This window comes from Schistocerca americana, chromosome 1 (genome assembly GCF_021461395.2).
Source record: "Schistocerca americana isolate TAMUIC-IGC-003095 chromosome 1, iqSchAmer2.1, whole genome shotgun sequence".
Taxonomy (NCBI): domain Eukaryota; kingdom Metazoa; phylum Arthropoda; class Insecta; order Orthoptera; family Acrididae; genus Schistocerca; species Schistocerca americana.
The window spans coordinates 895,376,234-896,510,104 of NC_060119.1; the positions used below are offsets into that span (position 1 = coordinate 895,376,234).

The 1,133,871-nt window shown below is 42.6% G+C and overlaps 1 protein-coding gene, 2 non-coding genes and 1 pseudogene across 3 annotated transcripts; 2 read left to right on the forward strand and 2 right to left on the reverse strand.

Annotated features, from left to right (window-relative positions):
* The first annotated feature begins 287,341 nt into the window (after positions 1-287,341).
* Positions 287,342-287,416, forward strand: Trnas-cga. The gene has a single exon. It is a non-coding gene; the product is annotated as a tRNA-Ser (tRNA).
* A 123,919-nt stretch (positions 287,417-411,335) lies between these two features.
* On the forward strand, positions 411,336-898,382 carry LOC124594968 (sodium-dependent serotonin transporter). Its single transcript, XM_047133493.1, has 14 exons — positions 411,336-411,368; positions 411,420-411,588; positions 474,073-474,207; positions 615,898-616,108; positions 654,550-654,688; positions 743,418-743,552; positions 753,682-753,785; positions 761,474-761,598; positions 765,235-765,333; positions 799,248-799,393; positions 853,378-853,578; positions 875,291-875,458; positions 897,470-897,557; positions 898,351-898,382. Exons 1-14 carry the CDS (start codon positions 411,336-411,338, stop codon positions 898,380-898,382), a joined length of 1,785 nt encoding a protein of 594 aa, XP_046989449.1.
* A 36,451-nt stretch (positions 898,383-934,833) lies between these two features.
* LOC124556471 lies at positions 934,834-934,951 on the reverse strand (annotated as a pseudogene).
* Positions 934,952-962,463: 27,512 nt separating this feature from the next.
* Trnaa-cgc lies at positions 962,464-962,536 on the reverse strand. The gene has a single exon. It is a non-coding gene; the product is annotated as a tRNA-Ala (tRNA).
* Between the last annotated feature and the right edge of the window lie 171,335 nt (positions 962,537-1,133,871).

Consider the following 1,133,871-nt stretch of genomic DNA (forward strand, 5'->3'; position numbering starts at 1 on the left):
GGACAGTTCTAGCAAATGATTTGGTCACCCTCATCTCCCGACATGATTCCCATTGAACATTTATGGGACATAATCGAGAGGTCAGTTTGTGCACAAAATGATGCACCGGAAACACTTTCGCAATTGTTGGCGGCTATAGAGGCTGCACGTTTCAATATTTCTGCAGGGGACTTCCAATGGCTTGTTGGGTCTATCCCACGTCGAGTTAGTGCACTACGCAGAGAAAAATGTCTTACACGATATGAGGAGATATCCCATTAGTTCTGTCCCCTAAGCGTAATTGTGACTATGTGCTTACGAGTTGCCACCGACTTCTGTACGAGATATTGTCTAAGTTAGTAAAAATGTAAACTTCACCATAAAGTCCTATGCAGTTGGACTCAAAAGCAATCGCTCGTGGTTGGGTAAAGTGGTACATGTGTGACGGGGCACAGGCTGATCTTGCTGTCGATATAAGACGATGTCTAAGGTGCCAACAAGTTCCAAGATGAATAGGTCGAGTACTTCCCGTCCGTGGTCTTAGAGATCACTTGGCTTCAATCCTTTGGATTCTTATGTAAGGGGACACGTCAAAAGTGTACAGCGTTCGCGCTGATGAGGTTGAAAAATTGGAGCAGCGAGCGAAGTCTTACCAAAATTTACCAGATGATTCTGAGGTACTGAAAAAATTTGTAACTCACTGCAGAAACGCATGTAATACTGCCTCCAAATACGAGGACGGCACGTGGAGCGCCTTCTTTGACAGGGAAAGATTTACAGTAAGTTATAAGAAGTAACATAATAAAGAATCATTTTCTGTCGCTAAGGTGAAATGGGTGAAATCATAGACCAGTTACATCGGGAATAATCAGAAAGTGTACATTTCAAATACTTTTTACTGACTGGGACAATATATCATATTGAAGACAGTAGCGACTACGAGCCACACATCCACGATTATCTCGCAAACGTCTTGTTAACGGACTCGTGTGTATTGTGACGTTTTTGCTTCTATTTTCGTTTGCTGGTGGCAAACTTTTACTTGGCCCCTCTGTGGCTGACAGAAGTCGGCTAACTTTGCGCCACTCCGGAATGTTTTCGCACAGTGCCAATCTCAGCTAAGTAACAAATGTGCCCCTTAACAATATGTAGCTGTTGTGAATATATTGTTAATCTTTGTGCGTTCTTGTGTGTAACGACTGTTAAATGAGCGAAGAGGATGTACTTAATCCTCCTAGCGATTTGCCATAATTTTCGTGTCACTTCTTCCACACATTATTCCATTACATGTTGATTTCTTTTATATGCTTTAAGCTGGATGCTCTGAGAAAAGGAGGCGGGGCTTAGTAACAACTATTACGAGCAGATCGCAAGCTGCCGCTCCCAGAATCCTCCGCTTAGTGGCTATGTAGAAGTATTCGATTAGTACTTTCAACCGTGTCAGTTTTCGCTATTAATTGTGATATGGCCTGTGTTTAGTTTTTAACCATCAGCGAAGTGACACCTGATCGACATTTGTACTTCTTTTTTCATCATTATAATTCTGGAATACGATCAGTGAATACCACTAGCCTCTGAAGTTCGAAAACGCTGTGCTGATTCTGGGAGTGGAGTTAGCCGGCCCGTCACGATCATGATTATTGGAGATCACGTCAGCCCTCACCGTTAAAATCACTTTTATTTGCAGATACACTTACATCTATGTGTCCACATTATCGTTTATAACAGTATCAACTGATCATCTTCAGATGAATTGCTATGCTCAGGGACCAAGCTTTGCCACCTTGTCGTCGTAATGGGAGTACCAAGTTGCTGCGGCATTGTACGTTCTGCATCGGAATCTTTTGGACAGATGTTTGTGATGGAAAACATATAATACGTAAATTAAAACTACCGAAATTTTGAAACCAGTTCTTCTTGAAATGGATCCAGTGTGCAAACGACTGCACCACATCGTTCGATACGTGTATTTCTGAAACATGGATTCTGTACAACCTAACTCAGTCTTTCTCTTCAGGAGATCCAGAGACCTGTGGCGTAATGGCGATGTCGAAGGATATGGTGTTCGACACTTGGAAATTCTTAACATAGATAACCACGAAAAATAATCCAAGATGACTGAAGGAGGTTTCAGTTTGCTACCCAACACGGATGTGCACGCACACACACACACACACACACACACACACACACACACACACACACACACTTAATAGAATACGAGATGAAGTGTAGGAGTAAGATTTCCTTCAGCACAGAATGACAGCTATTACTACTATTACTATATCCTCTGTCATAGCCGACTGGCTATCGAGGGCTAATACTGATTACTGATCCAGTCATATTCAATGAACTGCTGACTCAGAGTTGATTTGATGAATTAGAATATATTACAACAATGCACCGGGGAATGAGTAACTGCTATCGCGCGAACACTGTTTCGCGTGGAATGGACTGAAAATATCGTAGTTTTCAAACAGTGTTCACACTTATATGGGTGTCTTATTTGATGTTCCTTATAAGTCCTTTACAAATTTTATTGGGCGCAGATGACCTCGACGATGAGCGCCCGAAGTCACATTATACTTGTTACATTCCGCAGAATATCGTTCGTATTCTGACAGCTTAAGCGTGGTTCTGTCTTCATGCTGATTACATGTGTAACTGGAGTCCAAATCACTCGCGTTCAGTTCCTGAAGTAACAAACGCTAAGATTTCATCGAAACACCTGTTTACAAACTCGTACATCAGACTCTTCTGAAGGAACATCCAACATTAGGTGGCAACGATGACGTACTTCAGATGAAATTAGTGTACCACGTAGCCACTTGATTGTCAACAGAATGACCCCAAATCCATTACGACCTAGATTAAAATAAAACCTATGGATGCACGTCTTTGCTTTATAATTGTCTGCAAAAGTGGTACGCCGTTCATCTAAACGTTCTTCCACCAGAAAGGAAAGCACATATGAAATAACCTGTCCCTGCTGTTAACGAACTGGTATCAACGTTTTTCCTGTGGTAGTACCAGATGCCACTTTTCCATCAAATGAACCTGCTATAAAAACTGTTCTACAAACTGAAGCGGGATTCATCTGAGGATGGCAAATTCCTCTCTTTACTTGTGGTCAAATCTCGATGTTGCTGACTGCACAACAAACGGCCTCGCCATTGCACTGCGGCGAGCTGGAGACACACTGCTGGACATGCGGATGGTCTGAGCTCATAGCGAATGGCAAACTGACTGACTGCTGGCGAGTTCTTGAGACACCTACAAGCTCGGCTAGTCCTTGTATTACATACATAATTGGGAGGAAAATTACGACAAAGCCTTTAAATAACACCTAGTGCCACAGTCGGGGCTACTGTTAGTTGATCGGAGTGTGACCTGGTTAAAGGTGGCTTTGATCTCACGATATTCTAGGAAGAACATACGCTGATGGGAAAAAAATCGGAACACGAAAAAATAATTAATGAAGAGTAATGAAATTTTGAGAATGAATTTGTCTAGGTAGCATAATTCAGTAATTAATGTTACAAGATCACAGGTTAATGTAAGCGCGAGATAAGCCACTGAAAATGTGAAATGTTGGTACAGTAATAACCGGCATAACAGCCAGACGTTGAATGCAGTCATGCAAACGTGCATGAACTATGTTGTACAGGTCCCGGATGTCGGTTTGTGGGATGGAATTCCATGCCTGTTACACTTGGTCGGTTAATGCTGGTTGTGGATGACGCTGGAGTTGTTGTCCGATGATGCTCGACTGAAGACACATCTGGCGATCGAGCAGGCCAAGGCAATATGTCGACACTCTGTAGAGCGTATTGGGCTGAAGTTACAACAAAGGTATGTGGGCGGCCGTTATGCTGTTAGAAAACACCCTGTGGAATGTTGATCATGAATGGAAGCACAACAGGTGAAATGACCAGAATAGCGTACAGTTTCGCAGCCAGGGTGTGTGGGATAACCACGAGACAGCTCCTGCTGTCATACGAAATCGCTCCCAAGATCCTAACTCTAGTTAGGTCCAGTGCGTCTAGCAAGCAGACAGGTTGGTTGCAGGCCCTCGATGCCCTCCTTCTAACCAACACACGAACATCACTGGCACCGAGAAGAAACAGCTTCCATCAGAAAACATAACATACCTCCTCCTTGCCCTCCAGTGAACTCTTGCTTGACACCACTGAAGTCGCAAATGGTGGTGGTTTGGGGTCAGTGGAACCCATACTAAAGGCTTCTGGCTCGGAGGTGTGCTTGAAATAACAGATTTGTAACAGTTAGTTGCGTCACTGTGGTGCCAGATGCTGCTCAAATTGTTTCTGCAGATGCAGTACGATGTGCCACAGCCACACGTCGTACACGATGGTCTTTCCTGTCGGTAGCGTCACGTGACCGTCCGGAGACCGGTCTTCTTGCCACCGTACGTTCTCGTAACCACCGCTGCGTGTAGTCATATACAAGGCGTTACAAAATGGTACGGCCAAACTTTCAGGAAACATTCCCCACACACAAATAAAGAAAAGATGTTATGTGGACATGTGTCCGGAAACGCTTGATTTCCATGTTAGAGCTCATTTTAGTTTCGTCATTCCAACGTGATCAAATTGTAAATTTTCACAATCAACATGTGTGGGCTGACGAGAATCCGCACGCAATTGTGCAATCACGTCATCAACACAGATTTTCTGTGAACGTTTGGACAACATTGTTGGTGATGTCTTGATTGGGCCTCATGTTCTTCCACCTACGCTCAATGGAGCACGTTATCATGATTTCATACGGGGTACTCTACCTGTGCTGCTAGAACATGTGCCTTTACAAGTACGACACAACATGTGGTCCATGCACGATGGAGCTCCTGCACATTTCAGTCAAAGTGTTCGTACGCTTCTCAACAACTGATTCGGTGACCGACGGATTGGTAGAGGCGGACCAATTTCATGGCCTCCACCCTCTCCTGACCTTAACCCTCTTGACTTTCATTTATAGGGGCATTTGAAAGCTCTTGTCTACGCAACCCCGGTACCAAATGTGGAGACTCTTCTTGCTCGTATTGTGGACGGCTGTGATGCAATAGGCCATTCTCCAGGGCTGCATCAGCGCATCAGGGATTCCATGCAACGGAAGATGGATGCATGTATCCTCGCTAACGGAGGACATTTTGAACATTTCCTGTAACAAAGTTTTTGAAATCACGCTGGTACGTTGTGTTGCTGTGTGTTTCCATTCCATGATTAATGTGATTTGCAGAGAAGTAATAAAATGAGCTCTAACATGGAAAGTAAGCGTTTCCGGACACATGTCCACGTAACATATGTTCTTTCTTTGTGTGTGAGGAATGTTTCCTGAAAGTTTGGCAGTACCTTTTTGTAACACCCTGTAGAGTGGCCACGTTCTTGCAAAGTGTTTCTGCAAAATGGAGAAGGAACATTCAGCTTGTTGTAGTCTTATTACACGAACTCGTTGAAACTCTCTGAAGTGTTGATAATGGCGTCTTTGTCGCCTTAAAGGCATTCTCGACTAAAATACACTTACCACATCCAATCTGAAAGGTAACTAACGCTCACGACCGTTATAGTGTGTACTTAAATCAAACCTGATTTGCATCCTCATAGTGCCGAAAATAGCGCCATTCTTACGGGCCTGGCGCGAAATTTGAATCGACCTTATCTTTCAGATCTAGAGACGTGCCTACCAAATTTCCATCATATCACACAGTTCTTTCTTGATGTTGCTATTTTTTCCTGTCACGTTATGTTCTTTTGTCAACATATTGTGTTTTTTCCATATCTTATAACGCTCTTGGACACACAATGTGAAGTATACTACTGCAAAACAAGTTTGGCGCAAGCTCCTAACTGCGGTGACTATCTTCTTCAATAATTCGTAGAATCAGAATGTAGGAAAAGTTGATAAATAATGAAGTGGGTTTCAACTTCAGTAAGGGGAGAGCGAAACTTTTTACACGCAACAAGTCGTCGAGAAGTGCAGGAGTCACAGAATGCTACTCAGTTGAATTACTGCTAGTGGAGTCATCTATCAGAAAGCAGGATCATTGCAAAGTAGAGCCCGTAATGTAATGTGCAGTGGAGAGAGGGATGAAGAGTATGCAACTCTTCGCAAATGTCGTGCAACATTCTTGATATTTCAAGCCTAAAAATGAGGAGGAGGAAGGCAGCCGGAAAAATTTCCTGTGTGAAATACTTGGTGTTGAGGAAGAAAATTGCAAACTGTATATATGGAAACTATACTGCAGCTATTGGGTCGAAATAATTCCTAAAATGATTTGAATTTCGTCGTGGTCTAAACCTCTGGGAAGCACGTTGTCTCCTCTCCAACGTTCATACTTTCTGTCTTATTTTCCCTCCCTTGTCGAAGATTTGCGTCCGTGTAAGACCGTGAATATGCCAAACCCAGCGAAACCCACTTAGGACCTACACAGTAGTGCAAGTGTACATGCCTACTACGTCTGTAGACGAGAAGAAAACTCAAAAAATGTTATGAGATAACAGAAGTTGACTCGATAGTTATGGAAGATGAAAATGTAATTGAAATGGGGAATTGGAATTCCCAAGTACGAAAAGGAAGTGAAAGGAAAATAGTGGGAGCACATGGACTGGGGGAAAGGAATGAAAGGAGAAGGTGCCTGATAGAATTTTGCGAAGAGTAAATGCTAAGTTGATATTTGTTAACGCTTAGAGTAAGTTTAAAAAAAATCCTGTTGCAAAACGCTTTATTAGAACACAGGCTGTTTTTTTGGACTAATTAATTACTGTTGGTACACCAGTGTCACGGAGTGGGGTGATGTGTACTTAGTGTAAGAATCATGGAAAATGCTGTATACATGGAAGGGATCTGGATAAATCGAAAGGTATTAGGTAATATAATTGTAAGACAGAAGTTTACCAACAGGATTTTACGCTCCAAAACCTTTACAGGAGAAGATGTGGACTCCAACTACCTTTTCTTAGTAAATGCAAATTAAAGCTAAAGAAACTACAGAAAGGTTAGAAAGTAAGGCGATTGCACCTGAATGCTGTCGGTTTCAACGGGATCATTAGGCAACGACTGACTAAAACAGGAAAGAGAAATATGAACAGAGATGAATTGTTAGCTCTGAGAAGAGATGTAGTGAAGAAAGCGAAGCGGAACTAGGTAAAAAGACAAGGCGTAGCAGAAATCGTTGGAGTAACACAGGGGATATTAAATTTGAATCATGAAAGAAGAAAAATATAAAAATGCAGCAAATGAAACAGGGAATACAGTCATCAAAAACATTAGACTGACAGAATGTGCAATATGACAAACCAGGTTTGACTACTGGAGAAATGCAAAAACTATAAAAGCATGCATGAAGATAGGAATCAGGAACTATGTGTAGGAAGATTAAACAAGAGTTCTGATGTCAAGCCGTACTTTAGTACCCGTAGAATGGAGGGCTGAAAGATGGAATGGATGTGTAGAAAGATTATATAGCACAGAAACTTGAAGCCAATATTATGAAAAGGGAAAACGAAGTGGATGAAGATGAGCGGATGAAATTCCCTTAGAACTGGTATCCTTGCGAGAACCAACCATGAAAGACTATTCTGTTTGTTATGCGGACATGTAAGACAGATAAAATAACCTCAGACTTCAAGAACAATGCAACAATCCCAGTACCAAACTAGGCTGATGCTGACAGGTGGGAGAATTATCCAATCATCAGTATAGTAAGCCTTGGTTGGAAAATACTAATGTGAATTAATGATGGAAGAACGTGATATGGTAGAGAGCACGGTATGGAATTTAGGAAGTGCGGGAATCATTCTAAACACTCTAACTATTTATTAAAATAAAAGAGAAGTAATTCAAAATTTTACACCTGACTTAAAGAGCCAGGTAATATTCGAACAGGCAAGGTTAACAACTGCATAAACGAAGTTCACAAAATGACAATTCAATTAATCATCAAAACTCGGGTAATATGCTACCAACACAAAATTGATTCAACACATAATCTCATATGATATAGTTTTCAGTTACGTACTCAATGTTTGTCAGAATGTATAGGCATTTTTAGACTTAAGTTATTCTGACATAAAGGAAATTTGATTTTCTTAAAACAACGTGAATAAAAAGATAAATTTGGAATTTGAAATAATAACACGGCACTGACGGCATTGTATAGCTTCTACACTATAGTTAATAGCTATGTGGGTTCTTCCCATAAATTCTGTAATAAATGAAACAATTCGATAAAGTACCTTCAGTAATCAGTTAGTTAGTTGGTATGTTTATGTACCATGGATCGTATTGCATGATAAATCTTAATGATGTGGAGCGGAACATTTTGCATTCACATCGCAAATTAATAATTAATTTGTAAATATGGCTACTTTCTGAACATTTTGAGGCTTTTTAATTTTTTTAAATATTCAGATGTGAGTTGGTAATTCCTACCCACCACCCTTTACCTATTACAATAACAGAAATTCTTCTACGGAATAAAAGGAGTTGTCAGGGAATAACTTGAACAGGTGTCATGGGACGTCCGCCCACAACAAATGCAACGAACAGTAACGAACGAAATGCGGTAAAAAAAGTCCCATCTGGGGCACAACTTTTAATTCAGTTTTCAGCTTCTATGATTATTGTAGATAAAGATGAGACTCAAATGTCTCAACGAAAATTTAATTAGATCTATTTTTAAGATCGTTTTCAAATTTTACCTTGCTGCCTGACAGACATTTTATATCACTGGCTAAGGATCCAGAATTTTTGTTGAAGCATTGTGCACCACTTTTTGTGCTACACGCAACCTTACTGTAGCGTAATGAAAGCCATTTTTGTTTCTGTACTGCAATTATGTGCATCATTGTTCCTTATGAACTGTAGTGGATTTTTTAGAATAGACTACACGAGGGAATAAAAATACTGTGAAGTGGTAATCAGAATGCCCAGCTCCTTAAACAGATGTCTACAAGATCATCATAGGTGAGCACCATGTATTATCCTCACAGCACGTTTTTCAGCAATGAAAACTTTTTGTAATAATTAGTTACCCCAGAACATTGTTCTACATGACATTATTGAATGAAAATAAGCAAACTGTGTCTCAACTTACTGTTTGCAATGCAACCATTTTATGTGCAAATGTGGCTGAAATAAATTGTTTTAGGAGTTCCACAATGTGCTTTTCCCACTTTGAAGTTTCATCAGTATGAGCAACTAAGAATTTATAAGTTTCTACCCTGTTTATTATTCCTCCATCTCGTGTTACACTTATCACTGATGTAGTACTTGTAGATATACGGAACTTGGTGTGTGCGTACTGTAAGACCTTCGGTACACACACCATCAGATTTTTTGACTTGTCGCTCTAACGAAGTAGGCGAGAGTCAGCAATATGTCTCGTGGTCTCTTGTGGAATGTTTATCTTCTGCCGTTTGGTCAGACGATAGAAATGCCACTTGCACTCTTAGAGTAGCAGATTGACAGTGACCAACTTTAAACAGAACTTGATTAATTTTCACACACATTTATTAAAATAATAACAAGCATAAAAATAACTTAACTTGGTTCTGGATGCTATTTACGATTGACAATCTGAAGTTCCTTTGGTCTTGGTACGTTAATCTTATTCTCACATATCTCTCATACTTGACAAAGTGTCTATACATTTCTCTTCATGGCTATGTACAGGAATATGATAATCTTATTAGGCGCAGACTGAAACTTGACTATAGACAAATGCAGACTAATGCAGACTGACTAACCGGAGGTCTGTACACTCGTTGTAATACCTCGAGCGTTCAGGTATCACTGCGCGAGTGTGATCCGCGAGGAGAAAAGGTTCTACGTTAGCAGCAATCTCATTGGTTGCGTGACATATTAATACGCGGATCGGCGGAAGCAGAATTTGGTCCGTCTCTAAGACAGCGCTATCTCGTTGTGCGCAGACGGACGAGCGCTGCGCCTGCGCTGTTGTGCTTAGCGGGGCGCGCTCTATTGGGAAAGTTGTGTACGCGCTGACTACGCGGAACTATGTACACAACAGAACTGAATATGTTGTCTCTTTCTAAAATTGCGGGTGAGACTAGTCGCAGAAAAGCAGTAAATGGCACTTTTAAGAACATTGTTTATCTTTTATTCTGATTTTGTATGCATTTTTGGATAGATTACAATACTAGTGTCACCTGCAAAAATAACTAATTCTGCTCATTATATATTAGACAGAAGATCGTTTATTTACACTCATGTTCAGAGAGACAGAACACCTCAGATGTTAAGTTCCATAGTGCTCAGAGCCATTTGAAGAACAGAACACCTTGAACGACTAGAGACAGGGCGTTCACATTCACAGTACATGTATATTAGTATATTCTACATAAGTGATTAGTATTTGAACTATGTCGACCCATGGGTTCAAGGTCATCATAGCTGTCGCGGCGCGGCGCTACCACGTACCAGTCAAATATGACCGTGACTCTCGTTGTCGCTTTAAGCGAAGGTAATGGATCAGAGTGTTTTGAGCAGACGTGCAGGATGCCTCGCAGAGTCACGCGCGAACCGTGCAGTCAGATCAGTGAGTTTGAATGAGGGCGCATTGTTGACATGAGGGAATGTGATGCATCCACACGGAAAATTGCTGCTTTCTGGGAACAAAGTATTTCGGCAGTGCAACAGGTGTGTGCAGAATGGTTCACGGAAGGCCGTAGAACACGACGAGATGGGTCACGTCGCACCATCCACATCACCAACTGAGAAGATGACGCCTCATCCTAATGGCATTGCCGGACAGATCTGTATCTGTAACACATCTTACACGTCGACTTTTCACAAGTCGGTCTTGATCATTCAGATTTCTTTGCGTATTTCGGCTTACCGCCATCTTCAGGTCGTTAAAATATTCTGATAAAAAATCATCGTCAAGTTAAACATGTGAGTACACGGTACGTTTATCAGAATATTTTATCAGAATATTTTAACGATCTGAAGACGGCGGTAAGCCTAAATCGGTAATAAAGTGTAAAGAAATCTGTGTGATAAAGACGGAGTTGTGAAAATAAAAGTGCCAAAAATAAAATGATTGCGGACTCATTTACAGACTTCATGTCTTCAATTGAAATCTTGAAAGCATACTACTTCCTTTTCTTCTTCTTCTTCTTCTTTCTTTTCACCCTATTTGGGGTACGCTGGATCAATCATTTCTTTGTGCGTTGTTCTTTTCTTAGGGCCCAGTATTTCTTCATTCCTTCTGATCTTCTTCTCCTCTCTTCTTCCGAGATGAAGGATTTGGACTTTTGTGTGTATTTGTATTGGATCCTTATGTTTTCATCTTTAGTAATTAATTTAGCAGTTCGATCAATAAGTGAATTTTCTGAAATATTTAATTCCACTAGGTCTTTCTCAGTTTCTTTAAACCAGTTGGGCTTCGTTTTTCGGTTACGGAAGAAGTCAAATATTTGTTTAGTTAATCTGTTGGAATTCATTCTGAGAAGATGACCATAAAAATTTATTCTCCTTTGTCGCATGGAATCTGAAAGTTTTTCAATTTTCTTGTAGAGAGTTTCATTTTTGATGTATATAATCTTATTGTCTTGAAATTTTGGGCCAATGATTTTTCTTAAAATTTTTCTTTCCTTTACCTCAAGTTTCTCCATTTGGCCTTTGAAATTCATGTTAAATGTTTCTGTTGCATACAATGCTTCTGGCGTAATCACTGTCTTGTAATGTGTAGTTTTGGACCCCCATGAAACGGATTTTTTTTGTTGATGTATTTTTTGTTAGTTGGAAGGCCAGATCAAGTTTATTTTTCTGGATTCCATTGCTTTGCTTTCCTCAGCATTCCAACTAATCCATTTTCCGAGATATTTGAATTCTTTTACTATTTCAATCTTCTGTTCTTGAACTTTGAGGTATTTACATGAGTGCTTGATGTTTGTCAATATCTTAGTTTTTTCAGAGGAGATGTGAAGACCAATTTTAGCTGCTTGTTTCTTTAGTTCAAGGATTTGCTCCCGTGCTTCTTCCATTGTTTCAGCAAACAGGGCCATATCATCTACAAAAGCAATGCAATTTACTATAAGGTTCTTCTTTTTGCAACCCAGTCTTATACCACTCTTAATATTTGTGTTCCATTCTCTGACTACTTTCTCTAGCGCACAATTGAACAGCAGCAGTGAGAGCCCATCGCCCTGTCGCACTCCCGTTTTTATTTCAAAGGGTTCCGATAGTTCGCCCATAAATTTAACTTTCGAAAATGTATTTGTAAAGGTCGCTTTTATAATATTAGTTGTTTTCTTATCAAAACCCATTTCTTCCAGTACTGATAACAGAGATTCTCTATCAATCGAATCATATGCTTTTTTGAAATCAATGAAGGAGATTACGTATGTCTTTGCCCTTGATTTTTGGTATGCCATAATTTTTTGAGGTTTAGTATTTGTTCCGAACATGATCTGCCCTTTCCAAAACCTCCCTGGTATTCACCGATTTGCGGATCCAATTGCGGCTCTGCCCTGTCCAAAAGGACTTTAGAAAGAATCTTGTACGTTATATCCAGCAGTGATATTCCTCTGTAATTGTTGGGGTCTGTCTTCAAACCTTTCTTGTGGATATGGTGGATGAGAGCTGTTCTCCATTCTGCGGGGAACTCTTTTTCTTTCCAGATTTGATCGAAAACACACTTTAGGGATGTAACTGCATTTTTGTCAGCCTTTTTCCATAGTTCGGCCACTATTTGATTTTCTCCGGACGCCTTGCTGTTTTTAGGTTCTGAAATGACCTTCTGTAGTTCTTCAGTCGTCGGTGGTTCTGAATCCGGCTTCTCACGGTTGTTTGGGATGTATTCAAATTTTTCAAGGATGGGTTCACAATTCAGGAGTTTCTCAAAGTAGCCTGCTAGTATTTTGCAGTTCTCCTTGTTGTTGTGAGCGATGGTCCCATTTACATCTCGAAATTGGAGGGTGGGTGCTTTGTATCTTGATAACCTTTGTTTGAAAGTTCTGTAAAAGCTCCTTGTGTTGTTTTTAGCAAATTCTTCATCAATTTGGAGGAGAGTTTTGTTTTCATGTGTCTTCTTAATCCTTTTTATATTTTTATCTACCAGTTTTCTAACTGTAATGAAATTCAGTCTACTTTCTTCTGTTTTCTGTGTTTGCCAATTTTGCCATGCCTGTTTTCTTGTTTCAATGAGGGCATCACATTCCAACGACCACCAAGCATGTTTTTTACTTTTTTGTTAGGTGCTATCCGTTCAGCTGTAGTAATGAGGTTTTCCTTGATATCCCCCCCCAGCTTTGTGTCTGAATGGTTTCTGTTGCTTTTGTTAATTCTTCAGATTTTAATATCTTTTCTGTGCTATACTTCCGACCCTTAATTTGTTTCATGCTGCGTTTCCTGTTTGGGATGACTTTGAACTTAATTTTAGAAAGGTAATGGTCTGAATCCAAGTTTGCACCCCTGAGTACCCTAATGTTCATGATTTCTTTGCTAGAAATCTTCTTGATTGCCACATGATCAAGTTGAAATTCCCCAAGGCTAGGATTTGGGGATACCCATGTCTTTTGTCTTCGTGGTAGTTTCTTGAAAGCTGTGGATTTAAGAATTAAATTGTATGCTTGGCAAAGTTCTATTAGTCTCACACCATTTCTGTTTGTTCTCTTGTGTGCAGGATAGTTTCCAACTATTTTCTTATATCTTTTTTCTTTACCAATCTGTGCATTAAAATCTTCAAGAAGAATGATGATGTTTTTATCTGGAATTTTCTGAATAATGTCATCTAGATGATTCCAAAAGGCCTCCACTTTTTCTTTGTTTTTCCTGTTATCCTCGTTTGTAGGGGCATGTGCATTGATAATTGTGTAGATTTTGTTTGTGCTTGTGAATGTAAGACTTGAGATTCTTTCTGATTGGGAATCAAAGCCAACTATTGAGTTCAAGATTTGTTTGTTGATTATAAAGGCTGTCCCAAGATGTGGTACATTTTTAATTACTCTCGGTCCCACTTTCCCTTTGTATATCCTAAAACCTTCGGAATCGAGGGTATCTGTATCCATGTATCGTGTTTCTTGAATGGCTGTTATGAGTACGTTGTGGTTCTTTAGCGTATCTGTTAGATATTTTAGTTTTCCGGTTTTCAACAATGAGTTTGCATTGAAAGTTGCTAGGTACGTTGATTGCCTATATTGAAATTTGGATGAGATTCCAAGACACTCCGACTTGTCTTTGTGCAATGTTGCCAACTCCCCAGAATCCGAATGTCTGCTGACGTACTGGCGTACGGTGGATCGTCCACCTGGGGTAAAATACAGTAGTTTACATCACACACTTCCATGATTGATGAAAGTTATTTTGGGTGTGGCCCAAAGGCCACAAAATGTACAACCAAGAATGTGAGTCCTGGAGGTAGTTCTTCCGCTCTCTCCGCAGTTGGGAATCTGAACTTCCTCTTCCGCCTTTGAGACCGTTGACCAGGTTTCACCTAGTAACCCTAGGCAGGGGCCCTTACAGGGTGCTACCATCCGGAGCCAGATGGACCCAGGTTTTTTAACGAGGTGTTACTCCTCCCCCTCCTCCTTCCTCATCCCTTGCGAAATGAGGCCCCGGACTTGGGACTGGCAGTGGTGGAGTTACTACTTCCTTTTATAATCTGGAATTTAATAAAAATGGCTAGGTACTGTTAATCAGAACACTGGGATACGTTTTGGTCTAAATGACTGTTGATGTATTCATTCTTAACGTCACAAGACAAAAAAAATGACTAAAGAAAAGTCACACAAGTATTTTTATTTGACGAACGCTTTCACTAACGTGGGGGCTATGGTGGACAAAGTGATCAGCTGGGGATCGACACACGACACTAACCAGAACACTAATCGCTTTATCTTTCATACACGTGAATCCGGGTTATGGCACAAAAACTACGCCAACATCAAGCATCTTTAATATTCAAAGAAAGAAAAATATGGTTCGAAAGAACAGGGTGCTGAGAATCAAACATTGGAGCCCTACGCCATAGCAGCTAATACTTTACTCTCCCGCTGGTCAAGGCGGCATACCACGATGCGTTCGGCGACTAAAGTCATGGACGGCCGCAATCTGTTATTATTGGCGTGCGCCCAAAAAATGCAAGTACGCGGTCTCACGTTTGGTTCATTCGGATCGCAGGTACTTCCCTCTGAGCCTCTGAAACCCCAGTGGATTCCAGTGTGCAAGTGGACCCGTTTGCTGGTCTGACAAACCAATTCGACTGCGTGTCACTACTATGCGTGATGGAATATGTCAAATGTTTGGACGGCCGACTCAAGACGAATGCGTACACTCGCGCATCACTCGTTGTGTGTATGATGCTAGAAGCAGTACCTCTGACAGTTCAGAAGGTGACTGGCACAGTCTCCAAGTGGCACACTAGCAAAGGACACAAGTCTCACTGTTTAGGTACAGACGTGCAATTCTTTACTAGCGAAGCGCCAGTACAAGAGTTCAAATGGTTCAAATGGATCTGAGCACTATGGGACTTAACATCTGAGGTCATCAGTCCCATATAACTTAGAACTACTTAAACCTAACTAACCTAAGGACATCACACACATTCATGCCCGAGGCAGGATTCGAACCTGCGACCGTGGCGAGTACAGGAGTGATTTTCTCTTTCTATCCGCTTTCCTCCTCAGATCGGCAGCAAAAGTCCACTTACATCTTAGACTTCCCCCCACTTTATCACAAGCCAATCACGAGCTAGAGCGTGGCATTCGAAGCTGGGAAAGCGCCCCTTGCTCTGCATAAACTGATTTGACCAATCAGAGACTTTAAAGTTAATTGGGAGAAAAGGAAACAAAATTCAGCTTCGCGGCCTCTTTCCCATGCGTTTACGCCATGTCTTTTGCTAACAACATGACCAGGATGGAACCACATCCCTCCATAAAAGCTTGTTATCTCCCCTGTTGCGTCCATTTCGAAGTTTCCAAAGAACGGCGATAAACTCGCTAAAAGGTTCATGATTTCAAAAATATTTTGTAACAGAGTCTGGACGTCTGGGCGCCAGTGACGTGTCCCACGGAAATTCGCAGAACGCTCTCAGCTCTCTTGCCTAATAAGGTCCGATCCTCTGCTTTATTGCCTGTCTACAATGCGCTGGCCACAGCAGCGGCGACTTCTCGCCCTGGTCAGTCTATCTGGATGCAGATGCCGACTGACCGGCGCCAACCAACGTGTCTGCACAATGAGACTGCGGAACTCGGGCGCCTGGAAATGTTTCCACCCAGGTTCCGCAGAAAAAACGCGCTTCCCTCAGCTCACCGTCGCTGTGCTGTTACTGCAGTCATTTAAATCAGCACCATATTCCTTTGAACGCAGGTAAACCTTATCATTATTGCTTCCCTAGAGCACGCAAACAAGAACATTAACTACTGCCCACCATTCTATCATCATGTATGAAGTCAAATCGTAATAAGGATCATGTTTCCTAAGACCATGAAGTGGCAAAACACCGAATCCGAAGTGAGAGTGCCCTGCAAATCTCTCAATCTCAAAAATGGTTCAAATGGCTCTGAGCACTATGGGACTTAACATCTTAGGTCATCAGTCCCCTAGAACTTAGAACTACTTAAACCTAACTAACCTAAGGACATCACACACATCCATGCCCGAGGCAGGATTCGAACCTGCGACCGTAGCAGTCCCGCGGTTCCGGACTGAAGCGCCTAGAGCCGCACGGCCACCGCGGCCGGCTCTCAATCTCACACTATGAGGGGTGACAGTCTGTCGCCGTTTATTGTGGCATAGGTTATGTGCGCGTCGTCCACTTCACCACCTATCTTTGACGAGTGCACAGCCGCGCGGGATTAGCCGAGCGGTCTAGCGCGCTGCAGTCATGGACTGTGCAGCTGGTCCCGGCGGAGGTTCGAGTCCTCCCTCGGGCATGGGTGTGTGTGTTTGTCCTTAGGATAATTTAGGTTAAGTAGTGTGTAAGCTTAGGGACTGATGACCTTAGCAGTTAAGTCCCATAAGATTTCATACGCATTTGAACATTTTTTTGAACGAATGCACAAACATGCAAGATGACAATGGTATATGGAACGACATCACTGGGAACAGGAATGGTATCAGATAGTGTTTTCGGACGAATCCAGGCTCTGTTTGTTCGAAAATGATGGCCGCATTTTGGTTTGTTACAGACAAGGGGAGCGACATCACAGTGACTAGTTTCGCACAAGACATACAGAGTCAACTCAAGGCCTTGTGATGTGAGGTGCTCTTGAGTACAACCACAAATCACGTGCAGGGCACTGTGACCAGAGTGGTCTACGTGAATGACATCCTGCGACCTGTAGTCATACCCTTTCCGCGCAACACCCCAGCCGCCATTTTTCAGCAAGACAGTGCACAACCACATGTTAATCCATGAACGCTTGCCTTCTTAGGGTCACTGGGTGTCAGACATTTGCCCTCGCCTGCCATATCACCAGACTTGTCGCCAATCGAAAACGTGTGGGATGTGGTGAAACGACGGGTGCAGTGCTGTGATCCAATGCCAAGCAGCACAGGTGAACTTTGGAACCAGGTGAATGCAACATGGATGGCTACACCACAGGACGCCATTCGCACCTGATACGCGTCGTTGCCATCGCGCATGGAACACATTACTGGGGCCTATGGTGGATTCTATGTCTACTAGGCAACAGAACATATGCTGAACCGAGGTGACTGAAATGCTAATCATTTCTGCAGAATATGCTAATGTATATGTCCTTGAAATTCCGATTTACCCTCTTGTCAAAGTACGGCTGGGAGTAGAATGGTGTAGTAGTGATGTGCGGAACAGCACTTTCAAAAAAAATGTTTTGGATTTTCCTTGGCCTGAAGGCGGCAGCATTATTGCTAACAATGACCTTTGGAAGACCAAAACTGGAGAAGATGCTCTTCAAACATTTATCAGCTGAAGCAGCCATCATTTATGTGGTCAGAATTAACTAGACAAAGCTTCTAAGACAACCAGCACGTATTTATTTCTTCCCCTGAATCTCAGCAATGGACCAAATAGTCAACAATGTTCGTTTCGTAGGTTTAGTTTCTTTACTAGACTGCAGTAAGCTTTGGTGCATGTTTGCATTAGATTTTTTGCCAATTTCACAATTGGTGACTAACCTTTTAATGTCCCGGCCCATACCTTTCCGAAAAACTATACTTTAATCTTCATCCCGGTTTTACAACTTCTTAAATAGTCCTCTGCGATGGATTCATGATGATATTAACAAACAATGGAAACCATTCGGCTCGAGAAGCACCTTTTCTCCTTTCCTTCTTCTTCTTGGTGGAATACGGCTTCAGCTACTGCCTGTCCTCTAATTTCTGCTTAATGTGATAGATATAAGGTTCCTGAATTTGAGAGGTACTTAAATCAACAAAAAGCACTGGTAACTCTGCCAGTATAGTATTAACACCCAGTTCACTATTTTGTTACTCACTGAATTCATTAGAGTTGCAAACACTGACCTCAAATTTTCCATCTTTCACATCCTCCTGTTCGGAGAACATACAGATTTTCTTTACCCCTTATACATCTGATGTCGAAATGAAATCCTTAAATCCTTATGGCCCACACAGCTATCCAGCCTGTCCTGCGAGACCAACCAAGCACCAAGATAAGACTTTAATTATCAGTCTACAGACGAAGTCGTTTGTGCTGTAAGTAAAACTTAAATTTTCTTGGGCAAATAGGACAGCTACCGCTTCTAAATCATACGCTAAATATTTTCTTTCAAGAGGTGATAGTGCAGAGAAAGCGTGCGCTATCCGCCTTCATTCCTGTGCACGCATTTGAAATAACACAGCGGAACCCCCATCTTGGACGCATCGCTCTGACACGTAAAAGGCTTAAAAAAGTCAGGGACCACCAATACACGAGTATTCGCTAACGCTTGCTGTAAACTATCAAACGCTGGCTACTATGATTCAGACCATTCAAATTTGCAGCTTTTCTTTCGTAACTGATTTAGCAGCGTTACCATCTCCGCTAAACTGCGTACGAATTTACGAAACAAAAATTACCATACAGTGAAATTTGCCGGCCTCTTACTAATCTTGGGCGGCCGAAACTTCGCGATAGCTGTCATATGGGACTGATCTACTTGCACCTCTTGCCCAGAGACAATACGCCCGAGAAATGATAGTTCTCGATGAGTTAAATTAACTTATAAGATCGCACAGTCAACCCCATTTCTTTCAAACACTGCAAGACCTTCTCAACATGCTGCGCACGCTCCTCAAAGATTTTACTAAAAATGATATAATCTAAATAGTGCCAGAGAAACTTAAATCTTTTAGATCAAAAAATCTTGTGTAAAAACCGCGATAATGGAGCGGATCCTGTTCACAACCCACTCAATAGAGAAAGCAGTCACTGCCTTGGATTCTTCGGCCTGCGGAATTTGTTAATACACTTGGTTATGATCGAAGACGGTAAAATACTGAGCGCCCTCAAACCATGAAAAACGTGTGCGCAAATATGGCAAGGATACTGAATGCAGAAAAACGTTTTATTTAAAGCCAACTGAAAAGTACCACCCTTAGGCTTAGGCACTAAAAATTTGGCTGAACAAAAAGGAGAGGTAGATGGTCTGATTATCCCTTGTTCCAGTAATTTCTTAATTATTTGGCGCAACTCATTCGTTTTGCGCGGTGATAGCCTTTAAGGGGCCTGCCTGTTTGGTTCGTCATCAGTCAGTTGTATCTGATATTCACTTTCCTTGGTTACGCCTAATTTAGTCGTCATTGCATCTGGAAACTTTCGGATGGCGTGTTGTGAGGCTATCGATTGATATTCCAATAGGTGTTTCAACGAGATTTGCTCGGGTTTCCTACCGACCCCACCCACAATATTACTAATCCTCTGTTGCGCTGCGCGTTGACAAAAAGCAAAATTATGACCACAGCAGACCATAAAGGCAAACTTACGACCCCCTCCCAGTCTAACACCAATCCACCTTCTCTATAAAATCACACCGTAGAATCAGTGGGATAGTTAAAACATCATCCAAAAAAATCCGAACCCACCGTGAAATCCTTGAATACGAATCTTAATATGAAAATTCCCCACGACGAATTACCCGTTTGACAAATCTGATTGTAGGGACCAAACAGAGTAACTTGCATAGGGTCCTGTACAGTTTGTACCACCTTCCATCCATAACTGACACGGCCTTCTGGGTTCTATTAGCGTGCACACTGGTTCTTCGTTGGGGTGCATACAAACAGACGGCCACGAGTCGCCCCTGTCACGCGGCTGTGCCGCAGAACAGTAATTATTTTCAGGCTTCCCACGCCCTCCCCCTACCCCTCCCCCCAGCCTTCTATGTGACAGCCCCCTTTCTTTCCTCACACTGACTAGCGAAATGGCCAGTCTTCCCACAACGGTAACGTGTTACGGACTCCGCCCCCCCCCCCCCCCCGTTTCCCGGTGTGAACACATCCATTTTCTATCGTAGAATCCGAACCTTAGCGGCTTAGTCTCATATCATCCAACCGAATACTTTCCCTTTGCAAAAATCAGCTTCTCTAATACTTCATGGTAAAAATATGACCCTGGACCAGTCTGCCAGTTCCATCCCTCTAAAATGTTCCTGATAATCTAGTCCTCTGTAATATTTATCCAAAGAGTGAAAAACAATGATCGAAGGAAGAGCAGCGCGTTTCGTCTCAGGTTCGTTTAGTAAGTGCCAAAGCGTCATGGAGATGCTCAACCAATTCCAGTAGCTCATGCTACAAGACGGGCATTATGCCTCACGGTGTAGTTTACTGCTGATATTCCGAGAGCATTCGTTCCTAGAAGAAGTGAACCAATATATTGCTTCCTCCTATGCACATCTCTTGAAAAGAATGTGAACGTAAAATTAGAGAAATTCTAAACGGAAGATTTCCAACAATCATTCATTCCGCGCACCATTCGCGACTGGAACAGAAAACGGGAGTAGCGACAGTGGTAAACAAAGTAGCCTCCGCCACACACACTAACGTGACTTAAGGATTGTAGAAGTAGATGTAGGTACCGGATGATCAAAAAGTCAGTATAAATTTGAAAACTTAGTAAACCACGGAATAATGTAGATAGAGAGGTAAAAATTGACACGCATGCTTGGTATGACATTGGGTTTTATTAGAACAAAAAGAAAACAAAGTTCACAAAATGTCCGATAGATGGCGCTGGACTGCAAAACGTCAGTGACTGCGCATGACAATCGTGTATAAAAGGAGCTGTAATGTTACAGAATCGCATCATCCCCAGCCTGGCTGATAAACGCCTGCTGGAACGTACGATGTTTGTGCAGGATGGCGCTCCAAAAAAATGGTTCAAATGGCTCTGAGCACTATGGGACTCAACTGCTGTGGTCATAAGTCCCCTAGAACTTAGAACTACTTAAACCTAACTAACCTAAGGACATCACACACATCCATGCCCGAGGCAGGATTCGAACCTGCGACCGTAGCGGTCGTGCGGTTCCAGACTGTAGCGCCTTTAACCGCTCGGCCACTCCGGCCGGCGATGGCGCTCCACCCCATATTGCTAGACGCGTGAAAGATCTCTTGCGGGCGTCGTTTGGTGATGACCGTGTACTCAGCCGCCACTTTCGTCATGCTTGGCCTCCCAGGTCCCCAGACCTCAGTCCGTGCGATTATTGGCTTTGGGGTTATCTGCAGCCGCAAGTTTATCGTGATCGACCGACATCTCTAGGGATGCTGAAATACAACATCCGACGCCAATGCCTCACCATAACTCCGGACATGTTTTACAGTGCTGTTCACAACATTATCCCTCGACTACAGCTATTGTCGAGGAATGATGGTGGACATATTGAGCATTTCCTGTAAAGAACATCATCTTTGGTTTCTCTTACTTTGTTATGCTAATTATTGCTGTTCTGATCAGATGAGGGGCCATCTTTCGGACATTTTTTGAACGTTTGTATTTTTTTGGTTCTAATAAAACCCCATGTCATTCCAAGCATGTGTCTCAATTTGTACGTCTCTATCTACATTATTCCGTGATTTATTCAGTTTTAAAATGTATACTGACTTTTTGATTACCTGGTGTATATGTGGCAGAAATTACGATCAAATGGGATACAACAAGGTGTAAAAAGTGAAAATAACAGCTTCCAATACCCAAACATTGCTTACCAACGATAGTAAAGCTTAATAAAGTCTTGCCCCATTTATAAAAAGCAATTTAACCGAAATAAGTAATTAATTTCGTTCTTGCGATGCGTTGCATCATTTCCGTGTACACTATAATTTCAGTATGAGACGTGCTATCATTAACTTTTTGTCAACCAGATATTATAATGAATTAGTTACTGAACCGAAAAGCTAATTCTAAAATTAATTAATTTGATGGAAGGTATGGTAGTTTTGCGACCTGTGTTATCGAAAAGATTCGTTAATGTGTATGAAGAGACGGGTCCAAGACCTGATCCATAACTCGGTTGATTAAAGGCAACGTGATCCTTCTTCCGTGTTGAGGATACTCAGAATCCCCCAGTTGTTATCGTTTGTGTAATTAGTAAATATATTTTACTGTCATCAGTGTAGGGATACATCTTCTGCATGTACAAAACGATATCCAAAACTAGTTACTCTCTTATGTAATGAAAATGTAATACACGATGTCTCCCCATTACTTACGTAACAGATAATGAAAGAAGTGTGCTTGTTATAAACTTTCACTGATATCTTTGCTATAATACCAACAATTACATATTTAAAATGTTCAACTGCACAATATAGTTCAATGGTCTCCCGAAAGGGATCGCTGGTAGCTCCATCTTGACCTATGTTTCAACGTATTTGAATAGGAACACTATGTTTTCTCACTGTCACAGTTACGTGATGCTCTGATGGTAACTAGCAAACTGTTATAAGACCCGAGTAAAACCAGGCAATGCGAGTAATATTTCAAAACCTCTGTCCCATAAAAGATAAATTATTTCTTCAAAGTACTGCTGTTTTCTATCAAGGTCGAGAAGTGATTTATTTCCATTGATCTTTCTGTTAACTGTTCGTTGAATAAATAACTATAGCATTTAAAACTTTATATGAACAGTCATTTAAAAAAAAAGTCATGAAACTAGTCAAAGTTTTTTCTTACGTGGTTCCATAATCAGTTTCACCGGAAAATAATATTTCTGTAAGGCGCGGATATCGTCACATGCTTTTGTTCTATCTCAGAAATATGAAATAAGCACGAATTGATTAACTGGATATTACGAGACGTTATTGACGTAGTATTGTCTGACTGATATACTTCCTTTCACGAACGTTGTTTGAATGTCAACTTTTCTGTAACGACGTTCTTGTTTTCGGTATTGAACTTGTGCTATAGCACTTTTGTGGCCGTTCTACCTGCAACGGAGAACTGCACTTCTAATTATTTACGTACCCACCCATGGTGTGTACCAAGCTTCACTGACATTAGGCCATGTCTTCTGGGACAGGCAGTGTAGTTTTCCATTAATGAGAGATAGCTAAGGAAACTAAATCTGTTCCAGTATCCTGTTTTTCCTGGCCACGGTTATCGACTAGCTGACAGATCAGAAACTTAACAATTTGTCTCTTTGCAGGAAAACAAAACTAAGGGAGAACAGTTGGAGCGGTGGCTCGTCGACAGTAAAGTTATTCGAGTAAGATTACTAACTCAGGACTCAGGAAGGAATAAACTGTGTCCAACTGAAAAAACCATGACATGGTTTTGCCCCGAGTGATTTAATTGGTTGCCGGACTGCTGCACGAAAGCATGACCGCTCTCCTCCCTCCCTCTCGGCCAATATAATTTTCAGTGACTTAATCACTGCACCAAAACGTAGATGTTATTATTTATGTTTAACTATTAAAGAATGTTACGAAATGGAATATTTCCATTATTTATAGCTGTAAACTTCACGTGTCCAGAGTCTTTCGTATGTCTCGTTAGCACAAAACCTGCCATTTAACGTGCTGCGAACATTATTCATTGCAGGTGATGAAGGTCAAAATGCGACCGTAAACAGCCTGTGAATTCCGATGCTAAATTTCTCTTGACCGTATAGAATGCAGGCAGCTCTGCCAATTACAGCGTAACGCTGTGGAATCCGTGTTCAACAGTTATCATTGGTCTCTCAAATTCGATGCAACTACGTTTCCGTTCTAATGGCAATGAGTCCGAAATTTGTGAATTTATGTATCTGTTGGATCACTTCAGTTCTAGTATAGCTGTACTTCGAGTACAACAATTGGTTTTCCAGTTGAATGGGTAGGAATCACTGTGGGTTGGAAAGGACATAGATTCATAATAACTGAATACCATGTTGTTAAATACCTTATACACGAATTGTACTCATGGTTTTCATTTAAGTCAAGGGAACTCTAACCATAAGTCTTGTCTGCTGGTACAGTGTGACATCATAGAACAGATGACTGAACATATTGATCAGCGAAGAGACCAAGAAATTGTAAACCGAAATAAAGTATGATTTAATGAAATGAAGTTCGCAATATCTGAAATGTAGTGCTATGTTTTAACAGAATTAAGTAATTCGATCAGCTGGAACAAAAACAAGGGCAGCAATAATATTATTATTTTTGAAAAAGAGGAAGTATCTACTTACTATGCATCAAACCTCAGCAACAAAGACACACACAGTTCCAGATAAGAATTAGCAAACTACATACCATTGCACAATACCCACTGATACACGAAATTTTGTATAAATACAATTCTGTACTACACAACACATTTATTAAAAGTTCCTAAAAATTGCTCATATTTTGCACGTTTTATCATTTCTCCATTTGCAGACTGATTGTCCCTGGCGCAGTGAAACTGCCCAAGAGTGACAGGGTGTGTGTTCTCATATTTCACGTCCCTTTTACTTCGGTCTGTAGTCTTCATGCCTTGCGAACATAACTTGTGGTCAGTGGGAGCAAGACTGCTCAGCACTATTCTTTACCATTTGTCCTTGTTCATTCCTGCACTTTCTGCAGAAAGCAACGTGAAAATATTGTATCAAGCTTAATATTGCTTAAATAATATGTCTCTCTTCTATATAACTGCAACTGTTTCCATGTATTAATTTTATATTATTTCTTCAGTTTTTTGTAAAGACTTCGTAAAGTACTGATAAAGAGTAAAATACCACAATTCTCAACTTGATTGCTCGATTTGCAAACATTTGTGTTTCCATGCTCTTTGCTTTACGAGGAGAACGAAAAACATACACTTCAGAAAAGTTCTGAGAGGGTGATAAGAAAACACCCTTTTAGTTACACACTAACTAGCGTGCTTTGGTTAGAAGGAGGCCATTTGAGAGCCTGTAAGCAACCTATCTGCGTTCTAGACACGCTGCACCTACCCCCGGAGTTATGGCCTGGGATGCGATTTCGTACGACAGCTGGAGTACTCTCGGTTATCCCACACACCCTGAATGCAAAACTGTACGCCAGTCTGGTGATTTGACCTGTTGTGCTGACATACATGAACAACATCCAACAGGATGTTTTCCAACGTGACAATGGTCATCCACATTCCGCTATTGTAACCTTAACACAATATGCGCTACAGAGTGTCGACATATTGCCTTGGCCTGCTCGATCGCCAGATCTGTCTCCAGTCGAGCACATATGGGACATCATCGGACAACTCCAGCTTCATCCACAACAATAATCTCTCTATTGACAGACCAAGTGCAACAGACAATGAACTACACCCCACAAACTGACATCTTGCGCCATTACAACAGAATGGATGCACGTTTGCATGCTTGGATTCAACATTCTGGAGGTTATACCGATTATTAATGTACAGGAGCGACCTGAATTGCATTTCGCCTGATTCGCATGCAACCCACATAACACAGCTGTCTAACTGGTCCTCTAATCGCTCCTTGGTACAGTCGTTTGACTATTGAAAATGGTTCCAACAAGTCACCACTAGAGAACACTGCTCTGTATCGCAATAACTCAAGATGTAAAGTAATACTACGATACTACAAATACCAGGGAACACCTTATCACAGGTAAGACTGTCCTTAAGGCTTGTAAGCTCACATTTATTACAATAAATGACATACCTAAAATGTTACAACTCTCATTATCACGTCAGATAGGTAATGCACTTAGTAAGTTCATTGTATTCACGATTTCCTCTTCAAAGTAACATGCCGTACTTATTATTTAACACAAAATGACATTAAAAATTTAAGTTATTCACGAGCAGCTAGTTGAGAATATGTATGAACTTCAAATGACACGACGAACAGTCTTGTTCTGCATATGGATTCAAACTCAGGTCATGCAGACTAAGCAAAGATTTCGTGACTGACGGAAACTAACAGTCATTCCTGAATAGGCATACAGAGAGTGATATACCTCGATTTTAGACAGTATCAGTTAGCAAATACCAACTTTAAATTACGTAACACGAACATTTTTAACGGACGCGAATTCCTACCCAGCACCTATTGTCCCTGTTAACGAACTACGAGAGATGTTAAATATTGCTTCTTAACAAGTAACTTATTTGAAATGCCGTGAGGTAAGGCTTTGTGTTGGACAGGGATTCGAACCCAAAACCTAATAAGATAGATATCGAAGCACAATCAACTGTGACGTATCGGATTTCCTTGGCAGTAGCTAGATGTTTTAACTGAAATGACGAGACGAAACATTAATTTTATCCTACCCAGGACTCCAACCTGCACCTAACACTGTTATATTCTAGAGAAAACGAACGTTAAATATGGGTTTGTTGCACCAGCAGCGACATGTGAGCATGTTTGAATTAGAAATAATATGACGAAGAGTTCAATGCTGACTGGGAATAGAGCTCCACGCATATCGTTGTTGACTACACACAAAGAGACGTCAGCTGCCGAAGGTTTCTCCACCAGCAGCTCGGAATAACATCTTGAGCTTACAGTGATCTCGCAAATAGTTCTGTCTCTCACTAGGAGTCAAAAACGTCAAATATCGTTAGTGTTGACAACGAATGAAAATACATTAAAAATCGAAATTATTATCCACCAGCAGATAGGTGTTCTCATGCTAGAGCTTGATAATACATAATGAAATCTTTAGTGCCGGGCAAGGATTCGAACACATTCACGCGCAATATGTGGAGATGTTGAGGAATCTGGAGTTTTGAACAAACAACAAACTGTAGCCGAGCTGTATTGTCACGAAGGGATCAAATTCCGCGTTAAGGCCGGTCTGAGTTGCATTCCCAGTTCAGAACCAATTTTATCGACATACGGAAGATCAAATAAAAGATGGACTAAGTGTCCTGTGAGCCTACATAGCGTTTGTTTCGTCACTAGAAATAAATAACTAGTTTAAGAAAGGTTACTGTTAATAGAGTTTCTACATGTCGCCACTCCAGACTTTATTGTGGCTCAACCTAACGTCTACTAGATACATGAACCTATCATCAGCCCAACACACCACCAAATCTTCTTCTCAGGGGCTCATTTTTCTATCATTACGCCGTTGTACCACACTGGCTGAGAATTCTGACACACAGGCTCCCTGTATGAATTTGCAGCATTTCAGTAAATTCATTTATTTGGTTGACCGAATGACCATGAAGTAGCTGCCACGGCTACCCAGTGCATGCATTCATCTTTATTTTGTAATAACCAAAATAAAATCACGTAACTGTCACCAGCACAGAACTGCCAACAGCGTAGGATGCAGAAATTAAAATAGGAAGTGTTCCTTTCCACTTGAGCTACTCTATTGCGCTATCGGTTTGTTGAAAAACGTCGTGCAGTGCAAAAGAAAAGGTATAACTGTTTGTCTCTCATAAGTATTGACCTGGCGATATGCATTATTCCACAGCGCTGTGGAATGCAGTAGTTCTGGAGGCATTGTTCTTGACTTCTGGAGCTGTTATAGCTATGTGTAAGCTAGTGGCTTAATGGTACGTATCACGCACGGTAGATAAGATGTCGCGAGTTCGAGTACATCCGCAGCTATATTTTTTAAAACGCAATTCTGCCGTCTGCTAAAATTATCAATCTAATGGAACTTGTAACATAATTTCCTTCACTTCTCAACCCAAAATAGTCGTATGTAGAAAAAGGGTAACTTCTGCGATATTTTGTTCATTTCAGGTTTAATAGACAGCCAGACTGTATACGCATCTCGAAACTTTTGTATTATGTATGGGTAAAGCGCATCGTGCCAAAATACGTCGGAAAAGTATTTTCTACATTAGCTGTCGTCTGGTAGTGCCATTTTATTTTTCTTCAAACCTTGTTTGACAGCTTTAACTCAGAACAAGTTTTCTACATGCATGTAATCAATAAACTGCATGTGCATTTTCAGACTGTTGTAGATGACATCATAGAATTCGCGTATATTGTTGATGATTAATTTCTCTCTCATGTTTACTATTGTCTTAACAACATTAAAGAAAACCTTACGAAAATGGTGAACTTTAATATAGAATATGATATAAAATTACCCACGATAACCTTACGACGGAAGTCTGTTTTAATAAAACTGAGTATCTGTACACAAGCGTGCCTCTATCATCACGAATTGGTAAAATACTACTCACTTGGATTTTGATTGGATCTGTGTTTAATTGGTATGCTGTGTCATACTCAAGAGGTATGCAAATGTGGCATTTCATAAATAATGCTATGTATTCCTATAAACCCAAAATCTGCTTGTCAGCAGCGGAAAGAGGCGTTACCTGTTGTGCAGCATTGTAAGCTTTTTCACCATTGCACTAGGAGCCGAAAGCATTTTCTTGTGATTTCCTAACCGATATTTGATCTGACTGCTTGTAGCTCTTTCACAGAAGGGATAAAAGTGTTACACTCAGTGAGACTGGAACTGCGAATCATATCAGACGCATTTTCAGAGGTCAGCACGTTACCACAGCGCTGGCGAAGAAGTATGTGCGTTAGCTTCCTCTTACGAGACCAATAGTGCCTAGAACTCGTAAACCGCTGTTTGAAGGACGATATTAGTTGTGATTTCCACGTGCAACGACTTTCCTGGGCTGAAAACAGTAAACTTACAATCTTTTGTTACACCTCAAGCGATAATAACTCATATTATTCAATGGAAATGACAGATAAAATCAAGTGGACTTTGAGGCCTAATTCCATGCACACCAGGAAGTAACTCGTCGATCACAGAGTTGCCAAACATACATTGCCTTGTTGCCAAATCTCAGTTACAATACCAGCAGGAAGAAGACGAACCGATGTGATCTTACAGCAGGCTGGGAAGTGACCATAGCTGGTGTCTCCAAGTCGCGGCTGCTACGGCCTGGAATACGTAATGCGTCTGATTCGCATTTCTGTAACTAGGTTTAGGGACTGGAGCGTAGTTACTAATAATACTCAGAACTGACTGCAAACTAAGCATCATAAATCAGTAACTCTCATAGTTGTTTTTATATTTCTGTCGTAAGTGTACTCAAAACTAAGAAACTCATTCACGTACCTTTTCGTGCCTCGCCGATAGTCGAGCACAACAAACAAATAAAAAAAAAAAGAATGTGTGTGTGTGTGTGTGTTTTACCAAAAAGGCAAAGAGATCTTACTGCCTTCCGATATACGTCGCTGTCAGTTCTTCCATATGATTTGGTCGACATGACCTGTTTCAAGTTGTGTATGACAGGCAATGTTTTAGAAAATCTCTTGTTTTCCTTTGCAATAAACAGAAAGATTTTCATTCTAAGCTATCCAAGTACAAAATTTTCGCAATATTAGTTCAAGTTTAATATTCGCTTCTATAATGTAGGAAAGTTGCAAAACTCTCAGCCGACTCATTGAGCTTACACTTAGTAGCTGACCATAAATTCTAGCTCAGAGTGACACCAGTTCAAGTAGCGTAATTTAGCCAGTGATCTTTCTCACCGGGAAATGCGCAATTCACTCATTGGGCTCCATAAGCACACTGTAACAGTAATTTCTGTGTGTATGCAATGCATATGGATTAGAATTTAGTTCTGCTCTCTCTTCCACTTCTGTATACAATATGCCTGACCTAAACGGGCCCTTTGTCATTACAGGCCCTGGGCAGTGTAAAATCATACTGACAACAGTAATGTGCTTATACTGACAACTTGACTGTTCGTGTTACCTGAGTTGGTAATAATTTAAATAAAACAACGTGACCTTTCAGTGGGAGACATTTCGTCCCTCTTTTCCTTCTGTGAAATTTGTCAGTAGGCTTTTTGGCTTTCAGCGAGCGAAATGCTGCAGAGTACGGCTGGTAAACGATTCACAAACCACGATTTAGTGCCGTTAAGACGATTTCTTCAAAAATTGTCGTAGCTGAAGGAATTTAGTTTCGTCCTAAATCATCTCAAGTAGCAACGTTTACAGATACCTCAAATAGGAAAAATCTCATTATCCAGGTAAGAAGGTTGTAAGACAAACTTCCCACAGTTTGTGTCTGGTTGATCTTTTCGTCTGATAGCACTGCGTAAGTATTTTGTCTATGAGGTATCACAAGTAGTGTTTCTGTAGCTGTGGGAATCATTGGTTGAAAACGAGTTTAGCACCAATGGGTACAGTACTGCTAAATATTCAACATAATTATCAACCTAATTCTGAGTTCATCTGCAAACTGAGGCGAATTTATAGTATTGAAGCTAGACTGTGTATCCTTGTCTTCCTTGAGTGAGCATTGGAAGGCGTTTACACACACGTATACAATACTATGAATACTTCGAACGCTATAGTTAACGTTGCTCTCGTAAACTACTTTTGTTTTTTAATTCTTCTGGGTCTTCAGCGTGCAATATGTGTTGTAGATACAGTCTTAGAGCAATAAATTGACCGCCGAGTCGTTCACGTAGGGTGGGCAATACAATTGTGCTCCTCTCAGAGTCCTATGTCCGGCAATATGCTCGATCTGGCAACATTGTAGACTGCGGCACATCCCAGAGGAAGTCTTGACTTCAGTCTTAGTACTTTATTCTTGTCTACGACCGTAGTCTTGAGGTAAAACGCGAGACTAGCTAATACGACATCTGGTAAGTAAAAGCACACGTCGACAAAGTTTTTATCGCCCCTTTCCTCTCGGTGTTGAAGCTATGAGTGTAATTCAAGAGAATTTGCAATAAATTTCGCTTTCTGTCACACTGGTAATAATAGTTTGGTCCAACAATGTCTTAGCGAAAGATTTCTTTGCCGAACATCTGACTCTGAACACCGCATGCATCTGAGTTCTCTGGGACCCGTTTACTACCTACCGGCGGGGGCTGAGGCACTGCATTGTCTCGCCTTTCGCCGGCAACGTCTGCTCCACTCCGCACTCTCGACCATGTAAAATGCCTTAATGTTGAGTGGTGACCCATAAAATCTGTCTACGATTTGTGTTTCACTATTGATTACAAAAGAGGCACAAAACCGTTTTTATTTATTATACTAGAATGCAATACATCAATGTGGCACAGAATTAATTTCATTGTTTCTGATCCAGTGCACTACAATTAAAGCATCACATTCTGTTCTTTTTCCTTTCACGGGAGGTTTTTCAAATAATTTATTATTGTCATGGATTCATATGTGCCAGTCAAGGCACAGAGAGTAAATGCAATGTAATGTGTTTGATTTCTTTCTTTGATTCTCTATGGTAAATGGATGCAAAAGATTGTGTCAATACCTATCAGAACCTGCTCTATAGCTACTCAGGCAAATTGCTTGTTTTGAGGTCTATACCTTAATTAATGGAGAAGTGAACGCTGTTCACAAGTGACATTTAAAATATTCAATTGGATTTAAGGCGACAAAATTGCCCATATTTGAAGCGACCCAGAGAAAAAGTAAGTTGTTAGAGCCGCTGTTAGCAGGTGTCTGCAGGGAGTTCCTAATTGCTACTGTGGAAATTTAGCATAGAGGCCCTATAGTAATCAAGAGGTTCATTTCCTTCATACTTATCACCCTGGCATGTGAGTCTTAAGTGAAGAACGATATTGAAATTAGTATCGCTGATGGTCGATTCGAATTTCTTCAGAGACGCTCGTATTGCGAAGCAGCTTGGCAGTCACAAAGCCAAGATCTATGACCATTAACACAACTTAATAAGTCGAACTACCAAGAGGATTTGATGTGTAAAGGTTTTCTTCCGATTTCGGTGCAGAGTTTTTTCTGGAAATTCGCAGCTCCATAAAATATATCAGAAAAAAAGCTCGCACACGCTGGCCCCTACCACGGTTAGAACTGACGACTGATTGTGCCGTTCTGACCCGAGACAGGGGCGGTACCACCGGGTTACGGACACACTGCTGCCTCTATGCCGCTCTCATCATGGTATTGGTCGCTAAGCCTCATAACGCATCGTGAAAGATAATAAAAGTTGTCACTTACGTGAAGAATAGCATTTATTTAGGCAAAAAACTGAATTTTCTGTCTCATTGTCTAAGTTTACATGAGGATTATATAGCACGAGTCATTCAAATGGAAAGGGAATATCAAGTGAATTTAGCGAGTCAATTCAGTACCATACGCGGAAGTGATTGTCCTGTCACAGTGTTGCCTAATGTTTGTGACGATGTTGCCAATTCTCAGCTGTGCTAGGAACAGCTCTGTAGCTGTATGCGAGGAGAATCCCGTGCTCGTGTCATAGGAGGATACGGAGAGGAGACGCGGGGTTTGGTTAATATGCAGCGTTTTCTCCTACCAGTTGTGTCAAACATTCAGGTGTATAATCTTCCATCACGATTACAGTTTCCTACAACATAGATACGAATAAAACACTTACCTTGTTATTTTGTGACAAAAGATTATTTCAGTACAATAAAAAGTCTTTGGGAATTACTTATGCACACCTGTCACAAAAGTAAGATAACAAACACTTTGCACCTCGAAATCGATTGCACCTATGTGCAATCTTGTGACGTTTAAATAAATCGTCTTAACGGCACTAAATCGTGATTTGTGAATCATTTACCGGCCGTACTCTACTGCATTTCACTGGTTTGAAGGCAAAAAGCTTAATGACAAATTTCACAGAAGAAAAAGGGAGACGAAATGTCTCCCACTGGAAGGTCATGTTGCTTTATTTAAATTATTACAAAATCAGGTAAAACGAAGTCAGGTTGTCAGTATAAGCACATTACTGTTGTCAGTATGATGCACTGTCCAGGGCCTGTAATGAGAAAAGGCCCGTTTAGGTCAGGTATACAGGTAGAGTCACCTAGCGTTACCGCTTGATATATTTCGTAAAGCACATTAAATACTGACGAATCGATTCCACAGACCGAACGTGAGGAGAGGGACTAGTGTAATTGGTTAATACAAACCATAAAAAAATGCACGGGAGTATTTTTAACACAAACCTGCGTTTTTTTAAATGGAACCCCGTTAGTTTTGTTAGCACATCTGAACATATTAACAAATACGTAATCAGTGCCGTTTATTGCATTGTAAAATGTTAATTAGATCCGGAGATATTGTAACCTAAAGTTGACGCTTGAGTACCACTCCTCAGCTGTTCGATCGTGTGTATCGGAGAGCACCGAATTACGTAGGGATCCAAAGGGAACGGTGATGGACCTTAGGTACAGAAGAGACTGGAACGGCACATCACGTCCACATGCTAACACCTTTTTCTTGGTCTTTTTCACTGACGCACATGTACATTACCATGAGAGGTGAAGTAAACGTACACACGTGGTTTCCGTTTTTAGTTACGAAGTGGAATAGAGTGTGTCCCACTGGAAACGCGTCGACATATGTGGTGTCAGCATGATGGTGCACCTGCACATTCCGCAATTAACACTAGGCTGACCCTTGACAGGATGTTCGACGGGCGTTTCATAGGACGTGGAGGACGCATAAATTGGCCAGCCCGTTCTCCTGATCTTACACCTCTGGTCTTCTTTTTGTGGGGTACGTTAAAGGAGAATGTGTACCGTGATGTGTCTACAACCCCAGAGGATATGAAACAACGTATTGTGGCAGCCTGCGGCGACATTACACCAGGTGTAGTGCGGCGTGTACGACATTCATTACGCCAGAGATTGCAATTGTGTGCAGCAAATGATGGCCACCACGTTGAACATCTATTGGCCTGACATGTCGGGACACACTCTATTCCACTCCGTAACTGAAAACGGAAACCACGTGTGTACGTGTAACTCACCACTCATGGTAATATACATGTGCGTCAGTGAAAAAGACCAATAAAAAGGTGTTAGCATGTGGACGTAATGTGCTGTTCCAGTCTCTTCTGTACCTAAGGTCCATCACCGTTCCCTTTGGATCCCTACGTAATTTGGTGCTCTCCGATACACACGATCGAACAGCTGAGGAGTGGTACTCAAGCGTCAACTTTAGGTTACAATATCTCCGGATGTAATTAACATTTTACAATGCAACAAACGGCACTGATTACGTATTTGTTAATATGTTCAGATGTGCTAACAAAACTAACGGGGTTCCATTTAAAAAAACGTAGGTTTGTGTTAAAAAACATACTTCCGTGCATTTTTATATGGTTTGTATTAACCAATTACACTAGCCCCTCTCCTCACGTTCGGTCTATGGAATCAATTCGTCAGTATTTGATGTCGTTTACGAAATATGTCCAGCGGTAATGTTAGGTGACTCACCCTGTATTGTATACAGAAGTGGAAGAGAGAGCACCACTAAATTCGAAGCCATATGCATTGCATACACACAGAAATTACTGTTACAGTGTACTTATGGAGCCCAATGAGTGAACTGCGTATTTTCAGGTGAGAAAGAGCACTGGCAAACAGTCTTCGCTACATTAGGTTACTTAATCTGGTGTCACTCTGAGCTAGAATTTATGGTCAGCGACTAAGTGTAAGGTCAATGAGTCGGCTGCGAGTTTTGCAACTGTGAAATACTTTCCTTCATTATAGAAGCGAATATTAAATTTGAACTAATATTGCGAAAATTTTGTACTTGGATAGCTTAGAATGAAAATCTTTCTGTTTATTGCAAAGGAAAACAATTGATTTTCTAAAACATTGCCTGTCATGCACAACTTGAAACAGGTCATGTCGACCAAATCATATGGAAGAACTGACAGTGACGTATATCGGAAGCCAGTAAGATCTCTTGTTATTTGGTTTGGTAGTACTCGATACCCATTTCTAAGCGCAAGTAAATGAAGAAAGGCAGCGCGGTTTTGTTATCAAGTAACGTCTTCATCAATTACTTTAGTTTTAATGTAATCTACGAGTTATGACTGATGTTTGATATTAACATGAAAAGGATTCCGTAGACAGGGAAAGAACCTGTTCTTGGGAAACGACTTCTATAATGACCAAAAGACATCAAATGATCTTCAAGTACAGTGTTCCAGCAGCGGTATGAAGAAAATGATAGTAATAATGACGGTAATAATCGAATTATCCGGTAACTTCACACTTCCCAGTGGATTTTCTCGAACTAAGAAATTTGCTGAATTTGTGAAAATTTCAAAATGGCTTCACTTCGAGCCTATGTTGCCTAGAAGAGTCTACATCTACATCTACATCCATACTCCGCAAGCCACCTGACGGTGTGTGGCGGAGGGTACCTTGAGTACCTCTATCGGTTCTCCCTTCTATTCCAGTCTCGTATTGTTCGTGGAAAGAAGGATTGTCGGCATGCCTCTGTGTGGGCTCTAATCTCTCTGATTTTATCCTCATGGTTTTCCCGGAACATGTTTGTACTTCCTCCTTTCATCAATCAACTGAAGTATTTCTTCTGTTACCCATGGTTTCTTCGCAGCTACCTTCTTTGTACCAATGTTTTCCTTTCCAGCTTCTGTGATGGCCCTTTTTAGAGATGTCCATCTTGCTGACATGAGAACAGCATAATCTCCGCTTCAGAAGCTTGCTTCTACTTAACCATTTAATAGTCTCGCGCTTTTCACCGTGACTAAGTTTGTAAGACCCGTGGTCTAGGAGTAGCGTCTTTGATTCATAATTAAAACGTCTTCGGCCCCGAGTTCGATCCCCGCCACTGCTTTAATTTTGATAAATAATCAGCATTGGCGGCCGAAGACTTCCGGCATAAGAAGTCAGCCTCATCCTGCCAACGGCCTTGTCAAAGAGGGCGGAGGAGCGGATAGAGGTTCAGGGCACTCTCTTGTCCTAGGGGTGGGAAATTGCCCCCTAGAGGCGGAAGAATCAGCAATGATCAACGATATGAGGATGCAGAAGGCAATGGAAACCACTGCATTAAAGACACGTAACGTGTATCCACAGGACATTTGGCCTGTATTTGAAGAAGTGTCATGATGATCTCTCCATTGGCAAAAGATTCCGGAATAGTCCCCCATTCGTATCTCCGGGAGGAGACTGCCAAGGGGGAGGTTACCATGAGAAAAAGATTGAATAATCAACGAAAGGATAACGTTCTACGAGTCGGGGCGTGGAATGTCAGAAGCTTGAACGTGGTAGGGAAACTAGAAAATCTGAAAAGGGAAATGCAAAGGCTCAATCTAGATATAGTAAGGGGTCAGTGAAGTGAAGTGGAAGGAAGACAAGGATTTCTGGTCAGATGAGTATCGAGTAATATCAACAGCAGCAGAAAATGGTAGAACAGGTGTAGGATTCGTTATGAATAGGAAGGTAGGGCAGAGGGTGTGTTACTGTGAACAGTTCAGTGACCGGGTTGTTCTAATCAGAATCGACAGCAGACCAACACCGACAGCGATAGTTCAGATATACATGCCGACGTCGCAAGCTGAAGATGAACAGATAGAGAAAGTGTATGAGGATATTGAAAGGGTAATGCAGTATGTAAAGGGGGACGAAAATCTAATAGTCATGGGCGACTGGAATGCCGTTGTAGGGGTAGGAGTAGAAGAAAAGGTTACAGGAGAATATGGGCTTGGGACAAGGAATGAAAGACTAATTGAGTTCTGTAACAAGTTTCAGCTAGTAATAGCGAATACCCTGTTCAAGAATCACAAGAGGAGGAGGTATACTTGGAAAAGGCCGGGAGATACGGGAAGATTTCAATTAGATTACATCACGGTCAGACAGAGATTCCGAAATCAGAAACTGGATTGTAAGGCGTACCCAGGAGCAGATATAGACTCAGATCACAATATAGTAGTGATGAAGAGTAGGCTGAAATTCAAGACATTAGTCAGGAAGAATCAATACGCAACGAAGTGGGATATGGAAATACTAAGGAATGACGAGATACGTTTGAAGTTCTCTAACGTTATAGATACAGCAATAAGGAATAGAGCAGTAGGCAGTACAGTTGAAGAAGAATGGACATCTCTAAAAAGGGCCATCACAGAAGTTGGGAAGGAAAACATAGGTACAAAGAAGGTAGCTGCGAAGAAACCATGGGTAACAGAAGAAGTACTTCAGTTGATTGATGATAGGAGGAAGTACAAACATGTTCCGGGAAAATCAGGAATACAGAAATACAAGTCGCTGAGGAATGAAATAAATAGGAAGTGCAGGGAAGCTAAGACGAAATGGCTGCAGGAAAAATGTGAAGACATCGAAAAAGATATGATAGTCGGAAGGACAGACTCAGCATACAGGAAAGTCAAAACAACCTTTGGTGACATTAAAAGCAACGGTGGTAACATTAAGAGTGCAACGAGAATTCCACTGTTAAATGCAGAGGAGAGAGCAGATAGGTGGAAAGAATACATTGAAAGCCTCTATGAGGGTGAAGATTTGTCTGATGTGATAGAAGAAGAAACAGGAGTCGATTTAGAAGAGATAGGGGATCCAGTATTAGAATCGGAATTTAAAAGAGCTTTGGAGGACTTACGGTCAAATAAGGCAGAAGGGATAGATGACATTCCATCAGAATTTCTAAAATCATTGGGGGAAGTGGCAACAAATCGACTATTCACGTTGGTGTGTAGAATATATGAGTCTGGCGATACACCATCTGACTTTCGGAAAAGCATCATCCACACAATTCCGAAGACGGCAAGAGCTAACAAGTGCGAGAATTATCGCACAATCAGCTTAACAGCTCATTCATCGAAGCTGCTTACAAGAATAATATACAGAAGAATGGAAAAGAAAATTGAGAATGCGCTAGGTGACGATCAGTTCGGCTTCAGGAAAAGTAAAGGGACGAGAGAGGCAATTCAGACGGTACGGCTAATAATGGAAGCAAGGCTAAAGAAAAATCAAGACACTTTCATAGGATTTGTCGACCTCGAAAAAGCGTTCGACAATGTAAAATGGTGCAAGCTGTTCGAGATTCTGAAAAAAGTAGGGGTAAGCTATAGGGAGAGACGGGTCATATACAATATGTACAACAACCAAGACGGAATAGTAAGAGTGGACGATCAAGAACGAAGTGCTCGTATTAAGAAGGGTGTAAGACAAGGCTGTAGCCTTTCGCCCCTACTCTTCAATAAGTACATCGAGGAAGCAATGATGGAAATAAAAGAAAGGTCCGGGAGTGGAATGAAAATACAAGGTGAAAGAATATCAACGACACGATTCGCTGATGACATTGCTATCCTGAGTGAAAGTGAAGAAGAATTAAATGATCTGCTGAACGGAATGAACAGTATAATGAGTACACAGTATGGTTTGAGAGTAAATCGGAGAAAGACGAAGGTAGTGAGAAGTAGTAGAAATGAGAACAGCGAGAAACTTAACATCAGGGTTAATGGTCACGAAGTCAATGAAGTTAAGGAATTCTGCTACCTAGGCAGTAAAATAACCAATGACGGACGGAGCAAGGAGGACATCAAAAGCAGACTCGCTATGGCAAAAAAGGCATTTCTGGCCAAGAGAAGTCTACTAATATCAAATACCGGCCTTAATTTGAGGAAGAAATTTCTGAGGATGTACGTCTGGAGTACAGCATTGTATGGTAGTGAAACATGGACTGTGGGAAAACCGGAACAGAAGAGAATCGAAGCATTTGAGATGTGGTGCTATAGACGAATGTTGAAAATTAGGTGGATTGATAAGGTAAGGAATGAGGAGGTTCTACGCAGAATCGGAGAGGAAAGGAATATGTGGAAAACACTGATAAGGAGAAGGGACAGGATGATAGGACATCTGCTAAGACATGAGGGAATGACTTCCATGGTACTAGAGGGAGCTGTAGAGGGCAAAAACTGTAGAGGAAGACAGAGATTGGAATACGTCAAGCAAATAATTGGGGACGTAGGCTGCAAGTGCTACTCTGAGATGAAGAAGTTAGCACAGGAAAGGAATTTGTGGCGGGCCGCATCAAACCAGTCAGTAGACTGATGACAAAAAAAGTTTAAAGCTAAGCATATCACCTGTTACAGCACACTCCTGGGGCTGGAAAATGTGGCCACAATTGTCGGGCGGGACGAACTATCACAGGTGCACTGCATGGGTTCAGGCATTTACTTTTAAGAGGCACAAACAGATTTACTTTACCCCGGTAACATCAAGAGAAAGACGTTATAATCCAGAATCCGCATTAAAGATAACGTTCCTTCATTACCAACTGGGCAGTGCCGGTTTACGTTGGGAAATGACATAGCGGAAGTCATGGTAAACAGAAATACAGTCGCCAGTAAACTTACTTACATTAGAAAATTTTATTTTATTTGATGAACCGATAGCCATTTAAATGAACAGGGCTCTTACTTTACTTGCACTTGATTGAACTAGAGACATTGAAAATTTGGTGCTGGACTGTGATTCGAATTCGTATCTCCTCTTTCGAGGTTCTGAATCTCTCGGAACAGTATAGTTCAATCATTTTGTTCCTTTTCTCAAGACTGCAGTCTTCTCTAGGTCTCCTCCAAAGGTAAGTATATGGGTCCGAATCCTGATCCAGTACAAAATTATTCATAATTTGATTTCAAGCCCTATCACGTGCACACCCGCCTGTTAGTGAAAATTAACGTGCATTTTTAATGTCTGTTCATGCGTTGCCAACAATCGCAATAGGTGTCGTTATTTCTGGTCAAACACGCGCACATCTTACTATTGGTGAGTAAGCAACTGATACTTAAGCTATATTCGTGGATGCACGGTAGGTGAGCAGTTTGATTGTCACTTGGGCACAAAAGTTTGTATCCTTATTTTAGAGTCAAGCACCTAGCATCTGATAAGAAAAACCCATAAGTAACATTTGATGTCAGTTAGTTAACAATCCGATTACATGTTGGGTTCGTATCTCCGTCACAGAAATTCACATCATGCACTTCATCTTTGAATGCATGCACACTTTGTTACTTCAGAATAGAGGTATATCAGCCATCTTTCGTGGTTAGTTAACAGGGACGAAATGGTCTTGACAGAAGTCCCAGTTTATTACAAAAACTGTCTTCTTTTATTTTCGAGTTTAGATTTGGTTACTGGTATTGGCAAAAACTTCGGTAATTCAGACTCTTCATGGCTAGTCATCAATATGATATGATTAGATTAGATTACGTTAGATTAATTTTTGTTTCATAGATCATGAATACGATATTTCGTAATGATGTGGAACGTGTCATTTTAATGATAGATTTCTTTACATACCATGATTCAATTTCTTTACAATTTTTACTCTCTGTCTCTCTCATTCTTTTTGATTTTTATCTCTCTCTCTCTCTCTCTCTCTCTCTCTCTCTCTCTCTCTCTCTCTGTCACACACACACACACACACACACACACACACACACACACACACACACACACACACATTCTTTTTTATTTTTTTTTGTTTGTTGTGCTCGACTATCGGCGAGGCACGAAAACGTCTGTGAATAAGTCTCCTTAGTTTTGAATCACTTACGAAAGAAATATAAAAACAACTATGAGAGTTACTGATTTATGATGCTTAGTTTGCAGTCAGTTCTGAGTATTATTAGTAACTGGTTCGTCTTCTTGCTGGTATTGTAACTGAGATTTGGCAACAAGGCAATGTATGTTTGGCAACTCTGTGATCGACGAGTTACTTCCTGGTGTGCACGGAATTAAGCCTCAAAAGTTCACTTGATTTTACTTGTCATTTCCATTGAATAATCTAAGTTATTATCGCTTGAGGTGTAACAAAAGATTGTAAGTTTACTGTTTTCAGCCCAGGAAAGTCATTGCACGTGGAAATCGCAACTAATATCGTCCTTCAAATAGCGGTTTACGAGTTCTAGGCACTATTGGTCTCGTAAGAGGAAGCTAACGCACATACTTCTTCGCCAGCGCTGTGGTAACGTGCTGACCTGTGAAAATGCGTCTGATATGATTCGCAGTTCCAGTCTCACTGAGTGTAACACTTTTATCCCTTCTGTGAAAGAGCTACAAACAGTCAGATCCAACATCGGTAAGGAAATCGCAAGAGAATACTTTCGGCTCCTAGTGCAATGGTGAAAAACTTACAATGCTGCACAACAGGTAACGCCTCTTTCCGCTGCTGACAAGCAAATTTTGGGTTTCTAGGAATACATAACTTTATTTATGAAATGCCACATTTGCATACCTCTTGAGTATGACACAGCATACCAATTAAACACAGATCCAATCAAAGTCTAAGTGAGTAGTATTTTACCAATTCGTGATGATAGAGGCACGCTTGTGTACAGATACTCAGTTTTATTAAAACAAACTTTCGTCGTAAGGTTATCGTGGGTAATTTTCTATCATATTCTATATTACAGTTCACCATTTTCGTAAGGTTTTCTTTAATTTTGTTAAAACAATAGTAAACATGAGAGAGAAATTAATCATCAACAATATACGCGAATTCTCTAATGTCATCTATAACAGTCTGAAAATGCACGTGCAGTTTATTGATTACATGCATGTATTAAATTTGTTCTGAGTTAAAGCTGTCAAACAAGGTTTGAAGAAGAATAAAATGGCACTACCAGACGACAGCTAATGTAGAAAATACTTTTCCGACGTATTTTGGCACGATGCGCTTTACCCATACATAATACAAAAGTTTCGAGATGCGTGTACAGTCTGGCTGTCTATTAAACCTGAAATGAACAAAATATCGCAGAAGTTACCCTTTTTCTACATACGACTATTTTGGGTTGAGAAGTGAAGGAAATTATGTTACAAGTTCCATTAGATTGATAATTTTAGCAGACGGCAGAATTGCGTTTTAAAAAATATAGCTGCGGATGTACTCGAACTCGCGACATCTTATCTACCGTGCGTGATACCTACCATTAAGCCACTAGCTTACACATAGCTCCAGAAGTCAAGAACAATTCCTCCAGAACTACTGCATTCCACAGCGCTGTGGGATAATGCATATCGCCAGGTCAATACTTATGAGAGACAAACAGTTATACCTTTTCTTTTGCACTGCACGACGTTTTTCAACAAACCGATAGCGCAATAGAGTAGCTCAAGTGGAAAGGAACACTTCCTATTTTAATTTCTGCATCCTACACTGTTGGCAGTTCTGTGTTGGTGGCAGTTACGTGATTTTATTTTGGTTATTACAAAATAAAGATGAATGCATGCACTGGGTAGCCGAGGCAGCTAGTTCATGGTGATTCGGTCAACCAAGTAAATGAATTTACTGAAATGCTGCAAATTCATACAGGGAGCCTGTGTGTCAGAATTCTCAGCCAGTGTGGTACAACGGCGTAATGATAGAAAAATGAGCCCCCTGAGAAGAGGATTTGGTGGTCTGTTGGGCTGATGATAGGTTCATGTATCTAGTAGACGTTAGGTTGAGCCACAATAAAGTCTGGAGTGGCGACATGTAGAAACTCTATTAACAGTAACCTTTCTTAAGCTAGTTATTTATTTCTAGTGACGAAACAAACGCTATGTAGGCTCACAGGACACTTATTCTATCTTTTATCTGATCTTCCGTATGTCTATAAAATTGGTTCTGAACTGGGAATGCAACTCAGACCGCCCTTAACGCGGAATTTGATCCCTTCGTGACAATACAGCTCGGCTACAGTTTGTTGTTTGTTCAAAATTCCAGCTTCCTCAACATCTCCACATATTGCGCGCGAATGTGTTCGAATCCTTGCCCGGCACTAAAGATTTCATTATGTATTATCAAGCTCTAGCATGAGAACACCTATCTGCTGGTGGATAATAATTTCGATTTTTAATGTATTTTCATTCGTTGTCAACACTAACGATATTTGACGTTTTTGACTCCTAGTGAGAGACAGAACTATTTGCGAGATCACTGTAAGCTCAAGATGTTATTCCGAGCTGCTGGTGGAGAAACCTTCGGCAGCTGACGTCTCTTTGTGTGTAGTCAACAACGATATGCGTGGAGCTCTATTCCCAGTCAGCACTGAACTCTTCGTCATATTATTTTTAGTTCAAACATGCTCACATGTCGCTGCTGCTGCAACAAACCCATATTTAACGTTCGTTTTCTCTAGAATATAACAGTGATAGGTGCAGGTTGGAGTCCTGGGAAGGATAAAAATAATGTTTCGTCTCGTCATTTCAGTTAAAACATCTAGCTACTGCCAAGAATATCCGATATGTCACAGTTGATTGTGCTTCGATATCTAGCTTATTAGGTTTTGGGTTCGAATCCCTGTCCAACACAAAGCCTTACCTCACGGCATTTCAAATAAGTTACTTGTTAAGAAGCAATATTTAACATCTCTCGTAGTTCGTTAACAGGGACAATAGGTGCTGGGTAGGAATTCGCGTCCGTTAAAAATGTTTGCGTTATGCAATTTAAAGTTGGTATTTGCTAACTGATACTGTCTAAAATCGAGGTCTATCACTCTCTGTATGCCCAATCAGGAATGACTGTTAGTTTCCGTCAGTCACGAAATCTTTGCTTAGTCTGCATGACCTGAGTTTGAATCCATAAGCAGAACGAGACGGTTCGTCGTGTCATTTGATGTTCATACATATTCTCAACTAGCTGCTCGTGAATAACTTAAATTTTTAATGTCATTTTGTGTTAAATAATAAGTACGGCATGTTACTTTGAAGAGGAAATCGTGAATACAATGAACTTACTAAGTGCATTACCTATCTGACGTGATAATGAGAGTTGTAACATTTTAGGTATGTCATTTATTGTAATAAATGTGAGCTTACAAGCCTTAAGGACAGTCTTACCTGTGATAAGGTGTTCCCTGGTATTTTTAGTATCGTAGTATATCTTGAGTTATTGAGATACAGAGCAATGTTTTCTAGTGGTTACTTGTTGGAACCATTTTCAATAGTCAAACGACTGTATCAAGGAGCGATTAGAGGACCTGCTAGACAGCTGCGTTATGTGGGTTGCATGCGAATCAGGCGAAATGCAGTTCAGGTCGTTCAGATACTTTTGAGCACGACTGTACCAGCATTTCACATTTGCAATGGCTTATTTCGCGCTTCCATTAACCTGTGATCTCGCAATGTTAATCACTTAAATATGTTACCTAGACAAATGTATTTCCGAAATTTTATTACTCTGCATTAATTATTTTTTGGTGCTGCAATTTTTTTTCCCGTCAGTGGATCTATTCTCCGTATAGTTGGTTCAGTCTGTCTCGTTTTACACAGTAATTAAAAGCACCTTGTTCTCATCTGGAGACAGATGAATAAGTGTGCCAAAACTTTTCTCTTTGATTTTCGTAAGATGTGCTACAGAAGTAGGCATCATAACTTTGAATTGTTCATCGTGTGGTATAAATAATTGGAGCAGATTTACTTATTTACCGGACGTGTACGAACATTTTCGCGTGTTACAGTGTGACATTAGGTCACTGTCTTGGACCATACGTCGTTAATATTAAGCTCGAGCTGCAGAACAACTAATGGTTGTATTGTCCCAAAGGAATAATCCTGCACCAGTTAGAAGTTTTAATCTTATCTGCTACCTGCCAAGGTCGTTGACTCAGATCTGCTAGCTTTGCGTATCTCGTCGCAAATCCTTAGGGCTTAGGCGCTACTTCGTACTTTGGTACTTTGGTGCGTTGGGCGTTGCGACCACAACTTCGGTATCTAATTATTAAGCTTGTGAAATGCGTGGAGGTGCCTAAATCTACGTTTTAGCTGCTCAAAGAGTGTCCGGGAATTCAATGCAATGCTTTACTCCTACGGAATCGACTTCGATTTGATGGAACTCGGCATGAGATTCCTAAACCATCTGATACATACATCAAAAGTAACGTTTTGATATGAACAATAATGTTTCCGTTTCTCATTTTACTTTAGAACGTTCTTTCATGTTAAGAACGTAAAGACATCGTCCACCCAAAGATTGTTGTGAACACCGGAACAGCGTAGTATTTCAGTAGGTATGGTGTCGCATATTCATAGACACTCAAGACGAACAATGAAGGAGTTGTGTAATTTTGTGACAAATTGATATTCATACAGGTATCGACGGAAAATCAACTTTGGTGGCCGATGGATGAATGTGTGTCGCTGCAGCTCAATTTTTCCTCGCATCTGACAAGGATAATGAACAGCAAACATGAGGATACCAGTGCATCAAGTCTTCGTGAATTTCATTATCTGTAGTCAGCTGGACAGTTACTATGCTGGAGACCGGCGCATGAGCAACATACAGACTTCAGCATTTGAGAGAGGACATGTAGATGAGTTCAAAGAAGATGGTTGGAATAATCGGCGAATTGCTCGACATTTGAATAGAAGCGATGCCACTATTCGATCATGTTGGCAGGAATGGGTGAAGCAATGACTGCAAACTATGTCAGGGAAGAAACGGTGCACTTAGAGAGACGACAGAACATGACGACTGAGCAATCAAAAACAGCTACTCAGAGCCCCTGATTCATCATTATCAGCGATCCGTCGTGCAACTGGCAATTCAGTGACCACAAGGACACACAAAGGAGCTGAGCTCACGGGCCGCTTCGCCCGTTATCATTGATCTCCGTAGACCAACAAGTCCGTTTGCAGTGGTGTCGGGCACATTTGGCCTGGAGTCCCGTTGGTTGGGGAAGAATTGCCTTCGGTGATGGGCCCCGCCTGGAACTGAGCCCCGATGACTAGCGAAGACGAGTCTTGAGTAGCCCAGGGCGGCGGTGAGATATCGACCTGACTGCCGCCCCCCGTAATGTTCGACAATCAGGAGCGATCCTCGGGGGCACGATTTCAGTTCATAGCATAACCCGTTTGGTTGTCATCCGCGGCGCCCTTACAACATAGCGGCACCACGACGATATGCTTCGCCTCGTTTTGTTGCCGTTCGTGGCAAGCATTTTGGATTTACACTACTGCCCATTAAAGTTGCTACACCACGAAGATGACGTGCTACAGATGCGAAATTTAACCGATAGGAAGAAGATGCTGTGATATGCAAATGATTAGCTTTTCAGAGCATTCACACGAGGTTGGGGCCGGTGGCGACACCTACAACGTGCTGACATGAGGAATGTTTCCAACCGATTTCTCATACACAAACAGCAGTTGAACGGCGTTGCCTGGTGAAACGTTATTGTGATGCCTCGTGTAAGAAGGACAAATGCGTACCATCACGTTGCCGACTTTGATAAAGGTCGGATTGTAGCCTACCGCGATTGCGGTTTATCGTATGGCGACATTGCTGCTCGCGTTGTCGAGATCCCATGACTGTTAGGAGAATATGGAATGGGTGGGTTCAGGAGGGTAATACGGAACGCCGAGCTGGATCCCCACGGCCTCGTATCACTAGCAGTCGAGATGACAGGCATCTTATCCGCGTGGCTGTAACGGATCGTGCAGCCACGTCTTGATCCCTGAGTCAACAGATGGGGACGTTTGGAAGACAACAACCATCTGCACGAACAGTTCGACGACGTTTGCAGCAGCGTGGACTATCAGCTCGGAGAGCATGGCTGCGGTTACCCTTGACGCTGCATCACAGGCAGGAGCGACTGTGATGGTGTACTCAACGACGAACCTGGGTGCACGAATGGCAAAACGTCATTTTTTCGGACGAATACATACTGTGTTTACAGCATCATGATGGTCGCATCCGTGTTTGGCGACATCGCGGTGAACGCACATTGGAAGCGTGTATTCGTCATCGCCATACTGGCGTATCACCCGGCATGATGGTATGGGGTGGCATTGGTTACACGTCTCGGTCACCTCTTGTTCGCATTGGCGGCACTTTGAACAGTGGACGTTACATTTCAGATGTGTTACGACCCGTGGCTCTACGCTTCATTCGATCCCTGTGAAACCCTACATTTCAGCAGGATAATGCACGATCGCATGTTGCAGGTCCTGTACGAGCCTTTTTGGATACAGGAAATGTTCGACTGCCGCCCTGTCCAGCACATTTTCCAGGTCTCTCACCAATTGAAAACGTCTGGTCAATGGCGGCCGAGCAACTGGCTCGTCACAATACGCGAGTCACTACTCTTGATGAACTGTGGTATCGTGTTGAAGCTGTATGGGCAGCTGTACCTGTACACGCCATCCAAGCTCTGTTTGACTCAATGCCCAGGGGTATCAAGTCCGTTATTACGGTAGAGGTGGTTGTTCTGGGTACTGATTGCACCCAAATTGCGTAAAAATGTAATCACATGTCAGTTCTAGTATAATATATTTGTCCAATGAATACCCGTTAATCATCTGTATTTCTTCTTCGTGTATCAATTTTAATGGCCAGTTGTGTAAATTTCAGGAATTTAATGTCTGCCCGCACACGGCGAGACTTTCTACTGCTTGTCTTCTTGCCTGTGAAATTCGACCATGCACGATTTATTTAAATGTATAATTTTTTCATGAGAAAACAAGAAAAATTGGCATTGAGCGACCATAGACGGCGAGTTCATTAGAGACGCATATTAGACTTGATAATACTGAGAATTCCACTTCAGTTGTAAATTATTAGTCACTAGAAGGACGAAAGGCAGATCAGTGTTTAACGCCTCGTCGACAGCGAGGTCATTGGGGACGGAGCACAAGCTCGGATTAAGAAAGGATGGGGAAGGAAATCGGTGCTGCCCTTTCAAAGTAACCATCCCGGCATTTTCCTACAGCGATGTAGGGGAATCGCAGAAAACCTAAATCCGGATGGCCGGACGGGGATCTGAGCAGTCGTCTTCCCGAATGCTAGTCCAGTGTGCTAATCACTCCACCACCTTGCTCGGTGAGAGGGACAAATGGTTGTTATAGGAGATAACCATCGTGTATTTTATATATTTCGAGATGATGGGGTTGGGTTGGGTTGGGTTGGGTTGTTTGTGGGAAGAGACCAAACAGCGAGGTCATCGGTCTCATCGGATTAGAGAAGGACGGGGATGGAAGTCGTCCGTGCCCTTTCAATGGAACCATCGCAGTATTTTCCGGCAGCGATTTAGGGAAATCACGGAAAGCCTAAATCAGGATGGCTGGACGCAGGATTGAACCGTCGTCCTCCCGAATGCGAGTCCAGTGTGCTACCACTGCGCCACCTCGCTCGGTCATTGAGAGATGTAATCTCAGTAATTTCGCCTTTATGGTTGTTTTCATCTGGATACATATTACGAAAATTTTTCATTTTGCGTCCTTTTCACGTTGAGAGAATAGTAGAAAAATGTCAGGATATATGTAGATGGTTCTATTAATCGCTATGACATATACAGACTTATTTTAACTTCCGCCATACAGTTGAGCTTGTTAAATATTTCGATTTCCAGCCTTGTTCTGTTCCTCTTCGCTGGGTAGCAACGGCAGGGGGCAAACAAAGACTAGCTGGTCTAGACTCGCCACCTTTATTACGTATACGAATCCCAGCGAATGGGACGACCGGAATTCTAACGTGCGTTCATGTGCAGTGGTGAGCCGCGTGCCGGCGTCAATTTGCAATCAGTCATTAATCTGCCTTCAATAAGCGAACCACTCACCGCCCTCCACAACGGCAAATCAGGGGGCAGCACAGCGAGAGCTAGCGCCTATCTCGAACTCTCATCTCCGCCAAATATTTTGTTTTAGTCGAATTCTTCTCACTGCATCGTGACCCAGATTACACCATAATCCATAAATTAACACCATCAGTAAAAGAGGAAACACTCTCACACTGAATTTCAAAACAGTTAACCACAACTCGTTTGTCATATAGGAGTGTCGAAAATATGAAATTAGGAAAGCTCTATAACAGAAACGATGCATTTCAAAAATAGTAGAGTAACCCGAAACGTACTTCGACAGCAACAAAGTTAAGAAGGAAGTCAGTTACACGTAGCAGACAGAACTCTTGGCAGCGGTGTGGCACGCTTTCTGTGAGGCGCTGAAAGAACTCAGTTCCTGAGAAAGGGTTGCGTGCGAGACAGCGAGAGCCCCCGGTCACGTAACGCGGAGGGCAACTCACCTCCCCAATACATGTCAGACATGTATGTAATAGCTTGTTCCCAAGAAATAAGTGGGATTCTTAGCCACATATGTAATAGCTCTCTGAAGCAGCGTATTTTCCCAGGTAGACTGAAGTGTGCCGTTGTTAAACCACTGCATAAAAAAGGGGATACGTCTGATGTCAACAGCTACCGCCCAATCTCTCTTCTGACTGCCTTATCCAAAATAATTGAAAAAGTAATGTATTGTAGAGTAGCTTCACACCTTTGGAAAAATAAAGTTTTAACAAAATGTCAGTTTGGTTTCCAGAAGAGTTTTTCAACGGAAATTGCTATATATACTTACACTAATGAAATATTAAATGCTCTGAGTAACCGGAAGTCACCCGTTGGGATTTTTTGTGATCTATCAAAGGCTTTTGATTGTGTAAATCATGGAATACTTCTAGATAAGCTCAAGTACTGTGGTACGAATGGGACAGTGCTCAAATGGTTTAGATCATACCTAACTGGAAGAGTTGTAAGTAGGCTGTTAAGTTTTTTTATTGGTAACGCCACCTCTGTATGAAAATCACTGGCTGTGCTGTGGGCAGTCTGTGTCTGCTTTGCATTGTTGTAATACTCGCCATTGTAGTGTTAGGCAGCTGGCTGTGAACAGCGCGTAGCGTTGCGCAGTTGGAGGTGAGCCGCCAGCAGTGGTGGATGTGGAGAGAGAGATGGCGGAGTTTTGAAATTTGTCATGAACTGCTATATTTATATATGATGATATCAAGGTAAATACATTGTTTGTTCTCTATTAATATCTTTCATTTGCTAACTATCCCTATCAGTAGTTAGTGCCTTCCATAGTTTGAATCTTTTATTTAGCTGGCAGTAGTGGCGCTCGCTGTATTGCAGTAGCTTGAGCAGCGAAGATTTTTGTGAGGTAAGTGATTTGTGAAAGGTATAGTTTAATGTTAGTCAGGGCCATTCTTTTGTAGGGAATTTTGAAAGTAAGATTGCGTTGCGCTAACAAAATATTTTGTGTCAGTTTAAGCACAGTCATGTATAAATGTTCAAAGGGGACGTTTCAGAGTGCAGAAAGTTGAAATAAACAATTCACATTATATCCAAAAAAACTGGTGATTTCTCAAACTGGGGAACCATCAAGAATGGGGTGCCGCAGGTTCGGTCTTGGGTCCTCTGCTGTTCTTAATATATATTAATGACTTGCCATTCTATATTCACGAAGATGCAAAGCTGGTACTTTTTGCCGATGATACAAGTATAGCTATCACACCCGACAGACAAGAATTAACTGGTGAAATTGTAAATAATGTTTTTCAGAAAATCATTAAGTGGTTCTTTGCAAATGGGCTCTCATTAAACTTGGACAAAACACAGTATATACAGTTCCACACAGTCAATGAAATGACCGCATTAATAAATATAGACTTCGATCAGAAATCGGTAGCTACGGTAGAATATTCAAAATTTCTAGGTGTATGCATTGATGAGGGGTTTAACTGGATAAAACACACTGAGGATCTGCTGAAACATTTGAGTTCAGCTACTTATGCTATTAGGGTCATTGCAAATTTTGGCGATATACATCACAGTAAATTAGCTTTCTACACCTGTTATCATTCTCTGCTTTCGTATGGCATCATATTCTGGGGTAACTCATCATTGAGTAAAAGAGTGTTCATTGCACAAAACCGTGTAATCAGAATAATTGCTGGAGCTCATCCAAGATCATCCTGCAGTCACTTATTTAAAGAGCTAGAGATCTTCACTGTAGCCTCACAATATATATATTCACTTATTAAATTTGTTATTAACAATTCGATCGAATTCAAAAGTAATAGCAGTGTACATGGCTACAACACTAGGAGAAAGGATGATCTTCACTACTCAAGGTTAAATCTAACTTTGGCTCAGAAGGGGGTAAATTAAGCTGCCACAAAAGTCTTTGGTCACTTACCTAATAGCATCAAAAGTCTGACAGATAGCCACATAGCATTTAAAAGGAAATTAGAAGAATTTCTTAATGGCAACTCCTTCTACTCATTAGATGAATTTTTGGATATAGAAGTGGGTAATTTCCCCAACCCCCACCCAAAAAAAAAAAAAAAAATATGTGTAATGTAATATCTTGTATAGAAACCTTTTATTAACCTGACACGTTCCACATCATTACGAAGTGTCGTATTCATGGTCTATGGAACAAGTACTAATCTAATCTAATCTAGGGTTCATATCCGAAGGGGTCGATAGGCATCGTCTGCGAAAATTCTATCTGCCACAGCAGTTTGATGACGATGGGAAATTGGGTGAATGAAAACCACGTCTGTACCAACAGCATTTTCCAAAAATTCGGAGATGTCGCTATGTGTTCGGACGTTAAGATCATTCCTCACACAACCAACGAAGATGAGCAAAAAGAGAGAATGATAGAAGCGTTCAATGACTTTGAAAGTTAAATTTTTGTCAACCGATCTGTTTAAAAATCCTAGGAGGTTTGCTCCTTCATAAAATTAGTAAGTGGTCCGAAAGCCTCTTTTCATTCACTCAGTGACCATACACGCACCGGAACGGAAGGGAACAGAGAGAAAGATGAGATACCGAATTCCGTCTTCTGAAATTGTTTCACCGCAAAAGATCGTAGCTCGGTCCCACCTTTGTCGCTACACGAACGACGAAATGACAGATATAGGGATACCCCATCGCGGAATAGAAAAATAATAGCAATCGACTAATAGTGGAAAGTCATCAGGACTAGATGGATCTCTGGAGCAACAAAGAGTACCTAAAGACTGAGAAAAAGTGCAGGTCATTCCCATTTCCAACAAGCGTCGAAGGAGAGATGCTTGTAATTATAGACCTATACCGTTAACGATAATCTGTTGTAGAATTGTGGAAAACGTTTTATGAAATTCCAATGAAACGAATACCCTTGGCTGTATACAGGCGTTGATATGTCAACGGGGACAGTTGAAAATGTGTTGAAAATGTGCTTACATGGAAGACACTCTGTCCTTCTTTTTTTGTTTTGTTGTGTTGATCTCATTTTGTTCTATATTGTTCGTTGAATTTGTTCGGGGCGGACGTCCGATGACACCCGTTCAGAAGGTGGCTAACCCTCTGATCGAAAAAGCTGAGCTACCGTGCCTGCGTCTGCGACACCGAGGACACGAAGGATAGTGCGACTGCAGGAACTGATCTCTGGCACGCCTCCCGTGAGACCCACATTCCCAACTTATTGTCCCGCACTATATTCATAGTGCCTCTGCCCGTTGTACTCATTACTCGCGGCTTGCCGCCGATTCCCGTATGGTCAAATGCCGGTGAGCCTTAACTTTATATGGTATCTTCAGAACAGATAACATCTTCATATATATACATGTTTTATGCTCAAAAGTTATGACGTTCTTAGAGGACAAAATCTCATCTAAAAAAATCAACATGGATTCCGCAAACAGAGATCTAGCGTAACTCAGTGCGCTCTGTTCCTCCGTGAGATCCACAGCGATATAAACAACGGCGCTCAGGTTGATGCCGTGTTCCTTGACTTCAGGGAAGCACTTGATAGCGTCCCACACGAGCGTTTAGTGAAAAAATACGTGATTGTCGATTATTGGACCAATTTGTGACTGAGGTCAAGACTTTCTTGCAGACAGAATTCAACACTTCGCCCTTAACGGAACAAAATCGACGGATGTAAAGGTACACCACCAAGGAAGTGTGGTAGCACCGTTGCTGTTTAGAGTGTTTATAAATGATCTAGTAGAACGCGGCGAAAGCTCTTTATGGCTTATCAGATGACACTGTCATGTATATCATAGTATGCAAAATGACTTGCAGAGAATTGATGAATAGTGCAGGCTCTGGTAGTTGACCCTGAACGTGAGTAACTTAACATATGGCGCATTCATAAGAAATGAAATTCAATACTGTAAAATTACGCTATTGATTACAGAATGCTGGAAACATTATACAGTAAGATATCTAGGAGTAACTATCTAGAGCGACCTTAAACAAAGAACAGGACACGCCGTTGCCAGAATGAGATACATAGGAAGAATCTTATGCAAATGTAACTCATCCACGACGGAAGTGGCTTACAATGCGCTTGTTCGATCGATTCTTGAGTACTGCTCATTAGTATGAGGTTTTTACCAGCTAGAACACAGAAAAGATAGAGAATATCCAACGGAAAGCGGCGCGTTTCGTCACGGGATCGCTTGGTCAGCGCGAGAGCGTTACAGAGATGCTCAGCAGACCTCAGTTGCAGGCGTTACAAGAGAGGCGTTTTAGTATTGACATTTCGAGGGAACACTTTGCGGGAAGAGTCGGACAATATATTATTTCTTTCCAAACAAATGTCGCGAAATGACCACGACGAGAAAATTCAAGGAATTATAGCTAATACAGGCACTTACCGATAGTCATTCTTCCCACGTGTCATTCGCGAGTGGAGCTGGGATCAGTTAATGGTACCAGAAGTACCCACACGCCGTTAGGTGACGAGCGGAGTATGAAATAAGCTGTAGATACTCGAAGCGCCATCAAACATCACCACCACCGCCAAACTCGTCTCTTTTTACGATGTTACTGTGACTTCGACAGTCATCTTTTTCTGATTAATTTACGCCTTTCAGCTTCTGCCGCACACAACAACTTGTCTCGGCTTCTGATACACATTTATTCAGGAAACTTCAACTCCCGAGGCACTTATAAGACTTGTAGGCAATTTCCTATTAGTGACGCTGAATGGCATTGTGGCAGAGCCTCCGTGGCTGGTAAAATGCTTTATTGTCACAAACGGCATCGATCTCGCCGTCGTTATCAAGTGAGAAATTCGTAGAAGATTGAGCCTTGACTTACGTGTCTTGCAGATATTTTTGGAATTTGTGACGCAGCTAACGCTGAATGTCGATTTATTTGTCGTGTAATTACTCTTAGTTGACAAGCACTGGCATCCGATGGACATATGCTGTGCCCCGAGCCATTGCAAAAACGTTGAAAAGACCTGTTGTGATGAGACTACAGTCTGTGTTAGCCCTAGTTCAGAAGATGCTACTTTGTAGGGCACTAACCTAATTGCGCCTCTGCGGCATTGGCCTCCAAAATATTTCATTCGTCTAACAAATAAATTGCATAAACAACGGAGATATTATTGAACCATTTTCAGTGATTATTGACGTTTCTACTGTCCAATTTTTTGTCGATTACGGTTAACTTTGGAATGATAGTATGAAATAATCTCCGATATTCTGGTTAGTTTTGCAGTGACCTCTGATTATTGTGTTTGATGTCTGGGTGACAGGATCGGGAAGTATTACATGCAAGGCTACGTTCACGCTCTGAAAGTAGTCACCCAGACAATAGCTGGCCTACAAACATACCAGGAACGTAGGCTCTTATATTATTTCCTACCCTGAGACGACCACACTCCTATAGGAATTTTCTGAATCTTACTTCTACCGGGAAACCTTACTATTTGCGTACAGTCACAAAATATTAAAGGTGTGTACCGAACTGAGACAGTTTTAATCTGCAGTTTCAAAACAGCACACACTCGACTGCAGAGTGAAAGATTCGATCTAGAAACAACAAAAACAGAGTTATATACAACTATCTGCAATAACAAGAATAAAGATATTGACACATCTGTCATAGAACCTAAGTTGTAGCCCCTTCCACTAAAGTCATGGGGCTAGTGATAGTGGTACAATGCAGTCCTTGGTAAATGTGCGTTTGAAAAACTGCCAACTTGTTGCGTTTTTGCTACGCTTCTGGTAAAGATTTAGTGTTAGTATATAATTGCATTCATTGCTGTAGCTGTCGCGTATCGCAAGAGAGGCAACTTACCCAGTCCACAATCACAGATGCTAAAGACACCTGGAACCAGAGTGTGGGGAAGTGTGAGTCAGCAGAAGACTTTGTCTTGAGCTACTACACACTGTAGGAACCCCCACACGAAACTGGCGTCAAGATGGATGATTTCATGCAGTAATACGTAATGCATATTGGTATCTTTGTTCATGCTGACGTTTTATAATAGAATTACTATTTACCAGAAATTACATTCCAAAAGATAACTACTGTATTAGACTAACAAAGAAATATCGGCGCAGTTGGCTGAGTTCACACGGAAATGCGCCCTGCGCAGGCCATCAGAAAGCCATTAAAAGTAGTTATCACTCAGCCTAGTTAAAAAAATGGTTCAAATGGCTCTGAGCACTATGGGACTCAACTGCTGAGGTCATCAGTCCCCTAGAACTTAGAACTACTTAAACCTAACTAACCTAAGGACATCACACACATCCATGCCCGAGGCAGGATTCACTCAGCCTAGTTCCCCACGATCAAATGCAAGAAATTAATATGAAGCAACAGCAAACTGTATTGCTGAAACTTCTTCGAACTTCGGCTGAAAGCTGTGTTATTTGTATCTCTTTTGCCTGTACTCACTTGGAAATACTCTGTCCCTTCGACAATAGCTCATTTTTGACTTGAACCGTGTGCTTCTCCACTAGCTCCCGTGCATCATCCATTATGGGCAAAACAGTAACAGATTGGTTTCGACGTGAAAAATAAATATGGTTAGGGAAAGTGTAACTGTTCTATGACAATTCTACAGCAGATATGTAAGAGTGGATGGGTAGAGACTTTGAGAAGAAATAAGTTCCAAAAGGTGTCATCTCAACACGAGATAATAAGTTATCTACATGCAATTATGTTTTACGTTTATCTGTGTCTGTCTTTGTGACGAGTGATCATGTTGATCAATTGGCACATATATTGTGTTCTTACAATGCTTCCAGTTTTTCGTAAGGCTGAATTGATTTTGTTCTCTACCTATCTTATTCCAGGTGAATGTTACATTTATTGTTCAACATAGCACTCAATATTACACTTACTCGTTTGTATGTGTGCATAAATACGACAATATCAAATATGCATAGAGAAACACTCGTTACCCGTGCAAGAAGGTGACACGTCATATGACCCTCTACCGGTAAGGATATGAGAGATAATCTTGACAATTCCGCAAACTACATACACTGTTGCATACTACTATAAAACGACGGTAGGCTTTAACAGCAATAAGAATAGGAAACAAGCTCACCGGAGAAAATACTAGTAATACTGTAGAAAGAGCGCACTGGTCTTTTGTAGCGCTGTTATGGCAGAACTGCCGTTTATATCTACTGCATGACTACTCCGCAGTTCACAATTAAGTTCAAAATGTTCAGATGTTTGTGAAATCTTATGGGACTTAACTGCTAAGGTCATCAGTCCCTAAGCTTACACACTACTTAACCTAAATTATCCTAAGGATAAAAACACATACCCTTGCCCGAGGGAGGACTCGAACCCCCCCCCCCCCCCCCCCCGGGACCAGCGACACAGACCATGACTGCAGCGCCTTAGACCGCTCGGCCATTCCCGCGTGGCCACAATTAAGTGCCTGGAAAAGGGTTCATACAAACACCTTCAAGATGTTTCTCTATCGTTCAACTCTCAAACAGTGGGAGGAAAACGAAGACATAAACCTTTCCGGGCGAGCTCAGATTTATCTTATACACTCCTGGAAATGGAAAAAAGAACACATTGACACCGGTGTGTCAGACCCACCATACTTGCTCCGGACACTGCGAGAGGGCTGTACAAGCAATGATCACACGCACGGCACAGCGGACACACCAGGAACCGCGGTGTTGGCCGTCGAATGGCGCTAGCTGCGCAGCATTTGTGCACCGCCGCCGTCAGTGTCAGCCAGTTTGCCGTGGCATACGGAGCTCCATCGCAGTCTTTAATACTGGTAGCATGCCGCGACAGCGTGGACGTGAACCGTATGTGCAGTTGACGGACTTTGAGCGAGGGCGTATAGTGGGCGTGCGGGAGGCTGGGTGGACGTACCGCCGAATTGCTCAACACGTGGGGCGTGAGGTCTCCACAGTACATCGATGTTGCCGCCAGTGGTCGGCGGAAGGTGCACGTGCCCGTCGACCTGGGACCGGACCGCAGCGACGCACGGATGCACGCCAAGACCGTAGGATCCTACGCAGTGCCGTAGGGGACCGCACCGCCACTTCCCAGCAAATTAGGGACACTGTTGCTCCTGGGGTATCGGCGAGGACCATTCGCAACCGTCTCCATGAAGCTGGGCTACGGTCCCGCACACCGTTAGGCCGTCTTCCGCTCACGCCCCAACATCGTGCAGCCCGCCTCCAGTGGTGTCGCGACAGGCGTGAATGGAGGGGCGAATGGAGACGTGTCGTCTTCAGCGATGAGAGTCGCTTCTGCCTTGGTCCCAATGATGGTCGTATGCGTGTTTGGCGCCGTGCAGGTGAGCGCCACAATCAGGACTGCATACGACCGAGGCACACAGGGCCAACACCCGGCATCATGGTGTGGGGAGCGATCTCCTACACTGGCCGTACACCACTGGTGATCGTCGAGGGGACACTGAATAGTGCACGGTACATCCAAACCGTCATCGAACCCATCGTTCTACCATTCCTAGACCGGCAAGGGAACTTGCTGTTCCAACAGGACAATGCACGTCCGCATGTATCCCGTGCCACCCAACGTGCTCTAGAAGGTGTAAGTCAACTACCCAGGCCAGCAAGATCTCCGGATCTGTCCCCCATTGAGCATGTTTGGGACTGGATGAAGCGTCGTCTCACGCGGTCTGCACGTCCAGCACGAACGCTGGTCCAACTGAGGCGCCAGGTGGAAATGGCATGGCAAGCCGTTCCACAGGACTACATCCAGCATCTCTACGATCGTCTCCATAGGAGAATAGCAGCCTGCATTGCTGCGAAAGGTGGATATACACTGTACTAGTGCCGACATTGTGCATGCTCTGTTGCCTGTGTCTATGTGCCTGTGGTTCTGTCAGTGTGATCATGTGATGTATCTGACCCCAGGAATGTGTCAATAAAGTTTCCCCTTCCTGGGACAATGAATTCACGGTGTTCTTATTTTAATTTCCAGGAGTGTATTATTATGATGATCGTTTCTACTTATGATGGTGGGTGCTGACAAAATATTTTGACACTCTAACGAAAGAAATGGTGATTCAGATTTCATAAGAAGATTCTGACGCAGCGAAAAATATCTTTGTTTTAGAGACTGCCACCCCAATTCGCGTATCATATCTGTGGTACTCTCTCTCTTACTTTGGGATAGTACAAAACAACTTCTTTGGACTTTTTCGATGTCCTCCATCAATCCTACCTGATGCGGATCCCACACTGCACTGTAGTACACCAGAACAGGGCGGACAACCACAGTGTAAATAGTCTCTTTAGTAAACCTGTTGCGTTTTCTAATTGTTCTGAGAATAAATCGCAGTGTCTGGTTTTCTTTCGTCCATAACGTTATCTATGTGATCGTTTCAGTTTAAGTTACTCCTAATTGTAATCCACAGGTATTTAGTTTAATTGACAGCCTTTAGATTTGATTTATAGTGCAACTGAAATTTAGCGGATTCCTTTCATAACTCAGGTGGATGACTTCATATTTTTCATTATTTAGAGTCAACTGACAGTTTTCGCATCACATAGATATCTTGTCTAAATCGTTTTGCAGTTTGTTTCGATCACCTGATGACTTTATAACACGATAAATGACATCATCAGGAAACTATGTAAGAGAGCTGCTCATGTTTTTTCGCAAATGTTTAAAGTAGATTAGGAACAGCAGAGGGCCTATAATACTTCCTTGTGGAACGCCAGAGATCACTTCTGTTTTACTCGACTACTTTCCGTCAACTACCACTAACTGTGGCCCTTCTGACAAGGAATGAGTAATCCAGTCGTACAACTGCGACGATGCTCCATAGGCACGCAATTTGATTAGAAATCTCTTGTCAGGAACGGTTTCAAAATCCTTCTGGGAACTTAAAAATTTGAATTCAATTTGACATCACCTGTCGATAGCACTCATTATTTCGTGAGAATAAAGTGCCTGTTGTGTTTGACAAGAACGATATTCTCTAAATCCGGCATCACGAGCTCACGTCAGCCGCTGCCGCTGACCTACGTGGCGGCAAGGAAGTGGTATGTGTGTGCCAATCGATTTTATGGAAACAGTGCAGTAAGATGGGTGGACACGAGGACGTGACAGTGGCCATGACCACACCGTTAATGAAATTGCCCGATTTGCTGGTGCGTGTATGGCGAGACTCCAATGTGACTGCAGGGAATGGTTCATCACACTCAGCGATGTAACATAGCGTGATAACAGAAGCTGTAGAAAGGTCCTTGTCAATGACAGCTAGTTTTAAACACTGCAGTAATTGCTGCTGTCAGTCATCGGATATTCATCTGAACCAGGTACCGAGCGAACTCTGTTAAAGGAACAAACCTGCACGTCTTCAATGGGTCAAACTACGCAGAAATTGGATCCATCTGAGTGGAGGTCTGTAGTGTGGTCCGACGACTCGCGATGTCGCCTGTTGTCAGATGATGGAAGGTGACGAGCGTACCAACGCCTCAATGAAGCGTTTAGTCCGCAGTGTGTAGAGAGTGCATTTCAGCCCAGAGATTGTTCTGTGATGTTTCGGGGTTGTTGTGTGTTCCTTGACTTGTACCCACTCATTCAAGTGACCGTGAAAATCCTCAGCGAACAAATGTTGCCCTTTCCTGTATACCGTCATGATGAGTACGCCATGGACACTTGCATCTTCCAAGATGACAACAGACGTGTCTACAGGTCTGCACGCGTACATTGCTGGTGACGAATACTGAGGCACCCAAACACCCTATCGTATCGTACAGCATCCTAGTGCTCGTATGCAGCTCGTGTTCTAGTGGCTAGCGTTGCTGCCTCTGGATCATGGGGTCCCGGGTTCGATTCCCGGCGGGGTTGGGGATTTTATCTGCCCGGGGACTGAGTGTTTGTGTTGCCCTTATCATTTCATCATCATCATCTTCTTCATTACTTGTGACAGCGTCTAGATTGGATTGTGAAAAAAAAAAAAAATAGACTGTGTAAGAAATTGGATTTTGTACGGGCGCTGATGACCGCGCAGTTGAGTGCCCCAAAAACCAAACATCATCATCCTAGTTCCCGCTAAATGACCCAGACTTAATCGCATGCAAAACATCTGGAACTATGGAGAATTGCAAATGTAACAAAACAAACACCATCCCTGTAATTTGCTAGCTCTACGGGACATAATTACCAATTAGTGTCTTCAGATGGCTATGGCATACCTTATTAAATATGAGATCTTTGTTCCTCATCGAATGGACGACTTCCTCAAGGCTGGCGGTGGTGTTACAAGGCAGCAGCCTGATGTTTCTTGGGGGGGGGGGGGGCGGCACAGTTTCCTTTTATTCAATGTACTTGCAGGTCCCTTCTCTAATAGAAGATGAAGATGTTACATGGCTTATGGACGATGATTTTATTTATTCGTATGACGTAATAGCGCCACAAAAAAGTCGTTAAATTTCCGTATGCAGTGAATGTATAGCAACTGATGTAGTATACGTTAAAGGTTAGGGACCTTTTGGCGTACTTAACCTCTGGGATTGTTATACTGGCAGGACATTACGGGGTTTCTCGGGTGGGCTGGTGTTTCAAACAATCGAAGTGGTGATTGTTAGTTACTAATTTGCCTTTGGGCTAAATATTTTAGAATATTAGTATCTTTTAATAGAGCGACAGAACCAAACCATCGATACTTGGAGTACGATTACCAACACATGAAACGACCCACACACATTTTTTTTGTTCCCAAAATTCAGCCGTCAGTGTAGGCCTCAGTAACGAGAGTACTCCGTGAGGAAGGGACCGTAAACGCTACCCTCCGACCCCTCCCCTTTGCGCTCGCCGGCCCTCCGTCCCGGCCACGCTGTTCATCCGGCTGCCCCGCCGCTCTGCTCTCTTTCAACCGCCAGCTTGCGAATTGACGACTACCAGGACGAAGGATGTCAGCAGCGTATTTTACGGTCCGACGAAGCGAACTTGCGTAACGGATCGCAGATCACGAGTATCTTAGGAATCGATGCCGGAAATTATTTCCACGTCTGTGGAGACGAAGATGAGTAAGCGAAAGACGTGGCAAAGGAAGAATATTTCCCTACAAGACATCTGCACTGCTACAGCACATTTCAGTTGACCACAAGATGTAATTCTTGGTATTCTGTCATTGCATTGTGTATAATAACATGATATTGCAATGAAGGGGATAGAACAGTATCCTGAAAGAAAATTTCCATATATTTCTGTCCATGTCACTGCTTCTAGAGAGACAAACAAACGATCGAGGAACAGCTTGATTAGTTCCCTCGTTACTTTCTGTATGAGTAAATCACCTGCGCTCTTTTGGCAATAATGTCTGTCAGACATTCAAGTTTAGCGCTTCTCTGATTTATGCACGTATTTTCTACAAATACGTATGTGCTTCTGGTAAGGGGAGCAAATTTTTTGAACTAGGATTACGAGTGGTCTACAATGTAAAGGTCACAGTTAGTATGTATTAGAACATTAGACTTATTGCAATGAGACACAGACTTTTAATACGATAACCATTCAATAAGCGAAGGTGGTCACTCAGCTATGATTCGAGAGATGCATCTTGAAAATTACTCAAACAGAAAGGAAAACCAACAAATGGATCACTGAGCAGACTAAACTGAAAGTCCTAACAGAAGAAGAGCAGTGGACGTCGAATGGCTGGTGATAAGGATGATGATGATGATGTGACAAAAGTCATGGGCTTCCTCCTAATATCTTGTCGGAGCTCCTTTTATTCCGACGTACTGCAGCAGCTCGTTGTGGCATCAATTCAGAAAGTTGTTGTAAATCTCCCGCAAAAATATCGAGTCATGCTACCCCTATAGTCGCCCATAATTTCAGAAGTGTAGCCGGTGCAGGGTTTTGTGCAAGAACTGACGCCTCGATTACGTGCCATAAATGATATGTGGGCTTCATGTCGGGCGATCTTCGTGGCCAGATCATTCGCTTGAACTGTCGACAATGTTCTTCGAAGCAGTCGCGAACAACTTGGCCTGGTGACATGGCGCAATGTAATCCACAAAAATGCCACCGTCGTTTGGGAACAAGAATGCCTCCATTGGGTGCAGGTGGTCTCCAGGCAACCGAACGTCACCATTTCCAGTCAGTGATCGGTTCAGTTGGACCAGAGGGCCTAGGTCGTTCCATGTAAACACAACCCACACCCTTACGGAGCCACTACTAGCTCGCACACTACGTTGTTGACAACTTGGGTCCATGGAGTCGTGGGGTCTGCGGCACACTCGAACCCTACCATCATCTCTTACCAACTGCAATGGGGACTAATCTGACCAGGCTGTGTTTTTTCCAGTCGTCTAGCGTCCAATCGATATGGCCTCGATCCCAGGAGATGTGCTGTTAGCAAAGGCACTTACGTCGGTCAACTTCTGCCATAACCCATTAACGCGAACTTCTGCCACACTGTCCGGTTACTTCACGGAGTGTTGCTTGTCTGTTAGCACTGACAACTCTACGCAAACGTCACTGTTCTCGGTCGTTATGTGAAGGCCGTCGGCCACTTCGTTGTCGTTGGCAAGTGGTAATTCCAGAAATCTAGTATTCTCGGTACAATCTTGACAGTGTGGATCTTAGAATATTGAATTCCATAACGATTTCTGAAATGGAATGCCCCATACGTCTAGCTTCAGCTACAATTCCGCATTCAAAGACTGTGGATTCCCGTCGTGCGGCCGTAATCACATCGGACACTTTTTCATATGAATCAGTTGAGTTCAACTCACAGCTCTACCAATGCACTGCCCTTTTATACCTTGTGTAAGCGATACTAACACCATCTGTTTATGTGCATATTGATACCCCAAGACTTTGGTCACCTCAGTGTATACACCGCACACCACTGTATGTGCATGATGGAAAAGACTTCATACTTTCATTAAGCACTTAATTTCCTTTCAGTGATTACCTGTATGACTACATAGACGTAGTAATGTTATGAATCTTGTACGGATGACCATAGAAAAGTTAGAAAAGACGTCATAGTTGAATATTTTGTGTAGGCTTTCAGGTACAGCTTTTACGTATTTAAGAATCTTCCAGTAAGTTTGTTTATTGTGATGCCTCATGTGATACTGACCATCACGCCGGGCGCCAAAATGTGGTGAATAGGAAGTTTTTGCGGGGAGGTGGCGAAAAATTATTTCTTTCTTATTTGATGGTGCCAGGCTTGATCAACGTTAATCATACCAAAAGCGACCTGATCCACTAAATTTAAAGCGTGCAGCAGCATAAATTCTATTCCTTCTCGTAATATTTCAGTCGGATACTTTTCTCCCATCTTCAGGGCATTCGACAAAGTGATACTATACTTTTTCTTTTTTTTTATTTCATTCTCCACGAAGGGGCGGATTGGTTGCGGATAAAACCGCTCTTCAGCTAAAGAGTGCACAAATGGAAGAGAGAGTTTAAAATGCATATGAAATGATGACAATAGAGGATGCTATTTAAAAATTCATGGTGGACAATATTTACATGAAAAAGAATTTAAAAAAAGGAAGATTTTATAAACGTATTAACGTACAATACTGATATTTTTACGAACTTTATAGACGAATTTATACTACAATAATATAATCACCGAATCATGCTATGACGTAATGTTGATGCATGAAAATGATAGTGGTTATTACGGAGGCGGAATCGTGGATGGGACTATGGGGACCTGTGGAACCACAAGTAATGATTAAATGTCAGCAAGCTGGAAGAAGGGAGAGAGAGAAAATGAAAGGATGGTGTGAGATGGATCGTTGTGTCTAGGATTGGAAAATGGGGTGTAGCTCCGCACGGGTTTCATCGTTGGAGAGTGGGGGTTACTCGCTAGGAAACTGGGTCTCAACCCGAGGAAACGGCTGGTTTGTCGAAATGCTACATCGGCTAACTGCATCTAATGCCCTGGAGACGGCTCTGGGTTCCAGTTTTGTCCGTGTCGTTACACTTACCAGTTCCTACTAGACGAAACAAGCCACATGAAGAAAACAGCAAAACATAATTACAAACCAAGTGAGGTGGCGCAGAGGGCAGCAACTGGATTCGGGAGCATTCGGGAGGACGACGATTCAAACCCGCTTCCGGCCACCCTGATTTCATTTCTTTAAAGTCAGTACCGCCATTAGACTTGTTTATTTACAGTGTTACATTTACACCTACACAATCATGATTTCGGCTTAAAAGTGCCATTATCAAGTGTTTTAAGTGTTATAAATTGCCTAAGATGGCATTCTGCCGTATTAAAATACAGCATTTGACACATTGTCTAACAGTCGATATTTCTGGCAGAGACTATTGCTTTGTTTCACTACTGAGTATACCATCTTGCAGTCGAGATGGTGTACTCACTAAAGAAACAAAGCAGTAGACTCTGCCAGAAATATAGACTCTTAGACGATGTGTCTAATAGTGTATTTTAATACCGCAGTATGCCATCTTAGACAATTTATAACACTTAAAACACTTGATAATGACACTTTGAAGACGAAATCATGATTGTGTAGGTGTAAATGTAACACTGTAAATAAGCAACAGTCTAATGGCGATACTGACTTTAAAGAAATATATTATGACTGTGGCCCCGCATTATGAAAAAATTACCCTGATTTAGGTTTTCAGTGATTTTCCTAAATCGCTTCAGGTAAATGCCGGAACGGTTCCCTTGAAAGGACACGGCCGATTTCCTTCCCTTCCTTCTCTAATCCGATGGGGCCGGTGACCTAGCTGTTTGCTCCCCTGCCCCAAAACAACCGATCAACCATAATTACAAAGTATATACGCATTTTATGCTATTTTAAACATTATTTCTTCATTACTAAGATTTTTATTGTACTATAGAATCAGTATTTCCATACTCTCATTGTAAAATATGCTGCCTGCAATGATGAGCAGTTTGTAACATTTACTTCAACGTTTTCGTCGTGGAAGCGTTGTTTAACAAGGAGTGATGTGGAATGGAGTGAGAGTTGCAACCACTGGCATCTAGATGTCGTTACGTGCAGAAGATGTGCAAATGAATTCCACAGTCAGACTAAAGCCCTCTGTAGGCGCGTCACGTAGTTTATTGCTGATTGCTCAATGCTGCTGTGGCACCACGTTACAAAACACATTTGCAGTGATGGTAGCGCATAGGAGTCTGCTTCGTTCTTCATCAAGAAAACTTTCACGTCCTGAATTAAACACTTGCACGCATTTACGAGTCAGAGATTTACATTTCACCTAGACTCAATAAACCACAAATACTTGGTGTTCAACATCTTTTGCTGTCATGTTTCGCACGACCAAGGAAAATCATCTTTATGAACATCAGTCTGCAATGGAAAACAGCTCACAACTCAACGCTAATGGCTAATATTTCTAGGTAACACAACATGCACGTAGCATTTGTGCAAAGTAAAACCAGAGTAAAGTGTTTCCAGCTAACATAAACGGGCATTAGTTTTATGAAATTCGTAACAGATATCTTCAGTATCTTATGAGTGAAGTTGGCAATCAGTTCTAAGACTGAATTGATACAGTCCACGCTAGTCTACACTGTGATAAGTCCATCATCTGTATAAAACTATTGCAAGGTACATCCACTTCTCCTAGCTTACTATAGGCCTAGTAGTTTCTCTACAGTTTTTAGCCCCTACACTTCGAGCCATTAGCAAATTATTACTTTATGTTTTAGAATGAGCCCTGTCAACTGATCTCTCGTTCTAGTCAATTTATGCCAGAAATTGTTTAGCTCTCCGGTTGTACCTGTACCTCCTCATTCATTATCCGGTAAACCCACCTAATCTTCAGCTTCCTTCTGCAGCATAGATTTCGAAAGCTTCTATTCAAATGTTCTCTGAATTGATTATTACGCACAATTCGCTCCTGCACTGGGCTACACAGTAAAAAATACTTTCAAAAATACATTTTTTTTAGAAAAACGTCTCTTGTTATTACCATTCGCATCTTATATCCTCTCTGTAGCTGTCGTCAGTCATTTTTTTCCCTTAACAGCAAGAATTTTAGTGTTTCATTTCGTATTATAATTCCACCAGCTTCACCTAGTTTGATTCGACTACATTCCATTACCTTTGTTTCAATTCTGCTGATATTCACCATAAAATCAAAAATGGTTCAAATGGCTCTGAGCACTATGGGACTTAACTTCTGAGGTCATCAGTCCCCTAGAACTTAGAACTACTTAAACTTAACTAACCTAAGGACATCACACACATCCATGCCCGAGGCAGGATTCGAACCTGCGACCGTAGCGGTCGCGCGGTTCCAGACTGAAGCGCCTAGAACCGCTCGGCCACACCGGCCGGCGCCATACAACCCCTTTTCAAGAGATTACCCATTCCGTTGAACTGATCTTCAGAGGCATTTGTCGTCTATGACAGAATTACAGCCGGCCGGTGTGGCCGTGCTGTTCTGGGCGCCTCAGTCGAGAACCGCGTGACCGCTACGGTCGCAGGTTCGAATCCTGCCTCGGGCATGGATGTGTGTGATGTCCTTAGGTTAATTAGGTTTAAGTAGTTCTACGTTCTAGGGGACTGATGATCACAGATATTAAGTCCCATTGTGCTCAGAGCCATTTGAACCATTTGAACAGAATTACAGTATCATCGGAGAATACCAAAGTTCTCCTTAGGTTTTTATTCCCTGTGCAACTTTTTTCCATTACAGCTTGGTCATGAACAGATTGAATACATAGGGGACAGGCGAGATCCCGTCTTACTCCTTCTAAACTAGTGTCTCCCTTTTACGTCCAATTCTTGTGACTGTTGTCTGGATTCTGTACAAGTTGTAGATGACATTTCGCATTCTGTACTTTATCTCTATTACCTTACGAATTGCAGAGGGTGTATTTCAGTCGCCACTACAGTGAACAGTAATATCGCTCCACAAAGGACCTGGAGCAGAGGTATATTTGCAATAGAAGTTGATGGATTTAATCATGTTAAAGAAAACGAAGTATACAGGTGAAGAACGCCTACTCTACGTTAACGAAATCTTATAAAATTGAGTAATTCGTTGTGATTGATTACAAGCTTAACGTATCCCGTATGGTAATATTTTCCCGCTTAAATATTTGGATTCTAATGTTACGAATGTGGATACAATCCATCTCTAGGCCAGTGCCAGTATTTTGTTAGATTTTAATAAATGTTTCCTTGGCAAAAGGGATTGTCAAATGGCTCTGAGCACTATGGGACTTAACATCTATGGTCATCAGTCCCCTAGAACTTAGAACTACTTAAACCTAACCAACCTAAGGACATCACACAACACCCAGTCATCACGAGGCAGAGAGAATCCCTGACCCCGCCGGGAATCGAACCCGGGAACCCGGGCGTGGGAAGCGAGAAAAAGGGATTGTCAATGGGATTCAATGTTGACAGTGCACTGGGAGTTGTTAGTAGTGTAATGCGCGAACTAGTTTAAATGTTTTTCTTCTTCCTTATTGCCATTCACTATCAGTTGTTCTCTAAAACTAAATCTCTGACCAGTACCACAATAAATGAAAATGCCATAAATGAGAGATTTAAGACACCTGTTTCATCGTTCTCGTCACGGGTGATTGAGATAAAGGTAAAGAACTAAATTCTGTAAGCTTTTATAAGTGTGCAGCTTGTCACTGAACTACTACTTTTTAACCATAAGTCGGTTCTAAAGCAATAAAGAATAAAAGGATATTGATCACTCATTAGCCGTGACTACCGAAATGCTGACAACAACTGTAGCTTGTAAAATGAGACGAATTAAATGCCAGTGGCGGGAGAGAAACACTTTTAATTCCAAACCTGTGCTTTTCTCTACCGAGAAAGGCGAGATGAAATAAAAAATCCTGGGAGTGCGTTAACACTTGCTTTCCTTACGGTGGCGTTCGTCTGCAGCCAAAGTGTCGGCAGTTACTTTATTTAATTGGTGGCGGGCGAGTAGATCCCCGGAGAGCTCTAAAAGGGAGGGTGGGAGAGGTGGATTGAGGGGGGGAGGGGCGGGGGAGGCGGTCGCTAAGCGATGCTGCGCTGTGCGACGAGACAAATAGATGGCGGCTGGGGCAGGAGAGGGTAGCGGCCACCTGAGTGGATTGCCATCTGTCCTCCCGACGTCCTAGTGGGAGCCTTACTTGATTTTACTCACCTCCAACTGTGCCGACTGCGGACAATGCAGAGCGAGTTAAAGAATCTTCCCGGAAATTTAACCGTCAGATAAAGTTGTACTGAAAACAGTGCTCCAAAATGGAGTGGCGTCTGCGATGAAGGAAGTGGGTTTCCATAACATGAAATGAGTGTAATTCTAGGAGACAGTTCACGTAATTTATTGAGCAATACATCGGCAACTCACTTCTATCAGCTTTTCATATATCTAGCTGGTCCGGTCTCACATGTGTTAGATACGAGTCTGAGGACACCGTATGATCACAGGCAGGCTGGATCGTCTCGTAATGGGAAAGGCATGTTTAGAAGAGGGCGTCACATTTCCACGGATTCCTCAACATAGGATCATCTGGCAGAACTCCTTTCCCCCCTCCCCCCCCCCCCTCCCCTAGAATCTCGTTTCCACCTACGCTTAATTAACAGGCCAAGACTTACTAGTTACTTCAACCAGCTTTGCTTAGATGGCTCTGTCAAATAAATCATTAAAAGACGGTCACCAGATTAACATTAGTCCGTGAAAAGTGCACCCACAGAAATGCTGTTCGAGCCTACGCGCAGTGTTAAAAGTAATATTGTGACTGTGGATCAATTCAAGAACTGCTAGACAGGGCCGCCCGGTGTGGCCGTGCGGTTCTAGGCGCTTCAGTCTGGAACCACGTGACCGCTACGGTCGCAGGTTCGAATCCTGCCTCGGGAATGGATGTGTGTGATGTCCTTAGGTTAGTTAGGTTTAAGTAGTTCTAAGTTCTAGGGGACTGATGACCACAGATGTTAAGTCCCATTGTGCTCAGAGCCATTTGAACCATTTTTTTTTTGCTAGACAGGTAAGAATAGCAACATAGGTCTATTACTTGGAATGGTCTTGAAAAAGAATTTATGGACACGGGTTGCGTGACAAAATTGCGTTTATTCGTAATGAATTTCGGTGCGGAGGGATCAGAGAAACAATTGCGCCAAGTTTATGACACGCATGAACGGTTTGCCTGCGTACTGCACCATGGGTTATGTGGCAACAGCGTCCTCAGTGGTGGGTGGACTTCAGTATTGGTCGTGGATAGGATGCTGTTGGGACGCCAGCATACGCATATGGAATCTTTGCGAATCATCATGGAAACGTCGATAATTATTTCAACTTGAAGTTGCGATTAACCTTAATAAATTTTAGCCAGAGCACTTTCGCAGACGGCCGTAGGACACGTGTGCTCCCAATACTACACATCTAGAAGTGTCCTCTTATTCGACCAAGAAACCGATGGTCTTCAGAGAAACTCGTAAAACCTCTCCTTCCACGTTACCAACCCCATTAGCTTTGTAGGCTTGTTCATCCCTCAAGAACGAAAGAAGAATTTGTCTGTGTTTAGTTTCCTGCTAAGGTCGATTTCTGCACAAGGTCATCTTTCTTCAGGTTAATGGAGACCTGTTCTAAGAAGGACCCATTGTGTAAAATCGCTCCAACTCTCAACCAATGACCATGTGTCGCCAAATGTACTCCATGCCGTTCCTCTGTTATCCCTCTCACTCACCATCGAATGTTTTGAAACTATATATGCAGCGTCCACAATGGATTTTTGACTCTGCAGCGTAGTGTGCGCCAACATGAAACTTTCTTGGCAGATAAAAACTGTTTGCTGGACTGAGACACGAACTCGGGACAGTTTCCTTTCGCGCGCAATTGCTCTACTGGTTGAGCTACCAAGCACGACTCATGATCTGACCTCACAGCTTTACTTCCGTCAGTACCTAATCTATCTTCCTTCCTTCCAAGAGTGCTAGTGTTGCAAGTTTCGTAGGAGAACTTCTGTGAAATTAGAAAGGCAGGGGATGAGGCACTGGCGAAAGAAGAGTTGTGTGGAGGGATCCAGAGTCGTGCCTGGGTAGCTCAATCGATAGAGCACATGCCCTCGGTATAAAGGTCCCGAGTTTGAGTCTCGATACAGTGCACACCTTTTATCTTCCAGAGAAGTCGTATATCTACAGGTTGTTTGACAGTTCTTATTACAGCCTTCTAGGGACTGCAGAGGAGATTTAGTAGAGAACATTTTGATAAAGAACCCGTGTACCGTGTGGATATAAAAAATTTAAAAATTGGGTCGTTTTCAAATCTCCCGCTTCACGGTGCGTACATATACTGACGGAGAAGAGGGTGCTGTCGTCAGTCCCTGTTATGAGATCACATGCCAACTAATACAATGGTAGTGGCAAACTGGTACGTTCGCAAGTACAAGGGTTGGTAGCAGTGCTCCATGGACAGGCCGCACTCTCGATTTTGAAAACATTCTTCGTCACGAAGAAGAAAATCCAACAAAGAGTACTTGAAAAACTGCCCATGTCTTGGGCTCCTGTGGAGCGCATTGGTCAGTGCTCATTGTCTCTGCTGTGTGCATACCGTCAAGCGAACAGCAAATTATACGTCATTGTGGCAGACGACGTAGCTTTTATTCCAAAGTGACGCAGATATGTGACATTATTTTTCAACATAGTCACCAAGTCTGTGTAAACATCATCGTGAAATTCTAGTCGTCGTTCCATTACTCAATGACAGAAACATGTTACTTGGTTACAGAGCCATCTGGGACCCGCTGTGTGAACGTCCCCAGCGTTGGAAAATTTGCATTGCTGCGGATCAGTTCCTCGATTGTCTGGAGCCTGTAGTCTATGGTCGATGTCGATGGCCTTCCTTTCCTATCAGAATCACAAATGCCTGTGCGGCCTTCATTAAATTATACGTGACATTGCATTTGGTCCATACACCGCCAGAGTTTCACGGTGAATCTGTGTGCAATTTAGGCATTTTGCGTACAAGAATCGCACTGTCCAGTGTGCTTCAACTTTGGCGTGCGTTTCCAGACCCGTCCTGCTAGCAGCGCGTTTTAGCACGCCGCTTTCGGGATTCAGCAGGCCCTTCGGCCCTGGGGCGAATCCGCCCGGAAGATTAACGTTAACGACGAAGGCTGGCGTACCCTTCGGCCTCGATGTGGTTTTCAGGTTGTTTACCACATCTGATTAAGTGAATGCTGGGTTGGTACTCGCGACCCGCCTCTGTTATGTGATTCACAAACATTTAGGAAAAGTTCGCACGCTTTCACACGGATAAGGACACAAAGGGATGACAGGCATTGGCTGCGAGCTGGCATTGATTGAAATCAATGGGTAAAGTTGAAAATTTGTGCCACACTGAGACTCTAACCCTGATCTCCTACTTACTAGGCAGATGCTTGACCACTGAGCCATTCTGCCACAGTAGTCAGTGCAACTGCTTGGACTAACCTAGCACGCCTTCCCTCAAACCCAAACTCTCATCCTCTCGCTACTGATGTAGTGCCCCTTGCCCATTATCCATATTAGTCGCGGCATTTCGCCGATGCCTGTAAGAGTTCGAGCCTGGACATGTCCGAAAGAACAGACACAACAATATAGTCACATGGACGATCTGACAAATACATGCAGGCGATTGAGGTACCTAAGTGACGTCCTGGTAGTAAAGCGATGGCGACATAAGGGCATCCAGTCTCCCTCTAACATTAACATTGCCAAATCCGAAAATAAACGTGCTGATCCTATGCAGGAACGGGATAAAGGCAAAAAAAAAAAAAAAAATACTGTGAAGCACCTGCATACTGTACCGCGGCAGAACTGTGTATACAGGGAACAGAGAACGTATATTTTCTTCTGACAATGCGCCACTCTTGCTGCGCAATGGTCTTAGCTTGGGACTGAACGTGTAACTTACTTTTTGAAACTCTTTGCATTTTTAATCCAAACGGACGTGGATTCCTTATTGAAATTGCGTCTTCTAAGTTCCATCTACAATCCCTTAAGTCTGTAATAGGGACTGTGAAAGACTGAATATGTACGTGCGAGTACCATTACTTCATCAGCACATGTATGGCTGTGTGAGAACGATTCATTCACGAAACTACAATGCTTAAGGCGCTTAGAATACATACCAGTGGTGACTCGGTCTTCTGTTTCCGCACGACAGGTGATTAGGAACAGTGACACACTCGTTACAAGGTAGCCTCATACTGGGTGTCCCAGGAGGTATGGTCAGTGTTCAGGAATATGACAGATACGTTCATGCGAAGCAAAAAAGTCTGGTAAACATGGGCTCAAACGCATGCCTTAAGATCTATGAGCACTTCTTCAGTAGAAGAGCTGTGTTTCACAGTAGCGAGGAGGAACAAGTGCTCAAACCATTTAAGGAGTGCACTTCAGAGCATATGTTTACTAGACATTTTTTCTTGTTTTGGTCCGTACTGTACCCTCAAAATATGGAATGCCAAGAGCTTGCTGTAGAAGAGAGTTCTTTCACAGTACTGAAGATAGAATAGTGCTCATAGCTCTTAAGGCATGCATTTTAAAGCTCGTGTTCCAGGCTTTTTTGCTCGAGGTAATCGTATCTGTATATTTCTGAACATTCACCATTCGTCCTGGGACACCCCAAATAAGCATAACTGTTTGGCGACCTTGTTACAAATTGCCTTTAGCTAAAGTATGTCGATATTTTGGGAAAACTGAAACAAGGTAGGGGGGAGTAACATATACTCTCAACATGAGGGTCCAGCGCAAGTGTACAGTGCGAGAAATGAAACAGCAAAGTCTGAGACCTCACACTACCAACTTGTTCTTTTGTTTTCATCTATAAATTCTTCGCCTCACTCGTGGGAAAACATGACCCTTGTTGCTTGCAGACATCAACAAGAAATTTTCTGTATCTACATTTTCAGCAAGTAGCCCTACTATAACCAGCTCTTTAATTTTTGTTTTTACAGTGATGAGAATAAATAAGAGAGCAGGTGAAATATTATCGAAGAACCTATACAGAATATTGTGCTTAGAGGTACTTTGAGTCAGGGTGGATTCCGGTCGTCGAATACAGGTGCAGCCTGTCTATTCAGCCCCACTTTCTATGTCCGTTTCACGTCAGAATGCTCCTGATGTACATTTGCTAACGTCAAATTCCATGCAGAGCTCATTTGGAACCGCTGACACGATTGATAAGATCGTGATGTACTCCTGTTTCTACCGCCACTTTGATCACCAAATCCCAGAACCCGCTGGCTCGGCGCAGCACCTTTGTCTGTTCAGAACCAAACATATTTCCTTCCTAGATTCTGCGGACTTTTCGCTTCGGCCGAGGCAAACGCTCGGCATATGTCACGCTGCAACGTGATTTGGAGTCTACGTTGAAGGCAGCTTTCGCTACAACTGGCTCTGTGCGTCAGTCAGCTGGCGCAGGATGCAGAGATAATACAACCTCGAGTAGAAGCAGTATGGTCCTTAACAAAAAGTCAGGGAAGAGGAGGAACTACTCTCTTAAATACACACATCAAGGAAATGTTTAGCATCACCTCGCTTCCGAGAGTTTCAGAACTGTACAGAAAATTGGAATAGCCGTGCGGAATGGCCGCGCGGTTAGAGGCGCCATGTCACAAACTGCGCGGCCCCTTCCACCGGAGGTTCTAGTCCTCAGTCGGGCATGGGTGTGTGTGTGTTGTCCTTAGCGTAAGGTAGTTTAAGATAGTTTGTGTGTGAGTCTAGGGACTGATGACCTCAGCAGTTTAGTCCCTTACGAATTCACACACATTTGCACATTTGAAAATCAGAATATAGATCAACACAAACATCATTTCCGCCCTTTTTATTGCTCATAAAAAACCACACATTGCAAGTTGTACCCCCATACTGCGACACCTTTAGAGGTGGTGGCCCAGTTTGCTGTACACTCCGGTACCTCTAATACCCAGTAGCACGTCCTCTTGCATTGATGCATGCCTGCATTCGCCATGGCATACTATCCACAAGCTCATCAAGGCACTATTGGTCCAGATTGTCCCTCTCCTCGACGGCGATTCGGCGTAGATCCCTCAGAGTGGTTGGTGGGTCCGTCGTCCATAAACAACGCTTTTCAATTTATCCCAGGCATGTTCGATAGGGTTCATGTCTGGAGAACAAGGTGGCCACTCTAGTCAAGCGATGTCGTTATCCTGAAGGAAGTCATTCACAAGATGTGCACGATGGGGGCGCGAATTGTCGCCCTTGAAGACGAATGCCTCGCCAATATGCTGCCGATGTGGTTGTACTATCGGTCGGAGGATGGTACTCACGTATCGTACAGCCGTTACGGCGCCTTTAGTGAACACCAGCGGCGTACGTCGGTCCCACATAATTCCACCCCACAGCAGGAAACCTTCACCTTGGTGCACTCGCTGGGCAGTGTGTCTAAGGCGTTCAGCCTGACCAGGTTGCCTCCAAACACGTCTCCGACGATTGTCTGGTTGAAGGTATATGCGACACTCATCGGTGAAGAGAACGTGATGCCAGTCCTGAGCGGTCCATTCGGCATGTTGTTGGGCCCATATCTACAACGCTGCATGGTGTCGTGGTTGCAAACGTGGACCTCGCCATGGACGTCGGTAGTAAAGTTCCGCATCATGCAGCCTATTGCGCACAGTTTGTCATAACATGACGTCCTGTGGCTGCACGAAAAGCATTATTCAACATGGTGGCGTTGGTGTCAGAGTTCCTCCGAGCCATAATCTGTAGTTAGCGGTGAACCACTACAGTAGTATCCTTTGGGCAGCCTGAGCGAGGCATGTCATCGACAGTTCCTGTCTCTTTGTACCTCCATGTCCGAACGACATCGCTTTGGTTCTCTCGGAGACACCTGGACACTTTTCTTGTTGAGAGCCCCTGCTGGCACAAAGTAACAATGCGGACGTGATTGAATCGCGGTACTCACCGTCTAGGCATGATTGAACTACAGACAACACGAGCCGCGTATCTCCTTCCTGGTGGAATGACTGGAACTGATCGGCTGTCGGATCCCTTCCGTGTTCATGCATGGTTGTTTACATCTTTGGGTGGGTTTAGTGACATCTCTGAACAGTCAAAGGGACTATGTCTGTGATAGAATATGGACAGACATCGTCCATCTTCAGGAGTTCTGGGAACCGGGGTGATGCAAAACTCTTTTTGATGTGTGTGTATTCACGTGTTAGGTGTTCCACGTACAATCTTAGGTAGCTGCTCTGACAATTGGAGCGATATAGTTAATATAGTTACAAACTGTACGGAGTATACATTTATGCATATTTTGTGTCTGATTACCTCCGTTTAAGATTGTCATTTTCACGGTCCAGTCAAGGACACTCTATTGCTTGACATGACAGTATACAATTATTTTACATTTTAAAAGTTAGCAAATGATTTTAACAGATGATATAAAATCGCTAAATACATCTGTTAACAATTATAATTATGTTTCTGAGATTAAGAATTGAGACGTGACATTAAAAAGGATGTTTCAAGAAGACTCATTCTGACAAACTGCCTATTGGCCTCTGTCTCGGGTTCTTCGGCCGACGTTCATCTAATGACCAACGACGGAAGAAGAAAGCGCGACTGATGTCCTCTCTCGCGTTTCTGTCACGGTGCCGAGATGAATGTGCTACACCGAAGTTCTTGAGATGCAAGCGCCTATTCACCACCGCCCAAGCACATCGTATCTACGACAGAATGGAACGAACTTTTCTTCGTGAGCGAATACATACAACACGGAGAGACTTGGCAAGAACGGATCAGGAACTTCTGGACATTTTCTATCAACTAAGTAGCAGAATGCATCGAGACGACTGGGACAAAATCGACAGCATCACTCACAGGAGCATGCAGAACGAACTCGAGCGCTGCACCGAGTGGCAGAAGAAAAAGTTTGAAAGGTGCCGGAAGCGGACCGACAAGGCGATTCCCGACATGTCACACACAGTGGTCAACCTCACTGAACGACAATTGACTGAAGAGGAAGTGTCTGTTCTTCAAAAAGGAGGGAATTTCGCTATCATTCCGAGAACTATACCTATGGAGGACATCATTGCCAACCTCGAAGCAGCCATTCGGACCCTTCCTTGTGAAAGGGCAGAGGAAATACGCACTGAAACAGCCAGGATACTGCGCCGAGCAAAACCACCAGCTTGCAACCTGAAGAAAGAAGAGGTACAAGCCATTAAGAATCTCAACGCCGACAAGAGTATATTGGTACTGCCTGCCGATAAGGGGAATGCGACCGTCGTAATGAAGACCGAAGATTATGAGCGAAAGATCCGAGACCTATTAGATCCGACGACGTACCGAAAACTAAGCGCAGATCCGACGCAGCGTATCACTCGGAATACGAATCGATTAATCAAGGCGTCTTCTCTGCCGGCGGACATACAGAGAAACCTGCGCAACACAGAAGCCCTACCGCCTCGGCTGTATGGATTACCCAAGATCCATAAGAACAACGTTCCACTGAGACCGATCGTTAGCGCTCCTGGCTCACCAACGTATAAACTGGAGAAACACTTGGCCTCTCTGCTCCAGCCACACGTGGGGAAGACCGACACATGCATTAAGGACTCAGGACGTTTCATTGAGAAGCTGAAGAAACTGAAACTTGCGCCAAACGACATCCTGGTCAGTTTTGATGTTGTTTCGTTATTTACGAAAGTGCCACTCAGTGACGCTCTGGAGCACATCGGTTCCATGTTCCTGCAAGACATCAAATAGCTCTTCCATGCATGTCTCACCACGAGCTATTTCACGTGGAATGGTGATTTCTAAGAACAGCTGGAAGGCGTCGCCATGGGTAGTCCTCTCAGTCCAGTGGTGGCCAACTTCTTCATGGAACAATTCGAAGCACAGGCACTGGACTCGGCGACTTGCAAACCTAAGGTGTGGTACAGGTACATCGATGATACTTTCGTGGTGTGGAGCCATGGTGAAGAACAGCTCGGTGAATCCCTGAGACACTTGAACAGCCTCCGTGCCAACATAACATTTACCATGGAAGTAGAAAGTGACAAGAAACTGCCATTTCTAGATGTGCTGGTCACAAGGGACGGCGAAAACCTGGGACACAGCGTGTATCGGAAACTGACACACACGGACCGATACCTGCACAATCTGCCAAACCACCACCCGAGCCAGAAAAGAGGCATGATTAGTACGCTCGCAACGAGAGCAGGACGAATATGTGAGCCTCAACACCTCAAACGAGAAATGCAACACCTGGAAACTGTTCTGCGGAGCAATGGGTACTCCACACATTACATTATAAGTGTAACAGAGCCAAACACTCGGCGAAGTAAGGAGCCAGAAAAAGAAATGTCGGGTACGGCCTTTCTGCCATACATTCCCAGAGTGACGGACAGAATCGGCCGTATATTGCGCAAACACGGCGTAAAGACGATTTTCAAACCGACAAGGAAGATCAAAGAGTGTCTTAGATCGGCGAAGGAGGAAAGAGACCCACTTGCAATGTCGGGAATATACCGTATACCATGCACATGCGGAAAAGTTTATGTCGGAATGACTGGACGATCAATTAACACCAGGATCAAAGAGCATAAGCGACATTGCAGGTTGGGGCAGGTGGAGAAATCGGCCGTGGCAGAGCACGCACTGAATGAGACCGACCACGTAATAAAATTCGCCGACACGGAAATTCTGACTGTAGAGAAGCACTATCACACGCGCTTGTTCAGAGAAGCTGTAGAAATCCAAAAACACGCGAACAGTTTCAACAAGAAAGAGGAAAGCCTTAAGGTAAACGGATCCTGGCTGCCCGTACTGCAGCGAACGACCGTCGCAGGTAGCAAGAGGAGAACCGCACCGGAAATGACCGCGGAGAAGCCCTCGGACGTTGGCGCGCCAGCTACATATAGTCTGCGGCCGCGAGCTCGCCTCCAGTTCACCACCGGCAATGGAGGGTGAAGCTTTGACAATGCCAGCCACTCGTGCTGGCGAAACGTCAGAAAAATCATTAGATGAACGTCGGCCGAAGCCAATAGGCAGTTTGTCAACAAGTGGCCACGAAAGCCTTAACAATTTTGTAAGATTCATTCTCTTGCACAGACTATATCTTCTGCAAGAATGAAGAAAGTAACTTGGGGTGGATATCAATTCTCAAATCGAACCTAAACGTTTACTTAAGCACCAGCTGTACGTAGCCAGTTTACGTGGTCTCTGGTAAGGATCTCATTATTGTCGCTGGCTCCCTTGTCATCTAGCTGCACCCCTATTTTGTCAACGTGACCTAAATTTCGTTTTTCCAGAGAACGGAGAACCGCCGCACTGACATCGAACATTTATTTGTAACAGGTAACCCCACACCTATTCTTTAAAGAAACGAGGCCCACTTTACAAAACAGGTTCAAACGCCTGCTTTAGTTTGCAAATGAGTTAATGTGTTAAATATCTGACGTTAAGCATATAAAACCGATATGGCCGAAGATATATTTAACGTCGTATCTTGAGAGCTATGCGCCATATATTAGTATAATTTTGCAGATACATTTAGTAATGTGGTATGCGTGGATGTTACATGGTACGGTTACATTAACGTTAGTATGTGCCATGTTCGACGTCAACTTGCAGTAAAGACACACAGACGGCACGTGGCAGCGCTATTAGTGGAGAGTATGTAAAGGGTGTCGGGGGCACGCGGAAAATAGTGCACTCGTTCTCGTAATGCGGAAAGCGATCGATTCATCTGACATCCAAAAGGGTATGAGCACTGGCTTACGGACCAAGGGTGGAACCATTCCTGAAACGGCTAAATTTGTAAATTTTCGCGAGCCCAAATAGTAAAAGTAAACCGTACATGGCAAAATGACGATATCCAAAACTGGCGCAGAGGCAGCTGTGGTGGATCATGGACCGTAGATGACAGAGTGAACGACGGCTGTCGAAATGTGTAAGGGTGAATAGACGTACAACTGTTCAATAACTGACCGCCCAGATGAACCAAGGGGCTACCAGAAGTGTCTCCTCAATGACCTATCTACATCTACATCTAAATCCATACTCCGCAAGCCACCTGACGGTGTGTGGCGGAGGGTACCTTGAGTACCTCTATCGGTTCTCCCTTCTATTCCAGTCTCGTATTGTTCGTGGAAAGAAGGATTGTCGGTATGCTTCTGTGTGGGCTCTAATCTCTCTGATTTTATCCTCATGGTCTCTTCGGGAGATATGTAGGAAGGAGCACTATACTTCTTGACTCCTCGTTGAAGGTATGTTCTGGAAACTTCAACAAAAGCCCGTACCGAGCTACTGAGCGTCTCTCCTGCAGAGTCTTCCACTGGAGTTTATCTATCATCTCCGTAACGCTTTCGTGATTACTAAATGATCCTGTAACGAAGCGCGCTGCTCTCCGTTGGATCTTCTCTATCTCTTCTATCAACCCTATCTGTTACGGATCCCACACTGCTGAGCAGTATTCAAGCAGTGGGCGAACAAGCGTACTGTAACCTACTTCCTTTGTTTTCGGACTGCATTTCCTTAGGATTCTTCCAATGAATCTCAGTCTGGCATCTGCTTTACCGACGATCAACTTTATATGATCATTCCATTTTAAATCACTGCTAATGCGTACTCCCTGATAATTTATGGAATTAACTGCTTCCAGTTGCTGACCTGCTATTTTGTAGCTAAATGATAAGGGATCTGTCTTTCTATGTATTCGCAGCTCATTACACTTGTCTACCTTTTACTGAACGTTGCTGCGTAGGGGTCTCTTCAGCAGGTGCCTGGGTCACGCACCCATGCTGATAGCTGTTCTTTGGTGACAATGGCTGAAATTTGCCCTCCAATATCGAAATTGGACGTCCACCGTGTGGTGACAGGTGGCCTTTCAGATGAATCACATTTTATGCTCCATCGGACATGTGGGCTGTGGCATGTACGGCCCAGCGACAATCGTCTTAAGGGCCAAAGGGGAAGTAGAGCGCATTGTGATCTGGAGAATGTTTTCATGGTATTTCTGGATGATCTAGTCATTCTGTATACCTCTACGTTAAGGTCTCGTGTACCAGTACATGCCATCTGTTTTTCTTCGTCACGATAGCGTCTACCAGCAGGACAATGCAACGTGTTGCACAGCTGGCAGTGTACGTGTTTGGTTCGAAGAGTACCCTGGCCACCAGACCATCCCCCCCCCCTCCTCCCCCCCCCTTCGGATTTAAACCCAAACGAGAATCTGTGGGCCACTTATATTGGGTTGTTCGCTCACTGGATCTTCAACCGAGAAACCAGCGCATCTGGGTACGGCACTGGAGTCGCCGGTGCTCCAGAACCGTACTGAGTCTCTTCCTGCACGTCCGCGCTGCGAAAGGTGGCTTTCAGACTTTTGGCAAGTGGCCACATTAATGTGCCATGTACATGTAAAACGAGTTGCAGATATAATTAATAGTTGTTGTTGTTGTTGTTGTTGTGGTCTTCAGTCCTGAAACTGGTTTGATGCGGCTCTCCATGCTACTCTATCCTGCTGTGCAAGCTTCTTCATCTCCCAGTACCTACTGCAGCCTACATCCTTCTGAATCTTCGTAGTGTATTCATCTCTTGGTCTCCCTCCACGATTTTTACCCTCCACTATGCCCTCCAGTACTAAATTGGTGATCCCTTGATGCCTCAGAACATGTCCTACCAATCGATCCCTTCTTCTAGTCAAGTTGTGCCACAAACTCCTCTTCTCCCCAATCCTATTCAATACCTCCTCATTAGTTATGTGATCTTCAGCATTCTTCTGTAGCACCACATTTCGGAAGCTTCTATTCTCTTCTTGTCCAAACTATTTATCGTCCATGTTTCACTTCCATACATGGCTACACTCCATACAAATACTTTCATGAATGACTTCCTGACACTTAAATCTATACTCGATGTTAACAAATTTCTCTTCTTCAGAAACGCTTCCTTGCCATTGCCAGTCTACACTTTATATCCTCTCTACTTCGACCATCATCAATTATTTTGCACCCCAAATAGCGAAACTCCTTTACTACTTTAAGTGTCTCATTTCCTAATCTAATACCCTCAGCATCTCCCGACTTAATTCGACTACATTCCATTATCCTCGTTTTGCTTTTGTTGATGTTCATCTTATATCCCCCTTTCAAGACACTGCCCATTCCGTTCAACTGCTCTTCCAAGTCCTTTGCTGTCTCTGACAGAATTACAAAGTCATCGGCGAACCTCAAGGTTTTTATTTCTTCTCCATGGATTTTAATACCTACTCCGAATTTTTCTTTTGTTTCCTTCACTGCTTGCTCAATATACAGATTGAATAACATCGGGGAGAGGCTACAACCTCAGTTTTCCCTTCCTTTCAACCGTTCGCAGTACCAGCACAGCAAGGCCGTTTTGGTTAGTGTTACAAGGCCAGATCAGTCAATCATCCAGATTGTTGCCCTTGCAACTACTGAAAAGGCTGCTGCCCCTCTTCAGGAACCACACGTTTGTCTGGCCTCTCAACAGATACCCCTCCGTTGTGGTTGCACCTACGGTACGGCTATCTGTAGAGGTCTGCGCGGATAAGAAAAGTGCAATCCGTATCCGCACCGCATCCGCAAGGTCCTAATCCGCAACCGCATCCGCATCCGCAGCAGTTAATCCGCATCCGCAAGTTCCTTATCCGCATCCGCATATATTTAAGTTTTGAATGAGTAATTGATAGTAATAGACAGTAGTACTTAGAATTATGGTATGTAATGCCATAGTTATTGGTAGGGTGACATTTCTGCGACTACTTAACTAATTTTGAGTTCTTAAATCATAGGAAATGCTCTATACCTACTCTAAAGCAGACCATTCCAAACAGGAAAGCATTGGCGTTCCGGAGCACACACAGTAGCGGCTCGGATCTCGTGAGATTGGAAACGCTATTTAAAGAAATAAAATTCAATGTAATAGCATTAAATGATGAAAATATGTGTATAGAAACATTTATATTTCGCTGCTCTTGTGCCAAGGCATCGGAAAATGACGATGGTTTTAAACTGTTACTAGCACATTGCATCATCTACCGACAGTGCTTTTGTACTCACTGCTTGGATGTGTCAAATTTTGAAGCCATTCATGTCAGTTGATGATTATATTATAGGAAGCGTTCAGTCCTCGTCATTTCCAGGTGAAAATATTTACAGTATTACGCCTACACTGCAAAACGCTGGCGCACCTGTCAAAAAGTTAAACTGCCAGCAATAATTGACGTTGTCTGGAAGAAATAACTCGTCTTCCGAAGAGTGACAACAAAATCAGTGGTTATAGAAATTAGGAGTCCATTTAGCATTAGCTAAAAATACGACTGAAATCTCGAACCTCACCGTTTGGCTGACTTATCGAATTAAGACCTAGCGATAAATGAAATGTCTGTTTCATTCTCAACTAAACAAAGTTTTTCACACTTTAAAACATCCTCAACATTGGTCTAAATTACTAAGACAAAATTTGTAGTAGATTCCGCAGTTAATACTTTCAATATTAAAAATAATTTGTTTTCAGAGTTTAATGGAACTGCAAATGATTTCAAGATGTCTATATAAAAACCAATGTCCCATAACTTCAAATGTTACGCACTGTTCCCTGTTAAGCAATACCGAGTTACAGTTAAAATGTTCAATTTTGGTACGAATTTCAGCCCTTATCTTTACTAATTGGCTGGTAAATTAAAAGACACATTATTATTTTGTATGATTTGAAAAAAAAAAAATTTGTAAGTTTTCAATGTGATCAGAATAATCTTTCACGGGCTATCGCAGTCACAGCTTGTTGGTGTTTGTGAGTCGCAGTTTGAAGTCCCACTTGTAATTAATTATAAGGCCCGCCGTGCCACCACTCTGGCCGGCTGTTTCACTGTTCACAGAGAGCGACAGTGCTCGGCGGCTGCAAATGTTACTGTAGTGCACGCTAAAATTTAGGTAGGCACTTATGAAATCATCATTACCTAGTTTAATATGAAAATTACAACAAAACAAATTTCTTGTTAAATACACTCCTGGAAATGGAAAAAAGAACACATTGACACCGGTGTGTCAGACCCACCATACTTGCTCCGGACACTGCGAGAGGGCTGTACAAGCAATGATCACACGCACGGCACAGCGGACACACCAGGAACCGCGGGGTTGGCCGTCGAATGGCGCTAGCTGCGTAGCATTTGTGCACCGCCGCCGTCAGTGTCAGCCAGTTTGCCGTGGCATACGGAGCTCCATCGCAGTCTTTAACACTGGTAGCATGCCGCGACAGCGTGGACGTGAACCGTATGTGCAGTTGACGGACTTTGAGCGAGAACGTATAGTGGGAATGCGGGAGGCCGGGTGGACGTACCGCCGAATTGCTCAACACGTGGGGCGTGAGGTCTCCACAGTACATCGATGTTGTCGCCAGTGGTCGGTGGAAGGTGCACGTGCCCGTCGACCTGGGACCGGACCGCAGCGACGCACGGATGTACGCCAAGACCGTAGGATCCTACGCAGTGCCGTAGGGGACCGCACCGCCACTTCCCAGCAAATTAGGGACACTGTGGCTCCTGAGGTATCGGCGAGGACCATTCGCAACCGTCTCCATGAAGCTGGGCTACGGTCCCGCACACCGTTAGGCCGTCTTCCGCTCACGCCCCAACATCGTGCAGCCCGCCTCCAGTGGTGTCGCGACAGGCGTGAATGGAGGGACGAATGGAGACGTGTCGTCTTCAGCGATGAGAGTCGCTTCTGCCTTGGTGCCAATGATGGTGGTATGCGCGTTTGGCGCCGTGCAGGTGAGCGCCACAATCAGGACTGCATACGACCGAGGCACACAGGGCCAACACCCGGCATCATGGTGTGGGGAGCGATCTCCTACACTGGCCGTACACCACTGGTGATCGTCGAGGGGACACTGAATAGTGCACGGTACATCCAAACCGTCATCGAACCCATCGTTCTACCATTCCTAGAGCGGCAAGGGAACTTGCTGTTCCAACAGGACAATGCACGTCCGCATGTATCCCGTGCCACCCAACGTGCTCTAGAAGGTGTAAGTCAACTACCCTGGCCAGCAAGATCTCCGGATCTGTCCCCCATTGAGCATGTTTGGGACTGGATGAAGCGTCGTCTCACGCGGTCTGCACGTCCAGCACGAACGCTGGTCCAACTGAGGCGCCAGGTGGAAATGGCATGGCAAGCCGTTCCACAGGACTACATCCAGCATCTCTACGATCGTCTCCATGGGAGAATAGCAGCCTGCATTGCTGCGAAAGGTGGATATACACTGTACTAGTGCCGACATTGTGCATGCTCTGTTGCCTGTGTCTATGTGCCTGTGGTTCTGTCAGTGTGATCATGTGATGTATCTGACCCCAGGAATGTGTCAATAAAGTTTCCCCTTTTTGGGACAATGAATTCACGGTGTTCTTATTTCAATTTCCAGGAGTGTATTTACTTCTTTTACCTAATGCTACTTAAATGTTCTTGTTGGGAATATTAAAAATACTAACAATATGTCGAGGAAATTCTTTACTATAAATATTACAATAAAAACTCACAGGCTTCAGATTAAATATTTTCATCTTCTGCTTGCTTCTGATTCAAATTCTGTAAAAGAAAGAATCAGATGACAAAAAATTGTAACTAATTCAGATAACCCCAAAAAATACAGTGAAGTAAGAGAAGCTGTACAAGTACCTTTTTACTTTGGAAAATTACTATGCAGGAACATGATGTTATCAATCGTCTGTGGCTTGAGACGTGCGTCGGTCCTGCATTATTTGTCCCGCAGTAGAGAAGCTTCTCTCAGATGGCGCGCTGGACGCTGGAATGCAGTGCACAAAGTATGCGAGTTTGGAAAGACGTTTTCACTTCCATGCCACCAAGCTAACAGGTCGATGCCTTCCGAAAATTGGACTTTATCATTCGTATATCTGAGAATTTCATCTGACTCAAAGTCAAGATCTCTCGTCGATTCATCTTCTGAGGAATCATCAAATTCATTAAAAAGTACGTCAGACTTCGGTTTTTTGCAAGAATTCCAGATGTTGTTTCCTCCTTATCTTTTAACTGTGGACAATTTCTCGCAACATAATTTTTCGCTTCCTTTACAACTACATCTTTTTCGGCACTGCTAAGAAATTTTAGGTTTTTATATTTTGGATTCAAAAACGTTGCAAGTTTATGGGTTGCTGTTATGTCCCATTTTCTGATTAAAATAGATTTGGCTGTACTCTTTAAATCTATCAGAATTGGGCTGTCGCCATCATTTATTTCAAGGAAGGAGAGAAGTTTTAACTTCCACAACACACATAAATAAAGTGTGGGGTTTTTGGAGGCTTAGAGATCACAAGAAGCTATTTTAAATGGTGTCAGAAAGGTTATTATACCTTCCAACATCCTCTCGTCTATAGGATCAATCAAATTATCTTGATTTTTCTCTGACAAAATTGGCAGAACTTCAAACAACCATTGTGAATTAATAGACCCAAACATATCCAATTCACTGTCCATCGTGTGTCTATATCTCCTTTCAGTGACTTCTGAATGCGATTCTGAAGACCAGATCTTTTAAAGAAAGTTGTGATAGCTCGACAGAAATTTATTGGTCGCTGCACGTCACTCTTCTCATCATTCGCGTCTCCTCGAGTCGTGTGCTCCAGCACAATATTAAGAATGTGTGCTGAGCACGAGAGCCTCTTGTATTGGCGAAGTCCAAATGGTCCAATTGGCTTTTAGCACTATGGGGCTTAACATCTGAGGTCATCAGTCCCCTGTAACTTAGAACTACTTAAACCTAACTAACCTAAGGACATCACACACATCCATGCCCGAGGCAGGATTCGAACCTGCGACCGTAGCAGTCGCGCGGTTCCGGACTGAAGCGCCTAGAACCGCTCAGCCACCGCGGCCGGCTATTGGCGAAGTGCTGCCACAATATTTGGACCTCTATCCGTAACGAACACGATGTTATTCACAGCACTGAGTAAATAGAACGACCGTAGCATTTTAATTAATTCAAGTTGAATGTTTTCTCTTTTTTTTTTTTAAATCTCACCCTCAAAATTTCTGGTGCACAACACTCGATCCTCAAGTTTCACCTCTTCATAATTAACATAATGTGCAGTCACTCCCATATAGTTTATTTTACGGTACGAATCAGTCCATAAATCGACAGTTAGTGCTCCACCTATATCTCTTAATATATTCTTCACTTCTGCGGAGACAGCTTCATGCAGACGATCGTCCATTTCCTTCAAATTTCTGGATGTGGTGGTTGGATGAGGTTGTAGTTCCTTAGCACTCACTGCACCGTACTTGGCCCCACGTCAATAAGAAACTGTGCCGTCTCGAGAAACCCAGATCCACACGCAACTTCGAATGGTAAAATGTCTTTGCTGACAAGATTGATAAGTTTTCTGTCGCGGCTGTCTTCAAATTTGGCGGAACTTCAGGAACTTTCACGTCTCTCTTGATATTTAAATAAGTAATTATGCTACTTTGTCCAGCCTCACACGAATGTTTTAGCAAATTTGAAGTTCCACTTTTGTGTCCAGTGTAGGAATATACTTTTTTACATGCAAAACAAGCCACTATATCTTTTATCTTTTCGTTGCCATCAAATACGTATCCGAATTTTTTTCCAAATTGGCGATTTCAATTTGTTTTCCTTCACTAATGTAAAATCATCTTTTTTCACCTTACACGAAATTGTATTCATCGATATGGTGTTCATTTGAATAAAGAACACTCACTGATATTTGCTACGATGCACGTTGTCACTCGGTCAGTACAAAGCGCTAACTGAAGGCAGCGGAAAATTGCAAAAAGCACCTGTCTGGTAGACAATGGACAGGTTTGCCACCCAGAGAGCTCTTCACAGGCCACACAAAAGACACGGTCGCGGAAACGGATTAGGCGCAGGTCTCCTGGGTACAGCTACGTCGGTCGTAGCCAGGGGCCGAGGACAACGTACTTCCGCTCTACCCGGGCCCTGCAAGATTCCAAGAATGTCAGCAGACTTGAACTTTTCAACTAACATTGCAACATACGTACTGGGCACATGCCTTGCTCATTATCCGCAGATGACCCGCGGATATCCGCGCCGGTCGCGATTTTATCCGCCAAGTAACAAATACCGCGGATATCCGCGGATATATCCGCGGATATCCGCATCCGCGCAGACCTCTAGCTATCTGTATCGCTGAGGCACGCAAGCCTCCCCACCAACGGCAAGGTCCATGGTTCACGGGGGGGGATAATTATAGTTTATATTATATAGTATATATAGTTTATAGTATAGTATATATTATAGTTCATAGTAAACAAGTAATAAATTGAAACGTTGTGTCTAATGCTGTAGTTTTACCGCACGGACAGCCAAAATGCAGCAGGCAATAAACTTCTTTTTCCTTTCATTATTTTGTGAGGGTGTCAGCGAAAAAGTTTACGAAATTGTTTGAAATCAAGTGTAAAGTTTGTTAGAAGTCGTTAAGTGCCCTCGTTCTGTAATAGTGGAGGGGTAAAGACAGTGTAATTAGTGCACCGTGAGTTACGCTGCTTCAAGTCATAAAAACACAGTTTTTAACTTTAATGCATTTATTGACCGGTTTCAACCGCCTTATGCTGCATCATCTGATCCAAGAGAGAAACAATGGAGGACGGGTGGAGGGAGACTACAATCCATATGACGGATATGTAAAATATACATTATTCCACGTATTCCACTTACCTTCTGGAACTTGTTTTAAGATTGTCATATTACATTACATTACATGCAACCAAAGCATAGAAATCACTCCCCACGTATACATGTCTTGATAAAAATCTAGTCGGTCAAATACATACAGTTGGTAAAATGCACAGAAATGATAGAAACCACACAGTTAAAATCCTTATACCATCCGTGCAAGTTGGTGGCGAACACGATTCCCACAAGCTTGACGCATAGCAGTACGCTGTCGTCGGAATGTTAACAAAGAAATTAGAACTATATTAATACCCTCAGCTGCGCACGGGCGTTGATATAGATCAACGGGGACAGATGAAAATGTGTCCCCCGACCGGGACTCGTACCCGGGATCTCCTGCTTACATGGCAGACGCTCTATCCATCTGAACCGCAGAGGGCACAGAGGATAGTGCGCCTGCAGGGACTATCTCGCGCACGCCTCCCGCGAGACTCACTTTCTCACCTTGTATGTCCACACACTACATTCGTAGTGTCCCACCCCAACACACTCATTTCTCGTGGAAGACATTCTTCCAAGTTCTGTAAGACTTCGGGGAATATGTGTGCATCTGCACAGAAGAAGAAGGTCATGGCCGGTATCGCCAGAACTATAACTTATATGGGTACGGTGTCTGTTCTTTTGGACATGTCCAACAGAACACACACCATACCCATATAAGTTATGTTAACAAAGAGGCGGCAGTTATCTCGTCTCTGCAAGCCGGACACAGTGGTTACAAGCAATGAATGACGGTGCACACAAAGAAAGATGGATTTTTCCAAGTGACGAATATAACAGTTAGGGATGTCACTTGGCCATACATAGAAAATTACTATGAGCCTATGATCCATGTAAAATATTTACTAGTTACATGCTATATGCTTATTGACGGTGGGGGAAAACAACAGTAATAAGCAAAAACTTAAAAGAACCACTATATCTAATTTACGAAGCATTATGACGTAAAAAGAATTAATTAATTAAACCTGCAACGCGAGATATGATGATAGTAAAGTTTTAAATACGGTCAATGATCACATGAAATACTGAACAATAAATTTTTGTTGCCTCTGGAAGCCATTGATAGGCAGCCTGCAATTGTGGCTGTACACCGTTCTAGCCGTTTACTAGCGTAGATGAACTGGGACGCCCGTAAGGTGCTACAGACCTCCAAGGTTGCCTGACCTCACGGTACGTCAGGCTTTTGTGGGTGATGATGCAACACTCAGGCTACGTGCCTCCCCTTCCAGCAACTATTTGTATCTGCGACACAGCACAGGAATACCAGTGAATGCTGAAACGCAAAAGTATGGGACAAGTTTGATTATTATCCAGGGGACTGCTATTGAACTTTGACCCTAAACGGAATTGTAACAAGTATCCCAAAGTTTTTTGTACATGCGTGTAATAATATAGTGTTAGAAAGTAAGATGCTTCTTTTGAAAATATAAACTCTGTAGTCCTACGTGTAAGTTAAAATTTACCTCGAGTTTCTCTCTTCAGTCATATAGAGGTTCTCAAAGGACAAATGGTCTATATATTCAGGGATATGACATGGACGATTTTTTGAAGCAATAAACTTCGTTGCCGGCCGCGGTGGCCTAGCGGTTCAGGCGCTCAGTCCGGAACCGCGCGACTGCTACGGTCGCAGGTTCGAATCCTGCCTTGGGCATGGATGTGTGTGATGTCTTTAGGTTAGTTAGGTTTAAGTAGTTCTAAGTTCTAGGGGACTGATGAGCACAGATGTTAAGTCCCAAAGTGCTCAGAGCCATTTGAGCCAATAAACTTCGTTGCGAGATAGGCTTTATTCCGAATGGTTTCCAAGATAGAACACATTTAGTGGACATTGTTATTTGTTTATTTTTTGTGTTACTCAATACATTGTCAGATTCAGATATGTACAAATATACGTTAGTGATACAACGTGCGTTTTACAAAGTATTAATTGAAAAATAGTTATTTTTAGCACGTTCACCACAAAGCATTATCGTTCACGTCAAGTTCCATCTGTTATGCAGCTCACAATAAATTTTCGAATATCCCACCGTCACCTTAAATGCATTTTGTACCCTTGCTAGAACACGTGTTGCTTGTCTGCGCGCCTCTTCAAATTCCCTAATGAGGGCAGCAGCATCAATGACGCGATCAAGCAGTTCATCTCGCGTATTTTTGCTCACTTCAAACTTCGTTCATCCCCAGAAAAAAAAAAAAAATCTAATGGGGTAACTTCTGGTGATCTCGGTGGCCAGATAATTGCACTACCGCAACCAATCCAGCTATTGGGGTAAGCGCGGTTGAGATGTTGCTTCAGTCGCCTGGTAAAATCTGGAGCGGTTTCACCATGCTGGAAGTACATTGCTAGAGGAACATGCAGAACGTGTTCAACAAACAAATTTTCCAAAAAATTCAAGTAATTCTGTCCCGTCATTCGTTCTTTTAAAATCGCTCGACCTATCAATCACTGTTAGTAATCATGCCTCACAAACACTAAAAAACAATTTGGAAATCGGTTTTCACTGTGACATATGGATTTTCCCGCGAGCATCTGTGACTGTTACGTGTATTGTTGATTCCATTCCGTGTAAACGTGTCTTCATCAGTGTTAATGGAATCAAATGAGGATTGTCATTTAACCAGTGACAAAATTCAAGTTGTGTGGCATTGCCGTTAAGCTGCAGATTCTGGACACGCTGTATGTGGAATGGGTACAAGTTCTCCGCATGTATTTGTTATTCGCCATAAACGTTTTCGTGACGTCCAGAAAGTAATTGCGCGCTGGTAGTAGCACTAAGCTGCACCATTTCAACGCCTGTTGCTGCTCTTCCATAGATTGTTGAAGTACAGGTTAAGAAAAAAAGAATGGGAAGTCGGGAGAACACCTGTTCACGCAAAGTGCGGAAAACTCTGCTAATCACTCTACGATCAGGAATTCGACGTGTCGGAAAGCGCCGACGACATTCTTCGACAGCAAAAAGAGGACTACCATCTCAGAAGCCGTAAACATACATCATATCTGCTTATTATTCATTAATGTACATGCTTGGAATTTTAGCCAGCGAGTGTACAAACACAGTTAACCGATGTTTCTCTCTGACACGGTCTAAATCCCTCACAGAACCTCCCTCATAACACACCATGGACAACTGCGCGTTCAACGAGCTAGTTTAACCCTAAGTTACTAAACCGTCGTAAAATTTACGATTGGAGTTGGTACCAATTCGTAGTTACCGCCAATCTAGTATTGTCAGTTTAGGGCACAAACCCTAACATTTGTATTTATTTTGTGTGTGATGTACCATGGAGACCTTATACTTGTAATTAACTAGTGCATAAAATATAAATTATGACCACCTTTACATAAAATATAGGGTAATAAAATTTACGATTGTTTAGTGACAATGTAACATTTCCTCCCATTTAGTGTTAGGTATAATGATAGAAAGACATCCCGAACAAAGAGGCTGAAAGCGATGAGGTAAGTAGGTTGAGGTTGGGTGGGTAAGACATATGGGTGCTCGTCACTGGCCCGAAACCAGATGTACGAATACATTAAATGTGTTCTGTCTCGGAAACCATACGGGATTGGGCACATATCCATATGAAGTTCTTTGTTTCAAACGATCATTCCTGTCGTGTCCCTAAATACACACACATCAAAAAAAGTTTTGCATCACTTCGGTTCCGAGAGTTCCGGAACCTGTACAGAAAATTGGAATAGACATCAACATACACATCATTTCAGCCCTTTATATTGCTCATGAAAAACCACACAATGCATGTTGTACCACCATACAGCGAGACCTTCAGAGTTGGTGGTCCGGATTGCTGTACACACCGTTACCTCTAATACCCAGTAGCACATCTTGCATTGATGCATGCCTGTATTGATCGTAGCATACTATCCACAAGTTCATCTAGGCACTGTTGGTCCAGATTGTCCCACTCCTCAACGTCGATTCAGCGTAGATCCCTCAGAGTCGTTGGTGGGTCACGTCGTCCATAAACAGCCTTTTTCAATCTATCCCAGGCGTGTTCGATAGGGTTCATGTCTGGAGAACTTGCCGGCCACTCTAGTCAAGCGACGTCCTTATCGTGAAGGAAGTCATTCACAAGATGTGCGCGATGGGGTTGTGAATTGTCGTCCATGAAGATGAATGTCTCACCAATATGCTGCCGATATGGTTGCACTATTGGTCGGAGGATGGCATTCACGTATCGTACAGCCGTTACGCAAGTCGGCCCCACATAATGTCACCCCAAAACAGCAGGGAATCTCCACCTTGCTGGGCTCGCTGGACAGTGTGTCTAAGGCGTTCAGCCTGACCGCGTTGCCTCCAAACACGTCTGCGACAATTGTATAGTTGAAGGCATATGCGAGACTCATCGCTGAAGAGAACGTGATGCCAAGTCTGAGCGGTCCTTTCGTCATGTTGTTGGGCCCATATCTACCGCGCTGCATGGTGTCGTGGTTGCGAAGATGGACTTCGCCATGAACGTCAGGAGTGAAGTTACGCATCGGGCAGCCTATTGCGCACAGTTGGAATCGTAACCCGACCTCCTGTGGCTACACGAAAAGCATTATTCAACTCGTAGGTGCTGCTGTCAGGGTTCCTCCGAGCCATAATCCGTAGGTAGCGGTCATCCACTGCAGTAGTAGCCCTTGGACGGCCTGATCGAGGCATGCCATCGACAGTTCCTGTCTCTCTGTATTTACTCCATGTCCGAACGACATCGGTTTGGTTCACTCAGAAATGTCTGGACACTTTCCTTGTTGAGAAATCTTCCTGACACAAATTATCAATGCAGGAGCTATCTAATACAGCAGCGCTGTGTATTTTAAACATGTACTGTGCTTAATATCGCCCATTAGATAAACTGTAATTTACAGTGCAAAATATGTTTGTTGCGCAACATAAGAGACCGATACTCAGTCGGACAGTTCTCAACCGATGTAACGACCTCGCAGACGATGGAATCCTTGCACATTACCTGTAATAGTGAGTATTCTAATTATTTTGTTTAATATTGCCCATTGCGTAAAGTGTAATTTAGAATGTTAAAAAACAAGTTTGGCGCACACCATTCTGTGCGAATGGATCGTATCTTTGAATAAAGAGTTTTATTACGTAATAACTAGTGTCCCTTGCAGACCCTAGTCAGTTTCTTTCCTGAAGATAGCATAATAAGCCGAAAACTCGTTAGAAAAAAAAAAAGAACCCACAGTAGCACAAACAGTAACAGTACACTTGTGATTGAACCTTAAATAAAAATGAATGTTTCTTAAAAATATCATGTGTTACAATGGAATCTCTTTTATTAATATTAGTGAAACGGAGTCTCGGGAACTTGGATGTATTACAAGGGCGTCGCCTCGAGGAAAAGTTTGGAAAGCTGTAATCTATACTGTCGACAAACAACAGAAGAGCAACACAGCAATATACAGAGGAATGCAAAGGCCAACGGAGATGCGTGTGTTGTCGGGACTGTCGCGGAGGATGTCGGTGTAATGCGAGAGGAGAGGAGAGGAGAGCAGCCATCAATCAGCTGGGACGACGTGCCGGCTGAGCCTGCTGACGCGAGGAATGCCGCCTCGAAACAAAAGCCGGCCGGTGGCAACGAAATCGAACGTCGATTTATCAGCTGTGTGTGTGTGTGTGTGTGTGTGTGTGTTATTCCGGGAAGCAGCGGCGGCGGCGGGATCTGTGAGGTGACACAGCCGCAGGCGGGCGCGAATATTACGCTCGTGCGCATGCGCGAGCCAAGGCGCGTGGCAGCTAACGCAATAGGGCGACCCGCCGCCGTCTTCCCGCAGACACCTGGCGGTCCTAAATTAATACCGAGCCGTCGCAACCGCTGACAGCCCGAGTCCTGTGTTTGTGCCCGCCCTGCTGACACTGACACTCTCTCCCGCAGGCCGAAAGGGAAAGTGGGCTCTGTTACTGCCTACCCAACTGCATAAAGTGACAAAAGTCATGGGATAAGCGATACGCACATATACAGATGGCGGTCTTATCGCGTACACAAGATATAAAAGGACAGTGAATTGCTGGAGCTGTTATTTTTACTCTGGTGATTCACGTGGAAAGGTTTGCGACGTGATTATGGCCAAAGGGCGGGAGTTACGGACTTTGAACGCGGACTGGTAGTTGATGCTAGACGCAAGGGACATTCCCCTTCGGAATTCGTTAAGGAATTCAGAATTCCGAAATCCACAATGTCTAGCGTGTGCAAAGAATACCACATTTCAGACATGGTCTCTCACCACAGACAAAGCAAAGGCCAACGGCCTCCTCTTAACGACCGAAAGCAGATGCGTCTGTGTGGAGTGTCAGTGCTTATAGACAAAAAACACTGCGTAAAATAACCAGAGAAATCTAAGTGGGACGAAAGACGAAGTATCCGTTAGGACAGTGCAGCGAAATTTGTAATTAACAGCCAATGACAGCAGACGACCAACGCGAGTGTCTTTGCTAACAGCACGAAATCGCTTGCAGCACCTCTCCTGGGCTCTTGATGATACCGGCTGGACCCCAGACGACTGCGAAACCGTGGCCTGGTCGGATGAGTCCCGATTTCTGTTGGTAAGAGCTGATGACAGGCTTCGCTGTTGGCACAGATCACACGAAACCATGGACCCAGGTTATTAACAAGGCACAGCGCAAGCTGGTAGTGGCTCTACAATGGTGTAAGCTGTGTCTACATGGAATGGACTGGGTTCTCTTGTCCAACTGAACCGATATTTGATTGGGAATGGTTATGTTTGGCTACATTGAGACCATCTGCAGCCATTCATGGATGGATGATAATGCGTCATGTCACTGGACCACAACTGTTCACGACTAGTTTGAAGAACAATGTGGACAGTTCGAGCCAATGATTTGGCCACCCAGATCGCCTGACATGAATCCCAGCGAACATTTATGGAACATAATCGATAGGTCAGTTCACGCGCGACGTCCTGCAACAGTTATGCAGTTGTGGACGGCTATATAAGCGGAATGACGCAATATTTCTGCAGGGGACTTCCAACGACTTGTTGTGTCCATGACACGTCGAGTAGTTGCATTACGCAGTGCAAAATGAGGTCAGACACGATATTAGGAGGGATCCCATGACTTTTGTCACCTCAATGTAGCCCAGGAGCGAACAAACTCAACATGCCATTCATTTTGTGTGCTGTGGTGTACGTGATGTGGTCGCAAATGCGCTTATCAAGTGCCTGCATAAGGTGTGCAGTTCTTGGTCGATATCGTGGTCATCAGGGTGAAGGTCGGTTTGGTGCTGTTGTCCATGTCTGGGTTGTGCAACTCATTTCATATACGAATAACTACTGCACCACACATCTATTTGAATCTGCTTCCGGCATTCGAGTGTTGGTCTCTCCTCTCTCAAAAAGCCCCCCCCCCCCCTCACTTTCTTCTGTTACTAAGCCGGCCGCGGTGGCCGAGCGGTCCTAGGCGCTTCAGTCCGGAACCGCGCGACTGCTACGGGCATGGATGTGTGTGATGTCCTTAGGTTTGTTAGGTTTAAGTAGTTCTAAGTTCTAGGGGACTGATGATCTCAGATATTAAGTCCTATAGTGCTCAGAGCCATTTGAACCATTTCTTCTGTTACTAAATGTACTATTTTTTGCCGCCTCGTGATGTGACGTGTCCCTTTTAATCAACTTGTGTCAAAATCTGTTTTCAACCTACTTCGCTTCAGTATCTCACTCGTTATTCTGTATACCTATTTAAATAATCTTCAGCATTTTCTGTTGCGCTACATTTCATTCTTGTCTTATCTGTACCGTTTCTATCCAACGTTCCACGTCCATACGAGGGCACACTCCAAACAAATGCTTTTATAAAAGACTTCCGAATATTTAAATCTGTGTTAGGTACTATATTTATCTTTTTCAGGAAAGATACTCCGGCTATATCCAATCAACATTTCATACTCTCTTCATTTCACTGGTAGTCAGTAACTTTGTTACCAAAGTAACAAAACTCAACTCCAGCCGAAAAGTACGAAGGCTTGCCGCTACTCCATCTACCATTGGCGCCACCATCAGCTGTTTATAACATAAAATTCCATACCTGCCATGTAGTTCGTTTCTTTCTTATGTAGCTAGCTAACGGCGGTTCATTGAACCCTCTGCCACACACTTAATTGAGAATAGCAGAGTAATCACGTAGATGTAGATGTAGAGTACCCAGCATTGCCCGGGTACGTATTCATTCCAATCTTCTGTTAGTACATCTTCTCCTTCCCCCTCAGTGGGTCATCACCTCATTTTTGCTTTCACTGTCTGCCTCTCCCATCACTCTGTCCATCACCTAGTCCTCTCAGAATCCGCCTACTTCTTCCTCCCCCTCTCTCTGTTCATCTCCTCTCCCTCTCCCTACCTATCTCTTCCTCTCGCTGTTTCTGTTCATCTCCTTCTCTTTCCTTTCTCTGTCCATCTCGTCCTCACCACTCTCTCTGTTCACTTCCCCCTCCCTTCCATCTGTGTCCATCTTCTCCTTCCCCCTCACTGTCTGTCCATATCCTCCCATTCGCTTCTCTCGCTCTGAGCACTATGGGTTCAAATGTCTCTGAGCACTATGCGACTTAACTTCTGAGGTCATCAGTCGCCTAGAACTTAGAACTAATTAAACCTAACTAACCTAAGGATATCACACACATCCATGCCGGAGGCAGGATTCGAACCTGCGACCGTAGCGGTCGCGCGGTTCTGGACTGAAGCGCCTAGAACCGCTCGGCCACTCCGGCCGGCTTCGCTTCTCACTTCGTCGTTATCAATCTCTCACCAATACTTCTTCAAAATAAAAAATGATAAAAACAGTCATCATCTGCGCAAAAACTAATATGTGTACCAAATTTGGTTGAAATCGTTCGAAGCTACACTCCTGGAAACGGAAAAAAGAACACATTGACACCGGTGTGTCAGACCCACCATACTTGCTCCGGACACTGCGAGAGGGCTGCACAAGCAATGATCACACGCACGGCACAGCGGACACACCAGGAACCGCGGTGTTGGCCGTCGAATGGCGCTAGCTGCGCAGCATTTGTGCACCGCCGCCGTTAGTGTCAGCCAGTTTGCCGTGGCATATACGGAGCTCCATCGCAGTCTTTAACACTGGTAGCATGCCGCGACAGCGTGGACGTGAACCGTATGTGCAGTTGACGGACTTTGAGCGAGGGCGTATAGTGGGCATGCGGGAGGCCGGGTGGACGTACCGCCGAATTGCTCAACACGTGGGGCGTGAGGTCTCCACAGTACATCGATGTTGTCGCCAGTGGTCGGCGGAAGGTGCACGTGCCCGTCGACCTGGGACCGGACCGCAGCGACGCACGGATGCACGCCAAGACCTTAGGATCCTACGCAGTGCCGTAGGGGAGCGCACCGCCACTTCCCAGCAAATTAGGGACACTGTTGCTCCTGGGGTATCGGCGAGGACCATTCGCAACCGTCTCCATGAAGCTGGGCTATGGTCCCGCACACCGTTAGGCCGTCTTCCGCTCACGCCCCAACATCGTGCAGCCCGCCTCCAGTGATGTCGCGACAGGCGTGAATGGAGGGACGAATGGAGACGTGTCGTCTTCAGCGATGAGAGTCGCTTCTGCCTTGGTGCCAGTGATGGTCGTATGCGTGTTTGGCGCCGTGCAGGTGAGCGCCACAATCAGGACTGCATACGACCGAGGCACACAGGTCCAACACCCGGCATCATGGTGTGGGAGCAATCTCCTACACTGGCCGTACACCACTGGTGATCGTCGAGGGGACACTGAATAGTGCACGGTACATCCAAACCGTCATCGAACTCATCGTTCTACCATTCCTAGACCGGCAAGGGAACTTGCTGTTCCAACAGGACAATGCACGTCCGCATGTATCCCGTGCCACCCAACGTGCTCTAGAAGGTGTAAGTCAACTACCCTGGCCAGCAAGATCTCCGGATCTGTCCCCCATTGAGCATGTTTGGGACTGGATGAAGCGTCGTCTCACGCGGTCTGCACGTCCAGCACGAACGCTGGTCCAACTGAGGCGCCAGGTGGAAATGGCATATCAAGCCGTTCCACAGGACTACACCCAGCATCTCTACGATCGTCTCCATGGGAGAATAGCAGCCTGCATTGCTGCGAAAGATGGATATACACTGTACTAGTGCCGACATTGTGCATGCTCTGTTGCCTGTGTCTATGTGCCTGTGGTTCTGTCAGTGTGATCATGTGATGTATCTGACCCCAGGAATGTGTCAATAAAGTTTCCCCTTCCTGGGACAATGAATTCACGGTGTTCTTATTTCAATTTCCAGGAGTGTATTTACCCGTGACTTCCCCTGCATACACACATGTCAAATATGTTTCACATATATTTCACATGTTCCGCGCGTATTTGTACTTTTTAACAAACTTTTCTGTACTTTTGTGTTTCTCAATTGTTGTACATTTTATTTCAACAAACTTTATTGTTTACATGTTCTTTTTAGTATCCCTTTATAGTCTAGTTCTTATTTCACATTGACTTACCCATGCTTCGAGCTGGAATCAAATTTCTGAGGATAACAGATTGATGTATTGAAACTGACACAGCGAACTTAAAAATTTTTGTGCAGATGATGACTGTTTTTATCATTTTTTATTTTGAAAAAGAATGCACACTAAAACTGCTGAACAACTGCTATAAATAAAATCAAAACTTCCTTACCTTAGATTTCCTTTTATTAATTTTCAGCTTAGAACTTCCTTTCAAGAGGTTATGCATTCTGTTTAGCTGATCTTATAATCAGATGACTTCTCTGAAAAAGTGCAGTATTAATAGAGATCCTTAAAGTTTTAATTTCTTCTTGATTTGTGTGCCCATAGTGTCTATACAGTTATTAAACGTAGGGATAGCCGGGCAAAGTGGCCAGGCTAAGGTATTCCTATATTTTAAGCTGAGCAACAATTGTCAGAAATATATGGAAGTGAGTGATTATAATCTACTACTATTGAAGAATACTACGAAATAATATAATCACCTTAGAATTGAACTAAGTATTTAAAACAGTTGAATTTTCGCGAAGTGCCGAATTGACCACTTGGTCCGACTTGAGTGGGCAAAGTGGCCACGTAGCTTTAAGGTAAAAATAAAGGATAAAAAACTGTTTTAACAGAAAACTAAATATTACTTATTATGAAACATGATTCGAATTACACTTTTCGCAAATAAAAGGCAAACTGTGTTCCTCAATTAGTATACAGAGTTCGTGAGCCCAGATGGAGCACAATTGGTTTCTAATCCACAGTCTTCTAACCCTGAACCTGAAAATTTTTCTTCACAGTACTTGAACGCAATGTCTTCATCGCTGTCGTGAAAAAGACTTCTTTTAGGGTTGGGTTTCCTACTCCTTACATTTTCTTTTAACTGCCTTTCATCTCTTCGGCCGCTTTTCGTTTTTCCTCCTTTTTCCTCTATTCCCACTCCCCCCCCCCCCCTTTTTTTTTTTTTTTTTTTCTTCTTCTAGATCTCTCTTATAAGGATTTTCTGTGAGTATCGCCACGTAGCAGTTCTTCCGGACACTGCTTTTACGTTTTCCCCCTTCACGAAGTGGTCAGAAGCCACAACAGACATGGCCGGTGGCCGCGTTACCCGCATTGACGCGATTACGCAAAAGCTGTATGTCCTCTGATAGGTTGACCGAACTTTCGGTAAATAAAATAGGATTATCAAGTCATGGTTTGACACTTCCAACACAATTTAATTAAAAAGTGACATATTCTCTGAATAATGGATAGACAGAGAGACTTCTTACCTTTCATCAGGATTACTGAAGCACGCAAAAGTCATTACAAGTGAGAGGAACGGCAATGCAGACAGGTTAGGCTTCTCGGGGTGACTATGCACTTCATGGAGAATAAGTTGAGGCATTTCAGACGCGATGGCAGCATCTCATAGCTTCCGGGATCACAATAGCCGATTTGTGATGATGTTTGGTTTGTGGGACACTCAACTGTGCGGTCATCAGTGCATGTAAAAAGTCCCAATTTTTACACAGTCCACTTCTTTCACAATCCAATACAGCCTCTGTCATGAATGATGATGATGATGATGATGCAATGACGAGGACATCATAAACACCCAGTCCCCGGGCAGACAATATCCCCAATGCGGCCGGGAATCGAACCCAGGACCCCATGATCCAGAGGCAGGAACGATAGCCACTAGACCACGAGCTTCGAACAGCAACAGTACTCAATTTTCAGGCCATGGTCACTTTCCTCGACTCTCCCCTATTCGAAATGCGTTCTTACGACTATACTAAACAAATCGTATTTATTTTACCATATGCGTTTTCTTTCATTTATTTAATCGAATAAAATGAAACGCCTATGAGAAGTAAATATCTTTAGTCGCAAAGATGCATTCAAAATAACTTAAATAATTTTTATTTTCTTCTCCCTCTACCGTAAACTACTTTCCAAATTTCTGCTTGGTATTGTTTTGCGTTTGGTCAGTGTTATAAATTCAGAGTCATTTATTCCTGGATTGAACAATTGTAAATGTGCTAGTGCATGCGAATATACTTACGTGGATTTAACAAATAGTTGCACAGGATATCTATAGTTCGACTCACGCCCGGGTTCCCGGGTTCGATTCCCGGCGGGGTCAGGGATTTTCTCTGCCTCGTGATGGCTGGGTGTTGTGTGGTGTCCTTAGGTTAGTTAGGTTTAAGTAGTTCTCAGTTCTAGGGGACTTATGACCACAGCAGTTGAGTCCCAGAGTGCTCAGAGCCATTTGAACCATATAGTTCGACTGAAACAGCTTTGTACTAGAACGTTCGTTAGCGGCGGTGCAAGGTTGCCAGATGCCGTTGTGCGCTGACTTCTGCTAGCGCGGTACAGCTCAATTGCTGATATTAATTATATGGGGCGGGTGAAAGCAGCACTTATACCGCCGTCTATGGAAGGTTTCTGTCACAGTTTCGTCTTGTGCCATGAATTTTGCAACAAAATCTTAAAATTCAAATATCAACACAAGGAAACCACTACAACCAAATTTTGTTGCAACTTACCGTCACTCGATAGCTAGGAAATGCCACTTATATCTGTGGCACTGGAACTCTCAGATGACTGCCCGACGGCAGTAATTAATTCGGAATCACATACTTTTGATCCTGTTTCCTGTATTCATTCTTTAGTCTCCCTCTACGCTTCTCTCCAAAACAAAATAAAAAGTCTCTTGATGTCTCAGAACTTATCCTGTAAACCGATCCCTGTCAAGTTCTGCCACAAATTTCTTTTCTCTCCATTTCTAATCAGACCTCCTCATTTATTACATGATCTACACATCTGATCTCCAGTATTTTTCTGTAACATCATATTTCAAAACCTTCTAGTATCTTTCTGTTTGACGTGATTATTATCCATATTTCACTTCCATACATGGCTACACTTCAGGTAAATACTTTCAGAAAAGACCTAATACTTAAATCAATTCTCCTCTTCTTCAGAAGCGCATTTCTTGCCATTGTCAGTCTACATGTTGTATCCTTTCTATTTCGCCCATCACCAGTTATTTTGCTTACTTTTAGTGTCTCGTTTCCTAATCTAGTTCCCTCAACATAGCCTGATTTAATTCGAGTACATTCCATTACCTTTGTTTTGCTTTTGTCGATGTTCCTCTTGCATTCTCCTTTCAAGACAGTACCCAATTCATTCGACTGACCTTCCAAGTCCTTTCCTTTCTCACATAGAAATGCAATGTCATCACTAAACTTCAACGTTTTTGTTTCTTCTCCCTGGACTTTAACTCCTTCTCCAACTTTTTCTTTCGTTTTCTTTCCTGCTTCTTCACTCAGTGCAGGAAAATTACTAGAACTACGTTGCACCGTGAGGTATTGTTCGAAGGCAATGGAGGGCGGGTTGACCACGTGCCCCTTCAGCAATGCCGGTGACTACGTGCGGAATGAAGCAGCAAATGGTTGATTACGAGTAACCTCTCCACTTCATCTGTACTTAGCATTAATTTTTTTTATTAACATATTAATAGCCCTTTGAAGATGGGACAAAAGAGAACCATTACTACTTACATTTACGGTTGTTTGCAAAATACGTATTTTTTCTTACTCGTGAGCTTTTTGCTGCCTGACCAGCACAAGACATTTTACGGGTTATCCTCTGGGTTGACCTTCCTGGACACCCAGAAACGTATCCACTACATATATAATAACATATATCACACTTTTCTGTGTTCCACAGCTATAGTGCTGTATAATTCTGCATGTATTCTTCCTTGTTGTGTATTAACGTTCGCAATCAGTTATCGTTTTAAGTTTCAGTAACCGAGCGAGGGATTTTCATCGTGTTCAGAACGTGCTATTATTGTTTCCAGCAACGCCAACTCTCGTCTATCACCATTTCGTCTTCTGCCATTTCTGTTACTATTACCACTTATACGTTGTTGTGCTACTCGCCTTAAAACTGTGTCATAGCTGTACCCAACATAAATATAAGTTACATTACCGACTATAAGAACACTATTATCAGTGCATATTCTAAGCGACGAAAGCACAATCCGTTTTCTCTTGAATGCAACCTTTTCAAGAGCACGAATTGTACGTGAAACGATTCTGCATTGTTCTGTTGTACTGAGTCGAACCTGGTGGTCCGGTGGTAAGGCCCGTACCTGGAAACCGACAGATTGCGGTATCGATTCCCGGTCCAACCACAGAAATGATGAGTCTGCTTTTCATGTAACTTTCACCTCTTAACGACATGCGGCGTCGTGAGGATCACACGTGTTTCGGATTCCACGTTAAAAAGTAAGTCCTGTTTCCCCACATGGGAAACTGGGGCAAGTTAGGTGAAGGCACGATGCTCAAGTGGCGGTCCAATTAAAAGACTTCCACTCGCCCATTCAGCCGCATACATAAATTATGCTGTATACAGATCGTATGACGGCGTTAATTTACTCATTTTAACGGTGGCTGAGCTCCGTGGCTGTAGACTGAATTACTTGAAGAAATACAAAAATCTTTATTTATGCGAAGATGCTTTTCGAGCTTCCACTAATTTTCAAGTCAGCGTAATATAATTACACATTCGTCAATACAGTATTTTTATTGACTGCATCTGTCTTATGCAAAGTAAAAATTCATTTAGCTACCACAACTCCAGAAACCTTGTGTTCAGCGTTAAATGCTCCACCGACTGAGGTATCCAAGCATGACTCACAATTCGCCATTACAACTCTGCGTCCGCCAGTGCCTATTTGCTCCATTCTAAAATTCACAGAAATTCTACCTCATACTCTGCGGGACTAGAGCTTCCGGAAGAAAGGGTGTTACAGAGAAGTAGTTTAGTCTCATGAGGTATGCTGGAAAACTTTGAAATTTGGAAAGCAGAAGACAGGTATTGGCGGAAGTAGAAACACCAGAGAGTAACGGAACGGTGATTGGATAGCTTAGTCAGTGTACGCCGTAACTGATAACAATGCAGAACTCAAATTAATAGCTGTGCAAGAACAGTATAGCACAACGGTGGAGGAAATGCTCAAAATAATTACTCAGAAGAACTTTAATTTATTCACCTAGAACTATGCACGAAAGGGAAAACAGTACAAGTGAATTTCTGTTCCACACACTAAGAGACTTATAAAAGTCAAACGATGTAACTAAATAGTTGAAAGACATTACAAAAATAAAGTCGAAAATAGTGAGACTTGTAGGGAAGCAGATATTTCGATAACAAGTGAGAACCCCTGAACAATGTATGACACAAGCCGAAACTATTGCTAACCACCTAGCCAAAGAAAGGCGTACTCTAAAGATAATCTTAAAAATCCGAAATGAAAAGAACGGATGAAGAATTATCGGGGCTCAGTGAGAAATACTGGCGAGAATGGATGGACTACTGTCCACATCATTCGCTGAAGAACCAACAGACGAAAATGAAGCCGAAAAATTAATAAAATTTCCTTCGTGTAGGCGTCTGCGAAGAAGAAAATAAAGCCTTCATGGTGGAAGTTACAGAACAACGTCATTAAAAAAAGTTTCAGGAACAAGACAGCAGACCCGGATGACCTGCCCATTGATTTTTTTTATGGAATGTTTGGAACTACTGAAAAATCCCTTTATATAAGTGTGTAAGGAGATGCTACAGACGAGTCATGAAATTCGAGAAGAGTTGATAGCCATGTTCCATAAAGAAGCCGGGAAGTAAAACGTTGAAAAATATAGACCACAAACTCTGCTTAATTCTGATCTCAAGATATTTACCCGAATAACAGCGGGAAGATTGAACCCGTTAGCGAACAGACTTGTCGGCAAATGTAGGAACTGTGTAGGGAGCGGAAGATCCATCATTCACAGAATAGTTAAATGACTCTAAGCACTATGGGACTTAACATCTGAGGTCATCAGTCCGCTAGACTTAAGACTACTTAAACCTAACGACATCACACACATCCATGCCAGAGGCTGAATTCGAACCTGCGACCGTAGCAGCAGCGCGGTTACGGACTGAAGCGCCTAGAACCGCTCGGCCACCGCGGCCGGCCCATCATTCACACCGTTACCAATATCACTGATGCGGTAGTAGTTTTATGTGCTGCTTAAGTTTAACAAGCTGTACTTGATTTTCACTTAGCAGTTGTTTGTGGACATCATTATATAAATAAGAGTATGAAAAAATGGATTCCCTGGGTAAAAGAGGATGTTCTTTCCTCGAAGCATTATTGATAAAATTTTGAGAGTTATTATTTGAGGCTGAAACCAAACCAATTCTGCCGCCGCCAACGTATATTTCGCATAAGGACCGCGAAGAGGAGAGAAATTAGTACTCGTACGGAGGTATATAGAGTGTTGTTTTCCTCTAGGTCCATTTGCGAGTGGAACAAAAATAAAGGGAATAAACAGTAGTGGCATGCTATGGTGGTTTGCTGAGTGTGTGTAGATTATGTGACTATATTATATATTGACATACACTGTCAGAAAAACAGCCAGTTTGGTGTTAAAGGAGGAGTCAGGTTTGTTTAAGAAGCGAGGTCCTTGTTTGTTTTAGAAGAAGAAAAAAAACGTCGCTTTAGGAGAGGAGTTCGTTAGTTTGTTTGTTCTCGAAGACGAGATTTGTTTGTTTTAAAAGATGAGCATCAAAGTCTTAAGAGCGATGTGTTGACTCATATGCAAGAGGTATCAGAAGAGGTGTTTTGAATGTGTCATAACTGAATCTCTGATCTAAAAGAGGAGATTCGTTTGTTTTAGACACGAAAGGGAAGTCTGGTTTGTTTTAGAGGAGAAGGAATACTTGTTTCAAAAGTGAAGTAAAGCAAAGCCCTGTCATTATGGCCTCAGACAAGCCTGTCGGGACCGACCAACTGCCGTGTCATCCTCAGAAACTGGCCCCAGTTGGATGGAGTACAGAAGTGCGTGGGGTCAGGACACATCCTCCTGGCTATTATCGACTTTGCAATCCTTGGAGCCGCTAGTTCTCGTTCACGTAAATCCCCAGTTGACATGGCGAGGCTGGGTGGACACCGTTCCAGTCCTCCCACCAAGGCAAAACCCCAGGCGGTGCTGGGAATTGGACCCGGATCATCCGAATGGCAATCAGCCACGCTGACCACTCGGTAAGCATCGCTCGTGCGAAACTCAGCTTGCCCTTTTCTCACCCGACATACTACGAACTATGGATGAAGGGCAATATGCAGATTCCATGAGCCTAGATTTGCGAAAAGCATTTGACACGGTATCCCACTGCAGACTATCAACGAAGGTGCGAGCATACAGAATAGGTTCTCAGAGATGTGAGTTGCTCGAAGACTTCTTAAATAACAGAATCCAGTATGATGTCTTCGAAGGCGACTGTTCATCAGAGACAAATGTATTGTCAGGAGTGCCTCAGGGAAGTGTGATAAGATCGCTGTTATTTTCTGTATACATAAATGATCTGACAGACATGGTGGGCTGAAATCTGTGGCTGCTGAAGCTGCTGGTGTCGAAGTTGAATGACTATAGGATGCTACAAGATGACTTAGAAAACATTTCTAGTTGCTCTGATCAATGGCAGCCGGCTCTAACAGGAGAAAAATGTACGTTAATGTGAATGATTAGCAAGAACAAACACGTAATGTTCGGATACAGCTTTAGTAGTGTATTGCTTGTTACAGTCACTTCACTTAAATATCTGGGCTTAACGTTGCAAAGCGACATGAAATGGAATGAGTATGTGAGGAGTATAGTAGAGAAGTCGGATGCTCGATATCGATTTATTAGGAGAATTCTAGGAAACTGTGGTTCATCTGTAAAGAAGACCGCATATAACACGCTAGTGCCATCTATTCTTGAGTACTGCTCGAGTGTTTGGGATCCTTACCAGGTTGGATTAAAGGAAGACATAAAAGCAATTCAGGGGCGTGCTACTAGATTTCTTATCAGCATGATGAAAAACACGCAAGTGTTAGGGAAATGCTTCGGGAACGCAAATTGGAATCCTTGGAGAGAAGCTGTGTTTTTTTCGAGGAATACTATTGAGAAAATTTGGAGAACCGGTATTTGACGCTGACTACAAAACAATCCTAGTGCCACGAACATAGATTTTGCGTAAGGACCGAGAGGATGAGATACGAGAAATTACGGCCCATACGGAGGTATCTGCGAGAGAAACAGGAAAGGAAATAACTACTACTACTACTATAGTAGTAGTAATAGTAGTAGCAGCACAAGGTACCCTCCGCCACGCACCGAACGATGGCTAGCCGAGTATGTACTTAGACGGCGGACTTTTAAAAGAGATGGAATTGTCATTTCAGAAGAGGAGTCTTGTTTGCCTTTAGGCCAGGAGCTTTGTTTGTTATAAAAGAGAAATGCTGCTTCCTTTAGAAGACGATTGTTATTTGTTTTGGAAGATGGTTCAAATGGCTCTGAGCACTATGGGACTTAACATCTATGGTCATCAGTCCCCTAGAACTTAGAATTACTTAAACCTAACTAACCTAAGGACAGCACACAACACCCAGTCATCAAGAGGCAGAGAAAATCCCTAACCCCGCCGGGAATCGAATCCGGGAACCCGGGCGCGGGAAGCGAGAACGCTACCACACGACCACGAGCTGCGGACTGTTTTGGAAGAGGAGCCCTGTTTTATTTGGAAAATGAATCATGTTTGTGTCTTGAAAGTGAGGTATTTTTTGTTGTTTCGAAGAGGAATTGTGATTGGTTTGTTACGTTGGCATATAGTATTACATGTTACGTCTGAAAAGCCGACCGGGCTTGGCCGAGCGGTTCTAGGCGCTACAGTCTGGAACCGCGAGACCGCTACGGTCGCAGGTTCGAATCCTGCCTCGGGCATGGATGTGTGTGATGTCCTTAGGTTAGTTAGGTTTAAGTAGTTCTAGGTTCTAGAAGTTAAGTCCCATAGTGCTCAGAGACATTTGAACCATTTGAAGGCATTTTGGAAGGGAGACAGGAGGCCAAAAAAAAAAAAAGTGTCGCTGGAGCTTTCGACATAAAATTCAAAGTTCGTGTCCCGGCGTGGCACAGAGTGTTCATATGTCCGGTTGTATCAAAACAGAGTACACTTCGCTGCGGAATGAAAGATCAATTTGAATGTTGTGACTGTGCAGCAAAGAAGATACATTTTTCGTCGGATACTTATAAGTTAAAATAAAATTGATTAGGAGCTGAATGTGAATTTCTTGTGCTTGTATTGCATCGAGAAAAAGAAGATTTTTAATCTATGATATTCATTGTATAATTTACAAATTCGTCATTGTCCCTGTGCCACAATAGAACAAGAAATATAGATTCATGTCCTAACCCACCTTCTCTTTACTACGAATCTGTTGTGTGATCTCATTGGCTTTCAAATCTTGGCGAAAAATGTAATTTCTTTTACACATAATAACAACATTTCTAAAAGGTCTTTTTTTTGCCAGGGAATGTACTATTTATTATAATTTCCAGAACTGTCGATCGCCTCGAATGAGAGTGTCCATTCATTCAGTTGTGTGCCGCCAGCCGGCACGCGGGAGATGGGGCAGACTTGAGCAACCTCTTTGGGATGATGATAGACGAGGCGTCTATCTATTCACCGTGCTTTTGGTCGCTGGCACGTCTCAATGGACATTCTGCAAGCGCCTATCAATATCTGAGATGCTTTGGTTTTACGCTAAAAGAAACTCAAGACATCTCTCTGCTTGGAACGTAGCACTTTAACACAGGCCATTTTGAAGGACAGATATAGTGTGCCACCAATGGGAACTTCATGAAAGTATAGGCGCTGACGCGGGAGTATTCCACGATATCCCACAACAAATTCCCATTTTTTTCGGCCGAAACTGGCAAAGAAAAAACGGGTTACATTACTTGGAAATCACATTTTCTGACTGATGTACAGTGGAAAACTGTTCTTCTTGTGCTACAAGTACCTATCATATTCTCAAACTGTTTGCTACATACCACTTACACGTGCTAGAGCTAATTAATTTAATAGTGAATAATGCAATTCGGAAACTTTTCTCTCTGCCTCCTCGTATGATACTGCAAGAAAACGTCACTGCTTGCCATTAAGAATAGTTATCTAGACGACGCCTTCCTCCTGATGATGTGTCAGTCGAAATGTGTATTACATGAAGTAAAAACCTTGTGACTAAAACAGAATTAAATTTAACTTCGGGCTGAAGTGAATACCTTTAGAAAAGAATTTCTGAAGCATAAATTTATATTAGATGTTAGTAAATTTCTATTTTTTAGAAACGTATTTTTTCTACTGACAGTCTGCATTCCATACTCTCTTTGCTTCGGCCATCGTCAGCTAGTGTGTTGGCAAAATAACAAATCTCGTCTTATTTTTAATGCCTCATTTCCTAATCTAATTCCTTCAGCATCGTTTAGTTTTATTTGACTGCATTCTATTACACTTCTTTGAGTTTCGCTGATGTTCAACTTATAATCTTTATATAATCACTACCTATATCTTTCAACTGTTTTTCAGTTGCTTTGCTGTCTCTGATGGAATTAACAGCGTCATCGGCAGACCTCACAGTCTTAATTTCTCTCTCCATTGACGTATGTTTTCTTTCATTGAGCAAATGCTACAACCCTTTTTCACTCCCTGCTCAACTACCGGTTTTCTTTCATGTCCGGCAACTTTTATAACTACAGACTGGTTCCTGTGCTACACAGTCCACTTCTGTGAAGTTTGGAAGGTAGGAGACGAGGTACTGGCGGAAGTAAAGCTGTGGGGACGGGGCGTGAGTCGTGCTTGGGTAGCTCAGTCGGTAGAGCACTTGCCCGCGAAAGGCAAAGGTCCCGAGTTCGAGTCTCGGTCCGGCACACAGTTTTAATCCGCCAGGAAGTTTCATATCAGCGCACACTCAGCTGCAGAGTGAAAATCTCATTCTACACAGTCCAGTTACATTAATGTGGCCACCGCCAATGCTCGACATGAACGTGCAATAAGCACTCACAGACGGCAAGTAGCAATACCAAAAAGAGTGTCAGAGGAAGGGTCAGGGCGAGGGGGTGGGGGGGTGGGGGGGGGGGGGAGGAGGGGAGGGAAACGAGAGACAGCGCAGTCGTTGTCGTAATACGGAAACGGCGCGATTTATCTGACGTTCAAAAGGGCATGATCATTGGCTTTCACGCAAACGGTGAATGTCTTTCCGAAACGGCTAAGTTTTTAAGCTGTTCGCCTGCCGCAGTGGGTGGGATTGGGTTGTTTGGAGGAGGAGACCAAACAGCGAGGTCATCGGTCTCATCGGATTAGCGCAGGATGGGAAGGGAAGTCGGCCGTGCCCTTTCAGAGCAACCATCCTGGCATTTTCCTGAAGCGATTTAGGGAAATCACGGAAAAGCTAAATCAGGGGGCTGAACGCGGGATTGAACCGTCGTCCTTCCGAATGCGAGTCCAGTATGCTAATCAATGCGCCATCTCTATCGGTTAAAAATGGCACTGACCACTGTGGGACTAAGGTCGTCAGTCCCCTAGAACTTAGAACTACTTAAACATAACTAACCTAAGGACATCACACACATCCATGCCTGAGGCAGGATTCGAACCTGCGACCGTAGCGGTCGCGCGGTTCCAGACTGAAGCGCCTAGAACCGCTCGGCCACCCAGGCCGGCCATCTCGCTCGGTCCTGCAGCAGTGGTTATATCTTTCACGGCAAAATGGCGCTATCCAAAACCGGAGCCAAGGCGACTGTGGCGCACCAGGGGCCCTAGATGACAAGCGTGAACGACGCCTGCGGAGCTGTGTAAGGGTGAATAGACGAGCAACTGTTGATCTACTGGCCTTGCATATGAACCAAGGGGCTACCAACAGCGTCTCCTCAACGACCGTTCAGCAAACGTTGCTGCGCGTGTGCCTGGCTCATCCTCCCATGCTGACTGCTGTTCACTGGCGACCATGGCTGGAATTTGCACTCCAGTACCGCAAGTGGACCTCTAGTGAGTGACGACAGGTAGCCTTTTCAGATGAATCACTTTTAGTCTCCATCGGACAGATGGCTCTGGCGTGTACGACGTGAAACATATGAAAGCACGCACGCATTCTCTGGGTGATTCCATCATTCTGGAAGGCACAACGGATCAATACTAGTATGAATTTGTCCTTGAGCACCATCTACATGATTACTCTGCAATTCATTGACAGAGCGTTCATCGAACCACAATCATACTATCTCCCTACCATTCCACTCCCGAACAGGGTTCGGGAAAAACGAACACCTAAACCTTTCTGTTCGAGCTCTGATTTCTCTTCTTTTATTTTGATGATCATTCCTACCTATGTAGGTTGCGCTCAACAAAATATTTTCGCATTCGGAAGACAAAGTTGGTGATTGAAATTTCGTAAATATATCTCGCCGCGACGAAGAACGTCTTTGCTTTAATGACTTACATCCCAACTCGCGTATCATATCTGCCACACTCTCTCCCCTATTACGTGATAATACAAAACGAGCTGCCCTTTTTTGCTCCCTTTCGATGTCCTCCGTCAATCCCTCCTGGTAAGGATCGCACACCGAGCAGCATTATTCTAACAGAGGACGAACGAGTGTAGTGTAAGCTGTCTCTTTAGTGGACTTGTTGCATCTTCTAAGTGTCCTGCCAATGAAACGCAACCTTTGGCTCGCCTTCCCCACAATATTATGTATGTGGTCTTTCCAACTGAAGTTGTTCTAATTTTTAAACCCAGGTACTTAGTTGAATTGACAGGAACAGCAGAGGTCCCAGGACGCTTCCCTGGGGAACACCTGATATCACTTCAGTTTTACTCGATGATTTGCCGTCTATTACTACGAACTGCGACCTTCCTGACAGGAAATCACGAATCCAGTCGCACAACTGAGACGATAATACCCCGTAGGCCCGCAGCTTGATTAGAAGTCGCTTTTGAGGAACGGTGCCAAAAGCTTTCCGGAAATCTAGAAATACGGTATCAACTTGAGATCCCCTGTCGATAGCGGCCATTACTTCGTGCGAGTAAAGAGCTCTAGCTGCGTTGCACAAGAACGGTGTTTTCTGAAACCATGCTGATTACGTATCAATAGATCGTTCTCTTCGAGGTGATTCATAATGTTTGAATACAGTATATGCTCCAAAACCCTACTGCAAACCGACGTCAATGATATAGGTCTGTAGTTCGATGGATTACTCGTACTACCCTTCTTAAACACTGGTGTGACCTGCGCAATTTTCCAATCTGTAGGTACAGATCTATCGGTGAGCGAGCGGTTGTATATGATTGCTAAGTAGGGAGCTATTGTAGCAGTGTAGTCTGAGAGGAACCTAATCGGTATACATTATGGACCTGAAGACTTACCCGTATCAAGCGATTTGAGTTGCTTCGCAACCCCTAAGCTATCTAAGAAACTCATGCTAACAGCTGTTCGTGTTTCAAATTCTGTTATATTCCATTCGTCTTCGCTGCTGAAGGAATTTCGGAAAACTGCGTTCAATAACTCCTCTTTAGCCCCTAAAAGCAGTTTGCTTTTCCTCGGCAGGAACGCATCTAGCAGTAGGTCAACGCAACGCGTCGCCCAGCTTCGAAGAGCACCGAGGTGAATTTACCGAAACTTCTCTGGCCACCAGACTACCCAGATTTAAATCCAGTCGGGAATATTTGGAACCGCCTCGATCGGGCTTTTCGCGCCACGGATCCTCAACGGCGACCTAGCACTGCTTGCCATGCCACTGGATTTGGCACTGCTCCATATGACTATCGGTATCTTCAGAACCTCATCGACTCCCTTCCTGCACGTGTCGAAGAGATCCGCGTATTTTGACAGGCGCTCACATTAATGTGACTGGACAGTGTAGTTGTGAATAACCTTCCGGTGCCTATATTCTGTCTCTGCAGCCACGAGATTTTCAACGAGCGTATTTCTACCAACATTGTAAAAACTGAAACTTCCTGGTAGAGTAAAACTGTGTGCCGGACCGAGACTCGAACTCTGGATCTTTGCCTTTCGCGGGCAAGCGCTCTACCAACTTTTTTTTGTTTCTACCAACTTTTTTTAATTTTTTTTATAGAAAGCTATTTTAAGAGTGTTCAGTTATGAGTAGGTGGAGACAAGGCGGGCAGGGGTCGGGACCCGAGGCCTGGCCGCGATGTCTCCACCCTCCCGTCCCTGAATCACTCCCCCAATGTAGCTTTTTGATTTACTTTTATTTTATTTTATTATTTTTATCATGTTTTTTTTTTTTACCACGAACAGGGTAAATGAACAAAAGATCTTTATTGGTACAAACTTAAATACAACAGAAATACCAACCTTCCGGCGAAAATAACACAAGACATTATACTTGTACAAGGCGAGCAATTTCTTTTTTGTGAACAAGGTGTAGGAAAAAAAGAATAATAATACTGATGTAAGCTAAGAGGTGTGAAGCAATATACAGTGGAGTGTGGGAAAAACCAGCGTTTTCTGGTACAGTGCATAAAAGAAAGGAGGCGCGTGTCCATGCGCCTACTCCACTGTGGGTTACAATGTCGAAAGTAGCGCGGGGGGGAGGGGGGTCTCAGATGTCAGCTTGAGGGGGCGGGAGTGCTGTCGGCGTGTGGCACCATCCAACTGAGCGGGGGTGACGTAAAGATCGCATGTAGGTAATTGGCGAAGAAGGCGCGGTAGCGCGGTCGATGTTCGACTTCACTGTGGGCGGTTTGTAAGTACTGCCAGAAATCAAGGCGTGATTTGTCGCCCTCATTATACATGTAGGTGATCGTCCATCCCTTGACCCATACAATCGCATGATTTTTGGTGGCGGGGAAATAAGTATTCTCAGGATGGATAAAAGTCCATGGGTCAATCGAGTCCGGCGGAACGCGGAGGTAACAGGCAACGAACTGTCGGGCAAGTTTCCAGACATCACTGGTGGCAGCACAAGTCAGTTGATGGACATCGTCATCCACGAGGTGGCAAATGGAACAAAGTGGAGAGTCCAGTAGTCCGATGGCGTGAAGACGATGATTTGTGGCGAATTTTTCATTTGCGACTTGGTACCATGTTGCCCGGACGTTGGAGGGAAGAAAAGGCTGGTGGGTGTGACGCCAAACCGTGGGCCACCGCGTGGACGGATGTCTCAGTTCGATATTGTTGCTGGATATGGAACGAAGGAGTGGGGTGTAAAAATCCTTAGGTCGAGGAGAACGCGTGGTCGGTAAGTGTGTGTGAGCATAACTGAAGTCGACGATGAAATCAGAAATGTGCGTCAGATGGTGCTTGATGTGTCCGACTGGTACTAGTAGTGTTATGGTCGCGGGCACAAGATTTTCCAGCAAGCTGCGCGTAAGGGAGATGCCCCCGTGCCACTGCTTGTGCATGGTGGACATGCACAAGGACGCCACGCGGAGTCGCAAATTGACAAGGCCGAAGCCCTCCGCTCGCGGGGGAAGGGTGAGCGTGTCGTAGCGGACCTTAAAGAGGGTACCGGACGTAAGGAAGTATCAGAAGGCAGGCTGGAGGCTGCGTCCAATAGTTGATGGCAGCGGGAGGACCTGTGCAATGTGGACCATTCTGGACGCCACATGTTGATTCAGGTATTGGACCCGTTGTAAAGAATCGAGTCGTTGGAGAAGATTTTGTGGCACCGTCGTGCGGATAGTTTGGAGTGCACGCCGAAAATTGATGGCAGCGGAGCGTCGAACGGTGGAGGTGAAAATAATAACAAGGTATCGTAGTTTTTGTACACACGGGAGAGGTGCTAAGTCGTCGTGTGAGAGGCCACGTCCAATGGGCATCGCCGCAGATTTAGCCACATTTATGTTACTGCCCGCTGCAGTGCCGTACGTTGATATCAAATCAAGTACCGTGTGTGTTTCACTCCGTGAGCGGATCAAGAGGAGGAGGTCGTCCGCATACACACGACATCGAAAACTGTGCTGACGCAGAGACCAGAAAGGTGGCTCGTGAGACTCCCGATGAGTGGCTCCAGGCTTATGGCACAGAATAGGGTCGAAAGTGGGCAGCCTTGCCGTACGGAACGCCGGATCGCCACTGGTCCCGCCACACGGCCATTAACCTGAATCAGCGATTCGGCGGTGCCGTACAGGCGCCGGATCACGTCGATAAAAGCTGGTGGAAAACCCATGCGGTTCATCACTGAGAACAGAAAAAGATGCCGCACTTTGTCGAATGAGCTGTCAAAATCAATGGCAACCACTGCGGCGCGGAGTCTGCACGCCGCTGCGAGAGCAATTAAATCGCGACATTCTCCTGTGGCCGTTTGTATATTAACTGAGCCGCCCGGAGTTGTCTGTCCCGGGGATAGAATGCTGGGCAGGAGCTTGCGGCATCGCGTTGCCAGTAGGCGTGTAAAAATTTTACAGTCTGCGTTAAGCAGAGTCAGGGGGCGGCAATGTGCTGTCGTCACACCTGGTGTCGGTTTATGGATGGGTATAATAATTCCCGTGACAAAGGACGGCGGTACGGCGTTCCCCATCGTCAGCAGTTCATGAAACATCGTTGTCCACCGTGACGCCATTAGTGTGAAGAAAGCGCGATAAAATTCTATCTGCAATCCGTCGACACCGGGTGACTTATTCAGAGCACCTTTTTTTTTTTTATTCCATCGTGGATTTCGTCACGCGTAATGGGCTCCATCAGCACGTCCGCTTCGTCGCTGGTGAGGGTGCGAGTTACGTGTGGTAACACAGACTCCTCAGCGTGGTTGTTGGTAGTCTCCTCCTGGTACATTGTGCGGTAGTGGTCGAGAAGGGCACTGACGATTTAGGCCTGGCAAGTGACGTGCTGGCTGCGACAGGTGGTGATCTCGGTGATGAGTTGTTGTCGTCGATGTTTCCTATCGGAGGCGATATGATGCATGGTCGGATGTTCTTGTTCCGCCGAATCTTGACATCGGGTTCGCACCATAGCCCCCTGCAGTCTACGGCGTGTCAAAGTTACAATTTGCGCCTTAATTCTGCTGCGTTCCCTCTGGGTGTCGGGGGTGGGCGGTTGGGCGTCCAGGTCGCGGAGAACGGCGTAGAAATAGTCGGTAGTGTGCCGGCGCCACATTGCAACTTCCTTTCCATACTGAATCAAAGTACGTCGAATGGCAGGTTTGGCACATTCCAGCCACCAGGTCATGGTCGTGCAGTATTTAGGTAAGCGACGTTCACAGGTGGCCCATGTCTCGGTAACACGTTGAAGACATTCGGGATCATGAAGATGGGAGGTGTTTAGCTTCCACGGTGCACGACTACGCCAGACCACTTGCTTGGGGAAGAGAATGTTGCAGATGTAGGCACAGTGGTCCGAAAAGGCCAGGGGCCAAAGTTCTGCACCTTGGACTGCAGGTGTGAGTTCCCGAGAGACGTAAATTCTATCAAGGCGGCTCGCGGAGTGACTCGTCTGGTAAGTATGCCCAGGCGCGTCGCCGTGCTGAACTTCCCAAGTGTCGCGGAGCAACGACCAGACGCAGTTCTTGACAGGTGTTGTAGAGGGGCACTTGATCTTTAGTGTGCAAGACACAATTAAAATCACCCCCAAGCAAGTAATGGTCGCAGCGTCCAAGAAACAAAGGAGCGATTTCTTCTGAATAGAAGAGTGCCCTGTCGCGTCTGCGGGTGGAGCCTGACGGAGCGTAAATGTTGACGATACGCGTCCCCATGACGGTGACGGCCATGCCTCTGGCAGATGGAAGGTATGTGATATCGGCCACTGGAATGCCTTCTCTGGCGTAGATGGCTACGCTGCGTCCCAGGTGGTCACCAGGAGAAGGATAAGTGTTATATTCCGCGACGTCTGGAAGTGTGGCCAAGTGTACTTCCTGTAGTAGTGCGATATCGACGTCCGACGTCCATATCATCTCTCGCAGCAGTTGAAGTTTCACTGGTGAGCTAATGGTGTTAGTGTTGATAGTCGCTATTCGGGAGGTTTGGAGCCGTATCCCGCCGTGGAGGGGTACTCCACCGGCGGAGGATGAAGAGTGGCAAGGCAACGGCGAGTCGTGCCGTACGCCACCTGACGGCGTTATCAGCGGCGTAACTATGCTTCCGTCTGGGGTAACTCTGTCCCCAGCGTGTGGTCCGGGTCATCGACGTCCTCACTCCACACCATTGAAGGCGCTGTCGCTGTGATGATCGTACGTTCCACTTCGCTCGTAGGGGCGGAGGACGCCTCGGCGGCAGTCGCAACGGTGGAGTCCATTGGTTCAGGAGCACCTGGGCGAGCCAGTAGAGTAGGCATCGACACAGCCACAGTCGGCGTCATGTTGTCGTCATTCGTGTCGTCGTGCAGGTTCTTCGAGGCCTCGTCGGGTCGGGCGGCCTCTGGAGCAGAGACCGTACGGCGCCTCCTCTTGCGCCTCTTAGGTGAACGTTTTTTGCGGGTTCGTCCCTCCGGGTCGGAAGACAGAAGGGAGTCGCGTCGCTCTGAGAGGAAGGCCGTCGCGGGAACGTCAAATGAAGGGGTGTCCATATGTTCAGGCGTGTGGGTGTCGGAAATCGTCGCTGTTGGTAATGGCGACGGAGTAGCGTCAGGCTTTGAGCGCGACGTGTCGGCCCCGGCGGTATCCGTAGCAGCTGGGAGAGTCACCGGTACGTGGTCCGATGGGCGTCGGCCGGTGGGAGGTGAAGAGAGCGCCGATGCGTAGGTGATCGGTAAAACCGTCGTCGGAGCCGGAGGTGCTACGGTAGCGGCTGGCAATTGGGTGATTCGTCGCTGAAGACACTCAGATTTGAGGTGGCATTCTTTGCCGCACCCGGAACAAGTCTTGGGTTGGCCCTTGTATATGACAACCGCGCGGCACCCGCTAATTTGCAGGTAAGATGGCACGTGGCGATGGAGGTCGATGGTGATCTGCCGTAAACCGTTAAGAACGGGGTGCGTTTGGAATTGCGCCCAGCGTTCGGCAGTGTGGCAATATACAGTGCCATAGGGGCGGAAAGCCGCGATAACGTCTTCCGCCGGAAGCTCGAACGGGAGTTCGAAAACTCGTATGGTGCGCATTCCTAAGCCGGCATGGTCGACAGTGACCGCTCCGACATTGCCGTCGGCGTGGCAAAAGCGTAATCCATGATTGGTGTCACGAAGTATTCTTTCACATACCGCGTCATTGACGACAGTACACAGTACTGCTTAATACGGACAAATGGATGCCTAAGATATCGGAAGCAGGGATCTGAGCAACGTCACGTAGGAAGCGTTCCACTTCCAAGGCCTTTGGTCGTGCGTATCCGTTGCAGAAGGTGAATCGTAATGTTGATTTTCGAAAACGGTTGGCCATGGTTCTAGTGCACGTAAGCGACACGTAAGTGACGGCCGCTGAAATGTAAACAACAGCGAGCGCGCGCGCTCCGCAGGCGGAAACAACAACACGTCCGCACTGCACGGCGGCGAAAGCCGGACTGCGCCAACTGAGCTACCCAAGCACGACTCACGACCCGTCCTCACAGCTTCACTTCTGCCAGTACTCCACTCCTACCTTCCAAACTTTACAGAAGCTCTCCTGCCAGGAAGTTTCACATCAGCGCACACTCCACTGCAGAGTGAAAATCTCGTTCTGGAAACATCCCCCAGGCTGTGGCTAAGCCATGTCTCCGCAATATCCTTTCTTTCAGGAGTGCTGGTGCTGCATGGTTTGCAGAAGAGCTTCTGTAAAGTTTGGAAGGTAGGAGACGAGGTACTGGCAGAAGTGAAACTGTGAGGACGTGGCGTGAGTCGTGCTTGGGTAGCTCAGTTGGTAGAGCGCTTGCCCACGAAAGGCAAAGGTCCCGAGTTCGAGTCGCGGTCCGGCACACAGTTTTAATCTGCCAGGAAGCTTCACATCAGCGCACACTCCACTGCAGAGTGAAAATCTCATTCTGGAAATTGTGAAAACTGTTTTTTAAATCTACAAATGCTATAAACGTATCTTCTAAGATTAATTGTAGGCCCAGTATAGCCTCGCATGTTCCTACATTTCTCCGGGAAGCGTACTGATCTTCCACGAGATCGACTCCTACCAATTCTTTCATTCTTCTGCAAATAATTGATGTAAGAATTTTCGAGCCATGTCGTATCAAACTGATGGATCGTTAGCATTCAAACACACATGTCAACACCGGCAACCTTCTTTGCGACACGAAGACTGCAGTATTTCGCCTAGCTCTTATACAGGGTGGTCGGAAATTCCCGTTACAGATTTCTAGGACTTGTAGAGGGGAGTGAGTACACCATATTTTGAATAGGAACCCATGTCCGGAAACGTCATCCAACGAGACTACAGAGCGTCAAAGTTATAGGCTCGGGCGTCTGTAAATGTACGTATACACGGGGTGATTCCTTGATGTTACAGACTTTCTAGGATGATGGAGAACGATAAATGTATTTATTTAAAGTAAGGATCCCTCTACCGGAAACGAACGAGTCGAAAGTTATAAACGAAAACTGTTCTGATACCTCTGACAGTTGAATACATGTACCAGTTCTTGTGTTGCGGAGATTGTAGGGTTGGTAACTTTCAGTGGTGGTAGTGTGGAAAAAAACGAGAAAAAATGTCCAATAAACGTGGGCTCTAAAGTGTGTACCTTAACAGCTATGAACACTGGCTAAGTAGAGGAGATGGTTTCACATTAGCGAAGATGAACGAATGGTCATAGCTCCTCAGGTATGCAATTTAGAGCCCACATTTACTGGACATTTTTTCTCGTTTTTGTCCACACTGAAAGTTACCAACCCTACATTCTTCGTAACACAAGAACCGGTACATGTATTCAACTGTGAGAGGTATCAGTACGGATTTCGTTTATAACTTTCGACTCGTTCGTTTCCGGTACAACGATACTAATTTCAAATTAATACATTTATCTTTCTCCATCATCCTAGAAAGTCTGTAACATCATCACGGAATCACCCCGTGTGTACGTACATTTACAGTCGCCCGCACCTATAACTTTGACGCTCTGTAGTCTCGTTGGATGACGTTTCCGGACATGGGTTCCTACTCAAAATATGGTGTACTCACTCCCCTCTACAAGTCCTAGAAGTCTGTAGCGGGAATTTCCGACCACCCTGTATTTTGCATACTACATGGAGTAGTCTTGTAATGTCTGGCCGTCCCAAGGATCTCAGAACTCTGAAGGACTGTCGTTCACTTCATCGGCCTTGTTTCCACTTTGATCATTTAGTATCCTGTCAAATTCTTCTCACAGTTCCATATCGCATCTCACGTTCATTTTCTTTCTCTTTACTTTCTATAATACTGCCTTCGAGTTCATTTCGATATGCCGGCCGGTGTGGCCGAGCGGTTCTAGGCGCTCCAATCTGGAACCGCGCGACTGCTACGGTCGCAGGTTCGAATCCTGCCTCGGGCATGGATGTGTGTGATGTCCTTAGGTTACTTAGGTTTAAGTAGTTCTAAGTTCTAGGGGACTGATGACCAAAGAAGTTAAGTCCCATAGTGCTCAGAGCCATTTTTTCATTTCGCTATGGTACGACGTAAATTTCAGTTATCGGTCGGCAGTGGATTGTAGAATACCAGTAACCCCACGATTCCTTAAAGAATGGAACTCACACGCATAGAGTATATTAAAAATAAATTAATGAGTTAAATATTTGGCGTTAAGCATGAAAGCGAGAAAAACGTTTACAAAAAATTATGCTTAAAGTTTGCTGGAAATCGGTAAGTGCTTTCATTATGAAGCATTGGGTGAATATAGTCTGGGTAATTTGCGCTCTATTTTAGGCGAAAGGGAGCTTTTCATGCATCTCAGTGTTTATGAAACAGTATCTCCTGAATTATGTGTTGTGCAATCAGTGATATATGTGAATACCATTTGCAAAATTTGTTGCGGATAGAGTCCGTACTAAAGAAGTAATCCATTAGAACGTCATGCCCGATGTTAAAATTCCAATGCGTGCCATTTTAAGCAGAATCTAGTTTTCACGGATCTGAATGGGTCATATCTCCTCAATTATTTGTCGTACAATCATATAATTTTGGATGTACATTCAGTGGTATATGTCTTAGAAATATGTTGCGAATAGAGTTGGTAGTAAAGAACTAATAAAACATCACGTCTGATGCTGAAATTTTTCCGCACAAACGGTGAAAATGTAGTAAGCGATAAACTTCTTTCCTTTCATAATTTTTGTGCATGTTTTGTGGCGGGAGTGTCAGTGAGAAAAAGTGAGTTTTGAAATTGTGTGTAAAGTCTGCTGGAACCATCCAGTCTGCCGAGCGCTGTTGGCACACGGGGTGCACTCAGCCCTTGTGAGGCAAACTGAGGAGCTGCTTGACTGAGAAGTAGCGGCTCCGGTCTCGTAAACTAGCATACGGCACGGAGAGTGGTGTGCTGACCGCATACCCCTCCAAAAAAATGGTTCAAATGGCTCTGAGCACTATGCGACTAAACTTCTCAGGGCATCAGTCACCTAGAACTTAGAACTAATTAAACCTAACTAACCTAAGGACATCACACACATCCATGCCCGAGGCAGGATTCAAAACTGCGACCGTAGTGGTCGTTCGGCTCCAGACTGTAGCGCCTAGAACCACACGGCCACTCCGGCCGGCCATACCCCTCCTTATCCGCATCCAGTGCCGCCTGTGGGCTGAGGATGACACGGCGGTCGGTCGGTACCGTTGGGCCTTCATGGCCTGTTAAGACGGAGTTTAGTTTTAGTTTGCTGGAAGTCACTAAGTGCTCTGAATCTTAAAAGTCCGTGTAGGAGCGCTATCAGTTAAACTGTCTCAAGGCAAACATACGGTTTCTAACTGTGTCTTGGTGTGTGAAGTTTTTAATATAGGAATATACCTATTAAAAAGCAGATTATGACAGCATTTTAGTTTTTTAAATTCGGTCATTAGATACGCGGAGTATTGAAAATCAAATTCTTTTGCTCCTTGAAGCCGTTAGATAGGCAACCCGCAACTCGTACCAGGTCCCGTTATAGTAATACAGATGATGTATTGGGGCAAATGGTTAGACTTAGTTTTCTGTATTAATATTTGTTGTCCACCACGCACAACGGATGGTGAACTACTGAGGCAGATAACCTGAAAATAGTCGCACACACGTTATCCTCTGCATTCCACTTGCCCAAGTTTCCACATCTACACCGAAATCACTGAATCGCTGTTTCAAGAAGGAACTCATGTATTAACATCTCCTTTGTATCACACGCACAGAATTATATTTGAACTGAACTGTCTGTTCCTCAGCACCTAACGTACTTCAGAATTAAATCATGTTCATAGTCCTACAAATTATGTCTGTGTTAAACACAAGGCTGAAGTATCAAAGATCGTTTGGATATCCTTGAAAGTGGAAAGTTTAATTTTCCAATCATCAGGGGCCTTTTGGCACGAGCGGCACAGATATACTCAATAAACCGGAACAGATGAGGCAAATAATTGTCTGATATTCAAACCAAAATTCAGTTGTATACAATGCGAATCACAATCTCTTTCACTATGATTTTAAGTTTTTCCGTATGTCACAGGACTCTGACGGAGTGACTCTGACGACATTTTGTCCCTCAATCCTCTGCCGGGACCGGCACGTCTATACCCCGGTGTGACCGGCAAACGTAACGGTCGCTTTTCGCCCGCCAACGCACCCAACATTTAAAAGAAATCTTATTACTGCGTTAAATCTCTAATAACTCTCTGAATTGGAATTGCTATCCACTTCCTGATTTTTTTGGTGACTAGATAGATGTTTAAAGAAAGTGTTATTTAAGTTTTGATTCTTTACTTCAGTCAATATAGCTTGTACGATTTTTCAAAACAGGCCTTTGAGTAATCATCGTCCTCTGAATTGCGTTTTCTGACGTCGCTGTACCCTTTAATAGTACATTAATTCCTTCTGAATTTGACACATCTCTCTCCTTTCATAGCCAGGATATAGCACAGTAATATCTAAATAATAATTTAATTTTACAGTCAACGATAAAACCGGCTGCAGTTGCAAAACCTATTTATTTCTAAACAGGAAAGGAATTACCAGGGTACACTATTTTAACATATTTTAACCTATTTTAAACATGGTTATGCATCCTTTGAGAACTCACAATATAGTGTGCATCTGAAGGTGGGACATATGTCCTGAAACCGGGTACTGTTTACATTTTTGGAAATAAATAGTTTTTGCAACTGTAGCGGATTCTATTGTTAGCAATGAATAACAGTAGTGTCCCGTCAAGAGAAACTTGTCTTACTTTTAAAGAGTGGGTAAGCTGTTACAACATACTACATTATCGACCAAAATCCACAGTTTTGGAACTCATTGTGAAAATACTGAACATAACTCTTTAGAAATACTCATACGATGTTTCTGTAACGATTCATATTTACTACTACAATTTCAGCTCTGTAGGTTCAAGTTTCTGTGGATGCGAAATATGGAAAAAATGGGTACTTTGTGGCGGCTGGGGTGGCCGAGCGGTTCTAGGCTCTACAGTCTGGAACCGCGCGACCGCTACGGTTGCAGGTTCGAATCCTGCCTCGGGCATGGATGCGTGTGATGTACTTACGTTAGTTAGGTTTAAGTAGTTATAAGTTCTAAGGGACTGATGACCTCAGAAGTTAAGTCCCATAGTGTTCAGAGCCATTTGATTTGGATACTTTGCAAAAAAAATTTATGTGATTTCTGCAAAAACATGTACATAATTCTTATACTAAAAATATGTGTTATTTGAATGTCAAATTCTTATCTTCAGATTTCAGCGGAAGCAAAACTTTTTTAAACATAGAGTTTTTGTGGAAGCTATTCAACTGTGGATGCTTAGTCTCAAGATTTACATGTTTTCGAAACATGTTAATAACAAAATATATGATTTTAAATTATCGGAATTTTAGTAGGCTGTTGGAGAAAGACAGTAGCTCGCACCCTGAGCTGAGCAGCGAAGAACGAGGGAGGAATGTGGATAGTTCCGTTCTTTCCCGGTGTTAACTACCAACAGACGTTTGCTGTCCAACGTACTTGCTTCTTCAGAAAAGGAAATTTGTGGTAAGTCCTATGGGACCGAACTGCTGAGGTCATAGGTTCCTAAGCTTATAAAGTACTTAATCTAATTTAAACTAACTTACGCTAAAGACAACACACACACACACACTCATGCCCGAGGAGGACTCGAACCTCCGATGGGGGCAGCCGCGCGAACCGTGACAAGGCGCCTAAGACCGTACGGCTACCCCGCGCGGCTGCTTCCTCATACGTGTGCCAAAGGTGTGAAGCGTGAGGTCGTCCCACATGTTCTGACAGACGCTTTTTCAGCTTTAAGGAGTAATTTCCCAGAACAGAGAACGGAGTACCAGACGACTGGGTGGACAGAAGGCAAACTCTGTGTGGCTGGTTGGTGCCGTGGACAGCGCGTCGCAAAGGCATTCCGACGGCGGGGGTGGCGCCAGCGGCAGCACCTGCGCCCCCGGCGCAACTTGGTGGGCCGCGCCGGCGGAGTCCAGGCAGAGGCCTGCCCGGCCGCCCCCACAACTTGGCGCGTGCACACGCTCTTTAGCCTCGCTCTGCCCCTGCGGGCAGCCCACGACCCCTGGTGGCCAGAGGCCACAAGTCACTCTGTGAATGTGTCCCAAATTAATGCCGAACGGCTACTGGAGAATTTAATGTAACAGTTACAATCTCACATTGACCCTTCTAACACCTCACGATAATGGATTGACTAATTCTTTTGAATCAGATCGTTCTATAACATTGACCGCCTCGTGAAGGAAAATTCTCAAACATTCGGCCAGCACTGCAGGTCATTTACATGACCGTGACAATTTATACTACCAGGGCTGTATTTAGGGTCTATGCATGTTGCCCCATCAACCACACACAATGAGGATTTTGGGTGGTTTGCGAGCCTCAAAATACAGCTAGTAGTACCATGATGCAACCACAGTGGAGAAGTCTAGATAAAGATATGGTCCCTGAGGAAAAGCAGCAACCTTTTTAGTTGCTGGGGCAGCAACCTGGATGACTGACTGATCTGACCTTATAAAATCGGCCAACATAGTATTTCTGTGTGGTACTGCAAATGATTGAAAGTGGAAAGCTACAGCCGATACTTTTCCCGAAGATGTGCACCTTTACTGCAAATTTAATGATGATGGCATTCTCTTGGGTAAAATATTCCAGAGGTAAAATAGCCCCCATTAGTATTGCTAGGCGGGGACTTACCAGAAGGATGTCGCCAACAGGAAACACAAAACTGGCAACTACGGATTGTAAGGTGGAATGTTAGGTTCCTTAACTGCGCGAAAAAGGGAAAGATGGGTTGAAGTTAGACACAGTGGGGATCAAATTCTGTGGCAGTATGAACAGCACTTTTTGTCAGGTAAGAACAGAATTATAAATATAAAATCAAATACCGTAGGTCTCACAATGAATAACGAAACAGGAATGCTGGTAAGGTACTATGGATGGCGTAGTGAACGAATCATCCTAACCAAGATAGACGCAAAGCCAACACCCATTACAATAGTGCAGTTCCGCATGACAACTGTCTCCGCAGGTGATGAAGAAATTGAAAGACTATAAGATGAAATAAAATAAATTATTCAGATAGATAACGGAGATGAAAATATCATTGTGGTGGGGGGACTGGAATTCGGTAGTAGTAAGAGAAGGAAAATAGTTGGAGAATATCTATTGAGGGAAAAGAATGAAACACAAAACCGCCTGCTCAGTTTTGCACAGAGCATAATTTAATCATTGCTAACACTTGGTTTAAGAATCATAAAGCAGGTTGTGTATCTGAAAGGGACGTGGAAACACAGGAATGTTTCAGACTGATTGTATAGTGGTAAGACAGAGGTCTTGGAAGCAGATTTTGAATTTTAAGACATCCTCAGGAGCAGATGTGGACTCTGATCACAGTTTAGTGATTATGAACCGCAGATTAAAACTGAAGAATTTCCAAGACGGTGAGAAATTAAGGAGATGGGACCTGTGTAAATTGAAAGAACCGGAAGTTGCTGAGAGTTTCAAAGGGAGCAACAGTGAACGATTGACTGGAATAAGGAAATGGAGTGCACTAGAAGACGAGAAGCAGTTGTATGAATATCAAGAGCTCAGATGGAAGACAAGTACAAAGCAAAGAAGAGAAAACTGAAAGGTGGAAGGGATATGTAGAAGGACTGTACAAAGGAAATGAACATGGCAAATGTGATACTGCGAGCAGAATTTAATAGAAAAATGTAAGATCTAAGCCGAAACGAAGCCCCTGGAGTAGACGATATTCCCTCAGAAATGCTGATTTCCTTGGCAGAGCCAGCAATGACTACATTTTCCACCTGGTGTGCGAGATATGAGAAACAAGCTAAACACCCCCAGAGTTGAAGACGAATGTAATACTTCCAATTCCAAAGAAAACAGTTGCTGAGAGATGTGACTGTTACCGAACTATGAGTTACGGTTGGAGTCTGAGCAGCTCATTCATAATGTTTGCAGTTGACGCTGTAATTTTCAGTGTAGTAAGGTCATCAGAAGATCAAAACCGACTGCGAAATGATTTAGACAAGATATATGTGTGATGCAAAAAGTGGCAATTGATACAGATCTAAAGGCTGTCAATTCAACTAAATTCTTAGTGATTAAAGTTATGAATATCTTAAACTGCAACGATCTCATAGGTAATGTTGTGGGGAAAGTGAACCAAAGACGGCGTTTCATTGGCAGAACATTTAGAACATGCAACAGGTTTACTAAAGAGACTGCCTGCACTAATCTTGTCAGCCCTCTTTTGGAGAAATGAGGCGCGCTATGGGATCTGAATCAGATAGGATTGATGGAGGACTCGAAAAAGTTGAAAGAATGGTAGCTAGTTTTGTAATCTTGCGAAATAGGACCTAAGGACATCACACACATCCGTGCCCGAGGCAGGATTCGAACCTGCGACCGTAGAGGTCGCGCGGTTCCAGACTGTAGCGCCTAGAACCGCATGGCCATCCCGGCCGGCTATAAACAGTTTCAACTGGATGTGAGTTACATTGGTTATTCGGAGATGATGAAGCTTGCGCAGGACAGAATGGCGTGGAGAGTTGCATGAAATCAGTCTCCGGACTGAAGAACACAACAACAACAGCAACAGCAAGTGACACCTATGTAGAATCGTTGGTGTGGACATCACCAGGAGAAAATTCGTAATACATAAACCACAAAAATAACATTTTAAAGCAATTTTCAAAAGCCTCTGAAAGGTAATCTGTGACCATCCCGAAAGTTGCTAGGATCACCACAGTGTTTTGTTAGGCATGATACTATTGGAGGTGGTATGCTGTTACCTTTCTCCGATTTTTGAACTGACGGACCTAATCAGTTACAGTGTTACCTACGGTTTAACATGAATTCCGAACCACGGTAAACCTCGCAGTTTTAAACGTTAACAAACACCTCCGGAGATGAAAGAAGCCGGCCGAAGTGGCCGTGCGGTTAAAGGCCCTGCAGTCTGGAACCGCAAGACCGCTACGGTCGCAGGTTCGAATCCTGTCTCGGGCATGGATGTTTGTGATGTCCTTAGGTTAGTTAGGTTTAACTAGCTCTAAGTTCTAGGGGACTAATGACCTCAGCAGTTGAGTCCCATAGTGCTCAGAGCCATTTGAACCATTTTTAAATGAAAGAAATGTTAAACGACAGTAAACAATTCTAGAATTAACAAGGAATCCAATCCAAGACCTATGAGTTCACAGTCTTCCACTTTACTACAGAGCAAACTATAAAGGGTGATCAAAAATCTTCCGTTAGAAGGGCGGACAGTCCAGAAGCGGTACACCAACTGGGCAAAATCGCCGTGACCATTGAGGCAATCATCAGGCTGCAGATACGTGTTGTGTGCAACACGTGTCCTGCTGTGTGAGGAATTACGTAACTGGCTGCACATCCCCGTCCGACAGGAATGGTTCAAATGGCTCTGAGCACTATGAGACTTAACATCTGAGGTCATCACTCCCCTAGAACGTAGAACTACTTAAACATAACTAACCTAAAGACAACACACACATACATGCCCGAGGCAAGATTCGAACCTGCGACCGTAGCGGTCGCGCGGTTCCAGACTGAAGCGCCTAGAACCGCTCGGCCACACCGGCCGCCCCGACAGGAATCGTCGACCTTTCAAGACCTCTTTTAAGGGACCAAGGGAGAGAGAACGGCACGATAGGGCGAGTGCTCGGGTGTCTCCCACGTGAGTTGGCGTAACTTCTGTGTCACGACTTTTGCGATACGAGGACATGCGTTACTATGGAGCACCATCAGTTATTGCACGTAACTTGGCGCACTTGCTGCGTCATACACATTTTTCATTCTTCGATGGATGTCTATGGGAGTTTGCCCTTCGGCAACCAAGAAAAGAATAAAAGCACGTTGGTCCTGTTTGGACGCACCTGGTAATAACGTCGCCATAGTTCACATTTCCACATTTACCAATCGTCTGCCGGAAAGCCACGAATGCCACACTAATGCCTTACCGATATGTCCGTGCTTATACACCCGCAGCAGAGGTGTGCTACGTTGCGTATATGCTATAACAACACCCTCAAATGAAAACTCTTTGATTGTCCCTTATTCTGTGTAAAATGTATCCTATGCAATTTACGATTCAGTAATTTGTCAAGATTAAAAAAAGAGAAAAGTTGAAATCATTAAGGCATTTATTAACGTAGCTATGAACAGCTTCATTAAAAAATCCGCAAAGCTTAGATTCATGTCCATGCAAATTTTAGTTTATAAAATAGTGTTATAAGGGGGATGAAGGCTAAGTTTTTGGAGTTATTTCCAATTGGTATTGCTATAATAATAAAACCCAAAAAAAATTTTTACAAAACTATATTCGTAATTTATTTTAAAACACATTTCTTTGTAAGTCTTTTATTTTCTCAACAAAAAGGCTCACGATTGTCATGTAACCTTCATATGGCGTCAAAATCAGTATTCTGTCCGTCAGACGCTATTGATTTTAAGACACATTGTGCGATTTTCGTAATATCTTGTTAACGTATTAAGTTATCCGAAAATATTTTCTCCACATTCAACAAATCAGGGATCCGCGACTGGGGACAGGAAGCAAAACATTTATGAGCCCTGTTTCGGATGAAACGAGGCATGGAAGAATCGAACTCACTTCATACTGCCAACATCTTAGGAACCATTCTTTGAAAATTCTCAGCAGTTTTGTCAGTTAAGTGCCACGCGTCTGACTTTACTTCACTACAAGTTTCTCGCGTGGGAGCGCTGGTTTTCAGAGATTAATGCTAACATAATACTTATCAGCTGTACGCTGAAAACGTCGGCCGTATAAGCTCATACAGAACAACTACGATTGCGTCTTTGAAGACTATAAGAGAATCCGCATCATGGTATTGTAATGAAGACTTTTTTATATTTTGCTATTTGTGGTATGTATCCTTTGTGATGCGAGCTTTCGCGCTTCACGTAAATACGTATACGCGACTGACAGAGCCGTATATGCGACTGACGCAGCCCCATAACGCGGCTCTGTAGCTCTGCTCAAAGTAATGTGCATATGTATAGGAGTCGACATGAGATGCTATGTAAAGCCACAGTTGTTTTGAACTCTTAATAATACTCTGAACTTCGTTATGAAACAAGTATTAGAAAAAATTTCCCGCTGCCCATTATGTGTGTACCACATTCCCCAACCGTGGGCCACGGGTGAAATTTGTACGGACTACGGCAATACAGTGGCGCCATGTAACCACAAAGTCAGAACTTCCTCACAAAACACTCGTTTGTGACCCATGTCATTGGCTCGTTTTTGTCTGTTATCAGCCGACCTTTGTGGCCAAGCGGTTCTAGGCGCTTCAGTCCGGAACCACCCTGTTGCTATGGTCGCTAGTTCGGATCCTGCCCCCGTCATGGATGTGTGTGATGTCCTTAGGTTAGTTAGGTTTATGTAGTTCTAAGTCTAGGGGACACTGATCTCAGATGTTAAGTCCCATAGCGCTCAGAGCCAATTGAACCATTTTTGCCTGTTATCGTGAACTTTCACCGGTGTCAGTTTCTGTACGAGAAGGAATTTAATACATGAGCTAAACTAAAGTGTGTTCGCGTATTATTTAACTGATAATTATTGAGAGTGTGTGCTTACTACACTGTGTTGCACGGGATCAGTGGGGAACGTCTGATTTACACTGGACGAACCTGTCGTTTTGTACGCTCAAGATATCCAGTTTATTACTTACAATAAATGGGCTAACAGGGTCTTACCAACAGATCTCCGGTCTTCCCCATGTGATCACCGAAAGTTAATAATTATTACAAATGTTTTCAGGAGATCGACTGACAATTTTTGTCGCCCCGAGACTTCGAAATTGCTTCACTGACTTATGGAATTTAAGTTAAGCTCAATTTAATCAGGATAGAACAGTATTGAACTGTATGAATGTGATACGCCTGCTTTGTGAATGAAAATTCCCTTAATATACTCATGTTTTTTACTATCCTGATCAGTGAAGCTAAATCAAGCCGGTGTGAGAGAGGTTTTTAAATTTTAGATCCCACAAAAAATATTAAAAATTTCCGCTGTTAATTACGTTTTACTCTGTATATTTCTTTCACAGTTTAAGTTTTATGATTGCAAAATATTTCATTAATTTTTTTTCATTAAGAAGTAAAAGACGCATAAAATACTGTATTGTTAGCTGGAGATCCCGAAGTGTTGTTCACCTGTCAAATCGGAAACGGTTTTCTTCCCCTGCTCTTAATTGCCCTTTTACATGTAATGTATGCAAATTTTCTTTGCTTTATTTGTTGAGTGTAACTGCTTATACTTCGCTGTCGTGTTTGTTTCGTATGATAATGCAAAAAAGGAGAAGATGGATCGCAGATCTCGTCCGGCTTGACATCCCCATCTGACAGACGGATCATAGTCAACAGTATCACAAGCAGCCATTACACGAGACACTGCGTAGAGGTTTGAAATTTAATCCAGGACGTTGCGGCAAAGTCTGTTGACCAGTTGACCAGGAACCAGGAACGTTATGCCAACATCTGCCTTTCGCACTCCTCTCCCTCCCCCCCCCCCTCCCCCTCCCAGCTCACACTCCACAAAACAATATTGTTTGAAATTTTATCGTATGAACAGGATTCGAACCGATTATCTCGAAGTTGAGAGCGACGGTGCAGGTATGCGTTAGTGTCCTCGGTTAGTGAGGTAGTTTTTCGCAAGAAAAAGGGCAATAGACGTGCTACATATGAAAACCAAGAATGCTGCATAGAGTATTTTTCGATATCATTCGATGTTCAGGACGTCTGACCTTACATATTTACCCCATTCCACTGTTGTTGCTGTCAAATATTTTGCTGTCATGTTTCACAAGGGTCACCTCACATTATTCCTCTTTGAATTCGGAGGTTCTTTTTTTAAAAACAGTATTTGTTGCAACATTTAGCTGGATAAAAATTTGCCGGCCGAAGTGGACGAGCGGATCTAGGCGCTACAGTCTGGAACCTCGGGCATGGATGTCTGTGATGTCCTTAGGTTAGTTAGTTTTAAGTAGTTCTCAGTTCTAGGGGACTGATGACCTCAGATGTTAAGTCCCATAGTGCTCAGAGCCATTTTATTTGATAAAAATTTCACCTGTGTTAACCGAACAGCAAAATACTTACTCCTTTGTGCGCTATCACTGAGATCTTTGTTTAGCTACGTCTAACTCTTCGTGAAACACTAGGAGCATGCAACTCAGGCTCAGCACGTGCTTTAGAATGGCACGTTTGGGAACAAACGGAAGAGTGCGCCAGAGAAACGAAAATACTTTGACTTTATTAATTTTTTCCTGAGCGTTTGGCTGGCACATGATAGGGTCCACCCAAGATGAATAATTATCCGTCCTCAATCTGGGAAATATTTTTATTTCTTTTCAGCGCCTGAATGCTCATATTGTTGCCACAAATATTGACTCATCCTCAGGCGCAAAAAGCGCCCGCCACCTCCCTGCGAAATGTGTTTGTTGTTTGTGTATTCATATACGCGTTTTTTGTTGTATTTATGGATCAGAGGCCATAAATCAATCCAAACTTTGTCTAGTCAAGTGTGGAAAACCATCTCGAAACCTGAGTCAAGCGGTCTGGTTTAGAAAGAAAGTATCGATTGCACGTAGCTCTTCAAGGAGCTGGGCATTTTGACTGCACCGTCCCAAAACATATATCCGCTAATAAAATTTATCATAAATAATCTGTCACAATTTAAGAAGAACAGTGAGGTTCATACCTACAACCGTAGAAGAAAGAAGACCTCTAAAACTGGTGGGCTGATTTTCTAAAAGTTTTGAAGTGTAGTAGCGTGAGTAGTACTAAAGAGATGGCTTCATTAATATTAACATTAATCATGTATACGTGTCCTGTAAACTGACTCTTTCCACATGATTTTCATAAAAGAATCATTGAAATGACCTATGGTACACGTAACTAACTAAACTGATCAATGATTTTTAATCCGGTGCTCGTATTTGACGCAGGCCTGGCCACCTGCCTATCACTAAAACCAGAGCACTATGAATTAAGATATTTGTACGAGTCGGTCTGCGGAGGTTATTGATACCTGTACACGAAAGAAAAACATACGGTAGGTGGCTGCAGTGTTTAGTTGGAAAGCTACAGAAGAGGTGGAGCTAGCAGCAGCTAACCACTGTACGCCGAAGGTTGCTTCAAAAATTGTTTCTGTGTACGATAGATGGAAGGTCCGAATTTGAAACTGGATTTCATTGATATCCAGAATTTAGTATGATTGTTCTGAAAAAAAAAATTAACGTAATGGGGTTCTCAGTGATGGGCAGTGCAGATACAAGTTACAGAGCGATCCTCTTCCTCTGAAGAAACAATAGATGGACCCTCGAACCACTGGCTTCCCCTTCATTGTCTTCTGTACTACACTTGTCTCAACATTGTGTTCGACGTTACAGTGGGTTGAGTGGCAGGGACGAGGCGTCAGTTAACGGAAGTTGTTCCTCGAGTTCCACCCGCTCTCTGTGTTGCAGAGACTATCCATGAGGACGGTTACACGCCGTGGAAAGGAGGATAGGATTTGGCAACGTCAACAAATCAAAGAGTTATTTTATTCGAGGTGAGCGGTCGACACGACAGAGCCTCACGTGGGGCATCCGGGTTCGATTTCCGGTAATTCCATGGTTTTTTCCTTAGTGGAAGGAGAGGTCCAGGGTGCACTCAGATTCGTGATGCCAATTGGGGAGCTACCGTTTGAGAAGTAGCCGCTCGAAGGTCGAAACGTCGACAAGGCCAGGAATACGTTGCGCTGGCACCATGCACCTCCATACAATATCCGACGACGAATGGTTGAGGACGACATGGCGGTCGGTCGACTATGGCTTGGTTGACAGGGCCTGATCGCGGGTTTTCCGTTTTTTCTTTTGCACAGATCAGTTTCAGGATACACATCTCTTGTCTTTTCTAGATACAGTATTTTTTTCTTGCGCGAGGTGATGAAGAAAGTTAGATACACCTTCTACAGTGGGCATTGGTAAACTATTGTTGCATTTGTTTTATATAGTAGAAAATTATAGCAAGCCTGAGCTTTTTAATAAATGCCGACTTTCACCGGAGAATGAACAACTAAGATACTTTCTGTGGGCGAACGAGATAAACCTCTTTAGAAGCGGGCACGCCCAGCGCACTTCTCGCTGGAGGAGGTAAACCCAAACATCGCTGTGACTGCCGTGGGTTGCTGCTCGCTGGAAGTTGCAAATATTTATCCGGGCCGCAGCATGGAGCCCAGCGGTACTCATCCGCGAAACGTAGGCTTAAGCTGGCATTGAAGTTGTTGTTTGAAGTCTGCGATAAACATGTCGGCAGGGCTTAGAGCACGTCACAGTAGAATGTTTGTAACTGGCGGATATTGGAATTTAGTTTCTATCTAAAAAATGGAAACGCAGAAATGTTTTCATTTGATACTCAAATGCTATGGTTTTAATGCTGATTTTATAACACTTACTTTTGGTCCTATTGTCCAGTATCCGTAGTTTGTAGTGACATTAAAGAGGAATCTTTGGGCGCACCTGTGCGTATAGAATGTTAGCGGTTTATGTTACAGGTTTCTACCTGTTGTAGAGGGAAATTCATAGAAAAAGTGTTGATAAGTGATCGGTTTCCAGAAATGTACCGATTGGACACAAAACAAGTTTGAAGATCGCCTCACTTTCAAATTTCCCGCTTCACGCTACGAGAAGGCACTGACGTCAATTCCTGTTGTAATTACGGCATCACATAACATTGCCGTCCCCCTACAGCAAGGGCTGCGAGAAAATAATACGATCGTAAGTTGGAAGATTGAATGCGGTGGTCCGCGGACGTGCCGCACTCTTTGCTTTGACGAAGTTCCTCACAATGAAGTGAACTCGCGACGATTGCTCGAAACTTTTCCCATGATATGAGCCCGTTTGAGAGCACTCAGGTCAGAGCTGATGATTAGTGGTGTGTGCGTGTGGTGCTGCGGGATTTATTTCTTAATGTAGTGGCTGTCGGGACGTTCCCATACAGCTGTTCCAAGAATGAAAAGTCAATTATGACGATACTAATATAAGGACAACACAACATCCAGTCCCCAATTGGAGAAAATCCCCGACCCAGCCGGAATCGATCCGGGTACCCTTCTTCTCCGCCGCACTGACTACGCAGCTACCGTGTCGGACAAGCGGGAAATTTGCAAGTGATCCGATCTTCAAATTTATTTTACACCCAAACTTCAAATTTCTGTGCATGGGTCTCCTCTCCAACCTGAAGAAACATGTGATAGGAATTGTGAAATATTCTGTACAATATGAATTAGCTGAGGCAGCATTCAGCAGTGGGTCGGGCGAGAAGTGTTTAAGTTAATCTTTGCTTACACTTGTTCACAATTCTTGCAGTGAATATGAGCCTGGATTTTATTTTGTGTACCCCCGTTTCATCACTAGTTACTTCGGATTGTCAAACGTGAAAACATAAAATATGTATTGAGTCAAGTGTATCGCTGGCAATTAATCAGTAAATACCAATTTTTTTAGATTGTTTGGAGGAGTTACATACACTTAGGTGATGAACGTCATGGGATACAACCTAATATCGTGCCGGACCTCCTTTTGCCCGACGCAGTGCAGCGTCTCGACATAGCAGGGACTCAAGTTGCTGGAAGTCCACTGCAGAAATAATGAGCCATTCTGCCTCTATATCCGTCAATTGTTCGAAAGTATTGCTGGTGCAAGATTTTTTACACGAACTGATCTCTCCATTACGCCCCATAACTGTTCGATGAGATTCATGTCTGGTGATTTGGGTGTGTAAATCTTTCGCTCGAACTGTCCAGAAAGTTCTTCAAACCAATCGCTAACAATTAGGACTCGCGGACATGGCGCACTGTAATTGTCATTGTCAATGATTGGGAACATGAAGTTCATAAATCGCTGAAAATAGTCACCAAGTAGCCGAACATTCGATTTGCAGTCAATGATTGGCTCTGCTGGACCACACAATCCGCTCCATGTAAACGCAGCCCACACTATCACCAGCTTACACAATACCTTGTTGAGAACTTAGGTTCATGCCTTCGTGGGGTGTGCGCCACACTCGAAGCCTGCCATCAGCTCTTATCAACTGAAATTGGGAATCATCTGATCAGACAACTGTTTTCCAATCGTCTAGAATCCAACCGATATGATCACGAGCCCAGGAGAGGCGTTGAAGACGATGTCGTGTGTTACTCGCGTTGGTCATCTCCTGTCATAGCTCATCAACGCCTAATTTCATTGTACTGCTCTAAAGTGTAAATTCGACGTACGTGCCACACCGATTTCTGCAGTTATTTCACGCAGTGTTGCTTGTCTGTTAGCACTGACAAATCTACGCAAACGCCGCTGCTGTCGGTCGTTAAGTGAAGGCTGCCGGCCGCTGCATTGCCAGTGGTGAGAGGTAATGGCTGAAATTTGACATTCTCGGCCCACTCATGACACTGTGGATCTCTGAATACTGAATTCCCTGGCGATTTCCCAAATGAAATGTCCCATGCGTCTAGCTTCAACTAGCTTCCCGTTTCAAAGTCTGTTAATTCCCCTTGTACGGCCATAATCACGTCGGAAATCTTTTCATCTGAATCATCTGAGTACAAGTGACAACTCAGATAATGCACTGCCCTTTTGTACCTCGTGTACGCGATACTACTGCCATGTGTATACTTCGCTATTCCACCTCGGTGTAACTCAGAGTTTGTTATCAGTGTCTGATTGTTAATCTTGTGGTATACGCCAATATACTGAACAGTCTTACTCGCTATATAAAGTCACCATTCACTGCACTTACTCGAACTATGTTCGAACAATTCCCACACCTTAAACCAGGAAGAGTACCTCCCGGATAGCGTGATAAAAGAACACACATCTTTACCTCAGTATGATATTATTTAATCATTTCCTAACATCATTTCAGTTAATTGAAAACATGATTACGTCAAAACATTGTTGTCATATTCAATCGGGATCAGAGGGTAATTCGTGTGTTACAACAGTTGTTTCTTACAACAGATAAAGAGATCATCTGTGGAGCACTACGTGATGTGATACGAATTTTTCCATGTAACTAGTCATATGTAATCGAGACTATACCATACTGTAAACCAAATTTCAAATACTTTGTTTCTGTTTCTCCGGTTGTCTTATGCATTATTTCAGGAGTATAATCTCAGAATCATCTGACAGAATGGCATAACACTACTTGATGCCAGTAAAGTTGTTCAAAGATTCAAATCTGCTTCGTTTGCCTCTTTCCCTGTCATCTTTCATAGTCGTCACGGGGAACGTGAGTTTTTTGGTGCTCGTCACTGGTTCCGCTAAACAAGCATATCGCTTAGAAACGAGATGCTGAGGTAAAAGTCTGTATTGTTCGTCACGAAACACTCAACATTCCATTCTTCTAGACTCAATGGCAATGTGCATCTATTCCAACTACTGAGAAGAATGCTCTTGTGAGTGAACGAATAAAAATAATAATAGTAACAATGAAAACCAACAATAAATGAATTTTATTGCATCATAGAAGAAGTTAACTATTAAAAATTAAAAAAAGTAAGATAGGCTGTTCGTTCTGTTGGCTCAGTGCAAATGTTTTCATAGCATTTTGTAATTTCTGGCTATTTGCAGAGAAAAAAAAAAAAAAAACTAAAGCGATACACATCGGTAGTCCAACGAGTTCTGTACCAGCAACTACTCTTACCTTACATCACGAAAGGAGAGAAAATATGACACACCATCGTTTAGCTCACTGCAGAGCAGGTGGTAGTTAATGCAGACATTTCACAACATGAAATACAAAACCAGTTGAAATTTAAGAGGGAATTACCTTCCTAGGGTCGAGACATTAAATTTAGGATGTTCAATGTCATCTATACGGGATGACTATTCAGATTACTTCATCCGTATGAAAAGTGTGAATTATGAAAATTTAGCATGATCACTCAGCACTAATCCCGAAAGTGTGTGAACGATCATGAGGTGCCAGGCATCGTCAGCAATACTGGCAAGTCTCAGCTGCGCCAGTAACATGAAGAACTTCATGGACGCTCACAATGTCCTCACTGCTGCCCACAGCCTGATGCAACCAGCTCTCGGTGGAAATGCGCTACCAGACTGCCGATCTAAGGGACAGCATCAAACTGACATCAGATTACACCAATTAAAAATAAAAAATGAGTTGCGGCGAAAGCCTATTTTAACAAATCTAAAAATATTTGCTAAACGACCTTGAGCAAAATGTCAAGAAACAATAAGATACTGCGCACTGGTGATCTCAGACTATATCTACGTCTGATCCTGTGTCACGCACAACTAAACATTAGAAATGCCAACAAAATATGGGGATATTATAGATAACAGACTAATACATGAAAATATTTTACGTATCTGTTTTCTCTCAAGAAGTAGGTTTATAACCGTGACGCTGATCCATAGGAGACACGGCGAACGCATGCAATAAATGCCAAGAGTCCAATTTCTACTCAGTGGTGTACTGGACCATCCGCATCAAACAGGCACGGTCAAAACACAGCAAAACATGTGTATTTCTATCTAAAAGAAGCTTCAACATTGAATAAGGAAGAGGCATGAGAACTGAGAAAGTGTGTGTGTGTGTGTGTGTGTGTGTGTGTGTGTGTTTGTGTGTGACAAAGTGAAACAGAGATAGAGAGGGCACATGAGTTCGTGTAGCAAACGTAAACCTGTTGCCCCGGTAGCAGGCATTCTTGCGGAGGTGCGTTATCCGGCTCTCGAAATCAATAGACAATTAATCGTGAGTTGCCCAACATTACCTACTGTGAAATTTAAGCTCAGAGGCTATTAACTTTCTCGTAGATGCTCTAATAAGTACCTAGGCCTTCAGATTAACATTAGTCACCATGACACCATACTGGAGCTTCGTTGAGAATTTCGTCATACTAGACTGACATAACTAGATGGGAAGACACATTTCGTTGGCTCTACCCGAAGAACAGGATGAAAAAGAGCGCTCTTAGTGGGCTCGATGATAATCTTCAGGTACAACTTGTGAGCAAGTTATAAACGGCGTGCCTCTATTTCGTATAGACAATTAGGAAGGTAGATGCAGAGAATACTGTTTGTAGCCCAACGTACGTTTAAAAGGAAATGAAAGGCTCGAGTTTGTCAGGTTACCACCAACGCTTTACTTTTCATCAAAACGCTTGGATGTTGGGGCTATCTAAAAGAGGTATGTCTTCTACGGTTACATGCTGTGGTGAACGAAATTAACATTTCCTAAACCCATAGCGATACCGAATAAGTAAAATTATCCGATATTACTTCGGTGTTTATGGAACACGTTGAAATGACTACCGCCTCTCACTTGACTCCGGAAAACACAAAAATATAGTACTCAAATCTGAACGATTTATAACTAATCACTTGTGGTTAAATTACCATAGTTTCTTCTGATCCACTTTCTTCATCTCTGCTGCGTCTCGATCTTAAACAGACAGGACAAAAGTCTCAGGAAACACCTGATGAAGACGCCGAGTTACGACGTCGAAATATCGTGTTGGGAAGACGTAGAACGACACTACATCCGGTTCTGCAAGATGACAAAAACTTTTTGTCGCTGGGAGACATCACGGTGAAACACCGCCTCTAGCTCTGATTAAGGTTTGAATTCACCAAGAAAATTTCTTCAGGTATGCCGTATAAGTTGGTTGGTTGGTTAGTTATTAGTTACTTATTCCACAGATCAGAAGAGCGATTCTTTCATCGAAATGGTGCGCAACGAGTCAGTTTACAGGGTATGTATACATAGTTACCGTTGACGTTAATGAATACGCTGTTTTCTTAGTCCCGCTAGAGCAACAAAACATAAAAACAATTATTAGAGGTATAAGTGCAAATATTGTGATCATTAGCACCTCAGTACGTATCCATTTCAGCGTGTTGGTTGCTTTTCCTCTGCATCTAACAGTCTTCCCACAAACACGTCAGATGTCGTAATTTACTACCTGATGTTTTCTGCACGGTCACAACTGCACCACCAAGTGAATTAACAGTTTTGCGCCCATGGGACCACACTTCAACAGCAGATCTGCGCCCAGGGGAAAATAAACATTAATGGCTGGCTCTTGCCTCACGTACTAACCAACGTAAATACATACTAGTGCAAATAGCTATTATTATTAGTCTGGAAATGAAGTAAATACTGTGTAATATCGTTCAGTGCACTGTCCTCAGTCTCCAACCGAAATATCTGCACTTTTACCAGTAGCACCCCGCATATAGAGGGTGCCCCACCTAACTCTGCACTTCATACATTTCCGAAACAAAACTAAATATGAAAACGGCGATCTGCCAGTGATGCATCTATATCAGGGGCTCACACAATGGGCAGGAATACACAGTCCATAAATGTAAATAAACAACGCTTTCAACACACAGTTACGTTTTTAAAGGCACATTTATGTTATTTTTTTCTGTGGAAACGAAATCTAGAGGTACGATTAGTGACGTCACACTTGTTTTCACTGTTGTAAAGCTCATACCTTCTGAAATATGTAGACTTTAAAGGATGGTAACGACGTCACAGTTTCTGGCGTAATACGCATAACAAGTGTCGCCTACAGCAGGCTTCAGGGCAGTGCAGGCGACCCACATCACGGCATTACAGAACTGTGGCAGAAACTGTGACACCGTTTCCATTATTTAAAGTCTTAAATATTCCAGAAAGTGTGAAGTTTAGAGTGGTATATCCACTTGTGTTGTTCCTTAGTGTGTGCTTCCACATGTACCGCACAAGTATCGGTGTGGGAACTTTTCAAAATACGACGTTTCGTAAAAGATTCGCACTAGAATCCTTCAACAAATGCCACTGGCGTTTTAATTTACCCTACCTTTAGTCTGTTGACGTCAATAGGTATTGTTACATTTGAAAAGTGTATGTTTTCCAATTAAATACACTTTCTAATTATTATTACAGTCTGTTTATTGGCTAACAATACTAGGCTCTCACTACCAATCCATTCTGTGACAACCGCACATCAACAGCACTATCCATTTACGCAATATCAGCTGTGAAAGTTTTAGATGATTCACGCTGTATATAACAGCTACCAGCTTTTAAACAGAAATTCGTTTCCCCATATCCATTTGAAATCACTCATTGATTATTATTTTCTGCATAGTTACCAAGCTACAGGGATGTTGATTGCTAAGTTACAGTCAGTGCAACAAATAGGCCTAAACATTTTCTACGGGATTAATACCGGATGATTCTGAGCGGGAGTTAAAGTGCAAGAGGATGTTTGGGTGAACGCAAACCAGGAAGTATGCGTGCAACCCAATGAACATGGCTGTTGTAATCTTGGAAGAGGGACTGTCCACATCGTGAATGCGTAGAAGGAAAGGGAACACTTTGACGCCAAGGATGATAAAATAAACATCCTGATTCATTTCAAGGCCCAACTGATGGTACAAAAAACACCCGCTAATCTTCACGTAACCAGCGCTGGCCTTAACTGCACACTCCACATACTTAGAGTTAAACACCTCATTTGGCCGTCGCTGCGCTCGACACCTGCCAAGAGAGACAAAAACGCGACTCGACGGACCGCACTGCCTACCTCCAGTCTACTATTGTCTGATTTCCGTGTTGTTTGCCCCTCTGAAGACATGTAGTGTAATGTGGCGCATTTGAGGGGTACCTAACTCTGAATGTCCACTGCAGGCAGCTTACTTCTCAGTGTTCACTCGGAGACTGCTTGAAGTGAACCAGCATTAACCGAATGTAGCGATGCCTGCTGGGTTTGAAACCGACTGTCACTGAAAAGGTGTGAGACCTGTCTCCGGTCCGTATCGGTTAAGGTTTCTATTACGACCACTGATCTTACGTGGAGTTCCATGTTTGCGTGTGGTACACCATTCCTTGGAGACACTTTGGGCAGTCAGAATTCATACGCCAACAGAACGGGTAACGTCATTGACAGTGCGGACAATAGTGTGTCCAAGCTCGATAGCTTCTTGTGGCCATTCTGACACGTCTCCACATCGACTTACCTTACTGCGTTGATTCCATACACCCGACAGCGCACCAGGAAGAACAGACGCTGAATATACTGAAGCGACAAAGAAACCGGTATAGGCAAGCGTATTAAAATACGCGGAATACAGCGCTGCGATCGGCTACGCTTACATAAGGCAACAAGTGTTTGGCGCAGTTGTTAGATCGGTTACTGCTGTACAATGGCAGGTTAGCAAGATGTGAGTGAGTTTGAACGTAGTGTTATAGTCGGCGCACGAGCGATGCGACACAGCATCTCCGAGGTAAGGAGGAAGTGGAAATTTTTCCGTACGACCATTTCACTAGTGTACCATGAATATCAGGAATCTTACAAAACATCGCTGTAGACGGAAAAAGATCCTGCAAGAACGGGACCAACGACGACTGAAGAGAATCGTTCAACATGACAGAAGTGAAAATTTCTGCATATTTCAATGCTGGGCCATTAACAAGTGTCAGTGTGAGAAGCATTCAACGAAATCTCATCGATATGGGCTTTCGGAGGCGAAGGCTCACTCGGGTACCCTTGATTACTGCACGACACAAAGCTTTACGTCTCGCCTGGGCCCGACAATACCGACATTGGACTGCTGATGACAGGAAACGTGTTGCCTAGTCGGACGAGTCTCGTTTCGAATTGTATCGAGCGAATGGTCATGTACGGGTACGGTGACAACCTCATGAATCCTTCGACCCAGCATGTCAGCAGGAGAGTGTTCAAGCTGGTGGAGGCTCTGTAATGATGTGGGGCGTGTGCACTTTGAGTGATATGGGACCCCTGATACGTTTAGATACCTCTCTGACAGGTGACACGTACTTAAGCATCCTGTTTGATCACCAGCTTTCATTCATGTCCATTGTGCATTCCGACGGACTTGGGCAATTTCAGCAGAAAAATGCGACACCCTACACGTTCAGAATTGCTACAGATTGGCTCAAGGATCACTCTTCTGAGTTTAAACACTTGTGATGCCCACCAGACTCCCCAGACATCAACGTTATTGTGCATATCTGTGATGCCTTGCAACGTGCTGTTCAGAAGAGCTCTCCATCGCGTCAAAAATACTCTTACGGATTTATGGACAGACCTGCAAGATTCATGGCCTCAGTTTCCTCCAGCACTACTTCAGACATTAGTCGCGTCCATGGCATGTAGTGTTGCTGCACTTTCGTGTGGTGGCGGGGGTCCTACTACAGGGTAGCCGAGCGGTCATGGGTGGCCTGCCACGGTTCGCGCGGCTCCCCCCGTCGGATGTTCGAGTCCTCCCTTGGGCATGGGTGTGTGTGTGTTTTCCTTAGCGTAAGTTAGTTTAAATAAATCCAACTTAAACTAACGCCAAGCTTAGGGACCGATGACCTCAGCAGTTTGTCCCATAAGACCCTACCACAAATTTTCAAAAATTTCCCTACACGATATTAGGCAGGTGTACCGGTTTATTTAGCTCTTCAGTGTATATATAGTTAAGGCGAGGACGTCCAATGATCCCTTCAGTGCAGCTCTAAGCTCGAACGCTTAGGGGCATCAGGGAAATGCCGTGAGTAATGACGATAGCGGCAAAGGGCACTACATCAGTAGTACGTGGTATAAGTTGAAAAAAAGGGTCTGACGGGAGACGTGCTAAAGTAGTCTATGCAGTTGTGTTGACCCCTGTGAACGGATGGCGTAGTGATTAGCCCATCCGCCTACTAAAAAGGAGACCGGGGATCGAGTCCCGGTCTGGCATAAACTATAACTTGCCCCATTGATGTAAATCAGTGCTCACTGGCAGCTACTGTCTTTAATTACTGATTCAAAGTGTTGTAGTATCAAAATGATGTCTATTCTTTCGGACATGTCCTAACGCACGTGCAATATATTGCTTGGTGAGCTTATTATTAATGCTGTAAGGTAGATATCATATTTTATTCCTAGTTGTACAACTTCTTCCCCAAGTTTTAAGTTTAGCAAGATCCCACATCCCTCTCCACAGTCCATTAATCGCTCTCGTTTTAAATTTATCTGTACATTATCGCCGTTCTGTGATAAGTAGGACGCTTATTACATACAAAGTTCTTCAAAGTTTTCCAGTTCTTCACCCGAAATGCTATGATGGAATATGTAACACTAAATACTGAGGATGACTTCTGCTGGAATTATGCAGAGTAAAACGATTGATACGAATTTGAAAGAAATCTGTATTCGGAACTAATTATTGAAGTGACGTGTTAAAAGTAATATCATAGAGAGACTCTTTCATAGATATAATTATGATCTAGCGTTTTAGCTAATTCATTAAAACAATTAACAGTTGCGTACGAGTATCTTAGTTCATGTCGTCATCCAGAAATTTTGAATCAAGTCATTTCTGACGAACAGCTTTACTGTTCTTGCAAGAAGTTCACTTACTTCACCTTTTGGCACTCATGATCGACTAAAATGATATTTATTTCTTCATTCCCGGTATTTTAAGGCCTTTGAGTTGCTGCGTAGACTTATAAAGATTTCGTATGTCTTACTTATTTTATGGGCTACTTTCCAGAAGTGAATGCACCTTGCAAATAAGGTAATTTCACATTTAATATTCAACGGTGTTAGGTCATATGCCACTCCCTGTCCGTTATTATTGATTTGAGATCAGCATCTATTTTATTCAGTGTATTTTATTATTATTCAAATAATCACTTATTCCACAATGTTGTCGTAATCTGTCAAAAATAAGGAAATTAAAGAAAATAAGATGCTGCACCTGAGCCGAATGTCATTTTGTTTCTGTCCAGTTCCGTTGGATGACATTCATCGTCCAGCTATTTCATTATATTGCTCATGTTGCACACAGCTCCTTTTATTCATACATGACAACTTGCACATAATGAATGCAGGTTCATAGGTATTATCTGTCTTCATATATTTCCGAAAGACGATTACTAACAAAGACACCAACTACAGAGCATCTTCGTAGATACGTACTGGCTCGAGGAGTATTTGACTAATAGAACCTACGAGGGTTAGTTAAATGAAAATCGAACACCCGCCACAACGAGACCATGGAATGACTCTATTAAAAAATAATGACCACACGCATCAAGACATTTATCGTATTGGGAGACGACAGGATGTATTCCTGTTTCATAGGACGCGTTCTGCCGCTGACAGATCCAAATCGCACCCACCATTGCGCATTTGTCTTCCGACAGAAACCATCGTCCAAGCACGTCTTTCTTTCGGTTGTCACGGATTTGAAAACCACACTGAGATAGACCCGTTGATCGGACCTGTACAGAGTATGGTCCAGTGTTTCCCAACCAAATCGCTGAAGCGTAGCCTTCATTCGACTGGCTGCATGGGGCCAGGCGTTATCGTAAAACACTATGATTCCGCCGACAGCAAGCCGACAGCCCGACGGCAAACGGTAAAGCTAGCAGCGGAAACATCACACATCTCCCCCGCCATAGATACTCAGGGTTGTTCACACGTGTAAAGTCATGATGACCTTCTTTTTCGACTGCAAGGGTCCTGTGCTCGTCGGGTTCCCCGAGCGTGGAGCCACAATCAATGCACAGCGCTATGACGACACTACAGAAACTGCAACGCGCCGTAAAATCAAAACGCCCCGGAATGCTGTCGGACTGAAGCATCCTGTTGCACGGTAACGCCTGCCCCCACACTGACAGTCGGACGAAGGCTACGCTTCAGCGATTTGGTTGGGAAATACCGCAATATCCTCCATAAAGTCCAGATTTTTCACAGTCTGATTTTCACATTTTCGACGACACGTGTGGACGCAGGTTTGTAGGGCGAGGAAGTGCAAGAGCGGGTGTGGTTGTGAATCCGTCAGCGGGCGACCGCGTTTACGAAGCTAGAATTGATCGTCTCGTCTCAGAGTGGGGTAAATGTTTTAATGCATCTGGTGATTACTTTTGAATGGAACTTTTCCGTGATCCCCTTGTGGCGGATGTTCGGTTTCCTCTGGACTGCCTCTGTTATACTAGTAAACGAGTGTTCTACATAAACGAAAGTAACATCAACCGTCTTCCAAGGAACCGTAAAAAGACACTTGCACGGATAAAAGGGAAGTCATCCCCCAGAATTTTTTTTTATAAAAGCGTTTATATTTTTACAAGACCAATTTCCAAATTTCTCACCTAATGTTCGAAGAATTAAGTAACGCAAAGAGGGCTCGAAAATGTGAACAATTCTAGAAACTTTGTAACACAGGAACCTTCTCAGGTGCGTGGCTGATGGCTTGACAAGTGAATCGGCTTGCGACCCGACCGCCTGCACAAAAGATTGAACTCAGTTTAAGACGCTCATTCATAGACAGACTATACCAGCTTCAGATATGATTCGTGAGTCCACAGATCGAATAACCCCTCTACAGAAATATCAGTTGCAAGTGAGAAAGCGAAGAGCCCCTACAAATAATAATAAAAAAATAACACAAATATTGACGCAACTCGCAGATAGATTTCGGATGGACTGAAGCTCACACACAGGTTTGATGCAATGAACTAGCTGATTATTTACCTAAGAGAGCTACCGAATAGCGGGAAATAGTAAGCTACAGCGAAGCACCTATTAGGGCAATAAATAAAAACCCAAGAGAACAGTTTAGAACAAATAGGATGTTGAGTGGCAGGAAATACAAAACCGTATTATATTACGATCCGCCAAGTTTAACGATTAAGCCACCACTACATCGAATTCCAGAGCCGTCTTAACAGGCCGTGGAAAACTGAAATCCTATTATAAAGAATTCAAAATATTGACGCACTGCTCGCACGTGCTGGAGGAGAACAACCAGCTGACCACCTGCTTTAAGACTTCAGTAATTTAACGCCAGAGATCGACACTCTCAGGAAGCGAATAACAGAAAAAGGAGGACGATGACCAATCAATAAGTAAGACTTACGTCATAAATTGACGATATTTTTTTTACAAAATTTGCAGTTCAATAATATTCTTAGTTATATGACAATTCTTTGCTGTCAACTGTAAGTTCATACATAGCCTGAAAAACTGGATGTATGTTAGAAAGCTAACACATTTGTATTTTTAGCTCGTACACTCATTGACATCGTTGTAGATTGTCCCACGACGCCAAGTACACATCTCGATACTTCAATGTTCATTTAAATTGTAAATATGCTGAAGTCTCAGACCTATACACGTGGATATAAATGTGATATTTAAGTTAATTGTTAAGTTTGGAGACATTCTAATTTTGCGTTTAGAAGGTAACAAATGAGTTGTATAATTTTTGCAGTCCTGAAGTTCGACGTCTAGCCTGCAATATTACACTGCAAGGGGCTTTTACATTAAATAAATAACAAAGAAGTTTGAAAATTATTAAAGTGTCGAAGTTGTGAGAATTCATAGCTGCTTCCGTTCTTAAATCAATCGTATGACAAACATACTTCTCGTCTTTTCGGACGCATGCTTTCCAAATGACGTATTCCTCTATAGTTATTAGAAGTTACGTTAGAGTGATGTTACTTTACTAATTACTGATTTGTATTTTGTTGTTATTATTATTAAAATCCTGGGCGCCTGCGGGATGTTAAAAGTAGGGGTGGGGTCGGGGTGATGGCAAATTACGTTTGTGTTTGTTTGTGTGTGTGTGTGTGTGTGTGTGTGTGTGCCTGAGTGTGAGCGCATGCGTATGCGATGGGGGAGGGGTGGGGCTTGGGTTGAGTGGCCTGATAGTACCACTAATGATCTCAATGTACATAGACCATTTACCAGGCTCATGTTTGCTGAGATTGTTTGCTGACAGTGCAATTTGGAGAAAAGCGTATGAAATGAAGAAATACAATATTTCACTTGGTATAATGAATGGCAGCTTCCTATAAACGTGAATAAATTGGAGATAATTACCTATAACAGAGTGAAAGAATTCGGTATTATCTAATTACAAGATTAGTGGTGAACATCTCGACGCGTCACATAGTAAGAGGGGATATGGACGGGGGACCACGTGAAATCACTGTCTGGGAAGATGAATGGAAAACTTAAATTTGTTGAAAGGTTTTTCGGAAAATTAACGCACATAAAGGAAATGGTATGCAAGACGCTTGTGCTTACGAATCTATTGTTCCAGCATTTTGCATGACAACAGACATAGGACGAATTCAGAGACGCTATTTTAGCTTTGTAATAGGTCGGTATGAACCACTTAAAAGTGTGACAGGATTGATCGATAAACTTAAAAGCGAATCGTTGGAAGAAAAACGACACAGTTCTTGCTATATCCTGTTGAGTAAATGTTAAGAAGTTCTGTTTGAAGAAGGCGGTACGATCAGTATGCAGCCGACCAGGGTGGCCGAGCGGTTCTAGGCGCTACAGTCTGGAACCGCACGACCGCTACGGTCACAGGTTCGAATCCTGCCTCGGGCAACGATGTGTGTGATGTCCGTAGGTTAGTTAGGTTTAAGTAGTTCTAAGTTCTAGGGGGCTGATGACCTTAGAAGTTAAGTCCCATAGTGTTCAGAGCCATTTGATCAGTATGCCTCCTCCGTCGTATATCATGGACACGGATAATGAGACTACGATAAAAGAAACTAGCGCGCCTAAGAGGCACAAGTCGTTTTTTTTTTCTCGCTAGATAGGTGACCGACTTGCGGAGTATGTACTTAGATGGAGAAACCATAGGCGTTTTTTTCAAGAACAGGAACGAACTCAGGTAATGTTGGAAGAGCACGGAGACGCCGTGGCTACGTATAGTTCAGAGGCGCCTGTGTAAGACACGCTTCCGCAGCCCACCTCGCTACTTTGTGGGGGGGCCTTCGCCTACAGGAGACTCAGCCTCAGAGAAGGCGTATCACCCGCTGCACCTCCTCACAGAATCCGCGCTCACAGGCCGGCCGGGCGGCTGTCCGTTCCGAATGTCGTCTTTCCCGCGCGCGTGCTCCGATACGCGCGATTCCGGCGCGACCGGGCCGGACCGGGTAATGGCGCTATCCGCTGGCCCGAAAAATATGGCGGCGGCCGCTGTCAGTTTTAGGGTCTTTGTGCGGCGCGGGTCACCCGATACAGCTGGCTTATCAAAGCCGGCCTGCCGCGGATTGTCTTGCAGAGGCGGCCGGCAGGCAGGCTTGCGTTGGCCAATCGAGGACCCCTCCCGGTGGCCGCCACTGCCTGTTTTCTGCCCCGCGGAACCGGCCTCTCTGGGAGAATCTCAGCGGCGGACAGCACGACGAAGCTTCTGACGGTATCTTATTTCCAGTTACGTCGTGTAGAATGAGGTACTTATTGTATTAAATGTACTAACTGTCCCATTATTATCCTAAATGCAATGTCGGAAAAAAATTAGTACACCCTTTAGAGGTTTCCAATTCACTCAAGATTTATTATTGGGACAGTGCATATGGAGTACATAAAATGATTACGTTTACAGATCAATAGCACGAGCGGTTCTGAGGTACCATGTATCGAGCCATGCGACATGTTAGTACGCTGTGTAGCCGGCTGGGGTAGCCGAGCGGTTCTAGGCGCTACAGTCTGGAACCGCGCGACCGCTACGGTTTCGAATCCTGCCTCGGGCATGGATGTGTGTGAAATCCTTAGGTTAGTTAGATTTTAGTTCCAAGTTCTAGGGGTCTGATGACCTCAGAAGTAAAGTCCCACAGTGCTCAGAGCCATTTGAATCATTTTTGAGCAGAAACTTGAAGCCAGCATTATGAAAAGGGAAAACGAAGTGCATGAAGATATGCGGACGAGATTCCCTTAGAACTGTTAAGATCCTTGCGAGAACTAAGCATGAAAGACCATTCTGCTTGTTATGTGAGATATGGAAGACAGATGAAATAACCTCAGACTTCAAGAACTATGCAACAATCCCAGTACCAAGCTAGGCTGATGTTGACATCTACATCTACATCTCCATCCACACGCTGCAAGCCACATGACGGTGTGTGGCGGAGGGTACCTTGAGTACCTCTATCGGTTCTCCCTTCTATTCCAATCTCGTATTGTTTGTGGAAAGAAGGATTGTCGGTATGCCTCTGTGTGGGCTCTAATCTCTCTGATTTTATCCTCATGGTCTCTTCGCGAGATATACGTAGGAGGCAGCAATATACTGCTTGACTCCTCGGTGAAGGTATATTCTCGAAACTTCAACAAAAGCCCGTACCGAGCTACTGAGCGTCTCTCCTGCAGTATTCCACTGGAGTTTATCTATCATCTCCGTAACGCTTTCGCGATTACTAAATGATCGTGTAACGAAGCGCGCTGCTCTCCGTTGGATCTTCTCTATCTCTTCTATCAACCCTATCTGGTACGGATCCCACACTGCTGAGCAGTATTCAAGCAGTGGGCGAACAAGCGTACTGTAACCTACATCCTTTGTTTTCGGATTGCATTTCCTTAGGATTCTTCCAATGAATCTGTCTGGCATCTGCTTTACCGATGATCAACTTTGTGTGATCATTCCATTTTAAATCACTCCTAATGCGTACTCCCAGATAATTAATGGAATTAACTGCTTCCAGTTGTTGACCTGCTATATTGTAGCTAAACGAAAACGGATCTTTCTTTCTATGTATTCGCGGCACATTACACTTGTCTACATTCAGATTCAATTGCCATTCCCTGCACCATGCGTCAATTCGCTGCAGATCCTCCTTCATTTCAGTACAATTTTCCATTGTTACAACCTCTCGATATACCACAGCATCATCCGCAAAAAGCCTCAGTGAAATTCCGTTGTTATCCATAAGGTCATATACGTATATTGTGAATAGCAACTATCCCACGACACTCCTCTGCGGCACACCTGAAATCACTCTTACTTCGGAAGACTGCTTTCTATTGAGAATGACATGCTGCGTTATGTTATCTAGGAACTCTTCAATCCAATCACACAATTGGTCTGATAGTCCATATGCTCTTACTTTGTTCATTAAACGACTGTGGGGAACTGTATCGAACGCCTTGCGGAAGTCAAGAAACACGGCATCTACCTGTGAACCCGTGTCTATGGCCCTCTGAGTCTCGTGGACGAATAGCGCGAGTTGGGTTTCACACGATTGTCTTTTCTGAAACCCATGCTGATTCCTACAGAGTAGATTTCTAGTCTCCAGAAAAGTCATTATACTCGAACATAATACGTGTTCCAAAATTCTACAACTGATAGACGTTAGAGATATAGGTCTATAGTTCTGCACATACGTTCGACGTCCCTTCTTGAAAACGGGGATGACATGTGAGAGAATTATCGAATCATCATTTTAATAAGCCCTGGTTGGAAAATTTAATGTGAGTTAATGATGGAAGAATGTGACATGGTAGAGAGTACAGTATGGGATGTGGGATGGGTGGGAATCATTCCGTGCTCAGAGCTATTTGAACAATTTTTTACGTTGTGTAGCCTCTACGGGAGGCAATGCAGGAGATGACACTGGCATCCAGTCGACCGTACAAATGGCGAGTACTTGTCCTGGGGTACGTTATGCCACGCCTGTTCACCTAGCTCTGAAAGAGTTGTTGGTGGACGAGATGCACGAGTCACTTCTCATCCGATCACATCCAACACGTGCTCGACTGGAGAAAAGTCCGGAGACCGTGCTGGCCAGGGAAGACGATTCAAGTCTTGCTGAGCACGTCTAGTTTCACGGGCAGTGTTTGGGTGAGCATTATCCTATTGAAACAACACATCATCTGACTGTTGTAAGGACGACAAAAGAACGGATTTAAAAATGTTCTGCACGTACCGAGCACTGGTTAGCGTCGCCTCTAGAAATTCCAAAGGTCAACGAGAGTTATAGCTTATGGCACCCCAGGCCATAAAGCCTAGGATGGAGTCAGTGTTGGATGAATGCACTCTCGACACAGCGCTTGCCATGTCTACGTTGTACACGCGAACAACCAACACTTGCGTGCAGTTAGACTCTGCTTTTATCGCTGAAGACCACTGCGCGCCATTCCATCTTTTAACCGATCCTCTGACGGCACCGGTCGAGCTGTGCACTTCGATGCTGTGGCGTGAGTGGAAGATGGGGCAGAGGTGTGCGTGGCCGTAGTCTCACTGCTAATAACCGGTGTGCAACAGTTCGTTTTGTCATGTCTGGACTCACAAGCGCTCTTATCTGTGCTGTGGTAGCTGTACTATCTGCCCCTCCTGTCCTTTACAATACGACGATACTGGTGGGTGCTTCTGCTCCGTGTATGGCCAGAGCCTCGTCTGCGGGTGTGAGGAGGTTTACGTGACCACTGATACCAGCGTTGTTGCACACCTGACACAGTACGTCAAACTTACGTGGCAGTTCTCCGAAAGGAGCGTCCCACTACTCGGAAGGTCGCAATTTGATCTCTTTCAAACTCGCTCAGTTGGCCATAGGCAGCACGAGTGCTTCTTTGTGGCATGATCGCCTGCTTGCTTCACAATTCTGCACCAGACTGAGCCTTCTGGCTGTGAACATTCCCTATTAAAGGGTAGACGCACATAAGGCACTAGTTGATATGCAACTACGCTATCTTTTGGCGCATGACTTCGAAACCATTATCAGTACATGTATTGTCCCCCAGGTGGCATACGCTGTCATCGGATCAAAGTCGACGCCATCTTTCCAGGTCTACTAATTTTTTTCCGGCAGTGTCCTACGTCTACAGAGAATAGTTTCTGACATGAAAGATTGCTAGTGTTATTGTGTGCGCAGGGCACTCAACACTGTTGTCATCTATCCACATATAATTAAGACGAACGTCGTTATAATGTTTAAAACTGCATTTAAAGGTAAAATTGTTGACGTAAATCGAGAATTTTGGAAGCCTATATCTATCGAACTTTGTAGAAATGTTCATTGCATAACAAACATGATGTGAACAAAACAAAGAAACATATTCCCATGCCTAATGAAAATCATTGGCATTCAAAAAATTCCCGGTCGTCTCTAGATGGGTAAATGCAGGTTCTGCATGGGTTTCAACGGAATCTCATACCATTCTTCTCGCAAAATGGTGACGATTCAGGTAACAAATATAAAGGAGGATCGCGATCACACACCCTTATCTCGAAAGTAGACCACAAAGGCTCCATAATACTAAGATGTGTTGACTGTGATTTTCGGAGGAGATGCAACAATTTGTACTCCGACTCACAAAACCAGTCCTGGACGATTCGAGCTGAATGACGCGGCCCTGTTTTCCTAGAACACAGAATCGTCATCGGCGAACAAACGTTGTACCATGAGATGGACCTCATCAGTCGAAATTAACACACAATTTTTGACAGTAATCCGACGTTGCAAAGAAGCCATGTCGCTCGTAGAATACCACGATGTCGTTGCCGTAATCATAATCGATTTCCACCATATGTCACTCTTGCGATGTAACTTCGCCCACAGATTCGAGATAGTGTGAAAGCAGCGAGGCTAATTCCAAAAGGAAGGTCTCCTATTTTTTATAAGTACATAGTCCTGTTTATTTCTACAATGGTTTACATCAGTTTTTAGCTTGAACATTTATCTATTTTTCGACATAATCACCATTTCTGTCGATGCAGTTTTGTAGATGCTGTGGCAGTTTTTCTATGCCCATGTCATACTACCTCACCGCCATGGTGTTCAAAAGTTATGAACCTCTTCTTTCACCTCGTCGTCGGAGCTGAATCGCTGGGACCACAGTTAATGCTGACAGGTACTGTGAGACTCTGAAAAAACTAAAACGGGCGATTAAGAACAGTAGAAGAGGAATGTTGAGCAAGGGCGTACACATTCCCCATGACAACGCTCGCCCACACATCTCTCGGCAAACCGTTGCTCTCCTGTAACAGTTTCTGTGGAACATTATCACCCACCCACCCTATAGTCCTGTCTTGGCGCCCAAGGTTAAAAGAACATCTGGCCGGAAAGCGATTCATCTCCGACGACGAGGTGAAAGAAGAGGTACATAACTTTCTGAACAGCATGGCGGTGAGGTAGTATGGCATGGGCATACAAAAGCTGCCACAGCATCTACAAAAATGCATCGACAGAAATGGTGATTATGTCGAAAAATAGCTAAATGTTCAAGCTAAAAACTGATGTAAACCATTGTAGAAATAAACAGGTCTATGCACTTATAAAAAATAGGAGACCTTACTTTTGGGATTACCCTCGTAACTCTACCAAATGTTTTTTTTCCATTGCTCTATTGTTCAAGTTTTATGGATTTGGCACCATCTTTTCTGTTACGGGAATTTGCATCACTGACAAGTGATTTTGGAATATCAGTTCGTCCTGAAATTCCCTGCTACTGGAGCTTCCTTTCTTGTTGTCCACATGCTGACACTTTTCACGAGTGCAACATTCTGTTCTGCTGTAACTTTGGCAGCTGGCGTCCTGTCGTTTGTCGTCATAATCGTCTTCAACGACCATCCGTCAGCCACTCAACACACACTTTGTCAGTTAGCGGATGAAGTTCCACCGATTTCCTTGCGTACACTATGCACATTATGTGCAGTTCCTCTTGAAACACCAATCACTTCCGCTACATTTGTTAGTGAAGCACATACAATACGAACATAACAATTTTCTCGCGTTGGAATGCAGTTACATCCCACATAATGTACTGACAACTAGACAGAACACTGTTATGACTACGACTGACACTTATACGTATTGGGAACTTCGCGCAGGCGCCGCTCGTGGTCAGATACAACAGCGCAAGCTGCAGGCTTGTCTAGCAACTGCATTTAACTTCAGGCCCTCATTTCTCTCCGTGTTTCCATATTTTCGTCCAACCATACCGCTGTGAAGGGCTATCCACCACAGAAATCTGTAGCATATGTAGCCCCCATGAGCAGGAATACGAATGCCTTGCCAGTTCATAAAGATTGTCGGCTGAAGGTTTGTAGCTAAGCACACGTCTTGCGATCACATCCTACAATGGACGTTTGGGCGACAGATGGGAGACTTAGCAGGCTATATTCCTCACGGGAATTTCAGTGTGAAATGCAGTGTAGGGTCATGAATTATCCTACAGGAATACGCCATTTCGTATCATGAAAGGTATGCCAGCAATGACGAACCTTCTGCCTCCCTTCAACAATTAGCAGATCAGTCCAGTTTTCATGCTAATATCTAATACTTACCTACAATGAGACAACAGGAACTGTAGAGGTATGGGTCTCGCGAATGGCTACTTCCTGTAATCTCTCACCAGTTCGTTTACGGACACGTTGGCGGCGATCTGGCCGCCACATAATGAAAAGACAGTCATCGCCGTAATCGCAGAGTGCCATTCAATGTCCCAGTTGCCTCTGGCTCTACGTCATGGCAGTCTCTGCTGTCCCCGTGGTGTGGTGTCAATGGTGTGTGGCGTGGAAACTCCAGATCTGAACTTAGCTCTCAGTACTCTGTTCCCGACGGTTCGTGGTGACACTTTCTCTGTGATCTCTGTCCCTATTTCAGCTGTTTTCATCCGTTTGTTTCGTCAGAGGCAGTGGAACAACGCTACCATCTTCTCGTGATGTACTCCTTCCGGAAGAAACGGTGCCTAGCCTTCTTGCCATGCTATGGTCCTGAATCCGTCTCATCACCATTTCTTTTGAAGTCGTTACCCTGCAGCGAAATGACTATCTGATCTTTCGGTGTAATGTTCCCTTGTTCTCCATGTCAGTGATTGGACCTTCCTCAGAGTTCGAAACATGACTAAAAACTGCCCGTTCATGTCCTCTAGGCAAGCTGCGTTGCGTTATGCGGTGAAAAGTTCCATTGAGGTTGGACACATTCAGTATCTGCCATGTACTCACACCACTCTTCATCTTTAGCAGTGGTTCCAAACCTTTCTTGACCAGTAATACTCAGAACTATCAGATATTAGCCATTACAACAACCCCTCCCCCGTCCCCATGTTCAACATTAGCGACTGAGTAAACTTTCTATGAAAATATTTATTTTTAATATGAGTAAATATAATTGATATTTAGTTATTTAGATGTTTTATTAAACCAGGAACTAATGAGTTAGAGAGGCAATAATTGGTACTGCTTATTTCTAACAGCCAACAGCCTTGACTTGTCGCAGTGGTAACACCGGTTCCCGTCAGATCACCGACGTTAAAAGCTGTCGGGATTGGCTATCAATTGAATGAGTGACTGTCCGGGTCTGCAGCTCGCTGTTGGCAAACGGATTTTACTCAGCCAGTTGGGGACCTATTTGACTGAGAAGTAGCGGCTTTGGTCACGAAAGCTGAGAACGGCCGGGAGAGCGGTGTGCTGATCACATGCCCCTCCATTTCCGCTTCCAGTGACGTCTAACGTCTGAGGATGACGATGCGGTTGGTCGGAACTGTTGGGCCTCACAAGGCCCGTTCGGACGAAATTTAATTTAGTTTTATTTCCAGCAACCTTTTCTATAGAATAGATGTTCAAATGTGGGTGAAATCTTATGGGACTTTTCTGCTAAGGTAATCAGTCCCTAAACTTACTCACTACTTACCCTAAATTATCTTAAGGACAAACACACACACCCACGCTCGAGGGAGAACTCGAACATCCGCGGGGTCCAGCCGCACAGTCCATGACTATCTATAGAATAATTAACTAATTCCGAGTGCATTGCTAGTGCTACAAACAACTTCTTTTCAGAAAACAAAGATAACTATCCATATAGAGGTAAACACTTGTCTCCTCTGCGGCACTTGCTTCACCCATTTAAATCAAGTTAAATGCATGCATTATGCTTACAGTTGCTAAATAATTTTATTGATGGACTCCTTTTTTCTGAACTGGCACAGATTGGAGCACTTCAGACTGATAATGCTTCGTATCTAACCGTTATTACTAATAATAATGACAGTATTATTATTATTAATAATAATAATAACAATTACAGATAATAGTAATGTGTAGGCGCTGCAGCAGCAAAATAGCAATTCCCTAGTTAATGTTGTGTTGTGCTGTCAGTTCATTTGTTGAATAATCATTAATATATGTAGTCGATGTAGTACTGGGTAGAACTGGTTGTACAGAGAACGTATTCTACTTCCTCCCATGTCTACACTACCGATGGTATCGATAGATGTTGTTTGTTGTGGTCTTGAGTCCTAAGACTGGTTTGATGCAGCTCTCCATGCTACTCTATCCTGTGCAAGGTTCTTCATCTCCCAGTACCTACTGCAACCTACATCCTTCTGAATCTGTTGTGTATTCATCTCTTGGTCTCCCTCTACGGTTTTTATCTTTCACACTGCCCTCCAATTCTAAATTGGTGATCCCTTGATGGCTCAGAATATGCCCCACCAACCGATCCTTTCTCCTAGTCAAGTACTGCCACAAATTTCTCTTCTCTCCAATTCTATTCAATACCCCCTCATTAGTTACCTGATCTTCCCATCTAATCTTCAGCATCCTTCTGTAGCACCACATTTCGAATGCTTCCATTCTCTTCCTATCTAAACTTCCATACATGGCTACACTACATACAAATACTTTCAGAAACGACTTCCTGACATTTAAATCTATACTCGATGTTAACAAATTTCTCTTGCAATTGACAGTCTTCATTTTATATCATCTCTACTTCGACCACCATCAGTTATTTTGCTCCCCAAATAGAAAAACTCATTTACTACTTTAAGCCTCTCATTTCCTAATCTAATTCCCGCAGCATCACCCGATTTAATTCGACTATATACCATTATCCTCGTTTTGCTTTTGTTGATGTTCATCTTATATCCTCCTTTCAAGACACTGTCCATTCCGTTCAGCTGCTCTTCCAGGTCCTTTGCTGCCTCTGACAGAATTACAATGTCATCGGCGAACCTCAAAGTTTTTATTTCTTCTCCGTGGATTTTAATTCTTACTCCGAGTTTTTTTTTGTTTCCTTTACAGCTTGCTCAATATGCAGATTGAATAACATCGGGGATAGGCTACAACCCTGTCTCACTGCCTTCCCAACCACTGCTTCCCTTTCATGTCCATCACTCTTATAACTGCCATCTGGTGTCTGTAAAAATTGTAAATAGCCTTTCGCTCCCTGTATTTTACCCTGCCACCTTAAGAATTTTTAAGAGAGTATTCCAGTAAACATTGTCATAAGCTTTCGCTAAGTCTTCAAATGCTAGAAACGCAGGTTTGCCTTTCCTTAATCTATTGTTTAAGATAAGTTGTAGGGTCAAATGGTTCAAATGATTCTGAGCACTATGGGACTTAACATCTGAGATCACCAGTCCCCTAGAACTTAGAACTACTTAAATCCAACTAACCTAAGGACATCACACACATCCATGCCCGAGGCAGGATTCGAACCTGCGACCGTAGCGGTCGCACGGTTCCCGACTGTAGCGCCTAGAACCGCTCGGCCACACCGGCCGTCCGTAGGGTCAGAATTGCCTCACGTGTTCCAACATTTCTACGGAATCCAAATTGGTCTTCTCCGAGACTGGCTTCTACCAGTTTTTCCATTCGTCTGTAAAGAATTCGTGTTAGTAGTTTGCAGCCGTGGCTTATTGAACTGACAGTTCATCGATAGATAATTAATAACAATGCGCACCACGGATTCAGGGAAGCACTGTGTGACAACACACACAGCTGAAGACGCTTCCACGGTTTGTGCCTTCTAGGGATAGACGGGACGGACAGATTCTTAGCAAACAGAGCCCGGCGTGCCTTAACTCTACTGCTCGTCCACTACACTCTTCGCATCTGCCACCGAGTACACAGCGGCTGCCCAGGAGTTCTGTCACATCCAACCCTTCAACTTCCTGGCTTCCTCTGACGTTCAGTCTTCCGCGGTGCTCATCGTTTTGCGGTGCCTTCCCAGACCAGGCAGGATAGACACCTCTACAGCAAACTGCACAGACAGTGCCGCACTGCGACGTATCGGCCAGCATATACTCCAGGGCTGCCAACCCAATCACGGCAGCCCAGGAACGCGTTCAAGTCCATCCGCCCCGCACGTTCGGGATGCCTCCAGGTTCCTTGTGATATGCGCTCTTCCTCTACACACGACTTTCTGGCTTGCAGCACACCGCGGACTTTCCCCGTCGCCCCGTCGCGCCCGTCTCCCCGTCGCCCCCGCAGTTAGGGACCGGCGCGTTACAGCGCTGCCGCCGCCATCAGTCTAGCCTTAGAACTTACCGCGGAAAGTGAGGTCTACTGACGGCACGAGGTGAAAGGGGTGTAGAATGACATACCGACCGTGAGGAATGCCTCGAACTACCTGTCTCCATTGCGGCTTTATGTTGCCCGACTTTACATCTACGTCTACAGGGTGTTACAAAAAGGTACGGCCAAACTTTCAGGACACATTCCTCACACACAAATAAAGAAAATATGTTATGTGGACATGTGTCCGGAAACGCTTAATTTCCATGTTTGACCTCATTTTAGTTTCGTCAGTATGTACTGTACTTCCTCGATTCACCGCCAGTTGGCCCAATTGAAGGAAGGTAATGTTGACTTCAGTGCTTGTGTTGACATGCGACTCATGGCTCTACAGTACTAGCATCAAGCACATCAGTACGTAGCATCAACAGGTTACTGTTCATCACGACCGTGGTTTTGCAGTCAGTGCAATGTTTACAAATGCGGAGATGGCAGATGCCCATTTGATGTACGGATTAGCACGGGGTAATAACCGTGGCGCGGTACGTTTGTATCGAGACAGATTTCCAGAACGAAGGTGTCCCGACAGGAAGACGTTCAAAGCAATTGATCGGCGTCTTAGGGAGCACGGAACATACCAGCCTATGACTCGCGACTGGGGAAGACCTAGAACGACGAGTACACCTGCAGTGGACGAGGCAATTCTTCGTGCAGTTGACGATAACCCTAATGACAGCGTCAGAGAAGTTGCTGCTGTACAAGGTAACGTTGACCACGTCACTGTATGAAGAGTGCTACGGGAGAACCAGTTGTATCCGTACCATGTACAGCGTGTGCAGGCACTATCAGCAGCTGATTGGCCTCCACGGGTACACTGCTGCGAATGGTTCATCCAACAATGTGTCAACCCTCATTTCAGTGCAAATGTTCTCTTTACGGATGAGGCTTCATTCCATCGTGATCAAATTGTAAATTTTCACAATCAACATGTGTGGGCAGACGAGAATCCGCACGCAATTGTGCAATCACGTCATCAACACAGATTTTCTGTGAACGTTTGGGCAGGCATTGTTGGTGATGTCTTGATTTGGCCCCATGTTCTTCCACCTACGCTCAATGGAGCACGTTATCATGATTTCATACGGGATACTCTACCTGTGCTGCTAGAACATGTGCCTTTACAAGTACGACACAACATGTGGTTCATGCACGATGGAGCTCCTGCACATTTCAGTCGAAGTGTTCGTACGCTTCTCAACAACAGATTCGGTGACCGATGGATTGGTAGAGGCGGACCAATTCCATGGCCTCCACGCTCTCCTGACCTCAACCCTCTTGACTTTCATTTACGGGGGCATTTGAAAGCTCTTGTCTACGCAACCCCGGTACCAAATGTAGAAACTCTTCGCGCTCGTATTGTGGACGGCTGTGATACAATACGCCATTCTCCAGGGCTGCATCAGCGCATCAGGAATTCCATGCGACGGAGGGTGGATGCATGTATCCTCGCTAACGGGGGACATTTTGAACATTTCCTGTAACAAAGTGTTTGGAGTCACGCTGGTACGTTCTGTTGCTGTGTGTTTCCATTCCATGATTAATGCGATTTGAAGAGAAGTAATAAAATGAGCTCTAACATGGAAAGTAAGCTTTTCCGGACACATGTCCACATAACTTTTTCTTTCTTTGTGTGTGAGGGATGTTTCCTGAAAGTTTGGCCATATCTTTTTGTAACACCCTGTATATGATGTAGTAAGCGTCTGGCAGATGGTGCTTCGAACTATCTCGAAGCTATTTTTCTACCGTTCCATTCTCGAAAAGTGCGCAGGAAAAAACAAACACTTACATGTTTCCGTGTCAGCTCGGATTTCCCGATTTTCATTATCATGACCATTTCTCCCTAAGTGGGTGTGCGCCAATATAATATTTTCAGCTTCTGAGGACGAAATTAGTGTTTGAAATTTCATGAGAAGGTACTGCTGCAACGAAAAGCGCTTTAATGGGTGCCGACTTAATTCGCGTATCATATCTGGGGCAATCTCTCTCCTATTTCGCGATAATATAAAACAAGCTGTGCTTCTTTGAACTTTTTCGATGTCCTCCGTCAACCCTATCTGATGCGGAAGCCACCCTACAGAGCAGTACTCTAGAATAGGGCGGACAAGCATAGTGCAGGCAGTCTCTTTAAAACATATGTTGCATTTTCTAACTGTTCTTCCGAAACCAGCAGTCTTTCGTTTGCTTTCCCCAAAACATTACCTATGTGATCGTTCCAATTTAAGTTGCGTGCTCATAACTGTAATCTCTAAGCATTTAGCTGAATTTTCAGCCTTTAGATTTGTGTGATTTACCGTGTAAAAGAAATTTAGCAAGTTTCTTTTAGTACTCATCTGACTGATTTCACACTTTTCATTATTTGCAGTCATCTGCCTCTTTTTGCACCACACAGATATCTCGTCTACATTATTTTGCAATTTTTTTAATCAACTGACGACTTTACACGATGGTGAATGTTAACAGTCTTAGAGGGCTGCTCAGATTGTCTCACATGTAGTTTATGTAAATCAGGAACAGCAGAGGATCTATAACACATCTTTGGGGAACGCCAGATATTACTTCTCTTTTGCTCGATGACTGTCCGTAAATTATTACGAACCGTGATCTTTCTGATAAGAAATTAGGATTCCAGTCATACAGCTAAGGAGATACTCCATCGGCAAGCAGTTTGATTAGATGGTTGTGAGGAACTGTGTCGAGTATCTTCTAGAGAACTAAAAATATGAACTTAATTTAACATCTCCTGTCAGCAGCACTCATTACTTCGTGAGAATAAAGAGCTGGTTGTGTTTCACAAGAACGATATTTTCTAAATTGTCAATAAATCGTTTTCTTCGTGGTAATTCATAATGTTCGAACACGTTATACGTTCCGAAAAGCCTACTTCATCTCGACGTTAGCGAAATGGGTCTGTGATGCAGCAGGTTACACCTTTTTCCTTTGTTGGGTATTGATGTAACTTTTGCTTTAGGTCCAGATCCTTCAACGAGCGAACAGTTGTATCAGCGTATTCTGAAAGGAGCCTGACAATACAATCTGGACCGGAGGCCTTGTTATTATTAACTAACTTCAGCTGCTTCGCTACACGGAGTATATCTACTTCTAAGTTACTTATGGTGGCAGTTGTTCTATATTAGAGTTCTGGAATATTTATTTCATCTTCTTTGGCGAAAGAATTTCGGAAAACTGTATTTCGTAACCCTGCTTAAGTGACACTGTCATCCGTTACACGACCATTGCTATCACGCAGTGAAGATGTTGATTGCGTCTTTCCGCTGGTGTAATTTACGTATGACGAGAATCTCTTTGGATTTCCAGCCAGAGTTCGAGACAGTGTTTCGTTGGGGAAACTGCCGAAAGCATCTCACATTGAAGTTCGAGATAAATTTCGAGCTTCTGTAAAACGTAGTCAAAATTGGTTTTTTTGCGTTCTTTGAAATTTGACATGCTTTTTCGCTGCTTCTGCAACAGTGTTCTGACCGTTCTGTGTACCATGGAAGATCAGTACCGTCCCTTAATAGTTTATTTGGTATATATCTCTCAATTAATGCCGACATTATTTCTTTGAATTTAAACCATATCTAGTGTACGCTTACACTTGACCCATTGTTGGGGGAATGTCACGTACGAGACAAACCATTGCACTACAAATCGAGAGAAATTTAGATTGCTACTGTTTATCAAGTAAACTTTTGAAGTCCATCCATCGTGTGTTACATTTATTTAAGTGGTTATTGAACTGCGATATATTGCAGAAACCTGACTGTTATCCGTATAGTAAATTGATTTGAACAGTGCCGAAAGAATGCAAGTAGTTCGGTAATCGGACGGTGCGATGGCAACGTCCTTATTGGTAGTGGCGCAGCAAGTCTCTATTCTCAAGTTTCAGGAAAAATGTTTGAGGTGAAAAATTAGTTGAAGATATCTGTAATCATGGGCAAAAGTAGGTCAACAATAATCATCACCATCTGAGCTGTAATGCTGTCATGTCCACTAGATTCATATTTGATACACATGATGGGATTTTTTATGGTATTGCTAGTAAGGTTGTCAACATAGAATTTTTCATGGCTACCGTCATTTATCCCCTTGAAGTAATCAGTACTTTTACACAGATCTGCATTTTCCTTAGTACGCCATTCTCCAGCATTATATGTGCTTTTTGATGGTGACACTGACTCGTTGTTAAGTTAGTAGATTTTCAAGCTATTGTCAATTAAATCGAGTTGTACGCTTTGTCTGATCGGTGTTGAAGTGCTTCGTTGTTTATCTGCTGTTGACGTGTAACAACGCCTGTTTGGAAGAATTAGCTGATATTGCACCGTTTCCCGCTGGATGCCCGATCATAGTTTCCACAATCTTCTAGGAGGCGTTTTCCATGGCCTCAAAACATAGATGGGGAAATAAGTCTATGGAAGAACCTTAGCAGGAGAAGAGACAGGTTAGTGTGACTTATGCTACAGAATGCAACAACAATTAATTTTGTGCTACAAGGAGCAATATTTCGAAAAATAGTGACGGTTGACAAAGATTAAAGTACGTAGAACAGTTTTAGAACATATTGGGTGCTCTAGTTAGATAGGGATGAGAAGATAAAAAAAATATAAAAAATAAAAGGAACGGTTTAATATCTCGTTTCAACAATGTGCCGCCTCCTGCGTTGTTGTACATGCGTGCGAATTAATCGCGACGGACATTTCTTAGCCAAGCTTATCTCTGGTATCTGATAAGGAGAGCAGCCCAAGAATGGTAATATCTTCTATTATCTAGCCCTTTAAATGCATCTGTCAGTGCAAGGCAAATGTAGTCGAATTAAATCAGGTGATGCTGAGGGAATTAGATTAGAAGAAATGGGACACTTAAAGTAGTAGATGAGTTTTGCTATTTGGGAAGAAAAATATCTGATGATGCTCGGAGTAGGGAGATATAAAATATAGAGTGGCAATGGTAAGAAAATTGTTTCTGAAGAAGAAATACTTGTGAACATCAATTATAATGGATTCAACTATCAGGAAGTCGTTTCTGAAAGTATTTGTATGGAGTGTAGGACCATGTATGGAAGTGAAATATGGACGATAAACAGCTTAGAAAAGAAGAGAACAGAAGCTTTTGAAATGTGGTGCTACAGAAGAATGCTGAGGATTAGATGCGTCGATCAAGCAAGTAAGGAGGTGGTACGGAATAGAATTGAGAAGAAGAGAAATTTGTGGTACAACATGACTGGAAGAAGGGATCAGTTGGTAGAACTCATTCTGAGAGATCAAGGGATCACCATTTCAGTAAGGGAGGGAAGCTTGGGGGTAAAAATCTTAGGAGACTAAGATATGAACGCAGTAAGCAGATTAAGAAGAATGTAGGTCGCAGTAGTTACTCTGAGATGTAGTGGTTTGCACAGGATAGAATAGCATGGAGAGCTGCATCAAACCAGTCTTTGGGCCGAAGACAAGAATAACAACAAGATAAAGTTTCGTAGCCTATGGGTACTCAATATGAAACACGTAAACAGTTCTACGGAAGAAGTGTACGGAAATAAGAATTAGTTCCCAAATTATTTTATTAATATTTTTGAGTCTTTGAAATTAAAATGCACTCTCGTAATTGTGAAGACATTAGTTTTCCACAGATTAAACGAAAATTCCGTAAAATCCAGTATTTATAATGAAAATTACTGACTAGCTCGTAAACGCAACCAGAGATATTAATTGTTGCTCGCAGAAGCAGTTAACTTTGTTCATATACCAAACTCCTCTTTTTGTAACTATTTTCCCAGTACTTTGGTAGAAATTAACTTTTTCTTTGAAACAGGTATGTTCTCAGTCAGAAGTCTACGCGTTGTAACCACTCTTTTATATATATAGAAAAACAATACACAACATATAGCTTCATGTTCCGTATACTACATTATTCTTAGTTCTTTTGACCCATCCGATCTCAGGATTATTAAAATATGTTGTTGTTGTTGTCTTCAGTCCAGAGGCTGGTTTGATGAAGCTCTCCATGCTAGTCTATCCTGTTCAAGCTTCTTCATATCCCAGTACCTACTGCAACCTACATCCTTCTGTATCTGCTTAGTGTATTGATCTCTAGGTCTCCCTCTATGATTTTTACACTCCACGCTGCCCTCCAATACTAAATTGGTGATCTCTTGATACCTCAGAATACGTCCTACCTCACGTGTTCCAACATTTCTACGGAATCCAAACTGATCTTCCCCGAGGTCGGCTTCTACCAGTTTTTCCATTCGTCTGTAAAGAATTCGTGTTAGTATTTTGCAGCCGTGGCTTATTAAACTGATAGTTCGGTAATTTTCAGATGTGTCAACACCTGCTTTTTTATTTTTTAAATAGTTTTATTCTTTAAATATTATTTTCTTATGTTTGCTAGTTGCTAAGAATGTTAGCACCGCAGTTTCCATCGAAATAAAAGAGTGGTTACAACATGTAGACTTTGGTCTGCAAAATGAGAGAGTTATATGCACAGAGAAATGCTGAGAATCGTGATAATTGTATTTACTATTGTATTCACTTCCCAAGTTTCTACTATGGAATATGATTAATTCTTGTCAACTTTATATTTTATTTCAGATTGGTAGAAGAAATGGAAGTTTAACGTTCCTTCATTGCTTTTATTTTGTGGAATAAAATCCCTTTTTCAAAAATGGTTCAAATGGCTCTGAGCACTATGCGATTCAACTTCTGAGGTCATCAGTCGCCTAGAACTTAGAACTAATTAAACCCAACTAACCTAAGGACATCACACACATCCATTCCCGAGGCAGGATTCGGACCTGCGACCGGAGCGGTCGTTCGGTTCCTGACTGTAGCGCATAGAACCGCTCGGCCACTCCGGCCGGCTCCCTTTTTCCATAAAACTTGTTATCACTGACACATCAAACTAAAAGTTTAGTTAATTCGCCTCGTATTTTCGTACAATATGAGAACATATCTTTATTTTCTTATCGTTAATTTGAGTGTAAAGTTTCTGATGAAGCAGGACCAATAACCACCATCACGCATATCTTACAAAATTCTGTTTTAGCCGTACAACTTACAACTGAAAGGGAACAACAGTTACAATGAATTGTGGTTAAATGCGTGAAAGGGACGGCGGTGCTAATCAGTTGCGGTTTATCTTGAAGTGCGTGAAAGAGTTTAGCAGATCCAGCTGACAGAAGAAATTTAGTGTCCATTAGAGAAAGCGGTCGGCTACGGCGTTTGCAATGCAAAGCAGCGGCCGTCACAGACGGACAGGAGGAGGGAGTCAGTTCCCAGCCCGTTAAAGGGGGGGGGGGAGGAGGCGCGCTCTCGTTAATTCACTTCAACTCAGCCGGCGGCTCCACCCCCAGGCCCAGAGTTACGGCCGGAAGAATAAAACACGGGGATCCTGCGGCAGACATTGCCGACCACGACACGGCCTGTCGGTAAACCGCGTGACGTGCAGTCACCACGTGCAAGTCCACCGTCGTGCTACGGCTTGCAATGAATGCGTGGGAGAACAGGTCGCTATTGACTCCGGGAGCGAGAGCTTTTTTTTTGGCCAGCTCCCAGTCAGAGGACAAGGCATGAACGAACACGTACTTGATTTTGAGGAACCAGTAGTACAGCACACAGTATTCACGAATCCGTTCACTACAGTCGCACACGAGGAGGAAATGGGCTTCTTACTTTCTCCCGGAAAGTAAGAAGACTGAATAAAACTGTTAGAAGCCGACCTCGGGGAAGATCAGTTTGGATTCCGCAGAAATGTTGGAACACGTGAGGCAATACTGACTCTACGAGCTATCTTAGACGAAAGCTTAAGGAAAGGCAAACCTACGTTTCTAGCATTTGTAGACTTAGAGAAAGCTTTTGACAATGTTGACTGGAATACTCTCTTTCAAATTCAGAAGGTGGCAGGGTTAAAATACAGGGAGCGATAGGCTATTTACAATTTGTACAGAAACCAGATGGCAGTTATAAGAGTCACATGAAAGGGAAGCAGTGGTTTGGAAGGGAATGAGACAGGGTTGTAGCCTATCCCCGATGTTATTCAATCTGTATATTGAGCAAGCTGTAAAGGAAACAAAAGAAAAGTTCGGAGTAGGTATTAAAATACATGGAGACGAAATAAAAACTTTCAGGTTCACCGATGACATTGTAATTCTGTCAGAGGCAGCAAAGGACTTGGAAGAGAGGTTGAACGGAATGGACTGAGTCTTGAAAGGGGGGTATAAGATGAACATCAACAAAAGCAAAACGAGGATAATGGAATGTAGTCTAATTAAATCTGGTGTGCTGAGGGAATTAGATTAGGAAATGAGACATTTAAAGTAGTAGATGAGTTTTGCTGTTTGGAGAGCAAAATAACTGATGATGGTCGAAGTAGAGAGGATATAAAATGTAGACTGGCAATGGCAAGGAAAGCGTTTCTGAAAAAGAAAAAAATAACATCGAGTATAGATTTAAATGTCAGGAATTATGGAGTATAGCCATGTATTGAAGGGAAACGTGGACGATAAATAGTTTAGACAAGAAGAGAATAGAAGCTTTCGAAATGTGGTGCTACAGAAGAATGCTCAAGATTAGATGGGTAGATCACATAACTAATGAGGAGGTATTGATTAGAATTGGGGAGAAGAGGAGCTTATGGCACAACTTAACTAGAAGATGGGATCGGTTGGTAGGACATGTTCTGAGACACGAGGGATCACCAATTTAGTATTGGAGGGCAGCGTGGAGGGTAAAATTTGTAGAGGGAGACCAAGAGATGAATATACTAAGCAGATTCAGAGGGATGTAGGCTGCAGTAGGTACTGGGATATGAAGATGAAGATGCTTGCACAGGACAGAGTAGCATGCAGAGCTGCATCAAACCGGTCTCAGGACTGAAGACCAGAACAACAACAACTTTCTCCCGGTATAGGCCACAATGAGTATATGATTCTGGGCCTGCAGTTTTAGAGGTCACGCAAGGTGTTTTATTTAATCGTCACACTCGTCAATCTGGTACTGTAAATTTCCTGTGTGAATGAGAACATTATCATCCTGGAAAATTCAACCCCTTGATCAGAACAAAACGTGAATGAAGTTAATTCCCCAAGGTGGCATAGCAGACCTGAGCGGTTATCTTAAAGTGCGAAAATACGACCCTCTGAGAAAAAACGGTGTAATCACCTAAATCATTATACAATTCCCATCGTGGTTCAAAGCTGGAAAAAAGCGATCCGTATTTTAGATATCGCCCGTTCTTCTTCAAATGTAGCTCGTTCCACGGCAGGGAAAAGTGCAAAAATAAACAAATAGGAGGACATTACGTGTTCATAAATTTATTCGGTATTTAGCGTAACTATGATATTTAACAAATCGTCCACTTTCACAGTGAGGTGACAGAAGTTATGGGATATCCATATGCGCATACACAGATAGCTCTAGTATCGCGTACACAAGGTATAAAGGGTCGCTGCATTAGAAAAGCTTGCATTTGTTCAGTTGATTCATGTGAAGAGGTATCCGACGTGATTGTGATCGCACGGCGGGAATCAACAGAAACTGAACGCGGAAAGGCAGTTGGAGCTAGACGCATTCCATTTCGGAAATCGTTAGTAAATTTGATAATCCGAGATCCACAACGTCAAGAGTGTGACGGGAACACGAAATTTCAAACTTTACTTCTAACTAAGGAGAACACAGTGACTGACGGCAGCGGAGTTTGTGTAGAGTTGTCAGCCATAACAGCCAAGCAACACTGCGTGAAATAACGGCAGAAATCCATGTGGGACACACGACGATCGTATCCATTAGGACCGGGCGTCGAAATTTGGCGTTAATGTGCCATGGCAGCAGACGACCGACACCAGTGCCTTAGCTAACAGCACGACATCGCCTGCAGTGCCTCTCTTGGGCCCGTGAGCATATCGGTTGGACCTTAGACGACTTGTCCAGATTTCAGTTGGTAATAACTGGCGGTAGCGTTCGAGTGTGAAGCCATGTACCCACGAAATTACAATGAAATCAAAACGCTTACCTGCTTACAGCCGTTGACATACGTCAACGGGACAGGTGAAAATGTGTGCCTCGACCAGGATTCGAACCCGGCATCTCACGTTTACATGGCAGACGCTCTATCCATCTGAGCCACCGAGGATACTGAGGATAGTGCGACTGCAGGGATTTATCTCTGGCACGCCTCCCGCTAAACCCACATTCTCAACGTATTGTCCCGCACTACATTCATAGTGCCCCCGCCCATTATACTCATTACTCGCGGCGCGTCGCCGATTCCCGAAAGAGTTCGGGCACTGTTTGCGCATTCGCACAGAAGAAGAAGATGGTCAAGTGGCCGGTGAGCCTTGACTATATACATACTAAGATGGTATCTGTTCTTTCATATATAGTAAAGACTCACCGGTCACTTGACCATCTTCTTCTTCTGTGCGAATGCACAAACAGTGCCCGAACTCTTATGGGAATCGGCAACGCGCCGCGGGTAATGAGTGTAATGGCCGGGGCACTACGAATGTAGTGCGGGACAATACGTTGAGAATGTGGGTTTCGCGGGAGGCGTGCCAGAGATAAATCCCTGCAGTCCCGCTATCCTCTGTGTCCTCTGTGGCTCAGACGGATAGAGCGTCTGCCATGTAAGCAGGAGATCCCGGGTTCGAGTACCGGTCAGGGGACACATTTTCATCTGTCCCCGTTGACGTATGTCAACGGCTGTGAGCAGGTAAGGGTTTTCATTTCATTGTAATTTCATTCTAACGAGATGCATGGTCACCGATGGTATCTCTTCTTTCGGACATGTCCGAAGGAACAGATAGTACCTTAGTATAAACAATTCATTGTGCAAGATGGAGGTGGCTCCATAGTGATGCTTGGCTGTGTTTACATGGAATGGACTGGGTCCTCTAGTTCAACTGAACGTATCATTGACAAGAAATCGCTACGTGGACACCACTTACAGCCCTACATTGATTTCATCTTTCCAATGTCACAGGGCTACAATTGTTAGCAATTTGTTTGAAGAACATCCCGAACAGTTGGAGCACATGATTTGGCTACCCAGATCGCTCGACATGAATCCCACCGAACATTAATGGAACGTAAACGAGGGGTCAATTCGCGCACAGCATACTACACTGGCAACACTTACGCAGTTATCGGTGGCTATAGCGGCAGAATGGATCAATATTTTTAACGACTTGTTGAGTCCATGCCACGTCGAGTTGCTGCACTGCGCCGGGTAAGAGAGGTCAGACTCGATACCAGGAGGCGTCCCATGACTCCCGTAGCCTCAGTGTATGTGATTTGTTCCTATTGGTAGGAGCCCCAGTTTCCTGCGCCTTGTACATTTAACACTTTGACTGTCGCGAGGGCACCGGCGGACGCAGCATAGGTTCACACCTGACGTCGTGTGCCCGCCGGTGGCCACACTGTCACACTCTTGTATAGCAGAATGTACTGAGTGATTCCGTGATACTGTTACAGACTTTCAGGGATGATGTAGAAGGTAAATGTATGAATATGAGCTAAGGGACTCCGGTCCGGAAACGATCGAATCGGAAGTTATAAGCGAAAATCGTTTTGATATCTCTGTTAGTGAGCTTCTTCTGTCCGCAAAGCAAGAAAATAATGAGCAGTAAGCATAGGCTCTAAAGTGCATACCTTAAGACCTATGAGCACTACTACAAAATTAATCCTAGGATTGGCAATAATCTGTTTATCTGCATTTACATTACATTACTCGAAGATGCGCCGGTTTTATATTTTTCCGATGCTTCAAGTTGTAATGGTACTTGAATTACGTAACCATTCCGGCAGCTCACCTGAACTCTCGATACCAGCAATATTCTACTGTGTTTCTGTAAGGTAGTACTAAGGAATGACGAGATACGTTTGATGTTCTCTAACGCAATAAGGAATAGCGCAGTAGGCAGTTCAGTTGAAGAGGAATGGACATCTCTAAAAAGGGCCATCACAGAAGTTGGGAAGGAAAACATACGTACAAAGAAGGTAGCTGCGAAGAAACCATGGGTAACAGAAGAAATACTTCAATTTATTGATGAAAGGAGGAAGTACAAACATGTTCCGGGAAAATCAGGAATACAGAAATACAAGTCGCTGAGGAATGAAATAAATAGAAAGTGCAGGGAAGCTAAGACGAAATGGCTGCAGGAAAAATGTGAAGACATCGAAAAAGATATGATTGTCGGAAGGACAGACTCAGCATACAGGAAAGTCAAAACAACCTTTGGTGACATTAAAGTCAACGGTGGTAACATTAAGAGTGCAACGGGAATTCCACTGTTAAATACAGAGGAGAGAGCAGATAGGTGGAAAGAATACACTGAAAGCCTCTATGAGGGTGAAGATTTGTCTGATGTGATAGAAGAAGAAACAGGAGTCGATTTAGAAGAGATAGGGGATCCAGTATTAGACTCGGAATTTAAAAGAGCTTTGGAGGACTTACGGTCAAATAAGGCAGAAGGGATAGATAACATTCCATCAGAATTTCTAAAATCATTGGGGGAAGTGGCAACTAAACGGCTATTCACGTTGGTGTGTAGAATATATGAGTCTGGCGATATACCATCTGACTTTCGGAAAAGCATCATCCACACAATTCCGAAGACGGCAAGAGCTGACAAGTGCGAAAATTATCGCACAATCAGCTTAACAGCTCATGCATCGAAGCTGCTTACAAGAATAATATACAGAAGAATGGAAAAGAAAATTGAGAATGCGCTAGGTGACGATCAGTTTGGCTTTAGGAAAAGTAAAGGGACGAAAGAGGCAATTCTGACGTTACGGCTAATAATGGAAGCAAGGCTAAAGAAAAATCAAGACACTTTCATAGGATTTGTCGACCTGGAAAAAGCGTTCGACAATATAAAATAGTGCAAGCTGTTCGAGATTCTGAAAAAAGTAGGAGTAAGCTATAGGGAGAGACGGGTCATATGCAATATGTACAACAACCAAGAGGGAATAATAAGAGTGGGCGATCAAGAACGAAGTGCTCGTATTAAGAAGGGTGTAAGACGAGGCTGTAGCCTTTCGCCTCTACTCTTCAATCTGTACATCGAGGAAGCAATGATGGAAATAAAAGAAAGGTTCAGGAGTGGAATTAAAATACAAGGTGAAAGGATATCAATGATACGATTCGCTGATGACATTGCTATCCTGAGTGAAAGTGAAGAAGAATTAAATGATCTGCTGAATGGAATGAACAGTCTAATGAGTACACAGTATCGTTTGAGAGTAAATCGGAGAAAGACGAAGGTAATGAGAAGTAGTAGAAATGAGAACAGCGAGAAACTTAACATCAGGATTGATGGTCACGAAGTCAATGAAGTTAAGGAATTCTGCTACCTAGGCAGCAAAATAACCAATGACGGACGGAGCAAGGAGGACATCAAAAGCAGACTCGCTATGGCAAAAAAGGCATTTCTGGCCAAGAGAAGTCTACTAATATCAAATACCGGCCTCAATTTGAGGAAAAATTTCTGAGAATGTACGTCTGGAGTACAGCATTGTATGGTAGTGAAACATGGACTGTGGGAAAACCGGAACAGAAGAGAATCGAAGCATTTGAGATGTGGTGCTATAGACGAAAGTTGAAAATTAGGTGGACTGATAAGGTAAGGAATGAGGAGGTTCTACGCAGAATCGGAGAGGAAAGGAATATGTGGAAAACACTGATAAGGAGAAGGAACAGGATGATAGAACATCTGCTACGACATGAGGGAATGACTTCCATGGTACTAGAGGTAGCTGTAGAGGGCAAAAACTGTAGAGGAAGACAGAGATTGGAATACGTCAAGCAAATAATTGAGGACGTAGGTTGCAAGTGCTACTCTGAGATGAAGAGGTTAGCACAGGAAAGGAATTCGTGGCGGGCCGCATCAAACCAGTCAGTAGACTGATGACCAAAAAAAAAAAAAGTTAACATATTTCTGAGACAACATTCAGATTTGATTTCATTAATGTAGAGGTACTTTGATAAATCGATATGTTTATGTTGCAATGATATTATTCTGATGTGTATTCTTTCTTTTGTCACTATGATCTTTGACGTACTTGTAACTCTGAATTTTGCGCGCGTATGTGATTATTAGTTGCTAGAGAGTCGGACCTTGAAAAAGTCAAGTCTTGGACGTCATGTTGGAAAGACGCATATTGTAGTCAGCTTATAAAATGCGAACTTTAACAGTGACTGTGAGGAAGATGTTTTCAAGTATGTTTTGTATTGTGAAGTGATGTTTTTTGTATTACGTGATATTGCAACAAAATCAATAAAAAGGAAGTGTAACTTAAATTGGGAATGCTGATTATTTTTTTTTTTACATCACTATTGTGCTAACTTTGAAAGGTTTAATCTTCAAGAATGGTTTGTGAAGCGCATCTCCAAATTTTTGAATATAGCAGAATAAAACCTAGACCTCTTTGCATCCGAGCTTGGAATCATCACCACCTAGATTTTCGATTGAGCCATGATTTTACAACGAGACCAGCGTGGGATACACGAAAAGATGAGTGCCTAGTTTATTCATTATTACATGAAATGAGTTTATCAACTGTGCTCTAATGACACCTGCCACATAATAACTTTGTTGTTGCCCGAAAATGCAGTATTTAGCAGCGTGAGCAACACCACAATCATTATTAAATTTTGACCTTTGTTGTGGTAGGGTTGTTAGAACGTACACCAGTACAATTCTCCCATTCTTGTCTTATTTTGTAACCCTTTTTCAGCAATACATTCAGAGAATTAACACTTACATCAGAAACTTCATATTGCCCCGGTCTCTACAAACAGAAATGAACAAATTATTTCTTTGAAACTGCAACTATATCCATTCTGTGCAAATCAACATCGAAGAGCAAGACAGCGGGTGGGTCTCATTATAAGTTGCATTAGCGTTCTTTCCGGTCCATCTGCTTGTGGACGGCGAGAAAAGGAATCGAGAGCTTCTGTGCACCCTATCTTCGCGGTTCCTGCTGCAGCGGTATGTAGACAGCTGTCATACATTCCCAGATTCCTCATTCAGTGTTGTTACTTGAAGCTATGTAAGTAGTATTTCCGAGATAGTTGACTTGTACCTTCAAGTGTCTACCTGTTCAGCTCTTTGAGCAGCTCCTTGATGCTCTTCCGTGGGTCAAACAATTGTGTAACAGGTCGCGCTGCCTTACTCTGTAAACGTACAGTATCCACTATTAGTGCCATACTGCACTGGTCCCACACACTTGAGCCTTATTCTGGGATGAATCAGGCGTTGTGGCAACTGCTTCATATAATTTGTGCCTCATTCACCTTCACATTTCCACGTCACAATCGGCTAAAAAAGACAAAAAATGAGGCTTAACATATTGTCAACCAAGTTGTCTTTAAGTCAGAGTGAAGATTCGGAATCGGGAAAACTGGGGAACATCTAAAGTACTGTGTTAGAGGAATCATCTAAGCATTCACCGTAAGTGCTGTCCGCCTCCGGTTGCTGAGTGGTCAGCGCGACGGACTGTCAATCCTAAGGGGCCGGGTCGGATTCCCGGCTGGGTCGGAGATTTTCTCGGCTCAGGGACTGGGTGTCGTGTAGTCCTAATCAGCACCATTTCATCTACATCGACGCGCAAGTCGCCGAAGTGCCATCAAATCGAAAGACTTGCATCCGGCGAACGGTCTACCCGACGGGAGGCCCTCGGCACACGACATTTAAATTTACATTTTACCGTAAGTGATTTACTCAAATGACTGAAAATCTAAATCTGAACGGCAGGACGGGGACTTGAACCGGCGTCCCTCACAACACTAGCCCAGTGTCATACCGCTGCTCCGCCTCTATCTGACTAAAACAGCTGAGTGAACGCTGAAATAGGTTCTGGGAGATAGCAGAATTTACTATCGTAATAGTTTTTCAGTTGGAAAGAATGTTACCACTGAGTGTGTTGCATATCTGATATACACTACTGGCCATTAAAATTGCTACACCACGAAAATGACGCGCTACAGACGCCAAATTTAACCGACAGGAAGAAGATTCTGTGATACGCAAACGATTAGCTTTTCAGAGCATTCACACAAGGTTGGCGCCGGTGGCGACACCTACAACGTGCTGACATGAGGAAAGTTTCCAACCGATTTCTCATACACAGTTGACCGGCGTTGCCTGGTGAAACGTTGTTGTGATGCCTCGTGTAAGGAGGAGAAATGCGTACCATCACGTTTCCGACTTTGATAAAGGTTGGATTGTAGCCTATCGCGATTGCGGTTTATCGTATCGCGACATTTCTGCTCGCGTTGGTCGAGATCCAATGACTGTTAGCAGAATATGGAATAGGTGTGTTCAGGAGGGTAATACGGAACGCCATGCTGGATCCCAACGGCCTCGTATGACTAGCAGTTAAGATGACAGGCATATTATCCGCATGGCTGTAACGGATCGTGCAGCCACGTCTCGATCCCTGAGTCAACAGATGGGGACGTTTGCAAGACAACAACCATCTACACGAACAGTTCGACGACGTTTGCAGCATCATGGACTATCATCTATGAGACCGTGGCTGCGGTTACCCTTGACGCTGCATCACAGGCAGGAGCGCCTGCGATGGTGTACTCAACGACGAACCTGGGTGCACGAATGGCAAAACGTCATTTTTTCGGACGAATCCAGGTTCTTTTTACAGCATCATGATGGTCGGATCCGTGTTTGGCGACATCCCGGTGAACGCATGTTGGAAGCGTGTATTCGTCATCGCCATACTGGCGTATCACCCAGCATGAAGGTATGGGGTGCCATTGGTTACACGTCTCGGTCACCTCTTGTTCGCATTGACGACACTTTGAACAGTGGACATTACATTTCAGATGTGTTACGACCCGTGGCTCTACCCTTCACTCGATATCTGCGAAACTCTACATTTCAGCAGGATAATGCACGGCCGCATGTTGCAGGTCCTGTACGGGCCTTTCTGGACACAGAAAATGTTCGAGTGCTGTCCTGGCCAGCACATTCTCCAGATCTCTCCCCAATTGAAAACGTCAGGTCAATGGTGGCCGAGCAACTGGCTCGTCACAGTACGACAGTCACTACTCTTGATGAACTGTGGTATCGTGTTGAAGCTGCATGGGCAGCTGTTCCTGTACACGCCATCCAAGCTCTGTGTGACTCAATGCCCAGGCGTATCAAGGCCGTTATTACGGTTGTTCTGGGTACTGATTTCTCAGGACCTATGCACCCAAATTGTGTCAAAATGTAATCACATGTCAGTTCTAGTATAATATATTTGTCCATTGAATACCCGTTTATCATCTGCATTTCTTATAGGTGTAGCAATTTCAATGACCAGTAGTGTACTAACATGTTTCAAAAAGAACAGTATTACTTAAAAATGAAAGATTGTTCCGCAATACATGCGTTGAATACAACGCTTCGAAAAAACTTTGCATAAGCTGAACTTAACAAAACTCCATATCTCTACCGTCGTGAAGGACTTTTGTCTGCTCCCTGACCCCTGCTTCATCATCTATAAATACTTGAGTACCTGTGGGATGGCACTGTTCTACGTTCTGATGTTCACACGCAGCAGCCTCACAACTGTTAATGGTGGATCCGGTACTTCTCCTTAAAAAGTGGCTCCACTGCTGCTCTCGCAGAGACTTCGTTGACCACACTGAAGTACCTGCACTAAGGAAATACTCTTGACCGTAGTGTGGCCAAACTGGATCCTCATTTACAGTCGGACGAACTTGGAGCGAACAATCGGTGAATTTACTCCTTCAAATTTCTAGTGTAATATTCCTGAATATGCATGGGAATATGTTACCCAACACAGATTTGTGTAATGCGTATGCAGTAGGTATGAAGTTGTAAGTTACAGCTAAATTTCTTCTAAAATAAGAATTACTATCTGTTCACACTCTATCCAGTGTTCGCACTCTGGTTACAAGACCCATATCAGAGGGGAGAGTTAGTCAAAATTCTGTTCCATCACTACTGAAGTAAGGTCCCAGTGGTTTCAATAGATCGTTCAGAATGAGCTTCCAACAATGCCGCCGCTGCTTACAAACCCCCTTCCCGCCTCTCCACCGCCGTACGAGCATATTTCCCAAACTGCTCTTTCTCCAACTAACATAAGATATCGACAATTAGTCACTAACTTCGTTTCCCTCACGAAATTCAACTATTAGAGCGTGTTCCAACACTTCTTCGATGTCAGTCAGTCACGGGCGCTAGTAAGCCACATCTACAGATCGGAGTCGCAGTGGCGGTTGATCAGTTTTCCATGGGTCCCATCCCACACTGCTTCCCTCCCCTCGGTAAACATCCTGTTTATTTTGATTGTGTCAGGCGTGTGTTAAACGTTCAGTTACATATGTATCCAATAATCAATTTACGACTGTAAATTACTGCAACCAGCTCCCTTCAACACAGATTGACAAGCCGCAAAATTATATTTGCATTGCAATTGATCTATGCACATGACTATGAGGGTACGTCACACACAGGTGACATCTGTTCATCTTATCAAGTCAAATCAATCTTATAATGGCTTCCTACAACATAACGGGATTACAGAAGAAATTTCAGTATATCTTCTCAGTTGCTGTAAAACATAGCGGTTCTCTTCGCGTTTGTCTTTGAAAAATTGCTCTTGCTGTACCGCGTTAGCAGCGTCGCAAAACCTAACGATTTTTTCCGTTATCTCTAGGCTGATATTTAACTGACCACTATTCTTAAAATGATGTAGTTACACTATGAGATCAAAAGTATCCGGACACTCAGAAAAACATACGTTTTTCATATTAGGTGCATTGTGCTGCCACCTACTGCCAGATACTCCATATCAGCGACCTCCGTAGTCACTAGGCATCGTGAGAGAGCAGTATGGGGCGCTTGGCGGAACTCACAGACTTCGAACGTGGTCAGGTTCAAAAGAACGTTCAAATGTGTGTGAAATCTTATGGGACTTAACTGATAGGGTCATCAGTCCCTAAGCTTACACTCTACTTAACCTAAATTATCCTAAGGACAAACACACACACCCATGCCCGAGGGAGGACTCAAAGCTCCGCCGGGACGTGGTCAGGTGATTGGGTGTCACTTGTGTCATACATCTGTACGCTAGATTTCCACACTCCTAAACATCCCTATGTCCACTCTTTCCGATGTGATAGTAAGGTGGTAATGTGAAAGAACGCGTACAGCACAAAAGCGTACAGGCCGATCTCTTCTGTTGACTGACAGAGACCGCCGACGGTTGGAGAGGGTAGTAATGTGTAATAGGCAGACATCGATCCAGACCATCACACAGGAATTCCAAACCGCATCAGGATCCACTGCAAGTACTATGACAGTTAGACGAGAGGTGAGAAAACGTGGCTTTCATTTTCGAGCTCATAAGCCACAAATCACGCCGGTAAATGCCAAACGACGCATCGCTTGGTGTAAGAAGCGTAAACATTGGACTATTGAACAGTGGAAAAACGTTGTGTAGAGTGACGAACCACGGTACACAATGTGGTGACCGGTGGCAGAGTGTGGATATGGTGAATGCCCGGCAAACGTCATCTGGCAGCGTGTGTAGTGCCAACAGTAAAATTCGGAGGTGGTGGTGTTATGGTGTGGTCTTGTTTTTCGTGGAGGGGGATTGCACCCCTTGTTGTTTTGCGTGGCACTGTCACAGCACAGGCCTACATTGATGTTTTAAGCTTCTTCTTGCTTCCCACGGTTGAAGAGCAATTCGGGGAGCGTTTGCATCTTTCACCACAATCGTGCACCTGTTCATAACGCACGGCCTGTGGCGGAGTGGCTACACGACAGCAACATGCCTGTAATGGACTGGCCTGCACCGAGTCCTGACCTGAATCCCATAGAACACGTTTGAGATGTTTTGGAACGCCGACTTCGCCCCAGGCCTCACCGATCGTCGTCGATATCTCTCCTCAGTGCAGCACTCCGTGGAGAATGGGCTGCCATCCCCAAGAAACCTTCCTGCACCTGATTGAACGTTTGCCTGTGAGAGTGGAAGCTATCAATTAATGCAAAGGGTGGGCCAACACCATACTGAATTCGAGCATTACCGATGGATGGCGCCATGAAGCTGTAAGTCATTTTCTGCCACGTTTACGGATACTTTTGATCACATAGTGTATTTCTTCTGTTTTCAACCCAATTTTTGTCCAAATCCTCCGTACGCATTTTTTCCTTTCGATCATCATTTGGGTAATAAGTTTTAAAATAGCCAACATATTCATCCCTAGAGAATCAACAACTGTATTAATATTTAAGGTAATTCTCATTTATTCTTTAGGCGAAGATGACAGTTTTATGTACACGACATATTTCGATCTCTATGGATGATCTTTAGATCTACGTCATTACATCACCAACCCGTCATGTCTCCGTCCGTGGTATGAGGTTCTGACTCGTACAAGACGGATTGCTGAAATAATTAGTTATATCTGAAGATGATTTAGAGAGATCGAAGCAGGTCATGGATTTAAAAATGTGCAACTGAGACTGAAGAATATTGAGAGTTGTTGTAACTATTTTCAACTTTGATTGGCAATAGCGAGTCTTAACATTAATATACTTTTCGCTTGAAATATTGTTAATGTTAGGATCATCACAGATATTTTCGCTAGTAAAACGATGCGAATTTACGACCGTTTTTACGCACTGTTAATGGTTTGAGATTTTTGGTTTGTTTCCGATATTAAATAATGCCGTACGGCACATTGTATTCAGTTTAGAGTATAACTACAAATTAGAAACATTCTTAAATATATCCTGTTTTCCCTTCTTATCTGTTATACTTAAGATATGATCTTACAATCTGACAACTTGAAATGTTTGCAAATTAAAACTAGTTATCGTTAACGTTTTTCAAAACTGCGACAACAGTCATCTTCGCCGTTGTATGCCCTTGTCATTCGTGGATCGTCACCTTGTCTCAACATATTCAACAGGTTTTAGTAACTACGCAGCTCTCTGCTAAGTCTTACTGCATTCTTTTTGATGTGACACATAACATACTTAGCGTCTAACACCAAACGGTGAGTTTTCTAGAAACTCATGTAACTTTTCTCTGTAATTGCGACACTGGAATTTCGTGATTTTTCCATGTTGTATCATTCATCTGGCATTCAGTTTAATTTATGTTCGACCACACATACTATAAACCTTTTGAACATGTATTTTATCAGACATTTCTCAAAAATCCTATTTAGTCTCTTTGTCTTTAGATTCAATTCTGGATATATCTTCTTATTCCATATTGACGCTAGTTTCTATATAATCTTTTATCGTTTCCACCTATTTCCAGGCAACATGCAGTTTATTCGTCATATTAGGTTTTTATATTTTCTGCTTTTGTTTTTCCTACTTCTCTCACAAGTCACTGTTTATTTTGCTAATTGTCTCTATCGATATCAAAATCTTTAACTGGTTTGAAAGCATTTATTGTTATACTGTCTTGTGTTCCCATTTTACACACCCTTCGTAGCTGCCCGAGTTTGATCTTAGTTTTTAAAGCACAAAACTTGTAATATTTGAAATTTGTTCTCATAAAAATTCAGTATGATCCTGGATTTATTCCGTAACCTTAATATATAACTTTGGTTTACGTTTTATTCACGTCTTTTCAGTGAAACCACTCACCATTTTCACTGTACCTCTTGTGACGCCGCCAAGCCATATTCTCACGTCGTCATTTTTAATTTGATGTACAACGCTTTTATAATACTCCTACTCTTTTACTCTGCTCGCTAATAAGAAATAATGTTTCCACCCTATTTTGACTATATACACTTACCGAACGTAAGATTTGCTCATGTTAATCCCTAGAAATAATTAGATTCAGGTATACAAACATAATACCTCATTCACAGATTTTTGGCACAAAATTCATATTAATATTTTCTTTAGAGCTCTTAATCATTTAGGGACGGAATACATATTCCTATGTTCACGTACATCTTAGTCATTCACTTTATTTCTCTTTCACTCTTCTTAGTTATAGACAGTTCAGAATGTCGTATATCTTACACAGACATATACCAATATACTGTACAACACTGAATGTGCCAATGTACTTCAAGTACTATTTGAAGAAGTGCTTCGAATATCACTGTACCGAATGTGGAGTTACAGCCTGTTCTAATATTATATCCTCGCTTTTTATTCCACTCGTGAATTACTGGCGCGAAGAGCGAGTGTCGGTGACTGGCCTTAAAATGTCCAGTCCAGAAATTTTAACATAACCTTTTCTTGAACAATTCTGCTATTATTTTGGGCTAAATAAGCAAACTCATGGCAAATCGAGAAATTATTCACCCTCTTTTCCACTAACACAATTTCGTAACTGTCCCATATTAACCATCAATATCATGTAATCCGTCATCTTAAAACCTGACTTCCTTTGGATCATTCTATTCAAATTCAGTCTAGCATCTCTTTCTGCACCTCGAAATTTGCGTGATATTTCCATCATGAATCATTCTGGGATGGAATCTCTGGTTATTTAACGACAATGACACATTTGTGCCAGTGATTTTGGGAATTTTTTTTAAAGAAATCCGCATCCTCCTAATTATTCACGTAAATTACATTTCTTCTGGTTGAGGTAGTGCCCGCAATTGTTCCAAGCACTGATCGTCTTTATACTTCTCTGCGCTTCAGAACAATTTCCTAACTGCTTCACTTATCTGCATAACAATACTATGTCCTCTGTCAATAATGCAAATTATTAGGTGGTTTATAGTGAACAGTTACGGTATTATAAAACTTTCTTAAGGTATTCAAAACACAATATTCACGTTTGGAAATATTTTTCTGCTGTAAACGACTTACAGATCCGTTTCTTACGAAGTCTTTAGTCGACCTTTGCGGTCTCTCGATAGCAGCGTTGCCTTCAAAAATGAAAAAAAAGTGAAGTTTGGAGATATTTGTCTCGGTTCGGTCATGGCTGTGTGTTTAAAATTTACCATTACTGTACGTATTCTATAAGTTCAATATAATCTAAGAGTGTACGTTGCTACTGATTTAATGTACAATATCTTCTAAATATATCAGAATGAAACTTGCCAGTACACTGAACTAGATCCTCAGTGCTGATTCCTCACTGGGCCAGTGATGTCTCAGGATAACCTCGTTTTAAAGGGAAGTCTCTTTCTAAAAGACACATTGTGTGACATACCGAAGCCATGTACGTTATTTACTGCTGGAATGGTCCATACAACTAGTGAAAAACTGGTTCATATAGTTCACCACAGCTGCAGTACCTTGCAACAGACTTATAACATGCCTTTTGCTGGTGGAGGGTAGCTGGCGGTATCGATCACCCACGACGAGTATGTGGCTAAGGTGGGGGGGGTTGCTTTCACACATGCCAGCCAGTGAACGCTTCTCACTTGGGCACAAGCGTGACGTCCGCATTCCAGGAGCCGCGCTACCCTCTGCAGAACGCGTGTCGCCGGCCACTTGCCGGGGCCTTTGTCCACTCTGTACCCTGAACAACGGGAGGAGCGATATAATAGCAAACAACTGTCAAGGTATAGAGGGGTCTGAAAAGATTCATCCGCTTTTACAAGACTATATTTTCTACAAGAAAGAAGATAGAAACTTTGGGGCTGGTTTTAACTTAGCATGTCACTACAAAGCCTTTATTTTCGAGAGAATCACCCTATTTTACATGGGCTATATCTTTCACGTGTATGTAAGTTCAGCCTTAAGGTACTTACTATAATTAGCCTTAGGTTTAAAAAATGGTTCAAATGGCTCTGAGCACTATGCGACTTAACTTCTGAGGTCATCAGTCGCCTAGAACTTAGAACTAATTAAACCTAACTAACCTAAGGACATCACACACATCCATGCCCGAGGCAGGATTCGAACCTGCGATCGTAGCGGTCGCTCAGTCCAGACTGTAGCGCCTAGAACCGCACGGTCACTCCGGCCGGCCCTTAGGTTAAAATTTTCATTTCGCTTCCACAAGCGTATAGTGTGTCATACTTTTTCTTCATTTTGGGTACTATAGCCACAAATTTACTAAGTATATAGAGTACTTTTTCATTTAAGCTGCTATTTATTTAAACTACTACTTTGCAGGTACTAGTATACGGGAACAATGGCAGGAGGGTGTCCACAATGAGGAAATCAAAGAAAAACTGGGAATGAACTCTATAAATGTAACAGTCAGGGCGAACAGGCTTAGATGGTGGGGCCATGTTACACGCATGGGAGAAGCAAGGTTACCCAAGAGACTCATGGGTTCAGCAGTAGAGGGTAGGAGGAGTCGGGGCAGACCAAGGAGAAGGTACCTGGATTCGGTTAAGAATGATTTTGAAGTAATAGGTTTAACATCAGAAGAGGCACCAATGTTAGCACTGAGTGGGGGATCATGGAGGAATTTTATAAGATTTACAGATCTGCTTCGTTACATTCGATCGGTAACGTTGTTTTAAAGCTACACTCACACCTAGGTCGATAGGCTGTATGAGTGTCATAATGTAAGTTAGAAGGTATGTCAGAAAAATCAGTCGGTCAATCGAAACAAGCAATTCTTCTGCAGGACAAAGTGCGTGTTCCATTAAAGTAACAGAAACCACCCGAAGCTTCAGCAACAACAAGAATTGTGATATAAAGTAATGGTCCATTTTAGGAGCTCTTATTGACATATTTCAATTTCTAGAGAAACAAAATTAACCTTGCATCTCCTGGACTTTTAGCCTCTAGGGAAAGTGACAGACCAGTATCGACTGCAGACAGAGTCCCTACACTTACCTGAAGATGAAATGGGAACCTACGGACAAATATTTCAGGGGGTTCGTTCATGAGATTGGGGCTTGGATCAAATTCTAGCGGTAAAACATGAGTCACGTATTACTCGTTTATCCTCAACAAAAATATTCGTTCTCACGACTACATAATACTCCGTTCTTCTTTACTTTTTTACAAATCTTCAAAGTTTGTATTGATAATCGGCAAACTGGAGCAGCCGCACCTTGAAAATCGAGAGCCTGTGTGTGCTGCGTGCTGGGAATAGAACAACGTAGCTGTTTAACGACTTCACTGTTTCAGGAGTTGGTACGTCATTGAATGTCAAATTGACAATAAAAATCAAAGTTTTAGAAAATCAAACATAAAAAACCAAAGCTTCAAAGACAGATTCAAACATTTTTTCGTTTTACGCTTTTTTGTCTATGTTGTTTTGTTTTTGACATATTCTGATAAAAGACAAAAGACGACCGTTCTGAATGCTTCAGCGGACCCCATTTGGATGTCCATAAGAAAATGCGAACCATTTATGTAGTTGTTACTTTAAAAGAAAAAAAAAACCTGTCGCAGAAATATCAATTTCATCAATTAGGTAACGAGGATGAACACAGATGGTCGCTTTTAAACCGTTAAACAGTGTACTCAAAAGCTTAGCACATTGTTTCGGCGAGTTTAAACGCCACTCCTGCGCAAACGAAAATGAAATTCCTCTCTTTTGGAAGCAGAAGTTGTTAATTTTATTCGGAGCGACTAGAACGACATTTATGAGAGAACTGTAGCGGCTTGTTCCCCACGCCGTTAACCATTTCGGCAGGGCTGCTACGTGAAATTCTGGTATTTAGCTTTATGTACGGTACACATTCCTCGAATGTTTTGTATTTACCCTACAGCGAAGAAGTTATGCAAACATGGGGAAGCTTTTAACCGTATGTTACTGCGGAGATGAACGTACCATATTACTGCATAGGTGCAAAGTCACTTTGGTCCTGCAACATAACGTAGAGAAAAACCAATAGGGGAAACAAATAACACGTAAATTTCTTTACAAGAAGCATGAATGATTACCGCTAAGTTTTGTCGCTGTGACCGATTAAGGCCTCCCGCTTTATAGTTTCGGTATCCCAATGTCATCTTAAGGTATTCGTAGAATTGCTACATAAATCTAACTTTGAATCTTCTTTGCAATATTTTGCCTCTGTATGTGTTCGGCATCTAGGTAGATCACATGCTGTGGCGTGTATCAAATGCGATTCAGTTGTTTTGCGCTCACGAACGTCGGGGCTTTTAGTGAGGCGCACGTTAGCTACGTTTCAGTCAATATCTATTATCTGGCGTACACTGCATGAAGACAGAGGTTTCTTTGTGTACCACAAAAAGTATGTTGTTTCGCTGGGCAAGGTTTACTAATAGAACAAGGAATAAGTACTAAACTGTGAACATGCTTGTAGTATAAATTTACGAATTTATGTAATATAAAGTTAGAGATCTTATTTCAATTCATTTGGAAATGCGTGATATGATTATTTCCATATTCACTAATTATACAGGGTGATTCAAAAAGAATACCACAACTTTAAAAATGTGTATTTAATGAAAGAAACATAATATAACCTTCTGTTATACATCATTACAAAGAGCATTTAAAAAGGTTTTTTTTCACTCAAAAACAAGTTCAGAGATGTTCAATATGGCCTCCTCCAGACACTCGAGCAATATCAACCCGATACTCCAACTCGTTCCACACTCTCTGTAGCATATCAGGCGTAACAGTTTGGATAGCTGCTGTTATTTCTCGTCTCAAATCATCAATGGTGGCTGGGAGAGGTGGCCGAAACACCATATCCTTAACATACCCCCATAAGAAAAAATCGCAGGGGGTAAGATCAGGGCTTCTTGGAGGCCAGTGATGAAGTGCTCTGTCACGGGCTGCCTGGCGGCCGATCCATCGCCTCGGGTAGTTGACGTTCAGGTAGTTACGGACAGATAAGTGCCAATGTGGTTGATTGTGGAATTTGCAGCTCTCTGCTAGCTCTGCGAGTCGATTTTCCTGGGCTGCGAACAAATGCTTGCTGGATGCGTGCTACATTTTCATCACACGTTCTCGGCCGTCCAGAACTTTTCCCTTTGCACAAACACCCATTCTCTGTAAACTGTTTATACCAACGTTTAATACACCACCTATCAGGAGGTTTAACACCATACTTCGTTCGAAATGCACGCTGAACAACTGTCGTTGATTCACTTCTGCCGTACTCAATAACACAAAAAGCTTTCTGTTGAGCGGTCGCCATCTTAGCATCAACTGACGCTGACGCCTAGTCAACAGCGCCTCAAGCGAACAAATGTACAACTAAATGAAACTTTATAGCCCCCTTAATTCGCCGACAGATAGTGCTTAGCTCTGTCTTTTGTCGTTGCAGAGTTTTAAATTCCTAAAGTTGTGGTATTCTTTTTGAATCACCCTGTATATCTACTAAAATGAAACGTGTCCTTTCAGAAAATTAACTGACAGTCGTGCCCTATATGTTTATCTAAATAATTTCTTTTATGCGGGTACAGATATTAAAGAAGCCCTTGGTGAATGTAAACAGCAAGTTTTACACTTATTTAACTTTTACGTTTTTTGCTGTAAGCAACTACGTTTTCCCAATACTCTTTGTATAAAATTTGCTACACCAAAAACACGCTTTGCTCAGAACTATTTAGATGATAATTACTCAAGTGTATGGAATACTGATATCTTCTTTACCTGAAGTTTCGCAATTCTTCGAAGATCCGAAGACAGGAAACTATTTGTATTATTTTGTTTGCTTTACTTACTTATTTTTCTTCAATACAGGCTGTCCTATTTATTTTGTGCACCCCAAATAACTTTTTATCCAGAAAAACAAAAAAAATGTGCAATGTAAATGTTGTTTAACTGTCAGGGGAACATTATCTAGCACGACTAGCGTGATTGCTTTTCTTACGTTTTTGTTAGTTACGAATATGTAAATAGCAGTACGTCTTTTTTAAATAGCTCTTCTTATACTTTAAGCGGTAATCCAGTTCCTCTCCTTAAGACCTGCTTAAAATTGTATCCATATTCACGTAAACACAATATTCGACATAATTAGTAGAAACGAAGGTTTTTTAATGTCATTTCGTAGTACTGTAATATATTATGGGTACAAAAAGCTGGAATATTCAAGAGTGCTTAAATTGGTGACCATGGACCGCGAGAAAGAATTCATAGCTACTGGCAGTGTGCCCATTGAAGCGAAAATTCAACCAGACATACTACGTTCTGCATATTTCCTAGAGTTGTTGGAATATCGCGACAGGTGGCGTCTCTTACACATCCTCCTCCCCCACCCCCTAAAAAAAGAAAAAAATTAAGCTACGGTAGCAGGCTTATCCACTGCCCTCCACGACCAATCCATTTGTCGAGATATCTTCGGTTCAGAAGACGACATGATCTCAAAGCGTTATGTGCTGGACACCCGTCGTGTTAGTAGCAGAGAGGCATTCTGGTTCTCAGCGGCACTTCGCGCAGGAGACGAGGGAGAATTCGTGTGAAAAAGTGGGCATATACACTTGCGTTTAGGCTACCATTGATGCAAGAAGGACGAAAAACTGTGTCATCAAGCAACAAAAAAATGGTTCAAATGGCTCTGAGCACTATGGGAGCGGTGGTCATCAGTCCCCTAGAACTTAGAACTACTTAAACCTAACTAACCTAAGGACATCACACACATCCATGCCCGAGGCAGGATTCGAACCCGCGACCGTAGCGGTCACGCGGTTCCAGACTGAAGCGCCTAAAACCGCACGGCCACATCGGCCGGCCATCAAGCAACCCACAGCTGGCTTTAACTGACCATTGTCGCTAAAGCTCTACTTGTCGAAAGCTATCCTGTGTTTTTGTGGATCAATAATGCACATTCTTTGTATTTATGTCTTCTTTTTTTGAGAAGGAACTTTCATCGCCAAAAAGAACGTCAGGGAACAAATTCTGATTGACGAGGATTTCCTTCTGCTCCCATCGTCAGAAATGTACACGATTCTGAGAATAATTCCCATGCAATTCTCGGCGTAAGTGCACATTATAATGATGGAACTGGTGACGTGTTTGAGTGCGATGTGGGCAGGGTGGCATCGAAGCTGTTGACGAAGTGGGAGGGGGAGAGGGGTCGGGGATATTAGAGGGATTCTTTGCCATTTTATACACGCACGTGTCAGAGTCTCACCGCTTCACGATAATGTGTCAGAAAGGTACGAAACAGGAGGGCTGAAAAAGCATAAGCGCATTTTTCTGTTTCGCATGACGTTCAAATTTCGTCGAATGATTTTGAACGGTCCCTAGTGTTTCCACGCTGTACAGCAGAGCAATTATTGCGGTCGCACTGCACTCCAAAGGGGTGCGATCACGTCCAATGGGGTTTCCGGCACACAACATCCTTAGAAAGGGTTGAATCGTCCGGGGGCTGTGAGCAGTGTCAAAGGTTGTCAAGAACGTCGCTCTGTTGCTCACTGCACTGCGAAATCATTTTCGACCGCGAAATCTGTGTGAAACAACGTCCCAAAGAAAGGTGTCGCTTCACTGACAACCCCCAGCGGAATTGTCATATCTATTCTGAGTGTCGGTTTGTCTGAAATGTTTTCCTCTGCCACCCACAAGAAAACCGGATGATTTCAACGATGAGTGCCACGATTCTGACCTCTGACCTCGCAGAGGCTTCAAAAGAAGGGGTTAAATTTGAGTTAGAGAGGTTGCGACGACACTACCATTGTGTGACACGTCTACTGTGGCTTTCGGCGGATTTGTGGTGAAATTTAGTGCCAATTTGGCATCATTAATCCTCCTCAGACGAATATATGAGCTGTGGGCTTTTTCTCCTTAAGTGTCGGCACCTCGCAGACTGCAGCGTTGCCGAGCCCGAGTGTGACGTCACAGGGCGCCACGTCTTGCACTACTACAGAAGGAGGATCTGGGCACCTGTGACCGGAATTTCAAACTTCTACGTCGCAATGATACACAATTAGGGCATTTCGAAAAAGTGATCCTTTAATTGCGTTTGTTTACTCTGACCATATCTTGCATGACTGCCGAACATATAGCGATCCCCTGTAAGAGAAAAAATGGCTCTGAGCACTAATGGACTCAACTTCTGAGGTCATTAGTCCCCTAGAACTTAGAACTAGTTAAACCTAACTAACCTAAGGACATCACACACATCCATGCCTGAGGCAGGATTCGAACCTGCGACCGTAGCGGTCTCGCGGTGCCAGACTGCAGCGCCTAGAACCGCACGGCCACTTCGGCCGGCTAAGAGACAAGTAAAAAGATTAACATCTGTAATTTTTGCAAAAGCTCGCAACGGAGCGAGATGGTCTCTATTCTGATACACTGGACTCGTACTGTGGAGGTCGGCGCTGAATCCCCGTCCAGCCATTCGGATTTATGTTTTCCATGATGTCCTTAAACCCCCAGATGGTTCCTTTAAAAAGGATACGACTGATTTCCTTCTTCATGCTTCCGGAATCCTAGTCCGTGCTCTGTGTCTAACGACATCGTAGCCGACGGTAACTCACCGCCGATGGGAGGTTACTCTCACTTTTCCTCCCCTTTAAATGGACTGAACTATCGGCCTGTAGGACATTTCCATGTCAGCCGACTGCTGGTTCACCCACTGGCCTAAAAAGTCTCTGGACGGCAGTTTTGCAGTTATCACACGCTTCCGCATCCGTTAATATCGATTGTCGTAACCAGAGACTGTATCTAATTCAGATAACTGCTAATGCCTCTTTACGAGACTCAGTGTATATGACTGCAGACCTCTCACTGAAAGATTTCGTTCGCCCGAGCCTCTAAGCTGTCGTGGCATCCTGCGGATGCGGCCATAAACCACACACTCTCTTACCAATGTTCGGCGCACGGAACAGATAACGCAACGTGTTGCTCTGTATATTTACTTGGAAACTTTTATAGGTGAACCGTGATTAATCCTTTCCTCTGCTACACTATCAAGTGCCTGAAAAAGAGTCGCTAGTCTCATTTTGACTAGAGAGATATCGTTCAAATTGTGACTGCTGTGAAGTCCATCACTAAAGTCCTGTAGCGAACTACTTTTCAAATACTCAGAAATGGAATATTCCCCCACTAACAATTTAGGAGTGCAACGGGAATTCTTCTGTTTAATATAGAAAGGAGAGCGGATGCAAACTTACTACTTTCTTTTGTAATCAGGACTTTAATAAAAATGGCAACGGTAATCTTAATCAGCCAACAGGAAGGAGTTGTGAACTAAATAACAATAGATTTATTCATTCTTAACATCACAAGACAAAATATGGCTAAAGAAACGCCACACAAGTATTTTTATTTGACAAACACTTTCACTAATATGGGGGCTACGGTGGACAAAGTGATCACTTGGGGATCGACGCACGGCACTAACCAGAACACTAATCGCTTTATCTGACTTCATAAAAGTGAATCCGGGTTATGGCACAAAAACTACGCCACAATCAAGCATCTGTACTCTACTATTCCATAAAGAAAAATATGGTTCCAAAGAACAGGGTGCTGAGAAGCATATATTGGAGCCCTAAGCTGTAGCAGCGAATACTTTACCATCCTGCTGGTCAGGTCGCCACACCAGGATGTGTTCGGCGACTGAAGTCAAGGACGGCAGCAATCTGTTACTAATGGCGCGCGCCCGAAAAATTCAAGTATGCGGTCTCGTGTTCGGCTAATTCGGAATGCAGGTACTTCCCTATTAGCCTCAGAAAACCCGGTGGATTCCAGTGTGCAGGTGCACCAGTTTTCTAGTCAGCCAAACCAATTTGACTCCATCCCACGACTATGCGTGACGGAATATGTCAGATGTTTAGACGGCCATCTCAAGACAAATAAGTACAGTCACACATTACTCATTGTGTGCCTGGTTCTAGAGGCAGTACCTCTAATGGTTCAGGAGGTGACTGGCACAGGCTCTAAGTGGCGCATCAGCAAAGGACACAAGTCTCACCGTTTAGGTAAAGACCTGCCGTTCCTCACTAGCGCAGCGCCAGTACAAGGGTGTCCCTTCTCCTCCTCTCCGCTTTCCTCGCCAGCTCAGCAGCAAAGCCCATTAACATCTTAGACTACTCCCACTTTAGCGAAAGCCAATCACAAGCTGGTGCGCCGCATTCGAAGATGGGAGACTGCCACTTGCTCTGCATACACAGATTTGACCAGTCAGAGACTTTAAAGTTAATTGGGAGAAAAAAAAGTATTCAACTTTGCGGCCTCTTTCCCACACATTTATGCCATGTCTTTTTGCTAACAACATGTCCTGGATGGAATCACAGTCCTCCATAAAAAGATCGTTATCTCCCCTGTGCCATCCATTTAGAACTTTACAAAGAGCGGCCATAAACTCGCTAAAAGCCTCATGTCTTCACAAATATGTTTTGTGACAGAGTCTGGACGTCTGGGTGCCATTTACCTGTCAGACGGAAATTAGCAGAAAGCTCACAGTCGTCTCGTCGGCTTCCTGCCTAACAAGGGCCCATCCTCTGCTTTACTGCCGGTCTTTAATGTGCTACCCGTTGCAGCGGCGACTTCTCAGCGCTAGTCAGTCTACATGGACGCGGACGCCGACCGACCGGCGCCATCCAACATGTGTGCACAATGAGACTGCAAAACTCGGCAGTCCGCAGAAAAAACGCTCCCCTTGGCTCTCAGCCACTGTACGTTTTTACTGCAGTCGTTTAAATCGGCACCTTATTCCTTTGAATGCAGGTAAAGCTTACTGCTATTCCTTCACTAGAGCACACAAGCAAGAGCATTAACTACTGCCCACCATTTCATCATGATGTATGAAGTCAGATCGTATTCAGGTATAGCAACGAAGTAATAAAGGTCAACTTCTGTAAGAACATTATGCAGCACGACACCGAATCAGAAATGAGAGTGCCCTGCAATCTTTCACGGATAGGTGGAAAGAGTGCACTGAAGGCATCTGTGTGGGGGTTGACTTGTCTGATGGCATAACAGAAGAGGCAATGGGAGTCGACAGCGAAGAGATGGGGGATTCAGTTTTAGAGTCAGTATTTAAAAGAGGTTTGGAAGTCTTAAGATGAAATAAGGAAGAAGATATAGATAACATTTCATCGGACTTTCTAAAATCGTTGGGGAAAGTGGATGAAAACGACTATTGACTTTCAGAAGAACCTCATCTACACAATTCCGAATATTGCAAGAGCCGACAAGTGCGAGAATTATCGCACAATCAGGTTAACAGCTCATGGATCCAATTTGTTGACAAGTATAATATATAGGAGAATGGAAATGAAAACTGAGTACTGTTAGAGACGATTTGTTTGGCTTCAGGAAAGGTAAAGGTACCAGAGCGGTAGTTCTGACGTTGCCATTGATAGTGAAACAAGAATGAAGAAAAATCATGTTCACAGGATTTGTCGACCAGGATAAAGCGTTCGACAAGTAAAATGGTTCGAGCTGCTATAAATTCTGAGAAAAATAGGAGCAAGCTAGAAGGAAAGACGGGTAATACATTGTAAACATATTCGGAAGTTCCCATTACAAACTTCTAGGACTTGTATAGCGGAGCGAGTACATAACATTTTGAATAGGAACTCATGGGCGGAAACATACCGTTTCCGTTTTACGACGGTTTCAGTTTAGACGTTTAACTCATCCACTTTAGTTTTAGGAACTGAATTAGGAGTGACGCAATACAATTATTGGGTAACAATTCGGAAGGAAACATAACGAAACTTCCATTTATCTCTTAAGAACATTTGTTTGTATTAAAACTGAAATGCAAACATTCCAAAACGAAAAGGAATCCGGCATACTATACGTACAGAACAATACCAATGCATTGCAACAGCGGCTCGATGTGCCGACTAGCAACGTTGTTACGGACATTCTACCTGGAACACACTCTCTACCCCACCTCCTCTCTTTTCAATTTCTGCTGCAGTGGCCAGAACTCGCACCATTAGGTCTTCCACTGTCGCTAGAGGTAAATTAAATTTTACATAGGACTCCACAAGAAGTGTTTGATGGTGGTTGGTAGATTCGAGGGTGGGGACCAAACAGCGAGGTCATCGGTCGCATCGGATTAGGGAAGGATGGGGGAAGAAGTCGGCCGTCCCCTTTCAAAGGAACCATTCCAGCATTTGCCTGAAGCCATTTAGGGAAATCACGGAAAACCTAAATCTGGATGGCCGGACGCGGGTTTGAACCGTTGTCATCCCGAATGCGAGTCCAATGTGCTAACCACTGCGCCACCTCGCTCTGCCACAAGAAGTAGTACGCGTCATCCTGTCCTATTGCATACCAGCGGAACCTACTGTGAGACTTTTCTCTTTCTCTCAACAGACGTGGTTGCGTTACACATCCGATCTGAAACCGTCGTAGAACGAAAACGGCACGCTTCAAATTGGGTTCCTATTCAACATACACTCCTGGAAATGGAAAAAAGAACACATTGACACCGGTGTGTCAGACCCACCATACTTGCTCCGGACACTGCGAGAGGGCTGTACAAGCAATGATCACACGCACAGCACAGCGGACACACCAGGAACCGCGGTGTTGGCCGTCGAATGGCGCTAGCTGCGCAGCATTTGTGCACCGCCGCCGTCAGTGTCAGCCAGTTTGCCGTGGCATACGGAGCTCCATCGCAGTCTTTAACACTGGTAGCATGCCGCGACAGCGTGGACGTGAACCGTATGTACAGTTGACGGACTTTGAGCGAGGGCGTATAGTGGGCATGCGGGAGGCCGGGTGGACGTACCGCCGAATTGCTCAACACGTGGGGCGTGAGGTCTCCACAATACATCGATGTTGTCGCCAGTGGTCGGCGGAAGGTGCACGTGCCCGTCGACCTGGGACCGGACCGCAGCGACGCACGGATGCACGCCAAGACTGTAGGATCCTACGCAGTGCCGGAGGGGACCGCACCGCCACTTCCCAGCAAATTAGGGACACTGTTGCTCCTGGGGTATCGGCGAGGACCATTCGCAACCGTCTCCATGAAGCTGGGCTACGGTCCCGCACACCGTTAGGCCGTCTTCCGCTCACGCCCCAACATCGTGCAGCCCGCCTCCAGTGGTGTCGCGACAGGCGTGAATGGAGGGACGAATGGAGACGTGTCGTCTTCAGCGATGAGAGTCGCTTCTGCCTTGGTGCCAATGACGGTCGTATGCGTGTTTGGCGCCGTGCAGGTGAGCGCCACAATCAGGACTGCATACGACCGAGGCACACAGGGCCAACACCCGGCATCATGGTGTGGGGAGCGATCTCCTACACTGGCCGTACACCACTGGTGATCGTCGAGGGGACACTGAATAGTGCACGGTACATCCAAACCGTCATCGAACCCATCGTTCTACCATTCCTAGACCGGCAAGGGAACTTGCTGTTCCAACAGGACAATGCACGTCCGCATGTATCCCGTGCCACCCAACGTGCTCTAGAAGGTGTAAGTCAACTACCCTGGCCAGCAAGATCTCCGGATCTGTCCCCCATTGAGCATGTTTGTGACTGGATGAAGCGTCGTCTCACGCGGTCTGCACGTCCAGCACGAACGCTGGTCCAACTGAGGCGCCAGGTGGAAATGGCATGGCAAGCCGTTCCACAGGACTACATCCAGCATCTCTACGATCGTCTCCATGGGAGAATAGCAGCCTGCATTGCTGCGAAAGGTGGATATACACTGTACTAATGCCGACATTGTGCATGCTCGGATGCCTGTGTCTATGTGCCTGTGGTTCTGTCAGTGTGATCATATGATGTATCTGACCCCAGGAATGTGTCAATAAAGTTTCCCCTTCCTGGGACAATGAATTCACGGTGTTCTTATTTCAATTTCCAGGTGTGTATTATGTACTTACTGCCTTCTAGAGCTCTTAGAAATTTGTAACGGGAATTTCCGAACACACTGTATGTACAAGAGCCAAGACGGAACAATAAGAGTGGGAGATCTAAAAAAGGGAGTGAGACAGTGATGTAGTCTTTCGCCCTTTCCGTTCAATCTGTACATCGAAGAAGGAATGACGAAAATAAAAGAAGGATTAAAGAGTGGAATTAAAATTCAAGGTGAAGGGATATTAATGATAAAGAGTCGCTGAGGACATTGCGGTCCTCAATGAAAGTGAAGAAGAATTGCAGTATCAGTTGAAGGGTATGTAAAGTCTAATGGGTACAGAATACTGATTGAAAATAAGTCGAAGAAAGACGAAAGTAAAGAGAACCAGCAAAAAATCAAAATAATGAGAAACATCAGAATTGTGGATCACGAAGCAGATGACGTTAAGGAGCAAAATAATCCATGATGGAAGGACCAAGGAGGATATAAAAAGCAGACCAGAACTAGCAAAAAGGGGATTCCTGGCCAAGAGAGGTCTAATAGTATGAAACATAGGCCTCAATTTGAGGATAAAATTCCTGAGATTGTGCGTTGCGGCGACAGCATTGTATGGTAATGAGATTTGAGATGTGGTGCTACAGAAGAATGTTGAAAATTAGGTGGACTGGTAAGATGAGGAATGAAGTGGTTCTCCGCAGTGTCTGCGAGGAAAGGAATACATGGAAACACTGACAAGAAGAAGGGACAGGATGATAGGGCATCTATTAGATGGAGCTGTAGGAGATAAAAACTGTTGTGGAGAGCAGAGATTGGAATACATACAACAAATAATTAAGGAAGCAGGGTGCAAGTGTTACTGTGAGATGAAAAGGTTGGCACAGGAGAGGAAAACATGGAGGCCTCATCAAACCAGTCAGAAGACTGATTACTTAACTTTATACACGTTACAGTATCTACAGTTCGTTCCTAGTTATTTGTGCATGTAATCTTCACATCTACAAATCAGGAAATAGATATGTAAATAGGTAAAAGCCACACAATAGAATATTTTAACTTTCCACGAAAAAAGTTTCATGCATCGACCTTAGTTAAATTTGACCAATACGTCTCTTCTTCAAACGCCATCTCCCATTTAGCTACTGTCTCACCAATCTGATGTAATGGTCCTGTAAAACAACCAGTTGCATGCTCGAAAACAACACTCGCCTAGAAAACCAGAAAATGCGTTAGCAGAAAAGCACGCTCTCATCCGAGAACGCACTTTGTTTTAAGTGTGGACTCCCAGTACTGTAACAGTAACTTCACTCATCACAAACGATCACAAATTCCAGGCTCCTGAAATGATAACAACCTTAGAAAACAAACTTAGCTCCAGAGTGCACACAACTTGTACCTCCGCTAGCGCTGCCGGCTTGCTTCTGGTTTTGCAAGCTCCAAACCGCTCCACGAAGTTATTGCAACATTCTGGTCTTTCAGCCTGTCATTAGATTCACTAGCAGAATGTAGGCATTTTATTTTGTCGTTTTCTGCTCCTACTAACAGCGCTCTTCAACAACGAACTGCTCCCAGGCAGGGTTTTACAGAAGTTTCTCTCCAACAGATGCAGGAAAATATCTACCGTCATGGAAAAGTCACAAGAGCTTCAGGCATCCTCTTAGATTTTGACCACAACCCATTTACAAGGTTAATGAAGAGACCTGTCTACCATCTTAGAGCTGAACAAAAGCCCCCATCTCCTGGATACCGGAAAAGGGCTATAGAGTCCACAATAGCAACAGGACGAAAATACAAGTGCCGTCAGGAAACGATGTGTTAGACCACAAAAGAAAAATCAATGTGCTGCTGGGGTTTGAGCCTGGGCCTTCCGTGTAGCAGAGTGCCCAATTTCAGTTTTTCTGCGGAGCAGGGAAACTGCGGGTTGGAGGCACAAATACGGAAGTTATCTTCCTCCAACTTTCCTGCACGTTTCTCTCACTCGTGTTCTTGCCTTTTCTACACCTCTGTCGTCAGATGACGAAGACGGAAGCCTACGGGCCAAAGCACCATGCGTGTCAAGGTGAACCGTATGAACTATGCTGTCTGCCAGCCTCATGTATGCACAAGACGCTCTCATAAAAAAACATGAAAACCGATATCGAGAGACAGCGCATTGCAATATCGATTTTACATCTGGAATCAGGAGTGACTTCTATTCAATAATTTATCGTGGCTGCGAATCCATACACCAAGAAAATGTTTGAAAATATTTAGCCATTGTTTCATTCTAGCACCTGTTATATTAATGTACCAGCGGAACCGGCAATGCTTCGCAATTCTTAAATGTTCATGTAAACTACATACATATTCTAATCTCCTCCCCTTCCCCCTCTCTGCACATTTCCCCGTCCACGTACCTTTGTCCGCCTTCACATCCTCTCCCCTCTCTCTGTCCTTCCTGTCTTACCGTCTCCTCTATCCCCTCTCTCTGTCAGTCTCCTCCTTCCATCTCTCTATGTCCATTTCCCTTCTTTCACCATCTATTCCTGCCCCTTTCCCTGATATTGAGCCTTGTTCACTGTTACAGCAAATTCAGATTACGTAGCAGTGCTCTAATCATAAGCTGATAAGCTATATACATCAGAAAGAATTTGCATGGAAGAAACAATTTCTCTAATGGTCTAATTATCGTGTTTAAAACTGATAGCGAGAAAAAACGAAACCACACAGATTCACAGCAGAGCAAGCGACGAAATTTATTTCTGGCTTTCTGGCAGTCGGTTTTGACAGAAAACATGTACATTGCTGTTTTTTTTATTTTTTTTTAAAGGTCAATATGAATCTTTAATAGGGTGTCCTGTAAAAATTCAAAGTGATTTTGTCAGGAACTTTTCGTAATTTTTACTAACAACTTTTCCGTATTACACAGGGAGTTACAAAAATGTACGGCCAAACTTTCAGGAAACATTCCTCACACACAAATAAAGAAAATATGTTATGTGGACATGTGTTCAGAAACGCTTAATTTCCATGTTAGACTTCATTTTAGTTTCGTCAGTATGTACTGTACTTCCTCGATTCACCGCCAGTTGGCCAAATTGAAGGAAGGTAATGTTGACTTCGGTGCTTGTGGTGACATGCGACTCATTGCTCTACAGTACTAAGCATCAAGCACATCAGTACGTAGCATCAACAGGTTAGTGTTCATTACGAACGTGGTTTTACAGTCAGCGCAATGTTTACAAATGTGGAGTTGGCAGATGCCGATTTGATGTATGGATTAGCACGGGGCATTAGCCGTGGCGCGGTATGTTTGTATCGAGACAGATTTCCAGAACGAAGGTGTCCCGACAGGAAGACGTTCGAAGCAATTGATCGGCGTCTTAGGGAGCACGGAACATTCCAGCCTATGACTCGCGGCTGGCAAAGACTTAGAACGACGAGGACACCTGCAGTGGACGAGGCAATTCTTCGTGCAGTTGACGATAACCCTAATGTCAGCGTCGGAGAAGTTGCTGCTGTACAAGGTAACGTTGACCACGTCACTGTATGGAGAGTGCTACGGGAGAACCAGTTGTTTCCGTACCATGTACAGCGTGTGCAGGCACTATCAGCAGCTGACTGGCCTCCACGGGTACACTTCTGCGAATGGTTCATCCAACAATGTGTCAATCCTCATTTCAGTGCAAATGTTCTCTTTACGGATGAGGCTTCATTCCAACGTGATAAAATTGTAAATATTCACAATCAACATGTGTGGGCTGACGAGAATCCGCACGCAATATTGCAATCGCGTCATCAACACAGATTTTCTCTGAACGTTTGGGCAGGCATTGTTGGTGATGTCTCGATTGGCCCCTATGTTCTTCCATCTACGCTCAATGGAGCACGTTATCATGATTTCATACGGGATACTCTACCTGTGCTGCTAGAACATTTGCCTTTACAAGTACGACACAACATGTGGTTCATGCACGATGGAGCTCCTGCACATTTCAGTCGAAGTGTTCGTACACTTCTCAACAACAGATTCGGTGACCGATGGATTGGTAGAGGCGGACCAATTCCATGGCCTCCACGCTCTCCTGATCTCAACCCTCTTGACTTTCATTTACGGGGGCATTTGAAAGCTCTTGTCTACGCAACCCCGGTACCAAATGTGTAGACTCTTCGTGCTCGTATTGTGGACGGCTGTGATACAATACGCCATTCTCCAGGGCTGCATCAGCGCGTCAGGGACTCCATGCGACGGAGGGTGGATGCATGTATCCTCGCTAACGGAGGACATTTTGAACATTTCCTGTAACTAAGTGTTTGACGTCACGCTGGTACGTTCTGTTGCAGTGTGTTTCCATTCCATGATTAATGTGATTTGAAGAGAAGTAATAAAATGAGCTCTAACATGGAAAGTAAGCGTTTCCGGACACATGTCCACATAACGTATTTTCTTTCTTTGTGTGTGAGGAATTTTTCCTGAAAGTTTGGCCGTACCTTTTTGTAAAACCCTGGATATTGTACATACATTTATAATAGCCTATGTACAACAGAACGTTTGTTAGAGAAACGTGGAAAAATATGAAATCGATCCGTCAAACTACATTTCAAGATTTTTGCTAACAATGTTTTCCTTTTCTATACTATCTATGTATTTAGATATTATAAGATGGCGCTGCAGTAGGTGTATAAACCAAGCGCGTATTCGAAAGCACCATTTTGTCAAAATTTCCAAACAATCGGCGAAGAACTTTCGAAGATTTAAGATTTTGAACAAATGAACATTTACGTTTTTGTTTGTACAGTTATTTGTACGTTTATCCATTACTCATCTGTGTACCTTAGTTTTAAGTTTGGTACAATGCACAAAATACTGCTGTCCAGACCCAGCGGGGCTAATGTGCGAAGTCGTATTGCTATTATGCATTGTATTAATAATTTTTAGCGTTAGAGAGGAAAGGGAAAGACGACAGGAACGGAGAGGCGGAACAGTGTTAATAACTTTTAGCAATAGAAATAACAAGTAAAGTATTGGTTAATGTAATTTGTTCTTGTTAAGTTATCCTGCTCTGAAGAAATAAGTACAACCCAAAGAAAAAAAAGAGATAAGAAGTAGTATCGGAGCTGTCATATGAAGCAATGACAATTTTTGAACAAAATTTTGTATCAAATTTTCAGTGTGGCGTACGCACATAATTCTGTCTTTTATAGTAATAACATCAATGAATTTATCAAGTAATTTCTGTTCTTCGATTCTGAATGTGCAGTCTTCTTATTCACTTGTCATTAGCGTCCATATTTTTTGTTTGGACTGTATTGACAGTAGTAAGAATAAAATTTCTGCTGCTAAACAGTCAATTACAAACTGATTGTCAAGGTGCTTGTGGCGCCTGAATTCCTCCACCACCTGAGCTTTGGCATATTCCTCTTTTAATGACCGTAGTGGCAGCCTTTATGAAGTACGTTAATGCTACGTAAATCTCGTAAACAATGGGCGACCTTCTGATCTCCTCGCAGTCAGCAGTTTCACTGATCTCTGTTTAATAGAGAGCTATTCATTAAGAACTCCAGGGTTCCACAAAGAGAAAATGGTTCAAATGGCTGTGAGCACTATGGGACTTAACTTCGGAGGTCATCAGTGCCCTAGAACTTAGAACTACTTAAACCTAACTAACCTAAGGACATTACACACATCCATGCCCGAGGCAGGATTCGAACCTGCGACCGTAGCGGTCACGCGGTTCCAAACTGTAGCGCCTGGAACCGCTCGGCCACTTCGGCCGACCCACAAAGAGAATGCGTGAAAAGTCCGAGATATAAAGCAAAACGACACTGGTCGATGGGCTGAACATCTTTCGAAGTCTCGATTCGTAATACGCTCCGTGGCGTTGTCGCACTAGACTGCAGGCGTATCAGAAAGTTTACAGAAATCATCCACACCTTATAGTCGCATCGAACTAGTTCACGTCAGCAAACAGGCGACCTAACAAACAAATTTCCAAAGCAACCCTTTTCCGCCAATCTGTGTCAGCGACCTCAATGAACTGCACCCACGTATTGGCGTTTGTGTCGTCACAAACGTATTGAGCACCTGTGACGTGAGTCACAAAGCTGGGTAAATGCTCTGTCCACAGATTCGTGTCTATTTTCTGCATCTACATCTACATACATACTCCCCAAGCTACCGTAAGGTGCGTAGCGAAGGTCAGCTTGCACCACTGTTATACTTTGTTCATCATAAGACTAAACGTGATGTAAACAAAAACAAACGCGAAGACCGGTTATAGGCCATAGCACATGTACACTGGCGATGTTACGTGCTTGGAAGTAGGTCCTACTTTTAGATATTCAAATATATTAACAGCCATCAGTGTTTCTCTTAATCATACTTTAGCTATGAAGTTTTTATTTGAAAAATCGTGTACAGTCGCAGTCACTGTGGTGTTGAGCTCTGATTGTCGCACTGATAATATGAAAACAGCTGACGGTGCTACCTGCTCCGAAGTGGAAAACGGTTAAAACGTGACGAGAAACAAGTTGCTCTTAATGTTTTTCGTACGTTTGCAGAAAAAGGAAATCAGATTTGAAGATTTCTAAGGACGTTTATTCACTAAAGTGATGGACTTAGGAAGTACGATACATAGATGAACTAAAAAAAGAAAAAGGAGTTAAGGACTCAACGACAAACTTGAACGTCATGTGACGTCTGCCCAGATTAAATTCGTTCAATTTGGAATATCTACATCAGTTAAATATAAAATTCATCAAATATATGTTAGTTAACACACATCTCATCTCCATTTTTGATGAAAAATGCACGACTTTCTGTTTCTAATTACAAATTGCACGCAAAATTCAAATTGTCACCGCAAAAATAGATTCCTTATTATCAATATTTTATAAAAGATTGTTGATGGCTCTGAGCACTATGCGACTTAACTTCTGAGGTCATCAGTCGCCTAGAACTTAGAACTAATTAAACCTACCTAACCTAAGGACATCACACACATCCATGCCCGAGGCAGGATTCGAATCTGCGACCGTAGCGGTCACGCGGTTCCAGACTGACGCGCCTTTAACCGCACGGCCACACCGGCCGGCAAAGATTGTTGATGAAGGCTGGGTAAATTAAGGAAACTTAGCAAATAAAATTTATAGGACAAAAATGGAAAACCAAGTACTCTTTACGTGGAGTATGTCCATTGTTTTATACCACAGATGTTGTCTCACGCTAGCCAAACTGAGACGCCTCGCATGCAAACATGGAAAACAATAATTTTCAGAACATTGAGCACATCGTACAAACTCTGCAGTTTTACAGTTGCTACCCTACCACTGAATTATGAACCAAGCAGAACTGATCTGGAGCCAATTTAAGAGATTTGTCGCGAGGAATAACTAGATATTAAAGCTGCCAGACGTACTGGAACTAATGGACGAAGCTTTGTCACGTGTCACTGCCGAACGCTGGCAGGGTACACAACGGCACGCCGTACAAGAAGGGAAGAAAATGTGGGGCATGGATGACTTCGTGGTTTCTTTTGTTAATCGACTCGTTATCAACAGTTCCAGTCCTGAAATGTATTTATTGGATTCGGAGTTAAGATATTACCAGCTAACTGCTGTAAGTAATACCTTCAGTGGCTTCACTATTTAACTCTACGGTCAAATCCCTGCAATACGTTTTTTCGTCGCGCAGAAAAATTATCCTGTGTTTAAGAATTTTCAGCACTCTCGTTATTAATTACAATATTATTTTAGCTAAGAACGAGAGCACGCTATGCTTTCCGTCCGGTCCCCAGGAAGCGTGCCGAATTGCTGGAGTTTTGCCGAATATTATTTCATTCTCTTTAAAAATTAAATCACATTTGAAGCTGTATTGTTTCTCAGCTCATCTCTTTTTATGTTGTAACTGCATTGCTCACATCACTGCAAACTAGTTGCACCAGCTGAATGGCCAGTACTGTCCAATGTAAAGTGCCGGTCAAGCAGTGGTCCTGTATTACCGCTCAGTCGATGTGCGCGTAACGCGCAGCATGTAACGAATCCTTATTATCGTACCTGACTGTACTCTAGATTGCTTGGTTTTCTCTCCACGTGAAACCAAATTCAATGAGATTCCAGCAAACACCGAAGAATACATGGGGCGATGTTTACATAAGTTTATTCTTATGATGAGCACAGTATAGTCATTTACTTCTCTGATCAACTCACAAATAGAGCGAGGAGAAAAACGACTGTCCACAAGCTTCCGTACGAGAGCTAATTTCTCTCATCTTATCTTCGTGTTCCTTATGCGAAACGTACGTTGGTGGCAATAGAATTGTTCTACAATGGGCTTGGCTGGTCCCGGCGGAGGTTCGAGTCGTCCCTCGGGAATGGGTGTGTGTGTTTGTCCTTAGGATAATTTAGGTTAAGTAGTGTGTAAGCTTTGGGACTGATGACCTTAGCAGTTAAGTCCCATAAGATTTCACACACACATTTTTTACAATGGGCTTGAAATTCCGGTTCTCTGAATTTTCTCAATAATTTTGCGGGAAAAGAACGTTGTCTACCCTCTAGGAATTCCCACTTTACGAATATCCTCGCAGTGCTCACGTGTTGATTAAACCTACCGGTAGCAAATCTAGCAGCCTGCCGTTGAACTGATGACTTCCTGTAAACCAGCGTGTTGCGCATCCCAACATACGAGGAACACTCTATAATGCGTGGCACTAGTGTTCTGTACGTAGCCTATTTTACAGATGAACCGCACTTTCATTAAATTTTTCCAGTAAACCATTCCGACCATTACCCTTCCCTACTAACGTCCTTACCCACCCGCTCCATTTCAAACCGTTATTCAACGTTACACCTAAGTATTTAATCGATGTGACTGTGGCAAACAGTGCACTACTAATGCTGTATTCGTATATTGCGGAATTGTTTTCCCTACTCAGCTACAGGGACATACGTTATCCAAGAAAGCAGCCTCCAAAACAGCCGCCGTGCTTGTAACATAGCTCTTGACTCTCCCCCCACCCCCACCCCCACCCCCACGCCGTATCCCAATATCCCACATTGAATACCAACGTAGTTGCCGCTGCCAACCGACCGCATGGTGAAGAGACGCCTGGGCTGGTCTTCAGTTAAATAGTTTTAATTCGACATGGTACCACGGTACTATAGGTTTTAATTTTAGTGTTGACTGTGCCTTACTCTGGCATGTTATAGTAATTTTATGCTTCTGGAGAAGGCTAGATTAATTTAGCCGAAACCTGGTAAAGACCAGAACATTTGTGCAACTGAGGCTGATTCTTCAAAGTATTATAAATCCGACATTAGTCGTCGCCAAACCTGCACTCATCCACCATCCGTCTTGTAGTTTTCCGCGCAGTCCATTACTGAAACCCCGGAGGTACTTGCGGACAACCGTGTGCCTCACTGAAGTGACAGAAGTCATGGGATAGCGATATGCATATGTACAGATGGCGGCAGTATCTCGTACATGAGGTATAAAAGGCCAGTGCATTGGCGGAGCTTTAGCTGTCATTTGCACTCAGGTGATTCAAATAAAAAGGTTTGCGACGCGATTATGCTTACCACGGCAATTAGACTGTCAACGCGGAACGGCAGGCGGAGCTAGAAGCATGCGACATTCCATTTCCGAATTCTTTGGAGAATTTGATATTCCGAGATCCACAGTGTTAATAGCGTGCCGAGAATACCAAATTTGATGCATTACCTCTCACCACGCACTACACAGTTGTCGACGACCGAGAGCAGTGGCTTCTACTTAGAGTTGTCAGTGCTAACAGACAAGCAACACTGCGCGAAATACCCGCAGAAATCAATGTGCTACGTACAACGAACGTAGGCGTTAGAATAGTGCTGCGAAATTTGGTCGGAATGGGCTATAGCAGCAGACGACCGATGGAAGGTTCTTTGCCAACAGCACGTCATCACCAGCAGCGGCTCTCCTGACCTCGTAATCATGTCGGTTAGACCATGTGTAACGTCCCCCTTCCCTTCTATCGACAATGTTAGAAATATATGACCGTGTAAGCATGTGCCTAAACAATTGAAATAAAATTTTGAAAAGGCTATCGTTCGGAAGATTCAAAATAAAGTCGATAAATGAGGGCGAGTTTGACCATAGAGGCCTTCTAGGACAACTTATTCCGCCTACTTAATTACTGTAAAATTTAGTATGGTTGTTCGAAGGGTTTGTGCTATCATTCACGTACTGTCCCGACAAGAAGAGGTACCACGTGGATCGGAACAGAATAATAAGAGTTACTGAAATAATTATAGCTAAAAGAAATACGGTCGCCAGCCCAATTGGGCAAAATTTCTGTTCGGTAGGTGAATGAATGAGCCGAACAGTCAATGTGAAGAATTACTCGAACACGCGCGGCAACAGAGGGCTGAACGCAGGTTAGCAAAAACAATTGAATCATTTACGTAATAAAGCGAGAAAGAAAACAGTTTGCACTCGAAATATCATTAACTAATAGAGCTGAAATTTTGACAACATACAAGATAACAGTTTAATGGTTACTTACTGTTGTAAGTGACAGTGGCGCTACCTCACAATGTCTACTATTTTCATATGAATTTTGGAAAACGGCAAAAATAATTAAAAGAAACTCTATTGACTTCTGAACAGGGCAGTAGAAATTGATAATTACTGTATCAAAAGGTAATTATTATACTTTAGCACGGCTGCAAGTCAAAATGTGAACCAGAACTTTACTAACAACAGCCAGCCTCGGTGGCCGAGCGGTTCTAGGCGCTTCAGTCCGGAACCGCGCAAGTTCGAATCCTGCCTCGGGCATGGATGTGTATGATGTCCTTAGGTTAGTTAGGTTTAAGTAGTTCTAAGTTCTAGGGGACTGATGACCTCAGATGTTAAGTTCCATAGTGCTCAGAGCCAATTGAATTTTTTACTAACAACAAATTACAATAATCACTGATATTTGCACTCACTCATTAATTCTAGTTAGTGCTTTTGTTCATAGTGCCAGGAATCATTTCAATTTGATTAGTTGATTTACTATTTGCAACAATTAGATTGCCTCAGATTAAAGTTCAAATTTAAAGTTAGTGAGACTGAAATTCCTGAATGCTTTAAGTTCAAATCTTTAATCTAACTGAATCATTTAGTTCATAAGCAAAATTAACTGTCAATGCAATTTTCATTTTTCATAAACGGTACTCGGATTATTGTAACAACGGGACAGGAGAGGAACCTACTTGGTGAATGATTTTAGGAGAATCACGGGTAAACAGTTTTGATTAAACTGTGGTAGTTATTCACTCGCAAAACGCCACAAAGCTGAGTAACGCCGTTACAAAACTAGTTGACAATAAGCTGTGATGCAGCAATCTTACTTCAGTCCATTCTCGCCGAGACGAAGTTACTGACGACGATACTGCTGCTGGGTCCTTTCCATGGTAATTAGCGAGCTCGGGAGTAAATGGCAATGATATTGGCGTGGCGGGTTCTTGATGTTGCTGCAACCAATATTTCCACCGCCCACGCTCATCACTTGCCACGTGCCGCTAAACAATCACTCCTCCAGTACAGTGCACGCCATCCATGCGTCCGCACTTCACCAAGTCTCACACCAGAGTCCTCTCTCTGTGTAGCGCGCGCTCTGACGTAACATCCTCCCGTGTCCAGAGACGCCGCTACTCCAACGATACTTATTCGTTGACAAAAACCTAACGTTTCCTAACATTCCCTCAACGATATTTACATAATATACATAACTGATTATACAGCAAAATAAACAAATTAATTCATACATCGCGTACATATAAATTTACATAAAGATAAAAGTAAGTATATATACAATAATTTATTTTTATTACTTTGAGCTTTTCCTCATTACAGAGGCTTATCTCCAACATAATAATTTACTTGGAAATTACAATACAAACAGTAAACATTCTTAAACTATATTCTCAAAATATTCCTCCAGTTGTTTCGATCAAGTGTGTCCTCTTCCTCTGCGCCCATTCTCCTCATTGTGTGTTGTACATTTTGGAGCCAGGTGGTCATAGGTCGTCCTCTTCTTCTTCTCCCCTCCGGTTCCCACTGCAGTATCAGTTTTGGTATTCTGGCTTTCTCCATTCATCGTACATACCCGTACCACTGTAATTTCTTCCTATCCATTACGTCATATATTCTTTCTTTTATTTCCATTCTCCTTATTATTTCGGTGTTTCTTATCTTTTCTTTCCTGGAGATTCTTGCCGATCTTCTCCAAAAGTCCGTCTCTAGAGCTTGTAATTTTTAATGTGCTGCATGTTAAATGTCCAGGTCTCCGTTCCATACAGAACCACACTTTCTAATATGGATTTGTATATTAATTTTTTAGTTCTGCTCATTACATTCCTGCTCCATAAGATTGAGTTAAGCATCCCAATAACCCTCCGTCCGCTACTAATTCTTTTATTGATTTCTGACTCTGATTTTCCCTCGATTTCTAAAATGGATCCCAAACAACAGAAAGTGTTTATCTTTTTGATTTTCTTTCCTTCAATGTATAGCTCATCTGAATCATTAGTCAAGTATTCTGTTTTTTGGTAATAATACAATAATAAATGGACAAAGAGCACATCGGCATGAAAATGTTAGACATGGAAAACCGTGGCCTGGTCAGATGAGTCCTCATTCCAGTTGGTAAGAGCTGATGGCAGGGTTCGACTGTGCAAGCTGGTGGTGGCTTCATAATGTTATGAGCTCGGGCGAATGAATGGGACACCCATATCGCCCGACTTCCATCGAACATAATCGAGAGGTCAGTGCATAAAATCCTGAGGGCAACACTTTCTCAATTATGGACGGCTCATTATTTCTGCAGGGGACTTCCAACGACTTGTTGAGTCCGTGTTACATAGAGTTGCTGCACTACGCTGGCAAAAGAAGGTCCGACACGATATTAGGAGATAACCCATGACTTTCGTCTCCTCAGTGTATAGTTTAGATACTAGCCATGCTGTGGCGGAACGGCGATGCGTGCTTGACCCCGCGCAGCCTGGTAGTGTACACGCAGCATTGGGGGCGGGTCGCGTGAAGAGGGCTCGCGTGCCCTGTAAGCGATACGAGGCCTTAGGCAATCGTCAATGGTTGCCGCGCCGCTATCACGTTGCGCGGGCGGACGGCTCTTAGCGAAACCCGAGGCGGCGCGGCGCGCAGCGTCGTAGCAAAGAGTTTGCCAGGCAAACACGGAGCCAGGCCGGGCCTGTGATGCTGCGCGCTGCCTGCAGGTTGGCTGGCCGGCCCAGAAGTTAACTGGCGACTGGCGACTGATGGGTGACTGATGCCGCTGTGGGCCGCCGCGCCGCGCCGCGCCACGCCAGCTCAGCTCTCGAACGCACCTCGCATCTCGGTTGCTGCGAAAGCAGGGCTCGCACGGAAAACTTGTGGGCCAGTTTTTCGCACACCCTGTTAGAGAATGGAACGGTAGAAAAATAGTCTGACGGTGGTTCGATATACCCTCTGCTATGAACTTAAGAGTAAATTGCAGATGTATGTGTAGACGTAGATGCAAACTTAGATGCAGCCTAGAGGCCCTTACAACAGAAAGTAAAAATTTCTGTGTTAGATAGCCGTGCTGCGGGTCCTCTTAGAATAGTAAATGAAGTGAAAGTAACTATTCTCTATGGGATTATTCGTTTCAGTTTTCCAGAGGTCACCTGATATGAATCAAGTCTGCATTCTCTTCTCAAACCTCCGCCTTCTTGCGCCAAATACTAGTGGCGCCTAGTCGAACGCCTGACACTTCCGTTGCTAAATCTGTTGAGAGTTTTAAAACATGGATTTTCGGCACTTTGGACTCACGGAAACTTGATTTACTTTACACTTTATACTTTACTGATCTTATCCAAGCCAGGACGTTCTCTTATCGGTTTGAAAGGACATGATTTATGGTTTTTAACGACCTTAAATCTATTACATATTTTTAAAATACTTATTATGGCATATTTTCGAAATGTATAAAAGCTACTCATTTCTACGTCTTTTAAAATCGTAAAAATAAATTACGCACCCATATGCAGACTTTTTTATATTAATATTATTGTTTGTTCTCTGTGTCGAATAGTCTTCCAACAAACACGTCACAAATTTTGGCCTAACGTTTTTTGCATGGGAATAACTGCATCACTAAGTAGACTACGCCTATCAGTATAGACTAACAGTTTTGCGTCCACGTGTCCACACTTACAACACCTGACGTGCTGCTGAGGGGAAAATAAGCATTAATGACTTGCTCTTGTCATATATACCTGAAAGTATTAACCAATCTAAAAACGTACTACTCGTAATAGCTACAAATATTAGTATCCAAATGAAGTAAATACTGATGTAACGTTGTTCAGTACACCTTCCTCAGCCACCAGCAGAAATACCTGCAATTATATACCCGTTACACCCTAACGGGTATATATATATATATACATATATATATATATATATATATATATATATATATATATATATATATATATATATATATATTGATTCTCCTAAGAGTCGTTAGGAGCATTTTATCTTGTGTTTTGGCAGATAACTGCAATTTTGTGTTTGTAATGTATAGCTGGAGCCACCCCAAATAAACACCACTCATCATATCTTTCGTACAACGTGCAATGTTGGAGAAAAGGGTCGGTTTGTTTCCCGTTGACAAACAAAATGTTTTTTGAAGCGGAATTTTACGGGCTCATTCGATAGAGAGCTTACAAATTAATGTAGTGCAATGTTTATTTTATTGATATGTATTAACAGGACAGTAGAACACGATGAATAGCCAGTACCCCAGCAGCGACTGAGTAGCGCTACTGCATGGCTGTAGCAGTCATCACAAGAGAAAGCAGTGCTCTCGCAGCTTGAGTACTGGATATTCTTTGTATCTTACTGTCCCTGCTAGTATATATGAATACTAGACTAATTTAGAACCTCTCTATCGAATGGGCACCTAAAATTCCTCTTTAATAATACCTCTTTTTGTAATAGGAAACAAACGGATGGTTTCCGTCGAGTTTGGGCGTCACACGAAAGATGTGATCGGCAATATTTGTTTCACTGTCTCCAGCAACGCACTGCAAAACGCGAAGCTGCAGATACCTTCGGGTGCCTCTCTTAGGAGAGGCACCCAGTAATACACTGAAGCGTCAAAGAACTTGATAAGGGAATTCGTATTCAAATACAGAGATATGCCGGCCGGTGTGGACGTGCGGTTAAAGGCGCTTCAGTCTGGAACCGCGTGACCGCTACGGTCGCAGGTTCGAATCCTGCCTCGGGCATGGATGTGTGTGATGTCCTTAGGTTAGTTAAGTTTAATTAGTTCTAAGTTCTAGGCGACTGATGACCTCAGAAGTTAAGTAGCATAGTGCTCAGAGCCATACAGAGATATGTAAACAGGCAGAATACGACGCTGCAGTTTGCGACCCCTATGTAAGACAGCAAGTGTCTGGTGCAGTTGCTAGATCGGTTACTGCTGCTACAATGGCAGGTTATCAAGATTTAAGTGAGTTTGAACGTGGTGCTATGGTCGGCGCAGGAGTGATGGGACACAGCATCTCCGACGTAGCGATGAAGTGGTGGTTTTCCCGTAAGACCGTTTCAATAGTGTACCATGAATATCAGAAATCCGGTAAAACATCCAATCTCTGACATCGCTGCGGGCGGAAAAAGATCCCGCAAGAACGGGACCAACGACGACTGAAGAGAATTGTTCAGCGTAGCAGAAGAGCAGCCCTCCTCAAATTGCTGCAGATTTCAATGCTGGGTTATCAACAAGTGTCAGCGTGCGAGCCATTTAACGAAACACATCGATATGTTCTTTTGGAGTCGAAAGCTCACTCGTGTACCCTTGACGACTGCTCGACTCAAAGCTTTACGCCTCGCGTGGGTCCGTCAACACCGATTTTGGACTGTTAATGACTGGAAACATATTGCCTAGTCGGACGAGTCTCGTTTCCAACTGTATCGAGTGGATGGACGTGTACGAGTATGGAGGCAACCTCATGAATCCATGGACTCTGCATGTCAGCAGGATCTCTTCAAGCTGGTGGATGCTCTGTGATCATGTGGGTCGTGTGCAGTTGGAGTGATATAGGACTCCTGATTCGTCTAGATATGACTCTGACAGGTGACACGTACGTAAGCATCCTGTCTGATCACCTGCATCCATTCACGTCCATTGTGGATTCCGACGGACTTGGCCAATTCTAGCAGGACAATGCGGCCCCCTACACGTCCATATATGCTACAGAACGGCTCCAGGAACACTTTTCTGAGTTTAAACACTTCCGCTGGCCATCAAACTCCCCGGACGTGAACATTATTGAGCATATCTGCGATGCCTTGCAACGTGCTTTTAGAAGAGGTCTCCACCCCCTAGTACTCTTACGGATTTATGGACAGCCCTGCAGGATTTGTGGTGTCGATTCCCTCCAGCACTCCTTCAGACACTCGTCGAGTCCACGACACGTCGTCTTGCGGCGCTTCTGCGTGTTCGCAGGGGACCTATACGATATCAGGCAGGTGTACCAGTTTCTTTGACTCTTCATTGTATATAAGTGGCTATCAAAAAATGTCCATTTGAGGCCGTTGCTGTAGAGTATATGCAACCGAGCGCGACTCGATGCGGGTGTATAAGCACCAACATGTAAGCAAGGGATTAATGTGACCTTGCAACTGAAACTTCTTTATCGCCCCTTTACGTAAAGATTATTTTTGAATAGTCTTACGTGATTTTTACTAATGCAATTAGCCTTGATCAATATCCCCCCTCCCACTCTTGTTCATCTATGTATCATATACGTGCCCTCGTGTCACTTCTGTAGTCGTTAGTGAGCTTGTTCAGTTCATTCGCACATTTAATTCGTCCATTTTTTTTTGTTTTATAAATCTATTGATATGTTTTTGTTCGTATTTTCCAAATTTCATTTATCTTATGGCAAAAACCGGTAAGTAAGTTTGTAAAATAGAGTATGACCAAGACGTTGACTTTTATAATTCATTCCGATACAGAAAGTGCTCATCCACAGGGTCAAACGGCATCATTTCGCGAAATGCAGGAATTTAATTCCAAAAATTCCCCTAAAATGCGCCCACTATAGGTTCAACCTCCTGCCAGCGCCACCCCTTCACCACATCTTGAAATCAAAGCATAGCACACACTAGGGCACAGGCGACGCAGAGTAGCGAGGTGTCGCGAGGTGGCCGAGTGGAAGGAGTTCGATGTGGGCCTCAAACCCTGAAACCCCCGGAGACGTGGTGGAGAAAACATCAGGGAATTCCCGCAACAGTTGTTGGAGGTGGTCACCCGCCTAAAGACACTGGACCGCTGGCTCCGAATCATGGATCTCCAAGCCCAATAAAGGGAAAAGATCCATGCCCAATAGGTTCGTGGCCATCTAGTGGTACACTACCGACTACGAAGACATTCTGATAAAATTTACAAGAAAATTGTTGTGGCAAATGATGAGGAGAAAAAAAACCAGCAGAATTGATTCCTAAAAAACCGACAGTCCCGGGAGAGGCCTTGAAGTGTGGCAATCCAGTCCCTGTAAGATTGGGAGGGGAGCTTCTGACAGCAAAAAAACTTGTGACGGGCAGCCGTCACGTGGACCTGGGAATCAAAATACTCCAACGAACTCGAAGTCAACTGTTCGTACGAGAGATCGTGCGGCTCCGTGTCGGGGTGCAACTGCTGCAACAGATCATATACATCCGGACCGACATAGGCAAGAAAAAATGCGCGCCTCTGCATCTCGCCATCTCAGTAGTGGAATGTCAATTATGACGACACGTACGATGACACAACACCCAGTCTCCAAACGAAGAAGAATCTTCGACCCGAGCTGGACTCGAAGCCGGGCCCCTTCCTTTAGCAATGCGCCGTGTAGACCGCGCAGCTACCGAGACAGACGAGGAGAAGCTCCGCGGCTCAGCGTAAGCGCGCACTGGCAGGCTGTTTCGCAGGCGAGGTCGAGTGTTTCTTTGTGAAGCTGTGGATCTTAGTTCTGAGTCGGATCCTGACGACGAAATGGACATACTGATGCAGTTGTTATCTGATGCTTGAAATCGAAAGACATCAAAATGGAAAAACTGACAGACGAGCAAGAGAAAAAACCCAGGGGAATTCACTTCTTTGTCGTGGTTTTTCTAATAAACCATTTCTAGCCCCAACAGTTCTCAAGCAATGTACAAAATACTACAATAATCAACATGAAAATTTCCGTTAAAACGTATAGTCAATATAAAAAAAGAATGACTGTGTTACGGTAGCTCAAACCCACCTTCGAATTAAGCATCGTGACCTACTGCCCCCGCTTGTGTGTCGGAAACTTCGAGGTCACTGGCACACATATGATTCTGTTTCTCACCAAGAAGTTAGTAACCGAATTTTATCAAGCTATTACATGGGCTTGTCGTGGCTCTTTCACCATTAAGCAACCACACAAAAAGATACAAAAACTATATAAAATTATCCCCTCCAGAATACTGCACACACATACATATAGAAACAAAGCAGTTGAATTATGTAAAACAAGTTTCATAAAAAGGTGATTTATACGCAACGACCATCCACAACGCCGATTTACTCACAACACAGCAATACCACAGCAAATTAAAGGCAGCAGGAATTAAAGGAACAACATATATTATAGTGAAATTAATCTGTTACCCCTTAGGCCTTCTACTGTTATTTTCCTATTCCACAATAGCTTCGTTTACTTACTGAAATAAGCAGAGGACCAATTGCTATCCTGTCCGTCACCCACAATGATTTTACAGTGGTGATTGGCTTGTAACACGCATTTCCTCTATCTTTTTATTGGTACACATTATCTTTAGGGATAAATTCTGCCGTTTTTTCTCCTCATCATTTGCCACCTCAATTTTCTTGTAAATTTTATCAGAATGTCTTCGTAGTCGGTAATGTACAACTTGCCTCTAAAATCACATTCAACCCCTTTCGCGATTGTCTGCCTAATGAAAATATAGTTTGTGATAAATCGCCCCCTCACCTTCCAGAGCCTCATCCTATAAACACTTGCAGAGTGAATAAATATAAAAGATGAAATGGAAGAATTGAACACCGATGAAAAGAAAGTACGAAGGATTTATAGTATGTCATAAAATGAATAAACACCGAAAACCTACAGATTTCGATGAACGTGATAGCGAGCTAATCAAATATTTATTATTGGACCCTAAATAAGAACTACAACTTAGAATCAGTTCGAGGATTAACGTTACGCTGCTGCTAGTCAGAGAATGCTGCGAAGTTATATAGTGGATGGTTTAGTGGTAACGATAGTGTTAATATTAAAGAGGTATCCATATGAAACTTCTGTTTAATGGTGCGAGTGACTGTCCTAAACGACTTCGGTCAAAGGTTTGTAGTCAACGACCCTTGCAACCATACGAATGTGCCACAGTCGTTTTATGTTCGCGTATTGCCGACAACGGTGAAGTTCCCTCCGCCTGTCCAGTCGCTTCGTTAATCCTTGTCGCAGGCTGCGCGTAGCGCCTATTAAACGTTAAGCGAGCGGAACGAGCCACAAATGGAGGCATAAATGTCTATCGTGTTGCTCGTCGACTGTTCGCCTAGGGATTTATGGACGATTACAGCTCTGTGTCACTGAGAAAATGGTTGCGCGGAAGCTGTAAACACACTAGTATTTATATGTGTAGGTCGACATGGATCTAAGGAGAAACGACTTACTGTAAATTAGACCAAGAGAGTCCTTTTGCAGATTGTAGCAGAATCAGTTTCCAGACGATATGGTTACACAATGTGAATTAACAGAAACATAACTGTGACATCAAAATTTGGCTTTTATTTTCTTTCACTAAAGATACAATATACTTTCCAAAGTTACTGGACAATAATTGAGACACTAATATGAGTCGAAGAAAATGGGGTGGGGCTATTCAACTTTTCATTCAGCGATTTTGTGGTACGCTTCTCATGATTGAAAAGAACTAAAACCGTCAATGGGATTATCGATATGGTTGATTAGATTTCTATAGATTTTCTTTCCCATCCTCGTCAGTACGAGCTTGCGCTCTATCCATTATGAACTCAACGCCAATGGAATACTGAACCCTCCTTCCTTGGTCACCCACTGTTGTTGCTTGAAAGATATCTACCGATCTCTGATCCATAATTCAGTCGGTTCTTCAACGTAAATCTCCTACTAAATTCTCATAAATACATTTAGTCTTTTCGCAGTCGGGATTACAAGCGAGTTATGTTTTAAGGTAGACTATGTGTTTTTAGTGAACGATGCAATGAACTTTTATTTACTTAATATACTATACTAGTGTTGATATCCAATATTTTATCAACCAAACTCTTTTTATTGTGTATAAAGGTTATTTTATGTGGCGTCTTGCTATTTGAGGGATGATATCAGTATTATACTATTACGAGGGTTGTTCGGAAAGTCAGGTCCGATCAGTCGCGTTATGGAAACCACAATGAAAATCAAAAACGTTTGCTACATCTTCCAGCTATTTCTCTACGTAGTCGCCGCTCCGACTTAGACATTTGTCTTAGCTCTGTACTAACTTTCCAATACCCTCGTCATAGAAGCCAGCCACTTGTGCGTTCCACCACTTCTCTACACTGGCCTGCAGGTTGTTGTTTATGCCAAAATGTTATCTTCATAATCAGCGGTTCATGTGAGCAGAATGAACATCAGAGGGGCTAATTCCGGGCTCTATGGTGGGTGAGCAAACACTTCCCATCGAAAACGCTCCAAGTGCCCCCTGCGTTGTGCCGCCGAGAATTTTCATGAAGAAGAAAATGCGTGACAGGTACGTTATGTGGGACTGCATGAATTCAGGCGAAACCTCGCAACGAGTAGACATACTTGGCCGGAGACACTACTGTATAGGCTTGTTTTACATGCCTAATGTGTCCTCAGAACTGAAAAGAGCGACGTGATGCGATCGACAGGTGTACTAACGACACTGTCTAAGACATCAGGGCAGACACTGCCCAAGACATCAGTGCAGAGGTTCATCGGATTTTCACTGTCGGCCGCGCGACCACTACAGTCGCAGGTTCGAATTCTGCCTTGGGCAAGGATGTGTGTGATTTCAAAAATGGCTTCAAATGGCTCTGAGCACTATGGGACTCAACTGCTGTGGTCATAAGTCCCCTAGAACTTAGAACTACTTAAACCTAACTAACCTAAGGACATCACACACATCCATGCCCGAGGCAGGATTCGAACCTGCGACCGTAGCGGTCGTGCGGTTCCAGACTGTAGCGCCTTTAACCGCTCGGCCACTCCGGCTGGCTGTGTGATTTCCTTAGGTTAGTTAGGTTTCAGTAGTTCTAAGTTCTGGGGGACTGATGACCTCAGAAGTTAAGTCCCATAGTGCTCAGAGCCATTTGAACCATTCACTGCCGTTTTCATTTCGCGATCTATCGAACCTTACTTTCTGAATAGCCCTCGTATAAACAGCTTCAGTCCATATCAAGAACTGCATGGCCAGTGAATTGTGCTACCATAAATAGATATGTAATTAACAAATTATTGAGGGCATTTCAGGAGCACGCACATAAGATTATTTGCTTCATGAAAGTCAAACTCCAGAATGTGTCATTCACCAGGTACACATACTTGTATGAGTACTTGTATGAGTATGTGTGACCAACGAATCTATGAACGTCACATCAAATTTTGTTTGTAGAAATGCTCTTTATGCTAATGACAGCGCCAATTACAGGAGCAATTGTCATACTCTGTGGCTTCTGGTCATATATTGAGGCGAATGCCGACGGTTAGTTCGTTTTTGATGCCAGTGTTTGAGTCCATTATGTTCACTTTGATGACTTCTGAATGGAATCTGGGAAATCTCCAATTGTATCGTCAGATACAATCAGGCTAGCGAATTATACCTTAAAATATCTATGTGTACATGTAGTCAAGCACCTTACTTCATACACTGCGTGAATTTAAGGTTGTGAGATATACTGTTTGTAATGGGTATAAATGTAGATATTTTTACTGATAACTGAGGACGGTATGCTGAACGATATTACATCAGTATTTAATTCATTAGCAGACTAATAATTTTAGCTATTAGGAGTAGTATGTTTTTAGGTTGCTTATTACCTCCAAGTACATGTAACAAGAGCAAGCCCATAATGGTTATCTTCCACTGGGCAACACATCAGATGCTGAAGAGTGGACCCATGGATGCGAAATGGTTAGTTTGTTCTGTAGACGGCATCCACTTAGTAGTACAGTTATGACCTGAATAAACATCAGGTAGTAAATTATCTGACGTGTTTGCGGGAAGACTATTGGATGAGGAAAAAACAACCAAGACACTAATGTTATACATACACTACTGGCCATTTAAATTGCTACACCAAGAAGAAATGCAAATGATAAACGGGTATTCGTTGGACAAATATATTATACTAGAACTGACATATGATTACATTTTCACGCAATTTGGTGCATAGATCCTGAGAAATTAGTACCCAGAACAACCACCTCTGGCCGTAATAACGGCCTTGATACGCCTGGGCGTTGAGCCAAACAGACCTTGGATGGCGTGTACAGGTACAGATGCCCATGCAGCTTCAACTCGACACCACAGTTCATCAAGAGTAGTGACTGGCGTAGTGTGACGAGTCAGTTCATCGGCCACCATTGACCTGACGTTTTCAATTGGTGAAGGATCTGGAGAGTGTGCTGGCCAGGGCAGTAGTCGAACATTTTCTGTATCCAGAAAGGCCCGTACGGGACCTGCAACATGCGGTCGTGCATTATCCTGCTGAAATGTAGGGTTTCACAGGGATCTAATGAAAGGTAGAGCCACGGGTCGTAACACATCTGAAATGTAACGTCCACTGTTCAAAGTGCTGTCAATGCGAACAAGAGGTGACCGAGACGTGTAACCAATGGCACCGCATACCATCACTCCGTGTAATACGCCAGTATGGCGATGACGAATACACGCTTCCAATGTGCGTTCACCGCGATGTCGCCAAACACGGATGCAACCATCATGCTGCTGTAAACAGAACCTGGATTCATCCGAAAAAATGACGTATTGCCATTCGTGCACCCAGGTTCGTCGTTGAGTACACCATCGCAGGCGCTCCTGTCTGTGATGCAGCGTCAAGGGTAACCGCAGCCATGGTCTCCGAGATGCTGCTGCAAACGTCGTCGAACTGTTAATGCAGATGGTCTTGTCTTGCAAACGTCCCCATCTATTGACTCAGGAATCGAGACGTGGCTGCACAATCCGTTACATCCATCCGGATAAGATGCCTGTCATCTCGACTGCTAGTGATACAAAGCCGTTGGGATCCAGCACGGCGTTCCGTATTATCCTCCTGAACCCACTGATTCCATATTCTACTAATAGTCATTGGATTTCGACCAACGCGAGCAGCACGAGGCATCACAACAACGTTTCACCAGGCAACGCCGGTCAACTGCTGTTTGTGTATGAGAAATCGGTTGGAAACTTTCCTCATGTCAGCACGTAGGTGTCGCCACCGGCGCTAACCTTGTGTGAATGCTCTGAAAAGCTAATCATTTGCATAGCGCAGCATCTTCTTCCTGTCGGTTAAATTTCGCGTGTGTAGCACGTCATCTTCGTGGTGTAGCAATTAATGGCCAGTAGTGTATAAACGTACCGTATATAAGAAATATATGCACTTACACCAGTTACACCCTCTGTAAGGGAAGAGGAAGAAAGAGAGACAAAGGTAAACAGATAGTGTGGAATTTGCAGTGACTTTCTCACCGCACTTGTAGTGTTTCCGATTTTACGCGCCTCTTTGAATCACAAACGCAAATCAACGTCGTGGGTGGCGCAGAAACATCATATACTGCACGGAAAATAAACGTAGGCTTTGCACATTCATGAAGAGGCCGCAAGGCCCTAGTTTAGACTGGTCTCTGGAAATCAAATTTTGTATGTAGTCTGATGGTTGAGCGCCACTGACGTAATAAATCCGGTTACACTTCTTTCTCCAGATCACCCGCAACCGACAAACAGTGGAAAGCTAGGGTGGCATGAGTTAAAGACTGTTGATACCTTTATTATCAGAAGCAGCAGTCAGTCGCAACTACTGTATGTTGGCGGAGTTAGTCGATGGCAGCGGTGGTGGAACTGTAGCGGAAGTTACCCCAGACTGCATGCTCGTGGTCACTACAGGATCGGTGTTGGTAGGTCTACCTCACGATTCTTTCCTTTTGTCGTTATTTCATTCCTACTTACAATCGTCTGACAGCGGTACAGCTCTTCAACTGAGGCCACTTACAAAATAAGTAAACAAAATTTTCTAAAAGTATAAAATATTCATTTTACAACTTCACACGACCTTTTCTAGTTTCAATATAATATTCATTAACGTTCCAGATGCGTTGCACCTTTTATGCAGAAGGTGTCTGCAGTGGATTCATTCTGGAGAAATAAAATTTTAATTGTGGTGTGAACTATTTTCGAGTATTGATATACAGGGTGTCCCAGAAGTCTTTCCCTGATTACACACACGCATAAGGTAGAAAATACACTCATCAAAAAAGTTTTGTATCACTTCCGGAACCTGTACAGAAAATTTTAATTCATATCTCGAGTGTATTGAATACAGTCCCGTCTGAAGCTGCAAAATACGGATAAAATTTTTAAAAATCCAATAGTGTTATGTGTGGTGATCACAGAGGCCGGTTGATGTGATGGTCACGCGTTAACGACCTTCCTGGAAATGTCGTATCCGGAGTTGTATATGCAGGATGCGGTGTAATGATGGCTTCGGAATCTGCAACTCTTGTGATGCTGTGTGAACTGACTTCCTGGGGCTTCTCACGAAAGCATCAATCACTGTCTGAATTGTCTGCGCACTAGGTTCAGACCCGCCTGTTCTAGAGAGACCACAATGCTAGCAGTTTCCTTAAGCTTCGCATATCACATCTAGTTCCTATCTATGGTATGTCGCGTGGAATTTTCTCTGGACGGTTATTGGTGACTATCTCGTGATATCAGACTATGCATTCGACTTTCCCCTAGTTTGAGTACATGTTGTTTGCAAACGGTTTCCGATTCCGCTGTTCTTACGTAACTGGGCCATGTAACAAACAAAGTAACATTAACTATGTATGTACACAAAAATTTGAATATGTGACATGCAGTTAAAGATCAAAAGTATTTGTCTGTGTACCACGTTTTATACCTTATGAACATTTGTGAACAGGATAAGGCTTCTGGAACACCCGGCATTATTTCTCAGCGTAGTCTCAACGACGTGCAATGCAGGTATTCCACCGTTTTGGAAGTGCATAGATACCTCGTGAGAAAAATTCTTTTGGTTGTGAATGTAGGCAATTGTGACCTAGGATTTCATCGCTTCTGAAATGTCTGCCTCCCAACGCTTCGCAGAACCATCCGAACATATGGAGGCCACTTGTTTGTGTAAGATGGAAGTTCCAGACATTAAAACATCATAAACTGTAACGTTGCCGCAACTGACCCAACATTATGGGGTGCAGCATTGTCGTGTTGCAACAAACATTGCAGTCAGACGTCCTCGTGATGTACTTGTGATTGCAGGGAGAAGGTTATTTTGTAGCAGGGTTAAATATGACGTACTGGACACTGTTAATACCCTTTCCGCGTAATGCTCCGAAAATATCCCTTTTGCTTCCCAAAAGAGAGTGAATATGGTTTTCCTGCCGTTTTGACGAAGAAGTATGGCGCCATGCCTTGTTCGTCGTTACGTTCCTTGTTGGTGCACCCAGCGCTCATCTTATGTAATAATTGTGTCCAGAAATCCATATATTTCGCCATGGAAACGACGTAATAGTTTCTCACAGCATCGACACAGTGGCCTCTTAGCTGATATGCCAGTAATCTTGTGGACAGTTTAGTGAATCATGGACAACATTATGTGCTGAACTAATGCCAATGTCTAAAACAGTGGTTACTTCGTTTACAGTTTTGCGCCATTTCTCCTGCACAAGCTTTTCCACTTTGACAATGTTTTCGTTCACCACTACGCACTTTCCACAGAAGTTACGCCACTTTGAAATTCCCTGTACCACTCGTACGCTTGCTACAGGGACACTCATGATTCGCGGCACTTTACTTTCATTCTGAAATGAATTTTCACAGGTTTAACAGCTCCACTGCTCAAAAAATATGCCGCAGATCTCTGTTCCAACATGGTGCAACTCGATAATGGAACGGGCATCTTCGAACTCGGACAGATTCCTTTTCTGTGATACAACAACATGCTGCCATTTGTGGAAGCACGTGGCTAACTTCTTCCAACTGCGGAACTGATAGCAGACTGTTTAGGAATTTTGTTACACTTCTAAGGCTTTCATCTGAATCACCTTCGTATTTTTCAACTATCTTACACTTCTTGTACCTCATTGCGATAAAAAATTATTGTACTATTTGACTTTGACGAAAATTCTCCTTGCAGCTGTGCGAAGTAAATAAATAAGGAATTATAAAAAAAGTTGTCTGAGCCATAACGTTATAAATACTCAAGCACACACAGTTGCGGTAGCAGTGAAAAACGCTCAGAGAATACAGTATGAGAGACCGCTTATCCTTTGTCCCTCTGCCTCGCTCTGATGTCCTGGCGCAACAAGGGGCAGCAGCGCCAAACGGAGATGTCTGAACAGCCGGAGTTACGGCGGCCCGTCACGCATGCTCTCCGCCCGCGATGTTACGTGCACGTCGGCTCTCACGTGCCCTCCTGGAATAGTAATCGGCGATTAGCACTGCTCTGGAGGCAGCTGACTCTTCTTGCGTGCATCCAGTGGCAGCGGCGTAGGAGCAAATCGGGTGGAATGCTGAAAGAGCAGCAGCCGAGTCGTAGCGCAAAGTCTCACTGCTCACTTCAGTCACACTGACCTGAGAATAAAATATGAGCGATATCACCGTTTAGTGCCAGAATATCTTTGTGATGGGATTGAAATAATTGATGTGTGCTCACTTTCGGAAGGAGCAGGTTTCAAACACTCATACAATCATCGAAATTAAACTTTTATGCTGAGGTTTCTTCCTCTTTTTTTTTTTTTTAAAAAAAAAAGAGAAGTGTTTTCTTGTGCACCGTCTCTTATAGGTCTGTCCGCGATTGTGCGCTAAACTTTAATGTTCCTTCCTTCCCCCCAACCCTCTAAAAGCAATGAGGGAATTGGTATCTCACAAGAAGAAGACAGGCACTAGGCATGTTGTTTGGGTTCAAATGGCTCTGAGCACAATGGGACTCAACTTCTGAGGCCATAAGTCCCCTAGAACTTAGAACTACTTAAACCTACCCAACCTAAGGACATCACACACATCCATGCCCGAGGCAGGATTCGAACCTGCGACCGTAGCGGTCGCGCTGTTCCAGACTGTAGCGCCTAGAACCGCTCGGCCACTCCGGCCGGCGCATGTTGTTTACTGACATAACATCCATAGCAGGCGGCATTCCTGCAGCTACTTCCGGTAGTGAAATTAAAATTAAATCAATACCATTGACTGCTTACAGGCGTTGATGTACACAAACGGGGACAGTTGGAAATGTGTGCCCCGACCGGGACTCGAACCGGCGATCTCCTGCTGATATGGCAGACGCTCTATCCATCTGAGCCACCGAGGGCACAGAGGATAGTGCGACTGCAGGGATTTATCTGTGGCACGCTCCCCGTGAGAGCCACACTCTCAACTGATAGTCCACACAGTACATTCGTAGTGCCCCTGCTATTATACCCATTACTCGCGGCAGACAATCCACTGAGTCCCGTAAGCGTTCAGGCAGCTCCTGTGCATCCGCACTGAAGAAGGTGATCAGCCTTAACGATATGAAGATGGCATCTGTTCTTTCGGACATGTCCGAAAGAAGAGTTGCAATCTTCATATCACTTCCAATAGCGAACTCACCCTGATTGCCAGATGTGGAAAAATATTGTTAAACTAGCCAGTAAAGTGACGTTTGTTAAGTCCTGATCCCACTGTGTGGATATTAAACCATAACTCTGATTCCTAGTCCTCTTGCGACGAGTCAGTATAATGGATAAGCGGATGAAATCAGATAGTACCACCACTACACTCTGGGTTTAATTCTAGGCGTGATAAATTGGAAAGTATGTCTGACAGCAGCTGCAAAATTGTTAGGTCCAACTGCACAATCGTGGTATTTGTTAGTAGAAGGTGATTCCATTAAATGGGACTGAAAATAATAAAATTGTTTTCCAAAAATAACTTCCTCAGTTGAACTATATCTGCTGTTGATAGCCCCACCAGCCGACCGGAAAACGTTTCTCAGAAACGTTCGCTATAAAATTTGTGGGTGTACTCTGGTGGAGGATGATGGGTCTGGGTGAGTCAAAAAGTCTTGATGACTATAGACTCTCTCTATTAATTTTCAACATTTTGTATTAGTAGCTCAAACCCACATCTGGCGTGCAAGGTGAACAATGATCCACGAATCTCGATAGCACTGTCATGAAGACGTCTGTAGCTGCTACGCCCAATGCAGACCAGTTTCTGCGCGAACCTGCGTGGTAAACACTCCCGGCTGGTGGCTGTACTACCTCAGGACTTCATGCGGCATACTGGCAGAGTCAGACCGAATGTAGGAGGAGCTGGCAGCCTGTGCAGCCGTGGTGGGTGACGAGTATGTAAACGTCTGGGGACGAACCCCGGCCCGGAATTTGGCTGGTGGCATCAGGCGCTGGCGGACGCCCAGCTCGGTCGCTAGGAGTGCCTCAGTTCGACCCTCGGGCCATGAGTGCAGCGGGTGGACGCCCTGGTAAGTGGTCCTGTCAGTATGACGGTGGATCAGTTGCGAACTCATGGTGGAAGACGTCACTGACATTCGATGACTTGGAGACTGAATGATCTGCTTGGCTGGACAGCCATTGTTTATGCATGCCAAAGCAGGTTTTTTTTGTGTTGTTGCGGCCGCAAATATCACGTATGCCATATGCTGAAGTGCCCCTGGTTTCAGTACTAGCTGGACACAGACCGGCAGAAGGCAGCGGCGACCAGTGGATGGTGTCGCATTGCATTTTGCGGTAATTGTCCTTTTACGGCATCGAGCCCTCGTTCCTAGGATCGCACCATTACAGCTATGTCACAGGAAGAATAGAAGAGAATCCTATAAACAATTGCGACAAAAAGACTGTCTGGCGGTTCTAGGCGCTTCAGTCCGGAACCACGCGACTACTACGATCGCAGGTTCGTATCCTGCCTCGGGCATGGATGTGTGTGATGTCCTTTGGTTAGTTAGGTTTAAGTAGTTCTAAGTCTAGGAGACTGATGACCTCAGATGTAAAGTCCCATAGTGCTCAGAGCCATTAGAACCACCCCCATCCTTCGCATTATCACGAACTTCATCACCTAGCTACACAGTAGAATGACTTTTCTTGAAACACAATTACTTTTGAAACGATGAAAGAGGACTGATATTGTGTGTGTGTGTGTGTGTGTGTGTGTGTGTGTGTGTGTGTGTGTGTGTGTGTGTGTGTGCATGCCCGTGTTAGAATGAATGACGAAGGAATTCGTGGTGCTACCCACAACTCCTTCTCAGGTGAGAAAACGAACTATCCACACTGAGGGTAGACACTTGTTACAAAACCTACTTCCCCTGCATTACCCCTCTTCATTGTGACACTTGGTTGACTGGCTCACTGCATCCCCATTTAAAATGTGTGCTCTATACTTACTGTTCGAAAAACACTTGATTGGTGCACTCCTTACTTCTGAACTGGCAGACATTGGAAAACTAGTCTGTTAATGCTTTATATCTGACCACGGTCATTAATAATAGTATAATAATAATAATAATAATAATAATAATAATAATAATAATAATAATGTGTCCAGCAGTATAGTAGGCCTTATGTAATTACTGCTATGTCATGCTGTTAATTAATTCATATTCCTGTTACGAAGTGAGTAATGAAGAAATTTCTGTACTACTGCAGATACTATCTACAACATTTTCTTGAGATATTTAGCATTTGTTATGTATATATATCACTTTTATCACCAGCGATGTACGGGATAAAACACAAGATAAGTATGTGGTGGGTGACTATGTCATGAACCTGTAACCTCCATCGCCCGCCGAGCGGTCTGAGGCGCTGCACTCATGGACTGTATGGCTGGTCCCGGCGGAGGTTCGAGCACTCTGTCGGGCATGGATGTGTGTGTTGTCCTTAGGACAATTTAGGTTAAGTAATGTGTAAGCTTAGGGACTGATGACCTTAGAAGTTAAGTCCCATCGGATTTCACACACATTTGAACATTTCTTTTGTAACCTCCATCACATTAATGCTAGTAGTTGAGGAAAAATTACTATTGATAACTTCTGTAATCAACATCAGACTCTTATAAAATAGTGATAATAGTAATGATCTTTGGAAAATAATTTAGTTTCGTGACCTAAACAGAATCGAATCTTTTAGTTCTTACCTCACAGAAAACTGCATTTTACCCCCAAGTTGGGAACCACTGCTGTAGAAAGTTGAATGTGTTACATAACGGGTGGGCATCCGGCGAGATCAGGGTGGGATCCGACCTTCGATTGGTTTAAATCCGGCCCACTGAAGAAATTCGTACTCAGCCGAGCAGCATTTTCGGATGTTTCCACCAACGCTCGGCTGGTGTCGGGTTTGCAGCTCATGACGGAGACCAGTCTAGGTTTTATACTTATATGGATATGGTGTCTGCTCTTTCGGACATCTCCGAAAAAACTGACACCATTGATGACCTGCAGCCGTCTAGAACAAAATTAGAATTATGTATTAATACCTTCAGCTTCTGACGGGAATTGATATATATCAACGGGGACAGGTGAAAATGTGTCGCCCGACCGGGATTATAACCGGGGATCTCCTGCTTACATGGCAGACGCTCTATCCATCTGAACCACCGAGGGCACAGAGGATAGAGCGACTGCAGGGACTACCCCACGCATGCCTCCCGCGAGACCCACATTCTCACCTTATATGTCCACACACTACTTTCGTAGTGTCCCTACCCAAAACACTCATTGCTCGTGGAAGACATTATTACCAAGTCCCATAAGAGTTCGGGCAATGCGTGTGCACAGAAGAAGAAGGTCAATGGCCGGTTAGCCTTAACTATATGAAGAACAGATACCATATCCATATAAGTATATAGTTCTGGCAATACCGGCCTTCTTCTTCTGTGCGGATGCACACATATTACCCGAACGCTTATGGGACTTGGTAAAAATGTCTTCCACGAGTAAAGAGTGTGTTGGGTAGGGGCACTACGAAAGTAGTGTGTGGACATACAAGGTGAGAATGTGGGTCTCGCTGGAGGCGTGCGCGATATAGTCCCTGCAGACGCACTATCCTCAGTGCCCTCGGTGGCTCAGATGGATAGCAAGTCTGCGATGTAAGCAGGAGATCCCGGGTTCGAGTCCCGGTCGGGGCACAGATTTTCACCTGTCCCCGTAAATATATTTCAACGCCCGTCAGCAGCTGAAGGAATTAATGTATAATTCTAATAGTGTAGGTTTTGCTTACTCCTGTGTATATAGATCCATTTAGCCGTCACTCAATTTGAACAACAAAGAGAAACAGGTTTCCATGCTTAGCGCGAAATTACGGTCCACGTGCTCATGTGCTTGCGGAGAGTGGGGGGAAATGGCTCATTACCTTGAAGGGCTCCGGTGAGAGGTGTTTTCGCCTCTGGATCAGTGCTAATAACACGCACACGTATGTACTGCTTACAGAAATAACCCATGTGTATGCGGCCAGTTATGAAAAGCACTATTAGACAAATATTTAAAAATTGCTTGCTTAAAAGGTTTGTGAGCATCACACTAAATTTCAAACAGTCGGATGGCCTGCCTGTGCCCAAAAAGCGCAAATTTACTCCCTATTGCTTTTCGACTGGAATAGCATATTTCAGTGGCATATTTTGTTTTTACTGTTCTTTCGCGCAGAACGTTATAATTAATTCTTGCGAGCTGCGGGCGTACGAGGGGTGATCCGAAACTGAGTTTACAAAGCCTGCAGTGAAAGGAGTACTTTTTATTTCATACAACCAATACAGCCAACTGACAGTGCATACATTAGGTTATTTTTCTACTTCATATCGATTTAGGTACTTGCCCCTGTGTGGAATGCGTTTCAATAAATCCTCCCGGTAAAAATCGTGTCCTTGCTTGTTCAGTCACGTTGTCACGAAGTGTTTCACCTCTCCGTCAAAAGCGAATTGTTGGCCTCCTAGGTGCTCCTTTGAGTGACGAAGTAGGTGGAAGCGGCTTGGAGAGAGGTCCGGGCCGTAGGTACGAGCAGGTTGGTCGATGATGTCCCAGCGAAACTGCTTCAACAGCGTGGTGCTCGGCCACTGCGATCCTCGCCGATGACGTATTTTCTACCGGCCGCAACCATTCGTCACCACTCTGCTACCAGCTGCCGGTGAATTGCAGACGCGATTACATCTTGCGCCCACAGAAAACGAATAACTGAGCGGATTTCTTCGAGAGACATTTTCTCCTCACGGGTCGCCATTAGTTTCTACCTACAACTAGCGCTGAAACTCTGCACAGCTGCCAACTGCACGTATCATACTTACTGCACAGGTTACTTATTTCTCTAAACAGACGAAACCCTAGGAATATCGTTCTTGCAAACTTGGTTTCTTATCATTCATCGTGTTATGACATTGTCTTGTGTAAATTGAAGGTTATTTAATGAATTGGCTGCAACTAGTTGCTTTCGATAGCATTCATTTTTCCTTAATGACATTTGAAGAGGCCTCGCAATCCACTCCTCAGATATTTACTTTTAACTACGTGTCACGAACATTGTTTCTTTACTAAGGGCATTGTACAATTTCGTAACGGAAGTTTCTGAGACGACTGTTGCAAAACGTCATTAAGTGGAGAAACAATATTTACGAGGCGTAAATGAGACGGAGTGAACATAAAATGCCGGCCGAAGTGGCCGTGCGGTTAAAGGCGCTGCAGTCTGGAACCGCAAGACCGCTACGGTCGCAGGTTCGAATCCTGCCTCGGGCATGGATGTTTGTGATGTCCTTAGGTTAGTTAGGTTTAACTCGTTCTAAGTTCTAGGGGACTAATGACCTCGGCAGTTGAGTCCCATAGTGCTCAGAGCCATTTGAACCATTTTTTTGAACATAAAATGAATGTTTCTTTATATATAATTTGCTTGTGTGGCGTAGTGGGAAAAGGTGATATTCATATCGGTTACAGCATGGAAATGTTTTCTGTTGATATATAGCGTACCTGATACGTGAAACGTCTTAAAAGTCAATCTATAGAAAATAACAGAACATACGAATGATAGAGTTTCCACTTTTATTGTGAGAATGAAACTATTCATAGATGATCTGAGTCTTTACTTTCGTCATCGAGATCCGTTTGATAAGTAAAACAAATCTCCGATCCCTGGTATGTCACCTTATTATTTAAGGTTACTAGGACAAGAAAGTCTTTTCGATTTCACTTGTCTGGGTTTGCAGCCAGTGGTGGAACTATGAATGTACCTGACGAGCTATGGCACACAGAATTCCACGTTTTTTGGCTGCAACAGACAGTTTCTTTTCCAGAAACAGTTGTTGTGGTCTTCAGTCCAGAGACTGGTTTGATGCAGCTCTCCATGCTACTCTATCCTGTGCAAGTTTCTTCATCTGCCAGTACCTACTGCAACCTACATCCTTCTGAATCTGTTTAGTGTCTCCCTCTACGATTTTTACCCTCCACGCTGCCTTCCAGTACTAAATTAGTGATCCTTTGATGCCTCAGAATATGCCCTATCAACCGATCTCTTCTTCTTGTCAAGTTGTGCCACAAATTTCTCTTCTCTCCGATTCTATTCAGCACCTCCTCATTAGTTATGTGATCTACCCATATAATCTTCAGCATTCTTCTGTAGCACCACATTTCGATAGCTTTTATTCTCTTCTTGTCCAAACTATTTATCGTCCATGTTTCACTTCCATACATGGCTACACTCCACGCAAATACTTTCAGAAACGACTTCCTGACACTTAAATCTATACTCGATGGTAACAAATTTCTCTTCTTCAGAAACGCTTTCCTTGCCTTTGCCAGTCTGTATTTTATATCCTCTCTACTTCTACCATCATCAGTTATTTTGCTCCCTAAATAGCAAACCTCATTTACTACTTTAAGCACCTCATTTCCTAATCTAATTCCCTCAGCATCATCCGATTTAATTCGACTACATTCCATTATCCTCGTTTTGCTTTTGTTGGTGTTCATCTTATATCCTCCTTTCAAAACACTGTCCATTCCGTTCAGATGCTCTTCCAAGTCCTTTGCTGTCTCTGACAGAATTACAATGTCATCGGCGAATCACAAAGTTTTTATTTCTTCTCCATGGATTTTAATTCCAACTCCGAATTTTTCTTTTGTTTCCTTTACTGCTTGCTCAATATACAGATTGAATAACATCAGGGATAGGTTACAACCCTGTCTCACTCCCTTCCCAACCACTGATTCCCTGTGATGCCCCTCGACTCTTATAACTGCCATCTGGTTTCTGTACAAATTGTAAATAGCCTTTCGCTCCCTGTATTTTACCCCTGCCACCTTCAGAATTTGAAGGAGAGTATTCCAGTCAACATTGTCAAAAGATTTCTGTAAGTCTACAAATGCTAGAAACGTAGGTTTGTCTTTCCTTAATCTATTTTCTAAGATAATTCGTAGGGTTAGTATTGTCTCACGTGTTCCAACATTTCCCCGGATCGAATCTGATCTTCCCAGAGGTCGGCTTCTACCAGTTTTTCTATTCGTCTGTAAAGTATTCGCGTTAGTATTTTGCAGCAGTGGCTCATTAAACTGTGTCTGAGGGTATTTTGCCTGTCTCATACATCTTGTTCACCAGATGATAGAGGGAAACAGGGATCAGTAAATTATGCCTCTTAAATAATTACCAAAAAGAGGAAAATAAAGCGTTTGCTACGCTTTGCAATATTGCAACTGACGATATCACAAGGCAATAACTCTCGAGCCAATACTCCGGTTTCGAGTACGGTATCTGCGCAACTGTAGCACCGTACCACCTGATGAACATGAAGAGAGGGGGAGGGGGAAGAAAATTCACCTAAAGCTTGTTCAAGGCACTGCACGAAACTGCATGTGTAGCGATTTAGAGAAATTATGGAAATTCTAAATGAAATTCCTCTTTTGATGAATACTGTCGCGGTGCGTTGGCCATAACGGTTTGTGTCCCACGCCACGGCGGGAGCAGACATAGGCTCTCCTGTTCTCGACCGCTGCACTAACTCGGACGTTAAGGCGTTTTATGGAAATCCGGCGGCAGTACGTGAAATACTCGGCGAGGCACTTGGACGGGCCGTTTGTGGCTTTTGTGCTGAGCGGGGGGCACGAGCCTGTGGCGCTGAATTAGCATTTTAATTTGTCGGTTATGGAGGCGGCGTCGCTTCGGGCGCGGGGCGCTGCGGCCAGCCGTCTTCACGACAAGCACGGTCCCGGGTGTTCGCCGCCCTGGCAGCCAGCAGCTGCTGTCTCTCGCCTAAATATGTATACGCAAACAGATATTCGCTTCGGCATCCTTCAGTTCTCTCGTTGATTTAAATGTAAACGATTTCGAAAAGTACTAAAGCAAGAAGTTAGCTTTTATAAATAGCAGCTACATTGCTATATCACGAAGGCTTTCACGACCGTATGTTTCAGCTGCTGAGAATTTTTCCGGGTTGTATGGCCGTGGTCCAAGGAACTATTCAATTCCTGACGTTTCGTCCAAGGGTACGTTGGACATCTTCGGAGGTGCTCCTGGTTGTGCTGAATCTTGCAGACTGACGAGTTGGACGTCGAAGAGCGGCCTAAATAATGTGGAATGTGGGCGTGATCTGCATTTCACGTGATAACAGAGACAAACCTTGTCAAAGATAAAATTTTTTAACTATCGATTGTAGTACGTCAGAGATAAAAACTTCTCATTGATTCTGTAGCGCCACAGTCCAAATATCGCTGAGTTTCATGGCTTCTTCTTTTCTGTTAAAAACAGAAACGTCTATCTGTCGTGACATAGATGGGCGTCAATACGACTTTTCGTCATTTTGTATGTTCTTTCCTCGAAATAGATACATGATATAAGATCTTTTTAAATTGCGTTTCTTTTGAAATAATCCATAGAAATAAGAAATAAAATGCGTCAATAGAATATTGCGTATTTGCAAAGACTTTGCGTAAAAGAAAAAAGAAATACGCACAAGGGTTCTCTTCTCGGTTAATTAGTCCTACACGTTCAGTTAGAAAAGTCATCGCTTTTATGCAGCAGCGCTCTGTACCTGTGACGTGTCCGCAGTGTGCGTGACTTTTAATTAGTTTAGATTCCGCGGCAGCACCGTCTGTTTACGGGCAGGGATGTGGCCTGGCCTGCAGGCGAAAGATCTTTGTGTCTCGACGGGCCAACTTGCCTAGAGTCCCCCTTATCTTCTCATTAAATCTTCGGTAACTTCTCTCCTTCACGACGCATCGCTGCTTTATTAATTCAAACTTTTAGGCCGCGACGGACGGTAAGGAGTGTACCGGACCTAAAGTGCTTTATTAGGCTGGATAATATTGCCAGTCCCCAAAGGTATCGATACGGCATCACAATAGCAAGAGACCACCTTTTGTCCTGAAAAAAAAGGAAATAAGGCAATGTTTTAAGGGCAGGTATTGTGTTTTTAATGTCTGAATTATTCGCTTACAAAATTTGTCGTTCCTGTTAGTATATATGAACCAAAAGTAGTGAATTATTACCTTTCTCGGATGAAAAACTGTTATTTCTTCAAGTATGAGTGTTTAACTACGGTCAGTTCTGAGTATTACTAAAAAGCGTGTATCAGGTTTACATTTACCTGCCATAGTATTGTAACTGTGCTTATCAAATGGTTCAAATGGCTCTGAACACTATGGGACTTAACATCTGAGGTCATCAGTCCCCTAGAACTTAGAACTACTTAAACCTAACTAACCTAAGGACATCACACACATCCATGCCCGAGGCAGGATTCGAACATGCGAGCGTAGCAGTCGCACGGTTCCAGACTGAAGCGCCTAGAACCGCTCGGCCACACCGGCTGGCAACTGTGATTATCAACAGCTGTTGTATGAAACAAATATTCTCCTATATTCTAATACTAAAATACTGAGCCAAAGCTGTTGTGATATTAACGAACTGACTATGTCTTCAAGTCTAGCAGGCGATGCATATTGCGTCAGGAAGTTAAATCCGAGGAAGGTTTCGTATATTGATGTATGCTTTTTGTCTAAAAGTCGTAAGACAGCTGTACGGCTTTATAAGAAGATGGTAACGGTAAAAGTACTTCACATCCACGATTATTCAAAGCGCTGCATTACTCATCCCTGGGGCTTTCATGAACACAAGATGTTACTGATGCCGATCTGTTGTCTGCGTTACATCGCTCCCATAATCCACGCTAGCAATGCTGAACGTGCATTATTATTTGATGAATCATAGCGTACTTTTAGGACCAATTAAACAGATGACGTTACAGCTCCAGCCCTCATAAAAGCTCAGGGGCCTACTAAACTGTGTAGCTATTTTCTTTAGAGTTAATTGCGGCTATCAAGACAAGCCACAGTTTAGAGGCTTTGTATACGTCCTATTTTCAGTGAAGATGGTATAATGAATTGTGGTGTAGTGTAATCAATAAATTATAATTTGCGAGCCATATCCTTGTTTGTAGTGTATTACCTTACTTTTCCACTGGAGGACAGAGTAGCTGTACTTAAGTCGAATGTTTAGTAGTCGTTCTGAGAAAAGCATATTGACCTCTATAATTAGAAAAGTAGCATTTGGGAACTGAAAGTAACTAACTCAGACCCAAAATAACGGTGAGCACAATAAAGCGAATGTGTTTCGCATAATATACGCCACAATCAACAGGCCCTTATGACTTTAAACAAAAAGTTATATGATATTTGTTTTCCCTACACTGGTGTGTGAAAATAAGACATGGATTTTTAATAAGAAACAAGAAAAACATTTTCAAAGTACAGAAATGCAATTTTAATTGCCACCAAAGCAGGTAAAGGGAGGGGGAAGACGGTAAAAGAGAACGTTAGCAAAGAACTTCAGACAGAATGCGAACGAGAAAATTTTGGAAAACAGCAGATGAAATGAACACCTAAGAAGAATGTTTCCAGAAAGGCAGTTAACGAAGTGTACAAAATTCGAGATAAGCGAGTTAAGCAGTATTGACGGTTAAGGGAAAGATCGGGGTCATAACAGACGATTAACACACTTATTCGGTTGAGGAATAGGAAGAAGCAGAAGAAGAAGAAGAGTAAGATGGAGAAGAAGATGACATTCTTTTCGTTATTTAGTTCTGTGCGAAAATTTTTGAGACGTGTTATATACTTGTATCTATCCTTGATAACTTGTTATTTCAGTTTACTCCTCTGTATTGCTCTATAGTATGTGTTATCACCTCAAGAAAGTTTGTCTTTTACTAACAACGTAACAGAAAAACGCGTGAGAAACATTTATGACCTTTATTTGTAAGTGGATGACATTTATCATGTACTGTTTTCATACACTTACATATTAGCTTTAAGTTTCTGTACATTACAAGGGTCATAGTCTACTATATGCAGAAACCTTCTGTCGTATTGTTAGTGCAAAGTTAGTTGACTGTGTCGACGATGACAGCTACGTCGTTCTCTGCACAAATAATGTGCCCAACTGCTAATGCATAAGCATATCCTACATCTCTTTGCACATAGTTCGGACTCATTGGCTCGTTGCCAGCTTGGTATTAAACAGCGATTTACACATACATTGATACGAACCCGACCTTACCACGTGTTTGCTCTTGCTCGATGACACATCATCTATCAGAGCCCATTTTGTCAGGCAGGAATTCATCAAAGGCCTGCATCACCGGCAATTAATCAAGCGAGTGCTCGGTGTCCCGGTACACCTGCATTGTCTGTCGCCGTATCATATGAAGAGGAGGCGTGACTTGGACTATTTACGGCGGGAGTACTCACAGGACAGAACTACAGTGACTGCGGCGTGTTCTGTTCATTTAACGAACATTCAACCATTCCCTCGACAGCCGATCAATAACAGGCTTCTTTGTGACATCTCGGATGGCAGGAGCTCTTACAAGCGAAATCTACTGTAAGCTAATGAACACATATCTCCTCATACGATGGTTGACTTTTTATTATGCATGCTTCGATGTTTTGCATTTTTTCAGATACATATGTACGGCCGTTATTTTAGTGAGACAGGTAAGATACAGTTATAAACACATACACATATTTAATTTAGTTACACTCGGAGGCCACGGATTCGCTGGAGGCCACTGTTTTCAAGTTATTCAAGAAAATCTTGTAAAAGGGACTTTCAAACGCATCTCCATCCCCACACTCATCGCTCACCAGTCAGGATTTGTAGTATGCTGCTCGTGCCACTCCATCCTACCACTGCACAAAAATTTCTTACTAGACGAACTATTCCCGATATTCAACATGATCTATTAATTGGGCTGTTATGGTGTCACCATAGCCGGCTATTTCGTTAAAATTGTCAATTTAAACATTTCGGTGAGGGCAATGAAACAAAAACTTTTGCAAACGTTGTGCTAAAACTAATTACGTGGAAAGTTCGATCTAACCTTAACCCTTGCAAGTACAGTAGTTTCGTTATTAGAAGGCCTGACGAATACAGTGATGTAATTGTTTATTTTATTCCTGTTAAAATTCATGAAATTATTAGGTAAAATTTGCACAAACATCTGTTTCACAATTTTAAGCTAAGGCGGGGTCGTATTGTCAATCGGTGAAGACCTAAGAAGGTCGAATGTGGGAAATAATTGGTGCAGTCGCAAATGTTTGTACAGCGGTTGGTAGAAGTGGCACGAACAACATACTAGAAATCCTGGGCTCACTTTGAAAGTGGGGGTGCGTTTATAGGTTTCATTTCGTAACTTTAGGTGGGTGATCGATTCTTTTGAATGTAGGGATTGTAACGTCTCAGGCAGTTAATTAGAGGAACTGTGAGGAAAATATCACCTGAGCGTAGTTTTTGTGGTACTGACCGCATCTCAGTTGGTTGTTGTTGCTCAGAAATAAGGCTTAGAACTTCTTTGTGAGTTATGGTTCAAATGGCTCTGAGCACTATGGGACTTAACAGCTATGGTCATCAGTCCCCTAGAACTTAGAACTACTTAAACCTAACTAACCTAAGGACAGCACACAACACCCAGCCATCACGTTTGTGAGTTATGTATCGTGTGCTCCATACAAATGTGTACTGGCTAGTGGAGGGTACACTTATAAGACCATGTTTTCGCCCGTAATTAGACTGTAGTATGCTGTTTCTACAACGGAATATTACGGTTATATACCTTATGTCATACATTTTTCACAAGGGAATGTTTCATATTACGCCATATTAGGAAAGAGGTAAACAAAATATATGTAACTTCCTGTCAGATTAAAACTGTGTGCCCGACCGAGACTCGAACTCGGGACCTTTGCCTTTCGCGGGCAAGTGCTCTACCACCTGAGCTACCGAACCACGACTCACGCCCGGTACTCACAGCTTTACTTCTGCCAGTATCGCGTCTCCTACCTTCCATACTTTACAGAAGCTCTCCTGCGAACCTTGCAGAACTGGCACTCCTGAAAGAAAGGATATTGCGGAGACATGGCTTAGCCACAGCCTGGGAGATGTTTCCAGAATGAGATTTTCACTCTGCAGCGGAGTGTGCGCTGATATGAAACTTCCTGGCAGATTAAAACTGTGTGCCCGACCGAGACTCGAACTCGGGATCTTTGCCTTTCGCGGGCAAGTGCTCTACCATCTGAGCTACCGAACCACGACTCACGCCCGGTACTCACAGCTGTACTTCTGCCAGTATCGCGTCTCCTACCTTCCATACTTTACAGAAGCTCTCCTCCGAACCTTGCAGAACTAAAGCTGGCAGAACTAAACTGGCAGAAGTAAAGCTGTGAGTAGCGGCCGTGAGTCGTGCTTCGGTAGCTCAGATGGTATAGCACTTGCCCGCGAAAGGCAAAGATCCCAAGTTCGAGTCTCGGTCGGGCACACAGTTTTAATCTGCCAGGAAGTTTCATATCAGCGCACACTCCGCTGCAGAGTGAAAAATCTCATTCTGAAAATATATGTACTCTAAGCGAACTTTAAAGTTTTAAACAATTCAACTGCTTACCCGAAACGTTTTGAGGGGTCGGCATAGCTTTTCCAAAATGGTTAGAAAATGTTCTTTTCTTTACAATTCATATTATAAGATAATGTAAAATGCACCTTTTTAGCTTGTGGAGGATAAGAACATTTTCATTGCTTCCAAAATTGTTAGGTATGAGCAACTGCAACTACTTAACACAGCAGCACCCTTCACTACTGTAACTGTGTAACTCCGTCAGGAGATTCTCACATGCCCATCGATACCGACCGACCGCCGTGTCACCCTCTGCCAGTAGCGTCATTCCATGCGGTATGCGGGCGGTGGGGTCAGTTTACCACTCTCTCGATCATTGTCAGTTTTCGTGACCTAGAGCCGCTACTTCTCGGGCAAGTAGCCTCACGAGGCAGATTGCACCCCGTACCACTCCTCCCACAAAGTAAAAATCCCTGGCAGTACCGGGAATCGAACCCGTATCATATGTGTAGCAGCCACACACGCTTACCACTTAGCTAAGGAGGCGACCCCTTCATCAGTGTGGTGTATCAATATTAGGAACGATATAACTTTTTACAAGCTAAATACGATGGCGTTCTGAAAAGTAAAGCCACCAAATTTTTTATGTGAAAACTCTTAAACTATTTTAAATTAAACGAACTTGCTTAACACTCCAGAACTTTATTCATCATTTCTACGTATTTATTTCTCAACATAGTCACCCTGGCGCCGAAAAGATTTCTCCCAAGGAGAAACCAGTTTGTTGATATCGTCTCTGTACAATGTTTGACTTTGTTGACGGAACCACAGCCTCACCTCTGCTTACACCGCTTCGTCACTATCAAAGTGAAGTCCTTGAAGGTTTTCCTTGTGTTTTGGAAGCAGATGAAAATCAGATGAGACCAAGTCGGATATGTATGAAGGATGATCGATGACTGCGAACCCAAGGGGTCGGATTGTGGCAGACGTCGCGGAGTTCGTGTGTGGTCAGGTATTAGCACGCTAAAGAAGAGGGTGCTCCAAGTACTCTTCTGGTGTTAGAAACTCGATTACAGCACGCTGTTTCTCGCGCGGCAGCCTTTTTAGTTTACACACCGCCATGTTACACGCTACAATTCGGATTCCTCTAACGGCAGAGGCTTGAGACTTACGTCAGCGGCCGGTAGCGGTGGTCTAGCGGTTCTAGGCGCTTCAGTCCGGAACCGCGCGACTGCTACGGTCGCAGGTTCGAATCCTGCCTCGGGCATGGATGTGTGTGATGTCCTTAGGTTAGTTCGGTTTAAGTAGTTCTAAGTCTAGGGGACTGATGACCTCAGATGTTAAGTCCCATAGTGCTCAGAGCCATTTGAACCATTTTGAACCTGTTAGTTGAACTGTTTTATGTGAACGACACCAATTACAGTGTTGCATTGAGAGAGTATCGCTGACAGAAATGTCTGAGGAGAGGCCTGCCTGATGTCATCAAATGGAGTAAAGAAGATTATGATCAAATTCGAAAACACGGGTGAGCTTGGTGTGGCACCTAGAAGTGGATGGCATCCTATTCCAGTTGACGAGGTGGTAGGTACTGTAACTGGCCGTGCAGTCCGTGCCACATTAATGCCAGTGCTGATGCAGTGTCACGACAATTGTCCATCATATGGTCAACAGTATAGAAGATTTTGCTATTTTACACTGGCACCTGTACAGGATCCAGACAGTGCAGCGATTGAAACCCTTAAATTCGCTTTTCGATTTCTGGTCCGGATCAAAGTTGATAATATGTGGCCGACCGGTGTGGCCGAGCTGTTCTAGGCGCTTCAGTATGGAACCGCGCGACCGCTTCGGTCGCAGGTTCGAATCCTGCCTCGGGCGTGGGTGTGTGTGATGTCCTTAGGTTAGTTAGGTTTAAGTAGTTCTAAGTTCTAGGGGACTGATGACCTCAGATGTTAAGTCCCATAGTGCTTAGAGCCATTTGAACCATTGATAATACGTGGGTGGGCAACATTCTATGGAGTGGCAAGGCACTCATTACGCTACAGGGTGCAGTGAATACACAGAACTGCCAAATATGGGCTACTATTAGATCACGTGTTGTGCAAGAAGAGCAATGTGTGCGTGATTTGAATCGACAAGCACCCTTACATCTACATCTACGTCCATACTCCGCAAGCCACCTGACGGTGTGTGGCGGAGGGTACCTTGAGTACTTCTATCGGTTCTCCCTTCTATTCCAGTCTCGCATTGTTCGTGGAAAGAAGGATTATCGGTATGCCTCTGTGTGGGTTCCAATCTCTCTGATTTTATCCTCATGGTCTCTTTGCGAGATATACGCAGGAAGGAGCAATATGCTGCTTGACTCTTCGGTGAAGGTATGTTCTCGAAACTTCAACAAAAGCCCGTACGGAGCTACTAAGCGTCTTTCCTGCAGAGTCTTCCACTGGAGTTTATCTATCATCTCTTCTATGAAGAGAATACACCCAGAGGGCAGTCATGTGTACCGCAACGTCTGCACGGTATGGAGACCTCATAGTGCGGCATGTGATTCCTGCTTTGGAAGAGCAAAACTGTGTGAACTGTTTTCATGCCAGATGGGGGGACACCCCATGTCGCTCGCCCAGCGAAAGATCGGCTTAATGCGACCTTCCACGAACGTGTTATCCCCAGAGCTATACCAGATGCACAGCCTGCAAGATCATCTGATCAAAATACGTGACTTCTAGCTATGGTGACATCTAAAAGGACGCGTCTTCCAGGAACATACTGGGTCTCCACATGACTTTAAGGCCAGTATACAGGAATACCTTGCTCAGATTCCACCGGAACTGCCGCGGGAAATTCTTGATCACGTCGTTATGCGGATGCAGCATTTCGTCGACGTCTCCGGTGCTCATACTGAACAAATTATGTCAGAAGCGGTTTACAATACAGATATGTGTTTCTCACTTGTCTGGCCTATCCATTACATGTGGAACCATTTCTATACCTTTTTGTTACATTCACAGCGCCAGATATGCACCTGGTGGTCTGAACTGAAACTAATTTTTCCCAGCGTAAAGCGGTTCCACATTAAAGTATCAGCATATCTTTCAAATTTCGCTGCCATTCGATAATTACAGCCACGCGGGATTAGCCGAGCGGTCTTAGGCGCTGCAGTCATGGACTGTGCGGTTGGTCCCGCCGGAGGTTCGAGTCCTCCCTCGGGCATGGGTGTGTCTGTTTGTCCTTAGGATAATTTAGGTTAAGTAGTGTGTAAGCTTAGGGACTGATGACCTTAGCAGTTAAGTCCCATAAGATTTCCACACATTTGAACTTTTGATAATTACAGCTCACGCTGGACTTCTGTGAGTAGCTGCATTATAATTAGGGCCACTCGATACCTCAACCGATATTGTCAAGGGAACCTACCCATCGCATCCCCCTCAGATTTAGTTATAAGTTGGCACAGTGGATAGGCCTTGAAAAACTGAACACAGATCAATCGAGAAAACAGGAAGACGTTGTGTGGAACTATGAAAAAAATAAGCAAAATATACGAAGTGAGTAGTCCATGTGCACGATAAGCAACATCAAGGAGCGCGTGAGCTCGGGAGCGCCGTGATCTCGTGGTTAGCGTGAGCAGTTGCGGAATGAGAGGTCCTTGGTTCAAGTCTTCCCTCTTCCGTGGTTAGCGTGAGCAGTTGCGGAATGAGAGGTCCTTGGTTCAAGTCTTCCCTCGAGTGAAAAGTTTAATTTTTTATTTTCAGTTTATATGACAAACTCTTATGTTTTCATCACTTTTTTGGGAGTGATTGTCACATCCACAAGAAAACCTAAATCGGGCAAGGTAGAAGAATCTTTTTACCCATTCGCCAAGTGTACATGTTAGGTGGGTGGACAACATATTACCGTCATGTGACGCACATGCCGTCACCGTCTCGTACAGAATATATCAGACGTGTTTTCCTGTGGAGGAATCGGTTGACCTATGACCTTGCGATCAAATGTTTTCGGTTCCCATTGGAGAGGCACGTCCTTTCGTCTACTAATCGCACGGTTTTGCGGTGCGGTGGCAAAACACAGACACTAAACTTATTAAAGTGAACAGTGAGGTCAATAAACGAAGGACAGATCATAACTTTGCGAAAATAAAAAATGTAAACTTTTCACTGGAGGGAAAACTTGAACCAAGGACCTCTCGTTCCGCACCTGCTCACGCTAACCACGGCACCAAGGCGCTCCTGAGCTCACTTTATCCTTGATGTTGCCTATCTTGCGCATGGCTACTAAATTTGTATATTTTGCTTAGTATTTTCATAGTTCCACACAACTTCTTCCTGTTTTCTCGATTGATCTGTGTTCAGTTTTTCAAGGCCTATCCACTGTGCCAACTTATAACTAAATCTGAGGGGGTGCGATGGGGAGGTTCCCTTGTGAGAACTGAATAGAAAATTCGGAGGTGTTACTGTTTAGCACGCCTTCATAACACCGTGTTGTTGCGTCCTAACAAAACCACGAAGTAAATAATGTGTTGCGGGTATGGAGCTGTGTAACATTCTTATATGTTGGTAGCCGATTTAGGAGCCATAGATTGCAGCTATCATGAACGGTATTGTAGACGAAGACCAGAGGGTAAGGTGAGCGAGGGAGGGAATGTGAGCAGCGCGGCGAGACTCAAAGTGGCGGCCGGCGTGCTGGCTGCCGGCTGCCGGCTGTCGGCTGCCTCTGGTGTCGCATTCCTGGCGTTTCCGCAGGACACGGCGGGCATGCGCCGCCCCAGGCGCCAAAACACCGGAGGGAGGCGAGGCCGCCACCCCACCTCCAATACAGGCACGCCCTGCGCCCCGAAACCCCTTCTCCGGCAGCTTCGTCTCTAGCACTGACAAGCGCAGTTAGGTTTGCATTTCTGAGGACAATTAAGTGACTTCAACAACAGTGAGTCTCAAGTGGAATCAGTTAAGTCGAACATAAACCTTAACGAAAATACACAGCCTGACAAAGTGAAACACCCAGAAGACACTGTCGGATGTCATTGTAACTTAGTACACGCACACACCAATGCCGGGTATGTATATGATTAGCGTTGAAGTTCTCTCGGATAAGTAGACCGGCCACCAGACTGTACGAGTGTCGTTCGTGTTTAGTGTTGTTACTAGGCCCCGTAGGTAATACACTGAGATCACAAAAATTATGGGATACCTCCTAATACCGTGTCGGACTTCCTTTTGTCCGACGTAGTGCAGCAGCTCGATGCGGCGTAGCCTTGGGAAGCCATTGGAAGTTCCCTGCAGAAATACTGAGCCATGCTGCCTCCATAGCCGTCCATAAATGTGGAAGTGTTGCCGGTGCAGGATTTTGCGCACGAACTGACCTCTGGCTTATGTTCCGTAAATGCTCGATAGGATTCATGTCGGGCGATTTGGGTGGTCAAATCATTTGCCCGAGGTGTCCAGAATGTTCTTCAAACCAATCGCGAACATTTGTGGCACAGTGACATGACGAATTGTCATCCATTAAAATTACATCGTTGTTTGGGAACATTAAGTCCATGTTGGCTGGAATTGGCCTCCAAGTAACCGAAAGTAACATTTACAAGCAGTGATCGGTTTACTTGGGCCAGAGCATCCAGTCAATTCCATGTAAACACAACCCACGCCATTATGGTGCTACCACCAGCTTGCACAGTGCCATGTCGACAACTGGGTTCGATGACTTAGTAGGTTCTGTGTCACAGTCGAACCCTACCACCAGCTCTTACCAACTGAAATCGGGGCTCATCTGGACTGGCCACGGTTTTCCAGTCGTTTAGGGTCCAACCGATATGGTCATGAGCCCAGGAGAGTCACTGCAGTCGATGTCATGATATTAGCAAAGGCATTCGCGTCAGTCTTCAGCAGACTTCGCCGCACTGTCCTAAATGATACATTCGTCGTAGTTCCACATTGATATCTACGGTTTTTTCGCACAGTGTTGCTTGTCTGTTAGCACTGACAACTCTACGCCAACGCCGTTTACTCGGTCGTTAAGTGAAGGCCGTCGGCCACTGCGTTGTCCGTGGTGAGAGGTAATGCCTGAAATCTGGTATGCTCGGCATAGTCTTGACACACTGTATCTCTGAATACTGAACTCCCTATCGATTTCCGAAATAAAAAGTCCCATACGTTTAGCTCCCGCTACCATTCTGCGATCAAAGTCTGTTAATTCCTCTCGTGCCCCACAATCACGTCGGAAACATTTACACGTAAATCACATAAGTACAAATGACAGTTCCCCGAATGCACTGACGTTTTATACCTTGTGTACACGATACTACCGCCATCCGCATATAGGCATGTCGCTATCCCATTGAATTTTGTCACCTTGGTGTATAAGGGGCGTGAGCAGCGTCAGATGTTCGTCACTGTGAAAGACACGCAGACGCAGTGCACTCGTTTGAGACAGCGTTAACAGCACCTGAAAGAGTTTGGAAGGGCACTCATTGTGGGAACACCATTTGATCACTGAATCTGTCCTACACTACCTCGGAAGACCATCGTCGGCGAGGTCCCACTCTTCCTATGTTTTGGAGAGACACAATAGTATTACCCCTGACGTTATAGTGTGAGGAGTCATTCGGTATGACTTCAAGTCGCGTCCGACAGTGAGTGAGGGAAGTCTGGTGGCACAACGGTACGTTATGAATTTTCTGCGTGGCATCAGCCCTGCCGATAGGTCCATATCTGTCATAGAAGTAGCAGTGAGGACAAGCTGTAAGGTACGCTTCGGCATGTCGACTAGATGATGCGCAACTTTAACGTAGTATTATGCCCTAAAACTCTTAACATCAATGGAGTCTCCATATGCATCCCTACAGCAGCAATACGGGACGAAATTTGGAACTTTAGACCTAAATTCTTTTCACTCTGTCCAGGCGGCTAAAGGTCATGTCGCTTTACGCCCACTCTACACTCTCCCCCATACCTTCTTGCGCCGGCCGCAGTGGTCTAGTGGTTCTAGGCTTTCAGTCCGGAACCGCGGGACTGCTACGGTCGCAGGTTCGAATCCTGCCTCGGGCATGGATGTGTGTGATGTCCTTAGAGTTAGTTAGGCTTAAGTAGTTCTAAGTTTTAGGGGACTGATGACAACAGATGTTAAGTCCCATAGTGCTCAGAGCCATTTGAACCATACCTTCTTGCAAGCACACTGCACAGTCAACAGCTATTCCCGGTTAAACAAGGCACCAACAATAGTAAATATTTCGGATTTTTGAATTAATTTATTCCACTTTAATGAACTTTATTTCGCACAATTCAATATGTTTAAACACTACTGTCAGGATTATTACAGGAAATAAAAGGAAAAGTTTAAATTTAATCCACCAACCAGAAATTGTAGTGGGCAGACATCATCTTCACTACCTTCGTCGTCATCGTTGTCGCTGGAACTGTCGTCACTATCTTCACAGATTTCTTACAATGTTCTGAATGCGTTCATCTAGAAGTCCTTCCCACACAAAGTCTTCTTCCTGCAGGCGCTCAGCAAGGGCAACAAATTTCTGCCAATCTCCTATTTTCAAGCGTTTAATGGCGTCCTCACTTCTCTCACGTACCTAATTTTAAATGTAGAATTCTTGTCTGCTACCTCTTGCTTTATTTGAGCCCATCTCATTTCAATGGGGCTATACTGAAAGCGATATGGAGAAAGCCGTATTGCTTCATGTTCCGCTTTTGCAGCTAACTCATCAGGTTCATATCGCCTATAATTGTTGCTGTGTTGCCTAACAGTGAAAAGCATCTCGGATATTGTAAATGTAGGATCATGAGGTATGCTTCTGATTTGTAGCCATTCTAAAATGTCAGCTTTCATGGATTTTGTGTTGAGAATTTTTTCGTTAAGCTTGGAATGATAATTTGTATTATCAACGACCATCACACATCCTTCCAGGCTTCGAGGGAGATCGGTAAACCATTGACTAAACGCTATATTATTCTTCTATTGATGATGATGAACACCGCTTTTAGACTGAAACAGCAATTCTATCCCTCCGTGAAACAGGGTTTGGCCTATCCGGCACGGCAGATGTCATCCTTTACCTAACGCAGCCTTTGGACCACCGTTTCTTTTAAAATCCTATACAATAAAATATCTAGAGTGATTTTAAGTGACCCAACATTCGTCGATGTAAATAGCAGGACGACATCGATCCTCATTCCTTAACTCACGCAGTTTTCTTAAAAATGAGGCTCTTGCGGTTTCAGTATCTTTTCTCTCCATCAAGAATGTCAGACCGTCATTAGCTTTTCGATTCCTAAAGCCAAGCGTTCTTAAAATTTTATACAAAAAAGGAATAGCTCCTGTATAATCTATTTTAGCTTTTAAAACAGCATTACGTTTTTTAAGTACTGAATATTCGCCATTACCACAAAATTCTTGAATTGAACGACGGATTACGTCTTTCTGGAAATCATCTAATCCTTTGACAGGTTTTTGGCGTGCAATGTTTTCTCTTGGAAAGGAAAAGCTTGGCCCGAGAACATCCTCATTTTAGAATGCATTTTTAAGGGCTTCCTCACAGAAACGCTGCTCTGTTCTTACCGAGACCTGACAGGCTACTGCGGTTGTCTTTTGCGTATCTCTGAAAAAACCATAAACCTTTTCTTGGCAGTTTTCCAGCACTTCGAAAAAATTGTACACTTTATACACAAAGTGCTCAGACTGTCGCCTAATACCACTCAGATTCGACAATAAGAATAATTTAAACGTAAACGCATAGACTCACTCCCGCGCTTTTCTTGTATGACTGCATAACGGATGGATATTGCTTTGGGAGAGGAGCGAAAAGCCATTGTGGAGGGAGTGGTCATGTGAGGTGCGGGCGGTGTGCGGGACGAATGACTTCGAGCCGCCTGGCGGCTGTGAAAAGAGTATAGTCACTGAGTGATCTCAAAATCTTTTGTTCTCTTCTTATCTGAAGTGTCCGTTGTCCATGCTTCACTTCAGTACAAGGTTACATTCCAGCCATGCCCCCCCCCGCCCCCCCCCCCCCCCCCAGATACACTTCCTAACATTGAAATTCATGAATGATGTTAACAAATTTATCTTTTTCAGATATGCATTTTTAGCTATACTCACTCTGCATTTTATATCTTTTCCATTTCAGCCGTCGTCAGTTACTTCGCTGCGCAGCTAGGGAAAAACATCTACTACTTTTACTGCCTGGTTTCCTAATCTAATTACCTGAACGACGTCTGCTTCACTTTGACTCCAGTCCACTGTCCTTGTTTCAGCTTTGTTGATGTTCACCTTATAACCATTTTTCAAGACGCTATCCATTCCGTTCATCTTCTGTTCGAAGTCCTTTGGCGTCTCTGACAGAATTACAGTGACATCGGCAAACGTGAAAGTTCTTATTTCATTTCGCTGAACTTTAATTTAATTTTCATATTTCTCATGTTTTTCTTTACTGCTTGTTCACTGTACAGATTGATTAATATTGTGGACTGGCTACAACGCTGTTTCACTCTCTTCTCGAATACTGCTTCCCTTCCATGTCTATCGACTTTTACAACTGCAGTCATGTTTCTGACTAAAACACTAACATTCTATGCGAGTAAAGTCGATTTTTAAATCCTATACTGTTATGATGATTTTGGCTTTGTGATGTAATTCACCGATTACTTGTCAATGTAAGATCTATTGCTAAATTTCAATTTACGTATAGTAGATTTCTTCAGATGGAAGGACCTTTAATGATCATACACTACATTTCCACGTAACAAAAAGGGATTCTGATGTCAGATTACAAACTTTCAACTAAAACATAAATTTTCTCTGCTTTATTCGTTTGCCTTGTTGTTAGTAAGTTCTCCTCATCATGTGATTAACGTCTTCGCTTTTAGTTCTCTCTTCAGGTTTTAAGCTGAGAATTACTAGTACTTATTTGAACTCAGAGCCACTAGTGACGTAATAGGTTTTGTGGGGAACAGCTACCATGAAATTGTCCCACCATGCATGATACGAGAGCACTGCTTAAATTGTTTTTTTTCTGTCTTTATAAACAAAACTCAGATATCTCAGTCGACATACAAGGTCGCTATACTTCGATTCAGGTAACTCGATTCCTCTAATACACCATGATTTAATTAATATTAATTAATTGATACATCAATGAAAGTGCATCGATAACTTTCAAAATAATTTGCCTTGACGAAGTTCCGATATCAGATTTGAACTCTGTAAATCAAATAAAAACATCTAATTCAAGTGTGAATATCATTGTGTTCAGGTTTCATCTGCACATTTTAAAAGTAATTTTCGTTTCTGTATTGTTTTAGCTCTTTATCGCCATTTCAGCTCGGTTCAATCAACATATTATAAACACAGTTTGCATACGAACAGAACTGGCATTTTATAAGGAACTTCAAAGTTCATTTTAATCCAGAGAATCTAACAAAAAATTAATCTTCAGAGTGATTTAAAATGATGCAATCGATAATATGGATCGAAGGAGATTGTATTTGGCGACATAAGTTACCATTACAAAATAAGGTTCCCCGTCTGTATGGTGGGCGGTTACTGAGTGAGTGGCAGAGGTTGTCAGCAGAGTGAAGGCAGCGAGCGACACGTGGTGATTGGTACAACAGCTACAGCTGTGTGCGATTCAGATGGCACTGTACCTTCGTTTTTGTGTAATGGTATATTGGCAACGCTGATTGAAGTCACGTTGGGGGGCATCAAATAAATTTTTTGTTGACAGTAATAAAAAATTCACTACAGCTTCTCACTTTTCCTCAGTATCACTTCAGACGTGGAATGACATCGTGGACCTGTAACTCCGAAGGAAACAGAATTTGGTTACCTATTAATGGGGCCTCGACTGAATACCAGGAAAGAAAGATGGATCAGCCTGGGCATACCGTTGTGGCTTTCCTAGATGAGTTTTTCCTCAAGCACGTGCCTAGTTGTTTTCCACGGACCAATCGAATGGACTGGCGTGTTGGCTGTATTAATGCTGGTGTCAGGGGGACGTTAAACTACCGCTCTATTCCCTCATTTTCAGGCGATTGTTGTCACGACATAAATAAACACCACGAAGTCGCTAAGTAAGGCCAATGCGCCAAGCATCGACATTTAAAGGAAAGTCTCCTGAGTTATTCGTTCTTGCTCCTTTTCGGCAACAATGGCAGATACCGACAAGGACTAAGCGAGAAGGAATGCTGGAGAGAAATATTCTAATTTTTATGGCATTGCGGTGAGCGCTGGGGTGTGCAGAACGAGTACTCGGAGAGCTGCGACAGAGAACTCTTCCACGCCACAAACATCCTCAATTCTCAGAAATTGTCGTCTTCCTGTATATCTATATAAATTAATTTAATCTTGGCGGAAGTAACAATGAAATTGCGGCGTCTTGACGAAATCAAAGAAGTGCTGCGCTTTATTACGGGAGGGGAAGCAGTTTAGTCTAATTGGAAATGTAGCGGCGCGTTAAGACCGTTAGAGATGTGTTTGTGCGGCTTCCTTTAAGACGGCCGCCCGCCTGCTTTCTCACCGCCGGGGCGGCCTGCGTCTGCCGAGCGCTGCCGCTGTCTCCGCCGCATTCATTACTTGCACGTGTTTCGGTGTACATGCACCTCCTGAGCCGAACCTGCGCACCGCAGCTCCATGCTCGCAGTGTGCACACAGAGCTGCCATTATTCCTCGCATTTCGCTTCTCTCGTGGTTACCTTATAACTGCAATGTCTCGCGTTCTCCAGCACGCATTTTGGGATCTCCTTCTCCGTTAAATGGTTCAAATGGCTCTAAGCACTATGGGACTTAACTGCTGAGGTCATCAGTCCCCTAGAACTTAGAACTACTTAAACCTAACTAACCTAAGGACATCATACACATCCATGCCCGAGGCAGGATTCGAACCTGCGACCGTAGCGGTCGCGCGGTTCCAGACTGTTGCGCCTAGAACCGCTCGGCCACACAGGCCGGCCCTTCTCTGTTACTCGTGTTCATTTTCTCCTCGCATTTATTTTCAGTAACTTTCTTAGAAATACGGCATTCCACGGAATTTCGTCACGATATTTCCCACTGCCTAGTAGGTACAATATTTTCCCTCTCTGCTTTTACCGTAAAATATCTCTACAGATACCTCATTCACGTCTCAATGCTCTAAAAAGTGCGCTCTTACGGTCTATCCGATGACATATGCGGTTGGATAGAATGTTTTCTAACAGACAGGGAGCAGTATCTCGTCCTGAACGGGGTGGCTTCAACAGAAACAAGCGTAACTTCAGGTGTGCCCCAGGGCAGCGTAATAGATCCACTGCTTTTTACGATTTACATTAACGATATGGTTGATAGTACTGTCAGCGTCATTGGACTGTTTGCCGATGACGCTGTAGTCTACAGGAAAGTAGCATCACATCAAAGTTGTGAACAAATCAATGAGGATTTGCAGAAAATAAATGCGTAGTTTAACGACTGGCAGTTATCTCTCAATATTAGTAAGTGTAATCTACTGCGTATAACAAGGCGAGAATCCCCATTAATGTAAGAGTACAAAATAAATGCCCAGCCTTTGGAAGCGGATAGACGGCGCACTAAACGGAAGGGGCTGTTCACTAATTTCCGAAATCCGATCTTCACCGAGGATGTAGAGCATATATTAGTACCACCAACTTTCAAATCGCGCAGTGATCACCATTCAAAGATAAGGGAAATTGGAAGTCGTACTGAGGCGTTCAGACAGCCGTTTATCCCTCGCGCGATCCGCGAGTGGAACAGAGGGGAGAAAATATGACTTTGGTGCGAATTGTGCCCTCCCCCACACACCGCTTGGTGGCTAGCGGAGTATATATGTAGATGTAGATGAGTGATTGTGTCTTTCAGCGCATTTATTTTTCAAAACGATTTGGCTGTACTCTCCACAAACCTGGTTTTTCGTTTTCCCATGGCCTTCCACTTTCAGTATATTTATTTTTTCTTATACCAACGTTTAGATGAAATGTCTCAAACTGTACAGTTCTTTTCGATGTTGAATACTTAAAACTGCATTTTGCATCAGCTTACTGAACTGTACAAAGTTAATATCATTGGTTTAGACTTTACATTAAACTGTAGGTTCACCTGTAATTGGCTCATGAACTTAATTAAAAGCACTTATGAACGTAAGTGCATACGACTCCTACTACGACCTTGCCTAATGAAGCACTGCAGTTTTCAAACCCAACAGCCACTTGAGGGTAGCCTCTTCACTTGTTGATATTTATCTTATAATTGTGAACTCGAAGAGTGATTATGTACGATCTTCTCGATGTTTCGCCATTCTTCCCTTACAAGGAAAACAAAGTGGTCAACAAGGATATTTATGTAGTGCATTACATTTTGTATGACACATAATGAAATTGTGGCTTTCTCTCATAACATTTAATAAAATTTAAAGAAAATGCACAATACGAGACGTTCTTAGCTTTTATTCACTGTGTTTTTTAATGGTTTTTAATGTTCCATAAGTCGTCTGAAGCATTCTTTTATTGAAATGATGTGGAACGATTCAGTTTACAGGCTATGTATGTATGATTAGTGTTGACGTTAATGCACTCATTGTTATTTTTAGTCCTATTCATGGATCTATGCTTTTATTTTATTTTATTTCATTTTCTGGCTACCAGTTTTTAAGTAGAAACTCGTCAATGAAATAGAAGGAGTAGTCCGGGAGAATTTAAAATTTGCTTCGCTACCTGTCAGACATTTTATATTATTGGCCAAATGATCAAAAATATTCGTTGCTTCATATTGAACTTCTCTCTGAGCCACTGACAGCTTCAGCAGTGGATAATAAATGTCATTTTCCTCTCTAGTGTCATAGCTGTGGGCATCACTGTACTTCGAAATTTGTGATGGATTATTTATGACGAATTTCATTAGCGAATACTTGTATTTGATGGTGCGGTAAAATGTATAGCTCCTTGAAGAGGTACCTGCATGGGTGACCACCACATATTGTTCTTACTGTTCGCTTCTGTGCACTCAATACTTTCTTCCTAAGTGATGAGTTATCCCAGAAAATTATTGCGTAAGGCATTATTGAGTGGAAATACGCAGTGTGTCAGGAGATTGATACATTTGTTTACAATAGTAGCAATTATACGAACAGCAAAAGTAGCTGAACTTAAATTATTTGAGCAATTCAGTTATAATCTTCTTCTGATTCAAATTTTCATCAATATTTACACCCAAAAATTTGGAGCATTCTCCCCTATTTACTGACTTCTGCTCATGTGCTACTTTAGTTGTTGGTATGGCTCTGTTTGTTGTAGAGAACCGAATGTAGTGCACTTTTTCAAAATTTAGGCAGAGTCTATTTTCAGCGAACTAATTAATAATTCTTGGGAAAGTATCAGTTGCTAACTCCTCTGTTTCTTCCTCTATAATGGGACTTGTTTTAACACTATGTAATTAAGACGAATTATCAACAATGATTAGCAGTTGTTTTTCGAGTCTATAAAGTTTCATGTGCGAGAAGACATGGAACCCAGAAAAGGATATTATTACTTAAGATTAGTTTCAACCTCTAATGTCAGTAAACCAACGAGAACCGACAACTCATAACATCGATTGTTTTCATGTTATTGTTCCCACAGACTGGATAAACTCAAAATAATGAATGATAAAATTAACCAGCACGTAAAGCTATATCCTAATGATTACATTGTTTTCCAACAACTGACTGTGTAGATTGTTTTGATTCAGTTGTTCCCGGCACAATTGCTTAGAGTCCCAGATCTTTTTTCACTAAACCACATATAACGGTTCTCTGGATATTTTACAGAGTTTTTATAAACTGATTTCATGATGATTGTTCTAGACAGGGTACACCCGATCTCCAAGAAAAATTTCGGGTGTTATTCACGTATATTTTTTTACATGTATGGTATTACGGGATCTTGACCTCCCGTAGCACGTTACAGAGTTTGGTTTGGTTTCTTACCACCACGTATCATTGCATCTGTATTTCACTGAAAATATTTGCACAACAGTGCAAATGTCGGCGGTACACACTGTGCCCGTTGTTAAAGGAAACCTTGTGTCATTCACGTGCAGTACTTTCTTCTGATACCCACTCTTCGCCCTCAAGCTTGAACTCAGTACTGCTCGACTATACCTCGGGTTTGTTTCAATGGCAGTGTTAATTGTGCGTTAACAGGGATACACAGAAGTATGGATAACTTTACTGATGGAGAGATGGTCGATAGCACCTACTACATGTGTTCACTGAATTTAATGAAAGACCTGCTATGCTGAGCTGTTCCCGCAACGACGGCAACCACAGCGCAGTAGTCTGACACATGTACATAAGCGCCTACGACAAAAAGGATTCTTAAATCTTAGAGCGAAAGATACTGTCCGCATTTTACAGAATTTGTCTCTATTGTGAAGATATTTTGCGGTATGCGCTTTGTTTCAGTAAAAGTCTTCTGGGTCTGTAACAATATCATTATGTAAGGTATTCATACATTTTGTCCGTTGTAATGAGTCTTAACAAAGACCAAAATTGCTGTTTACCTGTATGTAGTAACTTAGTAACGGAAACTCATTCCGTTCATCGATCTGAAAAATGCAATATACAGTAGTTAACTGCACGGAGAATGAAATCCTTACAGGTTTCAAAAGTTTGTTTGCATGGCCACTCTCCGCTTCAACCACAAAAATATTTGTTTTGCAAGTAAAACCACCTTTTCTTGCTGCACTGTATTTTATTTTTCCCAGACGCGTTTCACTTTTTTGTAATTTTTATTTATTTATTTTTTACTTTGAGCCATATTCAATGGAATATAGAGTGATAGAGTTTTGTTTTGATAAGTGTTATTTGTAGATTACGGGAAAGTTGACATCTCGTTTCTATGTACATAAGTGATTACGTACAGTTCTTCGCGTTTTTGGTTGGCATCTGCGTTTCCTCTCGTCTGGTCAGTGCTGAAGGTCGCACTATAAGTGCATTTGCCAACCGTAAGATTGTTTTCATGTTACGAACCTTTGTCTTCACAATTTTCATATTGTTTGCTCTTTTTGGTGTGCGCACTATTAGTCGTCTGCCACAGGCTGTGGATATTTTGTCGAAAACCGTTATTTGAAGACGTAACTCTCGTAAGTTCACTGTATATCTCATCCCGTTCGTTTTGTTTACGTACCTGTTGTCAGCTTTACGGGTTTGGTTATGAACGAGATGACGCTTGGACATTCTACCCCACAAAGAATATATATGGCACGCCTAAAGTTCCTGTATGGCCTTCAGTCGAAAGAGCAGTCGCAAAAATTATCTCTTTAGATTAAACTTATCCGTTACAGATATTTTACAACCCGTGACTGTTAACTGAATGTAAATACTTAAAACTGCAATCATCACTTTTTTGAATAGTTATTTATTATTCCATGAATAGGTCTTCGAACCTTTTCAGGTTCATCTTCAGATGGTTTTCCGGAATTTACATGTCTATTTCTAGCATAAAGCTGGGTGTTGGCTCTGTGACAAGATGATGGAACATGCTTTAATTTAAAGCCACGTTTATTGTTTATCTGTCGACATGGATGCAAAATTTTAGTTTTTTACTTACTGCTGCGGTATGGCGGCTGTTTTCGGTTAGTGTCCATCTGTCTGCTTACATTTTGACGGCCAGTCTGTACTTTATTTTGCACACTTCTACATAACCTATATGCTTTCGCGAAAGCTCCACCATACAGCACGTTCTATACAACTGTTGCTTGTTACAAACATCTTGACAGAAAGATATGACGTAGGCCTACTTTGTTCAGAGATGTTATTTGTTGTTGTTTGCATGTATTAAAGTTGATACATGGGCGAATGATTTAATCAGACTGTCGTTAACATGAAAGCTCAAAATAAAATAAGGAAATAAATGAATTACTACAAGAACAAACATCAAGTGATCTGACGTCTTATTTCTATTCGTACATTAACTTATAATACTGACAATTTATGACCAAATACTTTAATCAAGACTGGCATTAACTTGATTGCCTAGCAATAAAATGATACAGAGTTATAGTATTTGCAATGCAATGCAGGTGTTTGTGTTTATATTTATATTTAAAACAGTAACAAAAGTTGAAATGAAGTGCTAACTTATTTCTGTTTCTGCATTAATATCTGGAGTACTAGTAAAGGCAGATTCTGTTTACTTCAGCTAGAGGTAACATGAATAAAGGTACTGATATATTTTAACAGTAGAGAGCTTCACCATTTAGAAATATAGTACAGGTTTTATTCTGTGGTAGGATATTTACATTGACACCAGTGTAGTTAGGATGTAAAGAGAGGGATAGGGGGTTTGGGGAGAGGGGGGCGGGCTTTAGCGGAGGGGGTGGCCTCAGAGACTAGTTTCATTCGGTTATTTCAGTCAACTAAAAAACCGACTGAACGAAAAATCAATCGACTGGCCGAATGGAACTAGTCTCTGCGAACACGAGAGCTGTGCGGATTTCTTCTCTAACGCTCTGGGTTTGAGTTGTTTCATTCAGTGTGAGACAGCCGACTCACACAAGTCCCTGACGATTACATCAGTCATGTGAATGTTTTCGCTCATTCCGCAGGTGTGAATGTTTTCACTTACGTACTCACTCAGTCTTTTCGTTTCTAAATGAACTCTTATTAGTCTCGCCAACTTTTTGGAGGTTGATAACGTATTTTATTTCAAGACGACAGAATTAAAAATTATATATCTAAAATTACTCGTTTTCAGAATTTATAATTTATTTACTTTCATCGCCACATTTTACGATACAACAGTAACGATACACGCTAAGTGCACTTTGTAATCCTCTGGCCCTGCTGCGTAATAAATGTCTTTCAGAGACATAACAAATTTGTATCTCGAGTTACGCTGCTACGAGTATTATTTTTATCTAAACTGTAGGCCTATTTACACATAAGAAATTATTCAGTTAATCGTCAACGGACAAAAAGAGTTTATCGAAAACTTTATTGACATTATCCAGCAAGAGCCTGGATACACCATAATACAATTAGAGACAAAATTTAACTTAATCACTACCACAAATAACCATTGAATATTACCCAATAATATCGCTGATAGAACTGTCAACAAGCAGCCATAACCATGCAATATCGCTAATTATCTGACATAATTGCTGTCACACAGTTTTAACTGGAAATTAAGTTTATTACTGACAGTTACCAGTGAAATATCAGAACATAACACACAACTGATTACTACTAGGGCTACAATAAAAGAATAATCAGTAAACAAATAGCAACAGAAATAACAAAAGCGCCGATCATAAGTCACAGCTGCTGTCACTAACTGTCAGCTACAGACTGAGATTTGTGTCTGACCACTACTAAACGAAAAGTCAGGAAATACTCCAAAACTGATTATTGTTGCTACATTAAAGTAAAATGTAATCAGTATTAAATTGACGGCAACAGAAACAACAATACTGCATGGAAGTGAGCACTCGTAAACGTATGTAAAGTCATATTATTCATAAGTAACTCACATGTAGTACAACAAATGCACCAAAATATATAAAATGTTCTACTACAGAAAACCTGATGATGGGTGTGTAGCTGAAATAGACTTACAGTTCGTATAAAACTTGTACTCATAGTAGAGAAACTCGCGACACAGATTTTTTATGTCCATGAAAGACACTAAGTGCAGTTATTACAATAGTTGACACCGAACGAATTTAAGATGCGTATATATTTCACCAACAAGGGGTACTGATAGGTTGCTGGATACGAAACGTCTTGTGTCTGACACCTAACCAACGCCAGAAGACTCGTCAACAAATTTTATTCTGTCTCCCTTTATTTATTCCGTGTTCCGATCTGTTCATCAATGAGTAGGCTATACTTCGGGTACTAAATTAAAGCCTTAGACTAAAGAAAGGCAGGGAAGTTACGCCGGCAGTGGCCACGGACAGCTCGGCGGCGGTGGGTGGCGCAGTGAGCACCCTATCCTCTCCTCATACCGAAGTCGGTTTCCATTTCTGCTGTAAGGCGCTTATGTGGCCGATCGGTAAACGCGTTTCAGCGTCGCTGCTATCTGCCCTCCAGACTGCGTCACACCACCAACCTTCACCAGCAGGCTCTTGGCGGGCGTGTGCCGCCGTCTACATCGCCCGATGAGGACCGTCTCCCTGTCTGATCTCCTACAGTGAGTGCTGCCCAGCTAGGAGGATCAGTTGGAGCTCTCCATTTCATTGCATTTCGGTAAATCATAGTTACGGTGGACAAAAAGAAATCAGTCATTTCCACAAGACATCACCACGTAACTCTGATTCCCGCAGTTGTAATGTTCTCATTTCAGCGAGCACGAGAGTACACGAGCTTTCCTGGTATGCTATACGCAGGTGAAGCCACTAGTTAATGTTTATATCCCTTAGAGCAAGCCTTTTCATTCGATCCGGTCGTGCGAGCTGGCTCGTGCTCACGCCACAACAGTGCGCCAACAGCCAGCTCACAGCGCGTGACGGCATGAAAAGAGTTGGAAAAGGGGAGTGGGGGAGGCTAGTTCCGTACGGGAAATTTTTGCCAAAGAATCGGTTCTCCGGCCACTAATGTTAATTGTACGGAGATGTATCGCTTCGCGGTTGTTAATTAATCCCTTTAGTGGCAAATTAATTTTCTAAGGTTGTTACACTGATGAGAAATGACAATGAAATGAATCTTATATTTCTTTCAGTAGATGAAGCGAAGAACCTGGGCAGCTACGTACGAAACGCGATAATTCTTACGACTGATGGAACCATATGATGAATATTGTTATCGGATGAAGTTTAAACTGGCGTTCACTTGTGAATATTTTATTCACAGTTTGAACATGTCAATGAATACTACTTATTTTGCTTTCCCCTAGAGAATCAACATCTTGCATCAGTTTGTGAGCACTGCTGATTCGAAGTCCGTCAGTGAGCTTCTGTGGGTCGATTACGTTCTCTTCACTGCGGAAGAAAGTTACTGGTATGAACATATAAACTGCAACATCGACATACCGTAGCATCAATCTTATGAAGTCGTGGAAATTTTTGTGGAGTTAAATTTTTGTGCAAATGTACGACTATGAGAATTATTTTATAATGAAATTCATCACACAACTACCTGTTACACTGTGGATCTATAAGCGCTAACTATAGCTAAGCATTCTGCACTGACGCCTTGTACATTTATGTCTGTGTGTCTGAAATTGGCCTTGAAGTTTCTAACCCGGCCATAGTACTGTTGCCGGTCGGGGTGGCCGAGCGGTTCTAGGCGCTACAGTCTGGAACCGCGCGACCGCTACGGTCGCAGGTTCGAATCCTGCCTCGGACATGGATGTGTGTGTTGTCCTTAGGTTAGTTAGGTTTAAATAGTTCTAAGTTCTAGGGGACTGATGACCTCAGAAGTTAAGTCCCATAGTACTCAGAGCCATTTGAACCATTTGAACCATAGTACTGCTTGTCGTCTATTTAAAATAAGTTACTCAGCACTTTAAGCACTGCGCCGTAAGTATAAACGGGGTGAGTCACTAACTGTTGCCACATAGATTAACTCCGGAAGTATGATAGTAGCTGAAAAATTTGTACAACAAATGTTGCATGAGACAACGGGGACCATAATATGACGTTGCTTTTTTGTTGCTAGGTGGGGTCGTGTCACAGATATGAAGGTCAACTTTGATTTTTTTAAATGAGATGTATAGTTTCGTACTTATTTTCTGATAGCGGATATCGAGACGAATCCAATGATGTGCAACAATTAGGTCTTTGAAGGTCAGCGAAGGTCAAATAGTTAGCATGAACGTCGATTTACAGAAGATGTTCGAAGCGATGACCATTGGTATGAATGCAGTGCTGCAATCTTCTTATCATGGATTGAGTGGTATCCCTTATCACTTCGGCACTTATCGCAGCACATGCTCTGACAATTCTCTCTCGTAAATCGTGCAAATAGTAAATATTCGCCGAATACGGCGTATCCATCTAACGTGCCATTGACATGTGAACACCATTCTACGGTTTCGCAATACAACCCTTATAGGAACAATAAGACTAGTATCGTGGAATCAAGCGAATATGAACGATGTATTCCTTCGAAGAACAAGTCAATATACGTCTCATTTACGGAGAATGCCAACGAAATTCAGTGAGAGCTAGAGACTTATACGCTGCAAGACATCGTTAACGTACTCCCCCTACACGTCGTACATTTAAATATGTGTATGATAAATTGAGAACATCGCATCGGAAACATATCCGGCAAAGGAAAGTTACTAACGAGGAATGGAAATTGGTACCCTTTACACTGTGTTTCGAGATCCTTGTGTTAGTTCGCGTCAAATCGCAAGGGATTCTGATACGCGCCAGAGTAGTGTTGTTCGTGTTCTGCATCGCCATAAATATCATACTTACCACATCAGTATGCACCAAGAATTAACTGGTGCGGATTGTATGCGTCGCATCGAATTCTGACGATGGGCTCAACTTCAGATTCACAGGGATGACACATTTATTGATTTGATTTTATTTACTGACGAGGCTACATTCACGAACCATGGAAATGTTAATTTGCATAACATGCATTATTGGGCAACTGATAATCCATGTTAGCTGCGGAAAGTTGCATACCAAAAACCGTGGTCGATGAATGTATGGTGTGGGATTCGGGGGTATAGAATTATAGGCCCCTATTTTATCGAAGGAAATCTTAATGATAGGAAGTACACCACGTTCCTGAGAGAAATATTAGGTCTGTTAATGGAAGAAGTACGTTTAGGAACAAGGAACAGAATGTAGTATCAACACGATGTGTATCCGGCACATTTTTCGCTGATGGCTAGAAATGAGTTGCAGAGACAATTCCCAGATCGTTGGATTGGACGCGGAGGAGATGTGTCGTGGCCGGCTCGTTCGCCAGACTTGACTCTTCTGGATTTTTACTTGTGGGGATTCGTAAAAGACATTGTTTATAAAGACGTTGCAGATACACCTGAAGATATGTGTGAGAGAGAATTATCAGAGCAGGTGTTTCGATAAATGCCGATGTGATAAGGAATATTACTCAATCCATGATAATAAGATTGCAGCACTGATTTGACACGAATGGTTATCACTTCGGTAACCATCTGTAAATGGACGTTCGTGCCACCTTTGTGACCTTCGTTTACCTTCAAAGACCTTACTGTTGCACATAACTGGACTCGTCTCGATAGCCGCTATCAGAAAATAAGTATCAAACTATAGCATCCCATTAAAAAAAAAAGACCTTCACATCTCTGAAGCGACCCCACCTAGCAACAAAAAAGCATCGTCTTAATATGGTCCCCGTTGTCCCTGCAAATTTGTCCCACAACCTCTCAGCTCCTATTATACTTATATCAGAGTTCTTCTTGGTGGCAATAGCTAGTGACTCACCCTGTATACGACGAACCTTGTATATCGACGTTCCTCTGGAGACAGCGCACAGTTTGCGCTCCCCCTGACTGCCTCATTTTACCACGAGCGGTCACTATCCAGAAGGTGATGGAGTGCGAGCGCTCGCGCTCGCCCAGCCGCCTCCTGAACAGGCCTGACTTTCAGCTTCAAAATGGAAGGGATGTTTACTGCCACGTTTCATTCGCTCTTTTAGATAGCCCCGATGTTTTCCTTGGGATTATAACTAGGTGATTTAGGAGGCCAGTTGAGGTGTGATAGCGTGCCTGAATGTTCGTCAAACCAGCAACGTACGCACACAGTCCTGGGAACACCGCTGTTGTCATATTGGAAAACGTGTATGACCACAGTACACTCATCATGGACATTTAGAAGAAAGGGCGACACTTCGTCACCATAAATGTTGAAAGAAACGTCTTTGTTCATGTTCATGGCTACCTGAATTAGCAGACCCTTGTCATAGAACGAAAAACGCCTCTATCCCGAACGTCATCCTCCACCCACTACCGATTAAGCCGTTCAAAAATGGTTCAAATGGCTCTGAGCACTATGGGACTTAACTTCTAAGGTCATCAGTCCCCTAGAACTTAGAGCTACTTAATCCTAACTAACCTAAAGACATCACACACATCCATGCCCGAGGCAGGATTCGAACCTGCGACCGTAGCGGTCGCGCCGTTCCAGACTGTAGCGCCTAGAACCGCTCGGCCACCCCGGCCGGCGATTAAAGCTTCATTTGATTGTTGGCGTGGTCGACGCCTTGCATCACTTGAAGAGTGACCACACTATACGCTTCTAATTGGCTCCCGTCCAGTTCCAGAGATATTTTGGACATTACAGTAATGAAACTTTATGTGCCGCTATGCTGACGGCCTTCTGCGAGGTACCCGACCTCAAATATCCATTGTATGCTCTTCCTTTCGCGGATTTCTGTCGAAAAATAGGTAGCTTACGAAACCCACGTTCGCAATATTTGAGTATTGCTAGTCAGTATAGTATCCGTACCAGATAGGGTTGATAGAGGAAATAGAGAATATCCAAAGAAAAAAAGCGCGTTTCGTTACAGGTTCACTTAGTAAGCAGGAAAGCGTTATGGAGATGATTAACTAGCTCCAGTGGCAGACGCTGAAAGAGAGGAGTTCTGCATAACGGTATGGTTTACTCCTAATGTTCTGAGAGTGTGCGTTTCTAAAAGAGTCAACAAATATATTGATTTATCTTATGTTTGTCTTACGAAAAGACCATGAAGATAAAATTAGAGAGATTAGAACCCAAATGGAAGCTCACGGCAAAATTTCTTCCCGCGAACTACTCGCAACGGAAACAAGAAAGTGGGCAAGTGCCAGTGGTACGCAAAGTACCCTCCGTCACACACCCCAACGTAGCTTTCGGAAGTCAGATGTAGATGTAGATCTAGAAATTAGTTCAAATGAACATTTATTCATTGTTAACAGCAATTCATGTCAAGTTTGCAGTTGACTATCGTTGATAAGACGTGACACTCGTTTCTCTGGTGACTGCCAGACTTTTTTTTTTTTTTTAACACACCGGCTACAGCGCTCCAAAGTGACCCGTCTACTCTTTTAAGGAGGACGTCTAATATTTTTCCATATGTGTTTTCGAATAGATACGTCCAGAAGGAACAGAAAGATAGCAACAATAGCTAGTGTGCAGGTAAAGAACAAGAAATTATTATTATTTCGCATCTCCGTTGTCAGACGGTATGTTTTAACGTGATATCGGGCAGTATAACTTACAAAAATAATTCTAAGGATAGGGAGGTACGAAGCACAAGGGTAGGTCAAAAATTATCCGCAATTTTTTTGTAGTCATACTGCTTTCCCCGGATGCGTGTTTACGGTTGGTACTACTGTGGTAACGCGAACCTCATTTGACCTTCATCGCAAGAGAAGTGATCCGACAATGGCAACGTAAAAATGTTCGCTCCGCTACCATTTTGCATGAAGGAAGAACAATGAATAGTAATACAATTTCTTTGGTCAGAACGAGTGAAAAGTGGTGAAATTCATACTGGACTATTAGCAAAGAACGGGGTCACTATACTGCAGCGGTCAAGTGTCTTAGATTGGCCGAACAAACGAAATGCACAACAGGAAACAGAGGGCTCATCAATGTTCACAACGGCCCGAAAAAAAAAGAGCAAGCTCAACTGATAATTTGACGAAAAGGCGACTTACTGTCAATGGCATAGCGTCTGCGTTAAGCACCAGTCATGATTGTGGCTATACCATCATCACCCATGATGAATTTCACTTCCGTAAAGTTTGTTCGCAATGGGTGCCACGAGAGCTCACTGGAGAACACAAACTCTGCCGATGTTTACTCGACCATTACAACACAGATGGCGAGTCAGTTTTGGAAAGAACAATGACCTGTGATGAGACGTGGCCTCATCATTATGAGCCAGAATCAAAACGCCAGAGTGTGGAATGGAAGCACCGGGAATCACCAGCGAGGAAAAAAGTCAATTTTACGGCATCGGTGGGGAAGGTTATACCAACCGTGTCTTGGGACACAAAAGGGCCAATAGTGGAAGATTACATGGAGAATGGAATAACCATTAACTGTGCATTGTCAACTAACAATCTTAAATCAGCAATTCCCAGCAAACGATGAGGTCTTTTGCCAAGGAAAGTGTTGCTGTTACATGATAACGCCCGTCCTCACGCGGCTCGCCTCACCCTTGAAACCATCCAGAAATTGGGTTTCAAGCTGGTTGAAAATATAGCTTGCAGCCCAGATCTTGCTCCGTTCGGGCATCTGAATGACGCTTTGCCAGGTCATCGATTTTTCTCAGAATCAGGGAGGTAAGAAGCAGTGTCTCACTTACTTTGCAACCAATCAAATAGCTTCTTTTCGGCGGGAATACACAAGCTTTTGTACCGCTGCATCACGTACATTTCTAAGAAGGGAGCCTATGCTGAAAAATAATTTTTAAATCAACCTGTATTTTGGAAGTAAATAAAGTGTTTTATGAATAGCCCAGATAATTTTTGACTTACCCTCGCACTATAAAGCTATATTGGTGTCATTCTTTGAGTCACCTAGGTAGCTTCAATTTCACAGGTCGCTTCTTGACATTTAAAAGCCATAACTGTTTCAGCAAGACACAGAGGTATAAAGTACATCAGACAAAGTACATCCACTGCTGTCAGACGTGCGTATGTTGTTAACTGGCTCCGTAAAAGAGTACAGCCTCTGATAGCAGTGGGTGTGTTCTATCTGATGTGCTCTTATGATGTATTTGATATCTCTGTGCCTTGCTGATAGAGTTATGACTTTTGTTTAGTGTACATGGTGTTGCATGGGAGTATGTTGTCTTGAGTTTACTTCTACGTTTGCAATGGCCAGATGGCAATGTACCACGAGTAATTACAGTTGTTACTACAAATAAGAGTGACAATGTATTCGAGTAGTATGTGGGGTTAGGCAGATTTAGATCATGTTCTGAAATGGCGAAGGTACGTAGTAACGACAGTTACTCAGAACTGCCGTGCACCAATGGGTAGTGACAGCAGTGCGGGTGGGGGTAGGGGAGGTTGAGGTAAGACGAATGGTTTTTGCATGAGCCTTTGAATTATCTATAGGGAGATACCTGTGTCGTAAGGCCAAATAATGTTTCATTATTGTAGCCGAAATAAGCGGTCGTTCATCATGATTGTCTCTTTTCCCTGGATAAAGACTGATTTTGTAGATGCCTTCCCAGCTCATTGTATATACATAAAAAGCTTATACCTTTCTAGACCGATCCCAGTATTTTGTGCTAACGCCCGTCTTTCTGCCCTCTTACTTTTACTGTACTATTAGTCCCTGTCACCTTCGCCAAACTCCAACACGGCTATACGATCGCCTATCTTTCAAGTCCTGGTCGTAAATAGGAAGGCGAAATGACTTTCCTGGAGGAAAACAAGTTTATCTCATACAATCGACACTGATTAAGCAAACGCCACTCCTGTGAAACACAGCCTGCTTTATTTATGCATGGTATCTTGCAAACATTAGATGTAGGTGATAACTAAATTCCGTTTTTCAAGACTTATGAAAGGCATTGAACACTGTAGCTTATCGTCGCGTACTAATCGATATACGATTTCACGTAGTATCTTCACAAGTACGTGACTGGCCCGAGGAATATTGGAATAATACAAGGCAGTAATATACACTCCTGGAAATGGAAAAAAGTACACACTGACACCGGTGTGTCAGACCCACCATACTTGCTCCAGACACTGCGAGAGGGCTGTACAAGCAATGATCACACGCACAGCACAGCGGACACACCAGGAACCACGGTGTTGGCCGTCGAATGGCGCTAGCTGCGCAGCATTTGTGCACCGCCGCCGTCAGTGTCAGCCAGTTTTCCGTGGCATACGGAGCTCCATCGCAGTCTTTAACACTGGTAGCATGCCGCGACAGCGTGGACGTGAACCGTATGTGCAGTTGACGGACTTTGAGCGAGGGCGTATAGTGGGCATGCGGGAGGCCGGGTGGACGTACCGCCGAATTGCTCAACACGTGGGGCGTGAGGTCTCCACAGTACATCGATGTTGTCGCCAGTGGTCGGCGGAAGGTGCACGTGCCCCTCGACCTGGGACCGGACCGCAGCGACGCACGGATGCACGCCAAGACCGTAGGATCCTACGCAGTGCCGTAGGGGACCGCACCGCCACTTCCCAGCAAATTAGGGACACTGTTGCTCCTGGGGTATCGGCGAGGACCATTCGCAACCGTCTCCATGAAGCTGGGCTACGGTCCCGCACACCGTTAGGCCGTCTTCCGCTCACGCCCCAACATCGTGCAGCCCGCCTCCAGTGGTGTCGCGACAGGCGTGAATGGAGGGACGAATGGAGACGTGTCGTCTTCAGCGATGAGAGTCGCTTCTGCCTTGGTGCCAATGATGGTCGTATGCGTGTTTGGCGCCGTGCAGGTGAGCGCCACAATCAGGACTGCATACGACCGAGGCACACAGGGCCAACACCCGGCATCGTGGTGTGGGGAGCGATCTCCTACACTGGCCGTACACCACTGGTGATCGTCGAGGGGACACTGAATAGTGCACGGTACATCCAAACCGTCATCGAACCCATCGTTCTACCATTCCTAGACCGGCAAGGGAACTTGCTGTTCCAACAGGACAATGCACGTCCGCATGTATCCCGTGCCACCCAACGTGCTCTAGAAGGTGTAAGTCAACTACCTTGGCCAGCAAGATCTCCGGATGTGCCCCCCATTGAGCATGTTTGGGACTGGATGAAGCGTCGTCTCACGCGGTCTGCACGTCCCGCACGAACGCTGGTCCAACTGAGGCGCCAGGTGGAAATGGCATGGCAAGCCGTTCCACAGGACTACATCCAGCATCTCTACGATCGTCTCCATGGGAGAATAGCAGCCTGCATTGCTGCGAAAGGTGGATATACACTGTACTAGTGCCGACATTGTGCATGCTCTGTTGCCTGTGTCTATGTGCCTGTGGTTCTGTCAGTGTGATCATGTGATGCATCTGACCCCAGGAATGTGTCAATAAAGTTTCCCCTTCCTGGGACAATGAATTCACGGTGTTCTTATTTCAATTTCCAGGAGTGTATATTGTAAGGCGAATGTTCCACAGACACGAAAATAATATCGGGTGTTCCCAAAGGAAGTAGAGTAGGGCGCCTAATTTTTTCGCTATACATAAACGATGTATGAAATGGGATCAGCAGCATTTTAAGACCGTTAGCGAACGATACTACTGTATACGAAAGTGTATCTTCGTTGGAGAATCGTAAGGAATTGGGTTGTTGGAAGAAAGTGTCGACCCACAAGAGCGTATTTTCAGTTACTGCGTGTTATGTTTGGTTAAATTAAAAAAGAATATAAGTATAATAAGACAAGACAATTTATATAGCAGACAGAATTTACGGAACCGCCACCATGTGGACCTACTTGCTAGAGCATGTGGTGCGTTCAGAAACACAGACTGATCCAATGTCTGACGTTCTTATCTAGTAGGCGCGACGGCACGCCTCGAAACAGTTCAAAGACGTGCTGCTAGGATGTAGGCTGTGCAAAAGTGTTGGACAAATGCTGTTGGAACCTAAATCGCAATCCTTGGAATAACTGGAATAATGACGACTTAGTTCTCACGAAAGCCTTTTGGGTAAATTTAGAAAACCTCCATTCGAAGAAGAATGTGTATCGACTATGTTGTCATTATCGCATAAATTCGCATAGGAATAATGAAAAACAGACAAATGGATTTAGGACACTTATAGCCTTGCTCAGTAGGGAAAGGAAGGAAGATTAGGGTTTCAAGTCCCGTCGAAATCGAGGTCGTTTGAGACAGCGCATATGTTCGGTTTTCTTCAAGTGTGGGGAACGAAACCTGCGGTCACTTCCAAAGAAACCATTCCGTCATTTGCCTGTATAGATTTAGGGAAATCACAGAAAACAAAAGCCTGGATGGATGGACGCGGATTTCATCCGTTGTACTCCCGAATTAGAGTCCAGTGCGCCAACCACTGCGGCACCTCGCGCTGTTCAATAAGTTAATGGAACAGGAAGGTAAAGCGGTAATGTTAGTTTCATGCAACCACCCGCCATGCACTATACAATAGCTTGCGGAGTTTACCGACAACGTTTCATATGTTGTGCGGGAAGGAAAACGATCGATTTTCAAGAAAATAACTGTATCCGAATATGCATGGCGTGGGCTCTGGAAAGCGTCGAAGTCTGAAGTGGGTGTGCATTCCACATTACGCTAGTAAACACAACATGGTTAATACATCGCGCTGTCTCCGTTACAAACGGGCTTAGAACTGCCTACCTCCTACTTCAATGCAGAGCCTACATCGGCGGTGCTGTGCCTCACGCATATGAGCCAATATGTGCGATTGTCTTTGAAGTATTTCAAGCACGTCGTGGACTCGAGCAATAAGGTCCTCCGCTGACGTTACAGGTGTCCCATACACCATACTCCTCTTACTATGCCACAGAAAATAGTCGATGGGTGTCAGATCTGACGACCGTGCTGACCATGCAACTGGTCCACCATTACCAATCCATCGATTGAGATATGCGACGTTGAGGTGATTCCTCAGATCGACATCAAAGTGTGCTGAAGCTCCGTCGTGTTGCAGCCACATGTCCATCCCAACATTTAGTGGCACTACGTCCGATATGGTAGGCAAAACACTTGTAATAGGTTTGAAATAGATCAGTCCTGTTAGTCTGTTTTGCAGTAGATATGACCTAATGATATGGTCACCAGTTATTCCGGACTAGATGTTAGTACCCATTCTGCGTTGATGATTTTGGATCACCTGCGCACGCGGATTTTCGTCCGCCCAAACATAGAAGTTGTGCAAGTTTAATATGCCATTTGTAGTAAACGTGCATTCATCCTTGAATAGCACCAAGCTCATAAATTTTGGCTGGAGTATTGATTGTTGTAAGTACTACTGCACAAACTGTGCCCATCGTGGGCAGTCCTCCTTTCGTAATGCTTGGACTTTCTACAGATAGCAAGGACAGAGCCGGTCTTCGTAGACAATAGGCCACACGGAACTTTCGCCCGTGTACAGCGCCTGTGCCACGTGCCGAGTGCTGATGGCCGGGTCGTCATCGAACATTGTCACCGCGTCCTCCTCCAACTATAGGGTTCGAGCCGAGTAGGACGACCTAGTCATGTTTGGGCACCTACCAGATCACAAACAATAGATTGGGGATAGTATTCTCAAATGTCAACCATAAAGTGCCACTACTTTACTGTACGATGGACACAACTCAGGCAGAAAATACCTACATGCAACTTAGCGGCTTCTCTCTGTGGACGAGAACGTGGAATAATATGGGTTACGTCTGTTCGGAAAACGCTCCGCATACAACCTCGCAGCAGCTCTCCCCACTGAAATGCTCTTTTCTGTACGTAAGCACCATATTGGTCATTTCCGCAGCTATGTACTGGTACACGTCGCACAGCTGTCAACAACGTTACCGCCCTGGAATACCACACAAGGTCCGCAGCAGGATGCGCACAAGGAGTGTGCAGAGGAGTAGCTCGTAGACAGTAATGTTATTGCGCTCAGGTCGTCCATCCCCACCTGTAACACTGATACAGCATGTGGTAATAGTACCTGCCAGAAGAGTAGATCCTGGATGGTAGTAAAACCTGCATGGGTGTGTTGTGGTAAAACCGGATAAAAATGAAAGATGTAACATTTTACAGTAGCCCTATGGTTGTAGAGACTTTAGTGAAATTTTATTGTACAAGAATGTCTTCAAACAGGGGTCTTGATCTGAACTGAATGAAGAATCACATGTCGGAGAGCTGCCTGATGATGCCGAAGAGCAGACCAGTATTAGATGTAAAAAAGTTAACGATCTCGTAACGATGTGCTATTTTAATATAAAGTTGACAGAAGTTGTTTAAAATAATTAATTAGTAGGTATATGCTATGTTATTCCTTCTAGTGTGCGATGTCCCACCCAGTTCTATCCTTATATGGATTAGTTTTCGCCTGTAAACGACCGTGGTTGGCGAACGGACTCGTAATTATAATGGGCAGACACTTGCGTGCTGTAAGACCTCAGGGCTGATTTCGCTAATCACTCTAAACGCGGCAGAGCTAATCTCTTACCAAACAATCTTTAATTTTGAATGATTGGAACCGATATAGTAACTTGACGAGCAAACAAGGAGGAGGAGAGCACACACTTTGAATTAGCGACATACAGTGCATGTGGAAAATATATATTACTTTCGTTACCACAGGCAAGACACTTTCATCAGTACATTGTAAGTCTATTTTGAACTTGACTCTTATGTAAAATAACACTCAAATATTGAGTGAAAAGATCCTGCTAAGCACTGAAGATGCATAGCTACTGTGGTGGTGTTATTTGTAATTTTTGTAACTTATAAACATCTTTCATTAACCTCCTCAGTACACATTTAGCTGACCCATGACCTCAGCAGTTTGGTCCCTTAGGAATTCACACGCTCACAGGTAAACTGTACGATGGCGACAGAAGTGCATGAGGCAAGTCTTGGCGGCTGAAAACTGAAAGCCTTGGGTGAGGGCCTTTGACTGCATCTTTTGCATGGCACTCTGCAGTCGATGTTCAGACACACTAATAGTTTTTCAGCGTGTAAGAAGGGTGACAGTTAGGACCCCACAGCCGCTGCGAAACTATTAATGGGCTCTAAAAAGGTAGGGACGCTCAGTACAGAGCTCCGTGGGACCCCATTCTCTTGGATATGTGGGGAACTATGTGAAGCACCCACTCTAACTCTGAAGGTACGGAACGAAAAAAAGTTCTGTATAAAAATCAGGAGTGGGCCCTGGAGACCCTACTCGTGAAATGTAGAGAGGATGTGGTGTCGCCAAGCTGTGTCATTAGCTTTCGTCAGGTCAAAAAAGGCGGCAATAAGCTAACGATGGCGAGAAAAGGCCGTTCGGATGGCAGACTCTAGGTATACCAAGTTGTCAGTGGTGAAACGACCTTGGTGAAAACTGCCATGGGATGGAGCCAGAAGGCCCTTAGAATCAAGAAGCCAACACAAATGGCGGCTCACCATGCTTTCAAGCAGCTTTCACAAAACGTTGGTGAGACTAATAGGATAATACCAAGTGTTAGCATTGGAATGATGATACTTTCGCCATCGCCATCTCTCCAGTTGCGGTAAAGGATGGCAAGGATGTGGCGTTGGTAGTCTGCTGATAGATGTTTAATCATTTAGGGTTGGATGCGATCTGGCCCAGTGGTGTCAGCACAATATGCAAAGACACTGAGAAATTCCCACTCACTGAACGGAGCATTGCATGGTTCAAGGTGGCGTGTAATAAAAGCCAAGTGCTTTCGTTCCACTTACTGTTCTAGGGTACGAGAGGCAGGCTGGTAATTCTCAGACGCAGAGTTGCGAGCAGAAGGCTCACCAAAACCTTCTGTGATGGCGTCAGAGCCAGTATAGATAGCTCCATTCATGGAAATTCCAGGTGTAGGGGTTTGATATCCGTAACGGCGTCTGATCTTAGTCCAAGCCTGGGAAGCAGAGGTTTGTGTTCTAGTTGTGGAGATGTACCATTCCCAGCACTCCTGCTTCCGTGTTTTTATTAGTTGACAGACTCGAGCACGCAGCCATTTAAAGGCAATGGTGTGATCCATTGACAGGTGCCACTTATGATGTTGTAGGGTCCACCTAAGATCTCTAATGGCCGCAGCGATTTACATCGACCACCAAGACTCTGTCTTCTGCTGGAGGCAACCTGAGGAACACGGGATTGCCAGTTTATCTGCAGAAACAATGGTTGTAGTAATAGTCTACATCACCACACCGATGTTGACGTGCGATGGAGATCCAAAGGTGGTAGCGGAGGTGAAAGCATCCCAGTCAGCCTTGGTAAGAGCCCATCTGGGCAAGCGTCCAGGTGAGTGACATTGGAGGAGGCACAGGAAGAGTGGAAAGTAGTCACTACCACGCAAGTCGTGAGTTCTCCAGTGTATAGATGGTAGAAAGACAGAGCTGCAAACTAAGAGAATTGCCGAATATGTACTATTTGCTACACTGAAATGAACAGTTTTTGATGTTTCTGAGCAACAGTCATACAATGATTTTTAAATGAACACACAGTCATTTGACTGTATTGTTGTTTATTTAATTACGATCCGGGTTTCAGCCTTTTATACCATTTTCAAGTGACTGAGTTTATATCATTAACATATAGTGAAGGACCTCAAGCTCAAAATCGACCATTAACTAAGAAACATATTTGCTCCCCACGAAATACCATATGTAAAATCATATTGTAAAAAGATTAGTAAATAAAACCAGTAATATGATGTGCTCCCACTATTATGCCAGATGTAAAATCATAATTTTGTAGAAAAGATCAGTAAATAACATCACCAATAGGACGTGCTCCCACTATTATATCAGATGTAAATCATCATCTTGTAACAGTATCAGCAAATAAGATCAGTAATGTGAATATTATTAACTGACCTTTTTATAAGATGATGATTTTACATCTGGCATTTCGTGGGGAGCGAATATTTTGCTAAATTTATGGCCAATTTTGAGCTTGATGTCCTATAATATACGTTAATGAGACATACTCAATCACTTGGAAATGGCCTGATCGTAATTAAATAAACAACAATACAGTCAAATGATGGTGTGTTTATTTAAAAGCATTGAAATGAGTGTGGGCACCCGTATTTAGGGGGAAAAGGTCGAGTTGACTTAGTAGATTCTCGACATCTCTACAACAGCCACTAATATTGGTGCTTCACCACAGAGGGCTATGGGCCTTAAAGTCTCCCAAAAGCAGGAAAGTTGGGGGAGTTGAAAATATAGTGCAGCCAATACGTTTTCTGATATCTCGTCATCTGGAGGAAGGCAGACGTTGCAAATGGTAATTTCCTGCATTGTCCTCACCCAACAGCTAAAGTTGTTTGAAGGGTCACAGGTTCGCTATATACAGAGGCAAGGGTGTATGTACATACTCTGCCCGATATCGTATTATACTCATTAAGATTTTTGTATACCCCTGACAGCCACGAAGGATGGGTGTCCGCATTGCTGGAAACCATATTTCCAGAAGGGTAAGGCTGAAAGCAGGTGTAATATTTAAGAATTAACATAGTTCAGCCAGCTGGTGGAAAAATCTGCGGCAATCCCACTGGAGGATGACCCCTTCTGTAGTCTGGGGAGGCATGAAGGGACCAAGGAGGCAGTTTACGACTGTGGCCTGCCTGCAACCATCGTTTGAGTGCTGGTACCCATTACCATAGATTCTGAGGCGTCTGCGATATCTAGGGGGGAAGATAGAATCTCCACCTCATCCTCAGACACAGAACTCGGAGTGGTGGTCTGGGGGCCACTTTAGTCTCTTGTTTCCTTGCAATTTTCTTCTTTGTCTGCTGTCTTTTAATCCTAGGAGCTTGCTGGGGGGGCGTCTCTGAAGTTGCTGCAGGTACAGATGAAGAGCGTGAAGCCCTTCGACCAGCGGCTTGTGACTCCTTCAGCCAGAGGCTGGTGTTCACTTTTGCACAGGTGTAGACCTTGAAAGGTAGAGTCCCAAGGACCTCTTCCATGTGAGAGGAGCTGGAGCTATAACGACGTCGCCGACGCTGGCGACGGCAGTTCCTTCTTTTGTGCCTACTATTTCTCCCACAAGTGCCCCCCCCCCCCCACTACTGAGGGTTGGAGGGGGGAGAAGGGGAGGCAGACAGGTGACCCCGAGGGCCCACTGTTGAAGGCATAAATGAGGAAACTACCATCGCTAGTGAGAGCGACGTCGTCGTAGTTGCAGCATAGGACGTTAGCAATCGAATGGGGTCCAACCAGTCATATTTCTTTTTAGCCTCTTGATAAGTAGGCCTGTCCAGGATCTTGTGTTTCATAATTTTCCTATCCTTTTGAAGAACCATGCTGTCTGCCGAGCAATGGGACTGCTGCCCTTCACAGTTGACACAGGTGGGAGGAGGGTACTTGGAGTATGAATGCAATGGACGCCTGCAATCTCTACACGTGGCACTGGAATTGTATTGGGAAGACATGTGCTCAAATTTCCTGTGCTTAAAGCACCACATAGGGGGAGGGATGTACATCATATTGGTACAGCATCACCTTGACTTTTCAGGTAACAAATCACCCTAAATGGCCAGATGAAGGCAGCAGTAGCAACTCCATTATCTTTTGGTCCCCTATAGATGCGCCAGACGAAGTGAACAACCCGTCGTCCTAAATTGGCGCTTAGTTCATCGTCGGTCGGATGAAAAATAATGAAAAATAATCCCCTGGACCACGTTTAGGCATTTATGAAGAGTGACTGAAACAGCAATATCACCCAGCTTGTCACAGGCGAGAAATGCCTGTGACTGGGGTAGGGACACTGTCTTAATCAGGACTGATCCATTTCTCATTTTGGGCAGCACCCCACTTCCCCAAGCTTATCATCTAGGTTTCAACAAAAAACAGAGGCTTTGTAACCAGAAAGGAGTCCCCATACATTCTGCTGAATACTACCAAGGTGAATATGTCTCTTGTTTCTTAAGCCCTACATTCCTCCCTTGGCGAAGTTGGGAAGGGGAACTATTTGGGGTCATAATTCTCGCCATTGAAATGTAGCCTTCCTTCCTTAGAGACTACTTGGGCATTTGGTCACCAACAAAAGACGACTTGGTCCACTTCATTGCGGAGCGTCCGCCCAGATGCCACCCACTCTGACCAGGGGCTCTCCCTATGGGCACCTCCCAGCCTCAGCAAAGTCTACCTGGCAGGATGGTCGTCGCCAGGAGTGCTGATGCCCCAGGTAGATGGGCATCTACTCCTTGGTATACGTGGTGAGCTTGCAGCTCAGGTATCAGCAGTGCCCCTGTGTTGTTAGGGGGCTACAACCAAGAGAGTACATGACAGCCACTCCAGGACAGATTGGTTACCACACTGGGTACTGGATGCAGAACATGACAGCGGACAGTGGATGTAGATTATGCACCCCGTAAGGTGTTCTCGGCTGCATAGCTGCAGAGCCAGGTCAGTAGTAAGTGCAGAAGGTCTCAGTGCATGATGGATATATGATGCACCACGTAAGGTGTCCTTCCCCAAGTGGTCTGCAGTTCTGAAACATCTGGTTGGTTGGTTGGTTGTTTGGGGAAGGAGACCAAACAGCGAGGTCATCGGTCTCATTGGATTAAGGAAGGACGGGGAAGGAAGTCGGCCGTGCCCTTTCAAAGGAACCATCCCGGTATTTGCCTGGAGCAATTTAGGGAAATGACGGAAAACCTAAATCAGGATGGCCGGACACGGGATTGAACCGTCGTCCTCCCGAAGAGTCCAGTGGAAACATCTGGAAAATATGGAGATCAAGCCCTAAAAGAGGACCATAATACTGAAGGCCGAAAAGTAGGAGACTTCTTTTAGTCGCCTCTTACGACAGGCAGGAGTACATCGGGTCTATTCCAGCCCCCAAACTCGCAGGGGGACCTATCAGGTTGCCTTCCCGCACAACATACTAAGCATTGTCGGTCGTTTTTGGGAGACCTTGCATATGGAGATGTAAAAGTTCTTCCAATAGACTGTAACCGACGAAGGTAAAACATCTGGACGTTGATAATGTGTGCTATGAGAACGGCAAGAGAGTCTCGTGTGACCGCATTTCCTGGAAATGAATCTCTTGCGTGTGAGTCTCGCACCGGCTGGTAGTCTTGACGGCGGAGACGTCATCAGGTCGCCGTAGCGTGTCGGCCTTTGTGGCGGGCACCTCGCTGTTTGTACGTATTCCGGAAAGCGTCGGTTACGTCAGCGGCTAGGCCACGTCGTAGGGGCCGTGGGTGGCCTGCGGACGGAAAGCGGGCGCCAGGGGAAGGCGAGGCGAGGCGAGGCGGCGCGCACCGCGCAGTGTGTCGCAGGCGGCCGGCCCGGGCGCGGCAGGCGGCAGCGGCATGCAAGCTGGCGTGCGTCCGCTACTACCGACGCTATGGCTCGCTCCAGGTACCAGCGAACGCACACCAAACACTGTTCAACACGTTCTCTGACCTTTCAAAGTGTAGCGATAGTGCGTCTTTGAAGAAACAATTCCACCTGACTTTTTCGATTTTACGGATTTCGGCAGTTGACACACTTGGCTCAGCGCACCTGCTGTTACCGTGGGAATAACGAGAGATCAGTCTCTGCAATGAAGATAAATCCGAAGAAATACTTCCTATGCCTTTTATACCTCTTAAGACCATTCCTTGCTCCCTTGTATCCAAGTATCCCACCCTTGTATAAATCTTCTTTCAAGTTCCTTCGTTGCGTATCCTCCAGCACTTAACTGTTCCATTCCGCAAAGAGTCTTCCCCTTTATCTTGTGTGGAGGTAGTCACGTAGCACTTATTTATGTCATCGTGCATCCCCTAATCACATCACAGGCCCGTAACATTCTAAAACGTCTTGTTTCCACCTCTTCGCCGATGTAGATGTGCGCCGGAGTTTTCATTTTCTTCTCGATTTTTTTATTTGGGACTTTTCTTGTCTTCAAACCGCACAATTTCTAAAAAAAATCAATCTGAGTGGCTACTAGTCTTCTATCTTGTTTTGTCGTTTCCACGGATTCACTTCTATTTAAGCAAATGCTTTGCATTATTGAGTCATGTAACCTTTCCATGTCTTTTTATTAATATTATCGGACCAAATGATAGTATTAGCTTATTGATTGCTCGTTTACCTTTCGTTGCCCTGTGCCTTATGTTTTGTTTTCTGGAACCCTGATGTGAGATTACAAGTGCCAGATATTTATACTTTTGAGGTGTCTCAACAGCTTTTCCATTAATGATAATGTCATTATATTTGTTTCGTATAGAGAGATTATTTACTATAGAAAAATTTATTGTTATTCTGGCCTTTTTGTGAGTTTCTTAGATTTTCTTCATAATATCCTGTAAATCATAGCCATCGGTAGCCCATATTATTTGATCATCGGCGAATAGTACAGTCGACAGTTTATCTCTATCAATGTCTAGGTCTGTTCCTCCGCACTTTCTCATCCTTTCTTTAAGAAGATCATTCAGATAATATTTAAACGAAGTAAGTGCTATATAGTACCCTTCTCAAAGGCCATTGGTTGGTCATATTGCTCGGGGGGAGTTCTTTTCCAATTTAATTCTTGTCTCTAACGCCTCATAGACTTTTTTAATTGCAGCAACGTATTATCTTGTTTATTGTGCTCTCACGAAGATATGGACGCAGATTCTTTATTAGTACGGCGTCATAAGCTTTTTGTAAATCTGTGGAAACTATGTGTGTGTGTGTTTCTTCTTTTCGCTCTTCTTTTTTCAGTTGTCTCTGTTATAGTAAACGTATTGTCTACACAGGATCGAGCCGCGGTAAAGCCACTATGCTCAACTCCTATTACAGTTTATTTCTACGGAAGTTCTTTTACAATTCTTCTATAAATAAATTTAAAATGTATGAATTTCTTATAACTGCAAAAGAACAAAATACTACGCAACTGGAACCTTTGAAGTCCAGTGAAATCTGTTCACTTACAACGAGGAGGTTGCAACGTCACAAAGACTGTCGCTAGATGGAGTAAGACCTGCAGACGCTCGACGTTTGGTTGCACTGTATATTTGGTGTCAGTCACTCTATAAAACTGGTCTCCATTCCCATATGCTACCGAGCGAGGTGTCGCAGTGGTTAGCACACTGGACTCGCCTTGGGAGGAGGACGGTTAAAACCCGCGTCCGGTCATCCTGATTTAGATTTTCCGTGATTTCCCTAAATCGCTTCAGGCGAATGCCGGGATGGTTCCTTTGCAAGAGAACGGCCGACCTCCTTCCCCACTCTCTCCTAATGCAATGGAATCGATGATCTCGCTGTTTGGACCCCTCCTCCAAATCATACAACCATCCAATCCCGTATGCTACCTGCAAGCGAGCAATTATTTCTTTCTTGTTGAAAAGAACGTCTTGTGAAACGCTGCACATTTGTATTAACTGAAGACTCTAGACCTCCTTTCTGGCAAAATGGCAACTTAGATTTTACATTTACATGTAAAAAAGGCACAGAATCAGTTGCGTGGTATAGTTTCTTCAACGACGTTTTGCCGATCTCGTAAATGTAGGAACAAAACAGCTTACGGTAGGATGGCTAAATCTCACGTTCCTGTCCAACTCTGTAAGCTCTAACCGTTGTGCAGACATTCTTGGCTTCCTTACTCTAGAGACCTCGATTACTTCTTGCTAATGATGGCCAATGAATGGGGCAGGATCGATATATTACTCGTATGTCATATGAACGTGACAGACGTTGTCACTGAGGTATACTTGCCCTAATTTCTTTTATGTTGCAGAACATTATTTCTTTATTATAATAGACTTTTCACAGAAACGAAATTTACTACTTGGCTTCCGGCTGGGTAAACTGTACAGCTAAGCGCTAATAGTGGAAATGTTGTGCAGATAATCAGTTAGAAAATTAAGGAATTGCTCTCCAAATGCCCTTGAAACTAACCCGCTGAAGTATTAAATGAACGAAATCACGGATGTTACACATTGACACCCTCTTCCTGCTTTCTTTTATTTCTTCGTTTTGTCCACTTATGGATCGTCTTCGAACTTGGTAGTTGGGCTTGGTGATTTGTGCCTTCTCATATTCTCAAAATCTCTCCATGAATGCACCATATTTTGTCTTCCATTTTTCTGATTATTTTTTGCCAGTCTTCTTTTGGAGTTTCACTGAGAATTTGTGCTTCGTTACTAGTTATCCACAATCTAGACGATGTGTTATGTTTTCTTCTGTGATTTTCATGTCTTGTAAATCTTATCTAGTTTTTTTATAACCACGTGTTTCTGACCTTTTTTGTGTTAACAGTTTCGAATACTCATTTGATGTGGCTGTGGTTATCCATTCTACAAATGTGGCCATAGAATTTCATGTGTCTCTTGCGTACGGTGTTACTGAAATTACCTATTTGTTTGTAGAAGCCAGATATTCTCCTCTTCCTCCGGTATTAATAAATCATTCTAAGAGTTTTCTGTGCCTCTTTCTGACTTTCTACAGCTTTAGAATGTTCTTCAAAAATTACTAGCTGTGATCTATCATGCATATAGTGATTATGGTAAAGAAACTGTCTTGTAATGTAGCAATTTCGTATTACGAATATGCGGTATTACTTGTGGTTATAGGGGTTCCATATGATTCTGAGTGCCTTTTAAAGTTCATGGCCTTTTTTAGGCTTGTGATAGTGTTCAAGTCCAATGGAATCATGATATTCCCAAAATATCTAAAGGAGGACACCTGCAAAACCGTCCCATATTCTATATTTAGACGAATATTCCTGCCTTTTTGATGCAGAGTTTCTTGTAATGGTTTTCTATTAAGATATCAGATGGCTTTCTCCCGCCACTACTTCGTTAGCTTTCGTATGGCATGTTTTACGCCTTCTCTAGTGTTGGCGATCACCGCTAAATCATCAGCAAAGGCTATTTTTTTTCGGAAAGACACTTGAGTACCTCTAGCAAAATCTGTAATGTAGGACCCTAAATTGACATGAAGAGATGGAAGAAACTGTTGTACCTTACCTTAAGAAATTACCTGCGTAACCTTTCCTTTCAGCTGTACCATTCTCTTATAGAGTCAATGCATTCTATCCAGTGTTTGTGTCACTTCAACAAAATTATGCTTGAAATGATTTTACAGTACCCATTACGATTTCAGTAGTTCTGAGTCGGAAAATAAGGCAATATTGCGTCAACAAATAGTAATTTTGTTTTTGGGTATTTATGCTCAGAAAGTGCCACTTTTGCGAGATCACTACTGTGCGTCTAACTTTGTTCGTTTACTTCCTTACAAGATTTCATATGGGAATGAAACTACTTATCTCTTGTGCTATAATTGCTGTGCTTATTTTCGGTTACATAGAAACGATATAAGTAAAAAACCCGACTAAATATATTTATAAAAACAGTCATTCTAGAACAGACGCTGATGAGTTCTTAATAAAGTATTCCATTATGGCAGTTTTCCGCAGTTCATCCATTTCCTCAGTGAGATGGAAATTATCCCCATTTTTCTTTTTGAATACGCCGTACACAGTCGTTGGACGAGATAAGAATACAGATGTTGATCACAATTAATTCTGGCTATGAAATTATATGGTGCATAAGAATAAATTCCACAAAATTGTGATGAGCAGGCTACTAACCTGTCACCATGCAACTTGCTGTAAAGATTCTTTTCAGTTTCCTTTTTAATTCATACATTAACATACTACAATATTTTGTCTTAAGCCTCTCAATAATTTTTAGTATATTTGAAAAATGCCGTTTAACCTCTTTGAGCAAATAATGAAATTCTTTACTTGCAAAACCACTTTCGGTCAACTGACTGTCATCAGCTTTTTACACGGTTAAAGCCTACTGCAGTTATAATATGAATTAGTGTACTACCTAGCACGCTCGCTTTCAATTAGTATTCGATTCCTATTGCTGTGAAAACGAAATTTCAAATGGCAGTAAGAAGATGAAGAATAACTGTAACACGTAGGTCAGCATCCACGAAATCTACCATTGAAGAAGCCTTGCAAATAATGAAGGCAAAAAAGCGTCTGGCACAAAAGTATGTTTTATTCAGTTGTGATTCGTCGGTCCCCAACTAATAATTATCTGCATACCGTAATACTTACGCCACTCAGAACGACGGAACTACAAAGCTGAAGATAATACTAAGTGACCAACTACCTGCTCACATCCATGCTTCCGACTGCTCTGACGCAAATTTACCTTCTGCTCTACCAGAGATAGCTTATAGCAGCGGCTGTGTTGCAAGTCTGTCAACCTTTAAATAAAGATCGTCTAATTAATAGCACTTTCGCCATCTACTTGCTGTTTTAATACCTTTTTGGACACTATTGCAGTTTAGGATCTACAGCTATTTCCATGTACTTCGGTATTACACTATGAAAATTATCAGTTAATTATAATAGTAACGTCCGTGCATGAAAACTGACAACGGCTAGGAAAGTGGTGTGCTTACCACATGGCCCTCCATATCCACACCCGGTGATGCCTATCGGCTGAGGATGAGAAGGCGGTCGGTCTGTACCGTTGGGTCTTCCGAAGCCTGTTCGGATGGAGAGAGGTAATAGTAATGAATAATGTGGGAATGATAGCAGAGCCGCAACTACTCTGGTGTCGAAAAGGAAATAAAAGAACAATGGATGAAAGCGTTTAAACACCTCTAGGTAACTATGACATCCAAAAGTAAGAAAATCATCTATTGTGTCATTGTAACTCTGAGAGGAAGTTCTGAGAACTAAAAGAAATACCGTCCAGAACACACAGAGACGTAAAACCTGGTCCGAGCGAGTGGCCAGCCCGCCCGTGTTTCTCTGCTGTCGTGAGTTGGAGACGGGCAACTTTTTACTGTCGCGAGCTCAAACTGAAGGAAGCACTATGCTGCTGTACCTCTTCTGAAATCTGACCTGTAAAAAACTTTATTGCTCGTAATTCTCAGAGTCAGTTTCTCAGGTTACGGTGATCAACAGAAATAAAATCAAAATCATAAGTGAAATAACTAGTACTGTCTCGCTCGATCGAGAAATAACGTAAAATATAGCATGGTGTTTGAAAATTGAACTTTTAGGGTTTCTTATTTCAGTAAACGATGATGCTAATTTTGTTTCGTAGGAGGAGTGAATTTCTAACCATTTTCTTTTTGATTAACATTTCGGCATTTCATTTCGACTTAGTATTCGACCGAAACAGTGTTACATGATTTCTTACATTTTACACATTGTTAATCTTCATACTATCAACTCTGATTAAATAATGCGTGCTGCATCGTTCCATTAGATTAAATGTAGCTTGCACTTTGTCACATTAAGGAACTGCAGTGCTATAGGCAGAACCCGCGGTACAGGCGCTAACAGAGGAATGTTGTGATAATTAAACCGCAAAAGTAACATTTTGGAACAACTTTCGATTAAAAAGCATTTAAAGTTTATTGTTAAATTATGTATAATTTTAGTTTACTATTTATGATTTAGTGAACTGACGAGGTTAAGAAATGAATAGAACTGAATCCATTAAAATAGCCACCGTGATTTACACTATTTACGCTCTTAACAAATTTTCAAAAAGAAAAGAAAAAAAGTGGAGATTCATTGTCATGCAAAGATCAACATTTCTGTTTTAAAAAGAATTCGTTGCAACTAGAAGAAAACATTTGGTTAGTCAAATGAAATTTGTTAAGGGAATGTCACAACGTAGCAAATATTATATAATTACGAAATATTACGTTACGGCAATGTTACGTTTAAGAATAAAGGTATTCGAAAGTTGTCTCTCCAGTATCAGTCGCTTATATTTAAAACTTCCTGGCAGATTGAAGCTGTGTGACTGACCGGGTCCCGAACCTCCGTCCTTTGCTTTGCCACCGTTTGAATCTGCTAGCAAATTTCGAAGCAGCGCACACCACGCTGCAGAGTGAAAATTCGTTCTCACAACAATCCGCAGGTAGTGGCTAAGCCATGTCTCCGCAATGTCCTTTCTTCCAGGAATGATAATCAAGCAAACGATGCAGGAGAACCGTTAAACTTGGAAGGCAGGAAGTAGGACTGTGAGGGCGGGTCGTAGGTCGTACTTAGCTCAGTGTGAAGAGTATTTGCCTGAGAAAGGCAAAGGTTCCTAGTTATAGTCCCAGTCCTGCAGACAGTTTTAATCTGTGAGGACGTTTCAGATCAGTGCAGACTCTGCTGCAGAGCAAAATTTCATTCTGGAGCTTACGTGTAGTTCAAACACAATATGTATTATACCGCAATATTTCGTTAATGAATAAAGTTATTCGGAAGTCATCTTTCCAGTGACGCGCGTCTGGTGACGTGAACATGAGATGTGGAGGAAATTAGCTTTACACCAAACATAATTCACTTTAAATTGCCAAAATTTCATTAGCCATTATTTCGAAAATTAGAGATTTTTTACCTTCTGAACCTACGGACGTTTGAGCGGAGTGCACCAAAAATCTGACTCTAGGGAGATAGGGACTTGAGAGATGAATGCAATGGCAAGAATTCAGACTTGTTCTATGCAACAGAACCGAGTAGAGAGTTGTTAGCTGTACCGAAGCTGAGCCAGTGAGCGTGCGACTCCGCTGACTGTCTAAAGAGCGCCTCTGGGCTCGTGAAATTGAGTTGTCGGTCGTGTACCCTCTTGGACGGAAGAAAACAGGTCCTACGGGAGCAGGATACAGAATTTTATTTCCGTATCCGAGATTCGTAACTTATTTATTTATTTACTTAATTTTCTTTTTTTTTCTTTTTTTTCTGCATTCGTGGTCGATTTCATATTGATAGTTTTGCTATAGGAATAGCTGGCCGTCAGTTGTGACTTGCAAACTCGAGTGTGCAATGATTTAGCCCCAGCTTGTATAATTATTCGGTAGTAGTTTCGTATTAGATGAGCAACCTAGACGTTAGAAGAGACGCTGGAAGGAGAAATTAGCTCTGTGAGGTTTATCAGAGCACGAAGAATCCGTATTTCCAAAATGAGTCACACGCTCTACGGCGAAGTGTGCGCTGTTTTTGTTATTTCCTGGTAGACTAAAATTTTGCACTGGAGCGCCACACGAACCCCGATCGAGCTGTCCAGTCAGGTCCTACAAGGCCCCCTCGCACGTTTATTTCTACAACTACTAAGTTTATGCTTTATAAACTCCACAGTACGTCTCCTGCAAACCGTGAAGGAAGAAAGGAATCAAGTGCATTGTTTCCGTGGAATGGAAGTATTTTGTATGACAGAGTGACCCACATATGTTTGAGCTGTTCTATAGAGACTTCTATCTTTAGTGAGATTGTCAAGGGCTTTACACCGAGCCAGTTGTAGGTGAATCCGGAGCAGTTTGCGGTGAGTGTTTCCAGCCCAGTGTTCAAATGGCTCAAATGGCTCTGAGCACTATGGGACTTAACTTCTTAGGTCATCAGTCCCCTAGATCTTAGAACTACTTAAACCTAACTAACCTAAGGACATCACACACATCCATGCAAAAGGCAGGATTCGCACCTGCGACCGTAGCGGTCGCGCGGTTCCAGACTGTAGCGCCTAGAACCGTTCGGCCACCCCGGCCGGCCGCCCAGTGTTCGGATTGGGTTTGCTCTGAATGAAATCACGTTACTGCTTGGCACATTTGTGGCTCTTCAGACTTGTCTCGGGGGTCAGGGCGAGGATAGCAACTTTTACCAAAAACTGTATAATACTACCGCCGAAGAACCAAATTTACTTATTTGCAAAGCGGTTTCAGAACATTATAGCTCAATTTCCAATGGAATTAATCGATTTTCGGTTGCATACGTTGTGTACTAACCCCATGTTATAGCACTATCCCATCGGAAATCAAGTAGTATGCCACTTCTACGATGAAAAATATAATAAATGAATCGTTTGCGTGTAAAAGTAGTCTCTAATGCTCTGAAATCGGCATGATAACAAGCAAATTCTGTATCTGTGTGTGAAGATATTTTTATTTCACATATGAAGGACGCTTTTTCCGGCCCATCCCGTTCCACCAAATTGTGGAAAAGTCTCTCATTAGAAAAAAAAAAAAATTGTTAAAGTGATATTGCAGTACACGGACTAGATTCCAATTCGTCGACTATCAGTTATTATAGTTACTTCGTCGATAACAGCGCGATTACGTCGCGCAGCAGTTTCCCATTATAACGAAATGTCAGTATTTTTTCTTATAAATCCATAGTTTTTGAAAATCTGGAGGAAGAGGTATAAATTACACCATATTCGTGATGTGAGCTCTGACTGTTGTCTGTCTTTGTTCTTCTGTCTCTTCTTTCTTTACCTTTCCTCCTCCTGACCTTGGTCTGTTAAGATGTACATATCATTGCGAACGCATGCAAGAGCGAACAATTATAACTCTTGTTACGTGGTTGTGTCTTATTACCTGAGCGCGGCTTGGTCGATATTTGTTTAGTCGCCATTGCGGCCATCTTAGCAAGATAACTGAGCAATGTAGTAACTGCTTAAAAATTGCTCTGAGCACTATCGGACTTAACTTCTGAGGTCATCAGTCCCCTAGAAGTTACAACTACTTAAACCTAACTAACCTAAGGAGATCACACACATCCATGCCCGAGGCAGGATTCGAACCTGCGACCGCAGCGGTCGCGCGGTTCCAGACTGTAGCGCCTAGAACCGCTCGGCCATCACAGTAACTGCTTAAACTCTGCATATCATCTGAATAAAAAAGTATGATTGCCAAATCAAATTAGTACGCTTGAGATATTCCAAATCCTTACGGCCAAGCTAGTTATACCGAGAGAATAATACTTTGTGAATTAATTTTAAATCCTGAAACCTTTCATCTTTCTAAATCACCTGGTTTTCATTACGGTGTATTAAACAAAGCACGGAAAATGCACAGAATGCGTAGGCAGAGAGTCAGTTGTGCTTTAGCGACACTATAATGAAGATTTCTGTTCACAGTAGTCGGCGAGATCACCTCCCCGGTGGGTGCAGGGCAGGTGGGTGCTGTCTAGTGGCAGATATTGCCTGCACCCACTCTGCCACTTGCCCCTCATTACAGCTGGCCCCAAACTTGAGGCGTCGATCGCCTTCGACCGAGCCGGTAACCCCTGCCGTTCTCCCTCACTGTGACAGCTGGCTTGTTCTGTCACGCGTTTGTTTACTGCGCGCAAGCAGATTGTTGTATAGCTGGTTGTGACTGGTTTCACGTAGTCTCTATATACAATGGTTCAAATGGCTCTAAGCACTATGGGACTTAACATCTGGCGTCATCAGTCCCCTAGACTTAGAAATACTTAAAGCTAAGTAACCTAAGGACATCAAACACATCCATGCCCTAGGCAGGATTCCAACCTGCGATCGTAACAGCAGCGCGGTCCCGGACTGAAGCGCCTACAACCGGTCGGTCACAGTGGCCGGTCTCTGTATACACTGAGGTGACAAAAGCCATGGGACAGCGATATGCACTTACACAGATAGTAATACTATGGCGTACACAAGGTGTAAAAGAGCAGTGGATTGGTGGAGTTGTCATTTGTACTCAGATGATTGATATGAAAATGTTTCCAACGTTATTATGGCGGTACGATGGGAATTAACAGACATTGATCGCCGACTGGTAGTTAGAAGCATGGGAAATTCCATTTCTGAAATCGTTAGGGATTTTAGTATTACGACGTACACAGTGTCAAGAGTGTGCCGAGAATACCAAATTTCAGGTATTACCTCTCACCACGGACACCGCAATACCTGACGGCCTTCACTTAACGACCGAGAGCAGCGGAGTTTGTGTAGAGTTATCAGTGCTAACAGACAGGCACCATTGCGTGAAGTAACAGCAGAGATCAATGTGGGACGTACGACGAACGTATCCTTTAGGATAGTGCGCGAAATTTGGCGTTAACGGGCTATGGAAGTAGGCCCCTCATTACCTTGGCTTGTTTCGTAACCTGCCAGTGAATCTCAACAGTTCTGTGAATCTTGAGGGCTACGACAGGGGTGACAGACCAAGGAGCAGGGTACGAGCACTTCTACGTACCCATCACTCTACACATCTCCTTCTTGTCGAACATAGAATATTCCTTTACTAGAAAGTGCCTAATTTGTTACCTTTTAAGACGCCCCGGTTCAAAACTACTATTTCGAATCTCAAATCGACAAATGAGCACTTTTGGCAGAGGGATACAAGTACAATTTCCACAATTTAACAAGAGACATTTATATCCTTCTGCCACAAGTTTATTTGAGTCGCGTTGGCCCCAAACGCAAAAAAAAAAAAATCTTCAAAGTGTTCAAAATAGGATTGTACGCTTCTGCTCAAATGACGTTATCACTATTGCTAGTGTTATATTTTCTCATCTTTTTCCACTTATATCTGAAGAAGAGCCAGTCATTGCCAGTTACTCAGATATAAATTTTCTATAAATAGCCCTTTGGCTATTTAACTGAAGCATGCTCTTTCGTCTTTAAGGTAACGCTTCCTTGGATTGCACCTTCCCATTAACAGGAATAAGACTGCTGGTGTTTCATTGCCTACAGCTAACCACAAAGATTTTAGTGAGCAGAGAATTTTCTGTGTAATGTGTACCCAGCATAATTGCAAGGCACACAGGAATGTAAATGATAATATCAGAATGGTTACGATGTAACCTTTTGGCTTAATCGCATTGTAACACGTTAGATTTCCTTTCTTTATAATATGAAGACTCTCCACAACGACCGAAATCGATTATTGCGTATACATAGTGTATCCCAGTTCCATTACTGCTGTGGCTGTGAAAAATATAAGCCATGAATTATCTTCACTAAACCACTGCATTTATTCAAAATAATTATTCCCTGGATCAATACACAGCTGAAATCGTTTTAAGAGTATTTAGAAACAGTCACTGTAGTCTGTGGCGTAACGGAGTTCCAATTTTGGAACTACCATTACTACTGAAGCACAATTTTGCCAGGCTGTTCTTATCTGTGTCGTAACGGTACCTTTCATTCAAAGCTTCAATTAAGGAACAAACAGAAGTCGGCTGGGTGCAAGTCTCGTTAACACGGTGAATGATCCAGAACTGTCATCCGTCTACTGACCAAACGCTCGCGCACGATTTTCGGTTTTTGGGCATGAGTGATGTCGTGGAGGAACAACCAGAAACCTTCCTATCGGTATTTGGATTAAATTCGCCAAATTCTCGTCCACAAAACTTGATGCTGCCTCGCTCCTCCACCGTCGTTTTCCGACGAGTGTCAGACGTGTACTGTTAAATTCGCGAACAGGAAGCATGCTGTAGAAGCTTTGAGCTTCTACACGGCTGTTATGGAATTGGCGCAGTATCAACCTGTAATGTTGTAGATGGTCGCGGGAAGGAAGGTGATGTGGCTGGGGTACATGCATTACGTTTACATGTGACGCGTCTTTCGAAAGACGAAAACTGAATTTCGGCAACCGGTTTTCGCTGACGTGTTTACGTATTAACAACTGAAACGGATTTGCTAGCCCATTCAAATATGGCGTCTGGGAAACAGCTGCTCCAGTTTCTGAATTATTCGGCACAGTCACTATTTTTCTTCGCCTTAATATTAGAGGTAGACAGGTTCATGCTCAGTCTAATATTTCTGCTTTTCCTTCACTGCACAATAAGTCATTCCGTACATTTCATTATAATTTCATGTCCGAAAGAACAGATACCATCTTAGTAAATGTATAGTTAAGGCTCACCGGCCACTTGACCATCTTCTTCTTCTGTGCGAATGCACAAACAGTGCCCGAACTCTTACGGGAATCGGCAACGCGCCGCGGGTAATGAGTATAATGGGCGGGGGCACCACGAATGTAGTGCGGGACAATAGGTTGAGAATGTGGGTTTCGCGGGAGGTGTGCCAGAGATAAATCCCTGCAGTCGCGCTATCCTCTGTGTCCTCGGTGGCTCAGATGGATAGAGCGTCTGCGATGTAAGCAGGAGATCCCGGGTTCGAGTCCTGGTCGGGGCACACATTTTCATCTGTCCCCGTTGGCGTATGTCAACGCCTGTAAGCAGCTAAGGGTACAAATTAGTCGAAAATTTTGATAACAAGACGTTACCTGACAATCCAAACACGTTTCAGAAACAGTTGTGCGTTTACGTGGGAGCGAAAATCAGTTGTGGAAGTGGAAAACCGGCAGCTAGAAAGGGATCTCCAGAATCAATTTTGGAGTGTTTACATGACGAACCAGGAACAGAATTGTGAAATACATTTACGAGACACAATGTTGGAAGCCTCATGTAAACATAGTGATGGTAACAATGGAACAGTTGGTCGCAGAGACCGAATCGTCAGCCTCCTGTGCGAAGACGAAAATGAGGTCATAGAAAATCAAGATGTATAACCATTAGAGGAATCTGAGATTGAGGAAGCGTAACGTGCATGAGATTCGTGGGGATTAGAAAACGAAAAAGTAAGCGCGAAGCCCCGGTAACAACACATATTTTCAAAGTTACATTAATAACATTTAAATGCTCCAGGGTTGTAGGCAGTTGTATGGAGACGCGCGTACAAGGACGTCTTGCTGGCGGCTCGTAAATGTCGGCCAGATGAGGCAGCAGACATTCGTTGAAAAGAGCCATTGGCGTTGTTTTACGTGCGACGTTGACCAGCAGGCTAAGTGATTGTTCGGACCCGCCAGCATGTGTGTGTATTCCGGGACGAGGCTGTTCAGCGAGCAGGCTGCAGCCCGCGCCGCACCTCGCAGCGTTACCTGGCTAGCTGGTTGTAAATTCCCAGTCGTCGCTTATTAAGGGCCGGCGGCAAGTGTGCTTATTGTTCACTGCCGTTTCTCTCAGGTGTCACACCCCGGCGAAATAACTATGCACGCGACGTGTACAGAGAGAAACGTCATCTTATAGAAAATGTACGACAGTCATACAAAGCAAATTTTAGCACAACGAACCAATCACTTTACGAGGAAAGGACTACGTGCCGGCCATATATCAGTCATTTCGAAAACTGCGAGGGGTGTTAATATGTAATGAATGACTTTTTCTTATCGGCCTGTTTAAATTGAAGAGCTGCTGAATTTGTTGTGGTACATTGCGGAATATTCCTGCTGAAGCCACTTTAACTTCATGGACATACGAAAGTTTGCGGTGCAATATGTAGCTTTCAAAATGGCGTCCATAACGGAGGTGCATTCCAAGCAGGGATCTGTCATTGAATTTCTTTTGGTGGTAAACCAGAGCATCGCAGTTATGCATAAGCGCTTGCGGAATGTCTCCGGAGACCTGGCAGCCGACAAAATGGCTCAAATGGCTCTGAGCACTATGGGACTTAAGTCCCATAGAACTTAGAACTACTTAAATCTAACAAACCTAAGGACATCACACACATCCATGCCCGAGGCAGGATTCGAACCTGCGACCGTAGCGGTCGCACGGTTCCAGACTGTAGCGCCTAGAACCGCTCGGCCACCCCGGCCGGACGGCAGCGGACAAAATCACGGTGGGTCGTTGAGAAAAGCATCCAACACCGTTACAACAAAATTTGCTACGTAGACTATTTTTTTAAATTAAATATCATGGCAACAAAGTCGCCCAAATCTGTCTGATCTTCCGCGTGCTGGGACCAGTAGACCAGTAGTGATATACCATGCGGGCATACAGACCCTCGCAGTAAGGTGGCATAAGCCATCGCATTGAACGGACATTATGTTGAAGAATAGGGTTTTGTCGCCAGAAGAACAGGAATAATATGGTGTATTGGAATCCTGAATAAAGCCAACCTGTTTTCAGAAAAAAAAAAAAATGTTGCACTACTTACAGAAGACCCTCGTATGTGCCACTTGCCTATATTTAAATGTCGGCAGCTCAGAACAAAGTTGGACTGGTACAGCACTGTCTACTGATTTTTTTACGAAACCAAAGAACTCGTCAGAGCTGTATTTATGCGTTAGCCAGGTAGAACCAGGTCTAAGGGCACGTTAGGAAAGCACGTAGTTCGAAAACTTGGAAGGAGTAATACTGTCGCTTAGAACAGCATTTGATTCATTGTTGTATTCAGCTGGAGTGCGATTGTGAATTTCGCTGGACGAATCTGCAGTATAGATGGTTTCACATCGATTCGAATCATGTTGGCACTGCTTTGTTTTTCCGTTATAGCCACCCTCAAAATGCTCCTGTCAGCGACTATATCGAATTTCTCAGCGAAAAGGTCCTTTTCTGTTTTAAAAAGAATTCAAACGATCTCCGGGTTACTCCTCTGCGAGGAAGTATTGTCGCTTTAACTGTGTAGGAAATTGAAATAGGATTATTTGTGAGGGTATAGTCGATAAATCTGCCGAAAGGAAATCTTGAAGAAAACATTTCTAGTTGAAATGCTAACTTTATGGATCGACGTTTGTATTCATGAATCAAATCAAAATATATTTACTTTTTTGTTTCTGTGAAAGACGGTATGAATCAGATTAATTTGATTGTTATCCTAACTTGAAAATGGCTGTGGCGTGTCCCTCGTACGTACCCTCTTCCTTTCTATAACGTCTCATTGCATAAGTCAAGCTGCTTCTTTCCCTCTCGTTTCACATCAGCAAGGTAGCTGTAAGCAGAAAGATAACTTTTAAATACACTAGTAGCAAAAATTTCGTTTACGTGGTCTCTTCCAGGTCAATAAAAAAGTAAGAAAACTAAAAACTGGTAAAATCGGAAACAAGTAACGGAGACGACACGTGTTTTGCCTGGGGCGCCTCCGTCTGTAAATCAAGCCCCAGGAAGAAATTGTTTTGATTTAGTAGTCGTTTTACTGTGGGTGAAGGCAAACAAGAGCGGGTTCGAAAATCGTTGCTCTCACCAGTTGCCAAGTGCTTACGGTGGCTAGACTGATTACCATAGCATCGAGACACACCAAAAATGAACGCAAAGTACATAGATGTGAAACAGCATATAACAATTTCCAGAATGAGATTTTCACTCTGCAGCGGAGTGTGCGCTGATATGAAACTTCTTGGCAGATTAAAACTGTGTGCCGGACCGAGACTCGAAGTGGGGACCTTTGCCTTTCGCGGGCAAGTGCTCTACCAACTGAGCTACCCAAGCACGACTCACGCCCCGTCCTCACAGCAGAGCACTTGCCCGCGAAAGGCAAAGGTCCCGAGTTCGAGTGTCGGTCCGGCACACAATTTTAATCTGCCAGGAAGTTTCTTATCAGCGCACACTCCGCTGCAGAGTGAAAATCTCATTCTGGAAACATCCCCCAGGCTGTGGCTAAGCCATGTCTCCGCAATATCCTTTCTTTCAGGAGTGCTAGATCTGGAAGATTCGCAGGAGAGCTTCTGTTAAGTTTGGAAGGTAGGAGACGAGGTACTGGCAGAAGTAAAGCTGTGAGGAAGGGGCGTGAGTCGTGCTTGGGTAGCTCAGTTGGTAGAGCACTTGCCCTCGAAAGGCAAAGGTCCCGAGTTCGAGTCTCGGTCCGGCACACAGTTTTAATCTGCCAGGAAGTTTCAGATAAAAATTTGCTTGACGCCTTGCTAAGAGACAGTCTCCACTCCTTCCACCCAATGCAAGCGTAGACCAGATGTGGTTTAAATTCAAAGAAATAGTGTCGATGGCAGTTGAGAGGTATATTCCAAATACATTAATAATAAATAGTACTGTGGTACTGATCCCCCATGGTACACAAAACAAGACAGAACACTATCGCAGAAGAATGGAAAAAATGCCAAATTTAAAAGAACGCAAAGTTTTTTGGCGAAGTTTTGAGGAAGTTCGAAATTTAGCGCGAACTTCAGAGCGAGATGCTTTTAATAGTTCCCAAAACGAAACTCTGTCTCGAAATTTGGGCGAAATCCCAAGGAGATTCTGGTCGTATGTAAAGTACGCCAGTGGCAAGACACAATCAAAACATTTACTGAACAGTAACAATGGTGATCTTATTGATGATAGCGCCACTAAAGTGACTTTTAAACACGGTTTTCCGGAATTCCTTCACAAAAGAAGACGAAGTAAATACTCAGAATTCCAGTCAAGAACAACTATCAACATAAGTAACTTAGATGTAAGTACCCTTTGTGTAGAAAAACAGCTTAACAAACGCAAGGCTTCCGGCCCAGATTATATACCATTCAGGCTCCCTTCAGGGTATGCTGATAGTGTAGCTCCATATTTAGCATTCATTAGCACTCATATACGACCGCTCGCTCGTAGGAAGATCCTCATGTCACACTAACACCCAAGAAAGAAAATATGAGTAATCCGCTTGAATTGCAAACCCATATCACTAACATCGATTTCCAGTAGGATTTTGGAACAACATATGCAGTGCTCGAACATTACGAATCACCTCGAAGAAAACAGTTTGTTAACAAATAACCAACACGAATTCAGAAAATATCGTTCTTGTGAAACACAACTACCTCTTTATTCTCACAAAGTAATGAATGCTTTCTACAGGAGTACGTAAATTGATTCAATGTTTTTAGATTTCCAGAAGGTTTTTGACACCGTTCCTCACAAGTGACTTCCAATTAAATTGCATGTTGAAGGAGTATGGTCTCACTTGTATGACTGGATTCATGATTTCCTGTCACAAGGGTCACAGCCCGTAGTAATTGACGGGAAGTAATATCTGGCATTCCCCAAGGAAGTGTTACAGGCGCTGTGTTGCTCCTGATCTACATAAACGATTGAGGAGACGATCTGAGATGTACTCTTAGACTGACTGCTGGTGATGCTGTCATTTACGCTCGTGTGTCGTCAGTATCGTCATCAGATGACTAAAAGGAATTGCAAAATGATTGAGACAAGATAACTGTATGGAACAAAGAAATAGCAATTGACTCTGAATCATGAAAAGTGCGAAGACGTCCACATGTCCACTAAAAAGAGTCCGCTAAATTTCAGTTGGGCGATAAATCACACAAATATAAAGGATGTAAACTCAACTAAATAATTACGGATTACATTTAGGAATAACTAGAATTGGAACAATCACTTAATGTTGTGGGAAAAGCAAACCAAAGACTGTGCTTTATTGCCAGAACATTTACAAAGACAGGTTTACTGCAGAAACTGCTTACACTACGTTGTCCGTCCTCTTCTGAGGTACTGCTGTGCGGTGTGGGTTCTGTATTGGTAGGATTGACGGAGGACATCGAAAAAGTTCAACGAAGAGCATCTCGTTTTGTATTACGGCGAAATAGTGGAGAGAGTACTACAGATATGATACACGAGCTGGGATGGCAATTATTAAAACAAAGGCGTTTTTCACAGCGGCAGGACCTTTTCATGAAATTTCAGTCACCAACTTTCTCCTCAGACTGTGACAATATTTTAGCGCCGCCCACCCACAAAGGGAGAAATGATCATCATAGTAGAATAAGAGAAACCATAGCTCATGAGGAAAGATTTAAGAGTTCGTTTTCCCGTGCGCTATTCAAGACTGGAACGGTACAGAACTAGCTTAAAAGTGAATCGATGAACCCTCTGCCAGACACTTAATTTTGAATTGCACGGTAATCATGTAGATTTAGATGTAGATGTAATTCGATTTTTAAACGCAAAATGATCTACAGTTGCTAGACTCATCGGTAGCTAAGTCTTGTTTGTGGGTCCCTTGTATTGAGTAAAGGAGAGATTAGAAAACAGTGTCGAGACTTCAAACGTGGCTGTGCAAATCATGATGCAGAGCGGAGTGCCAGAGCCAGTCGCACGACTAGTGTACCAAACACTGCGCCCAGTTGATGACTGAATATTGGTGTTCTGGCTAATGAATTTTCTCGTGCAAGAAAATCCAACATTTACGAATGTGATTCTCGTGCAAGAAAACCCAACATTTACGAGTGTGATTAGACGACTCCAGAAGATACTTCCTGACCAATACAATGGGAATCTCACGAAATTCCAATCACCAACTTTCTCCTCCGAATGCGAAAATATTTCGTTGACCCCGACCTGCATAGGGAGGAACGATAACCACAATAAAATAAGGGAAATCAGAGCTCGTACGGAAAGATATAGGTGTTCATTCTTTGCGCGGGCTATACGAGATTGGAGTAATAGAGAATTGTGAAGGTGGTTCGATGAACCCTCTGCTAGGCACTGAAATGTGATTTCCAGAGTATCCGTGTAGATGTACGAGGGCAGTTCAATAAGTAATGCAACACTTTTTTTTTCTCGGCCAATTTTGGTTGAAAAAACCGGAAATTTCTTGTGGAATATTTTCAAACATTCCCGCTTCGTCTCGTATAGTTTCATTGACTTCCGACAGGTGGCAGCGCTGTAGGGAGCTGTTAAAATGGCGTCTGTAACGGATGTGCGTTGCATACAACGGGCAGTGATCGAGTTTCTTTTGGCGGAAAACCAGGGCATCTCAGATATTCATAGGCGCTTGCAGAATGTCTACGGTGATCTGGCAGTGGACAAAAGCACGGTGAGTCGTTGGGCAAAGCGTGTGTCATCATCGCCGCAAGGTCAAGCAAGACTGTCTGATCTCCCGCGTGCGGGCCGGCCGTGCACAGCTGTGACTCCTGCAATGGCGGAGCGTGCGAACACACTCGTTCGAGATGATCGACGGATCACCATCAAACAACTCAGTGCTCAACTTGACATCTCTGTTGGTAGTGCTGTCACAATTGTTCACCAGTTGGGATATTCAAAGGTTTGTTCCAGCTGGGTCCCTCATTGTCTAACCGAACACCATAAAGAGCAAAGGAGAACCATCTGTGCGGAATTGCTTGCTCGTCATGTGGCTGAGGGTGACAATTTCTTGTCAAAGATTGTTACAGGCGATGAAACATGGGTTCATCACTTCGAACCTGAAACAAAACGGCAATCAATGGAGTGGCGCCACACCCACTCCCCTACCAAGAAAAAGTTTAAAGCCATACCCTCAGCCGGTAAAGTCATGGTTACAGTCTTCTGGGACGCTGAAGGGGTTATTCTGTTCGATGTCCTTCCCCATGGTCAAACGATCAACTCTGAAGTGTATTGTGCTTCTCTTCAGAAATTGAAGAAACGACTTCAGCGTGTTCGTAGGCACAAAAATCTGAACGAACTTCTCCTTCTTCATGACAACGCAAGACCTCACACAAGTCTTCGCACCCGAGAGGAGCTCACAAAACTTCAGTGGACTGTTCTTCCTCATGCACCCTACAGCCCCGATCTCGCACCGTCGGATTTGCATATGTTTGGCCCAATGAAGGACGCAATCCGTGGGAGGCACTACGCGGATGATGAAGAAGTTATTGATGCAGTACGACTTTGGCTCCGACATCGACCAGTGGAATGGTACCGTGCAGGCATACAGGCCCTCAATTCAAGGTGGCGTAAGGCCGTAGCATTGAATGGAGATTACGTTGAAAAATAGTGTTGTGTAGCTAAAAGATTGAGGAATAACCTGGTGTATTTCAATGCTGAATAAAACAACCCCTGTTTCAGAAAAAAAATGTGTTGCATTACTTATTGAACTGCCCTCGTAGATGTAGAGGATGATGAGTATTTTTCCACGCCTATGGAAAAGTCCCGATCTCACAAGTGGCGAGTATTATCTTCCCTTGCACTTCACGAAAGGTGGATATAGTTAATCGTCCCTTCGGTGACGAGATCTTTATGGATGGAACTTTAATTCCGATCGAGGAAGAAACAGAATAGAAATTGGCCACGCCCTCTCAATGTAATCACCAGCAGATAAATACTCGTATTAGACTACAAAAACTGCGAGTATGTTCCTGTTTATTTAAAAGACTTTAAGATTTTGACTGAAAACTGGTATACCAGCTTTCTTATTCTACCTTCAATGATGTTCACATGTGAACATATTCATGACTCTATAACATGCAAATCACGTGGCACCCACAAGCTTCCCTAACTGTAACTCGCTCACATCCACTTCTACATCGCTGTACGTCGCTCATATCCATCCACTCTCGCCCACAACCTTCCGCTCCCTGCCCTCCCTCACTCATTCATTCGTTCCAGCTCATCGTCATTATGTTTTTGTGTCTCTCTGTCATTGTCTCCTATGTCACAGCCGCAGTCCCCTTCGTTCTGTCCTACTACTACAGTCTCCTCTCACCGCCGCTGTCTCCCTCTTACTCTCTCTCTGACTGCTAATATCTCATTCTTTCCTTCTTACTGGTGCTGTGTCTACTCACTGTCACTATCTCTCCGTTGATCGTTGTCGTTGTCATAAACTTTGTCACTCATTATCACTGGCTCTCACTCACTTCCACTTTTTCTTCCTCTTTATTATTCCCGCCTGACGCTGTCTCCTTCACTCTTTTCCTAGCATTGTTCTGTCACTGTCAGCTATGCTGTACTGCCACTGTGTACCTATCTTTCTCTCATACTGTCATTGTCTCCTTCGCTGTTTCAGTAACACAGCTACTGTCTACTATCTTTCGGTATTGATTACTTTCCCGTCTAGAAAGTCTCTTCGGGTTTGCTGCCGGATCCTAAAATCAACTTGACTCGATATCTCGGCCATCCAACTGGTCGCCATCTTCAGGAGAATGCTGTTTCTGCTGATGAGTCCCGCTGAGAAACAGAAGCAGCAGGAGCAGCATTCTCCTGAAGATGGCGACCAGTTGGATCGCCGAAATATCGAGTCAAGTTGATTTTAGGATCCGGCAGCAAACCCGAAGAGTCTTTCAAGACTTATTACGCCGGGAAAGCCTACGTAGTTACTTTCCCGTCTGTCTGCCACTCTCTCAGAATAAAAAAGCACATATATGTCTGCATGCCAAATATTTGGAAAAATTTTAAAAGTGCTGAAGAAGGCAGATTGAGGCTGCCGACACCCCACTTATTGTTCAGTATTTTAAATAATCCGGAACATATTCGCATTTTTTTGCTACAACAGGAGCATTTTCCCGCTGGTTCTCTTCTTTCCCCCGTTGCAGCAAGGTGTGTATTTCTTATGAAAAGAAATGTATGAGCAATAAGATCTAGATAAGTTACTTACGTGAAACTGAAATAACACAAAACTAATTTCATACCTCAAAAAATGGTGTATGTGCTTCAATACCACAACATGGGATTCCCAGCACTCTTCTCATGATAACAGAGACGCTACACGGCATATTTCTCCGTGCTACGTCACTTTACAAACTACGTTTTCGCCACACACCGTACTTTACGTGTGAAAGAGTGTAACTTTGAACCCCTGTATCTCGGAAAAAGATAAAGATATCAAGAACATTTGAAAGGCTGTTCGAGAACATGTCATAAAAACGTCACCCCCTTGCTGTGCATTGCCGTCTCGGAATTCTCTAATGGGTTTTGGTCCGCTGGTGACGTCGAAAATATAGTAAAAAACTCTTTTTATGGGATTTTTCGAGGAACTTCACGTGAGTTGATGATGCCTCCGTAAGTCCTATCAAGCACACCGTAGACCACATCAAATGCAAAAAGACTCAACCAATTTTCTCGAATTGCCTATGCGGGAGGAAGTGTGTAATTTTCGTACTTTAAATCTGTACTGTGGGATAGTTACAGTAAGATGATCCTTCCGTTCCGTAACAAATATTCTCTAGGCCAAAGGCTATTCGGAATACTTGATGCTACCTTTTTATCACCAATGGAACCGGAGAATCAAGTTTTTGTGCGCCACGTTTTTGGAACGTATCAGAAATTTTAAAGACTGCCGCATCCTTGACGATTCTAGGATTTTCCTTCAGTTATTTGAGGAAATTACACACTCAGTTTAAAATAACATCCCCAGGAATTGTTTTTTTTATAAACGGTCTCATTTCTAAATTTATTTGTGATTGCGATGTAGGAAAAGATAGATTGCTACCTACCGTAAAGAAGACACGTTAAATTGCAGACAGGCACGATTAAAAGACACATGAAGATACTCACACGTAGCTTTCGGCCACAGCCTTCGTCAGTAAAAAGACATTCACACACACATACACACACACACACACACACACACACACACACACACACACACAAGTAAGTACACCTCACGCACACACGACCACCAACTCCAGCATCTCAGACCGGAATCTTCTCCTATGTTGTTCTGAGATTCCTACCTGGAATTTCGGTTGTTTTGATTTATGCGTAACTAATTCGACAACCTATTATGTAATTTTTAGTTACATTTTTCGTCTCCAATTAGTCCAACGTTTCCTTTATTCTACGTTTACTTACTTTTCATGATTACTTTCATATTTCGTATCTGCCAGATTATAAACTGTAAACTTCAGGCATAAAGAGAACTGAGCGTTGCTAACGTGACGCACTAGCTCACACAAGTTCTTTATTGGAATGAAACTATGATGAACTGAACCTTTTCTTACTTCGTTAGGTGAGAAGAAGTGCTGTTCGATTTTCGAAAGCCATTTAACCAGGGGATGCAAGCTTTATTGTTGTAAATATTGTTGGTACCATTTCAACAGGCAAAATCAATACACTTAAGGCACGGTGCACTGCAGTTTATATTGCCCCTAGTTTGACAGCAAACCAGCAATTAGCGTTATGCAGTAGTCACATCTCCTGTGATGAAGCGGCTGCTGGGCGCGTCCAACGAAATCGGTACGGACACGCCCTGCTTGTTAAACATGAACGCCATTCAGACTGCCTGTGCCTTCGGGGATGTTGGATTGCCCGTCAGCGACAACAAAGAACGTGCTCGCAGCCTTGACAGGCCGTCTGCTGCTGCGGGGTCAGATGTCATAGCGGCAGACACACACACGTTGATATTTTGAAAGAGTGCTTAGGCCGTGACAGTTGAAAACTTGGACCAAAGGGGGACTCGAACCCGTATTTACCGTTTACCAAAGCAGCCGCATTAGTATTTTTTCATTCACATTAGTTTGATTATAAAAGTACAGTTTCTTTTGTACGTAGCGCTTAGAGTTTCCTATAATATACGTCATGGGAGCGGTATGCAGTAAACAAAACAGAAAGAAACACTGCCTGGCTTACTCAGATTAACACTTCAATTTGTAAGAGAGACAGATTAATATGAGAATCAGTATTAAAGTTAGTTTATATCATTTTTAAAATTTTGGAAAGGAAAACAATATCATTTGTGTTTACAATCCACTTTTTAAACAAACGAAAGCTAATACTCAATTTGAAACTTCTGTTTGTGACTTTTTCAATATTAGTTTCACTTGCTTCATATCATACTTTTCCACAGTCTCGCAGCAAACGTCACAGGCTTTTCCTTGTACTGTATTACAAATGCTAAATTTACAAATATTTGTCGTTCCGTATCACGTTTAGGACAAAGTGGGCTTAAAGTAAAATACCAACATCGTGTCAATAATGTATGTATGTATTTATGTTACTTTTTTTAGACAAGCTATTTTTTGACATCTGCCGAGTTGCACGAGCAAACTGGCGAGTCCACTACGTACCAAATAGAACACGATATCTTGTTTTCTTTATCGATCATTTCTTTCTCCACCATCCTACATATGAGGGATTGTGGGAGTCGGTAGTGGGCTGTAGAACTGGCAGCAGTCATATGGCTGCTCTTCAGACTAATGTAATTTAACGTTTGAGTACATATTTACATTCTCTATCATGTGTGTCTCCTTCTATGCAGTTTGTCGTCAGGTGTACAGACGATGTTAATTCGGCTCAGAAAGAGCTGAAGGTCTTCTATGTTACTAGTGAGTATCGCAGTGTCACCTGCATAACAAAATAATTGCCCAAGTGTTTACTATTTTTGTTTTTTCCTCCAACGATAACATTCAACGCTTCTTGAAGAATATATCTTAGTCTGACATGTTTCATTTATCGGATACGTGGTCATATAACATGATTCGGGGCGTTTGAGTTCAACACAGTTCGTCAGTAACGTTGTCTCCTTGCTGTCGAGCCCTATGAGTTTAGGCTTCTCAGTAATGGCCTTAGTTCAGTGACTGCACCTAGAACCAGACTGTGTTTCGCTGACTTCTGCCTCTGTTTCTCCCGTAGCCGACTCTGCAGCATTTTCAGGAACACTTGCAGAGCGTCACACATTAAGCGCGGTAGTTTGTAGTCAGAACCGTGTTATACAGTTCTTACGCAGTAGGACTTCAGACACTGTAAAAATATGTTCTCGGTTTTGTAAATACATCTGTACAATTTCAGTAGTATGTTAATATTGTCTCAATTGATACGGTCCATCTGCGCTTCGATATTAAACCCTATTTAACGCTTTGCGTATAGCTTCCTTTAGAATTTATGAGCGCACTAGTTCCTTTGCAGCATTACTCACTGTCAGCTATTGTCAGTGAAGTGGTCTGTCGGTTATTTAGTCCAGACTAACTCTTCTTTTTCTGTATCTAAGATTATTGCCATTTCCAACTTTTTTTTTTTTTGGTTCTAGGCTGAATTAGTGAAAGGGAGAAACAACCCTGAAAAAAAACAACAAAGAAATTACTTTGGGAGGAAAGAGGCATTGCTGACCGAAGTTACATAAAGGTGGGATATTCATTTCTCTGATCTTAACAAGAAAACTTGTCGTCAACACGATGTTTGACATCGACACCTTATCATGCTCTATTGCAGGTGGTATGCCGCTGGCTTCCTCGAACCTTTGAACTCACCAAGCCAGATATAAGAGGAACTAGAGCTTTGATGTTGATAGCGAACCGCGGTGCAAACCGGCATTTTTCACGTAAACAAGCGTCGCCAGAGGTGGAAGAATAAGTGACACATCGGAATCTTAGAACTGGCCAGGGATCCAACTCGAGACCTTCAGATTTCTAGCTGCCACTTTACTTCTGAGCCAGTAAGCCACAATTATTTCATTTAACCACAAAAATAAGAAAAATACCCTTATTCACCGGAAATAGTAACTCTTACTCTTTGAGAAACATGAAGAATGAAGAAATGTAAGAAATGGAGAGATTCACAATATTAACAAAGACTGGAAAAGGATTGAAACATAGTTTTAGGAAATATAAGCGTTCATAAAATACTACTAAAATATAATAAAAACAGTCAGCACTGGGTAAAATACTCTAACGGGAAAAATCGCTGTACCAAGAACGAGTTATGCGACATAAACGAAAGTAGAGTGTTTCTACATCTAAAAGATGATGTCTGTATAATTTCGCGGAATTCGCATAAGAGTGGCGCTAGTAGCGCCAGAATGATAATGCGGTAACGGTCGTGAGCGTTAGCTACCTTATGGTGATGAGCGTTTGTTACCTTTGAAATGGGACATGATGAGATCACGTTAGCCAAGAACGCCTTTAAGGCGACAAAGACGCCGTTATTAACACCTCACTATGTTCGAACGAGGTCGTGTAATAGGGCCACGAGAAGCTGGATGCTCCTTATGCGATACTGCAGAAAGGCTTGGTAGGAATATAGCCACTGTGCGTTATTGCTGGCAGCAGTATGCATGAGAATGTGCGGCCGCGAGAAGACCGGGCTCTGGGCGGCCATAGTATTCGGCTATGGCTCCGGCGCATCGCACTGCATCTGCAGCAGCAGTTTGTGCAGCAGTTGGCACTACAGTGACGTAACGAACTGTTAAAAATCGGTTATGAAGACAGTTTCGAGCCAGACGCCCTGTAGCGTGCATTCAGCTGTTCCCAAATCACACCATTGGCGATTACAGTTGCGCCAGGAGAGAGCTCACTGTAGGGCGGGTTGGAGATGTGTTTTCTGATAAACACGTTCCGCCTCGGTGCAAGTGATGGCCGTATGTCGGTTAGGAAGTCGCCAGTTGAGCGTCTGCAACAATCCTGCCTAAGAGCTATTCACACTGGACCTTTGACACCAGGAGCACTCTCGTGGCTATCACACGCCCACTGGCTGCAGAATTACACGTCAGTCTGGTGATTCAACCTGTTGTGCTGCCATTCACGAGAAGCATTTCTGGTGGAGTTTTCTAACAGGATAACGCTCGACCACATATCGCTGTTATGACCCAACATGCCTTACAGAGTGTCGACATGTTGTCTTGACCTGCTCGATTATCAGATCTGTCTCCAATCGAGCACGTATGAGACGTCATCTGCACAACACAATACATGCACGTTTGCATGCTTGTATTCAACATTCCAGCGATTACACTGGTTATTAATGTAGCAACATTTCACATTTACAACGGTTTATCTTGCGCTTACATTTTCCTGTGATCTTGCAATGTTAATCACTTAAATACCAGGGGCGTTTGAAACGTCCGTGCGAAGACCGAGAGATGGCAGCACTGGCGCGTATCGAGGTCATGTTTAGTTAGTATCATCTTTGGAAAGAACGCACACCAAATATCAGCCATATTGGTCTATTTCTTTGTGTTTGGCATTCGTGTGAATCAAAGACGTCGAGTGACTGTCAAAAAATGGACGAAAAAGAATATCGTATGGTGATTAAACATTACTTTATGAAAGGCTAAACGCCTCAGGAGACTAAAGAGAAGCTTGATATACATTACGGTGATTCTGCGCCTTCGATTGTAAGTTTGTAAGTGGTTTCAAAATTATTTGAGTGGCCATATGGGCACAAGTGATGCTGAACGTTCTGGACGCCCTGTGGAGGTTAAAACTCCAGAAATCATGGATAAAGTCCATGATATGGTGGGATGACAGAAGACTTAAGGTGCGTGAGAATGCAAGTGCTGTGGGCATCTCGAATGAACGCGTACATAATATTTTGCATAAACGTTAGGACATGAGAAAGCTATCCGCAAGACGGGTTTCGCGATTGCTCACGCTTGACCAAAAACGGAATCGTGTGAAGTGTTGCAAGGATGGTTTGCAGCTGTTCAGGAAGCATCCGCAAGACTTTAAGCGTCGTTTCATCACTGTGGATGAGACATGGATACATTACTATACTCCTGAGACCAAAGAAGAATCTAAACAATGGCTTACCAAGGGAGAATCTGCACCTAAAAAGGCGAAGAACAGTCCTTCGGCCGGAAAGGTTATGGTGACTGTCTTTTGAGATTCGCAAGGGATAATCCTCATCGACAATCTGGAAAAGGATAAAACTATTACAGGTGCATATTATTCATCGTTATTGGACCGTTTGAAATCCGAACTGCGAGAAAAACGCCGGCGATTGGACCGCAAAAAAGTCATTTTCCATCACGACAATGCACCAGCACAAACTACAGCACTTGTGGTCGCAAAATTAATGGAAATAGGATTCCAACTCGTTTCACATACCCCCTATTCTCCAGACTTGGCTCCCTCGGACTACTATTTGTTCCTCAATTTGAAGAAATGGCTGGGCGGACAAAGATTTTATTCAAACGAGGTGGTGATTGCAGTAATTAATAGCCCATTATTCGGAAGGGATCAAAAGTTAGAACAGCGTTGGACGAAGTGTATAGGTCCAAAAGGAGACTATGTCTAAAAATGAAAAAGGTTTACCCAAACACGTAAGTAGTTTTTATTTTTGCACGGACTTTTCGAACGCCCCTCGAATGTTACCTAGACAAATGTATTCCCAAAATTTCATTACCTCGTCAGTATATTTTATTTTAAAAAACGGTGACCGGTTGCTCTTCACATCGGTCAACAGCAATCAGTACGCCATGCCACCTGCTCCAGCAGTCAGCAAGGCGTATGTAACGCTCTGATGATTATCAGATATTGGTCAAAACCGGTCACCATTTTTAAAAATAAAATATTTTACGCGGTCTAGACTCATTTTATTACATATTTAACTGGAATATGAGTTTATTACGCTCAATGCATGATGATAACTTGGGATTACAGAAGGCACTAAGCTCTCTCTCTTAAGGCGTGCGTACGCCACCGCATCCCGGATCCCTGTCTGTTTCAACTTTACGACCACGTTTATGTGAAGAGTTAGGAGAAAGTCAGCTTAGTGGAAAACGGGAAGGATTAGCTGTAATGAGTTTACGGCAACGTCGGGATGCCCGGTGTAAGCACCACTTTCGTAGAATCTCTTATTATAAACAAGTCTGTTTCAAGCTTCACAGTCACTCAGCCTATTGTAGTCTGTTATTAAAGAATGACAGAAGGAGACCTGAGAAACTGAAAGTGTTTGTAAACATTGGGTCACCTACCGGCAATAATACTACATAGCAAACCATACATTTTAATTATCTACTACGTATTCTTTCACTTCACTCCGATCTCCTCTGGGAGAGCTAGTTTCAAGTCTTGCTTCGGCTATCCAAAAAACGTTCACTTGGCTTCTTGCATGCCACCACCGTCCCTTCAAAAGGTGTGCGGTCGATTCCCTCTCCCTACCTTGCCCAATCCACGCTTGTGTTCCGATTGTATAAACCTTGGTGTTGATAGTGATCATCCTTCCTTCTCCCCTGATGTTTTACCTGTCACATATCTGCACAGAAAAGTGTTTATTTACTGCGTTTTACTAATTTCTTCTGCAGCTCCTTTCTTGACGGTCGGCTGTCAGTGTCTCTACAATTTTTTCGCCGTAAGTATCGGTACGGAAAGCTCTTAGGCTAGGGGCCATTTGTATACCAAAAAGAAGGATCGTCTTACTGTATCTGTCCTACAGTCCACGGTCAAAGTTTAACCGCCAGCTTAGGCAAATGGTCCTTTTGCATTAGATGTGGTTTACGGTGCGCCTCAAGCGACTTATGCAGGCGCGATGTGGTTCACGCGCGATTCTTGAGAAAACCAGAAAAAAAGGTTTTCATTATTTTTTCTCCGTCAGCAGTGGACATCCAAATAACTAACAGCAACAAAGTGCTCAAATTTTAACGTGCATTTTCTAGTCATTTTTCTAGATATACCACCCTCCCGTTTTCAAACATCTATATCCATTATCGATGAAAACCCCAGAAACATGGTTTTAGGGTTTCAAAACTGAGCCGCAGATTTCAAGATGGTGATGCACGGCAAATCGCTAAAATTTTCACGATATATTCCTAACGTCCCGGTTTCAAACTCCTTGAAAGATTTATTGATATATTTATTCGTTTCCGAGATGCAGAGGTTCAAAGTTACTGTACGTGTATATGTAAAACACGTACGTAAAAAGTATCGTAACACTGAGAATAGGTCCTAAAACGTCTCCTTTAGTATCAGAAGGTTTCTGGGAACCCCATGTTGTAGTACTAACTGGGGCCTGAAGTGTAAAATTAGTTTTCCGCTACTTCAGTTTCACATAAGTAAACTATCAAAATTTTTCTGAACGATAAAGTTCTTTTCATATGAGTGGTGCCCTACCGAAGCAGGGAAAAGAAAGGACCCATCGATAAAATGCTTCTATTGTAGCACAAAATCATGCTCCTATTCAATAAAAGACTTTGGCAGCAAACTGGGATTCCCACTACCTCTTTCTGCCTTCCTTAACGCCTTCAAAAATTTTCGCAAAAAATTTGGTATGCGAACATATTCGCGCTTTTTTATACTGAGAGAGATGAAGGCAGTGGCGGTGGGAGAGAGGACGGCAAAGTAATAAATACTGAAAGATAGTAGATAGTGGTTGTGGTACATAAAGAGCGAAGGATACAATGGCACTGTAAGAGAGACAGGTAGACAGTGGTAGTGGAACATAGCTGATAGTACAGGACAGTTCTAGAAAAAGAGTGAAGGAGACGGTGGCAGTGGAAGAGGAATAAAGAGACGGAAGAAATGGAAGTGGGTGATAGGCAGTGATAATGAGATACAGTATCTATGACAGTGACAACCACGAAGAGAGAAATAGTGACCGTAAGGAAAAGACAGCAGCAATGGGGAGGAAATAATGACTTTTTTTTTTTTGGTCATCAGTCTACTGACTGGTTTGATGCGGCCCGCCACAAATTCCTTTCCTGTGCTAACTTCTTCATCTCAGAGACGCACTTGCAACCTGCGTCCTCAATTATTTGCTTGACGTATTCCATTCTCTGTCTTCCTCTACAGTTTTTACCCTCTACAGCTCCCTCTAGTACCATGGAAGTCATTCTCTCATGTCTTAGCAGATGTCCTATCATCCTGTCCCTTCTCCTTATCAGTGTTTTCCACATATTCCTTTCCTCTCCGATTCTGCGTAGAACCTCCTCATTCCTTACCTTATCAGTCCACCTAATTTTCAACATTCGTCTATAGCACCATATCTCAAATGCTTCGATTCTCTTCTGTTCCGGTTTTCCCACAGTCCATGTTTCACTACCGTACAATGCTGTACTCCAGACGTACATCCTCAGAAATTTCTTCCTCAAATTAAGGCCGGTATTTGATATTAGTAGACTTCTCTTGGCCAGAAATTCCTTTTTTGCCATAGCGAGTCTGCTTTTGATGTCCTCCTTGCTCCGACCGTCATTGGTTATTTTACTGCCTAGGTAGCAGAATTCCTTAACTTCATTGACTTCATGACCATCAATCCTGATGTTAAGTTTCTCGCTGTTCTCATTTCTACTACTTCTCATTCCCTTCGTCCGATTTACTCTCAAACCATACTGTGTACTCATTAGATCATTTAATTCTTCTTCACACCGAGCGAGGTGGCGCAGTGGTTAGCACACTGGACTCGCATTCGGGAGGACGACGGTTCAATCCCGTCTCCGGCCATCCTGATTTAGGTTTTCCGTGATTTCCCTAAATCGCTTCAGGCAAATGCCGGGATGGTTCCTTTGAAAGGGCACGGCCGATTTCCTTCCCCATCCTTCCCTCACCCGAGCTTGTGCTCCGTCTCTAATGACCTCGTTGTCAACGGGACGTTAAACACTAATCTCCTCCTCCTCTTCTTCACTTTCACTCAGGATAGCAATGTCATCAGCGAATCGTATCATTGGTATCCTTTCACCTTGTATTTTAATTCCACTCCTGAACCTTTCTTTTATTTCCATCATTGCTTCCTCGATGTACAGATTGAAGAGTAGGGGCGAAAGGCTACAGCCTTGTCTTACACCCTTCTTAATACGAGCACTTCGTTCTTGATCGCCCACTCTTATTATTCCCTCTTGGTTGTTGTACATATTGTATATGACCCGTCTCTCCCTATAGCTGACCCCTACTTTTTTCAGAATCTCGAACAGCTTGCACCATTTTATATTGTCGAACGCTTTTTCCAGGTCGACAAATCCTATGAAAGTGTCTTGAATTTTCTTTAGCCTTGCCTCCATTATTAGCCGTAACGTCAGAATTGCCTCTCTCGTCCCTTTAGTTTTCGTAAAGCCAAACTGATCGTCACCTAGCGCATTCTCAATTTTCTTTTCCATTCTTCTGTATATTATTCTTGTAAGCAGCTTCGATGCATGAGCTGTTAAGCTGATTGTGCGATAATTCTCGCACTTGTCAGCTCTTGCCGTCTTCGGAATTGTGTGGGTGATGCTTTTCCGAAAGTCAGACGGTATATCACCAGACTCATATATTCTACTCACCAAGGTGAATAGTCGTTTTGTTGCCACTTCCCCCAATGATTTTAGAAATTCTAATGGAATGTTATCTATCCCTTCTGCCTTATTTGACCGTAAGTCCTCCAAAGCTCTTTTAAATTCCGATTCTAATACTGGATCCCCTATCTCTTCTAAATCGACTCCTGTTTCTTCTTCTATCACATCAGACAAATCTTCACCCTCATAGAGGCTTTCAATGTATTCTTTCCACCTATCTGCTCTCTGCATTTAACAGTGGAATTCCCGTTGCACTCTTAATGTTACCACCGTTGCTTTTAATGTCACCAAAGGTTGTTTTGTCTTTCCTGTATGCTGAGTCTGTCCTTCCGACAATCATATTTTTTGCGATGTATTCACATTTTTCCTGCAGCCATTTCGTCATAGCTTCCCTGCACTTCCTATTTATTTCATTCCTCAGCGACTTGTATTTCTGTATTCCTGATTTTCCCGGAACATGTTTGTACTTCCTCCTTTCATCAATCAACTGAAGTATTTCTTCTGTTACCCATGGTTTCTTCGCAGCTACCTTCTTTGTACGTATGTTTTCCTTCCCAACTTCTGTGATGGCCCTTTTTAGAGATGTCCATTCCTCTTCAACTGTACTGCCTACTGCGCTATTCCTTATTGCTGTATCTATAGCGTTAGAGAACTTCAAGCGTATCTCGTCATTCCTTAGTACTTCCATATCCCACTTCTTTGCGTATTGATTCTTCCTGACTAATGTCTTGAACTTCAGCCTACTCTTCATCACTACTATATTGTGATCTGAGTCTATATCTGCTCCTGGGTACGCCTTACAATCCAGTATCTGATTTCGGAATCTCTGTCTGACCATGATGTAATCTAATTGAAATCTTCCCGTATCTCTCGGCCTTTTCCAAGTATACCTCCTCCTCTTGTGATTCTTGAACAGGGTATTCGCTATTACTAGCTGAAACTTGTTATAGAACTCAATTAGTCTTTCTCCTCTTTCATTCTTTGTCCCAAGCTCATATTCTCCTGTAACCTTATCTTCTACTGCTTCCCCTACAACTGCATTCCAGTCGCCCATGACTATTAGATTTTCGTCCTCCTTTACATACTGCATTACCCTATCAATATCCTCATCTGTTCATCTTCAGCTTGCGACGTCGGCATGTACACCTGCCGGAATCTTTTGCCAATGGAGAGATCATCATGATACTTCTTCAATTACAGGTCACATGTCCTGTTGATACACGTTACGTGTCTTTAATGCAGTGGTTTCCATTGCCTTCTGCATCCTCATGTCGTTGACCATTGCTGATTCTTCCGCCTTTAGGGGCAATTTCCCACCCCTAGGACAAGAGAGTGCCCTGAACCTCTATCCGCTCCTCCGCCCTCTTTGACAAGGCCGTTGGCAGAATGAGGCTGCCAACGGCCTTGTCAGAGAGGGCGGAGGAGCGGATAGAGGTTCAGGGCACTCTCTTGTCCTAGGGGTGGGACTTCTTATGCCGGAAGTCTTCGGCCGCCAATGCTGATTATTTATCAAAATTTAGGCAGTGGCGGGGATCGAACCTGGGACCGAAGACGTTTTGATTATGAATCAAAGACGCTACCCCTAGACCACCGGTTAAATAATTAATGAGACAGCAGCAGTAAGAGACAGAAACAGGGAGATAGTGACAGTGAGAGGGGACAGTAGTAGTAGTAGTAGTAGCAGAGAACGAAAGGGACAGTGACTGTGAGAGTTGGAGAGACACAAAGAGATAATGAGTTGGGTTGAATGATTGAGTGAGAATGGGCACATGGGAATGGATGTGCATGAAGAACTTAACAGCGATGGGCTCGTGAGGATGAGCGAGTTACTGTTATGGTAGCTTATGGGAGTGAAAGGTGAGTTGTACGTTAAAAAGAGCGCGAATATATTCGCATGCCAAAATTTTTGGGGAAGATTTTTAAAGCTGTTGAGAAAGTTATGAGGTGTCTGGTCACCCCAGTTTCAGTCAGAATCTTTTATTAAACAGAAGGATATTAGATTTTTGTGTTCCCATAAGAGCAAGTTTCTTCTGGTATGATTTTTTCAGTACTTTCTGATTGTGGGATCCTGCCCACTCGCGTAATATAGGATGCCAAGGAGGCTGTTTTCTCGGATAGCTAGACAACATACAAGAAAATCATGTTATTACAGTAATTGAATTGTCAAGCAAATGGCGACATGCAAATAATCAAGGTCCTTCGATATATACGGTTTCCATGCAATTAATTGCACTAGATCACAAGTCTCAGCTAAACAGTTAGGATGACGGCTCTACTCCTAGTGCTCGTCTTCTAGTGCGTCCGAGGCTAGCAGGAGCTGCGCTTACATTCTCTTCAGATAGGGGCCACACCTGTCGTGGTGCGGTCCTTATCAGCCTACTATTGGCTGGCGTCATCTCACGGCCCTCTCTGCTCTTACGTTGTTGATTTTCGTGCCAACACTTGTCGTTACGCCAGAACACTGATATTCTAGACTACACTGAGTGCCAAGGATCAATTCTGTGAGATACGTCAGTGCCCATGATTACTGCCCAAGTGTGTGTGTGTGTGTGTGTGTGTGTGTGTGTGTGTGTGTGTGTCAGAAATTCTTCCACGACTCTTGTAATTCCTTCTGCGAGGAGATCACGAAAATGTAGAGCGTTTCTCTTTCAAACGCGACGCTTCTGGGTGAAGCCTGTACGGGATTCGCAAAGAAAAATCTCATTTGCTTAAGCGCCGACTTGTTTAATCCACTTTAGTGAAGTCGTTCTACTCCGAACCCACATTTCCGTACTAAGACGTCCTGTTATCTCTCTCAGGATTAAAAATTTTGTAGTTACTGCTGAAATACACTCATTCTATCGAAATTATATAGTAAATCTTTCTGATCTGTTCGCTTACTATTGACTTATAGTTAACGAAATTAACTGTTGATCAGTTGTGGAGTCTATATCATTATGAGCAACAGTAACTTCAACTGACGAATCAGAAACTGATGTGTTATTTCCGAACTCTTTCGTACAGATTTAGCACTGCTTTTACAAACGTAAGAAGTCTAGTAAGATTTTATATCGAAGTTCCATCTATTTCCGCATAATTATTTAGCAGCTCAGAAGCTGTTTGAGAATACTAGTTTTCGCAAAGTCGCTGACGCCCGTATTTGACAACAGAGCCGGCCGAGGTAGCCGAGCGGTTTTAGGCGCTACAGTCTGGAACCGCGTGACCGCTACGGTCACAGGTTCGAACCCTGCCTCGGGCATGGATGTTTGTGATGTCCTTAGGTTAGTTAGGTTTAAGCAGTTCTAAGTTCTAGGTGACTGATGACCTCAGAAGTTAAGTCCCATAGTGCTCAGAGCCATTTGAACCATTTATGACAACAGAATAAAATTTAGTCATTTTTGCTTTATTTGGGTTTTAAAATTCTCAGCATGATAAAAAGTGAAAATGAACCTTTGGTAACTAAGAGATTTAACTATTTTTCTGTTTTCCTATTTAGATACGAAAATTAGAGACATATGTAGCCGTGTTTAAGTTATTTCTCTGTGGTAAGTCTTATGTCATTTGTCTTTACGTTCGTCTATAAAATGAATTGCCGTATTCAATGAAACCAGTATGAAAGATCCTGCATCCAATTTTTTTGCGTTGATCTGTACTTCCCTCTTACAGATATTTAATAGAAAGCAACGATTGTAGTAAAGGGATTTCCATCTGTGGTTGCTCTCTATTCTATAGGACCTTCTCTACCTAATGGATTCAGAATAATCTAAAGGGTTTTCCTTTCGTAGCTACACTGGCATAGACTTCGTTTCCCACCAGCCTTTTGTTGCTGTCGTAAACCAAGCTCGAACATCGACTGTGGATCTACGCCTTGTGCGTCAGATTTGTAAGGTATATTTCTCTACCATAGTACTTTCGTGCACAGAAAAATCGTTATCAGTTTCCAACTTTATATTTGCGCATATACCACGGCGAAACAATTTACGCGTTGTATTTGACTTATGTCGATATTCGGTCTAAATGAAAACGATATCTTCCACTGATCTTTATTGCTTCGTAATTTTTTTAGATTGTTCTGTAAGGCCATTACGACTATCGGTACTCCAGTTACATTCAGTGTTTCAGGATATTATAAAAATTGCGATACATAGTTGGCAACAGAGCATTGCTTATACAATCTGCCGCTACCACGTCTGAGGGCACAGTATCCGTTTCTCTGTCCATACACAAAGTACTCACGTTCGAGTAATAAAGATTAATTTCGAACAGCATGGTACGTCACAAAAAATGATCTCATGAAGAAAGCACGCAAGTGTGAATGACGATTTTTCATTAAACATTTATTTGATATGAAATTTACTGGATCAATAGCTCAGTCGGCTGGGCATTTGCCATCTCAAAGGAAAGGTTTCCTGTTAGAGACCCAACCCAGCACACAGTTTTGATTTTTAAGAAGTTTCAGACCTGCGCGCAATCCGATACAGAGTGAAAATTAATTCCGCAAACTAATTGATACCTTAAATCAAAAGTGCTATTGGAGAAACACTGTTAATTTACCATAGAGAGAGTATAAATTGCAGGATAACATCGGAAGCCTGTAGGAAGGATGTTTTCTCCAGATGAGTAACACAGAAAAAGAAATGCGTTGAAGTAAGTAAGTGGGAAATTCAGAGATGCTACTTGAAGTATATAGTACAGTTAGATAACCGATTACAAAGACAGGAAGAAATATTAATGGAAGTCTCCAGAAAACAGGAGCCAGCCACGTATTTCATAACTTTCAGGACTCTCTTTCAGTGCTGCGGAAAGGCTTTCAGCTATAAGGTACAGTCAAATAAAAACGAGAGAGATGGAACAAAAGTAAGGAAACTGGTTATTTTTTCGAAAGTAACCGCCATAACTGTTGATACAGGTTAGTTATAATTAAACTTTATCTACCTGAGCCAATGTAGGCGGAAAACTGTTTACCGTATGAAAGCCCAATTTTATAGGAATGATTATCAGAATGCACACTGCAGGATTTGCTTTGTTAGTAGTCACAACTTTCCGTTAGGCGCCGGTACTGGCACTGCGAAGCAGGGTTGAAACATAAGCATCAGTGTGCAGTACAGGTGTAGACAGTCAACGTGGGTCTGGACAAGGTGAGCAGGACTTCAGTCGTAAAGTTTATTTATATACACTCGCGAAAAGCAGCAGCAGTACAATTGCTGATATATATACTGAGAGGTGGCATGAGCCCCCTCTCATATTCCTATCTTACTCTGAGTAATTCGATTTTCCTCTCTAATTGCATGCGGTGAAAAGTTGCTATTCTTTCACACGCGGACTTCCCACGCAGTGTCTCTCGTCACCCGGGTGGTCCGGTGGCAGGCGGGTTCTGCTGGTCTTGAAAGGGTTAAGCAGAAAGGTGTGAGTGAGTCGAGTGGATGCTTTCCAGACGCCGACATTGTCATAAGAGCGGGGGCGACACGCCCACAGGCGCCTGACGGAGCGGCTGGGCTAGAGATTCCGTTACTTCGCAGAAACTTAGTGAAAACACTTTCTGGCGGGCTACCAGCGAGGCGGGGAAATGAACTGTGTTGCCAGACAGTCTTTGCGGGCAAATTCCCACGTTTTCTGCAACATCGTAACTGTTATTGGCTTGCTCAAGGGATAGCTCCGTGACGTAGCAAAATCGGTGCAGAAATTGGCGCCAAGTATCTCCATTGGTGGGATAGTAGTGCATCGGCAATAGAGTGGAATTTTCCGCCGGTTTTCGAGTTGCGGATTGGAACGTTTAACCACGGCCACCGTCGTGGGGGCGGGAATGTTCTGGGTTCGGCTTGTACGGTGTTCTTGAGGGAGTCGGCTCTCGCCTTTCGGTCGGAGTAGGTTACAAGACTGAGCTCTCGTTGCTCTGGACAGCCTGCCTTCCGTTGGCTGTCTAATATACTTTATTATAATTGTAGCTCTTTGACGAAGTTGCTGACGTTTCGACTTCAACGTAACTTTCCGAGTACAGTGGGCAGTTGAGCGTTCTGCATACAAGGGCCTATGTTGTCTGTCTTTAGCAGTTTTGGCTAAAGTTGACTGTATCGGAGTTACTATGTGACTTCGTTTGTTAAAATCAATCACTATACCATCACTGATTGCGTGGCGAGCCTTCTTCGCCTCCCTCAGAGGTGCATTTCTATTGATAGGAAGTCTTTAGTCTGGAACAACCAGACCAGGATAATTTGTTTCGGGCTATACTCGTGACGTTATCATCACCACGATTGGACGTCGAAGCAACCAGCCATCGCTTCCGGTACACCAGATCGTGTCCTTGCAGTTAAGAAGACAGCTTGGTAATGTATGTCCACAGCACCGGCAGATTAGGGAATTTTGCTCTGTGATAATCAGAGCTCAGCAGAGCGCGCCTGTTCCCGTCTTTTCTTACGTGGTTCTGTCTTGCGTGTTCATTATCTGAGTTCTCACTACTGTAACAGCAATTAATGTTGGGTTGGCTGGGTGTTTCTCTTAAGATTTGAGTTGCAAGGAATTGGCTCCACATACCACTTCGTCATAAAGGGCACAAGTTAGTTTACGGACAACTTCACTTTCACAGTATTTATTTGAGTATTCATTTTGACGAATTGTAAATGTTTCATGTGTTGTGTTTATTATTTTGAGTTTAGTCATAATAAATCAAATTGTTATTTTAGACAGAACTTTCATTCTGTATATCGATAGAGCAACCTTTCTATTTCTCACCACGTTAATGAAACTTATTTATCAAATTAATTTCTGTCAAATTAAATTATTGCAGGTGCCAGACTCTTCTACTCCACTTGCAGGGTCGATTGAAGTCAGATCACGTTTCTTCTCAATCCATGTGCAACAGCAAAAGTCGGAGTAAGAAAAGGGGGGGGGGGGCTTAGAGCATCATTTCCATATGAAGATTCTAGAATACACTGCTAACCCCGGCACCTCGCAATACATAATGCTCTTCTCGAGTGTCGACGCATACTGGGAAGTCCTCTTTCTGCACCGAGATTGAAGGACGTCATTTAGAATTTCAAGTTAATTGGCGATTTAGGGAATAGCTCCTGGGACAGGCCGAGTGACAACTGTGCCACAAATTGTTGAAGAAGTTATTGTTGCCATCGCAGAGAATACTGGACGCAATGTGCGAACTTCAAACAGGGCCAGTAGCACGACTGCTGAACATTCCACAGCCCACCGTTCGAGAAGTGCTACGAAAAATCGTGACCTGATACCTCTGATACGATTCCAGGGTGTCGTGTATATAGATGGATGTCACATTGAGCAACGTTTGTAACCTGCAGCGTAAACTTGCAACGCAATTAAATAAAGTTACTTGATTTAGAAAATAAAATGTGCATCTATCAATTGTTCATGCGTTATTTCTCTTCCACGTGTCTTTAAAAAGGTTTACACAAAGTTTTGTTGTCCTACGATCACTCGTTTTTCATGGAAGCCTTCTCAAGTTCATTTAACCCACGGCGAGACAAGACAGTCAGTGCCGTCATGGAAGAATCTCTGTGGTTGCCTGCGGAACCATCACCTTTTCGTCCGAAACAAATCGTCGGCAATGACTGTCTTTCTTCAGGGCTCCAAAAATGTGGAATTCGCATGGAGACATATCGGGACTGTTTGGAGGATGTGTAAGAAGGGTTTCCAAGCGAAACTTCTGCAGCGTAGTCGAAACAATCTTGGCTCACGCGGCAGAATTTCGCTGTGAAGTCCTGACAAATCCTCCATACAGTCCCGATATATCCTCAGACGAATTCCATATTTTTGGAGCCCTGAAGAAAGGCAGTCGTTGCCGTCGATTTGTTTCGGGTGAACCGGCGCTCGCCTGGGTACAATCACGGTTCCGTAGACACCCGCAACATTTGTCCATGCAGGCACGGACCACTGACCGCTTTGTCTCGCAGTGGGATGAATGTATTAACAACTTTGGCGATTACATTTAAAATAGTAAACAAATTATTGACTTTTTTCCATCAATCTCGTTTTAATTTGACGGCCCCTTACACATTCTGATTCACTAAGATGGAGAACTTTCCCATTCGCCTTGTAGCAGAACGATTAGTCATCCGTTTTTGTCTGAACAGATATGGCATGCAACGAAGGCTCGTGTGTGTATGTTGATGTAAGTGACATGCCTCGTAATTCGAAATTTGGAAATTTTTTGGAAATTTGTGGTAAGGTCTCATGGGAAACCGCTGAGGTCATCGTACCCTAAGCTTACATACTACTTAATCTAACTTAAAGTAACTTATGCTAAGGACGACACACACATCCATGCCAGAGGGAGGACTCGAACCTCCGACGAGGGAAGCCGCGGGGACCGTGACAAGACGCCCTTAGACCACTCGGCTACCCCGCGCGGATTAATTCGGAATAACACAGCCACTGCAGTATCGTATTTATCCGCCGACACCGGGCAAGCGACTGTCAAGTAAAATATGTGTCCTATAAGGGAATTTACGTGATGGATTTAACAGTACAGGACGTAGCCACGCGGCTAACGATATATGAAAGTTTGTGTCTGGGCGTGAGTTGTGCACTGGTAGCCAAATAGTGAGGTGACCGCTCGCGATAAAGTGGGAAACTGTCGTCGTTCCCTTATATACCTGACGGTTATCCATATTCGCAACTGTGAATACATTTCTTGTCACTGAATTAGATGGGGTATATGTGGCATTAAGAAAAAGTGTTTACGTTAGGTCAGCAACCTTCAGAATGTTTCATATGAGAAGTGCCTGAAGACTTTCATTTTACAGGTAGTGTCCTGAAGCCCTCTGTTCACGGCAGAACCGTGAATAATTATGACCTAACATGGGAGCCATAGTCATTTACAGATCAACATCGTGTAAAGAACGTTTAGGAATTCGAAGTCTTTTAAACGTATTATTTGAATTGCTATGACTTCTGCGTAATCAGTTCTCTATAGCTTTCTTTAATTGGAGGTACATGAGAGTAAATTGTTGCATGTATCTCTACCGTCAGCACACATTTTATACCTTTCAGATCTACAATGTTATAAATTTTAGTATGTATTTGTGATATATGGCTGAGAAAGATGTTAAAGCAACTACATAGTAACTTATATGGAAAACGTTCGATTCTATCGTCAATATAATTTGAGAATATTCTATCGCACGGTGGGTCTGAATGTCAAACGTAACACTTTAAAAGTAATATCTAATGCAAGATTCCTGGCTTCGAACTAAATACTCAAGGAATTTTATTTTATATTTTTGGTCATTTGGCCTGCGAATAAGCACTATGTCTTATCTTTAGGATATATTAGAATGCGGCCTCTGTTCATCCATCTGACGCGATGTGCGTATCTGTGTCGTATGGATAATCGTAACAAATGCCTATTCCATGTAGTGCTGTGTTTCTGTTTCGCAGAAGCGTTCACAACTCTTTGCGCAATAAAAATTACTGAATCGCTTTTAGATCTTACCAGCTGAAATATCACACCAACAGTTTATGGATCGATCGAAAACATCTTTGGCAGAAAGTAATTCATACTGGTGTAACCTTACCACTAACTGCTAGATGAAAGTTCCAAGAAGAACCAACTTCAGACCCTCTAGCTCCAAGTCTCTGTCGATATCTACACTCATGCTAATAAATTAAGGATAATGCTGATAAATGGTGAAATAACGCTCTTGTGGGTGGTTTGCGGGTTTAAATCACCTCGGCGTATGGCTATGCGGCGCATTTGACCTGCGGTCGTCGCACGGTGGCGCTGGCAGCAGTCCAGAGCTGTGTTTGTGCGTGACCGAGTACGGTGCAGCAAGTGTGCAGATGTTTTCAGACGTGCTAATGGTGACTGTGCGTTGAAAATGGCTCAAAGAAGACATATTGATGACGTTATGAGGGGTAGAACACTAGCGAGACTGGAGGCTGGTCAAACACAGCAGATCGTAGCACGGACCCTCTGTGTGCCACAAAGTGTAATCCCAAGATTATGGAAACGATTCCAGCAGACAGGAAACGTGTCCAGGTGCTACAGTACGGGACATCCACAGTGTACAACACCACAAGAAGACCGATATCTCACCATCAGTGGCCGCAGACGGCCACTGAGTACTGCAGGTAACCTTGCTCGGGACCTTATCACAGCCAATGGAACAGTTGTCTCCAGACACACAGTCTACAGACGACTGAACAGACTCGGTTTATTCGCCCGGTGACCTGCAAGGTGCATTCCACTGACCCCTGGTTACAGGAGAGCCTGCAAAACCTGGTGTCAAGAACACAGTACATGGTCATTGGAACAGTGGTCCCAGGTTATGTTAACGGACGAGTCCAGGTGTAGTCTGAACAGTGATTCTCCCAGGGTTTTCATCTGGTGTGAACCAGGAAACAGATACCAACCTCTTAATGTCCTCGAAAGGGACCTGTCCGGAGGTCATGGTTTGATGGTGTGGAGGGATTATGATTGGTGCACGTACACCACTGCATGTCTTTGACAGAGGAACTGTAATAGGTCAGGTGTATCGGGACGTCATTTTGCACCATGTCCACCTTTTCAGGGGTGCAATGGGTTCAAACTTTCCTCCTTATGGATGATAACGCATGGCCTCACCGAGCTGTCATCGTGGAGGAGTACCTTGAAACAGAGGATATCAGGCGAATGATCTGCATGTTCTCCAGACCTAAACTCCATCGAGCACGTCTGGGATGCTTTCGATCGACGTATCGCTGCACGTCTTCACACCCCTAGGACACTTCAGGAGCTCCGACAGGCTCTGGTGCAAGAATGGGAGGCTGTACTCCAGCAGCTGCTCGACCACCTGATCGAGAGTACGCCAACCTGTTGTGCGGCCTTTGTACGTGTGCAAGGTGATCATATCCCAAGTTGATGTCGGGGTACATGCGCAGGAAACAGTGGCGTTTTGTAGCACATATGTTTCGGGACGGTATTTTCAACTTATCACATATACCGTGGACTTATAGATCCGTATCTTGTGTGTTCCCTATCTGCCTATGCTATCAGCACCAGTTTTGCGTAGAGCCACGTTGTGTGGCACCACATTCTGCAATTATCCTGAATTTATAAGCAGGAGTGTGATTTATTGCCGGCCGCGGTGGTCTAGCGGTTCTGGCGCTGCAGTCCGGAACCGCGGGACTGCTACGGTCGCAGGTTCGAATCCTGCCTTGGGCATGGGTGTGTGTGATGTCCTTAGGTTAGTTAGGTTTAAGTAGTTCTAAGTTCTATGGGACTTATGATCTAAGATGTTGAGTCCCATAGTGCTCAGAGCCATTTGAACCATTTTGTGATTTATTTTCACTAGGCTACACATATCTTTTGTTTTTAGACCCATTCAGCGGCATTTTAAACTAATTGTAATTATTTAGAATTTAGCGAATTCACATTTCGTTGAGTGACAAGTGAGGAAAGAGCGGTGGATCTTTACCGTCGTACGACGCAGACAACGGAGCGCTGTTTGCCGTCAGCTTACGCAAGCGGGCTGCAGGTGCCCGCTGGGAGTGGAATGTTTGTGGCCGCAGAAACCGATAGCACGCCGGCGACACCGCCATTAATCATGGGGTTTTGGTCTGTGGACGGCTATCATTAATGACGCAGGGGACGTACAAAAATGTGGCACTCCCTCACCTCTAGGGCTTAGCAAAATTTTACCTGCCGGAGCTTGATTACCGCGAATGTCCGTGTAGCGAGTCTCTTGCCAGAACAACATACATGCATACACATTCGCATTGCTAATGTGCAAGCTTAGTCCACAAAACTAATTTAGAATATGGATATTTAACCCGCTCCAGATGACCGGAGCGCGACAGGAATCAAATGTGGACATTTAATGTGGATTGTGTTCTGTCCTGTTTTTTATTTACATTGTCATATGGCTTAGAAATCAGTGTGAGACTTCTGAAAGCTGGTATTTCATATCGTATGTACGGTTTAAGCTGTGTGTAATTAAGGAACTCACTGAAAGGCATTCCTTATAACAACGATTACTTCTCATTGATGAAAACAAGTTACCAACAAGAGAACTATGATTAAATCAGGTGGTGATCTAGAAAAATACAATCAATAGTTATTCTAGTGCAACAGTTGTGTAAACTGTTATGAGTGTCTAGACCTTCGAAGATCAGAATGTAAATTTCATGACAAATCAGGGTCATAAGTTCTACAGTATTTATGGAACTGATTCCTTCTTACTTGAAAGTTCTTATTCTTATATCCTCATCTCTCTCCCTCTCTCTCTGTGTGTTTGTGTGTGTGTGTGTGTGTGTGTGTGTGTGTGTGTGTGTGTGTGTGTGTGTGTGTGTGTGTCTGTGTCTGTATATGTCGTCTTTCTGTTTCTGATGGTAGTAGCATTTACGGTAGTTTCTGTGCAGAGTGGATTTTTCTTACACTAGTGTACAGTGTTCACTGAGAATTTTCAATGAACCAATTGTAAGCCACCTCCATGACAAGACTTCACTGCCGTATCGCTACGCCTGACCACGAGTTCTTCAGACAAAATAATCACGGAACTTCATATCTTCACTGCAAGTGAAGTGTTGTTCTTTGAAGTCATCTATCTTCGAACTGGTTTTAATAAATCTTCCACCTTCCTCTGTCTTCTGTCAACCTCCCCTCCCACCTCCCCTTCACTCGACGTAACTACCACATACAAACTCCTCTGCGATCTATTTGATATACACTTCTGGCCATTAAAATTGCTACATCAAGAAGAAATGCAGATGATAAACGGGTATTCATTGGAAAAATATATTATACTAGAACTGACATGTGATTACATTTTCACGCAATTTGGGTGCATAGATCCTGAGAAATCAGTACCCAGAATAACCACGTCTGGTCGTAATAACTGCCTTGATAGGCCTGGGCATTGAGTCAAACTGAGCTTGGATGGCGTGTACAGGTACAGCTGCCCATGCAGCTTCAACACGATACCACAGTTCATCAAGAGTAGTGACTGGCGTATTGTGACGAGCCAGTTGCTCGGTCACCATTGACCAGACGTTTTCAGTTGGTGAGAGATTTGGAGAACGTGCTGGCCAGGGCAGTAGTCGAACATTTTCTGTATCCAGAAAGACCCGTACAGGACCTGCTACATGCGGTCGTGCATTATCCTGCTGAAATGTGGGGTTTCGCAAGGGATCGAATGAAGGGTAGAGCCACGGGTCGTAACACATCTGAAATGTGACGTCCACTGTTCAAAGTGCCGTCAATGCGAAAAAGAGGTGACCGAGACGTGTAACCAATGGCACTCCACACCATCGCGCCTTGTGATACGCCAGTATGGCGATGACGAATACACGCTTCCAATGTGCATTCACTGCGACGTCGCCAAATACGCATGCGACCATCATGATGCTGTAAACAGAACCTGGATCCATCCGAAAAAAATGACGTTTTGCCATTCGTGCACCCAGGTTCGTCGTTGAGTACACCATCGCAGGCGCTCCCGCCTGTGATGCAGCGTCAAGGGTAACCACAGCCACGTTCTCCGAGCTGATAGTCCATGCTGCTGCAAACGTCTTCGAACTGTTTGTGCAGATGGTTGTTGTCTTGGAAACGTCCCCATATGTTGACTCAGGGGTCGAGACGTGGCCGCACGATCCGTTACAGCCATGCGAATAAGATGCTTGTCATCTCGACTGCTAGTGATACGAGGCCGTTGGGAGCCAGCACGGCGTTCCGTATTACCCCCTGAACCCACCGATTCCATATTCTGCTAACAGTCATTGGATCTCGACGAACGCGAGCAGCAATGTCGCGATACGAGAAACCGCAATCGCGATAGGCTACAATCCGATCTTTATCAATTTCGAAAACGTGATGGTACGCATTTCTCCTCCTTACACGAGGCATCACAACAACGTTTGACCAGGCAACGCCGATCAACTGCTGTTTGTGTATGAGAAATCGGTTGGAAACTTTCCTCATGTCAGCAGGTTGTAGGTGTCGCCACCGGCGCCAACCTTGTGTGAATGCTCTGAAAAGCTAATCATTTGCATATGACAGCATCTTCTTCCTGTCGGTTAAATTTCGCGTCTGTAGCACGTCATCTTCGCGGTGTAGCAATTTTAATGGCCAGTAGTGTATTTTTGTATCGTTGGCTCCTACTAAATCTTCCCTCTATCGCTCCTTCGAGGGCAAAGTTTACTGTTCCTGGTTGCTGCAGCACAAGTCCCACAATGTTGTCGGTTATTTTGGCAACGCTTACCACAAACTCCTTCCCAGCTATACTTGTTAAAATTACTTCATTTTGTTATGTATCTGTTCACATTTTCGGTAACAATGGGCTTCAAATTCTTCCAATTTCTTCTCCGGCTTCTCCGGCTTCAGAATAGCACAGATGCTGCAATATCGTACAATAAAAGGAGGCCGGGAGATCTGTGTTGTCAGTAGAGAAGCTATAACAGACGAATGAGTCGGTCAGGAGAGCTTATTGATATTGAACGTGGACTAGTTACTGGATATCACCTCGGTAATAAATCAATCAAGGACGTTTCAATCCCTGTAAAGCTGCCCAAGTCGACTGCGAGAAGTGAAAGAGGGAAGGAACAAACTAGGCTAAACCATGACTTCTTGTACTGATGGACAGGGACAGTCTAACACTGCAGCATATGGTTGTAAAAAGTCGCCAGAAATCACTCCTCGGAAAACATCACTCCTGAATTCCAAAGCGCTACACTACTGGCCATTAAAATTGCCACACCACGAAGATGACGTGCTACAGACGCGAAATTTAACCGACAGGAAGAAGATGCTGTGATATGCAAATGAGTAGCTTTTCAGAGCATTCACACAAGGTTGGCGCCGACAGCACCGACAACGTGCTGACATGAGGAAAGTTTCCAACCGATTTCTCATACACAAACAGCAGTTGACCGGCGTTGCCTGGTGAAACCTTGTTGTGATGCCTCTTGTAAGGAGGATAAATGCGTAACATCACGTTTCCGACTTCGATAGAGGTCAAATTGTAGCCTATCGCGATTGCGGTTTACCGTATCGCGACATTGCTGCTCGCGTTGGTCGAGATCCGATGACTGCTAGCAGAATATGGAATCGGTGGGCTCAGGAGGGTAATACGGAACGCCGTGCTGGATCCCTAACGGCTTCGTATCACTGGCAGTCGAGATGACAGGCATCTCATCCACATGGCTGCAACGGATCGTGCAGCCGCGTCGCGATCCCTGAGTCAACAGATGGGGACGTTTCCAAGACAACAACCATCTGCACAAACAGTTCGACGACGTTTACGGCAGCATGGACTATCAGCTCGGAGACCGTGGCTGCGGTTACCCTTGACGCTGCATCACAGACAGGAGCGCCTGCGATGGTGTACTCAACGACGAACCTGGGTGCACGAATGGCAAAACGTCATTTTCTCGGATGAATCCAGGTTCTGTTTACAGTATCATGATGGTTGCATCCGTGTTTGGCGACATCGCGGTGAACGCACACTGGTAGCGTGTATTCGTCATCGCCATACTGGCGAATCACTCGGCGTGATGGTATGGGGTGCCATTGGTTACACGTCTCGGTCACCTCTTTCTCGCATTGACGGCACTTTGAACAGTGGACATTACATTTCAGATGTGTTACGACCCGTGGCTCTACCCTTCATTCGATCCCTGCGAAACCCTACATTTCAGGAGGATAATGCACGACCGCATGTTGCAGGTCCTGTACTGGCCTTTCTGGATACAGAAGATGTTCGACTGCTGCCCTGGCCAGCACATTCTCCAGATCTCTCACCAATTGAAAACGTCTGGTCAATGGTGGCCGAGCAACTGGCTCGTCACAGTACGCCAGTCACTACTCTTGATGAACTGTGGTATCGTGTTGAAGCTGCATGGGCAGCTGTACCTGTACACGCCATCCAAGCTCTGTTTGACTCAATGCACAGGCGTATCAAGGCCGTTATTGCGGCCAGGGGTGGTTGTTCTGGGTACTGATTTCTCAGGATCTATGCTCCCAAATTGCGTAAAAATGTAACCACATGTCAGTTGTAGTGTAATATATCTGCCCAATGAATACCCTTTTATCATCTGCATTTCTTCTTGGTGTAGCAATTTTAATGGCCAGAAGTGTAATGCAGTCGTCGGGCAGCTCTATATCAGCCACACATTATTATACTCACTGCCACGCGTCGCTTGCAGTGGTGAAAAGGGTGACGGCACTGATCGGCGGATGGCTCGAAAAGAGTGATTTGGAGTGATGAATCACGGTGCAGCCTATGGCAGTTTGATGTAAGAATGCTTGGAGAATGTGGTAACGGTGAAGTATGGAGGAGTGACTTTACGTTACAGGTGTTCCCTCGGTGGTTAGGGCGTAGTGCGCTCATTGCGCTTAAGCAAACGATAAAAGTGGAAGGATATGAACACAATTTACAGGATTTTTTTCAGCGTACAGTAGAGAAGCAGTTCGGAGACGGTGATTGACTGTATCAACTCGGCAGTGCGCTCTGTCATGAAGGAGCACCTATTTCGAAATATCCTGTGGACAGTAAGATTCCCAAAATGAACTGGTTACTCCATAGTCCCGACCTGATCGCAATGTAACATCTTCGGCAAAGTTAGAACGTCGACTTAGCACGAGAACCCCGGCGTCCAGGATGACTTCCTTCTCTGGTTTCGGCTTATCGATTCCTTTCAACGGGCCTTCTAGGTCTTCCTTATCCCTGGCCAGGAAACGTTATGTCGTCTGTGAACTTTAGGATTGGAATCTAAAAACATTGTTTCGCCTCATTCATTGCTTCTTCGACGTACAACAGTGGTGATAAGCTCCAATCCTGCCTTACATGTTTCCGAAGAATAGTGTTTCTTGACCTCACACTTTCATTGCTCCCACTTGGTGTTATTTACATGCTGCAGATTATTCGTCTGTCTCTGTACATAAGCCCCTTTCTACCAAGGAGCGTTTACTTCCTATTTCACCTTGCCTCAAACAGGCTTCTGTTACAAAGCGAAACGTCAGACATGCTTCTTTCCTCCATTATTCGTCTTGAAATCAATCTGATGTTCGTCCATTACGTCTTCAATTTTTTTGTTCTATTGTGCTATACATCATTCTGATCAGAAATGTTCAAGAATGACTTACCAGACAAATCGCTCAATAGTTCTTGCACCCGCATTCTTCTGCAACGTGATGGTAATACTTTTCTGGAAATATTATGGTAGGAAGTGTTGTTACGAACTAATTACTACCTATCGATGCCAGTTCTCTGTCGGGCATGGTATGTTGTCATTAGAAGTTTAACTCGTGAGTTTTGTAATAAGAAATGAACTACACCCATGAGCAGGGAATAGTAAAGCTCTGAAGTTCTACACTATTCGTTGCGAACCTTCAAGCGCCACAATGGAACTGGAAACAGTCTGACACACACACACACACACACACACACTCACACACACACACACACACACACACACACACACACAAAGGTTCAAATGGCTCTGAGCACTATGGGACTTAACAACGGCGGTCATCAGTCCCCTAGAACTACTTAAACCTAACTAACCTAAGGACATCACACACATCCATGCCCGAGGCAGGATTCGAGCCTGCGACCGTAGCGCGCGCGCGCACACACACACACACACACACACACACACACACACACACACACACACACACACACGCACACACAAACGGTTTATGGATACCATTTCCATCTAATATCTCAGCAAGGCGCCAGATCACACCGCATCACAGTTAATAAGCAGTGATCGCCGTAATCGCAGCCGTAGACCTTTCATTCCACATCTGAAATCTAATTTCGTCATAAGAGAGAATAGTTATTTACAATGTTTTGAAGTTGCAAAATTGGTTCAGTGAGTGGCATCTGATGCGTAAGAAATTCACGAGCCTTATTGCAATCAGCAAGTGTAAGCAATGTGGCGGCGTAGCATCATAGCGCTGTATCCCTTGCAAGTAACAGAGAAATGACTTGGTGTACATGGAAAAATTTAAGAACGACGTTCATTCATAAGCAAATATGTTGTTGCCGAAAGACTAGTTGATTTATAAGGCCACATGGCTCCACAAAACAATACAAAGATGGGTGAGTGTCACAATGAGCACTCTGTATATTAAATTCTGGCACACAGCATTTAATAACACAGCAATACTTCTACAAATCAGGAGAGGATGATAACATTGACTACACTATGTAGTGGCTTGAAATGGTAACAGTCGTCACTACAATCAGCTCCCATTTATTTTATTTTTTCTGTTTCCCATGCGGAAGGATACGACGACTAGCCCGAACGCGGAGTAATCGCAAGTAAAATGTGCAGAAATTTAGCAATCGTTCCGAACTAACTTAACCAGACCACCTAAGCGACTCACCCAACGTTTTCACCATTGTAGAATCTCCAAACCAGCAACGATCGACATCAAAGGCCAGCATTCCTCCCAAAGTGCAACTCCCACAGATACAAGAAGAGAACACAGAATAACACGGAGTGGCCGAAGCACGGTCAAACAAGGAGCCCTTCGTGGGTTCCAAACGGCGAATCTTTCTCCTCGGTTAACAGAGAAACCGACTTCTCAAATACAATAAAGTGTCTCAAAAGACATGCAAAGAAATTTCTCAAAGAACTTATTTTAATCTGTCGAAGCTGAGTATAGTACAGATGTCCAAGGTATCGCACAGATAACTGTCGCAAATACAGTGGGTAAAAGTGAATTTTCGGAATGAACAGACAACTTTCAATGGGTAGTTAGTAGTGGACGAGGAATAGGAACCACACCTATCCTGACAATTTAACTGACAAAAAACAGTAACCATTTCCTCCTGCAATCATTCTCCAAATGAACAGATGCTCAGTTTGCAACAGCATTCGCTACACTTGTTTCAGTTTTCCCATTGGATAAAGTATATGGTTGAGAACAGCGATTTCGTGCATGCTGTTTTGCACCTTCTCGTGAAGTACGTAACATCGTTTGCGAAATATAAGAACAGTCAAACCTTACTACAGATAGCACATGCAGTACGTAGGCATGAAAGAGGTCACAGGCAGACCTGAACTCGGTAGTTAAAGTGGAACTCTCATACCTACGCATTACATCGAAATTTCTACGATCATTGTGAATGGGAGAAAGGTCTGTTCGACTGCGAGAATCCTATAGCACAAGCTCTCCTTTCCTGTGACGCCCCCACGTCAGCTGCGCGACTCTGACTAAACTGACCCGTTACGAAATGTGCAAGTTAGCTGTGGTGTACCACTGAGTCTTTTTCACACGTTTCTTGGATGAACCAAACATGCTGGAAATAACTCTCTTCCAAAATTACTAACTAACAGATTGCTAATACAGGGTAGGAATTTGTAATCCAGTCACAGACCTTTACGTCGCTTACCATCCAGAGTGATAATTCAATGCCGGAAAATAAAAATGCAACACCCTCAAGGACAAGCACCTTTTATTGACGAGTTAGGCGACAGGTTGTTCCTCATTGCAGCAGTATACGATACATTCACATCAGACCCCATTCAGAGTCACATTCAGTGTCACAGTAAAGGGTGCCCAAAGAGTTGCACCGATACACAAGGTACCACGCCCCCCTCCCCCCCCTGGCGACCACGCAGCCATGTATTTTCACTTACAAACTATCATAATGGTACCAAATGGCATCCTGCGACAGGTTGTGCAAAACATCTTACTCGTTGTCGAGAGCCTGCAACAAAAGGTGCAAGTTCCCACTTCATTTTGTCCCATTCGTGTTCAGTTGCAGAGAGATATGCTGATCTTGCTGGTAAGGGCAGACACTACGAATACACGTCGAGTCGCAACGGCCTTATGCGGACGTGCTTTGTGCTGCTGAAAAAGCACGTCACCTTCGCTGGGGATGGGACCTGTGTATTGTGGGCGGATACACTCTAAAACAGGACGCTCGATAAGTCTACGAGTACACGTCTACGTTCATGACTCGCATACAGACAGATCCTACTCTCAGCACTGATGATTCCACGCTTCAGTAAACTCTTTCACGACACTGGGTTATCCGTGCTTGGCAATGTGGTGCCAGTGATTGATGTCAGTGATGGCCTAACGAGAGACATACGTGATCTTAATCCTGGTGCACGCTGACAGTTCCCAGTGGTCCTTTGTGCCACAGAAGGTGCAACGTGTGCCATGATTTCTTCCTTGGGTTGTGTTCCACCGATGCCCACACAGTGCGTCGATCTTGACGACGTCCAGACCCTTGCCTACGGGCGTGGGAATGATCCACAGACCACTACTGTAAACAGCGACACCCATGTGCCGCCGATACGTTCATCGAGCTTCCCGCAGGCCCACAGTGTGACCCCGTTCAAACTACTGATGTTCAACTAGAGTACATACTCGTCGGTGGGGCATGGTTGTATCCTAGAATGAATGTTGTAAACAGTGTTCACCTCTAAACTCAGTACAAACACTGCCGACAGAGTCAAAACAGAAGGCGCTCAGGAAGGTATTCTGTGTGATCGCCAATGACATGACAAACGAATAACTAACGATACACCGCGACAGTACTCACGTGTTGTATATTGGCGCCACTGAATTCAGTTTTTGAGGGGGTCGCATTTTTTCCGGCAGTGTGTGTTTTTGAGTTACTCTCCTTTGTTTGCATTGCATATTTGAGATCCAGATAGAAAACTTATCATCCTGACAAACATGTCTACCTGTATCGATTACTGCGCCATTGATCATCAATGCAATTGACAGATCCGAACCATGTATGTTCAGCTAACGGGTGTGAAAGCATCTACGAACTACTGTTCTGTTAACCGACCAATAGAACAGTTAATAAGCTGTTTACTCATTCCACGTAGACACGTCAGCTATACTTTTTCAGTTTCGTCCTGCTTTCCGTGCAAAAGCAGAATGTCAGACTCCCTCGGCAAAGGTTTCTGGCCGATAAGAGATGGCTGACGTATGAGATAAAGTTGCGGGAGACTCAATCTCAGTTGGGAATTTTTATCCTGAGGGGAGAGGAGGAATGCAGAAGGGAACAGGACTTGGCACGCTGCTTTGTCACAGTCACTAACTTTGCCTGGAAGCTCGGAGAATGCTGCGGCCACATAAGCTGTGTATGTTTGTGGGAAACACAAACAGATCTTCACAAAAGGTCGACGCTGTGTTTAACGACTGTTACACAAAAGTTGTCCACCAACATTCATCAACAAAAGCGTCGTGCATAAGTGAGTTACAGTCTCCTAACAACACACAACTGAACGTTACAATTAATGACACTTATTTTTACAGTTTTCTGTGGCACAAAGAATTACTGCCGCCTTTCGGACATAGTAGTCGTATGAAACCAAGTCATATCTCGATATATATCTCAGGCTATCTTTGAAAGAGTTCTAACGTGTTCTTTTTCCTCCTCCTTAATGGAACTCCATCGTTTGCATAACATATTTATCACTGTTAAGTTTTAATCCCTGTTTCCAGAACTTCAGATACTGAATATATATTTACTGACCAATTTAGAGACGTATGAAACTATAAAAAGCAATATGTACATAAAACATAACTTAAAGACAATGATTTACTAGCTCTATGATGAGGGAAAAAATTATTTATTATCACTATTACCTAATCGACAAAAGATCTAAAAAGAATAAAAAGTTGCCATTCAGTGTTCTTGGAAGTGCAAATGTAATCATGTGCGAGCCGCCGTAGGCTTTAAGCGTAACACATCTTTTGACGCTATCATACTAGTTTCTTTTACAGCTTTTATTCATCAGCCATACGACTGGTTTAGTTGCATGATAGGTATACGTAGATGAAATAAATCGGTGAATCACGCCCAAAACTGTTTAATTCGCGATTCTACTATTTTGTGCAATTTTGTTCCATTTGTTCAGTCAGCCTTAATTATCAGTTATAAATATTTTACTACTTCTTGAGCCATTCTATTTTTCCCATAACCACTTCTCTTGCCATGTTATCTTTTCCTGTGGACGATACCGTATATCTCACTACCCTCTCTTTCCGTCTTGTAAGGCTTTTCCAGAGACTTATTCGTCATCTACTCTTCAACAATACTTTTTCCGGTCGTGATACATCGGTACGCTTTGGCACGCAGCACTTTCTTCCTTCAGCCATTTCCACAAGGTCCATATAGCGCTCGAGCTTAATATTTCAAAAGGAAGTTCGTAATTTTATGTCAGCTTCTGATGCCACATTGAAAAATCCTTGTAGGGTGCCGCTTAAAATGTCTCCCTTGCTTCGCCTGCTATCATCGGAATTTAAAAAGTGATTGCCAAATGTTGTAAAGTTCTGGCAATTGTAATTTCACTTTACTGTCCCTCAGTACGTATCCAAACATCAAACTCAATTGATGATCGTTTCTTTATTGGAGACAGCAATCCCAAAAAAAAATAATAATAAATAAATAAAATAAAAAAGTTCAAATGTGTGTGAAATCTTATGGGATTAAACTGCTAAGGTCATCAGTCTCTAAGCTTACACACTACTTAACCTACATTACCCTAAGGACAAACACACTCATCGATGCCCGAGGGAGGACTCGAACCTCCGCCGGGATCAGCCGCACAGTCCATGACTGGATAATCCCGCGCGGCTGGAGACAGCAATCCAAAATTTTCAAAAGAGGACATTTCCACCATTTGACCATAATTTTGTTTATTATAGCCAGTACTCCAATTTATGCCAACGGACTCTCCGCAGTGGTAACTTCTGTTCCCGCCAGACGTTAAGAGCCGTTGGGCTTGACTAGCAGTTAGGTGGGTCATCGTCCAGGTCTGCCAAGCACTGTTCGCAAGTGAGGAGCGCTCAGCCCTTGTGAGGCCAATTGGGGAGCTGCTTGGTTGAGAAGTAGCGGCTCTGGTCACGAAAACTGACAACGGCCGGGAGAGCATGTGCTGACCACTTGCCCTCCATATGTGCATTCAGTGACGCCTATCGGCAGAGGATGACAAGGCGGTTGGTCGGTGGCATAAATCCGTTGGACCTGTTGGGTCGGCGAGAGAGAGTACTGCAATTTAGTGTGTGGAGTCATTACATGCTGCGTTCATCCCACTAAGACATCCTCAATCTAATCACTAATTTCACTTGACAGCCGTTTTGATCGGGTTTCAAGAATAAACGTAGATGTGGAAGTAAGTGAGATCCTTTGTGGAAGTCAACAAAAACTGCAGCCACTTGGTGACCACTTCCTTTCAGGGCGTTATGTCCGTGTATGGTTAGTTCTCGCACTTTGTGACAGGATGTCTGGTTGAATTAGGCACATAACAAATAAAAGTGTGATGAGTCCTTTTGTATGCAGATCTCGACATGTTTGACGTCTGCTGTGAGATGTACTGTACTTGAAAATAGTTCCCAATCCGATACCAAATACCTGGACTTCATAAAAAGAATTGCGATCAAATGGCAAAAATGACTACAAAATTATTTAATTAGTTGTGCTTTGTACTGACGAAGTACCCCAGTTAAGCATCTTACAACAGGTTAATATTACTGAACATGTTTCCGACCGTAAAAATTGTATTAGATACATTGGAATGATTCCGCTGACGCTAAACCGAAGAACAGATAATTTATAAAGCGAGGTCAAGTGAAAACGAGACAGTTGGTAAAAAGTAAGCAAACTGTTTATTATTTCAACAGTAATCGCTATAGCTGTTAATACATTTGTTGTGTGTGTGTGGCAACGTGGTGGCAAAATGATAAACAACATTTTTGAACATTTGTTGTGACGAGGCGAAACCACTTTCATCCGACCACCACTGTGGTTTCCTTGATTGCTCTGGGAGAAGGCTTATCGCACTAGAACAGAGGAAATACTAGTTCACTTTATCACGTAAATGAATAAACGATTTACTTAATTTTAACACAACACTGTCCTACAACGATGATTATCTGCAGCTGAAGTCCTCAGCACTATATTGACCTCAGCGTGAGGGCGCTGCTGTGATGAGAGGCGAAGAGTCATCTTGACGAGTGAGTCTCATACATCGTTGCGGATTGCAGGTAGCCTTCGCTAATGTCTGTGGTATCGATCCACGTTGCCAACTTTGGTGCGGCAACATTATCTCAGTACAATGCCACAACATTTATCCCTCTGTATTACAAGACGATCAATGCCTTCATGGAAAAATGTTTGTGGTTGCCTACAGAATCACTATTTTACCCAGGCATGCACCTCTTCGTCAAGAGCAAATAGATTGCAACGGATGTCTTTCTCCAGGGCTCCAAAAATATGAAAATCGCATGATGAGAGACAGGGGACTGTGTGGAGTATGTGTGAGGTCTTCCCAGTGAAACTTCAGGAGAGTAGTAGAAACAACTTGGCAACGTGTGGGTGGTTCCACACACCATACCGGTTTCTCCCCATACCATTTCGGTATGTTTGGACCGAGCGAGAAGGTACAGTGGTTAGCATACTGGACTCGTACTCGGGAGGGCGGCGGTTCAAACCCGCGTCCGGGCATCATTATTTAGTTTTCCGTGACTTCCCTAAATCGCTTCAGGCAAATGTCAGGATGGTTCCTTTGAAAGGGCACGGCCAGCTTCCCTAATCCGATGGGACCTATGACCTTGCTGTTTGGTCCCCTCCCCGAATCAACCAACCAACCAACCAATCAGATGTTTGCAGGCCTGAACAAAGACATTTGTGTCCGCCAATTTACTTTAGACAAAGAGGTACACATCTGGATATGATCAGTGAAGCCACTGACTGTCTTGTTTCACAATGAGGTAAGGGAATTACCGAATATGGCGATTAATTTTGAAATAATAAATTGTTTACTTACATTTTTTCGTCTCTCGTTTTCATTTGATTGCCCCTTTTATTAGGTTGGTGCAAAAGTTCGTAACTTTTTCGTTTTGCATTTTATTATTCATGTTGCTATTGGTTTATTTATCGATTGTCATTTTTTATTTGTAGTTCGCTGTTGCTATTTGAGTTTGCGTATTGTCATTTTGTCATTTTCAGATAGTAAGTGGAGCTGTGGACGCTAGAAAAAAGAGAAGAAATCAGAACATTGCGACATATTCTTTTATTTGAGTTCGATAGAGGGGTGACAGCAACAGAGGCAGCCAGAAACATTTGAGCCATGTGTGGGGATAAATGTAAATGTCGTGTAACTAGGGCCCCCCGTCGAGTAGAACGTTCGCCGAGTGTAAGTCTCGATTTGACGCCACTTCGGCGACTTGCGGGTCGATGAGGATGAAATGATGATGATTAGGACAACACAACACCCAGTCCGTGAGCGGAGAAATCTCCGACCCAGCCGGGAATCGAACCCGGGCTCTTAGCACTGACAGTCTGTCGCGCTGACCACTCAGCTACCGGGGACGGACTGTGTGTGTGATGAACTACCATTCCAACGTCGCGCGACTTTTACATTCAATGGGGAAGGTTCAAAGATCGGATGTACGGGTACCGCACACTCTAAGCCAAAATCACGAAAATCTGTGGGTTGCCATAATTGCATCTCCGCTTGATCCGCATCAATTGGCTCGTGAACCACACCGACCATTACTATCCTGTATCCCTACTGGCCACGATAAATGGTGTCTTTAAGCTAACACAAGGAAAATAAATCAGCAGTTGAGCCCAAACAAAGCAACAACTTCCCGTACAAAGAATTGCTCGCATCCACAAAAATAATGTTATGCATCTGGTGGATCAGCGACGGTGTGGTGAACTACGAATGACTTCCCAGAGGTGTAACCATCACTGGTGACATATGCTGTAAACAACTGAAGCGTCTAACACAGTCAACTAGACTGGCAAACACGCTGGGTTGGAAAGTCATTCCGCATCCCCCTTATTCACCGAATCTTGGGCCCTCAGATTTTCATCTTTTCCTCTCACTATCTTACAACGTTCAAAGAACTTCCTTTCTGGACGAAAATGCGCTCAGCACATGGTTCGAACAAAATTTTGCTTGAAAACCATTGATTTCTACAGCTACTGGGTCGAAAAGCTACTCCAGCCTTGGCAGACCGTTGCAAAAGGTGAAGGAGAAAATATTGTTGATGACTAAAGTCTCCGTTGGCAAAACGCACCTACCCTATATTATAGGTATAATGTTTTGCGATACAGAACAGTGTATTCGCTTTGGCCTGTTTCACGTTAGTATGCGTAATGCGTCGTGAGGTCATTACGGCAGTGCGTCTGACAATAGCTGCCCTGGGCCTAGTAATGGCTCGTCACTCAACAGAACGTTGCGTTTAGGCAGCGGTCTGGGGACCGGACCAAATGAAGACCGAGAGCGGCTCTAGCGGAAGTGCGACCACTCGCGGTGGCCGGTTTGCCCCCTCCTCCTCTCCCCTCTCCCCCCCCCCCCCCCTGCCGTGACGTAGCGCTCCGTGGCTCTGCCTCTGTGGCGGCGCCTGCCTTGATCCCCGCCAGATTTAGTGCTGCGCCGTGCCGCGCCACGCTGGCCAATCAATGAGCCGGCAGGCAGCGTGCGTGCGTGTGGGGTGTCTGCCTGCTCACGCCAAGGCCGCACGTTCGCGCTAGGCACCGTAACAACTAAACTTACCGATACCATCCCATTACGTAATGATGTTACGGCGTGTGACGTCATACACGCGCAAACAGGAAGAGAACAGAACACGGACAATATTTCTTTGCATCTGTACAACACTGACGGAGAGAATCACAGTACTAAAATGTACTTAATGTAGAGTAATGAATTTTCAGGAATACATTGACTAGGTAACATACTTAAGTAATATAAGGGCGATACAAGCCTTTGCAAATGTAAAATGCTGGTACATTAATAACCGGTGTAACAGCAAGCATGTTGCATGCAAACATGAAAACGAGCATGCATTATGTTGTACAGGTGTTGGGTGTCAGTTTCCGGGATGTATTTCTGTGGCTGTTGCACTTGGTCGCCCAATGCCGGGACCGTTGATACTGTTTGTTGATGACGCTGGATGTCGTCGGCTGATGTCCAACACGGAGTGTTATGGGACCATTGCTTTTCACAAAATATATAAATGACCTAGTAGAGATTGTTGGAAGTTCCGTGCGGCTTTTCGCGCATGATGCTGTAATATACAGAAAAGTTGCGGCATTACAAAATTGCAGCGAAATGCAGGAATGTCTGCAGCGGATAGGCACTTGGTGCAGGGAGTGGCAACTGACCCTTAACATAGACAAGTGTAATGTATCGCGAATACATAGAAAGAAGGATCCTTTATTGTATGATTATATGATAGCAGAACAAACACTGGTAGCAGTTACTTCTGTAAAATATCTGGGAGTGTGCGTGCGGAACGATTTCAAGTGGAATGATCATATAAAATTAATTGTTGGTAAGGCGGGTACCAGGTTGAGATTCATTGGGAGAGTCCTTAGAAATGTAGTCCATCAACAAAGGAGGTGGCTTACAAAACACTCGTTCGACCTATACTTGAATATTGCTCATCAGTGTGGGATCCGTACCAGATCGGGTTGACGGAGGAGATAGAGAAGATCCAAAGAAGAGCGGCGCGTTTCGTCACAGGGTTATTTGGTAAGCGTTACGGAGATGTTTAGCAAACTCAAGTGGCTCTGCATCGCGGTGTAGCTTGCTGCCCAGCTTTCGAGAGGGTGCGTTTCTGGATGAGGTATCGAGTATATTGCTTCCCCCTACTTATACCTCCCGAGGAGATCACGAATGTAAAATTAGAGAGATTCGAGCGCGCACCATACGCGACTGGAACAGGAAAGGAAGGTAATGACAGTGGAACGTAAAATGCCCTCGGCCACACACCATTGGTTGGCTTGCGGAGTATAAATGTAGATGTAGATGTAGATGTAGTCTTCAACTGGAGACGGATTTCGTGATGGAGCAGGCCAACGCCACATGTCGAAGTTCTGTAGAGCATGTTAGGTTACACAGCGGTATGAGGGCAAGCGTTATCCTGTTGGAAAACACCCCTTGGAATGCTGTTTATGAATTCCTGCACAACAGGTCGAACCTCCAGACTTACGTACAGATTTGCAACCAGGGTGCGTGGGATAACGAGAGTGCCGCTGCTGTCATACGAAAGCGCACCCCATGCCAGGTGTAGGTCCAGAGTGTCTAGCACGCAGGCTGGTTGGTTGGAAACCCTCAACTGGCCTCCTGAGCCACACACGGCATCGGGGCAGAACCAGCTTTCATCAGAAAAGCACAAAAGACCTACAGCCTACCCTCCAATGAGCTGTCGCTTGGCACAACTAAAGTCGGAAATGGCGGTGGTTTGAGGCCAGTGCAGTGCACGTTACAAGGGCGTCTGGCTCGAAGCGGTCCTTGAAGTAACCGATTTGTAACAGTTTGTTGTGTCACTATGGTGTCAACTGCTGCTCAGATTGCTGCTGCACATGTAGCACGGTGCGCGCCAGAGCCATACGCCGAACACTATGGTCTTCCCTCTCGGTAGTGCCACGTGGCTGTCCGGAGCCCGGTCCTCTTGCGACCGTGCACTCTGGTGACCAACGTTGCCAGCAATTATGTATGATACGTGATTCCTTAATCGTACCCACTTACACGCCATATCTTAAATAGTATAAAAGAGGAAGCGGGATGGAATCATGGGTGGCAGTCCCAATTTATAATTAAGACAGTTTATTGACATTACCCCTTTAAAAAATTGACAATTGCAAATTGTGGACAAGCCACTAGATAAAGCTTTTCAAATACAGTTAGAAACCCAACGGCTCAATACATTAACAAACAATTCCAAATTAAGAAAACAGGGTTACTAACAAACTTAAGAACTTCAAACTCCCATATAGGACTTCCCTCAAAATAGATATCATGGAACCAACTACAGGTAAAGGGTGACTGAAGAACGCTAGAACACTAGTGCCAAGCTAAGATGCCATTACATAACATGACAGAACCACTTAAATAAAAAAAGACAACAGAAACACTGATCTTTAAAAAATAAATGTTCACTTGCTCAGACGTGTTAATAAAAATTACTAGAAAAAGCTGCAGAAGGAACGCAGCAGCTGCTATGCAGTTTAAGGTTTAGCCAGTTGCCAGTCCCTGATATTCAAGAAAACAAGTTCATATACAAACAGGTTACATACAATATATATATCTACCAGCTTAACGAACTTTGACGGAAAGGAAGATAAATACTAAACTTTGGAAGGCAATATGTGAACAACTCCGGTAGTGGCCAGGTTCTTAAAACGCTGCTGGGCCTAGACCTCGGATGACATTTCACTCCCCGCCACGGCGCTTTCACAATCAAAAGTTTCTGCCCGAATCACAAAGACATTCCAAAACTCTTGAACATAAAAACACTCGGCAGAACCTTTGACTCACTTACACATGGAGAGCTGTATTAATAGAGTACTGGCTTTAAAGACGGCAACATAAAATCATTTGATTGCAAGAGACACAAAGCACTAGTAAGACTGAGAAAATTTTCAAATAACGGCCACCATTTAACTAGGCCAACTAAACTCTTCCACACCGTCTTAAGGTTCGGCTATGAAAGTCTCAACATAATAATAAAGTTTAAAATCTCTGAGTGCGTCGGTAAACAAACACATTCACGACGACTTACTCCATATCAGGTACACAATACGAGGGAGCGCGTTCCACAGCTTCACCGCTTTCCTTCAAATTTTGTTCCCCTCGAAGTCACAGAACTCGTATCTCCAAGTTGCCCAGTCGGAAAAACGCCCAACCAATTTCACACCACAACGTGTAACGGTCATCACGCTTGTTCGGCAGCCGTTGACACTCGTCTCCCCACGAATGTCACGAGATCTCCAGGGTTACCCATAGAAGGCTAACAACCAACTCGCTTCTCCTGCCAAGCCGCAAGATAAGACATGGGAAAAGCAAAGATAGCTTACCTCAACCACAATCAATCTCAACTATACATGAACAAAATAAGACTGGCGCCAGCTCGCCACGGCGCATTGTAGAATGACTACATTCCTGCGAAGTATTCTTGCAGTATCCCAAAATAACATCCAACTTTTCATAGCCCTATAACACGACCTCATTCAAACTCAGTAAAGTGTTGATAATGGTATCTTTGTCACCTTAAAGGCATGCTTGACCAACATCAACCCGCTACGTCCAGTCTCAAAGGAAAATATCTCTCACGATCGTCGCAGCGTCAACTTAAAGCAAACCTGATTTGCATCGTCATAGTGGCGATACTTGCTCCACTCTCATTCGACTGGCGCGAAATTTGAATAGACTTCATCTTTCAGATCTAGAAACAAGCCTACCACATTTGTTCATGTCGCACAACTCCTTCTTCGTGTTGCTATTTTTTTTTCTTTTTTGCGTCAGTGCATTATTTTTGGAACGTAGGTTGTGGTGATAGACTGATCTGTAGCGTAGCTCGAGGTCCAGATTTGGTTCGAACGGCGACATTCTGGTTGCGTGTTCGAGAAGCGAACGAAAATAAATACGAAATCTTAGTCGCGACGAGCACTGATTTGTAGCGTCGCTCTAGGCCTGTGTTGTATTGAAAGGTGACTGATTGTGGGTTGGCAAAGCGATATTGAAGGCGTCAGTTAATGCCTAGACACCTGCTGTCCGACGTTGTTCGTGTATCTTAGCAACGTTAAACGCACATTTAGTGAACTAGTACTAAAAGTAAAGTATAGAGTACACAGTACTTTTTTCTATGGCAATGGAACCTAATGGGTGCACTAAAACTTCCAGAATGTATATTTCACTCTGAACGCTGTTTCGAAACTTCGTGGCAGATTAAAACTGTATGCCGCGCAGCGACTCGAACCCGGAGGGTTGCTATTCGGGGCTAATGCTAATATTTACTAAGGCGTCCAAGCATGACTTAAAACCCAGGCTCACAGCTGCCAGTATCTCGGTTCTTCTGCGTATGCTTTTAATACAATGTTTTACGAAATATTGTGTCAGTACCACATAGCTTTTCCGTGACTTTCACTGATAACGTGTCAACGACATGCGGGTCTATGATGCAAAATTATGTGCGGCCTTGGTGACACAGGAGTAGAAGAGATGTCTTCAAACAGCTAAACTCGTGAGTTTTAACCTGCCAGGAAGTTTCAGCGGATAACGTAATCCAGAATGTTGACGACGCCCTTCTCCAGCTAGAAAAGCTGGGGAATGAGGTGTCCTTCTACTGTGCACCAGGGCAATTTAGAGAAACGAGTTATCAAATTCAGCAGTCAAGGAGCCGTATAGCTATAATCAGATTGTGTAGCGGACCTTCTAAGTGCTATCGCCTAACTGTTGAGGTGCAATTCACGCGTAGATGGGAAGAAGAATGGCTGGAAATGATGGACAATAAGCTGCGGCTAGTAAAACCAACAGCGCGGCCAAGGCGTACCTCCGTCCCGTAATACAGACGAGATGAATTGCTATTTCGTCTTTTCGTAGAACACAACGTTATGACGCGACTCTTCTTGCTCCAACGAGACGGAACTCCAATGTGTGGTACGGATTACAGTGTGCCATAGTTTAGTTGACTATTTTACGTTCACGTTTTAACGCTATTTTAGCTGACAATGAGCAGAATTTTGTACGACTTCTAAGATTCACTGAGCTGTTCGAATTTCTCCATAAAATATTAGGGAGCAGTTTTTAATGTGTTGTTACCAGGACTGGTAGCTCTTCCAAATTCCTTCGTAATAATCAGCCAGCTCCATACCTTTGTGTAACTATCTCAGCCTCTTTCTTCTATTACCTGTGTTTCAACAGAACATTTAACGAAACTTACATTACTGTAAAACATGCGCGATAGTGGGATTGTGTTATTCAAAGTGAGAGAGACTGTTGTTTATTTTTCTTTAATATTTTACACGCTTTACCCATAGTCATTTTTACTTGGCATTGCGAGTAAATGGAATAGCCCCGACTTAGGCGATTATTACTAGAATGAATCTCTCACCCAGCCTCAGCATTACTGATAACTCTCACTGGGCGTTAATGAGAATTATTGGAGGAGAGAGCTAAAGACAATTAGCTGTGCAGATGACCAACAGTCCTGGCTGACTCAGAGGAAGAACTACAGTTTACTATGGTCGCAAAGAAGGGAAGCGAGTACTGAATGTGGATAAACGCAGAAAAGACCAAGGTGATGAGAACCAGAAATCAACACGGTTCAGTCAAAATATCGATGTAGGGAAAGGCCTTAGAGCAAGTAGAATCTAGTAAGTACTTATGAACTTTGGTGACGAGAAGTGGAAACTGCATGAAGGAAATAAAAATTAGAGTGTCTGTCGGTAAAAGAGATTTCCGAAACGTGAAAGTTCTGATAGCATTAAACAAAGTTCCAATATAACTAAGGAACAGATCCAGTTTTGATTGGAATGTTGAGCTTTATGGCTGCGAATCAAGAACAGAATAGACAAAGCGACAAATTAGTTGGATACTTTTCAGATGTGCGTATGGTGTGACAGAACGAGGAATGAGAAGGAAATAATAGTATTATAAGTGATAAGAACGAAGAAAATATGTTGAACGGCATATACATTGCTAAAAATTTGACTTCAACGAAGTCTCCTTGAAGGAAATACTTATGTCAAAGCGGTAGGTGGATCAAAACAAAATGTTCAGACACTCTGTGACCAAAATGGTACTGAAATAGAGGACGACAGACTAAAGGCCGAAATACTAAATGTCTTTTTCCAAAGCTGTTTCACAGAGGAAGACTGCACTGTAGTTCCTTCTCTAGATTGTCGCACAGATGACAAAATGGTAGATATCAAAATAGACGACAGAGGGATAGAGAAACAATTAAAATCGCTCAAAAGAGGAAAGGCCGCTGGACCTGATGGGATACCAGTTCGATTTTACACAGAGTACGCGAAGGAACTTGCCCCCCTTCTTGAAGCGGTGTACCGTAGGTCTCTAGAAGAGCGTAGCGTTCCAAAGGATTGGAAAAGGGCACAGGTCATCCCCGTTTTCAACAAGGGACGTCGAACAGATGTGCAGAACTGTAGACCTATATCTCTAACGTCTATCAGTTGTAGAATTTTGGAACACGCATTATGTTCGAGTATAATGACTTTTCTGGAGACTAGAAATCTACTCTGTAGGAATCAGCATGGGTTTCGAAAAAGACGATCGTGTGAAAGCCAGTTCGCGCTATTCGTCCACGAGACTCAGAGGGCCATAGACACGGGTTCCCATGTAGATGCCGCGTTTCTTGACTTCCGCAAGGCGTTCAGTACAGTTCCCCACAGTCGTTTAATGAACAAAGTAAGAGCATATGGACTATCAGACCAATTGTGTGATTGGATTGAAGAGTTCTTAGATAACAGAACGCAGCATGTCAATCTCAATGGAGAGAAGTCTTCCGAAGTAAGAGTGATTTCAGGTGTGCCGCAGGGGAGTGTCGTAGGACCGTTGCTATTCGCAATATACGTAAATGACCTTGTGGATGACATCGGGAGTTCACTGAGGCTTTTTGCGGATGATGCTGTGGTATATCGAGAGGTTGTAACAACGGAGAATTGTACTGAAATTCAGGAGGATCTGCAGCGAATTGACGCATGGTGCAGGGAATGGCAATTGAATCTCAATGTAGACAAGTGTAATGTGCTGCGAATACATAGAAAGATAGATCCCTTATCATTTAGCTACAAAATAGCATGTCAGCAACTGGAAGCAGTTAATTCCATAAATTATCTGGGAGTAGGCATTAGGAGTGATTTAAAATGGAGTGATCATATAAAGTTGTTCGTCGGTAAAGCAGATGCCAGACTGAGATTCATTGGAAGAATCCTAAGGAAATGCAATCCGGAAACAAAGGAAGTAGGTTACAGTACGCTTGTTCGCCCACTGCTTGAATACTGCTCAGTAGTGTGGGATTCGTACCAGATAGGGTTGATAGAAGAGATAGAGAAGACCCAACGGAGAGCAGCGCGCTTCGTTACAGGATTATTTAGTAATCGCGAAAGTGTTACGGAGATGATAGATAAACTCCAGTAGAGCACTCTGCAGCAGAGACGCTCAGTAGCTCGGTACGGGCTTTTGTTGAAGTTTCGAGAACATACCCTTACCGAAGAGTCAAGATTGCTCCCTCCTACGTATATCTCGCGAAGAGACCATGAGGATAAAATCAGAGAGATTAGAGCCCACACAGAAGCGTACCGACAATCCTTCTTTCCACGAACAATACGAGACTGGAATAGACGGGAGACCCGATAGAGGTACTCTAAGTACCCTCCGCCACACACCGTCAGGTGGCTTGCGGACTGTGGATGTAGATGTAGAGGGAAGAGTGGAAGAGGTAGAAGAGTTTAAATGCAGGAAGACATTAAAAATGGTCGACGTTATCAGCACAGTAAGTAAGAGACACACGATATACCAAAGTGGATAGTGCCCAGCACGGCAGTCTGTCAGAGATGAAGAGGAAAGTGAATGGATATAGCGTGTGTCGTGGTTCCGGCTCCTTATTCCGCAAGGAAGATGGGATCTGTTGCACATACCAATATTTCACCACGTCTTATCTTTCTTGAATGGCAGTCCCTCTTCGTCACAACATACTGACGCCATTAGCCAACGACAGTAACTTCCTTAAGGAGGCATATACAGCAGAAAAAGCCGTAAATTTTTTTAATGGCGGAGAGGACACAGACGATCCTCGTAATTATGAGTAATTATCGATCTTATATGAGCTGCCGGGGTATTTTCCGGGTTGTACGGCCATGTGCATGAAACTTTTTGTTCCTTACGTCTCGTACAGGGCTTCATGGACACATTCAGAGGTACTGTCGGCGGAACGTCACCAACAAAGGTTGCATGAACCACTCCTACACAGCCTGGAAGATGCACCATCAACTAAGACAACTGGCCGTCAAAGCCTTTATTTTGTATAAGTGTGTCGCTATGCTACATTTCATACCATATAGCAGAATGTGCGATAATTATTATTTAGTGTACTCTACATGAAATTATTCGCAGTTGCGAATATGGAAAACCATCAGCTGTATAATGAAATGACGACAATGAAAGTTTGAGCCGTACCGGGGCTCGAACTCGGATTTCCCGTTTATCGCGAGTGATCGCCTTACCACTGGTCTATCCGAGCATGACTGACTGCTAGACTGAAACTTCCATATTTCGTCAACCATGTATCTTCAACCGGTACTCGTACATCCACTTTGTATTTTCCAGTACAGGTGAGATATTTTTACTTGAATGTCGCTTTCCCGTTGTCGGCGGTTAAATACGATATTTCAGTGCTTACATTATTCCAAATTACGATGCAATGGAACATTCCATCGCAATTATCGATCTTATATGAGCTGCCGGTGTATTTTTCGGGTTGTATGGCCATGTGCATAGTGTACACAATATCCAATTTAGTTTACTCTATTGCGTAGCGCTGTAGATTTCAGCAGTAATAAGCAAATATACTTTTTCATTACTAATATTTAGTATGAATTACAGGCTGTACTAACGCACTTGGAAGCAGTTCAGATGGTTACCTTAATACTGACTTCTTACGTGCCCCCCATGGTTTCGCAGTCCTTCATACTGCATTATGAAAATATTATTGCCTTGTTCCTAGTTTTCTTTGTGAGCTTTTATGTCATAAAACTCACTAACGATGCTATCAGGTGACGAATGTACCATCTTCCATAATGTTTTATCACATTCACGGATTGATCACAATAACACTAGTGAAACTCACCTCTTGAAGCATACGGGCGTTTGCAGTGATGGAGTGAAGATTACAGTAGAATCGATTTTATCCAAAGCTCCGTTATTCCCCTACCTTAAAATGTCCGTCATATTCATATTCGCCTTCGTTATGAATTCGCCTGTTCTCTATTATTGTGTTTTTTAACCATTGTTATCAAAGATGTATTCCACTTTCGACATTTCCCTGCTTGTTAATCTCAGAAAAGAAAGTCCGTATCCTATATCTTAGATTAACGTTTCGTGAGTAATAACGTTAAGGGCACGCACTAAAATAAGCGACATTGAAGATAAACGTGGACATGCTAGGTTAGGCCTAAAAGCAATATGCAGAGCAATTTTAATGCACCATTTCCTTTTTTGGAAATAAGTGCTATCATGAAATACAGGGGCTACGGACCTACTACGGTGTCGTAGCAGGCGGAGAGGTGATACTCCGACGTGGCGCGTCCCAGGTGGCGGATAGGGGGGTCCTCACCGGTTTACCGGCGGACTTGAGCGAAATAAAATAGCTCTCGCGGACCAAACACTAAGCAACCTCTACGGCTAACAACCGTAGTTGTAACTCGGAGCTTGCTCCATACAAGGTTGACTACCTTTGAAAGTCAAACATGGAAGGAAATCTTTCAAGGAATAATCCACCGCTTGGCAATAACCAAGGAAGACTGCACTCGGATACGGTGGGCAGTCACCTGAAAGATAACTTGGATGAGTCGGAGCATCTGAAAATACCCAAAACGGACAGACGACCAAAACTCAAGACAGGACAAATAAACTACATTGCGACACACAATATAAATTCCCTCATACAACCAGGCAAACTCACAATTCTGACGGATGAAATGGATCGCAAGGGGATTCTCATAACCGGACTTCAAGAAATGAGAAATACTGATCAGGAGCCGATAGAATCACAAGGATATAGGATTTATAAGGGAATACCAGGGAAAAGAGTCATGAAACAGTGTCCACAATTTGGAACAGGATTCGTGGTGAGTCTGAAAATAATAGAGTCCATAATAGAATTTAAAGCACAATCTCCCAGGCTCTCAACATTAACTCTAAAAGCTGCAAATAAAATGTACACAATAATAAATGCCCATGCCCCGACAAATAATAAAAATAATCAAAAAGAACACAGAGAACAGGTAGAAAATTTTTGGGAGCTCTTAGATCAAACGACGAATAACATTAATAAAAATCACATCAAAATTTTAATTGGAGACTTCAATGCCCAGTTAGGAAGGGAAAAGAGATATAGAGACATAATAGGGAAATGGACAGCACAAAGAAGAACAAACAAAAATGGCATAAGACTAGTGGAATTTTGCAGAAACCATGACATGATCTCAAAGTCGACGTATTTTAAGAGAAGACCAAGTAAACTAAAAACTTGGAAACATCCAGACTGGAAAAAAGGAGAATGGCAACTGGACCACGTCTGCATGGATAAGAATTACCACAAGGAAATTTACAATGTGAAAGTACTGAGAGGGACAGATACCGGATCAGATCATTACATGATAAAAATTAAAATTAAATTAACCCCATTAGCAAAGAAAAAAATCCCACCAGAAGAAGAAGAGAACCTATGACCCTCATAAACTGATACGAAATGAGGATTATGAAGCACAAACCAGGGATATAAAAATAACAGATGATCTGGAAGAAATAATTCCCAAATTGAAACAAATAGCTGAACAAGTTGCCCCTATAAATCCAAGGAAAAAACACCAGTGGTGGAGTGATGAATGTGATGAAGCAGTGTTGGATCGACACCAAGCTTGGTTAAGGCATCAAAATGAAAAAAACAGAAAAATCATATTTGGAACTCACAAAACAAAGGAAGACAACACAAAATATAATAAGGAGAGTTAAACGTCAGTACCAAAAAGATATACTTCTAATGATAGAAACAAATAGTGAAAAAAAAAACTCAAGAGACTATTACAAAATATTTGGCAGACAATTACAAAGATATGATCCTCCAACATTAATGTTATAAGATAAAGATAATAACCTAGCCCATAGCAATAGTAAAAATACAGAAATTCTAGCAGAAACATTCAACAAGTTACTAAATTGTGAAGATCCCCCAGAACTTCTTCAGATAAACACAGAAACCCCAATTAAAACACCAGCAGAAAATATAAATCCACCTACAATTAATGAGGTCTACAGAGCTTTGAAAGAACTCAAAAACTACAAAGCAAGTGGAGAAGATCAAACGTTTGCTGAACTTTGGAAATATGCAGCAGAACCAGTAAAGATAGCATTACACCAATGCATAGTAAAAATCTGGAATGAAGAGAAATTACCAGAAAATTGGACTACTGCTATAATACATCCATTACATAAGAAAGGAGAAAAATCAAATCCAGACAACTATAGAGGAATTTCCCTTTTGGACTGCACGTATAAGATCATGTCAAGAATACTATACAACCGCTGTAAAGATCAACTAGAACTGGAACTGGGAGAATATCAAGGAGGGTTTAGATCCTGGAGAAGCTGCCCAGAACAGATAATCACCTTGAAGTTAGTTATGGATGTCTACAAAAGAAGGCAAAAACAACTAGTCATAACCTTTGTAGATTTCAAAAAGGCGTATGATTGCATCCATAGATCTTCAATGATGAAAATATTAAGGAATTTTGGACTTCATCCTAAATTAATAAAAATGATACAGTTAACCTTAACAAACACCAAATCCAAAGTAAAATTTAGAGGAGAAATATCTGAGCCATTTACGATTAAAACAGGGTTGAGACAAGGAGATTGTTTATCACCATTGCTATTCAATTGTGCTCTTGAATATGTAATGAGAGAATGGTACAAGGAAAATCCTATGAATATTAAAATTGGAACTAAGAAAGATAAAATAAACCTAAATTGCTTGGGATTTGCTGATGACCTAGCATTACTAGCTAATAATATTCAGGAAGCCACGAAACAAATAACAAGCTTACAAAATATAGCACAAAAATTAGGACTCCAGATATCATTTGAAAAGACTGAAATAATGGTAACGGATCCACTTGTAATAGATCACATCACAGTGAACAATAGGGAAATTAAAATAGTGAAACAATTTAAATACCTGGGTGAAATTATAACACATAAATTGGACGAGAAACCTGCATGGCGAGCAAGAACTAATAAAATGATAAAAGCTCAAAAACTAACATGGTCTACGTACAATAAAAAATGTCTATCAATTAAAACAAAATTAAAACATTACAAGACGGTGGTTCAACCAGAGGTTACATACGGAAGTGAAACTCTTTTTAAAGTCACCCAGAAAAACAGAATTGACAAAATTTTAAAAGTAGAGAGAAGAATTGCTAGAACATGCATAAATAAGAAATATCAAAAAGCTGGGCAATGGCGGATAGTTCCAAATGAAGTGGTATACAGAGAACTGGAGCCCATCACCGATACTATACGAAAGAAAAGGATCTCTTTTTGTGGTCACATTCTGAGGACACCAGAAACCAGATTATCAAGGAAAATTATTGAGAAACTCTGGAATTTGAAACAACAAGGAGGATGGCTTAAGGAAATAAGAGAGGATATGGAAGAACTGGAAATAACTCTGGATGATTTGCAGAACAAAACGCCAAATTTAAAGAAGTTGAGGGACACAGAAATAAGATTTAAACCAAAAATTGACAAACGACATACAATGAAAAGGGTATTTACAGATGAGGAACGACGAAAAGCATCGGAAAGAATGAAGAGATACTGGGCCACTCGGAAGGGGAAAATACCAAAGAAGAGGACCAGAAATGATTGACTGAAGTGATCCAATGAGGCCGTAAAAGCAGAAGAAGAAGAAGAAATACAGGGAATGTGCGATGGTTTTTTAGAATGCTGCGTAGCAAAGTATTTTACAAATAAGGTAGAAATAGCTCTTATGCCATTCATTCTTGAGAACTGTCAAATCAGTATAGGATATTTTCAAAATATTAGTTCTTTTGATAGATACTGGTCTGTGAAAGGCCTATACGTTTTTTCTATAATCCTCTAAATTGATTTATATGATAAGTCTTCGCAATTCAACTATTCTTTGAATCTTTTCTAAGATGTACTGCACTCCATAAAAGAAAGGAAAAAAATTTTCGGATACCTGAAAGTATTTTTCTAGGAAGAAGCTACTCTTTAACATAAAACATCAATATGGTTCAATGATCTATGAGTAAGCAATCTTGAACGTGATACCTAAAACTCAAGATCAGATTTCAGCTGTCCATTGAAAGTTATTTGTTAGCTATGTTAAGTGCATTCGTGACGGGGAAAGAAACTTTTCTTCAGACAAGGGAACTGGCTTGCCATTGTAACGAAATTACCTGCGAAATTTTGAGTATTTTGCTGTATGACTAACAACACATTGAAGACTTTTATTCAGACTTTGGCTATAGTAAGGTATACTGACAAGATTCACTGTCTAGAAAAATCGAATATCATCTGCGAGAATAAGGAACGAAATATGGATCACCCGATACGAATGAAGAGGCCAAGCACAAGAATGAAGAATACCTTAATACTAATTCATTAAGGTATTTTAAAAAACAACCTTCCTTAATAATTTACTTAATGACTGCAGTTACTGTTACAGCCTTTTATCAAAGTAACATTATCAATGCTGAGATTTTATGATGACCATAAAATGTCAAAAGCTTGATTCAAACAATGAAATTTCTTACGATCAGAGATTGTACTTGCTATAAAATAATTTTTTGTGGATAAAGTTGTAGGAAGTAATGTTTACGACCCCATAAATTGTGGCAGAAGCATAAGCACAGAATAATGACAGGGGTACGTGATTTAAGAGAATCAATGTCTCTAAGCTTTCTGCCTCTGAACAATTCGGTCTGTAAAATAAGCTGTGTGGAATGCTCTACCACTAAGCTACACTCCCACAAATAAACTGTGCCTGGAGATTTATCCCTCTTAAAACGCGCAATAAAACATACAGAAGCGTTTTATTGGTTATTTTATCGGCCATAGAAAGGGGCAGATTAGTCGGTATGTGCGTTACTTCTTCCCGTGCAGCGAGATGGGTGCATTAGCGCTACAGTGTCTGTGTTCGGTTACTCACCCTCTGAATCGGAGGCAGCAACTAAAATGTTGTTTTGAATTCGTAAGGAAATTTAATCTAAACTAGGAAACATGACATAAATTTGCCTGGGGTTAAGTTAAAATACAGGGTGTTTATAAATGAATATCGGGATTTTAACGCTTTATAGTATTTATTACATTAAACGTAGAGTTATAGGTGATATGTCAAATGAAAGAGCAACTCAAACAGTTGTGTTTGGCATTAGTATGCATACGCAGCGCGCAATGTTTCCGCCACATTCTTCTAGATTGGTTGAACTTCACTGTACCCAAGCGCTGGGTAGGCCGCAAGGGGCCCAATGACAGAGTTTTCTTTGCATGGCCTCCAAGTTCACCCGACCTAACGCCATGCAGTTTTTTTTTACTTTGGGGCTTCATCAAGGATCGTGTGTACGTGCCTACGCTACCAGAATTAAGAAACCGGATTGAAGCAGCTGTTGCTACTATCACTGAAGACACACTTATCAACGTTTGGGTAGAACTCGGCTATTGACTTGATGTGTGCCGTGTGACAAATGGTCCTCACATTGAAAATTTATATGGTTCTTGGTAAAACTGTTTGAGTTGTTCTTCATTTGACATATCATTTATAACTATAAGTTTAATATAATAAATATTATAAAGCACTAAAACCTCGATATTCATTTATAAACACCATGTAGTATGTCGGATTGGGACTCGAAAAGAATCACTTATATTTCTTAGACAAAGGAGCGAGGGACTTTCAAATTGAATATTTGAGTTAGACGTACCTGGGAAGCTCAGTTAGTACCACTGTAGTTAACGAAAGGCAATTGTACGCTTCAAATACTTCATAATGTGGGTGTATCGTTAATCTTTTCTTGGGTAGGTGTTAGTCCACCAAGAAATGCAAGAGGAGAGGAACTAGAAAAGTAGGAGAAACCAATTGACGAATCAAGCCCTTAATCTAGCTTTGGGACGTACCTGGATAACGTAGCCAGCAAGAAAATTTTTTATGAAAGCAAAAGTCTGGATTTTGCCTACGACCTGTTACACGAGTGTACACCTCTTCTCAGAATGCTAAATTCATTGTTGTCTATGATATTCCTCAAAAGTGGCAGTAGGACAGTATGTGGTAAATACTCGTATGTCAAAGCGCTGTTTCCGTATTCCCTTCCCAACAGCTAAAGGGAGTTGCTAGTGACAAGAGACCTCAGGATCGAGAGAATAATATTATTTTATATCCTCCTGTCGACATCGTGATCGTCAGGGTGAAATTAGAGAGGCTCTAAATAGGCTACAGCATTTTGGAAGAAGTCATTCCACAATTCGCCTGAGGTATTGTGCTGGAAAAAAGCGGGAGCGTCACTAGGGAAGGCGGCCGCCCATACTACGTGCGAGTCCCGTTCCTTGCTCTCGTGTAGGCGGAACCGTAATTGTTCCTCCTATGAACACCGTAATAACATCGTTATCATCATCACAGTCATCATCAACCGTTCAACACGAAATTACGTATCGAATAAACAATTGGTTAAATTCACAATGTGAGTGAAATAACCAAAGTGAAGTGTAAAGATGAAACAGACAAATATTGTTCGAGCGACGTCCAATAAATAAGTTTCCCTACTTTTATAAAAAAAATGTTATACACAATTTATTGTGTTGAAATAATTTTATTCACATTGTGCAATGCTTCTTTTACTTTTCTACACAGTCGCCACGTTTTTCCACGCAATTTTGGCAACGTGACAAGTTTTTCCAAACCAGTGCTGTACCAGGCCGGTTCCTGTGTTCGTAACCAGCTATTCACTGTAGATGTGACTTCATTATCGCTGCTGAAGTGGTTATGTCGGCTATGACCTCTGAGTTGGGGGGAATATGTGAAAATCACTTGGGGCAAGATCTGATGAATATGGAGACAGCAGGAACACTTCGAGTTGAATCTTCATAGCTAACGTCAAGATATTTGGTGCTCATACGCCTTCTCCACGGACAGAGGTGGATACCGACAGCGGATGGTTATTCTTCGGCGAAAAATAGGATGACAGAGCGCAGTTCACAAGCGGACCCATTTTGTATTGGTAAGTCAACGCTAGCTGTTACCTTACTGGCAAGGTAATGCGGCATGCATCGTAGGCCGATGTGAGTGTTGTCAACATATGCCAGTCGACCTCGCCAGCCCTCATATGTCACGGACACAGTTTATTCTGCAGAGGAATAAAATAGCGAAACTTACTTATTAGACGACACTGGTGTACATTTATTCCAAGAGTAGATTCATATACGCTGAGGTGACAAAAATCATGAGATACCTCCCAACACAGTGTTGGACGTCCTTTTGTTCGGCGTAGTGCAGCGACTCGAAGTGGCAAGGAGTCAGCAAGTCTTTGGAAGTCCCCAGCAGAAATGTTGAGCCTTGCTGCCTCTACAGCCGTCTGTCAAAATGCCACTGGAGGATTTTGTGCACGATCTGACCCCTCGATTACGTCTCATAAATGTTCGATGGGATTTATGTAGTGCGATGTGGGTGGCTGAACCATTCGCCCGATTTGTCCAGAATATTCTTCAAACGAATCCCGAATTGTGGCCCGGTGATGTGGAGTATTCTCATTCAAAAACAATTTCGTAATTGCTTGGGAACATGAAGTCCATGAATGACTGAAAATGGTCTCCAAGTAGCCGAACATAGCCATTTACAGTCAATGATGGGTTCAGTTGGACCAGAGGACACAATCCATTCCACGTAAACACAGTCCACACCATTATGGAGACCCTACCAGCTTGCACAGTGCCTTGTGGACAACTTGGGTCCATCAGTTCGTGAGATCTGCGCCACACTGGAACCCTACCATCAGCTCTTACCAAGTGAAATCGGGACTCAGCTGACTAGGCCACGGTTTTATAGTCGTCTAGAGTCCATCCGATATGGTCACGAGTCTAGGAGAGGCGCTGCCGTGCTGTTAGCAAATGCACTCGCGTCGGTAGTCTGCTGCATAGCACGTTAGTGCCAAATTTCGTTTCAGTGTCATAACTGATACATTCGTCGTACTCCCACATTCATCTCTGCGGTTATTTCATGTATTGTTGCTTTTCTGTCAGCATTGACAACTCTCTGTAAACGCCGCTGCTCTCGGTCGTTAAGTGTAGGCCGTTGTCTACTGCGTTTTCCGTGATTAGAGGTAATGCCTGAAATTTCGTGCTCTCGGCGTTTTCTTGACACTGTGGATATCAGAAGCTCGTTTTCCCTAAATATTTCCGAAATGGAATATTCCACGGATCTAGCGCCACCTGCCACTCACGGTTCAAAGTCTCTTAATTCCCGTCGTGATGGAATAATCACGTCGGAATTGCTTTCGCATGAATCAACTGAGCAAAACTGACAGTTCTGCCAATGCACTGCTCATTTATACTTTGTTACGTGATACTACCGCCATCTATATACGTTCATATCACTTTCCCATGACTTTTGTCGCTTCAGTGTGAATATCTGATGGTTAAGATTCCTTTCTCTCAAATAACGTTCTAGAGGACAAAACGTACCTCACTGGACCGTATGCTTACTTCTATGCAGTACAAAAAAGAAAATGTTATAGTTAATGTAAGACAGTGCCGAGCGCGAGTTTGGTTTGGCCACTACAGTGCTTTACTATGCGTGGGCCCCTTGCGGGTTGTGTTCCTTTGCCTTCCATCGACTTACGGGCTGATATACATGGATAGTGGTAACGGGACTTATAGCTTATCTAAGGACGCTTAACCACGGAGCAGTTCGGAATTTATCACACTAATAAATCATTATCAGAGGTGAAGAAATGGATAAGGCCTCAACTCTATAGGTTTCCATTTGTTGTCTGACACTTACACAGTATGGCATTCAATGGTAATAAACACCCGAAAAAAACTTACACCCTAGGAGACATCATGTCAACACAGTGAATTACGGCTTTTAGCCCTGAAAATATCCTCTGTTCAGCGAGGAAGAGAGTACACAAATTTCTTCAGATATCCAAATAAAGCTGCTCATTGATGATTATATCTCACCTGGAAGCAGTCCCACACATCTCCTGTAGGATTCAGATCAGATGAGGTAGCGGAGCACTCGAGCTGCGGTGAAGTGCCTGAGTGTATATCGAGCTTGCAATGTATGCGGGCAGCCCCGTGAAAGCGGTTGTTGCCATCTTGGAAGGCGGGAGCGTCCTCAGTTTATCTGTCACGAAAATGTATAATAAAGGACTACACTTGGTCATTGCGAATGTTGAAATAAACATCCTCGTTCATTTCACTGTAACCTGAATGAGTATGGACAAGTCATGTTACAAAATACATACCCATGAAGGATGCAATATCGAACTTAGTTTCTGAATCTGGTAATAATCTATTTTTAAGTCACGTAACTCAGGTCGAAAACTTTATCTTTGGCGTCAACGTTATAAGAAAAACTTGGGCCAAAAAAGGAAAATATTTTCATTTTCATGTTTTGTAAATTATTGCATGAAAAAGTCAATAACAATTCTACTTATTAGAGTAGCTACCGCATACAGTTGGGTTGGAAGACGACTAATTTCAAAATTCCTAATCGACAGCGAAAAGAAATGTTTCCCCTTCGCAAACATTATCCGTAAATAATATCAGGCTCGTAAAATTAAAATTATTGCAGGTTCTAACGGATATGGTAAATGCATTAGTCACGCACAGAACAGTGATTAAAAAGATCGTAATCCAAACGAAAAGTCCCCGTACTTAAAAAATTAACCTTGACCAAAAATAACCACTTTCACTATGACTTTTAATGAGAAGAATTGTAAAAAATGTAGTCTACACCCAAGAAAGTATTTTTGAGAGTTTCCAATATGAGACAGTTAACACACAAACTCACATTCCAATCGACACAGCAGTTAGCAGACGAGACAGCAACAGTAACAGGAAAACTGGAAGTAACGGTTGTTTTCTTCGTATCGGTACTTCTATATATATGATATAGGGTTTTTATATTGTTATTCACTATTGATTACATACATCGCATACTAACACAAAATAAACTTAAAAAAATATTCTCTCATTTACGTGTATCATATGTGGTCATATAATAAATAAATGTAAATGTCGTGTGACTAGTCCCCCCCCCCGTCGGGTAGACCGTTCGCCGGGTGCAAGTCTTTCGATTTGACGCCACTTCGGCAACTTGCGCTTTGATGGGGATGAAATGATGATGATTAGGACAACACAACACCCAGTCCCTGAGCGGAGAAAATCTCCGACCCAGCCGGGAATCGAGCCCGGACTCTTGGGATTGACATTCTGTCGCGCTGACCACTCAGCTACCGGGGGCCGACGTGGTCATATAATATGTAATGTTTATTAAACAAGGGGAAATTTTTCCAAGTCCGGCTGTAACGTCACAACATCACAGCACCACTTCAGAATTAAACGGCACGCACCACAGACTGCGGGTTAAACACCCCATTTGAGCCGTTCGTGCATCATATGAAAATGATTGAAGTGGTGAAGGCAAATAGCTGACTTCGTTTAAATGGGGCAATTTTAGGAAAGTCTGGTTCATCTGCACAGGATACCCATTCTTGAGTACTGCTCAATGTTTGGGATCTGCACCACTCGTCTCTGGTCGCTGCCGATGAGGGTGTTTTTAGGTCGCTGTTGCTAGGCTGTGAAAGGCATACCATTCTCTGTAGACACGTTGGGCATTCTTTGTTGTCATACGAAGAAATCGGGCAACTCTAACCGGATGGTATGAACGTGTCCAAACACGATAGCTGCTTCCTGGCGTTCGGTCATGTCTCCACTTCGAACCGTCTTACTGCTGTGATCTGCAGCTGCTTCGTACCAGTTCACCATCAGCCACTGTGCTCTAAGGCGACGAGTGACTCTGTTAAAGGGCGGTAGCTTATATTACCATTTTTACTTAGTCCCTCGCCAACCACTTAATCAAGGAAGCAAAGAGCTTTACGTCCCGTTGACAATTAGTTAATAACAGACGCTGTAAAAGCTCGTTATGACGAAGGATAGATGATGTTTGGTTTGTGGGGCGCTGAACTGTGCGGTTATTGGCGCCCGTACAAAGTCCCAATACTTTCACAGTCCAATCTATCCCCTCTCAGGAATAATAATGATGATGATGATGATGATGATGATGATGACAACACAAACACCCAGTCCCCGGGCAGAGAAAATCCCTAGTCCAGACGGGAATCGAACCTGGGACCCCGTAATCCAGAGGTATCAATGCTAGACACTAGACCATTAGCTGCGGACATGATGGAGGATAGAGAGGGAACTAGGCCATGCATTTTCAAAGCATTCATCCCCAAAGTTACATAAGCGACGGGGAGAAATTACGGACAATCTATCTGATTGGCTGGACGGAAATTTATCCTCCATCCTTTCGAATACTAATTACTGTATCACCTCACTTTGTCTCGCTTAACGCTAGTATTCCTCACCACAGCAAATTACATGCACTCGAGATTGATTTACTAGTCCCACTTTAGAAAGTTATTTGGAAGACGCATGAAGCTTTTATAAGATCTGTGGCTGAGTGAACGAGAATTGAGATGTGACGTGTATTTAATACGCCACTTATTTATTCAACATCAAAATAAAATAGCGGGTAAAGGCCATAGACGTGGAATTTATCTTAAGTGAAATGCTACGCATAAAGATGTCTTTTTAATATTCTACAAGAATTGGAGCTATTTTGAATTTGGCCCACTTATTTGCACTTCTTGAGGCATAATACGAACGGCTATTGTTGGTTAGTAACTATTCCAGCTAAGATTTGAAAATTAATTGCCTAAAAACTTTGGATTGTCTTCAATAATAAATGACAACTCAAGAACAAGGCCTCAGATTACTTAGTGCTGCACAATTCTTCAGTATTTCAGCAGTTTCTATTTGAATCCTAAAAACACCTCATCTGACTATATCAAATTAATAATAGGTAGTGTCTTGATAAAATCTTCACAGCAATTACGCTGCGTTCTTTACTGCTGTACCGATCGTTACTTGCCAGTACACTATAATATCATTGTTTATAAAAATCTGAATTAAACTGGAAATTATGTTAACCAAGTAACGGGAAATATTCTGTAAATAAGGTCGCTGACATCTGAATAATTTGTTAGAGTGTAAATTAGATATACATATCTCATTAAGTTGGTAAGTCCTTCAAGTTGGTTTTTGTATTTCGAACATTTTCGTGTTCAACAACTGTTTAAACATTTCCTTTTAGAGCTAAATAATATCCGTATTGAGAAAAAAACGGAACTCTAAAATAGTATCGTGCGTCATTTCGTAAGTTAAGATTTTGAAATAATTGGAAATTCTCGAGTCGCTACAAGTACAGACAAGTTTTTAAAATTAGTTGTATAATAACTCAGTTTATTTTACGTAATGAGTGTGATAAATGTACTCACGTGTTATGGTTACTGGACTGTATATTTTATTTTAATACCGAAAACACTGAAAATGTCAGATATTGTAGGTGCAAAAATCAAATGTATGTTCTTCATGAGAAGCACCAGCTCACGGTTTGTCCCTATAGGTTTTTTCTGCAACGGTATGTTGCGTTAATAACTGGAATTTAAAGTAAATAGGTTGCAATCTCTGTTTGACATATCGTTTCAGTCTCGAAAGAAGGATTACTAGAAAAGAAAGTCTACTGACATGGACGTCATCAGAAGCAGTACACTAGTTCAGATGGCTTAGAACGGGCCTGGGCTTTGGTCTAGCTGAAGGAATCATTGCATCATTCGGATTTGATCTGAAAGTACCAGGAAACCTAAATGTGGGTGGTCGGCTGCACATACTGCGGTTTAGGATGCAGATATCACCCGGTTCACACATCTAGAGAAGAAAATCAATCTAAAAGGTCTGCCAACTATATCTGTGTGTTTTTGGATAGCCAATTATGCCCATTTCCCTTCAATGTCCGGCTGCTACTCGTTACATCGATCACCCTTCGCTAGGGTGTCGGCTTCGTTCTGTGAGAATAAACTGATGCCTGATTGCGTTTGGGATTGGAACGGCATTGGAACGCTTTAATACGGCAAAGCACTGAGGTTGATTAAAAGCTTCAAGAATGATTTGTGTCAATGGCCAAATAGCCCACCTTCGACTAAAGGGACATACACATCCACGATTTATAATTTTCTCATTCACTAATTACGGGCGCATAACTGTGCTGTTCTCTTATTTCGGTTCACAATAGAGATTCTGAATTCAATAACTTTGTATTGTTTCGCAGTGGACAGAAATGCGGAAAGGACAAAGAGCTTCTGTTCTTTTAGGATCGCTCAATACAGTTCACTTTATAATGTGTTTCTGGCCCATTTGCAGAAATAAAACTAAAACAATGTGTTTACTGCACAGAAATGAATTTTTTCCGTTCTGAAATGACGTGACAAGAAATATATGAGGATCGACTTCGGCTCTCCAGATAATATCTATTTTTCATTCGAACTTGTGATAAGACGATCGTTTTTAAATAGCATACTTGTCATAATCATCAACACAAGAAGAGATAACTTTTTCTTCTTTTTGGTATAAGTAGACATTGAGAAATTCTCTTACTGCTATTTTGCATTTGATTGGGGTTTTATTTCAGTGTTGTGTGTGTTTGCTTACTTAGCTGTAGGTTAACTACTCGGTGAGTAAGGAAATTTGGTGGCTTTGTTATTGAGAAAGATATTGCTAGTAAAAGTTAGATGGAAGCAAAGGAACTGTGGCTGCAGCTCCTATCTGTTCTTATAACACACACAAATATTTTAAATTTTACTAAAATGTAATAATATTGCTTGAATAAAATGAATGATAGCAGAGCAATAAAGGAAGTAGAACCACTGTCCGGAAACAGTCCCATGGTTTACACTCGACTTTAGCTTTCCGTCTCTTTATTTCACCCCGTTAAGAATGGTATCCCCTGTCTTCTAGGTATTTCTGAATATAATCAAAAAGCGGTCTCATATTCTAAAGCTTGTATTTTATTCATTAGGCGGCAGTGTCTTCGTTCGTACATTTTCAGTACATATTAAAAATGTTGTGAGTTCGTGAAAACTGGATGGTTTCCGTTTTCTCCCACCCAGAAATTGGGGATGAAAGTCACTTAAATTAGTGACTTCCTTTTCCATTTGCATATGCAACTAAGCAAATGATTTGTCTCTCCACGTTTCGTTCTGTATCAACTTTGATCGAGGTAGATGAGGGTGATAATTCTTGTCAAATGATGATAGGCAAATGTCCTGCCTCAATTACGTATATACATTATCTGACCAAAAATATGCAGACACTTATTGATGAACATTAATATGGGGTCCGTCTACTCTTCACTTTAATGACGGATTGACATCTGCTGGGAACACTTTCAATGAGGTGTGTGTGAACGTCTGTGGAGGAATGGTTTCCATTCTTTCTCAAGAGCGGAAACCAGAGGAGGTAGCGATGTAGAATGCTGAGATGTGAAGCGATGTCTACGTTCTGACTCATCCCGGAAGTGTTCCAAGATGTTGAGGTCGGGGCTCTGGGCAGACAAATCCGTATCAGTAATGTTACTGTCCACAAACCGATGGGTAACAGATTCCGCATTATGGCGGTTTGCATTGCCATACTATTACAGCCATCGTACCCGAACTGTTTCTCTACTGTCTGCAAAGGTGTACAACGTGTTCACATCTACCCACATTTAGCGTTTTCTTAAATGCAATAAGAGCTTGACAAACTAACCACGGAAAACAGCTCCATACCTCAATATCACCTCCCCCGTACATCGCTATTGACACTTCATATGACGGCAGGTAATGTTCTCCAGGCTTTCATCAAACCTAAAATGACTGCAGAAATCTGTAGCTTATGAAGAACTACTCGGTCACCGTACCCCATTCTTTTCAACTCCATATGCACAGTTGTTGAGCAGGCAGGACTGCTAGAAGCGCTTTGGGACTCACGAATGATTCATTTCACTGATTTTTTCCAACCACCTTCTGGACGTTCGAATAGCCCTGTCCATAGGTACATGAGATCTGCCTGGTCGTGGCTAAGCCTTGGTTTTCCTTCACCTTTCCATTTCAGTCACCTCACCGACATTCGAGTTGGCCGGATTCTAGAAATTTTGGAATGTCCGTCATCGGTTCGTCACTCAAGCGACAGCCAATGGCTAGTCCACGTTCGAAGTCAATGATCTCTTATGACTGGTGCGTTCTGCAGTTACCGTTTCTCTACTGGCAACACAATACTCCCCGCCTCCTTTTATACTAGCGGGCGAGCCTCTTGCTACAACTAGTGGCCAGTTCGACGTTACATAGGAATGTCAAGATACTTTTTTTCGGATGTGTAGAGGTGAAAATATCTCTGAAGAATAATCCTTCGCTGAACAATCAGAGTACCCACTATGAAGTAAAATATTGCGTTTTAAGATGCGAGGGTCGCATTGTAAGTTTTTATAAATGACGTTACTGAAAAACCACATTACTATTGTTTCCAAATTTTCCATTTGTTATTGCTAAAATTATGGGAACTCAGAAAACAGCCTAGTGCACAGTTTACAGTGCGCGTTTATAGAAACAGTGTCGTAAAAAGATGAAAATGTCATGTGAAGGCTATCAGTGGTTAATTTGTTTCAATATTTTCTTAACTGAAACGGTAGATTTGTTCGATTGGTGACTTCCAGTAATCGATCACTTTCAGAAAAATCTGTTTACGATTGACTGTCAAAAGTTTTTCGTATTCGGTTTACCATCAGTGACGAATTTAGTGACTGTGCAGCACAAATCTTCAACTTCCCCATCACTTTTAATACCTGGTTGCACCCGAGGTCTGTAATTTCTCTGTTTCTTAGCGAATATGGATCAAAATCTGTTACTGTTCCAGTAACATTGATTCTGTGCAAGAACTGATTGACGAGGATAAGCATGTGATTTACTGTGAGACAGCTACACTCTTAGGCATAACTTTGTTTTGTCACTCACTCCCTTCGGCATCAACAGTTTAGCCATGGAAAATAATCAGTTCCCAGTCAGTTCGTCCCAGTTTGACCTAAATTCAGTGAGAAATTTATCTCTATTACTGCAAAGAAAATGTGTAAACATTGTACCGAGGAAATCCGAAAATCCATAAGTTATGCAACAGCGTAAGAGGTGATGAACTTTGGGTATATTTCATAGATCGATAAACTGAGCAGCAATCAACTGTTTGGGTATTAGAGCGTGCACTACCTGGTCACGTATATTCTAGGATTAAACTTCAAGAGATATCATTTCTTGCTACCGGACCAGAGTTTTAACGTTGAGTGTACACAACCAACTTACTATATTTTGTGTTGAAAAGCAGCGCTCTCCACACTCAGATACATTTCAAGTGTGGCCCTTGGCTATTTAGAGTAAGTTGTCATGTCGTGAGTTGAGTCCGTGGTTTTATTACATTTTATGGTGGTGTGACACGTTGCATTTCCACAGTTCTGAAGATGTTCGCATATGCCGAGTGAAACATGTGAATAAAACAAATTTGCTTGCGATTTGTGGCTGCTCTACAATTTTAATTTTCAACGGTCGCTGTTTCCCTTGTAGGCAGTGACTGCACTCGTTACTTGACTGTGTGACAAAGACGTATATTCAATTTATGTCTCATTGCCTATATTCGCCTGACTGAAGAATTCTTTTTGTTTCCATATGTGAGACAAGAAATATGTGGACAGTAACCATGTTTTTGAGGTACTAACATCACAGTGGAAAAAATTTTTCCATGCTTGATTCGAACGCATGAAAAATTGTGTAAATTTTAAAGTGGAGATCTTTGAGAAAAACTTTATAAAAAGTTAATAGTAAGTCCTCGATATGTAAGGCTGTCATCAACTAGACGTTTAGTTTGAACATAGCAGTGCTGCTCTAGAGCTGATGTTATTGGAAGTGGTATGCGTTTGTCTTTCTTCCATCTTTGAAGTGAGTTATCTAGGGAGCTAAAAGCGTACTCTGAACATTTCTATTTCTGGTTTAAAGTAAGATGCAATACTATATGAAAGCACAAGACCAGCTAGAGTAGTCGCAAACTGGGGACAGAGGTATCAGAGCCGCTTGAAACAGCCTGAAAATTATTTTCCTTTTCAACATACTCCCCTTATAAACTCAGAATTATCCCATCAGAGATACAAGAAGACCGTTGTGTCCATGTTGGTAGCTAAATACGTCTAGACAGGGAGAATCAATGTGCCAAAAGCGGATGAACAGAGCGGCCGGTACGCTCCTTGTTCGTGATTTTTTTCGTCCTTTGCTGAAACCCTGTATCAGATTGAACAAATTTCCATTAAATACATCTCTAACTATTTACGGGACGAAATTCACTATGGACGAGCTCTGCGGACAGTCCCTCAGCTCACAGAAATTGTGCTGTATTCGGGTTCACACTCATGGCACACCTGCCATTTTGGTCTGATTGCAGATCATAAGTCATTGGCCGCGGAATGTCGTGTATCGGCTACCTTTCACGCGACGTGTGCTACCTTCTTCTAGGTACGAAATTTAAAATGATTAGCGATATTCCGGCGTTTGGGACTTATTTATTGACTCGCCCTCGTATACTTTTTGTCCTGGTATGTTGTAGAATAACCCACAGCCTTATTGCCAGTTCATAACGTAAATCGGGCACAATATATCGGCGATCAGACGTGTCACCAACTTCAGGTCCCTTTTCGGCCGCCGAAAGGCGCCCAGGGGCTCGGACCAAACACGGAGCGGCCCACTTGGGAAGAGGATGTAAGTGATCCGTGGGACACCCAGGAAATCATTTAGTTAGCGCACCTGGTGATTGCAACATGTCTGATAGCCGAAATATTGTGCTCGCTGGACAGTATGAACCAGAAAAACAGCCAGGGACTGTACGATTCATATTGCATATGGACGTTGTTGCTGGGCTGACACAAGCCTTGTGGTGGTAAGATGAATGAAATACACCTAAAGTAATATAAACTCCACGACAAACACGAAATGCATGAGATGCAGTCCGATCCACGAGCATTCAATCAATGTCTACAGTTCGTGGGGATTTATCAGAGCTTGATAGCATTCCTAATTAATGTGACTGAAATTAGGTTAGCTAACCTAAGTCTTGGGGAGGGGGAGCAGCACACAAGCACTTCCATACATAAATGAAGCGATGAGATGATTAAATAGATTAACTGTCATGGGTTATAGATGGACATAATGGCAGGTACATAGTTAGCTGTCAGAATTGAAACACTGTGGAGGGGGTATGCAACAAGCCTCAAACTAAAAGGAAGAATGCTACCTAGGCCGACAACCTTGCCACAACGGTACCGCCGGTTCCCGTTAGATCACCGAAGTTAAATGCTGTTGGGCTTGGCTAACACGTGGATGGATGACCGTCCGTGTCTGCCGAGTGTTGTTGGTGAGCGAGATGCACTCAGTCATTGCGAGATCAGTTGAGGAGCTACTTGACTGACGAGTAGGAGCACCGGTCACCAAAACCGACAACGGCTGGGAGAGCGGTGTGCTGACCACATGCTCCTGCATACCCGCATCCACCAATGCCTTTCGGCCGAGGATGACACGGTGGTCGGTCAGTGCATTGAGCCTTTCGAGGCCTATTCGAACGGAGTTATGCTACATAGTTGTATATGCCGTGATAAGCATTTCAGGGTGATCGCACAAAATAGCTAGTAGTAACGTCATAAAGTGTATATAAAGGAAGTTTACGCAGCGAGCTCTCATTCATAAATCTAGATTGATTGCAAATCATTTGTGAGAATATAGTGTTATGCTCCGTGTGAGGACAATTGTCAGCCACTATGTATCGGATAAGACATTGCCAGCGTCGTGGCCTATAGAGATTGCGCATTAATCCTTCCGCATTACTTATGCTACCTTTGGTCAAGATCTCCTGACATGGAATCTATGGTTTCAGGAGGGCCATAGCGCCTTGTAGAATCCCCGCGGTTCCATGTGACTAGCGCCCAAGAGGATAGACATACTGTCCACTCAGTTGTGCAAGAATTTACACCCACATCATGCACCTTCAGTCACAAAATTGGCTTCTTTGCAGTAAGACACATATCCACACTGACAGTGCGGCGATGGCTGTAGCAACACGACGATCATTGTTGCAACTTTCATCGACGCTGCGGCAAAGAAAGGCAAGGTGACACTGGATCCCCAGGGACAGCACTGGACACGAGAGCAACATCACGTCGTCTTTTTAGAAGACTCCTAATTCTGCGTACAGCATCACGATGGACGTATCCGCGTGTGGAGGCTCTGAGGAGAACTAACGTTGTCAGACTGCATTCATTTTTGTCGAACACAGTCCCAGAACTCTGCGTGAGCGTAAGGGGTGCTATTGGATGCATAAAACGATCACCTGTAGTTCATATGGTAGCTAATTTGGACAACAGTCTTTACATTTCCGAGGTTTCAAGGTCATTGACTGTGCCGTATCTTTGAGGTATCCGTCATCTTTATCCTTGAACAAGATAACGCGTGTTATCCATGCTATCCTGACCTACCATCGTACAGAGGGCGTTCGACTGTTGTTCTCGGCGGCACGTTCTCCAGATATCTCATTCTCTGCAAACATTTGGCTGTCGGTAGGCATGGCACCACTCTCCAATCACTGCTATTAATGAACTCTGGCACAGAGTTGAAGCGATATGGAATGAGGTACCCGTATCCGACATCCAGTCTGAGTTCGACTCGCTGCCCAGCCGTTGTTGCTACCAGACGTGGCAACTCTAAAATGGTTCAAGTGGCTCTGAGCACTATGGGACTTAACATCTGAGGTCATCAGTCCCCTAGAACTTAGAACTACTTAAACCTAACTAACCTAAGGACATCACACACATCCATGCCCGAGGCAGGATCCGGACCTGCGTCCGTAGCGGTCGTGCGGTTCCGGACTGAAGCGCCTAGAACCGATTGTCCGTGGCAACCCTCTATTTTAAATTTCGCATGCTGTGTTCCAGCAAATCATGTGTAAGTCTTTCCATATACTTCATTGTATATCCACAATAAGTAAAATTTCTTTAGTTGCTATCCTTACTACAATGTAATTCTGCGCCAGTGTGTATCAGGGTCCCTATGGAACACACTGCACATGAGTGTACCAGCCCGAATAGTGCTCAGTCGGCGATCGGGATGAATTGTCTTGTGTGGTTTTCTGCATGCTTGTACCTGTTATTTGGTTGTAAGAACGTGTGTCACGTCTGATCAGTCCAGACGATCTTCCAGTGTCTAATGTCGGTGTTCTTGCGCCGACTTTAATCTCGGGGCCATATGGCCTTCGATGACCGGAGGTACTCGCCCAGGCGGTGGTATCTGTTTCCCACAGTGTGTGCTAATTCGGTATTGCATGGCTGCTTGTCGTTTGTTGTCGCTCAGCGCTAGATTCATTGTGAAGACGGGAAAGCTCTTCCTCCAATACAACAGCCGTCTCCAATTCAGTTACTGATGAGTGTAAGCTTTTTATCAGAGCCGCAGTGATGACGTTTTTCAACAAATTCGTTTTGAAGTTTTATCGGTGTTTCTGATAAAAAGTAGGGAAGTACGCAGCCTAAATTCATATTACGAAAAATTTATTCACTTGTGGCAGGCGCAATAGTGAAAAATACACGAAGTTTACGAATATCTCACAGCAAGTAAGTCATTCTAGAGATTGTGTCTTCGCTACATGTACGTGTGTGGTGTGAGAAGAAGAATCTACTTGTACGTGATGTATGAGTAGTTCAGAGGGTTTGAATACACGGAAGTGCTTCTGGAGCCGGACTTGTTCCGTGAGTTGGTCGGCGGCACACGCTCTCGGTAGCCCCCGGCTCTTCAGTTTTCTGCTTTAAGCCGTGCTGGCAGTAACTCGAAGGGTCGCAACTTTCTCCTCAAACAGGACAGCCCTTTCTGGCAGGCTACACCAGCTCCATGCCTCTACCGAGTAGCCGCTCACCAAAACACATACCAAACGTCTAAACCTTCCATCGGTCTATACTTCCATCCTTCTTTGAAAAACATTATAGTACTAACCACAACACACACGAATAACAACTGACGGACCATGTACAGTACCGAGTATATCCAGAGTAAATATCTCGTTGTAGCCCAATGTGAGTAGTTTACGGTTGCGTCTAAACACGGGGGCCCAGTGCGCACCGTAACCACTTCTAAGTGTTCTACCAATAAATCGCAGTCTTTGGTTAGCTTTTCCCACAACATTATCTATGTGATCGCTCGTCTTTAAGTTATTCGTAATAGTAATCCATAAGCATTTAGTTGAATTGACAGCTTTTAAATTTGTATGACTTGATTTGTCGCATAACCAAAATTTAGTACTAACGTGGATGACTTCGCACTTTTAATTATTTATTGTCAATTAGCACTTTTCGTACCTTACAGATATTTTGTTAAAAATGGCTGTAAGCAATATGGGACTTAACATCTGAGGTCATCAGTCTCCTAGACTTAGAACTACTTAAACCTGACTAACCTAACGATATCACACACTTCCGCGTCCGAGGCACGATTCGAACCTGCGCCGTAGCAGCAGCGCCGTTCCGGACTGAAGCGCCTAGAACCGCGCTGCCACAGCGGCCTGCTCAGATATTTTGTCTAAATCTTTTGCAATTGCTTTTGATCATCCAATGACTTTAAAGGACAGCATAATCTGCAAACAATGTAAGAGCGCTGCTCAGCTGCTCTCTTAAATCGTTTATATTGATTAGGAATACCAGAGGGCCCATAATGCTTCCCTGCGGACTTCCAGATATTACTTTTGCTAAACTCAATGACTTATCGTCAGTTACTACGAAGCTTTCTGACAGGAAGTCACGAATCCAGACGCCCAACTGAGATGATACTCCGTAGGCTAGCTGTTTGATTGCAAGTCGCTTATGAGGACCTGTGATTGTTTCTTAACTGGTTCCTGTTTGGTGAGTAAATTATGTCCATACTAAAACACAGTTGTCAGCTCATGACTGGGATTAAAAACAACAAAAAACTTATATATTTTGTTCTATTGTATTAATTTGAGATTTACTTCCACAGAACTAGCAGCTCTTACTGATGTTACTCAGAAGTAACGAAGTATTGAATACACATGAACTCTATTATTATTTATTGTTACACGCTTTCATTAAGAGGAAACTCTTCACTTACCATTAAAAATTATCACAAAATAAATTAAAAGGTAGACTGAGCTTCGAAAGAGCCAGTTTCTGGTGAACAGTTGCTTCTGATCGATAGGACCATACTGCAAATACCCGGAGCTTTTAACGACCATGTTTCGGTTTTACCTTCAGTTGTATACTACTTCACTATTAATCGTCAGAAACACCCTGCAAAGTCTATACTGCAGAGCGTGGAAAAGGTGCAGGCTGGGTTGCGCCATCACCGCCCTTTAAACAATCATTCCACATTGCCTGCCCGTTCAGTCTGGTTTAGCCGATAGAAGCAGTGTTGACGAAAATTCGACTAAATACCTACCACGCAAAGCCCACGTAACTCCAGTCCAGGGACAGTAGCTGAAAGTTAGTTAAAGTGTCGAGCATTCGGAATTCAACCATAATTCCTTTCAAAAAATGTCTAAAATTTCCTTTCAGTTTTTTACTGTCTATAAAACACAGAAAATGGCTATCAAGACCGTATTTAATATCCCGACATCATAATGCACTACTACTGATGTCTCTGATACAAGTGCATACCCGAAAGCAAATATTTAGTCCGACCCGATATTTTAGACGTCCTAAAAAGTCACTGACCCACGACTGCTTGCGAGTTAACACATTCAGTCGTTCTACAGACTTCTTGTAAAGAAGTGCTCACCATAATGTCTCTTTAAATGCACTAAACACGCCACGCGGAGTTCCTGGTCGACGTGAAATGTTCACAAGCAAATATCTCTTAAAATAAACCACTCGCAAGACTCAAACTTTCATAAAAACTCAAAACTGTAGCAGTTTTCTGTCAGCGATGCGAAAACCGATCAAACGGGTGAATTTCTTTGTTTTGGCACAAAGCTGATAGGCGTTTACCAGAACACGGCCCCCGAGCGACTCTATTGGCTCACAAATCTAAAGCACAGCGCCCTACAAAAATGGCTCTGAGCACTATGGGACTCAACTGCTGAGGTCATTAGTCCCCTAGAACTTAGAACTAGTTAAACCTAACTAACCTAAGGACATCACAAACATCCATGCCCGAGGCAGGATTCGAACCTGCGACCGTAGCGGTCTTGCGGTTCCAGACTGCAGCGCCTTTAACCGCACGGCCACTTCGGCCGGCTCAGCGCCCTACACAAACGCGCGGGAAAACATTCCATTTCTGTTGGCTACTATGTTAAGCGGCCAATCACATGATCTCGAGCACGTCTATACTCGCGACATTTCTAATGTCATCCAATTTGATTACCACAAATAATTCAGACCAGAAATTTTGTTGTTCCGAAACGAAACAAAATTTAATGGAAACAAAATACGATTTCGTTCCACAGAATAAATTATTAATAAATTTAACACTCCACGCCCCTTCTGGCTGCCTTTTACAAAATCAGGCTCACTCGGACATACATCACAAATTCCCCTATTGCACAATTTTCTCACGCTCACATTCATTCAGTTTTAGTAAAATATCACATTCTCACTTGACGTATGTCCGCCATTCATTCTCAATCTCTCGAAAACACTCAAACAACCAAAACACGATGAAATAATAATTTTCCAAAGTACTTTTTATTGCGTCAGAAATCTGTGGTAATGAAACTGAAGAAAATTCCAGAAAATTATATTATATGAACCTGTTCTCTTAGTTGCAGTTTCAGTTCATACTATACATGAATACATTACAGTACCTAAACCGGTTTCACTTTGTTATTATGTGTTTTAGGTAAAAATTTATGTCCCCGGAAGTACTGAAGTTATTGATTTGAAATTTTAACATTGTGGTTGTGTTATCCACAGAATTTGGTACACAAAGTATGAAAAAGATGGATTAATATTTAACAGTACTTCTTCAGATTCGTAGAGAGCATGTGTAATGTATTACATGCAGCGTTAAGCAAGTACACGTCTCACCCTTCTCCGTATCCAGCGTCAGCTGTGCAAGCGTGAGAACTAAACGTCTGCTCTCCTTGCGGCTCCACGGCTAGCTGCACTTTCAGTGCAAGTTGACAACTCGTAATAATCTGCTACGTTACAACTTCGTCTACTACACGTGTTACACTTCCAGTAAAACTGAGGCACCAAGCACGACAGGGATGGTTCAAATGGTTCTAATGCCTCTGAGGACTATGTGACTTATCATCTGAGGTCATCAGTCCCCTAGAATTTAGAACTACGTAAACCTAACTAACCTAAGGACATCACACATATCCATGCCCGAGGCAGGATTCGAACCTATGACCGTAGCGGTCACGCGGTTCCAGAATGAAGCGCCTAGAACCGCTCGGCCACAAGGACAGGGATGAAACTGGGCTTTTGAAAGCTTTTTCTAAAGTAAGGAAGATAAAGAATGAACGATGAGGACTGCCTCCAGTATTTTCTAAGGGCAGTGACTACGGATTTCAGAGCGGCAATTGGAACTGAAGCCCCTGCACGGGCCATTCGTCGAGTGCTGGCAGACATTACGTCATCATGAGTGAGTGACAACGCACAAACAGAAAACTCCCGAACTGATTTCTCATCGACGTTTACAACGATGCAAAGAACGATGCTGATGGACTGTAATGTGTGATGAATTACGTTACACACCGAACTAGTATACTGCAAGCGTGTGAATCAGAGAAATACGAATACCGCTTTATTAGCTCTACTGTTCGCAAAGTTCGTAATTAATGGTTAAGAATTTACGTTGTTGAACTGATGCTGCTGGTCGACAAGTTACGAATGACAGCATATCGACCATTAACGGACATTTCTCTGCTACTCTCTATCAGAAAAAAGTTTTGAAAATGCTCCCTTTCGTTCAGTCATAGACATAAAAGATTAGCTCGGGAAAACACAAGGAAGTGAAATAGAACTGCAGGCTCTGCCCTACACAATACTGCCACTTTTGGTACGAGACACAGCTCTGGTTTACGGAAGATAACGGCTGCGGCAGTTTACTCCTGTTCGACAGTGCTAACCTCTCTTCCCAGTGAAACGTGAGGCAAACGCAATTACACAGCTGCCGGAATACTCAGGAGAATTGTTTGACGGATAAAACTGGCAGAACTGTTCGCTTCCTGGCGCTGAAAATTTAAGACACTACCTTCGACATCTGCCGAAATAATACGAAAACGATTTTAACATCCCACCGTAATCGAAGTCATGGAAAAAACTGAAACGGATGATAATGAGAAATAATTCGGAAGCAGGCTCAATGGTGGACTTCCACCAGCAGGTGCTATCTTTAATCGAAGCCGTAGCGTCCAAGCTTCTGCAAAACATAGTCTGGTACCGTAATGTGATGTGAATTCTTTGTACAAGAGGGCAAGATACGTCTAACACAGACACACTGACGGCGCCATGTAAGTACTCTCCTATGGTTGGCCTGTCACTAAATAGTCATGCCAGGATCTACGACCAAGCGAGGAAGTGCAGTGGTTAGCACACTGGACTCGCATTCGGGAGGACGACGATTCAATCCCGCATCCTGACATCCTGATGTAGGTTTTCCGTGATTTCTTTGAATGGCTTCAGGGATGGTTCCTTTGAAAGGGCACGGACGGCTTCCTTCGCCATCCTTCTCTAATCCGATGAGACCCATGACCTCGTTGTTTGCTCCCTTCCCCCGAATCAACCACCACCATCACCCCAGGATCAACGTGTAGTAGAGTCTTTTCAGAATCTACTTGTAATAAAGTCATTGCAGGATATACGTGTATGCAGTTTAGGTAAAGCAGAAAATCTCCCAAAGAGTTTTGATTATACTTCACTGCTGTTCAATAACTTTGCGTGTTGAGCTAGTCCTATTGAATGCAAGCAACAGAATAACGAAGAGGTCTGGTAAGTCGATTAATCTGAGTGAGGTTCTTACCCGGTTTTCAATATTCCTCTACGTGAATTCCTGTTTGGGTTCCCACTTTAGCTTCAGAGCCACAACAAGTGCAGCGTTACCTATACTGAATAGAATGTGGGCGCTGACAGGCGGTTAGTGTTCATATGGTTCAAATGGCTCTGAGCACTATGGGACAAAACATCTGAGGTCATCAGTCCCCTAGAACTTAGAACTACTTAAACCTAACTAACCTAAGGACATCACACCCATCCATGCCCGAGGCAGGATTCGAACCTACGACCATAGCGGTCGCGCTGTTCCGGACTGAAGCGCCTAGAACCGCTTGGCCACTCCGGCCGGCGGTTTAGTGTTCGTATGGCATTCCTGTCTCGAGATAAGATAAAGCTTGATGACAGAAACGAGGAACATGCAACACAAAAATGAACGGAGGTGCATGTTGTGGCATTAAAAGTGAGAACGAAACTTCAATCAAATAAATAAGAAAAGCACCCTGCCATATTAGATTGTAGAGAATATGCTTACGAACGAATCCAAAGTGAAAAGTCCCTCATGGTATCGTCTGTAATTTACAATCTTATGACTTATCATATGGTGATGCATCCTACATATGGATAAAAAGTAAAAAGGTAATAAATTCGGGGCTAGAGATAGAAATAAATAAATTATGAGTAATGGCAACAATTTATCGTCACTGACAGTGCTTCAGTTAACATTTTAGATTGTAGGTATATTGGTGAAACGCAGGTACGGTCGTGGGCATTTACATGTGTGTTAAGCGGAAAGTGCGCCTCATTTTTGCACAGTTACATCGAACAATTATTTTCCTTGCAATCGGCAAATCCGATCAAGTAAAGACGGGCGTTAGCTCTTGGTGATGCACGGCATTATTATGATGACAAGTTTTTACTATCTAAAGAAATGTTTTTTAATAATTTTTATGAAAATTCAAATACCTCTTCGTGTTACCTATTCTCCCGCCCTAGATATAGGCTGTAACTGCTATAAATGCAGGTATTTTTACATGTGGTACCTTAATGTGTACAAACGTCAGGGTGCTGGTAGTTTTCTCGCTGCGTCTAATGGTCTACCGACAAATTTTCTGCATGGTAGTAACCACACGGCTAAGTGGACTACACCTGCCGGTATAGACCAATCACGTTGCACCCATGTGTTCACACTTAAACGCCTCATCTGCTGACGAGCAGAAAATAAACATTTATCGCTTGTTCTTGCTATTCATACTTGGAAGGGTAGCTAACCTAAAAACATACAACTTTCACAAACGAAGACGACAGTCGCCAGAGAAGGCTCCGCATCTCACAGCAATTGGTCGTTCATCTTTGGCGAAGGCTTACTTTACCGTGACAACATGATTCCCGTTATTTTACAGCCATACCTCGAATAAATTTGGCTTGGTAACAATTTTATGTAATCAACATTTCAGCGTTACGGGTTAATGTAAGCGCGAGATAAGCCATTGGAAATGTGAAATGCTGATGCAGTAATAACCAGCGTTAACGCAAGAATGTTGAAGGCATCCGTGCAAACGTGCATGCATTCTGTTGTACAGGTGCCGGTTGTCAGTTTGTGAGATGGGATTCCATGCCTGTTGCACTTGGTCGGACAATACAGTGACGATTAATGCTGTTTGTTGTTTACGCTGCGTTGTCGTCCGATGATGTAGCATACGTCCTCGACTGGAGACAGATTTAGTGCCGGCTGAGGTGCTCGAGCGGTTCTAGGCGCTACAGTCTGGAACCGCGCGACCGCTACGGTCGCAGGTTCCAATCCTGCCTCGGGCATGGATGTGTGTGATGCACTTAGGTTAGTTAGGTTTAAGTAGTCCTGAGTTCTAGGGGACTGATGACCTCAGCAGTTAAGTCCCATAATGCTCAGAGACGTTTTGAACAGATTTGGTGATCGGGCAGGCCAAGACAACAAGTCGACACTCTGTAGAACATGTCGGCTTACAACAGCGGTACGTGGGCGAGCGATATCCTGTTGGAAAACACAGCCTGGAATGCTGTTCACGAATTCCAGCACAACAGGTCGAATCACCAGGATGACGTACAGATTTATAGTTTGGGTGTGTGGGATAACAACGAGAGTGTTTCTGTTGTCATACGAATTCTCACCATTGTAGGTCCAAGTTCAGGTGTGTCTAGCACGCAGGCAGATTTGTTGCAGGTGCCTCTTTCTATCTAACACACAGGCATCATTGGAATCGAGTCAGAACCAGCTTTCATCAGAAAACCTCTACCTTGCCCTCCATGGAACTGTTTGCTTGACACCACTGAAGTCGCAAACGGCGGTTGTTGGGGTCAGTGAGATGTTGGGTGCCTGGCCCTAAGCTGTTCTTCAAGTAACCAGTGTGTAAGAATTCGTTGTTACTGTGGTGCGAACTGCTGTTCATATTACTGGTGGAGATACGTACGATGCGCCTGAGCCATACGGCAAACACTACCATCTTCCCTCTCGACAGTGGCACGTGACCTCCAAAGACCGGTCTCCTTGTGATTATACCTTCCGGTGACAACCGTCATGTACAGTGGCTACATTAATGTAAAATCTTTCTGTAATACTGCAGAAAGAACATCCAGATTCTCGGTCAAACTCAGTGAAGTGTTGATGGCGTATTTGTCGCCTGAACGCCATTCTTGACTAATATCAACTCACTGTGTCCAACCTAAAAGGTAACTCACGCTCATGTCTGTCACAGTGTATGTTTAAGGCAAACCTGATTTGCATCCTCATAGTGGCACTACAAGCGCCACTCTTATGCGACTGGCGCGAAATTACATCTTTAAGATGTAGGAACATGTCTATCAACTTTCGTTTATGCCTCACAGCTCCTTCTTGGCGATGCAATTTTTTTTTCCAATCAGTGTATATGGAGAATAAGTAAAATTCCGTTATTTGCTATCCTTCTTGGTGTCGCGGCACAATAAATTTTAAGTCATCAATCAATGTTCATTAGAAAAACAGAAAGCGTTATCTTAAAGTAGGATGATTTTGATATGCGTGTAGAGAGGGCAGTGACGCGGGTAGTCGCGAAGCAGAGGCCGCCGCGAGAAAAGAGCTTGTGGAATGGGTGTGGGCGCGCTTATCTGGTGCCAGATCCCGCGGAGCTGTGACAGTTAGTTACGGGAAGACGTGCCTCCGCCTGATAACGGCTGCGTCACGGCTTTACACCTCTCCTCTCCTCTCCGCACTCCGGGAGAAAAATACCGTTAATTAACTCGACTTGGTTGATTAAAAACTGAGTTCTGCGGATTAGGGAGGCCACTGGGTCGGCGAGTGTCTCTCAGACAGCCACTGTGGCAGTAGATGGGTTCCCACCCCTCCCCTCACACCTACTCTGATTGTAGCTTCGCTCGCCAGAAGCGCCAACAAAAGGAAAATTCCGGTGTCTCTAGCAACACGAGAGCCGGAACTTTGAAAGAACTCCGGGAATGATGGTCTACAGTCTCTGTCTAAGGAGGCATGTGCAGCTTCTACTGATTGACTCTTAGTTCCAAAATAGTTATTTTTTCCTAGCTTAGGTTCACCGTCATCGTCACCTTTGATTATTAAACCTATTAAAATTGTCCCTCTTTTGCTTAAAACACTTGTATTACATATTTTTATTTATGTTTGTGCTTATATTCCTGATTCTTATTCATGTTCGTTTTCTTATTTTCTGAAAAACATTTTTTCCCGTGTGCCATGGACTTCTGGGTAACTACTATGACTTTTACTAAGCCTTTTACAAAGCCTCCCTGTATCCCAGTTCCACCATGAACTTTGCCATGTAAAGTCTCTATGAAACTACACTTTTATTCTCCACTGTGAACCATTAAAAAAAAAAAAAGGCATAACGGAAATGAATTTTGAGACTTCAGTAAGACAATCCAGAGAAAGGGTTTTATTAAATACTAGTGCACGAAGCAATGTTTCGCCTTTGCTGAACATGTATGGGAATTGGATATACGTCCTAACGTCCTTCTCTCCCTTCTCTCTATCCCTCTCCTCCTCTCCCTCCCTTTCACCATCTCTTCCTCCCTATCTCTGTCCATCCCTGTACATCTCTTATCCTGCAATCACTCTATCCATTTTCTCGTCTCTCATCTATCTGTCCGTATCCTCCTTCGCCTTATTTACATCCGTTGCCTTCCTCTTATCTGTCCATCTCCTCCTCACACCTATCTCTTATCTCATTTATTGTTGTTATACCGAAAACTGGATTGGGAATAGAACTCAAAACGAATGGGTAAATTGGTTTGAATTATTAGTGCACGCCGGATGAGAGAGATCTTTCCGGATGCTCGATCTATGAATACAATAGTTTTAAACGGCGTTATTTTGGATGGTTTTAATCTACGAACAGGAAGGATTAGAAAATTACCAATAAACACAACTTCGCTATTTTCTGTTAAAAATAACTGTGAAAGGGAAAACAAAACCGCTTATTTTCGCACCGCAGCTCAGTATGTTCTATCTCGCAGCCGGTTGAACAGAGAATGTTTGTTGTAGAGTTCTTATTTGATTTGTCTCCAAACGCTGTCTACCCTTTTCGTCATTGACCCGATAATCGTGTAGTTGATCTACGCTGCATGTACTGCGACCGATACTTCGACGCCTCACTGGTGTCATTTTTTCCAAAGAAATAAACCACGGACTGAAATGAATTGAACCTTTGCAAGACACCAAATTATCACGAACTGACATCAATTAAATATTTGCAACACATCAAAGATACCCTCATCACCGATAATACACTGAAATATCACTTTCGAGTGTATTCGTTTTCGCAAAATATCAACATTCATTTGCGGAATTTGTTTTTGTTATGAAAACATGCAGCAGCAGAATTGTCGAACTGAACGTCACATTTTTTCTCTTTTTATGGAAATATGTGATAGAACCGTCAAATCGACCGTCACATTTCTTTCATTGAGATTTTCACACAAAAATACCATGCAATTTTCCAACTTTTCCAGTAGATTTTCCAAAAATATTTCTTCACTGTCCCGACATTTACGGACACACACACACACACACACACACACACACACACACACACACACACACACACACAAAAAAAACAGCCAAATCGGTCGACTCGTTCCCACCTGATGTTTCATACATGCGGCGGTTGGTTTTTATTTATATAGATTAGTTATTTCCCCAGCAAGTCTCTTTCCATCAGTATTTCACAGGGGCTACAAGAGAAATGGTGGAAATCTTATGGGCGAAAGAATCAAGCATGAATTATAACTCATGAAAAAAACACTTAACAGCTAGACATTCTTCCCTCTCGATTCACACATCGTATACCAAGAAACAATCGTATTAATATGATTTCTTAAAAGGAAGCAGGATTTCCCTTAAACTTTATTTACTTTTAATATCAGCATCTGTGTTAAAAGTTGATAGGATATGGATACACTGGGGAACGCAGTAAGCTCCGACTATTGCAATACACAACACTTACCTGAGCCAAAAACAAACTTTGGGATGAGGTAGCACAGCATTCACATAGCAGAGTGCACTATCATTACAGATGACTCAAGGCAAACAAGAAGCTGAGCCTACCACGCTGACTAAAAGTCTAAGAATTCCAATAAATCCTCACTAAAAACATTATCTGGCTTGTGAGTATTCATTTTGATCAGGAGACTGGGAAGGGTACGATTTTTTATGATCCTGTTGTCGATGTACACTAACTTTAAAGTCAACCCCTCAAAATAGAAGGAGGCTGATGAAATTCGGCATACGAAAATTTATATATATGACGCAGAGACCGTGCACATGGGTCGTAAAAAGCACACAATAAATCTAAATAAATGCTCGTTTTACACAATGCCACTGAGTAATAATTCTCTTGGTTCTTGATGCAAGCAAACACTATCATCACCAACATTGAAAAGCAAAACGGTTAACCAATACCGACAAAACTGAAACTTACATCATGTGTTCCCCGAAGAGCGCCATCCACTCACCATGCCGTCACCAGGGTATTTAGGAATGAAATCCTCTTATTTTTGGACACGAATGAGATGAGATTTTGTTACAAAAATAGCATGCAAGGAGTGGAGGCATGAGATAATGTACGCAGCTGATATAGTTCAGAAACTGAATGAACCGAATACGACATTGCAGGGAATGAGGTTGTTTGCATATGGAATGTGATTATATGTAAAATCAGAGCAAAAGTAGGTCCCTTTATTAGGAAGACAGAAAGTGCCTGATAGTATTTCTGTTGAGATTAGGTATCACCCGCAGAGTGTGGAGGACGAGCTGACATGAAGATTTCAGGACTTTAAGAAAATTAAGCCTCGATTCAGTTTGCTACTTTATCCCGTCACTGATGATTCTGACACAGCACATGAGCAGCTGCAGCCTGAACTCGGTGACATGCAGTCATATCACACTGTGAAAGAAATGTTTAATGCTATGACAGTTGACATTTACAAATCCACGTTTGAAGGAATTTGCTGGGCGAGTGTTCTTCATACTTGAGTTTATTTGTGAGGAAAGCTTCTCAAAAAATGGCTCTGAGCACTATGGGACTTAACATCTATGGTCATCAGTCCCCTATAACTTAGAACTACTTAAACCTAACTAACCTAAGGACAGCACACAACACCCAGCCATCACGAGGCAGAGAAAATCCCTGACCCCGCCGGGAATCGAACCCGGGAACCCGGGCGTGGGAAAGCTTCTCCTTTTTGAAGATCAAGAAGAGTAAATGTCGATAATCTTTGAAGGACATTAACTTGCAGGGTGGGATGAGAATCTCAACAAGCAATCTCACTCCTGATCTCAAAAAAAAATCGTACAAAACTGTGATAGGATACAACTGTCTCATTAAACTGGTTCTGAAATTAAATGTGCTTGCAGATATAAATGATATGAAATTATCAAAATAAATAAATTGAATAAAACCACGACTATTTTATTTATGTTTATTGATTTTTGTGTAAAGTTTATACCTTTTCTGAAACGCAAAGTTAAATAATGGATGCATTTACTTTAAAAGGTGCGGCCCTCCATTAGCCTCCGCTTCCGCAAGCTATCCCTCGAGTCAAAACAATTGCCTACTCCTGTCCTAGACGGCATGATTCTCGCAGAATATACCGTGCGACGTGAGCTAATAGCGTTTTGCAAATGTAATTCGAAATATACTTTTTGTCATTAATTGTAACCCAAATAAAACCTTCGCATTCACAAACTAGAAATAGCATAGAACCTATCTTCACTCGACGAAGGAGGTTCTTAAATGTTGACAACGATTCAATTGAAATAGCTAATAAACATCTATTTTCCAAGTTGTATAAAAGTGGTAGATGCTCTGTTAAAAAACAGCTTCCTTTTCCACACAAAAATTATTAAGTTACGTCAATGATCTCGGACCAAAGGTTCTCAGAACACTCTGCTTCATAAACGGTCCATTCTTGTGTGGAGATCGTTCTAGAATCTCCAAGTGAGTCGGAGCGTCAGAAATTGTGCGCTACGATTCAATCTGAAAAAGTCCTATATTAAAAAAACGCCTTATTCACAAGCTACTGTTTTGAGTCAAGAGCCCTTTAAAGTTCCACAACAAATGAAAGAAAAGCGGAAGAAAAGAGAGAGAGAGAGAGAGAGAGAGAGAGAGAGAGAGAGAGAGAGAGAGAGAGAGAGAGACTACTATTCATTCCAAAGGCCAATGAAACAGAGCAGGTAACTATCTGTTACGGTACTACTATCTTACTCGTTCCAGTCTGTTTGATTTAGCTGTAGGATCGCAATAAATATCTTTATACGCTGCTTATTCTTCAGAGAGTTTCATATTGTCAATTACTGACAACATCCGCTGCTTCTTGAAATCGGTGTAATTTGCAACGTAACTATCACAAGAGTAAGGTAAATTAAATTAAAGATTTCGACCTCGAAACAAGTAAATAAGTATAATATTAGTCAATTTTAAATGCTAATAACAATGCAAGAAGTGTTAAGTATTCTGATATTTATTCACACATTTTGGATCCCACAGGTGCGACGTACAAGTAACTTTCAATATCAATTCTTAATGCCAAGCGGGATAGCGGGATGGTTTCGGTATGATACTGTCGTATTTGTAAATTCGCAGCCGAGTGAGACTTTTGTACATATACTCCCCACTCTCTGCCCCGTAAGTGTGGAACGGGCTGTTCGAGTTCTAATCAGTTGTCAGATAAGGATCTATCACTGGGAGAGATTTTGTCATCTGGCAAGAAAAACCATACTGAACTTATGTCTGGGAGATTTGTGCCCTTAGCACGCTGGCCGACCTCACCTCCACGTCGCCCGGCGTTCCAGTGTTCCAAAATGTACGAAACGCGATGTGCGCGTGACTTCGATTCCCCCGATGGACCGGTACAGCCGTCCGCATAAATTTCGCCAAACGCGTCCCGTAGTCGGGTGTAAATCAGCACGAACAAGGGAGCGCTTTATCAGGGTTAATTGAAATTTTCGTTTGCGCAGTGGGACGGACTGTGAGGCTGGGCCGGCCGAAGTGGCCGTGCGGTTAAGGGCGCTGCAGTCTGGAACCGCAAGACCGCTACGGTCGCAGGTTCGAATCCTGCCTCGGGCATGGATGTTTGTGATGTCCTTAGGTTAGTTAGGTTTAACTAGTTCTAAGTTCTAGGGGACTAATGACCTCAGCAGTTGAGTCCCATAGTGCTCAGAGCCATTTTTTTTGTGAGGCTGGCCAGTGCCCCAGTAAACGCCCGCAAGGCAGCCAACCGAGCAGTGGCGAAGCTGCTGTTCGCCACAGCACCAGGAGCCACTGTGTGTGTTCTCTCCTCGACAGGTGGAGATAACGCGTGAATTTTGCGTTATTACACGATTGTCGATACTATTATTGATTTCATTATAAAATAATCGTTTAAATAAAAATGAAAATTTAATGTATGACGTTTCTGAATCACACTAACAAGGTAAATTATTTCTCCTAGACCCATACCGATTACTAAACTCATACAGATTGTCGGAAATTTGTGATTAAAAATTTTTCATAACTATTAAAATTCTTGTAAGATTTAGAGCGAAAAGCGTGGAGCACATTCAGTAGCCAATACAACTACGGAAAAAAATCGTAACACCAAGAAGAAGTTGTGCGGCATAAAAGAAAGTTGGTAGACGTGTTTAGAAATCTGGAAAGTTATGTATATTCAACTTTCACGTCAGTCTCATAAGAGTGGTGCTAGCAGCGTCGGGACTGGTGACCTCAGAAGTTAAGTACCATAGTGCTCAGTGCCAAGCCTAGCAGCGTCACTATGTGGATGCAAATCTGGTTTGCTTTAAATACTCGCTGTAACGAATGTGAGCTTTAGTTGCCTCTGAGAGTGGACGCCTTTAGGGTGACAAAGATGCCACTATCAGCACTTCACTGAGTTTGAACGAATCTTGTAATAGAGCTACGAGAAGCTGGATGTTCCTTCTGCGATACTACAGAACGACTTCGCAGGAATGTAGGCACTGTTCGTGATTTCTGGCAGCAGTGACAACGAGAAGGTGCGGTCGCTAGAAGATCGGGCTCCGTACGGCCACGTGGTACTACAGCAAAGGAAGACCATCGTGTCCGGCGTATGGCTGTGACGCATCATATTCCATCTGCAGCAGCAATTTGAGCAGCACGTGACACCACATACTGTTACACGAACTGTTACAAATCGGTTACTTCAAGGACAACTTGGATCCAGAACCCAAACCACCACCATTTGCGACTTCAGCGGTGCTCACTGGAGGGCAGTGTTTTGTTGTACAGTGTTTTCTGCTGAAAGCTGGTGTTGTTTCGGTGCCAGTGAAGGCCGTGTGTTGGTTAGAAGGGGATCAGCAGAAAGCCTGCAACCAACCTGTCTGCGACCTAGACACACAGCAGCTACACCCGATCTTATGGTCTGGAGTGCGACATCAGGAACGCTCTCGTGTTATCTCACGCAGTCTGATACAAAGTTTGTACGTCCGTCTGGTGATTCGACCTGTTGTGCTGGAATTCATGAACAGCATTCCTGGGGGTGTTTTCCAACAAGATAACGCTCGCCCACATACCCCTGTTGTAACTGAACGTGCTCTACAGAGTCGCAACATGTTGCGTTGGCCTGCCCGATCACCACATTTGTCTCCAGTTGAGCATGTATGGGTCATCATTGAACGACAACTTCAGCGTCCTCCACGAACCGCATTGACAGCTCCTGTACTGACAAATCAAGTTCAAAAGCTATGGCACTCCGTCTCACAAACTGAAATCCGCCACCTGTGTGAGACAATTCATGTACGTTTACACTCTTGCATGCAACGTTCTGGTAGTTACACCATCGTTTCACTTTGCGATGGCCTATCTCGAGCTTACATCAACCTCCGACTTCGCGATGTTAATCACTTAAATATGTTACCTAGACAAATGGATTCCCGAAATTTCATTACTCAACATTCATTAGTTTTTGATTTCGCGATTTCTTTCATCAGTGAGATAAAAAGGTGAATTATTTCACGTATCAGTTAGTACACAATCTAAAAGTAATGATGTAAATTACTCATTCATCAATTACATACTGCATGCACCCCAGGTTTTTTGTTTCAAATATTAGAAATATTTTCGTAGCTAAAAAAACTCACAATCACGGATGTTAGGACTATCAGTATGGGGTGAGATTATTTTATACTTTTAGTCCGATTTAAAAATATGTACGTTAATCATTCTTTTTCATTTAAATAATTATGTTCTGCATTTTAATCTCGTGTATTTGAAATTTTTCAACCATTTAAAATATTTTTAGAAGATTACAACATGGACATTTGGTTAACTTTCAGGTTTATTTTAGTGCCTCGTCACCTGACACACAATATATTGCTTCCTTTTTCATATACCTCGCGAAGTCACTGTGAAAGTGAAAATGAGAGAGATACGAGATCACATGGAGGATTTCTAGCAGTTGTTCTTCCTTCATAACATTCGTGATTGGATCAGGAGAGAGAGGATGTGACACTAGTACACAAAGTATCCTCTGCCACACACCAGACAAGAAAGCGAATTAATACCGCATTGTCATGCAGTGCTGAGCTACGTTAAATTTCGTCTCTAGCTCATCCCGGAGTTACTTTAAAATCAACTGCAAAATTTGTGCCGAACAGATAGACAGACCAGAAAGAGACCTAATTTTGTCTGTTCTTTCGGACATATATAGTTAAGGCTAACCGGCCATTGACCTTCTTCTTCTGAGCGAATTCACACGCCTTGCCCGAACTCTTACGGGACTCGGTCATATTGTCTGCCGCGAGTAATGAGTGTAGTGGGCAGGGGCATTACGGATGTAGTGTGTGGACATTAAGTTGGGAATGTGGCTCTCACGGGGAGCGTGCAAGGGATAAATCCCTGCAGTCGCACTATCCTCTGTGCCCTCGGTGGCTCAGATGGATAGAGCGTTTGCCATGTAAGCAGGAGATCCTGGGTTCGAGTCGTGGTCGGAGCACACATTTTCAACTGTCCCCGTTGATTTATATGTAAGATTAGAAAATGTCGCCTACCTTCATGAATTTTATGGAAAAATCATTCTGTTCCATAGGATGGAATTATGGTGACGTCAGAGAGAAGAAGTAAAAAAGATTATTGTTTAACGCTCACTAAAAATCGTTGTAATTGTAGATGAAACAATGGGTCACTTATATAAGAGTGACGTCAGAGAGAAGAAGTAAAAAAGATTATTGTTTAACGCTCACTAAAAATCGTTGTAATTGTAGATGAAACAATGGGTCACTTATATAAGAGTGTAAGAGGAAATCAGCACGGACACAATGAAAGAACCGTAATGGCATTCATTGGCATTCATCCGAACCGAGCGAGGTGGCGCAGTGGTTAGTACATTGGACTCTCATACGGGAGGACGACGGTTCGAACCCGCAAACGGCCATCCTTATTTAGGTTTTCCATCATTTCCCTAAATCGCTTTAGGGAAATGTCGGGATGGTCGAAAGGGCACGGCCGACTTCCTCCCCCATCCTTCTCTAACCCTATGGGACCGATGACTTCGCTGTTTGGTTCCCTTACCCCAATTAATCAAGCAATTAAACAACCACTCTTCCGCAATGATACAGACGCATCACTGAACACTTAAATCAGAATGGCCAGAGGGTTATATGAGTGTAATCTGTCGAGAACTTAACCATCCCATTGCGTAATGAGATGGAGCACACAGAGAAACGAGGATGTCATTAAAAGTAGGAAAGTAAAATAGATATTTTTCAATGCGATTCGACGAGAATCTTCGTGACGGTGTACAGTTCACTAAACGGGTGTGTGAGGAAATATGCTCCTCTTCTTTGGATCGACTTTGTTTCCTGTATCATTCATAGATAAGGGTCCGCCATTGACGAGCAGTACTCAAGTATCGGTGGCATGAGGGCATTCCTTCGTAGGTGGGATTAACCTCCTTAACGTTCTTTCGCTGTTTCGCAGTCTGGTACCTACATTTCTCATTCTCAAGTGACAGATCACTACGAAGTGCCTCTATGCATAATCGTTTCTTTTAAGAGGAGACAGTTCTCGTTTCAACCCTGTTTACGTATCTGATACATATACTAACACAAGATTATTCGTGAGGTGTATAAATGGCCATCATGTAATAAATCCTATCGTATTCATCTCTTATAACGCTCTTAATATCTGAAAGAAGAATTAAGCCAGTTGGTTACATGTTTGTTGCAGATCTGAGCTGCATCGAAAAGACTGCGTACCAAGTACTGAGTATGCTGAATGATGCGTGCAATAGGGCTAACCTGTGAATCCTTGGATGATCAGGGGCCTGAGTAATATAAAAGAAGAAGATTTTCAGATTAAAGAGAAGTATTTTGTGTAACACAGAAGGATAGAGATCGAATCGTCAGATTAATAGTATACAGTACGTGTAGGCAAATTTGAAACATTTTGTCTGATTATGGGTAAAAGCTGCTTACACACAAATGACGAGATATTTCATAAAGTTCTGATAAATTAAATGCAGGGTCACAACACTGTTTAAATAATAAATGGGAATGCTGGTGAATTCCAAACAATGTGAAAGCACAGAAACATAACTATATTCGATCTATGTTCAGGTTCAGAAACTGAAACACACTGTTTGCCACCGTCTATAAATCATTAACGATATTATTAAATGGTACTACGGAACCTAATTGTCAGACATTTCACTGTACTGTGTTTACAAAAGGGCCTGTTGCAATTGCGGGTTTTCGGCTTGCCGTAATTATTCGGAGTTAGCGGAGTAAGTATGTCGGGAGGCGCGGTAGAAGGGATTACGGCCCTATTTCACACCTAACAAATTGGCCCTGGGTCAATGCGCGGCTCCCTCTGTTGGGATTACTCCCAGGGGCTGTAATTACACGCGTTTGCCCGCCAGAGTAGCCCTCCCACTGTTACGGGATTTGTCCAAAGTTTGCCGAGCACTACAAATGAATTCAATGACAGAGTTTACTCCATTGTTTTGTTACTTTTATGTTCTCTCGAACAGGTTTCAGGTGTCCGGGGCTAATGTGTTCGCACTCCAGTCGTGAATAATGCTCTTACTATCCTAGATGCTAATACGATAGCAAGTAAAATACGGAAATAGTTATTTTCATGAGATTAAAAAGGGACTGCAACTATAGAGAACGTCTATCAGAAGGTATAAACTATTGAGCGTATTTACTTTGTAGTTTCAAAATGCTGAACCAGTAACTATGGTGCTGTATCTATACTACGATATAAAGACAAAACTTTGTTTAACTTTGTTACCAAAAACCTCGAAATATTCTTGACCGATGTGCTTCAGATTTTTATGCAATGCTCCAATAGACACCTGGACGGACGTAGGCTATATAATAAAGGAGAACCCCATTTCCAAAAATCTAGAATATTTCGTGACTGAATTATTTTAAATATTTTGACCGGTTTATATAAAATTTTTGCAGAGTACTCTCATAAACAATAGGACGGACGTACACTATATATTCTCATATATAAAGACGATAGATTATATATTCTTATATATGTGGACGAAACGTTGCCTCACATTGTCTCCAAAAATCTCGAAAAGTTCTTGACTGATTTACTTCTAATTTTATCACGATCCTCGTCTAAACATACGGACGGACAAAGAATAATTTTGTTAGTATAAATGGGGACTACTATTAGCAACAGTCTCGAATAGTTCTTGACCGATACACTTCTGGTTTTTCCATGATTAATAACAAAATGGTTCACATGGCTCTGAGCACTATGGGACTTAACAGCTAAGGTCATCAGTCCCCTAGAACTTAAAACTAATTAAACCTAACTATCCTAAGGACAGTACACACATCCATGCCCGAGGCAGGATTCAAACCTGCGACCGTAGCGGTCGCGCGGTTCCAGACTGTAGCACCTAGAACCGCTCGGCCACTCCGGCCGGCGATTAAAAACATTTCGGAAAAACATAAGGTCTCTAGCAAAAACCTCTAAAAGTTCTTGAACAATTTAATCCTAATTTTTACATGATACACGTGGAGAGACATAGGATCTTTAGGAAATACCATTATTTTTAAAAAAAATGTACAGGTTTTCTGTTAAAACTGACTGCGTGAAACAAAATGCTGTGCTAGAAAAATTTATGATTTCTTTTTCTTTCTCGCAGTTACTTTTAATAATGACAGCAGGGCATTTAAGCTCATAGTCAAATTGCCTTCTCCCTATGCAGTCTGTACATAAAGTCCGGAAACACTTTCAGTTATTTATTGCACAAGAACTAAACATTGTACAGATGTCATGCATATTGCATTTTGAAGAGAAACTCTGAAAGTTTTTTTACATACATTCGATATGCGAACCATGAGTGACCTGCCAAATGTCAATATGGTAATCGAATTCTTGCCATACCCGTTCCAGCGTGGCGTCGTCGACTGTGACAGTCGCTTCCCGTATTCTCTCCCGGAGCTCGTGGTAGAGGCGGTACATACACCAGATCTTTAATGTGTCCCCTTAGAAAAAAAGTCACTCGGAGTGAGGTCTGGTGATCGGGGAGACCATTTCATGAAATAGCTGTCCCCATCTGTAGCAAAGCCGGCCGCGGTGGCCGTGCGGTTCTAGGCGCTCAGTCCGGAACCACGTGACTGCTACGGTCGCAGGTTCGCATCCTGCCTCGGGCATGGATGTGTGTGATGTCCTTAGGTTAGTTAGGTTTAAGTAGTTCTAAGTTCTAGGGGACTGATGACCACAGATGTTAAGTCCCATAGTGCTCAGAGCCATTTGAACCATCTGTAGCAAAGCCGATCCATCGATGCAGCAGCTCGGTGTTCAGGTACCCACGTACTTCACGATGAAAATTGGTTGGAGCCCCATCTTGCTGAAAGATGAACTGAGAGTCCGATTGCATTTGAGGCATCAGCCATTGCTGCATCATGTCCAAGTAGGAATATCCAGTGACAGTGCTCTCAGCGAAGAAGAATGGTCGGTACAGTTTTCGACTTGACAAGGCACAAAAAAACATTTGCTTTTGAGGAATCACGCTCAAATTCAATGCATTCGTGTGGATGCTTTTTACGCCAGAATCGACAATTATGCCTGTTCACTTTCCCATTAGTGTGAAAAGCGGCTTCGGCGTTAAAAATTAAGCGATCAACAATGCCATCCCCATCCTCATTCAATTGTTGCAACTGCGAACAAAACTCAAAGCGCTTGTCTTTGTCGTCATCACTGAGCTTCTGCACTAGCTCCAATTCGAATGGTTTCATAGACAGCTTCTGTCGCAGTCGCAGGACTTTCCACACTGTCATTGGAGCCATTTCGAGTTCACGGTATGCACGACGCACTGATTTCATTGGATTCCTTATGAATGTCTCTCGTACACGCTCCACATTCACTTCACTCACATTGGGATGTTCGCTTCTCTTTGCCGGGCACAAGCAACCCGCCGTAACGAATTTGTTGTGCCAGTGGTAAATGGCCTTCCTTGTTGGTGAATTACCGTACTTGGTTCTAAACATCCGTTGAATAGCTGAAGCACACTTGTTTTTGTCGAACTCCAACAAAGTAAAAGCTCGCTCCGCACCTGAACTCGCCATGTTTGCAACTAGCGCTGACTATCGGCAAATTACCAAGCTACGCTGTGGCGGTATACATGAAAAAAACCTTTCAGGGTTTCTCTTCAAAGTGACGTATGTATGATATCTGTACAATGTTTGTTTCTTGTGCAATAAATAATTGAATGTGTTCCCGGACTTTATGTGCACCCTGTATATTCTTGCTCCTTATATACAATTTTAAACGAAAAATTGTTCACGCAATATTGTGTTGATTTGTCTTCTTCCTTGCAGTCAATTTTCACAGACAGATTGCAATGTAATTCTTCAGGCTTTCTCGGCCAGGCGTTGTCATATTGAAGAATAGAGTTTCTGCCGGTTATTCGTGCCTTTCCTGCACAAATATTTGCATACAGAGTGTACTTATGGCTTATGATTAGAATACTACTACGGAATCTGTGTCGGCCTATACTCTGTAATCCCATCCGTTCGCAGACTAAAAGTATGTGAAATACTGTCACTGAAGCTGCTATTTTCACAGATCCAGCAGCTGAGGGGATCTCTCTCGTACCCTGTATATCAACGACCCCAACAGATTTACGTATTCATTTTAAGAGACTTCGAGAGATGGGGGAAGAAATGGAGGGGGGAGGTGATGGATAGAGGAATAGGGGAGGAACAAATGAATAAAGAGAGGGAGCGAGAAGGAGACTGATAGAGAGCGGTGGAGAAGAAAATTAGGACATCTATCCAATTCTCGTACTTGTTTAGCAATTGCGAAGCATGCCGGGTTTGCTAGTATAACATAAATCGAAAGATGCATTACGAAGGAAGCTTTAATACTGTGCAGGAATAAACCGAAACATTGCACTCAGGGCAAACTGCGGCAGAAAATGAAGAGAAAGACAATTGCTGATGCGGAATCTACTGAGCATTTTGATGAATTATTTATTTGCAGGAAATAGATTGTTGCTGGTAATACCGTCTTTTTCTATACACACGCATTGTGACTGTAGCTCCTTACGAATTACGATGACTCATTTGACGAGGCATATTTTAGAAACATTGACTGTGGAAGGCTGTCGTTTTAGTTATTTTTTAGTGGATAGCGTGCCCTATATATTGTTTTGTTCCCAAAATTATTTGATTGGCACGGCATGTTTCGTAGAGGACCTTCGTTTTAGTGTTTTTGGTTAACGTAGTGGGTGTTATAATGACAAAATTGAGAGGAATTTACAAGAACTGTGAACACAAGAGTAACAGGCTTTACAGCATATGTGTAACTGGCTTTTATTTCATGATGAACTCAAAAAACTGTGAAAGGGTGCTCCGACGAGAAATTGCAGTGAGAGTGTTCCACAGTCCTTCAAAAACAAAAGAGATCTTCGGCGTTTATGCGAACCTCACTCCATAAAATGAGAAGGATAGCGATATAGTTATTGATTTCCATATCTGGGCTCGAGACTTAAGTGAAACTGCGAGCGGTGGTGCAGAACATCAGTAAGGAGAGTGGTTTATTTTAACTACATTTTGTCTCTCTGACACAAAAATTAGAGATTTATGATGCTGTAATAACGTTTATTAGAGGGTGCAGTGTAGAAAGAGTAATTGGGAAGCTGGTAATGAGTATTAGAAAGTATACAGTGGAAGTAGTTCACGCCGTGGATACAGGCAGAGTATGACAAGCTGAGCTTTCAGCAAAATACGATGTGTGTTAGAAAAGTTTTTTTGTCAATCAATGTCTTTTTCTTTCAAAAAATAATATTTATCTCTTCTAAGCATTTCACCTGTGGAGTCGTTGTTCACAGTCTTGCTAGCACCGCTGAAAGGCTGCAACTGGTAGGGCCATTAACATGTCGGTCACATTCTTTCGAATGTTCTCCAAAGTCTCAAAATGACATTCTTTTAAAACATTTTTCAATTTCGGGGAAAGGAAAAAGTCACAATGATCCAGATCAGGTGAACAGGGGAACTGTGGAACAACAGGAATGCCTGTTAAGATAAAAAATTCCGTGATGTAAGTGGCCATGTGACATGGGGGGTTGTCATGGTGCAGCATCCAATTGTCTGCAATGTCCGATCTCACTCAGTTCACCCTGTACCTGAGCCGTTCAAGGACGTCTTTGTAAAAGGCTTGGTCGAAATTTTGTCCTGGACGACAAAATTCTTTATGCACAACACACCTCCAACCAAAAAAGCAAATCAGTATTGAAACTTCCTGGCAGATTAAAACTGTGTGCCGGACCGAGACAGATTAGGGACCTTTGCCTTTCGCGGGCAAGTGCTCTACTATCTGATCTACCCAAGCACGACTCACGCCCCGTCCTCACAGCTTTACTTCTGCCAGTACCTCGTCTCCTACCTTCCAAACTTCGCAGAAGATCTCCTGCGAACCTTAGAGAAGTAACACTCCTGGAAGAAAAGATATTGCGGAGACATGGGTTAGCCATAACCTGGGGGATGTTTCTAGAATGAGATTTACACTCTGCAGCAGAGTGTGTGCTGATTTGAAACTTCTTGGCAGATTAAAACTGTGTAGCGGACCTAGGCTCGAACTCGGGACCTTTGACTTTCTCAGGCAAATGCTCTACCATTTTTTTTATTTTAAATTTGTTCATTATTCATTGTTGTGTTTGGTCGTTGCGGACGTCACATGACATCCGCTGAAGTTCGTTTGTTGATCCGTCCACTCAGTTTTTTTATTACAGAAGCCAACCGGCTTTCTGACCGAACACGCTGAGCTACCGTGCCGTCGACCATCTGAGCTTCCCAAGCATGACTCACGCCCCATCATCACAGCTTTACTTCTGCCAGTATCTCTTCTCCTACCTCCCAAACTTCACAGAAAGTCTCCTGCGAACCTTGCAGAACTAGCACTCCTGGAAGAAAGGATATTGCGGAGACATGGCTGAGCCACAGCCTGGGGTGTATTTTCAGAATGAGTAAAGCTGTGAGGACGGGGCGTGAGTCGTGCTTGGGTAGCTCAGATGGTAGAGCACTTGCCCGCGTAAAGCAAATATCCAGAGTTCAAGTCTCGGTCCGGCACGCAGATTTAATCTGCCAGGAAGTTTCATATCAGCGCACACTCCGCTGCAGAGTGAAAATCTCATTCTAGCAAATCAGTATTGTTTTGATCTTTGACTTTCTCATTCGAAATTTTTTCGGTCGTGGAGATGTCTGAGGGTGACGTTCGCACTTTGTCACTTCGTCTCAGCATTGTATGCAAAAATCCGTTGTTCTTTACCTGTGCTCTCGCAGCTGAACCATTCGTGGTCTTTGGCAATCCTCTCAAGTAGATCAACGCACACGTTTCTTCGATTGTCCTTCTGCTCATTAGTGAAGTTTGAAGGCACCATTTTGGCAGAAACCTTTCGTATGTGCTAACCTTCATTCATAATTTGGTGTACGGTGAAAGTGTTTACCAGGTTACTCATCAACCTTATTGTTAAACGTCGGTCTGATCTCATAAGAGCCCGCACGCGTTCAATGTTTCCTTCCGTTTTTGAAGTTTAAGGTCTCGCTGAGCGAAGTTCATCATCAACCTCTTTTAGGTCTTCCAAAAACGATTTGTGGCAGCGAAAAAGTTGTGCTGTTGATAATGGATGTTCCCCGTAGGCCTGTTTCAACTTTTCAAATGTCACACTCACGGATTCCATAAGTTTAACAGAAATCTTGATGGCGTAACATTCCTCTAAATTGCACTGTTCCATTGTCGTAACACACAACAAAAACGCAGTTTCACTGATGGCGCTCTTGAAAATCACTTGTTGACTACACGGAGCTGAATCTCAGAGAGAACGTCTGGAGGGGACAAACACGACGGTCTACACAAGCAGAACAACAAAGCTTTGCTAGATAGATCTCAGTGTTGTCAGTCTCATTACTCTCCTCGCACATCTCGTATGTAACCAAAACAGCTGGAACAAAAGGCAACAGCTGTGGCAGAGTGTTGATGCACGATATAGAACAGAGTGTTTGTAATTAAAATCATGTAACAATAAAACTGAGAAATTTCATACTAAAATTTTAAATGCCGTTTTGCTCCAGACAGCCCTTTTTCTCGGAATCCATTTTGCCTATTATTTTGAAACTTGCACAGATTCCTCGACAATCATCTGGGAAGCTATTGACCTACGCTCATGAATATACTTACTATTAATTCATTTTATGTATATATTATAGAAATTTCCAATCATTCCAACAGTCTCCGAAATAACTGGTTATAAACATCGGATATGTGGCAAGATAGGACACCAGATCTGACCTTAATGGAAACTCTTAGGGAAAAAGTTTGTTCAGTAAATTATATGTAGCTATGCTGTATTGAAACTGTTTTTATTTTCATATAAAGAAGGCAAATTCTGGCGACCTAAATTTGACTCCTTATGCTTCACATGAAGGTTTCAGGTACATACAGAATCCTCATTAATTTAAAACGATACGTGAGACGTTGTTGGTTAGCACCGAAACAATATCAGAAGTATATAGGTGCAAGTATGGGAAAGAGCTGGTATCAAAATTGACAGTTTAGTTCCAAAGGGAGCGTGCCTCAAACAACGCATCTTATTGAAAAGAAAACTAATGAAGGAGTCGGGTTCAATTGAACTATGGTGCTAGAAATGCATTACAATAACAGATAAACGATAAGTTTGCTGTAGCAAACTATGGACGGCGTAATTGGGCATCTAATATGAATTCTATGGCTAGCAAAGACCATTCGTTATCATGCCAACTACAGAAAAGCTGAACTGTATGGCAATACGAATCAGGTCCTTGGTTGTAGCACGTATGTTGAGACATTACCTAGTTGAAGACAGGAAGGGAGGAAGTGGGATGAGGGATCACATCACACCAATCGGAAAACTAATGACATAAAAAAACTGCAATTATGCAAGACGATCCATGGAAAAATTTTGAAACAATAACAGCGAAAAAAATTAAAAACTTCTATAAGATAGCGTCAGAACTTTCAGAGAAAATATGACTGGATACCAACCACCCAACTTGTGCTTCAGAAGACCGAACGGAATCCTAGAAACCAATACCAAAAACAATTGTGACATTCTGGCAAAGTACTTTGAAAAACTCAACACGGACCCCCCCCTATGGAAGAACTGATGACAGAAGCGGGTACGTACAATCCATATAGTGAACCGCCAACTCTAAAAGAAGTTAAAGAAATAAAAAAGTCACTCAAGAATCGTAGAGCACCAGTTGTAGAATTTTGGAACACGCATTATGTTCGAGTATAATGACTTTTCTGGAGACTAGAAATCTACTCTGAAGGAATCAGCATAGGTTTCCAAAAAGACGGTCGTGTGATACCCAGCTCGCGCAATTCGTCCACGAGACTCAGAGGGCCATAGACACGGGTTCACAGGTAGATGCCGTGTTTCTTGGCTTCCGCAAGGCGTTCGATACAATTCCCCACAGTCGTTTAATGAACAAAGTAGGAGCATGTGGACTATCAGACCAATTGTGTGATTTGATTGAAGAGTTCTTAGATAACAGAACGCAGCATGTCATTCTCAATGGAGAGCAGTCTTCCGAAGTAAGAGTGATTTCAGGTGTGCCCCAGGGGAGTGTCATAGGACCGTTGGTATTCACAATATACATAAATGACCTTGTGGATGACATCGGGAGTTCACTGAGGCTTTTTGCAGATGATGCTGTGGTGTATCGAGAGGTTGTAACAATGGAAAATGGTACTGAAATGCAGAAGGATCTGCAGCGAATTGACGCATGGTGCAGGGAATGGCAATTGAATCTCAATGTAGACAAGTGTAATGTGCTGCGAATACATAGAAAGATAGATCCCTTATCATTTAGCTACAAAATAGCATGTCAGCAACTGAAAGCAGTTAAATCCATAAATTACTGGGAGTACGCATTGGGAGGAATTTAAAATGGAATGATCATATAAACTTGATCGTCGGTAAAGCAGATGCCAGACAGATTCATTGGAAGAACCCTAAGGAAATGCAATCCGAAAACAAAGGAAGTAGGTTACAGTACGCGGTGTTCGCCCACTGAATACTGCTCAGCAGTGTGGGATCCGTACCAGATAGTTGATAGAAGAGATAGAGAAGATCCAACGGAGAGCAGCGTACTTCGTTGCAGGATCATTTAGTAATCGCGAAAGAGTTACGGAGATGATAGATAAACTCCAGTGGAAGACTCTGCAGGAGAGACGCTAAGTAGCGCGATGCGGGCTTTTATTAAAGTTTCGAGAACATACCTTCACCGAAGAGTCAAGCAGTATATTGCTGCCTCCTACGTATATCTCGCGAAGAGACCATGCGGATAAAATCAGAGAGATTAGTCCACACAGAAGCATACCGACAATCCTTCTTTCCACGAACAATACGAGACTGGAATAGAAGGGAGAACCGATAGAGGTACTCAAGGTACCCTCCGCCACACACCGTCAGGTGGCTTGCGGAGTATGGATGTAGATGTAGATGTAGAAGACGGCTTCATTGTGGAAATCTTGAAGTTACAAGACCCAGAACTCACCAAAGACATCTACGGGACCTTGTAAGATATCTGGGAGACCATGGAAATTCCTGAAGACTGGAAAACTGCCCTGATACACCCCACTAAAGAAATTATTCAGGTAGTGAAGGGTGACGAAAATTTAATAGTCATGGGTGACTGGAATTCGGTAGTAGGAAAAGGGAGAGAAGGAAACGTAGTAGGTGAATATGGATTGGGGCTAAGAAATGAAAGAGCAAACCGCCTGGTAGAACTTTGCACAGAGTACAACTTAATCATAGCTAACACTTGGTTCAAGAATCATAAAAGATGGCTGTATACATGGAAGAAGCCTGGAGATACTGACAGGTTTCAGATAGATTATCTAATGGTAAGACAGAGATTTAGGAACCAGGTTTTAAATTGTAAGACATTTCCAGGGGCAGATGTGGACACTGACCACAATCTGCTGCTGATGACCTGTAGATTAAAACTGAAGAATTTGCAAAAAGGTGGGAATTTAAGGAGATGGGACCTGGATAAACTGAAAGAACCAGAGATTGTACAGAGTTTCAGGGAGAGCATAAGGGAACAATTGACAGGAATTGGGGAAAGAAATACAGTAGAAGAAGAATGGGTAGCTTTGAGGGATGAAGTAGTGAAGGCAGCAGCGGATCAAGTAGGTAAAAAGACGAGGGCTAGTAGAAATCCTTGGGTAACAGAAGATATATTGAATTTAATTGATGAAAGGAGAAAATATAAAAATGCAGTAAATGAAGCAGGCAAAAAGGAATACAAACGTCTCAAAAATGCGATCAACAGGAAGTGCTAAATGCCTAAGCAGGGATGGCTAGAGGAAAAATTTAAGGATATAGAGGCTTATCTCACTAGGGGTAAGATAGATACTGCCTACAGGTAAATTAAAGAGACCTATGGAGATAAGAGAACCAATTGCATGAACATCAAGAGCTGAGATGGAAACCCAGTTCTAAGCAAAGAAGGGAAAGCAGAAAGGTGGAAGGAGTATATAGAAGGTCTATACAAGGGCGATGTACTTGAGGACAATATTATGGAAATGGAAGAGGATGTAGATGAAGGTCAAATGGGAGATACGATACTGCGTGAAGAGTTTGACTGAGCGCTGAAAGACCTGAGTCGAAACAAGGCCCGCGGAGTAGACAACATTCGATTGGAACTACTGACGGCCTTGGGAGAGCCAGTCCTGACAAAACTCTACCATCTGGTGATCAAGATGTATGAGACAGGCGAAATACCCTCAGACTTCAAAAAGAATATAATAATTCCAATCCAAAAGAAAGCAGATGTTGACATATGTGAAAATTACCGAACTATCAGTTTAATAAGTCACAGCTGCAAAATACTAACGCGAATTCTTTACAGAAGAATGGAAAAACTAGTAGAAGCCGACCTCGGGGAAGATCAGTTTGGATTCCGTAGAAGTGTTGGAACACGTGAGGCAATACTGACCCTATGACTCATCTTAGAAGCTAGATTAAGGAAGGACAAACCTACGTTTCTAGCATTTGTAGACTTAGAGAAGGCTTTTGACAATGTTGACTGGAATACTCTCTTTCAAATTCTGAAGGTGGCAGGGGTAAAATACAGGGAGCGAAAGGTTATTTACAATTCGTACAGAAACCAGATGGCAGTAGTAAGAATCTAGGGGCATGAAAGGGAAGCAGTGGTTGGGAAGGGAGTGAGACAGGGCTGTAGCCTATCCCCGATGTTATTCAATCTGTATATTGAGCAAGCAGTGAAGGAAACAAAATAAATATTCGGAGTAGGTTTTAAAATCCATGGAGAAGAAATAAAAGCTTTGAGGTTCGCCGATGACATTGTAATTCTGTCAGAGACAGCAAAGGACTTGGAAGAGCTGTTGAACGGAATGGATAGTGTCTTGAAGGGGGGATATAGGATGAGCATCAACAAAGGCAAAACGAGGATAATGGAATGTAGTCTAATTAAGTCGGGTGATGCTGAGGGAATTAGATTAGGAATATCCCTACTATCTGTCACATACAAGATCCTCTCTAAAGCTTTACTAAACAGACTAGAATTGATTGGGGAATACCAAGCAGGCTTCCGTAAAGGGCGGTCTTGCGCGGAACAAATTTGGAACCTGAAAATGATTTTACTACACAAACAGAACATGATCATTACCTTTGTCGACTTCAAAAAAGACGCACGACTGTCGACCGGAAAATGCTAGCTGAATACAAAATGGACAACAAAACACTATCAAAGAGCAAACCTTGACCAATAAGACCTCCAAAGTAAAGTTCTGTGGGGAAGTATCAGAGCCCTTTGAAATTCGCACAGGTGTCCGATAAGGCGATGGGCTCTCACCTCTCCTTTTCAATCTAGTGTTAGATAAGGTAATAAAAGAATGCGGAAATATCACAACAGGGGATAACCTTAGCAGACCTACAGATTAAATGCCTGGCTTTTGCAGACTATTAGGCTATTGTGAAGAAAGGAATAAACGACACAAAAGAAGATATTGAAAAACTACACGAAATCTCTTTCAAAACTCTTACGAAAAGACACAGTTTATGAGCACAAAGAAACTCTCATCCCTGAACACAAAGTACGGCACGATTTACAAAACGGCAAACTCCAAATACCTCGGTGAAACACTACAAATGAGCGGACATAACAGACACTCAAACGAAGAAAGAAAAACTAAACTGGACAAAGCATACAAAGTAGTGTGGAATCATTACAGCAAGAAGTCTATCTCACATAACGCCAAATTACGGCATTACGACACAGTGGTGCTCCCCGAGGTATTGTATGTAGCAGAGACCACACTAATCCTAGGGCATACACGTATCAGACAACTAGAAAAAGTAGAACGGAAAATACTTAGGAAAATATTTGGCGCAACTAATATGGATCAAGAAACCTACAGAGGAACTATACAAACATACGGACACAATCACAGAAAAGATTAGAAAACGCAGACTACAATTCCTTGGACACCTATAGAGAATGCCATCACACAGACTGACCAAACAGATCTTTGACTGGGTAACCAATAGAAAGAACAAATGAGTAGCAGAGGTAGAAACGACCGGAACCAACTCAACATCACACCAGACACAATAAACGACAAAATAAAATTGAGAAACGTCATTATGAAATGTAAACTATATGAGATACACTGTGACAAACGGACAGACGTAAAATGGACCGAATAACGCAAACAAGATCACAGCCGGAAGATGAAAGAAATATGGGCAACCAAAAAGGCAACTAAGATGAAGCCGAAGACACGAAGCCGACAAGAGGCATGGACAGAAGACTGGAAACAGAAACACAGCGAACGAATGAGGGAAGTTTTAGCAGCAAGGAAGACAGCAAAAGGAATTGGCCATGTGGTTTAGTCCAACTGCGCTCTTTAAAGGCAAAACACCAATAATAATAATAATAATAATAATAATAAGATAGTGTATCGTTGTAGTATTTCCAAGCAAAATTATTCTAGTGATAAATTCTCCAGTAATGACTACATAAGTATCTTATAACACAAAAATATACTGATAATGATGACGATGATGATGAAGATAATGAGGATGAGGGTGACTTTGATGACGATAGGTTTGAAGACACTACACGTCTAAGGCCATGTCTCTTATTCACCCCGCAGGACGGAATGTGTGTCTTCATCTGTCTGCTACTAGAGTAAATTTTATGTGCAAGTGTGAGATATTTTCTAAATGTTTGCGTAGCGTGTATCTGACGTCGTACGTAGGTACCAGCCCGATATTCACCTAGTGGGATGTGGGAATCCACCTAATAACCACATCAGGCTATCCGGCGCAGCAGCCTTCGTAGTTAATCCACGAGGTCAGGTTCACCTCCCGGTGTCTCAGAAGCCGTAGGTTAACGCGCTCGGGTAGGATGGAAATAAAAGTATACTGATATGTGATACTTTTATAAGCTATTTAGTAAATCTCAAGTCGAAAATACTGATTACAGGCACAAAGTACTCCTTACAGATACATTATCTTGCCAAATATCTACATACTACTTTTATATGAAAAAGAAACTGGAATTGTGATCACTTAAGCTTCCCCTCTCACTGAAAACTGCTACATTGTACACGATGACTCGTGTAAAATATGTACCGCAAATACTGCGGAAATGGAAGGTGCTTCTGATGTGCGGTTTTCACAGAGTGGCTTCGTAGTAAGGGGATTGTATTTTTAGCCAATCAACAGATTGTAATAATACTTAGGACGTTTATTTTTTGTGCAAACATACACTTTTTAAATATAATAATGCTTATTGACATTAACAAACTAAAACTAGAGAGTAAATTAGAATGCCAGTGGTGTTTGCTGCTGGATTCTGGTACGAGTCGTTTAGGAGATAACGTATTTTGAAAAGTTCCCACACCGACACTTTTTTGCGTCATTCAACCTTTGTAGTTTGCTAGGTTGTTATGTTTACTTGCAGTGTGCCTGTGTCTTCTTTGAGCCCACTGCGACTGGCTAGTCAGCTAGTGAGTGACAGTTCTAGCAGGAAGTCGTGAGTGGACGATGGGATTTACCAAAGCAGAAAAAATCGACAGGCCCATGGTGTATGGAGAGTGTAGGAAGAATGCATTTCGTTCTTGTACTGTGTATGCGGCCACATGCCCCAATACAGTCAACCATCTAGGCAATTATTTACAAGCTCTTCAACCAGTTGCGTGGAAGTGGTACTGTATCATCCAGACAACTTACAGAACGACAGAAGAGGGGGAAATTATATGTGAATAGTGTTAACTTCTGTACATGGGCATTAAGACAGGATACACCAGATGTGTTACGTACCTTTATTAGTGATGAAGCCACATTTACCAGGTAAACAACCAAAACACGCACTGTTGGTCGGTTGACAAACCTCGCTGGCTTCGTCAGGTGGGACGTCAGTGCCCATGGAGTGTAAACTGTGGTGTGGGATAGTGTACCATCAGCTCATAGGCCCTTTCTCATAGACGGAACACTGAACGCGCACAAGTATCGCAGCCTCCTAATAGACCATTTTCCACGGATGTTAGAAGACGTTCCTTTGCAGACTAGGAGGAACCTGTGGTACCAACGTGATGGGTATCCAGCCCATAGTGCGTGAAGTGCTGGAGCTATGTCTTCACGAATTCTTTCGAAATCATTCGACTGGACGGAGAGTGCCAGTTCCTTCACACATCCTCGGATGTTACGCACCTAGAGTTTTTTTCTGTGGAGAAAGCTGAAAGACGCTGTCTACAAAAACATAGCAACTACTCCCGATGATATGTAACGACGTATGGCTACAGCCTGCTCAGACATCTCCGCTGGAATGCTAGCATATGCCGCTGTCGGTAGTCATTTTGAACACATCCGTAATGTTCAATTGCCTCGTTACTGCTCAAAATCAGCTGCCTCGCCTTTGCTCAAAATCCACGTAACTAGTGTATACCCTTGTTTGTTCTTTAATCTGTGCTGCCACATGTATTGTATAAGTAATTTTCAAAATACGATACCTCGTAAGCGGCTCGCACCAGAATCCTGCAACAAACACCACTGACATTCTAATGTACCCAACTTTTAATTTGTTAATGTTAACAGGAATTGTTCCATTTAAAACCTGTGTGTTTGCACAAAAAATAAACTTTCCAAGTATTATTACAATCTGTTTATTGGCTAACAATACGAGTTCCTTACTACCAACCCGTTTTGTGAAAACCGCACGTCAGTAGCACTTTCCATTTCCGCAATATTTGCCTTGAAAGTTTTAGGTGATTCACCATATGAGTTTCGGGATTTACATTTACGAGCTTTCTCTTCATAACCCACTTGTTTCTACAGCACTTGAAGCTACCTGTATCTCGAATCGTCCTTGTGCGCACGGTTTGCGTTTCAATTGTTTCATTTTATATACGCTTTGCCCCCTTGTGGCCAAACGAGGTAACACATAGATCGCTGTAGCCCTTGCGTTAGGATTCTGCGACCGAGCCTCTAACTTATTGCTACCGTTAAGACATTCGATACATAATAACCACTGTAGTGCTGTGACAAAGGTGATCATCTGTCACACTGCTTTAACTGGCGTAGGTTCCTAAACGGCTCTCCAGCAAATAATATTTATTCTTTATTCGACTACGTTAGTTGACTAACCCTGTATCTTAAATCGCTCAATGACGTTACTTTGCAGGACGTAACATACGAGTATAATGTTACTTTGTAGAGATATTAGTTTATCCTTGTTGTCGACATAACTTTATATTGTCGAAGAAGTGAGTAAAACAGTCTCCTGCGACTGATGTTCTATTATGTTTACACAAAATAAACGGAAGGTGTTTTACCTTCTTTTAAGCTAAGTAGCATCAATGATCGCTGAAGAAAATTCTGGATTCCAAATTTGTTGTTCTCACAATTGTTTGAAGCATTCGAATTGATTTATTAGTGGAAGGTTTACACCAATCTTCCTGTTAACCGGTTTTTAAATTTCCACCTGGTTATGGAAACTTTAGTTTTTTCGAAATTAGTACTTGTGTGTACCGAGGTAGTGTCATAAATACGGCCGCTGCCGTTGTAGCACCCTCTTCAAAAATGTTCAAACGTGTGTGAGTTCTTGAGGGACCAAACTGCAAAGATCATCGGTCCCAAGACTTACACTCTACTTAAACTAAATTAAACTAATCTATGCTAATAACAGCACACACACACACACACACACTACTACCCAAGGGAGGACTCGAACCTCCGGCGGGAGGGGCCGCGCAGTCAGTGACATGGCGCCTCTAGCCGCGCGGCGCTCCCTCTTCTTTACTCGTTGCAAACGGATATAAAATTTAATTTAGAGATCTTTTTTAGGATAGGCGACAGTGTTATACTTAGAGGATACAGTACTCAGGCACACATGGTGGCTTTTGGTCAGTGACTGAGTTTGGAATCACATGAAGGACTGAGCACTAGAGATCGCCATAAGAAGTTTCCGCCATTTTCTACAGTTTTCGTTGTTGCTGGACATATAGTATTTTATGCATCATCTACATCTACGTCCTGTTACTCTGAACACCACCGTGAAGTGCATGGCAGAGGATACGTCCCATTATACCAGTTATTAAGGTTCCTTCCTGTTCCATTCACGTACGGAGCGCGGGAAGAATGTTTGAATGCCTATGTGGATTATTCTAATCTTGTCCTCATTATCCCTACGTGAGCGATACGTATGGGGTTGTACAATAGCATATTCCTAGAGTTGTTATTTAGACAAGAATCTGCCAGCGAAATTTCTTCAGGATCTCGGTAACACACACACGGGTCAAACACGCATCAGTAAATTTTTCTAATACTGCACAATTAAATATTGTGTGGCGTATCCAAGCCATTTGGAACAGATTGTTAATTCATCAGCTGCAGAATTTTATGGAAAGTAAAATGGTATATGTTTATAAAACTAGTTATATAACGTGCGGACGATTTAGCCATATTTCTTCGGTCGCGCACCATTCTGTATTTGAAATAGAAGACGGCGTTTTACCAAGAAACGTATGATATTTTCCAATTAAATGGGTTTCGTTAATGTCTTAACAATTTCACCTGTCTTGAAAATGGAAATTCGTGTTAGTTTCCAATAGCTTCAGTATCAAAATGTATTTAACTTGTAACATGTTAGTTTCCAGTAGCTTCAGTTTCAAAATGTATTTAATTTCTGTTTTTTTTTTATAATACTTCTACTTAGTTTGATTTTAGTTACTGCTTATTGGTGTGTAACTGACACGCGATGAAATGCAGTACTGACAAGGCTTTCTCGATTGCAACGCTTTTAAAATTTAGTGGAATATTTGATCCTAGATACATAACCATGTTGTACATCAGAACATGTTTTTACGTTTTGGGAGAAACTAAATTTTTCTGGAGTAATTTTTGCAAATTCTGAAAAAGACAGCAATACATGAAACGTGAACGCCCTCAGTTAAAAATGGGATATGAAAATACATTAAATCTGTATTATAGGGCTGGCTAGAGGCGAAGGTATGAAGAGTGTTGCAAGATACAACCCACTACCCTATATTCCTGCAAGGGTGTCCGCAAATCACTTGGAAACCTCTTGCATGTATCCCAGAATAAATCGTTCGCTCTGTAGCAGAGTCTGCGCTGTTTACAAACTTCCTCTCAGGTTAAAACTGTGGGTCGTACTGAGACTTGCACCAGGAACATTGCCTATCGCGAACAATGCCCTCATCGACTCAGCTACTCAGACTCGTATCACGACCCGCCCTCACATTTTCACTTCTGTCATTACGTCTCTCCAAGCTTCAAAATGTCAAAGACAAGTACGTAGTGGGACTAGCACTCCCGCAAGCAATGGTAAGATAGTGAAAGGGCTTTGCAACGAAGTGGTGGATTGTTTCCAAAATCAAACTAGCGTCCCGGTTTCGAGCCCCGGTATGGCACACAGTTAATTTCTTGTCTGTGTATGTTACAATAAAGAGAGATAAACAACGTGATTTGCAGTCCTGATATATCTGTGGACATTTTAATGAATATGGAGAAAAGGTAACCCTAACGTCATGGACGTCGAATGTTACATGATGTACCAGAATCATTTTTTCTCCTTCGTGTTCCATCCCCGGGAAGGAAGGTTGTCTATACTTCTCTGTAAACTACAGTTTTTTTTCTGACACTGCAGTTGTCGTTATTAAGCACTGTGCATGTTGGAGGAAGCGATAATTATTTTGAGTCACAGGAACGTGCCGTTTTGTATTTAGAGAATAAATAATTCCACGAAGAACAGAGACTTTCTTGCAGAGGTTTCCTTTGAAGATGGTTGAACATTTCTGTGGCGCTCTGTCGCCGATTAGCGCGCAGATCTTCCTTGAATATTTTACGTTAATCTCACTTGTTAAGGGTATCAGAAAACTGAAGAATTGGTCAAAGGAGGGTTTTTAAAGCTACGTCTTTCTTGCGTGAAGTAGAATTCTCTTGGACTCATCAAACAAATTTCAGTCTGTCATTTGCGTCCCCGTGGCATGATGCAATTGGTCTTTCCACGTTGCATCTGTCCAAGTAATACTCCCAGATAAGTGACAGTTATGACTGAGTCTAATCGCTAATCGTCTAACATTGAATACCTTCTTGAATTTTGCAATAATATTCTTAAAACGCGACTTCTCTGTATACAATTGCATCGTTACCGAACAACAAGAAGAATTTAAAAAATGTTGCCTGCCAGTAACTGTTCAAACACACTTCTCTTTGCCACTAGATATTTGGAGAATAGCACACACGGACCAGTTTTTGAACGTGTCTAAGGTCCAGGAAAGGTCAAGAGAAGATGATAATGTCATTTTAAAATCTAAAATGAAAATAAAAGACAAAACTATCAGAAGTTGCAGAATTTGAATCACATACATTGCGATGTTTGAACACTGTTCCAACACAACTAAAACCATATGTACTAGTGTTTCTGTCTGTCGTTGGCGTGTTGGAGCACATGGCTGACGAGAAACACCAGAGGGTGAAATATAGCGAAATTGCGAAACACAGATTCATTCATCTATTAGCTCTTACCATTTACATAGAACGAAATTATTGACAATAGAAATGAGAGTAAATCGAGTTTATACAGGACCTTCCTAATATTCGTTACTCTCGCACAACATTTTTACAAGTAATGAGGAGGTGAGGTGGTTAAAGTGGTAGGCAATACACTCTCTGCCACACATCATAAGTTACCTTGACACCGTAAGTTATCATGCTAAATAGAAATTTGGATCATCTTTATACGGGGATGGACAAAAATATGGAAGCACTAAAAATACAACACATTATACATATATACATTGATCCTTGTTCCATAGATCATGAATGTGACATTTCGTAATGCTGTAGAATATAAGTTTTCTTTACGTAAAATAATTAATTAATTTTTTTACAGTTACTACTACGTATTTAAAAATTCATCTACTGAGTATAAAGAGTAGGAGTTCTTCAAGTGTTGTAGCTATGAACTTCGCTGGTATTTTTGAATTGGGGTAGGTTAACGACAAATTTCATAAGTGAATATATGTATTGCGAAGGTACTGTGAATATCCCGAGTTCCTTAAACAAATGTCTGCAAGGTGATATTGGGTGCACTCCAGCTATTATTCTGATTACATGCTTTTGTGCAATGAATACGTTCTCTCTTAATGACGAATTGCGCCAAAACATGATACCATATGAAAGCAATGAATGAAAACAGGCATAGTAGGAAAATGTTCTGTTATGCTTATCACCAACATTTGCAATAACCCTAATAGCACAAGTAGCTGGACCTAATCGATTCAGCTGATCATCAATGTGTTCTTCCAATTAAATTTCTCGTCAATGCATTTCGTTGTGGTCTTCAGTCCTGAGACTGGTTTAATGCATCTCTCCATGCTACTCTATCCTGTGCAAGCTTCTTCATCTCCCAGTACCTACTGCAACCTACATCCTTCTGAATCTGCTTAGTGTATTCATCTCTTGGTCTCCCTCTACGATTTTTACCCTCCACGCTGCCCTCCAATACTAAATTGGTGATCCCTTGATGCCTCAGAACATGTCCTACCAACCGATCCCTTCTTCTGGTCAAGTTGTGCCACAAACTTCTCTTCTCCCCAATCCTATTCAATACTTCCTCATTAGTTATGTGATCTACCCATCTAATCTTCAGCATTCTTCTGTAGCACCACATTTCGAAAGCTTCTATTCTCTTCTTGTCCAAACTATTTATCGTCCATGTTTCACTTCCATACATGGCTACACTCCATACAAATACTTTCAGAAATGACTTCCTGACACTTAAATCTATACTCGATGTTAACAAATTTCTCTTCTTCAGAAACACTTTCCTTGCCATTGCCAGTCTACATTTTATATCCTCTCTACTTCGACCATCATCAGTTATTTTGCTCCTCACATAGCAAAACTCCTTTACTACTTTAAGTGTCTAATTTCCTAATCTAATTCCCTCAGCATCACCCGACTTAATTCGACTACATTCCATTATCTTCGTTTTGCTTTTGTTGATGTTCATCTTATATTCTCCTTTCAAGACACTGTCCATTCCATTCAACTGCTCTTCCAAGTCCTTTGCTGTCTCTGACAGAATTACAATGTCATCGGCGAACCTCAAAGTTTTTATTTCTTCTCCATGAATTTTAATACCTACTCCAAATTTTTCTTTTGTTTCCTTTACTGCTTGCTCAATATACAGATTGAACAACATCGGGGAGAGGCTACAACCCTGTCTTACTCCCTTCCCAACCACTGCTTCCCTTTCATGTCCCTCGACTCTTATAACTGCCATCTGGTTTCTGTACAAATTGCAAATAGCCTTTCGCTCCCTGTATTTTACCCCTGTCACATTTAGAATTTGAGAGAGAGTATTCCAGTCAACATTGTCAAAAGCTTTCTCTAAGTCTACAAATGCTAGAAACGTAGGTTTGCCTTTCCTAAATCTTTCTTCTAAGATTAGTCGTAAGGTGAGTATTGCCTCACGTGTTCCAGTGTTTCTACGGAATCCAAACTGATCTTCCCCGAGGTCGGCTTCCACTAGTTTTTCCATTCGTCTGTAAAGAATTCGTGTTAGTATTTTGCAGCTGTGACTTATTAAACTGATAGTTCGGTAATTTTCACATCTGTCAACACCTGCTTTCTTTGGGATTGGAATTATTATATTCTTCTTGAAGTCTGAGGGTATTTCGCCTGTTTCATACAACTTGCTCACCAGATGGTAGAGTTTTGTCAGGACTGGCTCTCCCAAGACCGTCAGTAGTTCCAGTGGAATGTTGTCTACTCCAGGGGCCTTGTTTCGACTCAGGTCTTTCAGTGCTCTGTCAAACTCTTCACGTGGTATCATATCTCCCATTTCATCTTCATCTACATCCTCTTCCATTTCCATAATATTGTCCTCAAGTACATCGCCCTTGTATAGACCCTCTATATACTCCTTCCACCTTTCTGCTTTCCCTTCTTTGCTTAGAACTGGGTTTCCGTCTGAGCTCTTGATATTCATACAAGTCGTTCTCTTACCTCCAAAGGTCTCTCTAATTTTCCTGTAGGCAGTATCTATCTTACCCCTAGTGAGATAGGCCTCTAGATCCTTACATTTGTCCTCTAGCCATCCCTGCTTAGCCATTTTGCACTTCCTGTCGATCTCATTTTTGAGACGTTTGTATTCCTTTTTGCCTGAATACACATGGAAATTTAGAATACTCTGCCTTAGCAACAGACTTCTGTTCATAGTCTATATTTATCAATGGTGTTATGCCATTTATTATACAGAATTGTATAAACTGTGTTTTCTCAAAATTTAGTGACAGTGCATTTGCAGAGAACCACATAATAATTTTCTGAAAGACATTATTTACAATTTACTGAGCTCATTCTTGCTTGTTGGTTGTGATTACTATACTTGTATCATCAGCAAAAAGAACTATCTTTGCATCTTCTAGGATGTAGCGCAGCAAGTCGTTATTATATATTATAAACAATAAGGGACCCAAAACTGAACCCTGTGGACATCATTCTTGATACTCCCCAGTTAGAGGACTCTGCTGAGTTTTGCAGAATATCTGTACCGTTATCATATCTAATACAGCATACGAAAACCGTTGGCGTTCAGAACAGGTTCCAGTCGTTTCACGATGGATAAATACAGGTCCTGTAAGGTTCTCTAGGGAATGCGATACTGATTCTGCAAAACAGTAGCATGTTCAGGTAATGATGATGGATTTGGATCGCGATCACGCAACTTTATCTCCAAAGTAGAGCCCAAAGGTCCAATAACATTGATATCTGGTGACTGTGGAGATGCTACAATTCATTCTCGTGCTCACCAAACCAGATGTGTACGGTGCCAGTGTGTGAACAGGGATCCTGTCGACTTGCAACACTGCATCACTACTGAGAACAAACGTTACAGTTTTGGAAGGACCAGGTCACCCAAAATCATTACATAATACATATTGTGGCCAAGATAGACATGAAGCCCACACCTACTACAGTAGTACAAGTTTATATGTCAACTAGCTCTGAAGATGATGAAGAAATTGATGAAACGTATGATGAGATAAAAGAAATTATTCAGGTAGTGGAGGGAGACGAAAATTTAACACTCATGGGTGACTGGAATTCGGTAGTAGGAAAAGGAAGAGAAAGAAACGTAGTAGGTGGTTATGTATTGGGGCTAAGAAATGAAAGAGCAAACTGCCTGGTAGAATTTTGCACAGAGCACAACTTAATCATAGCTAACACTTGGTTCAAGAATCATAAAAGAAGGCTGTATGCATGGAAGAAGCCTGGAGATACTGACAGGTTTCAGATAGATTATCTAATGGTAAGACAGAGATTTAGGAACCAGGTTTTAAATTGTAAGACATTTCCAGGGGCAGATGTGGACTCTGACCACAATCTATTGGTTATGAACTGTAGATTAAAACTGAAGAAACTGCAAAAAGGTGGAAATTTAAGGAGATGGGACCTGGATAAACTGACTAAACCAGAGGTTGTACAGAGTTTCAGGGAGAGCGTAAGGGAACAATTGACAGGAAAGGGGGAAAGAAGTACAGTACAAGAAGAATGGGTAGCTCTGAGGGATGAAGTAGTGAAAGCAGCAGAGGATCAAGTAGGTAAAAAGACGATGGCAAGTGGAACCCCTTACGTAACAGAAGAAATAGTGAATTTAATTGATGAAAGAGAAAATACAAAAATGCAGTAAATGAAGCAGGCAAAAAGGAATACAAACGTCTCAAAAATGAGATCGACAGGAAGTGCAAAATGGCTAAGCAGGGATGGTTACAGGACAAATTTAAGGATGTAGATGCTTATCTCACTAGGGATAAGATAGATACTGCCTATAGGAAAATTAAAGAGACCTTTGGAGAGAAGAGAACCACTTGTATGAATATCAAGGGCTCAGATGGAAACCCAGTTCTAAGCAAAGAAGGGGAAGCAGAAAGGTGGAAGTAGTATATAGAGGGTCAGTACAAGGGCGATGTACTTGAGGACAATATTATAGAAATGGAAGAGGATGTAGATGAAGGTCAAAAGGGAGATACGATACTGCGTGAAGAAGCTGACAGAGCGCTGAAAGACCTGAGTCGAAACAAGGCACCGGAAGTACACAACATTCCATTAGAGCTACTGACGGCCTTGGGAGAGCCAGTCCTGACAAAACTCTACCATCTGGTGAGGAAAATATATGAGACAGGCAAAATACCCTCATACTTCAAGAAGAATATAATAATTCCAATCCCAAAGAAAGCAGGTGTTGACAGATGTGAAAATTACCGAACTATCAGTTTAATAAGTCACAGCTGCAAAACACTAACGCGAATTCTTTACAGACGAATGGAAAAACTGGTGAAGCCAACCTCGGGGAAGATCAGTTTGGATTCCGTAGAAATATTGGAACACGTGACGCAATACTGCTCTTACCACTAATCTTAGAAGAAAGATTAAGGAAAGACAAACCTACGTTTCTAGCATTTGTAGTCTTAGAGAAAGCTTTTGACAATGTTGACTGGAATACTCTTTTTCACATTCTAAAGGTGGCAGGGGTAAAATACAGGGAGCGAAAGGCTCTTTACAATTTGTACAGAAACCAGATGGCAGTAATAAGAATCGAGGGGCACGAAAAGGAAGCAGTGGTTGGGAAGAGAGTGAGACAGGGTTGTAGCCTCTCCCCGATGTTATTCAATCTGTATATTGAGCAAGAAGTAAAGGAAACAAGAGAAAAGTTCGGAGTAGGCATTAAAATCCATGGAGAAGAAATAAAAGCTTTGAGGTTCGCCGATGACATTGTAATTCTGTCAGAGACAGAAAAGGATTTGGAAAAGCTGTTGAACAGAATGGACAGTGTCTTGAAAAGAGGATATAAGATGAACATCAACAAAAGCAAAACGAGGATAATGGAACGTAGTCAAATTAAGTCGGGTGATGCTGTGGGAATTAGATTAGGAAATCAGACACTTAAAGTAGTAAAGGAGTTTTGCTATTTGGGGAGCAAAATAACTGATGATGGCCGAAGTAGAGAAGATATAAAATGTAGACTGGCAATGGCAAGGAAAGCGGTTCTGAAGAAGAGAAATTTGTTAACATCGAGGATAGATTTAAGTGTCAGGAAGTCGTTTCTGAAAGTATTTGTATGGAGTGTAGCCATGTATGGAAGTGAAACATGGACGATAACTAGTTTGGACAAGAAGAGAGTAGAAGCTTTCGAAATGTGGTGCTACAGAAGAATGCTGAAGATTAGATGGGTAGATCACATAACTAGTGAGGAGGGGTTGAATAGAATTGGGAAGAAGAGGAGTTTGTGGCACAACTTGACTAGAAGAAGGGACCGGTTGGTAGGACATGTTCTGAGGCATCAAGGGATCACATATTTAGCATTAGAGGCCACTGTGGAGGGTAAAAATCGTAGAGGGAGATCAAGAGATGAATACACTTAGGAGATTCATAAGGATGCAGTAAGTACTGGGGGATGAAGAAGCTTGCACAGGATAGGGTAGCATGGAGAGCTGCATCAAACCAGTCTCAGGACTGAAGACCACAACAACAACAACAACAATGGTTGGCAGTAATGCGACCTTGCAGAATACACATGGAGCTCATGGAAAACAGCGCTTGTCTGCCAAAATTATCAGCAAACGTTCTTCATGTTTCACTTTTGGGACGTACATTCGACCAGAAACAGTGTGAAACAAGAGCCATCCAACCAAATGACTTTCATCCATTGCTAGATAGTGCAGGTTTTACCGCTTCGATCCACGTCTTCATGTTGTGGGCGTTTGTGTCAATGATGAGTGTTTCTGAAATACTGCTTGCCCAGGAACCTCCATGTTGTACAGCTGTTCCCTTCGTGTTGTTTTGGTGCTGACAGGGTTCGAGAGTGCGACATTCAGTTCTGCAACGTCTTTTGCAGCTGTTGTCCTCATATTTTTCGCCACAGTCGTCTCCGTCTGTATCGATCACACATTTTCGTCCGAGTTGTGAATTAGCGGTTACTGTTCTTCCGGTACGGTATAAATCTTCGACCTCTTGACACACCAACCACTTCGGCTGCTTCGGTTACGGAAGCACCCACCATGTGAGCACCAACAATTTGCACACGTTCGGTTTCACGTAGCTCCGATATAATGCACTCACAACTAAACAGAAAACTGTTCTGACCTGATGTATTTAAGACATTGCACGTGGCCAGATACAACAGCATATTCTGCAGGCCTAGCTAACATCTGCATTTATGTTCAAGGGCGTGTTTCTTGCAACGTTTCGTAGTTTTGTCCAAACGCTGCTTGTAAGTAACCTAGGTCACTGACTCACAATGAAAACCCAAGTTGGGCTGTTCCCAGATTAACCAGTTAAATAAACGGTTAATAAACCTGTAAAGTCAAACGGCGAAACTGATTCAGTGCACTGGCAAAAGTGAGCACCCAGAGCCGGGAGTGAATGCCACGGAAGCGACCTGATATTAACTTCCTCCTCGCATTAAGCAAAATTACACCTTGTCGCCTATAAATGATAATTTACGAACTGTTGTCAGATATAGTTGATAGTAATACATACAGGGTGATCAAAAAGTCAGTATAAATTTGAAAACTGAATAAATCACTGAATAATGTAGATGGAGAGGTACAAATTGACACACATGCTTGGAATTACATCGGGTTTTATTAGCACCAAATAAATACAAACGTTCAAAAAATGCCCGACAGATGGCGCTTCATCTGATAAGAATAGCAATAATTAGCATAAGAAAGTAAGACAAAGAAAAAATGATGTTCTTTACAGGAAATGCTCAATATGTCCACAATCATTCCTCAACAATAGCTATAGTCGAGGAATAATGTTGTGAACAGCACTGTAATGAATGTCCGGAGTTTTGGTGAGGCATTGGCGTCGGATGCTGTCTTTCAGCATCCCTAGAGATGTCGATCGATCACAATACACTTGCGACGGACTGAGGTCTGGGAACCTTGGAGGCCAAGCATGACGAAAGTGGCGGCTGAGCACACGATCATCGCCAAACGACGCGCGCAAGTGATCTTTCACATCTCTAGCAACATGGGGTGCTTTTTTTGTTCTAATAAAACCCCAGGTCATTCCAAGCATGTGTGCCAATTTTTACCTCTCTATCTACATTACTCCGTGGTTTATTAACTTTTCAAAATTATACTGACTTTTTGATCACCCGGTACAACCCACGAAGAAAAATAGGAATAAGGTAAATGAAGAAACGGTTAATATATAATATGTAGTAAGACCGCACAAGGCGACTAAATAAATCATCTGGACTGGCCTGACAGATGCAGTATGTAGACCGCTTCCTCGGTTCGGTGTGTTTTTTGTAGGGGGGTGAGCGATAGTGAATCCCACCGGGCGGGGACCATTGTCGTGTTGAAAATATTGTGCAAGATTTTGAAAACTAATCCACGACTGCTAACCACTTTTTCCACCATCGCGTGGTGTGTCATAAGCCGGTCTTCAAGCACCAGGGCATCTACTTTTCTCGAGATTCCCTGTTATTTACAGAGAGGTGGTCTCCCACTTCATTCTCCGTCATTCAGACCACGATGGAAGCAGTTACGCCACGTAATCACTGGGTCATATCGACGGCTCCAAGTACTGCGTGTAATACCGTAATTCAAAAAAGGCCGAACTGAATTACGAATTCACCAGACTTTTAACTATTCTTCTCTTCATAAAATTCACATCTTCAGCGCCGCGACTTACGCAGCAATCTTCTGAATATTGTAAATGATCTAAGCATCTTATTCACCGATGAAAACAATCGCAAATTGTGTTACGATTTATCCTGGGAGAATGGTAGCACAGTTAAAACTATAACTGCAGCTACGATGTTCGTACAGGGAAAGTTTATTATCCACAAGAGTGCGATGTTTATCGTCCTCGCTATCGAGTGTGGAGCATAGGCAAACAGGGTTGCCTGGGGGCCAGTAATAGCTAGCTCATTGTAGACGTGATCATCAGTGTGGGTATAACCAGCGATTTCGCCTAGAATACTAATTTATGAATAGCTGTGTGAAAGGGCTTCGAGTTGTCTACTTTTATAATTGGTATCAGTAATTAAGTTGTTTACTAACTTTGCAGTCAAGCCGAATATTAAAAATAATGAACATGCTTCTCAACCCAATGAATACTGTTGAACATAAGTATTCATTTTCTGCCGTAATAACTATTAGAAAGAACATAATGCCGTTTGGAGAAACGAAAATCTGAAAATGACCCTGAAATTCTGTAGATAATAATATATGTGCAAATTAAGATGATTGTTCTGAATTTGTTGGCTGCATAGAGGTCTTTAGCGCCACAAATAGGGATGTGTGTTGTTGCAGTAATCATTATTATTTGAAACCACCTATTTATTTCCACAGAGGAGGGAAGAGAGAGATAGAGAGAGAGAGAGAGATAAAGAAAGAGAGAGATAAAGAAAGAGAGAGATAAAGAATCGTTTCCCACTGATGTTGGAGGATGTAGTTTGTAATTTGCAAATGATCACCCCAATAACGGCACAGATTTATTATCAAAAGACGATTACTGAAGTATTTATTCTGCATTATTGTGTAGAGGTAATATCAATTCTTTGTTTTGTTCGTCCCACCGGTTTTTTGAAAAGCTTTATTTTTGTGCAGCTGAAGTTGTGACAACGAGGAAAAGAGCAAAAAGTATTGATTCCTCGAGTTTTGGTAATGGTGAGGACTCTGATGTTGACCCTCATTTTGTTGTCACAACTGAAGTTTTACATACAAAGGCCAAAACAGAGCTGGACTCCAAGGTAGATTAATGAAACCTGGATGTAATCCTAACTTACGCCTACCAAAATGCCATAGTAAGTTAACCCAAGGAAAAAGGCAGCATCTTTTTTGGGAGACCGTAGCAGACTGCGAAAATTCATCAGTCGGCATTTGAAATATGTTAGCAGAAAACAAATCAGATGTGTGACTGTATGAAGAAGAAAAATTTCAAGACTGTCTCTAACAGTTGATGGGAATAACTTTAATGTGTGTTACAATTTGTTTCTGCATAACCTCACTATTACTGGTATGAGGGTGAGGACTGCCATGAAAAAAGTAGGAGAAACTAAGACTTTCTCGCCTGATATGGAAGGAAAAAGCTCCAAAAGGGTAACACAACAAAAACTGAAATAAATTGAGCCAGTGCGAGAACATACAAGAAGCTTTCACTGTGTGTAGTCACACTGCACGAAGAAAGAAACAAGCACATTACGAACTTTACGATAGTTCTTCTGGAGAAAAGAGAGCAAAGTTGTCAGACGAATATGCTTCTGACATTGCAAATGAAGCTATTGTCAGTGAATTGAACGAAAAAGACAAAATCAATACAACCTCAGTGAAGAACATTAGCAGTCCATGTTTCTATCTGCAGAAACGTTGGCTGTTCGTCAGTCTACGTGAACCATTATTACTACAAACAGAAGTATTTCACTTTAAATTTCACTGTATACGACATGGGAAACAACGAAGGGCACTGAAATGTTCGGCATGAGGCCACTGACCATCGTGGTCCAAATGAACCAGCCAGCTGTCTTTACAATTTCCTACAAAAACGAGGACGAAATTAGTGTTTAACGTACCGTCGACAACGAGGTCGTTAGAGACGAAAGACAAGCTAGGATTAAGGAAGGATGAACAAGGGAAGCGGCCGTGCACTTCGAAGGAACCATCCCGGAATTTTTTTAGCGATTTAAGGAAATCGAGGAGAACCTAAATCGGGATGGCCGGATGCGTGTTTGAACCTTTGTCCACCAGAATGCGAGTTCGGTATTCCGCTCGGTTTATTTCTTACTGGTGCAAACTGGTAAAAGACGTAAAACATTAAAACCTACTCGGATAGCTGCGGAGGGAAAAATAGCGGCACATTCCAATTTTCTGCGTTTGTCATAGCATCTCTTAAGTTTAGAATGTCAATCACACAGTGCTTTTGTAGAGCGGATGCAATCGCAGAATAAAAGTGAGTCAATGCACGCTCGGGTAGAAAGAAGAAAAAAAGGAGCGATTTGTGTTCATTCTGCATCAGTGGGTCACTTTAATTAGAACGAGTAAGGTCATAGGTAAGACATATATACAATTAACGGGATGAGTCTGGACTTAATATGCGACTTCAAGAAAGCAGTGCAGAAGCAAGACTGAATGTACGAGCCCAGTAAGAATAAAGTGATGTGGAGTAAAATGCGGGACACTGTTGCCTTGGAAGGACGACCGTACGTGAACTTCAAATATACTTACCGGGAAGAATCAAAGCGTTATTTATCCAGAAGCGTTCTAGAGGTAGCTAGCTAATATCCTCAATAGGCATCTTACGCGATCCTGCCGATCAGTGAAGAGAAGCTGAATGATTGTTCGACCATATCCGGTAGCAAGTACATCCCAACTGCGTATCAAAGCCTGTTCCAATACAAACCGCTACACCAGAACATACTGATGATGATGTATCAACTGCTGATTAACGAGGATCTCTTGTGAATAGAGCACAGGAATATAATAAAATAATTTTTGTTATTGTAAAGGTGTTTTAGCGCAACCTACGATAGAAACATGCTGTATATTTTTCAAAAGAAAGGTATCGTGAGTTCACAAAGTCCATTTTACAAAACAGGTGGCACACATTAGTACGAACGTTTACATCTGTTCATTTGTAACTCTTTATCTATGAAGTTTCAATAAAATTTAAATATTTTTGGATTTATACCTTTTATTTAAACTTATTTTGCTCTCCTGTAAATCTGACAGTTTGAAGATAACACCTCGAGCTTCACTATGATGATGAAATGATACCGTATACTTCCATAAACACAGCGTGGGCAGATGCAGCGCCGTACTTGTTCTAATGCAGCACGCGTATTACCCGAAGGTACACTACTTCATCTTTAGATGTACCATATTCTCAGGCCCTTCTAACGGTGTGATACGAAATTGCGGCGCGGAGATTTCAAGTTGCACCAGAACTGCAGACATACACCTGTAAACAAATAATTAACGAGCGGAAAAATGTTCCTATCGGAGCACAAAAAATGCGAATATGTTCCCACTTATTTAAAAGCCTCTGACTGACAAGTGGGGTACCAGCTGCCTCATTCTACCTCCCTGAGCACCTTCATAAATTTTCCCAAATATTTTGGTATGTGAACATATTCGTACCAAATGCTACAAATGGCTCTGAGCATTATGGGACTTAACATCTGAGGTCATCAGTCCCCTAGAATTTAGAACTACTTAAACCTGACTAACCTAAGCACATCACACACGTCAATGACCGAGGCAGGATTCGAACCTGCGACTATAGCGGTCGCGCTGTTCCAGACTGAAGCGCCTAGAACCGCTCGGCCACACAGGCCGGCTATTCGTACCTGAAACTCACGTTAAACACCCACAAGCTCCCCTAACGTAACTCGCTCACATGCACTAGTACATCGCCGTAAGTCACTCATATTGATCCTGTTGTGTTGGCAGAAGAGCCAACACCTTGTTACTAGTGGCGGCCGAAAAGGCACGCGTTTTAGCTCACGCAAGCTGGCGTGAAGAGGGAAGAACTATACTGACGTGAGGTCTGGCACATGACAAGGAATGATAATTCAGAAAGCGGACATAATTAGTTTGATACTTTAGTCCATTAATGATGAACGTCGCTCTTGATGGTACATGATTCACAATATTATCTGTTCAGAATAGTAACTGAATATGGCGCCTTGCTAGGTCGTAGCAAATGACATAGCGGAAGGCTATGCTAAACTGTCGTCTCTGCAAATGAGAGCGTAAGTAGTCAGTGAACCATCGCTAGCAAAGTCGGCCTTACAACTGGGGCGAGTGCTAGGGAGTCTCTCTAGACTAGACCTGCCCTGTGGCGGCGCTCGTTCTGCAATCACTGATAGTGGCGACACGCGGGTCCGACGTATACTAACTGACCGCGGCCGATTTAAAGGCTACCACATAACAAGTGTGGTGTCTGGCGGTGACACCACAGATACACTCCCAGTTGCCCTTTCTCACTCTCTCATTCATTCCAGCTCATCGTCGTCATCTCTTTGTGTCTCTTTGTCATTGTCTCCCGTGTAACAGCCGCAGTCCCCTTCGTTCTGGCCAACAACTACAGTCTCCTCTCGCTATCACTGTCTCCCTCTTGCTCTCTCTTTCTTCCTTCCTACTACTGCTGCTGCCTTTTCTCACTGTCACACTGTCCTTCTCGTTACCGTTGTCGTGTACTCTGTCTCTCATTGTCACTAGTTCTCACCCAATTCCACTTTTTCTTTATTCCTCTTCCACTGATGCTGTCTCCGTCACTCTTTTTTAGGACTGTTGTGTCACTGTCTGCTATGTTCCACTGAAACTGCGTCCCTCTCTTTCTCTCACACTGTCATTTTGTCCTTCGCTCTTTGCATAACACAACCACTGTCTACTCTCTTCCAGTATTTATCACTTTTCCTTATCCTTGCCAATTCCATTGTCTTCTTCTCTCTCAGCATAAAGAAGCACAATATGTTTGCACACTAAAATTTTTGGGAAAATTTTGAAGGTGCTGGGGAAAGTAGAACGAGGCAGCTTGTACCCTGCTTTTCAGTCAGAATATTTTAAATAAACAGCAAAATATTCACATTTTTTGTGCTTCGATAGGAGCATTTTTCCGCTGGTTCCCTTGTTTTCCCTGGTGCAGCAGGGCATGTAACTCAAATGTCTTGATCGGTAATGTTTAGACACTTTACTGTGTGAAATTGAAATAATGCAAAATTAATTTTACGCCTAAGATCGGATTTTTCGTGCAAAACGTATTGCATGTGCTGTAGTGCGACAACATGGGATTCCTGGCTGATAACACACTCGTGCTGCGTCATTTTATAAGCTGAGTTTTCGTCTCACACCGGATTTTATGTGCATATTTTACGTCTACAAGTTGGGTTAGTTTTAACCTCTCTATCTTTATGAAAGGAATTGTCGAAATTCAGAATGAGAATGGTTCAAAATGGTTCAAATAGCTCTGAGCACTATGGGACTTATCATCTTAGGTCATCAGTCCCCTAGAACTTAGAACTACTTAAACCTAACTAACCTAAGGACACCACACACATCCATGCCCGAGGCAGGATTCGAAACTGCGACCGTAGCAGTCCCGCGGTTCCGGACTGTAGCTCCTAGAACCGCACGGCCACCACGGCCGGCAACGAGAATGGTCCCAAGTTCGAGTCTCGGTCCGGCGTACAGTTTTAATCTGCCAGGAAGTTTGAATTTTCAAAATTATTGCCATCTGCATCTTAAGAATACATCGTAAAAACTTCAGCCATTTGCTATACATAGCCGACTTGGTACATTGAACTGGGTTTTGATCCACTAGTGACGGCGAAATTATAGTTTAAAAATTATTTTCTGAGGGTTTTCTTGGCAACCTCCCATGAACTAATGGTGCCTCCATAAGTGTCATCAAGCCCACCGTACACCACATCAAATGCAAAAAGAACCAACCGATTGGCTCCATTTGCCGAAATAGGAGGAATTGTAAGATATTCATACTTTGATCCTGTCTGTAGGATACTGACACTAAGAAGATACTTCTGTTGAGTGCACAAATGATTCCTAGTCGAAGGGCTACCCAAAAATCTTGATCCCATCCTTTTATCACCAAAAGAACATCACGTATGAGCACCGTAAAATCCCTTTATAATGCGCGGCATTCTGGAGAGTATTAAGTAAGCATGCTATCACAGACATACGGATTACATAACTTCTCCTTCTTGAGCTGATAATTAATCAAACTTTATGAGCCCCTTCCCCTCGTAGTTGTGAAAATTTCTGACAGCTTATCACCATTCAGTAGTCGGACTGTTCCCTCCACAGCCTGGAACGCCTGCGAGCGTCCTTGTCAGTAAGTGCAGAGAGGTTCTCGGCTGTTGCAGGAGCGAGGCGAGGCAGGCGCAGGCATGGCGGGCGAGCAGCCGCGCCAGGGGCAGCCGGCCGCCCCTCCGCCCCCGCAGCCGCCACCGCAGGCGCAGCCGCAGCCGCAGGCAGACGCGGCCGCCGGCAAGTACGCTGCCGTCGTGGTGGCGCTGACGCCGGCCAGGCCCCGCGAGACCTGGGCCAAGAAGGTCGAGTTCCTGCTCGCAGTAATCGGCTTCGCCGTCGACCTCGGCAACGTCTGGCGCTTCCCCTACATCTGCTACCAAAACGGCGGCGGTGAGTCTCCCTCTACTATGCACTCTTTTGCTGACAGCATCATGTTCTAGTGGCCAGGATGTATGCCTACGTATATGACAATATCGTGGCTTCGATTCACAGTGATAGCCTCACATTATACTTACATGAAACCTAAGACGAGGTCCAGAGCACATCCCATTATACCAAGTCTAGTCTGCTACGATCTGCTCAAGTCTCTCCTCCCCCATTACATTGACCTCCACCATCCAAAAATCCGAACGTCCCTTTCAACCGCACCTCAACCAGTGGTTCCTTGGCATCAACCTTTCCAAGACTAAAGCAATAATTTTAGGACGAAACATCCACAGCTTCTACGTCTTCTACCTCGCCATTGCCATTTCTGACTGACCTATTCAATTAAATAACAAACTGAAACACTTCACACCAACCGTCGATTGCAGTTATTAATTATATGGCAAAGAGTTCTCAACAGATTGAAATTACTAAAAACACTAACCAGCAGAACATAGGAGAAAGAACTCTTTCACTTCTCATCTATAGGACCTAAATTTGACGTAAGCTCTCTTATGTCAATGTCGCTTAGATTTCCTCTTCGACAATTTGTAAACCCTCAGAAGCCATGCATACCATGGCGCCTTACATATCTAACCTTCCCACTTCGAATAAATAAACATGTTCATAAGGATATGAACATGTTTATTTCACTTCACCTCTTCTGAAGTGGTCTCCTTTGCTTTTGGTGCGTTTTTCCTAAACTTGACGATTCATCCATATCAATCATCGTACTCTATCACACTTTAAGCTTTCACCTATACTTTCTGCACAGGTCATATCTTTAATGACCTCCTTAATCCGAGTACGAAATCCACCCATCCTTCTAGCTTTAACAGAATATCCCTGTTCCTTTCCATGTCCTCTTAGTCCTACTTTTCTCCCTCCCTTCCCAACAGCTAACTTAGGGTCAACTTTCTCATCTTTTCCATTCAGTTTCTCCGTTTTTTCCTCGTCAGTCTTCTGGCTGGTTTCATGCAGCCCATCACGACTTCATCTCATAGTAGCACTATCACCCATATTCTTAATTATTAATTGTATGGATTCCTGTACTTGTCTTGCTCTGCAGGTTTTACTCTCTACAGATCCCTTTTAGTACCATGGAATATATTGCGTGATCTCTTGACATGTGTCGTATTATCCTTCTGTCTCTTCTAGTTAGTTTTCCATATGCTCCTTCCCTCATCCATTCTGTGCAGAACCTCTTCATTTCTGAGAATGTCAGTACACTTAATCTTCGACATTCTTTTGTAACACCACATTTGCTACGCTTCAGTTTTCTTCTTCTCTTTTTCCCACGATTCATGTTCAGTGCTGTACTCCAGAGGAACATCTATACAAATTTCAGCCTCAAATTGAGACCTCCGTTTGATACTAGTAGATTTTTTGTTGCGATGGATTCCTTCTTTACCTATGATGTTCTGCTTCTTATATCCACCATGTTTCATCTGCCCTGCAGTACTCTGCTTCGAAGGCAACAAAAATCATCCATTATGTCGTCCTCGATATTGATCTTAAGTTTATTGATAATGTTGTTCCTACTATACATTAACACTTTCGTGTTTCTCAGTCCATATTCTTCGCACCTCAGACTGTTCATTCCTTACAATGGGTCCTGTATTCTTCTCCACATAGTAATGCCATCGGCGAACCTTATCGTTGATATTTTGTCTCTATATCCAAGCACATTATCTCTCTCTTCACCTTTCCTAAAGGCGAATTTTCTGTTTCTACTCTTCTGTAATATTACTCTTGACAGCAACATGGGACCATGAGCTGATTGTGCGATAGATTTACTTCTTATCTGACTGTGTTTATCTTAAGAATTATGTGTGTGGTGCTGTGCCGAAAGTTCGATAGCATTTATCCAGTCACATATATTCTACAAGTTAACTTGAATAATCACTTAGTTGCCACTTCCATCAATGACTTAAAAATTCTGCAGGAAGGATACGCATCTTTTCCATCTTATTTTATTCCAAATCTTCCTCATATCTGCGAAACGCTGACTCTGTTAGTGTATGCACCATGTCTTCCAAATTTACATCCATTCCTTCTTCTATAATGTCAGAAAACGGTTCGTCTGTTCTTAAAGTTCCTCAAGACACCATTTCAATTAATCCGCTCTCTCCTCTGCGTTTAACAGTTGGATTTCTTTACACTTTTATTGTTGACAGCTTTACTTTTAATTTAACCAAAAGTTATTGTGACTTTTGTATTTGCTGAATCTGTCCTTTTCGATTTCCCCACGTTTTTTCCTGTAACCGATTCCCTTAGATGAACATTCTATTGACTTCATTCCTAAGCGACTTACGTTACTGAATTAAATTTTATCCAGAAATATTTTTGTGTCATCTTCTTTCGTCGATCCATTGAAATACTCCTGTTACAAAAGATTCCTTCATAGCTACCTGCATTGTACCTGTGTGTGTAGTAGAAGCTACAGACTCAGAGAGCATCAAAAGCACATTATTCTCTTGTGATTTACAAACAGTGTATTTGTTATTACTAGTTGAAGGTTACTGCAGAACTCGAAGTTTTTCTCATTTCTCTTTCCTACTACAAGCCTGTATTCTCCAGTAACACTGTTACTGTTCCTTCTCCTACTACACCGTTCAAATCCACATGATTATGAGATTGTCGTGTACCTTTATACGATGAGTTTTACGTTCAATGCTCTCACATACTCTACCTCTTCATCTTCTGTTTGTGACGTCGGTGACCTTTGTTGTGGGTTTTGGTTTTCTGTCCAGTCTGATGAGAGTAATTCTACCACTGAATTGTTCACAGTATCTCACTCTTTATCCCTAGTTTACTATGAATAACGAATCATACTTCAGTTACATAGTTTTCTGTTACTATATCTATATATATACCTCATTCGTGCAATCACAGAGCCAGATTTGCACCTGGTGATCAAAATTGTTACTAATTTTTCCCACCTTAAATCAGTTTCACATTAACGCATTACCTACCATGTTTCGCTGACATACAATAATCACAGCCCACACTGGACCTCTCTAAAAAAAAAATGGTTCAAATGGCTCTGAGCACTATGGGACTCAACTGCTGTGGTCATAAGTCCCCTAGACCTTAGAACTACTTAAACCTAACTAACCTAAGGACAGCACACAACACCCAGCCATCACGAGGCAGAGAAAATCCCTGACCCCGCCGGGAATCGAACCCGGGAACCCGGGCGTGGGAAGCGAGAACGCTACCGCACGACCACGAGATGCGGGCTGGACCTCTCTGAGTAGCTGCATTTTAAGTATAAAAACCAGATAGTAATGTAAATTTCGTCAACAATTCCGGATTGTCAACATTGTTATTATGAACATTGTTGGGCGTAGTGTTAGTTGCGTAGTTACTGTCACAATTTATAATGACGCCCGCCTGACGAATGAGAGATACACGGCGCAGTCAGTGGCTGACTACGCAAATAGAGTGACTGCCACAAATAGCCATGGTCTGGCGTCCTGCAACCACAGAAACATTGCTGAGAAATCGTCTCGGAAAAAAATGGTCTGAAGGATTTTTTTCACCGTAGAAGTAATGTCTCTTGTTGTGGCGTTCAGTCCAAAGAATGGTTTTTTGTAGCACTCCACCCTACTCTAACCTCTGTAAGTCTCTTCATCTTCGAGTAACTTCTGCAAACAAATCCTTCTGAATCTGCTTGATGGATTCCTCCTTTGGTCTTCCTCTACTATTTTTAACCCTCCTGTACTAAACTGGTCATCTCTTGATGTCTCAGAATATGTCCTACCAACCGATCCCTTCTTCTAGTCAGATTGTGCTACAACTTTCTTCACTCCCCAATTCTACTCAGTACTTCCTCATTAGTTACGTGATGTACACATCTAATTTTCTGCATTATTTTGTAGCACCACGTTTAAAAACTTCTATTTCCTTCTTCTATAAACTGTTTAAAGTCCTTGTTACATTTCTATACATAGCTACACTCCATACAAATACTTTCAGAAAAGACTTGTTAACACTTAAATCTATCTTCGCTGTTAACAAATTTCCCTTCTTCAGAAATGCTTTCCTTGCAATTGCCAGTCTACATTTTATATCCTCTCTACTTCGTGCGACATAAGTTATTTTGCTGCCCAAATGCATAACTGATTTACTACTTTAAGTGCGTTGTTTCCTAAGATAATCGCCTCAGCATCACCTGATTTAATACGACTATGTTCTACTGTTTTACTTTTATTGATGTTCATCTCATATCCTCCTTTCAAGACACTGTCCATTTCGTTCAACTGCTCTTCCAAGTCCTTTGTTGTCACTGACAGAATTACAATGGCTTCGTCAAACCTCAGAATTTTCATTTCTTCTCCCTGAACTATAAATCCTACTCCAAGTTCTTTTTTTCTTGTTTCCATCACTGCTTGTTCAATGAACGGATTGACTGACACCTGGGACAGGCTACAACCCTATCTCACTCCGGTCCCAACCACTGCTTCCCTTTCATGCCCCTCGATTCTTATACATGCCGTCTGGTTTCTGCACAAGTTGTAAATAGCCTTTTGCTCCCAGTGTTTTACTACTGCTACCTTCAGGATGTCAAAGAGAGTATTCCAGTCAACATTGTCAAAAACTTTTCCTAAGTCCATAAATGCTTAACCTATCTTATAAGACAAGTCCTATGGTCAAATGGTTCAAATGGCTCTGAGCACTATGGGACTTAACATCGGAGGTCATCAGTCCCCTAGAACTTAGAACTACTTAAACCTAACTAACCTAAGGACATCACACACATCCATGCCCGAGGCAGGATTCCAACCTGCGACCGTAGCAGTCTCGCGGTTCCGGACTGAAGCGCCTAGAACCGCACGCCACCTCGGCCGGCTAGGGTCAACATCGACTCATGTTCCTACATTTCTCAGGAATCCAAAATGATCTTCTCCAAGGTCGGTTTACATCAGTTTTTCAATTTCTCTCTAACGATTTCATGTTATTTTTTTGCAACAATGACATTAAACTGACTGATCGCGAATTTTCACATCTGTCAGCAATTGCACTCTTTGGAATTGGAATTACTATATTCTTCTTGAAGTCTAAGGGTATCTCGCCTGTCTCATACGTCTCGCGTGCGAGATGGAATAGCTTTGATATGGCTTGCTGTCCCAAGGCGACCAGTAGTTCCGACGGAATGTCATCTACTCCCGAATTAAATCTTTCAGTGCTCTGCCAAATTCTTCACGTAGTATCATATCTCCTATCTCATCTTCATCTACGTCCTCTTCCGTTTTTATAATACTGCCGTCAACCACATCTCCCTTGTATAGATCCTCTATGTACCCCTTCTATCTTTCAGCTTTCTTTTCTTTGCTTAGGACTGTTTACCATCAGAGCTCTTGATATTCGCAGAGCTGCTTCTCTTTTCCCCAATTACCTCTTTAATTTTCCTGTATTTGGTGCCTATCTTTCCTCTAAAGAGATATGATTGTTCCTCTTTTCATCAAATAAATTCAGTATTCTTGTGTCACCCAAAGATTTCTACTAGACCTCGTCTTTTTACCTATTTGATCTTCTTCTGCCTACAGTATTTCATCTCCCAACGCTACACATTCTTCATCTACTGTATTCCTTGTCCCCGTTTATCCAGGTCCCATATCCTTAATTTCGTACCTTTTTCCAATTTCTTTACTTTTAATTTATAGTTCATAGCCAATAAATTGTGGTCAGAGTGCACATATGCACCTGGAAATGTTTACAATTTGTAATCTAGTTCCTAAATCTCTGTCTTATCATTATATAAATAATATGAAATCTCCCAGTGTCTCCAGGTCGCTCCCACGTATACAACCTTCTTTCATGATTCTTAAACCTAGTGTTACCTATGATTAAATTATTCTCTGTGCAAAATTCTACCAGGCGGATTCCTCTCTCATTCCTTTCTCCCAGTTCTTCTTCACCCGCTGTTTTTCCCTCTCTCTTTCTCTACTCGCGAATTCCAATCCCCCATCACCATTAAATTTTCGTGGCCCTTAACTATATGAATAATTTGTTTTATCTCATCATACATTTCTTCATCATCTGTGGGGCTAGCTGACATATGAACTTGTACTACTGTGGTGGGTGTGGGCTTTGCGTCTGTCTTGCCCACAACAATGCATTTACTATGCTGTTCGTAGTAGCTTATCCGCATTCATATTTTCTTATTTATTATTAAACCTTCACCTTAATAGCCTCAACTTGATTTTACATTTATAGCCCTGTATTCACTTGACGAGAAGTCCTGTTCCTCCAGCCACAGAACTTCACTAATTCCAAGTATGTGTAAATTTAAGCTACCCATTTCCCTTTTTAAATTTTCTAACCTGCTTACTCGATTAAGAGATCTTATATTCCACGCTCCCATACGTAGTTTTGTTTCTTCTGATAATGACGTCCTCGTGAGTAGCCCCCCCCCCCCCCTTCCCTTTAACCATACAGTGGAACTGCAAGTCAACGGAAAGGTTACGGTTGCAGTTTCCCCTTGCTTTCAGCTGTTCGCAGTACCAGAACAGCGAGGCCGTTTTGATTAATGGCCAGATCAGTCAATCATGGAGACGGTTGCTCCTGCAACTACCGAAAAAGCTGCTGCCCCTCTTCAGGTACCACGCTTTCGTCTGGCCTCTCAACAGGTACCCCTCCGTCGTGGTTGCACCTGCGTCTGTATGTATCAATGAGGCACGGAAGCCTCCCCACCAACGGCAAGGTCCATGTTTCCTGGGGAAAAGTTATGTCGGTAATTCTAATATGACGATTATGTTTTCAGCTAAAATTTACACCATGAACACTAGACTTTTTCACGAACTTTCAGATGTTAGTCAGAATGAACTGTAGGTTTACAAGGAAGACAATGGAACTCAAACAATTTTGCAATATTTTTAAGCCGAGTTAAAATGTGCTGGGCCGAATTGTTACTGAGGTTCTTTTCCGTCTTAGCTAATTGCCAGACACCCCCCGATTCTTTAAATAATCGAAATGCTATGTATAAAACAGTTTCAAATTTACGGATACCTTACAAATGAATTAACCTATTAAATATTTGACATTGAGGGAGTAAGTGAGGAAAAGCTTACAAAAAGTTTTAAATTATGAGTAAAGTTTGTTGGAAGTGGCTAAGTGCTTTCATTATCAAATACTAACCGAATATAATATGGTTAATTTCCGCGCCGCGAGTAACGCTGCCTCGAAACATATGTGCAGTTTCTAACTGTAATACTTGATTTATTACGTAAAACCTGTAAACTGAAATTATTTCTTTTAAATAGTCGAGTATGATAGTGTGGGAAATTTTTATATTCGGTCAATAATTATATGAAATACTGAAAATCAAATTCTTGCTGCTCTGTAAGTTATTAGATAGGCAACCTGCAACTCAAATCCGGTGACGGGATGATCGTTTCAGTCGTTTAGTGATACAGATACGCAACGATTAATAATTTTGGCACAAATTACCATTGGGTGCCGGGAAACTCAAACGCTGTGGTGAATTCAATCTCTCTACTGTATCGCTTCTTGTAGTGGTAGTAGCCATAGACCATAGGAAGAGAGACTCTGTGGAGTCTGGGATACAAACAACAAGTTGACAGCCACATTGCGAGCCACGTGACTGGTTGCACAGAGCACTGTGTACTACGCTGCATTAAATATGAGGGTCGTTCAATAAGTAATGAAACACTTTTTTTCCGAAAGCAGGTTGGTTTTATTCAGGATTCGAATACATCATATTAATCTCCACTCGTTTGGCTTCAAAACTCTGTTTTTCAACATAATCTTCGTTCAATGCGACGGTCTTACGCCACGTTACTGGCAGGGCCCGTATGTCTTCATGGCACCACTCTACTGGTCGACGTCGGAGCCAATGTCTTGCTGCATCAATAAACTCCCCACCATCCACATACTGTCTCCTTCGGAATGCATCCTTCATGAACAAACAGGTGGAAGGCGGATGGTGAGAGACCCGGGCTATAACATGGATGAGGAAGAACAGTCCAACTGAGTTTTCAGGCACACGCATCTGAGTACCCCATCCGGTAAACGAGTGTGTCAGCACTAGCTACAGAGACGTCCAGTTGAGCAGTGAGATGTTGGATTGTGATCCGAAAATCATCTCGGGTGAGACTGCCGGTGAGTTCCAGCATTTTAGGATTGTAGGAGTCACAGCGGTTGCGGCCAGCCGGTCGGCACGCGGGAGATCGGACATGTTTGAGCGACCTCGTCGTGACGATGGCAGACGCCTCGCCCAACGACTCACCGTGCTTTTGATTATGGCCAGGTCTCCATTTACATTCCACAAAAGGCTATGAAGATATACGATCCTCTGGTTTCCCACCTAGAGATGGTTCAAAAGACTCTAACAAGGGAACGTCCCCATCGCACCCCCCTCAGATTTGGTTATAAGTTGGCACAGTGGATAGGCCTTGAAAAACTGAACACAGATCAATCGAGAAAACAGGGAGAAGTTGTGTGGAACTATGAAAAAAATAATCAAAATATACAAACTGAGAAGTCCATGCATAAGACAAGAAACATCAAGGATAGTGATAGCTCATCAGCGCCGTGGTCCCGTAGTTAGCGTGAGCAGTTGCGGAACGAGAGGTCCTTGGTTCAAGTCTTCCCTCGAGTGAAAATTTAATTTTTTTATTTTCAGACAATTATTATCTGTCCGTCCGTCCGTCCGATGCGATCACTTTTTTGGGAGTTCCGTCCGTCCGTCCGATGCGATCACTTTTTTGGGAGTGATTATCACATCCACAAGAAAACCTAAATCGGGCAAGGTAGGAGAATCTTTTTACGCATTCGCCAGGTGTACAAGTTAGGTGGCTCGAAAACATATTCCTGTCATGAGACGCACATGCCGTCACCAGCGTCGTATAGAATATATCAGACGTGCTTTCCTGTGGAGGAATCGGTTGACCTATGACCTTGCGATCAAATGTTTTCGGTTCCCATTGGAGAGGCACGTCCTTTCGTCTACTAATCGCACGGTTTTGCGGTGCGGTCGCAAAACACAGACACTAAACTTATTACAGTGAACAGAGACGTCAACGAGCGAACGGACAGATCATAACTGTGCGAAAATAAAGAAAGTAAAATTTTCACTCGAGGTAAGACTTTGAACCAAGGGCCTCGCGTTCTGCAGCTGCCCACGCTAACCACGGGACCGCGGCGGTGCTGAGCACACATTAACCTTGATGTTGCCTATCTTGCACAGGACTACGCAGTTTGTAAATTTTGCTAATTTTTTTCATACTTCCATACAACTTCTTCCTGTTTTCTCGATTGATCTGTGTTCAGTTTTTCAAGGTCTATCCACTGTGCCAACTTATAACTAAATCTGAGGGGAGTGCGATGGGGAGGTTCCCTTGTAAGCACTATGGGACATAACATCTGAGGTCATCAGTCCCCTAGACTTAGAACTACTTAGACCTAAGTAACCTAAGGACATCACATTTGAACCTGCGACCGTAGCAGCAGTGCGGTTCCGGACTGAAGCACCTAGAACCGCTCGGCCACAGCGGCCGGCTCCACCAACTCAATGACAGCTCTCTACTTGGAATGTTGGAATGCACCTCCGTTAGATGCCATTTCGAAAGCTACGTATAGCGCCGCGCCCTCCCGGAACTTAATAAAGCTGCATTGGCTGAAGGCTGAATATTGCGCGATGCCGTACAACAAATTCTTCACTTTTTCAACCGAAAATGGCTGAGGAAAATAAGAAAGTGTGCATCACTTATTGAACGACCTATGTAAGATACAGCAATAAAAAAGGTTATTATAATTAACTGCAAGAACTGACACAGGTGCGACTATACAATAATAAAACCAAAATCGTTCCAGCAAACTTAGATCCTCAAACTAGTCATTTACGAGATTGCTGCGAATGTATGGTTACTGCTCACTACTGACAGTATTATGATACCCTCCTGGAAATTGAAATAAGAACACCGTGAATTCATTGTCCCAGGAAGGGGAAACTTTATTGACACATTCCTGGGGTCAGATACATCACATAATCACACTGACAGAACCACAGGCACATAGACACAGGCAACAGAGCATGCACAATGTCGGCACTAGTACAGTGTATATCCACCTTTCGCAGCAATGCAGGCTGCTATTCTCCCATGGAGACGATCGTAGAGATGCTGGATGTAGTCCTGTGGACGGCTTGCCATGCCATTTCCACCTGGCGCCACAGTTGGACCAGCGTTCGTACTGGACGTGCAGACCGCGTGAGACGACGCTTCATCCAGTCCCAAACATGCTCAATGGGGGACAGATCCGGAGATCTTGCTGGCCAGGGTAGTTGACTTACACCTTCTAGAGCACGTTGGGTGGCACGGGATACATGCGGACGTGCATTGTCCTGTTGGAACAGCAAGTTCGCTTGCCGGTCTAGGAATGGTAGAACGATGGGTTCGATGACGGTTTGGATGTACCGTGCACTATTCAGTGTCCCCTCGACGATCACCAGTGGTGTACGGCCAGTGTAGGAGATCGCTCCCCACACCGTGATGCCGGGTGTTGGCCCTGTGTGCCTCGGTCGTATGCAGTCCTGATTGTGGCGCTCACCTGCACGGCGCCAAACACGCATACGACCATCATTGGCACCAAGGCAGAAGCGACTCTCATCGCTGAAGACGACACGTCTCCATTCGTCCCTCCATTCACGCCTGTCGCGACACCACTGGAGGCGGGCTGCACGATGTTGGGGCGTGAGCGGAAGACGGCCTAACGGTGTGCGGGACCGTAGCCCAGCTTCATGGAGACGGTTGCGAATGGTCCTCGCCGATACCCCAGGAGCAACAGTGTCCCTAATTTGCTGGGAAGTGGCGGTGCGGTCCCCTACGGCACTGCGTAGGATCCTACGGTCTTGGCGTGCATCCGTGCGTCGCTGCGGTCCGGTCCCAGGTCGACGGGCACGTGCACCTTCCGCCGACCACTGGCGACAACATCGATGTACTGTGGAGACCTCACGCCCCACGTGTTGAGCAATTCGGCGGTACGTCCACCCGGCCTCCCGCATGCCCACTATACGCCCTCGCTCAAAGTCCGTCAACTGCACATACGGTTCACGTCCACGCTGTCGCGGCATGCTAGCAGTGTTAAAGACTGCGATGGAGCTCCGTATGCCACGGCAAACTGGCTGACACTGACGGCGGCGGTGCACAAATGCTGCGCAGCTAGCGCCATTCGACGGCCAACACCGCGGTTCCTGGTGTGTCCGCTGTGCCGTGCGTGTGATCATTGCTTGTACAGCCCTCTCGCAGTGTCCGGAGCAAGTATGGTGGGTCTGACACACCGGTGTCAATGTGTTCTTTTTTCCATTCCAGGAGTGTATTTTTTAGTAATCAGCACAAAACTTGAAACATAAATTTTTCGAGTAAATCAGCATGTAAGAGACCTCAAATTTCACTCGTCAACCCTGTTTAGGAAATGTACATGTATGACATGACACTGGCACATTTTTCAGTTGATATAAGATGGCGTCTAACGCGCCATTGTGGCCCAAGATGGCTAGGCCGAGCAGGGCCAACATCTTAGCCTTCAAGATGATTTCACCTCCGTCCTCTGCATTGTTCTGCAAGGGTGAATTCAAAAATTCTCCCGCAGATGAGGTTGAAGCACTGGAGCAGCAAACAGTACAGTCTTGTGAAGTCACGAGATAACCGTGAGGTGTTCGAAAGTTTTCTTAACTCACTGCGGAGATAAGAGGTGTTTCATCCAAGCGCAGAGACGCCACGTGGAACATTATCTTCAACGGTGCGAGTGTATAGTAAATTGCATAATGTAGCGCGTTGAAGCGGTAATGCATTTCAATTCATTATAGAACAAGGGTGAACTTTAAATGGAAATCGATGGGATCTTGAACGAACAGACTACGTTATAATTATATTAGTGTTGACTAAGACAATATTTCATACTGGAGTAAGTGGCTGCCCGTAACCAAACATCTCCAATTAATTCCTACTCCAAATTCATCTTTTAATGAATGACATCGGGGATAGGCTACAACCGTCTCTCAATCCCTTCGCAACCACTGTTTCCCGTTCGTGTCTCTGGACTCTTGTAACTGCCACCTGGTTTCTGCACAAGTTGTAAATAGCCTTCTACAACCTGTATTTTGCTGCTGCTACCTTCAGAATGTCAAGGAAACTATTCCAGTCGACATAGTCAAAAGCTTTCTTTAAGTATACAATGCTACAAACGTATATTTGCATTCCCTTGACATATGTTCTATGAGAAGTCCTAATGTCAGTATTATCTCGCGTATTCCTACATTTCTCTAAAATCCAAACTGATCTTCCCCGAGGTCGGCTTCTATCAGTTTTTCCATTCTTCAGTAAAGAATTCGTGTTAGTATTTTGCAACCATGACTTACTAAATTGATAGTTCGGTAATTTTCACACCTGTCAGCAATAGTTTTCTTTGGAATTAGAATTACTATAGTCTTCTTGAAGTGTTGTGATATTTCGCCCACCTCATACATCTTGCACACAAGATGGAATAGTTTTGTCATGGCTGACTCTCCAAAGGCTATCAGTAGTTCCGAGAGCGTATCGTTTACTTCCAGGGCCTTCTTTAGACTTGGGTCTTTCACTGCTCTGACAAATATTCTCGCAGTATCATTTCTCCTATCTCCTCTTCATCTACGGCCTCTCCCTTTTTTATAATACTGGCTTCAAGTACATCTCCCTTGTACAGACCCTCTATGTACTCCTTCCACCTGTCAGCATTCCCTTCTTTGCTTAGGACTGGTTTACCATCTGAGCTCTTGATAATCATAGAGCTGCTTCTCTTTTCCCCAAAGAGCTCTTTAATTTAGCTGTAGGCGGTATCTATCTTTCCTCTAATGAAATATGTTTCTAAACCCTTACATTTGTCCTCTAGCCGTTCCTGTTTAGCAATTTTGCACTTCCTGTGGATCTCATTTCTTTACCTTTCACTTGATTTATTTACTGCATTTTTAAATGTTCTCCCTTCATCAGTTAAATTTCCTATCTCTAATGTTAACCAAGGATTTCTTCTAGACCTCGTCTTTTTACCTATTTTATACTCTGCTGCCTTCACTATTTCATCTCTCAAAGCTACCCATTCTTCTTCTACTGTGTTCCTTTCCCATGTTCTAGTCAACCAATGTGTAATGCTCCCTCTGAAGCTCTCAGCAACCTCTGGTTCTTTCAATTTATGCTGGTGCCATCTCCTTAGTTTCCTGTCTTTTGCAGTTTCTTTAATTTTAATCTGCAGTTCATAACCAGTAAATTGAGGTCAGAGTGCATATCTGTACCTGGAATGTCTTAAAATTTAAAATATGGTTCCGAAATTTCTGTCTAACCGTTATATAATCAATCTGAAATCGTCCAGTGTCTCCAGCTCCACGTATACAGCCTTATTTTATGATTCTTAAACCAAGTGTTAGCGATGATGAAACAATGCTCTGTGCAAAATTCTACCAGGCGACTTCCTCTTTAATTCCTGTTCAAAAATGTTTAAATGGGTGTGAAATCTTATGGGAATTAACTGCTAAGGTCATCAGTCCCTAAGCTTACACACTAATTAACCTAAATTATCCTAAGGACGAACACACACACCCATGCCCGAGGGAGGACTCGAACCTCCGCCGGGACCAGCCGCACAGTCCATGACTGCAGCGCCTTAGACTGCTCGGCTCTTTCCTCGCGGCTTTAATTCCTGTCCATCAGTCCATGTTCACCTACACTTTTCCTTTTCTTCCTTTGCCTGCTATCGAATTCCAGTTCCGCATCACTATTAAATTTTCGAAACCCTTACCTATCTGAACAATTTGTTATATTTCATCATATATTTCTTCAATCTCTTCATCGATTGCGGGGGTAATTGGAGTGTAAACTTGCACTACTGTGGTAGGGGTGGACTTTGTGTCTACCTTGGCTACGATAATGCGTCCACTATACTGTTCTTAGTAGCCTGTTCGCATTCCTATGTACTTACTCATTATTAAACCTGCTCCTGCATTGTCCCTGTTTGACTTTGTATTTATAATCTTGTATTCACCTGATGAGAAGTCCTGTTCCTCCTGCCACCGAACTTCACTAATTTCTACACTCCTGGAAATGGAAAAAAGAACACATTGACACCGGTGTGTCAGACCCACCATACTTGCTCCGGACACTGCGAGAGGGCTGTACAAGCAATGATCACACGCACGGCACAGCGGACACACCAGGAACCGCGGTGTTGGCCGTCGAATGGCGCTAGCTGCGCAGCATTTGTGCACCGCCGCCGTCAGTGTCAGCCAGTTTGCCGTGGCATACGGAGCTCCATCGCAGTCTTTAACACTGCTAGCATGCCGCGACAGCGTGGACGTGAACCGTATGCGCAGTTGACGGACTTTGAGCGAGGGCGTATAGTGGGCATGCGGGAGGCCGGGTGGACGTACCGCCGAATTGCTCAACACGTGGGGCGTGAGGTCTCCACAGTACATCGATGTTGTCGCCAGTGGTCGGCGGAAGGTGCACGTGCCCGTCGACCTGGGACCGGACCGCAGCGACGCACGGATGCACGCCAAGACCGTAGGATCCTACGCAGTGCCGTAAGGGACCGCACCGCCACTTCCCAGCAAATTAGAGACACTGTTGCTCCTGGGGTATCGGCGAGGACCATTCGCAACCGTCTCCATGAAGCTGGGCTACGGTCCCGCACACCGTTAGGCCGTCTTCCACTCACGCCCCAACATCGTGCAACCCGCCTCCAGTGGTGTCGCGACAGGCGTGAATGGAGGGACGAATGGAGACGTGTCGTCTTCAGCGATGAGAGTCGCTTCTGCCTTGGTGCCAATGATGGTCGTATGCGTGTTTGGCGCCGTGCAGGTGAGCGCCACAATCAGGACTGCATACGACCGAGGCACCCAGGGCCAACACCCGGCATCATGGTGTGGGGAGCGATCTCCTACACTGGCCGTACACCACTGGTGATCGTCGAGGGGACACTGAATAGTGCACGGTACATCCAAACCGTCATCGAACCCATCGTTCTACCATTCCTAGACCGGCAAGGGAACTTGCTGTTCCAACAGGACAATGCACGTCCGCATGTATCCCGTGCCACCCAACGTGCTCTAGAAGGTGTAAGTCAACTACCCTGGCCAGCAAGATCTCCGGATCTGTCCCCCATTGAGCATGTTTGGGACTGGATGAAGCGTCGTCTCACGCGGTCTGCACGTCCAGCACGAACGCTGGTCCAACTGAGGCGCCAGGTGGAAATGGCATGGCAAGCCGTTCCACAGGACTACATCCAGCATCTCTACGATCGTGAAATGTGGATATACACTGTACTAGTGCAGACATTGTGCATGCTCTATTGCCTGTGTCTATGTGCCTGTGGTTCTGTCAGTGTGATCATGTGATGTATCTGACCCCAGGAATGTCTCAATAAAGTTTCCCCTTCCTGGGACAATGAATTCACGGTGTTCTTATTTCAATTTCCAGGAGTGTATTACTCTACTGGTTATTAAAATTGCTACACCAAGAAGAAATGCAGATGATAAACGGGTGTTCATTGGACAAATATATTATACTAGAACTGACATGTGATTACATTTTCACGCAATTTGAGTGCATAGATCCTGAGAAATCGGTGCCCAGAACAATCACCTCCTGTCGTAATAACGGCCTTGATACGCCTGGGAATCGAGTCAAACAAAGCTTGGATGGCGTGCACAGGTACAGCTGCCCATGCAGCTTCAACACGATACCACAGTTCATCAAGAGTAGTGACTGGCGTGACGTGCCAGTTGCTCGCTCACCATTGACCAGACGTTTTCAGTTGGTGAGAGATTTGGAGAACGTGCGGGCCAGGGCAGTAGTCGAACATTTTCTGTATCCAGAAAGACCCGTACAGGACCTGCTACATGCGGTCGTGAATTATCCTGCTGAAATGTAGGGTTTCGCAGGGACCGAATGAAGGGTACAGCCACGGATCGTAACACATCTGAAATGTAACGTCCACTGTTCAAAGTGCCGTCAATGCGAACAAGAGGTGACCGAGACGTGTAACCAATGGCACCCCATACCATCACGCCGCGTGATACGCCAGTATGGCGATAACGAATACACGCTTCCAATGTGAGTTCACCGCGATGTCGCCAAAGACGTATGCGACCATCATGATGCTGTAAACAGAACCTGGATTCATCCGAAAAAATGACGTTTTGCCATTCGTGCACCCAGGTTCGTCGTTGAGTACACCATCGCAGGCGCTCATGTCTGTGATGCAGCGTCAAGGGTAACCGCAACCATGGTCTCCGAGCTGATAGTCCATGCTGCTGCAAACGTCGTCGAACTGTTCGTGCAAATGGTTGTTGTCTTGCAAACTTCCCCATCTGTTGACTCAGGGCTCGAGACGTGGCTGCACGATCCGTTACAGCCATGTGGATAAGATGCCTGTCATCTCGACTGCTAGTGATACGTGGCCACTGGGATCCAGCATGGGGTTCCGTATTACCCTCCTGAAAACACCGATTCTTTATTCTGCTAACAGTCATTGGATCTCGACCAACGCGAGCAGCAATGTCGTGATACGATAAACCGAAATCGCGATAGGCTACAATCCGACCTTTATCAAAGTCGGAAACGTGATGGAACGCATTCCTCCTCCTTACATGAGGCATCACAACAACGTTTCACCAGGCAACGCCGGTCAACTGCTGCTTCTATATGAGAAATCGGTTGGGAACTTTCCTCATGTCAGCACGTTGTAGATGTCGCCACCGGCGCCAATATTGTGTGAATGCTCTGAAAAGCTAATCATTTGCATATCACAGCATCTTCTTCCTGTCGGTTAAATTTCGCATCTGTAGCACGTCATCTTCGTGGTGTAGCAATTTTAATGGCCAGTAGTGTATATGTAACTTAAACCTATGCATTTCCCTTTTTAAATTCTCTAATCTACCTGTCCGATTAAGGGAATTACCATTTCACTCTCCAATCTCTAGAATGGCGGCTTTGTTTCTCTTCATGACGATATCCTACTGAGTAGTTCCCACTCGCAGATCCGAATGGGGGACTGTTTTATCTCCGGAATATTTTACGAAAGGAGACGTCATCAATTAACCATACAGTAGAGCAGCATGCCCTCAGGAAAAATTGCGGCTGTAATTCCTTCTTGCTTTCAGCCGTTCGCAGTAACAGAACATCAAGGCCGCTTTGGTTGATGTTACAAGGCCAGATCAGTCAATCATCCAGACTGTTGACCCTGCAACTATTGAAACGGCTACTACCCTTCTTCAGGAACAACACGTTTGTCTGGATTCTCTAAAGTTATCCCTCCGTTGAATTTGTACCTCCAATAAGGTTCTCTGTATCGCTGAGTTTTGTTATGCGCTTTAGTATCGACCCAGTTTACGTTCTGACTCACAATAAGACGACCAGAGAATCCTCACTCAGAGGTGCAATGATATTGCGGTCTACTAATACATCCCAGACAGGCTAAGTGAGGAGATTTTGCGGGCAGTTGGATCGGGAAGGTCATTGAACTGTTTCCAAATATGATGCTTGTGTATAAAATCTTTGAGCGAGCATTTCGCTGTCGTAGTTGTTCTGTTGATGTCGTTATTTCGGTTGGTACTGAGCCTCAAAAATACGTAAGTGTATACGCTTTGTATCATGAAATTAAAACTGTTTTACTCGGTTTGCTAAATGAAACTGCAAGTACAGAAAATAATTCCACAGCCACAATTTCGATGTGAAAAATTCTCTCTATTTACACTGAGAATAAATTCTCCATAAATAATAATGTTTCATGTATCAATTGATAATTCGTCTTGTTTTTCGCTGGAGCTTAAATAATGGACAGCTGACGGAAAAAGTGTGTGCAGCATTAATTAACAATTTTCTCGTCTGGTCACCACGGTCACAGCTTTGACAAAGTCCTGATTGAGTTCTTTTGCAGTGCGGTTTTACGACTCACTCATTTCATTCCCTTCATCAGTTGTTTGTGACGAGAGAGCACTGTGTACGGACACTGAACGACCGCAGTTAATTTATCACTGGGATTTGTGCTGAAAAGAAACAAATTGTAAAAGAGCACACGAGCTCTCTCTCTCTCTCTCTTCTCTCTCTCTCTCTCTCTCTCTCTCTCTCTTCCTCCCTCTCTCTTTTTCTCCTTCTCTCTTTCTCTCTGTCTTCATATTTTTACCTGGCGCAATATAGTGCCAATACTCCAGTTTCATTTGAGGCATTTGGAGGAACCTTTAGGAAGGAAAACTTTTGTCACCAAAGAGACGCTTTTGTTGGAAAATATTGAAATGAACGATACTTTTAAAAATCTCACAATATAGATGTTGAGTACAGTTGAAGTTAAAAGAGGACCTCAGGGACATCATAGAAGAAGAAAATAGGTGTATTTGAAAGGTGATGCTAATAATGGAAATTAAAAACCGATGTAAAGTCTTCATCAGACTCGTCTGTTGCAATATTGCAACTGCTGCCATCTCTCTCATCCAGATTGCCAGTGGTGTCCATAGCCCCAATAGCCCTAGCTGTAGTGATCGATATACCATGGCTTGTTGAATTTCTATTGTCCGATTCCATCAAGGTTGCCCTCTTTTCTTTTCCTTCCTGGCAGTGTCTAGTCTATCATTCTATTCGGCGATTTGCCTAATGGGTTCCCTTAATGCGCCCAAACCACGTAGTCAACCTTTTCTAAAATACCAGTTTCGATTCCCTCCCTCCTCCTCAACGCCCCCCCCCCCCCCCTCTCTCTCTCTATCCCTTAGTTCTTCATTTCTTATCCGATCCCACGATGTTTTTTTTCTTTTTTTGTCATCCTTGTTTCTTCATTCTCTTTTTCTGCCCCACATGCATATATTTTTTCGACAATCCTTTTATACACATATCTCTTGCTACTCTTGTATTTTTGCTCCACGTTACTTAGTTTGTTTATCGTTGCCCTGTTATGATCAACTTCGTCCAAACTCTATGGTATGCTACTTTAGTTGTAACTGACACTACTTGATACTTTTAGCAGAATGTTTCAGTGGAGCCCAAACAAGATTTGTCAAATGTTTGCGAACAGCGAAAACAAGATCCTTACAAATTACACAATGGGTTATTGTCCGAATTTTCATAGCTTAACTAAGATTTGGAAATGGATAAATGTGGTATACCAGCGTGAAGCCTAGTTTTGCAAGAACATATTTAATCGCTTCAAAGTATTCAGAGTAATTAAAAAAGTTTAATGAGTATTTTGGAGGAATTTGCAGTATTTCAAGAACATTTGCGGCTAGCTATGCACATGAAGTATCGAAAAGTTCGTATCTTCCAGGCGTGGGTATTTTGGTCATAAAAAGTTACAGTGTTGTGACATTTAACTGTCAACATGATTTCTTTCATATCAAGTATCGAACTAAGGGGATTTTGAGAACACAAGACGTTAGGAAAGCGAATGAGGCGTCAATAAGACAAAGCTTACTCAAGAAAACTTTAAAAAATTAAAAAAAGAAGTAGCTCAAACATTTTGTGAAATGATCTGTCTAAAAGGGAAATGTGGTGTCACCGCCAGACACCACACTTGCTAGGTGGTAGCCTTTAAATCGGCCGCGGTCCGTTAGTTTACGTCGGACCCGCGTGTCGCCACTATCAGTGATTGCAGACCAAGCGCCGCCACACGGCAGTTCTAGTCTAGAGAGACTCCCTAGCACTCGCCCTAGTTGTACAGCCGACTTTGCTAGCGATGGTTCACTGCCTACATACGCTCTCATTTGCAGAGAAGACAGTTTAGCATAGCCTTCAGCTACAGCATTTGCTACGACCTAGCAAGGCGCCATATTCAGTTACTAACAGATAATATTGTGAATCATGTACCGTCAAGAGCGGCGTTCATCATTAATGGATTAAAGTTACGTATCAAACTAATTACGTCCGCTTTCTGAATTCTAATTCCTTGTCATGTTCCAGACCTTACGTCAGTATAGTTCTTCCCTCCTCACGCCAGCCTGCGTCAGTTAAAACCCGTGCATTTCGGCCCACAATCGTAACACGGTGTTGGCTCTTCGGCCAACACAACAGGAAAAATAAAGCAAAGGAGGGGAACATCTGACACGCCTTTCTCCGCTCGATATTATGTACAGCAAATGACGTGCATCAAATATTTCTCCTATGTATAAGGGGTAGTAAAATGAATACGAAAGAGAGGGACGAAAAGTAAGTAAACAGTTTATTATTTCAAAAGTACCCGCCATAATTTTTAATACATTCATACCACTGTGAGACAAGACGGACAGTGTATTCATTGGAAAATGTTTGCGGTTGCCTACGGAACCATGTTTGTACCTCTTTGACCGAAGCAAATCGACGACCATGAGTGTCTCTCTTCAGGGTTCCAAAAATATGGAAATGGCATGGGTTGAGATCGTGACTGTATGGAGGGAGGATGTGTAAGTGCTTCCCAGCGTAACTTGTGCAGCGTAGTGGAAACAATCTTGACAACATGTGGGCGTTGAGTGGGAATAACTGTCCTCATTTCGAGCAGCTGCTGTCTTATTAAGACGTAAGTTTTTATGTTAATTAAAATCTAAATATTTATTTGTGGTAATTATTTCTTCACTTAGGAACACCAACTTTAGCTTATTCTATAATTTTAACCCTAATGGCCTATGGATGTGAAAATAGTGTTGTGGATATTATAGAAAGCATTCGATAATGTTCACCGTCATTCACTCTTCGAAGTTCTGAAGTCAGCGAGGGTGAAATACAAAAAAAAAGAGTTGTTTACAACTTGAACAGAAACCAGATGGCAGTTACAAGAGTCGCGGGTGATGGAAGGAAGGTGATGGTTGAGACTGGAGTGAGACAGAGTTGTAGCCTTATCTTCTTCCCGATGTTATTCAGTTTTCATTTTGGATATTTAGCAGGCAGTAAAGGCAGCCAAAGAGAAATTTGGAAAGATAATTAAAATTCAGGGCGAGAAATAAAAACTTTGAATTTTGCTGATGACGCTGCAATTCCGTTCAAGACAGCGAAGCACCTGATAGAGAATGGATCGTGTCTCTTGATAAGAGAGTAAAAGATGAACATCGACAATTGCAAAACAATACAGACTGCAGAATGCAGTCACATTAAATCAGGTGGTTCTGAGAGAAATTAGGAAATAAGACGCTAAAAGTAGTCGATATGTTACACTATTTGGACAGAAATATAAATGACAATGGCTGAAGTAGGGAGGATTTAAAATATAGTTAGGCAACAAAAACAAATGCGTTACTGGAAGGGAATTTGTTACGTAAATTGTAAATTTAAATGCTAGGAATACTTTTCGGAAGGTATTTATTTGCAGTGCAGCCTTGTGGGGAATGAAACGTGAACGATGAACATTTTAGACAACAGTAACCTTTTGAAACGTGCTGCTAAAGAACAACGCCGAAAATTAGGCGGCTAGATCGAATAACTAATGTGGAGGTACCGAATCGAATTTGAGAGAAAAGAAAGTTATGCCGAAACTTGACACAGGTTGAGGCATCAAGGAATTGCCAGTTTGTGAATTGTGGAATAAACATCGAAGAGGAAGACAAAGTATTGCTTTATATAAAGGTCCACATTAGTGGAAACCTTTTTCTCACGCGGTTATGCGCTTTACTTTATTTGAATACATGAAAATTTCTCATAAAATCTCAATAATGAAAAGTAATCCCAAAGAAAATCAAGCACATAAAACAGACACTAAAGGGTATTTTTCATTTGTCTTATGGTAGGATAGTAGCTCTGTATATTTTTCTTCAGTGTCTTTTGTTAGCCTAACCTAGCGAGCAAACGTATATTGTATCGCGACTCGATGATTGTTGGAGTTATTCTTAGAATTAAATATGAACCATGTGGAACCTTTTGTTATTATTCTTGTAATAAGTTCTCCCACTGTGGATATTTACATGTTTGTATAACTCTATTTTGCCCGCATCTCGTGGTCGTGTGGTAGCGTTCTTGCTTCCCACGCCCGGGTTCCCGGGTTCGATTCCCGGCGGGGTCAGGGATTTTCTCTGCCTCGTGATGGCTGGGTGTTGTGTGCTGTCCTTAGGTTAGTTAGGTTTAAGTAGTTCTAAGTTCTAGGGGACTTATGACCACAGCAGATGAGTCCCATAGTGCTCAGAGCCATTTGAACCATTTATAACTCTATTTTAGGTTGTTTTTGGGTGAAATAGCGAAGTCGGCAGATCATTATGAAGAGAATTAACGGCAGAATGGGCATTGATTTCAATAATTTGTTCCTCCTCATAGCTAACTGCAAGTCTGAGATTATGTGCCGATCACTGATCATTTTTATATGTCTTTCGCTTATTATGTGCAAGAAACTATTCTGACTGATTCAGTCATTCATCTCTGGTCATCGATTCCGTCAGGCATCGATTCCATTAGGTACTAGGATAGATGATGGTTGACATAAATTAGCTAGGGTATTTGTTAATAACGTATTACAGCTTCTTCTGGGCATATTTAGTGGTCATAACACGCACGATAGCGGTGCGCTATTAAGTTAGTTGATTAGTTATATGTTCCAAAGATCATTTGAACCATCCTTTTATCGAAGTGATGTGGAGCGAGTCAGTTTACAGGATATGTGTACATGGTCAGTGTTCACATTAATGAACGCAGTATCATCATATTTATACTCGTGGAACTACACTTAACTCTTTGCTTTTTGCTGACTACCAGTTTTTAAGTAGAAATATGTTGATCGAATAGAAGGCATTGTGTAGGAGAAATGATCTTAAATTAGATTTAAGACTTGATCCGCTACTTGTCAGACGTTGAATGTTACTGGGCAAATGATCAAAAGTTTTTATTGCTGCTGAGCAGCTGACAGCTTCAACTACGGATAATAAAGGTTATTTTTCCCTCTAGTGTTTTGGATATGTGCATCACTGTTCTCAAATTGTGATGAATTATTTATTACAAATTTCCTTAGCAAATATGTGTATTACGATAGTGCAGTTAAAATGCCTAGCTGATTGAGGAGGTGAATACATGACCTGTGGGTGAACACCATATATTCTTAATGCTCGTTTTTGTGCAATCAGTATTTTCTTTCTAAGTGATAAATAACCCCATAATATTACTCCAAACGACCTTATTGAGTGGTAATATGCAAAATGTGTCAGGAGGCTGATACATTTGTTTCCAAGATGAGCATCTATACCAAGAGCAAAAGAAGCTGAACCCAACTGTTTGAGAAGCTCAGTAATGTATATCAATATGTACACCACAAATTTGGAACGTTCCACCCTACTTACTGACTGCTGCTCATATGCTACATCAACTGTTGATCAATAGTTGGTATGATTCTAGTTGTCATACAGAACTGAATGTAGTGTGTTTTTACAAAATATAGAGAGAGTCTATTTTCAGATAGACACTTAATAATTCTTTGGGAAAATGATTTACTAACTGTTCTGTTGCCTTCTCTCTAATGGGATTTATTATAACACTGTTATCATCTGCAAAAAGTACCAATTTCGATTGTTGAATGTTAAATGGGAGGTCATTCACTTATATACGGAACTTATATAAGGATCAAAAATCAACCCTATGGGACTTCCTTTGTGATTTGTACGCCAGTCATTAAAATCTTCTACCTTTTTGGCATTGTCTGAATTATTCAAAACAACAAAATTCAAGCCAGTTTTACGTAATGCTATTGATGTGATAAGTGAATGTATAGATACCATTCTCAGTAGAGCAATCTTGGAATCAAAACTGTGATATGTAAAGCAAATTGTTTCCACTCAAGTGTGCGACTACTCTTGACTACATTACTTTTTCGAATATTTTGGAAAAAGATGTTAGTAAAGAAAATTGGTGATAATTGTTTAAGTCTGACTTGTTACCTTTCTTATGAAGTGGTTTCATAACTCAGTATACTAACTTCTCAAATTCCCTGTGCATTCCATATCACTAAAGACATTACTTGTTAAGTTGGAGAAACCTTCCAGATTTGTGTTTGAAATACGATCAACCTCACAAGAGCTTTTGTTATTTAGAATTTTTATAAATGTATTAATTTCAGTGAAGTATATTGATGCTACTTCTAGCTGCTTAAAGTTTTGTGGAAAGGCATTTTAATATATTCTCTTGTTTCCCCAACTGAACCATTTGATCCTACATTTGCTGCTATGAGTGGAAACTGACTATTAAAAATACCTGCAACTTGTGAATTGTGTGTCCCAACATTGCCATTTAGTTTAATTTCTATGGAATTTGTACACTGACTGGCTGTCCTGCCTCCTATTTCACAATGCTTCATACAATTTTAATGTTATTATCTGGATTGTTTATTTCTGTCAGGGCATGTGTACTCTTCGAAATTTTAATGACTTTTCTTTAAGCAGAATAGTATTTTTTGTAGTATGCAAGTAATGTTGGATTTTGTCTTACTGCGGCATTTGCATACGTTTCCTTCTTGCTCTTACATGAGATTTTAATTTACTTCTTTATCCAAAGCTTACTTGCTTTTTTTGAAATGGATCTTTCAGGCAAGTTTTTAGAGAAGCCACTTTCAAGTATCAGCACAATTTATTACGGAATAAATTTAATTTGACATTAGCATCTCTTTCTACATATACCTCATCCCATAGCATCCCTTTTAGCTGACTCTTAAAACATTGTATGCTGTTCTCATTAATAAGCCTCACTGCTTTGTTTGAACCTGCCTCATGTCTGTAAGGTGCCATAGTGTTTATTTCCATTAACTGTGTGTCATGATCAGATGGTCCATTAGCAATTGGTTATACTTTAATTGTTTCAGCCTTTGCACTGTCTATAAAAATATTATCAATCATTGTCCTACAATTTTGTTGCCCATGAATTGGAAAATTGTCTACTGAAATTAGTTTGAAATAAAAATTCTAGGTAACTTTTCTGGCCATGTCTATTAAGAAATCTCCACTGAAATCCCCAAAAACTAGTAATTGTTCCTTCTTATTTGACAGATAGTTCAACAATGCATCTAGATTTCTCATAAATAACAGAAAGTTTCATAGAGGTGATTGTAAGCTGTTATAATTAACAAAGAAGTATTTTGTAGTAACAACTCACAAGCATATGCTTCTAGGTTCTGATCAATGCAAAAACCATTTGTTCCAATATTTTTTACTTTATGTCTAACTTGTACATATGAATTGGTTCGTAAAGAAAGGGCATTAGTCACATTTTCTTCGAATTTGAGTTAACATTGAATTTACGTCTTGAATGTTAATCACACCGTTTTATAAAGAAAGGAAATCAGTTCACCCACTCGTTCACTGTGGTATTGTGATTGGAACGTTAGCGTTTTCTGTAGGACTGAAGCCTTACTTTTATGAAGTATCCATAGAGATGCTACATGCTCTTATTTCTTGTTTATTGCCTTGAGGTGATTTGAGTGAGTAACTGAATCGTTATTGTATACTGAAGTATTTTATTAATTTTCGTTCTACAGAATCTCGAATACTCCGTTTTAGCATGTCTGACATTCACCATGTGACAGTAACGAATGACGATTGTGTTGAATACGATGAATCAAAAGGAAGACGGAAGTGTGAACCATCACTCTCGAAACAGAATGTCAGAAAACAACGTCGGACCAAAGGCTTGGAGTACATCAGTGCAAAAGGGGCAATTATGTCAACAAAAACAGTTGGGCCGGACTTCAGGTAGACTATACTAAAATGTTAATTTGCCCAGTCCAGTATACTGTATATCTATCCGAACTTACTTGTGAGGTTATGGAACGGCATTAGTTTACTAGCTATATGTGCCTATTTTGTTTCTGTTACATCCCACGTGCAAGAAGAAATATGTGCGGAAACTTCCTGCTGGTGAAATATTATTAATTTATAGGCGGGTTTCTAACATGGACAGCAAGGACCAACAAGACGCATTCTTAAATGGTCTCGTTGATAGTCATCCTGTTGCCTGGTGTAATAAACGAGTGAAAGATGGTACATCCACATTTATATACCATGTAATGGTGGGTGAAAAACGAATAGAGATATGCTTGAAAGCGTTCTGTCCATTGTTCAGTGTAGGTCTGAAACGAGTGAGAAGACTTCAGACACTTCTACTACTTGGTCGGATTCGAAAGGACTTATGAGGAAAGAACACGAAACGGTTTGCTTTACCACCAGGAACATTACTTCTTGTCATAGAGCATATTGAGAGTTTCTCATCATATGTAAGTCATTATTCTTGGTCTGAAATTAAATATTTTGATGAAAGGCTTAACGTTAAAGAATTATATAGTATGTTTAACTTGAAACACCCAGATGTTAAAATAGGCTTAACCTCATACTATCAGTACTTCAAAACACAATCCCACTTGAAATTTGGTCAGCCTCAAGTTAGTTACTGCAGTATATGTGAAGCTCTGACAATGTAAATAAAGAGCTCGCATTTGAGCGATGCAGTGAAAAGAACTGCTACTCATGAGATAGTACACCAGCGGAGAGGAAAGAAATTTTATAACAGGTTAAAGCAGGTGTCTCAAAAAAATGTGAAAATAAACAAGAGTCACGCCATTTGCCAAGATATATGCAAAATTTAATTGTGCCAGCAATTCCTGCCAGTAAACATATTACTTACATCAAATTAGTGTCAATGTTTTTGCCAATCATAACTTCAAAGAGAATACTGCCAAAATATATCGGTATCACGAAGGACATGAAAAAGTGTCCCGATGAGGTATGTTTATTTCTCATGGGTTATGTGAACAATGAAGCCCCCGCAACTGCTGAAGAATTGCATACTTATTCCGATTATTGTGGGGGCCAAAATAAGAATCATGCCTTCTACAAATATCTTTGTGCGTTGATGGATATAGAAAGCTTATAAAAAATTGAACACTTTTTCCCACTGAGAAGGCACAGCTTCATGCTATGCGATCGAGGTTTCCGTATCATTAAGAGATCACAGAAAAGAGAAGACCGTTTTTACACAACGAGAGATATAATGCTGAGGATTATTCATAGCTCAAATATTCTCAATAAGTTCATTGTGAAGTGCATTCACACTCATGACATAATATATTTTAAAAGCTGGCGGCTTCAGTTTTGTTCGAAGATTTCAGTTTCAGAGGAGACTAGAGCTAGAATGATCTGGAAGAAAGACAAAAATCACTTTAACATCCAATTGTTGTAGCATTTGAATTGATCGATAAAGAAAGGGCTTCAGTGCGTTTTAGCTACCTGTTGGGAAATAAAAACTATTTAGACATTTTGCTATCATAATAGAAATTTAAAAATGGTTACCATGAAATAGATAATGTACGTTAGGATTCCTCTGAACATGTTTCATGAATAGTTGAATTGTACAGGTTATTTAAATCTTGTCGACTGTTGATCTTTCTTTAGGAATGAGTGTTCAACTGCGTACCCGTAGTGATCTAACCACACAAAGATTCTAAACAGCCATTATTTGTTAGAGTATTATAACAAACTTCCTAGTTTCGGGATGAAGAACAGATAATGAAATGAGACGAAGTCTTCCATGTCCCACTCTAATAATCATCTTCATTCTCATCTCCTCCTGTCACAGTAGGCCAAGAAATCAGCTCCATGAAGCACTCCTTATACTCATCAAGTACATATTCGGCCAGTTTCTTCAGATCATCAGTTTTCCTCTTCTTTTCCTGCTGGGTACGCAAGTTCCTTGGCATTCAATTGGGACTATCTAGTCTGAAAGTGTTTATACATAGCAATGATAACACCCTTAAACTCTGAAATATAGGACAAAAATGTTGCAGCTCCTAATTTTTACATGTTAACACGAACATGATGCATGTCTCTAATACCTGATACTTAACTTCTCTACCCCTATGATCACATTATGTTCGGAGAGGCACGGAACATCTACCTCTTCACATGTTTTTTACGTATTATAGGCGTACTATTAACTCATCTGCCTTGTTGTTTAACCCTATAATCTTCAGATTAAATAAATTAGTTTTATTTTTCTGGAAACTGTTACAGGTACTATGGCCAAGTTACCACTATCTAAATTATGTGTTGCTCTACCTCCTTCTGATCAGAGTTTCACTATTTTTAAAGCTGACAACCATACTTAACAACTTTACGTTCAATGGAAGCTATAGCTAAATTTCCAGAGCAGAGCTACGCAGCAGAGGCCAAGGCTTGGCTACAGTAAACAGGTTCAGATGGATGTGGGTCACAATGGTTATGTGGACATACGCTTAGGCTAAGCTAGTGTGGAGAGTTGTATTAACCCAGTTTTCAGAGTGAAGACAACAACAGCAGCAGCAGTCCTACTTGAATCGATTATTTTGTATGGGTTCTCACAGTTTTACAGTTTCCCTGTACTTTATTACTAGCTGAGATGTTTTCTTACATGGTTCATCTAGTTATAAGCTAGCATTCCTCACCGTAGCCAAAAAGAGCCTTTACATGGTTTACAAAAGGAGGGTGGATGTCTCTACTTCCTTCGATATACTTTCTAATAATCTGCTCCAGGTAAAACGCGTTGCTTGTGCGTGATCTTCTAGTCCGAAACAACTCTGCGTCTGGTTCTTGACTTTGTCTACAGTACTGTTTATCTGCTGGATCCTGTATACTTTCGCAACTGTTGCCAAAGAACTTATATTGTGTAAGTGAATCAACCTTTTCTGTCCAATTTCCCGAAGATTTCAGTTCTTAAATTCCACTCACTCTTTTCTTCTCTGGTTTTCAGTAGGTTCGGCAGCAATTCAAAGGTTTTTGTGAACGTTTTTCCAATATTCGTTGTATGTATTTCCTTGTTCAGGGGTATTCATACTCTTTCAATTTTACCACTGTTTGACGTCATTTATTGTAATTTTTTTATGGAGCTATCTCTCTGTCTCCAGGGTGTTCACTTTGAAATTGTTGCCTGCTTCCCTTGAGTTACATCTTTTAAAAGTTTGAAAGCTAAAGTGAGAGACTAAAGATACCAAATAGAATACTGAGATAAAGAAGTTTAGGAAGAAATGTTACCAAACATAAGGACAGGTAGGTTGCTGAAGGATCAATAGACAGGTAACACGGTAGTGTACGACAGTAAAACATTCAACTGGAGTCAACAGAATAGCAAATAAGCAGTATGATAACGTTGGGGCTACATAAAGATATCATATGTTCACTCTTGTTTGCGCCACTGTGTTTGTAAAGTGGCAACAGACTAAAACAACAATAGATGTCAAAACACATGGCTCTGTACAGGAATGTAAGAGGTGCCATTTGATGTTGTGCTACACAGCCGAGTTTTGAGGATTGCAAGTATTTTACACATCACCGTTCCATTTTAGTCTAACACGTCAGTCCAAAAAGTTCCACTATTGGAAGAATGAAGTATAGAGAAACACTAAGATGGTGGTTTTAATGCTTCAAACGCTGTAAATAGTTTCCTCCCGCTTGAATACAACGCAATGAACGTTCATTCAACCATGTGAAACTCAGAAAATTCTTTGGGATGTTGTCCAACTCGTGCGTCACATTGGCGTGAATGTCATTAAGTCGTCAAACCGTTGAATCTTCATGTGAATTTCAGCAGTTTTGTCGTTCTGTCATAGGTTCGATTACAACACAAAGTCTTGTCACCCGTGATGATATCTTCCCAGAAAAGAAGCGTGCGCGTTTGGAATATCGATTAATCGCGGCAGAGGTCTTCTCGGCATTGTTTCTGTTCTGGAGTCATTGTGTTCGGGACTAACTTCGCAGCTTTTCTTCTCCTCTTTTTCAAAATATTCTGCAATAAATTTGTGTCGGAATCCACTGGAAACGGCTGCAGATAGAAACAGATAACCGAATTGTTTGACAATCGTATAACAGACAGTAGTCTGGAGAAATTATTGTTAGTTCGTAAGTGTAGGGAGAGAGAGCGGCTTGAAACGAGTAGGAAGAAAGGGAGAAATGGGGAATCTAGCAGATTTGATGTAGAAGATAGGTTAAGGAAAGGCAAACCTACGTTTATAGCGTTTGCATACTTACAGAAAGCTTTTGACTCTGTTGACTGGAATAATCTCTTTGAAACTCTGAGGGTGTCGGGGGTAAAATACAGGGAGCGAAGGGCTGTTTCCATCTTGCACAGAAACCAGACGGCTGTCATAAGAATCGAGGGGCCTGAGAGGGAAGCAATTGTTGAGAAGAGAGTGAGACAGGGTGTAGCGTATCGCCTGTATTATTCAGTCTGTGCATTGAGCAAGCAGATAAGGAAAAAAGAGAAAAATTTGTAGTAGTTAAAGTCCAGGTAGAAGAAATAAAATCTTTGAGGTTGGCCGATGACATTGTAATTCTATCAGTGACAGCAGAGGACCTGGAAGAGCAGTTGAACGGAATGGACAGAGGATACAATCTGTAGACTGGCAATGGCAAGAAAAGCATTTCTGAAGAAGAGAAATTTGTTAACATGAAGTATAGGTTTAAGTGTCAGGATGTCTTTTGTGAAAGTCTTTGGATGGAGTGTAGCCATATATGGAAGCGAAACATGGACGATGAACAGGTCAGACAAGAATAGAATAGAAGCTTTTGAAAGGTAGTGCGGCAGAAGAATACCAAAGATTAGGCGGGTAGATCACCTAACTAACGAGGAAGTGCTGACGAAAAAAAAAAAAAAAAAAAATGTGGCACAACCTGACTAGGAGAAGGGATCGGTTGGTAGGACATACACTGAGACATCAAGGGATCACTAGTTATTACTGGAGGTAAAAATCGTAGAGGGTGACCAAGAGATTTATACAGTAAGCAGATTCAAAAGGATGGAGATTGCAGTAGTCACATGGAGATGAAGCTTTCGCGGGATAGGGTAGCTTGGAGAGTTGCGTTTAACCAGTCTTCGGACTGAAAACCACAAGAACAACACATATTCGAGAATACACACTCCTTTCACAAATTTGTGCAACATAAGGTACAGTCGAAGCAAAAGGCACTTTCGAAAAGAGACGATGCTCGAAGCATTTGCTTCTGGTGGAATAATTACTTCATTCTTAAGCCTACTGGTTACGTGCACACATCTGTTTGTTAATATTTCCATTCCTTTCTTTAACTTTGCTGGCGTGGTACAGCACGTGATATTTCGCTCGAAGCGAAAATAAACTTCTATTTTTAATCGCCCAGTTCATGAACTTCTCTTATTGCATTATGACTGTGTGTGCGTGTGTGTGTGTGTGTGTGTGTGAGAGAGAGAGAGAGAGAGAGAGAGAGAGAGAGAGAGGAGCGGTGTGAATAGAGCACGTGACATTTGTGCGCGCCTGTTCCTGCACCAGCACGAGTGATTGAATGCACGGTCTGACGGGCGTGCTTAATAGCCTACCCCCGGCTGCTGACGTCGCCGCTGCCCCGCTCCCTACTCCCCCACCGCCCCCACCAAAGCAACTCCCCGCACACCGGGGCACTGACCACCTGTTGCTAGCGGTCACGTGCGCTCTGGCCTACATCACGTGTGGCACGCGCAACTCTGCATGAGGAAAACCGCTATTTTCACGTGCTGTGCTACGACGGATGCTAAACGATCGTCTACGCTAGGGCCGGCCAGAAATTCTGCACGCGTGCGGTGCTCCTGTACGTGTGCAACTTCCGGGGCACAGCATGCACGCCGCAGCCGTCAGCGTTCATGTAGTGCATGTTTCTACGCACAGATGTCGCTTTATCCACTTGCTGGGATACTCTGTACCGCAGCATTCTAGTGCTCTTTCCACAGCTTGTAAGCCAGCCATGGGAAGGTATTTCGCGTATTAAACATTTAAAATACTGTCACAGTCTGCTCACTGAGACGTCTACTTTTATGTTAACAGCTTAACCCAGTAAGACAAGCAATACAGTTAACAACCGTGGGTTTTTATTAAGGCAGCTTGACTGATGGCACGTAAATACGCGTAATGTTTTTGATCTAGTATTAAAGAAAGAGAGCACTTAGCGACTTCCAACGAACCTTAATCATGATTTCAAATAACATTAAACTAATACAAGGTTTCCTATAACTAATTCTCGGGGCCCTCAGTTACACCCACATAATTTGTCTCATTGACCTCTGAACAGAATGATAACCGGAGACGTCTCAATGATCACCTGTTATTTCAATACCATTATTGCTACATCTTTCATCAGTTCCGTCTGAAATCTACATAATAACCGACAATTAGATGAATGTTACGTTTTATCGACTTCAGCTGAGCGTAGGCCTTCACACATTAAAAAAAAAAACCCTAAATGTAAGTATACATTGGAACAATCGGTTTAATGACCAACTTTACTGATAATAATGTAACATGGAGCAGAATGAGGCAATAATGCACAGTTAGTAAACAATTATTTTTAATTACGAAAGGAATAAATCCAAACACGTTTATCACTGGTCATGAGAAATGATAATCGAGTTGATGTGTCTCATCCATTGTCTTAGGGACATTTAATTTTGCTTGTCGTTCTTCACTGTTGAGTACACTACATTCGTCTTTGTGATATGTATTGTAGTGTCTTTCAATTGAAAACTCACGCTGGCCGCCTATTATTCGGCTGCATAGCAAACACTGTGAGTTTTCACCAAAGGTTACAAAAAAGAATTGCAGTTCTCAGTCATTTTTAAACGACTGATAACATAGATCTCCCGTCCTTTGCTTTTTCACAGTACCTGCCATTTCTCAGTACTTCTCTGTTAAGGTTACGGTCACCAGGGGTAAACGTGACTGGGTATGTTGCGCTCTTGCTTGTACCACATAACCAGGGAAGTGGAGCCGCCGCCGTTCATTTAGGACACACGTCTAATAACAGATGTCGCTGTCGCTCGTTGTCGCACACGTGCGCACATGTGTAGCACTTCCGCACGTCTGCACACTGTGCAGCGTTTGGCCTGCCCTGGTCTACGCCTTTTCATTTGGAAAACATACATGCAGCGAAGAAAGCATACGACCATCAGGTCACCGGTCTTACCCACCTTTCGCACGATAATAGCACGTACTTAGATGTACAAAAACGAAGCTGTTATAGTATGATGAGCTTCTTAAGGGGTCCTATAAATCGAGATGAAAAGTTTTACGAACGTGGTGAGTACCATAGAGCAATGCCGTTAGCGCAGCCGGCTAAGAGCCAGTTTACCTGTTCTTTTAGCGCGGGAGGGAACAGTAATTGACTAATGAACACAATTTTTAACTGAGTCTTTGGCTGCTATAACCTCTCAACACACTACAAAATGCACACATTGATCATAACAAAACAACTGAACACCTACTGACATCACACACAACACAATGTATAACATGGTAATCAGAAGTTCCCTTTAATTTTCGCCCGCATCTCGTGGTCGTGCGGTAACGTCCACGCTTCCCACGCCCGGGTTCCCGGGTTCGATTCCCAGCGGGGTCAGGGATTTTCTCTGCCTCGTGATGGCTGGGTGTTGTGTGCTGTCCTTAGGTTAGTTAGGTTTAAGTAGTTCTAAGTTCTAGGGGACTGATGACCATAGATGTTAAGTCCCATAGTGCTCAGAGCCATTTGAACCATTTTGAACTTTAATTTTCAGGTAAACATATTAATTCTAAATACATTTCAACAAATAAACAATATATAGTAAAAATATTTGTATTTTACACTCAAGGGGCTATGAACACAATCATTGCAGTACTTCGCTGAAGAGAATTTCATGAGATCGTTAAATATTCTGACAAACGCACAAACTTGCAAATTTGGAACCTGCATGCATTTCAACATGCATAACTATGTACAAACACACACACACACACACACACACACACACACACACACACACACACACACATTCTGGAGAGAGCTGTACACACATTTCAATACATGAGGTGTCAAAATGAGATGCAGCTGCAAATATATCACACTCCATTAAAACTGTCAAATTCTGCATCAAATACAGTGAATAAGGCATCTCACTTTGCAGGTAAGTCAGTTCAAATATTGATAAAAATTAATATAATTTAACAGATTTTACAATCATTAACTGCAGCCAGCTTCTGTTTTCTGAACAACAGTATGTACATGCTACAGTGCAGTTTCTAATAACTGCTCACTAGTTGTCTTACAAGTATCCTCTCTGGACTGTACAAGTAATGTGTTGCCTACAACCTTTAAAAGAAGCCTTGTCAGTGATGACGCACGGGGATGGAAAAGATGGTGAGTCATTGTGATGCCCGTTCCCCTCAGAGCTTCAGCTACGGCCCACAATAACTTCTCAAAAATTAAAGAGACTGGTTCACACAAAAAGTTTCAAACATTTACTAAGTGCCTTACTGGTTAAATATCATATTAGAGCTGTTCCTGCTTGTGGGGAATTACCTTCTTGTACGTGCCACCTATTCTATTCTTTGTTGCTGCTTGACTTGAAGAAAGTGGCTGTGTAAGTACTTGGCTTCTATGGTTTCCATTAACGTAAGACGAATTTCACTTCTCTTCTGTCAGCTGTCTGCTGACTGATGAGTGTCGGTTGAATTGTACATTATGTGATAAGGAATGCCCCACTGGCTGAGAGGTATCAAAGACAAGTCTACGTGAAATCTTTCTTGGATGAGATTGTGAATCAGACATCACTCTTTTTCCATTTATATTGAAATTTTCATTAAGATTGCGACTTCTGTTTTCTGAAAGCTTTGTCGTTCCTCCCCAAGCATCTGTTTTCGTATTATTGGATTCTGTCCTGGATTTTAAATAAGAAGAAACTTTCTTCTCATCACTGGGCTCTGGAAGAGCGCTCTCCTTGAACTTCTTAGCATGCTATCGTCTTCCCCTATAAAGATTGTGTTTCTCTGGAGTCGGCGATTATTAATTTTATGTTTCTGTTGTTTCTCTTGTTTCCTATAATACAGAACAGTCAAATCAGGAACTAGTCACACACACACACACACACACACACACACACACACACACACACACACACACACAGAGTTACGCAGGTTGTGTAAACTCGATTCTCCCACCTTGTTGCTGCATGTTACACGGAATTATAAACAAGTCTATATCCGTGTGTGAAAGTTCAGAGGATGTTACACTAATGCTGCTGATTTCTAGCAAAAGTATTTACATTTGTGCTTCCAAGCGGTGAAGACAACTGCAGCTGTGCATTTCGTAGCTCTCGCTGCGTGCCGATTAAGTGCTACCGAGATGAAAGAAGGCAGAATAAGCAAACTTCCTGAAAGCAGCACATGAGTTAACCGAACAGTATGAAGGCGTTTGACATAAGATGTATGGATTATCACAACAGAAACTATCATTATACAGCATTAAAGGAAATATGGTGTATGTTAACGTTCTGCGCACACGGTATGGTGGAGAATCACCCGCCCGCCCTATTTGGCTTATTGCGTAGACGCGATGTAGCTCAGGTCTTGTCTCCAGCTTGTGTATCCTTCTCGCCCGTCACACTCACCGTACTGGAGCTGTCGCCTGCTCTGTGGTACGTACTACCACAGTGGCACTCCACCCGACTTTGTTGTCAACGTTCTTCCAGTTTGCATTATGGGCAAAGGGTTGGAAGAATGTAGGCTGCAGACGGCAGGCGAGTATATTAAAAAGAACGTAAAAGCTTTGTGTTCACGGTACTACTAAGAAAGGTGTGTCATTGAAACCTCTAAGAGAAGTACTGTCAGTGAGAATGTTAACTTTCGGAAAGTACAATTTTTTGAGAGATTTAGATGCACCAGTTGCTTGGAATCTTAGAGTAACCGATAACTTCTCAGAAGAAGTAATTACTTTTTTCATCACAGTGTCTTGCTTTGTCAATTTACATTGCAAAAAGTTCTTTAAGAATCGATGATTATCCTCACTAATCAAATAACTCTGGACGGGTATTCCTCCTCTAAAAGAAGTAATTTTTGGAGAATTTTGAAGAGTCCCCTCTTTACCCGTCTGCTCACACGTTGTTGCCACTATAACGACGGTTATCTTTTCGTGTTATTCACTACCACAGAATATAATGCAGAGAAAGCAATACGTACTGATTTCCTATTTGCATACGACGCATTGCTGCGTACTTCGAGGCAGGCGTAGATAGGCATTAGGTCGCCGGACTAGCAATTGTTTCAAAATTCGATCGAGTTTCGCCACTGATTTGTTTTTATAATCCATCCCCAAGCACTTTTATCGATACAGCGTATCGTGTTCCTTCGGGAAGAATCGGCAATAATAATAACGATAATCATAGCAATGTATGATCGAAGTTCAATAAGGAATTATAAATAAATGAACATTTATATACGAGAGGTATATGTAAATTTCGCAGTAACATCATACTTGCTTCGGATAATGTACACTGCATTTGTATCACATTTGGAGCATTAATAGAAAGCAGCTACGTCCCAGATTTGTGGAATGAGCAGAGGGCTGCTTTCTTTCCAACCTGGTGCGTTGCAGACCTCTTCTTTTCGATACCAGAACTGATCGAGTTGTTAGCCAACAGTTCATAATTGTTCAAGACGCACGTTCGTTACTATAGACAGCATAAATATGTTACTACAGATAGCGTAGATATGCTTACTGTGCTTTCGAAATGAAACCCCTACAAGGGCATTCAACGGCGGTTGAAGAACCGTCGTACGACTTTTTGATGGAAGAGTACTTTAGCAGTTGCACTAGCGCCGCTGTTCGATGGCTGATGGTCTTGTCTGCTATTGTTAAACAATGGACCTCTATTTCTTGGAAATGTTTGACAGTCGCGTCGCTCTGTAGCTCCGTTTGTTGCTTCTAAGCCCGTACTACAGTTGTGCGAAAGATGAGCAAATTTGCTGACCATTGGGTGTATAACGGACTAGTAACTTCCAAACAATGTACGCAGTGCCATTTGCGAAGCTCAGTTCCATTTATAAAAAGGTGTGCTAGAAGTATTTTTATTTATTTATGTATTTATTTTATTGAACACTGTTGTAGTTCCCACAGCCCTTTTCTCACCTCACATCACACATTTTAAAAGATTTTCTTTCCAGTAAATATTAGACTGCGCTTAGGAAATATGATGATATTATAAAAAACAATAAAATAATTATAGCGTGGCAACCATTAACTGGATAATTTCTGACATACTAACTTTGTGATGCGGGCATTGCTCCTGCCAAATAGGTGTAATGATATTCCTACAGCAACACTGGCAAAAGCTAGAAATATCGAAGGTTGCACAAGAGATAACGAAATTAAATTCAATGGAGGCGAAACAAAAAAAAAAAAAAAAAAAATCATTCCAACAAGGGAAGCTTGGAGTGTGCTGGCAAAGAACGGTGATTTGTGGACAACATGGTTGTGGAGATGAAGCAGCGATTAATATGGTTAATCAATTATTCAAAAACAGTCTTAATCGCAATTATTATTATTATACCGCCAACGGGTTTCATCCCGACGTAGGGCTCATCTTCTGGGCGTTTACACCATTGGTCGACTGCTGGTGGTGTCACTCCTGTCTACATAACGGCAGGAAACTATAGATGACCCCTACGTCGGGTTGATACCGGTTGGCGATGTAATAATAATAAATGCGATTAAGACTGTTTTTGAATAATTAATTAAAGAACGGTGATGTTCGTTCGCTCTTTGACAGATGGAGAACTTACTCAGTGAGAAGCTACTGAAAATGTAACACGAAAGCTTCCATCTCCTTTAAATTGCAGCGTCGTTTTTGGATAGACACAAATTGTTGGCTAATTTGTCCCACTTATGACTGGCTAAAACGGAGGACAAGCAGATAAATTGAGACATAATAGTTGCAGGCAGGATGCTGAAAATTACGGATTGTGCTTTTCAGTTGCTAACTGACGATGGGTACTAATAGGTACCAAGAGGTTGTAGTTATTCTAATTTGCTCTAGTAATTGGCACATGTTGATGAAACACTTCAACCTTATTACATTTATTGATAATAAGATACTTGCGTTTGAGTGCTTCGTTTCAGCATTGATAATAAACAGAGAGACCAGGCGCTCCAGCTCTGAGAATGTAAATAGAGCTCATTACAACGTTTTATTTGCGCCACCCGTTGTCTAAGGCGTCTTTGATAAGTAATCAAAACGTGCTCGTTCCCGGGTTCGAAACCCGACATCGCTTAAATTTTGACTAATGATCACCATTGGCGGCCGAGTAATTCCGGTATAAGAATCCATCCTCGTTCTGCCAATAACCTTGTCAATGAAGGCGGAAGAGCGGACAGATGATCAGGGGCCCGCATCTCGTGGTCGTGCGGTAGCGTTCTCGCTTCCCACGCCCGGGTTCCAGGGTTCGATTCCCGGCGGGGTCAGGGATTTTCTCTGCCTCGTGATGGCTGGGTGTTGTGTGCTGTCCTTAGGTTAGTTAGGTTTAAGTAGTTCTAAGTTCTAGGGGACTGATGACCATAGATGTTAAGTCCCATAGTGCTCAGAGCCATTTGAACCATTTTTAGATGATCAGGGCATTCTCTTGTCTTTGGGGTGGAAAACGGCCACTAAAGAACCAGCAACGACCAACGACATGAGGATGCAGAAGACAATCCAAGCCACTGCATTAAACAAACGTAACGAGTATCCACAGAGCATCCGGCCTTTAATTGAAAAGTGTCATGATAATCTCTCCATTGGTAAAAGATCCCGGATAGTCACCTATTCGGATCTCTGGAAGGGCACTGCCAAAAGGGACGTGGCCGTAAGGGAAATATTGAATAACCAAGGGAGGATAGCATTCTACGAGTCGGAGCGTGTAATGCCGGAAAACTAAATGTGGTAAGGCCGTTAGGAAATCTGAAAATAGAAATGCAGAGGCTCAATCTTGACATAGTTGGTGTCGGTGAAGTGAAATGGAAAGAAGACAAGGATTTCTGGTCAGGTGAGAATAGGGTAGTATCAATAGCAGCAGAAAATGTTATAACGGGAGTTGCATTGGTTATGAATAGGAAGCTAGGGCAGAGCGTATGTTACTGAGAACTGTTCAGTGATATGGTAGTTCTTATCAGAACCAACAGCAAACCGTCATCGACAGCGGTAGTTCAGGTATACATGCTGACGTCACAAGCTGAACACGAAGAGATATAGAAAGTATATGAGGATAATGAAAGGGTAATAGAGTACATAGAAGTAGACGAAAATCTAAGTCATGGAAGAATGGAATGCAATTGTAGGGGAAGGAGTAGAACAAGAAGTTACTGAAAAATATGCGCTTGAGACAAGCAATGAGAGAGGAGGAAGACTAATTGAGTTCTGTAACAAGTTTCAGCCTGTAATAGCAAATACTCTGTTCAAGAATCACAAGAGGAGAAGATATACTTGGAAAAGGCTGGGTGATACGGGAGGATTTCAGTTAGATTACATCATGGTCAGACAGAGATTCCGAAATCAGATACTGGATTGTAAAGTGTACCCAGGAGCAGATATACTCAGATCACAATATAGTAGTGATGAGGGGTAGGCTAAAGTCTAAGACATTAGTAGGGGAGAATCAACACGCAAAGAAGTGTGGGATAAGGAGGTACTAAGGAATGACGAGATACAGTTGAAGTTGTCTAAGCCTATAGATACAGCAATAACCAATAGCTGAGTAGGCAGTACAGTTGAAGAGGAATGGACATCTCTAAAAAGGACCATCCCAAAAGTTAGGAGGAAAACATACGTACAAAGAAGGTAACTGCGAAGAAACCATGCGTAACAAAAGAAGTACTACAATTGATCGATGAAAGGAGGAAGTACAAAAATGTTCCAGGAAACTCAGGAATACAGAAAGACAAGCCGCTGAGCAATGAAATAAATGCGAAGTGCAGGGAATCTAAGACGAAATAGCTGCAGCAAAAATGTGAAGCCATCGAAAAAAGAAATGATTTTTGAAAGGTTAGACTCAGCATAAAGAAAAGTCAAAACAACCTTCGATGACATTAAAAGCAAAGGTGATAACATTAAGAGTCCAACGGCAATACCACTGTTAAATGCAGAGGAGAGAGCGGATAGATGGAAAGAATACATTTAAAGCCTCTATGTGAGGGAAGATTTGGTTGATGTGATAGAAGAAAAAACAGGAGTCGATTTAGAAAAGATAGGAGCTCCAATATTAGAATCAAAATTTAAAAGAGCTTTGGAGGACTTAAGGTCAAATAAGGCAGAAGGACTAGATAACATATTATTGACAACAAAACAACTATTCACATTGGTCTGTCGACATAACCATCTGACATTCGAAAAATTATCATCCACACAATTCCGAAGACGGCAAGAGCTGACAAGTGCGAGAATTATCGCACAATCAGCTTAACAGCTCATGCATCCAAGCCACTTACAAGAATAATGTACAGAAGAATGGAAAAGAAAATTGAGGATACGCTAGATGACGATCAGTTCCGCTTTGGGAAAGGTAAAGGCACGAGAGAGGCAATTCTGACGTTGCGGTTAATAATGGAAGGAAGACTAAAGAAAAAAACAAGACAGGTTCATAGGATTTGTCGTCCTGAAAAAAGCGTTCGACAATGTAATATGGTGCAAGATGTTCGAAATTGTGAAAAAGTAGGGGTAAGCTATAGGGAGAGATGGGCCATATACAATATGGACAACAGCCAAGAGGCAATAATAAGAGTGGAAGACCAAGAACGAAGTGCTGCTATTAAAAAGGGTGTAAGACAAGGTTGAAGCCTTTCACTATTGCTGTTCAATCTTTATATCAAGGAAGCAATGATGAAAACAAAAGGAAGGTTCAGGAATGGAATTAAAATTCAAGGTGAAAGGATATCAATGATACGATTAGCTGATGACATTGTTATCTTGAGTGAAAGTGAAGAAGAATTACATGATGTGCTGAACGGAAGGAACAATCTAATGAGTACAGAGTATGGACTGAGAGTAAATCGAAGGAAGACGAAGGTAATGAAAAGTAGCAGGAATGAGAACATCGAGAAATTTAACATCAGAACTGAGGATCACGAAGTAGATGAAGTTAAGGAATTCTGCTACCTACACAGTAAAATAACCAATGATGGACGGAGCAAGGAGGACATCAGAAGCAGACTAGCAATGACAAAAAGGCCATTCCTGGCAAAGAGATGTCTGCTAATTTCCAATATCAACCTTAAATTGGGGAAGAAATTTCTGAGAATGTACGTCTGGAGTACAACATTGTATGGCAGGGAAACATCGACTATGGGAAAACCGAAGCAGAGGGTGAATCGAAGCATTTGAGATGTATTGCTACAGACGAATGTTGAAAATTAGGTGGACTGATAAGGTAAGGAATGAGGAGGTTCTACGCAGAATCGGAGAGGAAAGGAATATGTGGAAAACACTGACAAGGAGAAGTGACAGGATGACAGGACATCTGTTAAAACATCAGCAAATGACGTCCATGGTACTGGAGGGAGCTGTAGAGGGCAAAAGCTGTAGAGGAAGACAGAGATTGGAATATATTCAGCAAATAAACGAGGACGTAGGTTGCAAGTGCTACTCTGAGGTGAAGAGGTTAGCAACAGTCAGAGGATTGATGACAAAAAAAAAAAAAAAAAAAAAAAAGATAAGGTGTACAGTAACAACCCCAAACGATTACTGAGCTGAAAACGGCTGTTCAGGATGTCAGCGACAGCACTGACGTTGCGACACTGCAGCGCGTCATACAGAGTTTCGCTTTTAGTTTGCGTCACATCGCCGTCAATGTTGGCAGGCATGTCGAACTTGTTATAACCTAGATCCAGTTATCTGTAGTGATGTTTACATGTTGAATAAAGTGTGTTCACGCCTTGGTTTGTAACTGATTACGTTTTTTTCCTTATAGACCAATAATTGTCACCCTGTTTATAACATATTCTGCAATTTCTGGACACGTGGTTATTAGTGTTTTAAGCTTTAAAGCTTGCCACATGGTGGCGAAGTAGCCGAAACCAATTACAGCACAATGACGTTTTCCTCCTGTGATTTTAGAGGTTTTGTAGAAATATTATTCATCCTTTCTGTCTTGCTTGCTTTCAAGTCTTCCAAAGAAGTGAGAAACTCTAACTCCGTGTCTTCAAAACTTACATCTATTTATTCTTCTACCATGTTACCAGACGGCTGCTCTCGCTTGTAGAGCCTCACAAAGTGCTCTTTCCTCCTGCCTTGTCTCTCTTCTGTGCTTAATACTGTATTTCTTTTCGTCATCTTAATGCTGGGATATTCACATTTACGTTCTCCGAAAGTTAATTTTACTTTTTCAGTATGCTTCAGATGTCCTTCCGACGAACGTCTCATTCGTTATTTTCAAATTTTTCCTGCAGCAACTGCTTTTTAGCTTTTTTCATCTGTTAATAAATGTATCAACTAACCTACTTAATCCGTTACACAATTTGTTCGCAGTTAACCTACCTTATATCTGATTTGTACGTTGCACTATTTTGAACAAGTCGTTTGAAATGATCTTTTGCGGATGTGTGTGGCTTGTTTGAAACTATCAGTCAGTTGGATGAAATGAGGTGATGGTATGGGACAATTGGCTGGGACATTGCGAAGGAGGGCGGGCCTTTCTATTGGACGCCACTTCATCGGCGGCTTGCACGTCGATAAAAATGATATAAAATGACTAGCACAACACACACAAAAACATAAACACACACACACACACACACACACACACACTCACACACGCACACACACACACACAGTCCTCGAGCGATGGAGATTCCGACCCGATTGAGAACAGAACCCGTGATCCCGCGACATAGAGACACCGACGTTAACCACTGGGCCTCAAGTTGTCGAGAGTCAGTTTGTTTATTTCAGCAGTTGCACTGTGTTGTTTTCCGAATCTCAGTTAATCTTTGTCGCGAACGATGTCAGCGTATCTAGCACAATGCACTGCAAAGCCTTTCATGCAACGACGCCATTGACCTTACAATTTAGTGCCCTAAAACTGTAACATCATCATTATCGTAAATACTGTCTATAATAATCTAATCGTTCTGTATTACATGGAGGTCTTCGGTTATTATTGTTGTATCTTTGAGAGAGCACCGACAACTCTGCAGCTGCAGACCACCTGTGGCCTAGCATAACATTAGTCATTAGATTATCTTGAAGACATATTTTCATTGTCACTACTTGACAACGTTATATCACGGCAATGTATGCACATACTTGAATCGAAATACTGGAATTAACACCCTCGAAACAACAAACATTCACTTGGTCTCGGTGACTACCTGATTGACAGCTCGTGTATTTCCGAACAGAGGGGAAATATCCGGATTTATTTTGAAAAGAAAACTAGTCAGTGACTTACGTCTTTTTCCAAATATATATAATATTGCACTCAGTGATACAATGGGCCGAAAGTATGTAGTTTCTGTTCTTTTTATACAAATATATGTATTTCATTAACTAAAGTAACTTAATTTTTTGGTTAAGTGGCTTCAACTGCCCTTCAAATAATCGGTTCAATTCTTTGACTTATACAGATTTTTATTACAATGAATATTTCGTAAAGTCACAGCCCGTTGATTTCTGAAGTGTGGTACAGTTCTCGCGGTTTCCTTCCGATGTCGAAAGGTAAAATCATAAAAAGTTTGTCTTCATAGTACAGCAAGGATGAAATTGTTCTACTGTAAGCTCTGAGTCTACGTTCTGCGGTTTGAGAAATACGAGCGTCGGTTATTGTTGATATACTAGCGTTCCTCCGTATAGAACTGAGCAGTGTGGAAGACGTGTGGCTACCGGCTAAGTTCACGATGCAGGCTGTTCGCTGGTCTATTTGGTCCAGTTTCTGTCTCTAGGCTTTAAACATAGCTCTAGCGTAATAATTACTGTGGAGGAGCGTGGAAAGGAATGAAACGGAATACTATCAATGAGGCTAGAACACACAGTGAGTGCAGAAATGGTCACCTAACTTTTACGAGAAGTGGAATAAACTGTAAAAACAACAAGCAGTACACTAAATGGTCCTCTCACCGCTTCACAGCTTGCAAAATTACATCATATGGCTCGTGCGCTTCGTTCTGTTAGCTGATCCGTGAGTTGTAAGATTACTGATTTATATCATTGTATAGAAACTAAAGGAAAAACTTAATGATATATGTTGTTGTTGTTGTGGTATTCAGTCCTGAGACTGGTTTGATGCAGCTCTCCATGCTTCTCTATCCTGTGCAAGCTTCTTCATCTCCCAGTACCTACTGCAACCTACATCCTTCTGAATCTGCTTAGTGTATTCATCTCTTGGTCTCCCTCTATGATTTTTACCCTCCACGCTGCCCTCTAATACTAAATTGGTGATCCCTTGATGCCTCAGAACATGTCCTACCAACCGATCCCTTCTTCTGGTCAAGTTGTGCCACAAACTTCTCTTCTCCCCAATCCTATTCAATACTTCCTCATTAGTTATATGATCTACCCATCTAATCTTCAGCATTCTTCTGTAGCACCACATTTCGAAAGCTTCTATTCTCTTCTTGTCCAAACTATTTATCGTCCATGTTTCACTTCCATACATGGCTACACTCCATACAAATACTTTCAGAAATGACTTGCTGACACTTAAATCTATACTCGATGTTAACAAATTTCTCTTCTTCAGAAACGCTTTCCTTGCCATTGCCAGTCTACATTTTATATCCTCTCTACTTCGACCATCATCAGTTATTTTGCTCCCCAAATAGCAAAACTCCTTTACTACTTTAAGTGTCTCATTTCATAATCTAATTCCCTCAGCATCACCCGACTTAATTCGACTACATTCCATTATCCTCGTTTTGCTTTTGTTGATGTTCATCTTATATCCTCCTTTCAAGACACTGTCCATTCCATTCAACTGCTCTTCCAAGTCCTTTGCTGTCTCTGACAGAATTACAATGTCATCGGCGAACCTCAAAGTTTTTATTTCTTCTCTATGGATTTTAAAACCTACTCCGAATTTTTCTTTTGTTTCCTTTACTGCTTGCTCAGCATACAGATTGAATAACATCGAGGAGAGGCTACAGCCCTGTCTTACTCCCTTCTCAACCACTGCTTCCCTTTCATGTCCCTCGACTCTTATAACTGCCATCTGGTTTCTGTACAAATTGTAAACAGCCTTTCGCTCCCTGTATTTTACCCCTGCCACCTTTAGAATTTGAAAGAGAGTATTTCAGTCAACATTGTCAAAAGCCTTCTCTAAGTCTACAAATGCTAGAAACGTAGGTTTGCCTTTCCTTAATCTTTCTTCTAAGATAAGTCGTAAGGTCAGTATTGCCTCACGTGTTCCAGTGTTTCTACGGAATCCAAACCGATCTTCCCCAAGGTCGGCTTCTACTAGTTTTTTCCATTCGTCTGTAAAGAATTCGTGTTAGTATTTTGCAGCCATGGCTTATTAAACTGATAGTTCGGTAATTTTCACATCTGTCAACAACTGCATTCTTTGGTATTGGAATTATTATATTGTTCTTGAAGTCTGAGGGTATTTCACCTGTTTCATACATCTTGCTCACCAGATGGTAGAGTTTTGTCAGGACTGGCTCTCCCAAGGCCGTCAGTAGTTCCAGTGGAATGCTGTCTACTCCGGGGGCCTTGTTTCGACTCAGGTCTTTCAGTGCTCTGTCAAACTCTTCACGCAGTATCGTATCTCCCATTTCATCTTCATCTACATCCTTTTCCATTTCCATAATATTGTCCTGAAGTACATCGCCCTTTTATAGACCCTCTATATACTCCTTCCACCTTTCTGCTTTCCTTTCTTTGCTTAGAACTGGTTTTCCATCTGAGCTCTTGATGTTCATACAAGTGGTTCTCTTATCTCCAAAGGTCTCTTTAATTTTCCTGTAGGCAGTATCTATCTTACCCTAGTGAGATAAGCCTCTACATCCTTACATTTGTCCTCTAGCCATCCCTGCTTAGCCATTTTACACTTCCTGTCGATCTCATTTTTGAGACTTTTGTATTCCTTTTTGCCTGCTTCATTTACTGCATTTTTATATTTTCTCCATTCATCAATTAAATTCAATATTTCTTCTGTTACCCAAGGATTTCTACTAGCCCTCGTCTTTTTACCTACTTGATCCGCTGCTGCCTTCACTACTTTATCCCTCAAAGCTACCCAATCTTCTTCTACTGTATTTCTTTCCCCCATTCCTGTCAATTGTTCCCTAATGCTCTCCCTGAAACTCTGTACAACCTCTGGTTCTTTCAGTTTATCCAGGTCCCATCTCCTTAAATTTCCACCTTTTTGCTGTTTCTTCAGTTTTAATCTACAGGTCATAACCAATTGATTGTGGTCAGAGTCCACATCTGCCCCTGGAAATGTCTTACAATTTAAAACCTGGTTCCTAAATCTCTGTCTGACCATTATATAATCTATCTGATACCTTTTAGTATCTCCATGGTTCTTCCATGTATACAACCTTCTTTCATGATTCTTAAACCAAGTGTTAGCTATGATTATGTTGTGCTCTGTGCAAAATTCTACCAGGCGGCTTCCTCTTTCATTTCTTAGCCCCCATCCATATTCACCTACTACGTTTCCTTCTCTCCCTTTTCCTACACTCGAATTCCAGTCACCAATGACTATTAAATTTTCGTCTCCCTTCACTATCTGAATAATTTCTTTTATTTCATCATACATTTCTTCAATTTCTTCGTCATCTGCAGAGCTAGTTGGCATATAAACTTGTACTACTGCAGTAGGTGTGGGCTTCGTATCTATCTTGGCCACAAGATCTTGGCCGCAAGATCTTGGCCACATGATATATACGTTAGCGTTACCTTCACTGTTAAATTAAGAAATACTTACCACAGCTGAAACACACATTAGTTAGTAGTGACACAGCTGACTCAGCCCACAGTTGTAATTCAGACAGAGCTCTCGTTAATCAGACACGAAAGCACATCACGGATCCGAAAGTTAAATTTGTTACTGAGGTACTTCACTGTCGTAATGCAAGACGTAATGTTAGGAATAAGGTAGTTTTGTAAGACGTTCAGCTTAATATCATTAATTCCAGGAAAATTCTACTTTTTCAAATTCTTCTCTTAATATGGAAAACTGAACGCTCTTTTAGCAGAGTAATTCTCGTTAATGTGCTTGCCGTCCCAAAGATATGTATTTTTCACGTCGATCGGCTCCTACGTTTTTCTTATGGTATTTATCAATTCTTTCACCTTTGGCAATGTTTATTGAAAGATGTGTATTCTTTAGGGGGGGGGGGGGGGGGGTCTACGTAAGCTTTATTCTTTAGGGGGGGGGGGGGGGTCTACGTAAGCTTTTGGTTGAGTCTACTAGTGATTTTGGACAAGGGTCGCCAGATGCCCGGGCATCAGTGATTAATACAAAAATAAAGTTTTTAAATAAACACACCGTCATTTGGCTGTATTGTTGTTTATTTAATTACAACCCAGGTTTCGGCCTTTTACGCCATCTTTAAGTAACTGAATTTATGTCATTAATATATATATTGTATGATCAAGCTCAAAATTGTCCATCAATTAAGAAAAATATTGGCTCCCTACGAAATGCCAGATGTTAAATCATCATCTTGTAAAAAGATCTGTAAATAACAGTGAACACATATCCTTGAGTCATAAACTATGGCTCAAGGACTTGCGTTCATCTTTTATATACCAAAGTAAACCTGTTTTTATTAAATATGACGTGCTCCCACAATTATTTACTGATCATTTTACAAGATGATTATTTTACATCTGGCATTTCGTAGGGTGCCAATACTTTCTCTAATTTATTGCCAGTATTGTGCGTGATCCTGCACTATATGCTAAGGACATAAATTCAGTCAATTGGAAATGTCATAAATGGCCGAAACCTGGGTCTTAATTAAGTAAACAACAGTACAGCCAAATGACAGTATGTTCATTTAAAAAGTATTATATGACTGTTTCTCAGGAACATCAAAAATTGTTTACAAAAATGAAGAAATACATCCCATGGCCTGTAGGCTGATTGGAAGCTGTCTGTTAATTAAAAGAATGTTTTCACCATGGATTTGTCATAAGAAACAATATCCCTCCCACATTAGTACGGCTGATGTACTTGATTAATCTGTATGCAAGCGACATGTGGTTAACTAACTGCCAAAATGATGCCGAGAGGAATTCTATAAGTTCACATTTATTTCGCAAAGGTCTACACACCTGAGTAAAGCTAAACGTGACGAACGTCTTTGTTCAAAATAACAAGAAACACATGAAGTATCAAACTGTCTCAGTTACAAGTAAAACGAATGTGGTGGGTCCGCAAAGCACTGCGAAACACGGCACAAAAGACGTGTTACTTCCAGAGATCGCCACTGAATCGACTTTAATCGATACAGCGGAAATAACTTCTTTACCTATCGTATTCGGCAGAGTTTGGATATGCAGCGGAATTAATACTTCTACTGGGCAAGTTAACGAGCAAGTCATGGTAACATAAGATTCATTGTAATGAACGGTGAGTCCTGCATCGCGTAAGAATAGAATGATAAAATTAAGAATGATGACTGCGACTGTAAATCGACAGTAATATCATTCCGAGGTTCTTAAATTTCATTCTATGCTAATCTCAGTTAAATCGTAACGCCGTAGTGAGAACAATTACCATCCTGTGCAGTCTCGAACGAACGTCAACTGCTCTCCATCTATCTCAAAACCAAAAATCCGCTTACCTCCACCGCTTTTTGAAATAGCATTCCCTCTTCACACGTCTCCGAAACCGAATACCTTCCGTACTTCTAGATTTCCTAACTCTCGTGTTTCATCAAAAATAGTTGCTCTAGAATCCCACATCGGCCAATCAAAGTTCGTGATTATTAGCTGATCTATGAGGCTCAGGAAGATGTACGCCATTTATCAGCGGTCAATGACAGCTATTGTCTCAGCGTTAGCCTATGCATCGTGATCAAATGTTCGTCTCTTTCGGTACCACTCAGAGTATTTTGGAAAGCCTCTTAACCAAACGACGAAAGTTCCCACGATTCTTTTAATTAACATACTGTCTACTCTTGGCTGGGTCCAGCAAGTCTACCGAGAGCCTATCCCATCGTCAAATTGTAATCTGCCTTCTCGCGACAGGTGGCACTGTGTCTGCAGAAGGTGTCGCTCCCCCGTCAAGTGGAAGGCTGTCTACCAATGTGCATTCCGCACGCTCCAGCAACGACAGACTCGGAGCGTGTTTGAGAAGAACTAGTAAGCGACCGCCCAAGGAAGAGAGTCGTGTATACATTACGTGAGGGTCTCCATTGTCTCAGGGACCCAAAAGGCCGATCTGCCCTTAGAGACACGCGACTGAAGTAAGAATTCGTTCAGGCGAAACCACAACATGAGACGAAGACACACTGTAATTCAATAAACTGTGACTTGCTTACTCCTTACCCAGTTAAGTGGGGTGTCGAATTATCTGTTTGGATACTATTATCAAGATGATTGTAACTACTTTTGCTCCTCTTATGCTCACACTAAAAATACTTGTGGAAACTAATCAGGCCGATGTCTCGCTCAAGGCGCAGGTAGAGAGAGAGAGAGAGAGAGAGAGAGAGAGAGAGAGAGAGAAAGAGAGCGAGAGAGAGGTTTACATCTTCATGCATTCCCTTCATTAATCAATTTACTTCTTTATCATTCGTTGTCCGATCCGATTTTCATGTTAGGTGCATTATAAAAGGAGTTGGGAATGCGGACCAATTAATTAAACATGCAAACGTAAAGAATACAATGGCACACTTCTTTCTGAGAGATTGGTTACTTTCCCAAAATTTAGCAAGTGATAAATGCAACTGAACAGTTTAGAAAGGCAAAAAGATATGACAGGGATCTGACAGATATCTCTCATTGTTAATATGAAAAATCCCGAGCTTCACTGTCGTTTGAAGTCCACGTTAAATTGTAATTCCCCGTATAACACACAAAAGTCTGCTCCTAGGAAGGCAACTGCGTACCACCTCCAGTTAAGACTGTAAAAGTGAAAGAGATTCGGTGTTCCAGCCAACTTTTGGACTGATGACAGCTCGGCGTTTTGTCGTGACAGGGGTTCACCTAAATTATATGTTAGGTTAAGATTTCAATTGAATAACACGATTTTTATTGTAACTGAATAACAGCTTCAAAGAATAACAGGTTGACTGCTACTAGGGCACTTGATCTCATCAGCGTCCTCACAGAATCGAGGCTCGGATATTTAAGGACCACGTTATCTGTACTTTGTAAGGAAAAGATAGGAATGATAATGTTTTATACAATTACTTGCGTTCTCAGTCACGTAACTTGCGATCTGTCTGCGAGAATCTGTGTGTTTCTGTGCTAAGAGAAGTCTGACAGTAGCATCTTAATTAACTTGCGTCCCGTTATCGCAGTTTGCCACTAGAGCCTATTTAAAGTACACCTAGAAAGTTGTGAGCACTGGGAACGATATGAGACTTACTCGAAACTGTCGCATTTTCCTGGTCCCATAAGACCTTACCACAAATTTCCAATTTTTCCAAATAATTGTCACCATGTGCTGTAATCTCAAACCGGTCTCTTTGATGGCAACGAGCTTCACTATTGGAAACAGTATCAGACTTACTCGAAAATCGTTGCATCTCCTTGGCATCGAGAAGGCCATGTTAACATTGCAGTACTTAGTGACATTTACTCAAAAGGGTTGTTTGGGATCTCTTATATATGGGGTGGCTGTAATTTAGCTTTCGTTATTTGAGCCATTGTAGACGGAAAACTATTCATACATGAAATGTATTCGCAGTTGCGAACACGGACAACCATCAGCTGTATAATGGAACGATGACAATGAAAATTTGTGCCGAACCAGGACTTCAACCCAGATTTCCCGCTTTGCGCGACCTGTCGCCTTATGCCGGCTGGTGTGGCCGTGCGGTTAAAGGCGCTTCAGTCTGGAACCGCGTGACCGCTACGGTCGCAGGTTCGAATCCTGCCTCGGGCATGGATGTGTGTGATGTCCTTACGTTAGTTAGGTTTAATTAGTTCTGAGTTCTAGGCGACTGATGACCTCAGAAGTTAAGTCGCATAGTGCTCAGAGCCATTTGAACCTGTCGCCTTAACCGCTCTGATTGTCCATGCACGACTCACGGGCAGACCCAACCTTCCATGTGTCGTCGTCCATGCGTCACAGCCTACACTCGTACATATTATGTAATTCCCGTACAGGGGGAGGGGAGGGGGACATTTTAATTGAATGTTGCGGCTTGGTATCGGCGGATAAATACGATTTTGCAGTCCCTGTGTTGTTAAGAAGAACTATGCAGTGTTCTTTAGGACATGTAGGACATGCCTCCCAAACAACCCAGGCACTGCAGTATCATACCAGAAAACTGTTTACCATATGGGTACACAACTTCATAGAAATGATGTTCACACTGCGGTGCTGCAGTATCTGCGTGGCTGGTGGTGACAGTGTCATGACTTCCCGTTAGGCACCGGGACTGGAACGACGACATTGGAAGTAACTCTAACACCAACGGCCAAGGACATGCAGCGTGAACGGCACACGTTACTGTGGTCTGCTTCACCAACGTGTGAACACTGCTCTGTAGGCGAGAGGTGATTTGGACTCATCTATTTTGATGCACGTTTAAACTCCATCTCACGCTGTTCGTGTGGTCACTCAGTTGCTCCGTAACACATTGGGAGAAAGCCGAATCATTGGCCGATCTTTCCGAACTGCTTGGCCACGTAGATCACAAGATCTGAACGAGTGCTATTTTTGACCATGGGGTTTCTTGAAGGGACACTAACATACGTTGGAAGTTCAAGCTGAGAAAAGCCAACATCACGCCTGCGATGTTTCGTGCAGCAGTAGAGCAATCTCTGGTGCAGTTACAACGTGTCGGGGATGCAGATGGCCGCCACATTGAGCAACGTATGTATCCTGGAACGTAAATATGGCACGCAATTAACACATGTCACCCTCTCATCTGGAACCTAAATGTGTTTCTTTCAGTGGTTTACTCGTTATTTCTCTTCCAAGTGCCCTTACGAATGTTTTGATAAAGTTCTACGATAATTTGTTTGCCATGGGGCCTTCTCAAGTAGCGAAAGATTAATTGTAACTGTGGTTGTCCTCCATGTATCAAAATATTTTTGTTGACCCTATTTACGTGTTTTTATGCCACAACACTACCAGAGATTCGAAATTTAAGCCAGTTACTGGCCAATGACGTCAAAGCCACGTCTTTTCCAAGACACTCTATTTCTGTTGACAGTAAAATTTACTTGTCAACGGGGAAGACACGAAACGAGTTATAGCAGCAGAAAGTCATGGGAGAGGCTAACTGGGTTAAAAGTTACGAAGTAGGTCAAAGTAACGGGCACAATAAAATTCGGGAAGTAACTTCACGTCATAAAATTACGAAGTCAATATTGTTAGGTAGGTATGAGCGTGGTAGGAATTAGCGTCTTAGATGGGTAGAGTTGCTTTTGTACGACATAATTACAGTTGCAAGCATACTGAGACAGACAAAACGGCTCTTGGGCTGTAGACGTGTTAATTCTAAGCATATGATAGGAGCGATAACTATTCTGTTTAGTACTATGCTTTAAGGAACCCGTAATATACGTGTAAAGGCACATAACTTATGGATGTGCAGTTCATAAGATGCTCAGGCTCAGTGAAAGTACGTGTTGCGACAAGGCAGTGTGAGAAGAAATTTTTCTTTAATGACTATTTAAAATTTCTTGAAGCTCTTATTGTTACTACCGTACACTCTGACGTTTCAGGGCGATGGATCCATGAACAGGGTGTTTCAAAAATATATTTACAAACTTGAGGGACATGTTCATCACATGAAAACAATAAAAAATTTCAGATTCCTATACACCCGAAACTCCTTCGTTTTTGTGATATTAGTAAAAGCTGACGCTCAACTGTTTCCCAGGTACAACTCATCAACTGTACTTTTCTAAACATCCTTTCGACGCACTGTACCCCGATGGCACTGTGTTGCCAGTTAAACTTATTTACATTCGACATTCGTCTGTCTGCAACGTGTCAGCTGTGTAACTGTGTAAATGTACTACAGGTAGTGAGTTAACCACAAGGGCACCGTTCAAACATGGCAGGCAGGCAGGCACGACTTTTATGTACCTCCGTGCTAATTGTAATGGACACGAGGCTGCAAGGCTGGATCAGGCGCCGTTTCCAGACCGGAGTGAGCTGAGTCATCCAACCTTTGATGCTGTATATAGTCGTGTTGCCGAGAGAGGTTCCGCAGCTTCACAGACTATTGAGTGAGGAAGACCACGTGTTGATCGTGTGCTTGACCAGAAAGAGCACGTTTCCTAAGTACTGTCAAAGAAGCTGTACCAGCACGAGACGAGTGGCTGTGGTACATCTCCAAGTTCAATATGGAGGATACTTCATGAGCAACTCATGTATCCCTATCATCTTCAACGTTGAAGGGCCTTACGCATGCCAGTCATTCACTACGGGAGAGCTTCTGGCTATGTCTTTTTTTTTCCACAAACTTCCAGTTCTGTTCGTTATTTGTCTGTTCAGTTGTTCTTACAGGCGAGACAAGGTTTGGAAGAGATGGAATAACAAATTTCCACAACCAACACATATGGGACGATCACAATCCTTAGTACAGGCTAGACATCAGCATCATACGTGGGCTGTAATTGTAGGTGACTCATAAGCTCTCCCAACACGTCTTACAGGTGCCACCTCCAGGGTCTTTAGTCAGAATATCCTTCAGGACCTACTAGGAGAAGCATCCTTGCAAATAAGATGAAATATGTGGTTTATTGATTTAGGAATGATGGAGCTCCAGTACATTTAAATCTCAGTGTTCGAGATGCACTGACTATTATCTGCCATGACAAACGTATAGGTAGAGGAGGATCAGTTCCATGGCCTACACGTTTCCCCGACCTCAGTTCCTTGGATTATTGTCTCTGGGGGTATTGGCTTACGCAGTAGATCTCCTGAATGTAAAAATTAGCCATTAACGTGTCGCGGAGGCTTGCGATAGCATTCGAAACCGTCAGGGAGTATGTGAAAGGGTGCGATAACCCTTAGTTGGACGTGTGCATGTGTATTTAGACGCTTGAAGTATATTTCGGGCGATTATTATGTCTTTGTTGTTGAGATCCTGTCACCTAAATTGAAAACTTTCATTAATAACACGAAAACGTAAGATTTTTGCATGCAGTTTTGCCTCTGTTTTTCTGTAAGGAACCTGGTATCAAAGTTTGTAAAAGTACTTTTGAAACATCGTGAAGAAGAGCGGAACGAACAATTATCAGTTAAAAATCGCAATTTTGATGTGAACTGTGCTATTATCAAAAACCTTCGAAGTAAATCCACAATTAAAACCCATTCTAAACATGTTTTGATGCTACGTCATGATTACGTGTTGCGCAGAAGAAAGAAAGAGAGAGAGAGAGAGAGAGAGAGAGAGAGAGTGAGAAAGAGAGAGGCCGACCAGCGCTACATCCTGAAATACATCAACAGTGATTCGTGATGACAGTCGTAGCTATATTTAAGACGTGTTCTAAGCGTATCATAATAAACAGCGAAAACTGATACAGAATAAAGTATGTGGAAACAAAATTAAAAACGGTCGGGTAAACGTGACCGCAATCGAGTCGTTTGCTAGATATTGCGAATGTGTGATTTGGCGCCGTCACTCCCTTCGCAACTAAATATTGTCCTACTTAGTACAAATGTATCTGACATGCAAACTTTTCACTTTATTCCGTAACCAAGTGTTTTCAAATTTATGACCTACATAGACAAGAGACAGAGAAGCCACTACTCCAGAACACTACACGATACAGTTCATTGTATACTCAAATCTGTTAAAGAAGGAGTTCCACGTGTCATCCTCGCATTTACACTCTTCTCTGCAGTGAGGAATGAAACTTGCTAATCTTGACAAGATTATGCTTTGTTCACTAATTTAACCTTACCTACGGAAGTGCCGTACATCTCACTTTTTGGAAGGTCCAGGGCAGAAAAACTAGAAGACCGATGTCAGATGGTATGTTATGCCAACTAGAGGCCCTGCTCGGCCTATTCGACTTGAGCCAAACTAACATGTTAGATGTCGTCTTACACCATCACTAAAATATCCCGGTGCCACATTCTCCGGCCACGGGACTTGGGTGAAAATCGTGCCCAGTTAGATGGGGATGTTATCGAAAAGATTACATTTCAAATATTTTTGTACAAACAAGGACATTATTTCAAAGTGAAATTAGTTGTAGATCGTAACTACACACTCGCATCTATCTCGCTAACGGCTCGTTTGCGAAACCATGTTTACTGGAAGTCTTGTGCTTCTAATGTCCTGTACGTTACCCGTGCCAGTGTTTGCTATTAATTATGGTAGACCCTAAACACCGCAGGTGGACTTGAGAAGATGGAAGGAAGATGCAGACGTCTTGCGGAAAGTGTGAGTGAGTAGTGTCGTATGGGGGTCCGACAGCACACAGTGCGTGTCTCGCGTCGCCAGCTGCCACCGCCGCCACCGCCTCCGCCAAACACTTTGCGGCAGCGGTGATTGCTTTCTTGTTTGTCCTCCTGATAGCGCCACCCGGCTGTCCAAACGTCATCACCGAGTCCGGCCTCCCTTCAGCGAACACTGCTTTGTCACCAAGCGCCACTGTTTCTTTCGCTGTCTTCTTCAGGGGCAAGACCATAAATTCCTGTCTGCCGGACACTGTTCAAACACGCAGACGATCTTCACGAATAAAATTGACGACCGAAATAACTACACTATGGTGCTATAGAAAGAAAAGAACGCGTAGGTGAAGATGAGATACGAGATGTGATACTGAGAGAAGAACCAGGCAGAGCAGTCCTAAGTCGAAACAATGCTCCTGGGGTAGACGACACTCCCTCAGAACTACTGATGTCCTTGGGAGAGCCAGCCATTAAATTACTATCAGTTTAACAAGTCATGGTTGCAACATACTACGTGGCCGAGCGGTTCTAGGCACTTCAGTCCGGAACCGCGCTGCTGCCACGGTCGCAGGTTCGAATCCTGCCTCGGGCATGGATGTTCGTGATGTCCTTAGGTTAGTTAGGTTTAAGTAGTTCTAAGTCTAGGGGACTGATGACCTCAGATGCTAAGACCCATAGTGCTCAGAGCCATTTGAACAATTTGAACAATGGGAAAATTAGTAGAAGCCGACCTCAGTGGAGATTAGTTTGGGCCACGGAGATATTTAGAAACACGCGAGGCAGTACTGACCAAACGTTTTATTACAGAGAATAAGTTAAGAAAAGGCAAACGTACACTTATAGCATTTGCAGATTTAGAGAAAGCTTTTCTCAATGTCGACGGAATACACTCTTTGAAATTATGAACGTATAGGGGTAAAATACACCGAAAAATAGATTATTTTTGTAATTTGAACAAAAACAAAAGCCAGTTTAAGAGCCTTAGTGTATGAAAGGAAAGCAATGGCTGAGAAGAAAATGAGACATGGTAGTAGGTTATCCCCAGTTTTATTCAATACGTTAAGGAAGCTATGAACGAAAGGAAGGAGAAATTTGGAAATTGAATTAAATTCCAGGGAGAAGAAATAAAAACTTTACGGTTTGTCAGTGACATTATAATTCTGTCAGAGACAACAAAGGACTTGAAAGTGCAACTGAACGGAATGGACAGTGTCTTGAAAGCACGATATAAAATTAACGCCAATAAAAGAAAAACAAGAGTAATGGAATGTACTAGAATTAAATCAAGGATATTGATGGAATTAGAGTAAGAAATGAAACAGCGAAAGTAGTAGATGAGTTTTGCTACTTGGGCAGTAAAATAACTAATGATCACCAAAGTAGAAAGAGTAGTCTCGTATGGAAGTGAAAAGTGGTCGATAAACAGTTCAGACAAGAAGGTAATGGAAGACTTTAAAATGTGGTGTTGCAGGATAATCCTGGAGATTAGTTGGGTGGGTCATGTAAACAATGAGGTGGTACTGAAATGAATTCGGGAGAAAAAAAATTTTCTGCGTAACTTAACAAAAAATGGGATCAGTTGACAGGACTATTTCTGAGACATCAAGGGATCATCACGTAATACTGGTTCGAAGTGTGTGAGATAAAAATCATAGAGGGAGACAAAGAGATGAGTACAGTAAGCAGAATTAAAACTATGTAGTAGTTTGCAGTAGTTATTCGGAGATGAAGAGGCTTGCCCAGGACAGAGTAGTGTGGAGAGCAGGACAGCTGCATAAAACCAGTATTTGGATTGAAGACCACTGGAATAGGTTACAGTTTTTTTTCCGGATGTACCCATGCAACCATCTCAATAGTGTAATGTCTAATGTGACGATACGAACAAAGGACAATACAACACCCAGTTCCAAGCGGGAATCGAACCCAGGCCCTTTTTGTTACAAAATATAGGCGGAACATTTAGAAAATTAGAAAAATTAGAACAACAAAGATTATACGCCAATGTAGACGTAAGGGTATAGAGGGCATCCTTAAGGCTGAAATATTTAGCGGATTTCTCTGTATCCCCCAGAGTTAAAGGCAATTAAGGTCACTGCAGTTAACGTCATAAAATGCGCAGACGTCTAACGATAGTGGAAATCAATTATTAATAATAAAAATCATAGGAAAATTCCAGGCATTAATCAATATCATTATGACACTTACAACAGGGATTTCCTTACTCAATCAGATCGTAAAAGCAGTTTAGTTTCCAAAAATCGTCACCTCTGTGCTCACGAAATCGAGTAACTAAAATTGAAAGAATGTTTCCGATTTCATTGGGATTATGAAACCACAGACAGACAGACAGAAAGAGATCAACTTTGGAGTGTGCAGTTCGTCTAGGCTGTCTGATATTTATTTCTGGTTTTGCATGTTAATACTTTTTTGTAATTTCAAGCATAACTAATTCCGGCCTAATGCCCAGTAAATAGGACCGTCGCTTCAACTGCAATTACTTGCTCCCCTGGAATGCGATCTACTGACAACATGCTCTCTATGCACTTGCTTTGGGTAGCCCAAAAGCCTTTGTCTCGCCATCTCCGAGCCCACCAAGACTGGCAAACGGCCGCACTGTCCGACCTGGTCGCGCCCATTCTTCTATTGAATAGAACCTGATTCTGTTACTTCTTAACCACGTATTTCATTTATAAATCCCTTCAGATGTCCACACCCTCTGATTATATCTCCCCTGCACCTGTACAGAACAGACAAGATCCGAAATACAGGGTGTATCAAAAAGAATCATCCGATTTGGCACGTCAATATTTCTGAAACTAAAAAACATATATAACGAATTCTGCTTTTTGATGAACGGGAAACTCGAAAAGATTTTTTTCATACCTTTCCAAAGGTGTTCATTGTGCCCCACCCCCCTTGAGGTGCACGGCATATGTCCGTGTATTATTCAAATTATTTACACACTGTAGCGAGCATGTCTTGAGCTACAGCTTCGACAGCTGCTATTATGCGATGTCTCAGTTTATTCATTGTTGCTGGTAACGGAGGTACATAAACAGAGTCTTTTATAAACGCCCACAAGAAATAATCACATACAGTCAGGTCCGGTGACCTTGGAGGCCAGTAATGTAAGTCTGAAGCATTTGGTCCAGTGTGACCTATCCATCGTTCAGTAATCCTTTGATTTAAAAGCTCCCGCACTTCCAGATGTCAATGTGGCGGTGCCCCATCCTACTGGTAAATGAAGTCGCTCGAATCGGTCTCCAACTGTGGGAAAAGAAAGTTGTCAACCATATTGATATATGTGCTTCCTGTAACAGTGTTCTCGGCAAAGAAAAATGGTCCATACACCTTTTCCTCTGAAACTGTACAAAACACATTAAAGTTTGGAGAGTCCCTCTCATGCTGTACAACTTCATGTGATTGTTCCATTCTCCATAGTCTAACATTATGACGGTTCACCTTCCTCTTAAATTGAATGTAGCCTCGTCACTAAAGACTAAGCGTGGAAGAAAACTGTCATCCTCCATCTTACCAACAACGAAATTACAGGACTGCACACGTTGTTGTTTGCCACCTTCACGGAAAGCTGGCAGTAACTGAATTTCGTATGGTTTCATATGTAAACGTCGACGCAACACACGCCAGAAGGACATCGGGGGAATGATGAGCTGTCGAGCTGCACGGCGAACGGATTTCTGCGGACTCCTTGTGAGACTATGGCGGATGCGTTCGACTTCTGTGTCAGACACTCGTGGACGGCCCGGTGATTTGCCTTTACACAGACAACCTGTTTCTCGGAATTATCTTCACATCGTCTAATGCTCTGTGCTGTAGGAGCTTCCACACAATACATAGTACGGAAGTCACGCTGGAAAGTTATTACCGACCCGCACTGCGCAAAACGTAGAACACAAAATGATTTCTATTGTCCTGACACCATTTTCACTAGAACTGAAGTGGACGCATACTGCTGTTACCTAGGGGGAACCGTGTAAGACCCGAGAGTTTGCTCTTTTCAACAGTACGTTGTTCATGCACATATCTCATATGACATAATTATTATGATTTTTTTAAAACTGGATGATCCTTTTTGATACACCCTGTAGTTGTATTCACTTATCGGCCGTACCTCACAGAATACGTTCCACGAACAACGAAGGATGACTTCTTAGTTAATTATTTAGTTAGTTAGTTACCGAACTAGTTATTTAGTTAGTCAGATACATAATCCGTGGGTCACTTTGTACGATGTATCGTACTGGCATGGAACCAATAATTTTAAAGAGTATTAATTACTGTTTAACTATGACTTTATGCTCACAAAACAGAGGACAAGGTTCACTTTAATAACTCGAGTAAGTATGTAAGATTCTTGCCCTAAATAAGCTACAAGTTTCTGAATAATGTTTCTACTATGAAACAGAAGAAGTTACTAAGAAGGAACTTATTCATGTTACCTTCAAATTTAGTTTTGTCGCCTGTCAGAAATTTAACGTCATTGAATGGATGATAAAAGATTTTTGTACCTAAGTTACTCACCTTTTATGAGCTAAAGCCAATTTTAATCAATAGTAATGAAGAAAAATGTTCTTGTTTATAAGGAGTGTTCAAATGAAAAAGTAAGAAATGTCGTCACAACCAAATCGGTTGAAATTTGCACATGCCGCTTTGGGATGACGTAGTGAGTCATCTAGGGAAGCGACTGAAGCGTCGTCACGTTCTCATAAAAGATTCAAAGCTTTGCTCTCTGCAGACAAGGTGATGCTCACCCTCTTTTTCGACGTCCGAGGTTCCGAATTCGTCGAGCACGGGAATACCATTAACAGTGATTTGTATTGTGTGACACTACATAGCCTATGCAAGTCTATCAAGTGCAGAAGGTTTGGGCTGCTCACCGAGGGAGTGATTCCGTTCCACGATAACGCGCGTCCACACGTCTCCAAGGTCACAAAAAGTGTAATGGTCAAATGCAAGTGCGAGCAGGTTGAGCACCCGCCCTGTATTCCGGACATGTCGTCCTGTGTCTCCTATCTATTTGGTCTGCTGAAACAACACCTCAAAGAAAAGCGCTTTAACAAAGTAAAGCACATCAACTCGGACGACGAACTGAAGGACACGGTGGAGGCATGTATCCTGATACAGAAACGGGAATTCTGGGAACAGTTAACCCTTCGGCTCGTGAAATTCGGGTAGTTGTGCTCACGCCTCTGGTTATTACTTTTGAATAAATACTTCAATTATACCCACAGTGTTGTTTCGTACCATTTCTTTTGAACATCCCTCGTGACACTTATAGACGCCATTATTCCTTCTGATTGCCAACGTACCGTTTACAATAAATGTCATGAGAACGAATATGCATTGCGACGCTGTACTTACAGTACTTAATTTTTTAATCAGTTTCCTTCTTTATGATCAGCACCACATATTTTATGGCATGCTTTTGTGCAATTAAGATTTTTTTCCCCTTAAACATACATTAGCCCAGAACACAATCCCATATGACATTAGTGGAATCAAATTAAGCATAGTATGTTACCGATTCACATGTTTCCATGATTTCGGTAACATGCATTGCAAAAGTGTCTCAACAGCGGTGTATAAGATTCTCTGAAATGTATTGTGCCCCACTTAATATTTAGTCATATTCAAGAAGTTTCAAAAATCTGCCTTGGTTACCAAGCCATACTCATAATTTAAATTTATCTCTGCTTTTGTACCCTTTGATGTGCAGAACTGAGTACGTTAGTTTTTTACAAAATTAAGACAGAGACCATTCGCAGAAATCCAACGAATAATGCTTCTAAACATGTCAATTATAATTTCCTCTGCCTCTGTTGCTGCTTGCCTATTAAAATTTATTATAACATCTGCAAAAAATTCATGTTGATGATTATGTAAATACCTGATATTAGTAACAGTTCTAAAGACATAATTCGCATTTCAGTTGTGATTTGCAGCGACGCATTCCCACCACTATCTTGACCATGTATATTTCATGCTACTGCCTGTCACAGCTTTCACTATCAGGTACTAAATTGTATAGAAAAACATGTTAGTAGTAGCCTGAATGGAAATACGTGTGCCACAGAACAGTAATCACACGGAAATACTGCACTCTCGCTCTAGCTCTAGGAACAATGTTACTGAATTCAAACATGCACTCGAAAAAACAACTGAGTGATAATGCAATGAACAATAAGGAAGAAAATAAATAAACAGAGCAGTGAAAACGCATGAGGAAGATGACAGAAATTTTCTAAACTACGTCACACGTCTTATATCATAATCGTTCATTACGTACTCTAGACACACATTAGTTTCTGCATAGTTCTGAGCAATATCTAAAAAGGAGCAATGCAGCGTAAAATCTAATTAGTCCACCACCGTTTGTAATGAAAAGTTTTCTACCACTGTCATGTATTTCAATTATGTGGTTCGGTATTATTTTTACTATCTTTGTTATCTTTGCTCATATACACGAGCAAGGTATCAGAACCCAGTTTTAATCAAATTCAGATTTTAAAAAGTCTCATAATTTTTAAATTTTTAAATGAAGAATAAACTTTAGGTAATATTCGATTACAGGTTTTATGTTCTGAGGCCAAATAAGAAGCCTGATGGAAGCTGTGAAATAGCAGTTACTCTAAAGTGTATTGTTCACGATAAGAAATGATAAGATTATCAAATAAGAATTTTTGTAAATGAAATAGTTCTTATCTTGGTAAAAAGAAATGTTAAGCCAATTCTGTAACATGTGATACCCTACCACTAGATGACTCTATAATGTATGGAGTACATCCTACACAACGACAAAAATGCTGACGATGTTATCTACTGATTTGTTGTCGAAGATTTACGTCTGTAAGGTACTGAAATGAAAAAGAATACTGTAAGTGGGATGAGCATTTTTCTAAGCTCAGAGACGCAGTAGCCAAGTAGTTGGACAGTTACACTGACGTTGACTGTGTTTATATCGGGCGATTATCCACGCCACGGAGTTGTGCAGCGCTGTATGTGTTCCAGATGCCTAACGCTGATAGGATGTCGCACGCGGCAGCGTACATTTGGGGCACCGTAGGTTAGGTCGCCTTGTTGTTTCGCACGGTTGCATAAGTCGCAGGCGCCCACCTGTTACGGTGCCCCAACCGTCGCAGCTACAGCTGATTTGTGACGCCCTTGTGTTCTCTTGCGTTTCAGGCGCCTTCCTGATCCCTTACTGCATCATGCTGGTCTTCGGCGGCCTGCCCCTCTTCTACATGGAGCTGGCTCTGGGGCAGTTCCATCGATGCGGCTGTCTCACCATCTGGAAGCGCATCTGTCCCGCTCTCAAAGGTCGGTTGTGTTCCTTACAAATAATACATCAGAAAAGTACAGGAAGTGGAATGCTAAACTAAGGATATAAGATTTTTGGAACCATATATAAGTTTCCCATTGTTATTACTGATACATCGCTTGTGGCATGTTCATACACTAATTTTTTACTATACAGTTTTTCTCGTTCCAATAGTACTTCCTTACCTGAATTCGATACTTTCGATAAGTCTCAGCATCTCAGCGTGACACATTCATGTACATCTACGTGCGTACTCTGCAAGATGCGGTACAGTGCATGGCAGAGGGTACTCTGTACCTCTACCAGTCATTTCCATTCCAGATCCACTCGCAAATATAGCAAGGGAAAAAGACTATCAATATGCCTATGTGAGTCGTATCTTATGTTCGTGGTTCCTACCGGAAATGTATGTTAGCGGCAGTGTAATCATTCTGCATTTAGCTTCAAAAGCCGGTCCTCTAAATTTTCTCAATAGTGTTCCTCGAAAAGAACGTCGTCTTCCCTCCATGGATTCCCATTTGGGTTCTCGGAGCGCTCCAAATGATCGTGCATATTAATTTAAATAAGGATACTGTCACACACTTGAAACGTCTTATTTAAATAAATATTAATAGGAATGGCCCAATTAAGCATAAAACAAATGGGTACCACACCAATTCCGTAGCTATGTTAATGGGAGGAGGATCTTCTAGCTTTGAACGGGAACAAGTAATCACTATATCAATTATATTTATTGTCTTTAAACATTAAAATCTCCCAGTGATATATTGACAAACAGACAAGGGATTATAACTCTAAATTGTAGCCTTGGTACGGCTGGACGTGAAAGATGAAATGTAGTTACGTTAATAATTCGTGGACACACAGGGACTGCTTAAGTTGTTACTTAAATGAAGAAAGACCACGGAAAGATAGGAGAAAACACCAAAATATTGCCAAAACGCGCTGAAGGCAACGAGCTGGGTGCGTGACTTTAAAATCGTGTACTCGGCTCCTGAAGGAAGCGAGTTAACTTCGCTTCTAAATGGTGTCCGCACGTGCAACTTACCAGGCGCGCAGAGTACGAATAAATTGGACGGTGGTTGTAGCAATAGCAGTTTGAGATGCAATTGTCTCTTTGTACGTAACGCTCAAATATAGACATACCAGTGGCAGGAAGGCTTCTCTTACCAGTCATCTCTCCTGTGCTAACCTGAAGTCTTTACCCTGCAAAAACATGGACCGAAGTCTACCCCTTTTGGTTGCTCTGTAACCCTGGTGTTTTCCGCCAGAGTAAGAACTCACCGGCCAGTGGTTACAAAATGCAAGCGCCGAGCAGTAAAACTAAGTGAAGATTTCAACAATATCCTACGCTTATGGATTTTTGCTTTGTCGAACCAATAGTGTTCTTAGGTGCGGAGAAAGGCAGAAAATCTCTCACACTACATGACACAGTTTTTAAAGGGCCTATCCACTGCTCTGCACATATACACAGCGAGAAAGCGCACGCTCTCGGGCAAGTGACAATATGATCCAATCAGAAAGCTGGATTCCCAAAGTTTAAACTTAACTTTATTCTGAGGCGTCGTAACGAAAATTCACATGGTCTCTGGGAAGCCACACCTGACTATAAACATCGTATCTTGATAAATGCCTTCTGCTAAGAATTCGATGTTCGTTTCGACAGAAAAAGGGGTGTCTCGCGTCGCACCTTCGGGGATGGGCGCGGCAGGAGCGGTTGAGAATTGCTGCGAATTCCAGTCAGGGATCCGAGCTAGGGCTCAATATTTTTGTAACGGCCAACTCCTCTTAAAAGGATTTTTATTCCGAACAGCCAGCTTGTCAACTTTCAACTCTTGTAAACTTCCGCAATGCTACAGAGCAAAGGTAAAGAAACCAAAAGTGAAATGAAAACAGCCCCTGGCATGCTAATCCATATCCACAATTATAGAGCAGTGTAACTGAGCGACTACTAGATCAACGGAGCTTGCATATCATCCTCTGAAATATGTTAGTAGGCAATCATACAGAAAATTGACCATGTTACAATCTATCTGTCTTTTAAAAGTACGTGGATTTTGTGAAATATTAATTAACTGGTATTTTCTTCTTTCCAACCTTAATACGAAATTTTTACATTCACTTTACGTAATCAGTAATACTGGTAAAGCTTTTGCTCACTACTGAAGTACAAAGGAATGTTCGGACTCCCTCCTTGACTGGAAGAATTTTGTTTCGTTCATCATAAGCAACTACGCAGCCAATATTTATTACCTGAATAACAGTGAGGTCTTTGGTGTCAGAAGAAAAGTAAAGCCTGAGTAATGTGAAACTACACTCCTGGAAATGGAAAAAAGAACACATTGACACCGGTGTGTCAGACCCACCATACTTGCTCCGGACACTGCGAGAGGGCTGTACAAGCAATTTAGGGACACTGTTGCTCCTGGGGTATCGGCGAGGACCATTCGCAACCGTCTCCATGGAGCTGGGCTACGGTCCCGCATACCGTTAGGCCGTCTTCCGCTCACGCCCCAACATCGTGCAGCCCGCCTCCAGTGGTGTCGCGACAGGCGTGAATGGAGAGACGAATGGAGAGTCGCTTCTGCCTTGGTGCCAATGATGGTCGTATGCGTGTTTGGCGCCGTGCAGGTGAGCGGCACAATTAGGACTGCATACGACCGAGGCACCCAGGGCCAACACCCGGCATCATGGTGTGGGGAGCGATCTCCTACACTGGTCGTACACCACTGGTGATCGTCGAGGGGACACTGAATAGTGCACGGTACATCCAAACCGTCATCGAACCCATCGTTCTACCATTCCTAGACCGGCAAGGGAACTTGCTGTTCCAACAGGACAATGCACGTCCGCATGTATCCCGTGCCACCCAACGTGCTCTAGAAGGTGTAAGTCAACTACCCTGGCCAGCAAGATCTCCGGATCTGTCCCCCATTGAGCATGTTTGGGACTGGATGAAGCGTCGTCTCACGCGGTCTGCACGTCCAGCACGAACGCTGGTCCAACTGAGGCGCCAGGTGGAAATGGCATGGCAAGCCGTTCCACAGGACTACATCCAGCATCTCTACGATCGTCTCCATGGGAGAATAGCAGCCTGCATTGCTGCGAAAGGTGGATATACACTGTACTAGTGCCGACATTGTGCATGCTCTGTTGCCTGTGTCTATGTGCCTGTGGTTCTGTCAGTGTGATCATGTGATGTATCTGACCCCAGGAATGTGTCAATAAAGTTTCCCCTTCCTGGGACAATGAATTCACGGTGTTCTTATTTCAATTTCCAGGAGTGTAATTTTTAATTTTATTTTCGCATTTAGCACTTAAAGAAAATACCATTGTAGAGAAATATGCAAGCAACGTCTTATTTGCACATTTATCGATATGACTGGAAGAACATTATTATATACAAGTTTTAATCACTTAGACGTGTCGTTAATTACATTTGACACTGAATTTAGGTGAAGTTGTATTCAATCTGTATAAATTCTGACAAAACGCTCTATTACGAAAGGGATCCGGATGCAAAATCGTAGCACAAATATTTCCGTGCGTTATACGATCATTAATATTTACGATGGTCCTCAGAACCAAACTTTACGAATGAGTGGTATTTTGAAATGTTAATATTACCTGATTCACTTCATTGGCTTGAAGAATGATCTTAGGTGTCAACGTTTTCCAATATATTCTGCATCTTGTGTTATTGTTGTCTCAACATGCGTACTAGATTTAAGGAAATATAGTCACTTGTTTTGCGCAAAAATTGAGTGTGATGGGTAGCGTCGGATATCATTTCTGATACAGTATAAAAAGTATTTTACACATATTTTTGAGGAATCGTGTAAAAAGGCAATACTTCCTTACAAAAGTAACTATATTCCAGGCTTGTGGAAGCCAGATGATACACAGTGTAAGAATGAAGAAATGTTAATTACGGTCCTTGTAAAATTTTTATACAAAGATAATTGTAAATATGTTTCAAACTGGGTTACGCTTTTGTCTAAAAGACACATTTATGTTGGGAATTTTGCGGAAATTATGTTACCTGCACGGGCTCAGTTGTTAAACTTAATTTCCGATTTCTGCACTTCACATATGGCATGACGACAGGAAACCAACACGTGAATTTGATGTCAACGCTTAGAACAGCAGTCCTTGGGGCATCCATGCTTTCAACGTATCTATTATATAAGGTTGCAGCCATGTGAACAAAATGGATGTCATCTTGAGCTTTAGTCATGTAACGTGGGCACATACGCTCTGGAACGGAACGGGGTGGACTCCGAAGACATTTGGTTCATATTTACAGCCAGTCTCACAGATTTAGATATTCTGTGGTTCCCTAAAACGCTTAAGGCAAAATTGGAATGGTTCCTTTGGAAAAAACATTGCCGACATGCTTCCCGACCTCTATCCTAGCGGCTGAGCATTAATCTCGAATATTCAATCAGTTTTTACCTAACGATCGTGCTACGCATGAAGATACTCTACCTACTGATCTCACCAGCTCTTCGCTGTGCAAGTAGCATGTCAGCGTCACGCTGTGACAAACACATTTGACAAGGGCCAATCATTGCGCCACATTCGAGCTCCATCACATGCTAATATTTTGTCTTTTGAGATCGTGTATGCACTTTTCCACTTTTTCGCACGGCTCCTTAGTGACTAAAATTGTCCTAACATTTCTTTCCCGCTATATAAGGAAGGGTGTTTCTGTCCTACAAGCACGCCACCTTTGCTACCTTAACAAGTTATTTCCGGTAAACGTTTTAGTTTTGATTAATTCGTATCAATCTACGTGATTGAGGTGTTGCAGTGGTTAGGACAGTGGACTCGTATTCGGGAGGACGACCGTTCAAAACCCCATCCGCACATACAGATCTAGATTTTCAGAGATTTTCCTACATCGTCCCAGTGGGTCCTTTGAAAGGGCTTGGTTGATTTTTTTCCTCATCCTTCTCGAATTCTAGCTTCTGCTCCTCATCTAATGATCTCGTTGTCGATTGTACGTTAAAATCGTCTTCCTTTCTTCTGTGTATTAGTTCCGGTTTCAGAGCAGTTAGCGTGCAGTTACTGGTACCTTGAATGTTTTCAAAGGGGGTTTCATCACCCAGACCAATTGTCGTCAATCTGTGGCCCGCTGGGCCCATGCGGCCCGAACCAACTATTCATGTGGCCCGCGATCCTCAGCCGTATTTTATAACAATATGCATCTGGCAACTAAGAGCCGAATCCAGCACGTCAGCTAACGTTAAGAACTGTAGTTTTTCTGCTTAGTAACAAAAAAGTACTTACACAGCCAGTTACGATTTTAAGATGTGCTTGATTTTAATCGATGTTAATGAAATCGTCCATGAGCTATGTAAAGTTACCTCAGGGGTATATGGGTCAAGTAGCGCTTCCACTGCTGTGTTACAGCGGGAAATTTTTATTGTTTTGTCTTCGAGTACCGATAACTCACGCGTACGAGCGTCTCGTAGCGATCATCTGCTACGGTAAGAATTTTGAGACGGAAGTAACATGGATTTGTGAATGCGTGTTACAGAGACGGTCATCTTCAAATGTGGTACTTACTTGCAGCGAGGAACATTACATTAAAGAGAAGAAAATTGACATTCATATGTCATAGTGTCATAGTGTCTTATATTGAATAATGCTTTGAAACATTAGTACAGTTACTTTTATTAACCAGTTAACCATCCGTTCACAAAGAGAACACAACACTTAGTTAGGGAAAGCTGTCCTACGACTTTGGGCTCGCTGAGGGTGCAACAATCTGAAACAGAGAACAGCTGATAGGAAGTGGTCTGAATGGTACCGATTTTTACGATCACTACTTGGGGGACAGCTGCCAACTTATCGTCCCCTTACCACAACTAGTCTACCGGACGCATGCAACTTACCGATTTGTACAGCTTACCAATTAACAATACGATTGGTACGTATGCGGCCCTAGGTATCGTCCCTCAATGTTAATACTGGCTCTTTAGCAAAAAGCTTTGACGATCGCTGACCCAGACCTTCATCCGACCAGTCTTTTGCTTCCTGTCGAATGCAGGTTACAATGAGCCTCCGTTGTCATCCAGAGGAAGGAATGTGGTACACGCTGTTAAGATCACATTTCCGACTGAAAAGCATTTCGCCGCATAAGCCCTAAGTGATCTACGACAGAGAAGTGCTCCCGTAAAGCGACCTGCTACTTGTGCTGCCGCGGCAGGTGGCGTGAGCGGCCACAGTTAGCTCGTGGTGGACCGTCAGCGGGATCCTGGGGACCCCGTCAGCCACCGCTGCTGACGCGGCAGCCGCCGGACCGGCGCCGCTGACTCGGCGGACGACCAAAGATGGACGCAGCTGCTCGCCACCTCCTCTCGCTCGTTTGTTTTCGTCGCCGAAAACCTTACGTTTGCCAGCTAGTTCACTGCTACTGAATCCGAACGTGTGAATCTTTGGTTTGGGTCTCACCGCAGGTTTTCATTGCCGAGGCTTAACAAGAAAAAAATATTGTTGTGAGTGAGAAATCATAATAAAGTACCGAGCAAATGATAGATTACTTTCAGGCGATGTAATTTTTTAATTGCAGAATATGGTAAAGTTGACGTTCCGTTTATAAGGGATACTCTTTCGGCAGATAGGGTTCTGCGTGCTTGGAGCAGCACTAAAACTTTCTAGTAGAAGTTTCACCTTTGAGAGTGTCCATAACTTATCATACAGATTGCCCCCTACATTCTTTCGGTAATTAAACATAAAATAAAGGAAAATTACTACCAAGCTCCTGCTTAAATGTTTGATGAATTAATTTATCTGTTGAAACATAATAAAGATTGTGTCTGGTATCTAAGGTGCAATAACACACTGGGAAATATGGGTGAATGTTGTCTTAAAATATGAGTAGTGGAGACAGGGGCATGCTGACGATGTTAACGCTCAACTATTTTTCGTAAATTCCTTACCGTATGATAGCTAGTTGTATTAATTTTTACTTTAAGATAATTACAGTTATATTGCTAATTTTAAAAACTAATTCAACTGCGCAACGTTACGTTCTTTCGGCTTTTTTCTTGCTATAAACGTTCTTCTTCCCTGATTTAGGCTTCGTAGTCAAGCAACTTCTTTTTCATTGTATCTCCATGAAGAAGTGGAACAGGAAATATCGGAGAAGAAGAGTACCAGGAATCTGTCGAGGAACGTTCACTGGAAGAACTGAAAGCTAGTATCAAGACTCATAAAAACAATAAATAGCCGGGAGAAGACAATATAGCAGCAGAAATGACCAAATATAGTGGAGAATAACTAATAACGTTTTTTGCATGAGATCATAGAGGAAATTGGTGGAAAGAAAATATGCCGGAACAGTGAAATACAGCAATATTGTGCCCTACACATAAGAAACATGACAAAGCCGACTGTGCGAATTATAGAGGAATTGCACGGCACTGTATAGTACATAAAGTAATAGGATAAATCATGGAGGGGTGACTCAGAAAATATGCAGAAGAGTATCTAGGAGACTATCAATGTGGTTTCAGAACTCAGAGATCCACTACAGATCAGATTTTTACTATCAGACACACCGTTGAAAAATGTTACGAGTAAAACATCGATGTCCACAAACTATTCATTGATTTCAAACAAGCTTATGATAGTATCGAAACAGATCAACTCTGGAAGGCAGTTCAAGAGGCAGGATACCCAACGAACTAATGAGATTGGTTCAAATGACTTTGAGAAGAACAGTACCTAAAGGAAAGGTTGCGGGAACTTTGTCAAAGGCATTTGAAGTTAACCGAGGATTGCAACAGGGTGATATGCTCTCCACTATTCTTTTCAATGTCGTCTTGGAGAGGGTAATGCGAAAGACACAAAGTGGCAACCCTGCACGATCTTGCATATGTAGATGATATTGATATGTTATCCAGGAGGAAACAGGGCCTGGAAGAAAAGCTTGAAAGATTAGAAAGATCTGGAGCAGAGATTAGACTGACAATTAATCAAAGACCAAGTATATGTTAACATCTAGGTAAAGGTATAGTGAAGGAGAAATAAACGTGACTTTGAACGAGAAAGAATTTGAACGCTGTGAGGGCTTTAAATATCTTGGGTCACTGATAACTGAGAACAGTTATGTGAAAGAAGAAATACATGCAAGCATTAATGCTGGTAACAGGAGATACTTTGCTCTGATTAAAGTATTTAAAGCAAGAAACTATAGTAGGAATCTGAAGCCGGCAGCGTATCGTACAGTAGTGAGACCTGTGGTGATGTATGGTTCGGAGACTTGGACAATGTCGCATAACGCTGAGAAGTTGCTGCAGAGATGAAAAAGGAAGGTATTTAGGAAAATATTCGGGCCAGTGAATGATAGGGGGTTTTGGCGAAATTGAAATAATGAGATCAGAGAGTTGTACAACAAACCAGATATCGTGACAGAAATAAATACGTGACAGAAATAAAGAGTAATAGACTACGCTGGTTGGAACGTGTGGAAAGAATGGTGGAGAGGAGCACAATCAAGAATGTTTTCAAGGGAAAACCAGGTGGACGCCGTATAAGGGGCAGATTAAGGGCCAGATGGCTAGACAACGTGGAGAGGACTTGAGAAGAATGCGAGTTAGAAGATGAGCAGCCAGCAGAGAAAAGTGTGCAGGAATTGTCCAGGAGGCCAAGGTCATACACTGGCTGTAGCGCCAAAGAGTAAGTCAGTAAGTAATGTGTTTTTCATAGTTGAGATAGTTAAAACAATTGCACATTGATCATGGGGCAGCATGACAATAATGACATAGTTGAATGCATTTTTGTTCAAAAAATATAAGACAGCGTGTTAATTAAGTAAACATTGCCGTGTATTTCTTATTGAGTCGAATATAATGAAATGATTATTGTTTTGGAAATTAATATATATTAACGTAAGAGCTTCTCATTTAAAAAAATTACACATGAACATACCTCCCCGGATCACGTTCTGTGGCGTATGGAACACACTACCTAGTCTTCTAATGGAGGGCAACGTATGTTTCATCACATGCAGGACATTACACTTTCCTCGGAAGTGTTTCTATCTTTTTTTTTAAATGTTCTCGTTCTATGTTGTGTGCTTTACAATATCTAACAGCTTTTTCATTAGTGGGCTTGTTAAAACACTTGTAATTTCCGCCATGTGACTGTACTGCTCATTCTATCACTTGTTTTTTTTTTTTCTGTACGCAATGGTTAAAATAAAAAAATACTTCGGTGAAATTTTGGTTTAATGAGAGAATCATTTGTTGTAGGCATTCGTCCTTTGTTTAGCCTTACCTGACCCTTATCAGGAGATTCTGCGAACATACCTTTGGATGTTGCAACATGAACTGCAGCTTTTCCAGTTTCGGCACGGTCTGTAAGAAGAATACGATCTGTGGTTTTCGCCTCAGTAAAACTGTACAAGTGAAACTCGCGGGATCAAAAGGTTAGAATCCACAACCTTTGAACCCATTAACTGCATTACCGACATTAAATGCCTCGGAAGAAGCAGAGCTCAATAGATCCGCAGTAGATAAGGAGGTCGTGAGCTTGCCAATGTCGGATCTACCAAAAGTCTTTGATTTTTAGAATAAGACTAACAAGAATAACAGGAAGTACCCAGTCAGTGCAAAAAGTACCCGGACTGAATTAGTTAGAAATAGAGAAAAGTAAGGAAGGTTGTTTTAGCGCTTCAGGTGTTTGTGACGTATAGTTTTATATATATAAATTTTCGGTGCCTACAGTGTCACGTCTTTCAGTGTCACACAAATTATTATTTTTAAAGGGGATCACTTAAGACTATTTCCATGGGTTCGCCCCTCAAATTTCTCCCTCAAATCACAAAATTGTCGTCTGATGTAGTACAAACTGAAAAAATAAATTCCTTTTAAAGCACCGTTTCGTATATAATTTATATTCAAAACCTTCCACATGTGTCACAGAACAAATCCTACATCGAGAATACTTTACACAAGTTTAAGGGAAGAAATGGTTCCAATAATTATTACAGTATTTAAAGAACATGAAAATATGAACAGGCTGAAATGAACAAACAATACATGAGACTATGTTAATCAATTCAACTGTAAAAAGCTAAGGAGCATGTTATTAGCAAAATGAGAAATATACAGAAGTGAAATGCCAAAATGAGCACTTCTCAACTGGGAGTAAAAAAGAGCTAAGCAACTAAGCAAATAAGAGATTAGGCAAAAATGAGATGCCAACAAAATGAGAGCTGGCCGAACTCCGTCGGCACTTATATACGGTTGCGCTCGTGGCGGCAACTCGCGGCCAGTAAGCAACACTTGTGCCTGCGACCGCAATGCACTCTTAGCGCTCGTGGCGGCGTCTAGCGGCCCGTACACAAGTTGTGCGATTGCTGTCGCAGGTCGACCCTTAATCTATGATGTTACATGTTCTATATAGTCTTCTCCGTTAACCCACTTGAGTACAGCGGAAAGAACATTTATAAAACCGCTTGAACCAGCCGGAAAACTCCTTTGAGACGTTGTTCAGTTCAGAAGCACTTCTACATTTTGTCATGTTGTGGTAGGTTTCGTATTGATGGCACCAGTGCTTCCTCTCCCCTGATGATTTTTTCCAGAAAATACTTCTCCGCGTTTTCCATTTCATTAAATGAAACAACAAGTTTATGGTTACCAATCACTTTTTATTTACCTCCACGACGCGTTTCAATGGTTTATAGCTCCATCATCAGGTAGATTTACATTTCTTAGTGTGACATTTGTGTGTGTGTTGTGTTACGATTTTTTGGAGGAACTTGTGGCACTGTCTATTGCTGTGAACACACACACAAATTTCATACTAACAAATGTAAATCCACGTGATGATGGAGGTATAAACCTTTGAAACGCGTCGTGGAGATAAATAAACAGTGATTGGTAACAGTAAACTTGTTGTTTCATTTAATGTCAATAACAGTCACGTTAAAGCCTAACCTAAAATGTTCGCACTTAAAGTTTTCCGTTTCATTCAAGTCACGGCAGGGGTCAATGTATTGTTGCTTTTCTTCTGGAGTTAAGGTGAGCGGCATAAACTTTACTCTTCTTAAAAACACTCTGGATAATGTCTTTAACGCTTGATTTAAAGATGTTCGGTTCGTTGCTACACTGAGGCATGCGACACAACAAAGTTGATGCAGCACGGCCGCACGTCCTCCGCTTAACGTTGGCTGCTCGCAACTGAGTCGTCTGATCGACATGTGTTGTTTACAATTGTTAATTCTAGCTTCCACCGTAGTTACTGCTCTGTCGTCGCTTGTACGCCAGGGATGAAATCAGTCCCGGAGCTTTCTGGACGGACAGAATATATAGCGACTTTGAAACGTTTATATGTAAAACAGCCATGTGTAGCAAAGAGTAACTAAATACCGTATATTTTAACTCACAAGAGCTTTTAATGAATGTCTTAAAACTTGTGTAATGGGTCGTTATAATTAAAGCGCAGCTATTCACAGAGGTCCTCTGTGGACTGTAATTATCATGGCAGCGAAACTTGGTAGATATTCTGCTGCGTTTAGCATTTATGCTAAAAAGAATTGGTTATCAGGAGTAAATCTGGCGCTGTGAACGTAAGAAGTACAAAAATGTTTTCATATGCAATAAATTAGGAACGGGACTTGAGCTGAAAAGGCCAAGCAATTGAGAATGGCACATTGTTGATTTTCTTATTAACCGCCACCGCTTACGCAGTTTGTTATGTATGAGCACCGCAGATGTCGACGAGATGCTGCATACGTAAAACGACGTGATCAACAGTTGTTTGCAGCAGTGCCTGTCGAATCTGAGCCTTCTGATAGGTAGAGACGCAACGTGTCCCTGGTAAACGCGTTCCTTTAGTCACATAGTTTCAAACCAGGTGATATAACAAGCCATGCGTTTGTAAATCTCAGGAGACAACACGTTCTTGGAAGGTTGCATTAAGCAGGTCTTTCACTGGGTGAGCGACATGAGGTGTTGCCCCAAACATTCGTTCCCGCACATTTGTGCTCTTCCAAAACAGAAACCACGTGCCGTACAAGAAGGTCTCAATAACGTGCAGACGTCACAGAACAAACGACAGGCCCTCTGTGTGTATTCCCTTCAAAGAAAGACGGATGGGGAATGAAGGTGCTTGTAAATCCACACCACAGAGTCACAGAGTGCAGTTGCTCTTCGTGCTCGTCATGCGGTTTAACAGTACACGGCAGTTCTATTTATTCACTGCACCCTGTAGTGTAAAATGTACCTCATCATTAAGTAGAATGCTGCCCAACCACATGTCATCATCTTTGATCCGTGAGAGAAACCGAAGAGCAAATTCAGACTGTTGTTGCGGATAACGGGGTTTCAGCTGCTGCACCGTCTGGATCTTGAATGGTCACCAGTGTAAAATAGACAGCAAAACTTTCAGTACTGTTGCTCATGGAGTGGACATTTCTCGGGACACTGAACGGGAAGTATCACCGCCCAGTGCACTTGCTGTATGGTCAGCTGCAGCAACAGCAACCTCGCCAATAACTTCCACCGGAATAGGACGCCTTCCTCTTCCAGGTGCCATACTAAGCTCACCCGCGTTTCCGAATTTCATTGTCATCTTCTTTAAACCATTAAATGGCATCGGGCCTCTCATCAGACATTTCAGTCGGTGATACTCTCTCAATGCAGCACTATCACTTCACATAAAACAATTCCACTAATAGCGCAGGGTCTCTTTCCTCGGTACAGCGTGGATGACACACAAAACAGTGTACATCGCCAGATTTGCACCTGGTGATCACAACTGCGAACTAATTTGTTTTCAAGCGTAAATCTGTTCCGCATTAACGCATTAGCATATCTTTAACTACAATCACGCGGTACATGACATTTATGTAATGCACACAGAAGTGGCGACAGAGGGTTCACTGCGAGAGTTTTTCACCGTGCGAAACGTTCGTAGTACATGTATGGTGGTGCTGCCTGGAAGCATCAACTTTAAGTGAGTAATTCTTCATCAACGTGCTCACGTCTCCCGTATTTAATAACTTGCACCTCTCTGCCACGTATGATAATTGGCATGTCGTCCTCGATAGAAGACTGAAGGGAAGTTGAAGCATACGCCTGTATCTGTATTTGTTCAAGCGGTAAATGATAATCTTTCGAGAGAATGTAACTGGGTATATCATATGTGAGACTATTTCCTTACTGCATTGTTAATCCGTCACTCGCTAGCACGGAAACTTACTTGACATCCCACTGTTCCAGTCTGTGTGGCGCATCCATAATGTTCGTGGTGTCAATGTCATCAGGTACTGAGGTACTGTTTACGTGCGTATAGAATACCCACAACATTTCGTCTTATTTAAATTGACCTGCTACCATTGGTAAGATTCATTGCAGCTGATTAGTAATCACACGCCCATTCCTACGGTGCAAATGACAGGCTTTTATCCTCGCAGTGGCTTGCCGGCACATAGATTTTGCATCGAGACTGAACCATCACGACTCGTAAGCTAGAAGACACTACCAGTGAACTTTGCAGACTTCCGTTTTTCCAGTACTTAACCAAAGTTTCTATCATAAAACATGAAACTAATTCACATACCTCGCAGAGAGTTAGGGCAATCAAAATCCCTCTGTAGTACTCCTGAGTGTTTATAGTCTAAGCAATTTCATAACAACCTATTTTCGGGGCAAGAGAATGAAAAATGATCGTGTGACGTTACTGGCCGGGACATTCCATCTCGGTTTCTTTTCCCACGTGGTGCAGGTCTTTCTATTTGACTGCACTTCGGCGACTTGCGGGTCCTTACGATTAAGCTGACATGAAATGATTAGGACAACACAAACACCCAGCGAATGAAATCTCCGACCCGGGCGGAAACCGAAACCGGGACACCACAATCTACGGACGGAGAAGCTAAACGCTACACCACGAGCTGAGGACAGAGAACGATGCTGAAATGTTTGCAAAAAATTCATCCGATTTTACAAAACTGAGTTTTTACTTGAATTAATATGTATGCTTGAGATTAATTTTAACTTGTGCATAGAAACTGAAGGTTTACCCTCGCGCCAGTTTATTTTGGCTATTTATGTGGTTGCCTGTAAGTGTCCCCTGTGGCAGCTATCTTGCTCCTGGCTCTCTCGCTTGTGTTTTACCCAGTGTGCGTCGAGAGAGGTGGCGATACCACGGCAACAATAAGGCATCTTGGTACACCGTTCGAGCAGGAGCAATTCAGTTTCAACAGTGCGGACGCGAATTTCGAGATTACGGCCACGACGATGGAATCACCGTAAGGTGGGTAATGGATATAACACTGCACCATTATCCTCCAAGGTTTCCTCACGCTCTGCGACATTTTTTGGTGGGCTTGTGTCAAAGATTCCGTCTATGTAGCTCCCCTTCCAATAGCGATGAATGATACGTAATAAATTTAATGGTCTTGTTCGCCATTTTGCCTGAGAAAAAAAGTGTAGCACCCAGATGACATTGTGAGATGTCAATGTAACTATGTATACGCACACACCATCGGTGGTTATGGAAAGGATTAGAGTTCCAAATCTCTGTGACAGGTAGAACTGCCACCTGAGTGCATTAGTGTTTTTCGTATTTACTGTTGTTATGAAGCATGGTTGCGTATATCAGGGGTGTGATGAGCGCCAGATGTTGAGTAATCACTGTGAAGGAATTGGGGATGCCGCATACTCTTGAGAGACAGCGTTATAGACACCCAGTGGAGGGGCCTCATTGTGGGTCTCCGTTTAGTCGGCTGGTTGAATCACGCAATATTCAGATTTATGGGACATTCGGATCTGACAGGGGCTGATGTTGGACTATATGGGAACTTGATGGCTGGTGTCCTTGTCGTCAGTGTTTTGGTAGACCACTTCTGACCACTACAAGGGAGGATCGCCTTACTGTGCGCCAAGTACATCGTACCCCCTTCACATCTACCCTCAAACAACAAGTAATGGACTCTATGGAAGATCCCGTGGCATCCCTCACTAATGGCCGGAAACTACCAGAGCAGAGTATTACTGCTCCATTCGTAGGCTGCGGTTAACACAACAGAAACCGCTCCGTTCGGAGTGGTGCCATGACAAGGAACCATGGGCTGCTGATGAACGGCGTGACGTTTTGTTCAGCAATCAATCGTGCTTCTGCACTGCTCCTGATGACCACAGTCAGCCAGTATGATGTAATCCTGGGGAAAGGTCGCATTCCTCCAACATTCTGAAGAGGCACAACGCTGTTACTCCCGGCGTTTGGGTATGATTTCAGGTCATGGTTGATAGCGACTGAGGGAAATCTGAGTACACAACGGTATGGCACAGACAGCTTGAATCTTCATGTGTCATCTCTCATCCGTCAATCTCTTGGAGCCATTTTTCATCAGGAGAATGCACGTCCACAAATGGCTCATGTCTCTTTGAACTGCCTGCGTAATATTGGGATACTTCCATTGTCAGCAAGATCCCCTGATCTGTTCTTTATGGAACATGTTTTGGATCGGGTCAGACGTAGACTCTGTCGCAGTGTCATTGTCCGCAATATTAAGGACCAGTTACAACTGAAGGGCAGCTTGCCTCAGGAGAGGATACAACGGTTTTACGACACCGTTCCCAGTTCATGTCTTCAGGCCAGACGATGTGCAGCGTCATAGCCGTAAGTGGGCTCATCCTGCCTAGTTCTTCGTAAATTTGCCTCGATTTTGTAATCACTGAAATAACATCACACACCCTCTCAGCCTGTGAAGTTTCATTTCGACTCCTCTTCCCTTTGTGGGTGCTTCACTTTCCTTGTCAGGCATTATATCCACTCTTCTAAAATCGGATGGTTGTTATGAAAATGAAACCTCCCTTGTCCTATGAAAAAGTGAAAATTTAGCCCCAGGATAACTAAGTCAAGTGTCCAAACGACTACCAGACGAATACAAACAGTACGCCAAAGTTACGAATCACCTCGACGAAAACGATCTTGAACCATGATTTATTTTCAAAGAATATACTTAAGAATTTATTTTATTTACTAGCGATTCATCAAGAACATTAACACATTTAATCACACTATGTAAGCATGGAAGTAGTTGCCAGGGAGTAAATGGGATTATTATTCACTTTAATAGTGCCTAAAAGCATTTTTTTAAAGAAACAGATTTAAAATTATAATCAGAAAGCACCCTCTAAATATCAAAGTTACAATTTATTCAGAGGCAGGAAGAAACAAGTTTTGACTGTGTGTGCTTTCGAGGAGAGAACCTTGCCGCTCCCTTTTGACACGGCCGTTGTTACGACCGCTCACAACAGCCTCTGAAAGACTACACTGGTGCAAATCTGCAACACACCAGATAACTTTAAACTAAGAGTTTTAACAATTTACACAAGCACACAAACTATGCACCCCCCATAGCAGGGATGGAAGTGGTACAAAACACTAACAATTTAAATATTAACCTTGCCACCGAAGGTGTAACTTGATTTTAACTTCTAAGAAAAGTCTTACGATGAAAGGGTGGCAACTTTATACACTAAAATGATCCTTTAAGTAAAAGCCCATGAAATGAAATCTTATATAAAATTCTACAAGGTTGGCCAAACAATAGTTAAGATGCTCTGAAGTACACCGATACCGCCTCTCAAGATCATAGGCAATAATATCAAAGTTTCCAAAGATCAAAACATATTTCAGGTACTAGGCCGTTACACTCCAAGCAATAAATTCGTTAACACACCAAATCCCCAAACATGACAGAGGCAACTAGTAACATACAGTAGATTGATAGGGAACAACTCGAACCGCAGGTTGCTCTAACCCACCCCTACTCCACAAGGGAAAAACGGACCACCCAATTTATAAACAACCACTTTCCCGCAGGTGGGCAAACGGAGAAGAATGGTGGGACGACCCCAAAGCAAAACGGCTGGTGACCTCACCAAGAAAACAAGTAGAATTTAACAAGAGTAAATCAAACAACATATCACCAATCACTTAACTTCTAATAAACTGCGACTTCTCGAGAATACGTGGAGCCGCACCCACAAATCGCTCTCCCGAACCGTCCGCTGACAGCCGCTTCAACAGAAGCAGGAAGGCGCACCGATCTTCCGTCTCACGGCGTCGCAGCTCGCACCGGCCAGACTGATGTCGTGGGTTGACTCCTGTTGCTCTCGTGTCGACCGCGAAGTCACTATCCCTCGCTATACGCCGCGGCCCATTGGACTCACGTGGCGACCTCACATGCACCGACGCTCAAGACGGACAAGTCATCTTGTGTCTCAGTGCGCTACCGCCAACCGATCGATCCAACCGCCAATGACCATTGCCTGAGCAAACTGGAGCAGACTGGCGGCCTAAAGCGCAGACTCAGATGCAGGAACTAAGCCCGACCGGGCGACCACTCGCTGAGTTCTCTTACTGGCGGAGTGGAAAGACTCTCATTTTGCCGGCTTTAAAGGTTGATCCGGACGTTAGACATACTAGCACTCCGAACGACTGCCTAACAAATGCGGACGAGAGACAGACTAGCAAGCTGGGGACGAGAGACTGACCCAGACTGACCGACTGGCGAGCTCATAGCGCCCCTCAAATGCACGTGAACAGGCAACCTTTCCCCTTTCCCACCAGAGGGAGACAACAAAGCTGCGATTGCCACAGTGGCGCCACCGCCAGAAACGGTGGGCGACTGCTTCACACTACGCGCTGCGGCGCGCTCTTCAAAACAGCGATTTTTATCACGGCTCAGATCTGTTCACAAATAGTCATTACGTATTCAGAAAATATACATTTTGTGAAACGCAACTAGCTTTTCATTCACACAAAGTAATGTACGCCATCAGCAGAGGGCGTCAAAGTGATTCCACACATAAAGATTTCCAGGAGGCTTCCGACACCGTCCCTCACAAGGGACTTTTAAGCAAACTGCATACCTATCGACTGTCGTCTCATTTGTGCGGTTCGATTCTTTATTTTCTGTCTCAAAGTCGCAGTTTACAGTAACTGAAAGTCATTGAGTAACGCAGAAGTGATATCTGGTGTTTCCCAAGGAAGTGTTATAAGCTCCTTGTTGTTCCTAATCTATAGAAACAATTTAGGAGTCGATGTGAGCAGCCCTCTTAGGTTGTTAGCAAATGATACTGCAATTTATTCTCTTGTAAAAACCTCAGATAATCAAAACCAACTGCAAAATGATTTTGACGAGATAGCTGCATGGTGCGAAAAGTGGCATTCGAGCCTAAATAACGAAAGCTGTGAAGTCATCCACCTGAGTACTAAACAGAATTGCACGATAAATCACACAAATCTAAAGTTTGTGAATTCAACTAAGTACATAGTGATTACAGTTACGAATAACTTAAATTGCTACGATCACGTAGATAATCTTGTGGGGAAGGAAAACCAAAGTCTGTGTCTTATTGACAGAACACTTAGAAGATGCAATAGGTCTCCTGAAGACACTGCCTAAATCGCGCCTGTCCGTCCTGTGTTAGAGTATGGCAGCGCGGTATGGGGTCCTTATCATATAGGATTGACAAAGGACGCCGAAAAAGTCCAAAGAACGGCAGCTAGTTTTGTATTATTGTGAAATAGAGGAGAGAGTGTCACGAATATGATGAGCGAGTTCGGGTGCCAATCATTAAAAGAAAGGCGTGTTTCCTTGCGGAGATATCTTTTCCTGAAATTTCTATCACCAACTTTCTCTTCCGAATGCGAAAATATTTTGTTGGCTGTCATTTATACAGGGAGAAATTATCGTCCTAATAAAATAAGAGAAATCAGAGCTCACATGGGAAGATTTAAGTGTTCGCTTTTTACGCGGTCTGGTCAAGTGTGGGTCGATGAACCCTCTGCCAGGTACTTTATTGTGAACTGTGTTGTAGTCCGTTAGATGTAGATGTAAAAATGTATTACTTTCAACCAGCATATACTAATAGTGTCGTTAGTGCCGTTGGGGATGCTTGAAAAGGATGGAGCCCCCAGCTGATTATACCAAGTAGTATTTTCTTCCTTTGGCGGTCGTCCCAAAGCTGTATATGTGGTGCTAAGCACGCAGCAGCCGGAATGGTCAGTTGTTTTTTGCTTTCTGCAGCGGTGAAACTCTAACCACCACCCGCGACCATTTCGCGTGGCACCGCTGGCAGCCCGCTATCGCCCGTGCGCCCCCGTAGATAATGACGCGGCTCTCGGCACTGAAACAGCGGCTTAATTAACTCGACGAATCCACAGGCCGCTTCCGCCGCAAATAATGCCGCCCCCTGGACGCGGCTCGCCTCTAACGGCACCGCGAGCGGCGCATTGCTCGAGGCTTAGCTGATCGCCCAGTCCCGGCTAGCGGCGCCAATGAAGCTCACCGCATTATGCCCCACGATGAGGTTATCACGCCGGCCGTTTCTCCTACAGAAGCTGATTTTAAGCTAAAAAAACATCAAAATCTTTCATTACACTGTCACTACACGATCCGAAAATTCCAACGAATCATTCTAGATTCAATGTTATAATGGTGAAATCGAACCAAGCAAACACTGAGAAGGAAAATAATAGTAGCGAACAGTAAACAAGAAACTAAAAATTCTGGGTCGATCATTTAACATTAAAAACTGACTATTTCAATGGTCATAGTCCATTTCGTCTCCCCTAGGAGCGAATATTTTCGACAAACGTCTCAAATCGGCTTTGGTCAAAAAGAGAAACTTGGAAGAGAGACGTGAAATATCGCTTTCAATGGAGATAAATCTTCATTCCTTCACAGAGAATCTAGCGACTACAATCATACAGACAGTGATGCTGGGATAGGCCGTCGAGAAGAGGTGACTGACAAAGTTTTTTGGGGAACTTTCGGATTATTAAAAAGTTTTCGATGGTGTTGAGCCACAGTCATGGAAAACGTTTTGAAAGAATAAACCCTCATTTAACTGTGTGTTACTGTATTTATCTTCTGTACTATCTAGATTTCGGCTTTTATGCCGTTGTGATGAACAATCCAAAATGTTCTCAGACCATTAATCTGCCATACGCATTAAGGAGGTCCAGACAAGAGTAACATGATGTGATACATGTGCTAGATGTTAAAGATTATTATTAACCCCAGGTTACTAAACCCCACCAATCTGCTATTGCTAGTATAGTGTGTAAAACAGGACACTATACTTATTTTGTACGTGAAATACCACTGGAAAACTTATAACCACAATTAACTAATGCCTAAACTATAAATTATGATTTCCTTACAATAAAATACGGAATAGTGAAATTTACAATGGTTTAGTAACAATGTAACATTTTCTCTCCATTAGCGTTCTGTAGCTAAGGTCAAAGAAAATGTATGGACAATGAAAACTAAGTGTACTTTTAGCTAAACATCTATATGTTTCAAACGTGTAGATCAAATAATGGCTGCCGGCCGCGGTGGCCGAGCGGTTCTAGGCGCTTCAGTCTGGAACCGTGCGACCACTACGGTCGCAGGTTCGAATCCTGCCTCGGGCATCGATGTGTGTGGTCTCCTTAGGTTAGTTAGGTTTAAACACTTCTACGTTCTAGGGGACTGAGACCTCAGCTGTTAAGTCCCATAGTTCTCACAGCCATTTCAACCATTTTTTGAAATAATGGCTGGAAGAATCAATAACACATCAACCAATCAACAAGAGATGCGGACAGTATTCAGACAATCCCAACAGATTTCCGGTTCGAAATCGCTATCACACAAAACCAATTTGACTCTCTACAATAGGATTCTAAAACCATTATACCATGACACATCATAAATTTTTTTATGAAAAGGGCCCTCGATGCACAAAATAAGGAAAGAAAATTGCTAAGTGAATCAGAAGAACTAAAAGGAAAAGTAGAACGTCTGTATGCTACACTATGTGTTCTAAAGTAGCCGGACACATGGCTGAAAATGACTCACAAGTTCGTGGCGCCCTCCATCGGTAATGCTGGCATTCAATAGGGTGTTGTCCTTGAAGACAGCTTCCACTCTCACAGGTATACGTTCAATCACGTGCTGGAAGGTTTTTCCGGGAATGGCATCCCATTCTTCACGGAGTGCTGCACTGAGGAGAGGTATCGATGTCGGTGAGGCCTGGCACGAAGTCGGCGTTCCAAAGCATCGAAAAGGTGTTCTATAGGATTCAGGTCAGGACTCTGTGCAGGCCAGCGGATGTCATTGTCGTTTAACCACTCCGCCACAGGCCGTGCATTACGAACAGGTGTTCGTTCGTGTTGAAAGATGCAATCGCCATCCCCAAATTTCTCTTCAACAGTAGGAAGCAAGAAGGTGCTTAAATCATAAATGTAGGCCTGTGCTGCGATAGGGCCACGCAAAATATCAAGGGGTGCAAGCCCCCTCCATGAAAAACGCGACCACACCATAACACCACTGCCTCAGAATTTTACTGTTGGAACTACAGATGCTGGCAAATGACGTTCACTAGGCATTTGCCATACCCACACCCTGCCATCCAATCGCCACATTGTGTACCGTGATTCTTCGCTCCACACAACGTTTTTCCACTGTTCAATCGTTCAATGTTTACGCTACTTACACCGAGCGAGGCGTCGTTTGGCATTTACCAGCGTGACGTGTGGTTTATGAGCAGCCGCTAGGCCATTGTGGCTTATGGGCAGGCGCTAGGCCATGAAACCCAATTTATCTCACCTTCCGTCTGCCTATTACACATTACGACCCTCTTCAATTGTCGGCGGTCTCTGTCGGTCAACAGACGAGGTCGGACTATATGCTTTTGTGTGCCCTCACGTTTCCACTTCACTATCGCATCGCAAACAGTGGACCTAGGGATGTTTAGAAGTATGGAAATCTCGTATACAGACGTATGACACAAGTGACACCCAATCACCTCACCACGTTCAAAGACTGTGAGTTCCGCGGAGCGCCCCATCCTCCTCTCTGAAGATGTATAATGATTACTGAGGTCACTGATATGGAGTAACTGGTAGTAGCTGGCAGCACAATGCACCTAATATGAAAAAGTGTGTGTTTTGGGAGTGTCCGCATACTTTTGATCACATAGTGTACATAGCACAGGAGCTAATCCGTTAAAGGCCAGTGAAGCAATCCTTAAAATATTTACGGTGTTGGACATGGCCTGATGATTCGAAGAAGAATTAGAAATCACTTGCACTGAAGAAAGACAAAATTACTTAAGAAATATCATCGAAGGACAAAAAGGAAGAATTGTGTAACCTAGTAGAAAAATTAACAAAACGAGAAACAATGATGATTCTACTTTGTGTACTCGTATATTGCGATTAAAACGACTTTTTAAAAATATAATAGTTGAAATCGTCACCTGAATTTAGCCGGGTTGTGTTTATTTCATAAAAAATAAATTCCAAGGCCGTAAATACCAAGGTTATTAATATATTCCAGACTCTTGCGCCGTGGCAGATGGATTTCTTGTTGAAAGCCAACGTTACGTCTCCCTTTGCAGAGGACATCTTCAGAGGTAGTTATAGATTTTCCGAAGGTTCAGCGTAGTTAGCAGCGATCCAGTATGTGCATAGGGCTTTCAAGAAAGCTACTACACCCCTTGACAACTACCTCCGCAGAAAGAGACATAACGTAAGCCATCAACAATAAATTCAACTGACCACAGCAAAACAGCCCGTAAAAATTTAATAAGTATATATTCATTTCATGAATTGGAATAGTTGTTCAGTTATGTCGTCCTGTTGTCAAAGGAGTGGCAGGAAGTGGCGGAGGGCGGAGGAGTGTGTTAATAGTTCCGTTTCTTCAAGAACATTCTCTAGATAAGTTAATGTAGTTTGAATGAGTCGGTCATGGAATTCTGTTCCGAAAATAACATTTCTCTTTGATGAATTCAAATGAGACGAAGAGTAAAACTGGGGTGATTGTACCAAAGGAACTTATTACTGAATATGTAAAGTACATTTCCAGGCTTAGAATAGCACAACGTACAAATACACTAAGCAGATTCAGAAGGATGTAGGTTGCAGTAAGTACTAGGAGATGAAGAAGCTTGCACAGGATAGAGTAGCATGGAGAGCTGCATCAAACCAGTCTCAGGACTGAAGACAACAACAACAAACAACAACGTACAAATCTGCAGCGTTGAAGGACATGTTGCTGTTCTCCATCTCACGAGCAGGTCTTCACGAGCTTAAAGTCATCGTGGTGCCACTGTAATAGAAGCCTACGTTGCAACAACGCATATCACGTTCGAGCGTGATTTTGACCTCTCGTGCGTGTTCGTGCAGACCGTGTAGAAACCATTACTAGACGGAGGTATTCCTTGGCGGATTATTACGGAAGAGTCGTCACTGTTACATTCATCGTACGTGGCTAGAACTTTTGAAAACCCATAGATAATGGTGGTGATGATGATGTGTTCTTCCCCTTAGTCACATTCAGCATTCTCTATTTTTCCCAGTTTCCGTCATCCTTTTCGTAACTGCGTATGCTGTATTTGCCTTGATGTTATCAATTCGCTAATATCTTCTTCAAACTGTTTTCAGTCACCATTTACTCTAGTGCGCGTTTCATTATGAAGTCTTTTCTCGTGCAGTGTCATAGTCAATTTATTATCCACCTCTTAATTATTTCCAATATTTGCATTTTCTCGTTCATCCTCTTTAACATAACCTCAGTCGATAATAAAATTATAATAAACTGCCCGTTTCTTACTCTTTCTACCGAGCTTCACCTTCTGTGGCTTTCTCAGGAGGCCATTAAACTTGTCGTTTACACAATTTACAAATATACCTGTTCCAATGAGCAGAACTATCGTGACGCCGCAATATTACTCTATGAGTTATTTATTACAAGGCATGAGTTTTAGGAAGTTTCAGAAATAAATGTATCATGAAGTTGCTAAATCCCCTCATCTTTCGTTCTTTAATATCTGCTCTTAAGTTCTACATAGTGTTCTCCATTATTTGACGAATAATCAGTAATGTGGAAACATTAAAATATGCAGTGAGTTATTTAATCTAAAGCAGATAGTTTCTACTTCACAGGAAAGCTGCACAGTGTGGAGTCCAAATGAATTCTGCCCCATGTCAGCTTGGCAATATATACTTCCCATATAATAATGGGGGCGCTGCACATAAATCTGCCAGGTGAGTGACTGCTCCCGAAAACCAAAACTCGTACTGAAGTTTACGCAATCGCTTTAGTCAGGCAGTGGGAAATGCCAAACTCATGTACGTTCCTTGTAGCGTCCTTAGTCCGGTTGTTTTCTAGAGAAAACACGTAAACTGAATCACTATTCACGCACATCATAAGACGTGCAGAATGATAAGATATATAGTGTCACAACAAGTGAGAAATTCCAGGGAACAATGATATTACCATTTGCTCGATTAAAATCGATGCATTAGTGCCCATTACGACCGATAATTTCAATTTTTACTTTACATTGTGTGCTTTCATATGTAAATTTAGGCTTACTCTAATAAAACCTATTCCATTGAAAAGTACTACAAATTTCCGTTCTGATTATAAACATTAACTCTTTTTTCAGAGTTGCTAAATAAACAGTGCGCGATCAGTCACTCAGTGATCGGTGTTAGTATCATTGTTACCGCCCTCATAGATGAATATCGTATCTTCATCACCGCCCTTCATTTCTATGTAAGCAACACACCACAGAATTCTACACAAGTTATAAACTCTACTAGCGACTCCAGACTGTTATGACTGGTCCGACAAAACGGGACTCAAGCCGAACTGCAGGATGTCCCAGGAGTAAAGGCCAATATTCAGCAATGTGACGTAAATGATCATTCGAAGCAAAAAGATCTATTAAATATGGGTTCCAAAAAGGGTACCTTAAGATTTATGAGCACTTCATTATCTTCGCTACAGCAAAACATATTCTTTTCTATTGAAAAGGATTCATAGCTCTGAATGTAGAGTGCATGTGTACTAAAAACTTTTTTCTTGTTTTGGTCCATACTACTTCCTCTCGCAATACGGATAGCGAAAAGTTTGCAGTAGAAGAGATTTGTTTCAGAGTATCGACGACGGAGTTTTCCTAGCCTTTAAGGTATGCATTTTAGGGCCCACGTTTACTAAAATCTTTGCTTCGAATAATCGTTTCTGTTATATCCTAAAATACTGGCCATTTCTCCTCGTACACACTGTATACTATACCACACGGTATCTTCATAGCGCATAAACTATCTATCAGTTTAATTCTATGTGAATGTGTTCCACCCCTCATTCTTAATAATAGAGAAATATCTTTGAATACTACAGATGGAGGTGAACGAACTTTTGAACTGGGCTGAAGATACCGTGTCTTTGTTTCACAACTTCAAGTTTACAGCCTCTTTCCCAGCGGCCTCAAAGGGACCAGGGACGTGATTTGGGCATCTTGGTTACTTTGACGTCTTGCATCGGGGTGTAAATGGCGATAACAAAGGAGCCTTGAGATCGTCTAAAATACCTTTACCGAGTGAGGTGGCGCATTCGGGAGGACGACAGTTTAAACCCGCGTCCGGCCTTCCTGATTTAGGTTTTCCGTGATTTCCCAAAATCGCTTCAAGCAAATGCCGGGATGCTTCCTTTGAAAGGGCAAGGCGGCCGATTTCCTTCCCATCAATCCCTAATCCATTGGGACCGATGACCTCGCTCTTTGGTTCCCTCCCCCAAAACCACCCAACCAAAATACTTTTCTGGGATAAGCAGCACCGTATGATCGCACTAGCCCCTCCTACAGAGGATTATCGACAAGTGTAGCGTTTGTGGCAATACACCAGGAAATAAATTGCCCTGTAACGTCAGAGAAGTTACGAAACTGCCTAGTTTCCTAATCAAACTGGTAAATTGTTCTCAGCTCTTAAAGAGCTGTCACACCCTGCCTCCCCCCCGGTCGGTCTCACACAAGCGTGCTGTCATACGAACGAAATTTCCACACAGAACACATTAACACATTAAATAAGGTGGCCGAAAATATGAATATCTGATAAGACAGTGACACAATGCGTGTTAGAAGGCACGGTTTATTTACCTTGTAGAGGCATGAAAAATCGGAATCAACTACATGCAATTTACAAATACAGCTCCCCCCTGCCCCCTTCCCCCACTCACCAATTTAGGAGGCCTGTTCATAATAAGCAATCAACATACCCGCTCCAAACTTTCGAAAATTATTATTTTAAAATAATAAACGACAGTTAAAGCATAAAATATAGAATATAAGATAATGACAGCACTGTAATCTAACATTAGCAAAGCGAAAAAAAAAACAGTAGTTTCACTTTAGGAGTATCATTTTGGTCAATATACGTAACATAATACTGGAAAATCCTGACTCATTGTAAATGAAAAAAAAAAATTATGCAGAATGTAAGCTGTATTGCAAATGTCAGGGAGCCATATAAACATCAGTATGTGATATTAAGGTATGTATTTTTCTGTTATTAACGTTGTAAACGTAAATACTAAATCTCAAACCTGTTTATGTTATTGCGAAAAAAGATTCCTTATTGTGTTGTTCGACAGAAAATAAATAAAATCACCGACGATGGCGAAACTACAGCTATACACATTTGGGCGCTAAACAAGAGTAAAAGTAATAAATGGTTTTAGATCCGTCACAAGTTGCGTTACGAAGTATCTTTTTTATTTCTTGATGGTGATTAGTTTCGGACACCTATGTCGATTTTCAAACTATCCGTATCGTAAATCTGACAATGCAGCGAAAGCCTGTGTATAAAAGTTGCCCCTGTAGTGACTATCAAAGGGACACAATGGCCGACTCAGCAACAGTAAATAGGCCACATAGGACAGCCACTGGAGCACTCTCCAATGTCTTTGCTATGTAGTCTATTTAATGTTGCTGAATCTGTCACTGTGCCGCTTCGATAGTCACTGCAGGGGCAAGTTTTGTACACAGGCTTTCGCCCGTATTGTCACACGATACGGATGGCCTGGGAATGGACACAGGTGTCCGAAACCAATCACCATCAAGAAATAAAAAAGATCGTTCTTAATGCATCTTATGACGGAACTACTATCATTTACTTCAATTATAAATAATGTTGCAGACTTATTTGTCACCTGTGGCATGCTGCAAGTTCGAAAAGGAAAATTGTGTTTGCTCAAATCAAAACTGTATTTCTAAGATCGTATTTAGAGTGTAAACGTGGTGCTGCGTAATTCAGCTATAGATAGGGGACATTTTTATGACTGTAGAAAAATCACTAATGGTGTTCCTCAGTTAATATTAACTGCTGTATTTATATGTAGAAATGACTGTTTAGTAGTCTTCAAGCATAATTTATTGTGATCTTAGATGACAGGAATATTATTAAGAATTCCACAGAGTATCAAAAGAAACTGGGATTAATGTGTTTAAAAGAATTATTGATTTTTTTAATAAAAAGATCTTTCTTAATTAAAAAGACAGCAATTAAATTCTGTACCCATAAGGATACCACACAAATGACAAATTTAATGCTTTGGCAATCGGCTAATTTAAATAAAAAAATACGAATACTCGTTTATGAACTTTTTAAGCTCAGTCCAGTCTCCTTTCCACTTCGAGTTACTTCAGGTGTTGGACAGAACCGAAGCTGTGAGTAACATTATTGTGATTGTTTACATTCACAATCTTACAATGGAATTCTGCTCTACATAAACAAAAATATTCCTGTCACGTTAATGTTGATAAGAATGGCTTCTGAAACTCCATCATGATCAACTTGTAGTCAACTGTTTAAGAAGTTAAATATTTCAGCTAAATTTTCACAATTAATACATTCTGTCATTAAAATCGTTGTAAATAAATTGCGATATTACATTTCAGTTGGAATAATTATCTTCATAGTTAAGAGGTAAAAATAAATCCTACCTGCATTCAATTTCACTAAAATTAACTGTAGTTCAAAACAGGATTAATCTCTTACAACGATTTGTTATCATTCGTAGGATATAAAATCCTCGACCAACAGCAAAGCTCAAGTTGAACGTAAGGTACAATGTTTCTTTTGGACAACTGGTAGGATATCCATTACATTTAGATATGGTGTTCCCAAACGTTAGACATATGAAGCACCTCACTGAATTTGCTACGAATGGTCATACGTTAAGGCGTATATACCCAGCCGCCGTGTACTCTGCTACTGCATGTGTACTGAAAATTAAAATGAACGCTGCCGTTTTATCCAGCATACCATTTACTTCCTTCATTATATTTTCACTTCAGTTACTTTATTTGTGACCACCCTTGCTGCAATTCTTTCTTGTCGATGTCCATGATCTCCCAGTATGTCACAACAAAAGGAGTGTGTTTTGCTGTTTTTTGAGCAGGGGAAGTCTCTTTCAGAACGGTGTAATTATGCAGGCGTATCACGGCTTTGTGTTTTGAGTATATAGCACGGAGGTATTCTCAGAGCTTCATTATTCTCCCTTAACAGCAATAAACTGTGACAAAAGAGAGCGCATTGCTATTCCTTGATTTTATTTTGTTTGTGGAGTTAATTGACTGCGTGTTAATTTTCCCCAGTGGTCCACCCAAACCGTTGTGTTCCATGGAAATATCGCGACTTAGATCGAGCCCCGCTTTTCTGACCAAAATTTATGTAACTGATTCCTTAGGTTGTCCACTAACGATTCTTTCGCCTCGACCAACAACAAACCCATTAGCATACTGCACACATCTTTTGAAAGACGTTTTTACCATCATCGCGATACGGGCAGTTAACCCGAGTTTTCCGCTCACTGTGACGTACAACGCTCCACCACATGGTCACAACGTGGTCGTTTAAGCCATGCTTATGGTGATAGAGACCTTACAATACTCATCTCTCTCCAGTTGAGAAGTCCGAGGGTCGTCAAACTGGAACTCTGCGGCGAAGACTGCTTTGCTCTATTTCAGTTATTAAAGCAAATATTTTTCTATAACATATGAAGTAATCTGTATGGCGACAGGAAGGGCATTCGGTCACCCTTTAAAATTAACATGTCACATCTGATTAACCAGCAGACCCCTCAAGTCGGATAAATTCTTTAATCTGTAAATTGTCAGCATCTAGGTGTAGATAAATAACATTTCACTTAATATCATTTAGACTAACCTTCCACTCAGTCATTTGATATTCTGCAAATAATTGTGTGACTCAAGAGACACTTTGCACTGCTGACAAAGGGCTTGGTTGCCACCGTAATAATGACGTCACAATTCACCATAATAAAAGAAGATGCCTCAGCTGAACGGGGGGAGGTCGTCACTGAGTGACGGCAATTACTATTAGTGTGACGGGAGCAGCAGTTGCTGATTTGTTTTGAAAGTTTCAGGTGACACACCGTGTGGATTTGTTCCTGAGATCTAGTGTGGTCACTAATGACGGCCATATTGAAGTGGACCAGAGATCTTTTTATTTTTATGCTGAAAGATAATATTAAGAAACTGTACCCAGGCTTTTTGTGTGTTATTGATACCTATCAGGTGACCCCAGATATCATATGAAGCAGAGGACCTAAAACTCCAGACAAAACGGCTCAGAAAGATAAATACATCCCCAGGAGAAGTGGATTTTAAAAACTACTGAAGAGGATCTGGATTTATACACTCTGCCATCAAAATTACATGGACACCATTTAGTGGACACTAATATGAAAGCTTGAATTCTACTGGATGTGGAGAAATGGCAGTCCATTCGTGCTCAAATTCCGAAACTATAGTAGATCGTAATGTTGAACGCTTGTCTCATGGAGCGAAGTCGACATTCTAACTCATCCCAAAGGTGTTCCACCGGATTCAGCTCTGGGCTCTCGGTTCAGTTTCATTTCAGGTATCTTATGTCCACACATATGCTGCTTTATAACGGAATGCATTGTCATGCTGATATAAGCAACCATAGTCTCAGAATACTCACTCTAGTGTATGCAGTAAACAGTGCTGCAACACAATTAGTATTTTCTTAAGTACTGTGAGGGGACCGCACCGTAATCACGAAAATCACCTCTGTGCTGTAAATTACCTCCTCCGTACTTCAATGTTATTAATACACGTGATGTCAGTAACGTTTTCCAGATATCCACCAAACCCAAATTCTTCCACTGAGTTACCACAGGGCACGAAGTGATTCATCAGTGCAAGTCAGTTGGTTGCAGCCGTTCACTCTCCAGTGGCATCGCTCTTTAAGCTACCTGGCACTGACTACGGAAAAATATGGCTTATGAGAAGCTGCTCGAGCATTGTAACTCAATGTTTTTAGCTTCCTATACACAGTCCTTCTGATAGCCGGACTGCTGGTAGCATGTTCCAACTCACGAGTGATTCCTTCGGCCGATTTCGTGCGAAATTTCACACACTCCCAATGCTCGACAGTCTTTGGTCGTCAGTACATTAGATCTGGCTTCTCCCTGATTAGCTGTGGTTGTCCCTCCGTGTTAACACTCCTCAGTTGTATCACCAACAGACTTGATCAGTTTTAGAAGTGTTGAAATCTATCTGATGCAATTCTTACTCATATGACATCCAAAGACTAATCCACATCCAAAGTCACTGAGTTCACTGACCGAGCCATTGTGCTGTTACTGCTTCCATACTGATAATAAAGCACTCCCTGTGTGCTTTAAAGCTGGAGCGTTCGCCTCTAAAGACATACGCTTGACAGTGCTGCATTACATAGCAGTGTCCAGATACTTTCGATCACTTAGTGTCCGCCAAAAACAAAATGTAGGTAAACCTGTAGCTAAATATTCGCAACATCTGAAGCAAATCACCCATTGATTCTGCGACCCATGATGGCCGTCAATCCAGAACAAGATGTTTGTGTAATTATTGCGTGAAGGACATGTTAAGGTTGGTAACTGACACAAAGGAATTGATGGTAAGTTAGGTGGTCTCTAGGATTCAGCATAAAATTGCAACCTCTCCTCAAATGACATAGAAACAGGTGACTATGCAGATTTCCTCAAACGATCAGGCCGCTGAGCTATTGGCGTCTTCCAGGTTGGACGACGCGTTACTCTTCCTCTAGTTAGTGGTCGCGCCGCTGGAGCGCGCCGTCAGCGACCGTCCGGGGCAGCCAGCCGGAGCAGGGATTTCTTCTTCCGTGCCTTATTGGCACGCTCGGGGCGGCGACCTGCCGTGGCGATATTTGGCCAATAGGGGCGCACCTCCGACGCCTAACGACCGCGCTACTACCAGTGGTCGCCTACCCGGGACGGGCGGCCCTCACACCCCGCCAGCTTCCAGACCGCGAAGAATCAGCATTTCAATTAAGTTTAAAAGAGACTCCTCCGTTATGGAAATCTCGAGACTTTTAACAACTCCAGCGCTAAGAAAGTTGATGTTTCACCGCATTCAGGACTCGCAGTGCTTTACTTTTCAAGACTCCTCTCTTTCTTTGTTTTTTGTTTTCAGAGAATTCAAGACAGCGTTTTGATACCTCCCCTCGACAGACGGTAAACATCATGGACGCTCGCAACTCCAAAAGTTAGCTGAATATTGTACCGTTTTTGTTGAATGTTATAGCTTACTACAAGCAGAATAAATAAATGACCGCACACTTTAAACACTCCTTAATTCTACAAGTATTCACTGAAAGACAGAAAGAAAACTAGAGAAAATGTGAAATGTGACGCAACTAAATATCTATGCACATTCTGATTAAGGCCTGTAACGAGAGCCTTGCGAAGTGTTAAAGCACACTGAGAAATTCTGTATAGAAGACAAGAAATATCCCAATGTGCGACCATTTCTAAGAATTACTTCGATTAAGAGTAGATAGACGTAAACTTGAAGGATTCTTGATAGAACAACAACGAAAAGCACAATATTGTGTCTACTATACAACTCTAATTTATTTAGTTAAATGATTTTCTACTTACAAGTTATCATCAGACTTTAACTGACTCTCGCCGTCAAAGAAGCTAGAATATTTGTAAACGATATTGGGAAAGATGTTACTCATTCAGACTGGGGCACGAACACACAGTAAATGTCATCCCTGACAGTTGTGGTGTTAGCAACATGACCCACTTCCTTTCTGCTGGGCCGATGAAAAATGGTAGTGTAGAAATCTTAAGTTATGATAGTGGTAGAGGAAAGACAGAATACTGCGCACATTTTTACATCTATGCGCAGATATGAAACGTAATTGTAAGCACTATATACCCACAACGTGCGATTGAGATCGAGTGTTTACTGATGGGAAGGAGCCGTTTACATTTTGACGGCGTGACTTAGGGGTGCCTTGGACGCGAAAGAAGAAGAGGTCGAGACGACGATGGCTGATGTTCCGAAAAGAAAAACGAAAGAAGACTGTATGGAGTTACTTAATTAATTACGTACTTACTTCTAGACTTTGGGATACTAACGATCTTTTTTTTTTTTGACGAGTTTTGTTATCAAAAGCTTAAATGCGAATGTTTAATTCATATGTTGAAAGTGTTATGCAGACTGTTAACTAGATAAGGATTTCAGAAAAGAAGTGGAACGTGATTTCACAGCTACTCTTCAATATCACAGCGCTTTCCTGCAGACGGCGAAGAAGTTAGATACAGCTACGAGTGGTACTGGCCAGCAGGACCAGAGATTGAAGGAGCGATACGACTACTAAAAGAGAAGATTTAAAAGTGAAAGTAATTGCAAACATACGACTGGCAGATCACATCACAGAACTGGTACCCTGGTTAACTGTTCTCCAGCGGTAACATTGCACAGTGCAGTGGTATGCGATTGAAAAGCTAAAAGACTTAACGGTAAATAAATATAAAGGCAGCAAAGCAGGAAAAACGTTAACGCTAAATTCGAAAAGAACAGTGCCTATACAATAATCTAAAGTAAATTAACACTCCCCATAAAATAAAATTAGTACTTGACAACATAGTGTGCCAGTATTGGCCTAGTAATCATAAACTCCTTTTTTAAACATAAGAACATTCATCAGTATGCTTGGGAAGGCAGGGGGACCAGATCTGTCATTGACTATATAATAACAGATCAGGAATTCAGGAAGGCTGTGAGGGACACACGTGTATTCAGGGGATTCTTTGATGACACTGATCACTATTTAATCTGCAGTGAAATTGGTATTGTGAGGCCGAAAGTGCAGCAGGTCAGGTCCATATGTAGGAGGATAAGAGTGGAGAAACTTCAGGATAAGGAAATCAGGCACAAGTACATAACAGTGATCTCAGAAAGGTACCAGTTAGTTGAATGTAGTCAATTCCAGTCATTGGAAAAGGAATCGACAAGGTACAGGGACACAGTACTAGAAGTGGCTAAAGGATGTCTTGGAACAGTAGTGTGTAAAGGTAGGATGAAACAAACAGCTTGGTGGAATGACACGATCAAGGCAGCCTGTAAAAGAAAAAAAGAAGGCGTATCAAAAATGGCTACGTACTAGAACTTAGGTAGACAGAGAAAGCTATGTTGAAGAAAGAAACAAAGCCAAACAGATAATTGCAGCATCCATGAAGAAATCTTGGGAAGACTTTTGAAACAGGTCGGAGACTTTGGGTCAAGCTGCTGGAAAACCATTCTGGAGTGTAATTAGCAGTCTTCGAAAGGGAGGTAAGAAAGAAATGACTAGTATTTTGGACAGGTCAGGAAAATTGCTGGTGAATCCTGTTGATACTCTGTGAAGATGGAGGGAATATTTTGAAGAGTTGCTCAATGTAGGTGAAAATACGATCAGTAATGTTTCAGATTTCGATGTACAATGGGATAGTAATTATGATTGAAATAGGATCACATTTGAGGAAGTGGAGAAAAAATGGTTCAAATGGCTCTGAGCACTATGGGACTTAACACCTGAGGTCATCAGTCTCCTAGAACTTAGAACTACATAAACGTAACTAACCTAAGGACATCACACACATCCATGCCCCAGGCAGGATTCGAACCTGCGACCGTAGCGGTCACGCGGTTCCAGACTGAAGCGTCTAGAACCGCACGGCCACACCGGCCGGCGAAGTGGAGAAAATGGTCAATAGATTGCAGTGCAATAAAGCGGTTGGGGTGGATGAAATTAAGTCGGAACTCATCAAATACAGTGGAATGTCAGGTCTTAAATGGCTACACAGGATAACTGAAATGGCGCGGGAGTCGGGACAGGCTTGGCTCTGAGCACTATGGGATTTAGCTTCTGAGGTCACCAGTCCCCTTGAACTTAGAACTACTTACACCTAACTAACCTAAGGACATCACACACATCCATGCCCGAGGCAGGATTCGAACCTGCGGCCGTAGCGGTCGCGCAGCTCCAGACTGCAGCGCCTAGAACCGCTCGGCCACTCCGGCCGGCGTCGGGACAGGTTCCATCAGACTGGACGAAAGCAGTAATCACACCAATTTTTAAACATGGAAACGGAAAAGATTGTAACAACTACAGAGGTATCTCTTTAATCAGTGTTGTGGGTAAAATCTTCTCAGGTATTGTTGACAGGAAGGTACGAGTATTAGTTGAGGACAAATTCGATGATAATCAGTGTGGATTTGGGCCTCTTAGAGGTTATCAGGACCAGATCTTTAGCTTACGGCAAATAATGGAGAAGTGTTACTAGTGGAACAGGGAATTGTATCTATGCTTTATAGAGATAGAAAAGGCATATGACCTGGTTCCTAGGAGGAAGTTATTGTCTGTTCTATGAGATTATGGAATAGGAGGCAAACTTTTGCAATCAATTAAAGGTCTTTAGCAGTTAGAGTTGACGGTAAATTGAGTTCATGGTTCAGAGTAGTTTCAGGGGTAAGACAAGGCTGCAACCTGTCTCCACTGTTGTTCATATTATTTATGGATCATATGTTGAAAACAATAGACTGGCTGGGTGAGATTAAGATATGTGAACACAAAATAAGCAGTCTCGCATATGCGGATGACTTAGTTGTGATAGCAGATTCGATTGAAAGTTTGCAAAGTAAAATTTCAGAGCTATATCAGAAATGTAAGGACTATGGCATAAAGATTAGCATCTCCAAAACGAAAGTAATGTCAGTGCGAAAGAGATATAAACGGATTGAGTGCCAAATAGGAAGAACAAAGTTAGAACAGGTGGACGGTTTCAAGTACTTAGGATGCATATTCTCAGAGGATGGTAACATAATGAAAGAACTGGAAGCGGGGTGTAGCAAAGCTAATGCAGTGAGCGCTCAGCTACGATCTACTCTCTTCTGCAAGAAAGACGTCAGTACCGAGACTAAGCTATCTGTGCACCGTTCAATCTTTAGACCAACTTTCTTGTGTGAGAGCGAAAGCTGGGTGGATTCAGGTTACCTTATCAATAAGGTTGAAGTTACGGATATAAAAGTAGCTCGGATGAGTGCAGGTACTAGTAGATGGGAACAATGGCAGGAGGGTGTCCACAACGAGGAAATCAAAGAAAAACTGGGAATGAACTCTATAGATGTAGCAGTCAGGGCGAACAGGCTTAGATGGTGGGGTCGTGTTACACACATGGGAGATAGCATCAGAAGAGCCACCAATGTTAGCACTGAAGGAGGAATTTTCTAAGGGGTACTATGCTCCAGACTGAACGCTGAAAGGCATAATCAGTCTTAAATGATGATGATGACCTGACTTGAGTCAGTTCTATCTTTTACTCTGTTTCTCTATCACTTTTCATATGCAATATAACTTCAAACTATTCTTTAGTACTCTCGTCAACTACTAATTTTATTTAATTATTTCTCAGCCCCTAAAAGACATTGAAAGGAACATCATTGCTCGTCTCCATTTGGCCGCATGGACGAATCGTGGAATTATCAGGTTATCGGATGTGACAGCGCCCGATGCTGGAATGCTATGGAATGCGAGGGTAGGCATACTCGTTAAGATTCCAGTCGACCACCACAAGGGATTTTCGATGTACTGTGCACGGAGCACACCATAACCCCTCCTACGACAAGCGAAGGAATCCCTGCGGCATTCTGTGTCTTCACACAATACTGGTCGGAAACTGACAGCTGCCGCACCGGGAAATTAGCGTTCCGCGCGCGGTCTGCAGTTAACACTGCAACACAAACGGCTGCATTTCAGTGATGCCGTGATCTGGAAGCTAGGACCGGTGATGAATCGCGTTGTATTATGTTCAGCTCTAAATCGAGGACCGAGTGAGGTGGCGCAGAGGTTAGCACACTGGACTAGCATTCGGTAGGACGACGATTCAAACCCTCGTCCGACCATCCTGATTTAGGTTTTCCCTTATTTCCCTTAATATTTTCAGGCAAATGCCGAGATGGTTCCTTTGAAAGGGCACTGCCGACTTCTTTCCCTATGCTTCCCTAGTCCGATGGGACCGATGACCTCGCTGTTTGGTCCCCCCCCCTAAGCCAACCAACCAATCGACCAGCTAACCACCATCAATCGTTGAAGTGCTCACCACGAATGCCACCGTCGGCGAATAGGACACCGACCGGAAGAGGTCCCATTCTCCTAATGTTCTGTGAGGCACAGCGGCATTAGTCCTGACGTCATCGTGTGGAAGCCAAAGTGTTTGGCTTCAGGTCACCACTGGTAGTGGTTGTGGGCGCTCTGACGGCACAACGGTACGTCGCAGACATCTTGCATCGTCATATATTACCGCTCATCTCTCATGCGACAGTATCGTGGAGGCACAGGGAAATGCTCGTCCACACATGGTACGTACCTTTATGAACTACTGATGCGTGTCGAGGTACACGCGTGGCCGGAAGTGTCACTACATCTGCCGATGAATGAACACATGTCAGAGCTGTTCGGCAGCGAATCCAACCCTGTGGCAATATCCAGAAATCAAGGACTATTTACAACAGTTGTGGGTTGGCTTGCCTCAGGAGAGAATGCACAGTTCCCTATCGCATCAGTGCATGCATTCACACAAGAGAGGGCACAACGCCGTACTGATAAGTGAACTCATACTGCTAAGGGTTTTTTTTTTTTTAACTTGAATCGATATTAATTATAATCACTGAAATAACATGGCCGCTCGTTGTGGCCGAGCGGTTCTAGGCGTTTCAGTCCTGAACCGCGCGACTGCTACGATTCCAGGTTCGAATCCTGCCTCGGGCATGGATGTGTGTGATACCCTTAGGTTAGTTAGGTTTAAGTAGTTCTAAGTTCTAGGGAACTAATGACCTCAGATGTTAAGTCCCATAGTGCTCAGAGCCGTTTGAACCGTTTGAAATAACATCACATACTTTTCCTTAACCCGTGGGGTTTAATTTCGTTTTTCCTCGTCTTCTGGGAGTTTAACTTCTTTTGTTAGGCAGTGTAGAATATGATATGGAACAGTCATTGTTCTCTTTTTAAGTGTAGCAACCTTTCTTTCCGCTTCAGGACTAGAAGTGCCATAAAACGCAGACACTTCATTCATAGCTTTGACGAAAATGCTTTATTTTATGTTTTTCACGATGAACGAAACCACTTTGAAATCAATATCATTGTTTTCTGTAAACCCTGCCTCCTTCCATAGCAGAAGCGGTAAACGCATACCTGTCTCCAGGCGCTCGCGTTGGAGGAAGCCGGTTGGAAGATACCTTCACCAGCACTGTTTGCCCAGCAAGGAGATGCCAACTTTAAAAGAACGTAACATCCCCAAGATTGGCAAAGTTTTTGCAGAAGTTAGAAATATAGGGTGTACTTCAATACGAGATGCTTTTAACAATTTCCACAACGAAACTCTGTCTCAGAATCTGGCAGAAAACCCAAAGATATTCTGGTCATACATAAAGCCCACAAGTGGTAAGACGCAATCAATACCTTTACTGCGCGATAACAACTTGACAGTGCCACTAAAGCAGTGTTATTAAACACGGTCTTTCAAAACTCCTTCACCAAAGAAGACGAATTAAATATTACTGGATTCCAATCAAGAACGACTGCCAAGATGAGAAACATAGAAATCGATATCCTCGGTGTAGCAAAGTAGCTTAAATCACTTAAAAAAGGCAAGGCCTCCGGTTCAGATTTCATACCAGTCACGTTCCTTTCAGAGTATGCTGATACAATAGCTCCATATTAACAATTATATACAACCACTCGCTCACAGAAAGATCCGTACGTACAGACTGGAAAATTGGTCAAGTCACACCAATACACAAAAAGGGAAGAAAGAGTGATCCACTGAATTACAGGCATGTATCACTAACGTCGATTTGCAGTAGAGTTTTGGGACCTATAATGTCTTCGAACATTATGAAGTACCTCGAAGAAAACGATTTATTGACCCATAGTCAAGACGGATTCAGAAAATATCGTTCATGTTAAACTCAACTAGCTCTTTATACTCGTGAAGTAATGAGTGCTATCGACAGGGGATGTCAAATTGGTTCCATATTTTTAAATTTCCAGAAGGCTTTCGACACCGTTCCTCACAAGCGTCTCCTAACCAAACTGCGTGCCTACGGAGTATCGCCTCAGTTGTGCGACTGGATTCGTGATTTCCTCTCAGAAAGGTCACAGTTCGTAGTAATAGACGGAAACTCATTGAGTAAAACAGAAATAATATCCGGCGTTCCCCAAGGAAGTGTTATAGGCCCTCTATTTTTCCTGATCTATACAAACGACATAGGAGACAATCTGAGTAGACGTCTTAGATTGTTTGCAGATGCTGCTGTCATTTACCGTCTTGTAAAGTCCACAGGTGACCAAAACGAATTGCAAAATGATTTAGGTAAGATATCCGTGTGGTGTGAAAAGTTGCAATTGACCCTGAGCGAAGAAAAGTGTGAAGTTATTCACATGACTACTAAAAGAAATCCGCTAAATTTCGATTACGTGGTAAGTCATACAGATCTCAAGGCTGTAATTTCAACTAAGTACTTAGGGATTAGAATTACAAATAATCTAAATTGGAATGGTCACATAGATAATGTTGTGGGTAGAGCAAACCAAAGACTGCGATTCATTGGCAGAACACTTAGAAGGTGCAACTGGTCTACTAAAGAGACTGCTTACACCACGCTTGTCCGTCCTATTCTGGAGTATTGCTGTGCGGTGTGGGATCCGCATCAGGTGGGACTGACGGATGACATCGAAAAGGTTTGAAGGAGGGCAGCTCGTTTTGTATTATCGCGAAATAGGGGAGAGAGTGTCACAGACAAGATACGTGAACTGGAGTGGCTATCATTAAAACAAAAGCGTTTTTCGTTGCGGCGGGATCATCTCATGAAATTTCAATCACCAGTTTTCTCCTCCGATTAAGAAAAAATTCTTTTGGACCCACAGTCATAGGGAGAAATGATCATCACGATAAAATAAGAGACATCAGGGCTCGCATAGAAAAATGTAGGTGCTCGTTTTCCCGCGCGCCGTTCGATAGTGGAACGGTGGAGAGAGCTTGAAGGTGGTTCATTGAACACTCTGCCAGGCACTTTTCTGTGAATAGCAGAGTAATCTCGTAGATGTGGATGTAGATTAGGTGATAGCGTTAAGTTCTTGATGCGCTGCGTTTGTGCCCTGTGTTAAACTCCAAACCTCTCCGCAAAGTCTCACGGAGTAAGCGCGCCCGTGATGCGTCCTTCGGATGGGGACGTTTATAAACCATTGGTCTCATTGATGATATCGACAGGAGTAGACTATGCACTGACGCCAGGTTTCACCCCCTCCTTTTTATAGTTATCATATAACACGAACATCTGATGCTGTTCACGCCCCAGAGTCCTCGTAACGACTCTAAATACGACTGACGCACTCTGATGGCTGTTCCACCCGCCACAGAGAATTGCTCTGTCGCCGTTTACATACCCGCCGATGGTGTGTACGTAAAGGAAATCACACTGACATCCGATCACGCCTTCTGGATGCTTCACGGTTTATGTCAGGCAGTGTATATTTTTCATTTTTTGGTTAAGAAGAATGTGTTGAATTATGCAGTTCCATGAACAACGTGTACTGCTGGCACGCAAATTTGAAACCGTGTTTATTAAGTTGTCACACATCCTGAATAATAGAGGTAAATTCGGAATACTTAGCGAGACATAAGTTTTCTAAAAGTAAGTGAGATATTCTATCTAGTTTTTGTGAAAAGTGCTTGAAATGATTACTGAACTCGATTACATCCATAATTTTATAATTTAGTTGTAGCTTCTGAATCACTAAAAAAAAGCATTTCTAATGTGGTTGTTATGTCCCATCTAACAAAAATGGCTCTGAGCACTATGGGACTTAACATCTGAGGTCATCAGTCCCCTAGAACTTAGAACTACTTAAACCTAACTGACCTAAGGACATCACGCACATCCATGCACGAGGTAGGATTCGAACTTGCGACCGTATAGGTCGCGCAGTTCCAGACTGAAGCGCCTAGAACCGCTCGGCCACACCGGCCGGCATCTAAGAATTAATGCTAAATTTTAATGGTAGTTATTACTGGGGTAAGAGCTTTTTGTTCTTATTTGAATTTTATATGAATAATTGTGTCGAATATAAGAAAAATTTGAATGTTGTTTAAGTTGCACATTATAAAACACAGCAGCAGCTTAATCACTAATTACCCCTCCCTCCCAAAAGAAGAAGCATATGGCGGCCATACATGCTGTTATGCTACTATGGGTACTTGCTAACAAACTGTATGTATATCACGTTACGCCACTAACAAAATGAAAGATAGAAGTCAATATGTGGGTTTCTACAATAACCTTCGAAGCTAGCACTCACTGAACTCTTGAGCCTATTTCTTGGTGCTCTCTCTCTCTCTCTCTCTCTCTCTCTCTCTCTCTCTCTCTCTCTCCCTCTCTCTCGTCCTTCAACTGCCACCTCGCTCCACTACCTCTTTTATTCTCTTCTCTCTCTCTATCTCTCTCTCTCTCTCTCTCGCTCCCTCACTCTTTCTCTCTCCCTCTGTCTCTCGTAATTGCTCTGATTTTTTCATTTGATATCAGTGTTAGGATGATAGCGCATACTTGCTTCAAGGTGTCGTCACGAAAGTAAATTTCCATCTTCATCGATATTGAGTGTTATGGATATAACAGTTTGGTAAATGAAAATCAGTATGTAAACTTCCTATAACAAACAGAAGTGTACAAAAATTCAACAAATTGTACTAAATTCATAAATTTCCTTCTGTTTTTGTAATAAATGACACGTTTCGAGGTCAGAGTTTTGTTACCAGGCACCTTTGATATAAAAATCAAGCGATACTAATCTGTATCGTGGGTAATGATTTGATATTTAGTGAAATTACGACGGCCAAAGTTGAGGGATTTGTCTCAATGCGAATGTCGTTATTAAGTATAAAACGAAAAGACTGAAGCGTATTTCTTTAGACAACGTAGTGCTTGTAGTTTGTAAAAACGAAATTACACGAAGCACATTAATATGTGTGTACAGTACCCTGAGAATACAAAAGTAGAAGGATCGGTCACAAATACGGCAGCAGTCGCAACAAAACACGACAAGCTTTCAGTCAGGACACCATACAGATGGTCCTGTAAAACTATACAACGTAAAAGCACATTTTCAATAAACAAAACCCAAGGATGATGGCATAGAGGTACCGAAACGCGTTTGGATAACTAGAAAAATCAGTATTGTAGTATAATAGGCAAAACCTTTATCCGATAATTCTTTAGACTTCTTCAAACTACACTCCTGGAAATGGAAAAAAGAACACATTGACACCGGTGTGTCAGACCCACCATACTTGCTCCGGACACTGCGAGAGGGCTGTACAAGCAATGATCACACGCACGGCACAGCGGACACACCAGGAACCGCGGTGTTGGCCGTCGAATGGCGCTAGCTGCGCAGCATTTGTGCACCGCCGCCGTCAGTGTCAGCCAGTTTGCCGTGGCATACGGAGCTCCATCGCAGTCTTTAACACTGGTAGCATGCCGCGACAGCGTGGACGTGAACCGTTTGTGCAGTTGACGGACTTTGAGCGAGGGCGTATAGTGGGCATGCGGGAGGCCGGGTGGACGTACCGCCGAATTGCTCAACACGTGGGGCGTGAGGTCTCCACAGTACATCGATGTTGTCGCCAGTGGTCGGCGGAAGGTGCACGTGCCCGTCGACCTGGGACCGGACCGCAGCGACGCACGGATGCGCGCCAAGACCGTAGGATCCTACGCAGTGCCGTAGGGGACCGCACCGCCACTTCCCAGCAAATTAGGGACACTGTTGCTCCTGGGGTATCGGCGAGGACCATTCGCAACCGTCTCCATGAAGCTGGGCTACGGTACCGCACACCGTTAGGCCGTCTTCCGCTCACGCCCCAACATCGTGCAGCCCGCCTCCAGTGGTGTCGCGACAGGCGTGAATGGAGGGACGAATGGAGACGTGTCGTCTTCAGCGATGAGAGTCGCTTCTGCCTTGGTGCCAATGATGGTCGTATGCGTGTTTGGCGCCGTGCAGGTGAGCGCCACAATCAGGACTGCATACGACCGAGGCACACAGGGCCAACACCCGGCATCATGGTGTGGGGAGCGATCTCCTACACTGGCCGTACACCACTGGTGATCGTCGAGGGGACACTGAATAGTGCACGGTACATCCAAACCGTCATCGAACCCATCGTTCTACCATTCCTAGACCGGCAAGGGAACTTGCTGTTCCAACAGGACAATGCACGTCCGCATGTATCCCGTGCCACCCAACGTGCTCTAGAAGGTGTAAGTCAACTACCCTGGCCAGCAAGATCTCCGGATCTGTCCCCCATTGAGCATGTTTGGGACTGGATGAAGCGTCGTCTCACGCGGTCTGCACGTCCAGCACGAACGCTGGTCCAACTGAGGCGCCAGGTGGAAATGGCATGGCAAGCCGTTCCACAGGACTACATCCAGCATCTCTACGATCGTCTCCATGGGAGAATAGCAGCCTGCATTGCTGCGAAAGGTGGATATACACTGTACTAGTGCCGACATTGTGCATGCTCTGTTGCCTGTGTCTATTTGCCTGTGGTTCTGTCAGTGTGATCATGCGATGTATCTGACCCCAGGAGTGTGTCAATAGAGTTTCCCCTTCCTGGGACAATGAATTCACGGTGTTCTTATTTCAATTTCCAGGAGTGTATTTACCATCAAGTGGGAGTGTAAAATAATTTTAGCAGGAAAAGAAAAGACATGATTTCTCAATGTAAGGGAATAAAAAAGTCATATTGTGGGTGAGGTATTCGGCGCGTGGAAAACAGATCTGCCTCGGACGTGAAGATGCTCCGCTCTCAACAGCGTCGTAATGTCGCGTGGTGCTATCCACCATCCTGTTACGCATAATGTATCCCCTCGGCTAGATCAGGCTTAGTCGCCCTTAACTAAAGCCCTACGCGTGGTGGAACCATTGATTACCACCCGCGTAATACCCTCTACTTAATGACGCCCTCGGCAGCTATTCTGAGGTCGATTTTCTGATGTAGTAAAGTTCTGCCCTAAACTGTTTTACGGATAGACCATCTTTTGTTGACATTTTCCAAGAACTGAGAATGACAAAGACTGTGGTGTCGGAATTGCGAAATGCGTCGTATCATACAGTACACTGATGTGAAAAAAGTTACGGGATAGCGATATGCAAATATACAGATGGCGATAGTATCGCAAACGCAAGGTATAAAAGAGTAGCGCATTCACGTAACGACCTAGGGCAATGCCGTTTGCATTTAGTTGTTAGTGCTAACAGACAAGCAACATTGCGTGAAATAACCCCAGAAATTAGTATGTGATGTACGACGTACGTATCTGTTAGGACAGTGCGGCGAAATTGGGCGTTACTGGGCTATGGCATCATACGAACGAGTGCCTTTGCACGACATCGCCTGCAGCGCAAGGGGCAAGAGGAGGTCCGACACGATATTAGGAGCTATTCCGTGACATTTGTCACCTCGGTGTATTGTACCTCTAAGATAAGCACAAAAGCTCATCAAACTAAGTGTTGGTCACTTTAGACAGCACACAAGTCTCTTCGGAGCGTGTTGAGTACCGAATGAGTCGGAGAAGTTATTAGTTCTCTGGGCTCAGATTCGGGAGGACAGTAATTCAGGTCCACGTCTGGCAATCCAGATTTAGGTTTTTCGTTATTTCCCTAAGTCACCTAAGGCAGATACCAGAAGAATTCCTTTGAAAGAATACAAACAATTTGCTTTCCCATCCTTCCCTACTACTTCTCTAAATCACCTAGTTGTCAACGGCACGTTAGACCCTAATCTTCCGTCACCAGCTGAAGGCAGTGACTGGTGTAGAAATTGTCCCAGACGGTCTTATGATCCTCCACCACAAGTGTATGTCACGGAATGGAGGTGGTGTGTGTCTACCAGTCGGCTGCGTGGAATCGATACAGTAAGATGCATCGAAGCCAATTGTGACACAATGGCAAAGGAGCTGTGTGTTTTGACGATGCCCATGACCAGACAGAGAAATAAAATTGTCCAGTTTGTTGGTGTATCAAAAGGGACAAGGAATGGTGTATTACTCGCAGCCACAGCATAAGAACATTGGGCTTAAAAAGATCGAAATTAACAGGGACCTGAGACGAATGTCACGTCTTGCCAATGCCTATCGGGTTCAAACCAGACAGAATTGCTGCTGTCTAGGAAAATGAGTAAGACAAGGATGCTGTTTATCACCTACTCTTTTCAACCTCTACTTGGAAAATATGATTGACCAATGCTTATTAGATGACAAAGGAGTAGAAATTGGAGGAAGAAGAGTAGGGTGTTTGAAATTTGCTGATGACATGGTCCTTGTAGCCACAGGGGAAAAAGAATTACAGGATTTGGTGGACACCATTGCAACTAACGGAAAAAAAATATGGAATGAAAATTAACACAAATAAAACAAAAGTATTGGCACTAGGAGGAAATAAGTAAATAAAAATTATGCTGAATGGAGAAACACTAGAACAGGTGCAAAATTTTAAGTATCTTGGAAGCAGGATAGACACCGACTGGAAGTGCACCACAGAAATTAAAACAAGGATAGCAATGGCAAAAGAGGCGTTTTATAAGAAAAGGAGAATTTTCTGCAGCGGTCTGGACAGAGAACTCAGAGACTCATAAAATGTCTTGTATGGAGTGTTCTTCTATATGGCGCTGAAACATGGACTATGAGGAAAAAAGACAGAGAAAGGCTGGAGGCTTTTGAGATCTGGACATGGCGGAAGATGGAAATAATAAGTTGGATGGACAGAGTAAAAAATGAAGAGGTACTGAGAAGAGTGGGAGAGAAAAGACAGTTAGTAGATGTAATAAAGAGAAGAAAAAGAAATTGGATTGGGCATATATTAAGAAAGAATGACGGACTGATAAAAACAGTTTTAGAAGGTTATGTAGAAGCGAAAAAGAAGCGAGGAAGGAAGAAATTCCAGATACTGGATGGCATGATGGACAGTACAACATACAGCAGCCTTATGAAGGAAACAATGGAGCGCAGAAAATGGAGAGGCAAAGGACCTGCTAATATAGCAGATAACTGATGATGATGGTTTACGTAGGCCCATCTTAACTAGTTTTCTATCAATCAGGGAACTGCATAGAATGGATAGCTGGAGTCGCAAAAGGCCGTAGGCTTCAGCCCCAAAAAAGTTGCATCTGCGAATTGCTCCGTTTCAAATTAAACAAATCATCGAGTCGTCTTCTAACATATTGAGGCGTTTAGCCATAATGTGTTGAGGTTGTAGTTCGGATCGGAGGTGGTTATGTAAAGCTTCGGGGTTTTTTCGTGCCATGACTTGGGGCGACTCAAACATTTATCGTGAAGATAAAGTAGGATATTTACTTCAACATTATCGATGACCAATCTTTCAGCGTTTATCTACGTCTTCACGATGTGTATGTTGTGGTCACCCCGTGCTCCAAGATTACGACAGCCGTTTTCGCAGGGCTGTACGTCCACGTTCCTAACACCCTACCGCACCTCATCTGGCCATATAAATCACCCAATTATAACTCCATGGAAAATGTCAGGAGCTGTTTGTAATACTGGGCCAAACGCAGCAGCAAGCATCTTAGCAATATGGCAGCTCTACAGGATCTGATCTTCAATGACTGGCTGCAGCTCGATATAGCATACTTCCTCAACGGATTGAGGCCTTTATCGACGCTAGAGGTGGTGTTACACGCTATTAGCGTGATGACCAGATTTCTTGCCCGATGTACAACTGGGAGATGGGAGGATGTTGTGGAAAAATTGTCACAAGACATGTAGCATCATTAAGAAAGTACAGCGGGTGGATAAAAATATGGAAACACCAAAAACCCAACAAATTCCGTGTCTAATATGGTGTAGGAAAAACAGCTTCACACAGCTTCCACTTGTCTCGAATAGGGATAAATACAGGTCCGTATGCTCTTCAAGACAATAGTATACCGTTCTTCCTGCAAAATAGTGGCAAGATCAGGTAACGATGAAGGAGGTGGATAGCGATCAAGCAACCTTGTGCCCTAAGTAGATCACAAAAGTTCAGAGGAGATGCGATGCTTGATCCTCGTGCTCACAGAACCAGTGCTGGATGATGCGAGCTGTGTGAACAGGGGTGCTGTTGTATTGGAACACAGCAGTATCACTGGGGAACATACATCATACTACGAAATGGACCTGAACAGTCAAAATAGTCACGTAACCCTTGGCAGTAATACAGCCGTAAAGAGTGAACATAGGGCCCATGGAACACCACGATATGGCTGCCCAAATTATCACCGAACTCCAGTCATGTTTCACTCATGGGACGTAAACTCGTCCAGAAGTTGGAAACAGTACATAACAAGACTTATCCGATCAAATGACATTCTTTCATTGCTCCTTAGTCCAGGTTTTATGGTTTTGGTAACACGTTCTCCTGTTACGGGCTTTTGCATCACTGCTGAGTGGTTTTCGCATTCCAGCTCTTCCTGTAATTTCCTGCTTGTGAAGCTACCTTCGTATCGTTTTGTTGCTGTCAGGGTTCGCAAGTGAGACATTCTGTTCCGCAGTGACTTTTGCAGCTGTCGTCCTTTTATTTTTCGTCACAATTCTCTTCAGTGAACATCTGTCACAGTCACTCAACACACACTTTTCTCCTCGTTGTGACTTAGTGGACAATGTTTCTTCGCTTTTCCTGTATGCGGTATAAATCTTCGTTGTGGTGCCTATTGAAACACGGAGCACTTCGGTTACCCCGGTAACAGAAAGACTCCACCATACGAGCACCAACCATTTTCCCGAGTTCGAATGCACTGAGCTCCGACATAAAGCACTGTCATGTACGCAGAACACTTTTCTACCATGAATAACACTTGCAACGTATGTATGACATTGCAGAGGTGCAGTTCGTGGTCAAATACAACAGCGCAACCTGCAGGCTTGCCTAGTGGTGGTGGTGGTTAGTGTTTAACGTCCCGTCGACAACGAGGTCATTAGAGACGGAGCGCAAGCTCGGGTTAGGGAAGGTTTGGGAAGGAAATCGGCCGTGCCCTTTCAAAGGAACCATCCTGGCATTTGCCTGAAACGATTTAGGGAAATCACGGAAAACCTAAATCAGGATGGCTGGAGACGGGATTGAACCGTCGTCCTCCCGAATGCGAGTCCAGTGCAGGCTTGCCTAGTGTCTCCATTTATGTTCAAGCATGCGTTCCCGCGGTGTTTCCAAATTTTAGTCCACCCCCTGTAGTAAACAATGGTAAACTGTTTTGTGAGGACTACTGTTTGATGAGATGTCTACAGTTACAACTGATTGTGAGGTAAAAAAATAACGTTCTGGCCAAGAGATTAAGTGATTATGTTCTTCTTCTTTTTTTTGTACAATACAATCAAATGAACATTTCTCAATACTGTAACCCGTTTCGCCTACTGACCATCTCCAGACAAAAGGCACATGCTGTAATGGATATGTAATATTTTCCGAGCGTTGTCAAAGACACGTGCATTCAGAACGAAAGGCACCGAGCGAGGTGGTGTAGTGGTTAGCATTCTGGATCGAATTCGCGAAGATAGTGGTTCAAACCCGCGCCCGGCCTTCAAGAATTAGGTTCTCCGTGATTTTCCTAAGAAGCTCCAGGGAAATGCCTGGATGGTTCCTTTGAAAGGGCACGGTCGATTTCCTTCCCCATCCATGACATAATCCTAGCTTGTGCTCCGTCTCTAACGACCTCGGTGTCGATAAGACGTTAAACCCAATCTTCCTTCCTTCAGAACGTAAGCTTGACGTTGCGGCACCACATAGATATGCCTATAATCTGAAGACGATCGGCGGCTAGTCGAAACCGGTTCTGGTATTGTGAAATGCTTCTATGACTGTGTCGTAAATTATATACAAAAAATAAAATTGCAGTTTCTGTGTTAATTACAGCGACTCGGCGTGCCTTCCCGGTAATCAGGTTTGCAACTGGCGGGGCATAAACCCCGCCTCCGGTAATCTAATTCACGGGTACGCGTAAGGTGTTATTAGAATCTCGCTTCGGATTAGTCTTTTTGGTTAGGCGGATACAAAAGAATAAGTACTTTGTAGACACCTGTGAGTCAGTAACAACAATTCGTCAACTTTACGTGCAGAAGTTCTTCTTCAAATATCAACGTTTGTGAAGATTGTAGAGCCGATTGTGTCAGAAGTGAACTTCGTACCACCAATTAGGTGCGTGATAGTACATATAATTAGGTTTTCAAAACTGCTCATCATATGACGTCGAGAATTCATTTAATTGTAAAGCCACCAGGTGCTGCGTTGGAAGTCTTTTAACATCGATGGCTGGAATCAAAGAATGTTCCTGACGAATCTCCATCCGCACATTAGTATACAAACCCACAAAAATACTACAGTGGCTGCTGGAGGGCGTATCCTGGAGATTACGGATCGCTGATATCACTACGAATCTGCAGGCACTGTAGATCGTTCATTGAACAAGTAAGGGCTTGCACATTACTCGCGACACTTGATATCTTTTGTTTTACCAAAAAGATAAACATTACCTAGGCGTCCCGTCTTGTAGAGACTGCTATTCTGAGTGTCGTCAGTACGAAAGAATCCAGACTGCATTTTTCCCACCGGTGCCTGGAACCATAACATTTGGCGTTAATCCGCGATGCGGAAGGAAAATTCCGAGATTCTAATGACACGGTAGCGTTTCACAAGTACGCAGGTATGACTGTAAGAGCGGTTGAGGCCAAATTCGTCCTAAAACTCCGCATTTTTCTAAGAAACGCACCATTCTATGACCGTGAAATTCATATTATAAGACCACCAATTTCTGTTCCTACTGGTAAATCAGACTTCGTCGAAAAATAAATATGCGGGTGCTATGTGCAACAAATATAAATAATTATTATCTCTGTAAGATGACCACAATGGCGGTTAAACACACCGCGGCCAAGCCAGCTACTCTTTTCACCAAAAACTTGCCATTAAAAGAAATTGATTTAAGTCGTCCGTCTTCTGACTGGTTTGATGCGAGCGGCCACGAATTTTTCTCCATTGCCAACCTCATCATCTCAGAATATCGCTTGCAACCTACGTCCTCAGTTATTTGCGGATTGTATTCTAACCCCTGTTTCCCTCTGCAGATTTTACCCTCTACAGCTACCTCTAGTACCATGGAAGTTATTCCATGTCCATTCAGCAGATCCTGTAATTCTTCTTCACTTTCACTGAAGATAGCAACGTCATCAGCGAATTTTATCATTGATATCCTTTCACCCTGGATCTTAATTCCACTCTTGGACTTTTATTTCCGTAATTGCTTCTTCGATGTGTAGACTGAACAGTACGGGCGAAAGATTAAATCCCTGTCTTACCGAGCACTTCGTTCTTGGTCTTCCAGTCTTGGCGGCTCCCTCTTGGTTCTTTTACGTATTGAATATAACCGTCTTTCGCTATATCTTACACCTAATTTTCTCAGAATTTCGAAAATCTTGCACTATTTTACATTATCAAACGCTTTTTCCAGATCCAGAAATCCCATAAATCTGTCTTGGTTTTTGTTCAGTCTTGCTTCCATTACCAACCGCAACGTCACAATTGCCACTCTGGTGCCTCCACCTGTTCTAAAGCCAAACTGACCCTCATCTAACACATTCTCAATTTTCTTTTCCGTTATTACAATATTATTCTTGTCAGTAACTTGGATGCATGAGCGGTTATGGTGATTGTGTGGTAATTCTCGCACTTGTCGGCTCTTGCTACATTCGGAGTTGTGTGGATGATGTTTCTCCAAAAGTAGATGGTTTCTCGCCAGCCTCATACATTCTACACATCAACGTGAATAGTCGGTTTGTTACCATTTTCCCCAGTGATGTTAGAAAATCTGATAGAATTTTATTTGTCCCTTCTGCCTTATTCGATTTTAGGTCTTTCAAAGCTCTTTCAAATTCTAATACTGGATCCCCTATCTCTTCTATCACGTCTTCTCCCATCAAGTCATCAGTCAAGTCTTCTCCCTCACATGGACCTCCAAAGCACTCTTTACATCTATCCGCTATCCCCTCTGCATTTAACAGTGGAATTCCCGTTGCACTTTCGTGTTACCGCCCTTGCTTCTAATTTCGCCGAACGTTGTTTTGACTTCCCTATACGCTGAGTCAGTCCTTCCGACAATCATTTCTTTTTCGATGTCTTCACATTTTTATCTTCCCTGCAGTTCCTATTTATTTCATTCCTAAGTGACTTATAGTTTTGTATTCCTGAATATCCCTGACGTTTTTTTACTTCCTTCTTTCATCGATCAACCGAAGTATTTTCTTGTGTTGCCCGGTTTCTTCGCAGGTACCTCCTTTGTATCTATTTTTTTCCCTCCAACTTCTATGATTGTCCTTTTTAGAACTGTCCATTCCTCTTCACCTGAAATGCCCACTGAGCTATTCCTTATCACAATATCTACAGCCTTTGAGAGCTTCAAGAGTATCTTCTCATTCCTCAGTACTTCCGTATCCCACCTCTTTGCACGCCTATTTTTCCTGACAACACACATCAAAAAAAGTTTTGCATCACCCCATTTCCCAGAACTCCTAGAGGTAGACGTTGACTTTTGACATTGTATCACAGACACAGTCCCTTTGACTGTTCACAGATGACACTAAACACGCCCAAAGATGTAAACAACCATGCATAAGCAGCTCCTATTAGACGGAGGGGGGCCAACAGCAGATCAGTTCCAGTCATTCCATCAGGAAGGAGGTACACGGCTTGTGTTGTTTGTAGTTCAACCCCACTACCGTAGTTTGATCGCATCCGCATTTTTACTTTGTGGCAGGGAGGACTCTCAAAGGGGGAAGTGTCCAGGCGTCTCGGAGTGAACCAAAGCGATGTTGTTTGATCATGGAGGAGATACAGAAAGACAGGAATTGTCGATGACACGCCTCGCTCAGGCCGCCCGAGGGTTACTAATGCAGTGGATGACCGCTACCTACGGATTATGGCTCGGAGGAACCCTGACAGCAAAGCCACCATGTTGAATAATGCTTTTCGTGTAGCCACAGGACGTCGTGTTACGACTCAAAATGTGCGCAATAGGCTGCATGATGCGCAATTTCAATCCCAACGTCCATGGCGAGGTCCATCTTTGCAACCACGACACCATGCAGCGCGATACAGATGGGCCCAAATTCATGCCGAATGGACCGCTTAGGATTGGGATCACGTTCTCTTCACCGATTGGTATCGCATATGCCTTCAACCAGACAATCATCAGAGACATGTTTGGAGGCAACCCACTGTTCAGCGAGTGCATTGAGGTAGACGTTCCCTGCTGTTTTGGGGTGGCATTATGTGGGGCCGACGTACGCTGCTCGTGGCCACGAAAGGTGCCGTAACGGCTGTACGATACGTGAATGTCATCCTCCGACCGATAGTGCAACCATATCGGCAGCATATTGACGAGGCATTCGTCTTCTTGGACGACAATTCGCGCCCCCATCGTGCACATCTTGTGAATGACTTCCATCAGGATAACGACATCGCTCGACTAGAGTGGCCAGCATGTTCTCCAGACGTGAACCCTATCGACACGCCTGAGATGGATTGAAAATGGCTGTTTATGGACGACATGGCCCACTAACCAATCTGAGGGATCTACACCGAATTGCCATTGAGGAGTGGGACAATCTGGACCAACAGTGCCTTGATAAACTTGTGGATAGTATGCCACGACGAATACAGCCACGCATCAATTTTCTTAAACATCAGCCTAATCTTCATCACTACTAAATTGTGATCTGAGTCTATATCTGCATCTGGGTACGCCTTACAATCCGTTATTTCGGAATCTCTGCCTGATTACGACGTAATCTAACTGAAATCGTCCCGTATCTACCAGCCTTTCTCAAGTATACCTCCTCCTCCTCTTGTGTTTCTTGAACAGAGTATTCGCTATTAATAGCTGAAATTTATTGCAGAACTCAAGTAGTCTTTGTCCTCTCTCGTTCCAATTACCAAGCCCAAATTCTCCCGCAACTCTTTCTTCAACTCCTTCACCTGCAGCCACATTCTAATCCTCCATGACTATTAGATTATTATCTCCCTTTACGTACTGAATTACCCGTCTAATATCCTCAGAGATTTTCTCTTTCATTTTCGGCTTGCGACGTCGGCATGTATACCTGGACTATTGTTGTCGGTGTTGGTTTGCTGTTGCTTCTAGTGAGCTGTAAAAACGTAATAATAGGATTAAAATGATTTACATAACACAGTACGTTGTCTTCCTCACAACTTATTATTTGACATAACTTACATGGACTACATGTTCCTTCACTTACAAGCCATAGGTAAAAATAAGAAACGATCACAAGAGGGACGTAAAAACAAGTGATACAAAGACGACGGAGTTTCTTCCCCCTTACTCATGGAGATAATAAATCAGCGTTATTGTCATTTAAAGTCCAAATAGCATGCGAGTCTTTTGCTCGTAATAACATTATTTTCACTTCAATAAAATGTCACTGTCTCTTCGAATTAAATTGTACAGACTAAGAAAGAAGAGAAAACATGTCATTCATCCCTTACATACAGCACTGCCTCATGTGAAGTGACATTAATATCACGACCTCATAGTGAAACATATTCCTTAAACTCTGCACTAAAAAGTATGTAACTATGAGTACGGATGATAACGACTATTTGCCACTAAGATAAATTTTAAGTCATAACCTGGGCAGTCTTGAAAACAAAACACGGCTACACTGAAAGAAGGAATTTAACGCCAGTAGAGCTTTATTCATAAGTACACAGCACAGTAGAATTAAAGGATCACGTTTCGAAACCTCTTATCTGCTTTCTACTGAGACGCCGTCACACGATGCACCAATACAGAGGAAGGTTTTAGGCACCTTTGTGCCAAATTTAAAAATTCTGTGTCCCAATGGGAGACAATTAATGGGTTTCTGTAGAATGAAGCTTTTCGCTGCGCAGTGTACTTCCGGGTTTTTAGAAGACAACTGCCTAAAAATTCAAGACATACGGAAAAGTGAAACACTTCAAGTGATAGAGCGTCGGTACAAGTCTCGATTCGAAACAAGTGGCACGGTGTAGGTGCACCAGGGGGCAAACATGTCACAATATGCAGAAAAATTGGAAAAGTGTGTGTAGTAGCACTCACTCAAGCTTTCAGGGTCCCGTGCATACGTAATAATATATGCACGTATAGTTCATCCGTCCTAGGAATCGAGAATCCCAACGATTTTTGCCAGTTTTCGATATAGATACTTGTTGGATTACTGTCCTGGAAATTTCAAGACTGTATCAAAATCTCTCTGACTAGTCCGGACAATAAAAAGAAGCGAACATGGGACTTCGGTTTAAACCTCGAGGTATAAAAGATTTAATAGAATATTATTTATTTTCCTACTAAAACATGCCTACAACTTACATTTTGCGTTTGTATGCAGTAACGTTCACCTGTTGTGCTTTTGACGGGTGACGAATGCAATGTGTGTTCTAACGGCAAAAAGATATTTTTATGTGATATAATTGCAGTCTAATAAGTTTCAGACATTTTTACATTACTTTTACTGCGAAACCTTGCTTCTTACCAAATTTAATGATTTAGGTTGCAAGGCCATACCGGACTTGCCATATGATTTGAAAGGATACAGGCGACTATGAGTTTAGGCCGTGACGATATTCACTTTGACTAATAAGCCTTCCACTTGACTAACTGGCCCATGCATCTGCTAAATTGATTTTGAATTGTCGCTGTGATTGTTGTTGTTAACCTCTATTAGAGGTTATCACGTTTATCAGCATCTAAATGAACTTGAATGCTGATATAATGTTAATGAAATGGTGGCTCTGTCATTATTGTAGTCAGGCGTTGATGGGTGATTAAAATATCAACATGGGATTGATCTTATATAAAAGTTATGGCTCAACTTTATTGATTGAAAAATAGGACAAACAATAAGCGTGATGAGAAATAAATCCTGAACTTTTGCCTACACAGATAGACGCAAAAAACGGTAGACAGTCCTCTAGATGGTTACTGGTTGGCAAAGACTAAGATTGTCTGATCGGATTATTTACTCTGGCTCAAAACACGGATACCGCGATCTCAAATTATCTAACACAGGATAGATTTTGATGGATTTATTCTACCCAGAATTTATACTGTGTTGGTGCAGCTGTGAAAGAGCGGCAAGATTGTGATTCTGTTTTCCCCACCAGGCCAGAACAGCAATACTATAGACCTTACTCGATGTGCAGCGAAGTCTCAGGTGACGGTTGTGGTTCAAGCGTCTGCAGAGCACCGATGTGCGGCGCCTGTAATTCGTTATCGTGGGAATAAAATATGCAGAATCGCAGCTGGCCATCTGATAGATCGCAATTACTCTCTAATGGAGCCCTGAAATCTCGGCAGATTCCAGCGTGTGATACTTCAGTTCGCTGATCATATCATGGGACAATTTGACTCACTTATACAGGAGTGTGCGTAAGGAGATCAAATGTCAAGGCGGCAGACCTGTCACGAAAAAGATTTCACAGCGCGTTGTCCGGGATGACTGAGATCTAAACTGTCGCTATAGCTAAGTCCTTGCCACAGCCTCCCCAGTCAAGTCCAATGCTACCACAAATTCACACTCGGGGCAATGTCCCAAGTGCAGCCCACTCAAGAGGCAAGACCAAATATTCTCCAGACCGGAGTCTGAATCAGAAGAGCAAGCTTCTCCTCTCCTCCTTTTCAATCACACCTTGGCAAACTCCACAAAAGCACACACGCAACCAACCCACACGAGTTTCGCGCTTGTCACCAGATTCCAAGAGCTCCATGTCTCCCATCTAATTCATCAGCTCTACCCTCTAGCCATCATCCAATCCTAATCAGAGTTAACAAAGCATTCTGGAGAAGTAGCCAATCCCTGACTTTCACATTCCTTCACAGAGAGGAGAAGACATTGAGCTCCTGAGTTCTTCATCTTTTTTTTTTTTTTTTTTTTTTTTTTTTTTTTTTTTTTTTTTTTTTTTTTTTTTTAACACATTTACCACGGAGATCATTATCTCGATGCCCCCAACGTTACAGCGTGTCCGACCAGATGCCTCGGCTAAACTAAAAGAAGTGCTTTTGTGACCCAACATAGACCATTTTAGAGCCGCCATAAATGCTGTGTTCCATTCTAAAATTGTTTTAAAGGCCTGAGGTTTCCCAAAAAAAGCTCTTCACGCAGACGGATGACACCACCTGACGGCTCCCTCGAAAGTGTCTCGTCCACAATGAACATGGAAACTCGTAAATTCTTGTGGCGACCTTCCACGTTCACAATGGGCGTTTTGGACACTGTCGAAACACCCTGGCTGGGCGACGAAGAATTCTCTCGCACCTCCGCCCCTACCTTGGCTAGAGGCACCTAACAGGTAGGCGAAGGTACACAGTTTTTCTACCTCTTCAGCCAAATGCATTGTCTGCATACCGGCGCAAGAAATTCTTGGGACCAGCATTCTGTCCCCAGTAAGCACTTTGAGATGTTTCTTTCCCTAACAGCTCCATGTGGTTTCCAAGGCTCAAACATCCACTGCAAGATTAACTGCTAAATGATCAAACTGCCCGCTTGTTCCCAACTGCAGAAATATATTATTCGAAGAAGAGCTATCATAAAGATCACATACGCATTAACAACGTACGTGCTCCATCAGTGCCTGTTCATGCTGATAGATGTTGTGGATTGGCAAGACAGGCAACCCACTATGAGAGGAAGCCGAAAGGCACTTGTTTAAGCTCACGGAGGCTGGCTTGAGGTCTGGAACAGGTCAAGGAAATGAGACTATCAAAAAACGTACGTAGCTGCTGGAATACTTAACTTTAATCCATAATTGGTGAACATCGCTCTTGACGGTACGTGTTTTACAGCATCAATAGTAACTGGTAATGGCGCCTTGCTAGGTCGTAGCAAATGACGTAGCTGAAAACTATGCTAACTATCGTCTCGACAAATGAGAGCGTCAGTGAACCATCGCTACCAAAGTCGGCTGTACAACTAGGGCGAGTGCTAGGAAGTCTCTCTCGACCTGCCGTGTGGCGGCGCTCGGTCTGCAATCTCTGATAGTGGCGACACGCGGGTCCGGCGTATACTAACGGACCGCGGCCGATTTAAAGGCTACCACCTAGCAAGTGTGGTGTCTGGCGGTGACACCACAATAGATTCCTGTCGCCTCACAAAGTGATGTCTTGGGTGTAAAACCAACATTAAATAGTAGCTTTGAATATGGAAAATAGTAAGAGTGTGACTCTTCCTGTCTCAAGATGAACAGAAAGTACCATATAAGTTTTGATGAATGATTTTACGAGTTTAAAAATATGTGACATAAATAATCTAATCTTTTGACTGAATTGACTTATAAGCTTAAATGTTGTTCAGCAGCAAGGGATCATAGACCTTAGTATGTCACATAAATTTAAACTTGATACGCTAACTTTTTCAGAGACAAATAATAGGGCAGACAGACAGACAAAGACATGGACAACAAAGCGATCCCCTATAAAATCCGTTTTTACAGATTGAGGAACAGAACCCTAAAACTCATCCACCCCACAGTGTCACATCGAATTATCTCGCACCTGCAGGTAGGCAACACAATTAACATATTTCCAAAGAGGGCTGCCGTCGAGCCATGTTGTGCAATTCGTGTCCAGTGATTTCGACAAACTGTACGCACGCCGGTCCGCAAATGTTACCAATGTCGAGCACCTGTAATACGAGTTAAAATCTTGGACATGTACTCTATCCACTTACATGTGTGTTTTTATGTACACTACTGGCCATTAAAATTGGTACACCAAGAAGAAATGCAAATGATAAACGGGTATTCATTGGACAAATATATTATGCTAGAACTGACATGTGATTACATTTTCACGCAATTTGGGTGCATAGATCCTGAGAAATCAGTACCCAGAACAACCACCTCTGGCCGTAATAACGGCCTTGATACGCCTGGGCATTGAGACAAACAGAGCTTGGATGGCGCGTACAGGTACAGCTGCCCATGCAGCTTCAACACAATACCACAATTCATCAAGAGTAGTGGTGGCGTATTGTGAGGAGCCAGTTGCTCGGCCACCATTGACCAGATGTTTTCAATTGGTGAGAGATCTGGAGAATGTGCTGACCAGGGCAGCAGTCGAACATTTTCTGTATCCAGAAAGGCACGTACAGGACCTGCAACATAGTTCGTGCATTATCCTGCTGAAATGTAGGGTTTCGCAGGGATCGAATGAAGGGTAGAGCTACGGGTCGTTACACATCTGAAATGTAACGTCCACTGTTCAGAGTGGCGTCAATGCGAACAACAGTTGACCGTGACGTATAACCAATGGCACCCCATACCATCACGCCGGGTGATACGCCAGTATGGCGATGACGAATACACACTTCCAATGTGCGTTCACCGCGATGTCACCAAACACGGATGCGACGATGATGATGCTGTAATCAGAACCTGGAATCATCCGAAAAAATGACGTTTTGCCATTCGTGCACCTAGGTTCGTCGTTGAGTACAGCGGCGCTCCTGTCTGTGATGCAGCGTCAAGGGTAACCGCAGCCATGGCCTCCGAGCTGATAGTCCATGCTGCTGCAAACGTCGTCGAACTGTTGCTGCAGATGATTGTTGTCTTGCAAACGTCCCCATCTGTTGACTCAGGGATCGAGACATGGCTGCACGATCCGTTACAGCCATGCAGATATGATGCCTGTCATCTCGACTGCTAGTGATACGAGGCCATTGGGATCCATCACGGCGTTCCGTATTACCCCCCTGAACCCACCGATTCCGTATTCTGCTAACAGTCATTGGATATCTACCAACGCGAGCAGCAATGTCGCGATGCGATAAACCACAGTCGGAATAGGTTACAATCAGACGTTTATCAAAGTCGGAAACCTGATGGTACGCATTTCTCCTCCTTACACGAGGTATCACAACAAGGTTTCACCAAGCAACGCCGGTCAAATGCTGTTTGTGTATATGAAATCGGTTGGAAACTTTTCTCATGTCAGCACGTTGTAGGTGTCGCCACCGGCGCCAACCTTGTGTGAATGCTCTGAAAAGCTTATCATTTGCATATCACAGCATCTTCTTCCTGTCGGCTAAGTTTCACGTCTGTAGTTCGTCATCTTCGTGGTGTAGCAATTTTAATGGCCATTAGTGTAGCTTCTAGTTTTCGCGCAGTCGTCTTCCAAAACTCGAGAAGTACTGATGAACAATCCCGTGTGCGTGATGGGGCCGTGGCCGATGAGGTGTCATCGGAGTCAGGGAGGACATGACGCCGGCGCGGCGGCGGGAGTATCGCGTTAAGGAGCTGGCTGCTGGCTGCTGCTGCAGGGACAGGCGTAACTCTGCTGCGAACCGCGGCCACCAGGAGGCAGGCGGCCTGCGGCATCGAGTTATGGCGCACAATGGTGCCTCATTTGCACCTGCCGGAGTCTAATTACGGCGCGAGGCGCGGCCGTGGAGCAGGAAGGGCCAGACCGGAACGTCGCGTCTTGCCGGTAATCAGCTTTGCAGCCGGCGGCGCAAAAAGACTCCGTCTTCGTAATCGAGTCCGCGGAGAGCGCGACTTCCGACCTCTCGTTGCCAGTCTTGTCGCTGTTTCTGTCCCCTTCTCGAACTGCAATAAGTCGCAAACATTTTTTGGTGGCAGCAAATGGGGTTTTCCGCATCGGAATTATCGATTTTCGACTGTTATTTGCCATCCTAAGTACCTCCAATGTCCACCGTGCTGCTCCTCTTCGCACCTTTTCTAAAGCAGAACGACTGTTTACGGATCTAATAACCTAACGAAAATTATACACTTTGCCGACAAGCATCCTTTCTATGGTGTAAAAATTATTTAACCTCACAGAGTGTTTCCACAATTGTACTTAATAACTATTAAACATAGGTTTTACAAGTCCCTATTTCCCTTTCATCTATCCAAAAAGTTTAATCCGAAGCGTAAATGTGATAACATCGTACATGTTACAGCTATTTTTAATTTATAGACAACTACTTGCAAAGTATCACCGTGTTTTACATTATAAGTATAAAAATCCAAGCATGTGCTATAATGTCTTTGTAAGACATACAGAGTGCTCTAAAATTCCTCTTATAAAATTCTACGACTTGTAGAGAGGACTCAGTAGACAATATTTTGAACTGGAACCCTTGTCCAGAGCCGGCCGGTGTGGCCGTGCGGTTCTAGGCGCTTCAGTCTGGAACTGCATGACCGCTACGGTCGCAGGTTCGAATCCTGCCTCGGGCGTGGATGTGTGTGATGTCCTTAGTTTAGTTAGGTTTAAGTAGTTCTAAGTTCTAGGAGACTGATGACCACAGATGTTAAGTCCCATAGTGCTCAGAACCATTTGAATCTTGTCCAGAAAAGTGCCGCACCTGTGTTACAGCCGTTTGAAACATTTTTGCTAGGGAGATATGCAACAATGTGGGGATTCTTACGTCGGATCGGCTGCGGTTATTTGACGTCTATCCTATCTCTCTGACCTCGTTCGAGCCTCATTCAGGTGCTGTGAGAGTTAGAGTAGCGTGGTTGACTGCATGTTTGCGCAAGTACACCGACAAGATCCTTCTATAAGGTGAAGCTCAATGTTGTGGAAAAACTGCTCGTGCCTTCATCAAGATCATTATCCACAACATCCGAGACCATTGCATACGCTTTTCGCCACAATTACGCAATGATTTCCAGAAAGTCTTTACCTTCACCATATGCAGGCGTGACTTCCAAGGAGGCGTAGCACATCCGAACTAAAAAAGGCCGTACTGCATCACGTTAAGATAACCCGTCAATGAGTTTTTTTGTCGTTAACGATTGGAACTGCGAAAAAAGTGAAGTACTGGGCCACATCTAATAAAAAATGGTTCAAATAGCTCTTAACATCCGACGTCATCAGTCCCCTAGAACTTAGGACTACTTAAACTTTACTAACCTAAGGACATCACACACATCCATGCCCGAGACAGGATTTGAACCTGCGACCATAGCGGTCACGTGGTTCCAGACTGAAGCGCCTAGAACTGCTCGGCCATAGCTGCCGGCCGGTCGTTTCCGGACATGGTTCTAATTCAAAATGATATTGCGCAGTTCCCTCTACAAGTCCAAGAACACAGACAAAACTATCTTTTACGTTCTGCAATATTAGTTCCTTTATGTGTGGGGATACAACCTCGACGTTATTCCTGAATAATAAAACTTTTCAAATGCTTTACACAAAATGATCTGTAATTCATCACGTATTAGATTACAATCCTGGCCAGTTTCGGCCTGTGACCATTTTCAAATGCATGTAATACCATCAAAGTAAGAACATAAACCATTTGTTCAATACTATTACGCTTTACGTATTATAATTACCATTACATTACTGACAGTTGCATCTGTGATGCGTTTGTCACTAATTTCTGCTACGTGGGAACAGATACTTGTTCCCACACACACACATCGACAGTCTGCGTGCGTAGTCTTGCGTATCACACGCTGCATAACGACTGTGCTTACGTCTGTGGAAGCGAAAGTACAAGTCTTGCTCCTACATAAATTATGTAAGGACTTAGAAGCCGTTTGTTACACGACGTATTACAAAATGTGTTCTTGTGTGCAGATGGCTTGTGATACGCAGATTTTCGGCGTGTGCGTGTGCGTGCGTGAGCGTGAGCGGGTGTGTGTGTGTGTGTGTGTGTGTGTGTGTGTGTGTGTGTGTGTGTGTGAGAGAAAGAGAGAGAGAGAGAGAGAGAGAGAGAGAGAGAGAGAGATTGAGATAGAGATATTTATTCATTCGTCATGTATATAACCAAAACCTATATTTATTCATTCGTCATGTATATAACCAAAACCTTTAAGTAAAATTAAAATTGTGTGGGCTTATGCTAAAATATTTGATTTTGAAATGAAGAAGTCGTTTAAATAAGAGAATTTTTCACAAAATTCCAATACCAGTAAACACAGCCTAGTTAATAGTGCTCGGCAGATATTTTTCGTTTTACTCAGAAGGAAAAGAAATGGAATATTGTCAACGAAAAACATATTTTCCTAAGAGACCTGATTGCAGGTGTATGATGAAAAGTGCACAAGACATGGACAAAGAACATATTTATTCTTGATCATTGTTGTCACATAGCTCTATCTGATTTCAAAACAACGGAAGAGAGAACCGGTGGCAACTGACCCTCCATCTCCGTCAGTGTCGTTTTTACCGTGTTTTCATTTTAAAATAATTACTGTGGCCCGATAGGTGTTCTTTTGAGCTGTTAATTAATCATTAAATGATTTGTGGTATCCTTTACTAACTGTAAAGTCGCAGAATTTATTGCTTTTCTTGAATTCGGAAGTTTTATTGATTGTCATGAAGTTCTACAACCTCTTGTTGTTCGTGGTTGCAGAATGCTTGTCCCGTCTGCTTTTATAAGGTCTATTAATCAGAGGTACGCTTTGTTGAAGGATAAGCAGATTACGGCAGCCAGCACGAAACCTTGCAGCTGGAGAAGACAATGTATTAATTAGGGTGGGGCAAACATCAAACGGCGTCCTTATCCGCCGCAGAATGTTGGAAATCACAGCCGTATCTCTTACCACAACTTCGTCAGCAGCTCTTGGTACATGACGTGTGACGTAGATTTTACTCGATGGGAGAGTGGATGTAGGATACTCTGTACAATGAATAACGAACAATTTTTATTTATTATTTAAGTAAATTTATGTAAAAAGGTACATTTTGGCTACTTGTTAGTGACACATATTAAATCCCAAAGAGAGATACACTGCTTTTTATGGGTGGCAGTCCTCAAAACAGGGAGCATGCGTTTTTCATAGTGATCTATAAAGTGATGTAAGCCAAAAATAATTTATGGAGAACGTAATGACAAAAATTCCTGCCCTGCACAACGGAAACATGATGAAATGAACTGTCAGAGGAATGTCTCAAGGACTGAGGTAAAATAAGATCTCATATATATTGCTTCACATCTGTCAATTACACTGTGAGGTGATTGTGAAAATAAATTTTCTACATTCTGGTAAAGTGCCAATACACAAGGTTCTTAGCTGTGTAAGAAACTAAAGCTAGCTGACGTAGACATAAACATTAGAAGGAATTAATTGTAAATTTCACTTGAGATAGTCGTTAAAGAAAACGCCTCCAACAGGGATTTTAAGAGCACATAATCTTCAATGGACCAATAACCTTAGAACTACAGTCTTCATTTCCTGTTCATTGCCCGAAAGCTAAAAAGAAACAAAAAGAACATTCCATATCCATACATGAAACTATGAGTACAGTTTAGATATTAGGTGACAATATTTTGTAGCAGATATATGCATTGATCTTAAGCTAGTAAGAGTCTATGTACAACTAAAACGTAAATACTAGGTACTTCAGTAATGGGGGACGACATATCCCTAAAGATTTTACACATTACTGATGTTTCTTAAAAGGGCTATGGACGGAATTGTGTGACACAAGAAATAAATACACTCCTGGAAATGGAAAAAAGAACACATTGACACCGGTGTGTCAGACCCACCATACTTGCTCCGGACACTGCGAGAGGGCTGTACAAGCAATGATCACACGCACGGCACAGCGGACACACCAGGAACCGCGGTGTTGGCCGTCGAATGGCGCTAGCTGCGCAGCATTTGTGCACAGCCGCCGTCAGTGTCAGCCAGTTTGCCGTGGCATACGGAGCTCCATCGCAGTCTTTAACACTAGTAGCATGCCGCGACTGCGTGGACGTGAACCGTATGTGCAGTTGACGGACTTTGAGCGAGGGCGTATAGTGGGCATGCGGGAGGCCGGGTGGACGTACCGCCGAATTGCTCAACACGTGGGGCGTGAGGTCTCACAGTACATCGATGTTGTCGCCAGTGGTCGGCGGAAGGTGCACGTGCCCGTCGACCTGGGACCGGACCGCAGCGACGCACGGATGCACGCCAAGACCGTGGGATCCTACGCAGTGGCGTAGGGGACCACACCGCCACTTCCCAGCAAATTAGGGACACTGTTGCTCCTGGGGTATCGGCGAGGACCATTCGCAACCGTCTCCATGAAGCTGGGCTACGGTCCCGCACACCGTTAGGCCGTCTTCCGCTCACGCCCCAACATCGTGCAGCCCGCCTCCAGTGGTGTCGTGACAGGCGTGAATGGAGGAACGAATGGAGACGTGTCGTCTTCAGCGATGAGAGTCGCTTCTGCCTTGGTGCCAATGATGGTCGTATGCGTGTTTGGCGCCGTTCAGGTGAGCGCCACAATCAGGACTGCATACGACCGAGGCACACAGGGCCAACACCCGGCATCATGGTGTGGGGAGCGATCTCCTACACTGGCCGTACACCACTGGTGATCGTCGAGGGGACACTGAATAGTGCACGGTACATCCAAACCGTCATCAAACCCATCGTTCTACCATTCCTAGACCGGCAAGGGAACTTGCTGTTCCAACAGGACAATGCACGTCCGCATGTATCCCGTGCCACCCAACGTGCTCTAGAAGGTGTAAGTCAACTACCCTGGCCAGCAAGATCTCCGGATCTGTCCCCCATTGAGCATGTTTGGGACTGGATGAAGCGTCGTCTCACGCGGTCTGCACGTCCAGCACGATCGCTGGTCCAACTGAGGCGCCAGGTGGAAATGGCATGGCAAGCCGTTCCACAGTCACAATTATAGCTAGAAATATGTTTTTAAAGCTTTACCGTGGTAAATAAGACTGCAGTGTACTACAACATAACTTTTAAAATGCTACAGATTTTTCATGTCTAGAAGCGTGAACTCGATTTTTATTTATTGGGATGTATGCCACACAAGAGAGAAGGTACAGTGCAACTGGATTTATTTTCAACTATAATTTAAATGAATTATGCCTAGCAGAAAATAAAAGCTATGACAAGCTATATACGTAGATACCACCATCAGAAACTGCATAACGAGCGAATGAATATATATTTGAAATAGAACTATTGTTAAAAAGTTATATAACAGTGTATGCTGATCAAGACTATATAGAAGATTCCATTTACCATATTATCATACCATGGCATTTTAACGAAATTGAAATAAAGTATTTGTTCGTCATCGAATAACACTCTTGATACACAGATCATCTTTGACATGATTGTCTTACGAAACAGTATCTAGAAGACACTAGTCATTATAACCATATTATGAAGGCTTTTAATCAACATTTCATGGGTTGCTTCTCGTTAGGGACTCTACCTGACTTTACTTTCTACAGCAGAATGCGAGGAAAATATAAGTGAACAGACTCACCCAAAAAATGAAAGAAATGTTATATGTTTATACAAAATGTTCCCAAATGTTGCTGAAGGCCCTAGTTTGATGCTGCTTCCTTCGACAACCAAAAACAAATCCCTTGTAATATTTCCGCTTAAGCTGGAAGTGGTGAACTACAAAGGAAAATGAGAAACAAGCATGAAAGTACCTTTTCTCGACCTCTGTGCCTGCTGTGATTGTAGTCAGTGCTGTGTTACTCTGATATTAATGCAATAGTTATGCTTTAAGCACACAAACTGTGTGGCGCGACCCTGAGAGGGAGCGCGAATGGCGTGCAAGGGGGTCGCGTTATGTTCTGGAAAAAAATGCTCTTAACAACAAACAATTAGATTTATCTTTTGTCGAACAATCGACATGCCGCTGATCTGGTTTGAATTTCGCCCGACCTCGGTGTTAACGCCAAACGTTGTCGACGTCACTGAAACCGCTGTCATATTTTCAGCCTTGTTTGAAACGATCGGTCGAGCTGCGCGACTTCCTTTAAAGCCACCCAAGAACAAAGCCTACACACGCGAACTGAGTAGGCTTTGTTCGTAGGTGGCGTTACTTCCTTCGATGGTCGGCGGAATACCCTTTGTCGTCAGCGCCTTTACTGTTTCCGTAACTATCCCGCGCAGTGCAAGGTTTGGCTCGTGTATTTCAAAGCATCCTTACAGTGACGACTATAATTATAGTCTTAAGATTATATATTTTTCGAGGAAGACTCGACTGCAGTGTGGAGCTGTTCCTAATTAGTGACAAACATGTAGGCAGGAGTGGTTTGTTAACTGGTGGAGCGGAGAGAGATACTCCAAAGGCGTAAACGAGGAGGTACGACAACTCATCTGTTCTTTTTCAGTAATGCTCGGCGGCTTTCAAGGGGTAAACTATTGAAAAGAATGTTTGAACGGAGGAATGAGGTATTCTGTTTTTTAAAGGAGAGAAGTCACTCTTTGGCAAACTGTTTCAACGGAGACGTTTTACTTAAAAAGGCTTACTTCACTGATATTTCTGAGAAACTAAATATTCTTAACATTTCAAGGTAGTTAGGCAACTGAACTATCTTTGAATGAAAATCATCTGATGAAGATGAAGCGACTTCTTCAGTTTCTTCAAACACACCCTCTTTATCGATGTCTTGGTGGGCAATTAGTTCGTCTTGTTCCACAATGAGAGGAAGCCGAAAGGCACGCGTTAAGCACACGCATATTGGCGTGAGGTCTGGAACAGTTAAAGGAATTAATAGTACGTAGTTGATGTAATACTTAACTTTAATCCACAATTAGAGTACATCGCTCTTGATGATACAAAAGTATAATAAGCTCAATATAACGGGTAATGGCGCCTTGCTAGGTCGTAGCAAATGACGTAGCTGAAGGCTATGCTAACTATCGTCTCGGCAAATGAGAGCGCAGTTGTCAGTGATCCATCTCTGGCTAAGTCGGCTGTACAACTGGGGCGAGTGCTAGTGAGTCTCTCTAGACCTGCCGTGTGGTGGCGCTCGGTCTGCAATCACTGACAGTGGCGACACGCGGGTCCGACGTATACTAATGGACCGCGGCCGGTTTAAAGGCTACCACCTAGCAAGTGTGGTGTCTGGCGGTGACACCACAATTTGTTTCTCCGCTAACATTTCGAAAATTCTGCGATATATTTCTTCTCCAGTTTTCACGTATTCCTGTGATATTACCGCAGAAGGTTTCGAAGCGATGAGATTGCTTGGAGAACGGGCTGTTAAATGTGCACAAGAGTAATCGTACTTTTGAAACTTCATGGTAAAGCGATTGCTGTCGAAGTACCAAGCACATCAATACGATAACTCGTAACATCAGACATCTTGGAGCGTTGACATGTGATTACCTCTGGGGCTAACATGCGAATGAAGTGTTCTTTGTCTTTGTAAAAGCTGTTCCCTTTCTCCCTCCATCAACCGAAAGTTGTTTGTGCACACGCAGCTGTACGTCAAAAGTAACTGCAGGATTAACGGGAAAATGGGTTCATGCAGTGAATCGTACCATAGCTGTACCTATACCGGGAAAATGGAGTCATGAAGGTTTGAAAGGTAACTGCAGGAATACGGCTATAAGGGTAAACAACTTCGAAAACGTTAGACTGCGTGTGTGAAATCTTATGGGACTTAACTGCTAACGTCATTAGTCCCTAAGCTTACACACTACTTAACCTAAATTATCCTAAGGACAAACACACACCCATGCCCGAGGAAGGACTCGAACCTCCGCCGGGACCAGCCGCACAGTCCATGACTGCAGCGCTTTAGACCGCTCGGCTAATCCCACGAGGCGAAAACGTTAGAGAAACATCCGAAATTTCAAGGTGAAGATTATGTTAACAATTAATGATTCCTTAGATACTGATAATTCGCACACTCACAAGAACTACGCGGGCATCGAAATTCATTTCAGAGTCCTGTATCTTACGAAACCAAGCGCTTACTCTGTCGGCTGCAGACTCCTTGGCTACTAGCGGACACATGTAAGCTCATATGCATGCCTAAAACTATCAAACTCGATTTTGATGAAAACGGTTGAGAGTTGCGCCTTCCATTTTACATTTGCTGAAGTCCTAGCCATGATCTACACAACTTATCGATACGAATCGAATCGGGGAGGGTAAGTACGTAAGGTCTCCGTGTCAGTATTGCGTCGCTGCGTTCACCGGACGTCACCCTCTGCCTGCCGGTCTGTGCCCAGCCGCTTACCGTGGGCACGGGCACCTCGCCATGTGACGCACGTATACCCGCTCTGGCACGTATGGATACTGATCGTACATCCAGGCAGGTCACTGGTTCATCGGCCAGATAGGGAAGGCATTGAGTCGTTAGCCGTCGTCGTGTGAGCTTGCCCCTCGATGCCCCTCTGTCGCCTCACGCCGGGCCGCAGCCAGCTCGACATAGGTCCGGAGTGCATATCCGGATGCCTCAATCTCCTCACAACGCGCCGACTGCCTTCAAGCCTCGCCTGCGGCCGAGCGCGGCCTCCGAGCCTCTGGGCGTCCGCCAGCACCAGCCCTCGCCTGCCGGCACGCCCTTTACTCGGCCGCCACGCTAGCAGCGTTAACAACAGACGGCCACATCGGCATCTGACTCGGCGCCGCTGAGGAATGCTTCAAACACAGGGGCGTCTTCTGCTCAGGCCACGCTGTGCGTTGCAGCAATTGGCGACTTCATGCCGTCGGATGTCACGAAATCGACGCCTGAACGCGCTTTCGAAAGACGGACACTGTGGGCCGACGCCTGGCTCCGCCAGGCAACGACGGGGCGCTACTGCAGCTTGTTGGAATAATAAAGTGTTTACATGCACGGCATCTGTCTTACTGCAGCCACCGTATACCTGCGTAAGAGTTACTATCCCTCGCTGTCCCGTCAGGTGGAAGAGCCAAACGCTCTCTGCAACTATAAGAATGGCTCTTCCACCCGTACGTATTGGTTACTGCGTAATAGACTGCAACATAAAGTGGTTTGTAGGAAACCGATTTCTCATTTTTAAAATTAATTAGTTCAACATACAGGGTACTCGGAAATTCCTGTTGCAATCTTCTAGGACTTGTAGACGGAAGTGAGGATATAATATCTGAATTGGAACCGATGCCCGGATACGTACCGTTTCCGTGCTGCAACCATTCGGAAACATGTCGGTAATGCGATGATAGTTACAAGCGATTTAGTAGACACGACCCACTACATCACTTGTTTTACAATTTTACTCATTAATAGCCAAGGAAATTACTCGTGTACTCGTTGACGGGTTCTCTTCAGCGCGATGAAGTACGGCGTCTTTGAATTCTGGTGTGCGGCGTCGCCTCGGAGCACCACAGTCACGATTGCTGACGAAAGAAGTACCCATTCCTCCGTTATTACGGCGAGAAGGGTATGCGATGGAGTCGGAGTGTGCGGAGAACGATCTTGACAAAGAGGACGAGAAGCTCACCCATTACCGTGAGATTCGCCATTCAGAAGGGTCATGTCGGTGTATTGTGCAAGCATATAGTCAACCATGTTGTTCTAACACTCACGTGAATGAGGCTCTAACAGGTCAGAGAGGTAGACAGACATCAAATAACATCAGCCGATCCAAAGCAACCACCCCCCACCATGATTACACTGTTGAATACCTACCTAGAAAACGTGTTTTTAAACGACTGTGTTCCTATTCAAAATGTCATGTACTCACTCCTCTCTGTACGTCTTAAAGTTTGTAATGGGAATTTCCAAACACGCTGTAGATTTCAAGTGTTATTAACGTTTATGACGTTTAGCACCTTTTGCATCCTTTAATTGGAATGGAACGAGTACAGTTTTTTCCGTTTATTTCTGTTCTCTACTATTTGGAGACTAAGAGGCTTTTGGCACATCTCTGTACCTCAGACTGGCGGCGAAATGGAAGGGAAAAGGGAAGTAGGCACTGAGCAGCCTCTGTTATCGTAATAAGCCCGTTGTCAGTATTAAGGAGCATAAGATCGCAGTACATTAGAGAAACTGACTACCCACAGACACCACTCCTCTCTCTCTCTCACACACACACACACACACACACACACAGAGAGAGAGAGAGAGAGAGAGAGAGAGAGAGAGAGAGACAAAGGTGCGCACGCATGTACAATTGTCATCATTACCGCCACCACCACCATCAAATCCTGAAAATTGTACCAACTGAAAGTTGCTTGAATTCATTATGTAATTACATATTTGTTTCGAATTAATCCTGATGTTATGACTATTGACGAATCCTAATCATTTTAAAATGCTGTGTTTGCTTTTGTCATACAAGTTTTCTAAGGAGTTATATGGATTGATGTTTCTCCCGCAGAGATGTTTTACCCATTTCGAAGTACGTTTCTTGTATGTCAACCCTAGTAAAATTGCCAGCTCTGAATTTAGATGGATGTGAAGCAGTCTTTTTTCTCTTTTTTTTCTGCAATAGACGGAAGATAAACGGTTATCATCTTTTCCATCAGCAAATTTCACTTCAATTCAAAATGTAACTGTGTTTTGGTGAGCCAGGCTATCTTGTATCATATGGATCAATATGATTCTGCCTTGAGTTGCGAACCTATCGAATATCTTGCCCTTTAGGCTTCTGTTTAAAAACTCAACAGTAGAAGTTTTCGAAACTGAAAAGAGAAGAAGATAATAAATAATTTTGAGTTCTACCATTAACTCTTTGAAATTGTTGTACCAAAAACTCTATTCCTATGCAAGTTGAAATATTTTGGGATAATCTTTCTTTTCTAATTGTATCTCCAACTACAGTAACAGTTTTGGTCCCCAGAGCAGAAACCTACAAATATTTAAACTTGTAACACTATAAATACGTATAGAAACATGTAGTTGGAAATTAAGTTAGATTTGTTGCAGTCAGCACAAGAATGTAACTATTGTGACATCGCTGATGGTGCACATACGAGTGAGTACTGAGAACGCAGTGCAGCTGGAACCAGTGGTGAAGGAGGGGAATGTGTTACTTCCATCTTTTGTGTTCGTCAGAAATACGGATATTGAAAGCAACTACCAGAATTTCTTTGAAACGTGCAAGAAATGGCATTCAAAGAAAACTAATTTACGGTAGTCTATTAATCAAGATGCTGACATTTAGGATACGAGATAGAAGATCCTCATGAATAGTTTGATAGTCATGAATGACAAATGAGCCCACTGTAAAATAAAACTCTTTGATTTTACTGCGGAAGAAGGGGAGAAACTAAAGAACGTCTCTTCAGAAGAAAACTTTGAATATGATATCAAAAATGACAGAGATCGTATTTTAGTAGGATTTCATGGACTTGCCAAGGACATAGTGAAAGTACAAAAGAAACTGACTGCATTTCACAAAACAATAAGGAAACTGTGCAGCATAAGACGTTCTAAAATCACTTGATGATCTCTAGCTACCACAAAGTATGAACTGGGAGATTAAAAAGCTAGTTGATAGCCAGAAACAAACAAATTCATAGCGCAGAAAATTATAAATGGAAGTTATGAGAATAGCTAAAATTATGCAACAAGTTTAACATTTCAGAAAACGAAGAGGATTTTGACGTATACGAAAGAGGAGATTATTTCACATAGGTGTTTAGCAAACAGCAAAATACGTCACAGGTACGATTAAAATTAAGAAAAAAAAATCTGAAATGGGAAGATTCAACTACGTCTTTCAGGAACCTGAATAACTGTCTTTCGCAGTGCAGACCGCTGCGAGATATGCAGAAAGAGAGTCAATGAGGTTCTGGAAGGTACCAGCAGGGATGTGCAGCCATGCTAACACAGGGGCGTGGTCAGCTGCGTTAGGTTTCTCGGTTGAGGATCCACTGCGCGAACAACCTGATCGTGTTGTCCCACAGGTTCTCGATATGGTTTAAACACGGGGTGGCTGGTGTTCAGTGGAGTGTGGTAAAATCGTTCACAGCGAACTGTGTGACACGTTGCATTGTCCTGCTGGTAAATGTCATCGTGTTGAGGAAAAACAAACTCCAGGTAGGGATGGACATGTCCCCAACGATAGGTGTATACTTGTGTTGATTCACTGCGCCTTCCAGAATGACGAGATCACGCAGTGAATTCCATGAAAACATTCCGCATACCGCAGCGTCCCTCCTCAGGCCTGGAGCCTTCCGACGGTTGTTGCAGGAGGGTATTTGCCTTTCAGAGGCTCAACGTCGTACTTGTCATCTGAGAAAGTCGCCTGTCTCCACTCATTGGACGTCCAGTTCCGGTATTGGCGTGACCACTCCAGCCTTCGTCGCAGATGAACGGCAGTCAGCAAAGATGCGTGGACGAGGCGCCTGCTGCGGAGGATCATACGCAGCAATGTTCGACGAACGGTCGTAGTGGAGACGTTATTGGAAGTCCTTCGGTTCAACTGGGCGATCAGTTGCTCAACAGTTCCACGTCCGTTCCCCGTACATATCTCCGCAACCGTAGTTCTATGGCCCGTGGTGCAACTCAGTTGCCTTGATGCTGGATTTTGAGAGCGCCATTTTTCCATGGACGGTACGCTTTAACGGCGGCGACAGGGGAACAGTTTACAACCTTAGCCGCTTCGGAAATGCTTCTAAATTTTGCCCAAAATCCAATGATCACGCCTCTTTTGGACTTCAGATAAACCGCTCCGTTTCTGCATTACGACAACGAATGCACTGTTTTCAGCATCTTCCCGACACGCTTTATATACCCTCCAATGCTGTTGCTGCCACCTGCCGTTTGTAAGTGGTTATTTCACTTTGACGTCTAACGTAGGCGGTGGTTACAGCAATGTTACTGGATCGTGTGTTACAGAGGGGGCGAAACTCTGAAGTAAACGCTACTGGGTGCACGTTAGAATATGCTGAACTAAGAGAATTATTTAAAGTCTTCAAGAGGATGCGAGGATTTTGTAAGAGAAGTAATTGCAAACAATAAAATTGTGAAGAATAGTAACAGAAAAGTAAGCTAGGAAGACATCACATCTTATGAATTACGATGGCAGGTTATCTCGTAACTAACTACCGAGAGAAAATTTTACAGTTGTCAGTGGTAGGCACGTTTTACAGCAAGGTTCTGCATACGTAGTGCTCATTTCACTCCTGTTGGACGAGGGGACTCGTTGTTCTTTAATTTCCGTTTCTACTTCTCCCGTGAAGACGAAGTCACAGCTTGCAAGCAAGTTCATTTTCAGACGCTGATGCTAGTGGAGAGACTCTGGAAGTTACCCAACAGTGAATTTTCCTACAGTGGAATAAAAGAGCCGTGTTCTCTGTTCCTTTGTGCTGTTTACATTTGGAGAATTGGCCGTAATGAAATCAGCAACAGTCTACAGCCTAATGAAGTGCTGTGTTCATTACCCCCTTGCCTACTCGAAAATTGGAGACCCCACTGACAGACAAGAAGATGTAGAAATTTATGAAATGTGTTTGGTAATTTCCATGTTCTAGGCGCCTCAAATACTGATGTTAGTACAATTACACGGAGTAAGACAACGTACACTTGACACGAGTTATTCTTGGTTACGTTTGATTATTATTGTGACGGATAACCGGAATGCACTTATAATAACATTAATTCTTGCTTGTCATACAGTAAACGGAAGTGTATATACATCAGAATATTCGCAGATCACCAGAAACTCTGCCGCGTGTCAGAAAATCCAGAGCTTTGGCTGTTCAGTTCATTCATTAAAAGAGAAAATTGCAATGAAGCAGTAGGTATATCTGCCGCTGCGAGGTCCCCCGGCAGCACTAATAGGAAAATTTTGTTGCTCGGAGCGTATCACATCGAGCTGTATGAAAAATCGTAATGAAACGAGTTTTACGTTCTGATCATTGACCTGTCTGACTGTTCGTATCAGACGAGTATACTGCATTTCGTCTGATTTCTGGAAAATCTGGCGAACCGAATATCTCACGATTACAGATATTAAACAATATTTTTGTGTGAAATAATTATATTGAAAATACCAAATCAACTATGGGAATAGCATACAGTAGATCATGACAATACAAGTTAAGTTATGTAGCCTTGTTATTTTTCTCCCCATTCCTCCAGACACTTTTTACACCTTGGGAAACGTTGGCACGGAAACGTTTCTGAGGCAGGTTCTTCTTGAACAAATTCAGGTAATAACCCGGCTGCGGTTTTCACGAACCTTAGTTTTTTTATCTTACCTTACGCAGGAATATGCTATACAACATGTCCAAAATAAGTAGAGTGGAAAAGATAATTAAGATTAAACTGGGATCTTCTCTATCTCAGATGATGAATTTTGCCCTGATCGAGATACAGGAGAAACCTTCAAACCCTCAGAAGGCAGACGACCTCAGGAATGTCGTTACTATTGCTAGGCCATTTGACCCTAGAAGGTTTTGCAAATGGCAAGACACAGCTTCCTCAAATGTGACAGTGCTTCAGTAACATAGACAGACATTTCGAGGCTTCCTGCTAGTCAAGTTTCGTATGTACGGACCACAGAAGAAGATTTATGGGTCTTTTATTACAAGAAAAACTATAGTGAACTACTTAAGTGTGACAAGCTTTTACTTTAAAACGAGGAATTATTGCCCATCAAGCAAGATCAGCACAGTTCTCGTGTTTTCCTACTGTAGTACCATTGAGTAAATACAAGACATCTGTCCTAAGCTTGAATTTTTGAGAGAAGAAAGTTAGGAATTTTACAACAGTATTCTAAGAACTCAACATCTTATTTAATGGTTGGACAACTCGACATGGATACAGATTCTTTTCTGACTTCAAAAATTGAAAAGGTTCATTTGATCTGGCTTTCTCGAAAATTAAAAAAGAATAAAAACAGAAATTGGCTAATTTCTTACCGCCACAATGGTTTTTGGTTCTCCTGAAAAAGAAAAAGGTGATGGAACTTTGATTAATTAACTTTTCACTCGTATAAATTATTAATTATTACGCATAACGGAAAATCCAAGCGACATTTAGTCAAGACTTACGAGATGAATATTATGATGTCGTTATGTACAATTGTGATGATGACACTATACGCCATGGGGTACTTGAAAGATGAAAGTCCCTTTGTAGTATAGGTACTTCTTTTAGAAAATAGTGTAAAATCAGTTTTTGAAAGAAATGTAGCACTGTATGCAGATACTAATGACATGTTTATGACAATCCTGCACCCTATCATACCGAAACCATATGCGAACTCCTGCGTGGAAGGCTACCTAGCAAGTCGTTCACAATCTTGCATACATCAATCTATTATTAAGGACCTAAAATTGTTTTGTGAGATGGGGGTGTCTTTTATTGCCTATTAATTAAGATGAATTCCAAAGATTGTGTAGACACCGCACTATTCATGAAATGATGCCGCCCCGATGAGATGAATGTACAATAGATTCTGAACCTGCTGAAGGCTGGAGTTTACAAGATTGCTTTAGTTTCGCATGTGTTGTAATTAAGAAAATAGCTAACGTACTTGTCTAGTTTTCTTTTAAAGAATTGTAAACTGACAAATGAAGATAACCATAACTGCCATCAATCTAGCTATCTTCCAAAATAGATATATTTAGATGAAGAAAAAGCAGTAATCATATACTAAGGTTCCATTCCTGCAGATGGTTCATCTAATACCTTTATCATTAACTGCAAATGCAAAACTCAACTGTAATTACTTATAAGTAGTGGAACTTGTAACATAATAAGCGCATCCTTAGTTAATGAACTTCCACAGTAGCATTAACCAAATGGGTCACCCCCTTTCTAAGCTTAACAAAACGGGGTGCAAATAATAACAGAACTATGTACTACATCGATTGTCTTCCAGTATGGCTCTAACAGTCAACACACTACAGCTCTTTATGACTTCCTCTCAGTATCTTCCACCTACCTGTGGCTTACGTCAAACCAGTTCTATCGATGGCAGCGAGTCTCACTGTTGTTGGCTGCATTTACTGTCAGATTTTTCTTTTTATCTTACAGTATTTGCTTCTTATGCTGGTTTTGGGCACAATAAAAATATAAAAATTAAGACATGTAAACTCTTACGAACTAACAGTAATCTGTTACACAACAGTTTACACAGAGTTATTAATTTGTAAACATTTAAAGTTATTTAAAAAATTAAAAAACAGTCGTATGCTGCCTCCGTTATTTGTCTGATTAGCTCTCTGAAACCAATAGAAAGTAATTGATTATTGTACACTAAGCTCTTTTTATGATTGATGTAGGTCTGCAGAAGAACAATGCGGAATTTGTGGGTTTACGCTGAAGCAAATACTTCGTTTCTTTTCACTAAATTAATTTCAGGATTGTTTTCCTGCTATAGAATACTTTGAACGATGGACTGCTAAATAACATAAACTTTTTAAATGTTTATTTGATACGTTTCATCCCGATATCTAGCTCACCACCATTTACTGTTTAAATTATTCCTTACATGTCACCATTGAACGAAAAAAGCACAATAAGTTATCAAAGTAATGTCATCTAAGGCACAGAAAGAAAGAGAAAGGTGAACATATTAACTAGTTGGAAACAAATCCTCAAAAAATACAAGAGCAAAAAGAACCCAGGTAAGGAAGGAAAGAAGTTTATTACACTGAAATATCATGACTGTGTTACCAAAAAAACAGTACAAATTAGCATTTCGAACTGCAACTCAGTTAAGGCGAAAACTAAGACTTAAAATTGTAAAAAATGTAAAAAAAATTATGCATCTGGTGTGTATAGATTACAGTGTCGAACATGTGATCGCTTTTATATAGGCCAAACCTGTTATAATTTTTTAACTAGATACAACGAACATATCAGCCCAAACTACCAGACTGCTTTTGGCCATCATTTGCGAAGCACAGAACACACAGTGGGTGCTGTTAACAATACTATGAAAATTTTACACGTAGAATCTAAAGGAATGAAGTTAGACATATTTAAAGAGTGGCAAATATATAAACGGAGGATTGAGGAGATGGACCAATTGATGAAGGAACAATCCTAATTTATATACAATGATTTCTTTTGCTCTTCTTCAAAATGATTCATGATTTAGTAAAGCAGTTAGCTTATGATATGCCAGTAATTTATAAAACAGTGAGATAACGTCTGCGACCTTTACTAATATAGCATCTATGTATTTAGTTGTCCATGAGCTCTGTCTCTTAGAGATCCTAATGTTACAAACAATAGACAACTGAAAGCGTCTGTTCAATTGTTATCTCTAAACAACTAAAAGCACATCTCGAATTTGGAATGTATCAAGGCACTTGGTGTAGAGTAAAGTAACATGTTTTATATTGATCTTATGTAAAATTAAACGTTGTATCTGTAGTGAAACGTCACATATGCAGGTATGTTTTAAAAGATTTATTGCATTGCACTGCTGTAATCTGAGCAGACAAAATATTTGAAAATGGTGTATTTCATGTTTTATCAATAACACTGTACCTTTTAATATACACTCCTGGAAATTGAAATAAGAACACCGTGAATTCATTGTCCCAGGAAGGGGAAACTTTATTGACACATTCCTGGGGTCAGATACATCACATGATCACACTGACAGAACCACAGGCACATAGACACAGGCAACAGAGCATGCACAATGTCGCCACTAGTACAGTGTATATCCACCTTTCGCAGCAATGCAGGCTGCTATTCTCCCATGGAGACGATCGTAGAGATGCTGGATGTAGTCCTGTGGAACGGCTTGCCATGCCATTTCCACCTGGCGCCTCAGTTGGACCAGCGTTCGTGCTGGACGTGCAGACCGCGTGAGACGACGCTTCATCCAGTCCCAAACATGCTCAATGGGGGACAGATCCGGAGATCTTGCTGGCCAGGGTAGTTGACTTACACCTTCTAGAGCACGTTGGGTGGCACGGGATACATGCGGACGTGCATTGTCCTGTTGGAACAGCAAGTTCCCTTGCCGGCCTAGGAATGGTAGAACGATGGGTTCGATGACGGTTTGGATGTACCGTGCACTATTCAGTGTCCCGTCGACGATCACCAGTGGTGTACGGCCAGTGTAGGAGATCGCTCCCCACACCATGATGCCGGGTGTTGGCCCTGTGTGCCTCGGTCGTATACAGTCCTGATTGTGGCGCTCACCTGCACGGCGCCAAACACGCATACGACCATCATTGGCACCAAGGCAGAAGCGACTCTCATCGCTGAAGACGACACGTCTCCATTCGTCCCTCCATTCACGCCTGTCGCGACACCACTGGAGGCGGGCTGCACGATGTTGGGGCGTGAGCGGACGACGGCCTAACGGTGTGCGGGACCGTAGCCCAGCTTCATGGAGACGGTTGCGAATGGTCCTCGCCGATACCCCAGGAGCAACAGTGTCCCTAATTTGCTGGGAAGTGGCGGTGCGGTCCCCTACGGCACTGCGTGGTATCCTACGGTCTTGGCGCGCATCCGTGCGTCGCTGCGGTCCGGTCCCAGGTCGACGGGCACGTGCACCTTCCGCCGACCACTGGCGACAACATCGATGTACTGTGGAGACCTCACGCCCCACGTGTTGAGCAATTCGGCGGTACGTCCACCCGGCCTCCCGCATGCCCACTATACGCCCTCGCTCAAAGTCCGTCAACTGCACATACGGTTCACGTCCACGCTGTCGCGGCATGCTACCAGTGTTAAAGACTGCGATGGAGCTCCGTATGCCATGGCAAACTGGCTGACACTGACGGCGGCGGTGCACAAATGCTGCCCAGGTAGCGCCATTCGACGGCCAACACCGCGGTTCCTGGTGTGTCCGCTGTGCCGTGCGTGTGATCATTGCTTGTACAGCCCTCTCGCAGTGTCCGGAGCAAGTATGGTGGGTCTGACACACCGGTGTCAATGTGTTCTTTTTTCCATTTCCAGGAGTGTAGCTACTGGTTCAAAAATTATCGGAAATTTCGAAACTATTCACTAATAAAAATATTATTTTTAACTTCGACGGACACCTCAATTAATAAATTACAAATAAACAAAGCATCTGCACCAAGGCGTAGCAACAGATCCCATATCAAAAGTATTCATCTCTGGTGTTAAAAGTCCCACGGGCAACCGAGTGCCATTTTCCCTTGGTGGACGTACCACAATAAAGAACTTGAAGCGTGCTGTCAAATGGTTCAAATGGCTCTGAGCACTATGGGACTTAACATCTGTGGTCATCAGTCCCCTAGAACTTAGAACTACTTAAACCTAACTAACCTAAGGACATCACACACATCCATGCCCGAGGCAGGATTCGAACCTGCGACCGTAGCAGTCGCGGGGTACCGGACTGAGCGCCTAGAACCGCTAGACCACCGCGGCCGGCGAAGCATGCTGTCCCACTGGCTCAACCGTAGGTGATAGATTTAACTGTAATGGATATTTTGTTATATTTATTCATTATTAAAAATGATTTTATTAATTCCGTGAAAACCCGACGCTACTAGGTGCTAGGGGTGATAATTGTTTAATTACGCTGCTGGCCGTTAAAGGTCCAACCAGTAAGACGACAAACAACTCCATTGCATACAAAAATGATCACCATTTCAGTGAAAACGTGCGATGTAGATGAGAGAAACACCACCTAAATCCATACATATTGCAAGAATGTATGTGTGTACGTATGTTCTACGCCTCTTCCTACACTACTTGACCGACTTCAACCAAGCTTGGGAGACGTGTTCCTTACTATCAGGCAACAATCGCTGTGGCGGTAAGAAGCATCTACCCATTATAGTTCAGGAGACATAAGTCATAAACAATGAGATGCGTGAAAAGTTGCCGCAGTGTGCATGACGTTTATCTTTATTACTTCTTCGCTACTGCATGCATTCACAATAAATGCACCTACAAAATTATATCACTGTACGACACATAGTTCAGGACATATAACGTCACAAACACTGAGATGAATGAAAAAATGCCGCATCATGCGCGAAGTGTTAATACATTTTTTCTTTACTACTAAGTCACTGCTGAAGTCGAATCAACTTAAGGAAATCCATAACTCTTAGCAGCACTTTTGACAGGTGTCAACTGCCAAGGGCAAACGGCTGTAGGAGAAAACAGTAGTAGTGTGTAGAGCTACGAGGGGATGTTGCCATAGAGACCTTTACAAAATCACGTTGTAGACACGCGAAGCTGCTGCGCCTAGCGTACAGAAGCTATCCGGAATCATTTCACACCGACTCTGCTGCAGATGTACATACATTGAAGCGCCAAGGAAACTAATATAGGCGTGCGTATTCAAATACAGATACATGTAAACTAGAAGATGGTTCAAATGGCTCTGAGCACTATGGGACTTGACATCTGAGGTCATCAGTCCCCTAGAACTTAGAACTACTTAAACCTAACTAACCTAGGACATGACACACATCCATGCCCGAGGCAGGATGCGAACCTACGACCGTAGCGGTCGCTCGGTTCCAGACTGAAGCGCCTAGAACCGCTCTGCCACACCGGCCGGCTAAACTGGAAGAATACGGCGCTGTGGTCGGCAACGCCTATATAAGAAAACTCGGGTCTGGCGCAGTTGTTAGATCGGTTACTGCTGCTACAATGGCAGGTTATCAAGATTTAAGTGGGTTTGAACGTTGTGTTGTAGTCGGCGCACGAGAGATGGGACACAGCATCTCCGAGGTAGCGATGAAGTGGGGATTTTCCAGTACGACCATTTCACGAGTGCACCGTGAACATCAGGTATCCAAATCTCCGACATCGCTGCGGCCGGAAACAGATCCTGCAAGAACGAGACCAACGACGACTGAAGAGAATCGTAGAACGTGACAGAAGTGCAAAACTTCCGCAAATTGCTGCAGATTTCAATGCTGGGCAATCAATAAGCGTCAGTGTGCGCACCATTCAACGAAACATCATCAATATGGGCTTTCGGAACTGAAGGCCCACTCGCGTACTCTTGATGACTACACGCCTCGCCTGGGTCCATCAACACCGACATTGGACTGTTGATGACTGGAACCATGTTGCCTAGGTGGACGAGTGTCGTTTCAAATTGTATCGAGCGGATGGACGTGTATAGGAACAGAGGCATCCTCATGAATCCATGGAGCCTACTTATCAGCAGGGGACTGTTCAAGCTGGTCGAGGCTCTCTGAGGGTGTGAGACCTGTGCAGTTGGAGTGATATGGGACCCTTGATACGTCTAGATACGATTCTGACAGGTGGCGTACGTAAGCATCCTGTCTAATCACCTGCGTCCACTCATGCCCATCGTGTATTCCGAAGGACGTGGACAATTCCATCAGGACAATGCCATATCCCACACGTCCAGAATTGCTACAGAGTGGCTCCAGGAACACACTTCTGAGTGTTCCTGGACATGAACATTATTGAGCATATCTGGGATGCCTTGCGACGTGCTGTTCAGAAGAGATCTCCATCCCCACGTACTCTTACAGACTTAAAGACAGCCCTGGAGGATTTTTGGTGGCAATTCCGTCCAGCACTACTTCAGGCATTAGTCGAGTCTATGCCAAGTCATCTTGCGATACTTCTGTGAACTCGCTAGTGCCCTAAACGATATTAGGCAGGTGCTCCAGTTTCTTTAGCTCTTCAGTGTATAAGATACAGTTTCTGATCGAAAGGTGACAGAATGATTACCAGGGAAACGCTAGTTTTGTATACTATATAAGGAAAGACTACACAGTCGATTTCTCATTCGAAAGTCTCTTTTGTATGTTCAGCACAGCATCGTTTACTTTTTTAATTTATGCTTACGTCTAATCATTTAATGAGTTTATTAACAGGTTATCAACGTAAAAGCATGCAAGAAATAAAAAACAGAAAAAATACTCTATTTATTAAAAGTTTTACGACAGTTCTGATGTTACATCTACACTAGGAAGTGTTCTGGATTCACATAGTATTTGAGAAACCCTGGGAAATACCTTGAGGCAGAAGGTTCGTCAATCAGGGAAATGTCTCTGGTATTCTGCCGCAGCCACACAGGCACCACCACTACCTCACTACCTACCTGTACACAAACAACATGTCTGCGAATTCTGCGTGGGTGAACGTATGCGGCATGTTGGTATTCACGGACACAGTGGACCAGCACTTGGGAGTCCGTGGCGCCCCTCTCAGCTTGCCGTCCGAAGCGGCCGTTGTCAATTATTGTCATATGTCCCCGTATAGAAACCTAACATTTGTGGTGACTCTGACACCCCTGCCATGTTGGCACCCCAAGCGGGTGTTTGTGTCGATTGGGCCTCAAACCGGCTCTGCATCTGTGGGAGGAAGTAACATGAATTAAAACGTGCGGTCTCCGAACATTAAACTCCCCCGTGATGCACAGCAGCAACCTTTAGCGTTCGATACTGAAGTTAGTTGACCATCTACGTAACGTTCTCGCGGTTACTAAACAGTTCCATTATGAAACCTGCCGCTTTTCGTTGGATCTTCTGTATCTCACGTATTAAGTGAAGCTGCCCAGGGTATCAAAACGATGACTAATGTCAGTAAGAAATATTACAAGCGTTTTGTATGCAACTTCATTCGAAGGTGGAGTACATTTTTATAACGTTTTCCAATGAATCTCAGTGTAGCATTTGCTTTTGCTACAATTAATTTCATCTGTTAGATCGCTCTGGAGGATTACTTCTAGGTATTTTACAGTTGTTACCCTTTCCAGTTGAAAGCTGGCTACCACCTATTGGACTTCAACCTGAATGCATGGCATACATGACTCCACTATGAGTATTCTGAAAATATTGCCTCTCACGAATAAAACTGTGAGCCACGAACGAATAACAGCAAGATGTGATTTCTGTTAATAAAATATCTGGTAGTGAGCACACTGTCGTAGCGCAACGGAATACATGACAGGGTCTTTAAGATGTGCAAAGTAACTCACAGTTATAACCAAAATGCTCAACTATTGTAACTCAACGAATAAGGGGCAGCCGCGTCTTCTCTTATAGCGAAAACTTGTGCAAAGCAGATGTAAACTGCACCTTGCATTGCCTAACACCTAGTACCAAGAGACATGAATCACAAAAGCGCCAATTCCCGATGTATTCAGGACTGTAACACATGTCTCAAAGTTCTCTGCTGCTCAAATATACGTTATGTTGGCAGTAAATTCCATGCAAAGAAAAAATTCTCTACCTGCTGAAAGCACTTCGTAATGTTACTAATTCTGGTAAAGGCAGCATCTGGCAAGTGACCAGTGCTCACATTGGTTGCTGACGTGAATAAAGGACAAACGAACACGTGTAGAATGAACATAAAAGTCGTAAGAGTGGAAATGATTGCAAGAAGAAGATAATTAGGGAGAGACTTTCGATTAGTTCCACTGTCCAGAGGCGTCACTCGTGACACCACATCAAGCGTCTCTCAGAACACACTACAGAAATGCGTGTCTTATAAAGACAAAATGAACACTGTATAGTGTATACTATCTTGTAACTCCCTACGCACAGTCAGCGCACTAGCAGCACTGCTGGTAGTACTGTCAAACTCACGATTTGCATTCGACTCATTTCATGCGGTTTTTTAAAACCACCCTTCGCAACGCTGTACGGTCCCCGTCCGTCAGCACATCTACATCTACCTCTACGTCTACATGACTATTCTGCAAGTCCCACTTAAGTGCCTGCAAAGCGCTCTTCGAACTACAGACTATTTTTCTGCCACTCCACTAACAGCGCGTGGGAAAAGTGAACACTTAAATCTTTCTGTACCAGCTCTGATTCCTCTTATTTTACTATGATGACGATTTATCCTGTGTAGGTTGGCGCAAATAAAATATTTTCACGTTCAGAGGAAGGAGTTTGTGGTGGTGGTGATTACTGTTTAACGTCCCGTCGACAACGAGGTCATTAGAGACGGAGCACAAGCTCGGATTAGGGAAGGATGGGGAAGGAAATCGGCCGTGCCCTTTCTAAGGAACCATCCCGGCATTTGCCTGAAGCGATTTAGGGAAATCACGGAAAACCTAAATCAGGATGGCCGGACGCGGGATTGAACCGTCGTCCTCCCGAATGCGAGGGAAGGAGTTTGTGACTTAAAGTTCATGAAAAGATCTAGCCGCAATGAAAAACGCTTTTGTTTTAATGACTCCCATCCCAACTAGCTTACCACGTCTGTGACACTTTCTCCCCTATTTCGCGGTAATAAAGAACGAGATGCTCTTCTTTGAACTTTTCCTATGTCCTCCGTCAATCCTATCTGATAAGGATCCCACACAGCACAGCAGAGGACGAACAAGCGTTGTGTTTTAATAGACCCATTGCATCTCCTAAGCAATATGCCAATAAACCGTAGTTTTTGGTTTGCCTTCCACGCAACATTATTTGTCTGATCATTCCAATTTAAGTTGTTCGCAACTGACTGTAATTCCTTGGTACGTAGTCGAACTGACAGCCTTTATAATTGTGTGACTTATCGTATAAACGAAAGATTATGAGATCTTCCTGGTTTTGGTTTAGCTGCGATTGTTTCTTCGCTTTTTCACTTCCCAACCAAATCACTAACAGTTGATTTGGGCATCTTTAGAACGATTCAGTTGCACCTGATGGATTTCTTGTTTAGATGAAACCCAATGACTGGTCCACGTTCGAAGTCACTGAGCTTTCCTAGATGACCTATTTTGCTGTTACTGCTTCTCTGTCCACAAACCCAGTACCCCAGGCCCCTTATAGGGTACGTCCGTCTTTGATAACCCCTAGTGGCCAATGTCGCATTACATAGAGGTTTCCGGAGACTTTTTATCGGGTAGTGTATACGACACGTCCTAGTATTCACGCCAAAATACCTGCCGATTGAAATCAGTTTGCGAGATTATGACACCAGATATTAAATTTGGTTAAGAGGAGGAAGGTCGCCCAATTTGAGGAACATTTGCTGAACGGCCAATATGCTAATTGCAGAGCCGTGTAGAGAGGAGCTGGTGTCATTCTCTAAGCCGTAATACGGAATGAAAGTAGGATTGGTCTGGGCGGCGGATGTAATGGGCGGTTGAGTAGACGGTGAATGCTCTAAGCTCAGGGGGCCGCGGAGGGAAGGCACGGAGCGAGGCCGGGGCCCACACAAAAGGTAAGCAGCGTGTTCCCGCAGGCTGGCCGCATCTGCCTAATGGACGGCCCACCTCCCCAGCAGCTGGGCCCCTGGGACAGCAGACTACAATCTCTGCCAGCACTCCCTGAAAGAGGCGCCGCGATCCGAGAGTTGTGGCCACCGCGGCGCAGCATCCCGTGATAAGCTGCCAGTGCCAGGGCTAAACCGAGATACCAGCATTTCCACGGTACAGGCAATAAATTCCGACAGTCAGCCGCAAGGATAGCGAAAGACAAAAATGAGATGTCTGCAGCAGTAGCACATAGCGGTAGTTTGAGCTAGTTGCATCAGGGAATGCCATCTCACAGTCCCAATGGTATGAAGGTTAAAGAAATACATTCAGCATGTCACTGGATAGAGAAAGGTTCAAAGTTCTGTGACAGCTACCCTGTTATTTGTTTGTTAGCAACATAGCAACGACACCAAAAGAGAAATCATTTTGTGTGTTGTACTCTGTCTCTGTAAGTGCAGCATGTACTCCGCAGCCGTTTCAGCAAAAGCAGATCTATCATTACAGAAAAAGATCTTGAAAGTTGGCTGCATATGCAAAAGGAAGAGCACTGGTCGGCCACGCACGCCTGATGAAAATGTCGAGAGTATTCGAGATGCGTCCCTACAGAGCCCTCGAAAGTCCACAAGACTTCCTCAAAGAACGTTGTGGCGTGTTTTGAAACGACACCTGCGTATGGAGCCTTATAAGTTGCAGTTACTGCAGCAATTGCTTACCGGCGACCGCAACATAAGGTACGAATTTTGGATCTCAATTCTCCTGGATATGGCAGCGGATGCTTTTTCCGAACGACTCATCTTTTCAGATGAGTCGAAATTTCATACATCCAGTAAAGGAAACCTCCATAATTTAAGAATTTGGGGATCACAAGACTTGTAATTAACTTAATGTCTAAGGCACGAATCAACGCCACAGTAAACCAACCAATGCCCTGAGTTCTGGTATCGTTAGTCTCTAAAGTAAAATTTAAAACAGCAGCGACAAAGACACATGACCCAGACGGAACATTTTGTGCGACAATCGGCTTGGTGTTAATCTTAATGTTGTCCACAGATTTGTAGATGGTAGACGCAGCACATCTTCTTCTCATCCTGTAATGCGGCATCTCCTTGGCTGCATTCAATGCAGTTGCCTGTGCAGCAGCCCGACCAAGACTGGAGAGGCAGTCAGTGTCGGAGGGCCTTTTATACGGTTGCCTTCTGGAGCCCCTGGTTCGTCGAACATGAAGGAGACTCACCGAAACTGAATGTGTTTTGTGCCATTTCCGTTCACAAAGATTATGCACCTTTCTTTTTGAGGAGAAAACTGTGTCAGAAGTGTAACCCCGAACTCGCTGAAAAATTGGCTGTTCCCTCTACTGCATTCACCTTGAGGTGCTGCGTTATATCAACAACACCATCCCACAACGTTGGATTGGAAGAGGTGGACAACAAGATCTCATTCATTGTTTTTGACCACCCAGGTCACAAGACCTCACGCCTTGTGATTTTTTTTTTCTTTTTTTTTTTTTTTTTTTTTTTTTTTTTTTTTTTTTTTTTTTTTTTTGTGGCGATAAATAAAGGCAGAGTCCTTGTACCATCTATGGCAGTTGCTCTTCAAGGTGTGAGAAATCGAAATTTTGAAGCTGTTGATTCAGTAAACAGGGATCTAGAATGAGATTTTCACTCTGCAGCGGGGTGTGCGCTGATATGAAACTTCCTTGCAGATTAAAACTGTGTGCGGGACCGAGACTCGAACTCGGGACCTTTGCCTTTTGCGGGTAAGTGCTCTACCAACTGAGCTACCCAAGTACGACTCACGCCCCGTCCTCGCAGCTTTACTTCTGCCAGTACCTCGCCTCCTACCTTCGAAACTTTACAGAAGCTCTCCTGCGAACCTTGCAGAACTAGTACTTCTGAAAGAAAGGATATTGCGGACACATGCCTTAGCCATAGCCTGGGGGATGTTTCCAGAATGAGATTTTCACTCTGCAGTGGAGTGTGCGCTGATATGAAACTTCCTGGCAGATTAAAACTGTGTGCCGGACCGAGACTCGAACTCGAGACCTTTGCCTTTCGCGGGCAAGTGCTCTACCAACTGAGCTACCCAAGCACGACTGTCTGTTGATTGGGGTGTGGAATGAACTACCGTTTCGATGTTTCTCGAGCAATGCATGGTGCTCATGTTGACTGTATGCTATAGTGTCCGCGCAGACGTAAGACTTTGAACCTTCCTCCACACAGGTGGTCTGCTGTTCTTTCTTTTTCAATCCCCCTGTATTTCTCCATATTATCCATGCCAACACTTAGTGCTAACATTTCACTAGTCTAGTGCTTCTTCTGAAATTGGTTTTTCACAAACTGGTTGCGGTAGAGTGCACACAAAGTGACTTGGATTGTACCTGGGCAGACGGCACATTACTGGGAGAGACCAGGCTAGAGGTGGGGGCTTCGCTGCGGATGACCACTGCACGGTAACGGAGGTGTAGCTGGACAGCTGAAGTTTATGCACGAACTCATATCTCGTGCAACTTGTAAGCTACAGCTGATGAGTCTGCGAACGATTGTATCAACAGTTTATGTCAGTACAACCAATAATTTGACAGAGTTAGACGTTCAGAGTCCATAGTTTTGTATTGGAGCACCCAAAAAAGAAACAGCTGCGTAAACAAAGGGTCAAGATCGACCGCACATTGCTAGAAAGAATCTCATAAACACAAAAGGGGTAAAAAATTTAGAACAGTGAACAGTATCGCTTACTACAACATTGGCAACATAATATAAAAAAATATTTCAGATGGAAGTTTTATAGTAGTCCAGTTACAACCTGTTCGGGTGTATTAGGTAAAAATTGAATTTTCTTCTTCATCATCTTCTTCTTCTTCTTGCACATCTTTCCGAAGTAGTGAAGCATTCGGGAGTATACTCAAATAACCGACGACGCACCACGAAGGAATTATCCGAATGGTGCCGGAGTCGGTAGATGTGATGTACTCGTACATGTACAAACAAATGATTACAATTTCAAAAAAATTGGATGACTTACAAAAAAGAAACAGCTTCACAAATTGAGCAAGTCAATAACGCATTGGTACACGTTTGGCACTGATGCAAACAGAATTCGGCTCGGCATTGATGGATAGAGTTGTTGTATGTCCTTCTGAGGGATATTGTGCTACATTCCCGGCGGCCATGCTGTCCAAGGAAGGGTTTGGCAAGCACGAAGACAAGTAGTACCAACTCTATCCGTGTGCGGGCAGGCATTACCTTGCTTAAGCAAAGGCCTAGGACGGCTTGCCGTGAAGAGCAAGGAAACGGGCTTGGCTTCGGTTGATGGAGTTGTTGGGTGTCCTCCTGCGGGATACCGTGCCAAATTCTGTCTAACTGCTGCGTTATATCGACAAAATCCCGATATATTTGGAGGGCCCTGCCCATAACACTCCAAACGATCTCAATTGGGAAAAGATCCGGAGCCCATGCTTGCCGAGGCAGGGATTGGCAAGCACTCAGACATGTCTAGATTAATAGAATATCTTGAGAATGAAATGATGTCTTTATATCCTTTATTCTGATACTAAGAATAAAGACAGAGTAGCACCTAAATGGTCTTGGCGATGGGTTGCTTGGCCCAGTGGAAACACTACTGACAATAAAGAAGACTTTTATTTAATTTCGGTACATGGTTTGTCGTGGCTCGGTGAGGAAAACCACGCCTCACACGGTTGACACTGATGTACAGGCGGCGGCCTCCTTCCTGGTGAGAGGATGCTGCGTAGGCACCTCGCAGTGCTGTCGACACACCCATGGACACCCAGTCCCTCTGTAGGCCATTGTCATGACGTCAGCAGGACACTACTGCTTCGTCGGCGGCGACGACTGTGACAGCCCATCGTTTTTGCACACGGCCACCCCGATGTCGAGACTGCTGTCCACGGGATTCGACCCGCTCCTCCCTGGCGGGAGTTGGACGGTGGCTGACGCTATGCTACTAAGCCCTGGTGAAAGAAGGCAGTGATGGCGGAAGCAAGTGCCGATGTAGACATAGCGAGCTGTGGCACCAAGGCCCGTGAGGAACTTAATGTTGGTGGCGACATGGGCCCGTGGCTGGTGCTGGCGATGCCCAGTATTTTTCGTTGTGTGACGTGGCCCTGATGTCGTAGTGGTGCGGCCAGTCTGTAGTAATGAGAATACTTCTGGTTCAGAATAATATGTACATATCACTCCGAGACTAATTTGTTTCACTAATGAAGTGATCCGGCTTGGGGAACTTTCGCAATAGGTCATTTGATTACACTAAAAAAACCAGTTTTTTGAGACAATCAGTTTTGTTGATAAATATGAATTCTGCGTTCTTCAACATTTCAAAATCAATGAGAAAAGTCCTTGAAAATAAAAGAATGTTTTCTTTGACAACTTGAAGTTCTTGGTAAACAACACAAGTAAATCTCTGCAGAAGACTATCTTCTGAAAATTTCTCTCCCAACCGAAACAGACTATCTTCTTAGACAACAACAGTAGACAGAAAATTAAAATCCCATTTCACGAGCAGTACAAGGAATTCTGGCATCAGAATTCACTTCTAGAGCAGCGGTCGCGACGTGCGGTAGTTCGAGGTGGCAAGGGGCCGAGCAGACGCGACGAAGCTGACAATCTTCTAATTCGGCTGGCTGAGACGGAACTGCCTGCTGCTAGCTAGACGAGGGCATTTACAGCCGCGTGTCGGATGACTACCGGATAGCTATTGATCTGGCGAAGTGGGCTAGGATTGGCTGGAAAAAATGTCGAGGTGGATGCAGAAAAAGGTCCGTATATGTGGCGGCCTCTGCTGCTCGAAAGGTTCGTAGGTGTGGCTGCCTCTGCTGTTCTTGCGTGCACCCTCAGAACTAGTCTGCTTCCTACAGGTCAGGCGAAGTTCGGCTGACTTCAGCCGGTGCGCCTGCGGTGCGAGAGCGATGACCCGCATAGCGCTGCCACGTTGTGGGTTGGCGGCATTGCAGGAGGCCCTGGAAACACGGCAACTGAACTTCGCACCTAGTCACATAGCCCGTAACAAGAGACTTGTCCTGGTGTGGTGACGTCGACCCACCTGCTCCGGTCATTACAGCTGTGTGGTGCAGTTTCCTGCCGAACATGTCTAACTTCGGGTTGCAATCCCCTTGCGTGTATGTTTACTCCGATCCACATATCGCCACACTGAGACTACCTGCCTGCGGCTGTTATTGCAATAGTTTATCGTGGCTTTCTGACTCCTGCTTACTACTTTTGCTAAAACACTGGGTAGTGACACTAAACTTCGTAAGTCTCTACATTTCATATGAAGCACTGTGTTGTCCAAATTTCTTGATACGTGTCATCTTTCATATATTTTGGCCAGCAGAATATGTGTCTTGTACCTAGTAATCACCTGTAACTGCCCATATATATATATATGTTAGAAATAAGAGGGTTTCCAGTGAAACACAGAGCACAGTGACATCTGGACAGGTGATTACAAGGTAAAAGACACACATATATATGTCGGCAAGCAAAGACCTACTAAGGACACAGCCCACAGATACCAACTCTTCCTTATACATAGCGCCAATTCGGCCGCAAGAGGGATAATCGATACTACACCTGAACCAGTGGCGCCAGACGGTCTACTGACTCATGGCTCCACTGCTGAGCAAGGACGCCACTAATGTCTGAAGTAGTGCTGGAGGAAATTGACACCATGAATCCTGCAGAGCTGTACATAAATCCATAAGAATACCAGTGGGTGGAAATTTCTTCTGAGTAGCACGTTGCAAGGCATCCCAGATATGCTGAATAATGTTCACGTCAGGGGAGTTTGGTGTACGGCGGAAGTGTTTAAACTCAGAATAGTGTTCTTGGAGCCACTCTGTAGCAATTCTGGACGTGTGGGATGTCGCATTGTCCTGATGTAATTGCCCAATGCACAATGGACATGAATGGATGCAGGCGATCTGGCTCAATGCTTACGTACGTGTCATCTGATACACGAGTTTGTCACCATACCCTTACAGGTCCATCTGCTCGATACAATTTGAAACGACACTCGTCCGACCAGGCAACATGTTTCCATTCATCAACAGTCCAATGTCGGTGTTGACAGGCCCAGGCGAGGCATAAAGCTGTGTCGTGCAGTCATCACGGGTACACGAGTGGGCCTTCGGTTCCGAAAGCCCATATCGATAATGTTTCGTTGAATGGTTCACACACTGACACTTGTTGATAACCCAACATTGATATCTGCAGCAGTTTGCGGACGGGTTGGACTTCTGTCACTTTGAACGATTCTTTTCAGTCGTCGTTGGGCCCGTTCTTGCAGAATCTTTTTCAGGCCGCAGCGATGTCCGATATTTGATGTTTCACCGGATTCCTGATATTCATGGTGCACTCATGAAATGGTCGTACAAGAAAATCACCACTTCAACGCTACCACGGAGATGTGTCCCCTCGCTCGTTCGCCGACTATAACGCCACGTTCAAACTCACTTAAATCTTGATAACCTGCCACTGTAGCAGCAGTAACCGATCTAACAACTGCGCGACATATATGCTGTCTTGTATAGGCGTTTCCGACCGCAGCGCCGTATTCTGCTTGTTTACATGTCTCTGTATTTGTTAGAGATTGAAAATACCGCTTGAGTTGTAAATTTTTTTTATTGTCACGACCGGTTTCGGGCTCTCATAAGCCCATCCCCAGGTGTCACTACTGTGCTGCAACTGAGCGCTCATAGGTAGCAAACCGCGCCTGGTACACGTCCACCGCGATGCTCGGGGGCCACAGCACAGTTACGACACATGTGGATGGGCTTATGAGAGCCAGGAACAGGTCGTGATAATAAAAGAAATATGCAACTGAATCGGTATTTTGAACCTCTAGTATAATGCTCAGTTGCGGGTGTTCGTCCGACAGGATTCTTTGTATTTGATTACGCATGCCTGTACCAGTTTCTTTGGTGCTTGAGTGTATATCAAGATAGTATAAAAGGTGTTTCAGAAGTTATAGTCAATATTAATGGATATGACAGGAATGATCTTTCGAAACAGAAAAGTCAATTAAACGCGGCCTCTAAAACGCATACCTTTAAGAGCTATGAGCAACTAATTTTCGATACTGTCAAACAAATCTCTTCTACAGCAAGCTCTTTGATTTCATATTTTGGGAAGTGTTAGTATACACGAAAAGAAGAAAGAACTGTCCAACAAGCACGTGGTCTAAAATGCATACCTTAAGCGCTATGACCACTTGTTCATCTTCGATACTTTGGAACTCTATTCTTCTAATGTTCAAGTGCTCATAACTTCTAAGGTTCGCTTTGTAGATGACATGTTTACTGGCAATATTTTCTTTGTTTTGGTCCGTACTACTACTTCGAAAAATATGGAAAGCAAAGAGCTTGCAGTAAGAGAGAGTTGTTTGACAGTATCGAAGTTCAAGGTATGCGTTTAAGAGCCCATGATTACTTGATAGTTTGTTTAGAATGATCATTCCTATCATATCACTGACTATTGACTACCACTTCTGAAACACCCTGTATATTTTCAAAACAATGTTGGAACTTCTGTGAGGTTTTATTGCGCAAAGTCACATTTTTAGATTAATTTCCTGGCCGTTCACCTTTTGTCTGATTGTTTATGTATGATACCATCAAGTATTAATAAATTCTCATTTATCCTGGTCCGTATCTTCGCGAGATCGGCTTGTTAATCTGGATTTGCCAATGTTAGTGGTAGAGGGTGTCCTGTTGCGCATCCTGTCGCAAACTCTCCCGCCTCCCACCCCTCTCCAGTGCCCGCGTGGCCGAATTTGTGTACCCCATCCGTCTGCGTATAGTGTTGTCCCGTGCGAAATTGTGAGAATGTTTTCGAAATGTTTAACGTTAATCTGCCAGGTGCATCCAATCTGAGACTGGCGCACATCTGCGAATCCGACAAGCGATGTGTTAACGCGAGTGGATATCCGGGCAAATCTGGTACCTGAATAATTGATACATTTAACAATTTATTTCTGAAGTTACAATCAAAACTAAATTTTACTTATCAGTACTGTTACTTTCTGTCGTAGCACATCACCTCTTCCCGTAGAAAAGAACGGCGATTGAGTAATATTGGGGGAAATTCGAAGGGTGTTCTCTGTTTTCAGACACATGTATACGTCCATTAGTACAGCTATTAGGTTTTAGTGGCGTGAAAGCAACATGCTCACAAGTACGACATCGTCAGATGGGGAAAACGTGGAAGGTTTTTACCTTGTGACATCGAACGTTAATTTGAAAACAGCGAACGGATTCGGAATGGCGTTCTCTGAGAGTTTCCACGCAGCCAGGCGTGACAGAAAGTCAACCAACATCTTCCACCTAAAGGCGCACGTCTTTCCAGTGACAGTCTGATGGGGGAGCGACTTGCCGGAGGTTTCTGCTGGGTGGTGGCTAATGTGGCGTGTCTTTCTGTGAGGGGGAGGGAAAGGAGCCACAGTCAGCGGGATTTTGCTTCTCGCGCACTGGGGAATTGCCAACAAGAAGCCTTTTTTTCCCGTGTCGCTTCGCTGTGGAACGGGCTGCGACAGTTGTGGCTGGCTAAACACAGAGATAACTTATTATTGGTTCTTGTGTACTATTTCTAGCTGTGATTCCATTCGTACAATGTTCAGTGAAAAAAAATAAGATCAAGATTTTCAGGGGGCAGGCACTATCTTCAAACCCATGGAAATATGACTGGATAGCTATGTGTTTGGAGATCTTAGATGTAAACTTTGCTTTAGAAGTGACGGCTTAGTAAATACATTTAACGACAATGTCCTGTGATGCGTGTGTGAGTAGAGACTATACAGGGTGCTCTGAAATTTCCCTTATAAACGTCTAGGACTCGTAGTGGGAGAACATAATATTTTGAATAGTAACCCATGCCCGAAAACCTATAGTTTCCGTCCTATGACGTTTTAAGCTAAGATGTTTAACTCATCCGTTTTCTCTTGAGGAATTGAATTAGGCGTGACACAGTACATTTATAGGCAACAGTTCGAAAGGAAAGATAACAAAACATCCATTTACCACTTAAGCACATTTGATTGTATTAATACTCAAACAGTACGTTTTTGCATTTTTCGAGAACAAATGTAAACACGTGCTGTTTACGTATTAATGCAAAAAAATGTGTTTAAGTGGTAAATGGATGTTTAGTTATGTTTCCTTTCGAACTGTTACCTAATGGTTGTACTGTGTCGCGCCTAATTCAATTCTTTATACTGTAAGTACAGAACAATACTCATGCACTGCAACAGCGGCTCGATGTGGTGACAACCAACGTTGTTACATACATTGTAGCTATGAAGGTCCACCCTACTGAATACCAGGGCTAGTAACTCTGAGGCTTTTCTCTTTCCCTCAGCAGACGTGGGCGCTTTACACATCTGAACTGAAACCGCCGTAGAGCGGAACGGGGCGTTTTCGGACGTGAGTTCCCATTCAAAATATGTAATCACTCCACTCTATAAGTTCTAGAAGTTTGTAACGTGGATTTCCGAGCACCCTGTGTATATACAGAAAAATTATTTCGTGTAAAATAAATCTTAAACTATCTTTCTACGGAGCTCTCACCATATTGTAGGCACTTAGCACCGCGGAGGAGTTTTTGCATGCCTTTCTCATAGCACAGTGCCACCTCTTTTGTTAACCATGTTAATTTTTGAAACCCGAGGAACGTTTTCAGGTGCAGCTCCCAGATGCAACAAGAGATGGAAGTCACTAGGGGCGAGGTCAGGGATCTAAGAAGTCACTTTGGCTCCATCCGAGGACTTGTCGCGTCTTGTTCCCGGTGTGATGTCGGGCATTCTAATGAATCTAAACAATACGTTTGTGGACTTTACGTAGCTCTTATTCTATGTTTTGTGACGTATTTTCACTAGCATCTGGCATTAAAAGTTTGTATTGATTGTTTGACCTCGCAGAAACAAACCCACTAGAAGAACGCACATGACTTGCTGAGGTGTTAAGATTTCCTTGGCTGTAGTCTTTACCAGTGACGCAGTATGCCTCCATTAAATTGATTGTCGTTCCAATTAGGGGTTTCATAAGCAACTCAAATCCCATCCATGTTTATTATCTCTTGCTCTGAAAATCACCACTTTTGTTGTAACGTAAATAAAGGTAAGTACTCTGCCCAGACGCTGTTTCTTGTGTTGATATGTAAGAGTTTTGGCACCCAGGGAGCACACAATTATCTAAAATAGTTTTTCAGAAACAATTTCATCAAGCAGTCATGTTTAAATTTGTGGGAATTTCGTAGAAAGATCAGATGCCGTAAATGTACGGTTTCACTTTACGAGTGCTTCAACTGCACGAAGCAGTGCTTCATTAAACAAACGGCGACACTCACTCGGTTCGTTAACATGGACTTGATTACGTCCTTGATTGAACTATCGGATCCATTTCCTTACCACTGAATCACTCTGCGAATTTTGTCCGTAAAGCTCGCAAATCTATCAACGAATGTCGACTAGTTTAGAGTTCCTCGCATTTAGAACAGGTCTACTCTCACAGGAGGCGACACTGTCAATTGATTATGTCCTTTTAAACAAAAATTATACAACGTAAAGAACACACAGAAAACTGTAAATGGTATCACATGCTTCTCCTTGACTCAAAGCAACAACAAACTCTTTTCGCAGCAGCAGATCAAGTACAAAACAGGTTACAGTTTGCCTGTGTTTTACGATTAACACCAAGTAAGTATCCATGCAATTGTCCACCTGGGGATGATGGTGCGAGCCTTCGACACGCGTAATGCTCCCGTAAACAAGTGACTGACGCAGAAAACTGTTTCATTTATATTGCAACTAATATTGCTGCTCATTCGTAGCCACTATCCCACTCACAAAAAATATGTATGCAAGACATATTTTCTGGTTTCTAGTTACACATTTATCAGTTATTCTCAATAGAGAATCTCTGAGTGTCTCAAAAGTTCCTTCACTGGTCGAATGTATTCTGGCATCGGAAATAGGTAACACGTACAAGAGGACATTATTTTATATTGCTCACACGCTCAAAATGTGTTTTAGCCTGTTTCAAAATGTACTATTTTGGAAGCATGCCCAACCTATAATCTGTGTGGCAGTTTTATCCTTACTCGTCGCAACAACTATACATCAGCTACCCCGATGGGACCAGTCTTCACAGTAGTTTGGAAAATGTGACCTTTGATAAATCCCTTTAGAAAAGTAAGTAATGTTGGGTCACCTAGCGAGCTGGTACAGGAAACCGTCATGGGTAGCTTTCAGCGGCGCCATTTTGGGCCAGACACGCTGCTGTTCGCTGCAGTATATTTCGCCGTTTCCGGCAAAGCAGCGATCGTAACTACCGTGTGTATGGCTAAGGTAGAGCGCTAGTTTCAAACTGAACGTCTATAACTCTTAACATCAAAGAATGGAGGAAAAGCGTGCCGTAAAAATCTTTTGTGAGGAGGATAAGCACCGGTTCAATTATCGTGATGATGTAATTTATTCGCAGCAACAGCGACAGACGGCGTAGTTACTGTTACGGAAGCGAACTCAAATACATAGTGTAATCGTAAATATCTTTAAAATGATCATCTTGAACGCTAGGCAACAGCAGCAGAAAATGATAACGTTGGAAGAAATCGTTTTCACAAATAGAAATCAAAGCTGCGGGACGAAAACCGGAATTCTGGAGCAGTTTATTTAAGGAAACTTAAAAGAAACTACGATATTGCAGTGCCGGTGTTATTCTGATGACGACGCACTGCGGCGACCATAGCCGTTACTAAGCCCATAACATAAATTCGCAGTTGCGAATAATGACTACCATCTATCGTAGAATGAAAATTTCTGCCGGGCCGAGGCTCGAACCCGGATTTCACGCTTATCTCGAGCGGTCGCCTTACCATTTGGATATGCGTGCACGACTAAGCGCCACACCCAAACTTCCATATGTCGTCAACCATACGCCTACGATCTGTACTCGCACATGCACTATGTGTATTCCCATACAGTTCAGACGTTGTGCTTCAAAGTCACACGCCCGGTATCGGCAGATAAATACGATATTGAAGTGCCGGTGGCCACAGCCGTTACTCAACACATCAGATAAATTTGCAGTTGCGAATTGTCATCATTCCATTCTACAGCTGATGGTAGTCCTTATTCGCAATTGCGAATTTATCTGATGTAAAAGAAACTAGGTGAAAGAAACTACTTATTATCGCAGATGCATAGATCTTCGTCAGCAAGGTTATTGAAGGGTCGAGGTTAAATGTTTTCCTGTTTCAAGGTTGGTTATTACAATGCTTTCGTAAGCTCTCATTTATTACCAAGGCAGAATCATAATTTGTTATATACTTTGTGTAATAAGTTCGTATTTTTGACAAGGGATTTTTCTGAAGCCAAGCTACCACAGAAAAACTAAGTGCGTTTGGTATCATGGGTACGCAATGAACAGGATCCTCTGTAAAACTGTATCACCCAAGTATAAAATATTTACAGCATTCTTGCATTATAGAAAACAGACCATACACACATATATCGACTACGGTGTAATTGTTGCGTAACGTACGTATAGGACGCTGTAAGAAGTGTTTAAACTTTCTGCAAAACTATACAACAGACATTGTTTGACACACATACTGCACATAGTTTTGCTTTTAAAACTGCTTAGTCTAGTACAGAAATAGCTGTAAAATAACGAGGATTAAGAAAATCGACTGTACTGCTCCAATAACATTTGCAAGTTCATCATGGTTTGTTAGATTTCTTATTTATTTGTTGGTCGTAACGATGCACTAAATGAAAGTAACAAATATGCAGCAGTCTTCAAGAGTTCCACATTAACTATGAAATGAGGTGAAGCAATAATAACATTTGTAGCATCAGTTATGGGTCATCTTTGCTGGAGTATTTCAACCATCTCCATACATTAGTATAAAACCTCGATACGTCATGAATTAAACTCACATCAGTATGCAGAAAATTTTCGTCATGAATTTGTTCAAGCTGAAACACTGCGGCTCTTTTTCACATGATAAACTCCTTAGAGAATGTTAAACGTCAGCAGGATTCACCGTTATCTTCTCTATATATATATAAAAGATAATGCCCCGACTGACTGACTGACTGACTCACTCACTGACTTATCATCGCGTAGCTCAAAACACTAAGGGTAGAAACTTGAAATTTGCAGAGAATGTTGATCTTATACTGTCGGCGTCATTTAAGAAGGTATTTTTCGAAATACCACACCTAAGGAGGTGAAATAGGGTATGAAGGTTTTGCAGTATTCTTGCTTTACATCACTATTAATGCAATGCTGAGACTAGAGGTACAAAAATTGGTATTTGGTTTCTCAGTAAGACATAAAGAAATACTTGTTTCAGAATATTTGGAAATTTAACACCTGTGGGGGTTAAAGATGTACTAAAGCATTTTTAAGGCTACATCTATGAAAATTAGTTTCAGTTTTATTTGTTTGTTTATTTTTTTAAAATTCAATCCCTAAGGGGGTGAAGTGGGAGATGAAACTTTTTATGGAAATATTTCACTACGGAAGTCATTTCAGGAGCATTTTCGAAGCTAAACCTATGAAAACGTGTGTTTGGCTTCTCGGTTTGAAATGAAATACAACGTGTTTCAGAGTTTTTAGAAAATCATCCCGTAAGGGATTGAAACAGAGCCGTCCATTGACGCATCATCGCCCAGCCCATACCACTAACGACAAAAACTTGAAATCTGGAGTGGGTGTTGATCTTATACTGTAGATATCGCTTAGTAAGGGATCGTTCGAAATTGCACCCCTGGGAGACGAAGCATGTCATGAAAGGTTTTTTGAAAAAGAGTCGCTGTTAAGATAACTTTGAAAAAAGTGGCTGATAGCATTTTTGAAAATAAATAATTGCTAAAGTCCTAATAAAGTATTTTTAAAGCCACGTCTATGAACATTGGTGTTTGATATCTCGAATAGAAATAGAAAAACACATATTTCAGTGGTTTTGGAAATTCAACTCCGAGGGAATGGAAATTTTTATGATAGTATTTCATCATGAAATAATTTTTAAGCTAAATCTAAGAAAATTTGTACATGGCTATTTGATTAAGAAAAAAATTCGTGTTTCACGGGTTTTGGAAAGCCAACCCCTAAGGGGTAAAATAGAGAGCGAAAATTTTTATGAAAATATTTCGTTATATTCTTAAAGTTAAATCTGTGAACATTTCCATTTGACTTCTAAATAAATATGAGTTAGGTGATGAAAGTTTCTATGGAAATATCACCACGAGAACTCATTAACAAATGCCTCCAACTCTATCTGCCAGAATCGATTTTTGTCTGACGTAAATTCGAAAAGATCATACTTCGGTGGCCTTAATTAGCGTGCAACGTTTAGAAGATCTTTCAATTTGTGAACAACATAAATATTCGATTGAAGGAAAAAAAAAAAACAGCGAAAGCGAGGAAAAGAGCGGCTGTTAAACCAAACTATTTTTTCTTGCTGCACTTTTCTCTCAAATTTCCTACTCTTCTTGCTTCCAGCCAAATCCAGCCAAAATCACAAAACTGCAGTATCATTCATGTGGAGACTTCCGAAAATACATAACATGGCCTATGTCACAGAAGTAACTGGAGGGGTGAATACACCCGGAAGGGACATACATCGGGGCTTCATACAACCGCAAAGTATAGACGGCTGTGTAGAGTAGAATAGTGTCCACATTTTCCCTATACAGAGCTTTACATTATCTCTCTGGAAGATGTAAGATAGTTGTTGCGGCATTACTACATAACTGTGCTTCTAGTTGCCTACACACGACCGTTATGTTTGTTCTGCATACAGCAAATGTGAAAAAAGGGTAATTCGGAAAACTGTTTTCTTTAGGAAGTCTGGATATTCATTTAAATGAAAATTGATCACAAGAAACTGGGTTGCAACACTCCAAACCTCTTTAATCGATATGGTTGGTTGGTTTGGGGAAGGAGACCAGACAGCGTGGTCATCGGTCTCATCGGATTAGGGAAGGATTGGGAAGGAAGTCGGCCGTGCCCTTTCAGAGGAACCATCCCGGCATTTGCCTGGAGTGATTTTAGGGAAATCACGGAAAACCTAAATCAGGATGGCCGGACGCGGGATTGAACCGTCGTCCTCCCGAATGCGAGTCCAGTGTCTAACCACTGCGCCACCCCGCTCGGTTTTAATCGATATGGATACAGCGGTAAATGTTTTCGAAGCTCTCAGAACGTGCTTGTTCTATGAATTTGGAGCTCTTGCGAGCTACTCCGGAGAGCTTTGCGTGTCGAAGGCTGGAAAATTGTGTAATAGCTTTAGTTGTCCTTGGCCAAACAGAATGAAGCTCCACATTGTGGGCATGACATTTCCGTGCTAATGACGTATGGATGGTGAGTGTGATTGTCTTACCTACTGTGCTGGGAAATCCGTCTGAACATGAGAGGTCAGATGTGGGCAGGATAACCACTCAGTACTCTGTGCCTTTTCTTTGACAATAGTAACTGCGTTACTTTCTTGAAGTAGCCTGACACATGCACATGAAAACCTTTTAGAGTTTGTTTCGCTTATGTTACTTTTATCTGCTGGTAAAACAAATTAAAATGGTTCATAAATTATTTTCGTAGATATTGATTCCGACAGAATGTAGTTCGTGTAACTCATCTTTTTATCACCGGTAGCAGCCGTTAAATCTCACAAATACGAAGGCTGTACCTGTGTGTTAAACTGTTAAAGCAACAAAAATACCCCCCAAGCAGCCGCTATGCTCTTTTTCTTATTTATTTTGTCAACCATTTTATCGTGACGCTTTGCGTGAGCTTGCCATCTCTTATTACTAGTAAAGAATTAGCTCGCATTAACACTGGGCCATATTTTCTGTCTGGATGTATTTTTCGGGGCGTAAATTGCTTTCATACTTAGTTTGAACACTCCTGTATGGGTCTGAAAGTAGTGGCACACTTTTTTTGTCTTCGTTCAAGAGGTGTGAGATTCGTAGTAAAGGAAGGCTTGTCAGACGCGGATTGTACAATGAAACAAATAGAAGTTATGTCGATTTACAAAGATTCAATGCTTTCCATTCACTGTTTACTCCTTTGTGCCTGACATAGATTCAAGACAAACTTTACTGATAGAGACATCGCCGTCAGTCACCTTAAAACCATCAGTTTAGGCTTGAAGTTACCAATACGCACATCAATCTTTCAGCAAGTTCTAGCAACTCACTTTCGAAGATAAATTGGTTTATTAATATTCTGGTGTAATTGTTTTGTGTAATTTATTTACACAAGGAAAAAAATATTAAAAATCTGTCACTGTACGCCACTTTCCTGAAGGAATGCAAGACCTTTGCTTTCAGCTCCCATCTTTTTATAACTCTGTTCAAGCTACAGAAATATTTAAAAATATGTACTGTGCAATTCGTCGATGTAGTCGTACAAATATGGTCAGACTCTCTCTAAATTCTTTTGAAATAGATATACTAAAATCTCCTGATAATTTGAAAATGGAAATGTCTGGACAGCTTATTTCTTAAGATTTGTTTGATAATAGTAGTTTTACGTCATTTTTAAATGTTTCCCGATGCCTGGTGTTGAAGTAATGACGTCTGCAGCTAGTATGCTCTGTTTTCTACACCAGTGCTTACGAATGTGCGACAACACTTATTATCTGTTTTAGGACAGTACAACAGACAACAAACTGCGAACCATAAGGCACACACATCATATTGTTAAAAGTTTCCTGATACACATCCTCTCTTACATTACGTTCTCACTCAAGGCTACATACTTTCCGCTACAGGATTACAGTATGCACGTGACTATGAGAATGTGTCAGTGGACAGGAGTGAATCACCACGGGCCACGGTTTTAGCGATTTCACGGTAGTTACATGTACCCAGAGCCACCATTAGTGTTGTTATTGTGAATTCTAAACGTGGAATAGTTTCAGAACTCGCTCCCTCACGCTTTTGACATAAACACGATAGACGGATTGCTGGATTCTAGAGCTTATCCATATATCGGTTATGAAAAAATATTGTTAGCCGTTACAGACGATCAGCGACCAAGCTTAGGTACAGAGGCCAGGCGCAAAAAGAGATTTTAAACGCTGTTGGTTGCCTGACGTGTTTGGAATAAACAGAAATGTCTTTAAGGAGACGTTTGCCAATATAGTGAAGAACCATATGTTTTCACATTGTATTCACTACTGCTTAGTTTTGAAAGAAACACTGAAGTCATTAATACATAAATGTGAAAAAATATGTTTGACTGAAATCTAATGTCGCCTTAATGTGTTGTATTTCCTCGCCCGCTTAGGTTCTGAAATTTCAGTGCTTTTCATCATAGCATTTCAATATCGTTCATCATACGAAGGCTGGACATTCAGATAGCATATATTTGACAAAGAGGATTTTTATCCCAATAATACAATTCAAGTAGCTTCGAGTATTTTTTTTTACTTAAAAACATTTTTAGGACACTGTCATTATGAGAGTGAAAACTTGGAAGCCATAAACCAAACTCTTATACTTCAGCAAATTGTCAACTCATGTTATTCGTAAGTATTCATAATTGTCGATTTTTAAGTAATAATAATTGATACGTGGTATTTCCTGGAATTAAGGATAATGTGGAAGGGAGGACCCACCAATATAACTTTCTTTTCACACAAACTGTTTATTTAACAATATATGTAAACAAAAAATTTTTTGCACAAAGTGACAAATTTGCGAAATTATTTTGACCTTAAACCTAAAGATGAATAAACTTTTGCAAAAGAATTCATAACACCAAACTATATGGCAATGATTACAAGACGGCCGGACCTGCCGCCCGCCCCTTGTAGGGTGAAACAGCGGTGTTTACTACCACGCTGGACACATTCTCTCTTATTAAATGCCCTCCTGCAACACATGAAAACTATATAAGCACCATTGATGACAAGAGTGATTCAGTTACCCAAAACAGATGACGTAACTTTTAATTTGAAACCTGTATGTTGAAAAGTTCGGGGTTAAGATGAGCACCTGTGCTTAAAGATTAAACAGATTATGGAAACAATATGACAATGATAAGGGTTACCTCAAAGCAACTAACCTCTTAATTTCAATCGGCAACCAAGGTGCGTCTGGATCCCACTCTTCCCTTTTGACAATCTTATTTGGCCTAAAGCCCTGGTGACATTTGGCTGTTAATATTTTCAAAGCTTAGACATTGTCAGTCATTAAGACCGTTCTGAAGAAACGTCTTAAAACATTATTGTGATCACTTATTACAAGGGAACTCACTCGGTGGAACTACAAGATCCAGATAAAATACGCCAATAATGACCTGGATTTTCCAACGCAGAAACGAACAGCATGGTACAGCAGGTTGTTCAGATTATAACTAATGACTAAGAAATGCAAAGTCAAAGAATTGAACCGGTTAACAACTAAAACTAACCACAAGATCCCTCTTTTCTTTAACGACAACCTGTGCGTGACGACAATTGTTCCATTTGTATTTACGACCAGGAACTGTTTCATTAGAACATTAGTGATCGGGTAGAATCAGGAAGGAAAGGCAGTATAACAGAGGGACAAATTTTCTAACGACAACTAGTGTCTTAGTACAATGCTACTGCCTATTTTTAAGACCAAAGAGCCGACCAAGTAAAACTCTGCGTGTCGGGTACAAACCGGAAAATAATAAGGAGGGCGGGTAGACAATGACACAAATCGACACGAGGATTACAGAATGTTAATTAACAAGCAGTTCCATGGATCCACGGTCTTAGTACAATGCTACTGCCTATTTTTAAGACCAAAGAGCCGACCAAGTAAAACTCTGCGTGTCGGGTACAAACCGGAAAATAATAAGGAGGGCGGGTAGACAATGACACAAATCGACACGAGGATTACAGAATGTTAATTAACAAGCAGTTCCATGGATCCACGGTGCATCGCAGCGCTTACGGGGTGGTGCCAATGAAAGCCAGGTAGAAGGGGGCAGTTATTCCCCTAGCGGTCGTCCGACACGAATGTTGCCAACCAACGAGCGGGATGTCGGCTTTGTATTCGACGCTGACCCCGGTGAAATACTTTTTTTTTTTTTAATTTCTGGTAAAGTCTTATGGGACCAAATTGCTGATGTCATTGGTCCCTAACCTTACCCAACACTTACTCTAACTTAAACTAACTTACGATAAGGACGACACACACCCATTTCCGAGGGAGGATTCGACCTCCGACGGGAGAAGCCGCGCGGACCTGGCAAGACGCCTCAAACCGGTCGGCTACCCCGTGCGGCTGGTGAAGCACTACGTATCTTCGCTCTGCGCAGGCCCTCCTTGCGCAGCTCGTGGCTTCGGCCGCTCGGACCTCAGCACCACCTCTTGTCGCGACGCTACCGCCAATCCGCAAACATCTGAGGTCATCAGTCCCCTAGAACTTAGAACTACTTAAACCTAACTAACCTAAGGACATCACACACATCCATGCCCGAGGCAGGATTCGAACCTGCGACCGTAGCAGTCGCGCGGTTCCCGATTCGAATATGGAACAACTGTGTACAACGCTGTATAACATCCACTACAAGTTGAGTCAGCAAGATAAGTGAATCGCAAAATCACCACGAATGGGCATGGTGGGAGAGGGCGCTAGGGCGTGACGTATCATGGACGGTACCACCCTCTAGGAGGAAACCAGGCGTCCTGCAAGTGTGGCTGCATGGTTCAGCGCCTATTAGATCACAGTCTCTGTCAGAAAGTATAATTGAATTAATGGTCTCTAGCATGGAGACCATCCATTTCTGGACATAAGTTCATTAGACCATTTTTGTTCCGTATCATCTCATCGATCAATCCCTAGTTTGTACACGGTTGAAAAAATCACCCTCTATAAAGATTTAAATACGTATAGCACGATAACCAGAATGTTACATATACACTATGTGATCAAAAGTATCCGGACACATGGCTGAAAATGACTAACAAGTTCGTGGGGCCCTCCATCGGTAATGCTGGAATTCCATATGGTGTTGGCACACCCTTAGTCTTGATGACAGCTTCCACTCTCGCAGGCATACGTTCAAACAGGAGCTCGGAGGTTTCTTGCTGAATGACAGCCCATTCTTCACGGAATGCTGCACTGAGGAGAGGAATCGATGTCGGTCGGTGAGGCCTGGCAAGAAGTCGGCGTTCCAAAACATCCCAAAGGTGTTCAGTAGGATTCAGGTCAGGACTCTGTGCAGGCCAGTTCAATACAAGGATGTTATTGTCGTGAAACCACTCCGCCACAGGCCGTCTACATCTGCGTGATTACTCTGCTATTCACAATAAAGTGCTTGGCAAAGGATTCATTGAACACCTTCACGCTGTCTCTCTACCGTTCCACTCTCGAACCGCACGCGGGAAAAACGAGAACTTAAATTTTTCTGTGCGATCCCTGATTTCTCTTATTTTATCATAGCGATCATTCCTCCCTATGTACGTGGGTGTCAACAGAGAGTTTTCGCAATCGGAGGAGAAAACTGGTGATTGAAATTTCATGAGGAGATTCCGTCGCAACGAAAAACGCCTTTGTTTTAATGATTGCCACTCCAGTTCACGTATCATGTCTGTGACACTATCTCCCCTATTTCACGATAATACAAAACGAGCTACCCTTCTTTGTACTTTTTCGATGTCATCCGTCAGTCCCACCTGATGCGGAACCCACACCGCACAGCAATACTCAAGAATAGGGCGCACAAGCGTGATGTGAGCAGTCTCTTTAGTAGACCTGTTGCACCTTCTAAGTGTTCTGCCAATTAATCGTAGTCTTTGGTTTGCTCTCCGTGAATTATGGTGCTTCTAAGTGTTCTGCCAATGAATCGCAGTCTTTGGTTTGCTCTCCGTGAATTATGAACAGGTGCTCTATCGTGTTGAAACATGCAGTCGCCATCCCCGAATTGCTCTTCAATAGTGGAAAGCAAGAAGGTGCTTAAAATATTAATGTAGGCCTGTGATGTGATAGTGCCACCCAAGACAACAAGCGGTGCAAGCCCCCTCCATGATAAACACGACCACACCATAACACCACCGCCTCCGAATTTTACTGTTGGCACTACACACGCTGGCAGATGACGTTCACCGGGCCTTCGCCATACATCCATCCATCAGATCGCCACATTGTGTATCGTGATTCATCACTCCACACAACGTTTATCCACTGTTCAATCGACCAACGTTTACGCTCCTTACACCAAGCGAGGCGTCGTTTGGCATTTACCGCCGTTATGTGTAGCTTATGAGCAGCCCCTCGACCATGAAATCCAAGTTTTCTCACCTCCCGCCTAACTGTCATAGTACTTGCAGTGGATCCTGATGCACTTTGGAACTTCTGGGTGATGATCTGGATAGATTTCTGCCTATTACACAATACGACCCTCTTCAACTGTCGACGGTCTCTGTCAGTCAACAGACGAGGCTGGCCTGTACGCTTTTGTGCTGTACGCGTCCCTTCACGTTTCCACTTCACTATCATCACGGAAACAGTGGACCTAGGGATGATTAGGAGTGTGGAAATCTCGCGTACAGACGTATGACACAAGTGACACCCAATCACCTGACCACGTTCGAAGTCCATGAGTTCCGCGAAGCGCCCCATTCTGCTCTCTCACGATGTCTAATGACTACGGAGATCGCTGATATTGAGTACCTGACAGTAAGTGGCAGCACAATGCACTTAATATAAATAAATGTCGTGTGACTAGGGCCTCCCGTCGGGTAGACCGTTGGCCGGGTGCAAGTTTTTCGATTTGACGCCACTTTGGCGACTTGAGCGTCGATGGGGATGAAATGATGATGATTAGGACAACACAACACCCAGTCTCTGAGCGGAGAAAATCTGCGACCTAGCCGGGAATCGAACCCGGGCAGTTAGGATTGACATTCTGTCGCGTTGACCACTCAGCTACCGGGGGCGAACACCAAATATGAAAAACGCATGTTTTGGGGGGTGTCCGGATACTTTTGATCACGAAGTGTATCAGGCATCGTCAGCCACCTTTATAAAATAGCACACTGATTAATTCGTAGCGCTGTAGACGCTGCAGAACTGGTATCAGTGAGTCATGTGAGCTCTCGCCGTTAACGAGCCATGTCGCTGACGTTATTATACACCCCTTTGTTATATTACTGTTATAACAAGTTAGTGGTAAACTTTTGCACGATTTATGGCCGTGATCGTGTTATTAACGGACTTCAAGCAATTGCAACATCTGCGTATAAAATGACAAGAAGTTGTTTAACGTTGTTAACAAAAATCTTGACAAATTCTTGACCGATTTACTTCAGATTTTCACTCGATGCTGTAGCAAACATTCGGACAGACTTAGGACATATATATGGAGGGGAAACGGTTTTGCCAAACATATCGAATAGTTCTTGACCGATTTACTTTAAATTTTTACACGATACTCTTATAAGCATTCGGCAGATACAGAATATATAATCAAGTTCCTATTATTCTTTACACGTTGTAAATTTTGATGGTGATCTGATGAACATAAATGAAAATGTGAAATTGCTTTTATGGAAACCATTTATTTTAGAAAAAACGTACAAATGATTCTATGAAACTACAAATATTTTTAATGAAATTCTAAAGTGACATTGTATTTCGTTTTTTCGTCTGTGGGTTTGGTAAAAGTACTGGGGAACTAACACTGTCTAGTTCTCTGCAATGAGTTGCTTTCCTCCTTTTATGAGGAATGAGCGCCTCTTGTAGTTATTCCTGTTTGCCTAACCTGGCGTCAGACGCAGCCATATTATAAACGCATTCGGTACACTAATATCAATAATGTCATAAAATAATATCATTAGCCACCTGCTCATTCTTTTCGTAGTGTACGTTCTAACCATCTTGTCTACTGTATCTACTTCTGACTCTGTTTTACTATAATCCAGAATCATTATTTACTTGGATTCTTCACGATCCTCTATTCCTTCCTTGAATGCTTTATATTGAGCAAAGTTGTAACTTTGCCCTTTTTGGACAATACAAAACATTTCTTACATCTATTGGATCCCAAAAATGGATGGCTATTTGACTATACCTTTGGTTTGAGTGAAAGCTCTGCTCTATTTTTCTAATTGTTTGTAAACGTGTGTGATTGATTTTCAGAAGTGCTCTCGCCAGACTAAGGATTATGGAAAAACGTCAGCTGTCACATTTTTGCCGCTGTCTTCTAAGCCTTTCACCCTCAGGCAACTCTCTTGCCTTGACCAACTTCAAGTGATTCATTTTCTTGTCGGCCCGTGTAAGCCTGCAGATAGAGAACGTAGAATGTTGCACTATCACATACAGCTCGTAACTTCAACCCATATTTTCCTGGTTTTCGAGGAATATATTGTAGGAAACGACACCGAGCATGAAATGTCAGAAGCTGTTCGTCAGTTGTTATATTCCTGTGAGAAACATAAGCATCTTGACATGTCTTTACCCTCATTTCAAATATTTCTCTCATGGGAGCCAGCTTGTCACGGGCACGATTGCATCGTCTCGCATCCATGTCGTAAAATCAGTTGCATCATGAAATTTGGATGAAATGCCATTGCTTCACTAAAATGGATCTACCATATTTGTATCTTTGTTTCACAGATGTGTAATTACTTCATTATGGGACCTGTAAGCAGCTGCCAGCATCAAGACACCGATAAAGCACTTCAGTTCAGCTGCAGCTATTGGTGTCCATATACTACCGTTAACTTCCCTATTTGTTAGTCCACTTTAGTATTTCATCAACTATCTTCCTAAGAAATAACTAAAAAGCTGATTTTATGGTGTCCACATTTTCATTGTATATTTTGCTGGGCCTGGCTTTACTCACATCATGTTGCATCTTTCTTCACAAGTTCTTCTCAACTCGTGTTTGGGCCCCACTTCTTTGTTTTTTTGACCTAGAGTTGTAGATAGATCAAAGAAATAAAAAGTATGTATCGTGGCACTAGACGCTTCAGAACTTATGTAGTAATTTGAAATACAATAGGTACTTAACTATAAAAGTCAGAAGTATGTGTCAGTCTCTTTACGGGCTGGATGTTTGCACTGCACAAATCTTTTTCCGAACTTTCGTCTGATCCAGGAATGTTCTCTTGTAGGTCGTCTATTTTTCCATCACTACATGAGACACCAGACTCTATATCTCAAATATCACTATTTGATTCTACAGAGAGAGGATTATCTTGCAGTAATATTTCGAACCCTGCTGTCAGTTAACGCAGCTCCATCGCAAACCGGTTTTCTAGCTAACAATATTAAGGGTAGTGCGTACGGTGGACATTCGTAATCGGATATCTCGCTAAAGGCCATTATAAGTGGTATTTAAAGTTGCATACCTTTAATGGAGCAAGTAAAACAGCAACCGGACAGAATTTGTTAGGAGACGTGAGTGTGGTGCAACGATCTACGACTTTACCTCTCTCTAAAAGATGTAACATGCACCGACGTCGTAGTGAGGCATTTAACCCAAAGGATGTGGAGCTGTTACTTCAGGCTTCTGTGAGTTTTTGGTAGTGTTTTCGTACTTTGACTTGGACCCAGTCATTTAGGTTACGGTAAACATGAACCAGGATAATTGTTTCAACACTGTTGGTGAACAGGTGTTGCCCCTAGTTCCTCGTTTTCATGATCAGTGTGCTATTGACACATCTTCCAGGACAACAACAGTTCCATTCACAGGGATACTTACATACGTTCCTACATTTACGTTTTCTCACGTACCCTACTGCACTGCGAACGGTCCACCAAATCAACTGCTGCGAAATGTCGTTGAAAATTTCTGCGACTATTTGGAAATGCGGATGAAATGTAGCAATCAAGATCCGTACAGGTTAGTAGCCTTACTAGTTGCAGTCATCAATGAGTGGCTCCATCTGTATATGGCATACATAACACTGAGGATATTATCAAGGCTACAGACAATTTACACCATACTAACGTGAAGTCTGCTATTAGTGACAAATTTCTTTTCAGGTGTGCTTATCTCGAGTTGGAACACTAACGATACAATTAGATGTAGGAAAGCTTGAAGGGAGCCTAACACACAAATGTTAACAAATGCGTGCTTTACGAATAATTTCTAATTATTTTTTACACAATTTATATACGAAAAACTAGTTTTGAAAGGAAATTTGTTTAGGGCGGAATCCACCTTCAGAAAACACAATTTTTCTTCTTATTCGCAGGCATGTTCCTCTGAAGTTACAGCATCATAAGTCTGTTTTTATTCTCTTTTTATTACATAGTAGGAAAATTTCTATTTACTAGCTGTACATATATAATGTGAGTTCTTAAAAAATATTGACAAACAGGCAAGATTTTTTATTATGTCTTGTCACGTCGTGATTTATGTCCGCCCTGATAGCTGAGTGGTCAGCGTGACGGACTGCCGTCCACAGGGGCCCGGTTTCGATTCCCGCCTGGATCGGGGATTTTCTCCGATCAGGGACTGGGTGTTGTGTTGTCTTCATCATCATTTCATCCGCATCCGGCGCGCAGATCGCCCAATGTGGCGTCGAATGTAGTAAGGCCTGCACCCAGGCCAATGACGCCAAACGCTCATTCCCTTTACCACGTGTTTTATGCACTATTTTTTCTTTGAAAATTTTTCATTTGCATCTGGGAATGTAATAGTTGTTTGTTTTATTTTGTATGGAAGATTCTGTAGGTGTGTGTGTGTGTGTGTGTGTGTGTGTGTGTGTGTGTGTTTTCAGGTTAGTGTCTGTTGCAGAGAGCTCTCTATTCGTTTATTTTTTCTTTTGCTTCAACTATGGCTTCCTGAACTTAATTATTAACTTTTTTGGGTGGTTATTGATGAATTTGAGAATTGTTAACTCTTTGTTGATGACAGGTGATCTGTATTTCATATCCAAAAGGCGTCATTACGGATATAGAATGACAATTCTAACTTTTTAGTCCTCTTCTGTGTACTTAAGACTGAAATTTCTGCTTGCCTTTCTAGTATAAATAGAACTGGGATCTTGACATGTCATTTGGTAAATACCAGATGTGTTGTGTTTGTCTATGTTGGCATTGCGTCTGCTTAGTTTTCCTTGCATTAAATTATCTGTACTGTAGGATATTTCTAGTCCTTTTTTGAGTTTGTTGCCTATCCTGTAGACTGCTTTGTTGCTGTCAATAGAAGTGTACCGTTTGCCTGTTGCTTTATGTGTTTCAGGGTTTCTTATTCATGTGTTCTGTGCCTTCTATGTGTTTGCATTGTGTGCATCTGTGTTTGCATGTTGGTGATCATCTGTTTGTTTTTGTGTACCAGGTGTCTCTTTCCACTTTTATTTTTGTTTTAATGTTTGCGTCATACCCATTCTCCTCAGCTATTTGTGTGATTATCCTTAGCTCGTTTTTGTCTTCACTGAGTGGAGTTTTATTCAGTCAGTGCAGTATGTACTGGAAACTGGCTTGTTTGTGCATAACTGGATGGTGTGAGTTTTTGTGTACACCACACTTAGAATAAAACATTTGAGACAGTAGTAATCCACAATGACATTAACACAGAACATCCAAAAATAAAATGCGCCATACAAAATAATATGACAAAAAATTGAATATCCTTGACCTTACGGAACACAGACATCAAACAAACACCAGTTTTCCACCTTCAGGAAATTCACCACCACCAACACAATTGTACACAAAAATCCAAGTCATGCGATTAAGCACAAACACAGAGAGACACAGGGCATAAACACACACAACAAAAAACACACATAAGCAAAGAGGAACAAGAAACACCCACAACAACAAAGAAATGGTAAACTCTCACTTACAACAACTAAGTAGCCCACAGGCGTTATGCTAAAAAAAAAGACTAAAAATAGCCTACAAAACAGATAACTCAATACATGGAAGGATAATTATAACCAGTTCCAACACAGACAAACACAACACATCTGGTATTTAGCAACTCACATGTCAGAACTATAACTGAATTTATTCTGGACAGGCGAGCAGGAATTTCAGTGTTAAGTACACAGGATTACAGGAACACTAAAAAGTGGTAGCTGCCATTCTATATTCGCAGAAAGCCTTATGGTTATGAAAAACAGACCAACAGATATCTTCACCAATATAAAAATCCTAAAATGCAGCAACAGCTGCCCACAAAAATTGATAATTAAGTAAAACTACGAAATATGGGAAGCCATAGTTGAAGGAAAGGTAATAATGAAGGAATACACAGCCCTATGCAGCAGAACTGTTTCCTCAGCCCTCAAAGAACTGCTAAACCACACGAACCCATTAAAGCGTCAGCACACACACACACACACACACACACACACACACACACACACACACAGAGTGTCAGATAAACCTCTAGAAGATTCAAAACTCCCACCCAGAACACATTTAACTATTCAACTTTGCGCCTACTTGGTTTCGTCGTTTCATAAACAGTGACAGTGAAAGTTAAAAAAAAGTGCATATTTTCACAGTGAATGGGAAACTGTAAGTAAGTGAAATATACTACACACACACACACACACACACACACACACACACACACACACACACAGCACAGGTACAAAATGTTCCACCCGGAATAATTTAATGTTAATCATAATATTCTCAATTGCAGTTGACAAACTGTGAAAGTAAAATGCTGTAACGTAAAATATAAAAAGTCACAAGAGCCACAGCATGTGACGACAAGGTAAATATAAAAAAAATTTGGCTGTTTTCAAAATTGCGAGAACTTTCTCAAAAACCCTTATTCATATTTGTACAGGTAGAAAAGAGAAAGTTCCCGCTTATTTAATGGAAAGAAAATAGAAAAACTCATTGATACTGCACTTGCAGCGAAACATGTCTGTGTGAAAGAAGAAAACCTGTGTTTGCTCGAAATTGATTCCGTCCAAAAATAAATTTATTTGTTAAGAAACACGGACACAAAGATTTCAACCTCAAGAGGACGACTCTATATTATTATTGAGTCAGTGCCAATTTCGCAGCTGTAAGCTGTTAAAAATCCTGGCCGAGCTTTTCGATCCGTTGACAGCAGGCAGCCCACCTGTGTGTAAATTCTTCCCGTGCTGCTTTCGGAAGCTGGGACGGCTGGTCGCGTCGATATGGCGCGGGGATTTACGGCGCCCCGCCACGCAGATATCATGGGCCACAAGCGCTGGCGTCTTTTGTGGCCTGCCTTTGCCTCGGTGTGCGTCTCCCCGCTAGCGGCCGACGCACCTTGCCGATGCCGATACGGCCGAGCGTTGAGTAGGACACGTCGCCACAGCCTGCCGGCCTGGTTCGGCCCCCACCTTTGACGCGACCCGCAACAACACGACTGTCCCGGCACTTCTCTTATTTCCAGTATTATCTTCTCACTAAACTACAGCCGTAATTTTTCCCGAGGGCATGCAGCTTTAGGTTCGCCGATGACATTGTAGTTCTGTCAGAGACAGCAAAGGACTTACAAGAGCAGCTGAACGGAATGGACAGTGTCTTGAAAGGAGGATGTAAGATGAACATCAAGAAAAGCAAAAGGAGGATAATGGAATGTAGTCGAATTAAGTTGGGTGATGCTGAGGGAATTAGATTAGGAAATGAGACACTTAAAGTAGTAAAGGAGTTTTGCTATTTGGGGAGCAAAATAACTGATGATGGTCGAAGTAGAGAAGATATAAAATGTAGACTGGCAATGGCAAGTAAAGCATTTCTGAAGAAGAGAAATTTGTCAACATCGAGTATAGATTTAAGTGTCAGGAAGTCTTTTCTGAAAGTATTTGTATGGAGTGTTGCCATGTATGGAAGTGAAACATGGATGATAAATAGTTTGGACAAGAAGAGAATAGAAGCTTTCGAAATGTGGTGCTACAGAAGAATGCTGAAGATTAGATGGGTAGATGATATAACTAATGAGGAGGTATTGAATAGGATTGGGGAGAAGGGGAGTTTATGGCACAACTTGACAAGAAGAAAGGACCGGTTGGTGGGACATGTTCCGAGGCATCAAGGGATCACAAATTTAGCATTGGAGGGCAGCGTGGAGTGTAAAAATCGTAGAGGGAGACCAAGAGATGAATACACTAAGCAGATTCAGAAGGATGTAGGTTGCAGTAAGTACCGACCGGGAGATGAAGAAGCTTGCACAGGATAGGGTAGCATGAAGAGCTGCATCAAACCAGTCTCAGGACTGAAGACCACAACAACAACAACAACAACAACATTTTCTCACTGGCCGCTTCCTAGATTTGAGGAGAGTATTTGACATAGTGACACAATGCACTCGGTTTACGAAGGTCCGAGCATGCGGAATACGATTCATATTTGTACCCAGTACGTTATCCTGGAGAACGTGTTCACTAGAGACAAAGGTATCGACAGCAGAGAGCCAGGCAATTGCGATATGACCACTCTTGTTTTCTATACGGTGTGAACCAGAACTCGACTTACTGAACTTCAGAGGTGCTAGCATGGGTCAAAACAAGAAAAAAATATATAATAATCATAGGCTCTAAAATGGATACTTTAAGACCTATGAGCACTTGTTCATCTTCGCTAGTGTGAATGACATCTCTTGAAAACAAAAAGTGTTCATAGCTCTTAAGGTACCCACTCTAGAGCCCATGTTTACCACGCACGGTTCTCTCGTTTCTGTAGGTGAGTTCCGCCTCCCCCTGTGCACAGAAACCATCTTACTGATATGCTGAGCAGCAATTTGCGACTACTTGCTGATGACGCTGTACTGTACGCAAAAGTGCCGTCTTTGGGTGACTGTAGGAGGATACAAGACGACCTTGTCAGAATTTCTATACTGCATGGTGAATGGCGCCTTGATCTAAATGAGATAAAATATCAGTTAATGAGCCCGGCCGGCTAGCCGCGCGATCCAACTCGCTGCTTCCCTGGCGGGATTGCGTGTATGTCCGGCGGATTAGTGCCGAGGTCTGGTGTACTGGCAAGCCTGTGGGTGGTTTTAAGGCGGTTTTCCATCTGCCTCGGCGAATGCGGGCTGGTTCCCCTTATTCCACCTCAGTTACACTATGTCGGCGGTTGCTGTGCAAATACTGTCTCCACGTATGCGTACACCTCAATTAGTCACTACGCAAGCATTTGGGGTACACTCGTGTGGTATGAGTCGTTCCTGGGGTGGGGGTTGGAGGGGGGGGGGGGGGTGAACCGCACAATAACCCTGGGTTCGGTGTGGGGCGGCGGTGGGGTGGGTGGACTGATGTGGCGTGTTGTGGGGTTGTGAACCACTGAGGGCTACAGCGGGACGAAGCCTCCCCGGTGCAATACACAATCAGTTAATGAGGATGGGTAAGAGAAAAATTCTGTAATATTCAAATACAATATTAGTGATGTGACTGACACAGTTCCATTGATTAAGTATTTATGCATGACGTTGCAAAGCGACATGAAATGAATCGAGCAGTTAAGGTCGCATGCAGAGGAGGTAAATGGTCAACTTGAGTGTAATGGGAGAACTATAGGATACTGTGGCTCATATTGCTATAAAGGAGACTCTGCACAGAACATTTGTGCGATCCCGTTCTTGAGTACTGCTGCAGCGTTTGGGATCCCCACCAGGCCACAGAAAGGAAAGCTAAGAAGCAGTTCAGAGGCATGCTGGAAGATAGGTTACTGGCAGATTGCATAAACGCTCGTGTATTATGGAAACGCTCCGCGATCTTAAATTGGAGCTCCTGGAAGTTAATAAGGCGCTTTTTTCGTGAAACGCTACTGGGTTAACTTAGAGAACCGACTTTTACGAAAGACTGGAGAAAGATGCTACTGCCACTAATGTACTTCACGCGTAAGGACCGCGAGGACAAGTTAGCAGAAATCCGCGCTTGTATTGAAGCGTATTGACCCTTGTTCTATCCTCACTCCATTTTCGAGTTTAGCGAGAAGAGGGGATGACTTGGAAGTCGATGTCATAAAATTATAAGTTCGCTGATTTTGTAACATATTTTCTACTCTTTGCATCATGATCGTTCAAAGTTTTGGGGATTCGAATCGCACATTAAATTTTTATTGCTTAAAAAAATATTTTTGTTACAAAAATTATTAATCGGATCGTAAATAGATATACAATTGAGTTTGTCCAACAAGTCATATAGTTCCTTGAACCGATATTTTATTTACAGTTGCTCGCCATATTTGTGCACTAGGCTGAAAAGTTCATCTTTACTCAAAGTATAATAGGAAATTGTAACGCCTGTATTGTGAAGAAATAAGATACCATGTTCCTGCGGACATGCATGGATGTGCGAAGGAACATTGCACTGTACTTCTTGACAGCATAGGCACTACAATTTCATTTTTATTGGCCAATACCCAGCGTGCGACTTGCAAATAAAATTTCTCCCCTGTACGGGAATAGCATTAATGGGACGCACGAGTACAGGTGTGACACATGAGCGCGATCGTGCTCGGATGGCCGAAACGGTTAAGGCGACACCTTGCTTGAAGCGGGACATCCACCTTCGAGTCCCGGGCCGGCAGCAACTTTCATTGTCATCATTCAATTATACACCTGGGGGTGGCTCAAACTCGCAGCTGTGAATTCATGTCCTGTCAAAGATATACGCTGGCTATATAACTTTTTAGTATAATCGCACAATACTGTTTCCTGTTCATCACTGAATCCTCTTGGAAAGATCATATTAGTTATGAAAGCCGATTTCATGGCGACCTTTTTCGTTCTCCCCTAAAGTTTGACCTCTGTCCCTAATGTACATCTTGGATTGGAACTGAATACTGATCGTCATTTCAGGCACTCTATTTTTTTCATTCTATTAGTGTCTTGAGTTTTACGTCATTGTCTTTCAAAGAAAAAAAAACAAATTTTAGTTTTGTTGCTATATGTTTAGTCCGACGCAACCCGAAATTGCTTTCTCCGATGCAACCCGAACCTACAACTGTGGCAGTTTAATATTCCCATAGCTATTATTTGAGCTAGACACTGCGACAACCTATAATATAGTGCATAATGCCAGTTGGCTTTAAAGACACAATAAAAATGTAATATCACTAACTTGCAAACGGAAACATAACAGTGGCGCAAAAGGTGCTATCACTAGCGCTTGCGTTTAGAAATTGCTCTTTTCCGATACAATCCACTGATACTATCCGGCCTCCCCTAAACCCATGGTCATAAGAAACGTTCAACGACATAAAAATAATGAAACTAATCGAAGTCGAGATACTGACATTTACAGACCCTTGACGCTGCACGACTGCTACATGTACTATAAACCGTAAAAGAAAAAGTAACATGTTTTTAATGTGTGGTATACGACGGAACTCTCTCAACGTGTTTCCAAAACTTTATTTTTATTCTGATTAAGATATATTCATCCAAGTTGCAAGTAAGAAATTAGTTTATAACCATTTAGGCAGGATGCCCGACACTCAGGATTCAAATAAAATTGTAAACATGGCGTGGATATCTTTGATACTGTGATATTAGTGTAGATCGAAGTTGAGTGCAGTTTAACTTCTTTTAAATATCAGCATCTGAGGCTGATTGTAAATACTATCAGGATGACGGTCTGGTGTACTCTCAAAGAAGAGATAGCAGCAATATGCATTACAGATATTCACTTTCTTCATTTATTATGGGTTCTACATGATTCATAGGTCTCTCCATTCACACTTCGCTGAGGTGATTACTCGACTGACACAGACCGTGATAAAGATGATGATGATGATGATGATGGTGATGATGATGATGATGACGATGTGGTAAGAAGGCAGTTCTCTCCGTGAATTGTGAATAGCTGCTTCTTAAATCACTGCAACTGAGGGTCGCAAACATTTCACGTTGTCTGCATTTCTGTGAAACATTTAATGGAGTGATGTATCGCTTCACTCGGCTGTCACCGTGATACGTAATGGACAACCGCTGTAAGGAGGAGACAGCCTAAGGGGGTGCGCACGCCTGTGTGGTTGCAGCAGGAACTGGAAATTACTGGCGCTTCTCTCTCTCAGCAAAAGCTTCGCTCAAAGACCGAATGTTGACAAGTGGAGGAATCAATAAATGATAAATTATGATGTGTACTGACATGACCAGGTATTTGACAACCTACGTCTAGAATATCACTAGATATAATCACGCCGATGTGCCGTAATATTATGGACGCTTGCGTAATAACATTTCATCCACCTTTGTAACGCAATACAACAACGATTCTGCCTCGCACTGATTTCATATAATAAATTTCCTTGAGACGGGAAATCGTCTGTACACAAATAAGCTCCGTGCGAAATTCAGCTTACCCTTTTTCTCATGATATACTGCGAACCATGAATGAAGGGCAACAGAATCCATAAACCTAGATTTCAGAAAAGCGTTTGACATAGTGCCCCACTGGTGACTGTTAACGAAGGTACGACCATATTGGTTCCCAGATATGAAATAGAATTAGCATGTAAGGATTGTATTAGGGAAGGCGAATAGTCAAATTCAGTGTATTGGGAAAATTTTAGGAACGAGTCGTTCATCTTTAAAGAAGACCGCATATAGAACACTATTACGACCCATTCTTGCGTACTGCTGGAGTGTTGGGGATCTCCACCGGTTCGGACTAAAGGTAGATATCGAAGCAACTCAGAGGCGGGCTGATATAGTCGTTACCGGTAGAGTGTATCAACAAACAAGTATTATGGAAATGCATCATGAATTCAAATGGGAGTCCCTAGAGGGAAGACGACGCTATACTCGCGAGGGACTATTGAGAAAATTTAAAGGAATGGCACTTGAATCTGAATACAGACTGAGTCTACTGCCACAAACTTACATTTCACGCGAGGACCACTAAAATAAGAGAAACTAGGGCTCGTATATAGATAGACGTTTTTCACTCGCTCTACTTCAATATGGAACAGGAAAGGAAATGACTAGTGGTGGCACGGTGTACCCTTCGACATTCACGGTACAGTGGCTTGTGGAGTATATACGTAAATGTAGATGATGAGTTCTTTATATGTTACAGGTGGTGTGTGGCACGATATGTTTACGTGCTGTTCACGCGTTTCTGGACGGATATTTGTGGGCACGTGTAACGCTACTACCGAGCACCTTAAACGATAATCGGTGTTAACGTTATACCTCTGCGAGGAATTTTTAAGTAGTCGTGGCCGTGAGATACCCTAATGGTTGGTTGGTTGTTTGGGGAAGCAGACCAGACAGCGAGGTCATCGGTCTCATCGGATTAGGGAAGGATGGGGAAGGAAGTCGGCCGTGCCCTTTCAGAGGAACCATCCCGGCATTTGCCTGGAGTGAATACCCTAATGGAAATAGAACAATAAAACTGGGATTGGTTATGGTGACATTAAATAATATAACCTTCCTATTTCCTTTGCAGATCACCTGTGTCAGGTGGCTTGACCTCCACCTCGACTTGGGTTGGGGTTGGGTTGATTTGGTGGAAGAGACCAAACAGCGAGGTCATCCGTCTCATCGCATTAAGGAATGATGGGAAAGGAAGTCAGCCTGCCCTTTCAAAGGAGCCATCCCGGTATTTGCTTGAAGCGATTTAGGGAAATCAAGGAAAACCTAAATCAGGATGGCCGGACGCGGGATAGAACAGTCGTCCTCCCGAATGCGAGTCCAGTGTGCTAACCACTGCGCCACCTCGCTCGCTCAAGTGGCTCCTTCGCTTTCGGGAGTTCAAAGTTTTTAAATACTTGAACTCCTTTTTTATGTGGTATCGTATCATCAGGTGGTTCTTTCTTTCTTTACTCAGTAATGACGTTAGGATTTTGTTGGGAAACATCGTCATTGGTTGGTACAATATTGCAATTAGTTGCACTTTCATTGGTCTCAGGTACATCAAAATTTTCGTCATCCGAACAGTCGTCCGAATCCCACCATTCTATTTCGCTTTTGGGCTCTAACATGAAAGCTTTCTTAAGACAGGCGCTAAGTTCGTTTTCCGATTTCTCGTCAGATCTTAACTCAGGCTCTTACGTCCACAGTTACTTCATACTTCGTATCATCTTTATGGGCTCTAAGAACACGTAAACAATTGCCTATATTTTCATTATTTTCAAATTCTCGCCTTTCGGTAGCAGTTATTACTGTTCTCGAAACGTTAACAGAGGTTATTTCACCATTAATGATGAGTATTTCGTCCTCCGACACCCTTCTCTGCATAACAACCCTTTTATTGGCTGCTCGCGAACGTTGAGCAGCGCTTTTCATTTTCTCCTCCTTATTTTAAGACAACGTCATCTTATCGACGTCCCTATTATCTCTCCTGTCTTCAATTAACTTTTTGGTCGCATATGCTTTCTTAAAATTAATTCACATTGGGTGAGGCCCCTGTACAAATCGTCCATCTGCACACGTCATCCTGTCACCTCAGCCGGCCGGTGTGGCCTTGCGGTTAAAGGCGCTTCAGTCTGGAACCGCGTGACCGCTACGGTCGCAGGTTCGAATCCTGCCTCGGGCATGGATGTGTGTGATGTCCTTAGGTTAGTTAGGTTTAAGTAGTTCTAAGTTCTAGGGGACTTATGACCACAGATGTTGAGTCCCATAGTGCTCAGAGCCATTTGAACCATTTGAACCTGTCACCTCTGAAAACTCATTTTCGCCATTTACACTACTATTTGTACTGCCATTCGTGCCTTCTCTTGTGTCTACGAATTCGCCTGCTCTTTCCTCGACTACGGAACTATTGTTTGCCGTAGCGGTTTCGCTTCTATCTACTGTGACGTTTACATTCTGTTCCGCCGCCCCACATACGGCTTCTCTTGGAACAGCTTGAACATTCGCACCCGTCATTGCTCTCTGACAGCTTGTAAGTTTGCTAATACTGGGCCCGCTGCCTGCTATCGGTGAATCTCCGTAGAGCACACCTGTCGTTGAACATACTGCGTCACGCTTTGGCGCGCTACCGCTTTCCTGTTTCAATTCTCGGTGGCTATTACGGCATAAGTTACTTCGTCGGGGACGGTAAAGTCTGTCCGCGTCAGTTTGGCATTCAACATCGGCGGTATTGTTTTCCGTATTGCTCTGGAAACATTTCATGCGGAGAAACCTCTACCGCGTCCGGCAGAGTTTCCTTTTCCTCTGCCCCTGCCTCTACCTCTCTGAGTCACATTGAAGCGATAACCATCGCCGTCCTTTTGTTCGGCATGACTACAGCTGCTACTGTTAGTATTATTCTGTTGGTTATCCTTGTTTCCTCGCCAATGGTCTTCGTCTTCCAGCCTTTCTAAAAACACTGAGAAGCTTTGGTGGTTGCTTCTTACGCATCTTTTAGAATCTCCTGGAAGCTTTTTCTATAGTTACCAGATAATTTCGGATTCTGATCGTCTACTTCGTATGTGGACTTTCGGTACCAGTAGTCGCAGAAATCTTTTAAAGAATTCCTGCCCCTATTATCATGGAGTTTACCCATGATAAACTCCCGCCATAAGCAGTCCCGCTTTTGTTCAAACCAATATTCTTCTGTGAATTTTTGTTTAAATTCATTAGAAATCATATGCTCAGAGTTTAGATTAGGTCTCCAGCGCTTGACATCACCTGCGAAGATACTGATCATTACATTTGTCTTTTTCAAATGAGATAAATCATCAGGAAAAGTTCTTTTGCAATTCTTTACGAATTTTAAGGGATGCCATCCGTTATGCTTCTTGGCGGGATCGAACCTTTCCTCGCCTTGCTATAATTTGCTAAGTGGTGTTCCGTTACTAATGACGCCAGGTCTGTCTCGTATTTTACAGTCAAGGTCAGAAATTTTTCCTTGATTTTCCGAAGTGTTTTGATCACACTTCTGTTCACATTCAACAAATTGTTTACTTAAAACTTTTCGGTATCAGAAAAAAACTACAAAATGTTGTATTATTTCCTGGATGTTAATGATTTCAACATTGAACGTTGCATTAATATCATTAATTTGTTCCTGCGTATTAGCCATATTTTTATAAATGGAATAAATTTGATTTCACATTTCGGACACACTAGAACTTAAAGTACCTACTTTTTGATCTGTCTGTTCAATCTGTTGACTTAATTTTATGTTATGAAACTTCATTTGACTTTTGAGATCACCAACCGGTCTTTCAATCTGGCTTTCAAGATTGCTACCTTGGCCTTTAAGCTGGCTGTTAAGACCACTGATTTGTGTTTTCATCTAGTCAGACAACATCTAACATCTTTGAATAGTCAGTCACACTCAACTTTTGTCTACTTTCGTGTTCTGACTCAACCTTATACGTTTCTTTCGGTTCTTTCTTTATCTGAGACGAATCAAGCATGTCAACTCACTGGTTCACATATCTCTATTGTCTACAAAGTCCTCATCTTTTGTGTGCTTTAGTTTTTCTTGTTTGGTTTGAGATGCTCTCAACATCTCGATCTATTCATTTACGTGTTTGTGATAATACATTGTGTGTAGGCTAGCTGCCAATCACTAGCGCCATCTGTTATATATTCGCGTGAACTACTATCAATGTTGCCAGCAGCATTGCCCATGGCGCCCGACACTATTTCTTTGTGTTCATTCAGTGTAGTTACTGCATTCACACCTTCGTCCATTCTGAATGTGCACTACTGGCCATTAAAATTGCTACACCAAGAAGAAATGCAGATGATAAACGGGTATTCATTGGACAAATATATTATACTAGAACTGACATGGGATTACATTTTCACGCAATTTAGGTGCAAAGATCCTGAGAAATCAGTACTCAGAACAACACCTCTGGCAGTAATAACGGCCTTGATACGCATGGACATTGAGTCAAACAGAGCTTGGATGGCGTGTACAGGTACAGCTGCCCATGCAGCTTCAACACGATACCACAGTTCATCAAGAGTAGTGACTGGCGTACTGGCGTATTGCAACGAGCCAGTTGCTCGGCCACCATTGACCAGACGTTTTAAATTGGTGACAGATCTGGAGAATGTGCTGCCCAGGGCAGCAGTCGAACATTTTCTGTATCCAGAAAGGGCCGTACAGGACCTGCAACATGCGGTCGTGCATTATCCTGTTGAAATTTATGGTTTCACAGGGATCGAATAAAGAGTAGAGCCACGGGTCGTCATACATCTGAAATGTAACGTCCACTGTTCAAAGTGCCATCAGGGCGAACAAGGGGTGACCGAGACGTGTAACCAATGGCACCCCATACCATCACGCCGGACTATACGCCAGTATGGCAATGACGAATACACGCTTCCAATGTGCGTTCACCACGATGTCGCCAAACACGGATGCGACCATCATGATGCTGTAAACAGAACCTGGATTCACCGTGCACCCAGGTTCGTCGTGAGTACATCATCGTAGGCGCTCCTATCTGTGACGCAGCGTCAAGGGTAATCGCAGCCACGGTCTCCGAGTTGATAGTCCATGCTCTGCAAACGTCGTCGAAATGTTCGTGCAGATGGTTGTTGTCTTGCAAACGTCCACATCTGTTGGCTCAGGGATCGAGACGTGGCTGCACGATCCGTTACAGCCATGCGGATAAGATGCCTGTCATCTCGACTGCCAGTGATACGAGGCCCTTGGGATCCAGCACGGCGTTCCGTATTACCCTCCTGAACCCACCGATTCCATATTCTGCTAACAGTCATTGGATCTCGACCAACGCGAGCAGCAATGTCGCGATGCGACAAACCGCAATCGCAATAGGCTACAATCCGACCTTTATCAAAGTCGGAAACGTGGTGGTACGCATTTCTCCTCCTTACACGAGGCATCACAACAACGTTTCACCAGGCAACGCCAGTCAACTGCTGTTTGTGTATGAGAAATCGGTTGGAAACTTTCCTCATGTCAGCACGTTGTAGGTGTCGCCAACGGCGCCAACCTTGTGTGAATGCTCTGAAAAGCTAATCATTTTCATATCACAACATCTTCTTCCTGTCGGCTAAATTTCGCGTCTGTAGCATGTCATCTTCGTGGTGTAGCAATTTTAATGGCCAGTAAGGTATATTACAATTTACTTTTGTTCGCAGCGTCTACTGTTGTTCACTCTACCGGACTTGATTGCTCTCTCGCCCCACCGGACATTCACTGCTCGAAACACATTAGTTTTTCACCAAATATTTAATGTATATTATGATAGAGGGCAACGGTATTGTAGGGTTGGATTCCGTCAGTTCCAAGTAGAGGAATTACACTGTCTGGGCTACATCCAGGATGTATCATCGCTTTGGAAGAGGCTCCTGCCGTTGCTGTCTGTCTGTCTGTCGGCCGCTGTCGTCCTTCTGTCCGTCTGCACGCCGCCGCCGCCGGCCTCTGCTTTAGTTCCTTTGGCACTTCGGCGACTCCTGTCGCCTCGGAACGCCCCTTCAATGATGGATGCAACCACTACATCATCTATAACTCCACTTCACCTGCACCCACTGTAACCTTCTGCAGTGCTGCGTCTGGGCTTAAACCGTCTCATCCACCTCTCATACTCACAGTTTCCTCCCTTCTATCTCCTCCTCAAGCATGTATCCCCACCCATACGTTGCTCCTTCCCCAACTCCTGACCCTGCTCCTGCTTCTGTCGCCCACCGAGACGACTATTCCCACCTGCCCCACTACAACTACTCCAACTTCCCCCACCCAAGTAACCGCCCACCGCACCACAGAGCACCCCAACCAATTACTCAGTGCCGCTGCCTCACAAGAGGGGCCTGCCTCCCCCCTACTCTCCATCCATCCAGCCTCTCATATCTTCTCCCAGGCCACATCCACCGAAAAACCTCCCAAGCGCCCATGTGGCGACCTCACCTACACCCCTTCCTCCAAAACACCACAACCCACCTCACTCCAGTCTGATTCCGCCATGGATACCATTCCTCCTCTTGCCTCCCCAGCCCCCAGACTGCATACCTTGGTCCTTGCCAAACCTGATCTGAAATTCGGAGATGCCCATACCCTCACCCTTGATATATGGAAATACATCCCCAGTGCACCCATTACCCAATGTATCCCTTTCAGAGACTCTGTTCCCATCAAGTCCTCCTCTCCCTCATTCCATACTGATCTCCTCCGGCACCTTTCCCGTATCACCTTTGGCCCCCAGGCGTCCCTCACCCTTTTCCTTACATCCTCCTCATCAGCCTCAACCCCCTTGTCATCCACCAACCCTCCCCTCTGTGATCACAAAACTCAGCCCTGTGGTCACAGAGGCAGAGGTGTTGGCAGAGGTGTTGGCCGAACTGATCGCCCATCCTGCATTAGAAATTCACTCGGCCTGCTGTATTTACATCTCGTCTGGCCCTACGTTCCTCATGTGTATCTTTACTGAGTCCGCCTCCTCCATCGATCACCTCATCATACAGGGAACCCTGATTTTCAACCACAGCCACCCTGTTGACCTGTCCCATTCCCCCCTCAATCCTATTGCTGCCAGTGCTGTCTCCTGTACGATGACCATCTGACACAAACTGCAAACCCCCCCCCCCCCCCCCAACGGCCACCATTGTAAAGCCTTCCACTTCCTTAAACAGTGTCCTAACCTCGCCTCTCACCCTTCCGAAAACACCTGCAACAAACAACACCCCACCTACCCCTCCAAATGCAAAGAAAAAACTCCCTTACGCCAACCCTGAGCTCACTGTCCCCATTCGCCCCATCAATCCACCCATCTACCCAAACAATTCCCCCCGCCCTTCCCCACAGCAGAAGACCTCATCTGGTTCCTAACCATAGTCCTGCAGAACATCCACCCCTTCCAGCGCCCCCACACCCTCCAGCAGATTTCCTTCTCTACCTACTCTGTTTTCCATTTAAATACCTATGCCACCTACTCCCACAACCAGGCCCACTTTACCTTCATCCATCTAGACACTCTCGTTTAAGCCCCTCTCTCCTCATCCCAATTCATCCCCTCTTCCACCTCCTGCCACATCACCAGTATCTTCTCCTGTACCTCAACATTTGCTCCCTCCCTGCCAACAAATACCTCTTCATAATTACCCTATCCCAGCACCAGGTTGATGCCTTCATCCTTAATGAAACCTTCCTCCAACATCGCCATGCTGTCCACACCTCTCCCTATCTCCATCACCACACCGACAATCCCCTTCCCCTCGGCTGAGGTGCGGTCACTATTGTCCACCTCAATCATCTCCCTGTCGAGCCACAGCCCCTCCTCAGTGACCCAACTGAACAACTTCTCCTAAGTATCTTTTTTCCCTCCCTCACTATCAACTCTGCCACTATCTATATCTGTCCCACGCCTCCTCTTCCCTATGACTTCATTTGCCATGTTGACCATACCATCTCGACCTATGTGATTGCCTCCAACATCAACATCCTCAACTGTGACCCTGCCACCTTTTGGCAGTGGCATCAGTTCGTTGCCACCCTCCATGGTGACCTTGTTCCTCTCCCACAAGACACCTGTACTGAAAGTAACTCCACCCCCAATGTTATCCTCACTTCCCCCAACCTCCTTGGTCATATTACTGTTGGTAGTGACCAACTCCCCATCCTTCTCACCATCTCCTCTGTTCATGGTCCCCCTGCAGCCCCCCTCCCAGCTGCCCCTTGCCCCTCCCAAGACCATCCATGACTACTGCCATGCCAACTGGGATGCCTACTGGGAATCCATTGCCCCACAGTTCGATAGCCACCCCCTCACCTTTCACTGTCCTGCTGACATCACCCATGCCTCTTCATTCCAAGACCATCACTGACGATGTGGAGGCCCATGTCCCTACCAAACTCATCCACCCTCACCACCCTAAGTCTCCTCCATAGGCTGTCCTTCTTCTTCATGAACCCTGCAGGCTATACCACCCTTTCCTCTGCACCTGTGACTGGGATACATTTATCTGCCACCGTCAATTACAGCAACACATCTGGAACCTCCTTACATCAAAGAAACGCCGAGACTGGCGCCAGACATGGACAAGCCTCAACTCCACCCTCCCTGTCAACTCCTCCAAATACTGGTCACCTCCCACCACCTTACTGGTAGCCATCCCACCCCGCATTTCTCTATCTTCCATGACGATCACCCCCTCCTTGATAACCTCAGTAACGTTAACCATTTTGCATCCCACCTCTCTGAGGTCTTCTCCATTCCTGAAAATCCCCATTTTGATTACTCCCTCTTCCCCACCATCCTTGACTGCACTGATACCTCTGTCCCACCACTCACCCAAAGTTTCCAGTACTGGTGTCAGTTATCCCCCTCAGACATCAACACTCCCATCACTGCAAATAACATCACACTCGTCCTCTGCTCCAAACACAGCACCACACCCTGGTCATGATGGCTTCACCTACTGTCACCTCAAGGAATTCCCCCTATCCTTCCTGGCTGTCCTTGCTAACCTGTACAATTTCCTCCTCTTCACTAGTTTTTACCCCAACATGTGCAAGACTTCCCATGTCCTGCTGTTCCCTAAACCCAACAAACCCCGCTCCTATTGTCCCATCTGCCTCACCTCCATGTTCAGTAAGGTCTTCAAGACTATCCTCTCCCATCATATTCACTGCCACCTTAGCCAGTACCACCTCCTTCCCCTTACCCAGTGTGGCTTCCGGTCTTCCTTCTCATCCGACAACCAGCTCCTTAACCTTACCAATTTCCTTTCACTCCAACTTAACTTCTATTGCTCCACTATCTTTGTTTCCCTTGACCTTGACAATGCCTATGTGTCTGTCATCACGGGCTCCTCTTCAAACTCTGGACCTAAGCTGTCCCTATCAATTCCCTCCTATGTCACTAACCACAACTCCCATACCTTCTATCCCTCTGCCAGTGCGCCCCAAGACTCCATCCTTTCCCCTCTCCTCTATCTCCTGTACACTGCTTATTTGCCCAAACCTCCCCTGTGTGTTGATTGCCTCCAATTTGCTAATGACACCGCCTTCCTAGCCCTTTATCCAACCCTTAAGTGGTCCCAACATACCCTCCAAACCCACGTTGACCAGTTCACCACTTGGTGCAACAAGCGGTTTATCAACCCCTCCAATTCCAAGGCCATCATCATAGGCCACACCACCTGCTCCTTCTATGATTTCTACGTAACCATTTATGGCTGACCTATCCACCTCACTCCTACCCTCAAATACCTTGGCCTCACCCTCGACCACCACCTCACCTGGACTTCCCATCTCCTTACAATCCAACACAAAGCCCACAACAGACTCCACCTGACCAGCTGGACATGAGAACTGCATCCTTCCACCATCCCTCACACCTACAAATCCTTGATCCACCCCATCGTTTGTTATGCTTGGATTTCTGCCCCTCCCAGGTTCTATAACGCCATCCAAATCTTTGAACACCATGCACTCCACCTTGCCTTCCATGTCCATCTTCCATCCCCCATGTGCATCCTCTATGACCTCATCCCGTTCCCCCATCTTCTCCTTTTCCTTGAACTCATCCACACCCTGTATATTGTCCACTAACTCAATCCCCCCCAACCCCTGGTGTTCCCCTTCCTCTCCACTCCAAACCCATTGCCGCACCTTTACCATTGTGTCACACCCTCTCTTCATCTCCACACCCTCCTCCTCCTTTCCCATTGCAACTTCCAGCACCTACCCCTCCCAGCAGATGAACTTCACCCTGATGTCTACCCCTCCTACCAACTCTAACCCCACCTTCCTGCTGCCTCCTCCTCAGCGATCCCTCTCCTCCCCCTCCCTTCTCCTGAGTGGCTTTCCCCTTCCTACACCCCCTCCTTCTCTCGTTCTCCCCTTCAGTCTTCCTAACCCCCCCCCCCCCTGCCATGCCTTCCCTCTTCATCTCCTGCCCCACCTGTTTCCCATCTCTTGGTACACCACCTGACCCACCCTATTTCTTTCATCCTGCCCCTGCCTTGCTGCACCTTGCTCTCCCCTCTTTTTCCATCCTCTCAGGCCTCTCCCTCGGCAGGTCCCTCCTGGCAGTTTTTGTTCTTTGTCATGTTTGATTCTTCTCTTAAAGTGTTTTAATACTGTGGCCGACTTTTAAGAGGTGTGTGTGAGACTTCAGTGTCGTTTTTGTGCTCTACGAATCGCCAACTGTGTTTTTTAACTTTATATAAACTTTTTTAAGTGTCCCCCATGAATGTCTCCGTGTCAGTGTATATTTTCTCTCCATTGTCTCCCCTTACTCTCTTTTGATGTCCCCCTTTTTTTCGCCTTTATACGTATAATTTTCTCCTTTTACTAGCTGTCATGTCACTCGGCTGAAGAGTGGCTGATTGTGCAGCTGCCAGTCCTCCCCTGCCCATATGGGGTAGGGGAATGAAATCAAATACAGGAAAACAAATCGAGAACAATAAATGTCCTGTCCCAGTCGCCAAGTGTAACACTGCCACCGCCCACCTTAAACGATAATCGATGTTAACGTCACACATCTGCGAGGAATTTTTAAGTAGTTGTGACCATGTGATACCCTAATGGAAATAGAACAATCAAACTGGGATTCGTTTCCGAAATACTCCAGCAGAGTATAAACAACAGAAAACGGTGGGTGAGGAACAGATGTTCTCCCAGCACGAAAGCAAGTTGTAATATTAAATATTAAAACAGATCGCCAGCATAATTAGGCATTCTTGTGTCAAGCAAAATCATAAAGCAGAAGGCAGTGCTAAGGCTTACCTAACCTTCCTTGACACACACACTTAACTCTTTCCTTATATCTGTTCACACTATAACACAGTAGACTGCTGAGGTCATCGGTCACTGGACTGACACATTACTTAAACTAACTTATGTTAAGAACATCACACACACCCATGCCCGAGGGAGGACTCGAACCTCCGACAGGAGCTACCACGCAGTCCGTGACATGGAACAACACAATAACGTAACTTTTTAAATAAATGTGCTACTAACTAGTAAGCCAGATAAGCAAATGGCCAATGAGATGGAACAGCAACAAACGCTTCTCAAAAACACATATCTCAAATGAAGTAGGTGCAACAGTTTATAAAACCAAATACCGACACACACAAAACTAGTAGCAATACTGAACAGGGAAAAGCTTGAAATGATTCTTAATTTAAATCAGGGGGCCTACTAATGATCATAATCTATAACTTCATTCCCTAATACAGGGTCTCTATGCCTGTGCATAAACCAACTTACATTAGAATAGATAACACAGTAAACAGTTCTTTCTCATACTCGGTTTGAAGCAACTAAACAGAATGCAAATCTAACTACACTGGTTCTGAATGAGCCTTTTCATTGCTTCATTAAATAACTAGGCCAGTACATGGGGACCCTTAAGCTTTTATGGTTTGAAGAACCATGTTCATTAACAAAACTACACCAGTATGTATGTGAAAATGTAAATATTCATATCATTGTGGAAATGAGCGTTTGGCGTCATTGGCCGAGAGGCCCCTCGCGGGGCAGGTCCGGCCGCCATATCGCAGGTCTTATTACATTCGGCGCCACATTGGGCGACCTGCACGCCGGATGGGGATGAAATGATGATGAACACAACACAACACCCAGTCCCTAAGCGGAGAAAATCTCCGACCCAGCCGGGAATCGAACCCGGGCCCAGAGGACGGCAATCCGTCACGCTGACCACTCAGCTACTGGGGCGGACTTCATATCATTAATTATTAGTGAAGTAAAGCACAACAAGCGGCAACTCTTTAAATAACAAATGTGCTTTCATAAGCAGTCTTTTGACCTACTCAAAATTATAGTTGTCTGTGAAAATGACAACACAACGTTACATTCAATTTCAGCCACTTTCTCATAATAAATTAGAACATTCGGAATGAAATTCGCTAGGATAGGAATCCTGTCCAGGTTTGTGATTTGGGATAATCACGGGTGTAAGACAGTAACACTACGATTATTATTAAAATCAAGCAAAGTTCACAAATACCTGGTTCATTTTCAGAGTGCCAAATACACAACAATTTAAACGAAGGCTGGTGGCACTGGTGGCGAAATTAGCAATGGCTGTTTACCTGGCGGCGATGCAGTCATGGCAGTACTGTTGGCCTCACCCTATTACTGATCTTCTTGGCGTCGAAATACTATTTCTATAGGCCCAAAAACATACCATGATAATAGTATCACCAAATGCAGCATCCGAGGCCCATAGATACTGCCCTTAAGCTCTTCTAGCCTCAAAACTCCAGGACTAGGAGCCACTAATATCCGCTGCTGCTGGCGAGGTGTTAACCACAGCACTGCTCAGCCCAGACGCCTTACCCATCACAAAGGACTAGTTGCCACTTGCGCGCCAACCACACCTTTTTCACTCCACCAGGCGACTTTTGTAGCTACTGGACTTCCCCACAACTTTTACATTGAACCCTACGTTCCCTAATTGTGGACCAAGTCATATATAGTACAATACGTAACTACATTTCAGTAGTTATCTGAATTCACAAGCAAATTCAAAACAACAGCGTTCAAAAATTCACATAACTGAAACATGTATAAATAGTCAAAAATTTCCATGACGGATACATTATATATAAGCAGTACTAGAAAATGACATCGAAATATCGATATAGATACAAAATAAGCCGAAGAAAGGTCTTACATACGGATCTAGTATCAAGTAGCGTCCTAGCTGCGTTATATCGGGTTCAGATCACGCGAAACTGTTGCCTATGACATCAACTTGAGTTCACTGTCATGTCCCTCAAAGAACCACCGTTGGAGAAGGCATCAAGCATTAAGGGATGCAGGCGGAAATAATGTTCACTCTCTCCACTGGTCCCACGTACGCCCAGGTCAATATCCACCATAGCAAAACACTGCCTCCACCGGCCTGCGTAGGGGCTGCGGTGCATGTTTCATAGAGGCGTTCGCCTCGATAACGGCATACTCACGACCATCGACTTAGGTAACAAGAAACTTTTCCATTGACTCGCCATAAAATATAAATGATCTCGTGTGCACTGCAGAGCCCCTGTTTGACAATGTATCCGGCGCAGTGAGCTCCGAAACACCCATGCCTGCGCCGATATACGAGTAGTATTCGCCGTCAGGTGTCCCAAAGATCGATGCCAATCCTACTTTACAGAGTGGGCAGTCCTCCTTCCTCCACGTTCAGTGATGAGTTCCGGATATTCAACACCTTATCGCCTACTCGAGGTTTCACGGTCCTTCAACCCATTTCCATAGATACTCACGACAGTAGCACGTGAGTAGATGCACAGATTCACCGTATCAGAGTTGCTCGTTCCCGGACCTCGGGCCCGTAGTAGCCCTTTGCAAGAGTCGTTCACGTCATTGGTTTTCCCCATTTACGGCCCATATGGTCGCTGGGATTATTCACAGATCGTCTCTGCAACGCTTATAAACTTTTTTTACTGCTTCACGTGGACGCAATGCCATCAGATGACATTCAGTCTCGTGGTGAGTACTGATCGTAAGTGTATTTTTAGGTGTCGAACGTAATTTGAGTATAACTCACCTAATTTGTTAGGGGGAAAGCACAGCAAATTCTTCACTGACATCTACACAGATTCGATAGTACTCGCTGCACCCTCGCATTGTTTGCTGACGATGCTGCTGTCTGTAGGGAAGTGTCGTCGCTGCATGTTCGCTTGGAAATTCAGGAAACGTAGACAGTTGAAAGTCTTTATGTCCCCTGTACTGAATAATCACTCTCGTTAAACATAAACATATGCTCGGTAACACATGCAAGCAAAACGACCCAATAGTATTGGAGTTCAGCATTCCGAGTCTGTGACTATTTTCTTCTCGATGAACGCGCTCTTCGCTGTTTCCGCATGTTTTTCCGTTTTGTAACACAGACAGCGGTAATGCTTGCGTAGACACACCAACATGCTCTCGTTTGTCTTAATAACACATACAAAATCTATGTAGTCCCCGTTGAGAACAGTTTACTCCTCATTAAGGTTTGTACAGTCGGTGTCACGTTTGAGGAAATTTGGAAATTTGTGGTAAGGACTACGGGACCGAACTGCTGAGGTCATATGTCCCTAGGCTTACACACTACTTAACCTACTCTAAACTAACTTACACTAAGGACAACACACACACACCCATGCCCGAGGGAGGACTCATACTTCCGACTAGGGGAGCCACCCGAGCCGTTACAAGACGCCCTAGACCGCACGGCTATCCCGCTCGGCCACGTTTGTGGTATAGTTGCCGTATTCAAGATACGATTACGTCCTGTGCTTATGCATTTTCCTTCCTCAGAGAATTCTTTATGTTTTCCATATGAAATGAATATTCTAATCAAACCGAAACGTAGATTTAAAAAAAATGTTCCTTAATAGCTTTTATCTAAAAATTTGTTTTATTAGGTACCATAGAAACTTGTATATCGATAAAATATATGAAGACACAGTTCACATGAAATTGTACATTCTTCGAACATTAATAAATTATTAACACAGTTGTCAGAAAAGTACTAAAGTAGGAGCAGATACAGAAGACCAGAGAAGCTCTCTCTCTATGCCTCTTACGGACCCAAGCAGCTACCGCCACTTGGACTTTTCTACGGATATTCCGGAATTGAATCTTCAAATTCAACAATCCAGATAATGTTGATTAAAGACGACGTTTAGAAACGTCTTGCTCTTGGCCTGATAGAAGAATATTTGAAACAAAAAGTGTTACTTCAAACAAATCCCAAGTATATTCACGCCTTCTTGGCCAGGTACAGGGACGAACAAGAAAATGTTCAGGATCTAGATCGAACTGTAATTTTTTTCTTGTGTGGTAGGCATTAAAACAAGAGAACAAAAAACAATTGGTATTCAATGCAACGAAAACGTGTGCAAGAAACATAGTGAGCAGTAGACAGAACCTGAGTAATTTATTAGTCGCTCCACATGATTCGTAAACGTTATGTCCTTCTTTATCAAAATACTCTTAAACGTTTGTATGTAAGCCTATGTATTTTCCTGAGACGAAAATAGAACAATACTTAAAGTATTAATTGCTGTGTACATACTAGAAAGCGTGTACTCATGGAAACTTGAAAGGGGCGTCACCGAAGGATAAAATTCTACGAGGTAACAATACGAAGCAATATGGAACAGAAGAAAACATGTGAAATTAGTAGCAAGGAAGGGGAATGGAAAATATAAGAGTTATTGGGAGAATTCTGGGTAATTACATAGTATACGAAAACGGCATTTAGTGCTAAATTTCTATGACATTTATCCTAAATTTACCGCAACAATCTATGATGAATGTTTTGTTCGAGAACGATAGTGTAATAATAAAGTGATTTAAATATTTCGCAGATTGTTACCGGTTGCAGAACTTATCTCACTGTATAGTCATCCTAGTTCCATCTGTTACTAACATAGCTGTACTAATCCAGTTTTGGGGTTTTCACCAAATTTTCCTGATTAGAAACAATGAAGGATGTTCACAGGAACTTTGCTAGGATAGTTACAGATCGATATATCCCATACACACGTCTACCATACATAGATTATCAAACAACTGAAATTTTATCTGTGGTACAAAGGCGAAGTTGTTCTCGGGAAACACTATTGAGTTGATTTGAGAAGCTGTTCAGCACTTGTACATCCTCCGGATGTTGAAATAACGTGATGGAGGTTGGACAGGGTGTTGAGGTAAACAGAGAACCCTTTCTTCAGACGCTTCATAACCGAATGGAACAAGTTAGCGACTGCTGCTTTTGTTGAGAAGTATCCCACGTTGTCTTTTCAGTGGCTTATGGAACATACATGGAGATATGGTTATAAGTGCATACAGTGGAACATGGTGGTGGGAAGACTGCTGGTGTACAGTACATCCACTGATTTCAGAAAAAATTTTAAGTTACTAGTCATCTAAGTCAATATCATACTTAGGAAATGAATGTTGCGGGCAGATAACACAATCGATGTCATGATTTCTTAGCGGAGGCGTTTTGCCTTTACCTTTCTGTCATCTGTTACGAAGAGTCAAGTGGACGTGTATATTCGTGTCGTGTGGCTAACTGACTAGTGCAGGTAGAGTGCAGATTTGCCTTTGGATTGTTGAGGGTGAATGCAAGGGACAGGGTGAGACCCAGTCACATCACATATCGAACTGCAGCAAGAGGACCACCGACCTTAATGTCCCTATCCAACGGACGGAACACTATCAGTCGTGTCATATGTGGTCACACCATGAGACATTACGGAGAGGTTTGGTGTTTAAACCAGGACATTTGCACAAAGCCTGGTGACAGTACTCTGCCAACCATCCTCCCTTTGTTGGCCCAATACTAGCAGCGAAATCTGTGAATGCCCGGTCTTGCAGCAATATGATGGAATGAAATTTCTCGGGCTTCCAGGCACGCCAGGTAGCTTCACCTGGTGTATCACAATTAATAATGAAAACTGACGCTGTTGAAAATATACCACGACAGAAGTAAAAGCAATACAGTGAACACTGGTTAATAAACGAGCTGTTTGCTAGATAATTCCGGATGTATGGTTAGGAGGCGACACTGATATCGATATGAGATATTAGCAACCAACCGGCCATCTTTTGCTGTCGCTCAGTCTTCTTCAATGGAAAAGAGAAAGTACACGTTTATAACATGTATGACAATTGAGTATATGTTGTCATATCATTCTCTCCTCTGTCCGTATCCCCCGCCCCCTTTCTTTCTCCATCTGCTCCCCCCTGTAATTCTCCATCTCCATGACCCTCTCTCTAACCTCTCTCAGTCCATCACCTTCTCCTTCCTTCCTCTGTCCATCTTCTGCTCCCTCCTCTCTAGTAGTGCTCTAATCAGAAGCCAGTAAGCCATAAGCTTTTGTGTTTGCCAACAACGTTCACTATTGTATAGTCTACATGTGTATAAATGTTTATCACACTAACGTGTAAATATTTGAAGTAGATCGGAAAGGCTAATTTTGAGATTTTTGGTAAACATATTATCCCTTTATTTATGCATGCTGTTCACTTTAACTGAAGACATTGAAATATCTTGAAACCTACACACCGGAACAACAAACTTCATTAATCCAATTTCTTTGTTTCAGAGGGGGACATGCAGCGATACCACACTCGATCCATCACCCCACCATGTGCGTGGGTGACGGGAGGCAAAAATTGAAATAGTCAATGGGAACTCCCTTTTTTATTGCAGATTGCGATTCTACGGGAAAATGTACTTATGTTTTGTCTGAAGCATTTTCTTCGTTTCGCAACAGATGGTGCTGTAATCGTAGGAATAAAAGTGGGTACACAACAGTAATTTACGACGTGCTACTAAATGGCAATTGAATATCCAGTGGCACTTGGGACCCCAACTCCATGCTACAAGGGTAGGACAGGCCAGTATTTCTTAACATCTAACTGGAAACCCCGTTCGCAACGTTGTATTCTTTCTACCTGTTGAACAGTGTACTACTCGACGCGTCTCCGTGGCCGCGTAGAGAAATACGACGTATCATAAGAGGCAGTACACTGTGACCGGAGTCCGCGTACCGTGGAGACGTGGAACAGATAGTGGCTCTAAACTTTACAGTACTTGCGTAGTGTCTGTTGCCTCCACACCCACCTATATTTGGAGAAATGTTGCAGCCACAGAAGGAAAAAATTAAATGATCCTGATTTACGGAGAATGTAGAAGAAATGTTGATGCTGCTGTTGCCTTGTATGCACAGAGATTTCCAGAGAACGCTCGCTCTCGTTCGTCTTATACAAGGTTTCGAACACCTTTATGTCCGATGGCAGCGTACTGAGGGAAAAAGGAAACGAAGGAAACGTATTACAGTAGAAGCTAATGACAAAGCTGTACTAACGGCGGTGCACCACAACCCACGGAAAAACGGTCGGCAATCATACTGCGATTGCGGTGTGTCCGTACGTAGTGTTGTCACAATACTGCATCGTCATAAGTATCATTCATACCACGTGATAAGTATCATCCATACCACGTGTCACTGCATCAACAACTTCATGACACCGATTTCCATAACCGGGTATTGTTTAGTCAACGGGCACGTCAACAAACGCACACAACGGTGCGAATGGTGTTTCCAATTAGAAGTTAAGAAAAACTGGCCTGTACTACCGTCGCAACATGGTTGTAGGGTTCCATGTGCAATTAGATATTCAAGGGCCATTGAATGGCATGTCGTAAATTACTTTTGTGTACCAATTTCTATTCTTTCGTTTACACCCCCATTTGTGGCAAAACGAAGAAACTGCTTCAGACAAAATGTATGCAGATCTTGCCGTCAAATAGTATTATGCAGTGAAAAACTGGAGTTCCCACTGAAGATTTCAAAGTTGCCTCCCGCCACCCACGCACGGGGTCGGGTGGTGGGTCACCTGTGGTATCATTGAATGTCTCCCTCGGAGACAAACAAATTAGAATTATAACTCTTTTTGATCCGATGTGTGGTTTTTGAAATATTTCAATGTCTTCAGTCAAAATGATTAAACAATCTGCCAAGAACGTTTGGAGATTAACGATTTTGCACAAAACAATATTTACATTTTTATAACGTTTCTCCTCTTGTAGCATATATAGCAGATGGAGTTCCAGCAGATATAGAAACACTTTAGTATTCGAATGCAATGTTGTGTCAAAATTTCAAAGCCTCGCACGAAGGGCTTTCTGAGATATGAGATTTTGAAGAAACGAACATATACGTCTGCACTTATATAGAAAATAGATGTTCCTATTTGCAAATCTCCGAAAGTTGTTGACGGATGGCTTTCAAATTTTGGCACAATTTTCCAATGGTGTACGTGCATATTTTACTCACTTATTTTGAAATATATGTAATACAAAAGTTTATGTAAATTCAATAACAAGGAAATGTTGTTACAAAACATTCACAATCAGTTACATTTATATATATTAAATATCATATATTAAAGAATTAGGTACCTATAAATACGCCCATGTGTGAAAATTAAAAAGCGATTTGCAAGAAATTTCGGATATTTACGGTTTTTAACAAACCAAAACTTAGATTTTTATAAAGTTTCCCCTTTATTACATCTATCAGATTGTAACACCAATATTGATTTGAGCAGGTTTATACTATGTAAATGTGTATCTATGAGTAAGAAGTGTTTGTTCTTTGCTAGTTAAGGTCATTGATGTGTGACAAAAAGTTTGCAATATATATCTGGAAAAAGTAAATTATGTTTAAAAATAATGAAATTTTATGATATAAGCATGTGCATAAAGGAAAATTTGTGTATTGGAAGCTGCTTCGTGATTAGGGAACTTGTATTGTGAAATGTAAAAGCTGTAGAGAACCTCCTCCGCAACGAAGTGACTTGGCGCGGTGTAAAAGGTGGTTTTGGTGTTCTATCTGGGCGGCTACTTGGTGGGAACGGTATGCACTCAGTGGCTAGCCGTTGCACGGTATGCATCAAGGTTGCTAAGGGATGCATTTCGAAGCCGTTTTGTATGGAAATTTGCCTCGGATGTGGATTTGGCTGTTGCATGATACTCTTGGAATAAGGAATGGCTCTAATACGATAAAAATCCGTCGGCAAGAAGAAATTACAAAGAGCATTCAACATGAAGAGCCGTGAGTACAGCTAGCTGCAATGTCGCTTGCCACCACTACTCCGCCACTGCTCCACAAGCTTCAGACACACACATATGTATTAGAGCATGGACCAGTTAATTTGTGTGAATGTTTTCAGTAATAATCCAAGTGCTATTAACCTGTGTTTAGAACCAGAACTTTCATCCTAATTATGAATCTATGCGGCATCCACTCCTAAGGGTTCAAAAAACCGAGTTCCTGTTTCAAACGAACTAGTGATTTATTGCTTTGTATTAAATGTGCAAAAATTGAGTGCCAGACTGTGTAAGTGTTACTGTCTAAAATATCTGCTTTACAGGTCATGAAAGAGGCACTTAAATTAAACTTACTTTAAACGTAATTTAGCCTTGATTGCTGTCATGAATAATTCTGTTGAAGTTAATCGAGTTCTGTGTTGAGTAAATTGTCTTGAAGGATGAAAATATAAATTAATATAAATTATTCCAAGTGGTACTAAGAATTAATTTTGATGGAACTGCACTTTGCTTCTGAAATAATCATAGAGTTGCCTATTGAGACAGTATAAATTTATGGGTCTTCACTATATTGTCCTCATATTAGAAAGATAAATGGAATATTGTAGCTACTAGAGGAATGTGATGCATTTCTATAAATGAGGATATAAACAGTGCAATTGTAGTATTATTTAATTTTACTTGTGCTATTTGCATGTCAGTTAAGCTAGAAATCTTTTCAAGCCCAATTTTAGTTCAGTGTATCCTGAAGTAACATCTCAGTACTGAATCAAGTGATTGTAATAATCGTAACTGTTTTTAATATGAGTGAGGTACAATCTTGCTTTCTATGATTACTGGTTGGTGCATTAATGGTAACTACTGCAACCCACAACTTAGATTATCCTGTATTTCTGTGTATCCAGTCTGGTATCAACGGGAATCTTAATGAAAGTCACTACGAAAACTGATATACAATTTCCTTAAACTTAGTGTTTCAATTTAATATGCTTAATTACGCCGGCGACCGTTTATTGTTTCATTCGTATGAACTTTTCTACTTTCATTGTCCCCAAAGTAAAGCCTGTTTAGTTTTCTATTAATTACGTTATATTCGAAATTACTGTTCGATACTTTATCCGTTAGACACACGCACGGTCAAAACCTGAAATCCTTCCAGAGGGTAACACTAGTTTCTGTCACAGCAAACGAGAGCTAGTGTTATAAGATGTCGTTCCAGTAGGTATATAAAAACACATGAGTATTCGAATGCAATTTTGCGTCAGAATTTCAGAATAATCCGTGAAGAACTTTCGGAGATTTGAGATTTAGAAGAAACGAACATCTATGTTTGTACTTATACAGAAAATGTAAATGTTCATAATAGCAAATTTCCGAAAGTTTTTGACCGAATGCTTTGAAATTTTGACACAACGTTGTATTGGAATATATGAATGTTTCTATAAACCGCTTCTTTAAATTCATGTTATATATATTTTTTATAAATTAAATAATAGGGAAATGTTGATACAACAAATCTCAAATAATTATATATAAATTTATTGTATATCCTACATTAAATAAATATGTACCTAAAACCTTGCCTGCATTAGAAAGCAATGTTGTGTCAAAATGTCAAAGATTGCCCTAGTTAATACAATTGTATTTGAAACGTAGAAATTTCGATTATTACCCCATATAACTGGTCTCAGATATTACACATGGCCTACCTCATTGAGAAATTCAATACTACTTCAGTATGTTACACGTTACAGTTTACTGTCCAGTCCTTAAAGGACGTGCTCCACGTGTCAGTACTGCACGCGTCTCTGTGTTGAGAGAAGAATTCTGTCAAACACCTTTAGATCATTGAATGAACCTTGATAAGACAGTACAATTTTGTTCTCCAGATCTTTAATCGCATCAGCGCGAGAGCTGTATACTTCAAGACAGAAAAATCCAGAGGTTTAAGATCAGCTAGTGTTGGAGGCCAAGGAAGACGCTTTGCTCGACCAATACATCTTTGATCATATTGGAGCGATAGATTTCTTACATCAGCAACGACATGTGCTGGTGCCTCATTATGCATGTACCACATTCCTCAACCGCAGCCCATGGACGAAATTTGAGCCCAATTACTTACAGGGTGAATCTAAAAGTTTACATTTCAGATACATTTATACTAAGACAATGTTTCATACTGTAGTCATTTGCGGCCACATTTTATAGCGCTAATGGTTCGTTTTCAGACATATCGTTGATGGAACTTTTTGCTTCTAGCATCGTATAATTTCACCGGTGTCACTTTTCGCTATTAATTCTGAAACACTCGCTATCAGTTTCGATACACCCGGTATAATCACGAGTCTGCCTTTATAGCTCGTGTCTGGCTGCTATCTGGAAGACCCAGGCTCGATTCCCGGTTATGCATTGGACTTTTGCTTGGTGGAACGAGTGGTCGTGGTGCACTCAACCTCTTGAGATCGACTGAGAGATTATCTGAATGAAAAGTAACGATTCCAAGGTGATGGAAGCCGGCAACGGCCGCGAGAGTGGTGCACTGATGCCATGCTCCTCCATACCGCATGCAATGACGCCGTTGGCAAAGAACGACAGGGCAGTCAGTTCGTCCCGACTGGCCCATCATGGCCAAGGAGCTCTCCTCTTTGCTGGTTATCCGCGAGCTATCCACCGGATGCTCCTTGGCCATCGTCAAGCTGTAACCAACTCGACTACCTCTTGACAGTGGACGGAGAGCACTCGGCCTCGTGAATGTATAACCACCTGACGCGGCATGAAAGTTGTGAATATTTTATTTGATCGGCAACGAAAATTACTTGCCCCGCCATGTTTCGAAACGGCTACATCTTAGTCAAGAGTCTCTGCAGTGTCATGCGTTAGTATTCTTCAGTACAGAGGCGATTAAGTTACTAGTCGCTGTTTAAATAGGTGTTGGGGAATGTCAAAACCGGGACTTTGAACCCTGATTTCAGAATAATATGGATAAATGTAGACGTTTGTACACCGACAGAAAAAAATCGCAAGAAGGAGTTGTGCGACAGACACAGAAGTTTGTAGGCATGTCTGTTCACATTTCGCGCCAGTCGCTTAAGAGTCCAGAGGATCCAGATCAGCTTTGCATCAAATACACTCTGTAACGGTTGTGAGCGTTAGTTACCCTTTGTAACTGGACATGGTGAGTTTATGTTGGTCAAGAACGCCTTTAAGGTGGCAAAGACGCGATTATCAACGGTTCACTGAGTTTGTACGAGATAGTATAATAGGGCTACGACTAGCGCGATGGTTCTTTTGCGATACTGCAGAAAGACTTGTCGTGATTGCAGCCATTGTACATGATTGCTAGCAGTGGCGGTGGCGAGAATGTGCGATAGCAAAAAAACCGGGCTGCACACGCCCACGTGCCACTACCGAGAGAGAAGACCATAGTGTTGGGCATATGGCTGTGGCACCATACTACATCTACAGCAGCAATTTGAGCAGCAGTTGGCACCACAGTAACACAATGAATTGTTACAAATCGTTTACTTCATGGACAGCTCCGGGGCAGACGCCCAGTAGCATGCATTCCACTGACACCAAACCGCCACCATTTCCGACTTAGCGGTATCAAGCGAAATCTCACTGGGGGCAGTGTGATGGTCTGTTGTGTTTTCTGATGAAAGCTGGTTTTGTATCGGTGCCAGAGACAGCTGTGTGTTGGTTAGAAGGAAACCAGTTGAGAGTCTGGAACCAATCTGTCTGTGTGGCTGGACTGCCCAATCACCAGATCTGTCTCCAATCGAGCCCATGTGGGACATCGTCGGTCCCTGTATTCGCCGACCGAGTGCAAGAGACATGGAACTCCATCCCACAAACTGAGATCCGGCACCTGTACAAGGAACTGCATGGACGTCTGCATGCTTGCCTTCAACATTCTGGCGATTACACCGGTTACTATTGTACTTGCATTTCACATTTCCAACGGCTTATCTTGCGTTTACCGTAACCTGCGTTCTTGCAATTTATCACTTAAATATGTTGCATAGACAAATGTATTCCCGAAATTTCATTCCTCTATATTAATTATTTTTGGTGTAACTATTTTTTCTCGGCAGTATGTTATTAGGGAAAGCCTTCGGGCTTTTTTTTTAAGGAGGGGGAGCGAGGGACACACAATATACGGTACATTTGTTCCGGGCAGGGAAACAGCTTGGGGCGGACTGTAACGGAGCGCGGTGGCGGTGTTGCAGGTGTGGGCTACGCCATCTGCCTGATCGACGTGTACATGGGCATGTACTACAACACCATCATCGGCTGGGCGGTGTACTACCTGTTCGCGTCGTTCCGCTCGGAGCTGCCGTGGACGAGCTGCGACAACCCGTGGAACACGGCCGACTGCACGCCCGTCTTCTCGCTTGCGCGCACCAACCGCTCCGTCAGCCCCGCCCGCGAGTTCTTTGAGTGAGTACCACCACCACCACCATCACCACTCCTCTTCTATCAGCCATGCTTCTTTTCCCCACAGTAAACTGCACGCCACATTACTTTATTACTAAGTGCATTTCATGCCTCGAACACAAGAAGAGCAAGAGTCATTTTAATGAGACAATGGGCTAGAGTACATTCACCTTGAAAAGTTAATCGCAAGATTCTCACAAGTCGTCAGTAATACCTTACGACGTAACAATCACACTAAATATCATGTGGTCTCAGTAATCGGTACATAACGAGTAACTGCGTTACGACCTGTCACTTGGTCAATGAAACATACTAATTATATGACTGCTTGGTGTCTGCTCTTTCGGACATTTTCGAAGGAGCAGACATCACGCGGAATTCTCAGCTGTTAATATGTTATACATAAATTGAAGACAGAGAGGGTAAGAAAGGACGGGAAACGGAGAGGTTCACTGCTGTCAGCTGCAACGGGACATTGCGCGGAATCAGCGGCGATGAGTGAAAATGTGTACCGGACCGGAATTCGAACCCAGGATATCCTGCTTACCAGACAGGTGCATTAATCACTGCGCCATTTGGGACGCTGTGTTGACGCAACTGCGCAGACTGTGTCGGCAAGCCTCACGGCCGAGCCACATTACCATTGATCCCAGGTTCGAATCCCGGTCGCGTACACGTTTACACTCATCGCCGCTGATTCCGCGTAATGTCCCGTTGTAGCTGACAGCAGTAATCCCCTCCCCTCCCTTTCCTTTCGCTTCTGCCCCACTCCACCTTCAATTTATATATAAGGTATTAAACTGCTGCAGATTCCGTACGGTGACTGTTCTTGTGAATATGTCCGAAAGAACAGACACCACGCATTCATATAATCTGATAGGCCTAGTTGGGTGGGTGAGGATGCACAGATACGTTCAGCTTCCTGTGGGAACCTCCGAGAGCGAACATGGAGGAAATGGACAGGAAATGGGAATACGTATCGCTCTATTGGAATGTGGATCGGTCGTGAGGTGTGCCGAGGTAGTCCGCACAGTTGCGGTAACCCTGTGTCCCGGATAGCGCTGTGGTTAACGCACCTACCTCGTAATCAGGAGATCCCGGGTTCGAATCCCTGACCAGTACACATTTCGCTCGTCGCCGCTGATTCCGCGTAACGTCCCGATCAGCTGTCAGCAGTGACCCCCTCCGTTTCCTGTCCTTCCTTCCCCTCTCCGCCTTCAATTTACATAGGACCATAACAAAATCTTTAAATGATAAAATATCACCAGGTGGGTTCTTCTGTGGCTTAACGTAGGTATTAAACCTGCCAATCATAATATTCTGTTAGAAATGTAATATCTCTTTATATTCCATGAATTATTCTGATACAATTCTACCCTTGAATGACGTTTACAAATTTTCTATCTTCATACTCGCAGAATCCATGCGCAAAATAGTTTCATACAATAGCTATGCCATGAGCGCATAATTATTCTTTGTAGTACTCTCTCTGGTGGTTATTAGAAAAAAAAAGCTTCCGAGATTGTCTTCGCGCCGATTAGCCTGAGCTTGGTTTGAAGAATTGTAATCTGAATATTGAGATTTATGACAAAAGATAACTGAGACGAAATTGTACGATTAAAAGGGAAATATACATATATATTGCTCCTTCATACAAAAGGTGTGTATTTGACATTTGAGAATTAATGATATTCATCGATGTATTGCGTAGTTGTTAATCAGACGGGAACTTCCGAAAGACTGGAAACGAACCTGCATTTAATAATCCAAGAGCTCCATTACTTCTTCGGAAGGTTAAACTTCATCAAAGCCAAATATCCGCTTGATATGAGGTTTCCCGACTGATTGTACAACGCTCCCAAGGTTACGAGGCATTTTATTTGTACAGATTAGCAGACTGCCGCAAAGCACGAGCCTCCAGAGAAGAAGAATCATCGCCTGATTTCATTCTAACAAGTAAAATTTCTGAATCATTTTGAGTGACTGAGCTATGACTGTGTTTCCTATCATGAATGATTGATTGCTCGAACGAATTGAGAACTACATAGATAGGAGGAAAAATTACAGAAAGTTAAGTATTTATGGAAATATAGTTCAGAGCAAGCCTTTAAGAAACTGAATACACAAAGTTATCGCAGTCTACTTAGGTAGTACGAAGAAGGACATCACAGCATCTGTATGGAGAGATATTGCAGTGGTAGTCCGCAGGGTTCAATCATTGGTCCACCAACTCTTTTCGCTTTCTGTTATATAATCTGCCATTTTATTTCAATCAGCAGGAAAAATTAGTCATGTTTGTCAAGAATGCAAAGGATGCAAGGAAAGGGGCATCAACAGAGAAAATAGTTACAGATGTTTTTGTGAAAGTTACTAATAGATTTTCCACAACTGGGCTGGCTTTAAACTCCGAAAAAGCACAGCTTTTTACTGTCATTTTATATTAAGTAGTATACCAACCTTAAATAACAAAAGAAGGAGAAATTTCTATGTTTTTAGGCACGCTTACTGACGAAAACGTAAACTGGAAAAACCACATAGCACATTTACTGGCATGTTTAGGTTCGGAGTCGTTGCCATAACAATAACTGCCAATTTTGGGAACACAGAAGTAAGTGATTTAACGAATTTTACATACTTTAATTCATTGATGTCTTACCGTGTAATATAGAGGGGTACTTCTTATTTAGACAGAATGCATTCACTGCTCGAAAGAAAGGAACTAGATTATGAGTGGCGTTCACACACGTAGCATCTGGAAATATTAACCACAGCCACACAATACTTTTATTCACTTATGAAATTTGCTATCAACAATCCATCTAAATTTTGAGAGTAAGAGAGATATTCACACTCCACGCTAGAAGGAAAAATGGTTTGCATTGCCCCTTAATGAGTCTAACTACGACACAGAAAGGGGTTAAACATCCAGCTATTAGCCTGTTTGACGACCTAAATTAAAATAAAATATCAAATGGAGATTAAAGATTTTTTTTTATATCAACACCCTCTCTACCACATGAGTGGAAAAAGTCATTTTAAAGAAAAAAACCTGCGTATGGCAAGCATGTAGCCATATATATAAAGGCGCGTGGGCGTGCGTGTGCTTGTGCTTTGTTTGTTTGTTTTGTTTTAGTGCACAAAAACAAGTAAGGTCATATGTGTCCATATCAGAACCGTAGACAGCTAAAAACAGGGACTTTGAGAAAAGTCCATAAAACACGCCATAGATACAACGGAGTTCCTGAACTAAAGATTAAATGTCCTCCATCATATTGCTAAGATGGATAAAAAGTAAAACGCGGTGAACACCCAGCGCGTCGTTCTCTAAAGAGACCGATAACTCAGACGATAAATATAAATTAGGACGTAAGTGGGTAAAAGGGAGGCATTCCCGCAGTAAATGGCTAACCGTCAAAGACTGAGGACAATGAGCACAAAGGTGTGGTGGATTACCACTTAAAATGGCGATGACTAAAGAGATAGTACCCAATACGCAACCTAGCCCAAAAGATGTCCTCGCGAAGAGAGGGCTGTGTGTGTGTGTGTGTGTGTGTGTGTGTGTGTGTGTGTGTGTTTTGTGCATCTGTGCACGGATATGTATTTTTCCTGCATCTGTGCACGGATATGTATTTTTCCTGTTGATGCGTTCCACATCATAGCGTTTATCGAGAATATGATCTATGGAACAAGTAACTAGCCCACTACCTAACTAACCAGCCAACTAACTCCATTAGCTGAGCAGTACATCAGTGGTCCTACATTCGAAAGTCTGTTAATTCTTTTAAGTTCTGACTCTCCTATGTTACCGATTTTCCGCATATTAAACAACATAAATGAATTACAATCGAGCCGTATCGTCACTTGCATTCCAAGTTAAAGTGTTGCTCATTTCGTAAGTTGCTAGACTAGCTCGTGTACAATACGACACAACACGAGAAATATGCTTAATAAAGTAAAGATTTGTTTAAACCAGCCATTGGATTCAGCTTTGACTTTACTACATCACCATAAATTAGCAATACCAACAAGATGTCGATTTTAATTGATGAATATACCATCCGTCTTTCATGTTAGGCAAGTTAATGCATGGAATGACAACTCGAGTGGTTCCAAATCCAACGACACAACTTAAACCAGGCTATGCACATGGACATAAGTGGACGACGGTGTTTTTCGGAATTACACGGTCAATCCAGCAATAGCAAACGGTAGCTTATAATGACGCAATAACATTGACAACACTAGTTTCCGTCGTATCTCTTACATATTCATCATCGCCATTAGAATTTTCTTCTTCTTTTTCTTCTTCTTTTTATTGTAATTTTCGTCCGGTTCTTAATAAATTACTTTTCCAGATATCTCTCCAGATTACTGTCTTTACAGTAATTCTAAATTGCTAATTTCTAATTAAATAATAAAAATTACAACCAGAGAGCCGAAAGCGAAGAAAATACAGCTTAGTGTTAAATGAGATGTAATAAAGAATAAGATTGATTAATACCGATTATTTTTCATGTTGAAGCGGCAGCATCTATTAGCCGATGCTAAAGCAAGGTTGTTTACATATTTGGGCGGGTTTAGTGACATTTCTGAGCAGTCAAAGGGACTGAGTGAATCTCTGATACAATATGCACAGTCAACGTCTATCTTCAGGAGTTCTGGGAACAGGGGTGATTCAAAACTTTTTTTGATGTGTGTACATTCAGGAAAAACACGGGTTATTGAGTACCCAAGGTTCACATCAAAGAATACTTGATGCAGTCAGTCAAACGTCAGACTATTATTATACCTCATGTGGCCAGTAATTAGCATTTTATCTAGTTGTATTTCATCCTTTAGTTTATGAACTTCTTAATATGTTACCCATAATTTCATCATACTTCCAACAAATACCACTGTTCACTTCATTCTTTGCTTCTTTACGTCATATATTTCATACATTCTTATAAGTTCATATTATTTAGCTCAGTCGCCCTACTTAACCATTTGTCACCTTTTCCCTACCTTATCACTTCTCATATTAGCCCTACCTAACCATTTCTCATTTCAAATTCATCTTTGTAGCCATTTCCTTGCTCACGTATACGTTGTACAACTTCCTTTGTTACCTTTCTCCTATGTTTCCTCCTTACACATCTTCTATGACTTCTCACATCTTTCACGGCTTATGAGGCCTCACTACAATAATACTCTTAACATAATTACTATAATAATGGCGCCACATCCTATAGTAACAATTTATACACAGAATATGCATTATAAAAGATGTGAATAAATAATGTAAGTGTAAGAGTCAAATACAAACTGAAAATTCCTCAAGATAAAGCAATGCATGGTATTAGTTTACATCGTATGTAAGTACATGAAGAGAGTTAGTCTACAATGTCACACATGTGAGTAGACAAATGTTTATAAAAGACTCTTATCCTATGTCCTGGTAAAAGGAACAAAGCTAAATAGTAAAGAAAGAAGTTATCATTAATATCCCACATACTTCCTGTATATTCTTTCTCTTGTTGCTTCTTTTTTTCCTTTCTTTATTCTAAATATATTATCTGTCCAAGACAATAATTTTCGGATGAAGTATGTATTCCAAAAGACAGAGTAAAGCTTCACGTGATCTTCACACATAACATTGATCTGAACAATGCAATGCTTAACAAAGTGAACAATGATTTGAAAAGGGTACAATATTAACAGAGAATTTCTATAAAACCAAGCAGTTTCATGAGTTGATATCCTAATGTATGACAGCGAAAAGGGGTTGTGGGGCGGCCGACTAATTTTAAGAGTAAGAAATACTGTATTGCTGCTTCGCCGTCTTTTTACTAGAGCCTAAAAATTATTTCTTTGGGTCTGCCAAAAAGCGATGGAGAACATGCTGACCATAGTTTCCAGTGTGCCAATCCACATTCCTCTTATGCTTACTGACAGAAATGTTCATACTCTCTATTTATTCATCGGTGTCAGGGACTATGATTCTAAATTACAGTTTTGCGTTCTAACTGATTCAATTACATTTAGAAAAAGTTGACACGCAAAACATAGTAATGTTCCTGGTAATGACAATAATAATGTTCCTATCATATACAAGGTGGTCCCGAATTCATGGTACAAACTTTAATGGTAGGTGCAGGACATTGTAACAAGGATATATTGTATAGGAATGTATAGTCCCAGGTGACGCGATGAGGCGTAAACAGGGGAAATAACGGCCGAAAGGAAAACGAAAGATTTTATTGAAATCGTTGTTGACAAGTGTCATGTTTACAGTAAGTGTTCAAAATTGCGTCCACCATGAGCGATACATGCTTGACAGCGTCGGTGCAGCGATTGGCGTACACGTTCAAAGATGCCTGGTATTTCACGCACACCTGCAGCAGCTACAGATATGCGAGCAACGAGATCCTCATCTGAGTCAACTGGAGTCTCATAAACAAGACTCTTAAGATGTCCCCATAAAAAGTAATCGAGGCAAGAGAAATCAGGAGATCGGGGTGGCCAAGGGACTGGTCCACCACGCCCAATCCATCTAGCACCAAACGTGGCATTCAGGTAATTCCGTACAGCAGTGCTGAAGTGTGCTGGCGCTCCATCGTGCTGAAACCACATGCGGTTACGAATGGCGAGCGGAACATCTTGCAGCAGTTCTGGTAACACTTCTTGCAGAAAAATAAGATAGCTTTCGCCACAGAGTCGCGTGGGTAGTAAGTATGGCCCAATCAAAAAGTCGTTCACAATACCAGCCCACACATTAATACCGAAACGTTGTTGATACGCATGTGGACGCGTTGCATGTGGATTATCTGTTGCCCACACATGGGAATTGTGCGCATTAAAGACACCCTCGCGTGAAAATGTCGCTTCATCTGTAAATAGCACATGACCTACGAAATCCGGCTGCAACGCACAGTGTTGCAACAACCACTGGCAGAAGTTCACGCGAAGAGGATAATCTGCCGGATTCAATGCTTGTACTTTTTGAAAATGGAAGGGGTGTAAGCGATTTTCATTTAACACTCTGCATACAGTCTGATGACTCACATGTACGTCACGCGCAACAGTTCTTGTGCTTGACTCGGGTCTATCAGCCACTATGTTCAAGATGCGTTCTTCCAGTCTTGGAGTGCGTACAGCTCTTAATCGACCAGCGTCATGTCTGTTGACGTCGAACGTACCTGTTTCACAAAGTTGACGATGTAACCGTTGAAAAATTCTATGATCCGGCATTCGTCGATTAGGATACTCCGCGCGATACATTCGTAACGCAGCTCTGGCGTTACCATTTGCACGGCCGTACATGTAATGCATGTCTGCTTTTTCTGCATACGTAAAGTCACCCATCGTCTACGGCAGCACAATTGTGAATGGCGCTTGTCCCTACTGCGATACATCATGTTCATCTACTGCCCTCTACCGGCAGTGACACCAACCGATCACTCCATTTCTCTTTCCCCTGTTTACGCCTCACCGCGTCACCTGCGACTATACATTCCTATACAATAAATCCTTGTTACAATGTCCTGTACCTACCATTAAAGTTTGTACCATGAATTCGGGACCACCCTGTATAGCACCGGCCGGCCAGAGTGGCCGAGCGGTTCTAGGCGCTACAGTCTGGAACCACACGACCGATACGGTCGCAGGTTCTAATCCTGCCTCGGGCATGGATGTGTGTGATGTCCTTAAGTTGGTTAGGTTTAAGTAGTCCCATAGTTCTAGGGGACTGATGACCTCAGCAGTTGAGTCCCATAGTGCTCAGAGCCATTTGAACCATAAATAGCACTAGTTGCAGTTCAGAGGCGACCTCCACGTAAGTTCCAATTAAAATAGTCAATCGCCCTGACTTCTGATCATCAAAGTTAATTGCCCGCCCCAAAAGTGGAAAATAATATCACCACTTGCCTCTCGGTTTTGTTAACATTACGGACGGCGCACGAACAGCTATTTCCGCGAAACTAAGCTATTCAGGACGGTGTACAGTCCACGCAAGATTACTTCCTATTTGTACCGAAAACATGTGGTTACTTGCAGCCTGGCTGTGACGCCATCCGAGGCAACTCGTAAGTCAGCGTTTGACTGACGCGGACAGGGTGATAGCTCGATGTGAAGTGAAGTGTCTCTTCAGAAATCCAATCGATCCATGATGGTGTACAGTCCTCGCGAGTTCATTTTCTACTCTTACGGGGAATACGCGTTTAGTACCAGACTGGCTGTGACGTCACCCGAGGAAGCGTGTAAGCCGGCTTTTCACTGACGCGGACCATATGGTAGCTGGGTGCGAAGTGAAGTCACTGCCTCTCAGGCTGTATTTATATATGGGCGAGGCGGACAGCCGAAGGGAACATGTGCAGTCACTGCTGTATGCTCAGGTAGCAGTGTCTAAATGGTCGCTTTCTCCGACATAAGTTACTTAATAACTCTGTCACGAATCAATTTAGAGTCTTCGTAATTTCTAAGTGAATGGAGTTAAGTTGGATGTAATTACAGAAAGAGTTTCAGTTCTACTGCATTTAAACTTTACCGGCAAGAATTTGAAGAATGGAACCGACAGTAGAACATGACGTCTGAGCTACACCTTTAAGGGGCCTTGAATTGATTGTTATTTACATTAATGTCTTGAAACTTCTTACATCTTCACTATTTAATGGATGTAATCAAGTACTGTAATCAGATCTTTCTTCCATTAATATAAATGATACTTTACTACAAATAAGGACATTTTGTTCCAGGTTTTGTTTCTGGTAAATTACTTAAAAATATTAGAGATAGCTTAACAGGATCACATAGCTAAGGTTTTTATATCAAACTGACACTTCATACCAATTTTCATCTTTCCAAGTCTAATATTTAGAGCCTTCAATTTTTCGTGAAAACACCGATTTTGACCAAATTATTGCTCCGATCAAGTTGAGACTTTGACATACATTTGCACGTTCTGAACAATTTTTGGTTTTCTAGTTTTATTATTCAGCGCCACTTGTTTTTTATTTACAACGATGTACTTCCGGAAACATATTCATTTGATCACTCTGAGATCTAACAATTTAAACATTAATATACTGAAGCAAATTTTGAGAAAGTTTGGAAAAGCTACTTTAATTTTTAATTTCATCTTAGATTAGGGTTCAAACTTGTATGCCACGCACAGGCGCGTTATGATGACGTGGCGCTAGTAGCAGTGAACAGGGGTAAGTCCCGGCACACTCGCTCTCCTCTGTATCTCTCACACGATACAGCGCTTGTTTCGCCAGAGGGTCGTCTCTCTCTTAGCTCTGAGCAAGTTAACTAGCTGACAATAATTATTCTAAAAAAATAGTTGAGCAGTGTTGCAGTCTTACCTCAGACTTCTTCTCGTCAGAAATAGTAACATTATTCAAAATTTATATTCCCTTCGCTTTCCATATATACATCATATTCATCCTTGCTGTCCTTTACAATAAATCTTTCTTCATCTGATACAATCACATGTCAAAACAGCACTTCTGAATACGTCCTTCACCTACCACATTTCAACTAAGACTGTATCAGACTGCGTAAAGACAAAGACTATGCCATAACAAGACCAAAGACTGTTTAACAGTACCATAATTTGCTCTCTCTCTCTCTCTCTCTCTCTCTCTCTCTCTCTCTCTCTCTCTCTCTCTCTATCTCTCTCTGGCGTGCACTTCGGTAACTTGCAAAAATGAAAATGACATGCCCACCTTGCACTTGTAATGGCCTTTCTCCATAAAGAAAAGGTATTTGATAGTGTCTGTTGGAGACGGTCAGCAAAGCACTAGATAAGTACTGGAAAAACAGACAACAATCAGAGTGGAAGAAATGTACTCTGGAAGTGTGTGTTGTGTGAAAAAGGAAATGAAAGGACGGATTGGTAAGAGGAAACAAGTTGTGTGAAACGGGGCAGTGCAGTGTCCTCCTCCTCTTCATTGGAAATCTGGAAATTTATGGTACGTTCCTATAGGACCAATCTGCTGAGGTCATCGGTCCCTAGTCTTACACACTACTTAATCTAAGGACAACACACGCACCCATATCGGAAGAAGGGTTCGGATCTGGGACGGGGGAAGCCGTGCGGACCGTGGCAAGGCGCCCGATCGCGCGGTTACCGCGTGCGGCTCCTCTTCAATGTGGTCTTTGATGAGTTACTGACTATGGTGGCAGAAAAGAATGGTGAACACAAAATGAAAGCAATGAGGTTCGCGTATGCGTTAATGATCTGGAGAAAAAGGGGGAGGAGATCCACGAACAGCTGGATGCTTGGGAAGAAAGTATGAGACAGCATGAAATGAAAGTTAATGTAAACAAATGTGAGATCCTGGTTACAACTACAACGAAAAATAGACCAACTACTCGAATAACGATTGGGAGTGAACATTTGAAGAAGGTGGAAAGTGTTAAGTACTTAGGAAGTGTGACAGAGGAAAATGGGAGAAATGAGAAGGAGATCACTAAACGTTTCAGACTGCCAGAAGCATTTCTACGAAGTTTCAGGAGCTTAGTTTGAAACAAAGCAGCAAAGAAGTAATATATAAAAATTACTACAACCCAATACCTCACCTATGCACCTGAAACATCGGTAATGAAGCGTAAAAACGTAAGCAGTTTACGGGCATATGAAATGAAGTTCCTGAGCAGTGTGACAGGATGAGGAACGTAAGGGTAAGAGAAATAGTGCAAGAGTAACCCTTGCGGAGCAGGATAGAAACATCAAGGCTAAGATGCTATGGACATTTAAAGAGAATGGAAAGGAATCCCAAGAACATATATGAAATGGAGATGCGAAGGAAACGACCAAGGGGAATACCAAGGGATAAAAGGTTGAAAGACGTGCAGAAGTGTGTTGAAAAAAGGGGACGGTGACTAGATCAGAGTGAACACAGAAAGTTGTGGAAAAACAGGATTAGATGTTATGGCATAGTATTTGCCTTTGCGCTGTCTGATACATTCTTAGTTGAAATGTGGTAGGTGATGGACGTATTCAACAGTGCTTATGTTCAGACTCATCATGTTCGAGATGATGATGAAGACATATGGATGCGACAAATATTGCATACCTTGCAATGTGATGGCTCTGAGCACTATGGGACTCAACTGCTGAGGTCATTAGTCCCCTAGAACTTAGAACTAGTTAAACCTAACTAACCTAAGGACATCACAAACATCCATGCCCGAGGCAGGATTCGAACCTGCGACCGTAGCGGTCTTGCGGTTCCAGACTACAGCGCCTTTAACCGCACGGCCACTTCGGCCGGCTACCTTGCAATGTAAATTGAGTACTGATGTTATTCAATACTCTTCTACTTTCAATTCGTATACTGAATTTGACGTATGCTAAGATGTATCCTTACACATTAATTTATAATATACCGGGTGATCAAAAAGTCCGTATAAATTGGAAAACTTAATAAACCACGGAATAATGTAGATAGAGAGGTAAAAATTGACACACATGCTTGGTATGACATGGGGTTTTATTAGAAAAAAAAACTTCACAAAATTACCGACAAATGGCGCTGCACAGCAAAACGTCAGTGACTGCGCATGACAACCTTGTATAAAAGGAGCTGTAATGAGAGAGAGAATCAGATACGCGAGCAGTCGCAGCATGTTGACGTTACCTGAAAAGGCGCTTTTAGTGAAGCTGTATTATCAGAACGGGGAATGTACTAGTTCAGCGTTACGATCCTGTCGCCATAGGAAGGGGATTCGAACGGGTAATGGTCCGTTGACAAATGCAGCTGTGGCGAGATTGATTTCGATGTTCGAAGCCATGGGTTGTTTAGACAATAGACCCCGCAGTGGCCGACCGAGCACAAGGCGTAATGCTGCTGAGACAGTTCAGGAAGAAATGGAGACTGTAGCGGGTTCGTCTATGCATGGGGAAGTCAGCAGTCGCACGTCGCACCGGCATTCCATACACTGCTGTTTGGTTGGCACTTAGGCGTACCCTCCCGTGCTATCCGTACAAAACCCATCGGCATAATGAACTGTTACCCGGCGATTTAGTGAAGCGGAGGGCATTTGCGATGTGGGCGTTCCAAAAGATGGTGGAAGATGACGATTGATTGAGTAACGTGTTGTGGACCAACGAAGCTCATTTCACGCTCCGAGGGTGTGTCAACGCCCACAACTGCAGAATTTGGGCTACCGAAAATCCTAGAACTGTCGTGGAAACTCCATTGCACGACCAGAAAGTCGTTGGATTTACCACATCTACCGTTATCGGGCCTTTTTTCTTCGAGAAAATACGTGATTCTGGTTTTGTAACTGCTACCGTGGCGGGTGAGAGGTACGCCGATATGTTCCAGAATCGCATCATCCCCAGCCTGGCTGATAAACACCTGCTGGAACGTACGGTGTTTATGCAGGATGGCGCTCCACCCCATATTGCTGGACGCGTGAAAGATCTCTTGCGCGCGTCGTTTGCTGATGATCCTGTGCTCAGCCGCCACTTTCGTCATGCTTGGCCTCCCAGGTCCCCAGACCTCAGTCCGTGCGATTATTGGAAGTCGCAAGTGTATCGTAATCGACCGACATCTCTAGAGATACTGAAAGACAGCATCCGGCGCCAATGTCTCACCAAAACTCCGGACATGCTTTACAGTGCTGTTCACAACATTATTCCTCGACTACAGCTAATAAAACCCCATGTCATTCCAAGCACGTGTGTGAATTTGTACCTCTCTATCTACATTATTCCGTGATTTATTCAATTTTCAAATTTATACTGACTTTTTGATCACCCGATATTATTTTTAGTTGGTTCCAACGTGCGATCTTCATGCATTCCCACTAGCCTAGACGGTCTAGACGGTCCCTAATACACAAATAACATCATTCGTTTCTACGGAATTAATCTTGCTGCGTACACGCTTGCTCAAAACATACAGTGTAGTCTTCGCTGGCAGCAGGTAGCACGCAGCACCAGTCAGATCGTGTGTCCTCTGCCGCTGGTGATCCTCGCGTCTGCTATCCTTTTGCAGGAAAAGCCTTTGTGCTGGGGTAGCATTTTTTCAGGTACGGTGTCTACATAATGATCACGCTCTTTGTGTCTCTACGTGCCCTCTCGCTTCAAACGCACCGTGAGCCCGAAACTTCACCAGAGTCTTTGAAGGTAAACCAGTGCGTCCACGGATCGTTACCTTGCCGAGTTACAATGGGCCTCACAGTTTTCATGTGCACTGCCAGTTAATGCGCCGTAAGTGCCATACTTCGAATTTGACGGTTCCGTGTACTATTTCACTAGTTTATTATATCTCGCATCAGCAGTGTGCATCGCTTAATTCAAAGTTAACTTGTTTATATTTTACTTACATTCGTGACCTGTTTGTGGATCAAACATAGTAATTAACCGCTGTGATTGCTACGGTCGCAGGTTCGAATCCTGCCTCGGGCCTGGATGTGTGTGATTTCCTTAGGTTAGTTAGGGTTATGTAGTTCTAAGTTCTAGGGGACTGATGACCACAGACGTTAAGTCCCATAGTGCTCAGAGCCAATTAACCGCTGAGATGACGTTCAGTGAAATTATTGTTCGGGATTTACTAGTACTAATACGACGAATCTGGTGGTCTGTGAAGAGGGAAAGATACGATCTTTCATTACATAGTGTAACTTTTCTAAGTTGCTAATGTGGCTTCTGTGCAATCTGTGATTGCTTTGTTACGATGTACATCAGTAATATGTTCAAGAACCTTCTTTTAATGTGTCTCTCTCCGAGTTGCCCGTCAATATATGAGAGTCACCTCATGCCGTATTATCAACCACTCCATCTGTCACAGTGTTTAGTATTACAGCATGTTTTCATCGCAGTAATATGACGCTTATGAATAAAACGTTAAGAGAAAGATATTTTCGTTGCGTATTTTAGGTAAACAGTACAATAAAACTGAGGAAAATAGTATGTGACATCAGATTCATAAAGCAAAGACTAAAATATCGATTCATAAGTCATTCTTTGTTAACGTTTTATTTACATAAATAGCATGGAATAGCATTGCACTATGCTATAAAAATCTTTTCTTTTATTTGGAAACGAAAATTTATCCACATTTATTGAAAGACGGAGTATGAGATGCCTTTGTTCATAATACGTACTGCATTTGTTGAACAGGGTACCTATTATGAGGAAACAAATGCCATCAGAAATTCTGAGCAACGTTTCGACCGGCTTAACAGTAATTCCTTGATTACACAGGGTGTTACAAAAAGGTACGGTCAAACTTTCAAGAAACATTCCTCACACACAAATAAAGAAAAGATGTTATGTGGACATGTGTCCGGAAACGCTTAATTTATATGTTAGAGCTCATTTTAGTTTCGTTCTTCCACCTACGCTCAATGGAGCACGTTATCATGATTTCATACGGGATACTCTACCTGTGCTGCTAGAACATGTGCCTTTACAAGTACGACACAACATGTGGTTCATGCGCGATGGAGCTCCTGCACATTTGAGTCGAAGTGTTCGTACGCTTCTCAACAACAGATTCGGTGACCGATGGATTGGTAGAGGCGGACCAATTCCATGGCCTCCACGCTCTCCTGACCTCAACCCTCTTGACTTTCATTCATGGAGGCATTTTAAAGCTCTTGTCTACGCAAGCCCGGTACCAAATGTAGAGACTCTTCGTGCTCGTATTGTGGACGGCTGTGATACAATACGCCATTCTCCAGGGCTGCATCAGCGCATCAGGGATTACATGCGACGGAGGGTGGATGCATGTACCCTCGCTAACAGAGGACATTTTGAACATTTCCTGTAGCAAAGTGTTTGAAGTCACGCTGGTACGTTCTGTTGTTGTGTGTTTCCATTCCATGATTAATGTGATTTGAAGAGAAGTAATAAAATGAGCTCTAACATGGAAAGTAACCGTTTCCGGACACATGTTCACACAACATATTTTCTTTCTTCGTGTTTGAGGAATGTTTCCTGAAAGTTTGGCCGTACCGTTTTAAGCACCCTGTATGTTTCGAAATAAGATAAAATTTGATATCAATATTAAGTATTTTTTATTTAAGTGAAGAGGATCCAAGTAAGGAGGCTTTTCTTATTTTTGTCACGCACTGATGTCCTTGAAGTCTGCTGCCTCCATCTACAATTGAAATGTAAGAGAGGAAGTCCGATTAGCCAAAAATCGTACAAGCACATTTCTAATATTGCAATTGTAATATACTTTAAATTAATTTTCTTACATTCATATATACATTATTTTTTTGTTATAACACAACTGCCGTTCAGAGTGAACTCAATTCTAAGTTTGTTAAAAATACTGGAAGTAAACTGAAGTCAGCGCATGCCTGAATGTAGTCATACCTTGCATCAGTAAATTTAAAAGAGATCCCTATCTTAGTTTAGTGCTTACTTTTTGATAGTGGTCGGCAAACTGAGTGCTAAATCTTATTCTTTGCTTGTACCGACTGTAGTTAATCGTCAGATTCCCTCATTCGCCATACAACATGGCATTCCTGGAACTCGGATCCTTCGGTAGACGCAGAGTAGGTCACTCATCTCCTTTTGCCTTATGGTCGCTTACTGTGCTTTTAAAGTCACGGGAAGCCGTGGTAAGGTTACTTATTAATTACTGGAAAATTAATAGTATAGCATTTAAGGTGCGGAACGGAAAATGCTGTAATATCGATATGACCACGCAGTAACGAGGGATTCTTTGAGTGTCTATGGTACTTAACGGAGCTAACTAGATATTTCAAGACTATAAGACAAGCAGAATTTTTCGGTATTTGATGGCTCTCATCTCTGGATTTCCAGTGATTATAAGGGAAAACGGTGCAAGGGAGGGATAACATAACTCACATGGGACAACATTGTGAATTCCTTATCATAATCATCATCATTTGCACCTCACGACACAATTAAGTGAAAAGTTCTAGGAATTGTTGAGGAATGAGTAGGTCTGCACAACGCTTCAAATGATCATTCACATTACTACATGCTGTACCAACACAAGAAAGCTCGCTGACCACAAAGGATTAGAAAGGATAGAAATCGAGTCTATTACATCCGCCAAAAAGGAATTAACTCTGATAAATCTCAATATACGGAAATGCTTAATGCCAGATATATACAGTTTCGTTTTGTTCAGAGAGGTTAGTACTATGCGATCAGAGATAAGTGAGGTTAAAAATCGAGTTCAGAACCAACCCATAAAAACACCATTATTTCGGTAATAACCGATTCATGTAAGTGTTACCGTAAGCGTAGGAGTTCCGTTTCATTGAGTAAATTTAGCCCATTCTAATAAGAATGTTCCCTAAGAATAAATCACAAATTGATTTACACGTGGCAGTCAATATAGGAAAAACAAACAAGTTCAACCTAGAGGACACCAGAAATTTCAATGCCACAAACCGCATCTGTGCACTAGCATGCATTAATTATTACCCTCAGGGTGACACGCTGAACGTAACCAAATGGACATCCTGAGCACGTGGCCTCATCCAGACAACGAACAAAGCACAGTCACAAGTTTGTGCATTACGAGCAAACTTTATTGGAGTAGGAAAACGCGATATCAACCAAAAACATTAATGAGCGCTGAACTGATACAAGAGCGTTGGTTAGTCTGTACTTACAACGGGCAAATTCTGAAGAACGGAGATACTAGAGAGTCGACAGCTGCAACAAGAGTATCTTAAAAAATCAGCAACCAACGGCCGATGATAGGGAAGAACTCTGTTAAGTGGACCTGGCCAATAGAATGAGCCAAAAAAGCGGGAAAGCTACGAGGCTACCGCACGCCTCGTTACTTGGTTATCTATGGGAAGATCTCAGTGAGACAGATGCCACAATGCCCTGAGGAAATGAAATTTCTCTGACCTCTACCAGTACGTTTAAAATCACTCGGCCATGGAGCCACAAACCACAGCGAGTATTCAAGCCGTGGAGCCGGCCGCGGTGGTCTAGCGGTTCTAGGCGCGGAGTCCGGAACCGCGCGACTGCTACGGTCTCAGGTTCGAATCCTGCCTCGGGCAAGAATGTGTGTGATGTCCTTAGGTTAGTTAGGTTTAAGTAGTTCTAAGTTCTAGGGGACTGATAACCACAGTAGTTAAGTCTCATAGTGCTCAGAGCCATTTGAACCATTTATTCAAGCCGTGGCAGTAAACAGAAATAGGATGTTAATTTGAGACTAAATAGAAAAAGATTGCTGTAGCGTGTTCCTTTGCCAAGTACTCGTCGTAAGTACAAACAGACAGCAGAAACAATATGTACTATATTTCAAACAAGAGATAACGAGACATCGACTACAAATAGCATGAAGGTGGGCTAAAACAGGTCCCTTTCAAGTTCTAATAAACCTTTTAGCGGGTCCGACGTAAGCACGGCTACTACGTCTGCACAGATGGTCGGTATCTGTGATCCGTAGACTGTATGAAGTCGACTGAGTTGTGTATGCGGTGGTACATCTTACACATGGGTAGGGGCAGAATCGTCTTGCTCACCACGTGCGACAGCGAGACTGCTTCCTTAATCACCTCGGGCCACTACCTCCTGTCGCATTAGGACTGCTGATCGCCTCGAACGCTGACACTTGTTGATCTTTTCTCGTGCGCCTGTGGCTTTGACTAATGTTGCTTGTATCCTGTGTTGGTGAAGTAACTGTAATAAAGCTAATGGCTGTGAAACCTGATCGCAAACTGAATGTCGCGATATATGGATAGCATTAGTACCGCAGTGCTGTCCTTTCACCGCTGGGGATGTTGGATTGAGGAGAACTCGCAAAAATAAGATCAGGATTGTAATTCTGGTAGCGGGAACTAACTTCCGTGTAAGTACATTTGAGTACACGCTCTTACTATCTTCATTTCTCTTTCTCTCTCTTTCTTCGTGCCACCCTGACCAGATCTTCTGATCGCTTTTATCAGATAATACACTTCTGTTCAGTAGTTAAGGACGAAAGTATCTTTCGCACGGCCCCTCCCGCCGGACGTTCGAGTCCTCCCTCGGACATGGGTCTGTGTGTTGTTCTTAGCATAAGTTACTTTAAGTTAGTTTGTGTGTAAGTCTAGGACCGATGACCTAAGCAGTTTGGTCTTCTCGGAATTCACACACATTTTTTTATCTTTCCCATGGTGTGTCACTGCAAAGTAATATAGCTCGGTAAAACTTGGACCATACGTAGAAGGAACTTCTACAGCATGTTACAGACGGTAGCTGCTATAAATACGCAATGAGATGAACAGAAATTACACTTTCGTCCAGAAACAATTATTACACTGATGTCACCACGACCAAAAGACGGGTCATGTTTCTCAATAGGGTATGTGACCACCACGGACGGCACAGCATGTTCTGCAACGTGTTCTCATGCTGGCTACGAGGTTGGTAAGGAGTTCTTAGGGTAGGGCGTTCCAATCTTTCACCAGCGAGGTTGACAACTGCTGGATGTCGTGGCTGCACGTGGACTTGGTGCAATACATCTCCCCAACGCGCACACTATACGTGCTTGATGGGATGTCAGTCGAGGGAACAGGCTTGCTAATCGATTCGCCAAATATCCTCTCGTCCCACCTGTGCAGTTCGACGCTGTCTCGCGTTGTGATCAATAAAAAATATGTCAGAGCCGAATGCACCTCTGGAAAGACGCACGTGGGGGAGGAGTACAGCGTCGCAGGAACATCTGACCGGTGAGTGTACCGTGTTCAAAGATTCAGAGGTCAGTACTCCCATGCAGCATTGTGCTTCCCCACACCGTAACACCTGCACCAGCGAAACGATTATGTTCGACAACGTTCCACGTTGCAATATGTGTTCCCACCTCGCGCCTTAGGAGGGTGCGTCCAAATACCTATCCAGACTGAGTATGGTCTCCTCGTTGGACCTGTCGTTATGCTCTCGCCACCCTCGCAAATCTCTGAACAAGGAACACTCACCAGTCAACGTTATTGTGGCATTGTACTCCTTCCCCATGCATTGGGCCCTGAAGTAATGCTTATGGACGACAATGATCGACCGCATCCAACAGCGGAGGCAGAGGAGGTTTTGGAACGACAGGACATTCGACGAACTGAGTAGCCTGCACGTGCCCCCGACTTAAATCCCATGAAGCGCGTGGGAGATGCGTTGATGGGACTTATTGCAACACATCCACATATACGAACGTTTCGGCAGTTGTCAACCGCGCTAGTGTGGGGATGGATCGACCTACCACGGGAAGTGCTCACCAACCTTGCGGACACCATTGCACAGCATGCACTCCCGACCGTAGTGATCACACACCCTATTAAGAACCATTCCCTGCATATTGAGACGTCCAGTGAAGCTACATAAACTGCCGTGACTTCAGTGTAATGAATATCTTTGAATAAAAGTGTCATATCTGTTCGTCTCATTGCGTATTTATTTCAGCGTTCTGTACTATACTGTAGCAATTCTTTCCATGTATGGACTAAGTTTCATCGAGCTGTGCTATTTGACAGTGACACATCAAGCGAAAGTTACTTTTGTCCTTAAGTTTTGCACACAAGTGCACTTTTATTGGTAAACATCGAAAAGTGTGTTGATAGGCATTATGGAGCTCAATTATTCCGACTTCTATGTTGTTTGTATGTATAAAAAAGTGCCACACAAATTTAATAATGAAACATACATACCCTTTACGTACACTAATGCCTCAGTCTTATTTACAATGTTTATAAAAAAATGGCTCTGAGCACTATGAGACTTAACATTTGAGGTCGTCAGTCCCCTAGAACATAGAACTACTTAAACCTAACCAACCTAAGGACATCACACACATCCATGCCCGAGGCGGGATTCGAACCTGCGACCGTAGCGGTCGCGCGGTTCCAGACTGTAGCGACTAGAACCGCTCAGCCACACCGGCCGGCTTACAATGTTTATAAAATCGTGAAGAAGTTATACAGGTGGAGGGTACTCGATAGTAATTTTACGAATATTTTGTCCTACTCTGTTTGCGTTTGCAACTAGGAAAAAATGACTTTCTTTATGCAATGATACTTGCCTTCTCATAGTACTCTCATATAATAAGCAGTCAGCTGAATGTCGCAGACTCTTGTTTGAATACTGATACCACGCATTTGCTCAACAGGATTCCACGAGAATATATCACCTTTCTTCGAGAGATTTTTCATTCCTTCCTAAACATCCTTGTTTGTGTGCGGACGGCTCTAGCCTGTTGCGCTCCAAGCAGAGCGCGTCTGTATTCTTACAACTTTTATCACCGCTTCTATTTCGTAAGGACTCCAAACTCTGGAGAAAAGCTCTAGAAGAGCTTGCTCGTTCCTCTTCAATGCGATTTCCTTTACAGATGCTCTACAGTGTCCCAGAATTGTTTCAGCAAGTCCACGTACTCCATCCACCTTTCTTATAGTCCATCTGTCGTTTCATTTCATTTCGTATTAAACGACGTAACAAGTTCCAAAAGTTGGCCACTGATTTTCCGACCATCCAGGGACGGAACGTTCCTATAAACAACAGGCACCGCCAGCGGACACTCTGATAGAGCTGCTGAAACTATCTAACACACCGTTCAGTCATACTGTGGATATCAGCGGTCATACTGGTTTCCTTGATGCACGCCAGCCGTTAATTTCATATTTCTTGAACAGATAACTTTATCTGACAGAAACAACGCCCACGAATCGTTAATGTAACTGATTGTCTGCAAAATGAGAAAAAATAGGTTATCCAGCTGGTAGTACATGGACCCGTCACGCTCGCAGATACCTGGGCATTGTAGATACACACTGTCTACACAAACAAATTTGCGTAGGAAGCATTTTATAACGGGAAATTTTTAATCTTTCGAGTGTGTATTTCATAAACCTCTCCTCTCCGATGAGAACATTGTACTGTGTCTTCAGAACCTCGCACACTCAGCTTACAATGATACTGCAGCTCGTGACTCAATTAATCATTGGCCACTGTGAAAAATGACCTTTAGGGCTTCTCTCGTTTAACCTTTCGTGAGTCGGTGCTTCTCATTTCCATTCCATTTAATACTGAAAGAGAAGCCTAATCAATGGATCATTTTCAATTTTGCCAGAATCTTCGGATGACTAATGCGGCGTGGTTTTTAAATACCTGCCTGACATCTACATCTACATCTACATTTATACTCCGCAAGCCAACCAAAGGTGTGTGGCGGAGGGCACTTTACGTGCCACTGTCATTACGTCCCTTTCCTGTTCCAGTCGCATATGGTTCGCGGGAAGAACGACTGTCTGCAAGCCTCCGTGCGTGCTCTAATTTCTCTAATTTTACATTCGTGATCTCCTCGGGAGGTATAAGTAGGGGGAAGCAATATATTCGATACCTCATCCAGAAACGCACCCTCTCGAAACCTGGCGAGCAAGCTACACCGCGATGCAGAAAATGGTTCAAATGGCTCTGAGCACTATGGGACTTAACATCTGTGGTCATCAGTCTCCTAGAACTTAGAACTACTTAAACCTAACTAACCTAAGGACATCACACACATCCATGCCCGAGGCAGGATTCGAACCTGCGACCGTAGCAGTCGCGCGGCGCGATGCAGAGCGCCTCTCTCGCAGAGTCTGCCACTTGAGTTTGTTAAACATCTCCGTAACGCTATCACGGTTACCAAATAACCCTGTGACGAAACGCGCCGCTCTTCTTTGGATCTTCTCTATCTCCTCCGTCAACCCGATCTGGTACGGGTCCCACACTGATGAGCAATGCTCAAGTATAGGTCGAACGAGTGTTTTGTAAGCCACCTCCTTTGTTGATGGACTACATTTTCTAAGTACTCTCCCAATGAATCTCAACCTGGTACCCGCCTTACCAACAATTAATTTTATATGATCATTCCACTTCAAATCGTTCCGCACGCATACTCCCAGATATTTTACAGAAGTAACTGCTACCAGTGTTTGTTCCGCTATCATATAATCATACAATAAAGGATCCTTCTTTCTATGTATTCGCAATACATTATATTTGTCTATGTTAAGGGTCAGTTACCACTCTCTGCACCAAGTGCCTATCCGCTGCAGATCTTCCTGCATTTCGCTACAATTTTCTAATGCTGCAACTTCTCTGTATACTACAGCATCATCCGCGAATAGCCGGATGGAACTTCCGACACTATCTACTAGGTCATTTATATATATTGTGAAAAGCAATGGTCCCATAACACTCCCCTGTAGCACGCCAGAGGTTACTTTAACGTCTGTAGACGTCTCTCCATTGATAACAACATGCTGTGTTCTGTTTGCTAAAAACTCTTCAATCCAGCCACACAGCTGGTCTGATATTCCGTAGGCTCTTACTTTGTTTACCAGGCGACAGTGCGGAACTGTATCGAACGCCTTCCGGAAGTCAAGAAAAATAGCATCTACCTGGGAGCCTGTATCTAATATTTTCTGGGTCTCATGAACAAATAAAGCGAGTTGGGTCTCACACGATCGCTGTTTCCGGAATCCATGTTGATTCCTACATAGTAGATTCTGGGTTACCAAAAACGACATGATACTCGAGCAAAAAACATGGTTTAAAATTCTATAACAGATCGACGTCAGAGATATAGGTCTATAGTTTTGCGCATCTGCTTGACGACCCTTCTTGAAGACTGGGACTACCTGTGCTCTTTTCCAATCATTTGGAACCCTCCGTTCCTCTAGAGACTTGCGGTACACGGCTGTTGGAAGGGGGGCAAGTTCTTTCTCGTACTCTGTGTAGAATCGAATTGGTATCCCGTCAGGTTCAGTGGACTTTCCTCTGTTGAGTGATTCCAGTTGCTTTTCTATTCCTTGGACACTTATTTCGATGTCAGCCATTTTTTCGTTTGTGCGAGGATTTAGAGAAGGAACTGCAGTGCGGTCTTCCTCTGTGAAACAGCTTTGGAAAAAGGTGTTTAGTATTTCAGCTTTACGCGTGTCATCCTCTGTTTCAGTGCCATCATCATCCCGGAGTGTCTGGATATGCTGTTTCGAGCCACTTACTTATTTAACGTAAGACCAGAACTTCCTAGGATTTTCTGTCAAGTCGGTACATATAATTTTACTTTCGAACTCACTGAACGCTTCACGCATAGCCCTCCTTACGCTAACTTTGACATCGTTTAGCTTCTGTTTGTCTGAGAGGTTTTGGCAGCGTTTAAACTTTGAGTGAAGCTCTCTTTGCTTTCGCAGTAGTTTCCTAACTTTGTTGTTGTACCACGGTGGGTTTTTCCCGTCCCTCACAGTTTTACTCGGCACGTACCTGTCTAAAACACATTTTACGATTGCCTTGAACTTTTTCCATAAACACTCAACATTGTCAGTGTCGGAACAGAAATTTTCGTTTTGATCTGTTAGGTAGTCTGAAATCTGCCTTCTGTTACTCTTGCTAAACAGATAAACCTTCCTCCCTTTTTCTATATTCCTATTAACTTCCGTATTCAGGGATGCTGCAACGGCCTTATGATCACTGATTCCCTGTTCTGCACATACAGAGTCGAAAAGTTCGGGTCTGTTTGTTAACAGTAGGTCCAAGATGTTATCTCCACGAGTCGGTTCTCTGTGTAATTGTTCGAGGCAATTTTCGGATAGTGCACTCAGTATAATGTCACTCGATGCTCTGTCCCTACCACCCGTCCTAAACACCTGAGTGTCCCAGTCTATATCTGGTAAATTGAAGTCTCCACCTAAGACTATAACATGCTGAGAAAATTTATGTGAAATGTGTTCCAAATTTTCTCTCAGTTGTTCTGCCACTAATGCTGCTGAGTCGGGAGGTCGGTAAAAGGAGCCAATTATTAACCTAGCTCGGTTGTTGAGTGTAACTTCCACCCATAATAATTCACAGGAACTATCCACTTCTACTTCACTACAGGATAAACTACTACTAACAGCGACGAACACTCCACCACCGGTTGCATGCAGTCTATCCTTTCTAAACACCGTCTTTACCTTTGTAAAAATTTCGGCAGAATTTATCTCTGGCTTCAGCCAGCTTTCTGTACCTATAACTATTTCAGCTTCGGTGCTTTCTATCAGCGCTTGAAGTTCCGGTACTTTACCAACGCAGCTTCGACAGTTTACAATTACAATACCGATTGCTGCTTGGTCCCTGCATGTCCAGACTTTTCCCCGCACCCGTTGAGGCTGTTGCCCTTTCTATACTTGCCCAAGGCCATCTAACCTAAAAAACAGCCCAGCGCACGCCACACAACCCCTGCTACCCGTGTAGCCGCTTGTTGCGTGTGACAAGCTGGCACGCAAATTGGATAGAAATAGAAATAGTAAAACGTCTCAATCAAATAATGGTACAGCAGCGAAAAACGAGGTACACATGCAGTCACTATCAAATACCCAAGTGTTTTAAAAATAGCTCAGAACTCAAAATACCGTCCGTGATTAGCTAGAAATCTTCAACTGCCGGGAAAAGAAACGCCTACGTTTTCAGAATTCATGTAGCCATGTGATCTTACACCAGAAATACAGCAATCGCTAAATTCCGCTCAATGTACCTAAAATAATGTTTTATGTTCGAAGCATCCGAACTGTTAATTTAAATTATGACCGATTGTTCTATTTCATTGTAATAAGTTATAGCCGAAATTATGGAAACACTATAATAACACTTTTTACGTGTAGTAAAATTGTTCTAGGTACCTGAAAGTGTCGTGGTCCATAATGTAAACGAATTGTTAATGAGTCACGCTGATGGAAGTTGATTTTAAAAGTAACAGAAACATCACTTTTCGTTATCTATCATGACAAGGACACAAGTATAGAAAAACTTTTTCTAATTTTCCTTCGTCCGCAAAACAATTAGTTAACATCCGGTGTCCCCGTGGTGAGATCTCGTATACTGACCATAAATAAATCACAGAACTACAGTAAACATTATGGACAGAAGTCACCCAGTCCTTAAGCGTTGCTTACTATTAAATGAGTTCACTTGTATCTGTACCCTTAAGGATACTCGGAACGGAGTTTGACAAATTAGAGAAACGTGGTTCGTTTCGTGGTCAGCTGAGCGTGTTTGATTCTAGACTCTCATTGCTATATTTTGGCAATATACGCTAAAAAATACACGTCACGGGCAAGTGTGCTGAAATGACATAAAATTTGATCCAGAATGGGTAGCGTGCCGTAAAATACATTCCACTACAAACTCGTCCCTTCGTTATAATTTGTTATGTTGCGTGTGAGGGTGAAAACCGTAGAATCTCTGAGACTGAACTGTGTATTTGATATCTACAAACCAAGACTCTGCATATGCTATGATCAAAATACCTCCAGTGAAGAAAATTTTTGGCGCAATGAGCTCTACACGAGTAGACACAGGAACAAATGGTTCATATGACGGTTGTATTTCTGGATCATCTACTATAGTACGACGTGAATAATGCACGTTAATGAAGCAACCAATAGAGCGACCAATTGGGTTTGAAATATTAGAGATATAGTTAGGAGTCGCGGAATCTGACAGCTGTGGTCCACTACCGAGTCTGCACGGTCAGTCTCTCTGATAACGGTGAGGATAAGAGTTAGATTCTCTGTTCCACTAGGGAGGCTTCCTTAGTGACAGCACTCAAACGAGGCCTCATAAGTCACGTAACGGCAAAGTAGTTACATAAATAAAAAATACCTTGTCTGAGGCTGATGCAATGGTCGAGAGACAAGCTGTAGGCTTCAATCTTGCTTTGTTACCTCAGTAATAAAAATGTTATGATTGCGAGGAACTATTGTAACAGAAAATAAAGCATGAGTGCGTCGGTTTCTCACAAACCTATTATGAAAGGAATATTCTAACTAGTCGTCTGGGAACGTCACAGACGCAGTTGTTTTCCACGAATAGTAATTAATTTTCTCGAGCTTCCATTCTAATATTGTCACTAAATGTGCACTGCTTTCTCACAGATGGCAAAGAAAGATGCCTTCTTCAACCAACACACGGCAATCACTGACACCGAGGTAGAAGCAGCTTTCATCAGAAACCACAGCAGACTCTCCCCAATGAGCTCTCGCTTGACATCACTGAAGTCGCAAATGGCGGTGGTTTGGGGTCAGAGCCATACGACAACTCGATGGTCTTCCAACTCAGTAAAAAAAAAAAAAAATGTCGTGTGACTAGGGCCTCCCGTCGGGTAGACCGTTCGCCGGGTGCAAGTCTTTCGATTTGCCGCCACTTCGGTGACTTGCGCGTCGATGGGGATGAAATGATGATGATTAGGACAACGCAACACCCAGTCACTGAGCGGAGAAAATTTCCGACCAAGCCAGGAATCGAACCCGGGCCCTCAGGATCGATATTCTGTCACGCTGACCACTTTTTTTTTTTTTAAATCTCATTTTGTTCGTTTCCGTTGATACTCCCGTAGATTGTTTTCTGATTTTCAAGGACGTATTGATCACAAGGTGTAGATATTTTGTGGATTTTAGTTCTCCCCCCTCGGCTGAGGCTTGTTATTTACGCCTTCATTAACTTAAGGTTTACCGAATGTAATTCCTCTAGTTTCCTTTCAATACAGGCTGAATGGGTCAGATCAGGCGACAGGATTTTGTAAGCTGGGATGAAAAATGCTTATTATCCGCGAAGGATTAAATTATTCGAGGGCGTGTAAATAAATACCAGCGTGGCTAGCATTTCAAAAATGGTTCAAATGGCTCTGAGCACTATGCGACTTAAATTCTGAGGTCATCAGTCGCCTAGAACTTAGAACTAATTAAACCTAACTAACCTAAGGACATCACACACATCCGTGCCCGAGGCAGGATTCGAACCTGCGACCGTAGCGGTCGCTCGGCTCCAGACTGTAGCGCCTAGAACCGCACGGCCACTCCGGCCGGCGCTAGCATTTCTATACGCAGAGTATCGTAATGTAACATAAAATCATGGCGAAGTGCGAGTAAGACACGCGCACGGAGGGTTTTGTAAAAACTGAAATATGTGTATATATTGTTCATCCTTCCCGGAAATCGAATATTTCAACGATTTTTGCCTGTTATCTATATCGATACTGGCAGGATATTGATTAAAGAAATTCCAAGACCGCACCATATTCACTAGAGTAGCTCCTCAGACATACAAAAAGAAGCGGACAGGAGACTTCAGTTCATGTATGTAGAAAGAGAGAGAAGATTTCATAAAATATTTTTATTTACGTATTAAAACTTTAGCACAATATACAATTTATGTTTGCATGCAGTAATGATCGACTATAATGCTTTTGTTGGATGATGAATGCAATGTATGTTCAAATAGCAAAATATATTTTTATGTGATTAATTACAATCGAACAAGTTCCAGATATTTTACTTTACTTGTGCTCTAGGACCTTACTTGTTGCCGAATTTCATTGTTGTAGGTGAACGTGCGTTCCATGAGTGAGTTCGGGAGTATCAAAATATGTGAAATAAATGACCGAATCTTTTGACTGCGTTGATTTAGAAGCTTAAATCATTTACACTGCCAGTGTGTGACATAAATTTTAACTTGATACGCCAATCTGTTCTAGAGGGTCTTAAAAGACGGACAACAAACACGAGTAAAAAAAGGAAAAAAAAAATATTTTTTGTGTGATGTAATTACAGATTAACAATTTTCGAGTTTCTTCCTTTAATTGTTCTGTGAAACCTTGCTTGTTACAAAACTTCATGACTGGAAGTCGACGGACAGCACGGTATAGAAACTTCCTGGCGTATTAAAACTGTGTACCGGACTGGGAGGCAGCCTTTTCCTTCTTTTTTGCATTCTACGACTTGGTTGTTAAACAGGACATCGGATTTCGGTGCCAGAGGATCCCGTTAACTGTGACATAGTTTCTGTATTAAGCAAGGTGTGAAATCTGCTAATGTAAGCAATGTGTACACTACAGTTGCTGCTACGCTCTTGTACTCTAGAGATTCAATTACAGATAAAATATGCTGACATCAGATATTTCGAACTTGCAGATACACGTTAATATTTTCTAAACTGTTTACATCCAAAATATCTGCTGAAATGTTGCGCACATTTAGATGCATAACCGGCTGGAACACCGAGAAGGCAGCAGAGACTGCATTTTCAGACGAAGAAGATGTTCTGTTCATGATCAACCTCAAACGTTGTTCCACGGCGATTTGTGAGGACTGTGTCAACATTACTCCCCAACTTTGTGCTGCTGTCACGGCTAAATGGCGCGGAAAGCTCTCGTGAGAAGGAAGAGCTGCTTGATAAGAAATTTCTCCGTGATGAAGTTATCACGGAAGTCGAGAAGGAGTGCTCACTGACGGAAAACTATCCTCTTTTTGCTGTAGTAGTTGTCTTAGAGAAAGATTGTGCAACTCTACATTCCCCAGAAAGTACGACTTTAAAAAAATTTTGAAAAAAATTGTCAATAACTAAAGAAGAAAAAGAATTAACTAAACAGACTTAATAACTATCCAGTGTTAATACCCGACATCAGGATCCATATTCTGTGCTTTGCGTGGTACAAGGACGAAGCCTGTTAACATCTCAATAATAACGATGCTTTGAAGCTCATCTGAATTCATAAACTACAAATCTCAAGAAAAATCAATTATTTTGTTACTAGAACAACACGACCTTTTCCATAGCAAACTGCATGAATTCCATGAACAATAATGAAGCAAAAGCTCATTCCGCTTAATATCTACATCTACATCTATACTCTGCATATCACCGCGAGGAGCACGGCAGATGGTACGTCCCATTGCATCAGTTATCAGGAGTTCTTCCTGTTCAAATCATGTATGGTGGCCGGGAAGAATGATTGTCGAACGCCTCTATGGGTGCAGTAATTATTCTAATCTTATCTTCACGATCCCTGTGTGAGCGATACGTAGTGGGCTGTAATATATTCCCAGAATAATCATTTTAACACCGGTTCTTGGAACTTTGTTAACAGATTTTCTCGCGATAGTTTACGTCTATCTACAAGAGACTTCAAGCTCAGTTTCTTCAGTATCTTTGTGACACTCTACCATGAATTAAATAAACCTCTGACCGTTCGAGCTGCCCTTCTGTGAAAAAGTTATGTGCCCCCTGTTAGTCCTATTTGGTACGGGTCTCATATACTTTACCAATATTGTAGACCCTGTCGCAAGAGTGATTTGTAAGCAATCTCCTTTGTAGACAGCTCGCACTTCCCCAGTTGTTGTTGTTGTGATCTTCAGTCCTGAGACTGGTTTGATGCAGCTCTCCATGCTGCTCTGTCCTGTGCAAGCTTCTTCATCTCCCAGTACCTACTGCAACATACATCCTTCTGAATCTGCTTGGTGTTCTTAAATGGCTCTGAGCACTATGGGACTTAACATCTATGGTCATCAGTCCCCTAGAACTTAGAACTACTTAAACCTAACTAACCTAAGGACATCACACACATCCATGCCCGAGGCAGGATTCGAACCTGCGACCGTAGTAGTCGCGCGGCTCCGGACTGAGCGCCTAGAACCGCTAGACCACCGCGGCCGGCCTGCTTGGTGTACTCATCTCTTGGTCTCCCTCTGCGATTTTTACCCTCCACACTGCCTTCCAATACTAAATTGGTGATCCCTTGATGCCTCAGAACATGTCCTACCAACCGATCCCTTCTTCTATTGCCACAAACTCCTCTTCTCCCCAATCCTATTTGATATTTCCTCGTTAGTTATGTGATCTACCCATGTAATCTTCAGCATTCTTCTGTAGCACCACATTTCGAAAGCTTCTATTCTCTTCTTGTCTAAACTATTTATGGTCCATGTTTCACTTCCATACATGGCTACACTCCATACAAATGCTTTCAGAAACGACTTCCTAACACTTAAATCAATACTCGATGTTAACAAATTTATCTTCTTCAGAAACGTTTTCCTTCCCATTGCCAGTCTACATTTTATATCCTCTCTACTTCAACCATCATCAGTTATTTAGCTCCCCAAATAGCAAAACTCCTTTACTACTTTGTCTCATTTCCTAATCTAATACCCTCAACATCACCCGACTTAATTCGATTACATTCCATTATCCTCGATTTGCTTTTGTTGATGTTCATCTTATATCCTCCTTTCAAGACACTGTCCATTCCGTTCAACTGCTCTTCCAAGTCCTTGGCTGTCTCTGACAGAATTACAATGTCATCAGCGAACCTCAAAGTTTTTATTTCTTCTCCATGGATTTTAATTCCTACTCCGAATTTTTCTTTTGTTTCCTTCACTACTTGCTCAATACACAGATTGAATAACATCTGGGAGAGGCTACAACCCTGTCTCACTCCCTTCCCAGCCACTGCTTCCCTTTCATGCCCCTCAACTCTTATAACTGCCATTTGGTTTCTATACAAATTGTAAATAGCCTTTCGCTCCCTATATTTTACCCCTGCTACCTTTAGAATTTGAAAGAGAGTATTCCAGTCAACATTGTCAAAAGCTTTCTCTAAGTCTACAAATGCTAGAAACGTAGGTTTGCCTTTCCTTAATCTAGCTTCTAAGATAAGCCGTAGGGTCAGTATTGCCTCACGTGTTCCAATATTTCTACGGAATCCAAACTGATCTTCCCCAAGGTAGGCTTCTACTACTTTTTCCTTTCGTCTTTAAAGAATTCGCGTTAGTATTTTGCACCCATGACTTATTTAAACTGATTGTTCGGTAATTTTCCCATCTGTCAACACCTGCTTTCTTTGGGATTGGAATTATTATATTCTTCTTGAAGTCTGAGGGTATTTCGCCTGTCTCATACATCTACGCTCATACACACTTCCCCAGTATTCCACCAATAAACCGAAGCCCACCTCCAGCTTTATCCTGGACTGAAACTATGTGATCATTCCATTTCATAGCCCTACAAAGTGTTACACTAAGGCATTTGAATGAGTTGGCCGATTCCAGCAGTGACTCATTGATATTATAATCATAGGATACTACGTTTATTTCGTTTTTTGAAGCGCAAAACTGTACAATTCTGATTTAAAGCAAGTTCAATTTCTGCACCACTTTGAACTCCTGTCAAGATCTGACTGAATATTTATGTAGCTTCTTTCAGATAGTACTTCATTATAGATAACTGCATCGTGTGCTGTAAAAAGCCTGATTTTACTATTAATATTGCTTGCCAGCTCATTAATGTACACTCCTGGAAATGGAAAAAAGAACACATTGACACCGGTGTGTCAGACCCACCATACTTGCTCCGGACACTGCGAGAGGGCTGTACAAGCAATGATCACACGCACGGCACAGCGGACACGCCAGGAACCGCGGTGTTGGCCGTCGAATGGCGCTAGCTGCGCAGCATTTGTGCACCACCGCCGTCAGTGTCAGCCAGTTTGCCGTGGCATACGGAGCTCCATCGCAGTCTTTAACACTGGTAGCATGCCGCGACAGCGAGGACGTGAACCGTATGTGCAGTTGACGGACTTTGAGCGAGGGCGTATAGTGGGCATGCGGGAGGCCGGGTGGACGTACCGCCGAATTGCTCAACTTGTGGGGCGTGAGGTCTCCACAGTACATCGATGTTGTCGCCAGTGGTCGGCGGAAGGTGCACGTGCCCGTCGACCTGGGACCGGACCGCAGCGACGCACGGATGCACGCCAAGACCGTAGGATCCTACGCAGTGCCGTAGGGGACCGCACCGCCACTTCCCAGCAAATTAGGGACACTGTTGCTCCTGGGGTATCGGCGAGGACCATTCGAAACCGTCTCCATGAAGCTGGGCTACGGTTCCGCACACCGTTAGGCCGTCTTCCGCTCACGCCCCAACATCGTGCAGCCCGCCTCCAGTGGTGTCGCGACAGGCGTGAATGGAGGGACGAATGGAGACGTGTCGTCTTCAGCGATGAGAGTCGCTTCTGCCTTGGTGCCAATGATGGTCGTATGCGTGTTTGGCGCCGTGCAGGTGAGCGCCACAATCAGGACTGCATACGACCGAGGCACACAGGGCCAACACCCGGCATCATGGTGTGGGGAGCGATCTCCTACACTGGCCGTACACCACTGGTGATCGTCGAGGGGACACTGAATAGTGCACGGTACATCCAAACCGTCATCGAACCCATCGTTCTACCATTCCTAGACCGGCAAGGGAACTTGCTGTTCCAACAGGACAATGCACGTCCGCATGTATCTCGTGCCACCCAACGTGCTCTAGAAGGTGTAAGTCAACTACCCTGGCCAGCAAGATCTCCGGATCTGTCCCCCATTGAGCATGTTTGGGACTGGATGAAGCGTCGTCTCACGCGGTCTGCACGTCCAGCACGAACGCTGGTCCAACTGAGGCGGCAGGTGGAAATGGCATGGCAAGCCGTTCCACAGGACTACATCCAGCATCTCTACGATCGTCTCCATGGGAGAATAGCAGCCTGCATTGCTGCGAAAGGTGGATATACACTGTACTAGTGCCGACATTGTGCATGCTCTGTTGCCTGTGTCTATGTGCCTGTGGTTCTGTCAGTGTGATCATGTGATGTATCTGACCCCAGGAATGTGTCAATAAAGTTTCCCCTTCCTGGGACAATGAATTCACGGTGTTCTTATTTCAATTTCCAGGAGTGTATAACATGAACAGCAAGAGTCCCAATACACTTCCCTGGGGCACAGCCGAAGTTACCTCTACATCTGACGATGACTCTCCATCCAAGATACCATGTTGCGTCCTCCTTACCAAAAAGTCCTCAATCCACCCACAGATTTCATTTGATACTCCTTACGATCGTAATTTTCACACTAAGAGTAGGTGTGGTACCGAATCAAACGTTTCTCGGAAGTCAAAGAAACACAGCGTCTATCTTCCTGCCTTGATCCAAAACTTTCAGTATTTTTTTTGTGAACAGAGTGAGTTGGATTTCACATGATCGATGTTTCCGAAATCTATGCTGGTTGGAATTGAGGAGACCATTCTGTTCAAGATACTTCATTATGTTTGAGCTCAGAATATGTTTTATGATTCTTCAACAAACTGATGTCAAGGATATATGATGGTAGTTTTGTGGATCGCTTCTGTTACCCTTCTTGTATAGTGAGCAGTCTTTAATTACATCGTTTTCGAAGGAACGTTGAATCCTAATCTTCCTTCCTTATGAGAGGGGATTCATAAAAATATCAAGAAAGACTGAGAATCGACAAGAGGTAAATAAAATACACTAGGTCACCAAAGGCCTGCAAGCGCTCAGACGTGTCATTCAGAGGCTCGTCAGTTACGTACGCAGACTCAGCGTGTTGCTATTACAGTGTTCAGTTTTCGGGGAAGGCTTCCACTAAATCCAGAAACACAGAAGGTGGAGTTTGTTTCTACAGTTTCTAAGGCGTAATAGATAGGTATTGCTGCGATTTTTATCTATCTAACGGAGCTCGGAAATGAGGAAAATATTACATGGTCTACAGCCTGTAACTTTCGAGCAGGCCAATACTGAAAGTTCATTTGATTTTCTTTGAGATGCAACACAATGGTCGTTTCTTTGTCGACAGGAGCATTATAAAAGGATACAGAAAAGGGCCCATTTAGTACTCTCGATACTCTTTGAAAAGAACGGTATTACTCTCAAGTGTTTTGATTAACAACGGCGTTTATTGGTCATTAACCAGAATTAAGTGGCCAAGACAAAAAAAAAAAAAAAATTGTTTCCTTTATAGTGAGCAGAGAGACAAATATTGGTGATGTTATAGTCTGAGAGACGATTCTATGAAACTGACAACTCAGTAGCGACATTCTGTTGCTTAGCGACCGCAAGTAGCCAATCAGCGACAGATTGCACTCAAGCAGGTAGTAGGTGGCAGGTTACCGCTCTGTTAATCCGACGCGCGAGTGTCAAAAACGTAGTTTATTTCGTTTCTGTTGTTTTTTGTTTTTAATTGCTACTTTCTCCTTTTAAAGAATGTCCAGTGCAACGAGCAGTGACAACCCAACACGTGAAGGGAAACTGTGGATGAAAAGTGTGCTACATAGCCTAGCCCGCGAATTCGTGTGTTCGTTGAGGGACCACTGTGTAAAGGAAAAGGAAAAAGGTAAGCCCTTATTTCCTGTTGCTCAGGTTGTTAAGAGGACTGCAGCAGCATTGAAAATAAGTAAGAACACTATTATAACGGTAGGGAAATATCAGTACAGTATAGATTGTGGTGAGAGTGGCACAACAACGCCGAACACACCAAGGCCTAGAAAGAACCAAGTGACAGCTTTTGCCGATTTCGAGAAAGACGCTGTTTGTCGTCGTATATATAGATATTATAAGAGAAGGAAACATCCAACTCTATTACTAGTGTCACTTCAGCGTAATATAGTTTTCAAGGAAGTGAATTTTCATTAGGTGTATTGCTGAAAGACATAGGCTTCAGATCTTCAGTGCTTAACGGAGACAAAACATTGACGGAAAGGAAAGATGAAGTTGCATGGCAGTGAAGATTTCTGTGCGGGACCGTGGTACTGAGATTCGAAAATATCTACATCTACATCTACATTTATACTCCGCAAGCCAGCCAACGGTGTGTGGCGGAGGGCACTTTACGTGCCACTGTCATTACCTCCCTTTCCTGTTCCAGTCGCGTATGGTTCGCGGGAAGAACGACTGTCTGAAAGCCTCCGTGCGCGCTCTAATCTCTCTAATTTTACATTCGTGATCTCCTCGGGAGGTATAAGTAGGGGGAAGCAATATATTCGATACCTCATCCAGAAACGCACCCTCTCGAAACCTAGCGAGCAAGCTACACCGCGATGCAGAGCGCCTCTCTTGCAGAGTCTGCCACTTGAGTTTATTAAACATCTCCGTAACGCTATCACGGTTACCAAATAACCCTGTGACGAAACGCGCCGCTCTTCTTTGGATCTTCTCTATCTCCTCCGTCAGACCGATCTGCTACGGATCCCACACTGATGAGCAATACTCAAGTATAGGTCGAACGAGTGTTTTGTAAGCCACCTCCTTTGTTGACGGACTACATTTTCTAAGCACTCTCCCAATGAATCTCAACCTGGTACCCGCCTTACCAACAATTAATTTTATATGATCATTCCACTTCAAATCGTTCCGCACGCATACTCCCAGATATTTTGCAGAAGCAACTGCTACCAGTGTTTGTTCCGCTATCATATAATCATACAATAAAGGATCCTTCTTTCTATGTATTCGCAATACATTACATTTGTAATATATGGCGTGGATAGATGAAACTTGCATTAATGCCAGCCGTTCATTACGTAGATCCAGGAGTGGTAGAATGCCCGACTGGATCTTGGCAGAGTCTGTTAGAGAAGGAGGGCGAATTATCGTGTTACATACAGATAAATCGTACAGTTATGTGCCAACTACTCGTTAATGTTTCGTTCAAGAAATACAGGTGATTACCACGAAGAGATGTAGTTTTTCAAAACTGTTTCGAGACTGACGAACCCATCAGTGATCGTCGTGGGCAATACACCTTATCATTCCGTTGTTGATAATAGGACACCAACTTTGGCAACGAAAAAAGAGGATATTATTCATTGGCTGAAATGACGAAAAGTGGATTTCAGAGAAGATTTGAAGAAGGCGAAATTACTCGAAATTGTGGCACAAAGGAACCACAATTTCCGACATACATAATGGATGAGATTGCTAAAAGGCAACGGCATGAATTTGTTCGACTTCCTCCGTACCATTACAATTTCAGTGTCATTGAAGGGGTAAGGGCGCAAATACAAAAATTACGTTGCTGCAAGCAATAAAAAATGCACGATCTCTGAAGCTGAAAATCTTTGTGTAGGAGCTGTCAATCAACTGACAAGCGAGACGTGAACAGAAATTATAATCAGTAGTTCAAGTGTCATCAGAGGGCAGCGTAAAACGAAGGCGCCATGGAAGAATCCGTAGTAAATTTAATTATACATCTGAGAGGGAGCAGTGCTGAAGAAGACCTTTTTAAATCAGATTCTGACAGTAATGAGAGTGGTGTTTTTCCATTAGCATAACTTGTACATACTCAAGAATGCAAGAAGGGAGCATGCCACCGACCTGTCATCATATTGTGAGTACTATCTTCAAATTATAACTGTCAGTATACTGATAAATTATTGTCGCTAGTTGTAGAAGTAATTTATATTCCTAATATTTAACAACGAAAACAAAAACTGCGAATGTTTAACGATTTGGAAAAATATTTTTTATTTCTTTGTGAAGTTTGACAAATAACTTTACAATATTTCGTCATATTAGATACTCAATACCTTTCTTCAGTTTTTCGAAATTATATATTATGCTGTGGACTGGCAAGACAGCCAATCCACTGTGACGGGTAGCCGAAAGGCACGCGTTTAAGCTCACGCAGGATGGGTTGAGGTCTGGAACAGGTCAGGGATATGAGACTAGCAAAAATAGTACGTATCTGTTGGAATACTTAACCTTAATCCATAATTGGTGAACATCGGTCTGACGGTACATGCATCACAAGATAAATAGCAAATGATAATGGCGCCTTGCTAGGTCGTAGCAAATGACGTAGCTGAAGGCTATGCTAACTATCGTCTCGGCAAATGAGAGCGTAATTTGTCAGTGAACCATCGCTAGCAAAGTCGGCTGTACAACTGGGCGAGTGCTAGGAAGTCTCTAGACCTGCCGTGTGGCGGCGCTCGGTCTGCAATCACTGACAGTGGCGACACGCGGGTCCGACGTATACTAACGGACCGCGGCCGATTTAAAGGCTACCACCTAGCAAGTGTGGTGTCTGGCGGTGACACCACATATTACAAGTGGCGCTTGTAAATAAATTCACGTGTCCAAATACGATCTTCATGTTGTCGACGCTTGTGTTCTGCTGCTAGAGACCATGTGTAAGTGCAGACCGGGAGCGGAGTGGCATAAGTCACGTTCGGCAAGATTGCCGTCTTCCCCCCCCCCCCCCCCCCAATCACTCGTCTCACGGACTATAATAATGATTGATTGTACCACTTACTTCTGTTCTAGTTGTTATGTTTCTTCTTCACTGGGATCTAGAGCGATACAGTTTTGTTTTGGTATGTCTTATTTTTAGATTATAAAACAGTCCATGTCGCGGTTTTTTATGTAAATCTGGTCTAGAGGTCGTACTGCCACTTCATTTCAGACACATAAGAACATTTTTATATCCCGAACTTTTTCTTTCACACTGTTCACCATGTTTATCCTTACTTTTGTGGCGCACTGTTACTCTTTTGGCACTGTTTACAGAAAAAATTTTTAAACTGCGCTTTCAAAGACATAAGTAATGTGTGTTCATTATGTGTTCCTCCTGTTTGGTTTGTTTACCTACATGTTGCCAACCTAACGAAGTATATGTTGAAACCTAACGTCTATCCATGATGTTTATGTGTGTGTGTGTGTGTGTGTGTGTGTGTGTGTGTGTGTGGGCGTGTTTGGGGTGGGGGGAGGGGTGGTGGGTGGGTTGTTGGTTGGAAGTGTACAGTATTGAATATGAATGTAATAGCTGTTAAGAGAGTGGTTCATAATCAACACTCTACAACTCAGACCACCAGCTCCTCATCCCACTCCATATGCACCCTCACGCTCTCTCACACTCTCTCACACACACAAACTCACTCTCTCTCTCTCTCTCTCATTCTCTCTTTCTCACACACACACATACTAACACACACACAGACACACACACACACACACACACACACACACACACACACACACACACAGATATAAACATGATAGATAGATGTTAAGTTTCAACATATACTTCGTTAGGTTGGCAAGATGTAGATAAACAGAGCAAACAGGAGTGAACACATGAACTCACAATATTTACATCTTTGAAAGCACAGTTTAAAAAAATCTATAACTAGTGGCAAAAGAGTAATCGCGCACCACAAAAGTAAGGAAAAACATGGTGAATAGTGTGAAAGAAAAAATTTGGAATATAAAGGTGTGCTTATGTTCGGAAATGAACTGGTAGTACGACCTGCAGCCCAGATGAGAGGAAATGCAGATGCCTACAAACATGTAAGTAATTACTTATTTACATAAAAATTATTTTGTAAAATAAAATAACAGATATCAAAACAAAACTGTATTGTTCTAGAGCCAACTGAAGATACCTTAGAGTAAAAAAAAGCCAACTTCATATGGGAGAAATAAATTACAACTGCAGCAAGAAAAGTGGTTTTATTCATAAAACAAATATTTTTGTGCTTGCTGCGGAGAATGGCCACGCAAACAAACTTATTATGACCGATACAGTTGAAACAGCTACCTTGTGAGTGGAGGAGACTTTGACGCATGGCACTTGGCAATCCAGAGAGAAGAACTGCTTGGCACAAAGATCATGCACCATCTAGTAATGAATGTCTGAAATATTTTCTCCACGGTTTGACACTTGGAACAAGCCTAGAGACATGCGACAGAGTACCAAGAACAGAACTACACTGAAAACATCCTTTATGAAAAAAAGGTTAAGACGTTTGACATTCCACTCTTCAGATGTTCCCTTCGCCCTTTTTAGTTGTCTTGTAGTGTGCTGTTTGAAGCACGCTGTGCGCGGTGTGAACAGGCAGTGGAGTGTCAGTCTGGTGGCTGGTGTTGCAGGCGCAGCGTGCTGGAGCTGCACCGGTCGGACGGCCTGGACCGCATGGGGCCCATCAAGTGGTCGCTGGCGCTCTGCGTCCTCGCCGTCTTCCTGCTCGTCTACTTCTCCCTCTGGAAGGGCGTCCGCAGCGCCGGCAAGGTGCGTACTGCTAGCCCCGCCACCCTTCATGCACCGTGCCTCTGGCTGTCCTGAGGACCGCCACTACTTCTTTTTTTTTTTTTTAATCTCATGGGACTTAACTGCTAAGGTCATCAGTCCCTAAGCTTACACTCTAATTAACCTAAATTATCCCAAGGACAAATACACACACCAATTTTTTTCTAATAATTTCCGGGTATGCAGCCGGATCCCGTCGACATTCTGCCACGATATTTCGGCCCAGAGACGTCCGGCCATCAGGTGAGTACACAACTACTGAAGAGCCCAGGTGCAGTCGCGGTATTTATGCCGAATCTCGCGCATGCGAAGTGTACTGGCATCCTACAGCGCATGAGTCAGGTGTTGACATGCGCGACATAGCAGAGTTGTACGTGCTGCCCTCGGTGGTGAAAATAAAAGATCATCTAGTCATTGAGTATCGAATGACGCTGTCGATTCCGCTGTGATTGTATAATTTTAATAACAGGATTCCAATTTTTATTCAGCTGAAAGCCGTTGTCACGATTTATAAGATTATCGGCAAGACATATTTCCACTGATTCCTTGAATACGGAATCCCAAAATCCGGAAACCGAAGCTAAAATTTTTGTTCCATTGTATTCCACTGAATGTCCCAGTGAAATACAGTGCTCTGCTACTGCCGATTTTGACGGCTGCCGCAGACGGGTGTATCTTTCATGTTCTGTACATCGTTCATGGACAGTTCTCGTCGTCTGGCCAACATATGCAGAGCCACATTCACAGGGAATTTTGTAGACGCCTGCTTTCTTCAGTTGTAAATAGTCTTTAACGGATCCAACCAGGGCCCGATTCTTTGCTGGTGGACGGAAGATAATCTTGATTTTATTTTTCTTCAGTAATCGGCCTATTTTCGACGACACATTACCGGCGTATGGAAGGAACGCAGTTGATTTAAAGTCGTCATCAGCGTCCTCAGTGCGTTGCTCCTTGTTATGATAGTTGCGCATGGCCTTCCTTACTTGGCGTGAAGTGTAGCCATTCTCCTTAAAAACCTTCTCCAAGTGTTCTAATTCTGCGTGGAGGTTTTCATCATCCGATATTACATGTGCTCGATGTATTAAGGTACTGACAACACCGGCTGTTTGTGCTGGGTGATGGCAGCTTGACGCCTGGAGATACAGATTTGTGTGAGTCGGTTTCCTGTACACAGAATGACCTAATGATCCATCATGTTTACGGCGTACTAGCACGTCTAGAAATGATAATGTGCCATCCTTTTCAATCTCCATCGTGAATTTGATGTTCTCGTGTAATGAGATTAAGTGATGAAGGAATTTCTCGAGTTCCTGTCTGCCATGAGGCCGTATAACAAAAGTATCATTGTGCCACCAATGCAGTACCACCAAGACTCTGACGGCCGAAGTGGCCGTGCGGTTAAAGGCGCTGCAGTCTGGAACCGCAAGACCGCTACGGTCGCAGGTTCGAATCCTGCCTCGGGCATGGATGTTTGTGATGTCCTTAGGTTAGTTAGGTTTAACTAGTTCTAAGTTCTAGGGGACTAATGACCTCAGCAGTTGAGTCCCATAGTGCTCAGAGCCATTTGAACCATTTGAACCAAGACTCTACGGTCTTCCTAAGATACACAAGGATGGTGCCCCACTACGATTAATAGTGAGTAGTATTGATGCTGCGACCTATTCTACAGCAAAATATCTGGGCTCACTACTAAAGACGGATGTGGGTAAGTGTTGCCACCATATACGTAATTCCGAGGATTTTGTCAGTCGCTTGATGGAAGTTAAGCTTAGCAGCTCGGATTTATTAGTCAGCTTTGATGTGATCTCACTTTTTACCAAAGTGCCTTTAATGGAATCGTTACATCTTATCATACCCGGAAATTATTAGAAGAAGAAATACGCCGGGAAAATTTCAGAAGTCTCACACACACCCATGCCCGAGGGAAGACTGGAACCTCCGCCGGGACCAGCCGCACAGCCCATGACTGCAGCGCCGCTGCTACTAATCAGTCCACACAGCTATTCACGCTTGCATCGGTTTATGATGATGTCGCTGTACAGCATGCATTGTAGAATTCTTGCCGCCTTACATGTGGAGCTAATACGGAAGGAAACATACATAAAAGGCGGTAGACATCTGCTTCATAATTTTATTGCCTCATTTCACATTGATTCTTAAGGTTCAAATGCTTCAAATGGCTCTGAGCACTATGGGACTTAACTTCTGAGGTCATCAGTCCCCTAGAACTTAGAACTACTTAAACCTAACTAACCTAAGGACATCACACACATCCATGCCCGCGGCAGGAGTCCTGCGACCGTGGCGGTCGCGCGGTTCCAGACTGTAGCGCCTAGAACCGCTCGGCCACAACGGCCGGCTGATTCTTAAGGGACATCCATCAGTTACGTAACCTGTCACCAAATCTCATTTAACTGGGGGGAGAGGCAATGAAAATATCACGTTCTCTTTTTAATTCAGAGTATACATTATTGTAATGTCAACATTTTGTTTTATATAATTAATCCTGGCCGCGCGGGATTAGCCGAGCGGTCTGGGACGCTACAGTCATGGGATGTTCGGCTGGTACCGGGGGAGGTTCGAGTCCTCCCTCGGGCATGGGTGTGTTTCTTTGTCCTTAGGATAATTTAGGTTAATTAGTGTAAGCTTAGGGACTGATGACTTTAGCAGTTAAGTCCCATAAGATTTCACACATGTCTGAACATGTTTAATTAATCCTGAAAATAGACAATATTACATTTCCGAACAGTATTTATGATCTCTCTGAACTGAATGCTTTACACATGTGCATGGCCGGGCTTTTCCATGTTGAAACAAGTGCCCCGTAAGTGTCAGACCTCATTCCGGGAGTTCTCTGCCACGCCGGTCGAAATTACCGCGTGTCAGTCAGTGAGTCATTCGTGATATTCTGCAACGCATATAAAAACAGTGTCATTCTGTTTAAGATGAACTTGTACCTAAACTATACGATTGGTGTGGTAAGCGGCACGCCGACATGTCGAACACACATGTTTTGATCAAGAAGCTGATCGTTTATGGAAGGAAGCTAAGCTGAAATTCACCGACAATAATTTTCTTACTGATCACGTAAATCAAGATAATAGAAATGCTGCGTAATCATACAGTTCAAAGGAAAGTACATGCAATGTCTTTCATCTGCAAATTAAGTAAAGTTTCAGTGACATTTAATGTACGTTGTATACCAAAAAAGGTTAATTTTTTAGAGCTCAGTCAAAAGGGTTAATACTATTTTCGTGCAGCCTTTTCGTCCTTCTATCTTTCTGTCTGTCCGTCCCACCCCTTCGAATACTGCTCAGGGTTGGCATGTTTAAAATAAAGTATTTTAATCACGTGTTGAAAACACTGTTTAACACACTTTATAAATAAAATATGTTTAATCAACGTTTAAAACAAATAAAAATTAAATTTCACGTATATTTACCCTACTGCAGTGTAAACTTCACGTGAGCGGGGGGGGGGGGGGGGGGGGGGGGGTCCCAACAAATACCAGAAAATATCACGAGAGAGGGAAATGGGGTCCAAGTTTTAAAGAAAACCCCCTCACGCAATTAATGATACAGAGCGTGGGTGAACAGACTTGCTAGTACCACAGGCCGCAAACCCCGCACTGTGACAATGTAAGCACCACAATGAAAAAAAAAATTCATAGTTATGTTACATCATTTGTTTCACAGATATTTACTTTGTTTAGCAAATATAGTTAGACAAATGTATTCTCAAAAGAATTAAGTTTTATAAGGACAAACCATCTAATTTCTTGAAAAGAATAGAAGATGAGCAAAAAAAAAGTACGAGAACGAACAGTGAGGATCGGGCGACCATCAGGTCGTTGGGGATGGGAGGGGGTCAGTCTGTGCGTTCCTTATATAGATAATTGCAAAGGGGGTAAAGTGGGGTTGTTGCATATTCCCTTTGTTATTTAATGTGTTAATTCAGCAAGGAGATAAGAAAGACAAATAAGAAATTCTGAAAGAAAATTTAAGTCTAGAGAGAGGAAATAAAATATTTGAGGTTTGCCGATGACTCTATAACTCTCACTGGTAAGGCAGAGGATTTGAAAAAAAAAAATACAGTTAAACGGAGTGGATAATGGCTTGAAAAGAGGTTGTAACAAAATAGTAACAAAATAAAAACAAGGTTAGTGGAATGTGGTCTAATCGAAGCAAGTGGTGCTGGGGGGATTAGAATAGGAAATAGGACAGTAAAAGTAGTAGATGAGTTTTGTTATGTGGGCAGCAAAGTAACTGATGTTTTCAAAAGAAGAAAGGGTACAAAACGTGGACGGCAACAGAAAAAAATCCTGAAAAACATGTAAATTTGTTAACATGAAATGTAAATATAAGTGTTACGAACTCTTTATCTGAAGGTACACTACACAAGAGAATTAACGAATCACTTTTTTGAAACCGCATAATTGTCTCCCATTGCGACGCATTAGTTTGAAATTTTGCTCAAAGGTGCGTACAATGTTCCTCGGTAATAGTGCAAAATCTTAACGTAACCGTCGGGCCCTAGACGCTTCAAACAACAAGGTCTCGACACAAGCGTAGAAAAGGCCAGAGCTCAGAAGTTCATGTGTCGTGTCAAGTGGGTTAATGATGTCACATTGGCACTAAATTTCACCGAAATTCTACTCAACGCCATCTTAGACGTGTCAAGTGATAAAAACGTCGGACCACCCTTACACACAGATTTCACCCCCTTCTTTTGACTCCTCTGCGGTGGAGGTCACACCCGCGACACTCAGCGTCTAACTCACAAGCTTTTCTTACGGGTGACCGAGGAAAACATTTGAGGTACATCGCCGCTCAGAACTGACACGAAAAGGCGTCAGTCGTGGCATAAATGGTGTCAATTAATCCACCCCTTTCCCTGAGGCGTTGATTCCCAAACTTTTAGTGGTAGAAAACGAGAGTTCTCAGTGCGGTGAGCAACAGGAAGGCGCTCTTGACATGCTTTGACACTGCTGATACCCTCTGAAGTTTCAGATCTTCTCTGAAGATTTATGGCAGTGCATCCCCACTGAACGTGGCTGCAGACTTTGGAGAGCAGCGCGGCCGTAATTTTTGCTCTCGCGTACAGGTTGGAACCACTAGGGCCCGTTCAAAACCATTCCTCGAAATTTGAAGGGGATCCGAAGCAGTAAAGAGTACTTATACTTTTTCAACCCTGCTACTTTCCAGTGGCGTGATCACGCAAGAGAGCAACGTTAACATGTGCGTGAATAAAACGCAATGGGTCTATCTAAGACCCCCCCCCCCCCCCCCATTCCAAACCTCCCAGTTCGCCAACACCCTCGGTGCCACCAACGCACCTTTCTTGACCACGGTAGAAATGCACCTTCAAAAATTTCGACATCGAATAGTGGCTACTCTAGCACCTCAGAGTTAGGCAATTCCTTCGGCACTTCGCGGGACGTTTGTCTACCTTTAGGCGCTAGGGTAGCTGCCAGTCTGATTTGGTGTCGAAGTGTCTGACAAGGATATTTGTAACAGGCTCAGGGTGATGTCGATCTGAGCGGTTTCAGAGGGACCCTTTACCGTTTTATTCACGGATGTGATCACTGTTGTGACTTGGCAAGACAGCCACGCCACTACGAGGTGAAGCCGAAAGGCACGCGTTTAAGCTCACGCAGGCTGGCGTGAGGTCTGGAACAATTAAAGGAGTTGAGTCTAATAAAATAAGTACGTAGCTTCGGGAATACTTAACTTTAATCCATAATTGGTAAACATCGGTCTGACGGTACATGCATCACAAGATAAATAGCAAATGATAATGGCGCCTTGCTAGGTCGTAACAAATGACGTAGCTGAAGGCTATGCTAACTATCGTCTCGGCAAATGAAAGCGTAATTTGTCAGTGAACCATCGCTAGCAAAGTCGGCTGTACAACTGGGGCGAGTGCTAGGAAGTCTCTCTAGACCTGCCGTGTGGCGGTGCTCGGTCTGCAATCACTGACAGTGGCGACACGCGGGTCCGACGTATACTAACGAACCGCGGCCGATTTAAAGGCTACCACCTAGCAAGTGTGGTGTCTGGCGGTGACACCACAATCACGCCACAGGAAGACGGAAAAGAGGAGAAGTTAAAAAGCGTAAATACCCCTTACTGCTTCGGATCAAGTTCAAATTTCGTCTAATGGTTTTAAACTGTCCCTACTGGTTCCAACCTGCACACGAGAGCAAATATTTGTATCGTGCTGCACTCCAATGGAGTACGATGACGTTTAATGTGAATGCAACCTCATAATATCCTTAGGGAGGTGTTGAAAGTCCGAGGATGTCAGCAGTCGAAAAGGATGTAATGAACATCTTCCTGTTGCTCATCGCCCTGCGAATTATCGTTTTCGACCGCGAAATATGTGCCAATCAGCGTCCCAAGGCAAGGGGTGCTTTCATTGACGCCCTCCCTTAGGCCCTTTGCGCCTCGATACTGAGCGACGCTATATTTGAAATATTTTCCACGGCCATCCATAAAAAACCGTGATTTTAACACTGGGCGTCACGGTCCCGACCTGCATCGCAGAGGTGCCATAGTAGGTGTTAAGTGTGGGTAAGAGGACTGTGACGACCTTCCATCGTGTGACACTTCCACGATGGCACTGGGCAGAATTTTAGCAAAATTTGGTGGCAGTACGACATCAATAGCCCAATTTACACGTCGAAAGAACTTCTAAAATGTAGCTGTGGTTTTTTTTTTTTTTTTTTTTTTTTTTTTTTTTTTTTTTTTTTTTTTTTTTACGCTCTTTAATGCGTCTTTGAGCCCGATGGCGACGTAGCACGGTGCGACGTGAAGTATAGGCGAAGACGCCTGCACATGGTACACTGGCATGGACAGCTGCATCAATCTGTCTTCTGTCTGAATATCACAACAGCAACAAAAATAGGAACTTAATGTGTTATGCTTGCTATAACATTTTGAGATGGTAGCTAGCCGAGATCATCTTTTACGCGTTATTAAATTTTTGCAAAGAAAATCTATACCTGGTTTGAGGATTTCATACAAAACTCAATTAGAGTGAGGTACATACTGTTGCTCGGTAAACAGGCGATGTCAAACCTTGACAAGGTTATAAGGTCCAGAGACATAACACTAGCAACAAAGATCCATATTGTGAGGGCTATGGTCTTTCCAGTTGTGATGTATGGATGTGAGACCTGGACCATTAGAAAGGCTGAACGGCGAAGAATTGACTCCTTCGAATTGTGGTGTTGGAGGAAACTTCTTAGAGTTCCATGGACTGCAAAGAGAACCAACAGATCAATATTGGAGCAAATTAAGCCAGATTTCTCCCTGGAAGGTCTAATCTTAAAACAAAAGCTGACCTACTTTGGACACACAATGCGAAGGCATGCCTCGCTGGAAAAAACATTAATGCTGGGGAAGATTGAAGGAACTAGAAGAAGAGGACGTCAGAGGATGAGATGGATCGATGGCATCACAGAAGCAATGTGTTCCAACCTGGAAGGTCTACGGGAGAAAGTGCAAGACAGGAAAAAGTGGCGTGATTTGGTTCATGGGGTCACGAAGAGTCGGAACCGACTAAACGAATAGAGAGAGAGACATACTGCAGAAAATTCCACAGTCTCTAATCTGCACATCACTTACTAAGTGGCAGTACATCCCGTGTTACACATTTGCAAAATTCGGTGGCAAATCGAGGTGAAAAGTTGACTCCACGTTTACAAGCGCCCACGTTTAGTGTGAAGTTACAGTACTGAATTGTATTTCAGACTTAAATACGTGTTTAGTTAGTTACTTAGATCGACTGCGTATTTCTTACTACTGCCAAGGGTCTTATGGGGAGGTACCGAATCAATGAAATCCAGCATTTCTGCATATCCTAATCTTCTGCAATAGTACCGACGCATCAGCTAGCTGGCGGATCGTCGAAAATAATTTCGCATGAATTCCATCCCATTTGAACAGTGCATAAAACATCTGCTACTCAATTAGGAACAACTGAAACAACCAGAAGGCAGTATTCCTGATACTTGGACGAATGAAAGCACTCTTGTGTATGGTGGCAGTAGTGTCATCAGACCCAATACTTGCCACCGTAATGAAAATGTCGGCAGGGCAGACAAGCCATACAATGCAGTGTACGTGATTTTGATCGAATCGTCGAATATATGTGGCACATTAACTCCGTCATCCGACAGCATGACAGCTTTTAATGTTGCTGTTTAATTAATGATCATATGTACATGTAACAGGCTCCGAAGTATAACCAACACAAAGAGTGATCGCGATATTTATCTTAGTAATGGCTGTCTGTTTGACACAGACTGAAATTAATATGATATCCATAAACGAATATGGAGACTCTTCTCCTTTAATTTCCACCTTGATGGAAAGTGCTATCGAATTTAAACGTGGTCGTAATAGTGTTCGAAATAATCCACTTGAAGGATGGGTGGAAGGTAAATACACCATAAACCGAGAAGTGCACGATATGATTTTGGAAAACAGGCGTATCAAGGTGCCTAAAACTGTCAAGATTGGAGGGATTTAAATAGAACTTGTTGGCCACGTTTTACATGAAGATTTGCACAGAGAAAGCTTTGACAAAAATGGGTTCCTGCTCTTGCCCATGGCGGATCAGAAACGAATAAACACGCAATTTCCTAATAGTGTTTGGCGTGTTTTCCTATAGACAAAAGTGATTTCCTATGTGGGTGTGTAACAATAGATGAAACATCTATTCACCATACGTTCAAAAATCGAAATAACTACTGAAACAGTGAACAGGAAGAGTCTGTTGAGCTCTCTCTCTCTCTCTCTCTCTGTCTCTCTCTCTCTCTCTCTCTGTCTCCCTGAATCCAGGCTTCAGAATGGTTTGATGCGGTCCACCACGAATTCCTCTCCTGTGCTAAGCTCTCCATCTCAGAATAGCACTTGCAACTTACATCTTAAATTATTTGCTGGATGTATTCCAATCTCTGTCTTCCTCTACAGTTTTTGCCCTCTACAGTTCCCTCTAAAACCATGGAAGTCATTCAGTCACATCTTAACAGATGTCCCATCATCCAGTCCCTTCTTGTCAGTGTTTCCCACATATTCCTTTGCTCTCCGACTGCGCAGAATCTCCTTATTCCTTACCCTATCAGTCCGCCTAAATATCAACATTCGTCTGTAGCTCCACATCTGAAATGCTTCGATTCTCCTCTGTACGAGTTTTCCAACAGTCCATGTTTCACTACCACACAATGCTGTGCTCCAAACGTACATTCGCAGAAATATCTTGCTCAAATTAAGACCTGTGTTTGATAGTAGCAGAATTCTCTTGGCCAGGAATGCCTTTTTTGCTGGTGCTAGTTTGTTTTTGATGTCCTGCTTGCTCCCTTCCATCATTGGTTATTTTGCTGCGTAGGTAGCAGAATTCCTTAACTTCATCTATTTTGTGACCATCAATCCTGGTGTTAACTTCTGTTCTCATTTCTGCTACTTCTCATTACTTTCGTCTTTCTTCGATTTACTCTCAGTTCATACTCTGTACTCATTAGAGTGTTCATTCCATTCCGCAGATCATTTAATTCCCCTTCACTCTTACTCAGGATAGCAATGACATCAACGAATCTTTTCATTGATGTCCTTTCACCTTGAATTTTAATTCCACACCAGAACCGTCTTTTATTTCAGTCATTGCTTCTTCGATGTACTGATTGAACAGTAGGGGCGAAAGACTATGTGCCTGTCTTACAACCATTTTAATCCGAGCACTTTGTTCTTGGTCATTCACTGTTGTTATTCCCTCTTGGCTCTTGTACATATTATATATTACCCGTCCCTCCCTAGGGCTTACCCCTATTTTTCTCAGAATGTCGAACATCTTGCACCATTTTACATTCTCTAATATTTTTCCCAGGTCGACAGATCCTATAAACGTGTCTTAATTTTTCTTTAGGCTTACTTCCATTACCAACCGCAACGCCAGAATAGCCTCTCTCGTGCCTTTACCTTTCCTAAAGCCAAACTGCTCGTCATCTGACACATCCTCAATTTTTTTCCATGCCTCTGTATATTATTCTTGTCAGCAACTTGGATGCATTACCTGTTAATCTGATAGTGCGATAATTCTCGCACTTGTCAGCACTCGCAGTCTTCTTAATTGTGTGGATTATATTTTCTTGAAATTCAGATAGTATGTCGCCAAACTCATACATTCTACAGACCAACGTGTATAGTCGTTTTGTTGCTACTTCCCCCAATGGGTTTAGAAATTCTAATGGAATGTTTTCTGTCCCTTCTGTCTTATTTGATCTCAAGTCCCCCAAAGCTCTCTTAAATTTTGATCCTAATATTGTATCCCCTGTTGCTTCTAAGCCGACTCATGTTTCTTCTTCTCTCACAACAGACAAATCTTACCCTTTATAGAGGCCTTCGATGTACTCTTGCCACCTATACGCTCTCTCCTCTGCATATGACAGTGGGATTCCCGTTGTACTTGCTTTTAATTTCACCGAGGGCTGTTTTGACTTTCCTATGTGTTGATATAGTCCTTCCGACAATCATTGCATGAGCAGTTTCGTCTTAACTTCCCCGCACTTCTTATTTATTTCATTCCTCAGCGACCTGTATTTCTGAATTTTTCTGAACATTTTTGTACTTCCTTCTTTCATCGATCAACTGACGTATTTCTTCTGTTACCCATGGTTTATTCTCGGTTCGTTCTTTGTACCTATGTTTTTCTTCCAAACTTCTGTGATTGCACTTTTTAGAGATGTCCATTCCTCTTCAACTGTACTGCCTACTGAGCTATTCATTACTGTGTATCTATAGTCTTAGAGAACTTCAAGCGTATGTAGTCATTCCTTAGTACTTCCGTATCCCACTTTTTTGCGTTTTGATTATTCCTGACTAATTTCTTAAACTTCACCCAACTCGTCATCACTACTATATTGTGATCTGATTTTATATCTGCTCCTGGGTACGTCTTACAGTCTAGTATCTGATTTTGGAATCTTTGTCTGACCATGATGCAATGTAACTGAAAACTTCCCTGTATCACCCGGCCTTTTCCAAGTATACCTTCTCCTTTTCTGATTCTTGAACAGAGTGTTTGCTATTACTAGCTGACATTTATAACAGAACTCAATTAGTCTTTCTCCTGTCTCATTCCTTGTCCCAAGCTCATATTCTCCTGTAACCTTTTCTTCTGCTTCTCCCCCTACAACTGCATTCGAGTTCCATATGAGTATTTGATCTTCATCTCGATTTACGTACTGTATTACTCTTTCAATATCCTCATATACTTTCTCTATCTCTGCAGCTTGCGACGTCGGTATGTATACCTGAACTATCGTTGTCGGTGTTAGCTTGGTGTCGATTCTGATAAGAACAGCCGTACCAGTGAACTGTTCACAGTACACTCTCTGCCCTATCTTCCTGATCATAACGAACCCTACTCCCGTTACACCATTTTCTGCTGCTGTTGATATTGGCCTATACTTGTCTTCTTTTCACTTCACTTCACTGATATCTACTATCCCAAGATTGAGCCTCTGCATTTCCATTTTCAGATTCCCTAGCTTCCCTACCACGTTGAAGCTTGTGACATTCCACACTCCGACTCGTAGAACGTTATCCTTTCGTTAGTTATTCAGTCTTCTTCTCATGGTCATCTTCCCTTTGGCAGTCCCATCCCAGAGATCCGACTGGGGACTATTCCCAATCTTTTGCGAATGGCGAGATCTTCATAACAATTTTTCAATTACAGGACACTTGCCCAATGGATACACGTTAAGTGTATTTAATCAGTGGTTTCCATTCTGTATCCCCATGTCGTTGATCATTGCTGATTATTCCGCTTTTTGGGCAGTTTCTGTCCCCAGAGACAAGAACGTACCCCTGAACCTCTCCACTTTGACAAGGCTGTTGATAGAATGAGGGTGGCTCCTTATGCCGGCAATATTCGGCCACCAATGCTGGTTATTAATCAAAATTTAGGCGTTGGCGGGTTTCGAACCCGGCACAGAGAACGTTTTGATTAGTAATCGAAGACGCTACCACCTTTCTTTTTATCTCATTTTGTTCTATTTTGTTCGTTGAATTTGTTCGGGGCGGACGTCCGATGACACCCATTTAGGTTCTTCGTTGATCCGTTCACTCAGTTTTTTTGTTACAGAGGGAAGCTAGCCCTCTGACCGAACACGCTGAGCTACCGTGGCGGCACCCCTAGACCACGGGTGCAGCTTTAAAGAAGGTAAAGACGATGTCATCAGCGGGAAAGGGCATGGCATGGGTGTTTTGATCTGTGAAATGAGTGATCTGCGCTTTGAAGTGTTGGCACATCGGCCCTATTCCTCAGATTTGACTCCTTCAGACTTAATTTCTTACCAAAATTTAAAGTCTTCCTCGCTAGTCAGCGTTTTTCGATAATCCAAGAAACGATTTTAGCTGCAGAAGAGTATTTTGCAATGCTTCCACAGGAACACTAAAGAGAATGTTGCCACTGGAACACCGCTAGGTGAAGTGCATTAATGTTAAACGAATTGTGTCTTGAAAATTAAACTGTTTTCAAATCACACCTTTTCATTTTCACCATGAGGACGAGAACTTCTGAGACCAGTCTCGTACTTTTCTTACGCTCTCGCATTTCGCTACATTTCTCTGATTGATCCTTTATTCTTTAGCGTTCACTGAGGCCACGGACTTGGTTCGGAAGAAGGAGGACATTATTACCTGTGGTTATAATCAAGAAATAGTTTCACTGTTGCCTGGTGGTCTTCAGGAGAGGAAAGAACAAAAATCAGAAATAGCTAGCATTACATGTATAACAGATTTTTTGATGTTGTAGCCTTTTCCGATCTATGACCATGAATTCTCTTTCATATTCACTTTTTTTCATTTTCCCTAGCTTTCTGATCAACTTTTCTACTATGGTTGTGTTTCTCGCAGGTAAAGTGATCTATTTTTGGTTTGTGCCAAACATCGTACAGCTCGTAACAGGAATGTGTTGCTATATTATGATCCATTCTCTGTAATCTCGGAAGCAAACTTATATCTTGTTGTTGTCTGGAGGAGAACCATGTGTGAATATTTCACGTCCAAACAGTGCCACAGTAACCATATTACGTGCTTAATAGCACAAAATAGTATCTGGCTTTATTGGGCCTCAGGTATTTTACATTTCATCTTTAGACATGTTACTGGGTCTAATTGTTCTTGGGTGTAATCAACGTGTTACCTGGTTCGACCTGCCTTTTCTGTACCAATGTGTTTGATGATTCCGACAGGATTGTTTCGTTAATCATCCCCTTATCCAAAATCGTCTCGACCTGCAGTTCATTTTCTCTCGGTATTCTGTCATATCTGTATTGTGCATTTACTAGCTTTTCGTACCCGTTGACAAACTGTTAATTAGCTACATGGAAGATTTCTGTCATAGATAACTAAACCGAAGTCTGTACGAACCGAAAACACAAAATGTCAGAAGCGGAGCGATGATAATGCTTTATTGGATTTAGCAGCATTTAGGTATCGCTGCGGACGATTCTGTTGGTAACGAGTGGAAGTCGACGTTCTGTATGTGGCCAGGCAAACGATTTGCTGGCCGACACAGTTCATTAAGCTGCCGTGGCTACCGCTCGTGTGGATCAGCAATAAATTTCGCAACGCTCTGGCCTGTTGCAGTCAGCATGTGCGGCCACCGCAAGCGCTATTGATTTTCGCCGTAGAGTAAGCATTTTGCATTTAATTAGCGAAACCCAAACAAACGTAAACTGCGCAGCATTTGTTTGGTATTTAAATCTGCATACTAAACTTTCGACTGGAACTTGCATCTGCCCTCGTTGCATGGTAACTAAGTGGATACTCGCTGCAAGACTTTTAGCTTTTATGTTCACCCGATAGCTTCAGTTTGTTTTATTTTCATTGAAGTGGAACTTTTCCAAGTCGGATTCGTCACGATGACCATTACAAAAAAAAACTGTATTTCACTTTGCGAGAGTATCAGTTGTTGTCGACGAGCCAAAAGACGCCAGTCTGCGTGTTGTCACACAACTAGTTGCGTACACTTATTAGTACGGGCACACGTAGGAAGTAGTGGACAGAAAGTTGTAAGGGTAATGATTCAAGATAGAGAGAAAAATTGCCGCGGCCATACGTGGAGCTTTAAAAAAAAAAAAATCTCTCTACGACAGTCTGGAAATGTAATTAGGTTTGTGGGCGAATTACGCTGTCAGCAGCGACAGTTGATGTGATGCAGGAGTGCAAGCGTATGCTAGTCATGGGGAAGTTACCGTTGTTGCTGGGCACCGACATTGTCTCCTGTACCAACCACAGAAGCCTCTTACCCGTAGCATGTCAAAGTCGTCATCAGAGGAATTAATTTAATTACCAAAGTAGTCAATGGGTGTAGATTGCTGTGTGAGTCTTGTCTGTGATTTATATGCTTCCAACATCCCTGCTACAGCCGGAAGATAATCCGCATAAGCGTAGCTGACACAACCTGTCAGATGTTCTGTCGCAGAGCGGGTCACATACATCATGTTGCTTTATTAGGTTTCAGCGCACCATAGTAGTCCCGGTTTCCCTAAAACACGAGTTTTTGGCTAGTTGTGCTTCCACTTACAGCTGTGGTCCTCACTCACCAGATTCGGAATGAACGGATTATTCGAATCACTCCAACTGCTTTTCAGTAGTGTGACAAGTTCCATGAATACACAAGTGAATCACTCTATGCGGAATTCATTGCCCATGGCCAGGCTGAGTGTTGAAATGTTTTCTTTTCTCTTGTACTGAGATACTCCAATAAAAGTTCCTCACAAACTGACATTACAAAGCACGCTTTGTGTAATTTACAAGTCGCAACTGGAAAACACGTTCCAGTGACGGATGGCGTAAAATTTCTTTTAAAAGCACCAAGTTGTGCAAAACAGTGGATTAATCTGGAACTGAGATTTTTATTTACATTCTATCCGCCATCACCTAGAATAATTATACCTTGACCTTTATCAAGCCAGTGAGTACGTTGGTTGATGTCATTGTTTGATGATGCATGATCGATCAATCAACAACAAATTACGAAGGTACAAGAAATGATTGGCACGGAGATTCTGTCTTCTATTAAAGAAGAACTAACGACTGAACACGAATTGTGTTCGGTCTTTCTATCGTAAACAATCCATTTTCAACTCCTTTCATTCGGTATCGAAAAATTCTTAAAACACAATAAAAATCACTTTCGTGACCAATAGATAAGGTAGGTAGATAATTCGAAAATAACTAACACAACTATCTGCAATTAATAACACAATTATTAGCCAGCAATTGGGGTTACACAATTTACATCGACTCTCGGAGAGCATACACCAGCGGAAGATACGAATGGCCGGCCTCTGTGACCGAGCGGTTCTAGGCACTAGCCAGGAACCGCGCTGCTGCTACGGTCGCAGGTTCGAATCCTGCCTGGGGCATGGATGTGTGTGATATCCTTAGGTTAGTAGGTTTAAGTAGTTCTAAGTCTAGGTGTCTGATTACCTCAGATGTCAAGTTCCATAGTGCTCAGAGCCATTCTTTGAAGATACAAACGTGAAAGTAAGGTAGCTGAAGATCAGCGTCTTCATTTGTTCGTTCCGATATAAAATAAGCGTTTAACAGAATTCCAGAAGCTTTTTTTGTTAGTTAAATGCTTCCTGTGACTAAAAGAAAACACTTCGTTGAATTCCAACTAAAATAAAAGAAATAGTTTATAGAATGTACTCATTAATTCATTGTCTTAGCCTTACCCATAGGGTAGCTTTTTAAATACCACTCAGTAAAAATAGTGCTACAATTTGTATTGTAAAGCACTGCTTATAATACAAAGATTCTTGTTCTGTGTGACCTGCTGACAGTGCGGGTGCGGTGTAACTGAGTATCTCCAAATAGGAGTAGCTAATTTCATCGGGAGTTAAACAAGGGCCATATAAATGGTTCTCTGTAGCCTGCTGTTTCAAGTACTTTGTCCGTCAAATATCGATTAGATTTGCTTGAGCCCCGCGTATGATCTGTCGGCTACATAGCGTGTGTGGTCCCCACAAGACAATTTGCAGTCAAGCCAGACACAGAATGCCTGGCCTTCTCATGAAATCGTATTGGTCATGTCCGTAGTCCAATTCATCTACAGTGTTTAAGACCCTGCGGTTTCCTCAGTGTGCTTGTTACCAGTATTTTTTCGCACTTTTCGACGTTTACTGTAACACGTCATTACACCAGCCACGGCTCGGTAGTTCTTAGTGTGGTCTGTACTCATGAACAAATGATTTATGGCTCCAAGTCCTCTGATGGAATGGCTGTGTCGTCAGCATTTAAGGCAACCATACTGGTATGTGTTGGAAAATTATTAATGTAGAAGTTACAGTAGGGTCCACTTTCGGTACTCGGCCTGAACACTACCTTGTGTTTACTTTTAAGGGATCAGCCCAATTCCTACAATTGCAACATTTGCGCTGCTGTTCAAAATGGCTTACCGCATGAGCGCCCACCTTATAATGGTCTACACCGTTTTGTTTGACTCATCTAGAGACACACTACGGTAGTGTGGTGCGGAGATTTCAGTGTGTACCAGGAGTGCAGACATAAACCTGCAAAGAAATAGAAAATTATTATAAAATTTTATTTTGTCAATGCAATAATTAAAACTACAGAGTACCCCTTCTACTTCTCTTATTCAATCACCTCTCTCTCTCTCTTCTCTTAACCCCTCTTTCGTATGCTTTCAAACTAATTAAAAATACTCAGGAATTGATCAGACTATAGTTTCGTGACATCTCTTGAGAATGCATTCCTCTTCAGTATGATTTGCCTAACTTTTCAGCAACATTTTCTCTCAATTTTTGTGAACGTTGCATCTGTATTTATTCACATAAATTTAGTAGTGAATAGTTACAGTGATTGATTGCGGATGGTGTAATTACACTACTGACCATTAAAATTGTTACACCAAGAAGAAATGCAGATGATAAACGGGTATTTATTGGACAAATATATTATACTAGTACTGACATGTGATTACATTTTCACGCAATTTGGGTGCATAGATCCGGAGAAATCAGTACCCAGAACAACCACCTCTGGCCTTGATACGCCTGGGCATTGAGTCAAACAGAGCTTGGATGGCGTATAAAGGTACAGCAGCCCATGCAGCTCCAACACGATACCACAGTTCATCAAAAGTGGTGACTGGCGTATTTTGACGAGCCAGTTGCTCGGCCACCATTGACCAGACGTTTTCAATTGGTGAGAGATCTGGAGAATGTGCTGGACAGGGCAGCAGTCGAACATTTTCTGTTTCCAGAAAGGCCCGTACGGGACCTGCAACAGGCGGTCGTGCATTATCCTGCTGAAATGTAGAGTTTCGCAGGGATCGAATGAAGGGTAGAACCACGGGGCGTAACACATCTGAAATGTAACGTCCACTGTTCAGAGAGCCGTCAATGCAAACAAGAGGTGACCGAGACGTGTAACTAATGGCACCCCATACCATCACGCTGGGTGATACGCCAGTATGGCGATGACGTATACACGCTTCCAATGTGCGTTCACCGCGATGTAGCCAAACACGGATGCGACCATCATGATGCTGTAAACAGAACCTGGAGTCATCCGAAAAAATGACGTTTTGCCATTTGTGCACCCAGGTTCGTCGTTGAGTACACCATCGCAGGCGCTCCTGTTTGTGATGCAGCGTCAAGGGTAACCGCAGCCATGGTCTCCGAGCTGATAGTCCATGCTGCTGCAAACGTCGTCGAACTGTTAGTGCAATTGCTTGTCTTGCAAACGTCCCCATGTGTTGACTCAGGGATCGAGACGTGGCTGCACGATCCGTTACAGCCATGTGGATAAGATGCCTGTCATCTCGACTGCTAGTGATACGAGGCCGTTGGGATCCAGCACGGCATTCCGTATTGCTCTCCTGAATCCACCGATTCCATATTCTGCTAACAGTCATTAGATCTCGACCAACGCGAGCAGCAGTGTCGCGATACGATAAACTGCAATCGTGATAGGCTACAATCCGACCTTTATCAAAGTCGTAAACGTGATGGTACGCATTTCTCATCCTTACACGAGGCATCACAACAACGTTTCACCAGGCAACGCCGGTCAACTGCTGTTTGTGTATGAGAAATCGGTTGGAAACTTTCCTCATGTTAGCATGTTGTAGGTGTTGCCACCGGCGCCAACCTTGTGTCAATGCTCTGAAAAGCTAATCATTTGCATATCACAGCATCTTCTTCCTGTCGTTTAAATTTCGCGTCTGTAACACGTCATCTTCGTGGTGTAGTAATTTTAATGGCCAGTAGTGTGTGTGAAATCTTATGGGACTTAACTGCTAAGGTCATCAGTCCCTAATGGCCAGTAGTGTAAGCCCTTATTTATGCGCATTGCACTGAATGTTCTGAAGTTGAGATTCAACTGTCATTCTTTACGTCACACACTGGACGACTACATTCTTCCCAGTATTTTAGGATAACTTTGTATATGTACAGCAGCGGCCCCACAGTTTATTTAGGTTCAACCATCGCTTCTAACGACGGTCCACGCTCGGAACAATCTATCGGATTCTGTTTCTTAAGATGTCTGCGTCTGATATTTCGTGAGTAAATATCTTGGTTGCATGATAACAGTGCGAGATTAAGGAGAAGTTTACTTTCTGTGAGTAAAGAATCTATAGATATACCTTAGGATGTTAAATTGAAAGTTGTGCCGCAGTTGCTATATCACATGGCTCCGGAATAAATTCGCCATTGTCTGTCATCTATCACATTTTTATGTAGTCAAATTACGTTATTGTTCGATGACTGGTGGCGCGCAGTAGATTTCACCCACGTACGCAGAAATTGCTGGACGCACAAAGAGCCATTCGCTGTTACTCGGACCAGCATTTCACATCACACAAATTGCGAAATGGAAATGATCAAAGAGATTTTGCAATGACGTCACCAAATGCTATATCCAGTGGGTATAAATCATAAGTGATGTGGGCGGTAGGATTCACACTCACGACAACTTAAGTAGCGATACGATGGCACATTTCCTTGTTCTAAAGCCTACTTAACACTTTTATCAACAAAACGCTCGAACATGTTCAAGAATAAGCAACGTATCCCTACTATTTGCTCATGTGGTTTAATTAGTACACCCGAACATCTTCAGATGACCTGAAGATGAGTGGCAGGTGCCCAGTTGAAATATCGTGCGAAGTATTGAAAGACGACCGGCTGCAAGCCCGAAATTTGTTTGAACAATGGTGAGTTATGTTTCAAATACAACAGGCACATTAAGCGACAGTGATTGAGACAAAAGAGCGTCAAGGAGGAATGCTTTAACGGTCTGGTGTCATGAAAGTGACTACTGGGCTTCAAATGTACCGAGAGAGCACAAGTTCAAAGAGAACTGTGCGACGAGAATTGTGCGTCGAGAATTGCACAAAGAATAGATCCCTGGTACGGTTGAAAGTGCTCAGTCTATTGTAAACGAGGCAGGTACAAAGGGGTGGTTTCGCCAGTACAGGAGGGTCAAGATACGAACTGCTGAGGAACTGAGACATGTGATGCGCTTCAACGACTGATCTTTCAGACAGTTCTCTAAAGCAGGATGTATTTACGATGGGTAGTGATAAGACGACTTACAGGATGTGTTGAATGACGTACAGAATATCGATTGAGAGTAAATCGAAGACGAAAGTACTGAGAAGTAACAGTAATGATAATATCAAGAAATTTAATATCATAATTGGGGATCACGAAGCAGATAAAGTTAAGTACTTCTTCTACCTAGGCAGCAAAACAACCCCTGATGGACGGAGCAAGAAGGACATTAAAAGCAGACTAGGGGCGGCAAAGATGGAATTCCTGACCAAAATAAATCTACTGGTATGAAACGTAGGCCTTAACCTGAAGAAGAATTTTCTGAGGATGTCCATTTGGAGCACAGCATTGTATGGTAGTAAAACACGGACTGTGGGAAAACCGGAACAGAAGATAATCGATGCATTTGAGATGTGCTAAGGAAGAATGTTGAATATTATGTGGCCTGATTCAATAGGAAATAAGGAGGTTCATCGCAGAATCGGTGAGGAAATTAATATATGGAAAACACTGATAAGAAGAAAAGACAAGATGATAGGACATCTGTTAAGACACCAGGGAATAAACTGTACTCGTATGTAACTAGAAGGAGCTGTAGAGAGTAAAAACTGTGGAGGAAAACAGAAATTGGAATACATGGTGCGAAAAAACTGAGGACGTAGGCTGGAAGTGCTACTCTGAGATGAAGAGGTTGGCACGACAGACTAAAGAAAGACATAATTTCTGTGTTACGACCTCTAAAAATAAAGTAATTGATTTTTTATTTGTTTGCAGGTACAGTGCATGTTTGTAGTTGTGGTTAACATTGAAATCCCTGCTACAGAATTCTATAATACGCTGCTAAGGTAGACAAGAACACTGGAAATTTTGCAGCTACGTGAGACCAACCCAGACGGCCAAAGAAGTCATCTGGGTTGGCTTGATGAAGCTTCAGCAATTCCGCTGCTGCCGAAAACGAATTACCGAACGATTCTCCTCTTTATAAATGGACTCCGCAATTTCGTTTTGCCTTCTCTAGTGGCGCGTTACGCCACTGTGACGCGGGCATTTCAGTGGATTGCAGGAGTTCAGACATATGCCAGCAAACGAGAAAAAAGTTAATTCCTTGACCTTAGTTTTTTGAGATTATAATTGTAACACTCTAACTAAGCAGTGTGTAACGGCAGGGGAAGCATGGAATCAGGTAGTAATGTATTTGTCTGTACAACTCGACAACTGCTAAAAATGAAATAAAGTTGTAAGTTTAAGCGAAGATAATCTTTGGAGAAACTCTCACGAAGATGAAGGTCTGAAACTATAGTGAAATGAATAATCAAAGAATGATCGTTCAACGACTCACCAGACGCACAACTGCCACACTACAACAGTACCTGGAAACTCCATACGACCTTTCTGAAATATTCAATATGAAGCAGCTAAGAGAAGCCACCCCAGATACATCCAAAAATGATTAAATACGTCGATGTGCGGTTTTCGTCAAGTTATAGAGGACAATATGGCAAATTCCCTGACGTTCAAATGTAATTTTTATCCTTTACTTATACTCCTAGCTCACTCATTTGTTACATAGTTTAATTCTTAATGTCTTTGCGTGTTTTTGGTACTTGCATTGTTTAATTCATAAATTTCGGGCGTATTATAGTATTTGAGAGTTGTAGCATCACGTTTTAGTACCTGAATAGTGTAAATTCGCGTAGTCGTTTGTCTTCTGTTTTTGTTTTGAACGGCCAGTGTCGGTTGGTCACAGTCAGTGTGCTCCCTGCCGCCGTTGGATAAGCAGCTGAGCAGCAAGTCGTATACTCCTAGCTCACTCATTTGTTACATAGTTTAATTCTTAATTTCTTTGCGCGTTTTTGGTACTTGCATTGTTTAATTCATAAATTTCGGGCGTATTATAGTATTTGAGAGTGTAGCATCGCGTTTTAGTACCTGAATAGTGTAAATTCGCGTAGTCTCCTTCCGCCGCCGAGCAGTGTCAGCAGTGCGCAAGTAGCAGCATTACTGCATTTACTAGGCAATCTTGTATTTTAATAACCGTTTAAATTTTGTTGATTTGTTTGCGCTCTCTGTAGATTAGTTCAGACGTTCTTTGCAAAACAGTTTTTAGCATGGATAGGGACTGCAACTGCTGTGTTCGGATGCAGGCTGAGTTGGCATCCCTTCGCTCCCAGCTTCAGGCAGTGTTGGCTTCGGTCACACAGCTTGAGGCTGTTGCCAATGGGCATCACTGTGGGGGTCCAGATGGGGGTTTGTCGGGGACGGCCAGCTCGTCCCACGCATCCCCTGATCGGACTACGACTGTGGTTGCCCGGGATACTGCCCGCATTGAGGCTGATCCCTCACCTGTGGTAGAGTGGGAGGTCGTCTCAAGGTGTGGCAGGGGGCGAAAGACATTCCGGAGGGCTGACGAACCGGTTTCAGGCTCTGTCTCAGGCTGATACTGATCTTCGGCCTGACATGGCTGCTTGTCCTGTTCCAGAGGTTGCCCCTCAGTCTGCAAGATCCGGGCAGTCGCAGAGGGTGGGCTTACTGGTAGTTGGGAGCTCCAACGTCAGGCGCGTAATGGGGCCCCTTAGGGAAATGGCAGCAAGAGAGGGGAAGAAAACCAATGTGCACTCCGTGTGCATACCGGGGGGAGTCATTCCAGATGTGGAAAGGGTCCTTCCGGATGCAATGAAGGGTACAGGGTGCACCCATCTGCAGGTGGTCGCTCATGTCGGCACCAATGATGTGTGTCACTATGGATCGGAGGAAATCCTCTCTGGCTTCCGGCGGCTATCTGATTTGGTGAAGACTGCCAGTCTCGCTAGCGGGATGAAAGCGAGGGCTCACCATCTGCAGCATCGTCGACAGGACTGACTGCGGACCTTTGGTACAGAGCCGAGTGGAGGGACTGAATCAGAGGCTGAGACGGTTCTGCGACCGTGTGGGCTGCAGATTCCTCGACTTGCGCCATAGGGTGGTGGGGTTTCAGGTTCCGCTGGATAGGTCAGGAGTCCACTACACGCAACAAGCGGCTACACGGGTAGCAGGGGTTGTGTGGCGTGGGCTGGGCGGTTTTTTAGGTTAGATGGCCTTGGGCAAGTACAGAAAGGGCAACAGCCTCAACGGGTGCGGGGCAAAGTCAGGACATGCGGGGACCAAGCAGCAATCGGTATTGTAATTGTCAACTGTCGAAGCTGCGTTGGTAAAGTACCAGAACTTCAAGCGCTGATAGAAAGCACCGAAGCTGAAATCGTTATAGGCACAGAAAGCTGGCTGAAGCCAGAGATAAATTCTGCCGAAATTTTTACAAAGGTACAGACGGTGTTTAGAAAGGATAGATTGCATGCAACCGGTGGTGGAGTGTTCGTCGCTGTTAGTAGTAGTTTATCCTGTAGTGAAGTAGAAGTGGATAGTTCCTGTGAATTATTATGAGTGTAGGTTACACTCAACAACCGAGCTAGGTTAATAATTGGCTCCTTTTACCGACCTCCCGACTCAGCAGCATTAGTGGCAGAACAACTGAGAGAAAATTTGGAATACATTTCACATAAATTTTCTCAGCATGTTATAGTCTTAGGTGGAGATTTCAATTTATCAGATATAGACTGGGACACTCAGATGTTTAGGACGGGTGGTAGGGACAGAGCATCGAGTGACATTATACTGAGTGCACTGTCCGAAAATTACCTCGAACAATTAAACAGAGAACCGACTCGTGGAGATAACATCTTGGACCTACTGTTAACAAACAGACCCGAACTTTTCGACTCTGTATGTGCAGAACAGGGAATCAGTGATCATAAGGCCGTTGCAGCATCCCTGAATATGGAAGTTAATAGGAATATAAAAAAAGGGAGGAAGGTTTATGTGTTTAGCAAGAGTAACAGAAGGCAGATTTCAGACTACCTAACAGATCAAAACGAAAATTTCTGTTCCGACACTGACAATGTTGAGTGTTTATGGAAAAAGTTCAAGGCAATCGTAAAATGCGTTTTAGACAGGTACGTGCCGAGTAAAACTGTGAGGGACGGGAAAAACCCACAGTGGTACAACAACAAAGTTAAGGAAACTACTACGAAAGCAAAGAGAGCTTCACTCCAAGTTTAAACGCAACCAAAACCTCTCAGACAAACAGAAGCTAAACGATGTCAAAGTTAGCGTAAGGAGGGCTATGCGAGAAGCGGAGGGTTCCAAATGATTGGAAAAGAGCACAGGTAGTCCCAGTCTTCAAGAAGGGTCGTCGAGCAGATGCGCAAAACTATAGACCTATATCTCTGACGTCGATCTGTTGTAGAATTTTGGAGCACGTTTTTTGCTCGAGTATCATGTCGTTTTTGGAAACCCAGAATCTACTATAAAGGAATCAACATGGATTCCGGAAACAGCGATCTTGTGAGACCCAACTCGCTTTATTTGTTCATGAGACCTAGAAAATATTAGATACAGGCTCCCAGGTAGATGCTATTTTTCTTGACTTCCGGAAGGCGTTCGATACAGTTCCGCACTGTCGCCTGATAAACAAAGTAAGAGCCTACGGAATATCAGACCAGCTGTGTGGCTGGATTGAAGAGTTTTTAGCAAACAGAACACAGCATGTTGTTATCAATGGAGAGACGTCTACAGACGTTAAAGTAACCTCTGGCGTGCCACAGGGGAGTGTTATGGGACCATTGCTTTTCACAATATATATAAATGACCTAGTAGATAGTGTCGGAAGTTCCATGCGGCTTTTCGCGGATGATGCTGTAGTATACAGAGAAGTTGCAGCATTAGAAAATTGTAGCGAAATGCAGGAAGATCTGCAGCGGATAGGCACTTGGTGCAGGGAGTGGCAACTGACCCTTAACATAGACAAATGTAATGTATTGCGAATACATAGAAAGAAGGATCCTTTATTGTATGATTATATGATAACGGAACAAACACTGGTAGCAGTTACTTCTGTAAAATATCTGGGAGTATGCGTGCGGAACGATTTGAAGTGGAATGATCATATAAAATTAATTGTTGGTAAGGCGGGTACCTGGGAGAGTGCTTTGAAAATGTAGTCCATCAACAAAAGAGGTGGCTTACAAAACACTCGTTCGACCTATACTTGAGTATTGCTCATCAGTGTGGGATCCGTACCAGATCGGTCTGACGGAGGAGATAGAGAAGATCCAAAGAAGAGCGGCGCGTTTCGTCACAGGGTTATTTGGTAACCGTGATAGTGTTACGGAGATGTTTAATAAACTCAAGTGGCAGACTCTGCAAGAGAGGCGCTCTGCATCGCGGTGTAGGTTGCTCGCCAGGTTTCGAGAGGGTGCGTTTCTGGATGAGGTATCGAATATATTGCTTCCCCCTACTTATACCTCCCGAGGAGATCACGAATGTAAAATTAGAGAGATTAGAGCGCGCACGGAGGCTTTCAGACAGTCGTTCTTCCCGCGAACCATACGCGACTGGAACAGGAAAGGGAGGTAATGACAGTGGCACGTTAAGTGCCCTCCGCCACACACCGTTGGGTGGCTTGCGGAGTATAAATGTAGATGTAGATGTAGATGTAGATGTATTACGAGTACGACACAGACTTTTTTCTCTGGCATTTCAAAGAAGCTTCTATGAGAACTTCAAAGACATAACATGTGTGGGATCTGGTCAAATAGTATCACGGTAACAGCCCCGCTAACTACGGTCCCGCTACCATGAGAGGAGTTACCACAAACTTCCGCCCTGTTATATAAAAAGTAAGCAAACGCGTAACTCAGAGGTACGATTCGTATGTTTATTATCATGGCTGTCACAAGTGCTAAGAATGTTGACCTTGAGCATTACTACACCCTATACAGTGACTGTGAAGAAACAATACTGCGCGTTAAATTTCATGTGGAGTTAACGGCAGCACAGGCCCGTGTTATAAGGCGTTTCATGCCATCGGGAGTCGTTGGTGGTTCCCAATTTTGTTTTAATTTTCGCCAGAGATAAAAGGATAGAAGTGTTACGTGTGGTGAGTGTGCATGCTATTTTTCAATTCCTGGACGACCATTTCAATGCTCTCCAAATGTTCACTTAATGGGGTCTGTTGTTACGAGGGCAGAATGGGAGGGACATCTGTCGTGTTGGTACACTTGTAAGTAGGCTGTTTAGGTTTTTTTATTGGTAACGCCACCTCTGTATGAAAATCACTGGCTGTGCTGTGTGCAGTCTGTGGCTGCTTTGCATTGTTGTAATACTCGCCATTGTAGTGTTAGGCAGCTGGCTGTGAACAGCGCGTAGCGTTGCGCAGTTGGAGGTGAGCCGCCAGCAGTGGTGGATGTGGGGAGAGAGATGGTGGAGTTTTGAAATTTGTCATGAACTGCTATATTTATATATGATGATATCAAGCTGGCAGTAGTGGCGCTCGCTGTATTGCAGTAGCTTGAGCAGCGAAGATTTTTGTGAGGTAAGTGATTTGTGAAAGGTATAGTTAAATGTTAGTCAGGGCCATTCTTTTGTAGGGAATTTTGAAAGTCAGATTGCGTTGCGCTAACAAAATATTGTGTGTCAGTTTAAGCACAGTCATGTATAATTATTCAAAAGGGGACGTTTCACACTGACTGCCCTATGTCCGTGTGGCTGTCTCCCAATAACTGCGGCAGCAGCATACCTTTGCGTCTCGAGAAACGTGACTATATTTCGGTTTCCATCAACAAAACATGGGCCAATAACGCACGTCTTGAAAAACACGCGTCAAACATTGACATACCAAGAGTGTTGATTTACTCACTTCTTTTGAATCAGCTTTTATTTTTCAACTGATGATTAGTACGTATTTCGAAGGTCGTCTTGCTCATGGTTTGTAAACGATGCTTCTTCTTTAAACAAAATTTTGCAGAAATATGAAGCATCACTTTGAACTTTCGGTAGATAACGTTTGGGAAATGCAATCAGGTTTTGAAGCCAATGCCACGAAGCTGTAGATGCAGTGAATTTTGAGGAGAATGAAATGCGCGTGAATGTAGTGTTCGCAGAATACTCATTTGCTTGATCCCTCTCGTACTTCCGAGATGCCTCTTAGTGACATTTGATTTCTGTGTTACTACTGCTAAAATGGTAGTTTTATATCTTCTATGAGTTGCTCTTTCTTTTCCTTGGCGTATTTTATTCTCCTCATTTCCTAGTATTTTTTATCATGTTTGCACAGGCAAATAGTGAGTGCTTGACACGATCTGGATACTTTTCAGCATACAACCGCACTGCTCCTCTAATAGTTTGCCGGTGTTCATTATAACCGATATTCACTTTTTCGTCCTTCGTATGCATTGTGAATGTCTCAATAGCTTTTCGAGCAAGTTATTTGATTGCCGCAACAGCTGAACATAGACTGGTGGGGTTCAAGCGCATAGGTAAAGCACAAGACCATACCCAAGTTACGTGTCTGCTTACATATGGTAGAACAGAGCAGACGTTTCTTGTGACTTTAAGTTTCCTTAAGAGCTTCTTTCAAATGCCCCCGAAAATAGTATATAGCTCCATTTGGCAAAAAAAGGAAAGAAAAACAGTGAGTGTCGTAATACGGCGACTACAAAAGATAAAAATTACCTGTGAACGTGAGGAAATTCGCCATATTATCCGCTATATTTGGCAAAAACCCCACCTCCATATATTTATTCACTCTGGATGTATTTGGGGTAGCCTCTCTTAGCAACCTTATACTCATCACTTGGCTTAAGTCAATGAAATAATAAGAATTTTAACTAGATTTACATAGCCCACAGGGTATGACGAGTAATTTGTTGTTGAATGCAGCTTACAGTACGGCGCCAATATACGCCAATGATTCAGCTGCTACCTTTGGGTTTTATACAACCCTCAACGTCTTAAAAATCCACTCGCATTATTTTCATATTTTCTCGCTAGTGCGACAGAAAAGAAATAAACGGGACCTTTTACTGGGAAATTTAATGTAGTTAAATTTTGTACTGGAATCATGCTTGCTTGGTAGCCAGGCAGGCAAGCTACGCACGTTATCAGCAGAGAGGGCAGGCTGTTTTACTCTCATCCAAGTCAAACTGTGCCCAACCCAAGCAAACTAAAGGATTGTTACCTGCTCGCCCGTCTTCCCACTGTGCTACCCTACGTGGCAGTTTATTCTGTACACTTTCTTTGCACTGTTACGAGTAGCAGTCTGAAGTTGATGAAAAGTTTTCTTTTTACCGGAGTATCACAAGACGAGGCTGAATGAAATATACAGGGTGATTCACGAAGATATGCACATATTTTAATATGCTATTCCACAAGTAAAACTAAAGAAAAAAGATCGTATAAACATAGGTACGCAAATGTTTAGTTTCGGAGCTACGGCTAATAAAAGGTTTTGCCTGAAATTTAGCAACTTTGCTAATATGAAGTCATGGCAAAACTGTATGAGGTTAAAGTAAAGCATTATTTCCATTTATTATGTTGTTACTGATCTGGTGAATCTAAAAATATATGTCCCAGACGTTTATCTGCAGTAGTTTTCCAGAGATGCGAAGATTATTATACAAGTAAATTTGTTTACTTTCCATGAAGTATCTGGAAACGCGTATGTCGTTGTTGGCGACCGATAGTGAGTTGTTTCAGTCGTTTCCTAACCTTGAAACGAGTTAGTTTTCTGTATTGTTCAGTGAAAGAACATAACAACAAGAGTGTATGTAAGTGAAACCACATAGTAACTATTGTACTTTCAGTTAACGTTATTACCATCATTTCTCCAAAATTAAATTCTCTACAACTTCTATTGAAAGCTTTGTGCAATTGTCTGGAATTTAAAAAGCAAATTGGGCCAAGTACTTAATAAAGTAAAAATTTTATGATATTACTTATTTGCTTTTCTGGATGTTCTGGAAAACTACTGCAGATACACGTCTGGGGCATATTTTATTAGATTCACTAGATCAATAACAACAGAATAAATGGAAATCATGCTTTGCTTTAACCTCTTACAGTTTTGCGATGGCTTCATATTAGTGAAGTTGGTAAATTTCAGGCAAAATCTTTTATTAGCCATAACTCCGTAACTAAACATTTGCGTACCTATGTTTATATGAACTTTTTTCTTTACTTTTGCTTGTAAAATAACATATTAAAATAATTGCATATCTTCGTAAATCACCCTGTATATTCACACTGAGTCACTGTAGACCAGAAAAGGGCCTATTTTATTTCTATTTTTTTACCTTTTCGGTGTGCTTCATGCTTATTCATATATTTTGGTATGAATGATTTTCTCTTTAATTTCGACCTCTTTCGACTAGTATGGCTAGTCCCAATTTGAGAAGGGACTGATAACCTTGCAGTTTAGTTCCTTTAGTCTACAAACCAGTCAGCCAACCCAATTAGAGCCATCATCAGGACATCTCTAACACATGTTTTCTGTAGTAATCACAACTATCTCTAAATGTCGAGATTTGTTGCCCCTAAGAATCTGAAGTTGTCTAATGAACTGCGATGTCAGCTGGAGTAAGGTTTTGGAAGTCTAATTTCTGTAACTTTAGTGTGTTTCAGCCAAATATGAACCCAGTTATATCAATTTTAATTACTTTTTGCAGGATGTGTATTGCGAGTTCGCTGACTTCATTCTAAGTGGCAAAAACGGTTCATTCTAAATCCCTGAAGTGCATTTTAGCAAACACGATGTTCAATTTTTCCCAGTATGTTGACCTAAAAGGTGTATGCCTGAAAGAAAAAGCTTTTCTTTTCTACTTAGCCTTCTTTCCACTGTGATGCATACTACCGGCATGTGATTTTCAATATACATATTGCCTGTAATGATGTCCAAGCCAAATCCTGTATCATGTCAGTGACACTCTCTCTCATATTTCTCGATAATTCAAAACTAGCTGCCCTTCTTTGAACTTTCTACGAGGGTTGGAACTTCAATAGTGACAACTATATTATTTACAGCTCGTACAAAATAAATACTTCTTTCAAAGTTTTACTGACCTATTAAAGTTCCAACCCTCGTATATGAAATCCTTTAATCCGATTTTGTATGGATCCCACACCGAACAGCAGTACTCCAAAAGAGGACGTACAAGCGTAGTGTTGGCAGTCTCTTTAGTAGATCTGTTGCACCTTCTGATTGTTCAGCCAATAAAACACAGTCTTTGGTTCGCCTTCCCAACACCGTTCCTGTGTGTTCTCTCCAATTTAAGTTCTTCCTAATTGTAATTCCTAGGCATTTAGTTGGATTTGCGGCCTTTAGATCTGATTGACTTCATGTGTAACCAAAGTTTAACGGATTCCTTTTAGCGCTCATGTGCATGATACCACACCTTTTATTACTGAGGGTCAATTACCAATTTTCGCCCCATACAGATATCTTTTCTAAATCGTTTTGCAATTTGTTTAGACATTTTGATGACTTTACTAGACGATTAACGACAGCATTATCTGAAAAACTTAATACAGCTGCTCAGATTGTCTCCTAAATCGTTTATATAGATAAGGAACAGCAGAGGGAAAGTAGATTATTGCATAAAAGTCTAATGAGGTGGGTTTTGTTTGTACAAGAATTTCGAATAGACGTAAATTACTTAAAAGGTTCTCAGAACCAATTACCCAGTGCACTGTCAATATTACTTCTGCGTACGAATGAAATAAGACGTACCGAGCGACTTGGTGTCATTTTTACGATAAAATTTTGAAGCTTAAGTTATACCAATAACAAGGTAAGGACCCTGCCTTATGAATGAAACAGAGAATGAAGGCAGATGAATATTTTAGCAGTATTTCAGCAATGTGCACGGGTAAGATTGTTACAATCTGAGGAGGAATTATGGACGATTATTGATGGTATTTTGTTCTTGAAACTGAAAAACACTATTTCTAGTTGGAATTTATACATACCACAGAGCATGGAAGAAGATCTAATATGATTTATCTTTAAGGGATGCACACATTTTGATATTCCAAAGTGAATAAATTTTATTACTTTATGAACTTAAGTTTGAAAATAGATAAGATATTGTGATGCTATGACGTTTGCTAGAGTGTTAAAGGTGATAGTAGCCATCTACACTACAAGTCACGTTCAGTAAAGCCAAAAGGTTTAAATGATATAACTGCTGCTGATTTTTTTAGACAGTTACTTCAGGTCAAGGAGGGGTGAGTTATATCTTTACACTGATAGAATTTTGTTCGAAATACAACAAGCCGACGCAGATACAGTGATAAAATGTTGGCCTGTTTTAAAGGTGTAGGTAAGCCTCGCAGGAACCTCATAGCTAATGAATCACGCTTTACAAGTAATAATTTCAAAGAATTTTTAGCATGGGAAGGCATAAAGAATATATCTATTTCAAAACATCACCCGTAATCTGACCCTTGTCAACGGGTAATGATGGAGATAGGACATGTGTGTAGAACATGTTGCGCCAAAAAGCATACCACCGGGGCTCAATTCATCCCTGATTTCCAAACTATTTTGAATGAACTATCCCACATGTCTCCATATATCTATAGGTTTATCACCCACAGAAAGTTTGAACAGAAATTTTATTGGTGAACCACAGTTAAAGTTGTTTAAGTGGCCCCCATCAATACCAACCAAAGGCGGAGAACTACACTCCAGGAAATGGGAAAAAGAACACATTGACACCGGTGTGTCAGACCCACCATACTTGCTCCGGAGACTGCGAGAGGGCTGTACAAGCAATGATCACACCCACGGCACAGCGGACACACCAGGAACCGCGGTGTTGGCCGTCGAATGGCGCTAGCTGCGAAGCATTTGTGCACCGCCGCCGTCAGTGTCAGCCAGTTTGCCGTGGCATACGGAGCTCCATCGCAGTCTTTAACACTGGTAGCATGCCGCGACAGCGTGGACGTGAACCGTATGTGCAGTTGACGGACTTTGAGCGAGGGCGTATAGTGGGCATGCGGGAGGCCGGGTGGACGTACCGCCGAATTGCTCAACACGTGGGGCGTGAGGTCTCCACAGTACATCGATGTTGTCGCCAGTGGTCGGCGGAAGGTGCACGTGCCCGTCGACCTGGGACCGGACCGCAGCGACGCACGGATGCACGCCAAGACCGTAGGATCCTACGCAGTGCCGTAGGGGACCGCACCGCCACTTCCCAGCAAATTAGGGACACTGTTGCTCCTGGGGTATCGGCGAGGACCATTCGCAACCGTCTCCATGAAGCTGGGCTACGGTCCCGCACACCGTTGGGCCGTCTTCCGCTCACGCCCCAACATCGTGCAGCCCGCCTCCAGTGGTGTCGCGACAGGCGTGAATGGAGGGACGAATGGAGACGTGTCGTCTTCAGCGATGAGAGTCGCTTCTGCCTTGGTGCCAATGATGGTCGTATGCGTGTTTGGCGCCGTGCAGGTGAGCGCCACAATCAGGACTGCATACGACCGAGGCACACAGGGCCAACACCGGCATCATGGTGTGGGGAGCGATCTCCTACACTGGCCGTACACCACTGGTGATCGTCGAGGGGACACTGAATAGTGCACGGTACATCCAAACCGTCATCGAACCCATCGTTCTACCATTCCTAGACCGGCAAGGGAACTTGCTGTTCCAACAGGACAATGCACGTCCGCATGTATCCCGTGCCACCCAACGTGCTCTAGAAGATGTAAGTCAACTACCCTGGCCAGCAAGATCTCCGGATCTGTCCCCCATTGAGCATGTTTGGGACTGGATGAAGCGTCGTCTCACGCGGTCTGCACGTCCAGCACGAACGCTGGTCCAACTGAGGCGCCAGGTGGAAATGGCATGGCAAGCCGTTCCACAGGACTACATCCAGCATCTCTACGATCGTCTCCATGGGAGAATAGCAGCCTGCATTTCTGCGAAAGGTGGATATACACTGTACTAGTGCCGACATTGTGCATGCTCTGTTGCCTGTGTCTATGTGCCTGTGGTTCTGTCAGTGTGATCATGTGATGTATCTGACCCCAGGAATGTGTCAATAAAGTTTCCCCTTCCTGGGACAATGAATTCACGGTGTTCTTATTTCAATTTCCAGGAGTGTATATAAAATAGTGAAGGAAAATTTACAAAACCAAGTAGAACGTAGATTAAGAAAATATAATGAAAAATCAGTCACACTTGCATTTTAGGTTGATGACTTAGTATTAGTCAAGGTCTTTCATCTTAGTTCAAATTTAAAGAAAGAAACAAGCAATTTTTTGCAAGATATAGACGACCTATTACGGTACTGGGTGTTCCTCATCAGGAAGCAATATACCGTGTAGATCCTGAGACATGTGAAGAAAATGACATTAAAGAAATTCAAACACCCAGAGAATTTGCAATCTTTACAGATTCGGCGGCTTGACATCTGTTGGGTGTCCGAGTTAACTGTTTCAGTATTTCACATTACGTTTTCCCTGGAGCAGCTTCTTCTACTTACACTATCCTGTAGTCTCTAACCTAAATCTACTTTACTCTGTCCTGTCTTAGTTTTCAGTGGTGAATTGTCTTTGAGACTGCCATTGTCATATCACAAAGGGTCTACCGTAACTCTCTCGTAAATGAAAAAAGTTTCCAGATACTGATGATGTTTTAAGGCGGGCTCTTTATGATTTTCTATACGAAATGTTACCTATTGTAGACCAGTACTGACTTGTGGAGATGGTGACAATAGACTCAAATACTTATAATGATGGCTGATCGACGATCTTCGAAAGTGTTATTCCTCCATACCCACATGCATATCATAGGGGTCAATTTTCTGGGCCTGTTCGGGTGTAGCTGAGACAAGACCGCTCTGTAGGGTATGTCTACCACACTTTATCCTTTGGTGTCTTGGTGAAAGGGAGGGGGGAGGAGATCGTATGGGATTCTGTCTTTGGGGCTCTCTTTCTTTCTTTCTTCAGTTCTAGCAAACACATTCTCAGTTTTCATTTTTTTACTTCTCCATGAGAAGTTCCAGCTCTCTCTTCCTTCTTCTTTTACATACGTATGTTTCTATTGCTCAACCCTTATTTTCTGTAGATCACATTGTGGTAATTACAAGCTACTATCGGTGGACAGCATAGGGTAGTAACAAATGTTCGTCAACGAAATAATTACACAGTAAATTGATGCTGACAGTACGTTTGGTGGAAATACACGTCCGCCACGTCACAAAAACAGGGGGAAGTGAAACCATTCCCTAAGTGAAGGCAAATATGACGGCCAATATACAAGTGAAGAAACGTTGATAGTTAGGAGACTCAAGTTATCTCTGAAAAGAAAGCGCTAGCGAATAAAAGATGTGAAAATTCAATAAAAATAATACAGTTATTCATGTATTACGATTCTTAAAGTAAAATCGAAAGATTGATGAGATATTAAGTGGATGTGTCTTACCTTATAATTACGAAGAAGAGGAAATACAGTGTAATAACAAGTTTGGAGTTATTCTCAACAGAACAGGAGAAAGGGCTTTCAATATATTGTGCGATTATGCGTTTCAACAAGTGAAGAATAGAGTATGTTCTTATTAAACTGCATTTCTTCAAGATTTTTAGCGTGGGCGGAATGTGGCTGTTGTGATAATAAAAAAATACAGCCATATAAGCTAGTATATGTGAGTAAATCGTAGGCAAACAGTAAATAACATATCGTATTTGTGGGAAGATAATTTACAACATTGCAACAAACATGAGTAGAAGTTATAAAAGAATAGTCAGGAAACAACATTGGGGTATTCGGGTAGTGTCGATCTGTTACAGAGAGATTTTCTCATTGGAAGGTGTAAAAATAAGGGTTAGAGACTGTGCATGCTGTTGAAGTTTTTTTTTTTTAGGTAGAGGTGAGACTAGAGGGACACTTGCATTGGAGGGATAAAAAGATCATTACACAGTATCTGCCGGTACATCAAGAGAGAGAGGAAGCTGTGCAGTGACTGTTAATCACACTGTCGAGGCGTTCCTTAAAATAGTTAAAGGCTAATAAACTTAACTTTGCACTGATGATTTTCGGCTTTCACGTTTCTGCAGATGGTTGGATTACCAAAATTCCGAGATTTAAAACTGTAGAGACTGTGTAAATTACAATGCCAGCACGTAACTCCTTATTGTGAAGATGAACTTAATCGCTTAATCATACTGTTGTGATCAGTAATTTCAAAGGAATGAGAATGCAGTCACTTCTGAGGAACCATAACACACTCTGATTAAGCAATTTGACTATTTCTCCTACTCTACTCTATGATCAACTGAATATCCACAAGTATTTTGAATGAAGTGTGTTAAGCATAACCCTAGCTTTGTCCCATCACGCTGAATCACTTGATGAAGATTTATTTTCAAAAATAAGATTGGATTCTGTCCTAAGGGGAGTTAAGCACTGGAAATAGTGATAACGGAAATAAAGAGGAGTCTATTAAGGTTTAAAGAACAATTTTTGTTATGCGAAGTTGTAAGTAGTTACGTAAGCTGGGTTACACGAGATCTTTCGTGTAAGTGGTGGCTCTGTAGTGTAACATGGGATTCTACGGAATATCATACCCAATTTTATCATCGGAGACGACGAAAGACGCTCGTGGATAGTGAAAACAAAGTGTTTGTAATTTTCAAGTGTAGGACCCTCACTGTATACACTTTGGTTTAACATAGATTCAGATAGGCTGCCGGCCGGGGTGACCGAGAGGTTCTAGGCGCTACAGTCTGGAACCACGCGACCGCTACGGTCGCAGGTTCAAATCCTGCCTCGGACATGGATGTGTGTGATGTCCTTAGGTTAGTTAGGCTTAAGTAGTTCTATGTGCTAGGGGACTGATGACCTCAGAAGTTAAGTCCCATAGTTCTCAGAGCCATTTGAACTATCAGATAGGCTGCGAAATCCGCCAGGTCCGGACACAGACAAGGTGCAACGCAATTGCGCGTCTCCTGCTGGTGGGGATGCTCGCTTATGCTTTGGCGTCGCGGCTTGGCGGTGCCCTGGAGGTCAAGGAGCAAAGGAACGCTGACATGAATGTGAACGATGGAACAAACGAAGATTCATTAACATAACTGTCAGTCGGTTATGCGCTGTCCTGTAATGTAAAAGGGGTACATGAATATTCACTGATCAGTCAGAACAGTATGGCGACCAATCTACTATCGATGTAAACACGACCAGGCGAAATGATTGCCGGTAAGGCACAAGCACGATGCACGCAGAATTAGTGAGCGTGCTGTCCGTGTGTAGAATGGAGAATGCGCGTGGTCTACCTGATTTTGACCGAGGGCAGACTGTGATGGCCCGGTGGCTCGGCACGAGCATTTCGGAAACTGCATGACTTGTCTGACATTTGAGGAGTGTTGTGGTGCGTATCTTCAACACGTGGGGAAAACAAGGTGAAACCATGGGGGGGGGGGGGGGGGGGGGGGGGGGGGTTTGGCGGCCAGGCCTCATTACAGATGTCGGACGTCGTAGGCTGAGCGGGACAGGCGGCGAACAGTGGTAGAACTAACATCAGACTTTAATGCTGGACAGACTACAAATGTGCTTGAATACACAGTGTACCGAACACTAACGACGGGGCTCTGCAGGCGACGATCCATGCATGTGCCAATGTTAACATCACGACATCGGCAACTTCGACTGAAATGGGAAAGTGACAATCGGCACTAGACGTTGGGGCAGTGGCAGAGCGTTGCATGATCTGATGAATCCAGATACCTCCCCCATCATGCCGATGGGAGGGCACGAATCCGTCGTCGTCCAGGTGAACAGCTCCTTGACACCTATACCGTGCGACGGGGACAGGCTGGCGGCGGCTCCATTATTCTCTGGGGAATAATGACGAGGGCGTCTATAGGTCCAGTGGAGCTCGTGCAAGGCACCATGACGGTCGAGGAGTATTGTACACTAGTTGCAGACACGCGCACTCTTTTTTGACGGTCATGTTTTCGGACAGCAGCGGCATTTTTCAGCAAGATAATGCACCATGCCACGCGACGAAGAGTGTGATGGAGTGGTTCGAGGAACACACTGGCGAGTTCCAGTTGATACGCTGCCCCCCCTCCCCCCCCCCCCCCCCCCCCCCCAGATTGCCAGATCTGAATTCGATCGAATACATCTGGGGTGTTATTGAATGTAGCGTCAGAAATCGTCGCCCTCCTCCCTGGGATGTACGAGAATTAGGCGACTTGTGTGTACGGATGTGGTGTCAACTCCCTTCAACGACCTACCAATCTACCAAGTCCTCATTGCTTCCATGCCACGACGCGTCGCCACTGTTATCCGTTACAAAGTTGAACCTGCAGTCTATCAGGTAGGTGGTTATAATATACTGGCTGACCAGTGTATTTTGTACTTCGTTATCAGCTACAAAGTAAGAAAGATCTGTTCCCTATCTTTGTAATTGGAGATGTACATGTAAAATGTTGAGCATCAAATACAGAAGTGTTACCGCAAAGCTGTCTACGTCGTTTCGTAGTTGGAGCGAGTGAAGCACTCTACCAGCGCTGACCCCCATAGTAGAAGATGAGAAAGCCACACGCCAGAATCACGTAGCACGGCATAGTAGGCTACGAAAGTAATCAACTTCATGGGCGACGACCGGAGAATGTTTAAGAGGTGAATCTGACAAACATGCATCAGGAAGAAAGACAGCACATCGAGGAAGCAATGTCGCCTTGTAAGTCTCCACGGCACATGACACTATTAACAGTGTCTGCGTTGCGTTTTTAAGGAATAGTTACTTTTATAAGGTGTACTGCAATTACTAGCTTTTAATCTGTTCGTGGTGCGAAATAAAAGTGTCGGAAGGCTATCGGAAGTTGCAAGTGAGGAGAGTAGCATATATATCAATACGGTATGTATATGGGGTGTCAAAATATGAATTGTCAGCAATGATTAACCTGCCGGGAAAGCATGAGGCAATTAGACGAATTTCTCTTAGGTCGTTAGGGACGTGCTCATACTTGGGACTGGATTGCAACCCATGTCAGTCGAAAGCACTGAAATACATGAGTTTACCATTTGTGTACTGTAAAGCCTTCCAGTACGTACTCAAGTTTGTATGTAACGTCGTGTTATGCTTAATACCGGACCTGTAGTTTTTGAGGACGTATCACTGTAATTATCATTGGTGTGTTTCCTTTGCCTGAGGATGGGAGTATGTTGGATCCAGTGTGCATAATTCGTACGTACATTAAGAAACGCTGTAGACCAAGGACGGTAGAGCATAGTTTACATTAAATTTCGCCAACCTTACGTGGAAGATTACCTGAAATTGAGACAGTTTAGCCACATTGTAACAAAACTCTGTGTATTTTCATAACTTAAATGCAAACTTCTTGCCATTTTGCTTCGGAGGCTGGGCGGTCTGCGTAGCCGAGTGGTACCAAATGAGCCTGGGTTTCATTTCCGGTTGGGTGGAGATTTTCTCTCCTCAGCGGACTGAATGTTTTGTTGTCTTTGTTTTGGTATAGTCATAATTGACATTCCACTATTGATGTAGCTTTATGGGTACGCCCCGAAAGCCAATAAATTGAAAAGGGAAATAAATGCTTTTTCCTTTAAATAAGGCATCAAGTACGAAGAGAGAATGTTGCTTCAGGCTGGAGCTAAGTAAGTCGCATATCGACTATAATGACACGAGATTTTGAGACGTGAACGGTGAACAAACGTGCCGTCCTACCGAGTCGGAACCTGTGAACAACACCAGGCGCCAGGTGCGTGCTGGACGCTGGCGTTACACGCGCGGCCACGCCGTACTTAGCAGGGGAGAGACGTGCAGTATTACCGCGGAGGGCCGGCCAGATTGGAGCGCGCATTTCTGAACGCTGGCGCCGCACCGCGTGTGTTGTGGCGTCATTAGCTCGTCCAGCACAAAGCGGCTGCCGCCCCCTGCCGCCGCCCCTGCCACCCGCGCCGCCACAGCTGCAGCCGCCACTGACGATGTCCAAACTGGTGGCCTGCGCCGGGCCAGGCTCACAAACATGCGGTCGCGCCCCCTGACTGCGGCCGCCGCTGCTGCCGCTGCAGCCTCTAAGGAACTGCGGACGCCTCACACATTCTGCTCTGACGCCACGCCCCCCACTCTGTGCTCCACGCGGCAACGCATGACGGAACCGTCGAAAATGTGCGGATCCGGAGCTGCTAATTTCCAAGGTGTACGAGAAGCTCCCAGATCACTTTGACTTTGTACTCTTAGGGAATTAGATAGATTTATAAATAATTTTAGGTGTAACATAGATGGAATTACAGAGATTTCTACGTCTGTATTATAAATAATTACTTAAATAAAACTAAATTTATCTAACCCTTTTTATGTCGCATTAACAGGCATAAAACAGTTTCTTCAGCCTCATGCACATTCCTAGCCTTACACAGTTCTGGAGGTGCGTGATTGTGAATTTTTAAAAATGGTTCAAATGGCTCTGAGCACTATGGGACTTAACTTCTCAGGTCATCAGTCCCCTAGAACTTAGAACTACTTAAACCTAACTAACCTAAGGACATCACACGCATCCATGCCCGAGGCAGGATTCGAACCTGCGACCGTAGCGGTCGCGCGGTTCCAGTCTGTAGCTCCTAGAACCGCTCGGCCACTCCGGCCGGCGTGAATTTTGAATAGCTACGTAAATAGTTGTAACATTTATTACAAAAATCGTGGGGTGCAAGCGACAGATAACTGTTAGGAAGTGAACTATTCGTGCATCAATTACGTACTGCATGCACCCCAGGTTTTTCTTTATGAATCTTACAAGTATTTTCATAGGAACAAAAAGACACCATCAAAAATTTTCAGAATCATCTGTATGGGTTATGAATCTATATCGGGTTAGGAGAAATTATTTTATCCGTTTTATCCCAATAAAAATGTGTTTTTATTTAAATAACTATTTTCTTTTTAGTCTTGAGTGTGTCACATTTTTAAATTGATTTCAAACCTCTTGATGAGATAACAACAGAGACATGTATTGCTTCGTCCTATCTACATCTTGTGAAAGGACCTTGAAGGTAAAAATTAGAAAGATTCAAGCTGACAAGGACGCTTACCATCAACTGTTTTCCCAGGGACCATTTGCAGCTGGAGCAGGAAAATGGGAAATTGGTAGCTGTATACAAAGTACCCTCCACTACACACCAGACAAAAAAGCTAGTTATTATTCCATTGTCTTCCAGTTTTGAGCTATGTTGGAAGTTTCAAGTCACTAGCTAAGGAGCGGCCAAGAATTCCGTTCCTGAGCCATGCCATGGCACGACTGCCGTAGCGCTCAGCCTAGCTCCACATATCCCCCACCAATATGGCAGGTGGTCCGAGCATGAAGGGGATGAAACCCGTGAATGTGCCGCATTTCAATGGCAATGAAGTCAAAATGCGTTTCACATTTCTCAACAACATAGATCACAAGCAAAATAAATTTCCAGTATTATTTAATCATTTTTGGTGAGCTGAAAACATAATTTAATTTTTGTCTAATACGAGCTTTCGGTACGCGGCCAGATGTGGAAAGTTTCACAGATTTTGGCACTCAGGCTACACCGTGGTCGTGACTTTTTCGGTTTCATAGTTGAAGAAAGGTCTTTCACACACACGAATGTTGATAAAAAAACTGTAGCACCTTTACAACCTTTCAAAGAGACGTGGAAATTCTACCTGTATAAAACAATGCAGATGTCCTGGACAGGTTTAACGTAAAAGAAGATGTCTTTAAAATGGGAATTATATTCCAGATTAGTCAGTTACATTTGCACATGCAGATTTGCATTTTCAATGGAAAGTCAAATGGTCTCCGAAACAGAAATAAGATTGGCAGTGTTCTCAGAACCTTTAGAAACCTATTCTTGTAATTCTTTCAAGGCCTCAGTGAATTATTCACACTTTACGTTTTATTTGACGTTCAAAGTTTTTTACCTTCCACACTGCGATTTTTTTACAATTCATCCAAATCAACTCAGAAATAAGTTGTTGCACACCTTGCAATGTCCTATTGTGGGCAGAGTGCAGCCAAGTCCACTTAAATAGCGAAGTCTGCAATCCTTTCCAGATTTTCTAATTTTCATTCCTGCACTCCTTTCTCCCTCATAAATTAAACATTAGCGTTTGTAAATGAAAAAAGTAAGTTCCAGACATGGCCCTTGACTTAGCCTACGTTCTTAGCGATAATACATAAAATCTCCATACTTTTAGTTCAGTTCCATATCAAACTTTTGCAACTGATAATGGAATAATGCATTAAACCTTGTCAGAGATTTTACTTTTCGTATCACCAATTCCTTCACGTGCTTTGTGCCTTCAAATTTAGCTCAGACTACTTCTTGATGTACAGAGAAATGAATCCTGACTAGCAGTCGTTGTAATATTTTGCTTTTTCATTGACAACTAAATTTTTTAATTATTTCTGTGTGGTATTGTAATGCCGGTTGATAACAAATCTGCAGTACACATCGATTATGGACTACATAATAGACATTGAGAATTTTCGCCTCCCTCTTCTGTCCCTTCCATTCATTTTTAAATGGTTCAAATGGCTCTGAGCACCATGGGGCTTAACATCTGAGGTCATCAGTCCCCTAGAACTTAGAACTACTTAAACCTAACTAACCTAAGGACATCACGCACACCCATGCCCGAGGCAGGATTCGAACCTGCGACCTTTGCGGTCGCGCGGTTTCAGACTGATGCACCTAGAGCCTCTCGATTACAGCAGTCGGCTCATTTTTAAAGCTTGTGGCGGCTGATCAGTACACTACTCTGTTTGTGCAAACAGTTAGTCGACTTTTGAACGTCCTTCGTACCACAAACAAATGGCTAAGAGTAAACAGCACTAACACTACAGTTCTACCGAAATGAAGAGAGCTTTGCCGATCGAAAAATGTCAGATCACAATACTGAATGAAATGTTGTGCTGAACTGGATATTTCCAAGAAGGGCAGAACAAAGCCGATACAGGCAGAGCCTTAACCTGTACATTTCCTTCACTCCCGGCATTGGCGCTGTTTGTCAAGCCATGGCTGATCCTGCTCTAGTTCATTACGAAACGAAAGTGGTAAAATAAGTACCCTGGACGTTCATCTAGTTTTAACTGTGTTGAAAGTCTGAAGTCTCTAGCTCACCCGAAAGTTGGGTTAAAATCAATCGTCAAATTTGTACCAAGCAGACAAACAGAGACTGAAGAGAGCTAGTTCAGAAAAATGTTTTAAAATGAGTCATCTATGCATCACATTTGGTCGAAATTGTTCCAGGTGTCATTAAGGTGTACTTTTATGTCACCTTTTTCATGCCCACCATAAGCCATGAGGACGCCAGGGGGCATCTTACTGTCACAGTAATATTTTTCCAGACTGCAGCTGTACCAAGATTGGAAAAAATTGGTTCAGGTGTTACATAGGTGCACCTATAAATCTCATGAACTATTGCGAACTCTTTCTGCAGCAGGTAATTTATGCACAATGCGCATTGAGTGATTATGACGCTATCTGCTAATCACAGCTATCACGCAGGTAGTCCAATTGGACGGGCGGTGCTCTGCACTATGCTTCTATGTCATCACGTTTCCATCACTACTACGTCCTGTATTGCAAATGGATGGTTCTTAGTCTCACAAAAATGCATTCTCACACTATTATGGGTATGTTTAAAATTTCAAGTCTGTAGTTCATTGGCAGGTGAGTGTAAAATCAGTTTTAAAATACACTGCCGGAAAGAAGTAGTATTCCCTTTCAGAGATTTCCAATTCACTCAAGATTTATCGTTGCAACAGTGCATATGGAGTACATGAAATGATTACATTTACAGATCAATAATGCAAGTGGTTATGAGGTACAAGGTATCGGCCCATGCAGAAACACCCGTGTAAGTACGTGCTGTAGCCCCCACGGGTGGCAATGCAGAAGCTGACTCTGGCTTCCAGTAGATCGTACGATACGTTATTCCACGTCTGCTCAAACTGTTCATGTAGTTCTGTGAGAGTTGTTGGTTAATGATTCGCATGTATTCCGTTGGAGACGAGTCTGGAGATCGTGCTGGCCAGGAAAGTTGATAGTTGCTGCACGTTTCGCAGAGCACGTTGAGCTTCACGGACACGGTGTGGGCGAACATTATCCTGCTGGAACAACACAATACTTTATTGTTGCAATAATATCAAAATAACGGGGCTAGCAACGTTCTGCATTACCGAGTGCTGGATAGTGTCACTCCAGAAACACCAAAGATGAACGACAGTTGTCACTTATGGCACCCCAGACCATAAGGCCTGGGGTCCGGTCAGTGTTTCTTGGACGAAAGCACTCTGCGAGACATCACTCACCAGGTCTCATGGAAACGACCATTACTTAAGTACAGATAGATCTGATTTCATCCTTCAAGACCACATCGCGCCATTCCATCTTCAAAGTGATTCTCTGACTGCACCAGTCGAGCTGCCCACGTCGATGCTGTGATACGAGTAGGAGACGGGCTATAGGTGTGCGTCCCCATCGTCCTACTGTTAATAACCGGTTCGCAACAGTTCGTGTTGACACATATCGGTGAAAGAGCCCTGTTACCTGTGTTTGTGTGTAGTAGCTGTACTGCCACTGCTGCCGTTACAGTACGATGATCCTGGCGAACGTCTGTGCTGTGTGGGCGTCCACAATCTCGTCTACGAGTGTTACAACGTCCACGTGACCACTGGTAACAGCATCGTTGCACAACTGACGCAGCACCTCCAACTTGTGTGGTAATCCTCCGAAAGGACCATCCTGCCACTCGGAGGCCACTATTTGACCACTTTCAGACTCGCTCATTGGGTGTAGGAAGAACCATTTTGTCTCCGTGGCATGTCTGTCTTCTTGCTTCACATGTCTGCACCACATCGAACCTTCTGGCTTTCGGCATGTCATATTAAATGGTAGACACAGATGCTGCTCTGGTTGCTATGCCACTACGCTATCTGTTGGCAGACGACGGTGAAACCATTATCAGAACATTTAATATTCCCCAGATGTCACTTGCCGTCATAGGTTCAAAATCGACATCGTCTTACCAGGCGTAATAATGTTCTTCTCGGTGGTGCATGTACCGTTCAGAAAGGCAGCCAAGAAACCGACCTGATAAAAACATGTTAAAAACGGTGTCACCATAGTCGGTAAGATGTTTTGCCTGCGCCACTGTCGACTGGCATTGCTGCGACGACCACTAGACATCATTCAGTTGTACGGCATGAGGCAAGAGGACGTGCTCATTGTCACAACTCTGGCATAGCATTACGCTATGACACCCGTCTAGGAACCACTTGTTCGTTTAGGGACCGACGGAGTTGCCGACACCAGAGACGCTTCATCACAAAGCGTACGTGATTTCAGCGACTGGCACTCAACCAGGAACCCCCTCTGGCACATATGGTTGCTGGTTGGTCATCGAATCCGGCGAGTCACTTTTCAGCATCCGCTGTAGTGTAGGCGTCTGCCTTGAGGCCGCCAACCCTTAGCAGCCATCCTGACTGGTCCACCTGTTGGGAGCCAGCCACTGCCTGATGGGTCGTGGGTCAAACTGAGGCCTTCACAGCGACGGAATCACTGGCCACCCATAAGCGCCAGACACCACTTTCCAGATGCAAGACAGGTATTGGTACCCGAATGCATCCGCTACCACACGTTGGAGCTATCCTCCAGACAGCCTCACCTAAGGCCAAGCCCATCCGAGCGGCCTCGTTTCGCAGCTGAGCCAGCACCGTTGGTCGCTTGGTAACGAACACGTCGCATGGTTGCTCCGCCGCTTAGCCGGACTTAACGATAGTTGGCTATGTCTCCTCTACCCATCGTGCACCGTGGTCCACAGGTTCGACATCCACCACTCCATTCATGCCATACGTAGGACCGAGTTTAGTTTTAGAAACTCTTCAGGAACAACCAACGGTTTCTACTGTCATCGAGCTGCTTGTGACTTATCCTGCGCACCTGCCTCCACCAGAGAGAAGTCGGACGTCTATAACATATATCTGTGGCTCAGAAAAGGTTATGCACGCTACGTGAAGTATGTAGGTGGTGTCTTTTTCCCCGATGTTACAACAATAATACCTCGTTATCACTGTTTTCAAACTTGTTTTAACCTTTAAAATCATAAAAAATTTCTAGATGTTACTATACTCTTTATTCTGAGGGATACGTCTTATTAAATTAAATTACATTCCACGTGAGGAAAAGATGATGTACTGTCGTAATGGAATTGGAGTTCTGTTGCCGTGCTTACGAAACATTAGGATGAATTAAGAGAATCTGCCTTCTCGCAAGAACACAATTTAGTTTTATTTCAAATGTGTTTCACCGAAGTTATGGGCAGGACCCTTTAACCATCTCAGGATTCTGAGAATCTAATTCGCCAGTAGGACAGAATTTGGCACGATATCCCTCAGGACACCCAGTAACTCTATCAATCAATGCCAAGCCGAACAACTGCCTGCATAAATGAATCAACTGACTTGTTCAATTTGTAAACTTCTTTACCTTTAATAAAACGTCCAACATTTCTAAAACTGTAATCATTCGTTTTTCTGTACATCCCATGCAGATAATTCGTTCGTGGTGACTCGTTGTTTTCTTCTCTCATTAGAGTGTATTATCATCAGTCACATATTATTAAGACAAACATTTCTTAGGCAAAAATCGAACAGAGAATCGTAAAATATCTTATCAAATGTAGCAGATCAGATACAAACTAAAGAAAAAAAAAGAAACTTATCGTGACTAAATAAAGCTAGTATCGGAAAATACGCTTTAGACAAACAGCTCAAGTCGAGTGTGGGATACGGATTTATTAATATATGTATGTTTCAGGAAGCAGGCTGCGTTGAAATAGGGCAAATTATCATACGTGGTTCAATATTAAACTAAAAGAAATTCAAATGCACCCAAACAGGACAATTCAAAACCATTATATACAAACATGTCCACGCAAATAAGGAGCTTAGAAAAGACGGAGAGGCTCCATCCCCGCCGCAGCCGCAGTGGTCCACAACCCCACGACGACTACCGTAGTCCACATCGCCCCTCCGCCGCCCCACACTGAACCACTCTTTCAGGGTTATTGTGCGGTTCGGCCCCCGGTGGACCCGCCCAGGGAACGTCTCACACCAGACGAGTGTAACCCCTATGTTTGTGTGGTAGAGTAATGGTGGTGTACGCGTACGTGGAGAACTGGTTTGCGCAGCCATGGCTGACACAGTGTTGCTGAGGCGGAATGAGGAGAACCAGCCCGCATTCGCCGAGGCAGATGGAAAACCGCCTAAAAACCATCCACAGACTGACCGGCTCACCGGTCCTCGACATATGTCCGCCGGGCGGATTCGTGCCGTTGACCAGGCGCTCGTTCCCAACCCGGAAAGCCGTGCGTTAGACCGCACGGCTAACCGGGCCGACCTAGTTATAGGATACTCAGCAGTTTTATCAGCTGAGTATTTTCACATAGCGTCGTCTATGAGAAATCTAGACTAACCATGAAACTCTTTAAATGAAAAGACCTCAAACGAAACATAAAACAGTTAAGAAAAAGACCAAAACAGAAATAGCAATTGAAGCGGTCATTTAAAGGCAGAAATAAATTTGAAATATCAGTCCATTAACTTACAGCTGTACGAAGCAATCAGACAATTTCCGTTAGAAGGCGTACAGTCCAGAATCAGTGTGTCAACATTCAAAACCACCATCAGCATTGAGTACACCCACATCGGAGTCGTGCTACGCGGCATACTCGTACACACTGCGGCAACGCATTCAAACGGTAACTTTTTTATCGCCTCTTATAATATTTACCCTCGCAGAAAGCCCAACTCAAACAATTAAATTCCTAATTAGCCAAAGTACTCTCGTAATGATGACCCGAAAACCTTCATCAGTAACCTGAAAAATTAAGCTAAAATCCAAAATTTTACGAAGAGCTTGCAACCTTTGCTCAACGTAACTAAAAAACTAATTTTCTTTTTTTGGAATTTAAGTTTTCCCCATGCGTCTTAAAAGTAATTCAAAACATCCAGATTTCCTGGTAGGCATGCTTTTCTGCCACTCCTACTCATCTACTTGGGGCTTTAATTACTACATTCGTCCCTACCCCCGCCACATGATAGTTTGTCCCCCACCCCTTTCCCCAATACCAGTCTGTAGCATTAGTACAGGCCCCAGCGTCTTTTACTTATAAATTTACTGGAATGTTGCCCTACTGGAAATTTAAAAACAAACTCGTTAAACCCTTGCAACCTGCCTGCTCGTCTGCCATTATAACTGACCTACTGGCTGTATCCTTGTTATTAAGGAAAACTTGGTGGTAGCTGCTGTGTTTTCCATTAATTTGAAAACCATGTGAAGGTTAATACTACCCACAGAAACAAGCGCCCCACACCCAAGATCCCATAAAATCATGCACTCTCCCACACCCCTTCTTGCCTAACAGGGACTCATTGATTTCAACAGTTTTCCTGACAGTCTCAGTTTCGTGGCCAGCAAACCACACAACACTCTTCAGGCAAACAAACAGCTCAGCAATAAAATATTGTTTATAGTCAGACTTATTTGTCGAGCCATGTATCGTGACGAATTGATCACCACATACAATCTCTATTGCAGTGCGAAAACAATTGGTACTCAAATACGTTTCTCGGAAATCTATGCCAACCGCATGTCCCATCCACGTAAGCCGCATTTATATGGATTTGTAGTAACAGTAACCTTTTTCTCAAAATTAACAGTAATGACAGAACTTGTAAGCTCTCTGTCAATTTCAGCGCGGAAAAATGCACTTCAGAACATTCAACACTCCCCCTCTCCTCAGCAACATCTTCGAAATTTGGAACAGCAGTTGAAAGGGCTAATAAATGACTAACTGGCAGAATTCCCGCACATACAGAAGAGACAGTATTTTGTTCCCATACTCAACAGAGACTAAAAAGAAAATTTATCTGCTAAGTGACAAGAACATTACAGCATATAACGCTACAGAGTGATGTAATTCAAAATACGTGACGTCAAAGCTGGCATTAACACCACTTATTTGGTCAAAACCGACGGCTAATACTGCAGATTCCTTGCGACGTAACATGGCCAGCTGCTGAAGAGGCGGGAACACTAATGACGCTAGAACCTGCAAACGTGAAACTCGGTGCAGGAGGAGGAGATTAGTGTTTAACGTCCCGTCGACAACGAGGTCATTAGAGACGGAGCACAAGCTCGGGGAAGGGAAGGATGGGGAAGGAAATCGGCCGTGCCCTTTCAAAGGAACCACCCCGCATTTGCCTGAAGCGATTTAGGGAAATCACGGAAAACCTAAATCAGGATGGTCTGAGACGGGATTGAACCGTCGTCCGCCCGAATGCGAGTCCAGTGTGCTAACCACTGCGCCACCTCACTCGGCAACTCGGTGCAGCACGCCAATATATCCCTGAAACGAAAGAGGATGAACCGTGAAAGACGTCCAGCATCTGGCCGGGAGTCACTTCCGTCCCCGAGTCGATTGTTGAGGAACATCCATTCACTTTCGGAAGGGCAATCGACCGCTTCACGAATTAAACCAACTCAGGAGGATCCAGCAACGAGCTTGGTGAGCGACTTCTATATCGTGGCTGTGTCTAGGCAACTACCCTGGAACGAATGTCGATCGCTCTAGAAATACTAATGATTATTCCAGCTTTGTGCTTGTTTGCTGGTATATGCTATGGATTTACCCTAGAAAATTTGAGATGTCGTTTGACTGTGTCAGAGGTTTCCTTTTAATTTTATGCGTTGTATCATTTAAGAATTTTATTTGGATCGGATAGTTTCTCTCTCTGAAGTGCAGGAGGGGGTTGTGTTGATCAGCATAGACATACATGCCTGGGCAAACCTGGTAAGTCAACGGTCGCGGAGCACTGCCTGAACACGGAGGGTCACACATTTTACTTGAAGTATCGTCGTTCTGGGATTGCGATTTTAAGAAGGCCATATACAGAGTCTTTGGGGACGAAAGGTCAATATTTTAAACAGTGATAGTGTAAGTAATTCTGAGCAAAAAATGTTATATGAACACAGGTCCGCAAATGCTTCGGTAGGCAGGTATGGGTATTGAATGGAAGTTTAAGTCTACAAAACTGATGTGCACAACGTGAACGTATACGCAATAAAACTGGACCGTAACGCGATTTTCTTGCAAACAATGCACGGGTACATGCTACGTTTACGCCAAGCAGCCTACTACGTATTATGGTCATGTGGCGTACGTAGTACAATCACCCGTTGTTAGCGCAATTGTGCCGTGTAAGTCACATTTTGTAGTGTACCGGCGACAGATCGGTTAGCTGTGTAGTGTACGGTGTTAACTATGTTCGTGGAAGCGCTGCGAACAATGCCACACGTCTACAATAATGAGGAATACGCAGATATGGTGTATGTTTATGGCTTCTGCAATGGTAGTGCTACCGCCCTCGAGAGAAGAATACCACAGGCGTTTTCCTACTCTACGATTACCTGATCGCAGGGTGTTTACCGAAGAGTTTATCACTTTGCGCTCAGCAGGCTCTCTTCCAAGTAGACGTTTTCCGTCCGAGTGTGCTCGTCAACAAATTTTGCAAGAACAGGAAGAAATTATCGCAAGTGTTGAGCGAAGTCCCGGTACGAGCATACGAAGAATGTCCCTGCGTATGACTGTCCCACAGACACGTGTATGGGAAACATTACATACCGAAAACCCGTATCCATTTCACATATAGCGTGTCCAAAATATCCACATTGGCGACAATGCCCAACGACTTCATTTCTTTTACTGGGTAATTGAGAATATTCATTTGCTACCATACATACTATTCACTGACGAAGCCCAGTTTTCACAACATGGAATAAACAAAACACCCAATAATCATCGATGGTCACGGGAAAATACACATTCTTCAGTGGATAGCAATTTTCAAGTTCGTTTTGCCATAAATGTTTGGTGCGGCATGATCGGTAACTTTTTGATTTTTTTTTTGGTCATCAGTCTACTGACTGTTTTGATGCGGCCCGCCACGAATTCCTCTCCTGTGCCAACCTCTTCATCTCAGAGTAGCACTTGCAACCTACGTCCTCAATTATTTGCTTGACGTATTCCAATCTCTGTCTTCAACTACAGTTTTTGCCCTCTACAGCTCTCTCTAGTACCATGGAAGTCATTCCCGCATGTCTTAGCAGATGTCTTATCATCCTGTCCCTTCTCCTTATCAGTGTTTTCCATATATTCCTTTCCTCTCCGATTCTGCGTAGAACCTCCTCATTCCTTACCTTATCAGTTCACCTCATTTTCAACATTCGTCTATAGCACCACATCTCAAATGCATCGATTCTCTTGTGTTCCGGTTTTCCCACAGTTCATGTTTCACTACCATACAATGCTGTACTCCAGACGTACATCCTTCGTTCTTGATTGTCCACTCTTATTATTCCCTCTTGGTTGTTGTACATATTGTATGTGACCCGTCTCTCCCTATAGCTTACCCCTACTTTTATTCAAAATCTCGGACAGCTTGCACCATTTTACATTGTCGAACGATTATTCCACGTCGACAAAACCTATGAAAGTGTCCTGATTTTTCTTTAGTCTTGCTTCCATTATTAGTCGTAACGTCAGAATTGCCTCTCTCGTCCCTTTACTTTTCCTAAAGCCACTGATCGTCACCTAGCGCATTCTCAATTTTCTTTTCCATTCTTCTGTATATTATTCTTGTAAGTAGCTTCGATGCATGAGCTGTTAAGCTGATTGTGCGATAATTCTCGCACTTGTCAGCTCTTGCCGTCTTCAGAATTGTGTGGATGATGCTTTTCCGAAAGTCAGATGGTATGTCGCCAGACTCATATTTTCTACACACCAACGTGAATAGTCGTTTTGTTGCCACTTTCCCCAATGATTTTAGAAATTCTGATGGAATGTTATCTATCCCTTTTGCCTTATTTGACCGTAAGTCCTCCAAAGCTCTTTTAAATTCCGATTCTAATACTGGATCCCCTATCTCTCCTAAATCGACTCCTGTTTCTTCTTCTATCACATCAGACAAATCTTCACCCTCATAGAGGCTTTCAACATATTCTTTCCACCTATTTGCTCTCTCCTCTGCATTTAACAGTGGAATTCCCGTCGCACTCTTAATGTTACCACCGTTGCTTTTAATGTCACCAAAGGTTGTTTTGACTTTCCTGCATGCTGAGTCTGTCCTTCCGACAATCATATCTTTTTCGATGTCTTCACATTTTTCCTGCAGCCATTTCGCCTTAGCTTCCCTGCACTTGCTGCTAATTTCATTCCTCAGCGACTTGTATTTCTGTATTCCAGACTTTCCCGGAACATGTTTGTACTTCCTCCTTTCATGACTCAACTGAAGTATTTCTTCTGTTACCCATGGTTTCTTCGCAGCTACCTTCTTTGTACCTATGTTTTCCTTCCCAACTTCTGTGATGGCCCTTTTTAGAGATGTCCATTCCTCTTCAACTGTACTGTGCTATTCCTTATTGCTGTATCTATAGCGTTAGAGAACTTCAAACGTATCTCGTCATTCCTTAGCGCTTCCGTATCCCACTTCTTTGCGTATTGATTCTTCCTGACTAATGTCTTGAACTTCAGCCTACTCTTCTTCACTACTATATTGTGATATGAGTCTATATCTGCTCCTGGGTACGCCTTACAATCCAGTATCTGATTTCGGAAACTCTGTCTGACCATGATGTAATCTAATTGAAATCTTCCCGTATCTCCCGGACTTTTCCAAGTATACCTCCTCCTCTTGTGATTCTTGAACAGGGTATTCGCTATTACTAGCTGAAACTTGTTACAGAACTCAATTAGTCTTTCTCCTCTTTCATTCCTCGTCCCAAGTCCATATTCTCCTGTAACCTTTGTTCTACTCCTTCCCCTACAACTGCATTCCAGTCGCCCATGACTATTAGATTTTCGTCCCCCTTTACATACTGCATTACCCTTTCAATATCCTCATACACTTTCTCTATCTGTTCATCTTCAGCTTGCGACGTCGGCATGTATACCTGAACTATCGTTGTCGGTGTTGGTCTGCTGTCGATTCTGATTAGAACAACCCGGTCACTGAACTGTTCACAGTAGCACACCCTCTGCCCTACCTTCCTATTCATAACGAATCCTACACCTGTTATACCATTTTCTACTGCTGTTGATATTACCCGATACTCATCTGACCAGAAATCCTTGTCTTCCTTCCACTTCACTTCACTGACCCCTACTATATCTAGATTGAGCCTTTGCATTTCCCTTTTCAGATTTTCTAGTTTCCGTACCACGTTCAAGCATCTGACATTCCACGCCCCGACTCGTAGAACGTTATCCTTTCGTTGATAATTCAATCTTTTTCTCATGGTAATCTCCCCCTTGGGAGTCCCCTCCCAGAGATCCGAATGGGGGACTATTCCGGAATCTTTTGCCAATGGAGAGATCATCATGACACTTCTTCAAATACAGGCCACATGTCCTGTGGATACACGTTACGCGTCTTTAATGCAGTGGTTTCCATTGCCTTCTGCATCCTCATGTCGTTGATCATTGCTGATTCTTCCGCCTTTAGGGGCAATTTCCCATCCCTAGGACAAGAGAGTGCCCTGAACCTCTATCTGCTCCTCCGCCCTCTTTGACAAGGCCGTTGGCAGAATGAGGCTGACTTCTTATGCCGGAAGTCTTCGACCGGCAATGCTGATTATTTATCAAAATTTAGGCAGTGGCGGGGATCGAACCCGGGACCGAAGACGTTTTTGATTATGAATCAAAGACGATACCCCTTTTTTTTTAATCTCATTTTGTTCGGTTTCGTTCGTTGCATCTGCTCGGGGCGGACGTCGTAAGACATCCATTTAAGTTCGTTGTTGATCGATTAACTCAGTTTTTTTATTTCAGAGGGCAGCTAACCCTCTGACCGAACACGCTGAGCTACCGTGCCGGCAATTTTATTATTAATCAGCGATTGATGGGAGAGAGGAACCTACATTTTTTGGAAAATTCATTTGTGGAACTATTGGAAGACGTTCCTTTAGCCAAGCGAACAGGAATGCACTATCAACATGACGGTGCCCCTCCACATGTTGCCTTACGTGTGAGGGACCATCTCAACCGCACCTATCCTAATCGCTGGATTGGCCCTGGCGGTGCTATTAACTGGCCTCCAAGATCACCCGACCTCACACCTTTATATTTCTGTTTATGGGGATGGATGAAATCAGAGGTCCACAAAGTGAAGGTAAATACACGAGATGAACTGCTTCGTCGCATCATGGACGCTGCTGAATTGATTAGGAACCAACCACAGGCAACTGAACAAGCATCACAACATGTTATCGCTAGAGCGCAAAAGTGCATTGACGTTCATGGTGGGATATTCGAACCTGTTCCGTGAACTGTACAACATCTGTACGATAAGTGTTAAAGCCGTCTGTAAAAGACGTTGTACATCTTTTCAACTGAATACATGCTACATGCGTGTTGTAATGCATTATGTATTAAATACAAAGTGAATAAACTTTCTGTAAAAATGTGTAACATAACTGTACTTCTCTGTAACTTTGTTTTCAAGAAAATCACGTTACGATTCAGTTGTATTGCGTATACGTTCACATTGCGCACATTAGTTTTGCAGAATTAAAGTTCCTTTCAATACCCATACCTCCCTAACGAAGCATTTGCGGGCCTATGTTCATATAACATTTTTTGTTCAGAATTACTTATACTATCACTGTGTAAAATATTGAACTTTCCTTCCCAAACACCCTGTGTGTCCGTACGGCAGGCAATCTTATCAACAGGGATGCAGCATTTCAACGAAGCACTGTCTGTAATCCAGCGCTGGCTGCCATTAAGTTAAAGCTGGAGATAAAAGAACCTTCACCTTACGACACGACACAGCTATTTCAGAGAGTCAGTTCAACTTTTAATCACATTAGCCTCCAGTGATACGGTCATTAGCCACTGCACATGCATGGGAGGCCTATGTTCGGCTCCCAGTAGGGGGCAGTATGAGCACCACGTTCATCGAACTTGATCGCCTCCCCTCGCAAGTGTGATTCCTACTCCTGGTCCCATATTTACCACCAACCGCGTCTTGCAGCAATGACGGCAGCAACTACTACCTGCTGAAGATGTCAATAATTGTGCCGATGAAATAGTGTGCAACTTGCACGAAACTTGCGCCAGATCCGAGAAGCATGTTTGCAACAGAGCGCTCGGGAAATCTTGAAAACTCGTGGTACGTGTGTTCAAAAGGAATCGAAGCTTCCATTTTCATGATTAAACCAATGAAGCTTGGGAAATGTTCTTCGGCGGTGATGTGAGACACATTCATGCGCAATCATGAACTTCTTCCCGCTAGCAGAAAGAGTTGATTGGTTGATTCGAAGGAGGAGATCAAACGGCGAGGTCATCAGTTCCATCAGGTTATGAAAAGATGGGGAAGGAAATCGGCCGTGTCCATTCAAAGGAACCATCCCTGCATTGGCCTGAAGAGATTTAGGGAAATCACTGAAAACCTAAATCAGGACGACCGGACGTGGGTTATGAACCGTCGTCCTCCCGAGTGCGAGTTCAGTGTGATAACCACTGCAGCACTTCCTCGGTAGCAGAGTCAGGCGCTGGCAGTCGGCCTATGGAATGTACCACGATGTTGCATCACATTTTGCCAAAAACTTTGCGATACCCAAGTGGAAAACATTCGCAGGATCCTACAGACTTTCATGGACGATGTCATGAGAACTCAGGGATGTAGGAGTGGTACATCTATTTCGAATATTGTTTCACATCAGTAGTCAGTGAACTGCTTTCAGACAGACCCTCAACAAGCCGAAATAGCAACATCATTGTGCAAGTGCAGACTTTGGTCATACAAAAATGTTGTGTTACACCGTACGAGAACTTGTGAACGAAGTAGCGGCAGATATTGGATTGGAACAACCAACTTTGGCAGGGGATTTGTGAACGAGATTTTCGCGAAATTCGTACCGAGACTGCTGACAACAGAGGAGAAAAACTCCATCTGATAGTCGCACAGAAAATACTGGACAATTTAAATAGTAACCCCAACTTTCTACTCATCGAGATCACATATGGTGAGACAGGGATTTATGGATACTACACAGAAACGATGCCACAGTCGCCACAGTGGAAACATTCGACGTCGGTGAGACCACAATAGACACGGCATGTCTGCAGCAACGTTTTGGTCATGCTGAGAATTTTCTTCGACTTTCGGAGTGGTGCATCACGACTACGCATCACAAGGCCAAACTATGACAAAGGAATGCTACCAGGACGTCGTTCGTCGCCGTCGGGAAACTGTGCGGCGGAGACGTCCAGATCTGTGGGCAGCAAAAGCTTGGAAGCTCCATCATTATAGCGCACCCACCTTTTTTGCACATCTGATGTACACTTTCCTCTTCAAATACATCATTCCTGTGGTTATTCAGGCTCCCGACATGGAGCCATGTGACTTTGGCTAAATCCTAAGCTAAAAATTCCCTTGAAAGGAACATGATAAGAGTCAAGAAAAGACGACATGCGAAAGACGTGTTCCAGAAGTGTTTCTAACAATGGCGGGAGCGCTGAGAGAAGTGTGTGAATTACCAAGAAGACTACTTTGAAAGGGCTAGTGTTCTGCACCTCCAAATAAATAAATATGTTTCTATCAACCAAAGGGTCGACGCTGTCATACATGGACTAGTAAAGTCATCGGAAGGTGAAAAAAATTGCAAAACGATTCAGAAAAGATATCTGTAAAGTGCGAAAATTGGCAATTGACCCTAAATAACGAAAAGTGTGAGCTCATCAACATGAGTGCTAAAAGGAATCCGTTAAACTTTGGTTACACGATAAATCAGTCAAATCTAATGGCCGTAAATTCAACTAAATGCCTAGGAATTACAATTACGAACAGCTTAAATTAGAAGGAACATATAGAAAATGTTGTGGGAAAGGCTAACCAAAGATTGCGTTTTATTGGCAGGTCGCTTGGAAAATGTAACAGATCTACTAATTAGACGGCCTGCACTACACTTGACGCTCCTCTTCAAGAATACTGCTGCACGATGTGGGATCCTTACCAGATAGATTTAACGGAGTACATGGAGAGAGTTCAAATAAGACCAGCATGTTTTGTATTATCGTGAAGTAGGGGAGAGTGTCACTGAAATGATACATGATTCCGGGTGGACATAATTAAAACAAAGGCGTTTTCGGCCGAATGCGAAAATATTTTGCTGACGCCGACCTCCATATGGAGAAACGATCACCATAATAAAATAAGGGAAATCAGGCCTCGCAGGTTTTCTTTTTTTCCACGCGCTAAAAGACTTTGGAATAAAAGAGAATTGTGAAGGTAGTTCTATGAACCCTCTGCCAGGCATTTAAATATGGTTTGCAGAGAATCCATGTAGATGTAGATGTAGATTTGAAGGTTGTCGATTTAACAAAATACCTCGGGATTGCATTTATGATAAATATAGTGGAACCAACGCATATGAAATGTTGCGGAGAAGACGACCGAAGACTAAACTTTCTTGGCAGTACAGTTGGAAGATCCAGCAGCGCTGCTAAAGGGAGTGCCTACACTGCGGCTGCCTTCCTCGTCTGGTGTACTGCTGCACGGTATGGGATACTCACCCAATATCCTCTCTCAAATGCTGAAATCTGCATATATTGTTAACACGCCTGTCTACGAGGCATAGTAATAGTCCAGCTCAGAACACAGAATGAAATTCGCAAGGACTTTATGTCCTGGTATTGGTATGTCCCCCGTTCATTACCCTTGTCAGCTGAATTGGGCTGTTGCGTCACACATTCTTCCATCATTCGCCAGGGTTTACAATTTTGCATTTTCCGTCGATACCGTGACCAATCTGCGCAACTCCTTCGTGGCACGTTTTCTCTTTCTTGTATTTTGTTGACGTATAAGAAGTAATGACCATCGTAATAAAACACGAGAAATCAGCGCTCGCACGGAAATATTAAATTGTCCATTTTCCCCACGTGCTATTCGAGAGTAGAACGGTAGACAAATACTGTGAATGTGGTTCTATGAAATTTGCGAAACACTTCAGTGTGAATTGGAAAGTTATCGTACAAATGTAGAAGTATAACAAATGTCTTTTTGTTTTAAGGTATCGAATGATCTACCAAGAAGTGCGCAGAGCTCTCGGCGTAGTACCCTAGAAAGTGGCACGTGTGTCTGCTGAGTGGAAAATGAATCGTCCTCGCGGAACGGCCGGTAGGTTATTTTCTTGGCGAGGCCGCTGGCTGCTGGCCCCACGGCCGGTTGATGAATCGTGGCGTCCAGTGATGGATCAGCGATACCTGAGCCGCGGGCCGCGAGCCGGTCAGCGGCAGAGATAGCGCCCAGGGGCCGGGGCGGGGGCGTCGCTCAGACAGCGACGAGAGCTGTGCTGTGTGACCTTGCAGCGCCTTTGCTCGTCGTTTTAACAGGCAGGCGTATTGCAGGTAGACACGCACACGTCAGGTACACATCGCGAGGTTTATTTCCTCTGACCCTGCGTCTCCTTATGATACGTCCCTTACACAGGAGACACGGCACGGTCTAAGTCCGTTGACAGCCCCTACCTTTACTGCTACGAGGATAGGTACTAATTGTTAATAGGCTGCTTGGCTACTGACGACATAAAAGGGACACAAACACGTTTTTTATCTTCCACGACAATTATCTTTTTGGAATATGAATATGAATATGAATAATAATTACACATACTTAAAATAAGTAGAACTTAAAACACGCACCTGCACTACGCCTGCCGGCCGGGGTGGTCGAGCGGTTCTAGGCGCTACAGTCTGGATCCGTGCGATCGCTACGATCGCAGCTTCGAATCCCGCCTCGGGCATGGATGTGTGTGATGTCAGGTTAGTTCGGTTTAAGTAGTTCTAAGTTCTAGGGGACCGATGACCTCAGAAGTTAAGTAAGATGCATGCCTCAACCCGCTTCTCTGGCCGAGAACACCGCCACGGTAGCTTAGCCTGTTCGGCCAGAGAGCTAGAGGGCTGGCTGTAATAAAAAACTAAGTGAATTAGAGATTAGGTATGAATTTGAACCGCTGTCATATGACGTCCGCCCCAACCAAATGTACGAAAAATACCGAAAAAAAGCAAAAAAAGGAAGAAGGTCGCTAACGTACGTTTGTTCGGTGTTGGTCGAACAGGGGGTGAGCCAGTTCGAATCCTAGTGGTGGAAAAATTTCATCTGTTAAAACATTCATTGGAAGAGACTTATGTGAAGACTGTTAACATTTTGAAAAGGTTTATTTTTGACGATGACATGTATATATTTGGAGGATTTTAATGTCTGACATAGCCGAAGTAAAATATTTTGCAGTAACACTTCAAAATGACCCGAAGGTCGAAATTGCAAATGTGAAATAAATAACTTCTACAGTCAATGGCGAATATGATGTTCTTTAGATAAAATTCTCACATTCAGTATTTGGCCAGCAAGGGGAGGACAGGTGGAGGCGCAAAGTTTCTGATCGCCAATGCCCTGGATTCAATAACAAACATCTCCGCAGAGTCTCATGAAGTGTGGGCATGTGAATGAGTTGATGGTGATCCGCCTTTCGGCTGCTACAGATATTGCTATGGAGCATGTTCTAAATAAATAAATTAATAAATACATAATTGTTTTTATTAATTTAATTTTATTTTTTTCATTTATGTGCCCATGTCCATAGAAGGTTACCAGCCAAAAGTTTCTTATCAACTTAGTGGACAGAGGATAGTTACATTAATTATGAAATTACAACTGGGTTTCACAATAAGTGTTGTATATTTACTGTATAATATACATATGTGTACTATTGTCATGGGTCACAATCCTTTTAAATTATCCTATTCTTATATATAACTTTTATATCAGTTCTTCATTCTTGTGTTTTATTCTTATGTTTCTTCTTCAGGAAAATATGGTGCATTCCCTTGGATGGTACCGATCATAGACACATTCGAAACATAGAAACACTACAATCATCACGCAAATACAGGTTTGTAACATCGACGTTTCTTCGTGTGAATCTCAACTCGGGAAAGAAATGTCGTTAACGCTGCTGAAGATTTCACGCTTTCGCAATAATTTCGCGGTGAACACACTTAACGGATCACTTTTCCGAAGACTGGTGCTTGTAATTGATTATGCACCAACTCTACAGGAGTTTCACCGAAAACAATTTCAACTAATTTTTCTATTCATTCATTTACTTCTTTAAATTCATTCACCAGACATACAAGTAGTAGACGAATAAGAACAACGTTATTTCCATATACACTGGAAAACACTCATTTACTAATCTTCTAAGGACAATGGTAGATAAATGAAAAACAAAAATAAAAATAATAATTTGGTTTCGAACACGGGGCGTAGAAGTGAAAGCTGCGGCGCTTGAAGCTATTCCGCTGCTTCAGATGGACTATTTATTCCACGATAGACATATAAAGTACCCCGAAAACTTTCATTACAGTTTTCTCAAAAAAAGGTCGACTATCTACGGATAAACCGAGACACTTGTTCACTTGTTCAGTCATTTTGACTGCTCTTCCAGTGATCGAAGTTTCTGGTAGATTGCGTTATGGCATTTGCCGAGTCCTCCACGGTAGTTCAACAGGTGGCTGACTGCGAGGCCGACTGTTGTGTGGCGTGTGTACCACAGCCTGCGGCAGTGCCGTTAAAGCTGCGATGTCGATGGTAAAGCTACAAGACCAGGATATTCTACACACAGTTACCTCATAATGACGGAGTAATCTGTCCACGAGACTCAGAGGGCCATAGACACGGGTTCACAGGTAGATGCCGTGTTTCTTGTCTTCCGCAAGGCGTTCGATACAGTTCCCCACAGTCGTTTAATGAACAAAGTAAGAGCATATGGACTATCAGACCAATTGTGTGATTGGATTGAAGAGTTCCTAGATAACAGAACGCAGCATGCCATTCTCAATGGAGAGAAGTCTTCCGAAGTGAGAGTGATTTCAGGTGTACCGCAGGGGAGTGTCGTAGGACCGTTGTTATTCACAATATACATAAATGACTTGGTGGATGACATCGGAAGTTCACTGAGGCTTTTTGCAGATGATGCTGTGGTGTATCGAGAGGTTGTAACGATGGAAAATTGTACTGAAATGCAGAAGGATCTGCAGCGAATTGACGCATGGTGCAGGGAATGGCGCCGGCCGGAGTGGCCGTGCGGTTCTAGGCACTACAGTCTGGAACCGAGCGACCGCTACGGTCGCAGGTTCGAATCCTGCCTCGGGCATGGATGTGTGTGATGTCCTTAGGTTAGCTAGCTTTAATTAGTTCTAAGTTCTAGGCGACTGATGACCCGAGAAGTTAAGTCGCATAGTGCTCAGAGCCATTTTGACTATTTTTTTGCAGGGAATGGCAATTGAATCTCAATGTAGACAAGTGTAATGTGCTGCGAATACACAGAAAGATAGATCCCTTATCATTTAGCTACAAAATAGCAGGTCAGCAACTGGAAGCAGTTAATTCCACAAATTATCTGTGAGTAGGCATTAGGAGTGATTTAAAATGGAATGATCATATAAAGTTGATCGTCGGTAAAGCAGATGCCAGACTGAGATTCATTGGAAGAGTCCTAAGGAAATGCAATCCGAAAACAAAGGAATTAGGTTACAGTACGCTTGTTCGCCCACTGCTTGAATACTGCGCAGTAGTGTGGGATCCGTACCAGACAGGGTTGATAGAAGAGATAGAGAGGATCCAACGGAGAGGAGCGCGCTTGGTTACAGGATCATTTAGTAATCCCAAAAGCGTTACGAAGATGATAGATAAACTCCAGTGGAAGACTCTGCAGGAGAGACGCTCAGTAGCTCGGTACGGGCATTTGTTAAAGTTTCGAGAACATACCTTCACCGAAGAGTCAAGCAGTATATTGCTCCCTCCTACGTATATCTCGCGAAGAGACCATGAGGATAAAATCAGAGAGATTAGAGCCCACACAGAAGCATACCGACAATCCTTCTTTCCTCGAACAATACGAGACTGGAATAGAAGGGAGAACCGATAGAGGTACTCAGGGTACCCTCCGCCACACACCGTCAGGTGGCTTGCGGAGTATGGATGTAGATGTAGATGTAGACTGAGATGATACCTGAAGTTCTGTTCTTGCTTAAAACCATTTTGAGTGTAACCCTTTAGTACACAGTACAATAAAACGAAATAAAACCGAACTTCTTGACAAACTTTCAACGGACTCTTAGAAACCCCACAGCAGTGATCAGGGGACTTGAAGACAGTCGTACCTTGCCGGGAATGTTGTTCCGATACTGAGTGACAAAGAAGTTGCACCGAAAATTCTTTATTTGCCCACATCTTCATAAATACTTCGCAAGGCGCTGAACAATATTATCATACCAATAGTATATATTTCCTGCCCCATTCTGTCCGCAATTTAAGCGAGGGAAAATGACTAACTCCTTGCCTCTGCACAAGCCCTAATCTCTCTCATGTTATTCTTTCGATCCCTGCGTGAGGCAAATAATAGTGGTAGAATCGTGGTCTTTCACTCTTCTGTGAATTTCGGTTCTCTAGCCAAAGCGTTCACCACTAATTTTGCAATTATATATTACCAGATTATATCTCTTCGTTATAGGCATTATCTTACTTTTATTCACAGTTAAAGAAAACTGCAATTTATTACACGAAGTGGAAAGATGTCCTACTCTTTCTCCGTTTCCTTGTGATCGTCCGACAAGGATAATACGCTGAACACGATAACACCGTCGGCGAACAATCTTGCACTGCAGATCCTGTCTAATGAATTGTTTTGTATATTGAGAGCATTAGAGATCCTCTAAAGTCGTGTTTCCCTTCTTCTTTTGCGGGTGTGAAATACAATTTATTCAAGTGTCAACTGGTTCAAATGGCTCTGAGCATTATGGGACTTAACTTCTGAGGTCATCAGTCCCCTAGAACTTAGAACTACTTAAACCTAACTAACCTAAGGACATCACACACATCCATGCCCGAGGCAGAATTCGAACCTGCGACCGTACCAGTCGCGCGGTTCCGGACTGCGCGCCTAGAACCGCTAGAGTGTCAACCGGAAATTCAAGTACTGTTTGGGTGTTCTGTCAGAGGAGATGGAGAAAATCTAGAAAAAAAAATCGTGGGAGGAAATAAGTAGGGTACAATACCGAGAGTTGGATCTATCAAGTCTACAAGATATGGAGTCTAGCTCTTCAGCAGCCTCTAAGAGAAGGTGGTAACAGCTCGAGCTGGAGACGTTTTGTTCATTTGGTTACGACGCTCAGTAATGAGTACAACCACTTACGATTATGGGGGATCCTGTTACGCCAGCTGGTGTGGCCGAGCGGCTCTAGGCGCTACAGTCTGGAGCCGCGCGACCGCATCGGTCGCAGGTTCGAATCCTGCCTCGGGCTTGGATGTGTGTGATGTCCTTAGTTTAGTTAGGTTTAAGTAGTTCTACGTTCTAGGGGACTGATGACCTCAGAAGTTAAGTCCCATAGTGCTCAGAGCCATTTGAACCATTTTTTGATCCTGTTACGTTTCCGTGGGGCACACTTGTTGTTACTTTCATTACTGTGGAACATTCGCCGTCCAGTATGGTGTAGGGGTACGGTTACACAAATATTCATGGAGTCAATCATGTATTTGCGAAAGTACTCCATAGCACTGTCCGCCTCCCTGGCTGAGCGGTCGGGACCGCTAGCTGCCATGCAGATAACGTCGGTTCGATTACCGGTACTGCCAGGGGTTTTTCCTTGCTGGGAGGACTGGAAAGGGGTGCACTGAGCCTCGTGATGCCAATTGAGGAGCTACCTGACCGAGCAGTCGCGGCTCCAGGTCACGAAAACTGACAATTGACGGGTGAACGGTAAGCGAATATTACGCCTCTCTGTACCGAATCCAATGATTCCATTGGCAGAGGATGACACAGCGGTCGGTCGGCTGCGACGGGCCTGCTAGGATCTCTGGAACGGGTTCACATTACTCGTTATGATCGTATCGTTGTTAGCAATCGGCGACGTGGTACCTTGTCGTACGCCGTTCATAAATCTGAGAAGCTGTCTGTTCAACTGCATCTGCTGTTTGCACACTATCATGTATGAGTGAATCAGACTTACAGAGTTGGCCCACTCCCTTAGGGAAACAAGGCAACTGTATTCTAAAAATTTTTGCCATGTATTTCATCCACAGCCGACACAACTGGTCACATTACTGGTTTCTATCAGTTGCAAAGTCATATGTATAAAAGTAAAGAAAAGGTGGATAGTAAAAGACGGGGAAACTAAATTACAATTCAAGCTAACTTCAATATGTAGCCTTATTTGAATGCGTTGCTCACTAACTTGTCGACTGAAGAAGGTAAGATTAATCAGAGCACACACATGTTTGCATTAGCTTATCGCCAGCTGCCTCGCTCACATAGACTCTAGAGTCTGTAAATTTCTTTTTTTTTTTAATTTTATTTACTCAAATTTGTATGTTGTCACGCCCATACCTCAAGCAGAAATTTACACATTGTGCAATCAGTGTATCTAGTCTACCCAAACTAAATTGCAGTCAGGGTGTTAAAATTTAATAAAGCAATTCTTCCTATAAGATTTACACATTTTTAAAAGATAACTAAATTCATTTGTTCTTACACACATTTTCATGTACAAATCAACTATATACAATCAGTGAACCTGGTCATCTAAAACGAATATTTCTATACATTGATTCGCATTTAAACGTGGTATCTATTTTGTCATCAGCAGTGATTAGTTTCCGTAGTAAATAGCTTTCTGTGATTGAGTCCCCAAATTGTAACACCATCTAAATTTTCCATGCCAACTGAGACCAAGGAAGCATGGTCGTTTCCGAATGTACTGCTGACCAAAAGAGATACTGGAAGCTGCAGTCGGAGGTTGTTGTTAACCTTGCCTTTTGACTTCTTGTTTTGGTACTTCCATGGAAACTTTCATCGCCTTATACTTTTGTTTTCATTTCTAACCTAGAAGACAAATAGCAATTTTTGTAGTTCTAGCTTCAAAATAGCCTTAATAGCGACATATTTCCAAGAAACCTTTTACCCCCTGTTTCACCCTCTTGTGGGTGGAATTTAGAAAAATATCTTTTAACGATACCGTATAAGATCAATACCATCTCCAAATTTGAAGTTTCTATCAATAACGCTTTGGGGTTGCCAACAATGAGTCAGTGAATTAGTCAGGACCTTTCATTTTATACAGGGTAGCCCAAAAGCCCATTAACATTTGAAAAGTCAATATTTCAGGGAATAATGTAGGTAGAAATGCTTTAAATGACTTGGGGTTTACTGAAAACAAAAAATTACACAAAATGACCAACAGATGGCGTTTCATATTATGCTAAAGCGGTAATTAGCATAACAATGGATTTTTTAGCAAAGATAACGAATGCGTAACATGCTGGTCGTCATTCATTAAGAATGCCTGCAGCCGAGAGACAATACTGTGAACAACACTGTACAGCATATCAGTAGGCACGGTGAGAAATTGCCTGAGGATGTAGTCTTTTAGCATCCCTAATGAGGCCGGCAGATCCCGGTAGACTTGCGACTTCAGGTAGCCCCACAACCAATAATCACGGGACATAGACGCCAAGCATGACGGCTCAGCACGCGATCTTCACCAAAAATGAGCGCACCTTCCAGCAGATATTTATCAGACTCAGCAGGAAGGCCCGATATCAGTGTGTATACCCCCCCCCCCCCCCCCCCCCCCCCGTCGAGCTGACAGTCTCCATTTCTTCCTGAACTTTCCGTGCAGTAGTAGATCTCGTGTCTGGTCACCCACCATGGGGCCAATCGTTTAAACAATCAGTGTCTTCGAATTTCGTAATCATTTTTTTCACAACGAAAAATATCACTGAACGTTTACCTGATCGAATATTCTTCTTATGACGATAGGATAGTAAAGGTGCAGCAGCGGATTCTCCATTTCTATACTAAAGGTTCACTAACAGTACCTTTTCTGGTAAAGTCAATATGCCGCGACTACTGGCGCATCTGACTACCTCTCCCACTACAGCCCATTTTATACACTGTTCTCATGCGTCGTCACTGACGTGTTACTGTCCACCGCCTTCTATTGGCCGACTTTCGCACTCATTTTCACTTTCAATAAAACCCCATGTCATTCCAGGCAAGTGTGTCACTTTTACCTGTCAACCTACATTATAAGCGCATTTTCAAATGTTAACGGACTTTTGGATGACCCTGTATATAAAATGTGTTTGTGCTTCACCGGAAAATTACAGCTTTGTCCCTTGTGAACTATTACACTGTGACTTAGCATTCCTCTTTTACTAAAACACTGCTACCGCATGGTGTTAGGAATTCCATATTTCAAATAAAAGTTATGCTTTTCACCACTACTTTAAATTCATTGTGTATGTTCACGGTCTGAATTCAAGCTAGGACCTAATTTCAATTTTACCCAGGTTTCAGATTCTGGAACATTAGCGTTCTTTCCGCGAGATGCTTTGTCTTCTTTAACAGGGGCAACGTTTGGTCTTCGTTCGAGTCTACAATTTCGTTAGAACACATGGGAAGCAATATTAAAGTTTCATTCAGTCATCCGAGTTTTCGTGTTGTTTACCTCGTTGCTCTTCCACTCATCGCATAGTATTTTGGACGTGAGTACAAATATATGTCGATTTTATTGTCTTTTGTACATAGATGGCTATGCAAAGTCATATATACCATCGACAAATATTTGTATATGAACCTGTGACTTCCCTTCGAATTTCTAGACAATATATTCAGTGTTCCTATAATTTGGGATTTACTACTCTAATCGCTCTTTAAATCTATACACGCGCTCACTTAAGAACAACGTTCTCAAACGTACAACGATTACTTTAACTGCATTTAAAGGTGACGGAAATAAACTGGCTTCAGCAGTGACGAGAATTTTGTCTATAATGAAATTTTCAGCCATCCCGGAATGTTCATGTCAGCTGTTGGACTTAAAGGTACGTGCTTGCGCTGCCAGAGACGTCGAGATAAATTTCTGCTCTCATACTAGCTCAGATGTTTCCATTTAATGGATCTAGGATACGGAGTGTACGCACATTTTCATCCCACGAATTACGTGTATAAGACGTAATTCATATACATGTATAATGAGTACCTGGATGACATGCATAGTATACTGATGTTAAAAAAGCGCATAACAAAATAATTAATGTACTAAATAAAATTTCGACAATAATGCCTAGGTAACATATTTCAGTGATTAACATTGCAAAAACGCAGCTTAATGTAAGCGCGTGGTAAGCCACTGCAAATGTGAAGCACTGGTATTTTAATAACCGATGTAACCGCCGGACTGCCAGACTGATGAATGCCAGCACACAAACGTGCATACATTGTATTGTGAAGGTAGCGGATGTCAATTTATGGGATGGAGTTACATGCCTGTTGCATCTGGTCGCTCAATACATGGACGGTTATACTGCTTGTGGATGACAATGGAGTTATCATCCGATAATGTCCCATATAAACTCGATTGAAACCGTAACTAATGATCGAACAGGCCAAGGGAAACGTCAATACTCTGTAGACCATATTGTATTATAACAGTGTTATGTGGGTGAGCGTTATCATGTTGGAAAACACCTCCTATCATGACATTCATAAATGACAGCACAGCGTGTCTAATCACCACATTAACGTGCAAATATGCAGTCAGGGTGCATGGTGTGGCCAAGAGTGTGCTCCTTCTGTCATACGAAATCGCACCCCAGAACATAACTCCAGGTGTAGGTCCAGTGTGCCTAGCTTACAGACAGGTTAGGTGAATCAGATCAACTGGGCTCCTCCTAACCAACACGCAGCCATCACTGGCATCGAGACAGAAACCTCTTTCATCGGAAAACACAACATACCTTCACCCTCTCCTCGAATGAACTCTCACTTGACACCACTGAAGTCCCAAATGGTGGTGCTTTGGGGCCAGTGGAATGCACACTACAGGGCGTCTGGCTCCGAGGTGTCGTTGGAGTAACCAATTTTTAATAGTTCGTTGTGTCACTGCGGTGCCAACTGCAGATCCAGATGCAGCAGAATCCGACAGAATCATAATCCAAACACGATGGTATTCTCCCTCGGTAATGCCACATGGCTGTCCAGAGCCCGAGCTTCTTGCGACCGTACAGTCTCGTGACCACCGCTACCAGCACCCACGTACAGCGGCTACGTTCCTGCCAAGTCTTTCTGTAATATCTCAGAAGGAACATGCAGCTTCTTGTAGCCCTAAGGTCCCGAGTTCGAGTCTCGGCCCGGCACACAGTTTTAATCTGCCGGGAAGTTTCATATCAGCGCACATTCCGCTGCAGAGTGAGAATCTCATTCTGGAAACATCCCCCAGGCTGTGGCTAAGCCATGCCTCCGCATTATACTTTCTTCCAGGAGTGCTAGTTCTGCTAGGTTCGCAGGAGAGCTTCTGTGAAGTTTGGAAAGTAGGAGACGAGGTACTGGCGGAAGTAAAGCTGTGAGGACGGGGCGTGAGTCATGCATGGGTAGCTCAGATTGTAGAGCACTTTCCCGTGGAAGGCAAAGGTCCCGAGTTCGATTCTTGGTCCGGCACACAGTTTTAATCTGCCAGGAAGTTTCATATCAGCGCACACTCCGCTGCAAAGTGAAAATTTCTTTCTGGAAATGGCGTCTTTATAACCTAAAAGGCATTCTTGACTAACGTCAAGTCACTACGTCCAATGTCAAAGCTAACTAACGCTCACGATCGTTACAGCGTGTATTTAAAACAAATCTGATTAGAGTCCTCATAATGGTGTTACTAGCGCCACTATTACGCGACTGGCGCGCAATTTGAATAATCATTTTTCAGATACTGATACACGCCTATCAACTTTCGTTTATGTCGCACAACTCCTTTTAGGTGCTGCGATTTCTTCCGTCAGTGAACATGTTCACTGTTGCAGTTCGAGACGGTACCTAATTTCAGTTTTATCCAATTTTCTGTATAAATATGTTGGCGGAGCAGTCACATCTTAAAGATGGTCTTTATCTCTGGCAATCTCTTCCCTCCCAGCATTGAACCGATGTCATTTTTTGTGCATTTGGGAATGCTCCATAATAAAACGAAGCACGAAAAATGTTGGTAAACTGTTGTGTGTGAACTGTTATACGTTCTGACTGACGTTAGACCACTCTTATACTGCAGCCAGGGGACTTTTCGTAAAACACGAAAACTGAACAAATTTGTAGACTTCATACGCGACGCTGATGTTGCTTTAATGTACACCGTTCACTGCGACAGTTCTGTGTTGCACTCCGATCACAGTCCCCACTATCTGCTTACCTGAGTGAAACACTCTTCAATAGCTACGCCAGAGTGATAACAACCTCTGTTACTACATTTCCATGATAACTTATGTATCCTTTTTCTAAGAAAGTAACATTACCTAAGGTAAAACAGGAGACTGTGCTTTTTCAGTGACTTCATTGATTTGAACTCAACTACAAAAATACAATAATCTGAAAACAGGTGCATTGAATTTCGATACCATTCGGAATCACCCGTGGGTTTGTATTAAGTTCCTTGTTCTCCGTGCATACGTATAAAAAGAAATGTGCGGACTGATTCACTGACTCATCAGCGTCCAGCTCAAACCACTAAGGACAGAAACTTGAAATTAGGAGAAGGTCTAGATCTCATACTGTAGGCATCTTTTATGAAGAAAATTTTAGAATTTCCACCCATAATGAGGTGAAATAGGGGATGCAAAGTTTTTGTAATTATATCACCATTAAGGCCATTTTGAAGATAGAACTACGAAAATGGGTTTTTGGTATCTCGGTTAGAAACAAAGAAATATTTGGAAATTCAACCCCTAAGGGTTGATACAGAAGATGGACATCTTTATGAAAAAAATTCATTATATTAAAACGTTTTCAAAGCTAAATCTATGAAAATTGATATTTGACTTCTCGCTTACAAATAAAGAAATATGTTAGCAGATGTGAGTTCTATGGAACTCAAAAAGGAGGATTAACTAAAATCTCAGACTTCAGCCACAAGAATGAAATTTCGATCAGTAGCACATTCGGAGAAGGTCATTCATCTATACCCTTAATTAGCATGGAAAGCTTAGGAGATGTTGCAGTTTCTGAACTAATTCAAAGAAAGCTATTTAACAGTCATGATGACAAATCAGCTTTTTCAGAATTGCATAGAAAAAGAAACATCTTTCTAATGTGTGAACTTTACAGTAGGCGTAAGGTATGTTAATAAACTTATATTTGTTGTAATTACTGCGCAGGCTAATCATTACTGATGCAAAAGTAGATACCACATTTAAATGCAATTAAATTACAGGAATATCCATTGGAGACGACGAGGTTACTTTTACTAGATTTTCGATTTGCACATGAACAATGTACGGAAGAATACATAAATTCAATTAAATTCTCAAAAAAACGTGCAAATCTTTTACGATGTATTGCTTCATTAAATGTTAATACCCCGTCTGGAACTTTGTTCCTATAGACTAGGTGCTCTGTTCTTAGAGTGTTGATTTGTACGTCAACAATGTGCACAAGAATATATAGCACTCCGTCTTCAGGCCACGAGTGGCCTACCGGGACCATCCGACCGCTGTGTCATCCTCAGTGGAGGATGCGGATAGGAGGGGAGTGGGGTCAGCACACCGCTCTCCCGGTCGTTATGATGTTATTCTTGACCGAAGCCGCTACTATTCGGTCGAGTAGCTCCTCAATTGGCATCACGAGGCTGAGTGTACCCCGAAAAATGACAACAGCGCATGGCGGCCGGGATAGTCACCCACCCAAGCACCGACCACGCCCGACAGCGCTTAACTTCGGTGATCTCACGGGAACCGGTGTACCCACTGCACAAGAATATGTAAGTTCAACAATTTTTTTTAAAAAAAAGGGCACAGCTCTTGTAGAGTGATTTGCTTTATTAAATTTTAATGTCCTGTCTGCAGCTTAGTTTGCGTGGACTAGACACGTTTGCTCAGTGTATACATTTCATGAATTTCCACCCATTATGTGGTGAAATAGGGGATGCAAAAGTTTTTGTAATTGTATCACCACTACGGTGATTAAGATGGAACTACGAAAATGGGTTTTTGGTATCTCGGTCAGAAACAAAGAAATTCTTATTTAAAATTTTTGGAAATTCAACCCCTAAGGGTTGATACAAGAGATGAAGACAGCAGTGGGCTTTACAACATACAAATTATACTAAAGAAAAACAAAAACAAAAAAAGCAAAATATCTGTAGAGACCATAAGTCTACCCGAGCGAAGCAGCGGGCACTAATCTAGTAGTCAGATATCTCGCAATCAATTCTGCCATCACTAAACTATTGGACTGGCGTCCGCGACAATTTGTAATTCAAATCTACAGTTTTCCTGCTGAAGTGCTAATCATGCTGATATATTGTCACAGTAATCTCGACTGACAAGAAAATATTGCTTCGTATCCATTTGAAAATCCAGTCTACTGTTGAAAGAACAGTGTAGTTACAGATTCATATCGCAGGGGAAATCCGCACATCATTGCCTATCAGATATATCCACACATATGAATGACGAGAATTAACATATAGAATGGTCTCCTTTTTACATTCATAACCTGAACGCGGAAATATGATTACACATTCAAAGAAAATGTGCATATAAAAACATTTAAACAGGCCGTCACGAAAACGTACGGTTTTCTGTTGTACGTTGCCCATACCGTTGCGTGTTCTGCGAGAGTATAGATTATCGTACATCGGTTTCTGCAGTTACAGATTTGTTGTAAAAATGTTACTACAACTGCGTCCGTATTTTCCTTTTCTTTCCAAATATAATTAAAATTTCTCAAATTCTCTGGAGATCTGAGGCCTGCTCTGGTCAAGAAAGAGAAAAAATACCCATTACAATAGAGCTACTTGTAACGTTGAAAATTCGGATTCTCGTGAGGTGTCTAGGGTTCTTTATTTTGTAAGACATGCAAAATAACCTTTATTTATGAGCTTGAGGGCGGGTAGAAGTTGTGAAGTCAGTCTGGAACCTCCCTTGAGTTGCCCATGACATTCAGCGGTATCACATGTTTCATAGTGTGGCAGCAGCACACTGGGCAGCGCTTCACCTGATTCCTTCTGTGAAGCACTGCAATACCAGCGTAGTTTCGAGATTCAAGAAATTGTCGACAGCGAAATTTATTCTCTCATAATATTTGCACTATATACCAAGTGACTGATTACTTTTTTCTCAGCGCTTCCTACTTCTACAGTTCTTAGTATTTTTTAATGGTCCGTGTTTACTGAAGAAACCTGTTCTGCTACACTCTATGAAACATCCTGCTTACTTTCTTTGCCGTTTTACGCGAATCAGAAATTTGCGCCGTACCATACTTAATGCCACAGACTCCTCAATAGTTCTAACAAGGGAAAACTGGAAGATCATTCTCACAATCGAGAACTTTGTTTTGTTATAGTAAAAGTTTATGCTGAAATTTGACAGAACGACTATTGGCGTTTCTCCTTAGAGCAACAATTCAGTAGTTTTGGGCGTTAGTTGTCGGATCCTAAGCCACCTTCCAGTTTCATAGGCCAATGTAACGATGGAGGGGGTGACATCTACGTGCGAGGTAGTGCCCTGCCTCTTTTGCAAAGGATTGCGTAGGTCGTCCAGCATGTAGAACTGGAAATGGTTCAAATGGCTCTGAGCACTATGGGACTTGACTTCTGAGGTCATCAGTCCCCTAGAACTTAGAACTACTTAAACCTAACTGACCTAAGGACATCACTCACATCCATGCCCGAGGCAGGATTAGAACCTGCGACCGTAGCGGTCGCGCGGTTCCAGACTGTAGCGCCTAGAACCGCTCGGCTACTCCGGCCGGCAGAACTGGAAATCCATCATGACCTCCTAAATATCTGATACACTTAAATCCGTTGTTTCACTATGTCAAATAGATTACGTTGATATAGTGGCAATAATGCGAAAACTGCAATGTAATATGCGTATATGTTAAGGTTTTTATGTTGATTGTCCTTTTATTAAAAAATTGAGATTTTATGTTTACCAGGAGGTGTATGTGTGCACAATACAAAACACCATGTATCCTGTACACCACAAAGCTTCAGGATTTCGACAAGCGTCAGTTCTTCATTATGATATATAGTGGCCTCCATTGATGTTTCTGATTTGGTAACCATCTACACTGCCGGTATCATAAATTCAAAAAGCAAGTAAACGTAGATCACACTTCTGCAGATGTATCAGAAGTGGCAAGAAAAGCGAAGCCAATTGAATAACTATGGTACATGTTTTTGTGCTCGACTGGAAATTGTTTAAGAAGTCTGTAACAACAAAAACGTGACTGACGCCGTAAATTTTCTTACTTAACAAATACATCGCCCGAAAAAAATTAGAGCACCATACTAAAAGTTTCCAATTCTCTCAAGATTTATTGCTGCAACAAGAAATACGAGGTACATGAAATGAGTACATTTGCAGATGAACCGCTAAAGCGGTTCTGAGGTACCATGTATCGACCCATACGGAAATACCCATATTAGTATGTGCCGTAGCATCCACGGGCGGCAATACATGCACATGCAATACATGCATCCAGACAACCGTAGAGACGGCGAACACTGCCCTGGAATACGTTATGCCACGCCTGCTCGACCTGTTCACGTAGTTCTGAAAGGGTTGTTGGTTGACGAGCCGTACGAATCATTCCTCATCGCACCATATGCCACAAGTGCTCGATTGGAGACATGTCCAGTGATCCTGCTGTGCATGTCTTGCCGAGCACGTTGCGCTTCAAAGGCGATGTATGGCCAAGCGTTATCTTGTTGGAACAATACATCACCTTCCTGTTACAAGAGCGGCAAAATAGCGGATCTAACAACATTCTGCACGTCAAGCGCAGTGTAGTGTCCCCTCCAGAAACAACAAAGCTGAACGGGACTTGTAGCTTATCGCAACACTGACGATAAGGCCTGGGGTCGGGCCAGTGAGTTTGGACGAGTCTACTCCGTGAGCCAGCGCTCACCAGGTCTACGTCGCACGTGCTGACGACCATCACTTTCGTGCAGGGAATATCTGATTTCATCACTGAATACCACGGCGCGACATTTCATCTTCCAAGTGGTCCTCTGACGGCACCAGTTTAGCAGTGCACGTCGATCTTGTAGCGTTTGTGGAAGACGCTCCTGGGCTCACAAGGCCTCTCATCTGTGCTGTGGTAGCTGTACAATCAGCCGGCCGGGGTGGCCGAGCGGTTCTAGGTGCTACAGTCCGGAACCTCGCTGCTGCTACGGTCGTAGGTTCGAATCCTGCCTCGGGCATGGATGTGTGTGGTGTCCTTAGGTTAGTTAGGTTTAAGTAGTTCTAAGTTCTAGGGGACTGATGACCTCAGATGTTAAGTCCCATAGTGCTCAGAGCCATTAGAACCATTAGCTCTACAATCTGCTACTGCTGCCTTTACGTTACGACAACCCTGGCGGGCGTCTGTGCTTCTCTACGGGTTTGAGAATGTTCACGTGACCACTGATACCAGCACCTTTGCACGACTGAGGCAGCACGTCCAAATCGTATGGCAATTCCCCGAAAGGAACATCTCGCCACTCGAAAGGCCACAATCTGAGCCCTTTCAAACTCGCTCAGTTTGATGCAGGTAGCACAAACGGATCTCCGTGGCATGGCTGCCCATCTGCACCGCAACGAGCCTTTTGGCTGTAAGCATTCCTTATTAAAAGGTAGACACAGATGGCGCGCTGATAGCTATGCACACTAGGCTATCTGTTGGCGGACATCCGTAAAACCATTTTCAGTACATCTACTATCCCCCGGGTGGCATATGCAGTTATCGGATAAAAATCGACGTCGTCTTCCCAGGTGTACTAATTTTTTTTCCGGCAATGTAATTACGTGAAATCCGTGGCGGTTGCCTTGATCTTAGGAAAAAGAGCCGGTGCGCACTGGATGTATTTCTATATTTTTTGTTTCTCATCGTGTTTGTAATCGTCTGCTATTAGAGAGTGCACAGGTTACACTATACAGGGTGATCCATTGATCGTGACCGGGCCAAATATCTCACGAAATAAGCGTCAAACGGAAAAACTACAAAGAACGAAACTCATCTAGCTTGAAGGGGAAACCAGATGGTGCTACGATTGGCCCGCTAGATGGCGCTGCCACAGGTCAAACGGATATCAACTGCGTTTTTTAAGTAGGAACCCCCATTTTTACTACATATTCGTGTAGTACGTAAAGAAATATGAATGTTTTAGTTGGACCACTTTTTTCGCATTGCGATAGATGGTGCTGTAATAATCACAAACGTATAAGTACGTGGTGTCACGTAACATCCCGCCAGTGCGGACGGTATTTGCTTCGTGATACATTACCCGTATTAAAATGGACCCTTTTATCAATTGGGGAAAAGGTCGATATTGTGTTGATGTATGGCTATTGTGATCAAAATGCCCAACGGGCGTGTGCTGTGTATGCTTATCGGTATCCTGGACGACATCATCCAAGTGTCCGGACCGGTCCCCGGATAGTTACGTTATTTCAGGAAACAGGAAGTGTTGAGCCACGTGTGAAACGTCAACCACGACCTGCAACTAATGATGAAGCCCAAGTAGTTGTTTTAGCTGCTGTCGCGGCTAATCTGCACATCAGTAGCAGGCAAACTGCGCGAGAATCGGGAATCTCAAAAACGTCGCTGTTCAGAATGGTACATTAACATCGATTGAAACCGTACCATATTTCTATGCACCAGGAATTGCATGGCGACGACTCTGAACGTCGTGTACATTTCTGCCACTGGGCACAATAGAAATTACGGGACGACGACAGATTTTTTGCTCGCGTTCTATTTAGCGACGAAGCGTCATTCACCAACAGCGGTAACGTAAACCGGCATAATACGCACTGTTGGGCAACGGAAAATGCACTATGGCTGCGACAAGTGGAACATCAGCGACCTTGGCGGGTTAATGTATGGTGCGGGATTATAGGAGGATGGATAATTGGCCCCCATTTCATCGATGGCAATCTAAATGCTGCAATGTATGCTGATTTCCTACGTAATGTTCTACTGATGTTACTACAAGATGTTTCACTGCATGACAGAATGGCGATTTACTTCCAACATGATGGATGTCCGGCACATAGCACGCGTGCGGTTGAAGCGGTATTTAATAGCATATTTCGTGCCAGGTGGATTGGACGTCGAAGCACGAAAGCATGACCCGCACGTTCACTGGATCTGATGTCCCCGGATTTCTTTCTGTGGGGAAAGTTGAAGGATATTTGCTATCGTGATCCACCTACAGTGCCTGACAACGTGCGTCAGCTCATTGTCAATGCATGTGCGACGTTACGGAAGGCGAACTACTAGCTGTTGAGAGGAATGTCGTTACACGTATTGCCAAATGCATTGAGGTTGACGGACATCATTTTGAGCATTTATTGAATTAATGTGGTATTTAAATGATAAGTTCACGAAGGTACATGTATCACATTGGAACAACCGAAATGAAATGTTCAAACGTGCCTACGTTCTGTATTTTAATTTGAAAACCTACCGGTTACCAACTGTTCGTCTAAAATTGTGACTATTACAGCGCCATCTATCACGAAGCGAAAAAAGTGGTCCGACTAAAACGTTCATATTTCTTTACGTACTACACGAATATGTAATAAATATGGGGGTACCTATTTTAAAAAAACGCAGTTGATATCCGTTTGACCTATGGCAGCGCCATCTAGCGGGCCAACCATAGCGCCATCTGGTTTCCCCCTTCAAGCTAGAAGAGTTTCGTTGTTTGTAGTTGCTTCGTTTGATGCTTATTTCGTGAGATTTTTAGCCCGGTCACTATCAATGGACCATCATGTACACAAGACATACATGTCACATGTGTTAACGTAAATCCACTTGATGATAGTGGGAATAAAAATGAATCGTGAGCGGTTACAATAATTTGTAACCTAGTTTCACCTGGTACCAACAACAGTCGCGATGTAGTCCAACCTAGAATGGTCACATTTGTAGGTACGTTTTAGAGGGACTTTCCTAGAGATGAGTGAGTCGCAGGGAAGAAATGTTTGTCTCTGTGGGGGGTGCACGCCGCTGTGAGGACGGGTTTAAGACGCCGTGCGCCGGGTAGCCGCCGCAGGCGCAGCGCCGCCTTTGTTGCTGGAGTGGAGTGCTGCGCCGCACACGCCTTGACGCGCCGCGCGGGCCTGCGTGCTTCGTTAGGCCCGGCACGGCACGGCACGGCCCCAGCACCCCGTACTCCGTAGCCTGCGCTCCAGCTCAGCACTCGCGTCCCGCATCGTACACAGCCCTCGTCCTCAGCTGACACTGTGCTCTGCTGAGTACCTTACGGTGTGTGGCGGACGGCACTTCCGATAACACTATCTCTCTCCCCTCCACCGCTCCCGCCGCCCACAAGACTTTACTTATTTATCGCGAATGATGCCTGGGAAGAATAAACTAACACTAATTTCTCTCGTTTTGTCGCCCTGGTCGTTTCGCGAGACGTCTGTGGGAGGAACTAATACGTTCTCTGGCTCGTCTTGGAAAGTACGCCCTCGGAAACCTCTCCACAGTTCACAACGCCTCCCTTGTAGCGTCTCCCACTGGAATTTCTTAACTTTCTCCGTAATGCTGTCTCGCCGACTGACCGATTCCGTGACGAAATAAGTCACTTTTGGTTGGGTGTTCTCCACGTCTTCTATTAATACAATCTGATAAGGTTCCCAGATCGATGAACAATTCGCAAGACTCGCTCGAGAATGTGCGTTATACGCCATTTATTTCGCAGATAAATTACATTTCTTTACAATTCTCTCAGTGAATCACAGCGTGGCATCTGCTTTTGCTATGATTTGTTTCATGCGATTATTCCACTTTAAGTCTAAATGGTTCAAATGTCTCTCAGCAGTATGGGACTTAACAACTGAGGTCATCAGTCCCCTAAACTTAGAACTACTTAAACCTAACAAACCTAAGGACATCACAAACATCCATGCCTGAGGCACTTTTCGACCTTGCGACCGTAGTAGCAGCGCGGTTCCGGACTGAAGCGCTTAGAACCGCTCGGCCACAGCGGCCAGCCACTTTAACCTTCTCCGTACGATTAATCGTAGGTGTTTAATGGATGTCACTGTTTCTTCATCTGTTATGCTCAATATGTTACAACTACAAAGGCGTGCAAAAATTAATCACGAAAGATGTGCCACGAGTGTGATACGGTAATGGCGATGGCAGTCATTAAAACAAAGGCGTTCACCACTGCGATACGACCTTCTCATCAAATTTCAATCAACAAGGTCGTCCTCGGAGTGTGAAAATATCTTGTTGGCGCCCTCCTACATAGGGAGAAATGATCATAATAATAAAATAAGAGAAATAAGAGCTCGCACAGGAAGATTTAAGTTCCGTATTGCCCGCACACTGCTCGAGACTGTAACTGCAGAGAAGAAGCTTAAAGGTGGTTCGATGAACCCTCTGCAAGGCACGTAATTGTGAACTGGAGGGTAATTGTGTAGATGTAAATGTACATGTAGATGTTATGAAGTGCCACTGCCAAATAATGTAGCTCGACAAAAATTGAACCACATGCAGAAAGAACTGCTGCAACTTAGTGCAGAAAGTAACTGCGAGAAATGTATGAGAGGAATAGAAATGACTCTTTTATTCACAGACATTAGTTACACTCAAGTCATTGCGATTCATAATGGTGCCCTGAACGTTATAAAAGGCGAGAAATTGTTCTTAGGAAGACGTGTGCCACCACAGACGGCAAATCACGTCTGCAACGTGCTGTCATGCTGGCCACGAGATTAGAAAGGAGTTCTTGTGGTAGGAGGTTCCATTCCTCCACATGTGTGGGTGATAACAGCTGGGTGGTCGCGATGCATTTCGAAGTGCTGGAATACGTCTCCTAAATGCATTTCCCATGTGAAAATGAGCGTACGGCATTGTGGGCCTGGAGTTCCCCATTCAGGGAAGTTCGGCCGCCGAGGGCAAGTACTTATTGCATTTGACGCCACATTGGGAGACTTGCGCCTCGGAGATGGGAATGAAATGATGATGATGGCAACATAACACCCAGTCCCTGAGCGGAGAAAATCTCCTGCCCAACCGGGAATCGAACCCGGGCCCCTTGGCGTGGCATTCCGCTCCGCTGCCCACTCAGCTAATGGGGGGAGACATCCCCCATGTGATCGATGAGATTTAACTGTGGAAACTGACAAACTGTAAATTTCTGTGAATTATTTTTCATTCCGAGATCTCCTCCACCTGCGCAGTCCGATTAAGTTGCGGATTGCCATTAACAAAAATGAAGTCAGAGCCCAATGTACACCTGATAGAAAGGAGTACAGTGTCACAATAATGTTGACCTGTGAGTGCACCGCGTTCAAAGATTTTGATGGCAGTACGCCCATGTAATATGGCTTCCACACCATAACACCTGAACAAAAAGAGCCATCTCCGACAATGCTGGACGTATCCTCCATCCTATGGTCACAGTTGGGGACAGGTAATGCACTGAGGAACATTACTGCAGACTATAGATTTGGTCAGTCAGGTGTTACGGTGTGGTGCAGCATAAAGTTACATGATCGTAATGACCTTCAGATCGTTGAACAGGGTACACTCACCGATCAATGTTATTGTAACACTGTACTCGTATCCCATGTGCGTCTTTTCAGGGTACATTCGACACTGACTTCAGTTTTGGAGATGACAATGCGTGACTGCATCAAGCTGCGAAGATAGAGGAGCTCTCAGAACGAGAGAGTATTTGGCTAATGGAGTGACCTGACCATTTCCCCGACATAAATCCCGTCTAGCACGTGTCACATATGTTCGGGAGACTTATTGCAGCGCCTCCATACGCACCAACGACCATCCAGCATTTCTCAACCGCACTAATGGAAGAATGGAACGCCCCACCACAAGAACGCTTTACGTCCCTCGTGACCAGCATGGCAGCAGGTTGATGGGCATGTATGGCTGGAGCTCTGCATTTTTGCAACAAGTTTCGGTAAATAGCTCTTACAGACAAGGTAAAGCTTTGACTCGGTCGGCCAACTAGAACTCAGGCCGTGTGATTTTCGTTTGTGTGCCTCATGCAGTTTTAACTTTTAATTGTTAACATTGGGCCCGATAGATCCCCAGCACATTTAGTTCAGCTAAATTTGTAAGAACAAATTTGGCTACACTGCCTGCCGTCTAGCAGTCCTCTGTCACGTCTGTTTATTTCCGGCCACCATTTTTCCATTCTTGTGCTGCTCATTGTTATTAGCGTTGGAAAGATATTTACTGGTAGGGAAGTTCCTAGACCTCCACATTAGCACTTTCGTTACAAGATAGTGACGAACAAGTTGGTGTAAATTCTCAAACTCATGCTTAAAATGGCAAGTAAGGATTTTCTTTGAGAAATTGGCTTCGGCTTGGTCAAGAGCAGCGAAAGAAGAGGGCAATACTGGATTGCTTATGAAGAGAAATTCGGCAAAGGGCAGAAAAAATGAGTGGATCAACATCTGCTGTTAATGACAAACCAGCACAAGAAGAAGCGCCAGTTGCGGAAAGTAGGTGCATCACCTGACCTAGAAATAATGATTTAAAAATTCAATTTATTTGTCATCGATGGGTAAAACATAAGTGCGTCAAACATTTCCTTACAGTATGTGATCAGTGTCTAAATAGTAACTGTAATGAGTCATCAGAAGAATACTACTGAATCACTGAATATACAGCTTAAATTGCGTAAACATAACTGTAGATATTATCTTTTATGTAATGTAATAAAATGCATTATTTTTACAAATAAGCGTCAATTGATTCAATTTCGCAGTTTATATGGTTGTCTCTACATTAATTTGTATTAAATAACCTAGTTATTAATATAATAAGTACTTAGCAACATTAACATATCGTGAAAATCCACTGGACCCCACGTTGCCACTTGTGTAAAATAATGCCACGTTAACAAAGGAAGGTTAAGTACAAAGCACTCTCTTCAGCGGCAGCACATCGATCAAACGTGGAGACTCTGTCAACATCTATGTCTCGCCTTTTATAATGTTCAGGGGTCCATCACAAACCGCTGCGAGTTCAGTGTAATTGTTGTCTTTGAATAAATGTTCGTCTCAACGGATGTTTCTTTCAGTTACCTTCAATACTATACTGTTCCTTCCAGGCATGCTCCAAGAAATTGTATTTGGCAGTGACACATTAAGCGAAATTTACTTTCGTGAGCAATAGTTTTGGGTTTATTGCTGTACACCTTGTCTTTAATATAGCCCCACAAAATGGAGTCGCATGTGTTCAGATCCGGAGAATGTGGCCTCTGGGTACTCCAGAGCCAGAGTGTTCCCTCCAGGACATCACTCTCCTGTTTCGATGAGATCGAACTCCGTCTTCCATGAGCCACATCTTGTCGAAATCAGGATCGCTTTGGATAATGGGGATGAAATCATTTTCCAAATGCTCCACGTCCCGTTCGGTAATCACCGTGCCTTCAAGGAATATCGCACCGATTACTCCGTGACTGGACATTGCAAGCCGGCCGCGGTGGCCGAGTGGTTCTAGGCCCTTCAGTCCGGAACCGCGGGACTGCTACGGTCGCAGGTTCGAATCCTGCCTCGGGCATGGATGTGTGCGATGTCCTTAGGTTAGTTAGGTTTAAATGGTTCTAGGTTCTAGGGGACTGATGACCTCAGATGTTAAGTCCCATAGTGCTCAGAGCCATTTGAACCATTTGGACATTGCACGCCACACACTTACCCGTTTAGGGTGAAGAGACTTCTCGATCGCGAAATGCGGGTTGTCAGTCCCCGAAATGCGCCAATTTTGCTTGTTGACGAACGCATTCGAATAAAAGTGGGCTTCGTTGCTTGACAAAACCATGCAAGCGCTTACTAATTTCCATCATACCCCGCTGCCAATCGGGTAGTTTGAAAGTTGTAATACAAACCGTTCAGAAGTTAGGACGATTTTATTTCATACAGTTCAATAATTAGTCCATTAAATTTCGGGCATGCAGCGGCGCAAATAAAATTTCCTCCACTGATATTTCGGCCGCGTATCGCCCGACCATCCTCAGACTGAGACCTTAGTGCATCGGGCGCGCTGTATATCCGATAAAGACAATTTGCAAGAAGAGCTCACATACCTCAAGAGCATTTCTAAAACGTATGGATTTTCTCCGGAACAAATTCGTAGAGCATTCGATGCAAAACCTAAAATGCAGGTATGTAAGGGGCAAGAAGATAGTAATTCCTTTAGATCTAGTGCGGTTTTTCCCTATGTGGGTGCTCTTTCCTCGAAGATAGCCCTATTCTGAGAAACACTGTGTTAAGGTGGTCTTCCAGCCCCCCACGAAGATTGCAGCTTTACTCGGCTCTGTGAAGGACGATTTACAGCTTCGTAAAGCGGGTGTGTATCAGATTCCTTGCGGAAATTGTGAGAAGTCATACGTCGGGCAAACAACACGCGCCGTTCGTGAGAGGTGTGTGGAGCATCACAGATACACACGCTTATTACAGCCAGACAAGTCAGCTGTGGCCGAACATTGTATTGATACAGGGCAATCCACGAATTACAGTGGAATGAAGATTTTAACATCCACCTCTTCTTTTTGGGAATCTGTCTTCAAGGTAGCTATAGAGATTAAATTAGCTAATAATTTGGTCAAAGCATGGAATCCGGCTCTTGGAGTAATTAAAGTGGAGAGAAGTCGTGATGGTGTCACCACCACCGATCATACATCGATAAACGAATCGAATGTCTGTACGCCTTCGCCACAGGCGGCGCATGTGTTAAGCGTATTTCTCTGCCGCCGACCAGCATCAGTGACCCGCATGCGCAGTACCGCCGCGGTGGAGCATAAAAGGCCGCGCTTGGTATCTTGTCATCAGTCCTGTGACTCACTCTGAGGAGAGTCGGATGATAAGCGGCCGAAATATCAGTGGAGGAAATTTTATTTGCACGGCTGCATGCCCGAAATTTAATGGACTATTCATTACACCGCGAGAAGTTGAAAATGCACAGTTCAATAATTGTCACCCTGTATACGTCGTATGTGAACAAAGTTTCATTCGACTGAGTCGAGCCCTTCGTTCCGTTTGGGCGTATGTAACGTCCTCATGCTGCGGCTGGAGGAGTTCACTTGCTGGGCCTCCGTGGTTTGCAGCCCCCGTCGCCGGCGTCGTGTCGTATCGTGTCGTGTCGGCAGCAGGCGTCGCCTCGCTCGGCGTGGCCTGCAGCCTGGGTGGCGCACTGGCGACGGCTCATAACGCGCGGCGCGGTGCCGCCTTCAAAAGGTGGCCGCTCGATAGCCGCTCCCCGGCGTTTACTTAGAATATACGAGCCCGGCCCGTCCCCGGATTGCCGCTCTCGGCAGCCGGCATTTAATACCTGCTGCACCTCCCGCCGTCCCCTCTCCTGCCGTCCTGCCCTTCACACCCGACGTACTCGCCGTCGTCGACCTTCACTTGGCCACTTGCAAACTTGAAGCGCACCAGGACTCCTCACACGCAACAATCACGTATACTGCACACACCTTGCAGCGGATTGTGATTGCATGCAAAGCAGCTTGTCAAAGCCTTTTTATTTTGGGGACACCTATAAAATCTACACCGTATACATTGCAGCCTCCCGTCGGTTAATTAAGTACCTATATTTCGTTATATACTTTACTGACAGTGACTGTAATGCTTTTCGAAATAAATGGATGATTGGTGGTCGATAAATAATCGTTGCTCTGTGACTTCTCAGCACGGGTAAGAACTTACATGAAACGAAATAGCATTCTCATAAATGCTGTACAACAAATGGTATCAGTTTGATTGTAGCTGCGTGTTTGCAAGATATCCATGCGCTCCCAAACCTTTGCATCGTGATTCTCATTAACGTTTAAAAACTTCCTAAGTGATGTAGGTGACGCTGAGACAAGTAATTTAATGTAAGTCAAATGGAGCCAAAAATGTCGGGAAATATCCCGAAAGTGGATGACAAATGTTGAACATGTGATGTTACCTAGTGACGTACCTCGTAGTACGTGCAGCAGTTGGACTTGTCGATCCTACCTTCGAAAGCAAAGTAAAGTACTACTTATCGCTCCGCTACGCTACTCTGGTATCGTGCTTGCATTATCCCATGTGATACGGTAGTGCTCCCGATTGTGGTAATACGATGAATCGGTTTGCATTGAAATAGCTTGCAGGCATGCATCTATGTCATACTGCTGCTAATTCAAATGCGCTTGCGGGAAGACGTTTTTACGCAGAAAGTTTCCCACTGTGCGTTTTACCTTCTCACGCACGGTTTGTTACTGATGATTGTCGAATGCGTGAAACAGAGCCCCTGCACGTAAGTCAAAACTGAAGGCTAAAAATGTATTGAGGGAAGGTAACCCAATGGTCAGCCATGCTGCATTCTGAAATGAAGGTCAATTATCTGATAAGACCTAACGTATGAAATGACATCTGCTTTGTTGCTATTTGTGTGCACTACTGTGTCCCAATGGATGATACATGAACGAAAACAGAGAAGCAAGCGGAGCCATGTGCAGCACTGCCCCCTAATGGCGCGGGTAGGGTCGACGATTACAACCGCTGTACGTGAGGCGAGTTACGTCATCTGGTGCCGTCACATGTTCAACGCTTGTCATCCACTTTTGGGGTATTCCCCGATATTTTCGGCCACTTGTGTCTTATATCAAATTATTTACTTCAGCGTCATCTACATCGTGTGGAGGGTTTTTAAATGTTAATAGGAATCACCCAGTATAAACGTTTCTCAGTTTAGCCACTCGTTCATAGGAAACGGTAGACAAGGTGTACAGAACAACCTGTGATACCTCCCCGCTTGATAATGCATACGTTAACCCTTTCCTGGATTACCTGAATGAATCCGTGAGCATGAATACCTCCTACATGTTCTCCGTAGATGTCTCATTGATGTTATTCCTTAAAGCATTCTGGAAGAAGGATGGATTCTTTCAGAGATACAAGCAGGTGACCTGGAGATCGGGTAGCTAATCTATTTGAAATAAGTCCTGGAATGCCATTACGGTGTATTTATTAACAGCCGGCCGCTATGATCGAGCGGTTCTAGGCACTTCAGTCCGGAACCGCGCTGCTGCTACGGTTGCAAGTTCGAATCCTGCCTCGGGCATGGATGTGTGTGGTATCCTTAGGTTAGTTAGGTTTAAGTAGTTCTAAGTCTAGCGGACTTGATGACCTCTGGTGTTAAGTCCCATAGTGCTAGAGCCGTTTGAACCATTTATTTATTAACAAGCACCGTAAAACAGTTTTCAATGAACTAGTTGAAACAATTTATCACAAAAGTGACTAAATTCGAGAACATAGTTAGAATGACTAGTACAGAGACCAGATGTGGATGACATCCTGCCACCGACTGGCGAGATCGGTACACAGCAGAAATCTTACGAACACTTGTATAAGTTCGTACCTATTCATGGGCTATTGATAGCAGAATAATTTTCATTTGTTTACTAATTTGCATGATTTACAGCATAGTGTTACTGTAGTGTAAAAGATTTAATGACCTGCAGGTTTCCTCAAGAATTTACTAGGGCGAAGTGAGTCTTAACAATTAATGCCTGATAAAGAAAAATCTCAGTTTCTAACCTGAATTTATGTTGTTGCCCTACACACAGATCTCCAAACAGGTATCTTTCTATGGCACGCGAATATCTCCTCACTCCGAAGACTCACTAACGCACGTTATGGTCCAACCGTCAAAAACGCCTTCGTGGGAAATAGTTTTTGAACAGCTGCATAACACAGTGAATTAATTCTGCTAGCTGCAGCGTCCCAATAAAAATGCAAAATTACGAAAATAAAATGCTTTCCAAAATAATGGGGACTTGCAGGTTGAGCAGCAATACTGTGACCCGAATGAGATTTTCACTCTGCAGCGGAGTGTGCGCTGATATGAAACTTCCTGGCAGATTAAAACTGTGAGCCCGACCGAGACTCGAACTCGGGACCTTCGCCTTTCGCGGGCAAGTGCTCTACCAACTGAGCTACCGAAGCACGACTCACGCCCGGTACTCACAGCTTTACTTCTGCCAGTACCTCGTCTCCTACCTTCCAAACTTAACAGAAGCTCTCCTGCGAACCTTGCAGAACTATCACTCCTGAAAGAAAGGAGAGCTTCTGTTAAGTTTGGAAGGTAGGAGACGAGGTACTGGCAGAAGTAAAGCTGTGAGTACCGGGCGTGAGTCGTGCTTCGGTAGCTCAGTTGGTAGAGCACTTGCCCGCGAAAGGCAAAGGTCCCGAGTTCGAGTCTCGGTCGGGCACACAGTTTTAATCTGCCAGGAAGTTTCAATACTGTGACCATTTGTCGAATACAAATCTTGAAATTGTATAGAGAGCGAAATACCATTCACTAATTGTGGTGTAATTACTAACGTAGAAACTCTCCAAAAATCCCCAAATGTTGTCACCGAATTTTACTTGAACAGGCTGTAAACTTGAGGCTTTTCCGCGACGTGCCATCGATATGTGGAGAGACCTCACTGAACGTGTAGTTCGGTACCTCACAAAGGAAGAGTACTTCATTTGTTGACAAATAATATATCCGATTACGGATTCTTGCTAAACGCGAAATTACAAATAAAATAATAGTAACGTGTGGTGCACGACCATTGGATGGTTGGGACGAATTAATTTTCGTGTCAGCTGAACATCAAATTAAAGAAAAGCACAATATGGCATGAAATGGTAAAGAATCTAACCACTGCGTTTAAATTGGCGAAGGAGAGACGCCAGAGCTTAAGGAGGCTTGGCTTCCATTACTTTGCAATTAGTCTTGTGTAAAATGACATCGGTAGAATTTTGGTCTCGCCACGACAGTATGCACATACCCACCTCGTCTGCCGTAAATAGGCGAGCGCACACAGTGATGCTGATGGGGAAGGATAGCCGTGTTTATCGCCCATAGTGTGCTTCTAAAAGTTCAGTGCATAATTATTCCATTAATTTGCTGTTTGTTGTCGTTGTTTTGTGGCCTTGTCACTGTCCCTTTTACGTCACTCGCGCTGACAGTATAGCCCGCCGTGAGGTCGCCATCCTATGCTGGCACGGTCAGAGGACAGAGATCTTCACATAAGAATTTCTTTAACTGCCGACAGGGGAATGGTATCAAGTGGGACAGCTAATTCGACGTAATTAATCTCCCGTTCATCATAGATTTATTTCGCAGACACTTTAAGACCATGATTAGAAACACGCGCAAAATTCTGTCCATCATGGCACGCTGTTTGATAATATCATCGTTATTAGATCAGTTAGAGCTGCATCAAACCAGTCTCAGGACTGAAGACCACAACAACAACAACAACAACAACAACATTAAATCAGGTAGCTAATCAACCGTAGTAATAATTCATTGGCAGAATACAAAGTAGAGAGTTTATCCTTACAAAAAAAAATGGCTCTGAGGACTATGGGACTCAACTGCTGTGGTTATCAGTCCCCTAGAACTTAGAACTACTTAAACCTAACTAACCTAAGGACATCACACACATCCATGCCCGAGGCAGGATTCGAACCTGCAGCCGTAGCAGTCGCACGGTTCCGGACGGCGCGCCAAGAACCGCGAGACCACCGCGGCCGGCTATCCTTACATATGTGGCATCATTAAGAGATGACATTATGAGTTGTTTGGAGGAGTGTTGCTCCTCCTGTAACTAGGAAGCTCCCCTTGCCTATGCGTTAACTTCCTATAATGTCTATCATTCATCTAGTCAACGGTGCGAAATAAGAGGACACCAAACAATGTACCCTTGGATATTGCAACGATTTTCCTGTCAATAGCAGGGTTTATTATGCGAGACTTCTTGCTTACCTTGAGTTACAGGTATAGTTACACAATAAACTGCTGACTGCTTAGATATAGGAGCGTGACTCTAAGAGGATGTAGGTGTTGCTTCGTGGACTTTATCGTTTATCATCATCTAAATGTTCATGTGTGTGAATTCCTAAGGGACCAAACTGCTGAGGTCATCGGTCCCTAGACTTACACACTAGTTAAACTAACTTACAATAAGAACAACACACACCCATGCCCGCCGGCCGAAGTGGCCGCGCGGTTCTGGCGCTGCAGTCTGGAACCGCGAGACCGCTACGGTCGCAGGTTCGAATCCTGCCTCGGGCATGGATGTGTGTGATGTCCGTAGGTTAGTTAGGTTTAACTAGTTCTAAGTTCTAGGGGACTAATGACCTCAGCAGTTGAGTCCCATAGTGCTCAGAGCCATTTGAACCACACCCGTGCCCGAGGGAGGACTCGAACCACCGGCGGGAGGGGCCGCGCGATCCATGACATGGCACCTCAAACCTCGTGGCTACTACGTGCGGCTTATCATCATCTGTCTGGGTTTCTGAGAGCAATGAATGCTCCAGCAATGACTCAGAAAATGTTCAGTCATCCCAACAAACTCTGGGCTACTTTCTACATGTTACCTGGAACGTGAACACAGTTTTACTGAGCAGCAGCAATCAGCTTTTCCCTTATCCACTTGCACACTACTGATTCACAGCGAAAGTGTGGTACATAACTCTCAAGTCTTCAGATGTGATCCACTTATATAATAAATGGCTTACTATGACCCATGACGATTAGGTAAAATGACGTATTGTATCTGGAAATACTGTCGTTATTTTGATTTTTAAGCTTCATTGTTTGTCTGTTATACGGATTTTTTGGGGAATCTACATGTTTGAGGTACATTTTTCACTGGGCAAAGTATCTGTTGCGCACTCCCTCTATTCAGGGTGATTCAGCTGTTCTTACTCACGAGTTTTATGCAACCCGAAACACCCTCAAATACCACGTGCGAGATTTTCATATTCTTCCGCTCGCTATGTGTAAACTATTAGTCTCACCGAAAAAATGAACAGGATCTTTATATAGAAAAATGTACTGTAGTAATATTTTGTGCTGGCATATATTTTCGGGAGAGGGCCAGGTCAGCCAGGCAGGCACGCCGGCCCCAGATCGAATCCGCCCGGCGGATTAACGACGAGGGCCGGTGTGCCGGCCAGCCTCTATGTGGTTTTTAGGCGGTTTTCCACATCCCCCTAGGTGAATATCGGACTGATCCCCAGGTCCCGCCTCAGTTACACGGCTCGCAGACATCTGAACACCTTCGCACTATTCCATTTATTTCACTAGTCGCAGACAGTTGGGGTAACTAATTCCCTCCCAGGGGGGGGGGGGGGAGTATGGGGTGGCGGCAGGAAGGGCATCCAGCCACCCCTTCAACAAACACTGCCACATCCGATTAACCATGCCGCCCCTGCGTATCTGAGGGAAAAACGGCACAAGCAAAAGAAAGAAAAGATATATTTTCGGGAGATTTCCTAGTTCTCTAATTATTCAAGAAAAACGTTCAAAAGTGACCTTCAAACGCGTTATTCTTAAATAACTTGAAAACTGTTGCTTCCAGCGAATACGTATCACAGTGAAAAATTTAACTGCATTAAATTTCCCACAAAAAGATCAGTTGAAAAAAAAAAAATGAAATGATCGTATGGCATTTATTGCCTGGGGTATCCCCTTCGGAGTTGGGCCGCCGTATTGCAAGGCTTTTTTTGTTGACGCCACTTTGGCGGCTTGCGTGTCAATGATGGTGAAAGACACACAACACCCTGTCCCCTGCTGGGAATCGAACCCGGGCCCCCTTGCGTGATAGGCGGTAGCGCTACCACTGCGCTACAGAGATGGACGAAGATCAGTTCATTTTTAATGTAGAACTAGTAGTTTGCACATACTGAGGGAGCATGAAAATCTCGCGTGTGGTTTTTGAAAGTGTTTCAGGTTGCATAAAACCTATCGGTAGGGGCAGCTGAATCACCCTGCATACAAGGAAATATGTTAAGGTGGTTCCTCTACCGAATTGTAGCCTCTTTATACAACCAAAAGCTACGTAACCAGTACTGACGTTTATATTAACTAGTAAAAACGTGTTTCAAAACGTTATCTTCAGCTTCAAGTGTGAATTTTGCTTTTTAGGAAGTCACAATGAAAACTGCCCACTGAAGATGGTGATAGTCTCCGAAACGTGTCGCGATTAATGAATGTTAAGTTTATGTATTCTCGCTTTGTAGTGTGTGGTGTGATGTTTGTGAGCGCTGTGTGCTGGGAGGGCTGGCGTTTGTCGTGTTGTGCAGGCGGTGTGGGTGACGGCGCTGGCGCCGTACGGCGTGCTGGTGATCCTGCTGTGCCGCGGCGTCACGCTGCCGGGGGCCGCCGAGGGCATCCGCTACTACCTCACGCCGGAGTGGCACAAGCTCAGCAACGCCAAGGTCAGCGCCGCAGCTGCTGCTGCTGCTGCTGCTGCACTGCGCTCTGCCTGCCGCTGCGAATACCGTCCCGTTGACCAAGATATAGTAGTCCTTGCTTCGTAGCTCTTCACTGGAACATCTCTGAGGAATAGTTCTGTATCGACTGATGTGTGGCGCAAAACATTACATCACACCCTCTCTTGTAAATGTTTGGATTTTGCATAAACACAGGGAAATATCAACTAGCATTAACTGACTGTTCCTTCAGTTCTTGATACAATAAATTTTTTGTATGAACAAAAACATACAGAACAATATTCTACAATATTTATTACTTATTTCACAATCCGATTTTCGGTTATTGCGCCATCATCTGGAACAAAGATACCTGTTCCTGATGATGCCGTAACACCCTAACACCCGAAAACCGGTTTGTGAAATAAATAATAAATATTGTAGAATATAACACCAGTATTGCGTACGTTTTCATTTATAATGAATAAAAATTAAGTGAAATGCGTGACAAGTGGGATTAACTGAAACTATATTTACACTATTGGCCATTAAAATTGCTGCACCAAGAAGCAATGCACATGATAAACGGGTATTCTTAGGACAAATATATTATACAAGAATTGACATGTGATTACATTTTCACGCAGTTTGGGTGCATAGATCCTGAGAAATCAATACCCAGAACAACCACCTCTGGCAGTAATAACGGCGGTGGTACGCCTGGGCATTGAGTGAAACAGAGCTTGGATGGTGTCTACAAGTACAGCTGCCCATTCAGCTTCAACACGATATCACAGTTCATCAAGAGTAGTGACTGGCGTATTGTGACGAGCCAGTTGCTCGGAAACCAATGACCAGACGTTTTCAATTGGTGAGAGATCTGCAGAATGTGCTGGCCAGGGCAGCAGTCGAACATTTTCTGCATCCAGAAAGGTTAGTACAGGACCTGCAACATGCGGTCGTGCATTATCCTGCTGAAATGTAGGGTTTCGCAGGGATCGAATGAAGGGTGGAGCCACGTGTCGTAACACATCTGAAACGTAACGTCCACTGTTCAAAGTGGTGACCGAGACGTGCAACCAATGGCACCCCGTACCATCACGCCGGGTCATACGCCAGTATGGCGATGACGAATACACGCTTCCAATGTGCGTTCACCACTATTTCACCAAACACGGATGCGACCATCATGATGCTGTAAACAGAAACTGGATTCATCCGAAAAAATGACGTTTTGCCATTCGTGCACCCAGGTTCGTCGTTGAGTACACCATCGCAGGCGCTCCTGTCTGTGATGCAGCGTCAAGGGTCAACCGCAGCCATGGTCTCCGAGCTGATAGTCCATGCTGCTGCAAACGTCGTCGAACTGTTCGTGCAGATGGTTGTTGTCTTGCAAACGTCCCCATCTGTTGACTCAGGGATCGAGACGTGGCTGCACGATCCGTTAAAGTCATGCGGATAAGATGCCTGTCATCTCGACTGCTAGTGATACGAGGCCGTTGGGATCCAGCACGGCGTTCCGTATTACCCTCCTGAACCCACCGATTCCATATTCTGCTAACAGTCATTGGATCTCGACCAACGAGAGCAGCAATGTCGCGATACGATAAACCGCAACCTTGATAGGCTACAATCCGAGCTTTATCAAAGTCGAAAACGTGATGGTACGCATCTCTCCTACACGAGGCATCACAACAACGTTTCACCAGGCAACGCCGGTCAACTGCTGTTTGTGTATGAGAAATCGGTTGGAATCTTTCCTCATGTCAGCACGTTGTAGGTGTCGCCACCGGCGACAACCTCGTCTGAATTCAGTGAAAAGCTAATCATTTGCATATCACAGCATCTTCTTCCTGTCGGTTAAATGTCGCGTCTGTTGCACGTCATCTTCGTGGTGTAGCAATTTTAATGGCCAGTAGTTATGTTTGAAACAACAAAAACTGAAACACCAAGAAGGCACAGACGCCTGGCATCACATTCGTGCCAGACAGTTCAAAATGGTTCAAATGGCTCTGAGCACTATGGGACTTAACATCTGTGGTCATCAGTCCCCTAGAACCTAGAACTACTTAAACCTAACTAACCTAAGGACATCACACACATCCATGCCCGAGGCAGGATTCGAACCTGCGGCCGTAGCAGCCGCGCGGTTCCGGGCTGCGCGCCTAGAACCGCTACACCACCGCGGCCGGCACCAGACAGTAGAGTAATGCAAGTAAACAAGCCGGATGCGAAATTTCGTATTACGGTAATTATAAAACTGAAGAAGCTTACTGGTTCAACGAGGATGCATGAACATCAATTTCCTAAAACAGTATGAACCAATTCTAAAAAAAAAAACAAAAAAAAATCATTAAAAATAAGCGGCCGCCCGAAGTGGCCGTGCGGTTAAAGGCGCTGCAGTCTGAAACCGCGAGACCGCTACGGTCGCAGGTTCGAATCCTGCCTCGGGCATGGATGTTTGTGGTGTCCTTAGGTTAGTTAGGTTTAATTAGTTCTAAGTTCTAGGGGACTAATGACCTCAGCAGTTGAGTCCCATAGTGCTCAGAGCCATTTGAACATTAAATTAAAAATCAGCTTTAAAGATTATAAGATCTCCGAGCGCTTTTAACCCCAGAACATTCCTGGCTTATCAATATAATTCTGCGTTGCTGGGTGCATAGTGTGTCTTCGAATCGTAAAGTTGCTGATTGAAATCATGGTAACAGAGCGTATTTGTTACTGTTATTTAAATTCCATATCAACAACAGATAGAAATGTTAATTAACGAGTACCGAATCATAATTGTTTAATGAAAATAACATCTTTTTATTTTTAATTACTTATCACATGGAGGTACCCCTATTCATAATAAACCAAAGTTTGGTGCAAGAAAACACGAAACATCGTAGAGAAAATAAAAAATCTGAGAGAAAATAAAAAATAGACTGGATGTACTTAGTTCTTTTTCATTTCGCAGGTTAGTATAAAGTCTTAACGTATTTTCATTCGATCAGTGCTAAAAATGAAAAAAAATGTTGTTTTCGCTAAAAATCATGATATCATATTCCGCTAATTAATACGTACTAAATTTAAATGCTGCCGGCTGATCTTTGAATGTTTTGCGCTCATATTTACTTGTTTTGTGAATCTGATGTCCAAGCTTTCTCATTCATCAGCAAATATGAAGGAGTTACTCGGAAGTTCCACCCGCTCAAAAGTCGAGGGACAACAAAGCAGCGAATGAGACGGCAACAGACGAGATTAACATCAATTTCCGTCACTGATTTTGAATACAATACAGTCAGAAACTGTCATTGCTACTGATACGCCTCTTCGACCATGCAAGGTTTAAATACAACAGGGCAAATCTTTTTCATTTCTGATATTGACTCAAGAAATTATATAGACACTTCGAAGCTTACCATATCATCGGGAACTGTAGTTCATTCTGTATTGAAGAACCAGTGCCCACATGAGAGCAGAAGAATTTTCGTGCTTGCCTTTTGTTTTACCCTTGAAAGAAGCATTAGTGCTGTGGCTGAATTAAAAACAAAGCAAGGAATTCTGTAATATCGAGTGCATAGCAGATTATTTAAGGATTTCACGTGGTTCGCATTGGACAACTTACCATAGGTATAGATCTTTTATAACTTTGAAAATGATGAATAATTGGTTTTGTGACGTTACCTCAGAACTATTTCTGCATCTGAAAATGTCCATTATTCTCAACAATTAACAAAATAATAAATTTGCTTGAATTTCACCATCACACAGTTTTCGTAGCACTTCTGAAATAATGTTTTTGGTACTTGGATCAGTTGTCATTTTTGGACAATATTTATCCTTACGTGCAATCTGTTCCTACTTGTAATAATGCTCATGAATCCAACCGCTCTACAAGTAAGTGCGGAAGAAATATTTGAAGGCCGAGGCCGGACTGTACTTACCTGCAAGATGCATAAGTTCACTTGATTCCTGGATCTCTGGCTGCTACTCACTGATGCGACAGTCATAGTTTGGCCGCACTGATCACCCTTTAAACATCATTTACTTGTAGCTCAGGCAGAAAGTGCAGTGCATTATTCATCAGCCAGGTATGCCGATCAAGACTGGCCTTTGCGTGAGTACAAAGACAATTGCATTTGTTAGCCAATAATCACACTCAAACTAACAACCCACCAGAGGCCTTTCTTCAGTCCATTTCACACAGATCGTACGAAATTCAAGAATTATGACTCAAATAGAAATATTTATTTCGTAAATTTTACGATGTAGTGGCCTCAAATACAACATATAACATTCGAAAGTAAGTACTCTAGGTGACAAAAGTCATGGGATACCTTGAAATATCGTGTTTGACCTCGTTTTTCCCTGCGTAGTGCAGCTCTTGACGTGGCGTGGACTCAACAAGTCGTTCGAAGTCCTCTGCAGCAATATTGTGCCATACTGTCTCTATAGCCGTCCATAATTGCTAAAGTATTGTCGCTGCGAGATTTTGTGCACGAACTGGCCTCTCTATTAAGTCCCATTAATATTCGACGGGATTTAAGTAGGGCGACCTGGGTGCCCAAGCCATTCGCTCAAATTGTCCAGAAAGTTCTTCAAACCAATCGCATACAATTGTGGCCTGGTGACATGGTGCATTGTTTCCAAGTAGCCGAAAACAACCATTTCCGTCAATGATCGGTTCAGCTGGGCCAGAGGACCATTCCGTGTAAACACAACCCACACCATTATGGAGCCACCAGCAGCTGGCACAGTGTCTTGTTAACAATTTGGGTCCATGGCTTCATGGGTGTGCGCCACACGCGAACCCTACCATCAGCACTTATCAACCCAAAATTGGGACTCATCTGACCAAGCCACGATTTACCAGTTGTCTAGGGTCCAACCGATATGATCACGAGCACGGGAGAGGCGCTGCAGGCGGTGTCGTGCTGTTAGCAAAGCCACTTGCGTTGGTCGTCTGCTGTCACAGCCCATTAAGGACAAATTTCGCCGCCATGTCCTAACGGATACGTTCGTCATACGTCCCACATTGACTCCTGCGATTACCCCATGCATAGTTGCTTTTCAGTTAGCACTTACAAATATATGCAAACGCCGCTGCTCTTGGTCATTAAGCGAAGGCCTTCTGCCACCGAGTCGTCTGTGGTGAAACGTAATGCCTGAAATTTGGTATTCTCAGCACACTCCTGACGATCTGGATCTCTGATTATCGAATTCCCTAACGATTTCCGAAATGAAATGTCCCATGCGTCCAGTTCCAACCTACCATTCCGAGTTCAAAATCTGTTAATTCCCTTCTTGCGGCCACAATCCCATTAGTAACCTTTTCACATGAATCACCGGACTACAAATGACAGCTCCGTAATGCACAGTTCTTTTATATCTTGTGTACGCCATACTACCACTATCTAGATACGTGCATATTGCTATGCAATATGTTTGTCACCTGAGTGTGTTACTGAAAACCTACCACCCACGATTTTATGCGAAGCAGCAGCTAACACAACTGACAGCACCCACGATCGCTTTGAGTAAGAAAATGGTGCTGCTGATTATACACTATAACTATCGGGACTGAGCATATCTGTGTCCGTTCTCACTCTCTGTCCACGATGCATTGCTGTGTAACCGTTCCACGCCCTCTTAACTGAGTGAATGTCAGCCATTCTACTGTACGTTTACAAAATTATTAGGGCTGGGCAACTGTATACAGTCTCTGAATGCTAATTTGGTATGAAGTGATACCTCGACGTCGTGGAGTGGAATCAAAGAACACCTGGAAGTGTTCTTCGAGTATCCCCTACAGGCGAATTGTATGCGAGTCCACAAAGCATCGACAGCAGGTTTCCACGGCCGGTATTTGCGTTCTTGTTTTTCTTTATTTTTTATATTACAGGCTTTAAGCTGTGGTCAAAGGCATATTTATGTGTCTAACGTTTCTTATCCCAATGCTAAAGACATCATCAGAATTTATAAAGATTCACATAGTAGTTTCACTCTTACAGAATCTCAGCAAGGTGGACTTTGATGATATCTACAGCAATGAGAGACGAAAATTGAGGTAGGAAAATATGCCTTGTACCACAACCTAACGCTGATAAAACAAAAGCACCCAGAAAGCTTTAACTTTTGTTGCTGTTGTGGGACCGTTATGAACAACTTGTCAATCATCTGTAATCAGTAAGTGTGTAGTTAGGCTCGGTTGGTTTGCTTCTTGTTTATTCGAAGACTTCGTAAGACAAGTGCCAATAATCTCCAGTTTGGGAAATAGAATGGTGAGGATGCACGGGAATGAACGCACAAGAAAGGTACCATAGTGGATGAAATAGAAAGCAGATGACTTTTTTGGTTAGGAATTTAATGAAAATGGAACAAGAAAGAATACCTCAAAACGTATTGAATACTGACTGAGAAACAGAAGACGCAAGGGGAGACCGCGACTTAAATGAATTCTAGGGATAGAAAGGAGTATGATCAACAGAAATTTGACCGTTGAAGAAGACATATGAAACAGGTTATTATGGAGGCTGTAGGACTCCCTCCAATATGCACGATCTAGTCACGTTAATGTGACCACCTCCTATATTGGACGTCAACGTTCAGTAACCACTCACAGACAGCAGGTTGCAGCACTTACAGTGGAGGCTATATAAAGCGTGTGGTGGGAACGCGGGAAACAGCGCAGTCGTTGTTGTAACGCGGCAATGGAGCAATTTATCTGATGTCCGAAAGGACATGATCATTAGCTTTGGAGCCATGGGTGGAATCATCCGTGAAACGGCTAAGTTTGTAAACTGTTCGCGTGCCCTTTGGTTTGCCGTACATGGCAAAACGGCGCCATTCAAAACCGTCGACGCGGCATCCTTTTTCAATCACGGATCATAGATGGAGGGTTGAATGATGGATGCAAAGATGTGTACGGGCTAATAGATGAACAACTGTTGAGCAACTGAAAATCCAGATAAACCGATGGGCTACCAACAGTGTCTCCTGAACGACCATTCAGCGAACATTGCTGTGTATGGGCCTCTGCAGCAGGTTCCTAGTTCATGCACCCATGCTCACTGCTCGTCATCGGCTAAGAAGGCTGGAATTTTCATGCCGGTACCGCAACTGGACGTCTACGTCCACTGAGTGGCCTTTTCAGACGAATCTCATTTTATGCTCTATCGAAAAGATGGCCGTTGAAGCGTATGGCCCTGCAGCAGTCGTCGTAAGGGTTCAGGCCGGAGGACCAAGCATTATGATTTAGGAAGCATTTTCGTGGAATTCTGTGGGAGATCACCCATGGGGACTATGTCCAATCCTACATGCAGTTTGGTTCTTCCTTGGCATCTACCAGCTGGACTATGGCACGTGTCCCACAGATTCATTTGTACGTGCGTGGCTCGAAAAGCACCACTATGAGTTTACCGTACTCCTCTGGCCACCGAACTCACCAGATCTATACCACATCGAGAATCTGTGGGAGCACCTCGATCGAGCTGTTCGTGCCATGGATCCTCAACCGACAGACCTAGCGCAGCTTTCAACGGCACTGGAGTCGGTATGGCTCCACATCCCATTCGATACCTTCCAGAACCTTACTGACTCTCTTTCTGCACGTTCTCGCTGCCAAAGATGGTTATTCAGGCTTTTCACTGGACTGTACATATCCATATATGTCTTTTTCTTACATGACCATTAGGAAAAATGATCATTTTAGTCATAACACGGAGTTATGACAACAATTTTTTCTCTCCCAATTTTCATAACTGTCTTGTAATTAATAAACTGGAGAAATGAGCTTCAAACAGGTACTGTTGATTGTTAGAAGAATCTTGAATAACAAATTGTCCAACATTTGAAACTGATGCTGTCATTCTTGAAAGTCAAAATGATCTCTTTCATGTTGTATCAATTGTTCTGGTAACTCACTAATTGTCTTGAATCTCTTAATATCTTCAAATAATAGAATCATGTTGGCGTGGTATAGAATATGTAAACTTACTGAGACTATTACTTTTACATACAGTTCTCTAGAAACCGGATACGAATGCATTATAGGGATAGAATTTTTGAATTTATGGCGTCAAGCACAACACTATGTGATCAGACGTATCCGGACACCGCCAAAAACACACGTTTTTCATATTAGGTGCATTGTGCTGCCACGTACTCCACATCAGCGACCTCAGTAGTCATTAGACATCGTGAGAGAGCAGAATGGGGCGCTCTGCGGAACTCACGGCTTCGAACGTGGTCAGGTGATTGGGTGTCACTTGTGTCGTATGTCTGTACGCGAGATTGCCACACTCCTAAACATCCATAGGCCGACTGTTTCCGATATCATACTGAAGTGGAAACGTGAAGGGCCACGTACAGCGCAAAAGTGTCCAGGCCGACCTCGTCTGTTGACTGACAGAGACCGCCGAGGGTTGATGAGGATCGTAATGTGTAATAGGCAGACATCTATCCATAAAATCACACAGGAATTCCAGATTGCATCAGAATCCACTGCAAATACTAAGACTGTGAGACGGGAGGCGAGAAAACTTGGATTTCATGGTCGAGCGGCTGCTCAAAAGCCACACATCACGCCGGTAAATGACAAACGACGCCTCGCTTTGTGTAAGGAGCGTAAACATTGGACGATACAACAGTGGAAAAAACGTTGCATGGAGTGACGACACAATGTGGCGATCCGATGGCACGGTCTGGAAATGGCGGAATCCCGGTGAACGTCATCTGCCAGCGTTTGTAGTGCCAACAGTAAAATTCGAAGACGGTGGTGTTACGGTGTGGTCGTGTTTTTTATGGAGGGGGCTTGTAGCCCTTGTTGTTTTGCTTGGCATTATCACAGCACAGACCTACATTGATGTTTTAAGCACCTTCTTGCTTCCCTCTGTTGTAGAGGAATTCGGGGACGGCGATGGCATCTTTCAGTACGATCGAGCACCTGTTCATAATGCACAGCCTGTGGCGGAGTGGTTACACGGCAACAACATCCCTTTAATGGACTGGCCTGCACAGAGTCCTGACCTGAATGCTACAAACACCTTTCGGATGTTTTGGAACGCCGACTTCGTCCCAGGCCTCGCCGACCGACATCGATACCTCTTCTCAGTGCAGCACTCCATGAAGAATATGCTACCATGCCCCAAGAAACCTTCCCGTACCTGATTGAAGGTATGCCTGCGAGAGTGCAAACAGTCATCAAGGCTAAGGGTGGGCCAATACCGTATTGAATTCCAGCATTACCGAGGGAGGGTGCCACGAATTTGTAAGTAATTTTCAGCCAGGTGTTCGGATACTTTTGATCACATAGTGTACTGGAGCAGTAACCACATTGTTGAAAGGATTCCTTGAACAGGTACTAAACCACCGAAGCCAGTATATTCAGAGACTAATACTGGACTCTCTCAACGTAGTGGAATAAAAACTAATTCAGTTCCATACTTCAGAATTACTCCTACCTGTGACTGCGTGTTAGCAGTGTCATTATTGTAATTTTAGAATATCAAAAGCATTTATTGTAAACTTTATTGCCTCTTGCCTACATCATTTACATTCATGTGATCAATGTCACACGGCATACGCTTATCAAGTTGTGATAGAGGATACGGGTAATAATTCGAGTTCTGTATCGTGTGAATATATTTTGTGGATCATTGGATGAACAGAAGCGTTTGTAAGCGAAATTATGGCATTCGCTTTACTGTTACGTCAATTTCCGTGGTGCTACTTCTTTCATCATTCCTTATAGTTTTCATTTGTAAATTTAAAAACGGATAAGCTTCATCTACGAGGTGCCGAAAAATTCGTACAGAGAACGTACAGGACACAACAAGGTTCATGCCAAGGATCTAATTAACATACTAGAGATAGTCATAAGGCTTTAATTATCACCACGAAACAATAAAGTTATGCAATTTTTATGTGCCACAAGACTGCAGATATGTACCTCCAAAAAAAAAAAAAAAAAATTATTCGGGGTCATTATTAAAGCTTAACGACTACCCCTCATACTTGTTATATCTTCTCCAAAGATTTCTACTGCAAAGTTATTATTTGCGGGTTAACTGAAGGTGTGAAACTGGTAGTATGTACACCTATAGCCAGTAGCCGCTGTTATCAGCGAGCCGGCCTGGTGCTCCTGTTCCAGGTGTGGATAGACGCGGCGTCGCAGATCTTCTTCTCCCTGGGTCCCGGCTTCGGCACTCTGCTCGCCCTCTCCAGCTACAACAAGTTCAACAACAACTGCTACCGGTGAGTGCACATGCTAAAACACAGTCAGAGACCTTAGTGTAACACCAGTCATCTTCAACGAGCCTGTGAAGTGTCCCTCTTCGGCATCCACCAGCCCTGGGGTGAACTTAATTTAATCACATTGTATTTTTCTTTTATCGTCTGATGTGTGAGTTCCCTGAAGCGAATCATACAGGCCAAAGATTTTGCTACGTTATACTCTGCCTTCCTAATGCTTTTGCGTCGCGGGAATACTCACTCACGTCAGCAGCGGCTATCCACGAGTTCCTGGTGATGAGCGCAGTGTGGAGCAAACTATGCGACTGACTGCGTCACTGATCAGCAAAGAAACATTTGTAGGTGTATGTGGATTAATTCTCGGCACTGCTACACTTGCTAACCAGTCTTAATGACGGTCGCCAGCAATGCTTTTACCTCCGTAAAAGTTATAATTCGAATATCAGCGATAAATGTCCCGCAATAATGTAACTGCGCTGGAGAGTGTCAAAGGTGCTACTACAGGACTGAAAAATTCACTCCGTTCCAACCGTCTCCAACTGGTTCCTTGAAACGTTCACGGAAATCGTCGCTAAGGGAAAGCAGGGCCACACTTAAAGATCGTACATTGAACATAAAACCCAGATCAAAATATTCCTCGTTTTTATGAAAAATAGGCAAACTCCTAAAAAGTCCGTCCTTTACGTCAAACACCATCTCAGGCTAGATAATAGCTCCACAATCTGTTACGAGATCTAAGCCAACCAATCACGTGAGCACTTGCTAAGCCAGAAAATTCGCCTACAAGTAGTGGGCCAAAAAATCTGAATTCCATATCTGCATGCCAAACGCAGTCGACAGTTATTGTAAAGTTTTACAAGTTGATAGAATAACTTTTTTGATCACTGTGCCTGAACAGCCAGTAACTCTATCACACAGCATCTCAGCGCCTGACAGCCTGCAACTTGCCTTCGCACCCAACAGGACTAAACGCCACTTCCTAGAGTTCACAAATTCCAAGCAACTTCCAACTATATATTTAAACATTTATGCTTTTCAGGTACCGAGGACAGCAAAAGATTGGCTTTTGAGTCTAGTATGAGTACACGCATCGGTCACCCTCTTTCCCCAGTAGTACCTCTTATCAGAAAAGTACGGCTTCCCGGCAGGACTTCCGTAATTATATTTTCAATTCAATGATACTGAGACAACGACGTCTTTAGACAGTTTCTGTGCACTGAGCAAGCCGGCTGCCGCGTTTGTACGTAATAGCGAATCTCACAGCCTCATGTCATGAACGTCTATCGGGTCAGACTAAATTTAATTGTAAAATTCCTTTCTCAATTAAAATATCATTCGGATAGTTACTGTTCCTAACCCTTGCCTGACTGATATCGTGTTCAAAATCTTCATGAAACCATTATGTCCAGACCAGGAACACAAATCACTCCAGTCGTGAGCCACTCTTTCTCACTGCGAAGTCTGTAACAAGTTGACGCCATTTAGGTCCAAATGCAGATAAATTATTCAGACGTTGGGGCAACAGATATCAGCCGCAGTCATATCGAATGCCTTCACACTTTTGATGTTTCAAGGAGACAGAAACTTATGTAACATTGGTATTTGACCTATTTATTTTCTCTTCACAAATATTATTATAAAAACGAATTAGTGACGAACAACTGTTTTCTCCCAATCGAAGGTAAAAGTTTTACTTGTTTGAATATCGTGCACGAGCTGTTTGTGGCGTATATTCCATGGGATAGCTATCAATTGTGAAGCAGTCAAGGCACAGAATTCTTTGTACTGATGTAATATTTTACTGCGACAGTGCATAAGACGCAAATTGCCTCGACATACAAGAAGTATGTCATAAGGTTATATAAAAATTTCCTCCCATAAAATCGCAACGTTCACGTTTCCTCACTTCAAAGCATGGTTACTGGATTGTCTACTCTTGGCAATATAAAAAAAATTATGCAACAAGTGCATCGAAGTCCGAAATTACTGACAAGAAAACTGCAAACAAAAAGGAAAATAAACGCATTTTCCTCTCCAACATTTCAGTAAGTGATCACCACGAAACGTTTCACCCACGTTCTGTTATTTTCAGGTGCCTTTCTTTCCCATTAAATATTTACAAGAAAACAAGAAAATGGGTTTCAATTTGAGCTATTTAATTTTCCATGTTGCACAGATGCGTTTGTGACCACGTGAAATATATTTAAAACAAAGGAACCATCCCTGATTGTTGAAAAATGTGTTCCTGATCTGGACATAATGGTTTCATGAAGATTTTGAACACGATATCAGATCCAGTTCAGGCAAGGGTTAGGAACAGTAACTATCTGATTGATATTTTAACTGAGAAAGGAATTTTACATTTGAATTTAGTCTGACCCGATAGACGTTCATGACGTGATTAAGTTAAAATGTGAATAATAAAAAATATGGTGTACTATATTAACTTATCTTCACTTTCTAAAATAACTGAATGCATATCAACAGTATAATTTACACAAGGAAGAAAAGGAAATTAATAATAATGCTCGGTGCGATTCACTTGCGACTAAAACACACAGTCCTGCAGGAAATATGTGTCGCATCTATAAAAGTGTCGGTACTGCCAGTCGCAGTTTTCTAGAAGATTTTCCTGTCTCAACTCCAAATGTCGATGTAATGACTCAAATGGCAATGGTAGCGTGACAGTCTTCTATAACGAAAACGTGACTAAGAAATGGCAATTCAACTTACTTTATGAATCTGCACTGCCTAATGGCCAAGTTTTTAGTCGATCTAGTTTTAAATGGTGCAAAGGAAATTACACGGCTGCGTCGCCGCTAGGACTTGCAGGCCGTTGGCGCCGTGTGCAGCGCCTGTCAGGGAGTAATCAGAGTTCTCGGAGGAAAGCTTAAACGACGCATGGCGTGCTGCGCGCAGCAGGCAGATGGGATTAAGGTCGCCGCCTTTCACAGAGGAAGATTGACGACACTTCTTATCTCCGTTAGAGTCTTCTCTTTCATTGAAACAGCTCCTCCAATGCTAACTTAACTTTCACTATACATCCCAATACATATCGATTATTTTCAGGTGCACTATGCGTTACCATTAGTTAATCTTCTTCCTCTTCAGTTGGCAGCTTTCTAAATCCTCTCGAGTTTTCGTGTTGTTTCTTTTCATGTTTTAAGTGCCTGCAGTTCTTTTACCTCTAAGAAAGCTTTTTTCATGTCAGTTTATGACCAGCAATAGGCATTTCTTTAAGTGACATATTGAACGTAAACTGGTATACACTACACTTTCAGAAAACTTAAAATATTTAGAATTCAATTGTGGTAAAAGCATTTCTGTTTGGATACAGATGGCCGTACCGTAGGTGCAACCACAACGGAGGGGTATCTGTTAAGAGGCCAGACAAACGTGTGGTTCCTGAAGAGGGGCAGCAGCCTTTTCAGTAGTTGCAAGGGCAACAGTCTGGATGATTGACTAATCTGGCCTTGTAATACTAACCAAAAAGGCCTTGCTGTGCTGGTACTGCGAACGGCTGAAAGCAAGGGGAAACTACGGCCGTAATTTTTCCCGAGGGCATGCAGCTTTACTGTATGGTTCAATGATGATGGCGTCCTCTTGGGTAAAATATTCCGGAGGTAAAATAGTCCCCCATTCGGATCTCCGGGCGGGGACTACTCAAGAGGATGTCGTTATCAGGAGAAAGAAAACTGGCGTTCCACGGATCGGAGCGTGGAATAGTTTGGACAAGAAGAGAATAGCAGCTTTTGAAATGTGGTGCTACAGAAGAATGCTGAAGATTACATGGGTAGATCACATAACTAATGAGGAAGTATTGAATAGGATTGGGGAGAAGAGAAGTTTGTGGCACAACTTGATTAGAAGAAGGGATCGGTTGGTAGGACATGTTCTGAGGCATCAAGGGATCACAAATTTAGTCTTGGAGGGCAGCGTGGAGGGTAAAAATCGTAGAGGGAGACCAAGAGATGAATACACTAAGCAGATTCAGAAGGAAGTAGGTTGCAGTAGGTACTGGGAGATGAAAAGGCTTGCACAGGATAGAGTAGCATGGAGAGCTGCATCAAACCAGGCTCAGTACTGAAGACCACAACAACAACAACATGTTCAAATGGAGGGAGAGGTGATAAAAATAGTATATTACAATTGTGTACTTACTCTGGTCAACCTCAGCAAGGTTCTTTCATTAAAACTACGCCAGATTCCTTGCCTAATCTACCTTGCTGCACGTGGAAAACCAAATAGTAAAAATTTTGCGATAAAGCAAACATTTAGACAGGAAGAAGCTGTTATTTGCTAAACATCCGGTGAACGTTGTACGTGTCGGTCTCAGCATTACATGAAGCAGCAAAGAAGTGTTTTACATAATTTATGAATACTGCATCATCTAACAGATATACAAATAATCTGTTTCTGCCTGACTTCATCAGTTACGACCACTAATAGTCTTATAATGTCAACACTGAAATACAAACACTTGCGTAATAGTCTATAGATAGTCCTTTTGTTTCCCGCATACGACTAGCAACTATCTCGTCTAACAGTGATGACAGTAGCAGTCATGTAATACTGTCAACAATACTGCATTCATCAGTATCCAACTAGAAATTGGAAACATCTTGAATGTCAGGATCTGACTTTTTATTGAAAATCATAATTTCGGACATTCATGAGATAGATTTTTCTAAGTCAGCCCAGCACTATTGAAACACTCCTGTGCGCATTTAGCCCAATCATTATGAGGAAGTGATTGGAAAAATTTACTGCCTGAGAGCAGAACAAAATGTTAAAGAAGAAAGTTGTAGGCCTTAAAAATCTCAGTCGATTGCCTTCTTATAAGTATCGATTGCTTACTTGTGTCGATTGTTTTCTTGTAAGTATCGATTGCTTTCTTTCTTTCCGAGATATATTAAAATAAAAAAACGTTTAAAATCGCGTTCCTTGTAAATTGTTACATTCGCGTTCCCGAACTTGCTACTTAAGGGGAGTATACCCGTGGTAATTAAAAAATCATTGGTTTGAAAAATTAAAAATAAATATATTTTTTTCAGATATATCGATTTCTTGTGAAAAAAGAGAGATGGCGCTGTCGATAATTAAGTGCATCTTCTCAACGGATGCCCCTACAGTAACAGCTTTAGGCTTATTTTCTTATGCAAAGAAGTATACTATAAAGTCATTGAGTAGTTTTTAAGATTTTAGTAATTTTAGTACTGAAAAAAGACTTCGAAAAACTTGCAATTTCATGGGCGCGTTTTTAATTAACTACTTCAATTTTTATGTTGTGTAAATAGCTTTTAAAGAAAGCTCTTGCTGACATTTTTTCACGAATTTAAAAAAAAGAAGTATTTTTTCTGCAACCATTTGGAAACGAGACTTTTTTTTAGTGAAAAATCTAGTGGACGTAGTTGACGTTTTACCACGATGCGCTTGACGGAGGTTAATATCGAATATTAATATTTTCAAGAAAAGAAATACTAGAACTAGTATTATGTGTCACTGGTTTTTAGTGTTAGCAACTGAGTTGTAAAATGAAGCGTGGAAGTACAGAGTGTGTCAGCACAGTGGAGTGAACCAGTGCGCCCTCGTTCTGAAAACTGATTCTAAATGAATGTGCGAGTACGTGCTGTAAAAAGAAGCCCCTAAAATGTATGAGTATTTGAAAAATTGTGACTCAACACAATGTGAAAACTTTAATAATCTTCCTGACATCGACATACACGATGACTCTGTTGATGCTTTCGTCAACTTCTCAATGCAAATGTTCTTGAGATACAATGTCAGAATGTTGACGTTCTCTCGATTCTTTCGCCTTTCTTCTTCACTAAAATGTAGAAGAGGACGTACAAGAAAATGAAGCAGAAGACCATCCAACAGATAAAAGAAGGCATTCTTTTGATAAATAATTTTATCGATACAGGACAAGTGCGTAAAAGTTTTCATTATAATGGTTTTTATATACTTTACACAGAGTTGTCTTATCAAATATTTGCGTAAATAATTAAAATTCTTTGAAGTTACTTTGACATGTTGCATTTATTTAATTTTTACCTAAAGTAATTAAGGACTGGAGTAATGAAGTAAGTGTTCTAGAGAGCAACAACCAGTATAACAACGTAAGTATCATTAATTAAGCAAAAAATTTGAGGCGTTGCATCAAAAATTCTGTTGTAATAATACAAAATTATTGAACTGAAAATAAACATATACATAATACAAATTAAATAATGCTTAAGGATTTCTGGGACTATTTCTATTCTAAGGCAAAAATGATAGAACATTCGCGTTTATCTCGTCAAGTTACCCCAGAGTAAATTCAAAAGGACTTATGTAAGTGTTCCACAAGCCGAGATATCAAAGTTTGTGCAAGTGTGGCCGTTTAGAATCAGTTTTCAGATCGAGCGCACGCCCGTTCCAACGACTCCACTGCCCCATCCAGCTGACGCACTGCGCGCTTGCAAGTTCCGTTTTATTGCCCAGTTACTAAAACTGAAATCAATTAAACACATGCTAGTACTTGTCCTAAAAGTATGAGTATTCAATATCAACGTCCATAAAGCGAATTGGTGTAAAATGTTAGCTGCGCCCACTGATGAAAAATAAGAACTATAAAAAAACAGCAGTTTATTACCTAAAAAGTTATTTTCATGAAATAAAAATTGAGATACTTAGTTGAAAAAAAAACAACAAAATTCAAGGTGTTCGTATCTTTTTTATATTTAGATGTAAAAAAATTGTTAAAATTATGTAATATTATGGTACCACAACTCTTTGCGACGAATATAAGCCTAAAATCGCTACCGTAGGTCCGTCTGCTGAGAATATCTATCCAGTTATCGAGTACGTCATTTAAAAAAAAAAAAAATCTACACATCTGGAAAATGAATATTTTTTAATTTTTCAAACAAGTAGTATTTTGAAGCATCAAGAGCTGTGTTTACAGTAAATAGCAAGTATGGGAACGTAAACGTTAATGAGTTATAGTGAACCACGTTTTTTCGATATATCTCGAAACATAAAATAGCAGTCGACACTCATTCAAAAATAGCCGATAGATCCTTTTAAGACATACAACTTTCTCATTTAACATCTTTCGACCGGTTCTATAGTTTCTACTTATTTTAAAAAACCCGTTTATCGCAGCTTGGCGGGTTTTCTTCTATTTTCGTCTTGGATCGCCCTATCTTTAATAATAAAAAAAATTGTCTCTTTCCATTTTTCCTATGTCATTGGCAGTAGCAAATACACTGTGTAGGCCTCCTTGCAGCAATGTAGTTCAGAGCGTGACGGCCGAGATGTTACTGTTATCATGTAGAAAATGATATGGATCACATTGAATAAATTAAAAATAGAAATTGCATCGTAGTTTGTCCGAGAATTCGTATAAATGTAAAAGAGCAATTGCGTGAATTTTTTCGAAGATCTAAAGCGACCAGTACAAGGATGGGTCCGTACAAGTACAGATTTACATCTGCATAATCCTCTGTAAGACGACTGTTATTCTGTCCCCGTGAAAGTCTCTCACACATTAAAGATCTGTATGACAAAATGATGTACTGTGGAAGTCACAGACCTTCGTTGCAAACCCGTTTTCCACCCCTTCCGGAGCTGACAGTTTCTCAGTTACGCTATAAAGACAAGGACGTCCTCAGAGACAGGCGCTGACGACAGCTGCTATGATGTTGCAGGGATGCCATCCTGACGAGCAGCATCAACTGCCTGACGAGCTTCCTGGCCGGCTTCGTCATCTTCTCCGTGCTGGGCTACATGGCGCACGTTCAAAACAAGAGCGTCTCAGAAGTCGGCCTCGAAGGTAGGGCCACTACTGTCCCTGTGAGGGAAGTATACCCTGCCTCTGATACAGGGGTTCCCAAACTGTTACTCTGACGAAACACTTTGAGAATCCTCGTACTTTGACGGAACACCCTTCTTATATTGAAAATTAATAAAATTTCGAATATTGATAATAAACTTGTTTTATTCAGTGGTTACTTCTGATTTAAATCGTAACTAATTACTCAGAAAACGTAACAAAATTTTAAGAAATAGTTAGTATCGACAAATCATCGAAAAAATTTGCCATGTTATTAATACTTTTCTGCGGAGCACTTATTTTCTTCCCGTGGAATACGAGTGTTTCTTGGAACATTGGAACACAGTTTGGGAAACCCTGGCCTAATACAAGCTTCAGTAACACATCTGCAGATCACGTGACCTGACCAGGAAACGACACAACTCGCCCCACTTTGTGTCCTGCCTCTATTGCTCCATCAGCCTCTTGGTAATCTTTATAGTGTGTACCCCAAAATATTTTCGAGTTACAGGCCAAGAAAAATAGCATCTGCGTAATACTTTGGAGGGTGGCAATCAATTATAGGTTCCTGACATTCAATTTGTATATATGTTACAAACAAGAACTGAAAAACTGTGATAACTCAAGTGGCTGTGATTACAAAGTAGTTCCACTAATCTATTTTTATGTCCAATTGTCAGACACAAAAGCTACTTCTAACTATTTTTATGTGCTTGCTACTACATTTATGAGAATTTCATTATGGTACACATTATTTCTATTAGAGTCTCATTTAAAGTTTCAGTCTGTGGCAATTACATTCCAAGTTTGTTGTATTTATGAACAATATGGTTCAAACAGCTAGTATGATGTGGAACTCACTGATATGAGACTACAGTTGAGCATTTACCACACCCCAGTAATACGAACATGATCTGAAATCCGTGATTATTCCCATAAGATCACGCAAGATATTATGACAAGGTGCGCAAAGAAAACTGTTGAACATCTGAATCTGTGCTGGACTGGCTCTATTAAACAAGACATATGGGTACTACAGTTCACATAGATATAAGTTGAAAGGGTTTCGTCAAACTGTGGAATTAATCTAAATGTCACAATACATTTCTGTTTATTACTAAGGTGCATTAACTTGATTCCAATCATTGATCAGGCAAAACAGAGAGTTATGAAGTGCACAAAGGTTCAAATGAATCATTAAACATATACGTTGGCACAGGTGGATGGAATTGGAAATGAAATGATACGTATATAAAAACTGCCAATGATATGAATTAATCAGTAGATTAAAGAACAGAACCAGAAGAGTGCATATAGTCACCACTTCCCCTGCCTAAGAACGTGTTGACTTCAGCTACCTGACGGCGCGAATTAGTTCAGAGAAGCAAACCTTTAACTCGAATTAAACGACTTTGTGGTCCCCTCATCGCTACAAAAGCAAATACGGTCTATGCTTGTCATCGTTCTAAAGCTCTGCTGCAGAGGATGGCTGCAGTGGTGGATCAGTTCACCCCCGGTATCTACGATCAACTCTAGGACGACATCCCACCTCTCTCCAGTTATAAGCGGAAGACATCTCTGCCTCTGACGATCCAGGATGAAGTGTCTGTATGCTTCCTTATCAAAATCGTGCTGGTTGTTCCAGCACTGGGTTCTCGCTAGCCAACTGTTGTAGACTTTGCAAGTTCTGGCCAATGAAAAATTTATAAGGACTGCAACAATTTTCCGTCTCCTAAATAATCTGCTGTGATTAACCAGTAATACACATTTCTCTCTTAGAGCGGAGCAAAAAGCAGAAATTCTCTCCTACTATGAGGATGGTTTCACGTTTCAACCCATGACAGTGGCTGTACGTATGCACTCACGAGTCTTCATGCCCACTACAGAAATCATTTTGGTGAACGAGTGCGGGAATCCCTTACAGTGACTGCTTGGGACCTTTGGATACAACAGATTTTTGTCACTCTGAGTGCCTTATGTTTTCACATCCCCTTGTAGGTCTATATCTTTTTTTAGGAAGCATCCCTTATGCTGCTTCTCACAATGCAAGTTTACAGTTTGCCGAAAGCCACCTCCTACCTCAGCGAAGCTCTTATCGTAATATGGGACACCGCCTGTGACAGCGCCTGTCCATTCAGTGTGTACCTGGCCTGGACTATGCCTTCCAGTGAGGAACAATTATATCCTTTCGGTCCTCACTCTCCATCAGTCAGCCAGCGGAACCAGCTTACAGGAAAACATTACACTTATCCTCCACCATATAGAAATGAAATGAACAAGTATTTGTTAAATTCACAGTCATTGATGTTTGTTTCAGTTACATCTGTAGTTTCATGTATCGCTAGTAATATGAATTGGTTAGGTGGTCTAATTTGAACAGTGGGTTATGTATTAGGTTACAGATCAGCTTTGGAAAGAAACTATCCCATAGTTCTGAGTTACACTACAGTATACTTTATTTTATTTATTTACATTGCATTCGATCCCGGACTTTTGACTTCTTTGTGCTAAGCAACTGAGTTATAAAGTCATGACTTTCAGTCAATCAGTAACTCCCTGATACTCTCAAAACTGCACAAAAGCTTTCCTGTACACCTTCATGACGGAGCACTCCCAGGAGAGATAGTAGGGAGTAAGTAGTAAAATGAAACTGTAACACGTGCTGTAAATCTTTTTTGACTACCTTAGTTGATAAGACCTCTGACAAGTGGTTGTGTTTGATGCTTGGTGGGATACAAAATGTTACACTGTGACTTAGTTTTAGTGCCACTAAGGAAATGAGGAAAACAATGTACGATAAATTTAACCGTAAGGCAGGCGTAACAATAGCGAGCTAAAGAGGAAAAAAGGTAATGAGATGAATGAATATTACATCAGAAACTACAAAATTGTGAGTGATTGTTATAGATGGACCACAGTTAAAAAGAAAATACGTCCTTATCTTCACACACGTACTGCCCCGCAAATATGACGAGTCTGCGCAATTTTTTAGGATTTAAGCGCTAGTACACACTGAAATTCCAAAAATGTAAAATTGATATCAGCATAATAATATTTGTGGAGAACTAATTTAGTATCTTAGGTATGGTAGTGATGTAAAAATTACAAAAACAATTAATGTTACTTTTAAACAGTGGAAACACTAAGGAATGAAACTTTAATGTGAATAAATTGTAAGTTTGCCGTTTGGTAGTGTTTTAATGGGTTATCTTTCTACGTAGTCATTCGGATTTAAATGAGATATTTTAATGCATAATAAGAACAGTTTGACTATAGCAACATTGTAATAGTTTTCAATCGATAATCAGATTCTGAAAATCTCTTTATATTTTTGCAAATTCAGAGTTTATCGGAATACAGGAGTCTCCCAAAACAAACAAAAATTGAGAAATTAGAATATTGTAACAAATTTAAATGATCATCAAGGAAACGCAACTTCATCACTTCTGTCACGCTTAGATGAAAATTTAGCAGAGGAGGTACTTTGAAAGGTGATTGTTTCACATTTCGCGGGCCTGTAAGAAATTAAAAGTAGTTTTTAAACTGAGTGAGCTTCCAGCCCGCTGTTATCCGAGTATAAGTTCAACTGCCCCCTAAATTCCGTTTTTACCCACACCACCTTGTCTCCTGTTGCAGGTCCAGGCCTTGTGTTCATCGTGTACCCGGAGGCCATAGCGACTATGTCTGGTTCCGTCTTCTGGTCCATCATCTTCTTCCTCATGCTCATCACTCTCGGTACGTACAAGTCTACTTATGACTTACTTATTTATCCATGGTAATGCCTATACCTGCGATGTCTACCTAGAAATGCAGTAAGAAAGGTACAAACAATACACTCTCACAATGAACTTTAAAAGTCTATATATTTATTTTAGTAACTATACCACCGTACACATCATTGAAATATACAAACAGAAAGAGAGAGAGAAGCAAATGTATCGAGCTACTGTTCTGAACGTTTCTGTCGAAAATTCTGAAAATTTTGCATGTGTTGATCTTAGAGTTATAATCGCACCCACAAAAACTTAAGAATATTTATGACTTCGAGAATGATTCGAAAAGGAGTTGTTTGTAGCTCATTCATCGTGCTTATTCATATTATTGTTTCTACGTTTAGTACAATTTTGTCAGTAGTTTACATATAAAATACTATAAGGCTTGCTTGTGTGCGTTCCATTATTTTCCTAAGGTAAGGAATCAACGAATATCATAATGGCAAAGGAAGGGTTTGAGTACAGAATACTGTATTTCATTTTTTTTTAAATTTAAAACTTACCCTTGAGATGGATAGTTAATTTCTCTGTTTCTGTTAACGAAGTTACTGTCCAGAGAAAGACAATTATTTTTCGCACATCTCACGGAGAGATCACTGGCTAAAACATTGAAATTCGGCCCTTACAAGTTACTGCAAGATTATTTTTAAAAACTATTCAGTGTATTAGACTAATCCAGACACCGTTGAGACATCCATATTCAAAATTCCTATATTCAATTGTCAAAAAACGTCATCGTTACTGTAGTTATTACAGAGAATATCCAACACATGTAGTGGGGTGACGAACTGAAACTAATTTAAATGGAGCTGTAGTAGGGTGATACTCTCGTCAGTCTGTGTTTAGTTAAAATAGCAAGGAAGAAAAAAAGAAAGACGACAGTTCGACGTAGTGCCTACTTTGTCAACACAGAGTGTTGATAGCAACAAATAGATAAATAAAATGAAAGTGAATACATAAAAGTAGATAAATTAACATACCATCGCCGACGTCGTTGGACTTAGGGCCCAAATTCGGAATGGAAAATAATATAGTAGGAAATAGGCCGTGTAATTTTCAAACGAATCAACCCGGAGTTCACTTTAACCGATTTAGAGAAACCATAAAATATAAATACCGATTGGTTGGCCGAGGGTTTTAACCTTGCTCCTGTAGAATGTGAGCTTATCAACAGCTGCTGCACTCCACTCGATAAGAGCTGTGAAAGGAGAAATGGTGAACAATTCACACACTCAACGCGACAGCGAGTTTCCACTCAAGTTCAGTTGCAATAAGATCCTGAAAATATGATGAACATCGAAGCGGCCGGCCGGTGTGGCCGAGCGGTTCTAGGCGCTTCAGTCTGGAACCGCGCGACCGCTACGGTCGCAGGTTCGAATCCTGCCTCGGGCATGGATGTGTGTGATGTCCTTAGGTTAGTTAGGTTTAAGTAGTTCTAAGTTATAGGGGACTGATGACCTCAGATGTTAGGCCCCATAGTGCTCAGAGCCATTTTGAACATCGAAGCGCTTCGAGGTCAGGTCACACCGAAGCTATTCCAGCCATTATCGACGTTCAGAACTGCGGTAAGGTTGACAGTGTCGCTGACAGGTTGCTTCTCCAACTGCAAGGCCAAACACCACGTGCAGGTGAACGTTACCTCCGATTGTGGATACGTAGCTAGAGCGGTGCAGATGTACACTACTGGCCGTTAAAATTGCTACACCAAGAAGAAATGCAGATGATAAACGGGTATACATTAGACAAATATATTATACTAGAACTGACATGTGATTACATTATCACGCAATTTGGGTGCGTAGATCCTGAGAAATCAGTACCCAGAACAACCACCTCTGGCCGTAATAATGGCATTGATACGCCTGAATATTGAGTCAAACAGAACTTGGCTGGCGTGTACAGGTAGAGCTGCCCATGCAGCTTCAACACGATACCACAGTTCACCAAGAGTAGTGACTGGTGTATTGTGACGAGCCAGTTGCTCGGCCACCATTGACCAGACGTTTTCAATTGGTGAGAGATCTGGAGAATGTGCTGGCCAGGGCAGCAGTAGAACACTTTCTGTATCCAGAAAGGCCCGTACAGGACCTGCAACATGCGGTCGTGTATTATCCTGATGAAACGTAGGGTTTCGCAGGGATCGAATGAAGGGTAGAGCCATGGGTCGTAAGACATCTGAAATGTAACGTCCACTTTACAAAGTGCCGTCAATGCGAACAAGAGGTGACCGAGAGGTGTAACCAATGGCACCCCATACCATCACGCCGGGTGATACGCCAGTATGGCGATGACGAATACACGATTCCAATGTGCGTTCACCGCGATGTAGCCAAACACGGATGTGACCATCATGATGCTGTAAACAGAACCTGGGTTCATCCGAAAAAAATGACGTTTTGCCATTCGTGCACCTAGGTTCGTCGTTGAGTACACCATCGCATGCGCTCCTGTCTGTGATGCAGCGTCAAGGGTAACCGTAGCCATGGTCTCCGAGCTGATAGTCTATGCTGCTGCAAACGTCGTCGAACTGTTCGTGCAGATGGTTGTTGTCTTGCAAACGTCCCCATCTGTTGACTCAGGGATCGAGACGCGGCTGCACGATTCGTTACAGCCATGCGGATAAGATGTCTGTCATCTCGACTGCTCGTGATACGAGGCCGTTGGGATCCATATTCTGCTAACGCGAGCAGCAATGTCGCGATACGATAAACCGCAATCCCGATAGGCTACAATTCAACCTTTATCACAGTCGGAAACGTGATGGCACGCATTTCTCCTCCTTACACGAGGCATTCACAACAACGTTTCACCAGCAACGTCGGTCAACTGCTGTTTGTGTATGAGAAATAGGTTGGAAACTTTCCTCATGTCAGCACGTTGTAGGTGTCGCAACCGGCGCCGACCTTGTGTGAATGCTTTGAAAAGCTAATCATTTGCATATCACAATATCTTCTTCCTGTCGGTTAAATTTCGCATCTGTACCACGTCATCTTCGTGGTGTAGCAATTTTAATGGCCAGTAGTGAAATTATTACCTGCAGACATTAGCGTTAAGCAGATCTTTACGCTGATCTCCACGCGATGGGCACTATGAAAAAGAAAACACTTCTCGTCGGAGTTGGCTAGCCTTTGTCAGCCAGCATCCATACAGTTCGATTAAAGTCTTCAGGATGAAAGCAGGGTTGTTGAAGACTGGTGCTGCCGACTGCAGGACTATCATAATTAATTGCTAAAACTGTCACGAGTGAAAGTATATGAAACCCATGGCTGATGGCCGATGTTTGGAGAGTATGGCAGGTGATCATGCCTCTAAGACAAAAACAAAAGGAAAAGACGACGTACCACAAAGGAATTATTCGAACGGGAGGGAAATCGGTAGAAGTAAGTGTTCAGACAAACAAATGATTAAAGTTTCCGAGAAAACTGGAAGGTTTACTCAAGAGGAAGAGCTTCATAAACTGAGCAAGTCAGGAAAGCGTTGGTCCATCTCTGGTCCTTCTGCAAGCAACCGTTGGCGGCGCAAACGATACCAAAGATTCTTAAGAAAGTTTGTTAACAAAACAAAGGAACATTGTTCGTCTGCTCGTTGAGACTGTCTTGAAGCAAAGTTCAAACAAACCTTCACTTCTTCCTTCAGTGCACTGAGTTTATGTTCCATAAAGGTTTTAAGTTCTTCCTTCTAGAGATTGAGCTCAAGTTCCCTTGGAACAGTGTATGGTCAATGTACTACAAAAACAATTTGAGCCAAGTTTTCCGATATCCACATCCAGGAAGACACACTTCCCCAGCGGCGTCACTGGAATTCGATGGTTCTCCGTAGCGCCAGCGGAGACAGTGACGTCGGCGTGGCCTGGAATCCGAACCAGAGTCCTGGCTCGGAGTCAACTGCCGACGAATGACGGTGCAACGGTGCTGCTGTCCAGCGGCAGGATGTATTGGGATCTACACAACTGGAAAGACGACGTAGATTTTGATCCGATGACGGTGTATGCCACCTGGGGGATAGTAGATGTACTAATAATGGATCAACGTCAGCATAAGCCACCTGGCGGATAGTAGATGTACTGATAATGGATCAGCATTGTCCGCCAACAAATAGCATAGTGACATAGCTACCAGAGCGCCATCTGTGTCTATCCTTTAAGATGGAATGCTGACAGCCAGAAGGCTCAGTGTGGTGCAAACGTGTAAAACAAGCAGGTAACCATGCCACAGAAGCGCACTCTTGTTGATGAAGGTTTCTCGGGTCTCCAGTCGGGTGGTAGCGTTGATGTCTCACGACGTTTGGGGAAGTGTCATACAACCCATCTTCTGGCGAAGCGTCGAGATTAGCGGAGAGCGGGCTATTTATATGCGCGGTCAACTCCCTCCAGTAGACCTCGGGAGGCTGCGGTGGACCGATGGCGTGCGCGCGGTGGTGGGGGAGATGGCGGTCGTCCCCGGCGGCCGCGTTCGGTTCCCGGTGTGAGCATTCTGTCTGCGTCCGCGGCGGAGGACGTTGACAGGCGCGCTTCCGACGGATTGCCGCTATCGCAGGGTTCCGAGCTGCGCTGAGTTGTTATCCCTCATCTCTGTTGACTAGATTGTCGTGAATCCTTATTTCTATGAATTCTTTGATAACGCTTTCCCAGAAGCCAAATGCTCGGCACACTACCTTCGTTTTTTCAAAGTTGAAGGTGTGTTCTTCCTTTATGGTGTGTTCTGCTATGGCTGATTTTTCTGTGTGGCCTAGTCGCACACATCTGATATGTTCTTCGCAGCGTTTAGATATACAGCGCTGTGTTTGCCCAATTTATTGTTTACCGTATTCGCATGGTATGCTGTATACTCCTGGTGAGCTAAGGTTCAGCGCGTCTTTGGCAGAACCTAAGAGCTCCCTCGTCTTCGGTGGTGGTCGGAGAACGACTGTGATATTGTATTTGCCCAGAAGTCGTGCAGTTTTGTAGGGAATGCTACAGCGCTATTAAACACTGCCGAGTACCGGCAGAAAATAAGCCTGCTGCTACAAGACGAGGCCTACAAGAAGCTGAAGAAGGATCCAACCCCGACGATGAGTGGAAAGACGATAGCTCTGTGAAGGGATCTGCCTTACCTGAACCAAAGAAGAAGCACCTGTACCCCAGAGCGCCAGCGATATCACGCCTCTATGGACTCCCCAAGATACATAAGGTAGGGGTACCTTTGAGACCGATTGTGGACTCCATCAACTCTCACAGTTACGGATTTGCTAAATACCTAGCGGCGCTGCTCAACCCCCTTGTGGGACACTGCAGTCACCGTGTGAGAAACTCAGCAGAATTCGTAAAAATACTCAGGGAAATGCGACTACAAACGGACGACCTACTCGTGAGCTTCGACATGACGTCGCTTTTCACGAAAGTGCCGCTACAAGACTCCTTCGCACTTTTAGCTCAGCACTTTGAACCACAAACAGTCAGCCTCTTCGAATACGCACTAACAACCACCTACCTTCAGTCAAACGGGGAATTCTTGGAGCAGATCGACGGTGTGGCCATCGACTCCCCATTGGCTCCTGCGATTGCAATCCTCTATAAGGAACACTGCGAGGAGGTGGCCCTTCAAACTGCCAGACAGAAACCAAAGCACTTCTGCCGCTATGTCGACGACACTTTTGTCACGTAGGGACATGGCAAACAGGCGCTATATGAGTTTCTGGAACACGTCAACAGCATCCATCCGAGAATCAAATTTACAATGGAAATGGAGGAAAATGGATCCCTCACCTTCCTTGATATTTTAATTAAGGGGAATGTAGATGGTTCCTTAGGCCATGCAGTACATAGGAAGAAGACACACACAGACCTATACCTTCATGCAACAAGCTGCCACCATCCAGCACAAACAGTACTGACCACCCTGGTACGTAAGGCGAGCGCCATCTGCGATAAAGACAGCCTAACTTCCGAGCTGCAACACCTGAGGGAAGTCTTCCACCAGAATGGCTACAGTGAAACGCAGATCAACAGGCCGCTTAAAAGGAAGGAAGCAGTGAGAACCCCAGAAGGAGATGATGAAAAGAAGAAGACAAACGACTCGCGCTTCTTCCGTACGTTGGTCCGCTCTCTGCCAGAATTGCACGACTTCTGGGCAAATACAATATCAAAGCCGTTCCCCGACCACCACCGAAGACGAGGGAGCTCATAGGTTCTGCCAAAGACGCGCTGAACCTTAACACACCAGAAGTATACAGCATGTCATGCGAATGCGGTAAACAATAAATTGGGCAAACACAGCGCTGTATATCTAAACGCTGCGAAGAACATATCAGATGTGTGCGACTAGGCCACACAGAAAAATCAGCCATAGCAGAACACACCATAAAGGAAGAACACACCTTCAACTTCGAAAAAACGAAGGTAGTGTGCCAAGCATTTGGCTTCTGGGAAAGCGTTATCAAAGAATTCATAGAAATAAGGATTCACGACAATCTAGTCAACAGAGATGAGGGATACCAACTCAGCGCAGCTCGGAACCCTGCGATAGCGGCAATCTGTCGGGAGCGCGCCTGTCAACGGCCTCCGCCGCGGACGCAGACAGAATACTCACACCGAGAACCGAACGCAGGCCGCCGGGGACGACCACTATCCACACCACCACCGCGCGCACGCCACCGGTCCACCGCAGCCTCCCGAGGTCTACTGGAGGGAGTTGACCGCGCACATAAATAGCCCGCTCTCCACGAACCTCGACGCTTCGCCAGAAGGTGAGTAGTATGACACGTCCCGAAACGTCTCGAGTTATCAACGCTACCACCCGGCTGGAGACCCGAGAAACCTTCATCAATAGTTTACTCCGGGAAAGCCTACAGTCACATATACGCACTCTTGTTTCCTACAGTCAACTGAGCGAGTCTGAAAGGTGTCAAATTGCGGCCTTCCGAATGGCGGGATGGTCCTTTCGGAGAACACCCACACAATTTGGACGTCCTGCGTCATTTATGGAATGACGCTGGATCAGTGGTCGTTGAACATTCTGACACCCGTAGACGAGATTCTGACCGTCCATGCACTACAAATGCCCGCCAAGATCGTTTTACCGTAAATGTAGCAGTGGCAGATTTTACAGCTACCACGGCGTAGGGTTTCTGAGCCTAGAAGTGTCAACAAGAATTGTTCCTAACCAGTTATTAGCAGTCGGACTATGGGCACGCGCACCTTTTGTCCGTCTTCCACTCACGCCACATCATCAATATACAAAGCTTAACTAGTGCGGTCTGTAAGAGGTCAACCGCACCTTAGGTACTGAGAACAATATATCGTTGCCTCACGCAGGTCCCAGTAGGTACTATCGATAGTCGAGCGCCCAGTGCGGCAGAGAGTAGTCACTCTTGAGACTCCGAGCAATTATGTTGTTGGCTGCTAACCGAGCAGGGCGGATTTCGGCAGGACGGCCGACCGCATTTACAGCTGCTTAACGGCTGGGTGTGTCACCCAAAGCCGTGGGCTTGACATCGAACAAATACATAAATGGCGTTAATTGAATGATTTGTTTGATGTGTTTAAGTGCTTACTTGTGCACTATGATTACGCAACAACCGCGCCGACGTCAACGATTTGGATTGCAGTGAGGATTGTGTATTCAGCGCCACATGCAGAGTATTGGCGTGTGACGACATTGGTAGCCTACCTGTAATGAGTTAACTGTTATTACTTTATCAGACGAAGGGAGTAGCTGCCTCGTTCGTGCTGTTTAGACAAGAGATATAGAATGTTAACGACAAAGTATGTACCAGTTATTGCTACCTGACATCCTAGTTAGCTTTGTTGGATTTGACACGACACAACTCCCTTGCAAATACTAACCGATCAGCCTTTATCAGCTGCACACGGTCCAACTGTTTTAAACTGTTAGGCTGTAATCCACTGGTCGATAATGGTGGGTTAAATAGGGAGTGTTTCAGATCTGAGGATCACTTGGAAGATGGAATAGCGCGCCGTGGTCTTCAGCGATGAAAGCAGATTCTGCGTGCATGCAAGTGATGGTCGTTTGCGCTTACGGCGTAGAGCTGATGAGCGCTGTCTCGTAGAATGCATTCGTCCAAGATACACTGTATCCGTCCCAGACCTTATGGGATGAGGTGCAATGAGATACAACTCTTGTTCACCTCTGGTGAGGACGCTAACCAGCGCTCAGTACCTGCATAACGTTGCTAGACACATTCTTTTGCTGTTCTTGCGATAGGACGGTGGTGTGTTGGTTCAACAGGATAACGCTCGTCCACACATTGCCCGCGAAACTCAACGTGCTCTCCAAGACGTGCACCAACTTCCCTGGCCAGCATGATCTCCAGACTTGTCTCCAACCGAGTACGTGTGGTATATGATGGGATGAGAAGCGACTCTTGCGACTCGTCAACCAACGACTTTTACAGAACTGCCTGAACAGGTCTAGCAGGCGTGGAATAACGTATCCTAGGACAGTATTCGCGTTCTGAACGATCAACTAGATGCCAGAGTCAGCGCCCCCATTACCGCTCGTAGAGACTACTCAACGTACTGGTATGGGTGTTTCAACATGTGTCCATACCTGATATCTCAGAACGCTTGGGCTATTCATCCGTAAATGTAATCATTTAATGTGCTCCACATGCACTGTTGCAACAATAAATCTTGAGTGAGCTGGAAACCTCTAATAGAGCGTACTAATTTTTTTCAGGCAGTGTATTTTCGCTCACGTGTGTGTTAGAAACAAGTAGCTTTCCGCGACCTGCGACCAGCCAGGATACCTACTTTTCGACGAAAACTGGTTGCCTTGCAAGCAGGCAATCCCTACTGCTGGAACGTATGATGTTTTGTTGACCCTGCAGGCGTAACGTCGCTACATATCAGACCCTGAATAGTACTAACGATTTGTGTGATAATGGAAAGCTCTTATGTCCATTTTCATAAAAGAAGTAACAAAGTACAAGATATCAAGATAAAAACTGAAATAGATATCGATTTGTTTATCTATACAACTGTGTGTAATGCCATAGTGGCCGTATTGGGATTGCCTTAGTCGGTTCCTTCATTTTTAATGGAGTAGAATAGTGAATTATTCAAGCATGTATCGTCAAGTATTCTGCTGTTGAAAGTAAAGCAGGAAATTTTCACAGCGACTTAGATGTGCCACCTCAGCGAACGATTGCAAATGTAGGGTCTATGCAGTTGACGGCGATGGGCAGAGATTTGTTGCCGTAGCGGCAGTGTGTGAGCTGCGGTGACGTGGGGAGGGGACGGGTCGGGCGTGAGCTGAGGCAATCCTGTTAGCAGGCCGCAAGCGGCGCACAGCAAAGGCTTTGCCGGCACCGGCCGCTGCAGCCGCGGTCGCCGCCAAGGCCCAAGACTCGCGTGGGCCGACTTCCTCCAGCACGGACTAACGAACTCTTCACGCCGAACTGTTTACCGGTGTTCCGAACGTCCACCTGCGTGGCATTTCAGTATTCCAGACATCGCCTTTGGATGTCATTTAATTCAGACGAAGCTCATGCGCAATCTTCATACAAGTCGACTGCGTAGGGATCGCGATAGGTACGCCAATTTGTGAATAGTACGGCTGAGTTCTAGCAGCGAATACAGAAGTATCCACTTTGTAAGTGTCACGGTTTTCCGTAATGTTTTGAGTAACATCCGTATCTGCTGTTTCGGAATTGCCTTCACCGTTTAAATAATGTAAGGTGATCCAGATACGATACACAATCACAAAATTTGTCTGTATTTTTGTAATAAAAAGAGCAATGGTTAGGAAACAATTGTAAATGTTAGGGAGCATAAGCTGCTTTAAAGCAACACTGCATTTAATACCAAAATGTGCAGTTTCAAGGCCGGAACGTTTGGAAGAGCACAAGGGCAATTGTAGAAGAGGAGAAACGGAACGATCAGCTGTTGCGGAGCATGCTTTCCATCCGGGTAACCACCATATTCGTTTTGAGGAGACGCAAGTACTAGCGGCCACAATGTGATATTACGAAAGGCTCTACAGGGAGGCAATCGAAATCGCCAAACACCCTAACAATTTCAATCGAAAGGAGGAGGGCGTGAAATTAAACGGTATAGATGCCGGTGGTGAAGAAGTTGTGTACCACCCGTTCACAACTGGGTGATGGCAATGGCGATCGACGGCAGCGGACAGCGGCCAGTTGCACTGACGGTTTCAAAACACGTGACGTCACGCCTCGGCGCGGGAGCGCGCGGACACGGAATTTAGCGGCAGTCAGTAGCGAGCCAGTGGGTGTGTTGGACCTGCCATCGAGCTACAGACCCCCTTGAAGATGTCCTCCGCAGACGGGGACGAAACGTTGGGAATTGACACAGAATTCATCAACCGACCACGGCATAACAGCCCGGTTAATTATAATGGACACTGTATTTAATCCTTTAAATTTACAAATGTAGACTAGAAAAAATAAAATCAATGTTGCAATTTTTGGACTGAAATTCTTAAATGTGGCACTATTGGACCAAAATGTGGTACACACTTGATATCATTATGTGCACTGAAGATAGAAATTTGGAAATTTGTGGTAAAGTCTTATGGGACCAAACTGCTGAATACATCTGCGCTAAACTTACACACTACTTAATCTAACTTCAACTAACTTACGCTAAGGACCTCACACACACCCATACCCGAGGGAGGACTGGAACCTCCGATGGGGGCAGCCGCACGGACCGTGCAAGACGCCACAGACAACGCGGCTACCCCACGCGGCGGAAGATAAAAAGTTGTGTTAGAAATGTATAAATGGGATTTTTCTGTGTGGGATATTTCTAGGACATTTAAGACATGAAATATAATTCAGGGTAAACTATACAAATTTCATTATTTGTAATATTATACACTCAGCTAGCAATGATTAGGAATTGTTTACAAATACTAGGGATTTCAATAAGTAACGCAACACATATTTTTTAGAAAGTTGGTTGGTTTTATTCAGGATTCCAATATAGCATATTACTCACCATCTCTTTTTGCTACAGAACGCTACTTTTCAAAATAATCTCCGTTCAATGCGGTGGCCTTACCGCACCTTATTGCGAGGCGCTTTGTGTTCGCATGGTATCACTCCGGTGATCGACGTCGGAGCCAGCATCTTGCTGCTTTAGTAACCTGCGCATCATCAACGTGCTGATTCCCGCGGAGTGCATCCTTCATTGTGCCAAGCAAATGGAGGTCGGAAGGCGTGAGATCCGGGCTGTAGGATGGACGAGGAAGAACAGTTGCCGGACGAAGTGGCCGTGCGGTTAAAGGCGCTGCAGTCTGAAACCGCAAGACCGCTACGGTCGCAGGTTCGAATCCTGCCTCGGGCTTGGATGTTTGTGATGTCCTTAGGTTAGTTAGGTATAACTAGTTCTAAGTTCTAGGGGACTATTGACTTCAGCAGTTGAGTCCCATAGTGCTCAGAGCCATTTTTTGAAGAACAGTTCAATTAAGTTTTGTAAGCTCGTCTCTGGTGTGCAGATTTGTCTGAGACCTTGCTTTGTCATGGAGAAGGAGAAGTTCGTTAGCATTTTTGTGGTGACGAACACGCTGAAGTTGTTTCTTCAGTATCGTTAGGGTAGCACAGTACACTCCAGAGTTGATTACTGCATCATCAGGGAGGATATTAAACAGAATAACCCCGTCAGAGTCTCAGAAGACCGTACGGCTGTAGGTTCGGCTTTGAACTTTTTCTTCGAAGAAGAGGTGGTGTGACGTCACTCCTTCGAAGGAGAGATGGGGTGGCGCCGCTCCATTGATTGTCGTTTTATTTCTGGTTCGAAGTCATGAGCCCATGTTTCTTCCTCTGTGATGATGTTCGACAAAAAATTGTCACAGTCAGCCTCGTCACACGCAAGCAGCTCTGTACAGATGGTCCTTCGTTGCTCTTTATGGTTTTCTGATAGACGGCGAGGAACAAAGCTGGTACACACTTTTGAGTACCCCAAATGGTGGATGAATGTGTCAGCAGTACCAACAGAGACGTCCAGTTGCGCAGCGCGGTGTCTGGTTGTGATCCGACGATCACCTCGAATGAGAGTTTGCGCATGTTCCAACACTGCAGGAATCACAGCTGTGTACGGCCGGCTGGTACGCGAGAGATCAGACAGTTTGGGCGACCTTGTTACGATGATGACCAACGCTTCGCCGAACGACTCAGCGTGCTCCTTCTCGGTGACAGGTATCCGTAGACATCGTGCAAGCGCCTATGAATATCTGCGCCTATGAATGTCTGTGATGGTCAGCACTCTGTTTGGAACGCTCCTCCTTTACAGAAGCCATTTTGAAGGCTGTGTAAAGCGCCGCTACCTATCTGAACTTCATAAACCTATAGGGGCTGAAGCAGGAAACAAATTACGCATTGTTTCAACCAAAAACTGGTAGAAAAAAATGTATTGCAGTACTCATTGAACGTCCCTCGTATACATAATATAGTGTGGGACTACATTCTCTTTACAGATGTTGAAGGCTTTTAGTGGGGGCCAAGATGGGCAAACTTATAATAGGAACTAGTTTTCGGAAACGTGCTGTTCTATCGATACATGCAAACTAGCACAACACACATACAAATCTCCCGCATTTTCGATGCCACGTGGTATGTACGTCATTCACCGGTCACCTGCTGTCCCATGCCCACTACAGGTTAGTTTATACACAGAAGAGCCAAAGAAACTGGTACACCTGCCTAACATCGTGTAGGGCCCCCGCGAGTACACAGAAGTGCCACCAAACAACGTGGCATGGGCTCGACTAATGTCTGAAGTAGTGCTGCAGCGAATTGACACCATCAATCCTGCAGGACTGTCCATCAAAGCGTAAGAGTACGAGAGGGTGGAGACTTCTGAACAACACGTTTCAAGGCATCCCAGATATGCTGAATAACGTCCATGCCTGGTGAGTTTGGTGGCCATCGGAAGTTTTTAAATTCGGAAGAGTGTGCCTGGAGCCACTGTGTAGTAATTCCGGACATTTGGGGTGTCGCATTGTAGTGCTGGAATTGCCCATGTCCGTCGGAATACACAATGGATATGAGTATATGCAGGTGATCAGACAGGATGCTTACGTACGTATCACCCGTTAGAGTCGTATCTAGGCGTATCAGGGGTGCCTGTATCACCCCTACTGCACACGCCTCACACCATTACATGGCCTCCACCAGCTTGAACAGTCCCCTGCTGCCATGCAGGATCCATGGATTCATAGATTGTCTCCATACCCATGCACGTTCATCCGCTCGATACGATTTGAAACGAGACTCGTCCGACCAGGAAGCATGTTTCCAGTCATCAACAGTCCAATTTCGGTGTTGACAGGTCCAGGCGATGCATAAAGTTTTGTTTCGTGCTGCCATCAACGGTACACGAGTGGGCCTTCGCCTCCGAAATCCCGTGTCGGTGATGTTTTGTTGTATGGTTCGCACACTGACACTTGTTGATGGCCCAGCATTGCAATCTGCAGAAATTTGCGGAAGGATTGCTCTTCTGTCACGTTGAACGATTCGCTTCAGTCGTCGTTGGTCCCCTTCTTGCAGGATCTTTTTCCATCATCAGTGATGTTGAAGATTTGATGTTTTATCGGATTCCTGATATTCACGGTACATTCGTGAAATGGGCGTACGGAGAAATCCCCACTTCATCGCTACCTCGAAGATGCTGTGTCCCATTACTCGTACGCCGACTATAACACCACGTTCAAACCCACTTAAATCTACATAACCTGCCATTGTAGCAGCAGTAACTGATTTATCAACTGCGCCAGACACTTGTCTTATATAGGCGTTGCGGACCGCAGCGCTGTATTCTGCCTGTTTACATATCTCTGTATTTGAATAGGTATGCCTATACCAGTGTCTTTGGCGTTTCAGCGTATGCCATTCAGTTGAGTTAGTGATCTCTCCAGAGAGTTTTGTACCTGGTGTTACGCTTGTACCCATGCTACTACCTGTTGCCTCACATAATATCCTTGTTTAGAAGACCCCTGTGCTATCCGAGGGAGATCTACTGGCGTCGGTTATGGCTGTGGCGGATGCTGGAGGACAAGGAGTAGGGATCATGTTTTCCGGACAAGGTACGGATGTACTCTGTCTGTGTTGGCATCGATGATTGTTACATCGAGCCCTGCTTGAAATGGACCCAGGTGATAAACAACGGCAGTCAAAGAACAAGACGTGTTGTGGTATTTGGTGTGTAGCAAGGAAACGGTACGTTTCCCGACACTAGTTCCACTTAACCGTCTCGGTCCTCACTACAAGTCCTCGAATTCTGTAAAAAAATTTAGTTGCACCCTCTATATTGACACTAATATAAAAAATAATAGATACATAAATTAGAATCACTGGATTGTTTTTTACGAGTATCAGCAGGATCATTAAACATAGAGCAGACTCCTCGTTTGCTATTTCCCACCCCAATAACAACATGAGAAACTGGCAATGTCTCTATCACACCACTCTTATTAATTATAGAAATTTTCTTTTCTTTTAATATAAAAACTGTTTTGTCCTTACAAACTCTACAACCATAACTGGTGGGTCATCTGCCAGTACTTTTCGTATGGTGTAGACATATCTGTAACTATGTCATTATCTCTTTCCTCGACGGAATTTAGCCAATTATAATCGCCTCCACCTAGATGTGCTAGATCAGACAATGCAATAGCATGTGGTGTAAATTATCCAAAGGGGCAGACTTGATCCATGCTGTCGCCACTCTATAAACAGATGTCGGAATCAGAAGCAGTTTCCTCCTTTTTTTTTTTCAGCAATGAGTTTACTGCTGTAGACGTGGTCTCCAGCGATTTTCCGCGGACTTTTGGTAAGGCGGCAGCCCGTGGTACACCGCTGTGTGGCTGGTTGGCTGGTGTCTGGGAATTAGGCGACGGTGTATAACTTTTAGGAACGAACCTCCGTCATATTCTGGGACGGGCCGTGTGATATTTGAGGATTATAATGATTGTTTGGTAATAGATGGGATAATAATAAATATTTCACCACAAAGAGCATAATTTTTCGAGTGTGTCTAGTATGAATTTGGTAGATACATAACCAGTATTCGCATAAATGTAACGACTAACTGTTCCTAACAATAGAAATGTTTCACGAGATACGACATCGTCGCGAAAAAACACAGTGACCCGTATATGTAATTAGTTTCCTTTAATTTAGGTCTATGGTCACAATCTTTTCTGCTTAACAGATTACCGGTTTCGGTCTTTAATGACCATCATCAGATCTGTCTCATAAAAGCAAAGTCCTAATGCACTGCAGCCATAGTGGCATAGTCAACTGTTAAATGCTGGTGCTGATTCCGCATTTAACAGTTGACTGTGCCACTATGGCTGCAGTGCATTAGGACTTTGCTTTTATGAGACAGATCTGATGATGGTCATTAAAGACCGAAACCGGTAATCTGTTAAACAGAAAAGATTGTGACTATAGACGTAAATTAAAGAATAGAAATGTTTGTGATAGGTGTGATTTTCTTATGAACAGACGGATAGTCATTTTTTCGAAAGTTTTTGCCGTATCAATTTTAGGACACCGTATCCTACTTGAATGTGGTGAACTTGAAAAAGAAAATTAAAGTTCAGGCATCACAATTAGAACTTAGGCGTTTTCTGATGACACCATAGTTCTGTCTGAGACGGCAAATTTCTTGGAAGAGCAGTTAAATGGAATGGATAGCATCTGGAGACGTTATAAGATGAACGTCAACAAAAATAAAATAAGGATAATAGAACGCAGTCTAAGTCAAGTGATTCTCACGGAATAACATTAGGGAATGAGACGCTAAGAGTAATAGATGAGTTTTGTTATTTAGGTAGTGACTGTAGTAGTAACTGAATGTTACTATTAATTCTGTCCAAACGTCGGCGCTAGCAGAAAACTTGCACTACTACCTTTTCTCAGTGGTAGCTGATTTTGCACGTTTGCAAATACACACTTGTCTGAGAGGGCAGCGCTATAAGAAAGCTGTGGAAACACAATAAGAAATAACCAATAAGATTTTTAACAGAGTACGTTACAAATGGCACTGAACTTCGGTACAGTCTGATGCGTGGAACTTGATGTCCTAAACCCGTTCCAATGATATCTAAATATCTTTCCTGGCTATTCGCAGTCTTCATACTGGGTGATTCCGTGAAGGTGTTACAAACTTTGAGGGATGATGGAAACGATACATATATAATTTTGGGGTAAGGGATCCTGGTCCGGAAACGACCGAATCGAAAGTTATAACGAAAATCGTTCTGATACCTCTGTTAGTGGAATACATGTACCTTTACTGTTTCTGCTAAGATTGTAGGGTAGGCAACTTACAGAGTTGGTAGTATGGTCCAAAACAAGAACAAAATATTTAGTAAACATGGGCTCTAAAACACATATCTTAAGAGCTATGAGCACTGCTGATCTTCGATACTGGGAAAGACAATTCTTCCACTGCAGACTCTTTGGTTTCCATATTTCATTAAAAATATCCAGTAAATACTGGCGCTGAAGTGCATATCTTTAAGCTAAGAGCACTTGCCCATCTTCGCTACTATGAACCGATCTCTAGTGAATAAGTGCGCATATCTCTCTTAAGGTATGCATTTTAGAGCCCACGTTTACAGCACATTTTTTTTTCTTTTTCCGGTCCATACCACCACCTCTGAAACTTTCCTATCCTATAATATTCGCAACAACAGTACCGATACATATATTGCACTATCAGAAGTATTAGATCGATTTTTCGCTTGTAACTTCGGATTCGGGCGTTTCAGAACCATGGTTCCTTAGCTCCAACTGATATATGTACGCTTCCCATAATTCCTGAAATTTTGTAACACCATTACGGAATCGCTCTGGATTTTCACTGTATCAGCCTGTAATTCTTACTGACACACTGTTACTAGCCGAAAATAGGGTAGGGTAGTCTTCAGAGTCCTGTACTGCGCTATTTGCAAACACCGCAGTGCACTGTCTGACTGATGGTTCGTAACTGTCTAGTAGCTGATGCACAACTGTCTAACGGCTGAGTTGTGACCCTTGAGTCTACTCGGCGTGTCGGGGTTTGGTGCTTGTCTGGAGGAAAATATTCCACGTTAGCTATTACGAGGCGGAAGCAAAGTAGACACAAAAAAATTTGTGTCATAACTTGATTAAAAGAAGGAATCAGCTATCCTATCACCTTGAACCGTCAAGGAATGGTCAATTTGGTAATAGCGAGAAGTATGTGTACATTGGAAGGGCGGGGCGGGATCGTAAAAATTGCAGAAGGGACCAAGATTTGCAAGTGCAATTTGATGTACTTTGCAGTAGCTATGCAGAGTGTTACACAGGATATATTAGGGTGGAGAGATTTATGAAACCAGTCTTCATACCGTAGGCCAAGGTTTCTCAACCTTCGATGATAATTTTCATATCTCATTGCCCTTTTTCCCAAAATTACAAAGAATAAGTAAATTTATTGCTATTTTGCAGCACCGATCCGCCACACTGACAAAACGAAAAGCGGTGGCGCTCAGCTGCACTCTGTCCACAGGTAGCGTGCGAAAATAACTGCAGAAGATCTCTCAACTACCGAAGAAGAAGTCCTCATAGATTTGACGGCAAATGGCGAAATCAGAGAACAATTTAGAAATAAATCGCTCTTTGAATTAGGGGCGAGGATGGATCAATGAGTTTTCTCGACTGAAAACAAGAGTATTTCACGTACTCTTACTACTTTCCACATCCTGCTTTTGAGAAACTGGATTTTCTCTGTCGGCTGGCTTGAAGACAAAATACTGATTTCAGCTAAACGTAGAAAAAAGAACTGAGAGTGTCTATTTATAATATTAATCATTCCTTTGAAAAACTTTGCTCTGCAAACCAGGTCAAAGGGAGACATTGATAATTACAGATCTCGTTTCTAATTTATTATTGAAAAGTTGATTGTTAAATGAATTGTGCAGCACCGACACAGTTCTACTTACAAGTGCATTATATAACAGTAAATGTAAATTTTAATTTTTTATTCGGCAGAATGTGTTTTGATTTTCTTTTCTGTCAGTAAATTAACCGGTTTTTGAATTATCACTTTTCTTTTCTTTTCAGTAAGCTGTCGCCCCCCACTTAGTGGTATCTCGTTCCCCTATAGGGACGCACCCCATAGATTGAGAATCGCTGGTGTAGACTACGACAACAACGTGTTCAGATACCGTCACTGAGTCTCAAATCAGAAGCATCATTCTTGCGTAGGAAATCCGGAATAACACGCAATTACATATTACTAAACTGTGCAATGTGTATAGAACACATTTACTTATTAAATGCAGTCACATTTATAGGATATCATGTTAACAGTCAATTAGTGAAGAGCTACCTACCTCTACATAATAATACCTTTGTCTCAAACAGAGCTTCGACTTTTGAACATGACGAAAATTACGCCAGTTCTGCCGGAGAAGCGCAAACGAAACGTTTCAAACGTATGGAAAAACGAACAGGGTGCTTTCCAGAAGGAGCAACAGAATTGACCAGACAGACTGCATTGTCTGTCTCTCTCTCTCTCTCTCTCTCTCTCTCTCTCCCTCCTAACCCTCCCCCCCCCCACTCCATACGTAAAGGGTAGCATAGCTCCAAAACTAATCAAAATGGTGTACTACTTTTAAGGGGTCAGTATGACGAGTTACCAGCAGAAATAACACGAATGAAATAGTGCATCTTTTCAGTATAACGTAAATGTTACGCGAAACGATTCGACACTACACTTCAAAACAGACACAGCGCAGTCGACGGCACGAACGGCATTTAAAACCAGCATTCGCAAGGGGCGGACAGGAGTAGTCCAGCTGTTGATTCTCCATTTTTCGTAGTCACACACTGCTAGTGGATGAAACAGCATTCGCTGCAGTCTACAAAGCTGCCATAGCAGAGCTGTAGAAGTGTAATAAAATGCATTTTTTTTCGGTAAGCAAAGTGAAAACCGGAGTGAGACAACACAACAACAATATTCGACACGGACACGAATCATAGGGATACGATGTTTTACGTTCACAGTTGAGACATGGACATGAAATGGCCGGGTTATTTGTAAGTACCTGTGTGTTTTCGAAAGAGTTAACTGCATGAAAACTGCTCCATGTACGGATAATAAATCTTGAAAAGCAACATCCAACTGTACATGCTCTTACTATTTCGTCTGAACTGTAGCTGGCCCTTACAAATTTTTTGGCTTACCTTTGGCAACAGAAACTCAGTATTGCCTGAAGTGATGAGCATGTAATACGCAGCCCAGCGCAGCGTTCAGAACTGTTTGAGCGCGTTGCTGTGAATGCCGTAGCTAATGCGAGCATTAAACATGATCGTAGCGAGTTCTTTTGTGAATTTCTATTCTATTTGTTGCGAGTTGTCGTCGCTGATGGTGTGGTAAGTGATAAATCGTGCATAAGCAAGCGAGAGACATAAATTGCAGGATATATGATTTCTTCAAGCGGAAACCACGCGCATGCGCATTCGGCAGCTGTCGCTTGAAATTGCCAACAACGCAATCCCCGTCCGTGCCTCTTTCGAGGGTCGGACTATAGCAACCAAAGGTCAGTGGTTCTTCTCAGAAGCTCCACTGCGTAACGTATCGACTATCGAAAACTAGTGTTTGAAGAAGTTTTAGCTTACAAATATGAAACATGACAAATCCAATAAAAATATGAAGCTCGGGTCTCTTTCCCTGATTGTGTTGTGGTCTTCAGTCCTCAGACGGGTTTGATGCAGCTCTCCATGCTACTCTATCCTGTGCAAGCTTCTTCAACTCACAGTACCTACTGCAGCCAACATCCTTCTGAATCTGTTTAGTGTATTCATCTCTTGGTCTCCACCTACGCTTTTTACCCTCCACGCCGCCCTCCAATACTAAATTGGTGATCCCTCGATGTCTCAGAACATGTCCTACCAACCGGTCCCTTCTTCTCGTCAAGTTGTGCCACAAGCTCCGCTTCTCCCCAGTTCTATTCAATACCTCCTCATTAGTTATGTGATCTACCCATCTAATCTTCAGCATTCTTCTATAGCACCACATTTCGAAAGCTCCTATTCTCTTCTTGTCTAAACTATTTATCGTCCACGTTTCACTTCCATAATGGCTACACTCCATACAAATACTTTCAGAAACGACTTCCTGACACTTAAATCTATACTCGATGTTAACAAATTTTTCTTCTTCAGAAACGCTTTCCTTGCCATTGCCAGTCTACATTTTATATCCTCTCTACTTCGACCATCATCAGTTATTTTGCTCACCAAATAGCAGAACTCCTTTACCACTTTAAGTGTCTCATTTCCTAATCTAATTTCCTCAGCATCACACGGCTTAATTCGACTACATTCAATTATCCTCGTTTTGCTTTTGTTGATGTTCATCTTATACCCTCCTTTCAAGACACTGTCCATTCCGTTCAACTTCTCTTTCAAGTCCTTTGCTATCTCTGACAGAATTACAATGTCATCGGCGAACCTCAAAGTTTTTATTTCTTCTCCATGAATTTTAATACCTACTCCGAATTTTTCTTTTGTTTCCTTTATTGCTTGCTCAATATACAGATTGAATAACGTCGGGGAGAGGCTACAACCCTGTCTCACTCCCTTCCCAACCACTGCTTTCCTTTCATGCCCCTCGACTCTCATAACTGCCATTTGGTTTCTGTACAAATTGTAAATAGCCTTTCGCTCCCTGTATTTTACGCCTGCCACCTTCAGAATTGGAAAGAGAGTGTTCCAATCAACATTGTCAAAAGCTTTCCCTAAGTCTACAAATGCTAGAAATGTAGGTTTGCCATTCCTTAATCTTTCTTCTAAGATAAGTCGTAGGGTCAGTATTGCCTCACGTGTTCCAACATTTCTACGGAATCCAAACTGATATTCACCGAAGTCGGCTTCTATCAGTTTTTCCATTCGTCTGTAAAGAATTCGCGTTAGTATTTTGCAGCTGTGACTCATTAAACTGAAAGTTCGGTAATTTTCACATCTGTCAACACCTACTTTGTTTGGTATTGGAATTATTATATTCTTCTTGAAGTCTGATGGTATTTCGCCTCTCTCATACATCTTGCTCACCCGATGGTAAAGTGATTACTAAAAATGAACTAGAAACCTTACAAGGTAACATTTGATTCTCATATGTTACATCCTGGAAAACAGCAGTGTCCATCATATGTTGTCGATGGCTCCTGTACTTCATTACGCTCACCGAATATTATGCCTCCACAGTTGTCAAAAATTCTTGTCCAGTTTCGTACATCGCATCTTGTGACTTCCCTACCCCAAATCCTTACTGATGGGGGGATAAGGCCAGCCGGTGGACTACCGCCGCCCTAGCAACGGAGTACCCGCTCTCGGCTGTTGCCGAGATGACGTGGGGCGGACGCCGGTAGTTGTCAACGTGACAGGCAGCTGATTTTTCTACCTACTGTCGGCGAGAAAGGCAAGGGACAGGCCGACGCAGACGCCTGACGAAAATCCGCGCGTGACAAATTGTGCGCAACCCGGAGGTCGCGCCAGGCACGGCGAACCCGCAATCCTCCTTCGAACGCAGCTGTCCTCGCTGCCGCCAGAACAACACAACACAGCTCGGTCGTAGCACTGTCCAAATATTATTTGGTGACATGTTACGTTGACATCATACTCCCCAAGCCACTTAATGGTGTGTCACGGAGGATACTTCTCGTACCACTGATTGACCGCCCCGACCAAGTTCCACACGCGAATGGCACATGGGAAGAACGTCGATAAACCTCTGTATAGGTTCTAACTTCTCGAATTTTCACGTCGTGCTCATTACACGAAATGTATGTGGCAGGAAGTAATACGTTGTCCGACTCTTCAGGGGAAGTGCTTTCTCGAAATTTCAGTAGTAAACCTCCCTATAATGCATAATGCCTCTCTTTAACATCTGCCACAGGAGTCCTTTTAGCATCTCGGTAACGCTGTAGCGCCGATTTGACGGTCCAGTGACGAAACGCGCCACTCTTCTTTGGCTCTTCTCTTCTATCAGTTCTGCCTGGTAGGGACCCCAGATTGATGAACATTACTCAAGAATCAGTCGAATAAACAGCTTACAAGCCACTTCCTTCGTGGATGAATTACATTTCCTTAACTTTCTTCCTATGACTCTCAGTCTGGCAGCTGCTTTTCCTATTATTTGTTTTACTTGGTCATTCCATTATGGTGGCTCTGGATAGTTACTCCCAGATATTTTAATGTATATACTATTTCTAGAAATTTGTCGTCGATAGTGTAGCTGTTCAGTAGTGGATTTCTTTTCGTATGAATGCGCAATATGTTACATTTATTTACGTTCAGGGTCAGCTGACAGAGCATGCGCCATTCATCAGTCCTCTGCAAGCCATTCTGCAAATCGATATTGTCTTCTAGCAGTTTCTACATTTAATAGATATAGATCATCTGCGAACACGCTTAGAGAGCTTGCCACGCTTCCTACTACATCATTTATATACACTGCAAACAGTAACGGTCCTTTCACACTTCCATGGGTACTCCGGAATTTCCTTTATACCCGTCGACTTTGTTCCGTTAAGGGCGACGTGTTGGGTTCTATTTGCAAGGAATTCTTGAATCCAGTCACAACTCTGGCCCACTTCTCGCCAAGCACGTATTTTTTCTACTAAACGGCAGCGCGGGAAGGTGTCAACTACTTTCCTGAAGTCAAGGAATATGGAATTAACCTGAGAGCCGTTGTTTACATCGCTGTGGATCTCATGGAAGAACAGAACGAATTGAGTTTCGCAAGATCTCTGTTTTCAGGCTTCGCGTTGATTTTTATAGAGAAGATCGTTCGTTTTCCAAAACCGTAATGATTCTTGAGCATAAAACATTTACCATAATTCTACAGAAGAGTGACGGCAGTGATATAGATCTATAATTGTGTGCATCAGTTCTGCGGCCATTCTTGAAAATACTAGTACCCTTCGTTGCTCTAGTGATCTACAGTAAACTGCTGCTAGAAATGGAGCAAGTTCTTTCGCATAATCTTTCTAGAATCTTATGGGTATCTCATCTGGTCCTGATGCCTTTCCATTATTAAGTTATTGTAGTAGCTTTTCTATTCCGCGATCGGTTATCTCAGTGTCTGCCAATTCGCAAACTAATCTGTGCGCCTCTAATGTGTGGCATCTGGAGATATTTGCAGTAGTGTGTAGGTAAGGATGCGGCTGAACGAAGCGTTCTCCTAGCAGACAGGCTCTGTGGGGACGTCGTTACTTCACTGTCTGGGGGATAAGACCTACCAGTGCTATCCCTTCCTGACAACTGCCAAAAGTGAGATATGTTTCACGTGGAGAGCCAGTCTGCCATTAATAGTCACTTGAGAGAGGCCGCAGAATGTATTCGAGAGTTAAGTGCTTAAAATACTCCTCTGTCTATCCAGAGTTACATTACCCCTTTGTTATTCTAAATCGCTTGAGAAAAATTCATATCATGCCCCATCCGAAGTTGTTCCATGTCTGTTTAGATCTCGTCGTCAAACCGTATTACTCCATCCTCCATTGCTAAGGAAATAACCCAAATTATGGCATTTTCTGTATAATAAGGTATCTTTTCTTATTGATGCCCATAACTTACATATAGTAACAAAGTATAATATATTTGTATAACCAGTTCCTCTGCTGTAAATATTACGCTACTGGCCATTAAAATTGCTACACCACGAAGTGACGTGCTACAGACACGAAATTTAACCAACAGGGAGAAAATACTGTGATATGCAAATGATTAGCTTTTCAGAGCATTCACACAAGGTTGGCGCCGGTGGTGACACCTACAACGTGCTGACATGAGGAAAGTTTCCAATCGATTTCTCATACACAAACAGCAGTTGACCGGCGTTGCCTGGTAAAACGTTGTTGTGATGCCTCGTGTAAGGAGGTGAAATGCGTACCATCACGTTTCCGATTTTGATAAAGGTCGGATTGTAGCCTATCCCGATTGCGATTTATCGTATCGCGACATTGCTGCTCGCGTTCGTCGAGATCCAATGCCTGTTAGCAGACTATGGTATCGGTGGGTTCAGGAGGGTAATACGGAACGCCGTGCTGGATCCCAATGGCCTCATATTACTAGCAGTCGAGATGACAGGCTTCTTATTTGCATGGCTGTTACGGATCTTGCATCCACGTTTCGATCTCTGAGTCAACAGATGGGGACGTTTGCAAGACAACAACCATCTGCACGAACAGTTCGACGGCATTTGCAGCAGCATGGACTATCAGCTCGGAGACCATGGCTGCGCTAACCGTTGACGCTGAATCACAGACAGGAGCGCCTGCGATGGTATACTCAACGACGAACCTGGGTGCACGAATGGCAAAACGTCATTTTTTCGGATGAATCCAGGTTCTGTTTACAGCATCATGATGGTCACAGCCGTGTTTGGCGACATCGCGGTGAACGCACATTGGAAGCGAGTATTCGTCATCGCCATACTGGCATATCACCCGGCGTGATGGAAGGAGTGCCACTGGTTACACGTCTCGGTCATCTCTTGTTCGCGTTGACGGCACTTTGAACAGTGGACGTTACATTTCAGATGTGTTACGACCGTGGCTCTACCCTTCATTCGATCTCTGCGAACCTTACACTTCAATAGGATAATACACGACCGCATGTTGCTGGTCCTGTACGGGCCTTTCTGGATACAGAAAATGTTCGACTGCTGCCATAGCCAGTACATTCTCCAGATCTCTCAACATTTGAAACGTCTGGTCAATGGTGGCCGAGGAACTGGCTCGTCACAATACGCCAGTCACTACTCTTGATGAACTGTGGTATCGTGTTGAAGCTGCATGGGCAGCTGTACCTGTACATGCCATCCAAGCTCTGTTTGATTCAATGCCCAGGCGTATCAAGGCCGTTATTACGCCAGAGGTGGTTGTTTTGGGTACTGATTTCTCAGGATCTATGCACCCAATTGCGTGAAAATGTAATCAGATGTCAGTTCTAGTATAATATATTTGTCCAATGAATACCCGTTTATCATCTGCATTTCTTCTTGGTGTAGCAATTTTAATGGCCAGCAGTGTTATTTCATTTGAACTGTAGGCCTATTTACTTGTATTAGACCACCTTATAAATTTTGGAACATTTATTGTATTGCATGTAAGTTACTTATGAATAATATAATGTCACATACGTTTTCAAGTCCTGATTACTATGCAGTATAGCTGTTTCTGGTTCTATTTCTTACTGATTATATTTTACGTTGATGTAGCAATGATAACCAGTTTTTTAGTACGTTCTGACTTTTCGTTTGTTAGTCGTCGGATATAAATCTTAATCTGTGGTTGACATTTAGTGACAGCTCTTGCCGGCCTGGGTGGTCGAGTGGTTCTAGGCGCTACAGTCTGGAACCGCGCGACCGATACGGTCGCAAGTTCGAATCCTGCCTCGGGCATGGATGTGTGTGATGTCCTTAGGTTAGTTAGGTTTAAGTAGTTCGAAGTTCTAGGGGACTGATAACCTCAGCAGTTAAGTCCCATAGTGCTCAGAGCCATTTGAAATTGAACAGCTCTTGTGACAGATAATCAGCGATTTTCTTATTTCTGTTGATGGCTGTTTGTTACTGATTACATTCATTGTTATTCTACATTCGTTGTTATTCTAGTAGTAATCAGTTGTACGCTATCTCTGACATTTCATGAATACTGGACAGAACTAAACTTAATTTCCAGCTGAAATTTAGTGGCGGCAATTATGTCAGATGATCAGCGATATTGTATGATTGCATATGCTTGTTGACAATTCTACTAGAATGTTACTGGGCTATGCTATACTTATTGTTAAATGGTGTCTCTGGTTGCATTATGATTTATCCAGTATCTTACAAATAACATGATAGTTATGACTAAACACAGAGATCATCGCTAGATGTCCAACTTGTTCTTCTGGTCGCACGCCGCTTTTGCACATGGGACCAGAAGGAACCCAGCGGGAGACCTGTCACGTGGTATTCCCTTGCGTTCGCCACAGAATAGCTGCCTGCCTCAGGCCTTCTTCGGTGAACACTACTCCAGTAACCACTAAAGCTTCCGTCAGCGTTCCAAAAGGGACCCTTCGTTATAATCTTCTTGACAATCACTACTGTGTAGATTTCCACGACCAATGTGAATTTCAGTTCAAATGGCTCTGAGCACTATGGGACTCAACTGCTGTGGTCATTAGTCCCCTAGAACTTAGAACTAGTTAAATCTAACTAACCTAAGGACAGCACAAACATCCATGCCCGAGGCAGGATTCGAACCTGCGACCGTAGCGGTCTTGCGGTTCCAGACTGCAGCGCCTTTAACCGCACGGCCACTTCGGCCGGCTATGTGAATTTCAATGAAACCATATTGGATGGTATGGTGTGTCATTATGAATCACTAAAACAACTGTAAAACTAATGTTTCATTCGTCGTCTTCAATGCGACAGTACTTCTGCAGGGTGACCAGGTATACCGTACTGCCTGTTAATTGATATGTTCCTTTTTTTCTTGTGGCTCCTTTCTCGTTTCACAGACCCGTCGGTCCCTCATGAGTTCGAACTATCATCTACCCGACAATCGCAGAGCCAATACCTATAGCGCTCTCTTGTCGCTAACAGTACAACATACCCTGTAAGGTACAGGCCACAAGCTGGTTGAATAATGTACACTACTATCATGCATTATGTCATATATATAATTATTTATTATGATAAGGTGAAAAAACTACCCCCTTTTTCCATCCACAGATGTTTTCCATGTTAATATTAATTTCGAATGACAGTATTTAATCATAACCTGTAACGCTAAGCTCATGCTTTCTGTAATAGCTGAGACAGTTAAGGTCCCCACGTACGTAATCGGCGTCACATGAGAATGGACAGAGAAAGGGACAAAAACAGAAACTGAGAGACAGAGAGAGAGAGGGGTGGGGGGGGAGGGGGAGGGAGAGCGAGAGACAGTTTTGAGTTTAAGGGAGGCGGTGATAGATAGAGGGAGAGGTGGGGAGGAGAGGGCACACACACACACACACACACACACACACACACAAACACACGCACGCACAGAGAGAGAGAGAGAGAGAGAGAAAGCAGTAGATTACAATAGAGGGTGGGCTGGGGAACGGACGCTGGGGCAGAACCTGACGTGTGCCAGGACTAGCACCAGCACGAGTAGAACGAGCAACTGCACCTTGTGTGTGGTGCGTCAGCCCTGAAAGAGCGTCGCAGCTGCGTTGCATAAGCGGATTTCCCTTTACTCTGGCTCTCGTCACTCATGTAGCATTTCTCGGAACGACGAACAGAGTGTTTCTCAGGAGCTCTCGTGTGAAAGCCTTTCTCGAGCGACCGCCGTCCCAACCGGAAGCCCACCATATGGCCCAACCTCTGTCTCCTCCAAGCCGTACGACGTCGTCTCACGCTTGAACAATGAGTGGATCGTGCTCCCACTTCCATTTACTGCAGTAAGCTGGACATAAACGATTCTTTCGTCATCGGAATTTTTCCGAGACAGCTGTTCCATTCGAGCTCCTCTAATTTTATTTGCATTTAACCGTGCATGTGTGGTGCTTTAACAATCCGCCGGTAGGAGAAAACGGGAACAATCGTAAACTTTTGTTCCAAGTCACGTTCGACGTAACCAAAATGTATATATTTCGGGATTTTAAGTCTGTCGGGTGACTCTACTTCAGTATTTCAAGTTTTTATTTCAGATACGTATTTCGGAATGAAACTTCCATGTTCAGGGATTCCAGTATTCACGCGAGGTTTTTCACCTTAACCTGGTGAAGCAAACACATCTGACGACGGTTATATTCTTACATCAATGAAAAGAAAAGCATATGAGCGCTACACTTCTATAGCTTACCTGTATCTTGCAAGAATTTGCATCATTGGTGGACGATGGCGAAATTCCTCTAAGACTGTCGGTTTACATTATATAAACATATCGTTAACAAACAGTAGTATGAAAAAATTGAGAAAAAACATCTTATTTGACCAAAATATTTGCCGGTCGGTGTGGCCGAGCGGTTCTAGGCGCTTCAGTCTGAAACCACGTGACCGCTACGGTCGCAGGTTCGAATCCTGCCTCGGGTATTAATGAGTGTGATGTCCTTAGGTTAGTTAGGTTTAAGTAGTTGTAAGTTCTACTGGACTGATGACCTCAGATGTTAAGTCCCATAGTGCTGAGAGCCATTTGAACCACCAAAATATTTGCTTACGGTAGTTAGTAGTAGACCATAACTATGTTACTACTGTGAGAAATTACGTAAGTGACTATTAAAAGAGAAATTATGTAAAACACAATGGAAAAAATAATTAGCGGTTTTACAATTAATTTTTATGATAACTTGATCTGAAGGAACAGAGGAAAGACATTTTGAAATAAGAGCTTGCAATGAGTGGGATACTTTAAGCCAAAATTTCTAGAAAATATCGCGTCATCCTTAACTGCGCTAAAATTAATATTCGTAATCAAACAGGTGCTGCTCTTTTATAGTATCGCACCGATTGTAAGCTGCTACACAAAAATTAACTATAGTAATATGAAGTACTTCCTTTCAACAATCTTGCTGATCCAATGTAACCTGTTCATAAATGGCAACTATCGTAAGTGAGTATCTTTGGTTATGGAGATGGGAAGCGCTGCTACACAAAAATTCACTATAATAATATAAAGTACTTCTTTTCAACAATCTTACTGATCCAATGTAACCTGTTCATAAATTGCAACTATCTTAAGTGAATATCTTTGGTTATGGAGATGGGAAGCAAATGATCGCTACTTAGAAAAAAAAAGACAGATCTCTGCATATTCAGAGAATCTGTTTCACTTCTGCTCCGTACAGAAATTGTTCTCAGATGTTTTAGAGTAAACATACATACTATGTATGTTTCCTCTCAAAAATCTATGAAGAATTTCTGTATGGAGCAGATTCCCTGAACATACAGATAGCTCTTTTTTTCTTAGTAGCGATCATTTGTTTCCCATGTACATACATAATATGTTTTCTCTCAATATTTTCGTACTCTTGTTTGTCAATTATGTTTTCATGTAATTGAAACCAAAAATCTGAGAAGAGATTCTGCATCGAGCAGAAGTAGAACAGATTCTTTGAATATGGAGACACACCTTGCTTTTTTCTTTTGACGATTTTCCATTTACATAATAACATAACATCCCTCAGATGTGCTTGCTACCCCATTTCATGATGAAACATGTTGACTGCCTCTAGGAAACCCTGACGATGGAGGTTTCACTCCGAAATAAATTTTGGAAACAAAAAGAAATAAAAACCGAAATACAGACATAGGACGGACTTTGAATTCGTAAAATTTATAACTGTTCCACTGTCATTTTGTGCAACATGAAATCATTATCCTACGAATTCGAGGAAAAGATCTCAATTACAAAGTCTGAATTAGTAACGAAACTATACACTTATTTTGTTTCACTGCAGTCCTGAAATATAAACACCATATAAAATCCTCTCATTCATGTACATGTAAACCTGTGTGTGAGGCTGCAGAGTACATGGCATCCAAGGAGTGATTTTCATAGTCCTGTTTCATTTACGAGTGGTGCAGTCACGTTCAAACCATCTAACAAGACACTTTTGATGTGGATCGCGTCACTCTGTATTTCTTAGGCCCGAATGTAAAAGTTTCCTCAGGATTTGAGATGGAATGGGTGGAGTGTTCAGAGATGTTCAGATGTGTGTGAAATCTTATGGGACTTAACTGCTAAGGTCATCAGTCCCTAAGCTTACACACTACATAACCTAAATTATCCTAAGGACAAACACACACACCCATGCCCGAGGGAGGACTCGAACCTCCGCCGGGATCAGCCGCACAGTCCATGACTGCAGTGCCTAAGCCCGCTCGGCTAATCCCGCGCGGCTGGGTGGAGAGTGGGGGATCTTCTATTGGTTATTGATTTTCTGGTAGACTAAGTGAGGAGGAATTTCTTGCAAAATAGAGCTTAGAATCATTTAAAAATCTGTGTTTATCATTCACTAAACATGCTATAGTGCAGACACTGTAACACGACAGTCTGCCGAGAGCGTAAACAAACGAGAAGTTACGGAAGAGGAGCGGTGCGGGTGAAAAACGCCCGCATCCTTCTCATAGTCTATATCCACCATTTTTGATTGTGCCTAAACAGAACTGACATACGGTGGTAGCAATCGACGATTCCTTCTTGTGTTGTGAGAATGGGACTCGAAACCGTTGGTAGATTAGTGTTTGTCACATTACTCATTTCAAAAGAAGCAACGCACAAACGAAACAAAATCGGAGGACACAGAACATTCGGTAATGGGTAACAACCAATTGCTTCCCTAGGTTGGCAGTTCCAGACGAAGTAGTTCAGGACCTACATACACCTGTACTTTACGCAACTATAGTTCAAAACAAACACCATCCATTAAATGTTCTGACTTTCTTCACTCTGATTCTGAATTGCAACGTCTTCCCGTGCGACTGAGCAGAAATTCATTTTCCTTTCCTAGAGTTTGCGGTGGTGAGGGGCGGGGGGCGGGGGGGGGGGGGGGGGACTTGGTGAATAGGTCCTTGGATGACGTTGTCAACAACACAAGCTACATCCTTCTCTACTACTTCCTGCTCTGTAGCGAGTGATTTGCTTGTACATCACGGATAGAAGAGCGAGCATATTATGAAAAAACGTTACCAAAACAACGTGAAGAATATTTTTCTAAAAGTCTACCATCTAATCATTCGACCCAGTTAGTGTCGTTGTCTTTTTTTGTTTCAAAATAACATTGGTGACAACATCCCTTTAGTGAACGATGATTTCAAGGCAGAAGAAAAGTATTTTAGTCAAGAACGAGGGCATTGTAATATATTTCGTATTAATGATTTTGTTTACTTATTTTCATTCCAGTGAACCTGTGTGTTTGACCAGTCGTCATGGAATAGGTCTTCAAAACGCCAGAAATATTTTAAAGGAAAAATATATCTGAACATCTGACTATAGGAATCAACACAGGCTTCATTAGTTACAATCTTCTACTTTTTGCTAACAATGTAACCTGTTTTTCATAAGATAATTGATTCTATAATACAAGTTGATTCCCACAATGCAGTTTCTCGGCACCAAAAACAGTAATTGTACACAAGCATGTAATTGTTTCATACTTCAACAACAAAGTTCGTACTTCTCCGGTTTTCTCTTATTACTCACGTGAGGCAGGAATTATCCGTCCCTTTTTCACTTATGTAAACGCGCTACTCGCCTTAACATGATGTGTAGTAGAATAAAACGACATTGAACTCTGTGCTTGACACAAGTGAGAATCTAAAGGTGCGGACATGTCAACATCCAATCGACACTCTCTCTCTGATTGAGACATGGGAAAATCTAAAGGTGTGTACATGTCAACATCCAGTCGACACATTGTTTTTTCAGTGGATAAAACAATGTCTTCGAATATTACTTAGTGGTTTGCTTAGCACAGTTAACTGAAGGATCAGTTACGATGGCTTTCAGTTTGCTCTCTTCCTAATGAAACACCGTCTTGGTTTACTTATTTTCTGGTCAGCTATTGTGTGTTGCTTTTTTTCGTAACTGGAGTGTCATGGGAAGGAGATGACAGTGATGGAGTTGTAGTAACCATTGTAACCAGTAAAGCGCACCGCTAAATTCACAATACATGTTGACCGGTTACTACAGATTTCTAAGGCTTTTTTATACACAGTGAAGTCACATGCTCCCAAGAAGAATCAGATAGATTCGGTAGTTACACATTGATTACTAGCAAACTTGTCTATTAAAAGAGAAGACAGGTTTTCAGTACAGATAGTGCAGTTTTTAAGTATGTTGTATAGGACCAAAACAGAAATGAACGCAGTCTTTTGCCCCGGCCACGTAGTTGATCAACATCACGTACAAATAAAGTCCACAAAACATAAGTTTGCATCAAAAAATCTTGATCTTCTAAAACCTTTCATTAAAAAATATAAGTAAGCAATATAGATCATAGTTCCAAGATTTTTAAAAACAATAGACTAATTCTCTCCCTCAAACACAGTGAACCAAATCGTAGATCTCTTGAAGCAATGAGAGCTATGTTCCACAAACAAAAAGAAAAAAAAAAAAACATAGCTCACAAGGGTAACGTAGCTTCCGAACTGCACGTATACTTATCAGCAAATAAAACAAAGGGTAAGTGTCTTACGCCATAAACTGTCCTCAAGTATACCATGTGTTGTTCCGTGCTATGTTCCTCACGAGTGACTCTCACAATCACATATTGGCAAATTATTGCCAATTAACAGTCATAAATACGCGAACGACAGTAAGCAAAAATTTGGAATACACAAAAAGCGTCATAAATAGGTAACTGGGCAGTCCACGTCAATTCTTTGCCGGGTGCTTTCCAGCTCAGGACACCAGGATGTATGAGACGAAGCAGAATGGTCCGCTGTTCTGCATGGGCCGTGCAACACATAGAGTAAGACCGGTATATCTCAGAAAGAGAGAGAGAGAAGAACTTCATTGAATTTATATGCAGATAATGAAATAGTTCGGCAGATGAAATAAGAAGTGAAACATACGCGAAATGAAACAGACTCCTTTGAATACACACATACACAGGCACACACACACACACACACAAACACGCACATACACACAGAGTGTAAGAAAAGCTGACCAACTTCGAGGGGTTGTACACGATGTCTTATTTGATTCCTTGAGGATAGGATCCCATTACTGGAAACGTCATAGAACCTGTTATCTGGACCATCAGCTGCAGTTAGTCTACAAATTCGGCAGCTACCGTGAGTTTATGCACTCTACACTCTACACTTCGTTGTTGTTATGACAGGCAAGAATGCATTCGACGCCATCTGCCGTGCTGAACGCTGTCACAAGCATTGCTAGAAGTCCTACTTGCCGTCACGCTGTACGCAAAGTCAGGTCCCGTATTCAAGAAACAAGCATTGAGGTACAAATTTGGTAATCCCGCACTGACGTCCTTGACTAGGCTCAAGGGTGGGTGGTTTGTGGTGGAGTTTCTGCTACCTGTTATGAAGTTTTGGTTGGGTATCTGTGTCGTGTGGATGACTGTGAAGTGTGCTTGTAGAACGTAGTGTTGTGCTCGTTTTGTAATGAATGAGTGTTAAACGCAATTGCAGCTCGTATCCTTCTTCTTCTCTTTCTTCTTAACTGTCACTTGGGCCTTGGAGACTATACGCTTTCTCTTCCAGTGCTCTCTGTTCCTGGCTTTTGTAGTGCATTCTCCTTTTCTCAGTCCCATTGTCACTGCGTCCTCGTCGATGTCATCCTTCCATCATGTTCGTGGCCTTCCTCGCTTCCTTCTGCCCCCTATGGAACCAGAGAATGCTACTTCAGGTATTCGTTCCTCTTCCATCCGAATTAGATGTCCGGCCCACATCAGTCTCCTCCTCTTCATCCTTTGACTGATGTCAGCCTGTTTTTATAGCTCCTTCAGTTCCTGGTTTTAAAGTATTCTCCACTCCTGTGCTTCTGGTCTCTCTTCGGTACAAAAATTTTCCTTAATATTTTCCTTTCAAAAACTAATAATTTTTGCTCATCTGATTTTCTAAATATGAAGTAGCCTAGTCCTCTCTAAATGCTCCAGCCTAAATATTCTTATCCCGCAGATGGAGCAGCTGTATGACAAACCCTCACTTTGCGGGGAAATTTGGGTTTCACCCAGGAGGTAACTGCAAAGCCTCATGAAGATTCCTCCTCCCCTTCCCTAGCAAGTTCTTCCTCCACCATGATCCGAAACAGCTGCCTCTGAAATGAATATCTCTGCATAAGGACGAACATCTGAAATGAACTGCGTTCTCTTTAACCGTGAATTACACCTAAAAATTTGCTCGCGAAAGTGTTGAGTGAGGGCACGTGGTGTGTGCAGGGCTGGACAGCACGTTCGGCGGCCTGGAGGCGATGATCACGGCGCTGTGCGACGAGTACCCGCGCGTGCTCGGCCGGCACCGCGAGGCCTTCGTCGCTGTGCTGCTGCTTGCCGTCTACATCTGCGCACTCCCCACCACCACCTACGTGAGTACTCACCGCCAGCAAACCCATGCTCACAACCACCAACTAGGCGAGTACTGGCCACCACCACCACCACCACCTACGTGAGTACTGACCACCACCATCACCCACGTGAATACTCCGAGTACACCTCACCACTATCCACGTGAGTCCCACCACCAACTATGTGAGTACTCCCCACCACCAACTACACGAGTGCTTCCCACAACCACTTACGTGAGTACCTTTTTTTATAAGGCGCTTGCAAATAGTTGTTAAGTATTCTACAAAATTCATGATGTACAGTTGCCGATACGTTCGTTATTTAATAACTGTCATTACAGTATCTGTCTAGATAAAAAAAGATGAAAGAATGACAACTGCATAGCGTACAATTAGTTACAGAAGAGCTGATACAATACAATACTTCCAAAGTTTCATATGTTATTTATGTATCTTGCCACGTCGTATCTGTACGGCAATGTTATTACTACAACCCTATCAAAAGTGTTCGACACTAAAGAATAAACAGGTGTCTCATCTAAAGAGGTGCTGCAGCGGATGCGAAAGCACAGCTGTAACTGATCATCAGCCAATTTTAAACAAATCGAAGAGTAAATAACCATAGATGTGTGTTATGAAGAACAAACCAAAGAACAGATATAGCAAGAGCTACTTCATATGTTTAGTCTTAAAAGTTACTAAAACATGTGTCCCAAAAATTGACTCTGAACATGGAAACATAAAAGTATTAGTCAGCTGTATAAATGTATGATGATAAAAGAGAAAACTATGGTAACATCTCAGAATTTATAGTGTAATAATGTACAAAGTATAATAATATACATTAGCATGCAGTAACTGTAGTAATTTATGTTATGACATGTAGTGTATAATCAGTGATAGTTAAAGGATAATATCACATAATGCGGTACTAGAAAACAAACGCATATTTTAAAATGGATATGTCAATGATGATATAAAACGTAGGGTCATATACACGGTACTGAACACCTCAGTCAAGTATTTTAAGTATTTCTTGTTTATTAATTCTGCTTGTTTATTCAAAATTTTATTCTGGGTGTTTCTGCACACCAAAGAATACTGCTTATTCTTCAAGTAAATTTATGACTAATTCCTTATTACTTTTATGCAGTAGTTCCAGTTGCTCATGCATACAGTTAAGTGTCTGCTTGTGAAATTTTAATTGGGTACCTATAGGTAATGAGTTACTTTGGTAAGAGTGTTCCTTGATATGCTTCTTAGCTTTCTGCCTTTCTAACCAACATAGAAATGGTCCCACTGTTGCCAGTAAAGCTTATAAATGTCCGACTGATCATATGTGGAGTACTTCTCAGTACTATGTTACAATTTCAAACTTAAATTATTTTCATTCTGGAAAGGGATAGTGACATTACTTTTTTTGAGTAAATAACTAGTTTTCTCTGAAATTCTTCTAAGATTCAAGAGAATTATATATTTAGTTTGTTTCTTTTATCAATATTCGTCAATTCTACTCAAGAACTTTACATTAAAGTCTCCCACTTCCTTTCAGTAAACGTCCTGTAATCAGTGTGCGAAATGACATTCAGTAACCCAATCTGAAGGCCAGCAAAGCTATCACGATCAAAAGCTGTATGCTATTAAATCAACGCTATGGTCACTGATACGTGCTAAATATAAACACGGAGAAACTAAACATTACTACATTCATATGGGAAGTCGATTCATGTAATCCATAAATAAAATCTATAATGAGGAAACTGTGTTCAATTAGAAAGTGACTGTGTATTCACTGGCTCACAGTGACATCCCATTGCAGAATAGCTAGGCCCTTGCAACGCAGTCCTGACTCACTCCTAACCCTGTTAAATTGAGATCAGTTACACAAAATATACTGATAAAATACAGTGACTAGACATATGCAGAATTATCGCCAAGCCAGATACATTGAACAGAGCTACTGTGGATTTGTGACATTAATTCGTCTTTGCTACAGTGAAACATATCTCTTCGATTGAACAAGTGCTGATGTCTCTTAAGGTATGCATTTTTGAGTCAATTTTTGACTGGATTTTTTTTTTTTGTCCATTCTACCTCTTCCTCAAAACCATACTCTGAAAGAGACGTGTTTCACTGTATCGAAGATGACAAGTGCTCTTAGCTCTTAAGACAGACCTTTTAGAACCGATTTTTAGTAGATATATTTTTTTTATTAGTTTGGAGTAAGGAACCTCTCCCCAAGTTTTTGAATGTATTTTTGAAACACCGTGCATAACCTGTCAACTAAAACTGGTTAGTTAAAATTCTGCAAAGATAACTTAATACATTATGGCACATCACCTCTAGACAGCTACATATCACATCTTTCATAACACATGTGACTACTCCCGAGCACCACCTTTGTCCATGAGTACTTCCCACCACTAATTGCACAAATACTACCCAGCATCATCCACGCGAGTACCCTCCACCACTAGCTACATAAGTACTGTATATCATCACCTACATGAGTACTCCCCACCACCATCTACGTGAGCACTTTCAGCCACCACCTACAAGAGTACTCCCCACCACCAAATATGTGAGCACTGAGAACCACCACCTACATGAGTACTCACAGTCACCTCCCGAGTGAGTTCTCTCTACTATACTTTGAACATTCTTTACACGGAAGTTGGACCACTATGCACTTGTTAATGACGAGAGCAGATATTTCAATAGAGCTTAGGTGTATCGCATATCGTAAGAAAATTGGTCTGTGAGTCAATACACTGTGCAAAAAAAAAAAAAAAAAAAAAAAAAAAAAAAAAAAAAAAAAAAAATCTGTTTTCGAAACCATTTAATTGTCTCCCTTTGTAACGCATAATTTCGAAATTTTGCTCAAAGGTGCCTAAAACCTGCTGTCAGGCAATCCCACCTAAGCTTGCCTCACCTCAGATTCTAGAGCAGCCAGCAGAGCACCAATCAGCTGAATGGGTGTCGAGGTCTGTGACAAGTGCATTTGTAACGTGCTCAACAAAAGTGCGTGGTTGGCAAGGCGGATGTCGCCAAACTGGGGCTCTTAGAGGGACTCTTTGCCGTTTTATTCATGTATAGGTGAGTGGCGCACCCCTCCATGATCACGCCACAGGTGGGCGCGAAATAGGATGGCTGATTAAGCATATAACGCACTTTGTTGCTTCGGATCACATTTAGATTTCGTCGAACGCTTTTGAACGGTCGCTAGTGGTTCCATCCTATATACGAGAGCAACAATTGCGGTCGCACTATAAAAGAATCGGAGCACGTTCAATGGGGCTGCCGCCCCACGATGTCCTTAGAGTGGGGTTGAATCATCCGAGATGTCAGCAAGAAAGTGTTCCTGTTGCTCGTTGCACTGCAGACTATTGTTTTCGACAGCGAAATGTGTGGGAATCAACGTTCCATCGGAGGCAGTAGTTTGATTGAAGCCCTTTATGCCGCCTACGCAGGGCTTTTCGTGTCGACTGAGTGGCAGAGTGTCTTAAACGTTTTTCCTCTGCTACCCATAAGGAAACCAAGTGATTTCAATGCTGTGTGTCGCGGCTCTGACCTCCATCGCAGAGGCGTCAAAGAAATGGGGTGAAATGTGGGTAAGAGGAGTTGTGACGACCTTTCCATCGTGGGACACTCCTGCGATAGCGCTGGGTAGAATTGTGATAAAATCTGGCGCCAATGTTACATCATTAACCCACCTTACAGCTCACTTCTCAGCAGTGGCCTTTTTTTGCATGTATCGAAATGTAAAACAGAAGTAATATCCGGCGTTATCCAAGGAAGTGTTATAGGCCCTATATTGTTCCTGATCTATATTAACGACATAAGAGACAATCTGAGTAGCCGTCTTTGATTGTTTGCAGATGATGCTGTCATTTACCGGCTTGTAAAGTCATAAGATGGTCAAGACGACTTGCAAAATGATTTAGATAAGATATCTGTATGGTGTGAAAAGTGGAAATTGACCCTGAATAAGGAAAAGTGTGAAGTTATTCACATGAGTAGCAAAAGAAATCGGCTAAATTTCGATTACGTGATAAGTCACACAAATCTGAAGGCTGTAAATTCAACTAAATACTTAGGGATTACAGTTACAAGTAATCTAAATTGAAACGATCACATAAATAATATTGTGGGTAGAGCAAACCAAAGCTTGCGATTCATTGACAGAACACTTAGAAGGTGCAACAGGTCTACCAAAGAGACTGCATTCATCTCGCTTGTCGGCCCTATCTGGAGTATTGCTGTGCGATGTGGGATCCGCATCAGGTGGGACTGACGGATGACATCGAAAAAGTACAAAGAAGGGCAGCTCTTTTGTATTATCGCGAAATAGGGCAGACAGTGTCACAGACATGATACGTGAATTGGAGTGGCAATCATTAAAACAAAGTCATTTTTCGTTGCGACGGGATCTTCTCATGTAATTTCAATCACCAGTTTTCTCCTCCGATTTCTAAAACATTCTGTTGGCACCCACCTACATAGGGAGAAATGATCATCACGATAAAATAAGAGCTGTCTCTGATGGCCGAGCGGTTCTAGGCGCTTCAGTGCGGAACCGCGCGACTCTTACGGTCGCAGGTTCGAATCCTGCCTCGGGCATGGATGTGTATGATGTCCTTAGGTTAGTTAGGTTTAAGTAGTTCTAAGTTCTAGGGGACTGATGACCTCAGATGTTAAGTCCCATAGTGCTCAGAGCCACTTGAACCATTTTTTGATAAAATAAGAGAAATCAGGGCTTGCACAGAAAAATTTAAGTACTCATTTTTCCCGTGTGCCGTTCGAGAGTGGAACTGTAGAGAGACAGCTTTAACATGGTTCATTGAACCCCCTTTCTTTTGTCGATAGATTGTTTTCTTGTGTTACTCAAGATTTCCTCGCACTTATCTTTATTTTACATATATTTGCCTGTCCAACTTCCGTGGCTGTGCATCTTCATGATGTCAGTTACTCTTCAATTTAACTATTTACTGAGCCACTCACTAGTGCAGTATCTGCTGCCTCGCGAGTTTCAAACCTACATCATCTTTTCTTTATGCTGCATTATTTCACTGCTTTACACAATGGTTCTCCTGGACTATTCTCCTAAGCTCACGAGGAGATCGCGGAAAGTGCAGTAATCTGATTTCCCTAAAACTTCTCTGAGTGTAGGAGGGGTCAAAATAAGCTGACAAGTGTCTCCGCTTATCCGTAGATATCTGACCGTTTCTGAGAAAACGGCGGTCAAAGTTTACGAGATAGTGCGTGTGCATTTTGAGTAGGAATTAGTTGAGCGGATACGATGCTGCAGTTGTTGTTGTTGTGGTCTTCAGTCCTGAGACTGGTTTGATGCAGCTCTCCATGCTACTCTGTCCTGTGAAAGCTCCTTCATCTTCCAGTACCTACTGCAACATACATCCTTCTGAATCTGCTTAGTGTATTCATCTCTTGGTCTCCCTCTACGATTTTTACCCTCCACGCTGCACTCCAATGCTAAATTTGTGATCCCTTGATGCCTCAGAACATGTCCTACTAACCGGTCCCTTCTTCTCGTCAAGTTGTGCCACAAGCTCCTCTTCTCCCCAATTCTATTCAATACCTCCTCATTAGTTATGTGATCTACGCATCTAATCTTCAGCATTCTTCTGTAGCACCACATCTCGAAAGCTTCTATTCTCTTCCTGTCCAAACTATTTATCGTCCATGTTTCACTTCCATACATGGCTACAGTCCATACAAATACTTTCAGAAATGACTTCCTGACACATAAATCTATACTCGATGTTAACAAATTTCTCTTCTTCAGAAACGCTTTCCTTGCCAATGCCAGTCTACATTTTATATCTTCTCTACTTCGACCATCATCAGTTATTTTGCTCCCCAAATAGGAAATCTCCTTTACTACTTTAAGTGTCTCATTTCCTAATCTAATTCCCTAAGCATCACACGACTTAATTCGACTACATTCCATTATCCTCGTTTTGCTTTTGTTGATGTTCATCTTATATCCTCCTTTCAAGACACTGTCCATTCCGTTCAACTGCTCTTCCAAGTCCTTTGCTGTCTCTGACAGAATTACAATGTCATCGGCGAACTTCAAAGTTTTTATTTCTTCTCCATGGATTTTCATATCTACTCCGAATTTTTCTTTTGTTTCCTTTACTGCATGCTCAATATACAGATTGAATAACATTGGGGAGAGGCTACAGCCCTGTCTCACTCCCTTCCCAACCACTGCCTCCCTTTCATGTCCCCCCTCGACTCTCATAACTGCCATTTGGTTTCTGTACAAATTGTAAATAGCCTTTCGCTCCCTGTATTTGACCACTGCCACCTTTAGACTTTGAAAGAGAGTATTTCAGTCAACATTGTCAAAAGCTTTCTCTAAGTCTACAAATGCTAGAAACGTAGGTTTGCCTTTCCTTAATCTTTCTTCTAAGATAAGTCGTAAGGTCCGTATTCCCTCACGTGTCCAAATATTTCTACGGAATCCAATCTGATCTTCCCCGAGGTCGGCTTCTACCAGTTTTTCCATTCGTCTGTAAAGAATTCGCCTTAGTATTTTGCAGCTGTGACTTATTAAACTGATAGTTCGGTAATTTTCACATCTGTCAACACCTGCTTTCTTTGGGATTGGAATTATTATATTCTTCTTGAAGTCTGAGGGTACTTCGCCTGTCTCATACATCTTGCTCAGAGTTTTGTCAGGACTGGCTCTCCCAAGGCCGTCAGTAGATCTATTGGAATGTTGTCTACTCCCGCGGCCTTGCTTCGGCTCAGGTCTTTCAGTGCTCTGTCAAACTCTTCACGCAGTATCGTATCTCGCATTTCATCTGCATCTACATTCTCTACCATTTCTATAATATTGTCCTCAAGTACATCGCCCTTGTATAGACCCTCTACATACTCCTTCCACCTTTCCCTTCTTCGGTTAGGACTGGGTTTCCATCTGAGCTCTTGATATTCATACAAGTGGTACTTTTTTCTCCAAAAGGTCTCTTTAATTTTCCTGTAGGCAGTATCTATCTTACCCCTAGTGATCTGTACCTCTACATCCTTACATTTGTCCTCTAGCCATCCCTGCTTAGCCATTTTGCACTTCCTGTCGATCTCATTTTTGAGACGTTTCTATTCCTTTTTGCCTGCTTCATTTACTGCGTTTTTATGTTTCCTCCTTTCATCAATTAAATTCAGTATTTCTTCTGTTACCCAAGGATTTCTACTAGCCCTCGTCTTTTTACCTACTTGATCCTCTGCTGCCTTCACTACTTCATCCCTCAGAGCTACCCATTCTTCATCTACTGTACTTCTTTCCCCCACTGCTGTCAATTGTTCCCTTGTGCTCTCCCTGAAACTCTGCACAACCTCTGGTTTTGTCAGTTTATCCAGGTCCCATCTCCTTAAATTCCCATCTTTTTGAAGTTTCTTCAATTTTAATCTGCAGTTCATAACCAATAGATTGTGGTCAGAGTCCACATGTGCCTCTGGAAATGTCTTACAGTTTAAAACCTGGTTCCTAAATCTCTGTCGTACCATTATATAATCTATGTGATACCTTTTAGTATCACCGGGATTCTTCCATATATACAACCTTGTTTTATGATTCTTGAACCAAGTGTTAGCTATGATTAAGTTATGCTCTGTGCAAAATTCTAACACACGGCTTCCTCTTTCATTTCTTACCCCCAATCCATATTCACCTACTATGTTTCCTTCTCCCCCTTTTTTCTACACTCGAATTCCAGTCACCCATGACTATTAAATTTTCGTCTCCCTTCACTATCTGAATAATTTCTTTTATTTCGTCATAGAATATTACTAAAACCATGTTTTCCAGTGATATTGGAATAACGTTGTCCTTATTTGTCTAATAATTGTATGATGAATGCATTCAAAAGGTAAAAAGACAATAAATGAATGGAAAATTATTTAAAATTGATTTTGGTGAAATTCATGTGATATATCTTGATTCATCATCAACTGCAAGCTCCAGTTTTCGGAGAAATGATCCATTACGTGTGGTTTGTCTCGATACTATTGCCAACGTGTGAAACCTTCTACTGCGTTAATGACGTTTGTTTGCTGAGTGAGATTCATAGGAAGAAATGTCGCTGTGACAAACCTGCCTTCCCGCGCTGGTCGCATTGTTCGGAATTTCTCTGTTTCGAATGTTTCAGCGATCGATATCATCCAAGGGGATACACCAAATCTTCCTGAAAAATAAAAATAAGAATAAAATATATAAGAATGATTCATAAGGACATCAGAATTTAAAAAGATTGCAGTCCCTGAAAATATCATGAGACATGTATTATATAATAAATGTGCGTTATTTGCAGTAAAACCCAGTGGTAATTTTACAATTTCCCTTTTATTGATAAGAAGGATTTGTATAGTAGTCTTCTACGGGCATGTAGATAAATGAAAACGAAATAAATAAAAACAGTAATCGGGTTTCGAACACGGGACGCGAATGTGAGATGCCGCAATGCTAGCCACTGTGCCACCAGTTGAACTAAGCTTATTGCTCGTTTAAAGCCATCTAAGATGTCTCGGAACCTCGACGGTCGTTTTTTTTCAGAAACGGTCGAGTACCTACGAATAAGTCGAGACACGTGTTCGCTTATTTTGGCCCCTCTTCCAATGAGCGAAGTTTCTGGCAAATCGGGTTATGACACTTGCCGTGTTATCCTCGTCAGTGTGTTCTTCATCATAACCAAATGGTGACTGCCTCTATATCTGCTCCTGATTACGCCTTACAATTCTGTATCTGATTTGGGAATTTCTGTCTTCCATGATGCAATCCACCTGGCATCTTTCCGCATCTCCAGGTCTTGCAGAGGCACACGTCCACCTCTTGTGATTTTTGAACAGTGTATTTCCTGTAAATAATCCTAGGAGCCATTATCTTCTTCCCTTCTCACTACGGAGTCCGTACTTGGCTCCCTTGTGGAGGTCAGCCGTGATCGACCAGTACCTAGATAACGTGTGTGACGTTCTGATGCAGTCTAACATCGGGCCACCTTTACATCCGAATGCCCGAAAAATCTGGATATAGCACACTCGACCTGCTGGCTAAATGTAGACCCACAGTGAAGTGCCTTCCAAATCCTGTCAGGTACTGTTAACTCTGTCTTACACAACTATACTGTACCCCGTGTGATTGACAGTGATCACTCAGAATTTGACGCTGTTTATGGCCTTTGTAACTTATACCATAGCAGGCATGGTAACAGTGCTAAAAGCGAATGAAACTAATGCACTTTCACAGTCACAGAGAAATGCAGCTTCAGCCATTTACATATCCCCCGGTGATGTGTACGTGAACGAAGTTATTTAAAGTTTGTTTCTGGTAGAATCCGCAACCTCTAAATACTTTATGAAACAGAACATGATCTTTAGTAGGGTGTAATATAAAATCGAACAGCTACCTAATTTCGACTATAACTCATTACTTTGACATCCGCCCACGTATTCGGGTGCCTCACTTTTTTTTTGTCTTGCATTACTGTGACAGGTAACTATCATACAAGTGTTATTTTTTTTTTCAACGTCCATTCAATGGTTGCGAAATTAAAACCGCAGTCGAAAACCGGTAAAGCTTTGTGTTACACATTGTATCTAGAATGCCTTTCCATCATTTTAAGTCGCACTTGTCAATTCTAAGCGCATAGTGACCACGAAAATATGCTTACAAAATAGTGTCTCCCGCCAATTGTGAAGTCGTACTGAGGGTTTCTGCCTGATTTCATGCGGCCCACATAACATAACTGTCAAGTGTTTCCATCTTCATGAAAATTCTCGTCGGCACACTGCAAAGGCAACTAACACGCCTCTGGAGCACTTCCAAGGGACGTTTTTGATCTCCCACCATACAAGCTGGACTTGAGTCATTCTTCGTTCCAGTGAACCGCCGGCTATGAGGACAGCATTCTGGTACAGACAACGAACTGCAGACAAGCGTATGCGCTGGAAATCACAGGCGTCTGCCTTCTACTTAGAGCGTTTGAAAGATGGTACCACGCTACGACAAATGTCTAAGTCGGAGCGGCGGTTATGAAGAGATGTAGCTGCAAGGTGTAGCCAAATGTAGCAAATAAAACATTTTTTCTTTTCGCTGTGGTTTCCATTTCGCGACCATTCGGATGTTGGAAAGAAATAACACTTCCTTATAGTACACCCGAAGTTACGTTTACATTTGATAATGCCTTAAGCCATCGGCACACGGGACGAGTCAACTAACGTAGACATCCATGCGGACAGGCTATGCAGCGTCGTATGAGACAGCGCCACCGGCACACGGCACGGGCTGGTTGGCGTGAGTTTACTCTCTCGGCGTTCTCCAGCGGCGGCTGAGACTTTATTTGGCTCATAAATCATACCGTTTAACCACGAAAATGGTCGCACGTAGCTCTGTTTCCGTCTTGGCCATATGCTAGACATGTTATTCTGTCTGAGGCACACACAAATAAAAGCTTCAGTATCCGTGAACGTGTAATAAGACAAAAATGAAAGATACATGTTCACTCAGCAAGGACATCAGCTTATAAAGTTTCACCAAATCGAACAAACGTGCTCCCGACAGTGTATGTATACAGGGTGTTACAAAAAGGTCCGGCAAACTTTCAGGAAACATTCCTCACACTCAAATAAAGAAAAGATGTTATTTGGACATGTGTCCGGAAACGCTTAATTTCCATGTTAGAGCTCATTTTAGTTTCGTCAGTATGTACTGTACTTCCTCGATTCACCGCCAGTTGGCCCAATTGAAGGAAGGTAATGTTGAATCCGCACGCAATTGTGCAATCACGTCATCAACACAGATTTTCTGTGAACGTTTGGGCAGGCATTGTTGGTGATGTCTTGATTGGGTCCCATGTTCTTCCACCTACGCTCAATGGAGGACGTTATCATGATTTCATACGGGATACTCTACCTGTGCTGCTAGAGCATGTGCCTTTACTAGTACGACACAACATGTGGTTTATGCACGATGGAGCTCCTGCACATTTCAGTCGATGTGTTCGTACGCTTCTCAACAACAGATTCGTTGACCGATGAATTGGTAGAGGCGGACCAATTCCATGGCCCCCACGCTCTCCTGACCTCAACCCTCTTGACTTTGAATTATGGGGGCATTTGAAAGCTCTTGTCTACGCAACCCCGGTACCAAATGTAGAGACTCTTCGTGCTCGTATTGTGGACGGCTGTGATACACTACGCCATTCTCCAGGGCTGCATCAGCGCATCAGGGATTCCATGCTACGGAGGGTGGATGCATGTATCCTCGCTAACGGAGGACATTTTGAACATTTCCTGTAACAAAGTGTCTGAAGTCACGCTGGAACGTTCTGTTGCTGTGTGTTTCCATTCCATGGTTAATGTGATTTGAAGAGAAGTAATAAAATGAGCTCTAACATGGAAAGTAAGCGTTTCCGGCCACATGTCCACATAACATATTTTCTTTCTTTGTGTGTGAGGAATATTTCCTGAAAGTTTGGCCGTACCTTTTTGTAACACCATGTATAACATCAGGTATTACAGAAATTAATTTTATTAATTTCATGAGAAACTCCCACAACCTTTTAGAAAACGTGAAGGTGAAAAGAAACTGTTTACAGCAGGACACAAACCCTCTACCGATCTACCTCCACTCCTGTAACGTGGCACGTCAACCAATTACGCTGTGTTGAAACTCTGCTACTCATCACCTCGTATTTTATGTTACGGTCTTCTATAGGCCTTAATCACCAAAATGTTATTATCTCACATTCAGTTATAAGAAGTACTAACAAGAACGACGCGTTTTCATGGATATTCAACGGATCGTTGCCTTAAAACGGCTTATTGTCATAATACAGAAGTTATAACATGAAAGTAGCTAAACACGAACGTTCTTTAACCACGAATACGACGTTCCCCGTCGTTTTATTGCAACAAATCGTACCAATAACGATTCGCTCCGGAGACGTTCAATGTCCTGGTGGCTATAAACAGCATATATTCACGCGGTGCAGCGTATAACATTTAATGTGGGCTTCTACTGAACACGACGGATAGAGTCTTACCTTTTGCTTGTGACGTAGTGAGCGTTCTTACCACCTATTGATTCTACTTTGCTTAATTTATGTTTCATGTGATGAAATGGGTCTGAAAGTGAAACAGGAGGAAGCGAAGTAAAAAAACTTGTAGACTCCCACGTCAACGATAGCTAATTCGTCCGGTGTGGCGACGGCTTTGTATGACACTGCTCCGTTCCGTTTCCTGAAGGTCTCTCGGCGGCTTGAGAAACTCGTGGGTTGTTCATCAAGCACCCAGAGGGCGCTCAAAGCACGTGGTAGTCCGGGACAGCACGACGTCGCGCCGGGCATAGGACACCAGTGGCCGGCAACAGCTCTGGGCCCCACCTGCTGTCATCAGGCGAGTGGCCCGGGCCGTAACTCAGCGCGGACGCTGACAAACGCCCTATGTTAAGGCGGCGGCCACTAAGTCTGATGGAATAATTCGGGCGCGCTCGCGGCTTGTCCCTCGCGCCTTTATCGCCACGCGCTGCTCTCCGCCGGCGCGACATGAATCTTCCATGAGAAGGGCGCCCGCGGCCGCCTCGTCCTCCTTGAAAGGATTCCAATGTTATTCCGAGATCAATCCAAGTCAATTCGATTCAACTGCGGCCAATCAATTTGGCCGGACAGCCTTTAGCTCTCCCGCTTCTGTTTGGTTAATTCTGTTTGCGGTCCTCGAGGTGAGATAATGGCCGACCGTAGCAGGTGGTTGCTGCAGCCCCTTAGCACCCCCACCACCACCAGCACACACCCTACTCCGTGCTGCGCAGGTAGCTTCCCCGCGATCTGTCATCTCTCAAGGGGAGGCGAAGACGTTCGTAGCATGGATGTACTTCAAACTTTGTACACTATTGGTAGTCCATTAGGAGAACATAATTTGCAAGTAGTAAGGCGTACTACCTAGGCAATTTCGAGAAATGCGCAAGAAAAGTTTTACCCGTAGAATACGTACCAATGTATTGCGGCATTAACCACGAGATTACAACGGTAAGGTGGTTAATTTTCAAACTCCGTAATCGCTAAGTCTCTGGATCGAGCCGAGCTCATTCTTTTAAATGTATATTTTTTCAACGCTGGTCATATTATTTCATATATATGACATTTGAAAGGGAATATAATGGAACAAAACGCGTATTTCCATTAACTTTTATTTAATTTCCAATAGTATTATGCTGTTCATTAATTTTAATTATAACAATACGTTTTAAATTTATAGTTATCGGTAAGTAAACGACCAAACTTACAAAAAGTTTTTCTGAAAATGTATGCCTGTCGTGATTTGCTAAATCCGTTGTACCTGCAATCAGTTAAGGTACTCGGAACTGCTTTGTACCTGGACGCTTCGACCAGCAGATACAAGTTTCAAGTACCAGGGACAGACTTGGAAAGCCCCGGTCAAATCTCGATAATAATTCTGTTCAGTAATACAATGAGTTAAAATATACCAGAATATAAGGGTAATGTGCAAACAATAGTAGCATGTACTTTAGAGATAAATATAGTGCGTACGATTTTTTTAAAATCAAATTTACACTTATACTGCAAAAATGGAGATGTCTCCTGATACTTCGACTACTATGGATGATGAATGTCGTGGTGATTCAGTGCATAATGCAGTTGCAAAACGTCTGTTAAGGCATGCGTTGGTGTACTGTGATAGTCTTCTTCAAGAAGCGGACTTCATTCATAAATCGAGACTGGCAACCGTTTTCAAAAAAACTTCATGCGTTTTATCGTTTTCTCATCGATAGTTACAAATATAATAACTGCAATAGATAAACAGCCAAATAACATTGCAAAGTCAATAAATGTTCATGCAAGTACATTATCTTTCACATGTCATCTATACGAAATAATATGACCGGTGTTAAAGAGTATATATACAAAAATTTAAAAAAATGAGAGACTCGATCCAGCGAGCTTGCTATTACAATGCTTAAAACCTAACCTCTTCGACGCCGCCATCTCCTGCTTAGAACCGCAACGTACTGGTACATATTAACCGCCTAAAACTTCTTTTGCGATTTTCTCGAATTAGTCTGAGTAGTACACCTTACTACTTGCACACATTATGTTGTCCTAATAGACTTCCACAGGTGTACAAAGTTCGAAGTAAATCCGTGATCCGAACGCCATGGCCTCCCCTTCTCAGAAATTGGCCCCCGGACTAACTTTCGGCGCTACAAGCCTGTAGGTAAGTAGCTCAGCGATTTGAATGAAATGGTAATTTCAACATTTAAATATGCACATACAGGATGCGCACTAACAGTAGGTGTGAAGTTTGTTGTGTTTTGAAATTTTCTTGCGTCATAAGTTACCAAATGAAAGTTTCAATTCGCACTTTTAGCTGCAGCATCCTCCATGCTTTTCAACTAACTATATTGTAGAAATTTTCTACATTTGCACTCACTGACGCAGCGTATTCTGCGACTCCTTATCTGATAACATATTTATACCAGAGCTGTTGCTGGCTCCAAGGAGTGTCTCCTGATGCACTACAACTAAAAACACCTGCACCTCATTTTTGCCTCTGTCTTGCGCAATGGTTCGACACTAAGATAACCTCCAAAAGCGAATCATTAGCCTACGGTAACACTGGCGTATCGCCACCAGACTTTGTATTTTCTATCATTGAACGCGAGCAATGCTGGAATTGAAGCTACAGCAATAGGTCATTACGAAACGAATTCATTTGATTCAGTTATACTAGGTATAGATATTCGATCTATTAGTGACATATGAAAAGAGATTGTATATCTATACCCAGTGCAGCTAACGTCAAATGAATTCGCAATATTTGAATAAGTTTCTTAATATTTAATACAGCTGTGGATCGTTAGCAATGTCTGTTCCTCCAAACATGCAAAATAAAATAGATAATAGATCAATTGCTTTCGTATAATGGGTAGTTTGTTATACCCACCCAAGTGGTCGACTAACAGTGCCGGCTGGTCATCACAATAAGATAATTTGTCTGACATCTATGATTATACGTCTAGGAAGTACCTGCACTAGAAGCAGGCCTGCATAAAGGCCATCAACAGTTAACGCAACTTTTCTGAGCTGCTTCTCACCGGCCACATACCTTCCTCATGTGTGGCACTAAAACTTGTCTGCTTCCTAGCTCGGTGTGTCACATAGTGAACAAGTATTCGGTGGTATAAACGCTCCTTCACTTTGGAACAACGCAAACGTGTAACCAATGACTATCCCAGTTATCTGGCGCTCATTTAAATTTCGAAAAATTGTGAATTCTATTTCGCACGGAAGTTTGTATGCATCGAACGTTCGAGCGCCAAGCAAGGCTGACTCCCCTTAAGTTCTGTTAGTAATCCACCTTCGTCATTTAGCATTGCGGAGTTTTTCTCTTGTCATGCAATAAATGATGACGAATAATAGTTAAACTCAAAACCGTGAACATACCAATTTTCATACCAATTTCCTCAGTGACCACGTGTTGCCCTTTCTTCTGTAGCTTCTGATGGATATGCTGTGGACACTCCTGCCTTCCTAGATGGCAACAGCTGTGTTCACAGGCTTCCACTCATAGATTTCCGGTTTAACGGGCACCCTACCGTCCCTCGACTGGCCCACAAAATCACTAGAGCTTAACCGTTTTGTGCCCAAACTATATTTAATATTTGGATAAGACATTATCAAAGCACCTAAAAACAGAATAGTGCGTTGTTTTCAGTGTGGTGTGTGTGTGTGTGTGTGTGTGTGTGTGCGCGAGTGTGTGCGCGAGTGTGTGTGTGTGTGTGTGTGTGTGTGTGTGTGTGTGATCTTTCCAGAAATAATGTGCATGCCGCGGTTTAAAATTCCCTTTCACAGAGCGTTCATTCTGCATTTGTACCCTGAAAATTACAAGGTGTGTAACTGTAGAAGTATGGATGGGTGTCGAAGACGTCACTTGGCTTCATTCCTGTAAGTTATGTACTCCCGAATAAAATCAGGTTTCACAGTAAGTACACTGCACAGACAACGCAGACAGTTGTATACTAATAACATACAGTTTAGCCGGCCGGGGTAGCCGAGCGGTTCTAGGCGCTACAGTGCTCTTCATTTTTTGATGAAAAATGTATGTCATCCGTCTAAGGCTGCCGATAACGTCATCATCATCTTCAGCTAAATAACGACTTACATGGGAATACAGATACTTTGGTGTCAAATAACATAAAATCCATCTTAAATGAGCTGTTATTCTTTGTCTATTCTTCTAACTGACTAACACCGTCTCGTGTAGAGGCACTCTACATACTGGTGACTGGAAGCTAATTTCAGACCTGACAGGAATTGCTGCCTTTTGTAAATGCAGTTCCAATTCAACCAGTCATGCAATGTTTAGAGGCAGGTGTATGTAGAGTTCCTCCACACGAGAAGCTGGAACTCGATTACAGCTGGATGGCTTTTGTCTTACTTGATGACATAGTATTAACATTGTCATGAACACTATTGTAAAAAACTTCAAGATATCTGAAGACAGAAGCCCGTAGTAAATAAAGAATTATTTATGAATAGCTGTCATCGGTTAAAATACGACGCTTTTCAACTACTTACGGGCTGTGGAGCACCAACTGCACACGAGATATATTTTTATTGACACATCAACTAAATTTAGTTATTCCGCCACAACAACGTAACAGACTCGCCTTAAAAACGTATTTACAAATGGACATTCTACTGCCGACGTCCAGTAATCTGTTATCAGCTTACCACACTAAGAACCAGTAACCAATCAGTAATATAGCAACTCCCCCCACAACGACTCTGCCTACAGTTTTGCTCCGACACCGAAAGCATCTACCCAGACAGTGAGACACGACAAGTAAAGTTTCACTTTATACCTTGCAAGGTAGTCCAGCTGCATCGACGTCGCTCCCACAGCAATTCTCTCACTGTCTGGATTGAATCCCACAACTACTTCTTCCGAGCTGTTTCAAAGAATTCATCTATGTTCCAAATTCTTGCGTTATTTTTAGTTCTGATCAGCGATCTTTGGTTTATCATTAATCGTAAACCCTCGCCATCACCATCTTAACGACTCACCAGAGCCACTTTAGACAGATGGTAGAGGTCCTTCTTTTCCCTGTGATTAAAAGTTTTCCCACACGAGAACTGTGAGCTTCTTCAGTCCCTGTCGGCGCATGTTCCCCTCGCCTCTGCTTTCATCCCATTTCAGATTTTCCGCCTGCTTTCGAAGACTCTACGCTGATCAAACAATACCACCACGCTACTTTCTATATTCGTTGGGACACTCCTGGTTTCCTTGCTCCTCGTTACTCTGAGTCGTTGGGTCTGCGTTTCCTGATTCAGGAAAACGGGGGTCCATTGCGTATACGGTTCCTCTGATGATATATTACAAAAAGTGGTTCAGATGGCTCTAAGCACTAAGGGACTTCACATCTGAGGTCATCAGTCCCCTAGTCTTAGAACTACATCACTGGCCATTAAAACTGCTACACCAAGAAGAAACGCAGATGATATACGGGTAATCATTGGACAAATATATTATACTACAACTGACATGTGATTACATTTTCACGCAATTTGGGTGCATAGATCCTGAGAAATCAGTATCCAGAACAACCACCTGTGGCCGTAATAATGGCCTTGATACGCCTGGGCATTGAGTCAAACAGAGCTTGGATGGCGTGTACAGGTACAGCTGCCCATGCAGCTTCAACACGATAACACAGTTCATCAAGAGTAGTGACTGGCGTATTGTGACGAGCCAGTTGCTCGGCCACCATTGACCAGACGTTTTCAGTTGGTGAGTGATCTGAAGAATGTGCTGGCCAGGGCAGCAGTCGAACATTTTCTGTATCCAGAAAGGCCCGTACAGGACCTGCAACATGTGGTCGTGCATTATCCTGCTGAAATGTAGGGTTTCGCAGGGATCGAATGAAGAGTAGAGCCACGGGTCGTAACACATCTGAAATGTAACGTCCACTGTTCAAAGCCCCGTCAATGCGAACAAGAGGTGACCGAGACGTGTAACCTATAGCATCCCATACCATCACGCCGGGTGATACGCCAGTATGGCGATGACGAATACGCGCTTCCAATGTGCGTTCACCGCGATGTCGCCAAACATGGATGCGACCATCATGATGCTGTAAACACAACCTGGATTCATCAGAGAAAATGACGTTTTGCCATCCGTGCACTCAGGCTCGTCGTTTGCACCATCGCAGGCGCTCCTGTTTGTGATGCAGCGTCAAGAGTAACCGCAGCCATGGTCTCCGAGCTGATAGTCCATACTGCAGCAAACGTCGTCGAACTGTTCGCGCAGATGGTTGTTATCCTGTAAACGTCCCCATCTGTTGACTCAGGGATCGAGACGTGGCTGCACGATCCGTTACAGCCATGTGGATAATATGCCTGTCATCTCGACTGCTAGTGATACGAGGCCGTTGGGATCCAGCACGGCGTTCCGTATTACCCTCCTGAACCCACCGATTCCATATTTTGCTAACAGTCATTGGATCTCGACCAACGCGAGCAGCTATGTCACGATACGATAAACCGCAATCGCGATAGGCTACAATCCGACCTTTATCAAAGTCGGAAACGTTATGGTACGCATTTCTCCTCCTTACACGAGGCATCACAAAAACGTTTCACCAGGCGACGCCGGTCAACTGCTGTTTGTGTATGAGCAATCGGTTGGAAACTTTCCTCATGTCAGCACGTTGTAGGTGTCGCCACCGGCGCCAACCTTGTGTGAATGCTCTGAAAAGCTAATCATTTTCATATCACAGCATCTTCTTCCCGTCGGTTAAATTTCGCGTTTGTGGCACGTCATCTTCGTGGTGTAGCAATTTTAATGGCCAGTAGTGTAAGTAGTGTGACCATCTTAAACAGCACGTTGGCTTCACACAACGCGCGACGACTTCACCCGACGGACAGTTCGTAGCAAATGCTCTTCCTCCGCTGGACACTGTAGAAGATTTGGGATTTAAATCAGTGTTTTGTGTTACTATACGCTGGGGTGTACAGCGAAGTCCACATTCTGATTCATCCCAAAGAGGAAATGATAATTAAATCAAGACTTTAAGTGCTCGATAGACGTTGATATACATCAACGGGGCCGTTGAAAATGTGTGCCCCGACGGGGACTCGAACCCGGGATGGCAGACGCTCTATCGATCTGAGCCACCGAGGACACAGAGGATAGAGCGACTGCAGGGACTTATCCTTTGCACGCTCCCCTGATATCCACATTCCCAACTTAATGTCCATACGCTACATTCGTAGTGCCCCTGTCCATTACACTCATTGCTCGTGGCAGACAATCTTACCGAGTCTCGTAATAGTTCGGGCAATGCGAGTGCATCCACACAGAAGAAGAAGTTCAGTGGCCGGTTAGCCTTAACTATATGAAGACGGCATCTGTCCGAAAGAAAAGATAGCATCTTCATACAGTTAAGACTAACCGGCAGTGGCGTTGCTCTTTACATCACCTCAGTTGTCGCTAGGACTGAATACAGAAAGGTATACCGATACCTGGTGATGACATTAGATAAAGTGAACTTTTTATTTGCTGAAATATTTTTGACTATGCGCAAACACTTTGACAGAGGCGTGAGTACAGAAAAATGTAACTAAGATTAATTTGAGAATAATGCCGATGTATCGGCATAGAAATTGTATAATAATAAAGAAACTCTTTGTTCTGAGTAATTAAAATGAAAAGATTTTATTTTTTAATCATTGCACAAGGACTAAGAGTTCACTATCAGGTTTTTCTTGTTCTGGAATGAACGCAACTGTCGGCCGTCGAAACATTGTAAGTCTGTAATAACTTAATAAATGTTAAAGTATATTATACAAAGAGTTATTATTGTTTCATTTAAGTAGACAGTCGTTCCCCATGCAAGAAATAGTAGCTTTTATAATTTTCAGTGACAGCAATAGCGCAGTAAGATCTCGCCAATAAAAGTAGTTGTTGGCCGCCATTACCGACCGTAACATTTCTTTAAATATTTTCACAGCTTCTCTCAGGCGTAAATAATTTGTTTTTGACATGCCTTTTGTGAATATATTAGTAACTTTAATGAATTCGCAGTATTCATCGTAGTTTGTGGACTATCATTTCAGTGATTCAAATAGGATGCTTGACGGCGATCGATTACGATTTCAAAGACAGTATTTTTGAGTTAAGAAATAGCAAATAATTTACGTTTCCTTGCGAAGAGACAGCAATATATCGCCACGCGACACCTACGAATATTAATATTGTCCCATGTTTAAGTTTATCAAGGTTACTCTCAGATGCTTAGCTTTTCGACAGATGATGTAAACGTTTTACCTGTAACATTTTAAGGCGCCTCTCGCCATACAACTGTAGCAAGGCTGTGCGCCGTTATTTAAAAGAAAAATTATTTTAGTTAAAAAACCAGAGCAGATTTCAGTGTATTGTCCCCCGCTGTTTCTGTAATATGTGTTTCACTACAGTTTTTTCCAGTACAATTTTCCTGCCTTTAAGATAGATGCCACAAAACCTAATACAGTGCAGCCACCAGTACAAAAGTGTGGCGTATGAGTAGCAGCTAAACAGTTGTACTCTATTCTTGTTAACTCCCTACGCACAGTCACTGTGCTAACTCGACTGTTGGTCGCACTTCGGAACTCACGAATGATAGCTCCCGCTAACTTCATGCAATTTTTTACAGCCACCTTCCGCGATACTGGATGGTGCGTATCTGTCAGTTCATGAAATCTGCCTGGACTTCCTGCAGCTGTAGTTGTTCCTTCGCGCCGGCTTGTGTGGCCGAGCGGTTCCAGGCGCTACAGTCTGGAACCGCGCAACCGTTACGGTCACAGGTTCGAATCCTACTTCGGGCATGGATGTGTGTTATGTCCTTAGGTTAGTTACGTTTAAGTAGTTCTAAGTCTAGGGGACTGATTACCTCAGATGTTAAGTCCCATAGTGCTCAGAGTCATTTGAACCATTTGTTCCTTCGCATTTCCACTTCAGAGTCATACCACCAACAGGTGACTCGCGCAGCTTTAGAAACGTTGAAATGTTCGTGACGTTGCCAGTCAGGTGTCAGCCAAGGGCTAGTCATATTCGGAATCATTGAATGTTCCTCACTGACCAGTTCTGCTGTAACTGCTACACTACTGAGAACACAGTACTCCCTACCTGTTTATACTGGCGGGTCCACATCTTTTTACATCTAGTGGTCAGTTCCACATTACGTAGGCATGTACAGATACTTCCGATCAGGTGGTGTATAACCAGTTGCACACAGTCTAAATGGCAGTTCGAGTTAGGTAGTTTGGCAGCTGAGTAGTGTTTACTGAGTGCATTAGCGTTGTTCTTCAGTACTTGCTAACCGTTGCAGCAGAAAGTGGCTATACTAAGTTCGAGACAACGACACTTTAAGTAAAGTGATACACGACGTTGATAGTGTCACGAGATGAAATTAAAAATTGACTGTCTAGGTTAATAACTGACGAGAAGCGACTAGAAGTGTGACAAAAGTCACTGTCGTTACTACACGATCTATAACATCTGAGAAATATATCTTCATGTAAATCAAAACAAAAAAATATGTCCCACAAAGCTGCTACGTTTCGCTGTTTATGTCATTTTATTAGTCGACTATAAAATAAACAGAAAGCCTGTCCACCAACCTGACAATGAAAATTTTATAATGGAGTCGTTATGATACTGCTTACTGCTTACTGTCTTACGAAAATAATAATGAGATCATTTTCCTAGTTCAGTCTCAGTTTTTTTTTTCATTATTTACATTTCATCTTGCATTCATAACCTTTTCCCTGAAGTAGTAATGTGTTATACTTTTCTACCAAATACCAGTGTTCAACATACGTATATAATACTGCTGAATGAAATAATTAGTTAGTGGAATAAAAAAGAAATTATTCTACAGCAAATTTACTTCCCCATTCCTATCTTGTGCAACATCTGTAATGCCCTCGTCGTTGATGGGGCATTAAATCCTAATCTTCATTTTAAGAGAAACCATATTGCTACTGTTGTTAGCTGACCATGTTGTACACTCAGATTTAAGACATCTTGGTAAGTGACTGACCCACGGCTTCCTCCCTTCCAAGTTCGAAATAGTCATATTTTTCTCTATAATTTTACGAATCAATAAAGGCTGTTACTGTGCTGTAAAATGCAATGAACTCTATAATTTAATGCAGAACTAGTAGAAAATATTTGCTGTATTCGGGTATGCTACTTACTGACTGAATTAAAGACAAACTAGTTTTATTTTGTTCCCATGGAATGAGACACTAATTATGCAAATCAACTCAGAGTGAGCGAGTAGGAATTACAGTGCAGCGCGGCAGTCGCAATGAATCAGAGAACCCGGGGAGCATGTGCGAGCAGCTGGATCTGCAACGGTCCGCTGTACAGTGCGTGTTCTGCGTTGCTCGTCTCTGCGAGTTACGCGCTGCAGACTGTCTGGTTAAAGCGGACATTATGCGACTGCACTGGTATTTTAAAACGGGTAGCTAATTTGCTTATTCAGTTAACACAACTCCGGATGCGCATAAGTCCATAAGTTCATGTTTCATCAACTGCTGAGAAAATGAGAATGGAATTTGAGAAGCATATTCCATGTATTTATATATTCAGAATACACAAGATGCTGCGGTCCTTATTGTTCTTTATATTGATGTAAATTTTCTTCAAAGAGAGACATTCGTTTCAAACAGTTTAAAAGAAGAACTTAAAAGTGGAACAACATGGAGATGGAATTAAAACCAGCGATTTTCACGTGGTAATGTCATATATGGTGATCATCTTTGCATTGACTTTGATGACATTATAGCCCGTATACGCGCAATTATCTGGGATTTGATGAGCGTCTCTGTGTTTAAAAGCTGAAAAGTTTGCGATCGTCCGGGGAGTAATACAAGTGTTATATTATCAGAGATCTGAATCTATGAAGGTGTATGACTTGGGCAGGTTTAGTCAGAGGAACCTTTGCCTTGATTTTCAGGACTGTGTGGGATGGAATACCCTGCAACCACTATTATAGGGAGCAGCGAAAGTGTAGGGAGGTTATTTGTGTGAAGGAATGATTAGTTGAGCAATGGAAGCTTGTCGTGTGTCTTTAATCTCGTATGAAACAGTTGTTGTGTGTAAGATATTTCTGGGAACGGCATCGTGGGACTCAAAGCGCCATTAGTAATCAAGTGTCCATGCAGCGATAAGTCGAATGAACACTAGAGATATCATGAACATCAGAATCAGGAAGAACACAAGCATGGAGTCCGATCCCCATCTCACAGAGATTAAGTGTCTCAGCTCTTGATGACATTCGACTGAAACATTCTTCCAATATTCTTTCAATAAATATTCCTCGATAAGGTCAATCAAACAATTATCTCTCTTTGACTCACAGGCGGCAAATAAAATACCGAAGTGTTAGACATAAATCCTCATGATTTATGTCTAACACATCGATGACGCTGCCACTGCTCCTTCCGCCGCGTTTCAGCCCTAGCTTCACACAGAAAACGGATCTCCCGCTACTGTGGTGGTGTTGGATCCATTTGTAAACGTTATGCTAGAAGAGATTAGCAGTATTTCGCTATGTATGGCTAGAAGGGAGGCGTTCAACACGTTATGATCACAAGACAGAAATGCAATACCCTGAGATAAATCCCAGATCTTCTACTGTCAGCCGGCCGGTGTGGCCGAGTGGTTCTAGGCGCTTCAGTTCGGAACCCCGCAGCTGCTACGGTCGCAGGTTCGAATCCTGTCTCGGGCATGGATGTGTGTGATGTCCTTAGGTTAGTTAGGTTTAGGTAGTTCTATGTCTAGGGGACTGATGAAAAATGGTTCAAATGGCTTTGAGTACTATGGGACTTAACTGCTGTGGTCATCAGTCCCCTAGAACTTATAACTACTTAAACCTAACTAACTTAAGGACATCACACACATCCATGCCCGCGGCAGGATATGTACCTGCGACCGTGGCGGTCACGCGGTTCCAGACTGCAGCGCCTAGAACCGCCCGGCCACGCTGGCCGACCGGGACTGATGACCTCAGATGTCAAGTCCCATAGTGCTTAGAACCATTTTTCTACTGTCAAAGCATTTGGAATGACCTATCTGTCGGGTGAAGTGCCCGTGTTTTGTGGAGTCAACAGCACTATTCAAGATGGGGATGCTACGTTCTGCCAAACGAGTCATTATGTCACATTTGTTGCTTATTATTTCCATTTACATTCGCTACAGTTATACTGCATTATTTTAATGTCCACTAATAGGTGTGTGGATGCTGATGATCAGATAGTGTATGTTGTTGCAATTAGATTGTGTCACGGAAGCAAACATAATTGTGGCTATGATACTGCTGACTAATGAATTTAAAATGAATTTGGATTGGTCAACAAATTAGTCAGGACTAACTAAATACGATTTCATACTCAGTCGTCTAACCACAACAGCTTAAAAGCGTTTCCATGTCCTGATCCACAGCACCCACAAGTTTTAGAATTTGGAAAACGTATTCCTTGAATGCTTCAAAGAACCTCTCACCCAGGATGCATTTCATATTATACTGTCTCTTCAGACCAGGAAAGAATCTTATTTCAGCAAGTCTAAAATACACGCAGCCCTAGGAGATTACATGACATTCCCATTATTTCAGTGCTTTTGATTATTTAAAAATTGACTGTGGGTTAATTTCTGTTAAACATTAGACACAATACAGTTATCATCCAGTTAATAATCTGATTAAGAATACATTAAATTACAACGTAAAAATTTATTTTATTCCTGGACTCCATGGCGTGCGGTCTCTGGCTTGTGTAAGGAAGTCAAAGATGTCCATTTAATTTAAGTGTAATAAAATAAAATTGCTAAAACTTTCAAAAGTAGTGCTCATTTAAAATATAAAATGACATGAACCATGTAACTGAGGAGTTCCTGTGATGATATTCTTCAATGGAATGGAAGGAATTGCACCACAGAAAGTTTTTTAATTAATTAATTTTTAAACTCCACAGCATTATCTACATGACATTTACTATGTTCTGGCACGTTGTTAAATATATGTGTAACCATGTATCTAACACCTTTCTATAGTAATTTTAAGCATTTGTAGATGTTACTTTTGGTCCTGGTGTTATATTTGTGTTTTTACTATTTTAGTAAAAAGAGATATATCCATGACAAAGAACATTAATGAACATCTATTCAGTGGAATAATTGTCAAAATATCAAGATTCTTGAAGAAGTCTCTGCAGGATGTTTTAGAATTAACACCACCATGTAATTAATATAACATGCTTTTTTGTTTTGAAAAATGTTTTCCCCGAAAGTTAAGTTTCCTCAAAAAACGCTTTTATAACTCATTAGTTAATAGAAACATGCAAAATAACCTAGTTTCTCAAATTTTGAATCACCTAAAGCAGTAATTCAAGTACTGCAGTCGTACCTGAATACATATGCTTAATTGTAAGCAGTTGGTTTTCCAATTTAAAGAAGTTATCTACATTCACCTGTAATCCCAAAACCTTAACAGTTGACTGAGAGAGGTGGAGCAGTGGTTACCACATTGGACTCACGTTCGGGAGGACGTTGGTTCAAACCCGTGTCCAGCCTTCCTGATTGCAATGTAGTGATTTTCTTAAATCGCTTCAGGCAAATGCCAGGATGATTCCTTTGTAAGGGCTAGGCCGACTTCCTTCTCCATCCTTCCCCAAACCGATGGGACCGATGACTTCGCTGTTTGGTCCTCCCCCTCCCCGCCCCCCCCCAAAAAAAATCAACCAACCAACTGACCTTAACAGTTCCTACTTCATGTATTTCAGTGTTTGAAAACAATATTTTTATGTATTCTTGAGTGTTATGAGATGTAGTGAACAGTATGTACCGAGTCTTGCCAACATTCAAACACATCCCATTGTCTAGGAACCATCTGTTAATACTTTAGAATGCTTCGTTACCTATCATTTCTGTAAGGGGACTGGAGCAGACTTTTATTCCTGTACTTACATCATCTGCAAAAGTAACAAAATTTGCATCATCTGATAGTGCAAATGGAAGATTATTTATGCGTAAGAGAAACAACACAAGACCCAACCTTAAGTATCTGCTGTTATTTAATCATCTTGGTACTGATCTATCTTAGCGTCTGTCATTCAGATTGTATCCAAACCATGAACTTGCTGTGTGTCTGCTCTCTCACGATGTTTTAAATTTTGCTTCAGGATATCTTAGTTTACACATTCAAATGCCTTAGTCAATACACAAAAATTTGTCAGTGGCAATAATTGCTGATTTATTGAGTCTAGTAAATTAAAGAAGAAGGTCAGGCTTCTTAAGTTTCCAGTCATTCTTGAAATCAAAATTGTTTGCTACTGCGTATTTTTTTCTGTATTAAATGTTATCACGTCTATAGTACATGAACTTGAAAATTGCTACAGATATTGGCAGTTATAAGATTGGTTGGTAGTTGTTTACCATTATTTCATCTTCTTTTTGTGAAGTGGCTTGACAGCAGTATGTTTAAGCCCGTCTGGAAAAGTCAAGACATTCATTACGTAGTTATGTCGATATAGTACACAAATCATTGAACGACATTTTAATATTTTACTACTGATTTCGTTACTGCTATTTGTAACCCAAGGTTTAGGTACATTTCATCGACTTCAAAATACTGTATTTCTCATTGACATCAAGTGTGTTGTATACATATTTCCAATTTTTATTTCATAAATTTTTCTCCGATTCCTCAATTTCTGTTCATTTATTATGCTTTTAATTTTCTATTCTCTTTTATGTCAGACAACTAGATCTGGAGCTGGTGGTTTATGCAGGTATAACACGCAACAAGACACATCTGGAATTTCATTAGATTTGTTGGGCTATTCACTGCTTTCCTACTTTCTAAGCCACTATAGGCTGATAATCACGTGTACTTGGTCCAAGATGTAATGTTCATGTGACACCCCCACCTGATGATGAGCCTGCAGTGTTTCAGTAAGTAAGTAATAGCACAATAAATCGTAACAAATTCCAAAAGGGTCTTCTTGCGTGCTACACCCACATTAACTGCTAGTTCAAATAACAATTGCAGCTCGTCATCCACGATGGATATATAAAGAATTTGTTGATATTAAACTTCAACAGCTGGCGTCATACTTTGAAAGACCATTAACTATGGGAATTACTATAAGCAAACTCGATACAGCTTTAAAAATGTGGTCAATATAAGTATTGCTGATTTCTATAGCTCTTCTTGTAAAATGTGTGAGGGGGGCTAGGTTATATGAACTGGCAAGGGACTCAAGTATAGCTCTAGAATAGATATAGTCCAACAAATTTAAATGTTAATGTTTATATAATTCCTCATTCTGCTTAGAAGTTAAGACGTTTCATGATAACTCATGTCATTTCATAATTCAAAATTGCCAGATGAAGCGTGGTATTTGATTAACATTCATGACAATGTGCTTCTACAACAGAACCTGTAAATATCTATCACTGAAAGATTTATGTTTTTATATTTCTATGCATTCTTAACGTATGTGGTATCTTCCTCTATCTACTACATATGTGACCTGCAATAACTGGATCCACATTCAGCCTTCCTATAGCACAGGTAAAATGATACACAGAAACACACATTAAATCTGTACGATTTATTGGCTGCTGTTCATCTCAACAAATCATAAATTCATAGATTTTATTTTTCAACCCTGTATTCGTTTTACACTACTTTTCTATCTTCGCGAGTTTAAGGCTCAAGATTTCCTGTTATATTTTCTTTCTTTAATACCAATAGGCTGAAATGAGCTAAGGTGCTCAATCCAGCCAGTTTCTATTTCCCATTCCTGTAGACATTTAGGCCATGCCTAAGTAATCCCACATGCCTTTCGGTAGCGGTCTGTTGACGGACCCTCGGAGTCTGAAATGGGTTTCCTCGGTCCATAACATGTTAGACAACCAGTCGTCATCTTCCATCCATTTTTTGATGTGCTCATACCGCAAATTCTCTCCCCGTCACGGAATCGGTGGATAATAGCTCACGATGACGCTGAGTTCTGTACTGATAGCATTGGAGGGTACACTTTAGTGCTCTCCAAGCAGAAGTGCGTGGAACGCCGATGCGCCGTAGGACTTCACGAGCGTTGACTTCTCCATCCGGGGATGAACTCGCTAAATTCCGCTTTTCTTCCTAAACTGTCCGAGCCGCGGTAGCACTTGTCTGGTAGCCCACTACGGGGACGATCGTCTAAATAGCCCGCAGATTCGAACTTCGTGATCATTTTATTTACAGCGACGCTTGCTTTACAGTATCGTAAAGCTTCAATAGCGGATTCTCCTTTCTGATAGTAAAGCTTCAGTACTAGTGCCGTTTCTGGTAAAGTCAACATACCGCGACTGCCGGCGCATATGACTCCCTGTCTCACTATAATTCATTTTATGCACGATTCTCATTCAGGGTCACTGACGTGTTGCTGTTTAGCGTCATCTGTTAGCCGGTTTCTGAAGTTGTTTTTGGTTTCAATAAAACTCCATGTCATTTCACGAATGTGTATCAAGATTTACTTTTCTACGTAGATTATTCCGTGAATTAGTACATTTTCAAATGTTAGAAAACTTTTGGGTCGATAAATCTGAAAAGTTCATCGTTGGTTGTTTCGCATTAGGATCTATGTTAGCTTCCATCTTCCTTATCGTTCAGTTATATTGAAAACTGTATGTGTAAAACGAAGACCTGGCAGGGATCACCAGATGAAAGTTGAACGTTTTATTACCTCTTTGCACTGATAATACTACTGTTAAAATGACCAAGTGCTTGTGTTGTATGGCACTCAATCAGGTGTACTGGTTATCCCAAAAACTATTTTGAATCAATTCCTTAGAGCCAGTACACAGCACCCTTCCCCGTCCCGGATATCCGAGCGTGTTAATGCGCCACTTCCGGGACTTGGGGAGGTGAGCCTGCCCTGGACAGAATTCGCACCGCGAATTAGCGATGAGGACTGGTGAGGCGGCAAGCTTGGATGTAGTTTTTAGGCGGTTTCACGCATTCATCTAGGTAAATACCAGGCTGTTACCCACGTTGCACCTCAGATACATGCCACGCAAACATTTATAAGACGTTCCCACGCTTGAACACGAGATGTACTGTAGATGCAGAGAGTTTTTGTGCACGAGTTTCTACAATGGGGTCGGGGATGGTGGCGTCAGAAAGGGCACACAGCTACCAAGTGTTGTTAATACTGCCAAAACCCGTTTAAGACTTCCCACCCCGTAGAAAAACGGGGAAAAACAAGGAAAAAGGAAAAGAACAAGATTAAGAGTGAGTAGACAGCCATAACTAAGCCTGAGCCCCATAACACGTGGAACTCTCTTAGCAGTGATTAAGTAGATTGAATTAATTAGTGTTAATTACAAATTCGGAACTAATATGCAACGGACTGCATGTTGCCCTCTTACTTCCAGCCCGCTAGAAAGTTCATCACATAGTAAGTATAAACCTACTTGTTCTATTTAGATATTGACGTCCTTTCACACTGAAGTGGCAAAAGTCACGGGGTACCTCGCAATACCACGCCGGACCTGGCATGGTGCAGCATCTCGTTCGATGCGATTCAAGTCGGGCGATCTGTATGGCCAATTCATTTGCTCGAATTGTTCAGAACTTTCTTCAAACCTACAGCGAACAGTTGTGGCCCGGTGATATGGCGCATTGTTATCCATAAAGCTCTGTCGTTGTTGGGAACATGACGTTCATGAATGGCTGCAAATGGTCTCCCAAGTAGCTGAACATCCAGAGAGTACACAGTTCATTCCGTGTAAACAGAACCCATTTCCTTGTGGAGACACCACCAGCTTTCACAGTGTCTTGTTGACAACTTTGCACCATAGCTTCGAGAGGTCTGCGCCACACTCGAACCTTACCATCAGCTCTTACCAACTGAAATCGAGACTCATCTGACCAGGCCACAGTTTTCCAGTTGCCAAGGATCCATCCGACACTCTCACGAGCCCAAGGAAGGCGCTGCAGGCGGTGCCGTGCCGTTAGCGAAGACACTCGCATCAGTCGTCACCTGCCCTAACCCATTAACGCCACATTTCACCACACTGTCCTAACGGATACATTCGCGTATGTCCCATGTTGTTTTTTTGCGGTTATTTCATGCAGTGTTGCTTGTATGTTAGCACTGACACTCTACGCTAACGCCGCTGCTCTCGGTCGTTAAGCGAAGGCCGTCGGCCACTGCGTTGTCGGTGGTGAGAGGTAATGCCTGAAAGTAGGTATTCTCGGCGTACGCTTGTCATTGTGGATCTCTCAACATAGAATTCTCTAACGATTTCCTGAATGGAACGTCCCGTGCACCTAGATCCAACTACACTGCCTGATGAAACGTTGTTGTGATGCCTCGTGTAAGGAGAAGAAATGCGTACCATAACGTTTCCGACTTTGATAAAGGTCGGATTGTAGCCTATCGCGATTGCGGTTTATCGTATCGCGACATTGCTGCTCGCGTTGGTCGAGATCCAATGACTGTTAGCAGAATATGGAATCGGTGGGTTCAGGAGTGTAATACGGAACGCCGTGCTGGATCCCAACGGCCTCGTATCACTAGCAGTCGAGATGACAGGCATCTTATCCGAATGACTGTAACGGATCTTGCATCCACGTCTCGATCCCTGAGTCAACAGATGGGGACGTTTGCAAGACAACAAACATCTGCACGAACAGTTCGACGACGTTTGCAGCAGCGTGGACTATCAGCTCGGAGACCATGGCTGCGGTTACCCTTGACGCTGCATCACAAACAGGAGCGCCTGCGATGGCGTACTTAACGACGAACCTGGGTGCACGCTGGCAAAACGTCATTTTTTCGGATGAATCCAGGTTCTGTTTACAGTATCATGATGGTCGCATCAGTGTTTGGCGACATCGCGGTGAACGCAAATTGGAAGCGTTTATTCGTCATCACCATACTAGCGTATCACCCGGCGTTATGTTAGCCGGTGCCATTGGTTACACGTCTCGGTCACCTCTTGTTCGCATTGACGGGACTTTGAACAGTGGACGTTACATTTCAGATGTGTTACGACCCGTGGCTCTACCCTTCATTCGATCCCTGCGAAACCCTACATTTCAGCAGGATAATACACGACCGCGTGTTGCAGGTCCTGTACAGACCTTTCTGGAGACAGAAACTGTTCGACTGCTGCCCTAGCCAGGTCATTCTCCAGATCTCTCACCAATTGAAAACGTCTGGTCAATGGTGGCCGAGCAACTGGCTCATCACAATGCGCCAGTCACTATTCTTGATGAACTGTGTTATCGTGTTGAAGCTGCATGGGCAGCTGTACCTGTACACGCCATCCAAGCTCTGTTTGACTCAACGCCGAGTCGTATCAAGGTCGTTATTACGGCCAGAGGTGGTTGTTCTGGGTACTGATTTCTCAGGGTATACGCACCCAAATTGCGTGAAAATGTAATCACATGTCAGTTCTAGTATAATATACCTGTCCAATGAATACCCGTTTATCATCTGCATTTCTTCAAATGCTTCAAATGGCTCTGAGCACTATGCGACTGAACTTCTGAGGTCATGAGTTGCGTAGAACGTAGAACTAATTACACCTAACTAACCTAAAAACGTCACACACATCCATGCACGAGGCAGGATTCGAACCTGCGACCGGAGCGGTCGCTCGGCTCCAGACTGTAGCGCCTAGAACCCCACAGCAACTCCAGCCGGTTGCATTTCTTCTTGGTGTAGCAATTTTAGTGGCCAGTAGTGTACTATTGCTCGCTCAGAGTCTGTTAATTCTCGTAGTGCGGCCATAATCATGTTGGAAACCCTTTCACATGAATCACTTGAATACAAATGACAGCTCTGCCAATGCACAGACCTTTTGTGCCTTGTGTAAGCGATAGTACTGCCATCTGTGTATGCGCATATCGGTATCCCTTGACCTTTGTCACGACAGTGTATGTGACGCATAGACCAAAGCACTTCTGCTGCAGCGTTCCATGTCACCAACTTTTACTCCAAGGACATTTCGCAGATTGTGAAGATATCGATGTATTGATACACTTGGCGATGGGTCATTTCAGCAAGGCAGATAGAGAAAAGTATGTCTATAAGTTCAGCGAATGTTCGCCCCCGGTAGCTGAGTGGTTGCCGGCACGGTAGCTCAGCGTGTTCGGTCAGGTGGTTTAGCTACCCTCTGTAATAAAAAAACTGAGTGAACGGATCAACGATCAACCTTAACGGATGTCATCGGACGTCCGCCACGAACAAATTCAACGAACAATCTAGAACAAAATGAGATTAAAAAAAATAAAAAGTGGTCAGGGCGACAGAATGTCAATCCTAAGGAGTGGCCGCGCGGTTCTGGCGCTGCAGTCTGGAACCGCGAGACCGCTACGGTCGCAGGTTCGAATCCTGCCTCGGGCATGGATGTGTGTGATGTCCTTAGGTTAGTTAGGTTTAACTAGTTCTAAGTTCTAGGCGACTAATGACCTCAGCAGTTGAGTCCCATAGTGCTCAGAGCCATTTGAACCATTTTTCAATCCTAAGGGCCCGGGTTCGATTCCCGGCTGCGTCGGAGATTTTCTCCACTCATGGACTGGGTGTTGTGTTGTCCTAATCATCATCATCTCATCCCCATCGACGCGCAAGTCGCCGAAGTGGCGTCAAATCGAAAGACTTGCACCCGGCGAACGGTCTACCGGACGGGAGGCCCTAGTCACACGACATTTACATTTAGTGCAGCGAATAATCGCTTGCTGCATGTTAAATGTGCGTAAATGTTGTAAATTTCGTGATGATGAAAGTTTGCGGAAGATGCAGCCACCTTTCAATGTGCAAGGCTTTCGTCAGTTCCCCAGTTAACGACGCACAGAGTGGTAATGAAGCAGGAGGGAAGGGGGGAAAATGAAGGCCAAGACGGCGGCTTATAATCAATCCGGCGCGGCTGCCCGCAGGCGCTGCCAGTGATTTGGGCCTGGCGGCCGGTGCGGACCACGTCCAGCACGCAGATACCGCCGATGACTGATGAGGGCTGCTCTCTGCGCGACGGCGCCGCGATAAAGAGAGTGAGCGTGGCGGCCGCGGAGCAGGCCGGGCTGCGAGCGTTGCTCTCCAACTGGGGCGCGCCGTTTCATCTCGCACGGACACAGGCCACCGACGGCCAGCCTATCTAGATGCGGCCGCAAACAACATGGTGCAGACGACTCTGCTGCTTCTCACACATTTATTTTCTGTTTCGTATTTCTAACAGTGTGTAGGAAATCATGAAGGTATCATTTAGTGTGAAAATGCAGTAATCGCTGTTACGATCAGTGAAAAGTGGATACATTCAATGGTCTGCTCAGTTACACGTTTCCTTGGTCAAAATATAATTTAATCAAGACACAAAGGATTACTGCTATTAGCTGTCACTGGGCACTGATTTAAATCAATGTGTAAAGTTGAAAATTCTGGCAGACCTGGATTCAAACCCGGATATCATACATAGTGTGCAGATACGCAGACCACTGCGCCATCTAGACACAGTGGTCATCGTAACGGTACAGACTACTCTGGCATGCCTCCCATCAACCCAAATTCTCAATTTATCCGTGCACCACTAATGTAGTTCAAGTGGTTCAAGTGGCTCTGAGCACTATGGGACTTACCTTCTGAGGTCATCAGTCCCCTAGAACTTAGAACTACTTAAACCTAACTAACCTAAGGACATCACACACACCCATGCCCGAGGCAGGATCCGAACCTGCGACCGTAGCAGTCACGCGGTTCCAGACTGAAGCGCCTAGAACCGCACGGCCACACCGGCCGGCCTAATGTAGTGCCCCTTGTCCATTACCCTCTTCTTCGGTGTCCAAGTAACGGAAACTAGTCCATGTTAGTTCGTTGCACAACATAACGCAAATGGTTCAAATGGCTCTGAGCACTATGGGACTTAACAGCTGTGGTCATCAGTCCCCTAGTACTTAGAACTACTTAAACCTAACTAACCTAAGAACATCACACACATCCATGCCCGAGGCAGGATTCGAACCTGCGACCGTAGCAGTCGCGCGGTTCCGGACTGCGCGCCTAGAACCGCGAGACCACCGCGGCCGGCAACATAACGCAGAATTATGTTCCAGTTTACAGCAGATTAAGCACGTCTGTATCCTCTCTCCTGTTTTCGTAACCTCTACAGCAGCATTAACGTTAGAAGCGGTTTATCGTAGGTAAATGAGAAACTGAGCATTTCAAACCAATTTAATAAGACTCCTGTATCAGAAAGCACCGTAAAACACTGAGATGTAGACCTACCTTGTTTACCTCAGGTTAGTAGTGGATTACCCATCACATTTTAAGTTCGTGTATCTGTTAGGAGAACGAAAATCTCTGCAGCAGTCGGCATGGATCTCGTACACAAAGATCTTTTGAATTCTGCTCCCTCTGTTCACGTATGAGATACAGGAAGTAGATAGTGTCACCGAAGCTGATGCTTTGTTTCTTGACTTACCGTAAAGTGTACGATTAAATACTGCATTTTAGCTTAGTGAGTTTACGGAGATGTGGAACTAGTTTCAGCGGCAGCTCAAGTGAGTGGTAGTGCTATTAGGATGTCTCTTTTAGTCTTCGCGTAAACACTGCATACCAACTCCGCAATTTTGTGCCCGCGTGATTCTGTATTATGTACGGCAAAAAATTATTGAAGAATGAAGTAAGGCCTGCAATGGAGCGAATTTTTTTTTGCAAGATCTGACGTTCCTCAGCGTGACTGTATGTAATGCAGTATTCTGCATTACCAGGCGGAAAACCTTGCTACTGTTAAGTTATATCAGTCACTGGAAACAGTCATAACAAGTAAAAATACAAGAGTGTGCAAACAGAACAATTTAAAGGCGTAAAACGAGTCGTAATAAATCTAAGAGCCGCGGATTAATTCGATATGTACTCTGGGAATGTAACACACACATAGTAGATAGTGTATGAAACTATGGTTCTTCCCGTTTTGGGATATTTCTTGCCAGTCTGGGATCCATACCGGGTAAAATTAGTAGAGAGCTGTCGGTAAGCCAAACGACTCCTTGTCCTCTTGTATGTAATACTGTACTCCGATGTCCTACGTTTCATCCTTATTTTCTTCTGTGTTTTTAGTATTTTGTTACATTTTATATTTTCTAAAGCTTTTTTTCTTAAGCTTGAACCGTCAATAATTGTATCTTGCTTTCCTTTGAACTAACAGTTCGAAGCTGCCCGTGCATTAGAATATGTGTTACAGTCGTTCCTTTCAACGCCGATATTGCCGAATAAGAGTGTTCCTCATCATAGCTTCAGAGCTCTTACAACTGCTGTATCACGTGCAAATGAAATGGTGATATTTTCGAATGCCCACCCTGCTATCGGACACAGTTTCAGCTTCTAAAGAAAAACAAGATGAGTAATGCTATTTTGTGTACTCTACCAGATAGTAACGTAGTATGCAACCATTTTTATAGCATCAAAAAATTGATGGCTTCTGTGGACATACGAGGAAAGGTATACACCAGTTCATACCGATTTTTCTCGCTTTCGTTAGTACACTCTTTCTAACAGGAGACGTTTCTGTAGGACCAGACTATGTTGCCTTGCCATTTATTGGTCATAATCATTCGCGTATAATATCTTGTGAACCTTTTCATACATAGATCGCACTCCACAGCGATAGTTGTGATGGTACGGATACATAGGGCCATGTGGTGGCGTTTTTGGATATCAGTACTAAGTCACCTTTGTTTTTCTCTCGTCGAGACACCGATCCCATACGGGCTATTATGAATATCAGGCATCCATAATCTCAATATTTCTCACTAGCATTAGTCAACTGATGTGATCTGGATACTTACGTTCTTTCTTTGTTTTCATATAAAGGACGGCAGCACGAATAATCACAGTTCTGAGCCTCGGCAGGGCGTTATGGAATGCTGAAAAACATGAATATACGGGCAACTGGACGTGACTATCCACAGAAAGTCTAGATACAGTGTTTCAACAAGCTAAATTAAGTGAGGATTCGAGAAATCTCAACTCATCGCTCCAGGAGACCTCGAAGACAAGATTAGACAAGTTATAGAGCATAAAAAACTAAACTCCGCCCGAACAGGCCATGAAGGCTCAATGGTATCAACCGGCTGCCATATCGTCCTCAGCCCACAGGCGTCACTGGATGGGAATATGGAGGGTCGTGTGGTCAGTTCGCCGTTCTCCCAGCCGTACGTCAGTTTACGAGACCAGAAGTTACAGAGCATACAGAGACTTCTTAGGAGTCATCTTTCCCGCACTCTGTAGGCGATTTGAACTGCAAGGAACGCTAGTACGTGGTGCAATGCGGAGTATCCTCTGCCTCGCACTTCGTCATGATTTGTAAAATATGGGTATGAACATGCTTCATCCCAACATTTAAACCTCGATCAATTTATTAGTACGCTCAGGCCATTCATAGCTATCGGGGGTATGCTCATACTGCAAATGGCTCTAAGCACTATGGGACTTAACATCTGAGGTCACCAGTCCCCTAGACTTAGATCTACTTAAACGTAACTAACCTAAAGACATCACACACATCGACGCCCGAGTCAGGATTCGAACCTGCGACCGTAGCAGCCGCTTGGTTCCAGACTAAAGCGCCTAGAACCGCTCAGCCACAGCGGCCGCTGGTACTGCATTTCGTGTTTGTATTATACAAGGAAGGTTCAATAAGTAAGGGAATAACAGCTCTCACCATCGTATTGTCACTCCGTGCGAATTAAATTCCGCATCTGGACAGAAGAACTTTTGATCCGATACCGCCGTTAAAGACGCCAAGTAGTTCCTACGACTGAACTCTTGATTCCTTTTCAGTTGTTTCGACAGGTTGGTTAAGAGATGCGACAAATGATAGACAGACCTGGTGATTGTGTGCAAAAGAAATATATTGTACTGTCATATTAATTTTGTGTATCTATTTTCATTCCTACATACACCTTTTTTCGCAGATGACTTGTGGCCTTACTTTTTGAACCACTCTCGTACACTGCTGTTATTTGGACGTGTCTGCCGAGCATTCATTGTCTGATCATGCTGATTTACGGGAACTATTTGCAGCTATACTCGTATTTGTGGGTTTCGTCACATTGGTACTATAGGCAGAGTGTGATTATTGAACCTACACGGAGTAGCATAATTCATAGTAAAATCTGACAAGGGTGAAACTATACCATAATAGAAAAAGAAAGGTAACAGTAAACTTCCATCCGCAAATTAATTCTTTGCGGGTTAATTACGAATGTGTAGTTAAGAGGAGTAACTGACCACTAATTTTGTCATGTTGTTTATAATGTCTTCAGTCCGAATACTAGTTTCATGCAGTTTGATGCATCTCTACACGTTACTCGGTCCTACTCAAGACATTTTATCTTTCATAACTACTGCAACCTTCATCCATTTGAACCTGCATACTGTGTTCATCCCTTGGTCTCCCTCTACAATTTTTATGCCTCCGCACTTCCCTCCATTACCGAACTGAAGGTCCCTTCATTTCTCAGGACGCGCCTCATCAACTATCATCCTGATTTTAGTAAACTTCAGATATAAATTTCTATTTTCCTCATTTCTATTCAGTACCTGCTCAGTAGTTTCTCTATTTACCCACCTAATCTTCAGCATTCTACAGTAACACCACATTTCAAAAGCTTCTATACTCTTGTTGTTGAACTGCTTATGGTCTACGTTTCACTTTCATACAAGGCAACACTCTAGACAAATACTTTCAGAAAAGTCTTCCTAATATTTAATTTCATTTTTGATGTTAACAAGTCCCTATTTTTCAGAAAGAAAGTTTCGTGCTAGAGCCAGTCTGCATTTCATATCCAATCTTCTTCGGCCATCATTACTTATTTTGCTGCCAAAATAATAAAACTCGTTTATTATTTTAGTGTATAGTTTCCTGATATAATTCCCTCAGTATCACCTGATTTAATTCTGCTACATTATATTACCCTTGTTTTGCCTTTCTTGAACTTCATCTTATATTCTCATTTCGAGACACTGTCCGTTCCGTCCAACTGCTCTTCCAAGCTCTGCTATTTCTGACAGAATTATAATGTCATCGACAAACCTCAAAATTTTTATTTCTTCACCCTGAACTTTAATTCCTTTCCTGAATTATTCTTTGGTCTCCTTTCCTGCTTGTTCATTGTAGATACTGAATAACGTCAGAGGTAGGCCACAATCCTGTCTCAAATCCTTCTGAACTACTACTTTCTTTCATGTCCTTCGAGTCTTATACGAGGAAGTGCAGCCCGGTAACCTACATCCATATGATTACTCTCCAATTCACAATTAAGTGCCTGGCAGTTGGTTCATCGAACCTCCATGAAGCTATTTCTCTGGCATTCCAGTCTCGCCGTACCCACGGCACTCTTTCCTCTTTTCGTGATAATATGAAACGAACCGCCCTTCTCTGAACTTTTTCTACGTCCTCCCTCACTCCTATGTGACGCAGATCGCACATCACACAGTAATACTCCAGAGAACGGCGGACAGGGGTAGTGTAAGCAGTCTCTTCTGTAGATTTGTTGCATTTTCTAAGCAATCTGCCAATAGCCTTTCGCTCCATACATTTTGTGCCTTCTACCTTCAGAATTTCAGAAAGTGCATTCCATTTAGCATTGTCGAAAGCTTCCTCTAAATCGAAATACGCTATACACGTAAGTCTGATTTACTTAATCTGTCTTCTAAGAGAAGTCGTAGTGTCAGTATTGCCTCGCGTGTTCCCATATTTCTCCGGAATGCCAACTGAATCCCCCCGAGGTTCGCTTCTGTCAGTTTTTCCGTTTTCTTCTAAATAATTCGTGTTACTGTTTTGAAAGCGTGACTTATTGAACTGATAGTTTGGTAGTATTCTCGTCTGTCAGCACCTGCCTTCTGTGAAATTAGAATTATTACATTCTTTTTGAAGTCTGATATTATTTCGCATATCTCACATTTATGTATTGCCGTAGTATAAATACATTTGATATGTAAATTTTTACGTCAATGGCCCAACTAAATGGACCCAAATTTCACACTAACGGAACGTTCGCTAATGTGGCAGATACATTGTGGGACATCGGTACATTTTTCTGCTGGTATAAGACAACGTCTAGTGCTCCAGTATGGTTCTCGACTGATACATCGACGAGGGCTTGCATCTTCAACTTCAAGAATACGGAACCTCAGTCCTCTGGATTTTCCTGTCTACATTCACCTCGAATTTGAAATGTGCACCGCTACTGATGAAGCAGTTGAAGAACAGGAACAGCAGGTCACATAGTCCTGACAAGACTTACGAGACGATTCGACTGTTTTTTAATAAATTCGTAAGAGTACATTATGGCCTCCAAATCTGAGAACGACACGAGGTACAATTTATTGAACGGGTCGAGTGTACAGTGAATGTTAACATGGAACGCGCTGAAGGATACAGTAATTCTTGTTAATGGTACGCCATGGGGGACAGTATGAGACCAGTCATGTGGGAACTTAATCGAAAAACTTATAAATACATTTGTATTATGAAAAACTTCTCTCAGAGGCCGCTACTAGTCAAAAAATATGTTGACTTACTAAGTCATTTAATGAAGTAACGCGTTTCTAGAGAATGACCTCATCTCTAGGGTATAATGGCAGTACAAAAACAGTTAACGAAAGTACTCATAGAAATTAAAGTTGACTTGTGCTGTCGTCATCCAGCGGTGAAGGAGAATCTAATTTGAAAGAATATTTGCTTAATTTGTTAATCCGCTGTTAATACACAAAAGACTTTCAAGTAATGACTTATTTTGTTCATATGAAATGTCTGTCTTCTTGCTGTGTGTTCAGTTGCCTCCAGTGCTATTGCTTCTATGTCAACCACTGTTCACAAACTTGCAAGTGACAGTTAAAATACATCACTATCAGCTATACAGTGCAGTAGAAATAAGATGGCGGTCAAACCACAAATGTTTCGATTTAAGTATCGATACGTCGATCCTCGTGTTATCACTCGCTTGCAATGTGTTCTGTAAATCTCCCCATTGCATCTCTGATGTCGGTTGACAAAATACAGTATATTATAATAAGAGAAGCTTTGCCAATTTGATTTTAAAATGAAAGTACAAAAACTATTTTATTTTAAAGAATTACAACGACAGTGCTGTTGATACCTGGGGTTTTACATATTCTTTATTCTATTTTACCGTCATGAATTGAAGTTGATGAAGAAGTATGAGTTCATGAAATCAGCAATTTCGTTTTTCTAGTTTTGGCCGTGGATGAGTATTTTTATTTCTTCCAAGATGTCCATTTTCCTGCTTTGCTCTAAAGTATGCAATTCTCTATAATCGCCGTCTATTGCAATACTGTGTTCTGTTGCGTTTATAATCTTCGCTGCAGTTGTCTTGTTAGCTCCTTCAAGTCTAAAACAGACAGTATCTTTTTCAAAACGGATTTTAAAATTTCTACGCATTTGGTCACTGTGAAATTTGTTGCAATGACCGGATGTTACTTTATAAATTCATGATTTACTCAGTTTCCCAGCTAGTCTTTGGATGTCATGAACCAGATACTCCATAGGTTGTTGGTGGTGGTAAGAGTGATCTGAAATGTATGTTTTTACAAATAGCTTGACTAATTTTCTCGAAATTACATCTAAATAGGGCACAGACTTAGATTTCTATGTGTTGTTCTAGATAGTGGTCAAGATAGTTATGTGTTGTGAAAGTGCATTTATTTCATGTTCACAATAGCCATTGCTGTGTGCAATGGATTTGATTATGTTCACTTCTGTCTCATAGTCAATAAAACTAAATAGAGGTCCTGTACTCTGTTTAAGAACACTTTGAATTCAGCTTCTTTATATGGGCAGATGTGTGCAGGATTTATCAGTGGCAGTATATGTATTTGTTGGTTTTCTGTGTATAATGACATTCAGGGTCTGATTTGTGTTAGTTATTGTAATGTATCTCTGGTGAAGTGGATGTTTTTGTGTAAACTATTAAATGCACAAAACAAAGTTTATATATCTTTTTCAGTTCATTATATACCATGAGTGTGTCATCTACGCATGCGTGGTAGCGCAGTTTTCTTGGCTATGATGTAACTGTTGTTCAAAAGTTTATTTTCAGTATGATTAATGAAAATGTCTGCAATGATCCTCCAGAGTGGTTTACTTATTGCTAGACCTACATCCTGTCTATACATTTTGCCACTGAATGAGAATAGTTCAGCTATTTCCCTGTGGAATTTCTCTGGTATTTCAAAGAAATATATTTAATTGTATCCAGGGATTCCTTGACAGATATGCTGCTGCATAAGTTTATTGTATTGAGGAAAATAAGTTTCACAGTAATTGAGACGTCAAGTTATTTGAAGCCTAGAGTAGGTTGGTAACCATATTTTACTGAAATATATGTTTGAAATTTATATCGAATTTTTAAAGTTGAACGCAGCTTTTTCATAAATTCGTAACCTAAATGGTTCATAGCATTTACAATGACTCTGACGGAAACAGTAGTTTTGTGGATTTTTGGTTGAACCTGAACTTCGGAGCTGTTGGGTTTATTATTCTTAAATTACAAATTTATTCCCTTGCTAATAAGATACATGTTTATTCATTACCTTCTTTAGTTTATTGTTGAACTTCTGAATGGCATAGTGTGAGATATGCAGTGCGTTGCTTTATTAAGTAACTGAAATAAGTCAACAAATTTTGTCACCGTTAGCATTCCCTGTAAAACGTTGAAACTGTCATGATCGATTAACATTTTTATTCACGAGGGCAATATTTTATATTGAAGCCAGCAGTAGCTTATGATCACGTAACACAGTTATCTCGGAAATGATGCATTTGTAGACCTATGTTTACTATAACGTTTTTGATTCAGTTATCGTTTAATAACTGATGACGGTCGAAGTAGACAGGATATAAAATGAAGACTGGCAATGGCAAGGAAAGCGTTTCTGAAGAAGAGAAATTTGTTAACATCGAGTATAGATTTAAGCGTGAGGCAGTTTTTCTGAAAGTATTTGTATGGAGTGTAGCCATGTATGGAAGTGAAACGTGGACGATAAATAGTTTAGACCTGAAGATAATATAAGCTTTCGAAATGTGGTGCTACAGAAGAATGCTGAAGATTAGATGAGTAGATCACACAACTAATGATGAGGTATTGAATAGAATTGGGGTGAAGAGAAATTTGTGGCACAACTTGACTAGAAGAAGAGATCGGTTGGTAGGACATGTTCTGAGGCATCAAGGGATCACCAATTTAGTATTGGAGGGCAGCGTGGAGGGTAAAAATCGTAAAGGGAGACCAAGAGAGGAATAAACTAAGCAGATTCAGAAGGATGTAGGTTGCAGTAGATACTGGGAGATAAAGAAGCTTGCACAGGATAGAGTAGCATGGAGAGCTGCACCAAACCAGTCTATGGACTGAAGATCACCACAACAACAAGAACAACAAAATCGTTTAATTTCATCAGTGTCAGATTCTGCTATTTATTATTACGTCCCCTACATACCTTTTGCTCATTTACTGTAGTGAACGCAGCGACAATACGAGATTCGTATTCTCCGTATAATGAGCCACTTGGAGAGCTTTAAGCTCGTTGTCGGCCCCGACTTCCGCGGACGACTCTCTTCTGTGCCGGTGTAGCCCGCTTGCCGCGCCTGCCCCCTCGCGCCAGCTCAGTTCCGTGTTGACACAGTGTCCGCAGCAAATACCACGACTGCGCGCCCCGTGCTGCGCCCGGCGCAGCCGCTGCGTGTCGCGAGCGCTAACACTTGTCGCCGGAGCTCGCCACCCCGCCTGCATTATTCATGCTGCCTCCGCCGCCGCCGCTGCCGCCTTCGCACCGCCCTCGAGTGGATTGAGAGCATCCCCCGCAGCGCGGCGCCACTGGCACAGGCCTCACACCTAAACACGTGCCGCTCCTTCGCCTTTCCCATGCCTAATAGCTTTTATGACTGCGGTTCGTGGCACTAAAATTTACTTCTACATCCGATCCACCCTTTCCAGCTACTTCTCTACATAGTCGGCGCTCGGACGGAGACATCTGTCGTAGCATTGTACCAACTTTCCAATACCCTCGTTCTAGAAGGCAGCCGCCTGTGCTTTACCCAATTCTCTACGCTGCTCCGCAACTTGTTGTCTGAGCCAAAATGTTGTCTTCGTAGCCAGCGGTTCACTTGAACAGAGATGAAAATCGGAGCGACCTACGTCTGGGCTGGAGGTGGGAGATCAAACACGTCTCATCGAAAACGCTGCAGGAGCGTCTTCATTGTCCCTGCAGGGAGAAACCGAGCATTGTCATAAAGAAGTAAATGTATGACAGTTAAGTGGTGTTGCATGAAATCAGGCGAAATCTCTCACAAGCACTCATAACACTGTGCCCTCAGAACTGAAAAGAGCGATTTGACGCGATCGACGGGAATACTAGAGACATTGTATACCAACATATCTGTGCAATGCTTCAACGGATTTTCACTGTGGTTTCCATCTCGCGATCGACTCCAGAAAACCCTCGTGGATGTACTTGATTACCCCGTAGTTCACAGTTAAGTGGTTGGCGAAGGTTTCATACAATCACTTTCAGTCTATTTCTCTATCAGTCCAATCCCAAACAGCACATGCGGACAACGAACCCCTAAATCCTTCTGTGCGAGCTCTGGCGTCTCTTATTTTATCATGATCATCATTCATTCCCAGGTAAATGGAAGTCAACATATTTGGTGACTGTGATCTTGTGAAATGACCACTCGCTACGAAAAAGCCTTTGTTTTAATGATTTCCTTTCTCACTTATCATATCTGTGACACTGTCTCCCACAATTCATGATAATACGAAACGGGCTGCTCTTCTATGAACTTTCTCGATGTTCTCTGTCAATATTATAAAGTAGGGATCTTTTACCACACAGTAGTACTTCAGAAGGTACAGACAAGCGTAGTGTAGGCACTCTCTTTACTAAATTTGTGCATCTTTTAAGTGTTCTGCCAGTAAAACACAGTCTTTGGTTCAATTTCCTCACAACATTTTCTATGTGATAGTCCCCAATTTAACCTGTTCGTAATCGTAATCTCTACGTGTTTAGTTGAATCTACGACGTTTCAAACTGTGAGATTTATCATTTAACTGCAATTTAATTGATTTTTTATTAATCGTATATAGGATCTCGCACTCATTGTTGAGGGCCAAATTACACTTTTCGCACCATGCAGATATCTGATCTAAAGCATTTTATAATTCTTTTTCACCTTCTAAGACTTTACTAGGCGCTAAGCTATAGCACCGTCAACAAAAAATCTATGCGTATCATTCGAATGGTCTTCTAAATCGCTGACATGGATTAACAACAGCAGAGTGTCTATAACGCTCCCTTTTGCAGCCCCAGATATAACTTCGGTTTCACTAGTTGACTGACTGTCAATTACTAAGAATTGTCAAATTAGTTTTTACTAAATAGGGTCGTTCAATAATTTTTGCAACACATTTTTATTTCAATGCACTATTGCTTTAACTAAGATTTAAATACGCCCAATTTTTCTCCAATTTTGTTCTTATAAAGCCCTTCTTTCCAACATAAGTTTCTTTCAGTTGTATGGCCTAACGTCACCTTAAAGTGAGAGCTCATGTCTCACTATCGTGCTATCTTACTGGCTCAATAACTTCCCCGTCATCGCTCTAGTGCTTCCCGCTGTGTCCATCCTTCGTTGGGCCAGATACATGGAAGCCGGAACGTGTCAGATCTGAGCTGCAGGGCGGATGAACAAAAGCAGTCCACCCAAGTCGTTTGTTCTGCACTCTGGCGCGCAGGCTTGTGTGTGGCCTTGTGTTATCGAGGAAATGATGAAGTACGTTTGCATTTCTGAAGGCACGAACACGCTCTAATCGATTCTCCGGTTTCCTGAGAATTTCACAACAGACATCACAGTTAATCACTAGAGCATGAGGGACAGCATCGAACAGAAGGAACCTTTCAAAATCCCAGAAAATTGTTGCTAGAAGTTTAGCAGCTGACATCACAATTTTGGGACACCACAGAAAACCTAAATCAGTTTGGCCGGAAGCAGATTTGAATTCGATTCCTTCTGAACGCAAATATAATGTGGAAACCACTACTTCGCCAACCAGCAATAATATCACCAACTCGTTCCTTATTCATGATTTAAATGAGATTCAATAGTTCTACATACATTTAAACAACTTGCAATTCCTTAATTCTTTTGTTTAGACTTGCAATAGTGGAAAACATAATTCCCGCACTCAGCGATATATTTTTTCAGAAAATTAGCCAAAGAAAACTGTCGGCCCAGATGTACATGGATGGAAGAACCAAGTCAACCTGTAGGGGCACGACATTACCTCACCTTTGTTGTGGTAATTCTGTCCTTTCCCAGTCAACACCCTACTCTCTCCATGCATGAATGTGTGTGTGTGTGTGTGTGTGTGTGTGTGTGTCTCCAAATGTGCGGTAAAATGATTAGCTTGCACTAGTTAGATCTAACAATGATTTCACATTTCACGCAGTGGGTTATCTACCGGCCACGAGAATTTGGTTCTGCATACTTTCCCCAAATCACTAACAATGTATGATGATATAGTTCCTTTCTCCTCTGAATGTAAAAATATTTTGTTCACACCGACCTACATAGGCAGAAACGATCATAAAGTAAGAGAAATCAGAGCTCGCATGGAAAGATATAGGTGTCCGTTTTTTCTCCTCGCTGTTCGAGAGTAGAATAATAGAGAATTATTGTGAAGGTGGTTCGATGAATCTTCTGCCGACACTCAAGTATGGTTTGCAGAGAATCCAGATAGATTTAAATATAGAACATGTCCAATAGTTTTCTCATCCTTTCCCAACTAAGCTAGTGCTGTGTCCCTAATGATCTCACAGTGTACAAGACAACAAATTCTGACCTTTCGTCTTTCTAACTATTGCAATAGGTACGTAAGGTTTTGAGTCTCTATCACAAGTTGCAGCTTCTGGTCATTCTTTAGTAGCGTCACCGGGGGCAGTAAGACAACAGCCACTCTCAGAATTCTGATAATCATTAACTATGATTCATTAAACTCTTTAGTCAATATGATTTTTGTATTCTACTGACCAATTGCAAGTCAGAGGATGATGAAACCGAGCCACTAGCAAATCAAATTATAAACTGTAATCATGGATAAAAAAAAATAGCGCTACTCATTCGCTTCGAGGCTCCTAATATTCTGAAGCGTATTAATATTTATAAATACTTTTATGTTGGTGCACGTAGTGACTGAATAATTTTGAACTCTTTCGAACTCATTTTTGACTCAATTTTGCATAGTTTATTTATCTTTCCTTCTGAATTAAGCAATAAAATTAAAAGGCTGAATCCGTGATGGTAGTATCATCTGCGCATAGGTCTAAGGTGCCCCTCCCCCCAGTGCCTCAACCTCATGTACAAGTATTATCTGGGAGAGAGGGATGATCCTACGTGCTCAATTATTTGTTGCATGTATTCCAATCCCAGTCTTCCCCTACAATTTTGGCACTCTACAGCTCCCTATAGTACCATGGAAGTTATTCCCTGATGTCTTACCAGATGTCCTACAACATTGTCTCTTCTCCTTGTCAGTGTTTTCCATGTACTGCTTTCCTCGTCATTTCTGCGGAGAGCTTCAACATTCTTCTGCAGCACCACATCTCAAATGCTTCGATTCTGTTCTGTTCCGATATTCCCACAGCCCTTGTTTCACTACCATACAATGCTGTGCTCCAAACGTACATTCTCAGAAATTTCTTCCTCAAATTAAGGCTTCTGCTCGATACTGGCCAGGAGTGCCCTTTTTGCCAGTGCTAGTCTCCTCTTATGGCCTTGCTACGCCCGTCACGGGTTATTTTGCTGCCTAGGGAGCAGATTTCCTTAATTTCCTGTACTTCGTGATTCCCAGTTCCGTTGTTCTCGTTTCTGCTGCTTCTCAGTACTTTCGTCTCTCTTCGATTTACTCTCCATTCCATATTCTGTACACATTAGATTGTTCATTCCATTCAACACATCCTCTAATTCTTCTTTTCCACTGAGGATAGCAATGTTATCAGTATATTTTATCACTGATATCGTTTCACCTTGAATTTTAATCCCACTGTTGAACCTTCCTTTTATTTCCATCATCATTCCTTACATGTATAGATTGACCAGTAGGGTCGGAAGACGACATCTCTGTGTTATACTCTTTTTAATCGGAGCATTTCGTATTTGGTCTTCCATTCTTATTGTTTCCTCTTGATTCTTGGACATATTGTATAGTGTTTGGCTTTCTCTATAGCTGAACCCCATTTTTCCCAGAATTTCGAACATCTTGCACCATTTTATACTGTCGAAAGCTTCCTGCAGGTCGACAAGCCCTATGAATGTATCTTGATTTTTCTTCAGTCTTCCTTCCATTATGAAATGCAACGTCAGAACTGCTGCTCTATTGCCTTTAAGTTTCCTAAAGCCAAAGTGTTCACCACCTAACAGATCATTAATTTTCTTTTTCATTCTTCTGTATATCATGCTTCTCAGCAGCTTGGATGCATTAGCTCTTAAGCTGATTAGTGATAATTCTCGCTCTACCGGGTTTTGCTCTCTTCAAAATTGTGTGGTTGATGTTTTTCTGAAACTCAGATGGTATATCACCAATTTGATACATTCTACACGCAAACGTCACTAGTCGTTTTGTTGCCACTTCCCCAATGATTTTACTAATTCCGATGAAATCTGTCCCGTCAGCCTTCTATAATCATGTTTCTTCCAAAGCTCTTTTAAATTCTGATTATAATACTGGATCCCTAACTCTTCCTTGTCGACTCCTCTTTCTCTTTCTAGTATGTCATCAAGCAAGTCCACCCTCTCATAGAGACGTTCGGTGTACTCTTTCCACTTATTCACCCTCTCCTCTGCATTTAATAGTGGAATTACCATTGCACTCTTAGTGCCATCACCTTCACTTTTAATTTCATTGAAGGTTGTTTCGACTTTTCTATATACCGAGTCAGTCCTTCCAACAATCATATCTCTTTCGATTTCTTCAAATTTTCTGCAGCCATTTCGCCATAGCTTCCCTGCACTTCCTGTTTATTCCTACGTGACTTGTGTTTCAGTATTGCAGAATTTCCTTGAACAATTGCGTACTTCCTTCTTTCATCGATTAACTGAAGTATTTTTTCTGTTACCCATGGTTTCTTCGCAGTTACTTTCTTTGTACCGGTACCTATACTTTTCTTTACAATTTGAGTAATTGTACTTTTTAGAGATGTCCATTCCCCTTCAACTAAACTGGCTACAGAGCTATTTATTATCGTGTCCATTGCCATAGAGAACTTCATCGCTTCATTTCTTAGAAGTTCCGTATTCCACTTCTTCGCGCACTGATTCTTCCTTACTAATCTCTTAAACTTCAGCCTACTCTTCATCATTACTAAATTGTGATCTGAGTCTATATTTGCTCCTGGATAGGCCTTACAATCCAATATCTGGTTTCGCAATCTCTGCGTGACCATGGTACAATCTAACTGGAATCCTTCCATAACTGCCGGTCTTTTCAAAGTATATTGCCTCTTCTTTTGATTCTTGAATAGAGTATTCGTTATTATTAACTCAAATTTGTCGCCGAACTCAATTAGTTTTTCTCCTTTCTCATTCCTACTACTAGGCCGGCCGCGGTGGCCGTGTGGTTCTGGCGCTGCAGTCCGGAACCGCGAGGCTGCTACGGTCGCAGGTTCGAATCCTGCCTCGGGCATGGGTGTGTGTGATGTCCTTAGGTTAGTTAGGTTTAAGTAGTTCTAAGTTCTAGGGGACTTATGACCTAAGATGTTGAGTCCCATAGTGCTCAGAGCCATTTGAGCCATTCCTACTACTAAGCCCATATTCTCCCATAACTCTTTCTCTACTTCTTCCCATACAATCGCACTCCAGCCACCATGACTATTCTGTTTTCTCCTCCCTATACGCACTGAGTTACGCATTCAATATCCTCATATGCTTGCTCTATATCTTCATCTTATGCTTGCTACGTCGGCACTTATACCTGAAAAATCGTTGTCACAGTTGATTTGCTGTCGATTCTGATGAGAACAACCATATCATTGAACTGTTCATAGTAGCTTACTCTCTACCCTACCTTCCTATTTGTAAGGGATCCTACTTATGTTATACCATTTTCTGCTGCTGTTGGTATTACCCTACACTCGTCTGACTAAAAATCCTTGTCTTCTTTCCATTTCACCTCACTGATGCCCACTATATCTAGATGGAACCTTAGCATTTCCCTTTTCAGGTTTTCTGGTTTCCCTACCACTTTCAAACTTCTGACATTCTACGCCCCGATTCGTAGAACGTAAATATTTCGTTCGTTATTCAATCTTTCTCTCATGGTCACCTTTCCCTTCGCAGTCCCCCCCAGAATCCGAATCGGGAACTACTCTGGAATCTTTTTCCAATGTAGAGATCATCATGACGCTTTTTAAATTACAGGACACATGTCCTGTGGATACATATTATGTGCTTTTATCCAGTGGTTCCTGTTGCCTTCTGCACTCTCATGACGTTGATTATTGCTGATTCCTCCGCCTTATAGGGGTGGTTTTCCACTTCAAGGGCAAAAGAGCTCCCTGGAACTCGATCTTATGCCAGAAGTGTTTGGTCACCATTTTTGATGATTTTTATTAAAATTTTAAGTAGTGGCACGTTTTTTACCTGGGACCGAGGTCGTTTCGGTCACCAGTCAAAGACTCTAACCCCCTTTTTTTCTTCACTTGGTTAGTCATTGTTCTCGGCATCTGGTCTGAACGTTAGTCACATTATACCCCTTCAAGTTCATCGTTGAATACAGTCTCTTTTTATTACATAGAGCAGCCAGCCCTCTGACCGAACACGCTGAACTACCGTGCCGGCATTCTAGACGACGGCGTGTTGAGCCAGCGATGCTCTCACGCTCTCACTCTCCACTGTCTGGGCAACGCATATGACTCTGTAGCGCAACTTTACTCTAGCCCAGGAAAGGTTCAGTTAATGAAAGGACTAAGCCACAATTCTCAAATATGATTGACTTTATTACAATATAACTCTCTCAGCAGGTTTCATTCCTTGGTACTCACTACAAAAAAAAGCACAGAGTATAATATTTTAAGACAAATTTTCTCATAAAAACATTACTCTAATTAAATATAGAAATCTCAAAAGCAAATGCAAGCTGACAAGTAAATGACTTTAGAGTTAACTTCTGTAATACACTCCTGGAAATGGAAAAAAGAACACATTGACACCGGTGTGTCAGATCCACCATACTTGCTCCGGACACTGCGAGAGGGCTGTACAAGCAATGATCACACGCACGGCACAGCGGACACACCAGGAACCGCGGTGTTGGCCGTCGAATGGCGCTAGCTGCGCAGCATTTGTGCACCGCCGCCGTCAGTGTCAGCCAGTTTGCCGTGGCATACGGAGCTCCATCGCAGTCTTTAACACTGGTAGCATGCCGCGACAGCGTGGACGTGAACCGTATGTGCAGTTGACGGACTTTGAGCGAGGGCGTATAGTGGTCATGCGGGAGGCCGGGTGGAGGTACCGCCGAATTGCTCAACACGTGGGGCGTGAGGTCTCCACAGTACATCGATGTTGTCGCCAGTGGTCGGCGGAAGGTGCACGTGCCCGTCGACCTGGGACCGGACCGCAGCGACGCACGGATGCACGCCAAGACCGTAGGATCCTACGCAGTGCCGTAGGGGACCGCACCGCCACTTCCCAGCAAATTAGGGACACTGTTGCTCCTGGGGTATCGGCGAGGACCATTCGCAACTGTCTCCATGAAGCTGGGCTACGGTCCCGCACACCGTTAGGCCGTCTTCTGCTCACGCCCCAACATCGTGCAGCCCGCCTCCAGTGGTGTCGCGACAGGCGTGAATGGAGGGACGAATGGAGACGTGTCGTCTTCAGCGATGAGAGTCGCTTCTGCCTTGGTGCCAATGATGGTCGTATGCGTGTTTGGCGCCGTGCAGGTGAGCGCCACAATCAGGACTGCATACGACCGAGGCACACAGGGCCAACACCCGGCATCATGGTGTGGGGAGCGATCTCCTACACTGGCCGTACACCACTGGTGATCGTCGAGGGGACACTGAATAGTGCACGGTACATCCAAACCGTCATCGAACCCATCGTTCTACCATTCCTATACCGGCAAGGGAACTTGCTGTTCCAACAGGACAATGCACGTCCGCATGTATCCAGTGCCACCCAACGTGCTCTAGAAGGTGTAAGTCAACTACCCTGGCCAGCAAGATCTCCGGATCTGTCCCCCATTGAGCATGTTTGGGACTGGATGAAGCGTCGTCTCACGCGGTCTGCACGTCCAGCACGAACGCTGGTCCAACTGAGGCGCCAGGTGGAAATGGCATGGCAAGCCATTCCACAGGACTACATCCAGCATCTCTACGATCATCTCCATGGGAGAATAGCAGCCTGCATTGCTGCGAAAGGTGGATATACACTGTACTAGTGCCGACATTGTGCATGCTCTGTTGCCTGTGTCTATGTGCCTGTGGTTCTGTCAGTGTGATCATGTGATGTATCTGACCCCAGGAATGTGTCAATAAAGTTTCCCCTTCCTGGGACAATGAATTCACGGTGTTCTTATTTCAATTTCCAGGAGTGTAGTTCAACACAGGATCATTAAACAACATGAAACAAACTCGTGGTTTTAAAATTAAGCCACCACTCAGGAAACTACAAATGCATCAAGAGATAATGGTTATAACTGGAGGCGTATACTCAAAGCAGGATTACAAATCTTTCCTTTCATTACACATGAACTGCCGCTCTTGGTACGAGCCCTTTTACTCTCCAACCATCAACAGGCCCTGCTCGCCCGTGGCCTCAGGCGGGAGAGAACGCAAAGTAACAAGACAAACTTTAAAACACACAAACAGAAGGTGTTAATTCAACAAACCTCAAAAACATGTTCATACGTGCTTCAAGGAATACGGGCCAGACAATAATGACAATTTAATTTATGGCCTGGAAGACTTTAAGCAACCAATTCGTCCAGTAATTTCCTACTAAGGAAATCGTTTAGGACTGGTGGTTGGCTAATACCCTTAGCACAGATTTAAGTAGCTGACGAGAATTTCGAATGAGGCAACAAGAGGCAGTAATACATTAAACCACGTTGTTACCACAGTTCATAGGCTGAAATTTTTCTCACAAAAAAAAAAAAAAAAAAAAAACACCTATCCATTATTCCAATGCCTTCTGTCATTATCCGGCGTGAGACTGAAGTCAGGGGCCACTGTATCGCTGAAAATGAAAACATTTCTCTCCAGTATCTCCAGAAATGCCGTCTCTTAGTGACCAATTTCGCTGCGATGCCATGCAGTCATGTTCTTGTGCAGATTATGATATCCGAAGAGACCACGACAGAAGAACATCACCACCTGCAGTCGTCGGCCTCAGTCACACTGTGCAACACAGTAATGTAACTACATGCCAAGAGGGGTGGCAGACAAAAGACGCTGGCATATCGTGCACTTTATAGAATAAAACTGAACATTACGCCGTCATCGTGACATAGTTCTGCGGTTAATGGAACTTTTTTACGGGATGACGATTGATAATTCTAAAAGAGATGATACTATGTAATAGTAAATGAAAGGAAATAAAATGTTTCATGCACAAAAATGACTCTTGTTTTCGTGAAAAATGAAGCAGTCTCTGCAGAAATAGCACTGAATTCCCTTCGCCGACTGGTCTGTGTACCGATAATCTGTATTCATTTAACGCCTTCCTAGACTAACACGGTGTACACATTGGTGCGCAAATTTTAGTGACAGTGACACCGATGATGAAAATGAATGAAAGGTGCGTCAAGTGAATTATAACAATGTAAAAGAAAATTGTCACTAAATTAAGTTCATTATCACGAAGTTAAGTATCTAGTGCCACAGAATTAGCCGTACTATAACTAAATTAAGTGACATGCCCACTTTTCGTACTACACTTTATAACTTCGACAGTTTTTTATTTCTTAATGTACTTTGTATTGAGTTAGCAGAGCAAGGTATTGGTCTCATACATGTGAAATATACAATTTCTAGATTGAATGTTATTTTGCTTTTTCGTTTATCATCCTTAATGTCACAAAGGTAGGCAAATTTACCCTATTTTGTCCCACAACATTTCGGATGTTCGTAACTTTCTGCTGCGCATTTCGGCGCACAGTCTTCAGATGTATACTTGCGAGAATACACTTGCGTGAACCGCGCAGGCGCATGCGTGGAGTACTAGTGTGATGTATATCGTGGTACCGATATACTGACATGTGGCAGTTCGCCCGAAATTTTATGGGATAATTCATAGGCCAGGAAAGTTTTCAATTTCACGTTCATTACTTTTGTTGTTCAAAATTTGCAATGATTGTTAGCAGTTTCCATAATTTGAACCCTGCAACGGTATGTGCTATGATTCAAAATTATCATACAGGTTGTGCTCTGAAAACAAAGGTTCGGGGTTTGTTGCCTGGTTGAGCACGCACTTTTAATTTGACAGGAAGATTTATTTTCAACAGTGTTTACATGCTTTATAAAAATGAAAACCGCTCTATTCGATGTACTGCTGAAGTATTACACTGTAAGATCTTTGGCGTTGCTAGAAAGAAAATAGTAATAGTAGAATAGCAAATATTATTAAGTGCAGTTATAAAACTACTTAAAATAACGTACATAACAAGTATTTACTACCCAATGGGAAATAACTGCAGCAGAGTATATAAATCCACCGATGATACCACAATTAGGAAAAAAATGTACCTATACAACGAAGGAAAAGAACATACTAGTGTAAATTAGTGTGGAGCTGAATGAAAGATGTATGAGGTGTTTGCGTATTTTTTGTACAAGTAGTGTGTGCACTTGCAGGGCGGCGAGTACCTGGTGAACCTGCTGAACGTGTACGGCCCGGGCATCTCGATCCTGTTCGTGGTGTTCGTCGAGGCGGTGGGCGTGTGCTGGTTCTACGGCGTCAGCCGCTTCTCCAGGGACATCGAGAAGATGCTCGGCCACCAGCCCGGCATCTTCTGGCGCGTCTGCTGGGCCTACATCAGCCCCATATTCATTCTCGTGAGTTCCCTCTCTCTGTCACACACATCCCAAGCATTTCAAGCAAAACCGTTTCTGTGAAGATTGGGAATGCCTTTACGAATAACGACACTGAACACTGCCCAGCAACTCTCTTTATTTTTTGGTGCAATAACTTTCCAACAGCCGCATCTATTGTAGAAATTTATTTTATGAATCAAATCGTTATGCATAACGATTTGAGTCACGGATCCAGTTATATGGCTCCTTCCTTGTATAGCGTTTTTACGACTATGACGTGTGGGGCATGAAGATGGCATCAATGTGATGCCGAAAATGGTAGCACATAAGAAGTTCATAAAATAAATTTCTGCAATACATACGGCTGTTGGTAAATCAAGAAATACATGCCAGCCGTTGTCCCACGGTCCATAATAGATCAACGAAGAAGACTCTCTTTATTAGTCAACATCAGTCATCATGCTTCACTTAGCATCATAAGAGGTTTCTCATGGTGTCGTTAATAACTATATATGTTTTTGACCGTGTTCCATCCGTCTGAGTTCCTAGCTCTCCCATTCTAGAGCTTTTCATCCCCCTGGAAGAGTCTTCCATGGCAACTATCGAACAGTGTTATGCTTGTTAGAACAAGCATTTAATAACGATGAGATATTGAGCATGAAACGAACAATAATAATAAATTCTGTTATCAGCCACAAATAATTCAGCAATGTCATTTCCACTTATAATGCTTATCGCCGGCAAAGTCGATATTAGCTAGGAAAGCATTTTGAGACTACAGATACTATAGCTCCAACTGACACTGCTGTTAAGGAGTACAATAATATCAACCCAGATCATATTTCAATGTACATGTTGTATCCGGGAATGGTTTTAGTGGAACCTTCACTATAATATCTAACAGGGGCACAGAACACCATACCTACAAATAATAACCTACCCTTTGGTAACGGCATTCATCCACTGCATAATCGAATGGAACTTTAGTAAATGGATGGCTAAGTTGCAGCAATGCTGAAGATCAGGTAAGCCCCACACTACATTTACTGACAGTACATTGCGCGGCACTTGTAGTACTCAATACAGCACGAGATCCTCCACTTGATTAAAAGAAGGTGAAACCAGAATTACTTGAAAGGTCTGCAGAGTCTTAACAATGTGAAAAATACATAATTGTTCCGCATTGACCATGCGCAGCTTACCACATCCCTATTCATTAAGTTTACTTATTGCAATAACTTTTCTTACAAATTAGTTTCTTTCGTTTTTCATCTCAACTTACGCCCTTGAGAATTTTACTGTGTGGCCGATTCAATCGCTTTTCTCTCCTCTTACAGCAAATATTTGTTAGAAATAAGTTTTTTCCTATAACGATGGCGCGCCGAAAATTAATATCTCTGAATTTTCTATGCGGAATCCCATAAAGCTTTTTAAGTAAAACAAGCGTCTTAAACATTCGACATTTTTATTCTTCATGTCCGCTCATTTATTTCACAACATAGTCAACCTGGCGACGAATACATTTCTCTCAACGAGTGCTTACTTTGTTGACATCATTGTGGGGTGCTGGATTTTGTTAACGGAACCACAACGTCATCTCTGCTTGCATCATTTCACCACTATCAAAGTGAAGTCCTCGAACGCATTCTTTAAATATTAGAAAGAGACTAAAATCGGAAGAGGCCAAGTATGAAGGATGATCGATGACAGTGAACCCAAGGCGTCGGATTGTTGCAGGTGTCGCAGCTGTGGTGTGTGGTATGGCATTATCATTCTGAAGGCTACGGTGCTCCAACTCGATTACAGTATGCTTTTTCTCCTACTTAAGTTACACACCGGCATGTAACACGCTACCATTCGGAGACCTCTAGCGGTAGAGGGCTGCTAGTACGTTGAATAAAGAGTGTGTTAATAATGTTCGCTTTATCTAAAAAGCTTTAAGGGCATTCATATAAAAATTTGGAGGCATTTGATTTTCAGCACGCCCTCATACGTTAGGACAGGATGACGAAGATTCGGCTGAGGATAGGTAATTGAGTGAAGTACACACATCGAGGAAGTCCTAGAGGAATTAGAGAATGATATTATGGATTTGGAAGAGATGGTATTGGGTGACATAAATGCATAGATGCGGAACAGAAGAGTAGGGACGGAAGAGATAACTGGTCCCTATGAATATGTGAAAAAGAAAGATGAAGGAGAGAAACTGACTAATTTTTGTGAAACGAATGCTTTTTTTTTGTGGACAGTAAAAAAATATGACCGAGGAGAGAGAAGGATGAAGACAGTCATTGACTACTTTCTGGTGGTAAAGTCAACTGATGTAGCTGGGAGAAACTTCTGAAGGAGATGATCAAGTAGTGGTGGAAAAGATGAGGATAGGTCAAATGGAAAGAATAAGTGGAGTAAGGGAGAAGAAAATTGAATTACCCAAACTAAAAGATAGAAAGCAACTGGTAAAGTTTAGGGAGTTACTTAAGATTAAAATCCTAAGCACTGAATGTAAAAGTGTGAAAGAGGAATGAGATAAATTGAAAGAGGTGTTTGTAAGCTCTGCACAGATTACCTGTGGCAGAGTGTCAGGAAGAGTGAAGAGTAAGGAGCCATCATGGTGGAATGAGCAGGTGAAAGAAATAGTGGCAAGAATGTAACAGTGACAAAAAGGAAGAAAACAAAATGATACACCAGGAAGACAAAAACAAATGTAAGAAAACGGTAGCGGAAGACAAGAGGGAAACCTGGGTGGAATTCACATAAGTGTTGTAAAAGAGTGTTAATGGGGAAAGGGGATGCTGTGTGGAATTACAAGAAGTAAGAGGTTGGAAAGTACTTCACAAAACTGGTGTAAGGAGAGAGTCAAGAGTTGATAACGTAATCAGAGGATATAATCGGCTGGACCTACTGGGCTACAGTGTTTATATAGGCTGGCGAGATGCATTTGGACACAAAATGGGTGACTGGAGGGTGGGGAAAGGAAATAATAATTCGAGCGTTGAAGACAGGAGACATGAACGTATGTGATAACTATCGAGGGATCACACCCAAATCACAAGTGGTAAAAATAATAGCAAGGATACTGTAAATAAGATTGGTGGAAAAATTTTAGGGTGAGTTAAAAGATAAGCAGTACGGCCTTCGACACATCAGAGGAATAATCGATCAAATCTTTAGTATAAAATAGACGATGGAAAGGCATAGGAAATATGGGCAAGAGCTGGTGATGACATTTCTTGACTTAATAAAGAGAAAAGGAATGGGAAACCTTGAAGAGAAGGGGAGTTAAAAAAACAAACAATTGAAATTCTTCAAACAATGTGTGACAGGAAGCTTCAGCTGCGTACAGAGCCAAGCTGGAAGAGCTGATTGGTTTTTTAAAAAAGTTATGAGACTGGGATAAGGAAATGTGACGTCATTATTGTTATTTGCAGTGGTGAGAGAGAAAATCACGAAAGAGACAAAAGAAGCTTTTAGTGAAAGAGAGATGAAGTTATTGCTATTGCCAAAGATATTGTGTTGTGGGGAACCAACAGTATAGAAGTACAAGAACAACTGGATACATCAAATGAAAAAAAAAATTGAGAAATATGTCATGAAATATAGTGTGGAGGAAAGTAAGAGCACGAGGGTGACTAGAGGAGATGAGGAAGAGAAAGAACAAATAAATATTGAAGAGCTGGAAGTTGAAATTGTGGACAACTTCAAATATTTAGGAAGTGAGATAAATCAGAACGCAAGGATGGAGGTAGAAATTTGGGAAAGGGTGCAGTACCTGAGTCTCATAAAATCATGAAACGACTAGAAAAATACAAGGGCAGCTGCAGAAGGGGAGAACTGATAAATCAGTTTTTGCGGAACATGCTTTGCAGTCAAGAGGCCGTCGGATTCGATTTGATAAGACTCGAGTACAGACGCCCGAAAGCAGATATTATAAAAACCTATAGAGTTTACTAAACGCCCAGTAACTTTAATCGGAAGGAGGAGGGCGTGAAATTGAATTATACCTGCATTCTGGTACTGAAGAAGATGTATTCCAGTCTTCCACCATGCGGTGATAGCAATAGCGGACGACAGCAGCTGTCAAAGGCCGATTTATTGGGATTGAGTTGTTAAAACTTGTGAAGTCGCGTCTCTACGCGGGAGCACGAGGAAACGGAATTTGCGTTCAGTCAGTAGCGAGCAAGGTTTTGCAACGAAACAAGCATATCCCCCCTTGATTATGTCCTCCGCAGATGGGGACGAAATGTTGGATTTCACGGCACAATAGACCAGATTACTTTAATAAGTGCCTCTAGCGGAAGGGTGGTTACCTGTGAATGTAGAGCATACCTAAACATTTAACGACTGTTGAACACCTTTTAGCGCTGTTGACCCTCCCTCCGCACCACCCACCCCTCTTGTGACGGCACAGAAAGCGGCGGCGGTTGGCAGCAGCAGGGCGTAATTTCCGGGGCGGTCTGTGCGTTCCGCCGCGTTGGCCGTTAGCGACAAACTATGCGGCGCCCTCGCTACAGCAGATATGTCCGGCCCTGCCAGGCGCGCCGAAATGGCCTCAAAGCGCCGCTGCACCGATAAAATACGCCAAAAGTTGGCAACATTACCGTTAAAGATACCTGCGCCGCCAACGCCTTACCACCACAGCAGAATCTAAGAATCACTTTTTCGAACAGTCGTTGTTCTTACCGCTCCAATAACAGTGCATCATAGCAATTACAGGGTTATGTTAGATGATATTTCCATCCAGCTAATACTGTGTAAGGCAGCCTGTTATATCCAAAACAGCCTGAATCATCTGTGCATTCGAGGTCATTTAAGAGTTGTGTTCCTAGTAAGTCGTCCAGAAAATCCATTAACAAACAAGTAAGCCATGGATAACTAAGGGAATTAAATTCCCGTAAGAGAAGGAGATAACTTTATATAAAAGCCACAATAAGCAAAGATTCGAAATTAATTAACTACAACAAAAATACTATAATCGTGCAGAAAAGTCATTAAAATGTCAAGAAGTATGTACATCCTAACAGAAGATTATAATCATATGGGATACTGACAAATAGGAGACACAACGGCCAGTAAGTGTTCACGATAGCATAGCAAAAAAATTAAATGACAGTGCGAAACTTTTAAAAATCACTTTTTAAATGTAGCATCAAAAATAAGATTAAATGTTTCGATTGAGGAAGCAAGAGAATACATTAAAAATGTCATTCCACAAGACTTTAAGCAGCTATAAGTACCACTAAAATCATTCAGCGAAATTAACAGAATTATAAAAATTCTAAAAAACAAAAGGAAATTTCAAACACAATTCTGAAAATTTGTTCCGACTTAATAGGAATATTCTTTACTGATATATATAATGCATCACTGGCACAGGCAATTTTTCCAGATGGATTAAAATATGCAGCTGTTAAACCTCTTTGTAAGAAAGGTGACAAGAAAGAAATAATTACAGTCCAGTTTCCTTATCGACTTTTTTCCAAAATATTCGAAATAGTAATGTATTCAAGAGTACCCTCACATTTAAGAAGAAACAATTTACTCACCATATCACAGTTTAGATTCCAAAAGTGTTGCTCAACTGAGAATGTTGTTTACACTGTCACTGTCAAATATTATAAGCCTTAAATAATGAAATATCGACTTGTATTTTCTGCAACCTTTCTAAGGTTTTCGATTTTGTAGATCATGTTACACTCTTATAAAAACTCAGATTTTGTGGAATTGATGGTTTCACACACAACTGGTTTGAATGATACTTAACAAATAAAATGCAAAAAAGTTGTGCTAAATAACTAAAAAAATGTTGGAACTTCAGTTACTGGGAAGAAATCACAAAGCGAATCCCACAGGGCTCAATTTTAAGTCCACTCTTACTCCTTACTGACGATCTTCTACTTAACATGCAACAGGCAGGACTGATACTTTTAATAAAAGATTCTAGTGTTGTAATAAATCCCATTAGAGAGAAAACAATAAAAAGGATGAAGTTTCTGAAATAATTATTAAATAGTTGATGATGCACTTCTCCTTCATGAAATTCGTCATAAAATATCCGTTACAGTTTTAGAAAATAGTGCTGTCTCTACCTCCTACACCAGAGGAACAACTTGCCTTTATTACCTGTTATTAAATATGTTAGTGATTCAGAGGAGTTCAACATGCAGCAAAAAAAAATTTTATCAGTTGCCTAATGATATAAGGATTCAAGGCTTTGCAACTACAAGTCTAAGAAGCCCACCTTGCATAGGGTATCGGATGGGTCACAGGTGGCAGATAGTGAACATTCCATCAGATATGGTGTAGAGCTGTGAATACAGAATAAGGAGTCCCAGACCAAGGCAAAAGTGAAACCATATCCACTTTGCATCTGTCTTGTAGCAAGTCGCAAAGTTCTCAGCATCTTTTCAGCAGTGGTGCAGCTGAAATTTATATTCTGGTACTAACCCTTCCAGACTTAACACTTAGTTCACTTAGTGAGTCTGCTCAGCCCTACCTGACCCCAGGTACAATCTTCATGGAGAATATTGATAATCACAGTATTACCCCAGGTGGTCAATCCACCACCAGTATTACTGGCACCACTAGTCTTTCGGATTCTGGGGCAGCTAGGTTAAAATGCAGTGTGATTCAACACAGGAAGTTGGAGTCCTCTGATCAACTTAAAACCAAAACAAATACATTTTTTTGCAACAGTTAACATACAAACACTTTTACAACCAAGTAAACTTCATAAATTGGGAGATATATTAAAAGAACTGAAGTTTCAAATTTTGGCACTTCAAGAAACATGAATTATGGACAGTAGCACGATGATTTCAGTAATTATCGTCTTTTTAAAAGTAAAACTCATAAAAGAACATATTGTAATACACCACATATGGGAATTGTTTTTGCAGTCCCCATAAGTATTTTAAATTCAATGACGGAGGTAAAACCGATTAATAAGTCGGGAACGGTTGAAAATATCATCACTGCTGAAATAACCCCATCTGTAACAATCGACCCTGACAAAAACCAATCCAACAGTTGGCAAAGCCTAAATGAAAAATACATCAAAACAGCACAAAATTTAATTTCGCTTCGAAAGAAGCAAAAACACCCTTGGTGGAATGAGGATTGTGGAACAACAATTAAGTCTAGGAATGAGACATTCAAAAATTAGAATAGTAACAAAATTGAAAATACACAAAAAACCATTATACGTACAACACCCTTCTAACTGTAAAAAAAGAAATATCTACATTAATTCGACAAACTAAAAGAAATTACGAAAATGCTCAACATTTAAAATTCGAGGAAGAATTTCAAAAGAAAATTACAAGGAACATTTATAAAATATTCAAAACAAAACTAACCGGTTGCCAACCTCAAAGCCTTTGCTTCATAAATGAAAATGGCGGTTTGGCTCTTAACAACCAGAAAAAGTGTAAGGTACTTGCTAATTATTTTGAAAAACTTTTAAAATATCCAGAACTAGCGTACGAATTCCAATCACAGAAAACTAATAACACCAACCCTAACTCTAAAGAGCCTGACGAAATCGAAATAACTAAACAAATTAAGAGACTTTAAAACAATAAAGCAGATGACGCTATTGAAGAACTACTAAAATCATTGGCCCTAACACCGTAAAAGAGGTCACTCAACTAATAGGACATGTCTGGCATACTGATAAATACCTGAGGACTGGAAAAATTCCTAATTCATCCATTGCATAAAAAAGAAGATAGTACAGATATTAATAGTTACTGAGGAACCTTTCTTCTCCCAGTCACATACAAAATTCTCTCGCAGTGTTTAGTTGATTGAGCCCAAGAACAGTTGCAACACAGAACTGGTGAATACCAAGAAGGCTTTAGGCCAAACACATCCTGTCCAAAACAAATTATTAATTTAAAACTAATCCTTAGACGCCAATGGATTACCAGTAACAATATCGTCTGTACATTTGTGGATTTCAAAAAGGTCAACGACTTAGTTCGTTGTGAATCTCTTCACCAAATTTTAAAGAAACAAGAGCCAGATAATAAAACTCTAACACTGATTAAGAAAACGAAAACTGAACACTAGCTCTGAAAAATTCATGGGAGAAAATTCTGAGCCATTTGATTTAAAGACTGGTGTTAAATGGGTAGATAGATTCTCTCAATTACTGTTTAACTGTATTTCAGAATGGCGAGTGCAAAAGTCGAGTCAAAATATAGATCAATAAATCAAATTAGGCAGAAGTTATACTGGAGTAGATTTCCTCGCCTTTGCAGATCATCCAGCACTTTTAACTAGGTATATTACCACAGCTCAAAAACAAAATTGAGATTCTTAAAGAAGTTGCGAAAAACGTAGGACTACAAATATCATTCGAAAAAACGGAATATATGACATGCAACAACCAAGCTTCAAAATTTGTGAACACGAAACTGTGAACGCGCCACTTTTAGATAGCAATGCAGTTTGCAAGGAACACTTTGCATGGACCTTGGTTTCACAGCCGCAGTGGCCGAGAGGCTCTAGGCGCTTCAGTCCGGAACCACGCGGCTGCTACGGTCGCAGGTTCGAATCCTGCCTCAGGCATGGATGTGTGTGATTGCCTTAGATTAGTTAGGTTTACGTAGTTCTATGTCTAGGGGAGTGATGACCTCAGATGATAAGTCCCAAGTCCCATAGTCCTATGAGCCATTTGATTTGGTTTCACATTTCATAACAACATACATCATACACGAAAAGATATTTCCGTATTTTTTCATAACTTTTGGCATTCTAAAAACATAACCTGGTACAAACTATGCGCATATAGACAATTACGTAGATTTTTGTTAGTTCTGTTGCCACGTAATCGTGACTCAATTAGTTTCATGATCGAAATAAGCATATCATTCACATATGTTGATTGCAATATTGTATCAAGTTTGCAACCTCATTATGGGGACGTGGAACCTCTTCCCAAGGAAAACAATGTAGAGCTCCTGCAATGGTTTATCCTAAAAAAGTTGGTCTTTTAAACGTTAATTGCGCTAGGGATCGATCGGTCCCGTCTGCACAAGTAGAGGAGCGCATTCAACTGAAACATCAAACAGGCTCGAAAGCAACTCAAAGACAAGTGTGGGACTGGCAGTGTCCTCATAACGTTTAGACTACTGTTCCTGTAATTCCTTCAACGCCACAATGAAGTCGCGGTTTCTGTAACGCCCATGAGCTCAGGGAAATGGATGGTTTTTTGGTCAGTCACCCCTTCCACATTGCGATTTTCTTTTTAAATGCATCCCCACCAAATCATAAATCATCTTACTGTCAAGTCCACTTGCAGTGAGAGGTCTGGAATCGATTCTGAATGTCCTTATTTCCCTTCCTGCTTTTCTTTTTGCTTCAGAAACTCAACAATACAGGGTCTTAAGACAAAAAACAGTTGCAGTTATGCACCTGGATTTAGCCTACTTTCTTTGCAGTAATATATAACGTCTCCATACTCTTCGTTCAATTCCGTTTAAAGCTGTTGCAACTGATCATGTAATAATGCTTGGAACTTCAGAAAATTTACTATTCATACCACTAATTTCATCTGTGCTCCGTGCCTGCTAATTTAACAGAAAGGGCATTTTGCTGTACAGAACAATCAGTGCCATACAAATTTGTCGGTCGTTGTAATTTTTTACTCTTTCTTCAAAAAATAAATATTACTCTTTTTGCATGGTGTTGTAGTGCCATCCATAACAAATCTGTAATACCCGTCTATTATGTGACTGTATGATAGATATTGAGAATTTTCTTCCTTTTCTCCTGTGATTTCCATTCATTTTCAATGGTTGGGATGATAGATCGATAGACTGCCTCTTTTTGCGCAACCAACCACTGGACCTTTGAACTCCTTTATGCTACGAATAAATAGCGAATGATAAACAGCGCTGATATCACGATTCTGCGGAACTGAAGAAAGTCGTGGCGACCGCAAAATACCACACCTAATACTGGAAGAAAGAGCGTCGCATCTCACTACTAATGAAATGTTGCGCTGTATCAAGTACAGTAGTTTCGAGGAGGACCGCGCAACGCTGACATGTGCGAGACAGGCCGAGCCTCGGACTGCACGCATACAGAACATCGTGCGTGCGTCAAGTTTTACACGCATGGTCTACATGATCAGAGGAAGGGAAGAATGCAACGAAAGTCTCACAGGGCCACATCACGTATTCTCATTGGTTTATTTTGTAACCCATGCAGTGCTGAAATCCTTACCTGTATTTCCAAATACATCTCTAGCAGTTCCCAGTGCAGTGTTTTCGTTAACACACTTAAGCTCAGTGACTACTTTAATGACAACAATAGTCACTCGACCTGGAACAGTATCAGAGCAATGACAAGTGCATATCTCACAATAATTACTTGGAAGATGGACATTTGGTATATTGGCTATATTGACAAAAGAAGTCTCAAGAAGGCTTAACTAGTAAAGTTTAAACCGGTGATGTGTGTCCAAAAATTATGAGATATTAACTGTATTTTCGTTGCTCTTTGTGATAAAATGCTGACACGGTGATTATATTTTGTTGTAACTATATTGGAAGTACCAAAGAATTTGAACTATGTATCACTGCATACTGATGCCTTACACCACATCTATAACTTTTTTGCTTAACTATTGCTTCACCATCATTGTTCCTTCTAGTCCCATTGTTGAGCATATTATACCTTATTTTGTTAATTTTTTGGGCTTTGTTACTGTAATACGCATCCAGTACTTGCATAATTCTCAACAATTCTTTTGTACATACCTGCAGCTGTATCATAGCAAGCGTGTGCCTACAAGACCTAAACCAAATTAACAATTACAATAATACATAGCTTAAATTGATTGTAGTATCACTCGCTATCTGTACCTTTAGACCTTTATATATGTTTTTACAGTGGGACTGTGAATAATATACAGGTTGTTTCAAAACAGAGTCATCCAGTTCCATTAGACTATATCTTCTAAATGAATGAAGATAAGAACTTGATATAAATTGTAGTTTTTATTTCCCAAAGAACAGTGTCTTTCACTGGCATGAATATAGACGTTGGAAGCACTTTTTTTACAGTTAAGATTAGAATTAAAGTATTAACTTCTTTTACAAATTTTCGCTGTTCCCACGACGAGAAGCACGACAAAAATCCAGACGTTGTCTTAAAAAAAGCCAGGGTTGGCACGCAAAAAAGTGTTCTTTCACTAGGATAATGCACCATCCCACACATCAGCGAAAACAATGACGAAAATGCATGAATCGGGCTTTGAACTGGTTCCTCATTCACACTATTCACCTGACTTAGCAGCAAGTGATGTCTTCCTGTTTCCTAAATGGAATGTTTGGATTTCTGGGAAGAAATTTTCATCGAACGAGGAAGTCGTAGTTGCAGTCAACGAATATTTTGCAGAGTTTGACAGAACCTATTTTTCAGATGGAATGAAAATACTGGAGGATCGCTAGACTACGTGTATATCCCTCAAAGTAGACTATGTCGAGAACTAAGGTGAGCTGTTTACGAAACCAATCATTTTTCTTCCATTTTTACCAGACTTATCAAACCACCCTTGTATATGCCCGTTACGGCCGGCGGTGCAGTGCAGCACCCTCGACAAAAATCCTACACCACAGGTGTAATTGAGCTACGCATGTTGAAACTCAAAACACAAAATGCCTTTTGTTCGAAGCAAAGTGTGAGGTAGCTGCGCCAAGTAGAGCACTACCAGCAACCACATGATCCGGCAGTAAACAGCTGTCTCAAAGTGAATTTAGTTTTGAAATGGCAATATAAAATGCACCCCCAGTTATTAATTTCATTCATAATATAGTCTTGCGAAATTGTATGAACCTTCTCGAAGCACCTGGTGTTTTGCCGTTCGTTCTCCTCGATATGGAGTCTGTAGTGCGCGATTGACCACACAACCATTTTCATCATATAGTAACATTTCGTAATTAGCTCATCTGATGATACATACTGCGAAACACGTCGAGAAAACAGAACAATAACAGACTCCAGTTACATAAATTCTTCTGTGATTCAACATTTCTTGGAGGCGATTGCTGACAGCTGATGAGTATTTCATAAAATACGTGGCATGTGGATGTCTATATATCCTTTATTGTCGCTACCGGTTACAATTAATAGCCATAACTACAGTGTGTGTCTAAAGGAAACAACATATAGCAACCAGAAGCGCACTATCAGCTGTGCATAAAGTTGCATAATCAAATATCTGTAAAAGCCGATATCTAATTAAAGTATCACGTCACGCCATATCAATATGGCAATGTTATAGAGACGGCCCCAACAGAACTGCTGAACATCAAAATAACAAACATGAATCCATACTCAAGAGTTGGTGTGTCAGGTGTAAAAGCACGGTTATAACTAATCATATACTAACAGTAAACAAATCAAACAGTAATCCACTGTAGACGTGTGTTATAAAAAGTAAAACATGGTAAAGATATAGATAACTGCTGGTTCACGCATGAAAATTACTAAGATATATTTCAAAACATCGGCTGTAGACAAAGAAATTTGATAAATATATAATATGAAAGCACAAGTCAATTTTACGGGAGTATAATGAAGCAAGAAAAAAAATTGTAAACTCTCACAGCCAATAGTGTAATAAGTTAAAAAGTGTAATAACATAAATAGATATTTAAAAACAGACAACGAAAATATAGAAAGTGTGAGTAGTAGCACTACATTCTGATATCGTAACTATATTATTAAATGTAAAAAGGAAAGTTGTGTGCTATTGTTTGCTGGGAGTCCCGAAGGGACGTTCAGCCGACTAACTGAAAAGCTTTTTCTCTATTTCACGCAATGGCGCCTTACCTATGCGAAGTGTGGGAATTTTTGGTTTTAAATACATGTGATAAGCATGCACTCGTAGTCCAGGGGAAGCCGGCACGGTAGTTCACCATGTTCGGTCAGAAGGTTAGCTGCCCTCTGTAATAACTTGAACAGGTGTCAAGGGACGTCAACCCCGGGCAAATGCAATGAACATTAACGAACGAAATGAGATTAACAAAAAAAAAGGGTAGCGTCTATGATGAATAATCAAAACATCCTCGGTCCCGGGTTCGAAATCCACCACAGCTTAAATTTTGATTAATAGTCAGCATTGGCAACCGAAGACTTCCGGCATAAGAAGTTACGCTCATTCTACCAACGGCCTTGTCAAAGAGGGTAGAGAAGCGGATAGAGGTTCAGAGCACGCTCTTGGACTTGGAGTGGGAAACTGCCACTAAAGGCGGAAGAATCAACAATGATCAACGGCATGAGGATGCAGAAGGCAATGGAAACCACAGCTTTAAAGACAAATAATGTGTATCCGCAGGGCATGTGGCCTGCAATTGAAAAAGTGACATGATGATCTCATTGGCAAAAGATTTCGGAATAGTTCTTCATTCGGACCCCGAGGAGGGGATTGCCAAGGGCGAGGTGACCATGAGAAAGAAAGAAAAACGCCCTTCGAGTCGGAGCGTGGAATGTTAGAAGCTTGAACGTGGTAGGGAAGCTAGAAAATCTGAAAAGGGAAATTCAAACACTCATTCTAGATATAGTAGGGGTCATTGAAGTGAAATGGAAAGAAGACAAGGATATCTGGTGAGATGAGTATAGGGTAATATCAACAGCAGCAGAAACTCGTATAACGGGAGTAGGATTCGTTATGAATAGAAAGGTAGAGCACAGAGTGTGTTATTGCGAACTGTTTGGTGATAGGGTTGTTCTTATCAGAATCGACAGCAAACAGCCACCGATAACAATAGATCAGGTACACATGCCGACGTCGCAAGCTGAAGACGAAGAGACAGAGAAAGTATATGAGGATATCGAAAGGGTAACACAGTACGTAAAGGGAGATGAAAACCTAATACCCGGGGGACTGGAAGGCAGTTGCAGGGGAAGAAGTGGGAGAAAATGTTACAGGAAAATATGGGTTTGGACAAGGAATGAGAGAGGAGAAAAACTGAGTTCTGCAATAAATTTGTGCTAGTAATAGCGAATACTCTGTTCAAGAAGCACAAGAGAAGGCGGTATACCTGGAAAACGCTGAGTGATACTGGAAGATTTCAATTAGTTACATCATGGTCAGACAGAGATTCCGAAATCATATATTAGACTGTAAGGCGTACCCAGGAGCAGATATAGACTCAGATCACAAAGTAGTAGTGATGAGGAGTAGGCTGAAGTTTAAGAGTCTAGTCAGCAGTGGCGTAGCGTGGTTGTAAAGGTTGGGGAGACTTTACAGTTATTAAAGGGAGACAAAATAGTACAATAAACAATAATTCAAACAAATGAAACAAAATGCATCAAATAAAACAACAAGAACATCTACTACTACTACTACTACCACTGCCACTACCACCGCCACTAATAATAATAATAACTAACTTGTTCAAGAAACGATGACAAATTTGTAGAACTCCAGCAGCAAGAGAAGAGCACTTATACTTTCTTGTACACAAATGCAATGCGCCTGTCTTTTCTTTACACGAATAAGTCTATAACTCGGTCTACAAAGATCTGATCACTGGATAGCTCTCCAAGTAGTGTCTTTTCTATTGCTAACGCGCTCAAATACGATAGCCGGGTGTTGGATATTGAATTCCTTAAATAATTCTTCACTCGTTTACGAGTACTCTTGCTTCGTTCTATGCTTGCTATAATTGCAGGTAGGGTCAAAACCAAACGCAGGAACTTCGTTGTTTCTTCATTAACAGAGTTTAAATCATTGTTGACAATGTATTTTAAGAGGATTCTTGGAGATTGGAGATAAGTGCTTTTTCTCATCAGCGTATATGTTACACAGTTCATTCTCAAGTTGTTCTTTTTCGTAAAAAGGGTACTGTTCTAATAACTGAAGCAGTTTCAACTTTGGGAATTCTTTTTGATATTTTGGGAAACACTTTTCGTTCAGAAGTTCAACAAACTAAATTTGGGATAAAGTCTTTAAATCTTTCCGTCTGAACAATTTGCAAATCCAGTAGTATCTCGTAAGTTAGTGCCCTGAGAGATTTCTTTTGACTGTCACAGAATGATAAGTTGCCATTCAAACACAAGCTGCATTTAATGCATTCATGAACGAATGTTTCCGTTCTTAATTGTCATACGTTTCTCAAAACAGTTCTTATTTCGTCGTGCTAAGCAGTTATACTGACAAATTTTGACTGAAGAACGTTAAAGAGATGATCAACATAAACAAAGCACCCTCGGTAGAAGCAAAGCAAGTAGACAAACGTAGGATCATCCATTCGTCGTTTCATTCCCATAGCACAGCTCAAAGATTCTGGGTCCCATTGAGAATCTATCATCAATTATGTAATTAAAAACACTATATAACTCTGAGAAATGACTAGATATTGTTGAAACTACCCTGGAAAGAAAGTTTCAGCAGGTGTTGCTTGCATGTGGCAGTTTAAATCCTTCCTCAGTTAGCAATACAGTTCGTTTTGATGATTTGCTTACAAACATGCGTACTTGTCATATGATTTTGGAGGCATGCAACAGTATTAAATTCAGGTGGTGTGCGTAACAATGAATAAACAGCGCATAGAGACAGAACTGCTTCACCAATTGTTGTAGTCCTCTTTCCCTGCCCGCCATTACTGAAGCGCCATCATATGTTTCGCTAACCACTTTTCCTTCCACATTCCATTCTTTCAATACTGCATGAATAATGTTTGACAAATCTTCAGCAGTTTTATCTCCAGAAACATCGTAAAATCCAACGAATCTTTCCTCAGTTTTGTCTGCAATACAATCCCTGAATATTATAACCATTGACTCTTGCACGACATGTCTAATGTTTCATCAGCCAGACTCGAAATAAATTGCAGTTCTGAATTTCAGATTTTATTTCCTCATTAACTGCCAGAGTCATCACTTCTATTAAATCATTCTGTATTTCTGGAGAAGTTCCTTTAAAGGTTACAGATGATGACAGATGGTCTCGGGCTAACTGCTCTCCTTGAGCTAGTAAATCTAACAATTCCAAATAGTTACCGTTGTTGGTAGAGGATTCGTCTTCTCGATGGCCACAAAACGCTAGTTCTTGTTTACAAATAAATACAATTGCCTGAATAAGACGAGCCAATGCTCTCCTGCTGGATGCAACTTGTTCGTCGTATTTGGTGCTGTCAGGCGAGCGGCTTCAGAAAAGGCGTGCTCAATTCTACTTTTACCCAATAACTGAAATGATTCTTTTTTCTGCAGGTGGCGTTTTGATATCTGATGCTTTTGCGTTTTGCTGTCAAAGATCTTTATGGTACAAATTCCCTCATTGCACCATTCCTTTTCACCACAAAACAGGAGACATATATAACAATATAATCTGTTATTAACCGCATTCGCACACACAAGTATACTTTTCGTACCAGGCTGTCTGAAAAGTGCGCTTTTGTTTAGCTTCACCTAAAACTACACTGAGTATAGGAGTAGGTCGTTTGTCTTTCAGTTCCCACTTTTTTCGTTCGTTAACGTAGAAAAAGGCGTTTTCAATAAAAAAATTTATAAGTTGTTCAGTTGCTGGCGACACGATGAAAGTATGCACTAAAATCACACAAGAATGACTATGAACACAAACCGCGCGACTGTTCACTTCCATGTTAAAAGCCAGCATAGAAGCGGCAGAGACTAGTCTCGATACCTGCTAGCAAGTGAAGCGCACCGGCCTTCGTGGAACAGGGGAGGTGGAGGGGAGCCAAGAATGCCAGGTAAGGGAAGGGCGGCAGAGACTGGGAGCAGTCGAGTCTCAAAACAGGCAAATACACCAATACTCAGGGTGCGGCGCGGGCTACAAACCTGATGTCTTTGCGCATTTAGAGCTCTTAGTAGAAAGTTGTTTATATTTTTGTTATGAATTACTATTGCATCTTTTTTAAGCAGGAATATAGGGAAGACTATGTCTCGAAGTCTCCCCTCACGCTAGGCCACTGCTAGTCAGGAAGAATCAGTAAGGTAGGAAGTGGGATACAGGAGCACTAAGGAATGAGAAGATACGCTTGAAGTTCTATGAAGCTGTAGATACAGCGATAAGGAATAGCTCAGTTGGCAGAACAGTTGGGGAGGAATGGACATCTCTGAAGAGGGCAATCACAGAAATTGGAAAGAAAAACATACGTAGAAAGAAGGTAGCTCCGAAGAAACCGTGGATAACAGAAGAAATACTTCAGTTGATCGACGAAATAGGGAAGTACAAAAATGTTCAGGGGTGTTTAGGAACACAGAAATACAAGTCAGTCTGGAATGAAATAAATGGGAAGTGCAGGGAAGCTAAAGCGAAATTACTACATGAAAAATGTGATGAAATGGAAAACGAAATTATTGTCGGAAGGACTGACTCAGCATACGGGAAAGTCAAAATAACCTTCGGTGACAATAAAAGCAAGGGTGGTAACATTAAGAGTGCAATGGAAATTTCACTGTTAAATGCGTATATGTGGAAGGAGTACATTGAAGGCCTCTAAGAGGGAGAAGATTTGTCTGATGCGATAGAAGAAGAAACAGGAATCGATTTAGAAGAAATAGGGGAACCAGTATTAGAATCAGAATTTAAAAGAGCTTTGGAGGAGTTGAGAGCAATTAAGGCAGTAGGGATGGATAACATTCCAGCAGAATTTCTAAAATCTGCAACAAAACGACTATTCACGTTGATGTGTAGAATGTATAAGTATGGCGACGTACCATCTGACTTTCGAAAAAATATCATCCACACAATTCCGAAGACTGCAAGAGCTGACAATTGCGAGAATTATCGCACAATCGGCTTAACAGCTCAGGCATCTAAGTTTCTTACAAGAATAATATACATAAGAATGGTAAAGAAAATTGAGGATATGTTAGATGACGATCAGTTTGGCTTTAGGAAAGGTAAAGGCACCAGAGAGACAATTCTGACGTTGCAGTTGATAATGGAAACAAGACTAAATAAAAATCAAGACTCGTTCATATAATTTGTCTACCAGTAAAAAGCGTTCGACAGTGTTAAATGATGCAAGATGTTCGAAATTCTGAGAAAAATGGGGGTAAGCTATAGGGACAGATGGATAATACCCAATATGTACAAGAACCAAGGGGAAATAATAAGAGCAGATGACCAAGAGCGGAGTGCTAGGATTAAAAAGGGTGTAAGACGGAGATGTAGCCTTTCACCCGTACTGTTCAATCTGTGCATCGAAGAAGGATTGATGGAAGTAAAAGAAAGGTTCAGTAGTGGAATTAAGGTGCTAGATGAAAGGATATCAATGATAACGATTCGCTGATGACATTGCTGTCCTGGCTGAAAGTGAAGGAGAATTACATGATCTGCTGAAAGGAATGTACAGAATATCGATTGAAAGTACATAGAAGAAAAGCGAAAGTATTGAGAAGTAGCAGAAATGAGAACAGCGAGAAACTTAACATCAGGATTGATGCTCACGAAGTCAATGAAGCAGCAAAATAACCGTTGACGGACGGAACAAGCAGGGCATCAAAAGCAGACTAGCAATGGCAAAAAGGTCATTCGTGGCCAATAAAAGTCTACTAGAATCTAACATAGGCCTTAATTTGAGGAAGAAATTTATGAGAATGTAAGTTAGAGCACAGCACTGTATGGTAGTGAAACATGTACTGTGGGAAAACCGGAACAGAAGAGAATCAAAGCATGTGAGATGTGGTGCTACAGGTTGAAAATTAAGTGGACTGATAAGGTAAGGAATGAGGAGGTTCTGCGCAGAATCGGAAAGGAAAAGAATATGTGGAAAACATCGACAAGGAAAGGGGACAGGATGATACGATGCCTGTTAAGACATGAGGGAATGACTTCCATGGTACTAGAGGCAAAAACTGTAGAGGAAGACAGAGATTGGAATACATCCATAAGTAATTGAAAGCGTAGGTTGCAAGTGCTACTCTGAGATGAAGAGGTTAGCACAGGAGAGGAATTCGTGACGGGCTGTATCAAACCAGCCAGAAGACCAATGTTTCAAAAAAAAAGTATGGAGGTCTATAAGGTGTATGTATAGTGTAGTTTCATGTTTGTATTTCATGGTGACAAAGAAGGGGAAGCATGAAACCCGGTGCCGGCACATAGCCCACTCCTGTTGAACAGAACCAAGGGGGCCACCGAGCGTAAAGCCCTCATCCGACGGGTGGATCTCCGTCAACAGTGTCACATGCTCTCACTTCATGAGACGATGTGGAGAGGTCTGCATTTTCATCCAGGGTATTGGCGGAAGCCTAACGATCACGGACTTTACTCCTCCTCCATTTTGCCTTGATGGCAAAGGGAAAACTGCGAACAGCGCGTGGTGTAATCAGACGGTAATCCATCCAAGTACAGGCACTCCCTACTTTGCTTAACTTCAGTGATCTGATGGGAACCGAAGTATTCAACGAGGCAAGTACTTTGGCGCGTTTGTTGGTGAGTAATCATATTACAGCTTGACATATGGGGTGTTGGATTGAACATATAGTAATATAAAATGTAATAACTTCAGGCGTAGTTGATATATTTATTGGTAACTTAAAATGGTTTCTGTGTTTGCTTGTGGCAGTTGGCACAGCGTGCTTTTTTTATTTCTATCCGAGAAGTCGAGTACCAATTGTCATAGCTGTAGCCTTAAAATCCTTTAGTAGTTCTTTAGTAATTATCTATTTCGAGGCAGGCAAACCAAAAAGATTTCTCTCTGATATTTGCCACTATTTGTCAGTAATGAAATTTCCTTAATAGCGACATACTTTCAAAAAGCCTTTCAGCCCCTATTTTCACCCTCTTGGGAGTAGAATTTCGGACAGTATAAGATCCGCACCATCTCCAAATTTAGTTTCTATTCTTAGCAGCTGTGGCTGGGCGATGATGAGGCAATGTATCGCTCTGACCTCATTTCATCCCCTTAGGGGTTGAATTTCCAAAAACATTGACATTTGTATGTTTTATTTCTGACAGAGAAGGCAAATTTAAATTCTCATAGATTTAGCTTTAAAAATGCTTTCATAATAAAAAAATTTCATCAAAAATCTCATCCTCCATCCCCTATTTCACCCCGTTATGGATTCAGTTTCCAAAAACACTGAAACATTTTTTATTTGTAACCGAGAAGTCAGGCAGAGTTCATACATGTAGCTTCAAAATACTTCAGTAGTTCTTTAATAATGAAATGTCTTAAAAAATAACTTTCACCCACTATTTCACTCCAACAGAGTTAAATTTCCAAAAAGGATGAAACACACATTTCTTTGTTTATGATCGAGAAACCAAACACCCGTTTTCATAGGGCTAGCCTCAAAACTGCCTTAATAGCAACATTCTTTTAAAGAAACACTCCATCCGCTATTTCTACCCTCTTCGTTAGAATTCCGAAAAATCCCTCCTTAAACGATGCCTACAGGATAAGATCCACACTTTGTCCCAATTTCAAGTTTAATCCTTAGCGGTTTGGACTGGGCGCTGATGAATCAACCAGTCAGTCAGTCAGGACATTGTCTTTGATAAATAAAGATATACGAGAGCTATCCACAAAGTACTTATTATATACAGATGAAAGCCACACTTAAATACTACTTTTCTACATAGTTGCCATTTAAATTAAGGCACTTATCGCAGCGATGGACGAGCTTGGAAATTCCTTCGTCGTAAAATTCGGCCGCCTGCGCCTTCAACCACGTGGTTAACTCCTCTTGAAGCTGTGTGTCGTCATCAAAACGCTGCATAGCCAACCACTTCATCATTGCTGGGAATAAGTGGAAGTCGCTCGGTGCCAGGTCGGGACTGTACGGCGGATGAGGAAACAACTCTCACTTAAAAGATTCGAGAACTTCACGAGTGGCATTTGCTGTGTGTGCCCGGGCGTTGTCGTGAATCAGCAAGATCTTTGAGCCCAACTTTCCCCTGCGCTTGTTTTGTATTGCGCTTCTGAGGTTGTGCAGAGTTTGGCAATACCTTTGAGAGTTTATTGTAGTGCCTCTTTCCAGGAAATCCACAAAAATCACACCTTTTCTGTCGCAAAAGAAGAGGTAACCACGTGGTTGAAGGCGCACGCGGCCGAATTTTACGACGAAGGAATTTCCAAGCTCGTCCATCGCTACGATAAGTGCCTTAATTTAAATGGCAACTATGTAAAAAAGTAGTATTTAAGTGTGGCTTTCATCTGTATATAATTAAAAAAATTCCAATACTTTATTTATTTTTAATTCCAAAACGTAATGTACTTTGTGGATAGCCCTCGTATCTTGGAATATAGCTGACAGGTAAGGTGAGCAAGCGAACCTTTCTGATGAAATAAAAAGTAAAAGGAAAAGAATGTGAAGCTAAACTATAGAAATATCGGTGGCGAGGCGTCATATAAAATGTCAAATGTCTAATAACTAGCACAGCATTGTGTTGGAGCAAAAGCCGGCCGGTGTGGCCGTGCGGTTAAAGGCGCTTCAGTCTGGAACCGCGTGACCGCTACGGTCGCAGGTTCGAATCCTGCCTCGGGCATGGATGTGTGTGATGTCCTTAGGTTAGTTAGGTTTAATTAGTTCTAAGTTCTAGGCGACTGATGACCTCAGCAGTTGAGTCGCATAGTGCTCAGAGCCATTTGAACCATTTGTTGGAGCAAAGATATAGATGATAATGTGAGAAATAGAATTATCGACCAAGTAATGTCACAAGTGATTCCACGCAACGTAGAGGTAAATATATGGTGTAACTGCAACGTAACTGAAGCTACTAACATGTGCTGACGCATGCCCGCAGGTGATCTTCATCTTCTCGCTGATGGGGTACGAGGAGATGCTGCCGGGCGAGTACGTGTACCCCGCGTGGAGCATCAGCGTCGGCTGGGTGCTGACCGCCTCGTCCCTCATCTGCATCCCCCTGTACATCATCTACATGCTCATCACCACTCCCGGGACCTGCCTGCAGGTAACCGTCACTCTGATCCGTCAATTCTACCATCGGAAACCCGTCTCTCCTAACCCGTCTCTAAGGAATCGGCTCATCGAGTAGAGTATGGTGTTGAACAATTGTGGGGCAGTACAAAGATCCTGACCGGAAGTCATAAAACGGCGTAATTTTCCAATATATCTAATTTTATGGATTCGATTAAGAAAAAATATCTAACCGTGCCAATGTGCATCACGTAAGACTGTCATCCTCCTATTCAGTCATGAATATTGCATCACACGAGTAATTTCTGCAGATTGTACTCATGGAGTCAAATGTCTGCCGTAATATCAAGTAGTAGCTACAGCCATAATCATCATGAGGCGTGGATTTCCACATATTCAGCTATCATATTGCCGCACGAAAGGATTTCTTCACACTTGTTGCTAAACATACCTAACCCTGATGTCATCGTGGCTGTTTCTTCCACGCTGCGATTGAATGTGAGTTGTCTGTTGAAACTGTTGGCTCCGGTACAGTGAGCTGTTACAAGCGAGAAGATCTCTACCATAACCTGCAGGAACACGATTCTGAATATTTGTGACCAATTTTATTTCGAATAGGTACCACATATACCGTGCGCTTTCTTTCACAGAAGATATTCTCGCTATCCTCCAGTCTGTACCTAACTGCATTCTTTGCTTCGATGCGCACTCCTCGCGTCACTGCTATCAATTACGCAAGTATTGTCTTGTTATTACTACCAGTAGTATACACATCACACACGGTGGTGTCAGATTTGTGAGTCCTTGTTATTCATCAATTCGTTGCAGGACTTCCTGTATTACCCTAATTTTCCTGTAATACGTCAGGGTAAGTGGTGTGATTTTAAGTGCAAACTCTCTCCGTGCTGTTAGGAATATCGAAGTAGTATTCGGATATATTTTCATGATCTGTAAGCGTCTCGACATTCCTGACATTCAATGCAACAGTGGCAACTGCTGTAGACGATAAATCAGTAGATTTCGCTCCACAAATCCTAAAACGTGTTGCTCTCTTACAGGTTATTTCTAAGACTATAAATAGCCACTAATGTGACTGTCATATGCTTTATCTGAGTATGTGAAAACGTCTTCTAACAAATTTCACGATATGTATATAGTTCATATTTCATGTTAAACTGGCTGCGTTATAGTATTTGCCGGATATGTAAGTTCTCACATCTCGAGGAAGGTAAGAGTATATAGTCAAGTGGAAATCCGTAGTAGCAAGTTCTCGTTATACTTTCTCGCGTGTCTCAATCGTAAAGAGGGTGTTCCATGTACACGTCTCTCTACGATCACGTAAGTCACTACCGTGCCTCAACGATCACAATGAAAGTGAAATGATCGTATAGCATTGTTGGCCGGCATGTCCCATTGGGGTTCTACCGCCAAGTGCAGGTCTCATTTCATTCGGCGCTACATTGGGGGACTTGCGCCTGATGATGATAGATGAAATGAGAAATGCAACACAACATCCAGTCCCCGAGCGGAGAAAATCTCCTACCCACCCGGGAATCGAACCAAGGCCCAGTGCATCGGAAGCAAGCACGTAACCACTCACCTAAGCAGGCGGACAACGATCACAATAATGTGACGGTACCAAGGCAGTGTTTGCTGCATTTTTCATAGGTGAATTTCAGATCTTGTGGATCTGTTGTGGTGTCACAAAGTCATTTGGCTTGTCTAATCAAGTTTCGCCATGCCATTGCCATGGTCTCACATACTGAGTCCATGAACAACATAGTTCGAGGACACTGTTTGGCGTCTGAGGAATCTCTACAAACTTAGGTAAATTATGAACAGTAATTAAAGAGATTCTTCAAAGCTTTATAAATGCCGGGTCTTGCAGATCTCATTAAAAGTTCTCCGAAATAGCTATAAAACAAGTGAGATTAGAACATGCAACGCCAAACAGCTTGATATCAAATCGCCTGACAACGAGGACCGACGCTTACACTCAATAGACGAATGGTGTATAAAATGCCTGAAATATGATACAGGTTGCTTGTTATACATAGCCCCACAGCTAATGTAACGGAAAATTATGACTCCCTGACGTAGTTGCTATCTTCCATACAACACTCCCTACATGTTAGGTATTGATGCTAATAATTAGTAACGGGTTGCTATGACGTTGCGTAAACAGTACGCACCGATAACGAGAGGTCTCCTAGTGCAAGGCATCTGTGCTCTGTCTCACGCGGAAAAAAACCCACGCAAGATATCTGTGACGAAAAAACACAGTCCTCGCCTTTTCTGCTGTTATAATCTAAAGCCGCGAACAGTTAAACGTAATCGGATTTCACACGGGAAAGGGGCTCGTTCCTCTTCAGATCACGCAAATAAAAGGTAAAGTACCGCTTATCCACGTCCTTTTCGAAATGAGAAGCTTAAAGGTATTGTTCTTTGATTGTTACTTATTTCTGTAAGAGCAAAACAGCAATCTACATGAATCGTGTAATTGTTGTAAATGAGGAGAAAGGTTCTGTTTGGAATACTAAGGACAAATATTGTAAATTCATAAAATTGTTTCAATGCAGTATACTAATGTGGTCTCAAATGTTCTTGGCTAACGTGAAGGAGTGAGTAACAACAAAAGTTGAAACTGTATCAGAGTTACTCGTGGATTGTACATTTAACGTATTAAGCTGCAAACACTTGAAACTTTTTAAAGCTATGCAAATCGCTGTAATAGCACATCATTAAATCATATTCTATGAGGAATGCTGCACTTTGTGTTATAAAGGTCGATCGGAAAGTTTCAGTTTGAAGGTGTTGCTGCAGCGTAGATGCAGCACCGACATGTAGGCTTGGGATTAGTGTGGCATTCGTGTCGTTCCAGAATGTTTTCAGTAAATGCGGAAACGTGAACTATGTTAACGTTATTACTAAGTGCGTCCAAACAGACGAACGTTTTGTTATTCCTTTCTTGGCTGCCGAAGAGCAAACACCGGTAGACATCCATCATAGAATGAAGAATGTACACTACTGGCCATTAAAACTGCAACACCACGAAGATGACGTGCTACAGACGCGAAATTTAACCGACAGGAAGAAGATGCTGTGACACGCAAATAATTAGCTTTTCAGAGCATTCACACAAGGTTGGCGCCGGTGGCGACACCTACAACGTGCTGAGATGAGGAAAGTTTCGAACCGATTTCTCATACACAAACAGCGTGTGAGGAGGAGAAATGCGTGTCATCACGTTTCCGACATTGAAAAAGGTCGGATTGTGGCCTATCGCGATTGCGGTTTATCGTATCGTGACATTTCTGTTCGCGTTGGTCGAGATCCAATGACTGTTAGCAGAATATGGTATCGCTGGGTTCAGGAGTGTAATACGGAACGCCGTGGTGGATCCCAACAGCCTCGTATCACTAGCAGTCGAGATGACAGGCATCTTATCCGCAGGGCTATAACGGAGCGTGCAGCCACGTCTCGATCCCTGAGTCAACAGATGGGGACGTTTGCAAGACAACAACCATCTGTACGAACAGTTCGACGACGTTTGCAGCAGCATGGGCTATCAGCTCGGAGACCGTGGCTGCGGTTACCATTGACGCTGCACCACAGACAGGAGCGCAAACGATGGTGTACTCAACGACGAACCTGGGTGCACGAATGGCAAAACGTCATTTTTTCGGATGAATCCAGGTTCTGTTTACAGCATCATGATGGTCGCATCCGTGTTTGGCGACATCGCAGCGAACGCACATTGGAAGCGTGTATTCGTCATCGCCATACTGGCGTATCACCCGGCGTAATGGTATGGGGTGCCATTGGTTACACGTCTCGGTCACCTCTTGTTCGCATTGACGGCACTTTGAACAGTGGACGTTACATTTCAGATGTGTTACGGTCCGTGGCTCTACCCTCCATTTGATCCCTGCGACACCCTACATTTCAGCAGGATAATGCACGACCGCATGTTGCAGGTTCTGTACGCGCCTTTCTGGATACAGAAAATGTTCGACTGCTGCCCTGGCCAGTACATTCTCCAGATCCCTCGCCACTTTAAAACGTCTGCTCAATGGTGACCGAGCAACTGGCTCGTCACAATACGCCAGTCACTACTCTTGATGAACTGTGTTATCGTGTTGAAGCTGCATGGCAGTTGTACCTGTACACGCCATCCAAGCTCTGTTTGACTCAATGCCCAGGCGTATCAAGGCCGTTATCACGACCAGAGGTGGTTGTTCTGGATACTGATTTCTCAGGGTCTATGCACCCAAATTGCGTGAAAATATAATCACATGTCAGTTCTAGTATAATATATTTGTCCAATGAATACCCGTTTATCATCTGCATTTCTTCTTGGTGTAGCACTTTTAATGGCCAGTAGTGTATACTGTGTGGAATGTCTGCCGAAAACCGCCGTTGTAGAAATCTGCGATGGAGTTTGCTGATGCATCGTGCTAACGCATGTCCCCCTGTCGCAAATGCCGTAACGCCTTGATCTCTCCCCGTGCTTTCAGTCCCTTGAATAAGGCATTACAGGGTCGGCGATTTCTGACGAAAGAGGATGCTCAGCAGAAAGTTACCGATTTCTTCACGCACCAGGACACGTTGTTTTACCAAACAGCTACCTTCAGCCTTGTGCGTCAGTGGGAAGTTTGCCTCAATGCTCACGACTATTTTTCCTGATTGTCATACCGGTTCTGATAATACAGAAGCTTTTGATAGCTCCTTACACATTCTGGGAAATAAGAATTTTGTTTCCGTAATTTTGCGTGCTGAAAATTTCTGTTTCTACTAAGGCAACCATTGTTGTTGTTGTGGTCTTCAGTCCTGAGACTGGTTTGATGCAGCTCTCCATGCTACTCTATCCTGTGCAAGCTTCTTCATCTCCCAGTACCTACTGCAACCTACATCCTTCTGAATCTGCTTAGTGTATTCATCTCTTGGTCTCCCTCTACGATTTTTACCCTCCACGCTGCCCTCCAATACTAAATTGGTGATCCCTTGATGCCTCAAAACATGTCCTACCAACCGATCCCTTCTTCTAGTCAAGTTGTGCCACAAACTTCTCTTCTCCCCAATCCTATTCAATACCTCCTCATTAGTTACGTGATCTACCCACCTTATCTTCAGCATTCTTCTGTAGCACCACATTTCAAAAGCTTCTATTCTCTTCTTGTCCAAACTAGTTATCGTCCATGTTTCACTTCCATACATGGCTACACTCCATACAAATACTTTCAGAAACGACTTCCTGACACTTAAATCTGTACTCGATGTTAACAAATTTCTCTTCTTCAGAAACGCTTTCCTTGCCATTGCCAGTCTTCATTTTATATCCTCTCTACTTCGACCATCATTAGTTATTTTACTCCCTAAATAGCAAAACTCCTTTACTGCTTTAAGTGTCTCATTTCCTAATCTAATTCCCTCAGCATCACCCCATTTAATTTGACTACATTCCATAATCCTCGTTTTGCTTTTGTTGATTTTCATCTTATATCCTCCTTTCAAGACACTGTCCATTCCGTTCAACTGTTCTTCCAAGTCCTTTGCTGTCTCTGACAGAATTACAATGTCATCGGCGAACCTCAAAGTTTTTATTTCTTCTCCATGAATTTTAATACCTAGTCCGAATTTTTCTTTTCTTTCCTTTACTGCTTGCCCAATATACAGATTGAATAACATCGGGGAGAGGCTACAACCCTGTCTCACTCCTTTCCCAACCACTGCTTCCCTTTCATGCCCCTCGACTCTTATAACTGCCATCTGGTTTCTGTACAAATTGTAAATAGACTTTCGCTCCCTGTATTTTACCCCTGCCACCTTCAGAATTTGAAAGAGAGTATTCCAGTTAACATTGTCAAAAGCTTTCTCTAAGTCTACAAATGCTAGAAACGTAGGTTTGCCTTTTCTTAATCTTTCTTCTAAGATAAGTCGTAAGGTTAGTATTGCCTCACGTGTTCCAACATTTCTACGGAATCCAAACTGATCTTCCCCGAGGTCCGCTTCTACCAGTTTTTCCATTCGTCTGTAAAGAATTCGCGTTAGTATTTTGCAGCTGTGACTTATTAAACTGATAGTTCGGTAATTTTCACATCTGTCAACACCTGCTTTCTTTGGGATTGGAATTATTATATTCTTCTTGAAGTCTGAGGGTATTTTGCCTGTTTCATACATCTTGCTCACCAGATGGTAGAGTTTTGTCATGACTGGCTCTCCCAAGCCCACCAGTAGTTCTAATGGAATGTTGTCTACTCCCGGGGCCTTGTTTCGACTCAGGTCTTTCAGTGCTCTGTCAAACTCTTCACGCAGTATCGTATCTCCCATTTCATCTTCATCTACATTCTCTACCATTTCTATAATATTGTCCTCAAGTACATCGCCCTTGTATAGACCCTCTATATACTCCTTCCACCTTTCCCTTCTTTGGTTAGGACTGGGTTTCCATCTGAGCTCTTGATATTCATACAAGTGGTGCTCTTTTCTCCAAAGGTCTCTTTAATTTTCCTGTAGGCAGTATCTATCTTGCCCCTAGTGATCTGTACCTCTACATCCTTACATTTGTCCTCTAGCCATCCCTGCTTAGCCATTTTGCACTTCCTATCGATCTCATTTTTGAGACGTTTGTATTCCTTTTTGCCTGCTTCATTCACTGCATTTTTATATTTTCTCCTTTCATCAATTAAATTCAATATTTCTTCTGTTACCCAAGGATTTCTATTAGCCCTCGTCTTTTTACCTACTTGATCGTCTGCTGCCTTCACTACTTCATCCCTCAGAGCTACCCATTCTTCTTCTACTGTATTTCCTTCCCCCATTCCTGTCAATTGTTCACTTACGCTCTCCCTGAAACTCTGTACAACCTCTGGTTCTTTCAGTTTATCCAGGTCCAATCTCATTAAATTCCCACCTTTTTTCAGTTTCTTCAGTTTCAATCTGCAGTTCATAACCAATAGATTGTGGTCAGAATCCACATCTACCCCTGGAAATGTCTTACAATTTAAAACCTGGTTCCTAAATCTCTGTCTTACCATTATATAATCTATCTGATACCTTTTAGTATCTCCAGGCAACCATTAATGAGAGACAATTGTGTATGAACTCTTTATCCATTACAATAAAACTTTTTTTAATTACTTTCCGACTCATGGAGAGTGAGCTGTCCGTAACTGTATCTTCAAGTAGGTGAAACTGTAGTGCGGTGTCAATAAATAATAGTTACTTACGATTGGCACCACGCCTTTCGAGAGCATGTTCTGATCTTGACGTGTCCTTAGACTGAATTATATTCTCATGCCCATCACGGGCATCAGTACGAGGTGTGAGCTACCCATGCACGAATGGCCTCTTGTATTCAATGTGGCTTGGAAGCAAACAGCCTGCGAATGTCATCTTGAGGAATTTCTTGCCATGCCTGAAACACATGCTATGACAGTTCGTGTAGAGTACTGGCTGGAGGCTGATGCGAAACTGTACGTCTTCCCATCGCATTCCATACATGCTGAATGGATAACAAATTAGGGGATCGGGCAGACGAGTCAGGGATCCGTACATTGTTCAGTTCTTCTGTGGTTTGAACGACAGTGTGAGGTCTTGGATTATCTTGCTGGAAAATTCAATTTCATGAAGCGTATGACAACAAGGTTTACTACACACGTCACATACTGACGGTAATTCAGTCTCCATTCATTATTTATCAGATCAGTCCTGTTATCATATCCAGTATCTCCTCACTCCATTATTCTAGAAGGTGGAGAGGAATGGGTCTCGTCAATCGCTGCTCCCTGTAACTCATTACAAGGTTGTTAATGGACACTTTAGCGTCGATCTGACCATCACAAACAAAAGTTGGAGTCATCGCTCAACACCGCAGAAAGCCACACAATATCCCTGTTAACTATGTCCCTACACAGTGCAAATGCCTGTTGTCTGTGGTGGGGTAAACGACGCCTGCCAACTCGGTACCTCACAGTAATCTGTCCCGATGCTTTGTGGCGACGCACTGCCTGTAAACTTCGCCCAGATCTCAGTTGTTGTTATTCGCGTACTAATCAGAAAGCGTCGAACAATCCTCCAATGTTCCGATGGTGTCGACCTCCTGGAAGGACCCGTGCCTGCTCTGCTCGACACACAGTTGTCCTGAGTCTGTCTCACTGTTACACTGTTACACTACAGACAACAGTCAGACTCGTATGTTCCTCAAGCTAATGATTCGATCTTTCTCAGTTTTTCACTTCTCGACGGATGACGATGACTTGAGCGTGCACGTTCTGGGGGTATGGTGTGTTGCGATCACCAGCTGAAAAGTTCCAGTAGCGTTAGACACATCCAGACGCCCCCATGCACTGTCGGAAAGGCTGCTTAAATTACGTGCTCCTGAGGAAGTTAAATAAATATGTATTAGAAGAAAAGAAATACTAGAGTTTCAGGCGTTCATGGTTTGACACCCTCTATTCCCCTCATCAGACAATAGCTAAAATGTAGTTAGATGGTAGTTATAACGACAGCAAATGGTGAGTGACTTGGGTCAGAACATGTACCTGCTTTTTAAGCGGTAAGAGGCAGCTTTTTATATAATCGCCACATAGCATTGATTATGTCTACCACTGTCTTAGAGAAGCAAGCACGAGGTGTATTTCATATAATGCGATCATTAAACCCGAGAACTTATTGTGTTCTCACATAAAATAATGGACCATTTTTCAAGTTCATTGCCTCACTTATGACCAATGGCCAACGTTTTAGCTATTTGGGTGGTCAACTGAGAAACTGCATGTACTAAACATTGAAGAACTGTTGAATGTTTCGAGGTATATGGCAAAGAGATTCAGAGTCATATGCTGCTCACACTGTCCTCTGTGAAAAGTTGAAGGAATAGTAGGTCGGAAGGCCAGTGTCCTATGCAGTGATAGGGTTTTGGTTAAACGACATGTGCAAGGCATTATCTTGTCCCAACGTTTCCCCAAGAAATAGCAGTAGTACAATTTACTGTTTGTGATATTACCGGTTAGTAGCATTGAAAATCGCAGATGACATACTTTGGTAAACTCGCACAGAGTTACGTTTAGTAATATGTATACAGAAGCAAATATTTATTCACTGACGAGAATTCATCTTCAGTATGCTCTCAGCAGGTTGCTTCCGATCTAAATCACAAGATGGTACAAACCAGAAACGAGAAAAAGGCAATTACATTCCACCTGAAGGTGGGAAACTTTCATTTTAAAATTTGGGTGGTGACGTGTCTCCGTTTCCTTTCCATCAAGTGTACAAAGTTTTATTTAAATAGCAATTCTAGGCTGATAATCACAGTTAGAGTAGGTATGGATCAAAACTTTATGATAATTTGTGGTTTTGGATATCACAATTCTATAATTCTAACCAAACGTTTTAATGTCTGTAGAAATGCCACAGCGAAAATCAGAATACGTATTTTACATCTGTAGGTATTCAGAACATAAAAGATTATAATTATTAAACTTTTAAGGCATATTTGATGCCTGTAAGTATTCAAAAATTTCTGATGGATTTTTCGTAAAATAATGAGCCGAACTGCTAAGAAACATTGTTTATAGTTAGCGCAAAGATTAATACCCAGTAACACGACTTACTTTTTACTGAAGAAGCTACGAAAAATGCTAGCTTCTAACACAAATACAGAAAAGATCAATAACATGTCTTGCTGCCTTTGCGAAAAGCGTATTGCATCATGTAGTATACTTGGCTCAGTCCTTTACTGAGCGGTGAATTGAAAGGTGTGCTGGAATAGCATTGCACCGCCAAAGAGATGTTATCCAAATCTTTACCAAAGAGGTAGCAGAGGTGCCATTTCTGTTGCACCAACCCTGTATGATTTTGGCCATATGGAGCAAGCGTAGACGAGAGCACGTGGGCTCGTTCATTGACGCACCCTGAGTTTGCACATGCAAATGCACTCTATTGTGACTTGCTGACGTCATCAGCCACTGTCAACAAGGCCACTGTTCATATAAGGAAGCATTGACAGCAGCATCAGCTGTCAGTTAACATTGCTTCTGATGTGTAGGCTACCGTCCAAGCTGGCACTTTGAGAATAAAAGGAATCTCTTATCTGCACCTGCCACCAGTGAAGGATCTATGATTGTAACTACTTTTTTTTCATTTCTATTCGTATCGCTGTATTCACTATAAGCTGAGAGCTATGTAACTCTTGACACTAATCAAAACTTTATTTTTAGTTAGTAGAAGTACTTGCAATGATCATGACATCCGTTTTTTGTCCGATATGAACAAAAATCTTAGTTCATAATATTTACTTCAAATAAATGATTCATATAATGTAAGACACTAGAAAATAGTCAAAAGGAAAAAAGGTTTCAGATACATGTTACAATAACTGGCCTGTCTTGTCTTTCTCGTTCTCTTGTACACCGGCTGCCACTATACACAATTCCCACTATACAATATGTTATTTTTAAAAGAAAAATTATATAATACTTAGAGTCTCAAGGCACAGACATCTATTTTTCGATTAGACGTCAATTTAGTAAAAATAAGAAACAGCCATTAATGACCACACCATAGGCAGAAAATTGTAAAAAAATTTGTTTATGGCAACAATCACATAAATAATTAATTCTTTGTGTATTATAATATAATAAAATAATGGAATAGATGATAATAAAATGTTAAAATGCGTGGCTTTTTTAAAATGTATTGAATTAATGAGATTAATTTTTCGGCATAAATGACAAGCACAGTAAGCTGAGCTATACCTGGAAATAAGTTCGTATTAGTTTATATAGTTTTGCAGGGGGAAGTAGTTTCTTTCTCCGCTGTAGATTTGTGCTTACCCTACTCTATAATGCTACGTTTGGTCGCCGTGTTCCCATTGAGCTTATCAAACCTTCGTAATTTTCCAAAGTACAAAGATGGGCTTTAGTTCCTGTAATTATCGTACTATTTGAAATAACAACTCACACGACATTTCTGTTAATAAAACAATACTGTATTTTTCTAAACGGTGCACATATGAAATACATACGCCTCACTTATTCATAGCGAGCCCAAAATGGCGGTCTACAATTACTCGCTTAAAATGGCTCGTTCACTAGCTGAGCGCGAATCCTTCCTTTCTCCTCCTGGTACAAGAAAAACTCGTCTGTTTTTTAACAACGGAAAATCAAAAATACCTGACGGTAGGCATAGGCTCTATGATGGGCTACCGCTTCATTTTTTCTCTTTGCCTTTAAAGAAGACGAAAACATAAAAGGAATGCAAAAGGTTTATCACAGTATGCAAGTAGATGTATATCCTCGGCTGTTGTCACATTACACCGCACACATTTTCAATTATTTCTCTTCGTACCGTAACGTACTTTGTGCCTGTTTGTACATTAACACTACTTTCACTTTCAGATATTTGCCTTAGTGTTCACGTATGTCATTTGTACAAGTTATAATTACTGAAGATATCATTGAACCTTATTAGTAATTTAGAGATTTCACTTTTCTTCCTTCTAGTAAATGCTCTCTCGTATTCTTTATTTCTTAATCAATATATCTGCTTTGATTTCCAAGTGTGCATACGATACTAGATGTAGTAAGATACAAAAAGATGAGCTCGAATTCACAGAAGCATTAAAGTAATATATCGAAATTTTATTGGCTAAAGACGGAAGCAGTAGAGTCCCAAACTTTATATTAAGTTCTATAATTAGTTCTATAATTATTTCAAATCATTCCTAATGGACCCTGAAAGAAGTTAGCCAAAACAGTCAACTATTGTGAGAAATATTCCTTTGTCTTTCCAAAACCTCTACTGACTGAGATTTGAGAAACACCATCACCAAAGGTTTTGCAGAATACAGCAGCCACAGCCAAAATCATCACCGCTAGGTTACAAACTCTGTGCATAATTTAACTGAAATACCGTATGTCTGTAGCAGGTGTTCCATTCTGCAAGTAAAAGTGTCAACCAAATCCCAGGAAAAACATTCTTCAAGCACTTTAATGTAAATTTACAAAACTTGTAACAGCTAAGGCGTAGGAGAAGAATTAAAAATGGTTCAAATGGCTCTGAGCACTATGGGACTTAACAACTGAGGTCATCCGTCCCCTAGAACTTAGTACTTAAACATAACTAATCTAAGGACATCATATACATTCATGCCCGAGGCAGGATTCGAACCTGTGGCCGTAGCGATAGGCGGCGGCGCTATATGTAGCCTTTAAAATGGCGTCCATAATGGAGGTGCGTTCCAAATAAAGGGTTATTATTTTCTTTTCGCTGAAGATAAGAACATCGCTGATATTCATACGCGCTTGCACAGTGTCTACAGAGACCTGGCACTTCCTCAGAAGTTAATTCCCGTAGTGCTCAGAGTCATTTGAACCATTTTTGAACGTGGCACTTAACAAAAGCACGATTAGTTGTTGGATAAGGCGTCCGTGGTCATCGCAATAAAAGTACATTGAAGTTCACTGTGCAGCCCAGATCTCGCAACTTCCGACTTCCAACTGCTGGCCCACGGAGGATGCACTCCGCGGGAAGCAGTTTGTGGATGATGGGGAGGTTATTTAGGCAGCAAGAGTTGGCGCAGACGTCGACCAGTAGCTTGGCACCATGCGGGTATACAGGCCCTTCCTGTAAAGTACCATAAGTTCGTCGCATTGCATGAAGATTACGTTGTAAAGTACGGTTTTGTAGCGAAAACAGTAAGAATAATGTGGTGTACCGGGAACCTAAAGTGAACCTGCCCTCAGAAAAAATTGTGTTGTGTTATTTATTGAACGCCTCTCGTAGGAGGATCATTATAGAAGTCATGGCGACTATGGCAGATAGTGCGAACGTGTAGCATCACTGTAGTCACAGTAAACACATTCTATAGCCCGCGGCAAACATTAAAGAAATCAACCGACAGATTGCGACTGCATGCGAGGAGAGCTCAGTACCATCGCCTGAAACATTCAGTGTGAGGTTGGCCTCGTTGCAGGATGACTCTCCCTCACCCACCCAACTTACCAGACCTCAGACCATGCGACTCCAACCTCATTCGACAACTGAGGAATCCACTGCGTGGGAGCAGGTTTGTAAACAAGTCGAATATGTCACGGTATTTCGTCGAGAGATGCCACACACTGATAGCAATCTCAGTGGCACTAGTGCCTTCACCATCGTTGGAAACTCTGTGTGAATGCACTGCGGGACTACTCTGAAGCACAATAGTTGATTTTCATTCATTTTTGTTCCGTTTGTACTCGCTCACAATACATTTACATTGAGTTCCAATACGTGTGTTTCATTTCAACCTTGGACGTGACCACCGGTAATGGAACCATTTTTCATGTTAGCACTCAGATGCACATGCCATACTGGTTCAGTACACATAATGGAATTCTCATGATATCGCATTATCGTAAGGCATACCACAGTTGCCATAACTTATGGAATGACCCTTGTAATTGAAACGACGATTTAGGATTATCTTCCAATGTTCGTAAAGGTACAATACTTACAGCGAAATAAACTCCACATACCAGCTATAGAAAAAAATATAATATAAAAGAGAAATCAACAGAGGTTGTGACCCGTATACCTGGCGATCGGTATTTTATCATCAGATTTCATATAAACACGTTACTATTTCGCGTAAATAAGAAACGATGATAAATACTTGAGGACAACAAGAGCACTTATTGGAAGGGGCAATTTCTCAAGTTTCGTACTAAACGAATTTGCTGAGCTTCGAAGAAACTGCTGGAAAACAGTGAATGGCTACATTTCCTTCTTATTTCTTCTTATAGTCGCCGAAAGGGTTATCGTTGGCGCCTGCCCGATGTAAGTGCAACGGAGATGAACCATGGTGGACGATCGTTCGTACCAAGGTAGTTATCAGCTTCCTGCTCAGCTGAAATTTTCGAAACCAAGTAGAGCTTCTAATTACTAGTTGGATCGCAACGTACTGTTGACCTTTTATGGGAGATGGAAAAGCGCCAAACCTCTTCCCATTTCTCTGCCGCCTGTTTCCGTATCCATAACAGGAAATCGGAGAATGTTAGACTTATGGACATTACAGGACCAAAAACGGTGGTCTCTTTCGGTAACTGGTCGACTTTTCCACTGTAACACAATCCTACATGAGCTGGTGCCCATAGCAAGGAGATTCTCTTACCTCTTCGTTTACCTTGCAATGATTCTCGTGTAATTTCCAGTATTTGAATACTAATTTTACTGTTTCAGTTAAGACTGCAACAAGCAAAAATTCGTAAATTTGTGCTAAGATCTTAAGGGACCAAACTGCTTAGGTCATCGGCCCATAAGCTTACACACTACTTAATCTAACTTAAACTAACTTACGCTATGGACAACACTCACACCGATGCCCGAGGTAGGACTCGAACCTCCAATGAGGGAAGCCGCGCGGACCATGACAAGGCGCCATTAGACCGCGCCGCTACCCCGCGCGGCTCACTGCAACAAGAAAAGCCACTACCACCGATTCCTTATAGAATCGAACTCCTATGTATAAAACAACTTCAAACGTCTGACTACTTTACAAATGAGTTACTGAGTTAAATGCACGATCCAGTCACATTAGCGTTAGTACCGCCTATGTTCGACGTCAACGTGCGATAACCACTCACACACGGCAGGTGGCAACACTAGCACAAGAGGTTATATAAAGCGTGTCAGGACACGGCAAGCAGTGCAGTCGTTGTCATAATGCAGACATGTTCAAAAGGGCAAGATCACCGACTTTCGAGCCAACATTTGTGAAAACCGTTGCCTCCCGCCGTGGTTAAAGTGTACTATGCATGGCAAATTGGGTCTACCATTGGCGCCGAGGCAACTGTGCTGCTGGTTCAGATGGCTCTGAGCACTATGGGACTTAACTTCTGAGGTCATCAGTCCCCTAGAACTTAGAACTACTTAAACCTCACTAACCTAAGGACATCACACACATCCATGCCCGAGGCAGGATTCGAACCTGCGACCGTAGCGGTGGCGTGGTTCCAGACTGAAGTGCCTAGAACCGCTCGGCCACAACGGCCGGCTAACTGTGGTGCACCACGGACCGTAGGTGACAGAGGTGAATGACGGCTGTGAGGGTGTGTACTGGCGAATTGAAGCGCAACTGTTGAGCAAGTGACCGCCCAGATGAAGCAAGATCAACAGTGTCCCCTCAACAAACGTTCAGCGAATGTTGCTGCTGATAGGTCTCCGCAGCAGGTGCCCGGCTCGTGCACCCGTGCCGACTGAAGTTCATCGGCGACGAAAGCTGGAACTTGCATGCCAGCACCGCAACTGGATGTCCATGGAATGGCAACAGGTGGCCTTTTCCATCGAAGAGATGGCCATTGCCGCGTTGGACCCTGCAGATATCGTCGGAAGCGTCCTGTTCGAAACAAGAAGCGTTATGGCATTCCCTGGGTGATCTCGACATTCTGGAAGGCACAGTGGATCAACAAGACTATGTATCTACCCTTGGTGACCAAGTCTGCCCCGACACGTAGTTTGTTTTTTCTTCGACATGATGACATCTGCCAACAGGGAAATTGCAACGTGCCACACAGCTCGAAGTGTACGTAAGCAGTTCGAAGAGCACAAGAATGACTTTGCCGTACTTTCCTGACCACCAAACTACCGGCATATAAATCCAGTCATGAATCTGTGGAGCCGCGTCGACGGGGCTGTTCTACATCTACATCTACATTTATACTCCGCAAGCCACCCAACGGTGTGTGGCGGAGGGCACTTTACGTGCCACTGTCATTACCTCCCTTTTCTGTTCCAGTCGCGTATGGTTCGCGGGAAGAAAGACTGTCTGAAAGCCTCCGTGCGCGCTCTAATCTCTCTAATTTTACATTCGTGATCTCCTCGGGAGGTATAAGTAGGTGGAAGCAATATATTCGATACCTCATCCAGAAACGCACCCTCTCGAAACCTGGCGAGCAAGCTACACCGCGATGCAGAGCGCCTCTCTTGCAGAGTCTGCCACTTGAGTTTATTAAACATCTCCGTAACGCTATCACACCAAATAACCCTGTGACGAAACGCGCCGCTCTTCTTTGGATCTCCTGTATCTCCTCCGTCAAACCGATCTGGTACGGATGCCACACTGATGAGCAATACTCAAGTATAGGTCGAACGAGTGTTTTGTAAGCCACCTCCTTTGTTGATGGACTACATTTTCTAAGCACTCTCCCAATGAATCTCAACCTGGTACCCGCCTTACCAACAATTAATTTTATATGATCATTCCACTTCAAATCGTTCCGCACGCATACTCCCAGATATTTTACAGAAGTAACTGCTACCAGTGTTTGTTCCGCTATCATATAATCATACAATAAAGGATCCTTCTTCAAAAAATGGCTCTGAGCACTATGGGACTTAACATCTTAGGTCATCAGTCCCCTAGAACTTAGAACTACTTAAACCTAACTAACCTAAGGACATCACACAACACCCAGCCATCACGAGGCAGAGAAAATCCCTGACCCCGCCGGGAATCGAACCCGGGAACCCGGGCGTGGGAAGCGAGAACGCTACCGCACGACCACGAGATGCGGGCAGGATCCTTCTTTCTATGTATTCGCAATACATTACATTTGTCTATGTTAAGGGTCAGTTGGCACTCCCTGCACCAAGTGCCTATCCGCTGCAGATCTTCCTGCATTTCGCTACAATTTTCTAATGCTGCAACTTCTCTGTATACTACAGCATCATCCGCGAAAAGCCGCATGGAACTTCCGACACTATCTACTAGGTCATTTATATATATTGTGAAAAGCAATGGTCCCATAACACTCCCCTGTGGCACGCCAGAGGTTACTTTAACGTCTGTAGACGTCTCTCCATTGATAACAACATGCTGTGTTCTGTTTGCCAAAAACTCTTCAATCCAGCCACACAGCTGGTCTGATATTCCGTAGGCTCTTACTTTGTTTATCAGGCGACAGTGCGGAACTGTATCGAACGCCTTCCGGAAGTCAAGAAAAATAGCATCTACCTGGGAGCCTGTATCTAATATTTTCTGGGTCTCATGAACAAATAAAGCGAGTTGGGTCTCACACGATCGCTGTTTCCGGAATCCATGTTGATTCCTACATAGTAGATTCTGGGTTTCCAAAAACGACATGATACTCGAGCAAAAAACATGTTCTAAAATTCTACAACAGATCGACGTCAGAGATATAGGTCTATAGTTTTGCGCATCTGCTCGACGACCCTTCTTGAAGACTGGGACTACCTGTGCTCTTTTCCAATCATTTGGAACCCTCCGTTCCTCTAGAGACTTGCGGTACACGGCTGTTAGAAGGGGGGCAAGTTCTTTCGCGTACTCTGTGTAGAATCGAATTGGTATCCCGTCAGGTCCAGTGGACTTTCCTCTATTGAGCTGTTAGCGCCTCGACCGAGGAACCTAGCACACTTGGTCACGGCACTGGTCGGCATGGCTCCACATCTCCGCCAGTGGCTTCCAGAGCCTCACTCAGCCCCTTTCTGTACATCTGCGTTGCAAAAGGTGGCTACTCTGGCTTTTGACAGGTTCCCACATTAATGTGACTGGACCGTGTACTTAGAGTCAAGCATTTACGCGAGAAAAAGCTTAGTAAGGGTTCTGAATTACTCTCATCAGCAAACAGTGGTGCGAATAGTCTGTATAATCTGCGCTCCGTCTCAAGCAAAAGCAGTTTTGCACTCACCTCATTGTTTGTGACTTCATATCCCCTGAACTCCACGTCATACGATGACGTAATTTAGCAGGTACATCAGTGGTATCAGTGGATACTGTCTGATAAATGTGTTTGCAACAGAGACCGTAGTAAATAGTTAATAAATTCAATCATTCAAACATCGTACACGATGCTAAAGTTTTACTGCGTGAACTGAGAGAATGTAGTAAGTGAAAAACGTTTTTCGTTTCATCATTTTGTGGGGGCATGCCAGCGAGAAAAAGACTTGAAATTATGTGTAAAGCTTGTTGGTCGCTAACTGCTCTCATTCTCAGATACTGGCTGAATCCCGTCTGGGTAATTTGAGCGCCGTGAGTCATGCTGCCTCAGATCGTATATTCAGTGTTTACCTGCAGTACTTGACTCGTTGTGTTAAACCATTGACATAAGATTATACCTCGGGATGAGCAAATTATGGAAACAATTTAAATTTTTAAATTCAGTCAATAGTTATATGGAAATGAGCGTTTGCTATCACTTGCCGGGAGGCCCCTTGTGGGACAGGTCCGGCCGCCTTGGTTCAGGTCTTATTACATTCGACGCCACACTGGGCGACCTGCGAGCCGCATGGGGATGAAATGATGATGAAGACATCACAACACCCAATTCCTGAGTGGAGAAAAACCCCGACCCAGCCGGGAATTGAACCCGGCCCCGTAGGACGGCAATCCGTCGCGCTGACCACTCAGCTGTCAGGGCCGGCGATAGTTACATCAGATACTGAAAATGAAATTTTTGTTCTGTTTCCAAGCTGTTAGATAGTCAAACTACAAGTGTCTTCTTCAACCGTGCACCTTGTTAGGCGTTCAGCGCCGTATTGCAGTGTAATAAAATCTCTGGCAAAGTTCTTTTATCAAAGCCATTTGGTGAAGTCGTTGATAGTGTGCTAGGTAAGCTTTTATCAAAGATATTAGATAAAAGTTGAAGCATGGGTCTAGCTATTACGTGTACATCTATACTTTGCAAACCCCTGTGAGGTGCATGGCAGAGGGGACGTCCGATTGCACCAGTTATAAGGGTTTTTCTCCTGTTCCATTCACGTATGGAGCGCGGGAAGAATGACTGTTTGAATGTCTCTTATCCTCTTTTTACATTCTAATCGATTCTGTGTATAGCCTCTCAGTGGACATGTTAGAGTCAGTGTGGTGTTCAGCTAAGCAATGTATGATTTACCTTTAGCATAGAAGCCTGTCCAAATCACGACATTTCCACCAACAAAATTTCTGCTCATTCTTACATGCTGCTCTGTTCTCAGATAATGCCAATGATATTGAAATCTATCCGGCCTATCTTAATTAAACTTCTTCTCATGATTGAAAATCACTTTATCCCATTCTGAAGCATACGATTTATGTGTTTCACAAACTCCAATCTGGCCTGCTTATGTTTGGTTGTTAGGGCAGGTTTCTGCAGTCTTTCCTTGAATGCAAGATATTTGGCATTTGACAAAATTTGTTGTACACGTCTGGTAGTTATTGACAACTGTAGATCCGCAAGAAATTTAGAATAAAAGTACGTGGCCCTTGCTTCGTGTAAAAGGAACCTCTTCGATGCCTCAAATAATTTTCTACTTTGGCCATATTTTTCGTTCTATTCGTATCGTGCGCCCAATTTAACGAAATTACCAATCACTGTACTTGAACAGCTCAATATCTTGGCGATTTGACGATTAGAGTGTCCCATTTCCATACGCGCACCGAATTTTGTTTTTTCATCTCATGGTAAATGTTTCCCGTGAGGCATCGTCACAATTTATACAAAAAAAAGTTCAAATGTTTGTGAAATCTTATGGGACTTAACTGCTATGGTCATCAGTTCCTAAGCTTACACACTACTTAGCCTAAATTATCGTAAGGACAAACACACACACACACACCCAGGGAGGACTCGAACCTCCGCCGGGACCAGCCGCACAGTCCATGACTGCAGCGCCTCAGACCACTCGGCTAATCCTGCGCGGCTACAATTTAAACAAGCACTATCACTAATGATTTTTGTTTCTTATCTGCAGCAGAGGCACATACGCACACACTTACACTGCAAAGAGTTTACTGCCTTTATACTGTGTTCCACCTTCTACCACCTGAATCGTTGATTTCTTGTTACATACGCCATCAAATGCGATACCATGTGACTGCATTTGTCAGTGTACCAGATCTCATACTATTGCGTATAGAATGGGCACAAATATTTCAGCCGTCAATGTTAATTTTCCTGCAGTTATCCATGCGTTTATACTGATTTCCACTACTGTATGACGAAAAATTTTACAATAGTCTAATTGCTTCAGTGAAGGTGTTTGGTGAAAGAAGTTTGACGAAATCTTCGGAAAAGATCTTTTGCAGTAAAATAGATACTCTTTCTGACAAGGGAACCTTCCTATCGCACCCCCCTCAGATTTAGTTATAAGTTAGCACAGGGATAGGCCTTGAAAAAATGAACACAGATCAATCGAGAAAACAGGAAGAAGTTGTGTGGAACTATGAAAAAAGTAAGCAAAATATACAATGCGCAAGATAGGCAACATCAAGGATAATGTGAGCTCAGGAGCGCCGTGGTCCAGTGGTTAGCGTGAGCAGCTGCGGAGAGGTCCTTGGTTCAAGTCTTCCCTCGAGTGAAAAGTTTACATTCTTTATTTTCGCAAAGTTATGATCGTTCGTTCATTGACGTCTCTGTTCACTGCAATAAGTTTAGTGTCTGTATTTTGCGACCGCACCGCAAAACCGTGCGGTTAGTAGACGAAAGGATGTGCCTCTCCAATGGGAACCGAAAACATTTGAACCCAAGGTCATAGGTCATCCGATTCCTCCACAAGAAAACGGGTCTGATATATTCTATACGACACTGGTGACGGCATGTGCGTCACATGACAGGAATATGTTGTCAACCACCTAACTTGTACACTTGGCGAATGGGTAAAAAGATTCTTCTACCTTGCCCGATTTAGGTTTTCTTGTGGATGTGATAATCACTCCCAAAAAAGTGGTGAAAACATAAGAGTTTGTCACATGTTGTTGTTGTGGTCTTCAGTACTGAGACTGGTTTGATGCAGCTCTCCATGCTACTCTATCCTGTGCAAGCTTCTTCATCTCCCAGTACCTACTGCAGCCTACATCCTTCTGAATTTGCTTAGTGTATTCATCTCTTGGTCTCCCTGTTCGATTTTTACCCTCCACGCTGCCCTCCAATACTAAATTGGTGATCCCTCGATGTCTCAGAACACGTCCTACCAACCGATCCCTTCTTATAGTCAAGTTATGCCACAAGCTCCTCTTCTCCCCAATTCTATTCAATAGCTCCTCATTAGTTATGTGATCTACCCATCCAATCTTCAGCATTCTTCTGTAGCACCACATTTCGAAAGCTTCTATTCTCTTCTTGTCTAAACTATTTATCGTCCACGTTTCACTACCATACATGGCTACACTCCATACAAATACTTTCAGAAACGACTTCCTGACATTTAAATCTATACTCTATGTTAATAAATTTTTCTTCTTCAGAAACGCTTTCCTTGCTATTGCCAGTCTACATTTTATATCCTCTCTACTTCGACCATCATCAGTTATTTTGCTCCCCAAATAGCAAAACGCCTTTACTACTTTAAGTGTATCATTTCCTAATCTAATTCCCTCAGCATCACGCGACTTAATTCGACTACATTCCATTATCCTCGTTTTGCTTTTGTTGATGTTCATCTTATACCCTCCTTTCAAGACACTGTCCATTCCGTTCAACTGCTCTTCCAAGTCCTTTGCTGTGTCTGACAGAATTACAATGTCATCGGCAAACCTAAAAGTTTTTATTTCTTCTCCATGGATTTTAATACCTACTCCGAACTATTGTCACATAAACTGCAACAAATGAATGCAACAGTTTCACAGTCGTGTGTTTTGATGTTTGTTTAGGTGTAGCGTCCCCATACTACGGCGCAGTTACCTCGCATCGGACGGACGGACGGACAGATAATAATTGTCTGAAAATAAAAAATTAAACTTTTCACTCCAGGGAAGACCTGAACCAAGAACCTCTCGTTGCGCAGCTGCTCACGCTAACTACTGGACCACGGCGCTCCTGAGCTCACGTTCTCCTTGATGTTGCCTATCTTGCCCGTGGACTACCCAGTTTGTATATTTTGCTAATTTTTTTCATACTTCCACACAACTTCTTCCTGTTTCTCGATTGATCTGTGTTCAGTTTTTCAAGGCCTATCCACTGTGCCAACTTATAACTAAATCTGAGGGGGGGTGGGGGGTGCGATGGGGAGGTTCCCTTGTGAGTGTGAAACACTTGCGAGTTGAACACCTGTCGTTGTTTGTGTGCAGCGCGTGAAAGCGGCAGTGAAGCCGTGCGACGAATGCGACGAGCCGGCAGCGGTGAGCGTCAACTCCAACTACGGCGCAGCGGACAGCACGGGCGGCGGCTGCGCAGGCGCAGTGGCGGTCTCTGGCGGCGGCGCGGGCACGCACGTGTGACGCAGCCGGCCGGAGTGGCTGGTGTGAGCGCGCCACAGCCACCGGCACCGCGACACCGCTGCAGCCGCAGCCGCGGAACACGCTGGCGGTTCAGTCTGGCCGCCAGAAGCAAGGTCGCGAAGCGGCCCTCCGCTGCTGGCCGCTGTTTGCACAGCCCCAGAGATCGCATTACTCGACTCACTTTGTCTGCGGCTATTGTGGAACGCCGAGAGCTGCCTGCTCTCCTGCGCTCACCCCTTCCCACCCTCCTTCCCTCATTAATCCTCGCCCTACCTCCCAATTCCCCTTTTTCATAAAAGGGCACCTTCCATTTACCGACGTGTCGACCAAGAAGAATTGCAGTTGACGATCAGCCTGCATTTGTACTCGCATTTCTATATCTCTCCGCTTTCTGTGTACCGATGTCTTTTTTTATACTTGTATATCTAGTATTGGTGTTAACGACGTGAGAAAACACGTCACCTCACGCCCTCGGCAAGAGGAAAATGCATGCAAAGCGATCTTCCGATTCTGTAACACCGTGCAAGTAGTGGTCTTAAGAATTGCTGGCTAAATACGCACGGTAAGCTGTTAGTGTCGTAGTCACTATTAACGAATTTGATTAGGTGCTGAGTAGCAACCATTTCACGCATATTAAAGTTTTGATACAAATCGCGTGGATCCTCGAGTAGTAAAAGACACGTTTAGAGAACTGTCACACATCTTGAAATTTCGGCTGTTTACACTCACAGGCACGCTGCTTGTTAATGTGAATTTTCTTTAAGACATCTTTTATTTCCTTTAGTCGAAAACACGTTCTCAGTGAAAACCATTCCAGATATTTCTCGCTAAAATTTTTGTTAACATTATTTTATTAAGCCAACAGTTTCCAGCTTTTCTTTGTTTTTGGGGTAAAAACGTATTCCAACAATTTCAAAGAGAGCAGCCTATTTTTCCGTATAACTGTTTGGAAGGCACATCATTAAATTATCTCTTGTAAGCTGCTTTATATGTTACATTTCCCCAGGCAGTCTCTCTCGATCTCTCTATTTCTCTCTCTCTCTTTTTTACACACACGTACACATACACACACACACACACACACACACACACACACACAACTAATAGTCGGGATTTCAGATCTAAGTATAAACATGAAAATGTAGTGTACCATACTGAGTAAATTCCGTACATGTGTAGTTCATTTCAATCGTAATATTATGCGTGTTTGCTGTGAAATGGTGAAAAAATAGGATCCTCAGGCCATTTTGATGTACTAGTGTTGCCTCAAATGACAAATCCGATATTAAGATATTTCAATTACAATATGCATTGTGAGTCCTTAGGAAGTTACTTGACGACTGTAAACTATACTTACAGAAGGTAGTGCTATAGATGCAATATAATATCAACATTATAATGGACCCATACACCACAAAAAACATAACTAACGGTACCAAGTATTCAAGAGCAAATCACTAAAAGTGATGGGATAGTTACTGCACAGTTTCACAGACTCAGTGATTGAACCCTAAATCATAAATAATTATTATGAATAAAGTAGTCTTTCGACAATCATCCTTCAATAACTAATACCATGTTGGCAATGTAAATGTATCTAGAGCCTTTTATGTAGGACCCACTTTCATATTATATCTGGAATGTTTAAAGAGTATGCTGTTATGAGAAAGGAATTTCTCAGATACCACATATTTGCTCTTTTACTCTACAATACTAGTGATGGGCAATTTGTTTCATCATTTTTCTTCATGTTCCCAGAAACACCAGAACTATCATGATAATCAGTTTGATAGTAAAGCTTTTGTTTGAGATTCACAATGGACTATGTCCTTTCATGTTTGTGCCCTTTGCTTATACATGTCGCCCATGTAAATCGATGTATGTTCATAACCATAACCTTTGTAGAACATGAGCAAATGTAGTTGTAGAAGCATATGTCAGGTAAATATGGCTTTACACAAATAGTAAAATCTGTATTTTAGGATGACATTTGTACTGTGTTCAAGTAAATCATGTATCATTAGACAATACTTAAAGTTAGCTGAGAATACTATACTTATAAAGGATTTATATGATTATATTACGAAAATATTAAAACCATGAAACTAAAGTTATAATGAACAATATTGTGTATATTGTAAATGTTAAAGGACAAAGACATTAATTTTCTATGAGGGACTTGTAAGTACTAAATTATATTTATGAAATATGTTTAAAGCTGGAAGAAACTATGCACAAGAGTCTAAAGATTTTATTACCTTATTGGTCATTGTGTAATCAAATGCCATCCTGTTCGGAGAAACAATTTGGCATTGTTGCCATGTTCATTGTATTTAACTGTACAAAAGGAAAACAAACTAACAAACAATATTTATACTTTTTAAATAAGATATTAAATGGAGACAATAGATTTTATTGTGAAATAACTAGAACCTTTTGCTGAATGTTTGTAGTATTGTATGTAATTTGTTAGTTCAAAACAGTGAATGTTCCATTAGGGATGCTTAGGCAGGTGTAAATAGGCAATAATGGCAGACTGTTTACTTCGCCATATACATATTAGTGCAAGCCTAAATTATTAGAACCAGAGAAACTGTTTTTATTTATAGTGCTTATGTGTTTCCATGTTAAAATGTTTAAAACAAGTTCAGATGGGTGCTTCGTAAAAAAGTTATTCAATTTGTTATATTGTGGAAAGTTCGTTCTTAATTTACAGACTTCTATTCAATAAGACACTTTTTCGTAAGAATATGTGAACTATGATAAGCATAGAGTTAAGTTTCAGTGGTACTAAGGCAGGTTCCGAAGCCAGATATTACTGTCCTACCTCAGTCCGTTTGTGTACAAATATGTTTCAGATATTTCGTATGTCATCATGGAAAGTCCATCTCTGAGCTTAAGGCGTTTTAAGGCTACTGCCTAACCTGTAATGTTCAACAGCGGATGTTAGCATCCGATATCTTTGTTACATGCGAGGAGCTTCACCGCGGCCTAAAGCACGTGTGCACGTCCCGATCGTGGCGACACCGTAGGGTAAATAGCGATGCTCACTAGCGGTGACTGCAAAAACTACACCTTTCTACAAATGGTTTGGCGCAGCATTTACATTTCGCTGATAGGATATTATTAGACGCTTTACTTATAATAGGCCGCAAATGAAAATAATGGGCGTGCACTTGCCGATATTAGGGTGACGTACAAAAGCAGTAGTTTGTGTGTTCGACTTTAAACACTATGCCCGGCATTCAGCAGAACATAATTCTCATTTAGGTGGGTCATAGTCTCATCGCTGACGGTACGAAATAATACCTGCGAAACGGTCGCGTAGAGAAGGCGTTGCATTCACAGCCAGAATGCAACTGTCTTGGTGTGCGTCCGATTAGCAGACACTAACATTTGTGCTATGATGTCATTTGTACCCTATCATTGTTCCTCACGGGATTCCCTAGCTATAGCTTTTCATCTCCCCTCATAAATTGCGTGTTAGGAAAGGCGATCTTGCGATTCACCAGTCATCTCATCAGTTTAAATACAAAACTCTGAAATTATATCTAAAAGTGTCTAAAATTTCTGTGATCAGTTCATATTATCGCCCGGCTGTGTTATCTGTTCTTTGTTCCGCCTTCTAACGCATTACCAGTAAAAAAAAGAAAAGCGGATACAAATCACAATTTTCAGTTTCCTCCTTCATAGTTCTCTTCCTTCTTTTTTGTCTCCTCCTCCCTTATCCTCATATTTCAGTAATCTGTCGCTGTGCAATACTGACACAATGTATGTTGATTTCAGTTTAAAGTATAACAAGTAAGAAACGTCAAAGCATTTTCAGCCCCCAGACGTTCCATGTGACAGACAGCTTTATGAAGCAAACGGCTAATAAGTTCATCCTCGGAATTGCTACAAGTGAGAGGAAAACTCGTTGGCAGTAGTTTAGGCTTTAATGTACACAGAAAAACGCTACCCACAGCGTAAGGAGAAATTTTGATGATGTCCGAAATGCCTTAAATGAAAGCGAAGATCCTGTTGGCATCTTAAGAGGAATCTCATTCACAGATCATTTTTTTTAAAAGTTGTGTGGTGAATGCGCTGGTTTTAAGATCGTTGTGTCACAGCTGTACACAAGGGACATGTTTGATTACTGTCCCTGATAATCCTCTAAAGTGTTAAAAGAAAACGCTTAGTCAATACTTCAGTGTTACAGCAAACGAAAATATATAAATATAGATGTATGTGTCAAGCTAAACCTTTTGCACATCGACATTCAAAGCCATTTGCCGTTCTCTGGCTATAGATTTCCAACTAAGAGCTCCTAATTAGTTTAAAGGACAACTTCTACGCTTGAACCTAGCAATGGCTGCTCTCCACACCTCGCCGTTGCCACAGAGATTCTACCAAGTGGCTAACACTATCAGGAAAATGTATACTGCCGAGAGTTTGACCTTGACTCAGCCTCAAGGTTGTTACTCGACGCATAAACTTTCTTTCAGTCTCTCTAGATTCATAGTAGCTTGAGAGAGCTCCACTGGAATTTGGAGGATATGAGGCAGTCTCATTGACAACTCGAAGCCTTCATAGATTGCCCGACGGATTTCGTTCAAATTGTCGTATATAATCAACACAACGTGTACTCTGCCACCAACACCATTATGTCTCAGTCTGTAACAGTCTTCTGCCAACGGAGGGGAGCTTGTAGATTTCAAACGTCTGTAATTTCTCAGTGGTGATATCTTAGGGAATTGAAACGAACACTATATTTCTCTTGTGGTGGAAATATAGGAAAGATAATGTGGTTATGGTAGGTCGTCCCAAAAATGTGTCGATAATCGCAGCTGTAATAAAAAGGACATATAGACTTATTCAAAAGAGGGAAATTTTGCTTTTGTTAGAAGATTCTGTTACATTATTTTAATCAGAAATCTACATGATGTTAACACAGTAATTTTGTAGTTCGTATTTGTTTTCATGCTGAGTGCCGGGTGATCATCCTTTCCGTGTGAGTGTGTTGTACAGAGCGTGTGTGAGTGTATGTGTGTGTGTGACTTTGTGCCTGCCGCGGCTCATTGCTCAGCCATGAATGAGTCGCGGCCCGTGTGTCACTAATTTTTGCTGTTGTTTCAAAAAGAAAAGGATTGTGTGTTCCTACATCTACGATTGCTCCTTGTATGTTTTATAGATAAGGATACCAACTATAATTTTAAAGGAAATGTCTCACGCGGGACATCAGACACGTAAGATGCCGAATGGAAGTGCACAAAGAGAATAAAACATTGGTGTTTTTAACAGCGACTAAGTTTATTTCGCAGTTTATACAGTCTTTACCCATTCCTTTTAAATATACCCTTTCCTGAAATGTTTCAGAGAATGTTAATACATTATCTGCACTTACCGACCACATTGAGGTCTGCAGTGGTACTGAAGAACATCGTAGAACGTTGAAACACTGCACTCCAGTCACCGCCAACAGAACTTTGAGGAAAAACTTCTTGCTGCAGAATCAGCTGCCAAGCTTATATCTTAGTGTGATACAGATTAACGGGAATATATGTGCACAGTATTTGGCTTCACATACACACACACATTCAAGATGACTTCACACTGATCTAACTGCTCACTTATTGATTCATTGGTCTGTGCTACTTTCATTACGAAGGTTCCGATCGGTCGCGAATGGAAACGGCAGTGAAAATCAGAAACCGTTAGCTGCACTCCCACCTACTTCTCTACATAGTTGCCGCTCCGACTTTGTCATTTGTCGTAGCGTTGCACCAACTTTCCAATGCCCTTCTCACAGAACGCAGGCGCCTGTGCTTTCTGCAGTCCTCTACGATGGTCTGCAAATCGTAGTCTGTGCCAAAATGTCGTCTTCATAGCTAGCGGTTCACCTGAGCAGAGATGAAAATCAGAGGGAGCCACACGCGGGCTGCATGGTGAGTGATCAAACACTGCCCATCGGAAACGCTGCAGGAGCGTTTTCATCGACCCTGCAGAGTGCAACCGACAGTTCTCATGAAGAAGGAAATTCATGACACTTACGTTATTTGGGACTGCATGGATCAGGCGAATTCTGTCGGCAGGCACTCACACTTGCCGAGAGACGTATTTACACACTGTGCACTCAGAACTGCAAAGTGTAACGTGGCGCGACCGACGGGATACTAGAGAAACTGCTCAACATGTCTAAGCAAAGTTTCATCTGATTTTCACTATGGTTCCCATTTCACAACCGATCGGAACTCTTCCTGGATTCCCCCCCCCCCCCTCCCCCCCCCCCGGACCGTTCTGTTTCACACGATATTAAATATTAACACTTTTTAGAATAGTTTCCACTACGTGACGCTTTTGATTACAAGGCACTGCATGAGAGAATTTAACATTTGTTTGAAAACTGTTCACCCTATTGTGTCTTGATATGGTATTATGTTTACGATCCAGAAGAATGCGTTCCTTTGGATCAAAAGAAAGCATCGTTGTGTGGGTTACGTGAGGCCCTAATACAGTACTTTTACGTAAAGTTTTGATTTTGTTCTTCCAGCTTTCAGTACCAAGTGTGCAACAAAAATGTACGTATTTCAATACAAGACGTACATGTTACATCTTTGGAAGTTGTAATGGTGTACAATATAAATTAGTATCATGATATTTTAGTGAAATGCGGTTCGGTAGTGTTGTCGTATGAGGGGTAAGTCAATATACAGAATAAAAATAGTCACAACTGTAAAAGTAAAACAGAATTTTAAAGTTTTATTTAAAGCCTGAAAACGAGTCTGAAACTGAAGGGGAAAGGTAAATTGCGTATGAAGCATAACAGTCAATTTCGACTAATAGCTACAGTGACCCTAGATACTTTTGTAACTCCTTGTACCTCAAGTGATGCAGTGGCGGATACATATGGGTGGCGCACCCCTGCCTACGTAACACGCGCGTCCGCGTCTGTCTGGCTCATAGATAGCTAACGCATACCTACGAGAAAATTCGTGGTCATTCTAATGATCTAGATACGTTAGTCTGTCTGGCACTTGTTCGAGAAAAGTCGCGAATATTCTACTGTTTTCTTGTACAGAGAACCTTCGATACGTAGCGTTATAAATAAGGAATATTCGCCGAATAGGAAGCTAGTTTACATTGATAAGCAGAAGTATATTATGACCGAAGAACGAATAAGTAAAATGTTGTAGCTGCAGCAAGAGCAAGTTTCAAGATTAATCAAGAGTCAGTTGATTGTGAAGTATTAATAATAGTAATTCATAGTAACAATATTTTTACTAAATATCTCTGGTGATAGTGAGTTTCGATAAGATTCCTAAAAACGCATTGTTGTTATATAGGCCCTATGTTGTCGAATGCACTAGAAAGGAACGGAATCGACAATATAAGTTCCACACACATAACTTGCCGGATGACGTCATCATTGGAAACTCGCCCTTATACGTCGTAAGGTACGTGTTGGCTTGCTTTCACAGTAGGTATTTGTTCACGGTCCATAAAAGTCTGGAAGTGAATGTTCTCGAAACAACAGAGTCACATATCTAAGTGAAGCAGAGTCGCTGCCAGGTAGTCAGTTTGAAAGCTACAGTCGTCGCGATAACTTGGCAGTGATAAAAAGTGAACAACTGCGATTATTGGCTATTATCACGGACTTCAGTCTGTGTTGTGCTTAGTGATATTAGAAATACGCGGAGAGTGACCATGTATGTTTTAGTGCTACGTGTACTAGTGTTGCAGTTTTCAGTGCGAATAAAGTGTTCATTCGAGAATTAAGCTTTGCATGTGACTAGATTATTTTTTCTTACGGTAAAAGTGAAGGTAGCTCGTGACATCCTTAGCTCCCCTTCCTTGAGGTTTCTTTGTATCCGCCACTGATGTGACATGTGTGAAGACTGCACACAGCACCTTACCATTTACGTGTACTGAACCATGACATACACTATCTGATCAAAAGTATCTGGACACCGTTATGTAACGCGGAATTGATCACTAGTAACAGAAGAGTAGGTCTGTCAGGAGAGCTCAGTGACATCTAATGTCCATTAATCAATGAATGTGTTCTGACTAATAAATCCATTAGGAACATTTCAACCCTTGTAAAGCTGCCCCAATCGACTACTGGTGATGTGGCTGTGAAGTGGAAACGCGAAGAAATAACCATAGTCAAACCAATACCACGCAGACCTGATGTACTGACGAACAGGAATAGTGGGGCACTGCGCAAGGTGGCTGTAAAAGATCGCATGAAATCAGTGGAAGGAGTCACGCGTAGGTTGAAAAGTGCTACTAGCAGTCCAACTGCCACTATGTGTGTACAGAGCTGAAAGGGATGGGGTACAATGGTCGGCCAGCTCGTCATAAGGCACATATTTCTGTAGTCAATGCCAAGCGATGCTTGTTGTTGTGTAAAGAGGGGTGTCACTGCACGGTCAATGACCGGAAGTGAGTAAATTGGAATAATGTACCACACTACACCCTATAGCTATCCGGTGTAAGGATTAGTATCTGGCAAATGCCATCATGGGTAGCGCCACCAGTGAAAAGTACAGCAGAGGTTTTGTTGCGGTGCGGCGGCGCGGTTCCTTCTGTCCTGCACCTAGCTGTGAACTCCTTGCAGCAGATCGCCAGCAGGAAAGTCGAGCAGAAACCTATCGTAATGCAACTCGCAACAGGCTGCATACAACGTAACTATTCTAAGATTTGCGAAAACGCCTTAATTTTGAATGACAGGTGGAAATACTGCCAAAACTTCGGTATATTCGTAAGTTGAGACTTACAAGTCCACTGCCAACTGCCAAGCACGTGCTAATCGTAACAGAGTATGCACAAACCCTTTCATTCACGTTAACAAGTTTATGGTAACGTATTTCCTGAAATCTGAGCAGCTACTAAACACGGAATGTTCTTAAATGAAAATGCTCGCCACACTATTAAGTTTACCGCCGTGTAATGCACTCATGTTCTGGTCACCGATCTTCTCAATATGCCACGCGGTATTACTGTCTTTTCTCGTACACATAACTACTTAAAACACCCATACTTCCTAAAAAAAACAAAAAAAAAACACTGGAATAAATATGCCTTCACTTTAAAGCATTTTTGAGGCATGTAGCACAACTAAAACCGGCAAACTATAATTTCCTTCGCAGCTCGTACTACACACGACCATAACATTGAAAGGCTGGGCTCCGACTTCTTAGACTGCTGTAGGCATTCTCTGTTTCCAATAGAAAAGACGCGCGAAGAATACTCCATTCTGATTGATCAGTTTTCTTTAAGGCCACTAAAAAACATTATTCTCCCGCATTAGTTCGCGCTTTTCATGACTAACCAATCAACAGGTAACACACTTTCAAACTGGTTTTTTTTTTCGAAATAAATATTTAACATTCTGATATTTTGTTTACACTTTTTCATGTGCACTGGAATTAGCTTTCCTTTTACCATAAACTTACTTCACATATTATGATACAAAATTTCCCGTCGTCTGCATTCACACTGTCTAAAAACTTTCTCACACTACAGCGTTCGTTAGTAGAACGATGACCTGCATAGTTACTTTAGATCACATTCACGCATCATTCACACTACTAAAAGCATATACAAAACTGTACGAACATAAGTAACAATCAAGCCTTCAATTAATAAACAGAACATCCTCTTGACCTGTTCCTTGAATGTCTCTGTCCACTACTCTGCTCTGGTGGATGAAAATTAGAATTACATACTCGACTGAACCCACTTCTAACCATCTGTCACTGTACACGCATAAGTAATTCTCCCGATGCGCAGGCTCTAGACAGGAGCGATATAAGACGCCACGCCTCAGCGGTACGGTGTGTTTCTCGTGGTTGGGCTGTGGTTCCCTTGATACGCTTAAGAAAACACTATATGCAGGTGAATGTTAACACATTTTATGCATTGTGTACTGCGAACAATAGAGGATCAGTTCAGAGACGATCAAAGTTTGTATCAGCATGAGAGTGCACAGTTTCATAAAGCGGCATTTGTGAGCAATGGTTTGTCGACAATAACATCCCTGAACCAAATGGAACACTTTTGGATGAGTTAGAAAGTCGAAGTCGCTTCAGATCCTAGTGTGCAACACCACCACCTTTCCTAGTTTTGGCTGTTGAGGAGGAATGTGCTGCTATTTCTCTGAAGACATTCAGGCAGCTCACTAAACGTGTCCCCAGCAGAATTCAAGCTGTCGTAAATGGGAATGGTGGACACACCACATGTTAACGTCCACTTTTCATCATATAGTGTATGACAGTGGTTGACCGGAACCGACATGCGCCGCGTTCTCAAAACAGCAGGATTTGCAGCGCACACCCTGAGACCTCTGCATTGGTTGAATTATACTGAATCTTACTGGAGAATGCAGACCACTAGCTTTCCAGAAACATAGTGCAACAGCGGGAAGTTTTTGGGGGAATGTGGATTGGTTCGATGGGGCACAATTTTATTTGAATAACAGAGTAAACCTGCACAATACAATGTCTGCGATATGGATTGTTTATGTGTGTTTTCTGTAGTATTGTACATAAATTTATCAGGTGTTAAAGTGTGATGGTGATTATCATCGAAAGGTACGATGGGATTATTGGTATTCGAAGGCATGGGAAGTGGAAAAGTATTACTTAGATCGGACTTTCCTGCCATTCGACGCTGTACACGAAAGCGAAATTGTATTCAGCATGAGCAGCACACCATCACGTTAGCACACAGTAAAGGATGTAGCACTAAGTGGTTTCCTCGCGCTCTCTGCATTTCGTAGCATTGAAATGTTATCTTTAGATAAGCCTCCGGTAACGTTGTGTATCGCGGTTAGCCTTCTACACTAGCAGAGAAACTGAAGCAGCTTGGGCAGCAATTGCAACGGTCAACCTCCCGAACATAGCTCCAACAATATTTCACCGTTACTAGAAGTGTCTGGATACTCGTATCGGTCTGAGCCCCTCTCCTACCGCCGGCCGAAGTGGCCGTGCGGTTCTGGGCGCTGCAGTCTGGAACCACGAGACCGCTACGGTCGCAGGTTCGAATCCTGCCTCGGGCATGGATGTTTGTGATGTCCTTAGGTTAGTTAGGTTTAAGTAGTTCTAGGACACTGATGACCTCAGAAGTTAAGTCCCATAGTGCTCAGAGCCTCCCCTACGACCCAATACGGACCACGTCAGCAGTCTTTCACCTTCGAGGGAAGGTAGAAGACATCAGTGTATCGTCTTCAGTTTGTTTACAGGAGAAAATTTATTTATTGGAATATTACACTCATGAAATAAATTTAAACAAACTACTAAGGTATTCTTTTCCAATGTGGGTGTGTGGAAGTGTATTGGGCGTCAGAGTGACACTTTATCCGTGCTGGAAGCGATGTTTTACTGGGAAAAAGCATGAATTCCGAAGAGTAACTGCATACAATGGTAGAAGGTTTGAATCAACAGTGCAGGCAATAAAAAAACATGTTGGAACGTCGCCGGGCGTTCACAAGCGAGTGGAAACAAGTTTTATACAACGACGTAATTACTATTGCATATAGCCTATGCAGATGCTTTAAAAATTGGAATCGAGCACTAACTACCTGAGAAAGACAGAAGAGCATGTGAGCGAGTAGAGGCGGCTGGGAAGAGGCGAATATGAAATTCAACAACTATAAGTCATTTAATTCTTCAGTTTATAATATCAAATTTCGTATATAACTACATTAGAAAATATAAGAAAAGTGAAATACATTAGTTATTTATTGCTGATAACTTTAGTCTTATTTCGATGGTTTAAGCTGCCATCGTTCAGAACTTTCTTTTTATTAATTGCGATCTTCTTTGGCCAAGCGCCGTTTCATGGAGTGTCTTTCCGTGCTCCAAAGCATATTCACCATGCAAGGTGGACGGAAAAAGACATTTACTGCTTGAAAACATTTGTGGTCTGTGATGAATATGAATTAACAAAACAAGATGAAACATTTTTGGGAGTGTGTGTGCTCCTTCTTCAGCCAGAGCACTGCGTATGGATTTCGGCATTCTTTCCTAGCTTTATTAATAATGTCAGGATGCTTATTGCAATATCTTTCATGTGGTCTTACAAAAACTGAAAAATCGAGTATCATACACCTCTCCTGAACATGTTGTCATTATTGGCTTTTTATTTCTTGATCCCAGCTGCTCTTCTGTTTCAAAAATTAAATTGGCCGATGAATTCGACCATGACGCAAAACTATCAGACGAAAATCTTAGAGGGTACAAGTATGAATCAATTACATTTCAGAAATAATCAGTAAAAGGGTCGAAAAGTTTGTTTCCAGTAAAACAATGCTATTTTTTATCTTAAGACAGCTTTTTCGCAGTGATGCGAGAACCAAAATTCCGTAAACATTCTGCACGTAGCTAAGAAACTGGAAGCTGTACATGGAGGTGTCAGGCTCGTAGAAGACTACAGTAAATTGTTCACAAAAACGAGAAACAGAAGTAGTACGTACTTCACCTTGTATAAAATACTGACTTTATCACAGGATATGGATTTTTAACATTAATTTGATTTCGTCTTCATATTTGTCTCAGAAACATTGTAATTAGAAGTGTTATATAATTTACTTACTGCAGTCGTTACAAGAGATTTGCTAATAAAGTTGAAAGATATTCAGTAATCCGCGTCTTCAGTGTAACATTTATGAGGTAAAAAGTAAATGAAATTTTTATGTGACTGTACGCATTTTTTTAATGCAAGGTTTAGCGGCACGTCTTTCACTTTCCCTATGGAGCACAAATTCTACATAAGTCATTTTTTCTTGCAATAGAACCAAACTAGGAGGGTAACACAAAGAAAAATTAAACTTGAAAAATAAGAGCAACTCTTGTGTGCAAGTTAATTGCAGGTGTAAGAAAGACAAAGCAACAGGAACTGCGTCGGCGTTACGTCGGCGTTTCTGTTGGTAGCCACCCCACTAAGCGGCCTAAGTTCACTGCCTGATGTAGGGCGATAAAAGACACAAGAAGAGCTGCTAGAAACTGACTGCATTGGATGTGATCCTACGATGCATTCCATTAACTGTGAATCTGCTGAAACTTCCTTGTACACGTCAGGTCTATGTCACCAACTAAACGAGAAAAGTACTGTGGAAATACAGCTCTGCTGTATTTTCAAATAGAAAAGTTACAAAAAGTTGTTATCAGGTACGTACTGAAATAACAAATACATATTTCTGAAGTACGATTCATCTACTTCTTCTCTCGTTCAATCGTACGAAACACTCTCACTAACAATCAATATATTTATATGGAACCAACGACCTTCCAATAAGATCTCATGACAAAGTCAGTTTCCGAAAAGTCAAATTTTCACACGGCATTCGATGATTAATGTGTTCGCCAAAATATTATTACGCAATACAGAGAGAGAGACGATTTTCACTTCAGCCAAAAAACTCACAGAAAGATAATTCATGTCCGATATTAATGCTCATGTCCACTTTGTACTGTACACTAGCACACTTTTCCTCACCAAAAGCACTATTAGATACAGACACAACTTTACTCTCTGAATACTAAAGCACGACAGCTCAATGCTTTAACATGCAGAGTCAATCTCCTGGCCCCAGAACGCTGGAAGATTACCTCCACTGATTTGCTGAGACAGACTATGATGATCAATAAGCGTCGTATCTGCCCACTTATAATTAGGCACTTCAACTATTAACCAATCACAAGCCTAAACGAATTTACTTATTTTGCCAGGATATATTACGTAAACTTGCCAGACAAACTTTAGCTCAAAATATCTTTACGTGTGTAAGTAGGCTGTTTAGGTTTTTTTATTGGTAACGCCACCTCTGTATGAAAATCACTGGCTGTGCTGTGTGCAGTCTGTGGCTGCTTTGCATTGTTGTAATACTCGCCATTGTAGTGTTAGGCAGCTGGATGTGAACAGCGCGTAGCGTTGCGCAGTTGGAGGTGAGCCGCCAGCAGTGGTGGATGTGGGGAGAGAGATGGCGGAGATTTGTAATTTGTCATAAACTGCTATATTTATACATGATGATATCAAGGTAAATACATTGTTTATTCTCTATTAATATCTTTCATTTGCTAATTATCCCTATCAGTAGTTAGTGCCTTCCATAGTTTGAATCTTTTATTTAGTTGGCAGTAGTGGCGCTCGCTGTATTGCAGTAGCTTGAGCAACGAAGATTTTTGTGAGGTAAGTGATTTGTGAAAGGTATAGTTTAATGTTAGTCAGGGCCATTCTTTTGTAGGGAATTTTGAAAGTCAGATTGCGTTGCGCTAACAAAATATTGTGTGTCAGTTTAAGCACAGTCTTGAATAATTCTTTTAAGGGGACGTTTCATACGTGTACTAAGACAGACGTAAGGATATTATCCTGTTGTTTGTAGATTATGCCTTTCGTAGCGTGATCCAATCCAAGACTGCACAGAACTAGGTATGTCCGCATCGACACTTAATCACTAGCAGTTTCAAGTTCATTCTTCACCTAAATTCCTCATTCATTCCATAATACCTTCTAATATCGAGTAAACTGTATGTTGTTGAAGTGCAATCACAGGTTGTTCCATCAATTAGCCACTCGATGCGTCCCCGCATAGAGGCCTCACGGGCACGTCTATTGGCATCTCTTAAAGAGCGAATACACTCACTGCAACGCCACAGTGGCGTTAACCATCGGTTACTGAAACATTCTAGAATATATACACTTACACGGAAATAAAATAAATAAATAACTACCATATAAATGAAGAGCACATATAGTGCTCTTAGAGCATAGTAAAGCAGCTTCAGATTTTCATATATCATCTTTCAAATCAAGGACACACGTTGACAAGCAAATTATGTATTCTTGCATCAAACTTTCGACGTACTGTACAGTCTTACTGAAGACTTTTACTTATTTATTTCGATTCTATAAGTTTTCCTGTGATGGTACCCAGGATACACTACAGCTGTGCCAGAATACCGAACGGGAAGCAAGTTTAGAGTCTCATCGACAAACTTCATATTAGAGACGGAGCAATTATTCTGTTGTACAAGCATCTGGACTTAAAAAACCATCGTTTTACCTTAGGGAACTTCGTGTCATTTGCCTGAAGTTATTTGGAAATCCCGAAAAATCTAAATAATTATGGTCCAACAGGCATTGCAATTTGATCCTCCCCAGTGCAAGTCCACAGTCTCCACCATTTCATACTTCCACTCTTTGTCACACAATACCAATTGTATCATACGGCTTTACTACAGTTATGGTGTATTAATAGAGCAGTCGAAGACTACAGCACTTTTATTAGCGAAGTGCAAAACTTTACCATTTATCTAAATGTAAACCCAGTAGCAAGTCAGTATTATCTCAGGATTTTCATGATGTCATAGGAGTTTTAATTAATAAAACTTTCTTATAGGAAACTCGTAGTTTGCGAGACTAATATTTTCCATTACATCATTAACGTAGCAATCCCCTTTTGTCTGTGGGTGACACTCTTTCCTGGGTATTGTCCAATGTTCTGCCAGTATCCAGAAGCAAATAAAATTATATATATATATATATATATATATATATATATATATATATATGGCTAGAATACTAATAAGCTTTTTTGAATCGTCTGTGAAGAGAACTAGTTCATTAACTGGGTAATTAGTTTCATAGATATGGATTGGAATATCCAGGGATAAGGATCGAGCCAAGATATACGTTAACAAAGAGATACAGCTGTTAAAAACTACATTAATAATTGACTATTGCTAAATTGTTATAAGCTATTTGTCCTTAAGCTAAATGTAACACATTAACCCTCCTAATACCGTGGGGTCTATAATGACCCCAGGCCGTAATTTTCTGTAAAATATACCTTATTTCTTATTCCAAAAAATTATGAAAAATTCAGACTTTTCCTGAATTAAGTAATGGGTTCGTAATATATTAATATAACTTTTTGAAAATATTTAGTTTTGCAGAAAATCAAGAGAGAACCACTGAATACCATTGGGGTTAAATTCGACCCCATTTCTGTCTTGCGGTATTATTACCCAATAATGCTGCACTAAATCCGCAACTGTTGCTGTATTTCCTTTATTTTATTCGTGTAAATATTGTTGTAACGTGTGGTTGTTGCCAATACTTTATAATCCGACAGTTATTTGTCCCATACAAGTGGAGACTACTATTGTGTGTGTTGCATTTAGTGGAAAATGTCTAGTCACCTTTCCGAAGACGAAGTGCTTGAAATATTACTGCAGGATAATCCTCTGACTGGAGAATCAAATAGTGATATCAGCGATATAGAAATTGACGTCTTAGAAGAGAATATTCTTCAATCAGACGGAAATTCAGAAGAAGATTTGGACAGCGCAGATGTCCAGCCTGAACAGGAAGTAACACATATTTCTGACTGTTATATGTAAGTACACATTGTATTTTTGTAAATGTGCGTTAGGGTCCAGCGCCAAGATACACCCTTTGTATTTTTTCTTTTTTTCTTTTGTGTAGGTCTAAAAACAAAAAAGAATTGTGGCACAAACACGAGTTGAGGAGAGCTTGTGGAAGAGAAGAGAGATGGAACATAATGCGAGTAAAGCCAGGTCCAACAAAATTCGTAGTGAAAAATATGGACTCCATAGAATCAGCTTTTCCGTTGTTTCTTAGGAGAAACATTGTTGGTGTAATTCTAATTCTTAAGTGGACTAACAAAGAGGGTTGTCTTGTTTACGGTACTAAATTAGTAGATCCCATTGAAATGAAGTGCTTTATCGGTGTCTTGATCCTAGCAGGTGCTTACAAAGCCCATAATGAAGCAGTTACACATCTGTGGAACAAAGAGGATGGTAGACCCATTTTTAGCGAAGCAGTGGCTAGAAATCGCTTTACGCAAATTGACCCATTTTTAGTGAAGCAGTGGCTAGAAATCGCTTTACGCAAATTTCAAAGTGCATCCGATTTGATGACGCAGATGTGAGATGTCACAACCGTGCTTCTGACAAGCTGGCTCCCATTAGAGAAATATTTGAAATGTGGGTACACACATTTCAAGAAGCATACGTTACTCACAGCAACGTAACAATTGATGAACAACTTAAGGCATTTCGTGGTAGATGTCGATTTCGGCAGTATAGTCCTTCAAAACCAGGAAAATATGGGTTGAAACGTCTTACGTTCTCTATCTCCAAGTTTACACAGGTCGACAAGAAAATGAATCTCGTGAAGTTGGTCAAGGCAAGAGAGTTGCTTTGGATATGGTGAAAGGCTTAGAAAACAGTAGCAGAAATGTAACAACTGACAATTTTTTCACTAGCCTTAGTTTGGCGAGTGAGCTACTGAAAATCAATCTCACACTCTTAGGAACAATTAGAAAAAATAAAGGAGAACTACCACAAGCTTTCACTCAGACCAAAGGTCAAGTCAAATATTCATCTATTTTTGGATTCCAAGAGCATGCTTCAATTGTTTCATATTGTCCAAAAAAGGGAAAAGTTGTAACTTTGCTCAGTACAATGCATCCAAGGAAGGAAGTAGAAGATCGTGAAGAATGCAAGCCAGTAATGATTCTGGATTATAATAAAACAAAATCAGGAGTAGATACCATGGACAAACTGGTTAGAACGTACACTACAAAGAGGATGAGCAGAAGGTGGCCAATGGTAATATTTTACAACTTGATTGATATCAGTGCACCGAATGCATTTATCATATGGCTACATCTTACACCAGACTGGGCAGAAAGGACCAACTACAAGAGACGGGAATTTCTCATAGAATTAGAAAAGCAGCTCGTCGGAAGAAAGGCAGACAAAATTATTTCCCCAGTACTTCTATCAACAGTACAGAAAAAAAAGAGGAAGGTGTCCGTTATGTAAAAGGTCTGAGGATAGAAAATTCGGCGATAAATGTTCAAAATGTGGATGTTCTGTGCGTAAAAACCACTCTGCAATATATTGCTATAAGCGTAAAGCGTCATAATTGTCAATTCGGAATTTAATCAAAAATGTTTGTAGTTTCATGAGAATCGTTTGTAAATTTTACGGAAATAAATAATTTAAAAAGATATGCATTTTAATTTAATGTAATGTCACTGACATCACGTTTTAGATTGTGGAAAAAAAAGGAATGTGATTTTATTCTACCATTATTAAAACTATCCTTAATAAAAAATAAATTCCTTTGGGCCACTAAAGACCCCAATGGTACTCAGTGTAACAAATAATACTCGGTATTAGAAGGGTTAAAATGAGCAGGAGGCTGCCTCTGAGGTATAGTTTATAGTATCTATATACTAACTTAATATTTACATGTCTACATTCCCATTAACAATACAAAAAAACTATTTGTGATTCTAAGAATGGGGGTCCTCATATGCCGGGATGTAGGAACACTTAATGTGTTCAGGAACGAAGTCGAACATTTTGGCGGTCCAGGTATTAATGATGTGGAGAGGCTTTAAGTTGCATAAGCGTACCGACTTTCAGATCTTTGAACACGGTACACTGACCGATCAACGTTACGTGACACTGTACTCTTTCCCCATGTGCGCCTTTTTAGGGATGCATTTAGCCATGGCTTCATTTTTATGGATAACAATGAGCGACCGCGTCGGACAGCGCACGCAGAAGCCTAAAGGGACCAGAACACAGTCGACTTAAATCCCATCGAGCAAGTGTGGAGGTTAACCTAGTGTCTCCTCATGTGCGATGCGTTAGCGAGGCGTACAGCTAGTGCAGCGTGTCCACATACACCAACGACCATCCAGCAGATATCATGCGCGCTGGTGGAGAAAGGGAACGCTCTGCCATAAGAACTTCTTAGCAACCTTGTAAGAGGTCCATGATTAAGGAATTTGTTGCTAGCACACTCGAGCAGATGTAATGTCGATGGATTGCTCATGCGCTGCTTGCGATATGTAAGGTGTAAGAGAATCTCAGACCAGAGAGCAGTGTTGTCAGCAGTAGGAACTGTGTAGCAGTTGTACTAGTAGTAGCGAGCAGTCGTGTGTAGGAAGTTGGCTGGGCCGGTCGTGGGGAGCGATGGCGGAGCCTGAGCGATATAATGTAAGGTAAAAGCAGCCTCGGCATATGTAGTATTGTTATATCAAGTCCCATGTAAATGTTTAAAAAAATATCTCAATAATAATCCTTTTCATAAAAATTAACTTTTGACAATCATTCATCTCAGTTTAAAGAATTTACTAATTTCTCCAATCCATGGTCATCCCGATTACTGTAAAGAAAAATCAGTTGTTTCCTTTTATACATGACAAATCTATCGGCCAGCATTGCACTGGGCTGTGCCAGAAAAAAGTATTATAAGAGCAGATATATATGCGTTACCCGGCGACTTCATTGAGGTAAGAATTTTCTGTTTTTTATTCAGAATGATCTTTCAGGGCCATGACGCAGCACTGCTGACGTCCAAAATTTACCAGTTTAAATTCGCAGTCAATTATTGAAAGGTTATCTATGAGTCAGATTTTTTATTAGGAGGTTAGTCACATTGTATTATTGGTAGGTTATGGAATTTATTTATTGGGAGGTTACGCTGAATGTGAATGATATTACATAATTATTTTTTTCTGTTGGGAGGTTACACTAAATGTCAATGCTATACATAATTATATTTTATTGTGGGGATGTTACAACCTTGTGCCCAGCATGCGATCACATTTCAGAGCAAGCACTGCTGTCCGTCGCGATCGAACACTCTATTCGGAAGCATGTCCCTCTTTTTTATTTTCGGCCATAATGGCTATGTTTGTGAACCGTGACTGTGTGGGATAATTATTTATTTCTAATTTCTGCGACCAGTCACTTTTTTATTTTATGCTTAATCTAACATAATACAACGCGTTTCGAACATGTTCTGTTCATCTTCAGGCGTCTTATATACGTACATACATACAGAGAAATGTTACTTAAAAAGAAACAGTCTTAAACTAGATTAATCTAGAACCCTTTGTCCATTGTCTGTTTCTGTAGCGGCTGGTGTGGCATTTGGGGGGGGGGGGGGGAGGAGGACGGCAGTGTATGGCTAGAAACCGAAATCTGTGATGTCTTCTGCTGGTTTTCTTCCTTGTGGTTGACTATGTATGATACCACAGCCTGTATAGGATGCAGATAGATTTGAATCAGTTATGTGTGTTACGAAAATAGTGTGAAAGGCTCTTATATGACGGTTGATCACTTACGATTCCATCATCTTGCTGCTTCACTTGCATCACTAGTGTAATGGCGGAGCTGTTGATTGACATTACACTATTGTACATTGTATTTTGTCACTGATTGCCAACGTAATTCACTGCACAGATTGCTTCGGTGCTATGCATACAACACAAGATGGCGGACTGTAGCATGTGAGTCTGTATCGATTATCGAGAGTTGTATCGATATTCTTGGTACTGAAAGATTTTTAGTCAATTATTTACATGGACATATCTAGAATGTAGTGAGTTAGAACTGGCTCTTTTGTTGTATCCAGGAGACTGTCACAAAACACTATGACTTCAGGGTAATTAATGTATTCAATAAAAGTATCATTTCTGATCGTCTTTTAGTTCTTTCCAGTGCTGCAGTCTAGCAGTTCTTCCTGTGTATAGGTCCAAGTTTCTTTGAGCTATGTCATCTGCGGTCACACATCATGCAAGGTTACTTTCTGTTTTACACGCCAATGTACTTCTAATTTCTCTGTAATTCCTTATTCTGAATTATAAGCTTCTCTCAAGATAGAAAAGTTTTTCTGAGAAAGCATAGTGTTTTAAAATGTCGAAAAAATGAGTGTGTCGGCTTCTCAGACCCACGTCTCATGATCAGAGTGTCTTAACAGCGACTGCATTAGGTTAATAATTTTAAACGAAGTGTCTCTACCTTGGTTGCAAGAACTGACCCTGCATTTTCCAGGTGTGTTTCAAAGAAAAAACGAAATAATTACTACAGAGTAGTCTGAATGAGATTAAATTCCAGCTTCTCTCGACTGCTCGTGCAAGTTCATTTTAACACAGTGCTATATCGCCCGGTCCTGTTCTGAATAGAGAGAAAGATAGGGAGAGAGCGAGAGAGAGAGAGAGAGAGAGAGAGCCTTTGGTAGCATAGAATCACATGCGTTTGTGGGTATATCAATTCCTCTCTCCGCAAATTTCATTATGTAGTGCAACACCGCGGAAAGAGTATTAGAAAGACTGGAAAATTAAATCCACAGAACTGTCTGTTGTCTGTTGTTTGTTGTACTTGTATTACAATCTTTGACTGTCACTCCGTAATGGTAATCTTAGACAACGCAATATTTACAGTTCCTTGTATACACTCTTTGATTGTTTGTGTACCACATCAGTTTAAAGTACGATGACAGAGACGGAATTAGGAAACCGTCAACGCAACTTTAAAAGGGAGTGAAAGACTGAAAGAACGCTAATAACACGGTTCCGTACGGTAATTGATGAAGGAGATACACGGGAAGATACAGATTATGAGTACTTTCGGACGCGACGACAAGATACGTTAGATCGTTTGAGAGTGCTTGACGGTACAATGCAGAATCTGCTTTCTGACAAAGACTGTTGTTGTTGTTGTTGTGGTCTTCAGTCCTGAGACTGGTTTGATGCAGCTCTCCATGCTACTCTATCCTGTGCAAGCTTTTTCATCTCCCAGTACCTACTGCAACCTACATCCTTCTGAATCTGCTTAGTGTATTCATCTCTTGGTCTCCCTCTACGATTTTTACCCTCCACGCTGCCCTCCAATACTAAATTGGTGATCCCTTGATGCCTCAGAACATTTCCTACCAACCGATCCCTTCTTCTGGTCAAGTTGTGCCACAAACTTCTCTTCTCCCCAATCCTATTCAATACTTCCTCATTAGTTATGTGATCTACCCATCTAATCTTCAGCATTCTTCTGTAGCACCACATTTCGAAAGCTTCTATTCTCTTCTTGTCCAAACTATTTATCGTCCATGTTTCACTTCCATACATGGCTACACTCCATACGAATACTTTCAGAAATAACTTCCTGACACTTAAATCAATACTGGATGTTAACAAATTTCTCTTCTTCAGAAACGCTTTCCTTGCCATTGCCAGCCTACATTTTATATCCTCTCTACTTCGACCATCATCAGTTATTTTGCTCCCCAAATAGCAAAATTCCTTTACTACTTTAAGTGCCTCATTTCCTAATCTAATTCCCTCAGCATCACCCGACTTAATTAGACTACATTCCATTATCCTTGTTTTGCTTTTGTTGATGTTCATCTTATATCCTCCTTTCAAGACACTGTCCATTCCGTTCAACTGCTCTTCCAAGTCCTTTGCTGTCTCTGACAGAATTACAATGTCATCGGCGAACCTCAAAGTTTTTATTTCTTCTCCATGAATTTTAATACCTACTCCGAATTTTTCTTTTGTTTCCTTTACTGCTTGCTCAATATACAAATATACAAATACTATGACGCTGATATCAGTAGGTGCGAGCAACATGTAGACATAGAAATTTTGAAGGCACCTGGAATCACTAAAGTTAGTTTGTTATCATCAATTACAAACCCGACATCAGCTTCAGTCGCGACAGCAGCTCTGACCCTGTGACATATATTTTCAATCTCCCGTTCATCAAATTAAAGTCATTTTCAGGAAAAATGGAGAAGTGGTCTCGACTTTGGGAACAGTTCCAGTCATCCATCGACAGCAATTCTTCTATTTCTACTATAGAAAAGCAGGTCCACCATCCCCCCCCCCCCCCTGAGTTATTTAGAAGATGAACCAAAAAATTTTGATTGAAGGCATTCCCATCACTGCAGCTTTGTACGAGAAAACGAAACGTATATTACTGTCTCGCTATGGAGACTAAAACCGCGTAACTCAGGCTCATCTCGATTATTTTGAAACTATGAAACCGATGCCACATGCGTCAACAGATACATCGAATGTAGCAAACGCATACGAGCCTTACTAGTCTTGGCGGAAAACGTAGACGATTATGAGCGCATGATAGCACCCAAAATTCTGCGTGCGTTTCCGGAAGATATAGTCAGGTGCTGAGTTATTCATGCTGGAAGAAAGAGGACTGTTGAAAGCCACGTCAAGAAACGAATGGAATTTCTGAACGATAAAGGAGAAGGAGCTATGATTACCCACAAATTTGTAGGATGTGGCCTTTTAGATACATTCACATCCACAGCTGAGACTTTGCGGTGATTATTAAAGGGGAGAAGCCGGGTAGAAGGACGAAAAGAGAACGGTCGAAATACTGTATGTTTTGTGATTCACATCTTTCTTGGGCACGGGAGTGTACGAAGACACGAACATCAAGGATAGGATCGACAAACTGAAACCTTCACGTCTATGTTTCTTGTTTGTAAATAGGGCCGTAACTTCAAAGAACGCACCAAGAAAAAAAAAGTAGCTTGTTCTAGATGCAAAAGCGTCCCATCATGTATTTATCTGCAATGAAGAAACGCGAGTCTCAGTGGGAAAGACTGATCTTCGACGAACCCTCTTCATATATCTCCAGGTTTGACTGTGTTGACAGAAAGTACACGCTGTTTACTCGACGCTGGAAGCCAATGTAGCTTCCATCAGCACGAATTTAGTCAACAGCTTGCAATTACGAGTCATCATCCACCAACCATTAGCTGTTGTAGGATTTGAGACAGCACATTTCACGTCAACAAATCGCATGCTTGTTCACTTCAAGCTGACAGGAGTCTGTACAAAAAATTCCTTGACTTTCTCCGCTTCTGAAAGTAGGAACATGTATACAACTTCCGTGTGCTACTCAAGATATTAATATCCATAAGCTACAACATACTGATCAGAGCAATAGCCTACTGAAATTCTTATAGGTGCAGACCAATAGTGGCAAATAATAAAGGATTACCCACCAATACCCCGTACTAATTCGGCAGTTCTTCTTCCTTCTAAATTTGGATGTATTTTCAGTGGGCATAGGTCGACTGTTATTGTTAGGCATGTTATTGTTAGCCATGTACACCTCAACGAAGGTTATACGTCCTAAGACAAGAATTGTGTCGTTTCAGGGACTTAGAATTGATGAGGATAAAAGAACAACAAGAACGACTTCTCTCAGCGAGACTTACCGTCGTTTTGCAGAACTTCGATGATACGTTCCAATTGATGGAACGCAGGAGGCTGGTGTCATTACTAAGGAAGAAGAAGTAATCCTTTCTTCAAATAGTTGCAAAGCAGAAAGACGTTTTACGCCGTTACAAATGAAATTTTCTAGTACTGTTCATTTTCGTGAGCTGTATTACTCACAGATATTGCTTTATATTCAGAATGAGCACGCTGAAAGGATCAGTATGCAGTGTACTTCGAATGATGTATTCTACCTTCCTCATCACGCAGTGAAAAGGGAAAGACTGGGAATTACAAAATGGAGAATTGTATTGAACGCTTTATCACGAGAAAATGATTCACCGCCACTTACTTAATGACAGCTAGATCCAGGACCGAATTCGTTGCCTGAAATACTATCAACTTTAATTCGTTTCAGGACGTCCCGTCGACACTAGGTCATTGGAGCGCAAGCTCGGAATAGGAAAGGATGGGGAAGGAATCAGCCGTGCCCTTTCAAAGGAACCATCCCGGTATTTGCCTGAAGCGATTTAGGGAAATCACGGAAAACCTGAATCAGGATGGGTGGAGACGAGTTTGAACCGTCGTCCTCCCGACTGTGTGTCCAGTGTGCCAACCACTGCGCCACCTCGCTCGGTAATTCGTTTCAGGATGTTCAAAAGGCCATTGATGGAGATGGCATTGAAGCATTCTTACAACTGTTATTGAATGAAAAGGATAGAGATTTAAAGCGATTTTTCTGATTTCGTGTCGAGAAAAGGGAAGATGCAATTTGGCAAACTGCAAAAGGCATCGTCATTTATAGATTTACACGATTACCATTTGACCTCACAAACATCCCAGTTCTCTTACCTGCAACGCTGCGTGAATTGGCTACAAGGTTTAAAGGCACCTATCTCATTGCAGCGGAACTTACGGATAAAACCACTCTCATGGACGACTTTGCCGCCTGATACGAGGACGACAATAAGGTTACACCTGCATACTATCAAAAGACAGGTCTACTGCACCAAATAAAACTTCCAATGGAAAAATGGGCTCCAAATTCTAGTACACTAAAGGGCATATGGAAACCGAAAGGTAATCAGCTGAAAAACATACCACACTGTGTACTATCAAATGATAGGTCTATTGCACCAAATAAAACTTCCAATGGAAAAATGGGCTCCAAATTCTAGTACATTAAAGGGCATATGGAAACCGAAAGGTAATCAGTTGAAAAACATACCACACTGTATACAATCAAATGACAGGTCTAGTGCAACAAATAAAACTTCCAATGGAAAAATGGGCTCCAAATTCTAGTACACTAAAGGGCATATGGAAACCAAAAGGTAATCAGCTGAAAAACATACCACACTGTATACTATCAAATGACAGGTCTATTGCAACAAATAAAACTTCCAATGGAAAAATGAGCTCCAAATTCTAGTACACTAAAGGGCATATGGAAACCGAAAGGTAATCTGCTGAAAAACATACCACACTGTATACTATCAAATGACAGGTCTATTGCAACAAATAAAACTTTCAATGGAAAAATGGGCTCCAAATTCTAGTACACTAAAGGGCATATGGAAACCGAAAGGTAATCTGCTGAAAAACATACCACACTGTATACTATCAAATGACAGGTCTATTGCAACAAATATAACTTCCAATGGAAAAATGGGCTCCAAATTCTAGTACACTAGAGGGCATATGGAAACCGAAAGGTAATCAGCTGAAAAACATACCACACTGTATACTATCAAATGACAGATGTATCGCACCAAATGAAACTTCCAATGGAAAAATGGGCTCCAAATCCTAGTACACTAAAGAGGATATGGAAACCGAAAGGTGATCAGCTGAAAAACATATCAGTCTTAGGCTTCGACTGGCATGCGGAATCAGATTCAATCCTCTTTCATCACCATGTCATTACCAATAAATTACAAGATGGACTCGCAATTAAAAGTCAGTTACTCCACACGACAGCGAAATTTTATGATCCTCTTGGCATCGTTTCAACGATATGCATAACAGGAGAACCCTTCTTTCACCATATATGGCGTAAAGGCACACAGTGGGACGAGATCTTGCCTCCAGACTTAGCCCACCGACGGAAATTTTGGACATCACGATTCACTCATCTGCAAAAATTCAGAATACCCAGATGGATAAGCTTGTAGAAATAAACACCGTAAATTTAATAAATTCAGGTTTTTTGTGATGCCTCAGAAAGGGCATACGGAGCAGTGCTGTACATCAGACACCAAAAAGACTTTTGTCCGTTTGGTGGAGTAAGAACTGAGTTTCTCCTACCAAAAATGTAACGCTTCTGGGGTTTGAGTTACCAGCTACACTACTGTCGTCATGCCTTCTGAGATAATTCTGCCAGGCTTCCGGATTGCCGGCCGGAGTGGCCGCGCGGTTAAAGGCGCTACAGTCTGGAACCGCGCGACCGCTACGGTCGCAAGTTCGAATCCTGCCTCGGGCATGGATGTGTGTGATGTCCTTAGGTTAGTTAGGTTTAAGTAGTTCTAAGTTCTAGGGGACTTATGACCACAGCAGTTGAGTCCCATAGTGCTCAGAGCCATTAGCTTCCGGATTTGACATCACAAAAACAATAATGTGGAGCAATGCTATGGCAGCGCTTGGCTGGATACGAAGCGATCCAAATCGCTGCAATACGTTTGTTGCTAATAGAGTAACTGAAATCCATGAAATTTTAGCGTCATCGCAGTGGAGACACTCCCCTACCACTAACATTCCGACATACTTGCCATCACGTGGGACGTCGACAGAGAGATTTCAAACTTCCATGCTATGGTGGTATGGACCTTCAAAACCTGAAACTTGCCCTCAAAACAAATCTCTTCTGATCGATTAATCGAGACACGAAAAATATACAAATAATCCTTCGCTACTGACGCGTAGGTGTGTTTCTTTGACGCATCAAAACACAGTCCTTATTGAGGCATGGATTCTTCGTTTCAAACATAACGTTACAAGTCCAGGAAAGATAAACGGTAAATTCACTGTCCATGAACTAGAATCAGCAAAACGAAGTTGGATACGGATGACGCAGCATGAAAGCCTTCTAGCGGAACACCGCGCACTTAAAAACAAGACCGAGTTTCCAGTGAAATCTAAGGTAGAAAGCCACAATCCGTTTCTTCAGGTGGACTCATATGACTAGGAGGACGACGTAACTTTGCGAACTTGAATATACTGGAAAAGCACTCACTACTCTTACAAGGTACTCATCAATTTACAAAGTTACTTGTTCGAAAAACGCACATACGCTTACACCACTTAGGAACTGCTGTAGTATTAGCTGAGTTACGGAATGAGTATTGGATTTTAAGAGCAAGAAAAACAGTAAAAGGCTTCATACATACGTGTCTCCCTTATACGGTAGCCAGAATTGCCCGAGGATGAGAAATAGAACCTCCTCTGCCACCTGACCACATTAGATTTATTAAGCCACTTGCAGTAGCAGGCTTAGAATTCGCAGAACCGCTTTTCGTCGAACTCGGCAACTTGTTACGAAAATGTTATATGTTACAAATTACATGTGCTGCTACAAGACATCTCCATCACGATCTCGCGTCAGATATGAGCACAGATAAATTTTTGATACCTTCAGAAGATTTACTGCACGAAGAGGACTACCAAATACTATTTATTCGGATAACGCAGAAGCTTTTTAAGCGGCAATCGCAGAACTGAAAGACATTGCTCATTTCTTGAAAGACGCAAGGGTCAGCCAGCACATCGCTCACCAAGGTGTCGCTTGGAAGTTTATTCTGCCACAGACGGCTTGGTGGGGAGGCTGGTGGGAACGTATAGTAGGAACTACGAACCACTGCCTCCGGAAGATTTTCGGAAAATCACTAGTAGACGAAGAAACACTTAGGACTTTATTAGTAGAAACAGAAACCGCAATAAACTCACTACCAATCTGGCGTGAGGAATCAGATGCACTGACACCAAGCCATGTCTTAACGGGAGAACGGTTAATTACAATACTCACAGGTCCTGAACCAAGAACACAGAAATATCTGTGAAGAGAAGCAAAGCTAAGAGAAAAATTGCAAAATGATTTTATGAAAAGATGGAAGAAAGAATTTTTCTCTTTAGGATTAAGAAACACTCATGAAGCACAGAGTCCTAACGAGAAACCAGTTAAATGTAGAGTGGGAGACATTGTGCTCTTACAAGAGGCTAAGCACCCAAGACATATGTGGAAGAGAGCCCGAGTTATGGAAACAAGAGCAAGGTGAGCTGTAATGCCACAGTCTTTAATTCTTCAAACCCCGGATGGAAGGAATATTACTTAGCCGTTGCAACTAGTTATCTCTCGCGAGGTCGGCTAGGGTGGGGAGGATGTTTAGGATTAAATAAATACTCTGACTGTAATGTATTAATCTTTGCATTATATATCTCTGACTAAGAAAGTAAATAAAGCTGTAAGGACGATATATGTTGTCCTGTCACTTATTATACGATAGGTAAAATCTCCTGTGTAACACGACTTCGTTGGCATCTGTTACTAATATTTAAATCTGAGTGTGTTGTAGAATCATGGGAAAAGAATTGAGAATACAAAAGTGGATTATTATTGTCCATTAATGGAATAATCCTGTCTGTACGAGACTGCAGTACACAATCAAGGGAACACAGTTAAAAAAATTGAAATAGATTGGAATAAAAAGGGATATTACTGTTTGTGTCTCACCGACAACGTGGCAAGAAAAGTATTACACAAAAAAATTAAAAAGTCGTAACATGAAGTCACGTAGTCGGAAAGAGACTATGGTAAACCATATATGTAGTACGTACAAAACTGAGTAAGTCGTAAGGTAACAAGTCATTAAATGAACTCAAAATTACTTAATTGATCTAAAATGACACATTTCGTGTATGCCATCATCAGATAAATCTGGCACCAAAGGCAACCAGCGGACCTGGTAGTTACATGATATTAACATAACCAACATGAACAGACTCAGGGTTGCCACGTTAATATCATGTAACTATCAGCTCCACTGGTTGTCTTCACTGCCAAGATTATATGATGATATCATACGCCGAAGCGCGTCATTTCGATCAATGATGTGATTTTGTATTCAGTTAATGTCTTATTACCATGTGACCTACTCAGCTTTCTACAGACTACTTATAAGGAGAAATTTGTTAACATGGATTGTAAATTTAAGTGTTAGGAAGTCTTTTCTGAACGTAATTGTAAAGGAGCGTAGCCTTGTTCGGAAATGAAAAGCGGACAATAACACGAATGTGCTGCTACAAGACAACTTTGCAAATGAGATGAGTTGATCGAGTGACTTATGAAGAGAGAATCGAATACGGAAAAAATGAAATTTATGGTACAATTTGATTCAAAGCTGGAATCGGTCGGACTGAAGACAACGAAGACAGTATACGCTGCCTGACAAAAATGTTAAGCACTCAGAAGGGGAGGAGGAAAAGGAATTAAAATTCATGACTGTTGGAAGTGGCCCTTGATATCCTGGATACATACACTGGCGGGAAGTTGAAGTGAGAGCTTGTCACATACATGTCCTACCGGTGAGAGCTGGTCCCATACATGTCATATCGGTGACAGATCTGAAGATCTTGTAGGCCAAGGGAGGACATCAACGTCAAGCAGACAGCTTGTTAAGTGTGTAGGACCACTGTCCCACTGAAAAATGTCGTCACCACTGTCCCATGAGAGGTTAACACATGAGAACGCAGGATGTCTGTGACGTACCGTTGCTCCATCAGGAGTTCCCTCAGTCACTAATAGCCGTGACATAATGTCATAGCCGATGACTTCCCACGCCATGGTGCCAGGAGCAATACCGCTGCGCCTGTCTATAAAACGTTGGAGAATTGGGACCTCTCCCGAGGTCACCAAGGTACTCGCCGATGATGGTCATATTGCAAAGTGCAGAACGGCGATTTATTCATAGCTGAACACAGCTCGTGTTCATCAGCAGTCTGTGCTTCCCAGGCACAGCACCACTCCAAATGCTGTCGTTTGTGTTGCATGGGACGGTAATTCCCTAACCTGGCTGCTGCTAAGTCTCTGACCAGTGGTGCGGGATGACATAGACTGTTTCAGTGAGTCTATTACTTGTTCTAGGGTTGCACACGCAGGTGTTAGGGGTTTATGATGTGCTTCATCTACATCTACATGGATACTCTGCAAATCACATTAAAGTGCCCGGTACAGGGTTCATCGAACCACCTTCACAATTCTCTATTATTCCACGGAGGAGAAAGTTGGTGATTGGAATTTCGTGAGAAGATTCCATCGCAACGAACAACGCCTTTCTTTTAATGATGTCCAGTCCAAATCCTGTATCATTTCAGTGACACTCGCTCCCATATTTCGCGGTCATACAAAACGTGCTGCCCTTCTTCGAACTTTTTCGATGTACTCGGTCAGTCCTATCTGGTAAGGATCCCACACAGCGCTGCAGTATTCAAAAAGAGGACGGACAAGCGTAGTGTAGGCAGCCGCCTTAGTAGATCTGTTATATTTTCTAAGTGTCCTGCCAATAAAACGCAGTCTTTGGTTAGCCTTCCCCACAACATTTTCTATGTATTCCTTCCAACTTACGTTGTTCGTAATTGTAATGCCTAGGTACTTAGTTGAATTTACGGCCTTTAGATTTGACTGATTTATCGTATAACCGAAGTTTAACGAATTCCTTTTAGCACTCATGTGTATGACCTCACACTCTTCGTTATTTAGGGTCAACTGCCAATTTTCGCGCCATCGTTTTGCAATTTGTTTTGATCTTGTGATGTCGATAAACGACAGCGTCATCTGCAAACAACCGAAGACGGCTGCTCAGATTGTCTCCCAAATCATTTATATAGATCAGGAACAGCAAAGGGCCTATAACACTACATTGGGGAACGCCAGAAATCACTTCTGTTTTACTCGAAGACTTTCCGTCAATTACTACGAACTGTGACCTCTCTGACAGAAAATCACAAATCCAGTCACATAACTGAGACGATTTCCACAAGCACGCAGTTTCACTACAAGTCGCTTGTGTGGTACAAAGTCAAATGCCTTCCGGAAATCCATAAATACGGAATCGATCTGAAATTCCTTGTCAATAGCACTTAACACTACATGCTAATAAAGAGCTAGTTCTGTTTCACAAGGACGATGTTTTCTAAACCCATGTTGACTGTATGTCAGTAGACCGTTTTCTTCGAAGTAATTCATAATGTTGGAACACAATATATGTTCCAAAATCCTACTGCATATCGACGTTAATAATATGGGCCTGTAATTAAGTGTATTACTGCTACTACCTTTCTTGAATATTGGTGTGACCTGTGAAACTTTCCAGTCTTTGGGTACGGATCATTCGTCGAGCGAACGGTTGTAATGATTGTTAAGTATGGAGCTAATGCATCAGCATACTCCGAAAGGGACCTAATTGGTATACAGTCTGAACCAGAAGACTTGCTTTTATTAAGTGATTTAGGTTGCGTCACTACTCCGAGTATTTAGAACAGAAAAGGAGTAATAACGTTACGCAAAATTGAACCTATCGCTCAGAAGGCTACTGCTGGGATTGGATGAGGAAGCCATTTATTTCACAACGCGCTCAAAACAGCTTCACGTTGTCTTCCTGTGGACTTCGAATGTATCGCTACGAAAATTTACTCAGTTTTTTACAACTATAGCTTTCGAGTGGAAGCTCTCAAACAGTTCTGTGATTCCAATGATACAGAGCATCAGAAACTGTTGGGGTACACCAAAACAAGGTGGCTCGCGTTAATGCCGGCGCTTGAAAGAATTCTAAAAGTATTTCAGCCCTTTAAAAGCTATTTTCTTAGCATCGATAAATGCCCAGATATTTTAAAAACATTTTTCGAAAATCCCACCTCTTATTTATTGTTATAATTTTTGCATGCACAGACAGCGGCTTTCCGTCGAACGATGAAGAACAATGAGTGTCGGCTGTAAAATCTACAAAGGAAATTAAGCATCTCCGATATAACTTGGCACGCTTAGCTTTATCTTCCTCACACCATCCGTAATTGAATAACAAAATTACAAGATACTGACGCTGTTGTTCAGGGTGTAGAAACTGCGGCGGTTGAATTTTATAAGACCAGCAAAGACTACTTGGATCAGTGGGGTCAGTTTAATGCAGACTTAGAAGTGCTTGAATGGGCAACCTTTGCCAAAAGTGTCTACGTGGGAAGAAATACAGAATGTGACGGATTTGCTGATTGCAGGAGGATTTTTTAGCAAAGACCAAGATACGACGTATTCGATGGGTTTCCTCTTATTTCCAACTACGTCACAGATGAAAAAATATCAAGCTGGAACGCTAAAAATGTTGCTACTGGAGACCATTGGGTGGAGTTACACATCTGAACTGTACGATGTCTCGCATTATTACTGAATACGTTTTACATTTGCTTGAAAATAACACATCTGTCGAAAGAATTTTTTTCTTTAATGAATAAGATACGGACAAGCGAAAAAATACACTTCAGCGTCGCTGTTTTGAAAACTATTTTTATTACCAAGACTAACATCAACAAACCATGTGATAAGCTCCATTCCTACTTTAAAACTAGACCCGACATCTTGAAATTGATTTCCTCCGTCGACAAATATAAAACAAATGCGTCTGCAACTGCAATCTAATATTGACTGACTCTCCGTAACGTCTCAGCCGCAGTTGATGAAAAGCACCAACGAAATCGTGTTTAGCAGATGGAAAGCGGAAAGTACGACAAGAAAATGAACTCAAATGTGGCAACAGGACAGTGAAACAGAACTTATTGTTGATGCACTGGTATATTCAAGTTCCAAAAGCAATTATGAAATATCTTATGATACAACGGCGGCGTTTCTGGCACGTGGTATGCCCTTTCCTAGCTCAACTATGATATTTTCTGAAGAGTTGTCACAATTAAAGTGCACTAAGAAAGTTCAACCCTTACGTAAAGAAAAGGTTTCAAAAATCTGACGAGCACTACCTGAGGTTCCGCTCTATTTTATTACAAAAAAAAAAAAAAACTACTGACGGGCAGAACAGATACTTTTTGTGTATCTGAGAGGAACACCGAATGGACAACCCATGATTTTGTTAAATTGCTTTCTTGAGAAAACAGACAGTGCCACTGTATTTCGAGGCTTGTGTTGTAGCCTGATAGAGTAAAATATGATCGAATGTGGCTAATGCTTAGAGCATCATCCACGTTACTTACGTTTCTCGATCTCAAATCTATATTTCGTAACTTAAAAAACATAACCAGCATCGTGCACAACATTAATCAAGTCAACGATTAAGAGAGGAATACTCTTAAGTGAATGGATTTCTGTCTTGCACTACGTAAATCCTGGACAAAGCTCTCGGCAGAATACCAAAGTACAAACTAAATACAAGACTTCAGTAACTTCCTCCTCTACCTTCACTAGATGAGATAGGTCTACTTAGTGGCGGATTTAAAAATTTTGCGCCCTAGGCACACCATATTATATGCGCCCCCCGCAGAAAAACATGTTTTAAATAATCTTACCCGACCACTTCACAATTGCCGTTTTGGGTGGGAGCGCTGTGAGCTGTTTCCGTACTCTGCAATTCGTTGTTCTGAAGGACGCATCAGCGCTCTAGTCGCGCTCAATCAAAATGTAATATATTTCCTGAACTGTTCTTGGTGTACGGCAGCGGATAAAACAAACTTAAAACTGCATTGTGTTAACGCATTCTTCTGTCGAAAGACTACAGAAACGAACGCAAGGAAAATAACTTTTCTTTTATGGCCCAAAAATTCAGCAGAGCGTGTAGGAGACAACGGATTTTTGTTACATATTCACTTTTAATATGTTCTTTTACTACACGAAACCGTTGAAAATGAAAATAAAAAAGTTCTGTTACGATCTAAAAATTGAAGCGAACGTGTCATACATTAGAAATTAACACGTACTTTTACAGAGTTGCGTTCAAAATTAAAAGTAAATTGTCGTTTTACGATCAAATAACTTGAATGTGTGGCAGATAAAAAAAACACGTTCGGTATTAATACGTGAATCTATAGGAAAGCGTAAGAAAGGAAAATGAGATAGCGATTTCGATGCACGAACTAATAACCAAGTACAACGAAGAAACATAGAACTGGATATGCTAATACATGATTTTACAGACTAGTGCGGAAAAATCTAATTTGTTTTATAATGTAATAGTTAACGTGTAAAGCCTTAGGGTCTATGTTAGCTGCATAATAAGTGTACACAATACCTTTAGTTCATGTCAGGGCTGAACAGTTTTGTACTGCAGCTACTTCTCTCACCATAGCTCTATCTAACGGTATTAGCAAAGCTTTTACTTAATATCGACGAACTATGTTATTTATTAACACTTTTTCATCTGAGCATACTCTCCGATAACGTATATTTCCGCGATGACTATACATTTCAGCAGACGCCAAGAATACGCATCAGTTGTAATAAACTACAGTATCAGTATGACTTGACTGTACAACACCGAGCAACCTGGGTCAGTCGGGTATTGTTTAGTATTGTCGGGCGCCTTCGGTCACGTCTGCACGTAAACAAAGTTTAGTTCCGCGTTCTGCCGTCAGCAATTGTAAAATTAAATCCAATGAATTTGCTCTAAGTAATAATAAAAATCACTTTATAATCTTCAATTTTAAAAGTAATATGAATAAATAACAAAATCACCAGTCAGCAAAGTTTGCGTCTGGCTTTGACGGCAGAAAACTCGTTAATCATATCTTCATAGTTCAGACAGTTATCAGTTAGGAGGTCGGCTTCGATGTGAAGAATGGATAAGGCGTTCAATCTCTCCTTAGACAACGTAGAACGTAGGTACTATTTTAGACTTTTAAGAGCCGAAAACGAACGTTTTGCTGAAGAATTTGTAAGTGCCATAAATAGGAATACTCTACGAGCAATGTCAACATTCGGAAAAAACGGACTTTAACCTCTCTTTTCGTAAAAATTTACTCATTTCCACCGGTATATCAATAATCTCAGAAGACTTCAAAAGTTCCGCGAAATGTAGACATTCACTATGGAAGGAAGGCTCTAAATCTGTGTCATATGACGCTTGGAGTTTCACTGCACGTCAGCAATATCGTCAGTTGAACTGTTCTTAAGGTTACTGAAAACTGTGAAGGAGTCCAACAGTGTTCTATAGCTTTCCTTCCTCCTCACTAATTCTGCATACAAGTTCTCGAGTACTTGCAGAAATGTATAGACTAAATTTTTCCCTTTCAGTCAGAAAAACTTCGTCAGAGTTCGCTATTTCGTCATCATGAAGTTTGCGCTTCCGTGCGCTTTTACAGGTTCATTCATAGTCTATATCAATGACAATCTCCATGGATTTATTTTCATATACAGTCGAACTGACATGGACAGATGCAATATATCCTACAAGTGATTCATATGAATCATGCACGATTTTAGTATCAATATTTACACTTTTCAATTTCAGAAAAAAATGGTTCAAATGGCACTAGGCACTATGGGACTTAACTACTTAAACCTAACTAACCTAAGGACATCACACACATCCAGGCCCGAGGCAGGATTCGATCCTGCGACCGTAGCGGTCACGCTGCTCCAGACTGTAGCGCCTAGAACAGCTCGGCCACCCCGGCCGGCTTCAATTTCAGATTTCCACTATTAAATCTGTAGAGTATGTCCTCGAACTGTCATCATGAATACTGTTTCTCGTCTGTTGAGTTGCTTGAATAAAGCTGAAGGCTCATTTCGCACAAGTGGTTTTTCAAATGTGTTTTGGCAATGATTTTATCTTGGAGCTCTTCCATTTGGTCCATGCTTGCATAGAAAAACAGTAATATCAGAAAATTGAGTCCGCCTTGATGCAAAACACCTTGTTTTTCGTTTATTTCTTTATTCTTCCAAACTGGTTTTGGCGACAAATATCACCATCATCAGTGGTTTTTTTTAATCTGCATGTTTTAGATTTAAAAACCTCCCCTGATGATGGTGATATTTGTCACCGAAACTAGTTTGAGAGAATAAAGAAAAAAAAAACGAATAACAAGGCGTTTTGCATCAAGGTGGGCTCAATTTTCTGATATTACTGTATTTTTTGGCAATATGTGTGAGGACACTGATAACGCCCTCCCATTTTTCATACGTACTTACACATGTTTCCTCTCTTGCTGACCAACGTGCTTTTGATAAACTTTTTTACCATTTTGCTTCCTGGCTTCATGAGAGAAATAAGTGTATCCCAGCGCTGTGTAGACGCAAAGAAAAATATTATAAAAGGTTTTGCACTACACTGGAAAATGAACATGCTTCCTGACAACAGCTTGCACCACTAGTGCCGACTAAATTCAAAGAATGTGCAGCACAAGGCACATAATTCGCTTTTGGATTTCGTTCTTTAATGCGTGCCTACAAACCATTGTAGATTCCTGACATATTGCTTGTGTTGTCATATGACTGGCTTCTACGGTCAATAATACCAATGGAATTTGTAGACAGGACTTTTAGTACGGCCTCAGTTAAGTGTTCGGACTTGTGTCCTGGGTTTGATAAAAACAAGTTCACCATTCTCGATCACATATCTTAATATGAAAGATGAGTGATCAGTATGTGAAATGTCCACAGTAGAATCTACTATTATAGAGATATATTTGGCCTGTTTTATTTCACTTATGACATTCGTTCAGAAAGGAGCTCTATTATTTCATCAAAGACTGTTGAAGAAAGATAACTTGTATATCCTCGCCCTAGATCTCCATTCAATGTTCTCTGTGCGAAAAGGATCACACTCGGCTATAAGTTCAAGAGACATCATAAATTGACCATTATGTAAAGAATGGAATCTTTCAACGTGTCTATGTAGGGGAAAGCCACGACTTGTTGGCCTCTTCACTACTGCAAGCATCCTTTTCAACACACTAACTAACTAACTCCTCCCGAACAGGCCATGAAGGCCCAACGGTACCGACCGGCCGCCGTGTCATCCTCAGCCCCCAGGCGTCACTGGATGCAGATATGGAGGGGCATGTGGTCAGAACACCGCTCTCCCGGCTGTATGTCAGTGTCCGAGACTAGAACCACTAATTCTCAATCAAGTAGCTCCTCGGTTTGCCTCACAAGAGCTGAGTGCACCCAACTTGCCAACAGCGCTCGGCAGACCAAGTGGTCACCCATCCAAGAGCTAGCCCAGCCCGACAATGCTTAACTTCGGTGATCTGACGGGAAGCGGTATTACCACTGCGGCAAGGCCGTTGGCTTTTCTACTATACAGGGTGGTCCACTGATCGTGACCGGGCGAAATATCTCACGAAATAAGCGTCAAACGAAAAAACTACAAACAACGAAACTTGTCTAGCTTGATGGGGGAAACCAGATGGCGCTATGGTTGGCCCGCTAAATGGCGCTGCCATAGGTCAAACGGATATCAACTGCGTTTTCTTAAATAGGAACCCCCATTTTTATTACATATACGTGTAGTACGTAAAAAAAATATGAATGTTTTAGTTGGACCACTTTTTTCGCTTTGTGATAGATGGCGCTGTAATAGCCACAAACATATGGCTCACAATTTTAGACGAACGGTTGGTAACAGATAGGTTTTTTAAATTAAAATACAGAACGTAGGTACGTTTGAACATTTTATTTCGGTTGTTCTAATGTGATACATGTAACTTTGTGAACTTATCATTTCTGAGAACGCATGCTGTTACAGCGTGATTACCTGTAAATACCATATTAATGCAATAAATGCTCAAAATGATGTCTGTCAACCTCAATGCATTTGGCAATACGTGTAACGACATTCCTTTCAACAGCGAGTAGGTTGCCTTCCGTAATGTTCGCACATGCATTGACAATGCGCTGACGCATGTTGTCAGGCGTTGTCGGTGGATCACGGTAGCAAATATCCTTCAACTTTCCCCACAGATATAAATCCGGGGACGTCAGATCCGGTGAACGTGCGGGCCATGGTACGGCGCTTCGACGACCAATCCACCTGTCATGAAATATGCTATTCAATACCGCTTCAACCGCACGCGCGCTATGTGCCGGACATCCATCATGTTGGAAGTACATCGCCATTCTGTCATGTAGTGCAAAATCTTGTAGTAATGTCGGTAGAACGTTACGTAGGAAATCAGCATACATTGCACCATTTAGATTGCCATCGATAAAATGGGGGCCAATTATTCTTCTTCCCATGATGCCGCACCATACATTAACCCGCCAAGGTCGCTGATGTTCCACATGTCGCAGATATAAATCCGGGGACGTCAGATTTGATGTGCCCAGTAGCGCATATTATGCCGGTTTACGTTACCGCTGTTGGTGTCTGACGCTTCGTCGCTAAATACACTCCTGGAAATTGAAATAAGAACACCGTGAATTCATTGTCCCAGGAAGGGGAAACTTTATTGACACATTCCTGGGGTCAGATACATCACATGATCACACTGACAGAACCACAGGCACATAGACACAGGCAACAGAGCATGCACAATGTCGGCACTAGTACAGTGTATATCCACCTTTCGCAGCAATGCAGGCTGCTATTCTCCCATGGAGACGATCGTAGAGATGCTGGATGTAGTCCAGTGGAACGGCTTGCCATGCCATTTCCACCTGGCGCCTCAGTTGGACCAGCGTTCGTGCTGGACGTGCAGACCGCGTGAGACGACGCTCCATCCAGTCCCAAACATGCTCAATGGGGGACAGATCCGGAGATCTTGCTGGCCAGGGTAGTTGACTTACACCTTCTAGAGCACGTAGGGTGGCACGGGATACATGCGGACGTGCATTGTCCTGTTGGAACAGCAAGTTCCCTTGCCGGTCTAGGAATGGTAGAACGATGGGTTCGATGACGGTTTGGATGTACCGTGCACTATTCAGTGTCACCTCGACGATCACCAGTGGTGTGCGGCCAGTGTAGGAGATCGCTCCCCACACCATGATGCCGGGTGTTGGTCCTGTGTGCCTCGGTCGTATGCAGTCCTGATTGTGGCGCTCACCTGCACGGTGCCAAACACGCATACGACCATCATTGGCACCAAGGCAGAAGCGACTCTCATCGCTGAAGACGACACGTCTCCATTCGTCCCTCCATTCACGCCTGTCGCGACACCACTGGAGGCGGGCTGCACGATGTTGGGGCGTGAGCGGAAGACGGCCTAACGGTGTGCGGGACCGTAGCCCAGCTTCATGGAGACGGTTGCGAATGGTCCTCGCCGATACCCTAGGAGCAACAGTGTCCCTAATTTGCTGGGAAGTGGCGGTGCGGTCCCCTACGGCACTGCGTAGGATCCTACGGTCTTGGCGTGCATCCGTGCGTCGCTGCGGTCCGGTCCCAGGTCGACGGGCACGTGCACCTTCCGCCGACCACTGGCGACAACATCGATGTACTGTGGAGACCTCACGCCCCACGTGTTGAGCAATTCGGCGGTACGTCCACCCGGCCTCCCGCATGCCCACTATACGCCCTCGCTCAAAGTCCGTCAACTGCACATACGGTTCACGTCCACGCTGTCGCGGCATGCTACCAGTGTTAAAGACTGCGATGGAGCTCCGTATGCCACGGCAAACTGGCTGACACTGACGGCGGCGGTGCACAAATGCTGCGCAGCTATCGCCATTCGACGGCCAACACCGCGGTTCCTGGTGTGTCCGCTGTGCCGTGCGTGTGACCATTGCTTGTACAGCCCTCACGCAGTGTCCGGAGCAAGTATGGTGGGTCTGACACACCGGTGTCAATGTGTTCTTTTTTCCATTTCCAGGAGTGTAGAACGCGTGCAAAAAATCTGTCATCGTCCCGTCACTTCTCTTGTGCCCAGTGGCAGAACTGTTCCCGACGTTCAAAGTCGTCGCCATGCAATTCCTTGTGCATAGAAATATAGTACAGGTGCAATCGATGTTTTTGAGATTCCCGATTCTCGCGCAATTTCTCTGCTACTGATGTGCGGATTAGCCACGACAGCAGCTAAAACACCTACTTGGGCATCATCATTTGTTGCAGGTCGTGGTTGACGTTTCACATGTCATTGAACACTTCCTGTTTCCTTAAATAACGTACCTATCCGGCGAAAGGTCCGGACACTTGGATGATGCCGTCCAGGATACCGAGCAGCATACATAGCACACGCCCGTTGGGCATTTTGATCACAATAGCCATACATCAACACGATATCGACCTTTTCCGCAATTGGTAAATGGTCCATTTTAACATGGGTAATGTATCACGAAGCAAATACCGTCCACACTGGCGGAATGTTACGAGATACCAAGTACTCATACGTTTGTGACTATTACAGCGCCATCTATCACAAAGCGAAAAAAGTGGTCCAACTAAAACATTCATATTTCTTTACGTACTACACGAATATTTAACAAAAAACGCGGTTGATATCCGTTTGACCTATGGCAGCGCCATCTAGCGGGCCATCTGGTTTTCCCCTTCAAGCTAGACGAGTTTCGTTCTTTGTAGTTTTTTCGTTAGATGCTTATTTTGTGAGATATTTGGCCCGGTCACTATCAATGGATGACCCTGTATATTACTAATACTAAAATTATTAATTATAAACTATATATTATAAACTAATATTAAAATATTAGAAATATTTTTCCAATCTGCAATACCATTAGTAGCAATCGCGGCCTTACCTCCGAACAATTTACGTGGTGCACAAAAAACAACACTACTGCAACAGGAGTATACTAAAAAATCACGCGTAGTTGATTCACCATTTAAAAGTTTGTGGTAAAACACATTTTTATTCAAATATCTGGTTTTACCTCCTGTTGGTCTTCTTGAATTAGAAAAATCACCGTTACAATTTTGATTAATGCCATGTTGTAAGAGAATGTCGATTGTTGACTCATTGACACACCATTCTGCCGGATCATCACTAACGAGGTTATTTCTTTTTGTAATTTCTGCCTCGACACTTAGTTTTTCGTGAAACTCGAAATCAGGAACAATTTGCATTTCTTCATTTTCAGCTTTTGTTTCGGTTGTATTTACTTCTTTCACAAGAGCTGCAGTGCCAGAAATATTATCCGTACCACTTGAACTCGAAGTTGAACCAGCAACATTTTTTGCGAAAAATTTATCTACTCTGTCAAGCGTTTTTAGATCATTGGCTTCTCGTTCTCGCCTTTCCTTCGATAATTTTAGAAATGCCGCCCCACTTAATTTTGCACGTTTGCTTTTTGCACTGTTTTTCATTGTTAACCAACAGTCAAAGCAAAAGAAAAATAATTGTAAAAGGAAAGAAAGAAAGACGGTATCCAGTTCCAGTCATACTACACCGCACATGAGCACAAAGCGTTTCACTTTAAACACGGCACCCGCGCACAAAGATTTTTCCTTTAAACACGGAGCGGTGAACTGGCCAACTCGGATGACTGGACGTAACTGAGCTATGAAAGAACAACAATGCAGAATAATTTAATTTCATTGTTGCCTGTTCCTCTGTTCTCAGTAAAGAATAGAAGCACACCTCACGGATGGAATACGTCACCTAAAGGAAAAGGGACAGTCTCTCTTTTGGCTTCTGTTTACTGCGTCACCGGAATTTTAGCTGGGACGCAAATATGTTCTGAATATTCTTGACACTGTCATTCTGATTTAAAAAGCAAATAATTTTTGCAGTTTCTAGCAGTGTGGTGTGCTGGATCCCACTTATTCTTATAACATTTTAGTGGTTTCTGTGGGCAGAGAAGACAGGCTACAAAGTTTAAGTAGTCTTGCTGGCAGTTGATGTGATGTTTGTCATTTGTGTGAACACTGCTGTTATGTATACATGCAAATGCACTTTTGTTCCAATATAAAATAAAAATAACATTTCCTTGAAGAAAAAAAGCTTAGTTAAGAAGTTTAATATAAAATTTGCAATGCCATGTACTATTCGATTGCACAGAGCGCGAACTTTGATATTGTGCAGGCTGCAGCACAATCAATGAGACAAAAGAAAGTTGGTTTCTCCTTCTCTTTCGCAAAAAAAAGTAAAAAGCTAAATAAAATTTTTAAACTGCTATGAAGAGTATTTCACATATTATTAGATATTCTACTTATGCTCTTTTCGTATAAAGATATATTTAAAAATGTGAAACATTCCCAGTATCAACATGTTTTGTTAAATGGGTGTCGTTAAATCAAAGCTCAGATATTGAAGACCACAGAGCTTTCACATTAATTACAGTAATGGAGGGTTGACTTGATACTTCCCCATAATTCCTACAAGAAATTTAAGTAGAGACGGATTTTACATACTGAGGCCCACACATGATACAGGATTTAAGAAACTGCTGATTAGTTTATCACACCTTTTCAGATATATTCAAGGGGAAAATATGGTATGGTTGAGTAGAATCCGACAACGTTCTCGGAATAATAACGTTTCAAACATTGTATTGTGGATTGCCGTCCTGACAGCTTACTTCAAAATATTTTGAACAATCCTGAAGATGATACCAGACAGAAACCCAATGTTAAATTTCCATTCAGTCACCAAGTAAACTATGCGTATTTCCTAGCTTGTATTGTCAAATTTCGTTCTTAAGGCTTATTTAAAGTAGTAAGTTGCTTAACAATGTTATAAAATTTTGTCGTTTGTAAGCGCAATTATTTTAAAACGTAAAACATTAAAATGAGTACAGAGCAAAAAATGTCGCCCCCCTTAAGGTACCGCCCCTAGGCCCGTGACTAGTGAGCCTATATGTAAATCCACCACCACTATGTCTACTTGACTGAAAGCTGCAGCGTTTGCCTGCAAAAATTTTCAGACTATATGCAGATTGTTAAATGCCTTGCTACGAGACTCTTCAGCTGTAAAGAAGGTGAAAGAACTATATAAAAAAAAGACAACACTCCGTCTTCAGGCCACGAGCGGTCTACCGGGACCATCAGACCGCCGTGTCATCCTCCGAGGAGGATGCGGATAGGAGGGGCGTGGGGTGAGCACACCGCTCTCCCGGTCGTTGTGCTGTTATTCTTGATCGAAGCTGCTACTATTCGGTCGAGTAGCTCCTCAATTGGCATCACGAGGCTGAGTGCACCCCGAAAAATAGCAACAGCGCATGGCGGCTGGATGGTCACCCACCCAAGTGCAGGCCATGCCCAACAGCGCTTAACTTCGGTGATCTCACGGGAACCAGTGTATCCGCTGCGGCAAGGCCATTGCCGAAAGAACTGCAATATGTACTTTATATTCTCATGGCAGAGGTGTAGGCTAGCAGTTGCAGGAAGTGCTGGGGAGTGAGTACCAGGTCACCAGCATTGTGAAACCTAATGCAGGATTGGCTCAGGTGACTCTTAACATAGGGGGGTTATGTAGGGATTTTACTAAAGAGGATCAGGTAGTGATAGTGGGTGGGGTTGGTAATAGTATTGATAGGGATGGGGAGTATGACCTAGATGGTGACCTGCAAAAGATAGCCACTCAGATTGGCAACACGAATGTGCATTTCGTGTAACTGTTTCAGCGTCACGATCGGCCTCATCTTAATACAGCCGTCAGGCGTAATAACATGAGACTTGGGGGTGCGCTGATGACAGAAAGCATGGGTCACATTTCAGTGGTGTCGGTGGAGTCTTTCAGCAGGACGGGTTTCACTAGACATGGCCTGCACCTCAACAGGTATGGGAAGGGGAGGTTAGCAAAGCTTATAGGTGACAGCATAGGTGGGGTTGGTGGGATCACTCATGGGAAAGTTCCTGCAGTAGTGGGTGTTAGAGCTGCACCTTTTTTAGACTGAAGTCAGCTGATAGGTATTCCTGTTTAAGGGGAGTCTCTCTAACAAAGGAACCACTTTTGACAAAGCTTAGGTATCCGAGTAATAAGGGAATTAGTATATTTCATCAAAATATACAAGGTATTAGAGATAAAGTTAATGAATTGCTTATAGATGTTGACTCCGAAATTGTTGGTATATCTGAACACTTCTTCAATAAGGAGATAATCCAGAGGCTTCCTTTACCAGGATACAGGTTGGCTGGCAGCTTTTCGAGGAGCTCTTTGCGGTGTGGTGGAGTAGCCATGTAAGTGAAAAACGGCATCCCATTTGAGTCAATTGATGTTTCAAAGTACTGCACTGAAAAGGTGTTTGAATGTTGTGCAGGTGTGGTTAAATTTAATGGAGCTAAACTTCTAACTGTTGTTATTTATAGATCCCCAGACTCCGATTTCACAACATTTCTGCTAAAGCTAGAGGAGATTCATGGTTCACTTTATAGGAAATACAAAAAGTTAGTTATATGTGGTGACTTCAGTATTAATTGTATAAGTGATTGTGCAAGGAAGAGGATTCTGGTAGACCTCCTTAATTCATATAATCTTATTCAAACCGTATTCTTTCCAACGAGAGTGCAAGGGAACAGTAGAACAACCATATTCAACATTTTTTTCATTCTTCATTACTGGAAGGGCATTCTGTTAGCAAAAAAGTGAATTGCCTTTCAGATCATGATGCACAAATTTTTACTCTAAAAGATTTTTGTGCTGCAACACGTGTTAAATATAGTCATCAGCTGTTTAGGAAAGCTGATCCAGTCGCTATAGAGACCTTTGTAAACCTTATCAAGGAACAAGAGTGGCAAGATGTTTATAGCGCTGATACAGTAGACGATAAATATAATGCTTTCCTCAAGACTTTTCTCGTGCTCTTTGAAAGTTACTTTCCGTTAGAACGTTCAAAACAGGGTACTAGCACAAACATGCAGTCTCGGTGGCTGACTAGAGGGATAAGAACAAAGTGGCAATTATATCAAAACGTTACAAACAGTCAGAATCTAAATGCAGCAGCCCATTACAAACAGTATTGTAAGGTGCTTAAAAATGTTATTAGGAAGGAAAAAAGTATGTGGTATGCAGATAGAATAGCTAAGTCTCAGGATAAAATTAGAACCATATAGTCAGTCGTAAAGGAAGTGGCTGGTCTGCAGAGACAGGTCGAGGATATAGAATCAGTGCGTAGTGGGAATGTCCGTGTTACTGATAAGTTGCATATATGTACAGTATTTAATAATCACTTTCTGAATATAGCAGGTGAACTAAATAGAAACCTAGTCCCAACAGGGAATCATATAGCACTCTTAGAAAAAAATGTTCGGAGACTGTTACCTGAAATGATCCTCCATGATACTGACAAGAGGGAGATTGAGTTAATAATTAAATCACTAAAGACCAAGAACTCTCATGGATATGACGGTGTATCTAGCAGAATACTGAAGTATTGTTCTGTGTATGTTAGCCCAGTACTTAGCCATATCTGTAACTTTTCCTTTAGGAGTGGTCGGTTTCCTGACTGATTAAAGTATTCTGTATTGAAGCCACTTTATAAAAAGGGAGACAGGGATCATGTTGACAACTTAAGACCTATTTCCATGCCGTCGGTTTATCGAGAAGGTTGTATATACAAGGTTACTGGAACATTTAAATTCACATAATTTGCTGTCAAGTGTACAGTTTGGTTTTAGAAATGGTTTAACAACTGAAAATGCTATATTCTCTTTTCTCTGTGAGGTTTTGGACGCATTAAATAAAAGGTTGCAAACGCTAGGTGTTTTCTTTGATTTAACGAAGGCTTTTGACTGTGTTGACCACAAAATATTACTGCAGAAGTTGGACCATTATGGAGTAAGGGGAGTAGCTTACAATTGGTTCGCCTCTTACTTTAAGAACAGAAAGCAGAAGGTAATTCTCCGCAATATTGAGAGTGGTAGAGATGTGCAGTCCCAATGGGGCACGGTTAAGTGGGGCGTTCCCCAAGGGTCGGTGCTGGGGCCACTGCTGTTTCCTATTTACACTCCTGGAAATGGAAAAAAGAACACATTGACACCGGTGTGTCAGACCCACCATACTTGCTCCGGACACTGCGAGAGGGCTGTACAAGCAATGATCACACGCACGGCACAGCGGACACACCAGGAACCGCGGTGTTGGCTGTCGAATGGCGCTAGCTGCGCAGCATTTGTGCACCGCCGCCGTCAGTGTCAGCCAGTTTGCCGTGGCATACGGAGCTCCATCGCAGTCTTCAACACTGGTAGCATGCCGCGACAGCGTGGACGTGAACCGTATGTGCAGTTGACGGACTTTGAGCGAGGGCGTATAGTGGGCACGCGGGAGGCCGGGTGGACGTACCGCCGAATTGCTCAACACGTGGGGCGTGAGGTCTCCACAGTACATCGATGTTGTCGCCAGTGGTCGGCGGAAGGTGCACGTGCCCGTCGACCTGGGACCGGACCGCAGCGACGCACGGATGCACGCCAAGACCGTAGGATCCTACGCAGTGCCGTAGGGGACCGCACCGCCACTTCCCAGCAAATTAGGGACACTGTTGCTCCTGGGGTATCGGCGAGGATCATTCGCAACCGTCTCCATGAAACTGGGCTACGGTCCCGCACACCGTTAGGCCGTCTTCCGCTCACGCCCCAACATCGTGTAGCCCGCCTCCAGTGGTGTCGCGACAGACGTGAATGGAGGGACGAATGGAGACGTGTCGTCTTCAGCGATGAGAGTCGCTTCTGCCTTGGTGCCAATGATGGTCGTATGCGTGTTTGGCGCCGTGCAGGTGAGCGCCACAATCAGGACTGCATACGACCGAGGCACACAGGGCCAACACCCGGCATCATGGTGTGGGGAGCGATCTCCTACAATGGCCGTACACCACTGGTGATCGTCGAGGGGACACTGAATAGCGCACGGTACATCCAAACCGTCATCGAACCCATCGTTCTACCATTCCTAGACCGGCAAGGGAACTTGCTGTTCCAACAGGACAATGCACGTCCGCATGTATCCCGTGCCACCCAACGTGCTCTAGAAGGTGTAAGTCAACTACCCTGGCCAGCAAGATCTCCGGATCTGTCCCCCATTGAGCATGTTTGGGACTGGATGAAGCGTCGTCTCACGCGGTCTGCACGTCCAGCACGAACGCTGGTCCAACTGAGGCGCCAGGTGGAAATGGCATGGCAAGCCGTTCCACAGGACTACATCCAGCATCTCTACGATCGTCTCCATGGGAGAATAGCAGCCTGCATTGCTGCGAAAGGTGGATATACACTGTACTAGTGCCGACATTGTGCATGCTCTGTTGCCTGTGTCTATGTGCCTGTGGTTCTGACAGTGTGATCATGTGATGTATCTGACCCCAGGAATGTGTCAATAAAGTTTCCCCTTCCTGGGACAATGAATTCACGGTGTTCTTATTTCAATTTCCAGGAGTGTATATAAATGATATGCCTTCTAGTATTACAGGTGATTCAAAAATATTTCTGTTTGCTCATGACACCAGCTTGGTAGTGAAGGATCTTGTGTGTAATATTGAAACAGTATCAAATAATGTAGTTCATGAAATAAGTTCGTGGCTTGTGGAAAATAATTTGATGCTAAATCACAGTAAGACTCAGTTTTTACAGTTTCTAACTCACAATTCAACAAGAACCGATATTCTGATCAGACAGAATGGGCATATTATAAGCGAGACGGAACAGTTCAAGCTCCTAGGCGTTCGGATAGATAGTAAGCTGTTGTGGAAAGCCCATGTCCAGGATCCTGTTCAGAAACAAAATGCTGCTTTATTTACCATTAGAACAGTATCTGAAATAAGTGACACTTCAACACGAAAAGTAGTCTACTTCGCATATTTTCATATGCTTATGTCGTATGGTATTATTTTTTGGGGTAATTCTTCTGATTCAAAAAGGGTATTTTTGGCTCAAAAACGGGCTGTTCGAGCTATATGTGGTGTAAGTTCGAGAACCTCTTGTCGACCCCTATCCAATAGTCTGGGAATTCTGACATTGCCCTCACAGTATATATTTTCTTTAATGTCGTTTGTTGTTAGTAATATTAGACTGTTCCCAAGAGTTAGCAGCTTTCACTCAGTTAATCCTAGGCAGAAATCCAATCTGCATGTGGAATGCACTTCCTTGACTCTTGTGCAGAAAGGAGTGCAATATTCTGCTGCATCCATTTTCAATAAGCTACCACAAGAATTCAAAAATCTTAGTAGTAGCCCAAACTCTCTTAAGTCTAAACTGAAGAGTTTCCTCATGGCTCACTCCTTCTATTCTGTCGAGGAGCTCCTAGAAGAGCTAAAAAATTAAGCAAATTCCAGTGTTACATTTTTGATTTTCTTTATTTAAACTTACGACTTGTCACCTGAATATGTTTATTTAATATTTCATTTTTACCGTATTCTAATATCGTGTTATAATTTCATGTATTGACTCGTTCCATGACCATGGAGACTTCTCCTTAATTTGGTCCCATGGAACAATAAATAAATAAAAAAATAAAAAAAATATAGTACACGGACGCCCATTCTCGACAACTAGAGGATCGGGGTTTCGAGATTAACGCACAGTGGACCATTTCGATATGCTTGAAGCATGTTCGTGAAGACTTTGGAAAACAGCATATAGAGCAAAGCTTAGCTGAAAACCCTGATGTTATGAGCCGATCACAATCAAGAAGGTTATTAAACTTCCAGGCAGATTTAAACTGTGTGCCGGACCGAGACTCGAAGTCGGGACATTTGCCTTTCCGGCACACAGTTTCATATCAGCGCACACTCCGCTGCAGAGTGAAAATCTCGTTCTGGGAACATCCCCCAGGCTGTGGCTAAGCCATGTCTCCGCAATATGCTTTCTTTCAGGGGTGCTAGTTCTGCGTGGTTCGCGGGAGAGCTTCTGTAAAGTTTGGAAGGTAGGAGACGAGGTACTGCCAGAAGTAAGGCTATGAAGAGGGGACGTGAGTCGTGCTTGGGTAGCTCAGTTGGCAGTCTGGCTTCGGCAGTGACACAGTGCGGACCGTGTTGCCTGCCGGCCGCGCTGTGGTGCGCGCGCCTGTTTGTTTACGCCGGAGCAGCTTCGCGTGTGCGGTGTTGTGAGTCTAGAACGGGATGGCACACTCATACAGAAAAACGACTTTGAAGTTCAGTTTTGCGAACGACTATACACGACCAAAGGCACACGAGATTGAACGTTTCTTCAGAGAAGAGGTAAAAATCGATCCACAGGAAATCGTGGGAATCAATTTATCCCTCGTTTCAAGCGTCGTCTATGTCAAGCTTGTTGACGAGGCTGCTTGCGAAAGACTTCTACAACGATCACCGAACGGGTATCGTTTCTGTCATGCCGACGGGAATGTTGGTGCGGTTACGGTCGATCACGCGGGAATGGGGATCCGCACTATACGAGTCTTCGAACTTCCGTTTGAGGTCCCGTCTGAACTTGTTACCTACGCCTTTCGACCATACGGTACAGTTCTATCCCATGTGGCCGAAAAATGGACGAGTTTTACCACGTACCCCGTTTTAAATGGGGTGAGACAAATACGGATAGAACTGCGCAAGCACGTCCCCTCTTATTTGTACATAGGAGGTTGTCGAGCGATTATAATCTATGATGGGCAACCTCGCACTTGCTCGGGGTGCGGGAAAGAAGGTCACGTCCGCTCGGAATGCCTCTAGCGACGTTTAGTGCAAACTCCACGGGATGACGTTCAGGCGCCACAACAGACGACTGTCTTACCGCTGACCTTTGTGGAAGCCCTGAGAGGCGACGTGAGGGAGATTTCCGATGGGCACCAGCAGCTGCCCCCTATAGAGAACATGGACACCAACGGACTGGAACTCTGACCACCGGTTCCACCACAGCAGACACAGGACACCACACAAGAGATGCAGCTGACGGCCGCTCCAGGCTCATCCGTGGTGGCTGCCAGTGCTTCCACCGAGAGCGTGATAGGCCAGGACCAAGACGGAGGATACGCAACCCAAACAGCCGATGCGGGAGCAAGGCAACGGAAACAGCGTTCGCCGAAGAGAAGAAAGAAGCGTCGACTGACTTCTGCTGACGATAGCCATAGTCCCGAGGGGACAGTGGACGACAACGACAGTATCGACCTGACACCAGTGGATTCAACAGATACCGAGATGACGATGCTGGAACTACACAGTGACGATAACTTGAACTCTCCTTCTGGTGACCGGAAGGCGGAAGTGGAGATGACAACTGTCCAACATCAGAGCGATGACAACGTTACCTCCCATCCTTCGACCAGTACCGGAAATATGCTGGAGGACTGGGCGCAAGAAATGGACCAACAGGAACAGGATGAAAATACGAACGCGACGATTGAGGATAGTCCTGGCCAGAGGCCTGGAGGGGTTGGGAAATGTTGACCAACTTAGTGTGTTGAGGAGCGCCGGGGGTGCAGATGGACGCTTAATGACACCGCCCTACAACTGATGAACACAAGCCAGGCGTACCGCATTGCCACGATAAACATTAATGGCATACGGACACCGCTTAAAATTCAAATGCTGAAAGATATGTTACGCGCTGCGGACGTGGATATTTTGTACTCCTACAAGAAGTGCGTTTCACATCGCCGCCAGAGTTCTACGGTTACGAGGCACATTATTCAGTGCACGATGAAAGTGGATGCGGTGTGGCGATTCTCACCAGGGAAGGAATAGGAGTGGAGGACGTCAGGTCTCTCCCTTCGGCACTTGGCATAGCGATCACTGTCGACGGCGTTCGTTTCATCAATTTATACTCACCATCTGGCTCCACAAAACGAAGAGAAAGGGCGACTTTTTACACCGAAGAGATAGCACCGTTGTTCGCTGGACGCTTTGATAACTATATAGTGGGCGGCGACTTTAATTGTGTCGTCGACAAAAAGGACCAAGTACCTCATTATGTGCCATGCATGGAACTGCGTGCGTTGATTACCGAAATGGCGCTTCTGGATACCTAGGAACTGCAGCATGGTGACAGACCGGGTTATACGTTTGTCACGGGACACTCGGCGAGTAGACTTGATAGAGTGTATGTGACACGAGCTCTACGGACGGCGATACTGGATGCCGAAATCTGGCCAGCGGCTTTTACGGATCATATGGCGTACGTCTGTACGATTTCACTAACGTGTCAGAAGATATGGCGGAGTAAAGGTCACTGGAAAATGAATTGTGCACTTTTACGTGACACTGAATGTCACCGGTCGATAGAGGCGGCCTGGGAGACCTGCGTTCGCCGCCAACGAGCATACACCACGGTTCTCCAGTGGTGGATTAAATGCGCAAAACCAACGTTACGGAGAACGTTGATACGATACGGGCAGGACAAATCGCAGTGGAACCGCACGACGGCTGATTTTTATTTTACAGCCCTGAGGGAGCTGATGACCCAACAACCATCGCCGGAAAGGCATACGGCCATGCGCAGGATAAAAGCCAAGTTATTACAGCTGACGAGACTAAGAATGGAAGGTATAATGGTCCGGGCGAGATTGGCGGACACAGTTGCTGCCGAACGCCCCCCCATGCACCACGTGGTACGTGAACGCCAACGACGACGCAGGACATTGATCAGGTAACTAATCTCTGAAATCGGCCAGCAAGTTGTGCACCAGCGTGATATTGCGCATGTGTTTACCGACTATTTCAGCCAGTTATATGGACCTGTACATGTGAACCACGAGACACTACATGATGTGATCTCGGAAATGCCAGATAGAGGACCACCACTGGATGCAGAGACTTTCATCACAGCGATAACAGAGGACGAGCTGACAGACGCAATTGCCAGGGGGGCTCCGAACAAGTCCCCAGGACAGGACGGCTTCCCAATTGAATTTTACCGCGCCTTTGCATACCTCATGGGACGGACCTGGATTCAGATGTACAACGAACTCCTGTTACCGCAGACTGAGATACCTGCCGAATTCACGGAGGATATCATCATCCCAATACCCAAACCACGCGGTGGCAGAAATCCAGGAGATTATAGACCACTCACTCTCTTGAGCTGCGACTATAAGATTTTCGCGCGCATCCTTGGGGCTCGCCTGCGGTCTTCACTTTCTGATAGACTCATCATAGATCAAACTTGCCTCGGCGGTAAGAGTAACGTACATACGGCGCTCGGTGACTACCGAGATATCATCGCATTAGCAGCGGCATGCCGAGTGCGTGGGGCACTCGTCGCTATTGACTTCGATCATGCATTCGACAGAGTGGATCATACCTTTTTGCATGCGGTGATGGGCAGATTGGGAATCCCACAGGCCTTCATCCTAGTGATCATGCGAGTGTTACACGGCGTACGATCAAAGGTCTCGGTGAATGGGCGGGGCACTAACTACATTGTTATTTCAAGGTCAGTTCGTCAAGGTTGCCCCCATTCGATATTTTTGTATGCAATGGCTTTGGAACCCTGTCTATATGGTCTCCGAAGACGGTTGGAGGGAGTCCCGTTGCCACAACTGACCTTTCATTGCCGCGCTTATGCTGACGATGTGATGCTGGTGGCACGGACAGGCGAAGAAGTACGTATGGCGTTGGCATGGATACAGCGATACGGGATGGCGGCAGGAAGCGTGCTTAATCTACAAAAATCAAGCTGCATGAATGTCGGTCGAGGATTACAACCGGGGGAGGAAGGCCCGCTCATCTTAGTTAAGACCATAAAATGCCTAGGTATTACGTTCCACACGGATGTGCAGCGGACAGCAGCGGATAACTACCGACGCATATTGAAGCTGATGCGGACAATGGTGCTGTTACAGAAATTAAGAGCGTTGGATATGATTCAGAGGGTGACCTATGTTAACGTATACCTAGCACCGAGACTCACTCACGTAGCGCATGTCCTGCCTTTAAAGCGCACAGTGGCATCACGGATACAAGCAACTTTCGGAATCTACGTGAGTGTGGGACACCTGTTTAAGATCCGATCACAACGCTTATGCTACCACCTGGAGAGGGTGGACTTGGTCTAGTGAACGTATATGAAAAGGCACGGGCGTTATTCGTCAGTACGATTTTCCGACAGTGGCGCGGGCAATTTCGCAATATCTCGGGTGCGTTGGCCGATGTACTAGCGCCCACTTCAATGCTGCCCCCATTCAATGTGGGCCATATTTCACCGAAGCTGTCACATTTCAAGTCTTTTTTTTTTTTGGAGCTTAGCTATGTCAGAGATTCCTTCCCAACAACACGACTACCGACGACGCGAGACGTATACCAACTCTTACTGCGCCGGTGCCCCAGGAATACCCTGGAAAAGAAGTACCCAGACAAGAACTGGCGACAGATATGGCGCGTTATACGGAACGTTTACCTCCCAACGTCGGTACGCTCAACATGGTATGTGGTGATAAATAGGAAGTTCGCAACGAATCAACGGCGGCACGCGATTCATTTGGCAGACACTCCACTATGTTTAGGCTGCGCAACAGTGGACACTGATGAACATCGTTTAGCATGTAGTGGGACGGCTCCAGTGTGGCACTTGGCACAACAGATATTGGCGTTCCTGTTACGCTCCGCCCCTCACACAATTTTATCAGACACACTTTTTTTCCCCCAAGAATCTTATTTCCCGGTCCAAAAAACCAATGCAGTGACATGGGTGCGGGGAATGGTGGTGGGCTACGTGTATAACGAATCGGAAAAGGACAACATTGATTTTTGGCATTTTCTCCTGGATGGACACACGAAGCTGCAACGGCATAAGAAATATAGGCAAGTCTTCGCTAATTACTTGTGACTTACATTTACCGACCCGCCGGTCAGATTGGGTGTGACGGGTGAGAGATGAGATAGACGAAAAAGCCGAGATAGACATCGATCACACTTACGGACCCTTAGTTAATTTCGAGAAGACGACCCAGTCTTACACCAACGTCTGGAGAACGAGTCGATAGATGGCTCTCTTGCTCTATCGTGAGCACGTGTCGCCCCCGACACTAATTTCATTTCATTGCTACAGGAGCATGTTTCTTTTGTATTTGTACTATCCGTAATGTCTTAATGTCTTTCATTTGGGCATTTTCAGTTTCATTCATTTCCTTAATTAATTAATTTTCTAATTAGCCACTATTTGTCAACATATGGACTTTGTAGACACTATTTATGCGATAGTACAACAAAATGTATGTCAGCAAAGGTGGTAAGCCTGATATTGGATTTAAAAAAAAGGATGGCTAGAGCGCCTGCCATGTAAGCAGGAGATCCCGGGTTCGAGTCCCGGTCGGGGCACACATTTTCAGCTGTCCACATCGAGGTATAACAACACCACCTGTCGGCGGCTGAGGTTGTCAGTTAGGTATCATTTAACCCATTCTTAGAATAAAATAACCGCGTAACTTCATTTATATTGTCTCAAAACTCACAGCAGTTCTCACTTCACCAGCTGTTTATGGTCCATAAAATTACATTATTTCACTAAAAAGAAATTGTGGTTGCTCGTTATCGCGGCGGATATGGAAGTTTCGCATATTAATCATATGGAAAAATACTCCGCTTTTCTTTTTCCATAATCTTGTTTTGATACATCGAACAGGTTAATTTGATACGTGGGATTTATAACTATTTCTGTATACTTCGCTGGCGCGTGCTTTCATGACGGAGTGGTTTATATAAATTCCATTTTCTCGAGACTACAGACAGATCCCTCCAAAACAGCAGTTCAGTATGTTTTTACATTTCATGTGAGGCAACATATGACCTAACACGCACGAAATGCAAATTTATAGCGACCTTTATGTTCCACTGCAAACTTTAAGAATTTCTTGAAGTAATACTGAAATACCACAATAACTATGAGCATTAACGAAATGATATGCAGTTCGTCATGAAGCTGACGAATTAACCTACAAGATGTGCGAGGTTCAGATGTTTTTAACTGATACTTTCTTTACAGTCGTCAGAAAGATCGCAGATCGGTCAGCTTGTGCGGCTTGCTGTTGCACGCAGTCAGCTGCTGACGCGCCCACCTAAAGCTGGCAACTACGCCTCTCTCCACTCGTTCGGCGTTGAACTGTCAAAAGTCGAAACTAATTTTAAACGCACTACAGTTACCTTTTTTAGCCTATGCGGTTATAACATCCAACAAAATTAAAAATAAAAAAAACGGACAAAAAAAAGTTGGTAGAGCACTTGCTCTCGAAAGGCAAAGGTCCCGAGTTCGAGTCTCGGTCCGGCACACAGTTTTAATCTGCCAGGAAGTTTCATATCAGCGCACAATCCACTGCAGAGTGAAAATCTCATTCAAGAAGGTTATTGATTACCGTTTAAAAATAAAAAACGCGACTCTCATGCCTGCTGAAGTAAAATGCTTCTTTTCTGTTTACGAATGTTTGAAGAGTGACTGCAGGTGCAGCCTTACTCGAAAGCATAAATATTTTTAGCAAAAAATGAAATGACATTTGTTTCAACAGTTTTTGAATGAGTGATTCAAATTGGTCAGTGGTCTTAGAGATGTCCACCAAAGAATCTCTGCTGGGAGATTTTCAATGTAATGATTTGTGTGTGCATACCATTATAAAATTTTCGCGTTTGCGATTGACACCTTTTAGAAAATTTTATCGTCTAAGATGTTGCATCTTTTTCGTCACAATTTTGCAACTAAAAATGTTATATGTCCTCCAGCAAGAAAGGACTTCCCCTTACAGTTTTTTTTCGTCACAATTTTGCAACTAAAAATGTTATATGTCCTCCAGCAAGAAAGGACTTCCCCTTACAGTTAAAGTGGTCTTGGTGCAGCTGCTTCGTGTGTCTGCCACGACTAAACATGTAACTCGATTTTGTTTACATTTCTATAGAAAGGTCTCACTCAGTTTGCCGCACAGTTAGGCAGTCGCGGCTTTCAATCTCCTTTGCGGCAGCCGTTTTCATTTTGCGGTTGAAAGATGGCAACAGCATTGCTAGGTGCCAGGGATCATCTTTCGCCGTATATAGCGCAGGTCTAAGTTATATTCGCTCCTATAACATGCACGAAGATCACAGTTCCCGATGTTATTTACCTCGTTACTTATCTATATATATTGCCGTTATTTCGAAAAGTAATTCATTTGTACAACATTTATGTTCTTAATTGCTATATCGAATTCGGTGTGAAAATATTTGGAAGACGAGGCGGGAGGTGTTAGAGAGAAACAATGTGTAGTCACCAGATACTGGAAGTATGTCGAGTAAACTAATTTATCAGAATTCTGACAATTGCGAATCTGTGCACAAGACAATTTGCGAGCGTTACTTACTTTCCGAGTTGCATTCCATTCACCGTGTTGTTGGCTAATATCCAACTACTGCATTTTTTCAGTTCACCTGAACCATTATCGATTGTACCTTTATACAGTGCTAAGAGTTTAGATTTTCACAATTAAGCCTACAACATACGATTCTACTATAGACAGATAATACTACGACATTCACCAAATTTCAAACGTATATTATTTTGCTTAGTATTCAACTAAACGAATAAGTGCAGTGTGCGAGCTACTCAACAGATGCTTGCGTATGTTTCATTCCACGTCTATAAAATTTTCTTCCGTTTCATGCAAGTTCTATAGGTATATGAGATAACGATAACGATGTAAGGAGACACAAATGCATAATTTCAGACTGAGTTCAGAGCTACGGTCAGTATTAATGTAAAGAAATATGCAAATCTGCCTTCAGCTAACCTGGCGGGTATTATCATGCGCTTTGTTGATTGGCTTGAAAGAACCGCCTTATCGCAACTTCTTACCATATGAGAAACCAATTTTTCATACTTAACCAAATGAAAAATGTCACACTTTCCTGCGCTGAAGACGCAGGAAAAAAGAAAGAAAAAGATCGAAACACTGGAAAACTGGGAAGAAAATCATGGCGAGGAAACACTAAATCTATGGAACCACAATACATGAAAAATCCTCATGCCAATTGTTAGAGGGATGTCTCCCACAAGTTTCTTACTAAGTTTATACGTGACTGATTAACAGCCAAACTCAGCGCTTAGCAATTTGAGTAATTCAGTACACAGAAATTGATATTGTGGTTAGTGACTTTGTTTATAATTTCACATTCTTATTTCTTTTCGAAATAAACATAGTGTGATGCTATCCTGCTTGCCAAGACATTGCGCATTGAGATCTAAAAACTATTTAACATTTCCTAATTATTTCGGGATATGAAAGACCTTCCAGCTTTATAACCGCAGACGTACGGAAATAAACGTGAACAGACAACATGAATTGTAGGTTCCTCTTCGACATTGTAGATCGCAAGAAGTGGAACCAGAATTCTACATAATCATGACTTCTAATCGTCGATCTTGCAACAATTGGTTGAAACGGCGCCCCCGAGGTGCTGTCACAGGCAAAATTTCGGTACAGCTAGTGCCATCTGTCGCGCTGTCGCAGAACTGGATTGCGCAGTGTAACAGTCCCGAGAATCGGAGGTTTCGGCCGCTTCCTGAGCTTGCGGCGTCGTCGCCAGGGTGCGGGGGCGTACAGGGAAGTGCTGCCGCCCGCGTGAGAAGCCCGCCACCTGGCACGCAGTTCGGCGCCCTGAGGTGGCTCGGTCGATACCGCATCATCGTTGTGCCGCGCGCGGCAACATCTCGTGTGATGCCGACTCTAGTGGACTGTGTGCATGAACTCCTGTGCGTGACGCAAATGTTTAACGGTTATTGCTCACTTATCGCCCTGCTCCCATACGTAGCCGTAGTGTTACCTCTTTAAGGAAGTACACGTCATCGCTTAATTTCAAAACTACGTAGCGCACACTGATTGCTGTCATCTGCAATAGCTCTGTCGATGAAGGACGGAGAAGTAAGAGACGTGATCTTCCTCGGCAACGTTGACATTGTTATGGAACGATTAACGAAAACTTACACCAAGGTGGCTAGAAGACGATTTGACCAACATTACTCATTTATAATCCAGACCATCAACAATTAAAGTAATAAAGAATTAAAAGATCATACCGGGACGTCACCTTGGTCGCAACTAATACCACTTCACCACATATTAGTGTGATGCAGCACACTGTCCTTTTTTTAACTGCGAGTATATGAGATTGAATCAAGCTGTACAACACTCGGAAAGTGTTTTTGTTTACAATGTAAATTGTGCATCAAATATCCATATCACAAAAAATAAAGTCAACCATGGATAACACAATATCTTGAAGATGATCCCAGCAGAGGGGTCGAAAACTCGGGCGTTGGAAGAAATTTGACGCAGCCTGACAAACCAGAAGATTTTATCTTCACTAAAGACAAATTCGAATATTTCAAATATCTCATCATTAATTTAATTATAGGATACAAATTAAGAAGAATTTGGAGCAACATAGTGCTATAAAATAATTTAGATGTAGATGCATAGCGTATCAAGTACAAAGATTGTGGAATGAATGGACGACGAAAAAATAGTTCAAATGGCTCTGAGCACTATGGGACTTAACATCTGAGGTCATCAGTCCCCTAGAACTTAGAACTACTTAAACCTAACTAACCTAAGGATATCATACACATCCATGCCAGAGGCAGGATTCGAACCTGAGACCGTAGCGGTCGCGCGGTTCCAGACTGAAGCGCCTAGAAACGCCGGCCGGCGGACGAGGAAAGATGGAGAAATCAGTCTAGCACCGGAAATACTAGAGAGGAAAAATGATATCCTCATAAAAATACCAGAATCTTCAAAACGGATATCCTACCCGTTTGTAACATGTGACAAATACATTAAAACATTACAAACCAAATTTTGAAAAACAAATAATATTTATTGAACAAAAGACATTATTTTCTGAGCACGAAAAGTAAAGCTCAGCTGGTAGCGCACTGCCTGTGAAAAGAAGTTATCCGGATTCGAGTACTAGGCAAACGCCCAATTTTTGGTCGATTTAAATGTTGAAGATAACTAAAGTCTGTATGTAATTCCTACACGCGTGTGTTTCCTCAACTTTCATTTCATGTAGAGTTATCTGCATTCCGATGAACCACGCTCCACTAACCGCAGGTCTTTAGAAGAGGAACTTGTACTTACTGAAATAGTTTAATTTCCAATAAACACAACTGTAAGGAGTATCAACATAGTTATCAAGCTTTCTGCCTCCTGAAGTGAGCAAAATATGAAAGAAAATACTGCACTGCCGAACTTTACTCGAACATTTGACCATTTGCATTGTATTTTAACCTTTCTCTACTTATTTCCCTATAGAGTTGTACCACATTATCATAAGTAAAGCGTACTAATTATTACTGCGTATTTGAATCACAGTACCAGTGATAAACACCGAACTTGACATCTTCTGCCTGATGCCACGATCAAAGAGCCTGTGGATTTTAGTTTTCAAGGTCGGCTTTCTTGCACACTGGTATTTTTTGTGGAACCTTGTCATTTGTTATCTGATAATGGACAGTAAACCAAAAACGGCTTGTAGGTAACAAATATTAGTGAACAAAACAGCAATTAGTTTGTTTTCCACCATTAAATGTCAAATTATTTTACCAAGAAGTGGGGGAAGAATCCGTTAACATTATAGGTTGCATTCTTCACGTAAAGTCGAAAAGTTGAGGAAAAATTCTACTTTGTTTGGTGAACTTCCTTATATACAATAATTTACAAAATATATTCCAAATCTGCAGTTCATTCAAAATTTAAAAAAAACGAACGTTAGCTTGAAACGCTTTTAACATTCTAGGCTCAAGCGTAAGAGGCTACCAAGGACAGACAGCTTCTCCTATACCCGAACGCTAACTGAACTATTTAGGAAAATCGTAATAATTTCATCTTGCATCCTCGACAACAGCAGTTCAGAGTGTAATGCGCTGATGCAACTATAACTGTTCAAATTAAATGTTTAAGTGAATGCTCGCCATAATTTGATGATAATGTTCATCAAACGCCATGCTAATAATGGTAGAATTTCTGTCCTGCGGCGGCACGTGAAAATACGACATACGCAAACTAAAGATAGATCATTAATGTCATCCCAAAATTAACACTTCACTCGAAAACGATTTCATGGTTACGCGTATCCCGAGTAACTTATTACTGCATCCGAGGCTGTTTATATCAACGACACCGACGCGACGCGACTCCCGGCACAGGTAGTGCGCTAATCAGCGTCTGGAGAGAACTGGGGCCTTTCTCCTTCACGCAGCTTTCTTATATATAAAGCCACGGTGCGGACGGCTAAGGGAACGCCTGATCAAATCTGCTCTCCCGACTAGCCGCTGAGCTAGTAATGCACCACTTTAAGTTATCGAATAAATCATTGCTTCCTTTGCTGATGGCCGATGAAGCTCTCAATTTAAATGTGCAATCAGCACACAGGTAAGTAATCATAATAAAAGTCTGACGTGGCTAAGTCAAATATTTTGGGCGAGATAATTAATTTAATTACACTACACGCAGTAGACGAGCTCTGAACTTGCCCTTTGGATATACGCTATCGCTATAGTTTTATAGTTATTCAGTTGAAACTTCTCACATCTTTATGATTATAGCGGATCTCCCTTCTACTTAAATTTAAACATCCTAGCTTTATTTATTCGCCTACTTAGTCTATCTTGCTTCCTTAATTTTTAAGATAAAAACCAGAAAATCATGAATTTCAACTAAAATTATAATTTGTGAGATTCAGAATACCGTTTGTACTAAATTATTATGCAAAAGGAATCTCAATATAAATGTTTAAGTCTCTAGCTCTTTTCTGTTGCGCCAATGATTTTTACAGAAAAACGTCCAAATTTCGAAAATGGTTAAAGTTATTGAACTGATATTCAACACATATTGATTTAGTATTACTCCTGACATGCTAGAAACGTTTCAGGTTATTTACTTGATTTTTAAAGTATTGCGCAACATTTATGAAGTCAGAGCTAGTTACAGCAGACTGGCTGGCACACAATTGAAAGACTGATGTGAACTTAATAAGGCGTGAGTAGGCTGCTTCCCTACATCAACCCTCTACTTAAATTTTTTGAATGTAAATGAAAAAAATTAATTACAAAAAGGGAAGCAAGAGTACAGCTTAACTCCCTATGAAAAATTAAAATTGAAATGTAAACTTATAGAAATATTAAAAGAAAACTTATTACCTACTTCAATTATTTAAATTGTTGGGCTGTTCACTGCCTCTTAAGCAATATTATCACTCAAAATTTAAGCAAAAATCAATGAAACACTTTGGCATACATATTGCCTTAGACAGACAAACACATAAAAATATGTAAAATTATGAAAATCTTAAATTCATTAAATTGTCTGTAAATATTTTTTTACATACATAAATTCAAAGATAATAACACGGTTATTCAAGATATATAAACAGATAATTATACCTTAGCAGTCTTTTCTAAACCTAAAAGAAAATTTCACATATCATGACAATTTCATTTTTTCACACGTGGTTGTAGCCGCTTTGGCTGGCGTTCTACACTTCCATTCACAAGGGTAGAAGGGGGGGGGGGGGGGGAGTTGCTATGGTGTGCGTCCTTCACGTCCACTCTAACTTACATGGGGAAAGGAGAGGGGTCACTATGAGTGGTGTCCAAGTCACTCCACGCTTTCACGCAACTAACAGGCTGTCATTATCTGGTTTGTCCTGTAGAACAAACAAAAAGATTGCCTCAGACTCTGTTCACTTAATATCTAAGGGTGGGTCACAATGAAATGGGGATATATACATTTTATCTTTCAATATGTTGCTGGAAAAAAGTTAACAGAACTTTTTCAATTTTACTCTCGCGGTTACTTAACTGTCATAAAATCGGCACACAAATGGCTCAAACCGCCGTTAGTCACGTACTAGAGAAAATTTATGCTCAAGGCATACAATCATGAATCCTATTTAATCTCAATTTATTATTTCTGGGCCAGAACACTGAACCAATGCTCGGTATATTCTTGATACATTTGTATTTTATTTACTTAGCTGACTCATCTTCGATTATCTTATTCTTAGAGATAGTATGAGTATATTTGATCAGTAGTTGTCTTCTCAGCTTCTTTGTACATATGAGTAACTTGTGGTAATAGTACAGTTCTGAGTGTTCAAAACACACTACGTTTAGTTGACCACTAAATCCACTTATTGGTCTTCTGTTGGTGTGTCAGTTCCACATCTGCAATTATGTACTTACTTACTTTGCTAGTGTATGAACTTATGTAATACTCACTCCATTAAAATTTAAAGCATAGGATAGCACATTTATTTCATATCTAGAGTGTATTGCAGCTGATCAGTTTGTCACGTTGCAATCCATTTCCACTTGATTGGATGCTGAAAGCACATGTAGTCTCTCTCGACCTACCACTAAAGTGCATTAAGTAATTATAGCCGAGCGCAATGCTACATTCCTTAAACCTATAGGACACCATGAGCTGCTCTGTCTCATCTAACATAAGGGTACCTATGGTCGCATTCACGCCTCCAACTCATAACCTCAATACGTGTAGGTGTGTCCTGTCACACACTACACCAAATAAAGGCCAGCTCCAACCTTATAAATATTTCAAGGACGTGACAAGGTGAGATCATTCATACAACTTATCTGCATAGTTTTCATAACACTAAGCAATCTATTTTACTATTAATTAGTTAGCTCTACAGCATACAATAGGTTTCACTGCCACTTCACATCCTGCTTGTACACGAATTTATATATCTTTTTAAGTTACTGTTGGTGGACCATATCCAATAAAACAACAACTTTGTACTTATAATATTTCCAGGGTTCTATACTTACTTGTTACTCAAATACCTTTCTATCTTAATTACGTCATACTTCTCTATTGTTTATATCACTGTTAGGTTTGTCACATTAGGTATTTTCTTCACTAATCGGTGGATAGGATGGTTACAGAACTCATGGCTTGGTAACCATGGCGGAAAATTTTGTATTGCAAAGAAGCAGTCGAAACTTTGGTGGATAGGAAAGATGAAGATAGAGTGAGACCTGAAATGGGAAAGAAGACCTCACACAGCTGGGACAGCACAGCTGCCACACTGTGTGGAGGTTACAGAACAACCTCCTCCCTACAGAATTCATTGGTTTCGAAAATTTTCGTATTGGAAAGAAGGGGTCGAAATTTTTGTAGATAGGAAAGATGAAGAATGAGTGAGACCTTAAATGGAAAGAAGATCTCACACAGCTGGGACTGCACAGCTGCCACACTGTGTACAGGTTACACAACAATCTCCTCCCTACAGAATTCATTAGTTTATTATTGGCTTGATAACCATAACGGAAAATTTAATGTGTTGGAAAGAAGAGGTCGAAATTTTAGGTGGATAGAAAAGATGAAGAGAGAGTGAAATCTGAAATGGGAAAGAAGATCTCACACAGCTGGGACTGCATAGCTGCCACACTGTGTAGAGGTTACAGAACAACCTCCTCCCTACAGATTTCATTCACTACCTATGAACATCTTTAGGTCGATCACGTTCCTGAGACCGAATAGCTTTTTACTCTTAGGATACTCTAGCATTCTCTGTATCTCCTTTCGAACCGCCTCCTTCCAAGCGACATGTATTTGGTATGGCTTCCTGAAAAACACTTGGCCAGGTTTCACCTTTAATTGACTTTCATAACCTTTGACCACGCCAGGTCGATTTGAAAATACCTTATGATGCCTTTTTAAAACCTGTCTCAGTTCTTCCTTCTGATTAGCTGAAATTTTATCGATTTCCTGCAATTTAGCTTCTATTTTTTCCAAAATAAATGCTTCTTCTTCTTCTGTGTTTAGCTTACTTTTACTAAGATTAACACCTTCGTCCCAATATCTCCTATTTTTCAGAACTCGTATAGGCAGCTCCCAAAATTCATCATTAGTTGCTACATGTTTATTAATAAAAGGTACCGTAATTACTCCGGTTGTCGGCAAGACCAATTTTAACTGGCTTCTTTCAAAGTCAACAACACTCTGATATTTCGACAAGAAATCTATGCCAATTAAAACCTCAATACTGAGATTGTTTACAATTAAGCATGGATGATCAATTAAATTACCATTAATATCAAGGGGCAGTAAAGCTTCTTGCTTTACCGGTTTTGACACCTTGCCAGTAGCACCAATTATTCTTAGTCCTAATACCCTCATTACGGTAAGCTTGTCTTTACTAGGTAATGCATCAAAGAAGGACTGAGATATCGCACTCACCCCACTTCCACTGTCTAAGAGACAACGTACATTGATACCCAACATATTCACTATTATTATAGGGTGGCTTATTCTAGGTTGTACAGGTGGTTCCTCAAACTCATCCAATAGTTCCTTTTGGATTTGTCTCCAACTAAAGTGATCGACATCTGTCTTCATTACATTTAGGTCAAAGTGTGTAGGGGTTTCCTGAATTACATTTTCAGCTGCCTTTTCCAGTCGGTCTATTAATTTCAAATCGAAACACCACACGACTTCATTGCACTTAGTTTGCTGAACATGACCCAAATTACTGTAGTCTGAGCGATTCTGCGCCTCCAGACCGGTCATAACACTAGTTACAGCTAAACCACTTTCACTACTATCGCCGGGTTCCTTCTCCAGTGACAACTGGTCACAGCTACTGGGTTAATCGACCCCCAACAGGCTATCGTCTACATTCTCACTTACCTACTGTCCTAAATCTATTAGTACAGTATCAACATCCTGCACAGGCACTTTGGATAAGAGCATATCATCCTCATCGTAAATATAAGCATGAATTTCTTCTGCTTCTTCACCTGAAAATTCAGTATTTTGTAGCTCTTCCCTACCGTTACACTGCTGCGCCTTCTCTTTCTCTTCCCACTTAGAAAGCGTCTCTGGTGGTGGTGGTGGTTAGTGTTTAACGTCCCGTCGACAACGAGGTCATTAGAGACGGAGCGCAAGCTCGGGTTAGGGAAGGATTGGGAAGGAAATCGGCCGTGCCCTTTCAAAGGAACCATCCCGGCATTTGCCTGAAACGATTTAGGGAAATCACGGAAAACCTAAATCAGGATGGCCGGAGACGGGATTGAACCGTCGTCCTCCCGAATGCGAGTCCAGTGCGCTAACCACTGCGCCACCTCGCTCGGTAGAAAGCGTCTCTGACACAGTATCTATCAAATAGTGTGAGTGGTTAAATATTTCTGCAGTATCATTGGATGCTACCGACCCATCATCCGAATCCTCAGTTTGAGTATTCTGATTTGTCATACTAATTACTGTAATTACTGGCTTAGGAAAAGCAACCGCCTGGTGAGCGCCAGTATCCTCATAGACGGGAACTAGTTTTCCAGCCTCTGCCTACTACTGTTACCTTTATTTGCGTTATAGTTAACTGGCACAGCATTGCTTTCAACACTGTTGTTTACTTGCACATTTTTGTTAGGAACAAAATTACTATCATTTGGATGCCATTGTTGATTCTGGTAATTATTTCTCCAATTCCTTCCTTTCTTAGGATGGTGAACACCTACTGTTCTGATGTTTACATTGCCATTCTGCTAGTTCTTAAAATTATTACTAGTGTTATTAGCATTTCTGTTATTACGTGCCGGCCGAAGTGGCCGTGCGGTTAAAGGCGCTGCAGTCTGGAACCGCAAGACCGCTACGGTCGCAGGTTCGAATCCTGCCTCGGGCATGGGTGTTTGTGATGTCCTTATGTTAGTTAGGTTTAACTAGTTCTAAGTTCTAGGGGACTAATGACCTAAGCAGTTGAGTCCCATAGTGCTCAGAGCCATTTTTTTGTTATTACGTGCTTGCTCCTCATTGTCAGCCACACGCTCTACACGTTCCAAATATTCAATGAAACGATCCAGATTGTCTCTAGGGGCAGATATAATTCTAGTTTGTCAATACCATAGCAGTTTGGCTTCAAGACCTAGTATTATCATTTCAGGTTTCAGCTTTTCCGCCAAATGTGACGAACGTGAAATCCATGACTTAGCAAACTCTTTAATAGATTTCTTGCCTGCATTGAAGCGTTTTCCACTCCAAAATTCTCTCAACACTTCATTTTGCTTATTGCTAGGCCAATACTCATTAATGAAAGCTGTTTTAAATTCCGGTAATGTTTTACACTTCAATATAACATCAGCTGACCAACGCATGGCATCACCTGCTAAATGGCTTCTTATAAATGAGATTTTCTCTCGTTCAGACCAAGGTGGTGGAACGACATCTTCAAGCTCGTCCCAGAAATCTAGCGGGTGGATATTTTTATCTGGATCGAACCGCAAGAACTGCCGACATCCGATAAATGCGGCGTTTGCAGCTACAACTTGTTGTATACTACCATTACCAGAATTTACTGAAGCTACTTTATTCTTAATGTTAGCAATGTTAGTTAGTACTAATATTTTCTACTCTCATTTCAACATTATATACTCTTTGCACAATATGAGTAGTATCAGTTTTGATTGCATCTACTTCTGCTTGACATATGTTTACTTTTACATTAACATCCTTAATCCTATCTGAGCCCAGTTCAGATTCCGCCTCGATCTATTCTGCTAACTTGTGCTCCAACTTCGGATCTTCCATTTGAAAGTATATGCGAACCTCAGCAACTTCGGATTTTTCTGTTTTATACATTTCAGAAAATTGTTGAACAACCTTTTTCTTAATATCCTCATGATTGTAATCAATTTTATAATTCAAACTGTCCAGATCCTCTTTCAACTTATTGCAACCAGCCTTGAAGGTATTGTCCATTACCTCCAATCGTTTATTAAAATTAGTTTGGCTGGCCACAATCTCATACTTTAATTCAGCATTACTGCTTTTGACCTCAGCTATTTCTGACTTCAATTCAGTTGTCATTTTAGCATTACTGGTAGCTATTGCTTGTAATATAACATTTACATCAATAGCCCCAGTATCTTTGGGTTGCTCACTAGCTGGTTTTTATCACACTCAGGTGATGAAAAACTAGCTCCAATACCAGAATCATCAAAACGAAATGAAACATCTGATTGATCAGTCATATCTAACTTATTATTTTTAAACTCGATCACCTCTGATGAATGTTTCGTTTTTAACTCATCAGATAAACTATCATCTAATAAATTAACAATTTCTGATTTCTGCTTTACTACAGGGGTCTCTATTATTGAATCATTGCCCCTTTTCACACTACTGTCAGGAGACAATACTTCATATTTCACTTTAACATTACTATTTTCATGCATATTTATACTTGAACCGTTGTCTGGATTTACAGTTCCCTCAACAGACATAGGTTCTGATTTAAGCTTAACCTCAGTTTCTTCTGGTGGTTCCATCGCCGACAGTCTTTTAGTGCCAGTTAGTAAAAATATTAACAGATTTTCACGTAACTTAGTTCCTTCTGCACGACTATGGCGTTGCCGGCGCGGAGTACCAGGATTACTGATGCGACGCAGCGCGTTGAACTGCAGACGGCACTTCGACGGCTGCTGTGTGTTTGCATGGCCTGCAACTGCAGGCGCGGCTCCCGTTGCTCCGGCGGACGACTGCAGGGAGGCGAAACTGGCTTCTCGCAATGCCGGCAGCGCCGCTAGACTCAGTGCCAGCTCCATCAATCCAGATGCGTTGTTAATCCAATTGCGTCGTCCACATGCACATGTAACACTATCACTGTTCTATTACTCACTTGCGTATCGCATTTCACTCCCGAATCTGAATTTTAAAAATCACTTTCACTTTTATTCAGTTTCTTTCCCGGCCGAGTGGGACCATATGTGGGGCGGCGGGTGGAATAATTGTTACTGTTCCTATTATTTATTTAATGCTGTTGTTTGCCGTTCTCAACACTGGCTCTCTAACTACAATACTGGTAACCAGAAAGTGATTAGCAAAACGTGAAGCCTGTAATTAGAATTCCTAGTGCCCACTTCATCTGAGAAATACATTTATAGCTACAGCTTATAGCTCTGAGGAATTAGGAGATTGTCTGGGATTCATAATCAAAAACCATTCTCTAAAATGTTCATTACATTCTCAAAGTAGCAGACCAAAAAGAATCCACACAATCCAACTACCAGAGAGTTCAGAGTTTAATGCGCTGATGCAACTATAACTGTTCAAATTAAATGTTTAAGTGAATGCTCGCCATAATTTGATGAAAATTTTCATCAAACACCATGCTAATAATGGCAGAATTTCTGTCCTGCGGCGGCACATGAAAATACGACATACGCAAACTAAAGCTAGATCATTAACGTCATCCCAAAATTAACACTTCACTCGAAAACGATTTCATGGTTACGCGTATCCCGAGTAACTTATTACTGCATCCGAGGCTGTTTATATCAACGATACTGACGCGACGCGACTCCCGGCACAGGTGGTGCGCTAATCACCGTCTGGAGAGAACTGAGGCCTTTGTCCTTCATGTAGCTTTCTTACATATAAAACCATGGTGTGGACGGCTAAGGGAACGCCTGATCAAATCTACTCTCCCGACTAGCCGCTGAGCTAGTAATGCACCACTTTAAGTTATCGAATAAATCATTGCTTCCTTTGCTGATGGCCAATGAAGCTCTCAATTTAAATGTGCATTCAGCACACAGGTAAGTAATCATAATAAAAGTCTTACGTGGCTAAGTCAAATATTTTGGGCGAGATAATTAATTTAATTACACTACACGCAGTAGACGAGCTCTGAACTTGCCCTTTGGATATACGCTATCGCTATAGTTTTATAGTTATTCAGTTGAAACTTCTCACATCTTTATGATTATAGCGGATCTCCGTTCTGCTTTAATTTAAACATCCTAGCCTTATTTATTAGCCTACTTAATCTATCTTGCTTCCTTAATTTTTAAGACAAAAACCAGAAAATATTGAATTTCAGCTAAATTCTTAATTTGTGGGATCCAGAATACTGTTTCTACTAAATTATTATGAAAAAAGAATCTAAATATAAATGTTTAAGTCTCTAGCTCTTTTCTGTTGCGCCAATGATTTTTACAGAAAAACGTCCAAATTTCGAAAATGGTTAAAGTTATTGAACTGATATTCAACACATATTGATTTAGTGTTACTCCTGACATGCTAGAAACGTTTCAGGTTATTTACTTCATTTTTAAAGTATTACACAACATTTATGAAGTCAGAGCATGTTACAGCGGACTGGCTGGCACACAATGGAAAGACTGATGTGAATTTTATAAGGCGTGAGTAGGCAGCTTCCCTACACAGTGCTTCCTCTTAGTTGCTTACTTACAAATTAGCATAGACAAAACTTGTGAAAAATGACTAGTGTAACTGGAGACATCACAAATGCATTTCGCAATGTGTTGTTAATCATTTTTACTGTAAGTGAAACAGAATGTGCACGCTTACTTTCGTAGTCTTCATATTTATTTCAAGTAGTCCACAGATCAACTCAAAATAACATTTTCAAATACAGAAGTTCAAAAAGTAAGACACATTTGTACTGTAGAAAAAACTGAAGTTTTGAGGGCTAAATAGATAACAAGTCCTGATAATATTGACTCATCTGCAATAAAGCACTCTTGTCACTCATGGCTGTCTAAACAGTGATAAGAGGAAACGAATACCTGTCGCAAGTAACAGGGAAAACAGGAAGTAAGTCAAAGCGCGTTGCTAAACTTCATGAGAAGTGTAGCTTAACATGTTTGATTGACAAGGGATCCATTCACAGAATTTAGTGGGCGAGCTTGATGTGACGTACTCCTCGAACATCTCACGATAAGGGTAACGTATACCGGCTATAGTTTGACCGCTGCTGTTACATGCACAAAAGTTTTACAGCTCTCCGCTCGCTATTATTAGAGTGTTTAGAATACACTGTTTCGTAGTAACATTCCACCAATATACGCTAAATAAGCCATGTATTGCCGATTTTCTTGTGCAACAGTTGGCAAATATGTTGCGACTTATGACTGTATACGAAAATGTCTGTTCAAATCAAGTCGAGAAAAATTCACCGATATCATTTAACTGCAGAGTCGTTGGTGTTTTCAACTATATTTTGTATGTTACTCGATTATTTATGAAAACAGACCAGTGACTAGTTTTTTGTTCGCATGTACCTATCTGCCACTATGTTACGCTTTCCGAGGTCATGGTCATGATCTTCTCTGCTCAGGGTTACCTGGATCATTGGTCATTGTGACCCTTGGTCACAAACACAAAATTTATTAAACTGTGTTGATGCCGATCACTGTGTAGAACAAAGGAATGCAAATATTAATCATCAATACGGAGATGAGAGATCATTTGTTCAAATGGTTCAAATGGCTCTGAGCACTATGGGACTTAAACATCTGAGGTCATGAGTCCCCTAGAACTTCGAACTACTGAAAATAACCCAAGGACATCACACACATCCATGCCCGAGGCAGGATACGAACCTGCGACCGTAGCAGTCGCGCGGTTCCGGACTGAAGCGCCTAGAACCGCACAGCCACCGCGGCCGGCAGAGCCCATTTGTAATTGCTAATGTGCTTACAACTAAGAAAATCGAATATCAGTCATATATTGCTAAAATTGCAAGCTAATGTGGTTCAGGCAATGATTCAGGTACAACGTATAATGTCAGTCACCTCCGAAAAGAAGGAATGAAGTTTTGTTTGGCCACAAGTGCCAGATATTGTCTCGATAAATGAAGAACAGATAACCTTTAATTGTAACGGTAATGGCTGTTTTGAAACACGGATTTAGGTCAAGATGGATGAAATAGAAGGTATCGCGCTCAGATAAATTATGAGCTATATGTGTGGTGCTCCATCTTGGTATCTTTCATTATGGGCGAATCCATGCACCCGCCTTGGGGAATTTCAAATTGACCACATAGCAATCAGCTGGTCACAAACGTCAGGAAGAACACAAGATTAGAATCGGACCATTATCTTACAGAAGTTAAGTGCCTTTGGATTCCAAATAGGGACAGACTGCCACAGACGAATAGAAGAACCGGAAACATGAAGATAGACAGAGATAAATTAAGACACAATCGTTCCAGATATGAGGAAGGAATTGAATCATTCAGTGAATGGGACGACATCAAGCGAAATATGGCGAAACAGGCTGAACTATGGGGAAAGGAAGAAAAGAAACGGAAGCACTGGTGGTGGAACAACGAATGTGAGAAAGCGTTAGAGACTCGCAGGAAAGCCTGGAGAGAATGGAGCAGCAAGAAGGACCCGAAAATGTGGGAAGTTTTCTTAGGAGCAAGGAAGGAAGGAAGGAGCCCGAACAATGAGGTGGACCAGAAGACAGAAGATGAAGCAGGAACTGGACGAGATTGAAACCAACTTCAGGAAAAACAACAGCAGACACTTTTTCAGGAAATTCGAAAAGAGTCTGACTGGATACAAGGGTAGAGAACTGTTTATAAGAGATAAGAAAGAGGATCTTGCTGTTAGTGCGAAGGAGAACTGTAGGATTTTTGCAGAGTGCTTTCACGACCTGCTGAACTGTGAACTACCTGCAGACGAGCTGCAATTAGGGGCTGACACAGAAGAGAGAGAGGCAGGCCGTCCAAGCAGGGATGAAGTTGCAAATGCCATAAGCGATCTAAAGAATAACAAGGTAACTAGAGAAGATGATATAGCAGCCGATATGATAGAGAGGGGAGACAGAAAAGCAATAGACAACATTACCAACATAATCCACCAGATTTGGAGAACAAATAAGTTGCCAGAAGAATGGAAGACTGCAGTTGTAGTACCGATACGTAAGAATGGGCACGAGAGAGATGCAAGCAACTACAGAGGAATATCGCTACTAGAGGTCGAATAGAAGGTGCTGTCCAACATCTTGCTCAAGAGAGTAGAAGAACAGGTGGAAAGTACAGTTGGCGACTACCAAGCGGGATTCAGGAAGGGAAAAGGATGTATAGAACAGATATTTATCCTGAAGCAACTGATAGAACATAGGGCCGTAAAAAACAAAAGACAATAATAACTTTCGTGGACATCACAAAGGCGTATGATTCCATCGGCAGACAGACTCTTGTTAGGATCCTGAAATACAGAATTAGATGGAACTACACAAGAACTCATAAAAGCAATTCTGGCAGACACAAAAGCAAGGGTGAGATTCAGAAGGGCACTGTCAGAAGAATTTGAGATCAAGACTGGTGTTAAACAGAGAGATGGATTGTCACCATTGTCGTTCATTATAATACTGGAAAAAGTGATCAGGCAGTGGAGAGCAATAAACGAGAAAATGGGAATGCCAAAGACACATGTGGGGGACAAAAAAGACAACAGGGCTCAAGTGGACTGCCTGGCCTTTGCAGACGACATAACAATAGTAAGTGAGACGGAAGAATACGCAAAGACACAACTAGACAGCTTAAGTAAGGTAGCCAGGAAGGTGGAAATGAGGATCGCCTGTAACAAATGGGTCTGAGCACTATGGGGCTTAACTTCTGAGGTCATCAGTCCCCTAGAACTTAATACTACGTAACCTAACTAACCTAACGACATCACACACATCTATGCCCGAGGCAGGATTCGAACCTGCGACCGTAGCGGTCGCGCGGTTCCAGACTGTAGCGCCTAGAACCGCACGGCCAACCGGCCGGAGCCGATAACAAGACAAAGACATTAAATACCACAGCAGACTGGGAAACACCGGAAGGCACTGTGCAAATGGTGGACAAATTTAAATACCTGGGTGAATTTACATCAGGAAGGAACAGGAACAAGGAGGGAGTAACATATAAAAAAGATGAGGTCAGCCTTCTGTATTACGAGAGAGATATACAATAAAAAGAATATATCCACAGAGGCAAAAATAAGCCACTACAAGGCAATGGTGAAGAATGCAGTATTATATGCTGCTGAGACGATTACACTAGGAAGAAATGGGGCAGAACAACTAGAGAAAGAAGAGAGAAAAGTACTGAGAAAAATACTATGTCACAAAAGAGGTGGAGAGAGATGGATGCGAAGACCTAGAGAAGAACTGTACCGGAACATGAGAACAATATCCGGGGAAATTAGACTCAAAAGGGCAAGGTTTGCGGGACATGTAATTAGGATGAGTATGGACAGAATAACGGTGAGAGTGTGGGACACAACAGGGAGGACAAGGGGAAAGACAGGAACCAAGTGGGTTGTTGAACTTCGGAAGGACTACATATTTACATGCATATGGTGTCTGTTCTTTCAGAAATGTCCGAAAGAACAGACACCATTTATGACCTGCAACCGTCTAGATAGAAATTAGAATTTTATTAATACCTTCAGCTACTAAAAAATGGTTCAAATGGCTCTGAGCACTATGGGACTTAACAGCTATGGTCATCAGTCCCCTAGAACTTAGAACTACTTAAACCTAACTAACCTAAGGACAGCACACAACACCCAGTCATCACGAGGCAGAGAAAATCCCTGACCCCGCCGGGAATCGAACCCTTCAGCTACTAACAAGCGTTGATATATATCAACGGGGACAGATGAAAAATTGTGTCCCGACTGGGACTCGAACCCGGGATCTCGTGCTTACATGGCAGACGGTCTATTCATCCTAGCCACCGAGGGCACAGAGGATAGCGCGACTGCAGGGACTACCTCGCGCACGCCTCTTGCGAGACCCACATTCTCACCTTGGATGTCCACACACTACATTCATAGTGTCCCACCCCAACACACTCATTACCACGTGGAAGACATTCTTACCAAGTTCCATAAGAGTTCGGGGAATATGTGTGCATCCGCACAGGAGAAGAAGGTCATTGCCGGTGTTGCCAGAACTATATATTTATATGGATATGGTGCTTCTTCTTACGGACATGTTGGGGTGGGACACTACGAATGTAGTGTGTGGACATACAAGGTGAGAATGTGGGTCTCGCGGGAGGCATGCGCCAGATAGTCCCTGCAGTCGCGCTATCGTTCGTACCCTCGGTGGCTCATATGGATAGAGCGTCTGCCATGTAAGCAGGAGATCCCGGGTTCGAGCCGTAATTGGCGCACACATTTTCACTTGTCCCCGCTGATATATATCAACGCCCGTTAGCAGCTGAAGGTATTAATATAATTCTAATTTCTTTCGGAAGGACTGGTTGGAATTAGGGGCCGGCCGAAGTGGCCGTGCGGTTCTAGGCGCTACAGTCTGGAGCCGAGCGACCGCTACGGTCGCAGGTTCGAATCCTGCCTCGGGCATGGATGTGTGTGATGTCCTTAGGTTAGTTAGGTTAAATTAGTTCTACGTTCTAGGTGACTGATGACCTCAGATTAAGTCGAATAGTGCTCAAAGCCATTTGAACCATTTTTGGAATTAGGAATCAAGGTCGAAGGAAAGGAAAATTGGAGGAACAAATATACACCGACCAATATGCCGGAGATCAACGACAGAGAAGGATACAGGAAAAGATTAGAGAGTCACCAGTGGAGCCGACAGGAGAAAAGGACACTGAAGATCCCTGAAGATGGCCGGCCGAAGTGGCCGTGCGGTTAAAGGCGCTGCAGTCTGGAACCGCAAGACCGCTACGGTCGCAGGTTCGAATCCTGCCTCGGGCATGGATGTTTGTGATGTCCTTAGGTTAGTTAGGTTTACCTAGTTCTAAGTTCTAGGGGACTAATGACCTCAGCAGTGGAGACCCATAGTGCTCAGAGCCATTTGAACCATTTTTGAACCCTGAAGATGAGCTGGAGGGAAGAAGAGAAAGAATGAAGAGGTTCTGGGAAAAGACGAGGAATGTGCAGTCCACGAAAGGGATACCCGTGGTCCTATAGAGGCCGTAACGCAAGAAGAAATATTGACCACAAATGAAATGGTAGCTGATTGCTGCGGTGGAAGTACAGGCCGTTCAATATATCCCCAAATTCATGCTAAGACTAACCACCTACATTTTTTCCCATTACTTCCTCTGCGTTTCAGAAGATGTGTAGTACCAATTCGTATGTAATCCTTTCATACAGTTTACGATGTTCCCTAACAGAAGTATCACCGAAGTTAAAAAACAGTCATGATAATCACATTTGAATCTGAAAATCGGTCAAAGTATACCCGATTTAAATTCCGTGATATGGGTTGGCGATGGTAAGGCACCTACAGTGTTAATCATGCTTGAAATTAGAGAAAATAGCTTGACATCACGAAGACTGATTCCAGAATATGAACTACATTTCTTCCAAACAAGTAAAAATAATCCATTGATATTCTTCTTTATAAGAAGGGTTACAGAAAGTTTATAAGTAATTATAGTCTAATTTCTTTGCTTATTTTCCACAAATTAACCTGCAAGGTAATGTAGTTTCAAGTGGAAACAATTTTCTATGAACATCAAAGTTTTAGCTCCAGAAGTGTCAGTCAACATAAAATGGTATTTATGAATTTACTCACGAAATAAGTCAACCTGTAAATGAAAAATACCATCATTCTGTAATTTCTATACATTATGATGCTCTCGTAAAAAAATCAAATTTTATAGAATTTGATTTTATAAGTAACCGAGCTGAAAAAATGCAAACGATAGTGCTAAATAACAACAACAATGCAGAAACGTTAGGAAATATTAATGACGGGGTATTAAAGACAGGTATTCCTGCTACAGACACAGCAGTAGAAGAGACCACCAAAAAATTTCAAGGAATTGCAAAGTAGTCCGCCTTAATCTCATGAGAAAAAAATGATGTTCGCAGCAAACTGAATAATAAGTGTACCTGTGGTATATGAACTATAGTCAGTGAAGAGAGCGAAAAGTGTCGAATTTACGGCCGAAAAAATCATAAAAACTGTTGACAAGAAGAAATTTGTAGACAGTTAAACTCAACTTTTGTTGATCTTTTCACGTAACTGCTAGTGTTAAGAAAAAATGAAATTGACGTATTTTACTCATTTCTGTGCATCAATGGCTTAGCGCATAATTTTCTATCCCAACTCATCACTTAGAAAGGACGCAGTTACTGCACGTAAGTGAGCTTTTTGAGTAGCGTGCAATATTACTGTTGACCAAAAGACATCTGCTCAGATATTCTGTCCTTCCCTCCCTCTCTCCCTTCTTCTCTTCCTCCCCCCCCCCCCCCTCACTCATCCTTTCCCCTTTCCTCTCTCTCTCATCCCCCCCCCACCCCAGACGCCTTCTCTCTCTCTCTCTCTCTCTCTCTCTCTCTCTCTCTCTCTCTCACGCACACACACACACACACACACACACACACACATGAATAACTGACTAGTCAATGTCATTGTTGTCGACCGACTTTACGATCATTCTTCTCGCAACTCGCCAACCTTATAGCGGCTTTTCAATTTATTGTACCACGGCTAGAGTTGTTAGAAATCCTGTTGATACGTGGAAAACACTTAGTTGCTTCCAAATACTTAGCTTATGAGCAGAATTAATACAGAACGAAGAGATATGAAGTAAGATCAAATGAGATATACAGGTTGGGCAAAATGAATCTGGCTCACAAAATATTTGTAAGACTGACTGGACTACATTGGAGAACAGTCTACCACAGAAAATGCTAGAAACAGTTATTTTCACGCACTAGTCGGTTACTACCTATCTCCCGCATGCTCTGCCCTGAGAACTTCGTTGTGTCAACGCGAATCAGTGAGTGAGAGGAGCGGACATGTTCAGTGACTAGTTGAATGCAACACAAAATGGTGGTCACGATAAAACAGCTCATATTCATTGTCGAGTGTTGAGCAAAGCACAAATCGTGGGAAAGTGTGCCGTACAGTTTGTACACGAGTTTAAGACTGGAAGTGTTTCGGCAAACCCACTAGCAAGCTCTGTAATCTAAAACTTAGTGGCCAAATAGCGCGAAGCGGGCTCCGAAGCGAATAAAAACTGTAACTATCTGAAAAGAATTCGAAGACCAGTAAACAGTGCTCGAGTGAAGGAAAGCCTGGAACCATGCCAGAGGAAATCTCAAAGCCATTTATCTGTGCAATTGGGAAATAAAAGATCCTCGTTTCGAAACATTATCAAAAACCCGGGTAAGTGCACGTAAGATTTACGCACCGAGGGTTCCATACAAACTTAATTATATACGGTATATAGACAGTTTATCCTTCACATAATACGCAAAAAACTGGTGATTTTTCAAACTGGGGAATAATCAAGAATGGGGTACCACAAGGTTCCGTCTTTTGTCCTGTGCTGTTTTTAATATGTATTAATGATTTGCCATTCTATATTCACGAAGATGCAAAGCTGGTACTTTTTGCCGATGATACAAGTACAGCTATCACACCCAACAGACAAAAATTAACTGATGAAATTGCAAACGATGTTTTTCAGAAAATCATTAAGTGGTTCTCTGCAAATGGGCTCTCATTAAACTTTGTCAAAACACAGTATATACAATTCCACACAGTAAATGGAATGACACCATTAATAAATATAGACCTCGATCAGAAATCGGTAGCTAAGGTAGAATATTCAAAATTTCCAGGTGCATGCACTGATGAGGGGTTGAACTGAAAAAAAAAACACACTGAAGATCTGCTGAAACGTTAAAGTTCAGCTACTTATGCTGTTAGGGTCATTGCAAATTTTGACGATGTACATCTCAGTAAATTAGTTTACCACGACTATTTTCATTCTCTGCTTTCGTATGGCATCATATTCTGGAGTAACTCATCACTGAGTAAAATAGTGTTCATTGCACAAAGCGTCTAATAAGAATAACTGCTGGAGCTCATCCAAGATCATCCTGCAGACACTTATTTAAAGAGCTAGGGATCTTCACTGTAGCCTCACAATGTATATATTCACTTATGAAATTTGTTATTAACAATCCGAACGAATTCAAAAGTAATAGCAATGTACATGACTACAACACTAGGAGAAAGGATCTTCACTACTCAAGGTTAAATCTAACTTTGGCTCAGAAGGGGATAAATTGTGCTGCCACAAAAGTCTTTGGTCACTCACCTAATAGCATCAAAAGTCTGACAGATAGCCTTATAGCATTTAAAAGGAGATTAAAAGAATTTCTGAATGGCAACTCCTTCTACTCATTAGATGAATTTTTGGATATAGTAAGTGGGTAATTTCCCCACCCCACCCCACAAAAAAAAAAGAAAAAAGAAAAAGAAAACATTAAGTGTCACGTAATATTTTGTGTAATGTAATGTCTTATATAGACACCTTTTATTGACTTGACACGTTCTACATCATTACGAAGTGTCGTATTCATGATCTATGGAACGAGTACTAATCTAATCTAATCTAGCCTCCCGGGAATCGACAATTTCGACGGTTTTTACCTGTTATCGATATCGATAGTGGCAAGGTTTCAAAATATGTTACATAAATGGCAGTATCTTTTAATTGCATTGACGTAGATGCCTAAATCGTTTACACCGCAAAGGTACCGTAAACCTTAGTATGTGACATACATTTCAACGACATATGTCCAGCCGTTCCTGAGAAAGAAAAATTGTTTCGTGTGAGACAATAACAAATTAGCAATTTTCTCATGAAAGATTACTGCTTGCCAAATTTCATGGTTCTAGACCAACGGGAAGCACCCTGCAGGTTTTGAGGAGTGAGTTTCTAATATCAAAATACACTACTGGCCATTAAAATTGCTACACCAAGAAGAAATGCAGATGATAATCGGGTATTCATTGGACAGTTATATTATACTGGAACTGATATATGATCACATTTTCACGCAGTTTGGGTGCATAGATCCTGAGAAGTCAGTACCCAGAACAACCACCTCTGGCCGTACTAACGACCTTGATACACCTGGGCATTGAGTCAAACAGAGCTTGGATGGCGTGTACAGGTACAGCTGCCCACGCGGCTTCAACACGATACCACAGTTCACCAAGAGTAGTGACTGGCGTATTGTGATGAGCCAGTTGCTCGGCCACCATTGACCAGACGTTTTCAGTTGGTGAGATATCTGGAGAATGTGCTGGTCAGGGCAGCAGTCGAACATTTTCTGTATCCAGAAAAGCCCGTACAGGACCAGCAACGTGCGGTCGTGCATTATCCTGCTGAAATGTAGGGTTTCACAGGGATCGGATGAAGGGTAGAGCCACGGGTCGTAACATATCTTAAATGTAACTTCCACTGTTCAAACTGCCGTCAATGCGAACAAGAGGTGACCGAGACGTTTAACCAATTGCACCCCATACCATCACGCCGGGTGATACGCCAGTATGACGATGACGAATACACGCTTCCAATGTGCGTTCACCGCGATGTCGCCGAACATGGATGCGACCATCATGATGCTGTAAACAGAACCTGGATTCATCCGAAGAAATGACGTTTTGCCATTCGTGCATCCAGGTTCGTCGTTGAGTACACCATCGCAGGCGCTTCTGTCTGTGATGCAGCGTCAAGGGTAACCGCAGCCACGGTCTCCGAGCTGATAGTCCATGCTGCTGCAAACGTCGTCGAACTGTTCGTGCACATGGTAGTTGTCTTGCAAACGTCCCCATCTGTTGACTCAGGGATCGAGACGTGGCTGCACGATCCGTGACAGCCATGCGGGTAAGATGCCTGTTATCTAGACTGCTAGTGATACGAGGCCGTTGGGATCCAACACGGCGTTCCGTATTACCCTCCTGAACCCACCGATTCCATATTCTGCTAACAGTAATTGGGTCTCGACCAACGCGAGCAGCAAAAGTCGCGATACTATAAACCGCAATCACGATAGGCTACAATCCGACCTTTATCAAAGTCGGAAACGTGATGGTACGCGTTTCTCCTTCTTACACGAGCCATCACAACAACGTTTCACCAGGCAACGCCGGTCAACAGCTGTTATTGTATGAGAAATCGATTGGAAACTTTCCTCATGTCAGCATGTTGTAGGTGTCGCCACCGGCGCCAACCTTGTGTGAATGCTCTTAAAAGCTAATCATTTGCATATCACAGCATCGTCTTCCTGTCGGTTAAATTTCGCATCTGTAGCATGTCATCCTCGTGGTGTAGCAATTTTAATGGCCAGTAGTGTATGTAACGTGAATGGCCACATCTTTTAACTTCAATGACTGAGAAGTACAAGTGTTGTACACCAGTAAGGAACACTAGAACATAGTATGTGACATAAATATCAACTTGATACGTCTAGTCGATTCTGGGATAAAGGGGCGTTAATACATCCATGGACAGACAGTCGCATTAAAAACGACAAAAATTCTTTGTTGATGTGATGTAATTACAGATTAACATTTTTTTCTTTCGCTGTGTAGTGAAACCTTGCTTCTTGCCAAATTTCATGATTCTAGGTCAACGGGAAGTATGCTTTGGGTTTGATGAGTGAGTTGCATCAAAATATGTGACATAAATGTTTGTTTCTCTTGATTGCATGGACGTAGAAGCTTCAATTTTTCACATCGCTAGGGGTAAGTATAGCGCAGTATGAGTCTATCTGTTTATGAGAAAAAGAATTTTAAACAGTTGGGCAGACGGGCAGGCAGAAGGGCAACTAAGTGATCCTATTAGCGTTCCGGTTTACGGATTGAGGTAGGATATCACAAAAAGCACCTGGATCTGCATCCTTACAGATTTACTGTTGTGAAATTTCCTGTTGTCCATGAGTTAATGCGTTGAGATGAACATTCGCGTGTCGCTCTCCCGGTGATTTGTAAGTGAAGTGGATCCAGAACTTTGGGATCCTCATCCTCATTCAATTCATCATGTGAAGTCTGTTTCAGCTTGTCAGAATATGTGTGGTCACAGAACATGGGCCATTATGCATCACAGAATTCGCACCACAACTTTGAAGATCTGTTGCGTAATCCCAAAATTGATATACGGTGCCCAGTGTCGTGGGTCCTCACTGTAAAACGATTGTTTCATCAAAGTGTCGCTACTAACCGTTATATCCAGGAAGTGTTTAAACCATACGTGAATCAACTCGCAGAAGATGAACGACTCCCTTGATATTTTCAGCAAGACCAGGCAACAACCTTATAATGAGTGCAAGAGGTTTTCGGTGAGGAGAAGACAGCAGCAGAGACAGTTCAATCTGCTGGCCACCTCGATCACCTCATATCCCTCCCAGTGATTTTTGCCTCTGTGGCAAATTGAAGGGGCCAGGTGAACTCAAATAACCTTCACACACTGGAAGAGCTTCAGCGGAACGTTAAAAACGCTGCTGCTGGAATCACCCAGGCACAGAGGCTCACAGTTCGGTTAATCGAGAACTGCGCTGTATCTTGCCATCGCTATCCATTTCCAGCATGTTCTGTGGTGGTCATTAACAACGGTCAGTCCCAAGTCAGCCTTACAGTAAATGTTTCCGGTACCACTTTTATTCTGTCCACCCTGTATCAGTCTGATGAGAAGTACTTCGAAAAGAGTGTGTACCAAGTGCATTTAATTAAATCCAGGACTATTTTCATTGCACAAGAACAGAGAAGGCAATGCTACCGTCATGAAGAAAATTAAAAAAATCATGCTGAAAAAACCTTAGACGGAGTAATAAGATTTTTTTTTTTTCAAAATTAATAAAAGATTTTCCACGGAAATCATTTTTAAAACAATATACAGGCAAGAAACTGAGCCAACACCACTGGATGGGAGGAGACAGGACGCCTGCTGCCGAGACGCAAGGAAGAGCCACGGGTATTGTAGCTTGGCGCCCGAACCGCTATAAGCTGCCAGAGGCCGAGAAAGGCGCCAGAGAAAGCCTCCAGCAGCCTCCATTGTATGGCCGGATAGGGACCGACAGGACACAGATCCAGCGTGTATTGTTGGCCTTGAGTGAAAGCAAACGTCTGCAGCTTTTTGAAGACAGAGCTGACCAAAATACGTGCAGGCAGGGCTCGAGGTATTTGCAGGTCCTGGAGAAAACGGAACTTCCTATAATGAAAGAACCCATTCCAAGAAGACAGTTGACAAGTGTGTGTCTTCTGTCTGGCCTGGGGAAAGAGTGCCGTGCAAAACACTTATGAAAGCTACTGGAAATATTCCGATAGGCATAATTCCACAAGCGAGAAGAAAAACATGGACGGGTTAATCAGACCCATAAAGATGTACATTCGATACCTTTACTGACATTTGTGAGATACACTGCATGTCCCAGAAATGTTGCGACTAATTACGAGGGTTTGTAGAGGGTGTCTTGAGCAACAAATCGCTCAGTAAGAACCAGTGTACGGAAACATCATCCAACGACTCTACAAAGCGTCAAAGTCACATGTGTCTACACCTGCCACTAAGCCACTCCTTCGGTAGCAGACGTAACTTTTTACGCTGTCAGACTGTAGGCGGAATGTTTCACAATGTTGTTTGTTACTGAGAGATCGTGACTGATTGCCACGATCGCCAGTGGTGAAGAGGGACCTAGCTGCCGCGTAGACACACCTTCTCTCCTACGAAAGCTATGCTCTGTTGCCTTGGTCGATGATGGTTTTGGACACGGGTTTCGATCTGCTGTTTATTTGTTTTGCTGAACCATTGTTTTTGATGTACAGGAGAAAAATGAACTGCAGATGTTCAAAGTTGTCATCCACCATGGCACAGAGCATAGCCTTCGTAGGAGAGATGGTGTGTCTACACGGCAGCTACCTCCATCTTTATCTCTGGCAACCATGGCAATCAGTCCCGATCGCTGAATAACAAACAACATTGTGAAACATTCCGCCTACTGTCCGTCAATGTACAAAGTCAAGTTTCCTGCTGAAGCGATGGCCTAGTAGCAGGCGCCGGTGCATCTAACGTCGAAGCTCTGCAGTGTCGTTGGGCGTCGTTTCTGGACACTGGTTCTTATCCTCAATGTATTCCTCAAGACACCCTTTACATCCCTGCGAAGCTGTTTGGAACATTTATGGAACACCCTGTATACTCTATCTCATACACAGCAACATTAAGACAGTTTATTGCATATTGCATGTACACATTAAAAAATAAATAAAAAAAAGTTTTTCAGCACCTCGGTTCCGAAAGTTCCGGAACCTGTACAGAAAATTGTAATATTGATCAACATAAACATGATTTCCACACTTCTTTCAGAGGTGGTGGTTCAGATTCCTGTACACACTGGTACCTCTAATACCCAGTAGCACGTTCCCTTGCATTGATGCATTCCTGTATTCGTCGTGGAATACTACCCACAAGTTCATCAAGGTGCTGTTGGTCCAAATTGTCCCACTCCTCAACGGTGGTTCGGCGTAGATCCCTCAGAGTAGTTGTTGTGTCATGTCGTCCATAAACAGCCCTTTTCAATCAACCCCAGGCATGTTCGATAGGGTTCATGTCTGGAGAACATGCTCGCCACTCTAGTCGAGCGATGTCGTTATCCTAAAGGAAGTCATTCACAAGATGTGGGCAATGGAGGCGCGAACTGTCGTCCACGAAGACGAATGCCTCGTCAATATGGTTCCGATATGGTTGCTCTAGCGGTCGGAGGATAGCATTCACGTATTGTACAGCCGTTATGGCGCCTTCCATTATCACCAGCGCCTTACGTCGCCCTCCCCCCCCCCCCCCCCCCCTCCCCATGATGCCGCCCTAAAACAGCAGGGAACCTCCACCTTGCTGCACTCGCTGGACAATGTGTCTAAGGCGTTCATCCTGACCGAGTTGCCTCCAAACACGTCTCCTACGATTGTCTGATGGAAGACATATGCGACACTCATCAGTGAAGAGAACATGATGCCAGTCCTGAGCGGTCCATTCAGCATGTTGTTGGGCTCATCTGTATCGCGCTGCATGGTGTCGTGTGTCGTGGTTGCAAAGATGGACCTCGCCATGGACGTCGGGAGTGAAGTTGCGCATAATGCAGCCTATTGCGCACATTTTGAGTCGTAACAAGACGTCCTGTGGCTGCACGAAAAGCATTACTCAACATGATGGCGTTGATGTCACTGTTCCTCCGAGCCATAATCCGTAAGTAGCGGTCATACACTGCAGTAGTAGCCCTTGGGCGGCCTGAGCGAGTCATGACATCGACAATTACTGTCTCTCTGTATCTCCCCCATGTCCAAACAATGTCGCTTTGGTCCACTCCGAGACGCCTGGACACTTCCATTGTTGAGAGCCTTTCCTGGCACAAAGTAACAATGCAGACGCGTTCGAACCGCGGTATTGACCGTCTAGGCATGATTGAACTACAGACAACACGAGCCGTGTACTTCCTTCCTGGTGGAATGACTAGAACTGATCGGCTGTAGGACCTCCTATGTCTAATAGGCGCTGTTTACATTTTTGGGTAGGTTTAGTGACATCTGTAAACAGTCAAAGGGACTGTGTCTGTGATACAATATCCACAATCAACGTTATCTGCAGGAGTTCTGGGAACTGGGGTGATGCAAGATTTTTTATGATGTGTGTATATATGTGAAATTTCGATCAGTTTGCTAAATACTTTGGTGTAACTTTAAAGAGTTGTGGCACAGAATTTGAGTGGGTGTGGACTTTGCCTGGGGAAATGGGGGGGGGGGGGGGGCGTGTGTGCAAGCATGATGTTTTAAGTTAACTTTGTATTATTAAACAAGCTATTTTAAAATTTTATTTTATTATATACATTTTTAAAAGGCGTTTACAATAGCAATATGGATACGAATGTAATAAACCTTGCACTCAATCTCTTGCGGTAATTAATTTCAGTGAACAAGTGACATAAAAAAATTCACCAGACTGTAATAAAACAATTTTATCTTCAAAGTGAGCAACAATAATCCTAAGATGGATAGAGCAATAGTGCTTCTGTCTACATATTATTTTACAAGAGGGTATTAGAAGTAGCAAGAAGAGGAATGTACAGTCCATTACTACACTGTCTCCCTTGTGGCGGTTTTCGTGTATCATCAACATCGACAAGTGCAATGAATATGGATGATACGATACTCTATGGTATTCTGCGGTTTGAATTCATTCTGTTATGTAGCAGTTGCATTGATTTGGTTTTGTAAATGATACTGACAATATTATACAAATGTATAATGCATTACTCATACTACAACTTCTCCTGGATAATTATTTTGTTCAAATTGCACAAAAATTCCACCTGACGTAGTGTAATAACGTTGACTGTAAGCTGTGTTCATATCACTAAATTTACATATCGTATGTCAGAGCTTTTATAATTTTTGTCTTCGATGGATTTAATTATTCTTAGCAAGTTGATCACGAAAAGGAACCACAGAATACCACCCGCACAAAACACTGACGTATACTACAAAAAATATTTTTCTCCATGATTCGTGCGTAGTTTAATTTTGGCCACATACATCAGCAATGAAATCTTGTTCAACAATACATCTACATCTACATCTATACTCCGCGAGCCACCTTACGGTGTGTGGCGGAGGGTACTTATTGTACCACTATCTGATCCCCCCTTCCCTGTTCCATTCACGAATTGTGCGTGGGAAGAACGACTGCTTGTAAGTCTCCGTATTTGCTCTAATTTCTCGGATCTTTTCGTTGTGATCATTACGCGAGATATATGTGGGCGGTAGTAATATGTTGCCCATCTCTTCCCGGAATGTGCTCTCTCGTAATTTCGATAATAAACCTCTCCGTATTGCGTAACGCCTTTCTTGAAGTGTCCGCCACTGGAGCTTGTTCAGTATCTCCGTAACGCTCTCGCGCTGACTAAATGTCCCCATGACGAATCGCGCTGCTTTTCGCTGGATCATGTCTATCTCTTCTATTAATCCAACCTGGTAAGGGTCCCATACTGATGAGCAATACTCAGGAATCGGACGAACAAGCGTTTTGTAAGCTACTTCTTTCGTCGATGAGTCACATTTTCTTAGAATTCTTCCTATGAATCTCAACCGTGCGCCTGCTTTTCCCACTATTTGTTTTATGTGATCATTCCACTTCAGATCGCTCCGGATAGTAACTCCTAAGTATTTTACGGTCGTTACCGCTTCCAATGATTTACCACCTACGGCATAGTCGTACTGGAATGGATTTCTGCCCCTATGTATGCGCATTATATTACATTTATCTACGTTTAGGGAAAGCTGCCAGCTGTCGCACCAAGCATTAATCCTCTGCAGGTCCTCCTGGAGTACGTACGAGTCTTCTGATGTTGCTACTTTCTTGTAGACAACCGTGTCATCTGCAAATAGCCTCACGGAGCTACCGATGTTGTCAACTAAGTCATTTATGTATATTGTAAACAATAAAGGTCCTATCACGCTTCCCTGCGGTACTCCCGAAATTACCTCTACATCTGCAGATTTTGAACCGTTAAGAATGACATGTTGTGTTCTTTCTTCTAGGAAATCCTGAATCCAATCACAAACCTGGTCCGATATTCCGTAAGCTCGTATTTTTTTCACTAAACGTAAGTGCGGAACCGTATCAAATGCCTTCCTGAAGTCCAGGAATACGGCATCAATCTGCTCGCCAGTGTCTACGGCACTGTGAATTTCTTGGGCAAATAGGGCGAGCTGAGTTTCACATGATCTCTGTTTGCGGAATCCATGTTGGTTATGATGAAGGAGATTTGTATTATCTAAGAACGTCATAATACGAGAACACAAAACATGTTCCATTATTCTACAACAGATTGACGTAAGCGAAATAGGCCTATAATTATTCGCATCTGATTTATGACCCTTCTTGAAAATGGGAACGACCTGCGCTTTCTTCCAGTCGCTAGGTACTTTACGTTCTTCCAGCGATCTACGATAAATTGCTGATAGAAAGGGGGCAAGTTCTTTAGCATAATCACTGTAGAATCTTAAGGGTATCTCGTCTGGTCCGGATGCTTTTCCGCTACTAAGTGATAGCAGTTGTTTTTCAATTCCGATATCGTTTATTTCAATATTTTCCATTTTGGCGTCCATGCGACGGCTGAAGTCAGGGACCGTGTTACGATTTTCCGCAGTGAAACAGTTTCGGAACACTGAATTCAGTATTTCTGCCTTTCTTCGGTCGTCCTCTGTTTCGGTGCCATCGTGGTCAACGAGTGACTGAATAGGGGATTTAGATCCGCTTACCGATTTTACATATGACCAAAACTTTTTAGGGTTCTTGTTTAGATTGTTTGCCAATGTTTTATGTTCGAATTCGTTGAATGCTTCTCTCATTGCTCTCTTTACGCTCTTTTTCTCTTCGTTCAGCTTTTCCTTATCAGCTATGATTCGACTACTCTTAAACCTATGATGAAGCTTTCTTTGTTTCCGTAGTACCTTTCGTACATGATTGTTATACCATGGTGGATCTTTCCCCTCGCTTTGGACCTTAGTCGGTACGAACTTATCTAAGGCATACTGGACGATGTTTCTGAATTTTTTCCATTTTTGTTCCACATCCTCTTCCTCAGAAATGAACGTTTGATGGTGGTCACTCAGATATTCTGCGATTTGTGCCCTATCACTCTTGTTAAGCAAATATATTTTCCTTCCTTTCTTGACATTTCTTATTACACTTGTAGTCATTGATGCAACCACTGACTTATGATCACTGATACCCTCTTCTACATTCACGGAGTCGAAAAGTTCCGGTCTATTTGTTGCTATGAGGTCTAAAACGTTAGCTTCACGAGTTGGTTCTCTAACTATCTGCTCGAAGTAATTCTCGGACAAGGCAGTCAGGATAATGTCACAAGAGTCTCTGTCCCTGGCTCCAGTTCTGATTGTGTGACTATCCCATTCTATACCTGGTAGATTGAAGTCTCCCCCTATTACAACAGTATGATCACGAAACTTCTTCACGACGTTCTGCAGGTTCTCTCTGAGGCGCTCAACTACTACGGTTGCTGATGCAGGTGGTCTATAGAAGCATCCGACTATCATATCTGACCCACCTTTGATACTTAACTTAACCCAGATTATTTCACATTCGCATTCGCTAATAACTTCACTGGATATTATTGAATTCTTTACTGCTATAAATACTCCTCCACCATTGGCGTTTATCCTATCCTTGCGGTATATATTCCATTCTGTGTCTAGGATTTCGTTACTGTTCACTTCCGGTTTTAACCAACTTTCCGTTCCTAATACTATATGCGCACTATTTCCTTCAATAAGAGATACTAATTCAGGAACCTTGCCCTGGATACTCCTGCAGTTTACCAATATTACGTTAACTTTTCCTGTTTTTGGTCTCTGAGGACGGACGTTCTTTATCAACGATGATAATGTCCTCTCTGGTAAGCCGTCAGGTATTTTATCGTTTCGCCCAAGGGGGGGTCCCTCTAACCTAAAAAACCCCCGTGTGCACGCCACACGTACTCTGCTACCCTAGTAGCTGCTTCCGGTGTGTAGTGCACGCCTGACCTGTCTAGGGGGGCCCTACAGTTCTCCACCCAATAACGGAGGTCGATGAATTTGCAACCATTATAGTCGCAGAGTCGTCTGAGCCTCTGGTTTAGACCCTCCACACGGCTCCAAACCAGAGGACCGCGATCGACTCTGGGCACTATGCTGCAGATATTAAGCTCAGCTTGCACTCCGCGTGCGATGCTGGTTGTCTTCGCCAAATCAGCCAGCCGCCGGAAGGAACCAAGGATGGCCTCAGAACCCAAGCGGCAGGCGTCATTCGTTCCGACATGTGCTACTATCTGCAGCCGGTCACACCCAGTGCGTTCAATAGCTGCCGGAAGGGCCTCCTCCACATTACGGACGAGACCCCCCGGCAAGCACACCGAGTGCACACTGGCATTCTTCCCCGACCTACCCGCTATTTTCCTAAGGGGCTCCATAACCCGCCTAACGTTGGAGCTCCCTATAACTAATAGGCCCGCCCTCTGTGACTGTCGGGACCTTGCCGGAGAATCGGCCACTGGCCCATCAGGCGAGGCATCCTGTGGTGGCTCTGAAACGATGTCATCACCACCAGGAAGCACCCCGTACCTGTTGGAAAGGGGTAAGGCAGCCGCTACGCGGCCAGATCCCACCTTCGCCTTTCGGCCAGGCAAGCGCGAGCCCACCACTGTCCGCCATTCACCCTGGAGTGATGGCTGACCGGTAAGATGCTCACTGCCGGAAGACGCAGCGACATCAGGGGTTCCATGTGATTCCAAGGCCACCGAAGTAGGCATAGGTCTCACCACAGTTGCCCCAACGCCACTACGAGCCGACGCCTGCGCCTCGAGCTCGATGAGCCTAACAGACAAAGCCTCCACCTGCCCCCGAAGAGTGGCCAATTCTCCTTGCGTCCGCTCACAACAACCACAGTCCCTACACATGACTATGTTTACCCTACTCTATACGGTGACAAATTCCCAAGATAATCTTCTGATGAGCTACTCTGATAATCAAGAAACACTCACTGAAATACGAGACGCGAAAACTACGCTAGGTTTTCCCAGAAAAACTATTTAAAAGCTAAGCGCAGCAAATAAGTACAAAAACGCTTTATACAAACAGTACTCGCTGCTGCTGGTGCTCTCGCTCTGGCTGTCACAAGACAACTGCTGATTCAAGTGACTAGTGGCTAACGGCCGCGAAACAAACAAAAGACGGTTTTAGGGCGCTTTCTGTTCTAAACGATCAAGAAAACACTAAGAAATCTAACACGAAAACTACGTAAAGTTTTATCAAGAACTGTTAGTTACTATGCAGAGCAGATAAACACAAATAGAATCCCTTCCTTAGCGGAAGGTCGTAAACAAAATGCAAAATAAACGCTTTATACAAACAGTACTCGCTGCTGCTGGTGCTCTCGCTCTGGCTGTCACAAGACAATACCATCAGCACTGTTATAAGGAAATGCAGTCTGATTCGATTATTTTTTCTTTTATAAATAGAGTTCAGTACCACCGGTGCACATTTATTTCTTACACATCGGAATATTGAAAGTTTGCCGTTTCAAGTAATTTAAATTTGCCGCTGTAATAAAAGTTAAGATGGCGGCCAACAAAAGATAGAGGATATCTTTTTTAATTAAGATTTTCCTTTTCCCAATAAATCATTTAAATCATTTAAATTGATGCTATCAATAAGAAAAATGATTAAATTGTTTTTCAAATTAGTTTAACACAAACCCATGCTATTTTCAACTAGAAGTACAGACAAAGTTGCTATATAATCGCAACTAACAATGGCTGTGCTTCTTGCAGCTATGATAAAACAATTAATACAAAAATATAATTAAAACAGGAAGTGAATTTTCAATAATTAATCATAAATAGTTTTAACGTATTTGGCTCTATTTGTTTTTTCAGCAAATGAACATAAAATTACAATAATTTTACATTAAATGTTTTCATTTAACAGACCTCAAATCGATTCCCGTCTTGCGATGTACATCAGAAGAAGACGACAAAAGGGTACAAAACATAAGAAAAGAATGACATATATTAACAAAGAATGTGAGACAAATATTGTCTCTGTTTTACATAATTATCATCTTTTTTTAGAAATAATTACATAATTGAATGAATATTATCCACACGTTCATATTCCACTCGTAATATATATATATATATATATATATATATATATATATATATATATATATATATATATACACGCATATATCTATATATATCGTGGATGTTGTACCCTGACAGGAAACACAGTCTACACATATATACAACCTACTGTAGAATCTACAAAGAAAATGCTTCAAGAAGCAAATAGGATACAATAAACTCACAATGACTTCACCGACTCTATAAATAAAGATAATAATGGTACACTCAGACAGCACCACGACCAAGCCATGCAAGTACACCTAAGAACACTTACGACATAGTCATATGCATCACGGCCTCACCGGGATTCTTCACAATAATAAACAATCCCAGATCGATTTCACCAATCCCGGCGCATACCACCACACAGTACTTTGGTCGGAAATACTCTTGACGACTACTAACGTCCGCCTACTGCAGTTAAGCCACACGCAAAAGCACACACACATTATTCTCGGCACTGTATTGCTGTAACCGAAACTCTCCATCGTCCTTCCTTTCTATGCGCTGCAGTCTTCTTTTGGACTCTGGAAGGGAGACACTGTCTGGTACCACACAGCTCGACCATGTCCAAGCTACAATCGGCCACGCCCAGTACTAACTGTTGCAGTCCACTGCTGCTGCTTCCGCGTTGTTCTCGGCTCCAGTGCACTCAGCTTCCCTTAAGGCCTGTTTTCCTTGGTGCCCGGCACCGGACTTGCTGCGCTGCAAAACCCTCTGAAGACGACCACGGCCACGCATACTGCAATATACAGCAGGGATCACGAAGTTTACGAGCAAGAGCAAGCCGTGCCACTGACGTCAGAGTGAACTCAACTAGCGTACAGTGGCCCGCAGTTGCCATAACGTAATGTGTGGTAATTGCGTTTACGAGTGATAATAAGGTTGTTTACAGCAGTGTGAATTTTTATTGCCAGCTTGCGACTGAGTACAGAGCTGCACCGTAATTATCAGTATCTTGAGGGATTTTTTCACTATATGTTTAAGTGAAAAATAATGGTATGCTGCGCGGTCGCCCGTTGTACTAACCGCAGCCGCCAAATAAATAAGTTAGAAATTGAGTTTCATATATTTCCTAAAAACAGTTGAACGAAGCGAAAATGGATACATGCTTGTAAACATGCAGATTAATTTTCATTTTAAAATGATTGTGTTTGGTCAATACTTTTTACTGATTCTGATTAGGAAAGGGATCTGAAAAGTGAACTATTGAACATTCCTTCGAAACGCAAGTTCAAGACATGCTATCGCAACTCTAAGTCTGCCGTCCTCCGGTGCTGATTGAGGGCGAAGTAATGAGCCTAACAATGAGAGGAATATTCGGGCACAGAAACGAAGCTACCGTAAAGACACAGAAGATATTTTACAGGTAAATATGTTACCAATAATGATGAAATTACTACTAGACAAAACTTTAACTGTGAATGCGAAAATACGTGCCTACACCAACAATTATAAAATTATGAATACACAAATAAAAGACCGTAGGCAAAAGAATGGAGATTTACAAATCGTCTCTCTCGATGTCCGCCAAGTTACTGAAATTGAAACATGTTATAAAAGTGATTCAGGGCTCTTTTTCTGACTGTCAACAACTGGTTATGAAACGATGGTGCACTAACTGTTCATGCGAAGATTTTGCAGAGGCTTCGACTTCACGTTGCCTGTCTTATAAAACAGTATCTTCTGTCAGGACTTTGCTGTAACGTATTTCGTAAGGACACGTAGTGTCAACAGAATCAAAGCTATCAATAAGGGAAAAAGTGCAAAGAAAGTGAGCTTTATTTTCAGAATAAAAAAAGGAAACCTGTTAATATAGCTAAGGGGTATAAAATGACATTATACAGGATTTCTTCATGCTACTGGTCTATGAGATCTAAGCCCGTGTGAGCCTCTTCTCCCAGGTAGAAATAACATCATTGTCCTCTGAGATGATGAAAGAGTCTTTTTTTTTTTTACACTAACATTTTGCCAACCACAAAAAATAGCCCAGCTCACGTAAAGCATAATAATAACAATAAATATACTAATACTTGGAAAATCTCGATTAGATTCATAGCTGCGTATGAGTCACATACTCGTATGTGCGCCGTGTGCTATAAGAATCAATGCAGCGCGGCGTCGTGAGAGGATTCACGATTATGTCACAGCTCACAGCTCGAGGCCCACGAGAAGACAGACCGCGGCGCGTACTTCACGAAAGTGGGCCTGCGCTTGCTTGCTCGCTTAGCAGATAAACTACGTTTCTGCGCCTGTTAACTCGTAACTAGGTGTGTACGAACAAACGAGAATTGCATCTTCTACTGGAAACCACTATTAAGGAGTCTTACTGTTATTATTCCTACAATGATCGGAAGTCCATAGGCCTACTTACAACTTGTTACGGCTGTAATGGGGTACTATAAAATTAAATCATGCCAAAATGGCTATCAGTTGCATATGGCACAACTTCTTGTATGAAATGAGGACTGTCAAGCGGAAGAGACTAAATGCTATAAACAAGCCGTTATACCATTTATATAGAGTATTGATCTTAAATTAAATTTTGTTGTTATACCGCTAATCAGTAAGACTAGCAGATTCCAGTAGAAGATAAAATTCTCGTTAGTTAGTACACGCCCAGCTGCGAGTTAACAGGTTTAGAAACGCATTTTGTCTGCTGAGCTGAGCGAGCGAGCGAGTCCAGGCCTACCTTCGTGACGTACGCGCCGCGGCCTGTCTTCTCGTGGGGCTCGTCACAGCTCGTCTGCGCATGGCCCCTACTCTATTTTCTAGTATTCAAGCTGACAACCAAGACAAGCACATTTGATACGTCAACTAGGGTGGCGCCAAACCCATTGCTTGCCAACCGCAACCAACAGCGGTCCACAGCACTGTCTGAATAGATGTGTCCACTTCCGCAAACAGTCGAGTCTGTGGCGCCAAAATGTGACCTCTGGTAGCTCACACAGGATTGTCAGCCGCTTTCTAACAGTGGCAACGGCGTTGTCATCCCGATGAAGTGCCCGACTCAGCTCCGTGTTTCCAACTCGCTCTGAACCGAGCAAATCCTGAGACAGTCCCCGATTTCAAACAACCTCGGCCATCGTGCCAGTGCATTGCCAGGCCCGGTGTTGGTATCCGCAGTCGCTAGCGGCTGGGCAGATGCGAAGAGGAATTTACCGTGAAATTTCGGTTTCGTGGCACCGAGTACATTACTGACTGTATGTCATTTCCACAATGGCCCTGATAGGACAACCACCAGTGTGCAGCGCATGTCTTCTGGTGGTACGTACGAGAGAAAATCACTGTGCGGATACGTGTTTGGGACATTGATTCCACTTCGTATCATGACCCACTGGTCAGGCGCGTTTAGTGTCTAGTATGATTTTTATTGCGTGTAGGGCGATCGGTATATTAGTGTCAGGTAAACTTTAAGGAAATTAATAACTGTTGCAACGGATGTTTTGTAGAAATGAGATGGGAACAATAAAATATAGGTAGTCTTTCATATTTTGAGGGAGGAACCGACGTCAGCCGCAATTGAAATAATTCAGTGGTGAAAGTTGAAAACTTGTGCCGGACTAGGAGTCGAACCCCGATTCCCCACATGACACAAGCAGTCGCCCGAATCGCTTCCACTATCCAAGCACGCCTCCTGTCTGATCCAAGTTCTCAACTTAATAGCTGCTACGAAGTAGCGTACCTGTCGATTATACGTCATTTGCTCGCTGCATTTCCTGCACACCCACAAGAGGTACGGACACTGTTGTGCATTCACACAGAGGATATCATAGCAGTCAAGCTTTTGGATACACCAATTCACATCTTTTGTCGACCATTCCTGAAACTGACAGGATAGAACCCTATTTCATTGTACACGTTCGGTGGATAACCAGAATTTTATTCAGCGGGAGGATAATAGGGAAGGAGATTACACACATCACAGCTAAACTTCAGAGTAGACACTTCGATGCTAGCCTTGATGAGAGATGCTTCGCTACAGCTCGGAGATCGCTCAAAAGTTTCTGGGCAGAGTGAGAGAAAGTGGGAGTGTCTGTCACTAACGCCAGAGGACTGCTGCAGCACCAGCAGCAACATAACTGCGTGAAAGCTGCCACCCTAGAATGCTGCCAAGCATAACTCACCTCCACAAGTCTCACATCAACTGTCCGACACACACCGTCTGGTAAAGATAGGCAGTCAAACACACTTCCATGTGAGTAACAATAACTAAATATGATCCTCAGAGATTTTCGTCAACATACTGGACCTGGGTAACAGCTTTAATTAATATTTTAAAACTATTGATATTATCCTATTAATTGCAGGAATGGAAATTTATTAATAGTGGTAATGTTTTGTCAAGGTACCTGCACTCAATAGGTGCTGTGTCTCAAGCATATTTTCTGAAAATAAATGATTGTAACGTAATCGATTTCCATTTCTGCAGCTAATCTATCTACGCCCTTCACTTATTATTAATTTGCAAAGAACGCAATCATCTACAATTAAAATATAATCAATAAATTAATGATCTTAACCTTAAGCAAATTTATCAATATACATTCAAATCTATGCCCCAACTTGCTCTCATTCTGGTTGGAGGATAAAAGCACTCTATGAATACTTACAGAAACTGATAAATAACAGCAGACTCATAAATAAATGGTCATTGAAGCTTTTAACACGAAAGTAGAATAAAAATGTAAAAAGAATGTTCTATTGTAGGAAACTTTTGGTATGATAATACAAATTACAGAATACATTAACATAATTTCTCAAAGGAACCAGCATTTTTATCAATAACTCATTCTTACAGAACAAATAAATGAGCAGACTGCAAGTAGAAAATAAAAATAAAATTTAATGTTGGCTAAACTGCATCAAATAAAAGAGATATTCCAATGATGATTGATTTTGAGTCTTAAGCTTACTACAAATAAACTTTATTTTTCACCAGACATGTTTCGCTTTTACTTATATACTGTACTCCGTCTCTGGAAATGTGGTATACATAACATAAATCTGCATTTTGATATTTGTAGATTAAAAAGAGTTTCTCCTCATTAGATTGCTGTACAACTTGCTTAAGGTGTTTTGCTTCTTATTTTTAAATATTCTAAGCCCACTTTCCTTCATTGTTACCGGAGTTTGAATCAAGAAAAGCTTCTTGCACATTCACTTTTCGTAAATGTGTATCTTTCTTGAACCTGATTTTTCTTATACGGTACTTTTTTGCATCACTTTGCTTTGGTAACCTCCACAATAAGAATTGTTTCTAGTGTTCCACACTCAGAACAGTCTTTATGAATATTCATTACCTTTCTGTATATGTTTTGAGTGTTGTCGACCTTTGAATGGAATTTATATTATACTGCATAGTCTATTAATTTGAAAAGTATGTGGCTTGCTAACTTCGTTTGATCGTTTTAGGGTTGTTTGTTTACTGTAGAGTTTTATGAATGTGGTAATTTTATTGTGAGAAGGCATCTTTTTTGTTGTTTATCCTTATGATTCCACGTCTGTGCTTCAGGTAGTGAGTTTATGTTGTATTGACGTAAGTGTACAAAAAAGTTGAATGATTTGTTGTGTACTTCCATGCTCTTACATCAACTTTGTATCTGGTGTCAAATGTTCTCCTGATTTGACCTATACACCTTCCTTCACAAGTATTGCATTTCAGTTGGTGGATTCCTGCTTTCTGATACAGATCTATTTTTGCTATTGCTTTTTGAAACTATTGTTGATTTTATGAGTTATTTTTACACTCTGTATTCTGAAAATATTAGAAAATCCGTGTGTGTGAATTTGTGATTGTATGTCATTGTGCATTTTCTTTTGTTTTACTTTTCTTTCTCAATGAGTCTCATTCTGGTTCTTGTGTTCCATTTGTCCTTGTGTTGTTGATAGCTGAGTGTTTGCTCTTTTCTGTTTCTTGATTTTTCTGTTTGTTTTTGTTTCTAAGTTTTCTTTGCATTCATTGTTTGAGTTTATTTGCAATGTGGTATACATTTCTGTTTGATAGATGTCTTTATCTAGTGGTATTGTGTTTAGTCTGTGGAGCATATACCTAAGTACTGCTTGTTTTGCGTGAGATTTTGTGATTTTATGCCTAGTGTATTACTTTATTTATTGTGGATTTTTGGTTTGTATCGATTATGTATTGGTCGTTTTGAATCTTTACGCTAATTTCCAATGGATTTAACAGTCTTTTTTACTTTATTTTATATTTTAAAATTTATCTTATTGTGAATAGAATTTATATCTGCATGTAAGACGTCAATTTTACTTTTGGGTTCATCTGCCATGCTCAGGGTGTCATCTATATATATAACTCAGTGCAGGATGTTGTTGTAACTATGTGAAACTATTTTATTAAATATGACTTGTTCAATAAGGTTCATAAATATGTTTGCTATGGCTGCAGACAATCAGAATCCCTTTGGAAAATATTTCTTTGATAACGGAACTCATTATTGAATTGGAAACAATTCTGTTCCGTTATTTGCGCTAGAAGCTTGATTGTTTGTTTGATGTATTCATATGGAAGTGTGCTAGCCTTTCAAGACTTTCTTCTACTCTTTTTATAGTTTCTGTTATTGGTATATAAAAATACACATTCTATACATCATATGACGGGTAGGATGGATTGTATGTAATCTTTATGTCTTTTATTTATTGGATCAGTGGTGTAATGTTTCTTATAGCTATAGCCTCGTATAATTTTTGGTTTTGTGATACTAGTTTCAGTATGTGTCCTGCAAGTAGGTGCGTGGGGTCATTTCTAAGGTTCACAAGAGCTGTGACTGGGAAATCTTTCTTATGTAACTTTGGTTTCTATTAGAGGGAAAGTGAACTGGGATTGGACTTTTTTTTCTTTGCTGTCTTCCAGTGTGTGTTCAATGTCTTTCACAGTGTTTGTGTGGTACCTGTTAACTGAACGTGATTTTAGTTCTGCAGTTTTGCTCTTTTGACGTTCTCTTGTATCTTATTTATGGATGTGAATCATTATTTTTCCTTTATGTGTTGTGTCCCTGCAGTTTTGCATTGAGTTTTTTCACAGTCATTTAGTCTTTATTGATTTGGTTCTCAGTATTTTTTTGTCCCTGTCACTATGTTTTTGATTTCATTGCTTAATACATCCATTGTTAGCCCACTTTCACTTTATTTGCTTCGTTTCTGTCTTCCTGCGTAAAAATGCTTTCTGACCCATCTATGAGGTTATAATTTTTTTCTTTTATATGTTTAATGACATTATGCTTCACATCTTCTTCGAGCTGTTTTATTTGTTTTGTGTAAACGCAGTGACAGTGAGGTTTACAGGTCTGGGATAGAAATGATGTGCATTGTTACACTGGATGTAATCTTTTGCTATGTTAGGTGTTTTTGAACTTAAAAATGCAATCTTTCTTATGTGTTCTTTTCTTCCTTTTTTCTATCAATGGGTATGCACAACTTTCAACGTTACTAACAAACTAGGAGAAAATGGTAGTATTTTTCAGAACTTTCATGAGATTAGGTTGTGTTTTATATAGATTGCAATTAAGGCTTTGATTTTCATCACAAAGAGACTTTATTTTATTGTTAAGCTAGATTTTATTTCACTGGGAGTATTTTTTAACTTGTTAATTTAGATATAATATTATTTGATATCCCAATAACGTTAAACTTTATACATTAGGTAGTTTTATGTAGTTTGAAATGTATTCCTCCAGATTTCACAAAGAGGACACTTGGAAATGTGGCAGTACTTGAAGAGCATTTCTTATATTACTTGTACTGGTAACACCAGTTTCATGCTGTAAAATAGCCCTAGCACATTATGCTGTTAGAAACAATATAATCTACCACTTCAGTGCTACAACTTTGTATTCCCTGCGACGAATTTTGATGCAAGAAAGGGCATCTTAAATATGTTACCCATTAGATAAGTTGTTTTACAAGCAAACAAACAAAAATCTCAGGTGATCATAGCCATATATGATCAAGATTAAAAGCAGTTATAAGGCTAAAGGATCCTCATCAAGCAGAAAGTTAGATATGTTGATATCGAAAATTTGTCTAAGAGCTGGTAGGTATACAGCATTAAATATCCAATGAATTCAGCTTCCTGGGAATTGTAGATTACACAGATATAGACAACACAAATAAATGTTTGAGAAAGATGCTTAGTCAAACAGCAAAGATTGCAGCAGGTGAGAAAAAAATCAATAAAATGAAAATTTCAATAGAAGCAAAGTGAAATTTGATAGGAGAGACAAATGAAAACAATAAGAGTAGGAAGAAAGGAATACAATAACTTATGTTGTGTAGACATATTATTTCATCAGTTAAAATAGCAAATATCGATATATTGGTAACTAAAAACAGATAGTAAGTTATGCAAGTGTTCAAATATTTCTTAAAGGCATTTATATATAACTTAAGAAACAGGAACACAGATAGTTAATAATGAAATGAATGATATTACTAAAATATTGTGAGAAGAGTTATATGTAGCCATTTGAGATATTTAAAAAAGATAGGTGGGTGGAGATGGCGGTATTTCGACATAAACAAGTAATGCAGAAGGGAACAAACTTGCTTTCAGGTTTTTGTGGAGGAAGACAATTTTCTAAAACTGGAATAGTTCTTTTATTATTCTACTGCTGAAGGAAGGCGATAGATAAGACTGAAAAACTATAAATCTGCCAGTCTCATATCAGCAGTATACAAGGTATTCGTTGTAGTTATCACTAGCTACACCACAAATATTGAATTTTAACAAGGTCAAAGAACAAGATGGCTACATCAGCGAAATAGCACACTGAATCAGTTGAAAGTCCTGAAAGGAATTGCAGAATGGGGCAATGAACATAAACTACCAATCTGCCCCAGTTCAAAGAATTTGAGAAACATTTGACTCAGTTACAGCAAAGTGTGTGCTGACAGCATTCCAGAAACAATACATTAAATTCAATCTCTGTTGCTATACTTCACAATGTATATGTCAATGCTACATCTTCTATTAGTCTTCTTCGTGGCAGGGAAGATGACTAATAGAATTGAAATAGGTATCAACAAAGGACATAATACATAACCAGAACTATTCAAAAATGGTTCAAATGGCTCTGAGCACTATGGGACTTAACACCTGAGGTTATCAGTCCCCTAGAACTACTTAAACCCAACTAACCTAAGGACGTCACACACATCCATGCCAGAGGCAGGATTCGAACCTGCGACCGTAGTGGTCGCGCGGTTCCAGACTGAAGCGCCTAGAATCGCTCGGCCACTCCCGCTGACACCAAAACTATCCTCGTAAGTCCTAGAGGAAATTCTCAGATACTTAAAATTAGAAAACGAAGAAGGAATACGTCACAACGGAACATACATATGCCGCTTTCGTTTTGCTGGTGACATTTTGCTGTTTGAATACAATGCAATAAATTTTAACAGTAAATGGAAACTTTAAAAATTTGAAAGTAGGCTTGCAACTAAATTACAATAAGACAAAACTAAGATTAAATACCCGAAAGAAATGTTGTAAAAATTACGATAAGGGTGTATTTCTTGTAATTTGGCAGTTGAAGACAACGGTTCGATAAATCGGAGAAAGGAAAAAATCAAAACAGTAAAAATCGCATGGTTACCTTTTTGGAAAATAAACAAGGTTTTAGATGTTTCTAGAAGTGAAAAGTTTACAGTCTGTATTCAATGCCAGTTTTGAAGTTAGGCAGTGGGACATGGAATTTCAGTATGGATGCCACATAAAAACTGAGATTTGCTCATTGTGTTTTGGGGAATCAGGGAACAGATTAGAATGGTATTCATAATCGTTGCAGATGCAAATTAAATATAGACTGCCTTGGGTACATAACCCTTCGAATGAATGGTCGATATAACTAGAAAATATTCTGCTGGATTATAAGATGTAAGAAAAGATAGAGTCATCGGGCAGACGATCTGATTATGTGAGGAAACCATCATACTGGAAAAGTTGCAGTAGCGTGGAGAACTCTAAAGATAGCTTTTATCCGCGAATTGACATCAAATGAGTGATGGTTATTTTTTTTTTTTTTTTTTTTTTTTTTGGTCATCAGTCTACTGACTGGTTTGATGCGGCCCGCCACGAATTCCTTTCCTGTGCTAACCTCTTCATCTCAGAGTAGCACTTGCAACCTACGTCCTCAATTATTTGCTTGACGTATTCCAATCTCTGTCTTCCTCTACAGTTTTTGCCCTCTACAGCTCCCTCTAGTACCATGGAAGTCATTCCCTCATGTCTTATCAGATGTCCTATCATCCTGTCCCTTCTCCTTATCAGTGTTTTCCACATATTCCTTTCCTCTCCGATTCTGCGTAGAACCTCCTCATTCCTTACCTTATCAGTTCACCTAATTTTCAACATTCGTCTATAGCACCACATCTCAAATGCTTTTATTCTCTTCTGTTCCGGTTTTCCCACAGTCCATGTTTCACTACCATACATTGCTGTACTCCAGACGTACATCCTCAGAAATTCCTTCCTCAAATTAATGCCGGTATTTAATATTAGCAGACTTCTCTTGGCCAGAAATGCCTTTTTTGCCATAGCGAGTCTGCTTTTGATGTCCTCCTTGCTCCGTCCATCATTGGTTATTTTACTGCCTAGGTAGCAGAATTCCTTAACTTCATTGACTTCGTGACCATCAATCCTGATGTTAAGTTTCTCGCTGTTCTCATTTCTACTACTTGTCATTACCTTCGTCTTTCTCCGATTTACTCTCAAACCATACTGTGTACTCATTAGACTGTTCATTCCGTTCAGCAGATCATTTAATTCTTCTTCACTTTCACTCAGGATAGCAATGTCATCAGCGAATCGTATCATTGATATCCTTTCACCTTGTATTTTAATTCCACTCCTGAACCTTTCTTTTATTTCCATCATTGCTTCCTCGATGTACAAATTGAAGAGTAGGGGCGAAAGGCTACAGCCTTGTCTTACATCCTTCTTAATACGGGCACTTGGTTCTCGATCGTCCACTCTTATTATTCCCTCTTGGTTGTTGTACATATTGTATATGACCCGTCTCTCCCTATAGCTTACCCCTACTTTTTCAGAATCTCGAACAGCTTGCACCATTTTGTATTGTCGAACTCTTTTTCCAGGTCGACAAATCCTATGAAAGTGTCTTGATTTTTCTTTAGCCTTGCTTCCATTATTAGCCGTAACGTCAGAATTGCCTCTCTCGTCCCTTTACTTTTCCTAAAGCCAAACTGATCGTCACCTAGCGCATTCTCAATTTTCTTTTCCATTCTTCTGTATATTATTCTTGTAAGCAGCTTCGATGCATGAGCTGTTAAGCTGATTGTGCGATAATTCTCGCACTTGTCAGCTCTTGCCGTCTTCGGAATTGTGTGGATGATGCTTTTCCGAAAGTCAGATGGTATATCGCCAGACTCATATATTCTACACACCGACGTGAATAGTCGGTTTGTTGCCACTTCCCCCAATGATTTTAGAAATTCTGATGGAATGTTATCTATCCCTTCTGCCTTATTTGACCGTAAGTCCTCCAAAGCTCTTTTAAATTCCGATTCTAATACTGGATCCCCTATCTCTTCTAAATCGACTCCTGTTTCTTCTTCTATCACATCAGACAAATCTTCACCCTCATAGAGGCTTTTAAATGTATTCTTTCCACCTATCTGCTCTCTCCTCTGCATTTAACAGTGGAATTCCCGTTGCACTCTTAATGTTACCACCGTTGCTTTTAATGTCACCAAAGGTTGTTTTGACTTTCCTGTATGTTGAGTCTGTCCTTCCGACAATCATATCTTTTTCGATGTCTTCACATTTTTCCTGCAGCCATTTCGTGTTAGCTTCCCTGCACTTCCTATTTATTTCATTCCTCAGCGACTTGTATTTCTGTATTCCTGATTTTCCCGGAACATGTTTGTACTTCCTCCTTTAATCAATCATCCGAAGTATTTCTTTTGTTACCCACGGTTTCTTCGCAGCTACCTTCTTTGTACCTATGTTTTCCTTCCCAACTTCTGTGATGCCCCTTTTCAGAGATGCCCATTCCTCTTCAACTGTATTGCCTACTGCGCTATTCCTTGTTGCTGTATCTATAGCGTTAGAGAACTTCAAACGTATCTCGTCATTCCTTAGTACTTCCGTATCCCACTTCTTTGCGTATTTATTCTTCCTGACTAATGTCTTGAACTTCAGCCTACTCTTCATCATTACTATATTGTGATCTGAGTCTATATCTGCTCCTGGGTAAGCCTTACAATCCAGTATCTGATTTCGGAATCTCTGTCTGACCATGATGTAATCTAATTGAAATCTTCCCGTATCTCCCGCCCTTTTCCAAGTATACCTCCTCCTCTTGTGATTCTTGAACAGGGTATTCGCTATTACTAGCTGAAACTTGTTACAGAACTCAATTAGTCTTTCTCCTCTTTCATTCCTTGTCCCAAGCCCATATTCTCCTGTAACCTTTTCTTCTACTCCTTCCCCTACAACTGCATTCCAGTCGCCCTTGACTATTAGACTTTCGTCCCCCTTTACATACTGCATTACCCTTTCAATATCCTCATACACTTTCTCTATCTGTTCATCTTCAGCTTGCGACGTCGGCATGTATACCTGAACTATCGTTGTCGGTGTTGGTCTGCTGTCGATTCTGATTAGAACAACCCGGTCACTGAACTGTTCACAGTTACACACGCTCTGCCCTACCTTCCTAGTCATAACGAATCCTACACCTGTTATACCATTTTCTGCTGCTGTTGATATTACCCGATACTCATCTGACCAGAAATCCTTGTCTTCCTTCCACTTCACTTCACTGACCCCTACTATATCTAGATTGAGGCTTTGCATTTCCTTTTCAGATTTTCTAGTTTCCCTACCACGTTCAAGCTTCTGACATTCCACGCCCCGACTCGTAGAACGTTATCCTTTCGTTGATTATTCAATCTTTTTCTTATGGTAACCTCCCCGTTGGTAGTCCCCTCCCGGAGATCCGAATGGGGGACTATTCCGGAATCTTTTGCCAATGGAGAGATCATCATGACACTTCTTCAATTACAGGCCACATGTCCTGTGGATACACGTTACGTGTCTTTAATGCAGTGGTTTCCACTGCCTTCTGCATCCTCATGTCGTTGATCATTACTGATTCTTCCGCCTTTAGGGGCAATTTCCCACCCCTAGGACAAGAGAGTGCCCTGAACCTCTATACGCTCCTCCGCCCTCTTTGACAAGGCCGTTGGCAGAATGAGGCTGACTTCTTATGCCGGAAGTCTTCGGCCGCCAATGCTGATTATTTATCAAATTTAGGCAGTGGTGGGGATCGAGCCCGGGACCGAAGACGTTTTTGATTATGAATCAAAGACGCTACCCCTAGACCACGGGTACAACGATGGTTATATATCACTAAGCAAATCATCAATGATCCATTACAGTTTGAAACTAATAGAAAAATCCAAACTTAAAACTATAGAAAAAAAATTAATTTGAGCGACGGCTCTGTCAACAGCTGGAAAGGGTTTTCTGTACATATGTATAAAAATCTTTGGGCATTTGTTTGATAATATAAATTGTCTGACTTGTAACAGAACAAATATTTGATCTAACTGAAATAATTTTTTTCTGAATGAGCCCCTTAATTCTATAAAAGTATGTGGTAAATAATGTAGCACTTCAAAAAAGCTCACTCTTTTCGTAAAATCTAGGTATGCTTCACTAGGAACATGAAAAGACCAATATAATTACGTTCTTTAAATTTAAATCAGCAAGGTACTTCTTAATCTGTAAATGGTCATAGCCATAGGTCTGACCGTCATATACTAATGCTCATATGCTAATGCAGTCCACATTATTGACATACAAATTGTGCACAACGTATGGAACACAGACTTATTCTTTTACTTTCTCATCATGTTTATGAAGTTTGTATAGTAACGCAATCCATATTTTTTAGATACAAATCGTGTACAACTATGGAACGCAGAATTCTTCTTTTACTTCCTCGCGACAACAATCACGGAACCATTTCAAAACGCAGTTATTGATTTTGACGAGACAGTGGCCGTTATCAAACTATTTGCACTAGCTGGAGCCGGTGACGTAGGATTTCCATAGCATTGTCATCAAATATATACAAAAAATGAAAAATAATCATCACCTATTCTTCGTTGAAAATACGTTTTCTTTTCCAAATACCATAGAATTTGCTACTTAACTAACTAACTGACTTGTAACTAAGTTATGTTCAGTTGGCTTTATTAATTTTTGTTAACAGTTAATTCTAGAAGTAAATTTACCGATCTAAATTTCGACACTTTCTCTTGAATCTAGAGAACTCTGAATGAAACAAACAAAGCACAGACGAGCACGACGTATCATATCTTCAGGCATCACATATCTGCGTATCCTATTTAACGTTTAGACCACAACTGCTAATCTAAGTCACCTTGCCTCCACTTTCTAGGATACCTCCATATTCTGATTTCCTCTGACGTAAGTGGCACCAGTCATTCTGTATGTTAACCCATCAGCGTCAAATCCGGTGTTAACTGAACATGTCGTGGTTGGATGATCGCGCTGTAGAACGAAGGTAGGCTAACACAACTTGCTCCCAATGTATACCAAAAACTGCAGTACAACGGGTGTGCAGGAGTCTCAATATCACAAAAGACGTACGGCTTATTACTGACAGTTTGTTCATACGGTGCATATTTGTCTGTCTGACCGCTGCTCCATTGAATACAAGATGCGATTTAGGCGTAGAACAATGCAGATTTTGGCAGCGTGCATTGTGCCGGTCCACATTTTCTGGAAATATGTCTCTGGAACTCGTCGCTTATGAGGTTGTTGCAGGTGTCGATACAAATGTTCTCGTGCTGTAAGGCATTCTGTAGGGTCATTGAAATAATATGCTTCCTACAAACCTTAAGATACAAGCAAGAGCTAATAAATGTCGCTGCAGGGTGTACTGCATATGGCGCTGTACTGTCAACGTCTCTCTCATCAATATCAGGAATGAATTAGAGCCAACTATCAAATGGCCATTGTGCTTGCCAAAAAGGAATCTAGACTCGTCGCTAAAGATAACCATACACTAGCTCCTAATAATAGTTGACGTCAACAGCAGCAACGTAACAGTCGTCGCACTACTGGAGGCTTTTCGTCAAGCGTTTGCCATGTGTTCATTGCCTCAACATTCTGTGGTCTCGACAAACCCAAATAGTCTGATCTTAATCAGAGATGCTGCGAGTGATGCTGTGATGAGTCTCGCGTCGTCCATTACTGTCTCCCCACGTCCCTGGCGCGTTAATGGGGACGGGACGTCAAACGGGCTGACTTGGAGCAGGAGAGGCACCACAGGACATTCTAATTTCCACTGAATGGCTCTGAGCACTATGGGACTTAACATCTATGGTCATCAGTCCCCTAGAACTTAGAACTACTTAAACCTAACTAACCTAAGGACATCACACACATCCATGCCCGAGGCAGGATTCGAACCTGCGACCGTAGCAGTCACGCGGCTCCGGACTGAGCGCCTAGAACCGCTAGACCACCGCGGCCGACACTAATTTCCACTGTCTATACTTGTAACACACTCGGGGGTAGGAATGCCGCGGGGTTATCTTAACTGGTTGTCGTTTCGACCGTGCGCCCTGTCCACACCACGTACCTGATAATGCCGCGGCAGTCGTATTGTTCGGCTCCACACTGCTGCTCGTTGCGTGTCGTACAGTACAGTATCAATCATCCGCGCCTTGTTCGGTCTCCCAGAATGAACTGATGTATATCAGTAAAAATTAGTTACCATAAAAGTGCCAGCGACTTGAAGTGAGCGTGAGAACGTGCGTTCGAACATCGCGTTTCTGCATTATCAACAATCAGCCGCGCCCCAACGGATACGCGCACGCTCGTACAAGTGAGAACTGTGAACTGAAAAATTAACTTTACGAACAGTGTTTTATCATTACTAATGTCAAGGAGGACTATTACCATATACCTGTATGTGTGACGAGCGTAAGAACTTTTGTTCAATCTTCCGACTTCCGCATCATCAACAATCATCAGCGCCGTGTTCGGTTACGCGTACGCCCGTCCAAGTGATTTTGTGGACAGATAATCATCTAGAAGTTGGCATCAAAACTTATGACTTAGAATGCAAGCAGTGCAACGTGTGATTTCTTATCGTCTCAGAATATAGATGTTTATACCAGACGTAGGACTGTGTTGTGCTTGACGTTGAGTGGCTCCCCTAAACCCGCTTGCCTGAAATTATCTATCTAAATACGCAAGAGAGATTCTTCGATGAATTTGGCACAGCATACAAACCATACTTATAGGTGTATGAAACTCTAGAATTTATTTAATTTATGAAAAAATGAATGATCTGTTACATTTTAAACTTCATGTTTAGAAAAAAATAAAATCGTTAATTATCCAAATTTTTACCACAGTTTTTAATAGATTTGGAAAATTCTAGGGTATCATACAGCTGTAAGTATGGTTTGTACGCTGCACAAAATTCATCGAAGAATCTCTCTTACTTATGAAGAAAAGTGTACCTGTAACACCAAATGCAGTCAATAATAAGTGAAAAATGATAAAATTTCAAAGGTAGAAAAAAATTATTTTGTTTTATTTTTGAACTTCCACTGGTATGAGTGTGAATCCTGAATGCTTCCTGGTCATGCTGACAAAGGTTCATGAATTTTTGTAAAAGTATAGACAGTGGAAATTAAAATGTCCTGTGGTGCCTCTCCTACTCGTTGACGTCCTACCTCTCTTAACAGAGAAACACCAGTCAACTGCTACATAAATACATGGCGCGTGGGCTGTCGAATCGACACGATTCGGAACACATCTTTTCACACCCTTCTCCGCCAGGTTCTGTGGTCACACGACAGTGACTTAGCCTCATTAGCAGCCTCCAAGCTTCCACATGCGGAACCATACGTCCATTGTAGTGGTGCGCGCAGAACCGAGTTTCTGAAAAGATGACGCGGTGCCTCGCCTTTTTCCAGTTTTGTCGTTGGCCACATCACAGTCGGCGCACTTCCCTCTGCAATAACTGTTGTATGTCTGTGGTTCTCAGACGTCTTCGTACTGTGGATGTCTTCATGCAAAAAATCGAATTTCCAGACTCAAGGTAGGGACTACGGGCCTATTGTATCCTACATGACCTAGGATACTAGGCACGTGGGATCTACGAGATCTTATGTGGCGTTAAATATGCCCCTCTTGAACCCGTCCTTGGTAAAACTAAATGTTCCATATTCCTTCATGGTCAATACTGGACATACTAGAAAACAAAAGTGATTTGGTTCTGCCAGGTACAGTCATAAGGAAGGGAAAATTAAAAAGATAAACGAATTTACACTTGATGAAAAAAAAAACCTTACAAAGTATTCGTCTGCAAACAGTACTCTCTCTTCTCACTTTCATTGTTCATAGCACAGTGTTTATGAAGGAATTAGCCGTCTTCGTAATTGGAGACGCTTTTGAAAGCAGTTAGGAATTCTTTTTTTTTTTTTTTGTCATCAGTCTTGTGACTCGTTTGATGCGGCCGGTCACGAATTCCTCTCCTGTGCCAACATCTTCAGCTCAGAGTAGCACTTGCATCCTATGCACTCAACTATTTGCTGGATGTATTTCAATCCCTGTCTTTCTCTACAATTTTTACCCACTACAGCTCTCTCTAGTACGATGGAAGTTATTCCCTGATGTCTTAACAGATGTCCTAGCATCCTCTGCCGTCTCTTTGTCAGTGTTTTCCACATATTCCTTTCCTCTTCGATTCTGCGCAGAACCTCCTCATTCCTTAGCTTATCAGCCCACCTAATTTTCAACATTCGTTTGGGGGACATCTCAAATACTTCAGTTCTCTTTTCTTCCGGTTTTCCCACATCCACGTTTCACTACCATACAATACTGTGCTTCAAACGTACATTTTCAGAAATTTCTCCCTCAGATTAAGGCCTATGCTTGATACTACTAGAGTTCTCTTGGCCAGGAATGCTCTTTTTGTCAATACTAGTCTGCCATTGTTATCCTCCTTGCTCCGTCCGTCATTGATTATTTTGCTCGGTAGGTAGCAGAATTCCTTAACTTCATCGATTTCGCGACCATCAATCCTGATGTTAATTTTCTCGCTGCTCTCATTTCTTCTACTTCTCATTACTTTTGTCTTTCTTCGATTTACTCTCGGTCCATATACTGTACTCATTAGACTGTTCATCCCATTCAATACATCCTGTAATCCTTATTCACTTTCACTCAGTATAGCAATGCTATCTGCGAATCGTAGCGTCGATATCTTTTCTCCTTGGGTTTTAATTCCACTTGTGAACCTTTCTTTTATTTCCATCATTGCTTCTTCGATGCACAGTTTGAACTGAACAGTGGGGGCGAAAGATTACATTCCTGTCTTACACCATTTTTAATCCGAGCAGTTCGTTCTTGGTCGTCCATTCTTATTATTCCCTTTTCGCTCTTGAACGTATTGTATATTGCTCGTCTCTCCCTATAGCTTACCCCTATTTTTCTCATAATTTCGAACATCGTACACCATTTTGTATTGTGGAATGTGTTTTCCAGGTTTACAGATTTTTTTTTTTTTTCCAGATTTCGGAATTGTGTGGATGATATTTTTTTCGAAAGTCAGATGGTAAGTCGCCATACTCGTACATTATGCAAACCAACGTGAATAGTCGTTTTGTTGCCACTCCCCTCAATGATTTTAGAAATTCTGATGTTATCAATTATTTCTGCGCTATTTGATCTTAGTCTTTCAAAGCTCTCTTAAATTCTCATTCTAATACTGGATTCCCTATCTCATCTAAATCGACTCCTGTTCCTTTTTCTGTAACATCATGCAAATCATCCCCCTCATAGTGGGGAATTCCCGTTGCTCTCTTAAATGTTACCACCCTTGCTTTTCACCGAATGTTGTTTTGGCTTTCATATATGCAGAGTCAGTCCTTCCGACAAATCATTTCTTCCTCGAGTTCTTTTACATTTTTCCTGCAGCCATTTCGTCTTAGCTCCCCTGCACTTCGCATTTATTTTATTCCTCAGCAACTTTTATTTCTGTATTGCTGAACATTTTTGTACTTCCTTCTTTCATCGATCAACTAAAGTATTTCTTCTGTTACCTGTGGTTTCTTTGCAGTTACCTTCTTTGTACCTAAGTTTCTCTTTCCAGCTTCTGCGACTGCCGTTTTTAGAGATGTCCATTCCTCTTCAACTGTTCTGTCTACTGAGCTATTCCTTCTTGCTGTATCTACAGCCCTAGAGAACTTCAAGCGTATCTCGTGATTCCTCAGTATTTCCGTATCCAACTTTCTTGCGTATTGATTCTTCCCGACTAATCCCTTAAACTACCAAATTGTGATCTGAGTCTATATCTGCTCCTGGGTGTGTCTTACAATCCCGTACGTGATTTGGGAATCTCTGTCAGACCGTGATGTAATTTAACTGAAATCTTCCCGTATCACCCGGCCTTTTCCACGTATACTTCCTCCTCTTGTGATTCTTGAACAGAGTATTCGCTGTTACTTGCTGAAATTTATCACAGAACTCAGTTAACCTTTCTCTTCTCTCATTCTTTGTCGCAAGTCCATATTCTCCTGTGACCGTTTCTTCTACTCCTTCCCCTACAACTGCATTCCAGTCCCTCATGACTATTACATCTCCTTTTACGTATTGTATTACCCTTTCAATTTCGTCATATACTTTCTCCACCTCTTCATTTTCAGCTTGCGATGTTGGCATGTATACCTGAACTATCGTTGTCGGTGTTGGTATGCTGTCGATTCTGATAAGAACAAGCCTATCGCTGATTAATAATCACAGACGCTACTCCTAGACCACGGGTGTAACCCTACAGCTAGGCATACTCCTTATCAAATTGTCCAGATAAGCCTGTGGGATACTGTCCGATTCCTCCACAGCAGTTTCTATGATGCCTTGTAAGATCTCTTGCAGACGGGACAATTGCAAATCGCTCATTTTAGCATGGCCCGTGCATTCTCAATGAGGGTGAGAGCAGGGGAATATGGAGGCCACTCCAATCCGACTGATTCTATGCTCCATTATGAAGGCGTTCACAAGACAGAGGCGATGTAGTTATCCGTCAGCGTGAATCCCATTCCAACATGTTCACCAAATGGAGGCACAATGGGATATCGTCCCGATACTTCACACCAGTCACCCTCCCTGGTGGAAGTGGAAATATTCCACGATGTCGCACAACAAGTTCCGCATTTTTTTCAACGGAAATTGGCCGAGATGAAAAAATGTGTTGCATTACTTATTGATCGCCCCTCGTATACAGACAGTTCATAGTTATCGGGAATCGAGAATCTGAATGACTTTTGCTTGTTATCGACATTGATACTGGCAAGATATCGGTCCTTGGAATTCCAACGCTTTCGACAATGTCTTAATTTTTAAGTACAAAGTCCTATAGCAAATGACGAAAGAAATATTTATTTCTGTTGTATAATTACAAATTAAAAATTTTCGTTCTTTACTTGTACTGTGAAACCCTGCTTCCTTCATCTTTTCTCCTTTTTCTTTTCTGTAACCAAACTTAAAGTCCAGTAAATTTCACGATTTTAGGCCAACGGCGAAAACACGATAGCTTTCAATGGATGAGTTTTCGAGTATCAAAATAAGTGACATAAATGACAATACCTTTTGATTTCATTGATTTAGGAGCTTCAATTTTATACACCGCCAAGGTTCCAGAGACTTCAGGTATGTGACACAAATTTCAACTTGATACGTCTACCCATTGAGAAAAAGAATTTTTAATAGTCAGACGGATAGACCGACAGACGGACGACAAAGTGATCTTTCCATGGGTTCCGTTTTTACTGACTGAGGTACCTAACCCTAAAAATGACGACGAATGTTTCATTAGGGTGCAGATTTTCTAGTAGTGCATCTAGAGCGCTGATGGGAAACACACATCATACTCGCCGGCAAGGACCGAACCCCACTTCGCAGAAGCGAGCGGAGCGCTTGCAGAGCGACGTGCAAGATAACACAATTCTGTCCGCTGAAAGAAGTCGGCGGAGGCCATAAGGCGAACGGCGACGTTGATTATCCGGCCGCGCCGAGGCAGCACGCCACGCCCAGCCGCTTTATCAAGATGAGCCAAATCGAATCCCGCCAACACGCTAATCAAATCCTCCGCTCAGGAGGACTCGCCTCGGCTTACGACTCTCCTGGGCGACCCCGCCGGCACTGATTCTTTTCTGACGATGTATTCAGCCAGAGCCAGTGGTGCGAAGCAACGGAGCTTTTCTGAAAGGCGACAATCACATTTCAGATTTATTTCGTTCCAGATTTTCTGCATTGAGGAGGTATAAAGTTACAGAATGTTATTTAACGAAATTCATTCATTACGCCGAGAGCTTAAAACTGTAAATTAGAGAATATCTGTAATATATTATTTGAGAGGCAGTGTCTTGAAAGGAGGATGGATATAAGACAAACATCAACAAAAGCAAAACGAGGATAATGGAATGTAGTCGAATTAAGTCGGGTGATGCTGAGGGAATTAGATTAGGAAATGAGACACTTAAAGTAGTAAAGGAGTTTTGCTATTTGGGGAGCAAAATAACTGATGATGGTCGAAGTAGAGAGGATATAAAATGTAGACTGGCAATGGCAAGGAAAGCGTTTCTGAAGAAGAGAAATTTGTTAACATAGAGTAATGATTTAAATGTCAGGAAGTCGTTTCTGAAAGTATTTGTATGGAGTGTAGCCATGTATGGAAGTGAAACATGGACGATAAATAGTTTACACAAGAAGAGAAATGTGATGTTACAGAAGAATGCTGAAGATTTGGTGGGTCGATCACATAAGTAATGAGGAGGTATTGAATAGAATTGGGGAGAAGAGGAGTTTGTGGTACAACTTGACTAGAAGAAGGGATCGGTTGGTAGGACATGTTCTGAGGCATCAAGGGATCACCAATTTAGTACTGGAGGGCAGCGTGGAGGGTAAAAATCTTAGAGGGAGACCAAGAGATGAATACACTAAGCTGATTCAGAAGGATGTAGGCTGCAGTAGGTACTGGGAGATGAAGAAGCTTGCACAGGATAGAGTAGCATACAGAGCTGCATCAAATCAGTCTCAAGACTGAAGACCACAACAACAACAACAACATTATTTGAGATAACTTAGCCACTGATGACAGAGGTATTTTGGACAAATCTGAAGAAAAACTTCACACATATATGTTTTCAGTTGACATTACTTTCGAAATTATAACCACCACGACTGATAGTAATGTTGTTGATTGAATCAGTTTACGGGCTGTCAGCCACAAAACAGTTTTGGATGTGGATACAGGATGTATCTACACATATGCTGACAGACGACAGCTAAAAGCAATTTAATAGCAGTAATCAATATATACTATAGAAGTAAGTGTACATTGCGCGTGTCGCTAAAACTCAGAAACGAGTTCCGGTAATATCAAGGGAGTTACATGATGTGGTAAGCCTCTATCCCTCATCCATGAGGAATGTTGCCGTTTTTACGTGAAGGGAGAGGTTTTGCAGTTGGGAAGTTTCAACCTCTAGAAATTTCTAGAACATTGCAGAACATTCGAGAGTATTCGAGAACATTCCAGCATATTAGAGATGTTCCACATAGATTCGGGATGTTCCGGAATGTTCGGGAATAGTCTGGAAATTTCGGGAAGATTCCAGCATGTTCGGGAACATCCCAGATCATTGTGGAACATTCCAGAACATTCAGTTTCTTGTCAGTCACGAAGGGAGGAGCCGAAAATGTAGCGTAGGAGTGAATAATAAAAGTGTGAGCAGTCAGAGCTATACAGTGACTGTACATAAATAAAAAATAAGGTGTGAAAAGTGTGTATGGTGCACTTAGTGTATTTGTTAATAAAACGTTGATTTGATTTATATTTTAAGCAATGTCCAAACTCCCTGAGCAAAGCCGGATACTCAAGATAATCAATATACATGAAGTAACATAATTAATAGCGAAAGCTAACACAAGAGAAACTACACGATAATAGAAGCAAAACCGTTCCGGTAAACGAGATATTTACGAATGTGTGGTTACTGGCTGACACTGACCTTGGCATGAGGCTAGCGACCCAACCTGGCTTCGCATGGGTAGCACCTAAGTAGATATGGCCGGACGACTTTTCTGGCACGGTGGTAATTTATTATATACGCAAACATCCGTAGTGAATCTATCTATTAGTGGAAACCGCGTCAAAATCTCTACAGTAGTTTCTGGCATTAGACTTCATAGTCAAAAAATGCGGTGGGGGACTATACATAGAAAATATGTGTAGATTCTGGTCAAGCTTCACTGCTCTCTGGCGTTGCGTCAACTGTTGTACTTTATTGCTTCTCCCGTCAGATACCACATCCTCTCTAGATGACCAACTCCTAGCTCTCATCAGTGCCGAGAAATGTCACTCCAAACGTCAATTATATATGGAATACATATATTACAATTATGAATTGTATACACAACTTTTCCTCCTGACTCACTCTGCCTAATTGTAGAAAACCGTATTAAAACCCTACAATAGTTCCTGAGATTGTCCTTCACATAAAGCCAGGAAAACAGCCGTGTGGCACTTATATCCATGATACGTGCAGAGGATATTGTCCTAGTTAATACAAATGTGTTTGAAATATCAGTTTTTCGAACAAGCCCCCATCAAATTTGGCTCAAAATTCACCCACAGCCTATCTTAGCAACAATTTCAATCCCATTTCAGGATGTTACACATTACAGTTCACGAAACACTCGTCAAGCGACGTATCATCCTCGTATTTGGGTGTAATCTGAACTCCTCTCCACAGTGAGTTACGAATTCATTCGAACACCACTAAGTCATCTCTGTAAGACTGTACCTCTGCTGCTTCAGTTCTTCAGTCCTATCAGTGGGGCTGCTGTACGTTTCACTTTTGTGACGACCCCTGACACAAAAACACAGTGGAATGAAGGTCAAGTGATTTGGGTAGCCTATGCATTGGCTCTGCTCCACCTATCAATCTAGGACCTACATCAGTAGCAAGATGATCCGTTGCCCCATCATGCATGCCTATTGTTTTTGTAGCTTTTCGCTGTTGCATGGATAAAATTGTGCTGATATTTCACATACTATTCGACGAACGATAACTTCCATAGAATAGTATGTGAAATCGTTGCCTGACGGTGGCCATTATGTTCGTAGCGTTTCTGCTTTACATGATGGTATTCAGTTGCTATAGGTTTATTTATCGATTATCATGTTTTATTTGCAGTTCGCTGTTGCTATTTGAGTTTACACAGTGACATTTTGTCATTTGGAGATAGTGAGTGGTGCTGTGGACGCTAGAAAATGGAGTGCCAAGTGGAGAAATGGGAACATTTCCCACAGATTCTTCTGTTTGAGTGCAGTAGAGGCCTGACAGTAGTGGAGGCCCCCAAAACATTCGCCTCGTGTATGAGGATAATGCAACTCGACAGAACAACAACAAAATGGTTTTCTCGTTTTAAGGAGGATAATTTTGACATTAGAGGCTGTCCCCACTCAGGATGTCTTTCAAGTTTTGATGAAGATCGTACAAATACATTAATCCACAATGATCCACTTCACTCTACTTGACAAATGGCAGATGTGATGAACTACGATCATTCTGCCATCGCACGACATCTCCATGCTGTGGGATTCTTATCACTATCGTTAACGGTGGCGAGAAATGGCGTCTTTATGCTAACATAAGGAAAGCAAAGGAGTGGCTGAGCCCAAACACAGCAGCAAGTCCCCGTAAAAGACTTTCAAGCATCCACAAAAGATAATGTTATTGATCTCGTGGAACGCCAACGGTGTGGTGTACTACGAACTGCTTCCCCGTGGTGTAACCATTACTGCTGGCATCTATTGCCAACAACTGAGTAGTCTTTCAGACGCAGACCAAGAACAACGACCAGGAAGACTCTCTGAAGAGATGATATTCCACGATAACGCCTGCTCGCATTCTGCTAGACTCACAAAAAACACTATACAGGAATTGACTTGGGAAGTCAGTTCGTACCTATCTTATGTGCTGATCTTGCGCCCTCAGATTTTCACCTCTTCCTCTCTCTATTGGATAACCTTCAAGTAACTTCCTTTTCAGACGAAAACGCTCTCTGAATGTAGCTCGACAAGTTCTTCGCCTCAAAACTACGTAATTTCTACAGTGTCGGAATCGCAAAGTTAGCGCAGCGTTGGCAGGCTGTGGAATTAATGAAGGAGAATACACATGGTGAGTCACTAACTATTGCCACCAAGAATAACTCCGAAAGTATGATAGGAGCTGAAAAGTTTGTGGGACAAATGTTGCATGCGACATCGGGGGCCATAAGATGACCTTGGTCTTTTGTTGCTAGATGGGGTCGCGTCAGAGATATGAAGGTCAACTTAGTCTTTTTTTTCTTTTTTTTTTAAAATGGGATGCTATAGTTTGGTACTTATTTTCTGAAAGCTACTATCGAGACAAATCCAATTATGTGTAACAGTAAGGTCTTTGAAGGTCAACGAAGGTCACAAAGGTGGCATGAGCGTCCATTTACAGGTGTTCGAAGTGATGACCGTTGGTATCAATGCAGTGCTGCAATCTTCTTATGATGGATTGAGTGGTATTCCTTATCACATCTGCACTTTTCGAAGCACGTGCTGTGACAATTTTCTCTCGCATATCTTCGGGTGTAGGTGGAACGTCTTTATAGACAATGTCTTTTACGAAGCCCCACGAGAGAAAATCCAGAGGCGTCAAGACTGGCAGACGAGCCGGCCACGACACATCTCCTCCGCGTCCAATCCAACGATTTGGGAATTGTCTCTGCAACTCATTTCTAGCCATCAGCGAAAAATGTGCCGGGCACCAATCGTCTTGAAAGCACATTCTATTCCTTGTTCCTAAAGGTATTTCTTCCAATAACAGACCTAATGTTTCTTGCAGGGATGTGGTGTATTTCCTATTATTAAGATTTCCTTCGATGAAATAGGGCCTATAATTCTGTCCTCCAGAATCCCACACTATACATTCACCGACCACGGTTTTTGATGTGCAAATTGCGGCAGTCAACATGGATTTTCAGTTTCCCAGTAATGCATGTTATGCAAATTAACATTTCCATCGTTCGTGAATGCAGCCTTGTCAGTAAATAAAATAAAATTAATAAATGTGTCATCCCTCTGATTCTGAAATTGAGCTCATCGGCGGAATTCAGTGCGACGCATATAATCCGTACCAGCTAATTCTTGGTGAAAAGTGATATGGTAAGGATGATATTTATGGCGATGCAGAACACGAAGGGCACTACTCTGGCTCATGTCAGATTCCCTTGCGATTTGATTCGATCCAACACAAGGCTCTCGAACCACAGTGGCAAGAGTACCAATTTCCGTTTCCTCGTTAGTAACTTTCGTTTGCCGAATATGTTTCCCACGTGTTAAAGATCCAGTGTTCTCAATTTACATGTATTTAAATGTACGATGTTTATGGTGAGCACGTTGAAGATATCTTTCAGCGTATAAGTCTCTGGCTCTCACTGAATTTCGTTGAAATTCTCTGTAAATGAGAAGCATATCGATTTGCTATTTGGAGGAATATATCACTCACATTCGCTTGATTCGACGATACTAGTCTTACCGTTCATATTAGTGTTGTATTGCGAAACCGTCGATTGGCGTTTACATGTCAATGACACGTTAGATGATTCGCCGTATCCGGCGAATATTTACTATTTGCACGATATACGAGAGAGAACTGTTAGAGCATGTGCTTCGGTAACAGCCGCAGCGATAAGGAATACCACTCAGTCCATCATAAGAATATTGCAGCACTGCATTAATACCAATGGTCGTCAGTTCGAACACCTTCTGTAAATGGACGTTCATGCTACGTTTTTGACCTTCGTTGACCTTCAAAGACCTTACTGTTACACATCATTGGATTCGTCTCGATAGCCGCCATTACAAAAAGGTACCAAACTATAGTATCCCAGTTTTAAAAAAAAGTTGAGCATATATTTGACGCGAACGCCACCTATAACCAAAAAACAACGTTATATTATGGCCTCCGTTGTCCCATGCAACATTTGCGGCACAAACTTTTCAGCTACTACCATACATTCGAAATTATTCTAGGTGGCAACAGTTAATGACTCACCCTATATTATTGATGACTAAAGTCTCTGTTATATTTATTAAACTTATGAAATAACGCAACGAACTTATGTTCAGATCTAATAGTTTCTATAATGGCTGACACTCGTTTTATCTTCTTTCATTCACTGCTCGCCGTTGATAATAATTGGGGGCGACCAGAATATTTATTCGGTTGGTTGGTTAACAATGGGAGGCGGATCAAACAGCGGGGTCATCGGTCCCATCGGATTAAGGAAGGATGGGGAAGGAAGTCGGCTGTGCCCTTTCAAAGGAACCATCCCGGCATTTGCCTGATTTAGGGAAATCACGGAAAACCTAAATCAGAATGCCCGGACGCGTGTTCGAACCGTCGTCCTCCCAAATGCGAGTCCAGTGTGCTAACCACTGCGCCACCTCGCTCGGTAATATTTATTTAATCAATTCATTAGTTATATCTTGAACTGAACAACTTAGCACTACGGATAAGGCACTGATATGGCGGAAATACCTAAAGGAGGTAACTGAATGAAAGTAGTTGCATCCGTGTCTGACATCATCAGAAACCACATGGCTTTTGATTTAGTTAACGAACTGATTCAACCTTATTTCATGGGGTGGAACTATTCAGGATTGCACTCCACATTTAGGTGTCAGGTGCCAGGGGACTGAAACTAATAACAAGAGCAATGAGGCTGATTCTTTCTAAAGATGCAGTTCGTTCTGGAACTTTGTCTAAATCTCAGTGAGAAACAAATAAAATATATTTCATGATCTGTTGGCGCTCAACATCTAAACCTAAGTGATCTCGTGCGTTGTTACGCATGGGATTGGGACGAAACTTATGTTGCTTGGGAATAAGATGATTCTTACACGTTACTTCCGTACTCATACCTTTCATACACTGGTTAATGGCGACTGGTTCTAATAATGATACACACAACGTAGCTATAGTGCGGGGGGGGGGACTGAGTACATCTGACGGGAATAATCAGTGCTTAACTTCAAGGTATTATAAAAAATGGGCATGTGGATGTCAAGTAGACAAAAATACAGGGAATAAAATACAACAATGCATCACAGCAAATTCTTCACACTTTTGGCGTACTTGAAATTCTACAAGATCGGTCATTCCGTTGTGACTGTGCAGGCGAGTGGAAGTCAATGCCAGGAATATGTACGCACCCTGTTGGATCGGTCTTGGATTAATAGCAAATTTTCACACACAACATACGCAAAAACCTATTCTTAAATTACACAAGAGCGGCCTCTTCCTCTTGACTGTGCAGCCAAAAGCATGGGGATGACTGGAAGTCAAAGGCGAAAATATGTACTCACCTTGTTGGGGCGTTCTTGGATTAATGGAAAAAGTTCACATGCAGATCCTGTCCTTAACTAACTTAGGTAGCAGATGGTCTTTCGTCCATGCAGTAACTTGGGAGCATGGGGACAATGACTAGCAGAGAAAAACAAATAATATAACTCCACGGGCGCAAATAATTAAATAGTTCACACTAATCAGTCGGTTATAATCCTAACTTGAAAATGCCTTGTCTTTGTTATAACGGTTGCAATCACTGGGCTGACTGAGACACAGTGAGTGACGCCCATATTTCAAAGAAAAAACGTTGACTATTATGCAAAAAAATTAACGAAACTAAATAAACGCACGTGAAGTGAGAAATGAATGAAACAAACATTAGACATGCAGGAGGCACTACAGGATTTCTTTCATACTACTGGATTTGAAATAGGTTCCACGTGCTCGTAGACATTTAACGCAAGTCCTAACCACTGAATTTATTTGGATAATAATTACGAAAGGAGATCGCTACATAACCCTGACTAAGATGGTGCTGAAAAAGAACTGATTAGTTATTTTAATTACTGTATACATCAAATTCTGAGTTTTACCAAACAACCTGACGGAGATCTACACAGAGACCGTTCCGGAAATAGAATTCCCAAAATTGGTGGAGTGCCAGCTAAAACTCACTCTGCTTGTCCCTGAAGGAGAGGGGAAGACGCTCCTGCCAACCGCACTAAAGCTTAAGCAAAACATGTATCTTCACACAACAGCTGCCCGACTCACGAAACCACATTCAGGACACTCATTTCATAAATGAGAGCAACATAACAGGGATAGGAAATGAATGTGCAACATGAAATAAGTAAATAAATTCGGCCGTGTCCATCGCTTCTCCAGAGGTTCTCGGTACTCGAACAAAAAACTGTGAAGGTGGACAATGTGGCATTAATGGTAAGGAATATAGAGTACCTTGAGACGAAGTAACGGGAGATGGAATAATGGGGCGAAACGACCAGTTCCGTCTCAACCATGGGCTGTGGTTGAAGTTTGAGCCGAATTAGAAGTAGACTTAAATGAAAATCTAACATTTCAGATAGATTTGTTCTGACTAGGACAGTATTTGATTCTGAAGCAGTGGCGGCTCCTAACCACACATCCACAAACAGTTCGTTTACTGGAACGGTTGCGCTTTATGGAATACTTTCATCCGTGTCAGTTTTCGCAATTTATTATAATACAACCTCTATCAAGTGTAGTATGTTTTAAATAAGATTATGCATATGTAGTAGAAGAACCTGTCAGTTTGCGTTTAAGCTCAACCTAGGTATTTAGTGTGACGTCCCGTGTTATTAACTATATCACTGAAAATTCATAGTACAGTATGTGATTCAAATGAAGTCTTCAAGCGAGTGAGAAGGCGAATCTTTGCACCTATTTTCCTTATCAAGAAATTTACAATTCCTGCTACGAATTATCAGATGTACACACATTATCGCAATGGAGAAGATGCTGCCTCGGGGACACAGTATTGCTATCCCGACGTCGGTTGGAATGTTTGTCCGTATCATGTGGCTGGGATACAATCAAATGTCGTACTGTCCGTCCGCTTGACGGCAGGGCCAAGGTGCCCTATGTCGGTGCATTTGCTCGGTGCCATATCGAAGCTGACCGACTTTACCGTGCGTAGTGGCCGCGTGGTCTTAGGCGCTAGTCACGAATTGCGCAGCCGCTCCCGCCGGAGGTTCGAGTCCTCCCTCAGGCATGGGTATGTGTGTTGTTCTTAGCATAACACAGATTAAGTTAGTTTAAGTAGTGTGTAAGTCTATGGACCGATGACCTCAGCAGTTTGGTCCCTTAGGAATTCACACATCTGACCGACTTTCTCCGAAATGGTGCAGGTAGTGGGATTTTCACGTTCCAACGTACCTTACGTACTTCGATCCACTAGAGTCAACCGCCGTTAATAGATAAAATCACAGGACTCTAACCGTCGACATTTCGATCAGCGAAGATTCTAGCTAAAGTCAGACTGGCTGCAGAAAGGCAACTACAGGAGAGAAATCATACCATCCAAAACCCCCTCCTCATTCTGCGCAAAAAAAGAAAAAAAGAAAAAATGGGGAAAGAAAGCTGCCCCCGTGAATACCAATACTGTTTATTGGCCAATGCATTTGTTACGAAGTGTATTTACTGTTTTAAAAAACAACATATGGTTCTCAGGGAAATCATCATTATAGTATTCTGGAGAAATAATCTGAAATTAATCTTCGATATAGGATTTTCATGTATTGCTGTAATCATTTGCCACAATGGTATCTTCTACGTACGAAGTACGAAAATTTCCCATTTCGTTCTTTTTCCTCTTGGGAGCTACTATTAAAAGCCTGGCATCTCTTCTTCTGGAACGTTAGCACACTTTTGCAGTCCTGGTTGACATTATAAGACCAGAAATAATGCTGCCGCGACTTCTAACCTCGGAGATCGTGTTGCGTTGTCGATAGAAATTACTATATTACAAATTAAGCTGAGCGGTGGGCCACTACAACCCAACTTTTTCTAATAAAGATCAACTTCATTTAATTGGTTTCGCTGCGGCAGTATAAAACGTCGACAGGAATTTCCCCACTCTCATACAGTGTTCATTCTTGTCGCAGATTCAGTGCGTGCACAAATGCATCGCATGCTTCTCTTTTCAACAACAGGAATAAAGGATAGCATGGCAGTATTCGACTACTTGTCCCACTAGTAATATATCATGCATTAGCGCACGTAAACTGTCCACTCAATACTTCCTAGTGGTGCCGAGTAAATTACAAAGCGGTAGCTGATGCGGAAGCCCTGGAAACTATTGTATAAGCGCAACCGCTGTTTCCACAGATGGGAAAAGGAAGCCGAATATTGGTTTTGCAAGAGACAAAACAGTGCAACACCAGGAACAGACGTGATGCACAGTAGGTAGGGGAACAATGACGCCTACACAAAGGCAGTTTGCAACTGTCGAGGGCTGCAGCTCGTATACTGCTCGTTACACGAATAAGTCCGAAACCCTACCCTCTGCAGCGGTACGTGCGTCGATATGAGTGTTCTGAAAGAGCCTCGAGTGACATTCCATCAATAAAATAACATAATTCCCCTAATTATGACTATAATATGTGTTCTGACGCATCAGTGACTGCACACTGTCCGCGAAATTAAAAGAACACGATTTGATGCTGGTGCAGCACAAATTTTTAATTTTCCCCTGCAACCTTTCATTCACTACGATACAAGAACAGTATTATAGAACGCTGCAGACTACGATACAGTCAGCTAGAATATCAGTTGAGACATGCGCTTCACAAGCTTTAAACGAAACGACTGTCAGTACTCGCTACATCCGACACTGCAGTTTATTTACGACACGGAAGTTACATCTGAAAAAACAGTAAACAGGATGGAAAGCTAGATACGGCGAATAAACCAGATAACATTTATGAAAAACGGCTAAAAGCCCATCTACTCGAATGCATTTAGGTTTTTAAACACGTATTAGTAAAAATACTGTATACCGCTCCTAACAGAGTAGAAGAATTGCTATAAGTGATAGAATACCGACAGCCCACGCATCCCGTTTAAAAATCGATGTGATAAGCAGGGTATTACGATACTTGTCAGAGAATTAATACGAGTGAACACTACAAACAGAAAAGAGCAGTATCAGTGTGCTGTTGGTACAACACTGTTTACGTTTCTCATATTGGATACGTTTTCTCTATAATTAACACGTGTGTTAGTTGTGTTCGACTTATTTGCTTCCAACGACGAGGACAGTTTTATTTTAGTGGAAACAACACTTTGTGATATTGAAAGAAATAGCAGCAAATGTGGAGTGAACTGAAAACAATTCAGTGTTTTATGAACAACGAGATGCTCAATTGAAGTACGCGTATAACTGTAATCCGTCACTTTTTTATTGGTCCATTACTTGTATAGTTACCTTACACCTCCACCTGCTGGAAGATCTATATAATAATAGCGGAAAGCAGACGTTGCCTTAGGCGCACGATTTCTTGGCAATCTATGACAGTGTCTGATACCAGAAAGTGAAAGGATAATAGTTTAGTGTTTGGGTCCTAACATTTATAGATTTCTTAGTCGCTTGTACTTTAAAGTTGTTTGTACTTTACATGCCTTTAAGAGCCCACAGGTAGCTTTTGGCAGTTGTATTTATACAACACACCTGTGGCCACTGAAGTACTAAGACACATTAAAATGATTATGTCATCGCTTTTTCCAAATGCATGATGATACAAGTTTCCCAGATAATCATGCACAAACGAAGAACGCTAATGCTTCAGTAACACTCAAGTACACCAGTTTAATGAAGAAAGTTTAATACCCTGATATGCATGACGGAATCATACGTAATTTGACTGATAATGTTTGTTTATCTCCACAGATGTCCATAACATTTACGATTTAGCCAAACCGAAAATCTTGTCATTTAAAACAGACACCAATTTTATTAGAAAGGCAGTACAAAAGATGTATCAGCACCTTGGACTGATTTTATGGCTACTCAAACTTTTTTGCAGGTGAACAGTTTTTTTTAGGAATTAGCTTCGCCGCCCTTTTGGACATATTTCACAAAATATCGATATCGAATGAAACAACAAGTTAATTATCAACAGTCACTGTTTATTTATATGCACGACGCGTTTCGAAGGCTTAAACCTCCATAATCAGGTGGATTTGCATGTGTTAGTACGATATTGGTGTGTGCTGTGTTACGATTTTGGGGCTACTTCCGAAACTATCTAGTGGAGAAACAAAACACTATTTGGAAACATGTTTTTGGGTTTTTGCCCAAAAACTAAACGTTTTAATAAAGTTGAAATTTTGTTTGTTTTATTTTCACCGTCACATACACGTTAAGTTCTTAATAAAAAAAAAGTTCTGAAATAGTGTTTTCTTTCTCCACTAGACAGCGCCACAAGTTACCCTAACCGGATGATTATGGAGGTTTAAACATTCTAAACGTGTCATGGTTATAAATAAACAGTGACTGGTAACAGTAAACTTCTTTCATTCTATATCAGCAACAGTCACGGTAAAGCATAACTTAAAATGTTCGCATTTAAAATTTCGAGATCGTAACATAAACATTTTTCTTAAAAAATCCAGCTAACTACGTTCAACACTGCAAGTGAATCAGACAAGCAAATGAATGTATTTTCCCCATATTATAAAAGTAAAAATCACTGAATTTCTGATAACAGCAAAACGAATTCATCGTCCTCAGTTACCTAACAACGCGGTTAAAATGATATAGGGGAGCGTCGTAGCTTGGAACAGTTTTCAGACTTTCGCCTCTAGACAGCCTTGTAATAGAACTTTCTTATAATTTCTTATTCTTTTTTAAATGATAGCATTGACTCTTTGTATGCTGAATTATTTTTAGGAAATTATAAAAATTATTTCGGAAATGTAAGGTTCTTTTTACGATGTGGGAAACTGTTACAAAGGACAACGTGGTCATGACCACAGTAACAAACATTATACAGAACTTTAAAAGTATTTCAACCGAGAAAATCTTATCAATACTGTATTTAATGGTACATTTGTTACATTATTATTCTACTCAGCAAGGGAAAGAAAATTAAGGAAAAGAATTATCAAAATTAGTTCCAAGTTAAATACGTTTTGAAGAAGAAGTTACTGAAAACTAACAGAAATTTCCATTTTCAGTATGGATAAGATTTGTAAGACATTAAAGAAAACCAGTTCAGTTGCAAATATCGTATGCTTCATAGTAGCAGATCTTTCATTTCAACACACAAGATGGTACACGACCGACGAAATGCGGTCTCAACCGTCCACATGTTATATAACACGTTTTAGAAATAAATAGAATTTTTCCCTCTCTAAAATTTTGTAAAAAAGTAATTAACAAATACTTCCAAATAAGTTTAATGTATTATATGACACTTCTGTGTGTAGGAAAAATAATTACGAAGGCTGCACTAAACTAGCCTCATGTCTCACAACAACATAGACAAGGGATAATGCCGGATACAGCTTATAGTGATGAGTAATACGCATTCCTTCATGTAGTTCTAAAATCGATCACTAGTTATGAACACCATCCAGGAAACATCATGCGTTCCTACGTACACTACACGCAAGGTACAACAGGCTATCCTCCTGATAATTAAAATCTATAAATTCAATAGTTTTAGAGCGAAAGTATATGTGACAGAAAACAATTATTACGATCAACGATAAGTAAATCACAGAATTAACTTTCTCTGAAAAAATTGCTAACGCTTTGTTGTTTCAAAGACTAATGCAGTTTACTTTGGGAATGTGTTTGAAAGCATGTTCGTCTTTTATATAATAGTCTGTGGGTAGAAATATTAAAAAAAAGAAAGATTACAATGGAGTGCTGAAAAGTAATACTTCTGAATTCTTTATGCGAAAACTCTTCAAGGTTTTTTAATAAAACAAACGTTACTAACGGACGACGTATTTATTCTTCATTCTACATATTTATTTCTCAACATAGTCACAGTGGTGACGAACACATTTCTCCCACCGACAGACCAGTTTGTTGACACCGTCACTGTAGAATGTTTGACTTCGTTGACGGAGCCACAACCTCACGTCTGCTTGCCCCACTTCATCACCATCAAAATGAAGTCCTCGAAAGTGTCCTTAAGTTTTGGAAACAATGAAAATCGGATGGGGCCAAGTCGGTACTGTATGGAGGCTGATCGGTGACAATGAACCCAAGGCATCGGATTGTTGCAGATGTCGAAGTACCCGTGTGTGGTTTGGCACTGCCATGCTGAAGAAGAGGCGCTCCAAGTGTGGGCGAACTCTTCGAATTCGAAACTCATTACAGCACACTGTTTCTCAAGCACCGACAGAGTTACGTTACACTCCGCCATGTTACATGCTACAATTAGGAGCCATTTAGCAGCAGAGGGTTGCAAATATGTAGCCATGAAGAATAAAGATGTAGAACGTTAATAACGTTTCTTATTTAAAGAACTTTAAACGTTTGCACATAAAAAAATCGGGGCATTATTTTTCAGCACGTCCGCGTGTACAGCTAAATGTGAATAGCAGTGAGACGCGTGCTGACAACAGATTGAAATAAATCTGAATTACCACGACTACTCAACGTATTACAGTAAACGCAACTAATAACTAAGGTTCGTTCTGTGTTACTGCCTATAAAACATTTAGTTTCAGGATACGCTAGTTGTGATTTGATAGCTGGTCTGAAATTCGTTTCTTTGACAAAGCATCTTTCACTAGTCAGCGAAAACCTAATCGACCCTGCAGGAGATCGTAATGGAAAGATCGTTGACTCAGTGGTCGCGAAGCGGCGTATCCTTCCGATTCAGATGCTAATTAAGGACAACAAACTTCGTGGAAATTATTGTTTGCGGACAAACGAATTTCATTATGCAAATTAAAATAAAACTAGTAATTGAAAAACTTTCAAGGGCTTGTGTGCCCAGATGATTCAAGTTATTAATTCTATTTTCGTTTCTAAAATACAAGGCCACAGACCACCTCCGTTTATGCCAACATCTAGAGGCAACGTTATTATTAGGCTGGTGCATAAGTTCGTAGCCTTCTTTCTTTTTTTTCGTGCAAATGTGGCATGAATTGTATGAATTGTTTAATAGTATTAGTTGAAAACGGTCATGGTTGCAGTTTTAGTTTTTTTTTTTATTTGTCAACTACGCGTTTCACCTTATTTAGGCATCTTCAGACTGATCTTAATTTGGTATTTCTTAAGACAATCCTTTAGACAGTGAAGCTAAAGGGCGACGTCGAGTATATCAGGCCAACATCGCCTTCGTTAACCTCAGTAAATACTTTCTAGATGGACATGAGTGACTCCAAGACCTGCATAATGCTAACTACTTAAGCCCCATCTTATTCAATTATTTGCTCCTGTGAACATGTACGTGTTATGCAGGTCTTGGAGTCACTCATCTACATCTACATCTACATATATACTCCGCTAGCCACCAAGCAGCGTGTGGCGGAGGGCACAATTCGTGCCAGAGTTATATTCCCACCCCCCTCTCTGTTCCACTGGCGGATCGCACGAGGGAAAAACGTCTGTCTGAACGCCTCAGTATGAGCTTTTATTTCCCTTATCTTTGAATTGTGCCCTTATCTTTGAATTGTGATCATTTCGCGATTTGAAAGTTGGTGGTAATAATATACGTCCTCGGTGAAGATCGAATTTCGGGATTTAGTGAGCAGCCCCTTCTGTTTAGCGCACCGTCTATCTGCAGGTGTGTCCCAGTTCAGACTTTCTACGAGATTTGTAACGCTCTCGCAATGGCTGAATGTACCAGTCATCATTCTTGGCGCTCTTCTTTGGGCCTTCTCAAGCTCTTAAATCAGACCTAACTGGTAATGGTCCCATACAGACGAACAATACTCTGAGACCGGATGAACTAACGTATTGTAAGCTATTTCCTTTGTTGAAGGATTGCATCGCTTCAGGATTCTACCAATAAATCGCAATCTAGAGTTCGCCTTACCCTTTACTTGTGTAATCTGATCATTCCATTTCAGAACATTTCGAATAGTCACACCCAGATACTTGACTGATGTTGCCGCTACCAAAGATTGATCATTAATTTTGTACTCATACATTAATGGGGATTTTCGCCTTGTTATACGCAGTAGGTCACACTTACTAATATTGAAAGATAACTGCCAGTCATTACACCACGCATTTATTTTCTGCAAATCCTCATTGATTTGTTCACAACTTTCGTGTGATACTACTTTCCTGTAGACAACAGCATCATCAGCAAACAGTCCAAGGCCGCTGTCAATACCATCAAGCAGATCGTTTATGTAAATCGTAACAAGCAGAGGACCTAGTACGCTGCCCTGGGGCACACCTGAAGTTACTCTTGTTTCTGTTGAAGTTACCCCGTTCAGGACGTCATATTGCTCCATGTCTGTTATAAAACTTCCTATCCAACCACATATGCCATTGGATAGACCGTAAGCGCGCACTTTTTGTAGCAAGCGACAGTGCGGAACTGAGTCGAACGCCTTTCGAAAGTCGAGGAATATGGCACCAACCTGGGAGCCGGTATCTAGAGCCTGTTGTATAACACGCACAAAGAGGGCCAGCTGAGTCTCGCATGACCGCTGTTTCCTAAAACCGTGCTGGTTTCTGCAGATGAGCTTATCAGAGTCTACTCATGTCCATCTAGAAATATTTACTGAGGTTAACGAAGGCGATGTTGGCTTGATGTATTCGACGATGCCCTTTAGCTACACTGTCTAAAGGATCGTCTTAAGAAACACCAAATTAAGATCAGCCTGAAGATGCCTAAATAAGGTGAAGCGCGTAATTGATAAATAAAAAAACTGAAATTGCAACCAAGACTGTTTTCAAGTAATACCGTAGCTTTTTTGTTTCGTTTGTTGTTACTCCGGTTGTTGCTCGTTTGATTATCGATTGTCATTTTTTACTTGTAGTTCTCTGTTGCTGTTTGAGTTTGCATATTGTCGCTTTGTCTTTTTGAAATAGTGAGTGGAGCTGTGGACTCTAGAAAATGCTATTCCAAGCAGAGAAATCGGAACATTTCCGACATATTCTTCTGTTTCAGTTCAATAGAGAGCCGACAGCAGCTGAGGAAGCCAGAAACATTTTCGCCCTGTATAGGGATAATGCCATTGGTTTTCTCGTTTTAAGGGGAATCGTTTAGACATTTCTGACTCTCCACGTTCTCGAATACATTCGGTGTTTGACGAAGATCGTTTACACGCATTAATCCACAATGGTACACGTCATAGTACTCGAGGACTGGCAAGTACGATGAACTGTGATCATTCTACCATCGTGTGACATCTACATGCAATGGGGGAGTTTCAAAAATCGGATCTATGGATACCGAGTACTCTAAGTCAAAACCACAAAAATCAGAGGGTTGCCGTAAGTGCATCTCTGCTTGCCAGTCATCAGTTGTCCCGTGAACAACACCGACCATTTTTATCCACTATCATTACTGGTGACCAGAAATGGCGTCGTTATGCTAACATAAGGAATGAAATGGAGTGGTTGAGCCCAAACAAAACAGCAACTCCCCGTAAAAGACCTTCCCGGGTACACAAAAGATAATGTTACGGATCTGGTGGAACACCGACGGTGTGGTGTACTACGAACTGCTTCACCGGGGTGTAACCATAATTGCTGACATTTATTGTAAACATCTGAGTAGTCTTTCAGACGCAGTCAAAGAAAAAAAAAGATCAGGAAGACTCTCTGAGGGATTGATACTCCATGATAACGCCTGTTCGCATTCTGCTAAACTGACAAAACAACACTATACAGTATTTGGGTTGAAAAGTCATTCCACACGTATCTTATTAACCTGATCTTGCACCATCAAATTTTCACCTTTTCCGCTCAAACAATCTTCAAGGAAAACCGCATTAAAATACGCTCTGAACATGACACGACGAGTTCTTCGCCTCAAAACCACGCGATTTCTACAAACGCGGAATCGCAAAGTTACAACAGCGTTTGCAGGCTGTTTAAACAGTGAAGGATAATATGTTATTGCCATGTGTATCTGTTGTGTTTATTACATTTATGGAGAATCGCTACGAACTTATGCAGCAATCCAATAATAAACATAATCGTAGAAAAAGCTGCAATTCAATAATTGAATTTTATTTTTACACTTGTTAGTGTTAAGGATCGCAAATGATTAATAATAATAATAAGAAGAATACCCTCAGTGAAAATGTATAGATGATTTGAGGCAATCATCAGAGTTATGTTCCGAAATAACGATAGTATTAGCAACAACAATGGTAATTATAATGGTTAAGGAAAGGCAGCTGTGACCTGCGAGATGTTGCAATAGGCAAAAGAAGCAGGAGTTACAGAAGCATAAAAGAACACAATCGATGGATTAAGGAAGGAAGCATGAAATAGATAGCATCACTGAAAGAGAAGAAGGAAAAGTCGATGGAAGGAGAGGAGTAATCAGAAAAAATGCAGATTTCCTTTAGCGTTAGAATAAAGAACAATCTTTTTACCATTATCGCGACGTAGTCAGTACGACGATAGAAATTTGAACTTCTCCTTAAACATAGTATGGAGTTGGATTGTATGTAAACTGGCGAAACATATTTTGAAGATGTGAAGAGCAGTAACTTACAAAAAGCACAAGAACGTTTTAATATTACGAATGGGTACAGGCAATATGCCACAAAGATCAGATCTTGTACGGCTCTCATGAACAGACGATTTGCATCTTCTAGTACCTTCCGCCGCGGAAGTCGAATGCGCGGCACAGCAAATGGACGTGGTCAGCCCATAGAAGGCTCCGCCTCCGCGGCGGCTATTCCGCGCAGCGGCTCTCGCGCAGAGGGCGCCACAGCTAAGCCACGTGCAGACAGCGGCCAACAGCCGCTCCCCACGGCGTCGTATATAGGGACCCGCTCTGCCCTAGTCCAGTCAGTCTGGTACCCGCTCTGGATTGCGTTTCTATCTCGGCGGTATTGCGTTCTGGTCGTTGCGCGTTGTTGACATTTGCCCGGCTCTGGTTCCGAGTGGCTTTACGTTTGGTGTTTGGTGTTGTGGTTTCCACAAGCCTCCGTTGTGTATCTCTTGCTTGTTGTGTCGCTCATAGTCGGTCGTGGTCGGTTGTTGTCAGTTGTCGTTGGTCTGTCGTCCGACTCGTCCTGTGTTTACCCGGTGGTGCGTGCTCCACCGCCGGCGGCTTCCCTGCCTGGCGGCTCCGGTCCGCAGCCCTAGGTGTTCCCGCTGCTGTTTGTGGTTATGTTGTTGTTGTTGTTTGTTTGGAGGGAAGAGACCAAACAGCGAGGTCATCGGTCTCATCGGATGAGGGAAGGATGGGGAAGGAAGTCGGCCGTGCCCTTTCAAAGATACCATCCCAACATTTGCTTGGATCGATTTAGGAAAATCACGGAAAACCTAAATCAGGATGGCCGGACGCGGGATTGAACCGTCGTCCTCCCGAATGCGTGTCCAGTGTGGTCGTGGTTACTACACATCTGATGTAAGGGAGGTACTCATGTGACTGGAGGGCCGGGAGCTGATGAAGCAGAAACAAAGTACGACAGCCTCGTTCCCAACCCGGCCGCATTCAGACTAACAAGTTATGAAGTGTAGACATGTTTAAGTAACTGAACGCTGAACCATATCCGAAGGAAGCATCTGAAACTAATTTGAGGGGCCGGTAGTTATCATTGTTAATAATGAAAATGAAGAAGTAATATCCTTTAATTGGATAATTAGGTTAGGAAACCTGAAAAACGAAATGGATAGGCTGAATTTGGGTACAGTGGGAACCTGGTAGCGCGGTGACAGAAAGCACACGATTTATGGTCAGGAGGGTACAGGTTATCAATACAAAATTGAAGACAGGTGATGCAGTAGTAGCCCTTATAATTAAGAAGAAAATAGCAATCCGGTGAATTACAGTGGTCACCATAGTTATTGTATACATCTGAGAACAAAAGCTGTAGTACAGAGGTATACACATACCAACTTCGCAGACGCTAAACAAATTGAAAAAGATGTATCATAAAATAAAAGAAATTTTACAACTCATTACGGGAAATGGAAAAGTAATCGTGACGAGGAACTGGAATTCGATAGTATAAAAAGGAATAGAACGAAAAATAGTATGAGAACATGGACTGGGAGAAAGGAATAAAAGAAATGAAGCAGACAAAAGAGAATACATACGCCTTAAAATAACATTTACAGACACGGTCAACTGGCAAAGCAGAAATGACGGGCAGAGCAGGAACAGTTAGCGTAGAAACGATTAATCTATGGAAGCAGGAATGACTATCGCAAAGATAGAAGCAGTATATGCAAAAATGAAAGAATATTTTTAGAAAATAGAACAACCTCTTTGCAAATCAATGGCCCAGATGGAAGATCAGAACCACGCAAACAAGGGAAGTCTGGAAGGTGGAAGAAGTATATAGAGTACATAAACATAAGAACCTTGAAAAGAATACTTTAGAAAGTAAAGAGGAAGTAGATAAACAAGAGGTTAGGAGACACGATACAGCATGGAGAATTTGTAGAAAAGTGAAAAGATCTAGGTGAACTCGAAACAAGGCACACCGAGTGGACGACACCCTCTCAAAATTATTCAGATCCTCGGGAGAATCAGCAGCAACAAAAGTATTTCCCCTAGCATGCAAGTTATATGAAACAGGAGAAATAGCCCCAGACTCCAAAAAAAAGTGAAATAATACCAAAATTCTCAGAAAGCAGGTGCTAACATGTGTGAATATTAACAAATCATCAGTTTCATAAGCAATAGTTGCAAACTACTAGCAGGTATTTTGTAGAGAAGAGTGGTGTCGTTGAGACAGCAGAAACCGAAATAAAGGACAAATTTGGTAAGGAAATTCACGTTCTCAGAGAAGAAAAAGAACTTCCAGATTTGCCGACGGCATTGTAACTCTGTCAAAAACAGAAAAAGTCTTAGAATGCTGGTAAAACGGAAAACTTTAAAAAAGGTTGTGATATGAACATCAACAAAAGTTTAAAAAAGAATAATGGAATATGTTCGAATTAAATTAGGCGATTCGGGAATGAGTCACTGAAATTAATAGATGACTTGTGATATTTAGGTAGTACAATAACTGGCGATGCCCGAAACAGAGAGTTTATTAAACGCACAATGGCTGGAAAAAATTTCAATGGACCTGGCAATAAGCTTAAAGTAACACAAAATATCGCTGTTTACGTGTAACAGGTACTAGAGGCAAGATAAAATCCTCTAAGGAATGGAAAGGAGGTATTACTCAAAATATTCATAATCATGCAAACAAATATTTTGTAATATATCTCTGGAGCGAGCATTCATATGCGCAGAACAAATTTTGTGTTGTCAACATACATTGCCGGCCTGGTCACGTGTTCTCGGGACGTCGTGTGTTTTTCCGTATAGCGCCCTGTATATTTCGAATGTCACCACATCCCTGGTACAGACGGATTCTTTTCGTTCGTGTCGTGGATTATTTATATATGTTGCGCAGACATTTTAACAGTATCCATTTGATACCGGGAATAAACCACCTACGTAACTTTTAAAAGCAAGTGATATTGCATTCTGCTTCTTTGCGATAGGTGTCACAGTTCAGATGCACTCGATATTTGGTAGTTTCCGGTATGATACGGCACTTTATAGTATTACACAGCCTGGGATACATTTTTGCAGTGATAGTCTTGCAAAACGACTTCACAGTACGCTAGTACTTTTGCAAGTGTCCGAAAAACACCGAATTTGCCACACATTAGCGATTATATCCCTGCTAATTCGTCCTTTTTTCTGCTATTTCGCGTATTTATTTTCTCGTTGTAGACTAAAACTGAAGAAACTACAAAAAGGTGGTAATTTAAGGAGATGGGAACTGGATAAACTGACTAAACCAGAGGTTGTACAGAGTTTCAGGGAGAGCATAAGGGAACAATTGACAAGAATGGGGGAAAGAAATACAGTAGAAGATGAATGAGTAGCTTTAAGGGATGAAGTAGTTAAGGCAGCAGAGGATCAAATAGGTAGAAAGACGAAGGCTAGTAGAAATCCTTGGGTAACAGAAGAAATATTGAATTTAATTGATGAAAGAAGAAAATATAAAAATGCAGTAAATGAAGCAGGCAAAAACGAATACAAACATCTCAAAAATGAGATCAACAGAAAGTGCAAAATGGCTAAGCAGGGATGTTGTTGTTGTTTTTGGGGAAGGAGACCAGACAGCGAGGTCATCGGTCTCGTCGGATTAGGGAAGGACGGGGAAGGAAGTCGGCCGTGCCCTTTGAAAGGAACCATCCCGGCATTTGCCTGGAGCGATTTAGGGCAATCACGGAAAACCTAAATCAGGATGGCTGGACGCGGGATTGAACCGTCGTCCTCCCGAATGCGAGTCCAGTGTCTAACCACTGCGCAACCTCGCTCGGTCTAAGCAGGGATGGCTAGAGGACAAATGTAAGGATGTAGAGGCTTATCTCACTAGGGGTAAGATAGATACTGCCTACAGGAAAATTAAAGAGACCTTTGGAGAAAAGAGAACCACTTGTATGAATATCAAGAGCTCAGATGGAAACCCAGTTCTAAGCAAAGAAGGGAAAGCAGAAAGGTGGAAGGAGTATATAGAGGGTCTATACAAGGGCGATGTACTTGGGGACGATATTATGGAAATGGAAGCGGATGTAGATGAAGATGGAGTGGGAGATATGATACCGCGTGAAGAGTTTGACAGAACACTGAAAGACCTGGGTCGAAACAAGGCCCCAGGAGTGGACAACATTCCTTTAGAACTACTGACAGCCTTGGGAGAGCCAGTCCTGACAGAACTCTACCATCTGGTGATCAAGATGTATGAGACAGGCGAAATACCCTCAGATTTCAAGAGGAATATAATAATTCCAATCCGAAAGAAAGCAGGTGTTGATAGGTGTGAAAATAACAGAACTATCAGTTTAGTAAGTCACGGCTGCAAAATACTAACGCGAATTCTTTACAGACGAATGGAAAAACTAGTAGATGCCGACCATGGGGAAGATCAGTTTCGATTCCGTAGAAATATCGGAACACGTGAGGCAATACTGACCCTACGACTTATCTTAGAAGCTAGATTAAGGAAAGGCAAACCTACGTTTCTGGCATTTGTAGACTTAGAGAAAGCAGTGGTTGGGAAGGGAGTGAGACAGGGTTGTAGCCTCTCCCCGATGTTATTCAAATTCTATATTGAGCAAGCAGTGAAGGACTCAAAAGAAAAATTCAGAGTAGGAATTAAAATCCATGGAGCAGAAATAAAAACTTTGAGGTTCGCCGATGACATTGTAATTCTGTCAGAGACAGCAATGGACTTGGAAGAGCAGTTGAACGGAATGGATAATGTCTTGAATGGAGGACATAAGATGAACATGAACAAAAGCAAAACGAGGATAATGGAATGTAGTCGAATTAAGTCGGGTGATGCTGAGGGAATTAGATTAGGAAATGAGACTCTTAAAGTAGTAAAGGAGTTTTGCTATTTGGGGAGCAAAATAACTGATGGTGGTCGAAGTAGAGAGGATATAAGGTGTAGACTGGCAATGCCAAGGAAAGCGTTTCTGAAGAAGAGAAATTTGTTAACATCGAGTGTAGATTTAAGTGTCAGGAAGTCGTTTCTGAAAGTATTTGTGTGGAGTGTAGCCATGTATGGAAGTGAAACATGGCCGATAAATAGTTTGGTCAAGAAGAGAATAGAAGCTTTCGAAACGTGGTGCTACAGAAGAATGCTGAAGATTAGATGGGTAGATCACGTAACTAATGAGGAAGTATTGAATAGGATTGGGGAGAAGAGAAGTTTGTGGCACAACTTGACTAGAAGAAGAGATCGGTTGGTAGGACATGTTCTGAGGCATCAAGGGATCACCAATTTGGCATTGGAGGGCAGCGTGGAGGGTAAAAATCGTAGAGGGAGACCAGGAGATGAATACACTAAACAGATACAGAAGGATGTAGGTTGCAGTAGGTACTGGGAGATAAAGAAGCTTGCACAGGATAGAGTAGCATGGAGAGCTGCATCAAACCAGTCTCAGGACTAGAGACCATAACAACAACAACCATTTTCTCCTTTTTGCGACATAAAGCACACTTTTTCTTACTGGTGACACTTTGAAGTGTTTATTTAATGCATTTTACGTACTTGCTTCCAGTTTATTAAATAAATAGTTGAATGAATAAGAAGGGGGAAAAAAGGCGATCGGAGAATAAATGTACTCTAAAGCAAATACAGTTGGTCATGTAACAGTCAACCCATATCACCATTAAGGGAAGTGGAAAGTGACACAAATGAAAGAGTTTGGGGACATGTTTACTAATATTTTACGCTTCTTAATCAAATGGTGAAGAAAATAAATTGAAGGAAAAATACACCAAAGAAGATGAATATGTACTTTGATTAGCTACACTATTGTGTTTTTTTATTTGATTTGTGCAGAAAATGTATTTAAGCTGAATGCAGAAATTGGTAGTAGGTGCTGTGGAAAATTAAAAATAGTTGGTATAGCATCTACCTTCAGCCACACACGTCCAAATTTTTCTCTGTCTAAAACATTCCCCTTCATAGTGTTTTGAACATACTTTGGAATATTTTGTGGGGACAATATTACTCTCCTTATTTTCTGGAGCCACATCTTTTCTCGTTGTTCATCTTTCGGGAAACTAAAATATAAATCACACATAATCATTCTCCATGTCCTAGACACACTTAACATGGTCTCCTATTGTCACTTTATAGTAAACAAAAAGGTTTGGACACACATATTATACGAAGACAATTACGGACTCTCACTCTATTGAATTTATCCGTCTCCCGTCTTTCAAATCTATATACATAATCGACAAGTCATGGAGGATACTATTTGCTGAAACAACTAACCATTCCCTTTCCCGTTCCACTAGCAAATTTACGAGAGGAAGCGATTGTCTGTAAGCTTTTGTACGAGCCGTAATATGTATTATATAGTCATAAATTGTAGAAAAATAGGTCTACATAATCAAGTCTTAATCATAATGCGTCTCGAAATTTTTAAACATAGTACCCATGAAAAGTTACTATCCCTCCTTTCACATATTTTTCTTTGCATCCGTAGCAACAACTGTAATTCACCATCGCTATTACACTATCAACAAACGGTGAAAACACAACAAAAACTCTTGATATTACAAACTTCAAACTCTGCGGAAAGCACACACGCACAGCGAAGTCCCGAAAACACGTGACTATCCTGGTTTAATGTTGACAACATGCGCAGAACGCAATGCTCACTCCAGAGATATTTATTCTATGGCTTTCACCAGCGACCTTTCCCATTCCGCCTTCTGCGCGTAACGTTCACTGTGCAAAGATTACTGACAGAGTAAATAAACTTGTGATATATCAGTTAACAGTTCAGTAAAGTGAACTGTATGGCAAAATTCAGTGACAATTGTTCCTTTGTTCGCCTCAACTAGTTGAGCGATACAAGACTGCAACCTTTACCCCATATTAATCAATCTGCACATTGAGCAAGAAGTACCAGAAGCGAAGGACAAATTTGGTAAGAATTTCAACTTCAGAGAGAAGAAGTAGAAACTTTCAAGTTTGCCGATGGCTTTGTAATTCTGTCAGAAACTGCAAATGTCTTGTAATTCAGTGGGCCGGAGAGAATAGCTTCGTGAAGAGGGCTTGTAGTACGAATATCAACAGAAGTATTTATCGCACATACACGGACTGTAGTGAGGCTGAAATGTACAATTCCAGAGTCTTAGAGTGAGAGAATGTTTTGTCTATTTAATTAGTTCATTTTGAACTAACGAAGATGTGTGCTTAAATTATATCTGTAATTGCAGATCACGCAGAAAGATAATGAAAAAGCACAGTAAAATGTATCAAGGCAGACCAGAATGAATTCAAATAACGAACTACCAGAACAAATAACAGTACTTTTCGCCTTATTATCCAACTACTGCAACAAAATACTGATCTGTTGTTACGCTAGAACGAATAGCTACCTTCGTCGCCTTGTATGGGTATAAATAACTTTTTCAGTAATTTTTCATGTCGTCAGTGAGTCTCATATTTTTGACGATATCTTCACCTGAAAACAAAAATTTCGGCGTAGAAACTTTAAAATTGTTTTCTTTGCTTAACACTATATACATTTGAAAATTGTTTTATGGTCTGATTTATTTCATACATTTACTAGTTTTGTGAAATAATGCATATAGTATTAGAGTTAGAAACTTACGGATCATGTTAAGTTCGATGGCGACACTGCCATTATTGCTTTTCTCCTGCAATGCAGCGTAATTTCGTTTAAGAATTGATTACACGTAAGGTGATAATCCACACTGCTCTCTTTGTTCAATGGTTTAAGTCTGCATCGCTGAACAATTTCTTAGTTCTATGTAAGAGATTCTCCACAATCGCGACAACGAAACCTTTGAAGTCAGCGATACTGAAGCTTGAACCTCATCTCCAAAGTGTATATAATGGCTAGCACAACATACACATTTCATGATTCCCCAAGAATCTAGTTACAATTAATGAGGAAACTCTAACTGACATATTTAAAAAAAGTTTTACAAAGCAGTTCACATATACATCGAAATGTAACAGTGAATAATGTTTAAAGGGAGGGGAAGGTTTCTTTCCTAGGTACGTCATGTAACAGCGTTAAGCCAAAACTGCTGTAATACTTTCTGGCGCAGACCAAGACTATGTAATTTACAGATAAACGAGAACGCACTTTACAGCTAATATATAAATAAATAGTAGCACAGTGGTGGCGTCTTCATGCACTGTTCTCTGTGTAAGACTGTAAGGTGTAAGGCAAATCCAACACCTTCCATGAAAACCCTCACATGATAAGCAAATCCAGTAGTATGTCACATAGCTCCGAATAAATCGTGATATTAAATTAACCAAAGTAATACGAGTAACGAGTGAGCAAATGGAATACCACAGACTAACACAAGAATGCCTAAATGCATGTCATACCTTCCCACCGTGAGACAGACGCAGTTCCGAGGGGAGAAACGAGAACAGAAGCCGAGAGCAGAACCGTGTTAAGCGAGAAGGCCCTGCGATAAGGGATGGACACCCACGTTGCCAGCTAACCGCTACGACTACACCACCCGCAAGTTTTTAGCGTGAGACTTTTCCGCGTCACTGTTACGTTAGGACCACCCCCCAGCCCATGTTAAAAGCTAGAGCCCTCCAGAAGAACAGTATAGATCTTACGATAACGCTAAAAGGACCACACCAGCTGCAAGTTTTGGCGTGAGACTTCTTCGCTTCTCTGTTACGTTGCAAACTTTAAAAACATTGCCCCACCACGAAAAGTATAACGTTTCTCATTGGATAGACAGAATTTTTGTAGGCGGAGCTTAAGGTTACCATTGAGACCCTGACTGGTTAGTTGAAAACACAGCCAGATGGTTTTTTTTAAACCAACTTCGGTAAATTGTAGTAAGGAGAAGTTAGGAGAGAGTTGCTTCCGAGACGGCGAGGTGAGCGGAGCTGAGCTGTCTGCCGCCCCCTGACGAACACCGACAAGGTAATGAACGCACGCGATGCCGCATAACAGTGCATAAAGCTTCACTCAGAACTGCAGAAGTCTCATCTGTTACACCCCTTTTTTGCGTAATACTAATCCACACTGCCATCGGATAAAATGTTTTCGTTTACTTTGCTGTGTCGTCTTGCGATACCAGCTACTGCGTTCGTCGAAGGATGTGGTAAATAAGCGTGTAACCCATCACAATGTTCTAACTATGGAACTGCTGATAATCTGTGTTTAATTTCCACTCACTTTTTATGTTTGTCAAGGAGAGTGTGGAATAAATCGCTCTCTTGCCAACTTGACAAGTCGCAACAATAAGTACTGCACCATGTTTCTACCAAGCTGTATCTGAAACTGCAATATGTGGGGTGAAAATTTGAGAAATCTGAGTTGTGTTAGTTATTTAAGTACCACAATAATTGAACGTACATGGTACTGAAATGTACAAACGACGGAGGGAAGTTAGAAGTACCAGATCTTTTCATTGACTGGGCAAGAGAAGGATCTAATAAATCCCAACCAAGATTCTGTGTGATCTTCGAACTGACAAGAAATTAAGTACTAGTTACAATTTTGTATAAAATTGTATCTACTCCTTGTATTTTTATTCCCATTCAGACACGACTAGAAAATGTAGAGGATCAGTTAGATTCCGTAGAGTGAGACGTCCGTGTAGTGTAGATTTTCGAGCTTTTTAATTGACGAATGTCATTGGCAAAATAATCGAGGCAATATACCGCTTTTATTTCCGGTGGAAAGTGGAGGAAAGTATTTTTCGAAAATTGAAACGACTGATGCGCATGTGATTGTATTAATCAGTTCCTAGATCGCTTTCCTGGGCCAGTTTCATGAAGCAGGCAATGACCTGAAACATTTATCTGCGAAATATTCACAGAAGGGAATTGAATTCGGATATGAAAACAAAACGATGGGAACAAAATGTTTTAACGGTTGAGGGAATGTAAACACAGCGGGAAGATAAGATCCGCCAAGCGATCGTAAACTTTACAGTGGAAGCCCCGCTGCTGAAAAACTTTGTGACAGAAAGATCTCGAGAGCGCCGTAAATCGTTCAAGCAAAGAACTGGGAAGTGCTTTACACCGATCCCTTAACGTGATAAAAAGGCTGCCAAACCCTGATGTTTATTGCTTATGCTTACCGTATCTTGGAAAGGTCAAAGCGTTGTATGCCTATGAAGATATCAAAATGTTTTATCAGTTATGTGTGAGAAAGGATGTCAGGATTTGAATGAGAAGAGGTAACCGGAAATGTTTCGTTATACCAAGCTTGTATTTTACGTATTTATGTAGGTGTGTTTTCTCATTGTTTTTTCGTATTTGCTGTTGTGATATTATTTATTTGTTTGTATATTTCACCTCGTAAGTTTGGTTACTCATTTTTGTGTAGAATATTTTGGGATTTGCATAATACTGGATATTTTCGTGGTTATATACCGTATTATATTTAATTACGATTTCGCGACATTTCTGGCAAGCCAATATTTTTGTTTACTGTTTCTTCTTCATTCTGTCAGGGATATTTCTGAATTTGTTCTGGAATTTTCTGATGGGTATTTTATACTATAACCGCCAGAATGGAAACTGCCTCGAGTTTTGCACCTGTTTGTGGCGCCAATGTCTAAGAAAAAAAAAAGTATCATTCAAAAAACAGATTAATTCATGGCAACGTGAACAGAGACGCGAATGCAAGCATTAAGCCATTACAATTCTACGGATATCTATAAAACAATTCTTATGCTAATATCAGGCAGTTCGTAGTGAGAACCTGCCAAGAGACGTAATACTACTGTACAGTGTCGTATAATACTTACATAAAGATTAGAAGTATGGGGAAGATTATCTCAGAAATCTCGCTGAAAAATCATCCATGGTTAATATTCTTTTAACTGTGGGGCAATGAACTGTTGCAAAACGTTTAGGTAAATGTTAGTGGTAATGGGTTTTTCCGCGATGAAAAACGGTACAAAACCCTTGTTATGCCTGAGGCCGCACCAAACATTAACTTTTTTGCTGTAACTGTACAGTAGTATGTGGAGACTCTGAACCCCATATATGGACATTATGCCTATTTACCATTCCACTGACATCAAAGGTGGATTCATCGGTAAAGCATATGCGATTTAAGTAATCTCAGCTCCATCAATCCTGTTGAGAATCTCAGTTGCAAATTCAGCACGTGTGAGCAAATGATTCGGTTGCAAGGCCTGCACGATTTGCACTTTGTAAGCATGCAACCTAAGCCTTTCATGAAGAATCTTCCCCACACTTGCTTGCGGTATTTGAAGTTCACGTGATGCTCGACGAGTTGATTAGATGGACTCCGTTGAAACGATTGCCGAACACGATCAACAGTTGCATCACTCACATGAGGCCTGCCACTTCTAGGACGATCTTCAATGCTGCCTGTTTCGTTAAACTTTGCATACCATCGCTTTATTGATTTAACGTCAGGAGGGCTGCGTCCATAAGAAGCGCGAAATTGACGCTGAACACTGATGGGAGATTCCGTTTCGTGAAACCAAAGCACACTTTGCGCTTTCTCCTGCTTCGACGCCATTTCGCCAGCAACTAACGTGACCTGACAGACCGCGTCGGTGTTGTGGAGTACTAGCGCCATTTGTTGGTCACAACAACTAGTAACACTAACCTATGTAACGACATCAAATGTAACATATTGCCGCGCAGGATTAGCCGAGTGGTCTATGCCGGCACGGTGGCTCAGCGTGTTCGGTCAGAGGGTAATGTGTCCTCTGTAATAATAAAAAACTGAGTTAACAGATCAACAATGAACTTAAATGGATGCCTTACAACGTCCGCACCGAGCAGATGCGACGAACGAAACCGAACAAAATGAGATTAAAAAAAAAAAAAAAAAAAAAAAGCGGTCTAGGGCGCTGCAGTCGTGGACTGTGCGGCTGGTCCCGGCGGAGGTTCGAGTCCTCCCTCGGGCATGGGTGTGTTTGTCTTTAGGAACTTTAGATTAAGTAGTGTGTAAGCTTAGGGACTGATGACCTTAGCAGTTAAGTCCCATAAGGTTTCGCACACATTTGAACATTTTTTGTAACTTATTATGTCTAACTGTTATTCTGTTATAAATTTTTATAATCAAGGCAAGACTTTGTGCTCACCCTGTATATCTGTTAGTATAATTTCATTAAATCATTTAAGAATGTATTCAAAGGTAGTTAGAAACTGTTTTTATCACACCAATAAACAATGATATTCAAAAGACCTCCAAATCAAATAACTTTTAAACGTGAACCGGCACGAACTGAATGAGCATGCCGTCAGAAATATCGTATACGACTGATCTCTGCTGCTGGTCCGTGGCCTTGCCTTGTGATATCACATGTATTCCCACTGCCCATGACTGGGTAAAAATCTTTCCGTTTAAAGTGCCAGAGCGGATCAGGATATGATAGAATTAGGGGTGGGATGCAAATTTACTCATAGTTCTTCAGTTCGCCAAGAGAGTGCAGCACTAGGCAGTCTGTAGGTTCCTTGTATCAGTATCTTGAGTGGGAAGCGTTGGATGCAGTCGCAACAGATATTTTTCACATTTGTGAGCTTCAGACCTATGGTAAGCGTTCAGCTATGGTAAGTGTTGCGCTTTAAATAACTGTAGATATATTTTAAAACAATAATAGTGCACCTGTGTCATATAAAACTGTGTGTTTACCGCTTAGTGCGCACGTTGACACGTTTTACGTGTTGTTACATGCACCTGGTTGTCATATTGGATTAGACATATCACTGTGCATCTCTCGGGAACGTTGGGGAAGATGTCATATTTTCTTTGGGGTACAGCTACATCTACGTCTACGTGATTACTCTGCTATTCACAATAAAGTGCCTGTCAGAGTGTTCAATGAACCACCTTCAAGCTAACTCTCTATCGTTCCACTCTCGAACGGCGCGCGGGAGAAAACGAACACATAATTTTTTCTGTGCAAGCCCTGTAACCACATTCAAGCTGTCTCTCTATCGTTCCACTCTCGAATGGCGCACGGAAAAAACGAGCACTTAAATTTTTCTGTGCGAGCACTGATTTCTCTTATTTTATAATGATGATCATTTCTCCCCATGTAGGTGGGTGCTAACAGAATTTTTTCGCAATCGGAGAGGAAACTGGCTATTGACATATCATGAGAAGATCCCGCCGCAATGAAAAACGCCTTGTTTTAATTATTGCCACTCCAATTCATGAATAATGTCTGTGACACTATCTCCCCATTTCGCCATAACACAAAACGAGCTGTCCTTCTTCGTACTTTTTCGGTGTTATCCGTCAGTCCCACCTGATGCGGATCCCACACCGCCTAGCAATACTTCAGAATAGGACGGACAAGCGTGGTGCAAGCAGTCTCTATAGTAGACCTGTTGCACCTTCTGAGTGTTCTGCCAATAAATCGCAGTCTTTGGTTTGCTCTATCCACAACATTATCTATGTGATCGTTCCAATTTGGGTTATTTGCAATTGTAATTCCTAAGTATCTAGTTGAATTTACAGCCTTCAGATTCGTGTGACTTATCGCGTAATCGAAATTTAACTTTCTCTTCAAAATGTGAAAAAATTTTGTTGAGCCCAACCTATATAGGTAGGAATGATCATCAAAATAAAATAAGAGAAATCAGAACTCGAACAGAAAGGTTTAGGTGTTCGTTTTTCCCGCGCGCTGTTCGGGAGTGCAATGGTAGAGAGATAGTATGATTGTGGTTCGATGAACCCTCTGCCAAGCACTTAAATGTGAATTACAGAGTAATCATGTAGATGTAGATTTAGATGTAGATGTAGCGGATTTGTTTTAGTACTCATGTGAATAACTTCACACTTTTCTTTCAAAAATGGCTCTGAGCACTATGGGATTAACATCTGAGGTCATCAGTCCCCTAGAACTTAGAACTACTTAAACCTAACTAACCTAAGGACATCACACACGTCCACACTTTTCTTTATTGAGGGTCAGTTCTGAGTGTTGTGGACAGGTACAACTATGCTCTGCTGTTGGGTATCTTCATCGATGAATGGTAAAGACAATTCCATATTCTTCTCCTGCTCTAACACGCCGACAATTTCCGCTACAAGACGTCCGGAGTGCCTTTACTGGAACAAAAGTTTAGTGGAAGTGTTAGAGCACATGTGTGGAACTATCCACCTATGTTTGAAAACAGTATTTTCTCCTCTTGATATAAACACTTGTATGACAGCCAAAGGTATGTTCTGAAGACCAGTTTTGAAATATTTATTTTCTGCAGAAATCATGGAGGATCTGAGGATGTACTCTCTCTCTCTTATTACAACTAAAATGTTCCAGTCCCACCGTGTCCCTTTATCCTGATTTCCAAGCATATCGCTACTCCTTAATTTTCAGACTGTCACTGAATTCTAGTAGGTTTTATGTTCTGAACGTATAACGTTGTCGCTTCATAGTATATAACAGGCTGCTCCACATATCCTACACAAGTCGCCCAGCATGTGGAACATCATGGGACGCCTACTTTCTCCTGGAATTATGAATCACTTTTCGTTAGTTTTATTCGCTTGCTGATATGGCTCACGGTGCGCTACAATCCTGTCTAAATTGATAGAATGTTATGGGGTTCCCCGTTAGATGACTTAAATGTAACTCTCTGCTTTAGGTGACTAAGTGTCTGTGTGTGAAGTCTAGTGAAGTATTTTAGTTGTTGGTCAGTAATATTGTTAGATGGTGTTTTTCTTTTTCTTTTTTGTCTGATGCAAGCACTACGTAGATTAGTAAAAACAAAATAGAGTTTACAAAATGTGTCATTAGTAAAACTTTTATCGACATTAACAATTTTTTGTGAACGAATAATTGATAATCAGCTTTGAAATGATCATTGTCAACACAGCTTGTAAGAAGCTTCCGCATGCATATACTGTACGTTATGAGGGCAAATAGAAGAGGCTGAGATTGTTAGGTTCTTTAGCTTACAACTTGATGGTAAATCCATTTGGATATTTGTGGTATGAATTCAACAGTGTTTTGCACAAACCTGTTCAAGAACAGGCTATTTTGACCAATATTTCAGAGTAGATAATTTCATGAAAAAAAGTTAGTTGTGAATGACATAACACTTTTACCGACTAGAAGCTCGATTTGCAGGATCATAACTAAGTAGACATCGTGAGTTGTTGACTATGGTGCCGGATATCAGCGGCGTTCTTGTGCGATATTTCGACAACATCACTCGTTATCTTCGCCAGGTGCCACCTAAGACTGATTATCGAGTCACTGATCAATAAGTCTTTTCTCGGCTTGACCTGGTGCAGGCTAAGTATTTGGGTCCAATTCCTGTGTAACCTGTCGGTGTTGCTTGAAGAGGCGTCTGGTTATATGAAATAAAAACAAGATACTTTTTGGCTAGCAACCCAGCGGTTAGTGCTCCTGATGTGGTGGGCCTGTCAGGGCATTATTGTATGCTGCACAGACCCTCCGCTTCTTCTTCCGATTGGGGTAGACCAATCAGTCCGCTACAGAGTGGCTACGTCGTCCCTGTCTTCTGGAGTGAACACTGGTACAGCATTGATGTCGATCAGGTCATCCCACGGGACAACTTCGTGCAACGCCGTTAGTTGGGACTGAGCGATAATAAAGAGTATATGCGGAAGGGGAAGCTTAGGTTTCCCAAGAGGAGTGAAGGGGTAATAATAACAACGACCGCAGAAATAGATGTAACAGGTATAGAGTTTGTTACAGCCTAATTTCAAGCGCTGGCACGCCAGTCGGGAACGTTAGAGACGGGAGAAGACGTCAGCCAATCCCCCACTGACCGACCCCTCTCCAGGATGACAACGCGACAGCAGTGGCCCGTATGTGAAGAGGACATAAGCGCCACGACCGACTGGTGACGCCCCAGTTGAATAGCAGCTTCAAGATAGGCACTTGTACAGAAGCGTCAATGCGAGTGGCTTTGCTTGTATTCTATATGCAGTGCAGACTAGGAATTGTTTATAATGAAGAAGATAGATTATTTTGAATGTCACCCTTTGCTTGCGACAGATCTGTGTAATTGCTTTTTCCTTATTGTAATAAAACTCATTAATACGATTGGTCTTATTGTTTGTCATCCGAAAGGCAGGCTTCCTAGACGCCACAAATTTAGTATTTTTAAGCAGCTTCTTTCTATTCTGATGGGGAGGTGCTGGGCATCTTGGCTGCTGCTGATGCGTCATCGTACTCCACTGACTGCAGCTATGACTGGTGAGCTACTGCACTTGCCTTACACCTTTGGTGTTGCCAGATAGTACAGTGGGCTCTCGCAAGAGCACTGGTCGTTCTAGGGCTGTGGAAGAGGATGGCCTGCTGTAACCCCATCTGTTTGGCTATGGAGAGAACCATTATTAGTTGAAGATATTACTACTGTAGGTTTGATACCGCCTCACAGTATAGCACCTAAGAATAACATTTACCTCCTGGACCGGTGGAAATCGTCTCTTGTGCGGTGGGAAATGTAGACTGATTAGCCTTTGCAAATAAGGTCTATAGCTTGAACACCATTAAACATCTGTACCAGCAGCGAAATGCATTTTAAGCCTATGGCTGCTTAACAATTATGCATGATGTCCCAATTTCGAGCGGCTATTGTTGGCTGAATTGCGAAACAGGCCAGTCAGCCACAGCACGTCGAGGCAAACACCCACTGTGTTTCTTGCCAATTTTTCACCCATGACATCAAGGTCATGTGACTGGATACAGTGTCATGCTTCCCACCCACTGATGGCGGTATTGTCAACTAGGTCACTCAGTCTCCACACATCAAGATGATCAAACACACAATAAAAAGCATTTGGGAAGCATTTTCCATTAGGATAACACCCAAAAACGGTAAATAAAGACATGTACTTCTACGCCAACAGCTCATCACAGGCTGAGCATTACCAGCGTTTTTACAGGGGGTAGGGATAGGAAGGGGTGGGTGGGGAGGGGCGGGGAGGGGAGGGAAGAGGATAGGATAAGCTTTTCCTGCTAATTATCAATGGGATAACACTCAAAATAAGGGAAAACACCACTCTATGTTCTTCCACACTAGCTGTGCAGCAGAGACTGAGTGATTTTTCCCGCCATTTTTCGATGTTGGGAGGGGAGAGGAGGTGTGAGTGTGAGAAGATGGGGGACTGATTAATTTATCAATTTAATTAACTAATTAATTTGATGTCAAAAGTGCGATGTTGCCACCTACATCAGGGTGTAGGGGCAGGGGTGGGAGAGAGAGAGAGAGTTCGTCATCTTGAATAGACTAGAACTGTCCTAGTACCCCAATTACTCCACTACTCGTTGGTCGCTCTTACATTTTATCTGCTATCCAGCCAGAATTTTTGAACAAATTAAAATCGAGGTTTGACGTGGAAAAAAATGCAGCCCATACGTTTTTATTGTGACCTATTTCATTAATGATTCATATCTTATTTCTTGAAAAAGGAATGGAAATGTGTTATGTTTTGGAGTCAGAATCGTCAGTTTTTATAAACTTTCCCTCCCGTACTCTTCAGGCATAGTGATATAAAGTGATGCAATTTTTGTGCGGTTTCAAACCTATTGATATATGATGGTTGTAGTTCGTCTGTGTTGACATACTACATTTCCTCTGTGAGGTGGTACATTGGAGGGTGTGTATAGTGCTTTAGAGTGCTCCCATTCTCCTGTTTCAAGCGAAGATGTATTATGACTTCCTTCTCACGAAAGTTGACGACATGTTCCTCATTAGTTACAATAGTCAAATCGAGTGTGTCTAATACCTGAACGACCATTGGGAAATATATCGTAGTAGATGACACTTCAGTCATTTTACGCTCTTGACTTACTGTAGGAAAAACACCGTAAAATTTCTGAATCAATTCATCTTTGAGGAACGCATCTGCCACAATAATACACTCGACACGATTGATTTGATCAGTCTTATAAAATTTGTCAGAAGTCGATTTCATTGGCTGTCCCTTTGAAAAGCCTAAAGCCTTTCTACCCAAAGTTAACAGTCTCTTCTGCTGTACATTCTTCCGTTTTATGCATACTGACATTTACACGTAACTCAAAACCTTTTATAAACGGTTTTAAATATGTGTTTCGATCGTTAGTGTCATATACACCGTACAGTATACAGCGTGATTCACTAACTACTGCCATCAAGAACAACTCCGAAAGTATGACAGTAGCTGAAATGTGTGTGGGACAAATGTTGCATGGGACAACGGGGGCCATAATATGACGTTGATTTTTTGTTGCTAGGTGGGGTCGCGTCAGAGATAAGAAGGTCAACTTTTTTTTTTAATGTGATACTGTAGTCTGGTACTTATTTTCTGATAGCGGCTATCGAGACGAATCCAATGATGTGTAACAGTAAGGTCTTTGAAGGTCAAAAAGGTGGCATGAACGACCATTTACAGAAGGTGTTCGAAGTGATGGCCATTGGTATCAATACAGCGCTGCAATCTTCTTGTCATAGATTGAGTGGTATTCCTTATCATCAATAGCGTATTCTTCTTCTTCCTTTCTTTCTTCTTTGACTCAGTTTGATTTATTTACTGTCTGCAAGTCTTATTCATTGCTTTCACTAAAAGGTTTAAATTTCTGTTCGAAATGCTCAGCCCTTGTCAACTGCCTTGCTCTCAACAATCGTAGTTATTGACGAATAGACTTAAGTGCTAAAATAATTTTGTGTTTTGTCGATATGTTACCGTGTACTACACAGACTCTCAGACAACACCTATTTTATATACACCTTCAGACTGTTTGTGCTGGTTTTTCCTTTTTTCATTTTTTAATACGGCTTCCATTTCAAACAACATTTGCATTTAACATATCGACTGTCCTCAAAACAGTTTTATTATAAGCTTCCTCTGGTGCATTCCTTTCCTGGAAATTTTTTGTTAAATCTTCAATTTTCACTTCAACGTATTATTGAACTTTCTGTCCATTCGCAGTCTCGGGTTGAACATATGAAGCACACGGAATTACCTCAATGCGTTGCTGCGAGGATCAGTCAAAAAGTAATGCCTCCCAATTTTTTTGCTCCTTCAATAAGGTTTCTTAACTGAAAAATTTGAATTTGACGCTATTCCGCAAAGATTCTTCTACGATCCATTGCAGTAGTAACTTTCTGCGTCAGCAGATGTCAGTAATGCAGCAATATGACCGACTGCTGTGTTCGTATTAGACAGCGTTCTGTGAATAAATTCTTGAATGCTGAAGGTAAGACATCCATTCGCGTTCACGAACGACTGAAAAATGCCTACAGCAGTGTTAGGTGATAGGTTCGCCGCTGTAACTAAGCTGAAGGGCAAATACCACTCCCCGACGAAACACGGAGTGGCAGGTAGGTGGCTGCAGTGACTCAACACAGCATTCAGCAAGTACATTTTTTGGAGCAGGATGCACAATAAATTCTGTCTAATACGTCAGAATCCTCAAACAGTTTAAAACACCTCTTCAGCGAGCGCGCCCAATGAAAACTACGGCAGATGTTCTTCTTTTTGCATGACAATGCAAGACCACACACCAGTCGTCACACCACTGAAACTGGATGGGAAGTCTTACCTGATCTCCCATGCAGCCTTGACCTGGCACCATCAGACTTCCATCTGCTAGGGCCGCTGAAACAGGGTCACAGTGGGATTCACATGGAAGGTGAGGAGGCCTTCAAAACGACCACGTGTCAATGGCTTTGGAAGCAGGAACGTGCATTTTACACACGGGAAACATGCCCTTCTTAATCAATTGACCAAAACTGTGAAAATGGCTGGAGATGATATTGAAAAGTCATAAATTGTTAGTGAACGTTGTGGTTTTCAATCTATGTAGTTTCATTTGAAATTCTTGCCAAAAAAAAACAAAAGTAGGAGGCATTGTTTTTTGACTGACCCTCGTAGTTACAGCGAGCTGTGAAGTGTCTTGCAACCGATCTTGAATAATATGGGTTGGGTAATTTTTTAAGACGACTGCTGTTACTGTGTTATTATTAGTTTCGAGTTTGTTTATTCTTATTTTTCTATTTTGATCTACTATTATCGCAAAGAGGTCTTTCATCACACTTACTTTATCCATCAGTTTATCAATGTGGGCTTAGTGCCCTTTTTAGAATGTTCATTAACTCAGTTCCAACTATTTTTATCATACACTCCTGGAAATGGAAAAAAGAACACATTGACACCGGTGTGTCAGACCCACCATACTTGCTCCGGACACTGCGAGAGGGCTGTACAAGCAATGATCACACGCACGGCACAGCGGACACACCAGGAACCGCGGTGTTGGCCGTCGAACGGCGCTAGCTGCGCAGCATTTGTGCACCGCCGCCGTCAGTGTCAGCCAGTTTGCCGTGGCATACGGAGCTCCATCGCAGTCTTTAACACTGGTAGCATGCCGCGACAGCGTGGACGTGAACCGTATGTGCAGTTGACGGACTTTGAGCGAGGGCGTATAGTGGGCATGCGGGAGGCCGGGTGGACGTACCGCCGAATTGCTCAACACGTGGGGCGTGAGGTCTCCACAGTACATCGATGTTGTCGCCAGTGGTCGGCGGAAGGTGCACGTGCCCGTCGACCTGGGACCGGACCGCAGCGACGCACGGATGCACGCCAAGACCGTAGGATCCTACGCAGTGCCGTAGGGGACCGCACCGCCACTTCCCAGCAAATTAGGGACACTGTTGCTCCTGGGGTATCGGCGAGGACCATTCGCAACCGTCTCCATGAAGCTGGGCTACGGTCCCGCACACCGTTAGGCCGTCTTCCGCTCACGCCCCAACATCGTGCAGCCCGCCTCCAGTGGTGTCGCGACAGGCGTGAATGGAGGGACGAATGGAGACGTGTCGTCTTCAGCGATGAGAGTCGCTTCTGCCTTGGTGCCAATGATGGTCGAATGAGTGTTTGGCGCCGTGCAGGTGAGCGCCACAATCGGGACTGCATACGACCGAGGCACACAGGGCCAACACCCGGCATCATGGTGTGGGGAGCGATCTCCTACACTGGCCGTACACCACTGGTGATCGTCGAGGGGACACTGAATAGTGCACGATACATCCAAAGCGTCATCGAACCCATCGTTCTACCATTCCTAGACCGGCAAGGGAACTTGCTGTTCCAACAGGACAATGCACGTCCGCATGTATCCCGTGCCACCCAACGTGCTCTAGAAGGTGTAAGGCAACTACCCTGGCCAGCAAGATCTCTGGATCTGTCCCCCATTGAGCATGTTTGGGACTGGATGAAGCGTCGTCTCACGCGGTCTGCACGTCCAGCACGAACGCTGGTCCAACTGAGGCGCCAGGTGGAAATGGCATGGCAAGCCGTTCCACAGGACTATATCCAGCATCTCTACGATCGTCTCCATGGGAGAATAGCAGCCTGCATTGCTGCGAAAGGTGGATATACGCTGTACTAGTGCCGACATTGTGCATGCTCTGTTGCCTGTGTCTATGTGCCTGTGGTTCTGTCAGTGTGATCATGTATCTGACCCCAGGAATGTGTCAATAAAGTTTCCCCTTCCTGGGACAATGAATTCACGGTGTTCTTATTTCAATTTCCAGGAGTGTATATCCGTATTTGTCTATAGAAATCCATATAGCGATGCACTTACATGTCATTACACCATGCCTTCAATACCCTTGAAAAGTTCTTCTGTATCGTCTGTCATTCACTTTTCTCATTTTGTCAATAAGTAGTAAGCCATACTTACTGTGATTCCAGCACTAGGCACATATGCCATCGTCTCACAGATGCTGCTTCATTACAGGGTGTATTGTCATGCTGCTACAAACGCTCATCGATCCTGAACGTTCCTCCACTGTACTCAGTACGCAATGCTGTCAAATGAGTTCCTATACTTTCGTATTTAGTGTTTTCCTAATCGCAAGCAAGGGACCACACCCTAACCACAAGAAACACGCCCTTACCGTAATTCACTGTTGGCACTACACACTAAGGCAAGCAACTTTCTCCAGACATTCTCCAAATCCTTTTGTTGGACTGCCACAGGGCATATCGTGATCAACCACTCCAAATCATTCGTTTGGAGACATCTGCTGTACAGCGGTGTCACCCTTTACACCACCTCCATCGTCGCTTAACACTGACTAAACATATGTGTGGCTTACTAAGAGCTGCTCGACCACTGCATCCGATTATTTTTAGCTTCCTGCGCACAGTCATTGTGCTAGGCAGGCTGTTGGTAGCAATTTTGGACACATAAGTGTTTCCTTCCACAGATTTTATGCGGTTTTTTACAACCACCCTCTACAATGCTTGACGGTCTCTGTGCATCAGTACATGGTTTAGATGTAGTTGTTCCTTCGTGATAAAATTTCATAATAACATTGTAAGTAGGTTTTTTAGGTTTTTATGTTGGTAACGCCACATGACGCTCTGTATGAATATCACTGACTGTGCTGTGTGCAGTCTGTGGCTGGTTTGCATTGTTGGAATATTTGCTATTGTAGTGGTGGGCAGCTGGATGTGAACTGCGAGTAGCTTTGGGCAATTGGAGGTGAGGCCGCCAGCAGTGGTGGATGTGGGGGGAGAGATGGCGGAGCTTTGAGATGTTAATATGAGCGGACGATCTGGACGTGTGTCCGTCATAAAAAGGAAATTTGTAAAGATGGATGTCAATACACTGTTTGTTCTCTATCAAAATCTTTCATTAGCTGACTATGCCTATCAGTAGTTAGTGCCTTCCGTAGTTAGAATCTTTTATTTAGCTGGCAGTATTGGCTATCGCTGTATTGCCGTAGTTCGAGTAACGAAGATTTTTGTGAGGTAAGTGATTCATGAAAGGTATAGGTTATTGTCAGTCAGGGCCATTCTTTTGTAGGGATTATTGAAAGTCAGATTGCGTTGCGCTAAAAATATTGTGTGTCGGTTTAGTGTTGATCAGAATAAGTAAAGAGAGAAATGTCTGAGTACGTTCTGTTTTGCTCAGCTGTTTGAATATTATACATCGAAGAGGTTTATTGGCACAGTCATTAATAATTTTCCAAAGAGGACGTTACAACATTACCAGTCGGGCAGCTTTAGAAGGGTTGAAATGTCCTTGATTGGTTTGTTACTCGGGCCGCACCCAATCACTAGTATATTAGATGTAACTAAGTTCTCCTGACCTATCCATTCTGCCGAGGCTGTCCGGGTCCACCTCTCATGACATCTAGTGATCAATTCCGCGCTATAGAAGGGTGTTCGAATACTTTCGATTAGGTAAGGGACGTATCACACATACGACGTTTGTGGTTCTCTCGTTTGTCAGCTTTACGTTTCTGTAGACGACAAGCGAATCGAATCTCTCACCGCACGTGCACCATATCTGAACTGAGGCAAAATAATGCTGCTTCACCGCTCGAATTACGCGACTTGGCACTACAGCTTTGTCCACGTGTGTAACAGGATCCGAGGATGAGAGTTATACGGAAGCATTTACAGACGACGACAGAGGTAGATATGCCCCAGCCATAGGAAATATTCTCTGTCTTAAAAACACATAGTTGAAGAATCGGTGATTCCTAATTTTCTCTACTTGCAACAAAGAGAATCGTGGCAGTGGTTGAGACACAGGACTAGAGGTGCTGGATTCGCATCTCTGTCCGCCCATTCAAATTCAGCTATGCTGTGGTTTCCACGACTCTCTTAACAACGACATCCGGATGGTATCTTTCAAAAGGATATAATCAGTTGTTTCCGATCATTCTCCAATCCAATATTGTGCTGTTTCTAAGGATCCAGTCGCAGACGAGACACTAAATCCTACCCATCCTTCCATCTATGAGGAGTTGCTGCATTCAATTCGCCCTCTGGGCATGTTTTTTAGGTTTTACATCGTTCCCTCAATCTCCCTAGTCGAACACTGCGACAGTAGCATCAAGAAAGGAGAGGCCAGTTTCTCTTCGCACTCCTCCCTATTTGAATTAATCCTCCGTATGTTACGCCGTCGACGTCAATCACAATCTAATAGGTAACAAGGGGAGCGTGCAAACTTACCCTCACAGATTTTATTCATATTTGCAAGCTGTGAAGAGCACAACTAGGACTTTAACATATTTAGGTAGTAAGACGCAGCTCTCAACCGTTTTCGAGAAAAATCGAGTATGAACATTTTACGCGTGCTTTCGTACATGGTCGCTGGTAACCAAGGATTTTGCAGCCAAGAGAGTAAGCGCTTATGTCTGTGGATCGAGCCTCGTTTCTGGTACTCCTTTTTATTTCATTCCCACATAATTCAAGCAGCAGTTATCCGAGTTAGGCTGCGAAACTGTGTGATGACGGAGAGCCACTTACGAAAGTAATCCAAGTTCTTTTTGCAATAGACACATCGAAAAACACCATACCCATGCAAAGATTCGGAATTCATTGCAAGTGCTGTATGTTGCAATCATTATTGTTTCCCATGTTTCCGTGATCAGTATCATCCTGATTCGTACATACGTTACACATTATACTTGCAGCGTATGTAGATAAAATGATTACACTGATTTGATTGAAGATTTCTATGTATCCATTTTTTTCCAATCTCATTACGAAAATTTTTTCATCTTCTTTCAGGATAAAAATTTTGAAAATAATGAATGAAACTTCCAATAATGACAGCTCGCATAATCATAATAATTACTTTGGAAGAAAAAGAAAAGAAAGAAATGCAGGCAGGGATCTTCGATCCATGGTCCCCGGGCTCTTGAAACTAACCGCTGAATACACACACTTTTTTTTCTTCAAAGGAATCCTCCTCGCCCGTAAAGAGAGACATGGGGGCAAAGAGGGCAGGGGTCGCAACCCGAGGCCTGGTCACCATGTCCTGTTCCCTCCCCATGAGAACCACGGAAAGCATAGGGAAGGCGGAGTAGATGTACAGAGAATACACATGATTTATTGACTTATTTTTCCATTTTGATATTATTATTAATACCACTGAAAATAGCAGGAAAGCGACGTCGTGAGGAGGAGGGAGCGACAACCCGCCAGACTCGGTGTATTGACGCGTACTTTTGCGGTGAAGTACATTCTAATATACAGAGAATAACCTGTTCTAAGAGTGGAAAAGGCATGGAACACCTCCTCATTGCAGTAACACTCCAAATCTGCGATACGTAAGGAAGATGCTACAAACGAAATTGGAGAAATAATTTCTGTTTTTGGATTGTGGACAGCTGCACAATGGAGTTCATTAAGGAAGTGCCAAAAACCAAGAAAATTTTTCTGGCGGTCGGCAGGCAAGTACCAAATTGCGAGTCCAGAAATCCACTTCACGGAGGTTGTCATTGTTTGTGGGTAGCATTTCGAGTCCGGAAAGAGGAGCAGCTGGGTAGGTATCTGACGAGAAGTCGCACGGGTAATCAGGGACAACGTCTGACGCACCGCTTGCAGATCGGCACACCAGTCGATGCTCGTCCGTGTCCAGTACATCACAGGCAACACACGACGGGGTGTCTGCCAGGTGAATTCCGTGAATGCGTGACCGGCTTATTTACTTCCCACTGACCGTACGGTACCATGCAGACTTGTAATCAGTGGGGAGATAAGGAGCGCTCGCCGATCGCCGGACGGCACGCCAGTCGACGTGGGGATGCTTCCCCTCGACCACATTGGACCACAGTATCACTTCACGGCCGTAGCTCAGTTCGAGGCAAACACGGCGAGAGCAAAAGAAGGGCGGCGGGACGCCCAAAAGCTGGATGGGGGCTGAGAGAGAGCGTGAAACAAGGGCCTCTAGCAACAAGCTTGTAAGGCACGTAGGACAACGGCGCGACAACGCCATTTGAGAGCTGACGAAAATAAATTTGTGCCGCACCGGGACTCGAACCCACATACTCTCAGCTTTGGAATTCTCCAGTACATCTACATACATACTCCGCAATCCGCCATACGGTGCGTGGCAGAGGGTACCTCGCACCACAACTAGCATCTTCTCTCCCTGTTCCATTCCCAAACAGAACGAGGGAAAAATGACTGCCTATATGCCTCTGTACGAGCCCTTATCTCTCTTATTTTATCTTTGCGGTCTTTCTGCGAAATGTAAGTTGGCGCCAGTAAAATTGTACTACAGTCAGCCTCGAATGCTGGTTCTCTAAATTTCCTCAGTAGCGATTCACGAAAAGAACGCCTCCTTTCCTACAGAGACTCCGACCCGAGTTCCTGAAGCATTTCCGTAACACTCGCGTGATGATTAAACCTACCAGCAACAAATCTAGCAGCCCGCCTCTGAGTTGCTTCTATGTCCTCCCTCAATCCGATCTGATAGGGATCCCAAACGCTCGAGCAGTACTCAAGAATAGGTCGCACCAGCGTTTTATAAGCGGTCTCGTTTACAGATGAGCCACATCTTCCCAAAATTCTACCAATGAACCGAAGACGACCATCCGCCTTCCGCACAACTGCCATTACATGCTTGTCCCACTTCATATCGCTCTGCAATGTTACGTCCAAATATTTAATCGACGTGACTTTGTGAAGCACTACACTACCAATGGAGTATTCAAACATTACAGGATTCTTTATCCTATTCATCCGCATTAATTTGCATTTATCTATATTTAGAGTTAGCTGCACTCTTTACACCAATCACAGATCCTGTCCAAGTCATCTTGTATCTTCCTACAGTCACTCAACGACGACACCTTCTCGTACACCACAACATCATCAGCAAACAGCCGCACATTGCTATCCACCCTATCCAAAAGATCATTTATGTAGATAGAAAACAACAGCGGACCTACCACACTTCCCTGGGGCACTCCAGATGATACCCTCACCTCCGATGAACACTCACCATCGAGGACAACGTACTGGGTTCTATTACTTAAGAAGTCTTCGAGCCACTCACGTATTTGGGAACCAATCGCATATGCTCGTACCTTAGTTAGGAGACTGCAGTGGGGCACCGAGTCAAATGCTTTCCGGAAGTCAAGGAATATGGCGTCCGTCTGATACCCTTCATCCATGGTTCGTAAGATATCATCTACAAAAAAGGAGAGTTGCGTTTCGCAGGAGCGATGTTTTCTAAAGCCGTGCTGATGCATGGACAACAAGTTCTCTATCTCAAGGAAATTCATTATATTCTGAGAATGTGTTTGACAATCCTGCAACAAACCGATGTTCAGGATATTGGTCTGTAATTTTGAGGATCTGTCCTTCTACCCTTCTTATATACAGGCGTCAACTGCGCTTATTTCCAGTCGCTCTGGACTTGACATTGGGCAAGAGATTCGCGATATATGCAAGCTAAGTAAGGAGCCAATGCAGTAGAGTACTTTCTGTCAAACCGAATTGGAATCCCACCAGGACCTGGCGATTTATTTATTTTCAACCCATTCAGCTGCTTCACAACCCCAGGGATGTACTAGAGACCATACAAAATGTATAAATAAGCGTAAATTTTTCTAACTCGATTTTCTCGAAAACGGTTGAGAGTTACGTCCTCCTGTTCACTTAGGTTCGAGTCGTTGTCGTTCCGTGTCAGTAAGAATCAAATTAGTGAGAGAACAATGGGTACGATCTCCTTTTGAGCCCACTAAGATTCCTCCCTTTCTTTCTGTTGTGTAGTCTTAGCCCGCAAGCGGCACTCAGAGAGCTGAGTTGGTGCTGCCGCAGTGACGCGCAGTCCCAGAGCAGGCTGTGCCAGCGGCGGAGCGCCTGCCTGCCGGTGAGCCCGCAGGCCGCGGCTCTGCTGCAGTTGTCCGCCGCCAAGTGTGTCGAATCGAAGCGCGGACAAGTTTTCTGGGTGAAGGGCGGCCGCTTCCTGGCGCCCTGCCAGAGCCCGACCGCCAGAAATCTGCGTCTCTTCCGCAACCTCCACGTAGACCCTATATTCCTGGACCATCTGCCATGTTGTAACATTGGTAAGCACAGATGACTCTGTCTCCGTTAGTCGAATTAACAAACACTTGATCGCGGCTATCACAGCAGGTAATGCGAGTAATATTTTTTAAGAGCGCAGTTTCGATGCACCTCCCTTGGTGTAACTGTTGGGCACGCAGAGACATATTATCGAAGATTATAAACGTGCTTCTCTTTGTTTAGCTAATCGTTGTATTCACTACGTAATTATCACAAAGGCGTCCGTGATATTAATTCAAATACTTTCCGTTCAACACTGTGTGGTAAAGCTTACCAGATACGGTATCCCAAGGGACTATAACAGATGCTACTTTACAGACTGGGGTATAGGAATAAATTTACTCTCTTCGCTCATCCCCAAAAGAAAATTGAAACGAAACAGACACAACATGGTCAAGTAATCTGTTCTTTTCAATGACATTTTCATTTATTGCCGTACGTTAACAAAATTATAAAAACAAATTTTAATCTAAAAATTGCCATAAATACGTAAATGTGCTTGAAATAATTCATAGTCATTTTAAAACAAAGAAATTTGTAACGTAAACTCATCAGTCATTAGTTATGCACTTGATCCGCAGAATTCGAATGTTATATAGAACTTACGATGTATAATTCTATTATTAACACACGTCATCTTGAAATCCCAAACTGGCTCGTTGCATTCTGCTGCCCAGTAGTAGGATTCCTGCAGTTCTTGTTGTTGTATTTCAGTTTTTTTTGCATACGACCGCTTTAAGCAGTTGCTGCTGTTGTATTTCACTTTTTTTTGGATAAGACCGCTTTAATATCGGCAAATCATCACAGAACAGGCAATTACATCACACGAGTAGTAATTCAATTTTTCTACAAGTAATAATAATAATAATAATAAGTAATAATATCAGTAATAATTATGATAAAGTATGGTGTATAACATTAATTTCAAATTACAAGTAATAATGAAAAAATTACTAAGATGATATCCATAACCTGGAATCCAACTGGACTGAGTTAGGAAAACAGCTGAAATTCCAGCTTGGACCAGGAAAGAATAGGGATTCATGGCAGCAGAAATAAAATTTCAAGTTTTTTTTTTTTTTACTTCAAAATGACTATTAAATGTAATTAATTAATTCGTGCGGGGAATGTAAGACCACAGGACACGTCCTCTACTTGGAATTTTAAATCCTAAGTCTTAATAATGCTTGTTTTTCTCCACTTACTGCTATCACTAGCCGGCCGCGGTGGCCGAGCGGTTCTAGGCTCTTCAGTCCGGAACCGCAGGACTGCTACGGTCGCAGGTTCGAATTCTGCCTCGGTCATGGATGTGTGTGATGTCCTTAGGTTAGTTAGGTTTAAGTAGTTCTAAGTTCTGGGGGACTGATGACCTACGATGTTAAGTCCCATAGTGCTCAGAGTCATTTTGTTTTTGCTATCACTAAGAAGATAAGTCTTCAGAGCGTCTGCTGGACGCAGAGTTGTTTCCACTACGTCGAAGTCGCATAATTAGCCATTTTAATGAGCAGTAAAACATTCAATTTTCGTAATTGTTGCTATATGAGCACCGTGGTGTTTGTTTACTCGTGGGTATCGATTTTCCTTTCCAACACTTGAGATGCTTGAAATATAACGTACCTGCTACCACAGTCCTTCACAACGCTTGAACTGTCACAAGTGTTAAACCAATTGTCTTGAGTCTTTTAATATGCACCCTGTCATCTGTGATGCAAAATTGTATGTTGTATGTTAACCGGAGACCTAGAAACGACAGAGAGGCTCCGTCCCCGCCGCAGCCGCAGTGGTTCACAACCCCACGACGACTACCGCAGTCCACTTCACCCCTCCGCCGCCCTACATCGAACCCAGGTGTCCCCTCCGCCGCCCTACATCGAACCCAGGTGTGCGGTTCGGCCCCCGGTGAACCCTCCCCCCCCCCTCCAGGGAAGGTCTCACACCAGACGAGTGTAACCCCTATGTTTGCGTGGTAGAGTAATGGTGGTGTATGTGTACGAGGAGAACTTGTGTGCGCAGCAATCGCCGACATAAAATGGTTCAAATGGCTCTAAGCACTATGGGACTTAACTGCTGAGGCCATCAGTCCCCTAGAACTTAGAACTACTTAAACCTAACTAACCTAAGGACATCACACACATCCATGCCCGAGGCAGGATTCGAACCTGCAACCGTAGCGGTCGCGCGGTTCCAGACTGTAGCGCCTAGAACCGCTCGGCCATCCCGGCCGGCAATCGCCGACATAGTGTAGCTGAGGCGGAATAAGGGGAACCAGCCCGCATTCGCCGAGGCAGATGGAAAACCGCCTAAAAACCATCCACAGACTGGCCGGCTCACAGGACCTCGACGCAAGTCCGCCGGGCGGATTCGAGCCGGGGACCAGGCGCTCCTTCCCGCTCCGGAAAGCCGTGCGTTAGACCGCTCGGCTAACCGGGCGGGTTGATGCAAAATTACTTTTGTATGTTTTCGGAGCTGCCTCTTTCTGCAAGATAATTCTCATTTATTGTTCCGTCTGATTTGCACACTTTTAATGGGATTACGTGTTTCGATCACCATGGATCATCTACAGATCTAAGTAGTTGTTTCAGCAATCCGTCTTGTCTACTTAGAGCTACATATGAGTTTACTTTTTTCTTTCAAAGGGTAACAGGCTGAGTTGGCTATTCCGACTTCTATATCTTATTTATGGTGCTAGTGTTTCAATCCTTTCCTTACTCATAGAAATACTCCCTGCCCATTTGGTCAATATAAACAAATCTTCTAAAGGATACATCTGTGGTCTGCTGTAAGAAAACCGTTTATCCGTTTTGATTTTGTTATACTTTGTAATTACAATTCAGCCTTTGTTTTTTATTTATTTTCATATTTCTTCTTCTGTACTCTCTTGCTTTCATGAGAAGTCTTATTTGCTGTCTGAAATTGTTTTACTTACACTTTCTTTAAAGCTTGCCCCTCATTTATAGACGGTATAGTAATTTCTGTTGAGCATTTCGTTAATGCAACTGAATCGTCTTCTTTTCTTCCGAGTGTCCATTTCTTTCTAGAACAATAAAACGTGTCATAAGACCTCAGATGAACCCTTCCTCCTGTCCGTTTACTTTCAGTTATTGTTTTACACCTAATATGATCTAAATGTCGTATCTAAAACCTTTGATAACATCACAATTACCGGAGTCACTCTCCGGAGTGCGTTTGCTGGAATAAAAGTTTAGTGGAAGCCCTGGAGCAAATATGTGGAACTGGCCACGTATGTCTGAAAATGGGATCCTCTCCTCTTGATATAAACACTTGTAAGGCGGCTACAGACAAAAAGTCTTGAAGATCAGTTTTGAAATATTTACTTTCTGTAGATGCTGCGGTGACTCCGAAGACGTACTCTCTCCCACTGTGATCATTGTGTCCCAGTCCTTCCTTGTCCCATACCCTGATTGCCAAGCATATCGCTCTCCAGATTTAATATGTGCTCCTTGTCACGAATTCTGTCAGTCTTTGTAATCTGAACGTATCACATAGTAGCTTCATAATACGTAACAGGCTGCTCCAAGTATCCTACATAAGTCGTCCGGCATGTGGAGCGTCTTAGGACCAATACTTTCTCTTGCGAGTATGAATCCCTTTTCATTAGTTTTATTCACTTGCTGACATGGCTCACGGTGTGGTGCATGTCTAATTGATAGAATGTCATGGGATTCCCCATCAGATGTCTTTACTGCAACTATCTGTTTTAGGTGACAAGGTGTCTGTGTGTGAAGCGTAATGAAGTGTTTTAGTTGTTGGTCAGTAATATTGTTAGATGCTGTTTTACTTTTTATTTTTTTGTCTGATGCAAGCACTGTATACATTAGTAAAAACTAAATAAAGTTTTGAAAAGTGTCATTAGCAAATTTTTGTGAACGCATAATTCATAATCAGCTTTGAAAGGATCATTATCAACACAAAAGAGCCTGTAAGAAGCTTCCATACGGCGTATACGGTACTTGACGTTATGAGGTCAAATAGAAGAGGCTGAGAGCGTTAGGTTCTTTAGCTTACAACTTTTGGTAAATCTATTTGGATATTTGTGGTATGAATTCAACAGCGCTCTGCAGAAACTTGGTTAAGAACTGGCTGTTCTGAACATTAGTTGTGATTAACATAGCGCTATTCCTGACCAGAAGCTCGGTTCGCAGGATCGTAACTACACAGGAATAAATTAGAGAAATTCTTAAAAAGCAGACATTGTGAGGTGTTGGGTCTTCTGCCGGATATCATCGGAGTTCTCGCACGATATCCGAGAACATGACTCGTTATCTTCACCAGGTGCTACGAGGGTTGCTCGTCGAGTCACTTGTCACTTGTCACATTAAAGACAGGCTGTTCTCGGCCTAAGCTGGTGCAGACTAAGTTTTTGGGTGCTACTCCTGGTGCCTTTAGCACTCTGGTTGTATTGGAGTCTTTTTATCTGAAAATTAAAAAAAAAGAAATATATTTGCTATCGAGCTGGCTGTTAGTACTGATGTGGTGAACCTGTCAGCGCGTTATTGTACGCTGCCTAGGCCCTCCGCTTCTTCTTCTTCTTCTTCTTCCTCTTCTTCTTCCAGCTGGAGTTGACCGATCATATCGCTGCAGAGTGGGCAACGTGGTCGCAATCTTAGGGTGTGACCTCTGATACGGCGTTGATTACGTCTGTGAGTGGAAAACAGTGAGGAGTCGGCGCCGGCCGCTGTGGCCGAGTGGTTCTATGCGCTTCAGTTCAGAACCGCGCTGCTGCTACGGTCGTAGGTTCGAATCCTGCCTCGGGCATGGATGTTTGTGATGTCCTTAGGTTAGTTAGGTTTAAGTAGTTCTACGTCTAGGGGACTGATGACCTCAGATGTTAAGTCCGATAGTGCTTAGAGCCATTTGAACTATTTGAGGAGTCGGCGCTGATGCACGAGCCGAAGAGGCTTTCGGTGGTATGTCTATCGCCTGGGCGTGAACGGCGTCGGGAGCGGCTTGCTGCATGGGCGCTAGGACGTCTGAGGAAGTGGTGGCTGACGCATGCGTTTCTTTTTCTTCAAGGACCACTGTAAGTAGGTTGTTTATGTTTTTTTATTGGCAACGTTACATAGCGCTCTGTGTGAGAATCACTGGCTGTGCTGTGTGCAGTCTGTGGCTAGTTTGCATTGTTGTCTGCCATTGTAGTGTTGGGCAGCAGCAGCTGGATGTGAACAGCGCGTAGCGTTGCGCAGTTGGAGGTGAGCCGCCAGCAGTGGTGGATGTGGGAAGAGAGATGGCGGAGTTTTGAAATTTTTCATGAACTGCTATATATATTATGACTATTAAGATAAATACATTGTTTGTTCTCTATTAATATCTTTCATTTGCTAACTATGCCTATCAGTAGTTAGTGCCTTCCGTAGTTTGAATCTTTTATTTAGCTGGCAGTAGTGGCGCTCGCTGTATTGCAGTAGTTCGAGTAACCAAGATTTTTGTGAGGTAAGTGATTTGTGAAACAGGGCCATTCTTTTGGAGGGATTTTTGAAAGTCAGATAGCGTTGCGCTAAAAATATTGTATGTCAGTTTAAGCACAGTCTTGTATAAATTGTCTAAGGGGACGTTTCACCACCTCCACGGCTTTCTGCATCTTTACAGAAGCAATGAGAGCGTCCGTCTGCGTAGCGGCGTCCATATCCTCAGTTCCGTTGGTGGGTGGGTGGGGGGGGGGGGGGGGATGGATGGCGGGAACGGGCGTCCCTCGTTTGGCTGCTGCTGCCGCTGCAGCTGGCGGCAAACGTCGTCGAGTTCCGCATGCAAGGCTGCGCTCTCTGCTACCGTGGTGACATAGACGGCAGCTACGGCATCTTCGGTGGCAGTACACAGCATGGCGTGCATGTTATCGGAGTCTGCGGCCATGCCTTCACGGTGGCGTCTCCAGCTTCATCCTCTCGAGTGGGGGGAGGGGGCTGGGTGGCCACCGCCTGTTCTTGCTCGGTGCCTCTGGCGGCCGCCTCGACTGTTGACGTTGTGGGCAGGTCTCAATTTTGTCTTTTCTTGTTTTCGCGGCTCCAGCTAATGATGTAGTTGCAGCAGCGAAAATTTTCCGTGTGCACGCCGCCGCGTTTGACACGTGTCATCGTACAGGCGCGTGTGTCGTGTGCTTGTGTGCACACGACACAGCAGGTCTTCCTTCCCATACTTGGCGAAGTGGCCAAGCTTTTGGCACCGGTAGCACTGCTCCTTATTCGTCTTTTTGTAGCGGTCTGCAGTGCCAGCCAACTCGAGCAGCTTGACTACAGTGTGCTCCACGATGATGGGGAGCTGGCAATCAATGGAGACTTTGGCTTCCCCTAGATTACGACTTCCTTTCCGCGTCGATACATTCTCGGATGTGTAGGCGAACGAGACGAGTAGCGGAGATGATGTGATACGCTGCGAGTCGAGCAGGAGAATCTTTGGTGAGGTATTTTTTAGCACATTTCATGTTCTATTGCCTCTCCTTAAAGGTGAGGGGTGGGGGTGGGCTTTACTGGAGCTTGCGGATATGCTCTTTTTCAATCAAGGCGTAAGTTTTTGCACCTTTATATTTTTATTTTGGTTGCATTTGATTCTAGCGTAATAAGGGTGGCCGGGGGGGGGGGGGGGGGATTTTTGCTAATGTTTACCAATGGGGACTGTAGGAGGAGTTGCAAGGAGCAATTCTGACGTTCGTGTTACGGTCGAGCGGTAACCTTCGAAAAGTCCAGTTAGAACTATTGGTATTTTACCAGCTATTTTTGTGGCGGTTGTGGTCGTCTGCTCGTCCCCGTTACGTGTTCTTTTTGGGTCGTGGAGGCCAACTGTCTGGTCTCCTGTACTGCTCCATGAAGGCTGCCTCTGGATGGCAGAGACCTGCTGCTTTTTCTTCTTCAAATCTCTTTTCCCTCCATGCGTAATCTCTCGGCGATATTAGTCAAGCTTTTCTTCCACCATGACGCCTTGGTCACCATAGCTGAGCGAAATGGCCTGCACACTTTTACTGATCGTCTCTGGACGTTGCGTTTTCGGCCCGCTGCGGTTCCAGGTGTTCTGTCTGCGGTCAGCTCCCACCTATAAGGTTCTTAGGCGTTTCATCTTCGATCCGGTACACCAGTCCGAACGCTGGTGTTTCGTCTTCAGTCCCATGCAGCTACCTCCGCACTGGCTCTCCGGTTGAAACGTCCCCTTTTGAACAATTATACATGACTGTGCTTAAACTGACACATAATATTTTGTTAGCGCAACGCAATCTGACTTTCAAAATTCCCTACAAAAGAATGGCCCTGACTAACATTAAACTATACCTTTCACAAATCACTTACCTCACAAAAATCTTCGCTGCTCAAGCTACTGCAATACAGCGAGCGCCACTACTGCCAGCTAAATAAAAGATTCAAACTATGGAAGGCACTAACTACTGATAGGGATAGTTAGCAAATGAAAGATATTAATAGAGAACAAACAATGTATTTACCTTGATATCATCATATATAAATATAGCAGTTCATGACAAATTTCAAAACTCCGCCATCTCTCTCCCCACATCCACCACTGCTGGCGGCTCACCTCCAACTGCGCAACGCTACGCGCTGTTCACATCCAGCTGCCGCTGCCCAACACTACAATGGCGAGTATTACAACAATGCAAACTACCCACAGACTGCACACAGCACAGCCAGTGATTTTTCATACAGAGGTGGCGTTACCAATAAAGAAACCTAAACAGCCTACTTACATAGCCCCCATGCTCCCCACAAAAAATTTTACAAATTGTATTGGGCAGTGGCCAATACAGATTTGAAAAAAAATTTTCATAATTACAATAACAAAGAAATCAAATGCACACACTTATTGATACAATGTTGGTCAAAAGCTAAAAATTTCTCACAGTCCATAAAGACAGTCCTGATTCATCACAGTAAAATTACAGTGTTTTTCTTTTTTTTTAAAGTCTGAACAGTAAAAGAGAATGCACACAGAAATAGTGGATTTCCATGCAGTCTTGAAGAAGTAGTGTCCTTCCATCAGAAAGACAGTGCTGACTCTTGACATGCTGACAGGTAATGGGCCACAACATAGCAAACACACAGCAGAGTCATTCGAAGTTTTGAAGAATATTGGTAGGTAGGTCATCACAGAGCAGACCCACTGTAGTCCTGGTAGAGATTACGGTATTGGTGGGCCACCAGAGGTGCAGACCCACTGCAGTCCTTGTAGAAATAATGGTATTGATGGATCATCAAAGATGTAGACCCACTGTAGTCCTTGTAGAGATAGCCAGCAGCCATCTGTTGTGACTGTGCAGGTGCACAATCACCACTGAAGAGTCTTGCGGACAATATAGCAAGTCCATAAACCACCACTTGTGCACTCACAAAGTTTTTGAAATTGTCCTTAGAACCAGCAATGCTGTTATCCAGTCCCTTGCTGAATCATTAACACACGTGCAAACACTATCAGTCCCTACTTCTCATATATTGTCCATATACTATGACCAACAGAAACATGTGCAGTGAAATGGAACTTACAAGTTACTTAATTTGATTAACTGGTGTCAATTACAATATTATAACATAAGAATACAATAACAAAGGTACAAAATACATCATTAAAGAACATAACAATACAGATAACATTTGTAGTACAGGCTTTACAAAAGAATAGAAATAAACATATACATCAGTGTTACAGGAATTATGACATGAGTACAAAAATAAAAGATCAGAATCACTTTCGAAACATCAACTTCACACATGAGCATTAAAACAAAACAGAATAAATAATGTGTAAGCATATTTATAAGGTAAATAACATATTATTAATGCCAATTATATTCGAGGATAACAGTATTCCTCATCATAGTGAATGTAGCTTAATATTAAAAGAAGAAAAAATTCTATGAAACTACACAGAGACAGGAAGAAAACAAATACACAAGGGTACACAAACACATAGTGGGATAACACCAATAGGAAAGGACAGGGTTAGTTTCATTGCAGTATTTTGCAAACAAAACTTTCTTTGCTTCTTGGAGATCTCCCTTCATTCATCATTATTCCCAAAAGTCCTATCTAAGCCTGCCTTCTGTATTTTGTTCACATCCTCTGTCAAAAATAGTTTTTCTCTCTGCTTTCTGTATTCTGTTCACATCCCCTGTCAATAATAGTTTTTCTCAACTGTACAGTATCCTTTTTATTTTGCCAGACCATTTTCTGATAGCTTCTCAATGCATTTCTTATAAATTTGTAATAGTTAGTTTCTTATATAGTCTACTCCTCTTAAGCTAACTTAAATCTACTGAGCTCAGATGCTAAACTAAGGGACGAGGCAATGCAGCAGCACATAACAAATTAACACAAACAGCAATGCAAAAAAATGGAAAATTGCAAAGCAAGCTACAGTAAATATAAATTACCAAGCAATGCAACATTACAACTAATATGAGCCAATGTACAGTAACAAGAAAAATAAGTCAGTAGTAAAACTAGCTTAACAGAGTAACACAATTTAAAATTCAGTAGCACTATGCCTGGCAAACATCAGCAGCAAATATAAAAAATATAAAAAATATAAAACTTATATCTATACATGACGAAGCTCAAGCAGAAAAGATATTACAGTAAAAACAACAATGCAGATAAGGGAAGTGTATATTCACGTCTTAATGTCTATGTAAATTAAAGTGGTGCACCACAACAACTTATTATAAAAAAATATTACCATGAACTTGAAAAGAAAATTATGTGTCCAGTTACTGTTACTAGTGCCTTCTTATTGTTCTTTCCTTTCCAAGTGCTCCTTTTTTTTAAAGAATGTGGATTACAAAATTATCATTTAATAGATCTGTTGACAGAAAGTGTTCACATTAGCAAATGCATCTAAGTTTATTTTATAAAAGCAATGCTGCAACACAGCTGGAAACCAGATATCAAATGAAATAAGCAATTACGCAAACCAAAGCATAAAAACATCATTCAATAGCTATGTGGCATTTCGTAAGTCAGTAGCTCTCAACTCTCGTAGAAAGACACTTGTCATAATCAGGTGTGCAGATGTACGAATATTTCCCTTCAATTCATAAGCATTTCAGTAATTAGCACAAAGTATGAGCAATCATATGTTTTCAGGTAATGAGCGTGTAATATTTGCGATGCTTTCTACAAAGGAATGTCAATAGCAAGGTTAATGGAAGTAATGAGGGTGTCGCATTTGCAATATTTTCTCTAAAGGAATGTCAATGGCGAGGATAAAGGCCTGCCTTTTTTCTTTTTTTTTCTACCTGTGCTTCCGGAAAGGGACACCCTAATGGCTTGTTCTCCAGGTGTTTGACACAGCTGCATGCCGGCTCACCTACAACTGCGCAACACTACGCGCTGTTCACATCCAGCTGCCGCTGCCCAACACTACAATGGCGAGTATTACAACAATGCAAACTACCCACAGACTGCACACAGCACAGCCAGTGATTTTTCATACAGAGGTGGCGTTACCAATAAAAAAACCTAAACAGCCTACTTACACGGTTTCAGTCCGATGCGGCAGTAGGTGTTCTCTGTGTGATCTTCTCCCGCGATAAACGCTCTGAGACGTTCCATCTTCGGTACAGTGCGCCTGGTGCTCTGTCTGGCGATCGTTGCCCATGTTCACACCCTCTGTCCTTCCTCTTGTGTTCTGCTGCAGTTCCTGCTGCGTTTTCAGCAACTCCTGTGCAGGATTCCAGTCTTTACTGTGCTGGTACCCAGTGTCGCGATTCATGAGTTTTTCCATCACCTTTAACTCTGAAGTTTGTAACAGAATCCCCATTTCACCATAGTTCATGGAATGATTGAGTTCCAGGCAGTGCTCAGCAATGGCTGATTTTGTTGCATGTGTTAGTGGGTGGGGGGGGGGGGGGGCTCTGATGTTCTTTGCATCTGATGTCCACTGCCCTTTGGTCAATGTACGACATGCCACATTGGCAAATGGCTCAAATGGCTCTGAGCGCTACGGGACATAACTTCTGAGGTCATCAGTCCCCTAGAACATAGAACTACTTAAACCTAACTAACCTAAGGGCATCACACACAACCATGCCCGAGGCAGGATGCGAACCTGCGACCGTAGCGGTCGCGCGGTTCCAGACTGTAGCGCCTAGAACCGCTCGGCCACTCCAGCCGGCCCACATTGGCAGTTTATATAATAAATTCCTGATTTTCATTGACCGAGATCATCTTAAAAGTTTCCCATTAGCGCTCCTTTTTTGATAGGTGGACAGAACACATGCTTCATGTTGTGCTTCTTGAGAATTCTACTAATTTCGACAGAAATAGAGCCCACATAAGCAGGTATGCCACAGTCTTTGCCTCATTTTGCTCTCTTCTATATCGTGTGGTGGAGTGGCTGATCAAAGGGCCCCCTGGATCTGTTTGGTCGTGTATTCATTTTGCAGAGTATTGATCTTAAATTATTTCTACTGCCAAGCTCTCTGGGTCTGACAAGGAGTGTATCCTGTCGACCAATGTCTATGGAGAGAGTCTAGATAGATAAAGTTGACAGTAAATCTCATTAATCATGACACTCAGTAGAGTCTGGGGTCCTGTACTGGAGTTACTGAAAACGCAACAGGGCAGTAGCAGAACGCCACAAAAATAAAAACTGGGTGTGTATACGTTGGAAACGAACTGAAGACAGAACACCAGCCGCACTGGACCGAAGATGGAATGTCGCAGGACGCTTATAGCTGGAATTTGCAGCAGAGGGAACACTTACAACCACACCGGACCGAAAACGGAATGCCAGCGTGCAGATGGGTGCCATGGGACTGAAGACGAAACAGCAGCTCTCATCCTGGTACACCGGACCGAAGTAGGAAGGCCAAAAATGTTTCTAGTGGGAGAGGGCTGCAGAGACAACACCTGGAACAGCAGCAGACTAAAATCGAAATGCCAGCCCATAGGTAGGCGCTCTAGACCGAAGACATCGTTGTCGTCGTGTCCTTTCAAGGTTCATAACCTCGGCGTTCTCTAGCTAGCAGCCAGTTTGACTGCATTTCCACCGGCCGCTGTGGCCGAGCGGTTCTAGGCGCAGAAGTCCGGAACCGCGCTACCGCTACGGTCGCAGATTCGAATCCTGCCTTGGGTATGGATGTGTGTGATGTTCTTAGGTTAGTTAGATTTAAGTAGTTCTAAGTCTGTGGGACTGATGACCCCAGATGTTAAGTCCCATAGTGCTTAGAGCCATTTGAACCATTTTATTGCATTTCCTATTTCATTCTAGGGTTGCTGGTTCTTGTACTTATCTTGGCAGTTTTCTTGTTACACTTCATGCTTGTTCATCATTCTCACGTTGCGGGGAACACTCTTGGCTACTCACACAGCGGGTTACGCCATATCGTTGTTGGTCACCAGTGAACATCGTTACCCAGGGTACTGACGAGACGGTTTTCCTACTCGTGCGCTGACGCGTAAAATTTCCTCGCAGCCTGCTCGAACAAATACTTTGGAGACTGCAGGCAGCAGGCTGATAGGTCAGAACGTCCGCGCCAGCTTGTGGTCTCTGTCTGCCTTAGGAATAGCTACCACTTCCACATGTTGAAATGCAGAGGGATTGTTACAAGTCCTAACGATGGAATTGAAGACCTTCGTCAACTAGTTTATCACTTGTGGCGGCAGCATCATGTCATTGTCAATCTTGTCACACCCACTCCCCTGCTTTTCCGGGCTGGAGGTGTGCTACTTGGTACAGCACTTCTTCTTCTGTGATGACTTCTATGACGTCTGCTTCATCCCTGTTGTCCATGAACATCAGTATTCGGTCCTCCACTTTCATAACGTTAGCCACGAACACGTCAGGTAACATGCTGGTTTTGGCGTCTGGTTCAGCTATGACGTCACGACCTATTTGCAACGACGTTATTCGCTGGTGTCGCAGCAAGAACTGCTTTGCCGTCTTCCATGCGGTACCGTCATCGGTTGTGAGGGTGGCAATCTTGCCATTCTCGATTCCGGGTTGGTGACTGCAACTTTGATGTTGCAGTGCACTCGAGTTAGCAGGTTCTTGGTTGCTCGTTGTCTCGTGACTCGTCACTCCCGAAACACTTGGTTTTTCTCCAGTATGGCTTACATGATGCGCGGGAGAGCTGGTTGCAGTAAGTCCTTTGCGTCCATATTCCGTGTGATGTAGCCGCATCGTCCAACCTGTAGTGTGTGAATATGACAAGGACTGCACCTGCGCCTTAGTGTTCTGGGTCGAGAATGGCGGCGACTGCCTCGGCCAGGTGAGTTTGGAAGTGCTTCCAGTCAATGTAGTGGCAATTCTTAAGACCCTCCAGTGGCGTGAGCCTGTCTGAGTGTATGTCGAAGATCACTGGCAGATGATATGAAGATAGGGCCGTGCGATTGATCCTGACAGCGCCGTTTGTGGTCCATTTGATGACTGTGATGTCCAAGACACCAGGATGGCCATGACGGGGGTAGTGATATTAGTCCCATATGGCCCCAGCAATATCGCATTGTGGTTGTTGGCCACTTGGAGCAACCCTCTGCCGCTGGTGGTGGTCACTCGTGAGTCCCACTGAGGATGCTTGGAGTCGAAGTCACCGCCAGTAAAGAGGTTGCCACGCATCAACAGCAGAGAGCGGGCACACTGATGTCTTTGACGTCGCAGTCATCAAGGAGACCACACAAAACGACCACGCCGGTCGTACTGTCTTCAGATCATCTGCCAGTGATTTGCGACCTGGACACAGATGTGGTGTTACCACCGGAGGATCGTAAGAAGTATCACCACACAGACTGGGAGATGTTGCAGCTGATGGTACACTGAAATGAAGGTCACTTGGTCCGGCGAGGTACTGATGGTGATGCCTACTTCCAGTGTAGACAGAGCAGGAAGCTGTAACGGGTGCCGGTGCCATGATGTTTTCATGTACATCGCCTTCATGTCGCCCGCCATTTCTCTGTCTTTGCGGTAGCACCGGAAGTTCGGTGCCTGCGTGTTGACTACAAGTTCGATCTAATGTTTCTGGGAAGAAGCAGACATCTACAGGCTCGTCGTGCAGGAACTGCCGAAATTCGTCCTCTTTGTGTTATTATGCTGTTCGCGTTCCACACGCAAACGGTGAGGCCCAAGATTGGCCTATTAGCCATGTCTGGGCGTTTCGGATGCTAATTTGGTGCTTGTCTGGATGGCCGCTTGCGCAGCGGCTACGACTACCTGCAGAATCTATTTGAACTCGTTTGCCATCGCCATGAGCTCCGCAGCTCGTTTGTCGCATCTGTTTTCTCCTGGCGTAGTTTCATCTCCTGTGCTCGATTGACAGTTTGGGGTGCAGCAGCATCGTGTGGTGGTCGCTACCTCCGACGTCCTTGGCCCTGGCTCACCCTGGCTGGCGTCGGTCCCTCTGTCTGTTGTCCGCTCCCTATAGCGTCTATCGCGACAGGGCGTGCTCCGAACTCCTCGCTCCTGGACGTCTGTGAGGGCGGATGGGCGTTTCTGGGCTGGCCTGGCAGGCGTTGGTATCATTGTTGTTGCTGTGGCGTAGCTCCTTCCCTACTGTTCTAGCCCGCATGGGGCCAGTCGTGCTCTCTGGTTTGCAGCTACATGCTTGAAGACGATGCAGCCTCAGTAGTTTGCACGTGCTTTACCTGGCAGTTGCAGCACTGTTGCGGGACCGTCTTTGGAATAGTGCAGTCCCAGCTAACGTACTCGCCGGACACTTCACAGAGCGTGGAGCAATCTGGCAGTAAGTGCTGTTGTTCAAATGGTTCAAATGGCTCTGAGCACTATGGGACTTAACATCTGTCATCAGTCCCCTAGAACTTAGCACTACTTAAACCTAACTAACTTAAGGACATCACACACATCAATGCCCGAGGCAGGATTCGAACCTGCAACCAGCCGGCCGCGGTGGTCTAGCGGTTCTAGGCGCTCAGTCCGGAACCGCGAGACTGCTACGGTCGCAGGTTCGAATCCTGCCTCGGACATGGATGTGTGTGATGTCCTTAGGTTAGTTAGGTTTAAGCAGTTCTAAGTTCTAGGGGACTGATGACCACAGATGTTAAGTCCCATAGTGCTCAGAGCCATTTGAACCATTTTTGAACCTGCGACCGTAGCGGTCGCGCGGTTTCAGACTGTAGCACCTAGAACCGCTCGGCCACTTCGGCCGGCAAGTGATGTCAAAGCCATTGCAGTTGAAGCCCTTTTGCCAAGCTTTTCTTTTATAACTCCGACACTAACCATTCGCTTCACTTGGAAAATCTTCCTGTTGTCCACCTTGTAACCCAGGACGGCCAGGAAATGTGGTGTGTCGGAGTTGTTCCCGGGCGACTTCATGCGTGATGAAACGCAAATTTTGCAGCCGGTTTTTACCAGGAGCTCTTTTAGGAATACAGGGTCAGAGCTGAAGGGGTGCATGCAGAAGACGATCTTCAGCGTCTTCACCAGCCCCGAGGATTAGCGGAAGCAGCGCAAGCCCTCCTTTCCCATGAGATGTGTGATTCCTTTGTAGTCTTCGGCAGTGTTTGCGACAGCATTGTACAGTACACATTCTGTCATGCAAATTGTGAAGTTGCCCTTCACGACTGACTTTATCTTCTCTTGGAACCGTTTGAAAGGTCCCTCCCACTGGATGACGACAGGCGGTGCCGGTGGCGTGTTCTTCTGCTCTTGATTTTCCATAGTCTCCCCGCCTTTATACGTGAGGTTGGTGAGTTGGTTGGTGGAACTGAATTTATCTTCTATGGTGAGGTCTGTCATTCTGCCGGTGAGCTTGCGTTTTGGCTTCATAAAGACATCTTCATCTGGCGTCTATGGGGGCCGGGTCCCGTTACTTTAAGCATTACGTTGCGTGTTTGGGAGTGCTGCTGGCGATGTCTGTGGCAGTGCACTTCATATTGGTGGTGGTCGCGTTCTCGTAAGCTGAGCTCTTCCGCGATATTTGCTCCACCTCCCTCCTCTCACCTGCTGGTCTTGCCCCAGGTATGAGGCCTAGCAGTATGGCAAGGTCCTCCTCTGCCTCAGGTGTGGTGTCAGCACTCGTCGAAGGCGGCAGGCGGCGTGGTCTGCGGTGGTGTACTGTTCATGGCGGTCGTAGGCCGGCAGGCAGTCGTAGTTGCGTGCCAAACAGAAACTTCGACCACTGTGCTGCTCGTGACTGTGGGGCGGGAGGCCATCTGTGCTTCTAGTAGTAGTGCGCGTGCTACTGTGTCAGGCATGACCCGTTCGCTGAATGCGCGCGCTATTTCTGCTGCTTTGCACCTTTCTCCCTGGTTCGATTCACTGTAGGTGGCAAGCAGAATCCCATACTACTGGCTTCCACAGCCGAGGCTGCGATCGCATAACGACGACCAGATCCAGTAGTATCGTGACAATTAACACCTGCAACCGTCCTTATGGTTTTATTTTGTTTTGTCTCTACCATTTTCAACGCTTCAGTGCGTCATCTTCAGGCTGTTTTTGATGCAGTACAGGTTGATATGATCCCCATGCATAACACATCAGTTGCCAGCATTACTGGATACGTAGATAATGTGTCAGCAGTCCAACTGGCAATTGATGGTTGGAGTGCTGACACATTATCTGCGTACCAAGTAATGCTGGCAACTGATGTGTTACCCATGGGGATCATATCAACCTGTACTGCATCATAAACAGCCTGAGGATGACGCACTGAAGCGTTGAAACTGGTAAGGACAAAGTAAAATAAAACCATAAGGACGGCTGTAAGTATTTTTCTTTATCATGATAGTAAACGGCCGTCGTCCCAGAGACCTCCTGCTAAAAGGATGGACATACAAAATATCCAGTAGTAGCCTTCTTGTCGATGTCCGAATCCGTGAGCCGGTTTTCGTAGGTAGCGGGTAGGATGAGGCTCCCTGCAGTGGAAGCTCTGCTGGGCGGCCACCCACCACACTACTCGATTTCCCGGCCGAAGCCACATCCGCACAATGACTTCTGGAGCTTAAATCGGTAGCCGTCTCGGAGTCCGATTTCTTCTGCCAGAAATATGAATTCACTAAAGGAATAAATTGTACCTGTACAACAAAAGGCTGAAAAGTGCACAGGCAGCCCGACCAAACTCATCAAGGATAGCTTGCCAACATGCTGATGACTTCGCCATTGAACGCTCATACAGAAAAAAGAAACGTCAGCTTGCCAACAACTACTAATAAAGTACAATTTGAGAAAAACCCAGATGATCGTTGATGGCCAGGACTTACTACTACATATAGAATTTCTTTGCCGGAACCAACTATACACATATAATTATGATCATCTTCAACTTTTGTAGTTCTGTCTTCCTCAGATGTGTGTAATATTACTATATATTGGTTATTTTTACTTTTGGCCGTCTAACTACAATTGAATGAAACATCATTTTCGTACCACATGCGTTTCGTCTTTCTTCTCTGCAAGGCATCTTCAGTGGCCTGGAATATGTAAATAGTTTTACTATTTAGTTTACATTTTGGGGTAATGTACCTATAGGTTACAAACAGTTCTGGTGGTTGGTTTTTTTCTGTGATGAAGTAATATTTTAAATTCTACTTAAAATTACACTCGAGAGTTGGCAATAACATTCCACCTCACCAATAACATACGTCAGTCGGCAACACAAACCAAACCATTGCATCAAAACAGGTGTTCAGTTCCTAGTGCTGTGAAATGTGGAAAACAAAAAACCCAAGTGGCAGTTATAAGAAGAGGAACAGCACCCAAAATGGAACAGAAACGTAATATGTAGAAAATGGTCCACGTAACCTGTAAGTATAATTTAAGATATTACTACATCATAGATAAAAACCAATCGCCAGAACTGTTTATAACCTACAGGTACATTGCTCCAAACTGCGAACTAAATAGTAAAAATATGTACATATTCCAGGCCATTGAAGATGGCTTGCAGACAATAAAGGCGAAACGAGTATGGTACGAAAATTGTGTTTATTCAGCTGTAGTTAGACGGTCCAAAAGTAAAAATATTCAATATACCGTGACATACCTGATCAATATAAGTAAACATTACAAATTTTCCATTTTTATGATACCTATAAAATACTACATACACATTTACATGTTTTTGTCAATTAATGTATTTATTTTTAAATAAAAATGCGTTTTTCAACTTCCTGTACTTTTTCCGATAACAGCTTAACAGTAGCCCCAAAGCTACTTATAAGTCTCGGAAGTCCTGTGCAAGATATTGCGTAGGCGGCTTCCGTAGAATCCTGTACTATATACTTCTTTAAATCACGGAAAAGAGTGGAAGAGGCGAAGGAAGGAAGGAAGTTAACAGCGATCTCTCATAAACACACACAAACGTAATTTTCAGTAATTAATGTTCTTATTTCCAAGGTTATGCTTCCGACACATTTCCTAGCAGAATTACATGGTATATCTTCTCCGTATATCAACCGCAATTATGCCGATCCGTGAACTATTATTACACGGTCGTTTGGCAATTAAGCCAGTAATGCTAGGAGCCAGATGCGGCTGATGCCAAATGAACATAGGATTATTATACTCAGTATATTCAGCGAATAGCTCCTAGTTTCGTTTTTCGCAAACATAATAACAGTACATTACCTTCAAATCAAAACAATGTTATACATCCATTACGAAAGAGTTTTACCATAACATAAAAACGTTAATTTGCAGTAATTTGTTTTGGAACAACATTGAAGAAATTTAACTGAGCATATTGTTTTCATATAAATTATTTTTGGAAAATCGACGTGTTGTGGTTGAGTAGTAACATGATGCCAAGACTGTTTAGACTATGCTTCAGAAGTTTCGCTGTGAAACCCTTACACGTCCTCGATATAGTCACGATGTGATTTCAGTATTTTTGGAGCCCTCAATAAGATATTCGAGGCAGTCTGCTCGTTTCGGACAAACAAGTGCCCGGCTGAGAACAATCACTTTTTTTAGTCATCGGTCTTCTGAATGAGCACGAATTCTTCTCCTGTGCCACTCTCTTTATTTCATAGTAGCAATTCCAACTGGCATTCTCAGTTATTAGCTGGATGTATCCCGATCTCCGTCTTCCACTAAAGATTTTGCCGTCTATAGCTCTGTCTAGCACAATAGAAATTATTTCCTTATGTCTTAACAGTTATACTATTACACTGTCCCTTCTTCATGTCAGTGTCTTTCATATGTTCCTCTCGAAGATCTCATTCCTTATCTTATCAACCACTTAAAAGTCAACGTTCGTCTGCAGCACGACGTCCCTAGTGCTTCGATTCTGTTCTGGTTTGCCCCCAGTCCATCTTAGAATGCTGTGCTCCAAACGTACGTTCTCAGAAATTTCTTCGTCAAGTTAAGGGCTATAATTATTGATGCTAGTAGACTTCTCTCGGCCAAGAATGCCATTATTGCCGGTACTAGCCTAATTTTCATGTTCTTCTTGATGCATCTGTCGCAAGTCATTTTGCTACTTAGAAACACTTGAGAAACACCACAAGAATACTGAACACTTGAAAAAACACTTGAAAACTAATGAACATGACAGAAGATACGTGACCAATGGAAAACTGTGCACTTTGGTAAAATTGGAAAAGGGCCTGCCCAGAAACGGTAGATTGTAGGTGGAAAGAAGGGTGGTTCCTGAGGGAGATAATAGAGTTGTAGTGGTGAGCACTGGTAAGAGGTGGTGATGGGACAGTGGTGGCTGTGGGGGACAAGGATAGAGGGGTAAAAAATATTGGGATCTTTGGATAGGAGAGGAAAAGGGGTTGGAGGGGTGACAGGGAAGCGGAAAAGGAGGAGGTGTGATATGGAGAGACGAGGAGTAGAGAGCCCTTGGGGACTGGATAGAATAGTGTGGATTCATAGTTGGTGGGATGGGTATATGTTGGGGGACAGTTAGTGGTGTGGGGAGGGAGTTGGTTGAAATTTCGTTAAGAGAATATGTGCAGGGTTGTACATATTGAGGATTGGAAGGAGCGTGTAGGTAGATGCATGGCAGCACACTAGGATTGGAAAAGAATGGAAATACAATAGGATTTTTGGAGTCGAGTTTAAAGATGGTGTAGGTTATTCGGAGGTATTCAGTGTGAGTGGGGAGAGGTAGGACCTTGATGACCTGGTATAGAACCCTTGTGGGGGAAGGTAAGTAGATGCCAAAAGCGAGGTGGAGAGCAAGGCGTTTGAGGCTCTAGAGGGACTTGTAGAACTTCGGGGGAGGAGGGGCGCTGATATCTATACAATACTTACATAGTAAACAATGGACAGACCAGGGATTTGTATGTCTGAAGTACAGCGGAGTGGTGTAGTCCCCATGTTTAGCCAGTTAGTAGTTTTGGTAATTTTAGTCTATTGTGGGCTTTCTATTGGATGGTTAGTAGGTGAGGTTTCCAAGTTAGTTGCCGGTTGAACGATAGTCCACGGTATTTTAGTGTGTTAGTTTGCTGGCTGGGATGGCTGTATATAGTGAGGTAAGCCATGGAGACAAAAAGTGCGGGTGCTGCATCCTATAATTATTGCATGGATTTTGGAGGGGTTAATCTTAAGGAGCCATTGGTTACAACAGGAGATAAACTAACTGAGGTGGATTTCGAAGGATCGTTGAGAGCTGTGGAGTATAGGGTAGAGAGCGAGGAAAGCGGTGTTCCCAGCGTACTGAAGGAGGTGGACGGGAGGAGATGACACTTTCGTAATTTTAACCACAATGTAGTGTACAGTTAATGTAACTATATTCAAGACACAAGTAAAATTTATTGTGCGCATAATGTGAAATCCATGGTGTGGAAGCATGTGTGTATCGCTATAAAATACAAAATAAGTCAAATAAACAGCATGAAGCACTAATGTTACCGATATTAAAAGTGGTGATACGATACACAGCGTCTGTAATTAATGGAGCTACATATATAGGCAGCTACATTGCGGTTGCTGACTGCGAGAACAGTGTCTCCATCTCTTAAGATTCAGTGAATCTATAGAGAAAACTTGGCGAGATATCCACATCAGAACGGCCCATGAGAATTGTGGCACAATCTAATATATAGGAAAATAACTAACGTACATACAGCTGTAATTATTGCAACGTATATAGTTGCCAATGACCTAACTTGCTGCGTAGCTCCCATTAATTACAGGCACTGCGTATAGCATTGGCACTTTGCATTTTGCTAACATAAGTACTTCACACTATTAATTTCACTTATTTTACAATTTTATCGCAACATGTGCATGATTCAATGCCACAGATTTCATATTATGGGCACAGTGAATTTAACTTTCGTCTTGAATATAATTATATTAAATGTACGTTACGTTGTGGTTAATATTACAACAGCATCTTCAGAACCAATCGACTAGCAGGCTCCTGTACTAGTTCGTTTGCTGCTGCCCTTGGTTTTGCTTAGACTGGTAGAGACCACTCTCCTATGTTTTGTGTTCGTATCTGTTCGTCTGCTCAGTTTTGATGTGTCATCGAGACTTTCTTCTGTGTGTGTTGATTATTATCATCTCCTTGGGTATCATTGTTTTATTGTCGGCACTTTCGGCCTGCTGCACAAATGCCGTCGACGGCCCCTTCCCTTATCCGTCTCTGCCCTAGTGGCGCTGACGAAGCCATCTCGTCTTCGTCTCCACTGCCACCACTCCTTATCTGCTGTCATCAGACCATCTCAGACATTGCAACAGCACTTCTTCACCATCTTGGCAATGCTCCATCGCCAATACTTATCAACCAATATACCTGACTTCTCAGACCATGATGGACACCATTCCTTCCCCTGCTCTCTCCACCACTACATGGAGTACTTCCTCCAGTCCAAGTGCCCCCCCCCCCCCCCCACACACACACACTTTCTGACAGTTTCTTCCCCATCCACATTCACATCAGCCACCTACCCTTCCCTCCACGTGACACCTTCCCAACCCACACATTTTCAATTGCCTATACTCCACTCTCAGTCATTCCAGCACTCACCACTTCTCCTGAATCATTTGCACAAATTACATCCTGCTCTGCCTCCAGCGCAACACCACATGCCACAAGACCATCCACCAGCAGCCACATTGAATCTGAACCAATGGAAAGACCTTTCTAGCGCCACATCCCATTCTCTCCCAATCCTTGACATCCTCCCCATCTCATAGTCACCAGAAAAACCGAGAACTGGCCCAACACAGCCACCACTACCACCAAAAGTCACAAACCAACCCAGAAGCGACTGAACACATGGACACTGTTCCCTCCCCTGTACGTTTCCCCCAGCTGTCCACACCTTTGTCCTATCCAACCCTGATTCTCGATTCCTAAGTCCAAAATCCCTCACCCTCAAAATCAGAAAGTATGTCCTCCAAATTCTTGTCACCCACATTAACCCTCACAAAGGCTCTGTCCTCATCAAATCAAGTAATCCTAAATTTCGCTCATAACTTCTTCTAAAACTTCCTCACATTATCGTTCGTCCTCATGCATGTATCATTCCTTTCAACACCACCAACCCCATCCAAACAACCCGAGCCTCCCCACATTCCCCACCCTCACCACTGGGATCACAAGTCATGGACCTAAGATGATGTCAGAGCAGGTGGTCACTGAATACAATTCCAATCCTTCCATAGAGATCTGTACTGCCCACTGTATCTTCAAAGACTCCAGTAATGGCTTCCTCATGAGACCATTGATGATATGCTCATGGAGGGACCCCTCACCTGCAAGCACCTTCTCAATTTTCAACCCTCCAGATCCCACCTCCAATCCTACAGATGCCACAAAGGCTTCCTATGTAACAACCACCTTACTCCTGATTGTAAGAATCCTCCCACCTGACCCCACTTTAAGCAACCCCAATTCCTTAAGCAATGTTCCAAACTAGATTCCTCATCTCCCCACCTGCAATACATGCAAGTGCCTAAGAGTCCCCACATGTCAGTCCTGAATTATTAATTGTATCCTTCACTGCAGTGATAAACCCCTTCTCCTCGCCAGAGGTGGAGCCTTGATTGGCCATCACAGGACCATCCTCATTCGGCCACACCTGCTAATCAATAATCCCACTGAACGACTTATTTATAGTGACTTCTTCAAAACCCTGACTGTCACTTGTGCTACAAAATACACCCAATTCACTGGCCAAATCACCTATGACTTCCTCACCGACAATAACTGTACATACTCCACCTATATTACTGCCACTGGCGTCAACATCCACAGTAGATCCCCTGCAGAACTCCATCGCTGGTATCAGTTCACGAACTCTCTCCAAAGTGACATAGTCTCCATCCACGGTAGAACCTATCCTGAAAGTAACACCACCCCAGACGTCATCCTAGCATCACCCAAAAGTAACCTCAAGATATAGGTTATAATAGGAAAAGAATCTCGTGGAAGGGTTTGTCCACAATTCGTGAATCATTTATTCTTTGAATTATCACATTTGCCCACAATGCACATGATAGCACAAAATGAAATACAATAATCACCAAATGTCTCTGTTAAATGAAAATAAACTGACGATTAAACTTGTTACCCCAAGTAATCAGCGCCAGCAACAAACAAAGCAATAAATCAAAATAAAACCTTGGTTAAGCAATAAGTAAGAGAAAGAGAACTCTTGCATAATCTTCTTAAACTGTCACAGTTATTATGTTAAGGATTGGTAATTTAGAATAAACACAAAAGCATGGCAAACCTGATGAATTTTCTTACATCCATAGAACGGATACAATAACAAATTAAGCTCAAGCAAAGAATAGCGTGTTATAATTAAAAATATAAATCTAAGGAGATATCAGCACAGAAATTACGTTGAAATTTTCCTCAGCACACTAGGTATATACGCAAATACTTGAACAGGAAAAGGAACTACCAAAAAAATTAGTTATAACATGGCTAAAATATAGGCTTTTAGGCAGAATATTTAGAAGTTAAAGCAAGTACATCACAACCTTAAGAAGGGAAAGGTGAAACTTAACTTCAGAAGACAAGCCGCCAAGGTGAACATTTCCACTATAGTAATTGCGGACGCCCGCCGGCCGCTGTGACCGAGCGGTTCTAGGCGCTTCAGTCCGGAACCGCGCTGCTGCTACAGTCGCAGGTTCGAATCCTGCCTCGGGCATGGATGTGTGTGATGCCCTTAGGTTAGTTAGGTTAAAGTAGTTTCTAAGTCTAGGGGACTGATGACCTCAGATGTTAAGTCCCATAATACTTAGAGTCATTTGATTTGAATTTCGGCCGCACCTCAAACATAGCTGGAACGTACATGCAGGGGCACAACAGTAACAGGCCCTCGCGGCCGGCAGCCACTGAAATGTAGGGATCGCATTCATAAGGCTGCGAGGCACTGCTAACAAACACCACATATGTGAGATTTAGGCCACAGAATTGCAAATTACATGAATAACAATCGCCACCTCCTTGAGATATCACGGCTATAAGCCCAAAAAATACATCATAGAATAAGGTAGCAAATATTACTCCCAAAAAGCTGCCCAAATGAAACAGACCTTAAATCATTGATAAGGGAGGATAAAAATACAATGATTAACGTCTCCCCAAGCAATTTATGTAAACTTTACACGAAAATTGCACCGCCAAGTGTCTACTTGAATCATAGGTAGACAATAAATGATTAAGCTTATCAGTCCAATGGAAGTAAAGTGCAAATCCACTGAGGGCCGTAGATGGACACCGTCGATACACTAGTGCGATTGCCACTACCTAGTATCGAGGAGCCAGTGAAAGAAGGCACCAGGAAGACAGAAACAAAATGAACTGGAGCTGCCAGAATTCACCAATCTCCTTGGTCGCCTCAGTGTGTAGGTCCACAATCCACTTGGAAGTGACGATCTACCTGTCCTGCTCACCACATCTCACACTCTACCCCATCCCCATGCATCCACAACTACTTCAGTGCCAACTGGAATGCCTACTCAGAATCCGTAGGTACCCAGACAGTAAACCAGCCCCTAAGGTTCCAGCAACCCAGTGATAACCCCCAAGCCACAAGCTTCCTGCTGCAGCCATTGTCAGATGTGTCTATACCCATAGCCCTGTGAAGGCCATATGTCTTCATCGTCTCACTCTCCGACCAAAAACTGTACACCTTCTTCATGAATCCCACTGCTTATACATCTCCTTCCTACAGTCTCATGACCGGTATGCACTCACACGCTACTGTCAAATCCAGGGGCACGTTAGAAGTTTATTGAATGCAAGGAAAGTCTTCCAAGTGCTGGAAAATATTCCACTAACTTACTTGTACCCATCCCATAACTCATTACCCAGTCCTTGATAACAACCATCCCTTACCTGACGATCTGAGCGAAGCCATTCTCTTCACATCCTATCTATCTGACATCTTTTTTATCCCTGACAATCCTCTAGATGACTACTTCCGATTCCCTACTGTCCATGAACGAGCAATTACCACAGTCCCACCCCTGGCTCCCAGCTTCTGGAACTTGAACAATGTATCAGAAACAGAATTAAACACTCCAATCACAGCACAAAACATAAAACAGGTACTTCACAAAAACACAATACATCCTCTGGTCACAACTGTATTATCCTTAGACACTTCAAAGAATGGTGTATCTCCTTTCTCATCAACCTTGCAACCCTATATACCACTGTCATCTACAAAAGCCACTATCCCGATCTGTGGAAGACGTCCAGAATCCTACTTTTCCTTAAACCGAACAAATCACCCTCTGACACCTCCTCTTACCACCCAATCTGCCTCACCTCAGCGTTTGACAAGGTCCTTGAATCCATCCTCTCTCAATCCATCCTCTCCTAAAACATCTACATCAACGCCATCTGCTTCCTATTACCCAGTGTGCCTTTAATCCCTCTTTATCTTCCGGTGATAAAATCGTAAACCTCTCCCATCTCCTATTCCAACAGGCGGACTATCGTAAATCAGCCATTTTTGTCTCCCTTGACCCATAGAAATCATACGGTTGTGTATGGCATTCTGGTCTTCTTTTCAGACTCTAGACTTATGCACTTCCAATCAAATAACTCCGCCTTATTGCATTCTTCCCATCCAATCACCCATGGCACTTAATTGTTAATAACACCAGTTCCCGTGCCTTCCACCCCACTGCAGGAGTGTCCCAAGATTCCGTTCTGTCTCCTCTCATTTACGTTTTGTACACTGCCGATATGCCCAAACCACCTCCTCCCATCCACCTCTTTCAGTATGCTGATGACATTGCTTTCCTCGTGCTCTATCCTATGCTCCAGAAATCCCAATGATCCCTCCAGATCCACCTTATTCAGTTCACCTGCTTGTGTAACCAATGGCTCCTTAAAATGAGCCCCTCCAAAATCCAGGCAATGGTTACAACATGCACCAATTGCACCTTTCCTTCTCTACGACTTGTACCACATCATTTGCGACTGTCCTATCCAGCTAACTATAACACCGAAGTACCTTGGACCCTTCGACCAGCAACTCACCTACTACCCACCCAACAAAAAGCCCACAGTAGACAAAAATCATAAAATTGCCTACTTGGCCGAACGTGGGGATTAAACCCCTCTATTTTCCTTCACACCTACAAATCCCTGATCTGCTCCATCCTTTGCTATACAAATGTTGCATGGATATCCACCACACTCAAGTTCTGTAAGTCCCTCCAGATCCTCGAACGCCATCTTTCCCGCCTCGCTTTCCGCATCTTCTTATTTTCCTCCACAAAGATCTTTTTCATCAGATTGTACCGTTACTTTGTTACTTTGAACACTTCTGAATAACCTACATCACCCGCAAACTTGACTTCAACAATCCTATTGCACCACCTGTTCTTTCCAGTCCTAGTGCTCTGCCACGCAACTTCCTACACATTCCAGCAACCCTCCACCTGTACACCCTCCATGTCCTCTCCCAAAGAAAATTCTGCTGTCTCCCTCTCCCAGACCAAAAACTGTCCTGGCATATACCATCCTACCAAGTCTGAATCAACCCCCCCCCCCCCCCCCTATGCAGCCCCCTAAGGTCTCTCTCCTCGTCCTCGCCTCATACCACACCTCCTCCTTTTCCCCTTCCCTGTTGCTCCCTACTGCCTTTTTCTTTCAAATTTATAGATCCCAATACGAGCTACCTCTCCTTGTCCTCCACAGCCACCCCTGTCATCTCTCCCTCTTACTAGTCCTCAGTCCTCATCTCCACAACTCTCCTATCTGCCTCCATACATTTTTTTCATCAATAATCTACTATCCCAGGGGAGGTCCTCTACCAGTTTTACTGAAAGTGTACGATGCTCCATTTTTAAAGGTCAGTCTCTCTTCTGTCGTCTTCAGTGTTTTCCAAATATTCAGTGTTCTTGAAATGTTTTCAACTGTCCTGTCTGTCCACATTTTATCACCATTTTTAAACTACTCATGACGATACCATCATTTCTTACGTTCTGTCATATACATCACTTTGTAAAAAATTTAAATTCATGGTAAATATGTCTCCTTGTTTTGTGTTTAACGTTTAAGATAGTGAATAATGCCTACTGGCTGCAGAATGTGTTGACTGTGCAGCTACGAGCCAATGTTCGCATTGCATTACATGTACCTATGAGTCGAAGTAGAATCCATTAATACCGAAGTAGTATGACTACTATTTCAGCATTATGATTGCTTATGCATCAGTTTTTGACCACTAATGATCCTAACTCTACATCCTCAAGCACTATATCCAAAGATGTTTTTTTGGGTGTTGTCATGCATGTACTTCAAGCTAGGCTGTTATACAGTCCAATATTATTACCATTACACTTTTAATATAAAATAGGAAAAAAATGAATAAAATACAAATAGTAATATTAGCTTATTTTATATTCAAGTTGTTGCTCTAATCTCGGCTTACCTAAATGATTCTGTTGTATGTCATTTATTATATGTTCGACAGTATAATGTGGGTACATTTGGTGACACATACGCAATGTTTCATTTTGTGAGGCTTATAAATGTATTCTTTCACAACTTATATTTTATTTGTGATCTATATCGGTTTTATGTTTGCCTTGTACTGTACCAGCTCATGGCTGCAAACATGTCTTGTGTTTTGATTATTGACTAACGGCTATCTCCGTTACGTCGTTCGCGATGTTACCTAACGAACCACATTTCATGCTATGTTAATTTTACCTACCGTTAATACATGAGTTAGCATGAACGTATCTTTGTCATGTTTTTCAAGATGTTTTGACATGTAGTTCATGGCAGTGGATAGTTCTTTCTAAAGTCACCTTTTAACTTCATTGCTGTGGTCGAGGCTATCATCACCTACTGTCGTTCGTTTACTTCTAACATTGCTACAGTCAGTTTGGCACTGGTTCTCTTCGAAAAGACAGTCACTGTCAAATACGCCTATATGAGGTGCGACGTCTATTACATTCAGCCAACGTGCTTACTTTTGTGAGTTTTTTACTAAATAAGGTTTAATTATAAGTACGACGTTAACTGAAAATTCTTTATGTGACTTTCTAAGATGCACACTTATGTTAGTCTGTGGATGTTTGCCGGCCGGTGTAGCCGAGCAGTTCTAGGCGCTTCAGTCTGAAACCGCGCGACCGCTACGGTCGCAGGTTCGATTCCTGCCTCGGGCATGGATGTGTGTGTAGTCCTTAGATTAGTTAGGTTTAAGTAGTTGTAAGTTCTAGGGGACTGATGACCTCAGATGTTAAGTCCCACAGTGCTCAGAGCCATTTGAATCTGCGCATGTTTGTTATCGTTAATTCCTTTGTCCAATTTTGCAGCTTCAGTCTGACGACGAAATTTTGAAACACATAACACTTGATTAGAAACTGTGCGATCATAACCTTTCTATATTTGAAAGTTGTGGCATGGTCGCCTGCCTCTACTATGAATGCATTTCTTCATAAAATAATGGTAGCACCGTGTAGAGAAGTTGCGCAGTGCTGGCTCGCAGCCACCTTGCGTGTTTCCGCAACAAGCTGCTCTGGCGATGTTATCAGCTGTGAAGTAGCATCCACGGCAGGCGTCGAAAGTATGCCATACTTTCGTGCCTCAACAAAAGGAAAATCCAAGAGTACTGTCCCATTTTCTTTCTCGCTCCATTGCAAAGATGAGTGAAATAGATGTTAATGTCATTCGTTTTGAAAAACACTTGAAATCTTTAAAACTGACCAAGCTCTAGAATTCTACACGGAATTTGCCTCTAAGTAGTCCCTCTTTTAACCATAATGTACTGTATATTGTCCAACAAGAAACATGTTGGAAGGCAGTGCAGATCACAGCCCTCTACAAGAAGGGGTGCCGAAGTGACCTACCACCCAATACCCCTGACACCATTCTGTTGTAGAATATTAGAACATTCTCTGAGATCAGCCGGCCGGTGTGGCCGTGCGGTTCTAGGCGCGTCAGTCTGGAACCGCGTGACCGCTACGGTCGCAGGTTCGAATCCTGCCTCGGGCATGCATGTGTGTGATGTCCTTAGGTTAGTTAGGTTTAAGTAGTTCTAAGTTCTAGGGGACTGATGACCACAGATGTTGAGTCCCATAGTGCTCAGAGCCATTTGAACCATTCTCTGAGATCGAATGTAATAAGATAACTCCAGCTGAATGGCCTCCTCCGTGCCAAACAGCATGCATTCCGAGAGACGTCTGTTATGCAAAACCCAACTCTCCCTTTCCCACATGACATTCTGAAAGCTATGATTCAAGTCAGTCCGGTCGATGCGGCATTTCTTCTGAGAAACCGTTTGTCTTGGGTCCCCACCTACACTTTTTATTACAAGTATGACTGAACGGGGTGTAAACAGAAATTTGCAGCTGGATTCGGCATTTCTTGATGGGGAAGGCGCAGTATGATATCTTGGATTGAGAGGCGTCGACAGATGTGAAAGTAACCTCAAGTCTGTATCAGAAAAGTGCGTCAAGCCCATTGCTGTTCGTGTTGGATAATAATGATCTTGGAGGCTATTAACAGGAACACCAGACTTTTGCAGAAGATACATTAATCGACAACGAAGAACACTATGATAAGATTTGCACAAATATTTAATTAGATCTCTGATGAACTCGTCGTCATGCATTTTGTAGGACTATAAAACGCAGTATCTTATTATTACAGCGCCAGTATCAACTGGATTCGGTCAACTCATACAAAAACCTTAATGCCACATTTTGTGGGGATGTGGAATGTAACGATCACACAGGTGCAGTCATTGGTGAAGCAGGTAGTAGTCTTCGGTTCGTTGGTAGGATACAAGGAAAATCTAATCAATCGACAAAGCTGAGTGCTTGCAAAACACTCGTCTGACACATCCTACAAGATTTCTCAAGTGTATGGGTTCCGTACCAAACATTACTAACAAATACGTTTGTTTGAATGGCCATCTTTCGCAGCAGGTGTTAACATCTGTTATTACAGGTTTTCTGTCTTGAGCGGACTGCAATATACTTAAAAAGAATTGCACCAAACGCGTTTCGCTTTTATTTATAAATCATCTTCCGTGGTTATTGGTGTTCTTACATATTCTGCTCATTTCCTCCTTTCTAACAGCGGTTGGTGTCGGAAGACTTCATTTCACATCTGCATGTGGCAGTTTTTGGCATTCCGCAATATTTCCTGCACCGCACTATTTACAGTTCACTTTCTTAAAATCTATAGAAAAGTGTAAGGTTGAATAATTCCAGATGTTTTGCATTTTCTCTGTTTATTTTAACAACACTGTCGCTAATGAATATTGTGTCCCAAAAAATTCACGTTCGTTGATTCCTGGTCACTTCCTCAGCTCAAATCGGTTTCCTAGTGATTTGCCAAAATACGGCACTCCGAAGTAACGATATTATACCTCTTTTGGTGAAGGCTTGAGGTGCTTTTCTTGTTGCGGGTTCACTTTAAATGTTCGATATGTTGCGAGATGCCAAGTTGTTACTCGTTCCCACGTAGTAACTGTTATCTTCTTCCCACAATTTCCCGGACGCCGTCTTGATTTCTCTTGACGTTATAGTCCTGCTATGCAGTGTCACCTTTTCAACTGCGGACTTCGTCTCCGATTTTCAGAGGGGCGAGGGCTATGAAAGAGCTTTTACATTTAAATAACTCACTATGAAATCACAAAACACTGTTTCCATCATTCTCCTATATTCAAATAAGTTATCAGTTCACAACAACTGATAATTAACAAAGCTTTTCGGAGAAAATTTTCGTACATGTTACTTCACTCCTTCGCCAAAACCATCAGTTCGTAGACTCTCTATAACAACATTCATCTTTCTTTAGTGCTTAACCACAGTCGTCGGTCCCCTTTCTTCTTTGGAGTTCACAGCCACCCCAAAGCACGACTGCAAAGTGCAAGTGACTCTTCACTGGCCAGTCACAATTATCCATCGGTCGTCGCTTTCTGCGTTATGCCCGCATTTCCATTTCTCGTGTCTTCACACAAATTCCAACAAACCCGGGCGCAGCAAATCCTCTTTACTCCACACCCAATTAAAGTCGCGTTTTTGACGCGCACATCTTTCATCGGTCTAGTAAAAAGAAACTGATACGTGTTGCTATGCTTTATTGCAATATGCACCATTAACAGCTCCGAGTTCTTTGTCAAAGGAAATGGTTTATCATTCTTTATGGACATTCCATATTTTACGGAGCAAAATTAAGAAAATGCACTATTGTGCACAACAGCCTAATGTGATTAATATGCAGGATTGAAATGCAAAATATATAATATTAACTATAAAAAATCTAAATATGCATTATCCATGAATTTATTTCCTGTATGATCAACATTTCCAAACATGCACGAGAAAAGCTTGAAGCTTGCAGTGAATGGTTGATTTGTCTAAAATTCCATAAATTTTATCCGGCAAGCATCGATAGGCGTGACTGTTAGCACACTGCTTCCAGGATTCGGTAAGGCGATAGTGAACCTTATATTAGAAGACTGAACTGTGTTTGATATCAAAGAGGTCATACATTTCTTCTTGGTGCCATACACTTGTAGTGCGCCGGCTGCTCACAGGCGGCGTTCCCTTGCTTCTTGAACCAGCTCTTCAGAGTTGTTGATGCCAGTGCATGTCTTGATATTCTGTGACCATGATTGCTTCTTTCTACCTGGTGGACGCTTTCCTCCTATTCTGCCTCCTAGAATTAATTATCTTAAAATTATAGTTCTTTTTGTAATAGAGTAAGGTTATGGCATTGCCAAATAAAGAAATCTCATTCTGAAAAGAAATACTTATTTTTGCATTTGGGTGTTGCTTACTTACTGTTAAGAATATATATTATACTTTTAAAGAAAAAATTTCATGTTTAATTTTATTGATCAAATACTATTTGTATGAAAGCCTCCCTAAAAACTATGTACATAAAATTAAAAAATAAACAAATATGTTTTCGGAATAAATGAAAAATGTGAGCTCTTGTAAGGTCTTCTGTAACAAACCGGAGCCCTCCCACCCTCCTCCCCACCCTTTGACAAAATCCTGCCTACGTCCTTGATTTATGATAGAAACATTAGTCAAGTGCGACCCGAGGTTCAATGAGTCCAGCATTTAATTGCCAGTGTAAACTTCCGTGGATCGGATACTAGTCATTATTAGACGGTTAATTACCATTAGCAGTTAAACACGATTTTCTTTTAGCGTAAGGAGTCCAAGCTGTTAGAGTGCTAACAGACGTTGGTGCTGTTTCATTCCTGTAGAGCGGATTAGATCGTGCCTAGACGCGACCTTCATCTCAAACGAAATTAGGCTCTTCATTCGTTCTCAATACGTCCAGTTCAATTAATTCAGCCCCACACGGATGTATTGTTGACCAGAAGACAATATTAGACCTAGTATCAACACATCTGAACAATATATTGACTGGATAAGGGCGGACACGTCCGAATCATCTAACTGATGTCTATCGACTCCTTTTGCTGCCTCTGTCTTCTGTACTGTATGTCTCTTGTTTTAAGATTGTTGATATGCGTGATTAAACAATACCTGTCCCCCAGTACTTTGCAACACACAGGGAATTTTAAAAACTTTCCTCAGATTTCAAGACTATGTCTTCCACGTTACTGAAGATAGAAACTACGAATGAATTTTAGCTTTTGGAATGAACTACATTTTTTTTTCCAACGAGCTATCTGATTTTACGAAAATATATCTTTTACATACATACTGATACAACTGCGGGTGATCAAAGTTTTCATTTATCGTTTACAAATGTTCGTTGTGCCATCTATCACATCTCCATACTTTTAGTAAAATATCTGGAATTGCTACATTCACCGCTGTTGCAGTGCAGAATAGCAATTCACCCAAGTATGTTGGAATGAGAGACCCACAGATGCAGTCTTTCACAGATCTCACAAAAATAAAAACTAAATCATATTGTGTGAGACTGGGCGACGTTGGAGACGAAAGGTGCAACTTGTGATCTGCGGGTCCTTCACAGTCGACCGGTCTTTGAGGCAGTTCATTATTAAAAAATGGTCTTGCATTGAAGTGCCAGTTCTCTGACGCACTGCCTTGTTAAAAAAAAATTCAGCATGTTTTAACAATTCCAAAGAAAGCCAGACCTCTAGCGTATCCAGGTAAGTGCTTCCCGTAACCGTCTTTTCCGCAGAAAAGAACGCGCCAAAGAAAACGGCATGATTTATTTCCATAAGCCAAGAATTAGTTTGTAACAAAGTTACTGAAAATTTTTCATTGGAACCTTGTGGTGGCGTGTTAATTCCCACATTTGAGAATGTAACATCTCACCTTGAATTACCTAACTAAATAACTACAGTTCAATGGGAAGACTTCTTTTCGTCTGACCAATCTGACCAGATGACGAAATCTTCTAAAGATGACATATCGGTCTGGGTTGAACCATGCCTCGCAAATGCGGACTGCAGATGTGTTTTATATTTGGGATTTTCTTGATAACTCTCGTTATTGACTGCGACTATCAGCACACTCTCTTGAAGAAACTTCATGATCATAACTCAAACGATGTTCTTTGTAACTGTAGTGCGTAGTTATTTTCTGCTAGACATGTGACCCAAAAATGCCGATATCAGGCTCCAAAATCTATGAATAGATAGCTGGTACCATTTGTTACAAAGTGGATAATCTGGACGGTAGTAGCTATCAGCCTTCTTTGGAACTGTTGAACAGTCCCTCAGGTGGAAAGCCAAACCCCAAACATACTCGAGTTAAAAATTATTATGTTTGTTAAATGCTCTCAGAATAGAACGCTGAAGATTGTTGCTTCTAGAATACAATTCTCTTTGATATTGTCTGCACTGGAGTTGATTTTACTGGAAGGTTCTGTATCTAGCTGTTTCTGTTAGAGTGTATCTTGAGGTATCAAGGGAAGAATCGAACTTCCTTTCTGAAGAACACGTTGATTATGAGGGGGTGGGGGAGGGGTGATCTGTGATCCCGTGTATCGAATATATGGCCTCGAGCTGAGAATGTATACGTATCTACATTCATTATAAATCAGAGGGCCTTTCACTGCATATTGTTACATTATTGCCAAATATCGCTACGTGATACTAATTCACTTTCTTCCAATATTTCGTGGTTATTTTTGTGAGAATACTGGAGCTGTGTGCTTGGGAAGGCAGCCTTGCGTTCTCCATAGTAGGTTGGCGTGTCGCTGGAAATGTCTGTATCGCCCCTTAGCCGGACAGTAGGCAGTCTGTGAATCTCATTAGGCAAAGAGCGCCTGCTTTGGGGATACAGGAATTTTTCAGGTAGCGACCCGCCATGAGGGTATGGTCAGTGAACGCCATGGTCTTCCTGCTGTCCCCAATGAATAAATTGAGCATGACATTTTGTCTTTCTGCACAAACATCAAAGAGCAAGACAGCGCAGTACCATCCGAGCAGCATGGGAGAGTCAGTTTTGTTCGCGTAAAAATTTCGTTCATCCAATACCATTGCGTCGTTCTGGGCAGCGTTCTTGGTGTGTAAGACTGCCCAGTCGTCAAGACACAGCTTCAGTCTAGTACCAACTTCCTGTTTACAAATGTGCATATTGTATGCACACGGAGAAAAGATACCTGTGCTTTCCTCTGCTTTTTCACAAATTTAGCAACGATTCTCGCTCATCACAGTGGCAAGAGCATAAAGAAATCCCTTCTATTTAATGTTTTTTTTTCTTTTGAAACGGGGAGTTGGGAAAGCACAAGAAAGTTACAATCAATCGGCGGACGGCTGCCGCCTGGAGAGGTAATTTTGCAGGGATTGCTTCCTAGCGACCGTTTGGTGCTATTTGGTATATTTTGCTGTTCTTGAGGAAATGCAACTTCTCAATCTCCGGTAGCGCGACGGATATTCTGAGCAGCTCACTAGCATGTGCGTTTCTAATACGCAACTTCAGTTGTGAATTTGATTTATTGTTAACAGCAATTCTAGATCTTTAATTTTGAATTCACGAGCTGCATAAACTCCTGTTATACGCAGACTTAACTTGAATTTCAATATCTTTTAACTTGTTCTACAATTTTTCCTGGTTAGTCGACAAGTTAAAAATAAAAGTGACCTGTTGAATACCCAATTGGTTCACTTCAATGTGTCGACGTTTTCCTTGAGCACAGTGGGTAAGTACTAGGATAATAATGTGTTTCCAAGCAGATAAACGTACTTGGAGATCTTTCACAAATCGGAAGCTAGACAATATGTTTGGAGTTAAATAACTGCTGACTGTCCTCCAATAATTATTCTCCACGTGAATCTGTACAGCTTAATGTCTAACTGCTGATTCAATTTTCTATAGTATTTCTTACTCGTGAAATGCTGTAGGTACTGTTTGAATAACACTTTTCTTGCGTATCATGTATGTAGATATGAATGCTAGAAAAGTGTGCCTAGTAAATAAAACCGGCTGTACTAAAATGTTGCCAAAGAGTACTTTCATTACTTCTCCTATATTTCCCGGCAGAGATTATATTAACAATTTTGCCTTTAGTTCCAGGATGCCTCAACCATCCTATTTTTAAAATTTATATTGGATGTATTTTGTTAACACTATGAATTTCAATTTCGATACAAACTTATTAAGAGCCACAGCAATTTGCATTATACAAATCGCTTTTAACTAGAGCATCGATCATCACTGTTGTACTAATCCTGGTAATGTCACTTTTTAACTAGAATGGAAACAGCTTTTTCTGCGATACTTGTTACTTTCTCAGTAGTGAGGATTAACACGGCACCACAAAGTTACAGTTCAAAAAGTCATTAACTCTGTTACAAACTACCCACTGACTTGTATAAATAAAGTACTCATGAAATACAGAATCTTATATGTTAATAAATTGCTGATAAGCCAGACGAGTTATGTGATATTCTGGCATATGTAACAGCAAACACTTACCCAAACATTCGAACACTACGTGAACAAACGAGCAGGCCTACTGCATTACTCCACGTGAGCAAGGAAATTTTTGCTAATAGAGCACATATGTCAGAGAGGAAAGTAATTTGCAATATGTGTCGGAATTAAGTGAATTAATGCCGTGTAACACGAGCAGCTGTTCATATTAAGCACCCACAATTAGCTTCCATCGCATTTTGAATTCCATTTGCCGCATCTGCCTCACTGCGTCAGCTTTTATATTGTGGAGGCGGAGGTGACACCTGAAATAATCGAACCAGTCTGAACTATCAGAGAAAGATGATGGATCACTCGGTACATTTATGAGGTACACACACAAACTCTTAGCTTTTGCCTAAATTATAGTTACAGAAAGAGGTGATTTGTTGAGTTATATCCAGTGGAATATCGTCTTTTGCACTCATTCCATAGCATCCGAGCGAGTTTTTGTTACTCTCGTTACACTGAGGGTGACTGAACATTGGCGTGGCTTTCGAATTAATTTGGAGTCGTCAAAGTGCTTAACCACCACACTATTGTTTGGTAAGATACCCCAATTCCCAGAGAGAACTATCTTCATTGAGCACGACTCCAGTGCACGGTAACCACACGTGTCTTAGCAGTCTTACATCAGTGAAATTCCGAGACACCTGATCGTTATTTCACGAATTAGTTACAATTGACCCTCACAAGACCAGTACTCATGCCATCTTGTTCTTCTGCGTAAAGCACTCTATTATGGAACTCCGGTAACATCAAAGAAATTGCGGATATCACAAGTTTCAAAATAATCAACTTGTCTCTTGAAAGAATGGTTGATCCCACCGCAGTTGTCCGTTAATCTGCTCACACCACAATCTGTAGTCTCAACACTACTACACAAAATGTTACACCTGTGCTAGTATATTGCCTCCCTTTTTATCTTTCTTCATTTTTGTATTCTCTTTCTTTTTCCTTCCTCTGTGTGGTTTGATTTTGCATCATACTTATTCTAAGAACGTTATGTATAATGTAAGTCGTTAAAGTATAACCAGGTTTTGATGTTGTCGCGTAAACATATGGAAGTGTTCACAGTTAAATGTTAGCTGTCTAGCAGTATGTAAGATAGTGACCTAGAGCCCTGGTCTGCCATTATTAATCAAGTGAATAAAAGAAGAAATATGCAAAAGTATCATAGGATTCTCAAATATGGGTAGCTTGTGCAGTTACTGAATAACGTAAGGACAGTATTACCAGAAGAAGAATCTTGCTGAAAAACTGCGTTCAACTGTCTTCATTTCGAAGTTAACCTTCAAGTGTGATTGGCGACTTAAGGCACACGTCTTCAACTGTGTTCTGTGGTTACTCACAGCACCTTGGGAATTCTCATTGCTATGATTTTCTGTTATTGTTATTTTCGATGTTCCACATGTGCAAGTTAAATGACTCTGAGCACTATGGGACTTAACATCTGAGGTCATCAGTCCCCTAGAACTTAGAACTACTTAAACGTAACTAACCTAAGGACATCACACACATCCATGCCCGAGGCAGGATTCGAACCTGCAACCGTAGCAGTCGCGTGGTTCCGGACGCAAGTTAAATGTACAGTACATACAGGGTGGTCAGAAACAGTCTGGAAAGCATTTAAGGGTTTTGAAGGGTTGACTGTGCTGAGAAATAATTGATATGAAAAAAATCGATACGTTGCGTCGTTTCCAAGTTAATTAGCGTTGAAAGTAGCCAATCAGGTCGTTGCGCGGCCAAATTCCAGTGGCCTGCCAGAGACGGAGTCGCCAAGCGTAGTTTCCTAAAACAGAACAGGAGAGCGATACAAAAACTGGATTTGGGACGGTAGTAAGGATTGAACCCAAGCCAAATGCTAAGTAGTCTCGTGCGTTATCATCTACGCTATTAGAACAACTGCACTAACTGTATGAATCTGCGTGCGCAACGTCCTGATTGGATAACTTTGGAAGGTTACAAGGCGTCTGGCGTGCCTCCTTTCATTTATACCAAATTTATCTGCCCCTTGTCACGCCTGGAGGTAGGCAGGACACTTTAATTATCTTCTTAAAGTCTCATTGTGTTAATTTATTATTGGGAAGCGTATTTTACAAAATTTCAGTAGTCGTCGATAAAGGGGCTAATAGTTCCAGTGTGTGAATACGTGTGAAGTGCACAGGCCGCACATTGCTCTAAAGCGACGCTGTGCCGCGCGCACTCAAAGCTTGCCTGTCAAGTGGCCACCCACGGAAGCTCACGGAGCATGCCGGTCCTTTCCTCTAAGTCTGGGTTAGCGGCCTGTGGCATGACCCAGCTCTTCAGATGGCCAGGAGCATCAGTTTCAATTTTTTCTGGGACACCATACTTTTGGCGGAAAAGTACGAGAATGTGGTTCGGCCCGCTCTGATTCACCCATCGCAGGCTGATATCGGACGGGAATTTCTAGGAGAAGCAAGAGGGGAAGACGTGCTCTGGTTGCCCCGTGACTGACGACATTCCATGGCGGGAATTCATTAAAACTTGGCATTGACTCTACTGGCAAAAACGAGTAACATTTTCCCCGATTGGCGTTTGAGGCTAGGTTGGTGCAAACTATCGAATCGGGAGATGTTGGAAGAAAAAGGGACACTTTTGGTTTGATTGTGGACGGAGACAGGTTGCTGGTTCGAGACGCCATGGCGCTTAGAGGTGTCCGAGGCCTGCTGAGCGAGATTCTGATTCTTCACTACGACCACGGTCCTCCAACTTAGCACAACAGGAAATTGATGAGAGTATACAGCAGCGGGGCTCACTATATTGGAGGTTAATGTTTAGGTAGGAAGCGTATCGTTGCCACAGGTCCGCTAAACATGATTCATGCCCTAGTATCGTTTGATGTGGTATTCAGTCGACCGCTGGAGTTTCTAAATTAATCATTGGGCTGTATTGGATTATTGATTTAATGAACGACTAGGATGCGGTGATACGTTAGCCACCTCCACGCTTGCCTATCTTTTTAGTTGTTGTCAGCAGTTAACTTTGTCTTTCGTAGGATGTTGATGCCGATACGTCGTAATTCTTCAATATAATAAATAATTGGTTTAAGTTTATTTGCATTTTTCTTTGAATGAGCACGTAGTTACCTTCAGTTCACTGAATCATTCTATTGACTGAACAGATAGTTATATAGTAGGGTAATTGCAATTTCCCACCTTATGATTTTATGATAGGACATTTCGAGATAGCGACACAGTTGTGTGATTTACAGTTAACAGTGAATCTTCAGGAAGTGTGATAGAGTCTGGCTCAAATGGCTCTGAGCACTATGCGACTTAACTTCTGAGGTCATCAGTCGCCTAGAACTTAGAAATAATTAAACCTAACTAACCTAAGGACATCACACACATCCATGCCCGAGGCAGGATTCGAACCTGCGACCGTAGCGGTCGCTCGATTCCAGACTGTAGCGCCTAGAACCGCACGGCCACTCCAGCCGGCGATAGAATCTGGGTAGGTCCATTAATCTTATAGGTTTCACAGTCTCAAACACCACGGGGTATTCCATAAATTTGGGAACTCTGCTCGGTCTTCATTTCTTGGGAGTTTCCTAGGCAGACTAATTTTTTCTCTTATATCATAAACTTAGTAAGTAGCCCGAGTGCACAGTTCACTTTGTTATTTCTATTTTGTGTCCAACGGTGGCAAACTTTATTAGATGCGTGCTAGTATTAGATTAATCTTAATGGATCAACGAAGATTAAGTTTCTGGCGTCTGTTTTCCATTTATTTGTATCTGCTACGCATTTCTTTTCCGTGGGGTCTGCATACGTCTCTACGTCGTTTGGCGGCGTTTTCACCTGCGTTGTGATTAGAAGGATATTGTGATCGTTTTCTATTCATTTATGGTATCTAGGCACCTTTAGGGTTCTCAGCGAATTTTTTAATCGTGTTTATTAGTATTCAGTGTGTATAATCACACGAAGTAAGGCCCGCTGACAGGAAGCTGAAGTAGATGTTGACACAGTAGCGAGTATAGAATGAGTTAAGACAGACATGAAGCGCAAATTAGCGCACGTGCATGAAGGTATAGATGTTATAATGCAGGCTTTAGTCATGAGTGAAGTGTCGGAACAGGTAGAAATCGGTAGAGAAGCACTGAGCAAGCTCATGGGAATGCCGAAAGAAGAGGAACAGATGTGATGGGGTTTCAACGATAAATGTAATTTTTTGTGCATATATTTCTGTTTAGTTGCTCAAATATTTTGGTCCACCGTGAATTTTTGAGCCTCAAAGACGTAAATAATAATAAGAAAATGATAAGGTCCGCAGAAGATTTTAAAAGGGATTGGAGGCAATGAACCACTGCTTTCATACACGATGTATTTTGTCTTATTAAACCGCGGCGTGAGCATCAATGTGCAGGACTACGCATTTCTAATTTTTGAATATCAGATTTGCATAATTTGCGTATACGCAATTCGACTGCATCTTTTGAAGGCAGATAACCACTTTGTTACACCTCATACTTACTGTTCATATGTAAGGGATGCTCAATGCATGTCAAAAGAAGGGTGGATCACGCAATTGACTGGAATGGGATATAAGGTGAAGGTGATGCCCATCACAGTTATGAGAGAGTAGGCGGGGACGATGATGAGGTTGCTTCAAGATGCTAAAATGATCTAGAATACAGACCAGGCGGCAAGACCCAGAACAAAGCAAGTTCTGGAACGCCTAGCCCACCAGTCTCACGATCAAATTCACACACATCCCCTTGCAGCAATAGGATTCAAACTGAACAGAGCAGGGACGATCCGTTAATATTCTATAGGAAAACGGAAGGAAACGAAGCAGAAAGGAGGGCAACAAAAGGGGGCACAAGCAGTGCTCAAAAAAATTAGAGTAGAAGTGAAGGACGAAGGCAAAAATATCCGAACACTAGCTGTGCATGCCTTGAAGGAAGCACAAGAGCCTAAACTCTTAGCAATTACAACTAACAGAGTGGCAAAGGAGGCTCACATGGAAATGAAGAAGCTAAGGAGGCAGGATCGCGAGGTGTAAGTAATGCTATGAAATGGATCGTCCTTTGTGACGAAATTGCGGAAGCGCTTAGAACAGATTTTGCGAAACGAATGAGGGATGAGCGGTGTAGACAACTGCATACCACTATGCAGAACTGACGACCACATGAACAATGTGGCGAAAGCTGTCGTAAGCGACGCCGGTTTTGTGAGAACGTCATCAGACCTGGATAGCCTTTCATGGAAGAATGGACGAAATATTCGACTTTCCCAATACCTTCATCTTACAATTTGACCTCTCGCTGCCTCCTCATTAACCACTTAAGTGTAAATTACTGCAACAGGTATCTCGTAGGAAGAGTTCAGGATGCGTTCTTGGTGAACTACTGGTCGACCAAGACGCAGGAATACATCAAACACGAAATCATGTGTTGCAATGATCTGGTCGCCTCAGGATTTAAAAATCCTTAAAATTTTTCGATACTGTGGCCAAAAAGAACCAGTTCCTTGGTGATACGTGTAGCGATGTCGAAATAATCCGCTTCTGCCTTACGAAGTTCCCACCATACCACTAAGAAATATTTATTGACAAACGCGATAACAACATTGATTCTTTAAAAATACCCTGCGGGAATTGGAATTTATGGTGGATGAAGAGAGCACAAATGAAAAAAGATGTGAACCTGATCACTGATACAACACCTAGCAGAAGAGAAACAACTCTAAAGTAGCGCATGCAAACAGAGATGGAAAATATTTCGAGTAGATTTCCCCACCATGTTATAGTTCTGGGTCGAGATTTTAATTTGCCGGATATAGACTGGGAGACTCAAACGTTCATAACGGGTGGCAGGGACAAATAATCCAGTGAAATTTTTTAAAAGTGCTTTATCTGAAAACTACCTTGAGCAGTTAAACAGAAAACCGACTGGTGGCGATAACATATTAGACCTTTCGGTGACAAACAGACCAGAACTATTTGAAACAGTTAACGCGGAACAGGAAATCAGCGATCATAAAGCGGTTACTGCATCGATGATTTCAGCGGTAAATAGAAATATTAAAAAAGGTAGGAAGATTTTTCTGATTAGCAAAAGTGACAAGAATCAGATTACAGAGAACATGGCGGCTCAACACAAAAGTTTTGTCTCAAGTACAGATAGTGTTGAGAATCAGTGGACAAAGTTCAAAACCATCGTACAATATGCGTTAGATGAGTATGTGCCAAGCAAGATCGTAAGAGATGGGAAAGAGCCACCGTGGTACAACAACCGAGTTAGGAAACTGCTGCGGAAGCAAAGGGAACTTCACAGCAAACATAAACACAGCCAAAGCCTTGCAGACAAACAAAAATTACGCGAAGTGAAATGTAGTGTGAGGAGGGCTATGCGAGAGGCGTTCAATGAATTCGAAAGTAAAGTTCTATGTACTGACTTGGCAGAAAATCCTAAGAAATTTTGGTCTTATGTCAAAGCGGTAGGTGGATCAAAACAAAATGTCCAGACACTCTGTGACCAATATGGTGTTGAAATAGAGGATGACAGACTAAAGGCCGAAATACTAAATGTCTTTTTCCAAAGCTGTTTGACAGAGGAAGACTGCACTGTAGTTCCTTCTCTAGATTGTCGCACAGATGACAAAATGGTAGATATCGAAATAGATGACAGAGGGATAGAGAAACAATTAAAATCGCTCAAAAGAGGAAAGGCCGCTGGACCTGATGGGATATCAGTTCGATTTTACACAGAGAACGCGAAGGAACTTGTCCCCCTTCTTGCAGCGGTGTACCGTAGGTCTCTAGAAGAGCGTAGCGTTCCAAAGGATTGGAAAAGGGCCCAGGTCATCCCCGTTTTCAAGAAGGGACGTCGAACTGATGTGCAGAACTATAGACCTATATCTCTAACGTCGATCAGTTGTAGAATTTTGGAACACGTATTATGTTCGAGTATAATGACTTTTCTGGGGACTAGAAATCTACTCTGTAGGAATCAGCGTGGGTTTTGAAAAAGACGATCGTGTGAAACCCAGCTCGCGCTATTCGTCCACGAGACTCAGAGGGCCATAGACACGGGTTCACAGGTAGATGCCGTGTTTCTTGACTTTCGCAAGGAGTTCGATACAGTTCCCCACAGTCGTTTAATGAACAAAGTAAGAGCATATGGACTATCAGACCAATTGTGTGATTGGATTGAAGAGTTCCTAGATAACAGAACGCAGCATGTCATTCTCAATGGAGAGAAGTCTTCCGAAGTAAGAGTGATTTCAGGTGTGCCGTAGAGGAGTGTCGTGGGACAGTTGCTATTCACAATATACATAAATGACCTTGTGGATGACATCGGAAGTTGACTGAGGCTTTCTGCGGATGATGCTGTGGTGTATCGAGAGGCTGTAACGATGGAAAATTGTACTCAAATGCAGGAGGATCTGCAGCGAATTGACGCATGGTGCAGGGAATGGCAATTGAATCTCAATGTAGACAAGTATAATGTGCTGCGAATACATAGAAAGATAGTTCCCTTATCATTCAGCTACAAAATAGCAGGTCAGCAACTGGAAGCAGTTAATTCCATAAATTATCTGGGAGTAGGCATTAGGAGTGATTTAAAATGGAATGATCATATAAAGTTGATCGTCGGTAAAGCAGATACCAGACTGAGATTCATTGGAAGTATCCTAAGGAAATGCAATCCGAAAACAATGGAAGTAGGTTACAGTACGCTTGTTCGTCCACTGTTTGAATACTGCTCAACAGTGTGGGATTCGTACCAGATAGGGTTGATAGAAGAGATAGAGAAGATCCAACGGAGAGCAGCGCGCTTCGTTACAGGATCATTTAGTAATCGCGAAAGCGTTACGGAGATGATAGATAAACTCCAGTGGAAGACTCTGCAGGAGAGACGCTCAGTAGCTCGGTACGGACTTTTGTTAAAGTTTCGAGAACATACCTTCACCGAAGAGTCAAGCAGTATATTGCTCCCTCCTACGTATATCTCGCGAAGAGACCATGAGGATAAAATCAGAGAGATTAGAGCCCACACAGAAGCATACCGACAGTCCTTTCCACGAACAATACGAGACTGGAATAGAAGGGAGAACCGATAGAGGTACTTAGGGTACCCTCCGGCGCACACCGTCAGGTGGCTTGCGAGTATGGATGTAGATGTAGATGTAGATGTGGGTAGAACCTCTGGTGTCAACAGACACAGTAGCAACCACCCACGCCAAACAGGAAGCTGGAACAACTAGCACTACCGCCAAAATGATAACTGGAGACATTTCAGTCACAATGAGTTTGCTCTCGAACAAGATAAAGGGGGGGGTCACTGAACATCGCCCACCGGAGTTATCAGCAGTCATCAACAGGGAACTACGTGGGCATTCACCAGATCAGCCACCTGAAACCCCTCATTCATTGGCATAGTATTAGATCGTAAGAATCCACAGTACAGAATAATTTTGTGAAATTTTTACTTCCAGCCTTTATTTTCAATCTTGTGTTAGGTGAATATTGATATACGTTTACAACCCGTGTAAACAGAAGTTGTGTGGTAGGGACTAGTAAAATTCGGAGGCCCAAGTAATGTGTCTCCTCCTTATGACGTACCAGGGAGGAAAGACAGCCTTAGTTATAACGAAAGTCGGAAGAGAGAAAACATTATCTTTACTTGCTTTTGCTGCGATCGTAAAACATCTATTATTGAGCTGGCTGTGGCGGAGAAGTGAACCATCTGATCCCTGTAGATAATACTGATGAATTTTTTGTGTCTACGGCGAAAAGGAAGTTTTCTAAGCCATAGGTATCCATTTTGCTGTAGTTTGTTGTGGACGTCTACATCTGTAGCGCGTTTTCAGGACGTTCAATTGTGATTTCGGACGAATTCGTGCTATCAATGCCTGCATCCATGTCTAGAGTGTGGAAATTTAGGTTTTGTGTCACAGTGTGATGACAGGGAGCATCAGCACTTGTCACGAATAAATAATGAAGTTTGTCACTCATGTATGTTAACAGAGTGTGCAACATTATAGGTATGAAGATGCGACCTTCGACGCTAACTTTTTCATCTGCTTTCATTACAGGAACAGGTCACTCTTGGGTACAACAGCCAAGGTTAAGAATTTTCTAATACTACTAGTATTTGCAAAGTAGGTTGCATACAGGTTTCTGCTCAATAACTAAAGACTCTCTGAACTAAACACAAAGCAGTAACAAGACAGAAACAGAAGATGTGCATTTTTCTGTCTTTAACCACATAATTTTCATTTATAGGGCCAAGTTAAAATTTTAATTTCACTGGTGTATAGGAAGTCGCATAGTTTCCTTAAGTATCCTAATAATGTTAATGTGATGGGTGTGGGGGTAGACACTCACATGTCTTATGTAACTATGACTTGGGAAGAACGTAGCTGTAGAATTAATAATAGTGAGTTCGCTCGTGTTGGTATATTAGTTCTTGTGTCTTGTGTCATGTTGTTGTCCAGCATAGCTGTGGTATTGTGCAGGTTTATCGGGACAGCACCGCGACAAGGACAGCAGTCTGAAAGTTGCTTTAAACCGGGTTTTACACGGTGGCGTCCATCAGACAATGGACAGAGGTCCTACTGCACGGTGGCGCCGCGCCAGCATAAACGCAAGTGGTGGAAGGGTCAACGCCTTCGGCGGATGACTAATCCACGTCACTCGGCATGCTGATTGCTCTCAAGGACAGCCCGTCTCAGTTGCAAGCGTTGAGGTACGACGCTGCGATTGCACCGTTGTTTTTCTCCCTTTGGAGAGCGTCATAATAGCCAGGTTGTGGCTCTCCAACTTAAGGCTTTCCCGGGAATCTACATACTTGTCTGAACGGGACCCTCCCTCTCTCTCCCCCCTCCCCCCTGCAATGGTTACTTCCAAAGAAGGTCCCTTAGATAGCGCACACAGATGTGGACCTACTTCATTCATATGATATTGCTCATGAGCTCTCAGCAGTTTTCTGTATCTGTACAGACGAGAGACGAGTTAACCCCACAGGTTTTGCCAGCCTGGGCAAGACTCGACGCACCAAGAGGACAGCAACCAGCGGATGATACTGATGTCCATTCCGGCTGCCACGACTAATGGACGGGCCGGCCGCGGTGGTCTAGCGGTTCAGGCGCTCAGTCCGGAACCGCGCGACTGCTACGGTCGCAGGTTCGAATCCTGCCTCGGGCATGGATGTGTGTGATGTCCTTAGGTTAGTTAGGTTTAAGTAGTTCTACGTTCTAGGGGACTGATGACCACAGATGTTAAGTCCCATAGTGCTCAGAGCCATTTGAACCATTTGAACTAATGGACGAAGTTCCGCGGTTGCTGCTGCTGCCCGTGATAGCGCCGGCCTTCGATGTGCCCCTTTGTGCTTAATGCAACAGCAGTGCAGACTATGGGCATCACGCCAACGCCAGAAACAGCAGTGCTCAGCCCTGTGACTCACCACACTCTGAGAAAAGACACCTAAATGTGATTAACCACACTTTTTGGGTGTCAGTGTGACAGTGACACATACTTCTAATCTCCTTGATATACTAGACAAAGGTCTCAGTGTTGATTTGTACTTTCATTGTTTTCTTTACAGTACTCTGCACAACTGTAGGACGTCCCCTTTATCAAGAGAACTACAATTGTTTTAGCTACATTATTCATAAATGTAGCACATTAGGACATGAAAATACTCATATCTGTAACAAGAATCTTGCCATAACCAACTATAGCCAATGGCCATGATCGATACAATGTGACCATTTCATATCCTTATTGTAAATCAAAATTTGGTTTAGTATGGTGCTGTTCTATATATATTTTGATGTAGCCTATGATGTCGTTACAATATTAGCTAAATAATGTATTATTTACGTAAATTATGTTACTTACACAACGTCAGTCAACATCACAGTCACACTTGAGATATTTCACTGTTACATGCTAAGTGCTGCTAAGTGCTGCTAAGTGCTATACCACTACTGGACTCCCCTAACTTAAGTCCTCGTGGGTTCAACTCGATTTCTAAACTGAAGGAAACACTTCACGGCATTCCCTTTAGAACTGCTACAAATTCGTCGGGCAATAGACCGCGCCGCTCGAACTGTCAACACAACTGGCACTGCTAAGGGGATCATACGACTTCCACATCGCTGACAACGGGTTATACACAATGCTGGTGATTACTTTGACGGTCAGTAAAACTTTGAAACACGTATCTATTTTGTACGAGCTTAAAATAAATTGTTGCCACTATTAAAATTCCAAACCTGGTATTTATTCCAATTGTGTGATGGAGTGGGCTATCCAGTGGTTGACCGTGCAGAGTGTACTCTGCTTACATCCCTGTTATGCCATTCAACACTACACATTTCGTTGTTGATCAGTTGATTGGTGATAGTTTTTTATTTTTATTTTTTTTTTATAATTTTGCGTGGAGCTGCCCCACTATCATGTCTCAGTGGGACAACTCCCGCTAAAAATTGTATTGCAAAGGGGAGGTTACGGAAGGTTACAAGCCATGTGGCTGGAATCCCTCCATTTATACCAAATCTATCTGCCCCTTGTCACAACAGGCGATACGCAGGACACTTTAGTTGCAACTTCTTAAAGGCTTATTACATTGGTTTGAACGAGGAAATGTATTTTATAAAATTTCCATTGTCGTGGTAAAGAGGCTAATAGTTCCAGTCCGTGAATGTGGAAGGTGTGTCGTGGACACTCACAAGGCTGCGCTGGCCTGCGCATGTCAAGTTGCCTATTAGTCCTTTTCGAGGTTACTGGCCTGTGACGCCATGGCCAAGGGGAACAATTTGAAGTGCTTCCAGGGACACCACAATTTTTGACGGAAAAGTACAAGTCTACAAATGTTGTCTGGCCTGCGCTGATTCGCCCATTGCCAGCTGACGTCAGACAGTAATAAGGGGAAACTAGCGAGGAAGATGGGCTCTGACTAACCTGTGACTGACGACATTTCAGGGTGGGGATTTGTTAAACGTGTCATTGACACTCTATTGGCGGAAAAGAGTAACATTTTCCCTGATTGGCGTTTGCGGCCAGGTTGACGCAAACTATTGAATCTGGAGCTGGTGGAAGAGAAAGGGACACTCTTGGTTTGATTGCGGATGGAGATACGTCACTAGTTCGAGACGTTGTGAGGCTTGGAGGCCTGACGAACGAGATTCTGATTCTCCTCTACGACATAGTCCCCCACCTTACCGGCACAGCAAATTGGTGAGAGTATACAACTGTATAGCTCATTAGATGGGGGTTGATGTTTAGAGAGAGCCGGCCGGAGTGGTCGAGCGGTTCTAGGCGCTACAATCTGGAACCGCGTGACCGCTACAGTCGCAGGTTCGAATCCTGCCTCGGGCATGGATGAGTGTGATGTCCTTAGTAATTCTAAGTTCTAGGGGACTGAAGAAGTCAGATGTTAAGTCCCATAGTGCTCAGAGCCATTTCAACCATTTAGGATGTTGATGCCAAAACCTTGTAGCTGTTTACGGTAATAAATAATCGGTTTATGTTTAATTTGCATTTTTATTTGAACGAGCACTTAGTTCCCTTCATTTCACTTAATTATTCTATTGAATGAACAGATAGTTATACAGTAGAATTACTGAAATTTCCCGCCTTATGATTCTATGTTAGGACATATCAAGATTGCGATTGCGTTGTGTGACATATAGTTAACATTGAGTCTTAAGGAAAATGTGGTAGACTCTAGCTAGATCCATTATTCTGACAGCTTTCACAGTCTCACACATTGCGGGATTCTGCAACTTCAATGCTAATTACCTCTCAGCATAACCTACCCTGCAACACCCTTGCAAATTCTTCAGGCTGTTACTGACCACGTGTATATGACTGTATAATGTCCTGGCGTAGCACTAACAGTGTAATTACGGACGACATTTGCACTATCAGTATGAATCCCCAACTTAAAACTATCGTCCTGTAAGCTACTACAGAATGTGCGGAGCGAATATGAGATGAAACTCTGCTACTAAGGAGACATCTCGCTTGAGAGTGATTGTTTCAAGGAGCGCATGAGAGACCCCACGATGTGGTCATAAAATGCAACATACACAGATGAGCCAAAACAATATGACGATGGCCCACCGCGAGATTGAACGCGTCCTGGTGATGGGCACGTGACTGTGTGAGAAACGTTCATAAACGGAGAAGAGGCGAATGGGGGAATCATTATGACCACTATACGGTACGCAAATGGTAAAACCCACCGACTTTACAATTGATTGTTGAAAGTTGCAAAGCTGGTCGGCTGCTCATGTGCTAATCAAATTGGTTCAAATGGCTCTGAGCACTATGGGACTTAACTGCTGTGGTCAACAGTCCCCTAGAACTTAGAACTACTTAAACCTAACTAACCTAAGGACATCACACACATCCATGCCCGAGGCAGGATTCGAACCTGCGACCGTAGCGGTCACGCGGCTCCAGACTGTAGCGCCTAGAACCGCACGGCCACTCCGGCCGGATGTGCTAATCACGTAAGCATTTACGGAAAGTGTTTGAAGGAGTGTGAAACCACAAGTAGATGACGAGGCGTTGTACGTCAACTCTTTATCACAGCGCACGGAGTTCGGAGGCTCTACCTCTCTATAAAGTGGGATAGGTAGAGATCTGTAATACATCAGACGATAGAGAACAGTGTTGGTGCAGGTTCAAATGTTTCAGGGCAAACCGTTCAGCGCTAACTGTTGGGGCTACGCAGTAGATGATTACGACATGCTGCCATGCTGACACAAAGACAGCGCTAGTTGCAGTTGCAATTGTAGTAGGTTTGGAATTGTCGGTATTGAACCGTTGATCAATGGAAATGTGTCGCAATGTCAGATGAGACGCGTCTCTTATTACACCAGGTCGATGTTCATATCTGGATACGTCGTCATCCAGGCACTGCCCCATGGACGCCGGTGATTGGGGGCAGTATTATGCTATGGACAACATTCGTCTGGACTTCCCAGGAAACTGTGGTAATAATCGTAGGCACCACGGCAGCTGCGGCCTACATAAAAATTATTGCGGCCCACCTGCATTCCGTCATGCTTAAAGTCTTCCTCGACGGCGATGGCATCTTCCATCAGGATAACTGTGGGTGTCACATGACCAGACTCGTGCTAATAGTGGTTTGAGTAGCGTAAGAGCGAACAGAGGTTAATGTGCTCACCAAATTCTCCTGATCTGAACTCTGTGGGTCACTTATGGGTGCCAGCTCGGAGGCCACAAACCATCGGCCCATAGTTTACGGGAGTTGCGTGGCCCGTTTTAACACTTTGATAGAGATGAACGTATTTAAATTTTTTTGCCTTTATGTTAGGGACGTGTATTAAACAGTAAAAACGCACTGGGTAGTGGCTTCTCTGGACGCGAGTCATGTGACGTCAGAACGCGCCCGCAGCACGGGCACTTGGCTGCGGAAACACGAGTTGCGTGCTAAGTCAATGCGAGGAGAGTTATAAGTAGCGGCACGATAGCAGTTGATGAGCGTGAGCAGATGAAATGCCAGCTCCATTCATATCAAGATCCTGCTCCACCAATGGTCACTGCTAAGTGAATCTCTGCTCGTAAATTTTGCCTGGAGTTACTGCAGCATTGTCGACGACGGCTACAGTTTCATTTCTTCAACAACGGACGACGAAGACTGTCATACTTAGTTCACGTTTTTTAGAACCATAACGACATTATCCAGTGATATTGGTGAACTTTTAGTTTTAATGATAAATCCTCTAAAAACTTACAAACTTTAACTTAGTAATTTTCCCAAGTCATTATCTCCAAGTAGTTTTTATATCTATTCCTGTTATTGAAATAGTTCTAGTTTAGTTTATTTGAAAGGAAAGATATATATCACAATTAATTTCAGTATCAGTTCGTTTCTAAGTTTTTTAACAATTTTGAAAACAGAAGTAAAAGTATTTTTTAATGGGCTCAGTAACTTCACTGCTGAGATAAACATTGCTTAGAGGCAAAGTTATTGTTGCTCATCAAAAATAAATTCAATCATCTGGAAGTTAATTAATTTCTGTCACTTAAAATTAAAATTTTTATTTAAAAGGAAACGATTATTCATATTTTCTAATTTTACGTAAACTTGTGAAGCTGTTTTGTGGGCTGTCTTGGTTCGTATTTCGGCGTAGCATTTGTGTTGCTATTCAGTGATAGTTATTTTATTTAAACAACTCTAAAGTCAACTGATGTTTCCTTTCGAGTTTCATCGCTAATTCCTAAGTTTGCAAAAGTGACTAAACGCTACTGTGGTTATGTAACTATTTAGCACAGAAGTAGGCATCCAGATAGTGTGAGATTTATTTCTTCCAAATTCATTTCGTTTAGTTTAATAACGAGTGTAGTAATAACTGAAATTCTTTTTCATTATTATTTCGTGACATGTTTTATTACTGAAAATGTGTGTGTAGCCTTCTGTTGTTACTTAGTGAGCAGACAGTGCCCAACTGGGCTGGCGAGCGTTTCTTTCTTTATTCTACAAGTATTAGTCAAATATCCAGAGTCCTGTGGTACACCTTTCTATTGGAACTATACGTGAATGATTGACAATTTTTGATAATTTCCCAATTGGGTACTGTCTATCCACTAAGTAATTAAAATTGCGAACAGCAATGAGTAAGGAATAACTTGAATATTTGCTGCAACAGGAGGCTAAACACACATTTTCAGAAACAATACACGTCACGAACAATAATGAGAAAGATTTCAGTTGTTACTGCACTCGTTATTAAACACAATGAAAGTAGAATAGGCAGAGATATCTTGTTGTAAACTTCTCCTTCACTTGAAACGATAACATTGCCAAATTATATTTTCTTCTAGGCACACACGAAAGTGGTTCAAATGTATTTTCGCCATATCTGGTTAAGATGAAGAGGAACGTTACACGTGGCGACGCTGATGCCAGGATAGTTTCAACCTTGGGATTATCTAGTGATTGAATTTTGCTCTGTGTACAAAATTTCTTCTGCGAATAAAACCTCTTTTCGTAACGAACGAAGAGTCGTTCACGTACCGTTACCGTAAGTGCAGAGAAGAAATCACACGGGTGCAGAAGAATAAATTTGCTTTAATTAAAATGATGGAGAATACTGAAACATGGAATTTGGACCAGGCGGTCCAACAAAGGATACCACTTGAGGCGGAATCCATTGTTGAGGACCGGGTGGCAAGCATCACACGCGCTGCCACAGGAAAGCGAACACTTACAGCAGAGGAATTTCATGCTCTTGCAAACACCACCGAATACGATACATTTATTAATACTCAACCAGTTGGTGATGGATACGGAGAAGTTAAAGAGGAACCGAAATTAGAGGCACAACCGAATCCTCTGGGAAAAATAAATAATTTGTTAAGTATTTTCTTGCTAAAATGGAGGTACAAAAAAAGAAAATAGGTGTGCAGAGTACATCGATAAAAAATGATATGGAGACACAGTCCAAGAAATTAGGTGAATCGATTACCATTCTCAATAATAATATTTATTACAGTGAACATAAAAGTAGATTCCTTAAAAAATGAAATAGAAACAATGAATACCGAAATCGGTAGTCTTAAACAAAACATGACGACTGTGCAGTCACAAGTTCAGTATACTGTGTAAACAGTCGATTTGACTAAGAAGTAGTTAAGAGCCAGGAAGAGGTTGGAGCTATTGTCGAAGACAAAGTAGACAAGTTGCAGTATGGACTTCTAAAGAACAGATAGCTACACCGTAACAGGGACAAGCGAATGATATCTCAAATTTGAAAAATCTGTTGGATCACTACGGAAATAACGAGTAAAGGTACGAACCTTGAACTAACAGTTCAGGGGAAACAAAGGTCTATATCCTGTCATGTACACAGTACGGATTTATTAGCGAAGGATAAGCGTTTTGAGCCACTCAAAAAACGGGGTGGAGCTCAACCGACAGATTTTTCTTTAAACAAATTGTGAAAAGAAGTTGCAAACAACGTGGATGGATAAACAAAAGCTTAATGCTGTCATCGATGTTCTGCAGGAGAAACTAACAGACTGGGTTTACACCTCAATTTTTGCAAAACTAGTTTTCATGAATTCAGGACCGAATTCTTAAAAGAGTATTGGTCTCAGCAGAAGCAGGAAATTGTGTGCCAGGATTCGATGACAACAATGCACGAACTTCAATGCGTGAGTTTTGCAAAAACTAGGTCCACAAGCTATGGAGTATTTGTGTGACCTACGGTCAGATCGTCTGGGAGCTGTGGAAGAAGCTTCCCGACGACTCCAAACGGTACATTGGTAGTAATTACAGGACAATTACTGAATTTTTAGAAAAAGTAAAGAACAAAGATAACTGGCGGAGTAGCCGCGAAAATTTCAGGAGACACAATAATAACAATGCAGACTGGAATTGTAAAGGCCACTACCAGGAAATATGGCACGAGGACCACAGAATGATAATAGAAATAGCAAAAACAATCAAAATTAGAGGCAAATCGACAGGAACGGTGTTGCCAACATCAATCAGGAAAACCACTAACAGTGCCGATTAGGGGCCCTGACAAAGACAAAATCCGTATCGTTATGATACACCCTGAGCCGTGCGTGGCTCTTGTTCCCGCCATCATGTATTTTACACCCTGTTTCTAACGTACTTGCATCTCACTACGTTATTTTAAATTACTACTGTCACTGCGTTGCTGCTTTGCTTGACCGTGAGTGGCGTTAGCAGCGCGTATCGATATATCCCCTCTCGTAGTATCTTTGCTTGACTGCTATTACTTCCCGCTCGTTGTCTGTTGTAAGTCAGTTGGTCGCAGTTCGGATAGCGAGTTCGAGTCGGTCAGTCTGCTGGAACGCGTCTGGAGCGCAGTCCAGACCTGGCAGTCAGAGAGTTGCAATGCGGCACTAGTGCTGTTGGGTTGGAGCAGCAGGAGCTCTGTGTCGACATGGCTCGCCCGACCATTGCCGCCACGCATCACTTGAGCCGGGCCACGGTCTTTGTGGATCGTTGGTCGGTCGTCCTAATGGACAACGTGTTTTCGCTCGCCGATCGTGCATGAGTAGGTTGTGTGTGTGTGCATCGACTTCCGATTTGTCTTCATGTGTGTTTAGTTACTGTTGGGTATCGTTCAGTTCTTCGTACAAGTGTTTGTCAGTTTGTGTGTGTAATTGTGTGATTTCCTTTGAGAATATATTTTAAATGTTGTCGGTATACTGGCTCTGAGAGGTCGGTCGTCACATCGCGCCACGGGTAACTGTTTGTCTGAGCGCTTCTGGGCCCCTTCAATTACCGTCTTGTGGAACTTGGGTCGGTCCTTGCCTGCTGCGGGGATGTCGATTAGGCCAGTGGGCGTGTTGCCTCTGCATGGTTGGGCCCGAGCCAGTATTTCCGCCGTCGTGTGTCTGGAAGTGAGTCGGAGATGCACCAGCACTGCAGTGGCGATGGAGCAGCAGTCGCGGACGGATCAGCAGGCAGTTGGTCGGTTGGTTCCGACCACGGAGGACATCTCTGTGCGGTGCAGTCACCTGGGTCCGCTGCCGAGTCCTGCGCAGTGTCGGAGCGTTTATGGAGCTGTTCCATCGCTACGAGCTTCGTGGTTCACCGACCCAGGACGTCAGGGTTGAGTACTGGTTACACGTATCCAAGCAACGTCCATTCATGTTGTGTGCTTCGTTTCGGTGGTTCGCTGTTGGTGAGATTTTCTGTTCGAATTCTCATGTGCCGACTGATGGCAAGCCAGTCGTTTGTCGGTCGGTCCATGGCTGTCCCCTGGTCGTGGTGGATGGATCAAGTATAGTTGGGCTCACCACCTGTGTCACCTAAGTGAATGAGGGCAGACCGACCTCCCTGGAGGCCTTCTGAGTGCCACCAGTATTTAATTAACTGTTGTCGGCTATTTTAAATTTTAGGCTTGTGATTATTGTTTGTTTCTTAAAATATTGCAAAATTTATTTTTAAAATTTTTCTTTCAAGCTTAAACACTGCGGCCTTCTGTCTTTAAACATCATGGTAATATATTTTGAAATTTTGAAGTTTGATTGTGGCCCTCAGCCATTGGTACTGCATCTTGCATATGTTGTTTCTTTAAATTATTTTATTGCTATCTTAATTGGATTTTTGTCTTATTGATTTTTTAGGATTTCTCGTTGTTAAACATGCTGCCTTCTGTCTTTAAAGGTCTATGATAATATATTCTGAAGTTTTGAAATTTAATTGTTGCCATCAGCCATTTGTGTTGCACCTTGTATATGTTGTCTTATAGGTTTTAAATTATTTTATTGCTATCTTAATTTAAGTTTTGATTTTTTAAAGATTTCTTGTTGGGATTCCGCCTTTGAAGGTCTATGGTAATATATTCTAAAATTTTGGAAATTAATTGTGGCCCTCAGCCATTTGTATTGCACTTTGCTTATGTTGTTTTCTGAATTTTTTATTGCTATCTCAACTGGGGGGCTTCAGCCGTGGAAGAGTTGCTAAATTACAATAAATGACAATTAGAAGCAGAACGTGACTTCAACCCTTGGCCCTTTCCACAATCCTATTACCCGTTGCGCCCAGCGGGTTTAGTGGGCGGTTTCACACCCGAATGGTTAAATTGGCGAGACGAGAGAGAGTGCGTTAATTCGGACCGTGACGTACTCTCTGCAACAATTATTGACTTGGACTCAAGTGATAGCAAAAAGCTTAACTACACGGTTTAAAACGAAGAGGCAGACGTTGCTAAAGCAACAGCGAAACTGCAGATTTCAGTAATGAGTGATTCACTGAAAGAAATGCAGTAAAGGAACCAATAGTGGAAGAATCTGCCGTTATTGAGTGCAAAGTTGAGGCAGAAGCTATTAACGTTTGGTTAAATCAATTCGGCCTTATGTACGACCAGTTGAAACAGTATGAGAGGAAGTGTTGGAGTTGTGCTACGGGGAGAAGTGACGAAAATTGACGCTTATCACACCAGTAGATACTAGCGAATCTAAGGTGGATTGCTTTGTACAAGAAATACAGGCATGTCCAGAAGAGTAGATGTTGTGACCAAACGCATTCAAGCTAGTTGTTGCGACTTCAATAGCAATCTATGTGAGAAGGGGCAAAGTGAAGTAGCAGACAATCACCGAGTACAACTTATCGAAAACCAATCGATATTAACATCTATGAGGTAAAGAAACAGTACATTCTGACGATATAGGAGAGGGATACGACAGCTCAAAAGAAATGAGACTGATACCGGTGAGGTGCATTCCTCAAAACTGATCGGAAGACGATACCCGTTTTTTCAATGAATCACGATCAGATATAGACTATGACGAACTTGTGCCAAAATAAAAACAATGGACTGGGGAATTAAGTGAAGATGTTACCGTACATCGGCACAAATTCAGAAAGAAATGACAAAAATCAGAGATGTGGAAGAGGAATGGAGAAAAAAACCACCAGTCAGATGAATCTGGTTCGAAAATAGAACCGGGCGGATTTTTCTGGGACGACTTGGCAGTTAATGGTGATTTATTATGGGAAAAATGGAGAATCGGTGGCACGCTACGCGCAAACCTTTAGAAAACTTTCTCATTTACTGCTGAGTCATACAGATGGGGATACACAAATACCGTCCTAGGGGTGGGCGCAAGGAGGGGGGGGGGGGGGGAGAGCGGGTGGCCGGGTGGGGGGGGGGGTGCGGAGGGGGGGGGGGAGAATGGTGGTGTCAGGAAGGGCTTTCGATCAGCAGCACCCTTGTAAACAGATTGCGGTACCCATTGATATACAGGGACTACAAATTCAAGATTTGATAAATACTGGATCAGAATTAAGTGCTATGACGGAAAAATTTTTTCTAAATGTTTAAAGATAATCCAGAAGTGGCAATAATACCATTAACTGGAAAATGACGGAAAAATTTTTTCTAAATGTTTAAAGATAATCCAGAAGTGGCAATAATACCATTAACTGGAGTACGAATAGTGGGAGCTATAAGAAAGAGTAGCAAACCTGTAAAGAATTACATGTTAGTTTGTTTTGAAATACAAGGGGCCAAATTTGTACATGAATTTGTAGTGGTGCTCGCTCTGAATACGGAATTAATTCTCGGACTCGTCTGGTTGTTGAAACAGCAGTTTGACGAAGTAAGCAACGATATGAATGATTATTATCGACCACTTCACATTGTGAAGTTACCTAAAGCTGTGGGTTTAGGAGAAGGAATGGAACACCATGGTTTTCGGAAAATGGGCATTGACGATTGTTTTGAGGATGTATTAGAAAGTATTGTAGACAAAGTACAAGATAATACGTCCGAGAAAAATGGAGATTTATTCGCGGTTGTAATGAAAATCAAAGATGTATTCTTGGACAAGCCAAGACGTGTTTGCAATTTGAGTGTCAATTAGATGTTAAACCACACGAACTGTTTTTTGCACGGTACAACGGTACAACAAGAGATAGATCTAAAACTGGAGCGGAATGTTACTGAAGGCAGCACCAGGCTTTATAACAACCCTTTAATTATTGTCTTGAAACATCAGCGTCAGAGTCGTAATCGATGCTCGTACGTTGAACAGAGTATGGACGAAGTACTACAAAGTTTCCGTAATATACAATTCAAGAGAAGCCTCCATCTCACAATCGGCTTTTGGCAAGTGGTCCAAGAGCCAGAATCACGAAAATATACCGCGCTTTTGTTCGCAAGTAGATGTCACCAATATAAGGTAGTACCATTCAGACTAAACACATCCGTTTCAGTAGTCATCAGAGCGCTTGACAGGTGCAGTTTTAAAATCCAAGCTAACCTATTATGTCCACGACTTGTTGGTGGCTACGATAACCAAGGAGGAACATTCCAATTTACTAAATGACCTGTCCAGTGCATTACGTAAGTGCACAATGAAACTGAAGCTGAAAAAGTGTGACTTTGTACAACAAGAATTGAACTTTCTCCGTCACATAATTCGACGCCTGGAACTGCTAAAGATCCACAGAACATGGAGGCGATAAAGAATTGTCCTCCACTGAAAACTAAGGAACAACTTAAAAGTTTCCTTGTATTAACCGGATTCTACAGTAAATTCGTACAGGGGCAAGCGTTTAACAACCTGTTACGAAACAACACACGTTTGTTTTGACTGTCAGAACGCTTTCGAGGATATTTTGTATCACCCTGATCTTTCGTTACCGTTTCATTCTGGAACAGATTCGTCGATTTATGTTATGGAGGGAAGTTATTTGAAGGAGTAGGAGAAGGAGAACCAAAAGAACCTCACACGATTGCATTCACGAGTCGGACTGTGTAAATATGAACGCGACTACACGATTGTGGAGAAACGAGCTTTAGCGATTGTCGGTGAGTTTAACAAGTTTAAGGGTTATTTATGGGAGCATAAGACGATAATACACACCGACCAGAAGGCTCCAAGTTTTGCATGACCGACTGACCAGGTGATCGGTGTTCTTGAAACAATATGATTATGACATATAGCTATGAAATGGGACTGACAATCACATAGCTCTCACGTTTACCCTAGTCTGAGGGACGAATTGTAGAAGACGGTGTGGAAGGTGTTCTAAAATTACTGTATTTTAAAGAAGTGGGAGGGCGAAAGAAGAATGAAAGCATTTGTAAAAACATGCGCCGTTATCAAAACAAAAAGACTAAGTATGACAAGAAAGTATTACAAAGTTTACCATGGTGGTTATATTTATGGAATGGCTTAGCAGTGACGAGCGGTGTGTGTGTGTGTGTGTGTGTGTGTGTGTGTGTGTGTGTGTGTGTTAACCAGCGATGTATCTAAAAGAGCTTATAGACTATTACCACCTTGCTTACGGTCATTGCGGACCTAATGTACATAAAAAATAGTGATATTTAATAGTATAGTATAGTGATATTTAATAGTATGTCCCGGAAGGTCACAGAGGCAATAAAACCTGTGCTCATTGTCAAAAAATTAAAGTACCTACTAGCACTAACCGTGGTCCTATGCAGAGCATAAGGCGAGCACGTCAAACATATTTTCGCAAAAAACGGTTACGTAAAGGGGGACATTACATTGTGCCTAGACATCTGGCGCCACATACTCCCGCAAAATTACCAGTGATTTGACAAATCCGTGTCATGCAGAATCACTGCTGTATTACGTTTCAATATGCTATAAGCAAGCGGTCATAATATTTTGGCACGTCATTTTATGAGCTGTGAAATCATACGAACTAAAATTAAAAACTGAGTGAATGACATCAATGCAATAAGTAACTGACGAAAAGGCAACAGAAATAAACACAAAATAGAAAAAATTTACATTCAGGTAACTCAGTAGCCTCATAATTACTTTATTCCAGTAAGAGTATTTACAGACAAATGAAGAAAGTGTGCCAGATCAAAATTCGAACTCAGATCCCTTTCCTTCACGCTTACAGACATAGGGCTCTGCATAAGCCGCCACTTGGTGCTTTATTTGGGTACCGCGAGATCAAAGGAGGCCGATATCAGTGCGTGGTCGGTGATATTCAGTAACGTGATCTGTAATTAGAACGCTATGCTGTTTTTACCTTCATGGCGGATGCCTGACGACAGACACACACGCAGGAGATCCCAAACGGTGGCTACTATTCTGCACTTCATTCCATTCCCTCATGATTACAGTTATTATGTCATGGGGAGCAAGGATGGGGGTGCAGTCATGATGTCTACCCAAGTGTCTCGCAAACTGATTAAATAAAGTATATATATCAGTATATTACTGACTTTGATTTGAATTTCCTGCCAAGAAATCCTTCCTCTCCAGCAGAGTTGGCAGCTTAGAGCCCATGGCCGAATCCATTCTCAGTGAGGCATTTGTCTCGGAAGGAGCTCTCATGTGCATCAGTATTCTGCAGGGGTTTAACAAACAAACGTTGCTTTGTTTGTGGTGTGATCCGACCAATACCAATGGCATTTGCAGGCCCGGCTGTGGCATGCTACAGGAGCAAGAGAGAGAGAAAGAGAGAGCATGTGTTTCGACAGGAATTTCTCGGGTATCAAGTATGAAAGGGTTGCCGCACTGTGATTCTTTTTTTCGGGGATTAGCATAATATCCAGTCTGTCAGTCACAGGGCCCAAGCAGATACCTCTTGGACACCAGCGCATGGTGCAGCTGCTGACGAACACGTCGCTTCGTGGGGCCGCCGGTACACCTCGACTCCGGGCAGTCGGCAAAGGCGGCAAGACAGGAGAAAGTTTTTGCAGATATGTAATTATGTGATTCATTATGCGATCAGAATGAAATAAGCACCGCAATTGTTTAAATATTCCACACACTGCGATCGATTTCCCACCAAATTCTTTAAACACACTGCAATGGATTTGCTACCACATCCCTTAAATAAATAAATAAGTAAACTATTTTCATATACAGTATTGTATCCCATAAATTGTTTAAATAAACACTATTCCACAATTGTCTGAATTGTTTAAAAATATTCCATACACTGCATCGATTTCCCACCAAATCGCCAATCAACTGGGTCTTTTTCCCGCCAATTTCCGCGTGGGAGAGGGGAGGGGGATGGCTGGGGGTTCCAAGATATAGGGTTAATTAATTGATCGATTTAATTAACTAGTCAATCAAATTGATATTAAAAGTGTGCTTGTATTGGTGAGTGGAATTCCCAGAGAGAAGGGGGAGGGGGATGAGGAGGGGAAAGAGGAGGGGGATGGAAATGGGTGGGGGAACAAAAGGTTAAGGATCTGTCAGTCAAAAGGAAGGATTGTCCCCAGAAGGTTATAATCCACAGAACAACAGGTTAAGGACCTGTCAATCAAAAGAGAACAATAGATTTGCCCCTGAATGTATGCTTGCCTCTGAATGTAGGCAACCCCCACTAACAAACTGTGTTCTTTCCAGCCTTGCCCCACTACTTCTGTGCTGCTCTCAACCTTGGTACAGGCGTCGACTGAAAGACTCCACTGATGCGATCTTCTCATAACACACCTCTCAACAAGACTACATTCATCAAGGATGTGCTTTACTGCTGTTAGTTCAAGTATGAGTGTTGTAGCTCACTTAAGAGCTGAGCAATTGCACGATGTGGAAAGTTGCAATATTGTTAATGCTATTAATGCTAGTAAACAGGAAAATATTTGGGGATAGCACTCTTTTTAAGGCAAATGATACATACTGATTCATAACATGCAAACCATTTGTCTCTATCACTGACCATTCTTGAGACTTATGATACCGCTTACATTATACATTTAACATTGAATCAGTCGACAAGGGGTGGTTTCACTGTTATGCAGAGTGCTAACGAACATGAACGTCCGGTATTACAAATTGAAGCTTCATCTGTCGGACGAATATCTTTTGCATAGTGGCAGTAGAAGTCTAATAGGTTGAAGGGGTATGTGAAAGAACTTTTTGCATTTCTTCGTCAACTGAGTGTATCCTGCATACTCTGTTTGTATTAGACAGATAACGGCACCATGTTCAGAAACATACGAAACTAGATACTTCACAGATTGATGGGCATCAAGGAACACTCGACGGCGTTTGTCAAGCTGAAATCACAGTATTTGGTAATGTTGAATGGCCCACTAAATGTCATAAGAACAAGAATTTATTTATGGTTGTTCTTCATGGGCTTCCTTCCATATCCATCCACTCAGGGTACATGCCCATGTCCAGCACAAAGACTGCGGTGATCATGGTTTACTGTCCATTTTCCACCGTCGACTCAAAATAATGGTCATTAGTTCAGAAAATGAGGAAAAGTCTTCGATCAAGATGTATTCTTTCCATAGCTACACAATTAACTACACATATATGGGGAATTCTTACAACATATGGATACCATTATATTCCTGCCGCTGAAAAGAAGAAACAAACTTGAAAATATTTCAAAGCAGGGAAAAGGTCTATGAAAAAATGATTTCATTGGATTTACAGCCTAGGTACTTTCGAGACAAGAAGAGTGTCTGTCAAAAATCCGCCGTTGCACGAAAAAAAGACGAAAAGCTATTGAACAAGTTCTCGACGAAGGCGTTCAATGAAAAATATAACGTTTTCAGACTAGAAATCAATTCAGATACACCTGTGTTCAGTGTAAGGAATCAAAACAGATGATCTTGATTATGAGTTTGTTCAGAGCTGTTATTTTCTTAACAACTGTGGTATGTATTTCAGAATAAAATTCAGTCGTCTGCTATACAATTAGGAAATTTATTATGCTTATTTATATTCAATATGTGTGATCTCTTCTAAAAAACGTCAGTCTCCACTCCCTGTGAACTGGAGTCATATTCTGATTCCCCTTTTCGATATTATTATCAAGCGTTCCACTGTTCTCGGACGTAAATATGCGGCATTATATCATATTCTAGAAGTTTTTGTCCTCCCTTCTTCAGTCATCTTTACTTGAAGCGACAAGTCGCGTGTACTAGTTGAATTCACCTACCCCAAAGCAAGTGTTACAGTGTGATGTTGAGCTGTGTCCAGCCTGGTATCCATGGGAAGATGACAGTCCAGGCTACAGCATGCTGAAGGACGTGGATTCTTTTCGTGGCCGACGCGGGATTGACTAATCTGGCCTTGTAACACTAACCAAAACGGCCTTGCTGAGCTGGTACTGCGAACGGATAAAAGCAAGGGGAAACTACAGCCGTAATTCTTCCCGAGTGCATGCAGCTTTCTGTATGGTTAAATGATGATGGCGTCCTCTTAGGTAAAATATTCCGGAGGTAAAATAGTCCCCCATTCGGATCTCCGGTCGGGGACTACTCAGGAGGATGTCATTATCAGAAGAAAGAAAACTGGCGTTCTACGGATCGGAGCGTGGAATGTCAGATCCCTTAATTGAGCAGATAGGTTAGAAAATGGATAGGTTAAAGTTAGATACAGTAGGAATTAGTGAAGTTCGCTGGCAGGAGGAACAAGACTTCTGATCAGGCGAATACAGGGTTATAAATACAAAATCAAATAGGCGTAATGCAGGAGTAGGTTTAATAATGAATAAAAAAATAAGAGTGCGGGTAAGCTACTACAAACAGCATAGTGAACGCCTTATTGTGGCCAAGATAGACACGAAGCCCACGCCTACTACAGTAGTACAAGTTTATATGCAAACTAGCTCTGCAGATGACGAAGAAATTGAAGATATGTATGATAAAATAAAAGAAATTATTCAGACAGTGAAAGGAGACGAAAATTTAATAGTCATGGGTGACTGGAATTCGGTAGTAGGAAAAGGGAGAGAAGGAAACGTAGTAGGTGAATATGGATTGGGGCTAAGAAATGAAAGAGAGAGCCGCCTGGTAGAATTTTGCACAGAGCACAACTTAACCATAGCTAACACTTGGTTCAAGAATCATAAAAGAAGGTTGTACACATGGAAGAATCCTGGAGATACTGACAGGTTTCAGATAGATTATATAATGGTAAGACAGAGATTTAGGAACCAGGTTTTAAATTGTAAGACATTTCCAGGGGCAGATGTGGACTCTGACCACAATCTGTTGGTTATGAACTGTAGATTAAAACTGAAGAAACTGCACAAAAGGTGGGAATTTAAGGAGATGGGACCTGGATAAACTGACGAAACCAGAGGTTGTACAGGGTTTCAGGGAGAGCATAAGGGAACAACTGACAGGAATGGGCGAAAGAAATACAGTAGAAGAAGAATGGGTAGCTTTGAGAGATGAAATAGTGAAGGCAGCAGAGGATCAAGTACATAAAAAGACGAGGGCTAGTAGAAATCCTTGAGTAACAGAAGAAATATTGAATTTAATTGATGAAAGGAGAAAATATAAAAATGCAGTAAATGAAGCAGGCAAAAAGGAATAGAAACGTCTCAAAAATGAGATCGAGAGGAAGTGCAAAATGGCTAAGCAGGCATGGCTAGAGGACAAATGTAAGGATGTAGAGGCTTATCTCACTAGGGGTAAAATAGATACTGCCTACAGGAAAATTAAAGAGACCTTTGGAGAAATGAGAACCATTTGTATGAATATCAAGAGCTCAGATGGAAACCCTGTTCTAAGCAAAGAACGGAAAGCAGAAAGGTGGAAAGAGTATATAGAGGGTCTATACAATGGCAATTTACTTGAGGACAATCTTATGGAAATGGAAGAGGACGTAGATGAAGATGAAATGGGAGATACGATACTGCGTGAAGAGTTTGCTAGAGTACTGAAAGACGCAAGTCGAAACAAGGCCACGGGAGTAGATAACATTCCATTAGAACTACTGACAGCCTTGGGAGAGCCAGGCCTAACGAAACTCTACCATCTGGTGAGCAAGATGTATGAGACACTCGAAATACCCTCAGACGTCAAGAAGAATATAATAATTCCAATCCCAAAGAAAGCAGGTGCTGACAGAGGCGAAAATTACCGAACTATCAGTTTAATAAGTCACGGATGCAAAAAACTAACGCGAATTCTTTATAGACGAATAGAAAAACTGGTAGAAGCCGACCTCGGGGAAGATTAGTATGGATTCCGTAGAAATATGGGAACACGTGAGGCAATACTGACTCTACGACTTATCTTAGATGCTAGATTAAGGAAAGGCAAACCTACGTTTCTAGCGTTTGTAGACTTAGAGAAAGCTTTTGACAATGTTGACTGAAATACTCTCTCTCAAATTCTGAAGGCGGCAAGGGTAAAATACATGCAGCGAAAGGCTACTTACAATTTGTACAGAAACCAGATGGCAGTTGTAAGAGTCGAGGGACATGAAAGGGGAGAAGTGGTTGGGAAGGGAGTGAGACAGGTTTGTAGCCTGTCCCCGATGTTATTCAATCTGTATATTGAGCAAGCAGTAAAGGAAACAAAAGAAAAATTCGGAGTAGGTATTAAAATCCATGGAGAAGAAATAAAGACTTTGAGTTTCGCCGATGACATTGTAATTCTGTCAGAGACAGCAAGGGACTTGGAAGAGCAGTTGAACGGAATGGATAGTGTCTTGAAAGGAGGATATAAGATGGACATCAACAAAAGCAAAAGGAGGATAACGGAATGTAGTCGAATTAAGTCGGGTGATGCTGAGGGAATTATATTAGGAAATGAGACACTTAAAGTAGTAGAGGAGTTTTGCTATTTGGGGAGCAAAATAACTGATGATGGTCGAAGTAGAGAGGATATAAAATGTAGGCTGGCAATGGCAAGGAAAGCTTTTCTGAAGAAGAGAAATTTGTTAACATCGAGTATAGATTTAAGTGTCAGGAAGTCGTTTCTGTAAGTATTTGTATGGAGTGTAGCCATGTATGGAAGTGAAACATGGGCGATAACAAGTTTGGACAAGAAGAGAACAGAAGCTTTCGAAATGTGTTGCTACATAAGAATGCTGACGATTAGATGGGTAGATCACATAACTAATGAGGAGGTATTGAATAGGATTGGGGAGAAGAGAAGTTTGTGGCACAACTTGAGTAGAAGAAGGGATCGGTTGGTAGAACATGTTCTGAGGCATCAGGGATCACCAATTTAGTATTGGAGGGCAGCGTGGAGGGTAAAAATCGTAGAGGGAGACCAAGAGATGAATACACTAAACAGATACAGAAGGATGTAGGGTGCAGTAAGTACTGGGAGACGAAGAAGCTTGCACAGGATAGGGTAGCATGGAGAGCTGTATCAAACCAGTCTCTAGACTGAAGACCAGAACAACAACAACACGCGGAGTATCCCGTGTTTGAGATGAGATGCCACCACGAGGAATGTTTCTGGCGTCACCTCTGTTTGTTACGAAGGCCGGTTGCAGCGAGTCCTTACTCAGGGCTCTCAAAGTGTCGCAAGTGGTGACCTAACAAAGGTACTTGGTCAATTACGCTCACAGTATCATATGCCGTCGGTTTTGCTGACATTCCACAGACAAATGAGCTGAAACATCTTGCTGATAACTGCTTATGCAAATACACTGAGAAGACAAAAGTCATGTGATAGTGATATTTACATACACAGATGGCGGTATCATTGTGAGAACACGGTATAAAAGAGAAATGCTCTGTCGGTGCTCTCATGTGTACACTGTTGATTCATGCGAAAAGGCTTCCGGTGTGATTGTGGTCACACGACTTGAATTAACAGAATTTGAATCTGGAGCTAGACGCATCGGACATTTCATTTCGGAAATCGTTAGAGAATTCAACATTCCGAGACCCATAGTGTCAAGACTGCGCCGAGAATATCACATTTCACGTATTATCTCTCACTACGGACAAGGCAGTGATCGACGACCTTTATAACGACCAAGAGCAGATGCGTTTGAGTAGTCGTTATTGTTAACAGACAAACAACGCTGCTTGAAACAACGGCAGAAATCAATGTGGGATGTGCGACGAACGTATCCGTTAGGACAGTTCGAAGAAATTTGGCGTTACTGGGCAATGGCAGAAGATGACAGACGCGATCGCCTTTGCCTACAGCACGACATGGCCTACAACGCTTCTCCTCTGCTCGAGACAATATCGGTTGGCCGTGGCCTGATCAGATGAGTACCGATTTCAGTTTGTAAGATCTGATGGCTCGGTTTGAGTGCGACGCGGACCCCACGAAGCCACGGACGCAAGTTGTCGTCAAGGCACTGTGCCAGTTGGCGGTGGCTCCATAATGCTGTGGAATTTATTTGCATGGAGTGGACTGGTTTCTCTGGTCAAACTGGACCGATCATTGACTAGAAATGGTTACGTTCGGTTAATTGGAGACCATTCGCACCCATTCGTGGACTTCATGTTTACAAAAAACTATGGAATTTTTATGGACGACAATAAGCGATTTGTTTGAAGAACATTCTGGACAATTCGAGAGAATGGTTTGGTCACCCAGATCCCCCGACTTGGATCCCATAGAACATTTATGGGAGGTAATCGAGAGGTCAGTTCGTGCGCAAAATCTTGCTGTGGCAGCACTTTAGCAGTTACGGACCGCTATAGAGGCAGTAGGGCTCAATGTATTTGTAGTGGACACCCAATGACTTGTTGAGTCCATGCAACGTCGAGTTGCTGCACTACACCGGGCAAAAGGAGGACGGACACGATGTTAGGAGGTAACCTATGACTTTTGTCACCTTAGGATAAGCAAGGCTAAGAGAGCTGTGATCCACTGTTCATAATTACTAACGGTACTTTCGAAAACGCTTCGCTGTTGTGTATTTGTTAATGTTACTATTCACAGAATTGCAATGGTGTGCAAAACTTGAAGACGAAAGTAACTTTCTTATGGTGTGTCACGGCCAATTAGCGTAGCTCGATGAAAGCTGGGCCACACACAGAAAGAGCTGCCTGTAGCAGACAAGACAGTTAAGTGACGGAAAGAAATACGTAGTCAGAAGAATATAACACTTCTTCAAGGACAATAATTACCCTGAAGCACTTGCCCGCGAATGGCAAGGGTCCCGAGTTCGAGTCTCGGTCCGGCACACAGTTTTAATCTGCCAGGAAGTTTCATATCAGCGCACACTCCGCTGCAGAGTGAAAATCTCATTCTGGAAACATCCTCCAGGCTGTGGCTAAGCCACGTCTCCGCAATATCCTTTCTTTCAGGAGTGCTAAAGTGCACGTCATTTATGTTGGCGGCCGAGTTTAGGTTCGTTCTGCGCATCTGACGTCACAAAACACAGTCAGCCAATGAACAGAGAACGACGTTGCCAGATCTCGACTGCAGTGCAGAGCACGGACGAGTGTCTTCAGTTTTAGAAACGTTCAGTCATAAATAAAGTAATACAACAAAAGCAATGTCTTGATAGCAGACTTTCTTTTATAGAAAGTTTGGAAAAAGCATTATTTATACCAATTGCTTCATATTCTATTAATTAATTAAACCAAACAAGCAATAAGACTCCTAATTCAGGCGATAGCAAGGAAAGGTGTTTGTTTCAATCTCACGAACTGCTTTTTCGCAATAAAGAACAGCGGTAATTGTTTATTTCCTATTGTACTTCGACGAAGCGTGAGTAATTCATAGTCATATCAACAGTGTTTATAAGTATTTGCATGAGTTGTTACAGTCCTTATGGAGTTAAACTGTTTGACGAGCTGTGGTAGCGAAACGGTTAAGGTGTTGGGCTGCCATGTGAAGGGTAATGAGTTCGAACCTTGTGCAGTGCTTAATATTTTCTTTATTTAAAAACAATATTGGAGTGCCTTACTTCACGAATTTTATTCGTTTGAATGAAATTTCTAGTGCTTTGCCTCTTCATTAACCCTTTCGCTGCTGCAGACACGTGCTCCCCGCATTCCGCGCTGTGCGCGATTTTGTCATCACTGCACTTCTCGCCTGTGCAGACACATGGTGTTCCCACTGCTTTGACACACTTATCATTCGATTTCACAAAAACTATTTGACCAAAAAAATTGATTTTTACACGTCTTCTTGACTGATACCTTCCCCCCATAAATGACTTAATTTTGTTTTGATGTTCAACGCAGTTATTGTGCAGCATTAAATGTAGTAAACCATTGCACGAAATTTTGAAGAGTTTGCAGACGTAAAAGTCCATAGCGTATACTTTCCGTATGGTCGATTTTAGTTGCCACAATGTTGAGAATGAAATGTGGACAAGATACCTAAATTTCATATAATATTTACTGTATAACAATATCTGATTTAATTTAAGTACCACATAGGTGTCGTATGTAATATTGAGAAATATTCCGTCTTTCGCGACTGTAATAAAAGTTTTATTTACATAGGGCGCGTTTGGCTTTATTTTAAAGCACTTCCATCAATGAAAGGTATGGCACATACGCAATCGTACTCAAGTTCTATTTCTTGTTTTTGTTCCACAGTCGCAGTTTTACCAATGGTATTGAAATATATTCCTCTTCTGCAACTATAATAAGCGACTTATTTAGACCAGACGCGTTTCTCTCTTTTGAAGCATCATAAGAGGACTGTATTTTGTCTCCTCCATTGCCAAGTCACCTTTCGTAGTTTTGTGCTGCGGTAGCACAGTATTCAACGTTTGTGTTGGCTCATCAGTGTTTTAGCAAATAAATGCTGTTTGTGTGTGCCACACACAAAATTATATTTGACATAGCTCTGAGCACTTCACTGACAGACGGTATATTCAAGTCCTAATGTTTTTGTAAGTCCAAAGTTTTGTTTAATGTATTTTGTCTACTTCCTTTTGATTGATTGAAGTGCTTTAAAATAAAGCCAAACGTGCCCAGTGTAAGTAAAGCTTTTGTTACAGTCGCGAAAGATGGAATATTTCTCAATATTACATACGACACCTACGTGGTACTTAAATTAAATGAAATATATAGGTATCTTGTCCACATTTCATTCTCATTATTGTGGCAACTAAAATCGGCCATCCGGAAAGTATACTCTATTGACTTTACCTCTGCAAACTCTTCAAAATTTCGTGCAATGGTTTACTATATTTAATGCTGCATAATAACTGCGTTGAACATCAAAACAAAATTAAGTCATTTATGAGGGGAAGGTATCAGTCAACAAGATATGTAAAAATCTAATTGTTGAGTCAAGTGGTTTTTGTGGAATCGAATGATAAAGAGTGTCAAAGCAGTCGGAACACCATGTGTCTGCACAGGCGAGCAGTGCAGTGACAAAATCGCGCACAGCGCGGAATGCAGGGAGCACGTCTTTGTAGCAGCGAAAGGGTTAATGCGGCCGTGGTGGCTTTACTTCATGGACTGCGCGGTCCCCCCTAAACGTAAGCTTGCGAATTATGCTATACTATGGCGCTGCTTATCTTGGCGCATGCGTCGTGTGCAACTGGCAAAGCAATCTTCCGCGTCCAGGCGGGCATGCGCGAGCCGCCAAGATAAAAGAATTGTAGTCGTGCATGGTTCGCACGACAGCTTCTGTGAAGTTTGGAAGGCAGGAGACGAGATACCGGCAGAAGTAAAGCTGTGAGGACGGGGCGTGAGTCTTGCTTGAGTAGCTCAGTTGACAGAGCACTTGCCCGCGAAAGGCAAAGGTCCCGAGTTCGAGTCTCGGTTCGGCACACAGTTTTAATCTGCCAGGAAGTTTCAACAGTTATGATGGTCCCCTGGATATTACAAAGGGGGATGGGGATCATGGTTCTTAATACGGTGTATGATCACCACAGATGACAGTATATGCACCATAACGTGCGTCCAGACTGGCCAGGACATAGGTAAGGATTTCTTGTGACAGAGCGTTTCGCCGGTCGCGGTGGCCGAGCGGTTCTTGGCGGTTCAGTCTGGAACCGCGAGACTGCTACGGCCGCAGGTTGGAATCCTGCTTCGGGCATGGATGTGTGTGATGTCCTTAGGTTAGTTAAGTTTAAATAGTTCTAAGTACTAATGCTCAGAGCCATTTGAACCATTTTTGAACAGAGCGTTTCACTGCTTCACCAGCACGGTTGACAAGTATTGGATGACCGTTGGTGCATATGGAAGTGCTGCAACACTTGGTCTCAACACATCCCACACGTCCTCAGTGGTCCAGGGGAGAGGCACGCCAGTCCATTCGCCGAATATCGTCTCGTTCCAATAGCTCCTCCACCTGCTCTGTTCGATGCGGTCGCTCATTGTTATCTATGAAACTGAAGACTGAGTGACACCCTGAAAAGTCTCACATCGGGTATAAGTACAGTATCGCAATAACGTTGGCCACTGAGTGTATCATGTTCAAAGATCTGTAGGTCAGTACGCCCGTGCAACATTATGTGGACCCACATCGTAACACGTTGACCACCAAAATGTTTATGTTTGACAATGCTGGAGGCCGCCTAAACAAAAGTCATGGGATACCTCCTAATATTGTGTCGAACTTCCTTTTGGCTGGAGTAATGCATGAACTCAGCAAGTCGCTGGAAGTCCCCTGCAGAAATATTGAACCACAGTGCCTCTATAGCCGTTCATAATTGCCGAAATCTTGCCGGTGCAGGATTTTGTGCTCGAATTGACATTTCGATTACGTCCCATAAATGTTCGATGAGATTTATGTCCGTTGATCTGGGTGGTCAGATCATTTTCTCGTATTGTTCAGAATGTACATCAAACCAATAGATAACATTTATGGACCGGTAACATAGCACATTGTCATCTATAAAAATTCCATCGTTGAATGGCTGCAAATGATCTCCACGTAACCATTTCCAGTGAATGATCTGTTCAGTTGGACCAGCAGACCCAGTCCATTCTATGTAAACACACCCCTCACAGTTAAATAGCCACCAGCGGCTTGCACAGTGTCTTGTTGACAAAGTGGATCCACGGCTTCGAGGGGTCTGCGCTACACTCGAACCCTATCATCAGCTCTTACCAACTAAAATCGGAACTCAAGTGATAAGGTCATGATTTTCCAGTCGTCTGGGGTCCAACCGATATGGTCACAAGTTCAGGAGAGACGCTGCAGGTGAAGTCGTGCTGTTAGCAAAAACCCTCGTCATCAGCTGCCATAGCCCATTAACGTCAAATTTCGTTGCACTGTCCTGCGGTTATAGCACGCAGTTTCGCTTGGATGTTAGTACTGACTACATCTACATCTACATCCGTACTCCTCAACCCACCTGACGGTGTGTGGCGGAGGGTACCTTGAGTACCTCTATTGGTTCTCCCTTCTGTTCCAGTCTCGTATTGTTCGTGGAAAGGAAGATTGTCGGTATGCCTCTGTGTGGGCTCTAATCTCTCTGATTTTATCCTCATGGTCTCTTCGTGAGATATACGTAGGAGGGAGCAACATACTGCTTGAAGGTATGTTCTCGAAACTTCAACAAAAGCCCGTACCGAGCTAATGAGCGTCTCTCTTGCAGAGTCTTTCACTGGAGTTCATCTATCATCTCCGTAACGCTTTCTCGATTACTAAATGATCCTGTAATGAAGCACGCTGCTCTATCTAGTACGGATCCCACACCGGTGAGCAGTATTCAAGCAGTGAGCGAACAAGTGTAGTGTAACCTACTTCCGTTGTTTTCGGAGTGCATTTCCTTAGGACTCTTCGAATGAATCTCAATCTGGCATCTGCTTTACCGACGATCAACTTTATATGATCATTCCATTTTAAATCACCCCTAATGCCTACTCCCAGATAACTTATGGAATTAAGTGCTTCCAATTGCTGAATTACTATATTGTAGCTAAATGATAAAGGATCTTCCATTCGATGTATTCGCAGCACATTACACTTGTCTACATTGAGTTTCAATTGCCATTCCCTGCACCATGCGTCAATTCGTTACAGATCCTCCTGCATTTGAGTACAATTTTCCATTGTTACAACCTCTGGATATAATACAGCATCATCCGCAAAAAGCCTCAGTGAACTTAACGATGTTATCCACAAGGTCATTTATGTATATCGTGAATAGCAACGGTCCTACGACACTCCCTTGCGGCACACCTGTAAATACTCTAACTTCGGAACACTTCTCTCCATTGAGAATGACGTGCTGCGTTGTGTTATCTAGGAAGTCTTCAATCCAATCACACAATTGGTCTGATAGTCCATATGCTCTTACTTTGTTCATTAAACGACTGTGGGGAACTGTATCAAACGCCTTGCGGAAGTCAAGAAACACGGCATCTGCTTGGTAACCTGTGTCTATGGCCCTCTGAGTCTCGTGGACGAATAGTGCGAGCTGGGTTTCACACGATCGTCTTTTTCGAACCTCATGCTGATTCCTACAGAGTAGACTTCTAGCCTCCAGAAAACTCAACGTAAACACTGCAGTTCTCTGTTATTAAAGTGAACGTCGTCGGCCACTGCGTTGACAGTGGTGAGAGGTAATGCCTCGGCGCATTCTTGACTCTCTGGATCTCGGAATATTGAATTACCCAACTATTTCGGAAATGGAATTTCCAAGCACCTAGCTCAAGCAACCATTGCGCGTTCAACGTCTTTTAATTCGCTGCGTGCGGCCACAATTACGTTGGTTTTCAAGCGAATCACCTAACTACAAATGACAGCTCCGCCAATGCAGTGCCTTTTTATGCCGTGTGTACGCAGTATTACCGCCATCTGTATACGTGCATTTTTGTTGGCGAGAGGTGGGAACTCGTGATCCATCCAGGAACATTGTCACACATGTTGGTTACCCAATCCCGCCCCCCCTTCTCACCACTCCCCGAAGCACGTGCGTTGGGACGACATATTCCAACACGTCCACACGCAACAGTGACCATCCAGCAGTTGTCGATCGCACTGGTAGAAGAATGGAACCACGCTGTCACAACAACTCCTTACGCTTCAGAGCATGTACTACCATCCGTGGTGATCATTAAGACATTAATAACAACGTCCTCCTTTTGTAATGTCCATGGGGCCATCGTAAATTGCGATGATTTCTGTGTAATCGTCTTTGAATAGATGTGACATTTCATTTCGTTTCATTGCCTATTGCCATCAGTTACCTACACTGAATCACTTCTTTTTATCTCTGGTCCAAATTTCATCGTGTTATGTTCCTTGGCAGTGACACAACATGAGGAAGTTACCTTGGTCCTTCAGTTTTCCACGCTATTGTATATAATAGAGTAATGAAGTAAATTGGGCCCTACTAAACATTAAGAATTATCTAAATTGTTTAATGTGTTGTAAAAATACTTTTAGAACCATGGGGACAAGTTCCTTACACGAAAACAAGAAAAAAGTTGACATAAACCTATGTACAAAAATACTTCGTTTTCGAGTTACCAACAAAAGTTGACGTTCAACCTCTTTCCATTTACAACCGAACAGCTTCATTTACACTCCTGGAAATTGAAATAAGAACACCGTGAATTCATTGTCCCAGGAAGGGGAAACTTTATTGACACATTCCTGGGGTCAGATACATCACATGATCACACTGACAGAACCACAGGCACATAGACACAGGCAACAGAGCATGCACAATGTCGGCACTAGTACAGTGTATATCCACCTTTCGCAGCAATGCAGGCTGCTATTCTCCCATGGAGACGATCGTAGAGATGCTGGATGTAGTCCTGTGGAACGGCTTGCCATGCCATTTCCACCTGGCGCCTCAGTTGGACCAGCGTTCGTGCTGGACGTGCAGACCGCGTGAGACGACGCTTCATCCAGTCCCAAACATGCTCAATGGGGGACAGATCCGGAGATCTTGCTGGCCAGGGTAGTTGACTTACACCTTCTAGAGCACGTTGGGTGGCACGGGATACATGCGGACGTGCATTGTCCTGTTGGAACAGCAAGTTCCCTTGCCGGTCTAGGAATGGTAGAACGATGGGTTCGATGACGGTTTGGATGTACCGTGCACTATTCAGTGTCCCCTCGACGATCACCAGTGGTGTACGGCCAGTGTAGGAGATCGCTCCCCATACCATGATGCCGGGTGTTGGCCCTGTGTGCCTCGGTCGTATGCAGTCCTGATTGTGGCGCTCACCTGCACGGCGCCAAACACGCATACGACCATCATTGGCACCAAGGCAGAAGCGACTCTCATCGCTGAAGACGACACGTCTCCATTCGTCCCTCCATTCACGCCTGTCGCGACACCACTGGAGGCGGGCTGCACGATGTTGGGGCGTGAGCGGAAGACGGCCTAACGGTGTGCGGGACCGTAGCCCAGCTTCATGGAGACGGTTGCGAATGGTCCTCGCCGATACCCCAGGAGCAACAGTGTCCCTAATTTGCTGGGAAGTGGCGGTGCGGTCCCCTACGGCACTGCGTAGGATCCTACGGTCTTGGCGTGCATCCGTGCGTCGCTGCGGTCCGGTCCCAGGTCGACGGGCACGTGCACCTTCCGCCGACCACTGGCGACAACATCGATGTACTGTGGAGACCTCACGCCCCACGTGTTGAGCAATTTGGCGGTACGTCCACCCGGCCTCCCGCATGCCCACTATACGCCCTCGCTCAAAGTCCGTCAACTGCACATACGGTTCACGTCCACGCTGTCGCGGCATGCTGCCAGTGTTAAAGACTGCGATGGAGCTCCGTATGCCACGGCAAACTGGCTGACACTGACGGCGGCGGTGCACAAATGCTGCGCAGCTAGCGCCATTCGACGGCCAACACCGCGGTTCCTGGTGTGTCCGCTGTGCCGTGCGTGTGATCATTGCTTGTACTGCCCTCTCGCAGTGTCCGGAGCAAGTATGGTGGGTCTGACACACCGGTGTCAATGTGTTCTTTTTTCCATTTCCAGGAGTGTATTTACGCACCTGTCTGACTCATTTATCGTAGATGGCGCTGTGTTGCCAGCGAGACTTGTTTATATTCGTCAACCGTCACTAATCACAGTGTCCATTGTGTACATGTACTTCAGGTCGTGAGGTAGCTGAAAGTGCTCCCTTCAAACATGGCAGGGCATTCATTACGTGAGCAGGCAGGCATGATCTTATTGTATGGCCGTGTAAAGCGTAAGGGACACGAGGCTACACGCCTGTATCAGATGGAGTTTCCAGACCAAAGACAGCAGAGTTATCCAGCCTTTGGTGCTGTGTATCATCGCGTTGCTGAGATGAGATCATAGCACCACAGACTAATGACTGAGGAAGAACATGTGTTGCTCCTACGCCTGACCAGAAACGGCATGTTCTACGGGCTGTTGAGGAAAAGCCAGGTATCTGCGCAAGGCATGTGGTCATGGAACTCGATACATCTCCAAAGCTAGTATCGAGGGTACTTCACGAGCAATTCATTTATACGTGTCATCTTCAACGTATACTGGGTCTTACGTGTGCTGATCGTCCAGCACAGGAGAACTTTCCCCCCGATGTTGTTTTGCACAAACTAACAATCCTTTGGTTGTCTCTTTAGTTTTGTTTTCAGACGTGACAATGTTTGGAAGAGATGGAATAACAAATTTCCACAACGAACACATGTAGGCCGACATCGCAATCCTCATGCTACAGTACATGCAAGACATCAGCATCAGTATAAGATTGATTTGCAGCATGGAATTGTGATGGCTGGTAGGGCCATAAGTTCTCCCAATACGTCTTTCAGCTGCTAGTACTTGGACTTCATTCCGAACACCCTCAAAGATCTACCAGAAGATGTGTCTCTTTAAATAAGAATAAACATGTGGTTTATGCGTCATGGAGCTCCTGCACATTCCAGTCTCAATGTTCGAGATGCACTGGCTGGTATCTACCATGACAGTCGAACAGCTACAGCAGAACAAAGTTCCATAACGTGTCCTTCCTCCTGACCTCAGTTATTTACATTATTATCCCTGGATCCCTGGGAAGTGGGGTGGGGGGGGGGGGAGGGTGAGCGCCATAAGCAGCTGATCTATGCAGACCACCTAAATGCAGAAACCCTATAGCGATGTGTCATGGAATCCTGCGAAGCCATTATAAACTGTCATGCAGTATCTGAAAAGGTGCGAGAGTCTTCGATTCGACGATACTTTGCGTGGTTAGAAACCAGAGAGGTATATTCCCAGCATTCGCATTGAGTTTATGTGTTGAAGAGCTCCAAACACATAAATTGTTAATTTTCGCTAATAATGCGAAACAGAAAGGATTTTCTGACATATGTCTGTATGAACCATTTTCTAGTTTTGGTGTACAGAACATGTACCCAAATTTTGTAAAAGTATGTTTGAAACACCCTGTATAAAAATATACGACATATTTTGGTGTTTCCGTGATGCCGTTCTTTATATGCGTCAAAAATGTGCAGCCCTTGTAAAATATTATCGCCGCATAATAATTAGGTTAATCAGCGATTAAATGGCACTTGGGGCTAGCAATGATATTCCTAAATGAAGTAATTAATTTTGCCTATAATTTGGTTTATGCTTCTATGTGTGTTACAGGGCAGATGAGTGCAACCAAATAGACGGTACTGATTGGAAGGTATAGACGTACGAGTGCATTGCATAATCTTTGCTGGTCGTAACTACAAATAATTTAAAAGTTAATAACTTTCGCCAAGATAGCGTTGTGAGTCTTTTGTCGAAGTACACATATTTAACTGAATTTATAGTCGACCCTCGCCCTGTCTGTCCAGAAAGTTAGGAGGCTGGATTAATTAAAAAATAGAAAGATTTTAAGATGGTGGTCTCCATCCTTCAGATGTTCTGCATACTCTCCTACCACTTGAGTACTAGATATATGACGGCCATAAAACCACGTGAAACTGTCAAAAAAAATTTCTTTGAGATGTTGTTCAGTTTGCATATGACAATTCCTTCAGTGTTAATTACGTCGTCAAAGCGTTGACCTTCATATGAATTTCTGCACTTTGTCGTTTTTTGGTAGATTTGTATTGGTAACATCAAGTTTCGTCAGCTGTGATGATATTTTCTAGAAAATAATTGTCCACGTCTTGCATTTCAATATAGGCGCAGCAGGCGTCCGGGAGTCATGGTGTGCAGGATAAACTTTCCACACACTTTTCTCTTCCTCAAAACATGCCAGAGAATATCTTGAACACCTGATCTGCAGATGTTGCCGCATTGCGATTTGTGACACAACTACTTTGAAATTCTATGGCCGGGCGTCCACTGTTTAACACTGCCTGCTCGCAACTGACTGGTCGAACGCATATTGTTATTTACATTGTTAGCTCAAGCTGCCACTGTAGTTACAGCGGTGATGTCGCTTATGCGCCAGGAATTCTGCTAACTTTTTGGATGAACGGTGTATTTAAGTAGAGTTGTGCTAATCCCCTTTCGTTCTTAATCTATCAGCATGCCTCACCTAATCCGCTAATTTAGATGTTAATTCGAATCATATCTGCAACAGGAGATGAATTCGACGCCTAAACAACTACCAGTGCAGTGAGTAGGGTAGCGGGTGCTCGTTTCCAACCCACACCGCTGGGAACGCGATTCATCTTTTCACGCACTATTCACAGCCAAAAATAAACATTCAGATTTTTAGGCAATATACTAACCTTACTTTCAGAATGAGATTTTCACTCTTCAGCGGAGTGTGCGCTTATATGAAACTTCCTGGCATATTAAAACTGTGTGCCGGACCGAGAATCAAACTCGGGACCTTTGCCCTTCCCGGGCAAGTACTCTACTAACTTTCTTTTTTATGTTAATCTCATTTTGTTCGTTTTCGCTCGTTGTATCTACTCGGGGCGGACGTCTCAAGACACCCCTTTTAGATCGCCGTTGATCCATTAACTCAGTTTTGTTTTTTTTTTTTTTGTTTTTTTTTTTTTTTTTATTACAGAGGGCAGCTAACCCTCTGACCGAACACGCTGAGTTACCGTGCCGGCATCAACTGAGCTACCCAAACACGACTCACGCCCCGTCCTCACAGCTTCACTTCTGACAGTATCTCGTCTCCTACCTTCCAAACTTTACAGAAGCTTTCCTGCCTACCTTGCAGAACTAGCACTCCTGAAATAAAGTATATTGCGGAGACCTGGCTTAGCCACAGCCTGGGGGATGTTTCCAGAATGAGATTTTCACTCTGCAGCGGAGTGTGCGCTGATATGAAACTTCCTGGCAGATTAAAGCTGTGCGGCGGACCGAGACTCGAACTCGGGACCTTTGCCTTTCGAGGGCAAGTGCTCTACCAATTGAGCACTTTCCCGCGGAAGGGAAAGGTCCTGAGTTCGAGTCTAGGTCCGGCACACAGTTTTAATCTACCAGGAAGTTTCATAACCTT

Bases quoted from the DNA above. Each gene is read 5' to 3' on its own strand.
- LOC124594968 (XM_047133493.1), top strand. From the start codon at position 411,336: ATGGCGGGCGAGCAGCCGCGCCAGGGGCAGCCG. The intron at 616,109-654,549 runs GTGAGTACCACC...CTGGTGTTGCAG, and splicing joins CCCGCCCGCGAGTTCTTTGA to GCGCAGCGTGCTGGAGCTGC. The intron at 853,579-875,290 runs GTGAGTTCCCTC...GCATGCCCGCAG, and splicing joins TCAGCCCCATATTCATTCTC to GTGATCTTCATCTTCTCGCT.